The sequence below is a fragment of the Harmonia axyridis genome, chromosome 1, assembly GCF_914767665.1.
Source record: "Harmonia axyridis chromosome 1, icHarAxyr1.1, whole genome shotgun sequence".
NCBI lineage: Eukaryota > Metazoa > Arthropoda > Insecta > Coleoptera > Coccinellidae > Harmonia > Harmonia axyridis.
This window is the reverse complement of record NC_059501.1, coordinates 38,679,734-39,828,404: the sequence shown is the minus strand read 5'-3', so window position 1 is coordinate 39,828,404 and position 1,148,671 is coordinate 38,679,734. Positions and strand designations below refer to the sequence as shown.

The 1,148,671-nt window shown below is 33.9% G+C and overlaps 14 protein-coding genes, 4 long non-coding RNA genes, 24 other non-coding genes and 1 pseudogene across 58 annotated transcripts; 8 read left to right on the top strand and 35 right to left on the bottom strand.

Annotated features, from left to right (window-relative positions):
- Positions 1-421: 421 nt before the first annotated feature.
- LOC123671369 (glutathione S-transferase D5-like) lies at positions 422-11,303 on the top strand. Its single transcript, XM_045605163.1, has 6 exons — positions 422-569; positions 4,131-4,296; positions 5,271-5,329; positions 5,564-5,705; positions 10,610-10,774; positions 10,829-11,303. The coding sequence occupies exons 2-6, from the start codon at positions 4,150-4,152 to the stop codon at positions 10,982-10,984; spliced, it is 669 nt and encodes a 222-aa protein (XP_045461119.1). The 5' UTR covers positions 422-569; positions 4,131-4,149; the 3' UTR covers positions 10,985-11,303.
- Positions 11,304-15,611: 4,308 nt separating this feature from the next.
- LOC123671368 (spermine oxidase-like) lies at positions 15,612-26,297 on the bottom strand. 2 transcript variants are annotated; one of them, XM_045605161.1, is made up of 5 exons: positions 26,124-26,297; positions 24,940-25,319; positions 22,433-23,006; positions 16,563-16,765; positions 15,612-15,864 (listed from the first exon to the last, which is right to left on the bottom strand). In XM_045605161.1, the coding sequence occupies exons 1-5, from the start codon at positions 26,151-26,153 to the stop codon at positions 15,621-15,623; spliced, it is 1,431 nt and encodes a 476-aa protein (XP_045461117.1). In that variant the 5' UTR covers positions 26,154-26,297; the 3' UTR covers positions 15,612-15,620. The 2 variants fall into 2 exon arrangements, with proteins under 2 accessions (XP_045461117.1, XP_045461118.1); XM_045605162.1 differs by having other exon boundaries at positions 24,940-25,316; positions 26,124-26,276.
- A 21,351-nt stretch (positions 26,298-47,648) lies between these two features.
- Positions 47,649-166,491, top strand: LOC123671367 (follistatin). 2 transcript variants are annotated; one of them, XM_045605159.1, is made up of 7 exons: positions 47,649-48,048; positions 75,330-75,489; positions 136,771-136,959; positions 156,794-157,018; positions 160,837-161,058; positions 162,841-163,067; positions 165,403-166,491. In XM_045605159.1, exons 2-7 carry the CDS (start codon positions 75,414-75,416, stop codon positions 165,421-165,423), a joined length of 960 nt encoding a protein of 319 aa, XP_045461115.1. In that variant the 5' UTR covers positions 47,649-48,048; positions 75,330-75,413; the 3' UTR covers positions 165,424-166,491. The 2 variants fall into 2 exon arrangements, with proteins under 2 accessions (XP_045461115.1, XP_045461116.1); XM_045605160.1 differs by lacking the exon at positions 47,649-48,048 and adding an exon at positions 64,207-64,350.
- Positions 166,492-168,231: 1,740 nt separating this feature from the next.
- Positions 168,232-171,922, bottom strand: LOC123671366. Its single transcript, XM_045605158.1, has 2 exons — positions 171,578-171,922; positions 168,232-168,388 (listed from the first exon to the last, which is right to left on the bottom strand). The coding sequence occupies exons 1-2, from the start codon at positions 171,813-171,815 to the stop codon at positions 168,297-168,299; spliced, it is 330 nt and encodes a 109-aa protein (XP_045461114.1). The 5' UTR covers positions 171,816-171,922; the 3' UTR covers positions 168,232-168,296.
- Positions 168,971-188,591, top strand: LOC123671365 (neuronal acetylcholine receptor subunit alpha-3-like). 2 transcript variants are annotated; one of them, XM_045605157.1, is made up of 8 exons: positions 168,971-169,250; positions 177,848-178,023; positions 178,287-178,331; positions 179,392-179,501; positions 179,939-180,330; positions 182,183-182,335; positions 186,965-187,140; positions 188,303-188,591. In XM_045605157.1, exons 1-8 carry the CDS (start codon positions 169,139-169,141, stop codon positions 188,468-188,470), a joined length of 1,332 nt encoding a protein of 443 aa, XP_045461113.1. In that variant the 5' UTR covers positions 168,971-169,138; the 3' UTR covers positions 188,471-188,591. The 2 variants fall into 2 exon arrangements, with proteins under 2 accessions (XP_045461113.1, XP_045461112.1); XM_045605156.1 differs by lacking the exon at positions 168,971-169,250 and adding an exon at positions 172,069-172,233.
- A 3,462-nt stretch (positions 188,592-192,053) lies between these two features.
- LOC123671364 (zinc finger protein 609) lies at positions 192,054-333,725 on the bottom strand. 3 transcript variants are annotated; one of them, XM_045605153.1, is made up of 10 exons: positions 333,456-333,725; positions 310,906-310,926; positions 253,114-253,434; positions 247,112-247,870; positions 196,711-196,837; positions 196,391-196,478; positions 195,939-195,991; positions 195,128-195,880; positions 192,914-194,794; positions 192,054-192,611 (listed from the first exon to the last, which is right to left on the bottom strand). In XM_045605153.1, exons 3-10 carry the CDS (start codon positions 253,348-253,350, stop codon positions 192,547-192,549), a joined length of 3,963 nt encoding a protein of 1,320 aa, XP_045461109.1. In that variant the 5' UTR covers positions 253,351-253,434; positions 310,906-310,926; positions 333,456-333,725; the 3' UTR covers positions 192,054-192,546. The 3 variants fall into 3 exon arrangements, with proteins under 3 accessions (XP_045461109.1, XP_045461111.1, XP_045461110.1); XM_045605155.1 differs by having other exon boundaries at positions 192,054-194,794; XM_045605154.1 differs by lacking the exons at positions 310,906-310,926; positions 333,456-333,725 and adding an exon at positions 282,761-282,827.
- A 24,872-nt stretch (positions 333,726-358,597) lies between these two features.
- Positions 358,598-360,759, bottom strand: LOC123671363 (tigger transposable element-derived protein 4-like). The gene is made up of 2 exons (XM_045605152.1): positions 359,990-360,759; positions 358,598-359,929 (listed from the first exon to the last, which is right to left on the bottom strand). Exons 1-2 carry the CDS (start codon positions 360,382-360,384, stop codon positions 358,708-358,710), a joined length of 1,617 nt encoding a protein of 538 aa, XP_045461108.1. The 5' UTR covers positions 360,385-360,759; the 3' UTR covers positions 358,598-358,707.
- Positions 360,760-363,335: 2,576 nt separating this feature from the next.
- LOC123671362 lies at positions 363,336-376,186 on the bottom strand. The gene is made up of 3 exons (XR_006746084.1): positions 375,784-376,186; positions 366,131-366,323; positions 363,336-365,739 (listed from the first exon to the last, which is right to left on the bottom strand). It is a non-coding gene; the product is annotated as an uncharacterized LOC123671362 (long non-coding RNA).
- Positions 369,517-373,624, top strand: LOC123671361. Its single transcript, XM_045605151.1, has 3 exons — positions 369,517-369,723; positions 372,656-373,025; positions 373,274-373,624. Exons 2-3 carry the CDS (start codon positions 372,678-372,680, stop codon positions 373,436-373,438), a joined length of 513 nt encoding a protein of 170 aa, XP_045461107.1. The 5' UTR covers positions 369,517-369,723; positions 372,656-372,677; the 3' UTR covers positions 373,439-373,624.
- An 11,262-nt stretch (positions 376,187-387,448) lies between the features above and the next one.
- Positions 387,449-389,145, bottom strand: LOC123688218 (zinc finger BED domain-containing protein 4-like). Its single transcript, XM_045627099.1, has one exon. It carries the CDS (start codon positions 389,143-389,145, stop codon positions 387,655-387,657), a length of 1,491 nt encoding a protein of 496 aa, XP_045483055.1. The 3' UTR covers positions 387,449-387,654.
- Positions 389,146-394,752: 5,607 nt separating this feature from the next.
- LOC123671360 (katanin p80 WD40 repeat-containing subunit B1-like) lies at positions 394,753-396,130 on the bottom strand. Its single transcript, XM_045605150.1, has one exon. The coding sequence runs from the start codon at positions 396,052-396,054 to the stop codon at positions 394,828-394,830; it is 1,227 nt and encodes a 408-aa protein (XP_045461106.1). The 5' UTR covers positions 396,055-396,130; the 3' UTR covers positions 394,753-394,827.
- Positions 396,131-419,623: 23,493 nt separating this feature from the next.
- On the bottom strand, positions 419,624-420,500 carry LOC123671359 (28S ribosomal protein S23, mitochondrial). Its single transcript, XM_045605149.1, has 3 exons — positions 420,355-420,500; positions 420,118-420,279; positions 419,624-419,986 (listed from the first exon to the last, which is right to left on the bottom strand). The coding sequence occupies exons 1-3, from the start codon at positions 420,396-420,398 to the stop codon at positions 419,713-419,715; spliced, it is 480 nt and encodes a 159-aa protein (XP_045461105.1). The 5' UTR covers positions 420,399-420,500; the 3' UTR covers positions 419,624-419,712.
- A 578-nt stretch (positions 420,501-421,078) lies between these two features.
- On the top strand, positions 421,079-451,711 carry LOC123671357 (E3 SUMO-protein ligase PIAS2). 9 transcript variants are annotated; one of them, XM_045605142.1, is made up of 11 exons: positions 421,848-421,990; positions 422,114-422,165; positions 423,045-423,415; positions 441,778-441,922; positions 442,107-442,511; positions 443,109-443,349; positions 444,106-444,337; positions 444,433-444,602; positions 445,336-445,503; positions 450,526-450,717; positions 450,769-451,711. In XM_045605142.1, exons 3-11 carry the CDS (start codon positions 423,111-423,113, stop codon positions 450,819-450,821), a joined length of 1,911 nt encoding a protein of 636 aa, XP_045461098.1. In that variant the 5' UTR covers positions 421,848-421,990; positions 422,114-422,165; positions 423,045-423,110; the 3' UTR covers positions 450,822-451,711. The 9 variants fall into 9 exon arrangements, with proteins under 9 accessions (XP_045461101.1, XP_045461099.1, XP_045461100.1 ...); XM_045605145.1 differs by lacking the exons at positions 422,114-422,165; positions 423,045-423,415 and adding an exon at positions 421,079-421,370 and having other exon boundaries at positions 421,824-421,990; XM_045605144.1 differs by lacking the exons at positions 422,114-422,165; positions 423,045-423,415 and adding exons at positions 421,088-421,142; positions 421,266-421,370 and having other exon boundaries at positions 421,824-421,990; positions 450,526-451,711.
- Positions 451,712-453,826: 2,115 nt separating this feature from the next.
- On the bottom strand, positions 453,827-463,997 carry LOC123671358 (gamma-tubulin complex component 4). The gene is made up of 9 exons (XM_045605148.1): positions 463,676-463,997; positions 463,306-463,621; positions 463,089-463,248; positions 462,147-462,449; positions 461,807-462,065; positions 460,664-460,844; positions 460,394-460,601; positions 459,102-459,170; positions 453,827-454,130 (listed from the first exon to the last, which is right to left on the bottom strand). Exons 1-9 carry the CDS (start codon positions 463,881-463,883, stop codon positions 453,888-453,890), a joined length of 1,947 nt encoding a protein of 648 aa, XP_045461104.1. The 5' UTR covers positions 463,884-463,997; the 3' UTR covers positions 453,827-453,887.
- Positions 463,998-466,823: 2,826 nt separating this feature from the next.
- LOC123671355 (nephrin) lies at positions 466,824-961,399 on the bottom strand. Of its 3 annotated transcripts, none has more exons than XM_045605135.1 (14): positions 960,991-961,399; positions 680,093-680,225; positions 667,166-667,374; positions 658,292-658,402; positions 651,689-651,892; positions 648,323-648,474; positions 632,613-632,757; positions 631,152-631,282; positions 557,363-557,522; positions 511,093-511,386; positions 503,912-504,214; positions 477,571-477,912; positions 471,209-471,333; positions 466,824-467,024 (listed from the first exon to the last, which is right to left on the bottom strand). In XM_045605135.1, the coding sequence occupies exons 1-14, from the start codon at positions 961,109-961,111 to the stop codon at positions 466,893-466,895; spliced, it is 2,562 nt and encodes an 853-aa protein (XP_045461091.1). In that variant the 5' UTR covers positions 961,112-961,399; the 3' UTR covers positions 466,824-466,892. The 3 variants fall into 3 exon arrangements, with proteins under 3 accessions (XP_045461091.1, XP_045461092.1, XP_045461093.1); XM_045605136.1 differs by lacking the exon at positions 960,991-961,399 and adding an exon at positions 680,797-681,040; XM_045605137.1 differs by lacking the exon at positions 960,991-961,399 and adding an exon at positions 680,863-681,040.
- Trnai-aau lies at positions 562,390-562,463 on the bottom strand. Its single transcript has one exon. It is a non-coding gene; the product is annotated as a tRNA-Ile (tRNA).
- Positions 562,710-562,783, bottom strand: Trnai-aau. The gene has a single exon. It is a non-coding gene; the product is annotated as a tRNA-Ile (tRNA).
- On the bottom strand, positions 564,583-564,656 carry Trnai-aau. The gene has a single exon. It is a non-coding gene; the product is annotated as a tRNA-Ile (tRNA).
- Trnai-aau lies at positions 569,790-569,863 on the bottom strand. The gene has a single exon. It is a non-coding gene; the product is annotated as a tRNA-Ile (tRNA).
- Positions 570,112-570,185, bottom strand: Trnai-aau. The gene has a single exon. It is a non-coding gene; the product is annotated as a tRNA-Ile (tRNA).
- Positions 570,433-570,506, bottom strand: Trnai-aau. Its single transcript has one exon. It is a non-coding gene; the product is annotated as a tRNA-Ile (tRNA).
- On the bottom strand, positions 570,754-570,827 carry Trnai-aau. Its single transcript has one exon. It is a non-coding gene; the product is annotated as a tRNA-Ile (tRNA).
- Trnai-aau lies at positions 571,075-571,148 on the bottom strand. The gene has a single exon. It is a non-coding gene; the product is annotated as a tRNA-Ile (tRNA).
- On the bottom strand, positions 571,718-571,791 carry Trnai-aau. Its single transcript has one exon. It is a non-coding gene; the product is annotated as a tRNA-Ile (tRNA).
- On the bottom strand, positions 576,955-577,028 carry Trnai-aau. The gene has a single exon. It is a non-coding gene; the product is annotated as a tRNA-Ile (tRNA).
- Trnai-aau lies at positions 577,552-577,625 on the bottom strand. Its single transcript has one exon. It is a non-coding gene; the product is annotated as a tRNA-Ile (tRNA).
- Positions 578,145-578,218, bottom strand: Trnai-aau. The gene has a single exon. It is a non-coding gene; the product is annotated as a tRNA-Ile (tRNA).
- Positions 579,970-580,043, bottom strand: Trnai-aau. The gene has a single exon. It is a non-coding gene; the product is annotated as a tRNA-Ile (tRNA).
- Trnai-aau lies at positions 580,613-580,686 on the bottom strand. Its single transcript has one exon. It is a non-coding gene; the product is annotated as a tRNA-Ile (tRNA).
- Positions 586,104-586,177, bottom strand: Trnai-aau. Its single transcript has one exon. It is a non-coding gene; the product is annotated as a tRNA-Ile (tRNA).
- Trnai-aau lies at positions 591,611-591,684 on the bottom strand. The gene has a single exon. It is a non-coding gene; the product is annotated as a tRNA-Ile (tRNA).
- Trnai-aau lies at positions 596,842-596,915 on the bottom strand. The gene has a single exon. It is a non-coding gene; the product is annotated as a tRNA-Ile (tRNA).
- Positions 597,154-597,227, bottom strand: Trnai-aau. Its single transcript has one exon. It is a non-coding gene; the product is annotated as a tRNA-Ile (tRNA).
- Trnai-aau lies at positions 597,751-597,824 on the bottom strand. The gene has a single exon. It is a non-coding gene; the product is annotated as a tRNA-Ile (tRNA).
- On the bottom strand, positions 598,336-598,409 carry Trnai-aau. The gene has a single exon. It is a non-coding gene; the product is annotated as a tRNA-Ile (tRNA).
- On the bottom strand, positions 598,657-598,730 carry Trnai-aau. Its single transcript has one exon. It is a non-coding gene; the product is annotated as a tRNA-Ile (tRNA).
- Trnai-aau lies at positions 603,186-603,259 on the bottom strand. Its single transcript has one exon. It is a non-coding gene; the product is annotated as a tRNA-Ile (tRNA).
- Positions 603,507-603,580, bottom strand: Trnai-aau. The gene has a single exon. It is a non-coding gene; the product is annotated as a tRNA-Ile (tRNA).
- Trnai-aau lies at positions 610,023-610,096 on the bottom strand. The gene has a single exon. It is a non-coding gene; the product is annotated as a tRNA-Ile (tRNA).
- LOC123671356 lies at positions 835,088-835,365 on the bottom strand. The gene is made up of 2 exons (XR_006746083.1): positions 835,305-835,365; positions 835,088-835,248 (listed from the first exon to the last, which is right to left on the bottom strand). It is a non-coding gene; the product is annotated as an uncharacterized LOC123671356 (long non-coding RNA).
- Positions 961,400-993,144: 31,745 nt separating the features above from the next.
- LOC123670707 lies at positions 993,145-994,750 on the top strand. Its single transcript, XR_006745970.1, has 3 exons — positions 993,145-993,529; positions 994,230-994,293; positions 994,359-994,750. It is a non-coding gene; the product is annotated as an uncharacterized LOC123670707 (long non-coding RNA).
- An 86,477-nt stretch (positions 994,751-1,081,227) lies between these two features.
- LOC123688865 lies at positions 1,081,228-1,082,397 on the top strand. Of its 2 annotated transcripts, XR_006750125.1 has the most exons (3): positions 1,081,248-1,081,728; positions 1,081,788-1,082,089; positions 1,082,155-1,082,397. It is a non-coding gene; the product is annotated as an uncharacterized LOC123688865 (long non-coding RNA). The 2 variants fall into 2 exon arrangements; XR_006750124.1 differs by lacking the exon at positions 1,082,155-1,082,397 and having other exon boundaries at positions 1,081,228-1,081,728; positions 1,081,788-1,082,148.
- Positions 1,082,398-1,129,376: 46,979 nt separating this feature from the next.
- On the top strand, positions 1,129,377-1,130,992 carry LOC123687902 (annotated as a pseudogene).
- Positions 1,130,993-1,148,671: the final 17,679 nt, after the last annotated feature.

The following is a 1,148,671-nucleotide window of genomic DNA, read 5'->3' as shown; positions in this document are numbered from 1 at the left end:
TGAAAAAAAGAAATGTTCGTTCGGAAAGTTATGTTATGCATACTTATAGGTATTTATTCTTCAATAAAAAAGTCATCTAATTTTTTTTCCATTCCAAGAAAATTAATAACTAAGATTTTTCCACAATGACGAACTCTTCAAATTGAATAATAGTGAAAACCTCATATTAAATCGATGGTCTCTAGCGTAAAACCATAGTATACTATGGTAAAACATAGCTTGCGTATATTTTTGAACTGACCGCGGAAACGGTAAAGACCCATCTGAATATACATATAAGCATGATATATATTTCTAAAAAATTGAACGTTACAAATATGGAGCAAAATATAGGTACTCAGCATTTCAAATATTCTAACATCGATTTAGTTGAAATTAACTTCTGAATAATGTAGATTTCAGTGTTGTGACTTCAGAATCCATAGCAACTAATTTTCTCCACGTCATGAATCTATACCCGGGAAGAAACAAGATTACAATATACTTGAGAAAGTGGATGACCTATTTATCTCAAGAGTAAAACTGGGTAATTGTTTAGAAAACGAAGGGGTTGTTCCCTTGAATAATAAGTGAGTAATTATTGTTGTCTCTTTTAATTCAATTTTTAGTTTAGGTACTTTTCCGAAAAATCAAAGTTCCTGACTGAAATATTATTGATAACTACGGTATTTTATAACAGAAATTATAGCTTATAAGCGAAGAGATAGATATACTCTTTTCCTAGCTTTGCCACATTTTTTTCGAATGATTCTGTTGATTGGAAAAATTGTCGTCATTTGAAATATTTTATATAATTCACGGAATATTCTCAAAACTGAAAACAAATGTTGAAAGACGTCCGATGAGGTAATTAGGTTTTTTTATTTCTGATTTAGAAAACACATGAACTTATTAATGAAATGGAGCCGAAACACCTTCTACTAATTGCCTACCTAAAAAGTGAGTGGTATCGGGCGTAATTCTTAAAACTGCCTTTTTCCAGTTAGCTCCAGTTAACACGAATCGTGTCATGTTGAGATTTCGTTTTTCATGTGTTTGTTCCAGGGAATAGATAGCAATAATTTTTGTCTATATGTAGGTAATTTCAGAATTTTGAGCTGGAAATGGTTTCCAACGATATGGTTGGATTAACCGAAACCAGTTGAATTATATACAAGTCAAATGAGTCTACAGTTTAGTTTATAAATACAATTTCAACTGACAAAATATGAAACTAACCAAAAGAAGAATAAATTATCCAAAACTGTAACTTTATGTTAATTTATTTATTCAATTTATCAGCCGTTTACTCAATTGTACATTTGTGCCTATATGGATCAATGTGCATGGAAATGATGTATTGTATTACCGGTCACTTAAGGAAAAATTAGCATAAATCATATAATACAACATTTCTTTATTAATCGTTTCACTAATCTGACTTTCCCATTTTTCATGCAGAGCATAAAAGACCACACATCACGCACATTTACCACAGCTAATCGTGGCTAAATACTACATCCCTTTCTCAAATCTTTATTTCTTGTTTCGATTGCTAAGGTCATTAGTTATCATAATATTATACACATTTTTTTTAGGAGTCGTGATATCGAAAATGGTAGATCAAGGTACCTATCCCTTTATGCATGAGCTTGAAAGTTCTAGGAAATTAATCTTGACCTCATGATGCATTCAAGCGTGGTTATAGCTTCTTGATAATTCATTCTGAATTAATTAACAAACCTTAAATAAAAACAATTATTTAGATCTGCAGTATCGAGAATAGGCATAGCTTTGATGATAGCCAAACTTCGGAACGAAGACGGCACTTGAAGAAGAAGAAATAAAAACAAACCATGTACCCAATGTTATTCGGTTAATGCCGGAATCGATTGTCTAGAATACTTCCGTGAATATTTTATATTAGGAAAATTTGTGGCATTCCTTTTTGGCGAGCCTTTCTCGAGTCAAATGTAGTGTGCCCCCTTTCTCTAGCGTTTGCGGTGTTTCGTCCCGAGATCGCTGGTGGAATCTTCAGTTGGGCTATCCAGCGATTTCTACCCAAGACACCCTCTCACTCCATAGAAAAGAGTTAACTCTGCTGCAAAGCTGCAGCTCTCATAAACCCTTCGGTGCCACACTAGAGTGTGGCGCGACATCCATAACGTCACCTCTCGGGCAGATAGAGTCACTTAACACTCCCCCGCCAGAACCGACGACATACCAGGGACCCTATTCTTGAAAACTAGGGAGTAGAAGAATCGAGACAACGGTGACGTGGTTCTACTGAAAATCGATAAGTGGTATTCTTGAATGTATTATTTCTATCGGACGGTAATAGAAGGATGGCTCCCTGATGCTTCTACTGGGTAATTTCAGGGGATCAGCCGGGGAAGACCAATAATGTGACACTTTGGATACATAACAATTACTTCTACCTTGTGTTATAAGATATCTACATAGCTCGGATTAAATTAAATTAGATTACTGATCATATCGCCTAGTTACTACAATAATAATGAATAACAAAAAAACATTTGTTTCTGAATTCATCTCCATAAAAATGCGTTGCCGTAATGAGTTTCATTACGCAACGCAAATGGACCAAAATGAGTAGCGTAATAGCTTCAAAATGAAGCAGGCAAAGATGAAAAATCATATAGAAAAGTGTGCATTAACACAAGAAATAAGTACACGAGTATACAAAAACATTTAATAAAGCTTTACCTAACCCAAAAAATATCACAAACAAAAAATAAATCACAGAGATAAATTCCACCAAAATTTTCCTCTGTTTTGGTGTCATTGGGTCATTGGGTTACATTTCACTTTTTCGTTGACATGCTCCATTATTCATGATCAATTTATACATTTTGAGAATATAAACAAACGACTAAAAACGAGATGACAATTATGACATGATAGCATTGTCTGTCAAAACATTCGTATTTATGATTGGTCAAGAAATTCGGCAACGCTGCGGTTTGGTTCCCCTATTTCACGCTCCTCCCTTTATGCTCGAGAATACGGAATTAAGATTGTAGGGAGCAGCAATAGAGTAGAATCGAGGAACGATCCCCGGTGAACGTTCTATTCTATTGCCGTCAAGAATTAACACCCAGAGGAGGAGATGCGCATAGGTATACTTGGGGGTGAGAGCGCATGCGAGCTGTGTGGGCGGAAAAGCAAGGCTCAGCGCGCTATAGTCGCTTTGTCCGATGAACACGCCAGAAGCCGTGACGTGGAACGTGAGTCGCCTCAGCGCTGTTTTCTAGATGTCAACTAAATAATAAACATCGGCTGGTGCGTCGGCATGAGGTAAGGCAACGTCATCTTACCTTCTCGATATGTGCACTAGCGCAAGAACACATTATTATGGAACCCTATTACGTCTTGATCGGCATTAACCGATTTTTTCTTACACGTCCAGATATCCCCCAACAACTTGAACTTCGTGTATTATATTTACCAGATCTAAAAAGTTTGGGATTAAGTAGACTCTCCTCTTCATAACAAAGTTTTTTTCATAGCGCAAAAAGCAAAATACTAATGCCTGCTTCTTAGAGGAAAATTCATTACTCGATGACTAATATGAGAATGTATGGTAGATATTTATCTACATAAAGCAACTGAACGCGCAGCTGTCATATTATTGCTTCGAAGTGATCGCCTTTTAAAGGCAATAGATTCTAAAGTCTGAAACCATGACCCCAATAGCAATTTGTTGCTATTGTGGCCCAATTTGTTATAGGACGAATCAACATCTTCATTGGAAGCAATTTTACCCTTGTTGATAATATAGTGATAATTTTGACGTCTTCAAACTACAAAAATATTGACAGGTTTACTTGAAGTAGGCAGAGGTGCAATAATTAGATATAGCAGTTCTCATGCCCAAAAATTTGGAACATAAAATATTTTTTACAAGAAAACTCAAAGATACAATATTGGCATTCCTATAATCATAGCAGGCTTTAAATAGAGGTATTAGTTACTATAATTACTTCACATCAAAAAATTTATTGTTTCTACTATTTCTAGTCATAACTTTATTCTGTCTTAATTACTATTGAATCGATCAGGCATCAAGGCATTTTGATATCAATATTTTTGTTTAATCTAATATTTTTAATATCGACATTTTCTTACAGGATATTCAATCCCAAAACGATGAATCACATAATAACCTATTATCATTTTCCCCTAAGTCCACCGTCTAGGGCAGGCTTGCTTTTTGTTCGTGCATTGGGAATAAAGCATAATTTGAAGATCTTGAATCTATCGAATGGTGAACAAAACTCTCCTGAATTTTTAAAAGTGAGTAACTTCAAAGGAATGATCATTTACTGTTCTGGTAGCACGAAATTTTGGTGAATACCTATAGTAAAAAATTACTGAAAGTCATTCGTTCTTTGTATTTTTTTTTAAATTTGTTGATGATATTGAATTCAATTACGACTATGAAATTAGAACTTGGTCCGCTAGCCCCCTCCCCAAGAATTTCAAAATATAAAATTTTAGGAATCTCGCAAAAACGAAGAACGAAAATTTCTCCATAAAATGAACTAATAATAATCATTTTACTCTCCTTGAAAATGATACGTCAGTAAAAAATCGAACCCCTTTACGATTTATGAGTTTATTATCGCTTTCAATACTTTTATTGCATTACGAGCTCGTCTTTGTCCGAGGTGTATTATTTCCCTTTATCTATCCGCTGTCTCGGCATCGCAACTTACTCGTATTTGCCATCTGTGATGTTTGCATTCGTCATCGGTATACTCTTATCCGTTGGTACACTGGTAGTTCCGAAAAATTTAAAAAGAAACTCTGGTTCAGTACTACACTTTTTGGTATGTTGAAGTTTTGTCGATTCATGAAATTTTGCGAAAACAGTGGCCTACGTAAAAAAGTTCCACAGATAAATTATGATAAGTGCCAAGTAGGGTATTTCGAAATCAGAATTTCATGGAGATTATGAGTATAACATAAAATTTGACATTTCTATTGAAAAAACCCGGTGGTATCTTGTTTGGCATCTTTTGAAACTATCTACATTGAACATCGATTATATAAAAGTTTCAATTATCTAATTTCGACTGTAGGAACTCTGAAACCGAATGAAATGCAACCTGAATCAGTATCTAAATAAGTAGTAACTAAATAACTTCCTAATAAGTAGTAAAAATAATTTGTAAAAACTATAAGAAATATACAACATTCATATAAAAAAACATGGGTACACAAATACGAGTAGTTAAAAATCTGATTTTGATTTGTTTCTATTTCAGATTAATCCATTTCATACAGTACCAGCAATAGATGATAACGGATTTTATGTCTATGACAGGTGCACATCTTGTTTTATTAATATAATCTGAATAATTTTTAAGGAAAGTAGGTAACAGAGTTTTTGAGAATATGAAACTGTTTTCTATAATTAGGTGCATAGTGCAGGAAAACAAATATTGTGAAAAAAAATTAAATCTTTTCAGATAATTGTTGCTAAAGCTCAATAATATTTGGACAATGCATTTTCATATCAAGTTATCAATTTTTCAAGAAAACATATTTTATTTTCAAGCTCTATCATCATGAAATATTTGTCGAAGCAGTATGCGAAGGATGATAGCTTGTTTCCTAACGATCCAAAAAAGAGTACCTTGGTAGAAGAACGTCTTTATTTTTCTACGAATTATATGTTCCAGGCCTTTAGGGAATATATTGTGAGTTACATTCTTATTATTTTTTTCACATACATGTACTTAGCAAACAATATGGTTGCACACTGATTTTTGAATTACTGGATTTACTTCACACAAAACTTCACGAACGTCACACAAAACCGATTTTCATTATAAAGGTACACTTTACTCTAGATAATCATTCGAAAACTTTAAATTTTCTCAAGATCTCAACACTTGTTGAGAACACCAGATTTTTATTTGATATGGCATCGCACTCATGTTTCGATTCTTCAACTGTTCCATTGGAGCCAGAGCGATTTGCAGATTTGTACGCTAAATCCTAGGTTTCCGAGTGAATTTTCCAAATCTGTATATATACTCTTTGTACTCAACCTATTAAACAAGCTTATAAAAAGGTCTTATGCTATTAAAAACATACTATGTATAGTATATAAGTGTTTATTTCAAGGCAACAGCTCTTAAGCCGCGGGTAAACTCGAAAAATCTGCCGACAAGTACTGTCTCACAGTTTTCCAACTAGAAACTATTTGTTATTCAAAATTGTGTGTTTGTGATTGGTGGAAATTAAGTCGAGGAGCGGAGTTGTGAACAGCTTCCAAGTATGTACCCGTACCCCTATTCCGACTACTTTTTTTATCCTAGAAAATAAAGCTTTAACCATTTTTTTTACTCAATATCGAGTTATAATGACTTTCCAATTTGCTGATCATGAATTGTAGTGTAGTTTCTGCAGTAACTAGTGTTGCATCTTCGAGTGTTTTATTGCTTTCTGGGACGTTTCAAAAGACATTCGCGCTTTTATTGTCTAATATGCAATTTTAATATAGAATCCCACAGATTTATCATAGAAAATCCCACAATTTTGATCCGCAGAATTTTAGAGGGATCCCGCATTTGCGGAATTGGATTTCCTAATCAAGGCCTAATCTAGGGTATGTTTGAAAATAATGCTCGGGCATCAAAATGGATTAAACAAGGTTGCAACTCCTTATTAGTTCCTTCATTATTGACAGGTTGCTTTTAATTAGTGCAGAAAGGTTCAGATGCAGTTTAAGGCTCCAGCGATTACTGGTTCTATGGGTTCTTTTTACTAAATTTTTCAACTTGTTTACTCGAACACGTTACTACTTTTTAACATATATTTTATCCTTTCTGGAGTCTACACACGCATTCACAAGTATCAAGTAGATAAATGCTGTTGCAAACAAAAAAATAAAATCAGAGATCAAGACGGTAAGATGAGAGCAAAGGAACGCGATGTATGAAAAAGTGAGAATAAGGAGCGTTTGTAACGTGGTGTAGATCTAGCTTCAATGACTGGTAGGTCATTGCTAAGTATCGTCCGATGAAAAAAATAAAAATAGGACTGCGTGATTGAGTGGGCTTCAATCCTGCTATAGGTAGTTAGCAACGAAGAAATCTTTCATACACGCAATCCTCCACCAATAACCGGCAAAAAATCTCTGTAACATGACATGAAGAAGAAGTGGCCCCATAAGGCTACCATAGTCGAGCTTCATGAAGGTACACCGCAAGTTGCTGAGAAAAGCGAATTAATTTGTTGTTGTTGATAAAACAGAGAAAATCCTCATGAAAGGTCGAACACTGTGAGACTCTTAATCACTAAATCTAACCTGTTGTTTGGAATATACAAGTCATAGACTCCGTTATCTGAAAGGGGTCCAATGTAGGGAATTGGAATTGCTGGTCACCATTCATTATTTATCATCTTTTCGGAAGGATACATTGGCTGATCAAGCCTTTTATGGCGAGATGGATTTATACAGTTATTCACTGATGGCCTTCGAAAGAATCGATTTGGAGTACCAGCTTTGGACGCTTAAATCTAGTGGAAGATTCGTCATAGTCGAGGGGTCCTCTGACTAATTAGTTGGGAGTGTTACTCCGATTTCCAAAAAGTTTTGAGAGAAAGTAAATAAAGATATTTTCTCAACGGGTTAGTTTTGCCTCACGATGGAGTTGGGTTTTACGAACAAACCAAGGCATGTTGAAGGCGGTTCTGAGGTATTCATTTTGAATGATCTGAACCTTGTTGCGGAGGGCTAGAAAGCCCAATAAGTTGGGGCGTGAGTTATAGTGGGACAAAATAGTCTTGTAGGTACAAGATCAGCTTGTTCTGAACGAACGACAGAGCAGTGAAGACAATTTGGCAAGCACCATTTTACTCTTTTAGATAGCATATTTCAGGTACTGGTTTAATGCGAGTTTCTTATCCAAGATGACTCTTAAGTGTATTACTAAGGATTTTTAAGGTATATTACATCCGTACATTTGGACATGGTCGAATGGTTGGAATAATTATCGCCACAAGAAAAGATCAGCGCCCTTTCTGGGTTCACTTTGACTTACGTCGCGTCGCCTTGAAAGTATTTGTTTGCCAATCAGGGGACTTTTGATTTGGCGATGATGCCAGACTTGGGAATGTCGGCTCTGCATGCTGAATATAGAAGAGGTGATAGCAGACTACCTTGAGGGACTCCCGCTTCGATATATCTGGGGTAAATGATTATTTTTGAAATTTTTGCTCTGATGGAGAAAAGAGCGGATGAGTTTACACATTGACATTAACACCTGATCTGTGGTAGAGTGCTTGAGAAGACAAACAGCTTCAAAGAGCTTTTGGAGTATTATGTAGAGGTTCTAGATGCAGGAATTATCACTGAAGCAACTCAGTTCAAAGAATATTGAAAACTCTTAAAACCTGAAAAACAATGTTCCAAATAATTCATAATAAGAAAATGAAAGAAGTTTTTTCGAACTTATACATAGCTTTGAAGATATTTCTAACATTGCAAATAATGAGTTGCGAAGCATAGCGTTTATTTTCCAAGTTATCTGAAATAAAACATAATTATAGAACAGTTATCAAGGAAAACAGACTGCATTCTTAGGAATACTTTCGATTGAAGTGATATAATAAAAGAATTTGCAGACATAAAAATAAGAAAATAAAGTTTAATTGGGTAGTTTTTCGGCCTTTCCTATTATATTTCTTTTTTATTTTCCAATAATTTTGCATGTTCATGTTTATTTGTTTTTTGTAGAAATATATATTTATTTGTATTTTGTACTTGATTTACCTACCCTTGTAAAGTAGTTTATATTCGTGTTGATTTCGATTTTTTGTTATATTTAAAGTAATGTACCTTATATTTTATCAACTGAATTCATTTGTTCTATAAAAAATGAATACTGATTGAAAAATTGTTTCGAAAGAAATTCTGATAGTAGAGGGGCGCCCCAAAAATTGTCGATCTGTTGGTATAGAATCCAAGATCGAATAATCATCTAGAGGTTTTCTCGAATACTAAAAATATGAGCTATTAGAATGAAATTTGATCCACGATTTCAATCCAACATGAACATGAAGAACATGATTGATGAACATGTATTGTAACGATGATATTTGTACTACAAGGTTCTAGCTCTTACCATAATCTACTTTGTGCTAAGTTGAGTTATTTCGGTTTTGACAGAATAGCCCTGAAGTTTTTTGAATCCTACCTTTTTGAAAGATATCAGTATGTTAGATTGCGTAACAGCTTTTCATATTTTTGTCCGATAACCTCAGGAGTCCCGCAGGGCTCAATTCTCGGTCCATTACTATTTTTGATATATATTTCGGATATGTATAGAGTAGTTAAATTCGTTTCCACCTATTTTTATTGTGATGACACCCAGGTTCGTCTATCGTTTCATCCCTCTCTCGTTTTTCGGGCTGTGGATCAGTTTAACGAAAATTTGGCGGCAAGAAAATAAATGTGAAAAAATATTTCCACATACCTTTCTTTCCCAGAGCGCTTTCTGTTGCGGTTGAGGTAATTATATGTGGTGAGCGGGTTCCTTATTCTACTTGTTGCAGGAACCTTGGCATCATATATGATTGCCAGCTAAGATTTAGGGAACATGTCTCATTGCTGTTGAAAAAATCCTTTCTTGCACTGCGTCATTTGCATCGGCAAAGACATTTTTTGGACTTCTCCTCGAGAAAGTATCTCTGCGAGCCGCTAATGTTGTCCAAATTGAACTACGGATTGACAGTTTTTTATCCTTGTCTTGATTCTGTTGCAAGGTATAGATTACATAAGGTACAGAACTCGTGCTGGCGGTTCATCATTGGCTTGAAAAAATATGACAGAGGAATAAGTTCTGGAATAAATAAACTCGCGTGGCTCAAGGTCGAAAATATTTTTCGGCTTCACATGACAATAACGGTACACAGAATTTTGAGTTCCTCTATTCCTCCCTATTTGAGGGAAAAGTTAATTTACAGGCGCGATGTTCATGAAGTAGCCATTAGGCATGGACAAAGGCTTATGTTGCCTAGATTCGGTTCAGCCATGTTTCAGCGCTCCTTCACTTATAATGCAGTGAAGGTACATAATGTTTATCTAATTTCAAGTGGGGGGGTCTCTGTGAGATCATTGAGGAAGATTTTGAGGGAGGGTTTGTTAAGGGAACAGATGATTTGTTGATCTGAGTTCACTGTTGCTATTTCAAGGTTATTATTTCTTGTTTTTAATTTTTTGTTATTAGTATTTTCCAGGATATTTGCATTTTATTTTTTTTTATTTTGGGGTTGAGTAGAGTAGCTCAAGCTAGACTTCGCCCCTATATTATGTATTATTATTTTTTTGCAATAAAGGCACTATTATTATTATTATTATCCCTTTCGGAGTTCTTGAAATATTATTCGGATTTCGGAATGAAATATCTCAGGTTCGAATCTCGCTTTTGAATGCGTATTCTAATTTTTTCTGAATTGATATTTAATATTTGATTTTTTACATTTTAATATATATATATATTATTTAAAGACGAAATTATAAATATTACAGTGTTTCATCATGTACCTAGTTGAAATACGATATATAAAGCAATTTTATAGGAATTATTTTTAGATTCCTGTAATGTTCAGAAACGACCAACCAAGTGCAGAAAAGGCTAAAGAATTCGATCAATCTCTACGTCAGTTGAACGATTTTCTAGAGAATGAAGAATGGATAGCTGGAAAACATATGACAATTGCTGATTTTTCTATTATAACAATTGTATCAACAGCTGAGGTAGATTTAAGTATATTCAAAATTAGTATAAAAAAATAAAAATATCGTTTTCAGACAATAATGTTCGACTTGAATAAATATGCCAATATTTGTGCATGGTATAAAAAGGCTAAAGAAGCTATGGCTTCTTTTGGATACGAGGAGGTAAACCAGAGTGGGGCCGATCAGTTTGGAGAGGTCTTCAAAACGAAGTTGAAACAGTTCGTTTGAGAGCATACACATAAAATACACACATTACACACTATAAAATACTGAAGCTTCATAAGCCTTCGTTTATTTCATAAATCAATAAAATAAATGATAATAAAAATAAATTATTCCAGCGAAAATAAGTTGTGAAATACCCACTTTCGTGTTTTCTTCATAAAACTGATGGAAAAGTAGGAAAGTAGTGTTATGGTTTTTTTAATTAAAATTCCCATTTACTCATAATATTTTCTTGAAATTGAAAGATATCGAAATTTTATAGAATAATCAATAAAAATTCAAATCATGTCTTGATTTTCAAAATGATGTGATTATTTTAACGGAAACATGGAATGTTCAGAACTTGGATTATTTCAAGATACCGAATTACACATCTTATTACAATAATTCTTGTTTGAACCAAAATGATGGAGTTGTCTTTTTTATCAATAATAAGTGGAAGTACTCAATAGAACCCACACAAATCGGAAATATTTCTGTCACTATGATAAAGTTGAAACCGAATCAATTGGAGCTAAATATTCTCGCAATTTATAGACCACCATCAACAGATGTAGTGAAGTTTATAACTGATCTCGACGAATTCATGAAACATCATAGAACTTCGAACTTAAATATGCTCATTGGCGATATAAATATTAATACCAAGAAATCAGACATCATAACAAACTTGTACCTTAATGTCCTTAGCTCCAATGGTTTTAGACAATACATCACATCAAACACCAGGGTGAACTCTGAAACAGCAAGCTGTATAGATCATGCATTCATCAAGAAAAATGACCGCCTCATCATAAATATAACTCCTATTATTTTTGAAATTGCAGTTACAGATCATTATACCATTATTATACATATAGGGGAAAAACATCCACAAAAAGAAAAAAAATGAGATTGAATACAAACAAATAGAAACCATTAACTATGTGGAACTCAATAACATTCTTCAAGATGAGAATTGACATGAAATATATACAGAAAAAGATACTGACGCAGCATATAATATATTTCAAAATAAATTAACTTTATTTATTAAAAAATGCACCCTCTATACAAATTATAAAATGTTCAACAAACTGAAACCCTGGATAACACAAGGCTTAATAAACTCCATAAAAAAAGGGATAATCTGAAAAAAAAATTGTCGGAGATAAGAGGCTTGACCAGTGGTATGAATATGAAAAATATCGAAACGTTCTCACAAAATTACTCAAAAAAACTGAAGAGGATTATTACAGGAATAAATTGAAAAAAGCAAAAAATGATACAAAAACTATTTGGAAACTAATCAGAAATTCTGAAAACGACGGGCCGAATAACTTTGAACTCTTAAACGATCAGAGCATGAAAATATCGGAACCAACCGAAGTAGCCAATGTATTCAACTCATATTTCGCTACAGTTGGGGAGAAAATGGCAGAGGCTATAAAAAACGATCAACACTCTGATTTCACAGACTATCATCCAGACAATAATTTCTTACTTAAATCAATATTCTTGCATGAGTCCTGCTACTTCCCTCGAAGTCTTTGATATCATTAGGGGATTGAAAAACAAATCATCTACTGGAGCTGACATGATAAGTACAAAAACAGTGAATGCAATAGCACCTGACATGATAGAGGTTCTAACTCATTTAAGAAGAAATTATTTTGACATTGATTAATTAAGTTTCGGGATTTTTTTTTTCTCTTTTTTTCCCATTCAGTGGCTCCGCGTATCCTGTACTCAAGGGTTCCTTGTATTGTCCATTTCTCTAACTGTTCATGATCTAATTTTTCAGAATGTTGAATACCTAAATTTTTGTTTCGGGAATCTCAGCACACAAACATTGTTTAGGCCAAGTTCCCGAAAACTGTGCTTTTGTGATTGAAATTGACGATGAATAAATTATTATAATTATTTAATAAATCTATCATTCATAACAGGCCAGTTTCCAAATGCCCTAAAAAGCGCCATCATTACTCCGATCCATAAAGAAGGAGATAAAAATGATCCCAAGAACTTTAGAGCAATATATATTATAAAATATAACTTTGGTCATAGCTAAAATTTTTGAGAAGTGCATTGCTACTAGATTGAGTAAATACCTTTCAAGAAATAATATTTTGTCTGAACAACAATTTGGATTCAGAGAAAGTCGTTCCACAGAAGATGCCTTATTTCAATTCACATATAAAATTCATGACCACCTGAACGCAAATAAAAAGGTAATTGGCATCTTCATAGACCTAACTAAGGCATTCGATAGTATTTCCCATTAATTACTCTTAAAAAAGCTAGATGCATGTGGTATAAGAGGTGTAGCATATGAACTCTTCAAGGATTACCTTAGCAACCGCATATCGTTCGTGAGAATCAACGCTCATCTCAGTAAACCCCAACAACTCAAATTCGGAATACCACAGGGAACAATCCTGGGCCCGCAACTATTTCTTATTTATATGAATGACCTGAAAATTAATGTAAATGGAGATATTATCTCGTACGCCGATGATACAGTTCTACTTTCCGCCGAAGACACCTGGGAACATGTAAAATCTAAGTCAGAGATAGGCCTATATAAATGCTGGCTGGATTTGAACCTGTTGAGCTTAAACTTCCAAAAAACTAAATTCGTCACATTTTCCAACTCCACACTATCTCAGCCCACTTTTTCCACCATTACATACCATACAAAATGCAGGATCAATGAATGTTGTTGCAAAAGAGAGATAGGCAGAACTGATAATATAAAATATCTAGGCTTAATCATAAATAATACATTAAAATGGGACAATCATTCACAGTACTTAACCAACCGATTAAGAAAATTTGTGTATACCTTTTATGAACTGAGAAAGTTCTTACCAATAGAACTTCAAAATCAAAGAGATTTCCAACAAGTCAGTTGTTCTCAAACAGTTGTATGATGGACATGCGGCAGTTGTACATTTTCAATGTCTCGAAATTTATGTACCAAAATAAAATGACAACAATAAAAAATGCACATGTTTACTACACAAGACAAAGACAAAATTTGCAGATACCACAGGTCAATACAACACTATTTCAGAACTTTATATGCACTACTGGTCCTAAAATATATAACTGCATCCTTGAGGAGCTGAAGAACTTAAGGAATTTCAGACTTTTCTCCAAAAAACTAGAACAATTGATTATATCAAATAAAGATCTTTTCCAGATTACCTAAAAGACAAAAAAGTAATGATAGATCTATGCTATTGTTGTTTGTTTTTTCTCAAAGTTAAGTAATGTAATATGCTAAATTCTTTCACATGAATTATCTGAACCAACAAAATTGTACAAATCAGGCATAAAACAACTCCTCCCGGAGTTAGGTGCAATAAATTACCATTGAAAATTTATATATTAACTCTGTAAATGTTGAGATCGTTCAATAAAATGTATTCTATTCTATTCTATATTTCGCTCACTTGGTGTATGATTGAATTCTTAAATTCGTATATATTTTTCATGTAATTTTTTTTTACTTTATTGCTTACATACTGTATCAATTATTTTGTTTCTGAGCTTCATAGTCATAGCCTCAGCTCTTGTCGTTGAATAATAATAATCTCAGTTTGTTTCGTATGTTATATTTTGAAGAAGTTTAGATATAGAATGTAGATGGATAGTTTTGAATTATTATTACATAGCAAGGGAGATTTGAAAAATATGAATATGAAACGACTATGAAGGATATGAAGGGACAAAATAAAATTTCGAGATAGTCTAGTGGAAATTGTTCTGACCAGGAAACTGATTTTTGGATATTATTACATGAATAAATGAATGAATTCAATTATATAAAATGGATTGATATAAATACATCAAATTAAATGGATATTAAGGAGAAAAATAAATCTAAACTGAGTGATGGTGATTTGATACATAGAACCCGCTCTAGAGTTGGTGAATTTATATTGAGGGATTCAGTGTAGAACACGCTTTTTTCATAAAATTATTTTGGGGGAAAATAAATATGTTATTATTTTATTAAACAGCTGGAAGGTAAAGTATAACCTCGAAGATGACTGAAATTAAATTAGTAATACCTAATAAAATAAGTGTTACAATCAAGGCATCAAAACTTTTAAGGGCATTCAATATTCACGTGCTCAACAGAATTCTAATGATGATGAAGTATAATATGAATTGAATTCAGGTTTCAGAATGTTTTGATAAGTTTCGACTTTATCAAATGCTCGAACATTCTTTTTTTTCTTTAATGTGATTGAGTAAAAAAATCGTATGAACCAATAATTTAAATTCGAATGAGCCCACGCCAATAGTGAATTTGATATAAAAAAGCATCTGTGAAATTAGTTGAAATTAAAAAAAAGTATTTAATATATTCTTCTAGGTATTCACATTAAAAAAAAATGTTTACTACATTCTTTTAGGAATTCGGATTTTTCAGAAAAGAGGCAAGATGCCGTCCTCTTATATTTGCCGGACTCTAGAGCGGGCCCTGATTCTGCAAATGAAACAATCCAAAGGGATACAAGCAAAGCTTCTGAAAAGTATTTAAATTGGAGTTTGGAATTGGGATTGGAGATAAATTATGGATAGGAACACTAGGTAGGAACTAAACGAAGATCAATAAACGAAAAAAAGGATAAACAAATAATTGTTATCAATTTTTATTTCGAATTCCAACGATTCTTTCAGCCTCTCTGTACCCAGATAAAATAGCTCCATTGACAGTTGAATATTGAGTAAGGTGAGTAGCTTCACCAGCAAAAAGTACAATAGGATGCCCTTCTTCGTTTCTAAGTGGTTCTTCCAGCGTTTTTTGGAATGGAATTTCTAACTTGCAAGTTTCCAAAGTTTCATAGGAATATGTTCCACGGAAGTTCGGATTGGAATGCCATCTTGTTCTGTAAAAAAAAATTAAAATTATTCATGAGAGAGATTTCTATGACTTCTTATGTACTTTGAAAAGGAGTGAGTGTAAATGTTGAGAAATCCTTAGACCAGCACGCCCCCTCCCTCCTGGAGGAGAGAGGAGAGATAATCCATGATATTTTTGGTGAGATGTCACAGTATCGGAATATCATCCTTCATCATGCATTGTCGGTTTGGTTTTAAATTACATTTCTTGAAATTTTTTTATAAAAAAACATACCAAAATTTCGAAACATATTGATGTTAATTCGTTTGTTCGACTTGGAAAATTTTTCTTGCATTGTATGGTCTTGGATAATTTTTTGTTGTTGATATTCAATCTTTTGTTACTTTGAATAGGTATTTCTACGCAAATTAATAAACCCGTTTCTATCGAGAGATGTAAACAGGAGAGAATGTATAACGAGATAGTGTAAAAATTAATATTATTTTAGTTTTTTAACTAAACTCAAATACTACGCAATAAAACAATGAAAGAAATAGAAGGTAATACTAGGATATGAATGTCGATGGTTCGTACCTCTTTATTTCAAATTATTTCAAAAATTTAAGACAATAATGAACAAAAATTATTCATAACTACCTACTTACATCTGAATGAATTTCTATTCACCTAATATCCATTTTTGCTAATACGAGTTCAGTAAATGAATATTTGGTAGGTACTCACGGAATGATTTCTACAGGCTCAGAAATTTCGAAGTCGTTAGCAAGGAACTTATCAAGAACCTTCATGATTCCATTTTTGATTTCATCATTGCTCAGTTTCTCTACAGAAGTCGTTTCCGGTCCAGTTAGCCAAGCTACAAGAACGTTGGGGTTCTCAGGAGCTCCCATTAACCAATGTATCGATTTTAACCAGGAGTTTCCAATCTGAAATTGAAATCTCATTCATTTGATTTTTATACATGATATATTCCTTGATTTGTCGATAAAGTTTGTTTCAATATTCATAAATTATTTGTAAGATTTTATATTGGTTATAAATGATCATCAACCTCCGCTGAAAGTCAGATCTTTTAGATTTGATGTAACGATTTAAGAGGGACTACCACCACGTGACTGCTGCGTTCAAAACAAAATCATATATTTTTCCTCTTTTAATCACTGATTGTTATGGGGTTTTCGAATAATTCCTTCAAACAATAATCTACATTGTAAAATGACAATATTTTTAATTAGCGAATAAAAAAAAATTTTTTTGGTAACTTCTCGTAATTCGCAAAAGAATTATTGATGGTATGTTCAATGTACAGGGTGATATTTATCTTACAAAAGCGTTTGAATGTGCAAATATGGAGCGTCTTTTATGAGGATTCAGAATTCAGTATTAGGAAATACATAAAAGCTTTATAAGCCTAGAAATTTTATGTGAACTGTTATTTTTGAATGGAGCATCCTGTATTTTATTTTCGTAATCGGTAGAGCTCTTTTTCCCGATTTCAAATATATACCTACTTTATTGAGGTTATTTTTGTCAGTTTTCGAAATATATAGATTTTGTCGTCTGAATCTAAGATAGATGTAGAACGTCCCATGACAATACTACGATTTCGCATATCAGAAAAAATATGTTTCTCTAATTCTGTGGTTATTCCGTTCATTCTTCCACATCTTGTAGAACAAAATCGTGCGAGAATATATCAGAAACGCACAGTTTTCATGGTTATATTTTATTATTCTATGTTGGTACTCCGAACTTTCCGCTACGGCTTTATCTGTCAATTCATCAATTTGCCTTAAAGAAATCAGTTTTGCCAACCAACATTTTTCAATGCAAAAATCACTAAATTATATTTATGGAAATATTTCATTAATTTCAACGAAAATGCAATGAATTAGAGAAAATAATGTATAATACTCGTACAGAAGGCTCATTCTACCACTCGTTCATTCCAAAACTCGCCACTTCGTGACTCGTTTTTGAATTTTGAACTCGTGGAAGAATATCAATGCCTTCTGCACTTGTATTATAAATAACTATTACAGCTTATATTTAAACGAAACTAGACAAATCGCAAGAATAGATTTTCAAAAAATTATAAACCATAAGTTTTCAGTAAACCTTTAACAATAAATTTAAACAATGAATTTTCAACAATAAATTTTCAATGAAATTCATAACGAAGTCGCAGCATTGTCATGTGGTGTTCTACAGCTACCTTAGATTCATACGAAAAATCTATATTTTTCGAATACTTACAAAGATAAACTATATAATGTATACAGTGTGTCCCGGGAGTAACTGTACAATCGGTATCAGAGGTAGTGCAGTACTAGGTGAGTTCGGATGGACTACGAAAAATTTATTTCTACCTTTTCTCAGATAGCTACAGGGAGAGTTTTCATATTCATGGAAATAATATAACCATAATCAGAACCAAACTTATCGGCGGAATTGATTGAAACTTTGGAAGTTATTGAAACATGCCGAGGTCGAATCAGAGAGATATCAATTATTCCAGGACCAGATTCCTCATTTAAAGTGTTGCAAATATATCACTTTGTAACTCTAACTCAGTAATTCTAAATAACATTACAAACATTCCTACTTTGATGAAATAAAATTCTAATTTTTAATTTATGATGACTTAGAAATATGATCTAAAGGCTCATTTTCACGGTAATAGGAAATATTGCGTTAGTACAATCGTGATACTGCGACAGCACTCTCGCATTTAGTTTTAAAAGTAACGTATTTGAGATTTTTTGTTTTAATTTGATATTCGAAAGTAATGAATAGGTTTTTCATATCTATTTCAATATTTCTGTATTGATCCCGAAAATACCATAACAAATCCCCCAAAATAATAATAATTTATTTATTATTATTAAATAATAATATTAAATTAATAATTATAAATATTATAAATATTTATTAATCTCAAAAATTATTCACAACACCAAAATCAATGCAAACGAATAAAATAGAAACAAGTCATAAAAGAGCTTATTTTCTACAGAATGAAATAAATTCATCAACTGAATGAGGTTCACAATCCAAAATAAAATTGGAAATGCGCCTTCTGAACAAGGTTATATATTCAACAACCTGTAATTGCTTAGGAAGCAAATTAAATGAACGCATGGCCATATAAAGTGGTCCTCTTTCAAACCTAGTAGTACTGTGAATAGGAAGAAGGGAATGATGAACCTGCCAATTATTGTTTTTATTGACATATGCCAAAAAATAGTTTTTTCGTAACTTAAGAAAGATAAATAGGCGACAAATGTAAAGACCAAAGACGGTTTGGATTCCACTGGATCTGAAAACTCCGCGACAGGACTCACGACAGCCCAACCTATTCATTATTCTCATCACTCTTTTCTGGATGAGAAAAATTTAATAGGAACCAGACGAACTGCCCCAAAAAATAATTCCATATGCTAGCACAGACTGAAAACTCTCCAACTTATTCCTGATCATGAAAATCAAGTACGCCGAATAGTTGAGAGACTTTCCCAACTCAGACACCTGATGATCCCACCGCAGGTGTTTATCTAGATCAACTCCCAGAAAATTAACAGAATCCTCCAATTTAATTTGACCGTTACCATGACACAAAAAGGGGGATAGTTCTTCACCGATTGCCTGTCATAAAATAAAATATCTTGAGTCTTGCTATGATTTAGAATAAGACCATTTTCATTACATCATCTATCAACAGACAAAACCGTATCCATTCCAGCCCTGCTACAGGACTCGACATCACCTGATATAATCAAAAAACTGCTGTCATCAGCATAAAGAATCGACTTACAATTAGCAGTGGTCTTAATATAACAAAGGAAATTCACAAAAACAATAAAAAACAAAGGGCCCAGTACACTTCCCTGAGGAACGCCCCTAGTAAGAGATCGTTCCCCAGAGAAGTGGACTGCACCATCTAGAGCGAGAGCAACCCTCTGACGTCGATTGCTTAGGTAGCTCTCAACAAATTTCAAAGAGATATCCCTAATCCCACATAACTCCAGTCCAATAATGTTCTATGCTCGATGGAATCAAAAGCCTCGGTCAAATCGAACATCAAAGCCAATGGAACTTCATTACCTTAGAAAAACTAGATAAAATACTAATAGGTCGATAGCTACTGAGCTCACAGGTATTTCCCTTCTTGAAGAGTGGTTTGACCAGAGCAATCTTAAGCTCGCCAGGAAAACATTTGAAAACATTGAATATAATTCGAAATTTTCTTCAAATAGAAACCAATTTGATCTTCTTTTCATTTATTCGGAAATTATTCTATTATATCTTTGATTTCCTTAACTGACTAGCGTACTCTCTAATATTAATGAATTTTCAAATATATTATCTTGTTTTCCATTCTCAAATTTATATCTTGGCTTTTCTTATCATTATTTTGTTGTTCTTCCTCCTTCCTTTTCGTCAGTCTTGTCTACTATCTACTTTCGCAAAAAAAAAAACTTATTTAACGTTTGTCAAATTTATATTCCCCAAAAATAATGCAGAAATTTTATTTTGAATTCTTCAATGTTATTCATGTCTTCAATACTATAAAACCATAAACAATTGTTGGATATTGAATAAAATTTAAAAAATTCTCTCTCATCTGACCAATTTTCGATATCTCAAATTTTCAGTTTGAAATCGTTCATGAAAACTTTAGAATTTATATGCTCTGGATTTCCACCAAATATAGGTAGATGAATTATCCATATTTAAGTTTATATTGCCGGTGAATTTTATTTCATTTTGTTCTATTGCTTCTTGTAATTCATTTTGGTCTTCTTTTTGTCTTTCTTTTATATATTGAATTTTTTTCTTCGAGTTTTCGGTAATAATGTCCGTAATTTCGTTCTCTTAAGTTTTTAGAATTCTCAAACAAATTTCATATTCTATCATCAAACTCGTCTATTGTTTCAGTGAGGATCATGCCAAATGTTTCCTTAGTAATTTGAATCTTATGTTCTACATTATCAATTCTTTCATTTCGCTCTTCTATTTTGATCTCTCATTTTCCCTCTAATATTTCGAATCCTTTCTTCATTTAATCTGTCTCTCCATTATTTATTACAATATTCTTTCAATATTTTTCATTTGTTCTTCTGCTCTCTCAGAGAATTCTTCAAATTTAGTCATTAATCGCAGCAACATATCATTTTTATTGATTTCGGTAACTTTATTCTCCTCTTGATTCTCATTTCCATTAGTAACCACACTTTTTTCTTTATTATTCTTATTCTTTCACTCCATGGAATGAATATGAGAATCCATTTTAATATGTCTTTTCCTTGTTTCTATTTAAAAATCAACAAATAATGAATTCTCCTTCAAAATTTGAATTTTGTTCAAGATTAGACTGGACCTCTTGATTAATATTCGCTATAATTTATATGAAATTCGAATTTCAACCAAATTAAAAAAATAATTATAATTTTGTGACTATTTAGCCAAATTGTAAGAAAGAATGATTTTGTAAATATTCAGCCCCTCGTTGGGCGCCAATAGATATGATTTCTAAATATCTAAAATAAATGTTTTTTTCAATATTATAGTACTCCTTTTAAATTTTGAAGTATTTTTGGGCTGGGTTCTAATCACTTAAAGAAATTTTGAGAGTCAAATTTAGAATTGAAATTTTTTCAATACACAACAATAACAAACTGTAAAAAATTCAACTGCAACACTTGACTCGAAATTCTAAATAACAAACATTTCATTTTTGATGAAATATAATATTAATTTTGAATTCATGATAATTCAGAAATATAATCTTTTTTTTTAAAGTAACGTTTTGAAGAATGCTTGTTTTAATTTGATATTCAAAGGTAATCAGTAGGTTCTTTCACATCTATTTCAATATTTCTATATTGATCCTGAAAAACCATAAAAGTACCTAATCTAATGTTCGACTAATACGCGGATAGACACGTGGTGGTAGTCCCTCTTAATGACAATGTTTATAGTTTGACAGTTCAATTATACTTTTACTTTGCTTTACCAACCTTATTAATGATTTTTTATTCGTTGCATTGGATAAATGAAGTCTTCCAACATTCGGGAGTTGTTTCAATATTTTGCTCCAAAGAAAATTTTCTTATGTATTCATTCCACATTATTATTTTCAATTCGTTTTTATTACTATAGATGCAATAACCTTCTGGAATACTCTTATAAGGAATAACATTTTGTACGTTATGATTGAGAGGTCTAAAAATGCTGGTATATCCACTTATTAAATTTTGTTGACAATTCTGACGACTCGACCAAGGAATTCCAGGTACTGTACTTTTTTCCATAGATGGCGTTATTTCATAAAATGGTCATATTTCCACTGAAACTTACATTACTTTCCTAAGAATGCGTTAAATATTTCCATGGTATTAACAGCGGAATTTGATGTGAGTGACATAAGAAATGATGTGGAAATCCTGTAAAGTACCGGAAATATTCTAAAAAATCCAAAAAAGGTAGTCCTTCAAAACTTGCGAGTGTCACTTGAATTTTTTCAAGTGTAAGTGGATACACAGCATTCTTAAATATCTTAGTCACCATGCTATTTTGAATACACAACTTACATCTTCAGAATGATCTTCAGTCCATAGCAGAGCCATGGGTACTTCGTTCCACCATTTATTTTTGAATCGTAGAGCAACTTTCATCACATTGGAATATCCGATTTTCTGAAGAACATGTTGCTTCTTTTCTGGTAAACATGGTTCAAAAATTTCCTTATGTTTTTCTCGTAGCACACCAACAGAAGGCGTAAAGATAACATACTTTGTGAAATAACTTGAACCATCATCACATTCTATTCTGACCGTTGATCCTCTATTCCATGAAATCTTTTTAACGACTTTTCCTAGTGAAATTTTATTTCCATAATGAATTTCTTCATCTATCGAATCATCACGCTTTGGATTTTTTCCCATTATTATCTCTAAAATTGTTTTACAACCATATCCATTCCATCCTATGAATTGGTCACCTTTGCAATCAACATAGTTCGAGGCTGATTCTAAGATTACGTCAAACCAAGAATATGGGCCTTCCAGTATGGAGAAGAAAGATTCACAGAGAGGCAGAAAACTGGTAGCAATCTTGATTTTACTTGGATCATTCTCATACTTTTTCAATATTGTTTCACTAAATCTATAAAAATTTTACATTGAATTACATTTAATACTAGATGTGACTATTACTGTATTATTTTGATTTGATGAAATATATTCGATAAAATGCGTTTTTTTGGTTTATTAATTTCACTCATTTTGGGATGATACTTTGAAATGATCGGTTCTCTGTGTCTGCTTTTTACTATAGTATAAAGAATCCTTATACTATGTTATTACTGATAGATATCTGAAGTTTTCAGCTGTAGTGAAAGAAGTTTTTTCGATTGATTTACACAAAAGGACTGTTTCGATTATTGAAATAATAATCCTGATTCGATCATTAAAGAATCAATGGAAAACGCCGAAAAATGCTTCTCCAAAATATTTTCCCAAAAGCAGAATTTAAGGAGTATTGCAACTACACGTTTCACAAATTACTGAACAGGCAGAAGCAGGACATTCTAGGGAGTCTGAAAGTGTGGAGAAATATGTCACTAAGTACACTTCAGAGATACAGGCTGTTTATCGGAATTTTCAGTCGGTATAACTCTTGAAAGCATTCATAGATTTTCATGAAAATTTCAGGAACTAAGTATAGAATAAAGTCCAATTTTCACTTCTAGAGATTCACCGATAATGAAGGTGTGGACTGAGAAAATAATATTGTAAAACAATAAATTTTCAAAAATTGTATTTATCTTCAAGAACATAGAAAACCCTATCAAACAAGCTTATTGGTAATACTGCCTGACTTTGTATCAATATTGAATGTACCATTGAATATCGGGTACTTATACTATATTATTTTCTCTGATTCATCGAATATACTTATTTAAATTGATGAACTATTTCCATGAATATCTTTTAATGATTTTTGCATCAAGAAATGTGAGTTGGCAGACCTATTTTGTGTATCACAAATTTGATAAATAAATCCGTGACAGGAAAGTTCTTCGTACCAACATATAATAATAAAATATAACCATGAAATTGAAATATGTGTGAATCTGATATATTCTTGCACGATTTTGTTCTACAAGATGTGGCATAGCCATAGAATTAGAGGAAAATATTTTTTTTTCGGCAACCGTCCGGGAAGTGCTCACTTCCCGGACGGTTTTTCTCTGAGAAAGTAGCATTTCCCGGCCTAGTCCGGAAAGTACGTACTTCCCGGACTAGGCCGGAAAAGAATCACGTCATTCGTGTCATTGTGAATATGAAAATCTTGGTAGGTATATTGTATATTTTTAATAAATGCAGTTGATCATTACCATAGCAACCGAGATAACGGCTGACAGTTCATATGAAATTAGTTGTCAAAATATTGCATGTTTTTTTATCACAATCGCAATAAAATATGGAAAGCAGCAGCGATAATGTTATTCTAAACGTTTTCCGAAAAAATATTGTACGCAACACGCCCGAAAATGGTTTTTTTGGACTCACAGACTTTTGTCTATTCGTCCAAAAAAACCCTATTTTTCGGACTTGTTACGTAAATTACTATTTTCGGCAACCGTCCGGGAAGTGCTCACTTCCCGGACGCTTTTTCTCTGAGAAAGTAGCATTTCCCGGCCTAGTCCGGAAAGTACGTACTTCCCGGACTAGGCCGGAAAAGAATCATAGAATCCATAGCAACCGAGATAACGGCTGACAGTTCATATGAAATTAGTTGTCAAAAATTTGCATGTTTTTTGATCGCAATCGCAATAAAATATGGAAAGCAGCAGCGATAGTGTTATTTCACATGGTTGCCGAAAAAATATTGTACGCAACACGCCCGAAAATGGTTTTTTTGGACTCACAGACTTCCAGGACTCGCTTACGCTCGTCCTGGAATCTTGTCTATTCGTCCAAAAAAACCCTATTTTCCGGGCTTGTTACGTAAATTACTATTTTGCAGAAGAATATCATTGAGTTATATTTTCATAATAGTAGGCTAATTCTATTAAAAACGAATAGGTATTTACCTTTCAGTGAAAACATGTCCAATAGATTTATCAACTTTACTGTCATCTTCACAAAAATCTTCTATAAGTTTCATAATTTGTTCACTAACATCCTTATCGACTTTATTTCCTTTCGAACAGTAACAAATACTTTCTGTGAGAGATTTTTTCTCATTGAGAAATTGTTTTGCCAATTCTACAATGATATTGCCGTTTTCTCCATGAACTTCTTCTGCACCCAAATCGACGTACGCATCACCAAAGTAGATACTGTGTACTCTACCGCCAATTCTATTTTCAGCTTCCAAAATTTTCACGTTTTCAATTCCATAATCAAGCAATTTGGAGAGAGCTGCAATTCCTGCTGCTCCAGCTCCTACAATGATAACATCTTCTACCTGGTAAATAGAAAGAAAAGGAATATTATGTATTAGTGTTTTATAGATTCTGATATGAGAAAAGTACCAAAATGAAGTTAGGAGCTTTACTTTCATATTTGTCATATTTATTTTTTATTTCGCGTGAATCTATGAAAATAAACTCTATTAGTGAATTAATTTATCCAAAAAACGCGTTTAAAAATCGATTAATGTGTAGTGACTCTGTCTACCCGAGAGGTGGCGTTATGGGCATCGCGCCACATTCTAGAACGTCCCCGGAGGGTTTATGAGGGCTCGAGAACGACTCCCCAAAAATTTTTGAAATTCATCCAGACCAGAGAAATATCAACGCCATTTTTTAAAATTCTTGGATAGACAGAACTCGTCAGAAATATATGTCTAATATTCGATTATCCCATAACAGTCAAACAAGGCAGAAATCTACTAAGAAAAATTTATCTACCACAGATGGTCTGAAATCTGCTAAAAAAGTAGATTTCTACCATAGATGGTCACACTGCCAGGCACAAAGTCAAAATGAATGAACAGAGAATATCAACTCAAGCGCATCCAACGTAAGTTGTTGACTTAACCTAAAATTCAGTTGAATTACTTATTTTCAAGTGGATACTTATCTTCGTTATATAGTGCAATATTATTGAGATCATATATTTTCTGTCCAAATGAAATAGTGAAATAGTAACGAACACTTATTCTTAGTATGAAATGCATTTCCATAAAAAATGTATACTCTGAGATATTTCTCATTTCATTGAAGATATAATATATTAATAATTATTATGTAAAAGAGTTTATTATACTCACTTTTTGTTTAGTATTTTTTATCGAGTTCATTCTGGCATGAAAATTTATCAGAACTTTTTTTCGGATCACTAACTCTTTAAATAATTTTTATCAATCAGATATATTTTGGAGTAGGCTCGGGAGAAGGTACCAAGATATGACCTTGTGTATACGCGAGACAATGTTGCCATTTCTATTCAATATTCGGGAAATTTTATTATTTGATATTGATCGTTCGTTCACTTGTGCGCTTATTCTTCATTGGAGAACAGAAAATGTTCAATTAAATATCTGTGAAATGTGATTGTAGCTATTTAGTAGATTACCTAAGTGAGTGATTATTTCATTTACATACCTATAAATACCTCGATAAACTCAATTTGAACCTAGTATGACTAGTCATTAAGGAAATATATGCTAATTTTTACTTGATTTTCTGTTTGTATTGAAAGAAAACGAATAAATTCGGATCGAATAAAATTGCTATTGAATAAAAACACTCAATCGGATCTAGGTATTTGTCTGGAATATTAGGTTTTTTCGATATTATGCTTGAATTTTCTTTGGTTTTGACTACGGTATTAACACAACATTCAGCACAAAACTTGGGGCTTTTCATTATGAAGAAGTAAAATTTCAACTGGGTCGGATATTCTGTCATTAATTCATTAGTTTTTTCAAATTTCTACTGAAAGTAATCTCCAAAAATTTTCACAAGAAGCTTGGAATTATTATTCGATTGGATCTGTGGTGACAGAAATATTAGTTATTTTCCAATATTCTTCTTGAACTTTTCATGGTCCTGATGAAGTGGTAAGCTTAAAACATTCATTTGATGTATATCCACAACCAAAATATTAATTCTGTCGGTTTTGTGATCACCGAAATATTGGGAAAATTTTTTTCGCTATTTTTCTCGAATTATCTCTTTTTCTACCTATATCTTTTTATGCAGTTTGAAATTATTATTTTACATACAAATGATACAGTTCATTTCAATCGAATTCGCAGTTTTAATTTTATCAGGTGAAAATATTTGCTGATCTTCTAATCGAATTTTGCCCAATAACAAACTCAAGATATGAACCTTGAAAACTTTAAATCTATAGATATTTTCTTTCAAGAGTGATTGTGTTTACGGACGGTCGTTTAGACAGACAGAATTGAATTCGTGGGAAAAGAAGTTCATGATAATAAGAACACAAAAATACATCCAGGCCCAAGTATTGATAGATAATGAACCCTTGGAAAGAGTACCCAAGTTCAAATACCTTGGCTGCACAATTAATGACAGACTGGACGGTGTGGAAGTGAAGATTAGATCATCGATGGTAAAAACGGCATTTATAAATTTTAAAGATATTTATGCCGGAGAGAGATTCCTTTGAACTTAAGCCATCGTAAAATGTTACTTATATATAGCTTATAATAACATATAGTGTGGGAACATTATCACTCAACTCAAAGTGAAGTCAATGAATCGCATAAAAGAGTTCGAGATGTGGATTCGAAAACTACTGCGAATTTCTTGGATTAACCTTATGTCAAACGAAGAAGTGCTAACGAAGGCTGAAATCAGGCGAGAATTGTTGCAGACTGTAAAGGCACGAAAGGTTTCTTAATTGGGCATCTGAAAGCTAGAGGGAAAAAGAGTCCCAGGAAGAAATCAACATTCGTGGCTGCAGGATTTAAGAAATTGGTATGGGATTCGGAATGCGGGAGAAATTTTTGCACTTGCTAGAGATGGACAGCTGTGAATAGATGGTGGATGAAAGCTTACACGCTGGTAGCGAACAGCACTAGTAGAGGAGGGTATGTAAAGAAAATCAAAAAAGGATGTTAGAGAAGTGTTAAGGTTGATATTGAAAGATCTTTCGAGTTTTTCCTATGAGTCACTTTTGACGCTGTGACACGTATATGAAAATTAGGAATTTTTCTTCTTTTGATAAAATGTGCACATTTAGTGCCAATTTGTGATGTATAGATACTATGGATTTTATGTTCCTACAGTTTTACAAATATTTGGAGTTATTCCTGTGAGATGTATAAATATAGTAGAATTCATAGACGAATATTGTATGATATAATTAGGCTTCGCATTTGCTCAAACCAAAATGCAAAATAAAAATTGAAAAAGGATTATCGGAAGAACTACGAAGAAGATTGATTTGAAAGAAGAATGAAAAGAAACTGAAGAATCGAATTTGGAACCTCTTGATAGAGTAACCATTCAAAAACCAACAACACCGAAAGAGATCAAAGAAGTCATCAAGAAATTGGAAACCAGAGAAGCTCCAAGTAAAATAAAAAAATTTCTATTTCAGGAAATGCCCAGAAGAGGAGCGCTTACTAATATATATCCAATGGAGCGATGAGAACAGAAAACCATGAGTTGGAAAACAGTTGAAGTTATTGTGTTCAATGAGCCAGAGAAAGAAAAATATTACAAAAAAACTACCGGCCAATAAGTCAACTGTGAGCATTTGGAAAAGTAGTTGAGAGAATTGTTGCAAGAAGACTGAACGATGAAATAAACTCAAGAAATCTGTTGGCCCTATATGCAGATGATACGGGACATCGATGAGCAGAAGATGTCAGATGACTTCAAGATGCACTAGATATAGAAGAAAGGTTCAGTGAATGGCAAGTGGAGTTTCTAGGTGTAAAAAGAGATGATATACTTACATGGAAAAATCTTTTTAAATACAGAGTAGGTATACAGTGGATAAATCCGAAGATAAAACAAACTCAGCAATGATCAGACTTTCCTCATTAATTGGAAGAAAGAGCCAAACGAACCAAAATACGAAACTGAGAATTATCAAGTCAGTAGCAAGACCTCAACTAACATATGGATCGGCAGCATGAGACTATGCAGCCAAACGCCATATCAAGATACAAGTGACAGAAAATGAACTGTTGAGAGCTGCAATGAATATACTGTGGTTCGAAAGAAACCAAACTATCTATACAACCTATTAGGCCAATCGAAAAGTCCCCGATCTAATGCACAGATGGCGATGTTAGTATTGGATCCATATGATTTTTAGTTAGTACTAAGATGTCTAAAACCATACTCCTCAAATTTTGAATGCAATGACAATCGACCAAATTGAAAATATTAGTTTTAGTTCGTGGCGGCGCCGCAATGTCATACTTGTCATTTCGAACTTTTTCCGATGATTTTGATTGGATACATTAATTAAAACCCGATACTGACCAATCAAAAGCGATGTGTAACCGAGTATGATCGTGCAAAGTCGTGAAACAAAACACGAAACGTGTACTGGAATGAATTCAAATATTTGAAATAGAGAGAGAGTTTATTGGTATTTCAATTACAAGAATTGGTTCCATAGATCATAACTATAATGGAAGATATACATATATAGGTGCATAATGGCACAAAACTCATAAATAATAAACAACAAGAATCTTAATTTGTTGATAGCGCTACCTACAGTTGAGTTAACGAAGCTTAACTAATATTCTCAAAATTTGCAAAACAAAAGCTAATCAGTTCATACACCTGGTTTTTAGACATCTTAGTTAGTACCAACCTTTAAACGATACGTATCAAAATTTGACAGCAGTACGACCATTAGTTTCTGAGTTATTGCAACTTTTGTTATTTGAAAAAAGATGAGAAAAAAATTCCTGTGCTGATAAAATATTGCTCTTTGAAGGGGAAAATACAGTTGAATCAAAATCTCGGCTTGACGAAGAGTTTCCGGGGTCTTCACTAGGAAAATCAACTTATTGATTAGTATACTTAGTTTAAACGTGGTGAAATGAGCACCGAAAACGGCGAACGCAGTGGACGCTCACCGACGAAAAAAACAAAAAAGTTCACAAAATAATTTTGAATGACCGTAAAGTGAAGTTGATCAAGATAGCAGACATTGTGAAGATATCTGAACATGTACATCATATCATTCACGAATATTTGTACATGAGAAAGCTGCGTGAAAAATGGGTGCCGCGACAGCTCACAATCGATCAAAAACAGCAACGTGTTAATGATTCTGAGCAGTGTTTGAAGCTGTTTAAGTGCAATAAACTTTAATTTTTGCGTCGATATGTGACAATGGAGGAAACATGACTCCATCACTCCGGAGTCCAATCGACAGTCAGCTGAGTGGACTGCACACGATTAACCGAATCCAAAGCGAGGAAAAACAATAGTCAGCTGGCAAGCTTATGGTAATAGTATTCTGGGATGCGCAAGGTAATAATATTCATTGATTACCTCCAAAAGGGCCAGATCATCAACAGCGATTATTATATAGCGTTATTGGATCGTTTAAAAGATGATATCGTTAAAAAACGGCCCCATTTGAAGAAAAAAAAGGTGCTGTTTCATCAAGACAATGCAGCGTGTCGTAAATAAAAAAAACAAAGGCAAAATTGCATGAATTGGGCTTCGAATTGCTTCTGCAAAAGAACGCTGGAAATAAATTTAGCGCCAATGAGGAAGTAATCACCAAAACTGAGGCCTATTTTGAAGCGAAAGGCAAATCGTACCTTCTACAAAAATGGTATCGAAAAGTTGGAAGATAGCTATAATCGCTGTATCGCCCTCGAAGGCAACTATGTTGAATAATAAATTCGAATTTTGCCAAAAAAATGTATTTTACTTTGGTAGACCAATTGGCCTGTTAAGAACAGGAAAGAATCACAGATTTCCTGAAGGGAAGGACCGAGAAGATTTTTAAAAAGGAGGTCCGTATCTGAACAATGAGCGTTTTGTTCATGCGCCAATTGTATTATTGAAGACCACTTTCAGACCTATATGAAGTTTTGTTGTCTACAATGGTGCAAATGGTGCATGAAAAAACGAGAGCTCAAAAACTCCTAATCTCACGTCTGTGTATTCATATGAAATTTTGCCTGCGTCCCTTCGAAAGCTTCTATCTCTACGTTATTTTCAAATGTTGTCTATATTGATATTGTTGGAAATTAGGGTATGAATTTAAATTATGTTGTTTCTTTTTCGGGAATGAAAATGAATGAAGAAAGATCTTTCCATTGTACAACAATTTCTTCCTGTTGGTAATCTAAATTGAGCTTCCGCTCCTCCAAACTCATTCCCTAACTTCAATGAACGCGAAATTGAAATAAATGATTCCACACATTTCTCTCTATCATGAAGCGTGAGATTTAAAACGTCCGTAGGTAAACATCAATTACCATTCGTCTTACTCAATTTTTTCTACATCACTGGTAAAATATGTTGCACTCCAGAAGATTGATCACACTTTGCGAACTAACTAGGAAAAACAGTAAAGTGGAGATCTAAATTTTATGGACTGGGATTTACGGTTCAGCACTGATAGGAAATGAAAATAAACCTCCATTGAAAGAACTAACTAACCATCATTCAAATAGTATAAAGCTCTATACAATTTTCATTCAAATTTTATATGTATCTGAAAAGTTGGGATTTCTGTACAGCTATTTTCACAAAGCTTTCAAGGTTCGTGTAAATAGCATATTCAGAACCATAAAAATCCAAGCAGGATATCGAAAAAAAACAGTACATTTTGCAATGTTTTGATTTACTATTGTGGATAATAAACCCAAGTTATTGTTCGAAAAGAAAATTTTCAATTTCTGAAATTTCCAAAATTTACTTATTGGAACCCAAAAACGAAAAATCAGACAATCCACTAACGCCGAGTGTTTTTTAGAAAGTATGGGAGGTGTTCTAATGAAATTTGATATAAAATCAGTTATCACTGATCCTTCGAGCACGTGAATTTTTAAAGCGAAAAATCAAGGAATCAAAGATGTTAACTGGTGTTTCTTCATTTCACATTTTGCTTTTTACTGAATAACAATCTTTTGAATTTTCGACTAGCAGTAAAATTGGCGATATTTTGCCAATATTTCAATCATCACCACGAAAAGTGGTAGCTGTGTGATAAGCTTGTTGACCTATATGCCACACAAGACGAGTTCAAATGAAATCGTAAACTCAAAATTCTTTTTCATTTGCTGGCTTCTATTCGAAATGAACATAAGAAAAGTTTGAGATTTACTGTGTTTTGTAGGTACAACAGACTCACTAAGAAAATTTTGGGCTTTCCTGAAATATGTGTGGTCTGCCGTCCACTGGCTCTTAGACTAACAGCCGATGGACTGAAAGGATTCTACAATGGAGACCGCGAGAACATAAGCGAATTGTAGGAAGCCCACCAAAACGCTGGAGAATGCAAGGGAAGGCCTATGTCCAGGATTGGATAGAAACAGGCTGCTAAAGAAGAGCAAAGACATGACAGGTTAGTCGAATCCAAAAATAAAATAATAGATAATCCAATGCAAATTCCAACATTTTCAACAAGAGGGACCACTAATATCCTACCGAAGAAGTTTCACAACAGAACGAAACCAACAGATAACAACCGACCAATACAATATATAAAATTGAGACATCATGTTTAGCATCTCGTCGTTACAAACATTGCGGGAAAAATAGATTCCATCATCTGCAACCAAGTCATTTTATGACGTATTTGGATTATAAGGCTTTTGAGTCACTTCCACATGGCTGGCTACCAAATGTGGGAATAAGCAAGATAGACCAAATTATAATAAACTTCCTGAATTATGCATTGTATAATTGAAGAACGAACATCGAACTTTCGAAAGAAAACATAACTACTAAGTTTTCAATTAGGAGAAAAATTTACGCGGAAATTATAAATAATTAACTCATTCAAAAATGTGGAAACAAATAAACAGCATCTGTCGCAAATTATGGTAAAGGTGTCCATACACCGAGACGATAACTGTGTTCAATAACAGGAATTCTTTCGGAATATAATCAAACATGGAAGGCTCTCAAAGGGATCTGAACTTCCATGGTTTTCAATCAACCTCACGGACATCCACCATTACTGTAGTCCAAAACATCAACATAGTGATAAATACCTTGAGAAACGACCATGAAAGCTCATCCAATGATGATAATACAAATATGCAGGAAACTAGGAATGATTGACAGCGTGTCAAAAAACCCAAAAGGAATCATTCTCCGCAACAGAAATCATATGTGACTCCAGGTGAAAACTTTTTGTTCCCCATTATCACAATCTCACGGAGAAAATTATCCAGATATGGAAAACCACACCGATCAACCAGTGTCAAACATACAAAGTGAACTTACTCCACTGAAACCACTACCAATTTTTGTTTATGGAGTTAGAGACTACAAAGCCATGATTGCATACTTGAACAATATTACAGAAGAAGGTACCTTTCACACACAAACTTTTAGCCAATGATATCATCAAAATCAGCCTTTAGGCAATTGAAGCTTACAGAAACTTGGTCAGACACTTAAAACGAGATGACATAATTCATCACACCTACCAAATGAAAGGGGACAGAATAGTTATTAGAAATCTCGATCGTTCTATACCTCTAGATGAGATAAGTCTGGAACACCAGCAAGATGTGCGTTATGCAACGGTTACCACTCAGCAAACTATAAAGATCTTATGCAAAAAGAAAACAAGGAGCCAAAACAAGCAGAAAATAGTACATACTAACAATACTATTCAACCACCTGTCCAGGTAAACCCATCAAAATTCAGCGATATAAATCCTCATAACCATGGCTAAACATATGCTCAAGCAGTAAAACAAGAAAACAAATTCTCAAGAGGAACCAAAAATAGAATAAAGTGAACAACTCATCCTTATTTCTGGTAGAGTTCAAAAATATGTTTAATCAGCTTATCAATCAGAACAGTATGATTTCGAATCTACTCCCAACTGTTATCAACAAAATAAAATAAAAATGTACACCGAAATAATTACAATCGCCGTATGGAACATAACATAACTACAGGTATGTACAAATAATTCTTCATTACTCTTGGAAATAAATTCGTTACTGGCAGTGATTGAAATGCGAATGACGCCCACTGGGGATCGATACTAATTACCACCAAAGGACGTAACCTGTTCCGATCAATGACAGACGCCAACTATAGCCATTTGAGCAATGGAGAACCTACATACTGGCCTACAGATCCAAGGAAGTTGCCAGATCTACTCGACTTCTTCATAGCTAAAGGCATGCAACATCTATTTGTTTAGTCGAATCTAACTATGATATGAATTATCATCGGACCACATACTAGTAATCGCCACCCTCAGCTCCCCATTAATCATGCAAAGTCCTCCTCCTAGGCTTACCACGGAAAAAACTGATTGGAAGAAGTTTCAAGCCTATATTGAAGAGAACTTGAATCCAAATATAAGTATAAAACAAAGCCGACAAACTGATGAAACAGTACAACACCTCACTGATACAATTCAGCAAACAGCGTGGCACGCAACTTTCCAAAAAGACCAACAACTCACCCTACAGTCTAATATACCACTGAGAATCAGAGAAATTATATTAGAGAAATGAAGAGCCAGAAGAAAGCGGCAAAGAACACGCAATCGAGATGATCTACACCAATACCGCAGATTATCACAGAGAACTAAAAAATGCCAAGAACGCATCTTTTGATTCTTATATTCAAGACTTATCCACTGACGACTTCACTCTATTGAAGGCTACGAAGAAGTTTAAAAGACCTACTCCACCAAACACTCCTATTCGTCCTGGAAATGGATAAGCACGAACTGTTCAAGAAAAGGCTGATGTATTTTGATGAACATCAATGCAAAGTATTTGAACCGCTAGAAGCATCTTCTGGCTGTACCAACTAAATAGACGAATTCCTTGATAGCCCGTGCCAGATCAGACCACCCATCAAACCCTATAGATCAAGAGAAGTAAACAGAGAAATCAGACACCTAACAATAAAAAGCACCTGGCTATGATCTTATTACATACAGCTGACCCTCAAAAAGATGCTCCAAAAAGCAATTGCCTTCTTCACAACAATCTATAATCTAATCGTCAGCCTATGTTACTTCCTGATCATATGGAAATACTCTAACATCCTAATGATACACAAACATGGTAAACCACCACAAGAAACAACATCATATAGACTGATCAGTTTGCTGCCATAATGAGTGAAGTACTTGATAGATTAATAATGAGAAGAATGGAAGAAGACCACGTTCTAACAAACATACTACCGAACTATCAGTTTGGATTCAGGAAAAATATGTCAACTGTTCACCAGGCACATAGAATAGTAAACACCATAGGCAGCACGCTGGAAGAAAAATAATACTGTTGTGGCGTCTTCCTAGATAAAGTGTGGCATACAGGTCTCAATTATAAACTTAAAGGGTGCCTCAAGAGCAACTACTACCTCCTACTAAAATCCTATTTGACAGAAAGATTCATCTCAACTCAGGGACCCTATTCTCGACAAGTGATGTTTCAAAACGTATACGCACTTTTCGAATGTCACACGTTTTGGTATCCTTGACTCGTGAACTTGAAAACGTACACGTTCTGAGTGCGAACGCTTACTACGAGCGCTTTTTTGCCTTCGTTTTGATATTTTGACAATCTGAATGCCATAGAGATATGTCCATAAGTCATATTTATTCTTCTGGGATAATGTTAGACGAAATAGTAAAATTGTTATTAATGGATCTATTGGATTATGTGGAACAAATGGATCAGCGGAGGTATACACAGCGCGGAGACCCATTCAATGAATTGAGTGAGAAACAATTCATTTGAATGTTTCTGGTAATCCTCAAAGAACATGGATGATGACACCTCTGGAAAATGAACCAGTGGAAGGAATTCCAAAATATTTATACAACAAAAAAAAAGAGAGAAACCAAAAGCCTGAAAGATATAATGGGGTTTTGAAGATGTCTACTCAAGCACAGTGTTCTTCATTGTACTTCGGAGACAGCAAGTAACATTGTAAATGCTTGTGTAATGCTCCATAATATTTGCATTGAAAATACATGCAATGTACCGAAACGATGGAATACACGGGCGTAGCCAGAGGAGGGGGTTTGGGGGTTCAAACCCCCCTCGAAATGTTTAAGATGTCAAAATTTATTAAAAGAGTATATATTCGTTAGTGAATAGTAATGAGATTTTCTATCAATTCTGAAAATGTATTGTGGTCTCCACAATTTAACGAACTTTATTCGATCTAATTCAACATACTAGGTACTTCCGATCGTTCACTTTGAAACTTTTTTTTTAAATCTCGAAAATATTTTTTCAATGGAATTTGTAAAAGGTGAATGAAATTATCACTCTCAGTTTGATTCATTTGTAATCTGAAATCTGAATTGAATAACTTCTACGTAATCCAGTCAATTTGAGCTCACATGTGCCCCTCAAGGGAAGGAAAAGTTATGGGGTAGTTTTGATTTCTTGGATCGTAAGTATTTTTTTGGGTGCTGAATCCGAATCTGAGTGTACCACCAACATTTCTTGTTGGAACATTAAAAAAAATACAAAAAAAAAAATCTTCTGGCGTTTTCTTCCATCAAGTTTTTTGTTCGATAAACCTGGCTCAAACGATAGTTCAAAATTGGCGTATTTTATCTATCTCTGCTAAAACCCAGTTGATGGAGTAGTTTTAATTTCTTCGATTTTTTTTTTTGTTTCTGGGGTACAGAATTCCAATCTGAGGTTTGCTTTCATGATAAAACATTGAAAAAAATGCAAAAAAGGTGAAAATTTTATTTTTTTCCGATTGTTTGCATATAAACTTTCTACGCATAAATTTGAATTTGAGTACTCTGTTGTAAAAATACTACGACGGTATTTATTTTCTAAATACAGGGTGATTCACCGGGATGGCCTATTAGACGTTTATGGAAAACTAATCATAATTTTTAGATCTCTACAACTTCCAGTTATACCGGAAACAGACTTCTACTTCCTTATTTCAATGGCACACTCAATATATTATTGCATCATAAGATAGCTTTTTTGATGGCAATTTCGGCAATATGCCATACCTTGGGAAAAACTCAATGGTTATGAGTTATTGGGATTCTTATAAAAAAAAATGGTGGTGATGAGGACTCACTTTTTTTTAATATTACCGCAGAAAGAGCTTTTTCCAAAGAAATTTTTTTCTTTTTCGATTCCGCAAATACGTAGTATTATAAGACTGTTTGCGATTTGGGCCAAAAATGTACAGGGTGTTTATAAGAGGATCATGGACTTGGACAACTCAAATTCATCAAAACTCAAGATTTTCAAATTAGAACCTATATTTTTTCCATAGGAGGCCCGCCGCCTGTTTCTCATTCTTCCAATCTCTCTTCAATCCCGGCATACAAGTATGTTACCAATTTCAGCCTATTTTCTTTATGCATCTTTCTAAGTAAATTAATTTGAGAATTTACCCTTTTGAAGATCCGCGTTATTTTTTAAAAACTCAATACAACAATATTTTTGACAATAAGTTATTTGAATTCTTCTTTTAATTTTGTTTAAATATATTTGTGAACAATTTATCGTCGAAATTTTTTTCAAATTTGAATTGACGGAACATAAATTGATGACATTTCATCTCATCTGTGAAATATTACAATGGTGCCGGATTTTGGGAGTACACGTTTTTGAACGTGTATGTTCAGTGAAACGAACGGTTGTCAAGAATACCATTTTGGAAAACCGCTCGCACGTGTACCACTCGTTCCTGAAACGTGTACGTCAAAAAGATCCACTTGTCAAGCATACGGACCCTGGGGCTGTGCAAAACCCACAAGGCTGAATATAATATGTTTCCAATCAAAAATGTTACAAGCTATCGTCAACGCTCCCTGGTATGTTAGCAACAGGACCATTCACCAAGATCTCAGAATACCTTACATTGTAGAAGAAATCTGTAAAATCTCCATCATATCAATTTATAAAAATCGTCAAACTGGAAAGTTATTTGTTCCATTCCCTCGAAAGAATTTTCCGATTGCCTTCAATGGGAACATCATTTATTCTCAGAATTACTTGCGTATAAACAATTACATTTTTTGTTGAAATATAAATAAATATAATAATAAATATTAAAATATTTGGCTTATCTGGAAACCTGGCTGCGGTTACTCCCCTTACATCGAGGGTCGAAAAAGTAATCCTTATTTGTACAATGACTTCTCATGCCTCCCCTCAAATTCCATGACTTCCCATGACTTTTCAAAACTTCTCACATGACTTCTTCGAGTTCCTATAGTTTTCATGGTAATAATTAACCTTAGTTTTGTTTAATTTCAGGTTATCTTTTTTTTTTGAAGAATCAAGGATATCAGATGAAAAAAAAAGAAAAATAAATAGTAGAAAATCATTTTAAATAACCCTTCAATGCGCGCTTTTTCGGCAACTTGGAAAAAATACGATTAGTTTCGTGAAGGCTTAGTTGAACAGAGAAGAATGTTTAAAAAATTCTCATTTTTTTTTCTTAGATAATTTATTGGAGAAAAAAGATCACATTTGCAACAATGTGAAAAATTTATCAAATACATATATCGGTATGTTTGAAATTTGTGAAAATAGTTATTATTCTTGGGGAGGGTTATGTCCATATTTGAAGCATTTTATGTAAAAAATTGCAGGGCATTTGGAGAATTTTTATCTTTGCTGAATCTTGAATATAAATAGGCCAATGTGATTGACCATCTAGCCGCACATTCTTTGGGGGAATTTTTGCAGTGGTTGATGATCTTTTATTTTTCTTCACGATTTCTTTTTCCAAATCCGACGCATTTTTTGACAGCCGCTGAGATCCTGGACTAGGTAATTTCAGCCCTGAATTCAGCCAGTTTCTTCAGAATTTGTGAAAACACTCAGAAAGGTCGATTTTTGATGACCGGGAGACTGGAGAGGGTGGCAACCCCATCAGGAATTTGAATAGGAAAAGTGGGTAGTTTTGTAGCACAAATTTATGCATGGATTCAAGTTTGTATGAAGCTGCAGTTTGTGTTCTATAAAGTGAATATTCACAAGTTACAGGGTTTTTTTTATAGAATTATGGTACCGATAAAACTAAATGAAACGAAGATGTTCTAATTGATGGTATAAATTTCTATTGAAAGGAACATTTTTTACAAACAGTATTAGTAAAATTTTACTGCAAATGCTCAAAGTGCTCGCCATTAGATTGCATGCAACGGTTTTGCATCGGCCAGCTCGAGTTTACGTTTTGCATCGGTAAGCTCGACTTAACGTTTTGTATCGGTCTGACCCTGTTTACGTTAGGCATCGGCCAATATAAATTATATCGATCAATTAGAACATCTCTGAGCAATTTTGTACAACGTGTGCTTTTCGGATGAAAATATTGTATGGGTTAATAACTCTTGGATATAGCCCAAAACTTCTAAGAGTTATCGACCCATCCAATATTTTGATATTCATTCATAAAATGCCTGCATCCCCAAAACGGTGCCTTTTTCTGGTGTTGCACTGGTATACCTTTTTTTGCAGAATCAATAATGAAATATATAAATGGACGAATTTCGCTAATATCTTGAACCAAAAGAAGTTTCTGGCGGTTTTGAAGACTTATGAAGAAAGTATTGAAAACAAATCATTACTGGTATTTGTATAGACCCGAATTAAAAATTTCCCAGAATCGTTCGGAAACTGAATATAGGAGTACTATTGGTGGCACATATCTCATCAAGGAGGGGGGAGTAGTCGCACAGAAAAAAAACAGAAGCATTACTGACTCTTCTTTATATTCACACCTGAAGTAGAGTCACATAGTGCCGGGACACCCTGTATATCTACAAACTAATTTCAATCTGATCAGCTTCTTGTTTTAGAAATAATATCATTACTTTCGACGTTTCACTAATGCTTTTTTTAGAAGATCAACATGAAATTTTGTACACAGCTTGAAATCGTAATTGTGTATCCACATACGGAAATATCAGGGTTATTTCCAAAATTCTGTCTGAATTTTCCATGGTTCTGATGATAGGATCAACAGAAAATGGAGCACAATGCCAAAACTATTATTCTTTATCTGCTCGGAGAATTTCGACTCAGTTCGATCCTTTATCAGTAGTAATATTCCTAGGACATTGATAATAATAGACGAGATAATTTTATGATAATCGAAAGCTCGTTAATTGGTTGGATGTTGGCATTATACGAGCTTGAGAAATTTTTCATAAAATTATGAGGCATTTGTCAATGATAGATGGATATCCAAAAGTCCAAAAAAAACCATTTTCGGGCGTGTTGCGTACAATATTTTTTCGGCAACCATGTAAAATAACACTATCGCTGCTGCTTTCCATATTTTATTGCGATTGCGATCAAAAAACATGCAAATTTTTGACAACTAATTTCATATGAACTGTCAGCCGTTATCTCGGTTGCTATGGATTCTATGATTCTTTTCCGGCCTAGTCCGGGAAGTACGTACTTTCCGGACTAGGCCGGGAAATGCTACTTTCTCAGAGAAAAAGCGTCCGGGAAGTGAGCACTTCCCGGACGGTTGCCGAAAAAATTAATTTTTTTTATTTGATTTAATTTTGCATGACAGTGTGTTGTCATGAAAACCGTTCATTTTCATTTTTGGAGAAAGAGCCCGACACCGAAGGTGGAGGGCCGAATGCAGTTTTTCGAAGAAAACACGCTGGAATGCAAAATTATCCGGTCATTTTGATGCATGAGTGTGATTCGGGGGAATATTTCCCGAATAATCTGTTACATTACTTGTCAAACTGATGTAGAATGGAATTGCCATAGATTCGAAATATGTAAGATGCATAGAAACTATGCATCTATGAACAGAACAATTATCGCAGTGCTATTTCGCTTCCTACAATGCAATTATCGTAGGTAATTGCACAAGTGCATCAAAATTACCGATAATTTTGCATGACAGCGTATTGTCATAAAACTGCATGAGTTCATTTTCATTTTTTCGAAGAAAACACGCTGGAATGCGAAATTATCCGGTCATTTTGATGCACGAGTCTAATTCGGGGGAATATTTCCCGAATAAACTGTTACATCACTTGTCAAACTGATGTAGAATGGAGTTGCCATAGATTCGAAATATGTAAGATGCATAGAAACTATGCATCTATGAACAGAACAATTATCGCAGTGCTATTTCGCTTCCTACAATGCAATTATCGTAGGTAATTGCACAAGTGCATCAAAATTACCGATAATTTTGCATGACAGCGTATTGTCATAAAACTGCATGAGTTCATTTTCATTTTTTCGAAGAAAACACGCTGGAATGCGAAATTATCCGGTCATTTTGATGCACGAGTCTAATTCGGGGGAATATTTCCCGAATAATCTGTTACATTACTTGTCAAACTGATGTAGAATGGAATTGCCATAGATTCGAAATATGTAAGATGCATAGAAACTATGCATCTATGAACAGAACAATTATCGCAGTGCTATTTCGCTTCCTACAATGCAATTATCGTAGGTAATTGCACAAGTGCATCAAAATTACCGATAATTTTGCATGACAGCGTATTGTCATAAAACTGCATGAGTTCATTTTCATTTTTTCGAAGAAAACACGCTGGAATGCGAAATTATCCGGTCATTTTGATGCACGAGTCTAATTCGGGGGAATATTTCCCGAATAAACTGTTACATCACTTGTCAAACTGATGTAGAATGGAGTTGCCATAGATTCGAACTGTGTAAGATGCATAGAAACTATGCATCTATGAACAGAACAATTATCGCAGTGCAGTTTCGCTTCCTACAATGCAATTATCGCTGTAATTTTCGATAATTGTTCTCCAGATACATAGAATTTTTGACAGGAGGGAAATATTCGCTGTAATTTTCGATAATTGCATTCCATTTACAAAGAATTTTTGACAGGAGGGAAAAATTCGTAAGTAACTCCACAAGTGCATCAAAATTACCGATAATTTTGCATGACAGCTTGTTGTCATGAAAATCTCCGAATGCAGTTTTTCAAAGAAGACACGCTTGAATGCGAAATTATCTGGTCATTTTGATGCACTAGTGCAATTCGTGGGAATATTTTCCGAATAAACTGTTAAATTGTTAAAGTGACAAAACGAGACATTTTTTAAAAATAATGTTTTGGACAGTAGATACTTGTCAAACTGATGTACAATGGAATTGCCATAGATTCGAACTGTGTAAGATGCATAGAAACCATGCATCTATGAACAGTGCAATTATCGCAGGGCTATTTCGCTTCCAAAAATGCAATTATAGCTGTAATTTTCGATAATTGCACTCCATTTATATAGAATTTTTGACAGAAGGGAAATATTCACTGAAACTGAACTGATGATATTCGTCTTGAATTTTCTCTAATTTCATAAATGACATGAAATTTAGCATGTGGCTTGAAATAAATATATTGCATTTATAAATGAAAAATTTCATTTTTATTGAAATTCCGAACAGTTAGATCCACGGAACCTCTCGTCGGATTTTACTCATTGAAAAGCTTGACGGCGACATTCGAGATCAGAACTAACCCAGAAAATTTCAATGTTATCGTGTTTATGGACAGACGCCGGTAGAATAATTGTCATGAAAATTATCTGTTCAGGAAATAATCAAAAATAAAGACATTGAGATGAAATGATGAAAGTGCTCTGTTAGGAGAATGGATACTGAAAAACCACAATATATAATGAGGCTCAGGCACATTTTGAAAGTCATCGTCTTAGTGCGATGCATTACCAGGAATAATTTGATGAAACAAACTGCAATCATTTCACTTTGTTTAAGACTGTAATTACTCCTTATAGTTTAATAGTTAAGAAATCTTGAATATTGTATTCCTATTTTGGCCTATATAGGGTGATTACGGAGACCGTCTTATTTTAGGAGAAGTTCACACTAGTCAAGACAGTTTATAAACAATGTTCGGTTTATGGTTGGGGCCTCGATAGAGACTCTACAGGGTGATTTGTTCGATTCGACCGATTCTTCTTAATTAGTAACTTAGGTATGGCTCATTCAATTGTGATGAAATTTCCAGTAGATATAGTATAATATGAATGAGTATTCTAACTATTTTGCTCTACCATTCTGTAGCACACGCATAGGAACACAAACATCTCTATGGATTAAAACCAATAGCTCCTTTACTCTTTTAGATCTCTTCGGAAAAGGAGTTCTATTCATTTTTCTTTTTACAAAAATGTCACATTCGAATTTTTCAGGAGGTTATTTTAGTTTGAGCCTTTTTATAAAATATTTTGGGATACCCTCTAAAAGATCTTCATAATTCAAACTTTGAAGAGGTCAAGTACATAAAACGAGTCCACAATGAGATCCGCGACGAGTTTCACATTTCTGTACACATCAAGATCCAATGCTGTCTCTTTTTTAAAACATCAAATCCATTCTTGGTGATTTTTTCAATTGAAAATGCCAAATGTTTTCAATTTCAATTGAAAAAAAATTCGTTCTGAGTTCTGGCATATGCAAAGTATTATTCAATGTAACTGTATTCAAAACTAACTCTCATAGAAGCCTTCCTCCCTATTGGCGAAAAATTGATACAGTCAATTTTTACAAGCCTTTGTTGAAACGAATTTTTCATCAGCAAAATTGTTCGCCATGGACCAGAACGGATGATAATCACTTGGTGCTAGGTCCGGTCTATAAGGTGGATGCAAAAACCTCTGGCGAGTCACTATCGATGTGTGTGGCCTTACGTTGTCCCCATGAAACACAATTCCTCTCCTATTGGAAAGTTTCTGAGTGATTGCTTTCAGAAAATCCAAATTTTGACAGTACAATTCCAACATTTGTGCCTTGGGGTAGCAGCTCATGTAGATAATTCCCTGCCAATCCCACCAAACACACAGCAAAACCTTCCTGACCGTGTCCGACTGCTCACCGCGTTTTTACCACGACCGTTTTCGCTTGACGTTGTTTTAAGTCATCCACTTGTCATCACCAACCGTTTTCAGCAGTGATTTGCAGTGGAAATTCGATCCAAGAGATTCATTTAACTTCTTCTTGAGATGAGACCATAGCCTTATACAAATGGTTTCAAACGTTTTTTTATGCAATCTTCAACTCTTGAGCAATGGAAACAGGACTTGACAATGTCCATGATTTCATCGACATTTTCTAGAATTGGCCTTCCATTGCTTGGTACATCGAAATTACCGAAACGGAATCGACGAAACCAAAATTGCCAAATTGATTGATTGGCAATTACAGTTACAAGATCATAAACACTATTTACATTTTCAGCCACTTGGCTTGCTTTTTCGTCTTTATCGAAGGAAAACTGAAATATAGTGTATTTTTCCTTTGTTATAGTGTCCATCTTTAACGCGCGCTTAAACTAAACTGAGTAAACTAATCACAAAACTGTTGCAAAAATTTCTCTAGTACGAAATCTCATCTTTCTAACGCCATTGAGTGGAACCCGATCGGACTTATACAACGCGAGATGCAGATAACTAAAGTTTTCTGTTGAAAAAATAATATTAAAAACTAAATAACAAAATCCAGTCTCATATTTTTTTGACTTCTGCAAATGGCAGTGTTTATATGCATTAATGCCAATCCACTCAACCTGTCTTCAACCATTCTAGATCTTATCTAACCCATCACCCTTCTGAATGTCCACGCATATTTTGCGGTAATTCAGGATACACTTTTATATTTATAAGGTAAACGGAGGGTGGGGCCATGACCCCTATGGCCGCCTCTGGATCCTCCCCTGGTCCTGATCATCTCAGGCCGACTTAAATAATATATTGTTAAACGGGTCAATCACAATGTTACAGTCATTATAGTACTTTTTTGCAAGAGTTTGCACAAAACGTTCCACATTGTCTTCACCATTGCTTCTTTATATTCGGTCCCATCTTTCTTTCTCTTATTGAATGCCCAATCTTTTAGTTTCAACGTCAAATTTTCTAAGCTCCTATGTTCATTCAATTCATTTTCTCGTTCGCAGCAAAAATCCATAAATATTCTCCAAATGTATTTGTGACTGTATGTTGCATTTCTGGGAATTTTTGATAAGCGCATTTATACTTTGAACATACGCATTGCCAAAACGTGACGTTTCGAAATTTGTTTGGAATGAAGTTGTCAAACTCAATCGTGTTGTCGTAGTCAGGGCTGGCGTTGAGGGGTGAAACAGGGAAGCGATCGTTCCAAGCGTCTTTATTTGAGGGGTGGCAATTCGGCCCAGTTTGCTAGCCGCCTTTTCATATTTCAATTTTGATTGTTTGAAATAGTGTTCCGCTCCGCTGCGTTTATCAACATTCTCTGCAATAAAAATCTCCAAACCGCCTTTACTAAGCCGCCTGGATACTCATGGTAGTCTAACCAATATACATAGAATTTCCTATTACCCTCATTGAAGGAAAGGTAAAATCATTATGTATTTCGCAAAGACGAAAAACAACACTACCTTCGATTTCGAATTATATGGGAGCCGATTTCTACACATTCAATATATGGAAAATTCCTAGGATTTTGCATTCGAAACTAGTTTCTGTTAAATGCCAAATGTTTTCAGCGGAACACATGTTTGTAACCCAAATAATTTTTGAAGCAATACTGGAACTTTGCATGCCCTACCACCCTTTGTATCTTGTGATGTGATAGGTAATCATTCGTCGATTATACGCAGTGTCATGTGTATGTGAAAACCAGGTATAACACTTGCGCATTCATCATCGGCGTTTAATATTCTTCATTCACTAGAATTCATTTTTTTTACGCACCATTGCAAAATTATTCATCGGAAGAAGAACGTTCTGTATTATCATCGGAGCAGGTGCTGTTTTTTTGAGGGGGGTGGTTTTGAGGGAAGCCATGCATATTGTTATTGGTGCTCTTTGAGCAGGGGCGCCGAAAAATTATTTGCTTCAGGCTCCAAAACTACTCGCGCCGGTCCCGATAATCGCACTGAAAGCAATTATCAAAGGTAATACCACGAGTCGATAATTTTTTCATTTTCACGAAAATTTGTTTATTTGACAAAAACATGAAAACAAACCGATTGAGAAAATCACGATTCCGTAAGGACGAGTGATTTTATATATATTCGGTTTGTTGGAATGTTTTTACCTGAAATAAACAAGTTTGACTGAAGAAAATGAAGAATTATCTGATAAAATTGTTGTTGTATGTGAGAGGATTTTTTTTTTAACAATTTGAATGTTCAATATTTTATTGGCTTATTCGGTGCTGGCACTGAATCGATTTGCGCTCATTTCTCAATAATACACTCTGAGCTGTCAATAATGACGAGTTCAAAGTAAAATTTGGACGTTTCAATGTAAACAAGGTTATATTGATGAGGAGGTAGTATGATCAGTATAATCCCGAATGATTGGCTGAAATAATGCATTACTTTAAGTTAAAATCACCAAAATGTCATATATCGACATGTGAAAAAATAATCAGTGTAATGTTGACATGATTGTGTGAAATTGTTTCATATCACAAAAAATGACAAAATTTGATTGGTAGTTAGAACTGTCGAAAAACTGAATAATTATCAATTATTATATCACAAGAGCATAGACAATATTCGATTATGCACCGATTCAAGAGATACAGCCCGCGAAACATCAGGAGAGCGCAACAAGAGTGCTGTTTCGCGAACTACGTCGAGTGAAGAGGTTTGTATAATCGAAATATGTATTATCTATGTAAAATTGTTGATATAATTTAATCGATAGTATTTTCTAAAAGAAGTTGCAGAATGGGCTCTTATTCCAACACGAATGATAAATTTGAAAACGAGCGACGAAGGTGCGAGTTTTCGAACGCATGAGTGTTGGAATTGCCTTCTGCAACGAGTATTAGACGATATTTTCTCTATTTCAGTCAAGTTTTGTAGAATAATGTCCAAATTCAATGAAAAATTCAGATTATACATCCTAGTGACTTTTGTATTGTATCTTGGCAGTTGGTGCGACTGTTACAAAAATTGACAGATTACGGAATTTAAATCGTTCGTCGTCGAATTTTGAAATGATTTATAATTACGTATTGATTCGAGAATTATGTATGACTTAACCGATTTAACACCAACATAATGAAGAGATATTGCGAATTATGTTGCAAATCATTTCACTATATCCATATTATATTATTTTGAAAATTGACTCGTGTTAAAATTTGACAGCATCGGAAGTCAGTGTAGACAACCACAAAACGAAAAAAACAACTGAAAACAATGCTGTAATGAGTTTATTACTGTAATGAGTTACAGCACTGTTTTAACTACTGTAATGAACTCATTTCGATAATGAAATAGAGAAATTATGTTACGCTACTGCTATAGTGTCACGCTAGACAAGGAGTGACGAATGTTGGCATCAAAACAAATGCATCAGTTACAAGGCGATTTCCTTTCCCCTTATTAATGTTCTAAGATTCAGAATTTGTTGTCCTTTTGGTATCGAAAAGCAGGGACTGAATGACTTAATTCAATACCTAAGTTCCCCCATCTCTTGTAATTAAGATGATTTTCGTGGGGTAGTATGGAGAGATCACTGGGTCGATTGGATCGTTTTTCAGGAATCTCTGTCCTCATGGCAGCCTCGTCCTGTCGCGGTCTCGTGTCCGTCGTGGTCCTGCAAAGTAGCAGGTGGTGTAGAGTGCCTTATGATGGAGTCTCCGCTATAGGCGCGCGTTGCAGTCTTGCCTTGCCACAGGTGCACTCACCTGTCGGCTAGCGCTGCCTCACTTGTGCATTCCCCGCCAGAACTTTTTTTCGGTTCGACTCACGGCAAAACCTGCGGTCGTACTCCACCTCAGTCGATTTGTGGCAACTTTACCGTCCGGTCTTGGGGGCCGAATAAACTCAGATTGAGCATCACATGTGTGTCTATCGGTCCATGATCTAACGCTCTGTAATTCCCAACTAGCGAGAAGTTTCTTACGCTTCCGTGAATCGGGTTGCGGACGCGTGTTTTGAAAACTTTACCTATCGGCTTATTCTTGATTTTTGTATTTCTTCTCTGGATAGCGAGTGTCTGTTGCTCCAAGACTGGTCTGAGAGTACCTTCATTTTTGGTAAGTTATTACTATGTTACTGTTACGTATCCTTCAGACTTTCAGACCTTGAGTTCTTGGAGAATCTTATTTCCGGCTGATTGCATCATTATGAGCACTTTTTGAATTGTATTTCATTCACCTCTAAGTTTTTATTGTATCACTCAAATATTCCACGTTGATAAGAACTATTAAATTTAATTTTTCCATTACAAAACAATCTTAATAGCTTAATACATTGTTTCATTTAATACTGAATAAAATGTATTTGGTCATGTTACTCCAATTAAAAATACTCAACAGCTTAATTAGGGAGCATATGGCTCCAACGATATAGTATGGGTCATATAAATTATTCCTGCATTGGAATATAACAGTTTCATCAATATTTTTATTCATACCTGCACATGATCTGACCGACATTTGAATATTGCTGCATGGATTGGATATTTTTATCACTTCGTATGTTATGTTCCATTGGAATTTGTTAGGATTTGAGAAAAACAATTGACGTAAGCTACATAAGTGTATAATAATAGGTAAATTCTCCTATTTCATCTCTAATAGGAAAAATCTAATTAGACATAAGTTAAGTAAAACTTGTTGTTTTGGAGGAACTCTGGATTTATTGTGAGTTGATTAAGTTTATCCTTGTAACATTAACAAATATTTTCGTGGAAGTTGTTATTAATCATTTCAGGACTACAGAAACAAGCTGTCCATGTTCAATGAAAAATATATGGCTTTGTTTACTCGAAAAGTTGGAATGCTGGAATGTTTTGAATGCTTATAAAATTGGCCAGAATTGGTTAAATTTCATTTACCTGAATATAATTAAATTATTTTCTTGTCTATGTTTGTTATGTTGAACTTGTGCATTCATTTGCATGCGTTGTCTATCTAGAAAGCCTTTTTTTATTGGGTTACTTCCATTTTCTGCAACTTCTAGTTAAATAGATAATGATCCCCACTTCTGCATTCTATCTCTTGTATATATAAATATTGGGCTTTTTCTTATAACACTTGGTGATTAATTACTTTGCGAATCTATTCAGGGCAACCCTGATTATGTAAGATTCAAACGGGAAACTCGCGTTTTTGTACGGTGCTACAATTCGATCATTTATGTGCGTCGGCTATTTTATTCATTGAAAATTGTAATATTTTCCTCGAAAAACAAATCTTTGGAATCGTTCAAGTAATATAGATTTCAATCATCCTAAAATTGTCACATTTTAAAATGTGCTGAACTCGAAAAAAAAATTTTCAAATTTTTGCTCCAAATCTCGCGGAAGGTATAAATGCTTTTATATGGTGCAAAATTGATTGCCTCACTGCATTGATCTTCCCGGATCTTCCTGACACCAGAACCCACTCCATTAATTGTGGAGGCTAAATATCATTGGTACAAATTTCAAAAAGGAACGTAGGTATCTGGTTATGACCTTGACAATGCAAATTTTTGAAGCGGTGACACTGAATAATAAAATTCACTCTGCTAGATCCTAGTCTCAATAGTTTTCCAATTACTAAAGTTGGAGTATTTTTAGTTTTGTTTTTATATATTTCGGATATTCTTTCCTTTTGAATTATCGCAAATTAATTGAATGAGCTATTGTTCTAATATGATCAGACACTATACATTGTTATCTTTGTATGAGTTTAAGTGTCGTACCTTTCAATTTTTGTATGCATTTTAGTATTTATTTGTTCATTCAAAATTTCTAATAATAAAAACTTCGATACATAACAATAGACCTCTTCATATTTGTGGCTGATAGTTTTTCCACAACGAATTTCTGAAATACATTCTGTAATTAATTTCAAATCAGAATTTCACAAAAAATGAAATTTTCAGTGAGATTATTTTGAAAATATTAAGTAGTTGCAACTCAATTTTACCTTCCATCACTTTTATACTTATTGAATAATTTTGAAATAAATTTCCTGTCCCAAACACAAAATATAACCTGTCGTGCTGTTGTGTTCTGTATTTTACAATTCATATAAAAAAATTGATACGTTAGTGCAACTATTCCCTTGGCCTCTTTTTATAATAATATTGAAGAATTTAATTCACCTGATACTCTTCATTCGAGCAACTATCGGCATCTACTCAAAAAGTACAAATAAAATTATACGAGTGCGCAAATTTCGAACGTTTTTTTAATAGATCTGTCAGTTTATGCCTGTGTGAACCGTGATAACAGATTAATTATTTATTTCCTGTTTTTTTTTGAATAATTGATTAATTTTAAATGTAGTATGAAAAACTTTTCTGATGTCTATCCAATTTTACGTTCTTTACTCTTCAGTAAACTAGACTAGATATCCACCAGTCTGTACATCTATAACTTCGACCAAACTATTATGCTACAGTTTATTCTTTGGTCTGCCTCTGCTCTAAAAGGTCAAATCATAGTACGAGTTTTTTATCATAGTTATATCGAGAAGATTTAAAAATTAAGATTTTTAAAATGCAGTTTCGAAACGATTAATATGAAATTGCTATTGTACATCTATCTATACTTAAAATTTCAACTCTGTCAGATATTTTGTCCCTGAAATATTGTTTTTTCTTTATACATATTTTACTTGAATTTTCTAGGGCTGATGATGATATGATGAACAATGTATTTTGGAACAGGCTTGAAACTGTTATATTAGCACGCAAGATGTAAACTTGAATGAGTCTGTAGTTATGGAAAAGGGAATTATGTTATCTTTATTAGGTATATTGAATTTTCTGGCTTTTGTGACGTGAGATCAACATGAAATTTTGCGTACCTAATATTTAAGATGCTCATTTTATATGCCGCGGTTTTGAAATTATCAAGAGGATAAAATTTTCAATCATCAATCCCTTAGTGGGATTTTGCCCATTAACAATCTACCATGAAAATTCAGGTTTATTCAATTTGTTTCAAAATATCTAACAATATTCAAGAAGTGATTTTTTCCATTTTTTCTACTGAATAATTTGTATTTGAGAATTTTGTTTGGCGTTCTTATTCTGTGACCGGAAATACAGACTTTTAGTTTTATTGCCTAATTAAAAGTCTGATGAAAGTGTTTGCAGTTTTGCGAAATATTGCTGCAAATCTTTAGGGATTTCTTCGAATTGAATATTTCCGAGGATATTAGATACCTCCAGGTTTGCAAGTTGTATAACCAATTCTGGTAAATACCTCAAAAAATTATTTTATAGTTACTGGAAAATCAATCCAACCTCACCTATCTGAGGATTTCACGTTGTAGATTAGTTTTTTTGCACCACTGACTGAAGGTTGAAACTGCATGGAGTAAAGTTCTAGAGGAAGCTCTAAGCTCGAGCTGAGTGTATCACAATTCTCCTAACACTCCTAGTAATATCAGCTGTACGCGTCACTCTTTTCTTGGGATTTTTTAGTGTTTTTGTCTGATTGGAAGTGAAAGTTATCGGAACTTTCTCATCTAGTTGAAGCTAATATGAGGACAACATAAATTACTTTTTTGTTTCCCTCTTTTAAGCCCATCTTGTCGTTTGCTGATTATCTACTATGGAAAGGAAGACGATGGTTTTAGATGAACAACCGTGAGCTCAAACTGAAAATCTGTCTTCTGAAAAATGTTTCGAACATTCAAGCTTTGAGCATTACTGGGTTGGTAGCAAACCTAAAAAACATAATTTTTTTTTTATCAATCATTTTGCTGTAGTTATCACTGTAAGATAAACATTTTCTTTGTCAGAGCAAGATGTTATTTTGTATTCTTTTTATCATGTCATAAACAGAGAAAAATATCATAAAAAAACAATCTCTATTTTAATTATTATTATTGCTCTATCAGAACTATGGAAAGTCCAAGCAGAATATCGAAAGAATAAACCACATATTTCAATTTCCAGTGACCGCAGATCTGACCGAGTTAAAATTCAGATTGTTGATGTATAATAACAATTGCAACAGATAAGATTATGTTGAAATTTCATTTTTATATATAAAATAATCACTCGAATATTAAATGTCATTTAGACACGAAATCTGTATATGTTTTTTATTTATTGAATTAATAATAGGGAAATAATTAAGAACAAAACTGTCATGATTTTAAGGAACAAAATCATATATATGTCTCCAAGTAAAGGAGACAATACAGATGAATAGAATAGAATTATAATAAAACATGCTGCAGATAGCGAACGATTTAAATGGAAAAAACTAAAAAATAACATAATCAAATATCAAATTGATCGTATCATCAGAACCATAGAATTCAAGAATAATATTGAAAAAAAAAATCAATATTTCCGTGACAACAGATTCAGAATGTTAAGATTTTGCTTGTACAGTTGCGGTCGAAAAAAATTGGGACAGTTAAAGTTGTTGTTTCCTAGCAAACATATGAGTACCTAGAATAACAATTTCAAGCTTTACTCCAAATCGCATGTTAATCACCTCTCCAAATTATAAAAAATTCTAGCAGACTTTCAACAAAATTCCCGAAAATAATGTAAACACATTTGTTTATTTGTTTGTTTATTTCCGGAGGATTGTACCTTTGGACTCCCAATCTAGATAAAACAAACGACAACAATAATATTATCATATGACATAAAATAATGAATCATAGTGTAAAATTCGCAGTGTTCTTATATCTATATTCACGAATGAGGAAATTATATTCTCGTAGCTTTGCCTATCAAACATGGTCACAAGTATTTTTCAAATTAAAAATACATTTCTCTGAAATATATGTAAACAACTGGAAAAGCGTATTCAAATGAAAATACGATAATTCAAAATTTATATATATCAACAATTATATATGTAATTGCAGTAACATCCACATAAATAGTTATAAAAATAACATCTTAATAATTATCCAATGAGTGCAGGGAACCTGTAATGAAATCTTTGTACTTCAATAATCAATCTTTTGAAGGAACTTCAGGAATACTGAATGATATTCTCTCGTTTCATCTCACTATTGTGATTTTCACTATCATGATTTCGATAATTTAGCAAAACCACAAGTATCTATAAATTATACCAGAGCATACTAAGTATTCCGGAGGCATTGGATAGACGTGTAAATTTTGAATATTTTTCTCTTTCATAAATTGGTTAATTTTTGAGGAATTTATTCATCCGATACCTAAAGAGTAACAAATCCGGGAAGATTATTCGTACCCCAGCTTCTTGTTGGAAATCTTATGAGTAATTTACGAGTTTCTGAAAATGAGTAAATGGAGTTGAATCGATTCGGTTGATTAATTTAAGTGTTATTGTGCCAACTTTACCGGGAACGTGTTACACTCGTATATTCAATTGAATATATTTTCGGAGAAACACCTGACATCCGCTATTTTGAAACAGTTAATGCATTTCTGCTGAATTCATTTAAAATTCAAGTCCCTGAAATAACATCGGATTAAATTTCTTACGTACTCGTAGAACGGTACCTGGATATTTTGATATATTATTAGCGAAATTTTTCCATTACTTCTGCAACAATAGTCAAGATGTTTTTCTTGAGAAAAAATGGGCGTTGAGTGTTGAAACACTTATTTCAAGATATTTTGTTTGAACACATGATGTGAAATGCTACCTATGATTTTTTCAGTTTTTAGTTTTAGTTGATTCTTAAATTTTTTTCTAGATAAATTCATGATTTGAAAATACAACTTGCGTTGTTTTTGAGTTTCGAATTTTTCTCCAAAATACAGGGTGATTCACCGGGATGGCCTATTAGACGTTTATGGAAAACAAATTATTTTTTTATTCTGCCCCAATTTTCAATTTTTTTTATGCCGATATAAACACGAAATTCTGATGTCATCAGTTCGAAATATACAGGGTGATATTAGACGTTTATGGAAAACTAATCAAAATTTTGAGCTGAAAATTTGCATATTGGGGTTTGAGACAATGATCTTTCTCCCTAAAATATTTTCAGATCTCTACAACTCCGGTTATACCGGAACAAGACTACTATTTCCTTATTTCAAATGGCACACGCGGCATATTATCGCATTTTTAGATAGATTTTCTGATAACAATTTCGACAATATGCCATGCCTTGGGTAAAAACTCAACGGTTCATGAGTTAATGAGATTCTTATGAAAAAATGGTGGCAAAAAGGACACTTTTTTGATTTCTCGGCAGAAAAATTTTTTTTCGAAAAAAATTTTTTTCATACCTACTCAAAATCATCAAAACTCAAGATTTTCAAATCAGAACCTTTATTTTTTATTATTTCAGTCGATCCTACGTACAAGAATAGTGGGGGTTACTTCAGCAAACCCTATACCCAAAATGTTAACTTTGAAAGTTTTCGAGGAAGAACCTTAAATAAAGAATAACCGCAATTCCTGACTGTGACTTCCGGAAAACATAGAAAAAAACTGAAATTCGATGTTTGGATAACTAAATTTTACATTTCATGAATTATAATTAATTTTTCGTTGGGATTGTTGAGAAATCCATTAACCAATACAATTTCAAATTCTAAAGTTTTTTCAATAACTCTTTAAGTATTCATTTTAGGTACTGGGTTTGATTGAGTCCCCCACTATTTTTGTACGTAGAATCGACAGAAATAATAAAAAATATAGGTTCTAATTTGAAAATGTTGAGTTTTGATGAATTTGGGCTGTCCAAGTTTATGATCTTCTTATGAACACCCTGTACATTTCAGTTCCAAACCTCCAACAGTCTTATAATATTAGGTATTTGCAGAATCGAAAAAAAATTTTTTTCTCGAAAAAAGCTTTTTCTGCAGATTATTAAAAAAAATTTGAGTCCTCATCGCCACCATTTTTTTATAAGAATCCCATTAATTCATAAGCCGTTGAGTTTTTACCCAAGGTATGTTATATTGCCGAAATTCTCATCAAAAAATCTATCTAATTATGCAATAATATACGGGGTGTGCCATTTGAAATGAGAAAGTAGTAGGTAGTCTGTTTCCGGTATAACCGGAAGTAGTAGAGATCTCAAAATATTTTAGGGAGAAAGATTGTCTCAAACCTTAATATGCAAAATTTCAGCTCAACATTTTGATTATTTTTCCATAAACGTCTAATATCACCCTGTATATTTCGAACTCATGACAGAATTTCGTGTTTATATCGGCATCAAAACAATTGAAAATTGGGGCAGAATAAAAAAAAAGGAAGCATTGACGCGATGATTTTGAGTGCTGCATCATTTATGCCATAATTATAATATGTAGGGAAATTCACACTAATTTGAACCAAATCTTAATATGGACAATCTCTTTCATTTGAATATGAATTATATCAGGTGACCTCTGAATTTTTTCTTCCAGGTTTTATGATTTCGTTATGTATTCAAAATACTGATCAAATCAACAAAAGTTCATTGCATAATGGAAAATAGTCATGGTCCAATTTGGGGGACTGATCCGACATAGAAAAACAGTATCCTGAATTGGACTAATATTATTTTCACGTTTCGAAATATTTTGCGTTAAAATGCTATAAAATTTGCAATATTTATTCAACTAAATATTTTCAAAATGAATCTTTCAAAACAGCCAGCGGTAGAAAATAGATTATTACTTATAGGTATTATCTAATTTGTTGAACATTTTCAGAGTTAATTTGAAGAAACAATTATCCCATGCTCCATTCATTCGAAAAGAATCTTGAAATATCAAACTCTAATGGTACGTAGATAACCTTTCATGTAAGGAAATGACGTATGAAATGATATTTCTTGTTTAGTTTTCATCGATTTATTTTCAGATACCTCAATTTCCTGAATGATTCTAAAAAAAGATACCGGTCATAACTGCAACGTCCAACCTCAAACCTTGGAATTAGGTTCATCTGATATTTTTAGAACATATAGGTATTTGAATTATGAAATATCAGAATACTTAGTATATTTTCTCATGTAACACTTCAATAATAGATAGAGCATCAAGAATTCATTGAGAATAATTCTTTATAAAATATAAATAATACACTAGGTACCTTCTGTTATGAACAACAGTTAATTAAATTTGAAACTTGATTTTTTTAATAGAAATTTATTTTCTGTTTTTCAGTATCGTAATGAATTTATTACAGTAATAAAAACAGTGCAGTAATTAACTCATTACAGAATTGTTTTCAGTTATATTTTTCGTTTTGTGGTTGTCTACACTCACTTCCGGTCCTATCAAATTTCGACATACTTCAATTGTCAGTATAATATGATTTGGATAATGTGAAATGATTCGCAACTTTATTCGAAATTTCTCTTGGTTCTGATGGTGTAAAATCCAATTCGTCAGACATAATTCACGAATTTAGTGCGTAATCTGTCAATTTTCGTAAGAGTCACACCAACTGCCAAGATACAATACAAAAGTCACTAGGATGTAAAATCTAAATTTTTCATTGATTTTCGACAATATTTCACAAAACTTGACCGAAATAGTAGTCCGAGAGCTGGCACGAATTTTTGGGTAGGTATTTGAGGCAAGCTGAAAACTTGTCAGATACCTCTCCTATTATATCCCAACTCGGAATTGCTGACCTGGCTGGTGAGTAGCGGGGCTAAATCAACCCCTAAATTTTTAAAAATATTATTTTTTTTCCCAAAAAATATATTTGAGGCACTACGCAATTTATATATGTTGCAGTGTAATACGAATACGAATACGAAAACAAATAAGCCAGATAATTTAATTGGGGTTTTAACATTGCCAGACGCGTGCAAAAATATTTTGCAAGAATGTTTGATCACCTGGCAGGTAAAAAGCCCCACCGAAATAATCTGTTATTTAGGGAATCTTATTTTTTAGTTATAAATACGACTCCATTAAAATTTCAAGCTGCCTCAAAAACATTTTTCATAATTTTTTGCAAAATATTTTTGCGCGCGTCTGGCAATGTTAGAACCCCGATTAAATTATCTGGCTTATTTGTTTTCGTATTCGTATTCGTATTACACTGCAACATATATGTATAAATTGCGTAGTGCCTCAAATATATTTTTTGGGAAAAAAAATAATATTTTTAAGAATTTAGGGGTTGATTTAGCTCCGCTACTCACCAGCCAGGTCTGCAATTCCGAGTTGGGATATAATAGGAGAGGTATCTGACAAGTTTTCAGCTTGCCTCAAATACCTACCCAAAAATTCGTGCCAGCTCTCCTACTATAGAGAAAATATCGTCTAATACTCATTGCAGAAGCCAATTTCAACACACATGCCTTCGAAAACTAGCTCATTTTTGTTTTAGAATATATTATATGTAATGAATTTATTTTTAGTTTGAAAATCTTTTCTCAAATAAGACAAACAACAACAAAATAACTCAACTCAATATGTAATAACACCAGCATCCTAACTATATATTTCCACTATCAGTCCTGTTCAATTATTTTATTTTTCTATAACCAAATTACATTAAACTATCTAAAATTTTGGCGGTGTTTATACATATTTTGGAGGATGTAAATGAACAGATGTAATTTTCTCAACACACTCCAACAGGTTATGAAATAGTAATTGGTTTGATAAGACGCTGCTTAACATAATCTCAAATTAAACTATTGGATTTAACAAAATATTCTCCCAGACGCAACAACCAATAATCCAGATGATTTTGAAAATTGAGAAATAAACTTCCAACAAGATATGATTCTCCTGCAAACTATTAGCTATATCAGTCATACTGTTATTACTGGTAGAAAGATTGGACGACGAGTTTCGATGAAATGGCCAGTTAGGTTGCTGGACCTCAACCATTAGAATTTTTTATGCCAGCAGAGCGCTCCCAATATACCACGGGCGCATTCGGTTAGTGTAAAACGGTCATACGCAACGTTGCCGTAGTAGTGCTTCAAGGGTGCGCTCAGATGCTTTGTCAAGCACGGTGAAATTTTTCCTGGTTGTTAATTGATCAAAACAACTTTGTGTTATATTTTTAGATGCCAAGCTTTAAATTGTGTCTTTTCTCATCAACCATAATATTGTCAATCAAACGATTCATTACCATGTTGATCAACAATCATATCAATTCTTAATGGACAATGTCAATTTGTAACATTAAATATTATGAAACAAAACCCGAACTTCTTAAGGCTCTCATTATAAACTGCGAGGAGCAAGCGGATGGATTTAAGGCTACCACAAACCAACGCGGCAAATGCGAATATTCTTACCGCATCTGAGTCTGGATCCTACTAATGTATTGTCGATTGATAGCACTCAGAAACTCAGAAAAACTCACCGTAACACCCTGCCTGGAGTTAACTATCCTGATTAGTTCTAGCCATTTTTAATGGTTCAAGACTGAAGAAATACTCAAATTAACTAATCGATGTGCGATCAAAAATGATAAAATTATCTTCGCAATTTCTTGGAACAAAACTCAAAACCAATAACGTGAACGAACAGAAATGAAGTTGAAATACATAACTATCTTCTGCCAATGACGTTTCCCAGGGCCCCCGCAAGGGACATCAACGCTCGCGTGCGGAACATATTTTGGCGCCCCTTAAAGGGGGGAGGTGGAGAAAAGTACTACTGTATAATCGGAATTTTTTTTTTTGATGTTTTGTTGAGAATTTAGTGTAGAATGGTTGAAAATCTATCAGCAACCTTCATCGCCTTAAGAACTTTATGATGTTATTTGTAACATAATACATTTCAAATGTGTTTCAAAACTTAAGCTGTATTCTTCTATAAATTATCCATAAAGGCATAAACATGTAATTAGGATCAATCCAGAAATTGAATGGATGTTTTTCTAGATTTGGCTGCTGCAAATTCTTTTATATTATCAATCAATCAATTTCAGAGAGTATCTCTTGATCTATATCTAAGATTGCCAATCCAGAAAATCTTTCTTAAGACATGGTTGACTTCAAATAGTTTGTAAAAAGTTTTAATTCAGTGAATGATCTCTCACCAGAAGCAACAGACACAGGACACAGGTAAAGTGAGAAGGATTCTTGAGGCAATACTAAGATTCAGTAGAAAAGAAGTTAGATTATTTTCAAAAATATATTGTAGAATTTCAAGAGTATTTTCGCTTCAGATAATGAAAACAATCTTAGGGCTTTTATCTCGTTGAATAAATCATTTTCTTTCAAGTCAGTCTCTTTTTTTCCTGTCATCAGTTAGCTTTTGTTGAAGAGCAAGACAGCATTTCAATAGATATTTGTCATTTAATTTAAGAATATCACAAATAAAACAAAAAACGTTAACGTTATCTACTATTTAAGGAACTTAGTGTTTGATCAATTATTTCCTAAAAGAAATTTATTTTAAAAGCGATTTTTGGATCTTCCGTCTGTTCATAATCGAACAATTTTGGTTTATACTTTCGTCTTACAGTATATAATGGAGAAAAACCTTGATCTATCTCAAGAACAGCCGCTAGTTTTCCAGCTCCCGCAAGTTTTTCCTCGAGAACATTATCATCCCTATAATTTTTGAAATGATCAACTAAATTCTTCAAATGGTTTTGGCACACTTTAATGTCAATCGCTACACTTTGTATCATGTTGCTTACAATATTAATCTGGAATGAAACATCATAAGAAATTATGATACTTCAAATGAATTTAAAAGAATGAATATTTAATAAAAGAGAACTTGCTTTATGTCCAGTTTTTATGTTAAAAGTATCATTTTCTGCGATTTCTAAAAGGCTATCACATATTTGAATAAAATGAAATTTTAGCATCAATTCTACTTGACCATCTAGTATCACTTAGGGGTTTTAGACGTAACTGAGGATCATGCTTTTTTATAACATACCAATCTTTTTGTGGATGAAGAGAAATATATATAAAGTTCTTTTACAATATCAAAAGAGTCCACTGTTTTATTTGAAACCTTAGCAGCATCATTTTCAGTTAAATTTAAGCTGTGTGCAGCACATAGCGCAAAAAATGCCCTAGGATTAGCATCGAGTATGCGTTTTTGTAAACCAATATGTGGCTATTTCATACCGATTGCGACGTTCGGAAACTTGTATAAATTGCAAGAAAGTAGTTAGGAAAAAAAATTGTTGAAAAACTTGAGAAAATCTTTGGTCCATCGGTTCTTCATGCGGTCTATAAGAGGTTTTGGCGCCTGCGTGGGGTGCACGCGTTGCACGCGCGGTTGCGGGGGCCCTGACATTTCCAATACCAACTTGAATTCTACAAATCAAAATGTTACTGAATGAGCCATTACAACTTGCTTTCGATTTTCCACAGCCACCCGCGATGTCAATAATTCCTGTCTTTTTGACTAATTCCAATTTGCGACAATAGCATCGCTTCAAAAATGGAATTGGTTGCATCTGTTAAGTCGCGGCAGTTATTTAGTTGTATATGCGCCTATTCGTATTGTGTATTCGTTTTATTTTTGTGACTAGACGATCGTTCGACAGGAAATCGCAAGTGAGCGCCTAGCCTTACTTCTGGTAATCAGTCGTGCTAGCGGTTACCAATCGTCCAACCATTCTAAAAGTTGCGTAGATAGCTACTTTTCTCATTCACCTTATATGAAACCTATTGAGCCATTATAACGCGGGTATACTACTCACTTATTCATCTTTCTATTTATTTATATATTTATTTCTTATTTATTTATATATTTATTTCTTATTTATTTATATATTTATTTCTTATTTATTCATATATTCATTTCTTATTTGTTTATATATTTGTTTATATCTTCTACATCTATATGTGTGTATATGTTTATAACCATGTTTTAGTATCTGATCGTTTCTTTACTTGTTTCGTCTGGATTTGTTTTATATTGAGACTTTGTACAGGCAATGAACCTGAGCTTTCGAGCAGCTGAAATGATGAGTCTCAGGCGGCTAATGACCTCAGTAGTCGATGCCGAAGAGAAAAAAAAGAAAAAAAAAAAAGAAGAATCATTCATCGATACATAGGCTCCCACAAATCGATAGGTAGGCTCCCACAAACCAACGCAGCAAATGCAAATATTCGTAACCCTATGTCCTACGTGAGCGACTAATGTTACGACGCGAGCGACGCGAATTTTATGTCCTACGCGAGCGATGCGACCAGCGCGACTTTCAGTGTCCTACGTTGAAATCTACAAACACGACATGGCGAGACAAATATATGGTTGGGGTTGGGATTGTGCATTGCGGAAGATCAGTCGCGCGACTTTCTCGCAGAAATATCAAATAATTTGATCGCGGACATCACGCGAAATTCGCGTAAAACAGTTTTACGACCGATACGACGGCACGTAGGACACCGCTATTATATTCCAAGGTTTGATAAATTCGCTTTGGCCGCGTCGCTCGCAATAGTTCGCTCACGCAGTACACAGCGTAACGCATCTGAGTCTGGATCCTACTATTTCATTATCGATTGATAGTTTGATAATCCGTAGTACCAATAGTCAAACTCACAGGCGAACACAGGCGTTTTGGTGTCGAGGTTTAGCTATATCAATTTGATGTCCTGAATTCAAATATCGTATTCATTTTCACCTAGGAGCTCAAATTTTTAAGATATACAATTTTAGAGAAATATAAGTTACCTTATGTCAACTCAAATCCGTTAGTGTAGTAAATAAAAGCATATACGAAATTTTTATTTTAGTTACAAAAAATAAAATATTATGTCATTCTTACAAACAACAAAAAAAACCTTGAAGAAATCAAATAGTCACTCCACACTTCGAAAGCTTCTTTTCCGCGATATACTTGAACTACTTCAATCAATCAAAGACAACATTAAGTAAAATTATAAAATTAATATAGTTACAATTTCAAGAGATTTGATTGAAGGAAAGAGTCTTATTGATGAAAAAATATAATAGTATGATTTTGTAGTAAATACAGAGAATACTCATAACAAAAAATTAATTTATCTAGATGAAACTTGGATATTGGAAAATGAGTCGGACTCGACAGTGGGGAAAGTAACATAAAAAGTAAATTCATGGGTGGAGGCAGAAGGTCACTATTTTGAATATTGGAACAATTGATGGATATTTACCTGGATATGATTGAACTCTTGACAGTAGTGACCGTAAGGATAATACAAATCTATGAATGGACAATTATATTATATTCATGCATTAGTTCAGAAATCAGATGAATTTCAAAAATTCTAGCTAGGATTTTCATGGAATGGAGACAAAATGATTGGACAGATAACCAACAAAGTCGATATCAAGCTATACAGGGTGTTCCTAAATTGAACGTACAAATGAAAAGGGGAGATTCCTTAAGTGAATTTAAGAAAAAAAAGTCCCATAAACATGGGGTCGCAAACGTTTCGTTTTCGAGATACAGAGTGTTTCTTGTTGTAATACATTTTTTGTGTTGATTATACGAGTTTATCGAATCTTTATGAATCATCGCAACAGATCAGAAAAATTTCCATAAAAACTGACACTAAATTCATTCACCACAGCTTACAAAGTGGCCTTCCCATCATAATTTGGATTTTCACGAGGATTTCGAGAGAATCGTTCAAAATTTTTTTCCTCGAAATCGTTGGTAGATACGACAAAACTATAAGAGACCGAAAAGTTTAGTATAAGAACAGAGCTTCTTTTTACATTTTTCAAATTAACAGTTGCTCACTAAAAAAAAGTTCTGCAGAAGAACAGGTGGTAGTGTTCCAGAAAAAATATCACCCTGTAGATCTTCTATCGAAATTGCCATGTCACGTGGTGAGAACTCTCAAATGTAATATCAATGCCAAATTTCAGTTGAATATCTTGTGAAGTGTAGATACTATGAGAAAAAAACTTGAAAAAAATTCAAACTTCAACACGCTGTAACTCGAAAACGAAACGTTTGCGACCCCATGTTTATGGGACTTTTTTTTCTTAAACTCACTTAAGGAATCTCCCCTTTTCGTTTGTACGTTCAATTTAGGAACACCCTGTATAAATAAGATCTGTAACAATAAGTCTTGCTTTTTTCATATATACTCTATTTCGAAATTAAATATTGTTACATCTGTTTTTTTGTTCTGCAATGATTAATCTCAAAATAAAGTAAATTCTAATTATTTTCATAGATTTTCTATTTATGCAAAAAAAGGTATTTGGAAGAGTAAATTTAAATATTTCCTCTGTTCTCAATCATTTGAATATAACAGAATACAATTAAATTTTATAATTCGCAAATTGAAAATGATTTCATGACATGGATAGTTTTAATAAATAGTTAGCGACTTTTCAAATTATTTTACATCCTCATTGAATGGCTGGCAAATTGGTTTCGATTTCGAAAATTAAATTACAATTGGCATGTTAGCTATCACAGCAAAACATACCAAAAACATTATTACAATTTTGCAAACAAGTACCCAGTGTCCATCAAAAATGCAATAATTAATGGCCTTCGGTGGAAAGGAAGATGCATATTTTAATAATTTTCAATAGTGTATTTCATAGGCGAGTTTTAGATGAATATATATCTCTTCATTGGATTTCCTTGAAATGTGATAGCATTCCACTATATTTTTGCGTTATCGAACCTGAATACCTGTAAATGAAATCATGACTGTATGCTTCATAGTTTCGAAAATTTGGGATACAAATGATGGAAATAATATATGCTGCTATTTATTCCTTATTCTTCTTATTTGTTCATTAAATTTTTGAATCTATGTGCTCTCTGTGATGAGGTGTTTCAAATTTTTATTTCAATTTCGCGGCAGGGTTTGGATGCTATTATTGTTTTAGTGCTTATGATAAAGAATTTCGTTGTTGAGGAGGGTTAGGTGGAGGAATAGAAGGTTGATTATACAATACTCAACAATATTCTCTGCCTAATTTATGCGAGCTAAATCTCAACCTCAATAGTGTAGTTCATAATGTTTTCTAAAAATTTTTCATAATAAAGACCTTTATTATTATTATTTCTATTATAAAACCAAAACAATTTTGAGTGATATTTTTGTAATCGGAAATAAAGCCGCGACTGGACTTTCAAGGCCTACTCCGATGTCAATAATTCCCAAACGGACTATAACTATTCATAAATATACCCGTCTTTGGTGTTTATTGTTCATTGACTCTAGAATATTGATTTTTACAAAAAAATCTGTTGCTCGATAGCCTCGCTACAGAGTCATTTCATGCCAAATTAAAATGATCATAGATTAGATAATTTTTCACTCAGAAACCTAAATTTATTTGACATTACTGTCAAGTTGAATATTGTCAGTTGAACAAAGATTTGATCAGTCTTTCAGAAAACGGGGGGAGTGTTATTACTGTTATTTAACGCTTTTTTACTTCAGGAAGTAAACAAAATGAACATATCGAATAATTTTTCGATGTCGATGTCACAGTTCTTGGTTTTGAGCTGTATAGAAGAAGTGAGTACCGTTTTGGATGAATTTATAGTTATTGGGTTCATTTCCCAAGTTGTTTATAGACTTAGGAATAAATCCTTTCATTTACCAAAAATCGTCTCTATATTTTTCTGCTTTTTGACTAATGAAAACAGGTATGTAGTTGAGTAGTAAGGCTAGGAATGATTTTTTACCAAATTTTCAATGAATTCTTGCTTTCCGTTCTCCGTAAACGTCTAACGTACCGTCATACACCCTGTATATACTAAGAAAACATAAAAGTTCACGTATCACTTCGATGGGAGTAGACTAATGGAAACTAATAATCTAATAATTCATATTTTATAATTAATATTCTTCGAGTGAGTCCATTCAAGAGGTTTTCTTACGATTTTATTATGTACGATTTTTTGTAGACCCAGACTTGGCCCACCGATCGTAGAAGTTAAAAATAGGTATTTGCAAAGCTCGCTGGCATACGTGAAATGCAATATTGATGCAAAGAAAGCATTAACTATACACATAACAACTTTGTTGCCGTAATGCATATTTTAAAGCTTCTACTGAATGGTATAGGTTAGTTCACAAAATATCATCGTTGAATTTAACATTCGCAAGAATGAGCGAAAATAATATCTACTGATATCTTATTTTTCTTTAACATGAATTGACAATGAAGAAAATAGTGATAAATATTCTAATACTCTAGAATAAAAAACAAAAATTTTCATACAATGCCTCGTTATTCCTAAAAACACATACATATTATCAGGTACCTATATACTATAGGGTTGCTACCAATATTTCATCGTTTGTAACTATAGTTTCGGAATTCAACTGCAAATACATAAAATTTAATTATTCTGGGCTTGTTTGAGAATTCAATGAATGAAGGGCTAATTTTCTTGGAAATTATTGAATATTCCTGAATTATCCAAAATCACTCTGGGTATTCATTATTATTGAATAGTAATAATATTTATTTGGGTGAAAGAAATGTTTGAATCAAAGCCATATTTCACTAAAATTGAATTAATTTGTATTTGTTCAAGGATTCGAGGAATGCAGTGTGAATTTCCTTCGAAATATTGAATACTTCCAAATTACTCAAATTAGTCTTGTCATTCATTATATTAAATAATAACCCCTAATATTTATTTGTGCGAAAAAAAATTTTGGATCACAGTCATGATCCAAACACTAATAAATGAAATTCGGGAATAGTTATTTATAATACAAGTGCAGAAGGCATTGATATTCTTCCACGAGTTCAAAATTCAAAAACGAGCCACGAAGTGGCGAATTTTGGAATGAACGAGTGGTAGAATGAGCCTTCTGTACGAGTATTATACATTATTTTCTCTATTTCATTGCATTTTCATTGAAATTAATGAAATATTTCCATAAATATATTTTAGTGATTTTTGCATTGAAAAATGTTGGTTGGCAGAACTGATATCTTTGAGGCAAATTGATGAATTGACAGATAAAGCCGTGGCGGAAAGTTCGGAGTACCAACATAGAATAATAAAATATAACCATGAAAACTGTGCGTTTCTGATATATTCTCGCACGATTTTGTTCTACAAGATGTGGAAGAATGAACGGAATAACCACAGAATTAGAGAAAATGTTATTCAATTATGAATTCAAAATTTCGTCCTCATCGAATCCGCAGTTTTGAAATTAATAGGAAAATAGAATTTTGAACGGCCATTTTTACAGAATCCAGATAATCTATGCACATTAACGAACTTTATCCCTGAATAATAAATCCGAATCTATCCTGTAAAGTACAAGTTTCTACGGCTTTTCCTCCTCGTCTTCAACATTTCAATGAGTTGAGCCTTATCGTTTGAGTCCATCCTTGGTTCAAAATATACAGTGCGCGTCAAAATTATGGAACGAATTCATTTTCTACGAAGAAAAATATTTGGCAACAAAATCCTGAAACAGGTCAATTTTTGTTTCACTTCCACCAAATTTTTATGCATTTTTGAAGGAGTTTTGTTGCACCCTGTGCCATCCCCATCAACCCTCTAAATTTTTTGAATAGGGAAAGTGGGTCATGTGGTACTTTTTTAGCAAGGTCTTTGTATCTTCTTTACAAGCGTGGAGAAATTTTCAAGAAAAAATTTTGTTTTTGCAAAATTAGTTAGTTCGAAGAGGTTTTCAGTATGTGCACTTTGTCATGGCTCATTTACTTTGAGACGATGGGACTTGATGAAATTTGTCGCCGAGTGAAAGTTGATCATTACAGTTTTATTCATGCATAACGTTCAACCCCCTCAAGTGAAAAATTAGAATGTGTCAAGTGCTTTGATTATTGCATCCAGAACGATGATGGTCATTTTGAACATTCAATTTAACTTAACTTGTAATGCACAATGATTCTCCGGGTGGTACTTCAATGTCGAAAAAAATTTCCAATGTCACTCCATTTTTTTTCTCCAGCATTAAAGGGTTCGTAGGGGTTGAAAGTTGTTCATGAACTAAACTGTAATGGTCAACTTTCATTCGGTGACAAATTTCATCAAGTACCATCGTCTCAAAGTAAATGAGCCATGACAAAGTGCACATACTGAAAACCTCTTTGAACTAACTAATTTTTCAAAAAAAAAAAAAAATGTTGTCTTGAAAATTTCTGCATGCCTCTAAAGGAGATACAAAGACCTTGTCAAAAATGTACCACATGACCCACATTCCCTATCCAAAAAATGTAATGGGGATGCAACAAAAATCCTGCAAATATTAATAAAAATATTTTTCTTCTGAGAAAATGAATTTGTTCCATAATTTCGACGCGCGCTATTTAGGTTTTTTCAAAAATGAGAAAATAATGATTTTAACAACAACTATGAACATAAACAAATACTTTGGTTCAGTTGATTCTGTACTCATACGCCGGAAATACTTGTTTTTGTTCGTGTGTTCAAGCTACATACCTGAAATTTTGAATAATTCACTTAACCTTTAACTGCTGGCACTCAAATAAGTTAAGTAATTGGTGATACGGAATCTGTGAGATTCCGCCATTTGGGAGCGTTTTGACCAAAAACAAATTTTCTTACCTACCTTATATAGGGTGATTCACCGCGATGTCCTATTAGACGTATATGGAAAACTGATCACAATTTTGTGCTCAAAATTTGTATTTTGTTGTTTGAGCCAATGATCTTTCTCCATAAAATATTTTCAGATCTCTACAACTTCCGGGTATACCAGAAACAGATTGATACTTCCTTATTCCAAATGGCACACCCAGTATATTATTGCATCATTAGCTAGCTCTTTTGACGAAAATTTCAGCACTATGGCATACTTTGGGTAAAAACTCAATGGTTCATGATTTAATGTGACTCTTATGAAAAAAATGACGACAGGGGACTCACATTTTTTCGAATATTTCTGCAAAAAAGTTTTTTTCGAAAAAACCTTTATCATTTTCGATTCTGCAAATACGTAGTTTATATACCTGTTCGCAGTTTGGACGAAAAATGTACAGGGTGTTTATCAGAAGATCAACTTGGACAACTAAAATTCATCAAAAATCAAGAATTTCAAATTAGAACCTATATTTTCTATTATTTCATTCGATTCAACATACAAAAAGAGTGGGGGTTACTGAAGCAAACCCTATTATACCTAAAATGAATACTTCAAAAGTTATCGAGGAAGAACTTCAAATGAGGAAAAACCACAATTTCGAACTGTGTGGGGTTGTCTGTGACATCCGAAAAACACAGAAAGAAACTAAAATTCGATGTTTCGATAACTAAATTTGACATTTCAAGAATTATTCGTAATTGAAAATTGTCTTGGGTTATGTATTTTATTTGTTTCTCATTTGTAAACGTCACTTTCTAAACACAATATTAATCAAGAAAGTTTATTTTATCGAGTCACTAACTTGTAAAACTGACAGGTAACTTGCAAAATTTTTACAAGTTAGTAGTATTATTTACATTAGAAAATTTTGTTTTATCGTCATATATGTTGAAAATCATGGTACAATTGTTATTTCCAGTAACACAGATTTTTCCATGTGGGTATGTCAAAAAAAATCTTAGGCTTTCTGTTCCAGGAGGCCGAAGATTTACATATTTTCTGTATAACATGCAAGGCTTGAAGCTGCAGCCATCATCGGTTATGGTGAATCTTCTTGTTGTTAAAATTTTTGTTTGCCGCAATGTCACAATAACGTATTTTTCCATATATTCTACATCATTCATTTTTAAGGAGAGAATTTCGTCACATCGACAACATCCAAAAATCCCAAATATTGTTACAATTTTAGCCAGCAACCACTGGTCATCATGAGCATGTAAAAGAAATTGTTCAGCCTCTTCTTTACTTAATACCTTGGCCTTTTTTGGCGTATAACGCTCATTTTTTCGTTTCAGAAACGCTATTACCTTTTGAAATCTGCAAATGACAACTGAACGTCATATTTTTCAATAAATTTTTTAAGGAAAACAAACCTGCGAACAGGGGCATTTTCTTTCATTTCCAAGCAGCTTTTCAGCCTAGACCATTTTGCCCATAAAGTATTAGGGCTGAATCTAGCTGATAGTTGATTCAAGTAGACCAACAAACATCTTCAGTTACCCCAATCACACTATTTTTGTTTTGCCACTTTTTGAAGTCGTCGTATTCTCGCTCGTACCTTGAAGCTGATTTTGCAGGTAATAAACTTGAAGCTACACTACTGGCTGCCTCAATAATTTCTTTTGGTACATTCATTCTCTCTTTCGCCAAAACAAATGTAAAGAAAAATAAACAGACATGTTCATGGCAACGCTTCCATAGCTTACATAGACTTGTCTATGATAGCTTACGACATTTGAGACAAATTATTGAAATTTTTTTGGAATTTATCTAACCTTTTTACAAATGAGAAACAAATAAAATATAAAACAATACACGCAAGGTAACGGGTTTTACTGGCTCAAGGAGGTAACTGACTCGCCTGCGGCTCGTCAATTATATCCTCCATTCGCCAGTAAAAACCCTCTTACCTTGCTAGTAATGTTATATACTATTTCAACAATTACAATTCATGAAATGTTAAATTTAGTTATTTAAACATCGAATTTTAGTTTCTTTCTGTGTTTTCCGGTCTACTCCACACAGTTAGGAATTGCGGTTTTTCCTCATTTGAAGTTCTTCCTCGATAACTCTTGAAGTATTGATTTTAGGTATAAGGTTTGTTTGAATTACCCCCACTTTTTTTTGGACGTAGAATCGACTGAAATAATAAAAAATAAAGGTTCTCGTTTGAAAATCTTGAATTTCGATGAATTTGAATTGTCCAAGTTCATGATCTTTTGATAAACACCCTGTACAAACCGCGAACAGGTTTATAATACTACGTATTTGCAGAATCGAAAATGGTAAAGGTTTTTTCGAAAAAAACTTTTTTTCAGAAATATTCAAAAAAATGTTAGTCGTCATCATTTTTTTCATAAGAATCCCATTAACTCATGAACCGTTAAGTTGAGAACCAAGGTACGCCATAGTGCTGATATTGTCATCAAAAGAACTAGCTAATAATGCAATAATATACTGGGTGTGCCATTTGGAATAAGGATTATTAAGGAAATGTTTTATGGAGAAAGATCATTATTTCAAACCCCAACATGCAAATTTTGAGCACAAAATTGTGATCAGTTTTTCATATACGTCTAATAGACCATCGCGGAGAATCACCCTGTATTTTTTGGAGAATGAGATAATTTTTGTAACTATATGTATACAGGGTGTTCCGAAATTGAACGTACAAACGAAAAGGGGAGATTCCTTCAGTGATTTTAAGAAAAAAAAGTCCCATAAACATGGGGTCGCAAACGTTTCGTTTTCGAGATACAGAGTGTTGAAGTTTGAATTTTTTTCAATTTTTTTCAATTTTTTTTCTCGAAATCGTTGGTAGATACGACAAAACTACAAGAGACCGAAAAGTTTAGTATAAGAACAAAGCTTCTTTTTACATTTTTTCAAATTAACAGTTGCTCACCAAAAAAAAGTTCTGCAGAAGAACAGGTGGCTGTGTTCCAGTAAAAATATCACCCTGTAGATCTTCTATCGAAATTGCCATGTCACGTGGTGAGAACTCTCAAATGTAATATCTATGCCAAATTTCAGTTGAATATCTTGTGAATTGTAGATACTATGAGAAAAAAACTAGAAAAAAATTCAAACTTCAACACTCTGTATCTCGAAAACGAAACGTTTGCGACCCTATGTTTATCGGACTTTTTTTTCTTAAACTCACTTAAGGAATCTCCCCTTTTCGTTTGTACGTTCAATTTAGGAACACCCTGTATAAGCTCTGTATCACTTGAAGAGTTCTTCAAAATCATCATAAACATGTTTCCTTGAAACCGGGATCAAAAATGTTAACGCGAACCAGACATACTCGTATTAATATTTTGGTACGTACATAATATAATAAATGATAAATAAATAAGATTATTGAAGCAAAAAAAAATATAACGAAAAATAGTTTCTGAAATACAATTAAATCACTCAACAAATTACAATCCAAATGGTGACAAACTTACCCTTTTCAGTGGTTACAGGCTACAGCAACTGATTTCTTAATTTCAGTTGAGTGGGAATGGATTTTTCCATTTATTGAGAAAACCAAATTTCATATGGGTGTATAACTCATAACCATTGAATGTATATCGCCAATTAACTAACTCAACCAAGATATTAGGACCATAAACCCCGAAAATTTCTGTTCTTGTGTGCAATTGGAATCTCAAATTCTTCATCACTCAGCTGAAAATTCGAAAATTACAGACATTTGAACAAAATGATTGCCCGTTGTCGCACAAAAATAGTTGAATCGACGAAAATTTCACACTAAGTTTGAAGGATGACCCCACTCGTTCATTATGGCATTGGAGAAACCAAACTTGTACATTCGCAAGAAAACACTATTGGAATTGCATATGGTTAGGAAACATACCTATAAATCGAGGATTTTATTGAGTTATTTGAAGCACAGCGCTTCTTTCTCATAGTCCATGCTTTGTATGGAATTTACTACAATAAATACATACCAATATTTAAAGACGCTATAAAAACAACTTTACGTGTGTATTATACAAGGACACGTGAAACATTTTCATAAATTTCAAAGAATCGGCTAAATATGAGTCTCCTCCGCAAATTTCATTGTGATTTTCGATATTTACTGCCTTCTGATAAAAATGTTGAGCAGAACAGATTTGTACCCTGTTCTTTGTCAGATATATGTATACGTAGCGTACTTTGATGTTCTATATATTTACCTATTTGTTCATGTTGTTGTACCTTCTATATTCCCTCTATATTTATGGACATGAGCTTTTGAGCTAACATTTATTCGCGAATTGCACACTTGCATACCATAAAACTGTATAAAGGTATCTATATCTAAGGGTGCAATTATTGCATAAATGACGATCAATAGCTCCTGACCTGACTTAACGTCAGAGTTTTCCGGATATTATTCCTATATTCAGTCGAAATTTTTTATGGCTCTGACAATACAATACAAATTTTTGCTCGATTGTTGAAATAATAATTACGTATTCACACGTAGCACCTCAATTAGATAGGATCTCTTTTCACTGAAATTATATATATTTTTTTGGATTCTGCTTGAATTTTTTGGGGTTTTTAGGACTCGATTTACATGTATTTTAGCTCGAAGTTGAAAATGTTCATTTTTATATTTGAATATAGACTATAACTATATGTAACTATATAACTTCCTCTTGAGAGGGAACACTACCACATGACTCTCATGATTTGTCTATATGGATCAGGAAATATAACATCATTATTCAAGATACAAAAAAAAGCCCTAACACTACTATGTAAAACCAGTTATAGGCAATCCTGCAGAGGTCTCTTCAAAGATAATGGGATTCTCACATTATATGACATATACATCCAGCAATGCCTCATTTTTATGTTCAAAAATAAACATCTATTTGAAGAATATAAAAATAAGAAGGCATACTATTAAACTAGAAATTTAAAGTACCTATATCCCAGGCAAGATCTTACTACTTCCCAGAAGCAGGCTAGATATAGAACATTAAAGTTATTCAACTCACTACCGACTAGTATTCAAAAAATAGACAACATCAAAAATTTCAAGAAGGAAGTCTTCAAGTTTCTGCTTGAAATGGAACCATACTCAATGGATGATTTTTGTTGCATATGAATTTATTTCTATTTTCCTTGACACTGTACCATTTCATTTGATCAATTATAATTGTAACAGGGTGATTTGGAATGAAGATTGTTATTATTATTATTATTATTATTTTTTCAGAGGAGAAGGGATAAAAATAATGTGCGGTGTTGCCAGAACAATTTAGTGATTAGTAGAAGTGGATTAGTATTAGTGGAAATTATTTTTATATTCATAAGAATATAACAATAATTTCAACCTTCGTTGAAAAGTAGTAATTTACAATTCTTTTTATGAATTTTCACAAAATTAGAGTTTGGCTTTTTTGTGATAATTTTTTGTAGGAATTTTTCACTTATATTTTTCAAATACATCAGTGTAGGGATACCATATCATAATTTCTTTGCGAAAAACGAATAGTTACCAAAATTACTATTTTATATCTACATTCATAATCTCATCTCCGTAGGTGAGAATATGAAATTTTTTTATCTTCTTCTTGAATTCTGGTGAAACTATCAACATGGAGCTTGGATCCTTATTTCACATGTCATAAAATCATTTTCTTAAACTTTATTATAATCAATATGACAAATCATCAAATGACGCCTATTTTCAAGCCGACTAGCCGTTTTAAATTCCTTAATTTTTTTCATACAGTTGAATTTGGGCCAAAACTTTTGAGACATATACATATCTAACTAAATAAAATAGACATAACAAGTTCTTTCAAGTCTGAGTTCCCGGCCACTCGGGAATTAAAGGGGACGAAGAAGCTAACATACTTGCCAGAAAAAAAGCACCTCCTTTCATTGGTCCGGAACCTGTGGTATAGGCAAATATACCTACAAGAAAGAGTTTCTGGACAAGGAAAATTCGAAAAAGAAGCACTTTGGCGGAATCTTTCTGAATTGGACATTTCAAAATTTCTTTTCGAAACTTTGATTTTGCGAGATCCAAGAAGTATCTTGATCTTAGCAAAAATATACTACATATCCTCACTGAATTCCTCACGTGGCATTGTTGCATCAGGAAATTCCTGATAAGAATGAGTCTAGCATAAAATGACGAGTGCAGATTCTGTGCGGAGAAGGAAGAATTTCCGGATCACCTGGTGATGGAATGCCTCGCCATCACTAGCCAACACAAAATCTGCCTTCGACAAGAAACTTGTAGAAGTAGAGAACCAACCCACTTGAAACTATTGTAGATACTGGAGTTCATCAGAATTCTGGAACTAGAAGGCGAGCTGTAGATCACGTTATGGCGAGAATAGATCTGATGGGAACAATAGACCATTGGATCGTAATGCTACGGAGTTCCCTTAATTAAATCTTCAATTTTTGCATTACCTATAATATGAGATAGGCGTGCAACATTGCTTTCGCCCTTCCGTCGAGTATTGTCATGCTGTGAAATCACTTTATTGTGTTTCTTGTTGTATTACCATCGATTTTTGTTCAATGCTCGGCTCAAATACATTAGTTACGTTCGATAACGATCGCCTGTGATTGTTTCAGTTGGTTTCAATAACTCATAATAAACCACGCCGAGCTGGTCCCACCAAATACTGAGCATGACAATCGAATCGTGAATATTAGGTTTGGCCGTCGACGTGGAAACATGGCCGGGATATCCCCATGATTTTCTGCCCCTGTGTTTATCGTAATGAACTCATTTTTCGTCTCCAGTGTCAATGCCATACAGAAATCCTTTCCGTCTTTGCCTTGTAAGCAGCTGTTCACAAGCAAATAAACGCCGTTCAACATATTTCGGCTTCAACTTGAACGGCACCCAATTTTCCTGTTTCTGAAACATTCCCATTACTTTCAGGCGTTTCGCAATAATCCTAATAATTCTTGTTGTGTTTGACATGAGTCTTGATCAAGTAATGCGTCCAATTCTGCATCTTCGAAAACCTTCTCTCTTCCACCGCAATTATGATCTTCGATGTCAAAACCCCCGTCCTTGAAACGTTGAAACCACTCTCGTTACGTTTTTTCACTAATAGCGACCTCACCATGAGTATTTGAAAACATTCGATGAGCCTCAGCCGCAGATTTCTTAATTTTCAAGCACAAAATTAAAACGTCCCGCAAATGACGAGAATTTCGCCTATGATTATTTCAGTTGGTTTTAACAAGTCATAATACACTACGCCAAGTACTAAGCATGACCTTGGAACGTGAATATTCGGTTTGGCCGTCGACGTGGCAGCATGGCCGGGATATCCCCATGATTTTCTGCGTTTGGTATTATCGTAATGAATCAATTTTTTGTCTCCAACTCACGGCATCCAATTTCCTTGTTTCTGAATCATTCTCATGACTTTTAGGTGTTTTGAAATGGCTTGTTGTCACTACCAATGATCCTGCCAATTCTTGTTGCGTTTATGTCATGATCAAGTAATGCCTCCAATTCTGCATCTTCGAAAACCTTCTCTCTTCCACCGCAATGATTGTCTTCGATGTCAAAATCACCGTTCTTGAAACGTTGAAACCACTCTCGGCACGTTCTTTCACTAATAGCGACCTCACCATAGGTATTTGAAAGCATTCGATGAGCCCCAGCTGCAGATTTCTTCATTTTTAAGCAGAAAATTAAAACGTCCCGCAAATGACGAGAATTTGGCTCGTAAGCTGACATGGTTAATCGAGAATAACTTTATGATGCAGACAAAAATCGATTAATATTTATCTACAATCTATTTATTTCGACTACCACCTACCGCTACAGCTATCTATTGCAAAAAGCAAAGTTGTACACATAATACATTATTGGGTATTTATTAATTGATTAAATATTGTTGCAGATAACAAACCTCGGATGAAATTGCGATGTGAATAGGCGGTCCAGGGGCCTCGGCCCGTCATCTGAAAGAAGAGGGTCGATCGAAATGAATGCTCATCTTTCCTCCAAACTTCGATTGTTGTTTGTATTCCACCTACTGTCAAAATTTTATTTTACTGCCGGTAAGTACCTATTAATCAATTACATTCTTTAAGCTTTAACGGTGAAAAATTCGATAAATCCTGGTTCAAGAATAAGTGTCAGTAGTGTGATCCTATTGAACAGGACCATTTTGATGAAAAAACATAGAACTGCAAACAAAAAAAAACTTTTACAACAAATGGCCAATTTGACAAGAGATTGCTTCATTTGTTTTTCGATAGTTTTTCTTATAGAATTTGTTCTTTTCTTCCGATTATAACATTTTCAGAATCACAATTCATTTTTAATTATCTACTGGATCTAATAGATCAAAGAATTACGGTGAATTGTACCTATAAGGTTTTTTTGGTATTATTTGCAATCTGATGATTGAAAACATGAAATATTTAATAGACATTAATAAATATATCGAGTAATAGTGGTTTTATTGCCACGATGGCGATATGATATGATGAAAAGTATAATTATAGAAGGTACTGGAGAATCGAAAATTATGATAAAATTGCAATATCGCCAGTGGCGTTGAATTGCTTCTGGTGGTACCCAGAAAAAAATAATAGCTACTTAAATAGATCAAGTGAACACGGTACATATAAAATACTCTGTGTGATTCGAGTGATATCTTCATATTTTGTGCTATTGTTTTGTACGTTTCTTTAGTTGAAATATTTCTAATAACTTTTGATACAACCTGCATATGGATCTACCTGCTAGGTAGATCTACGTGTTACTATTTACATAAAATCTATGTTATTGATTCAAAATCATGTCTCAGTCGTCTAGAATAATTCTCAATATACCAAATACATTACTGCAATGTAAATGAAAGCAATGAAAGTTACCACCTCTTGTGGTTATATGCATCACTTATATAAGAAACTTGTCGTTGCGAAAATAGGATGATTCAATTTTGTGATGAGTAATAGAATAGGGTACCTAGAGTTGATTCTCGAGGAAAACTGGGTACATTTGGCAAAATTTGATTTTTCAATGACGTTAGTACATTTTCCGCCAATTATAAATGTGGTTGTATTGATCTCAACATCCTCAAAATAATATGTATGAACAGCATCATCTTTTCAAATGCCCGCCGTGATTTCCTACCAAGATTAAAGAAGAAGTAAGTAATTTACTGCTTCATAGAAGCAGTTTGTGGAAAAATATTCTTTACTGAAAAACGAAGCATTCTGTTTTATTATTCAAAAATATCTTAAGTATACTTTATAACATAAAATGAGTGATGAAGATACCAATAAAAATATATTCAAAATGTCTGTTCGTTTGTTGACTCTTGGTAACAATTAGATTGAGATGACGCCAGAGAAAATGTTCGCGCGGTGTTAGGTCAGTAGATCGAGGTGGCCTTGTTGGTCCACCTAGCACATATTCAAATTATTAATATTATCATTACTGTTCACTGAAATATGCGCGTAAAAATTCATTCACCTTCTGGAGTTTAGGTGGTCGGAAACTGCCGATAGAAATTTGTGCTGTCCAATTTGATTGATAGAACTGAAAGCATTGTTTGGTTCTATCGTTATCTTTATTTGGATATTTTCGTACAATCATTCATAGTGTTGTTCTTATTACTTCCATGTAAAATTTAGTTCTTGATCATGGACTAGAATTTGAGAAAGATTTTGTCTGCATAGTCCGCTCTCTAATTTCACCATGCAAAGGGTCACCGAAATTGGTCGTCCATTTTGAAAGTTGATGCCCTTTTAAATTGTGAATGTAGGTAATTGAAGTTGGGTGGAAATGAAAATTAGGCAATTATCTTGGTGAATTATTATTGAAATAATTAGCAGAGGACATGTGAACGGGGCATCATAAACATAGTGTTGGTGTAGTGTAGGTATTTGTTTACAGAATGTGCTGACATATTTTTATTAAAGGGCTTGCTTCTTCTCTATCATCCAAACAGTCTTTTCATTATTCTTTCCACCAAAAATTTACGACACATATATTATAATTAAATCTGAAAACAAAAAAGAAAACAACCAGAGAGAAGTAAAAATGCTATAGTTTCCATTATATACTACATTGAAAGATGACAATTGAAATCACCACAATAAATTGATGGATGAGAGATAATGAAATCGAAATATCTAGGAATTATTATTATTAGGGGTATTAGGAGGTTTGTATATATTGATGACGAAAATATTACAAAATTTGAAATCAATAAGAAATATTCCGTCAACTCCACTTTTCCGGGCCAAATCAAAGTTACTAACTAATGATTTTTCAACATAACAAGCCAGACCATGAACAAGTCTCAATAGGTAATCTATCAATAGATAACCTGCTGAAAATCTTCTTCATGGAGTTGTTCTTCTGTTGCCGTGTGTGTTATTTGAACAAGGATATCCCCCGCGTCACTATCTATGGCCAAATTTAGACAAAAAATCGACCTTGTCCTTAAAATTCCTTCAATATCCGAGTGAATAAAACTAAATTTGCTCTGAGATCGGAAGGGTTTCTTCAACCAGGATCAATTCTTCAAGCGATGGTTTTTCGAATCCTAAGTTGTACCATTATCGCTACAGGCTCCTTGTATTGGGGAATCATCTTCCATAAATTTGTACTGTTTGTTGTTTGTTTTCCATCAAAAAAGCTAATCTTCAGTTCTCTAGGAGCAGCAACTTACATTTGATTCAACTATCAGGGAAATCTCTCGCAGACATAACAAGAGAGATCAAAGTTGCAGAATCACTATCCTCTGCCTGAGCAGACATCCAAGAGTTGACTCGGTGGCGCAAGTTTCACGAGGTAATAACCTCCAAAGGCCGACTTAGTGCAGCGTTACGTAAGTGAAAACACCCGATCTTGTATACGATTCCTTAATTTGGATTCGTATTGTCACCCACCGGTCGTCGGATGACCTCCACAACTGCGCATGGCCGACTTCCATCGACATCCAATAGTCAGAGATTCGAAAGACGTCTGCCTCACTTCCTGAACGTTATAAGTTATAAATGAGTTGTCGCTGGAGGAAGATGGAGATCGCTCCTGCGAAATAACGAAAAGATAATTTAAGAGACGCACTAGTGAAACACCAACCCCTTTTTATTGCAAGTTTGATCAAAGTGAATAATGTCAATTTAATTTTCTCTCTTTCTGTGGTGAATAAGAGAGAATTTGAGACTTTATTGTAGAAAACTGGTTATACATTTATGATTCAAAGTATTGTCTATCGCTGGTCACTACTTTCTTCCTTCATTCGAGCAGCGTACGAATCCCACGTTGAAAAAACTGGCCATCTTTTGAAGCGATCCACGAATCGATCCAATTTTTACTTCTTCATAAGACCGGAAGTGGTGGTCGGCCAGGTCGTGCACCATTGATGGAAACAAGTGATAGTCCGAGGTAGCAGCTTCTGGAAAATACGGCGGCTCCCATTTCAATATTTCCAAGTATGTCTTGACCACTTTCGCAACATGGGGTCGAGCATTGCCATGCTGTTGAATCACTTTATCATGTCTCTCGTTGTATTGCAGCCGTTTGTCTTTCAATGCTCAGCTCAAACGCATTAAGTGTATCCGATAATGATCGCCTATGATTTTTTCAGTTGGTTTTAACAAGTCATAATACACAACGCCAAGCTGGACCCACCAAACACTGAGTATGACCTTGAAACCGTGAATATTCGGTTTGGCCGTCGACGTCGAAGCATTGCCGGGATATTTTCATGATTTTCTGCGCTTGGGATTATTGTAATCATTCCATTTTTCGATTCCATCACAATGCGATACAGAAATCCTCATCTTCTTTGCCTTGCAAGCAGCTTTTCACAAGCAAGCAAACGCCGTTCAATATCTCTCGGCTTCAACTCATACGGCACCCAATTTCCTTGTTTCTGAATCATTTCCATGACTTTCAGACGTTTTGAAATGGCTTGTTGTCGCTACCAATGATCCTGCCAATTCTGGTTGCGTGTGAGTCATGATCAAGTAATGCCTCCAATTCTGCATCTTCGAAAACCTTCTCTCTTCCACCGTCATGCTGGTCATCGATGACAAAATCACTGTTCTTGAAGCGTTAAAACTACTGTCGGCACGTTCTTTCACTAATAGCGGTCACACCATAGGTATTCGGGAGCATTCGATGAGTCTCAACTGCAGACTTCTTCATATCATAGCAGAAAATTAAAATCTTCTGCAAATGACGAGAATTTGGCTCGTAAGTTGACTTGTTTAATCGAGAATAACTTTATGATGCAGACACAAATCGACTAATATTTCGATGGCGTTATGTTTACAAATACCTTAGCTACAGCCATATATTGCAAAATGGCGGAACCAATGTTGTACACTAATATATGCAATTTTTCATCGGATTTTGCATTATCGTACATCTTTTGTCGGATGGAGGTTTGAAAGTTGGTGTTAGTAAATTAGATATTCGTACAGCATTTGTCCCTTCAAAACTCGCCACTGAGTGGCTTCTGCTCTTGTATTGGACTTGTTTTTTATAATACAAGTGCAGAAGCGAGTGCAGAAGGCTAATATTCTTTCAGGAGTTCGAAATTCAAACAAGAAGTGGCAAGTTGTTTAGAGAAAGAGTGTTGAAATAATTTTATGATAATGTTTTATCTCGCAGTTAATAAAAAAAATTAATGCGTGTTTTGTATTCTATGACTAAAGTTCCATCAAATTATTACAATAATTTAGTAATTTTTAATTACTACCATCATGCCTATTGCCCTATTAGAACTCTGTACGAGGCTATACATTATTTACTCTAACTAGATTTTTAATTTTTTAATTAATGAAATATTTCTATAAATTGCGTTTAGTGATTTTTGGATTGAATGATGTTGGTTGGCAGAAGTTTTGAGTACCAATGAAAATAAACGCTGAATTGGCAGATAATAGATAAATCCATGACGGTAGGGTTCAGATTACCAACATGAAATAAAGAAATGTAACCATGAAATTTGTGTGAAACTGTGATATATCTGCACGATTTTCTTCTACAAGATATGGCAGAATGAACGATTTGCCACAGAATTAGAGAAAAAATTGAATTTTAAATTCAAAAAAACTATCCCATGGATGTGCAGCTATGCTTTCTTTTTCTCAGCACGGAAGAGCTGAAATTGCTATGAAACTATTCATGTCCCAAACCCCAAATTTTTTATCCAATTTCACCGAAAACGGACTAGTAGAACGCGAAATTATAAGTCCCTAATACCTTCCTGCATAAGCTCCAAAAACACTCCTCTCAAAACCCAATACAGATGGTTATCTGGATTCAGTACGATTTCGATCAAATTTTTGACATGGTTATTTCAAAAATTTGATCGAAATCGGACTGAAGAATTCGTGGTAAAGTGATACTAGGAATTTTACATTTGCGCATGGTTACCTAACGTATCTGAGAAAGTTGAAATTGAACTTATTCTCGATATCGAATCTTGAATGAATTTTCTTTTTATCAGGGCAAAAAATATAATATTTGAGGTTTAACCTATAATCCCAAAAAAAAAAAACAAACAGAAATGAGAGCAACAAAATGAATTAATTCCCCCTTGGGGGGGTACGGGGGTAAACTTTGAAATTTCAAAAGAGAATCCCTGTTTTCTAATGCAGATTAGTATTGTAGGTTTTCACATATGCCTACTTATGCGTTTCGTCACTGGCACACACACCGGACTCAGTGTGACTTTGGTATATTTGTGTGTGCCGTGTCACAGACGCTTGGGGAATTTATTATTATCGGGAGCCGCCGGGACTCGAACCCGGCACCTTGTCGCATCTCGGTGAGTGAGTCTACACTCTTAACCTCTAGGCCACCGAGTGCAGATCAACCAAGAATTAAATTTTTGTCAATTCATTCATCATCTTGCCTAAAAATTGGATCATTTTTGAAGTTGTGTGCAGATAAATAAGGCTAGAGAGGTCAAATATTTGGGTATAATTGTAGACGAAAATTTAAAATGGAGTGAACACATAATTTATCTAACCTCAAAAATTCGAAAACTGTTCTTTAAATTCAGTCAATTAAGACAGATATCAAACAGAAAATTGATTCTTTTATTATATGATTCATTGGTTGAATCGATTCTGGGATATGGCATTGTCGTTTGGGACGGTCTGTATGATTCAAATTTGAAGACTTTGTCAACATGTCAGAATCGAATATTGAAAATTTTGTCGTTTAAACCATCTAGATATCCAACTCTAGAACTTTATGAAGAACTTAACATTCTAAATATTAGAAATCTCTATATGCTGTCAAGCTTGAATTTCGTGCTAAAGATGAATGATTCCTTTGTAGCTGTATCTCACGATCATAGTACTAGAGCTATTATGAATGAGTGTATGCTTATACCCAAGATCAGAAACTCATTTTGTGGTAGCTTTGTTTCTTACTTTTTACCAAAAATCTATAACGAGCTTCCAGGCTATTTGAAGAAGTTGGTGATAGAAGGAAAAAGTCGAAAATCCATAAAATCCTTCATTGAAGAAAATAAAGTTAAATTCCTGCATCTGTTTTCTAATTGTTGAACATCTATCTATGTGAATATAATTACTTGTTTGACAACCAATACCATCTCTCTTCTGTGCTCACGCAGCCCATTATACCCGATTGCGTATACATATTTTTTATGATGAGGGTGATTAAGGCACACAAGTTTTAACATAGGCGAAATCCCTCTTCATAGCTATAATAATATTTTGCAATGATTTTGGAAAACAAACAGTTCAGCAAAAAACGTCCGAATTTCATGTGAATGATTGATGGAACGGTTACGGTAATATCGTTCAGTCGGATAATTCAAACTCTTATACACAGCCATCTGTGACGATTCGTGAAAAATTGTTACTACGAAAGTTTTCTACTTTTGGCGTACAAAACGAATTTGCAATAAAAACAGGGGTTCCGATTTGAAATTCTATAGTTGACTCCTGTATCCCCCACAAGAGGGAACTTAATGGAAGAGGTTCAGGCTTAAGTGGACTTCCACTTCAAAACGATAATCCTTTCATCAGAAAAAATTTTCCGTAAGATGTTTTATTTTTGAGATTTTCGACTGATTCAACTTCAACTTAAAAAAATCACCCGGTATATTAGCGCTAGCTTCGATGGTTCTCTTGCAGTCGGTTCAGCATGTATTTTTGGTTGCGGACTGGGCGTGTATATAATATGCGCATTTTCGGTGGGTTCATATTACATTACGTATTACAAAATTGGTATATCTTCATTTCATTTACGATGGTATCGAGTAATTCGGCCGTAAGATTTCTGTTTTCAACACCTTACCCAGTTTGGAAAAAGACGCAGAGCAATAATTTCTTCGAAGCTACTCACTTTTTGTATCTTTCTCGCGAATTTCTTGTTAATAGGTATGAATTGAACTCCTTTGTGGCCTTCAATTAGCAATGTTTTCTAACTGCAAACTCCAATTTGTCGCTATACTAGACGACCTGAAGCCTTATTCCTTGTATTGTGAATTGATTTGTTGATGATGTAGAAGGTAGACATTTATTATAAATAAATATATCGTAATTTGTATTTTTTTTTCATTGAAATATGTAATCAAAAAACAGATAAGATCAAATATTGAAACTTGAAACTTCAAATACGTGCGGCTGAGTAATTTAAACCGCAAAGTAGAGGTTATATGATTTTTTGATTAGTTCAAAATTAACTTGGAACTATTGATTTGAACTTGTCTTGAATATCACATATTTATGTGAAATATTTTTGGATGAGAGCCGAGCGGCATTTTGAGTTTTCTATCATCAGATTCTCTCGACTATAAATTTATTTTTAATTTGGCAATAAACATCGAATTAAGTGGCGCCTGAAGGTTCTTTGAACTCTGTTAAATTTATCGTTCCGTTAAATTGATTACTTATAAAAGTCTAATGAATTTTATGGCATTAAAAACTCAACGATATCATTCTCAAACATTTTTTCATAAAAATTTGTCGAAATTGACTGGAATTAATGCGAGGAATTAATATCGAGGGGAATGCCATTGTAAAATGAACGTTAAATGCTCAAACTCAATCAAAATATGAAAGTATAATAACAAGTTGCTACAAAAGGGAATCTTAATTTCAATATGTATGAAAAATAATAGATCTCACGCTGTGGAGTTTGAACCTGAATTCATATTATTTGGCCGAAGCCAAGACTTCATGTTAGAACATACTGTATTTCGTTACATCATACATATTTTTAATAGGATCATCGAACTGGCATGAAAATGAGTTGAGAATAAACATCATATTCGTACTGTCATTCTATTGGATAATTTTGATATCTATTATCATCGTCAAGTTTATGAAAAATGATTATTTTGTTTTTTTTATCTTTGAATTCAAGGATCGATATCCAGAATATGGGCGATCGGCGAGGAACAGCAACCGATTCCATAAAAACCTTTTGGGAAACTTCAAAGCCAACGATTTCTCAAGACAGAAATATCTCATGAAATATGAGTTTGCGGAAAATTCTATTGTCGTCATTGAATTGTACGTTTGAAGTTATAGTATATTCAAAGTCACTTGGAGGAAGCTAAATATTCCGATTATACAAGGGTTGTCCAAGTTTCCAGAAATTCCTTTGGAGCCAATGAAATTATTGCCTAACAATACTTTCAAATGAACCTCGGTATTTAGCGGATCATAGTATCCACTTCAAAGAGTCATCTATGTCCAAGCGTTTTTATGACTAGTTCAAGTAACTTTGGATATACTATACTACAAAATTGTTTTCACAAAAATGAAAAATTTTCAACAGAAAAAAGTTACAGAAATATTTAGAAAAACACTATACTTATAACTATGATTATAGCTATGGAGTTGAGATTTTCGCCAATAAGTTTCTCATCATCAGCCTCCTGACACTGACATCAGTTTTCGTTATAATATAGAAATAGGGCTTTCCATTCAAAAGTATTCAATTTGGCCCACCTTGTATCTTCGATAGAACATGCTACATGAAATGTGGCAGTATTGCCAATAGGCTTGTTTGATAGAGTGAACACTTTATCAAACAAATTTATGGTAATAAACTATAGGAATCTATAGTTTATTACCATAAATTTGTTCCTGAAAAAATTGATTATTTTACTAGATTTAAAATCAAAAATATAATTCTGAAAACAGTTTGAGATAATTATACGTCTTTTGCGTATTTACAGATCACTTTATATGTGATCCGAAAGACACTGCAATTTTTTAAAAGTGACCTTTTAAAAATGTTAATAACTCCTTTTTTTTTGATGGCATGCCCCGAATTTTTTTGACATGTTGGATAGCTTAGTGAGTGATCTTCTTTCTTGTCTGCACTTGTTATGCCTAAAATGAATTATTTTCAAAATACTTAGCATTTCACGTTTTGCTCTGGGGTGCCAGTATACTTTTCATCCATATAATTTCAAAGTAATAACATTATATAAGATATAAATGATTTCTTTGATTTGGATTCTCTTTGATTGATTTTATTAGTTAGATGTCAAGTAGTGTTGATTGATCTTATATCTTTGAAGGGCAAGGAAAAGGAATACTGTGAAGGCACGAAAGCTCCAGTACTTGGGACACGTAATGAGAAATGAAAACAGATTTCACTTATTGCAGACTGTCTTGCAGGGAAAAGTATTAGGAAAACGCAGTGTGGGTAGAAGAAGAATCTCATGGTTGAAAAATCTTAGAACTTGTTTTGGTATGAGTACAACTGAATTATTCCGAGCTGCAGTGAACAAGGTTAAGATAGCATGTATGATAGCCAACATCCGAAACGGAAAGGAACTATGAGAAGAAGATATCTTCGAAATTGTATGCGTGAAAAGTATACATAACATGAAATGCGCAGCATTTTGAAAATTCATTTGAAGCATTACAAGTTTAGACAAAAAATAAAGACTACTCACTAGGCTTTCCAACGGGCCAAAAAAATTCAGGGCTATTCGAAACAATTGACTTATTGACATTTTTTAAAGGCCATTTTTAAAAATTGCAGTTTCTTTCGGACCACCTGTAGAGTGATCCGTAAATTTGCAGAATACTTGAAGAAATCGTACAATTATCCAGAACGGTTTTCAACCTATGATCTTCAATTAAAACCATTATAACTATGAAATTTCAAGAAAAAAGTGGCCTACATCAATAGGTACCACAGACGAACGATGACAAGTGGGGTATTTCGAAATCAGAATTTTATGGAGATTATGAGTATGATATGAAAATTGAACATCTTCATTCAAAAAACAGGGTTATTTCGTGTTTCACCACTTTTGGACCAGTTTGCAGGGTCAAAAATACAAACTGAGTGCTGTCGATTTCGTGAAAATTTCAATCATTCTCTTGGTGAACAAATCTGCGGGATGCAGATAATCTTAATTTTGATTTCTTTCGATTTGAAATGGATAATAAAAAAAATATTTTTGAGCTCTTTGACATAAACTTTCTGCTAGTAAGTTGAATCATCAATTACAAAAAAATTTTGCAATATCCAGATTCCAGACATATCTATACGCGGAAGAAGATCGCTCCTAGGAAGGTCAAAATAAAACAAAATCTTTAATGAATATACAATATACATGATTAGTAGGGACATATACAATACTTCAATTCGCTACACAAGAAAATGGAATAAGGATTGAGGTAAAACAATTGTCTTCGGTCTTCAGAATTAAAAAACCATTCGAAAAGAACGGTGATAAAAAGAACCTTTTGTAGAGAATCTTTTTCCAAGTGTTTGCATCTGAGAACACCCACTCAATCACCAGTGATTTCTTCATAAAATCCAAGAGCCAAATAAGGAATATACCAATGACTGCATACTAGACCGAGTCGTGCACGCCAAGCAGACGACTAATCGCAAGAAAGAGAAAATCTTTTTGTTTAACGGTCCAGTCACGTCCAAATGTATTCAAAGATGCAATTTTATTGTTGGTCGTCTGCGAAACAAGTTTGTTTATGGACATAAATCAGCATGAAATTATGCAGGAACGATAATGTTTTGACTCAGACAATAATCAATAAATTTGAAATTTAATTGGTTCCATTGGGACTAGGCCAAGAGCTATTCCGGTTCGAAAACAATTCCACCTTGTAAGCTAAAAGTTTTCTTTCGATGATAATGAAATAATGACTGATTCATTCATTATCGAAGACGTAATCGATAATTTGTTTGGGTGCGAGAAATACCTCCGGACACGTTTCTAGGAATCACTGTGGGTCGATTCTGATCAGTGACCTTGAAAATGTTGTGCATTGTGATTCCGTTTACCTTTGGATTTACAGGGTGTCCTAAATTCGATGCTCACTGGAAGCATCTCGAGAACTATATATAAGTGAAAAAATGTTCAAAGATCCCCGATCTATTTTTACAAAATAATTTAGTGATCTTTCGAATGACATATCAACTTTCGTACTACCTGCTTGTTTTCTGTCTCAATATTATGGCTACCACGACACCAACGAAAAATAACCTGATTTTTTTCCCTTTTGAAGCTCTTAATTATTGAATCAGTTGGTTTCTCTGATTGACCATTGGAGTTACTCTCACTAGAAGTGTTAATTCATTTGTAGAGTCAAACGAATGAACCAAATTTTATTAATAAATGTTATAAGAAAGAAGTTAAGAGAGAAGAAAAAATGCTGAAAAAAAACGCTTTAAATAATTATATAATATACTCATAGCAAATGTTCAAAATGTCTACCGCTTTGTTCAATACATTTCACACAGCGTTTTCTAACTGAATCAACAACACTGCGTTTCTGACCCATTTTCTGCCCAACACAATTTGATTCTATTCATCAGATCATCTCGAGTTTGAACGCGAATTTGTATCTGCTTTATGATATCTTATAATTTGGAAAGAAGTGACAGGGGTCTTTGAAGAAGTCTTATAGTTCTCGAGATGCTTTCAGTGAGCATCGAATTTGGGACACCTTGTAGTCTGTACCTCGAAATAGATTTTTCTTTTCGGTACATTTCTTAAACAATGAAAACAATAAGCCAGATTATCTGAATTCTGAAATTAATTTATTCGAGAAAAAATGAGGACAGCATAGACGAGAAGTCAAATGCTTTTGAGAGCTTTTACATAAACTTATCAATTGCGCACTTGAAGATCATAGAACTGTATTAAGGGATATATTTTCCCCAAGGAAGTAAATGAATAAATGAACGAGTGTCCAAAACTTTTGACAAAGTAAGTGCTTTCGCATTTTTCCGTAATTCTACACGGAGCTTATTATTTTTGTTTTATATTAGCACATAGGATCTAAATTCCGCAGATTTTGTGGTCACGGAAATATTGGGTAAAATTTTGTTTTTCTACATTCATGCAAAAAGCAAAACTTTATTGAACTATATTTAGTGGAAAAAGAAGTCCTTTATTGCACTAGTGCAATAAAGTTTTTATTGCACTCATCTGTCATTCTACTTCAACGTGGTGTCATCATGGCAAACAAATATTTCAGCCTGAAGGAAATAACGATGTACAATTACCAAGTACTAGTACGTTTACAGCAGTAACGAATCAAGAAGTGGATTTAAAAAGTACTTCACTACGAAATATTCATATTGAAAATTGCACCAATTGTTCATTCACTTTCAACATTGAGGGTAAAAATAAAGTTTGAGTTAAATTGTTCGTAACGTATTAGTTCCTGTTTCAATGCAAATCGATATTAATAATAAAGAATTCAAGTTGCGCTTTTCATTTTCCTACATCTAGTGCCGCACCTCAATAAATCATTTTTTGCTTTTAGCATGAACGTAGAAAAAATGTTGTATGCAACTCGTGCAAAAATTGTTTATTGTACTTGTTGCATAAATAACTGTTCATCTTCTTCAATCTTCTATGGTTCTGGTTTCGCCATCAACTTGAAATTTCGCATCTTCTCGTTTTTTATTTAACTGTCATACGTCCGGATTTGATGTATGCATTAGTTAAATAACGTACGCTAACAATGACCAACCAAACACTTAAATGATTAATGTAGGCTAACATGTAATATCATGTGAACAAACAAATTGCTTATTAGTTTGATCTATGCATTTCGCGCCAATTTTATCAAGAATCAAGCTGTTTGTTATGATACAGAGAGGAAGAAGAAGAAAAATAATATGTTCAATTGCTGTAGACCATTAAATTCGCTCGCCTTTCAGTTCCAGAGTTCCAATGAACTCCAGTATCTGTGATGGCTTCAAGGAGGCTAATTCCTCCACTTCTACAAGTTTCGTGTACAAAGCAGATTTTGCGTTGGCTAGTGATGGCGAGACATTCCGTTACCAGGTGATCCGGAGTTTCTTCCTCCTCCCCACAGAATCTGCACTCATCATTTTCTGCTAGACCCATTCTCATAAGGTGTTTCCTAAGGCGACAATGCCCACAGTGAGGAATCCACTGAAGAGTATATTTTTTGCTGAAATCCAGATACTTCTTGGATCTCGCAGTATCAAAGTTTCGAAGAAACTTTTTGTAGGAAGATTCCGCCTAAGTATTTCTCTTTCGGTTTTTTCCTCCTCCTGAAACTCTTTCTTGTAGGTACATTTGTGTATACCACAGAAAGGTTCCGGGCCGATGAAAGGAGTTTGTGCTTCTTTTCTGGCAAGTGTGTTGGCCTCTTCATTCCCCCTAATTCCCGAGTGGCCGGAAACCCAGATTAAATCAATAAAAAGACCTTGTTATTCTTGCCTATTTAATTGAGTTTTTCGGCACTCCAATACTATCTTAGAATCGATAATATGTGAGCTCAGTGCTTTGATTGCAGCTTGACTATCAGAATGTATATCACATTTCTGATAGTTTCTTGCTAGGTTTATTTCTTCACATCTTTCGATCGCAAGTATCTTTGCCTGAAAGACACTTAGACAGCTGTCTAACCATATTGAGCATTTGGTACCAGCGCCAGTCCCCATCGTTGTTTTGGAACCATCTGGTGTACCATTTGATGGTATTCTTTCAAAGAATTGTATTATGGGCTCCTTTTCCCAATCTTATTTTCTACTTAGTGTCGTTATCAAGGTTTTTTTGATATTAATTTTCTTTATCATCTCGTGGTTTGAATTCGCCAAAACATTGCGAAATATAGTATTCAGAATCATGATCAAAAGTCTTAATAGGCACAATCCTCCATTTTCAATTATAGACACCCTATGACTCCCAAAGTACAGTTTCCGATGTGTTATTGCATAACGCATAACATTTTCAATTCATCCTCAAAGCGTTTCCTCATTCTCAAATCAAATCCTACATTCTACAATCACCATCACATAGCCCTCTCCGTTGGAAGAAAAAATACTGACGATTCTCATCAATTTATTTTTTCTTGACAGGTCTTGTCATAAGGTAACCTCTTTGGGGTCTGGGATTGAAAATGGAGGATAGTCCTTGATCTTGTTGCAAAGTTTCAGCGCATTTAACCGATAGCCATTTTCCATAATGATTTGGGGGGCCTTTTGCGTTATACGTTAATTCAAATACACTGCTCAACAATTGATAGGGATCACTTACTTGTTCTAAATTTATTTCTGAAATATTCGCTCCAAGATTATAAATTTAGTCAGATATCAGAGTATTTTCAGTTGATAATATGGTTCACTTGAGAAAAGAATGAAAAAATGGAAAGTTGGAGAGAAAAAAAGACTTTATTAGGAACACTCAAAATTCTGTGTTTGAATAACATAAAAATTTTATGATGAAACCACAAGAAGGCTGAAGTTTCGGTTAAGCTAGTACCTAGTTGGTCCCCCACGAGCTCGTCTCAAGCATTCTACCCTACGAGGCATACTTTCGATCAAACGATTTATAAAATTTTGGGGCAAATTCGTCCAAATATCCCGTAAAGCGTTAGAAAGGTCCTTCAGGTTATTGATCAGTTGTTCTAAGGTTGACAATTGTCTAGACATCTCAGACCAGACAAGTTTCGATGCAATTCATGTCTGGAGAGCGAGCTGGCCAGTCGATCCTATCAATAGCATGAGTTTCTAGCGCTTCATTAACCAGACGACTACGGTGTGGACGGGCATTATCGTCAATTAAAATGAAATTCTCGCCCACGGCAGCCGCAAACGGAACAATTATGGGTTCAATAATCATATCGTGATATCTCTGGCTGGTCATGGTGGTGTTCTGCAGAACAACCAACTCTGTGCGTTGGTTCAAACAAATGCCTCCCCATACACATATAGAACCTCCGCCAAAAGCTGTTGTGGGTACCATAAACTGTTCTGCATACCTTCGACCTCTTTCCCTCCAAGCAAGAATACGTCCATCGGAGTTGACCAAACGAAATCTAGACTCATCCGTAAATAAACATCGGCTATTCAAACGGGGATGTTTTACCCTCCTACGTGCTCTCAAACCACGAACATGTAGTCGTCGTCTTACAGTCTGGTTCGAAATTAGAACTCCTGTTGCAACTCTCAGTGATCTATTGAGCCGCGACACCGGGTAAGTGGGATTTCTCCTAGCATTGAGGATCAAAAGACGATCTTGGGCAGCTGTTGTACTGCGCTGCCGACCTCCCCCATGAACATAAGCTATTGAGTCGTTTTGGATGAACCTATTCCAAGCCCGACTCACGACACTTTGCGAAACATTCAACCGCAGGGACACTTCTCGCTGGGACAAACCTTCCTGTATCCACCGTATGATTTGGTCCAGTTGCACAGGAGCCAAACGTCTTCTCGGCATGACTGATAAGCTGATATTGTTCTCATTTCTTCAATTATTGTCACCTTATGTGTTTGAACGAGAGAAAAAATCAGATTTAATAACAAATACCACATTGCTTTTCACTCCACCTGTAACCTCCTACAGATAATAATCGATTTTGTGAACAAGAGCCGATGAAGTGAGGAAGACTTTGATATAATCAACTCAAAACATCTTACTTTTTCCTTAGAGAACATATAATGTACAGATATTCACGAGATAACTTGAAAAAAATACAAATGAAGAGAAGTTCATAAGTGATCCCTAGCAATTGTTGATCAGTGTCTATGCGCAGAAGGTGTTGTACGGAACAGACGTTATAGGAATCCAGGTTAGGTTAAGGTATATCTACTGATTAAGTGGATCCACCCGCTATGGATATGTGTATAATTACCTACCAAGTATATCTATTTCATGGCTTACTATAGTTTTATTCTATTACTCTATTATTGATAAACATATATGAATATCTGTGATTGATTGAATTTACTGTAGCTTTTAAAGCACCTTACACCCCGTGATTAGGTACGCAGATGATGGTATTTCCTCTATGATCCTAATACGAGTATGTCGGAAATTATACGATTGAGCAGAAATCTTATACGTACTTCATTGTAGAATTGCTTTCGGAAGACTGAATTTGATTATAAAATGACAAACGCGCAGAAACTCCTGACTTCATATCAGTGCTTTTTTAATTTTCAAATGATCAGTTCTTTGTCACACATCAGACGAGGAAGAATGCAATTATGTAAGAATGTGAATAAAAAACTTTCATCGAATATTCTCAAACGGTATATCAAATTTCTTGAGATTTTATGTTTCATGTGAAAGGCGAGTTGCAGTTACTGATCACAACGCTCAATTTCGCCTTGATTGAGGAACAGTTCTAGGATGAAAATAATATATAATTTTAAGACAATTCCCGTCACTTATACCCGTCATAACGAATGTCCGAACCTAAAAAAAGATGACCTAGTTGGTGCACCGCAAACGAAGGAGGAATATGAATGCAATCAACTACTAATCTTTCCATAGAAAAATGAAAATGAATAAGGAGGGTCATCAACCTCTGTAAACTTCATCTAGGTCAATGATTCTGTCTGGGAGAAGACATGAATTCCTAGACTAGTACTCATCGTTGGGTAAGGTATTTATTGTAGCATCCTCATATCGAATATTAATAATATATCCGCTGTACATTGATGGAATCACTACGCGCGAAACTATACGGTGTCTTTTATATCTGGTCGATGACGTCACTTCATTTTATTCCTTCTTAGTAGTTGATTGAGATTTTCGTGAGTATTGAAGTAGTTACTCATTTAATAAATGAATTGGTCTAGGATTTTCATCATAGACTGCAGCGAAAATTTTTTATTGCTAATTGTGGTGTAAAATTGTGAACAATGTGGTTTTCTCCATGTGAATGAAGAACTACTTTGACTTGAATACCTGATGCTTAGAATTCGTTAACTGTATGCGAAGGCTTGAAGTGAAATACAGATTTCCTTCAAAAATTCTGAAAAAAATACAGATAACATTTTGATTATTCATTGAACTATTGAACTTTTGGGGATTTTTGATGAGAATTAATCTCCTCAAAATCCAAGGCTAATCTCCTTAATCCAAGACATGAAGAAAAATTTGACCTCCGACCAAATCTCTTGGAAAATTCTGAATCAAAACATCTCCATTCTGAAAAATGTTCAGGATTATATTGAAACTTTAGTTACATTTAGTGGCGTAACTAAAGTTGACTCATAGAGGGGGATTCCCACGCGAAAAAGCAAGCTCTTTCAATTTATCATATTTTTTTTTAAACTGTATTCCTCTAAACGTTTTTAGAGGTAGAATTTAATTATCTTCATCGAATTTTATTTCATAAAGGGATCTATGTGCAATCCACCGTTGTGGATACTCTTTTTACTTGTTTTATCTGTATATTTCAATAAACACATTTTGTATATTTTAATAAATTATACACACCGGCAAAATTGGGAAACGGTCAAAACCTTAACGAAGTTTGTAGTTCATTTTCTCTTGAATCCTTTGTCTATTCAACCAATTTTTATAGTTTGATTCCTCGGAAACATAACTGTTCGAATGTAGTCCTCAGTTACTTTGTTGTTTTGTTTTACACAGGGTTGAACAGAAATAATTAAAAGTATGATTTCATTCAGAACACCCTGTGGAATCGATCCTTTTCAGACGAAAATATTTAAGAACTCAAGATCTGTTCATCAATACCACGATTCTGGAATTGATGTTGAGTGTTCTTGGTTTCGATGAAAAATTTATTGGATAGAAGAATTTTTTTCATTAGATGTATAAAGTCGTACATCGGAACATCAACAACTTCGGACAATTTCAATGAACACTAATACATAATACATTATTGACACAACATACAACAGATAGAAGAACCAAACATTGTAATAATAAACATTTAATTGGTTTAATAGAAGTTCATCCTTGATTCAATGAAAACCATTCATCAATATGACAAACTATAATACTTTTCATTGTATTAATGTTTCTTTTCATCGGTCGAAAAATGATTACTGAATTCATCGAAACAATTAACTTTTTCAAAGTATTTATGTACACTTTCGGTTAAGTGTATCAATTGACATAAACTTAAGGATCTTTGCGAATACAAATTTTAATTTCTCTTTCAACAACGGTACCATATTAATTGTACAGTTCTTCTTATCCTACCGTTCTTTAATTCAAGATATAGCAATAAATAACAAATAACATTTTCCTGAAAGATGAGTCAATATCTGAATATACGTAAACAGTCCCGTCTATCAATCCAATTAACCTACTACTTGACTCAAGTTCGTGAAAAATTACATACTTGCGCTTGACTTGACTTTTTTTTTAGATTTTAGATATTTATTGCTTGACTTGATATCAAGCTACTCGATATTACTTGAGCTTGATATGCACGCGTCGCGCGCGCTTAGACTAAATAAGGGGATTCCTCGAACGCCGACAGACTGAAGCATTCGCCAGTGTGACTTTATTACTAGTTTTCTCACGTTTTTATCAAATCTATTGGTAGATTATGGTTTTTTCAAAAATATCCTCAGAACTTGGCCAAAATGGCCAAGGATTTTTCATCAATGCCAGCATCTTCAGCTTGAAAGACAATTTTACAGAGCTGATCTTGAAGTTACAAAAACCCGCAATAGATTAGGCGACAAATCTATAAGATGACTCATGTGTCTTAGATCCTGGATGGAAATTATGAGATCAAACAAAGTTTGGGGTTTTCCTTTATTTTATTATTATTTTGTATTCTGTTATGATTTTGAGTAATTTTATTGTTTCTATTTCAAAAAAGTTAATATTTTCGTTCCTTTCATACAATAAGTTTAATGAATGAAAGTGTTTTTTTGCAAGGTTCCTTCTCATTTCATCATTTTCTTATTGATGTGACACTACACAATAAAACGACTGAAAATTAAGTAGCTTGATATGATTCAAGTACTTGATAAATAAATACTTGACTTGAGATTGAAAAACTACTCTTTGACTTGAGCTTGACTTGAAATCAAGTCAAGCTCAAGCCAAGTAGCTCAAAAATCAAGCCAAGCCGTGATTCCCTAGCATCGTCAATCAAGGAATACCAACACAGGGTGTTCTGAATAAAACTTCTCATTGTTTTTGTTCACCTCTGTATATAACAGAAAAGTGAGTAAATGGGGACAGCATTTGAACAGTTATGTTTCCGAAGAATCAAGTTACAATTCAAAAAAATTATTGCTTAAAATGAACAACAAACACATTTCATTGATGTTTTGTCCATCATTAATTTTGCAGGTGTGTATAGTTTTCGAAGGATGTAAATGTCAGAATCCTGGAAGAGGGGGATGCGACGCGGAAATCCTGTAGTCGAGAAACGGGACTCGTCCACGGCATGTCTTAGTCAAAAGATCGAGCTTTCCTCCGATTATCATCGGTTCTACTTTTTTGCTTCGAAGGAAACGAAAATTTCTGAAAAAGAAATCGAGAATATCAGCGTTTCGTGACGAAATTATCAAACGTTCCTTTTGGGGAATTATCGCTGAAAAATAAAAAATAGAAGCCGCAAATAGAAGCTTGATATTAACAAATTACATTTTTATCTTGAAAAGAACATAATATCCTCTTCAGCTGAATGAATACTTTGGAATATTTTTTAATTAACCTTCCTATTTATTCTAAGAAACGGTTTTCGTGGTTTTTTCATCCGAATTTGTAAAAATTGAAAAAACTATTCCTAACGAATATCATTGACAAGAACTTCTACACAGTTTGTAACTCGAACTATAAGAAGGAAATTGAATCACTCCATGCACCTGCCTCATCTGCAGTGGTCATTTAATAGACTTAACGAATTAATGATAAATTTCCGTTCCTATGTCGGAGATGACATGAAATCTTCTATGGTAGAGATGAAACAGAAATAAGGTTTTACGGTTTTCGTTGACTGCAGTTGTGAATTCCACAACTGCTTTTCTTAGGTCTTATTTGTTTATCAACTATTTTTGTTTGTATCTCATTCAGTATTTCTCCCTTGTGGTTTGGATGCATACCTATGTCTTTCATGGAGGAGTTTCTTCTTTTTGATATTTGAAATTCAGTTTTCAATGTTTGTTCTTACGTAGGCCTCTCTGAGCCTAAGGTTGACATTCTTAACACACCTCCAACAGTATTGTTGTATTATTATTATTGTAATCAACAAGTCTTTTAAACTCGTTATTTGCATATTGACTCTTCAAGAAATCTGTGGTATTGGATTTGTGGATCGGAACTCAACTATATACTTCTCCATTTTAGAATTAATGAGTTCTGTTCATTTTTCTTCATACAAAATGCCATCTTTGAGCGGTCATTTCCCGAAAAGATCGCCCTAGCATTTCGTCACAACAGTGGCGACTCGTCTTATGAAGCAACTGAAGCCGGGCCTCACATGTAAAAATCAATAAAATGTGAAATATCTTACATATTATTTATTTGAATATAAAACGATTCCAACTACTTTCTAGTCATCGAAATCAATCATCAGAACATCCAATCAACAACAAAGTTGAAAATTCAAATTCGATTAATAAGAATATAGTAATCTGAAAATTCAAGTTTTTTTCAGTTATTTCAAGGTTTTTATGATACTTATACCAGATCATAGGAATCATCGTTTTAGAGTTATAGAGGGGAGTTGGTGAATCTTAAATGAGACACCCTATATTTTTCAACGCAGTTTTTTAGCCGAAAATTTCTCGAAAAGCAACCTGTTATCGCTTTTTATTGAGTTTTTTGACTTCATCAAGTTGGACACCTTATATACAAATATTTTTCATTTATTTCAAGATTCAATTCATTTTGTGTCCATATAATTGTAATCAAGTCATTAACAGAGTGTCCCATTCACAAAACACGATAATTAATTTATAATTGAATGGACACCCATGATTACAATTATACAATGGGCACAAAATAAATAAAATCTCTAAATAAATGGAAAAATTTCATATAAAGTGTCCCATGAAAAAAATGAAGTAGAAAACTTAATATTTTTGACAAGAATGACATTTTTGAAAAACCGATAACAGTCTGCTTTTCGACAAATCTGATCCTGAAAAACTGCTGCGTTGAAAAATATAGGGTGTCCCATTTAAGAAATGCCAACTTTTCTCTATATCTCTTAAACGGTAATTAATTGCTATGATCTATTATGAGTAACATATAAAGTATGTATAAAAATTACTGAACAAAACGTTTTAGAATTATTCGAATATCTCGAACAGAAACAAAGGTAGGTATAGTGAAACATTTGAGTCAGTCATTTTTCAGAAACTAGATAGTGATTCAAGATAATATGGTCTGATTTCTGATATTAAATTATTTCGAATTAAGAGATCTGGGATCCTTGAAATTTCTTTCTCAAAGTCTTATAGTTCTCGAGATACTTTCAGTGAGCACAGAAATGGGGACATCTCGTACGTAATATGTATATATAATGAGAAAATTATTTTTAATTTTTTTAATTTTTCATTCTACCCCTGAGAAACAGAAAACGTTATTTTTATGGTGAAAATTGCTTCTGTCCGTTCGTCCAGCTGTGAATTCTCGAACGGAAAGACTCGAAATTTTCATAGTAGATTCGGATTTCAAATACCGCGGTTTATCATTGGACGAAATCCGACTATTTTCTATTATTATCTGAACAAATATTCATAAGTTTCATAATTACTTAAAGCAATGTTGATATTCGTCTTAGAATGGTAAACTGGTTGCTAACTACTTTTTCCCATCTTGTTTCATGGTCGTAATTATCCTGTAATAGAGATTGTTGTAAAAATAACAAAAATAATTGTTATAATTCTTTGAAATCGCTGCTACTGCTGAGTTATTATTCATGATGTTGATGTGTGAGACAATAACTTCGAAAAAGCGACATGGCTAGTTGACGTCAATCGGCTGCAATACTCAATAAAATATGTCATGAAAAGTGCGACTGTAAGGAAAACATCACACATCTTTCCATTTTTTCGTTTGAGTACGTATTGCTCCTTCGATGAAAAATAAGAATAAAAATGGTTCATATAATGGTTATGCGTTCTGTTTTTCTTATTATGATTCATGAAAGAGTACCTTTATGAAATTGGGTGGGCTGTGATATTTTCATGTACAATTCGTAGATAAATTTGCACAACCAGAAAATTATCTAAGTAAGAAGTTTGGTAAGTCCTATTTTGCGATCAATAGACAGACACTCATTTCAATTGAATTATAATATTGTGAGCTAGTTCAACGAATGTGAACCGGATGTCAATAGCACAAATGCGTTCAGGTACTTGAATGATATTCCTTCATGCAGACGGTTTTTCATACGTTTTAAGATTTTCTACGGAAGGCAGAACATTCAATAAATTTCACATACAGTAGAACTCCAATTATCCGAACTCCGACTATCCGAATCGCCGATTATCCGAATCACAAAAAAGCCGCGAAGCCAGTGTTTGCGCGTCAAGTCTTGACTTGACTTGTCTTAACAAGTTAAGACAAGTTCCGGCACATTGCAGTCACGGCGCACCTGTCATTGTTTGTTTTGATTAGCCAGTGTGCTATTGACCTTGCTCGAGGACGCTACTCTTTCGCTACGGCTTACTTTTGTTTGTGCGTGTACAATACTGTATTGTTTTTATACCATGGCTTCGAAAAGAAAACGTGTTGTGCTATCGTTAGCGGACAAACTGAAAATTATAGAGCAACTCGATAAAGGTGTAACGGGTAAGAAGTTGTCTGAGATTTATGGTGTTGGACAAGCAACAATTTCTGACATTAAAAACAGTAAGTCAACACTTTTAAACTTTGTTTCGGTGCTTGAAAATGGAGATGGAAGTTCCTCCAGGAAAACAATGAAGACAGCAACCAACAAAAATTTGGAAGATGCTGTGTTTAAATGGTTTTTGCAGCAACGTTCTATGGGAAATCCGATTTCAGGTCCAATCCTTTGTGAAAAAGCCAAAATCTTAGCGGAAAAGCTTGGTTATTCATCTTTTAAGGCTAGTAACGGCTGGCTAAGGAATTTTAAATTCAGGCATGGTGTACGCGAGTTAGATTTGGCTGGTGAGAAGCTTTCAGCAGACTCTGCAGCAGCTGAAAATTTTATTGAAAAATTTAAAACTGCATCAGAATCCTATGATCCAGAGTTTGTTTATAATGCCGATGAAACTGGCCTTGTTTGGAAAGCATTACCAAAAACCACTTTGGCTTCTAAAAGGGAATCTAGTGCCCCTGGACATAAGGTCAGTAAAGAACGTGTTACAGTGCTTAACTGTGCCAACTCCACTGGAAATCATAAACTGCCACTTTTTTTGATAGGAAAATCAAGAAATCCAAGAGCATTTAAAAACGTAAAAATACTTCCACTCTTCTACAAAAGTCAACCCAAGGCCTGGATGACTGCAGCTTTGTTTACCGAATGGTATGATGAAGTGTTTATTCCTGAAGTGAAAAAGCACCAAAAATCGGTGGGAAAAGAAGGCAGTAAGGTGCTTTTAATTGTTGATAACGCACCCACTCATCCTACAGCAGAACTGTTGGAAAGAGAGAATGGGCAGTTTAAAACGACGTTTTTGCCTCCCAATGTTACAAGTTTGCTGCAACCCATGGACCAGTCTGTTATTGAAACAATGAAGCGCCATTACAGAAGGCAACTGCTGAGAAAACTGCTGATCGAAGGTGCTGAAGATGAAGAATTGGTTTTGGCAAATCATAGCAAAATAAATTTAAAGGACTGCTGTTACATTGTAGCGGAAGCTTGGAGTTTGGTTACGCCAGTGACGCTAAGACGTGCGTGGAATAAACTGAAAGGCCTACCGTCTGAGAAGAACAAAAAAAAAGAATCTGAAGAATATGAGAAACAAGAATATGGAGAGGATGATGATGATGAAGATGCGTTGTCACTAGAGGAAATAAGAAAAATGATTGTTAAAATTCCTGGCTGTACAGAAGTAAGTGCTGAAGATGTAGGAGAGTGGATGGCTTGTGACACGTCTGACCCTGGTTTTCAAATTCTCAATGACGATGAAATTGTTGTAAGTGTGAGAGAAGATGTTGAAGTGGAAGTGGAAGAAGAACTTTCTGCTGATGTTGAAGTAGACGCTGGACCATCAGCTAGTGAAGCATTTGCCGGTCTCGAGACTGCTTTGAAGTGGATGGAGCGTCAGCCCGAGTGTGACCACTTGCAACTGCTCACCGTCAAGCGAATGCGTGACCTGGCTGCCCGAAAACGGTTGAAGACCGCAAAACAGCTTACATTGACGGAGATGTTTAAAAAACAATGATTTTTATTTCTAAACTTGTACATAAGTACATTTTATTTATATTTAAAACATGTGAAAATTTCATGTTTCTTTCATTTAATTCAATAATAAAAAAATAGTGCAATATCAAAACGTAGCTTTTATTCTCTCCAATGGCAATTTTTTTAAAAAAAATCCGATTATCCGAATATTTGATTATCCGAATGGGCCCCGGTCCCCATTACTTCGGATAATTGGAGTTCTACTGTACTATTATATTTCAAAAACTTCAAATCATAAAAAAGGATATTTTTAATTCTTTATGAATAGAACCTCTAGAAGTGTAATCGTTCACAATTGACAACTATATACGTGTTTAATAATTAACAATTGAAGATACGAATGATCGAGCTTCATGATCAGTTGATATTATTTGAAAAATTTCAAATATTTCAAGGCATACTATATTCTTAAAGAATTTCTTGGTGATTCGAAATTAATTGATATTGTTAATTAATAGTTGTTTTTGCCTCCAGAATACATTAATTGTTTTTTTTATTTGGACTCCCATTCGCCTGCTTCTTCTTTAAAGGGAATAAATAAATATTAAGTAACTTTTCCATTTACGCGGATTTGCGATTTCCAAAATTTCGTTCATTTGGGTCCTTTTGATGGGCCCTTTATAAACTATGTGGATAAAGTAAGAATTCATTATTATTGAAACAGTCGGACAGGGCATAAAAATTTTACTTATGACGTCATTCATTTTTTTGCTTATTGACTCACCTAATTGATGATGCAAAAAAAATTGGTACCGAAAATAACACATACCTATACTATGAGTCTTCCATGGAAGAAAATCTTTATTCAACCCAAAAAACAAACGAAATTCGACGCAAATATTCAAGGTATTCTCTGTTGACCATTCAGCACTGACCGATACGCGTGCAAACACTTTTGTTACAAAAACGAAATATAAATATAATATGAATATAAACAGATTCAGCTTGGTGGTCAAGTTTTTTTAAACGCAATTCGTTCAATTTAATGGTTTTTATCGATTTGTGACAAGGAGTATTGTCCTGGTTCTCAATTTTTGCACTCAATCGATCCAATACGTTATATAGTATTCACTATTGATGTTTCTACATTGTCAAGATAGTTAATGAACAATATACCATGCACTGTAACATATTGATGCAAAAATACTATTTTTCTCTTTAGACAGCTCCAAGCAGCGTTCAGAATCAAAGAAAGTGAATATACTACCTTCTGAGATCTTTAACTCCACCTCTATCTGAAGCAAATTTTTACAATCCCTCAAAACTATTTCGTGGACTTTTTTGATATTTTGAAACTGCGCCAGGCTCGGGACTTATTGATGAAAAGGCACAGCCCTAAGTAACTCGTTTTTCCTCGGTTATTTTATAATAATTCCGAAGTAGCTGAAGATATTTCCATGCGACTCACACTGCTTGTTGAAAGGAACTTGTAATGATTCTTTCATGTTTCAAAATTTTCAGTGGCGTAAATGAATAGATGATTGATAGTTAGTTCAGCATCCCTAGCCCAAATGTCACTGTAAATTTTTAAGTTATTGAAATTCTTGAAGATTATTTTCCTTCGAAAGACGTATCTTACAGTTTTCGGGAAAATCGAACTCAAACATTCCAAGATTTGATTTTCAGAGGGAACACCAACATGCTCCACGTGACTGCTCCGTTCAAAACGAAAAAAGATCCAAATCACCGATTTTTATGGGGTTTTCACATAATTTCTTTGAGAGATAATTTACATTGTAGTATTTAAATATTTTGTATTTGTGGATAAAAAAAAAAAATTATTTTAGTAAGTTTTCCCCTGATATTTTTCTAGTACCTACTTCCTTTCGACGAAAATTGGTCCATTTGGTAACCTCCGACAGCAAAAAAGCGTAAAACTAGCGAAATCAATAAAATGACTCTGAATAACAATCTTCACAATCATTTCAACTTACTTTAAAATACCAATACAGTCTCCTACTGCCCTGCGTTGAACGAAATTCACTTGCTTCCACATTTAGCGTCTTTTTATCATGAAAATACGCTATAGAACTGGTCATTTGTACCGTCTGTGCCTGTTTATTCAGTAACCGATCAGAAGATCAATTTCTGTTCAAATCAAATAACAATAATCTCTAACTGACAATTTGGACAATATTAGAGCTAACTCAATTTACTTGAATGATCTCAATTGTCATTATTGTAGACTGCAGTTCTTGCAGTTTTCAATACTAGACCACAAAATCTCATCATCTATGCTCCAACAAAATCGTAAGACACTTATTTTACCAATACCCCTCTATTTTTGATTATTCTTCTTCTTCTTTTTCATTCTTCATTTTAGGCGATTCGCCTGTTTCTTTCCGTCGAATCTCTGCCTACACTGACAAATTGTCGCTCCATCGCTTTCGAGGGCGTCCTAAACTTCTGCGACCTAGTGGTGATTTATCGCGTGCAATTCTGACCATCCTTTCCTCGTCCATTCTACTTATGTGGTCGTTCCATTCTCTCTTCCGACCCAATACCCACTCATTGATATTTTCCACCCCGCATGTTCTCCTTATATTTTTACTTCTCTCCGAAAAGTGTCTTTCCAGCTATTCTGCGAAGTACCCTCATTTCGGTGGTCTCCAGTAGTTGTCTTGTCCTCGCTGTGTCTGGTCGAGTTTCAGCGGTGTATGTCATAGTTGGTCTTACTACGGCTTTATAAATTCTGGCCTTTGTTTCCACTTTGATATTTTTATTTCGCCATACCGTGTCACTCAAAAATCCCGCCACTCTTGTTGCCCTCACAGTTTGTGCCCTCCCTTCCTCCTCAACATCACCACAGCCTGATAATTCTAATTATCAATTATTATTTTTGATTATATCGATTCAATATCCCGAGAAGCTAAAGATTCAAACTTTCAATGATCTTCCGATTGTTGAAAGCTTTCGATAACTGATAATTCGTCTAAGCCCTGCTGGGCATAATCGAATTATCATACTTAGTTTCGTACTGACATGCATAATAGTCGAATGACCATTCTTATTAGACTCAGTATAAATACTTATCGAATTACCATACTGAGTAGACTCAGTATGGATAATCATGAAATTATCACACAAAGTAACTCAGTATAAATAATTACCGAATACTGTGTAGTCTCAGTATAATTAATTATCGAATTATCATACGCAGTAGACTCAGTATAATTAATTATCGAATTATCATACTGAGTAGACTCAATTTGAAAAATGATTAAATACAATTATGTTGGCTCGTTTTTATCTATCTTTGCAATTATAGTGGAGGCACGTTAAGAAAACAACAGCAGGAACAAATGCAGGAAATGTGTTTGTTCTAATTAAGGATGTCAAGGTTTAAGGCAGTGAATACCAGTTACCGTTCACAAAACAAGGCAAAGAGAGATTTATTCTAATGAGTAGTTTGAATGGATTAATGGTTTCATTGAGAAACTAAAACGCAGTTCGAAAAGGAAATAGTTCAGTTCGAAGGTCCGCCACAGATCGGATAAGGATGCAATTGTATGCAAACCTAGTGATTATGTAAATCATTGCATAAATGCAAGAACGAACTGTGGGTAATTTGATTCGGATGTCTCGTTAGATTTTGCTCTTAAATGTACGAGTACGAGCGTTCAGTTGGCCAACAACCTATTTGGAATGTGATTGGCAATTTGGGTACGAAACATTGTCGTGGGCGAGTGAATGTCCCATGTGAAAACGTGCTTCAACATGGAGTATGCGGTATGCCACTATGAAGGATACTGATTCATTACTTTCAATTAGGTATCAAGCTTTCGAATTGTTTATATGGATATCTCAAAATTTGCTCAAAATAGGAATCGTGCTGAAAAATTACGACCATCTTCTATGGATAGAGCATAAAAGATAATAATTTCCTGAAATTTTATTGTTACGTCCGATATCTAAATCCCAATGGGCATACGTACGTTGATACAACGCTAAAATGTTTATTCAACGTTGTATCGTTGAAATTAACGTTACCGGTTGAATTTTTAACGTTGTCATTTTGGTTTCAAAAGCTAACGTGTTTCAGATACGTGAAGATAAAATTATATTCAACATATTTTTTCTAATAAAGCGAAGGAGGTAAGAGAGAAGTTCTACGAGGAATTACAGAAAGTGTTAGATGGGGTATCCCCAGAAGAAAAGATACTACTGATGGGCGATTGGAATGCTCGGGTTGGCGATAATCCTATTGCGAGGGTAAAGCAGCGGTTTAATGAGACAACACTCAACGAGAGTGGAGAAGATTTAATAGAGTTCTGTTGTTTGAACCAGCTCAGGATAAATAACACCTTTTTCGATCATCGGCTGCAGCATAAGATCACGTGGAGTAACACCAGAGGGCAAACATCCATGATTGACTTTATTCTAACCAATAGAGAGATTCACCCAAAACAAATTTTGGACGTTAGAACCCTTTCATCTGCCAATATTGGTTCCGATCATGGGCTGGTACTGTGCAGGTTGAATCTGGATCTTGCACGCAAAAGGACGTTTCATAAAAAATCTGAGAAATTGTGTATTGAAAGGATTGACGATCCAACAACCAAACATCTATATGCGTCAAGACTATCGCAGAGACTTCAGGAGGGCAAATATGACAGCCAGGAAGTAGATGACGAATGGAGAGAGCTCAAGAACGCCATGCTCATAACAGCAGAGGAGGTGCTAGGAAGGAGAACTGCCAGCACTATCGGCAAAAGAAACAGAACTCCCTGGTTTGATGAGAGAGTAAGAAAATTGGCACAGGAAAAGAAACAGGCATTTTTACAATATAAGAGGAACCCAACATCACAAGAATATGCAGCCTACAAAACAGTCCGTAACAGTAACAATCAGTCAATAAGAAAGATCAAAGAAGATTACTGGGAAAAGTATGTTAAAGACATGGAACACGACCTATATGGAGTCCAAAGAAATATCGAAATCAGAAAAAGGAAATAACAGAATACCTTCAGATACCATCAATAAAAAGTAGAAAATGGCATGAATACTTTAGTGAACTATACAGCCTGCAGGAGGAAAACTTGGGAGAGGCAGAACGAAAATGGCTCAATAGAAACACTGCAAAGCTGTCTTTAGATGCAGTGAGAGATTCCATAAGAAAACTGAAGACACGAAAATCTCCCGGGCCCGATGGAGTATATAATGAGTTTTTCAAACTCGGTGGCGAATCCATGATAGTGCGCATACACGAGTTGTTTTCCCATGTGCTGGATACGAAGAAAATTCCAAAAGAGTGGAAAAACAGCTACACCATTCCAGTAAACAAAAAGGGAGATAAGAAAACGCCAGACAACTATCGAGGAATTTCTCTGCTCAATACTGTTCTTAAGCTTTTCACATCTGCAATAAGGAGTATAATGGAGGAGCTAATACCAATCTCGGAGGAACAGCAGGGGTTCAGAAAAAATCGGAGCACAACTGATGCTATCTTTATTGTCCGACAACTGGTGGAGAAATCCATTGACCGGGTACAAAGAAATGATGTGCTAAAAGTATTGGACGAACACCATGTCCCACACAATCTGATCGAGCTGATCTACGATATATATTCGGATACATCAATTGAAATAAAAACAGCAGATGGTTTCACAGAGTCTATCACCGCGAATATGGGTATTCGACAGGGAGATTCGCTGAGCCCCTTCCTGTTTAGTCTGATAATGGACCGCATGATATACGCTCTGAGAGGGAAGAAGGGATTCAGCATAAGGAGCCACAATATAAACATCGTCTGCTATGCTGATGATACGCTTCTTTTGGCGGGTTGTGAGGATGACCTCCAGAGGCTACTACATCTGTTCAATATTGCCAGCAAACAACACAACATGAAGATATCTAGTGACAAAACCAAATGCATGGTGATAAGTAAGGAACCTGTTCGATGTAAATTAGAACTAGAGGGTGTCGTCATTCAGCAGACAATGAGCTTCAAATATCTCGGAGTTGAAATCACCAGTCACAGAGATCTGTATTCGGAAGTCCAACAGCAGGCCACTAAGGCAGCACAGATAACTGGATATCTGAACACAATGGTGTGGCAGAACAAGTACATGCTCCAGGAAACAAAGGTGAGGCTTTACAAAGCAATGGTGCGCCCAATTATGACCTACGCCGTAGAAACCCGTGCGAAAACAGAGAGAACCAAACAAAAGCTCAGAACGATAGAAATGAGGATCCTGAGAAGAATTTCAGGGGTGACATTGAGGGATAGACAGACCAACAAGTCAATAAGACAGAGAACTGGTGTACAGGATGTTGTCAAGTGGAGTAGACAGAGAAGGAGGGATTGGAGAGACCACGTTGATAGGATGGAGTCAGATAGAATACATACATCTGCAAGAATGAACAACCCAGAGGAAGGAGAAAGCCGGGTAGACCACCGAAAAGATGGGCTCAAAGCTGGTTTTCCTCATCTGCAGAATAGACCAAGTTTGAATGAATGAATAAATAAAATAGACCAAGGCCAAGCAAACAGGGAACTCCCTAGCTAAAAGAAGAAGAAGAAGATATTTTTTCAACAGTTAGTTTTGAAACTTGTTTTCTAATGTTGCTTATTATAATAAGATATTTTGTATTCATTATTAATATATTGATATTGGACATTTCAACATTGAATGGGAAACACTCAATAACCACATATCTGTAGAACACGTTGATTTTACTATTTCTAATAACTATATCATTCAACGTTATTATAAACATATCATTCATACTCTCTGTCGTTTATTCTTGTGAAATACACGTGTGTTACACATTATTGAGTCTCTGAACCATTCAATTTTGAAAACCAATCGAATTTACAGAAAAATTTCTCCTCAATAAGTTTCCATTCCTGTGTTCAATAGCTTTTCCGATAAAATATTTTGATAACTCGTGGAAAATACTATCATATTGATGGATCACTTTTTGATTTTGCTCAAAGAATTAATAACAAAATCCAGTAACCCGCTTATGTAAACCAGCTTGTACAAAATTCGAATTTCTGTTATGTTTGTTATAAAAAAGATTTATAATAAAGAGGGCTATTTTGAGTAACCTAGAAGAACAAGAATGATATTTCTTTATATTTGTCTGTGATTCCCTGACATTCACATATTTACTCAAGCCTTAAGTGGTGTTTACTATATTATAAATACCTTTGTAGTGTTTGTAGTGGCTCTTTGCTAGTCCAGCAAAGTCACCCATAAGACACTGTAATTGTCAATTAGAATACTGAGGCCAAAAAGCACCGAGCGCGGTTAGGACTTGGATGGGCGACCGCTTAGGAATACCGCGTGTTGTTAACTTAATTTCCTTCAGGCACAGTTCACCGCCATAGAAATGGAAGGTGTATTTGGCAAAAGTTCACTGAGTGCCAAAGTGACCATTCTATCAGTGATCATCAGAATGAAACAACCCAATTCCCTAAAAAAAATCGCTTGGGTCCAGTAAGTCTCGCCAAACATAGTATTCGGAATATTCAGAATGTATCAGAAATATAACCAGAATAATTCATATGTGTATATTTTTCGTTAGGTAAAATACTTAAATATATAAACAATTCAACATACCGGGTGATGACCCCATCTCAAGGATGTGTAGAAAATTGAAAAATAATTGGGGTTTGCTTGATAATATTTATGCTTATGATTTTTCGCATCGCTGATTTTTTATTTCAAATCAAACTGTCCACTCATTTGAATTTTTTCGAAAATGATGAATGAAAGATATGGAAGAAACTTCCTTGATTGCAATATGATTTGTTTTTTCTTGTTTGATTTCTTTGAGAAGTGATAACTAGAATTGAAAAGCAACAAATAACAAATGGTCCTGTTGATAATTCTCACTGATCTATATGCTAGAAAGATCAGTTAGTCAGATCGATGAGTTGGCAAGGTAGATTCGCGGACAAAGTAGATTTGTGACAAGGTGGATATACAGGCTAGTAGATTCACCAAAAAGGTAAAATCTCTAGGCTCACGAGTATTGAATGAAGTAATTTTGATTTTACGTGTTAAAAAGATCCGAATAACTTCATATTAATATAATTGTTAGCAGGCTACTCATATTAATCAATAATCAATAGTTGAGAAGTAACTTCCTTCCTGAATGAAGATTTCCGTTTTCAAACTGTGAACTATGTAAGAGGCAACATTATCAGAGGAGTTATACAACTGAACCCTATCTTATTCTCAATTGAAGTATATTTTATCTTACTTCAGATTGACTTTGATGTGCATTTTTGCTTTTGGCTCAGTTACAAGGCATCATTTGCATTTTTCAGCTCTAGTCAAGCGGTCAGGCGTTTGATTCTCAACGGTAACCACTCGAAATCTTAAACTACGAGTCCCAGTAATTATTTCAGTCCTGCAATGTTGCTAGGTTTAGTTGAAAATATTTTGGCTATTCAGAGGTAATTTTAATTTTTGTTTTTCTCTCGTTTCTGTTACCATGACAAACAATAAAGAGAGTCTAAAAATCTAATATTGTCAAATAAGATAAAATGTATTTCTCTGGACAAACTAAAAATGTTTGATAAGATTTTTTGTTTGGTAAGAATAATAAAATTTGTAATTGGAGAACCAATCGGAAACTACAAATTAATATGTACTCACTAAAAATAATATTTCTTGCTTCTGTTGCAATCATGCCAGAGGCAAAATACTGCACTTCAAGTGTTTTCTGGAGCAGCAATTTTGCCAGCACATGTTGCACCTTACTTGAAACCAATGGAGGAAATGAATGAAAGGCCCAACTTGCTAACCTTGTAATACACTGCTTACTGCATTACTTTAATATGACTCAAATCTGATATTGATACGTTATTGATATTGTTCTTATTCTGAATTTATTAAATAAGGTGCCCAAGTTATCTCTGGCCAAATTTTACAATTTGATTCTACAGACAATTTGCAACAAGAATTTTCTGTTGCGTATGGACTATGGTCCAAGTATTTTTTGTTGTAAAGTTATTCAAGATCCTGATATTTAGTAACGTTCCACAATTTTTCTACTAAAAACATAGTATAACTCGAAAAATGTCTTCTAGATCAAAATTCATTGGAAATATCAGAAAATTCACCTTTGATTAAGATGATTCAATGGAAATTTTTATGAAATATTCACTTATTATAGGAAGATTAAGGAAAAATGATTATAACAATTTCTTCAGCCAAAGAGTAGGTCAAAGTTTACTTTGAATACCGTCTCGAAAATTATGAGCAAAAACAGTCTTATTTATAAAGCTTTTCAAGGACGTATTAGACATTGAAGAAAAAATTTATTCATATTGATTAATTAAAAGTTAGTTTTAAGGGATATATTAGTAACATTCGCAACTTTATATTGTTACTAACTTTGTAAAATTCCTAACCTAATTTTTTATTCCTGATTCGTAAAGACAATAACGTGTCCATTACATCTAAGTAGACCCATACCTTCACATTCTTTTTTTTTGTTATTGTAAATATCAGTTGTATTTTTGCGCACGTATGTACATAGTTTGTAACCTTAGGAACGAGCTGATTGTGAGAAGATAGGGAACGTACCGACCCTAGCACTTAATATTCGATATCTTTTTTTTGATATCGGCGAAATTCCTTCATTTTTTGATGTTTCATCAACTTCCACGAATTACCTCGAAAACGAGTTAAGGGTTAAGATTGCCTCCTACTTATTGGTTATTGATTAATGATCGATAATCGGTACAACCGATTATCGACTGATAGTTTGATAATCGGTAGTGCCGATTATCGATTATCAATCAATACCAAATAAGTAGGAGATGCGGTCCGAATATTTGCATTTGCCGCATTTGGTATCTATAGCTAGCCATGACTATATCTGAAATTTCGTTGCGGACATGCCTTCATAATATTATGTAACATAAATTATCGTGTTCTTGGAAACAAGAAATTATGATCTCCATTGTAAAGATAGGAATTTAATTTATATCCCCGAAAATATTGTAATAATTCTTGTTACGCTGAAAATTATATACTGACGTATCTCATAATACCTCTGTAGGAAGTTCATTTGAGATAAATTGTCTCAAACTGACGTCGTCAAGTGCAGCTTATTAGGAAAAAAAGGATTATCTACGATCAAGCAACCACAGAAATATTAGGTTCGAGTCAGGTAGGACCAGATTTAACCTCGATTATACCAGACCAATTTGTCACGCATAATTCAAGGGGTATGATTATTGTCATTCCTTTGTTAAAATTTTATTCAACTGTGAACATAGTGGTAATATCATGTCATCTGACCTGATACTATTATATTTAATGGACGATTTTGGAATAAAATTATCTCAGAAAATCAGGGATGGGTATCATTGCATCATTAAATGATTTTTTTAATATTATCGACAATAGGCATATCGTCTTCACTTTGAGAATCGTTTGAATTGAAAATCAAAACATCTTAAAATTTTATTGTAAAATGGTATTCATCTTTTAGCGAGTCTTTCTCGAGCTAATATTTAGTTGCGCCCTCTCCCGGGGGTATTGTGTTTCGTCCCGAGATCGCTGGTGGACTCATCGGTTAGGCTATCCAGCGATCTCTGCCTAAGACACACCTTCCCACCCCATCGGGTGAGAAGTGAATCGGTTGCTTTGCGTCGACCCCTTTAAATACGCCGGGGCCGATGTTGTGTGGCGCATTACGACCATGGCGCCATCTCTGAGCAAACCGAGTCACTACACACCCCCTCACCAGTAACCAAGACCCTCCTGAGGAGGAGGCACGCAGGTGGTCCCAGGGGGGAGAGAGCGCTTGCGTGCTGTGATGACGAAAACACGAGGCCCGGCGTGCCATCGGCTCCAGTCTCCGATGGACACCCCAGCAGCCGTAACGTTGAGCGGGGCAGTGAGTCGCCTCTGCGCTCCAACGCCGCAGCTTTCCGTCATCACGTCGGGGTCACCAATTTAGCGAGTCTTTCTCGAGCTAATATTTAGTTGCGCCCTCTCCCGGGGGTATTGTGTTTCGTCCCGAGATCGCTGGTGGACTCATCGGTTAGGCTATCCAGCGATCTCTGCCTAAGACACACCTTCCCACCCCATCGGGTGAGAAGTGAATCGGTTGCTTTGCGTCGACCCCTTTAAATACGCCGGGGCCGATGTTGTGTGGCGCATTACGACCATGGCGCCATCTCTGAGCAAACCGAGTCACTACAATCTCAAAATCTGAATTTTGAATTTAAACGGCCAGAAATGTAATTTTATAAATAACAGCAAATTCTAATCTCCGTCAGTTCTGTGTTCACGAAATTATTCTTCTTAATTTTTTTCTGGGTTTGGTGTCGATATCAATATAAAATTCCGCAAAAACTTTGGAATAGTTATTTCACGTCACTATTTCATTTCGATTGTATCGGCAGTTTCAAAATGATCAGAACAACAATATTTCGAACGGCCATATTTACAGAAATAATTTTTTATGATTTTGATTATATGATCAGCTTTAAAATATATAAGGAACTTGAAATTCCTTTTGAATTTTCTATGATTCAGAATCAAGGGGCTAGGGACAAGAATAGCGACAAGTATTGGACAGGACCAAGGTCTATTCTTCTTTTATTTCAAATATCCGGGATGACTAAATATTCGCCTTAGCGAAGAGTGAGAAACCCAACTGAGAAATGAGATTTCTCACCTACGCTGATAGCCTGAAGTCTTGAATTTGTCTTTATTTCAGAACATTAATTATCTTAATATAATAGATAAATAATCTGAGAAGAGCGAGATGCAATGCAATATTAAGAAAATAGAATTTGACATGGGTGTAACCCTAGAACTATTATTATGGAGTACTGGGTGGTCATAATCGAATTTGTCCTTGAATGCTGACTTCAGTTAACCGAAGCACAAAAAATGATAATGTGATAATAGGGGTAGGGGATAATTAGGGGCAGAAAGATCTTGATTAGAGGGAAGACTTCCGGTAAGTTACCCCTTTTAAGCTATTTGGAGATGTTACAACGCCCGAGACTTTCACCTTCCTAAGTATCTTTCATTATATGGAAATTGAAAAATATTATATACAGGCTGTTTCTAAATTGGAGGTACAAACGAAAGTGACAGATTATCTGGATCATTTTAAGCAAAAAATACTGTAAAAATGGTTTGATTTTTCTCACAAAATATTCAATTTAAATTTGGCATAGTATTTTTCCGACAACCTCACCGGAAAATTTCCATTTGCTCCACATCAAACGCTCTGGCTCGCATACGTGAAAATATTGTCACGCAGAAACAGACGTGTGGTCATTTTGACCCCCTCAATAGAAATATCGGAATTATCTCAAAAATCTAAAATTTTTCATCTCTATCAGTATTCAACATTCCGTCACTATCTAATATTCGATATCCTTTCGTTTCAATAGATTCAAATCAATGCATTTTGTCAATAAAATAGGTGATAGATACATATAGTGAAGGAGATGGTTAAAATCTGAAACCTGGACGGGGTCAATTTGACCCCTCGTCTGTGGTTACGGGTCAAAGTTTTTTCAGGTTATATGCTAATTTTGAATGAAAATCTACAGGGTTATATTTTTTCTGGAACGGTACCCGATTCTTTTCTCCAGAACTTTTTTTTGGGACCACTGGTAGTTTAGTTAAATGTAAAAAAAAACCTTTAGTCCAGTACTATACTTTATGGTTTCTTGCAGTTCTGTCCTATCTACTTCCAATTCCAAGAAACAAATTTCAAACAATTCTCTATAATCCTTACGTAAATCCAAATTTTTATGAAGATCTAGTACGTATAAGCTGTAATGAATAAATTAATTATAAGGTTCGGTAATTATTTACCCAATGTGTATCGAGGATTCATGACGATTCGATAAAGTGGTATAATCATCACAAAAAATTAAGACTACAAAAAACACCCTGTATCTTGAAAAAAAAAGCGTTTGCGGGCCCATGTTGATAGGACTTTTTTCTGAACATTATCTAAGGAATCTCCCAATATCCTTTGTACCCCCAATTTAGGAACATCATGTATATATATTTTTTCAAATTTTTGCAGTTCACTGGAATTACTAAATCAATAAATACGAAGATATAATTTCATAGTGGAGTAAAGTATCAAATTTTTAAATTGAAAGGCTTTCATGGTGTGTGAGAGAATCTCTTGTTGGCGTAATTCAGAATTTTCTGAAAATATGCAGATTTAATAAATCCAATAAATCTTATTGTGCTACATCTTCTACGAAATGTTACTAGTCATTGGAGTGTTGAAAAAAATATCGAATTATATTGGATTTTCGAAATATCGAATATCTGAATATTTCTCAGAAAAAACAGGGCATGGGACAGGAATTCGAATAACTCTATATTCCTGGTATTTTATTTCATAGAAACTGGTCTAGAAGCGAGAGCGCACTCTTTAAGACTGCCAGACAACGCCTGACCATTTCGCGGAAATCAAGCTGAAATTGTCATTTCATTCTCTGACGAATGCACTTTAGTTAGTCATCTTTTCCGTGGACGAAGGTCGAATTATCATCATCAAGATGGCAATAAAATGCGATGTGCATTTGTCGTAAAAAAACATAAAATTCAAACTGTTTCAGACAAGGTTGTCAGATCCATACAATCATCGAAGACACTGAAACTCAACTCAAATGTTAGATTAAACTTTACATTATCACAAATACAAAGTTTTCCAATCACAGAGATTATGGAATAGAGATTCTAGAAAAGGATACTGTACACTTTATTAGAGAAAGTGGTCCCCTATAAAATTGACTGAATTTTTGATATGTTAGGAATTCCGAACAAAAAGTTCAATAGGCACAAGTTTTTCTATAGGCTAGTTTTGACTCTAGCTAGAGGCCCCTGAAACCTGTAATGCTTTCAATAGTATTAGTATTTTTAATGACTGTTCACATCTCGATTACTCAGAATAGTGATGTTTATTCAGGATTACGTTTTGTATTGTTCAACAATGGAGAACAAATGAGAGCATTCAGGGGCCTCTAGTTTCAGAACTAGTTCATAGAAAAACATGTGCCTATTGAACATTGGGCCGCCTGGTTGAAAATAATCATTTTAACATTGTCCACCCCAATTCCTGCCATGAAATAATTGACCCTTTGTAAGAATAGACAAATCTGTGTTTTCGTCAACACTGCAGGATACAAAAGCAATATTTCATTATTTGCCGGCACCCTAGATTCCATTACTCACAGCGTTAACATAATGACTCACAAAGATTGATATCTGTCAGTAGGTTAAGTCGTCGGTTGAATGCAGAACTATTACATGTCCATTTTTCCCGAAAATGGGTTTATAGCTTAAAATGATACTTGATTTGGCTCTCTATCTCGTGCAGAAGTATTGCAAGTCCAAATGATATTCTTACCCCACTTTTTCAATTTTGACTAAACTCACGTGATAATTCAATCGCGCTTCAGTTGAGTGCAGAACTATAACCAGTGTGGATGTATGATACTTTCTACCGATTGAGTGGACATAGCATAGTTCTGACCCATATCATAAGGACCTAGCTCTGATGATAGTGGATTTAGTATACTTCTGCGTATTACTGATATAACAGTATGGCTTGCAGCAGGGCTCAGAAAATTCTCAACCTCTTGGCAGCAGAGGATACCATCATTCATGGTTTGTAATTCAAGAAAAAATCAAAATTCGTACGAATAATCTAAATTTTTCAGATGCAGAAAATGATAGAACAAACATAATTAAGACGATTCCGGTTCAAAAACAAGTGATGGATTTTGTAGGTAAGTAGTCATGATAAATTTGGAGGTTTTTTCCTAAAAACACATAAGTTTCAGTGTTTGTAATATAAAATAATATATGAATCAATACATAAATATAAATTTCTATTACTTTTGCCTGCAGTTCCCGTAGGTCAAGATCCAGTGGATGCCGATAAAATGGAGCATCTGATGAAAAAATCTTCAGATCTTCAAATTCCTGATCATTTATTGCCATATGAAAGTCTCAATTTCAGTACAGACTCATATTATCTAACCAATTTCGATATTCTTAAAAGAAATGAATTCATTCCTCCAAAGTCCCAGTCAAACTTAACCATCCTGAAAAATGTGAATTACTATGGAGATAACATAGTATCTCCAGAACCAGATCCATATGCAACTGATCATGATAGCAGTGATCCAGATTTCATACCTATCCATGAAGAGATGGAAAGACATGAAGATAATGAGGAAGGTGAAAACCAGAACCATGGGAAGTTAACAAAAATAAAGCGAAGATGTGTTGAGACATGGAGAAGATCTGAAATTAAAGAATCTAGGAATACCGGAAAAGAATATATCAACTGGAAAGGAAACCTGCAGTCTGAAAGGAAACTGAAACCACCTTGTAAAAACTGCCGAAAAAAGTGTGCAGAAAAATTGTCGGAGGAGGATCGGAGAAATATTTTCACAAATTTCTGGGAACTAGGAGACATTAATCGTCAACGTGATTTTATTTCCAAATTCGTAGCCACTGAAGAAAAAAAGAGACATCGCCAACGAAAGAAAACAAAAATTAATGTTGATGAGAATAGTGGCCAAGGTAAAAGATACTATACTTTCAACTATTATTTGCCGTCAAAAGGAAAAAGTAGTTCTGTATGCAAAACGTTCTTCCTGAATACTTTGAGTATCAGTGGCCAAATGGTACGTACTGTGGTATCAAAATTGACTATGTCAGGAGTAGTAATAGCTAATAGAAGAGGAAGAGCTCGCAAAAATTCGGCTTTGGACGAATCAGTCAAAGACTCAGTTCGCCATCACATTAATGCCTTCGAAACAGTAGAGAGTCATTATTGCAGAAAAAGCACTCAAAAGAAATATTTGCCTGCCACACTCAATGTAGCAAGAATGTATAGTCTCTACTTGGAATACTGTCAAGAGAAAAATATGGAAAGTGTTGCTACTGAAAGTATTTATCGTCAAATATTCAACACAGAGTTTAATCTTTCGTTCTTTGTTCCAAAAAAAGATTTATGCGACTATTGCCATAATTATGAAAATGCAGAAAATAAAGCTGAGTTGGAAGAAGGGTATCAGCAGCATCAAAGGAACAAAGAATTGTCACGTAAATTGAAAAATGACGCCAAAGATTTTGCCAAAAACGAACCCCATTATTGTACTGCCGTCTTTGATTTGCAGCAGGTGCTCCCTGTTCCAAAATCTAATGTGGGTCTGACATATTATAAACTGAAATTATCGACTTATAATTTCACAGTTTATAATTTATCTTCAAAGGAATGTGATTGTTTCATGTGGTACGAATGCATTGCCCGAAGAGGTTCTTCAGAAATAGGTAGCTGCCTATTAAAATTTATAAAAGCTGGCATTGACAATTCTATCACCGAATTTTCATTTTTCTCTGACAATTGCTCGGGTCAGAACCGAAACAAATTCCTGTTTGCGTTTTATAGTTATGCATCTATGAAATTCAATATCAAAATACGACACACCTATTTGGAAGCAGGACACACCCAAAGTGAAGGAGATAGTGTTCACAGTGTGATTGAAAAAGCAGCACGAAATATTCCTATTTATACGCCAGAGCAGTGGTACTCTGTAGTACGAACTGCTAAAAAGAAACGTCCTTTATATACAGTTCATGAAATATCTCAAGAAGTTGTATTTGATTTAAAAAATCTTCAATCCAAAATTGCCATTAACTTCGACAAAGATGAAGATAATAACAAGGTTCTTATTAGCAAATTCAAAATAATCGAGTTCAATCCAGAATTTCCTTTTTTTTTGTTTTTCAAGACAGGATATGAAGATGACCAGTTCAGAAAGCTAAATTTAGCTCAACGTGGGAGAAAACTTTTATCCATCGGCAGTATAAACGATATTGATCTCGTGCGTCTCTATCCAACAAAGTTACCATTAACAAAAAAAAAGTATGACCATTTACAATTTCTCTGTGCCAAAGGTGTTATATCTCAAGTTTATCACGAGTTTTTCAAAGACTTACCATTTACAACTCACCAAATGGATGAAGAAGATAATGAGCAATGAAAGTTCCTAATCATATCTAGCTGATGCTCATCACTAAATAATGATCTCACAACAATTTTTTTGTTATTTTTAATATTTTTTTACTTTATGCAGAGTTTAATTTAAATTCCTTCAAATTTCAGATGAAATTTATTCTTTCTGATCTCACAAGATGTTTATTTAATATTTTCAAGACTGTTTCGTTAAAAGACTGAAATAATCCAAATGTATAGGATTTAGTTAATAAATTATATTTGAATCCTTTATTTCAACTTTACCATGACCATTACGTGAAAAATATTATATTCAACCAAAACTCTCCGTTTTCATCTTGTTCGTTTGTTCAAGAAGAAAACTATTCATAGTATTCTAATGATGGGTTTCACGAAGCTTTGACAGCTCATAATTGCCTAATTAGTGCGATTCTATGTCGATTCCCAGTTCATTTTTGATGGAACCTTCGAATTAAATCCACAATTAAGCTAATCGAGGCTTCGTGAAACCCGCTATAGGTGTATTATTGTGGACATAGAATAGTTCGAATATGAAGAACTAACGTATGTCCATACAAAACTATATTATGTCCCAATTTTTCAAAAATTACAATTTGAACGGATTTTGAAACTCACAAAACAATCAGGATATTGAAGGTGAATGTCTAAATGAAAGAATTTTTGAAGATTTTTAATCAGCTCTTGACTTATTCAAAATAATGTGTCTCCTGAAAAGTATGAATTTCGGACTTAGTATAGTTCTGCATTCAACCGACGAAGTAGTTTTTTTGAATTCATAGTTTGATGTGGATGACGTGAAATTTTTTCTATCACTTCTGTTATATTTCGTGTTTAACTTGCAATGAGTGTTGCATGATCTTGAAAATAATCAAAATCTAATTATGGGTGAGCAAAATAAGAACATTAGGTATAGTGAGCAACATGTGGAGAAAGTCTTTTTTCTCAGGCGTATGTTTCAGGCGTTAGATCCGGCGATCGCGCAGGCCACTCCACATGGCCTCTTCGGCCTACCCAATGTCCAGGAAACCTACCATTCAGATACTGTCTCACCTGAGCTGCAAAATGCGGCGGAGTTACTGCTGAAAGCGTAACTCCTCTTCTAAAAGGTTTACATATGCCTCCAAAGCTTCGGTGTGTAGGATTTCACATATGCCTACTTATGCGTTTCGTCCCTGGCACACACACCGGACTCATCAGTGTGACTTTGGTATTTTTGTGTGTGCCGTGTCCCAGACGCTTGGGGAATTTACTATTATCGGGAGACGCCGGGACTCGAACCCGGCACCTTGTCGCATCTCGGTGAGTGAGTCTACCTCTTAACGTCTAGGCTACCGAATGCTGTGTTTATTGTTGCTATGTGGAGCTTTATGAGAAGCCGCCACAGGTGAATAGAAGATCAATCACTTTTTCGAGCAAATCCAGATACACATCGCCAGTAAGATTTCCAAGAATGAACACAGGACCAATCAAGTGATCTCCCAAAATACCCATCCAGACGTTGAGTTTTTGTGGGTGTTGAGAATGTTGCTCCCTAAAGGGGTGAGGGTTTTCATCGGATCAAAACCTACAATTATGTTTGTTGACGTTTCCGTTAAGGAAAAAGGTGCAATCATCCGAAAAGCACACGTTGTAGAAAAACACAGAATTTGCAATAATTTTTCTTGCGAAATTATTTGGCAAAAGATCATTATCATCTTCGTTCAGTTCATGAACAAGTGTCATTTTATTAGGATGGAACTTAACCAGCTTCAATATTTTGTGGACACTTGCCCTTGAATATCCAGTTTACTGTGGAAACTTTCTAACACTTCCACATTGTTCCCGTTCAGTCATTAGTTGACCAATTACGGCGACTTGATCATTTTCATCCGTAACCGTACAAAAACCCTTGCAGTATCCCTAGCACAGTCATTGTTCTGGAAATAAATTTTCAGCATTTCCTTTCTCCCATCCAACATGTGAACCATTTTGTAATTTTCATTAAGAACTGATGAAACCCATCTCCAATGATTCTGCAATACAGAATACTGAAAGAAATTTTCTGAAAGCAATAATCTCTTTGCGTATTGCCTACACCTGGAAGTGCAGATTCTGATAAGTATGAAAAGAAAAAAGGCATTTAACAATTTTTAATTACGTTATTGTTTGTTTTTGCTTAGTCAACAAAAGATAATCACGGTTTTATCGCTGCATGAATTCTTATGGCGAGTTTGTGGTCAATTTTTACTAATACTGTTTGTTGAAAATAATTGTCTTTCAATAGAAATTATACGATCATTTAGAACGTCTCTGTTTCATTTAGTTTTATCGGTACCATATTTCCATAAAAAACACCCTGTACCTGAATATTGACTTCATTTAACACAAACTTCAGGTTTATACAAATTGGAATCCATGCATACATTTGTGCTACAAATCTATCCACTTTCCTTATTCAAATTCCTGATGGAGTTGCAACCCTCTCCAGGGGGTTGCTAGTAGAAGCAAGCTTTGTATACCAGATCATGTCTCCCTTTTGTCAAAAATCGACCTGTCTGAGTGTTTTCACAAATTCTGATTTGTTGTTGAGTTATTGAGAGTGGACACCTTTAAATTAGACACCCTGTATAGAAGTATGTTTGTGTTCAGAAATTATAATTCATTAACATTCTGTGGATTCAGAGAGACATAAGTAAAGGGTGCGCTCTTGCCAGTTCAATAAGGAAAACAGTATTCTCTCGACTCTCGACTGACACTCGACAGATCATCAGCTGTTATTGTGAAAAGGCTGCTTAGAAGAAGTTGGTAGTAAATTCATATTTTTTCAGGAAACTACAACGTTGTAACTTGTAGAATGAAAATTTTCATTAGAGTTCTCCTCATCATAATATTTAGAACACAAATCGAAATTTTCGATAATTGGTTGCAGTTTACAGCGCTCGTTCTCCAGGATGTTTGAACTTGTGGTTCGTTTGCTTTTATCTTCAAAGTCCTTTGCTTCATGGAGCTATACCGAAAGAGTAAGTTCTTGCTGTTGAGGTTTCTTTTTAGAATTTTTCCGGTTCTCCTGATGAACTCACTTATAAACTTATCGTTTATTCTTCATTGATTGATTTGTTTCATTCCAAGGTATTGCTAGAGATCGTCGTTTATTGTTTCAATCACTTGTCTTGTGAAGGGTGATCAATTCATTATCAATTTTACTCCACACTAAGCAGAGTAGAATACTTATCTAATTCTACTCTTTCGATAATGTGGCCACTAATTTGAACATCACTATCAAGTTGTTCTCGTTGCATGTTATTTATTTCAGATCATCCATGTAATTTAGGATGACAATGTGTCTGTTCCAATTAAAAACCTGGTGAATAATAAATCTCATCTCATATATAGCTCTTTATTTTTATGTTGTCTCCAACTCTCCAAGGATGCAATTGGGACCCTCAAAAACCCTCACATCACATCAGTGCTATCCTCAGTTTTCTTTATCGTTTGAGATGTATTTAAGTTTCTTTCTTATTTTTAAGAAATTGACAATGTGAATTTGAATACTGCTCTTTGGATAACTGAACACTTTATACGTTTGGTTTTTGAAATTAAAATTGATTAATACCTTTGGGGTTATGAATATATCGAATCGGAAAACTCCGATCACTTCATCCAATTTATCAAATTATTCATCACATTCTTTCAGACCCAAGGCCCAAATCAAAGTCTTGTATATTCCTTCATCTATTAAGGAACATTTTGGAACTGACAACATTGCCGAATGATTATGCATAGCCGAGACAATTCTCAAAACAAGACCATCATCTGCAAGGTTAACTTATTCATAAGAACAAAGTGCTTATGCATCAAATTGGCCGGTTCTAGGAACGAAATATCTTTCCTGCACCTCCATTCATCACTTTTTTGATAACTGCAATTTTATTTTGTCTGACAGGATAGATGCAGATCGAATGACAAGGAACAGGCTATAAAAGACAGGTGTTGATAGTGATCAGAAAGGACAGACGTAATACTTTAGGAGACTTTATCAGAATCGAAGCCAAATGTATCAAATGAATAAATTCGAAGCAGTATAAATTTGAATATAAAGTTCACAGTGGACATAATATAATACTCAAATGCGAAATTTATACTGAAGTTATATACCTAGTAACTATACTTTAATCCGCAGAAACTTTATAAACGTTAAAGATTGTGTGGATTAAAATGTCGTTACTACAACTTCGGTATAAAAGCCTTTCAATTAAAAATTAAAATTAAAAATCAGTTTTATCACATTTTAATTTGGAGAATCTTGAGTAACTTTTTATGGACTAGTGGCGTAATTTTCATCAGCGACCACCAATAATTTCACTTTCATTTTGTTGTGCTGTTCAAAATATGCATAAATGGCCAATTAGTTTTATCTCAAGTGACTTCGGAGCTGAGATACATATTTCCATTCGAAGAATTTGAGAATGTCTCCAATTTCAGCTATAAATACCTCAATTTTATTATTGATTTGAGTGAATAAATCTTTATTATGAATTTAGAAAACTAATACAAGTGATGTTTTAAGAGCATAAATAATAAAAACACATAATGTTATTTAATTGCATTTAATTACACGATAAGTCAATTTCATTTTTTAATTCTCTTCATCTATTTCATCCACAATGTCATGACGAATAATTGTATCTAAAAATTATGCCGACGGAGTCAGATCCTTTTGATATCTGCCCCATCCCATGTACCAAATAATTGGCATCACATGCGAACAACAGCATTCGGTCCATTTCCGAATAATACATGACCAATAGTGGCTCAATATTACATCCAACTCTTATGTAGTTCTTTTTACGAAAATGTAGACGACTTTTGGTAGTAACCGCGTTTGTTGCTAGATAGGTAGATTTTTTTAATGGTTGTTAAGATAAACAGAACAGCAAATGAATCACTTACCATTCAGCGAACGGTAAGTGAGAATGAATAAGTAATCATTGAATAATCAGAAAATTCACAAACAATTTGAATTCAATTCATTCAATATTGAAAGAGAAAGTACAATTATTAATTATTACAATTGCTGATGAAAACGCTGGCTTGAGAAGTAGCTGAATTCACAGAAACTGCTGCTGAATTCATCATTTGTTGTTTCAACTCCCTACGTTCCGTAGTATCTCAGCAAAACCGCCTTCAATTATATTCCTAAAGCTACGACTGATTATTTTAATTTTTTGAATAATTATTTTGTAGTTTAAGTAAAAAGTGTGTCTATCGTGCAAAAATGCTATACGAGAAAGTATCTCGAACGTTAAAGACTACCGATCTCATACAATAATTGTCTTCGGTCGGTAAAATGTTTTTACCATTCTCGAAACTCAAAATACTATTCCCTATTTTCATCAAATATTGATACAAATCTCGAAGGGAAGATTATTCAAAAATTTATGAATGCGAAGGTTATTAGGTTACAACTTTGCTACTGCTATTTTGCAATAGAAAGCTGTAGCGGTAAGTGGTAAATAGATCGTAGGTGTCATGCAATAAGCTTAGGTATTTGTAAACAAAACGCCATCGCAATATAATTCGATTTGTGTTTGCATCATAAAGTTATTCTCGATTGAACATGTCAGCTTACGAGCCAAATTCTCATCATTTGCGGAAAGTTTTTATTCTCTACTTTAATATGAAGAAATCTGCGGCTTAGGCTCATCGAATGCGCTCAATAACCGCTATTGATGAAAGAACGAGCCGAGAGTTGTTTCAACGTTTCAAGAACAATGATTGACGTCGAAGACCGGTGGAAAGAAGGTTTTCGAAGATGCATTACTTGATCAAGATTCGTATCAAATGCAATTGACAGAATCAATAGAAGAGACGCAAGAAGTCATTTCAAAACGCCTGGAAAACATGGTAATGATTCAGAAACAAGGTAATTGGGTGCCTTACGAGTTGAAGCCAAGAGATGTTGAACGGCGCACCGTTCAACAATGACTGTTCAACCGACTGAAACAATCGAAGGCGTTCGTTATCGAACGCAATTAATGCGTTTGAGCCGAGCATGATAAAGTGATTTTACAGCATAACAATGCTCGACCCCATGTTGCGAAAGTGTTCAAGCAATACTTGGAAACGTTGAAAGGGAAGTTCTACCCCAATCAATGGCACACGGCCTGGCTGACCAGCACTTCCGGTCTTATGAAGAAGTAAAAAATTGGACCGATTCGTGAATCGCTTCAAAAGATGACCAGTTTTTTCAACGCGGGATTCGCACGCTGCCCGAAAGATGGGAGAAAGTAGAAGCCAGCGATGGACGATACTTTGAATCATAAATATATAATAATTTTTTCATGATAAAGCCTCGAATTTCGGAAAAAAAAACGGCGGAAGCAAAGTTCTACGCCTATGTAACATTATAGCAAAATGAAATAATAATAACACAGAAGTATCGAATGGTATGCACGCAAATGAAATTGAAACAATTCATATGGAACATATAACTGAGGTTAACTGAAACTTCCATGTAATACTCTGTTATAAATTCAGCACCTACGAAATGCATTTACGAACCATATACCTACTCCCACTCAGGAATTTTATTTTGATTCGCGTGACCGAAAAATGTATGCAAATTTCGCTCAGCCAATAATCCAGTAGTCGTAAATGACAAACGGTTAATATTTATAACAGTAGATTATGTAACCGGTTCGTAAATTCGGTTTTATGACTACTTCAATGTGCGGATGACAGCAGGAATTCAATCGATGACATCTTCCTGATCACTTCAATAACACGCGCCATTAGATAAAACGCCAAAGACTATAATACAGTGTTTCTTTTATTTCGTATTGTTAATTTGGTTAGGAATAGCATCGGTTCTACTGCAAATGCACTTGACAAGCTCTAATAATATTTCAGTTTGAGTTCGTTTAGTATTTTCATAATGCTTTTTAATTTTTTTCAGTAGATTCATGTATTGATGAGTTATGTTTTGGGTTCTCTTCATCAGAATTTCCCAAAGAAAATATACCGAGTGGCCCACCACAGACGCGGATATCATCTTAAGATTGCAAATGAAGAAATTTTGAAAATATTTTTTCCTACTAGCGTTTCTAGTAGAGTTTTACTAGAGTTTTACTTTTCATACGCATTAACCATTGGAAAGAAGTACTTTTCCAAATTCGTGCGGAATAAAGCCCTCCTATTCACTTTCCGCACGCATATGCGTGGGGAAGTGAATAGTTTTTTCCGCACGAAAATATTGAAGAGTCGCATCAATCATAAAATTTTGGCATGTCTCTATGTGCCAATCATAAAATTCTAACGTTTCTCTATGCGACTTGGGCGCACAAAAATATAACGTCATATAACGTCAGTCGGTATCAAAACGAAAAATATCCATGAAAGTGTTTTATTTACGCTAGTAGGAAAATATTGTTCCTAACTCATGTGGAAATTGCCTTTTCCGCACTCGACAACTTGAACTGCAGTCTCTTGCGGAAAAACATCAATTTCCACACTTAGGAAATAGTATATTTTGCGATGTGTATAAAGCACAATTTAAAGTTACACTTTTTTCAGAGTGTATGAATTCAAAACTGGAGTGGCAAGTTCAAATAATGATGAGTTTCTTGAATTGCCTTTATTCTCTAGAAGCACCATTCACGAGAAGATTTCGAGAAAAATTGTCTGTACCAGCGGCACAACCTGTTTCTTCATTAAATTAAAGAAAAACTCCATATTCTTAATTTTCACCAGTGCTTGTACGGTATAAAGTGATCTGAAGAAACTAATCATATTTGAGCTTGTCATTCTATTTTTGAAATGATATAGAAGGTGTTACTTCGATGTTATCGGAGGCCTTCTTATAATCGACGAAGCAAAGAAACATTGGAACGCCAGTGCTCAATTGCGGCTGTAACAAGTTCAGCATTAATTATTCCAGATGGAAGAGACCTATATTACTCGCAAATGAATATGGAAGCAATAAAATATACAAATATCAACATTTTTAAAATCATTTTGCCAAAATCTTTGCTATCTGATATATCTTTTTTAGATACATACTTTTTGTCTAGAAATACAATTCCAACTGACAAAAAAATATTAAAACCAACCAAACTGTACAAATTGGGTAAACAGTTAATGAATTGAATTAACATAAAGATAGACGTACGTTTCAGAATTTTTGTATTTTCAATACAATTTTTTCTCATTAGTGACTTTGAATTTTCCAGATGAAAACACTTTAGTTGTTGGTTAGATCTAGTTATATTCCAAAACATATAATGCTATTTATTCAATTTTTACAATTGAAATACTGAAAACTTACAACAAGTATATTCATTTCACTAACTTGTATTTGAGAACAATTCATTTACATTCGTTTACTCAATTTGTACAATTTTGGATCATTTATTTCACTTTTGGTTGGTTGTAATTGTATATCCATTTGACAGAGTATATATCAAAGAGATATATCAGGAAAAGAAGGCTTTGGACAATGATATCATAATTTCGAGAATTATATTAGATTGCTTCCATCAAGTAGACTCATTAGAATTTTATATTCCAAAGTAATCAAGTATTGGTTAGAGTCAACATCAACTGGAAGAAGAATTCTAATTATTTCAATTGTAAATCTTGATTTGCATTTTTATTTCATAGGATAGTAAAAGAAAGAATGTATGACTACCTGTTGAGATTGCTATCTCTGTACATCTAACAAGAGAAACTTTTTCTTTCAATGTTGCTTCAGTTATTCAATTTCATAACTGTTTATTCACTTTGTAAAGTTATGGATAATCAATGTTTCTTTTGGTTAGTTTTAATATTTTGTTAGTTGAAACTGTATTTCTACACAAGAAAGTAGATATAACAAAAAGAAAAAAAAGGTTTTAGCACAATGATGTCAAAATTATAATATTCATATAAGATTGCTTTGATCAAGTAGGGTCCTTTATGAATTAAACGAACATTCAAATAACATCAACAAAAGGAGTAAACAGCATAGCGCCTGCAATATATCTTACTACAACTAAACCTGTCGGAAGTGGAGGCGATGAACAACAAAGCTTCGACCCTTCCTGCGGAAAAAATATAAATACCGCATAAGGATAGAATCGACATTCAGTTCGGAAAAATCGAAAGTCTTCCTAGAAACCGCTGAAGATGCCTGCCAAAGTAATAGAAGCAAAAGTTTTTCTTCTCTTGGACCAAATCTTCCTGTGGAAATTCAATTTCCAGTGCAAATATTTTCAAAAATAATCTTAAACATTTTTTTGTTTTCATTATCAAAAGCAACAATCCATCAACTTTTGCTCATTGAGCATTTGATGTGAAATCAAAGATTTCTTTCATTCTTATGGTGACTTTTCCCATCGTGAAGGTTGATAATTCCTAATATTTTAATGTTTTTCAATTGAATATTGTTGTGCTCATATCTCCCTATTTTATTATTATATTCTGCACTACTATTTTCCCGCTAATTCTGTTGAACATAACATACTTCATGATTCGGTTTAGTTTGGTTTAGTAATTCCGAAATCGAAATAATATTCTCAATCTTTTACTATTTTACTATTTACTATTTATTTATGGCATGTAGAGATACAAGCATAAAAATGCTCCATCAAGATCATTCAAGATTCCTTTCTGCAGAACAAACTATGGACAAAATGAGTCTCTCAATAAGGCAATGAGATCAGCAAACGCTCACAGCAACAAACTTGAGCTGTTTGATTCACCCTTGGCTTCCTTTAGAAGAGCTGTTGGAAGGCTATAATTGTTGTTTTTGGTTTTTTTTTTCATCCTATGATTACATTAATGTGTGCACGTGTATTTTACTTTGTATCTTTCTGTTTAATTGTAAATTGGCTTGCCGTTTAATAAATAAATAAATAAATATTACATGGTAAGTCACAACAGCAAAAATGTTCAAATATGTATATAACATAGGACGTATTTTATACAAACTTTGAACTATTTCATAACATTTCAAGATAAAAATTACCTCAAGTCGTAAATTGTTTCCTTGAGTAACAAATTTTTCACCTTCCCTTTAAATTGAGTGAATGGAAGCGTTTTAAATTCTTGGGGTAGTCTATTATAAAGTTTAACCGCAGTGTAATTTTTAAATTCCATAACTATCAGAAAAGCACTGGCTTGGCACTGACAGATGGGGGTTCTGATGATGTCATCTTCCTGAAATTCGATAAGAACATTCGGCAAGTTATTCTAAAAAAACTCATTAAATTTCAACTTAGTCGGATCTGCTGTTATTACCTAATATATTGGTTAGCTTCGATCTTGAGCTTGATATGCTTGGATTTTCTGTTTCTGGTTACGTGATTTATATGAAATTGGCAAGAAGCTTGAAATTTCGTGATACTTATACTCTGTCAGATCTGCTGTCAATAAAAAATTACGGGTTTTCCCGGATTTTCGATATTTTTCTTCTCCGTGGTTTCGAAAAAACAATCAACTCAAACCTATGCATTATGAGGTAGTTCGATGATAATAACGCCAGATATTTTGGTCTTGGAAAGGACCCCGCACGTTTAGTATGGGAAATGGCTTTCCGTGAATTTGGCTGAATTTTTGATATGTTGTAGTTCTTGATGAACTGACCAGAAAAGTCCTGAGCCACAAAGCTCAAAAATGGACAGTTTTCGAGATTTGGAGCTTTGAAAAGGGGTTTTTTGCAATTTTCGGGGTTTTTCTCATCAATCGGCGAGCTCTCATTTCTGGTTTTGATGGAATTTGGATGTTTGGCGACCAGAACCCGACTGAGAAATGATCTTCCTTGGTTATATTAGGCACCGCCATCGATAATTTTTTATACACTGCTCCACATTGGCTATGAAATGAGATACAAAATCCAAGATCTTCCATACATCTTTTCATGCCACAAGATGACGCCAGAATAATTCACATGACCGAGAAACGACATATTGTGAGATTTTCTCAAGAGAGAACATAATAACTGAATCCTCATATATCTGATGTCCAATAATATCAAATATGTTAGCCGAAATCTTCATAACCAGGCATCGCGAGCTGTAATGGGGGAAAATGGGAAAATCATAATCATATATCCTCAGGGATAACAATTGTGATCACTATTGATGTCATTCACATATGATATCTGATTTGTTTCTCACAAATCTCGATAATCTGACAATGGGGTGCCAAGACATTTTCCTCAGAATGTCTCGAAATTGATGATAGCATCTCAAAGACAAACGAATCCGTAAAAATGTCTGCAGTTTTGATGCAATATAGTACTATACGGGTAGAATATAGAAATCTAAGTGTTGGAAGCTAACTATGAACGGAACTTCTGATATTAACCCACGAATTCTTGAAAATAATTTTTTTTTTTATGTCGTTTCTCGGTCATGTGAATTATTCTGGCGTCATCTTGTGGCATGAAAAGATGTATGGAAGATCTTGGATTTTGTATCTCATTTCATAGCCAATGTGGAGCAGTGTATAAAAAATTATCGATGGCGGTGCCTAATATAACCAAGGAAGATCATTTCTCAGTCGGGTTCTGGCCGCCGAACATCCAAATTCCATCAAAACCAGAAATGAGAGCTCCCCGATTGATGAGCAAAAACCCCGAAAATTGCAAAAAATCCATTTTCAAAGCTCCATATCTCGAAAACTGTCCATTTTTGAGCTTTGTGGCTAGGGACTTTTCTGATCAGTTCATCAAGAACTACAACATATCAAAAATTCAGCCAAATTCACGGAAAGCCATTTCCCATACTAAACGTGCGGGGTCCTTTCATGTGTGTACGTGAGCCTTGCCCACTGACATTCACATCCTATTTCTATGGAATGCCTCATCACCCAATCCGAATACCCTAAAAACATTTCATCGAATCAAATCATCATCAGAGACTGGCAGAAAAATATAAAACCAAAGTTCTTCAGATTGGTATAAAATGACTTTTCGAGATAAAATTGTTGACAAAGCTTTCTTTCATATTGGTTGACTTGAAAGCTAAATAATTAAAACATTTTTTATTACTCCCAATTTTTCTTTGGATTTGTACCTTTTTTCCCAATGCATGAAACCCTCAGGATGAAAATAAATGTCGGATTCTTCGAATGTTGGTTCAATTAATTACACGTCTGCCAAAAGCTATAAAATTATATAGATGAGTAAATTTGCCCGTCTTTCGGTCAATATTTATGCCCCGAAAAGCATATAAACTGCGAAATATTCGCCGAATTATGGGATCGTAAAAAATCGCAACAATTATTCGCATTCTGTTTACCTTGAGTGCATTCAGGTTTTTTTCGTTACTGGTTTTTGTGGAAATTCAACGTCAGTAATCGTTTTCAATTCACACTTCTGTTGGCAAAATTGTTTTTTTTTTCATGTCTGGACAACCGAAATCTGCTAGAAACAATTACTTATTTCACACCCACCATTGTGAGTAGGTAAATATTGACCTGACTAAATTTGCTCTTTTGAAAATATTACGATTCGAAAGATATTCTCATTCATAAATCACATTATATACAGGGGGATTTATTAACTCACCGACAAAATTTGTCATGTAACTCATTAAAAAACAACCTTTTTGAAAATATATGCCCAATTTCAATAATTTAAGGCAATGAATGGCATCAAAAGTTTCATTCATGTCTATTGATAGGATTAAGATATCTAAAATACTATAGATATAGATATACTAAAATACTATAGAAAGAATCAAACTTAGAATAAAAAATCTGAAAAAGGAACGGAAAGTAAACATTTGTGTTCGATCCCGAATACAAGACAGATGGAAGTTTAGTGTCACCAATCACAATCGAGCTAACCGATTGTGTGTGCGAGCCATAGGTGTAAAGAATCCTGATTTGATTGTTGAATGCTTTATCAGGGATCCTTTTTTCATAACTACACGATAGCTAAATCATTAAACTGAGAAAAACATTGAATTTTCATGAATAAATCACATTGTAAACTATTTTTGAGCATGAATTGATAATTTCGAAATTAATAAAATTATGATACGCTACTGCTATAGTGTCGGGTCAGACAAGGAATGACAAATGTTGGCATCAAAACAAATGCATCAGTTACAAGGCGATTTCCGTTCCCCATGTTAATAATAATGTTTCAAGGTCCGCTACTACAGTTTGACATCACTAGCGACGTCATGACACTTCTACGAGTTTTGATGCGAATTTTAAATCTGAAAACTGTCTGAAAAAATGTCATTTTTCCGTTGTTTAGATCTCTTGGTGTTTTTGGAAATATCTTCAGCTCAAAAACACAAACTCCCAATTGTAAATGATCAATTGGATTTCTGCCGGTTTTAACATATGTTATGCAGAACTTATATGTATCGGGTGTGAGAGGATCTCAGAACCTCTAGAAAAGTTAGAAAAAAATGAATGGCACATTTGCGGGCTCAATTTTTGAGAGAATTATTTTGGTGGAGAATAACAAAATAATAAAATTTAAAACGGCTATCCTACTCGGATTTTGCCCATTAACGAATCCAACATTGGCTCAGGAGGAGAAACTTTCATCAAGTGTCGAAAGTTATCATAGGTATATACGGTTGGATGGATGGGCTCATAGAATGGAATTTGAGGACGGATTCGTCAACAGCTATTTTGACCATTTCCGTCTCAAAATTCGAGAATTACAGAAATTGTGACGAAATGATAAACTGATCTTTTCGAAGAACCGAATGTGGCGCAATAATTTCTCGTCTCAAGATATTTCTCATTTGCTCATTTAGATGAGTGCACATGGCACCATGTAGAACTAATATGAAAAGTTATACCGAATTTCATCAGAATCGGACCTCAAGAGCACAAAATATTAAAGTTCCAGGAATTTGACATTTGCGCAAGGGAATTCACACTATTCAACGGAAAACAGCCATCTACGACCAAAAGTGAATACTCGTAACAAATTCCTTTAATATCTGCCAATATATAATTATATGCATAATATCACCACCAAGAAGACAAAAAAAAATGATATTTCTGAATGAGATTTTTATTTGATGAAACTTCTATAAGATAAATGGAAAAATAAAGGTACGAAAGTTTTTCAGTCCTCTAGCTGATAATATCCAAAATGAATTGAAATAGAAAATGGGATGACGAAAAAGAAGTGAATTTCCCATGAATAAGAATGAGGAAATATCTCGCAGAATTTAAAGTTAGGTAAGTGTTTTGTATCTGAAATAAAACTTTGGAATTCCGTCAGCGAGGAATGTTTGAAAATTCATGAATTATTCACGAGTTTTGTTGGGGATGCGATAGTTTTTGGATTCGAATCCCATTAATATGAAGATGAGCCTAGTTTATTCGATATGGAGTTATGCAACGAAGATATTTCGTGGATAAGAGCTTTTGGTTTTGAAGGATTGAATACATTAGGAAAACTCGCAGAAGATCTGCAGTTGAATGTCGAAAAATTTTCCCATTAATATTTATCAAGTTACTAACCGGAAACTGATTGATGAAATATATAGTATTTATCTGTGTGTATTGAAAAATTCAAGATTCGACCATCCGTAAAATTCTTTTTTTTTTAAACGTTCAAAACAACGTCATATTTTGACTGACAAGATCATCGAAAAGTTCTACTTTTCCTCCGCTAGAGGACAAAGTGTTGCTATGCCAACGATAAATTACTTTTTCATCCGCCGCGCCGGAGGGAAAAGTGTAGCCTAGCAATGATAACTATCAACTATTAAACTTGATGTCTATCAACATTACTATAGCATGACAACCATAACTAGGCAAATTTTCCATTGATCAATTAATTATAACGATTGTTAATATAAATCTTATTCAAAGGTGGATCGCCAGATTTTAATGAATTTCAACACGTTTGAAAAAAAATAACATATTTTATTCGAAGGAAAAATGTCTTTTCATGGCTTGCCTTCAATTGCCACCTCACTACTTTCGGCGGGTAAACACAGGCTCACCATGAAAAGTAACACTTCACCTCCTTATGAAATAATATACTATTTACATATACTTTCTATTGTCTGTGAACAAGTGTCTTTAAGTCGACTTTTTGGGAAAAAAGTTGTCTCGGTCACACCGTAAAATACAGGGGTTGTACAATCAGTTTTGTTGAGTTTTCGTCCAGAATCTCGATGAAGTGGTGCAATACCCATATATTCATTTGTCTCATGTCTGGTCTTTTTCGACGAATTATATTATAACAACTTCAAAGATTTCCAATTCCAAGATAATGTTCAGACAATATATACAAATTTTTTGATGTGGTTCACGAATCAAATTCGTTATCAGGCGGCAATAGTATGTGTCGTCAATTCGCGCCAACACGTAAGATTGCTAAAATTAGAGCTAATCAAGTAAAGCGATAATTTTAAAACCACACAAACGGAGAAATGTATCTGCATATCACAAAATGACCTACATCAAATATCGATCAATTCAATTTTTATGGTCCTCCTTGAAATATGATCCTCGTGATTTTATCCAGTCACAGCTTGGATGGATAGTAGTTATCATATAGCGTTTATTATTTTGTTGTAACGTGAATCGCTATGACATATTACTAGTTTGTTCTTATTGGCATCCAATAGAACAACGGAAAATCTTTCCGCCCAAATAGCTCCGTTGTTTTGTGCAACTTTCTTGGAATATTTTCCAAAAATATGTCTCTTTGACACATTTGGGTTTTTCAGTGAATTCATGGAATTTCATTTTATTCATATATGCTCGTCACGTATCTCGATAGTGTAACTCAATACGAAATTCACCAAAGAACCAATTTGAATATTCCAATCCGTCAAGGATTTGCAGAAAATCGATGTAAAATACTAAAAATGGTCGCACTAGGTATTTTGGGTATATTAAAAAATTCTCTTTGCAGCACGTCCTATGAGTCTTAATAACTGAATCCCCAGTTTCAAGGATTGGCCAAAGAAGTAGCTGAGTTCGTAACAATTGACCTTTTATATCCGGAATCAGCACATAACTATATTCTTCGAAATACTTCACAACCTATAGAGACAGGACCAATAAAATCCCAAGAAATTCAACTGAGGTTATGAAGATCTGTAAGAGGAAAGCTGTCTATCAATATCTTATCCAATTTTTCAGATGAAAGAGACATACTGGAATGATGATGAGCTTTTCTTCCTTCTATACGGAATGTTTGACAGAAGAAATGTTTCTTATTTGACACTTTGAATTCCGCCTTTACCAGTTCTGGTAGTAGCGATAGCTTGTTCGGTTCTAAATGTTCAAAAATTGAAAAAGCAACGCTTTAATGAGATCATAAGTGCTCAAGAAATCTTACAAATTGGAAATAGATTGAATTAAGAAAAGTTGCAAAACATAATTGAATCATATTGAATCGCTGTCTAAAATTAAGAAACAAAAATTCAGTCGCTTTTTAAAAATGCATGCACTGATAAGTGCGAACTGAAGTGCACACATAATATAAATATCGATGCCCTACACAAAAATTTCTGGGATTTAGTTAATATGGCCAAATGGAGAACGTAGTAGGTACTTTCATTAATGATATAATACCGAAATGTAAGTATGGGAAGGCTGGAAAGCCTATTAGGTCCTGAGATAATAACAACATTTCAATCGGAAATTTAAATAACTCTGAACTTTTTTTCTTCAAATAAACATTTTTCTAGTAAATAGTGAAGGGATGCCTATTATAATGTCTTATCAATCCCCACATACACTTATCTAGATAATGAAATACTCAGCCCTTCAAAGTATAATAGAAATCATAAATTTGAATTGATCAAGATAATGCACCCAAAGTATGTGAAACTTTAAATCCTGATTCCTAACAACCATCAACTTTAAGATATTTCTTGGTTCGATTAATCGTGCAATTCTTTTTGTCGAAGCTTTAAGTTCGACAGTTTCTTATATGTAAAGGGTGTTTTTTTTAGAGCTATAGAACTTTAAATTCCAATAAAACAACGATGGATCATTCGATTGACATGAATTTTATTTATCCGCAAGATAATCTTGTGGCATTATTTTTTTTTTTTCGATGACTTTTTCCGACATTTGTGGCCGTATATCGGCAATAACACGGCGAATGTTGTCTTCCAAATGGTCAAGGGTTTGTGGCTTATCCGCATAGATCAATGACTTTACATAGCCCCACAGAAAGTAGTCTAGCGGTGTTAAATCACAAGATCTTGGAGGCCAATTCACAGGTCCAAAACGTGAAATTAGGCGGTCACCAAACGTGTCTTTCAATAAATCGATTGTGGCACGAGCTGTGTGACATGTTGCGCCGTCTTATTGGAACCACAGCTCCTGGACATCATGGTTGTTCAATTCAGGAATGAAAAAGTTAGTAATTATGGCTCTATACCGATCACCATTGACTGTAATGTTCTGGCCATCATCGTTTTTGAAGAAGTACGGACCAATGATTCCACCAGCCGATAAAGCGCACCAGTCAGTTTTTCTGGATGTAACGGTGTTTTGACATATACTTGAGGATTAGCTTCACTCCAAATGCGGCAGTTTTGTTTGTTGACGTAGCCATTCAACCAGAAGTGCGCTTCATCACTAATGGACGTAGTGCGCGATACGTATTCCGCACAGAACCATTATTTTCAAATTGAAATTGCACTATTTGCAAGCGTTGTTCAGGAGTGAGTCTATTCATGATGAATTGCCAAACCAAACTGATAATAAATCACTTGACAGCTGTTAAATCGGTTGCCATCTTGAACAGTAATGCCAACTTGAAGTTATATACCTCGAAAAAAAACACCTGTTATATGAATTTTCAAGTATTGAGAATACCTATTTCCTCCCTTCATAGAGGTTTTCTTTCTTTTTCATTTTGGTTGTTCTTCTTAATGAGCGTTTGGTTTTGTTGATTTGTTTTTTGCTTTTTTCCGCTTTATGTTTGCAGTATCGGCAATAAGAGGAAAAGGCCAGAACAAATTTTAAAGGATGTATTTTATTGAAATTATATGAAAAGAAAGTTGGAAGTAACTCAAGGATAATTTTTCAAGTGGATGAAGTCTCAGGCCCGAAATAGTCTATAGTATTTTTTCGAAATGTTCAATAATCGTCTTCTTTCTTCCTTCCTCTTAGATGTTCAATTGGTCATATCAAAATACGTAAAAGGTCCTGCTTTTTTACTGTAACATTCAATTTCCATGGATCATTTCACCATATAATTCAAATGCTATTGGTATGTCTTCAGAAGAAAAAGAATTTGTGGAATCTGTCTAAAAATCAAACATTAAAAAACTAACACAACACTTAACGTCTGAAGCAGTTCAACAACACGGCCTACCACTTTTCCATAGAGTCGCCATTTCAATGGGGAATGCATCATAATTCATAAGCCAATGGATCGATAAATGATATCGGAATTTAGTAAGCAAATGCTTCTTGTTGATTTTATGTTTCCAGTCAATTAGCTCGGGATATTCTGTTCACTTTAATTTCCTGTTTTCATTAGCATTTCTCCTTATATGATCGAGATTCTATTAGAAAATTTATATAATCATATTTTGAAATGTGAAGGTATTTTACATCGAAGCCATACATACTTCTTCTTTGGTTTCAATAGATATCAGAGATTCAATGGATATGGGCATAAATTCACTCAGTTCAACGATTTCAGTAGGGCTTTCAACTAAGCGATCAAGTTATCCTTGTATAACTCCAGAGGAATTTTGTGGTATTTCTTTTCCAAACTTCATCATGAATTTCGATCAGCTCAAAATTTTGTATTTTTGAACTTTCTTTGATTCTGGTTAAGCGATCAACATGATAATGCTTCAAATTGTCATTCTATATCCAAATGAAAAGTTACATTTCGATCTAATCTGTAGTTTTGAAGTCAACTGGAAAACACATTTTCGAATAGCATTATTTACAGATTGTGACGAAATACTAGAGCTATTGATTCGGAGAACGAGGCAATGGAATAACTGTCATTTGAGTTGAATCGAGTTCCATCACCTGAAGATTGAAGAAAACAAAATCAGTATTTGAAGCAGCTATAGTAAAACTAAGTATCAGTACTACATGTACGCGAAAGAGGTGAATATTGTATGCAGTAGTTGGGAAGTGCCGTCGCGTGCAATAAACACTTTTTCTTCGATTGACAGCAAATATTGATTTTGCAGACACATAATTATAAGCAGAATATTACTTTTCCTGCCTTGTCAGCCACGTAACTACTTTCCTGCCTAGGCAACAAAGTGATTATTCTCAATGCCAATTGAACTTCTACATTTTCTGACAATCAATATTTTTGCCACCTTCCTTATTTCTGGAGGAGTAAGTAGTTCTAAGTCGCTATCACAGTCCATAATATAAATATATCCGATATTTCTCCGAAAAAATATCAGATATTTCATAAGTTGTCAAACTATAATTATCAAGGACATATACATTCACATAACCACCAACCTTTCCAACAATTGCGATTTCTATCAAATTTGGTTTAATTAATCACTACAGGAAAAAATAAAAGGATTGAGGGAATTGTAATGATATAATATCCTACATATATTATTATAAACAAACGAAGAAAAAATTATATGTTTAACTCTGCAGCAAAGTAGATTGATTGCCTTGGCTGAATTCCTAGACTCGCTACGCTCGGCGCTCAGCTATGAACTATCAGCCGCGGCAGTCGCTGCCTAGTGAAACAAATAATCCTTTCATGCACATATTTAATCAAAAACTATTATTTTTGCTTCACAATCATTATTTCTGAATCTATTACAGCGGGAACTTGCTGGTCCACGATGTCAACCACCGGTAGATGCACTGAAATACTGTACGAGAAGAGCGACAAAGAGAATTGTTGTGCTGACCATTCTGTATATACTGCCTGGTCTGCGGACGACCTCGATTCCGGTAGCCTTTTCTTTTGGAGGGTACTAGGTGGTGGAGTTCCTTGTGTTTCCTGCAAAGGTAGGTGTATAGAGCTCTTCAACTATATACCTAAATTTCATGCTCATACAGAATTGACCTTCAGGAACCTGAAACTTTTTAAATGATCGTTTCTTAGTAATTTTAAAGTGGAACAGAAGGATTAGATTTGATCGCAAAATGTTCAGTTTTATTAATATGTGCCACAGAATTTTGCTAAACGCTATCTTTAAAATCATTGAAACCTCTCTCTTTTTCTGGATTACTGTAGAATCCTTGATCGGTGTTTAAATTTTGTTATACGGCTCTTAATAACTCCCCAAACTAGTTCCATTGATGAGATGTGGAAGATGACCACAAGTCCCACTAATAAGAGCGATCAAATTACCAGGAGGTGGCACATGTACTATTTCGAGCAATGCAAATGACCAAATAGAAACATACTATTTCGATAGACGATAGACTAGCACACTGGTATTTATTCAAAAAGACTCGTAAGACTATACATTTCCAGCTCCTTAAGGCCTTTTTCTGGGAATTTGGAAAACACGTATATATTAGAAATATTCTGGCCTACTTTAAGTTACTTTGAAATTTGAATATACTTTTAGTCCAGTAGATATATACCTTTTACCTGCAAAAAATTCCGAACTTAATGAAACTTCTACAGGTTGACTCTGTCTACATGACTTTCTCAAGTTATCCAACACGAGGACCCTGTGCTAACTTGAGGAGGGCCGATGAACCTCAACATTTTCGGACTTTTTTCGGTTTTTTGCTCATAACTTCCAACCTAATGTAACTAATCTTCATAGTTGTAGAGCATTAAATTCTCTAAAATTTTGTATTCGCAAATTTTTTTGTAAACCCAATATTATTTTAGATGCAGTCGTTCAAAATAATAGTCCAGTAGACAAAGCAAAAAAGGTGGGGTCTGCTGGAAAAAAATTCCCAACTTGATAAAACTTCTACAGGTAGTTCAGGGGTAATGTGGGATGACTTTGTCAAGTCATCCAACACTGCTTGTGTTGGATAACTTGACTTCTACAGGTTGACTCTGTCAAGTTATCAAACACGAGGACCCTGTGCTAACTTGAGGAGGGCCGAAGAACCCAAACATTTTCGGACCTTTTTTCGGTTTTTGCTTATAACTTTTAACTTCACCAGTTTTCGACCAAAACATTCATTTTCAAAGTTGTAGATAATTGAATTCTCTATAATGTTGTCTCCAGAAACTTTTCTCTAAACCGAGATGCAGCAGTGGCGGCTCGTGAGCTTTCATTCAGAGGAGGCCGAACTGTACTTCCGGTCAGCCACTCGCATTTATTGTACAATTGGACGCAGAACGAACGATTATGCCTGGAATTGACAATTAAATTTTGCATAGCAGGCTGAGGTGTTTTTATAGTTTTGGTAATGAAAATTTTGTCATCGTAAGGCATTTGGCTGAACTTTTTAATCAAAATAAAATCTACGATATCTTCAGTAACTCTGAGTTCCCTACTGACACTATCATTTTCATTTCTAGTTTCCGACGTTTCCGTTTCCATTTTTCTCGATAAAATATATCTGAATAGCCTTCCTTACCTACAAACTTTGCCGAACAATCCTAACACGAAACCACAAACAACACGCCGAAAGGAATAAAAAGTCCTAACCTATCTTTAGCTTTCCCTAATTCTAGCGCTAATAAACAGAAACAGCTGACCCATCGTTAATCGCCGTGGATCATGTTCGGGCGCTTTCGGTCAACGGAGACAGGGCCTCCGGCACGTGATATCCAGCTCGAATTTAGAGTGGCCGGGAGCTTCGTATCGGGAGAAATTTGAAATTCTACGTTCACGACAAACGCGACTAGAGAGGAATTGGGCCTCCGCGACCCGCGTCTGGAGTCTGCTGTATTCTTTAGCGCATCGCATGCCTGTAGTACGGTGCAGCGATGGGCAATCTTCTCAGTTTTGAAGTCTGTTGCGGAGAATGTATAAATATGATGAAATATTGGGGTAAAAAGTATCCAAAAATTTGAATATTCTATTGATTTAGGTTAACATAATATAGTTGGACTTGAACTAAGAATTATAATGCGGTAAAATTTGGGGAGGCCCGGCCTCCTCTGCCTCCTCTGAGCGGCCGCCACTGAGATGCAGCCAATCCAAATTAAAGGAATTTTCTCAAAATGTCGAAAATCAGCAAAAAACAAAGGATTTGACCCTCTAACTATCAATTACCAGCCATTCTATGGTAATTATAGTAATTTCTCATGATTATCGATATAAAAGCCTATGTTTATGTGAAGAGTAGATAGTTCAATGTTATCGTGGTATTTTACCACCTTACTGTAAATTCCTATCAATCCATAATCATTTTGAACCTTAATAATCAGATAAACTGGATAAAATCAATAAATAATAACCAATAATTAATTGAAAATAATGATTGTAGAAAACAGAAAAATTTTGGGGTTCTTAGGATCTCCTCAAGTTAGTACAAGGTCCTCGTGCTGGATAACTCGAAAGAGTCATCCCACAACACCCCCGAACAATCTGTAGAAGTTTCATTAAGTTCAAAAATGTTTCCAGCAGATCCCACTTTTTTTGCTTTGTCTACTGGACTATAATTTTGATCGTCGGTATCTCAATTAATATTATGTTTACAAAAAAGTTTGTGAAAACAAAATAGAGGTTATGAGCAAAAAACTGATAAGTCTGAAAATGTTGAGGTTCTCCGGCCCTCCTCAAGTTAGCACAGGGTCCTCGTGTTGGATAACTTGACAGTCATCCTACAACACCCTCGAACAACCTGTAGAAGTTCGGAAATTTTTTCCAGCAGATCTCCTTTTTTGTATTTGTTTACTGGACTATTTATCCAAATAAAAAAAAAATCATTCACACAATGAACCTGAACCAAGTAAACCAAATAATTCAAAAAAAAATCCTCATTTCATTAATTCCCCTACGGATCGATAATGCGAATCATGAGAAAGATAATAAAGAAATGATAGACACGCTTAGTCACAGCCAATGAAAATAACCGAATCGATATCCGGTGCAACGTGGACTATTTTAGCCAATAGAAACAACCAAATCGACACATTCTGGTTCCAGACACGATCCGACAAATACCGGGATTTTTTTGAAAGTATTGTAAGGCAATAAATTCTCTGGCCCCAAATGAATGGGTGGAATCTTGGACAACCCTTGTATAATCGAAATATTTTGGCTTCTTTCAATTCTAATGACTTTGATTTTACTATACACTACTATATGAGAAAATTGATTTACGACAGGTCTCATAAAACTTTGATTGAGCGATCAACTCGTTGATGGTTGTTTGAAACCTATGGAAGTGTCAAAAATTAAGTGAAATTGAACACAGAAATGATTTGATCCAGCAAATCACCACGATAAAACCCATCATTAATGTACCTGATTTTTTTCACGAGGCTTCCCTTTGCTATTCAACCCATTTCAGGATTGCATTAAGGCATGAAATATCCTCATGGCGTCCAACATTGAATTATTGACTTCGTAATTTATTCTACTCAGTTCTTGCAAAATCACAATTTTATAAGGATGCAATTTTTATTGAAGCGTAGCCTTGAATATGTCCCACGGGGACAGTCCCAGCGTTCAAGGCACGGTAGTCTTTACATGGTCTTCATTATTTCTCCATACTTTTCATCGGGGCAATGTGGAATTGAGCTGAACATGGACTGTTCGGAGGAGGACTTTCTTACAGCAGCATGACTTCAAATTCATATTTCTCTGTTGCCAAACGTCGAGGTCTTGAAGTCATAGGTAGGCCAAATTCATCTTAATTTGGACCTGGTCTCGTGCCTTATGCCTCATGGGGTTCCTACCAGTCCATCAGAGCGGAAGGAACCCTGGGACGCATCATGATCTAATGAAGCAATTCCCAGAGATCATCTTCGCTAGGTATTGTTTCAGTACCTACATCATGATATATGCTGGAGTGAATGGTTGCCTGTTTTGACTTTAAGATTAACACACTCAGCTATTCTTTGGGTAGTGAATCAGATGGTTCCGTCCAGAAGTCGTTGTTTACTCACGTCTACCAGTAGGTGTACTTCTGCCGCATTACCATCTGCAGGGCCATATATGTTATACATAGCCGTCATTTCCGCATTCATTTAATTTCACATTATTCGCTGATATTTCAAAAAAAAAGGAATAGTAAAAAACTTCAGCGATTTAATACAAATCAAATATGGCTTTGAACTCTAACAACTTACTCTAAAATATTCATCTCTAAAAATACTTACTTCAGGTCAACATACATTCTTTTAACATTCACGTTTGTAAAAACGTTACTCTCTCCAAGATAGCTAGATTTATGCTCGGATTTATGTATTGAAAATTTATAATTTTAGAATTCTCCTTCATTTTTGAACTAACTTGATCTCTTAAATTCTTTCAGTCCTACTTCACTTCATCAGACTTTTAGCAATTTGACACTAAGCAAACCGTTTATTTATCTCAGCGAAAACCATGCGTTGGTTGAAATAAAATAATCAAATAAGCTAAGAAATGAATAATAATTTCATATTAGGAGAAAGCAGTGGCGTATACTTCTATTGTCTAGAAATATTCGATACAAAATCCATACGGAAGCCACTGATAAATTCAATAACATTTGTATTCCAGAAATCGCATCTTAAAGAATTGAAAATGTGTTGCAAATTTCATAGAGTAGCACAGTGGTTATAAACAAAATTTTTTTTCAAAACATACATAAATGTAAGAACGTTCCGTATTCGTTCATATCAAGTTTTTTTTCTCCTTAATATCTGCATGTCTTCAAGGAACACCCAGTATAGGTAGATACAAGAAACTTCAAATCACATATAAATAATGTTATATGCGTGCTAATGAGGTCCACTTTCGAGATGTGGAGCGAAAACCTATTGAAATGAAATGAGGAATACACTAAATCAGGAGCTTGTGAGTACTCATCCATTTATGCGCCGATTGCGCCCTTAAGATCAATTGATTTCTGTGATCTTCCGAGTTCACGGCATTACTTTCTTCATTTCTTCTTTATAATTTTCTTGAAATTGTTAGGATTCTGATAACGCGATCAATACGAAATTTTGTACAAACCTTGAAATTTTCTTTCATATCAATCGTGATCAGAAAAAAAATGTTGTAATTTTTTTTTATTATTATTATTACAAGGTAAAGAGTTTAGGCCAAGCCTATGAACTCCTTGTTCCTATATTCTTTTTGGTTTTTCTACGATTCTTTTTATGTGATCACCATGTGCATCCAAACACACGGAGCTGGAATCTTTATCTCGATCAAAGCAATAGTTTTGAAATTAACAGAGTAATAAAGTTTCGAGCGGTCATATTTACGGAACCCCTAATCAAATTACACCCTTCAACAAACTCAACCTTGACATTCGAGATCCGAAACCTGAAAATTTCAAACCACTAAGTTGAACCTTATCGTCTGAGACCATTCCCGGCTGTAACTTCGAAAATTACAGATATTGTGCCGAAAAAATAGAGCGTTGGATTCGATTAAGAACGTTTAAAAACAAGCCTACATTGTGGCAGGTGTACTGAGTAGTTGTGTTCATGCATATACATTGAACTTGGCTTGGAGAAGCTTTCTAAAGAGGGTCTTCACTAGGAATATGTATATAGCCAGACCTCGTATAGGTGGCACCCTCCAATACTTACATAAATCGCTGGAATGATAAGTATTATCAGTTTTCTGAACGCCTCTCTACAGCTATCAGTTTGCTTGAGATTGAGGATTTTCCGAATTTTCCTTTTTTTCAGTGAACCAATAGATCACTGTCAGTTTTTTCTTCATGGTCTCTGTGTGTGGTTCTTATAATAGAGCTCCGTCCAAAGTTACTCCCAATAGTTTGATTGTGTTCTCTTTCTTACCCTTTAAAATAGTAAATGTGTTTTGGTTTCATTTATCGAAAGAAAATTGTATCTGAAACAATTTCTAGCTTCTATCGATACTTCCTCTTTTAACTGCTGTAGATATCTCAAATTTGACGCCCTGAGGAATAACGTGGTGACATCAGCAAAAAGTAGTGTAATCCAAAAAATAAAGATATTACCTTCAGTTATTTCTAAGTCATTCACAAAAATTAAAAACAATATGGGCCTCAAGATGACCCCTGAGGAATCCCAAAGTTTACCTTTTTCATCTGAAATTTTTTATTTTGCCATTGAACTTGCTGTTGTTTGTCGGCAAGGAATAACATTATCAAGAACAATGGTGGTCCATCCAGGCCATACAGACGGAGTTTCTCAATCAGTAATTCATTGCTTATACTCTCGAGTGCTTTTGTTAGATCGCAAGACACAATCTCACATACCTATTGTTGATCCATTGCTGAAATAATGATCTTTATAAGCTCCAAAAGCATTGTTGTTGTCGATATACAGTTTCGATAGCGATGCTGTTGGTCGCCGAGGATTCTATTCTCTTCAAAATACTGTAAGAATTTTCTTTTCACAATTTCTTTAAAAATTTTTGAAATGGCGGGCAGTATAGAAATTCGACGATAATTTTCCGGGTTACTCTTATCTCCTTTCTTGTAGATGGGCAACACTTTTGCTATCTTCAATATGGATGTCATGTCATAGATGTCAGTAGTTTCCTTGATTTGATGTTTTAAATAATTTTTATGGCTCAAATGGAAAGATATTGATGTAGACGACGTTTATTTTCAACAAGACAGCGTATCACACAAGCAACGAAACAATCCCAAGAAAGCTAGAAAATTTTCCCGGCCGTATTATATCTCGAGAAAGTGATCACTGATCACAATTGGCCATCGAGATCTTTTGATTTAACACCTTCAGACTTTTTTTTGGAGTCCCTTAGAAGATAAGGACTATGCCAATGCTCCACAACCGATTGAAGGCTTCAAAGTTTGAATTTGTGCAATTCTTGACGACATGTAGCCGAAAAATGTGCGAATTGATCATGGAAAATTTTATAAAAAGAAAAGTGTGCTGTGAGCGTAGGCGTAGTAGATTTGGCTGATTTAATTTTCCATAGTAAATGGAATACCTTTCCCTTTAATATGAAATAAACATCCATTGATTTCTCTTAAAATATACTCGTTTATTGTAATCAAAATGAAACCTATCATTAGAAAAACCTTTAATTATTGTATACTATCGAAAACAAACCCGTTCGCTATCAATCCAACCTCGTTTGATTGATGTACTTTTGAATGTTCTGAAGAATTATTTGTACGCAATTGCATCGCATGATGATTTCTCCTACCTCAACGAACGTGTATTTTTCCTAAACGCGAACTCCTTGACAGGATGTTAATAGTGAATGGGAAGTGATGCACAATTTCCTCTTCAACTCAATGGAAATCGCCGATGCAGACTATTCAAATTATAGAAAATTACAAGCGCTGGTCGCAACGTAACCGGAGTCTCAATTATCATCTTGCTCGATACCTACCTGATGATCTCCCACTAGGTTTCATGTAAATTAATTCTATTCTGCGTTTACGATATTTTTTCATCGACTTCCTCCGGTCGTGGCTTCGACAGTAAAATTGCAATGAATGGCATTCGATTTCCTGTCTGCTGTACTTCAGCATGAATCTGCCAGTATTATGAGGGATATCTGACGAATTTGATCAAGAGAATACTTTTTCTGGGGTATCAACTGCACGCCTTCTCACTCTGGCACTCATGTAAAGTAAATATGTATTTATTTAATTTTATTTACAATTTTAGTGATACTTTTTGTACTTAAAAAAGAACTGTAGTCAAGTAGCATCTGTCCGATGTGTAATATAAAAAGTTTTTTTTTATATTTTTCAAACGTATTTATTCAAAGAAAATTTCCAAACTCTAGAGAGAGAGAGAGAGAGAAAGTATATTTATTGCTTAGCAAATGGCTAACGACTTGCGTCTTTCTGCCCGTGTGAATTACATTTTGTACAATATTACGGATAGTAAAATAACTAAGATATGCTGTTTGACTAAAAAAAAAAAAAAGAAGAAATGTATGTGTTTACACAAAAAAGGTATTTCAATGTTTTGATAGCTACAGTGTTTCTGAGAGGTCCTTTATTACATCCATTAGTGGTTTAGTTGGGTACTTTCGTCTGTGTTGTCTGCTATCATTTTTTTGTATCGTACTGCATTGTAGTATTTGTAGGTTGTGGGGGTTGTTTACAAATTTTTTTCCCTAATGATCTGAATCTACTCAATATTGGATCTATCTTAGTTTTTTCATACAGTAGGGTGTTGGGTGGGTTATAGAGTGGGTTTTCTGGATGACGTATCTTGCTCAAAGTTCTCAAACTACTGCGTTCTGCCACTTCGATGTTGTTCAGGGTGGGTCTTCTAGCGTTGCTATACAAAAGATGTCCATATTCAAGCATTGGTCTACATATAGTCTTATACAGGGTGTCCCGTAAAGACCACGTCAATCCGAAGGAGAATGTAGATCAAAGGATAACCCACCTGCTATGACAAAATTCCCATTATAAAAGTCTTACCGTTTTCGAGATATTTTTTTTTTTTGAAAATAATTAATTTTTGCCCCTTTCAATAGTTCTGCCCTTACGGTTGGTACAATTTTACATCTTTCTGGTTAATTTTTTCAGTAAAATAATACTGAAGAATGATTTTAACGTTTACATTAAAAACATCCTCCAAAAATTTCAAAGGGGGGCTATGAGAAATATTTTTATTGAAAATTTTGGTAGTGGATAATTTTGTTCATGAAATTTAGCCCATCGTAGTGGAAAAAAAATGTACCGAGCTACTGCTGCACATTACACCAATAAATTGTCTATTTTATAGTGATTTCAAAGAGGTATCACACAAGTCATTTGTTATTCAAAGAAAAAAGATATGGCTGTTTTTATCCAAATGGGTACGTTTCTGACAAAATCAAGTTTGTCAATTCTGTTAAGAAATCTTCGATGTTGCATTACTTAGTGAACAATAGCAATTGTTTACGTGCGAAAATATTACTCGCATAATTGTTCACCTCAACGAAATTCAATTTTGCCGGCAAATTTTGGAAAACATCATGCTGATCCAGATCTTTAATAAGATCATTTGGAGCGACGAGTCTTACTATACCAAGGATGGGTACATGAATCTCCACAATTTGCATAGCTGGAATATCATAAATCCACACGAAGTGAGAGAAGATAGATCACAATATCGATTCAAGATCAATTTATGGACTGGAATATTTAATGGTGCAATTTTGGGCCCGATCGAACTGCCGCCATCACTGAACACAAACTATTATTTTATTGGAAGATATGCCACTGGCGCTGCGACGTAGTCTGTGGTTTCAACATGATGGATGCCCAGCACATTACTGACTCGAAGTTACCGCACATTTGCATAGTACTTATCCCCACCGGTGGATTGGAAGAGAAGGGGAAATTTTGTGACCTCCTCGTTCACCTGACCTAAATCCTATGGAATTTTATTATTTGGAGTGACGAGTCTTCCTGTACCAAGGATGGGTACATGAAGACCTAAATCCTCTGGACTTTTAATATTGGGGCTCCCTACAAGATAAAGTATACGCAACACCCATACGTGATGATGCCGAATTGAGAGAAGGCATCCGCAATTCGGCTTCATCACGTATGGTTGTTGCGTATACTTTGTCTTTTAGGCAGCCCCAATATTAAAAGTCCAGAGGATTCAGGTCTTCATGTACCCATCCTCGTCGCTCCAAATGATCTTATTAAAAATCTGGATCTGCATGATGTTTTCCAAAATTTGCCGGCAAAATTGAACTTCGTTGAGGTGAATAATTATGCGAGTAATATTTTCGCACGTAAACAATTGCTATTGTTCACTAAGTAATGCAACATCGAAGATTTCTTAACAGAATTGACAAACTTGATTTTGTCAGAAACGTACCCATTTGGATAAAAGCAGCCATATCTTTTTTCTTAGAATTTTTGAATATTTTTGAATACAAATGACTTGTGTGATACCTCTTTGAACTCACTATAAAATAGACAATTTATTGGTGTAATGTGCAGCAGTAGCTCGGTACATTTTTTTTCCACTACGATGGGCTAAACTTCATGAACAAAATTATCCACTACCAAAATTTTCAATAAAAATATTTCTCATAGCCCCCCTTTAAAATTTTCGGAGGATGTTTTCGATGTAAACGTTAAAATCATTCTTCAGCAATATTTTACTGAAAAAATTAACCAGAAAGATGTAAAATTGTTGCAACCGTAAGGGCAGAACTATTGAAAGGGGCTAAAATTAATTATTTTCAAAAAAAAATATCTCGAAAACGGTAAGACTTTTATAATGGGAATTTTGTCATAGCAGGTGGGTTATCCTTTGATCTACATTCCCCCTAGGTTTGACGTGGTCTTCACGGGACACCCTGTATATCTTAGAGGCTGTTTCGGTGTTTATGCGACGATTTTTGTATGTGAGTGACCTAAAGTGCTTTGATCTAGCAATTATTTCTTTCTTTTTCTTGTAGGAATGTGCTTTGAAGTTTATTTTATTATCAAGAGTAATTCCTAGGTACTTAACATGTTGTGTTGGTTTTATATTCTGTTGGAGCATATTTATCCCTGGTGACATGTTTGATAGTTTGTGACCAAATAGTATAAGTTTGGATTTCTCCGGGTTTGCCAAACTCTAGTGTGACTACATAATTCAGATTATGTTAATCAATAATCTAGAATAATTCCAGAGTCTTCTGACTTGATTTACAATGTTATCATACTTTCTGTTATGAACAAATATAAAAGATATTGAATAATGATTCCAACTATCGATTGAAAATATCTTACACATATTGTGAACAAATTTATATTGGAATCATTTATATTCAAGAAGAACTTAAAATTTAAACATTCTCAACTTTTATTAAAAAGGGGACATTTTTCTCGATATTTTTTTATGAGTGCCATATACCCATTCATTGAGGTATCGACATCATTCCTCCATAAAAAATATTAATTTCGTCCAATATATCTCACTAAAAATGTTGAAAATTCTGAATTGGAATGAATATTCCGGTTGGAAAATCAATTAGAAAAATATTCATATATTCCATATAAGTCTGAAATTTCTAAATGATCATCGCTTTATAAGATAGCAAATTCAGTTGTATTGAAAAATAATCATTTATAGAGACCAACCTTGAAAAATTATAAATTGAAATATTTCATCATTTATTTTGCAAAAGAAATATGTAATCAGTTCCCGAAAATCGTATCACTCTTTATTGAACTAAATTCAGTCAGATTGCCATTTTTTTGTGTACAAATACTTGAGTAGGCTGCCAAAACAATCAGGATAATAAAAAGTATTTTATTATATTTTTGGTAATTGATGATAGTTTCTGAAAAAATATTGTTCCTTAGATAGATATTTTTTTTCATTGGTATAATTTTTTTTTCAATATTTACTTCATTCGAAATGTGATAAAAATGTACATATGTGGCTTCTTGGTAATATAAAATAACCTTCAAACATGATCAACATTTTTCTTCTGGGTTGTGAGGCAATTTTTCTTTGATAAAAGCCGTTGGTATTTGTTACGTCGTCTTTTTATCAAATAATGTCTGTAGTTGTGTTCAATTTTAACTTTAATTCGACAAATATTCTTCACAATTGAATTGACAAACTACTTCCAAAAAAAACTTATGTCAAAAACTATTTTATGTCAAAAACACTGACTCTGATCTAACTATATGAAATAATACATATTGTACAGAGTGAAGAGCAACATTTTCTCCCCTCCGTGAAGAAGTTTCAGCTTCTCTCACTCTAGCCATCTTCCATCTCGATTCTGCACAACTTTGCAACCGGGCGCTTGAATACTCCGTTACTAGTTCTGACACCCACTACTCGAACTCGTCCATCACGGCCTGGATAAAGTGTCTCTACTCTTCCTAACTTCCACTGTCTTCTTGGACAATTTTCTTCAACAATGATGACTATGTCATTGATATTCAGCTGCTTTCCGTCATTATTCCATTTTGTTCTTTTAGTTAAACTAGGCAGGTATTCTTTGGTCCACCGTTTCCAAAAACAATCGACTATTTTCTGTGACTTGACCCACTCTTTCCTGAAGTCTTTCATTTTTGAAAAATCAGTGATATAATTAGGTGATCCTAGTAAAAAATGTTTTGGGGTCAGGGACTCTAAATCATTTGGGTCTGTTGAAACCTTTGTTAATGGTCTCGTATTTATGATATTTTCACACTCGGCAAATATTGTCAGCATAAGTTCATCTTTAAGAACTTGTCCATTCAAAATGGTGTAGAATGCTTTTTTAACGGACTGCACCATGCGTTCCCAGACACCACCCATATGTGGTGACGCTGGTGGCAAAAATTTCCAGTCGATACCTTCCTGTGTGAAGGTGTCAGTGATTCTTGCCTGGTCAATATCTCCGAGTGCTCTCTTCAGCTCTTCTGCTGCACCCCGAAAATTCGTTCCATTGTCGGAATATATCTCTTTTGGCTGTCCTCTTCTAGCTATCATTCTACGAATAGCTAAAATAGCTGAATCTGTGGTGAGTGAATGCGCTACCTCGAGGTGGACAGCTCTTATAGTGAGGCAGGTAAAAATCACTCCCCATCTCTTCTCTCTTCGTCGTCCTATGGAAACCAATAACGGTCCAAAATAGTCCATTCCTGTGAACGTGAATGGTCGGATATTTGGTGTCAAACGTGCTACAGGAAGCTGTCCCATTTTTGGAATAATTGGTTTTGATTTGGTGATTCTGCATTTCTGACATCTCTTGAACGCCGACTTCACCGCACTTCTTCCATCAATTATCCAGAAGCGTTGCCTTACATCATTTAAAACGGCTTCCACTCCTTGGTGAGCGAAATTTTCATGATACTTTTGGAGCAGTAGTGGAAACTTTGGCAAAGCGATTTGAGACAAATAGAAAACATTTCCATCCCAAGATGTTATTCTGTGAATATTCCTGAAGCCAATAAGATAGAACTGCACGTCTTTTGCGACGCTAGCAAGAAAGCATACGCAGTAGCATCATATCTACGAGTTTTGTCTAAAGACGAAATAGATGTAACTCTTGTTATGGCCCGAGCGAGAGTAGCTCCAACAAAACCCATTTCTATTCCACGTTTGGAGTTGCGAGCCTGCTTCCCATCACCGCAGCCTGCAACTCCAAACGTGGAATAGAAATGGGTTTTGTTGGAGCTACTCTCGCTCGGGCCATAACAAGAGTTACATCTATTTCGTCTTTAGACAAAACTCGTAGATATGATGCTACTGCGTATGCTTTCTTGCTAGCGTCGCAAAAGACGTGCAGTTCTATCTTATTGGCTTCAGGAATATTCACAGAATAACATCTTGGGATGGAAATGTTTTCTATTTGTCTCAAATCGCTTTGCCAAAGTTTCCACGTGTGATATAGGTCCTCGTCTATACTATCGTCCCATCCAATCCCAGATCGCCATATGTCTTGTATGAGAATACGTCCTTTTATTGTGAAATTCACAATGAGTCCTAAAGGGTCGAATATTGACATTACCGTCTTCAGAATTTGTCGCTTGGTTGGTCTACTATCTCTAAATTTATCTTCGAATTTTGAAATTCTGAAACAAAATAGATCCAATTTTGAATCCCAAGAAAGACCAAGTACTCTTTGCATTGTCGAATTCGAATCCACACAGAAGTCCTTGAATACTGAATCGTCTGATGACAGTTTTTCTATGACTTCTCCCGAATTGCATATCCAGTTGACAAGCTCAAATCCTCCTGATTTTTGAACCCGTGACACTTCGGAGATTGTTTCCAAGGCTTCTTCTACAGAATCGGTACAGTCAAGATAGTCGTCTACATAATGTTTTTTTGTTATAGCATCGATAACATTTTTCTGGCTGGATAACTCCTCAGCATTCACATTTTTTACGAACTGGGCACAGGTTGGGGAGCAAGTGGCACCAAAGGTCATAACTTGCATTTCATAAACGTCCCATTGTCGATTCGAATCCCCATCTCGCCATAAAAACCTCTGGGAGCTTTGGTCTTCCTTTCTTACCATAACTTGATGGAACATTTCTCTGACATCACTGCAGAATCCAATTCTCCTTTGTCGAAATTTAATCAATACCTCCACCAATGATTGTAGCAAGTCTGGGCCAGATAGTAAATTATCATTCAGACTGGTTCCGTTCGATTTTGAGGCGGCATCAAAGACTAAACGAAGTTTCTTTGGCTTATTGGGGTTAATTACTCCGAAATGCGGCAAATACCAGCATCGAGGACCTTCTTCATTGGATTCTGCAGGAGTCAACTTTCTTGCATATCCTTTCTCGACGTAGCTTCTTATTTTCTCAGAGTATCGCTTCCCAAATTCCCTATCCTTCTGTATTTGTTTCTCCACGCATCTCAGTCGCTGAATGGCAATTGTTTTGCTCTCTGGGAGATGGATGTTGTCTTCCTTCCACAGCAGCCCAATCTCGAATCTGTTTCCTACACGTCTGATTGTATTTTTCATTATCTCCATAGCTCTCTGTTCTGCTTTATTCACGTTCGTTTTCATTGGAACTACTCCAAAGGCATCTGTGGTAAAAGAATGTTTCACCATTTCATGGAGTGAATCGTCGGACATTCCAGAACTGCAGATGTGGAAGGAATATACCTGTTTTTCTTGTCTGATACAGTTTCCTCCGTGAAGTATCCAACCCAGATTGGTTTTTGTTGCAATGGGAAGATTTTCGGTGCTTTGAATGACTTTTCTGGCTACAGTGAGGCGTACATTGTCTTGACCCAATAAAATCATAGGGCGTTCTCCTATTTCGTGGAAGGGAATTCCTGACAAATAAGAATACCTTTCCCAATCGGATTTTCGAATCTCTTGAATGGGGAGAGCTAAATTTTCTACTGTTCTGACATTTTTCATACTGAAAATCTTAGCTCCGTCGAATACTCCCGATATATCAAGATTTAAACAACTTGAATCTTCATGGCGAGAGGCTAAATTGTTAGTCCATTGGATGCAAAGCGGTTGAGGTGTGCCATTCAGTCCCAATCTGTTAGCTATCGACTTGTCTACGAGAGTCACAGAAGAAGCTTCGTCACATAAAGCTACGGTCTCCAAAACAGTGTTGTTTCCATACAACTTCACTTTCACCATCCTCAACAAAACATTGCCTTCTTCATGTCCAACTGCAAGCACGTTCTCATTGTTTTCAAATTCTGTCTGTGTTGAATGGGTATCAGTATCTTCGATTGATCTTTGAGTATCTTTATGAAGCAGCTGATGATGGGAACGCTTACAACCATTGATGTTACACTGTCGTCTTTCTCTGCATTTCATGGTCTGGTGATTACGTCGGAGACATGAAAAACAAAGTTTCTGTTTTGTAATAACCGCCCATCTTGTATCAACGTCGTCAGAGGACATTTTCGAACAATTTTCTATTTTGTGTCCTTTTACTGCACAATATTTACATTTCTCGTCATGATTTTTCATATCTGTCGAAATCAAAGTAGTTTCTTGTCGTCTTGAAGAGAACTGAAGTTTTGGTTTTGTTTCTATCTTGAAACTATTGGAACTATTGACAAAACACGCTGCAGTTGCCTTTTCATTAATCCAGATAGAAAAGTCGTTCAGATTTGTCGTTTCCTTTTTTCGCATAATTTCTTCTCCCCATTGGAGTTTCAACGAATAAGGAAGTTTCTGAACCAATTCTCGTATTATTTGCGGATTTTGGAGGTGTTCAAAATGGTCCAATGATTTGATCGTAGCCACGAGACAGCAAACATGATTGGAGAGGTGAATCAAAGTGTCCATGTTGTTTTCTCTAATTGGTGAAAGATTTCTCACCTTCGTGATGAGCCCCTCGATGATTTGGTCAGGTCTACCAAATCTCATTTCGAGTGTCCTCAAAACTAAATCAATGTTGTCTGGGGAGGTCATCATTCCTGATACTGCAAGCTTGGCTTCACCTCTTAAACATTTTTGCAGTTTTATCATCATTTCTTCTGAAGAATATTCGCATAATTTTGAAATACGCATGAAGTGTGAAATGAATGTTGGCCATTCTTCGGAATTGCCGTCAAAAATACAAAAATCTTTGTCCACAACTTGCCTTGCTGCAAATATATTTTGCTTTGGAGCACTAGCAACAGACTTTATGGCTTCACTGATGGTATTGCATAATTGTTTGATTTCAGATATTTCTTCATTTCCTTGTTTTGGCAGGATTTCATCTTTGGAGGGCGAATGCAAATCATTTATCCATTTTCTTGTCTTCTCTAAAGAATGGTTTTCATCCTCTGGCAACTGGCATTCAATATTCGGTACTGATAACTGAGATCGGTCTCCTTGAAGTTCTTCAATTTCAGTCTCTCGAACTTCATTTTCTAATTCTAAGATTTTTAGCTGATTTTCTAGCTTCTTCATTTCGATCGCTTGTCTGATCTTCTCGACTTCAACGGCATGTCTTTTTTTACGAAGAGAAACACTATCTGATTTTGAAAGATTGGATTTCATAGAAAGAACGGATGAAGTTTTTGGTAAATCATTACCGACGTCTTTGGGTTGTAGGCATCGACTCTGCTTGTCTGTCTGGCTTGAGTTCACCTTGTTCACTTCCTCTCGTTTGTCCATTATATTATTTGTCTGAATTTCATCTCTTCTTTGGCTCTGAACAATTTCTGATTTGTTCGACATGACACTGACTGAATGTCGTCTTAACAATCCAAAAGCAGGTGGCCACTCATAACTGGGGTTTAGTCTACTATGGGTACCTGCAGTCTTTCTTGTATTTGGCATGTCTCAAAACTCCTCTAGAACTGTTTCTTCACCAAAGGACTTGTTATCCGCTCGAAGGACCAATGTTACGTCGTCTTTTTATCAAATAATGTCTGTAGTTGTGTTCAATTTTAACTTTAATTCGACAAATATTCTTCACAATTGAATTGACAAACTACTTCCAAAAAAAACTTATGTCAAAAACTATTTTATGTCAAAAACACTGACTCTGATCTAACTATATGAAATAATACATATTGTACAGAGTGAAGAGCAACAGTATTATTCTTTTGAAGCAGAAATAAATAAGTTGCAATTTTTTTAATATCTATTCCTTATTTCTTTCATTGCTGATCTGATCGGCTAATGTCATTAATGAAGATATCAAAAAACGATGAATTGTAAAAATCCTCGTCATTGAGAAGGATCACCACCACGTGGCTTTCGTCCTCGTCAACATTCGGTACCCATTTATTTTCCCTCTGGCGCGTCTGCGATGACCAAACTTTGTACGATGTACGAAGTTGTACATTAACTTCATCTTCTTTCTATTCACGAAGAATATATGTAGAGGGCAGCACTGTACGACGATCGATTATTTTTTCGCAAATTTATAGTAACGATTTTTTGTAGATATTTTTTCAAGAATATTTTAAAAATATATCAGAGCTTTGTACATTGAACATATCATCAATTCTTTCGCGAAAAACGAAAAGTTACCATCTGCTTCTCCATACGCAAATAGAAAATAATGTCGATTATTTTTTAAAGGAATTATGTGAAAACACCATCGAAATGGGTGGTTGTAAGAGGAAAAATCTATAATTTCGTTTTGAACTCACGTGGTGGTATTCCCTCTTAATATTACAAACTTTCACCTTTTGCATGTAATTACTATTCAATTACATATGTTTGTATACCGCATACCAATCTTGTATTCTAGCCCCTTGATCTTAACCTGAAATTTTCAGTGCAAATGCGGGTCTCGAATACTGCAGATAAGTTTATTAGTGGGCGAATTATATACCATCAGCGAACCTTCCCAGTGAAAGGATGATGAAGAAAATTAGCATCGAAAAAACATTCACTACTACTAAGTAGAAAAGAGGATTGGAAAAAGGAGTCCACAATCCCAGTTCTAAAAAAGAATACCATCAAATGGTACACAGATGGTTCCAAAACCACGACGGGGACTGGCGCGGGAGTATTCGGGGCTGGTACCAAATGCTCAATATCGCTAGGCCACTGTCTAAGGCCCAGTTTCACCAAACAGCACTTGATCCCAGATTGATTAAACTCCGCTTGTTACTAAAGCAGGCTTAACAGTGTTTTCTGTTTCACCATGCATCAACCCGTCCGAAGATGATCGCGATTAACCAAATCGCGATTAAATAGTCAAACCATTTGGCAACGTTGTGAACAAAAAGTTATATAGTGTTCTGTATGGTATTAGCAGTGATGACCACCATTGGCGCTAGGTGTTAGGTGTCATTCATTCATAATTATAACATTTCAAATCATTTGTCATCTTGTAAACAAAAAACAAAGTTAATTTTTGCCGAAAATGTCGAGTGATGTGCTTCGAAATGTCGGAAACTTGCAGAAGTTATAAAGAAATTATCCCATTTCACAAAACCACACATTCTGGAAAAAAAACTATATAAGTATTATAATTTTATTAACTTCTTTATTTTTATTAACAAGTTTAACTGCTTCTTAAATAATATTTCAATCAAACATATCAATAAATTATCCTTTGCAATAAATTTCATAAAACACAAAAACAAAGTTTACGTGTATTTTAAATGGGAAATATTGAGCCTATACATATAGTCATATTTTGATAAAATTGACCCAAAAATTAGAAATTTCCGGAAAAATAATTACATAGACAAGAGTTCCATACTGATAAATAATTATTAATCTCAACTTGAAAGGTTATAATCCTCCAAAAATGGCCGATTAGTGCTAAATCGCGATTGGTCGATTAAATGGCGCTTTGGAGTGTGGTGAAACGCTACATTACATTAATCGTGATCTAAGGCCTCACTTAAGAGCCAAGTCAAGATTAAAGCATTTGGTGAAACTGCGCCTAAGTGTCTTTCAGGCAGAGATACTTTCAATAGAATGATGTGTAGAAATTAACATAGCAAGAAACTATCGGAAATGTGACATAGCGATACATTCCGATAGTCAGGCTGCAATTAATCTCTGGCGGATTCTTCCTGGTTTGGATCACTCCAAAGATTTTCTTCGAAACTTTGACTCTACAAGATGATCTTAGTGAGAATAGGCTACATCTCCTCACTGGATTCCCCACAGGGCATTGCCACCTTAGGAAACACCTCATGAGAATGGGTCTAACAGAAAACGACGAGTGCAGATTCTGTGGGGAGGAGGAAGAAACTCCGGATCACCTGGTAACGGAATGCCTCGCCATCGTTAGCCACCGCAAAACCTGCCTTGGACACGAAACTTATAGTAGTGAGGAATTAGCCTCCTTAAAGACATCCCAGATATTGGAGTTCATCAGAACTCTGGAACTGGAAGGCGAGCTGTAGATCACGTTATGGAGAAAATAGCTCTGATGGGGGGCACGATAGACCATTAGGTCGCAGTGAAACGAAACCTACTTAATTAAATCTAATCTAATCAAGTGGGCGAAAGCTTGCTTGGAGTTCCATAAATATGGCTTTTTAAAATTTTGTGTCCTGATAATTTCAATACTAGGGATTTGTTTTGGTTGAAGTTTGAATTGAAATGTGAAATAAAAGTTTGAAGCATATTGCAAAAGTTCGTGGTGATCGCGTCTAAGATCGCAATTGGCGCATAAATGAACTTCACGTCAATCCTCTCCGCATTTTGAATCACTTTTACTGGAATCGACTAAGATTTTTTAATTTTATTTTCGATTTTGATACCCTCGACTTCAACAAACAGGTAACTTATTTTCAACGGAAATTGATAGTTATCAGTTTTGCAAAATGTTCATCAATAATCACAGATAAATTTCTAAGAAATAATTCATGAAAATCATCATTGAACCATAGTTTTATACACTATAGTAGTAATTGGAAGTTGTGAATATAATTTTTTTACAGAGTCTTGTAAAGACGTGAAATGCGATCCTGATAAGTCATGTGTGCTAAGAAAAGGTGTACCGAAGTGTGTTTGTTCGTCAAAATGCAAGGAAGGCAAGCTCAAATCTAAGGGACCTGTATGTGGATCAGACGGTAGAAGTTATCGTAATATTTGTAGACTGAAAAAAAGGGCATGCCGAAAGAAATCCCCCTCTCTTATGGTTGCCTACAGTGGTATTTGCCAAAGTGAGTAAAACTTTTTTAACGTTTATCAGGGTCCCTAATATTTAAGTAAGCTATTTTTGATTATTTTCTCAACAATTCTTTCACTACACAACAAAAAGAAAATGCAATTACACTTTTATATCGCTCGTTTTCTCATTACGTTACAATGTCTGGGACGGTCTCTGAGATGAGGTTCGACTCATTGATCAAATCTGTCAGGCTGTATGCATGATGAATTTAGAAAGGACCTAGAAACTTGAAATTTGAAGACTAAGTTCAGATCTTGAATAGATAATTATTTGAATTTTTTTTCCCTGTTTAGTTGTGTTCTGTCAATTTCATCAAGACAAAAATTTGTATTTGAATGTAGAATGACAAACCTAGTGCAGAATTTTAAGTTGCGAAAGCACAACTTTCGAAAACTCCAAAAGAATATTGAACAAAAATTTCTCAATTTTTTCGTGACCAAAAAATATACAGAAGTGAGACTCTGCTGATATGAAAAAACGGTTGCCGAGTTCTGTGCCGATATTTCAAACTGATCATTTAGAAAATCAGAACCATAATGGAGTCGAGTAGAATATTTCAAATGAAATAACCAATATTTTCGTGATTGCAAATCCAATCGGGCGAAGATTTTGCGTATAACTATTTGACGCTTCCTGCAAAATTTCGTATGAATCGCTCAACTAAAATCATAGATGATTCAAGCAGAATATCGAAAAACAAAAAAGTCAAAAGGAACACTTTTTTTCTGATTCGACCTACATGAAAAGATTTAGGCATTTCAAATTTTTATAATATGTCACCCTTAGAAACCTGCACGCTGAAGTTCTTCCAAGCATGAGATATCATATTTTTCCTTGGAATTAGCTTTTGTCTATTTTATTACAAAAACCAGCATAAACTGTCATTTTCTATTCTATTTGGTCACCAAATAGAATATAAAACGGGAGTTCATGTTTAATGTATTATTACAATAAATAAGTTACCAAAATTTCGTTGGCGATAAATATTGAATAATCTTTGACTCTTTCTATTTCGTTTGTGTTGATAATAAATACTTCGGCTTGCAACCTTCCATATTAGCTCTAATAGTAATTATTTATTTTCGTTCATTTCTCATTTCGTAGGTACTAAAATTACCCATTTAACTTTTCATTTGCATTCAAATAAATAATTGATATTCATTTATGAACGTTGCCAAGTAGATAAAGACAGAACACTATAATGACAAAAAAAAAGCTACAGAATAACAAGCTAAACATTTTTTTTCAAGTTCATACCTCCACCGCTAGGGAGCGTAATAGCTGTCGTCGAGTATAAAAATGAATTTTACTCGAAAATGTTTCATATGAAGTTGAAGAAAAAATATCATCACTGTAATCTTGGAAAATTCTCTATCTTTTTGAATTGTCACTTTTGAATTTACGACATCACATAAGGGTAGGGGGAAGGGAGAAATCTGACTGATTGAAATGCCTGTGACTTCAGTTTGGCTCAAAATTTTTGATCAAATTAGATTTCGTCTGAAAGATAATATCTTATTGATTGAGGACAACTTATACCCAAGATAAATTTGTTTTTGCTGCTTTTGATAGGGGGCGCTAAGTCAGAAGTTCATTATTTTGTGCATTTTTGATCGAATTAGATCTCGTTTGAACGATAATATCTTGTAGATTGAGGAGAAAATATACTCATGATACATTTGTTTTTGCTGCTTTCGATAGGGGGCGCTAAGTCAGAAGTTCATTGTTTTCTTCATTTTACTCCGAAATTTCAAATGTAATGATAGGATTTTCTTAACAGAAACAGAAGTTCCATCAAATTTGCATGAAAAAACCTACAGGTCGCAAAGCGATAGTTCTGAAGGTTATGGCCGAGAGAAAATATTCTTCAACTGATGCAGTGCGAAAAACCAAATTGTGTCTTTAAGTTCTGAGAGTAACAGAAATCCCATCAAATTTGTATGAAGAAACCAAAACGTCTTGAAGCGATAGCTTCAGGCGTTCTGGAGTTATGGCCGAAAAAAGATATTCTTCAACTTATGAACTGAAAAACTAAATTGTGTCTTTTTCCGGCCATAACTCCAGAACCCCTGAAGCTATCGCTTTGCGACCTTTTGGTTTTTTCATACAAATTTGATGGAATTTCTTATTCTGTTAAGAAAATCTCATCATTACATTTGAAATATCGGAGTAAAATGAAGAAAACAATGAACTTCTGACTTAGCGCCCCCTTTCGAAAGCAGCAAAAACAAATGTATCATGAGTATATTTTCTCCTCAATCTACAAGATATTGTCCTTCAGACGAGATCTAATTTGCTCAAAAATGTTGAGCCAAACTGAAGTTACAGGCATTTCAATCAGTCAGATTTCTCCCATTCACCTACCCTCATGTGATGTCGAAAAATCGAAAGTGACAATTCAAAAAGATAGAGAATTTTCCAAGGATTACAGTGATGATACTTTTTCTTCAACTTTATATGAAACATTTTCGAGTGAAATTCATTTTTCTACTCGACGATAACTATTAAGCCTCCTAGCGGTAGAGGTATGAACATGAAAACAATTTCCAGTGTGTTTTCTTGTAGACTTAAGTAGTAAAATTTTTTACCGCCTACGATGAGTGGATCCTAAGATATAGCCCCTTACCTCGCTTATTTGCCCACCCTGTACATATATTCAAGAAATTTGAGATAACTGAATATTGTTTTATATCTCTACATTGTCAAACTGAGTTGAGTACTACGCCATTACTTAAACAGAATCTAAGCTTCAACAAGGCTGTGAAATTCATCACAGAAGTGGTGAAAATTTTGCAATCACAGTTTGAAAACTAAAGCGTTTTGGATCATCGTGAAGAACCTCCTCGGCCGGTGATAGTAAAACCGGTGGAAAAATTCGTGCTGTTGGGAGAATTATTGTATATTCAATTATAAGGCATTCCTCAAACGACATTACACCGTATTTTGCATAAAGACTCAAGTCTAAACGTTTATTTTTAAAAAGATAACCACACAAGTAATGAAACAGTCCCAATTTTTCACAACACATTTCTTGGTCGTACTATTTCTCGAAGATGTGAACACAATTGGCGACCAAGATCTTGTGATTTAACTCCTTTAGACTTTTTTCTCTGGGGGCTACGTGAAAGATAAGGTCTATGCCAATGATCCACCGATGCAAAACTTTAAAGATGGAATTCGTTATTGAGGACATAAGTACATCCGCAAATGTGTGAATTGGTCATGAAAAGGATGCTGCAACTGTAACCATCTTTTTTCATGTTAATGGCATACCTTCCTCTTTATTATATAAATGATAAACATCTATAGATTTCTTTCAAAATATACTCGATTTTTATGTTAATATCAAAATGAGACCTCTTATTGGAAACCCCATAATATGTGATGATTAGGAAAATTCGATCCAATTTTTTCTTGATCTTAGCTTAGTTTGTTCGTCCATTTCCTGAAGACAAAAAAAATACCCACGTATTAGTTCACAAAACATTTCAGCTCCATGTTACTCTTGTAACCTGGACCTGCAAAATGAGCTTATTATGACCTTAATTTTGATCATTCGATTTGATATGAATAAATAGAACTCGTTATTTGTATACTGCTGAACATAATTAACAATTCTTACTGAACACGATATGTTCATTTTTTATAACCATCTGAATTTTCATAAGGTATTTGGTATGTGTACTAAAAATATTCGAGATATTAGAAACTCATTCGAAAACCTGTTTATTATTTAATACCTACCTATTATATTTCCAAATTTGACTCAAATAACTAAACATGAAATTTCATATAAGTTATCTTCCTCAGATTCCTGTGATAGAATAAACTGTCCGACTGGCAAAAATTGCGTTCTAGATCAGAATTTAAGCCCACATTGCGTGTACTGCGACTTCAAGTGTCCAACAAGTCCAAAGCGGCGGCAAGTTTGTGGAATCGATGGTAATAGCTATCCTAGCCCCTGCCATTTGAAACAGAAGACTTGCAGACAAGGAAGAGCCATACCTTTAGCGTACAAGGGTCCTTGTAGAGGTGAGCAATAACATCATTTTGAATTTTCATCCTGAAAACAACTAAAAATATTTTGAGAAAAATGTTTTCGGATATCAAACGATACCGGAACTATGAAGATTGGTATCTCGAATTAAGAAATAGCAGCACTTGACTCAGGTGTATTTAATTCTGAACCATTTGATTCTGAGATATTATTGTCCTAAAATATCCTTAAACATAACTTTTCTAACACTGAACATTCATATAGATTAGAAAAATAGCGGAATTTTTTGTTGGTACCTATTAGGTCAAATATTTTTTTATAGAAAGATGGATTTAAGTAAATAATATCATATTCAATTTCCAAGATTTTTGTATGACAAAAAGAAGTTCAAAAAATTTCACATATCTAATAAATATATGTATTTCATAAGAAAATTCAAGCGCAGGAAAGTATAAGGTGTAATAAAAAAAAACATTATTCTGCATGAAGAACAAGGCTTCAATTATCATAGTTAGAATGATCCAATTTAGGTCGAACATGCGCCGTTTTATTCGATAATTTGTTGCCATTTTGTGGTTATAAATTATGCTTCTCTCATAGAAAATCGTCCTTATTGGCATAAGTTGAGACAGTCGGTTTTCACTAACCTCTTTTGAAGCGAATTTTTACCAGCAAAATTGCTCGCCATGGACAGAAACAGATGGCAAACACTTGGTGCCTGGTCCGGACTGTAAGGTGGATGCATAAGAGCCTCTCGACCGAGCTTCCGAAGCTTCTGGCGAGTCACATCGACGTGTGTGACCTGGCGTTGTCCTGATGGAACACAATTCGTCTCTTACTGGCCAAAGCTGACCGCTTCTGAGCGATTGCTTCCTTCAGATGGTCTAATTATTGACAGTACAGTTCCGAGTTAACAGTCACAACAATACCTTCCTAGCCATTTCCGACGTCTCACTGCGTTTCGACCACGACCGTTTTTGCTTGACGTTGTCGTAAATGATCCACTTTTCATCACCAGTCACCAACCGTTTCAAAAATGAGACGATGTTGTTGTGATTCGCAGTGAAAATTCGGTCCATGCGGTCCTTTCGTTAACTCGTGTAGACCCATACATCTAGCATCTTCTTGAGACCAGCCCTATGTGAATAGTGTTCTAAACGGTTTATTGTGCACTCTTAAGTTCTTGAGCAATCGAAACAGGACTCGAGAATGTCCATGATTATATCTATGTTTTCGACAATTGATCTTCCAGTGCATGGTGAATCTTTGACATCGAAATTACCGGAACGGAATCGACGAAACCAAAACAGCACGTGGTTGGCTATTACAGTATCAGGTCCATAAACTCTATTTAAGTTTTCAGCCGCCTGGCTTGCATTCTGCTTTTATCGAAGAAAAACTGTAGAATATAGGTTATTTTCATTTTGCTTGGGTCCATCTTTGTGACGCACTCAAACTTAACTGTGTCAATTAATCACAAAACTGTCAGAAAGTTTGTATAGTGCGAAATCTCATATTGCTAACGCCAACTAGTGGAAACCGATCACTTTACAATGCAAGATACAGATAACTAAAGCTATCTATTGAAAAAATAATGGATTTTTTTTACTACACCTAATAAATAACAAAATATGATCAAATATTAAAAACTTAATAACAAATTATAGTCTCCTATTTTTTCGACCAGAGAATCTTTGGACAATATTTTCAACATTTAGACTACTGCAAATGGTCCTGTGTATATGCATTAATGCCAATCCATTCAACCTATCTTCAACCATTCTACATCTTATAACATTTGGTCTCTTTGTTTACAGCAAATGCTTCCTGCAGCAATGTACAATGTCGCGATCAACAAGCCTGTTTGACTGATTTTAATACTGGGCTACCTCGATGTACAACATGCAATTTGAACTGTCGTCCAAGGCAAATGCGTGGTCCCATTTGTGGAACAAATAACGTTACTTATCACTCCTGGTGTCACATGATGCAAGACTCTTGCACAAAAGGTGTAGTCGTGGAGACAAAGTACAACGGAAAATGCGTAAGTAAATTTTTTGAAAATATTTGAATATTTTTTCTTCATGCTATTACTCCAGTTTATAACAACTGAATTTCTAGACATTAACTGATTATTTTTTCATCTAGAAATTTTCATGGTTCATGGGGAAAATAATAATTATTGTCATCTTATGGATCGAATTGTCCATCCATTAACTGTTAGTGGCTCTAACAAAGTTTGATGAGAATAGAGATTCCATGAAGTTCTGAACAAAAAATTTGTCAGTAAATTGAGACTCGGCAAGCGAAGTAAATAATTATTTTTATAGTGGTAGAAGAAACATAAATCGTTCTATTGTAGATATTTTGAGATCCTTCAACTTCATATTTTCATTAGAAAGTCGAGGAGACCAAATGAACTTTAGAAAAAAGAGAAAAGCACTGACGAGGAGTCAAGGGCTTTTACGCGATTGTTCCAATTCGTATTCATGTAATTTTCAATATACTCTGTCTTCTGAACACAAATTTGAAGTCAAAACTTTCTGGTCTGTAAGATGACATTAAAGTATACTAAATGACAAAGAAACTGCAACACCCACAAGAAGCTGATTAAATTTTAATTTTTTTTTTTTTTAAAAACATAAATAGTAAAGCCAGTAGTAAATGAATGAAAATTGGAAAAAAAACAAACAGTTTACAATTTTTTTTAGTTTGTTAGTTTTGTTAGTAATGTGTTTGTCTACCGGGATTATCTATACACTCCCCAACAGATCTCGGCATTGATGCAATAAGATAGTCTATTTTTTCTTGAGGGATACTATCCCAAAGCTGCTTGTACTTCAGGCATTATCTTGCTGAAATATTGGATTATCGAGCCGGTTAAGGTAAGGGAGAACATATGGCTCCACTATTTCTTGAAGGCAATGAAGCGCTGTCATGTTAACTCGAATAAGGACTAAAGGTGACCTACTTGCATGTGCAATAGCACCCCATACAATAACGCCTACTGTCTGGTGTACATAACGATCAACATCGAACTGAGGTTCACGTCTTTCTCCCCGACGTCGTATAACCGTTTGTGGTGGCTAAGTAGGCATATGTGAAATCCTACACGTTCTTCGGCCATCATGTGCACCCATGGAGAATCTAGATTCATCAGAAAAGACGACCTGATGCCATTCCACATTCCAATATTGACATTCTCTGCTCCATTGTAATCGTTGCCGGCGATGCTCAGCCGTCAGAGGTAACACAAGGTGGGGTCGATAATGCTGCAGTCCAAAGGATCTTATCCGGTGGTAAACCGATGGGAAAGTTACAGGATGGCCTTGTTCTTCTAACCACCCATTAGCCAAAGATCGAGTTGTCGCAAATCGGTCTCTAATGACCATAAGTCTTAGACGTCGATCTTGAACTTCATTTCTGCCCCTTCGACGTCCGGTACCAACTCTCTTCTTCAATTTTGGGCATTTTCAAACCACGCTTGACAACATCTTATAAGAGTAGTTGGATTTTTGTTCGTACGGTTAGCGATTTCTCGAAATGACAACCCCGCCACCCGTAGACCAATGATTCGACCTCTTTCAAATTCACTTATCTGGCAAACACGTGCCCTAAGCATTTCAACAACAACTTAACATCGACTTTGGTTCTCCTCGAACAGCTGGTTTGTTGTAAAATTCAAAAATCTTGCTAAAAATGACTACACTATTCAAGAAACAAAAATTGTTTACATGAAAAAACCTTCACGATTTTGTTTCCAAATTCTGACATTTACTCCTTGCTATTCTATCTATGTTTTACCAAAAAAAAATTCAAATTTAAACAGCTCCTTCTTGGGTCAGCATAATACCCTTCATTACCTTTTCTGCTGGACCAATTTTCTTTAAAAAACGAAAAAGCATATAATAATAATTGAAAGGTTCGATTTTTTCCTTTCGATTTTATGCATTTGTCGGCGACAAACATCATTCTAGTCATGAATTCGACATCCTACGAAATTTATCTCCTTATTGTAAATATCTGTAACCGATTTTCAAATATCAGATTTATCGGATAGATAGTTCTTCAATTATTAAAAAAAATTAATTTCATATAGGTTTTAATCCGATATAGATTTTGCCCATTAATGAACTCAACGGATATATTCGGACCCTGAATCTAGCTTGAAAATTTCCATTCTGCAACCGGCTGGATGGATGAATAAAATTCATTTCGACATCAGTACATTTGTCAGTTTATTTGTAGAACACCAAATTTTATATAATCACAAAATTTAAAAAAACTACATAAACGTCATACATGCTATGTTACACTCTTAATACAGCTATAGTGTTATAATTTATAATCGAATTAAATTAATTTCTCTTGGTTTTCAGGATGGCGCTTTGAACACTTGATCAAAAGCTCATTTTTCTATAGTTGTTAGGAAAATTTGAAACCAAAGACTCTCAGAGGATCTGAATGGAATATCATCATGTGTTAAACGAAACAGAATAGGAATTTATACAATATTAAAATAAATTGCTCTTAACCAATTTTGAATAAGTTTTTGGTAGAAAATTTGTCCGATTCAATCTTCGATTGATTCTGAATTATTCACGACTGAAATTTAGTAAGTACTCAACATGAAAATTCTTGTAACTTATTAATAAAATCGAAATGTAGCTTTAAAACTTAAGAAATTGTGATTAATGTTGTATTAATATAGAAAATTGTTATATCTAATTATTATGGAAATCATCGTTGAAAGGAAATTAGTGTGATAGATAATAACTTAGATAAAAAAATAAACGAAATTAAAACAATATACTAAACAATAAAAAAATTAGAATTTTCTGTAAAAAATTTTCAAGTTTTTTAATTATTCAGATGTTATAAAGGTTCAAGCGATGAATAATTTTGTTGAATATAGCTCGAGTATCCAATGAAGATTGACATAAATTAATATCCAATAAAGAAATAAATATACATCCTTAATACCATCCTATTCTGATTAAAAAGTTATCAATCCATTATATTCCAAAAATTAAATTCCCCGAAAGTGAAGTGTATGTAATTTTCTATTTATTTTAGTATTATATTACTCATGATGTCACATTTTCAACGTTAGACAATTTGGAATAAAATTATAAATTTTCAAAATACAGAGATGCAAGGAGCTAATTTTTTGTTCACCTATTTTGAATTTAACGATAAATGTTGGCAAGAACGTTTATGTGAAATCTATTAATTTATATCTGATTAGGACATTTCATATGTTTGTTTACTCATTGTTCAAATATCCTATTGATTTGTTGCCTTTTATGTACAGTATTGATTATATTCTGCTATTTTTGTATTGTTAAGTATAAGAAGTTCATATTATTCATCTTGATTAGACTGGCTAAATTATTGAATATATATATTTATTATTATGAATTGTCTAGGTTTAATAAAAACTGCTACAAAATTACAAAGATTTTTCATTGAAAGTTTTAATTACCGATACCTAGAATATTCTGTTTGGTTATAGCAACTTCAGAGATAAATTCGAAGTATACCTGTTCGAATCCGGAAAAACTATGCATTTTCAAGATAATTACGCTTTTATTAATACCTACAAACATATTAGTATTGAAAAATTTATTCGACAGAACTTAATTTCATAATCCCAAATAATATTCCAAATAACAACTGGATAAAAACCAAAAAAAAACATAATGATATTTTCACATGCATTATTCCACCAAAACTGCTTGCTTGCAGAGGTACATGGTGTTGAAGTCCTTCAATAAGTATTCAATTTATTTTGAAAAAGAAATGAAAATATGCTCGTGAAAGTGTTATTTTTTATTGAATATCCATTTGTTATTTGGACAAGTAATTAGGGATGTAAAATAACTCCTGTTGAAAAAAATTTTTATTACTATTACTTGTATCTTTGTATTCATAGAAGCGCAATTATTTTGGACCGGATTCGAACAGGTTTACACTTTTTACTCAAAATTGTATGGACAATGCGAAAACTGCACTCATTTTACCAGTGGTGTAGAGAAAAAGAGCCAAAAATGTACGCCACTGGTAGCAACTGAAAATGTGTTTTTTTTTAGAAATAAAGCACATATTGAATACACATTCTTTCAAATTTAGATGCAAAATTTTGGATACTGTGGAAATTAAGAATAAAAATTATTTTCAATTTTCCATATTCAACACATGTATCTCTGCAACGAACGATAGAAATAGATAGAAGAAATAGTTATTTATGCAACAAGTGCAAAAAGTGAATTGCAACTCGTGCAAAAATTGTTTAATGCACTCGACGTGTTGTCCAACTCGGCCTAACGGCCTCGTCGGACAATTTCAAGTCGAGTCCAATAAACAATTTTTGCACGAGTTGCATACAACATTTTTTCTACGTTCATGCAAAAAGCAAAAAATGATTTATTGAGGTGCGACACTAGGTGTGGGAAAATGAAAAGCGCAACTTGAATACTTTATTCTTAATATCGATTTGCATTGAAACAGGAACTAATACGTTACGAACAATTTAACTCAAACTTTATTTTTACCCTCAATGTTGAAAGTGAATGAACAATTGGTGCAATTTTCAATATAAATATTTCGTAGAGAAGTTCTTTTCAAATCCACTTCTTGATTTGTTACTGCTGTAAACGTAATAGTACTTGGTTACTGTACATAGTTATTTACTTCAGGCTGAAATATTTGTTTGTCATGATGACAGCACGTTGAAGTTGAATGACAGATGAGTGCAATAAAAACTTTATTGCACTAGTGCAATAAAGAACTTCTTTTTCCACTAAATATAGTTCAATGAAGTTTTGCTATTTGCATGAATGTAGAAAAAAAAATATTAGGAAAGGCTTATTTATTTTTCGAGGCGAATTTTCTGTTTCAATTTGGTACCATAGTTTTGGGAAACCCTGTATTTGGATCTTGCACATTCATTGCTTAGCTATCTGACTTTAAAAAATAGGGTTCACGGTCCAATGACTTCTTCTCGTTTATACAGAAGCTCTTGAAAATGTTGCTCTATTCAATTAGGCCGAGTTTATTTAGTTGAAAAAATAAAGCATTTGTATGTAATTTACAACTATTAAATTCTTGAAAAGGTAAAGGCATTTCTAAAATTTAGCGTATCTTTATGATATAATTTTCGAACTGCACTGGAAATACGTTACCAAGAGAAGAATAGAATATCCTGATACTGAATACAGCAATCTATTAAATGTTCGCAATATTATAATATATTACAAAAAATAAATTTCATTCAAGTAACGCAGTACTTGCATTCTCCAAAATTATTAGCTACCATTCCTTTCTGATTTCTGTTCCACAGAACCTCAAAGCTGGTTCCTAGAGCTGAAAAAAAAACACAATAATGAGCAGGTTACGAATTACAACACAAAAGTGAATATAAACCTAACAAGAAAACTGACAGACAGAAGTCTGATTGGGAAGCAGAATATTCACTTCTTTCACTCACGATCCACTACTGCTATCTTTAATCAATGCTATTACATATGGAATCAAAATAAAGTCTGTATATTTTTGCCGAATTCAGTATTGGAATGGGAAACCGTTTAGGTAAATTCCTAGTTTAAATGTATAAATGAACAAAAATGAAGTAATTAACAATTTCATCAAATACATATTAATTAATAGAAGTTTTGCGCCCTTCACAAGGAAGGTTAAAACTATTGGTAATTCATAATAATAACAATGAGATCTTGGACTTCGAGATTTTGATTCATATCTTGATACATCAGGCAAGGAAGCCTTGCTCTTGAGTTGAAAACATCTCAAAAAACTACCTCCAATTTTGAAGGCTATTCAGAAAATCCATGAGTTTTAAAAATTCAAATGATACACCGTCCAGTGCAACTATATGAGTCGGTCATGTTCATTTACCATAAATAATTATTCCTAGTTATAAGTAACTATTAACCGGATGCCGGTACCATCGGAGGTATAATCATAACGAAATTATTTGATCTTGGTGCAATCGGATACGAATCACACGTCCTCACAGTTAGTAAGTAGTGTTCATCTCTACGGAAATTTGATGATGAGAGTAAATGATTTGTGATTAATTGAGGGGCGTTATAAACAATGTTGTTTCGAGTTTCATTATTTTGGAATAACCAATATGATCATTACACTTACGCGAGACTTTACGAGATGTGTTTGAAAGTTTTTCTCTTTTGGGCTTTGGTTGCTGGTGGTAAGTACTTGATGTCATTAATAATATATTATTTATATTGATTTTTTAAAAATCGAAAAATGGTGTCATTATCTTGTTGCACGAATTGTTCATCATGCAGGGTGATTCTGCGAAGAAACTTATCCTTTTTGAGCGCTGTTTCGGAAAGTAGTATCAGTATGAGATTATTTTGTTTATCAAGTTGGGTTGAAAACGAAGCGTTTTAAGGTAAAATTTTCGGTTGATATTTGATGTGTTTGATCGAATCGACTATTTCAAATACACTTCCATTTTATAAAGAAGAAGTGTCGGAAATTGGTATGTTCTTTTAGTATCTGAATTCTTCTCCGAAAAAATGTGTTACGTAATGAAATTTGAGTTGTGTGATGAGTATCATAACGTGACGCGAATGAATAAAATTCAGTGTAAAATAGCTTCAAATTAAGCGATTATATTAAGAAAAAATATAAATGAATTTTAATTCCCCCAAACAGAAATTGATATATTACAAAAATTATTGAAACCCACATTGACTACCAATAAATGCCTGGAAAGGCATGGTGCAAAGATAAGTCTCTTCCATTAACAAAAATAATAAATATATTGAATCTGAATAGCTAAAAATCTCAACAGAACCGAAAGAGCCAAAATAGGTTAACTGTTTTAATATAACTCCAAAATTGACTATCTATAAATTTCTTGTAATTACAGTAGAATTTGAGAATGGCACTGATGATAAATATTGTATTATAATTTATTGAATAAATTTTGATTTGATTTTATTACAGTAGAATAGTTTGTTTTCAACTATTTCATTCTTCACTAGCCAAAATTCTGATGCCTAAAATCAAGGCTGTGATAGAAATTCATGTTTTCAAACATCATTTAAATGTTGCTGAGATCGAGTTATGTCATCTTTCAATGAAAATAATGATATTTACGTTCATGAAATAAAAGTAGTTTTATCGTGTTCAATTGTAGCACCTATAACCTTGGAATCACAAAAGAGGTACTAGATGGTACGTAAAATCACGATGAATTAAATTAATTAAAAAAGAATTATTACGCTTATATTGTCTAACTTTCAACTCTTACATGGAATTTGTTTCAACCTGATAATATTAAAATATTAGATAAGAGCACTCAGTCTGAAGCTTTTGAGCCCTCGTCAATTATACGCCAGTGGATACCACAGAACTGTATATGCATATAAAGTGTTATTGTGTTTTACTCTACTCGGGGGATTAAGTTGAATAGCATTGCTAGACTTCGCCCCTGAGTAGAATCCATATATCCCATAAAGGCGTTTATTATTAATATTAATATTTGATATGATGTCAATGTTGATTAGTTTATTTAGATGAAAGATTTGGATGATACGGTTCTATTGAAATTTGGCATGAGCATTTGAGTGGCTATTTTTTCAAAATAATAAACTAAATTTCAACCTAGTCGGATCTGGAATGAGAATATGGGAGATTTTTCGATATTTTGCTTAAATTTTCTATGGTTCTGCCCACTAGAACGATTTTTTTGACCGTAATGGACGAAGTGCTCTATGAACTTCATAAACAGATTCATTTCTTTCAAAGTAAATATCCACACTTTGGAAGCATTGTTCTGGCGTTAAACGATTCATGATGAATTTGCAAACCTTACTCAACAGAAATATCAACACATTTTGACATTTTCAACTGTCAAACCATAGACAACGAGCATCGAAACTTCTCATGCAGCTAAAAAACACCAGTTACTTTCAATTTCAAACAGATACAATACTTGTTGTGAGCCAATTTACGTAGAAACTCGCAGTGATAGTAACTATCACGATAGTATTATACTATCTTGATATAACGTGCGACTGCGACAGGACTCGCAGTACCACTATAGTAACGATCAGGTACCAAGTAGTTTATATGGAGATAATTCCTGCGATACTTATTATCACGTGAAAATGTACCTTTACTTCCCAATAGCTCGGTTCATTTAGAAATTTGTATTCAATAAATAGACAGAGTAGTCTTCTTCAAAAAACTCATAAATCGAATTTTCTCGTCGTAAGCTCTATAAGTATTTCATTTATGACATCCAGATCATATATCATCTATTAATTTTCAATAATAAACATTTAAAACGTTTTAGGAAAACTGACTTATACTCAAAATGAAGAAATTCTGAAACCCTAATGCTTCATAAGCTGTATGATAAAATTCAATTGAAAAAAATCATTATTTTTTCATTCTCCTTACTCAAAAACTACAATGCAAAATAATCTCATACCAATAAAATCATTATCAAAACAGTTCTTCAGATAAATAGGATGGTTTCAACGAAAAAACTTAACTTACAATGTTGCACAGACGTTCCATTTTCTAAATCGTTATAAGAAGAATTTGATATCTGAGTACTGTTAAGTATGACAATACTGTTCTCCTTATTCTTCAGACTAGTTATATTTTCAGCAGAAATGAGGGTAGTAGTTTCTGCTTCAATAGCAACTTCTTCAATAGTATTGTTTCCATGAAGTGCACTTCTCGACACGATAATTTCGATAAAAAGAAGGAACACCAAAATGTATTTGAACATCTTCTGGTGAATTGTAGTAATTAATTGTCATCAACACTAACGATACATGTATGTAACTGGAATTAAAAGAGATGAAGATGGAGTAAAATACGATCAAATCAATAATTATTATCAGTGTATATTGATTAATAGGAGTGAAAACAAATATAAAATGAATTGAGTATATTTTCTATCACGATATCTCATAAAGAGATTGAGATGGGGGTCATCATAAATATAGAGCAGTAGTAATAACAATATCTATACGGGAACACTATTTTGATGCAGTATAAGTTTATTATTGCTTTCGAGTTTACCGAAGATAGTGAAAGTATTGTGATCACTTTTGGGATGCAAAAAGTGTTTGATCTCCGATTCCAGAATTTTCACTCGCTAATTACATTTCAGACCATCTTGAACAACTTTAATTTCGTCTTAGGTTGTGTGTCCGAACATCTTTGTGCCAGCCTTCTCCAATTCTTATCCGATTTTAATGAGATTTAGTATGAGCATTCCAGTTTTACTCAATTTCTCCGCCTTCATAGTTGATCTCTGGGTCTTTTGTGAAAGGTTGGCATTCTAATAAAATCTTCGAGTTGACTAGTTTTTTTAACTTGTAGGATTTCACATATGCCTACTTATGCGTTTCGTCCCTGGCACACACACCGGACTCATCAGTGTGACTTTGGTATATTTGTGTGTGCCGTGTCACAGACGCTTGGGGAATTTATTATTATCGGGAGCCGCTGGGACTCGAACCCGGCACCTTGTCGCATCTCGGTGAGTGAGTCACACTCTTAACCTCTAGGCTATCGAGTGCTGTGTTTATTGTTGCTATGTGGAGCTTTATCAGAAGCCACCACAAACTCGTCATTTGGATGTTGACTTGCTTTTCAAAAATATTCTCGGCCTTTCGAAAATATGTGACAGTTTCCCATTCTAAGTCTTTGTGGATTTGTTTATTTCTTAAAAACCATTACATATCCATCGCAGTTCCGGTCACTTCTTGATATGATATGATATGGCGGAACCCAGCAAACACTGGGAGGTAACTGTGAAGTACCATGGAAGTAACTTTGCAACTAAAAGCTCGCATGCGATGTATTAAAAACATTGCCTCCCGCTCGCATTTGCAGCGAAATGTCCGCGACATCATGTACGCATTTCAAGTCGTTGTGTTGTTCAAATTGAGACATGAAAAAATATCCCCAAAAAAACATCCATTTGTTGTCACTTTTATGGAAGTTTTTGAGTCAATAAATGTCTTTTTAATAACCACATTGGGTCGTTTCATGCGAGGTCTCTTTGATATCTCTATATTCCATTCCCTTTTTCACCACACATAGAGAACATTATATCAATTTCAATAGGAAGTTCGATTATGATTTCATTAGGATATCATTATTAGACTTCTCAATTCTATTCTTTTTTTCACTACACATAGAGTACACATACTGACTTCCATATAAGATAACATTTTGAACTTAATAAAACTTTTGGGACAGCGTGACGACTTGGTCGATGGTGGGGTTTAATCAGGCCTCAATCTACCTACTCCTGATTAACCTCGGGATAACTATAACGGAACATGCGCTAACTAGGTCTCAATCTGCCTACTCCTAGTTAGCGGGAAAAATAAATGGTTTTCTAACTAGGCCTTTATCTGCCTACTCCTAGTTAGACGGTTATAAAATAAAACAGTAAAAATGAAATATAGTACAGATATAATACAAGACACAAAATGCTACACGATTTAGGTTGCTATTTGACTGGGATTCCTCGGCTTATATCCGTTTAAGATGCTTACTTCGAGGCTTAAGTAGATTGTTGCGCCCTCTGTTGGGGGAAGCGTTAACCTGGTTGGCAGCGCCACCATGACCGTAACGCAGGAATCTGTAATCCCCACAAAACATTACTTTTGTGATATCATTGTTTAAGGAGAAGAGATTTTTCATGAAAAATAAAATTATAAAATTCCATATAAGTTTCCCCTCTCAGATCGGCGTTTTCACGAAATTTATCCGGCAAAAAAGTGACTATACTTTTTTCCCGGATATATGTATAATCTTTAGACTCACTTTTTTCCCGGGAAAAAAAGTAATTTCGAGAAAGTTATATTTTGTTACCTGTCAACAGAGATAGAATGTCTAATTTTTTTCCCGTGCCAAATTTTTTTTTTATTTCAGTCTGAAGGTAGGGCGACGAAGCTTTTAAAACAATATTATGACCAAAAATACGATTCGAACAATAGCTCTACCCTCAGAGTAAGAAGTAAACAGTTTACTTCTTACTCTGAGGCTCTACCCTTTTTCATGCAGCTAGCCGGCATGCGGCAAGGGTAATAAAAATGTATTGCGGCCAAGAGAATTTCTTCCGATGCCTGCTCGACGACAGAAAGATGAATAAAGATTGAACAAGAAACGCACTAGAGACATCTGTTGTTCACCATACCCAAAAATCAATACTCGTCTGAATTTTCAACATTGCACATAGGCAACCCATCATGTTGGGCCTCTTCCGGAGTGGCGCCCTCTAACGATATTGCCCAATTTCCTCCAATGATATTTGAACCGAAGTAACTAACTATCTTCTCCTTAAACAATGGTGATATTCATAAAAAAGTCCCTTTGGCACTATACAGTGTGTTTCCAAATTGTATGTATGACTTTGTACAAGATATTCTACCCATTGAATAAATGATATTTAATATAGGTCAAATGCCTTGTATTGTTCAAATTCGGACAAGGATTCCTATATAGAATATCATTTATTTAATGTGTAGAATATCTTGTACAAAGTCATACATACAATTTGGAAACACACTGTATAGTGCCAAAGGGACTATTTATGAATATCACAAAAGTAATCCTGTAGAAATTTGTACATACAATTTGGAAATGGGAAATGAAGTAATGAAACATCCATATAATAAATAATTATTCAATCTAATATAAAAAACAAACGTCACAAAAAAGTGAAATTATCTCTCATAAAATAATAAAATTAACAAACAGAGCCGGTCTTCATTTGACCACTTATAAAAAAATACTATATATATTTTAATTTATTGGTTTTTTGGTGATATAGCTATATCACCAGCCACATGGCAGACACCAACGCACAAATAAAACTGAAAAAACGGGAAGCCTATAGCTATTGTAGTTTTCGAAATATCGCTCGATCAGCCAGAAAACGGACCAAGTGAATACGTAATCTGTATTTTGTTGCAAAAATGCTTCTATTAGGATCACGTTCTGGTTTCACCGACGACCTCTCGGATTGCTCTGAATCGTTTGTTTTTGTTTATTACATCCAGATGAAGGAGAATAAATAAATATTCGTCGGACTCTTTGAGGGCTGGATATTTCAGTGCCACAGATGGATAATTGAAAATAATAATCTGCAAAGTGATACTATTACATTCACCAGAATAAACAGCCACATTGGGAACATAAAGTGATCCACTCAAAAAGGATTTGAAATATCATCCAATTCATGTTAACATTGTGTAGTTCTCAAAAAGACTTCGTTGCGAAGTCGCTCGATGGTAAACTTTTTAACTACTAATTTACCACTTTCTATGGGGATGGCATTGTGGTTATTTATTAATATCCTCAAATTATTATCACTGCATCTTCGAATTGTTGTTAACAAAGCAATGTCGCAAAATAAATATGTTTAGAACAAGTATGCGTAATCGCAATGAAGATATCTGTCAATGTGCAATTTGAGACTTCGCGAAACTGCCAAGTGATGTAACGTGTTTGCTGGGAAGTAATACCTTCCGAGTCAAAAGATTAATCACTTTGTCGTCACTTATTCTTTTGTCAGAACTTGAAGTTTTTGTTAAGCTCTGGAATTCTTTCAGCAATATATATCGGGTGTCCCAAACTCGATGGCCTATTAGACGTTTCTGGAAAACTAATCATAATTTTGAGCTGAAAATTTGCATATTGAGGTTTGAGACAATGATCTTTCTCCTCTAAAATATCTTTCTTCTCTAAAATATTTTCAGATCTCTAACTTCCGGTTATACCGGAAACAGACTACTACTTCCTTATTTCAAATAAGTATATTATTGCATCATTAGATAGCTTTTTTGATGGCAATTTCGGCAATATGCCATACCTTGGGTAAAAATTCAACGGTTCATGAGTTATTGGGATTCTTATGAAAAAAAAGGTGGCGATGAGGACTCACATTTTTTTGAATATTTCTGCAGAAAAAGCCTTTTTCGAAAAAAAATTGTTTTGTTTCGTTTACGCAAATACGTAGTATTATAAGACTGTTTTCGGCTTGGACCAAAAATGTACAGGGTGTTTATAAGAGGATCATGAACTTGGACAACTCAAATTCATCAAAACTCAAGATTTTCAAATTAGAACCCATATTTTTCATTATTTCAGTCGATTCTACGTACAAAAATAGTGGTTGTTACTTCAGCAAACCCTATACCTAAAATGAATACTTCAAGAGTTATCGGGGAAGAACTTCAAAAGAGGAAAAACCGCTATTTATAACTGTGGGAATAACTGTCTGTTACTTCCGTAAAACACAGAAAGAAAATAAAATTCGATGTTTGGATAACTAAATGTTACATTTCATGAATTTTAATTAATTTTTCGTTGGTATTGTTGAGAAATCCATAAACCAATACAATTTTCGATCACGAATAATTCATTACAACTCTTGATATGTCAAATTTAGTTATGGAAACATCGAATTTTATTTTCTTTCTGTGTTTTACGGAAGTAACAAACAGTTATTCCCACAGTTATAAATAGCGGTTTTTCCTCATTTGAAGTTCTTCCCCGATAACTCTTGAAGTATTCATTTTAGGTATAGGGTTTGCCGAAGTAACCCCCACTATTTTTGTACGTAGAATCGACTGAAATAATAAAAAATATAGGTTCTAATTTGAAAATCTTGAGTTTTGATGAATTTGAGTTGTCCAAGTTCATGATCCTCTTATAAACACCCTGTACATTTTTGGTCCAAGCCGAAAACAGTCTTATAATACTACGTATTTGCGTAAACGAAACAAAACAAATTTTTTTCGAAAAAGGCTTTTTCTGCTGCAATATTCAAAAAATGTGAGTCCTCATCGCCACCTTTTTTTTCATATGAATCCCAATAACTCATGAACCGTTGAATTTCTACCCAAGGTATGGCATATTGCCAAAATTGCCATAAAAAAAGCCATCTAATGATGCAATAATATACTTATTTGAAATAAGTAAGTAGTAGTCTGTTTCCGGTATAACCGGAAGTTGTAGAGATCTAAAAATAATTTAGGGAGAAAGATCATTGTCTCAAACCCCAATATGCAAATTTTCAGCTCAAAATTATGATTAGTTTTCCAGAAACGTCTAATAGGCCAGTTTGGGACACCCGATATATGTTTGCTGTCAAGAGCATCCATATGTCCCTTGAGTCGTTTGATCTCCTCAAGCAGTTGTCGATTCTTCTTTTTATTATCCGATATGGTTTTTTCCATTTCGATGTCAGAAACGTACTCTTCTAGTGAGAATCATTTTTCAAATTCAGTTTCGTTGCCATCTTTGAACCTATAATTTGAAATAGATTAAGTAGCTATATCGACTTCTTGTTGAACCAGCGATCTATTGATCTAGACTTGTCATAGGTTGTTAATATGAAAGGCGTAATCTTTTACCGTTTTTGCAGCAGTAAAAAACCAAAATTGAAATGATCCGATAAGAACATATTATAATTGATAATAGCTAGATTGATATAATCCTTTAGCGTAGGTTGCAGTGAAATTCATACTTCAATTATGCCCTTGGAGACCACATATACACATATAGTATTTTTTGGCCTTCAAGAGCGCTAATAGTGAATAAATGAAAGAGCGGTAAAAAGAATCTGACTTCTTGTCAATTCTGTTACAATTTTTCAAGTAGAAAGTCTGCAACAGTGCGGTATATACCTAGCTCTTAAATTTGCCAAGAAAAACTCAATTAAAATTGAAATACATGATAAATTCTTTTTGTGAAGAATGACAATTTTAGTTTACATTAAATTTTTCTTTACAGCATATGCATCCGTTATTGATGATGATGAATGCAAAATTACAAGAAAAGATCTTCCAGAACAGAAACTCAGGGATCACCTCTTTTGCGATTATTCAGGATATGATTTGCGTCCTGTCAAAAATCATAACATCAGCACCAACTTGACTGTTAAGATGATAATGAAATATTTCAGTTATGTAAGTATCCTATTTATTCATTATAGCTATTTTCAAGTATAAAACAACATTTTTCATATTTACAGAGCTTTCGCTATTCTCTGTCAAATATAACGCGCGAATTTGTCTTGTTAATGCATAATTACAGTTGAAAAGGAAATTACACAAAACAATCACTGAACAAACTAATAATTGTAGTAACAGCATTTGAGGCTAGAATTTTAGTAACATATCAAAAATGAATTGATTCGAACAGCAGTTTAATTCAATGTTATAAATTACAGGACGAAACGACAGCAACATTATCAGTGGACACCTGGATGGCACTAGTGAGTTGGTGAATTTTGAGTCCTTGAAACTTTTGAAACAGGAATTATTTGATAAATGGAAAAAAAGAATACACAATAGAACATGTAGATCATTTGTTGGGTTTGAAAGACATTGCAGAATGAAACATAAAACTCAATATTAAACAAAGGTTTTTAGGGGCTCAACAAATTTATAATTAATTTTTCACTCTGCTACTATGTCAGAGAAAATTTATTGTTGAAGACATTGAACCGCTTTGTCGGCGTCGCCTCTTATTTGCCATTTGTGATTTTTGCATTCGTCATCTGTATACACTTACCCAATGTTTTAATTTTTTGTATCATTCTCGTCACAAAATTTCAATACTGTGTTGAACTGAGTAATTTGCATCGAAAAATTGTCCGGGCTCTGATGTTATTCAGTTTCATTCAAATTACGATTTATTTGTGAAGACATCAGTTTTGAATTGACTTTATCTACCAGGTGTTTCTAAATTGGAGGTACGAATGAAAATGACAGATTTCCCGGATCATTTTCAGAAAAAAGTCCCATAACATGAGTCCGCAAACGCTTTGTTTTTGGGATGCAGATATTAAAGTTCAAGTTTTTATCTCATAGCCTTCTCTTCACAGGATATTTAATTTGAATTGCCGTAGATATTCCAATTTAAAGTTTTCATCGTTTGATATGCTAATTTTGAATGCAAATCTAGAGGGTGATATTTTTTCTGAAAAATGTGCCCGCTTCTTTCCTCTAGAACTATTTTTTGGTGAACCACTGGTAGTTTAGGAAATTTGGTATCTCGTAGTTTTGTGGTACCTGCTATAGATTTAGCAGGTGGCATGAGAGTAATTACCCTCCCATGAATATCGAAACCCTAAAAAAAGTTACCCAACTTTGCACATAAAATATTTCATGCAATAATTTCAAATTGGTAATTTCCCAAATATTGCGAATTATTGGTTTTGAATCGTTACTAACACACAACTCCAACCTACCCGCCCCCCCCCCCCTAAGAAAAAGAGCTATATCCGCCCTTGGTCCTTGGTTAATCATCATCATATTTTTAAATATTTATAGTTTTGGAAGGATGAACATTTGAAATGGGAACCAAAGGATTTTGATGGAATAAAACAAATACATATAAAGAACGATGAAATGTGGGTGCCTGATTTATCACTCTATAACAAGTAAGTTCAGTTCACTAGAAATAAAACGGGAACTAATGATTGAGGATTTCAAAAGACAAAAAATAAATAGGATGGTCCATTTGAAATGACAAAGTTCATTATTTTTTTATAATAAAAAAGATCTGACAACAATGTTAATACCATTATAATAACGGCCATATAAGATCTTTGCACACCAAAAGCTATAAATATCGTGCTATCTGATTTAGAGATATACCTATTAAGGGTTCTATACTTAAATCTGTATATTGAAAACTTTGTTATTGTCAAACTATTGGAGAGGAATTTTTGATTATTGATATGAGCAACATGTTTCAAATGTATAGTAATTATGTAGCTGAGGAAACCATTCTTTCTATAGGTGTCGCAACCTAGCATGGCCTATATATCACTCAGTATATTTTCATTTCATAAAATAAAGAAGATTAATTTTCTAGAGCTGATCAGAGCGGAGATTCTGCAATAATTGATGAAATAACTTGCATTCTTGACTACAAAGGTTCGGTGGCATGCGTACCAACTGCGAGACATGAGGCTTTATGCATACCTGACCTTTCGAAGTTTCCTTACGATAGCCAAACATGCTCACTTCGATTTGGCTCATGGATACACACTGGAGAAGAGTTGAATCTTTTACTTGCAAAGCCAGCTTTTACTATGGAAGATATTCAACAGAACGGAAACTGGGAATTAGCTTCCATTAGCGCAAAGAAATCTGATGGAAAATACAAATGCTGTCCGAACAACACTTTTCCCTCACTGGAATACACTCTGGTTATTGACCGAATTTCTCCTAACCATGCCTCCACAGTCATCATTCCAGCAGTAGGTGAGCAAACTTTTTAACAATAGCAACGAATGAAATGAACCAATTGAGTTTTCAAATCTCAATTTTGACTAGGGGAGAGTTGATACATTTTTTGCAAAATTTTTAATGAAAAATTTGTGTTTAACATTTACCAATCCATGTCAGAGTGAAATTAAAAGACTTCGCTCAAACGTTCAGCAATATTTAATAATTTAAAATGAGAATTTCAACCTTGATTAAGAGTTCTTGAAATTGTCGATGCAAAGTGTCTCAAACCTCCCTATACATGGGAGTCTTGATACACTAAAAGGTAGGTTTTATACGATGAGAAATAAGGTACAAGCAATACTGAGAAATCAATCTTTTATTATCTTAACACTACCTAATTCCTACATAATTCGCAAGTAAACATTGTTATTTTACTACTGACACTTGCACAGGCTGAACGGCACTCCATTTTCTAATGAAGATGACGATCCAGCCTGCATCTACTGCAATTCATTATTTTCGGCATTCATCAGAAAATGGATCTTTTTCATTTTCGTCCTCAGGATCCAAGTCATTAACACACTTTTTTTTGTTTTTGCATTTCTGGTTAAAACATTTCTTTTGAGGTGAGATTTACTGTATCAAACCTCTCTAAATGAAATGCGCAAAGAATAAAGTGCAGAATTTAGTTAGTTTTTGTTGATAAAGAGATGAAGCGCAAATTCTTACATCGAATATGTAAAAAACACACTTTAAGCTTAAAAACTCTTATTCGTGACGCGATCGTTGCTATATTTCAACTGACACTACTTCCACACTCATTGAAACACTGCACGCGATTACACCTTCTTCGAAGAACCGAGGCGGGAAATTTGAACGTGTATCAAACCTCCCCTTGTATCAACCCTCCACTATCCCCCTACTATCCAACAAGAACTATTTTTCACAGAAGATTTCTTAATAGTCTTATCTTATAATATGAAAATTATATTTCTATATTTAGTCCAAGAGATAAATGAAGATTCGATTCAAATAAATAGTAATTTTTTGGTTATGACTTATTTGTTGACAATTTGTTGCATTCGGCAATTAGAATAGTCCAAGAAAATGGTGACAACTAGCTTTTAGGGGTAATATTAGTTACTCCCAAACGCGGATCCAGGGGGTGGGAACTTGGGGAAGGTTACCCCCCTAAATGACCCGGCACCCCCTTAAAATTTTGCTGGCCCTTCTAGAATTTGACATACTAATACAGTTTAATTCAGGAGATTTCATCATCATCATTAGCAATTTATATTGATATCCCACAAAATATTTGAAAATTAAAGAACTTCCACTGCTCATTTTTTTTGGAATCGCTGAAGAATTTGATACTTTCGGACTCACCCTGTACATCTTTTGTGCGTGCCGGAATAATTTTGCTCTATAGTGGACTTTAATAAGCTATATGAACAATCGGTGTATACTCGATAAGGTTTTTATATTCGAAAAAGTTCCTTTAAAATGGCTATTTGGAATTTTCTAGAAGAGTTATTTTTACGGTTGGATTTAAAACGGAAATGAATTAAGAAAAAAATTCAAGCAAATTCACTGAAATCCTATTTCCCTTTGATGCGGTGCGTGTTCCTTTGATTTGTAAAAACCAATTCATAAAAACTGCTAGTAGCGCCGAAAACGTACTTCATTCAAATTAATATCAATAATTTTTATATACAAAACTTTCAAAACGTTGGTGTTTTTTTCAATATTGAATTTATTATGATTATAATAGATAAATTCAACCGAAATTTTAGGCTGTGGTTAGGGCAGAGAGCAGAGATTAATACTTTATTTTTATTTATTATCTTATAGGTGAATTGAAATAATCATTGTATTTTTTTTTCAGTACTCCTAGTAATGTCTCTCACATCGCTTTGGATTCCACCCGTTAAACAAGAAAGAATGAATCTTTGTTTCGTCAACTTAATTTCTCATTTTCTACACCTACAGTACGTTTCTTGGATGATCCCAACCCATGGAAAGACCGTACCATATTTAGGTTAGTTTTATTTTTGTCAATTATATTATTATAATATAATTATAATAATATTATTATAATAATTTTATATATATATAATAATAATATATAATAATTATAATATTATTATTATAATTATATCTACCTATTGCAAATTTCGTCGCGATGTCTGTATTTTTCGAATGTTAACCTGGAATTGGTCTCCAACAATATAGGTTCGACCATAGTATACCTTATACTATGGTTCGACAACCTGATGACGAATTCGTGTTCCAATTCAATTCGGTAGGGGAAATGTGTCTGAGACGGCATAGCTGATGAGATGGCATACAACGTGTTTCTCGGTTGACATTCAGAACTAGGCGCCAGTTCAATGCGCATACTATAGAATAAGACGTAGTTAAACGTCTGCGTGAGTTCTAATAAATTCTGCAGTAGTATTTGGTCAGCGCATGCGAGGAAAGTTTATCGAGTCGGCTGAAAATTTACAACAGCTAGAGTTTTCGGTGAATATTTGAAAGAAACAGGTATATCGGTGAGTGCAAATATTTTCTATTATTTCTGCATACACTTTAGTTTCAGAATAATTTTTTTTTCATCTTAGTATCCACCATTGTTATTAAGAAAGAAAAAAGTGCTGGTGTTTGCTTCTGGGTGAGTTGGCATACGTGATATGCTGATGAGATGGCGTAGATATGCCATTTCACCCAGGCACTTTGTTAAGTTTCCTTTTCGAGTAGAAAATTTGATTATGATTTTTCAAGGAATAGGGCGTTATCCACGAAAATCAACAAGACATTCCTGGAGCGAAGAGAATATGAAGGAAGCGATAAAGGCAGTTCAGGAAAAAAAATGGGCTGGTTGATAGCCTCAAAGACGTTCAATGTGCCTAGCACATTAAGGCGACGTGCAATTAAAAGTGAAGGGTAGAGGAAAAATTACATGGGGGGTCATAAAGTTACTTCCGATGAAACCTTAGAAAGGGAAATTGTTGAGCATTTAAAAAATTTAGAAATACGATTTTTTGGTTTTACAACAACCAACGTCAGAAAGCTTGCTCATGAAATGGCGGAAGCAAAGAAAATTCCCCCAGATTTTCCCATGTCAAAAAAATGGCAGGATGGGATTGGCTAAAAGAATTCCGGGATAGAAATCCTAGTATAAGCCTTCGAACTCCAGAATCAACTTCATTCGCTAGAGCTAGTGCTTTCAACAAGCAGAAGATTCAAAAATATTTTGCCCTTCTTTCTGTTGTATTAAGCATCATTTGAAGTCTAACGACATATGGAATGTCGACGGATCAGGATTTTCAACAGTACCTTCGAAAAATACTGAAATTTTTGCCATACGCGGCCGAAAACAGGTGGGAGTCCTGACTAGTGCTGAAAGAGGACATCATTTCACTGTGGTCTGCGGTATGAATGCCGTTGGGACTTACATTCCACCAGCTATCATTTTCCCAAGGAAAAATATGAAAAATGAATTAATGGACAATGGACATTGAAGATCTTTTCAATGGGAATGGCGATGAAAATGACGACATTGCATGTATATACTGCAATGACATGTTTTCTTGATCTCGTTTCAAAGAAATATGGCTCAAATGCAATGGATGTGACCAGTGGTGTCATGCAGAATGTGAAGGAGTTGACAAAAAAAAAATAAAAAAATGTATTTGCGAAGTATGTACCTAGGTCATAATTTATCATGTCAGTATGCCATCTCATCCACAGTGTTGAAGGTGAGATGGCATATGAAGACCTTGTTTGATTGTTATTTTACAATTTCATTTTGTAAATATATTCAATTTTGAATGAACCATTGAATAGATTATACATTGCACTATAATTTCGCCTGGTCCTATCATTTTTAAGATATTTATATTAATAGGTATAAACCCAGTTCAAAAAGTATGCCATCTCAGACACATTTCCCCTACGTCCGGCCCGGTCCTGCTGTAAACACGATAACTCTCGAGAGGAATATCCAAGAAGTTTTCAGTGTAAGTTGGGATATCGTGAATATCTTCTTCTTCCATGTATTGTAGGCCTTAGGCCTGTATTTTCCAACTATCAGTTCTCCTGAGATATTGAAGACCACGATTCTTTCCATCTCTTTGGAGGTCTTCCAAGGGGCGTCGTGTCTGTGGTACATCATCTCTAGCAATTTTTACCAGTCTTCCTCTTATCATTCTGCCCACGTGATCTATCCAGGCTCTTCTACGTTAACGTCCCCACCTGAAGAATATGAACGTTAGAAATTTTGTCTTTCTGATAATTTCGAAAATACTAATTCAGAAATCTCGCATTTAGATATAACATAACAATTACAAGCTTCATGAAGAAATTCATGTGTATGGGATCACCACTAACAGAAAAAATTCAAGGAGGATATTGAAAATATAAAAGTAAATATTTGAGTTACGATAGATCCGTCCAAATTAACATTTCAGATTTAGATTTAAAGGAGATTTCATTGCACTTCGACCTTTTGGTCCATTGTGCCACCGACATTAGTCGACGTCCAGTTCCAGAGTTCTAGTATCTCTAGAACTCTAGTGTACGGTGGTATGGCTTCATGGAGATTACTTCTCCACTTCTACAAGCCTCTTGTCCAGAGTATTTTCTTCTCCCTGCAGAATCCGAACTCGTCGTTTTCTGCTAGACTCATTCTCATGGGGTGCTTCTTGAAGCGTCGATGCTCCAGTGAGGAGATGTAGTTCTTGTTTCTAATACTTGAGTGTTAAAGTTTCGAAGAAATTTTTGGAGTGATCTAACTAATGAAGATTACGCCAGAGTGTTTCTCTTTTGGTTTTTTTTTCCTGAATCTCTTTCTTGTAGTTCTAGGTACATTTATCTCTACCACAGAAAAGTTCTGGGCCAATGAAAGGAGTTTGTACTCCTTTTCTGGCAAGTGTAATAGCCTCAGACTTTTTTATTATCTTGCATATTTCATTAAGGTTCCTTCTGCAGTCTAAAACCATCTTAGAATCGATGATATTTGATTACAGCCGCACTGCCAGAATTGCCTTTCATTGCTAGTTTTCTTTATCATCTCGTCACTAGGAAGAACTGTTGATGGAATGTAGTTGGTCAGAGAGGACCATCCTCCAGGGCCACCGCCAGACATTTTAGCGCCACGGCAAAATGAAATTTCATCGCCCTGTTTTATCTAATTTATATGAATATTCTTCAGAGGAGCTTCCGTTATTCTTCGTATTTTTTCACCTAAAATCACATGGTCAAATTTATCAAACGACGTTTTATCAATTCCATCAAAAAACGTCCAGCATTGTTCAAAAGTACGACGCTCTCTTTATAAGTCTATAGTAAAAAGGTGAGGTAGTTCTGCAACTGACTTTGCGCCTCTACAATTTGGCGTCTCGGCAAAATGTCCAGTATGCCGCTCATGGCAGCGGTCCTTCAGCCTCTCCAATTTTTAATTCCTCCCTGGTTACTTCCCTAGATAACATTACAATGGCCTCCTGGGCTAATCTATCTATCACAAGATTAAAATATGAGATATTTAATGATGTCCTAGTTGAGCACGTTCTCATAGCCCGAGAAATACAAAGACAGGCTGACGTTTGTCTATCTAGAGCTCTCGTCGTGCTGTTCTGATTGGCTTTGGCATGCCACTGCTAGCATACCTGAAAAATTTCAGAGTTATCGTGAACTCAGCGACTGAATGATATTGACTTCGAATCCATCAGTGAGTCGAACTCAATCACTTGAGAGCACTCTATTCTCAAAATTCGAAAAGTACAGACTTTTGTGCAAACTGGAAGCCTGCTGTTTCCTGATTCCTTGGAACTAGCGCGCAAAAACTGAAATAATCTCATATAACTTCAATTTTCAATGTATCCAACATTTTTATAAATGATCGTATCATCAAAATTGGTTATGGATCAATATTTGCCGCTTATGACCATTAAAATGTAATAATCATGAATTATTTCTGATGTTAACAAAGAGAGGAGGGTTATGCTTCTAATTCGCGAAGAATAGTTATTTATAATACAAGTGCAGAAGGCATTGATATTCTTCCACGAGTTCAAAATTCAAAAACGAGCCACGAAGTGGCGAGTTTTGGAATGAACGAGTGGTAGAATGAGCCTTCTGTACGAGTATTATACATTATTTTCTCTAATTCATTGCATTCTCATTGAAATTAATGAAATATTTCCATAAATATAATTTAGTGATTTTTGCATTGAAAAATGTTGGTTGGCAGAACTGATTTCTTTAAGGCAAATTGATGAATTGACAGATAAAGCCGTGGCGGAAAGTTCGGAGTGCCAACATAGAATAATAAAATATAACCATGAAAACTGTGCGTTTCTGATATATTCTCGCACGATTTTGTTCTACAAGATGTGGAAGAATGAACGGAATAACAACAGAATTAGAGAAAATTAATTCTGTGGTTGAATTTGCAAATGTGAACACTGTGGATATAAAGCGGAAAATGAGAAGATTTCAGAACCAACTGCATTGTTCAGATGATTTATTTGAATCTGAGATTAATTTAAATTTATTCGAAATGCAATTATCATACTAAAACCAAATTTCATTAGGTCATCTATTTTAGGTATACTGAAATTACCTACATGAATAACACATAGAAGTACCTAACAAATATCTTTTTCAGTTTCATATGCAAGGGATTCCCTTCTATTATGTTGCTTCACCATAGTGCTAACTGTTATTCTGAAAAATCTTATTGAAGGAAATCCGAAAGCACCAGGTTGGGTTTCTTCAGTAGTTTCATTTCTCACTGGATGTAAAGCTGGAGAGATCATTCTGTTGAATGACTATTCTCTCAAGGTAAATTTTATTCCTTTTGGAATATTCGTGAAAATACATCAAATTATACAATACGGTTTATGAATTGCTCCTTTATAGCTTAATTTCTCAAAACTTATGGAAAAAATGATATGATGAATATCGATTTAAGAAATTTTATTGAAAATGAAGAGGAGAAATTTGAACCCATTGTCATTAGTTCGGAAATTCGAATAAAATATTTCAACTCTCATAAATAGGTATTGTATTCACCATTTTTCCTTCTTGAAACGCATGTTCGAAAAAATAATAATTCCTGTAGACATATGAGCTTTCGATATTTTTTGAAATTTCAAAAAACGATTTGTCCAATTAAAAACTATATTTTCGAGAAAAAATACAAAACACAGAAAGAAATATTCAAAAACCGGTAGGTACTGTTGAATATATAATTTTGCGGTGACAAATATTGTATTTGATTCAATAGGGAAAAAACATGCGGAATTTCGTTTGTTCATTAAGATAATTTTTGGAGATATGAATTTTTCAAAATTCCTTTAATATTACTTTTGAAATCAATGATCTCAAGCTTGTAGAATCGATGCTTTATATTAACTGATTTTCCAACAAAAGCTGTGGACAGCGAAGAGACGAATTTCTTTGTTCGATATTTGTATTCTTCACATTGTACTTCCAGGAGAGTTGAAATTGTTTTTCCTCGAACGATTAGAGAGCTATATTATTGAAAATAATAGACCATAATCAGTTGCTTCTACTTTCTAGTACGATAGCAAAATTCATTAATTCTGAAACCAAAAAATTCAACATTAAAAAAAAAGACATTTCTGGGAAACTTGAGATATTCACTGAATTGTTTTCAATTGATATTTATTTCATAACATTTAATGTTATAATGCCAAATATCCTAAATTTTAACTATGTTTGATTTTTTTCTTGAAATCTCTCAATAATATCTATATTTCAAGAGGAAAAATCAAACATATAGTTGAGATTTGAGGTTTTTGGCTACATATTTCAAAAACTGAAAACATTTCAGGTCGAGTTAAATTGTTTTTTAAAAGATAATAGATACTTGGAATAATCGATTTGAAATAAATTCAAATAATATTATGAATGAATCATACAATTCATGAACAGGGTATAAAAATTCTATAACATTTATTTCAATCATTCATACTTTCAGGGTATTTCTCCTTTGAAGAGTCAAGAAGATGAAATAAACATCATCAACAATACAAACACTTCTACTGAAAATAAAGATTGGCTGGTTTTAGCAAAGGTTTTAGATAGAATTTGTTTCTTAATTTATTGTCTGATTTATTTGATAATGTTCATCACATTTTTGCCATGAATTTCGGAGGACCCTCATCATGCAACACCTGCCATTTGAAAATTTAAATTATAGGTAGAGAAATAGGTACAGTATGTCATGGAATATATTGTAATATATGTTAATAAAAGATTTTGTTAATTATGTTTGTTTTATTATCGTGAAATACAAATTCAGGTGTAAAAATTGGTAAATAATCAGTCAATTCATTATATCACTTATTACATATCAATCTATCAATAATAGAATAGAATGATACTACCTAAAGCTCCTGGGCATTTTCATACAAACAGCAGAAAAATTAAACATTCATGAAATTTTCTCACAACAGTTCATTATGTTCAGAACACGTCATTCCTTAGAATTTATTTTTTCTCGCTGACACTAGATTTTCAAAGTGGTTGCTAAATATTTGTTATTGAAACACATCAATATATTGAAAAGATTGAAGCTTACTTTATTAAAATTTCAAATTCTGAAAAATTTACATATGGGGATAAAAATATTTATTTTAAATGAGGTTTCCATAGACAAAAATCAATATAAAATTTTCAAACAATAAAGTGATTATTGTTCCCTTATATGCAGTTACCAACAACGACCACAGAATATTGAAGCTGGCTAAGTTCCATCCTTATAATATGACATTTGTTCATGAACTGAACGAAGATGATGGTGATCAGAGAATGGAATTTTGCCAAATAATTCCACAAGAAATTATTGCGAATCCTTTTCGTACAACGTGTGCTTTTCGGATGAATGCACCTTTTTCCTCATCGGAAACGTCAACAAACATAATTGTAGGTTTTGGTCCGATGAAAATCCTCACCTCTTTGGGGAGCAACATTCTCAACTCCCACAAAAACTAAACGTCTGGATGGGTATTTTGGGAGATCACTTGATTGGTCCTGTGTTCATTCCTGGAAATGTCACTGGTGATGTGTATCTGGATTTTTCCCGAAAACGTAATTGATCTTCTAATCACCGAAGCTTTGGAGACAGATGAAAACCTTTTAGAAGAGGAGTTACGCTTTCAGCAGGATGGAGATCCGCCGCACTTTGCAGCTCAGGTGAGACAGTACCTGAATGGTAGGTTTCCTGAACGTTGGATAGGCTGAAGGGGTCCAGTGGAGTGGCCTGCGCGATCGCCAGAACCGCTTGATTTTTTTCTGAGGCCACTAGAAATCACAAGTTTATAAAACAAGAGTTGCAGATTCAGACGTCCTTAGAGCACGAATTGTGGCGGAATATTGTGACGGAAAAATAATCTTGAAGAACGATTGTATCGCTGCATGCAATCTAATGGCGAGCACTTTGAGCATTTGGGGTAAATTTTTACTGATACTGTTTGTTAAATATATTTTTCTTTCACTAGAAATTATACAATCAATTAGAACATCTCTATTTCATTTAGTTTCATCGGTACCCTAATTCCATAAAAACACCCTGTAACTTTATCAATATTCACTTTATTAGAACACAAACTGCAAGTTCATACAAATTTGAATACATTTGTGCTACAAAACTACCACTTTTCCTATTAAATTTCCTGATGGGGTTGCAACCCTCTCCAAGGGGTTGCTAATAGAAACAAGTTTTGTCCTAGATCATTTCCCTCTGTCATCAAAAATCGACCTTTCTGAGTGTTTTAACAAATTCTGATTCGCTGTTGAATAATTGAGGGTGGACACTTTTAAATGAGACAACCTGTATACATTAGTCGCAGAGCCTGTACTATACAGGGTGTCTACTTTAAAAAGTCCAAAACTTCAAGGCGAGATTCTACATGTGATTTTCAACAAAAAATGTCATATAACACTCGATCGAAATATTGAAAGTAATTTTTCAATTCAACATTTTGTGTTTTTAAGAGACATCTCAATTTTTTTATAAATTCAATCACTCTCCAGTTATCTTTGTAGCCTTATCAAATAAGATTACATTCTTTAAAAGAACTTGAAATTGACTATAACACAAGAATTTTTTTGTGCCAAAATATTTCTTACAGTGGGCGTGGTAAGCAGATAAAAATAACTTTTCTTAGGTGAACAATATCAATCATATTAAAATTAAAACGAATAATTGTGAACATGTTTACTTTTCAGCAAAAACTACCTCATTTAGTGATGTTTCGAATGACATATCAACTTTTGTACTAGCTGCTTGTTTTTTGTTTTCCACCTCAATATCATGGCAAACTTGATAACAACGGAAAATAAGAAATTATTCAAACCTGATTTTCTTCCATTTTGAAACTCTTAATGATTGAATCAGTTGTTTTCTCTGATTGAACATTGGAGTAACTCCACTTGAACTGTTAATTTATCTGTCAAACGAATCGACTAAATTTTATTAATACATATTATAAGAAAGAAGTTAAGAGAGAACACAAAATGCTGAAAGAACTCACTATGACTAATTGAACAATCAACTCATAGCAAATGTTAAAAATGTCTACCGCTTTGTTCAATTCATTTCACACTGAATGAACGTTTCTGACCCATTTCTGCATAACCCAATTTGATTCTATTTATCAGATCAGCACGAGTTCGAACGCGTATTTGATAAAATTCAACTTTTAATGTGTTCCAGGTATAAAAATCAAAAGGAGTAAGATCAGGGCTCCTTGGTGGCCATCTTACTTGACCGTACCTTCCTATTAATTCATTGTTCTCCAAAATATTCATTCGCCATCTATAGGTTACAGTGACTTTATTACCATACAATATTGTGCAAATGTAATATAGTCACTGTACTATAGGTCACAGCTCAGAGCCATCTGCTATCAAGTTTAGGCTCCCACAAACTAACGCGGCAAATGCGAATATTCGTACCGAATATGAGTCTAGATCCTACTAATTCATTATTATCGATTGAGTGCAAAATTTATAACAAATTTTCTTCAAAAAATTCCAAAGTTTCATTATTGGAAATAATGAATCAAAAGTTGGACATCAATACAAGGAATTAAATAATTTTTTTTGATAAATTTCACATAGAATAAGTTATTCTTGATGTTGAGTTTGCTAGATTCGATGATGAATGCTATGGATCGGGTATAGGAATTTTCTCTTTATTTTTCCATGTATAACTAATTGATTGAATTTATTTTCTTCTCCTTAAAAAAACTAGTTGAGGAATTAAAAAAAAATAGAATAAGCAATATTTCTTATGAAAAAGTAAATGTAAAATTTTGTTAATTCATAATCAATTCTTGTCTTGTGTGTTTAGTGGTGAAGTTGGTAATTGTGTTTTCGGTGAGTGTAGTTTCAAAATAAAAAATTGAAGGAATTTAATATCTTTTGTCTCAAATATGTTCGATATCTTTCAACATGACTTTTTAAGACTATATAAAAAGTTCAGGGCTTGTATAAGGAGCAAGCACCATTTGTTTTCTGTATAAGTGTTGTTGTTGTGTTCTTCCACTACTTCGGGCAAAAACTGTCAATTATATACCTAACGGCGAGAAAATATGTATGGAAATAACAAAATTTTCAGACTACTTCTCATGAGATGTCAAATCCAAAATGAAACTTGTTTTATTTTGAAAAACTTATTTTCTGGGAACTGAAGTGAAAAAGGAAGAAATGACAGTGCTAGTCAATTTACAGTTACAAAGCAAATCAGCTTTTATTTTTAAGATAATATTTACAGAATATTACAAGCTGTACAAATGCATTTCAGTAAAAAAAACAATATTTCAATTGTACAAACATCATTCCAATAAAACTGGAATGAAGTTAAAGATAATAGTAAAAATAGAACATATATTTAAACTTATAGAAATTCAGTTAAAATAAGACCAAATACATTAAAAAATACATATACCTCTCTAACAGGTCAGTTAATATTATATCAGTCTACTACATTTTCTATAAATGATAAATAAAAGACCTCTTTGTCTTTACATTATTTACATAAATAAAATCATTTACAGGAAATAGTTTTGCCGTCAAACGGCACAATATAAATGAAAACAATGTCATAAAGATTCAACACATTGGAGTTACTGTTGTTTCAGTGCATACTAAAGTTTACCAGTCAGAGCTATGGAATGTTTCTCGACACTACAAAGGTTTGTTTGATTTAAATTGATTTCACTTTGTCGGATAAGGGTTGATAACTGTAACAGCTGCAGCTTGTTGACTTGCTATCACAGCAGCTGAAAAAATAATTCAAATTTTAACTTTCTCAAATCAAAAACTTCAGAAAGAAAAAATTCAACACAATATTCTCTATATAAACTCCTGTCTGGCTTGACATTTGATTCTTATTTTCTCCATGACCGAATTGAAAAATTTGGTAACAAAGAACAGTATATTACTCCATTCAAAAATATTCATTAAAACAACAGCAATGTAATGAATATGCAAGTCTGGGTACAAATTCAATTGAGCAACCAAAATCAGAATAATTCCCTTTCCATAATTTGTTCAACATGTAAAATAATGAATCTCTACGCACCTCCATAAGGGGCTGGATACATGGGATAACTAAGGCCTACGTGAGTGTGATGATGAGTATGCACATGTCTTTGTGGAGGTGGAGACCTAGATTCCTTGTTGGCACCAGGTGTTTGTTTTCCTCCTGTTGGAGGTACATTTGTTGGTTGAGTCAAGGGAGATGAAGAGCTCATTTGTGATGGAGGCCCACTAGTGGGACCTCCAGCATTCGCAGAAGGACTAGAACTGGCTGCTGATGTTTTGGGCGTTGGAGATTTAATAGCTCTTTCTTGTAGCTCATGTATTTTATGTGGTGAAAAATATTGCGCGTGATGCTCTAACATATCTAAGGTTTTGGGTGGGGGTTGAGCTCTTGATAAGTCTTCTGGAGCATGATACCTAGGTATTTGGGTATTTAAAAGATAAGGATTGGTACTATATGGCCCCGGAACCATTAGACCTCTATACATGGAATGATTTGGATCGAAATGAAGAGCCCCATAATGAGGTGACTGCATATAATTATGATGTATATAAGCGTATTGAGAAGTTGGAGGAGGTGGAGGGCCCTGAGTTTCCATAGTGGGTTTAACCCCTTCTTGTTTTATATCTTTTTTATCCTTATCCTCTATTTTTGTATCTTTATATTGCTTAACATTGGGACTAGGCGGTGGAACAACACCTTTTCCAGTTGTATTACCCTTGTGGGAATCAACATTTGTTTGACCCTGAGATTGTTGCGGTACTTGGTTTTGCTGTTGTTGGTGCTGTTGCGATTCTTTCCGTCTTTGTTCATAAACATAAAACCTTCTCACATCTTCCTCTCTCTGATTATGATGGGATGTTGGAGGCTGTTGTTGTGATGACCTTGAATACATATAGGGATTCATTTGATTCTTCATTTCAATACTTTCTTTTAATATTTGATGATTTTCGTTTTGGTGTTTATCCTTAATATTTAAATTAGAGTCTTGTTTTGTTTTACCAGGGTTTGGTACTTGAATAGGATTAGGAATGGGTTTGTTTACTGTTTGTTGCTCAATTGGACTAGGAGATTCTTTAACCCTCTCTTCCTTCATCTTCTCTTCTTGAACAATTCCATAATTTGGTTCAACAGGGTATCCTGGATACCCACTCATATATCCGTATGGATAAAAATGTTGTGCAGTATTTCCAGCAGGTTTAGGCTGATAATCGCCACTTTCTTTTTTGATTTCTTTATCTGATGTAGATTTATCACTCTGTTTTTCTGGTTCTTTGGGTTTATTCTGATCTTGTGAAGTTTGCTGTGGTTGAACATTTGGAACCAAGTATTGGGATTGCCCATAAAATGGGTACATTCCATATTGAGATATATGAGAAATTGGTTGACCCGGATCGGGTTTTTTACTAGGGTTTTTATTTTTATCTCCAACTTCTGTATCAATCACAGGGGCACCATCATCAGAGATATCAGAATAGGCAGGACTTCGGACTTCATCTCTCCCACTATGTTCCATTCCAAACATGGGTTGATCAGACTGAGGAGGATGGGGACTGCCAGCAGGAGATTTTCTATTTTTCTTTTTGAAGCTTTGAGGTTTGTTTTGGTTTATTTGAGGTGAATTTTTCTTATCATCAGGCATAAGTGCGGCAGTGGGCTTGACCTTGAAATTTGTAATCTTACAAGCTGGAGAAGGGGGCTGATTCGGATGAGGTGAAAGTTGTGAAGTCATCTGAGAGGGAGTTGTTTGGGTTGAAATTGCCAGCGTTGGGGCAAACTGCGTAGGGGGTATACTACAAACTTGCGTTTGTAACTGATTAGTGAATGATTGAGGCTGTATAGAAGATTCGTTTTGGGGTATGGGCTGCTCCAGTACTGGTACTGGAACATTACGTCCAGAAGAAACAAGGCTTGGAGTACCTGCAAATAAAAATGATACATGTTAATATACAGACAAAATGAATGGTAGGAATGTGCGGTTTTTAATGTAAAATTACTATTTGTATTTTTTGAGTTTCTACAGTTACCAATGATTGTACGTTTTTTCAAATATATGGTGAAAACATTTTTTTGCAGTAAGCAAATAGGAGCACAGAAGCACTCAATATTTATAAGGTGAAAACCTGTATGTATACCCAGTTGTTGAAAGATAATGATAGTGGTCTTCCTTCCTTCAAAAGATATTACAACAAACATTATTACTAGTGGAAGGAAGTGTAAAATTGAAAAATTTTCAAATTCTAAAAAACTCACCAGCAACCTGATTTTTATTGGAAGAAAAAACTCCGACAGGAAACTCTTCTGTACTATTGAAACGAAGAACACCTGGCTTAACAATATTCTTATTCTCCACTGGTGAACTAACATTGGTTGCAGTATTTAAGTCTGATAAGCCCTGAGGAATAGCTGGGGACGGAGGAGTACTCCTTGGTGTTGTAGGTTGACTTGGTACATCCAGGATATTACCCGATTTGAAGATGTAGGCAATTTCATCGTCTCGTTTTTGTGGGGGTATGGGGCTGTCTTGACTTTTCTCGGGGGATTTCACTGGTGTAACAGGGCTAGGGGCTTCAATATTCGATTCATCGTTTTCGGACATTGAAGTAACGTCTTTCGTATCATCATCGTCAGCCGAACCGTGAGCGTGACTTTGGTGATATTTCAAACCGTTGATATGTTTGTATTTTTTTGAACAGTTGGGTTCAGGGCATTCTAGTAATATAGGGGAAGGTGGGGGAGATGAACAGGTTGTTGTTGTGGTGGTAGTAGGAACTATCACTGGGGGTGGAACAGGGGGAGGAATAATAACTTTGGATTTTTTCGATTCCTTTTGATTTGGAGTTTCGTCTTCTGTTCTACTTTTTCGCTTGTTGCACGGTTCTCCTCTTGGGGATACGAAGGGTGTGGGTGAAGAAGGTGCTGTGGATGATCCTGACCCATTGGCGGCGCCTCTACGTCCCTTGATGCCTCCGTTTCGTAATTTACTATTTACTGATGATCTAGTTTCTGCAAGAAATAGTTACATATAGATTTTCCACAAAAACAACAAAATCGAGTTTTTTACCTCTGCCTTTTGGGGTCCGGTTATCTAGATCACTAGTAGGAGAATCACAAAACCTGAAAAAAAAAATTCAGTTTAGAATTTCCTACAAAATTCGACAACGTAACATTATAAATATGAATACAAGGTATGCCACTTATTTTTTTAAATTTTAGTCGACCGCAGCACAGAATATATCTCTATTGGTAGACTTGAATATGTGACGTCATGCTGTGAGAATGAAACATATTACATTTTCTCTCTAAAATGCTCAATAACATAACTTGTATTTCTTAGATTATGCTACAAAGTAACCTATAGTTTTTTTCGGAACGACTTTAAACACCAAAATAGTTTAAAGTTAGGACAACACTAAAGTCTAAAAAAAAAGTGTAAAACTTGGTGTCAAGCCATTTGTTCAAATGGCTTAAGCGTGTGAACCGCTTTCAGTAATAATAATTGTAATGTGAACTAACCTTGGCGGGGCCCAATCATGTCTGGTACAATCGAGTAGAGTACCTACATATGTTTTTCCTCTCCAAGTAACATTCACTACCAGCACTCCTGTAAAAAATTGAACTATCAATAATGAAAATGAATAAATACCATGATATGTAATTAATAAATAAAAATCGAGAAATTTAATGAATCGATCATTTTCTGGTCTCAAAAATGGAGGTCAAATTTTTATATTTCGTACACTAAAATTCAAACATTCTTGGAAAAAAAACAAGTTAGATTTATTACACTTTTTGAATTCGAAATACATAATGGAGAAGTTATGAAGTATTCATACCTGATTCCGTTTCGTGCCAAACAATACCCTCTAAAGTGACACTCGTACCAGGTTCACATGGACCGAGACAGTCTGGTTCTGTGATGGTTCCAATACTGGTTCCAATACAAACATCAGAAGTTTCCACCTGGAATGAGAAAAAATTTATTTTATAAATAAAATTGATTTATTCTTATTGAAAAACCACATTTTCTAGCGTAAAATAAAAATAGCATTTCTAGTTTATAAGCAAGAGATCCGTAAACGATTAGTAAACGAAAGTTTCAAAGCAAACTATGAGATTATCGTTCAACCTTTTCAATAGAAATATATGATTAATTTATAAATTTAATATTAGGTTACATTGAAAACTTTGTGAGTTTCGAAATATGCAATTTCGTTATGAGAAATTTATTACTGGTAATTAAACTTGACGATTTCAAGCATTGACGGCAATAATAAATTCGACAAAATACACATTGTGGATAATTATATGTTGGCGAAACTGTTCAGCCATTAGTCAGTCTGCCAACTCTCGAGTGCCAAGTCGTATAAAGTACCTAATTGTAGCAATGTAAATATTTGAATTTGCTCGATTTTCACTACAAGGTAGTTTATATTTCCGATAAATAATGATGTATGTTGCATATTGAACAAACGTTTGAACGTTGTAGACACATATAGAATTGAATGAAAAAATTGAAAACAATGGTTTATGGAAAATATGGTCAATTTCGTCGTGGTTTGAACAAAATAACTAAATCCTAAAAGCCAATGAATTAAAATTCTACTCTTTCATACAAACAGATTGCAATAGAAGTCGCAACATAATTTCGAACCTTGATCTATTATAATTATTATTTTACCAAATTCCTAGGAATATCATTTTGTATATTAGTGCATGAAAGAAGCAGAACCATCACTTAAATGCTACTTATGTTTTCATTTCATGATCGGTTTATTGGTTAACTAAAGTTTATTTGGATGAGGCCTTACTTGTAGAAGATTTTCTCTATTTTAGTATCGTAATGAGTTCATTGCAGTACTAAAAACCGAGCTGTAATGAATTCATTACAGCATTGTTTTCAGTTATATTTTTCGTTTTGGGCTTGTCTACACTGACTTCCGATCCTATCAAATTTCAACAGATGTCTATTGTCAATATAATATAATTTGGATATAGTGAAATGATTTGCAACATTATTCGCAATTTTTTTAAAACTGGTAGTGATAAATCGATTTCGTCAGACATAATTCACGAATTTAATGCGTAATTATGAATTATTTCAAAATTCGAAACGTACGGTAATCTGTCAATTTTCGTAACAGTCACTGCTAAGATACAATACAAAAGTCACTAGAACGTATAAACTGAATATTTCATTGAATTTCGACAATATTTCACAAAACTTGAATTAAATAAAGAAAATATCGTCTGATACTCCTTGCAGAAGGCAATTCCAACACTCATGCGTTCGAAAACTCGTTCATTCGTCGCTCGTTTTCGAATTTCGCATTCGTGTTGAAATACAAGCCCATTCTGCAACTTGTTTCGAAATGTACTATTAAAAAATTGGATGAATACATATTCTGAGTTTTATTGAACAATTTACAATAATATTGGTTGAATATCGTCAAAAATAAAACAAGGACGAGAGTTCAAAATTTAAAAACGCATTGAAATCGATATCCAGTGCGGAAATTTAAATGTTAGGTGCACAATGTAATAGGAAAATTCGATTGAAAACCACATAAAACCGATTTGAAATTGCACCGTAATGTTACTGTAAATTGAAACGGAAGTCATTTGATCGGTTCAACGACTGAGAGAAAAATCCCAATAAAGCAATTCTGCATACATTTAACAAATCAATTGATAAATTATTGTCGACTTGAATTATCATAAATATCCATGTCGAAATTCTAAACAGGACGTCGTTATGTATTAATTATAGCTCGGTCGGTTATTGCGATTTATGCAAGCGGCAGTACGAGTTTATGACGAGCGAGATGGAAGATTGCATAACAATATAATAATGGCATCGAGGATGAATTCAGCAGAGGAAACAAATCATTTTAGGGTTGAAAATGAATAAATCATTGTAAATTTTATTTAATGGTTTAGTGTTTCCTTTCAACTCATGAAACATCTCGAATGATTTGAAGTAAATCTAACCAGATCTTTTTTCTTCTTGGGGGAGAGGATGTGATCGAAAACATTTTTTTGACGACAAAGTTTACTCATAGCTGCGATGTGAGAAAGAAAGGTTTGAAATAACGAAGTTCGAACCAGAAATTACGCGAAATAATAGCATTTTTTGATTATCGATTCGATTGTTGTTACCTTATTCAGGGTGTTCCTAAATTGGAGGTACGAAGAAAAATGAGAGATTCATTGAATGATTTTAAGAATAAAAAGTCCCATACATGAACTCGTAAACGGTTTGTTCTCGAGGTACCAGGTTGTTTCTTGTACTACTACTTTTTTGTGATGCTTATAAAAGTTTATTAATCTTCTCTACAATTTGGGTGAATAAATACCAAAACTTATAATTTCATTCATCACAGCTTATTTCTTTCTCGAAATTGGTAAGAGATATGACAAGAAAACAAAAGTGTAGTACTGGTCTCGAGATTCTTTTTACATTATTTCTAACTTCCAGTGGTTCACCAAAAATAAGTTCTAGTGGAAAGAAGCAGGCAATCTTCCAGAAAAAATATCATCCCATAGATTTGCATTCAAATTAGCATATCACATGATGAAAACTTTAAATTGGAATATCTATGCCAAATTTGAGTCAAATAATCTGTCATTTTCGTTTGTACCTCCAATTTTGGAACACCCAGTATGGTCAATTCAAAACTGATGACTTCACAAATAAATTGCAATTCGAACGAAAAACATTAAATTCTAAAACACAATTTTTCGATGCAAATAAATCAATTCATTGCTTTGATAACTACATTATTAAAATTTTGTGGCGGAAATGATACAAAAAACACGAGAAAAACCGAGAACAACGGGTTAGTGTATACGATGACGAATGCAAAAATCACACATGGCAAAACAAAGAGCGACACCGACAAAGCGGGTAGATAAAGGAAAATGATAAATCTCGGACATGCTCGTATTGCAATGAAAGAAATCATCTTGAAAGCGATAATAAACTCACAAACCTCAATGAATTCCATATAACAATGTTATATAAAAAGTCTTGTCCAAGGCTGAAAATGCGTTTTTTCTAAAATTGAAAATAAAGACTTCAAAACGTATTTTGAATTCTCACATGTGGTAGAAAACACGGTAAATCAAGAGGAACGCTTGAGATTGATTTACTTAACCTGAAAAATGGTGAGATTTCAAAAAAGGTGAGGATACAGGAGTAGTTGAACTTTGCAGATCACGAGAAAGCCACGTGGTATAAACCCCTCTCAAGCAATGGCATTATGCTGAATATACTTCCATTTCCGCTATTCCATACGAATATTTATACGATAATTCGGAAATCCGTATCACAACGAATCGAGATACAGAATCATGCAAATATATGTCATAATTCTAGCGTAGAAAAATCGCCATCCCCTATTTCGCCTCCGAAATCGAATAACCTACTCCACCTCAATTTTTCAGGCGTTGGAATCTAAATTGAATGAAAATCATACCGGTGCATAAAATCGGACAAATTTCCTAACGCATTAGGTATACACGGCGTTGCCATAAATCAAATCAAGGGGGTGTTAGGGGAGTGGGTGGGGTATTAAACGTAGCGAACGCGTGTCTGCGAACCCCCCGATTTATGCGCGTGGTTTTGTGAATCCGGGGGCCGCCCTCAGACCGCAGTATCGATTTCGTCCTCTTTTCGTACGCAGACTCCGCTCGGCCCCCCCTTCACCGCCGTGCCATCCTCGCCCTTCTAGGATCATCTGACACGACAGCTTCCGGTGAACATATGGACCCCGATATGGGCATCCGGTCCGGGGTAGAAGGCGAACTAGATGTACGATTTATTTTGTCGACGTTTGTGGGACCGTTGATGATAGCCTTTACTGATTGATTAATTGGTGTACCAAATGGTCCATTAAACGAGAAGGGCGGAATTGAAATTTACAATTCGATGTGAAAATAAATTGTTATACCGGTCGCATTAAGTCTGAATGGTTATTTTTTATAACCTACAGAAGTGTTTCTCTATTTCAGTATCGTAATGAGTTCATTACAGTACTAAAAACAGTGCTGTAATGAACACATTACAGCATTGTTTCCAGTTACATTTTTCGTTTGGTGGTTGTCTACGCTGACTTTCGATCCTATCAAATTTCAACACACGTCAAATTGTCAATATATTATAATTTGGATGAAGTGAAATGATTTGGAACATTATTCGCAATTTCTCTTAATTCTGGTGGTGTTAAATCGATACCGTCAGACCTTATTCACGAATTTAATGCTTAATTATAAATTATTTCGAGATTCGAAACGTACGATTTAAATTCCGTAATGTCAATTTTCGTAACAGTCACACCAACTGCCAAGATACAATACAAAAGTCACTAGGACGTATAACCTGAATTTTTCAGTGAATTTCGACAATATTTCACAAAACTCGACTGAAATAGAGACAATATCGTCTAATACACGTGCGTTCGAAAACGAGCGACGAAGGAACGAGTTTTCGCATCGTGTTGGAATAGGAGCCCATTCTGCAATTTGTTTTAGAATATATTATTGTTGAATGAATCCTCATCCGTTTAGTACATTCGCTGTGGGTTCAACAAAACTAGATAATGATGATTGTCGTAATTTATTCACCATATATTTCAAACTATAGACACCGGCAAAATTAGGGTAACGGACAAAATCTCAACGAAGTTTGTAGTTCATTTTCTCCTGATCCTTGAATATAGCTATTATTTTTTTGAATTATAGCTTGATTCCTTGGGAACATAAGTATTCAGATGCCTTCCTCAGTTACTTCGTTTTTTGTTATATACAGAGGTGAAAAAAAATAATGTAAAGTAAGCTTTTATTCAGAACACCCTGTGGAGCGAATCGTTGACAGATGAAAATATTTACACTCAGATGTTGGATCTTTTACTTTAAGCATTTTCTTTTTTTTTAGTAAATACGATATTTCAATTTTGAGAGACATTACAGTATTTGAAATGGTTTCAGTACACTGAAAAAAACGTGTTTGTTGTATTAAAAAAATGGTAATCATCAACTTGATATTCATTGATACAATGTCATCAATCACATGACTTTGTTGTTGAATGTTAGTTGTTTCGATGAAATATTCATTGGATTGAAGAACATTGAATAAACAATAATAAACAATTGACACAAAATACAACTGATCGAATAATGAACCAAACATTGTAATAATGAACATTGCATTGGTTTAAAAATAACCTTTTTTTTAGAAATCATTAAACTACGCAAAAAAATGAAAATTATATCAACTCACATAATGTGCTATGTGAATAATTCATTAGTCTTTGAAATCAATATAAGGCGCTATTGAAGTAGGTAAAATTTTCAGAAATTTTTCATCCAATCTGATCAACGTGAACAATGTATCAGATGTCGAAACTATGTTTTGGATGAGCTTTTATATTGCCTCACACATGTGAAATAGTCGATCATTTCATGAATGATAGGTGCAAAATTCTCTTCAAACTGAACAGTTATTATAATTTTTTGAAGAACCAAATTAATTAAAAAACTAAAAATAAAATTGCCTATGTTTGAATAGAGTCGCCAATTCGACTTGAGTTGCGTTGCGTTACCCTATAATCCGAACGGCCCAATTGGTAAAATGATATGTATGTATAATCTGAACAACCCGAACTCTGCAATCCGAACGGAAGAATGAAATGCAAAAGATTTGATTCCTTTGAGAGTATCAGGAGAAGGACTAGATCAAGGTTTTGATTCAGTTGAATTAGCAAACAGAGTAAATCGTACTATGATCCAATAGATGAAACATAAAATCAAAAATTGCCACGAAGTGATGACGAAAAAACCCAGAGTTTTAGGCACATGATGAGATAATTGCTGATGGCACTGAGGAAAATGATAGCTCTGACAACGAAGAAGAACCTGTTCAGAAAGTGTTCACTAAAGAGGCGATTATTTCATTCTTCGATGGGCAGAAATAGATATTTTTATATAAAGTACAGCATTTTTTATGAAAATGAGTTTGCACGCTCTAAAATGATTTTATAATCCGAACGACCGACGTTCGGATTATAGATATCATTCAATATGATTCCTATAATCCGAATGATTTGATAAACCGAACGGGTCCTGCCAACTTTCTGTTCGGATTACCCATACATTACCGTACGTGCACGCGCATCGGAAAATATAAGACCATTACGTCATCGTTGTTAATTAGTATTCCTCTGTCGGCTCCACGGACAAACAACCTGAATAATTGAAACTCCAACACACGGTCTATTCCGATAGCGCAACGGTGCATCGCCCACGGCCGTCGGACGCAGTCCCCCAGGTATATCATTCGGAACGTAAATATGCCTCGTCCCTACGTACATTTATGTTTACGGATCGGGCAGCTGCATTCACCCCTTCATCCCCTTGATTAGTGGGGTAAATGCGTGTATGAAACATGAAAATAAACAAAGGGTAGACAACTGATGATTTTTCCGTACCGAATGAAGAATAAAAAGAGGGTTTGATTTTTTAAAGTGCGCATTTGATTTCATATTATGAGCTTGTTGAAAGATCGATTAACAAATCTGTAACACTTAATTTAGTACCTCTCCGGTCCTCCAAAGTGTCAAGAGTTCATTCAACTTAATTCTTAGGGTGTATATTACCAATGCAAGGGTCTGTTTTTTTCTGATGCTAGACCAATTCTTAATATTTGGGAAATTGAATGATTTATTTTGAAGAATTAGATGAATAATTTGAGCATTTATGTAAATGATTTTGACGTCGGTATTGGATTCTACCGACGACAAAATTACTTGCCCAACTCTCCATAATAATACACTCAATTCCCCAAGAATTAAGATCCAAACATTGAAAATTTTCGATATATTTATATAAAATCAGACAGATTGAATAAAAACGTAGATGGTACAATTGTTTATGACAATGCCTCGTATACAGAACTGTAAAAAATATAGCACGTTTATATAAACTTGTAAATTGTAATAATAGTAATATAAAACAAGTTGCAGAATGGGCTCCTATTCCTATTCGAACCCATAAGTGTTGGAATTGCCTTCTGGAACGATTACTTTGTTTCAATCAAGTTTTGTGAAATATTTTCGAAATTCAATGAAAAATTCCTATTATCCATTCTAGTGACTTTTGTATTGTATCTTGACAATTGGTGTGACTTACGAAAATTGACAGATTACGGAATTTGAAATAATAAATAATTACGCATTAAATTCGTGAATTATGTCTGACGAATTCGATTCGACACCACGAGAATCGAGAGAAATTGCGAATGAAGTTGCAAATCATTTCACTCTATCCAAATTATATTATTTTGACAATTGACGTGTGTCGAAATTTGATAGAATCGAAAATCAGTGTGGACAACCACAAAACGAAAAATATAACTGAAAACAATGTTGTAATGAGTTTATTATAGCACTGTTTTTAGTAGGTACTGCAATAAATTCATTACGATAAAGAAATAGAGAAAAATAAGTAAATGCCAACGTTTCTTTCACAGTTACTCTATGAAATTTTCATTGAAATTTATTTTGATAACTTTTGTAATAACGGTTGCCCCTCTTAATGTATTAACCTGTTAATCTCAAAAACTGGTCATTGGATATTCAAGATTAATTATAGTTAATAGTGTACTCGAATTAAGTGAAACTAAGAACGAGTATCTGATGGCAAAAAATTGGAAAATTCCACGTAACTGAACTTATTTCATTTTGAATGTTTGACTGACCCCGTATCTAACAATAATTTTCATTAAAAACCAGTCTTAAATTATTACCTTATGGGTGAGCAATATTTGTGGTCCTTTGAAAATATAATTTGATTGAATTTCATCACGGTGAACGGATATTAATTTTTTATTAGACGCATAATCGTTGCCATGGAAAAACTGTCAATCGTCAAACGTAAACATAGAAGGAATGAAAAAAATTCTAAAATTTTGGAAAAAAATTCCGAACAAGGCAGCAGAAAACATTTTTAATTACCATTAGTTGGTTGACTATTTGAAACAGGAGTCGAAAGGTCATATTATCCAAAAAAAAAGTTCAAAGTTTTGATAAGAGAAAAATATATCTTCAAAAATGATATTTCAAGAATGCTTACGGACATACCTTTTGAGTGTGGTTTTTATTTACAGAAAATTGCATTTGAATAGGAATCCATGTTGGTTGTAGGCATTCTAGCATTCACGGGGTCCTTTTAAAATTGCCAATTCCATATTATTTCGATTGAAAATGTTGAAAGTGTTCATAATAGGTTAAAATTTCGTTTATTAAACTTATTGAAGTCATAAAAATTATTCCTCTGTTTATGCTGTTAGAGATTCATCTGAAATTTTAGCTATGAAGGTTTACAAGGAGAAAATTATAAAGTTTTTCTGAGATTTATTTCGAATGTTGAGGTAAGATAACCCAGCATTCATTTTGATAACAGAAAAATCGAACCTTCACATTTATTATAATTGTATTCTCTTTGATTTCTAAAGAAATTCTTTATAAAAAAACCGGTCTGTTCGGGGAACGACCGCTCAAAAATAGAAAGGTCGTGGCCGTATCGAAACGTGACACAAACAAACAGAGCGTAATCTGCAGAGAGCGATAACAGTTCAAACAGTAATTACGCGAGGGGGGTATACGGTGTGTTGTTCGCTATATTGTTCGAATGATCCCTCAACTTTGGTCGAGCTTCGAACCATCTGCGACCCCAATCTATTCCCCTCTAACAGACCCGCAAAACTGAATATAAGCCCGTTCAAACATTAATCAATCGTTCCAGAATGATAGATATATCGTTGTTTGATGCTAGAACTGAAGCAGGCTTTTACTTTGTGGGACGCTTGCACCTTTCCACAAGCCATTCACTTATAGCCAAATGATTATTGACTTCATGTAAATAGAACATTCTATATAATTGATTGTCCTATGTCCAATATCGCACTTAATTTGTATAAATGAGCAATTAGGAAGGACGGTAATGAAACGATATGGAGGAATGGAAATTGAATCAGAGGAACATCCACTATCAAAAAATTTTGATATTGGATATTTATTATTTTGTGAGAGGAATGTATGAATTCTGATATGAATCATTTTCTAGGATAGTTCAGTAATATCTTCAATGAAATGTAGATATTTCAATATATGTATTCGATAATGGAATTCATATGAATTCACAAATTCATTCTAAACTCTTTAGTTAATGTTTTGAAATGATCAACGAATCGAATGCAAAAATCTGACAATGTAACACTAGCTTAGAAATTTCTCAAGAATTCATAACTCTGGAAGTAAAAAAGACAGCAGTGTATCTAGTATCAAAGTAGCAATACAAATTTATTAAAAATATTCAACCAAAATCAATCAGCCAGCCTACCAGTATTTTCCTTCGAAATTACAAAAGACTTCAATTTGAAGGCTAAAAACCAATGAATCGAATAAGAAGAAATTTATTTGTAAAAAACAATAAAATGAAAAAACAATCAACTGAAGAATTATTATAATGCCATGAGGATACTTGATGCATTGTCTGAATTTCAGCACAATTTCAACATTTAAATAGATTTGTTGATGAATGAATAATTACAAACTAGTATCCTTGTCAGAACGGCTTTAAAAATTAATAAAGATAACATGGAAAAAGCCGAACCACATTTCAGAATTAGCACAAAACTATAGAGTTTGATGTAGACCATAACTCAAAAGGTAATTGGAAAAATTCAGTTGAAACGTATAAGTATCAATTCATAATTATATCGGGTGTCCCAAGGTGAGTGGCCTATTAGATTATTATGGAAACTATTGATGGTAAAGATTTCAAATTTTGTGGATAGATATTTGGCCATGTAAGGTATATTTTTAAAATAATTTCACATTTCCAGTGTTGCCGGATGTACGACAATTTGGCAACAACTTTGTTGTTTTAAATGGGACACCGGTATTTCTATTTTTTTATGATACTCCATAAAATATTAAATCTATTTACTCGTACTTTTCCATTCCTATCTTTAACGGTTTTTGAGTTATTAATTATTTTTACAAATTTTAGATCAAATTGGCGTATTACGAAAATGACTCTAGTTCGCTCAATATTTGAGATTTAAGTCAGAAATTTTGCAAGTCGTTAGATATTGATCTGATCTGTGTCACTGCTTTTGAATTATGGTTGTCAATAATACAGGATGGACCAAAAAAAATCATCATTTGCCAAGTTACAAAATTGTAAAAAAGTCTATTTTTTCAAATTAGACACCTAGTATATTTTTCAAATTTTGGAATCAGTAGAACACACTCTACAATTTTTCTATTCACGTCCCTATACCTATCTCAACTGGATTCCGAGTTATATGCGTTATATGTGTATATCTTTCTTGAGCCATTATTTATAGAAAAACCTCGGAACAAAACACCTGTTAGGCAATAATTGTTTATTTTGACATTTATGAATTGAACTGATTCATTGATATATCGATCCATGAACGACAAGAGAAAATAACAATGCAAAAGAAATTAACGCTTATTGAATCAATGTGAAATCTAATAAACGCATATAACTCGGAAACCAGTTGAGATAGGTATAGGGACGTGAATAGAAAAATTGTAGAGTGTGTTGTACTGGTTCCAAAAATTGAAAAATATACTAGGTGTCTAATTTGAAAAAATAGACTTTTTTAAAATTTTGTAACTTGGCAAATGATTATTTTTTTTGGTCCGTCCTGTATTATTGACAACCATAATTCAAAAGCAGTGACACAGATCAGATCAATATCTAACGACTTGCAAAATTTTTGACTTAAATCTCAAATATTGAGCGAACTAGAGTCATTTTTGTAATACGCCAATTTGATTTAAAATTTCGAAAAATAATTAATAACTCAAAAACCGTTAAAGATAGCTATGGAAAAGTAAGAGTGAATAGATTTAATATTTTATGGAGTATCATAAAAAAAATAGAAATACCGGATTTCCCTTTTAAAATAACAAAGTTGTTGCCAAATTGTCGTACATCCGGCAACACTGGAAATGTGAAATTATTTTAAAAATGTACCTTACATGGCCAAATATCTATCCACAAAATTTGAAATCTTTACCATCAATAGTTTCCATAATAATCTAATAGGCCACTTACCTTGGGACACCCGATATATTTTGGTTATAAGTTCATAAATATGATATATGTATCTGTCCAAACCAGTTTAGACTATTCAAATGAGAATCTTATATATGTAGGTATAGGTAAATATCACCAAGTATATTTTATATAAAATTCTTATTGTTTTTTTTCTCAAGTTAAGATAACGAAATGTATTAAAACTCCATTTTGGTTTATAATTTGCAATATCCACCTTTGGTATTGTATTGTCCATAGGGTAATAAACATAGATAGAGGGAGTATACGCAATTTTACATGTTCCGAACATGGTAAGATTACGTTGTCGGATTGTGATATATTTTCAAATTCAAAATTTTACTATATCGTTATGAATGTATATTATATTGAATTTATTTGAGTGTTTTCCGATTGAATATTTAAAATATGAATATTTGGAATCCGATATTTTTCCTAATTGTTAAATTTATAATAAGGAGAATATTTATTATGTTCTGTATCTACCTGCTGAAATCCAAGGTTTGGCAACTTTTGCTCTCCTAGTGTCATCGGTTATTTCACGTCGTTTTGCGCGCTTGGAGTTTGTTTTGTGAATTTCTGATATATTTAGGTATTTATTTCAATAAATGTATTTTGAGTTAATATGAAACGTTGATGCACTATGAGAATTGCGTTCTTTGTGGAGAAACTCGCGAATTGAGTGAAATATCGTATCACTGATATGTTTTCATTTCCGAGCGCTTGATGTCAAATTTGATAGTTCATGTTGGGGACAAAATTTGCTTACTGAAAATAACATATGCTCCCTGAGGTATTGTCCAATGAAAATATTTTTCTGAAAAATTCTTCCTTTGAAAAAAATTATAATTCATACAATGATGTCGTAGTATATCTTTCGATACTTTGGGAGTTTTTGAAAATATCATATTTATGGTTTTTTTTTAATTGAGTAAAATATCCTATAAAATGGAAGGGAATAATAAAACATATTGTAAAGTTTGCGTGTTTCAAAACGTGAATTTTAAAGTCTATGATGTCTTTCGTTTTTCATTATCTTTCTTGTAACTAATCTATCCTATTCTAATCGAAACCGCAAAGTAATCACCTCAAGTCTGAAACTGATATAGCTTCGGTTTCCCTGGAGTAAACCAGTTAATAACACGAAATGTAAATGAAAAAAGTCCTTGAAAACACAGCGTCCGCCAGATGAATCATAATTACATCCAAATGTGCCGTCACGTATATTCCCTGAAAAAAGCATAAGTACGCAAAAAACTCGGATGTCCCCCGGCATGTTGGGGACAAAATTTGCTTACTGAAAATGACATATGCTCCTTGAGGTATTGTCCCATGAAAATATTTTTCTGAAAAATTCTTTCCTTTGAAAAAAAATTATAATTCATGATGTCGTAGTATATCTATCGATACTTTGGGAGTTTTTGAAAGTATCATATTTATGTTTTTTTTTTTAATTGAGTAAAGCATCCTATAAAATGGAAGGGAATAATAAAACATATTCTGAAGTTTGCGTGTTTCAAAACGTGAATTGTAAAGTTTAGGATGTCTTTCGTTTTTCATTATCTTTCTTGTAACTATCTATCTATCCTATTCTAATCGAAACCGCAAAGTAATAATTTCAAGTCTGAAACTGATATAGCTTCGGTTTCCCTAGAGTAAACCAGTTAATAACACGAAATGTAAATGAAAAAAGTCCTTGAAAACACAACGTCCGCCAGATGAATCATAATTACATCCAAATGGGCCGTCACGTATATTCCCTGAAAAAAGCAAAGTACGCAAAAAACTCGGATGTCCCCCGGTAACGACTCCCGCAGAGCTTACTCGTTTTTTCATGCGATGCGAACGGAGCGGGAGATCTGTTTTATTCGTGAAAGAAGAAAATAATGACCGGGAGAATGAACTGGCCGAGATATGGAGTCAGTTTTTCCACTTTCATTACAGCATTCAACAAATTGCTCTATAACGTTCTGGTCTACCGTTTCGACTCATTGTTCCGCGCAGACAGCGAATTCATATTGAATGAGCCTCGAGCGTAGTAGGCACTCTCTTGATAACCGTTTTTGCTACTCTGTACAATCGAAATGCATGCATAATTATCTACGCTCCAAGTGCCCGCTTAGATGGCTCTTCATTTATTCCTCGGTTCAATTATTCATGACTCGTCGAACTGATGCTGGAACCGGTTCCCGATGAACAGTATAACATTATGCAGGATTCCGCATCTCGAACCGGGAGACGAAGTATAATGGAGACAATTATTATGAAGTCGTCTTTCCTTTCGTCGGATACTTGGAGCGAAATATTTACGGAATTCCGCTTATAATTTCCTCCACTCTGAGGCTCAAAAGCTGAGTAAGCATAGTATTTATAATACAAGTGCTCACTCAAGGCATTGATATTCAAAATTGAACGAATGTTCGAATGAGCCTTCTGTACTTTAAGAAGAAGAAGAGTACGAGTATTATACGCACAGGTGAATGTTGTGCGAAATAAATACCACTGTAATTTTTTATGTTCATTTTGAATAAACATTATTATTTATATTATAATTAATGGAGAAATTAATGAAATATTTCCCCAAATATCGTTTCCTTGTTTTGGTATCGTTATTACTAAAAACAGTGCATTGTTTTCAGTTATATTTTTCGTATTGTGGTTGTCTACACTGCCCAAATTTCAATATACGTCATTTGTCAATATAATATAATTTGGATGAAGTGAAATAATTTTCAACATTATTCGCAATTTCTTTTGATTCTGGAGGTGTTAAATCGATTTCGTCTTACATAATTCACGAATTTAATGCGTAATTATAAATTATTTCAAAATTCAAAACGAACGCTTCAAATTCAAATTTCTTGATCTGCCAAGACACAATACAAAAGTCACTAGGATGTATAATCTGAATTTTTCATTGAATTTCGACAATATTTCACAAAACTTGACTAAAATAGAGATTGTATCCTCTAATACTCGTTGCAGATGGCAATTCCAACACTCATGAGTTCGAACACTCGCTCGAATTTTGCATTAGTGGAATAGGAGAGCCCTATTTGCAACTTGTTTAAAAATATACTACATGTTAGTGATTTTTTGCATTGAAGAATGCGGGTTGGAAGAATCGTTTTCTGTATCACAATTTTGACAGATAACAGATAAATCCGTGATAGTAGAATTCCAACATATAATAATGAAATATAAAGATGAAACATGTGTGGAACTGAAATATTCTAGTACGATTTTCTACACGGTATGGCAGAATGAATGGATTTGCCACAGATTTAGAGAAAAACAGGGATAAAAACGTTATACAAAGTGTTCGATTCAACGTTTATACTTATATTTCGTAAAAGAGCAAGAACAATTCCATGATTTCGAATTACGAAGTAACTGATGACTTTTTTATTGTTCCTTGTAGATGTTCAAGAAAACGCATGTAAAAAGGCAGAATATCGAGAAAAAAAGAAGGAAAGAAGTTTTCAAGCGCTCGCTCGTTCAAGCAGCAATCTAGTCGAGACTATACAAAAATGCATAAACTTGATTGGTCTCTGAGTGAGCAATTAATGAATGAATTATTGAAAAGCTACTAACACCACGTTAGTGATTTCCCCATCTTGTTTCGATATTCATATTGATTTTTTATGGTTTTGTTTATGTGATCAGCTGGAGATTTGCATGAGGCTTGCAATTGTTATTTATCATGTAAAATAATACAAATTACCATATTTACGGAAAGTCCGATTTTGCCAGTCAAAGAACTCAATCCCGTCATTAGAGATCGGTATCAACCAAGAGAATGTTGAGTTTCTAGGTATTTTCATTCCTGAATTACCGTGCTTCAGGACGGATGGCCGGATGGACAAAATTCAATTCGAAGACGGATTCGTTTGAGGTCATTCCCGAATCCCGACTCAAAACTCGATAGATACAGACCTTATGACACAAAGGAAAAGCGATCACTTCTGGGACGAACGCTCAAAAATATTTTATTATCGTACATAGAGGTACGTGGTCTTCGTGAATTCTACACATTCCCAAACGTAAACTCTAATGAAATTTCTCCAGAAAAACGCATTTTTTCAACGCCAGGAATTTGGGACACCACAATTTTTAATAATGAAATTAAACTCGCGCTGTCTTCAATTAGCCGGAGTGGCACCATCATGCTCCTAAATATCAGGCATCCTCACACGTTATTTTCACTTTTCAGTCTTGTAACAACTCCAAAAAAGTAATAATTTACGCATGTGCAACGAGCACCGTATATTAAAAAGAGCTGAAACTCATACAGAACCATAAAGATTCCAACCTGATTATTCATGGCAAATTACATCAAAATCAGCATAGTATAACTCGAAATATTGAAATAACGCGAATTTTACGTTTGGACATGAGCTTGGCGCATATAGTAGATATATTTGGAAGAGCACAAGTTCCTATGGAACTGCTAAACCCAATTGGAATATCCAAAACAAGTTTTCTTCAAATCGGACTATTAGAACAGTATAAATGAAAATAACCAGAGTTTCTCTTTTGCGCATGATTATCGCGAACCCTATATCTGAAAAAGTTGAAAGGCTTATGTACTGCCCAACAGAAACTCTATAACAAAATACTTTCAAATTAGATAAGAAGAAAAACACATAATTATTTAAAAATCATATTCTTCGGTGATCAGTTTCGGTTCTTTAAACCATCATCAATAAAGAATATAAATTTAAATAAATTGTTTATTTTTTTCTTATCATTTAATCTGAAAAACAAACACACTGTGGAAGCCTCGGTGGAAGCTTTCATTGCCAAAATTATGTTATTATAGTTCATAGTAGTAGGTTCATGTTTCAAACAATTTTAATGAATGAAATTTAATGAAATGCGAATAAACAAACGGCAAAGACGCAGGACAAACGAACAGATAGATGAAACAGAATGATCTAAATGCATTTAGCGAAGGCAAATGGTTCAATCGGAGATCAAAATTCATCGGGATTAGAAATCATGTGGATTCGGAAGCGGAAAAATGAGTTAACCAATGTGTAAAATTCTTCTTTGCATCAAATTACAAGTTGGACGAACGAGACTGAAATACTGAAAATACCACGGTAAGTTAAAACCCTTTTCTATCTGATTAAGAGAACTGGCACTGGCAGGGGGCACGAGGCAATCGACAGAAGTTATAAAACCACTCTGGCAAATGAAATGGAAACTGCCGGACCGTGTAAATTATGGAAAGGGTCGATTTTATCGTCGAATCTCAATGTTACGGACATTCTATACTTAACGGCTTGGTGTAATCTGATCAACATAGATGTTGATGAATGGTTGCGAAAAAATTGTTAGAGACACTCTCGAATAAATCAGATAGACGTGATATTTAACGCCACATCGTTTCTACTCTTATATCGAATAACGCACGATACGTATCTTCTTGGTTGAACTCCTGAGATGAAAGATGAAGCGAGTTCTGTTTCAGAGTCAGGTGAAAGGCTTCATTTATTTACAAGACTGAAGAGAATCCAGAACTGAAGATGGAAAACCACCACGTGGCCACTCAGCTCAAAACAAAATTCATTCATACATACATTCATAATAATAATAACAATAATGATAATAAACAACAAACAATTTAAAATTATATTAGCAATCGCAAGAATCGAGTAGTTAGATAGGAGTTTACATGGCGTGAAAGGCTTGATTTTTCTTCTTATTTTTGAGATGATTTGTGATTGTGTTACGTTCGTTGATATAGTTTTATGTTACCAAATCATTAATTTTGCCCTCGATTCTTGCGATTGCTAATATAATTTTAAATTGTTTTTTGTTTATTATCATTATTGTTATTATTATTATTATTTTTTTTTGTCTGTGAGATGCTATCATCAATTTCGAGACATTCTGAGGAGAATGTCTTGGCACCCCATTGTCAGATTATCGAGATTTGTGAGAAACAAATCACATATCATATGTATATGACATCAATAGTGATCACAATTGTTATCCCTGAGGATGTATGATTATGATTTTCCCATTTTCCCCCATCACAGCTCGCGATGCCTGGTTATGAACATTTCGGCTAACATATTTGATATTATTGGACATCAGATATATGAGAATTCAGTTATTATGGTCTCTCTTAAAAAAATCTCACAATATGTCGTTTCTCGGTCATGTTAATTATTCTGGCGTCATCTTGTGGCATGAAAAGATGTATGGAAGATCTTGGATTTTGTATCTTATTTCATAGCCAATGTGGAGCAGTGTATAAAAAATTATCGATGGCGGTGCCTAATATAACCAAAGAAGATCATTTCTCAGTCGGGTTCTGGCCGCCGAACATCCAAATTCCATCAAAACCAGAAATGAGAGCTCCCCGATTGATGAGCAAAAACCCCGAAAATTGCAAAAAAACCATTTTCAAAGCTCCATATCTAAAAAACTGTCCATTTTTGAGCTTTGTGGCTAAGGACTTTTCTGATCAGTTTCAAGAACTACAACATATCAAAAATTCAGCCAAATTCACGGAAAGCCATTTCCCACACTAAACGTGCGGGGTCCTTTGCTGCGAAATGTTCATATTACCAAATTCATCACTAAAAATGTGAATGATTAATAATTTCCCAAGATCTCGAATTACATATAAGTACAGGTTCAATTATAGGACATTAGTACAGTTATTTGGTAGAAGTGCAAGACCACATGAAATTCATCGAAGAGTACAAATATGCTGGGCGTTCCATTTGAAAATATGATGAATATAACAGAAAGTGCCTTTGTTCCAAATATGAATTCTAAGGAATTGTGCGCAATTTTCCGCATTCCATATTCGAGAACTAAGCAGCAGAGAAAACAAAACAATCCAATGTCGTTTTGCAGCTTTCATGACTCGGAACGCTTCAGTTGTCTCACAAATGGCTCCATTTAAGTGAAACACGCAAATCGACCGTTAGAGTCCCCTCAATATTTCGTTTCCTAGAAAATAGGATTAGTAGATAAAAACATTCAACGTAATGGTTTTATTGACGAGGTTTTTTCGCTTTCAAATCAAGCGTGAGGCAAGCAGTGAGTGTATCATTAATCACTGTCAAGACGCCTTTATGAAAGAGCATGGTTGGATCGGCAAGGTTAGAAATGGACTCAAAATGTTTTCCATTATTGAACTTCTAATCATAAAAACGTTGGAAACTTCTATGGCATCGATACCAGATAAAACTTTATAGGAATATGATCATTTAAATTTGTTAGAAAATTCAAACAATAGATTTAATTGACCGTATTTCTGGAAAGTTATTGTACTAAATTTGGTAAATAAACTTGATTGATTGATTCTTATATAATGAAATATTCATTCTTATAAAATGAAGTATATTGTGTACTTATTACATATATCATACTTCAAAATGTTCAAAAATTAATCACATATGAAGCTTGTTTCGTCTGAAAAAAATAATTGAATGAATCTCAAAAACACTTGGTACGCTTGATTGAACTTAATGTGGAAGTATAGAAGGTTACACATTAAATATTAGGCCAATTAAAAAGTCCCCGTTCTGATCCACAGTTGGCGGTGCTAGTATTAAATCCATATGATTTTTAGTTAGTACCAACCTTCAAACGATACGTGTCAAAATTTGACAGCAGTCCGACCATTAGTTTGCGAGATTATGTGTTGTGAGTGTAGTTACTTTTGTTATATGAAAAAAGATGAAAAAAATACGGTTGAAGCGAAATCTTGGCTTGATGAAGTGTTTCCGGGGTCTGCACGAGGAAAATCAACCATCATTGATTGGTATGCTGAGTTTAATCGTGGTAAAATGAGCACCGAAGACAGCGAACGCAGTGGACACCCAAAAGAGGCTGTCACCGATGAAAAAATCAAAAAAATTCAAAAAATAATTTTGAATGACCGTAAAGTGGAGTTGATCGAGATAGTAGACATTGTGAAGATATCATCTGAACGTGTAGGTATATCATATCATTCACGAATATTTGTACATAAGAAAGCTGTGTGCAAAATGGGTGCCGAGCGAGCTCACAATCGATCAAAAGCAACAACGTGTTAATGATTCTGAGGAGTGTTTGAAGCTGTTTCAGTATAACAAACCTGAATTTTCGCGTCGATATGTGACAATGGATGAACAATGGCTCCATCATTTCACTCCGAAGTCCAATCGACAGTCACCTCAATGGACTGCACACGATGAACCGAATCCAAAGCGAGGAAAAACACAACAGTCATCTGGCAAGTTTATAGCATCAGTATTCTGGGATGCGCAAGGGTAACATTTATTGTTTACCTCCAAAAGGGCCACACCATCAACAGCGATTAATATATAGCGTTACTGGATCGTTTACAGGATGATATCGTTAAAAAACGGTCCCATTTGAAGAAAAAAAAGGTGCTGTTTCATCAAGACAATGCGCCGTGTCACAAATCAATGAAAACAATGGCAAAATTGCATTAATTGGGCATCGAAATGCTTCTGCATTTTTTCTGTATTCGCCAGATCTGGTCCCCAGCGACTTTTTCTTGTTCTCAGACCTCAAAAAATGTCGCTGGAAAGAAATTTATCGCCAATGAAGAAGTAATCGCCGAAACTGAGGCGTATTTTGAAGCGACAAATCGTACTACAAAAATGGTATCGAAAAGTTGGAAGATCGCTATAATCGTTGTATTGGCCTCGAAGGCAACTATGTTGAATAATAAGATCGAATTTTGCCAAAAATGTGTTTTACTATGGTAGACCGGGGACTTTTCAATTGGCCTGTTATAAATTCTGAATTCCGAAAAGAATTTTCAAATATTTGGTAGAGGTTAGGTTAGTAATTTTTGAATATTTAGTTATTAGTACCGACAGGTAAAAGGATTAAATTATATTTTTTTTCAATCACCCAACATTGAAACCGGTACAGCTTGTCAAAACTGAATACAAAGAAAAATTCCAACTAGAAATACCTAAAGCGGAATGATAACGGATATAAAACTCGTGACGATTAGATGAAAGCCGAAACCATGTACATAAAGATCAATTTCAAACACAGGTAGTAAAACATCCCACTGAAAAGAGTATCATCCTTCCATTAAACACCCGGTATCTTACGATAATTAGAGGTAACTTCTTTTAAACGCCGTCGCTACAAACACTAAAAAGCTACCTTCCATGTAATTACAGAGTGGAATCCTAATGGTCTGGAGTTGATTCTTGCTGTAACTGACTTGACCCATAATCGGAATAATAAATTAATGCCTAATGGAGCCTCATTAAAACCTATATGGAGGAAGTTTCGAAAAGCAGATTACGAAACAGGATTCAACGTTATGATGTAGGTACTTGGCTATGAGGGTTTGAATGATTTCTCTTTGATGTTGATCACTTATGTGTTTGGAAAATTATATCAGAGTGAATGAACCTAGCTAGTAGCTCCAGATTCCAGAAGAACCTTTGACCATTCGTTCCAGATATAGAATTTCATCACGATGTCGGTTTTTTTTTTCGAATTTTGAGCTGGAAATGGACACAAACTATAAGTTAAATATTGGTTTCACGTCTGTATATTATTAACATATCAAATTAATTTCACGGCGTTCAGACAATTTTTCAACTCTGGAAAAAGTACCTCCCCGAGCGGAGCTCGAACCCACAACCTCCGAATTACATGTCCGACGTTCTCGGCGTTGAGCTATCGGGGAAGTTGGAAATGTAATTCGGGAAGTTGGAAATGTAACCCGCGAGCGGGTTCGAGCCCCGCTCGCGGAGGTACTTTTTCCAGAGTTGAAAAATTGTCTGAACGCCGTGAAATCAATTTGATATGACAATCTATAAGGTTAAACTCATTAATATCGAATCCATAATTAAGATCAAATTTGTACGCTCTTCTAACCGAGTTGGGATTTTTTAGTTCTTGAAGAAATTGGCACAATTCTGAAAACAGAATTTATTAGAAGCAAAAATGCAGATAAGTATAGTGAATAAACCATAATTTCTTGATTAGGTTCGTTCACCTTTGCAGTGCAAAAATTCAAGAACTGTACAATTCAGGATTTTGCAATTTTATTATTGTATGTCGCCAAGTTTTGAAGAAATGATTTTTCTCAAATTGAAAAAATTTTTTGAGATTGACTCAGCAATGAATTTTTAGTGGTCGTTCCCTGAACAAATTCCCCTATTATTTCATTATAGACCTATCTATCATCTTGAGTGATGATATTCGACTCATTGATAACAAATCCACGAATGTTGAGAGTCGTGAACGGAATAACTTTCGAAATAAAAGACCTAGAAACTTTCAGCGTACTTTCGAATCACGAATGTAACGGTTTGTTGATGGAAAGAATCCAACAAGAAGTTTCGTGAATATAGCCATTCGAAATCTTGTTTTCCTGTTAATTTCAAAACCAATTCCAGCGAAATGAAATAATGCATGTAGATGTAAAATAACAATTTCGTGTAAAATTTCATGTTGACCATGTCTCTCGAACCACATAAAATTCATAAAAAATTTAGAAGTTATTACTTAATATTTTCGTAACCAAAAAATCGAAAGAATTAGGATTTTGAATGTGAATATGAAATAACAATTTCAACAATTTCTTCGGTTGTGACCTTAGTCATCTTTTTTTGCTCAACTCAAATAACCTCAGAGGACATACGTTCAATCTCTCACGTGAGAGATTCTTTACCACCACCAGGCAGTACTTCATCTCCAACAGAGTATTCGAGGTTTGGAACAGATTGCCGACCGAGATAGTTTGTGCGCCTAGTGTGAACAGTTTCAAGAACAAATTTGACTTGTGGGCCTCACAGAATGCTGTGTGTTTGTGAAATTGAATTTTTTTTTGTGATCTTTTTTCATTCAATAGCTCGAATTTTGTTTTCATCCCTTTCTTCTTATAATTTTTTTTATATTTTTGTAATTTGTGACAACATTACTTATTTTAACATATTTTAGAGTTTACAGGCTAAGCCTCAGCGCTGTATCACGTTATAATGATAATAATTATCGTGTAAAATTTCGTGTTTGTCAGAACCATAGAATAAAACAAGCAGAAAATCGAAATAAATATCTGGTGAAAAAAAAGAAGAAATAATTGATGTGAAGTGCATCTTTGGAACCAAATATATATCTTTATACAGTTCTGTGATCTACAAGGGTGCAATTGGCGTTGAATTAACGAGCGCACAGAAGCTTTTGACTTCACGTCAGTGCTTTCTTAATGTTTTTCCAAATTCAATGCAATTTAAAATTGAAAAGCTATGCGGACAGACGAATTTTTTATTCGATTTTGAATTCTACAAATTGGTAATGAAACATTGAATAGATATCTACAGCGACCGATGGATTTGCTGATCCATTCTTCAACTCGAGATAAATAATTCAGAAAAGTTCTCCCCCTCGCATATTCAGGAAAAGTGGAGAAGAAGCTTCACGATTTATCAAAGTTTCCAAGGGAACAGGTTCATCGCCCTTCTGCTGCAAATAGATCAGATGAACAAGTGGGGAAACTTTATTCGACGGTATGGGTGGCGTACGTTTAAGGAAAATATGTCCAGTAAATTTAGGTTGCAGACATGGAACATTACTCAGGTTTTGAATATGAAGTCACTTCAACACAAAGATCAAAGGCTGAGTACATATGATATCAACGTTATCGTTTCCTATATCCTATCTAAAAACTGATTACCTAACTAATCGAATCAATTGCAGAAAAAAATGCAAACAAAATTTCAAATGTATGTTGTATCTATATATATCAGAGAAGGCGTGTTATGTGAATGGGGTTATTCATGTCAACGGAATATTCATGAACTCCTTACTAGTTGGTTCATAAACTATGCGAAATGTCAAGAATTCCTACAATGAATGCTAGAATATGACCTAATAACGATAAGTAATTCAATATTTTTGACCAATCATTTATGGAATTGGGAGAATTATTCTTATGCCCTTGAGCCTCATATAGAAATTTGATAATGAAATGGAATATGCAACTTGAAGTATGAAAACGTATTTGAATAATTAATTGGAAATGAATTCGCAACAATTGCTTTTATTGTTATTGAGATATATCTGAAATACCTATTCATTTTTATGTCCTAATCATTTGTAGCACTCATAGCAATAAAATGATTAAAAATTCATGATGAGGCCATTTGAATGAAATAATTTTTCGAACTACCGTAATATTTCATGGTACAATATATTACGATCATTAAAATAATGTTACGTCCAATTACTGAATGATTTTCGTTGTCATAGAAAGAAATTCTAAATGATTCATTATGGTTTAAGATACCTTTGACCGTAATAAAAACTTAGATAAAACAAACGTATGCCCCAGCACTATTTTTACAAATGAGCAGACAAAAGGGAAATCAATCCACAATCTTTCAATTTTAATAAAAGAAAATGTATCTATATAAATGAGCATAATACAACCTATAAATTAATCCTAAAAGCATTTCTGCAGAAAATAGCAAAGATACTGAAAAATGCTTCCAAATGCAATTATGAGATTCCTCTTGAAGATGTTCTCAAGTGTTAGATATAGTTTATCACATATAGCAAACTTTGTAACAAAAACTAATAGACTAAAAGTGTGTCAAATTAATTAATGTGATTAGAATCTTTTCTGTCAGAACCTAGCTATTATCAATTCAATAAATCCCACAAAATTACATCTTCTTAATAATTTCTACATGTTTTAAATGATTGGAGATCTGACTAACTGATTGTTAAACATTATTTTAACACTTTTATGTGATTATTGATGATAATATAGGATATAACGAGAATGTCATAACATTATTTTTCTACGTTCATGCAAAAAGCCAAACTTCATTGAACTATATTTAGTGGAAAAAGAAGTTCTTTATTGCGCTAGTGCAATAAAGTTTTTATTGCACTCATCTGTCATTCTACTTCAACGTGCTGTCATCATGACAAACATAAACGTTCAAACCCACTACATATTTATCAGATATGCTGTTCATTCATATTGTTCATTCACTTTCAACATTGAGGGTAAAAATAAAGTTTGAGTTAAATTGTTCGTAACGTATTAGTTCCTGTTTCAATGCAAATCGATATTAATAATAAAGTATTCAAGTTGCGCTTTTCATTTTCCTACACCTAGTGCCGCACCTCAATATATCATTTTATGCTTTTTGCATGAACGTAGAAAAAATGTTGTATGCAACTCTTGCAAAAATTGTTTATTGCACTCGACGTGTTGTCCAACTCGGCCTAACGGCTTCGTCGGACAATTCACGTCGAGTGCAATAAACATTCACTTTTTGCACTTGTTGCATGAATAACTATTATTATTTCCATTGAACCATTTCGAGCCTTGACCAACTAATTTTTCAAACTTTTTACTGAAGAAAACACAGATGAAGAAAACTATGTAGTAGTACATAGTTATCGTGATAAATAATTCTCTTTTAGTGAATTTGTTGACCAATTATTTCTTCGAAGAGTCCTAGAAACCAAATAAAGAATCTCATTTCTAATAAGATAATCTGGAAATTCCATACATTGATTTATTATTTAAAGCTATCTGAAAAATTTCTATAAAAACACGTTTACCTGATAGAACCATTGATTTCTTTAAGAATTGTAGTATGTAGAGTTATAGTTTTTCAATTTCGACGTCTTATATTGTATTGTTTTCCAGAAATGTTATAAATTTCAATTTCTAAATTTTGAAACCTCAAGTCGTGGTTAGAATGTTCAAACAGAAACGATACCTATTTTAACGGATTCTGACATTTTTTTGGGAGAATTTTTATTGATTCACACGTCTTAAAATTGAATTTACTCTACTTGAGTGTGGCCTTTACTTTTTGAAAACAACTTCGTTATTCAAATAGAGATAAGAACAAATAAATTTTCCTCGGATAAGACTATTGTTGCTCCCATTTCAAGTTTAAGCGGTCTAGTGAGAAATCTAAGTACCGGGTTTTTCACCATAATTTGACCCCCCCCTTTAACTTTGTTACTAAAAAAGGTACAAAAAAATGTTTGCTACAAAAGTTTCACGAAATCGACTAGTGTTTTTTAAAATGATTTCACAAAACGAAATATATACAGAGTGAGCAACATATTGATAGCAACTTCATTTTTTCAAATGGAACACCCTCTATATTTTTCTATATTTGAAAAGCTCTTTTTCCCCTGATTTCAAATATATAACATATGTTTGGCCTATCTCTCTTATTCTGAGTACCACAGAGTTTCAAATTTTAAGAACCACCTGGCATGCAAGCTGGCAGTTTTCAAGTGGTAGGCTGCGATAACTCAAAATGATCTTTTTTGAGTTATCTCGTTGGCAATTTGACTATATGTCATATCGTTGCCAACAAGATAACTCAAAAAAAAAGCATTTTGAGTTATCGCAGCTTACCACTTGAAAACTATTTACTGAGCATGCTAGGTGGTTCTTAAAATTTGAAACTCTGTGGTACTCAGAATAAGAGAGATATGCCAAACATATGTTATATATTCGAAATCAGGGGAAAAAGAGTTAGGCAAATATAGAAAAATATACAGGGTGTTCCATTTGAAAAACTGAAATTGCAATCGATATGTTGCCCACTCTGTATATATTTCATTTTCTGAAATCATTTTAAAAAACACTAGTCGATTTCGTGCAACTTTTGTAGGAAACATTTTTTTATACCTGTTTCAGTAACAAAATTAAAGGGGGGGTCAAATTATGGTGAAAAACCCGGTACATTTCTAAACATAAACTGTGAAAATTTCAGTATACTTTTCTTCCATCGGGCGGGTTAACCATTGAAAATAATTGACCAAAACCGGTTCGCATTACGAGTCAGCTCAACTTAAAATCGATGACCAGTTGAACTACTCCTTGCCGCTCCTACAGCCCCTCTTAATTGAATATATCGCATAAAAAGTAACGACGCTAACAAATGGGCGCACACACACCCTAACGTGTTTATTCCAACAGTCCTACAAATTACCACGCTGTGCTTTCGTTTCGATATTCCCATAAATGCCTTTCAGCCAGATCAAATATACAAACGCTGGCACAAGGGCCCTACGCCGTCTTTGTCCGTACCCGACACCCTCCCCTTAGGAACCCCCATTCATTAAGAACGATCATATGTCGCTGCCATTTTCTCGACACCCCGTCGCAGTTCATCCCTGACGCTGATTGTAATTTGGGGGGGGACTGGAGAGAAGTGGAAAGGGGAGATAAAGAAGCGCTATTCCAGAATTCACCCTCGTGTATTTCGATCAAATGCTCGACAGGGGGGCTTACTATGTAGTGCAGATCGATTAAAACGATTTTAATCGAGTGGATACAATCGTAAGACCTTCTTGTGAAAGCAACAATTGGGAGAGAGAGAGTTTTAGAAGTGCATTATTACTTCATCTTTTTTCCACATTCGAAATTGATAGATTTATCTTTAGGGCTTTAATACAGTTGGAAATCGGTTAGAAACTTGGTTGTTCAGAACCAATAACTCTTGAAATCGACAACCGGAGTGCTATAACAATGCTTTGTGTGATAAAACTACACAGAAGAGAAAAAAGCAAGTAGGTTGAATAAAGATTTTGTACAGGGTGGGCAAATAAGCGAGGTAAGCGGCTATATCTCAGGATCCACTCATCCTAGAGACTTGCGGTAAAAAATTTTATCACTAAAGTATACAAGAAAAGACACTGGAAATTGTTTTGAAGTTCATACCTCTACCGCAAGGGGGCGTAATAGCTACCGTCGAGTAGAAAAATGAATTTTACTCGAAAATGTTTCATATAAAGTTGAAGAAAAAATATCATCACTGTAATCCTTGCAAAATTCTCTATCTTTTTGAATTGTCATTTTCGATTTTACGACATCAAATAAGGGTAGGTGAAAGGGAGAAATCTGACTGATTGAAATGCCCATAACTTCAGTTTGGCTCAACATTTTTGAGCAAATTAGATCTCGTCTGAAAGATAATATCTTGTTGATTGAGGACAAAATATACTCAAGATAAATTTGTTTTTGCTGATTTAGATAGGGGGCGCTAAGTCAGAAGTTCATTGTTTTGTTCATTTTACTCTTAAATTTCAAATGTAATGATAGGATTTTCTTAACAGAAACAGAAATTTCATCGAATTTGCATGAACAAACCTGAAGGTCACAAAGCGATAGTTTCAGGCGTTTTGAAGTTATGGCCGAAAGAAGATATTCTTCAACTGATGCACTGCGAAAAACCAAATTGTGTCTTCAAGTTCTGACAGAAACAGAAATCCCATCAAAGGACCCCGCACGTTTAGTACGGGAAATGGCTTTCCGTGAATTTGGCTGAATTTTTGATATGTTGTAGTTCTTGATGAACTGATCAGAAAAGTCCTTAGCCACAAAGCTCAAAAATGGACAGTTTTCGAGATATGGAGCTTTGAAATTGGATTTTTTGCAATTTTAGGGGTTTTTGCTCATCAATCGGGGAGCTCTCATTTCTGGTTTTGATGGAATTTGGATGTTCGGCGGCCAGAACCCGACTGAAAAATGATCTTCCTTGGTTATATTAGGCACCGCCATCGATAATACTTTATACACTGCTCCACATTGGCTATGAAATGAGATACAAAATCCAAGATCTTCCATACATCTTTTCATGCCACAAGATGACGCCAGAATAATTCACATGACCGAGAAACGACATATTGTGAGATTTTTTTAAGAGAGAGCATAATAACTGAATCCTCATATATCTGATGTCCAATAATATCAAATATGTTAGCCGAAATGTTGATAACCAGGCATCGCGAGCTGTAATGGGGGAAAATGGGAAAATCATAATCATATATCCTCAGGGATAACAATTGTGATCACTATTGATGTCATTTACATATGATATGTGATTTGTTTCTCACAAATCTCGATAATCTGACAATGGGGTGCCTAGACATTTTCCTCAGAATGTCTCGAAATTGATGATAGCATCTCACAGACAAACGAATCCGTGAAAATGTCTGCAGTTTTGATACAATATAGTACTATCCGGGTAGAATATAGAAGTCCAAGTGTTGGAAGCAAACTATGAATGGAACTTCCGATATTAACCCACGAATTCTTGAAAATAATTTTTTTTTTCTATGAACTTTTTGAACTTCACACATACGAATGAATACTATCTAATAATATGATCGTTGGCAAAATGAATGAGTAAATCAATCAAAAACAATATAATAATGAGAATAATAACAATAATGATAATTTTGCCCTCGATTCGATTTATAATATACTAAATGATTTCTTGCGATTGCTAATATAATTTTAAATTGTTTTTTGTTTATTATCATTATTGTTATTATTATTATGAATGCTATTCTCATTATTATATTGTTTTTGATTGATTTACTCATTCATTTTGCCATCGATCATATTATTAGATAGTATTCATTCGTATGTGTGAAGTTCAAAAAGTTCATAGAAAAAAAAAATTATTTTCAAGAATTCGTGGGTTAATATCGGAAGTTCCATTCATAGTTTGCTTCCAACACTTGGACTTCTATATTCTACCCGGATAGTACTATATTGTATCAAAACTGCAGACATTTTCACGGATTCGTTTGTCTGTGAGATGCTATCATCAATTTCGAGACATTCTGAGGAAAATGTCTAGGCACCCCATTGTCAGATTATCGAGATTTGTGAGAAACAAATCACATATCATATGTAAATGACATCAATAGTGATCACAATTGTTATCCCTGAGGATATATGATTATGATTTTCCCATTTTCCCCCATTACAGCTCGCGATGCCTGGTTATCAACATTTCGGCTAACATATTTGATATTATTGGACATCAGATATATGAGGATTCAGTTATTATGCTCTCTCTTAAAAAAATCTCACAATAGGTCGTTTCTCGGTCATGTGAATTATTCTGGCGTCATCTTGTGGCATGAAAAGATGTATGGAAGATCTTGGATTTTGTATCTCATTTCATAGCCAATGTGGAGCAGTGTATAAAGTATTATCGATGGCGGTGCCTAATATAACCAAGGAAGATCATTTTTCAGTCGGGTTCTGGCCGTCGAACATCCAAATTCCATCAAAACCAGAAATGAGAGCTCCCCGATTGATGAGCAAAAACCCCTAAAATTGCAAAAAATCCAATTTCAAAGCTCCATATCTCGAAAACTGTCCATTTTTGAGCTTTGTGGCTAAGGACTTTTCTGATCAGTTCATCAAGAACTACAACATATCAAAAATTCAGCCAAATTCACGGAAAGCCATTTCCCGTACTAAACGTGCGGGGTCCTTTGTATGAAAAAACCAAAAGGTCGCAAAACGTACTACAAGTCAAAGATTCAGCCTACCTATATATGATTTTCAACATGGAAATTGCTTGCAATTGATTATTTGAATATTATAGCAAAATAGACTCTTGATATTTTTCTGTTTTAAGTATGTGAAAAAAAGAAGAAAAATTAATTGATTGACATAATCCATATAGATGTAGACAGAAATTAGATTTCAGGAGGTTGGTTATAGCGATGTTTAGAGGTAGTGGCTAGTTGAAAATTCATAACAGTATCAAAAACAGCTTTCTGCTTCAAGTATTTAATACATACTGAAAGCGGAAAACGGTCCTTCTTCAATTAAAAGAGTTATGGCCGCCCCTATAACCACAAATACCATAAAAATGTTCATGAAGAAAAAAACATATCAGCAGTCTATATTCCTTCATTGAAATAATAAATTACAAGCAATTTCCATGTTGAAAATTATAAATATACCATTTTTCGATTACACTCTTCTTGTGTCTCGGATTGTACTTTTGGATATTCTCACACCGTTTCAAGATTTAGGGATATTCGCATTCCAAGTTTCATTTTCTTCTGTCAATATTTATCATAATGTAAGAGTCCTGAGATAAGGAATATAAATTATCAAAATAATTTGGTTAATAAATCGTTAAAAAAAAGGAATCTATTAAGAGAAAATCATTTCACTTTAGCTAGACGATATACAATTATTGTATTCTTCAGTGATACTGAATACAATGGTTATAAATTTTTCAATGTTTTTTTTTTTTTTTGACTACCCCGGGATCAATTCACTAGATTTCCATAAAAATTGTCGGTCTTCCTACCCAGAGATTTTTGAAAAGCTATTTGAGAAGTTATTAGAGCTATTTGGATAAAATTTAGTACCAAAAACGGTTACTATACATATACGACATTGTATTATTTTTTAAAAGCAAAAAAATCAATAGAACTTGGAAATACATTACCAGGAATTTAGGAACATCTATTGCTGTGATGATACAGGCGAGTTATAGTTTAGAAGTAATGAGTTAATGAATAATCTAGTTTCAAAATAACTATAAGAATTACCATTTCAACCCGACGCGCGGACATCTTTCAAAATTTTGTGAACTCCTCTTTTTGACTGTCCGTTGCGCTTGACGAGTAAGAGCCGATATTATAAAAGGATAACCGACGGTTCAACCGTTGGTCAACTACCAAATTCCTTTCTAGAAATACGGAATTTGGTCCAAATTCCGTATTTCTAGAAAGGAATTTGGTAGTTGACCAACGGTTGAACCGTCGGTTATCCTTTTATAATACCGGCACTAATCCCAAATCAAATTCGAACAAATTTGAACATATATCGTCGACGTAAACGGTCGAGTGTGCGCTCAGACTTTTACATTTGTTTGACCAGAACGAACGTGCCCCGGGCTTAACGGATTGTAAGTTGTCGACTTAAAAACCAAAGCTTCAGTTAGATAATTTTGAACTATTTTACCATTTTGCAGTGCTCAATAGAAGGTATCAACTTATTGAAGCCTGTCCAGAAAGTCATAACAAACCGCGTTGCTAGTAAACCACCAACTTAATTTCGCAATAAATTTGTACCAGCACCCTCATAATGAACATCATGCGGTTGCATATGTTGCGATAATTTCTATATCCAACCACCGTTCATCATCACACCCCTAATATCTGCCAAGCAGCGGTCGGCCGACATAATCTTCGTATCCGTATATTCCCCAAAGACAGCACTCTTCCCCCTTTAATCCCCTAATCGGGGATTGCGGATCAACTTTTCAACGCCGCCTAGGCTCGCATGCATAATTACGAAACCAAGCCGAAGTCCACGCCACCCTTCGAGCGGTTCAAGTGCCGTATCTGTTCGAGTGCCAGGCGTCGGCCAGCCGTTCCTCTGAGGGGTCGATACTCGTGGGGTGGTTATCGAACAATACCCCGAAATTCAATAGACGGTTGCGTCAGCAGGCGAGCATTCAGGTGGCGCGTCGAGGACGGCGATGTAAATTGCATTGTTGACAAGCTAGCATCCCGTATTATGTGCCCGTGTACGTGGATATATAGGGGAGGGGGCGGTGGAGAGTCCTTTCGGAAAGGCAATGGAGCCTTTCCTGAAGCACCTCTAGCCTGAATTGTTGTCGTGGAAACGTGTAATTCGGCTTTAGGCGAGATGTAGTCGAGTTTTGCGGAATCTCGGAGTCACTACCGGTTCAACAAAGGGATTTTCCTTTGCTTGAGACGTTTTAAGTGAGGAGAAAATAATGGCTTTGGAGTATATTCGAAGTTGAATGATTTTTATTCCATAAGATCCTTTTATACTTCACGGAATAACAGACATGACACAGTGTGTTTACTCTCGGTTTTCATCCTTTTCGCTATTTATCTTGATTTCTCTGAAATGTTTCGCGTTTTCGACTCCTTGCCACAACTACGTTTTCACGAATTTCTTAGCTGATTGACGTTTCGTATTGTGCCTTAGAATGAAATGTTAATTCTTTTTTTTTAATATTCTCAGTCGTTTCCATTATTAATTAATGATTTAAAAGCAATCACTGAAAAGATCACAGGTTGTATTACAGTTATGTCACAGTATAAAAATATAATACGTAATACGTATACCGTGATAATAAATAATCGGCATTTACTAATCTTCCTAGTGAACTGAACGCGGCTGTTGGAGTAATAAATTATTATCTTTACTATAAGGATATTTTTCAATGTATGGTTTTTAATATAATCAAATGTTATTATATCTAATTCAATTACAAAAGAGAACCTGAAATTATTGAAACAAAAAGGATAAAATTGCATAAAAGATTCGTTCCATACTTAAAACTAACTCTGTATAAATGAAGTGAAAATCAACACTATTCAAAATTCATCAGTGATATCTCAACTACATTCCTGAAAATATGCATAGTGTGCACCTTTGCAAGTGTGAACATTTTATCAAAATAACTGTAATTATCCAATTTTGAACCGGAAATGGACTCAAACGATACTAATGAGAATTTATCCTCGAATTAAATTCTGTCCAGCGGTCTACAAACTTTATAACTTCCGGTATAGGTTCGGATCTAGAATTCTTAGACTTAGACCAATATCTTACTAAGGTTTTGTAAATGCGAGTTCAACAAGTATGAACTTCTTGGAACTTATGGTCTGGACAGTAAGTTTAGGAAATAAATTTAGAGTTATTTCATGCAAATTTTCTTGATGAAGAATGTGGTTGAAATATCTAAACTTATCGACTAGTTATATCTTACCAATCAGATATTTTCATGGAAGGACCTTTACTAACCTGCAAAGAAAAAATAGCAATTAGGAAATGTAGTTGTAGAATAAACCAAGACTCAAGTACAAAATAACAAAAATAATTAATTCATGTGAAATGGACGAATAAAAACATTGTTTCTTTAAAATTCAAGATATGCAAGTATCAACGCTAATACAAGCAAATAACATTTTCTTGAAATAACTGACAATTAATTGTAATTAGAGTGCTTCCCTTGTCGTATTACAATAAAAAATACAATACTTTCGTTGTAAGTATTCCGAAGGATAACCATATATCAATTATCACAGTTTTCACGTTGATTATTTCATTCTTTATAATAAAGTGTGACAAATCATTATCAGTCGATGAAGTGAAAATAATAACATATCATCATTTATATTTGATATCAATTGAATAACTTGTATGACCTACTTATTTCGAGTATAATCACCAAAGTAGATGATTCCAGATATTACCGAGTTGTTAATATTTCCTTATAATCGTAAATAAACCATCAAATCTCAATATTCATCGGTTCAGGTTGATTATTTCAGCGAGTCATGTATTTTTCGGATTTGAAGCCGGCAATTGTCATAATCGAAATACATTAAAATGTGAAGTTGAAATTTTGGGTGTACATATTATATAACATTATCTGGCTCATTCGTGCAAAATTTCAGGCTGATCAAATCATTTCCGTGACAACAGATCCGATTAGGATGACATTTTGCGTGTAAATATAGAATAAGCATTTTAAACTTTGTGTACAATTTCTTGTTGGTTGCATTGACAAATGCCTCAAAAAAATTCAAGCGGAATATCGAAAAAAAAATATCCTAATATTTCCGTTACTGCTTTATGCAAAATTCTGTCTGAAAATTCAAGAAAAATATAGAGAAAATGAAAGAGGAAAGTCAAAATCTGGTGATCGCTCGTTTATTTCTGTGCCGATTTAGAAACCTTTGAACCATAGAATTATATATGATGGTGATAAACATAGATAGAGGGAGCATATGTCATTGTCAGTAAGCAAATTTTGCCCCAGTAAGAACTATAAAATTTGACATGAAGCTCGCGGAATTGAAAACATAACAGTGATACGATATTTCACTCAATTCGCGAATTTCTCCAAAAAGAACGCACTTCTTATGTCCCATAGGCCATAGTGAATCAACCTTTCATATCAACTCAAAATATATTGAAATAAATACCTAAATAGGTCAGAAATTCAGAAAACAAACCTCAAGCGCGCCAAATGACGTGAGACGACCTATGACACTAGGTGAGCAAAAGTTGCCAAACCTTGGATTACAGCAGGTAGATACAGAAAATAATAAATATTCCGCTTATTATACATTCGACAATTAGGAAAAATATCTTAATCCAAATATTCAAATTTGCATATTTAATCGAGAATCACTCAAATAAATACATTTCATTCAATATAATATACATTCATAACGATATAGTAAAATTGTGGATTTGAAAATATATCACAATCCGACAACGTAATCTAACCATGTTGGGGACATGTGATCTATGTTTTTAACTCTATGGGTCCATCTAGTATACACACCGGCATCTCTTCGAGATTTTGCCTATTCCTCTAATTTTGCCGGTGTATATATATATCATTCCCATCAATCAATGCATATTTTTTTTTAAATATATCAATTTAACTGACCATTAAACGGAACACTACATACGAAATAACACTAAGAATTTGGAAATTATTGGTACAATCTCTAATGAAGAAAATAATCACCATAAACCAGAAAAATGATGACGTCATTCATAACGAGGAGAAATATTCTCAAATAAATTCCTCATGATAACATGAAGAGACGTGTTCATGAACAAAGTGACTAGTAAGTGAAGCGTAATCAGCCTTCGGCAAAGCCGTGAAGGTAGCCGCAAAGTAAAAGCGATACAACGTCAAACTTCGGTACGTACTAATGTATTATTTACGTAGTTACATGTCGCATTAGGCGAGCATAATGTAAAAGCCGATTAAACTTAATGTTGCCTATCGAACAGGTACATTATTCTTTCTTTCCCCCCCAGTTCAAAGCAGACCGCCGCCAAAGAGTCGTTCGCTGAAATTCATTGCCTGGTGTACTCGAAGGCATTCGCTTCGAGCTGGAGCAAAGGCGCCAACTCATTTCCACACCGGATGAGTCTGTGTTTGAGAGCTTTTTAGTGTTTCGCAGAGCGAATGGAAATTCCCCTAATTTTGCCGGTGTATATACAGAGTGTTTCATTTTATACCGGACAACCATATGTAGTCATGTAGTTAACACCGGGACAATCATTTTTGCCTCATGCCATATACAGGGTGTCCCGTAAAGACCACGTCAAACCGAGGGAGAATGTAGATCAAAGGATAACCCACCTGCTATGACAAAATTCTTATCATAAAAGTCTCACCGTTTTCGAGATATTTTTTTTTTTAAATAATGAATTTTTGCCCCTTTCAATAGTTTTGCCCTTACGGTTGGTACAATTTTACATCTTTCTGGTTAATTTTTTCTCTAAAATATTGCTGAAGAATGATTTTAACGTTTACATTAAAAACATCCTTCGAAAATTTTAAAGGAGGGCTATGAGAAATATTTTTATTGGAAATTTTGGAGGTGGATTATTTCGTTCATAAAGTTTAGCACATCGTAGTGAAAAAAAAATGTACCGAGCTACTGCTGCACATTACACCAATAAATTGTCTATTTTATAGTGATTTCAAAGAGGTATCACACAAGTCATTTGTTTTTCAAAGAAAAAAGATATGGCTGTTTTTATCCAAATGGGTATGTTTCTCACTAAATCAAGTTTGTCAATTCTGTTAAGAAATCTTCGATATTGCATTACTAAGTGAACAATGGCAATTGTTTACGTTCGAAAATATCACTCGCATAATTATTCACCTCAACGAAATTCAATTTTGCCGGCAAATTTTGGAAAACATCATGCAGATCCAGATTTTTTTAATAAGATCATTTGGAGCGACGAGTTTTTCTGTACCATATCTCGAAAACGGTAAGACTTTTATAAGGGGAATTTTGTCATAGCAGGTGGGTTATCCTCTGATCTACATTCTCCCTCGCTTTGACGTGGTCTTTAAGGGACACCCTGTATATACCTCGTTTTCGAAGCACAAGCGAGGTACAGGGTGTGCAACGTCATTTCTGACCAATATTCTTTTGAGTGTAGTCAGTTATGTATAACCTTTGAAGTTACAATTTTTGGTCAAATCATAGAATTTTTGAGTGCTCAATTCAGAAAAGGTAAAGAACCTTAAAAAAAAACAAACAAAATGGCGGAAAACCAGCAACGTTTGGAATTTTTTTCCACGCTGTTCAAATTGTATTTCATTTGTTGAATAAACTCATTTTTCTAAGAAGTCTGTTTGAGAGCTTTTTAGTGTTCCGCAGAGCGAACGGAAATTTCCCTAATTTTGCCGGTGTATCTACAGGGTGTTTCATTTTATACCGGACAAACATATGTAGGCATGTAGATGACACCGGGAGAATCATTTTTGCCTTATGACATATACCTCGTTTCCGAAGCATAAGCGAGATACAGTGTGTGCAACGTCATTTCTGACCAATATTCTATTGAGTGTGGTCAGTTATGTATAACCTTTGAAGTTTTTGGTCAAATCATAGTATTTCTGAGTTCTCAATTCAGAAATGGTGAAGAACCTTGAAAAAAAATTCAAAATGGCGGAAAACCAGCAACGTTTGAAATTTTTTGCCACGCTGGTCAAATTCAATTCCATTTTCTGAATCAACTCATTTTTCTAAGAATTTCTGTGAGAAAATTCTTCCAAAAATCGAACAAAATTCTTTTTTTTACATGTGTACAGCGAAAAAAAATTCACTCAAAATAGGGATGTTGCGTCATATAATGAAATCAAATGAATTTAGGTTTTCCACATCAAAGGCCGTTATTAAAATACTGAAATAGCATTTTCATTATCTTATTCCTCGAATTCAATTCAATGAAATTGATTTAAATTGTGTTCATTCTTATCGACTAGCACGTGACTGCGAACGCCAATCAGGGCAATTTGACGTCATTGCACTGAAACGTTTAGAACATAGACAAACTAATCTTAATATCTAGAACTAGTTTATCTATGGCTTAGAACGTCAGATGATATCATCAAACCGACTTGTCTGTCAATATCAGCTGATGTTAGTTCAGTTTGATAGACCGTTAGCACGTGGTGATCATAGATAAACTAGTTAGTTGGTCTATGGTGGTGATTTTTATGCAGTGACGTCACCATAATACCGTGACAGAATGGAGCGTTTCAGCGGGAATTTTGAAAACTTTTTTCATTTACGTAATTTTTATTATTAATATTATTCTAAATTTTTAAATATTAATATTTAAATATTATTATATATTATTCTAAATTTTTCCATGAAAATATTTTATTTCGTGTTTATATAGGGCTTATCTACAAATTGAAAGCAATTTCAAAATAAAGGCAACATCCCTATTGATGAAATTTCTCGCCGCCAAAGAGTCGTTCGCCGAAATTCATTGCCTCGTGTACTCGAAGGCATTCGCTTCGAGCTCCGAGTAAAGGCGCCAACCCATTTCCACACCGGATGAGTCTGTGTTTGAGAGCTTTTTAGTGTTCCGCAGAGCGAACGGAAAGATAAAAAGAAACGACGGCGTATGACGGAGGCGAAGATGAAATGAAATATTATCTGGAAAATGCCTGGATGTATGGTCGAGTCGCACAACCGCGAAATTAAAGTCTATAGGATAGGGGATCGTTGATGAAAATTAATGTTTAGAATGGACGTCTTTGACCACCTCATTTAATATCAATAGGGGATAACAGACTTAAATTGATATCGACTCATCGTAATCAGTTATTGTTATCATTTCTAAATTCTGAGATTGGAAAATGCGAATCGACCATAGAGTATTAAACATAGATCGAGGGAGTATACGCTATTTTTACATGTCCCCAACATGGTTAGTTTACGTTGTCGGATTGTGATATAATTTCAACTCCACAATTTCATTATATCATTATTAATGTATATTATATTGAATGAAATATATTTATTTCAGTGATTCCCGATTAAATATGCAAATTTGAATATTTGGAATCTGATATTTTTGACTGTTACAATAACTGAGAGCTAGGATCCGTGAAAAAAAGATTTTTTTTCAAAAGTAAAATGACGTCATATTTTGACTGACAAGATCATAGAAAAGTTCTACTTTTACTCCACCGGAAGGAAAAGTGTATTACTTTTCCGTCCGCCGGAGGGTAAACTGTAGTTAGCACAGAAAACAATCAACTATTCAGGTCTGTTAAAAGTAATTGAGCACGACAACCGGTCAAGTTGAATAATAAATAATGACACCTTAATTGACATGATTCATTTCAATAAAATTCAAATAACGTAGTAGCATATAGGTTTTACTATATTAACATAAACCCCAAATAAAGATTACAAAATATCTTCATTAATTAACTACAAAAAGAGACAAATTTGATGTATTTTCTGAGAGAAGATTGGGCATTATAAATGAGTATTACTTTTATGAAATGAAGAATAATTCATAATTTTAACTACTTACAACACACCACTTCTTGTTGATTATTTTCAAGTGATTCAATCAAACAATTCATTGGATGAAAGGGGTTATTATTTCCACCGCATTTTTTTATACTTATCATTAAAAACGTGATTTGAATCATACAGTGAAAAGCTATTAAGTTTAAATACCGTGAAATTGCCTTCAAGTGGTACCCTCTGTCAGTTATTTACAAGTAAATTACCTTATTCGTCATCTAACTAAGTAACAAATAGAAACTATGACAAAAAACGAAGTAAAATATCGCTGGCCGTTTTTTGTACACTAAATTCAAATTTGATAACTAATTTCACTGAATTTGTAGAAATTTCGTTCAATTCTTTACAATTCCACTCAATGCATACCCAGTTATGTTAAAACAATTAACACAAAAATTTTTTAAGATCTTTTTTCAAAAATTTCATCTTATAGGAATTGTCATTTTTCCCAATATATCACCTATACTAATTTAAATTTTTTTCTTTTTTTCTGAACCTTTTTTTTTTTCATCAAGCTTTTATCATAAACGATTCGATAAAATTTGAAAATTTTGATTTTTTCGTTACAGAAATTAGTAATCTGACAAATTAGGGAGTTTGAAGGTCTCATCAAAAAAATCTTCGTCACCACATCATTTCATTTCTCTTCTATTTGCTCTGAATGCCAACAATTTAAATTTTGATTTCAATGTTGGCTTAAGTGTGGTTCTTATTTCGATCGTAACTCCGTCAAAAACAGCATTCTGCGCATGTTCAAGTTCATTAAATTCATTCATAATACCGTTCAATTCCATCGAGTTCTTATAAAATTTCATTCAATTCTTTTCAATTCCTTTATACTGCCAATTCCCTGCAATTCACCCTCAATATTTTGAACACTAAAGTTCCGCAGTTAAAGAGCGAAAATATCTCAAAATTCAATATTCCAAACATGAGTATTGCAAGGCGTTTGATTTTTTCTTTAGTAGGTGAGTCACGGTCAATATAGTTATTTATAATACAAGTGCAGAAGGCAATAATTCTTCCACGACTTCAAAATTCAAAAACGAGACACAAAAGGTCAAGTTTTTTTTTAATTAACGATTGTTAGAATGAGCTTTCTGTACGAGTATTCTACTTTAATTTTAATTCAATGAATTTTTATTGGAATTAATGGAATATTTCCATAATAACCGTTTAATGATGTTTGCATTGAAAACTGTTGGTTGGCAGTACTGTTTTCTGTATCACAAATTTGACAGATAATCGATAAATTCGTGACAGAAGAGTTCCGAGTACCAACATAAAATAAATGAAATATAACCTTCAAACGTGCGTGGAACTGAAATATTTCAGCACGATATTGTTGTACAATGCATGGCAGAATGAATTTGCTCGAGAATTAGAGATACATTTGTTGTAATACCCATTAATATATATAATTCATAACTTGATTTACATAGTTTAAAATTAAACAGTGGTACTACCCAAATGAAGATGTGTTATAAATAATACAATGAACAAATATCATGTAATGTTTACAAGCAGATTCGAACAGTGAAAAAAAAAAACAACCGTACCTTCTTTCTCTTCATGAGTATATAATTTCGATAGTGCACTTAAACCATGTGTTTCATCACATTCACATAATTCCCAAGGTTGGTATTCCAATCACTAAATAACTCCACCGAAAAACGACCACTAACTGAAATATATTTTGTAGGGAACACATCACTGTTCACAACGACACAACCGAAGTTCCTCTCAGGTAGAATGTTTCTGATCTTTGGCAGTCCCTTCCCATACAAATGAAGAAGAAAATTATATTTATTCTTCGGAATGGTTACTGGCGTGCTAAGCTATTTCAAACGAGGGGATTTTACAACTCATTGTTCAAATGCGAAAGCCAATTCATAGGGTGCCAATGACCTTTTTCAAATCAACTCAGAAAAGATTAGTCAAATGTGTTTGTTTTTCTCAATTTAGTACTAGGAATTGAGTCGTAAATGGAGGAAATGGTTCAAATGAAAACGAATATTTCATAAAATAAAAATTGAGCGCAGGCGTGAAGTTAAAATCTTTTGCACGATTTAAGTTTTTCACTAAATTTCAAATCTACAATTTACCTTCGATATTCAATATATAGTTACTCAATTCTGTCTTTTAAACACAAATGTAAATTAAAAAAAAAAACATGAAACATGTTATGAAAACATAGATAGATTCAAGATAATTTCATTCATCATTTTTGAAAAGTTTTCGGAAACGAAAAACTATAATAAATCCTAACTTCGAAACAAAAACTCGATTTTCGCCTTTTGTGCCTTCAAGTTCCTATCAGAGGATATAAATTCAATGTGTTTTATTTCTATTTCTTATTCATTTAACAATAACACCATTCTAAAGCATAGGCCAATTACAGAATGAGAAAATAAATATACAAGAAATTAAACTTGAAAGTCATGTAGTCATGACAGATACGATAAGTTATCGTATCTGTCAACACATATTTTGTTATCGTCGATAACAAAATATGTGTTGGAAAAAAATACACAAATAATGTCAAAAGTTCACTTCCAAAAACATTGAAATTAGGAACAAGAGTAGCAAATCTTCCCCCTGCGCGAACAAAAAATTATATTATTTAATGGTTTTTGAAAGCTGACAGCTTCGGTGAAGTGATAGGCGATTTATTTTCACTTATCCTGGTCAAAACAGCCGTGTCTTCCACTTTATAATTCTCGAAATGTTTTTTATTGTGATTGATTCGTAGGATTATTTCGTTTTCAGGCCGATTGATATTCAACATTTTCAGTTCACTGATGCATCGTATCTTTGATTACAAAAATAATCGACATAGTCGAAGTACGAGGATGACGTCACCGTGAAAACATCGCAAAATAAAAATATGAGAATTCATCATTCTCGCTTCCTGCAAAATACTAACTTAGAATTCATATAATGTAGACCAAATTATTTCGAACACTGCTACATGTTTCCCTCTTCTCTCAAAGCGATGACGATGTTGGGAATGTAATTTTAATCTATTTATGATAAACAGGAATACATACAGGATAATCCCAGAAACAGTATTCGCTTAAATAGTATGCCATATCATGCAAAAAAACAACCCAATAATCTCAAAATACATTCAACTAATGGGATTTTTATCTCTGTTACTCGCATTAGATATAGGTATATTTCTCGGTATATTTTATCGGTAACGTGTATTTGCCAATACTATATTATAAATCGGCACCACATCATGGTAGGAGATTTCGATTTTATCATACCTAAATTAATATAATGAATATTTTCAAACTTGTTAATTAGTCATAAAGCATTTGTGATTAGTTTCATGATCAATTACCAGGTACTAAATATTTTCAAACAAATGAACCATAAACACAGATTTGACAAACTCTGATAAATATTACAATATATCCTTCCCTTCTTTCTCACTGAATGCCTGAAGCTTCCGAATGAAAACTAGTTTTTATCCTTATTTATTATAGGAAGTCTACTACCTGAATTTCAAGTTTCAAAGCATATTTATGATTTCTGAAAAACCATTTTGGGTATTGATTATAGTATAGGGTAGGAATTCTGTGTTTATTTAATCAAAACTTGGAGATTAACGTTAGGTCTCGCGTTAGATATTATGTTTTTTTACTCTCCTTCCTTTTCTGTTGATGTATTTTCAGCCTTATAAGCTGTAATAGCTTCAGTTTTATTGCTTTGAGTTGAATAATAAAACTTATAGGTGAAGGCATTCATCCGTGTCGAATTTCTAAAGGATCGTACTTGTTAAAGCAGATGATTATTTTCAGTAAGCTCCACTCGACACTATGGAGGACATAGATGAACTGTCTCGTTTTCCAAAATCGAATCTCTCAGTGAGGAAACTACGACACATGGAAGATGCAGATGGAGGTTATGTTGGTAAAAAACGACCCATGGGCGTATGTTAACTGTAAAAGTCCCAAACCCAAATTGAAAGAAAACGAAGAAAATTACAGAAAAAAATTGGAAATTTGGTTGAAGAATGATGGTGGAACGAAGTATTTATCAATCCAAAGGTTCTGCTAAAAAAGCTACACTCTTAAAACAGCTCACACTGCAAGGCATGTTGGAAAGTTACGATGTGCGTGAACATGTCAACAGATTTTTCGATGCAGTGGACAAATTGAAAGTGATGGATGTGGAAATAAACCCTGATTTATTGTCAATCATGTTGCTATACACTGTGTCCCTAAAGTATGGAACAAATTCATTTTTTGCTAAACAGACCATTTTAAGAAATAATCCTGAAACAGATCGATTTTTATTTTAATTTACCGTATTTCAAAATAATAATCTAATATACAGGGTGAATTACTTTATAGTAATGACGTTACCGTCATTTTTCTTCAAATGGAACACCCCCATTTTGTCTCAATTTTCCGACTACTCTAGCTGAGCTGATTCCAAAAATGTATCACATGTTGATTTCAATTGGTACCGGGTCGATAAAAATGCAATAGTTTTGCGTGTAGGTGTAGTTGAAGTGTAGGTATTTCGATATAGTATATTCTAAAACAATAATGAGCACCTATTCCAACACGAATGCGAAATTCGAAAACGAGCGACGAAGGAGCGAGTTTTGGAACGCAGGTGTGTTGGAATTGCCTTCTGCAACGAGTATTAGACGATATTTTCTCTATTTCAGTCAAGTTTTGTGAAATATTGTCGAAATTCAATGAAAAATTCAAATTATACATCCTAGTCACATTTGTATTATATGTTGGCATTTGGTGTGACAGTTACGAAAATTGACAGATTTCGGAATTTTAATTGGAATCGTACGTTTCGAATTTTGAAATAATTCACAATTACGCATTCAATTCGTGAATTATGTCTGACGAAGTCGATTTAACACCACCAGAATTAAGAGAAATTCCGAATAATGTCGCAAATCATTTCACTTAATCCAAATTATATTATATTGACAATTGATGTGTGTTGAATTTTGACAGGACTAGAAGTCTGTGTAGACAACCACAAAACGAAAAATATAACTCAAAACACTGCTGTAATGAGTTCATTACAGCACTGTTTTTAGAACTGTAATGAACTCATTACCATACTGTAATAGAGAAATATGTTTTACTCAACGGTTGAAATAATTTTGAGCAATTCAAAATGTTAAGAAAATGATGAAAACTAATAGAAACACAAGATTTTCATTTTAAATCCGTAGCGTCAAAGCAACCGTTAAAAACAAATTCCCATCTTATCAATTTCTTTCTCCCCATTCGGATTAAAATCTGATCGAGAACTCGACAGAAATTCACTTCCTTTCGGCAGAGAAGGTCTTCTTTGTGACGTTACAATTTTCAGAGGGAAAATACGTTCCGTGGAGCAATAAAGTTTTTCATCCGATCGGAACGGAAAAGGAATGGAGACAAGGGGTCGAGGGAGAGGAGGGGGAAGCGCATAAAAAGCGGGGGAAAAGGAGACGAGCGCGTCCTTCCGCCATCGGAGGGGTGAAAAATTCCCCGAGTAGCGAGGGGATGCCGGTCTATCGATCGCGACCCATTCAGTTCACCGCACCCACTTGACATCGCGAGCTTTCGCAATTCCCGATACGCCCCTTACACCCACTCCTCGTCCCCCACCCGTCATCTCGTTCCGAGCGAGGGTGTTCAAATTATTCGCAACGGGGGATTACTGTACTTTAATTGATTCACGAACTCATCTAACAGAGCTTTTGAAGATGGTCGCCTTCTCCCTGCGTCAGATTTTTTCATTTCCAATTGATCTAGGGTTGTCTCGCAGTGACGTGATTCATTACCACGGAAGAAAATGAAAATCAGAGAATATTTATTTCTCTAATTCTGTGGTTATTCCGTTCATTCTTCCACATCTTCTAGAACAAAATCGTGCGAGAATATATCAGAAACGCACAGTTTTCATGGTTATATTTTATTATTCTATGTTGGTACTCCGAACTTTCCGCCACGGCTTTATCTGTCAATTCATCAATTTGCCTTAAAGAAATCAGTTCTGCCAACCAACATTTTTCAATGCAAAAACCACTTTTATGGAAATTTTTCATTAATTTCAATGAAAATGCAATGAATTAGAGAAAATAATGTATAATACTCGTACAGAAGGCTCATTCTACCACTCGTTCATTCCAAAACTCGCCACTTCGTGGCTCGTTTTTGAATTTTGAACTCGTGGAAGAATATCAATGCCTTCTGCACTTGTATTATAAATAACTATTATAATAAAAGTGCAGAAGGCATTGTCATTCTTTCACGAGTACAATATTTGAAAACTAATCCGGAAGTGGCGAGTTTTTGAATGAGCCTTCCGTACGAATGTTATACATTATTTCTCTCTAATTCACTTCATTTTCTTTTAAATTAATGGAATAATTCCATAAATATTGTTTAGAGATTTTCGCTTTGAAAAATGTTGGTTGGCAGAACGGTTTTCTGTATCACAAATTTGACAGATAATAAGTGGCAGGAGAGTTCCCAGTACCGAAATATAATAATAAAATACATATAACCATGAAATCAATGCGAATCTGAATGAATGTTTAAGGATTAAGGATTGAAGCAGTGATTCCCAAAGTGGACCCCCGGGGATCCACGGTGGACTCGAAAGGGGTTCATGGTTAAGAATAAATGGGGTTATTATATTGGCCCTTTTTGGCAAGAAAGGAATCCTTTTCTTCACGCATTCTCTATGACTACAAAACATAACCTCATCCTGTTGTGTCATTTCCATCACACGTTTTTCTGTACCACACAAACTTTTTTCATTAAAATTATCATATTTGAAATTAAGGACCTTCATTTACTTTCACTTTATACATAAAACTTCAATTCAATTTAAATTCAACAAATCTATGAAATATTACCAAATGCGGACAATAAATCCCTAGTTCTCAGAGCAGCGATCCCTAGGAAATTTAAAACTTACGAATAAAAAAAAATTTCTGTAAAAGACGGTCCGAATATGTTTATGAAACCGGAGGCACTTTCAAGCTCTAATAAAACGGTCTTTACCAATGCGACTTGAACTGTTTTGTTCACAGTTTTTACAAAACATCACACCAACATAAGTTGTAAAATTACTGATATATGACGAATTGGTTAAAAACTGATTGTTTTTCTTACGACATATTGAACACTGGGAAGTTCCCTTTTCAAAATCGGACAACAAAGGACTAAACATGGTTTAAAATGGCTTTTTGTTTGGGTGAATTATTTTTCTTACCTATTTTGTTGATGTCAGCAATTGGGATGAATAATTTCTCCAAATACTACATTCTATGGGGGGTTGGGTAGATAATAGGCAATGAAAGCTGTTTGGGATTTGCCAAATATATTTTCGAAGTATGGTTCTATTAGATTTGTTCATGATTTTGAAAACAAATATGGATATGAAACAGAAAATGACTAAAATATGCACTTTGACACAAGTATGTTTTTGATTTATCAATAATTTCTGAGAAGTAAGGATTTCTGAAAACATAACAATGGAACAAAAAAACAAAGGACAGCAAAAATAGGTACCTACCTAGTGAACAACGTGTCAATGCCAATAACCATTTCATGTACCGGTTTATATTTATATAGCCCCTAGCTTCTAATCCGTTTCAGAGCAAGTACTGACACTTGACAATTATTATTTTTGGGGAACTAAGATGAATAGTTTTATATTGATTGGTTGCAATACCCCATCACTCACTCAATATTATAGGATCTTATCTCGTTATTTTTATAGCAGAACAGAAACCTCGGAAAAAAGTATTTCATGAATAAATGTGATGTTAAGATTAAATTGCTTTTTTTTGTTGAATTGTTATTTATTTCAACGTGATTATTTTCACTGGGCCCATTCAATGAATTTGCCAGGGGCTGCCGAGTCCCAATAGCACCTTTATAAGTAAGGTAAGTCTTGGTCTGATCTGTAAAATTTGCAGAGGTAACCTATTTTTATGAAAATGTTCCACAATTTTGTTTTAACTTGTCATTGTAAAACTATCAATTTAAAGAACAAATGATTTGGATATGGTGGTTTAAGAGCAGAATTGTAAATTGGTTCTAATATGATAACAATCATAGATTATAGATTATTACCACACCGAGATGCACATTTTCAATTCAATATGTTTGCCCTCTCGCATTCAATTAAATAGTATACCCATATGGCCATATACTTAAAACCCGAATGAAAGTAGGTCTATTTTTGTCTATTTTGACGCTTATTTCTGTACTGATTTCTGACAGAGCTGAAAAACCTTGAAGTTGTTTCTAGAATGAATATCAAATTTTCTGGAAAATATAATTATTCAATATATAAGAATTATAAAAATCTATTATACCTACACTGTTTTAGACAGTTTCTAATAAGGGTCATGCCGCGTCAAATCAATAACAGATCGGCTTGCTTTTTACATTTCAGCGGATAGTTCGGTTTAAGCCCATGCTTGACTAATTCGTCAAAAATAGGCCTGAAGGCAAATGCCTTTTAAACTCGAAACGTCATGCTCAGACATGAAAAAGTTTTAGTGTGATAAGAGGTTAACAAATTTCACGCCCACTTATTCGGAAAGATAATACATTTTTATGGTCCATTCGAACCGAACGCCTAGGGCCAAGACCGAGGCCAAGACCCTAGAAACTATCTGTAGGACAAAATTTGACATGTTCCAAATGGTTGAAATACCACTATACCTTCAACCCGGGTCTGCCTTAGGGTAGATTTGTAAGGATGAAACCCTGAACCTTGTTTTTATTTGAGCTTAGCAAAACAAATTATGTAATGACGAACTGAGAAAAGTAACAGTTGCACAACTATAAAGAGGATAACATTGATTTATGGAAACGACATATCATTATGTTTATGAAAAAAAATGAAAAAACTATAATAAACACGAAGATCTTTAGATGAGATGAATTTTTCAAGTCAGGAAGTTCAACAATCTTTCAACATCAGAAAGGAAACAAAAATAAAATAAATTACATATTGAATGAAATCTGACAACTAAGTATGCAAACTGAAGTTGTAGTAACTAATACTGCAATAAACAGAATCGTTCCACGGATTATATTCTGTGGATTAGAGTGTGGTTACTTCAACTGGAGTAGAATTTTATATTCATATACTTATAATAAGTTGAAAAAACTAAAAAATACAAATCCAAATCGAAGCCTGTCCAGTTCCTAAGATGAATTCGTCTTATAACTTGAGAGCTAGAAATTGATCATACCGGGAAAATAAATTACCTGCAATCTTGAGAAATGAGCACCGTTGAAAATAATAAAATCATCGGAACTTGTATTAATTGCTCTCTGAACGACCCAAGTCTATGCTCCATCGCTGGTAACGACCAATAAAAATAAACGGAGAAATATAAAAATATCAATAAACACAAGAGCGTCGACATTTGAAGGCGATATTCTGTCGAAATGATGTCGTAAACCATCGAAGTTTACTACATTCCATATTCCCCAGTTTAAAACGACCGTTGGTCCCCATAAAAGCTAGAATGATTTATATGAACGTTTTCCGAACTCGCCCTGGGTTTTCCAACGTATATATTTTAATCACATAGGAATTTGATCCAAACGGCAGTGGAATGAAGGTTCCAAGTTGCCAAAAATGACATATCAGTGACATTGACATTATGACATACCTACAACATACCTAGTGTTGATAAAATTCAGGAAAAGAACAACTTGGATTCAGGAGCTCATTCATTAAATCACCTATAGGACCCCACAGAACTGTTGTAATATATGAGAAATGTTCGATCCATCCGCATGCAAAGTTTAACACAATACTCAACTGAAATTGTAGCTACACTAGATTATTACCCATTCAGTTAAAAGCAAAAAGCTCTCACCAGTGGTGATTCCAACTAATTTATCATCGATTGATACGTTTATAATAGGTATCTACTCCTCCCTTCCAATTACGTAGCAATCGATAATGATTATCCGCCTTTGATTGGTCAATTTAATGTTCCCTTTTTTGTAATTTGCTCATAACCTCATTTCTTCCTGTACTCCACTAGCTATATTCGAAGTCAATGAAGAAAAGAATTTCGAATTTTTTAATGCTACACGTTTTTACAACGTACAGCAATCGTGCGGAAATCATCGAAGAAGGTGTATATTACACTTATTGCACGAGTTCAGTTCAGTGAGTGCAATTTGCTGTTCTACATCGAGTCGAAAACTTTCATATCGAACAGAACTGTTTTAATATTCTGTTATCAACACGAATTTTACACGGAGCTTGAAATTGGTGTCCAAAAAAATACCTCAAAATCTCAAACTGAGCGGACTAAAATATTGGGCATGTATTTCTCTGATGCGATCAGCTTGAAATTCTGCACGAAACATTTTTTTTTTCGATATTAATCTTGAATTTTTCTCTGGTTCTGATGATGCGATCAACATGAAACTTTGCATGATACCTACTTGAAATTGTTATTTCTATCGAATAAGTAGTTTTAAAATAAAATTTCGTGTAGCAGCACGGACAGAATAGAATTTGACTACGAATTCAAAATTTTATCTCGATCGAATCTTTAGTTTGGAAATTATCAGGGAGCCAAAATTTCCAACAACAAAATTCGAAAACAGATACAGATACACGATACAGATACACGATACAGATATCGTGACGAAATGATAAGGTCGCGCTGTGTTCGGGGCACGATCACCAAAAAAGAAATGAAATCCTAACACATATTTTATGCAAAATGAATAGTTTATTGAGCGCTCCTTGTCTGAATATATTATTTAGTCACGATGCGATGTCTGTAATTTTCGATGACAAAAAAATAATTCCTGAACGAAAAGATTTGAAAACACTTTTTCAAGACTATCAGCAAACTTGACCCTCGACTTGACCATTCTTAGGTCATTCTTAGATGTTCATTTGATCATGTTGATTAGAACTTAGGAAAAGTCATTCAATCAGCTAGTAGGAATACACTCATGTGTTTGTGCGCTCTAATTGGATGGAAAGTGTCAATGCTAATGTGATGAATAGTGGCTAAAGCTAGTATTGTGTGATCATGCACATGATCTTTTTCTAGGTTTCCTTAATGCCCCATAAAACGCCTGGTGTTTTGATTGTTCCGTTGCCCTAATGATGTATTCATTGCCATAATAATAAATAACAATACCGATGAAAATCTATGCATTAGGCCGGTTCTGCTTTGGATCCGTTTCCTTTCTATAATACTCGATGACGACCGTAAAGAGAAATTAAACCACAGGGTGGTTCAGATGGGGCTCCCGATATCGGTCTAGAAGGGAAGGTCGACAAACTACCACATCGAAAGAAACACAACCAATATAGGCATCATCATTTGATTTAATTTCCCTTTAAGGTTGTCAACGGATCGAATCGAGGATCCAATTTAGGTCCAGCCTTATGTGAAAATCTGGATTATTGGTTATTGCAAGATTAGCCGTAGTAAATACAACAAAGACAAAACCTGAACAATGTCCTGACTAGTAAACAACATGGTTTCACTGAAGAGAAAAGCACAGACACAGCAATTTTTGAATTCCTTCAATGTGAGCACTTTCTTTGGAAAGAGGTGAGATCCCTGCAGGACTATTCGTAGACTTCTCTAAAGCCTTCGATAGCGTCGATCATAGGGCGTTCCGCAGGGGCCAATATTGGGTCCCATTTTATTCATACTCTACATAAATGATTTATCTAATATTTTTCAAACGAAAGAAGAAAGTCAGCCACTGCAGATTAAACTGACAGCCGAAGATGTTGTAGATACCTCATTTCATGCTGACGATAACATTATAGTATCTTTCAAGGTTATTGGAAGGTTTATGACCCTTTTAACAACATCTATGTTTATAATCGAGAAATGGTGTGATTGAAACCTACCTTAACTTCGCTCTTCATCTTCTTGGCAGGTGGCGAGGAAGCATCGTTTCTATCTTCACCTACAGCAGAAGACGACGGCGGGTTCTGGATGACCGGAGTTGAGGAAGCCACCTTCGCCTGTTCCGGCTTGGCAGCCGATCCTTGAGCAGTCGCAGCGGCAGGGCTCGGTGGGGGCCCCGGAGAGGGTCCGGTGTTCGCGCACTGCGGAGGCCCGGGCCCCGTACTGGCCGGAAAAACAGGTCTAGGGGGCCCCGGCTGAGGGGCGCCCACCCGCACCATACCGTTCATTTCGGAAATCGCACTTGGATTTTGGCTAGTCACACCACCGACTTTCGGCAAGTTCTGCGACGGTGTTTTCTCGTTGTTGGTATGCTTGTCGCGCGCCTTGTCGCGCCTATGTCCGCTCGAACCCCGTTTGCTGTTGCCGCCGGAAATATTGTTCGCACTCGGCGTACCCGTCTGTTGCCCGCTGGCGCCACTATTCGAAGAAACACTAGAATGTTTCACTTGGGGGCCACTACTGCTCCCGCCCCCCTTCATGTTATCACCGGTATCAGAAACGCCGTTTTGTTCGTTGCTCTTCACAATCTCGTGCTTTGCCTCTGACGTCTTGGTGCCGGGTTTCGTTCGTTTTATCTTCATCTTCAATCCTTTATCTACGGTCGCCGAATGCTCGACCGCCATCTTAGCCGTCGCTGCCTTCGTGGCTTGGATACCGGCCGCGTTGGCCGCCATAGGTGTTGATTCTACTGTTTTTTCCTTGGTAAAAGATAAATTAATTAAATCGATCTATTTTTGGTGATCAGTTGTATAAAACGTAAAGCCGCGTCCGAACGTGTGTTACCGAACGTCGAAACACAACAATTTATAAGATGAAGCCCTTATTCCAACTATAAAGTCTCTCACGATCATTACAAATGCTTTGATCTAACCGTTAAGAAGGAAGAACACCAAGTGACATTCTCGTGATCTGTCAATATTTGCCTTGAGAAGAGGGGGTATAGGCAAAATTATGTGCGATGTTGTCGGAAAGATTAAAAGATCAGTAAAAGTTAGGGTAAACATATAGAATAGGTATATGACCTTGACACCCTCGAATCCGGTATGTCAAAATGTCAGGTACGTTGCCAGTTCGAAAAATTGATCAGGTAGTTAAAGTAAAGTAAGAAATATTTCAGCAATTCTCACCATCGGTCGCGACGGTTATAATAATATCTCTATCTCTAAATATTTATTCTGATTCTGAATATGATTGTTAATGCTACAAAAAAAATCATGCTGCAGCCAAGGTGTTAATGGAAATGCATTGGCTACTGACAAAACTAAAAATGGAGGTGTTAAAAAAATACATTCTTATATCCACATGATAATTGATTCACGTATATAATTTTCTAAGCCAAATGTAATTAATTATGCATCTTTTTTTGAATAAGACGGAGCACTTGTCAGCAGAGGTGAAGGTTTTCTTTGCTTAGTTCTTGCCTTCTTAAGCTTTACCAACAAAGTGATTAAAATATTCTAATAAATTTTCTGAAATAAATGTTTAATTTTAAGAAATTTATTGAAAACTAGTTGCTCCTAATTGAATGGTAGTAATATATCATCATCAACCAGCCCTCTGCTTGTCATAAACTTACCCTAATAATAACGAATGCTATGTTCAATCTGGCAACGTAGCTGCCAATTTGACGTAGAAAATTGGACGTCTTTCGAGGGTCTCGATGTCATATACCTATTCTACATGTTTACCAAAGTTAGGAATATTACAATAGTTCTAACTTTCCTACAAAAAATATGAGTATTTTTAAAAATTTGCACAAAATAAGCGTTTTTCTTGAGGTTTCTCTTTCGAATCAATTTCATCAATTCTCTTGCGAAAAACGAAAAGTTCCCAAAATTATTATTTTTCATTTCGTAAATTAAAACTATTGAAATACTACAATACAGATTAAATTTGAAGGAATTATGTCAAAACCTCATCAAAATAGATTGGTAATAAATTTGTAAGAAGAAATGCCTCTTATTTCGTATTGAACTGAGTAGTCACGTGGTGGAGTTCCCTCTTAATAGTTAATAGGGGAATTCACAGTTTGAATTATTGGTATAATCAGTAGTAGAGTTCAGCGGTAGAGTTCATTATTATTCCTATTCCGTGAATAGAGTTACCCTACCATAATGGATATAGTAGAGTATTTCAGAAAAAAGTATGCCAGTGAACTCTACTAATAATTATACCAATGTAACTTGGACGCAGCTAAACATCAAGCAAATATGTTTCATCGGAAATAAATAGCCATCCAAAGAATTATTTAATAACCTTGAAATGTAGGCAACATAGTTACATGTTACAAATTGTTTGAAAGTTCTGTAGGTTAGGTAATTTTTCAGACACGCCCCTCAACTCAAGAACGAATAATAGTTATTCATAATAGAAGAACAGAAAGCATTGATACTCTTCCACGAGTTCAAAATTCAAAAAGGAGCCAAAGAGTGGTCGATGTTTTTAATGATTGAGGGTAGAATGAGCCTTATGTACAGGGTGGGCAAATAAGTGAGGTAAGCGGCTATATCTCAGGATCCACTCATCGTAGAGACTTGCGGTAAAAATTTTTACCACTAAAGTGAACAAGAGAACACACTGGAAATTGTTTTGAAGTTCATACCTCTACCGCTAGGGGACGTAAAAGCTACCGTCAAGTAGAAAAATGAATTTTACTCGAAAATGTTTTATATGAAGTTGAAGAAAAAATATCATCACTGTAATCCTTGGAAAATTCTCTATCTTTTTGAATTGTCACTTTCGATTTTACGACATCAAATAAGGGTAGGTGAAAGGGAGAAATCTGACTGATTGAAACGCCTGTAACTTCAGTTTGGCTCAACATTTTCGAGCAAACTAGATCTCGTCTGAAAGATAATATCTTGTTGATTGAGGACAAAATATAGTCATGATAAATTTGTTTTTGCTGCTTTCGATAGGGGGCGCTAAGTCAGAAGTTCATTGTTTTGTTCATTTTACTGCGAAATTTTAAATGCAATGATACGATTTTCTAAACAGAAACAGAAATTTTATCAAATTTGCATGAAAACACCTGAAGGTCGCAAAGCGATAATTTCATGCGTTCTGAAGTTATGGCCGAAAGAAGATATTCTTCAACTGATGCACTGCGAAAAACCAAAGTGTGCCTTCAGGTGCTGACATAAACAGAAATCCCATCAAATTTGTATGAAAAAACTAAAAGGTCCCAAAGCAATAGCTGCAGGCGTTCTGGAGTTATGGCCGAAAGAAGACACAATTTAGTTTTTCAGTGCATCAGTTGAAGAATATCTTTTTCCGTGCATAACTCCAGAACGCCTGCAGCTATCGCTTTGCGACCTTTTAGTTTTTTCATACAAATTTGATGGGATTTCTGTTTTTGTCAGCACCTGAAGGCACACTTTGGTTTTTCGCAGTGCATCAGTTGAAGAATATCTTCTTTCGGCCATAACTTCAGAACGCATGAAATTATCGCTTTGCGACCTTCGTATCATTGCATTTAAAATTTCGCAGTAAAATGAACAAAACAATGAACTTCTGACTTAGCGCCCCCTATCGAAAGCAGCAAAAACAAATTCATCATAACTATATTTTGTCCTCAATCAACAAGATAATATCTTTCAGACGAGATCTAGTTTGCTCGAAAATGTTGAGCCAAACTGAAGTTACAGGCTTTTCAATCAGTCAGATTTCTCCCTTTCACCTACCCTTATTTGATGTCGTAAAATCGAAAGTGACAATTCAAAAAAATAGAGAATTTTCCAAGGATTACAGTGATGATATTTTTTCTTCAACTTCATATGAAACATTTTCGAGTAAAATTCATTTTTCTTCTCGACGGTAGCTTTTACGCCCCCTAGCGGTAGAGGTATGAACTTCAAAATAATTTCCAGTGTGTTTTCTGGTACACTTTAGTGGTAAAATTCTTTACCGCAAATCTCTACGATGAGTGGATCCTGAGATAGAGCCGCTTACCTCGCTTATTTGCCCAAGTATTATACATTATTTTTCTGCACTTTACTGAATTTTTATTGAAATTAATGGAATATGTCCATAAATATCTTCTAGTGATTTTTGCATTGAAAAATGTGGGTTGACTGAACAGTCTTCTGTATCATAAATTTGACAAATTATACTAGCTAAATCCTTGGCATGAGAGTGCCGAGTACCAACATATAATGATGAAAAATAACCATAAATCTTTACGAATCTGCTATATTTTCGAACGATTTTGTTCTGCAAGATGTGGCAGAATGAACGGATTAGCTACAGTATTAGTGAAAAGTATATATGATCTGCTGCCTGATATCTTATTATTTCGAAAAAAGAGATCGGGATTTCTTGAACATGATATAAGTTTTTCTCGAGATGATCCTAATGAGCATTGAATTTGTACATAGGTATATCGTAATTTACATTGATACGGATAAGCATAGGGAATTCTGAGACGGATAAAGTTTGCACTCATATAAAACAATTACGGAATGCGAAAAGCCAATGAAAAAAGTGTAATAAAAACTCGAATAGAAAAACAACCGCTATATAAAATACACTTTGTTCTTTTCCCAACAAGCAACGCTGCCTAAGCTCTCATTGTGTGCATATTTTCTATTGTAACTTGTCCTAGTTTCCAAAGAATTCATCGACGAACGTTGTAAAATTACCATACATGGCATTTATGATGCAGCAGGTTCAACATGAACAACGCCTATATCTCCAGAAGTCAGTCAACTAACGCTTGAAAATCAACAATAACTATGAATCAGCGATAACTGGATGTTGATGCGAGAGTATTGCATTGAATGAGCGAGCATAAATTATAAACACGATTGCATACACTGTGTCCGTAAAGTATGGAACAAATTCATTTTTAGCTAAACCGACCATTTTAAGAAATAATCCTGAAACACGTCGATGTTTTATTTTTATTTAGCGTATTTCAACATAATAATCTAATATACAGGGTGAATTATTTTCGAGTAATGACGTCACCGTCATTTTTTTAAATGGAACACCCCCATTTCGTCTCAATTTTCCGATTACTCTAGCTGAGATGATCCAAAAAATGTATCACATGTTGATTCCAATTGGTACAGGGTGGACAAAAATACAATAGTTTTGTGTGTGCTCATAAAGTAACGCGTAATATTCTTTATTAGTTAAATTAACAATATTATCAAAAATACTTATTGTCTAGCGGCAATTGGTTTGAATGTAACACCCTGTTATTTGTTACATTTTTAGATTGATATATTATATGATTAATCTAAAAATCTAGCAAGCTACAGGGTGTTACATTCAAACCAATTGCCGCTAGACAATAAATATTTTTGATAATATTGTTAATTTAACTAATAAAGAATGTTAAGCGCTACTTTAATGGGCACACACAAAGCTATTGTATTTTTGTCCACCCTGTACCAATTGGAATCAACATGTGATACATTTTTTGGATCATCTCAGCTAGAGTAATCGGAAAATCGAGACAAAATGGGGGTGTTCCATTCAAAAAAAAAATGACGGTAACGTCATTACTCGAAAGTAATTCACCCTGTATATTAGATTAAAAAAGAGAGAATATTGTGATTTATTTTGATTTTTTTGTGTTTTTGCGGGCTTATTGTATGAAATAGGGATTATTGTATGAAATAGGTTATTTTGTATTTTTTTTGTATTTTGTTACTAACAACTAAGATTATTGAGGTGCATTTTTTTTATATAAGGAAGAGTGGAAGATTGGCTTTGGCCGAACTCTATTCCTTTTGACTAACCTGCCAGGTTGAAGGATGCAGCCAATAAACATTATTATGATTATGATTATTATTTTAAAATACGATAAATTAAAATAAAAAATCGACGTGTTTCAAGATAATCTCCTAAAATGGTCTGTTTAGCTAAAAATGAATTTGTTCCATACTTAACGGACACAGTGTATAATAATAATTATGGACGTAATTTCTCTTACCGTTGTCTTCTCTATATCCGCATCCAGATCGATGATGAGATCGCCTATTCCTATATCCCACTCGTTGTCATCGTACTCGAAGTTTCCGGGGGCGGGTGGGGCAGTTTGGCCGGCGGTCTGGCTCGTGTCCGGCTTGGCAGCTGGCTGGCTTCCCGTCGCTCTGCCGCTGCTGGAGTCCGCCACCCTCGGTCGGTGGCCCGCTTCCTGGACCGAGCTCGATCTCATTGGGGCCGCCATGCCACCCGGCTGGTGGTGGTGCTCGAGGCCCCGCCGCCGAGAACTGGCTCCGCGGCGACACCCACCACACACTGCATCTTATGTCTGAAAACGAAAATGGAAACTTTAGAATGAGTTGGAATTCCGCATGGGCCTTTCTTGGGCCTTTTTAATCGATTCATGAAAACAATGTTTTAATATTTTGAATATTATGTTTCATTTGTTTTCGAAAGTTGATAAAAGACAACTAATGCGTGTAAGTGATCCTCAAAATGAAAAGAGTTCCGAGAATTGGTCAATACAACAAAAAAAAAAAAGGTAATCCTCAAGGGTAATATAGCATATTGCTAAATAGTCGACTATTTTTTGGTAGCACCTAAATTTCAACTGTATTTCATTAGAATTTGACTCGACATAATTTTAGCGTTATGTCGAATCAAAATTATGAATTCCTACAAAAGAAATTTAGCTGGAATCAAAATAAAATCTTATTGATCAAGATCGTGTATTCATGAAGATCATTTCTCAAATCCAATTCTCGGTAATCTTGCTAAATCTAAAAGTAGATTTGTGTATACATTGTGCGCACAGTATATTTTTAAATCCCGCTGATTTTTGCACTTCTTGCAAATCCATTGACATCCGTCGGACAGTATCCTCGAAAAATTCAGTAAAAATCACTTGGGTTTCAAGATTTTAGAAAATCAGAAAAAAAATACAACGTTTGATATCTTTTGGGTAGCAAGACTCCAAATGAAGGAATTTTTTCAATATGTTTTTCGAATGGTATTTCAGGATCGATGTGCTATCGAATGAACATAATAATTTTTTGGGACGTATGCATAGAGTTTTTTAACAAAGATCTAACCCAAATTTCATGTATTGCGTATTTGTTTCGTAAGATTAAGGGCCAGTGTCATAATCCATCCGAAAAGACTCCCCTTGGTAAAGACCGTTTCATTAGTAAGTCGCCTTCATATAGAGCTTGAAAGTGGCTCCGGTTTCATGAACATATTCTTCTTTTACAGAAAGCTTTATTTTATTCTTAGTGTTAAATTTCCTAGGGTTGACAACTCTGAGAACTTGTGATTTATTGTTCGCATTTGGTAATATTTCATAGAAATTGAATTCAAATTTTGTGTATGAAGTGAAAGTAAATAAAGTTGAATGAATTGAAAATATGATAATTTTAACAAGAAAGTTTTGTGGTAGAGAAAAACGTGTGATGGGAATGACACAGCAAATGTTTTGTAGTCCTAGAGCATGCGTGCGCATTTCTTGCCATAAAGGGTCAATATCGGGACTTCATACCTTTTTCTCATCTCAAAATTAGTTTATGAAAAACGTTTCATTTGTAAAGGAAACTTCTCATGGAAAACTCGTTCACGGAACTGGCTCTAACGTGGTTTGGTAATCTGACTTTCAAATCGATAAAAAACATTCCTCTTGTTTTCTTTCATTATTACAACCCACAATTATGAAATCTTTATTTTTTAGTTGATTTCAAATTTGAACACTTTTGTAGTTTGGAAAAAAAGCTCTTGGTCCATTGTAATAGGAATTCATTTTGTATTGACTTCTGGAAATACAGTGATTCATAGTTTATACCATTTTTCAATCTCAATGAAACAGCCTGCATACCCTCCATATACGAGTACACGCTCTGTTGGATATTTATTATGATTTTGAATTCGATATTGAGAATGTATTAGATGCTCGATTAGATGTCCTAGAATAGGAAGATATGTAATAAAACTGAATATTCAAAATCATTAATTTATATTATTTTTAATATTTACTTCGATCTCCAGTTCAATTTCCGAATGAATTTTTCATAATAAATTTGATTTGATTTATTTATACAATGGACAGCCTACAGCCTAATTGTCGCTAATTCGTTCGATTTTCAATCCGCAAAACAAAATCCTGGCTGCGTCACTGCATAAGTGTCAATAATGTTGGAATTATGAACGCCATCACCTATCGTAATTGATAACAAAAGAAAAAACACAATCGGACATAAGCTTTCATTAAATTAGACAAAACTAACAATCCGCTTAGATTGACCTCAATCCGATTCAATTGGTTCCTTAATAACTCGTTCGGGAAAAGGAAATATTTATTCCATATACAGCGATAAAACCGAAACCAATGACACACACACACACACACTGGAAACAATACGGCCTCATGAATTTTTATTCTTTTCCATTAAAAACGCCATTATGGTTCAGTTCACGCACAACGGTCGTTATATGAATTGACGGTAAACATCGGCACGAAAATATATTGACAACTCAACCACGGTTTTCAAATAAGTTTCATCACGCACCGACCTCGAGCGTTGAACACCGAACGGTAGACCCTGTAATTTTCTGGCCGCGTTTCCGTTTTTCCACAGTTTCGAATAAAAATGGCGCGTTACACGAGATCGGGGCGTCTGAAGTTCCGGCAATTAGACAGAGAAAAATTTTGTCGTGTTGTTAACTGCGGCGCTGATATTCGATAACAAATCTTATTGGAGCTGAGCAACGTTTGGCAACACCGTTTTTGCAGCAATAAAGAAATCCCATATTCAAATTAATCGAATATTTTTGTTGTTTTTTTGTCATTACACTTTTTGTGAAACTATCTAGAAAACTCTAGAAAAGCAGAAAAACAGAAATAAGAAGAAACCCGAGACAGTGTTATTATGTATTATGGTTCAATGATAAAATCATTGATTCAATAAAAAAAAGAAGAAACTTTGAAAATTAGCAGCACCGTAAGGTTAGGTATATCCACGATAAGCGACATAATGAAGAATACTGATTCAACAATATAGAGCACTTGTGAATTAGATAATGAAGACGGGAGTAAACTAACTCTTTGAAACAATGTTTATAATGATTCGACTGAATAATTTCAGTATTTTCTCAATAAATATACAGGGTGACTCAATAGCGCTAGATCGGTCCATAACTCTTGTAAATTTTGGACTAGGAGAATGATTCAAATTTTGACGGAATAGACAGCATTCAGCGCATAAGCTCAAATTATTTTAAGACTCTGAAGGTGGTCCGAAACTGGTAAAATACGATACCACCCAGTTTTTTTCAAATAAGAATTCCCAATTTTTATATCATAACTCATAATCTCCATGAAATTCTGATTTCAAAATACCCCACTTGTCGTTATTTATTTGTGGTACTTTTTGACGTATGCAATTTTTTTGAAGAATTTCATGGTTTAATGGTTTAAACTAAAAATAATATCTTGAGAACCGTTCGAGATATTTGTAGGATTCATTTATTTATGGATCACTCTACAGGTGGATCGAAAGACACTGCAATTTTTCAAAAATGACCTTTAAAAAATGTCAATGAGTTTTTTTTTGTGCTGGGGCTAGCAGTAATCTTTCCATACACCTTCGTAGGTACCATTTCAAAGGGATAAGATTACTCAACTCTACTTAATACCCACTAGTTATATCAATTAAAGATGAGCCAAATAAAAAAATCAAAATATTTCAAAAAATTCATTTTGATGAAATGAAATGGACACAACCTGAAAAAACAGAAGGTAACTTGGTTTGAATTCTCTTGAGGAGTTCGAAATGATTGAATATTTCAGCTGAAAAAATCTGATCAATATTTATCGCTCATTTGATCGCCTCAGATGTCTGTAAACTTTTTTCAAATCGAACTGCACCTGAATTCAATCATATTAAAATTAATAAAAAATTTTCAGACATCTGAGCCGATCATATTAGCAATGAATATTAATTTGTCAGCAGATAATATGCAGTGAATTCTCTTCAATAATCCGAATTTTCGATTATCTGAATGCCTAACGTCAACAAATAGTCGAGTAATAAGTATTCTAAACGGCTTGTTTTGAGAGAGATTCAACATGATTTCAAATCCAATCTATTATGATACAGATTTATAAAGAAACAAATTAAATTCATATTAATAGTATTAACATGAATGTCAAAAAAAAGATGATGTTATTTGTTCGTAATATACAACTCATTAGAGCAGAAAACCAAATCCATTCCGAATCCCCAAAAACAAAGTAGGTCGAACAGCTGAAACTGCATCAGCTCCAATTAACATCCTGCACATATTAGAGGGTATGAGACAATCAAGTTAATTGAACAGTTACCAACTGTCTCCCCTTCCAAAATGTCCCTATCAGACTCGGTATCGCCATAATTGAATTGTTGTCACGTGAGTCATTCCCCTTCCGAGTTCTCGTTACTGAAACGCATATAATTGTGAACTAGGCTTTATGGTCTAACTCTCCCTGATCTGCGTTCGCGGCATCTCAATCGTGACGAATCGCTGTATGAGCGAAGACAAACCGAACAGACTTGGTGTTAAACAGAGTCAACGACCTCTTGTAATTATTGAGAGATAACGATTCAAGACCGATCGATGCTTTTACATCTTACATTCTTGTTATCCATTGCTCAAGCCATCTGAACGAAACGGTGCGGTATCACCTTGGAAAGTTCCTTGGCTTCTGATCACAACGTGTCAATCTATTTTGCCCTAATGCGCATAATACGTTATATTATAACAATCCCGATACGAATGATAAGATATTCCATTGTCTATACTTTCATAGATGAAGACATCTCGGCTCCTCAAAAGGTAATGGACATACGTGATGTAATTGGATTGAGAACATAAAATTCGTTGAATAAAACCACAGTATAATAAACATAGATAGAGAGTATAGGTATGCACTTTTTACATGTCCCCAACATGATTTAGATTATTAGATTACGTAGTCGGATTGTAATATATTTTCAAACCCACAATTTTACTATATCATTATGAAGGTATATTATATTGAATGAAATATATTGATTTAAATGATTCTCCATGAAATATACAAATTTGAATATTTGGAGTCAGATATTTTTCCTAATTGTCAAATTTATAGTATGCAGAATATTTATTATTTTCTATATCTACTAGCTGAAATCCAAGGTTTGGCAACTATTGCTCACCTAGAATCATCCTTTGTTTCACGTCGTTTGGCGCGCTTGAAGTTTTTTTCTGAATTTCTGATATATTTAGGTAAATATATTTTGAGTTGATATGAAACGTTGATTCACTATGGGACATAAGAAGTGATTTCTTTGTGAAGAAACTCGCGAATTGAGTGAAATATTGTATCACTGATATGTTTTAATTTCCGAGCACTTCATGTTGGGGACAAAATTCGCTCATGAAAATTACATATGCTCTATATATGTTTATTACTCTGAGAATAAAATTCATCTCACCGAATTTGAACGAATATCCAATATTTTCACTACATCCTCTTGTCTCTACAATCTCTACAATCATTGAAACATCGATAATTCAATTTAAATGTATCATAAATGTTGCCTTGTCGTAAATGTTATAAGTACATATACATTGTACAGACCTGTAAGTATTAAAATTCAAGCGGTAAATCTTTCCAGCAACTTTTTAGATTCTCATCGATTCCAGTTTCAAGAATAGTCGAGGGGCAGAAGAAACTTATGGAGGAACATAATCTAATGTGTGTTCGGACACATCATGGATTGCAGTCTGAAAAATCGTTATATTATTAAAAAAATATTAGTTCACTGACAACCTGACTGTAATTTGAAGGAAGGATACAAGGTACTGGATACAATGTTTGTCTTTTTGTTTTATATATTCGGCAACCAAATAAAGCATATTTACTGGATACAAATTATATAATAATAATAATAAACCAAACTAGGTTCACCATTATGATCATTATAAATAAGTCACTATTGTAATGAAGAGCAAATTACAGGAAATGGCCAAGTTTCATTGCAATCTCGGGACAATTATATTTGGAAGAACGTAAGAATGACCGTATAAATTCATTCGGTGGAGCCAAAATGCCAGGAATAATATAAAGACCAAGTAAGCATCACAGTTAAAGGTCTACACGTCTACAGTTATCATGAAAATCTTATGATGTACCTCCTCATGTTGTATTTAGACACAGAAACATACTTGTTCGACGCAGAGCAGACCTAGACTGCTATTAGCGAATATACTAGCACAACTTGACGCTGGTTGACGGTGACCGTCGGCTACCGATGTGAAGGATTCAGATTTTCATCGATTCGTCAAGGTCAGTCACCAGTTGAATTCGAAGCATGCACATGAAATGCATAAAAATATATCGGAATTTGTTTTCCGTAATAATTTGGCAAGAGTAGGGAATTCACAACATTCCTCCCCATTTCGAAAGGTTTCGCGTAACGAATATTTTCTGTGTGGACATACCTAGAAGCAACGCAGCTACTGTTGCTTTTAATTTATTTATTTCCAGTATGGAGCACATACAGGTAATTAATACAGTAATACCCAGAAAAATGTGTTCACAGAGTTACAAAAATAAATTTAGCAAATATGTATAACAAAATAAGTTTCTTATTTCTATTCACAATTCACCCAAATTCATTTAATACACTATAATATAAAAATGAAAATCAGAAATATGGAAAACATCGGAGATAAAATATGTGAAAAATAAGGGAGATACAAACCAAATGATAAACATCAACCAATTCAAAATGTTGAAAGTTACAATCAGATCAAACAATGATCAATCACTATCACTTCTCATCAAACTCATCAGAAGAACTACTGTATGTTTGATTGTTGTGTAGTCGTAATAATTTGTATAATATCTATATAATTATTTCCACTCTGTATCAGGAGCAGATACGGGTGTTTTCACAAAAGTTAATTGACGCGTCGACTGAGGCTTTACATATTATGAGCACACTCGACGCATCGATCAGATCTAGCAATAGAGTAAGAAACATAGATAGAAGGAGTATACGCAATTTTTACAACCGGCGTGAACTTGGCAGCCACTTTTCAGCAGCCGAATTCATTCCAGCAGCCAAACGACCAGTGGCGTCGGTAGAATTTAAAATTAACGAATCGATCTGTTTTTGGGGTGCAACGCAAGAATTTGCTTTTTGAGTTTACTTGAACGACTTCAGTCAAGTTTTTATGACATTTCAATGCACGAAATAATATTATAGATGAACTTGAATTATGCTGATCAATGAAACGACGGGGTATATACAAGTATTTTCACGAATGAAATCTTGAAAAACGTTTAGCCAAGTTGATATTTGGAATACTTACTCTTCGATAGAAACAGAATAACATATCCGAAGGATTTTGATTTGCAGGCCGTCTAAGGGGTAGTTTACACTTGTGAATTTTTGGAAATTTTCAAAAATGACCCTGTTAAAAATGTTTAGCCAAGTTCATATTTGGTATTCCTACTTTTGAATAGCTAAAGAATAACATATCCGAAGGATTTTGATTTGCAGGCCGTCTAAGGGGTAGTTCACACTTGTGAATTTTTGGAAATTTTCAAAAATGACCCTGTTAAAAATGTTTAGCCAAGTTCATATTTGGTATTCCTACTTTTGAATAGCTAAAGAATAACATATCCGAAGGATTTTGATTTGCAGGCCGTCTAAGGGGTAGTTTACACTTGAGAATTTTTGGAAATTTTCAAAAATGACCCTGTTAAAAATGTTTAGCCAAGTTCATATTTGGTATTCCTACTTTTGAATAGCTAAAGAATAACATATCCGAAGGATTTTGATTTGCAGGCCGTCTAAGGGGTAGTTCACACTTGTGAATTTTTGGAAATTTTCAAAAATGACCCTGTTAAAAATGTTTAGCCAAGTTCATATTTGGTATTCCTACTTTTGAATAGCTAAAGAATAACATATCCGAAGGATTTTGATTTGCAGGCCGTCTAAGGGGTAGTTCACACTTGTGAATTTTTGGAAATTTTCAAAAATGACCCTGTTAAAAATGTTTAGCCAAGTTCATATTTGGTATTCCTACTTTTGAATAGCTAAAGAATAACATATCCGAAGGATTTTGATTTGCAGGCCGTCTAAGGGGTAGTTCACAATTGTGAATTTTTGGAAATTTTCAAAAATGACCCTGTTAAAAATGTTTAGCCAAGTTCATATTTGGTATTCCTACTTTTGAATAGCTAAAGAATAACATATCCGAAGGATTTTGATTTGCAGGCCGTCTAAGGGGTAGTTCACACTTGTGAATTTTTCGAAATTTTCAAAAATGAATCTGTCAAAAATGTTTAGCCAAGTTCATATTTGGTATTCCTACTTTTGAATAGCTAAAGAATAACATATCCGAAGGATTTTGATTTGCAGGCCGTCTAAGGGGTAGTTTACACTTGTGAATTTTTGGAAATTTTTGAGAATGACCCTGTCAAAAATGTTTAGCCAAGTTGATATTTGGTATTAGTACTCTTGAATAGCTAAAGAATAACATATCCGAAGGATTTTGATTTGCAGGCCGTCGAAGGGGTAGTTCACACTTGTGAATTTTTGGAAATTTTCAAAAATGACCCTGTTAAAAATGTTTAGCCAAGTTCATATTTGGTATTCCTACTTTTGAATAGCTAAAGAATAACATATCCGAAGGATTTTGATTTGCAGGCCGTCTAAGGGGTAGTTCACACTTGTGAATTTTTGGAAATTTTTGAGAATGACCCTGTCAAAAATGTTTAGCCAAGTTGATATTTGGTATTAGTACTCTTGAATAGCTAAAGAATAACATATCCGAAGGATTTTGATTTGCAGGCCGTCGAAGGGGTAGTTCACACTTGTGAATTTTTGGAAATTTTCAAAAATGACCCTGTTAAAAATGTTTAGCCAAGTTCATATTTGGTATTCCTACTTTTGAATAGCTAAAGAATAACATATCCGAAGGATTTTGATTTGCAGGCCGTCTAAGGGGTAGTTCACACTTGTGAATTTTTGGAAATTTTCAAAAATGACCCTGTTAAAAATGTTTAGCCAAGTTCATATTTGGTATTCCTACTTTTGAATAGCTAAAGAATAACATATCCGAAGGATTTTGATTTGCAGGCCGTCTAAGGGGTAGTTCACACTTGTGAATTTTTGGAAATTTTTGAGAATGACCCTGTCAAAAATGTTGAGCCAAGTTGATATTTGGTATTAGTACTCTTGAAAAGCTAAAGAATAACATATCCGAAGGATTTTGATTTGCAGGCCGTCGAAGGGGTAGTTCACACTTGTGAATTTTTGGAAATTTTCAAAAATGACCCTGTTAAAAATGTTTAGCCAAGTTCATATTTGGTATTCCTACTTTTGAATAGCTAAAGAATAACATATCCGAAGGATTTTGATTTGCAGGCCGTCTAAGGGGTAGTTTACACTTGTGAATTTTTCGAAATTTTCAAAAATGACCCTGTTAAAAATGTTTAGCCTAGTTCATATTTGGTATTCCTCTTTTTGAATAGCTAAAGAATAACATATCCGAAGGATTTTGATTTGCAGGCCGTCTAAGGGGTAGTTTACACTTGTGAATTTTTGGAAATTTTCAAAAATGACCCTGTTAAAAATGTTTAGCCAAGTTCATATTTGGTATTCCTACTTTTGAATAGCTAAAGAATAACATATCCGAAGGATTTTGATTTGCAGGCCGTCTAAGGGGTAGTTCACACTTGTGAATTTTTGGAAATTTTCAAAAATGACCCTGTTAAAAATGTTTAGCCAAGTTCATATTTGGTATTCCTACTTTTGAATAGCTAAAGAATAACATATCCGAAGGATTTTGATTTGCAGGCCGTCTAAGGGGTAGTTTACACTTGAGAATTTTTGGAAATTTTCAAAAATGACCCTGTTAAAAATGTTTAGCCAAGTTCATATTTGGTATTCCTACTTTTGAATAGCTAAAGAATAACATATCCGAAGGATTTTGATTTGCAGGCCGTCTAAGGGGTAGTTCACACTTGTGAATTTTTGGAAATTTTCAAAAATGACCCTGTTAAAAATGTTTAGCCAAGTTCATATTTGGTATTCCTACTTTTGAATAGCTAAAGAATAACATATCCGAAGGATTTTGATTTGCAGGCCGTCTAAGGGGTAGTTCACACTTGTGAATTTTTGGAAATTTTCAAAAATGACCCTGTTAAAAATGTTTAGCCAAGTTCATATTTGGTATTCCTACTTTTGAATAGCTAAAGAATAACATATCCGAAGGATTTTGATTTGCAGGCCGTCTAAGGGGTAGTTCACACTTGTGAATTTTTCGAAATTTTCAAAAATGAATCTGTCAAAAATGTTTAGCCAAGTTCATATTCAGTATTATTACTCTTAAATAGCTACAGAATAACATATCCAAAGCACATTGATTTGCAGGCCGTCTAAGGGGTAGTTTACACTTGTGAATTTTTCAAAATTTTCAAGAATGACCCTGTCAAAAATGTTTAGCCAAGTTAATATTCAGTATTAGTACTCTTAAATAGCTACAGAATAACATATCCAAAGCACATTGATTTGCAGGCCGTCTAAGGGGTAGTTTACACTTGTGAATTTTTGGAAATTTTCAGAAACCACCCTGTTTAAAATGTTTAGCCAAGTTCATATTTGGTATTCCTACTTTTGAATAGCTAAAGAATAACATATCCGAAGGATTTTGATTTGCAGGCCGTCTAAGGGGTAGTTTACAGTTGTGAATTTTTCAAAATTTTCAAGAATGACCCTGTCAAAAATGTTTAGCCAAGTTAATATTTAGTATTAGTACTCTTAAATAGCTACAGAATAACATATCCAAAGCAAATTAATTTGCAGGCCGTCTAAGGGGTAGTTCACACTTGTGAATTTTTGGAAATTTTCAAAAATGACCCTGTTAAAAATGTTTAGCCAAGTTCATATTTGGTATTCTTACTCGTGAATAGCTACAGAATAACATATCTGAAGCACATTGATTTGCAGGCGGTCTAAGGGGTAGTTCACACTTGTGAATTTTTCAAAATTTTCAAAAAATTAGTCAGAAATGAACATCTTCTTGGACCGGTTAGTATAGATGTATGTAGGAAATCTCTGAATTGGTTAATACTGAGAAGGAGTGAACCAGTCAATTTCATTTGCATTTTTTGTGCACACCCAAGACGCGAAGATGATTTCATTTGCAGGTTGTGTATACGATCGTGTCATCAAAAATGCATTTTGACAACGAATGAAATAGCACGTGGATGTACCGTGAATGAAAAAATGAAGAACGGGATTTGTGATCTCTGCAGACTATATTAAATATGGAGATTTGAACCAATGATAAGGAAGTTGAATTAATAGTCGAACCGAATATTTCATTGATGTTGGTCGTTTCTATATTTCAAGTTATCTTTGTCTCGTTGAGCTAAAGTTTCATAACAGCGGATTGCGGATTATTTATTGAATAAAAATATTTTTCATATGCCTTCTTGAGCTCAGTCCTCTCGACTAAAAACGATCTAGTTTTTCCGTAAATCAATGTGCTTTGGATATGTTATTCTGTAGCTTTTTAAGAGTACTAATACTAAATATGAACTTGGCTAAACATTTTTGAGAGGGTCATTCTTGAAAATTTTGAAAAATTCACAGGTGTAAACTACCCCTTAGACGGCCTGCAAATCAAAATCCTTTGGATATGTTATTCTTTAGCTATTCAAAAGTAGGAATACCAAATATGAACTTGGCTAAACATTTTTAACAGGGTCATTTTTGAAAATTTCCAAAAATTCACAAGTGTAAACTACCCCTTAGACGGCCTGCAAATCAAAATCCTTTGGATATGTTATTCTGTAGCTGTTTAAGAGTAATAATACTGAATATGAACTTGGCTAAACATTTTTGACAGGGTCATTCTCAAAAATTTCGAAAAATTCACAAGTGTAAACTACACCTTAGACGGCCTGCAAATCAAAATCCTTTGGATATGTTATTCTGTAGCTGTTTAAGAGTAATAATACTGAATATGAATTTGGCTAAACATTTTTGACAGATTCATTTTTGAAAATTTCGAAAAATTCACAAGTGTAAACTACCCCTTAGACGGCCTGCAAATCAAAATCCTTCGGATATGTTATTCTTTAGCTATTCAAAAAGAGGAATACCAAATATGAACTAGGCTAAACATTTTTAACAGGGTCATTTTTGAAAATTTCGAAAAATTCACAAGTGTAAACTACCCCTTAGACGGCCTGCAAATCAAAATCCTTCGGATATGTTATTCTTTAGCTATTCAAAAGTAGGAATACCAAATATGAACTTGGCTAAACATTTTTAACAGGGTCATTTTTGAAAATTTCCAAAAATTCACAAGTGTGAACTACCCCTTAGACGGCCTGCAAATCAAAATCCTTCGGATATGTTATTCTTTAGCTATTTAAGAGTACTAATACCAAATATCAACTTGGCTAAACATTTTTGACAGGGTCATTCTCAAAAATTTCGAAAAATTCACAAGTGTAAACTACACCTTAGACGGCCTGCAAATCAAAATCCTTTGGATATGTTATTCTGTAGCTATTTAAGAGTAGGAATACCAAATATGAACTTGGCTAAACATTTTCAACAGGGTCATTTTTGAAAATTTCCAAAAATTCACAAGTGTAAACTACCCCTTAGACGGCCTGCAAATCAATTTGCTTTGAATATGTTATTCTGTAGCTATTTAAGAGTACTAATACTAAATATTAACTTGGCTAAACATTTTTGACAGGGTCATTCTTCAAAATTTTGAAAAATTCACAAGTGTAAACTACCCCTTAGACGGCCTGCAAATCAAAATCCTTTGGATATGTTATTCTGTAGCTGTTTAAGAGTAATAATACTGAATATGAACTTGGCTAAACATTTTTGACAGGGTCATTCTCAAAAATTTCGAAAAATTCACAAGTGTAAACTACACCTTAGACGGCCTGCAAATCAAAATCCTTTGGATATGTTATTCTGTAGCTGTTTAAGAGTAATAATACTGAATATGAATTTGGCTAAACATTTTTGACAGATTCATTTTTGAAAATTTCGAAAAATTCACAAGTGTAAACTACCCCTTAGACGGCCTGCAAATCAAAATCCTTCGGATATGTTATTCTTTAGCTATTCAAAAAGAGGAATACCAAATATGAACTTGGCTAAACATTTTTAACAGGGTCATTTTTGAAAATTTCGAAAAATTCACAAGTGTAAACTACCCGTTAGACGGCCTGCAAATCAAAATCCTTCGGATATGTTATTCTTTAGCTATTTAAGAGTACTAATACCAAATATAAACTTGGCTAAACATTTTTGACAGGGTCATTTTTGAAAATTTACAAAAATTCACAAGTGTAAACTACCCCTTAGACGGCCTGCAAATCAAAATCCTTCGGATATGTTATTCTTTAGCTATTTAAGAGTACTAATACCAAATATCAACTTGGCTAAACATTTTTGACAGGGTCATTCTCAAAAATTTCGAAAAATTCACAAGTGTAAACTACACCTTAGACGGCCTGCAAATCAAAATCCTTTGGATATGTTATTCTGTAGCTATTTAAGAGTAATAATACTGAATATGAACTTGGCTAAACATTTTTGACAGATTCATTTTTGAAAATTTCGAAAAATTCACAAGTGTGAACTACCCCTTAGACGGCCTGCAAATCAAAATCCTTCGGATATGTTATTCTTTAGCTATTTAAGAGTACTAATACCAAATATAAACTTGGCTAAACATTTTTGACAGGGTCATTTTTGAAAATTTCCGAAAATTCACAAGTGTAAACTACCCCTTAGACGGCCTGCAAATCAAAATCCTTCGGATATGTTATTCTTTAGCTATTTAAGAGTACTAATACCAAATATCAACTTGGCTAAACATTTTTAACAGGGTCATTTTTGAAAATTTCCAAAAATTCACAAGTGTGAACTACCCCTTAGACGGCCTGCAAATAAAAATCCTCCGGATATGTTATTCTTTAGCTATTCAAAAGTAGGAATACCAAATATGAACTTGGCTAAACATTTTTAACAGGGTCATTTTTGAAAATTTCGAAAAATTCACAAGTGTAAACTACCCCTTAGACGGCCTGCAAATCAAAATCCTTCGGATATGTTATTCTTTAGCTATTCAAAAGTAGGAATACCAAATATGAACTTGGCTAAACATTTTTAACAGGGTCATTTTTGAAAATTTCCAAAAATTCACAAGTGTGAACTACCCCTTAGACGGCCTGCAAATCAAAATCCTTCGGATATGTTATTCTTTAGCTATTCAAAAGTAGGAATACCAAATATGAACTTGGCTAAACATTTTTAACAGGGTCATTTTTGAAAATTTCCAAAAATTCACAAGTGTGAACTACCCCTTAGACGGCCTGCAAATCAAAATCCTTCGGATATGTTATTCTTTAGCTATTCAAAAGTAGGAATACCAAATATGAACTTGGCTAAACATTTTTAACAGGGTCATTTTTGAAAATTTCCAAAAATTCTCAAGTGTAAACTACCCCTTAGACGGCCTGCAAATCAAAATCCTTCGGATATGTTATTCTGTTTCTATTGAAGAGTAAGTATTCCAAATATCAACTTGGCTAAACGTTTTTCAAGATTTCATTCGTGAAAATACTTGTATATACCCCGTCGTTTCATTGATCAGCATAATTCAAGTTCATCTATAATATTATTTCGTGCATTGAAATGTCATAAAAACTTGACTGAAGTCGTTCAAGTAAACTCAAAAAGCAAATTCTTGCGTTGCACCCCAAAAACAGATCGATTCGTTAGTTTTAAATTCTACCGACGCCACTGGTCGTTTGGCTGCTGGAATGAATTCGGCTGCTGAAAAGTGGCTGCCAAGTTCACGCCGGTATTTTTACATGTCCCCAACATGGTAAGATCAGTTGTCGGATAGTGATATATTTTCAAATCCACAATTTTACTATATCGTTATGAATATATGTTATATTGGATGAAATATAATTATTTGAGTGATTCCCGATTGAATATGCAAATTTGAATATTTGGAATCCGATATTTTTCCTAATTGTCGAATCTATAATAAGCAGAATATTATTTTCTCTATCTACCTGCTGAAATCCAAGGTTCGACAACTTTCGCTCTCATAGTGTCATCGGTTGTTTCACGTCGTTTGGCGCGCTTGAAGTTTGTTTTTCGAATTTCTGACATCTTTAGGTACTTATGTCAATATATTTTGAGTTAATATGAAACGTGGATTCACTATGAGACATAAGAAGTGCGTTCTTTGTGGAGAAACTCGCGAATTGAGTGAAATGTCGTATCATTGATATGTTTTCATTATCGCGCGCTTCATGTCAAATTTGATAGTTCATGTTGGGGGCAAATTTTGCTTACTGAAAATGACATATGCTCCTTCTATCTATGATTATTACTCTGAGGCTTTAGGGCTAATTGCACCATTCAAAAAATAAACGCTGTTTACCTAAACAATGTTTAGTACTAATCGATGATTATAATTTCTACCGATTGCACCGTTTGATAATAATCGATGTTTACCTAACCATGGGATATGTTTGGCAACATTTCAAAATATCGACAGTGATCATAGAAAAATCAGGACTTTCAATTTTTTAGTATAATGTTCTCTGTTCTTGTGGTGACAAAGTTCAAATAAATCACAAATTATCATTATAAATTGTTATTGAATGATAATTCACGATCTTAATCAGAATCCATATTTCAATTTTGAAATTCCTCACAAAACCAAACACAGAAACATATTTGACACCATCAGGTTATGTCCATAAAGACAGAATGTTTATGGTTATGTGATAAGTCATATGTTTTGACGTTTTGAGTTAAGCATAACCATAGACATTATATCAAATTGATATTAGGTCTATGCGCAGAACCCTGTTTAAAACTAATCGGGAATATAAACGTCGAAATTTCCTGTTTAGTGTAATCGGTGATAAGGCCACATTAAACGTCATTTGACAGATGGTGCAAGAGAAATCAGAACGTAATCAATGTTTAATTTTTTAATCGACGATTAGGCAAATGGTGCAACTGGCCCTTAGCCAGCGTTGCGTTGCGTCGAGTTTAGTATGTTTCTGCCTTTATACACGACCTAACCTAACCTAAAGGTTAGGTTAAGTTAGATCTTTAATAGTAATAATTAATAGTTAGAAGAAGAGGCTTAGGCCGGAAAACTGTAGAATGTCCAATAGACAAAAAACAAATATTCAACTCATATGTGCTCGGACCAATCCGTACGAATTCCACAACTGAACAAAGGACCCATCCATGGCTTAATTAAGCAGACCGACCTACGTGCGAACCGATCGAGTCGTTGTCCAAATTATACAATTCAACCGCTGTTCCGTCAGTAACGTAAATTATCGCTAGATGGCTAATTTAAAAGCACTGTTATGGCAATAATTGATTGCACGAGTAGGTGCCAGCTTTGTTCGTGCCACTCAGAATCAATTAGCGAGTGGATGTCTGAGTGCCGAGAGAGTTAATTGATCAATGGAATGAGAGGATATAATATGTGTATGCTAATTAATGCATAAGAAATGAAAGGTGATAAGTCGGTTTTGATTTATTAGCTGGTTTTTTTTTCATCATCTGTTCTATTGATATCGGCGTCAGCGGAACTTCATCGAACAATGAGCAATTCTTTAAGCGTTCATTAAAATAATTGGTGGGTTGGTCCGAGAGGAATTTATTTCTGTTGTTCGGTTTTGAAGAACGTGTTCCGGTCACTTGCATTTGTGGTTGGCTCAATCCGAGATATGAATGATTCTACTTTGGCAGAAACAGCGTGTGGTCCAAGTGAGGAACGAAGTTCATAACACCATTTTCCAACGTTTTCAAACAAAACGCTCGGACTGATGGCCAATTTTAGTTTTTAATCAACCACCTTATGGCATGAGAATTTAACTTATGACTTCATTAATTTTTACACAGTAATTTTTCATAATTTTTTTCAATTAATATCCCAAATATTTTTTGCTGATTTATTAGACGGTTTTCCCAAATTGATGGTGTGAAAAAATTCTCACAGTAGATAATTTTTTTTTTCTAAAAAATAACACATTTACTATAAGAAATGTGTTATTGAAATGAATTTTTTATGGAAGAAAATCTTTATTAAACTCAAAAAACAACCGAAATTTAGGGCAAATCTTTCAATTGTGCCCAGTTAACCATTTGGCATTGATCGATATGAGTTTAAACACTTTGTACACTTCGCTCAAGGACTTCAGGAGTGATCTATTCCACTTCAGCGCCAAGTCTGTAATCTATGACTCTCGGAAAACACAGAAAGATACTAAAATTCGATGTTTGGATAACTTAATTTTACATTTCATGAATTATAATTAATTTTTCCATGGAATTGTTGAGAAATCGATAAAAATCAATGTAATTTTCAATTCATTATAATTCTTGAAATGTCAAATTAAGTTATGGAAACATCGAATTTTAGTGCCTTTCTGTGATTTCTGGAAGTCACATACTACTCCACACGGTTATAAATTGCGGTTTTTCCTCATTTAAAGTTCCTCCTCGATAACTCTTGAAGTATTCATTTTAGTTGTAGGGTTTGCTCGAGTAACCCCCACTATTTTTGTACGTAGAATAAATATAAATAAAATAATAAAAAATATAAGTTTTAATTTGAAAATCTTGAGTTATGATTAATTTGAATTGTCAAAGCTCATGATCTTCTTTTCATAAGAAGATCACCCTGTACATTTTTGGTCCAAACCGCAAACAGTCTTATAATACTACGTAAATAACAAAATATAAAAAGGAAAAAAAATCGAAAAAACCTCCTCTGTGGAAATTTTCAAAAAAAATGTGTGTCCACATCGCCACAATTTTTTTCACAAGAAACGCATTAACTCATGAACCGTTCAACCGTTTAGTTTTTAGCCAAGGTATATGACATATTGCCGAAATTGTCATAAAAAAATCTATCTAATGATGCAATAATATACCGGGTGTGTCATTTGAAGTAAGAAATTAGGTAGTAGTCTGTTTCCGATTAAAACGGAAGTTGTAGAGATCTGAAAATATATTAGAGAAGAAAGATCATTGTATCAAACCCTAATATGCAAATTTTCAGCTCAAAATTATGACTAGTCTAATAGGCCATCCTGGTGAATCACCCTGTATATTATAACGAACATAACATAAATTCCCATCATTCTCATCAAAGAGCAAATATCACAACGAAATAACAAAAAAAAAACGTTCTTATCAGTGAACCTCAGTTATCTAGGATCACATTCTAGTGTAATAATTGTAGTTCCTAACATCAAATAATGAACAACCACGTGGGCTAACGATAACCTTTGCAATGTAATCACAACCTTTCGTAATGACTATTATTATATCGTAAACACACTTCAAAGTTATTGGTTTACGTTGACGGAGCCGACGAAGTGTATATCAATTACGGCTTGGTTGTTTGATCATACAAAGGTTATTGGAGAATCCACCGTGACAAATTTATAATTACGAAAAATTTCGAGAGACATATTCGGAGGGAACTCAATTGCCGAGTCTCGTGATGATTGCCCACGCTTTGAAAATGAGCCAAACGTATCGGCGAGACCATTAGATAATCGGTACCCAAACTGAATCGTGCGTTAAATGAGTATATTCATTACAGAGATCAGCGAATCAGCGATTGGATAACTGAAAAACAAATGGAAATTATATAAATCGATTTCGCTATCTTTAGGAAAAAAAACAGTAGCTTACTGTTCAAGATTCCAATTAATTAATCTTGTCAATATGGAATCTGAAAAAAATAAGATCTTATACAGTCCATTCAGGAATTATTGACATCCCGGGTGGCTGTGGAAAATCGAAATTAAGTTGGTACTGGCGCATTCAGTAACATTTTGAATTGCAGATTTCGGGTTGGCATTGGAAATGTCATTGACAGGAGGTTAGATTGTTCAGTTTGTTTGTGTTTTGGTTTTGTTCCAAGAAATTTTGAAACTGAAAAGTTGTATCAATTTCAAACACACATTGATCAATTTATTTGAATCTTTCTAACAGTACTGTTTTAAAAAATAAGGCAAGTCATTACAGCCTGGATTATTAGTGGAAGAAAACCTATGCAATACGATTTCACCTTCGAAGAATCATTGAATGATTGTTATATCAGTCTGGATAAAATTTGACTAAAAGGCATCTGGATTTTAATCAATCAAAGTCAAAGACAACATTACATAAAATTAATTGGTTACAAGTTCAAAACAGTTAATAAAAAGAAAATTCTTAATGATATACAGAAAAATATAATAAGTTGAGTACGATTTCATGGTGAATACAGAGAATATTTGCAACAAAATGTGAAATTAATTTATCTGGAGGAAACTTGAATATTTGAAAATGGCAGTGTTATTCAACAGTGAACTCTAGAAAGAAAACAAAAAGTTTTTCAAGTATATTCAAGGGTAAAAGTAGAAGGAGCACTATTTTTAATGCTGGATTAATGGATTTTTACCTGGATGTTTTGTTTTGGCAGTGGTGATCATGAGGATTATATAAATCTATGAAGGGAGAATTATTTTATAATTTGGTTGCCAAATTAATATCTTTTCTGCAGATATTTGGAATAATGTGTTCTCAAATGATGAATTTCAAAAATTCATGAGCATGACCGAAGTTATATTATCAAGCTATATGAAAAAGATCTGTAAACGAAGTCTTGGCATTGCATATACATATAGTTTATTTCTTTTCTATTTTGAAATTAAGTATTGTTATATACTTAATTATGATTTTTATTCTTCAATGAGTAATCCATATATCTAATAAACTTTAATTGCTTTATAGAATTTTTACTGAGTATTCAATTGAAAAATATATTCAGAAGAGTAAATTTGAGAATTTCTTCACATTTCAACCACTTAACGATAATAACAGAATGCAATAAAATTTTAAAATGATTCATGTAATTTAATTATAAATAGTATAAAAACATTTCAATAAAAAATTGAAAACTTGAGTGTACAAATAGTATCTATATTTTTCATACAAGTTTAATCAATCATTCATGTCATGAACAGTTTCAATAAATAATGACTTCAGAAAGTAATTTACACTTCGACTGATAAATTGGTTCCAATTTTGAAAGTTACAGTACAACTGTGATGTTAAAAATCTTCATATACTAAATGGATTATTTGAATTTTATTTCTGTCTTATTATGATATTGCTCTTTCATTCACTTAGCTACACTATTTAAATTTATCAACCAGTTTTTCTGTTTTCTTCACCATTTTAGACACCACAGTTAAAATGATCCATATGAGTTATATGATTAGAATTTTGCAAGTAGGCTGGTATCCAGTGCCCATCAAGAATGCAACAATTATTATTGAAGAGCCTTTGGTGAAAAGGAATATGCATATTTTAATGATATTTAATGGGATCTTCCATTGGCGATTCTTTAAGGAATTGATATCTCTTCATTGGATTTCCTTGAAATGTGATATCATTACAATATATTTACATTATAGAACCTGAATTCCATTTTATAAAATCATGACTGTATGCGCCCCTTCGTAATTTAGAAAATTTGGGATATTTGGAATGGAAAAATTATGAAAATAATATAAACTGATTATTTCTATGATGGATCATAGCAATTTTTAGTGATATTTTTGTAACTAGAAATAAAGCCGCGACTAGACGTTCATGGCCTACTTCGATGTCAATAATTCCTGAATGGACTGTAAATAAGTATTGCATGAGCAAATTGAAGACAAAATATCAGCTGAATAATTTTCAACTCGGATAAGTAGAAACGTTTTCAATCCGATCTACAACGAACGATTCGGTCGACTTCAACAAAAATACTGAATGGTTTACTAATAGTTTTGATGATAATGAATAATAAATTTCATATAATATCAAATTTCATAATAGTATATTTTTCAACGAGCGGTAATGAAGGTCATAACTCACGCACATGAAGTTTGCAGCACGAGACGCAGGCGAATGCTGTAATTCATCAAGTGAGTTATGACCATTACCGCAAGTTGAATACTATACTTTATCTACGACTATATCAATAAATACTAAGAAAAAAATACAGACTTAGAATATAGACAGAAGGAATGGGAAATAAACATATGTGCTCGATCCCGACTACTAGAGAGATGGAAACATAGTGTCACCAATCACAATCGAACTAGCTTCGGCTAGCTCGAATCCAGTATAGAGTACAGACATAGAACTATATTGAAAAACCTCAATAGTTGCCTATAAAAATGCATTAAAATATACCAAAAAACATTCCCTGTAAATGACAAGATATATATCCATTTTGTGTCATTATATTTAAATATTTGATAACATTTATATCAGTTTCCTCTAAAATATTTATATTAACGTCCCCAATAAATATGTCACACATGGTTGAATCACCTGAAAACCCCTTATTTTCCAGCCCATTCAAGAAAATGTTCAAGTCAGAAGAGGGCGGTCTATATACCCCCATTACACTAAAAGACCATTCCCGCATTTTCACAGTACAGCGCAACAAATTTATTTCATCTAATTCAACTATTTCAGACTCAGCATGAAGACTCTTCCTAACATACATCACCACTCCATCATTTTTATTAAAAGTTGAATTATTATAGAAAATATCAAAATTCTCAATAACATACCCATTGAGGTCCTCAATTGTGAAGGTCTCGGAAAGAACTATAATATCTATATTTTTTATATCAAGTTCATTTAAATAGATCAATAATTCCTCCAAATTTTTCCGCAGACTTCTTATATTGAAGTGTATTATATTGAGTTTGTTATCACCAACAAAAAAATTGCCTATCTGCCCTAGCCGATCCACAACGCTTACCTCCAGACTGTCACCCCTCTCCACCTCATTGCTAAATTCTAAAAAATTTGAAATTTTAAACAACTGAAACTCAGTAACCTACCAAAATAATCAAAATGAATGCAAAATATGAAAAGCTATATGCCTATGAATCTAACGCCTGAATCTCCATTTAATGATAAACAATTACATATAATATGAAAAGAGCTTGAATGAAATAAACATCTATTTTTAATTACAGTGATTATTGTTTTTGATATTGTAAAAGTTGTAATTTGTTTTTTATTCTCACTGCGTTTCCATCAACGTTTGCGTAAATATTTCCACCAAAAGACCATACACTTGTTTTTCCAAAGATAACTTTCGCCGCATTCAACAAATCAAGTCTCAATCTTGTAAGATCTTCACAAATAAAGATTTTGGAACCCTTAAAATTTTTAAGAGATTTTAGAACTTTTCGTTTATCCGTAATGTTATCGAATTTAACGATAACAGGTCGTGATTTTCCATTGTTTACTTCTTTCCCAATTCTATATGCACTCATATTGCTCGCAGATATGTTCGGAACAGTATTATTCAGAATGTTTACTGTTTTTGATGTTATGTTTTCTTTTTTTTCATCGGTGATTCCATGAATGCAGATGTTATTTACTTTCTCGGCCTGATACATATCATCAATTTTTTCTTCGAGGCAATCAATTCTTTCCAAAAGAGATTCTATCACTTTTTCGGATTTTTTTCTATGAAGGTCAAGCCTATCATAGATTGGTTTGAACATACTTGTAACGAATTCTCTGTCCTTGAATATTTCAATTATGGATTCCTTTATCAACTGTTTCATTTCAGTCTTTTCTTGTTGATTTCTTGTTGGAGCCATAGGTGCTTAATCAAAAGTTCTTTTTTTAATGTACGTTGAAAATGTAGAAAATGACGACTTAATGACCTTACTGCTACAAACTCCTTTATATTTTTTCGGGCAAGTAATTCTGTATGGTAACATTAGCTGTTTGTCTTTTGAAAATGTATACCTATATAATATTTCATCTTCACTATCTGAATTAATCGTTTTCAGCAAAACATTCAGAGTATTTAGATATCAAATTAATTTGAAAACGTCAAAATTATTAAAGTGACATTCCCTCGGACATTCCTCCCCTCAATAACAATAATGGAATGTTCCATTTCGGCCAATCGAATAGAAACAGAGAAGTATAGAAGCACAGATCCATATTTTCCGATTTATTATAGTGAGTTATAGAAGTGAGTTATATTAACTCACGATGTTTGTTAATAGATACTATTAATTGCTCAAAAGCAGTTGAATAATGGATATATAATTCAATAGGAGTAGATAAATATTTTTTGAACTCTACTGAAAATTTTTAGTTCGATAGTGTAAAATTTAAAGTGAACAAATTAATTAAAAGCAACGTGTAGGTTTTCTTTGAAGAATTCTAGCAATAGGAAATGAATCATCTATCTAAAGAATGTGAACCTGAGTCATATGTTGGATCTCGTGATGATGACGAATTCTGTTCTGATGGTCCATTTAAATATAATACCAAATATTAATCAATGAATTGTTTTTTTTTTTTTTTTGTACATCCATCATTGAAAACAAAATTACTTCAAATTTTAGAGCTAGAATGATCAATCAATTTTTGTATCAAAATTCATGCATATGACTTTCATACTTTCCGAGAAAAGCTCTATGGACGGCGAACGATTGACAGTTTTTTCTTATTCAAATTTTCAATTCTACACATACCAAAATGAAAACTTGAAATTCCGAAGTGAATTGAAAATATTTTCCTTGAATGAATCTAAAGGTTTATCATTGGAAATCATAAACCACAACATTTGCAAAATTCATGATTAACCAAATAACAGAAAAATCTCAAAAAAATATATAACACTTATTTCATTTGAGAACTTGTTGAAATTGAATATCAGTTGGAACCGCACTGAATCCATATTTGCACATAGATAAATAAAGGTTATCATATCTTGCAACATAAACAAAATTAATTCATTGCAAATATTGAACCAGCAAATAACATACCTAGAACCATATATTTTAAGTAAGGAGATTAAAGGATTCCTAAACTTCCCGAATAGATTCCAGGGAAATGAAAATGAAAGTATTGACAGTGATTCTTGGTTGTGGAGAAAACGATTACCTTTAGAAGCTTGTTTTCATTGATACCTTTCAAGCAACAAGAACGGAATATTATATTGATGACTAAAATAGATTTCCTCTATCAATTAGATCAACAAAATTTGAAATAGCATTTTCATTCAAGTTTTTTTGTTCATTCGGTTAGTTTGAGTAGACTGGAGCAGAAATTTTCTCTACTGGTTAATCAACAAGAAAAAAAATAATTAACTCAAACAAATCATTCTTTATACATTAAAAGTGACCTACTCGATTTCCGTTAGATTCTCTTTTTTCCTGATAGATTAATTTCTATCTTCGATGTTGGCAATTGTGATGAATACATGTACAGAATCAATTTCTGTCATCGTATGAACAAAATCATTTAAAATTTTTTTCAACATAGTTACTAGGATCAGCTACATAAAAAAGCATAAAGAAAGAGATTGATTCAATTCAATCATTCCTAATTACAAATCTAATATAAAAATAAATATAAATACGTAATTTTTTCAATTAATCGACATTTGAATCTGTTGTAAATTGTGGCAAATTCGTGTCGAAGTTCATTAAATTATGCGAAAGATATCTAAGATCTAATAGCCGAAGAATAAATAATTTAATCTTGTCCTGGTCGAAAGTGAACTGTTAAGTGAACAATTCCAATGGTATAGATAATAATTATAAACCAAAACAAGCTGTCGAAGAAACTTGCAGCTATTAAACATCACACCACATTGTTGAATGGAATGTAACTAAACAGTAATGACCATCTGATTGTGGCCAACATATCATTTATCATTAAGCTCAGATATTTAACGTCCAAGGTTCTCGGTTTCCTGCCGAGTGTGTAATTATCTTACGATATCTTTCTTCATCTCGTAACTACCATCTCGTCTACATTAAACTAATTACCATCTGCTCTGATAACTCGGCGCTCCGAACATAATTACACAATTATTTCGATAGTATTTATTAAAGCCGAATGAGCGATATAATAGGAATAGACGAGCCCATAGCCAGTGTTCCATTAGAAAATCAATATAATGCGGAATTAACGACATCCGACGTTCATTTCGCCAACTTGATGCTCGCCTTCGACTCCATCTTCATCAATAGGTGTATATCAGAGGTTCTCAAACTTTTTTCTGTTTTCGTGGACCCCTTTTTTTATTTTCAAGTTCAAGAATTGCTCGAAAAACTCAAGAAAGGGCTATAAATTTGAATTTGGTAGAGACGGATAACATTTTGGTCCATTATACAAATTCCAGTTATTGAATATTTTGGAATAACACAATAGAATTGGATATTAGCAGTTTGAGGATTACATTGTGGAACCGCGTATGTTCAGAACTTATTTAGGGTGCCTACTCAACCACTAAAGGTTTTAAAAATGGTACAAATATTTTCAGGTGAATTCAGGTATGAAAAGGGTGGCCTTGAAACCCAAGAAAGAGCTATAAAATTGGGTGAAGACGTATAAAATTCTGGACCGTTATGCAAATTCAGGTACCTATTATTTTATTTTAAAGCGTTGAATATTTTGCAATATTCCCCGAGGGTCCACCTGGACCACATCGGAAATCACTGGTTTATATGAATATGAGTTTATTCCGATGCAGTGAAGCTTCAAGGTGAAAGCATCAGTAATTGGCACTATCAAACATCGAATTGAACAAAAAAATATTTGTGATCATAATTTTGAACTTTGTTATATACACTAAGTTCCACGGTGATTTACCGTGATCGCTTATTAGAAGTTTATGAAAAACTAATCATAATTTTGTGCTGAAAATTTGCATGTTGGGGTTTGAGCCAATGATCTTTCTCCCTCAAATATTTTCAGATCTCTACAACTTCCGGTTATACCGGAAACAGACTACTACTTTCTTATTCCAAATGGCACATCCGCAGTGTGTTATTGAATCATTGGATAGCTTATTTGATGACGATTTCAGCGATATACTATAACTAGGGTGAAAACTCATCGGTTTATGAGTTAATGGGATTCTTATGAATAAAATAGTGGCAACGAGAACTCACATTTTTCGAATATTTCTGCAGAAAAAGTTTTCTTCGAAGAAACATTATTCAATCTTTGATCCTGCAAATACGTAGTATTTTAAGACTGTTTACAGTTTGGACCAAAAATACACAGGGCGTTTTTAAGAAGATCATGAACGTATCAAAACTCATTTTCAAATTATATCCTATATTCTTTAATATTTCAGTCAATTCTATGCATAAAAAGAGGTGGGGTTACTTGAGCAAACCATATAGCTAAATTGAAAATTTCAAGAATTATCGAAGAAGAACTAGAAATAAGGAAAAACCGCAATATTGAACTCTGTGCAGTCTGTTACTTTCGAAAAAGGATGAATTTAAAATTCGCTGTTTCGATGAATAAATTTGACATTCACGAATGAGTCTTCTTATTCATATTATTTTGAAAATTTTTACTGGTCTATCTCAACAATCCCAACGAACCAATAATTACAATTCATGAAAAGTCAAAATTAGTTATCAAGACACTGCATTTGAATTCCTTTCAATGTTTTCCGGAAGTCACAGACTAATCCACTCAGTTAGAAATTGCAGATTCTCCTTATTTCAAGTTTTTCCTTCTCACGCTATTCTTACACATTCTTTACTCTAACATATCATATAAAATGTATATACAGATTGATAAATCAATTGCACAGAAACTGATTCCCTTTAATTTCTTTTCTAGTCAACCACTTTCTTAAATACGTCATTACTTTTCAAAAAAAAAAAACACATATTTGAGATTGGATTTGACATAATCTATTCGTATTTCTACATTTCAGACTGGTCGCAAAACACCCAAGTCGAAAATTAACATCATATATCATAGGTTAGCTTAATTGAATGGTCACTTTCGATTATATCCCAGTTGGCAATCTACCAATACTCTGCGGGTATATGAGCCAAGGATCGGTAAATGCTCGCTTTATAGCTCTTGGAGCTTTATTATAATATCGATGAAGATGAGCTCTTGAACCAGTGTAATAATTAACCTAAATAGATTGTAGCGAAGACTTTCACTAGCAATATAACAGTCAATTTGGTAATGAGTTCACAAACACCATAAATAGCGTATTATTTTGTAAGTAATTTAGATTTAAAATGTAAGTCACAGCTTTTGACGGTTATATCGCGTGATTTGTATATTGAGGAAATAGAAAACAATATGACAAACTTTAGGACCAAAGGTCCTGACACGGTGATTCGAAACTCATCAAGTTTACCCAAAGACGTGAAAACACCGAATCTACTGAGACAAGGCAAAAAATTTGAAAAAACAATCATAAAATTCGAAATCTTCAAGTCATTATTATATCGTAACATCAGAATGACAATCGACTCTAGGAATACCTTAATTCGCCTCTACTTTATTTAATAATGGCTTCATTCGCAATGGTTTGGATATGAAATCGATGAACCAAAATAATGTGTTTTATTGAATCAACATTTTTAGTATGACTCGTTTTATTTAATGTATTTCTAATGTTCCACTAGAATGAAGTAAATGAAATTACAGGAATTACACCGAATTTCGGGAATATACTAAAACAATCATACAATGAATAATGCGTTTTTTCCTTGATTATATTCTTTGCTATACGGCAGTTCGACAACCTACTCTTTGTAGATATGTATATTCTTCCAATCTGATTTTCTTGATACCTAGTAGGTAATGCCAAATTCTGAGGATAATAAAAATTAAAGGTATAATTGAAAAGTATTTATTACAAGGCTATTTAAAAGGAATATTTGTCCGTAAATTATTATTGTATTAAAATGAGGTGTACCTACAGTTTCCTCAATTAGACGAAGAGATCAAGCAGTCAGATAGAAATAATTGAAAATCGAGTACTTTAACCGAAATATCCGTAATTTACACATTTGAAGTGTTAAATGATTTCTGACGATCAGATAGAGTGAATAATTCGTAATCAACTTCAATTCTTCCCATCGGGAACATCATGAACATTTTTGAACGAAGAGACAATTTAGAATAATTTTTAAGGTTACGTTATTCGTCCACTTATTCCGGAAATACATCTCAGTCTTTTTTTCTCCTAATTTCACAGAAACTACTTCTCAATATTTTCTTTCGTTATTTTCTGAAAAATTATCAACAAAATTAAAAAATTTGATTTGTTATCAAATTATTATTATTACCTATATGTAGATATGTCCATCGAGGAAAAATTGTTGCAGGACGAATATGAACAGACTTAAAACCTCCATCGGATGTTCATTTCAAATAATTTTTCCATATTCGTTATTCAAAACGAATCGGGGAAATTATGTGTTTATTTTTAAACCAAAAGAATATTTTATACACAATATCCATTTAACTACACGAAATGAGACGATCAAATGAGCAACAGATATCAAGGTTGGTAATTATACTTCAATTCCAATCCGCTCGAAAAGTACCCACTTGTTCCGATTGCAGAATTCAAGATAGTAGGTAGGGAACATTCATAAACAAGTTCCAATTGCGTATTTTTACAAGAAACAGATTACATCTCCATGTAGGGTGGAACACGTTAGCAAGTTCGTTACAAATAACTTCGAACTCGATAGCCGGAGCAGGTTCTGTGAATAAATTACACGATGTCTCAGCAGACTTGCCCATTTAGGGTTACTTATTTATATGTCATCATTACGACACCGTTGACGGACTAGTTCAAATAAAACTCGAAGATAAAATACTTCGTGGGGAAGGTCAGGTTCTATTCATGTGCATTTGTTGATCTTTGTTAGGTGATGGGCATAATGGCGCTTTCGATTCGTTTGGAAAGGAAAAATCTGTGCCAATGGGTTTTGTACTATGCGTCTTCGTCTTTCGTTTCTAAAAAAAAATCGGCATTCTACAATAAGATATCTAATTTACGCATGCGCAACTCATCGAACAATTGAAAAATTTGAAATTCTTATGGAATATTTATTATCTCAATCCGAACGCTCATCTTTCTCTAAATTTCATTAACATCGGCGGAGTAAAAATATTGATATTCCAGATATTTAAGGTTTTCACGTGAATGAATAATAGCGTATATGCAAAAGAGTTGAAATTTTCAAGAAATTATACTCACTGTCCGATTGAAAAATTCACATCAATTTTCGTCAACATCAGACAAGTAGAAAGCGAGATATGAAAATACCAGGAATTTCAGGTAAGCTGGTAATTCTTTACTTTAACGCCCCCTCGTATTTTTCACTTTTTTGTTATTTTTCATTGAAAATCTGCATTTTACAATGATTCTTGATGGTTTTCGATGATGGCAAAAAAGTATTTTGAATCTGAAGTAGAGTGAATCGAGAACGGCCTATTCTACAACGCGCAATAAAAAAAGATGATGATGGACATTGCGTAACAATTATCCTTCAGAGAATTTCCATTTACAAGATGAATGAAGAAATTTCATTGTACGTATATGAAAAGACACGGATCGTCCATCTGGAAAATGAGTGTATGTAGGTATCTGTATCTCTATACATCAAATCAGCTACCTCTACACAAATAAAAATACATACAAATACTCACCCCCGGTTTCTGAAAGACTGATCAAATCATTGTTCAACTAAATCAATATTCAACTTGACAGCGATGTCAAATCCATTTGGGTTTTTGAAATGTTGTTCAGTGTAAAATTAAACTAATCTATGTTCGTTCGGATTTGACATGTGGCGACCCTGTGCAATGCTATCGAATCTGAATTTGCCTTAAACTGCGTTTCAGAAACCCAAAACAACGCTTGACGTACAATTCACGTATAATATTTGGTCACTGTGTTAAGTAGCAGAATGTTCAAATAAATGGAATTAATCTACTTTCAGCAACCCAAATGACGCTTCGCTTAACCATAATATTGGCAGCTGTTGAGTTGATTTTTACGTTGATTGGCCTTTGAGACACCGGGGGTGAATGGTTCGGCTAGTTGAAATCTTCGACAACGTTTAAGGAAATGGGATCAATAACACAGAAGATTGTAAGAATTGTAGCTATCCCCTTTGACCTCACAATCAAGTATAAATTGTAAAAGGCTCTGCTGATGTTAGCCTCGTGTTCCATATGAGTATTTTTCATCAAGAACATTAAAATAATGAACTTCACAATAATTACAGGGAGCTAGTACATAACAAGTTGCAAAAAATTTGTCGTATATTTTATTAGTTTACACTTGTTATCGAAAGAAAGTACTTAAGAAGAGTCCGTTGAAATATAAGACGGAGCAATATAAACGAAATAAATGGCATGGTTTGGGCATAGGGCAACTCTGATGAAATTATAAATCATACTCCTCGTTCGTCCCTAACAGAGCGACAGTATCCAACTCGAAGCGGAATGTGGATAAGATTATTCGAATCCAACAGTGTAGGTAGTCATTAGAATATTATATTATGTTGTAAGCTAATAAACTTTATTATTATTATTATTCATTTAGTCATTGTCAACTTTTATAAAAAGGTATAAAGGTGAAAAAACATTTGGCAACTTGTAACAGATGACTATAGAGAATGTGGTTGTGAATCTTATATATTCTTAATGAAATGATTAATTCTTATTTTCTTTTTCTTTCGCATATCATGTCAGATTCCACTCATTATTTTTTTACATTGAATTTTATTGCTATTGATATTTGAATTTTATTTCTATTGATATTTTGTATTTTTTGAAATTTTCTCGATTTGAAATAATCACTTAATTTCATTTTGTTCATGTCATGTTATGGCATCCACTCACCATACTCCTTGGAAGCCGGCTTTCAGTCTATGTACAGTCGGGCATCTCAAGACTAGCAATCAAAGATTGAACATGACTGCTCGACACGAGTGAAAAAACGGGAGCCTGGTGAGTTTGCTTACTGAAAATGACATAAGCTCCCTCTATCTATATTTATTACTCTGAGGTTCAAAACGAAATTAAAAATATTTCTTTTTACAAATTACTGATTCTTATGGGGTTTTCACATGAATTATTTAAACAATAATCTACATTGTAGATAATATTTTTAATTTTTGAATGAAAAAAATCATTACAAAACAGGCAAAATTATGTAAAAATTTGTAAAATGATTCGCAAGATAGGTTCGTCCTTCAGACGAAAGTTGGAATTATTGTAATATTCCTAACTTCTGCTGATCATTCAATTGTTCTGGCAACACCGCACATTATGTTTGTACCTCAACCTCTGGGAAAATATTGACATATCACGAGAATGTCTCTTGATTCTGTTTCCTCTCAATTTATGTTTCCGATTATCGTTAGGAAAGAATTCAATTCGATGCTTTGAAGTGGTTTTGAATTCCGAAGAAGAGTTGATTATTTGTGACGACTGAGCCGACTCTCAACTACTACACATCCGAGCGATTCGAGAGCACCGAACAATAAATTTGAGGCGCAAATTGAATCATGTCCGCCGTCGGAACGCTTCCACCGTCCTCCCCGATCCGAATTGGGCACTCACGTTAGGTATCCATCTTCGGCGACAGGATGCGTCCCGAATAAATCCGTCGACATTTGCGAATAAATTGAATTCGTAACGGCATTAATTCAGTTCGGGAGTGCAACTCCAATTTCCCCCGTTCCGGGCAAAACAAATCCACCGAAACTCGGCCAATTTGCTCCCATTGTTAGGAAGTTCGGTCGATTCATTACGGCGCATTGCCGAAATTTAATTACCTGAACGGCGGCGTTCAGGACCGCGGTTTCATAATGGTGAATTTTTGCAGGAAATCGATTCAGTGAGGCCGGTCGGCAGTTTTCATTGGATGGACGGTTTTCGAAATTTGCATAATATCCACTCGCGTTGGAAGTTTCGAGCGGCATGACGAACGATCGATGTTCTACGGTCGGTTGGCCATTTTAGGGTTATTTGGAGGTAGGGAATCCAATTCCGTAAATGTGGGATCCCGCTGAAATTCTGCGGGATCGAAATTGCGGGATTTTCCATGCGGGATCTACGGGATTCAATATTATATTAGATAATAAGAGCGCAAACGTCTTATGAAACGTCCCAGAAAGCAATAAACCACTCATGAATTACGCCTCTATTCGAGGGCGGCAAATTAGCCCAGTTTGTGGCCGGCTTTTCATATTTCTAAAAAAAAATATAGTCTTGATTCTTAAAAACAACATGTGGTTGGTCCGCTCCGTAGCGTTTATCAATATTCCCTGTAATAAAAATCTCCAAACAGTCTCTACTAAGCGGCCTGTTCAATAAATAACACATGGCAAACAGCATTGCCTATTACCTAATTGAAAGTGAGGTGAATGTATTTCACGAAGACGAAAAACAACACTATCTTTGGCTTCGAATAGTTCGAATTATATAGAAGTTGTTCACACATTCAATATACGGAAATTTCCTACGATTTTGCATTCAGAACTAGTATCTGTAAAATGCCAAATGTTTTCAGCGGAACACATGTTTTTAATCCCAATTAGTTTTCGAAGTTTTGCATGCCCTCCCGATCTTTGTATCTTGTGTCAGATTTTTCGAATTTTTTCGCAGCAAAAATTGTCAGTTTCGGCATTAAATAAACACTTTTGCACTATCGTATGTTTTTAGTAGCATAATACCTTCTTTTGATCATGTTTCATAGGTGGAGTACAAAGAGTATATATGTTGTTAACAATCCCGCATTCTTGCGGATCCGCGGGATTGACAATTGTAATCCCGCGGATTTGCTGGATTGATATTTTGGTGCGGGATTGGATTCCCTATTTCGCCGTAATTTATTTATTTATTTATTTATTTCAACGGTACAACCATTTCACATGATAACGAAAAGAATGATCTAATGATCTAATATTGCAGTATAATTTGCTCAAAAACAGTTTGCATCTTACCTTTCTGAATCATTAAAACATAAAACATCTCAACATAAATTATCCATATACTACGTAATAAGTTGACTTAGAATCTTCAATTCTATATTTATGTATATACTCAGAGTAATAAAGATAGATAGAGGGATCATATGTCATTTTCAGTAAGCAAATTTTGTACCCAACGTGAACTATCATTGGTATGGAGCGCGCGGAAATGAAAACATGTCAGTGGTACGATATTTCACTCAATTCGAGAGGTTCTCCACAAAAAACGCACTTCTTATGCCCCATAGTGATTAGTGAATCAACAATTCATATTAACTCAAAATATATTGAAATGAATATATAAATATTTCAGAAATTTAGAGAACAAACTTCAAGCGCGCCAAAAGACGTAAAACAACCGATAACACTAGGAGAGCAAAAGTTGCCAAAATTTGGATTTCAGCAGGCAGATATGATATATACAGAAAATAGTAAATATTCTGCTTATTATAAATTTGACAATTGAGAAAATATAACTACATTTACATCATCGCTATGATTGAATAAACTCGTTTAATTTGCAATTTTAATTCAAATATCTGTTTGATGTTAGAGATATATCCACATTTCGGTAGTAGAAAAGTTAGTTTATTCGATCATATTTCATAGCTATCTAAATGTATAATTTTAACTACGGCGGAGATAATGTTAATGTAGCTATAACTCTGGAATTAGGTATTTCAGATATAGGGATCGCAACATGAAAAATATTCAGTATTCCTCAAAGATTTCAAAAGGTAAAATATACAAAGTGATCCATTTTTAATAATAAGGTTCATTTTTATTCCGGGAAAAGAATCGATCTGACAACAATGTAAATATCCCCACAATAATGGCCATACCACACATTACACATCAAATTCTATAAAATCGTGCGATCAGTTTCCGACATGAATAAGTCTTAATTTTTTTCTATAGGTGAAATGTCGTTTCCAAAGGCGTCAGCTATTAAACACAAAATTTTGTTCCGAGATCAAAATTGTTATTCTGAATAGACACTTGAACTCTCATATCAATATAATCTGTATAATCATGAAAATATTTCTCCTTGTGTTATTTTACCTTGAATGATGATCTTTCACTTGGTTTATTTGCCGTGTGAAACTGAAACTGTTGATGACTTTTATAGTTTGATAAGAAATTTATACCTATATCAAAAGCGATTTTATTCGTTTTAGGAATTTGTATGCTTTCTACTTAAAAAACCCAAGTTTGTATTATAACTTCAAAACTAATTATGTACAATAAAAAAAATTTAATTATAACAATGGATTCTACTGAAGAAGTGCCTGTAGAAGGTTTTTGTTCTATGTGTATAGCATCAGTAATAAAGAAATTATGTGAACTTTTTATTTCACGCTATTTTCCAATTTTGTATAATAGCTTGAACAGTTGAATTTATGAGATGACGGTTTTCACCAAATTAATTCTCTCAAAAATAAGCTCGAAAAAGTGCCATATTTTTTTTTGTTCACAGAGTGTCATAGATCCCCCCCCACTGGACAACGAATTCAGGACACCCGATACAAGAATTCAAAAGTTAATTTTTGCAAATAATGACAAGATCTTTTATTGATATTCAAAAGAAATATCAACAAAGTCATAAATCTCTAAGATATAATGTTTATTTTAAGCACATGTCGGAAAGGTAACTCGTATCAAAACCATCGGCATCAAAACGGAAACCGCCAGTTTATCATTCCGTGAATTTCTCACGATATTCCGCTATTTTAAATTGGGTAATAACAAGAGCGACTATACGACGCGAAAAAAAAACTCGACATCTGAAAGGAAATGGGCTATTGATTCGAACGATTAAAACGTAGAAAGCTGATCTGTATCGGTTAAATTACAGTGTAGAGGTATTCCAAATGAAGACAGATGATGCTATCGCTTCGAGATGTCGGTCGTCGATCATCACGCTTTTATGTTCGCGATTAACTTGAAATTAAATGAAAATAAGTATGGATTTCTGTCTGAAACTCGCCATTACGACCCTATAAATGATAAGCTACTTCTCTCTCTCTCTCCTTCCTCTCTCTCTCTCTCTCTTGTTTTGAATCCGTGTCATATTCATATCGGAAGAGTAATTATTATCTTACAAATGAAGCAATAATTATGATCAAATTGCCTAATTTAAGTACTGTCATTTATTGTAGAAGCGAACTCTTCTTTAACGGTCGATTTACATACATCAGCACGTCACGTCACGTTTCCATTCTGTCAGTTCCGTGAATTATAAGTCACAAAGAATTTGCTGCATCGAAAGTAGAGTGACGCTGTCTCGAAGGGTTTATCACTGCAGAATTTTAGTGTAAAAAAATGTTGAAATAGAGAGTGAATTGCAATTAGATGGAATTTAACGCCATTATAATGGAATTAAATGGAATGTTATAAGAACTCAATGCAGGGCCGCCGCCAAACATTTTAGCGCCCCAGCAAAACGAAATTTCCCCTTTCACCTTATCAAATTTATCAAACAACGATTTCATCAAAAATCGTTCGGCCTTGTTTAAAAGTGCGACGGTCTATTTATAAGACTACAGTAAAAAGACAACCTAGTTCTTCAAGGTGCAAAAAGTCTTGTTTTATTAACTGACCTAGCGCCCCTACAATTTGGCGCCCCGGCAAAATGTCCGGTATGCCGTTCTTTGCGGCAGCCTTGACTCAATGGAATTGACTGCCAGATCGTTTTCCGGAAAAAAAAACACCAAAAATATAGCCACTACACTACACTTTCATACGGAACAATAAGAAATTCGTTTTCATGCTCTGCTTGAAGTTTTTATTATGTCGTCACGATCAACATGAAATGAAACTAACTGTTAGTTAAACATCTAAATAAAAAATATGAACTTCGTAGAATTCGCAGTTTTAATATTAAGAGGAATATCTTTTGGCTGTTCGAACAACCAATCAAAGTTTGTCATTTTGACAGCCCAATCATGTCAACATTACACTTAACTGATAGTTGCATTCAGTGCAATCATCAATCACTATGACAACACGATTGAGTTTGACTTCATTCCAAATAAATTTAAAAACGTCATGTTTTGGCAATGTGCATATTCAAAGTATAACAAAGTATAAATGCGCTCATCAAAGAAAAATTCCCAGAAATACAACATAAAGTCACAAATAAATTTAAGGAATATTTATGGATTTTTGCTGCGAACGAGAATATGAATTGAATGAACATAAGAGCTTAGAAGAATTGACGTTAATACTAAAAGATTGAGCGGTCAATATGAGAAAGAAAAACGGGACCGAATATATAAAGAAGCAACGGTGAAGACAATGTGGAACATTTTGTGCAAACTCTGGAAAAAAGTTCTATAATTACTATAACATTATAATTGACACGTTTAACAATATGGCATTTAAATCAGCCGAAGATGCCCACGAAGCAACGGTTATAGATCATCTACAGTAGAAACAGCAACGAATCTAATGTTTAGTTACATTTTGATAAAGTCATACATTTTTTGTCGAAAAGTTTTTCGTCGAATATCCTTCGGGCATCGACAAACTCCTAATAATTCTATGACAAATTGCTCAAGCTCGTATCTTGGTAACAGCCCTCAGCATTCGGCTTCGGGCTGTTACCAAGTAACGAGCTTTCGATTGTCATAAAATTATCTTGTCTAATACATAAAGTACTAAACATAGATAGAGGGAGAATACGCAATATTTATTATGTCCCTAACATGGTTAGATTACGTTGTCAAATTGTGATTTTCAAATCCACAATTTTACTATATCATTATGAATGTATATTATATTGAATGAAAATATTTTTATTTGAGTGATTCGCCATTAAATATGCAAATTTGAATATTTGGAATCCGATATTTTTCCTGAATGTCAAATTTATAATATGCAGAATATTAATTATTTTCTGTATCTAACTGCTGAAACCCAAGATTTGGCAACTATTGCTCATTTAGAATCATCCTTTGTTTCGTGTCGTTTGGCGCGCTTGAATTTTGTTTTCTGAATTTCTGTTATATTAAGCTATTTATTTCAATATACTTTGAGTTAATATGAAACGTTGATTCACTATGGGTAATAAGAACTGCTTTCTTCGTGCAGAAACTCGCGAATTGAGTGAAATATCGTATCACTGATATGTTTTCATTTCCGCGCGCCTCATGTCAAATTTGATAGTTCATGTTGGGGACAAAATTTGCTTACTGAAAATGGAATATGCTCCCTCTATCTATGTTTATTACTCTGAGATCTATTATCAATGTTCTTTTGTTTAAGTAGTAATAGCCCTATTACTACTAAAACAAAATTTCGGCCATAATTATGGCACCCCTAGTAGGATTTTAGTGTTTACGAACGACCGATTGGTCAGAAATAATTGAATTTGACCACGCATTCGTCACCGGTTAGTCGATCCTTATCGTTTGACACCATTTCCGGTTCAAAATACAAACATAGTGACGCAAGCCCTGAAAAAAAGTTTAATAAATAAAGCACTGTAAATCCTATACTATTGATTTCTCTTAGGAAATGTTGAACTTGATAATTGCAAGGGTCTAACCCACCACGGTTCTAACCGTGTATCAATTAGCACCTCGACAAGAACTGAGCGAGAACCAACACCCTGCTGCACCATGTAAAGTTGCGTTGTGCCAGACACACGTCCGTTGGTCGGTCTCATTCAAGCGAAAAAGTAGCCAGTCACGCTTTGTAATCTCGAATGGAGTATGTTCTGTAGCACGGATCCGAACAAGAACTATACCAACCAACAGGCAACGGTAGAACGCACCGCTGAACACAGCTTTCATGTGCCTCCGTGTATTTTATTCTATATAATTAACATCGACTCGGTGGACATTCATTGCAATGGCGAGAAGGTAGGCATTTCGGTTAAGACACGTTTGAATTAACGAGAATTGATAGGTTGGCAGTATTATGTTTCCTAACTGTAGAGTTTTTTGCTATCACTGTAATTAAGTGATTCTGTAAAATAATAATGGACGCGTTTTTATTATGATCATCGAGAGTTCATTCGATAGATGGCGTAGAATAGACATGAAAAATATGCGTGCTCTAGAGAATTCGGTGATGACTCATGGATATGTTCGTATAATACCTAACAACCGATGTTTTTCTATCAAGTTTATTATAAACTCATCATTTCCGATAAATCAAGAGTTTTTTCGATTAAAACATTATACTCATTCTCTGCAGCAACAGTATAAATACTAAAATTCAAAAAATTGTGAGATTCTTCATGTAACTCATGCAAATAAATGGTATTCTATTGTAAATACTTCTCTAATTTGTCTATTATAAAATATAATATAAGTAAAAAAGCTATTAAAATATAAACCGTTTGTCAAAAAACTGTTTATTGATTATAAAAATACACCATTTGGGAATTTATTTCTTGAATATAATGTCGTCCTCATGTCTAACTTCGGGTTCACAAAATTCATTCACATCTAAGCACATTCAAACCTCTTCCATGCTTCCGAATAGAGAGGTCGGGATCATCACGAACATACGGATTAACCCTTTTCACGTTTTGGTTTGAATCAGTCCATTTCCAAATGCGAGGAATGCTCACTTGAGTGTCGAAAACCTCGAATATTGGAGAAATTTCAGTCGTAATTTTTTAATAAAAAACTATGAAATATTTGTGAAGAAACATTTCAACTGAGATGATGAATTTTAGCAATTCACGTTTTGAAATGCCATGAATAATCATTCAATCCGGAAATTGAATACCAACAATGTCGTAAAATAACTAGTAACTGGGGCGTAGAAGACAAAATATGTATTAAATCTAATTTTATGGTATCATCTTCAACATTGTGGAAAAATCATACGCCATGGAATAACCCAATCGTCTATAAACATTTTTATTAACGCTTTGTCAGAAATCAACGCGATTTCTCTTTCATGTCTGCTATCTACTGAAAAGAATGATAATCACTAATCAGAATTACAGAGAGGGAAAAAGACCGGTGTCGAAACCATATTAACATAATTACGGTGATTGTCTGATTGGCCGAAAATTAAGTATAGTGCGTTAGTATGCTAAATCAATGATTGGGCTTCGGCATACTAAATTTCGTTTGGATCATCAATGTTTTTATTATTTATGAAAATAACATAAAATATTTGAGATGAACTGACAAAATGGTGCACAAAAATGACAAGGTAAATGACAGAAGACGCCTAAGCTTCGATCGTGGACATATCGGCTAAAAGAAATACGATCACTTCAAACAAGCTTCATAATATTCAACTTCACTTTCTCAACAGATATAACATACTTGTTAGGTCCCCCGAGCGGAACTTGAAGTAAAAATGCTATACTTAGCTATTTTCGATACTATTATTGTTGTTGAATGTTATTCAACTTGATGCATAATTATCGTGCATTGTAAAACTCAATGGATGGTTAACAAGTGATTCTACAATTGATTGAGAGTTGAATAACCTTTCAGAATCCACTTTTGTGCAATTTAGGTTTTTGAACTGAGTCCCATTGCCACTTTAGACACATAACTGTTTATTGATTACTCAACAGTAATTGGAAAATCAGGAATAATATAGCAATCCACTTTCTATTTTCCAATTTTTTCATGAGGAAATGAGAAAATTGATTAGGACATATTTTCAACATTTCTAGGTTAATCAAGATTTTTTCAAATGAACTTTTCTAAATATTTTTTTCATGTATGTAATTGCTCAAAGTGTGTGCCTTCTACAAATAAGGAAGATAAGGAATATAATTCAATCAGAATGAATATTCAGTTACTGATCGATTAAATTTCAATTAACGCAGAAGTTTACTACTATATTTCAAAATTTTCGATAAAAAAACTATTGAGTATTATATATATTTATACACGTTGTCAAATGCGGTTGAAATTGATGCAACAAACATTTTTATCGAGTTCGAGATGAACTCCTAATTCTAACACCTGAATAAACAGTCATTATTGCTTCACTGCGAAGAGGTAAATAGTATCATGATCCTGTCACTTTACGGTAAAAAGACTATTGCAACGATAGGTTACCATAAAGAATGATGAAAATCTCATCGTCCATATCTCGCTATACTTAGGTATAGCCTCGGATTTTATTACGAATTAAAATGACATTGAATGAAGACCCGGTGTTCGAACAGCTGTTTGTCGCTGATTGAATAGTTTATTGTTAGATTAAGAAACCATTCGACAACACAATCGATAATTCAGCTGATACCTAACTTGTCCACTCAAGGTAATTCTAGAATGATTGGCATTTGAGGTCTTTTACCGCGTAAAATGATCGAGAACACGAGTAAAGAATGATACATTTCAGATGATTATTCATGATGTTGACAAGAACCTTGTCCAACAAGTGATCATCTCTGCTATCATACATAGAATACCTTCTCATTATACAAAGACAATAATGCAGGTTAGTAATCCATAATAAGAAACTAATGAGGCAAAAAATGTGAGTATAATATACTCCTCATTCCCCCATAACAGAAGTATGAGAAGACTAATTCGAAGAGAAAACTAATTTCTGTTCAGTAACTCGGTATGTGGATTAATTACTCTTTTGGAATAATGAAGATGCTTATTCTTCAATTTGACAAATTTCTTAATATAGATACATAGCAAGATGCCACAAATTATCTGAAGAAATTCAAATTTGATCTATTCCTTAAAATGAATGGTGTAACGTTACAATTGCCATAAGACTCTAAAGACTGATTTCTTGGGTTGGTTTGGCTTATTTGGCAACGAAACTCCTACCCAGGTTTTTACAAATTTAATAAAACTAAAATATACAAAGATCGATCCTTTTCACTCCAAACAAATAATATTGAAATCAAAAATTAACTGAAATCAGTTTTTTAATAAATTACTGTGCTATTAGGATGAAACCTCTTCTGTAGATTATTTTCAGCCTTTTAAACACCAGATCTTTGCAGGAAGCTATAAATAGTACTCCAATTCCCATTCATCGAAGTGAATGTAATTAGGTATTATGCAGGTGTTCTCTCAGTTTCAGGAGCTGAATTGGTTTAACGTACGTACTATTCCTACTTCTATATCTCAAGGAAGTAATTCTTAATATCTTTCAATCCCAAGAGAGGTTTCTGTTGTTCCAATATCACGAGAGGTGCGAGAATCCCGACACAATTCTCTCCGATAAATTCAATTCTAAATCTCAAATTGAACTAGTTATGATTTATTTTAACTGAAGTCTCGATAATTATTGAAAATCTGTCAGAAAATTATCTCTGTTTCTTTCTCTCGATATGCGCATACGTTGGCGCTTCATCGGTGACCAATAGCATACGATTAATTGACAAATTACCACGTCTTTGAAAATTCCAGTAGCGTAACATGAATTGAAGCGTGCAAAATCGTTGCAAAATACCTATTGATATTTGTTTAATGAACAGATGTAGTATATGTACCCTAATTACTGAAGGAGAGTTTTGAAGAAGAAATATTACAGTTTCTCTTTTATAAAAACTTGATTTCATTTACATATTTTAAAATTTTCTTGATGAATAGGAAAGCTATGGAATTTTTCGAGTGCACAGTGCAATTACTATTCTCCATAAATTGGAGTTACAGTATCCGGTCGAGTGGAAGAATTTCTACTATGAGAAATAATAGGGCAATACTTCCTGATATAATGAACATCCATGCGAGGAACAGAGATTAAATTCCATTAGGTAAATAAAGATAGCATGAAGCGTTTATTCGAACAATTGTCCTTCCAACAACACCAATTTAAAAATTTGAATATTAATGTTTGAGTCTAAAAAGAAATACGTAAGGCAACCGAATCTTTCTTAACGATGAATATATTCAAAACTCTTTTAACAGATTATCAGAAGGAACATCTTAACCAGGATGAATAAAAATAATTCTGCCAACCACTTCATTCCGTTTTGTCATAAAATAATATTAGTTTTCCATAATTTCATCGAAAACGAATGAGAATTAGGGATGTAACAAGGATTGCGGACATACATACCGACACTCAGATATGAAATCGAAGTTCTTCAATTTCGAAATCGGAGACCTATCATTTTTTTAACCCAAAGCGTACTCTTTGACTTGGAACCAAAATGAACTATGTTCGTTCAGAGCTAACTAATTGCTAATTGTTTCCAGAATAATAATATTCATCTGTTCAAACAGCATATTGCGCTTTGTTTCCTGCTAGCCTCAACTTAAAATAGGTACGTTTTCCTAATATGAATGAAGTGAAGACCCCAGATCGAATTTTAACGCAAAACCTTCGAAAATACATCACATCCGTATGAAAGCAAAAAGAATTCGATATCAAACGTATCGGAGACTTGCACTGAATAAATGTTTGGCAATCCGCCAGTGCAAATCGTTTCGCAAACAGGCGGTCTCGCTTATACATGTTGGTAACATTTCAACGGCACGTAGTTCGGATGTTTTATGAGGCCGTCTGCAACAACATATCCATTTTATATTTACATAAAACTTCGTTACCTCCGCTGCAATGTTGGAAAATGTACACTCCACGGACGTACAGAAAAGTTGATTGCGGATCTAGTTCAAACACGTAGTAGGCATGGGAGCATTTGCGAGCGAGGAGTCCGAATGAAATTTCACACAGGAGTTCATTATTTCAGAACAGCATATACGAGTCTAGTCTCTAAAGCATGAACTGAGATTACAGAACTTGGAGGACGAGTTATTCCATGAAGGTGGCGGCTGTGTCACTGTGTGGTCTGGAATTTTTAATGATCGTACAGATCTATAATTATGTGATGAAAGAACACTCGAAAATATTGAGATAGGATAAATCTGGAACAGGCAAAGGTACTATTACTATTTTTGATTATGCAGGCTTGATATCCATCGAAGAAGATCGATGTAATAATTTATAAGACAGGAAATGAGAACACGAACCACGAACGTTTTTGGCTCGGTTTTTGGTTTCAAATCCATGAATATGCTTCGAAATCTGATTTTTTTTTAATCCAATCTTTTTCGAAATGAAACGTAACACTTGAGATGAACTGATGAAATGGAGCATAATCTCTTTAAGCGAGCTTTTTCAAATTACCCCGTCAAGCTAGCAGAACCAGTATATTCTATTTTTTTTGTCAAAATTCCAGGTTGGTTCATTGCCATATTGAAAAAATTCTGTTTTTCAATTGTGGGAAAAATCGCAGGTTATGCTAGCGTGACGTTAAGCTGGCAAAACCAACAAGCTAATAGATTTATTATGTACAATCTGACTTCATCATAATTTTTCTCTCACGTCTGAACCCACTTTCAAATGTTTGAATTGACGTTTGAAAAAACCCTGGATTTTACTAGTTTTATCGTTAAGATAGCAAAACCCAACTACAAAGAAACCCAAAGAAATTATTCAGGCCATTTTACGAAATATTTGAGTTCTTGTGATTTTTAAAAGATCATCTTACTTCATTTTTCGTCAATTTTTTCTACGTTGACCAAATTTGATTATAATTTTGGATTATTTTCGTGGCCAGCGAGAACTCCGGATCTAACATCGTTGGAAAAAACAAAGCAGCGAGAAGATTCAAGGTAAATTTCAGGCGGAAAGAAATAAAAAGTTCGTGTATAAAGAATGGTGAAGGTCATTTCAAACATAATTTATAAATACATTTTCTACTGAAATGTGTAATTGCAATGAAAAAATATTTAATTAATTACTTTCTTTTCTTTGCTTCTTTCCCCTTTCAAATAAATATGCTCAAACAAAACTAGTGCATGCATTTTAACGAGAACTTTTTTAGAAAATAAAGAACTAAAGGAATTTGGCAAGTTTTCGAAAAAATGTTGTCATAGATGAATTGTGAAATTCGAAAGTTGCAGACAAATTTATATGAGCAATTTATTATTATTTTCTTCATATACCAACTTTCATATCATACTTCTGCTCATTCAACATCTAATACACCATAGTTTTGGTTTTTTCATACAAATCATAACCTTTTCTGATGAAAAAAATCCAGAATTTAAATCAAACTTAGTCAACGCAGAAAAAATTGTCGAAAAACGAATTAAGATGAGAAATTTTTCGAAAAATTCAAATATTTTGGAAACGGTTGATTTTCGGTTATCAATAAACATGGCTCAATCGACAGCAAATGAGCGACACAAACAAAATTCAAGATTCACGTCTAATTTGGAAATACTCCGTATATGAAAAAGACGATTACACAATAAATTTCTCCTCCGTTTAAACTTAATTTTGTTCAAAACACGTCAATCCTGATATAAGGCAATGGATTCAAAAGTGAGCCTAAAAAGAGTCAAAAATTATGGTGCCACGATTATCTTCTTGATTATGTCAGTCTAACGTTATTAGATAGATAGATGTTGATTTTAGATTCAAATAAACATAAACATGTCACAGAGAAAATTTTCTGTAATAATAATCTAGCAGAACCAATGTTTTCTTCCACAACTTAATGCCCGCCACTCACGAAGCGTTTCTTCCAGCGTTTGGTAGCTAGCGTCGAAGAGATTCCAGTCAGACAGCTCGGGACACGGCCGTACGACAGTAAATCAGAGTATGAACTTGACTGCCCGACTGGAATCTCTTCGACGCTAGCTACCAAACGCTGGAAGAAACGCTTCGTGAGTGGCGGGCATAAGAGCAGAAAATGAGTAATTATTGTCTCGAAAATTAAAAAGTGGTTCCGGGTTTTTCCAAATGATCAATTCCACAAACATGCTCGATGGAATGTACCGGGTTTTTCACCATAATATGACCCCCCCCTTCAACTTCGTTACTGAAAGAGGTACAAAAAAAGTTTTCTACAAAAGTTTCACGAAATCTACTAGTGTTTTTTAAATTGATTTCACAAAACGAAATATATACAGGGTGGGCAACATATTGATTGCAACTTCATTTTTTCAAATGGAACACCCTGTATATTTTTCTATATTTGACTAACTCTTTTTCCCCTGACTTCGAATATATAACATATATTTGGTCTATCTCTCTTATTCTGAGTACCACAGAGTTTCAAATTTTAAGAACCACCTGGCATGCTCAGTAATCAGTTTTCAAGTGGTAGGCTGATATAACTCAAAATGCCTTTTTTTGAGTTATCTTGTTGGCAACGATATGACATACGTTTGTCATTGAATGAAACTATTCATCGAATATGCATTACACAGAAGCGGAAAAATTTGAAATATTTCCACTTCATGTGAAGAGCAATGAAAAGGAGAGAATATATGGAGTTGTATCCAAATCATCCAATTCCAATTTATAGTGAAAAACTTATGTCATATCGTTGTCAACGATATAACTCAAAAAAGGCATTTTGAGTTATATCAGCCTACCACTTGAAAACTGATTATTGAGCATGCCAGGTGGTTCTTAGAATTTGAAACTCCGTGGTACTCAGAATAAGAGAGATAGACCAAACATATGTTATATATTCGAAGCCAGGGGAAAAAGAGCTAGTTAAATATAGAAAAATATACAGGGTGTTCCATTTGAAAAAATGAAGTTGCAATCAATATGTTGCCCACCCTGTATATATTTCGTTTTGTGAAATTAATTTGAAAAACACTAGTAGATTTCGTGAGACTTTTGTCGAAAACTTTTTTTCGTAACTCTTTTAGTAACAAAGTTAAAGGGGGGTTCAAATTATGGTGAAAAACCCGGTACATCGGCTCAGTCGATTTTCTATGGAAAAAAGTGAAAGAGGTATCGAAAAAAGGCCAAATCAACAGATGTAAATCGAAGTAGAACCACGTCGTCGTACAAGAGACGAAGTCAACCATTCCGTAACCATCCCATAGCCGAAGACACGACACAAATGACTGTAACCGCAGAATAAAAAGAATCGCAGCATGCTGGGTCTCGAACAGAGAACACCAGACCCGCCTTTTTCCATTTCTATATATGCGGTCAACAGTAATCAATTACACGCTCCAAGAAAGCGGTTTAGTCTCCTTTGCCAAATACATGCCAGACCTGTTCGGGTTCTTTCCATTCATTACTACCTTACCGGCCAGCTATAACATGCATCATCCCAAGACTTGTTTCGAACGAAAAATGTATGACCTTGACGGTTGGAACATACGAACGATCAAATTAACACTTCTCTATGTCTCGTTAGGCTTTGAGCTTGGTATTTTCAGTCGAGCATGTTCGAACGGTGTAAACTGCCATCATATTGAAATGAAAACTGCTATTATTTTTTTATATTAATCTGTTTCGGAATGTGCCTTTGATATAATGAGCAGCCCTGTAATCGGGTCCTACCAATTTTGTTAATCAGTTCTGTTGTTATGATTACAAGTTTGCTCACTTCGACTCATTGAGTGTTCTTTCTTCATTCTTTGTTCATCTGTAAACGCACAAATATTTAATTTTGTACTGATATTTACTTTTATCATTTTATTTAACATTTTCGTCAATATTAAATTAATGACATCAAATCAATTCGAATTCATTTTTGTCATACCAGTTCTTTATTTTGATTTTATTGCTTAGTTGAGAATGTTATTATTGAGTACATTATTTCCTTTGGCAGAATTTAAATACATTATGGCTCTTGGGCATAATGTGAGCAGATAAAAAACAATATTTAAAATTAAATTCAATTAAAATGAAATTGCACATTCTGAAATATTCTCGTGAATGCCTGCAGCAAACATGGATTCATGTTCAATTGTCATGTTTTGAACTTTCTGAAACATTCTTGAAACTTTACATGCCAAATATGTTTTTCCAACAACTAGTTGTATAGGACAACTGCCTCTTCTATATTTCAGGAATTTGTATTGGTATCTTGGCAGTTAGTGTGACTGCTACGAAAATTGACAGATTACGGAATTTGAGTTTAAATCGTACGTTTTGAATTTTAAAATAATTCAGAATTACGCATTAAATTTGTGAATTATGTCTAACGAAATCGATTTCAAACCCAAATAATTAAGAGAAATTGCGAATAATGTCGCAAATCATTTCACTAGTTCCAAATTATATTATAATGTAATGAGTTCATTACAGCACTGTTTTTAGAACTGTAATGAACTCATTACGATACTGAAATAGAAAAATACTGTTATGGATTTTTTTTTAATCAAAAATTTATCGTCATTAGAGTTTAAGTTAAATTAAAAATAATTTAAATATCTCAGTTGGTTTCACAGACAGATATTATTCAAAATTTAAATGTAAAAGATGTTTGAATATAATTTAGAATAAGTATTGAAAAGGAGAAGATGCGATTGAAGGAAATTCCAATATTTCAAGCCGTTTGATAGATGAACCATATATAGAAAGCAGTTCCATAGATAATGACACAGATGAAGATAGAACATCGAAGATAGAAAAATTATACTGGAAGAAAAGTTTACGCTCAACGATTGCGGCGAAAAAGCATTAGAACAAGACGTCAAAAAGAAATCAAATGAAAACGCAGAAGTTGTGAACCCAACTGAGAAAGAGTTTCGAATAATTTTCATTAGAATATCAAAAAGTCAAAGTTTATATATATTATTCTTGGATCGAATTATCAAATTTATTATATTCGAAAATATAGAATTATAGTCGATCCATTAAAATTGGCGCTCAACGTGGGGCGAATTATCAATTTGTTATATCATCAATTTCCAAATCCATAACAATCAGGCTTATAGTTATTCTTCAATAAAAGCATTGATCTAATTTTTTTCACTCGCCGAACAAACATTTCTTTATTTATGAATTTTCACATGAAAATATTACACGAAAGTCTAGTCAAAGACTGAAAATGCGGTTTTAATGAAATTAAAAATATCGACGTCAAAGCGTATTCAGAATTCTTGCATGTGATGAAAAAGGACGGTAAATCAGAAGAACATTTGAGATTGCTTTATTCGGATCCTGAAAAGTGGTTGGCTTTCAAAACCGCTGAGAAGAGACGAGTATTTGAACTTTGACAGAACACGAGAATGCCACGTGGTATAAACCCCTCTAAAGGTTAGTGAAAACGAGGAAACACGGCAAACCAAAGTGTTCAGACGTTAAAAATAAAAAAGTTAACTCGTTTTTCAGTGAGCCCATTTCAAACCCGTGGCTGTATAACTTAACGAAAAATCTTCGTAGAAACAACGAGTTATCCTGGATGTTAGGGCCCCAGAACTCGAGTTTATTTTTCCGCTCCGTCTACCGCGCGCTGGAGCCTCCCCGGCTTCCATTTAATTACTCCCCATAATGGTACACTTCCTCTGCGACCCCGGGGAGCCCCATTGTGACGGGAGCCGTAGCAAGGGGCGTTTAGATCTAATTAAGTTTCGTGGAAAAGCCACCGAAAGAAGAAAATGACCTAGCTAGGAGAAGATAGCGCTAACTCGGCTACGGAGGGCGTATCGACGTAGACGACGACGCCGCTCGATGCAGAACGACAGGGGAGAGAGGGGACGAAATCAATTACCTCTTCCCGAAGCCCTAGATTAACGAGGGTAGACGGATATTAATATTCATAAAGCGGAATGATTGAAATATCAGGGAAAAGTTGAGAATTCGTAGTCTCAGATTCGAGACCTGACAGAGTTATTATTATGGATTCGAGTGAACGACATTAATGAGAAACGCATGAGAAACGAAAAGCAGGATGGCGTCACTTCTTCGATCATGATTACGCCGATTTGGAATTGTTATTTTATATCAACACTCACAATCTCTACTCCTTCCGGTTATGTTCGTTTCATTGTATATTGGATTCTTTTTTAATTTTGGTTTTGAATTTATTCCGATTCTAATAGAAATCAAATAACAGTTATTCTTTTAACACTTGAATTATTCAATATAACAATTGTTACTTTTTCAGATATTTTACATTTTTGAATAAAAAATTCAAAAATGTAAAATATCTGATTTTCAAATTACAACATATATTTTTTATTATTTCAGTCGATTCTACGTACACAAATAGTGAGAGTTACTTAAGCAGAACCTATACCTAAAATGAATACTTGAAAAATTATCGACGAAGAACCTTAAATGAAGAGAAACAGCAAGATAGCTGTGTGGAGTAATCTGCGACTTCCGGAAATACAGAAAGAAACTAAAATTCGATGTTTGGATAACTAAATTTTACACTTCACGAATTATAATTAATTTTTCGTTGGGATTGTTGAGAAATCTACAAACCAATACAATTTTCAATAACGAATAATTCATTAAAATTCTCGAAATGTCTACTTAAGTTATGGAAACATCGAATTTTATTTTCTTTCTGTATTTCCGGAAGTCACAGACTAACAGACTACTTCACACAGTTATATATTCCGGTTTTTCTTCATTTAAAGTTGTTCCTCGATAACTCTAAAATTATTCATTTTAGGTATAGGGTTTGCTTAGATAACGGAGAATCGAGTGAAATAATAAAAAATATCGGTTCTAATTTGAAAATCTTGAGTTTTAAATGAATTTGAGTTGTCCAGGTTCATGATCTAATCATGAACAACTTATACATTATTGAAACAAACGGACAACAATCTTATAATACTACGTATTTCCAGAATCAAAAAAGAAAACATTTTTTCGAAATTTTTCTAGAGAAAAATTCAATATATCGACAATCTGGCCTCTTCTTCAACACTTCGCCCTACAGCAGCAATATACGCTCTATTAGTGTGACCTCAAACACCGTCATTTTTGGTTCTCCTGTCAGTGTTCGGAATCCAAACAAATAAATTGTCATTCAAATTAGTACGGTGTCGTTGAAAACAGAACAGAAGGAGCGAGGTTAATACCAGTGAGTTTGAATCCTGTATCATTCCTCAGATTTTGTAAAAAGCCGTGTTTATTAGTTGAACTTCAAGTTCGAACTTACTGGCATTAATCTCGTGCCTTCTGTCTATCAATTAAAAGTAAAATCGTTCCTTAAATAAACTTATTTATCAAAATAAGCCAATTTCTTCAACGACAACGTACTAATTTGAATGACAATTTGTTTGTTTGGATTCCGAACACTGACAGGAGAACCAAAAATGGCGGTGTGTGACGTCATCACTAATAGAGCGTATTCTCTTCAGTAAGTACATTTATTTGTCTTGTTGATGGTATTGAATCGAAAAGAGTAAAATAGTGCGAAAAAGATCAATAATCACAAAAATTCATTGATCACTAAGCCGATTATGTTGACGGTAAAACGAACGAAGTCCTCTGTGAACTTTTTCAAATACAAATATGCACAATTTAGAAGCGTTGTTCGGGCGTTTAACGATTCATGATGAATTTACAAATTTAACTGAACAGAAAAGTCAACACATTTTCACATTCTCAACTCCCAAACCATCGAAACTTCTAATACATCTAAAAAAACATCCGTTAGTTCATCAATCTTTGCATCCAAGCGATTTTATTTACAGAAAAGCTTCACTCGAAAAATATTATTTCCTCAATAGAAAGGAAGTTAAACCAATAAAATCTGATAAGCCAGAACTTATCGCGCCATATACCTATGTTAATTGTATCCACGAAATCTCATACTAACAAAAGTCGATGAAATCCCGTTCTGGCAATCCGTCTTCTCGTCCAGTCACATCTTAATACCTTTATTATTACCGGCTTCCGTAGCATCTCGCTCTCCGTCCGCCATTCAACCGGTCGTCCTTTACCTGAGGCGGAACAAAAACCAAAACCGGTTTTCCTATACATCGAACCTTTTGAGACCTTCGGCACCACTGAAAGGAACGTGGGATTCTCGAGACGAGAAAGACGGAGTGAGAGAGAACGGCTCTGCGGCAATTCCTACGCTCCTTGTCGTTCTAGGTATAAGGGATGAGCTCGAATCTCCTTTGATCTTCTTAGGAATTACGGTTTTGATATAATTGTATTGCTTTTTTTGTCGTTTATTCGACTTTTTGTTTTCGTTTCAAAGAGCTCACGATCCGCTGCGTCCTCTGATGTACGTACCTCAGACTATAGTTGCGCATGTCTTCACTAAATTGAATTTTGGTTTTGTATTTACATTTAAAACCTCTACACTTTTGAATGATGAATCAATCTAATTGTTATCCAGAAAATTATAAAAGTGGATGAAACTTTTATCAGTTACCATTTCGTTTGATGGAAGGAAAATAAATTCAATATGAATATACATGTATTGACAGTTCTAATTCAATTGAAATAATGGTTTGTGGCTAGAGGATAGGACAAATCAAACAAATCATTGTTGGAATGCCAACGTTTTGATTTTTTTTTAAGACTGAAACACTTATTTCTGTCTAAATATTGGCATTGAAATGAACATTACGAACAATACAAAAACTCGCTTTAGCACAAATTATAACATTATAAGAACGAAACTATACGATAAAATGGTGAAAAATTATTACATATTTACTCGTATGGTTCTCAAATTGGATTAACCTTTTCAAATAAATATTCAAGTTATGTTACGATGTGGATATGAAACCTATTGGTCATTTCAAATAAAACTAGCTAGGCCGAGAGCTAGGCTATTTTCTCACTTTTATTTCTATTGATTTCTCTACAAGTAGGTATGAGTGTTGATTTTGTTTTATACAAATATTGTTTTGTCACACCCACATACATACTTCTCCACATTTCATTAAATGAACTAAATTAGATTTCAATGAATTAGGTGTTGGATCTTCAAACTTGCTAAAAATTCTACTTATCTACTGTTAAGAAAATACGATAAAATATATTCAATAAAATGTAAAAAATGCGGTGGTGCATGTCGGTATGACAAAACAATATTTGTAGAAAAAAAGGATGTATCTACATTCTTACGACTCTAGAGAAAATAATAGAACTAAACAGAGAAAACAGCCCTAGCCTCCCATCCTCCAAACAGGATATCAGGATACTAGAGTCTAATATATCCTGATATCATGTTGAAGTAATTATTGAAGTATTTGTTTTCTGTCTAGTTACTAGACAGAGAAAATTTTCAATAATAGGCGATGTATAAGTGCACTGCCTCAGATATCCAATTTGAGAACCATACAAATTTAATAATCTGGCTGCTTTTATAGAATATTTCAATGTTTCTTCAATATATTTTATCTTATAGCTTCTTAAAACATATTTATTTTGCTAAAGTGTACAAAAGTACACTATCGTATTTTTCGTAATGTTCATGTCAAAGCCAATACCTATTTACACAGAACATGGATCGAAACGTCGATTTCAACAAGAATTTGTTTGATTTGCCCTATCTTCAAGCCACAAACTGTTTCTTCAACCCAAAGAAACAATTACAGCAATTCAATATCAAATTCCTTGAATCCAATCACCTCCAAAAATCGGAATGGACAAGCAATATTGGTAATAAGCCGCCAAAAAATTGTGTCATCACAAACATTTTTAATTAACCTAGGTGAAAATCTACATCTACAACTTCAATATAATTGCTTTGGATTTTTTTTTGTGGTATTGAGAAGCCACTCCCTCTCTTTTTTTTGTGGCTTTAGCAGTATGTTTTCTGTAATGAAAAGTGTGAGAACAGATCTATATCATTATGTGTATGGAGAACAATTTTCTTTGGACTAGAAATCTTATCAATCAAATAAATCAATCTTAGTTCAATACATTTTTTGATTTTGAATAGGTATACAGGGTGACTAGTGGCATGAGGGACAGGGGTTCAGGAGAGATAAAGGACCTGGAACTGATTGGAGATTAGGGGTTTGAATGCCCCCTTAGGGTATAAATTTCGAGGTTGTAACTATCTTTCTTCATAATTTTCTATGAGATATTTTGTTGATATTTAAGATGAGTGTTATGATACTCGTCCTCCTAATTTATGTGTTAGATAGAAAATATCACTCTTAGGTCAATCGAAATTAGTGTTAATGTTTCATAAATGATATTATTCATCAGTTTTATAGTATAATTTTAAAATGTTTCAGATTCACTATGCCATAATTATCGTACAATATTTGCGGGAGTATAATAAAAAAATTTGACTCTTGGAATTGCTATTTTTGATCATGATATCGAATTATGTTTTTACCTAACACGTAAATTACATTTTTTGAGTGGGTGTCCGAAATTTTTCAATAATTATTTCCAGCGAACTTTCAGAAATTGAACATTATACAATCGTGTTATATATTAGTAACATATTTTTTATATTGTCGAAACTATACCCTGAAAGCAATATCCGAAGGAGATATCCATTCACTCATTCAGTTTCAGACCTTATATCTCCTCTGAACCGATGCCCCTAATGTCTGCAGTAGCCCTTGTTATGAATAAATATACATCAGCTAATACCCTATTGTACTCTGAATAAGATACATGGTAATTATGTCCTCAAACCGTTTCGAAGTAGTATAAATATGAACAAAAAATATGATTCTGATGAATCTTCTTCTTTAAGTGCCGTCTCCTCAACGGAGGTTGGCGACCATCAACTGGAATTCCTCTCTGTCTCGTTATTCTGATGAATAAATGAATAAAATTAACAACATCTCTTTCCGAAAGAAATCCAATTGACATACACATTTTTCCCACACTGAAGAACAAACACACAATATATATTATTGAATATTGATTTATTTGTATTCTAGAGAAGACGAAAGATAAATTCTAGAAAGCAATGTTGCCAAATTAAAGAAAAAATAGATTACAAGTAATATTGAAATATGGAAAAAAGGGATAAATGGTGGTAAACATATGCGATTAAGTATCGTTTTATCTATGATGGTAGACTTTCGACTTGTCGAAATTATTTAGTTATCTTTCTTCCGTTTAAATTTACTCACGTTCATGAAACCTACTTGTTAACAAATTTAAAACGTCATTTTCAGTTTGCATTCAAATTATCAGTTGTTGCCGTTGAGTAATGGAATTCGAATTTCATTCGTTGATAAGTAAGAAGTCGTGTATAATTTTTTTTTACTTAGTTGCTATCGTTGTACAGGGTGGGAAATTTCGATGTTTTAGCACTACAACTTTTCAAAATTTTCAAAAAAAGGAGATCTCATACCCCATTCTAGGTCTTTTTCTAAGAAACTAACAAGGGTAGTATTCATTTTTGGCCACCTTCTTTTGTTTTCGAGTTATAAGCGAAAATTGGAAAAATGGCGATATCTAAAAACATTTATATCTCCGTTAATACTGATGATAGAGCTCTGAAATTAAAATATTATACAGGAACTTTTTTTACATAGAATCCAGTGGCGTGCTCGTCTTTTCGAAAGGGTTTGCAATTACGAAGCTATGACCCAGAGTAATGTTTTTCAAATGGGATCACTACATTTTTGTGCCATATTTTGGAAGCTTAATTTTTCCTGATTTCAAAAATATATAACATCGTATGGTAGAGACCGAGAATGGGGTATCAGATTTTGTCTATCTCTTCTGGTTTAAAAGTTGCAGTGCTAAAACATCGAAATTTGCCCACCATGTACATCTAAAAATAACTAAAGCAGGCGAGACAACATTGAAAGAGTTCAGTGAATAACTACACAAAATCGGCAACTCTGTCCGCTGTGCTCTAACGATTCCCATAAATAAAACATCAACAGAACAAGTCGAGGTCTCTTCCGCTCACAAAGGACCCTTCGCTCAATCCACCCGTTTCTCTCTCCTCCTTTTCCGGAGGTCGTTATCCACCCGAACGACGTTCTGACAAAGACCCCCCTCGTTAAGAATTGACAGGGTGAAGTCGCTCGACCTCGTGTTCACAATTTTTTAGGCGTGGAAATACTTTCCATGCTTTTCGGCTAGCGAGCCAGAAACATTAAAATAGCATAGGATCAGAGAAAATATTTTTATACAAGGTATCTCAAAAGAGTTAAAGGGGAAAAAAGCCGTTTGGCGAAAAAATATTTCATTAATTATGAAAATACACTACGATACTTCCTTATTACGGCTTGACAAGTATTATTCTAACTGGGCCAGGAAAGAATGTTTACTAACGTTAACTTCAGATTTAAGGAAAGCCTACAAGTATATATGTAGGCGTCGAATCAGGACAGCGGGGAAGCCAATGAATGTCAAATCTCCTGGAGATTAATTTGACTCTGAAGAGTATCTTGGGGTGTTCATTCTTGCACCAAGTAATTTTATAGGAGTGCAGCTTGTATCTTCCAAACTTAACTCATTTTATCAACTAGCATTGCCTTTCAATGTAGGTTCACGTTCATGTAAAAATTATTAGTACATATATTAGGGGCTGGTTTTTCCACCTACGAATAAATAAATGTATTCCTACAGTGCAGCTTTTCTCTATGAATAAAACCTGCGCAAGAGGAATAAATTTATTTTTTCGGCAACCGTGCGGGAAGTGCTCACTTCCCGGAAGCTTTTTCTCCGAGAAAGTAGTATTTCCCAGCCTAGTCCGGAAAGTACGTACTTCCCGGACTAGGCCGGAAAAGAATCACGTCGTATGTGTCATTGTGAATATAAAAATCTTGGTAGGTATATTTTCAATAAATGCAGTTGATCATTACCATAGCAAGAATTAGAATGTTTCTGCTAATATGTGGTATTCTCTGTTCTGTTTAATTTAAATAAGAATTAAAATGTATATAAAAGAAATGTGTCGTCTCATTGATTTGTTATTCTACACGGTTGCCGAAAAAATATTGTACGCAACACGCCCGAAAATGGTTTTTCTGGACTCACAGACTTCCAGGGTGAGCATAAGCGAGATTTTGTCTATTCGTCCAAAAAAACCCTTGTTACGGAAATTACTATATTCGCATGTAAAAAACCGACCTTGGTGAAATACAGGGTTAGAACTATTCAGAGGGGCACTACAGGGATATCGAAAACCGTTAGAAATACAGGGTGGCTTAATTTATAAAAAAGTTGCGTTATTTAGGGATTAATGTGTTGGTGTTAACAGATCCAAAATATCTCTCGAGATATCTCGAAAAAACTAAAAATCGAGATTTTCTTTTATTCTGTACAACTCTTTTGTTTCTGGAGATAATTTCACGAAATTAGGTTTGTAGCCATTACCCAATATTCTAATGATGTCGTCAGATTTTTTCTGTTTTCCGTTGTTTCAGAGATGGGATAGTCAATATTTTTTTCTTATGGACGCCATATTGGTTCTCTTTATAAGGTGATAAAGAAAAAAATTACGAATTCAACAATGTATCACACTCTACAAAAAAATCGAGTCTAGCTACGCAAATTTGAACTTTATTTTTTTGTTCAAGTAGTAGGCTGGTCTCAGAATTGTCAAATAACTTGTCACTTTGTTATGTTGTTATGTGAAACCATCACTTGAGTTTTTCAAATTATTTAGAACAATTTCTACAAAAATTGTCAGTTGTACGCTATGTAGAGTATTGGTATCAGCACGATTATGTAATTAATAAGACGTTACTCATCAAACAGGATATAGGTTTTTACAAAAATTAAGTGACGATTTTCACATAACAACTTATTTGACAATTCTGGCACCAGCCTACTACTCAAACAAGAAAATAAAAATGAAGTTCAAATTTGCCTAGCAAGACTCGATATTTTATAGAGTGTGATACACTGTTGAATTCGTAATTTTTTTCTTCATCACCTCATGAAGTGAACCGATATGGGGTCCATAAATAAAATTGACTATCGCGTCTCTGAAACAATGGAAAACATAATCTGATGACATCACTAGAATCTCTTTATTGGATAATGGCTAGAAACCGAATTTCGTGAAGTTATCTCCAAAAACAAATGAGTTATACAGAAAAAAATCGATTTTCAGTTTTTTCGAGATATTTCAGGAATCATTGGAGATATTTTGGATCTGTTAACACCAAGGCTGCTAAAGAAGAAGAAGAACACCAATACACTAATCCCTAAATAACGCAACTTTCTTGTAATTTAAGCCACCCTGTATTTCTAACGGTTTTCGATATCCCTGTAGTGTCCTATAAATAGTACACACTGTATTTTGCACTCATCTGATGTCATTCCACTACTATGTTACAATGTAAACAATGTTAGATTATGTGAAATGATTCTAAAAAACTTAGAAGTTCCAGTTGAATTATTCCTGACTTTATCAATGTAAAATGATAGTACCGATTCATCATTGAAAAATTTAGTTTCAAATTAAACCTAAATGAAACATCTTTTGTTACATGAACGTAAAAAAATAATTGTATGCTCATTCGATAACAGTTGATTACAGTAGACGTATCATTCAACTTTTCTGACGGTACCTATTCGTTAGACGATTTCACATCGCAAAAAAATACTTTTCGTTCATTATCTCCAAACACAAACCTATAGAATCGTTCGAGGAAAAAATTTTAATTAATTCAATTTTCAATTAATAAATTTCAGATATCTAAGTACCCCATTCTTATTATCAGTATTCTGACCATAACAATTGAAATTAATGAACATAAAACAGATCAATATCAAACTAAAAATTCAATCAAAAGGCATTTCTCGATACATGTCGTTAACCTTGAATTAGCACTCATTGTAAATGATGCAAAAAAAATGATAGGTAAATAACAATATCGTTAAATGATACATTATATCACAGAAGAATTAACTGTTCGGAGTACGGACGGATTTCATCATAGACTCCCAACAAAGGGGTGAGTCACCACAACCGAGACATTATCGACAACCCCATTTCTTAAAAGCCGCTCACAGTTAATGGCTGCGGGTTGTTACTTTGGAATAATGATAAGTGACGGGTCTTGGCAACCCGCAAACATCCGGAAATACGAAACGATTTCCGGCGGATGTAATGAACACCGCCAAGAATCCGGAACTGCACAAGAGCAGTATTATAGCGCTCGAATAACTCGAGGAAATACCTGATTAAATATGGATATATTGAATATGTTCCAACACTTTACTCACTCTCTGCTATCCGTGTGATATCTGAAACAAAAAAATTCTTCATCAATTATTCAGCTCATATCATCATCGAAGATAAATGAAAATGTGAAATATTCCAGAAAATTACTGGCGCCAAATCAGGAGCTTTTGCAGGTTCGTACATTTTTTTTTTGCCTTAATTAGGTTTAATACAAAAGTTCAACAGGATGTAGCGGCAAATTTACGAGATACAAATCAAAATTTTAAAAAAGACTTCTAGTGCAACCATCCTGATGAAATTTGGCATAATCCTTCGTTTTGTTTCATCTCAGCAACTTAATAAGTTTCGAAATTTATTCCCCGCTTATCAATTGGTGAAACAACATTTCAATATCAAAAAAAAAAAAGAAATAAGACACTTGACAAGGTTTTGAGAATGAAATGAAACCCGAAACATGCTGTCAATAAGATTTTTTACTTCATATTTTTATTGAAAATTGTGAAACGTATTGTCTTCATGCTTTTCTTTTATTGATATTCAATCAGTTCCAGTTTGATCGTATCGAAACTTATTTTTTGAGTTTTTCAAAATAAAATAATTAGCTGTATTACCGAGTGTATTACCAACGTAGACGGCATTTTCAGACCTCTAGCGTATTTTTCATTCGAAAGTTATCGTGTTTATGGAGAGATGGGAGGCACCACAGAATACATTGTGATGAAATAAAAATAAAACTTAACCAGTCATTAAGGACAACTTAAGTGAAAACTATGAACAAAGAGTAATTTCGTTACTAAATGTAATTATAGTGTTCATAATTCAAGAAGTATTAATGGGTTTATGCTCAGGTTTATGGTAGACGATTGAAGTAAGAAACAAAAACGTTTGATTGAAATTTATCGAAATAACATTTACAAAGCGCATTTATTGACTTTTCAATATCATGAGACAAAGAATATCAATTTGTAGTCTTCTCTGAATATCAATTTATTGTCACTGAATATAATAAGCACCTACATCATAAAATATTTGATTTTAGATTATTTAAAAACCGTTTTTAGTGTTAATCCTCCAGTTTTTTATTTAAAATTGTTTTTTCTTACTCATGGTTTTTTCCAAGGGAATATACACAGCAATCATTTGATGTATGTATTATGAATTACATACAGTTTGTAGATGACATTATCTAAATCAAATCTTTTCGGACAATTTCTCGGTCACCTCAACTTTTATTTCAAGATGCGCATCTTTAGACGTTCAAGTCGAATTGATTACGTCAGGTATGTTTCGGCTATGACGTCATTGACATTTTTTCCAAATTGCAACCGTGATTTTAGTGCCATTTAAAAGAGCATTTCTTCCACACAGCACATCAAAATTTTTATTATGTTACGTAAGGAAATTTTCGACAGAATCAATGTTATAATGATTTTAATATCGAAGAATTGAGAACTAGGATTACAAATGAATTCAACAATAGTACTCAACAAACTGTCACTTAGGCCCAACGCGAGAATTTATTGACTCTCTTGCATACTGTCGGGCTCAGGAAGGACTTTAGTTTGAACCTTCGATCAATTAGTTTCTTCAATCGACTGTGAAATAAATTACATTCATTGTATACCAAGCTGAACTTTCGCCTTATAAAGACGGTTATTATTATTATTTATAATAATATGACAAAACATTTGAAATAGCACTGTCAAAAATAGCGGTTGCAAATCAAAAAAAATGTCAATGTCATAACTGAAACATTAATGACGTCACAATGCGACTAAAACATCAAAGGATGCGCATCTTGAAATTACAATTCACGTGTCCGCGGATTTGTTCGAAAAGCTTTTTTTTTCTACATAATAAAATTATTCCTTACTTTAAGTACACACTGTATCTGAATAGCAAAAACAATCGCGGATTTCGCTAATGACAGAAATAGTTTTTTCAAAATGGCCATTTGAAATTTAAGAAAAGTAATTTTTTTGAAGCAATGAACTAGATTTCGCATTTGATCAACATCACGAGTTCTACAACATTGAAAATTAGAGTAAATTCACCGAAAGCCAATTTCCCTTTGATGCAATGCGTGGTCTTTTCAGTAGGCAAGGTTGAAATCTTTTTATTCTTGGGGGAAGTAATCGAAAGAAAATTTTTGATACCATTTACTTATACCTGTAATGTGAGAAAAACAGCTTTGATAACGAAGTTCGAACTAAATAACTCGAAATAATATCAATTTTTGATTACCGATTCGATTATTTTGACCTTATAAAGGGTGTTCCTAAATTGGAGAAAATGACAGATTCCATGGATAAAAAAGTTCTATATCTTGGGTCCACAAACGCTTTGTTTTCGAGATACATGGTTTTCTAGTAGTCCTACTTTTTTGTGATGCCAGCTGATCGAATTTTTATTTATCTTCGAGTTTGGCAGTACCAAAACCTATAATTGAATATTCATCACAGCTTACGAACTGGTTCTTTAAAATAATTTGGATTTTCCTGAGGATTAATAGAGATTACCCCCAGTACACCCTTCCCTCATTTCTACGCCTTTGTCAGTTGGATGTTTTTTTAATTTTTTGGAATGTAATAGTATATTATTCAATGAGCGGTAATGTAGGTCATAACTCACGCAGATGAAGTTTGCAGCACGAGCCGCAGGCGAGTGCTGTAATTCATCAAGTGAGTTATGACCATTACCGCAAGTTGAATACTATACTTTATCTACGACTATATCAATAAATACTAAGAAAAAAAATACAGACTTAGAATATAGACAGAAGGAACGGGAAATAAACATATGTGCTCGATCCCGACTACAAGAGAGATGGAAACTTAGTGTCACCAATCACATTCAAGCTAGCTTCGGCTAGCTCGAATCCAGTACAGAGTACAGACATAGAACTATATTGAAAACCCTTAATAGTTACCTATAAAAATGCATTAAATATACCAAAAAACATTCCCTGTAAACGACGACTTAATGACCTTACTGCTACAAACTCCTTTATACTTTTTTCGGGCAAGTAATTCTGTATGGTAACATTAGCTCTTTGTCTTTTGGAAATGTATACCTATATAATATTTCATCTTCACTATCTGAATTAATCGTTTTCAGCAAAACATTCACAATAATTAGATATCAACTTAAAATAAAAACGTCAAAATTATCAAAGTGACATTCCCTCGGACATTCCTTCCCTTAATAACGATAATGGAATGTTCCCTTTCGACCAATCGAATAGAAGCAGAGAAGTATAGAAGCATAGATCCATATTTTCCGATTTATTAGAGTGAGTTATAGTAGTGAGTTATTATAACTCACGATGTTTGTTAATAGATACTATTAATTGCTCAAAAGCAGTTGAATAATGAATATATAATTCAATAGGAGTAGATAAAAGTTATAACTCACATAAATATTTCATATTATTAGGAATTTCATGAGAATATACCGAAAATAGAGTAAACCCTCCCCTTCGTAATCATCAGATTAAACGAACAGCGAATACCGTCGTTCTAGGGGAACCACAAAACTAAATTAATACCGAATTCGCACATTTTCGTGACGTATTCAGAACGAATAGGCCATAATTCATTCGGTCGGTATCTCGGCTCCGCTCGGTGGATATAAAGAGAGCCGGTGCTGTTGTCAACCGCGCTATAAAATGCATGTAGGTCACGTATGCCGGGTAATTGTGGAAACGGCGGGGTCTCGTAATGACCTTAGTGCGGGCCTATAAAATGGAAAACACGACCGTAAAAGACGGATTCAGATTTCCAGACTGCCGTCATTTTCCAACTTCGGCTTGTCGTGTTCCAGATGACGTCAAGCTCTCAGATCGATTTCGTTCGAATGAAGCCGTTTGGAAATTTTTACAAGCCATGAAAGATTTCGTGAGGGCCGAGAAGTCACGACCGAGGGGTTTATCTAACTAGCAGTTTTCTGTACTGATTAAGTACTTACTCACTAAATTCACAAAAATTCCGTTCAGTTCGCCACAATTCCATTCAGTCCCTCCCACGTTAAATTCACCCCAATTCCGTTCAATTCTTTCTCTATTTTAGTATCGTAATGAGTTCATTACAGTACTAAAACCAATGCTGTAATGAGTTCATCGAATTTCAACACACGTCAATTGTCGATATAATATAATTTGCATTAAGTGAAAAGATTTGCGACATTATTCGCAATTTCTCTGAATTCTGGTGTTGTTAAATCGATTTCGTCAGACAATTCACGAATTAAATGCGTAATTATAAATCATTTCAATATTCGAAACGTACGATTCAAATTCAAATTTCGTAATCTGTCACTTTTCGTAACAGTAACACCAACTGCCAAGACACAATACAAAAGTCACTAGGATGTATAATCTGAATTTTCCATTGAATTTCGACAATATTTCGCAAAACTCAACTGAAATAGAGAAAATATCCTCCAATACTCGTAGCAGAAGGCAATTCCAACACTCATGCGTTCCAAAACTCGCTCCTTCATCGCTCGTTTTCGAATTTCGCATTCGTGTTAGAAAAGGAGCCCATTTTGCTACTTGATTTAAAATATACTATTAAAAAAATGGTAATAATTAAAAATTTCAATTTCGATTTTAGTGATTTTTTTAATCATTAAAATATAATTCATGTCCAATCTTGTTATTTGAAAACGATCTACTCCTTCAATATTGATAGGGCCGTAAATAAAGAAAATATCTATCTCGTTCTGAATGTCCAAATTTTTGGGCCACACAAAAATTGTCATTTTTCTCAAGAACTCTTTCAATATTCAAAAAAAAATTGTTAGGATTATGTATCATATGTCATTTAGAGAGTCTTGTAGAGGGGTGTTCAAAAAGAACGGTATTTTAACTCTGTACGCTTTATATATATTTGAGTGTTTAGTATTTTTTTCAAACATAGAGAAGTGTTTGAAGTACATACAACTCATCATAATTATAAAACCAGATCAGAAAATCTACACTATCCAATTCACAGATTATCAGTGACGGAAAAACATCCATCTTACATGTGCATAAAATTGTTCAATGCACTTCCTAGTAATTTAAGAATTTCTTGTAACCTGAATGTGTTCACAAAAAAAAAAAACTCTCTTATAAATATTGAGCCATATTCGCTGAGCGAATACTATGAAGCTACTAAACTCTTGTACTTAGTTATATTTTTTTGTGACGTCTATTTCATTTGATCTGTGTTATCGTGAGGATTCCTTGAAATAAAGTTATTATTCATTTATTTATTTTCCATTTTTCTAACGTGTTTTTTCACGAGGTGAGTCTAGCAGTTCGAGTATATCCATCATGTTTTTGTCATACAGAACCTTAATAATTTGTTAATTTTAAACCTGAAAAATTTGAGAGTTTGAAGGTGTCTTCAGAAAGATCTTCATCGTTACATTATTCCATTTCTATTTCTATTCTATTTGCTCAGACGGTCAGGGAATTTTGAATTTTGATTTAAATGTTGGGTAAGTTTCCTGATTTTTGTTGAGTTTTCTTCGAAAATTTGACTGTTTTAAATTACAGCATTCTTCATTAGATTCTTGTCTATTCAATTACTTCATAATGCCGCTTAATTCCAAGTAAGTCTATCTAAACTAGTGCAATTCACCATCAACTCCAACATTTTATACAACAAAATTCCGAAATGGTAGACCCCTCGATGACGACTTAAGCATAAAAATCTCATCTCCATTAAAACACTAAATCATTTTAGCTTGTTGACCTATACACGTTAGTTGATGAATTCCAATGTACCATTGCTGAGTGGGACGAGAAACCTACGCCGAAAATAATCTTCTCGATGACTGACGATGCTGCCATCGTTCTTGGAATTTGCGACAAAACATGTTTCTATGATATGTTCCTAATGTTGAACAAAAGATCGACATTTAACTATTTTTCATTGACAATGTTAATATTCTTTCTGAAGGGTTGGTCCAACCCTCAGAGTAATAATCATAGAGAAAGGATACGTAATTTTCAGTGAGCGAATTTTGTCCCCAACATGAACTATCAAATTTGACATAAGGAGGTAAAGAATAGTTTATTGATCTGCCTTTGTATATTTAGATTGAATTGTACTTAAATATTTTTGGTGTAAGGAAATGTACTCTGGAAAATGTATTTTTGGTCAATAAACTTATAATAATTATAATAATTCGCGGTTTTCTCCATAAGGAACACACTTTTTATGTCCCATAGTAAATGAAATTTCATATTAGCTCCAAATATAAATATAAAGTAAATACCTAAATATATCAGAAAACTTTCAAACTACTTGAAACAACCCATGACAGAAGGATCGCAATAATAACGCCTTCAAACTTACTTCATACTATAAATTCGACAATTAGGGAAAATATCAAATGCCAAATATTCTTATGGTCATATTTAAGCGGAAATAACTTAAATAAATATATTTAATTCAAAATAATTTACTTACATATAAATATAATAAAAATATTAATTTGAAAATATATCGCAATCGTCTAGGCATGTTGGGAACACTTAAAATTGCTTATACTTCCTCTATCTTTTCATTACTCTATGGCCCAAACCCGAGCCCAAACCTTCCTTGGTGGGAACACGGAATCAGACAATTCTATATTCTGTCACTTGTCAATAACTGTACTGAGATAATGTCTGCAATTTCACGACGAATATACGGTTTGGAATCTGAGTTAAAGTACAAATTAATTATACCAGCCTGAAATACATATCAAACAACAATTCCAAATAGTAAGCAGACAAATATCGCTAAAAAATTAAAAAATTATAAGGGAGGTACTTTTTCCGAAATTAAAAAATTTTCTGTTTGACATCAAATATCATGCTATCATTATATATTATTTTCTCTGAATCCCTGAAATTGTCATTGAAATTGATGGAATATGTATTCCCATCAATATTGTTCAGTGATTTTTGCATTGAAAAATGTTAGTAGAACAGTTTTCTGAGGTATCACAAATTCGACAGACAATAAAAATTCGAAAAAACAAAGAACTAGAGGAGTATTTATATAAGTTTGAAGTCTGAATGGGCTGGTCTAATTCGTTAATGACTAGAATTAGCGAGTTTCGAAAATATAACTTCTCAATGAATCAAAATATGCATTTCCGATCTAAAGATCACTCATTTTTCAATTGTAAAATATCGACTCATAAATTAATGTAGTAAAAGCATATTTTGATTTGGTAAAATACACAGGAACTGTCTAAAACATAAATCAACCACAAGTTCCTTTTATTCTGAAGAAAACAGATACCCACTTGAGAAGAAAGATCCAACTTTAAAAAGGAATCTTCTGGTCGAATATAACAGGTACCAAAGTGGGTGGCATAGTGAGTGATCCACCCAAGGAACCAAAAATCAATAGAAAGACAAATAAGAGACTCCTTCAAACCAGTTTGAGAAATGTCAAACGGATAGTATATCATCATTTATCTACGTGTTTCACCCGAGGACAAGCAACAGTGTAATATTCGAGCCAAATCGACCGTCTAGTTCCAATTTCATAATGAAAATTTACATGCTCCTAAGGCACGGAGAACAAATGATATGTTAATGCATTCATTCATTTTCTCATGCAAATCAACCTGCGATAGTAATGATAATGAAATCGGCAGATTGAATTATTTACATGGAGAACGTTCACCTCGATTCATTATGAATAAAAGCCAAGAATAAATATGACTGAATTGCTCAATAGAGCAAATAACCAACGCAGCTATTTTCAATAGCATCACTTCGCTCTTTATAAACAGACGGTGGAAGAACAATGCATAAGATATTCCGATCAATAAAACCAGAAATAATTGAATTCATGCTAAACTTTTTCAACCATTGTTGTGATGGTTCATCATTACAGATTTTCTGATTATTGGAAAGATTATGCTTGAATATAATTAGGGCGGAAGGTGCTTTATCGATCCGAATTATATTTCAAAGTTGAATTATCCAAAGTATATTATTTCATAAGGAGAAGTGTCACATTTCATGGCGAGCCTGTATTTGCTCGCTGAAAGTAGTGAGCGTAGGCGAGCCATAAAAAGTGACTTCTCCTCCGAATAAAATATGTTATTTTTTTCAAACGTTTTGAAATTCATAAAAATCTGGAGATTCAACTTTAAATAAGATTTATATTAACGATCGTTATAATTTATTGATCAATGGAAAATTTGCCTGGTTACGGTTATATCAATATTGATAGACTAAACCCCGGTTTCTGAACAACTGATCAGATCTTTGTTCAACTAATAAAACATTCAACTTAACAGCGATGTCAAATCCATTTGGTTTTCAAAAATGTAAAGTGTAAAATTAACTAACCCAAAATGACGCTTGACGTACAATTTACGTGTAATATTTGACCACTGTGTTAACTGGCTGAATGTTCAAATAAAAGGAATTAACCTTACTTTCAGCAACCCAAATGACGCTTGACCATAGAATTGACAGCTGAATTGTACGTTGATAAGCTTTTCAGAAACCGTTGATCATTGCTAGGCAACACTTTTCCATCCAGAGGAGGAAAAGTAGAACTTTTCGATGATCCTGTCAGTCAAAATATGACGTTTTTATACGTTTGAAAAAAACTAATTTACCAACAGGCCCTTATTGGTTTTATTGAAGAGTACCTATCTACCATTGATAAAATACTTAATAAAGCATAATTAATTAGGTATAGTAAAAGCATCAGACTATTAAAGACGTTCAAAAAAAAACTTATTAACCAAAGATATGAAATTAGACTTATAGCATATTCGACTGGCAGCACCAGTGCGAATAAATTCGAATTTTTGTAGAGCTAAATGACATAATCAGCTCGAATTAATTCGAACTGGTGCAACCAGTCGAATACGCTATTAGACAAATGGACATGTCGCAATAAACCGCAAAATATGGAAATAACAGGGATTTCACATTTGAGCATGTTCAAGGCATTTCCATCATCTGGGAAAGCTTAATTTAGTATGGTATAGTTTATCCAAAGTCACTTGAATTAGTCCATAAAAACGCTTGGCCAGATGTCACTTCGAAGTAGAATCCGCAATCCGCTAAATACCGGGGTTTATTTGAAAGCATTGTTAGGCAAAAAATTCACTGGCTCCAAAGGAATTTCTGGAAACTTGGACAACCGTTGTATAATCCAAATATTTTGGCTTCCTCCAAGTGACTTCGGATATACTATACCATCTTCGGCCCAAACACATTAGGTACTCATACCAAATTTCATCAAGATCGAATGAGAATTGAAGAAATCAAAGGATGTGCGGACACACAGACCAACAGGCAGATCTACAGGAAGCAATTTGTTCAGGATGGTCTGAAATGTTGAAATCGAACCCCCACTACCTTCTCTAGATGTGGAATAGTTATTTATAATACAAGTGCAGAAGGCATTGATATTCTTCCACGAGTTCAAAATTCAAAAACGAGCCACGAAGTGGCGAGTTTTTGAATGAACGAGTGTTAGAATGAGCCTTCTGTACGAGTATTATACATTATTTTCTATAATTCATTGCATTTTTATTGAAATTTATGAAATATTTCCATAAATATCATTTAGTGATATTTGCATTGAAAAATGTTGGTTGGCAGAACTGATTTCTTTAAGGCAAATTGATGAATTGACAGATAAAGCCGTGGTGGAAAGTTCGGAGTACCAACATATAATAATAAAATATAACCATGAAAACTGTGCGTTTCTGATATATTCTCGCACGATTTTGTTCTACAAGATGTGGAAGAATGAACGGAATAACCACAGAATTAGAGAATAGTTATTTATAATACAAGTGCAGAAGGCATTGGTATTCTTCCACGAGTTCAGAATTCAAAAACGAGCCACGAAGTGGCGAGTTTTGGAATGAACGAGTGGTAGAATGAGCCTTCTGTACGAGTATTATACATTATTTTCTCTAATTCATTGCATTTTCATTGAAATTAATGAAATATTTCCATAAATATAATTTAGTGATTTTTGCATTGAAAAATGTTGGTTGGCAGAACTGATTCCTTTAAGGCAAATTGATGAATTGACAGATAAAGCCGTGGCGGAAAGTTCGGAGTACCAACATAGAATAATAAAATATAACCATGAAAACTGTGCGTTTCTGATATATTCTCGCACGATTTTGTTCTACAAGACGTGGAAGAATGAACGGAATAACCACAGAATTAGAGAATAGTTATTTATAATACAAGTGCAGAAGGCATTGATATTCTTCCACGAGTTCAAAATTCAAAAACGAGCCACGAAGTGGCGAGTTTTGGAATGAACGAGTGGTAGAATGAGCCTTCTGTACGAGTATTATACATTATTTTCTCTAATTCATTGCATTTTCATTGAAATTAATGAAATATTTCCATAAATATAATTTAGTGATTTTTGTATTGAAAAATGTTGGTTGGCAGAACTGATTTCTTTAAGGCAAATTGATGAATTGACAGATAAAGCCGTGGCGGAAAGTTCAGAGAACCAACATAGAATAATAAAATATAACCATGAAAACTGTGCGTTTCTGATATATTCTCGCACGATTTTGTTCTACAAGAAGTGGAAGAATGAACGGAATAACCACAGAATTAGAGAAACATTATTATAGCATCGGCCAACCATTCGACTTATCAAAAGTACGCCATAGCAATCAATCATACATAGTAACAACATACTTGGTACGTTTGTTTATGATATGTATCAATATAATTAGTGGGCGAACAGTACAAACACGATAAATTCAAGTAGATAAATTACTATCAATTCTATTATCTGGGATACGAAGCATATGGTCTTGACGTTTATGAACTACTTATTCAAGAAGTAATAATTCAGAAAATATGAATTCATATATCATTCAAAAATTGCATTGGGATTGATAATCCCCAAGAAGGTTTCATTACTTTCACTAAAGAGACCCCATATGGCTCGGATAATGAGAGGTTCAATAATTTCAGGCAATTTTGGAATGACGTAAGCCTGATGGGAATTACTGACGTAAAATATGGTCTTATGGTCTTTTAATGGAAATTAAAAACCAAAAGTTGATTTGCCATTTCCAACCCAATGAGCAGCAAATCTGAAACAAAATGTTTCAGTTTGATATTTACAAATAAATAGAATGGATACGATTGAAATTTGATGTACCCTGTTAGGTATATTTCCTCATATTTCAAAAATATATTCGCGAAATATTCATTTATCATTTCATTAGAAAAAATTACTTTTTCGCTGTAGAATAAAATTGAATTTTCAAAATGCGTTTCAAGGAAATAGTGCACCTAAACATTTTTCACTATATTGCATAGGTAGATGTTTTTTCTAACTAATTTGAAGGTAAGAAATTAAATTCAGAACTGCAATTTATCATGTTTTGAAAGATAGCAATTGAAAATGGTGCTAAGTCATCCACAGATTCATTTCAAGGCAGGAATCGGTTTCAAGCAATATACACTTCTCAACAAAGAAATTGCGCGTAAATTGTTCGTTCAAAAAAGGTATTCAAACAAATAATATCTTTTTCCTTTTTAAGAAACTTCTGTTATGCCTCCAGGAAGTGGTATTAGGGGTACTTAGTTTCAAGATGAAAATTCATTTATTTATATTTCAAGAGTACCTACCGCTTTCTGATTTCAGTCTGTTGTATATAGGAAAAATGAATTAAATTAAATGTAACATAGATTGTCAGGCCTAGAGGGGATAATTAATTATAGACGTTGTAAGGGTAGTATCAGGTTAAAAATGCATGAATTTTTAAATGAGGGAGTATCGCATTATGTTTTCAGTATGAGTTGTGTATATAAAAACATTGAACAGAATGTTAAACCCTGTATGATTTGTCAGGAGTATAGCTGTTATACCACACTATAACAGCAATAACCACCCCTGACAAACTATAATACCTATGTAGTAATTTTGAAATGAACCACTTACTGCATTCCTTCTGCTTTCATTTCAGTATATGATTGCTGAGAACAAAAGATCAAATTGGTTCTGAAGGGTCGTATCTCCTCTAAGCTAATCAGCTACATCAACTTCCTGACACGCTTCGTAAGAATCGTTTCTGCTTAGCGTTTTTGCGCTTCTTATTAATTTTTTTCTCAAGTTGTCAGAGTTTTGAAAATTAAGTGAAAATATTATGTACACCAGATTCAACCTTAGACCTCACCTTGTCATTTATATCTGCTTCAATAATCCCCAATAATATATTATAGCGTTGTCCCATTGTGAACAATCGGGACAAACAATATTGATCAATAGTTTGAGCTGTTGTTGGCTTTCACTTATAAGGCAACTATTCATTCTATATTATCAAATTTGGAGATTGGGAATTATAAATTGTATTACTTGATATAAGAAAATTCAAAATATTTCAATAGTGTAAAATATCGATAGAACTGGCAAAACTGATGATGATACTCTTCACTAATGGTGACACCATTAGAATCTCTATATCGGATAATGACTACGAACCGAATTTTGTAAAATTATCTCCAGAAACAAATGAGTTAGGGTAAATGCACTGGTTCTCGACAAGTTAACAGAAACATCGATTTCAAGCACGACTTTTTCACACATAAACTTATCAAATTTTAATGGTGTTGATGTTCATCGATTCTTTGGCGAGTTTTAAATGATTTGTCATATAATTTTAAGCGTTCTTTCCGCATTTAACCTTTGAAATATGAAAACATATAGAAAATCTCAATAACCTTCGGTTCTCGACCACGCCGCAGAGTTCTCGACCATTTTTGTGTTAGTTTTCGACCACTAATAATAGTGGCCGCTCCACTTAAAAATTTTATAAAAAAATTTAGAACGAGATGAGTGATTAGCACTTACTTTCGTACCGTACCATCGACATCACTACCTATCACTCAGATGGGTTTCAGATAAGGTAATCAAGTAAGAAACACTCGGAACGTAAAAAAAAATTATTTTGCAAAAGTTTCCACTTTCTACGAATATTTCAAAATAGCAACTCATACAACATTATTTGGTTATTTTGCTCTTAATATCTATTAAAAAACTAATGAGTAAATAAAATAGAAAACACCGACCACCAGTGGTCGAGAATTAATTACAATCAAATTGGTTCTCGACCGCGAATAAATTAAGGGTAGAAATAAGTGTTTCAACGTTAATTCGGTGGTCGCAAACTAATATTCAAAAAGTAGATATATAAATGAATCAGGGTATCGAAAAAAAAACGAAAATGATCCAACAGAAATATATCTGTTGAAATAAACAATTATTGAAGTAACATATTGGTTCTCGACCACTTTGGTCGAAAAATAAAAGATACAAATTTTCCAATACCAGTTCGCGACCGCCGAATATTGAACAAAAAATATACATTTATTTGCTTTTTGATTGGAATACACTCGAAAATATATCTTATAGTTGATATGGAACAAAATATACACACATAATTCATTTAAAATAGGAAATATGTAATTACTATTTTCTGGTCATATATCACAAAGCACTTTTCTAAGAGAGGACGAGAAAAAACCCTTTTCTATGATAGACGATTATAAACTAATTTTTAGCGCGAAAACTTTGACCTATACCACTACTATGCAAACTATCTTGGAAGGGTAGAATGGTCGAGAACACGTACCGCGAAAATATTTTGCACTACATGATATATTTTTATTATTATTTTATCTCAAATCACGGAATGGTCGAGAACCAGTGCCGGTCGGCTAACCAGTGCATTTACCCTATACAGAAAAAAAGAAAATCCCGATTTTCAGTTTTTCCAAGATATCTCAGGAACCATTGGAGATATTTTGGATCTGTTAACACCAACACACTAATCCCTAAATAACACAACTTTTTTGTGATTTAAGCTACCCTGTCTCGTACCCTGTATAGATAAATATACGATTGTTGAGACATTTTGTGATAGAAGAAGAAACAAAAACCTAAATCTAAAATTTGCAGCATTTTGTCATTAATTCTGAGTACCAAGAAGCACAGTCGTAATCCACGTTGTCCCGCATGTTCAAGAAAATCACGCCGCCAATTTCGCAAAGCCACAGTGAGCTCGTGATGTGTAAAATACTAGCCGTGCTGAAAACGTACGATCGAGGTCTTTGTGTGAAAATCGATCCCCGGCTTCAGCACTGTCGGCATTCGCGTTGGCTGTTGTATTCGGTGTTATTCTCACGCTAACGTCAACGGCATGGACCATGATAACTTTTGAGACATCCGACACATCGGCGAGGCGATACAAATATTGCTTTCAAGCTTCAAGGCTACCGATGGTTGCGGACGCTTCAGAATCACTTTTCAAATGAAAAACAATTTTAGTCGCAAAATTACAGACCATTCTCTAGAAGTCTAGAACTTCGATCTCTTGTCAGCCGGTTAGTATTCAATTATTCTATGAATCGTGAACTGTTTGAGTATCAGGTTTTTTTTCTGTACTTATACAAAAAAAAGATAAGAAAGGGAATGAAATTCCAGTCGAAGGACTCAAATTTTATTCCCTACGCCTCTACTTTAATTTCTCCAATTTCCTACTGTTGTCTAATTGGGAGAATTTTCTATCTTCTGCATGTCACTTTTTTTCTTCTATTTGATTCTTTGAAAGAGGTACCTATTTCCTCTTATCTTCCTTATTTTGATGCGTCTCTATCGTCTTCTTTATTTGTTTGTTTACTATTTCCTCCCTAGTTTCAATTTTCAATTCTTCTCAGATTTATTGGTTGCTTATATAACATGGGGCACCAACCGCTGTTCTTATTACTGTATTTAGTGTACTTTGCAACGGATCTTTCTTGTCTTTCGTATTATACCAGGTTCCCCCTACATAGTAATGCTTGGCATTAGCACAATTTTTATTATTTTCAGCTTGTTTTCTGAGGAAAGTTTACTCTTTGGGTTGAGCAGCAATTGTCTTGCCTTTATTTCTGTTTTCTTCTATCTGATTGTCAAAGTTCATTTTTTTATCTAGAATTATTCCCAGATATTTTGCTTCATCTTCCATTCCATCGTTATTTGAAACTTGAACTGTTCATGTCATGGATGGTTTCATATAAATTTCAGGTTCTGCGGATATAGAGTGCACGTTGAGCATGCGCAAAATTCGACCGATTAAATTTTGTATGGATATTCGGCTTAGGCATAAATCATTCCGTATGAATTCCATCTCTTGAAAATCATAGAACGGAATATAGGTTTATAATATGAGCCAGGTAATCTTCGTTACAGATTGACTAAATAAGTAGGTACCAAAACTTATAATTAATGTATTCATAATAGCATACTAACTGGATCTTTCTGATAATTTGCATTTTCCTGAGGATTTTTCGAATTTTTTCGGTAGCAGATACGACAAAACTTCAAAAAACCAATAAGTGTAGTACTTGACCAAAGATTCTTTTTACATTTTTCTAAACTACCAGTGGTCCACCACAAACAGATCTGGAGGAAAAAAGCAGACACTGAACAGACCAGAAAAATATAACCTTATCGATTTACATTCAAAAGTAGCATATCATATGATGAAAATTTCAAATTGGAATATCTATGCCAAATTTAAGTTGAATATCTTGTGAAGTAAAGGTGATACGAAAAAAAATCAAACTTCAACACCCAGTATATTGAGAACAAAGCGTTTGCGTTCATAGTACTTTTCTTCTTGAAATGATCGAAGCAATATAAACTTCATTATTATAATCTGACATTTTCGTTTGTACCTCCAGTTTAGGAACTCCCTGTATAGTTATTTATGTATCAAAGGCATTAAGTAGACGTTCATGTTCATGCCTCGAGGGCGACGACTTGTAAACCCGAAGTCTCTGACCTGGAGGTTTGTAAATCAAGATATTTTAACTTTTAATACCAGAGGATTTTCATACCATATTATAAAATCCAATTTATTTTAAATTGACGAACTATCGTTATGAAGAAACCGTCGAAACTCTAATGTAAACATTGCAGAAATGGAAACAAATTGTAAAATTTCCGAAAAAGCAACAAGGCAGTAAAAAACTTACAAAACAGGTCACAAAACTTTTAGGATAAAAAGTACCAAATTGAGTAGAAACAAAAGTACAAAACTGTTTGTTGGAGCCTGAAAGATGTACCGATCATTGTATGCGTGGAACAACTTTTTTGGCAGAAGCTGGGGCAAGTATGATCAAATTCATATTGAGGACAGTATGTCTTCAAAAAATGCGGTTTCAAGAATGCTTACAGGTTCTGCTTCACAGAAAGTTGATAACCAGGAAATGAAGCACGGATTCATATTCGCTGCAGAAAATCTAACATAATTAGATATGTAAACATTATTTCTGTGTTTACATTTTCCTCTACTATGAATTTTACCGAGCTATAGGAAGTAACATTGCCCAAGGGTCATTAAGTATTTAGATTGTGCCCAAGGGCACAATTAATGTACTCATTAATGACATTTGTAACTAAGCAATAAAAACAAAATAACGAACAGGTAGCAGATAAAACTTTTTACTTTTCATCAAATAATTTCATATTGCCTCGCATATTGCCTATTTAACTACCTCCATTGATGGAGAAGGCACACTAAGAAAAAAATAATTCATTTTCCGATATAACTTCATTTTAAGGTAGCAAAATATGTTGATATGATGATGGCATGAACCGTTGATGTGATTGGCTATGATAACATAAATCATAAACTTTTTGCACCCTATTATTTAGCTCAATTATCGTTTAATTTTCTCGCTTATTAAGGAAGGGTCGAAGAAATTCCAAGATGCAAGAAGGCAAAAGGCCCTATTTTGAGATTTGGTGCAGATATAGTGGCATATATTGAAAAAGGAAAAGACCTTTCATGAATGCTTTTATTATTGCTTTCAAGTAGGTTTCGTGCCTTTGTGACAGTTTGTGACCGACCGGCCGTGGTTCCGCACATTCTTGTAACAGCCTTAACCGAAGCCTTAACTCAACAATTTCCATCCGATTATACATACTAAATTAGGTATGGGTATTCCGAGGGGTATTCAGTTTGGTAGGTAGATGTTCCCTTTTTTAAATGACGGGTGCTCGTTGAGCATGCGCAAACTTGATTCTACTTATTCCGAGACTTATTTAATGTTGATGAAAATTGTTACATATTTAGGTCGACTAATATGTAAGTGGATACATGAATATTTCAGCTCTTTTGTATCTACTCTGCGCAAACTTGTAGGTAATAGCGAAATCTCAATATTTCACGTTCTACTTGTTCAATATCGTACTGTGGAGTGTTTACCTTTTAGATGTGAAGGGCGAGGAAAATTTGTTCCACAACTCTTGGCACAGTTTTTATATACTTTTTCGTATTATCAAGAAAATATTTCCCAAAAAATTGATAAATGGCATTGTGTTAAAATATCAGGTCATTCTATGTTTCCATGGCATTTCCCAGCCAAGAAGATGTTGAGTTCAGATCTTTGTTTAAAATACAGAATTAAGTACTTATATCGAAGCAAAGATCTACATGAGATATGACATGAAAAATTACATAATTACAAATCTGAACGAGGTGCATGTCAGTGTTTTTTTATATATTTTTTTAAGAATGTGTAGAATATATAAAAGTTAATTGAGTCTGATGAAGGTAATTCAATATAAATATCGAAAAATTGACAACATTCACATTGTGTCCTTTCCCTTCACAATAATATATCTTTATGATATAATTAGTTCATTTTCGTCTTGGAATACAATTCCAATTTCGAAAATTATAAAAGGGAAGGGACCCAATGTTGTCAATTTTCTGATATTTATAGAATATATGTAACTTTCGAAAAATTTATCATCCAATGCAAAATACTCCCAACAAATGAAAGTTCGTTCGAATTGAACACAGCTAATACATATTGCTGCGTGTAAAAAGCTCGAACAGCCAAGCAAAAGCAAGTTCAACAGAACAATAGACCCATTCCGAGCACCATAGCGTATATGTTTTTCTTTACATTCTAAAACGGCATTGTTTTGGTTTTTACAATCATATAAAAGCGCTCTGCCGTTCGACAAAATTTGATTTTAATTTATTCAGGAATCAATACGACTACGCTCGTTTCAACTTAAATCCCAACGAGCGCTTGAATGAAGAGTACGCTGGCTTCGTTTCAAGTTTTCGTTCCATTCGAAATTGGGTAATAATATGGGATATTGAAACATGTTTTTTGTTTCCGTGAAAGTTGTGATCCCGAGTTTATTCCATTTCAGTTATCACTTAACACAGTAGGCTCTGAAAAGTGTTATTAATGCCAGGAACCAAAATGAACTTGAATACTTGTAATGCTAAAACACAGAATCTTTAAAGCGTTTAAAAACAATTCGAATACGATATCGTCATCGTTAAGTTACCTTTGGTAGCTGAAGATTAAAACATAGTTGTCGAAAAGTTCAATAAACACTTCTTCGATTTTCTTTCGACACGTTATTCAATATTGTGGATATGAATATCGTATGAATGTGGGCAAACCACAGATGGATATCCTGAGATACCTTATTCCTTACTTTTGCATAGTAAATAATAAATATATGGCTTTCATTCGAGCTTCTTTGCTTCAATGTAGGTCTTCAAAATTCTTTCAATGAAACCTAGGGTGGTTAGCCTTATATTCGAAATAAATTGTATATGTCATACGATACTTGATTTATCATCGAAAAATACCCCCAGATATCTCTTGAATTTTATGTATCTGATGATGTGATGAGCAGAAAATTTTGCACGTAGCTTGAAATTGTTAATTGAAATAATTAAATTACAACCCCAAAATCTAAACTCCGTCAGTCTCGTTATTACGGAAAAGATTTGGGTATCTTTTTCGATATTCTATGTATTATTCTGATTGCCAATTCATGCACAGCAATGTTAATTTCTTTCTCTAATTCTGTGGTTATTCCTCGGGTTATTCCGTTCATTCTTCCACATCTTGTAGAACAAAATCGTGCGAGAATATATCAGAAACGCACAGTTTTTATGGTTATATTTTATTATTTTATGTTGGCACTCCGAACTTTCCACTACGGCTTTATCTGTCAATTCATCAAATTGCCTTAAAGAAATCAGTTCTGCCAACCAACATTTTTCAATGCAAAAATCACTAAATTATATTCATGGAAATATTTCATTAATTTCAATGAAAATACAATGAATTAGAGAAAATAATGTATAATACTCGTACAGAAGGCTCATTCTACCACTCGTTCATTCCAAAACTCGCCACTTCGTGGCTCGTTTTTGAATTTTGAACTCGTGGAAGAATATCAATGCCTTCTGCACTTGTATTATAAATAACTATTCCCGAGACTATTCCCAACCTATCTGCCCATTGAATCAACCGCCTGTTTTTTATTACTAGAAAAACGTTCTTTATAACTACATATCAGTTGAGACCAAAAAAGAAGGGAAAATCATTATCGAAAAGCGCTGGTACCAGAAACGAAAAACATCGTTGGAAACCACGAAATTATATTAAAATGTAATCTGATTTTCTCAGTTTTTGAAATCTCTGAATACTATGAAAATTTTCAAAAAAGAACTTTAAAAGTATAGATATAAGAGGAAAAAAATGATTATTTAGGTGATTCTACGTACGTGATTATACGATGGTTTTCTGATGTAGCCACCGATAGTACTTCTTGAGTTACTTCTCGAAATGTATAAATTTCCATATTTTTTTAGGTCATGAATCCCCGAAAAAATCTGAATCGTTGAGAATGTAAGTATTAAAATAAGTGTGTAGCAGACCTATGAAGAAGTATTTTGAAAAGTTTCAACTCTCAAGAGAAAGAAAAGACAAGAAAAAATATCAGAGGCAAAAATTGAATGAAACTAGAAATACTATAGGCCATAGGACACACAAAGAAAAACGAAAAGTTGGAAAGACATGGAAAAAAAACAAAACAGAGGAGACAGTTTAGCCTCGCGTTTAGCACTACAAGATTTTTAGTCATGCTTTTGGAAACTCCACTTAGTTCGGACAATGGAGTTCCTTCAACCCTTATGAAAATATGTATTATTCAACGAGTGCAAACGAGACATCAGAGGTTCAAGGCGAGCAAGAAATTTAATGAAGAAAGGGGGAGCTCACATCATTAACGTCAATCAATAGTGCAATGTTACAATAAATGACTCCAGATATCAAAAAAATCATATATATGCAGCTATTTCCAAAAGCACAAAAAAAAACGCGTTTATTTCTGACAAAATAAAAGTAATCTAACGCATTAAGAAGTTACATCGGTAAAAATGGTATATCTTTATTTACATTATTCAGCAGTTTCAGTATTGGAACATAACTTCTGGGACATAAAAGGTTCATTGAACCCGTTTTTTCAACAATGATATTAAAACAAAAAAAAACTTCATTCAATCATCAAGGAAATTATTACCTTATTTTTGTCTACATAAGATAGATTTCGATAATTACAGTGATAAATATTCAACTTTTCAGGAGGGATGAGAACTGATACCTACTAACTAACTGGTGGGCGCATGATGAATTAACGTAACTAAAAATACATATATTTATATATTCCTCGATATATTCATATTTCCGTTATTCAGCATTAAAATATAGTATTTTCCAAGGTATTTTCGCTTTTGCAAAATGGAATGTTTGATGAACAACTTTACATTTGTCAATTTTATGTGACAAAAAAAAAAGAATCATTATAAAAACTATACATAGGTTTCATTGATTTTGCCAGAGAGGTCCTCCCAACTAGGTATATTGAAGTTATTCTAATTGAGTAATATTGACCTACATGACCACAGAACCTAGGATATAGGTACCTTATATAAGATTTTCAAGATGATCGCAACCATAAAAAATTCAAGAAGAAAAAACTAACCAATAACATGCGTTCATTTAAATTCGTGGTGAAGAGTGCTGTGGAGAAATTAGGGTTGATTTTCTGTGATTACAAGTAGCGCTTAGCTTGTACCATACATATACCTATAGTTCCCAGATTCGAAGTATGTGAACAAATGTTAGGGATATGGTACAAACTAAGCACTACTTGTAATCACAGAAAATCAAATCTAATATCTCCACAGCACTCTTGACCACGAATGTAAATGAACGCGCTCCTTATTTAGGTGACAACAGCTCCGATTAGGTTGAATTTTAATTTTAAGGGCCAGTTGCACCATTTGCCTAAACATTGATTAATTTCTGATTTCTCTTGAGAAATCATAGAGTAATCAACGTTTGAATTTTTAATCAATGTTTAGGCGAATGGTGCAACTGGCCCTTATATGTATAAATTTCCCCATAAGGATCTGTGGTCTCCAAGGTTGCAATAAGTGCATCGATGGATGAGCGTTCGAGAGCTGCTGACGCCAAGGATCTGATTGCTTTTGTTTGAAACAATGTTTATGTAGCAAATAGTTGTTCCTAAGAACATTTTGATCAGGACAAAATCTTAGTGAATAGGTTAAATCTGTAGGTACCTAGTTTCAATGAAAAAATTTTTCGAAATTCTTAAATACATTTCATGGCATAGGTATTATCATTTGATGGTAAAAAAATATCATTGATGAAGTAGGAATAAAAAGCACTCGAAAAAGCAGTATTGGTAGGTAAATTATGAATTTCATGTTATAATTAAGCCAACCATTCGAAATAATTATGCTAAGTACCAGATTTCAATGAAACTTTATACCTGTATGTGAATAACAAATAGTATTTTAGCGTGACCATGAGAGGAAAACATGTTGTTATAGCATAATGAACCCGAAATGGTGATGTACTCAAATATAATTGCTTAATCATTTCTACTGCTGGGAAATTCTACTATTGTTGGCAATTACTCTTGAATTCGTGTCATAAATTCATAATAGGTACAGTAATTTACTGCTTACATTTCTATCAATTGCTTCTTGCATTTCTAAAAACAATTAAACTTTATTCTTTGGATCCTGATCATAGTAGGTCCATAATTATTTAATCCATAGGGTCAATGTGCACAGTAGGTATCAAAAATTGAATGGAAGGGTCAACTGATTGGAAAATGAAAAACACGAATGAATACCAGCTTGATTTGAAATGAGCCTTCGCAATGAAACAGTGTGATGTACGAAGTTTCAAATAACCTGATCCTGATATAGGTATAAAAGAATAACCTATACAACCACATTTTTTGCTATTACTTTCCTATAACATCAATAGAATGAAAGCATGAGTTCACATTCATATTATTTAAGAAGAAATTAATCTACGTGAAGCAGAAAAACTCAAAGAGAGAAACCTTTTGCCTTCAGCTAATCTGCCACAGCAACAAAATGGCTTCCCCAAACCCTGAATTGGATCGAAGACTGCAACGATGCGTATATTTACGTCACTCGTGGAAAGAGAAGAACGAGCATACGAAATCGCCTGAGTGTGATAGAGAAAGAGATCTAGGACGTTACTGTTGTTTGGTTTCGAAGATGTGATGGCGTCAGTTAGAAAAGGTTAGAAGATGTCTATTCATAAAATAAACAAAGATAAAATTAACTAAGCAAGATGAATTATTATCCGTGCTTCGGAATTTGTAGTCTTGAAGGTTTTGTTGTTGTTTATACTTCAAATTTAACTTACAGTTCTCGTTTTGTTGAATTAGTCCCTACGCGGCTGATCCGAATTCACGGGAAGAAAGTGCGAACTTAATCCAGTTAAATAGGTTGAATTTCTCAAGTATATCACAAGATATATCACAAGCACAAGCCACTACACACCAACACTTTAAGGCATGACTGAACACTCAGCACATCACAAAAGAAAACAAAAGAATTTGGAGAAATCCACAACACCACATTCCTTCGCTCGCACTCAGCCACGGTAGCCTCTGGGCTGCGAACTAACGCTCTCGCTGCTATTCGTCGAATTCGGGTAGAATCGTAAGCCGGGAATACACGAAAGAGAGCAGGCTTCGATAGGAGTTGTTAACTCATAAAACCCGAAGCGAAGGGATCAGCAGCTTTCTCAGTTATGCTATATTTCGGCTCTTCATACTGTGGATCTGTAGTCTGTACCTGTATTATTATTTTCTCAAATACGCTTCAAGATTATATTTCTGTAGTAAACTAGCAGGCTAAACGAATATTGAATTCGAAAGTTTCACATTCTAACAAAACTAAGCTATTTTTGATTATTTTCGGTAGGATATATGATGATATATGTATAAATGCATGATATTCCGAAATATGAATTCAACCATCGACCTATCACCTAATATCAAATGGACAGACCCTCACGAGACATTCGGCAAGAGCTCGTGACAGTCTGAATATGAAAGAGAGAGATGCAGCTAGTTAAGGCAACGTAAAAATCATATGATCAAAACATTGTGCTTACGTTTGGAAAATCGTGAATTTCTCTTTTATTTTGAATGAAACTGATTGTTATTTTGATTGATTGGAGTTCTAGCAGTATCGAACACTCTAGACGGCGGTTAGTATTGCGTGAAATCTTTCTTGGGTTATTCTATTTTTGACTATATAAAGTTTAATTTCAGTTTGAGCAAGGCCGGCGTTAGGGGTGAAACAGTGAAAGCTATTGTTTCAGGCGCCTCTATTCGAGGGGCGGCAATTTACCCAGAGTGTGGCCGCCCTTTCATATTTCTAAAAAAATATAGTCTTGATTCTTAAGAACAACGTGAGGTTGGTCCGCTCCGCTGCGTTCATCAACATTCCCTGCAATAAAAATCTCCAGACCGTCTTTATCAAGCCGCCTGTTCAATAAATAACACATGGCAACCCAACCAATATACGCAGCATTGACTATTACCTCAATTGTATGAGGGATGAAATGTATTTCACAAAGACGAAAAACAACACTATCTTCGCTTTCGAATTATGTGGAAGTTGTTTACACATTCAACATATTGAAAATTCCTACGGTTCTGCATTGGAAACTAGTTATTATTAAATGCCAAATGTGTTCGGCGGAACATATGTTTTCCCATTTAGTTTTCGAATCTTTGCGTGCGATCGTACGCAGTTGATATTTCTTGTGAATGTGAAAATCAGATATATTACTTACAAGGGCGTAGATCTTTTTTTTCCTGGGGGGGGTAATCGAAAAAAAAATTTTGACGACATTGTTTACTCATATCTATAATGTGGGAAAAAGAGCAGGGCCGTATCTAGGTAGTATTGCGCCTGTGGCAATATATTTGATAGCGCCCCCCCATTTTCGAGATTTTTTTTTTATCCATTATATTTTCTTATAGTGTTTTTTCTTCATAATTTAGGTCATATATTTTCGTTAAAGTTTTAAAATAATACACAATAATATAGATATTTACTTATTTGATCAAATATTATTATTTATATAAAAATAAAACAAATTCCAAAACAAAATATTTATATTCATATAGTAAATAGGTACCCATTTCTAAAAAAATTCATATATTTTTACTTAATTTTTGAAAACACTGAAAATGTAAAGTATTTTTTCGGATAATTGACTAGAAAATTATAATCTATAATCACAATTATGTAAGTACGTTATTGGTTCAAAATCTCACTCTTCTTGATTTTAATTCGGCAAATGAATCCACTAATTCCGAGTAATCTAAGGTACATGTCACTTCCCTTTCGATGGCAAGGATTGACATATTTGATAATCGCTCTTGTCCCAAGGAGGAACGAAGATACGACTTTATGAGTTTTAATTTGCTAAAGGAACGTTCACAAGTAGCAGTTGTCACCGGCAAACTCAGAACTATTCTCAAAGCCGTTTGTAGATTCGGATAAATATTCTCAAGAGTCAGATCATATACAGGGTGTTTCCTAAACATGCGGCAAAAATTCAAGGGGTTGTTCCTTGGACTATTCTAAGAATATTTTGTCCTTTGATGATTTTTGAAAAACCTATTTGTTTCGAAGATATAGGGGAAACAAAATTTCAGATAATAACATTTTATTATGAAAAATTACATGAAAATTCAACTCAACCTACAAAAACTGTTGAAAATGACCACCTCTAGCCAGCATACAAGCATCCAATCTTCTCCTCATTGACTGCCGAACCCTTTCAAAAACACCAGGATCATTTCTTATTAAGTTACACCCAGCAATGATCCGATTTCGCAAGTCTTCCACATTTTCTACTGGAGTGGTATAAACTAATGATTTTAGATGGCCCCATAGGAAATAATCTAAGGGGTTTAAGTCCGGGGAACGAGCAGGCCATAAATGAGGTCCACCTCTTCCAATCCAGCGATCTCCGTATGTTAATGTTAAAAACTCACGAGCAACCAAACTAAAATGCGCTGGTGCACCATCGTGCATAAACCACATTGCATGTCTTATTGCCAATGGTACATCCTCCAAAAACAGAGGTAACGTTTGTTCTAAAAAGTTGCGATACACGTCCCCGGTAAGTCTTTCTGGTAAAAATATCGGCCCTATTAGGCAGTCACCCACAATACCAACCCAAACATTCAATGAGAACTGATGTTGAAAACGATCTTCAATTACCTCATGTGGATTTTCGTCGGCCCATACATGGTTGTTATGAAAATTTCTTATTGCATTTCTTGAGAAATTCGCTTCATCGGTAAAAAGAATCAGCGTCAGTAATTGAGGAATTTGAACTAATGTGGTTAAAAGCCATTGACAAAATGCAATACGTGGGGGAAAATCAGTAGGAATAAGTGCCTGAACGCGTTGCATATGGTATGGGTATAACAAATTGTCTTTAAGAATTTTCCAAACAGTCTTATTACTCACATTCAAAGTATTGGAAATTTTTCGAGTAGAAGTACTAGGGTCTTCTTCGATCATGTCCAGCACATTCTCTTCCAGTTCCACCGTTCTTACTGTGTTTGGTTTTCCTGGTCCCCCCATTTTTTTCAATGCGCCTGTTTCATGCAGACGTTGATGAATATTTTGAAACAATTTTCTGTCAGGAATATTACGCCCAGGAAATCGTTCAATGTACAACCTCCTAGCTTTTAATCAATTTCCATCAGCAAGTCCATAAATGAAATGCATGTCAGTCATCTCGGTGTTTGTATAGCGATTCATAATAGTCAAAGATAAAATGTTAATTGCTAATACATCACAAAACGAATTCAAATGAAAACCGTGTTTAATCTGTATTCCTTTACCATCTGCACTTATCAATTTTTAGTCAAAAAACTGGCCGTTTTTAGTAATTGGAATGTTGTTAAACAAATTTGAAAATAAATTGTACCTACTTAGTAAACACAGTGCGGTACGCATTTTTATTTAAACTATTATTAATTTTAAAAATATGAAAAATGTTGTTCGCCCTGTATCTTCGAAACAAAAAGGTTTTTCAAGAATCATCCAAGGACAAAACATGCTTAAAATAGTCCAAGGAACAACCCCCTGAATTTTTGCCGCATGTTTAGGAAACACCCTGTATACCATTCAATATTTGTAATGGTTCCATTTCGATAAAGTTGTCTATAATTAGGTTACTTTGAAATTCAAAACTTTCAATTTCCACATTATTATCCATTGAAAATTCATGTGCATTTAAATTAGAAGGATATTTTTTGCAAGATCTGCAGCACTTTTCTTCAAATCGTCAATAGTCATAGATTGAATAACACTTCCATTCAAAAAACTGAAGTTGTCGGCCACTTCCTTCAGAGCAACAAATCTTTTCCCATTTACATTATTGTTTTATCAAGCACTTGTAATAGTCCAATTCTGAGTTTTGCATTTGCATCAAAAAGATAAGCTTCATCACTAGCTAGTTCTCCTGACATTTTTGGTTTCTTCCGTTTCCTTGACTCATGTAATTTTGCTTCATTTGGCTTTTAAGGCAACAGATTTTTGAGCACGTGGTGCTTTATTCTGCGCTCCTGATAATTTTTTTGGTGGCATGTCTGCAAAAAAACAATCGTAAACTTAGCATAAGAATAATATATGGATGGATGATTGATGATCAAAATCCTTTGTTTCATTTTTCTCATACGAATTTTTTGGTAAGAAAATTATAATTTCTGATTAAATAAATAATTGAATACTCAATTAACCCATATCTAATATTAGTTTTCTGTTTTATTTGAATTGGTCTATCTCAAAATGTAAACTATAAATGGAATAGGGAACACGAACCATAATTGCAAGCCCAGGATATTTTTGATTTGTATTTAAAAATAATTTTTTTTCATGTATAATTTTTTTTCGACTTACCTGAAATACCACAATTTCTTTGGATAGAATTTAAAATATACAGAAACTCGAAAACACAGTAAACACTCAACGTAGTTTGAAATAAGTGTATACTTTTCGCCGGAATAAAAATGTAGCAATATTCAGATGTCCCCAGGAGTGTAAAAATACTGGAGGTAATAAACCCCACCCGAGATTTCCAAAATATAAAATTTCAGAATTCGCAAGACGAAGAACGAATATTTCCCCATAAAATGAACGAATAATAATTTTACTCTCTTTTGAAATCGACACGGCAGTAAAAAATCGGACCCTTTTACGGTTTATGAGATTATTACCGCTCTCAAGATTAGTACTTTTATTGCACTACGAGCTCGTCTATGTCCGGTGTTTATTACTTTCCCTTTATCTATCCGCTTTGTCCCATCTCACATCTGTGATTTTTGCGTTCGTCATCGGTATACACTCACCCGTTATTTACGTTTTTTGTATCGCCTGGTGCTCCAATATTTTTTTCTTTTGATATTTTTGGGCGCCCCTACGAACCTTGCGCCGGTGGCGAGTGCCACCTTCGCCACGCCCTAGATACGGTACTGAAATTAATATAGTGTTGGAAAGTTTTGATAGACCATTTTCATACTATTACGAAAGAATAGGTACTATAGTTTTTTTTATTTTCAGTTGAATTTTTGTTTCTGAAAATGCGGGCAGACGTACGAACTTAAGTCGCAGAACCCGTAATGCTGCAAGTCAAAGAAATACAAGAGCAAGTCAAACTGATGAGCAACGTGAAACGCGGAATGAAGTTGAACGGAATCGATGGAACCGGAACCAACAAAATAGAAGTGTTGCGTTTAACCCCTATAGAGCTGCATTTAATTATAACAAAGAAATTGACTACAGTACACTGCATATCGTTGCTATTGGACCAATGAACGTTGTTTTTCAATATTGCAAGGCATTCAAGTTTGAAAATGAAATCTTGAAAATTCATGTTTTTCACATGGCCAGTTATATGTCGCCTGTTCCCGTGTCGGAATACCAACAACACTATTTATATACGCGCCAGAAAATAAAACTAAGGATATTGTGTATCATGAAGCATTAGAATAATAAACACTTTGTTTTTGGAATAATTTTGATTTATTAATATATCTACTAACAGCAATACTTAATAAAGAAATTAACTTAATTCAGATAAAAAGGTAACAGATATTTCTTAATTATAGGACGATACGAAGTTCGCCGGGTCAGCTAGTATTACAATAAATGATGAGTTCAATATTTTGATCATATGATTTATACGTTGCCTCAACTAGCTCCATCTCTCCTTCATATGCGGCATGGCAGAATTTCTCTAGGAGGGCCTGTCCATTAGATATTAGATCTATGATTCAACCCTTAACCACCTTTGTCCAAAAAGAGAAGCACTTCACCGTTGTGCGATCTGTACACATGCAATTATTAAAATATTGAAATAATTGTATATATTTGTGGTTTGTGTTTCCATATAAAAGAATAAATCAAGTCGTTTATCTTTATTTGATTTCAAAATTGTACAGGGTGGGCAAATTTTGATGTTTTAGCACTACAACTTTTAAACCAGAGGAGATAGACAAAATGTGATACGCTATTCTCGGTCTCTTTATCTGAGAAACTAACAAGGGTAGTATTCATTTTTGGCCACCTTCTTTTGTTTTCAAGTTATAAGCGAAAATTGTAAAAATGGCGATATCGAAAAACATTTATATCTCCGCTAATACTGACGATAGAGCTCTGAAATTAAAACATTATATACAGGCACTTTTTTACGTAGAATCCAGTGGCAAGTTCGTCTTTTCAAAAGGGTCTTAATTACGAAGCTATGACCCAAAGTTATGTTTTTTTAAATGGGAACACTAGATTTCTGTGCCATTTTTTGAAAGCTTAATTTTTCCTGATTTCAAAAATATATAACATCGTATGGTTTGTATTAATATAAATGATAGAAAATAGTCAAAAACCTTTTTTTATCTAAGAGTCTCAATATTTCTATGGTGTCAACAGTTGATGAGCACAGAAATGTTGAGGTTTCTATAACAAGAGCAGTGTCCTTTCGTCAATCTGATTATTTCTATGCTCTTCACTAATTTCTATGAAATTCGAATCTATATATGTTTTATAAATTTTTATCCAAAAATTGATTTGGAAATAACGAAAAGACCCACAACATCGAATGTTTCAATCGAAAGAGTTGTAATGAGATGAAGGTATCAGAAGATTATTTTCATAGGTCTCCAGAATGAATACGCACAAGTACCAATCGATTTTAAATAGCATATTAAACAAGGCATATATGATTGAACTGAACAATATAATTACGAAGGGAACAAATAAGAAATAATATTCAACCTAATAATGACCACAATTGCACAATGCACAGTCGACACATCTTCTCGATATTTCGCACCGAATTCAATAGATGAATATTGGAAACTGTGTTCAAGCAACCTAGGAAAATTTCTCCGAGTTCATTTATATTTTCGAAACTTTTATAAAACATATATAGATTCGAATTTTGTAGAAATTAGTGAAAAGCATAAAAATAATCAGATTGACGGAAGGACACTGCTCTTGTTAGAGGAGAGTTGCCAAAATCGTACCACCTTAATTTTAATAAGAAATAAAGTGACTACAGCCTTCGTGCGGCTTTACTAGCAACTAGTGCTTCGTTGTAGCGACGAGACAAAGTTTGGTGCTCATGCGGTTACTCTCTAAGTAGTTGTGAACGATTTTCTATTTTGGAGCTAGTTGATAGTGTTTTGGAACCTTTTTCGTAAGAACGTTGTGACTATCAAGGTATGTACTAATGTAGTTTATTATTAGTTTGCAGAACTAGCATTAATATAGAGTGTTTTGATGGACCGGTTTGTACTCACACGTTTGTGTGAGTTTAGAAATAAGGCAATGTTTGTCGAGAGCCACAGTTGCCTAAATCGTACCCCTAATGGTTTCTCAAATCGTACCGGTACGATTTGGGAGCCCATTACATTACATGTTCCATATTTGTCATTTTTGTGTATGAATAATGTTAAATTGCTATAGGATTAGTTTGTTTTTAAAATATATAAAATAGCGGACTTGTTTGTAACTTACTTTATGTGTTTCAGAATGGCAAAAAGAAAGTATGGAGATAACTTATAGAAACGGAGATATGGGTTTAAACCAGGGCTCTAGACAGTACGAAATTCCAAAACCGACCCTTAAGAGTCATTTAGACAGCAAAAATGTAGAGGCCAATGAAGGTACCAAATCAATGGGGCGTCACCCTACATTACCGCCCGAACCCGATGTAGAGCAACAGCTTGTAGACCATCTAAAAAAACTAGAAGCGTGTTTTTTGTGCTTACAATAAAGAAATGGTATCCCTCACGTCTTTAATGAGGAGAAGCAAATCGCTGGTAAGAAATGGTATTGCAGCTTCATGAAACGCCACAAAGACATCTCCCTTCGCGAGCCTCAAGCAACATCCTTGGCAAGGGCACAAGGGTTTTCTAAAGAAAATTTCAAAGAGTTGAAATATTGAAAAAAGCTATTGATGAGAATAAAATTGATGCTACTACTATTTTTAATATCGACGATACAGGCGACAAAGAAGTCGACCACCAAGACATCGACAAGAAAAAAAACAACCACAGGAGGCTGTCATTTTGAAGAAAGATCCAAATCTGACAATCCTAAACCAAGCTGGAAAGTCAGACCAGAGTGACGTACTCATTGAAATCGAACCTGAAGGGTGGTTTTGCTTGGTTTGCGAGGAAAATTCAATCGAGGACATGGTGCAATGCTTGCATTGCAGTAAATGGGTTTATGAAAGTTGTGCTGGCTCAGAAGCAAAAATCAAGAAGTTTATTTGCTCAAATTGTAGTTCTTAAGTATTGTATACTTATGTATAAGAAAGTACTGTATTAAAGAAAAAGTTTCTTCAATTATTCTTGCCGTTTCAGTGATTGATTCATTTTATTTTCAACTTCAACCAAGGTGGTACGATTTGGGAAGTGGGGGGTACGATTTAGGCAACTGGTTTCCTAAATCGTACCGATTGCATTACTTTACAAAAAGTGTTTTATCTTGCACAAAATATCACCTTAGTAGTGAATAAAATTTAGATATACTGGTCTAAATAACCAATACTTCTCAGGGTTATGGTACTTTAGCACTAGTTTTTCATATAAGGTAGAAAAAAAATAAAATGTAAAAAGTGGTACGATTAAGGCAACCTTCCTATATAGAAAGCACGATTTTTCTGTGTCCATCAACAGTTGAAACCATAGAAATATTGGGAATCTTGGATAAAAAAAAAGGTTTTTGACCATTTTCTGTTATTTATTTTAATACAAACCATACGATGTTATATATTTTTGAAATCATAAAAAATTAAGCTTTTAAAAAATGGCACAGAAATCTAGTGTTCCCATTTGAAAAAACATAACCTTGGGTCATAGTTTCGTAATTAAAGACCTTTTTGAAAAGACGAGCACGCCACTGGATTCTACGTAAAAAAGTGCCTGATAATGTTTTAATTCCAGAGCTTTATCATTTTGAAAATTATTTTTATTTATTTTATTTTGAAAATAATACATCCAACAGGCCATAAAGCCCAATTACAGGTGTACATAATTAAACTATCTATTAAATTATACAATAATTATACTATCAAAAAAAAAGAAAAGAAATAAATCATGATAAGCCTACTACAAAAGTTTTTAAAAAATATAATTCAATTCTGAAGTGCACTGAACAATAAGTGCTTAAATTGGTATAAAGACAAGAAGAATATATCTACATTCTGAAGATTATTATAACTCCTGCACATTGACGTAAGTGGACAATAAAAATGATGCTGAGTATTAGGTACATCAATATGGAAAGTTAAATGTGATCTGGATGTAAAACGAGGAACATTCAAACATATTGACGAAAGAAGAATTGTCGAATCGATATGTCCGTGAATTATTTTATAAAGGAAAACCAAATCATTAATTTCGCGGACCTTTCTGAGCGAAATGAAATTGAACTCATCCAAAAGAGAGTCGTAACTGTATCCTCTATCGGGATAAAAACCATGTTTTCTCCGAAAACCGAATTTGAGAAACCTCCTCTGTACACCCTCAATGCAAGTTACATATTTTGCCTGGCAAGGATTCCACACTGAACTGCAATATGTCAATTTACTCCTCACCAAAGCTTGGTACACAGAGGAAATTGCTTCAAAGGATGAAAATTCTCTACAATTACGAATCACAAAACCCATCATCCTCATAGCACTTGCCGTTATATCTCCAATATGGGAAGAAAATGTGAGTTTCGGATCAAAAACAATACCCAGGTCCCTTGACTCATTTACTTTTCGTAATAGCGTGTTATTAAGGTGGTAATCATAAGCAATAGGGGATGGCCTCCTAGTGAACGTCATAGTTTTACATTTACTTATGTTTAGGAATAACTTATTCTCCACACACCATGTATGCAATCTGTCGAGGTCACCTTGCAACAATAAACAATCCCGGCGATCCCCAACCTCCCTGTAAATCTTTAAATCATCCGCAAAAAGTAATTTTTGAGAACAAAAAATATCCGAAATGTCATTGATGAACAGGAGAAACAACAGTGGTCCTAAATTAGAACCCTGTGGTACGCCTGAGGTCGGAACAAATGAAAACGACCTTACTCCCTCATATTCTACAAATTGTTTCCGATCTCTTAGATAAGATTCCAGCAGAGACAAGAGAGCACCCGCAATACCAAAGTTGGATAGTTTCCTCAGCAGTTGTTGATGCGAGACACGATCGAACGCCTTGCTAAAGTCCGTATAGATCACATCTACCTGTTTTCGAGAATCTAGTGACTTGGAAACATATTGAGTGAATATACATAGATTCGATGCAGTGCTCCGAGACCTGACAAAACCGTGTTGATACTCAGATAATGATGTTCGAACGTGGTCATAAATTATATCAGACAAAACTATCTCGATCAACTTAGAAAAAACTGATATAAGAGCAATTGGCCTGTAATTAACAATCTCGGAATTCTTCCCCGACTTTAAAATTGGGCAAATGCGCGAAATTTTCCAGATATTCGGAAAAATGCCGGATTTTATCATCAAATTGTATATGATGCATAGAGGTCGGGCGAACAAATCTATATGTGACTTTACGAGTCTAACCGGGATGCGTAAAGGCAAAGGCCTGTACAGTTCAGAGCGCGAGGTCCGCGCGGCGCTCTCGATCACTCGTGGCTTTGTTTATGAATACGCTGCATGGCAGACGACAAATTCCAGTGTAATACAGAGCCAATAAATTATATATGTCTTTGTGTCGTGTTCATATTTATACGTGCTTAATTAGGTATTTTGCAACACTGCATTTTCATATTATTTTACATAAATTTGGCATATGATTCTGAATTAAAATTACTTTTTGTTTAATTGAGAATATTGTGGCGAAATACCCAATTGAACAGTATAGGTTTGTCTCGTGAATTTTAAAATCTATTCATTCCTACCTTCATCTTCCTGATGAATGGTAGATATTCGTACAATAAAAGTCATATATACATGGGTCATTATATATTTTAAATAACGAAATACAGAATTAAGTTCAATGTAACTTAGCATTTGGTAGGTTATGCGAAATGTTGCTTCCAAGGCTGTGCTTCCGTTTTAGTTTTTCAATTTTGGAAGGCCTGCCAGCTTGAATTCTCCCAGATTGAGGCAATGCTTTGTTTTTACGTCGCGAAATTGACGTTGGCTGCACTCGAATTTTTCTAGATTTTCTCCCGCATATTCGACTTTTAGCTTCCAAAAAGTTTAAAATTTGGGAAGGGGTTTTCAGGCTGTTCATTACTGCATTAAACTTAATGATGGATAAAGTAGCTTCTGGGCTTTGATTGTCTTCGAGCGTACTTGTTATGCGCTCAAATTCACTGCGCATTCTTTTAATTTCTTCTTTAAATCGGCTTTCACATTCTTCGGCGTTCATTTGTAAATCCATTGATGTTGCTAAGTCTACTTCAGCAGGAACAGAATTAGTTGATTGAACTGAGTTTTCAAAGTTTTCAAGATCAGTTGTGTTTGAATCCATATTTTTATAAAATTCCTCTGGTGCTGAATGCCCAACAGCTAATTTGGCTAATTGTATTCTGTCATGAACGCTTAGAACTGGAGACGTTTTAAATAATATACCAAATTTTTGTTCTATTGCGCATAGGTGCTTACAGAATTTGCCACCTGTGCCTGATGGACAATCACAAAAAGCAATTTTAGCATTCACTGTATAAAATAAATTGGAATCTTTTTCAGATGCAACATGGAAAATTGTATTGTCCCTTTGATAAATAATGTTAATATCTTTTGCTCTAAAACACATATTTCTATAATCAATTTGGGGTTTAGATCTTCTTGAATTTGCAAATTCCAACAATTTTCGCTTATAGTAGTTTTCGAACACATTGATGATAAAATCAACCAATGCACAAGAGTTAAAAACCTTGCACCTTTGCAAAACTATATCTTTAAAAATCCTAATTGAAGCTTCAGTGTAATTATTAGTATTGTTACCTCTTGTTATTATATTATTTCTGTACGAAATACACCATTCTTTTCTGCGGACCCACAATTTCTCCAGATGATCATATAATGCTTTGTTACTTTGCACTATATTATTACTCATCAAGAAATCATAATTCTCTTCTGAATCTTGTAATGTTGGAGCGTAAAGTATGTTCCTAAACATTTCCATCACTGTTCTTCTGTCCTCCTTTTTCACGTTATGGTCAGTTTGCCAGAGCCATCTCCATAAAGCTTGACAAAGATGGAATGTACATAGAAGTAATATGGAGTTCGGAAATACAGCTGATAACGCATTGCGCTCGGATGCACTGTCATCAGTCATAAACACTTTTGGATCGAACTTTCTATTTTCTACTTCGATTGCTTCAGTGGCAGACGCAAAAGCTAAAGTATAATTCGCTTCAGTTTGGGATGTGTGAAGAATGCATGCGATAGGAACAGCCCCTGTTTTGTTTGAAGTGAATAGAAATGTGACACAAGTATTTGTCTGATCGCAAGATCCGCTGGAGTCCACGAAAACCATTTCAGTGCATAAATTTTGAAGAAATGCGCGTCGCATTATTGGAGTAATAACAACTGCGATAAAAGGATTTTCTTTGATGACTAGTGTACCGCCGGATTTCTGCAACAAGGACTGTCTGTTCTTGAGAACTTCTATCATACTTTTTTCTTCTCGACTACCGTACTGAGAGAAACGCCACTTATCATACAAGTACTTTATCTGCCTCTCAGTAGGATTTTCTCTAGCATTAGCAAGAAGATATGCTGTACTTACATTCTGTATTTCCTTCGTTTCTTCAGAACCAGATTCAATTATTTTCATTTCATGATAAAATCTAGCAGCTGACGGAGTCATTCCCGAAATAAAGTATGACTCAAAAATGTCTTGTACTGTCTTGTTCACACGCAAGTATCGAAAAGCTTGTGCCACATTTATCCTATGGGAATGTTGAAAATTTATTTTTATCACTACGTTAATTCCGTCTTTTAACAGCACATCATTTTTTATTGTGTTTCTATTAATTTTTTTGAATTTAATGTCTATTTGTGCTTTGCAATTTTTGTTCCTAACTTCACACGACTGCCGTTTTCGTTCAGCTACTTTATTCAATGATGAGTGTTGACACACGTATAGCTTTCGGAATTCATAGCGAGTTGCATTAGGATAACGTCTTAACGTTATCCAGTTTGTATTGGTCGAGTATGAAAAATCTTTTACCCAATTGTCACATTTTTCATCCACTGTGCCCACTCCTGAAAGCTTACACTGCACTAAAATACTGAACTTTTCGTTGTTGTCCACAGCTGTTATATTGAGAATGTTTACATTTTGGCACAAACGCCCGAACAATCTTTTTAAGGTTGATTCATCCATGATGCACGCGATAGAATCAAGAGAAAATAGAAATTATAACCTATAACAACGTGAACGTGTAATATGCAACTAGTAACTGGTCAATATTACGATTCCAAGTGAGGCGGACGAGGAATTGCGACAGTTGCTCTGTATCGTACTGCGATTTGTCACACGCAACGCAGCATATTCATAAACAAAACCACGAGTGATACAGAGCGTCGCGCGAACCTCGCGCTCTGTACTATACAGGCTTTTGCCTTTACGCAACCGGGATACCATCTGGTCCCACAGTCAGTCTGTTTTTAAGCCGTTTGGATGCTGATATGACAAGGTCCTCGGAAACGTTAGAAATATTAAAAAAACTGTTGGAGTTAACAAGTTCCTCATTTCCACCGTTGATATCTGACAGATTTTTATCGTCATTCATGACGTATACATTTCTAAAATTTTTTGCAAATGCATTGACTATCGACTCTGGAGTTGTTAAAGTCTCCCTATCAAAGTGCATCTGTCCGGGAATTCGAGACTTGTTTTTTTTAGAATTTACGTAGTTCCAAAATCCCCGAGGATCTCCCTTCAAATCGTTCTCAGACCTTTGAACGAACTCTCTGTAACAAAATTCAACACCGCGCTTAACCGAACGTCTCAGACTTTTGAAATGCTCGAGATAAAAAAGTAGTTTGTGTTTTCTGTACATTTTTAGGTAATGATTTTTCGTTTTTATTTGAGTAATTAGTTCATTTGAATACCACAAAGGATAATTACGGGAGCAGCATTTTTTTAAGGGTACACACTTTGCAATTATATTCTGAATAATATGGTCAAAAATATCACTAGCATAGTTTACATCTTTAATTTCACCTAATTGTTGACACCAGTCCACTTCACTGAGAAGCCGACAAAATTTTTGATCATCTAAATTTCTGAAATCATACCGTTTTGCTCTGGAGGAGAAATTTCTAGGGACAGTGGGGCATGCTGGAACTTGCACAATAAACACTGGATGATGTGGATCAACTGGCACTAATGGATCGTCATGGGGTAGCACTTCACAAACTGTTTCCTTATTTGTGAGAACCAAATCCAGCAATCTATTATTATGGTTCCTAACCTCGTTACATTGCTTCATATCACAAAAATTGAGAAAGCTGTTGAAACGGGCTGTCAAGTTAGTTTGGAGATCACAATCATAAAAATTTTGAAGTTCTGGAATATTGAAGTCACCCATAATTGTTATCCTGTCTATCTCTTGCTTATTTTCTATTAATTCAAAAAATTCATCATACTCATTGATAGAAATATTTGGTGGAATATATACTAATAATATAATCATTGGAATATAATTAGTTCCAGAAATTTTCACCGCCAGGACATCAATTTTCTGAATAGGACAGTCAATCTCATAGATTTCCGAGTTGTATTCATCACTGTTAACTGCCAGCAAAACTCCCCCTCCTCGAGTTCCTGTACTCCGATTTTTACGATAAACTGCATAGTTTTGTGGAAATAACTCACCATCGAATACACCCTCCCTCAACCAGCTCTCAGTAATAGCAACCACACTGTGGCCACTGGTCAGTACACTTTGCAAGAATATGTGCGTCTTGGTATTTAATCCTCTACAGTTTTGGTAATATATTTTTAGTGCGCTGGTATATATCTTCTCGTTTGAACGTCTGCTGGATGAGTTTACAGGTTTTTTTTCTTCACTATATGTGGGTGTCCATTTCGATATTTTATCATAATATCATTTTCTCCATTTTTTTGACGTTCCATCAATTCTCGACGAAGTGTTAAGAAGTAATCACGCTGTCTAACCGTTTGGTCGGGTCTGATGTATACATTTCGGAATTTTTCATTATTTTGCAGAGTTTTATTATTCTTAATAAGAAGAGGTATATCTGCTTTGTTAGGTAGAGTAAGTTTTATCGGCCTTGTCTTCCCAGGAAACCGTTTACCCAATCTATGCACTTGCGGGTTATTCATATTGACGTTAGGGATAATATTGGTAATTATATCACGTACAATCACGACCGGATCGTCCTCGTCCTCCGGAACTCCAAAAATCACAACATTATTCTCTCTACGTTTAATTTCACCGATTTCCTCCAATATTTGAATTGTATGTGTGGAATCCCTCGGAGAATTCAACGTCATCTGCTCCAGCTGCTCGATTTTATCATTGAGGGTTTTTATTTCCTTTATGCCTCATATGACGCATATCATTGTTCAAGGTATCCACCTTCTTCTCGAGTACACCGAGTTTTTCACCCAGAATTTCCAATATGCCGGATGAAACAGAATCGACCAATCTTTTTATGAATGCCTTATCTCCACATATCGTCTTTACCATCATATCGGCCGCGTTTTTCACCTCGCTTAACTGCTCTCGTGTTAAGGGCATTTTTGAAGAAAACTCACAAACAAAACACTTTAGAAACCGCACAAATCAACGATCGCCTTTAAGACTTGGTTATAAACCAATTTGAGAAAAAAACAGAGACCTTCAACAAACTTATTTGAAATTAAATGGAGAAATCAACTAAAACGTGTGCACTCAACAACGCATGTAGCATTATGTGCAGTATTAGCGGAGATATAAATGTTTTTCGATATCGCCATTTTTCCAATTTCAGCTTATAACTCGAAAACAAAAGAAGATGGCCTAAAATGAATACTACCCTCGTTATTTTCCCAGAAAAAGAGATCGAGAATAGGGTATCAGATTTTGTCTATCTCCTCCGGTTTAAAAGTTGTAGTGCTAAAACATCGAAATTTGCCCACCCTGAACAATAAGAAAGAAATATTGTGATGGGTCACTTTCAATATTGCTCAAAGGATAAACCACAAAATTCAGTGACCCACTTACGTAAAACACCCTGTACGAACTGTAATTTCCAGAGTCAAAAAATGGCTCTCCGAAGGCAGAGAGAACACAATTTTAGTGCAGACACAAACACCGTATTCCAGTCCAACAGACCGCTCCGTAATGTCAGATTTTATTTTCTTGTAAACCATTGTATTACAACATGATAAATCTTTTGTTTTTTTTGTTAAAGAGGGTTCGTAATTCTATAAGTTTTGAGCAACAACATCGGTCTGGTTTTTCACAAACATAAGTCTTCGTAGGGTAACTTGGTATTTACCAATTACCACTAACTTCTCAGAAGTAAAAATCTTAGAATTTCTATGAAAGGAACGAACTGAGCGAAGGTTTTCAAAATAAATAATAAATAACGTGGCAATAACCATTTAAGAATCGGTTTATATTTATATAGACTCTAGTTTGTTGTACCGACAAGGTCATTTAAATACTTTCAGGTAAGTAGGTATATGGTTAAAGCTTCAAATCTTACTTGCTATAAAGTATAATATATTTTGAAGGATTCCGGCTAGTCAGAATCCAGAAAATGAACAATGCAACAAATGCTACAATCTCACACGATCAAGAACAAATCGATCTAGAACATGGCAAAAGTTCTGAAATCAGAATATAAGCACTCACACCAATCTCCCTGTATAACAGCCTGCATCTCTAATGCCGACCTAGACCACATGGATAAAATGAAAAAATACATGAAGATGAACGCCCGGCCAAGAGGAAAATGGGAATCATAGGGGCAACCAAGGTCGTAGATATCTTTTTTGTTCAACCTTTCATGAGGTAGTTCGTCCATGAGGATTCTTCTTGTTATTCCTTTGTACGCTACAGTATTTCGTACTATTACCTAAATATCATCGATAAAACGAGTATTATTCTCGAAAGTTAATTGTGAATTGTGATTAATATGTATACCAAAAATTTCAAAGAAGTTGGTTTTGTTCGTAATATTACTTATAATATTTGTAACTTACTCTGAATATCGTGTATCTAAAGTTTGCTTAAATGAATATTATGTACTTTAAAGTACTCTACCCTGAAAAATGCATATAACAAGCATGGGAGAGGGGATTAAAGCTTTGACTACTTTTGCTGACAAGGGGAAAAATATTGTTAAAGAATCTATCTTTTTATTATTCCTTCTCTCCACAACTGAATACTCAACTATTGATAACGTTTGTGTCGCGTTTCTTTTTCTTATTTGGAAAAGTACTGTGCTGCTGTCAATAGTAGACTAGTCTAGCTGCCAGTGGGCAAAGGATAGAAAACTATCGATATATTGTATGGATATTTTCTCTAATTCTGTGGTTATTCCGTTCATTCTTCCACATCTTGTAGAACAAAATCGTGCGAGAATATATCAGAAACGCACAGTTTTCATGGTTATATTTTATTATTCTATGTTGGTACTCCGAACTTTCCGCCACGGCTCTATCTGTCAATTCATCAATTTGCCTTAAAGGAATTAGTTCTGCCAACCAACATTTTTCAATGCAAAAATCACTAAATTATATTTATGGAAATATTTCATTAATTTCAATGAAAATGCAATGAATTAGAGAAAATAATGTATAATACTCGTACAGAAGGCTCATTCTACCACTCGTTCATTCCAAAACTCGCCACTTCGTGGCTCGTTTTTGAATTTTGAACTCGTGGAAGAATACCAATGCCTTCTGCACTTGTATTATAAATAACTATTCTGACACTATCGTCTATCGAAATGTATCGAAATATGTAAGAGTAAAAATATCGATATATCGATAAATATCGATTTATATCGCTATAATATTTTGCTCCCATTTTTATGGAGTATTTTCGTTTAGCAGAATTTCAGTTCTGCAATTTTTCATATCAATATTTATTTTAGAGTATCAAATTCGGTATTTTTTAATATTTCGCATTATGATTTCGACCACACGAAACATATTATGATAGGGTTGCATTAATCAAAAATTCTGATTATTTATCGTGAGTCGTGACCAGATTCAGTTGAAAACACGTATTTAGTAGTTTGCTTCCATTTTCATGGAATATTTTCAATATATAGAATTTCAAAACTGGAAATACTACCTATTGTGTAGGTGAATATGGGGTAGGTACAAGTATAGTATAAGGAATGGAATTCTTATTTATACTATGCTACAAGGGATCTTGAGGATTCCAGCAATAACCAATAAATGGTTTAGAACGTTTGGGTACAAAAAGATATTTGAAGGAAGCCGTTGAATAATATTCCAATTTTATTGTTTCTATTTATTTCTGAAGTTTTCTGCAATATTGAGTCATAACTTTCTATTTTCGATGTGTAGAATTTCAAAACTGCTAGATATCGAAAATATTCGATATTTGTTTTTGAGTGTCAAATTCGTTATTTTTCAATATTTCGCATTATGATTTCTATCACTGGAAACCTATTATGCTCGAGTTCCATTAGTCAAAAATCCTGATTTATCGTGACAGGATTAAGTTGAATATGACATATTTAGTAGTTTGCTCCTATTTCTATGGAATATTTTCGATATGTAGAATTTCAGTTTTGAAATTCTACATATCAACATTTATTTAAGAGTATCAAATTCGATATTTTTTTAATATTTCCGCTTATAATTTCGACCGCACGAAACATATTATGTTTTTGTTACATAAGTCGAAAATTATGATTTATCGTGACCAGATTCAGTTGAAAACGACATATTAAGGTATATTATTTTACTAACAATTTTATGGAATATTTTCGTTATGCAGAATTTCAGTTTTGCGATTTATGATCTAGTTATTCTAGTTACATTATTCAAAAATTCTGATTTATCGTGACCAGATTCAGTTGAAAACACCTACACTGCGCAAAAAATTAACGCACATTCTGAAAATCTCAATTTTAATGAAAGTTAACTCTACATTGACTTTATAACTTATTTTTTATGTTCTCTCGGGAAGGTTTTGAATGAAACAAGACACATTAAATGGAAGAAAAATTCAGGATTTCACCGAATCTTATGTGAAAGAAGAGAAATAAACAATTTTCAAAATACAGGAATGCTGATAATTGATTTAATACTTGGTATTTCCACCCCTTGCGTTAATTACAGCTCGACAACGACGGTTCATACTCAAAATGAGTGATCTTAAAATGTTCTGATCTAATCCTTCCCAGATTTCTCTGAGTTGGATTCCTAAGTCATTAAGAGTAGCTGGATGATTTTCTGAACTTCTCAGCCTTCTATTGAGGTTGTCCCAAACCTGCTCAATCGGATTGAGATCTGGACTTCTTGCTGGCCATTCCATTCGAGAGACTTCAAGCTCTTCAAGGTACTCCTGAACGAGGCGCGCACGATGGGCTCTGGCATTATCGTCCATAAAAATGAAATTTTCACCAATGTATGGGGCAAATGGCACTACATGCTCTTCAAGAATGTTCCTTATATACCTATCAGCATTCATAGCTCCATTATCAACGACCACTAGGTCTGTGCGAGCAGTCAGAGATATTCCACGCCATATATTTTCTCCTTAGATCATAGCCTTATGTTATCTACGAAAGAGGAATTTAGGACAGCTGATGTTCCTGACTATTCATCAGCACTGAGCGATCACGGTAAGCAGATATGCTTTTGTAATGATAAAGTATTATACAAGTTTGTCCTTTTTTAGGTAATGATGGACTCGGGAATTCACTAAATGATTTGTTTCAGTGAGACTGGCTAAATTAGAGTGAAATAGACCTTTTTGCATAAATAAAACTTTGGCAACAAATTGTCCTAGCTTGTTATTTTCTGTTTACGTATCGAATGAAAAATCTGAAAGCCGTATCAAAAAATATGTCGGAAACTATAAATGTCATTAGCTAATTTGAAATGAAATAAGCTAAAATATCAGTTGTTATACTGAAGGAGTTTTCCAAAAAGAGCTGTCATTTTGATATTAAAGAAAACGAGTATATTTTAAGAGAAATTAATGAATGTTTATTTCAATGTAGAGGAAGATTTGTCAATAACGATGGAAAACGATATCGGCCAAATAGAAATTTACATCTACTCTTTCATTCTGTAATTTTTCTTCGGAATATTCTACTAGTTACCCATAGGCTTTATTTTGATATTCCTGTTTGCGTATGCTGAACTTTTTATTTTCCATCGACAGGTTTTCTGCTTAAATATTTCGATGAAACCTATCAGTTCCGACGGTACCTGATAAATTGCAAGATGTCTGTGACCATCTGAAATCCGACCCGGATACTCAATAAAACAATCTCTTGACTGGCAGGTTTCGATGGCAGCGAGGGATGGCAGTCAGTGTAGACTAGCTACCATTTGGACGCAAGCCACTTGGACGCCTGCTTCCAAACACTCGAAAAAACGCCTCGTGAGTGGCGGGCATTATAAAGCGCATTCATCAGCGCTGACTTTCCGAACTCGCCCATTGGTGAGATATTAGGAAGGTAGCAGAACCACTTTGGAACTTTAATTTTATTTTTGGCCATAATTTTAGGCTAATTTATCAACCTATTGAAACATTTTTCCTCTCAAATTGTCAGAGAAATCCCTCTTTCTGCTAGCTCAACGTTAAGCTAGCAAAACCTAAAAGCCTAATCAGTGCTTGATACTTGATTTGACATGAGATTGAAAAACTACTACTTTACTTGATTTCAAGTCAAGTCAAGCTGAGTAGCTTGAAAATCAAGTCAAGTCGTGAATCCTGCCTTCATCAATTTGTGTGTAATAAATGTGATGGGTCGGGAACGTGAGATATTTTATAAAAGTATGAAATAAATGAGAGACTTACTCGTACAGAGGCATGATTTGAAATGGGTTATAAATTTTTCATTTCAGTTTTTTTTACATGTCTACTGGTTGGGCTACGAGGGTCAACATTTTGAAATTGGGTTGTTGAAATATTACAGATGGTATTATAAAGCTATCTCAAAAATAATTTCACTATAATTTCAATGAAGTATTACTTGTGGAATGTAAATTTGAGCTAATGCAAGGATTTTAATGGCTTTTATAAAGGAAACGTTTCATATTTTTTGATTCTGTTTTCATATTCGTGTCAGATATAAAAATATACAATCCTGAAACATTTCAACAATGAGATTTTTTTTCGCTTTACCAAGACATGTAAAAAAAAATTTCTTCGGTTTATGGCAAATTTTTTTCACAAAAATTCTTATAAAATTGAGTTCATTCAGAAAATTATATTCGAAATCGAAAAACAATGACGAGCATTTCAGGTTTTCCGCCATTTTGAAAGTTCTTAATTTTTTCTGAATTGAGCACTTAAAATTAGTTATTCTGATGTGACCACAAACTGGAAAGCCATAGGTTGTACAAAACTGATCACACTCAGTAGAATATTGCTTATAAATGAAGTATCTCTCTTATCCTTCTAAAACGTATGTATGTATAATGTCATAGACAAAAATTATTCTCCCGGTGTCATCTAAATTCTACACGACTAGCACCCTGTTGGTTAAAATGGAGAAATCCATAAGGAGGAACCCATAGCCCCGAAGGATATCGTACCTGATGTGCAATAAATAACATATTAACTATAATTTCTACCCACAGCAGTTGAATAAACAACCAAACTGTCCCTTGAATTTTGCCGACAAAAGAAATGAAACTAATGATATGTCATAAATGAAATTGAAATATCCATGACAAGAAACACATGGTATTCGCCAAAGAATATCGCATGGGCAATACAATAAATAACAAAGTAATTAATGATATAGTCTAAAGTGGAAAAAGTTTTCAAAATATACAGGGTGTCCCAGAAGTAGTTGTACATACTTTCATCAGAGGTAGAGTAGGACAAAGTGAGTATAATAATGAAACCATCATCAAAACAAAACCAAACATATCCGCAGAATTTATTGAAACTTGGAATGGTAAAAGGTATTGACATATGGTGATGTTGAGTCAGAGAGATCTCAGTGATGTTCAGTCACTTCTTAGAAAATAAATAAGCTAATTCACTGAATCCAAGCTCAACTATTAACGAAGGACGAACTGGAATTGACTTTTTTTTAATTGTTGATTTTAACTTCAAGCTGTCTGTTTAGCGTTAGTTCTATGAGTTTTTTTTATAAATCTGAATCTTCAGCATTTGCGAAAGGATTTATTGCTTCAAAAATTTTTTTAACAACAGTCATTGCGTTATTGTTAGAGGAAAATCAGAAGAATATTATATTAAAAAGAGAAAATTCTTATCTTGAAAAAATAATCAAATCGTATTGTACATTTCATCCTTGCTCCAAATTTCTCGCAAAGAGTAATTATTGATGAAATTTTCCATCTTTTATAAATCGGTAAAAAAAGTGCTTCGTTTTTAGGTAATGTGGATAAGAAAATTGCAAGCTTTCAGATGATGAAATAAGGATATTTTGACTCCTTTGGTAGTTTTTCTATTTTTTTCCGCACTGAATCTTGTCAAGAGAAATTTTCTTGTTTATTTCGAATGTCTTGCGATGCAAAACATTTTCCAGAATCTCTTCCACCGCCAGCTTCATTCATTCCTCTCCAGTTGTATATAGTTTTAACTTTAATCATAATCTTTTTGTTTTGAATTTATCGTTGTTTTTAAGTTTTTCTAGGTCTTAAGAATAAGACAACTTCCTTAGGGAATAAGTGTCTTATATTATGCGATTATTGATTAACTCTGTAATTTATATTTATTGTTTTAGCTATTCCATTCTAAATGAATAACACATAATATATGACCTACTGCTCAAAATTTCAATCCGATTTTGATATCTATATTTAATTATTATTGTTCAATTTGAAATCAACTGAACGTTTTTAAAAAAATGTGTTTGCAAGTTTTGGTCTATATTATTTTAGTTGAATTTAGTTTAGTTTAGTGAAGTTTTCTGTTGAAGATTTCTGTTGATAGCAGAACGTTTTCAAGAAAATGTATTTGCAAGATTTTGTCTGTAACACTTTAGTTAAATTTAGTTAGGTTTAGTGAAATTTTGTAAGTATTCCTGTTGATAGCAGCTTCTCTTTTTTTGTACATATTTTTGCTGATTTTCAATAAATCTTTGTAATTTCGAAATAATGTAGCGCAAGGAGTATTGAAGGTCTTATAAATAATGACTTTATTACTTATTACTATAATAGGTTTTTATAGAACTTAAATAAATATCGCACAAAACACCTACCCGGTGATTTGATACGATTAATATATAAAAACTTGATGGTTTCTAGATCATTTTATTTCCTGAGTTTAACAGAATTAAATTATTCTGAATTAATTCAATTCAATATCAATCAACAGTATTAACAAAAACCATTTCAAAACAACTATCTGTTGCATTTTTTGTATCATAATTTCTATAAATAAAGGCCTTTATCATTATTCAGCACTTTCCAACTAATTAAATAAATAAATAATTGAATGAATAATTAAATCAATGAATAAATGAATTAATAAATTAATAAACAAATGAATAAATAAATAATTGAATCTTGATTCTTTTATTTCCCAATATCTACAAAAACTACAATTATTCTGAATTAATTCAATTGAATATCGAACAACAGAATCAACGAAAACTATTACGAAATCACTATGATTCCCAACGAATAAAATGAATGAAAAATTGAATGAATAAATAAATATGTAATCATTGAATGATTTAATTAATAAATAAATAACTAAATAAATGAATGTTGATCCTTTTATTTCCTGAGGTCTACAAAAATGTTTACTATTCTGAATCAATTCAATTGAATATCAATTAACAGAATTAACGAAAACTATTTCAAAACAACTATGATTAAGCATTTTCCAACAAATTAAAAGAATGAATAAATAAACCAATGAATAAATACATAAATTAATTAATAAATGAATGAATAAATAAATGGATAAATGAATGAATAAATAATTGACTGAATAAATAAATAATAACGGGGGGTATTAACCCTCAAGCAACCCCCTGAATTCAACACTGATGAATACTAACCATTCGGGAAAAATAGATGTAACGTCAGTAACGAGGAGGATGGTGCACAAATCGTAAAGTTAGAATTTTATTCATAAGAAATTTAATTGATATGATTGTGAACTGAGGTATCAAAATTCACAAGCGGCAAAAGTTGAATAGCCTACAGGCGGCAAATCTGTGAATCTGCTGGTATACGATATTAATGGAGATTATTGAGAAATATGAGTCTCAGTGTTTATGCCGCCATAATGATCATGAAATAGATTCTTTGAAGTTTGAATAGCACACAGTTTCATTCAATAATCCTTGATTTTGTGTGGTTACTTTTTTTACTGATTTACTGATATCAATCCGAAATTTTTTAAAGCCATAAATAATGGTTATGAATTAATTGAAAATTATTTGTTCAAAGAAGGCAAAATAACAAAAAGCCGAGACCCCGTTAGGACTCATCTTGAGGTCCACCACAAACGCGGACCTCATTTTTAGAGTGAGTACATAAAAATATTTTGGAAATATATATTTTTTTATGTGTATAGGGTAATCCGGAGCACAATTTAAAATTATTTTCATATACACAGAGTGTTCGAAAACAAAGCTATAGACCAAAATTACACTTTTTTCAATGTAATATCCCATATATGAATTCAAAATTGGAATGACAAGCTCAAATAATGAGGAGTTTCTTCATATTACAGTCGAACCTCTATAACTCAAACTTGAAGGGAAAGCGAAAAAAGTTCGAGTTATGGAGAGTTCAACTTAGAGAAATATCCAACACATACTTTCCAAAAAAAATTTATTACCTCATAATAATAATATAACAAACTAAAATTCATTTCTGATAACTTGAATCATCCAAACTAGAATATGATCTTAAAACAATAACGAATTAAAAAAAATCAGTTATTAAAGTTTGCCTAAATGTTTTATTGTTTAGACGATAGGCTTCAAATTTCTTGCTTATTTCGAATATGAGAGTTAAATCGTCATCAGTTGCAGCCTCATTCATTGAAAACGCAAGCCGAATGGTTTCAATTGCTTTAGCAACTTCAGCGTCAGAAGGCTTTTGTCTTGCAGCTCCTACACTGTCATCTTCATCGTCATCTTCAGGTATGGTCTCTGAAAAATTTTCCAAGTCTTCTTGTTTATTGTTCACATATTCCAAGATCTCATCCTCTGAAGGATTTTCACTTGTTATAAGATCCACGTCCACATTTATATATTCCTCCAAAGAAACCTTATCATCAGCATTCAATACCTCCAAACATTTAAAAACAGACTCTTGGAGATCTAAAGCTACCTTTTGTTCACTGGTCATAATTTTTTTCAATTCTGATAGCGGCAGTTCGTCTTCATAGTCATAGAAGTTATGTGTCCCAAAACCAGCCTTTCTGAAGCAGTTTTGAATAGTCTCCTGGGTTAAATCTACTCTCCACACTGCCGCCGACGTATGAATGCAATCCAAGAGATCAATTTTGGGGATAGTGCCATTGGACTCAAATCCATCTAGTACTGTTTGTAAGATCCTGCGTTTATAATGAAATTTGAAACTTTTTATAATTCCCTGATCAAGAGGCTGTAATTTTGATGTCGTATTGGGTGGAAAAAAAATCAACTTTATTGCCTTCAATCGATGATCGATATTTGGATGAGCAGGGCAGTTGTCAATCAGTAATAGAACTCTACGATTTTGAAGTTGGAAATGTTTGTCTAGATTCAACAACCACTTTTCAAATATCTCACTCGTCATCCAGGCCTTTTTGTTACTGTAATAAGTAAGGGGTAAACATTTCACTCCTGCGAAACATCGTGGCTTTGCGCTTTTCCCTATTATTACAGGTTTCAATTTCTCACTGCCACTCATATTTGCTGCTAATAAAAGAGTCACCCTTTCCTTGGATAATTTGCCTCCGTAACATTTTTCATTTTTGAAAGTTAAGGTTTTATCTGGTAAGCATTTGAAGAACAACCCAGTCTCATCTGCGTTGAAAATATCGTCAGCTTCGTAAGGAGCTAAAATTGTAGGAAGAACATCTCGAATCCAGTTATCACACTCTTCTTGATTAACAGCAGCACTTTCCCCACACGCTTTTTTTTGCAATACACCATGTCTAAAACGGGAAAAATAAACATGTACTCATGTATCGAACAGAAACAATAAGAATCATTACCTTTTTTTGAATTTTTCAAGCCATCCCGAGCTAGCCTTGAAATTTTCATCTCCCAATTTTCTGGAAAAATCTAATGCCTTCTGTTGCAAAATGGGCCCTGAGATTGGCAAATTTGCTTTTCTTGAAGCTTCGAACCACTTGATCAATGCAGTGTTCACTTTCTTCTTAGGCTTATTTCGCTTCACTACACAAGGGTTATTCACTTCTGCACCAAACTTAGCTATTGTATCTTTGTTTTTTATTATAGTGCATAATGTACTTTTCGGAATATCATATTCTTGGCAAATGATTTTTCTGTTGACACGATTTTCCACTTTTTTTAAAATTTCTAACTTCTTTCCGATCGTTAAAGACTTCAGTTTACGCGGCTTCGACATCTCACCAACTCCAAACATATTTCATTCCAGAATCAGATTGGTGTTATTGTTATGATGTTTCATTCGCGGTATTTCACACTTGGTTGGGGGAATACCCTAAAATGTCGGTAACGCGAGCATCTCAGCCAGCTACGCTGACACCTTGTGGCAAGAAGCCAAAACTCCGATTTGATTGTTTTCGAATGTTCGACTTAAAGAGATCTTTACTCTGAACGGACGCATCATTGAGTTCGAGTTGAAGAGGTGTTCGAGTTATAGAAATTCGAGTTATAGAGGTCGAAATACAGGGAATTTTCGAGAATGTGAAGGGAACGCTCAGAGAGTACGAGTTGAAGAGGGGTTCGAGTTATAGAGGTTCGAGTTATAGAGGTTCGACTGTACTTTATAACTTATAAGTATTTACGAGAAAATGGCGAAAAATTGAAAATAAGGGGTTTTTTCAATTGGTATTCGTGATTAATGAAGAAATCAACTAATAATAGCCAAAAACTTCCTTATTTTTGCACACCCTAAAAACTATAAAGTTCAGGAACAGAAAAACCTAAAAAAAAAAAAATTTCTATATTAATGTTCACGTAAAATGAGATAGAAAATAGAAACTGGGGAACTGGGGGAACGTTCCCCCCCCCCAAATGGCCCGGGCACCTCTTAAATTTTGCCGGCCCTCTTAGAATTTGACATTCTAAGGCTCGAATAATTACAAGATCAGCAAAAATTTCACTTTCAATACATTTTGTGGAAAACCATATTATTGAACGGCAAAAAATGGCGTCCCAAAATGGCGGAGGTGTCTGGGGTCCACATTTTCAGTATTTTTAGTATCTAAAAGTTCCCCCCCCCCAAAAGTGGGGCCTGGATCCGCGCCTGATACACATTGAAAAGAAAATATTTTCGAAGTATTTTTATTTAAACCCTTAAAATGAGATCCGCGTCTGTGGTGGGCCACCCGGTATATAAATACTGTGAAGCCACTTGCATTTGATCAAAAAAAGGGATTCAAATTTGTATTCATAGATAGGCTTATTCAAAATCCACTCGAAAATAAAATCTCAATACAAAACAGAAAATTCTTATCCCACAATAAGCATTCCAAATTAGCATTGTTATAGTATATCCAAAGTCACTTGAATGAGTCCATAAAAACACTTCGCCATAGATGTCCCATTAAAATGGATACCGCGATCCGCTAAATACCAGGGTTTATTTGAAAATACTGTTAGGCAATAAGTTCACTGGCCTCAAAGGAATTTCTGGAAACTTGGACAACCCTTGTCTAATCGAAATATTCTGGTTTCCTCCAAGTGACTTTGGATAGATTATACAAATGACATCTGCAACTGAGTGCATCTGCAAGTACGATTTACGAATATAGATAATCAGCCAGATGCAAATGAAAAATTTTTGAAGTACAAAAGCAAATGCTTGTATGACATGTTGGAACTCGATAAAATTCTGTTGTGTTTCTACAGGGTGTTTCCTAAACATGCGGCAAAAATTCAGGGGGTTGTTCCTTGGACTATTCTAAGAATATTTTGTCCTTTGATGATTTTTGAAAAACCTATTTGTTTCGAAGATATAGGGGAAACAAAATTTCAGATAAAAACATTTTATTATGAAAAATTACATGAAAATTCAACTCAACCTACAAAAACTGTTGAAAATGACCACCTCTAGCCAGCATACAAGCATCCAATCTTCTCCTCATTGACTGCCGAACCCTTCCAAAAACACCAGGATCATTTCTTATTAAGTTACACCCAGCAATGATCCGATTTCGCAAGTCTTCCACATTTTCTACTGGAGTGGTATAAACTAATGATTTTAGATGGCCCCATAGGAAATAATCTAAGGGGTTTAAGTCCGGGGAACGAGCAGGCCATAAATGAGGTCCACCTCTTCCAATCCAGCGATCTCCGTATGTTAATGTTAAAAACTCACGAGCAACCAAACTAAAATGCGCTGGTGCACCATCGTGCATAAACCACATTGCATGTCTTATTGCCAATGGTACATCCTCCAAAAACAGAGGTAACGTTTGTTCTAAAAAGTTGCGATACACGTCCCCGGTAAGTCTTTCTGGTAAAAATATCGGCCCTATTAGGCAGTCACCCACAATACCAACCCAAACATTCAATGAGAACTGATGTTGAAAACGATCTTCAATTACCTCATGTGGATTTTCGTCGGCCCATACATGGTTGTTATGAAAATTTCTTATTGCATTTCTTGAGAAATTCGCTTCATCGGTAAAAAGAATCAGCGTCAGTAATTGAGGAATTTGAACTAATGTGGTTAAAAGCCATTGACAAAATGCAATACGTGGGGGAAAATCAGTAGGAATAAGTGCCTGAACGCGTTGCATATGGTATGGGTATCACAAATTGTCTTTAAGAATTTTCCAAACAGTCTTATTACTCACATTCAAAGTATTGGAAATTTTTCGAGTAGAAGTACTAGGGTCTTCTTCGATCATGTCCAGCACATTCTCTTCCAGTTCCACCGTTCTTACTGTGTTTGGTTTTCCTGGCCCCCCCATTTTTTTCAATGCGCCTGTTTCATGCAGACGTTGATGAATATTTTGAAACATTTTTCTGTCAGGAATATTACGCCCAGGAAATCGTTCAATGTACAACCTCCTAGCTTTTAATGAATTTCCATCAGCAAGTCCATAAATGAAATGCATGTCAGTCATCTCGGTGTTTGTATAGCGATTCATAATAGTCAAAGATAAAATGTTAATTGCTAATACATCACAAAACGAATTCAAATGAAAACCGTGTTTAATCTGTATTCCTTTACCATCTGCACTTATCAATTTTTAGTCAAAAAACTGGCCGTTTTTAGTAATTGGAATGTTGTTAAACAAATTTAAAAATAAATTGTACCTACTTAGTAAACACAGTGCGGTACGCATTTTTATTTAAACTATTATTAATTTTAAAAATATGAAAAATGTTGTTCGCCCTGTATCTTCGAAACAAAGAGGTTTTTCAAAAATCATCCAAGGACAAAACATGCTTAAAATAGTCCAAGGAACAACCCCCTGAATTTTTGCCGCATGTTTAGGAAACACCCTGTATAATAGTCCTGCAGTCTAATTGCTCGAACAAAACAAATTTCTCGCAAAATATAAAAAACTGCATTTTATTCCCTGCTAGAAATTGCTTCTGTTCGAACAATATTGTGTCTGTTTCGAAAGACTGTCATAGATTTCTCAAGGGTGAAAATTTTGTGAAGTTTAAGGACTTCACTCACTCACTTTCAATTATGACTGTTTCGAAAGTTTTTAATTGGCATTTTGGATATTCAATTATGCTGAACAATTAATTGACAGCTTTACATTTTTTGTTGATTGCCGAGTTTTGAGCAAGCTAGTAATGTTTAAGCAATTTCACAGATTTTAATAAACTAGCAAATGAAATTCGTTTCGAACCTTCCGGGAAAGAACTTTTGAATACATTCAACACTTGTTTTTTTTTTAAATTATACATAATATTATCATTAGCCGGTCCTGGATACCAGAGAGGTAATGGCCAAGGCCCCTAGGGAGGTTGTCAATTTTATTAACGTCGTTGACGACCTCCCTAGGTTTCTATGAATGAGTAGGGTAGTGAACAAAAGATCTGCATGGTCGCAGTTCCCGAAAGGCTCACCGAAGCAAAACGACCCCAGTTCAAATAATAATAATAATAATAATATTATCATTACAACTTCTCCCCATGTTTTGGCTGAAAAAATCTAAATCTATTGTAATGAATTTCCTCAACAAAGATGTAGGTCTTTTCAATCCGTTTTCATAATCAGTCATAATTTTTGAAAAATGCCATTTTCTTCATTTTCAATATTTTTAGGAGCTTCCAAACTGCTCTTAGAATCTTCACACCCGAAACTATCCAAACATCTTCGAATGTCACTTCATCTCGAAATTCGACTACAGGAGTACCAGAAGCACTACTTGAATAATCGCATTCTGATAATGACGATTTCTCATCGAGATTCAATACGGAAAGAGGTTCGTTGTCATTGGCCACCAACATATTTTCAGTGTCATCTAGCCTAGTTCATGTATTGGCAGTTGCATATAGCCCTAGAAAATTTGTTACAATGCTAATTCTGAAAGCTCTTCTGAATGACATTACTGTGGAATTTCTGTAAGATCTCCCTCTCCAACCGAGAGGATCTTGAATAAGTCCTCCAATTTTTTATATCAAATGCAAATTGCTTGAAGCAATTTGCTTCATATCATTCATAAAAAAAATTAAAGCATGAAAATTAAATGGTCTCATTAATTTTATATTTTTAAACAAATATTCAAATAATTCATAACCGTGTTCAATGTTCAATTCAAAGCATCAAATAAGTTATTCATGGTTCTACGAAGCGTGCAGTATTTTCAGCTGTTGGTTAAATGAATTCACCAGTCCTTAGGGCGGTTCATTATGTCAGCATATACACTGTAACGTCTGTAATCAGTGGCGACGCTAGGGGCGAGGGGGGCCAGGGCCCCTCTGAAATACTGCTGCCCCCTCTAAAATTTGAAATACTAAGGCTAGAATAATCACAAGATCATAGCATAGCTGAACCATAATTTCGCTTCACTTTGGCCACCCCAAAAAAAAGATCCAGCCCCCCTTTGTCACCCATGTTTTTGAAAGCTGGCGTCGCCACTGACTATAAATGAGCTGATAATTTCACATTAATCTTTTGATAAGAATTTTGTTTCAGATGTTTATCGGTCAGAAAAGGTAATCTGTATTTTCCACGAGCTGTATATGTATTTCTTTTATTTGAGGGAATCAGTCCTTACTTGATGGAAATTCATATTGATTTGGTAAAAATAAATATAAGCACTTTTTAATTTCCACAGATTTCTGTGGAAATTGAAAAATAGTGCTTATATTTATTTCTTTTATCATTAGAACCAGAGCCTGCTAGCAGGATAATGTTTTTGCCAAATTCACCATGATCCTCAATTTCATCGGTTTTTATTATAATCTATATTTCTTTTGATACTCATTTCATCAAAATTGTGAAAATATTTTTTGTTCTTGAGCATCATCGACCAATTTGTCAGCCATGACTTTAGTGTCGAAACCTCTGGCAACTGGAGCCCTTTCTGTGCACAAACTTATTAATAGGTGATAGGACCTCAGTAAAAAAGAGCAAAAGTTATTTTTTTTAGGAGGCGGACAAGGCGTCGTTTTCTTATGCTGCATCTGCATGCTCATGAAAGTGTCCTCATCGCTTAATTGAAAGAGCTTTATTTTACTCAAAAGGTTCCATTGCATCATCCAAATTTTCCTGCTTTGAAGTGTCATCTTTAACATAGGGTACTGGCTCACCGAAAAATGACATTAACCAAGGCAGCATCACCTGAAATAACGAATTTTTTATTGCATAAACATTACACAACTATTTGATGATAGTGTGACACTTGCAAAATCTCAACTAATAGGTCGGATCTGTTTTAACGGAATAGTCTACGGTTATGATTAATCTATCAACACAAAATTTGGCAAAAAACATGAATTGGAATGTATGAAAGGTATGTACGTATGTAGGTAATCACGGAAAAATTTCACTATTCAGTATTATGTATTTGATATTTTTTTCGAAAGACGGTGTAGAATGTTATGAAAAAAAAATATATATACATATATATATGATTATTAAAAAAAAAAAAATATATATATATATATATATATATATATATATTGTTATGGAATGGTATTATCAACTTATAAAATCAATGAGAATACATTACCAGACTCTATCTTTCGGAAACTACAGCAAATTCATCAAATAGATAATAAAATTTAACTTGATAAGATCCAATAACTTTAAAGAAAGTAGAGTAACTTTATTCATTTATTCCATTCACTTGCACATTATAAAAGTAGCATTAATCCAATATTTCTAAAGTTCTATATCAATTTTCATTTAAAACATCTCAGGATCTGAAACACAAAAAAATATTATTAAAATTCAAGTTCAATTTGATAAAATCAACAAAAGATATTTAGTATCAGAAACCATTTATATATCATGTAAATAATGTTAAAAGAGTCAAAAGACTGAATATTCAATTTTCATTCATAATGATAAAGTATAATCATTTATTTTATATTTCCTATGTTAATTTTCATGAAATAGCTTGTGATCTAGTGAATTACATCTAGATATAATCTCATAAATGTAATATTAGCCAAAATTCCTAATAAAATTGTAAATAATGGATAGGGATAGGATATCGAATGATAAATCAGGGATTCCAAAGTAATTAATGTCTCAAACATACAAAAATGTATATAATTCTTTAGATTATAGTATAATTTAAAAATATGTAATAGATTTTAGGAGCATAGAAGACGATACCATACCATAGCATAGAACGAGGATGAAATAGATGAAGATTTAGATACGTAAATATAAGATAAGATTAATATAAATTTAGTTATTAGATAAGAATTTTTTTTATAGTTAGTGAATTTCGAAAATATTAATTAAATTTTTAAACAAAATTGAATTTGAATTGAACCCTCCTGAGATATAGAGTCGGCACAAAATTATATAAATTATAGTATCAAATTTAGTTATTGGATCGAATCAATTTAAATCAAATCAACAAAAAAGTAAACTCAGCTTGCATATACGATCCATAACAATATATATTTATATTTTCTTTTTGGAATATTTTTCCTGAATTTTCTATATTGTTCTAGTTATGTGATCAATTCAAAATGTCGCACTTATTATCAACAACACTCAAAATCTCTATTGTGCTCACAGAAATATTAGGTAATATCTTTTCGATATTCTTCTCTAATTTTTTCAATTTCTATCACTTCAAATTGTCATATATCCAAAAGAAATTTGTAGGTTCTCCGGACGCACGAACAGAATCGACTTTGAGTAGGGATTCTTCATCAGTGAGTCAAACCTTATCGTTTGAGATCATTGAGACCATCCGGATCTTGGAGCTGGGTCCTTAGAGATAACCAATGTGTACGATAAATGTATTATTTATAACCTTCGAATTCCTCTATAATATGAACTCAAATTAATTCTTGGCCGCTCATTCGGAAAATATAAAAATCACAAGAAATTCTTCAATTCCATCTTGGAGTTGGGCCCTATATGTAGCCTATGTGTACGAAAAATTACCCTTGCTAGAACTTTCATTTCTCTATAAGATGAACCTAATTTTATTACGCTCGCGCATTCAGAAATTAAATCGAAAATGACGAAAGTGAGTTTGACCGTGGTGGAGCTGACATTACCAGGCTAAAATTATTTTTGACTCTACAGGGTGGTTCGAAAGTAGTGAAACACGATACCATCCTGTTTTTCAAGTGAATTTTTCCAATTTTTATATCATAATGCCATTTGAATAAATGGACTTATTGGCATTTTTCAAGGTCATTTTCTAAAAATTACGGTGTCTCTCGGACAACCTGTAGAGTGATCTGTAACTTTGCAGAAGTCGTGAAAACTTTTCGGTAATCCAATATAAAAAATCAGACTATTATATCGAATTGTTTTCAAAATATAATCTCTAGTTCAAACCATTAAAACCATGAAATTTTCCATGTGGCATACATGAAAAAGTACCACAGATAAATGATAACAAGTGGAGTATTTCAAAATCAAAATTTCATGAAAATTATGAGTATGATATAAACATTGGGCATTTCCATTAAAAAAACAGGATGGTATCGTGTTTCACCACCTTCGGACTAGCCTGTAGAGTCCAAAATAATTTGAGCTTATGTGCTGAGAACGGTCGATTCCGTTAAAATTTGAATCATTCTCATAGCCAAAAATTTACAAGAGTAATCGACCGATCGAGCACTATTGGCTCAGCCTGTATTGAAGAGGGATCACTATGAGAATAAGGAACTTTATGAGTATAAGTACTAATTCTTGTTAGAGAATTAATTATCTTTCAGAAAGCCAATTTATTTTCAAAATGCAATATGATCTTATTGAATTAATTCTTGTTCTATTAGACACAAGAAGATCACGTTTCTAAGCGCTTGTTCCCAAACAAGTTCAACCCACTGATTAAAATTTAATTACCTTTTGGAAATATCTATTACCGCAGAAACCCCTCGAATTTAAACCACTCTACACACACCTCGTTACAGACGATATCTAAGAAATTCAAATTGTAACACCAGTCATACAGGGTGTCCCGGGAAGATTGCGACAAACAGATACCATGAATTAAGGACATCAGGGAGGACTCGTATCAAGAGGTTTCAATCGCCTGATATACCTGGGTTGATGTTCATCTTATGGGTGAAATTTCACATTTCAATCGACTTCAACTAATCGACTGAATAATTTCAAATTTTGAAGTTTTGTCACCCATTACTATCGTCTTCCTTCACAATTTCTAAAAAAAATTCACTCTTAAGGGAATATTTATTGAGCACCCTGTATCACCGTGCCAAACAGAGATTTAGAAATTTAATTCTTTGTGGTTACGAAGACGGACAAAAATTCTAATGTTCACGTACAGGGTGATCCAATATTCACGAAAATTGGAAAATTTTGGAATTTTCCTAGTCCTGATCTGATTTACTCGATTTCAGAAATATTGGAGGAAGGCGATAGTAAAGGGTGACAAAACTTCAATATTTGAAATTATCCGGTCGATTAGTTAAAGATTTATTGATCAGTGAAATTTCACCCATAATATGAACATCACCCTGTATATCTCAAACGAAGGCAGTCAGGCAATTGAAACCTCTTGATACGAATCCTCCATGATGTCCTTAATTCATGGTTACGTTTGTCGCATTGTTCCCGGGACACCCTGTATATTTACCCAAATAAAACACCAATAATAGTATGACTATAGCCATACTATTATTACATATATGTACCACATTTACCTAATATATTTTCGTCTTTTACTTTTGCTGGAAAAATGCTAAACTAGGAAACAAACAAACGGTTTCTGTTAGTATGAAATTCTTGTACATTTCTAGTTGAGATTTATACATACACCATATCATTTAAATACAATGAACTGTTCTTTCGCAACCTCACAAAAATGTTAATTATGTTAAACGATCAATTGACAATAAACCAATTTATTCAGTTTTACGAATAAATTTTATAATTCGACAACATAGTCTTATCATTTCAGTAGATGTCAGTATGCAGTCATATCAAGTGATAAAGAGTTTAAAGTCTAATATATCTTTAGCCTATAATGTTCAATAAACTCTTTCAAAGAAGTAATTGATGTTGACTTTTCTCATCCTAAACGAAAACCTAGAGGCAACTAGAAAGTGACAAGTGTTGTCTGTGCTTCAAGGATTCAATCCATTCTTTGACAGATTACAGGTAAGTTGAATGACAACCGTTTCATCATTTTAATTCTTTTGTCACCGAACTAGGATCAATAAGTTATCAAACAAAAGCATGAATAATAGGATTTGTATAGAAATCCGCTTTCGAAAAAAAATGTTCAATCAGTGAAAAAAGAAGAAAATTGTTCTGTAACTTAATTTAATTTGAAAGCATGCGAATATTCATTTCTTCTATGGATAGAGATAAACCACTAACTATTTTGAAATTTTGTACTTATTAAATAGATTAATTTAGTCATAAAATTTTAATATAAAAATCGAAAGTTCTGAATTTCATTATTCATTTCAGAAATTTCATTTTGGAGGAAAATATAATGTATAAAAGTTTATTGAGTCTACTTGATGAGGTTAATCCAATATAAATATCAAAAAATTGACAACATTATGTCCTTTCGCTTATAATAATATATCTTTATGATATATGTATTTGGTTTATTTTTGTCTTGGTATACAATTCCAATATATTTTTAATTCCGGTTCCGACACTTTTGAATCGGAGTTCAAAGAATGTTAAGACAATAGGTCAGAGAGATTTAGATCGACTGGAATTGGCAAAGGAGGAAAGTAGAGGATTCCTAGCCCCGAGCGGCAAATTTAGGGGTCGACAAATTCCAGCTTGGTGGACAAATTCACTAGGTTTTTTAGTGGATAACTGTAATTTCAAACACAAATTTAAATATGAAGATTAAGGAAACGTGAAAGTAAAACGCCTGCCATAAAAGTAACCCACAATAACCCCAGTTCGGAATTCCAAGAATTTCTAAATTTAAATAAATTGGGGTTATTCCGAAGGCATTCGTTTATGACCCTCGATTTATTGGTAGAAAAGCTCCGACTTATTGGCCTCTTCGGTGCGATTTTAATCCTCTGGACTACACAACTTCGTATCTTAAAAAAAAAGTGTGTTAATGACCTAATAGCTGATCCCCAACTATTTAGAATATTAATGGATTCTTTAGAAAAAAAGGATAGACTTGTGTTTTTGCGAAAAAGGAGGACATTTTGGACACTTGCTCTAATTGAATTTTATATTATGTTCTTAGTCTTTATTTAAATTTTCTTCTTGTTACTTCTCGTTTAATTAATAACTTTAACTTCATACTAGCATTACTTCATAATTTTCAAATCAAAATATTCCGAAAACGATACGTTGTATCGAGTTCTCCCAGGAGCACCTTTTTAGTTTAAAATTGAAGGATGTTGAGTTCTCTTGAATTCTTGATTGATAAATCTAACTTTGAAAAAGTTATGTTCAATAGTACTTGGTATGAACTGTGTAACTATCAACTAGTGCTTTCTATGAGAATCAGAAATAAAAATAAATTCATGGGATGTATCAGCTTCAAAAACATATTCCATATTCATATAAAAATTTCATCACAAAATGTAGCCAGTAGTTTCGGCAGAATCGTAAAATATGTGTGGACATTTTTTTTCTTTAACGCCCTTTACGTACCTTGGATACGGATGGCGTTACGAAAATTTTCATTAAGCAAACCCCCATTATTTTTTAGTTTCTACCTATTCTAAAATATAGAAGAAATAATAAACCAAAGTGTGTTTTCATCAAAGATATTGCGAATCTGGAGTATTTCGTCTAGTAGGTATCGTTTGTTCGAGTTAATTTGCTTACCTAAAAGGAATCTAATTGAGTAGAAAAATTGAAGCTTATTCGATTTCAAAAAAACTAAGGAGCCCTATGACGCGACGTCAAGGCCAATTGAGCGCTTGGAATGAGCGGAACTGTATATAAGTATGTTATATGTGACCCCCAAGGGCTTTTTTTAGAGCTATAGAACTTTAAATTGCAATAAAACAACGATGGATTATTCGATTGACATGAATTTTATTTATCCGCAAGATAATCTTGTGGCATTACATTTTAAATATGATTTCTGGCATATGACCACGGCTGGCTCGGATGTAGTCCAATCTGGACGTCTAATTTTCGATGACTTTTTCCAATATTTGTGGCCGTATATCGGCAATAACACGGCGAATGTTGTCTTCCAAATGGTCAAGGGTTGTGGCTTATCCGCATAGACCAATGACTTTACATAGCTTCACAGAAAGTAGTCTAGCGGTTTTAAATCACAAGATCTTGGAGGCCAATTCACAGATCCAAAACGTAAAATTAGGCGGTCACCAAACGTGTCTTTCAATAAATCGATTGTGGCACAAGCTGTGTGACATGTTGTGCCGTCTTGTTGGAACCACAGCTCCTGGACATCATGGTTGTTCAATTCAGGAATGAAAAAGTTAGTAATCATGGCTCTATACCGATCACCATTGACTGTAACGTTCTGGCCATCATCGTTTTTGAAGAAGTACGGACCAATGATTCCACCAGCCCATAAAGCGCACCAAACAGTCAGTTTTTCTGGATGTAACGGTGTTTCGACATACACTTGAGGATTAACTTCACTCCAAATGTGGCAGTTTTGTTTGTTGACGTAGCCATTCAACCAGAAGTGCGCTTCATCGCTAAACAAAATAAAATGGACGTAGTGCGCGATACGTATTCCGCACAGAACCATTATTTTCGAAATGAAATTGCACTATTTGAAAGCGTTGTTCAGGCGTGAGTCTTTTCATGATGAATTGCCAAACCAAACTGAGAATAAATCACTTGACAGCTGTTGAATCGGTCACCATCTTGAACAGTAATGCCAATTTAAAGTTATATACCTCGAAAAAAAACACCCGTTAAAAGGTTTGATTCACTGATGACGATTCTAATGATTCTATTCACAAATTAGATTTTGTCCAGCGCCTGTAAAACGTGAAGAGAGGCGAACATGTGAATATTTCGCATGTAGATTATAGATGTAAGATTTATAATAACACAGCCAGAAGTTTCCTTGATTTTATTTATTACCATATCACCTGTAGTTCTTTTTTTACAGATTATTACTTCAAACCGGCATCATGGATAACAGAAGTATAAGAAATGAAATAAAAGAACCTATATGCAGCTGCAAAACCAATCGCAATTATTTGATTATGTTGACATTAACAATTTTCCTCATTCTTTTTTCGGAAATATTTCTTTCGGTGTTCATTTATGCATTGAGGACTGAATTATCTAAAGATACTAAATCATATCAAGAAAAATATGAACATATCCAGCAGGAAATTTCAGAACTCCAAACAAAATTCGATAGAAGTATGGGATATATATCTGGGCAACCTGGAACAAATAGAAAAACTCGTGAAACCTATTCACAAGTACCTTACTCTGAGAGCTACTTCGAAAAAAGGAATCAAATGGTTAAGGTACATTCTATCCACAGAATATTTATATGCGTCTTACGAACGTTTCGATAACGATGTTGTTATCTTCAGGAACAAACATTTCGATTCATTATTTGTTTTATGAATTAGTAAGCTCTTTCATTCATTCTTGCTTAGTGGGTTGGTTGCTATATAGGTACATATTTCAAAATGGTCAAAATTTGAGTGTCAGTTTGTGATTTATCACTCGGTATTTTCAATTGATTGTTGATTTAATGTTGTTTCTACAGGAATACTCAGAGCTTTGTATGGTAGTTAAAACCTACTGCCCCCTATTAACAAATAGCATTAGTCAGGACGGTCATGAGACATCGAGTCAGTTTGCCATACCAAAATTAGATGATCAAGAAGCGATTCCAGGCCACAAAGGACTATCCGACTATCATAGGAATTAATTTCCATTAATTGTGAGTTCACTCTATAAGCCTAGAAATGAAAATATATCTATTTACAGCACCTTGAAACAGTGGCGCGGTGTGTTGTTCCATATCTGCAGTAAGAGAACAGATAGGAATATATTTTTTATAATGTTAATTTATTACTCAAGCTCGACATAATAAACATTTTGTTTTTCATAAAAAGTTTCTTAACTTTCTTTGGCTTAGACCCAATCCTATTTTCTTAAGGACAACATGTGCTTTCCCTAAAAGACCTAAAAATGACCCCTAATATTTTTTATGGTTGAGCTCACTAGTTTTCATCAAAAAAGTTTTTTTTCTAAAACTGGCAAGTATCCTTATTGAGTATGCAATTCACATCCTTAATCAATTTGTATAGATATAATGAATAATGGGAATAAGAAAGCCACATACATAAAAACTTCTTGATTGAGCAAAGTTTTGACCATACATATTGAAAGTCAAAGGTAATATTATACATTAATCAAGGATCTGTAATCACAGGTCTTCATGAATTTTCTATGATTCTGATAATGTAATCAGATTGAAATTTTTGAATATCCAAAATCTCATTTTGTTTCCAATATTCTTCTCAATTTTGTTGATGTCATCAGTTTGAAATTTCGCATCAAGGAGCTTGAAATTATCATTTCATATCAACAAGCAAAATCTTAACTCTGTCGGATCATTAGTCACAATTATGTATTTTTTCGACATTTTTTCTGAATATTCTACGGTTCTGGTTTCGAGATCAACCATAAATTTTGAACGAGGCATGAAATTCTCATTCCACATCCAAATTCAAATTTTCATTTCGATCGAATAGGCCGTTTGAAAATAAGAGGAGAACATAATATACGCAATCCTTAGGGCCGGTATTATAAAGAATAGTTGACCGTAGGTTGAGTTCAACGGAGCGTCAGCTATCAAAATCCACATTATAAAAGTCAAATCGTAGGTTCAACTCGAACTCAACTGGAAGTTGGCCTAACTGGTGGAAAGAGTTGAGTGTTTGCCTTGAACCGAAGGTTTATGGCATTGGCCGTTGAAGAAGATGAGGATATAACCTTACTTTCTTTGTTTACTGTTCATGTCTAGATGATATCTAGAAACTAGAAATGCACAAAACAACAACAAAAAAGAAGTCAAAATTATATGAATAGACTCTTTGTGAAATGAAAGAGATGATTTCCAGTTCTTGCCTTAGAAATACGTTTAAAACTAGAAACAACAAAATTGCTCATTGTGCATGGCATGTGCTATATCTATGACATAGGCATAATATTGCAAAAGAAACGAAAGAATTGAATCCAATGTATGATCCAAATGCAAGTGCTTAAATTGGGGATGTTCCTCAAATCAATGTTGTAACTGAGGGGGAGAGCATAGATCACGGGAGGAATTTTTTTTATATTTTTTGAAATTACATACTTCAATATAATTAAATGAAATCATAAAGAAATTTGAGATAAATTGTAGCATTCCAATATTATTTCTTCTACATGTCTTTTTGATTATGTATTCATATAATAGAATATGTATCTACATATTAACTGTATATGGATTGTATCTTTATTTATGAATGTTTTTTCATTTGTTTTCACAAATAGAAATAAATTTGATATAGGTATTATCTAATCATGATTATAATACTAGTATCCAAAATTTTTAGTTTTTCCAACATACATTGACCATGACGGAAAAAGGTTCGTATTGTGTGTTTGAAATTATATGAAATTATAAAAAGTTACCCAATCATATCAAATGCTGTTATAATTTATCTTAATATAAATAGGAAGTATTTATGAATATGTGGGTTATGCTAGAACCCTACAACTTGAGGGATTATTTTATATCTGAGATATTTATGGTAATTTAATTATGTTTGATCAGGACGTCATTTCATTTTAAATACATACTTTTAATTACAACACCGTCAACACCGAAGCGCTGAAAATATTTTAGATCGATGAGAAGAGCATTACCCAAGAAACCAAATTTTCAATAAAATCGTAACAGTTTAGGGTATCATCGACCGTGGCACACCCTGTATATAAATGAAAGATTCAAAAAATTATGAAAACTCTTGAATGAAACATATTTTCCCCTTTCATATATAAAAACAGAACATACAGTGGAAATAATAAAAAATTTATCAGTCAAATATTACATAAGATAATAAACAAATAAACATCATCTTAACTTAACAATAGTTTATAAAAAAACTGCTTCTCAATATGAATAAAATAGATTTCCGCTCAATGAATTATAAATAAAATTATGAAAAAACATATCAATACAATAGAAAAAACTAATAAAATTAAAAACACAGATCTACTTACTGAAGCTATTCTAAGTGAATAGAATTGATATTGCTGGGATTCCACATCGGTAAATATATAATTACACCACGAAATTATACCTATACATGAAGCATCAACATGCAGTAACACACTGATTGCCTTTATCTAAGCGAACAATATGATTCGTTTTTTTTTCTCTCCCGGTCTGATGGGAGTAGGACGTTTCAGTTGTTCAATTAGGGTATGATTTATTATGTATTTTGATATTTTGTAATAAATTTGAATTTCACTCATCTCACTTGTTAATATTTTGTCATATACAGAGTGCTAGGTTGGTCGATAACTCTTGTGAATTTTGGGCTAGAAGATGATTCAAATTTTTACAGAAGAAAAAAATGGCTGACGTCAAAAAGTACCACAGATAAATGATAACAAAGGGGGGTATTAGGTATTTCGAAATCAGAATTTCATGAAGATTATGTTATGAGTATGATAAAAAAAAATTGTTATTGAGAATCAAGTATTTTGGTTACCTTTCTATTCTTTGAATTCGAATGAATGAAAATATGGTGATCAGTGGCGTACCCAAGGGGGGATAAGGGTGAGGGTGAGTCTTTGACTTGTACATATATTTTAACCCAAGATTCCTGAGGTCAAAAGAAACACTTTTTTCCTTTACCATTTTTTCCGATTCGGCCCAGTTAAAAAGATACAGGCTGTTGAAAATCGTTAAAAAAATGTGATTTTCGGCTATATCTCGTAAATGGTTGTATCGAAGGAAATGATTTTTGAGATATAGCTTTTTTTTGATGTGATACATCTTCTCCGAACACAAGATTCCATACACATTCTTCTGTTTCTTTATTATGAACATTACATCCCATAAAAATACCAGAAATTCGAAGAAACCAACTCTTAAGAGTAATTTGAACGTTCATTGAAGAATATTTGGCTAATTTGAAAAATAAAAGTATTCTTCATATTTTCTCGTACAAAGCGCCGTTTTCGAATAACTTGATCTTAAAAAAAAATTATCTGTGAAATTCAAACAATTGGGTACTTTGGCTGAATGCAACTCTGTTCTTTTGTGGAAAAAAAACCACAGAAATGAATATTTACTATGATGTCATATCTCAGATTTTAGAATTGAAGTACTAGCCAACTTAGTTTGAAAATGAAGTTATTTGAATAAGCTCACCTCAACTTCTCGATTTGATTACAAATTACTGAGCTTTGGCACAGCTCTGATAATAAGAAGATACTTCACTAAAATCAACATTCTTTTTGAAAAGTCCAGATTATTCATAAAGCCCATGTTTAAAAAAGTTTTCACAAAATAGTCCCATTATAATGACAACAATCAATATCCTACTAAAGACTGCTGCTATCGAACAATACTGTATTCTTCTTCGGATAACTCACATCGAAACATACCACTAGGACTAAGTACATACTAGACAAATTTTCATGTGATTGAGATTGAATACTTTATTCTTTTGCTATTCCATAAATTCATCATGAGAGCATATGATTGACATACTTCCAAGAGGGCCATAATTGTTTTAATGTGAAAACAAATTAGGTGAGTTGAAAAAAACAAGATATTCTATTGTGGATATTTATATTGAATACTTCTCATTTATTTTCAATGCCAAAATCAAGATGAATTGAGTAGTAAAGTTGGCTATAATGTAGGTACACATTAAGAACAAATTTGATTACAAGTGGAGTCTAACATTTTCCATTGATTACAGAGCCAGAATATTTTACATATTTCCATATTTTCATACTGATGGCTTCAAAAATATTGATGTATTTCAATATTTTTATGAGATAGTTGGAACAAATCAAATGCTTCATTTCATAACAAATATCTTATAACAATAACAGTGTAAACTGTAAATGAAAATTTTAGGTTAGAACATAGATTATTCGAACCGAACTGCTGTGTATATTTGGCATCACTCGAAATTTGAAATTCAATCTTAAAACCACAGACTACTATAGTCTGTGTTAGAACTTTCACAGATAAATATTATTTATTTGAGATTTTAAGGTTAAATGGCAATTCTTGTACGAAATGAAATAAACAACAATATCATATAAATGAAATATAAAGAATGAATGGATATGGATATCAGAGCTAATATGGGTGGTAGCGAGCTCAATTCGTTATAATTATCGAAAATGAAATAGAAAATCAAGAGAAGAATATTTAATCTTTAGCGTAAACGAAATTCGAATAACTCATTTATTTTATTATAAACACTACTTTGTTCAACAAATAGAACGTTAAACGTGAGTTTATGATGGTTTTTCTAATTTAGTAGCTTATTTCCAAGGTTCAAAAGGTATATCTTATGTTTGAGAAAACTTCAGTGTTCCGATTTTCAGGGGTGAATTAGCTCATTTTGAAAATTTAAAATGGCTATATCTTTTTAACAGGGCCGAATCGGAAAAAATGGTAAATGAAAAAAGTGTTTCTTTTGACCTCAAGAACCTTCGGTTAAAATATATGTACAAGTCAAAGACTCACCCTGTATATCCCCCAGGAGAAATATCCATTATAAGATACGATGCTCAATAATTTAATCGTGTAAAAATCGAATCAACGAATTCATCAACCAGCGGTTATATCTAAGGGCTCGATCTGATCCGACTGTCGTCGACCCAATTCACATACGGTCTATCATATAAATGGCAAATTGATGATAAACAATCGCGTGAATTCAAAGATATACTAAAGAAAACCTTCCGAATTAGTCGAATTTAATTAGGACCCTAAAATAAATAAATAATATCATATTGTATCAAAAGGTCCTCAAAATTTTCACTCACAAAGATAGATCAGTAGGTTAAGTATTATCTGTTGATTAGTTCGGGGTGAATGACGTGAAATTTTACTATTATATTCTCTATTATAACCCGTGTTTAACTTTTAATGTGTGTTGTATGATCTCAAAACTAATATCTTATTATGTGTAAGCTAACTTTTTTGAAAAACTTCTTCAAAAGAAAGAAAATTGATGCAGGCGAATCTTCTAATTTTTCTTCTTTGAATACAACAGCTGACATTTCGACATCAGGTGAAAATCAATCTAAAGAAGTTACTGTAAATGCAAAGGATATTGGAAACTAATAACCAATTTTTTTTCGTTTATAACACTTTATTCCCCCCTATGTCTTGGTACGCCACTAATGGTGATCACTACACCACTACAGTGCTAATGTCCGTGAAATAAATATAATCAAATCCCTTACTTGTGGGATGTCCTACCAGTATTAACTTCAAGAATCGAGAACCTAGATGAAAAATTCCATTCTGGTTATTAGAGACTTGTGATCGATTATTAGCGACGATTCGCCCAAAAAATTCAAATTCGAAGAACGGTATTCAAAATACGAGTATATTGTTCTACTCGAAAATTATGGCCATTATTTAATCGATCGTTTAACGACTCACCTATGGCTCATTTAAATAATTTCGTCCTTATAAACCATCAAGAAGAATATCAATCTTAATATACTGATTGAATAATATATTTCTTAATTTATTGAACTTGTTATATTTTTAGCGCCTCTTGTCTTTCTTTAACCCTTTTGTTTTATATATTTTTTGTATTTTATATCTGTATATGTTTATGTGTATATTATATTTCAATATTTGCATATTAATTAATATTACATTATTTATTTTTATTACAACTTGTGGAACGTATAGTCAAGTGTTTTATTTCTTTTATTAATATTGAAATTATGTTTCACCAAGTGATAAGCGAGGAATCAATTTCGATTAATTAATATCCGTTAACTGAAAATTTCAAGGGGATTGTTCATTTCTGGAACGACTCTAAAGATTTATTGGGAATAAAACCAAAGCCTTGTAGAGAATGATTGAAAACATTTCTTTTCACTTTTTCCTACGTCAGTTTCCTGAAGGAGCAAACGGAAATTGAAAGGGGAGGAATATTCAACTCCAGGCCGGGGCATTCTTAAAAATTCAGGGGAACTTGAACTACACCAGTTTCGATTGCAAGACGTTGTTCCCCCTGATGCCCTGCCGAATTTGATTTGAGTAAGAACTCCCTCGGGGGGTATATATAGTCAGGAAAATTTTAAGTTCGATATTCATGTAGAAGTAGTTGTGAGATAAGAAAACTATCATCGATATTGTTTCTCATGACAGAGCTTGTAAATGTAATGAATGCACAATTCTAAATAATTACCATGCACTTTTCCATAGTTGAATGTCTTTCTGATCTGGGGAGATAGTCCGCACTACCAGGATATATTTTAGAACAAAAAAGAACGATACGAATTTTGCCTGCGATCGACAGAAGAACCTCATGTCGAGAATATTTCCGGAAGTACGCGAAACTCACATTCTGCGCACCATATACAGGCTGTTCCTTAATTCATGCGAAAAAAATTCAGGAGGTGAATGCTCGTATGAAATCAAGATAGGTCTGTCTTATAACAAAATTTCCACTGCTCAACCCTTCCCTAGATATCACCTTCAAAAGGCAGTGATTTGAAGAATCGTATTCAAACAGCGTGTGACACCATAAGAAATTCACCTCAAATCTTTGAACGTGTACGGCAATCCATGACACGTAGACCATGTTCGTGTATTTTGGCTGGAGATGGCCATTTCCAGCATTTATTATGAATCCTACTACATTTTATATGGTTACTGTTTTCCACTTGATGTATTAAAAAAAATTATAAAGTATGGTTTTTCTCTTCAGCTATTGGTTTTCGGAGAAAAATTCAACAATGAAAAATTTTACGAACGAGGATTTTAATTTATAATTCCATTTCATGAAACTTCATCTCGAAAAAAAGTTTTGTTATGAAATAAAGTAAGAATTTCACCCCAGTATAATGTAACAGGAAAATTGAAAAACTACCCGTGGTTAGTCCTTTGCGAATGCACGATAATTACAGATTTTCAAGTTTCTAACTTTGGAATTTTAGAAAAAAAAACCTGAATTTTAGTCACCACTTTTTTAGGGTTATATCTCGATATCCGGAGAGCGGGTTGGAAAGGTTTAAGAGTCAATTGAAATCTGACCGAATTAGTTTTCGGAGAACCATTTACTAGCCAAAAAAATGCCGCCTAACATATTTCAACAGAAATTCATATGAAATGGTAGGTAAGGTTTATCCAGTCATTGATAGAATTCAAAAAACTTCTAGTCGTTGATCCTGGTCTTAAATCAAGAAGTTATCCGATGGGCGACGTTGTCAAATGCACCGATTTATGAGTAAAATGAAGAAATGTCCGGCTATGAAGTACAAAGATTTTTATGGTAATGGAATAACAATACATATATTTTGTTCGTGTAAGTTTCAATCAAATCCGGAATACTTTTACGACTGAATTGGTCCTTTTCATTCGTGGTGAAGTAGGCTTTTCACCTGACTTTTGGACTTTGGTCTAGAACTGCGGTAGGTATCTGTAACGATCCAAACTTTAAAATGCTTCCTCAAGCTACGCTTGTTGAAAAGAAAATTCTTCTGGGGCTATTGTAAGATCATTTATACACTGTGTAAATTATGGAACAAATTAATTTTTAGCTAAACAGACCATTTTAAACAATAATCCTGAAACACGTCGATTTTTTACTTTAATTCACCGTATTTTAAAATAATAATCTAATATACAGGGTGAATTACTTTCGAGTAATGGCGTCAACCTCATTTTTTTTTAAATGGAACACCCCCATTTTGTCTGAATTTTCCGATTACTCCAGCTGAGCTGATTTAAAAAATGTATCACATGTTGATTCCAATTGAACAAAAATACAATAGTTTTGTGTGTGCTCATAAAGTAACGCGTATCATTCTTTATTAGTTAAATCAACAATATTATCAAAAATACTTATTGTCTAGCGGCAATTGGTTTGAATGTAACACCCTGTAGTTTGTAACATTTTTAGATTAATAAAAATGAGCTGTTTCCAAACCAAACATGTTTGGTACTTGTGGTCTAGCAGACAGAATATGAAAGAAATTATTTCTTATCAATTTGAAAAAAACATAGTCGTCTAGTTTTTTGTGAAATGTCATTATTTGTTCAGTAATTTATTGGTTTTCAATGACAGTTTAGTACTACAATGTTTTTGGTATTCGTGAATGTTTTAATTATTGCTTAGATTTAATTTATTATTTTTGTCCACCCTGTACCAATTGGAATCAACATATGATACATTTTTGGAATCAGCTCAGCTAAAGTAATCGGAAAATTGAGACAAAGATTCCATTTAAAAAAAATGACGGTGACGTCATTACTCGAAAGTAATTTATCCTGTATATTAGATTATTATTTTGAAATACGGTAAATTAAAATAAAAATCGACGTGTTTCAAGATTAATTCCTAAAATGGTCTGTTTAGCTAAAAATGAATTTGTTCCATACTTTACGGACACAGTGTATATCAAAGTAACCATGAGGCGAAAATGTTCCCATATACATATGTATCAAAAATCGATATTTCTTACTCTTACCTATTGTATTTGTTTTTGGATAAGAATTCTCAGAATCCAGGTATAATGCAACAACACTAATTTCATACCGATATTGCACGAGCCTTACCTATGGGGTTATTTGTTCTGAAATTCTTCACGCTAAAAATATTTGTTCTTCGGCCATTATCGTGAAGAAATACATATTTTATTCGTTTTTAATTTTATTAATATTCAATTCACATTTTGGAGGTTGTGATATTATCTGAAAATGATTTTCTCCTCATTTGTTGCATTCAAAATTTAGGAATTTTAAAGCTATTTAGGTAGTTAATACTATAGCCACAGCCAAAAATATACTTACGAGCTCTACTCGACAACTTTATTGGCTGACTGGGTGAAATTTAATTCAAGAAAAAGTTGCTATAGTTACCTTTTTGATCCTCTCAGGTTAATTCCTAATATTGAAACTTTATGATCAATAAATTAAATTGTTATTATGAATAAATTAGTTTTTTTCATCAAGAAAACTCAAACCCAATGATTTCAGATTCTCATTGAGAAAATAGTTAAACTTCATGATGATTTTAATGCAAAATGCAATTCCCAATGTTTTCTCAATATTGAAAAATCATAATTTCAATTAGGTAAGTGTTATTATTTCCTTTAAAGATCATTGATAGAATGGGGACATACTCAAGAGCACTACAAATTCCACAAAAATTCTTGGTATTGTACTTTCAGGAATTGTTTTCTTGATAACATTCTGATGAATATCATACAGCCATAAAAAACTCCTAATCGAAAATCTGAATTTAAATTCGAAGCGTATTCCATTTAATTTACTATTGTAGGTATTGGTTATTTTTATCATCAATTTTCATGTATAAACTTCTTCATAAAGTTTTCAAGAGGATAAAAATGATTAACGATTTTTGGAGAATGAATTGCAATTGAAAATAATAAATTCTATAACACCTACCTATCTTTGAGGCTAAACAAAGCATTAATCATTATAAACTTCTTGAAAACTTTCCAGAACATTTTATTCAATAAAAATGTAAAAGATCTTTAGAAAAAAATTTTCAGAGAAGGATGGAAACGTCCATTGTAAAAATGAGAAGCTCTTATTCAGGTACTTGAACATTCCTTGGAGAATAAAGTTTTTCAGAAATTTAAAGTCAAATCAATTTTAACGTATAATAAAAATTGAAATAGCATCAGCCCTCAACTTGATCAACTAAAATGAAGAGGGAAAAATTGTCCTAGGTTTCGAATCAATTAAATATTAATAAAATTTATGTTAACCTGAATTATAATGGAGCACTGGAGGCATGTATTGAAACTCTGGGCCCAGGCAATAATATTAATAATAATCAAAATAACACTAGAATGATGGTTTATCTGGATCCAAATTGTTCGTACTTTCCGCACTACTAGTCGTATCATTTTTATTATTTTCACAGATACACCCAAGTCGCGAACTTAAAAACACTCGAAGAAACAAAATATCCGTTACTTTTCTAATAAAAATTTCAATCTAAACTGAATCTGGCGGTTTTGTCGTTTGCATCGCTTGCACTTATGAATATAATGATCCACAACAATGTAGAACGTTCACCAAATGTTCGACACTCTTTAAATTATTACCAAACAATATCTTTCAAGTCCTGATTATTACCATTCTGAACATCGCTAAACCGAAATATTAAAAGGGGTTATTTTTCAATGAGGGATTGCAAACATTTTATTATAGACTATTTCCCTCGTCCTCATTTCCTCATCTTTGAATCGGATTTTTGTTGCCACCAGCACTCATGATTTTTTTGAAAATATTACTTTGCAACGTGTTTTTTGGATTTTTTTCGGAAAAATTAGAAGCCTTTATGATACTCGTATTACTCACGAGAATAATGAGCCAAAAACACAACAATTGTTACCAAATAATTTTCTTAATCAACGTATATCCATCTGTCATAGCCACACCGAAAAGAAATTTATTCTTCAAGTGTGGCAACATGGTTGAGAAATTCCAGAGGGTAAAATGATTGCAGCACAGTAACCCTACGCGGCCAGAAAGAATCCTCCACGGCCAGCGATATGGCTTTATTCCGCACGAACAACGACCAGCTCGGTTGTTCCGTCCTGAGCGTCTCTGCGGTACAAGAAAATTATGAAAAGAGAGAGGTCCGAGTTGTTTCGTTTTTTCTTCCTCACGTTATGAGCCTGTTCCATTCTAATGTTGTTGTTATCTGTTGTAATGCGTCTTTCCGAACAATAAATAACAATGAAAGCAATTTATGAACTGGTGTCATTTGTCATTCACAACAATGAAGTGCAAGAAGGGCTCCAATTGCTCGAGATTTCAAATGGATTTGCCAAAAACGCATACCTATATGCTATGTACTCATATGTTCGATGAGGAACTAATATTGTCACCTTAGAGTAAAAAAGATAGATAGAGGGAACATATGTCATTTTCAGTAAGCAAATTTCGTCCCAACATGGACTATCAAATTTGACATGAAGCGCGCAGAAATGAAAACGTATCAGTGATACGATATATCACTCAATTCGCGAGTTTCTCCACAAAAAACTCACTTCTTATGTCCCATAATGAATCAACGTTTCATTTTAACTCAAAGTATATTGAAATAAATACCTGAATATATCTGAAATTCAAAAAACAAACTTCAAGCGCGCCAAACGACGTGAAAAAACCGATGATACTTGGAGAGCAAAAGTTGCCAAAGCTTGGATTTTGGGCAGGTCGATATTCTACTTATTATAAATTCCACAATTAGAAAAAATATCGGATTCCAAATATTGAAATTTGCATGTTTAATCGGGAATCACTCGAATAAATATATTTCATTCAATATAATATACATGAATAGTGATATAGTAAAATTGTGAATTTGAAAATATATCACAATCCGACAACATGATATAACCATGTTGGGGACATGTAAAAATTGCATATGCGCCCTCTACCCAGTGCTGCCAACCCTACCTAAATTTAGGTAGATCTACCTAAATTCGAACTAATCTACCTATCTACCTTTTTTGAGCTCGATCTACCTTAATTCAGCTCCGCGCGAACTTTACGGTTTTAGATCAACGACAAACCGTTTTACCAGTAACAGAACGTGACTATGAAAAAAACTATTCCTTATTAAAGCTCTCACATCGTAATTTTTACGCACGCCATTGGATACAAAGATCTGCAGAGATCAGCGGCGGAATTTCAGAAACATACAGATACAAAGAAAGGACCGAAATGGGTAATAAACTAATAAATAACGATGGCTGCGCCTCAATACGCACTTGCTTGTTAGAAAAATAGCGATGGTAAATATGGTCGCATGTACGTAGGAATAATAGATAGGTTCGTATTGCTCGCAGATTAATTGAATCGATCCTTATGCTTAAAAAAAACAGAATAAAGTAAGATCGTCGAAAGGAATGAGATGAGACCGTCTGAATGCATCGAAGGCTGCCGTTGGGAAGCAATAAAAAACCCTTTTGGGTGTTAAAATAATAAAAGTTTTTGGACAACAAGCGTTTTCTTACGAATTATCCACATCTGTTGAAATGAAATATTTGAAAGACTATGTATTCTTTCGTGTTCAACTAGTTCAAGTAGTATGTAGTTTTTCAATTTTTTTTTTATGTAAATTCTTATATTTTTTTATTGATTCATCAATATTTATCATTAATAAAGTATAATACTATGGACTCAGTTCTTTCAAAACTCCTAAAAATAAAGGAAAAAATAATCTACCTAAATTTGGCAACATCTACCTAAATTTCGAACCTCTATCTACCTTTATTTGAGCTCAGTGGGTTGGCAGCACTGCCTCTACCCATGTTTATTACTCTATGGTTGTGACCCATAGTAGGTATGTTGTAGTATGGTCATGACCCATACTATACAATAAAATATTCTCCTATCTTTCATGTAGGTGTGTTTACTTGACCCAGATATACCTAACTTTTTCAAAATAGAGTGTTTTCATAGAAAACTTTTATGAAAGTATTGATTTGCTGAATTAGTTTAGCATAAACAATAAAAAGTAGATTAGATAGTTCATATTACACAATTTTTACTGAAACAAAAATCGAAAATATTCTATATTGAATTTGCACAATATTACAAGCTTTCTTTCGAACTAATCATCTAACTAAGCTGAAATTATATGTAACCGTTCTTTCGTATTCTGAAGTTTGAGATTAGTTCCCCCACTTTCATTTTGTCAACTCATCTTTTTTATTCCAACCAAAGAGTGATAAACATAACTATGTTTATTGTTGATCACTCTGGTTGGAATAAAAAAGATGACTTGACAAAATGAAAGTGGAGGCACCTCTATCTAGAGGGCGTATATGCAATTTTTACATGTCCCCAACATGCTTATATCATGTTATCGGATTGTGATATTTTTTCAAATCCTCAATTTTACTATATCATTATGAATGTATATTATATTGAATTAAATTTATTTATTTGAATGATTTTCAATTAATTATGCAAATTTGAATATTTGGAATTCGAAATTTTTCTTAATTTTAGAATTTATAGTATGCAGAATATTTATGTTTTTTTTGTATCTACCTACCGAAATCCAAAAAGCCTGACGTGATCACTGACCACGACACGCTTTAATTTCACTGATATCATAAAGTAACGATCACGTTTCACTACGTGATCTAGAAATCACGGTATCGCTCATCTCTAGAACAACGGATGACACTAGGTGACTAGGAGAACAATAGTTGCCATAATTTGGATTTGAGTAGGTGAACACAGATAAAAATAAACTAAACAGTGATCACTGTTTAGTTATCGGATTCGGTTACGTTCCGTGCTGTGCTTGTTATCAATATTTGTATGAATCACCCAAATCTTAGCTCGTTTATCTCTGCACCTCGAATTGGTCACTGTTCTGTTACCTAATTCCTAACAGGGATAAATGAGCTAGATGTCTATTTTTCAGAGGTAATATATTTGTGAAATCCTTATATGGCATGAATAATTTTGAACATCGGCAAATAAATAATACACATAAATCCACATGTGAATATATATTGAAAATATGAAGTGGCTAATACTGCAACAAAAAAATAAGAACAAAACAAAAAGTAACAATCAGAAATGTACAAAAATATAGTGAAACCATTAATCAAATAATTGAAATTCCTAAATAAATTTGGTATTTTCTATTAATTCCTGTGATTCATTTCGAATAATAAGTAATAAGCCATATGCATATATTCAGACGTATATTGAAATAATTGAGAGGCTAATACTATAACAAAAAAATAAGAGAAAAATAAAAAATGTTACAACAAAAATCTCAGAAATGGGTAGTAAAAACAGTCACTGAATAATCGAATTTCCTTACTATATTAGATATTTTCTAGGTAAAAATACATTTATTCCTATTCATTATGCACCAACGACATATTAGCATTGAGGAAGAGAATCATATATGTTTTTTCATTAGTCAGCATGCTTCGACGTCCTGTAAATAAGTCTCCAGCTTCTGAAAACAATCGTTCGCACGGAACTGATGTTGCTAAAGTACATAATTTGTCTTGTGCGATTTTAGATAAATAAGGTAACAGTTCTTTGTGCTCCTGCCACCACAAGAGTGAATTTTGATGGCGAGGTATAACATCCTTATCCACGTATCTCCGCATTTCAATAATTGCACGAGTGCAACAAGTGCTTTTAGGTTGCACAGAAGCAACGGTTTTATCGAATGTACTCCAAATAGACAAATTCTCATTCTCGATTTCTTCCATGGGTTCAACCTTCGATTGGTTTGCTCCGTTAATTGCATATAACTCACTAGTCTCTTCGGTGATTTTTTCTCCAATCATTTCGATTATATTTTTTTTCGTTTTTTCAGCCATTGAAGGATTCAAAAATGCTAATTGTTTGAATTTGGGATCAAGAAAAGTACTCACTGCTAATGTGTTATTGTTTTCCACATTTCCTAAATGTTCCTGAAAACTGCCTTGAAGTCGTTGCACTACATTTGTCACAGTTTCCGACAACTTTTTCCTCAGTAACCCTTCCAAAATATTCTTCAATCCATTACAAATGGGGATCATTAACGAAGAGGAGCAATAATTTTCTCTACTCAGATATTTTGTGGCTTCTTCAAAAGGTTCCAATATCTGACACAGTTCCTTTATAATATTCCACTCTGTAACTGTAAGTACAGGCAGTTTTTTAATATCGCCTGCAGTACTTTTCACAGCCTCTTCTAAAATAATAAACCTTTGTAGCATGTCAAACGTGGAATTCCATCGATTAGGAACTTCTAATAATAATTCAAGGGGCGTTTTCCCCACATTTTCTTGATATTTTAATAATTTTTCGCATAAAATATCACTTCTATCAAAATGGTTTACTATTTCCCGAACTTTGTCAATAGTTTTTTGGATGTCTTCATTTTTGAGTGCATCTTTCACTAGCAAATTTATTGTGTGCGCTAGACAGCCAATATGTTTCCATCCTATGTCTTGAATTGCTTTTTGGATATTTGCAGTATTATCTGATACTGCAAATATCACTTTTCTTTCAATACCCCATTCCCTAGTCACTCTTCGTAGTTCTGCTGATAAATTTTCGGAAGAGTGACTTGAATCGCAAGTCGAACATTCCAATAATATTGATTTTAAATCGAAATTTTCATCTATAAAATGCGCTGTGATTGAAACATAGCTAACAGTGTCAATAGAAGTCCATGCATCGGTCGTGATGCAAAATGTTTTTCCACTATTTATTATGTTTCTAATACTATGAACGCACTCCTCGTATATTGGTGGCAATAAAGTATTTGAAATTACAAATTTTGAAGGTAACTGATAGTTGGGATTAAGAGCAGATATGAACTTTCTAAACCCCCAGTCTTCTACCATGGAAAATGGCTCCAAGTTCTTTATAAACAAAGAAAGTAAATTTCTATCGATGACATTTTTTGACTCGGTAGATATTTCGGTAGACAAAAAAGATTCAACTTGTGACTGTCGTAGTTTTGGAGAACTCCTTTCGAATGAGCAGGTTGCGAGAGGCTCTTGTTCAAGTGAAATTACTTGATTTTGTTTAGAAGAAGTGGCTAATTGGTTCGTTGTTTCTGCTGCAGAATATTGCGGGAGCTGTATATAATTCAAAGCAAAATTAATGAAAAATATTTATGAAAACATTCATTTTTCTTACATTTCCAACTCTTTTCCTTGTTTCCGCTTTAGTTAGGTCCCTAACAGTAGGATGTCGATTTTTCAAATGTTTCCACAAATTTGAATTGGTGGTTTTGTAAGATAATTTCAACTTGCATGTATTACAAGTAGCATAATTTACATCCACTTCCGTGAAGAAAGCCCAAACATCGCTGGTTTTCCGCCTATTCATTTTTTAGAACAACTGGTTCACACAAATCGCACACAACAACTCTAACAGTGAAAATTCACGAACTCACGACTAACGAACGATAACATTAACGAATATTCACTTTGAATAGCAACAGAGAATACTGTGAAATCAGTACCAATTCTAACAGTTCTGATTTTCAGCTCAAATATCGTAAAACTGAACAGTGAAATATCATCAAATCCACTAGCAGCTAGGAGAGGGGGTTTCGGGGCAGCAGCCCCCCTCATAGATACCAACAATTCGGAGAAAGTTTGTCAATGGAAAAACCATTAAGTCTGTAACGTATTTTTGTTTATTATTTATAATCCAGTACCATTTATTGCATCGGTCGGCAACTTCAATATAGAAAGAATTTCTTTGGGGTTGTTTCTCAAAGATGAGCATAGAATTTTATTGCCACCACCAATTATGCAGTAATTCAGTAGTTAATATTTCTTTGTCGCAAGTATTATTGTTTAACACGTCCTACAAAAATACTTCGTAAAGCCTACGAAGTTGCAGACGGATGCTGGGATTGTCATAAAAATATGCAATTATGTTAGTTGAAAAAGGTTCCGAAGCAATAGAAACATCAGGCTGGCTTCATAATTTACGATTGCAACGGACGGTGATATGCCCTAAAAAGATCTGTATGTTCAAACTGTGATCACGTCACGCTCTGTATTCGTTTTGCGGAACAGTGACTACCTGTGAAATTCTGATATCAATGATTAAATCACAGTTCATGAAATATCGCTCATCTCTAGTTGTTTCACGTCGTTTTGCGCGCTTGAAGTTTGTTTTCTGAATTTCTGGTATATTTAGGTATTCATCTCAATATACTTTGAGTTCATATGAAACGTTGATTCACTATGGAACCTAAGAAGTGCGTTTTTTGTGGAGGAACTCGTGAACTGAGTGAAATATCGTATCACTGTTCTTTCTTTGAATTTCAAACTAATCTTGAAGATAAGATGAGTTGAAGTAATCTCAGTTGAATTTGAAGTTTTAGATCAGTTCGGAAGAACGCTGGTAAAATAGCTCATGATATTTGATAAAACAATCAACATGAAGTGCTACTTCTCTTTTGACATAATATATTGTTTCCACTATTTTGTGGCAAACTCGATATTGTGTCTGCCTTTGTTGGGAGCTCACAATATGATCCATCCTGTCGAATAGTGAATCGATGTTTTCAATTCATCTCTGGATAAAGCATTCACTAGCATCAGGCTGCTATGAGAATCTTTCGAATTTTCCCAATACCTTCTGCGTTTCATCCCCGTTAAGCTAGCGAAACCACTTTCGAATTTTCGATTTTTTTTTGGCCTTAAATTTTAGGCTCATTTAAGGCTAATTTATTACTTTATCCAAAAATGTTTTGCTCCTGAATTGTCGGAGAAATGGCGGGTTCTGCTAGCTTAACGTTAAGCTAGCAGAACCACCAAGCTAATGGATATTTTATGGAGAATCTGATAACACCATAATTTTAGGCTCTTCTTAGGCTCACGTTTGAACCCATTACTAAATTTCTGAATTTACGTTTCTTTAAAAAAACCCTGGCTTCTGCTAGCTTTACGGTAAAAAAAAAATTCGAAAATTCGAAAGTGGTTCTGCTAGCTTAACGGGGATCTACGTTTGGGCAAAAAAACATATAATCACCAAAAAGAAGAATCCCGAATAATGGATATGTTTTTCAAGTTAATTTGTTCCTTGTCTTCAAAGCTTTGAAGATGCATATTAACATGTATCTGATCCATAGAAAAATTATGAATAAATAACACACCTTTCCAATCTGAGATTTTGAGCATAGATATAATACATACATCATAAGCTGACATTTTGAAAACGATGACATATAATTCACATTGAATTTTCTACAATGGCTTCACATTCAAAATGAAAAAGAAAGCTCCATCGAGACCATAAACATTGTGATAAATAACATGGACTGGCCCTCACGTGGCTTCTACTCGCAACAGTGTGCGGACTGTCAAAGAGAGAGAAGTGGTGTGAAGGATGGAGTAATTAATGGCACAAGATACGAATTGGCTATAGGAATAACGTGTTTTTGATTTTTTGAAAGGAAATATTGAGTTATTCGGATGAGAAGAGTATAGAAATAGCTGAATGAATTACATTTAGGAACTGTATGGGACAGATTTACATGATAACTAAAATTTATTCCAGAAAAAAGCGAACTTCATTGAGTCCTAGGTATGTCTTACCTGAAGGAAAATATTTTTTTTGCTATTCCTGAGTTTACAGAAAGTTCAGTACATGAATAATATTATAGATAACTTAATTTATATTCGGTATTATGTAGCTACATGCTACAAGTGTAACTGAACCAAAATTTGTGATAAATAATAACACAACAGAACATTTATGTTAAAATTTTTTATATGTTGCCTGTAGATAAAATCGCCCAAATATTTTTAAGAAATAGACTGAGGAAAAAAGTGAGTGTTATTAGTGATATATCACTCTCATAACACTCACTATTTTCCTCATTCTGTTTCTTAAAAAATATTTCATCCCCTAAAGGGGATAAAAGTGGTCCTATCAAGAGAGGACATTTCAGCCTTACATTTCTAAAGTATACATCTTCCTATACTCTGGTGGTTTAAAAAAGAACTCCAAATTTTATACAAGATTTATTATTTTCCCTTTTATCTTCAAATATTTGAGTACATATGGAAAAAAACATATAATAAATATTGAATATCAATAGCACAAAATTATGATAAACATCTGACGGAGGGATTTTAATTCAGGCTCATTTGTTTCGAAACTCGAATAAATTAATCAATAATTCATAACTTCAGATCTATAAAGGGTAGAAATTTGCTGTAGGTATAGTATTCAATTTCATTGTAGTAACACATGTTCTCAATATCATAATTGTATGGCTCCTTCCTTCTTCATTCAAAACTTTCGTTCCATATAGGGATTGTTAACTTAAAATGTTTATTTATGTACCCCTATGTATTTATGTATCAGCTCATTATCAGATAAATACACTTATTGTATTATATAATACCATAAAAATTATCTGTTTTGGAGTGATTACGGCTGTGGCAGAAGGTTTGTAGTCTTTACTCCGCATTGTCAACACCCATTCCACTTAATTTTGCTGGAACGTGTGAAAATATTCAATAAAATAAACGATACATCACTTCATGTTCACTTACCTATCAAATTTAACGTCCAACCTATTTTTGGATCTAACAACTTAATTATAAGCTACACACGAAGCAGGCATATTAAAAATTATTTATTTGTACTAAAATAAACAGAAGAACGAGCAGAAGAAAAACAACTAACACTTAGTAAATTATTGAAGAATCCGTAATTTCCACAAGAAAACAGACAATCAATTCACGAAACCAATGTTTAGCCACAGGGCCGCCGCCAGATATTTTGGCGCCCCGGCAAAATAAAATTTCACCGCCATACTTTGCCTAATTTGTCTGAATTTTTTTGGATAAACCTCTGTTATTCCTCTCAGGCATCTTTTCAATTCCATATGAAATCGTAATTTTCTACTTATAATCACCTTGTCCAATTCATCAAAGGACTTTGTCGATTTCATCAAAAATCGCCCTGTATTGTTTTAAACTTTTAAAGTACGACTCTCTATAAGTCTTCAGTAAAAAACGATGTAGATCTTAATTAAGTAAAGTATATCCAAAGTCACTTGGAGGAAGCCAGAATATTTCGATTACACAAGGATTATCCAAGTTTCCAGAAATTCCTTTGAGGTCAGTGGATTTATTGCCTAACAATACTTTCAAATGAACACCGGTATTTAGCGGATCGTGGTATCCACTTCAAAGGGACATCTGGCCAAGCGTTTTCATGGACTAGTTTAAATGACTTTGGCTTTTTTTGTCAAAAAGTAAGCATTATTTTATTAACTAAGCACCTATAATTTGGCGCCCCGGCAAAATGTCCGGTTTGACGGTCACAGATACACTGATATCAATGGTCTCTCTCTAAAAACCAAGGGGTCAGTACATATCATTATAGGTCTATGGTGTATGACCGAGTCCAACACACTTGCCTGAAAAGGAGCCCAGAATCTTTTTGACGTGTAGACGAATGTACCTACAAGAAAAAGTTTCAGGAAGAGGAGGTAACCGAAAGAGAAAAACTCTGGAGGAATGTTCCTGGTCTGGATCACTCCAAAAAGTTTCTTCGAAACTTTAACTCTACAAGAACCAGGAAGTATCTGGATCTTAGTAAGAATATGCTACACCTCCTCACTGGATTCCTCACAGGGCATTGCCGCCTTAGGAAACACCTCATGAGAATGGGTCTAACTGAAAACGACGAGTGCAGGTTCTGTGGGAAGGAGAAAGAAACTCCGGCTCACGTGGTGACGGAATGCCTCGCCAACGCTTGCCAACGCAAAACCTGCCTTGGACACGAAACTTATAGAAACGTGGAATAAGCCTCCTTGAAGCCATCCCAGATATTGGAGTTCATCAGAAATCTGGAACTGGAAGGCGAGTTGTAGATCACGTTATGGAGAGAATAGCTCTGATGGGGGGCACAATAACCATTAGGTCGCAGTGAAACGATACCTCCTTAATGAATTCTAATATAATCTAATGGTGTATGACCACAGATATAGAATAATATGAACTAGGTGCTAGAGATAGAGAGACCATCTATATCGATGTAGTATCGATGCAGGGGATGATAAATGGGGTGGCGCAGGGGGCGGTATAAGAAACCGTCACACATTGTAAGCGGAAAACAGTGCCAACTTGAGGGAGGGTAGATTTCACATCAGTCTTCGACGGTCAATCCGTCAATAATTTTGAGTTATTTCTTTCTTCGCCGGACTACTCAAAAAAGATTCACTTACCAGTGGTGGCTTCTAAATAAGTGCTCATGTGCACGTGAACCCCCAGCTTATATCTTCATCTAAAAATGCTTTAGTGGGTTTTCTTGTATTTATCCTGCTTAAAATAGGTAATTTCTGACTTGCAACTGGATTTGCCTCTATTTGATTTTGAATCATTATAATGAACGTTTAAAAAACTAAAGGTGAATATCTTCAATTTCGCAATTGAAAAATCAGGATTTAGCAAAAATGAAACCGCATAGAAGGATAAAATTTATCTAATAGGAATATGTCATTACAGTAAATGATAATTTGGAAAACGAGACGAGTTATTATCTTAGATTTTTTCAGCATCACAAAAATCACTTTCTGCACTTTGCAACAATTTATTGACGTCACTAGCCCCGAAGAGCTCCCATTTGTCTTGCATGATGTCATTTATCATCTTGAACTCATTATTGATGAAGACTTGAAATTTCTTACAGTGTTCTACCAACTGACCCTCCAGCTCGTCTGTTTGATTTTTCACAGTTTGTAGAAAGTCTCGTTTAACATTCTTCAGAGGGTCGCTATTGTTCGTAAGTCCTGTTTTAGGACTCGTCATCCGCATTTCTGAAATGTGATCCTGAATGCTTGTCACTGTGGAGATAGATGATTCAGTTTCGATGTAATCTCTGGAAAAATTCGCGAAGGAAATTATGTTCACTGGGGAATTGTGTTGTCGAAGGCACGACAAAGGTTGTACCGCAAAGTTCATGTCGTAGAGATAAACACTGCCATCATCGAGACCAACACCAATAATTTTATCATCAAAACGTAAGTCTACAGTGTTAACTGGGACGTTCAAGTTAATTCTAAACTGGCATTCACCTGAATTTAAATCAGTCACACATACTTTGTGATCTTTTCCGACGGAAATCAAGAAATTCCCACTTCTAGCCAAACTGATACCACTCACGGCTTGAGAATGTAGCTGGCAATTGTACATCTTAGAATTCGTTTTCGTGTCCCAAATGGTAACGTAACCATTGGCACAACCAACTGCCATTTTATTCAGAGCGGATGGATGGAACTTTATGCAACTGCATTTCGCACCATGTTTATACTCATTATTCACTTTTCCGTCAGCCTCCGTGTAAAAAACGACAGTCTTATCTTCGCACAAGGCTGCTAATTGAAGATCGTCATAGCTGAATTCGAGGAACTCGATTGGACTCGTCAATTTTACGAACTTCCTGGAAATACTTCTCAGTTTAGTGTCGTAAATCATTACGTCCCCATTTTTGGTGCCCATAGCTAAATGTTTCTTCGTGCCTTTTTTGAAAACTACGGATGAGATGTTGTGATCGTTGATGGTGTGCACTGTCCGTATGTTACTCAGGTCCTTAATGGATAAAATTTGCGGTTTTTCGCCTTGTTGCAAAATTGCCATGTATGAATTGTCGTTACACCAAGACAGATGAGATATTTTTTCATCGCTCTGGGGGATGTATTCGGAATTTTCTTTCAGGACTTCGATAGGCCATGAATCCACACGAAGGGTGTTCGAACACGAAGCGAACATTTTGAATTAATTCGAGCTTTGAAGAATTTAACAAAAATTGACAAGTTGACAGCATTACTTCCAATAATACCTACGTCAAATTTACATATATCTACTAAATAGACATAGAATAAATAATATGTATCGGGTGTCTCAAATTCGTTGTCTAGTGAGAGGATCTCTGAATCCCTTCGAGCTAGAAAAAATGAATGGCACATTTTCGGGCTCGATCTTTGAGAGAATTTATTTGGTGAAGATCGCTGACAGGAGAACCAAAAATGGCGGTGTGTGCCGTCACACTAATAGAGCGTATTTCTTTGTTATATATATATTATTTTGAGAAAAAGCAATACAAATTATTAATTTCAAACAATGAACCATATGTGTCGATGAATCCTTTGTTAAAACTCACAGGCCTTCCATGATTCTTTACCACAGTTCCTATACTGTGTCTTTACTTTGGAATTCTCAATCAATATTAGTGTTTTATACTGTCAAAGTTAATCAACAAATCCCATAGGCGTATCATAGGATAAGACGAGGGTTTCTTTTTATCACATTTTTCAGGTTTATTATTTCTTCATTTTCATCAAATTACTTGCTAGTTGCGTTATTCTGTAAATAAATATAGGGCATCAAAAGAAAAACAATTATCAATTATTCGTGTAAAAGTATTTCATTTTGACGATTTTAATTTTTTTCTGCTCTAGATTTCCAAAAGATGAAAGGAGGTGAGCGGCATGGATCCATTTTATAAATGAGCCTTAATTTGTTCCTAAAACTAAAAGTTATTTATGCTGACGTCATTTTGCTGATGATTTTTTTGATCGAACTCCGGAGGCTAAAGTGAGACTACATCCCATTGCTGTGCCAACAATTGTAGTAGAATATGTATGTAAGTAAATTATATTAACAACCATTTTCCACATTAAGTGATGGTTTCACAGTATCTTCGATTTTTGTACAACTTTTCATTTCAAGATTCAATGTTTTGATGATGTTTATTCTCTCCGCTCAACGATATTTCTTTATTTATAATAAAATTCGCCAACCAAGAAACATACTTGAAACATAAATGGTTTATTTCAGGTGAAAATTATAATGCAATAGTGACCAGACCCTCGAAATCTGTAGAAACTGCTCTAAAGGATTATGATTATGTATATTGAATTACTGGAGCCTCAGGACCTGGACCTTCATCTACATCCGAGCCTTCATAAGTTCATATATGCCCAGCTAGACTCACTTTTAGAGAATAGAGAGCAATCATTCATCTATCCCATTCCTTATTCTTTTACTTCAATTCCAAGCTGTCCTAGACAAAACTATAATTAAGATGTAATTTGATCTAGAATCGTAAGTGTGAAGTTTGAATAAACCCATACCAGATTTATTAATTATTCCATTAATGCTGATAATTTTTGTAATTATTCAATTCGTTCATAAAAGTTATTAATTTTTATTAAGTTCAATGTACCCTATATCTGCAAACTTTCGGATACATTTTGTAATGAAATTATTAATTTTCACAAAAATGTATTCTTTTTGAATGAATGAAATTTTTATCCTTCTACACCACTGGTAACCGGAAACGAGAGTCGGCCATATTTACAGGCCCTTCTGTTCATCAATTTAGCTCCCTCCTGTTATTCTATACTCTAAGAGGAGAATAAATAATCTTCCAGTTTCAAAAATGTCCGTTGAACTGCCCTAAATTTGTAGCGCCAGTGTAGCTAGAGGATGAATTTCTTAGAGTATATGCTGAGGTGCATTTCACAGAAAACCTCAAAAAGTACTGATAGAAATAAAGCAAGAAGTAAATAAGGATGTTCTCCTTCTTGGGTTGCCAGATTGGTTAACCCTATTATCGGGATAAAAAAAACATTTTTCGGTGATTTTGCATTTTGTTCGGACGAAACAAAATAATATTAAAAATTAAGTAAAGAAATGAAAATGTAGTGAAAAAAAATTTTTTCTCAACGTATTTCACACATGACATTTTATATCAAATTAACTAGTGTTGAGCGTTGGCGCATTCAAATTAGAAAATAATGGTTACTCCTCATCAGCGGAATATTTTACTCAATCATCTTAAAAAAAAATGTTCAAGTATTTTATAAAGTCGAAACTCACCAGAAAAACCTGAAACCTTAGAGCCCGCTCTAGAGGAGAAGCAAATTAGGAGAACGGTATTTTCAACTTTTTCCAAGAAAAATAAAAGTCCTAGAAGAATGTATTACATTTTTTTTTATTTCTACAATTTACCTCGCAATTTCCCAAATGATTTTTATACCAAATTAACTAGTAGGTATTGAGCGTGGGCGCATTCGAATTCAATTAAATAATGGTTCATCTGCTTGATCCAATTGTTTTACTTATCTTGAAAAAAATGTTCGAACGTTTTATATAGAGGGGTGGCGAATATTGGAGGCAGAATTTTCTATCTTTTCCGATACATCTGAATTTCTAGAAGAAGGAATGAAATATATTTTTTTTAATTTCAACGAATTTCACACATGCTTTTTTATATCAAATTCACTTATCTCAAACATATTTGCATTAAGAATGTCTGTAATATCTATTCGTTTGTATCTGTATCATCCGATTGTTTTACTCAGTCATCTTAAATCAAAAATCCGAAATTTCGAGAGTTTTATAAAGCCTAAGCGCTGTAAAAGATTCTGAAGCCTGAAATCAATTCATATTATCCATAGTTCATCATTTATTTACTGAGATTATGACATCTTGATATCAAGAGTGGAGCCTCGAGGGGTTACTAAAGAGGAGGGAATTCTCTCACGTTAAACTTTTGCAAGAACTGTGGAATGAGCCAAATGACTGGAGAAATCATTTTAGGATGGACGAGGGACTCATCTTGTGTCCCTAAGCTCAGTTGCATACCGTTAATTGAGAAACATTATAAATTAATATGTATTTTGTTGCAGAATAAAAGCCTTTATTATTATTATTATTATTAATAACGATATCCCCGCACGAAAGACTCTCAGTTAGGATAACCAGGAGGAATGGTCTTCACCTGAGGAAAACAACCTGTAATTTTAGCATATTGGTTTTTAATCAGAAATTAAATAAATTACAAACCCTTTAACTATTAAGTAGTGAATATTCAAACAAAAAACATTTATATTTTTGAGCTATTACTGCTAAGAAAACTTTATAAAAAAGGCATGTTTGAGGTTTGAGAGTCATTGCCCCTGACTTTGGGTAATGGCGCTCAGGCAAATCTGCGACACTAAGCTCATATTATAGGATTACATGCATTAATTTGTTCAGCAATATCATTTTCTTACTGTGGGGTGAAAATCGGCCTACGGCCTAATCTTGGGCTGTTCATATTTTCATTTTTTAGTCAATCTCTCAAAATGGGGATTAGAATGTTATATTATACTATATTGTTTAGCAGCTTGTCTTTTGGAGATTCCTTCAATAGCTTTTTTAGCAGATAGAGGGTATTCTTCGTTGTAAGCTGCTTCAGCGGTTGTTATTTCTATAAGAAAATTAAAACAAATCGCTATAGGGGTAATGGCGGTCCGTTGTGCGGTGCAGTGGCGACGCTAGGGTGGGTCCAGGGCGCCCGGGCCCCCCTAAAATTTGACAAACTAAGGCCAAAATGATTAAAAGATTAGTTGAATTATAATTTCGCTTTACTTTGGCCCCCAAAAAAAAATCCGGCGTCCTCTTGGCCACCCCTATTTTTGAAAGCTGGTGTCGCCACTGGAGCGGTGTTTCCCCATACGGGCGTTTTTTAATTTAATTTGAAATTTGAAAATATTGATAATAATAAATAGCAGGGTAAGGCAAATGTCCCAATTATCCACAAAATAGCGTGCTAGTGAGAATGACAAAGAGTTTTCTAATACAAGGACAATTTTTATGTAGTTGCAATATACATTTTTTCATTCTTTGAACCTTCAGTTTCAATATAGGTACAGAAAAGAAAGGAATCATGAAAATGTAAAAATAATTTTAATTAAATAAATGAAGACACAACGCAGAAGTCCCAATGTTCGACACCTGAAAAATATGATTAACCAATCATCGACATATGAGAGGACCAATGTTCGACACTGTGGCGAATTGAAGACGGGTATATGTGATATATTTGTATAAATGTGTATATTTGTATAAATTGTAAATAAAACAGTATAGAAAAATATATTTCAATCTATAATCAAACAGGAAGGTGAATATAAATTCTTAAATGAACTTGAAAAACAAAAAAAAAAAGACTTTGGCACACAATCAATTTTCAATCTTCATATATCTGTACCTCAGAACCAGACTAACGTAAGTCACACTAGACTAACTTTTCAGGAGAGCACCAAAACTGTAAGAAATGTACTCTAGATCTGGTTGCGAAGCTAATAATTGAATCAGTCAGCAAAAAATTATTGTTATTATTAAATTTGTATATACTTAAGCCATACACAGATATTTTGTTTAGAATGGACGTCTTATTTAGTTGGGACTGGACTTACGTTTTTTTGACTGTGCTCATAAAATCGTTTTAAGACTTAAGACTGGAGTTACGCTATATTGGCTGTACTTATAAAACCAGGTTTAGGACACTTAATGACAAGGTATGTTAATAAATACCACACAGCAATCATTATAAAAATATTTTTAATATTAAAAATAAATCGGTACAAAAATTAACATATGTACGAAATTGTGATATAGTTTTATAGGCAGACAAAATCCACAGGTAAAAACCAAAACTATTAATCTAAAGCGGTCGAGTCATCTTCTTCAGGAACCCATTGCAATAACTTCATGAGATCTCTGTATTTCTCATTGCTTATTCATTTTTTTTTTTTGGTTAATCTCATTGGTGGGATTGTGTCGGTAAAACAATCCCTCTTTCTCTCCGCTTTCTTTTTAGATTGACAGTTTTAAAATTATCTACAGTGAAACTGGTTTTGTAATACCACTTAGTATTATCTTGACGAAGCTGTAACCACACTGCATGTGATATCAAAAATGGCTCATTGGCATCGTTTTTCTTCCTTGAAATAAATGGGGCGTCCTTATTCCTCGAATAAAGAAAATCTTCGAGAAGCATCCTTCTCACAACAAATGGATTCTGTTTATAGCATGACGCAATAAAATTCGCCCAGTCATTTGTTGTAAGAATAGTGTGGTTTTAATTTTTTTTTTCGCTCTTTCGATCACACTATGCTTACCGTCAACTTCCATGTGCGTATGTCCAGCAAGCAGGAATTTGTGGTTGACTTCTTTCAGTGTGGGAACCTTTTCCAGCAGCCATAAATACATAAAAATCATATTGATATTCCTGTTCTGGACACTGCAGTTATCCGTCCAGACTGTTTAGTTGTCAACAGGGTTCTGAGGATTTTTAAGCTCTTCATATGCCCAAGTAAATAGACATGATGCAATTTCATTCCCTCCTCGTCCGGCTGTAGTTTCATCCCAGATCATACACCAAATATTATCCACAGTGACGTCATAAATTGTGTTATTCAATGTCCAAAGTTTTCTTGAATAAAAGCTTTGGGAATTCTTCAAATCTGGAGTTGGAAGACAATTTTGGAGATCAGACATAACAACTTTACAGCCTTCAGTAGTACAACTTTTTACCTTGTCTTCCAGTGACGGCTCGTGCCCTCGAGATGTGGGTCGGCCACACATATATATATATATACATATATATAAACCGAAAGCTTGGATGATATAAAAGTGTATCACTGAATTTCCTAGATCGAAACATCCTAACATTCTTATCTATTATATATATATATATCTTTTTTTTTTTTTTGATTCACACTAGCGTGGTAGTTCAATTGTGATTTCTGTTGTCAATGGGGAAAGATATATATATATATATATATAATATAATATAAATTAATATAATAAATAAATATAATATATATATATATATATATATAATATATAAAATGATTTTGGGAACCGTGAATATCTTACGGAAGGTCGTATACCCCCATTGACCAAAAAGAGGGTTATCCTTGATGCCTTAGCGTCCGGATAACTCTACGAAACCCACTAATAAGTGTGAAATATAAGAAAAAAGAAAAAAATAATAAAAAATGCTTCAGGGAATAAATAAATATATATAAACAAATAGATTTCCACGTCACCCAAGAGGTACTATTTGACGACGCGTTGGTTTTTTGTTTTTAATGGGAAACCTCGCCTAGAATAGCCCAATATAAAAATGTAGTTCTCAAATCAATGAAAACTGAAATAAAAAGAAACTCTTGAAAAAACAGAAATAATAAAATATTCAATTATCAACATAACATATATATTTGAATAAACATAGAGAAAACCTCTCATGAATACATATAAATAAAAGTATAAAATAAAAATATAAAAAATCTTATAAAGACCACAAAAATATTGTGGAAATGACCGCATGTATTCTGGTCAAAAATGTATGAGCTTGCGTACCCTTTATTCATTTTTATAGATCAAATCAATTCGACGATCTTTCTTAGTCGCGAATTACAGAACTTTTGAAATCAGGATGTTTTCAAAGTTAGGAATATATTAATTATATTTTCATGATCAGAAAATCAATACCTAACTACTATCGAACGGCATAAATAAGTTCTTTTCTGATTAAGACGTAATATCCCATAATTAACCATTCATTTGAATATATTAATTATATTTTCATGATCTGAAAATCAATAGCTACTATCGAACGGCATAAATAAGTTCTTTTCTGATTAAGACATAATGTCTCATAATTAACCATTCATTTAATTATCAAATATTTGAAATAAACTGAAAAGTTGCTGCTTGACGCTCTGCAATACGATAACCGGCCAGCCGACCCTGTGTATTGGGAAGCGACCTAACATCGAGTTGTTGTGCCGTTCTACTGAGTGGTCGTATTCTGGGCGTATGTCGTAGTATCTTTTCCTTTACGTAGCGCTCTCGGTAGCGCTGGTTCCACCATCGGCTCTTGGCCGACCTAACGTGATGAGATGCTTTCATTCAGTGACATTCCAGGAGTTGCAATTGTATAATTGTAACATTTGTGTTACATTTCAGACCTAATGTTACGGTGTTACGTACAATTCTGGAATAACTTGTTTGGGGTGATGTTACGAAAAGTAACCATTTACGATTGTGGTTTGTTACAATTTATGAAAGGGAATAACAACGCTGGATGCTTTGGAAATCGAATATTAGGTGGGTCCGAAAGAAAATATTGGCCGGTATAAGTTATATTTTCCTATTCTGAGTGGAAATATTCATTATCGAGGGAATTTGGATATCGAAATCGATAACTCCGATTGAGTTTGAATGAATTGAATATCTAGAATTATTTTCTATTTCCCGATAATTTTTGGGTCGGCCCGGCCGACCCTGCCGACCCTGACGAGCCGTCACTGTTGTCTTCTCTCTTTAGATCATACCTAAGTGAAGCTTCTTTCAGGTGGTTTCCTTTCTGTAATTTCAGTACATCAAGTTTTGCATCATTTTTCTCAATTTTAATTTGGCAGTCTAGTTGGTCACAAACATCACAGGTGTCATTGTCTGGCAAGTGGAAAGACAAGTTTAAGTCTTCTTTAAACACTTTGGAATAGACCCATTTCTTCTCCGGTTTATGTCATTTACATAAATTGAGTGCATTATATAAATATTTAAATGATTGCCTAAATATTCTCTAACGTAAGTCCAGCTCTGGACTTGCGTTTTATTACTGTATTGATAAAGCTGTAGAGCGACAATAACGTAAGTGGACTTACGTTCGTCTGGTTCAATTAGATATAGGTGAAGACTTACGTTCTTTCATCCTTTGGAAAATGCAAAAGGGGATTTTTCAAAGAACTTGAGTTGTTATGGCTTGATGTGAAATCAATTTCTACATACAATGATATAATAATCTGAAAATTGTAAAAAATGGACTTACGTTCATCTGGTTCTGAGGTACAGATATTATATTTATTCAGTTGTTTTGGTTTCGAAATTATACATACGATTAGTTTATACCCTAAAATATCATCGACATTTGGCCATATCCAGTTCTAACCACGCCTTGCCATAAATTTTAAAGTATATGAAATTTAGATGTCCATAACTCAACAGAAACGATCACCATAGTCATCTAAATCATATTGGTCAGTTTCCGAAAAAGACTGATTTTTTCTCTCAATCTGTCCCTTATTTCTAGTTTTCTGTGTAGAGTATTTTTATTGTTTTGGTAATTTTCTCTCTTCTTCCTTTTTCTGTCTCTTTTTTCTATTTTTTTCTGCACATTTTCTTTTTTTCTATTTCTTTTCTGTGATATACAGGATGTTTCAAGTTCGACGGCCTATTAGACGTTTCTGGAGAACGAGGCCGATTTGAAATCTGAAAATTCGGAATATGACATTGTTCACGATGCCCTATTCAGCTAAAATATTCAAGAAGTTCCGGCACTTCCGGTAATACAAGAATTAAAAAAGTTTTTTCAAAAAAAATCTCTTTTTTTTTGATTTTATGTTATAGATATCATCAAGATTTCCATTTCCAATTACTCTTTCCTAAAATTATTGCGTTAGTCCTCATGGTTTTTAGAATATTAAGGAAAAACCGAAAAATAGAGATAATTTCCATAGTCACTATTACGTGAATTATTTTTGGAAATAATTGCATATTTTGATTTCTATGATCATAGAATACTGATTTGAAACGCACTCTAGAAACAGATTGATAGAAATTGACCCTACGTATAACATAAATTCATAAAATCTCGAATAACTCTTGAATTATTGAATTTGAGAGCATAATCATCTTTGGACACTACCATTATTTTTCACCGTAGAATCCAACGAAATCACAAAAAAATAGGGGTCTAATTTGAAAATCGAAAGTTATGATCAAATTTTGTTCACAATTTTTGGCACAATATTTGAAACACCCTGTGATGATATTTCCCAAATTCAAGATATGCACGATAGTCCAACATCATTCTAGTTTGAGAAAGTGAATTGAGTATAAGCATAAGATATTCACAGTAAAAATAATTCACGTAATTGTGACTAAGGAAATTCTCTCTTTTTTACGGTTTTTTCTCAATATTTTTAAAACTATCAGGACTAACGAAATAATTTTAGCAAAGAGTAATTGTGAATGGAAATCTTGATAATATCTAAGACATAAAATGAAAAAAAAAGTTTTTTTTGAAAGAATTTCTTTTGATTCTTGTATAACCGGAAGTGCAGGAACTTAGAAAATATTTTAGCTGAATAGGGCATCATGAACAATGTCATAATCCGAATTTTCAGATTTCAAATTGGCCCCGTTCTCCAGAAACATCTAACAGGCCGTGGAACTTGAAACACCCTGTATATATGCTTTCTTGCATTAACATTGAATGCAACTGCATTTAATTTTACCTTTTTTTTTCGGTTATTTCAGTAGTTGTTTGTATTTCTGAAGAAGGTCAGATAAAAGCTTTCTTGAAAGGAAAAGAGTTATTTTCTTCTTTGGTTATTATCTTCATTTTAATTAAAACTTGATGATGATTTTTTTTTCTGGCAGACACGACAATTTTCTTGACTTCTTCTGTATACTGTAACCTTCTGGCCATTTTGGAAATGTTTTTTTGACTGGAATTTAAATATAGCCAATAACAGTCACATGAATGATCCGATTCTCGACACTCTTGAAAGAATGGTCAACAAAATCATAAAACAGTGTCATAATGTGGATTGATGTTGGGGGAAATTTCCAATATTTTTTGAACTGCATATAATAACAGAATTTGAATAATAATCAATAGTTTTGCGTAAAATTGATGATTATTCATTCAGTCTTAGTTATCGACATAAAGATGTACCACCAAAATTTTTTGTACTCCTATTTGCTAATTTCACGAAAAACAGCATGTCGATAATTGGTACATAGAAAATTGGGGGTCTATTGAACATACCAATAAAACAAAAATTTGGTAAAACAAAAGTTAGTTTCTGCCAGAAAATCAAAAATCATCTTGCGAGGCCCATTTATCGACATCGGTGTCGATATTTAGGAAACAGCATATTTCAAATGTACCTATCATCGGCACCCCAATAATTTAACATTAAATATGAAATGAATATTAAATTTTTCATGAAACTGAATAATTCATTAACATTTTGTGGATGTAGGCCCGGTGCACACATCCGACTTTTGCAGTTACGACACCGTTGCTGTGTCGTACTTGCGGCCTGTGGTACAAAGAATCAAATGGGGGCATGCACACTACCCGCCGTGCAGTTGCGACGTCGTAACTGCCAGCATACGGTCGTTTTTTGGTAGCATGTCCCTCTAGGCCGCAACTGTGCCGCAGTCGTACATGCGATCTCTCAGTACTCTATTCCAAATTGGCCTGCGCACACATACGACGTTTGTCGTGAGTTCGCACAATGGCCGAGAGGGAATTGGATATTGAGCTCTCTTCTTTGAAGTGAATTGATCCGGCTCCGCAACCATGACGGTGTCGTATGTAGTGTGCATTGAATAGGTACGACACCGCAACGGGTGTCGTAACTGCAAAAGTCGGATGTGTGCACCGGGCCTTAGAGAGACTTAAGAAAAGGGTGCGCACTAACCAGTTCAGCAAGGAAAACGGTATTCTCTCGACGTTGACTGACACTCGACATAACATAAGCTGTTATTGTGAAAGGGGTGCTTAGGGGAAGTTGGTGGTAAATTCATATATGTTCAGGAAAATACAAAGTTGTAAACTGAAAATTTCCATCAGAATTCTCGATAATTGGACACTGTCAATTATTGGGACATTTACCTTAGCGGTAGAAAATTCCTAGTGATACACTTATTAGGAGAGTAGAATCGACTCCTGCCCACCTCAGATTCCAGGAGCTTCCTGATCCAGGAAGCTGAAACCTGACAGGGTAACGGAAGAAGCCGTGAGGAAAGTAAGAAGAAGAAGAAGGTTGAAGGTCAGGTTGTTGGAACAAAAATCACCTCTCAGATCATTGCCGACATGTTTCGATTTTATTCTAAAATCTTCTTCAGGGCTCTAAAATAAATTACAAGATTTTTTAAAACACTTATAAATTAACTATATTGGAATATGCAATGGGGCACCACATTTTTACAACAATCGAATAAATAATTAAATAAATATCTGAAAACTACAATGCAAAAAAAAACCTTAAACGAACGGTGAGAGAAACATTGAAAATAATTCAGCTCAACATGCAGGTATAGTATAGCCGAAGTCACTTGAACTAGTCAATAAAAACGCTTGGCCAGATGTTTCTTTGAAGTGGATACCGCGATCCGCTAAATACTGGGATTCATTTGAAAGTATAAATAAAATAAAACGAAGTAATTTCCACTATGTTATTTAATTGTTAGCAACAATTGTTTCGCCACACTGTGGCTTCATCAGGCTACATTTCTGAACTGATAAGAGTACAAAGGTTTTCGGAATCTTATATAGGAACAAAATTGACACAAAAATATTCGAAAGGATATAAATTACAAAGTTATATTGGACAATTTACCGCCTGGGATTTCCAAACTATCGGAAGAAATTTAATAAAGGGGATGAGTTTACATCCGTTTGTTCGTTCAACAGAATATTTTGGGTATTATACCTGTTTATTTCTAGGGATTCTAAGAGGGTTAGTCTTAAGCTCTTGTTTTCTAAATGAAGGATTTCAAAGTAGGGATGTGTCGTTCACGAACGAACGGATCAAAAGACCCGGGTCTTCAAAACGAATGGTTCGATCGGGTCGTCTCGCTGAAAATGATTCGTTCGTTCGAACCGATCCAGATGAGTCTAACTTTCACGTTCAGTTCATTCAATCTGTGGATCTTTTAGGTCCCAAAGATCGAAAGATCCATGGAATGGTTCGTTATTCTAGTCTAGGTAGACTATTTCGGATGGGTTGACCGCAAAGAAACATCTGGTAGTAATAAAATACATCCATTTCGCAGATGAATCATCGGCTCGGCAGTCGGCACCCGGTTTTGAACAAAAATGATAGATAGTAACTGTCTGTAATGGCTCCCTCATGATAATTACCAATTATGATATCTTGAAAATGTGTTAATGTATATTGTTTATTATTTTTCGATAAAAATTTTTCAGAAACATGAATGTAGGTTTAGTTAAAACTATACTACAAACTATGTAAAGTTGATTAAAATGAATTAAATGAATGAACATATTTGTCATTTTTTGGGAACAAGGTACAGGGTGTTTCACGTAAGCGGGACTCTGGATTTTTTGCTTATCCTTTGAGCGATATTGAAAAGTGACCCACCAAAATGATAGTATTTTTCACGGGCTATCCAAATATGTTATCGGAAAACTGTAGATCCGAGGCATGGAAAGTTATTGAGGAAAAACCGTTTTTCCGATAAAATTTTTTACAAATTTGACTGATTTTCAATATAGGAAAGTCTAGAGACTATTTCTCACCAATTTCTTTCTCCATTTGAACTTCAAGAAAACAGAAGTTTTTTTTCTTTTAAATTATATTTCATAATATTTTCTGAATGCACTATCGATTCTGAAATCTGAATCCGAATTTGTGAATATAGTGGTAGTTTTATATTTATTTCAAGCTATTCCATTCAAAATGAACATGAGGAAATTCAGATTTAATATTCGGAAAATATATCCATTTTGGTGATCTTAACTTAACAAAAACATTCTTAACCTTAACTTGACCAGGTAAAGAAAAGAATGAACGAAAGAACCAGATCTACGGATCTTTGAATCATGCGCAAATCGTGCATGGTTCGATCTGAGCTAGTGAGCTGAAAAGAACCATTGGGGTCAATTGAACGGGTCTTTTGAACCGGGTCGTCAGAGCTATTGATCTGGTTCGACCCGGGTCGTCGAAATTGAACGAACCACACATCCCTATTTCAAAGTTATTATTGAAGGTATGGTCCAATTCTTTTAAGTGATTCGCGTAGGTTGAAAACGAACTATCAGATGTATAACTCTTTTGGTGTTCCTTTATCCTTTTATTGAACGATCTTCCTGTTTGTCCAATATAAACCATAGGGCAATCATTACAGGTTAACTTGTAGACACCGGATTTAGTTTCTTTATCTGTTTTGTCTTTATTGTTTTTAATGAACATCTCTAAGTTGTTACTTGTTTTGAAGGATATTGTGTAATTGAATTTTGTTTTCAGGTATTTAGCAATCTTTTCAGAAATATTATTAACATAAGTTAACGAAAAAAATTTAGTATCAATACCATAATTTACCTTAGGGTATGTTAGACTCAAAGCTTGCTTTCTTTGTTTATTCCTCAAAATTTGATCAATAACATGTGGACTGTAACAGTTATTCATGTTGTTTTTTATATTTAATAAAACACTTGCAGAGTTTATAACGGTTTATTCGAAAGGAAAAGAGAAAAAGTAAACTGTGAACACAACGACGACAACGAGTTAAAACTGAACTGAGAGCTTCCAGAATGAGAAGCACAGATACATAAAATTAGAAGTAGCATGCTGCGCATGTCACACATAGAATAGATGAGCTTTCGGTGTACATTTACAACACCCCCACTCAACGAAAGTTCACATCTTCGCTACCAACTTAAGTACTTAAACCTAAATAACCCAGGAACTTCTTGTTTTTTACATTTTGCAATGGCTTAGTTAGTATATCAGCCACCATTTCTTCAGTGGACAAATACTTCAAACTGATTTTATTTTCCAAAACTGCATCTCTCAAAAAATGGTACCTGATATCGATGTGCTTCGATCTGTCATGGAAAACTGGATTGTTTGCCAACTTTTGGGCACTCTGATTATCATTATAAAATTTCATGGAATAATTCTTTGTTCCCTTTAAATATCGCAAGACACGTTTTGCACACTGCCAGTGCAGTCTCGTGTAACAATTATTGTATTGACTTAATGAACTCACTGCATGTGCAATATCAGGTCGTGTCATCAATGCCAAATACATGAGGCTTCCTATAAGTTCCTGATAGGGAATTTCTAGACTACAAGTTTCTTCCCCTTCAATAACATTGAGTTTAACATTGATTTCTAAAGGGGTACACACAGTTTTACAGTCAATCATATTAAACTTAATCAATAGATCATTTATATATTGCTCCTGATCAATAGTTATACTACTTTTATCTCGATTGATTCTCAAGCCCAAGCAGTGTTTAGCTTCTCCAAGATTTTTTATTTTAAATTTAGAGCTTAAATGACTTTCCAAAAATTTTGTCTCTTTCGTGTCTGCCGAAAAAACAAAAAAATCATCAACATAAAGAGCAACAATCGTTAATTTGCCTTGATTATTTTTAACGTACAAACACGGCTCAAATTTAGATTTTCTATAGCCTATATCTGATAACACTTCATCAACTCTTTCATTCCATGCACGACTTGACTGCTTCAAGCCGTACACAGCCTTTTTTAACTTGAAAACTTTGTTTTTGCTTTGATCAGAAATAAAGCCTTCGGGTTGATGCATAAAAACATTTTCCCTCAAGATGCCATTTAGAAATGCTGTTTTTACATCTAAATGCAGAATCCTTAAATCTAATTTTACAGCTAATCCTATCAATAGTCTCAGAGTGGAATGTCTCACTACCGGAGCAAAGGTTTCACTATAGTCAATACCTTCTCTCTGAGTGTAACCTTTAGCTACAAGACGCGCTCTATACTTGTTTTCATTTTCACTCCCGCACTTCACTTTGAAAACCCACTTACACTGAACTATGGTGGCCGCTTCAGGTGGATCTACAAGTTCCCATGTTTCATTCTCGTAGAAGGACTCAATCTCCTCCTCCATGGCACGCTGCCACTCCTGCCGGTCTGCACTGGAGAGCGCCTCTGCTACAGACTTTGGAACTTGTTGCATGTTCGGTGAAGGGGCACCATTGAAGTAGGTGACATAATCATCAAATGCCTTATTCTTAGCATTCCTTTGCGACCTTCTTGGAACCTGTGTCGTGTCTGGTGGACTTATTTGAATATCTGGAACGTAGTCATTATCTGAAAACTCATTATTGATTAATTCATCAGAACTTAAAGACAATGGTTCACTTTCATCCCCCACTGAATCCAGATCTTCCTCTGGATCTTCAGTAAGAGATACTACGGGTGGTTTTTCAAATACCGTCACATCACGACTTGTGATGACACTCTTCGTACTAGGGTTGAAGCACCTATAGCCCTTTGTAGTTTCATCATAGCCCACTAGAATATGCTTTGTTGATTTTTGATCCCACTTCTTTCTGTTGGCCTTTGGCACATGCACCATGACTGTACTTCCATATACACGAAGGTGACTGACATCGGGTTTTCTACCAGTCCACATTTCGTATGGTGTCTTCTCTATCTTCGAGCATGCTGAACGATTCCTCAAATAGCACGCTGTTTTGCAAGCTTCGGCCCATAAAGTCTTACTCAGTCCTTCCTCAAACAGTAAGCACCTTGCCTTCTCTACCAGTGTTCGATTTATTCGTTCAGCCATTCCGTTTTGCTGAGGTGTGTGGCTGTTTGATGTCTGGTGTACAATTCCAGCTTTCTTTAAAAACATGCTGAATTCTCGATTGCAAAACTCTCCTCCATTATCACTCCTCAGAACTTTGATTTTTGTGTCAAGTTGATTCTCAGCTAGGTTTTTATATTCTAAGAATTTATCATATGCTTCATCTTTGGTTTTTAAGAAGAATACGAAACACATACGGCTGTAATCGTCAGTGAAAGTGATGAAGTATTTAGCTCCACCTAATGATGTGCTTTCCATTGGACCGCATATGTCACTGTGGATTATTTCCAGAAGTTTTTCTGCTCGACTGCCTTCTTTTGGAAATGGTAAACGAGCTTGTTTACCCCTGCAGCATACCTCGCAATTTCCAATGTTTTTCTCTTGGTACACAAGGCCATCTACCAACTTCGATGTTTTCTTCAAATATAAATCGTTGATGTGGCCCAAACGTTGATGCCAAGTATTCTTGCTAACTGCTTGATAGCACACTGGCTTCTCTTCATGCACGTTCAATTTGTACACATTGTTGCACAAGCTAGCAGTTGCCACTAAAATATTATGGCGATTGTAAATGTCACAACCATTTTCACTGAATGATACCTTATTTCCATTTTTGATTAGCTGACAAACAGAAAGTAAATTTGTTGTCAATCCTGGAACATATTGAACATTTTCTAAAATTATGCGATGGTTTTTGTCAGTTACTGTTCTGATCTCGACATCACCTGCACAGTCAACCTTAATTGTGGATTTGTTCGCAACAACTATCTCTGATAAATCAGGATTTCTTGTGTTCATTAACCATTGTTTAGATGCTGTTAAGTGAACACTGGCTCCACTATCCACATACCAATCTGTCTCTTTGAAATTACCGGTTGTGAATACAGCACTAAAACCTCCTTCAGATCCAGATTTGTTTGGACATTTAGACATATAATGTCCGCTTTTCTTGCACTTGAAACAAATAATATTATTGAGGTCCTTTTTGTTTTGACTTGCCTGTCGGTTTGAATTTGACGTTTTACCGGCCGCACTGGTTGCAGAATTCTCTCTTGCTTTGCTAGCGCCATCTCTCCAAGGTTTTCTGTAACCTGATCTGGTGTTCCTGTTCGCTGCGAACGCACCATTGTTGCCACTGTTACCTCCATCTATCTGCATGTCTAGTAATCTGGTTTTGATTGAATCTGTGGTGATTGCTAATCCCGAATGTTCCACGGCCATTATCATCGGACTATACTTTTCAGGAAGACCTGCTAGCAACAAGGAACCAATCCACTCTTCATCGATTTTAAAACCTGTTCGTCGTAGTTTTTGAGAAGTCTCGATGATCTGATTTATGTAAGATTCCATGCTATTGTGGTTTTCAAGCCTGGCCGATATTAATGTCCGTAAAAGCCCAATTTTTCGCATGAAACCACTGTCATCATATAAGTTTCTGAGACTGGTCCATAATTCTTGAGCACTTTTGGCGTCCTTCACGTGTGGGAACAAAGAAGGGTCAATTGTTAATACCAACTTTGCTTTGGCTTTAGCAATTGTGGGAAGATCCGTTTCGCTACCGTCGATGCATTTACTTAGTCCTTCAAGCACAAACACATTCTCGACTGCGAAAGCCCACTCGTCGTAATTCTCACGTCCTAAAAGCTTGGGGACGCTCATCAAGTAATTGGCGGCCATTTTGTTTTTGTGAGAAAACACGTGTATCACTGTTTAAAACTACTTTTTGTTAACTATCCCGAACTGAAAAACTTTAAACTAGGTTCACACGCGGTGTAAGCGATCTGGTGTCCATAACCTGTTGTTTTTTATATTTAATAAAACACTTGCAGAGTTTATAACGGTTTATTCGAAAGGAAAAGAGAAAAAGTAAACTGTGAACACAACGACGACAACGAGTTAAAACTGAACTGAGAGCTTCCAGAATGAGAAGCACAGATACATAAAATTAGAAGTAGCATGCTGCGCATGTCACACATAGAATAGATGAGCTTTCGGTGTACATTTACAACAATTCACAGCTATTTGTTTAATTAAATTTAATTCTTTACAAAAATTAGCATGATTCATAGGTATATTGATTAATCTATGGATCATACAATTGTATGCAGCCATTTTTTGGTTTAACGGATGGTTAGAAGTAGCATGGATGGTAGTATCAGTATGTGTAGGTTTTCTAAAAATACTGAAACTATGAAAGTTATTATTTCTGGTAATTGTTAAATCAAGAAAGTTGAGTGAATTGTTATGTTCAATTTCAGAAGTGAATTTGATACTTGGGTGAATGTTATTGATAAATTCTGTGAACAAAGAAAGTTGTCTATTTGTACCTTTGAAGCAACATATAATATCGTCTACATATCTAAACCAATAAAGGAAATATTTTGTTTTATTGTTAGAGTGAATTTTGTTTTCTAAGTTGTTCATGAATATTTCTGCTAGGATTGGACTTAAAGGGTTACCCATAATCAAACCTTCATCAGACTTATAAATAGTTTCATTAAATTGAAAGTAATTTTGACTGAGGCATATTTCTAAACAATTCAAAATGTCATTCATTATAATCGGATTTGTGTTATTGGTAACAAGTAATTCTTTTATTATTTTAATAGTTTCTGCTGGGGGAATGCTAGGAAATAAGTTCTGTACATCGAAAGAAACAAATTTAGATTTGTTAGGCAAATAAATATGTTTTATTTTCTCAATCAGTTCTAAACTATTTCTTTTCGAGTATACAGAATTAAATTTTGTTTCTTTTTGTATAATTGTTATTAGAGCTCTGGATAATTTGATGCTTGGTGCTGAAATGAAAGAAACTATAGGTCTGATGGGGTTATTATCTTTATGAAGCTTTACTAAAGAATATAATTTTGGAATCTGTGGATTCATTAAAATAAGTTTGTGTGTTTGTTGATTTTGGAAAAGACTAACGGATTGATTTATTACACACAAACTTATTTTAATGAATCCACAGATTCCAAAATTATATTCTTTAGTAAAGCTTCATAAAGATAATAACCCCATCAGACCTATAGTTTCTTTCATTTCAGCACCAAGCATCAAATTATCCAGAGCTCTAATAACAATTATACAAAAAGAAACAAAATTTAATTCTGTATACTCGATAAGAAATAGTTTAGAACTGATTGAGAAAATAAAACATATTTATTTGCCTAACAAATCTAAATTTGTTTCTTTCGATGTACAGAACTTATTTCCTAGCATTCCCCCAGCAGAAACTATTAAAATAATAAAAGAATTACTTGTTACCAATAACACAAATCCGATTATAATGAATGACATTTTGAATTGTTTAGAAATATGCCTCAGTCAAAATTACTTTCAATTTAATGAAACTATTTATAAGTCTGATGAAGGTTTGATTATGGGTAACCCTTTAAGTCCAATCCTAGCAGAAATATTCATGAACAACTTAGAAAACAAAATTCACTCTAACAATAAAACAAAATATTTCCTTTATTGGTTTAGATATGTAGACGATATTATATGTTGCTTCAAAGGTACAAATAGACAACTTTCTTTGTTCACAGAATTTATCAATAACATTCACCCAAGTATCAAATTCACTTCTTCTGAAATTGAACATAACAATTCACTCAACTTTCTTGATTTAACAATTACCAGAAATAATAACTTTCATAGTTTCAGTATTTTTAGAAAACCTACACATACTGATACTACCATCCATGCTACTTCTAACCATCCGTTAAACCAAAAAATGGCTGCATACAATTGTATGATCCATAGATTAATCAATATACCTATGAATCATGCTAATTTTTGTAAAGAATTAAATTTAATTAAACAAATAGCTGTGAATAACTGTTACAGTCCACATGTTATTGATCAAATTTTGGGGAATAAACAAAGAAAGCAAGCTTTGAGTCTAACATACCCTAAGGTAAATTATGGTATTGATACTAAATTTTTTTCGTTAACTTATGTTAATAATATTTCTGAAAAGATTGCTAAATACCTGAAAACAAAATTCAATTACACAATATCCTTCAAAACAAGTAACAACTTAGAGATGTTCATTAAAAACAATAAAGACAAAACAGATAAAGAAACTAAATCCGGTGTCTACAAGTTAACCTGTAATGATTGCCCTATGGTTTATATTGGACAAACAGGAAGATCGTTCAATAAAAGGATAAAGGAACACCAAAAGAGTTATACATCTGATAGTTCGTTTTCAACCTACGCGAATCACTTAAAAGAATTGGACCATACCTTCAATAATAACTTTGAAATCCTTCATTTAGAAAACAAGAGCTTAAGACTAACCCTCTTAGAATCCCTAGAAATAAACAGGTATAATACCCAAAATATTCTGTTGAACGAACAAACGGATGTAAACTCATCCCCTTTATTGAATTTCTTCCGATAGTTTGGAAATCCCAGGCGGTAAATTGTCCAATATAACTTTGTAATTTATACCCTTTCGAATATTTTTGTGTCAATTTTGTTCCTATATAAGATTCCGAAAACCTTTGTACTCTTATCAGTTCAGAAATGTAGCCTGATGAAGCCACAGTGTGGCGAAACAATTGTTGCTAACAATTAAATAACATAGTGGAAATTACTTCGTTTTATTTTATTTATAATGAATTTCCGCCAAGTAAGGACCGAATCCATTAAATATTTGAAAGTATTGTTAAGCAATAAATTCACTGGCCCCAAAAGAATTTCTGAAAACTTGGACAACCCTTGTATAATCGAAACATTCTGGCTTCCTCCAAGTGACTTAGATATAATATTATACTTGATGATCTAACATTAAAAAAGGGAAAACAATTACTTACAGTCTATTTTGCGGTTTTTAGTCAGAATCATGAAAGATATGAAATAAATAATACTTTTGGACACCATCACATTAGAATTTGACAAAAGAACTGATAAATCGGGAACAGACCGTTCTGATCATACATAATATGTTATAAGTAAATAATGACTACTGCTTATATCTACACAAATGACATTGGCTTTCAATTTGAATAATTCGTTCAAGTTATTTTTTCTTTTATTTTGTTGATGAGATAGTAATAGGCCGTATTCAACAACCTGACCTTCAACCCTGTCAAGTAAATCAGTTTATCAGTAAAAAAGGTCTCAAGCCAAAACCCATTCTGATAGTTCTCAACGCTCTCTTTTGCAATAGAAACACATCATTGATATCGCGTGAGTTCCCAAAAAACATAATGCCGTATCTAACAAGGGACTCAAAGTTAGCGAAATATACAGTTCTCACACTGATCAGACTAAGGTGTCTTACAACAGTGCGAAGACTATAACACACCGAACCAAATACTGTACAGTGAACACACATATTCAACGTCCCGATATATTACACAAACGACGTTCAGGAACTCAAGTTACTACAAGCAAAAGCTGTCCGAAAAAAATTCTGTACGTATTTTAACGAGGAGTGGTCAGTTCGTTGGCAAGAAAAATTTGCATTGAGCCTTTGAAATTCACAGTTCCTAATAAAAGCATGTTATGTAAGATATAATATCTTTTGAGACCCCGGGGAGTTGATCAATAAGGTTTTGTCATCAATATGTACTTGTTTTATAATAATACATTTTTCTATACCTAAATAAAAATAATCAATTTTAATTACATCTAGTTTTTCTTGATTCTCATCACTCATTTTACTCCTATTAGATAATTCAAAAAATGCAGGTCAATGTACAACAACATGGATCTGTAGATATTATCTGACCGGATTTTTCCGATTAGTGCACTTTCAACAGTTCTTTCTTATAAACCGTACGTAATGCATTAATTTTTTTCACAACAGTATTTCTGTCTCCTGAATCCTGATGGATCTAACCCTTTTTTTATTTTTATTTTTTGACAAGCTCAATATGCGCTAATTCTTTTTTGTTCCTATTAGAGTTTTCTTTGCTCTCAACGAGCCACAAGCAAAAAAAAACTATGATAAAATTCAATTAATTCATTCGAAAATTCTCGAAGAGTTTGCCATATTTAGCATAAGAAGGGTAAGAAAACCTGAAGTATTGCAACTTCTGAGTGAAATAACAGCAATAAATGACTGCACCTGTTTACACACTCAGACAAGTCGTCCCAATTCTCTGAAATTGTTCCCGGCCAGCATCAACCAACCAATCCAACTCTGATGTTTCTTTTAAACACAGTGATGTATTGGAACAACTCGATCACTCTGAGAACCACTACAATCTATTAGAGGGTGCAAACCAGGCTTCAATCTGTTCAGAAAATGAACAAGAATATTTTGAATGGGTCATCGTTTTGAATATGCGAATAATCCCATTATAATAATATAATATTTCCAGAATCCTTAAAAATATCAGTTGTTAAGCCCCTTTTTAAAAAGGGTTCCCATGAGGAAATGGAAAATTATCGACCAATTAATCTCTTGACATCTTTTTCTAAAATTTTTGAAAAAGTCCTTTCTATCCGTTTAATCTCTTTCTTTAAAAAGTTGCATGTTTTCAGCAAATTTCAACATGGTTTTGTACCACAAAAATCCACTGAAACCGCCATATTTCAACTCTTGAATGAGATTTTAAAGGCCTTGGAGGATGGAAGCATTCCACTTGGTATGTTTCTAGACTTGTCTAAAGCGTTTGACAGTGTAGATCATGAAAAATTATTAGAAAAATTAGAGGCTTACGGCATTAGGGATAATCAACTTCTATTAATTAGAAGTTATCTCAGTAATCGAAAGCAGAGAGTTGAATTAGTACGGGATGGAACGACTTGTATATCAGATGATGTTACTGTTACTGGGGGTGTGCCTCAGGGGAGTGTCCTTGGACCGCTTTTGTTCTTGATTTACATTAACGATTTGCCGGAGGTGGTTGGTGATCTGGCTTGTATGTTCTCTTTGTACGCTGATGATACTAATATCATAGTTTCCGACGATGATTTAGCCACCGTTATCAATAGAGCTGAAGATGCTTTCGAGTCTATAACTTCCTGGTGTGGTGATAACAGTTTAAAGTTAAACATTGCCAAAACTAACTTTATCTTTTTCCATAGCGATCGCTCTCGTCGTTCATTTCCATTGTCAGTGAGGATTCTTGATAATGATATTACAACTAGTGAGTCTATTAAGTTTTTGGGTGTCCATGTTGATGTTACCTTGAAGTGGCGTCAACATGTTGATTACTTGAATGGGAGACTGCTGTCTGTCTTGTATTCGATCAACGTTTTGAAGCATCAAGTTAGCTTATATGTATTGAAAATAATTTATTCTGCAAATTTTGAATCGTTGCTGTCATATGGAATAATATTCTGGGGTAACAGCCCACATACCCAGATGTTATATATTTTTGAAATCAGGAAAAATCAGGCTTTCAGAAAATGACACAAAAATCTAGTGTTCCCATTTGAAAAAACATAACTTTGGGTCATAGCTTCGTAATTGAAAACCCTTCCGAAAATACGAGCACACCACTGCATTCTACGTAAAAAAGTGCCTGTATAATGTTTTAATTTCAGAGCTCTATCATCAGTATTAGCGGAGATATAGATGTTTTTCGATATCGCCATTTTTCCAATTTTCGCTTATAACTCGAAAACAAAAGAAGGTGGCCAAAAACGAAAACTACCCTTTTTAGTTTCTCAGAAAAAGAGATCGAGAAGTGGGTATCAGATTTTGTCTATCTCCTCTGGTTCAAAAGTTGTAGTGCTAAAACATCGAAATTTGCCCACCCTGTACACTTGTATGAAATTATATAATGCTCTCCCAAAACATTTCTGGGCTATTGATAGTGTGAGCCTCTATGTAACAAGAGTTCGTCAGTTTATCCTTGATGCAGAACCTTATCATCTAAATGAATATTATAATTACTGTTCCATCATCCAGCATTAGACTGTGGTTTCGTCTGACATATTTCAATTTTATCATTTGCACCTGTTGTATCTGTGATAATCTTTGAAATAAATATTATTATTATTAATATAATCAAGATCTAATAGATTCTTAGATTGCCCGATTAATCCAGACTTCGGATTATAGTAACTCGATTAATTAGGGTTCTACACTTCATACAAATTTTAGGAGAGTTGGAATAAAACATATTAATACACATTTCCATTGTGAATAAATGCTATCTCATGTAATGACTGAAAAAACTGAAAATCTATTTCCCTAATAATTCACTATTGAATCACAATTTTTTATTTGAACAAGTTAGTAACATCAACTTTGATAGGAGATTTTTTCATATTTTCCTTATCCGTTAGACTCAACCCAATATTCTCCATGTCTTTATCTTTATCTCTTCTTAGTATTTCAATTGCTTCATTATATATAGCTTCTTGGTCCTTTTCTGATTCTTGGTATTTTTCTTCTATTTCAGTATAGCTTTCAATGAATCTTTGGGTTAAGGTTTTTGTATTGGTATTTGTCAAATTCATTATTCCTACATATTTATTTTTTTTATGGAATAATCTGAAAAGTAGATGTATTTAATTCATTGAATTGTTCTTGAAACTGTAAGAGATAATTAGCCCCGGATTTCCTTTATCAAATGAATTCTCATTAAAGTATTCTTGAATGATTATATGAATCAGAGAACTTACGCTCTTATTCGATCTTCTTGATAAAATATTTGTCTCAATTGAAGATTCGGAGCTGGCCTCGAAAATGTAGGTTCCTCTTTAGGAGGAAAAGATTCATAAATATCGAACCACAGTGGACGATCTTCCCATCTCTTTGCCCCATTTTTAATGAGTCCCTTTGACCTAATAAATTTTTTTATTATATATTTAGATTAATCATATTTAATTAAGCCTAAGTAAACAATAGCTCATCTGTACCTAGTGTATATTGTACCAATTTTTTCTAATCTACTAGAAGCCATAAGGAAATATAAAGTATTCCAAAAATGTTTTCTTTTATTGAAAATAATTAATTAATATAACCTATTATTTTTGTAACCACAGAACACTGGATATGTATAGATTTTTCATGAGCACAGAATACCTTCATATATATACTCACGATTAATAAAATACTTGGAGATTCCTTCTTCATCTGCTTATAGAGGGGAACGACGACAGACAATAGTTCATAACAAAGAGTACTAGTATAAGAGGCAGGCATCGCTATGAATTTTATTACCCTGCGGTAATCATTTCAGATTTAATCGTACATTGCGCCATCTGTAAACAAACTTATAGATGGGTAAAGTCTCCTGGTCTCCCAGTAAAAACAGAAAAATTCATCGAATATCATTTTGTTTGTTGGTTTTGGAATAAAAAATTGTAGATTTCAATATTGTTGAAGTGCAGTAGGAAGCTGTTCTGTTCTATCTTGCTGAGTGAATACATTTTTTGAAACTATTCTCTTGTTCTTCAACTCATTAATTCTGAAGCAGATTTTGTGATAACTTTTAACAGTTGTCACAAAAGTCGATTAAAAAATTCTTAACAGTAAAGAGCTGATAAATTCAAAATTCCTTCCATTAGGTAGAGCTAACACATCTATGAAAATGTATAAACTTATATCCAAACGGTAGATGGCGCTCAATAAGTCAACCATTATTTAGTCTATGGTTTTGAGCTGTAAACTCCGCTCTAATTTTTGGATTTATCATCCATTTTCGGTAAAACAAAATATATAACTATTAGTGATGTTATTTAAGATAATATAAATGGTCGTTTCTAATCAGTAGTATATTTCTTATATTCAACTGAACTTTTTTTTATTCGACCTATATATTGTTTAGTGCTGGTTGCTTTTAACTGAATTTCCATGTTTGAGGACATTTTTGAGTTAATATTTCCCAGAATATCGGCAACGGGAAATGTCAGAAAACATTCAGGAGTTGCGGGTAAGTTTTAGTGACGATTATGGATAAGTAAATTCCACATAATACGAGAGCTCAATGAAAATTCTGAGGGTTCAAAATGTAATCCATTCAAGAATGTGTTGGCCAATCTTAAATATTATTCATTCAGGGCCTTCTCCAATTTACCCTATTGAATTTAGTTATCTAGTATGCTTGAATGGTATTTAAACAAATAAACATCATTCATATGACATTAGAAAAGTGTTCTAGATTATGGGTTGATATTTGATAACTTACAGTTGTGGTCGTTATATCGTCCCAAATAATATGGAAATTGCAAACCATAATTACACCAAATACTCTTTAGTTTCTACTCAGCAACTTTTGATTTACCCTCCACCAACATTATCTTCGGAAGAGAGGGCTGAATTCGTGGTAGAAATGTCAGTATGTACTATGTTTTCAATCAATTAATAGATTATTTTCTCATTACAGAATATGTTAGTTACTTTTCGAGTGTCTGAATTGCAAATGCTACTAGGTTTTGCTGGGAGAAATAAGACTGGAAGAAAAACTGAATTGCAACAACGAGCTATTGACCTTTTACGTGTTCGTTCACAACCCATCCAGCAGAAAATCAGAGACTTGTATAAAACAATACAGTAAGTTACATGTTAAATTGATAAGACCATCAGTGATTGTTCAATTGTTAGGAGTCCAACTAATCTAATACTAATAGTTTCTAAAAGGTTGAAGCAATCCTTTTAATTGATTTTTTTCTGTAGTGTTGGAAACATATTTATGTGATGACCAGTGAAAGCAGCCCTTTCATGGGTAGTAAGTATTGAATCAAAAATGTGGTTTAATCACTTTTTATAGCTGGTGGTGAAAAAAATTATTTTATCATATTTAAAATAACAATTTTTTCAATCATTAACTGCAGAAACCACAAATATCCATAGTTAAAAATAATTGAAATTTGTGAAGTAAGGCCCGGAATCTTGAACAAAAGTCATTAATTTTCTGGCCAAGTAATTTTTTCAAAATCAGCAGAATAATTTCTTAAATGGTGATTTATGTGTTGTTATGTTTTAAAAACGATATGGCTATACTTATATGTTATATATTATTTCAGTTTCATATGAAAAATTCTTATGTATTGCAATATACATAAATCAAAATTTTATTTTCAAATAACAATTTGTGATTATGATATTCAATATCATTTAAATTTAAATGTTTATGCTTCATCTAGCGGTTATCTTTCTTTTGGAATCTGAATGTGGGTATTAATTTTGTTATCAGAATTATATTAGCCTGCATATGTTTGATATACTCCAAATTTCTATTTGAAAGTACAAGTGTTTAGTTAACATATTATAGGAGAAACATATAGAAAACATTAAAATATCATTCATAATTTGAAGCTATGCAAACTCTAAAACAATGTACTAATAAGCACCACTGTGGAAACAAAACTTTGTTAGGGTTTTTATCTGGAAAAATTTGAAATATTTCTATATATGTGTATATAGAAATATACAGTTTATGAAAAAGGAATGAGAAAAGAAAGGTTCATCACATATTGTATTGATAGATAACATCTGGTCACTGCACTATATATGGCAATGGTATAATATTCATTGACAGACATTGAAATAATTGAATCTCTAATTTTTCATCTTACAATCAAGAACATTCAGGAATAATTTTCAGTTGATATCATAAGTAAATCGTCAAAACATACAAAATTTTTGACTGGAAAATGTGGCTGGAGTTATAATGAATCAAGACAATCTACAAAATATGACACGACCATCAAGAGCAGCTAAGGCCGAATGTATTAGAAAAATGACTGACACTTATCATATTGAGCACTCAGGAGTTATGCGATCATATAATTCTCTGCAACAAGCAGCAGAGATAATTCGACAAAGGGAGCAACAAATAGCAAGACAACAAGCAACCCACAGGCAAGCTTCTAAAACTTCACAGCAGGAAAAAGTGTACTTGGGAAATACACGTCAATATGGAACTCAGCAACAATCTACCAAGAACAAGCAATTGAATAGGGGTCAAACAATAAGGTACATATTTCATGTTCCAGAATAGTTTTCTTTTTTGTCTTAATCAGACTATATATAAAATTTTTTCTAATTGCTTTATCTTCTGTACATATGAAGAGATGAAATGGATTAAGAGGAATATCAATTGAAAACTAGATAGATTACGTATCAATACATCTAAATTGTGCTCAACATTTATTGGATTGTTAAAATGATTTATATTAACCCAATATTGAATTCAAAGAAACGTCTTTTCCTTGTTTAACTAATAATGTATTGTGCTGAAGTGCATTGTGTTAAAGTTGAAAATGGCATAACAATGAACAAGTATATCGAAGTAAAAAATGATTTATAATTTTTTGGAATTCTCAATAATTTCCTAAGACTGAAGAGTATTTTTCTTCAAATCGATAATCAGATTCTAATTACATGCCTGATTTCCATGTTTATTTGAACGGATTCATTTCTAAATAAAATTTGAAATTTATTGGTTCTCTAAGATAATACAGGGTCTTTATATATGACTATAATATGGTATTGGTCTTTCATATGTCAAATGTTCTTTATAGTTTTTCACTTATACTGGCAACTATATGGTGTAGTTTGGAAATTGACAATCAAATTTTGTATTATTTATTCTTATTCAGATTTTGTGGCCTGTCCGTTTCCAAACCCACAATAACTAAATTGAAAATATTTTGAATGCAACTAAGATTAGAATAATTTATAAAGACACTGTATTATACCTGACCCAACATTAATTTGATTTGGAAGTTTTGGGATATAACAGTGTAATTATAAAGGATTTTAGGGATTGACTTTAGTTTGTTGTTTGCATAAATTCAATTACAATAATAATTGATCCTTATTAGTTATTGGAATGTGTAGAATCTAAAAATCAAATAATAAAAGTTTGTCACTCTCTCTGTCGGAAACCACAAATGCATTAAATTTAGTACCAAATTGGTTGCTACATCTCGTTGAACAATCTAGCTCGTAAACACTATACATATATGAATTTTGAAGCCGAATATCAAGAAATCAAAAAAAAAATTTCTCTGAAACTTGGGAAATATACAATCATAAATTGAGAATTGTCTTGTTGATATTGAATACAATAGTTTTTAACGCAAAGTTTTTGAATTTTTTATTTGGATATCCAAAAGGATGATACTGGGTACAAACCCTGCCACTTCATTTTAATTAAACATCTTTATATTGGCATTCATTTTAAGATTGTATATGTTTATATACAGGGTGTCCCAGAATCAATCATTAATCCTGAAACACCTTATATAATTGCTATTGTGGAGTTCCTTAGGAAAGTGTACTTGAGTCTTTCCTGTATCTGCTCTATATTCCACTTCCAGTCAGCTACTTATCAATTATAAGGCACAGATCGGACCTGTCTTGGAATACTGTTCCCATATTTGGAGTGCGGTACCTAAACATGTTCTGAATCTGTTGGATTCTGTCCAAAAAAGGGCAATTCGTTTCGTCGTTGATGCCTCGCTTACTAATTCGCTCTCTACTCTGGGACATCGAAGAAAAGTTAGCGATCTGTCTCTATTTTATAGATATTCCCAAGGGCGATGCTCTTTTGAAATATCAACAATCGTTCCTCTTTTGGCAGTCACTTCGAGGTTGACCCGGCTCAGTCTTCACACCCCTTTGTGATCACTTTGGAGACCTGCAGATAATCTCTTTTCAAATACTCGTTCATTCGATCAACAGCGAGGCACTGGAACACATTGCCTAGGGAGGTGTTCCCCGAGGCATATAACCTTCAGAAATTCAAAAGAACACCAATTCCTACCTTCTTTCCTTGGTTCTCACGATGTTCTCTGAACAATACAGGATATGTCCTTTTGTGGGAACCAGAACATAAAAAAAATTATACAGAAAGTATGGCTCCTGCTGGTCTGAGAGGAAAATACTTTACTGTCATACTATACAGTGAAGAAGACTTAAGTAGATTACAGGATAATAAAATTATGTTTCAAAACTGTTCTATATATGGTTGAAAAACAACAAACTGATATTCAATAGAGAAAATGCTATATTTATCCACTTCAAGCCTCATCGAAAAATCACAGGAGCAATTAGTCTGTACATTAACAAAATGTCAACTAGGGAAGTTGACCACGTCAAATACTTGGGGCTGTATATAACAGAAAATCTTAAATGGGGCCTTCACATTAAAAAAACTATGCCCCTAAGGGGCCATTGAGGAAAGTAAAAGACCTTATCACTGACAAATGTGAAAGACTCATTTTGCACATATCCAGCCGGTACTAAGTCATATGTACGTGATATGAGAGAATATGTCTGGAACAAATCAGGTGCTGCAGTACAAAACTATAAGGGCCTTATTTGGTTTTCCCTATAACACTCAAGATTCTCAGTTTAAGCAATTTGACGAAATATTCGCCCTCAACCATTACAAACTTAGATGACTAACAATCTTTACAAAAATGAATTTCTGTTGGAGAAATTTGGGGATTTAAATCGACATAATACAAGAAATAATCATAATTTATTTTTGAGTTTATGTGAAACTTATTCTAGATTTGTTAAAAGTATGAAGTCTTCCCTACCGGAACAACTCGGTTGATTTGTAGTTTTAATTGAATGAATAATTATTAGGTACCCTGAAATCAATAAGGAAAATTCTATCCCCTGCGGATTTTTTTCTTCTTCAAAATAACGATTTCTACTACACCATGTTATGTACCTCTGTTATAAATCAGTTTTTTTTTTCTAGGTAAAATATTCTTCATAGAATATACCAAAAGCTATGCAGAAAACCTTATGTATAACTCATTGTTCAGAAAAAAAAATTGCAACTTCAATTTTCATCCTAAATGTGATGCATTTTTTTTTTTTTTTGTGAAGTGAGTTCCACTGAATAGCAGAATATTGAATATTCAATAATTTCTTCTCTTAAATTTTTAGGAGATTAAAAGAGCAAACGTAACACTGTAATGAAACTAGTTTATTCCAATTAGCGAATCGAAATTATCAATCAATCAGAATTATTATTGTTTATTTTTTCATACTGTTTTATGCAATTAACTATCTCTTCAAAACGTTAACAAAAAAGAAGAAATAAGTAATAATTCTAATTAATACCTTCCAATTCGCTAAATAAGTGGAATAACTAAAGTGTCATTACCTTGTTTCTTTGCTTTTTCAAAAGTTAAAAAAAGGAAATTGTTCCATATTCAATATTTCGCTATTTAGTCTTCTGAATACCAATAACAATAACTTCGTAAGATTTACAAGTTGAGAGGACGTGTTTATCATTTTGAAATCAGCATATCTATTGGTATATTATATGAAAAATATTTTATCATAAAAACAACTGATAAATTTAATTATTTGTAATAACAGTACTTTATTGCATATCGATGGCCAGTTGCATATGCAATAGAGTACTGTTATTATTTTTATTATTATTTGTAATAGTGGTACACAGAAACGTGACGTGGTGTAGTAAAAATCTTTATTTAAAAGAACAACACATCCACAAGGGACAGATTTCTTTCTCAGCGTCCAATAGCACTTTGCTGATGAATATTAGGATATGCTATTCATTCTGGGATATCCTGTATATTATATTTTGTACAATCGTTATGGCGTTCATGGAAAACTAATCATAATTTTAAGTTGAAAATTTGCATGTTTTCAAAAGAATCCCATTAACCCATTAACTGTTGAGTTTTTAACTAAGTTATGGCATAATGATGAAATTTCATCAAATAAGCTATCTAATGATGCAAAAATATACTGGGTGTACCATTTGAAATAAGAAAGTAGTAGTTTGTTTCCCCACTTACACAGATGGAAAATTGGGCAGGTTTGATTTCACACAGTTAAACCTCTAATCTGTTTTTCCTCATACACACAACTGGTAAAAATTACAGTTTTGCGCGTAATGGCGTCACGTGAAATTTAATAATTGTTTAACGTCTGTATATTAATAACATATTACATTAATTTCACGGCATTCAGACAATTATTCAATTCTGGAAAAAGTACCTCCCGAACGGGACTCGAACCCGCAACCTCCGAATTACTAGTCTGATGCTCTCGCCGTTAAGCTATCGAGTAAGTTGAAGATACTCCTCATTTTAATTCTGAATTGTATTCAAGATGGTTGAAAAGAAATTTAATTTCTGGATAACTATTCTTTGCCTTCATAACTCAATACGGTGTTATACTCGTAATTAGATTATTCGTTGTGATTTATTGGTAGATAGATCGCTGTGATTTGGCCAACTTTAAAGGAAATTCGAAGAATATTAGTAAAGAAATGACAATTGAAAGGGATGAATACTGTGTAAAATTATACAGTAATAGTAATATTCGGTTTTGGAAGGAACATGAAATATTGCATATTCACCCCAAAATTCATTTTCTTGTTCATGGTCATAGGGCATTATGCTTATTATGGCGAAAGAAGCTCATTTATGTAGGTGATGTTTCGCGAGGAATTTCTTCCGCATGAGAAGATTACTCTGAATGAAATGGAGATCACTTACTTAGGCGATGCCAATAGAAAGACGCGTCGGATGACATTTGACGCTTGGCTCTAGTGAGACATCGGCAAAATGAATAATCTCTTCGAGAATCTTCTCTACGGGTTGCCTATAAGTGAGACTCATCCTTTATTGGGACATACAGGAGAATCGTACCTTTGTTTGTTTCAACTAGAATTGAACCGTGTGAAAGAAATTGGCTTTGAAGAGGAATTATTTCGAAAAAAACGTTTTTGTACAAGTATCAAAAAAACTTGATATTTCTGCATCACTACTGATGCGTAAATGTTTACTTTTTTCACAGTGAAAAAATTAAATATCCTCCGAATCGTATCAACAAATGCTTGAGAACATAGATCTACATCAATGATTTCATAAATGGCATGAATTTTGTAAATTGACAATCGATAAACAAAATTGTTGATATTTTGTTAACTCAAGTTCTAACCAACCACCCTGTCTATTTCTATGAAATACGTTATTTAATTCAACCAAGATAGAACGGTGGTCACTTGAAAGAGGTTCAAATCATCAGAGTCAGATATATCTGCATTCGTTAAAATATAGTTCACTTTTGAATCAAATGTATGACCAGTTATGTCAGTAGGATCTTGAGATGAAATTTTTAAATCAAAACAACCAATCAAATCTATAAATAGCCTACGGTTAATACATTCCGTCTTCAGAAAGTCAACGTTCAGGGCACCACACACAAAGATAATGTCAACCAAATTCGAACAATACCATCCGTTAATCTTTGGAGAAAAACTTCAAATTTACCGGAACACGACCAATAAACGCTTATAATATTCAGCTAAATTTCACACTATCGGTACTGCACCGGTGCTCAGTAACACTTACAATATAAGGACTATTTTCCAGGCTTTCTAATTTTTTAGATATCCACTGGCCTTGCTGTAGAAGTTTCAAACTATCAATTTTACAACTATTCAGTCCGTTGGAAGGCTCGGCCTTTTAGGATGAAAAAACGATTAATGTTAACGTTGTTAAGCCAATTTGATTCATTCAGAGCCTTTTCTTATTCAGAGCTCGGAATCAGCTCCTTGAATGATGCAAAATCTTAATTTTTCTATCGGTAAAGATTTGTTCCATTTTCAATGTGACACCGTGCATAATCACTTCAATTGCTGAAGATAATTATGTCTTATCTGTTGATCAAACTTGCAAATTTAACACTATGGTCAAAACTATATACCGACAAACAAATTGCAACATCCATAAGGAGCTGGTTAAATTTTCTTTGTTCTTTTTGCTAAAACATAGATAGTATAGCAAGGAGTAAATTATTGAAATTTGGAGAAAAACGAAGGGTTTACAATTTTTCTAATAAATTTGTTAATAATGTGTTTGTCCACCGCGATTATCTATTCACTCCCCAACACGTCTCGGCATTGATGCAATAAGTTGGTCTATTTCTTCTTGAGGGACACTATCCCAAGATACCTGTACCTATGATGTTTCAAACATGCTCTATGGGCGAAAGATTGGGGGATCTGTGCGGCCACGGCAAAAGATTTACATGGGTCGCTTCGAAAAAGTTTGAATTAACTCTGGCAACATGAGGTCAGGCATTATCTTGCTGAAATATTGGATTCTCGAGTCGGTTAAGGCAAGGGAGAACATATGGCTCCACTATTTCTTGAAGGTAACGCAGCGCTGTCATGTTACCTCGAAAAAAACTAAAGGTGTATGTGGAATAGCACCCCATACCATAACGCCTAACGTCCGGTGTACATGCCGCTCAACATCAAACTGAGGCTCACGTCTTTCTCCCCGACGTCATCTAACCCTTCTTCGGCCATCATGTGCATCCAACGAGAATCGAAATTCATCAGAAAAGACGATCTGATGCCATTCCACATTCCAATGTTGACGTCCTCTGCACCACCTGTAATCGTTGCCGGCGATGCTCAACCGTCAGAGGTAACACAAGATGGCCATAAGTCTTAGACGTCGATCTTGAACTTCATTTGTGCTCCTTCGACATCTAGTGCTTACTCTTCGATTTTGGTCATTATTAAACCACGCTTGTCAACATCTCCATAGCAGTAGTTGGATTTCTGTTCGTACGATTAGTGATTTCTCGAAATGACAACCCCGCCTCCCGTAGATCAATAATTCGGCCTCTTTCAAATTCACTTAGCTGGAGATAAATTCCGCGTATACGTGCTCTAGGCATTTCAACAACAACTAAACATCGACTTTGAATCTTCCCGAACAGCTGGTTTGTTGTGAAATTTATAAAACTTGCAAAAAACGACTACAATATTTAAGTAACAAAAATTGTTTACATGAAAATACCTTCAAGATTTTTTCCTCCAAATTCAATCATTTACTCCTCGCTCTACTATCTATGTTTTATCAAACAAATTTAAAATTAAACAATTCCTTGTGTGTGTTGCAGTTTCTTTGTCAGTATATGTATCTCAAAAACTATGAGTATAATAAATATAATAATTACATTGGTATTTAATTGGAATAATTTTTAAATATGATGTAATAGATAATAAGACATGAAAATTAATTATGTATTTATCAATAATTGATTATAAATGAAAATAAGCGTGCTACTGGTTGATCTTAAATGATGCATTAACTATGTGCTCTCCGCCCTCTATCTCGATAACGACTGAACTTATAAAAAATAGTTGAGGCAAAAGTTGTAGGGAATTTAATCCTCTACAATATTGATAATGAAAATAAATGGCGAAAACCTATAGGAAACGAAAATTTTGTCAAAAATGAGTAAAAAAAAAAACTTTTTTGAGACTGGACTAACCACGGTTGTTATTGGTTTCGTAATATCATCTATCGAGAAGTTTTCGCAAATGCAACTCGTACCATGAATTCGAACAAACTGTAATTATTAAGGAACCGGTGACCAGGACGTAGTTCTGACAGTGGAAGTTTGTTCTATGAAGTGAAGAAAGTGCGAATACAATAATACAAAAACAATAATAATGAAATATGATTATATATATATATAGAATATATATATATAAATTAGTATAAATCCAAAAAATAGCTGGTGGATAGAATATAGTTATAGATATGGAATGTAGGACCTGCAGAAGAAAAGGAATTTTATACTCAAAAAAATCATACAACCGATATAGAATCGACAAAAATTGAAACAATAAATTTTTTGGGAGTGCTATAAAAATATTAGATTTTAGAACCAGAAAAACTAGAAACTCATCCAAGGATAACTCGAATCATAATCAATTATAACGCAAAAAATAGGAAGATACACTAACTTCTACCAGAAGGTAAAATCCATATTGCTACATAAGAGGATAAAAATAGAATGATTTTAAATGGATGAAGGATACAACAAAAATATAAGAACAGCTCGAATAATAATATAGAATACTATTCATACACGCAAAAAAAAACTAAAGATGACACAGGAAGGGGTGCAATGTATAAAACTAACAGGAAAATCCTCTAACCTCCATTTATCCTTAGTGAAAGTGAGATGTACATTTTTAGAACCTTAAATTGCAGAAATCAGGCCACGGCTCATCGAACTGCAAAATATCAGTGCTGAAGTGTGGTGAAAAGTTCTATACGTTAGAAATATTTATCGACATTTAATGTCGATAAAGTCTATTCATATCAACCATCAAAATAATTCAATCCAATGATAAATAACTACCTTTGCCAACATTTGTTTGTAGCTTTTGAGCGCTCGACATTTACGCTCCTATTGGAGATCGTATTACATGAGATGTGATTTGTTATGAAGTCTGTTGTTTTACCTTGATGAAGAGTGATTCTTTTACATATACAAACTGCTTGAATTTTCTATGATTCTGGTGAAGCGATTCACATGAAATTTTGCATCAAGTTTGAAATTGTTATTTTATTTCTTGAAGCAAAATTTCCAATAGGCCTAACAAATAAAACCAGGAAATTTTGCAAGAAGCTTTAAACTTTTCTACATCTACATATGAACTGATTTTCATGGGTTTTGTAGTTTTGAAATTATCAGGAAAATAAAGTTTTGAACGGTCATATTTAAGAAAACGCGACAGGTGCTTTCGGGACTGGTAAATCATTCGCCAATTGCGCTTATGGTGACCGCAGGACACAGAACTATATATGGGTTGGTACTAAGTAGTCTCCAAGAGTACATCATTGACGAGCGCTCAAAAGGCACTGATTTCCAATCGGTGGTTTCCTTATTTTTTCGACATTCTGCTTTTCTATTACACGAAGTTTCGATCGAAGCTTGAAATTGGTTTTTACACAGGGCGAGTCTTGAAGTTCTACATTAAATTTTACTATAGATTCCTCTCACCATATAAAACAGTTTTTTCATTTACCATTTTTCCAAATTTGGCTGCATGCATAAAATTCTGACAATCGAATCGGATCGAGGTTTTATTGTTCTATATCAAGTTATAGAAAAGTAAAATTTTGTGATTCAATTCTGGTTTAGAATCATCAATTCTGTAGCAGTCGTCAGGAAGATCCTACTTAGCATATCCCTTAAAAGGAATTAAATTAAAAATGACTTTGATTTTACAAAAATGAAGCGTTTAACGAAAAAAGATTAATAATTGGTTTATCAAGTGCGTAGTTACCGATGTTATTCGATGAAAATGCAACTTTATTGTGAAAAAATGGTTTCAAACGAATCAATCATTCAAAGTATTGCTTGCTAGCTACAACGTTTTTCCATCTTTCTGATAGAGCTCGAATACCGCTACAGTAAAAGTGTTTGGAGGATATCCACGAATTAAGCCATTTTTTGAAGACTTCATATGAGTGGAACTGATGATCATGTGCCATCGACCTAAACAAGTAATAATCTGACCAAGCAATATCTGAGGAATACGGCGGCTGGGATAGAACGTCCCATTTGAGCATTTCCAGATAGGTTTTAACGAGAACCTGAAGCCGAGCGTTGTCATGGTGTATAATCACTTTATCGTGCATCTGCTCGTATTGTGGCCGTTTTTCGCGTAGTCCTCGGCTCAATCGCATCAGAAATCGATACCGTTTCCCAGTAATGGTTTCATTCGGTTCCAATAAACTCAGAATAAATAACAGCATCCAGGTGCCACCAAATACACAGCATAATCTTCGCAGCTCGAATATTCGGTTGATGCAACGACGTAGAAGCATTACCGGGCGGTCCCATGATTTTCTTTTCTGTGTGTTTCTGTAATAGATCCATTTTCCATCACGATGCGATGAATAAAACCTTTCTTTTCTTTGCCGCTGAAGCAGTTAGTTATTCATAGGCGAAAAAACCAACGTTCAACGTTCCTTGGGTTCAATTCATAGGGAACCCAAGTTCTCTGTTTTCGAATTCTACCCAACGCATGGAGTAGCTTTGAAATGTCTTGGCGGGTAACTCTCCTCATCAAGGAATACCTCTTCGAAGGTTTCTGGCCTTTGCGGACGGTCGTCAACATTGAAATCATCGTCTTTGAAGCGAGCAGCATCTACGTAAACTTTTTGGAGTTCTCAATGCGCTTCAGCCGCCGTTTTCTTATAACGAAGTAAGAAAACCAACACTTCTCACGAATGAAGAAAGATTATTTGGCACAAAATCAGACATATTCACACAACCAAAAGTATATGACGTGTTGAAACAGTTTGTTTACCAAATGTCTAAGCTTGATTCATGACGTTTCGGATATGTCCATATCGATCAGTACTTACTTTTGTAGCTATCTATTGACAAACAGCGGGAACTTAGTTGCGCATCTAATATAATATCCATAATAAATGAAAATGCTGATACTGACTATGGATTACCTCTAATTGGTTTTTTTTACTCTTGTTTTATACAGTTTTATGGATCGGCGAGGCTGTAACTTAAAAACTATTATAAGTAAGAAATAATGATAATTGATATGGCTCTCAGTAATGAAAAATTACACTAAAATCAATTTCGTTCTCAACCATTATGTTAGAGCTACAAAGAAGAAACTTGTTTTCAGAACTTCAATAGCCTGTATCTTTTTGCTTAAGCCGAATGGGGAAAAATGTAGAAAAAGAGTGTTTTATTTAATGAGAGGAATATAAAGAGATAAATTTTATGTACAACTTACTGCCCCGTTCTGTATACAGGTGTTCTTAAATTGGAGGTACAAAGAAAAATGAGAGATTCCTTGGATAATTTTAAGAAATACTGCGTGTTTCTTGTAATTCTACTTTTTTGAGATGATTGTACCAGGTTATCGAAATTTTATTAATCTTCACTACAGATTTGGTGAATAAGTACCAAATCTTATAATTAATTTATTCATCTCAGCTAATCAACTTCCGATTTTCCTGACAATTATTAGTTGTTCGAAATTTTTTCTCCAAACTACAAGAAACCAAAAAGTATAGTACTGGACCAAAGTTTATTTTTACATTTTTCTAAACTAACAGTGGTCCACCAAAAGTTCTGGAGGACAGAAATCGGCACTGTTCCAAAAAAAATCTCACCCCGTAGACTTGCATTCAAACTTAGCATATCACATGATGAAAATTTCATATTGGAATATCTATGCCAAATTTAAGTTGAATATCTTGCGAATGGGTAGAAGCTATTAGAAAAAACTTGAAAAAATTAAACTTTAACACCCTGTATCTCGAAGACAAAGATGGTTTGTTGCCCCATGTTTATAGAACTTGTATCTTGAAATAATCCGAGAAATCTGTCATTTTCGTTTGTACCTCCAATTTAGGAACACCTGTATATAAGGAGAATTTGAACACGGTCGGATCTTGTCACTACAATATTGTTTTTTTTTCGTCTATGGTTTTGAGACGCATTCAGGGTATTTGGTAACGAAATGTCAAAAATTTAGGAGGTGATTCTTGGACTAAAATTAAGGTCTGTTAAATTCGCCTGAAATTTTACAGATAGTCACCAGTGATAAAGACCATATATAAGACCAATGTTTTATTCTTTTTATGATTCGTTTATAATTCTATGATGTGCAAATTGACAGCCCCTTTCACATTTTCACCCGGATTTTTTTTATATTGAGGTAAGAGAAAATCAATTTTATTCTAAATTATCATTACATTTCCAAAAAATTGTCTCTTAAAATGTTTCCCAATGTCGATAGTCTTTTAGTAAAAATGGAATGATGACCAGTTTCCTAAATAGTACTTTAGCAGTGGAGAAAAATTTCAGAAATTGCAGCAGAAGATTCATTGACCCTGAAAGTTATACAACTTTTTTGAATTCGGTACCCTTTGCCTCATAAAATGTTTAGAATTCTTACGTTTGCTGTAAGTCGGAAACGGAGACCAATTTGAAACAAATTTAATCAAGGAACCTCTTAAATTTTGACATATCTTTACCAAACACCCTGCATATGTTTCATTTTTGGTTCAACATACCTCTAGGAGAAATATTATGTAAATTGGAAATTCAGAATCCCATTACTTACACATTATCAAAATCAAGTGCGATCCTCATGATCAAGTGACAAGTACTTTTAATTACAATAATAAAAGAAAATGTATATTATATATTTCTAATAGACTTGTATATATAGGTGGTTTAGGGAAAAAATTTGTAATAAAAATGCTGAAAAGCAAAATATATGTTTTGTTTATTTTCCTATGGAATCTTTTATGTCCCAACTCGAATATCCATTCCATGATAAAAAGTTTTATTATATGTACAGGGTGGCCACTTTTTCAATGGGATTGTATTGGTAACTTTTAAACCATAAGAGTTAGATGGTCGGTCAAATGGAGAAAAAGTTGCATGAATAGAAGCATTATCAAGCAGTTCAAACAAATCGAGATTATCAGGGCCGGTTTTCTAGATATCATAAGAAAATTAAATTATGTCATTTTGATTTTTCTTTTTTTCCCACTTTATTTCAAATATTATCAAAAAATGTTACAGGAATTTTTTATTCGACAGTAAATTATCCTCAATTTTACGTAATCAGATTTCGTATCCAGCGTTTCGTACTCTCTGGGCCACCCTCAACCTCATTATTTTCAATACGGACCTGCATATTTTATGACATATTTCGAAATAACTTTTAACGCTGAATTCAACGATATATCATACAATGACATTCAAAGTAGATTTTCAGGTGATTTTGATTCTTATCCAATTTTCTTCGGGTCGGATCTGTATTACCTTCATTTAGTTTAATTAACAACATGCAATATGCAATAAATTGCGATAAGAAAATCAACTTACCCATCTTGAACTAAATGGAACATATTAGAATCAAAACAAGAAACCAGTATACTGGTTTCTTGGTTCTTCTTTTATAATAATCATTTAAATATTTCAATTCATAATAATTAAACGAAAGTATCATTTAGTGAAAGAAAAATCAAATGATTATTCGAAAGTAAATGAAAATAAATGAAATAAGTGTTCGAAATGTCCACCATTTTGTAAAATGCACTTTACGGTTAGGGAACCCATACTTCTTATACATTTGCTTGTTTGGTCTCCTTGAATACCTTCCAAAACATTCTCAATTTTCTCGCGAGGTATCACTATTGTTGTACCTATTTGTCATTCGTTCCATTGAAACAAATTACAGAATCGAACTTTATTTTGAGATCATTGCGATATAATTTTTGCAAGGCTTGGTATTCAAATTTAAAATCATTGTATAGGCGTCTCTTGACTATTTTATTAACAGCAGTTTTTGAAAAATTCCATTCACTGGTCCCAGTTCTCGATTTTTTTCTGGGTTCGATTGAATTTGGGTCAGAACATTGATATCGTTAATAGACTTGTTTTTTTTACATGCACACCATTAAATTTGGATGAGGGTCAAAATCACCTGAAAATCAACTTTGAATGACATTGTATGATATATCGTTGAATTCAGCGTTAAAAGTTATTTCGAAAAATGTCATAAAATATGCAGGTCCGTATTGAAAATAATGAGGTTGAGGGTGGCCCAGAGAGTACGAAACGTTGGATACGAAATCTGATTACGTAAAATTGAGGATAATTTACTGTCGAATAAAAAATTCCTGTAACATTTTTCGATAATATTTGAAATAAAGTGGGAAAAAAAGAAATATCAAAATGACATAATTTAATTTTCTTATGATATCTCGAAAACCGGCCCTGATAATCTCGATTTGTTTGAACTGCTTGATAATGCTTCTATGCATGCAACTTTTTCTCCATTTGACCGACCTTCTAACTCTTATGGTTTAAAAGTTACCAATACAATCCCATTGAAAAAGTGGCCACCCTGTATATCTAGAATACATGCCAATATTACTGAAAAGCGGTAAGGAACATTTCGAAGGCTATCACGAATTATGAATAAAGACCCAGAGTTATTAATATTTATGTAAACAGGGTCTTCATAAAAGATTGCCCAGGTCATTTTATACAAAAAAGTTCCTATTAACACAGATCCGCGAACTCTTCGTTACCGATCTACAGCGTGTTTAAGTTTAATGTACGAATTCGATTTATTCTTCGAAACTAAAATTTCTTTGTTTTTTTTTATTTTTGTGTATAAGATGATTTTGTGTTTTTATGAGTTATTTCTCCTGAAGAATAACATTGTTTGAAATAAGTTTCTTTAATTCTTCGGATTTGCACGTATAGGCTATTCACTTTAGGTATGAAATAACCTCTAAAACATTTTCCAGCATCGTTGCTAAACAGTTTTTTTCAAGTTTTACCATGAAATCAACATCAATGATTGGTTGTCAATATATTCTCATGTTTGATTTCAAAAAACAAAAATTTGCATAGTATAAGATACCTACTATTATTATTTTATTCAATTCACCAAACAAAACCAATTTTGAAAGAATGAAATGACAACGTCAAATCTGATTTACAATTAGAATGACAGTCAATTTAGGGAATTAATGGAATAAATAGTAAGGCGATAAAATATCCCCAGATTTTTATTTGGTACTAATATCTAACTAGGTGAGACGTCATCTCATACCCAAAGTGAATGTCTATATAATTCGATTGTAGTGAAAAAACCTAGCATCTCGACAGCAGCCAAACTGATACTTTTATGTTGAAAACATTAAATTATTAATGCAATAAGAACCGGTTTGAATTGAAAAATAAACAATTTAATTTCCACATATTCAAAAGTGTTTATTTTTATCGAATTGATATGATTTCAATCAAGTAAGGATTGAATACATTTAATATATATATAGGGCCAATCTGAATGATACCGAAAAAATGTAAGTTTGATTCTGCGATGAAAATTATGGTATGAAATATTTTGAAAAACCTCCCCCAGGAAAAATAACACCCCTTTGAAGATCATAAAAAAAATTGTTTTTATTTTATTTTCCATGTTTATTGAGCTAGACAAGAAACTTGGTAATGCTATTTGTCAATAAAAGCACTCATTTTGGAATTTTTTCAACTGAAGTATGCTTAGAAGGGGTTGAAATAGTCAACCCCTAAAATATTTTTTGTATGAAAATTTTTTTTTTAACATGGTTGAAATGCCCAATATATTTACTAACATTTTTATCTCTACAAGTTTTCTCGAAAACTTGAGCATTTACTAGAAAAACAAATAAAAAACAAATATATTGCAAGCTCATGTTAAATAGCATTTTATTAAACAAGAGTCAACCAAATTATGATTCTATTAGGCTAAGACTTTTACAACTAAAACAATATTGAACAAACATTGAACAAAAACCTGCCGATTATAGGCATATACCCAATTTGCCGCCCTAACAGATTTCAGATTTTTGTGCTGAGTATCGTATATGATTAAATAAAACAACCGGATGTTGTAGACATTCTCGATGCGAAGACCAGTGATATTGATGAAAAATCATTAGTGAAATTCGTTGAAATTGAAAAAAAAATATTTAATTCATTCTTCCAGGAATCTAGATTTCTCTGATAAAGTAGATAATGCCGCCCTACCTCATTTGCCGTCCCTCTAGAGCGGGCCTTGCGGTTTCAGGTTTTTCTGCTCAGTTTTGACTTAATGAAAAGCTTGAACATTCTGTTTTTTCTCTTAAAAAATATCGAATAAAGCAATCGAATGAAGGGGATGAACCATTATTTTAAATTCGAATGCGCTCTTCCCAACACTAGTTGATTTGATTTAACAAATCATCTGTGCAATTCGTTGAAATTGAAAAAAAATAGTTTGATACATTCTTCAAGTAATTCAGATTTTTCGGAAAAAGTGGATAATGCCGCCCTCCATTATTTGCCGCCCCTCTAGAGCGAGCCCTGCAATTTCTGGTCCTTTAGCTCAGTTTCGACTTTATCAAAAGCTTGAACATTTTGTTTTTTTTTCTTTGAGATTGCCAAGTAAAATAATCGGATGAATCATTATGATAAATTCGAATGCGCCCAGCCACAATACTAGTTAATTGTAATGGGGCCGAAATTGTTCATTTTTATTTTGTTTTCCATGGATACTTTTTAAATTGGGTTGAAACAACTTTTTTTTTCTCGAAAACTAAACTTGATATGAAGAAAACGCAAGGGAACAAACATTTGAATTTTTAGTTGAACTGAAAGAATCACAAAAATCTCAGCGAGGTACTTTTTTCCGATATTATTGTCTGTGATGTCCACTGGATCTAATAATTTCAATATAATCATGCTAAATAATCGCCTCATAACTTCAAATAAATGTACCAAATTAATTTTAAAATATTTATGATATTTTATAAATACCGTTTTTTTCAACTTCCACGCTCTGTTAAAACGACCTTGCAAGTCGCCCTCTGAAATCCTTTTTATCGGCCAGATATGTGTAACACGAAACTGAATATTAAAGGTTCAATACAAAATACATATTTCAAGAAACATAAAACCACACCACTTTTATAAAGGGGTTTCTAAATGTTTACACCGTTACTACATCACATATCTGTAGTAGAAGCTTGGCAATTGTTACAATTGATTCAATTTCACTCGAAAATTGCATTAAAATTAAAAAATTCAGTACGAAATTGGTGTATCTGTAAAAGTTATTATTCGTAAAATGCGAGATCTTTTCATGGCTGAAAATATCATTATCGGTCTTCTGAGACCACCATTGAGAATTTTATCAATAAATTTGAGTCGAGAGGCTCGGTACATAATTAACTAACACTTGTTCGGCCGAGTCGTTCAAGTGGAAACATCGCAGCCATGAGCTGTAGCTTACGAATCTTCTTCAACACTTTAGTGTTGAAGAAGATCCGAATTTTTCAATTTCTTGACGTTCTCAAAATTTGAGGTTATCCATAACAACCAAATGGCGTAAGTGAGATGTCTAAAAACCTGGTGTATGGACTGATTAGCTTTTGTTTTGCCAATTTTGAGAATATTAGATAAGCTTCTGATTGGCTAGGATCGGGTTTTAATTGATATATCCTGTCAAAATCAAAGGAAAAAAGATCGAAATGAAAAGTATGACATTGCGGCGCCGCCACGAAATAAAACTAATATTTTCAATTTGTTCGATTGTCATTCCATTCAAAAATTGACGAGTGCACACACCATGTTTTTAGACATCTTAGGCGTAAGGTATAGTGACTTAATTAAACATAGTGGCGACAATTCGTTCAAATTGAGCCATAGATCCATAGAAACTTAAGAATACAATTGACTGATCTGAACTGACACACGTCAAAATCGAAATTATTGGCTCTTGTCCACCCTGTACCAATTGGAATCAATATGTGGTACATTTTTGGAATCAGCTCAGCTAGAGTAATCAGAAAATTGAGACAAAATGGGGGTGTTCCATTAGAAACAAAAGACGGTGACGTCATTACTCGAGCGTAATTCAGCCTGTATATTAGATTATTATCTTAAAACACGGTAAATTAAAATAAAAAATCGACGTGTTTCAGGATTATTTCTTAAAATGGTCTGTTTAGCTAAAAATTAATTTGTTTCATACTTTACGGACACAGATCAATCATTACTATGGAAACATTCTCTTTTTCAAATAAATAAAGGATTGCTTGAAATAGTTATATATATATATATATATATATATAATCTGTATCCCATTTGATACCTTTCGGTGTATGGGTTTGAAATAGTTAATTTTTTCTTTTTCCTAATGAACCTACTCAATGTGCGGAAAAGAGAAAGTTAGACAGGCTAAGGTCGTTATGGGTAATAGATCACTATAGATGGAGTAGTTGTAGAGCTAAGCTAACTATACAGGGCACGCCTTTGACTTGTACATATATTTCAAAAAGTCACCTGTTCATCCCTTTTGATAAACATGTTTCAATTCAGTTAGTAAGTTTTTGAAGATAACAATGGACCATATAACTTGAGTAGAACGAATGAATCGGATCGTAATATGAGAAATCAGTCCAAATTTGGTTTTCTGTATCCAATTTATCGTCAAATGTAATTCGTTGATATCCACAGTAATTCTACTTGAGTTACTGAATTTGAAACGATTCCGGTGAATTTCTATCCGATCCATACCATCTCTATTCGATTTGAAGTTACAGAATAGGGCTGAATATCGTTTGAAGAAGGGAAGAATCCGTGGACAAGAATGTAACAATATCAACATTGGGGATAGTATTTAAATTTTTGATTTTCAAGATATATCTTGAAGACCAAAAAATATCAATACTTAATCAAAACTATTTGGTTTTCAAGGTATATCTTGAGAATAATTCTTGAATTGAAATGCATGGTTTTGGATCAAACATTTTCAGCAGGTCATATAATTTCTGTTAAATACTCTATTATTACTAATCTTAATTTAAGTTTATATTCAGATACTGAAGATTTATATAAACATAGTTGAAATATACCGTTTCTTGTTCCCAATATAATTTTTCACTTTATACATTCAATAATTTTATATACTCGAGGCTGTTTGTTTGCAGGCAAAACGGACCTTTGACTAGTGTACCTGCATCATCTCAATCCCCTGGAACTACTGAACTAGGAAACGGCACCATGCCTCAGCAACAAGGAGGTGTACCCCGCACAACAGCAACTGTTCATCCTTATGTAAATAATCAAATGGCTGTAAGTACCTTTAATTCGATGTATTGCTCTATTGAATATTTTGGGTTTTTGTTGAGGAATGTTTCTTTAATATTGAAGAAACAAATTCCTTAAGGAATGCTGAACATTATTGCGTATATAATTTTCAAGGAAGTATCTAAATTTATTCCTGAATGTTATTTAATAATAATTTTAATTGTTGCAGTCTCGTCAACCTCCAATTTATAATCAGACTTATCTTACACAATTTGCACCACAATATACTGCACAAAGGCCTCAGCAAGGTTTGATCAACCATAACTATCCCATCCACCCAGATGTAAATTTCAAAAGGTTGCCATTCTTTGATGTCATCAGCGAGTTGTTGAAGCCATCTACACTAATTCCTCAAAGTAACCAAAGAATGCAAGAAGGGAGTTTTTATTTTCATCTCACTCCTCAACAAGCAACTGACATAGCAGTTTCTAGAGATATCAGGCCAGGAGTGAAAATAGACTATGTAAAACAAGTGCAAATGAGGTTCTGTCTTCTAGAAACAACATGTGAACAAGAAGATTTTTTCCCACCAAGTATCGCCGTTAAAGTTAATAACAAGCATACCCAATTACCTGTAAGTTAACTAATTCTTTTATTAGCAATTTGTTGAGCGATCAACAGAGTTCGTTATTCCAAAATCTCGTATAATTTATTACAACAGTTATGTGCTCTTGTAAAGGCGCATTCAGGAACGAGGACTCAAAAATTTTGACAACAAGTCAGTGCGTTTCTGGAATTAATGATATTTTATTTAATTTATAATGAATACCATAAATTGAAATTTTCATTTTTGACTCAATTTCGCTTCATGGAGCTGCATCTCATAATGAGCTAAGTATTTGTGATTTTTGCAGTACACTTCATAGTAAAATGTTATTGAGTCATTTTTAAATTCAAACTAATTTATCCATGATCAAAGGCAATATTTCAAAATAATTTAAATGACATTTTATTTATATTCTACATTGGTTCTCTTCCAAAAATGCATTGTCTAAACTTTGTACTATTATAGCTAGGACTAAGTTTCATTATCCAATGATGGGGCATATGTGTACTATCTTATACCACTACTGATGTGAATAAGTAGAGAGTTTGGATAAAATGAAGTTGTTTTTCCAACAATCTCACAATTTTTTTTTTTCATTTAAAATATCAAAATATATTTTTTCAGAATCCCATTCCCACAAACAAACCAGGCGTAGAGCCAAAAAGACCCCCCAAACCTGTTAATATTACTTCCCTGGTGAAATTGAGTCCGACTGTTCCCAACCAAATAACAGTTAACTGGGCTGCAGAATATGGCAGGGGTTATGCAATCACAGTTGCATTGGTTCACAAGTTATCCTCACATGATCTATTGATGAGATTGAAACAAAAAGGCGCCAAACATTCTGATTATACAAGAGGATTGAGTAAGTACTTTCTTCCAACTGTATTTTGCTAAATTTTCTGTCTCTTTATTTTGATAAACATGCATTTGTTATGGATTGAGTAGTTAATGCCCAATATAATATGTCAATGTGATTGAAATAATCAAAATTACCGAGTATTAGGGATAATGCTCATGATAATTTGAATTGTTTGTTTAATTCTATGTTATTGTAATGTTGAGTTTCCAAAAAATGTTTTTTATTATTTATGTTAATTTTTTGACCATCAAATTTCATGTGATTCACTCTTGTAATATCTTATAAATCACAAATAAGCTCTGAATGGGTAGCGTCCCGTTTTTCTGGCCGGCAGTTATGGAAAAAGCAAGAAATTTGGAATTTTCATGGTAGGTTCGATTCTCAAAGACACATTTATGGTCACGTGACTGGAGTATCAACCTATATATCTATATATAACTTTCTGGAAATTTTTCGTTTTCCAATTTTATATATCTAAAAGAAATTCCTATAGCCAATACTGTACGAGAATTGTACCACAATATTTGGATGCACAGTTGGACAGAAAGATATGGTACCCAAGGTATTTGGAGACCTAAAATTTTTTTTTTTTCCGGGTTCATTTTACTTGACAGTTAAATATTTCTACTGACAGGGAATTAATGAAAATGTTCTGTCCAATGACTTGGTCCATAACACGTGCTCTCATTTCTATGTAACTTCATTATGTATTCATAAGAAGGGTAATGATAAGAGCAACACAATTTAATACAATTACAGTAAAAGAAAAACTGAATGACGATGACAGTGAAATAGCTACTACTTCCCTGAAAGTATCTCTGATGTGCCCCCTGGGGAAAATGAGGATGACAACACCCTGTCGTCCAATAACTTGTTCCCATTTTCAATGCTTTGATGCTTACCTGTTTTTACAAATGAATGAGAGGAAGCCAACTTGGATTTGTCCAGTTTGTGATAAGCCTGCCCTTTATGACAATTTAGTGATTGATGGGTAAGTTCCAAACATATATTTTGATGACCAATTAATGATGACATTGAATATTTAATAAACTCATATATCATACCTACCTATATCATATTTTTCAGGTATTTCCAAGATGTACTTACATCCAACAATTTACCCTCGGAAGTGAATGAAATTCAGCTTCATAAAGATGGATCTTGGAGTACACAAAGTAAAGAAGAGAAAAAATCTCAGAAAATTGATAAAGCACCCGAAATAGATGTTTCTATTGAAATAATAAATGATGATGTTGGTAAGATAAATATTCTCTCAATAAATTTTAAAGGAAGGAGTGTAAATAATAATAATACAATAAACTTATAAGAATTTAATGCTCTTAAGAAGGAGTGTTTACAATCCAAAAATCAAACTAACAATATCTGTTTACTGTTCCCCGCCCAGAGGTTCCTTCGGAATCTATAAAGCTATTTGAATGAAATAAGGTTCAAAAAAACGGTTGCCTAGCTCGAGCACATAATCCATGAATTTTCTGCAAGGGTTCATTCAAAATATGAAAAGTCTTTGAAAAATGCAAAGAGGTTTTAAAACTAAAGGATTGTGCTTGCTGGATATTTAAAATTGCATAAAAAGCTATTCTATTTTGGAGAATAACTGGTATATTATTATATCAAGAGTATAATTATCTAGAACTATTGGTTCTTAAGTGTTTCTTTAGTTCCCTGTAAATGTTAATTAATTAATGTTGATTAATTTCCAATATTTTAAAAGAAGGTCATGATTTTATTATATTTTGAGTTATTTAATATTCACCATAATTTTACCAGACACTGAGAATGTTTGAAGTCTTTAGGTTTAAGCTCAAGTGTTATTGTTTCTGAAACTTTATTATATCTTATATTATAAATGTTTGTAAAATGTATATTTATTTTGTATAATTGGGACCACCTTTTCAATCAAATATTTTCTTGTTTATCATATTTCCAATCAAATAGGTACTTTCATGGATTTTCTTTCTACGTTTCCAGAATATGTGAGTACCAATGTTACAACTTCTACAGAACCTAACAAGGAATTAAAGGAAGAACCTAAAAAAGATATTGTAGACTTAACTTTATCAGATTCTGATGATGATGAGCCATTAGCAAAAAGACGAGCCATTAATCCAAAACCAGACTCCACTATTAAATTCTCAGGTATTAATATAAAAGCGTAATATGGTACTTAGTTGAAAGGTGAAGTTTGTGAATTTGCAATTATTATATAAGTTAATTCTTTAGACATTTTTTTGTAGTTTTAATATTTTGTTGAATCATATTTGAATGTATCTTGTTTCTATTCATTACATAAAGTTAGAAATATCAATCTTTAGGCTTTGTTTTTTGAAGAAAAAAAGGGAATCCTTGATATTTTTCCACATAAACCTTCTTTAGATAGCTCCTTTGCAGATATAATTCAATATTGAAATATTTAAGAAAAATTGGTTCTTGTAGGAGTAATGATTAAATAATTTCTCAATTTTCATTTGAAATCCTATAGATCCATTAGAAGTTTGTTTATGAAATTAAACATGTTCCTTTTTTCCAATTTGATTAACTCTTTATGGTTCAAGAATGTGAAATACATATGCATATAAACTTTTTAATGTAGATAAAATGACACAGAATAAAGTAAATTTTAATAGTTTGGTATTCATTGAAAAATTTTTTGTAGCTTGTAAATTAATACACCGATAAAAAATTGGGAGTTGGAAACAAAGATATATTCAAGTAACGGTTAGTAGAATATTCGTAAATATTTGAAATTCTTTAACTTTCTATTGTTTATTATCATCTTCATCAGGAAAAATGATCTATGTGGTTGTATATGCAAGAACAACAATTTAATTTAATGGTTTGGGGTTGACATCATTTAGTACATCTTTATTTATAACATTGCTTTTTTTGCTTTACTTTTGTTATAATAGCAATAAGATATTACAACCATTTTTAACTAATTGTGTGTTAGACGAATAGCAGTAATAATAATATGTTAACATCAAAATACCAAATGTCGAACTCTGTAACAAGAAATTTATTCCAAAGATAACCCAAGCAAATATGAATAATTCTAAGAGTAATTTCGTATTGGCGCACCACCATTTTTCACCATTGGTCACATCTCTGCTGCATATGTCTGATGCTTGCCCTTGCATCGACCACCGATGTGTTCACATAGCTGTTCAGTTCATCATGGGTTGTTCCACTGCTTTTCCTGGTTTTGAGTGAAGTTGCATCTGAGCTTTGCTAGCAGATACATTTCAAGTGAAAATGGCGATAATTTCTGCCTTTTTATAACAGCTAAGTAGTGGTTATTGGCGAGTAGATTTAGGGACCAAGCAGTGAATTAGCTGTGGAGCAAATTTTCAGAATGTTGCTATCCATTCCCTCAAATGAGTATGTGAAGGGATACATTCAAATATATACTGCGATACCTATTGAATGTCAAGATGTATAAGAACTATCATGTGAATATCAGCAATATCTATGTTGCTAAAATTGAAGAGAACTAAAATTGAATATATGTGGTATATTTATTTTAACAATGGCATGACTTTACGGATATCGAATCCAAGGTGCCAACTTTATCCACTTTGAAAACGCCCACAAAACTGAGCAACTACTAAAGTTTGTGTTGTCTAACTAACCGTTGCGTATTTTCTGATTGTACATATGCATTTCATTCATAAAAAGAATTGGTTTAGGTTGTTTTCGATTCAGTTTTCATATGCTATAATGATATTTATCAGCATTCATATAAAATATCGATTATGTGTTGTCATGTCATCCAACACAACAGGACACTTTTTTTTTCATAGATTTAGTGCTCCATCATGCTTATTCAATACCATTTGTTTCTGGTAACTTCAGACTTTTGTGGGATTGCACTACAACACATCGCTTGAAATCAATTCTTCGTATTTGTCCTCTTTGTTTTTGAATGAATGAAAAAAATGTAGGCAATAGTAGCGTTCTTCTTAACTAATTTAAAACTTCAAAATATTTTGAGATTACTTCAACTTGTCTAATCTAAAATAATCTAACTCAAATACCTCGCGAGCTAGGTTTGTTTGTATAAAAAAGATTGGTTGTAAGAATGAAAGGGGGGAATAAATTTCAAGTGTCAGAAAATGAAAGAACAGTGACATATAAGTTCAGCATAATTAAATGACTTACTACTATTATTTCATTCGCCTCAAGCAATTAGCTAATCTCTCTTTTGATCCTATTGAACTACATATCTTTTTTCGAATGTTTTCCTTAATGAATTATTGAATATTGCGTCATTCTAATGTATATAAAGAATTTATCATCACATTTCAATTTTTCCAACACATTCACCAAAATCAAAATTGCTCTCTTTTACTTTTATAGTTGAAGAGTACAAGTTAATTTTTTTTTGAAGACTTGTCACTGCTACAGCCGCTATTTTCCATTTCCTCCTTGAATTTCTCAGCTTCTGCACACCTAAATATTTTAATCAGAATACAAAATTTTGCGATTGAATGACGTTGAACAAATAAGCACAGAAGAGCAATTAGATGCTATCTGTGAGGTGGTTATGTGTTATGAACGCTCCTATATTAAAAAACGTATTTGCTGCATATCACTGTGACCGCAAGGGTGTGATTATATCGATTGTGAGTGCTGATGTTACACCAAACTAACTATGTACCTTAAAATATGGTTTTGAAATATATTGGGTAGGACTAAGACTGTCACATGTGTCTATCAGATTAATGATACGCAATACATTTCATACTTTAATTGTATCAATTTGGATTTATGTACTTTTTAACACACCTACGGCTCATTCATAATGAATTTAACTTGTAAGCTAATGAAATGTGAAGCAAAGTTGAAAGATACATGCAAGTGTTCAGATAAGGAAATGTTATTAGGTTAACACATGTCTTAAGGCGATCACGGTAACTTAAATGGAAATTGAATGTGAAACCTTCTCTGATTTACTATCAGTATCCTCTTTCTTTGCAGGCGGCCTTTTCTATAATAACACTGATAGCTAATATATTTCTATGAGAATTACTGGGGGACTCACAAAACTTTTATTTACAACTCGTTCATTTTAAATCAAAATGATAGAATTAAAAATGAATAACAATTGCACAGGTTTAGGTAAGTTCTTATTTTCGACATGTTTTAATGGAATTACGGTGTTTCTGTGTATATGCTTGAGTTTCATTTTACTTTCATTGTGAATGAGTCTCTAAGATTCTGTCTGGTGATGGTTATTACTTATGTACTAAGTGTTAATCCCTTATTACACTAGCCCTTTTTCGTGACTTTTTTCTGAGCCTGATTTTCTTTTCATGAATTTCAAAGTGATAAAATGAATACTTGGAAAGTAATTCTCGCTTCAAAATTCAAAAGATACAGACATCCTGACGAAATGATGTAGCGCTTTGTTCGAAAACGAGCGCCCAAAAATGCCTAGTGTATAGGTTTTAAGTTATACATAATCGTGAAATTTTATTTCAAATTGGGCAAAAAGTTTTCATCCTACAAATGTTTATAGAATTTTAAAGAAATGAATGATATGGTAAAGTACAAAAACCTTTCAAACCACTTTTATCATTTATTATGGAATCAAACATAAAAAATAATTCACCATATCAGATATGTGAATTCTTCAATTTTATATTAAACTTGGTACATGCGCAAACTGGCAATTTTAAGTTAACGTAATGCTAAATAATAGGATCGTCACTTTAACAATTTCCTAACTTTGCATAATTCAGATTAAAAAACTTTATCTTTTGATCTTATATCAATATAGTAATTGTTCTTGAAAATGATGATATGTAGTAATGACTTTGATTCTAACCCCAAATTCAAATTAGATAAGATAGAAGTTGTGGAAGAACATTACATACATCAGTGCCTTTTTTTGGCTTAGAATTTACATGTTTAAAATATCAAAAAATTTAGTGTTATTATACATTCAGTGGAAACACCAATAGGTTTTTTGGTATATAGTTTATTTGGGGAAATCGATATATTGATTTTAACTTAGACTCATTCACCATGAGTATTAACGATTAGGTATGTCTAGTTCAAATTTTCTCCAACATGACAGATTAATAATAATTTATTGATCCGATATAACATAAAGATCAGTCAAAACAATAAATGAAAAATTAAATTATAAGCATTAGTAGGATGAAAATAGGATTTCATAAGAGAAAATTAATGATAAACTTCAATTCATCACTGGGGAACATTGTTGTTGAAAAAAAAATTATAGTGGAATTGACGTCAATTATTATTATATAAAAGGAATTTTCCATCAGAAAGACCGAATCAATCAAATAATCAATGGGACTTCCCATTTTTATAGGCTATTATGGTTTTCTTCGTCCATTATATTTGTAATAATAAAACAAAGCAAATGTCAGGAATAGGACTATGTATTTCTCTTCTTTACAAACTCCTTCAAGCCAACTTTTCGGAAACAAAACTGATCCTTTTTTTTTTTTCGAAATTTTATACTAACGGAGAAAGGATTGTTTCTTTATCAATATCAATTTGGATAAACTGATGTGAAAATATTTGAAATTAATCAACTACAATCAGAGCACATGTCATGTAAATGAAATATTGTTTGTGGTTTATATGACATGTGCCCTTTGATTGTAATTGATTTATTTAAAATATTATTACATCAGTTTCGATTGTCTGTGTGAGTTTTTTGAAAGCCTTGAAAAAGAAACAGTTTTGTTTCCGAAATAGTGGCCTTGAAGGAGCTAAATATATAGTTCTATTCCTGACATTTGCCTTGCTTTATTTTTTTTTTTTATTCATATATAAATTTTGTAAGTATAATTGAATGCGTTATCAATAAAACAGATCAAATATGCTGGTGGTCTAATATGGTCCTCTTAAAATATTCAGTGATTCGCAATAGCTTCGTCTTTTTGATTAGATGGTGAACTACAGAGCAAAGCTATGTTTGATTATCACATATTTCTTTCATTTTTTCAAATTGATAATGAATTTGACCTATGGATTGCAGAAGAAGCAAGGCTTGTTAACATAAATAGAAATTTTTATAATACTCTTTGTTCGAAGGGTTATCCTTTGATATGGAAAAATTATATTTCAAATTGCCTGAATAATCATAATTTTTAAAGGTCTATATATATTTTCTATATTTTTCAGATACAACAAGTATTTCATCTAATAGTAACCAATCTCGCATGACGAATACACCTGGTCCTTCTTCAGTTTCAAGTTCTGGTTACCCACCCAGTCCAGCTATAATTTCTCTGGATAGCCCTTCTCCTCCTAGATCGCCACAAGTTATACCACAAAACCAACAAGCCTCGTCTTGCATGATGCAGTCTACTAATGGTACATTAAATCAGCAGTCATCAATGTATAATCCACATATGCCATTTCTAGATCTTGAAGGGGAAACAAACAACACAAATGTTAGCAGCTATCATCATTTTTAAGTTAAGTGTGATGAATGAGACTGGATTTATTAGGACCAAAGGACAATTGATTGTGAAATGGAAAGATGAACACCGAAGTCCCTGTGTACAGTACTTCAATTAATTTATTTTGGATTTAGAAGAGTTTAATATTTTTTTAAGAAATTAAGTTTTTTAAGTCTCAAAGTTCCCATTAATATTCAGTTCATTTCATAATGAAGGCAAAAATACTTGAAAATTATGCATAGGTATGACGTGAAATAATATTTTTCCTTCATTTGAAATACCATTCCAAGTGTTGTGAAGCATCTTTTTATGTAGATATCACCTAATTTAAAATTGTGTTTCATATTATCATTTTTATAATGAATAAATTCAAAAGAAATTATGTATTCAATAATGTTTTGTTATTTTTATAGTAATTGAAGCAACTGATTTGTAAAGAAGTTTTACAGAATGAAAAGGATGGCATGCCAAAACAGGCTTATCCTAAGGATATTTTTATATTCAAATATAGATCGAATATATTATAAAGAGTGAAATTAATTTCACATATCAAGTTAAGAGTAACAAACTTCTAGATGCATGTTATGCTTATGGAATGTTTAAAATTATATATTTGCATACAATTTTTTTATTCTAAAGATTATTATGAAATGTAATTTCTTTCAAATGACAGAACTGTGCTCGTTAATTTTTTTTTTTAACTAATGTGTCCAATAATATGAATATTTTAAATCATTCAATATCTAAATAAGTGTTAGAATGCTAGTTCAAATTTCATGTGTAATATTACTTTTTGTGGGTATAAAATAAGAATAATTAGATCATGAATCATGTTTTTGAAGAATATAAACATAAATTTATTGATGTCCATATTTGTTGTTTAAAATAAAACTGGTTTTGCAATATTCTGCTTTGAAATAATTTTAAGCTTTAATAGAAAAATAAGTGGAGTGCAGTCACACATGTGCATTGGCTGTGTACAGATCGAATTTATCCACGAGTGAAAAGTGAATTGAAAATTAATTACCCAACATTCAACACCGATGACTTGGAGGCATTCTATACTTCGGAGAAGTCGCAAACAGGTGATGAAACAACACAAGATACTTCGGCAACGGAAGAGGAAACAAATAATCAATTCTAAACAGTAACAAGGAAAAAACAGAAGAAGAAGGGTATAGAACCCAAACTACCTTCTAAAAAGAAAAACGAAAAAGCATCCCCAGAATTGAATAATCAACCAACAACACTCAATCCTTACATATTCAAAGAACCAGATACGCAAAAAACTAATGGACAAAACGCCCCAACCTCAAAACATAAACACTCGTAAAGAAGCAACAGATAAACACGCATCTGGAAATAAAAATACAATACACAAAACATTAAGAAACTGTTTCTCATGATTACACTACCCAACACAACAAGAGTACAAATTGTGAATTCATGGACTGAAATATTTCCAACTAATACAGATATAATATTGCAAACAAGACAAGGATTCATAGTTGAATCAGACAACACTTAAAACAACTTAACTAAAGCTCTTGAATACCTTAAAAAAATTATGACAACAAAAAATATAACATTTGACCCAACTAAAAGATCAACTACTCCGCTGTCATCTCTCATGTGGAGATAGAAATAGAAGATCAAGAAATCGCTGTGGCTCTGAACAAAAACCAAATTAAATATCAGTGTTTAATTTGGATTTCTTGATCTTTACTTTCTATATATATATGAAGTGAACGAATAACCCATAAAATTAAAACAAAATCGGACAGTTGATTTCCAAGTTAGGAATATTAGAAATTTAAGCCAATTCCCATGAATCACTCATATCTCCGAAACTAAAAGTCTTAGGATACACAACAATCTGCTTTTCTGAAAGGCCTGGAACACCTGAATTCACCACTCGTTACACACTGTATAACGGACAACATTTTGAGCATCTGCTGTAATCACCTTCACTGTATGTTATATAAAATTCCTAATTTTTACGACTCAAATGTGGACATACCCTAACATGAAACGAATATTTAAAGTTTATTCAAATTAAACGCCATCTAAATGTATTATTTTAACTTTGGAAAAGATAATGTACATGTAGCTATAACTCGGAAATTATGGTATTTAGGTATAGGGAACATTACATAAATATATTGACTTTTTCTTAAGAATTTTAAATTCTCAGGTCTCAGGGTGATCCATTTGGAATAAACAGTGTTCATTATTATTCCAGAAAAATGAAAGATCTGACAAAAATGTATACAGGGTGTTTCATTGGTAAATGTACATACGTTAACCTGAGGTAGAAATGCCCTAGACAAGTCCAAAAACACCTATATATAACAGGTCTGATCTTCCCCATAGCCGAGATACAGGTGGTTTATAAATCCACCAATATTTTCAATTCCTTATAACTTTTGAACCACCCAGTATATTTGATTGATATTTGGAACGAACAGTTTACTCCATTAGGTCCTTCGATTAATCTTTAAACTAATTGAAAAAATCAGGTCCGTATTAGAAAAATATGGGACTTTTCACAAGCTAAGATTCAACACCCTGTATAGTGGAATATTGAAATTTGATGAAAATATTCGTAAAGAGCAGAAAATTTTCAATTGGGATCAGTACATTTTAATGTCCCGCACGTCATTCAACTCATCGAAATTTTCGGCCAAAAATTTAGTTCAATAGTAGAATTTCACTAACTTCTCAGAAAAATCGTACATTGAGATTAAATTGGGAAATTTTCTATTCTTTATATCATATATAGGTTTTTTGGACTCGTCTAGGGCAGCTCTACCTCAGGTTAACGTATGTACATTTACCAATGTATACACCCTGTATACATACCACCATAATATCGGCAATCCTTGCACACCAAAATCTTTAAAAATCGTGCTATCCATTTCAAAGATAAATGAGGCGTTACATACTCAAAACTGACAATGTATAAAGCAATGTACCTAATTGTCTGGCCAGATAAGTTTGGCAAGCAGGTAAACACGATATAAATTAAATATGTATTTAATTGTTATTTTACAATTATATTCAAACGATATAAATACTTGTCTAATTTTTCTTAAAGTATTCATTAAAATTCAATTGATCTAACAGTTGAAATAGATGATCTCCCTTCTCTTTCTTTCTTAAGTGGAATAAAGTGTCCAACAAAGTTTCGATAAGACTATCAGCTCTTTTCTGGAAATCTTCAAGTTCTAGTACTTGTGGTTCTGTAAGATCTTCATCCCAAAATTTTGCTGTTATGGAAAAGTCATCACAAAGTTCTAATAGAGCCATTATATTTCTATAAATCTGAAAGTAAAAATTACACAAATAAGAGTTACTATTGAATATATTCATCTTGAGATAATGGCGTAGCTAGGATTTTGGTTTGGGGGTTGTTGGTTTTGGTGTTATTCACTAAACCAGTGATTCCCAAAGTAGTCCAGCTGAACCCCCGGGGGTCCACGGTGTCGTCAAGAACAAATACCTCGGTAAGGTTAGCTCCCGGCCGGCCAGCTCCACGGGAACCATTCATTCCACCACGGTCAAACACACTTTCGTCATTTTCGATTTTTTGATTCAATTTCTGGATGCGTGAACGTTATAAAATTAGATAATAATTGATATCTTATAGAGAAATGAAAGATCTAGCGAGTAGCAATTTTTCATTTACATAGGCTACATCTAGGGATCAATTTCAGGATGGAATTGAAGAATTTCATGCCGGCCGAGGAGATTTTCGTGATTTTTATATTTTCCGAATGAGCGGCCAAGATTGAATTTGAGTTCATATCATAGAGCAATAAGAAGGCTATAAATAATAAATTTATCGTACACATTGGTACCCAGCCAATGTGTGTGAGGGCCCAAATCCACGACCTGAATTGTATGATATCGTGTAGGCCGGATAGTTTTTCGTGATTTTCATGTTTTTCGAATGAGCAGCTAAAGATGAAATTCAGTCCATTTTATGAAGGATTGAAAAAGCCATAAATATTGAAATTTTCGTTCACATTTCTAAGGGCCCAGCTCCACGACCTGAATTGAATGATATCGTGCCGGACGTATAGTTTTTCCGTTTTTCGTGATTTTTATGTTTTTCGAATAAGCGGCGAAAGATGAAAAAAATTTAGGCCATTTTATGAAGGATTGAAAAAGCCATAAATATTGAGATTTTCGTTCACATTGGTAACTCCTAAGTGCCCAGCTCCACGACCTGAATTGTATGATATCATGCCGGCGGGATAGTTTTTCGTGATTTTCATGTTTTTCGAATAAGCGGTCAAATATGGAATTTAGTCCATTTCATGAAGGATTGAAAGAGCCATAAATATTAAAATTTTCGTTCACATTGGTTACCCCTAAGGACCCAGCTCCACGACCTGAATGGTATGATATCATGCCGGCGGGATAGTTTTTCGTGATTTTCATGTTTTTCAAATGAGCGGCCAAAGATAAAATATAGTTCATTTTATGGAGGATTGAAAGAGAAATAAATAATGTAATTTAAGTTCATATTGGGTACCTCTAAGTGCCCAGCTCCACGACCTGAATGGTATGATATCATGTCGGCCGGTTAATTTTCGTGATTTTTATGTTTTTCGAATAAGCGGCAAAAGATGAAATTTAGTACAAGTTATGCAGGATTGAAAAACCAATAAATATTGAAATTTTCGTACACATTGGTAACTCCTAAGGGCATGAAACATGAAAATCGGCATGAGATCATACAATTAATGTGAACGAAAATTACAATATTTATAGCTCTTTCAATACTCCATGAATACCATTCAGGTCTTGGGGCTGGGCACTTGGGAGTTTCCAATGTGTACGAAAATTTCAATATTTATGGCTTTTTCAATCCTTCATAAAAAGGACTAAATTTCATCTTTGGTCGCTTATTCGAAAAAAAAGAAAATCACGAAAAACTATCCGTCGGCACGATATCATACAATTCAGGTCGTGGAGCTGGGACCTTATGGGTAAGTAATGTGTACGATAAATTTATTATTTATTGCTTTCTTGTTGCTCTATGATATGAACTCAAATTAATTCTTGGCCGCTCATTCGGAAATTATAAAAATCCCGAAAATCTTTTCGGCCGGCATGAAATTCTTCAATTCCATTCTGAAATTGATCCCTAGATGTAGCCTATGTAAACGAAAAATTGCTACTCGCTAGATCTTTCATTTCTCTATAAGATGAACCTAATTTCATTATGTTCACGCATCCAGAAATTAAATAAAAAAATCGGAAATGACGAAAGTGTGTTTGACCGTGGTGGAATGAATGGTTCCCGTGCAGCTGGCCGGCCGGGAGCTAATCTTACCGAGGTAGAACAAATGAGGGTGCACGAAAATTTTTCTGGTTTTGATTGTAAATAACAAAAATATCGGCTTGGCTTTACTCACCAAGCTCCCCAATTTTATTTTGTTATTCCAAAATATTCAACATTTTCAAATAATACCTGGATTTTGCATAAATGTTATGTCTAATATCTTTACAGAATTTAATTTTATAGTCTTGGTTTTTCCAAGCAATTTTCAAAAAAAAAAAGGTAGAAGATATACAGGGTGAGTCTTTGACTTGTACATATATTTTAACCCAAGATTCCTGAGGTCAAAAGAAACACTTTTTTCCTTTACCATTTTTTCCAATTCGGCCCGGTTAAAAAGATACAGGCTGTTGAAAATCGTTAAAAAAATGTGATTTTCGGCTATATCTCGTAAATGGTTGTATCGAAGGAAATGATTTTTGAAATATAGCTTTTTTTTGATGTGATACATCTTCTCCGAACACCAGATTCCATACACATTCTTCTGTTTCTTTGTTATGAACATAACATACCATAAAAATACCAGAAATTCGAAGAATCTTCGGTTAAAATATATGTACAAGTCAAAGACTCACCCTGTATATCGGTACACTTATATATATATATATAGTGGTGTACTTATCGGTTTTGAGTCTTCCATTACAATTCTCTTCAAATTTTTTTCTATATAACTTCTTCTGGTCAGAACAAAGATTTGTTTTTCTTCGTGTGATAATCGTTCCAATTTTTTCTTTGAACAAACCAATACCCAGCAAAAGATCAATAATTTTATCATTCCAAGATCTTGCTGATCATTTCTGGCCATGAGTAGCTTTCTTAAGTTAACATACTTCATTAGCATTTTTTGCCTCACTAAATCTAAAAGGTTGCTCCATATATATTTCAGAAAACTTACTTTCAAAAATATCAATTGATCAATCTCTCAATTGTTTTCTACAGCTGGCCTAAACAACAGTCTTATAGTTAAAAGTCTGACCACTGGTGCAAATGTTTCTCCATAATCTTTTCCCTATTTTTGAGAAAATCAGTGCTACCAGTCTGGCTTTATGACACTGTGCTCTACTGTCAGTGCTGTCTGCAGATTTCTTCAACTTGAAAATCTACTTACATTTCACCACATTTTTTCCTTCAGGATAATCAATTAGCTTCCATGTTCCATTATCAGCTAATGCCGTCAGTTCCTCCTATATTACTATATTATTATTATGAATATTTGATATCATCATATCTTGTTGTTTTTCTTTCTCTCTCTAGATATCGTCTTTCTTTTGGAGATTTTTTCGAGATTTTATTCTGATGAATTTCTCTCTTATTGCTAAAATTTTTTCAGAAACACCATAATTCCTTATGCTATTGAGATTTCCTTTCATAATTCTATCCACATTTTGATCTGGAAGAATATGAATTTCCCTCAAATTAGTTTTCAGTCGAGTATCTTAAAAGTTTGTTCTTTCTGACTCAATGAAAACTATATCTTGTGCTTCGATAATTTTCATAGGATAACCTTTTGAATCTGCACAGTATCCTACAATCATATATTGACATGATCTAAACTCCCTCAGGAACTGCATTTTTTACCGCTACATTGGGAGATCTGTTTTTCAAATTGCAGTGTTCATAGGTTCGGTCCAAATATCTTGTTGAGATTAGCATCAAACAGCATACATCAATTTTTTTGAATCAACGTTCTATTTGTCTGTTCAGCCACCTCATTTTGTTGCAGTGTATATGGAATTGTAGAATGCCATGAGTTGTTAAAAAATTCTTGAAATCAATATTTTTTTTCATGTGTATTTTCTACTGAACTTTTGAACTTGAATAAAACTTCATTTTATGATATGAATCCAGAGATTAGCAACATACAGTTTACCAAATTTGCGGTAAACTCAATAATTCCTGTTACATCACAATCAGATTCATCGACAATTTAACAGCCCATCTTATCGAACAAAACTTTCTTGATATTTTCGGTAATTTTAGGGAATCATAAAAATTTGTTGATTGGAAATATTTTTTTTTTGTTTATCTTAATCAAAGTTCATTGTTACTTTTAATATTTCATTAGATTGAATTCTATCATTATTTGCGATAGAAAATCAGAGACCATTCTTGATTCATCAATATGTGATGTAACACCTTAGTCAATCAACCAATCTGAGTTGAATTTGTTCCTTCACTTCTCCCATCTTTTTTGTGAAAAATGGTTGCACATCTGAAATGATCATCACTGAATGTGGCAAAATAACTTGCTCCACCTAGGGATTATGTTCTCATGGGGTGCAAACATCAGAATGCACAAGACTAAGTAGATCTTAATTTGATGAACTTGTGAAAGATGTTGTAGCATGTTTACTTTTTATTCATATATCACAAGGAGACAGTTTATCAGATGCATTGAATTTAATCCCATCAACCAAACTCTGAGACATGAGCATTTTCAAATCATTTTTGAATTTGCTCATATCGCTGGTGCCACTTTTCATCTTCGCTTCTCTTAGTTTCAACTTCAGCTGTTGATTCTGTTGCCTTTTTGAATTATTGAATGCAATAAAATTGTCCATTTCTTTTTACTCTCAATGTAAAAACTCGGTTTTGATTGTACAATTGGCGCATGAATGAAAAAGCGCTGAAAAGCTCCTGAATCCACGTCAGCGCTTTACTCATTTTTATTTTAATAAAGATGATTCAACGTAAGCCTTATATAAATTTTTAACGTTCAATAAACGCAATTTTTTATTTATGCAAAATCTCAGACAGATTCTTTACTTTTCTTTATTTATTGTATTAATATCAAAACAAACTTGAGATGATCATTTAAAATGGAACACTGTCTACTAGCTGAATGCAGTATCTTGGCAACAACAAAAAAATTATATGGTTCCCTCAAGAGCAGATACATATTAAATAACTTATTGAACAGAACGTCAGATTATAAATGTACTTACTCTACTTGGAACATTCATATGTACTGCAGGATCTTGGTACAGCCTGTGTTTATTTTTATAGATGTGACTCTGAAATTTGAAAAAAAAAAACATTATATCAAGATTTAAACACTATAATTCGAAAATGTTCAAAACTCTGAGCTTCACAATGGTTTGAATAAAAACATGTAAAATCTCACATATTCTTTTATTACTTCCTCTTCTTCAAAGAATATCTTAACACATTTAAAAATTCTGATTAAAGATTTGCAGGATACAAATCTGGTTACAAATACAACGTTTGAAATTTCATAAATCAGAAACAATTACTTTTAAGACTTTTTGGTTAAAGACTACAGATCATAGTGGGGCAATTTCATTACTATGGCTGGTTTTAGAGTCACGCTGACCGTCAGCGCTGAAGCCTACGCGCGTACCAACTAGAAACTCGTTTCAGAGTCACGCTGAACGTCGTGAGGTAGTCATGCCCAACCACAACTTCAATCAAAAAACCAGTATCAATATCGCGATTCATTGTTGCGTTTACTGTCCCCGTCAGCGTGTACGTTTTACGTAACACAGTAACGCTCTCTGAGCTCGGTAGCGTGTCAGCGTGGCCTGGTCAGTGGCGCTGACGCGTGGCGCGTACGCGCTCGATTCCTCAGCGCTGACGGTGGTCAGTGCTGAGCCGTCAGCAATATTCTAAAACGCTTCATAAGTAATCATACATATTGGCCTGTCAGCGCCGACGGTCAGCGTGACTCTAAAACCAGCCTTAGTTTCCAGAAATAATTTTTTTGAAATTTGATTTTAGCCTTTCAAGCTAAAAGATCGGAGTTGAAAGCTCAGAATAATATAATACAACACTTACTGTACTACACATTTTAAAATATGAACTGAAACTTACATTCCAAATATATATGATGAAAATTACGAATGAAATTCAGGAAATAATAATCAATAGATACAGGTCATTATTTATTGTCAGTGAAAAACCTATTTTAAAGAGTTTAACTGAATACTTGGAGAAATATTAGAGGATGAAAAAAGGTCAGAATTATTGCACATTATAAATATATTTGACTCTTTTATTTAATTTCGTATCTCGTATGTATGGAAAGCAGAAAAATCTGGGCTTGACAATAATATAGGAGATGCACAAGACATAGAAATTATGTCTTTAACATAGCTACATACTGTAGATATTTCCAATAATGTTTTGTATCTCAACACAACTCATTGAAATTAAGTTGAAACCAATAATTCTGTTTCTTTTAATCAAAATGAAGTGAATATAAATAAAATATGATTACCTCATCTTCATCCAGTATGAAGGTTTTAGATAGAAGATTGCTAATGAATATATGGTGTTCCCTAAGGATATCTTCCAGTTCATTAGCATTCATGATAGCTTTTTCCAAAATGGAGAAATTAGATTCAATAACCACAACTTGTAGATAGTAATGCAGGTTATAAATCAAAAACATTAAATTGTGCCTCAGTGTCCATAATCTGCGATCTCTTCAGAGAATATTAAATTATGTAGTATAATAATAATAACAAAATCTTAGTACTTGCCTTACATTTTCTGTTTACCAGATACTTGATTTTGCCACAGCCTGTGGAGATTCATCTGAGTCTTTTTAAATCTGAGCAAATAGGAAAATAACTTATTATAAAGTTCCATAGCCTTGGGATGAAATACTATGTGTAGAGGCCATTTTATATCAAAATTCAATTCTAAACGAGACCATAGATTAGAGGCTGAAAGAAATTGAGAAAAAAAATCATTGCATTTCAAATTGATACATTATTTCTGGAATTATTCAGAACACTTCTCTTTTGATTTTTTATGGAACGAAAAAAAAACAACCTATGTTAGCAAACCCGATCGGGAGCTGAAGCAGATAAGGTATTATTGTGAGAATTTGCATTTGTGTTGAACTTCATACTGATGCATATTTTTCCATTTGTTAAAAAAATTTTGAATAACGAAATTATACATCATAATTTGGGGAAGTAGATCTTCATTGATCCCATATCAAATATCTATTGATTGATTGATGATCAATACTCATACTTAAGGTTTTGCCTCCTTCATTGCATCATATTTTTCCATTTCTGATGTTTTTGTGATATAAGACATTGATTTATTGATTTGTTTATTTTTTGATTATTTTATACATGTTATAATTTATTAGTTAAAGGCCTCGGTGCCAGTTTTGTACAATTTATTTGTGGTCTGAAATAGATTTAAAAAAAATTTGCTTCTATAAACTATCGGTTATAATAAGCAAAATTTATTGGTCCCTTCAACATCTTATAAGCCATATATACTGTATACTATCATCCCATTAACATTTTGCATATGTTTCATTTTGAATAATTTAATTTTAGTAATTAATATTTTTGTCCATGATTGATATGAAACATCATCCTTATATCATAATTTACCTGCATTCAATACAAAAAGTTCTTCCCATCACATGCAAAAACTATGTAGTATTATATACTGAATGGTTAAAAACCATGCAGAATCGTTTCTCACGGTAAAAGACCAATAAAATTAGTTTTCTGTAGTCTCTACTATGGAAACATAGGAAATATACAGTGTCAATGGAGTCTATTTCTTGTTGGATGGTTGTTGCATGAGGCAAATCCACATTGACTTCTCCAATAATGAAATTAAAATTTATATATTTTTTATGCCTATGTCAAATACTTACTTATCATATTTCCTTCTGTAATAACTAATTCAAACTGTTGATAACTTGTATCATTATCTCCATATAATTTCTTTGCAGTTTCTATGAACAAGAAATTTAAATTGGCCATATCTTTATCAAACATAGCATCTTGAGATTGAACTTCTACAGCAGTTATGAACTGTTGAAATAATTCTCCTCTTCCAAGGGCATAATAATCTCTTATGAGCTGTAAGTGTTTTCTTATATTTCCTTCTTCGAGCATTAAGGATAGCATAAACTGAAAAAATGATTATAACTTCATTCTGGGGAACTTCATTTTTCAAAAACAATTATGCATGAAAAGTCAAATATATTGGACCTTTGTTAATTTAAGCCGACATTCTTCAATTATTTGGGCAAATTCAAAATCACTAAATGTTTCATTCTGCAAATCTTCAATTTTTGTAGAGAAATCCATTTCTTTTCCATCCCAAAAATCTCTACCATTATCTATAGTGTTGAAGTCATCAGTTTTTCTTTGTGGATTATTATTTAAAATCCAAATAATTCTGCCCATGAAAAGTATACTTTCTACTATATCTTCATTGATAAAGAGAGGAACCATTTTCCAGTTAATTGAAAACTTGTTAACCCTTGTAGGTATTCTCACTCTTATCCGTTTCTGAAAATTAAAATGAATTTTGAAATTTGAATATTAATTTGTAACTGTAAATTCATGCTGTGCCAAATGAGCAGAACATCCCAAATATGAAACAAATTCATTTTCACCAAGCTTTATGTTGAATCTACTATTAAACAAGAATAGTGAAATAAAGTCCATACATATTGAAATAATATCTCTGAATAATCAATATCCTCTCATATTATACATAAATTTTTTATGCACAAATATTTAGTTTGGATCAACTGAAATGAATTTTCGATTTTCTTACGATATAAGATATTTTATTTTTTACATTTCTTGTTTTGTGTGTTGTAGTAAGTTCTATAAAGAGCCCTAGTCTAAAATTTAGGAATAATTCGGTAACACGTTATATCTACATGTATTTCTTCAGTTCTATCTAACTCCAATGCTATTGACATTCTAATCTGATTATAGAGATATATTAATAATCAACTGATTTTCCTTTCAAAAGAATAATACAATCATTTTTTGAAGGTGAAAACAGTTTATTGAAGAAAAAATTCTCATTAATTTTGTCAGTAAAAATAGTAAAGTTGATGAACTATAAGAAATACAATCCTAGAATAATATTTATATATTTATTACCATGAACAAAATAAAACCATTAATACTCACTGTTGAATTGCAGTTGTCAATTTGCTCAGAGTATAAAAAATTTGAATCTGGACATTTTTCATCTCTTATGAAAAATTCATTGTAAGCATCTACTATTTCACCGTAAATTATCCAATTGGAAAGTTGGTGAAAGAAAGTTATATTTATGGTTTTAATAATTCTGAAATCATATTTTTCTACATAAATTTACAGAGAATTCAAGTTTTTTTCAACTCACATCTTAGCGGCATCTGATGTCATTTCATTACCGCTATATAAATATTTTTGTAACCTTCCAATCAACAAACACCCATACAGATTATCAGCAATAATCACCTCAATCATGAAATTTAAATCATCAAAAAGAACTTCATACTTATCAACAGTACTTAAAATATATGTTAATGGAAGTTGTGGATTGTTGAGATATATATTTTCTAATTCAATTATATCTTTTCTATAAGGTTCCAATGCTTCATGCATACCACAGGCGAAGCCTTTAATGTATAGTCCTCTAGATACATTTTCATATTTTAACTTTGTTTGGTTATTCTCTATGAGAATGTGTATATGAAATTTAAAATAAAACAATTATTCAGAATTCTCACCTTTCTGCTCATATAACTTATTATTTACTGCATTTATGAAGTCCATAATTTTATGATACTTCAGAGGAATTTCCTGAATTTTCATTATCAAATTTTTTTCTGCTGGATGTAAGAATTCTTGCAGTTCCAATAGATTTGAGTAATGGGACAAATCATTTTTGGATGAATGGGACTTATTGAATATTTGGAATAATATCTCGTGAATCATTTTCAATTTTTTTGTAATAATGAATTATAACTTAATTAAACAATCGGTTCCCATTTGAATTTTTTGTTTATATTTAAATGTATGCTGATATGTTTATATTTAAATGTATGACAGTATTTGACATTTTCTGTTTCTGCCATTTTTCTTCTTCTTCTGTGCTTGAAATAGTGTTTGGCTTTTTTACCATCTACACATGTACTGCGTTCGGCAAATCCACACCGGTGCAGAGCAAGCGGTGTAAGGTGGGATCGGTTGGTAGATCACGTGACCACGATGCAAAAGAAGCGTGCGTGTTTTGCGGAATGATAACGGAGCTGATATCAAAGAATATGAATGTGATCTGTGAAAAGAAAAATAACAATGTTTTCGATTGAGATTATTGAAGACGGTAAGACTAGTTTAAGATGACTAAAACAGACATTTTAGACTAGATTTAATTTGATGATACCAGGATGTATTCTTCATCTTGAAAGGAAATAATCCCGAAGACATTGTTGATGAACTTATTGAAGAAGTTGGAATTTTGTAGACATCGAAAATATGCATAATGAATCAGAAAACCAATTGAAAGAGAATTAAAGAAATTTTATATTGTATTATTTGAACATGGATGATTTATCCGCTGTGATGCAATAATGTACCTTGTAAAATAAACCTTTATTTTTAATGATAAAGTAATTTCCTAAATGCTTTCAACATATACAAACATAAGAAAAACTCAAAATATATTGATCCAACTAATACCGGCAAGGGATCATGAATTTCCTCGCCACATCTCACCTGCTGAGTCCTCAAATTCAGGTAGCTTCTTATGAAAGCCGACGCATTCGACGAAAAACCAGCGAAATGCATAATTGCGTACAGAATCTCATGTATCAGAGTATCGAATGCTTTTAAGTATTCTAGCAAAATGAGAGTGGTTATGTGTCCCCTATCCGTGGCAGTCAACATGTAATCAGTAATCAATCAGTAAGCAATGATGTTGCGCACCTATGACCCCGCCGTAATTCCGATTGCTCTTGCCTCTTCTGGAATAACATTGAAGTTATTCAAATGGATCTTTATATGGTGTTCGAGTACCTTCTCTAAAATCTTGTACATAATTGGTAGTATGCTTATTAATCTTATTGTCTTATATGACTTATTGTCGAAGATCCTCATAACCCTTGACCATTTTACCCTTGGGAATTGGTAGAATAATAGATTTTTTCATAGTTCTGGATAGAACCTTTCGACACTACATGGATTTATGATAGGAACAATAATAAATGGGCAGCATTATTTCAGAAGTTCACAATAAATGTCATCAACACCTCTCGATTTTGACTTTATCTCTGTTAAGTATCCGGAAATGACAGTCTCATCAACTAAAACTAACTCCATTCTCTCTTCAAACTCGCACAACGCATTATCGTTACAAAATTTGATAACATTAGCAGAGTCTGCGTTATCCGTTTGCGGAATACTACTGATGAAAATATTTATTCATTTTTCTTTATTGTAATTTCAGTTCTTCTTTGTGTGCGTGAAATTAGCACCCACTTTTTCGGAAATGAAAAAATTTTTATTCGTTAGTAACTCGTTAGTTACTATTTGTAACAATAAAATTTTTGTGTGGAAAAATATCGTATTCTGCTGAGGTGCTAATTTAACACTTTTTTTCGATTTTTTTAGAAAAAAAATTCAATTTGGAAGTCCATCGTTAATAACTGTTTGTAACACAAACATTTTCGTTTGTAACCTAAACTATAATAGAAAAATTGCACCCCTAGTCAGCGAAGTTAGCACTCACTTTTTTAAAAATTTCATATTTTTTTTTTGCTTCCGATAGCACTTCGTTAGGAACAATTGGTAAAAAGATTTCGTTTGTAATCTAAACTATAATAGAAAACTAGCCATCTGAACTGCAAAGTTAGCACCCTCTTTTTCAAAAATTCTATATTATTTTTTTTGCTTCCGATATAGTCCTTCGTTAGTAACTATTTGTAACTATAGAAAACAAAAGAGAAATAAAGAATTTTTGAAATGTGGTTGCTAACTTACCATTTTAAAGGTGGCTCCTCTCCATTAAAGATTTGGTTACAAACGAAATTTGTTGTTTTACAAATAGGTACTAATGAAGTTCTATCAGAAGCAAAAAAAAAATAGAATTGTTGAAAAAGTGCGTGCTAACTTAGCAGTTAAGTTGTGATATTTTTCTATTATCTGTCTCTTGTTTGTTTAGGTTACAAACGAAATTGTTTGTGTTACAGAAAGTTACTAACGAAGATCTATCGGAAGCAAAAGAAAAATATATAATTTTTGAAAAAGTGGGTCCTTTACTATAGGTTTGGTTGCAAACGAAAATTTTTGTGTTACAAACAGTTACTAATGATGGACTTTAACACTGAATTTTTTTTCGAGAAATATTAAAAAAATCGAAAAATTCGTGAAGTTAGCAACCCAGTGGAATGTGATGTTTTTTTACTAGTATTCTTGGGGTACAAACGACAATTTTGGTCTTCATTTTCGAAAAAGTGAGTGCTTACTTCGCAGTTTAATAGTGATATTCTTCCATTATAGTTTAGGTTACAACAGAAAATTTTTGTGTTACAAATAATTCCAAACAATGGGCTTCCAAACTGATTTTGAGTTAGCACCTCAACGGAATGCGATATTCTTCCAGCAGTATCCTTGAGGTACAAATGAAAATTTTGGTGTTACAAATAGTTACTAACGGGTTACTAACGACTGCAAAAAATCTTTATTTAAAAAAAAATGGGTGCTAACTTCATAGTTAGCTTAGGATAGGCCTACAGAGTTGTAGGATAGTCGGAATATACATGAATTGAAACTTAAAGCTTAATTTGGGATTTAGCGTTTTTCTTGTTTAATTTCCATTGTGAGGATTTATATTGGTTGTGATTATTATTCAGGTATTAGGAAACTAGAAAATAATAGTGTTATGAAACGCCTGGATGGATTTAATTTAATAATTACAATAATATTACTCGGTAAAAACAATGACACTTAAATGCAACTTTCTTGTATTCTATTGGAAGAAGTAACAACTTCAGGTCCTTTGTATTTATGATGAAACGTTTTTGTGCTCGCCAACGGCGCAGTTGCCGAACTTCTTGAGCATTGAAGAGTATGGTACATCTGTAACAAAAAAAATGTTTTAATTTCAAAATCAATATATCTAAGTGAAAGTTAAATTATTCGAAGTCTTACTGGCAATGGAAATGGAAAAAAAAACTAGTTTTTTCGAATGATTAATATTTGGTCAAATTCAGTTCACACTAGATATGTATGCATAATTCAGTTATCCTCATAACGGTAGTAAATTTTTATTTCCATGTAATAAAAATATGATAAAATTTTCTGTTCCAACCGTGACTATTGCCTGAAATAATTAAACTGAATGGAAAAAAACCTATGTCCATAGTTTAACTGTAACAAATTGGGAACAATTCAAAACACGACTCTAATTGCCCAAATTGAAAAATAATAAAAAGCGATATTTTTCAATTATTCTACTATACGTATGTAACTGTGTTTGATATTTCATAGAATGGTGGCAATAAAATACGAAGTAGGTTCCTAGATCAAATTTTAATATTGGTGTTAGGAAAATTTGTAACAAACCTTGTCAACAGAATATATATTTGAGTTAATTGAGATACTGCGGAAAAAACTAAGGGACGAATATATCTTTCAAAATTAAAAGATATATCAGATTTTCCAATAGAAATTATACAATTTGAATTGGTTATAATGGCGAAACTGTGTATTATTTTTGACATTTTTTTTTAGATTTTTTCGTAACTCGCACGAATGCTAGAACCAGAGTCTTTTTTTACATAAGTACACCAAGAACTAATTTGCTTTTGCAGTTGCCAATGAGATTTGCTTGTTTCGTTGTTAATTCTATAGCACATAGATGTGATCTGCATTCTCAATCTCTGGATTATATATGTGATTTATATTTGAATGAAAACATCTGAAATTAAGATGAACACGCATGACATTATAATATGTATCTGATTTCCATTTCTTTCTTGTATTATGTTTTTCTTTTCCGGGGCCTGAAAACTATCTGTTGGGGTGTATATGGACTGTTTATCTCTTGATTTTCATGGTTTTTTTGGATTATGTTCATGATATAGCATTGATTTTTTTTCTTTATAAATTAGTATTGATTTTATATTGATTGTTGTTTTTGATTTCCTGTAATTGGGTATCAATATCTGTTGGAAATAAAGGCTTATTATATTATTTCGTATGTCATTTGTATTTAGAAAGTTCCGCCATTTGATCATGGAAAGATATGTGCTTCAACACCGTATAGAAAATGTTTTATCAAAATCAATGCTAATTTATGAATACTGACATAAATTTATGACGAATTCAGTTGATCCACTTAGTATTCGTTGTGACAAATTCAAAAGTGAATTTTCCTTATAAGATGCAAGAGTGCCATAAGCAATTACTGAGCCGCACTTGGTACAACTTTAGATTCGTATAAAAGAGTGAGTCGATTAACTGAATAATGCATTCCATAATTTCTACTTTCTCTCAGTATTCACAAATGAACACCGATTTTGATAAAAAAAATTTCTAAACGTTTTTGAATATTGAAGGGTGTATCTTTCCATGATTAAATGGCAGAGCCTACAGATTACAAATGACACAAGAAACGTCACACAGTGTTGCCCTTCCAATGATTAAGAACGGGTTTCATAAAACTTTGGTTGGCCGATCAACTCGTCGATTGTAGTTTCAAATTTATGGAAGTTTCAAAATGAACTGAAATTTAACATAGAAATGATTTGATCGAGCAAATTACCACAATGAAAGTTCAATTAAACCCAAACATTAGTCTCAGGTTCAAGCCCACTTATTGCTTGGATTATTTTTACACCTGTCAAGTGACTTCGTTTAATGTCTATCAGCTCAGATCACATGTTTCCAAATTCACATTTTGGAACCGCTTTTTCAGAAATCATTCGATTCATGGACTTGGGCATTTATAATAATATCAATCATAATCCTTCGAATTTTGAAAACTTATGTAAAGGGGTAGAAAATCAACATCCTTAAATTCAGTTTAATTATTCCCGCTCTAATAAGTGGTTCTTCAAGGTAGATAGATAATAACATAAAACAAAAAGTGAATATCAGTCAAAAAATATAGCCTCAGTGTGGCGAAACATTTGTCGCAGATAATAAAATATTTGTGGAAATTACATTGTTTTTATTTTATGAATAAGTTATCTATATAAATGCAAAGTTATGATTAGGTTAAAGTGGAAACCAACATAAGTCATAAAGTTGTGAATTTGTGATTTGTTATCATTTTCAAGTTATATATGGTCAATGAACATTGAATGTAATGGGTGTTTTTTTAGAAGTTTGGCTCTGAGATTGTCACCGCTGTTTCTAGTGCCAGCCAACTTAACAAATGTAGATTTGTGGTTAGTACGCTTTGCCATTTCACTATTGAAAGATTTAATTTAGAACAATGCTTGAAATTTTATTTTTAAGATCATGGTTGGGTTCGCCAAACTTTCCGTGTGTACTATTTTACAGTAGGCATAATTCTCCATCAGAGCAAAGTTATGTAGACTGCAGTTGATAATATGCAAAGATACCAAACGCTAGTGGATAGCTATGTAGGCTTGGTTAATAGATCGTCTAGAGGTATGATTCGATTACCTGGCCTTTCGTCTTTTTCTCCGCGACTTTGTTGGAATTGCAATAATTAAACTCTTTTGAATTATTTACATCTATTTACAAAACCACACTTATACAGTACAAACTCAGTATTGAGAAGATCTTAATTACGTCTTAATTACAAGTTTCTCACTACGGTACTGAATTTCGTCTTTAACTCGTTTGTTGATTATTCGAAACGTCTTGGATTATCACGTCTTCGTCGTACTTCAAGTTTTCGGTCGTCTCGTCTTTAACTTGTTCGCGACTCGTCTTAATCTAGTCCGCGAAACGTCTTTTCGTCTTACGTCCGAACTTGACCGCCCGAACTTGACTCGTCTTCGACTTAAGTTAAACTGTACCGTCTGTACCCGTCTTCGGTTTAATTTGAACTGTGCTCTCTGTCGATTGGAACTACCCTCTCTCGAATATAGACCTCCCTTCTCTCGGTTTGACCACACCCTTAGGGGAAGGTACCATCCCCTAGTCCAATAAGAGTTTTTGCCGTACCGCCCCAAATATCTTCGCGGATTCCTGGAAATCGAATATTCTAGAAGGACTAGAACCTGAGAAAAAGATGAAACACATCTGGCATTACCGTATTGTCTACGAACCTTATCAACCCCCCAATAAATATCTTCAAGATTTACAACTCTTGACATATCTTCGACACCTCGAAGAATAACACATCCTCTTTACATTATGTACAATAACAATTCGTTCCCTGTAAATCAATTGAAACTGTCATGCCCTCGACACTAAAAGAAACTAATAGGTCTCCAAGCATCCGATTGACCAGCGCAATTATTTACAGGGAACAATAATTGGATCCTACAGCTATTCATTGGTTTCAATAAGATAGTGCAACATGCCACACATCAAGTTAACATCAATTTACTGAGTGAAACATTCAAATACAAATTTACGTAATGAACCTGTGAATTAGCCTCCATAATCTAAGGAATTCGCACCTATAGATAACTTTCTTTGGTGATTTGTGAAGTCACTAATCTGCGTTTGAAAATAGTAGACTTTGGACCACTTAGAAGTTTGAATTGAAATGGAATGTAGTAAAAACATCACAATTGAACAGATAACCCAGAAATATTGGATGAATTTTTTTCAAAAAATTGAAATATCATATATACTGTATCAGTATCATAATTCTGAAACACCCTGTATATTTATACAGTTGTCAATTCAAACCTTGATTAATTCGAAACTTTTGATAATACGAAGCAACTGTCAGGCTGTCAGGTCCCTTGGAAAATAAACATTACAATTTACAATGCCATAAGGTCTCGCATAAGGTATACTCTGAAATTCGAAAGAAAACAAATGACCAATTCTATCAATAATTCGAAGTTTATAACTGGTTTCTACAACTTCAAATTGTAGAAGTCCACTGTATCGAAAAATCTGGTCTCTCACTTTATCTCAAAATCCATAATAAAAAAACATTCAAATGCAATGAATACTGCATAATCATCTTTTCATAATTATTTTAATTGAAAATTTGAATGATCCGTTGGTTAAAATTGTGTAACTAAATGTAGAAGTAGGCAGTTTTCCTTATAGACATCGTAACTCAAGTTTAGAGTCAGAAATTTTCAGACAAAGGAATAACTTACCGTTGAATTTCCTGCCTGCGGACTCCTCAAAGGATTCAACGTATTATAACTATATTCATTGGCTTTTTCTAGTCTCAGCTCTGTAGGTTTGTAAAACTTAGTTAAGTTGTTGAAGGAACGTCTTTCTGTAAAATAAAAGAGTTAATGAAATCAGCTTTAAAATCAATGTAAGGAATAAAGTACACTATCAACTGATATTCAGGAATCTAATTAGGTTGAAGTACCTATACTCTTAACAATGAAATATGCACTCGAGGTACACGTCATTTCGACAACAACGTTATTATCAGAAACTGAAAGTTACTGCACTTACAATATTCCATATTCATGAGATTTCAAATTTGATTGAAATTTTGAAAAACATAACAAATAGCGATGAATGATTATTTGATTATAAATTGCTGAAATTTTCCATGAAATTGTTTCATCTATTAGTCAGGAAAAACAGAAGATTCAGTGTTGAAATTGGTGTTTCAACCAGTTAAGGCATTAAATGAACTTTTCTACCTTGTGAAATTTGAGTTGTCTCCAAATTGCGTTTCATAATATGTTTGATGGTTGAATCGATCAACTTCAATTCTATTAAATTGGGATAATGAAACACCGGATTTCTTAACTAATATAATGAATTTGGCTGTACAAGTTATATGTTTGCAAGTTAACAGCTACAAGCGTACTGGGGTTCTATGGTGCCCCAATTTCTTGGGGATGTTAATTGTCGCCTTGGATTCTGCATACCAAAGCTCCATCCAGGTCCCAGATTGGTCCACGTCCTCATTCCTTTGTTCCTACGATGTGACTTCAGGATGACCATATGTGGCTCCTGGCGCCAAGGAAGTTCCAGTTCTATTTTTAGCCCTCGCTGATACCTGCAGGGGTTGGCTTTTCGACCTAAATGCGACTTTGTGAATATTCAACTGTCCGTAAAGTTTGTGTGAAATTCACTTGACGCAACATACCGCCCCCCTTGAAAGCTCTGCCTTTCAACAACGTCCGAAACTGCAGGCAGAGTACCCTAACACTCAAAAAAATGTCAATTTTCGACCGGTAAAACACTAAGTCCCGATACCGGTCGTTTGAATAATCCTTTAGCGGTTCTCACTGTCACTACACGCACTATACTGTCCTTACAATGGTGCGTTTCGGTGATTCCGGCTAATTCCCAATTTTGAGGAGGTGTGTTGTCCTCCTTCAATGATACCATTGTCCCTGGTTGCTGGTTCCCAAACTCGATCGTCACCTGAAGAGACTTCTTGATTCGATTTGTAGTCTCGAATCGTAGATCTTCTTGCGGTGTTGATACACGAAAATGATCTGATGTGAGGACATTCAGGACCAAAGGATCATAGGATAGAGGCTTTTAAAGGTCGAGAGTTTAAGCACTCCTCTACCTGTACAATGACTGTCTGAAACTCATCATAAAATAGCCTCCCATTACCTAAAATTTCTTTGATATAAAATTTGGTTGACCTTACTGCCGCTTCCCACAGACCGCCAAAGTACGGTGCTCGTGGTGATATAAAATGCCATTGTGTCATATGACTTGAAAAATACTCCGAAAATTTAGCCTGATTTTTGTAAGATTTCAGAACATCATCTAATTCCAAGAGTTCCCGCTTTGCTCCAATAAAATTCGCCCCGTTACTCGAATATATGTTTTGAATCAAACCACTGCTTGCAATAAATCGCCTGAAACAATTCATGAATGATTCCCTGCTCAAGTCCGGAGCTAGTTCCAAATGAACTGCCTTTGTCGAAATGCAAGCAAATGAATATAAATATGAATTCACGTATTTTTTTTCTGATAGATCGCCGATTATGTAATTCGATCTTGAAGGTTTGATGCAAAAACAAGTTAGAGATTTATGTCTCTGTCTCTTTCTGACCGTAGCGTGTCCTGATAACACCCTATATTTTATTCGTATCGATGAAAGAAGAAATTGCGCTCCCAGATGCATATTCCCGCTATGCTCATTCTTGAAGTTAAATTTTGTTAAATGCTTAACCGAATGACCGAATTCCTCAGGTTCACAAATTTGTTGAATTCGCCTTTCTAAAACATCATTAGTTGAAAAATTGCAAACCACTTTATTCTTCCTTGAATGCCCCCCTTTTCCATTTATTTGCCCTGCTATGATCCATCCCAACCTAGTTTTTTGTAAGGTTGGTTTCCCCTTACCAAAATTGATCTGACCCGCACAGATTAAATCCCAAAATACAGAGCCACCCAATATCCCATCGATTTTATCGGGTTCTGCAAACGACTCATCTGCCAAGTTGACATGTTTCGGAATAGTAAATTGACTTGTATCGATTTTTCTTGATGGCATACTGTCAGAAATTCCTTCTATAACTAGAAATGTAGAATTAAATTTAAAGTTCTTGAACCTTGAATGAACCGACATGTTAATCGAATATCTAATCTGAGACGTTACGTTTCCAATACCAACAACTGGTATATTCACTCGATTCCGTGACAGGTTTAGTTTTTCAGCGAATTCTCTCGTTACAAAATTCGACTGGCTTCCTGAATCTAAAAGGATCCTACCCCGATGTATATTTCCGTCCGAACCCGCAAAGTAAATAATTGCCGTTGACAATAGAACGTCTGATCCATGTCTGACCGTGAAATTGTGTACCGATTCTTCCTTAACGACCTTCGGAACTCTTTGACCATCTGTATTTTTAAGACCCTGAATTGAGGGATGCCTTACCCTCACACATGAATAATTGTGAGATGTACCCCCTGAAGTTTCTATTGCCGGAATATCTTCACTTTGTTTTGATACTTGTGGTCGAGTAATTGCATGCAACAATGTGTTGTGCTTATTTCCGCAGTGCCTGCAACCGCCGCGTTTGCAGTCTTGCGCCCTATGTCCCTGTTGGAGACAGTTCCAACAAGAATTTGACCGTCTGACTTCATTTCGCCGTTCATTTATTGAAAGTCCCAAGATTTTTTTGCAAATGAATAAAGAATGGTTTTCCTTACATATTGTACATGACTTGAAAGATGACATGAAGGCCTTCGAAGTTCTTTCAAACCTTAGTTTATTGCCTTGTACCCCTGCTCTATTTGACTCTATTGTTTCAAGAAGAACGCACCTTTCCTCTAAAAATTGTAAAAATTCTTCCATGCTTGCGAATTTATTAACTTTACCCGATTTTTGCCATTCCCTTCTTGTGACAGGATCTAGTTTTGCCTCGAGAGTAAAAATCAGTAAAGTATCCCAATGCTCTATCGGTTGACCCAATGACCTGAGAGCCCTCAAATCCCTTCTAATTTCGTCTAAAAATTTCCTGATTTGACCATATGATTCTTTCATTATGGGCGGAAAGTTATAGAGAGATTCTATGTGATTCAATGCGATCATCTTTTTGTTCTCAAATCTGGTCTTGAGCAATGACCAGGCCTCGTTATAGTTGTCAGACGAAACTTCTAAAGACCGAATGACTTCCGCCGCATCGCCTTTAAGAGCATTCTTCAAATAATAGAACTTTTGGATGTCCGTTAATCCCTTGTTTAAATGTATTAACGCATTAAAACTATCATAGAACTCTAACCAGTTTTTGTAAGAACCTTGAAACTCTGGAATTTGCATTGTGGGCAATTTGACATTTCTTTCCGCTATTGAATTTTCACTTGAGCAAAGTGAACCCTTCATGAATTGCGAGATCTTTGTATCCGCGAGAGCAATTGATTCAAAATACGCATCCTGAAACTCGATTCTTTCTTGTTCCTGCAAGTCAGGATGATTGATGTCGAGTTCTTCAATTTGTATTTGCAAATTTTCGAACTCGTTCCACAACTCTTTGCATTTTTCTAACCGTGCCGGGATTTGGCCTGCCTTTTCTGACTCGATAGTCTTCAAAAAGGATTCAAATCGAGTTAATTGAGCTTTAACTACACCTCTGCGTTTAATTAAAACATTCAATTCCGACATTTTGTGAGAAATAATGAGAGTCTAATTTATTTAATAATTTCAACCAGTCAATGCACTGATAAATCGTACCAAAGTGAATGAGGAAGGAAAGGAAAATGTACTCACAATCCGTCCTTTTTCTGTACCTTGAATGATTATAGCTAGCTACCAATCTGCTGCTGGGTAACCAGTAATCCTATGTGTCCGTTTGTATTGTCCCCCAGGTGGAACTCCGAAATCTGCCTTGATTACGCTGTTGCGTTGCTTCTGTTGCTGTGTTCTCCCCAAATGGAACACCAAAATGCCTTGAATACGCTGAACTCTGCTACCGTTTGCACTTGTACACCTTAGCGTTGTTTTCCGATTTTACAACACTACCCGTCGAAATCTTTCGCAATGTTCACTATCCGGCTCGAAGGACCAATGTTTGATGGTTGAATCGATCAACTTCAATTCTATTAAATTGGGATAATGAAACACCGGATTTCTTAACTAATATAATGAATTTGGCTGTACAAGTTATATGTTTGCAAGTTAACAGCTACAAGCGTACTGGGGTTCTATGGTGCCCCAATTTCTTGGGGATGTTAATTGTCGCCTTGGATTCTGCATACCAAAGCTCCATCCAGGTCCCAGATTGGTCCACGTCCTCATTCCTTTGTTCCTACGATGTGACTTCAGGATGACCATATGTGGCTCCTGGCGCCAAGTAGGTTCCAGTTCTATTTTTAGCCCTCGCTGATACCTGCAGGGGTTGGCTTTTCGACCTAAATGCGACTTTGTGAATATTCAACTGTCCGTAAAGTTTGTGTGAAATTCACTTGACGCAACATAATACATATCCGAATATTTGAATCAACTGAGTTCAAAACAGATTTTTTTGCCAAGATATTAAAATACACCTCTTCAGCCTTACAGATTTTTTTGAAGAGCCCCTTTTGAATTCGTATCGTGTGTAGTTTGTCAAAGGAGAAAATAAGCCAAAACTTTGACACCCTGTACCTATAGCTGTCAATATTTACTTTCAATAAATGATTTAATAAAATTAGTTTAATCGCTTCATTCCTATATTTCCCCCTCATAATACATCATAACAATAATCATAATATAAAACCAATATTATTATCGACAAAAATTAATAATTATAATTTATATTAGGTGTACAACTTGTTTCCGCCATTTCGCAATAGATAGCTGTAGCGGTAAGTGGTAGTCGAAATAAATAGATCGTAGAAGTCATACAATAAGCATAAAGTTATTCTCGATTAAAAATGTTCTCTTACGAGCCAAATTTTTGTTATTTTTGGGAAGTTTTAATTTTCTGCTTCAATATAGAAAAACCTGCGGTTGAGGTTCATCGAATGCTCACAAAAAAAATGGCGAGGCCGCTTTCAGTGAAAGAAGTGGTTTCAAAAACGGTGATTTTGACGTCGAAGACCAGCATGGCGGTGGAAGAGAGAAGGTTTTCGAAGATGCAGAATTGGAGGCATTATTTGATCAAAAATCGTGTCGAACGCAACAAGAATTGGCAGGATCATTGGAAGTGACGCAACAAGCCATTTCAAAACGCTTGAAAGTCATGGGAATGATTCAGAAACAAGGAAATTGGGTGCCGTAGAAGCCGAGAGGGGTTTGTTTGGTTGTGAAAAGCTGCTTGCAAGGCAAAGACGGAAGGAATTTCAGCATCGCATTGTGACTGGAGACGAAAAATGTATTCATTACGATAATCCCAAGGCAGAAAATCATGGGGGACCATGCTTCCACGTCGACGGCCAAACTGAATATTCACGGTTTCAAAGTCATGCTCAGTTTTTGATGGGACCAGCTCGGCATAGTGTATTTCGAGTTGTTAAAATCGACTGAAACAATCAGAGGAGATCGTTATTAATGCGTTTGAACCGAGCATTGAAAGACAAACGGCCGTAATACAACGAGAAATATGATAAAGTGATTTTACAGCATGACAATGCTCGACTGCATGTTGCGAAAGTGGCCAAGACATACTTGGAAACGTGTAAATGGGAAGTTCTAGCCCACCCGCCGTATTCTCCAGACATTGCTCTCTCTCGGACTATCACTTGTTTCGATAATGGCAAAGGGGCTGGATTACCAGCACTTCCGGTCTTATGAAGAACAAAAAAATTGGATCGATTATTGGATCGCTTCAAAAGATGACCAGTTTTTTCAACACGGGATTCGTACGTTGCCCGAAAGATGGGAGAAAGTAGTGGCCAGCGATGGACAATACTTTGAATCATAAATGTATAACCAGTTTTTACAATGAAGCCTCGAAATTCGGAAAAAATGTTGGAAGCAAATTTGTACGCCCATGTAATTCTAAATTGAAATTTTTCCGCTTTCTAACTGTCTGTTCCCGAATGTCTCAAGTTGGAATTTGGAATTAATGAACCCAAATTGTTTATGAATCGATTTTTCACTTACCGAATTGATTCTTTATGATATCCGGATCCGTGTCCTCCAGTACGGATCCGTTTTTACCCCCGAGCTCCTCGTTGCCTGTCGGTTCTGCAGTTAACAGGCCTGTGTAATGGCCATCTACGATTACGCTCTCCGACCCGACCATGGATTCCAAAGGTGCGTGTTTAGACTCCGAAATCGCACCACTGTGGTGACCGTGATGTTTGTGGTGGTGTTTATGTCCGGGTCGGACGTAGTGCCGTTTGCAGAGGGCGGCGAGGACGAGGCAGACCCCTGTTGCTAGAACACTGACAGTACCTAGAAGACCCATCAGTAAGGGACTCACTGGCATCATGGACGTTGAACCTGGAATCAAAGAAAGCATTAAGTTGGGTTTTTATTCGTCTTGTTGTGATCAGGATGGATCACCGAGCGGAGTCTCGGATGCTAGTGATGTACAGGGTGGACACATTTCGATGTTTTAGCACTACAATTTTTGAATCAGAGTTGATCGACAAAATATGATACCCCATTCTCGTTCTCTTTTTCTGAGAAACTAACAAGAGTATTATTCATTTTTAGCTCCCCTTCTTTGTTTTCGAGTTATAAGCGAAAATTATGAAAAAATGGTGATATCGAAAAAAATCTCCACTTAAACTAATGATAGAGGCCTGAAATTAAAACATTATACAGGCACTTTTTTACGAATAATGCAGAGGGGTGCTCGTCTTTATAGCAGAATTTTTCCGTCAGTATTGTGATCAAAGAGATATTGGCGGAATTCTTTCGATGTTATTCTTGAATTTTCTATGGTTCTGGTTAAGCAATCAACACAAAAGTAGAAAGATTGAAATGATTAATTCATATTTAAAGGCAAAACCTCAAACCGATCAGATCTGTAACCACATATTTAGATTTTAGAATTTTACTTTCAATATAATGTCATCAGATGTCGATTCAATAATAGCATCTAATATAATAATAAACTCCAATCACACCTGAACTTGCTACACAAGTGGTTTATGAAATAGAAGATCAAAATCAACAATAGTAAGTCTGCACACATTACATTCACTCTTAGAAGGAACACTTGCCCCCAAGTATCACTCAACTATATTCCTATCCCCCAAAAATCAGAAGTCAAATATCTAGGGCTTCATATGGACGAGAAATTAACTAAGAGGTCACATATCAAGGCCAAAAGAACTCAACTAAACCTAAAAGTGAAACAAATGTACTAGTTGTTGAATAGAAAATCCACTTTAACCTTAGAAAACAAAGTGTTGATTAATAAAAGCATACTCAGACCAGTTTGGACATACGGAGTAGAGCTCTGGGGATGCAGCAAGCCATCAAATACAAAAATCCTCCAAACATTTCAATCCAAGACCTTGCGAATGATAGCAAATGCTCCATGGCATGTATCCAACCAAACACTCCATAATGATTTGAAAATCCCATATGTTTGTGAGATAACAAGACAACATTCCACAAAATACGAGACCCGCACCAATGAAAACTCACTAGTCAGCGAACTTTTCAATCTCACTCATACAAGAAGACTCAAAAGGACATGGCCAGAAGATCTTTGTGGATAGAACTCAGTCTTCCGTAACCGGATGGTAACTGTCTCAAATCAAGACCACACAAAATATTTACTTATTACCAAATTGAGTAGATTGTAAATTTGCAATAAATTAATAAAAAAAAAATTCTTCTTTAATTTTTCATTGCGTGTAGATGAATAATAACAATTTTAAGCTTGATACAGTTGGAGTTCAGTGAAAATATGTAAATAATGTTCATACCGAATTCCGAAATGGTTGCTTCTTCAATAGGCTCACTAATGAAGGTTGGCTCAAAAGCTCAAGACACCAAGATAGTGGTATTCTCGAATTTTTCATTTTATTATTTATTTTATTCACGTAGAACAAATCGAAATTAATTTGAATAGAATTGTAGGGAAGTGACTCTGTCTACTCAAAAGTTGGCGTTATGGGTGTCGCGTCTCACTTTACCTTGGCCTCGACGGATTCATAGGGGTCACCGCGTTGCAGCAGAGTCACTTCTCCACGATGCGATGGCAAGAGAAGGTGTGTCGTTTTAGGCAGAGATCGCTGGATTGCCTAACTGAAGAGTCCACCAGCGATCTCAGGATGAAACACCGTAATCTTGGCTCGAGAAAGTCTCGCCAAAGAATTTTGAATGAAAAGTGAAAATGTTGCCCTTGTACGAGTAAAAGTTTCTTTAATAATTTGGTTGTACTGATCCATAATATATTGATTATTTACGAAACAGTCGATGACGGTTTGAAAAAAATGTCTATACTTGTACAGGAAGTTTGGTTATTCGACTAGACCCTTTGAAGGGGTCATACTAGAGGTTATTAGCAACAAATTAAGTCCAGTCAACAATGGGTCAAAAGCAGTTGGTTACTCAGTTATGCCGGTTTTTAGATTTTTCGGAAAATCTCTGATTTTCGGTAAAGTATTTTAATTGTGTTGAAACTATTAGAGTGTGAAAATTCAATAATTGCTATCTTGAAAATTGAAAAATGGGTGTTTAGTTTAGAAATGGGGAAGGTCGCACAAAATTTATACCATCTTAGAAATAATTGGTGTTAAGTGGCCACAATTTTTTCTGAAAATTGTCTTTGGATCAGTTGTGTTACTCGAAAAAATTTCATGGCGTACATTAGCTTTCTAAAAAGGTATGAATGTTACAAACCTTTACACGGAATCGGACAAAAAGTCAAATGAAAACAGTAAATAACGTGATTTAACGTTTTCAAAACCCTAACGAAAATTCAATAATTCAAATCATTGATACAGATTTCATCAAGCTGTGTGTAATTAGTGCGAAGAAATACCTTACGTTCGAACATTCACATTTTCCGATGGCTGGTTTTGCGGTATTTTATACTGTTACGGGGTGTGTGATGGGTATGCCTCAGCAGCATGAAGGAAGTACCTACGCAAGTAATTCCCCCAACCATCGTTTGCCTTATTGGAACGTGTTTGATACTACATACATACAATCGTTCGAGAATCGGGGTGGGTTCAGCGGAGTCAAAGTGACGCTGGTAGATCAAGCCTCTTACACTCCCACCGATGAAGAACAAATTTTAGGAGAATTTTGAACAGATTCAATGAGAGAATTTTCGAATAGTCTTGATTTGACGCATTGAAAAGTATGTTTCACGATAATACTTCTTTCATATACATATAAATCAGTACACGCCAATGAAGCTGAAGGTTAGAAGAATATCTTCAATATTGCCAATATCCTGAGTACTTAGTACTCAAAATCCACAAAAGTCAAAATAAACTGTCCATCAGAGGTTTTTCTTCAATATGTAGATGAGGCCCTCTACAATTGTATTGTTAGGCCAGTTTTTTCCCTGCAAACTTGAATGGTGTCGCGTATGAGTACTTTTTGGGTGATCAGCTCTCAATGCTATAGGAGGACGTTCTGCTAGATAAGCGAGGATCAATTTCCTGGCCCGTTAGATCTCAAAAAAATTCCATGTGACTTCTGCATTTGATGTCGATCTCGAAGAATTGAGGGAGATGATTTTGGCGGCTGTTGAATATTAAAGTTTAAATCACGCTATTTTCCCTTTTTATGTAATATTTCATTCGATCCCGTGAAATAATTGATGACAAATATATCTTTTTAGAAAGCTGAAGGAACAAAGAAATTATGCACTTAATTCGTACGCCAAGTTCCATGAAGTTTTGTCAAGTAATACACAACTGATTCAAAGACAATTTACAAAAAAAAGTTGTGGCCACTCAATTACATATTTCTGAGATGGTATGGTATAGGTTTTGTCCACCATTATCCTTTCTATGATAAACCCTAATTGGCCTAATTTTTCAGATTTCAAGAAAGCATCAATTGAATTTTCACACTTTAATAAGTCAAACACAATTAATACTTTTTCAAAACAGCTCAGAGATTTTTAGAAAAATCAAAAAACTGTCATCCACTTTTAACCGCGTTGATTCGATTTAATTTGTTGCAAATTATACTTAGTATGACCTCTTCAAAGGATCACGTTGAATTACCAAACACCTTGTATACTGCTTCATAGGTGAAAGTTTTTTACTTTTGCCGATTACCATTTTAGTGGCTGTAAATATTTCTGTCCGCCATTTCAACCTTCTTTTTGCCCTTTTTGGTATTAGTCTCTTCGAAGCCTTCCGATTCCGGAACAGTCTGTTAACAATTCCTGAAACGGCTAATAGTTAGAAGAATAAAAAACAAATCGCGCCGGAATTTGGGCTCAACGCTCGACTTCAATGTCGGAAACTAAATCCCCAATTGATCCCCGGTAAGCGTCGACTTGTAGGGGTGAAAAATACACCGGTTGAAAATCCTCTCGAATTGTTACTTATACGACTAGAATTTTCCGGACCGAGGGAGGCCGTACTGATTTTTCGATTCCGGACTCGTTTGACCGGATTGTGGAATCGGTGCAATTATCCCGGAACATATAATGGGTTTATGCCAGATTTTTTGGGGTGGAACTTCATGATTACAGGGGATATACCGGAAACTTCGTGATCACAGAGGATATAAATTGGGTATTATGCTGGTTCTAATAAAATAAGTCCAAACTGAAAATCTTTTGACGGAAAGCAACTTTTATTTTTTATCCTTGATCTCATTATATTGATAAGTTGAATGCATTCTCATACACACGCAGACGTATCCTGCTTCGTAACTCGTAATTATTCTCATTTATTCACCATCCACCATTTCAAGATTTTGCTTCAATTGTAATTGTAAACTTAAAGTTTCTAATGTAAGAAATAATACCACCCAGGATGTAGTGTTTATTATAACAAACACAGTAGAACTAACTCACTCTACAGGATCTAAGTCGGAGGGATACCAGTGAGGGCCATATCGAAAGAATCTACCAAAAATCTACTGATATACTTTTTGACAAAATTTCACAGATAGCGCAGCATTTTAGTTTCACTTTACTCAGAATACACTTCATTTTAATGTCTCTTATGGTTAAATTTGACTTCATGAATATGATACATAGTAAAGATGCCTACAGATTCGAAAATAAAACAAGAATTTTTTTAAGGAAATCGTGAAAGCATCGATCCAATTTTACCTATGACATCGTAAAAATCGTTTCTGTTATTTGTGTTTTTTTTCAGAAATTACTCATTTCCATAAAAGTTTTTCTTCCAAAGAACATAGAATATTGCCAAAAACATGAAATCGTTGGCAAAGATATAAAAGAAACCCAATAAAAAATAACCAAAATAAAATTCTTTGAATATGAGTTCGAGGTACTAGATACAAGATACGTTTCGAAATTGAATCTGAAATACAAATAAAAAAATACGTTCTTCGGAAATAATTCAAGGATCCTATTATATAATGATCTTGAAGTTAGAAATTGTAAACCACAAAAAAATTTTTCCACACTCTTCATGAAAATTTTGAGGAAAGTATTATTTATGGGATGCATTCTTACAAAGCCACTGACTTTTTGAAGTAATTCCAATTATTTTGGCTACTGGTGGAAATTAGTATTTTTTGTTATGACAAAACGTTTTGGCTTATCTCAAAACCCACATTGTCCATTTGTATCTTCCAAATGTTGATAAAATATTCATACAAGTGCAGGTAGTTGGGGTCATGATAAGTGGGTTCTCTTCCTCTGAGATGCTTTCATTTTTTGTTATCTTGATTTTACTTCAAGCATCTGGCATAGTTTATCAGTTTAATGCCAAGAAAATTCTTGAAAACGTTATTGAAGAAATTTTGAAGTAGCGTATTCGCCATTTTGTAACCTCGGACCTCTGAATTGGATGTGTCAAGAACTTTAAATGAAATCTTAATTCAATAAAATTATTTTAAACATAATTCTGATCAGTTTAGATGGCTGCGCAGATTAGTGTGACCATCTATAGTAGAAATCTACTTTTTTAGTAGATTTTAGGCTATCTATGGTAGATGAATTTTTTATAGTTGATTTTGGTAGTTTTCTGCTTTGTTTGGCTGTTAGGTCCAAGATGGTACTATTTGTAATCTAAGCTTATAATGACTTGGTACAGGGTTGACAAAAATACAATAGTTTTGTGTGTGCTTATAAAGTAACGCGTAACATTCTTTATTAGTTAAATCAACAATATTATCAATAATACTTATTATCTAGCGACAATTGCTTTGAATGTAACACCCTGTAGTTTGTTACATTTTTAGATTTATAAAAATGAGCTGTTTTCAAACATGTTTGGTACTTGTGGTCTAGCAGACAGAATATGAAAAAAAATATTTCTTATTTTTATACATTTCTATTAATCTGAAAATGTAACAAACTACAGGGTGTTCCATTCAAACCAATTGCCGCTAGACAATAAGTATTTTTGATAATATTGTTAATTCAACTAATAAAGAATGTTACGTGTTATTTTATGAGCACACACAAAACTATTGTATTTTGTCCATCTTGTACAAATTGGAATCAACATGTGATACATTTTTGGAATCAGCTCAGCTAGAGTAATCGGAAAACTGAGACAAAATGGGGGTGTTCCATTTGAAAAAAAAATGACGATGACGTCATTACTCGAAAGTAATTCACCCTGTATATTAGATTATTATTTCAAAATACGGTAAATTAAAATAAAAAATTGACGTGTTTTAGGATTATTCCTTAAAATGGTTTGTTTAGCTAAAAATGAATTTGTTCCATACTTTAAGGACACAGTGTATAATAAGATAGATTTAGTAGCCCTACTGAAACCAGCGAAGCTATATGCTTTCTTTACTAAGATGCAGTCGAAAATCTCATCTGATACCCTGCTAATATCTGCACTATTTACAAACGTCCTTTTTTAGGATAAAGTTGTATCCTGCCAAATTTTATATTGTGAAAGTTTAAGTTACGTCATAACTCATATCTTGAGTTTTGTTATTCGAATACTATGGATATTTTAGGCCGTATGTTGTAAACTTTGTGCCCGTGAGAAAATTGAAGCTAAATTTTCCCATTTTGTAGCAATTTGTGGCCTATGTGCAAGTTTAAATTGTTTTCATTATATTTATATATATTTCAGTGAATTATTCCCTGTATATATGTATTAACACAGATTTTATGTTTAAAAAGGAAATTCAAATCAAAGGAAAAGTTCAAGGACCGATCCTTCTAGGAGATGCGCTTCTCTTTGAGGGATGTGTCCTTAAATTTTTCCACAGATTGGATCGCTAGAATTATGTTAGTTTGTTAAGTATTAATAAATCCTATATTCTGAGTGAATAAATTATTGAATTCTTGTAAGAGTTCATTCATAAATAGCAAATGTTCGTTAACTACCTGTTTAAATTTTTTTTGGAATATTCTACTAATTCCCCATAGGCTTTATTTTTGATATTCGTATGATTTGCGTATGCTGAACTTTTTATTTTCCATCGACAGGTTTTCTGCCTAAATATTTCTATGAAACCTATCAAAAATTCTTTCATTTTGCACAAAAATTTGGTATGCTACGAAGTTCCGGCGGTACCTGATAAATGACCAGCAGTCTGTGACCATCTGAAATCCGACCCGGATACTCAATAAAACAACCTCTTGAGTGGCAGGTTTCGAGGGCAGCCTGGGATGACAGTCAGTGTAGACTGGCTGCCATTGGAAGCCTGGATTCCAAATGCTCGAAAAAACGTCTCGTGAGTGGCGGCCATTAGTTTCTTCAAGCGTCGAAGGCATGACAGTTTCAATGAATTTACAGGGAACTAATTGCTAGTGTAGATAATGTGTAAAGGAAGTGTTAATTCTTCGAGGTGTCGAAAAAATGTAATTTCTGTTATAAATCTTAGGAGATTTACTGGGGAAAGCTCGAAAACGAACACGGTGGTACCGGATGTCACATCTGCGTATCACGTGCTGGTCCTTCAAGAATATTTCATGGCTCAGATTTCCAGTAATCCGCGAAGAGTTTTGTGGGCTGTACGGCAAAACTCTTTTTGGACTAGGGGTGGTACTTGTTACTTTCCCCCGATATCGGGGTGATGCTAGGGGTGTGGCCAAGTTGGAAGAAGGGATCAGTCAGGAGGGTCAGCCTAAGTTCAGAGCTAGGTTCAGAGTTAGAGTCGGTCGGTCAAGAGTAAGTTCGGTCGAGAGTAAGACGTAAAAGACGAAAGTCGGTTCGCGGACTAGAATAAGACGAGTCGCGAATGAATTAAAGACGAGACGACCGAAACTTTAAGTAAGACGAAGACAAGATAATTTAAGACGTTTCGTGAAGATAAAATTAGACGAGTTTGAGACGAAATTCAGTACCGTATACACTATGTTTGTACAGGGGGGGCAAATTTCGATGTTTTAGCACTACAACTTTTAAACCAGAGGAGATAGATAAAATCTGATACCCTATTCTCGGTCTCTTTTTCTGAGAAACTAACAAGGGTAGTATTCATTTTTGGCCACCTTCATTTGTTTTCGAGTTATAAGCGAAAATTGGAAAAATGGCGATATCGAAAAACATTTATATCTCCGCTAGTACTAATGATAGAGCTCTGAAATCGAGACATTATACAGGCACTTTTTCACGTAAAATACAGTGACGTGCTTGTCTTTTCAAAAGGGTTCTTAATTACGAAGCTATGACTCGAAGTTATGTTTTTTCAAATGGGAACACTAGATTTCTGTGCCATTTCCTGAGAGCTTACATTTTTCTGATTTCAAAAATATATAACATCGTATGGTTTGTATTGAAATAAATAACAGAAAATGCTCAAAAACCCTTTTTTACCTAAGAGTCTCAAAATTTCTATGGTTCCAACTGTTGATGATCACAGAAAAATTGGGCTTTCTATAAGAACAGTGTCCTTCCGTCAATCTGATTATTTCTATGCTTTTTACTAATTTCTAAAAAATTCAAATCTAGATACCTATATTTTATAAAAATAGTTTCCAAAAAAATAAATTAACTCGGAGAAAATTTCCTGGGTGGCTTGAACACAGTTTCAAATATTCATCTATTGAATTCAGTGCCAAATATCGAGAAGATGTGTCGACTGTGCATTTTGCAACTGTTGTCATTATTAGGTTGAATATTATTTCTTGTTTGTCCCCTTCGTGATTAAATTGTTGAGTTCAATCATATATGCGTTATTTCATATGCCATTTAAAATGGATTGGTGCGTATTCATTCTGGAGACCTATGAAAATAATCTTTCGATACATGCATCTCATTACTACTCTTTCGATTGAAAAATTCGATCTTGTGGTTTCTCCGTTATTTCCAAATCAATTTTTAGATAAAAAATTTATGAAATATATCTAGATTTGAATTTTGTAGAAATTAGTGAAAAGCATAGAAATAATCAGATTGACGGAAGGACACTGCTCTTGTTATAGAAAGCTCAATTTTTCTGTGCTCATCAACAGTTGAAAGCATAGAAATATTGAGACTCTTAGGAAAAAAAAAAAGGTTTTTGATCATTTTCTGTTATTTATTTCAGTACAAACCATACGATGTTATATATTTTTGAAATCAGGAAAAATTAGGCTTTCAAAAAATGGCACAGAAATATAGTTTCCCATTTGAAAAAACATAACTTTGGGTCATAGACTCGTAAATGAAGACCCTTTTGAAAAAACAAGCACGCCACTGGATTCTACGTAAAAAAGTGCCTCTATAATGTTTTAATTTCAGAACTCTATCATCAGTATTAGCGGAGATATAAATGTTTTTCGATATCGCCATTTTTCCAATTTTCGCTTATAACTCGAAAACAAAAGAAGGTCGCCAAAAATGAATACTATATTTGTTAGTTTCTCAGAAAAAGAGACCGAGAATAGGGTATCAAATTTTGTCTATCTCCTCTGGTTTAAAAGTTGTAGTGCTAAAACATCGAAGTTTGCCCACCCTGTACTGTAAGTGTGACTTTGTAAATATATGTTTGTAATTAAAAGTGTTTTATTATTTCCAGAGCAAAGTCACGAAGAAGAAGACGAAAGGTCAGGTAATTGAATTATTCCTCTAGGCGATCGATTGATCAAGCCTACATAAAGTTAAATAAAAATTCAATTCAATGCTAGCATTTTTGTTTCTTCTGCGAGAACTCTGTACCTACTCTTCATTAGGGCGCCCGACTAATGCAAGCTACGCCATTGATGATTGAAAAATTGATTGGAAAATGGAAGAATAAATGTAATAATCAATGATTAAATAGGAAATAAATGGGGGCAGAGAACGATTCAATTCAATTACTTCTTCTCTAACTAGTATTTAAAAACCATATTATTAAGAGCGAGTCGAACCCAAGTGCTCTTTGATAAAATTATTTCAATTCATTCAAAATTTGAATGAAAACAACATTTGATTTTGGATATTTATTTATTCTATGAGAACTATTTCATCATATTATGATTCCAAACCCTTCACTATATTATGTCAATCAAATAACTATGGTACATTCATGGGCGCCCGCAGAAATTTTTCTCAGGGGGGGCAAAATGGAAATTATTGAAAAACGATAACGCGTCCATCATTGTCGTATACGATATTAGTATTCCGTTTTTTTCTATTTATGTATTTATATTCATAAGTGAGAGGAGGACTGTGCGAAATAAAAATTATGAAGTTTTCCACTTCAACATTTTTTTTAAAACATCAACAACATAGGGTGATGTGAAATAATACGGTAACTCTTTTCAAAACGAGTCACATTCAATGAAACAATTCACAAAAAAATAAAATATAAAAAATATGGAGAACGGAATGAAATGATTATTATAATTTCTAATAAATAAAGAAGAATCAACGAGTAATAACGAAATACAGAATAAATACATAAACGCTCGATAAAACTATGTTTATAAAAATAATAAATGAATAATGAAATAAACACTGAATGACTCAAACAATAAAGTTTAAAACTTGCTACTAAAATATGATTCAAAATAACACAGAATTGCTCCAGATTGTGAAAACAACAAATAAGTATATTATCAAAATTAACAAATCATAAATTGCAAAAAAACAACTCATAAAAACTATATTAATACGAAATACTTGATCGCTATACAACAGAGTAGGCATATTTTATTGTAAACTAAAATTTAATTCTGCGCAAAATGCTGAAACTATGCTCTATAGTACAAGTAGTACATGGAAATGTAAGGAGAAGAATAAGGCATTCTTTGACAGCAGGAGAAAATTTACATTGTCCGATAAGGTCTTCAATTTTTATGTTTTCATCCATTTGTGATTTAGATGAATACTCATTTCAAAGGTTCAATTCACTTTCTAAATTTTCAATGTTATACATATTGCCGACCTTAGGTGCGAAAGATTCAATATCTAGAAATTTTTAATTCTTCTGCAAAGAATTGAACAAAAAAAAAAGCATTACATGTTCTTTCGAGAATCTCGTTTCAAGGGCTGATATCAAATGATCTAAACATGGGATGAATATAGATTTTTTGAAGCAATCTTCAGCTGAAGCTGCTTCATAATTAGATCTGTACATTTGTCTACCGCAAATTCGTGGTTTTCCAATCTCAATATTGAGACTCTGAGCAATACATGATGCTTTCGAAAAAAATACTGCGAAGCATGCATCATCTGAGCGATGTTTTCCACATATTTCTATAATTAAATTTATATGACGGTGAAAATCTACAAAATTAATAGCAACACTTTGTAGTATATTTGCTATTGGTTTCAATATATTTGAATATTTACTTGCTACCGTCAAACGTCACAAAAGTGAAAGAGTTTATTGCAGCCCATAAGTGAGCAGCTCTTTTTGTTGTTGAAGAATTCATTGAAATTTCTCCAGATTTTATAGCAAAGAGCGTTTTGAATATAGTATTGAAGTTTTCAGCGAAAACTCACAAAGATTTATATTCAGCTGACCAACGAGTTTCCTAAAACAAAGGAATATTTGGAATCAGATTTCATCTTGAGGTATTCTTTCGAAAAAAGACTAGAATGTCATTAACGGTGCCAATGCTATTACGAATTTCAGTTATTTTACTGATGTCATTTATTACTACATTCAACCTATGGGAGGCACAATGGAAATAAATTGCTTTCTTGTACTTATCTCTTATGATATTTTGAACCCTGAGAATTTCACCAGCCATGAATCTCTAAATCTTTATATCCAGCGTCTACTCTGAATTTCAAAAGATCACTAAAATTTCTTGTTGCTTACTCGTATAGGCATATCGTGGGTGAGTTCCGCAAAAAACTATTGTTTTTATAATCTGTAAATTTTTTTTTCTATTTTCTGCAACACTTTTTTTTATCTTTATCTATTAGGCAATAGGAGAGTATATATAAGATGGATTTTTAAAAAAAATTGACACGCATGGATTGCGTTCGGTTCCACGATTTTTCTTCACCCAAGGAGAGCTCAACACGCCCAAAAAAGTTTTCAATTCAAAAAATACCTCTGCCGATTATGGATATGTGTAAAATATCATATATTATGGATATACGTATAGTAATTCCATTGAAAACCCGGAAATTGTTGTGAATCCATTACTTTCCTTTTTTCCTTGCCCTTTGGATTGAGAAAGTAATATTGAGGGTGTTGTGCTGAAAAATGAGACAATCAAAATCTCAGGGGGGGCAATGGCCCCCCCTGGCCCCCCCCTGCGGGCGCCCATGGGTACATTGTCTGTTGTGGAAATGACAGATATTTATGTTTTTTTTTTGAAACAGAAAGGTTATCGGGTATGTAGTCAAACTTGAACAATTTTAGCTCTTTATTGCTTCAGCCAAGCTAAATACTAGAATAAAGGAACATGTTAGAGATTGTACAAAAGGGAGACAAACCACCGGATTATCAAAACATATATATGAAACGGGACATACTATGAAGTTCTCAGAGGCTAGGTGCTTAAGATCTGAGCGAAATAAATACAAACGAGAGTTTTTGGAGGCGGTTGAAATCATGAGCCATGAAACAAATATCTATTCAGATTTTAATGGTATTAATTCCATTTATTGCAACATCGTTCAATTGATCAATATGAGTCAAATTAGATGATTATGCATTACAGATGATTCCCTCACTATAAAACGCCTTATGATTATGAACAAACAGACCAAAGTTAAGGTCATTAAAAGATCACAAAATGTCCCGCGACCGGTTCAGATAGACGGACAAGTTCTGGAGCAGGTAGATAGGTTTCGGTACCTGGGGTGCTGGATAGATTGCAAACTGGATCCAGACATGGAGGTTAGATCAAGAATAGAACAAGCCAGAAACTGCTTTGTGCGACTCAGGAAACTGTCATGGTTGAGAAATATACGACAGTGGACAGGCCTAAATTTCGAACAACTCATGAGAACCCCCAAAAGCAGAGAGGAATATGCCATGGTGATATCCAACCTTCATTGACGGAGAGGGCACATTAAGAAGAAGATGTTAGATTCTGTTGTTAAGATTGAGAAAAGTATAGTTATTTCTTGCAAGTTACATTACATTACATTACACAGGGTGGCCATTTGAAAACGAAACAGACGAGATTACAGACGAAATAAAGTTTTTCGATAGAAATGCTCGGACAGGTCGATTTCTGTTTCGAGGGGGACAACTTAAGATGTAGGTTACGGACGCATAGCGCTTCAACCCTTGCTGCTACAACCCCCACTCCCAATTTTTGAATAGGGAAGATGGGATGAGTGATACCTCAATTTAAAGGTATTTTTATACTGATTTCAGCACAGTAATTGTTTTTTCATTTTATGCATTAGTTCTCGAAATATTCATGCGTTAGTTAGTTAGGAAGGAAGCCACAGTCATGGTTGTTTTGAAGCTCAAAATGTCGATTTTTCACAAAACACTACAAGTGCCATGAAAACACCACTTCATTTTCAAATACTTAGTTAAGAATATTTCGAGAACTAATGCATGAAATGAAAAAACAATTACTGTGCTGAAATCAGTATAAAAATACCTTTCAAATGAGGTATCACTCACCCCATCTTCCCTATTCAAAATTTGGGGGTGAGGGTTGTAGTAGCAAGGGATGAAGCGCTATGCGTCCGTAACCTACATCTTAAGTTGTCCCCCTCGAAACAGAAATCGACCTGTCCGAGCATTTCTATCGAAAAACTTTATTTCGTCTGTAATCTCGTCTGTTCCGTTTTCAAATGGCCACCCTGTATATGGACATTGTAATAATTTTAACATTTAAGACTGACATTGATGTAAGTTCTGCTGTACTGATTTCTGTGTGTTTTTTACAACTTTATGTAATTTTCAGTAGCCCTGAAGAAGGACAAGTTATTGTCCGAAAGCTTGGCTGAAGCACTAAATAGCTAAAATTGTTCAAGTTTGACTACATACCCGATAACCTTTCTGTTTCAAATTATAAATTGTTAGTCGAGATTTAAAAGTAGTTATTTATGTTTTTTGAATACATACATTTAGGAATCATCATATCATCAGATACTTCTCAATATAAATTCACTTGGATATCAATCTACACAGATTCATTTGGAAGATTGTTAATCCCAAAGTAATGTCCACAGTTGGAATAATTCACGTTCATTTTTTTTACCAAGTTAAAGTTAATCAGAAAATTGCGGAGTGTTTTTCACCGTCAGATTTCCAGGCCGCAATCCTAACCAGAAAAGAATACTCGCGTTGTTCAATCACAATGGAAACGCACCAAAGATTTAACAGGCAATTCAACAAAGGGGATGAATAATTCCAGAGGCATTAATCACTGGTTTACACGACATCAATGAACATATTATTCTCTCATTCATATGCAGAGTGTTTCAAAAAAGCTCTGGGCGCATCAGTTCGTTTAAATGGTCTTTTGTGCTGCGGAATTTCCAGTTGAAATATGGCTAGAAAATTCGCCAAGTTTTAATTAACAAAATACAAGAAGAACCGACTCATTTTTCTCCCTTTAATAATTTACATGCGGTAAAAAATTCAATTTCAGTGTGAAATTTACATAAAGGTACATGTTCCTTTATGGGGTAGATGCTCGAGCAATAAGTATACTCTTTGAATTGTCGATGTCTTACAATTTTCCAAATGTTCATGAATTCTTGTTACATTCAAAACGATAACAATAGTACAGGGTGCTTCACGTAAGCGGGTCACTGGATTTTGTGGCTTATCCTTTGAGCAATATTGAAAAAAAAAAAACATCATAAGGATAGTATTTTTCAAAGGCTATCCAAATATGTTATCGGAAAAACTATCCAACCAAGCTGGAAAGTTATTGAAGAAAAACCGTTTTTCCAAAAAAATTTTTTTTTGCGAATTGGTCTGGTTTTCAAGAAATAGTCTCTGGCACTCAAGACCAGTCATACTCAACCTTTTTTTACCTTGGGCCGCATAATTGCTACTGTTCATTCTTGCGGGCCGCAGTAATTCACCTACTTGTAAAACTAGCTTTAGCCCGCGCGGTTTTCGTTTATCGAGCATAATCAAAACCCTTTTTTTTAAGTTGGTTACAAAGTCCTTTCCTAAGCTTTACTAGTTCCTGTCTGTGTAACAAATTTTATCAAAATCGATTCAGTGGTTTATGCGTTCACGCAATTATGCTAATAACAGGTTTTGAAAATCATGGTACATAAAGGTACATGGTACATGGTAAATAATAATATGACAATTTAACTATAAAATCAGCTAAAAAAACGCACCCAAGATCACATAGAAACGAAAATTACAAGAGCAAAAAACGTGAGATAAGGCATTCTCGCTAAGAAGATTAGGTATAGGTAGTATCATAAAGAATCCACTGGTTAAACTATAGTAATAGTGTTCTGTGTGTACGCAATAAGGGAGAAAACAAAGGTAAATGAGTAAATATTGATACCGTTATTTTTGAGTAATTTCGAAACCTTATCTGTGATAGTACTGTGAAAATTGTAATATTTGACTATACCGTGGCTCGGGCCGCACGTTGAGTATTGCTGCTCTAGACCTTCTCATCTTGAAAACTAACCAAATTGGAAAGTTTTTTTTTGAAAGAATGGTTTTACCGCAATAACTAAACGATAGTTTTTCCGATAACATATTTGGATAGCCCATGAAATACTATCATTGTAATGGGTCACTTTTCAATATTGCTTTAGGGATAAGCCACAAAATCCAATGACCCGCTTACGTGAAACACTCTGTTCATTTGTTGATTAGTGAAATAAGCCAACTTTTATTGGATTCGTTACTTCGATATAATTATTTCCTTACTATGCATCTTTATTCATTATAATATTATAAATTGAATTCTGTCAAGAAAGTCAATATTTATTTTATCGAAATTTTTTTTGTCGATGAGTTTGTCAATTTCGAATTATTAATATTTTTGTAACGGAATAAAAAATTAATAGTTATTTCAAAATGAAATTCAATACTCGAATAACAAGTAAGAAAAATAAACAAGTAGGTACACTTCATATTTGAAGTTTCATAATATATTATCTTTAATTCTGTACCTAATCCGTTCATTCAACAACAGCTTGTAGATCAAAATCACGCGGGAATATTTCAATTTCACACAGATTTCATTTTTATTTTAGTATTATATGTTGGTGCTCGAAACTCTGCTGCCACGGATTTATCTATTATTTGTCGATTTTCTGATACAGAAAACTGTTCTGCCAATCCACATTTTTCAATGCAAAAGCACTAAACGATATTAATGGCAATATTTAATTAATTTCAATAAAAATTCACTTAATTAAAAAAATAATGTATAATACACGTACATTATAACACTCGTTCATTCAAAAATTCGCAACTTCGTGGCTCGTTTTTGAATTTTGAACACGTGGAAGAAAATCAATGTCTTCTGCACTTGTATTACTTTTTACTAATGTCAAGAAGTTTTCATATTTTCTTCGTATTTTTGTAACTTTCTTCAATTTTTCTGGCAACTGGCCAGAGGCAATAAAGTGACTCTACTATGGATACCAGGGCACTGTGGAGTTGAAGGAAACGAAAAAGCCGATGAACTTGCAAAAAGTGCATCAAGGTTAACACTTGCTGGACCTGAGCTGGACATGTGGGCTAAAAAACGACATATAAGGCAGCGGTTCAGCAATGGGAGTTGAATAACAGGATAACCCACTGGACAAACACTCCAGGACTTACTGAGGCCAAGAAATTAGTGATGATTTCATCTATCTACGCCAGAAAGCTCTTGAAGCTGTCACGAGCCGAACTTCGGGTGATGGTGGTACTGCTGACAAACATCATTTGTACCGTATGGGAAAGTCAGCAGATGAGATTTGCGGGCTCTGTGGATCAGAAGCAGAAACAGCCGAACACATGGTATGCAAGTGTCCAGAGCTGGCTGGCCTAAAAACCATTCATATAGGTAAGCTGGTCCTGGATACCCTAGAGGTAACAGCTTAGGTCTCTAAGAAGGTTGTCAGTTTTATCAACGTCATTGACAACCTCCTTGGGTTTCCATGAATGAGTAAGGTAGAGAACAAAAGATCTACATGGTCGCAGTTCCCGGAAGGTTTACCGAGCCACAACGACCTAAGTTCCAATAATAATAAATAAAAAATAGTAATAACTTTCTTCAATGGAATACAATCAGTTTAAATCTAGGGGAGATGATTCGCGAATATATTAATTAGACGAGTTATTGATTTTATTATTATTTATTGATAATCTTGCAATTTCTTGCAAGCGTCCTTGATTCTCTGAAGAAGTTCTATCGTTTGTTCGTGTCGAGTAAATTCTTGATTTTGATAATAACCTCGAACTGAGGCACAAATAAAATAATTGATAGAATTCAAGTCGGGGCTCCTTACAGGCCAGTTATGAGGTCCATCCCTACATATCCAATGATTCAGAAAATTTTCCAGAAATTGGTCACTATGGCCTTGAAAATCAAGCAAAGCAGGTAAATATTTTGAAGAAAATCAAAATGAACTTCACCGGTTGAAAAGGGTGGTAACACGTACGGAAAAACCAATCAATTATTATAAACACCACACCAAACATTAAATGAAAACCTGTATTGGCAGTGGCCGTGTTTTGTAGCAAAAGATTTGGTTCGACGCAGACATATGATTTTTTTAAATTAATGATACCATCTCTGGTGATTTGTGCTTCATTGCTAAACAAACATCTGTACGAATCCTTTGATTTAGCAATATCCACCTAAAAACTAACTTCTGAACTTTTCCTATTATTCTTAGTTTTATTGAGTATTAAAATCGCATGCGGAAGTTTGAGGAAAAGCTTGCTTTAATAAATAAATAAATAAGTTTATTGAAGCAGAAAAATATAACGAAAAACAGTTTCTGAAAACAAAATTAATTCGAATATCCTATCAAATTGAAAATTTTTTGATTTTGATTTTTTGAACAGTGTTTTTTTTTTTTTGGGTTGAATCTTTTTTATCAATTTTTCCTAGGTAGGACCTGAAAGAAAAATTCATTTGCTAAGTCTGTATGAAGTAGTTGTTGCAGAGAATAAACTTATCAAATATCATGAAAATATATAGGGTGGTTCGAAAGAAATTGACAAAATCAATAAAAGACTCTGTATCTTGATTATGAATAGAGATTGACCTTTTAAATATAGGTTATTCTGACTCGCCCCAGTGTCCTCTATGTACCCTTAGCTTCCACCCATTCACCAATGAATCACCCCGTATACAGGGTGTCCTGGGAAGAATGCGAAAAACGGATACCATGAAATGAGGTCATCATGGAGGACTCGTATCAAGTCCTGAGTGCCTTCGTTTGGGATATACGGGATGATGTTCATCCTATGAGTGAAATTTTACAGTTCAATAACATTTTAACTAATCGACCGAATAATTTCAAATTTTGAAGTTTTGTCACCCTTTACTATCGACTCCCTTCAATATTTCTGAAATCGGGTAAATCCGGACTAGGAAAATTTCAGACTTTGATCACCCTGTACGTGAACATTATGATTTTTTTCCGTTTTCGTTATCACAAAGAATTAATTCATAATAAAAATTCTAAATCTCTGCTTGGCACGGTCATACAGGGTGAACAGTAAACATTCCCTTATAAGTGATTTTTTTTAGTTCAATAACTCCTCAACAAATCCAATGAATAATTTCAATTTTTGAAGTTTTGCCCCCTTTACCATCGCCTTCCTTCAATATTTCTGAAATCGAATAAATCAGATCCGGACTAGGAAAATTTTAGACTTTCTCTATTTTCGTGAATATCACCTTGTAGGTTGAAATCATGATTTTTTTTCGTTTTCGTAACCACAAATAATTAATTCATGATTCTTAATCTCCTGCTTGGCACCGTCATATAGGATGATCAGTAAACATTTCCTTATGAGCGGAATTTTGCAGTTCGTCATTCACAAGGAATGAAATCAACAATTTCCATTATTTTCACGTATGGACTCAAAATAATCCAAAATCAGTGATTTATAAAAATTTCCAAGTTAGATTCTCGATAAATGTTTGGTGCGGTATCTACAACAACAATTTGATTTGCCCCAATATTTTTTAAAATAAGCAGACATGAGAAATTTATGAAAATTAAAAAAAAATTTTTTTTTTTAGAAACATAATTTTGTTTGTCAGAAAACATTTCAATGAAAACATTGTGGTTGCAACATGATGGATCTAATGCGCACTAACAAAAAAAAGTGCGCAAATATTTGATTGAGACTTTTAAAAACAGATGGATTGGCAAAGTGGAAATATCGCTTGGCCTCCTCGATCCCTTTAGGGAGCAATTGCTACAAAGAATTATTAATATACTATGCGATATTATTAAATCTCAACCGAAAACAATAGCGTAATCTGTGGCACAACTATATCAACGTGCTCCAAAATGTATTGAAATGGAGGGACACCATTATGAACAATTTCTGCTGAACTGAAAATATTTTATTTATTTTGTTTATGATTCATTGTTATCAAGTTCAAATATTTTCAATTTATTTGCTGTTTATGTTCTGTTCTTCATCCAGTTTGTGGATTAACAGTTTTCTTGAATAATTTGGGAAAAATTTAGGGATGACATTCGTAAATGGTTAAAAAACTGTAGTTTTCGAAATAATTCTACCGAAAAATTCAGGATATCTCGAACTATGAAATTTCTTTCATAAGGAAAGGTTGATTGATCACGCTGTATGACTGTGCCAAGCAAGAATTTAGAATTTTTATTATGAATTAATTCTTTGTGGTTACCAAAACGAAAAAAAATCATGATATCAACGTACAGGGTGATTCAATATTCAAGAAAATGAAATTTTCCTAGTCCGGATCTGATTTACTTGTTTTCAGAAATATTGAAGGAAGGGGATAGTGAAGGGTAACAAAAATTGACAATTTGAAGTTATTCGGTGGATTAGTTAAAGAGTTATTGAACTAAAAAAAAATACTCTTAAGGGAATGTTTATTGCTCACCCTATATGACCGTGCCAAGCTGAGATTTAGAATTTTTATTGTGAATCAATTCCTTGTGTATGCAAAAACAAACAAAAATCATTATGTTCACGTACAGGGTTATCCAATATTCACGAAAATAGGAAAGATCTGAAATTTTCCTAGTCCGGATCTGATACTCTTGATTTCAGAAGTATTGAAGGAAGGGGATAGTAAAGGGTGACAAAACTTCAAAATTTGAAATTATTCGGTCGATTAGTTAAAGAGTTATTGAATTGTGAAATTTCACTCATAAGATGAACATCACCCTGTATATTCCAAACGAAGGCACTCAGGTGATTGAAACCTTTTGATACTAGTCCTCCATAATGACCTTCAATCATGGTATCCGTTTTTCGCATTCTTCCCGGGACACCCTGTATTATAATATAAAAGGATGAGTGCTAACCTGAGGTTAGGCTGTTTCCTGGCCATATAACGTAGCCAATTAAGAAGTAAAATATCGATGGGTCCAGGTTCGAGAAAACCCACAAATCAGAAGCATAGAAAACTTTACGATGTTCCCTCAGGTCGAATTTTCTATTGAGATATATCGCTAGCTCGTATTGAATGGTAAATCGACAATGGCGAATCAGTAGCCTCTGAGGAGAATGCGCCAAAATATCTCATAAATGCGAAATTGAAGAAAAATGGATTTAGCTCCACAGGGAGTTATTCGGCGTATACATCATACTGAGAATATTACTACGACAAGAGCAGAAGTTGAAATTGATCTCCTCTAATCTAAACTGAAAAATTCATTTGATATACCTGATTTACTATTTTTGGAATGCGTAAAATCCATAAATTCAGTAACAAATTCGAGAAGAGCACTTGACATAAAGAGCTTTCGATACTTATTTATTCTGTATGTATTGCGACTTCGGAGACCAAAGAAGAGTATATATCTCAGGGAACGAGCAAAAAAGATTGAGTTAAAGCTATGGCTTCATAATCTAGGAGGCCGAAAAGATTTAAATTATACAGGATGTTTTATTGGCAAACGAAAAAACTTGAACAGTGTATAGAGGACACCGAGGTGGTTCTAGATATACCCCATTTATTGGGTCTGACTGCCTTGGTTACCGAGTTACAGGGTGATTCATGAATTTTGTTCATTTCTTTTCGAGGTCATAACAAGCAAACCACCCAGTATATTTTCTTTATATGTACCACACATCTTTCTCATTTGAAGCTTAAATGAATTACTTAATGATAACAGAGAAAATCCAGGTTTTCGATTACCAAAAAATTGTGAAACGATTGTAATCCAATTTCTCGAAAACTTCACATTCGAATTGAAAATTGGTGCAGCAAAATATACTGTGCAGAAATTTTAATTTTGCTGCTGCGTTTAGTTTTTTGTGTTCTGTTCAAATCTAAAAACGTATTTTCACAATTCTATATACAGGGTGTTATTTCAAGGATACAATCTTTTCAAAATTTTTTGGTAATCCAAAACCTGGTACAGGGTACAGGGTGATCCAATATTCAAGAAAATAGTGAAAAAGTCTGAAATTTTCCTAGTCCGGATCTGATTTAATTGATTTCAGAAATATTGAAGGAAGGCGCTAGTAAAGGGTGACAAAATTTCAAAATTTGAAATTATTCTGTCGATTAGTTAAATAGTTATTGATCTGTGAAATTTCACCCATAAGATGAACAACACCCTGTATATCCCAAACGAAGGTACTCAGACGATTGAAACCTCTTGATACGAGTCCTCTATGATGTCCTTAATTCATGGTATCCGTTTATGGCATTCTTCCCAGGACACCCTGTATAAATTTCGCTGCGATTATTAATTACATTCATTCGAGGAAATCAGGAATAGAAATTAGATGACAGTTTACTGTATCGTTTACACATGCACGAAGATATGCATTGGCCTACGCCCAGATTTTCACCAACTTTCTTGTTCATTTGCCTATATTCAATTTTAAATATAGCATGCTACTGTTCATTCATGAAATTTTAAGGCTAAAAACGAAGAAAACGCCTTTGAAACTTCTCAACATGAAAAAATGAAATAAAAAATTTGTGTCGATATCATTGATACGTAATTAAAGTAACTAAAGTAACATAAGTAATGGCCCTCTCCTACTTTGAGTTTTATTTATCAAATTGAGTGGGATATAAGATGAAATTGTGATGAAGCGGATCAAGTTGCGCCAAATCTGGAACATTCATATGAAATGTACTTTGGCTTCACGTAACGGATGCAGTAATGATTGAATAATATTGTAATTGGATCGACACAAAGACAAAACCAGTACAACCGAAGTTGACCAACGGTCTAATTTACTCTCGATCTAATTACTAAATTGCCTTCATTATTCTGATCGAAATATACACTTAGGGCGGCAATGCCACTAGTAGAGAACATTAATTTATCAGATATACCGAAAATAATAAGTGTTTATTCCATTCAATAACGTCAAATTATACCAGTTAAATATTATGGTGAATATTTATTTTGTGGAGTCGGATTTAGGGGTATTATAATGAGGACTTTTGAATATTGTATTCAATGATGTTACAAATAAATGTCTCATTCTAAAGGATAATATATTGAAAACTCTTGATAATACAAATCGAATTATGAGTATTTTTTTTCATTGATGAACTAATAATAAATGAAAACGTCAAGTAACTATATTATACAGGGATATCGAAAACCGTTAGAAATACAGGGTGGCTTGAATTACAGAAAAGTTGCGTTATCTAGGGATTAGTGTGTGGGTGTGAACATATCTAAAATATCTCCAAATGGTTTCCGAGACATCTTGAAAAAACTAAAAATCGAGATTTTCTTTTTTTTTCTGTATAACTCATTTGTTTCTGGAGATAACTTCACGAAATTCGGTTTGTAACCATTAACCAATAAAGAGATTCTAATGGTGTCGTCATATTTTTTTTGTTCTTCATTGTTTTAGAGACGCGATAGTTAATTTTTTTCTTATGGACACCATATTGGTTCTCCTTATAAGCTGACGAAGAAAAAAATTAAAAATTCAACAATGTATCACACTCTACAAAAATATCGAGTCTCGCTACGCAAATTTGAACTTCCTTTTCATTTTTTTGTTCAAATAGTAGGCTGGTGCCAGAATTGTCAAATAACTTGTCACTTCGTTCAGTTGTTATGTGAACCATATCTTAATTTTTGTAAAAACCTTGTCTTAATCAATTCTGGGTTATACAGAGTGATCATAATTAATATTCAAACATTAACTTCAAATTATGGTCAAAAATTTCGTTATTTCAAATGAAACATCCAGTATTTCTATATCTTATCGATCGTAAAAATTTATTTCAAAGTTAATATTATTTGTTATTTCTACACCTAATGCGTTTTTTAGTGGATTTAATTCAAAATAAGAAAGTGTTTGGCCATTATTTATACCATTATATACGGCGGAGTCGGTTTCTTCTTTAATAACCAATTAATAACTCCATATGTTCAATTTTTTCGTCATTTTCTCGAAAATAGTACTTCTAGAGAAACTTATCATTATTTGACCTTGCCATTCCATTTTTTAATTAATATAGGGGGTGTTACATTGAGAAAAGTGTAACTTTGTTCTATATCTATGTTTTTGAACCCTCTGTTCATATGAACATAATTTTAAATTTTGCTCCTGACTATACACATTGCAAAAAAAGATTTTTGAAATATCTTCATTCAGACTTTTAAAATGAGGTCCGCGTCTGTTGTGGTCCTCCCGGTATACTTTATTATGTATGAATATAAAATATATGTATGTCTAATCTTTATGCATTACAACACTCAATTCATCCTATCGCCTAATTTGGGAAGTTATTTGGTGAATCCAAGCTAAAGTTTCTATCATAGTGTAAGCCAGAATGAATTGTAAAAAATTTATTCGAGCGCATTCGCCATTTTGCAACACTCAGCATTTCATATTGAATTATATTATATTATCCAAGTGGAAATTATAAGTTTCATTGGAAATGGCAAAATGCAAATTGAAAGTTATAATATTGTTTTTTCTTTGTTTACTTTCCTCTGAGATAGCTGCAATGTGCGATAGGTAAGCGAGATATACAGTGCTGATGGGTCAGTAACTCAGTATGTAATAAATGTGTTATTATAGAATGAAATGTATAAAGAATATCAAAAGTCAAACGGAGAGCGTTTTCCTATAGACAGTGAAAGTTCAATAAGAAAGAAGAGGAGAGTGCATCCCTACCTCCTCAAATAGCATCATACTACCTTGAATTAACTGATGGGTTTTCATTTATGTTCCTTATATTCGATATCTATTCTATCGGGACGTATCTTTGCCCCAAAACTGTATATAATATTTATTTTATGAAATTTATTGATAAATGAATGATATTTTGAACAATTCATCTAATTTTTACCCCTTCCATCTCAACTATTGATCCATTGATCAAATTCAAGCGATTCAATCGGTAATCTATTATTTAATATATGGCCCACGATCACGCCTGGCTAACCCCGAATCAGAATCTGTGACACCCCACCTGTCGACAAACTCACTAGAATTTGCAATTAGTTCACCCTCCACCCTCTCTGTCTCGATTTATTTCTGAGTCTCTCCCAAGATAATAATGTGAGATGGTTTCCTTCAGACGAAATCCGTCAAAAATACTGTCGAGGAAGTGCGTGAGGGTGCAGATTCATTCATCAAAAGTGACGTATTCGCCGGAGGATATAGGGAAAACACAGAATAACGATATTAAATTTTGCCAACTATATGACTTTGTCCTTGACGCCGACGAAATTTTATCAGTAAAAATATGCATGATAGAATTGCAATTAGTAACGAACGAGCAGAAATAAAAACACTATTCAAGGAGTGTTGCATAATACTTCCTCTCCATCACTACTGAAAACGAGAGTTGAGTTAATGAATTAATAGATGATTGAGGTAATTAATGAAGACTAGGAGATTTTATTGAACTAATTTCAAGAAGCACTGCTGTAAAAAAATAATTCGTAGCTGTTATATTGAACTTCGTAAATGTCTTTTTTATATCTGAATTCGCCAGTTGCCAGTTTGCTTGGAATTGAGGAAGAAAATGGGTAAGAGTTTTCTAGGATAAAATTCAGAATGATCTAACATAGAATACGTTTTTTTAATTTTACAACAAACCAGCTGTTCGAGGAGATCCAAAGTCGATGTTTAGTTGTTTTTGAAATGTCTAGAGCACGTGTACGCGGAATTTATCGCTATCTAAGTGAATTTGAAAAAGGTTGAATTATTGCTCTACGGGAGGCGGGATTGTCATTTCGAGAAATCGGTAACCGTACGAACAGAAATCCAACTTCTGTTATAAGATATTGTCAAGCATGGTTTGATAATACCCAAAATCGAAGAAGAGTAGACACCGGACGTCGAAGGGGTACAAATAAAGTTCAAGATCGACGTTTAAGACATATGGCCATTAAAGACCGATTTGCGACAACTCGATCTTTGGCTGATGAGTGGTTAGGAGAACAAGGACATCCTGTAACTGTCCGAACGGTGAAAACTGATCGCAATGAAGGAAATTTTCTACACTAATGGATTCTACGGAAAAAAGTGTATGTAGCATGTTTTTGTTTCATGTTTATAGCACCAATGATAAAGAAATTATGAGAACTTTTCATTTCAAGCCATTTTCCAATTTTCTCTTATAGCATGGAAACAATTGAATTTATGTGGATTCGGCTTACACCACAAGAATTCTTTCAAAAATCGAGCCTGATAATGTGCCATTTATTTCTTTCTAGCTCAAAGGGATTCTTAGATACTCTCACTAGACAACGAATTTGGGATACTCAATACACCCTAAATACTATATTATTTTAAATTTTCAGCAATTAGAAAGCTCTTATTGACTTTTGTCTCCAGCTCCTGGACCAAATCGTTCGAATATTTCGATCATCACTAATTCATTTTTAATTCGTCAAATTTCAAACTCACTCACCCTGTAGTTTCGCGACTCCTTTGAAGGTGACAGACTCAATCACAGTAGGCTCACTTCGACCTTTGGCGTTGACAGCGTACAAAACAATTTTGTAGTTGATGCCTGGGTCGAGACCGTCGACAGCAAATGTGGGGGGAGTTCTGTAAGTGGTGAGATTGACTCTCGGCCTCAGAGACGGCAGTTCGAATACTTCCATCAAGTAGCTTTGGGGTAGTCCCCCGTCGAATCCCTCAACACAGAACACTTGGAGCGACTCGAAAGTTTGATTGGATATTGTGCAATTCTGCAGTTGAGATGGGCGTCCTGGAGAAAAAACGCTAATTAGAATATATCTGTATACAATGTGATCCATTTAGAAAAATCCTCTGAAATAACTCCTTGGGAAGAGTTTGGAGTTTTCAAATGAAAGTTTCTTAGTCTTCAGAGGGACATCGAATGCAGACATTGAATGTGACCTTGGAATTTGATTTTAAGGTCATTTCAATACCAAGTCGATCCTTTTCAATAGGGAATTTACATGTTTCCTTGCGGAATATCATTCTTCTTCAAAGAATGAAAACCTTTTTTCCATAAAATGAATTAATTTTGATATATGAAGTGTTTCACGATAAGGTAATACGAAGTTATTTCTCAAAGAATAATTTGTTTTTACATTCCGTATGAACATATTCAAAAATGAAACTAGTTCGGTTCCTGTTTTTTTTTCCAACAACCACACACTGCGATAATAAAATTCAGCGCATGGCGAATTGTGCAAACATATGCATTGGTAGATATATAATAATAATAATAGTGCCTTTATTGCAAAAAAAATTATACATAATATAGGGGCGAAGTCTAGCTTAATTATCATATATTTGTTCTTATTCATTCATTCCTCCTCAAACTCTCGTTATTGATGCTTTTATCAATAGAATGAAGCTTTGGACAAGGGACCAACTGAGCATTACTAATTATGGGGAAACTTTTGGATATTCAATTAGCTGAATGTGCTTTAAATTTTATTGGTTTGCATTTTTAATTAGAAATTTATTTTTGATTTATATTTTGTCTATCCGTAGATACTTGTTCGAATATGCTCGAAAGGTTGTGTGTAGAAGATTTTTATTATAACCATTCTGAGTTTAAAGCACTTCATATCCTCAACTCCATTTTTTAAAAAATCTACTTGATCTTGAGAAATCCTTGAAATCAAGGCTCTTCCTAAGGAGTTATAATATTTCAGTGGACCTCTCAAAATAGGTCAACTCGTATATAATTCAAAAGTCCAGGTTATAACTTTATGACGTGATAGATCTAGTTGAAATAGGTAGATCTGTCAAGGGTAATGTTTTTTAATTTAGAATCACTTCGGAGATGCAGCTTCTAAACGAGTTGGAATTATAAGCGTTTGAATTTTTGAGAATATTGTACTCAGGCTGTTTCCAATATTTTCTTTTTTTTTCTTATTGAGTTCCCACAATGCCTTAATAGCGTAATTTTCGGGAGTATTTTGTCTTCAATTGCCTTTTATATTCACGCCAATGGCTATAGGGGCCATTTAGAGTCATAGAGTCAACACCTTTGAAGTGTTCGATGTCGTAAAAGGGTTGAAATATTAATCATCCAGTTGGACTGACATGATAAGCATAAAAACAGTTGAAGAAATTGCACCAAATATTGTCTAAATTCTAGCTCTCTTGATTTACTTAGTCCTTACAACTGGTCAGTTCCTAAATAAGTTGAAGTAAGCAATCATTACCCCAATTCTCAAGGATGGAGAGGAAGATGACCCTAAGAACTTTGGACCAATATACGTAACTTCTGTCATAGCTAAAATTTTTGAGAAATGTATGACTGTTGGAATTAGTAGTTGATTTATGGTAGTAGGAGAAGGATTTAAAAATATTTTAAATGTAAAATTGAGATACTGAAATAAATTGATAATTCGCCCCACGTTGGGCGCCAATTGTAATGGATCGTATATATTGTTTTAATTTTCAAAATAGAATATTTAATTTGAAATTGGATAATTCGATCCAAAAACGGATATAATGATTTTGAGTTTTCAATTTTATAATGACTTTTCTCAGAGTTCAGAAACTGAATTTAAGAAATTAGAAAAAATTTAATTAATAATGAAAAATTAGATATAAAACTATTGATTCCAATACATAATTGAATCTGAAATTACTCATCTAAAAATCTTCAATCTTCAAAACAAACTGCAAATTTTTTATCATCCAATCCTTTTCTGTGGTATATATTTCTGTATGTTTATGGAACTAACCTTAATCTTCAATCTGATAACTTTCAATGTTCAATTATTTTACCTTTTCTATTTCTATATTTTCTGATTTAATATTTGATTACTTGATTCATATGATGTTATCTGTACTATATATTATTATTGACTCCAATTTTTGATGAAAAAATACATAACAATACCTTTCAATTAATAGCAAATTGTCGGATCAGCAGTTCGGGTTTATAGAAAACCTTTCCCGAGGATGCCTTATTTCCCTCGACACATAGAGTACATGAACAAAAAAGTGTTGGGAATTTTTATTGATTTGGCGAAGGCGTTCGAGAGCCGCGAATTACTCATAAAGAGCTATAGAGTCTTATGGGATACTTGGTGTAGTGCAAGAACTATTCAAGGATGACTTGATAGAACGTATTTCATTTGTGAAGGTCAATCACCACATCAGCGAGCCCCAGAGACAGATATATGGTACACCACAAGGAACAATCCTTGGACCACAAATGTTTCTACTTTACATAAATGATATGTTAAAAATTGATATGAAAGGAGATATAATCTCTTACGCCGATGATACTGTACTACTTTTTGCCGAGAATACCTGGGAAATTACGATGACTACATCAGAAGTGGGCTTATATCGAATCAAATGCTGGCTGAATATGAATTAATTAAGCTTGAATTTCCAAACAAACAAATTTTGTCAATTTTCGAATTCTATTGTAACCCAACCAAGTTTTTCAACCATCAAATACCATTCAAAATGCCCAATACAAAAATGTGTTTTTAAGAGAGAAATAACAAAGACTGATAATATAAAATATCTGGATGTAATTATAAACAGCGTTCTAAAGTGGGACAACCATTCACACAAGTTGATAAACCGACTTAGAAAACTTCAATATTAATATACTTTTAATGAGCTGCGAAAATTCCTTCCAATAGGAGCTTTGAAAATGGCTTATAAAGCTTTGGTAGAATTGATTCTATCATATGGAATAATCATTAGGGTGGTACCTACGAGAGTCAGGAGAGTCAGATGAAGACTATTATGAGTTACTATGTAAATGTTAAATTGGTTCAATATAAAATAAATTCTATATCCTGATTTTCCCGACATTTATTCACGAAAGAAGAAATCCGCTAGGACCTTCCCTTTTCAAGAAAATTTACTTCAATAGTATCCCCTAATTTCAGTTTCGTTCGTTTCTATTTGAGTTACCGAATAGGGCTTACTGAATTGGAAAATTGCAGGTGTACAACAAATAATCCCTTGAAAAGTTGGAAGCTGAACCCTAATCATCAGGTTATCATCGAGTTGATCCAGGATCAAAGTTTCCATAAATCCTGATTGTGATGTATAATTGCTCATGGATGTTGGAAACAGAAACAATACAATACCATAATCCATGTCGCCATGAAATCACGCAATACATTTTCCCAAAATCAGTTTCGTATCTGAAGCTATTATTTTCGCATATCTATTCTCCCAAGAGAATAACTCTGCTAATTTTCATCCTATGTTGAAATTACATCAATGATAGCAAGGCTGTTGTAAATTAATTAGAGTAAGGCCCCGTAAAGCTTTCGCGTATAGGTTGATTACGCTCCCTTGGTAGCTATGTGGCCGTCGACACTATATCACCTATATTTCATGACTTTATTAACATTCCTCCGAGTCCATACATAAAACGTCACACGGGAACCGTTTCTCGTAAGTTTTTCAGAAATGTGTCCCGTTTATGAACCATAAACGGGATGTCTTTCCTGATTGAGCTTTTATCTTTTATTCTTTATCTATCCTTCGTTTAGATCCACAACGGTTACAAGACGTTCGATAACCCATCTTCATTTTTGTTTTCGAGTACAGAATAAAATTTTGATACTAAATACATAAGCCCTTCTGCTATTTCTTCTAATTATTTTTTAAATATCTGTAGGATTTCTTGGTAATTTTTCAATTCATTATTAGGGTATTTAAGCTTCTGAGGGTTTCATTTCTGAAATAAATAATAATTTGACCTTATGCTAAATTTTCGTCGAGTAGAAACTCAAACAATCAAACATATCTGATTCAAAATTATACCTTCGAGCTTTTTGAACTGAAAATTCCACTTAACTCAATACCTAGATGAATGATTGGAAATGTTCGAAATAAATCAAATTTATATTAAATTGGGAAATTTCAATATATGCAATGTTTTATATGGAAATATAGATTTTTTGATAACTTCATTAGCCATTAGCCACTTTCTATAAACTATAGCAAAGGACTTCAATACGCCCATATTAGCGTATAAGGACTCTTTCTTGGCGTTTGAACTAAGTATTGGAAGGAATATTGTAATACAGATATTCAAGAGGGAGCTAGGTAGTTCTGTGGGAGACAGAATTGTTGATCTTGAAAGGTTTTCTGACCAGCTGAGTTAATCGATTATGAATTGAAAATATCGATTGAAATTTTTAAGAAACTAAAGAGTAATCTATTATCACAATGAAACAAAAAATTCTACGCATTTGGTTTGTGATCTTAATTACAAAATTCTCTAAAAGTTAACTAAAATTAAGCCTAATGAACCTATATTTTAAATTTGAACTCAAGAGGGATTAACATCACGTGGTTTTTCGCATATCAGTCAAACTTTGGTACCCATTCATTTGCCCTCTGGCGCTCCTGCGATGACCGAACATGAAACTGTACATTCACTTCATTTTCTTTTTTTTTTCGAAGCAAATATGTATAGGGTAGTACTGTACGATGACTTTAACGAAATAATAATTTAAATTTTTTTTGTAATGGTTTTTGGTATTTTTTTTCCACGAATATTCCAAAAATAAATCAGTGCTTTGTACAAAGCACAGAACATCCATTTTTTTGCGGATAACGAAAAGATACAAAATTGTTTCTTTATTTTTCATTCGCAAATTAAAAATATTTACTTTCTTGCAAGTAGATTATTGTTTAAGAAAATTATGTGAAAACCCCATAAGAATCGGTGATTTGTAAGAAAAAAATATCTCCATATTCGTTTTGAATTGAGCAGCTATGTGGTAGTGTTCCTCAAAAACTAAAAGTTCTATGAAGAAAAAACAAAAAAAATCTTCAAACTTTAACGCTCTGTAGTATAGTATATCCAAAGTCACTTGTTGGAAGCTGAATATTTTGATTATACAAGGGTTGTCCAAGTTTCCACAAATTCCTTCGAGGCCAGTGAATTTATTGCCTAACAATACTTTCAAATAAACCCCGGTATTCAGCGGATCACGGTATCCACTTCAAAGGGACATATACCTATGTCCAAGCGTTTTTATGGACTAGTTCCAGTGAATTTGGATATACGAGTACTATACTGTAACGAAGTGTTTGCGGATACATATTTATGGAACATAAGTCGTATTTTAAAAATACGCTCCTGAAATCTTGATATTGTCAAGTTCGAATCACCCTGTAGATCATAAAGAAAATAATTTTTTTTTTCGATTCTCTATCATTTCCTGGATCTCAAATTGAAGTAACCTGTATATAAACCGATCTAAAAGAACTTTTAAACAGTATTTCTACAACTGATTTTGTATACTCAAACTATGAATAACATTATAACAATCACATTTTTCACCATTTTTTCATGAAATTAGCTATAACCCATTCAATTAGATTATCTTGTTTTTGGAGTTGTAGTAACTACGCTCTAAATGAAAGAGTATTTTGTCATCATTGTTGTCTAAACTATAGTCTGTCTGATGTATACATTTAGGGTGGTCCAACAAAAACTTAACACCTCGTTTTTTCCCCGTAACTTAAACCCTTTAACGCAACCCTCCATGATTTTGAATAGAGATGAAGGGTGTTGCGAGCAAGACTACAGGATGTGATAGTTCGTCCAAAAATATGAAAAAACCTACCTACCTATCATTAACCTACCCCCTAGAATGCAGGGTGCTGAAATTGAAAAAAAAATTTGTGAATATTTCTGGAACCTTTTATCGTACAGAAAACAGTTTTCGTGAGCATTGATCAGTTGTTCAGAAAATTATTTTTCCTGCTAGCGTTTTGAAAACTTTCGTTTACACACGCATTGATTTTTGGAAAGTAGTACTTTTCCAAATTCGTGCGGAAAAAAGCTCTGCTATTCACTTTCCGCACGCATATGCATAGCAAGGATTTTTTCCGCATGCAAATATTAAAGAGTCACATCATTCATAAAATTTTGGAATGTCTCTATGCGCCAATCATAAAATTCAAACGTTTCATACGGCTGAGCGCACAAAAATATAATTTCTTAAAACATCAATCGGTATCAAGACGAAAACTCTCCGTGAAAGTGTTTTATTTGAGCTAGTAGGAAAAATATTGTTCCCAACTCATGTGGAAAGAGCCTTCACCAGACAGCTGCACTGCAACTGCAGTATCTTGAGGAAAAGTATCATTTTCCACACTTGTTAGGAAAATAACTATTCTGTACAATAAAAGGTTCCGGAGATATTCGCAAAAAACGTTTCAATTGCAGCACTTTCTATCTCGCAAATGTTGCATTCTAGAGGGTGAGTGAATAACAACTTTTTTTCATATTTTGGACCTGCAATCACATCCTGAAGTGTTGCGCATATATTATCATATGAAACACCAAATATTTGAATTTGTGAAAATTAAGTTTGACTTGACTATATTTTTTTTTGGATGGTTAACTTCTAATATCACTTTATGTAATATTGAATTTCACATAAATTAAATTGAGTAACTCAGAATATATTACATTGCAAGAATAAAACTACTAGCAAGTTTTTAAAATTGCACATTTTCATTTTGTCTTATTGGCAGAGAAGCAAGTGTACTATTTCAAACTAGTACGGGAAAGTGACATTTCATAAAAAGAAACACTGCTTCAGATTGAATACGATTATGAGAAAAATTAATTGAATACTTAAAAATGTCACTAACCGGCAATGACAACCTGAAAGACACAGGGGGTCTTTTGCCTGCCCACTTCGTTGATTCCATAGCACAGTAGCGTGCCGTAGTCCAGGTCAGAGACAGGTGTGTAATTCAGCCTGGAGCTAGTGACCTCGTTGGTGAACTTATTGGCCGGTACGTCCGTCTGGTCGCCCGAATTATTGAAAGTCCACTGGAAGGTCACAATGGCCGGATTGGCGTCGACCTGGCACCGCAGCGTCACGGTCTCCTGCTTCAGGGCGCCGTAAAGCTCTTCGCGATCCTGCACGCACACCGGCGCATCTGAAAAACAAAACAGGATATGTTACAGGGGCCGACAAAGGTGAATGCGAAAAAGGGATTTATTTATTGGTCGCAAAACAAACCGGATTTCCTGGATAATTTTCTGTGGTGACACCGGTTAGCGGAGCATTTGGAAATGGCATCTAAGTATAGGAGGTGACAAAATTGGAGCTGAGGTCGTATAAAATTTGTTCTGAATGGGTTCGTAGTTAGGGAATGCTCTCTTCATACATTCATTCATTTTGATATTGAAACGTGGTTCATAGTGCAGTTATGAGCTTTGAATAATTTCAGACTATCGACTTTTGCTTTTTATTGATAATTCACGGACAAGACATTTTACATTGAAAGTGAGAAAAAACAAAAGAATAATTTCACAAAAAGGATAATCTAAACACTGTTACAAAGATTCAAAATATGTTTTGAGCTGGAAGATTGATAGGTGGAATAAATTGAATTCAACACGATTGGCCTCTTTTATGGCTCTCCCAATGGGATTGTTCATACTATAATTAGTTGGATTGAAAGGGATATTGAATAGATCGCGATACTTTAGAGATAGATGATGATTCGTGAAGGCCTATGTTTCCTAACAGATATTCACAATCAATGAAATGGTTTATAATTTTATAAACAAACATAATATAAAAATTAGTTCCTCTAGTTTTTATTAGTTTCAAAGAAAAAGTGATCATATAATTAGAACTAAAATTAGTCGCCGGGATGCCCATCTTGAAAGACATCCATTTCAAAAGTTTCAGTTGTACTCTCTCTAAATTATTTTGATGGAGTTTGTAGTAAGGATACCAAGTAACAGAGGAGTATTCAAGGATACTTTCTATTCATTTAATTTCCCCCATTACTCCCTCGTAAATCCGCCCTTGGAAACGGAGATACTCCCGTACGATTTTGTTCTACAAGGTATGGCAGAATGAACGGAATAACCACAGAATTAGAGAAATAATATGACTGAATCGTTCAAAAAAAGGATACGAATGATGGCTGAAAAACATTCAAAATATTATTAAATCTATATAAAAACATCTCTAATGATAAAATATTATTTTCTATTACCTCTTGGAATTAAAATATTGTCCGAATATACTAGCGCATTCGCCAAATTGTTACAATTGATACAATAGTTACATTCTACTTAGAACCAATTAGTTTCGCCGATAGTTCATTTCAGTTTTTTGTGTGTAACTTATAAGTATCTGCTGCCCTCCATCAAAACAAGCTTGCTTCTCTGGATCACGAACGGTAAGATCATCGAACATCAAAGCACAACTTTTTTGAAGGACGAAGGTGTCCCACTTCTTCAAAATGAAGAATTTGTTTCTTGAGAATGTGGTTGCTAATTTAGCTTTTAAGGGAGGCATTTCTCCATCGAAGGTTCGGTTACAAATGAAATTTATTGTGTTACAAATAGTTACATACGAAGTTCTATCGAAAGCAAAAAGAAAATATATAATTTTTGAAAAAGTGGGTGCTAACTTCGCATTTCAGGGGTTTTAGTTTTCTATTATAGGTTAGGCTATAGAAGAAAATTTTCGTGTTACAAACAGCTAACGATGGACTTTCAAACTGTTTTTTTTTCCGAGAAAAATCGGAAAAAAGCATGAAGTTGGCATCCCAGCGGAATGCGATATTTTTTGCCAGTACCCTTGAGGTACAAACGAACATTTTCGTGTTACAAATAGTCAAACGAGTTACTAACGAATGCAAAAAAAAATTCTTCATTTTCGAAAAAGTGGGTGCTAACTTCACGGAAACAAGACGAAGGCTTTAAGGGTGTTCAATACCTTGTTCATACCACTGCTATTTCAGTGCTAATTTCAGTGCATTCCAATTCCAAAGTACAGGTCGGATTCATTTCATTTTTTGAGTGAACAATGACATGATAGTGAACTTGAAGATCTCGTCTCGATTTTCAAAAAAAAATCGATAGTATTCCGAAAATTGAACTTTGAAATTAAACACTTTCTTTAAATGACTATTCAGCTTTAGAGAGACTTCTCATTTCAAGTAACTCATCCACAAATGTTCAGTGATATTATGAGTTTTGAATTGGTGCAAGCATTTTTTTAAAATTGCTTGATTTGCTCTAATTGTAGATGTTTTTCAACCAAATATTGAAATTAGATCATTTTAGACACTTCATGCGAGGTTTTTTTTGCAACCACGGTACGTTTGAATATGCCTACCACAGTTGTGGGTGAAACGTCGGTTGAAGCATTTCAAAAACCAAATATCTCATTTTGAAATACAGCATTTTTTGCACTTTTGTTTGGAGATCATATACTATTCAGAATTACTATTAATTTATAGTAAGGCAAGCGTATTTATCCGCAAATCTGTGCGTAGTCTGATGAGTTAATCGCTCATATGCTCTGAATAAACCATACTATGTTCAGGGAACATATTGACATTGCAGCAAATTCGAACCACTCCATAAGTTAGCTCCAGTGGTTCAATAAGGATAGACGCAAGGATTGTCAGCATGCTCATAAATGATAATTATTTCTTTAGTTGTCTGAGAATGTGTTTGATTCTTTAAAATAATTTGACCTATTTAGCTTGTATGTAAGTATTGTCTATCTTAATTTATTATTATCTTTTGTACTTGATTGTGTTGATTGATTGTTTGAATTCCTTGGAGCTTTGATCTCAATTGATCTCAATACCAAAACACCGAACCGACATATTCACTAGATCGTACTCCTATCAAGTACCCAATTGCATGAATAGCCTAGACTTTGAGTATAGAAACATTACACTTGATAAGTTTAAATTACATAATATGTAATTTCATAATTACATAATTATTCATAATATTATTATGAATAATTTTCGGAACGACCCGCTTTATGTCTAGGCTAAAGACCGAATGGCTTTCCGGAAATGCTTGTGACTGTTTATTTTGGCGTTTTTCTTTCATCTGTTTGTTGAATTTTGAATCTGTGTGCTGTCTGAGATGGGATATTTCAAATTTTTATTTCAATTTTACGTCAGGGTTTGGATTATATTATTGTTTTAGTGCAATTGGTAAGGATTTTTGTTTTGTTTTGTAAGTTAGGTTTAGGTTTGGTAAGATGGAAGAATAGACGCATGGTTAAGGTTTAAGGTAGATTGTACGGTACTAGATAATATTCTCTACCTTATTTATGCGAGCTAAATCTCGCCCCCAATGGTGTAGTTCAATGTGCTTGCTAATTTTTTCTGAATAAAGACCTTTATTATTATTATTATTATTTGAAAATGAGACCACTTTAAAGGTCTCGAAAGTCGTCATTAAAGAAAGTTTGTAGGACAATACGGACTTTTTCTCCGAATTCAATGATGAATCACCTACATTTATCTGTTATTCAATTTATGAAAAACGATCGATAACCACTGTTTTCACTTCGAATAGTATTTTTTATTTCAATTGATCCGAATCAAGTAAAAATCAACAACATTCAAAATTCAAAAATTGTGTTTGGTTTGATTATGTTTTTGTTCTTCAACTCGACTCTTACAGGTCTTTGTGAGACCTCTCAGAAGATTAGAGCTTGTACGAATTCGGTGAACCGATTGTGTTCTAGGTTACTAGGTAACTGAGCAAAAATCAGACAAAAATTAAACACCCGTACTTCATATTTGTGAACCTTGGTCCTCAAAAAAAAAACCACCATTACCTGTTTGGTGAACAATTACAAATAAAAAAAAATCGTGCCGGAAATCCAACAACTAATTTAAAATGATTTAAATTTTTTGATTTCAACAAGGCACCACATTTTTTCTATCAGCTCTGGTTTTTGTGATATAGGTTAGTAAAGATATCAGTCTAAAATATGGAAGTAAATTTATCTTTATAACCAAAATAGAAATTTTCTCCTGGAAATTAAAATTCGCTTAAACAAGTTACCTCTAATTATTCCTGAATCCAACTTTTTATACTAGATTAACCGGCTCAGTTCAATCCTATGCTTTAAATTAGTTGTCTCATTATTGTAATTGCCTATGAAGCTCCCTTTCCATACCTGCTATTAATTTTAAAGTCTTCGCAACTGAAGTTGAGCTAATATTTTGAAAACATTTTCGTCGTTTTATACAGTAGTATTGTATCAAAATACTGAACTAAAACAATGACATCTACAACCAGACGTAGTTGTATAACATCCCAATGGTTTTTGGTATGTAAGTGACAAAAACACTTCGAAAGAAAGCAGAAAAATTAATTCTGACTTAGCTTACTTGTCTATTTTGGAATTAATTTGAGAGATCTGGATAAATATTGGTCCCCATGTATGAGTATGTGGAACATGTATTGAACATTTGCGACAGAGGACAGTTTGAAAGAGAAAGTGCCTTGAGTTTGGTGCACTAATGATGATGAGAGAAGGGGAGAACCATGGAACCATTAAAATGACTTCTATTTTTCTCGGTAATATTCGAAGACATAAATATAAACAATAGACACAAATGAACATACCCTCATATTGTGTAAGAAGACCTCTCGTTTAAAGAAATTCAGAAGGAATACCCGTTCATCCTTCATCAGTCTGAACAGATCTGAACTCCTAGAGGATGAAACAGAAACATTGTCTGATCAAATTCAAAGACTTCAATGATGACAGCAGATTTAACACCTCCGCATTCTTTCAATAAAAAAGAACTGAACGATCTCATAAGTGACCTGAACCTCTCTGAGAAGTCTGCTGATATACTTCCATACAGATTGAAAGAAAAGATCCTTCTTTATCCAGGTACTGATATAAAATTTTATCGTCAAAGAAAAATAACCTGGTTTTATGTAATAATATGATAGTACAAGTAATTACGGAGAACAGTTAAAAATATTGTGGACAATAAAATGTCCTTTGGCCTGTTGTTATTAACTGTGACCGGTGATGATGGGACACATTAATGAACCATAAAAAAACGGTTCTCCTAACTCAACAACAATTCCTAAATTGTTGAAAGCTCTTACAGAATCTCAGGAGAGTCCAGATAGAATTGATTGAATTTCGTGTTTTGTTTCTTAGAGTCCAAATTTCAAATACATAACAAATTAGGAAAGCACTAATCTGAAGTCAAGAACTTTTCGGCGCATTCTCATTCATGCGCCAATTACATTCTTGGAGACCAAAGAGCTTTATAGGTACATGCGGTCTTCCAAGAATGGAATGAAAGAATGGAAGAGTACTCAAAAACTCCTTATTTCCCGTAAGTGATTTTCCCATTATTTTCCTGACAATGAATTAACTCTGCAAATTAACTATAAAACTTATTGAGTTTAAAGCCAGGAATTAGACACGATATTTCGCAATAACATTAAATACAGATTAGTACATTTGTATTTTCTATATTGCAAAAATCGCAAAACTCGAGATGTACTGATGAATAAATATGACCTTGAGGATGGAAAAGTATTTCAATTAAATGGTAGGCGTCCTACATTTAACTCAGTTCATTTTTAAGGTCACAATACGAAAATGTTCCGTGTTTTTCTTCCGATAAAGATAGACAATAACGGAATAGTGTTTCGTGAATGATTATAGGCCAGAGCTTGACATATTGTTACAAAATTAGGTTGAGTAGTGGACGAGGAGATGTGATGAAACCACAATCTAATGCGAACACCAGAGATGTTATTTTGGGAAAGGTTGACACTGACAAACATCCCATTGTGAGAAGAATGGAATGGGGTTCGTCCCTTCATATATTATTTTATTTCAGTCCGAATACAGAAGCTGCAGAAGGGTATTTTCGAATGGAAAATTGAACAAGTATATTTTTGCACAACTTCATTATATTCGAAATGAGTTAGTCTTGTAGATTTCAAAGAATACGAATCCCAGTTGTTTCATAATTATGTCCGATGAAATTTCAAAGATTTATAAGAAATTAATCCATTTTGAGCTACATATCGAACATAATTTTTCGATATTTCAATCAAGTCTTTGCAAAACAGTGGTTTAACCTTTGCTTCATTATTTCTAATGATATACCTTTGGAATTGGCCGAGGAAAAATTTTGTCTAACCCTCCCTGAATTTTTCACTGTTTACGTTGTGGAATTGAAATCTGTAAAAGCTGATCGCATGAAATCCATACCAAGAATTAATTGCTATTTCGTATCCAAGCTCAGAAACATCATGCATCAATTTTGAAGGTAAAAAATCAAATAGAGGAAAATTAGGATGGTAGCACTGACTGAACAAAAAATAATTTGGAACGGTCCTCAGAGTAATAAACATAGATAGAGAGATCATATTTTGTCATTTTCAGTGAGCAAATTTTGTCCCCAACATGAACTATCAAATTTGACATGAAACCCACGGAAATGAAAACATATCGGTGATATGATATTTCACTTAATTCGCGAGTTTCTCCACAAAGAAAGCAGTTCTTATGTCCCAGTCCCATAAGTCCCATAGTGAATCAACGTTCCATATCATTTCAAAATATATGGATATGAATACCCAAATATATCAGGAATTCAGGAAACAGACTTCAAGCGTGCAAAACGACCTAAAACAACGGATGACACTAGGAGAGCATAAATTGCCAAACCTTGGATTTCAGCAGGTAAATATAGAAAATAATAAATATTCTGCATACTATAAATTCGACAAATAGGAAAAATATCGGATTCCATATATTCAAATTTGCATATTCAATTGAGAATTACTCAAATAAATATATTTCATTCAATATAATATACATTCATAACGATATAGTAAAATTGTGGATTTGAAAATATATCACAATCCGACAACGTAATCAAACCATGGTGGGGGACCATTGAAAATTGCGAATACTTCCTCTATCTATATTTATTACTCTATAGAACGGTCATAGTAGCCCATTAGCGAACTTAGCGGCGAACTTCAGAATCTAAAACTACCCTGAAAATATCAGTTCTAGCTCTTCTTGTTTAGCAGTAATAGTTTATTTTACATAATATACGCACGACTAAAACAATAAATTCTTGAAGTGCGTCTAGAAGTCTTACAACCCGAGTTGTGTTCTATACTTTTTCTACGACCGCATTCATTTCCATAAAAAAATCAAGAATTGGTGGCAACATAATTACGAAACGTCAAAAAGATATCGGCTACGCGAGCTGTTTGTAATTCGTTTCTGTGGCGACCACTGAAGGTTTTATCTTATTGGTTATTCGCCGTGCGATTTACTTTACCGTATTGGTTGTTGATCGTGATCTATGTTTACGGTAGAGTAAATCGGATAAAATTACGTGTTACACAGTGCCTGAATAGATAGCAACTAGCAACATAGTATTGTTGGCGAGTTGTACAATTTTCTTCATTTTCTGTAGGGGGAGTAGAAAAACACTTTTACGGCTGGACGATCAACCCCGAATTTTTCGTCATTAAATTGACGAAATCATGATGAAATAATTGATTGTTCGGTGAACAATCATAGAATGTATGAAACAAGCTGCATTTATTTTTTAATATACATACTTACATCCTAAAAACAACTTGTATATTTTCAACAGAAAAATTCATTGATTTGGGAACATCAAATCAAATAATAACGTGATAGAAATACTGCAGAAAAAGCAATAACGTTTCCACAACATGAATATTGATATTCCCAAGCGTGTAATACCTCTCTACGGCCAAAGAAATTCTCGATCTCTTATTCATACAGTGGGGAAAACGTTAACGACATCGATCAAATAGAAAACAGATTGGCACGTCCGATACCATGATGCGGATTGCTAAATATTCCCTCGGGAACTGAACGGTAGAATCCCTTGTTAGCAGCTAGGAGCCGCGTTACCACTGTAATATCCTATTAATGTGGCAATAATAGTTGCTCTGCCTAATCTTATTTGACCCGAATTTCCCAGTGTGTTCCCTCCAGCAAGTGGAAAATTGGACAAGATGCCCGATTACTGACGATAAATTTGTATTATTGAGCAATGAACTTTATTAGATGAGACTGATCAATGATTGGTCTGATTTCATATTGAGGAAATATATAGTACGATCAAATGGAACGAGACATCAAGATTTCAGTTTGTAATATCGTTATCAGATTTATGAAACATAGATTTCCATGAATTTATGAACGTTGTGGTTATTCGACTATTCGTTAAAGGAAGTAGGAAATGCATTGAATATCCACCCTCGTTTTATGGTTTTTCAGAAAATGAAATTGGCATATTGTTATTGAGAAAACTAACATTGTCTCTTCAAATTTGGATAAAAGTTTATTATTTCCTTGTTAATCACAGATATTTGAAAAAAAAAGAATCCAAGAAAAGCTTTACTGAGCTTTTATGGTTTTTAGAAGATAACACATAAATGAACATATTGTTACTGATATAACTTATTATCACCCCAAATTTTGTATAATGGAGTTCCTTGTTTGCATAAACATAACAAAACACATAAAAACATTCAAGGAAAGCTTCACTGAGTATTGCAAGCTCTTATGGTTTTTCAGAAGATGAAACATAAACGGGTTTGAGTGTTAGAACAGTGGGTGAATAACCTATCTGAACTCCGCCTTGTAATTGAATTGGAATCGTTATATTTTTTTTTCTCTTCATATTCAATCCACTTAACACATTCAATAAAGGCCATTATTATTATTAAATGACCCGTTACTGAGAGAACTTATTATCACCTCGAATGTTAGATAGAATAGAATGGATAGAATATAATAGAAAAGAATAGGATAGAATAGAATAGAATAGAATAGAATAGAATAGAATAGAATAGAATAGAATAGAATAGAATAGAATAGAATAGAATAGAATAGAATAGAATAGAATAGAATAGAATAGAATAGAATAGAATAGAATAGAATAGAATAGAATAGAATAGAAAAGAATAGAATAGAATAAAATAGAATATAATAGAATAGAATAGGATGAGAAGGGACGGCAACGCACGAAATGCAATATGATAGAATGGGGAGTAATAGAATAGAATATGATTTCATTAACCAAATCCTTGACAGTACATTATAGCAAAATACAAAGAATTCTAAGTTACAACAACCATTACATTAGTTGTATGAGACATTTATAATAGAATAATAAAACACCCTACGATACACCATGACAACTGAGAATATATGTTGCACCTATTTTAATCATTCAAAATTACAACTTGTTTTCAGTCACTGAAGAAATAACTCACATATGATTTGAGTGGTATATCTCTTATTCCATGCTTTTCGAGTTTCTAGAGCAAGATTTATGAATGATACAAACCAAGGCCTGGAGGGCTTAAAAATTGCAGTTTCTGTATAATAGTTTGATGCTTCCTAGTTTATCGCAAAATATACATGAAAAAATCAAGAAAATCTTGATTGAATGTCAAAAACTTTCGAGTACTCATTCATAGATACAAGAATTTTTCATGATGCATTAATACGTCATAATATGTTATTAAAACTCCACTTTTGAATTAAATACTGAAATATGAAATTTCGAGCATTATAAGTTTCATAAAGGGGAATTTCCAACTCTGAAATATTCACCGATCTTATCTATCACAAACTTCATTTTTCCACGTATCTCTATATGGGTATATATTTAGTCTTCAAGGATGCAATTGGCGCTTTAACGAACGATCGCTCAAAAGCTCCTCAATTCACATCCCTGCTTTCGCTGTTTGTTCCTGACAAATGAATTAACACGAATTTACAAAACTCGGTTCTGACATTCGATATTTGTTTGTACTCTTCGGAAGCACTGATACGGAAGTCGCATTCACGTCCAATTAGCCAATAATGCTCTTTCGATATATTATATACCGGTACATTTGACACCAGGAACCGGGTGTCGGTTCTCTAATGATACAGCAGACGAGCCAGGGACGGAATCCAGGATAAATAAGATTAGACGGAACAACTATTATCAACACACTAATGGAAGATAACATTACCGTTTGGCTTCACCTACAAGGACTGTTCATTCCGTCAATCGAAGCGACCATCCCCTTCACTATGATGTTGACGCATTCGAGGTGCATTGTTTGCTTCAACGCATTAACCTAATTGTCTGTGTCTGTTCATAGCTTAACACTTTTGTGTTAAGTTTGTGAAATGAAAAGGAGTTTAGATATGCTTCTTCGATTATTTATTCAAATTGCAGTGAGAAATATTCAGATTTTATCAAATTTTCATGTAATAAAAATGAGAGAAAAGCTCTTGAGTGAAGTCGGGACCTTTTGTGCTCTTTTGCATTCATACGATAATGTCTTGGATGCTACAGAACTGTATAATTTATTCCGATTTAGGTCCAAGAGTTATCGTGTTTACGGATATTCTCATTAGCATCATCTTTATTAATGCCTAATTATAAATTATTTCAAAATTCGAAACGTACGATTCAAATTCAAATTGCGTAATCTGTCAATTTCCGTAACAGTCACACCAACTGCCAAGAGACAATATGTATAACAACACTAGCATATATTATCTGAATTTTTCATTGAATTTCGACAATATTTGACAAAACTTGACTGAAATAAAGAAAATATCGTCTAATACTCGTTGCAAAAGGCAATTCCAACACTCATGCCAATTTCGAATTCGTGTTGGAATAGGAGCCCATTAAGCAACTTGTTTTAGAATATACTATTGAAATGACTAAGTGACAGCGATCTCCAGCTTACAGACAAAGCATTATGATAAAATTGGACCTAATCTGTAATCTCCTCAGGCTGTAATATTGAACACGTATGTTAAGTTTATTTCTGTTATTGTGACAGTTTGTGTCATGACTGCGAGTATCTCCCTCGTTATCTCCACCCAATTCTCCATCCTATTCCTATCGTTTATTGACAATTGTTGCTGGTAGTTCTGATGTTGAATTTGACTTTTCTGCGTTGGAAAAGTCCGGGCAAGATGCATAGTGTGGGTAAGACGAATACCCGATTTTTTTAAAAAACTACATCAGATGGTGCTTCTGGACGAGCTTGTCACTAAAGCTAGCAACTAAACCTGGCCATAACATCTGCTCCAAAGCAATAGACACATGCAATTATAGTTTTGTGGTTTTCTGTTACGAATTTTCAATTTGTGTTTGTAACTTTTCATTCATCGGTTGAAATTTTGCAGTAAGGTAGCCAACTTCTGAATATTATTGCTTCGGGCAAGAAGGATAGCTATCCTTTTAGCTCGGTTAGTTCGATAATATTTTTTTATCGAAATTAAACACATTTAATTGAATCCATCAGCATATAGGTATAGAAGTATGTGAGTAATTAGTGTTATTATCAGCATTACACTAAATACGTCACTATTATTTTGTTTCAGATGGTGTTTACATATAAACGCTTATACTGAAGATTAGATAGAGTGCAAGCAATGCAACAATTCCATACGAGAACCGAACTTCTTATCTATGGGTATGCAGCTACTAATGTGATGAGTTTGAAGTTAAACATCAATTGCTGTACCTATCCTTTTTACCCTGTTGATGTATCCGTTTTGCTCAGGGGGTTTTGTAATCACAAATTAATTTAGTTGTTTAAGTTTTAGAGTTTTACTTTTATTTTCCATGTTGAATAGAAATTGTGTGTTTTTAGCCTTTTCCACAACATATTCATGTTGCCCGGTCTTTCCCTACCTCGGATGTCTGTAGTTAACCTCTTCCTCCAAAATGTCTCCTTATTTGTGTAAGTGCATTGTGTAAATTGTGAAGTGTGCAGACTTCACAAATAATTGAGGAAATTGAGGTTTATTTTCATCTTTGGATATATGTTTCATTGTAATTTCATTATGTGAATTAAATGTACGACGGCACTCTTACCGCATAATTGTAAATTTGATCCAAGAAATAAAGGGATAATTATTTACTTGCTGGTTTTTTTGTTTACACTTTTATAACCTGTTTTTGGATTCTCCTCTCTGTTTTGATTGAGTTCGTCAATATATCATTGTTTTCCACTAGAATTTGATTGATTGCAAAGAAGCTATCAGTCCAGACAAGTCTTCGTTCAACACCTTAGTATTTCAGATAATATCAAATCAATATAAACACTTGAAAACAATTATATTTTTACTTTTTTCAAATAGGTGCTTCAATCTTATACACTGGACTCTATTATGTGGTGTTGTTATTCCTTGATTTTATTTAACGTTTCAAATTCAGATCGTTCCGATTATTTTCGAATAGCGTTTGTAATTCTGAAGTGCAATTTGTCGTTACTTCGAGTGAAAGAGAAAAAGTGATGAGACCCATTTGGATTGTGTTCGGACTGGCAGGAACCTCAGTGAAAATACATCTAGCGTAAGTTTCCCGATGAAATATTCGCCCGAAATAGCGGGAAGACACATTTGTTTCGTTGTAAACAGATCCAGGAAATGATCACCCCATTGAACGCGCAAACACTCCCTGAAACGGAGCACGCATCACACGTAAACATGCATTAGTCGAATGTATCTGTTCCTCGCACTGATTCGACAGACGATTTGTCAACCAGAATTTACGACTGCTTCCAAGAAAGCGGGTAGAGGAATGTATACACCCCTGGCGAAGGGTTGTTGCCGCAGCTCTTCGACATGTCGCGATACCGTTGGCGTTTCCGATGTTCATCGGCATCCGTAGAAAAAGTGTCCCCGATTCAGCCGAATCCGAGCGCCGAATCGGCTAGCCCGATAGAATACATTTTCAGAGACTCTTTTTCCTGGAAAAATATCAGTGATTATATAACCCATGTTTTAATGAACCAATAGAATACGTGAATTTCCTATAGTTACGGCATATTGATAAGTGGATCTACCCTTGACGACGTGGTACAGTCAGTGAAAATATCACAAGAGTATCGACAATATTCGATTATACACCGATTCACGAGACGTAGTTCCCAAAACATCACGAGAGCGCAGCTCGAGTGGTGTTTCGCTAATATCGTATAATCGAAATATATTCTCTATGCTCGAGTGGTATTCATTACCCACCTTGAAACTTTATGCTAAAGAATCAAACAAAATTATTGAATACAATGGACCAAGAACATTTGAAGGTCTAGTCAAGTTTGTTGAATCGGGTGGTAAGGATGGTGCTAGCATAGAAGAACCTGTTGAAGAAGAGACTGAAGATGATGGTACACCAAGGAAAGATGAACTTTAAATATGTAGTGATAAAAAATTTTTGTAAAATTTACTCCATGAGGTATAGCTTTATGAACTTAACTCAAGAAGTTTTAAGGTTGTTTTTATTGAATGTGTTTTTTAGAAACTCTTATTTTTTATATTTCCTGTCGCAGTGTTTCTTCCCAAAAGAATCTTAGATCTATACAGGGTCTTTCACGAGGAACCTCACCCATATTTATACGGGAAACTACTGAACGTATTTTCATGAAATTCAGCACTTATAAGTATTTTACGATGCTGATGAAATCTAAAATATTTTCAAGGCATGAGCACCTCCGGTTTTTCCGGAAATGACGTCAACTTCCGTTTTTCAAATTAGAACACCATTTTTTTATTGCAGAAATAGATTCCTTAGAAAATTTCAAATTATTTTGATGTAACGTTTTTCAGTTTTGGTTGGAAAATTCTCTCTGAGCGGGAAAATTCGAAAAAAAATCGAAAATAGAGCTCCGCTGAAACAAGAATAACTTCGAGGTTTTTGGATGGAAAATTTTCATTTTTGGGATTTTTCAAGATGTAAGATTGATGTATCCACTTTAAAAATCGAAATCGCGATTCATGATACAGGGGGTGAAAAAATCGCTTTCAAAGTTAGGGATGACAAAATCGTGAAAAATCAATTTTTTCAAATTAGAACCCCATTTTTTTATGGCAGATATTGAATCTTCGTTAAAAAATAATGTGAGTGTATGCATTACACCCTTGCCCTAAAGTGGATATTTTCTGAGTTATTCACAAAAAACTGTTTTTCGTCTCGAATTTTCAGCTATTTCTTTTCCCTTCACGCCAAAAAGATGAAATTTTCAGGAACTGTTACTCAAACCATGTTTTAGATTTTACTACCTTAATATGCAAGAGAAAAAAGTTACAGGTTGTTCCTAAATAGATGGCGAATTTTGATTCGAATTTGTATCGGAAACCTCTTTATTTCAACTAATCGGCCATCGGTTTTCTCTCCTGTGATAAATGAATAAATCCTTATGAACTATATGCAAAAACTTACCATGTTTTACATCCTTTTTTTTCAATGATAGATATCATTAATTACATCTGCCCTAAAGTGAATATTTTCTGAGTTATTCACAAAAAACTGTTTTTCGTCTTGAATTTTCAGCTATTTCTTTTCCCTTCACGCCAAAAAGATGAAATTTTCAGGAACTGTTATTTGAACCATGCTGTAGATTTTTCACCCCTTCTTGAAACCGACTTCAAGTTACTATTAGGAGAACCATGGCAAACTCTCGCATTTATAACTAGAGAAGATGCTCAAAGTTTTGACCTTTAATTTCTAGACATTTATTTATACGTCTCAGGAATGCTTCGTGCGTTGCTCTTCTTATTTCATCGGGAGGAAGAGATCTGCAAAAGTGTTTAAAAACCAAATTGAGTTTCAAAACTATAAATCTAAAAATCTAAACAAACCTGAACGCATTTCTGACTCGTTCTATGCAGTCCTCTTTATCAGTCAGGGGAGTTGAGTAGACAATATTTTTTATCCTACCCCAAACATAATAGTCTGAAGGAGTTAAATCGGGAGAACGTGGTGGCCAAAGATGTGGACCATTGTTCGCCAACTATCGATCTTCAAATAGCCTGTAGAGGATATTTGACACATTGAGTGAATTGTGTGGAGGCGCGCCATCTTGTTGATACCATAAGTCATTATGGTTCTGTACTAGCGGCTCAATTATTTGAGTCAATATGTCAGAATATCTATCTCCTAAGGGAGAACATTCTTTAAATAATGCAAACATGTGTAGTGTTCTATCTTACCAGTTAAAGTCCCATCATAAATGTGAACATCGAGAATTGCATTATTTTTGATGGGGCAAAAAACATTGAAACTCCAGGTCTCTTGAATGTTCCATTGTCTGAAGTGGTGGTTGTTCTCTTCATCCCAATAATGACTGTTATGCCTATTGAAAGAACCATTCTTTCTGAATTTAGATTCATCTGTCCAAATTATACAGTCCAAAAAGTTTTCATTCTCTTGAAATCGAATCATCATAGCTTCGCAAAACTCTGTTCTCCTGACGAAATCAGTTTCCTTCAAATGTTGTACCCTATTGAATTTATATGGGTGCATTTTATGTTTTTCTAATATTCTCCAAACACTCGATTGAGATAATCCCAGATCAATCTCGGCATCTTTGAGAGAATTTTGAGGATTCACACGAAAATATGCAAGAACTGTAATTTCGTTGTTCTCATCTTCTACTACACTTTTTTCTCTGTGTATAGTTTTCTTAACGAAAGATCCGACATTTCTCAAGTTTGTCATGGTTCTGTTAATGGTATCTCTCGTTGGTCTGGGTCGGTCAGGAAACCTCTCAATGAACAGTCGAATCGTTCTATCTACAACTTTATTACATTCTCCATGAAGTAGAATGAGATTTAAATAATCTTCATTGGTAAAATTAGGTATAGTGATCGATTTTATAACTTAATACGAATTATCACCAAATCAATAGTAAACACAAAATGCTACTGAATAAAGAGGAATTTGGCAGATGTAATTAATGATATCTATCATTGAAAAAAAAGGATGTAAAACATGGTAAGTTTTTGCATATAGTTCATAAGGATTTATTCATTTATCACAGGAGAGAAAACCGATGGCCGATTAGTTGAAATAAAGAGGTTTCCGATACAAATTCGAATCAAAATTCGCCATCTATTTAGGAACAACCTGTAACTTTTTTCTCTTGCATATTAAGGTAGTAAAATCTAAAACATGGTTTGAGTAACAGTTCCTGAAAATTTCATCTTTTTGGCGTGAAGGGAAAAGAAATAGCTGAAAATTCGAGACGAAAAACAGTTTTTTGTGAATAACTCAGAAAATATCCACTTTAGGGCAAGGGTGTAATGCATACACTCACATTATTTTTTAACGAAGATTCAATATCTGCCATAAAAAAATGGGGTTCTAATTTGAAAAAATTGATTTTTCACGATTTTGTCATCCCTAACTTTGAAAGCGATTTTTTCACCCCCTGTATCATGAATCGCGATTTCGATTTTTAAAGTGGATACATCAATCTTACATCTTGAAAAATCCCAAAAATGAAAATTTTCCATCCAAAAACCTCGAAGTTATTCTTGTTTCAGCGGAGCTCTATTTTCGATTTTTTTTCGAATTTTCCCGCTCAGAGAGAATTTTCCAACCAAAACTGAAAAACGTTACATCAAAATAATTTGAAATTTTCTAAGGAATCTATTTCTGCAATAAAAAAATGGTGTTCTAATTTGAAAAACGGAAGTTGACGTCATTTCCGGAAAAACCGGAGGTGCTCATGCCTTGAAAATATTTTAGATTTCATCAGCATCGTGAAATACTTATAAGTGCTGAATTTCATGAAAATACGTTCATTAGTTTCCCGTATAAATATGGGTGAGGTTCCTCGTGAAAGACCCTGCATACATATCAACATTCCTAATGATACTTATTTATTTTTCATAACTTTCTGATGAATGTTTAAAAATGTTAATTTTCTGGGAATTTTCGATGTATTGTAAGATCTAAGTATAAATAAAAAATAAATTACGATTATATAACGAATAATTTCAATAACTATCACCAATGCACTGCATTTTGATAATTCAATGACATTTCACTAAGCTTGATTTTTCGAACGTCCAAGAATGTTACTATGGAAATGATCACAATATGGCAGGAGGCGAAATACCAAAACGCAAATACTTTACTTGCTTTTTACGCATGTTTTTGTTATTTGGGATTGAAACATCGATGAGTATTCTGTTCTGATATTTATCGTTGAATAACACAGGGTGGTCCAGATTTCAGTTCATCAACTTTGACGTTAGATAGAAGAACTTTTTTCATGACAAAAGTTCATATAAACGTATATCCTAATAAGCTTAGTTTTAGAAATACAGTGTGTTGAAGTATGAAAAAAAAAATTAGTTTTTTAATTATAACTCTAGTATATTACTACATTCAATGTTTTAATTTTTTGGAGTTAGGTGTTTAGGTTTTAATTGGCGTAGGTGTAGAGATGTGATGATCCTTTTCCTACTGAAAGTCTTATTTGTATTTTTTTGAGAACAATTTTTTATTCCTGAAATCAACAGTTTGACTAAAAAAAGTTTCTTTGAATTGTTTCATAGAATGTATCGTTTTCGAGATAATCGAGTACAAAGCAAACACTATCTACAAAAATAAATTTTTCCATTAGTATGTTACATGAAAGTACAAAAATTGGAGTAGTTCATTATGACGCTTTGAAATGGTACTCAATTGAACATTTCAAAAATAAAATAATATTATCAGACTCTCAAAAAATACAACATTTTGGATTATTTTTTATTGTAGATTGTTTTTGTAGGTCAGATGGTATGTCAGATAATTGAGGTGATAGTAAACCATCTTTTGTAGTGTTCAGTTATTCAGAAACAATACAATATAATTCAGATCAATTGAACTGGGTTAATAATATTGAAATATTTCTTGAATTGATGCTAACATAATACTCTTATCCCACAAAAATATGACAAGACGATGTCAAATTTAGGCATCCTGAATTCTAGTCACCCTTGTAATATTGTAATGTTATAATGAAGCGCTTTATAATTGACAGTTAAAATCCTGCTGTGTCAGCCTCTATAATATGAATGACAAATTACCTAAACGTCAAATTATTTATGACTTCGTCTTCGCCCACCTTTTATATTTTCCTCGCGGAAAAATATAATGATGGAAAAATTATACTAGTATTAGATTTCTCAACTTGCTAAGATGATGGAATAGTTATTTATAATACAAGTGCAGAAGGCATTGATATTCTTCCACGAGTTCAAAATTCAAAAACGAGCCACGAAGTGGCGAGTTTTGGAATGAACGAGTGGTAGAATGAGCCTTCTGTACGAGTATTATACATTATTTTCTCTAATTCATTGCATTTTCATTGAAATTAATGAAATATTTCCATAAATATAATTTAGTGATTTTTGTATTGAAAAATGTTGGTTGGCAGAACTGATTTCTTTAAGGCAAATTGATGAATTGACAGATAAAGCCGTGGCGGAAAGTTCAGAGAACCAACATAGAATAATAAAATATAACCATGAAAACTGTGCGTTTCTGATATATTCTCGCACGATTTTGTTCTACAAGATGTGGAAGAATGAATGGAATAACCACAGAATTAGAGCAAAATTAAACTAGTATTAGATTTCTAAACTTGCTAAGCTCTTGGAACATTGAGTTTCAGATACTGATATTTTCGCTTAAAACTGTAGAAACTGATAAAAATGATAAAATAATTATTCAAAACCTATTTCTTTTCACCAACCACTTTATAAATGGATCGATTTTGTTGCAATTCAGCAGCGATTTGCAGATGGAAATTCAGTCTATGAGATTTTTTGCGTTAACTCATGTGGTACCCATACATCGATCTTTTCTGAGACCAGCCTTATGCAAATGGTTCCAAAATGCTTTTTGTGCAATCTTCAGCTCTTGGGCAATCTTGCTCACATGACGGTCGGGCTCGACAATGTCCAAGATTTTATCGACTTTTTCGACAATTGGCCTTTGTGCCATCTTTGACATCGAAATTACCGGAACGGAATCGACGAAACAAAAATTGCGGATAATTGGCTGCTACAGTATCAGGACCATACACTGATTACATATTCAGCTGCCTAGCTTGCATTTTCGCCTTCATTGAAGAAAAACTGTAAAATGAAGCGTATTTTATCTTTGATAGTGTCCATCTTTGACGCGCGGAAACTAAACTGAGTCGACTAATCTCAAAACTGTCATAAAAGTATTTGTAGTACGAAATGTGATCTTCTCGTAGAACCTGATCGGACTTAAAAAATTTGGGATACAGAAAACTGAAGCATCCATTGGAATAATAATGGATTTCTTTTACTACACCTACTATCAGAAGTCCATAGAATAGCTCAGAGAGTAAAAAATGAATTATATCCGCACTTAAACGAAAAGAGCAAAATAGACTCATCGGTCATAAGATCGATAAGTACAAGTCTAATTTGGCAAACTAGAACCTAATCATAAGTACTGATTTTGTCCAGATTACGAACATATTAACAAAGTTTACGTGGTCAGAAATGTCAAGTCGAGAGATATATGTGAAGTCCATTCAGGAATTATCGAAGTACGCGACTCATAGATTCACTTTGTATATTTGTTGTGTGAAACTGAAAATTTTGTTGATTTTTGTAGTTTTATGAGCAATTTCATATAATGTTATATATTTTGGGAAAGAGAAAAAAGCGATTTCATTTCTTATAGAAATTCGTATACACATTGAAAAAAAAACAATTATTATAACTTCAAAACTAATTGCAATAAAAGACAAATTATTACACTATTACTAATGGAAAAAGTGCCTGTAGAATGTTTTTATTTCATGCCTATAACACAAGTGATAAAGAAGTTATTAGAACTTTTGATTTCACGTCATTTTTCAATTTTCTCTTATAGCTTGAAAACAGTTGTATTCATGAGGTAACGTTTTAATTCTCTTCAAAAACGAGCCCGAAAATGTGCCATTCGTTTTTTTCAGCTTAACGGTTTGAGAGATCTTCTCATTGGACAACGTATTTAGAACACCCAATACGAGATAAATTTCACAGCTTTTCTGATGAATCTGAACCTCATCCTTTGAAGAAATATTTTAACAGAAGTATTAGAATTTAATTCGATGTAGAACACCAACCTCTGCTGACATGGTACTCAATGAAGAAGAATATGAAATATTGATCGAATGAGGAAACAAAAGGATCTTTTATTCAGGAACCTTAGATCATTTTCACATCATTCCCAATTATTGAAAACAGTGATATCAATCAAATTTTCTAAGAGAAAAATATAGAAGTTCTCAATTATTCTTCTACAACCCGATGATGAGTATGATGTAGTATCTTGCCAATAAAAGTTTTCAAAACAGAATTATAAAGCTCTCGGTATGGTATGAGCTCAGGTATTTCCCTTCCACATTTTTCATGAAAATCAAGTTATTAATCCCCTTCTAGAAGAATGCAAATTGATGAGTGCTCCTCAGAACGTGACGTTCCATGTCTCAACATTCCTTATTATGCGGTAGATGAGATAGAAGCTCCGCGACAATATCAATTAGTAGGGCTTGTTTTACTTGCGCTTATCATGAACAAGAAAATAAGATCCTGGAATATTTCAGGCGGGTTTTGTGTATCAGGCGACTACACAACAAAACCGATGCTTCTCATTAACCATGAATATATAATTGGATTTATTACCATGATAATACCATGGTGATCGATGGCATCAGTTCTTCGAACAAGGGTTCGAATAACCGCATCAGCATACAAGTCGAATCCCATTCTGTTATCCTCATGCTTGCACCTCAATTCTCATTAGAATAACTAAAGTTGATCCGATATTCTGTCCCATTTCGCAGATCGTGAAAACTTAGATCCGGTATTTTCAAGAATCAACTCGCAGAAGAACGAATTAAAAAATACAGTTTTTTTCACTGAGCGTTAAAACTCAATTTCTTATTTTTATGTCGAATGTCACTGAGTTTTGCCCGACTTGAAAAAAAAAAGAGATTTTCAAATCTATTTTATTCGACAATTGTTGCTGGTTCCGTTTTGTGCACATGATTCGAAACGCAGATGATAAATGAAATGAAGTTATGTCTAGTCTCATTCAAAATTCGCAGATCTTATACATGTATATTACGTTTTACATGTAAATTACGTTTCATTCGAATTGACGGATATAGTATGAAAAAATGGCAATGGTTGTGTCCCTATGATTCCTCGTTCGTTGCTCCTAAAATATCTATACCATTATTTCCCGAAAATATTTAGAAATACAAATAGAATAGATAGAAAAGAGAAATGAAAAGAATTTATTAGGTATTCAGAATAGGGAAATTGAAATTCAGAAAAGAACTTTATATTCAAAATAGCAATATATCATTCAGAAAAGGAAAAATTGATTTCAGAGAATATAAATTGAAATTGTGAATAATAATCTGGAATACAGAAATAAGACATTTCAATTCAGAAGGTTACATGTATCTATTTTAGAATTGATGAATAGCCATATCTATTCTTATGATTACTGAATCGGTTACGTTGAAGCTCTGCTAGTCTTCCGGGAACTGCGACCAAATTGATCTTTCATTTTTAACCTTAGCTATTCATACAAACCCAAGGAGGACGTCGATACTCTTAACGAAGCCGACCACATGCTTAGGAGCCTTGTCTGTTACTTCTTGAATATCCAAGACTGACTCTCCCATACCAAGAAGTGATTCTTAGCCCAGTCAACCATGAACATTTGCGCACTATGTGTTCGGCTGTTTCTGCCACTTTTCCACAGAGCCTGCAAATCTCATGGGTTGTCTTATGCATGCGAAACACGTTATTTGTACCGACAGAGTACAGTCTTATCATTACCCGTAGCTCAGCTCGTGGTAGCTTCAAGAGTTTCCTGGTACAGGTATGTGAAAGCACCACAAATTTCTTTGCTTTAGCAAACACTTAGCTTAGACCTGGAGTGATGTTTCAGAGGTTATTCTATTGTCCCACTCCCATTGTTGGACCATTGCCTTATGTTGGTCTTTTACAAGCCCACAAATAGGCTCAGGACCATTATGTGTTAACCTTGATGCTCTTTTCGTCATTGCCGGATACTTATGACAGTTGCTCTCCCCTGCCAGACACCCCTTAACTTAATACATGATTTCGATAGTTCAATCAACAGCAATGTTTGCATGAGAAGGCTAAAGGCTTTCGAGATCTTTTTTTGTTATATCTCTTTTACTTGTATCTATGACCATGATGATTATTCGCAACTTATTCTTGTAGTAATTAGGAAAGAAATGCAATCAGCATATGTCAAACATATAAAAAACCTTCTCCAATGGAATACAACTTCCAACTATTTTTAGAACTTCATCTTTCTCTTCTGCTTTTTTCTGAGCCAATTTCAATTATTGAATCAAAAGTGCCAATTAAATTTGAATTCCTTTGGGCGAGTTAGAATTTATTTGTTATCTTCTCTGTTTTATATGGAATTTCATTGTGTCCATGGCAATTCAATTTGATTGACGATTTCTTCAGTAGATTTAAAAAATACCGATAAAAACCGACATCCTAAATGATATAAGTCGCTTTCAATTTGCAAAGAAATACAATCTTGTGAAGTTGAATCTACCAACCTTGAATGGTGGATTCTGCTAAAAAGCGGAATCCTGCTTTGCGAACTGTAATCTCTATATGTATTTCAACGAGATTATGAAGCCTTTTTGTGATTTGAAGCACCTCGTGAGATTTTTCTTTTAAAAATGGATATTAATAAACTAACTGACAAAGAAACTGCAACACCTAGAAGGATCTGTTTAAATTTTAATTTTTTTTGGTGAAACATAGTACAGCAAGGAGTAAATGGTAGAATTTGGAAAAAACAACGTGAAGGTTTGATGTTGAGCGCCATATATACACCGAACAGTAGGCGTTATGGTATGGAGTGCTATTGCACATGCAAGTAGGTCACCTATGGTCTTTATACGAGTTAACATGACAGCGCTGCGTTACCTTCAAGAAATAGTGGAGCTATATGTTCTCCCTTACTTTAACCGGCTCGAGAATTAAATATTACAGCAATATTATGCCCATGGAGCATGTTTGGGACATCATGGGTAGAAGGCTTGGAAATTTATCCCAGCCCCCACGGACTAAAGTACAGGTAGCTTGGGATAGTATCCCTCAAGAAGAAATAGACCATCTTAGTGCATCAATGCCGTGATGTGTAGGGGAGGGTATAGATAATCGCGGTGGACAAATACATTATAAACAAATTTTTAAAGAAAAATTGTGAACCGTTCGTTATTTCAACCAAATTTCAATAATTTACTCCTTGATATAATATCTATGTTTTATCATAGTATAAGGAAAGGGCCAACCGCCGTTTGACGGCAAGGAAATAGTCACCAGGGGTCGCTACTGTAGTTGGATTTGGATTTGGAGAAGTAACTCGATAATAGATAGCGCTGAATCATGAGCTATAGATGGCGCAGAAATAATATGATAATTCATTCAGTGGCGTGGTTGAAAAGGGGTCGCATGACATTGCCAACAATTTTATATTATTATTAAGTTATCACAAATACACGCCACTGGCGTAAATGCTTATTACAGAGCAGAAAAAATATCAAAATATAGAAATCTTCTGACCACTCTATTTCAAATATTTCAGTTCTTCAAAATAACACCGATTTTTTCAGAGGGCTCCACTTTACGGACCAATTTTTGACAGTAAAATTCGAGTAAAACGTGAGTACAACTAGATGGCGCTCAACATCAACAAAATCGAAAAAAGCACTACACTGGCTTACTATCCTTTTCTTATACTATGATTTTACCAAATAAAAATTCAAATTTAAGCAGCTCCTTCTGGGTGCTGCAGTTTTTTGTCAGTTAGTATATATTTCAAGATGAATAACTTTATTTGATTTTGAAAAAGTCACTCTGAATGTTTGGTACTAGACATATATTGAGTCTAATTGTAATTATTCCAGGTGTTGTTTGTAATAATATGATATTGAACAGAATCATATTAACGCATACGAAAACTGATTGCTCAATTAAGCATCCTCATCCCAGTTTAAATTTCTCACGCCACTCAACGAAAACCCCCTTCTTTCCTTTTTCGTAATAAGAGTGACATTCTGGAGCGTGCTAATCATCAATCAAAAATTTCAGCAGAAAAACCCAACGAACAAGGGAGTATCTCGGCAATGAGGCCATTGACGCGACGCAGCGAACTAACCTAGCGTGTAAAAATTGGCCCTTTTTCGGTTTTTTCAGCAATCAATATCCCGGCAACGAGACGGCGTCTCCTCGGCTAGTTTTCCTTATCGATATCATCAATTTATTTTGGAAAGGAAAAGCCGACGTGTCGGTAATTAAAGTGGGGATTCGGTCAGTTCCCACTTCCGTCTAGCTTATACCTTTCGATTCGACGCGAGAGTGAAATTGGGGCCGCCACTGATGGAAATGCGATAAAAGCCTTTGTGGGTTTTCGGGTAACGCGTTTCTGGTTGAGTATAGGGAGTATTAGCACAGTTGTACGTTCCCTTGATCTGTATCGAATACATATACAGGGTGGTCCAGATTTCAGTTCAATAGCTTTGGCGTTTTTTCAAAAAAAAAAAAAAACAGTTTATATAAATATACCTATATCCTGACAAGCTTCGTTTTCGAGTTTTTGAAAAAAACCTGTTTTTTAGTTATAACTCTAAAATTATTAAGTTCCTTGTTCTAATTTTTAGGTATTGAAGTCTAGATAATATAATGTTTCGAATTGATAAATGTCTCCTGCCAAAATTATCCAATGGCGTAGATATAGGGGTGTGATGAAAATCTACACCACTGTTTTCTTCGAGAATATTATTTCTTAAATGAATAGATTTTTACTGAGGAAAAGTCTCTTGAATTTTTTTAGAGAATGTACCATTTTCGATATAATCGAGTACAAAGCGAACACTATCCAAAAAAATCTAGAAAAATTGTGTGTGATGATCCCTTTTCTATTGAAAATGTCATCTATCGCCTTTTTGAAAAAAATACTCTATTTCTTAAATCAACAGAGTTCCGCTGAAAAAAGTTTCTAATCGAGTGCAAAGCAAACACTATGTACAAAATAATATTTTCAAATTTTTCCATTAGTGATAATTAAAACTGTAAAAATTGGCATAGGTAGTTCATTTTAACGCTTTCAGATGTCATTAAATTGAACATTTGAGGAAGAATATCAGTCAGACACTCAGACAATACAAATTTTTAGTGAATATTTTTTATCGAACATTTGTCAGACACTCAATAAAAATTTTTGTGCATATTTTTTATTATTTGAATCGAGATTTGAAGGAATTTGTTGGAAATTTCTATATTTCACGTAGCTCTCAATAACACATTATTCATTGCTCTTCGAATCGAGATTATCTTTTATATCAAGCTTCTTCTATACTGAGCCGTAACTGATCTCGTGAAGTGTTTTCAATGATATATAGCTTATTTATCCAAAAACCCCTCTGAAAAAAATTGAGAAAAGTGATCATGATGGCCATGTCACAAGGCCCACTTTTTCATGAATTGAAATGAATAGGTTTAAATTTTCTCAAACATTTCATTTTGAATACTTATTTTTGCTGCAAAGGGAATAGACTCACGTTATACATTTTTTCATTTTTTGAGAAGGTTACGTGCACGTAGTTTTGATTGTAATACCTAATTTTGAAAGAATTCATAGTTTGATCATGCATAATTCTAATCAATATTTACAACACTCAGTTGGTGCTGAGAGTTTCAGAATGAAGAAAAATTGGAAAGAAACTTATAAAATTCAAAATCTCCAGTGGTAACATCAAATATCATCACCAAAGAAATTAAAACAGGAAAGTATTTTGAAAAAGTTACATAAAACTCGAATTTATTCGTTTGGTACTCATTTAAAAAAAGTGTGCCATTAAAATTGAGAATTGAATTCATCACACTGGATTATGTATTTTTTCATGGCAATAACGAAAAAGATAGATCTCGAAGCCTAAAGGAAAAAACTCAATAATCTGAGTACTGCCCAGGAAACATTGAAATTACATTAATCGTTTAGAGGAAACCGACAAAATTCAGACAGTTGATTTTCAAGTTATGGATATCAGAAATTTAGGCCAATTTTCATGAATCACCGTGTATCTCCGAAACCAACAGTCGTATCATACACAACAAGCTACTTTTCTGAAGGACCTGGATGACCTGTATCCACCACTAGGATATGGCCAACCACCCATGTCAAAATCTTATTCATATAATTTCAATCATTTCGAAGTTATTAGGTTTTTCCAAAGACCCTTCAATTTATGAGAAATCGAAATATCTCAAAAAAGGAATGCTTTAAGCACATAAAACTTCGAACAAACTTCTTTCTTTTATTCCATGTATGTAATCAGAAAATTCAATAACAGTGTGTTCCATAAAAAAAAATGTGTTTTGTCATTTTCACTTTTTTGGTACACCCTGTGTATTTCGAAACAATATGAGAATGTAGCTCTAAGATCCTAATCGTACTATGTGGAAAAAATCATAAGTTTCTTACATTATTCTTCCATATCATGTTTAGGGTTAGATTTGACATGAGTCAAATGTATTCAATAAGAAATAGGTAAAACACATTTATTAATTGATATTTCTTGCTTTCTGCCTTTCTATTTACAAACTCCGATTCATTCTCATTCGCAAACTTAAGACTATGTGGAGCGGTGAAAATTCCGTCTGAATAATGTATTGAATTTAAATTTAATTTCCTCAAGAACGGAGTATTCTCGAGTAGTCGTTATCATACTGAAAATTTCCCTAAGATCCGATCGGGAACTGAATATCAAGGGAGCAATGAAACCCTGAAATGCCTTCATCTGATGGCCCGATGGAAAATGAGTAATGAATAAATGAATGAAAAGACCTTTTTCTCTATCGGACCTATTAACTGAAACTGTACACTTGAATAAATCACTATCAAATGAGTTGTAGTATAAATTATATTTTTATTTATATTGCCAGTTATATTGAACGAGAAGGATTGATATATAATTGAAAATTTATCGTTTACCTTTATTTTTAGATGGTTTTTTCCCGCATCATCAACCCTTATTCATTTATTAGAAGTTTCGTTAGAGTGATATCATTCGCTAGGCACTAGGCATATTATTGTGTATCGATGTCTGACGTATTCTTGAAATTTTGAGCTGGGGATGATCACAGACAATAAGGTTCCACTTACCGATAAAAATTTTATGGCGAATTCAATTTTGTCCATCCGGTCGTCCGTAAACACGATAACTCTCGAACAGAAAAATCTAGAAACTTCAAAGTTCGTTAATGGAGAAACTATACGAGTAGGTCCTTGAATAAGGCCGTTCCAAATTTTGTTTTACTGATTCTTTCAAAACTCTAAATACTTTAAGGAAGGAATTCTGCATTTAGTTGTTGGATAATAATTTCAAGCTTCATGCGAAATTTCATGTTGTTCTCATTACCAGAACCATGAATAGATCAAGAAGAGTATGGAAAAAAACCTGAATATTGTGGCACCTTATTCGATCGTGTTAAGATTTTACTTGATTATATGAAATAACAATATTAAACTTCGCCCACAATTTTGTGTTGATGGAGTCATCAAAAATATATCAAATTCGAGGGGATAATAAACATTTTTTATTTCAGTATTTTATTTTTATTTTATATTTCCACTTTATGTAGAAAAATTAATCGAATGTATGCCAAAAATATCAAGAGGATAGCATCATCAAAGTTATCAATCAAATCTAAGTACACCAACTTACAACAATTACATAACAACATTTGAGTGCTCGTTCATTCATACGTCAATTGAACTCTTGGAGATCACACATAATCGTATATGTGGTTTCCAAGAAATTAGTGATGGATCTCAAGAATAAGTAAAGAGAAAAACCAGATTGATGTTCATCGAAGCGTAAAGAATAGAAAAGAAAAAGAAAGGAAAGATTCATCATATTTTGCATTGTATTCATTGTATAAACATTCAGCTATCCTACTAGGCGGTGTTGCCACTTTGTGTAGCTAACACGAAGCAATTTATGTAAGTATTTTTGAGAACCGAATTCAAACAGTTTCTGTTTGTAGTACCAAGAAATCAATGGATCCTTTTCTTATGTATACATTTGAATCTTAAGGATTTATAAATATGGTGTATATGGTTTTTGATTTTTACAATATTTTATTAAATGGAGGGGTCCCGCGATATTTTAGTAGCCCTGCAACCCCATTGTTACGACATTGACAATGCAATTCATTACACAAATTGTAAACATTAGTAGACCAATAAAAGTGTTCTCTTCCCTTATCTTCAATGTGTTTCGGCTCGCTTCCACAGTTTATTACTGTATTGCCTCTGACCTCATTGCTCGAAAGTAATGGCGATTTCGGTCTCCTATTTCCAGATGTTCGAAACAAATACAATTTTCCTCAGAATGAAAACGTAAAAACGGGAATGAAAACAGCTCGTAGGTAACATACTTGAATTTCAATTTTCATTACATTTTATATGAAATACCTATTTTTCTGAGAAAATTTATGAGTCATTGCAAATTAGAAATATGTCACAAATATATTAAATCTGGACCTTATTTTATTAATTTTACAAAAACAAAACTAATATCCATCTTAAAACTTATACTCATTATTACGTCATAACAGTAATAACAACAAATATTGCCATTTAGATATCAGCATAACAAAAAAAATTGGTTTCAAGTCAAGCTCAAGTCAAGTAGTAGTTTTTCAATCTCAAGTCAAGTATTTATTTATCAAGTACTTGATTTTAGCAGTTTTATTGTGTAGGGTCACATAAATCAAAAAATGATGAAATGAGAAGGAACTTTGCTAAAAACATTTTAATTTATTAAAATTATTGTATGAAAGAACCGAAAATATCAACTTTTTCGAAATAGAAATATAAATTAAATAACTATAAATCATAATAAAATAAAAAAATAAAAGAATAATCCAGGCTTTGCTTGATTTCATCATTTTTATCCAGGATCTAAGACACATCTGTCGCCTAACGTATTGCCTATTACCTTTTTGTTAATGTAAGAGTAGCTCTGGAAAATTGTCTTTCAACAAAATCTGAAATGCTGACGTTGATAAAAAAATCCTTTGCCATTTTGGCCAAGTTCGAAAAGATATTTTTAAAATTACCAAAATATATCAATAGATTCCGTAGAAATGTGACAAAACTACTAATAAAGTCACACTAGCGAATGCTTCAGTCTTTCGGCGCTCGAAGAATCTCCTTATTTAGTCTAAGCGTGCAAGAAATTGCATAAACATATGCCGTGCGACGCGTGCGTATAAAGCTCAAGTAATATCAAGTAGCTTGATATAAAGTCAAGCAATAAATATCTGAAATCAAGACAAGCCAAGCTCAAATACGTAATTTTTCAAGACATTTAATTTGAATTGGCATAGATATTTCAATTTGAAGTTTTCATTATGTGATATCCTAATTTTGAATGCAAATCTACAGGGTGAATTTTTTCTGGAAGGGTGCCCGCTTCTTTCCTCCAGAATTATTTTCTGTGAACCACTGGTTCAGAAAAATTTAAAAAGAACTCTGGTTCAGTACGCCACATTTTGGATTTTTGTAGTTTTGTCGTATTCGCAATCGATTTCGAGAAAAAAAATTCAAACAGCTCTCTATCGTAATACTCAGAAAAATCCATATTATTATGAATTTCCAGATAGGTAGCTGTGATAAATTAATTAATTATCAGTTTTTGTACTCATTTACCAACTCTCTATCGAAGATTAATAAAGATTCGATAAACTGGTCAAGCATAAAAAAAGTAGTATTACAAAAGACATCCAGTATCTCGAAAACAAAGCGTTTGCGGGCTCATGTTTCTGGCCCCTTTTTTTTTATTTTCCAAGGAATCTCTTATTATTATTATTATTATCCTTCGTTACTCCAAATCAGGCGAGCTCATGTTTGTGGGCCATTTTATTTTTAAAATTATCCAAGGAATCTCTCATTTTCCTTCGTAATTCGAATTCGGGAATAAGATAAGAACAGTCGAATTGGCAATAAAAAATATTATTTCGAGTAATTTGGTTCGAACGTCGTTATCAAACCTCTTTTTCTCACATTATAGATATGAGTAAGCAGTAAGCAATGTCGTTACCCTCCTACCACCCCCCACCCTCCCAAGAAAAAAAGAGATCTACGCCCTTGCTTCTCATGCTCTTCTAGAATTATAGCATCTTTAACAATGTATTTGAACTCATGAAATTGAGCTTCCAGAGAAAGAAAACAATTTTCCCATACTCAACAAAGAAGGGTTGAAAAGATTTTCAGTTTTGGACAAAAAAGCATTTCAGTACTTTCTGAAAGGAAGTTTTACTTGAAAAATTAAAGGCGATCCATAATATAACATGTGATAACCAAGATGTCACAACTTTTCGCACTGTTCCCGGGAACTTATCATCGGGGCAATGGAATGAAAACGAAAAATTTCAATGCCTCCTCCACAATTGTTCGAATAGAGTGAAAGATTCGAGCAGGAAGGCTCACAATAGGCCGTGAATAATGGGGCGAATTGAAAAGAATACGGAACTTGAAGAAAGGAGAGCGGACCAGAAGTTAAGCATTAAAATACCTTGAATCCGAGTTGTTCTTGCCGAGTTGTGCCTGCATTCACCTGCGTGAAATCCTTTCCGAATCATTGAGGGAGAATGGGAAAACTTTTCATTCGAATGAATTTGCAGGTGATCCATCAACATAATTGCGGCAAATTATAAACGCGGATCCTGAAGTGGCCTATATCGAATGGTTGAAATTTATAATATAGGAGAATGACCTAGGTTGCCTGAGTTTATGGAGAATGGATTGAGGTCGGGGGGATCTTATTATTGTTATTATTTTCAAACCACAACGGAAGTTCAAATGAGAATAGAGCTTAAAATGTGGCTATAATAGGATATTATTATGAACTCGTCGAATTTGGGAAGTAGACGGACCTATGAAAACGGAGAAGAAATATTGAATTTCAGCAATATTCCGCTAGGAAAAAGAGAGTAAATGAACTTGTGTGTCAGATAAAAAAAATTGAGGTTGAAATAGTGGAAGTTCATTATTCCACCTATTCCCACATGTCACCAATAAGGTAAGTCAATTTATGCTGAACAATTACCATTATTATCCTAATAAAATATGAAAAATACCTATCATAAAATATAGCACCACCATAATATTAATATGAATACGCTGAACAAAGGAGCTGATGTAGGTATATCTTCCGAAAGTGCTCAAGTTGTATCACTCAACACTCTGATGAAACAACCCCTTACTGGGCCAATTCTTTTTCAACAATTTTTTATATACTATATAATATATATATTTCTTATATATTTGTATCCCAAGTTATCATATACAGGCAATATCTAGCTTATTTGACAAGATAATAAAAAATTTTTTTTGAATAACATCAATTTACCTTTCCAATGATGTATAAAGAAGGATCTTACATTTGACAGCCCTGTGGTAGCTACCACCTCAATATTTATTTTCAAATGGCACCCTTATATATTGTCAGTGAAAATTGCGTGTAATTCTATTTGGAATACCGAGAAATAATAAAATAATAAATAATATAAATATCAGAAACTCAACAAATTTGTGTCTATTCCTTCAAAATAATATAATATGTTTATGACATATTTGGTTTATTTTTGTCTTGGAATGGAATTCCAATTCTTAAAATGACAAAATTAATAACCAACCAAAAGAAAATTCAATATAACTAAAACGGTTCAAATGGAGTAAACGGTCGACAAATTGAATAACTAAATTAACATTAAATTAGACTCAATAAACTTTTATGAAATAATAAATAATTTCGAAAACTTGCTTTAAATGTTTCTTCGTTTTTTGAATTACATAACTAAGTTGCATATATTTTAGTTGTAATTCACACTTCACAAAATATTAACGTTTTTCTTATTAATAAAATACAAGGTATGTGCTATCGTTGTATTCCAAATAGAATGACATGCAATGTTCACTTACAATATACAGGGGGTGCCATTTGAAAATAAGAAGTGAGGGGTAGGGGTAGCTACCCTAGGGCTGTCAAATGTAAGAACCTTTATTATACATCATTGGGAAGGTACACTGATGTTATTCAAAGCAATTTTTTTATTTTTTTATTATCTTGTCAAATAAGCTAGATATTGCCTGTATACGATAACTTGGGACATCCGGTATTTTGTATTAGGTAAGTGCTTATCCATAAAAAATGTCTGAAAAATTCTCGCCTCAATTTTCTGTTTTTCTGTTGATATCATTACATGTGCCAAATATGGTAGGTCAATTCGCGGGAACTTCCTGAAACATTTCACTTATTCATATCAATTTATTAGAAATAGGTGAAATGAAAATCGTTTCATATTTTCATTCCAATGTGTAAACATCGAAAACAATGCAACATTGCATTTTTCATGGAAAACTTGTGACTTTGTTTTGCACTCGGGATATTTACATTTTGGCCATCTTCGTGCCATTCAGGAAAATGTCCTTTATTATCACAACGTATTTCTGGAAACAGATACTTGTGAGAAAACTCTATAAAATCGTCTTGGATTAATCTAACCAAAACATGAGATAGCTTAGACTTCACTGAAAGTTGTTCCGAATATGGCACTAATAAACGAATAACTCACAACAAAAAGGGTGAAAGATGGAAGGTATTTCTTTGCATAAATCAAAATAACAAACAATTATTTTATAATAAATATTTCTAATTTGACTAAAATCCTATTTTTCAAGATTTTCTGACCCCCAAAATTTTGTGAAGGATACGTCGTAACGTAATAGGCGTAAGCCCTCGGGAACTCCTGACCTAACTCACAAATTAGGCGTCAGGTGGCGGCAAAAGCTTTTCAATGCCGAGAAGCAAGTGTGCCGAATGTGGAACAGAATGCGATTACGGTTCTGAACCAATTCATCTGTTTGAAAATATGTTGAAAAGGACATTTTCCAAATTTGGGAATTTGGCACAGTACATGGTAAGGGGTTAAAGCAGTACATTTATGTTCACATATAATTTCTGTGAAATCTGATATATACATTTTTAATATTGGAATTGTACGAAAACATTGTTTTTTATTAATCCAATTCCTTTGATTTATTACTATCGAGAGGTCGGTAAGTAATTTGAGCGTTGGTAACTAAATAACTTTGTTATAACCAACAGATTAAGTGATCAAGAACTCTGGATTGTGAAAAAATAGTTTTTGACTCTGATGGATCGAAAATATCAAGCAGTTTTCAAAATCAGAGCTAATACGATCAAAACTCAGGTTGAAATTCCAAAACCAAAAGGAAGTCGGTGATGATATACCTGCCTAGATTACCTGAATATTTCAATTGAAGAAGAGTGGAATAGCTTATGTCCGGAATTGAGGAATCAATAATAAGTGTGAATTATTTCCATTATAATGGCCTCGTTAAAGTTCAAGCCCGTTTCAACAATTCTTGAATTATTCCGCTGCTTCCTCAAGTGCCTTGCTGCTCGTGAACACTTTGAATGCACTGCTTTCAGCTCGACAGACCTTGTTATTAATACTTCTGAAAATGACGATGTGAACTTCTTGAATATCTGAATTGGGCAAACCGAAGAAGTGTTGCAAATGTTACAATCAAAGAGTAGTTTTTTCTCGAACATAGTGTTGCTCTGAATATATGTAGATTCAGAGCACTTCATAATATTAATCAACATTAATATATGTACAAAGTACTGTTTTAAAAATAAGGGAACCATGTAGTTGTGGACTGAGGACCAAATAATAAATATTTTTGAATGAATATACAGGCTGTCCCAACGAAAATTTGACCATCCCCAGAACCCAGAAACGAAGAGTTTCAACGAAGATGACCGAAGATTTTGAAAAAACAGGTCAACTTCTAAATTGAGGGGGACGAATTTCCAAGATAAGTTTGTTCCGAAAAAAGAACCTTCCTGAAATTGGCATCAACCTCCAGCATTTTTTGAAAAGGGAAGAGATGTTGAGTGTTGTTTATTCGAAAGTTATATATGTTCTGTGTACAATCCAGTTGAAGTTTTCAAAATTGGTTCACTATTCACGGAATAATGTAATATTGAATTAACCGCCAAAAGTTGATGTTGAACAGACAATTTATCCGCCCAAACTCATGAACCTAAGAGTTTTGAAGAATCCAACAAAATAATTTTCAAGTTCTTAATAGAGAGAAAGAATTTCTTTGACGACATTGTTCCGAAAAAACCACATGAGGGTGGCATCAACCCCCAATTTTTGTTTGAATAGGGAGATGGCGGATGTGTTTTAGTTCGAAAGGTTTTTTGCGATGTTTACTCATTTACTTGAAAGTAAATAGAAACCGATTGAAAAATCCACTTATTTTGACGCAAATATAATTCTCATATTATCAGGAAGTAGAGGTTATAAGTTGAGGTAAGTAAACAAAATAATATTTTGATTTATGTATCATCATAAAATATATAAAATAATTATGGAAAAACCCTACATAAAATATATGTATGAATGAAAGAAGTAACTTCAGCCAATAGTTTAGACAGTTTGCGTTTCCGTCCTTAGCTCCTGAATATTCAGCACTCCATACTCCAATTTGTTTTCGGCCTGTTATCTCCCGAGAAATTCTAACTTACACTCAACGCCTTCGAAAGAGCGGGAATTCCTGTAGAACCTCAAACACTACCCGAATGCCCATAACAAATCTCATTAAAATTGGACGGGTAGCAAGCGGAATATTGAGATTTCGTCTATTTCACGTTTGCGCATGAGTGGAGAACTGCAATTTTTATGAAGCACCTTTGAACCCAATCCGAATTTCTATACCAAATATTTTCATCATTGGAGCAAAATTGTGATATCAGGTAATTCACGGTTGTGCATACGTGAGGCGCATTGTACAGGTATACAGGGTGGCCACTTTTTTAATGGGATTGTATTGGTAACTTTTAAACCATAAGAGTAAGAAGGTCGGTGAAATGGAGATAAAGTTGCATGCATAGAAGCATGATCAAGCAGTTCAAACAAATCGAGATTATCAGGGCCGGTTTTCGAGATATCATAAGAAAAGAAAAGTAAATTATGAAATTTTGATTTTTCTTTTTTCCCACTTAATTTCGAATATTATCAAAAAATGTTGCAGGAATTTTTAATTCGACAGTAAATTATCCTCAATTTGACGTAATCAGATTTCGTATTCAACGTTTCGTACTCTCTGGCCACCCTCAATCTCATTTTTTTCAATACGGACCTGCATATTTTATGACATTTTTCAAAATAACTTTTCACGCTGAATTCAACGATATATCATACAATGTCATTCAAAGTTGATTTTCAGGTGATTTTGACCTCCATCCAAATTTAATGGTGCGTATGTAAGAAAAAACAAGTCTATTAACGATATCAATGTTCGGACCCAAATTCAATCGAACCCAGAAAAAAAATCGAGAACTGTGGCCAGTGAATCGAATTTTTCAAAAACTGCTGTTAATAAAATAGTCAAGAGACGCGAATACAATGAATTGAAATTTGAATACCAAGCCTTGCAAAAATTATATCGTAATGATCTCAAAATAAAATTCGATTCTGTAATTTGTTTCAACGGAACAAATGACAAATACAACAATAGTGATACCTCGCGAGAAAATTGAGAATGTTTTGGAAGGTATTCAAGGAAACCAAACAAGCGAATGTATAAGAAGTATGGGTTCCAGAACCGTAAAGTGCATTTTACCAAATGGTGGACATTTCGAACAACTACTCATTAATTTTCATTTACTTTCGAATAATCATTTGATTTTTCTTTCATTAAATGATACTTTCGTTTAATTATTATGAATTGAAATATTTAAATGATTATTATAAAAGAAGAACCAAGAAACCAGTATACTGGTTTAGTTCAAGATGGGTAAGTTGATTTTCTTATCGAAACTTATTGCATATTGCATGTTGTTAATTAAACTAAATGAAGGTAATACAGATCCGATCCAAAGAAAATTGGATAAGGGTCAAAATCACCTGAAAATCAACTTTGAATGACATTGTATGATATATCGTTGAATTCAGCGTCAAAAGTTATTTCGGAAAATGTCATAAAATATGCAGGTCCGTATTGAAAAAATGAGGTTGAGGGTTGCCCAGAGAGTACGAAACGTTGGATACGAAATCTGATTACGTCAAATTGAGGATAATTAACTGTCAAATAAAAATTCCTGTAACATTTTTTGATGATATTTGAAATGAATTGGGAAAAAAAAAATCAAAATTTCATAATTTACTTTTCTTTTCTTATGATATCTCGAAAACCGGCCCTGATAATCTCGATTTGTTTGAACTGCTTGATAATGCTTCTATGCATGCAACTTTTTCTCCATTTGACCGACCTTCTAACTCTTATGGTTTAAAAGTTACCAATACAATCCCATTAAAAAAGTGGACACCCTGTATAAAATAGCTGAAATATAACATAGTAACCGATCCATAAATTTATAGAAATTTTCATCAACATTAGAATATTAGGAAACGAGTATATGGAAATCTTGAGAATTTCATTTTCTGGAAAAGATTAATTTTGTATGGTAGCATCAACGGTCAAAACTGGATACTTATAACGAATATCTCCAAATTGGATGAGAATTGTAGAAATTGAATCTGTTACAAGTATTTTCGGAGATCAAAATTTATCATCCCGGAGGAGATCTCAATTCCTCTCTTACCTCCAGTTGACTCAGAGAACTATAATCGTATATTCTAATATATTTAGAATTTTGAAATCATTTATAAATTACGCATTAAATTCGTAATGAGTTCATTACAGCACTGTTTTTAGAACTGTAATGAACCCATTACGATACTAAAATAGAGAAAAAATATGAAAAATACCAAAAATATATCAATACTTGATGCAGGGATGAATGTATTAACATGAAAAATATAGAAATGGGAAAGCACTAACGTGGTGAAGTTGGGAACTTTGAGTATCTTTTTATTCATGCGCTGGTTGAAATCTTGAAGACCACATAATTGTTTACAGATAGATATGCGGTAATGATTTAATATTTATATTGAAACACCCCTTTCATTTGAAATTTATATTATTTTATTTATAATCGTCGTACTCGTAGGAATTCGCACAAAAAACTAGTGAATAAAATACTAGGACCAGAACGAAGGTTACACACTAAACACACTGAATTAGTTACTAAATTAATTATAGATACAATTCTCTGTTTACTGAAAGAACGAAGAAAATAGTTAGTTGATTCCAACCGAGGATAGCTGGACTCTTGTCTGCATTTATTTATTCAGCTCCAAATAGGTAGAGTTAGTTACCTTTCCTTCCAGATGTCCTGTCCAGATGTGTGTAATCCATAAAGCGAATTCTCTAATTTGCGTTCAAATCAAAGGGGGTTGAAATAAATGTTTCATGTTGTTTTTTTGTCTTAAACTAAACATTTAGACCGTCTGATTATTATTTATAATTGATACTTGAGCTCTTCAGTCATCTAGATTATAAGTGCAATTATAAATCAGAGTTGTTTTTCGCTTCGCGTATTTTCAAGGCGTATTTTCAACTTCATCTGTTTTTGGGGCCCCGAAGAACAGAGGGGCCCCAAGTACGTTTTTACTGCTCCTACGCGAGGATCTGCCACTGATTATCAGCGGACTTCAAACTCTCGTTAACTCGAAATCTTCGATGACTCGCATTATTTTCAATCCCCTTGAAAAAACCTGTCCAAGTCGAATAACCATGCATACTGGAAATTATTTTACCATTCTTACCTCTACAAGTTGAATACACACAAAAATTACCTCTATACCTCGAAATTAGTAGTTAATTCGGTAACTCGCCGCACAAGTAGCAAAGTGTCGGTGAATTGATCATATTAAATTTAATTTCGTCAAAAGAAGCTTTTGTTCAGTGTTTTTTTTTATCACGGTTCTTCTGGGGCTGTTTCAGAAAATTAGAGCTTGTAGCAAAAACTTATTTAGGGGTTCAATCACAATTTCTGAAACAAGCTCAAAAATTCCTGAGACTTTGTACTGATTTGTCAGGAGTAAATCAGTTGAAAAAATTGTTTATTAAAATTAAACGAACAATAACACTTTGAATCAATTAAGACTTTTGACATTTTGGAGTCTAAAGTAGATCATCATCAGAAAAACTCTTAAAATATTCAGAATTTGTCAATTGACATTTAACAACATACTGAAACATTGATCTATTTCGTTTCGAAATTTCCAATATCAATTAATTTTTCAGTAAATTCATCCAAATATGTACGATTTAAGCTCACTCTAGGGAATACATATTACAATTATTTAACTCTATAACTCGAATTTCAATTTGGTTTACCTCTATTACTCATTACCTCTAGAAGCTAATCAAGAATGACCTTTATAACTCGAACTACGCCTAAATTGAACTATTGTAACACAAATCTTGGTCCCGTGGTGTTTCGATTTAAGAAGAGTGCACTGTATATTGACAGTTAATCATTTCAGGAGCTTAATGCCTCTTGTTCATTCCTCGAACATAAAGAATTATTTATTGGTTTGAGACCTTTTTTAATGATGAACTATTTTCTTGACAGGGTTGAAGGTCAGGTTGTTGGAACAAAAACCACCTCTCAGACCATTGCCGACATGTTTCGACTTCATTCTAAAATCTTCTTCGGGGCTCTATAATAAATTACAAGATTTTTTTTAAAACACTAATAAATAAATCATGCTGGAATATACAATGGGACCTTAGAATTGACTAAATAATTACATGAATATCTGAACAATACAATGCAAAAATGGAATTTTTCAAAAACGAATAGTGAGAGAAACATTGAAAACAATCCAGCTCAGCACACAGGTACTTGATGATTTTACATTAAAAAGGGGAAACCAATTGCTTAGAGTCTATTTGCGGTTTTTTTGTCAGAATCATGAAATATATGAAACAAATATCACTTTTTGACACCATCAAATTATAATCTAAAACGAACGAAATGATAAAACGGGAACAGACCACTCTGATAATACATATGTTATAAGTAAATAATGAATAATGTTTATATCTACATAAATGACATTGACATTCAATTTGAATAATTAGTTCAAGTTATTTTTCCTTTTATTTTGTTGATGAGATAGTAATAGGCCGTATTCAAACCTTCAATGACTGTTCTCCTGTTAATGGATTTTTCATCTTGTTTTATTGAGATCATTTCATGTAGTAAGCGTTTCTTTAAAATTCTTTGGTGTCCCAATATTTTTATTGAATCGATGTTGAAATCCAAAGAATGGAGTGTATTTGACACATGTTCAGCTAGAGCGGTGTTGTTCTCCTTTTTCTTTTTCAGAGGGTTGAGTATGTTGAGGGAATCTCTCTTATGTTCAGAGATTCTGTCTTTAAGATACCGACCTGTTTGTCCTATATATGTAGACTGACAATCCCTGCAACAAATCTTGTAGATAACATTACTCAACAATTCTTTTTGAGTTGTACTCTTTAACCTTGAGAAAAGCTTTCTGTTAGTGTTATCAGATTGAAAAGCTATGTCGACACCAAGCGATGAAATAGTTCTTCTGATCTGCTCAGATAAACCCTCATCGTAAGGCAAGGCGTAAAATTTTTTGTTTTCCATTATTTCGTCTTGAATCAGTTCCCGATTTCTTCTGTAAATAATTTCTTCTATAATCTTGGTGGGATAGTCATTTTTCTGCAAAATAGATTTTATTTGGTTCAAGTTATCTTGGTGAAATTCTGGGGATGACAGTTTCAGAGCTCTATTTTTCAAATTGTTGACAATATTAATTTTTTGTGTGATGGTGTGTTTTGAATTGAAATTTAAATTCTCTCACTATTCGTTTTTAAAAAATTCCTTTTTTGCATTGTATTGTTCAGATATTCATGTAATTATTTATTCAATTGTAAGGTGCCATTGTATATTCCAACATGATTTATTTATTAGTGTTTTAAAAAAAAATCTTGTAATTTATTATAGAGCCCTGAAGAAGATTTTAGAATAAAGTCGAAACATGTCGGCAATGGTCTGAGAGGTGGTTTTTGTTCCAACAATCTGACCTTCAACCCTGTCAAGAAAATAGTTCATAAAGAATTATGGAAATAAACCAAATCGAATATTAATAGCATACGAAAAAGGCGTTGATTTACAATTTTCCGTCGATTAAGCTAGTTGGTAAACTGAGCGAATAAAACACATATACATATAGCTGATCCAACGGCGAGATGTACGCCATATAGTTCTGAAGGTTCGATCGACATTTAATAGCCTGTGGAGATTTATTCTCGCAGATTCATTTGGAGGGTATAACCTCGATTCTCCCTAAAGTTAACGCCTCCTTCTTCTTCTTCCGCCAGGAATGAAATATTGGCTGGGAGGCTACTGGGCGATGAAAAATTCGTTCGTGGAAACGGAATTGATAATTCTGCATGGAATCCTCAAGTTTGAACATCAATGAATTATTAATGTCGGCAGGAATGGGCAGCATCAGTTGTGTTAGGATCGGCGGCAGTAGAATTCCATCTTTTACTGACTAATAAAACCGGGATTTAATATAAAAATATTGGACTGGGCCAGAGAGTCTTTTTACTGGAGAAGCGCAGCATGCACGGATAAATTACTGGCTCTTGCAAACTAAAATTTGGGATTTCACTGAGGGGATGCTATCGTGAAGAGATTTACGGCGCTCTATGAGGAATCAAGTTTTAAGATGAGGCGAATTTTTCCTCGGAGTGTAGTCTATTGATACTTATACAGGGTGATTCACCGCGTTGGCCTATTAGGAGTTTATGAAAAACTGAAAATTTGCATGTTGTGGTTTGAGACGATTATCTTTCTCTCTAAAATACACTGATCAACAATTGCTAGGGATCACTTATGAACTTCTCTTCATTTGTATTTTTTTCAAGTTATCTCGCGAATATCTGTACATTATATGTTCTCTAAGGAAAAAGTAAGATGTTTTGAGTTGATTATATTAAAGTCTTCCTCACTTAATCGGCTCTTGTTCACAAAATCGATTATTATCTGTAGGCTGTTACAGGTGGAGGGAAAAGCAATGTGGTATTTGTTATTAAATCTGTTTTTTTTTCTCTCGTTCAAACACATAAGGTGACAATAATTGAAGAAATGAGAACAATATCAGCTTATCAGTCATGCCGAGAAGACGTTTGGCTCCTGTGCAACTGGACCAAATCATACGGTGGATACAGGAAGGTTTGTCCCAGCGAGAAGTGTCCCGGCGGTTGAATGTTTCGCAAAGTGTCGTGAGTCGGGCTTGGAATAGGTTCATCCAAAACGACTCAGTAGCTTATGTTCATGGGGGAGGTCGGCAGCGCAGTACAACAGCTGCCCAAGATCGTCTTTTGATCCTCAATGCTAGGAGAAATCCCACTTACCCGGCGTCGCGGCTCAATAGATCACTGAAAGTTGCAACAGGAGTTCTAATTTCGAACCAGATTGTAAGACGACGACTACATGTTCGTGGTTGAGAGCACGTAGGAGGGTACAACATCCCCGTTTGAATAGGGAACACCGGGTTCATCGACGGCAATGGGCTGAGGAGCACCGCAATTGGACACTTGAAGATTGGAGCCGATGTTTATTTACGGATGAGTCTAGATTTCGTTTGGTCAACTCCGATGGACGTATTCTTGCTTGGAGGGAAAGAGGTCGAAGGTATGCAGAACAGTTTATGGTACCCACAACAGCTTTTGGCGGAGGTTCTATATGTGTATGGGGGGGCATTTTTTTGAACCAACGCACAGAGTTGGTTGTTCTGCAAAACACCACCATGACCAGCCAGAGATATCACGATATGATTATTGAACCCATAATTGTTCTGTTTGCGGCTGCCGTGGGCGAGAATTTCATTTTAATTGACGATAATGCCCGTCCACACCGTAGTCGTCTGGTTAATGAAGCGCTAGAAACTCATGCTATTGATAGGATAGACTGGCCAGCTCGCTCTCCAGATATGAATTGCATCGAACATGTCTGGTCTGAGATGTCTAGACAATTGTCAACCTTAGAACAACCGATCAATAACCTGGAGGACCTTTCTAACTCTTTACGGGATATTTGGACGAATTTGCCCCAAAATTTTATAAATCGTTTGATCGAAAGTATGCCTCGTAGGGTAGAATGCTTGAGACGAGCCCCTGGGGGACCAACTAGGTACTAGCTTAACCGAAACTTCAGCATTCTTGTGGTTTCATCATAAAAATCTTATGTTATTCAAACACAGAATTTTGAGTGTTCCTAATAAAGTCTTTTTTTCTCTCCAACTTTCCATTTTTTCATTCTTTTCTCAAGTGAACCATATTATCAACTGAAAATATTCTGATATCTGACTAAATTTATAATCTTGGAGCGAATATTTCAGAAATAAATTTAGAACAAGTAAGTGATCACTATCAATTGTTGTGCAGTGTATTTTCAGAACTCTACAATTTCCGGTTATACTGGAAACAGACTACTACTTCCTTATTTCGAATGGTAAACCCAGTATATTACTGCATTATTAGATTGTTTTTTCACGACAATTTCGGAAATATGCTATACCTTGGGTAAAAACTCAACGGTTCATGAGTTAATTCGATTCTTATGGAAAAAGAGATGGTGACCAGGACTCACTTTTTTTCTTATATTTCAGCAGAAAAAGTGTTTTTGGAAAAACCTTTATCTTTTTCGATTCTACAAATACGTAGTATTAGAAATCTGTTCGAGATTTGGACGAAAAATGCATGGGGTGTTCATCAGAAGATCATGAACTTGGACAAATCAAATCCATCAAAACTCAAGATTTTCAAATTAGAACTTATATTTTTTATTATTTCAGTCGATTTTACTCATAAAGAGTGGGTGTAACTTAAGCAAACCCTATACCTCAAATGAATACTTAAACAGTTATCGAGGAAGAACTTCAAACGAGGAAAAACCAAAATAGCCTATTGAGAAGTACATAGCGATTTCAAAAGCTATTCGAAATGTTATGGTGATTGGGTTACGAAAAAGCAACTCCTCGCAGAATATCGGGAAAAAATTAGGAAAGCACTGATCTGAAATCAAGATTGTTCAGTCATGAGCTGAAATTGGTATATGTATGGTCTCTAAGGGTGAAATTGGCACATATATAAACGAACGCTCAAAAGCTCTTGACAACAAGTCGGTGTTTTATTTTAATATTTTGCTTGAATTTCCGAGAGTTCTGCTGATTCTATCATCACAAAATTTTGTATGAATTCTGAAATGCACTATTTCTCTTTTTTACTATCTTTTACTTTGATTTAATTTTTTCAAGTACTGGCTACGCCATCAACATAAAATTTTGCATGAAGATCAGATCAGTTATTCTGATCATATCAGAATAAGTTATTCTAAAACTATAATGAAAACAAAACTTCGAATAGTCATATTCATGCAAGCCAAAGTCGAATTTGGACAATTACCGAATTCAACTGCCGCATTCGAAATTTGAACATACCCAGATAATTTCAAGTTTTAAGGTCTTTCCGTTCTAGATTTATAGTGTTTTCAGTAGGACGAACTTAATTGAATTTGACGGATTCGTCAAATCTTATCTTTTGAGATCATTTCCGGCTAAAAATTCGAAAATCACAGACATTGAAAAATATTTTAGTAACAATAGTTCTGTCCGAGTAGAACTGTAATGACAAGTTCAAGCTTTGTGCAATATTTCATGTTAATTGCGTCATCAGAATCATACTCGAGCAGAAATATCGAAAAAAAAAGTATAATGACCACAGATCCGACCTAGATCTGTGTAATTTCAAGCATCATGCGAACGAATATATAGGATGTAACATGATTGGTTGGCCATAACTTAGTGGTGAAAGCTGGTCATCTAGACCTTTCAGGAAAGTAGGCTTGTTGTTATTCATGAATTGAAATAAATAGGTTTCAATTTTCTGAAAAATTTTTTTGTTAATATTTACTTATATTTGGTGTTGAACAAATACATCAACAGTTTACATTTTCCGAGATATTTATGTCATTTTGTATTGATATTAATTAATAGTTAATAGAATTCACAGCTTGAAAATGTATACTTCTTATCAATAGAGTGTGTTACAACACACAGTAGGGTCAGTAGGTAATAAGGTTCTAAAATGAAAGGAAAGCTATAAAATTCAAAATTTCAGCTGATAACATCAAATATAATCACGGAAGAAATAGAAACAGGACCGTATTTCAAAAAAGTTACATAAAACATGAATTATTTTGTTTGCTATTCTTTCAAAAAAAATATGTCATTCGAAGTGAAAATTGTATTCATTACACTGAGTTATGTATTTTTTCATGGTAATAACGACATTCCTCTGAAACGTGAAAAAATATATATTTTGAAGTCTAAAGGAAAATACTCAATAATCTGAGTACTGCCCTGAAAAAATTGAAATTACATGAAATATTCTGAAGGGTTGTAAGGAATGAACAAATCCACAAGAATTTCAATTAAATTGGACTGCTGATTTCCAAGTTATAGATATAAGAAATTTAGGCTAATTTTCATGAATAACCCTGTATATCCGAAACAACAGTCTTAGGATACAAAACAAGCTACTTTTCTGAAGGCTTGGATGACTTGCATTCAATACTAGGCTATGGCCAACCACTCATGTTACATGAATTAAATAAGGGCACTAGTAAAAATTTTTTTTCATAAAACTTATCTTCATTAGTATGTTATTGAGAAACATTCCTCATTCCATGAGTGGAGTTCAAAGTTGGTCAAAATAGGATTTAGAGTAAGTATTATTCATATTTGGTGAAAGGGTTGACGACATCAAAACGTTGACGGTAAGCGTCCACAACGTCCAAAGGGTATTATTAGTAAATCTGTCGCTAATTTCGTGCTGTTTCGTGTTGCAGACGATACGCACTGCAATCAAATCGATTGCGGTTGAAAGGTCATCGACAATACACAAATAACCCCACCCTATATACGCAATATAAATTTGTTGTTTGGAAAGCTCGGTCGCTTGAGCCAGTCGTTCGTGCAAATTAAACAGGCTCGTATTCAGGACAGGAAAATTAATACTACACCTTTTCCAATTGTAGTTCAGCAAATCAAAGTCCATTTTCTGACGAAGGAACATGTCTTAGGCCAATTGAAAAGTCCCCGGTCTGATGCACAGATGGTGGTGCTAGTATTAAATCCATTTTTGAGAAAAAATATATCAAAGCGAAACTTTGATGAGGGTTGAAGTTATATTGGATCTAAGGGCAATGTGCATCTATGGGCAATGTGGATCTACGAGAAATATGAATATACATAGATCCATATTACCCGTCTATGCAATATCTATGCGTATTGCATATATATCTGCAAGCTTGATCTAAGGGCTATGTAGATCTATCTACAAGGTAGATCTACTGGCATACTATTTTCAGTCTAAGTTAATTAGTTAGGAGTTAAACGTTTAAGCTAAGGAATGGCAATTATTTTCGCGAGTGTTCTAGTGAAACAACAGGTTATTACCAGTTTGATAAGTCTATGACTGTCAGTAGATTTAAGACGAATATATTACCATATTATTATGATTGTATAAAAGTTAAGTCTTCTAGTTAATTTCTTCAGTATATTTAGGAATGCTATCGGGAATGATGTGATGGGTTGGGTCAAATACATTATTTGTAAATATTTGAAATGTAGGTATATGCCATTGTAATTGAGAAATATAGTTCAATAACTTTATCTCAAAATTTTGAATTGGGACTTTTTTCACTGTGAAATTCGACTTTTTGTAAAATTACTGTGGCTGTATTGTGAAAATGAAGATAATTCATTATTATTATAATAAAATACCCGTAAACTTCCATCAGGATTTCAAGTTTATATGTCTTTTCACTTGGAAGTGATCGTGTTTACGATCGGACAGCCTAATGGACGGATATTCTTGAATATTGAGTCTAATTCGACATCATTGAGTCGAAGCTAATCACTTGATCCAATCCAGACTATTCACGAAAATGACAGGAAATAAATGATAAAGAATTTCCGGAAGAGAAACGGATATATTTTGATGTAATCATTCATATTTCCAACTGAATATTTCCATACACAATGACCTTCAAAAAGCAATGAAGGCGATATTATATCTCGATGATTTATTTATAAACTCATTCAATTGAAATATCATTACGAAATTTACTCACATCTGACTACCAGCTTGATAGGATTACTTGATCCTTTGCCTTCGGCGTTGGTGGCAACACATCTGTATTCACCTACAGAAGCGCGCGTCACACTTTGAAGCACTAGACTGTGATCACTCATTATTGTTCCTCCACTCACATTCTGGAAAATTTCCACGTCCTGAAAATATACGTATGGACATCATATATACAGAATCAAATATTGGTGTAGAGTTATAGCAGCATAAGGAGAAATTCTAAACATGAAAACTTTTATTGTCGATTCAGAGTTCATTTGGAATAATTATTCTTCGAAGAAGGAGCTGTTGATATTTCCTGATTTTCAAAGGAATTGAAGAAATGTAGCTCCTTCTGAACACATCCTATCTTGAATTTTACCATTGAAGTTAACACCGTTTATGGATCATACTCATACAAAGAAAACTAAGATAAATACAATACTTTTTACGCATGAACTATATTATCAACAATTCGAAAAACCGAATTTCAATAAATTGAGTTGAGTAAAATTAGATCTGTCCTACAAAAATTATAACCCAACAAAAATTATCATACTTATTTGTGACGACCTAATCAGCGGTGAAATTCAGGTGATAATAAAAATTGGCCTACAAAAATAATCGAAACAATTTCCACAAAAATATGAATGATCCCCTGAAGAATTGCTGAGTGAATAGTGTACTATAATTGGTCATTCTACTTATATAGGACTCACAAGTCGTAATTTCAAAGACAGAATCTATGAATATCAAAGAGATTCCCTAAATTTTCAAAATCCGTTCAAAAAAAACAAGGAAAAACAACTTCACGTTAGCTGGACATATTTATACGCTTCATTCAATTGACTTTAACAACAAAACAATTAAAATATTAGGCCATCAAAAATTGAAAGATCAACGATAACTTCATGAGATGATCTGAATTGAACAAGATGAAAATCAATAATAATATTAATATTATATATTTTTCACTTCCAGTTGAAAAATAGAAAATATACATAGTAATAATAATAACAACATTATTTACATTATTTATGATGTGATTATACAATGTTTAAAATATTGTTTTTGTTCATAAGACCGATACAATCAAATATGTAATATATTATGTTTAATTATAGTTATCCAGGGTGTTCCTAAATTGAACGTACAAACGAAAACGGGAGATTCCTTAAGTGAGTTTAAGAAAAAAAAGTCCCATAAACATGGGGTCGCAAACGTTTCGTTTTCGAGATACAGAGTGTTGAAGTTTGAATTTTTTTCAAGTTTTTTTCTCATAGTATCTACACTTCACAAGATATTCAACTGAAATTTGGCATAGATATTAGATTTGAAAGTTTTCACCACGTGACATGGCAATTTCGATAGAAGATCTACAGGGTGACATTTTTTCTGGAACACTGCCACCTGTTCTTCTGCAGAACTTTTTTTTGGTGAGCAACTGTTAATTTGAAAAAATGTAAAAAGAAGCTTTGTTCTTATACTAAACTTTTCGGTCTCTTGTAGTTTTGTCGTATCTACCAACGATTTCGAGAAAAAAAATTTTGAACGATTCTTTCGAAATCCTCGTGAAAATCCAAATGATGATGGGAAGGCCACTTTGTAAGCTGTGGTAAATGAATTCAGTGTCAGTTTTTATGGAAATTTTCCTGATCTGTAGCGATGATTCATAAAGATTCAATAAACTCGTATAATCAACACAAAAAATGTATCACAACAAGAAACACTCTGTATCTCGAAAACGAAACGTTTGCGACCCCATGTTTATGGGACTTTTTTTTCTTAAACTCACTTAAGGAATCTCCCCTTTTCGTTTGTACGTTCAATTTAGGAACACCCTGTATATGAACAAAAAAAAAAATGAAAAAAAAAGGATTTTTATGTATGAATGTATTTGGTTGAATACATCTCAGACAGCATCAAGAAGAAAGGATCAAGAAGCGGCTAACAGACTAATTTCACATTCCCAGTTTTAATAAAGAGTGATATTGATTTTTTCTCTTTGAAATCCAGTATTTGAGTTTAATCTTTTAATGAATTTTTAAGTAGTAATAGACAGTATTTCAGTTTTCAATATTTGTTCTGCGCCTTCGCCTTCGGGACAGTTGATCGAGCAATCCTCGTAAAAAAATTAAGTTCATTTAGTGTTAAAGAATGAGTTTTAAATTGGATCAAAGATTATTGAGTTAAAGATTTAACAGAACAGTATTTCAGTTTTCAATATTTGTTCTGCGCCTTCGCCTTCGGGACAGTTGATCGAGCAATCCTCGTAAAAAAATTAAGTTCATTTAGTGTTGAAGAATGAGTTTTAAATTGGATCAAAGATTATTGAGTTAAAGATTTAACAGAACAAAAATTTATCATATGTGTTCAGAAAAAATTTACAGTAGTTTAGGTGTACCGCAGTGGAAAATTCTAGTTCCTCTTCTCTTCATAGTTTATGTCGATGATATTAATACAGTGTTGAAGAAGTCATTTGTTGAATTGTTTACTGATTATACAGTTTTAAGTGTAGCAGGAAAGAACTTTTTGGGGGTGACTGATAAAATTTATTCTGACATGAACTTACTTTATGACTGGCTCTGTAAAAATAGATTAAAACTGAATAGATTGAAAAAAAAATTATCTGAATGAAATTTGAAATCATGTATTAATTGAGTGAATATAGAATATGTCTCATAGATGACCCACAGTTGAGCTATTCTCGGCAAATTGATCAAATGTGAAGGAAATTGGAGGAAAAAAATTCATTATGCTCGTATTTCTGCTTTTTTGTCAGAGTGGGCTGATAGACAAGTCTTCAATACAATCATTGTTTCAACTATTGCTCATATCATGGGATATGAGTAGTGCAGAATAATAGTTGTTTGTGTCCATACACAAGGAAATATAAGAAATAGACTTCAAATGTAACAGAATGACTACCTGTAGTTAGTCGTGCGAAATGAATTGAAATAGTTACATGTGGAAAAAAATATCGAAAAGGTTAATTTAACCCTAATTTACGAGATTTTTAAGATTTCTTAGAAATAAGATGAAATGTTTATGTCAGGAAATAACTTCAATATTTGCACAGTGAGAACAAGTTCTCTGCAGAAAACCTTGTTCTTTAGGGGTGCTGGATATGAAATATGTTTTCAGAACAACGTTGAATAAAGTTATCGCAGGTATAAAAACATTGACCTAATTAACCTTTAAGCCACATGACTAATAAAATAAGTGATAAATAAATAATTTCTGTGCACTTAAAAACAAATGTTGGTTTCTAAGTGTGCATCAGTATGAACATGTCATTCAATTGCCATGGAACTGGTGACAAGCTGACTTCCGTCGTATGATAAATGCCAGAATAAATACAAGTTGAAAAATTGAATGGAGAAGGAACCAGCGCATTCGCCATTTCGTGGCACTTAGCTTTCAGTTTTTTTTTTTAAATCACCTTTGGAATCATTAGTAAAGCTACGGTTTCCTAGAAAAGCGGTGCCGTTATCTAGCGGCCGTCATTTTGCGGTGGTTAATAACGACCGTCTTTGCGGTGACCAACCTGTGGTTTCCTAGGAAGTAGTCCGACCGTATTCAATCGTCACTCAGTGGTCAATACTCACTCGAGAGTAGTAGATTGTGCACTGGTGAAAAATGGACGGTTTGGACATAGCATTATTAGTAATTTTGGATGATGAAGAGTCATCAGAAGACGAAAACAATCGTTTGGAGGAGAGTGTCATGTTCAAAAATCGTGAAACTGAGGGTGCATTTCGAATTTTAGTGCGTCGCCATCTGCAGTGTAATGACGAAAAATTTAGGCAATACTTTCGCTTAACACCAGTGTTATTTGATTATGTATTCCACAAATTGTGCTTCATCTGGGCTTGTCTATACTCTTTGCATTTTATATTATATAAAGCTTCATGATTCTTGACAAAATCAATCAATTGTTCATCATTTTCACTCGTCCAATTCACGTTTCCACTCATTGTATGCGCACCGCTACACGCGAAAAACGTTGAACTACTGTTCACCACCGCTATGACGGCCGTCATGCAACTGACGGCACCGCTATTTGACGTTACGGTGACACTCAACGTACTCTAGGAAACCTACCCCGATGTTATTCATAGAGAACGTATGGTAGACATCACCCAACGTTATATTACGGCCGCTAGATAACGCCACCGCTTTTCTAGGAAACCGTAGCTTTAGAGGAAATAATGAAGCTTCTTACTGGGTCATTACTTATTGGCAAATCGACCAATTGCTGGAATGAATCTCCTTCTGTTTAAATGAATTTTGGTCAAAATTTTGACCAAAATTTTTGAGATGATTGAATTTCTGGGTATTGTATCTTGTTATCTTCTCAAACAAATTCTGAAGTATTCAGGAAAGTTGTTTTTATCAAAACTATGAATATTTTAATTTTATTGAAAGGTTCATGTAATTTTATTGATACAATAAAGTGAAAGACAAAATTAATGGAGTTGGTTTTTTATTTATTCGACAGAACATTTCAAGCGTGTAATTAATTCACAATTTGATACGTAAATATCTTTTTCAATCCGCTTTGTGCAGTAGTTGCGCAATATATCTTCTTAATCTGGAAGAATTCAATCCTCTAATCGAAATTCAATGTTGATAAACTGCAAATACTCAATTTCCTTGTTGTTACCTATCTCAAATGTTGTGGGCGAATATGATTATAATTTTGGGATCAGAGCTAATGAGATATCGAACCCGCGACCTTCGCGTTATTAGCACGACGCTCTAACCAACTGAGCTAATGGGCCAGTTAGAGAATTTTGGTCTTACAGGGAGACCTATTTTGAATTTTGAAGCAAAAACCCAGTTTCAATCATTCTGTTCTCTACTTACTTTTTCGTCTGACTTGATTTTAACAAAAAAATTTTGTGGCCCAATATCCCCAATATCGTGAAACCCATTTTATAATTCAATTTTAGAAATATTTACTCAGTTTCAATTATTCTGATCATAACTTTTTTCTACGTCTGACTTAATTTAGAGAAAAGAATTTCGTGGCCCATGAGGGGATCGAACCCGCGACCTTCGCGTTATTAGCACGACGCTCTAACCAACTGAGCTAATGGGCCAGTTAGAGAATTTTGGTCTAACAGGGAGACCTATTTTGAATTTTGAAGCAAAAACCCAGTTTCAATCATTCTGTTCTCTACCTGCTTTTTCGTCTGACTTGATTTTAACAGAAAAAATTCGTGGCCCAATATCCCCAATATCGTGAAACCCATTTTATAATTCAATTTTAGAAATATTTACTCAGTTTCAATTATTCTGATCATAACTTTTTTCTACGTCTGACTTAATTTTGAGAAAAAATAACGTGGCCCATGAGGGGATCGAACCCGCGACCTTCGCGTTATTAGCACGACGCTCTAACCAACTGAGCTAATGGGCCAGTTAGAGAATTTTGGTCTAACAGGGAGACCTATTTTGAATTTTGAAGCAAAAACCCAGTTTCAATCATTCTGTTCTCTACCTGCTTTTTCGTCTGACTTGATTTTAACAGAAAAAATTCGTGGCCCAATATCCCCAATATCGTGAAACCCATTTTATAATTCAATTTTAGAAATGTTTACTCAGTTTCAATTATTCTGATCATAACTTTTTTCTACGTCTGACTTAATTTTGAGAAAAAAATTTCGTGGCCCATGAGGGGATCGAACCCGCGACCTTCGCGTTATTAGCTTTGCTTGCTTTGCTTTTATAGTCTTTATTATATTTTAATATGTACATGTTATAATGGTTTACATCATTTGTCGTTTGATATTTTAGTAGTTCCTATGTATACATGATTTACCTACAATAATAATAATATTTTGGCTGGACGCCTTTAGATATTCAGAGGTTTTGTTTTTTTTTATGCGTTAAGTTAGCACTAAAGTTCATAGTATTCACAGGAAAATGTAGAGAAAAACCTGTTTTCATTGTTTCCCAGTATCCTGGGCTTAAGCAGTATCAACAATATATAAAATGAGATATAAAAAATAACATCAACAATAACAACAACAAAAACAACAATAATTACAGTAGCAATAACAGTAGTAATTAGCTACATGTTAGCTATTTTTGTAGCTAATGTGTTTTCTATTGAATATGGGTAAATGCTCGTAGGGAAGGGCATGTTTTTCATTGGCGTTTTTCGAGTTCTTTCTAGTCAAAGTTATTTTGTTAACGGGATCGCTCACGTATCTCGTTTTTTCGTAAAAGTTCGCGGAAATTCTATCTATGTGATTTTTTATTGTTTCAATACCTGCTAATTCGTGCAAATCTGTGATTCTTGTGTATCTATCCTTGTTAGTGATGAGCCTCAGCATTCTGTTTTGAAAAATTTGTAACGGTCGTGTCGGCCATGATTTCAAGTGACACCAGGCCGGTGCCGCATACGTTATGATTGGTCTTATTAAGGAGGTGTATATTAATTTTTTATTTTTTTGATTCATACGGCTATTCTTGCACATTAGAGGATACAGGATTCTGATTGCCCCGTTGGCTTTTATTAAAGTTTTTTCAATGTGTTTGTGAAAATTAAGTCGGCTATCTAGTTCCATTCCCAGATATTTGACCGTATTATTAACTGTGATTGGATGGTTGTTAAGTTTAAGAGGAATTGAGATTTTGTTGTCGTTTAGTTTTCGGCTAAACACGATCTGTTCGGTTTTTTTCTCATTTACTCTGATCTTCCAGGTTTTGTAGAATTCGGTTAGTTTGTCGATATTATATTGTAGCAATCTGTTCGCTATTGCCGAATGAAAGGAGTGAGCGTATAATGCAGTATCGTCTGCGAATAGAGCCATTTTTGTGTTTGGAAAACCTGGAAGGTCGTGTATGTAGAGGTTAAAGAGTCTTGGTCCAAGGACGCTTCCTTGAGGTACACTTGATTTAATTTTTTTGATGGATGGCCTTTCGCGTTATTAGCACGACGCTCTAACCAACTGAGCTAATGGGCCAGTTAGAGAATTTTGGTCTTACAGGGATAGCCATTTTGAATTTTGAAGCAAAAAACCAGTTTCAATCATTCTGTTCTCTACTTGCTTTTTCGTCTGACTTGATTTTAACAGAAAAAATTCGTGGCCCAATATCCCCAATATCGTGAAACCCATTTTTGAATTCAATTTTAGAAATATTTACTCAGTTTCAATTATTCTGATCATAACTTTTTTCTACGTCTGACTTAATTTAGAGAAAAAAATTTCGTGGCCCATGAGGGGATCGAACCCGCGACCTTCGCGTTATTAGCACGACGCTCTAACCAACTGAGCTAATGGGCCAGTTAGAGAATTTTGGTCTTACAGGGAGACCTATTTTGAATATTGAAGCAAAAACCCAGTTTCAATCATTCTGTTCTCTACTTGCTTTTTCGTCTGACTTGATTTTAACAGAAAAAATTCGTGGCCCAATATCCCCAATATCGTGAAACCCATTTTATAATTCAATTTTAGAAATATTTACTCAGTTTCAATTATTCTGATCATAACTTTTTTCTACGTCTGACTTAATTTTGAGAAAAAAATTTCGTGGCCCATGAGGGGATCGAACCCGCGACCTTCGCGTTATTAGCACGACTTTTTTTTTGCTTTTATAGTCTTTATTATATTTTAATATGTACATGTTATAATGGTTTACATCATTTGTTGTTTGATATTTTAGTAGTTCCTATCTATACATGATTTACCTACAATAATAATAATATTTTGGCTGGACGCCTTTAGATATTCAGAGGTTTTGTTTTTTTTTATGTGTTAAGTTAGCACTAAAGTTCATAGTATTCACAGGAAAATGTAGAGAAAAACCTGTTTTCATTGTTTCCCAGTATCCTGGGCTTAAGCAGTATCAACAATATATAAAATGAGATATAAAAAATAACATCAACAATAACAACAACAAAAACAACAATAATTACAGTAGCAATAACAGTAGTAATTAGCTACATGTTAGCTATTTTTGTAGCTAATGTGTTTTCTATTGAATATGGGTAAATGCTCGTAGGGAAGGGCATGTTTTTCGAGTTCTTTCTAGTCAAAGTTATTTTGTTAACGGGATCGCTCACGTATCTCGTTTTTTCGTAAAAGTTCGCGGAAATTCTATCTATGTGATTTTTTATTGTTTCAATACCTGCTAATTCATGCAAATCTGTGATTCTTGTGTATCTATCCTTGTTAGTGATAAGCCTCAGCATTCTGTTTTGAAAAATTTGTAACGGTCGTGTCGGCCATGATTTCAAGTGACACCAGGCCGGTGCCGCATAAGTTATGATTGGTCTTATTAAGGAGGTGTATATTAATTTTTTATTTTTTTGGTTCATATGGCTATTCTTGCACATTAGAGGATACAGGATTCTGATTGCCCCGTTGGCTTTTATTAAAGTTTTTTCAATGTGCTTGTGAAAATTAAGTCGGCTATCTAGTTCCATTCCCAGATATTTAACCGTGTTATTAACTGTGATTGGATGGTTGTTGAGTTTAAGAGGAATTGAAATTTTGTTGTCGTTTAGTTTTCGGCTAAACACGATCTGTTCGGTTTTTTTCTCGTTTACTCTGATCTTCCAGGTTTTGTAAAATTCGGTTAGTTTATCGACGTTATATTGTAGCAATCTGTTCGCTATTGCCGAATGAAAGGAGTGAGCGTATAATGCAGTGTCGTCTGCGAATAGCGCCATTTTTGTGTTTGGAAAACCTGGAAGGTCGTGTATGTAGAGGTTAAAGGACGCTTCCTTGAGGTACACCTGATTTAATTTTTTTGATGGACGATAGTTTATTGCCGATTTTTACTACGTATTTTCTGTTCGAAAGGTATGAATTTATTAGTTTGATGATAAAGTAGGGAAGTCCGAGTTTTATCATTTTGTAAGTAAGACCTTGGATCCAGACCCTGTCAAATGCTTTCTCTATGTCTAGAAAAAGCATGGCTGTGTTCTTTTTTTTGTTGAATTCGTTGATAATGTCTATTACTATTCTACAGATTTGGTGTGTGGAACTATGTTTTTCTTTGAACCCAAATTGATACGGATCATGCAATTCCGTGTGTTTGAGTGTTTTTGTTAGTATTTTGAGAATAATTTTTTCGGAGATTTTACTGAGCGTTGATAACAGACTGATCGGTCTGTAATTAAGTGGTGATTTTTTGTCGCTACTACTTTTATGTATAGGAACAACTAGTCCAATTTTCCATGTATTCGGCCAGTGTTGCAAGTCGATTATGGCGTTGATTATATAATTGAGTTGCACGATTGCCTTTTTAGTGAGGTTTTTGATCAGTTTGTTATCAATTTCGTCTATTCCTGGGGATTTGTTATTTGCTAAGTTGTTAATAATGTTTTTTATTTCTAGTGGGTTGGTATGAAACTTTTTCGATTCATTATTAGTACTGGTATGGCTACTTAAGTAATTTTCTACAATTTCTATGATTTTTTTATCTTCGGAGCTGTTTGTCGGACCTATGTCATGTATCTTCTCATAGGTTTCTGCCAAAAGTTCCGTTTTTTGTTCGTCTGTTATGTAATCGATAGAGTCACTTGAAAGAGTTGGTATTTCTTGTGGTTTCTTTTTCAAGAATTTCGTGAATTTCCACAAGGAACCATTTGATGGATTTAATTTGGATAGTTTCTTTCCCATTGTTTCATTTTTATATTCGCCAATTTTGATTCTTATTCGCGATGTTAAAAGTTTGCTTAGGTCGTTATCATGAGGGTTCCGATATCGCTGCCAGCGTTTACGTGTTCGATTTCTTAATTGAATTAGGTTCTTTATTTCTGGTGAGAGGTCGTCTTTGTATGGATAAATGATCTTCAATTTAGTGGTTCGGTTCCTGGTGTGAATTAAATTTTCCGTGAATTTTGTTACCTCCTCCTCAAGTTTCTCTATCGAGTCAATATTGTTATTTATGACGATTTTATTGTTAAGAATTCTTCGATATTCATTCCAATCTGTGGTCGAATAATCAAAGATTTTCTTGGAAATATCAACTCTACAGGTACTAGTTAAAGTGAAAGTTACTACGTTATGATCTGAGGGAAGGTCAGGTAATGATTCAGGGGTACTTATGTTGGGTACCATTCGGGCTACTATGAGGTCAATTATTGAAGGGGTATTATTGTTAGGCGGATAATGCGTAGGTTCGGAAGGATGATGGATGATGCAGTTTTGTCTATTTTCTAAGTATTCGAAAAGAGTGAGTCCGTTGGTATTGTTTGAAACACAGCCCCAGAGTCCGTGTCTAGCGTTGAAATCTCCTACAGCAATGGTTTTATTAGTTTTTAATAGTTCTTCGAGATCGCTTTCACCGAAGTTATTGGTTGGTCTGTTGTAGATGGAGATAAGTTTAAGACCGTTGGCTAATTGTATACCGGCATTCTCTAATGTGCAAGAAATTTCCGGGAGTTCTTTGAACGGAATATCTTTTCTAACAAGGATAAGGATACCCCCGTGTCTAGTGTTACCTGAGCGATCCCTTCTAACAACGTGGAATTCCTTCATCTTAAATTTGTCTGTTTTTATTAGTCTAGTTTCATTTATGAAAAAAATATGTATTGAATGTTCTTCAAGAAAATGTGCAATTTCATTATGTTTGTATCGAATTCCATTGGAATTCCAGGTTGCTAGATTTAACTGTTTTTGGGATTTAAAAACCATGACTAGGAAGATTTTCTAGGAAGTCGTTGAATATTAAGAATTTTTCTTTGAAATTAGTGCATTTATCCATTTTTTGGTTAAGTGCGCGGATTTCTAGCAAGAATTTATTTATATTGATATGTTGGTTCAGTTTGTCCATTTCATTTTTCAAATCTAAAAGCGGGCTTTGAGCAGTATTACCCATATTCAAATTATCTGTATTAGTCCTAGCAGCATCTGGTTGGGAGCTTCTTATTTCGTTTATTTTTTTTCTTCTCTCTTCCCATACGTTTACTGCTGGTAGTGGAGCTTCAACGTATGTAGATTTCCTCGTAGGTTGTGGCTGGTTCCTGGATATTCTGCTTTGTAGAATTCTCTGGTACACTTCACATTCAACACTATTTGCCCGATGTTCGCCTTGGCAATTCGCGCACTTATCTTTCTCTCCCGCGGGTTTGGTGCATTCTGCTGTGGCATGTTCGTCCGCACACAGTAAACATTTGTATGCTCTATAGCAGTTACTTCTTGCGTGTCCCCATTGTTGGCACCTCTTGCATATAGTCATTTGTTTGGTCCTATATTGCCTTTCCCAATGTATCACGGTGTAACACAGTGTTCGCACTTCTCTTTTCAATTGTTTGAGTGTCACTTGGCTGCTGGTTATGACGAGGAACATCGGATTTCGTGTGCCTCTCATTTTGTAGATGTCTTTCACGTCTATTTCATAGATGTTCTTCAGTTCATCTATTATTTCTGGGATTTCAATATTGGAATTTAGTCCTTTGAGTACATGAGCATGAGTTTTTTCATTTTTTAATGTGTACGAGTGGAACTTTTGTCCAAGATTTAGGAAATATTCCTTTAGTTTTTTATGGACTTCCAATTTATTCGTATAAATGTTCGAGGACTCCCGTCCGTATCTTATGTGGAAACTTTTGTTTCCAATTCGTTCCGCTATTCTTTTAACGGTTTGGTTATGATCATCAATAACTCCTTGAAGAACTATAGGAGGAGGTTTTATTTTTGTTGATTCGCTGTCATCTATTTGCATCTTGGTTTCTTCCACGTGCAGATTTTTAAATCGATTAGTAGTCGCTATTGGTTCTTCTGCTTCTACTACTTCGGTTGATGTGTTCGAAGGTTGTTTAGCACCTCCGGGGTGGGTTTGCGTCGGATTTATCATGTCCTTTATCTTCTTTCTTCGGTTTTCCATTTCGGCTCCTAAGTTCGTTTTTCCATCAACTTTTTCAGGGCTTAGAGAAAATACGGTTATTTTTCTCTTTTTTTCGTTGTCCATTTTGGGGGGTTTGGTCCCCATTTTATAAGGTTTTCTTTTCAGCACTTTACTTGAAGTAATGTCACTGTCACTGTTCACTTTAAACTTTCGTTTGGAATTCAGGTTGGTTTTCTGACTATTCACAATGGATACTCAGGTACTTACACTACTGGCTCAAGTACTTACGGAGCGTTCAAGACACGTCTTACCTGTTCGGTGTCTCATTGGGAATTATTAGCACGACGCTCTTACCAACTGAGCTAATGGGCCAGTTAGAGAATTTTGGTCTTACAGGGAGACCTATTTTGAATTCTGAAGCAGAAACCCAGGTTTCCATCATTCTGTTCTCTACTTGCTTTTTCGTCTGACTTGATTTTAACAGAAAAAATTCGTGACCCAATATCCCCAATATCGTGAAACCCATTTTATAATTCAATTTTAGAAATATTTACTCAGTTTCAATTATTCTGATCATAACTTTTTTCCACGTCTGACTTAATTTTGAGAAAAAAATTTCGTGGCCCATGAGGGGATCAAACCCGCGACCTTCGCGTTATTAGCACGACGCTCTAACCAACTGAGCTAATGGGCCAGTTAGAGAAGTTAGGTCTTACAGGGATAGCTATTTTGAATTTTGAAGCAAAAACCCAGTTTCATTCATTCTGTTCCCTACTTGCTTTTTCGTCTGACTTGATTTTAACAGAAGGAATTCGTGGCCCAATATCCCCAATATCGTGAAACCCATTTTATAATTCAATTTTAGAAATATTTACTCAGTTTCAATTATTCTGATCATAACTTTTTTCTACGTCTGACTTAATTTTGAGAAAAAAAATTTCGTGGCCCATGAGGGGATCGAACCCGCGACCTTCGCGTTATTAGCACGACGCTCTAACCAACTGAGCTAATGGGCCAGTTAGAGAATTTTGGTCTTACAGGGATAGCTATTTTGAATTTTGGAGCAAAAACCCAGTTTCAATCATTCTGTTCCCTACTTGCTTCTTCGTCTGACTTGATTTTAACAAAAAAAATTCGTGGCCCAATATCCCCAATATCGTGAAACCCATTTTATAATTCAATTTTAGAAATATTTACTCAGTTTCAATTATTCTGATCATAACTTTTTTCTACGTCTGACTTAATTTTGAGAAAAAAATTTCGTGGCCCATGAGGGGATCGAACCCGCGACCTTCGCGTTATTAGCACGACGCTCTAACCAACTGAGCTAATGGGCCAGTTAGAGAATTTTGGTCAAACAGGGAGACCTTTTTTGAATTTTGAAGCAAAAACCCAGTTTCAATCATTCTGTTCCCTACTTGCTTTTTCGTCTGACTTGATTTTAACAGAAGAAATTCGTGGCCCAATATCCCCAATATCGTGAAACCCATTTCATAATTCAATTTTAGAAATATTTACTCAGTTTCAATTATTCTGATCATAACTTTTTTCTACGTCTGACTTAATTTTGAGAAAAAGATTTCGTGGCCCATGAGGGGATCGAACCCGCGACCTTCGCGTTATTAGCACGACGCTCTAACCAACTGAGCTAATGGGCCAGTTAGAGAATTTTGGTCTTACAGGGATAGCTATTTTGAATTTTGAAGCAAAAACCCAGTTTCAATCATTCTGTTCCCTACTTGCTTTTTCGTCTGACTTGATTTTAACAAAAAAATTTCGTGGCCCAATATCCCCAATATCGTGAAACCCATTTTATAATTCAATTTTAGAAATATTTACTCAGTTTCAATTATTCTGATCATAACTTTTTTCTACGTCTGACTTAATTTTGAGAAAAAGATTTCGTGGCCCATGAGGGGATCGAACCCGCGACCTTCGCGTTATTAGCACGACGCTCTAACCAACTGAGCTAATGGGCCAGTTAGAGAATTTTGGTCTTACAGGGATAGCTATTTTGAATTTTGAAGCAAAAACCCAGTTTCGATCATTCTGTTCCCTACTTGCTTTTTCGTCTGACTTGATTTTAACAGAAGAAATTCGTGGCCCAATATCCCCAATATCGTGAAACCCATTTTTGAATTCAATTTTAGAAATATTTACTCAGTTTCAATTATTCTGATCATAACTTTTTTCTACGTCTGACTTAATTTTGAGAAAAAAAATTTCGTGGCCCATGAGGGGATCGAACCCGCGACTTTCGCGTTATTAGCACGACACTCTAACCAACTGAGCTAATGGGCCAGTTAGAGAATTTTGGTCAAACAGGGAGACCTTTTTTGAATTTTGAAGCAAAAACCCAGTTTCAATCATTCTGTTCCCTACTTGCTTTTTCGTCTGACTTGATTTTAACAGAAGAAATTCGTGGCCCAATATCCCCAATATCGTGAAACCCATTTCATAATTCAATTTTAGAAATATTTACTCAGTTTCAATTATTCTGATCATAACTTTTTTCTACGTCTGACTTAATTTTGAGAACAAAATTTCGTGGCCCATGAGGGGATCGAACCCGCGACCTTCGCGTTATTAGCACGACGCTCTAACCAACTGAGCTAATGAGCCAGTTGGAGAAGTTTGGTCTTACAGGGAGACCTATTTTGAATTTTGAAGCAAAAACCCAGTTTCAATCATTCTGTTCTCTACTTGCTTTTTCGTCTGACTTGATTTTAACAGAAAAAATTCGTGGCCCAATATCCCCAATATCGTGAAACCCATTTTATAATTCAATTTTAGAAATGTTTACTCAGTTTCAATTATTCTGATCATAACTTTTTTCTACGTCTGACTTAATTTTGAGAAAAAAATTTCGTGACCCATGAGGGGATCGAACCCGCGACCTTCGCGTTATTAGCACGACTTTTTTTTTGCTTTTATAGTCTTTATTATATTTTAATATGTACATGTTATAATGGTTTACATCATTTGTTGTTTGATATTTTAGTAGTTCCTATCTATACATGATTTACCTACAATAATAATAATATTTTGGCTGGACGCCTTTAGATATTCAGAGGTTTTGTTTTTTTTTATGTGTTAAGTTAGCACTAAAGTTCATAGTATTCACAGGAAAATGTAGAGAAAAACCTGTTTTCATTGTTTCCCAGTATCCTGGGCTTAAGCAGTATCAACAAAATATAAAATGAGATATAAAAAATAACATCAACAATAACAACAACAAAAACAACAATAATTACAGTAGCAATAACAGTAGTAATTAGCTACATGTTAGCTATTTTTGTAGCTAATGTGTTTTCTATTGAATATGGGTAAATGCTCGTAGGGAAGGGCATGTTTTTCATTGGCGTTTTTCGAGTTCTTTCTAGTCAAAGTTATTTTGTTAACGGGATCGCTCACGTATCTCGTTTTTTTGTAAAAGTTCGCGGAAATTCTATCTATGTGATTTTTTATTGTTTCAATACCTGCTAATTCGTGCAAATCTGTGATTCTTGTGTATCTATCCTTGTTAGTGATAAGCCTCAGCATTCTGTTTTGAAAAATTTGTAACGGTCGTGTCGGCCATGATTTCAAGTGACACCAGGCCGGTGCCGCATACGTTATGATTGGTCTTATTAAGGAAGTGTATATTAATTTTTTATTTTTTTGATTCATACGGCTATTCTTGCACATTAGAGGATACAGGATTCTGATTGCCCCGTTGGCTTTTATTAAAGTTTTTTCAATGTGTTTGTGAAAATTAAGTCGGCTATCTAGTTCCATTCCCAGATATTTAACCGTATTATTAACTGTGATTGGATGGTTGTTAAGTTTAAGAGGAATTGAGATTTTGTTGTCGTTTAGTTTTCGGCTAAACACGATCTGTTCGGTTTTTTTCTCATTTACTCTGATCTTCCAGGTTTTGTAAAATTCGGTTAGTTTGTCGATATTATATTGTAGCAATCTGTTCGCTATTGCCGAATGAAAGGAGTGAGCGTATAATGCAGTGTCGTCTGCGAATAGCGCCATTTTTGTGTTTGGAAAACCTGGAAGGTCGTGTATGTAGAGTTTAAAGAGTCTGGGTCCAAGGACGCTTCCTTGAGGTACACCTGATTTAATTTTTTTGATGGACGATAGTTTATTGCCCATTTTTACTACGTATTTTCTGTTCGAAAGGTATGAATTTATAAGTTTGATGATAAAGTAGGGAAGTCCGAGTTTTATCATTTTGTAAGTGAGACCTTGGATCCAGACCCTGTCAAATGCTTTCTCTATGTCTAGAAAAAGCATGGCTGTGTTCTTTTTTTTGTTGAATTCGTTGATAATGTCTATTACTATTCTACAGATTTGGTGTGTGGAACTATGTTTTTCTTTGAACCCAAATTGATACGGATCATGCAATTCCGTGTGTTTGAGTGTTTTTGTTAGTATTTTGAGAATAATTTTTTCGGAGATTTTACTGAGCGTTGATAACAGACTGATCGGTCTGTAATTAAGTGGTGATTTTTTGTCGCTACTACTTTTATGTATAGGAACAACTAGTCCAATTTTCCATGTATTCGGCCAGTGTTGCAAGTCGATTATGGCGTTGATTATATAATTGAGTTGCACGATTGCCTTTTTAGTGAGGTTTTTGATCAGTTTGTTATCAATTTCGTCTATTCCTGGAGATTTGTTATTTGCTAAGTTGTTAATAATGTTTTTTATTTCTAGTGGGTTGGTATGAAACTTTTTCGATTCATTATTAGTACTGGTATGGCTACTTAAGTAATTTTCTACAATTTCTATGATTTTTTTATCTTCGGAGCTGTTTGTCGGACCTATGTCATGTATCTTCTCATAGGTTTCTGCCAAAAGTTCCGTTTTTTGTTCGTCTGTTATGTAATCGATAGTGTCACTTGAAAGAGTTGGTATTTCTTGTGGTTTCTTTTTCAAGAATTTCGTGAATTTCCACAAGGAACCATTTGATGGATTTAATTTGGATAGTTTCTTTCCCATTGTTTCATTTTTATATTCGCCAATTTTGATTCTTATTCGCGATGTTAAAAGTTTGCTTAGGTCGTTATCATGAGGGTTCCGATATCGCTGCCAGCGTTTACGTGTTTGATTCCTTAATTGAATTAGGTTCTTTATTTCTGGTGAGAGGTCGTCTTTGTATGGATAAATGATCTTCAATTTAGTGGTTCGGTTCCTGGTGTGAATTAAATTTTCCGTGAATTTTGTTACCTCCTCCTCAAGTTTCTCTATCGAGTCAATATTGTTATTTATGACGATTTTATTGTTAAGAATTCTTCGATATTCATTCCAATCTGTGGTCGAATAATCAAAGATTTTCTTGGAAATATCAACTCTACAGGTACTAGTTAAAGTGAAAGTTACTACGTTATGATCTGAGGGAAGGTCAGGTAATGATTCAGGGGTACTTATGTTGGGTACCATTCGGGCTACTATGAGGTCAATTATTGAAGGGGTATTATTGTTAGGCGGATAATGCGTAGGTTCGGAAGGATGATGGATGATGCAGTTTTGTCTATTTTCTAAGTATTCGAAAAGAGTGAGTCCGTTGGTATTGTTTGAAACACAGCCCCAGAGTCCGTGTCTAGCGTTGAAATCTCCTACAACAATGGTTTTATTAGTTTTTAATAGTTCTTCGAGATCGCTTTCACCGAAGTTATTGGTTGGTCTGTTGTAGATGGAGATAAGTTTAAGACCGTTGGCTAATTGTATACCGGCATTCTCTAATGTGCAAGAAATTTCCGGGAGTTCTTTGAACGGAATATCTTTTCTAACAAGGATAAGGATACCCCCGTGTCTAGTGTTACCTGAGCGATTCCTTCTAACAACGTGGAATTCCTTCATCTTAAATTTGTCTGTTTTTATTAGTCTAGTTTCATTTATGAAAAAAATATGTATTGAATGTTCTTCAAGAAAATGTGCAATTTCATTATGTTTGTATCGAATTCCATTGGAATTCCAGGTTGTTAGATTTAACTGTTTTTGGGATTTAAAAACCATGACTAGGAAGATTTTCTAGGAAGTCGTTGAATATTAAGAATTTTTCTTTGAAATTAGTGCATTTATCCATTTTTTGGTTAAGTGCGCGGATTTCTAGCAAGAATTTATTTATATTGATATGTTGGTTTAGTTTGTCCATTTCATTTTTTAAATCTAAAAGCGGGCTTTGAGCAGTATTACCCATATTCAAATTATCTGTATTAGTCCTAGCAGCATCTGGTTGGGAGCTTCTTATTTCGTTTATTTTTTTTCTTCTCTCTTCCCATACGTTTACTGCTGGTAGTGGAGCTTCAACGTATGTAGTTTTCCTCGTAGGTTGTGGCTGGTTCCTGGATATTCTGCTTTGTAGAATTCTCTGGTACACTTCACATTCAACACTATTTGCCCGATGTTCGCCTTGGCAATTCGCGCACTTATCTTTTTCTCCCGCGGGTTTGGTGCATTCTGCTGTGGCATGTTCGTCCGCACACAGTAAACATTTGTATGCTCTATAGCAGTTACTTCTTGCGTGTCCCCATTGTTGGCACCTCTTGCATATAGTCATTTGTTTGGTCCTATATTGCCTTTCCCAATGTATCACGGTGTAACACAGTGTTCGCACTTCTCTTTTCAATTGTTTGAGTGTCACTTGGCTGCTGGTTATGACGAGGAACATCGGATTTCGTGTGCCTCTCATTTTGTAGATGTCTTTCACGTCTATTTCATAGATGTCCTTCAGTTCATCTATTATTTCTGGGATTTCAATATTGGAATTTAGTCCTTTGAGTACATGAGCATGAGTTTTTTCATTTTTCAATGTGTACGAGTGGAACTTTTGTCCAAGATTTAGGAAATATTCCTTTAGTTTTTTATGGTCTTCCAATTTATTTGTATAAATGTTCGAGGACTCCCGTCCGTATCTTATGTGGAAACGTTTGTTTTCAATTCGTTCCGCTATTCTTTTAACGGTTTGGTTATGATCATCAATAAGTCCTTGAAGAACTATAGGAGGAGGTTTTATTTTTGTTGATTCGCTGTCATCTATTTGCATCTTGGTTTCTTCCACGTGCAGTTTTTTAAATCGATTAGTAGTCGCTATTGGTTCTTCTGCTTCTACTACTTCGGTTGATGTGTTCGAAGGTTGTTTAGCACCTCCGGGGTGGGTTTGCGTCGGATTTATCATATCCTTTATCTTCTTCCTTCGGTTTTCCATTTCGGCTGCTAAGTTCGTTTTTCCATCAACTTTTTCAGGGCTTAGAGAAAATACGGTTATTTTTCTCTTTTTTTCGTTGTCCATTTTGGGGGGTTTGGTCCCCATTTTATAAGGTTTTCTTTTCAGCACTTTACTTGAAGTAATGTCACTGTCACTGTTCACTTTAAACTTTCGTTTGGAATTCAGGTTGGTTTTCTGACTATTCACAATGGATACTCAGGTACTTACACTACTGGCTCAAGTACTTACGGAGCGTTCAAGACACGTCTTACCTGTTCGGTGTCTCATTGGGAATGCGTTATTAGCACGACGCTCTAACCAACTGAGCTAATGGGCCAGTTAGAGAATTTTGGTCTTACAGGGATAGCTATTTTGAATTTTGAAGCAAAAACCCAGTTTCAATCATTCTGTTCCCTACTTGCTTCTTCGTCTGACTTGATTTTAACAAAAAAAATTCGTGGCCCAATATCCCCAATATCGTGAAACCCATTTTATAATTCAATTTTAGAAATATTTACTCAGTTTCAATTATTCTGATCATAACTTTTTTCTACGTCTGACTTAATTTAGAGAAAAAAATTTCGTGGCCCATGAGGGGATCGAACCCGCGACCTTCGCGTTATTAGCACGACGCTCTAACCAACTGAGCTAATGGGCCAGTTAGAGAATTTTGGTCTTACAGGGATAGCTATTTTGAATTTTGAAGCAAAAACCCAGTTTCAATCATTCTGTTCCCTACTTGCTTCTTCGTCTGACTTGATTTTAACAAAAAAAATTCGTGGCCCAATATCCCCAATATCGTGAAACCCATTTTATAATTCAATTTTAGAAATATTTACTCAGTTTCAATTATTCTGATCATAACTTTTTTCTACGTCTGACTTAATTTTGAGAAAAAAATTTCGTGGCCCATGACCGAGCTAATGGGCCAGTTAGAGAATTTTGGTCTTACAGGGATAGCTATTTTGAATTTTGAAGCAAAAACCCAGTATCAATCATTCTGTTCCCTACTTGCTTTTTCGTCTGACTTGATTTTAACAAAAAAAATTCGTGGCCCAATATCCCCAATATCGTGAAACCCATTTTATAATTCAATTTTAGAATTTAGAATTTAATCAGTTTCAATTATTCTGATCATAACTTTTTTCTACGTCTGACTTAATTTTGAGAAAAAAATTTCGTGGCCCATGAGGGGATCGAACCCGCGACCTTCGCGTTATTAGCACGACGCTCTAACCAACTGAGCTAATGGGCCAGTTAGAGAATATTGGTCTTACAGGGATAGCTATTTTGAATTTTGAAGCAAAAACCCAGTTTCAATCATTCTGTTCCCTACTTGCTTCTTCGTCCGACTTGATTTTAACAAAAAAAATTCGTGGCCCAATATCCCCAATATCGTGAAACCCATTTTATAATTCAATTTTAGAAATATTTACTCAGTTTCAATTATTCTGATCATAACTTTTTTCCACGTCTGACTTAATTTTGAGAAAAAAATTTCGTGGCCCATGACCGAGCTAATGGGCCAGTTAGAGAATTTTGGTCCTACAGGGATAGCTATTTTGAATTTTGAAGCAAAAACCCAGTATCAATCATTCTGTTCCCTACTTGCTTTTTCGTCTGACTTGATTTTAACAAAAAAAATTCGTGGCCCAATATCCCCAATATTGTGAAACCCATTTTATAATTCAATTTTAGAAATATTTACTCAGTTTCAATTATTCTGATCATAACTTTTTTCTACGTCTGACTTTATTTTGAGAAAAAAATTTCGTGGCCCATGAGGGGATCGAACCCGCGACCTTCGCGTTATTAGCACGACGCTCTAACCAACTGAGCTAATGGGCCAGTTAGATAATTTTGGTATTACAGGGATAGCTATTTTGAATTTGAAGCAAAAACCCAGTTTCAATCATTCTGTTCCCTACTTGCTTTTTCTTCTGACTTGACTTTAACAGAAAAAATTCGTGGCCCAATATCCCCAATATCGTGAAACCCATTTTATAATTCAATTTTAGAAATATTTACTCAGTTTCAATTATTCTGATCATGGGTAGGATTCTGTAACTTCCGTTATCATAGCAAACGAAAGCGATAACGTTACGAAGCGAAGCTAAGCGGAGCGAATGCGGTATTCTGTAAGCGTCTTTTTCTTTATCGTTTCGTTATCTTTACGCTTTTAGTTTCGTTGTCGGAGCTTACCGACTTTACACGAAGGAACATTGGCAACGTTGCAAATAAGTAGATATTTGAGCTACTGTAGGATTCTGCAGGTTTTGATATATGAGGTACCTGAGATAATCTCTAATAAGAGCAATGAGATAAGAGTCCCTTTTATGGACTCTAGCTGTAATGTCCTTTGAATAATCCACAGTATTCAACTTGAGTATTGTCAGAAATTATATTTTGATTTATGACTCTCATTGGAAGTTACTTAACAAAGGGTTTCATACCATTTTAAACTGTTTAGTTTATCATTAAGAATGAATTAGCTAATTGAATACATCACCTGAATGCAAATATTGAGTATTACAAAAAGTCTTATTTGAGCACTGGAAGAAATTCGAAATAGAACCTCGTTCAATGGATTATAATTTAAAACCTTCATTCTTATTCCAGTTACAAAACCTACCCATACTACAAAATAAGTTCGGGGAGTCAACTAATAGTGTGCATAGGTATAAAGAAATATTCATCATGTTTTCAATGATTCTGATCATCGACGAGGAAATCTCAAGAAGAGTTCGTCTAACTGTTACAAGAGAGGAGAATAGATTTCTTCGAGATAGAAGTGATCCATTTAACTTAACGGATGAGAGATTCATAGACGTTTTCCGTTTGTCGAAACATTTAGTTCACGTTCTATTCGATGAATTGAAACCATTTATGGATAATTATTGGAGGAACACGAGAACGCCATTTGAACAGCGAATATTGATAACTGAGATTTTTTGCCAGTGGAAATTACCAACGCGGTATTGGACAAGAATATTTGCTAGCAGTAAGTCAACCCATGGTCAGTCGTTGTGTTAGTGAAGTGACTAAATTGATTAACCATGTATTCCAAGGAAGAATTAAATTCCCTAATGATTCTGAGAAGACCCAAAATAAAAGGAAATTTTTTGAAAAATGTGGAATACCAGGAATAATTGGAGCAATCGACTTTACACACATAAAAATCTTGAAGCCATCAGAAGAAGAGCATTCCTTTTTGAACAGAAAAGGATATCACTCAATTAATGTGCAGTTGATTTGCAATTCTAGTATATATTGTGAAGCAAAACATTCAAAATTATAACCTCGAAATCGAAATCATTCAAGTGTCATAATATGACGCTTAAGACTTGGTCACGTGGTAAAAGTAAACCAATCAAAAACGTCGTCGGACTTTTCGTAATGACAACGAACCCTAAAATGTTTCGTTATCGTCATGAGGTCGTTCTTTGCTTCGGCAAACACGACTATTGCCGAATCCCTTTACAGAATACCGAACCGAGCAAAACTGTCGTTTCGTCACGTTTTCGCTTCGCTTTGCCGTTACAGAATCCCACCACATAACTTTTTTCTACATCTGACTTAATTTTGAGAAAAAAATTTCGTGGCCCATGAGGGGATCGAACCCGCGACCTTCGCGTTATTAGCACGACGCTCTAACCAACTGAGCTAATGGGCCAGTCAGAGAATTTTGGTCTTACAGGGAGACCTATTTTGAATTTTGAAGCAAAAACCCAGTTTCAATCATTCTGTTCCCTACTTGCTTTTTCGTCTGACTTGATTTTTACAGAAGAAATTCGTGGCCCAATATCCCCAATATCGTGAAACCCATTTTATAATTCAATTTTATAAATATTTACTCAGTTTCAATTATTCTGATCATAAATTTTTTCTACGTCTGACTTAATTTTGAGAAAAAAAATTTCGTGGCCCATGAGGGGATCGAACCCGCGACCTTCGCGTTATTAGCACGACGCTCTAACCAACTGACCTAATGGGCCAGTTAGAGAATTTTGGTCTTGAAGGGATAGCTATTTTGAATTTTGAAGCAAAAACCCAGTTTCAATCATTCTGTTCCCTACTTGCTTTTTCGTCTGACTTGATTTTAACAAAAAAAATTCGTGGCCCAATATCCCCAATATCGTGAAACCCATTTTATAATTCAATTTTAGAAATATTTACTCAGTTTCAATTATTCTGATCATAACTTGTTTTTACGTCTGACTTAATTTTGAGAAAAATATTTCGTGGCCCATGAGGGGATCGAACCCGCGACCTTCGCGTTATTAGCACGACGCTCTAACCAACTGAGCTAATGGGCCAGTTAGAGAATATTGGTCTTACAGGGATAGCCATTTTGAATTTTGAAACAAAAACCCAGTTTCAATCATTCTGTTCTCTACTTGCTTTTTCGTCTGACTTGTTTTTAACAAAAAAATTTCGTGGCCCAATATCGTGAAACCCATTTTATAATTCAATTTTAGAAATATTTACTCAGTTTCAATTATTCTGATCATAACTTTTTTCTACGTCTGACTTAATTTTGAGAAAAAAATTTCGTGGCCCATGAGGGGATCGAACCCGCGACCTTCGCGTTATTAGCACGACGCTTTTGCTTTTGCTTTGCTTTTATAGTCTTTATTATATTTTAATATGTACATGTTATAATGTATTACATCATTTGTTGTTTGATATTTTAGTAGTTCCTATCTATACATGATTTACCTACAATAATAATAATATTTTGGCTGGACGCCTTTAGATATTCAGAGGTTTTGTTTTTTTTTTTATGTGTTAAGTTAGCACTAAAGTTCATAGTATTCACAGGAAAATGTAGAGAAAAATCTGTTTTCATTGTTTCCCAGTATCCTGGGCTTAAGCAGTATCAACAATATATAAAATGAGATATAAAAAAAATAACATCAACAATAACAACAATAATTACAGTAGCAATAACAGTAGTAATTAGCTACATGTTAGCTATTTTTGTAGCTAATGTGTTTTCTATTGAATATGGGTAAATGCTCGTAGGGAAGGGCATGTTTTTCATTGGCGTTTTTCGAGTTCTTTCTAGTCAAAGTTATTTTGTTAACGGGATCGCTCACGTATCTCGTTTTTTCGTAAAAGTTCGCGGAAATTCTATCTATGTGATTTTTTATTGTTTCAATACCTGCTAATTCGTGCAAATCTGTGATTCTTGTGTATCTATCCTTGTTAGTGATAAGCCTCAGCATTCTGTTTTGAAAAATTTGTAACGGTCGTGTCGGCCATGATTTCAAGTGACACCAGGCCGGTGCCGCATACGTTATGATTGGTCTTATTAAGGAGGTGTATATTAATTTTTTGTTTTTTTGATTCATACGGCTATTCTTGCACATTAGAGGATACAGGATTCTGATTGCCCCGTTGGCTTTTATTAAAGTTTTTTCAATGTGTTTGTGAAAATTAAGTCGGCTATCTAGTTCCATTCCCAGATATTTAACCGTATTATTAACTGTGATTGGATGGTTGTTAAGCTTAAGAGGAATTGAGATTTTGTTGTCGTTTAGTTTTCGGCTAAACACGATCTGTTCGGTTTTTTTCTCATTTACTCTGATCTTCCAGGTTTTATAAAATTCGGTTAGTCTGTCAATATTATATTGTAGCAATCTGTTCGCTATTGCCGAATGAAAGGAGTGAGCGTATAATGCAGTGTCGTCTGCGAATAGCGCCATTTTTGTGTTTGGAAAACCTGTAAGGTCGTGTATGTAGAGGTTATAGAGTCTGGGTCCAAGGACGCTTCCTTGAGGTACACCTGATTTAATTTTTTTGATGGATGATAGTTTATTGCCGATTTTTACTACGTATTTTCTGTTCGAAAGGTATGAATTTATTAGTTTGATGATAAAGTAGGGAAGTCCGAGTTTTATCATTTTGTAAGTAAGACCTTGGATCCAGACCCTGTCGAATGCTTTCTCTATGTCTAGAAAAAGCATGGCTGTGTTCTTTTTTTTGTTGAATTCGTTGATAATGTCTATTACTATTCTACAGATTTGGTGTGTGGAACTATGTTTTTCTTTGAACCCAAATTGATACGGATCATGCAATTCCGTGTGTTTGAGTGTTTTTGTTAGTATTTTGAGAATAATTTTTTCGGAGATTTTACTGAGCGTTGATAACAGACTGATCGGTCTGTAATTAAGTGGTGATTTTTTGTCGCTACTACTTTTATGTATAGGAACAACTAGTCCAATTTTCCATGTATTCGGCCAGTGTTGCAAGTCGATTATGGCGTTGATTATATAATTGAGTTGCACGATTGCCTTTTTAGTGAGGTTTTTGATCAGTTTGTTATCAATTTCGTCTATTCCTGGGGATTTGTTATTTGCTAAGTTGTTAATAATGTTTTTTATTTCTAGTGGGTTGGTATGAAACTTTTTCGATTCATTATTAGTACTGGTATGGCTACTTAAGTAATTTTCTACAATTTCTATGATTTTTTTATCTTCGGAGCTGTTTGTCGGACCTATGTCATGTATCTTCTCATAGGTTTCTGCCAAAAGTTCCGTTTTTTGTTCGTCTGTTATGTAATCGATAGAGTCACTTGAAAGAGTTGGTATTTCTTGTGGTTTCTTTTTCAAGAATTTCGTGAATTTCCACAAGGAACCATTTGATGGATTTAATTTGGATAGTTTCTTTCCCATTGTTTCATTTTTATATTCGCCAATTTTGATTCTTATTCGCGATGTTAAAAGTTTGCTTAGGTCGTTATCATGAGGGTTCCGATATCGCTGCCAGCGTTTACGTGTTTGATTTCTTAATTGAATTAGGTTCTTTATTTCTGGTGAGAGGTCGTCTTTGTATGGATAAATGATCTTCAATTTAGTGGTTCGGTTCCTGGTGTGAATTAAATTTTCCGTGAATTTTGTTACCTCCTCCTCAAGTTTCTCTATCGAGTCAATATTGTTATTTATGACGATTTTATTGTTAAGAATTCTTCGATATTCATTCCAATCTGTGGTCGAATAATCAAAGATTTTCTTGGAAATATCAACTCTACAGGTGCTAGTTAAAGTGAAAGTTACTACGTTATGATCTGAGGGAAGGTCAGGTAATGATTCAGGGGTACTTATGTTGGGTACCATTCGGGCTACTATGAGGTCAATTATTGAAGGGGTATTATTGTTAGGCGGATAATGCGTAGGTTCGGAAGGATGATGGATGATGCAGTTTTGTTTATTTTCTAAGTATTCGAAAAGAGTGAGTCCGTTGGTATTGTTTGAAACACAGCCCCAGAGTCCGTGTCTAGCGTTGAAATCTCCTACAACAATGGTTTTATTAGTTTTTAATAGTTCTTCGAGATCGCTTTCACCGAAGTTATTGGTTGGTCTGTTGTAGATGGAGATAAGTTTAAGACCGTTGGCTAATTGTATACCGGCATTCTCTAATGTGCAAGAAATTTCCGGGAGTTCTTTGAACGGAATATATTTTCTAACAAGGATAAGGATACCCCCGTGTCTAGTGTTACCTGAGCGATCCCTTCTAACAACGTGGAATTCCTTCATCTTAAATTTGTCTGTTTTTATTAGTCTAGTTTCATTTATGAAAAAAATATCTATTGAATGTTCTTCAAGAAAATGTGCAATTTCATTATGTTTGTATCGAATTCCATTGGAATTCCAGGTTGCTAGATTTAACTGTTTTTGGGCTTTAAAAACCATGACTAGGAAGATTTTCTAGGAAGTCGTTGAATATTAAGAATTTTTCTTTGAAATTAGTGCATTTATCCATTTTTTGGTTAAGTGCGCGGATTTCTAGCAAGAATTTATTTATATTGATATGTTGGTTTAGTTTGTCCATTTCATTTTTTAAATCTAAAAGCGGGCTTTGAGCAGTATTACCCATATTCAAATTATCTGTATTAGTCCTAGCAGCATCTGGTTGGGAGCTTCTTATTTCGTTTATTTTTTTTCTTCTCTCTTCCCATACGTTTACTGCTGGTAGTGGAGCTTCAACGTATGTAGTTTTCCTCGTAGGTTGTGGCTGGTTCCTGGATATTCTGCTTTGTAGAATTCTCTGGTACACTTCACATTCAACACTATTTGCCCGATGTTCGCCTTGGCAATTCGCGCACTTATCTTTCTCTCCCGCGGGTTTGGTGCATTCTGCTGTGGCATGTTCGTCCGCACACAGTAAACATTTGTATGCTCTATAGCAGTTACTTCTTGCGTGTCCCCATTGTTGGCACCTCTTGCATATAGTCATTTGTTTGGTCCTATATTGCCTTTCCCAATGTATCACGGTGTAACACAGTGTTCGCACTTCTCTTTTCAATTGTTTGAGTGTCACTTGGCTGCTGGTTATGACGAGGAACATAGGATTTCGTGTGCCTCTCATTTTGTAGATGTCTTTCACGTCTATTTCATAGATGTTCTGCAGTTCATCTATTATTTCTGGGATTTCAATATTGGAATTTAGTCCTTTGAGTACATGAGCATGAGTTTTTTCATTTTTCAATGTGTACGAGTGGAACTTTTGTCCAAGATTTAGGAAATATTCCTTTAGTTTTTTATGGTCTTCCAATTTATTTGTATAAATGTTCGAGGACTCCCGTCCGTATCTTATGTGGAAACTTTTGTTTTCAATTCGTTCCGCTATTCTTTTAACGGTTTGGTTATGATCATCAATAAGTCCTTGAAGAACTATAGGAGGAGGTTTTATTTTTGTTGATTCGCTGTCATCTATTTGCATCTTGGTTTCTTCCACGTGCAGTTTTTTAAATCGATTAGTAGTCGCTATTGGTTCTTCTGCTTCTACTACTTCGGTTGATGTGTTCGAAGGTTGTTTAGCACCTCCGGGGTGGGTTTGCGTCGGATTTATCATATCCTTTATCTTCTTCCTTCGGTTTTCCATTTCGGCTCCTAAGTTCGTTTTTCCATCAACTTTTTCAGGGCTTAGAGAAAATACGGTTATTTTTCTCTTTTTTTCGTTGTCCATTTTGGGGGGTTTGGTCCCCATTTTATAAGATTTTCTTTTCAGCACTTTACTTGAAGTAATGTCACTGTCACTGTTCACTTTAAACTTTCGTTTGGAATTCAGGTTGGTTTTCTGACTATTCACAATGGATACTCAGGTACTTACACTACTGGCTCAAGTACTTACGGAGCGTTCAAGACACGTCTTACCTGTTCGGTGTCTCATTGAGCACGACGCTCTAACCAACTGAGCTAATGGGCCAGTTAGAGAATTTTGGTCTTACAGGGATAGCTATTTTGAATTTTGAAGCAAAAACCCAGTTTCAATCATTCTGTTCCCTACTTGCTTCTTCGTCTGACTTGATTTTAACAAAAAAAATTCGTGGCCCAATATCCCCAATATCGTGAAACCCATTTTATAATTCAATTTTAGAAATATTTACTTAGTTTCAATTATTCTGATCATAACTTTTTTCTACGTCTGACTTAATTTTGAGAAAAAAATTTCGTGGCCCATGACCGAGCTAATGGGCCAGTTAGAGAATTTTGGTCTTACAGGGATAGCTATTTTGAATTTTGAAGCAAAAACCCAGTATCAATCATTCTGTTCCCTACTTGCTTTTTCGTCTGACTTGATTTTAACAAAAAAAATTCGTGGCCCAATATCCCCAATATCGTGAAACCCATTTTATAATTCAATTTTAGAATTTAGAATTTAATCAGTTTCAATTATTCTGATCATAACTTTTTTCTACGTCTGACTTAATTTTGAGAAAAAAATTTCGTGGCCCATGAGGGGATCGAACCCGCGACCTTCGCGTTATTAGCACGACGCTCTAACCAACTGAGCTAATGGGCCAGTTAGAGAATATTGGTCTTACAGGGATAGCTATTTTGAATTTTGAAGCAAAAACCCAGTTTCAATCATTCTGTTCCCTACTTGCTTCTTCGTCTCACTTGATTTTTACAGAAGAAATTCGTGGTCCAATATCCCCAATATCGTGAAACCCATTTTATAATTCAATTTTAGAAATATTTACTCAGTTTCAATTATTCTGATCATAACTTTTTTCTACGTCTGACTTAATTTTGAGAAAAAAATTTCGTGGCCCATGACCGAGCTAATGGGCCAGTTAGAGAATTTTGGTCTTACAGGGATAGCTATTTTGAATTTTGAAGCAAAAACCCAGTATCAATCATCCTGTTCCCTACTTGCTTTTTCGTCTGACTTGATTTCAACAAAAAAAATTCGTGGCCCAATATCCCCAATATTGTGAAACCCATTTTATAATTCAATTTTAGAAATATTTACTCAGTTTCAATTATTCTGATCATAACTTTTTTCTACGTCTGACTTAATTTTGAGAAAAAAATTTCGTGGCCCATGAGGGGATCGAACCCGCGACCTTCGCGTTATTAGCACGACGCTTTGCTTTTACTTGCTTTTATAGTCTTTATTATATTTTAATATGTACATGTTATAATGGTTTACATCATTTGTTGTTTGATATTTTAGTAGTTCCTATCTATACATGATTTACCTACAATAATAATAATATTTTGGCTGGACGCCTTTAGATATTCAGAGGTTTTATTTTTTTTTTTTATGTTTTAAGTTATCACTAAAATTCAAAGTATTCACAGGAAAATGTAGAGAAAAACCTGTTTTCATTGTTTCCCAGTATCCTGGGCTTAAGCAGTATCAACAATGTATAAAATGAGATATAAAAAATAACATCAACAATAACAACAACAAAAACAACAATAATTACAGTAGCAATTACAGTAGTAAATAGCCAAAATGTTAGCTATTTTTTTAGCTAATGTGTTTTCTATTGAATATGGGTAAATGCTCGTAGGGAAGGGCATGTTTTTCATTGACGTTTTTCGAGTTCTTTCTAGTCAAAGTTATTTTGTTAACGGGATCGCTCACGTATCTCGTTTTTTCGTAAAAGTTCGCGGAAATTCTATCTATGTGATTTTTCATTGTTTCCAATACCTGCTAATTCGTGCAAATCTGTGATTCTTGTGTATCTATCCTTGTTAGTGATAAGCCTCAGCATTCTGTTTTGAAAAATTTGTAACGGTCGTGTCGGCCATGATTTCAAGTGACACCAGGCCGGTGCCGCATAAGTTATGATTGGTCTTATTAAGGAGGTGTATATTAATTTTTTATTTTTTTGGTTCATACGGCTATTCTTGCACATTAGAGGATACAGGATTCTGATTGCCCCGTTGGCTTTTATTAAGGTTTTTTCAATGTGCTTGTGAAAATTAAGTCGGCTATCTAGTTCCATTCCCAGATATTTAACCGTGTTATTAACTGTGATTGGATGGTTGTTGAGTTTAAGAGGAATTGAGATTTTGTTGTCGTTTAGTTTTCGGCTAAACACGATCTGTTCGGTTTTTTTCTCGTTTACTCTGATCTTCCAGGTTTTGTAAAATTCGGTTAGTTTATCGACGTTATATTGTAGCAATCTGTTCGCTATTGCCGAATGAAAAGAGTGAGCGTATAATGCAGTGTCGTCTGCGAATAGCGCCATTTTTGTGTTTGGAAAACCTGGAAGGTCGTGTATGTAGAGGTTAAAGAGTCTGGGTCCAAGGACGCTTCCTTGAGGTACACCTGATTTGATTTTTTTGATGGACGATAGTTTATTGCCGATTTTTACTACGTATTTTCTGTTCGAAAGGTATGAATTTATTAGTTTGATGATAAAGTAGGGAAGTCCGAGTTTTATCATTTTGTAAGTAAGACCTTGGATCCAGACCCTGTCGAATGCTTTCTCTATGTCTAGAAAAAGCATGGCTGTGTTCTTTTTTTTGTTGAATTCGTTGATAATGTCTATTACTATTCTACAGATTTGGTGTGTGGAACTATGTTTTTCTTTGAACCCAAATTGATACGGATCATGCAATTCCGTGTGTTTGAGTGTTTTTGTTAGTATTTTGAGAATAATTTTTTCGGAGATTTTACTGAGCGTTGATAACAGACTGATCGGTCTGTAATTAAGTGGTGATTTTTTGTCGCTACTACTTTTATGTATAGGAACAACTAGTCCAATTTTCCATGTATTCGGCCAGTGTTGCAAGTCGATTATGGCGTTGATTATATAATTGAGTTGCACGATTGCCTTTTTAGTGAGGTTTTTGATCAGTTTGTTATCAATTTCGTCTATTCCTGGGGATTTGTTATTTGCTAAGTTGTTACTAATGTTTTTTATTTCTAGTGGGTTGGTATGAAACTTTTTCGATTCATTATTAGTACTGGTATGGCTACTTAAGTAATTTTCTACAATTTCTATGATTTTTTTATCTTCGGAGCTGTTTGTCGGACCTATGTCATGTATCTTCTCATAGGTTTCTGCCAAAAGTTCCGTTTTTTGTTCGACTGTTATGTAATCGATAGAGTCACTTGAAAGAGTTGGTATTTCTTGTGGTTTCTTTTTCAAGAATTTCGTGAATTTCCACAAGGAACCATTTGATGGATTTAATTTGGATAGTTTCTTTCCCATTGTTTCATTTTTATATTCGCCAATTTTGATTCTTATTCGCGATGTTAAAAGTTTGCTTAGGTCGTTATCATGAGGGTTCCGATATCGCTGCCAGCGTTTACGTGTTCGATTTCTTAATTGAATTAGGTTCTTTATTTCTGGTGAGAGGTCGTCTTTGTATGGATAAATGATCTTCAATTTAGTGGTTCGGTTCCTGGTGTGAATTAAATTTTCCGTGAATTTTGTTACCTCCTCCTCAAGTTTCTCTATCGAGTCAATATTGTTATTTATGACGATTTTATTGTTAAGAATTCTTCGATATTCATTCCAATCTGTGGTCGAATAATCAAAGATTTTCTTGGAAATATCAACTCTACAGGTACTAGTTAAAGTGAAAGTTACTACGTTATGATCTGAGGGAAGGTCAGGTAATGATTCAGGGGTACTTATGTTGGGTACCATTCGGGCCACTATGAGGTCAATTATTGAAGGGGTATTACCGTTAGGCGGATAATGCGTAGGTTCGGAAGGATGATGGATGATGCAGTTTTGTTTATTTTCTAAGTATTCGAAAAGAGTGAATCCGTTGGTATTGTTTGAAACACAGCCCCAGAGTCCGTGTCTAGCGTTGAAATCTCCTACAACAATGGTTTTATTAGTTTTTAATAGTTCTTCGAGATCGCTTTCACCGAAGTTATTGGTTGGTCTGTTGTAGATGGAGATAAGTTTAAGACCGTTGGCTAATTGTATACCGGCATTCTCTAATGTGCAAGAAATTTCCGGGAGTTCTTTGAACGGAATATCTTTTCTAACAAGGATAAGGATACCCCCGTGTCTAGTGTTACCTGAGCGATCCCTTCTAACAACGTGGAATTCCTTCATCTTAAATTTGTCTGTTTTTATTAGTCTAGTTTCATTTATGAAAAAAATATGTATTGAATGTTCTTCAAGAAAATGTGCAATTTCATTATGTTTGTATCGAATTCCATTGGAATTCCAGGTTGCTAGATTTAACTGTTTTTGGGATTTAAAAACCATGACTAGGAAGATTTTCTAGGAAGTCGTTGAATATTAAGAATTTTTCTTTGAAATTAGTGCATTTATCCATTTTTTGGTTAAGTGCGCGGATTTCTAGCAAGAATTTATTTATATTGATATATTGGTTTAGTTTGTCCATTTCATTTTTTAAATCTAAAAGCGGGCTTTGAGCAGTATTACCCATATTCAAATTATCTGTATTAGTCCTAGCAGCATCTGGTTGGGAGCTTCTTATTTCGTTTATTTTTTTTCTTCTCTCTTCCCATACGTTTACTGCTGGTAGTGGAGCTTCAACGTATGTAGATTTCCTCGCAGGTTGTGGCTGGTTCCTGGATATTCTGCTTTGTAGAATTCTCTGGTACACTTCACATTCAACACTATTTGCCCGATGTTCGCCTTGGCAATTCGCGCACTTATCTTTTTCTCCCGCGGGTTTGGTGCATTCTGCTGTGGCATGTTCGTCCGCACACAGTAAACATTTGTATGCTCTATAGCAGTTACTTGTTGCGTGTCCCCATTGTTGGCACCTCTTGCATATAGTCATTTGTTTGGTCCTATATTGCCTTTCCCAATGTATCACGGTGTAACACAGTGTTCGCACTTCTCTTTTCAATTGTTTGAGTGTCACTTGGCTGCTGGTTATGACGAGGAACATCGGATTTCGTGTGCCTCTCATTTTGTAGATGTCTTTCACGTCTATTTCATAGATGTTCTTCAGTTCATCTATTATTTCTGGGATTTCAATATTGGAATTTGGTCCTTTGAGTACATGAGCATGAGTTTTTTCATTTTTCAATGTGTACGAGTGGAACTTTTGTCCAAGATTTAGGAAATATTCCTTTAGTTTTTTATGGTCTTCCAAATTATTCGTATAAATCGAGGACTCCCGTCCGTATCTTATGTGGAAATTTTTGTTTCCAATTCGTTCCGCTATTCTTTTAACGGTTTGGTTATGATCTTCAATAAGTCCTTGAAGAACTATAGGAGGAGGTTTTATTTTTGTTGATTCGCTGTCATCTATTCGCATCTTGGTTTCTTCCACGTGCAGATTTTTAAATCGATTAGTAGTCGCTATTGGTTCTTCTGCTTCTACTACTTCGGTTGGTGTGTTCGAAGGTTGTTTAGCACCTCCGGGGTGGGTTTGCGTCGGATTTATCATGTCCTTTATCTTCTTTCTTCGGTTTTCCATTTCGGCTCCTAAGTTCGTTTTTCCATCAACTTTTTCAGGGCTTAGAGAAAATACGGTTATTTTTCTATTTTTTTCGTTGTCCATTTTGGGGGGTTTGGTCCCCATTTTATAAGATTTTCTTTTCAGCACTTTACTTGAAGTAATGTCACTGTCACTGTTCACTTTAAACTTTCGTTTGGAATTCAGGTTGGTTTTCTGACTATTCACAATGGATACTCAGGTACTTACACTACTGGCTCAAGTACTTACGGAGCGTTCAAGACACGTCTTACCTGTTCGGTGTCTCATTGGGAATGCGTTATTAGCACGACGCTCTAACCAACTGAGCTAATGGGCCAGTTAGAGAATTTTGGTCTTACAGGGATAGCTATTTTGAATTTTGAAGCAAAAACCCAGTTTCAATCATTCTGTTCCCTACTTGCTTCTTCGTCTGACTTGATTTTAACAAAAAAATTTCGTGGCCCAATATCGTGAAACCCATTTTATAATTCAATTTTAGAAATATTTACTCAGTTTCAATTATTCTGATCATAACTTTTTCTACGTCTGACTTGATTTAGAGAAAAAAATTTCGTGGCCCATGAGGGGATCGAACCCGCGACCTTCGCGTTATTAGCACGACGCTCTAACCAACTGAGCTAATGGGCCAGTTAGAGAATATTGGTCTCACAGGGATAGCTATTTTGAATTTTGAAGCAAAAACCCAGTTTCAATCATTCTGTTCCCTACTTGCTTTTACGTCTGACTTGATTTTAACAAAAAAAATTCGTGGTCCAATATGCCCAATATCGTGAAACCCATTTTATAATTCAATTTTAGAAATATTTACTCAGTTTCAATTATTCTGATCATAACTTTTTTCTACGTCTGACTTAATTTTGAGAAAAAAATTTCGTGGCCCATGAGGGGATCGAACCCGCGACCTTCGCGTTATTAGCTTTGCTTTGCTTTTATAGTCTTTATTTTATTTTAATATGTACATGTTATAATGGTTTACATCATTTGTTGTTTGATATTTTAGTAGTTCCTATCTATACATGATTTACCTACAATAATAATAATATTTTGGCTGGACGCCTTTAGATATTCAGAGGTTTTGTTTTTTTTTATGTGTTAAGTTAGCACTAAAGTTCATAGTATTCACAGGAAAATGTAGAGAAAAACCTGTTTTCATAGTTTCCCAGTATCCTGGGCTTAAGCAGTATCAACAATATATAAAATGAGATATAAAAAATAACATCAACAATAACAACAACAAAAACAACAATAATTACAGTAGCAATAACAGTAGTAATTAGCTACATGTTAGCTATTTTTGTAGCTAATGTGTTTTCTATTGAATATGGGTAAATGCTCGTAGGGAAGGGCATGTTTTTCATTGGCGTTTTTCGAGTTCTTTCTTGTCAAAGTTATTTTGTTAACGGGATCGCTCACGTATCTCGTTTTTTCGTAAAAGTTCGCGGAAATTCTATCTATGTGATTTTTTATTGTTTCAATACCTGCTAATTCGTGCAAATCTGTGATTCTTGTGTATCTATCCTTGTTAGTGATAAGCCTCAGCATTCTGTTTTGAAAAATTTGTAACGGTCGTGTCGGCCATGATTTCAAGTGACACCAGGCCGGTGCCGCATACGTTATTATTGGTCTTATTAAGAAGGTGTATATTAATTTTTTATTTTTTTGATTCATACGGCTATTCTTGCACATTAGAGGATACAGGATTCTGATTGCCCCGTTGGCTTTTATTAAAGTTTTTTCGATGTGTTTGTGAAAATTAAGTCGGCTATCTAGTTCCATTCCCAGATATTTAACCGTATTATTAACTGTGATTGGATGGTTGTTAAGTTTAAGAGGAATTGAGATTTTGTTGTCGTTTAGTTTCCGGCTAAACACGATCTGTTCGGTTTTTTTCTCATTTACTCCGATCTTCCAGGTTTTGTAAAATTCGGTTAGTTTGTCGATATTATATTGTAGCAATCTGTTCGCTATTGCCGAATGAAAGGAGTGAGCGTATAATGCAGTGTCGTCTGCGAATAGCGCCATTTTTGTGTTTGGAAAACCTGGAAGGTCGTGTATGTAGAGGTTAAAGAGTCTGGGTCCAAGGACGCTTCCTTGAGGTACACCTGATTTAATTTTTTTGATGGACGATAGTTTATTGCCGATTTTTACTACGTATTTTCTGTTCGAAAGGTATGAATTTATTAGTTTGATGATAAAATATGGAAGTCCGAGTTTTATCATTTTGTAAGTAAGACCTTGGATCCAGACCCTGTCGAATGCTTTCTCTATGTCTAGAAAAAGCATGGCTGTGTTCTTTTTTTTGTTGAATTCGTTGATAATGTCTATTACTATTCTACAGATTTGGTGTGTGGAACTATGTTTTTCTTTGAACCCAAATTGATACGGATCATGCAATTCCGTGTGTTTGAGTGTTTTTGTTAGTATTTTGAGAATAATTTTTTCGGAGATTTTACTGAGCGTTGATAACAGACTGATCGGTCTGTAATTAAGTGGTGATTTTTTGTCGCTACTACTTTTATGTATAGAAACAACTAGTCCAATTTTCCATGTATTCGGCCAGTGTTGCAAGTCGATTATGGCGTTGATTATATAATTGAGTTGCACGATTGCCTTTTTAGTGAGGTTTTTGATCATTTTGTTATCAATTTCGTCTATTCCTGGGGATTTGTTATTTGCTAAGTTGTTAATAATGTTTTTTATTTCTAGTGGGTTGGTATGAAACTTTTTCGATTCATTATTAGTACTGGTATGGCTACTTAAGTAATTTTCTACAATTTCTATGATTTTTTTATCTTCGGAGCTGTTTGTCGGACCTATGTCATGTATCTTCTCATAGGTTTCTGCCAAAAGTTCCGTTTTTTGTTCGTCTGTTATGTAATCGATAGAGTCACTTGAGAGAGTTGGTATTTCTTGTGGTTTCTTTTTCAAGAATTTCGTGAATTTCCACAAGGAACCATTTGATGGATTTAATTTGGATAGTTTCTTTCCCATTGTTTCATTTTTATATTCGCCAATTTTGATTCTTATTCGCGATGTTAAAAGTTTGCTTAGGTCGTTATCATGAGGGTTCCGATATCGCTGCCAGCGTTTACGTGTTCGATTTCTTAATTGAATTAGGTTCTTTATTTCTGGTGAGAGGTCGTCTTTGTATGGATAAATGATCTTCAATTTAGTGGTTCGGTTCCTGGTGTGAATTAAATTTTCCGTGAATTTTGTTACCTCCTCCTCAAGTTTCTCTATCGAGTCAATATTGTTATTTATGACGATTTTATTGTTAAGAATTCTTCGATATTCATTCCAATCTGTGGTCGAATAATCAAAGATTTTCTTGGAAATATCAACTCTACAGGTACTAGTTAAAGTGAAAGTTACTACGTTATGATCTGAGGGAAGGTCAGGTAATGATTCAGGGGTACTTATGTTGGGTACCATTCGGGCTACTATGAGGTCAATTATTGAAGGGGTATTATTGTTAGGCGGATAATGCGTAGGTTCGGAAGGATGATGGATGATGCAGTTTTGTTTATTTTCTAAGTATTCGAAAAGAGTGAGTCCGTTGGTATTGTTTGAAACACAGCCCCAGAGTCCGTGTCTAGCGTTGAAATCTCCTACAACAATGGTTTTATTAGTTTTTAATAGTTCTTCGAGATCGCTTTCACCGAAGTTATTGGTTGGTCTGTTGTAGATGGAGATAAGTTTAAGACCGTTGGCTAATTGTATACCGGCATTCTCTAATGTGCAAGTAATTTCCGGGAGTTCTTTGAACGGAATATCTTTTCTAACAAGGATAAGGATACCCCCGTGTCTAGTGTTACCTGAGCGATCCCTTCTAACAACGTGGAATTCCTTCATCTTAAATTTGTCTGTTTTTATTAGTCTAGTTTCATTTATGAAAAAAATATCTATTGAATGTTCTTCAAGAAAATGTGCAATTTCATTATGTTTGTATCGAATTCCATTCGAATTCCAGGTTTCTAGATTTAACTGTTTTTGGGATTTAAAAACCATGACTGGGAAGATTTTCTAGGAAGTCGTTGAAAATCAAGAATTTTTCTTTGAAATTGGTGCATTTATCCATTTTTTGGTTAAGTGCGCGGATTTCTAGCAAGAATTTATTTATATTGATATGTTGGTTTAGTTTGTCCATTTCATTTTTCAAATCTAAAAGCGGGCTTTGAGCAGTATTACCCATATTCAAATTATCTGTATTAGTCCTAGCAGCATCTGGTTGGGAGCTTCTTATTTCGTTTATTTTTTTTCTTCTCTCTTCCCATACGTTTACTGCTGGTAGTGGAGCTTCAACGTATGTAGATTTCTTCGTAGGTTGTGGCTGGTTCCTGGATATTCTACTTTGTAGAATTCTCTGGTACACTTCACATTCAACACTATTTGCCCGATGTTCGCCTCGGCAATTCACGCACTTATCTTTCTCTCCCGCGGGTTTGGTGCATTCTGCTGTGGCATGTTCGTCCGCACACAGTAAACATTTGTATGCTCTATAGCAGTTACTTCTTGCGAGTCCCCATTGTTGGCACCTCTTGCATATAGTCATTTGTTTGGTCCTATATTGCCTTTCCCAATGTATCACGGTGTAACACAGTGTTCGCACTTCTCTTTTCAATTGTTTGAGTGTCACTTGGCTGCTGGTTATGACGAGGAACATCGGATTTCGTGTGCCTCTCATTTTGTAGATGTCTTTCACGTCTATTTCATAGATGTTCTTCAGTTCATCTATTATTTCAGGGATTTCAATATTGGAATTTAGTCCTTTGAGTACATGAGCATGAGTTTTTTCATTTTTCAATGTGTACGAGTGGAACTTTTGTCCAAGATTTAGGAAATATTCCTTTTGTTGTTTATGGTCTTCCAATTTGTTAGTATAAATGTTCGAGGACTCCCGTCCGTATCTTATGTGGAAACTTTTGTTTCCAATTCGTTCCGCTATTCTTTTAACGGTTTGGTTATGATCTTCAATAAGTCCTTGAAGAACTATAGGAGGAGGTTTTATTTTTGTTGATTCGCTGTCATCTATTTGCATCTTGGTTTCTTCCACGTGCAGATTTTTAAATCGATTAGTAGTCGCTATTGGTTCTTCTGCTTCTACTACTTCGGTTGGTGTGTTCGAAGGTTGTTTAGCACCTCCGGGGTGGGTTTGCGTCGGATTTATCATGTCCTTTATCTTCTTTCTTCGGTTTTCCATTTCGGCTCCTAAGTTCGTATTTCCATCAACTTTTTCAGGGCTTAGAGAAAATACGGTTATTTTTCTCTTTTTTTCGTTGTCCATTTTGGGGGGTTTGGTCCCCATTTTATAAGATTTTCTTTTCAGCACTTTACTTGAAGTAATGTCACTGTCACTGTTCACTTTAAACTTTCGTTTGGAATTCAGGTTGGTTTTCTGACTATTCACAATGGATACTCAGGTACTTACACTACTGGCTCGAGTACTTACGGAGCGTTCAAGACACGTCTTACCTGTTCGGTGTCTCATTGGGAATGCGTTATTAGCACGACGCTCTAACCAACTGAGCTAATGGGCCAGTTAGAGAATTTTGGTCTTACAGGGATAGCTATTTTGAATTCTGAAGCAAAAACCCAGTTTCAATCATTCTGTTCTCTACTTGCTTTTTCGTCTGACTTGATTTTAACAAAAAAATTTCGTGGCCCAATATCCCCAATATCGTGAAATCCATTTTATAATTCAATTTTAGAAATATTTACTCAGTTTCAATTATTCTGATCTTAACTTTTTTCTACGTCTGACTTGATTTAGAGAAAAAAATTTCGTGGCCCATGAGGGGATCGAACCCGCGACCTTCGCGTTATTAGCACGACGCTCTAACCAACTGAGCTAATGGGCCAGTTAGAGAATTTTGGTCTTACAGGGATAGCTATTTTGAATTTTGAAGCAAAAACCCAGTTTCAATCATTCTGTTCCCTACTTGCTTCATCGTCTGACTTGATTTTAACAAAAAAATTTCGTGGCCCAATATCGTGAAACCCATTTTATAATTCAATTTTAGAAATATTTACTCAGTTTCAATTATTCTGATCATAACTTTTTTCTACGTCTGACTTGATTTAGAGAAAAAAATTTCGTGGCCCATGAGGGGATCGAACCCGCGACCTTCGCGTTATTAGCACGACGCTCTAACCAACTGAGCTAATGGGCCAGTTAGAGAATTTTGGTCTTACAGGGATAGCTATTTTGAATTTTGAAGCAAAAACCCAGTTTCAATCATTCTGTTCCCTACTTTCTTTTTCGTCTGACTTGATTTTAACAAAAAAAATTCGTGGCCCAATATCCCCAATATCGTGAAACCCATTTTATAATTCAATTTTAGAAATATTTACTCAGTTTCAATTATTCTGATCATAACTTTTTTCTACGTCTGACTTAATTTTGAGAAAAAAATTTCGTGGCCCATGACCGAGCTAATGGGCCAGTTAGAGAATTTTGGTCTTACAGGGATAGCTATTTTGAATTTTGAAGCAAAAACCCAGTATCAATCATTCTGTTCCCTACTTGCTTTTTCGTCTGACTTGATTTTAACAAAAAAAATTCGTGGCCCAATATCCCCAATATCGTGAAACCCATTTTATAATTCAATTTTAGAATTTAGAATTTAATCAGTTTCAATTATTCTGATCATAACTTTTTTCTACGTCTGACTTAATTTTGAGAAAAAAATTTCGTGGCCCATGAGGGGATCGAACCCGCGACCTTCGCGTTATTAGCACGACGCTCTAACCAACTGAGCTAATGGGCCAGTTAGAGAATATTGGTCTTACATGGATAGCTATTTTGAATTTGAAGCAAAAACCCAGTTTCAATCATTCTGTTCCCTACTTGCTTTTTCGTCTGACTTGATTTTAACAAAAAAAATTCGTGGCCCAATATCCCCAATATCGTGAAACCCATTTTATAATTCAATTTTAGAAATATTTACTCAGTTTCAATTATTCTGATCATAACTTTTTTCTACGTCTGACTTAATTTTGAGAAAAAAATTTCGTGGCCCATGACCGAGCTAATGGGCCAGTTAGAGAATTTTGGTCTTACAGGGATAGCTATTTTGAAGCAAAAACCCAGTATCAATCATTCTGTTCCCTACTTGCTTTTTCGTCTGACTTGATTTTAACAAAAAAAATTCGTGGCCCAATATCCCCAATATTGTGAAACCCATTTCATAATTCAATTTTAGAAATATTTACTCAGTTTCAATTATTCTGATCATAACTTTTTTCTACGTCTGACTTAATTTTGAGAAAAAAATTTCGTGGCCCATGAGGGGATCGAACCCGCGACCTTCGCGTTATTAGCACGACGCTCTAACCAACTGAGCTAATGGGCCAGTTAGAGAATTTTGGTCTTACAGGGATAGCTATTTTGAATTTTGAAGCAAAAACCCAGTTTCAATCATTCTGTTCCCTACTTGCTTTCACGTCTGACTTGATTTTAACAAAAAAAATTCGTGGTCCAATATCCCCAATATCGTGAAACCCATTTTATAATTCAATTTTAGAAATATTTACTCAGTTTCAATTATTCTGATCATAACTTTTTTCTACGTCTGACTTAATTTTGAGAAAAAAATTTCGTGGCCCATGAGGGGATCGAACCCGCGACCTTCGCGTTATTAGCACGACGCTCTAACCAACTGAGCTAATGGGCCAGTTAGAGAATTTTGGTCTTACAGGGATAGCTATTTTGAATTCTGAAGCAAAAACCCAGTTTCAATCATTCTGTTCTCTACTTGCTTTTTCGTCTGACTTGATTTTAACAAAAAAATTTCGTGGCCCAATATCCCCAATATCGTGAAACCCATTTTATAATTCAATTTTAGAAATATTTACTCAGTTTCAATTATTCTGATCTTAACTTTTTTCTACGTCTGACTGAATTTTGAGAAAAAAATTTCGTGGCCCATGGGGGGATCGAACCCGCGACCTTCGCTTATTTTTTTTTTTTGCTTTTTATATAGTCTTTATTATATTTTAATATGTACATGTTATAATGGTTTACATCATTTGTTGTTTGATATTTTAGTAGCTCCTATCTATACATGAAAAACTCAAAGCTGAATAACTCTGTGATTGGATACCGTGCAGTAGATGACAGAATAATACATGTTAAGATACAAACCACCACAACAATAGCGCATTTTGTACAAATCTATGCACCAACATCGACATCCTCGGAGGTGGAGATAGAGGCGTTCTACGGTCGTCTTGAGGAGGTTCTTACCGATATTCCAAACCGCGACCTATTGTTCATCTTAGGCGATTTCAATGCCAAGGTCGGAAAATCTTCAGAAGTCGAGCGCGCTGTGGGTAAGTTTGGACTGGGCCAGAGAAATGAGAGAGGAGATCGCCTCTTGGAGTTTTGCATACAACAGAACCTTGCAATTACTAACACTCTCTTTGAACACCACCCTCGAAGACAATTCACGTGGCGGAGCCCAGATGGTCGAACCAAAAACCAGATTGACTACATTCTGATCAAACAACGATGGAGATCGTCGGCCACAAACTGCAGAGCCTACCCTGGAGCGGACTGCGGGACAGATCACCAACTTTTAGTTCTCGATTTCAGGCTTCGTTTTAAAATAGTGTCTCGGAAACTAATAAGAAAGACCATGATACCGCAACCATCAAAAGTCCAGGATTTTAGGCTGGACATAGAAAGTAAACTCTGCCTAGATCAGGTAGAGAGCGATCCTGAAAAAGGTTGGGAATACTTGAAGAGCATAATGGTTGAGACAGCAAAAAAACATACACCACCAAACAACACAAAGCGCAAACCATGGATTACTGATCACTCATGGGATTTAATTCAACGCAGGAAAGATGTGAAGCGCAAGGCTGATGCAGACCATGCCTATAGGAAGCTGTCGAGGGAAGTCCAAAGACAATGTCGCAAGGACAAAGAGGAGTACATAGCTGGTATATGTGAGGAAATAGAGAGGCATGGGATTAGAAATGAGCCTAGGGAATTATTCAACAAAATAAAACTGCTGACAAGAGAATTCAGACCGCAGAACTGGTCCATTCTGGATGCTGGGGGAAATCTGAAGACTGATATGGATGAAATATTGGAAACATGGAGGATTTACTGTGCAGATCTGTACAAGAGCAGGCAGGACCCACCAGAAATTTCATGGCCATGTAGCTATCCCAGAGAGCCAGCGATACTACTATCTGAAGTACAAGAAGCCATTCGATCATTGAAGAAGAATAAATCCCCAGGAATCGATACCGTACCAGGCGAACTCTTTCAAATGTTGGGCGAAAAGGGTGTACGAATATTCCACTCAATCTGTACGGCTATATGGAGCACGGGAAAATGGCCAACCGACTGGTGTACGTCAATATACGTTCCATTACACAAAAAAGGATCAACTACAAAGTGCGAGAACTACCGAACACTGTCACTTGTATCTCACGCCAGCAAAGTCCTTTTGAAAATCTTGAAAACAAGACTGAAAGCATATTTGGACTGCCAAATACCCCAAGAGCAGGCAGGTTTTGTAAAAGGAAAAGGTACTAGGGAACAAATACTGAATATCAGACAGCTGATCGAAAAATCTAGAGAATACCAAGTACCCATGATAATATGTTTCGTCGATTATCAAAAGGCGTTCGACTGTGTGAACTGGGCCAAACTTTGGACAATCCTGGTACATATGGGAGCCCCTGTTCATCTGGTATCCCTCATTAAAAATCTCTATGAATCAAATGAGGCAACTGTTCGTTTGAGCCAGAAGTTCTCGAAACGGTTTAGAACGGAGCGGGGAGTCAGACAGGGTTGTGTTTTATCGCCAGACCTTTTCAATATATATGGTGAATTTGTGATGAGAAGGTCCTTGGATGAATGGTCTGGAGGCATAACGATTGCCGGGAAAAAAATCACCAACTTAAGATTTGCTGACGATACCACCCTCATAGCGGCGACGGAAGAAGAGATGGTGGAACTTCTCAGACGGGTGGAATGTGAGAGCAACAATGTCGGTTTGAAAATAAATAAAATAAAGACTAAAATAATGATAGTCGATAGATTCAGCACGTTACGGTTGACGGGCCTTCTGAGCCAATATGACCTGGTAGACAGTTTCAATTACTTGGGTTCTTCCATAACTAGTGATGGAAACTGCGAAGCGGAAGTACGAAGGCGCATAATCATGGCAAAGAGCGCCATGACCCGGTTAACTAAAGTATGGAGAGACCGCTCGATTTCTAAGAGTGTAAAGGTGAGACTTGTTAGAGCTCTTGTCTTCTCTGTCTTCCTGTATGGTGCTGAAACCTGGACTCTGCGGTCGTCTGAACGTCAGAAAATTGACGCGTTTGAATTGTGGTGTTGGAGGCGAATGCTGCGAATACCTTGGACAGCTCATCGCACTAACGTTTCTGTTTTAAGTGAGTTGAAGATAAGAACCAGACTATCGTCCATCTGCTTGCAGCGCGTTCTTCAGTTTTTCGGTCATATAGCCCGCCGAAATGGAGACAACCTGGAGAAACTAATTGTGTCGGGAAATGTTCCGGGTAAGAGAGCGAGAGGTAGATCACCGACTAGATGGACCGACCAAGTTCAACAAAGTACGACCCGCCCATTCTTTCAGGCTCTTCGAGATGCAGAGGATAGAGCGAGGTGGAAACAACTGACCGAGCGTATAGGAGGGAATCACGATCATCAGCAATGATGGAACGACTAGAGAGAGATCTATACATGATTTACCTACAATAATAATAATATTTTGGCTGGACGCCTTTAGATATTCAGAGGTTTTGTTTTTTTTTATGTTTCAAGTTAGCACTAAAGTTCATAGAATTCACAGGTAAATGTAGAGAAAAACCTGTTTTCATTGTTTCCCAGTATCCTGGGCTTAAGCAATATCAACAATATATAAAATGAGATATAAAAAATAACATCAACAATAACAACAACAAAAACAACAATAATTACAGTAGCAATAACAGTAGTAATTAGCTACATGTTAGCTATTTTTGTAGCTAATGTGTTTTCTATTGAATATGGGTATATGCTCGTAGGGAAGGGCATGTTTTTCATTGGCATTTTTCGAGTTCTTTCTAGTCAAAGTTATTTTGTTAACGGGATCGCTCACGTATCTCGTTTTTTCGTAAAAGTTCGCGGAAATTCTATCTATGTGATTTTTTATTGTTTCAATACCTGCTAATTCGTGCAAATCTGTGATTCTTGTGTATCTATCCTTGTTAGTGATAAGCCTCAGCATTCTGTTTTGAAAAATTTGTAACGGTCGTGTCGGCCATGATTTCAATTGACACCAGGCCGGTGCCGCATACGTTATGATTGGTCTTATTAAGGAGGTGTATATTAATTTTTTATTTTTTTGGTTCATACGGCTATTCTTGCACATTAGAGGATACAGGATTCTGATTGCCCCGTTGGCTTTTATTAAAGTTTTTTCAATGTGTTTGTGGAAATTAAGTCGGCTATCTAGTTCCATTCCCAGATATTTAACCGTGTTATTAACTGTGATTGGATGGTTGTTAAGTTTAAGAGGAATTGAGATTTTGTTGTCGTTTAGTTTTCGGCTAAACACGATCTGTTCGGTTTTTTTCTCATTTACTCTGATCTTCCAGGTTTTGTAAAATTCGGTTAGTTTATCGACATTATATTGTAGCAATCTGTTCGCTATTGCCGAATGAAAGGAGTGAGCGTATAATGCAGTGTCGTCTGCGAATAGAGCCATTTTTGTGTTTGGAAAACCTGGAAGGTCGTGTATGTAGAGGTTAAAGAGTCTGGGTCCAAGGACGCTTCCTTGAGGTACACTTGATTTAATTTTTTTGATGGATGACCTTCGCGTTATTAGCACGACGCTCTAACCAACTGAGCTAATGGGCCAGTTAGAGAATTTTGGTCTTACAGGGATAGCCATTTTGAATTTTGAAACAAAAACCCAGTTTCAATCATTCTGTTCTCTACTTGCTTTTTCGTCTGACTTGTTTTTAACAAAAAAATTTAGTGGCCCAATATCCCCAATATCGTGAAACCCATTTTTGAATTCAATTTTAGAAATATTTACTCAGTTTCAATTATTCTGATCTTAACTTTTTTCTACATCTGACTTAATTCAGAGAAAAAAATTTCGTGGCCCATGAGGGGATCGAACCCGCGACCTTCGCGTTATTAGCACGACGCTCTAACCAACTGAGCTAATGGGCCAGTTAGAGAATTTTGATCTTACAGGGATAGCCATTTTGAATTTTGAAACAAAAACCCAGTTTCAATCATTCTCTTCTCTACTTGCTTTTTCGTCTGACTTGTTTTTAACAGAAAAATTTAGTGGCCCAATATCCCCAATATCGTGAAACCCATTTTTTAATTCAATTTTAGAAATATTTACTCAGTTTCAATTATTCTGATCTTAACTTTTTTCTACGTCTGACTTAATTTAGAGAAAAAAATTTCGTGGCCCATGAGGGGATCGAACCCGCGACCTTCGCGTTATTAGCACGACGCTCTAACCAACTGAGCTAATGGGCCAGTTAGAGAAGTTTGGTCTTACAGGGATAGCCATTTTGAAATTTGAATTTTTATTTATTTATTTATTTATTACAAACGGCAGAGCCAATTTTCCAAGAAATACAGCTTTATATAATTCTTAAGATATAATACAATCAACAAAAAAAAAAAAAAATGTTTAACCCTAGAGAAAAAAAAACATCAAAGAGAAAAAAATGAAAAGAACAGTTAACAAATTCAAATAGTCTCAAAATATCTTTTGAGACTGAAAATAGATATCTGAAATGGATCAATTTCAGATGCATTTGCCCCCTTTATCGCTCTTTCAATAGGATTGTTCATGGCATAGTTAGTGGGGTTATATTCGACATAAAAGATATCTCTATATCTAAGAAATACACTTTTTGTATTCAGTTTTATCTTAGACAGTAAGTATTCACAATCAATATAATTATTAAGTAATTCATAAATAAACATAATATCAAAATTAGTTCTCCTTATATATAGTTGTTTCATTGATAGAGTCTCGAGTAAGAGGTCATAATTTATTGAGATCTTGGGAATATTCATTTTGTAAGCGACCCATCTTAAAAATTTACGTTGTACGCATTCAATATTATTTTTGTGCACTTCATAATAGGGTGACCAGACCACAGATGAGTATTCCAGTATACTTCGGACGTTTGTGTAATAAACAATTTTCATGGCAGAGATATTATTAAAATCTTTGAGTGTTCTTTTAATGAACCCTAGCATCCTCATAGCTTTCTGAGGTATAATGAAAATATGCTAGATAAAATTCAGTTTATGATCGAGGTGAATTCCTAGATCTTTAACAATTAGGCTTGAACTCAGTTTGACACTATTTAGCATATAATCATACTGGATAGGTGACTTAATTCTGTAAAATCTCATTACACTACATTTACCGATATTGAAATTCATTTCGTTGTCCGAACACCACCTTTCAACATTGTTAAGATCTTCTTGTAATGAAAGACAATCATGTATACTTCTAATGACCCTGAACAATTTGAGATCGTCGGCGAATAATAGAAATAGACTTCCTCTTATATATTTTCCTATATCATTTATGAAACAAAGGAATAGAAGCGTAGAAAGGGGTGAACCTTGACCAACCCCAGAAAGAACTTAAAACTGCTCAGAGAATACATCATCTCCAATATTAACCCTTAAGGTACCATCGCATAGACGATCAGACATCCAGTCCGAAACAAAACAACAGTTTCAATCATTCTGTTCTCTACTTGCTTTTTCGTCTGACTTGATTTTAACAAAAAAATTTAGTGGCCCAATATCCCCAATATCGTGAAACCCATTTTTGAATTCAATTTTAGAAATATTAACTCAGTTTCAATTATTCTGGTCTCCACATTTTTCTTCGTCTGGCTTCATTTTGAGAAAAAAATATCGTGGCCCATGAGGGGATCGAACCCGCGAGCTTCGCGTTATTAGTGTTGTATCTACACTTATTCCTTGAAAAACTTTGTTTAAAAATACTTCGTGACAGCTTTCCAAGAATTATTTTATTTTCAATATCGTTATAACATAACATCTCTATAGTAACAAAAACATATCATATTTTTTAAAGGTAATAATCGAAACAATAAAATCAATCCATTTCCAACATTCTCCCCCCGCAAAATTATTGATAACCATAACGATCAGGTGGTTTCACCACACGTCCTCTTCTCGTAATTTTGATTTTCTTCTCTTCCTCTCTATTCCTTCGGCTTCCCTCTAAATTTGTCACTTCATCTTCTACATTCTTCAATTTTGGTGTCGATGTTTCAGTTTCTACCTCAGGTAACTTTCCAAAGGATTCTTCTAAAAGAAGGGGCTCTATTTTAGATTCTGTGATATCTTCTGTAGAAGCTGATCCTACGGTGGTGGCTTCCTGCCTCTTGAGATTCAGTTTTGCAATATTGTCAAAGTTATTGAGTGGATTTATTTCATTATCGATCTGTTCACCAACAGAAGTCCTCTGGGATTCATTCAGTACTTTGGTGAACTCTTTCAGGGTTTCTAATTCAACATTTTCGAAATCTTTCTCAGTTGCAGAACCATTAATCGCTTTGAGTGTCTTTATCAGCTCTACTAACTTTTCCAATTGTTCCTTTTCCCTCTCCACTATTTTTTGGTCAGTTGGGTTGAAAACGACGCTGGTCGATGTTCCTTTTGTGGTGGTCTCAATGTTTGTAATGTTTATCGTCACATCATTTCTTTGAGATTCATTATCAATTAATAATTCATTTGTGTCATTGTCATCGACCAAGTTGTTTGTTGCGTTGATGATTTCATCCAATCCCAATAATTCAGGATTGCTCACGAGAGTATGGTTTGTTTTCGGAATTTCTTCCAAGTGAGCAGATAGCGTCAAATTTTCTTCGGAAGGTAATTCTACCAATATACCATTTTCATTATTCAGGACATCTTTTTCTTTTATATCTACAGGTGTTACATTTCCATTTTCGTAAATATCATCCATCCTTTCATTATTCGAAGTCACAACAGTAGTATTCAAAGAGTCAGTTTTTTCTCTAGATGGATCTTCGATGATCTCAGTGCTCAGTCCTAAATTTGAAACGACGCCCTTCATACTCTCTGGAATCATTGAAAGATCTAAACCAGGATTTACGTCTATCCTCTTTTTGATCTTTTTACTTTTTCTGGCACTCCGACCTAATCCAAAGGATGCCAATAAATCATCTAAGTCCTTGTTTGGAGCTCCGTCCTCTGGTAAAGGTTTGAACCCAAGGTAGGATTCAGGGTGTTCCTCGATTTGCTCAGATCTGAATGGTAGTTCTTCTTGTCGCGTATCTTTCTTATACATAACTTCATATTTGGATCTTTGTCTTATGAGCTCTTCTCGGTAGAATTCTACCTTGTCAAACTCCTCTTCTAAATCTTCATCTTTTGCTCCATCAGTAAGTATAATACCTCTGATGTTTTTATCTGCGGCGAATAATCTGTCACCCTTGTCTTCTAATTGTCTTAAAAGGGATAACACGTCGTCTTTGTTCCGTTCCTTGTCGTTTATTTTTAGGTCAATCTCTGCACACGTTTTCATGAAGTGTTTTCTAATTATTTCCCGTTCTTTCTTAAAACTCTCCATTTTCACGGTCGCCAAATGTTGTATATACACTTATTCCTTGAAAAACTTCGTTTAAAAATACTTCGTGACAGCTTTCCAAGAATTATTTTATTTTCAATATCGTTATAACATAACATCTCTATAGTAACAAAAACATATCATATTTTTTAAAGGTAATAATCGAAACAATAAAATCAATCCATTTCCAACAATTAGCACGACGCTTGCTTGCTTTTGCTTTTATAGTCTTTATTATATTTTAATATGTACATGTTATAATGGTTTACATCATTTGTTGTTTGATATTTTAGTAGTTCCTATCTATACATGATTTACCTACAATAATAATAATATTTTGGCTGGACGCCTTTAGATATTCAGAGGTTTTGTTTTTTTTTATGTGTTAAGTTAGCACTAAAGTTCATAGTATTCACAGGAAAATGTAGAGAAAAACCTGTTTTCATTGTTTCCCAGTATCCTGGGCTTAAGCAGTATCAACAATATATAAAATGAGATATAAAAAATAACATCAACAATAACAACAACAAAAACAACAATAATTACAGTAGCAATAACAGTAGTAATTAGCTACATGTTAGCTATTTTTGTAGCTAATGTGTTTTCTATTGAATATGGGTAAATGCTCGTAGGGAAGGGCATGTTTTTCATTGGCGTTTTTCGAGTTCTTTCTAGTCAAAGTTATTTTGTTAACGGGATCGCTCACGTATCTCGTTTTTTCGTAAAAGTTCGCGGAAATTCTATCTATGTGATTTTTTATTGTTTCAATACCTGCTAATTCGTGCAAATCTGTGATTCTTGTGTATCTATCCTTGTTAGTGATAAGCCTCAGCATTCTGTTTTGAAAAATTTGTAACGGTCGTGTCGGCCATGATTTCAAGTGACACCAGGCCGGTGCCGCATACGTTATTATTGGTCTTATTAAGGAGGTGTATATTAATTTTTTATTTTTTTGATTCATACGGCTATTCTTGCACATTAGAGGATACAGGATTCTGATTGCCCCGTTGGCTTTTATTAAAGTTTTTTCAATGTGTTTGTGAAAATTAAGTCGTCTATCTAGTTCCATGCCCAGATATTTAACCGTATTCTTAACTGTGATTGGATGGTTGTTAAGTTTAAGAGGAATTGAGATTTTGTTGTCGTTTAGTTTTCGGCTAAACACGATCTGTTCGGTTTTTTTCTCATTTACTCTGATCTTCCAGGTTTTGTAAAATTCGGTTAGTTTGTCGATATTATATTGTAGCAATCTGTTCGCTATTGCCGAATGAAAGGAGTGAGCGTATAATGCAGTGTCGTCTGCGAATAGCGCCATTTTTGTGTTTGGAAAACCTGGAAGGTCGTGTATGTAGAGGTTAAAGAGTCTGGGTCCAAGGACGCTTCCTTGAGGTACACCTGATTTAATTTTTTTGATGGACGATAGTTTATTGCCGATTTTTACTACGTATTTTCTGTTCGAAAGGTATGAGTTTATTAGTTTGATGATAAAGTATGGAAGTCCGAGTTTTATCATTTTGTAAGTAAGACCTTGGATCCAGACCCTGTCGAATGCTTTTTCTATGTCTAGAAAAAGCATGGCTGTGTTCTTTTTTTTGTTGAATTCGTTGATAATGTCTATTACTATTCTACAGATTTGGTGTGTGGAACTATGTTTTTCTTTGAACCCAAATTGATACGGATCATGCAATTCCGTGTGTTTGAGTGTTTTTGTTAGTATTTTGAGAATGATTTTTTCGGAGATTTTACTGAGCGTTGATAACAGACTGATCGGTCTGTAATTAAGTGGTGATTTTTTGTCGCTACTACTTTTATGTATAGGAACAACTAGTCCAATTTTCCATGTATTCGGCCAGTGTTGCAAGTCGATTATGGCGTTGATTATATAATTGAGTTGCACGATTGCCTTTTTAGTGAGGTTTTTGATCAGTTTGTTATCAATTTCGTCTATTCCTGGGGATTTGTTATTTGCTAAGTTGTTAATAATGTTTTTCATTTCTAGTGGGTTGGTATGAAACTTTTTCAATTCATTATTAGTACTGGTATGGCTACTTAAGTAATTTTCTACAATTTCTATGATTTTTTTATCTTCGGAGCTGTTTGTCGGACCTATGTCATGTATCTTCTCATAGGTTTCTGCCAAAAGTTCCGTTTTTTGTTCGTCTGTTATGTAATCGATAGAGTCACTTGAGAGAGTTGGTATTTCTTGTGGTTTCTTTTTCAAGAATTTCGTGAATTTCCACAAGGAACCATTTGATGGATTTAATTTGGATAGTTTCTTTCCCATTGTTTCATTTTTATATTCGCTAATTTTGATTCTTATTCGCGATGTTAAAAGTTTGCTTAGGTCGTTATCATGAGGGTTCTGATATCGCTGCCAGCGTTTACGTGTTCGATTTCTTAATTGAATTAGGTTCTTTATTTCTGGTGAGAGGTCGTCTTTGTATGGATAAATGATCTTCAATTTAGTGGTTCGGTTCCTGGTGTGAATTAAATTTTCCGTGAATTTTGTTACCTCCTCCTCAAGTTTCTCTATCGAGTCAATATTGTTGTTTATGACGATTTTATTGTTAAGAATTCTTCGATATTCATTCCAATCTGTGGTCGAATAATCAAAGATTTTCTTGGAAATATCAACTCTACAGGTACTAGTTAAAGTGAAAGTTACTACGTTATGATCTGAGGGAAGGTCAGGTAATGATTCAGGGGTACTTATGTTGGGTACCATTCGGGCTACTATGAGGTCAATTATTGAAGGGGTATTATTGTTAGGCGGATAATGCGTAGGTTCGGAAGGATGATGGATGATGCAGTTTTGTTTATTTTCTAAGTATTCGAAAAGAGTGAGTCCGTTGGTATTGTTTGAAACACAGCCCCAGAGTCCGTGTCTAGCGTTGAAATCTCCTACAACAATGGTTTTATTAGTTTTTAATAGTTCTTCGAGATCGCTTTCACCGAAGTTATTGGTTGGTCTGTTGTAGATGGAGATAAGTTTAAGACCGTTGGCTAATTGTATACCGGCATTCTCTAATGTGCAAGTAATTTCCGGGAGTTAGCACGACGCTCTAACCAACTGAGCTAATGGGCCAGTTAGAGAATTTGGTCTTACAGGGATGGCTATTTTGAATTTTGAAGCAAAAACCCAGTTTCAATCATTCTGTTCTCTACTTGCTTTTTCGTCTGACTTGATGTTAACAAAAAAATTTCGTGGCCCAATATCCCCAATATCGTGAAACCCATTTTTGAATTCAATTTTAGAAATATTTACTCAGTTTCAATTATTCTGATCTTAACTTTTCTCTACGTCTGACTTCATTTTGAGAAAAAATAACGTGGCCCATGAGGGGATCGAACCCGCGACCTTCGCGTTATTAGCACGACGCTCTAACCAACTGAGCTAATGGGCCAGTTAGAAAATTATAGTCTTACAAGGATAGCCATTTTGAAATTTGAATTTTGAATCAAAAACTCAGTTTCAATCATTCTGTTATCTACTTGCTTTTTCGTCTGACTTGATTTAAAAAAAAAAAAATCGTGGCCCAATATTCCCAATATCGTGAAATCCATTTTATAATTCAATTGTAGAAATATTAACTCAGTTTCAATTATTCTGGTCTTAACTTTTTTCTTCTTCTGGCTTCATTTTGAAAAAAAAAGATTAGTTCAGTAATTAGTTAAGGTATTTTTTCGAAAAAGTAAAAAATTGACTTCTCCTAGGGTTGACAGTCCACAGTTGACAATCGCCAGAAAATTTTAATTCACTAAACTTCCAAATACAAGATGACAACTACTTTCAACTGGGAAAAAATACCTCAAAATAATTCGATAGACGACTTCTTTCGAACTTCGTCATGATAGAGATATTTAAGGGCCATGTATTTTTTTGTTGAATAATTGTTTTGTGGGATACCCTGTATATCAGAGAATGATTTCCTGAAGAAATGAAAGTATGTACGAAAAGCCTGCTTTCCAATGAAATTTCTGAGATGTCTTGTTCGGCAGCTTTGGAAGCGCAACACACTGATGCAGAATCCTGTATACAGTGTTTACTTTCGGAATACAATACATATATGATATATGTTAAATTTTCTGAGCATCAATTCAATATGAGATTCATCAACGAGATACCAGTTAATTTAATTGCAATAACAAATTTTATGACGATGAATATTTTGAACTCAGCACTGACTGAAAAATGCATTATCAGAAAAGCTCATATGTTGCTCAACACTTTCTACATGTATTAGGGAAGATTCGAGCCAACTTGATATGTACAGGGTGGGCAAATAAGCGAGGTAAGCGGCTATATCTCAGGATCCACTCATCGTAGAGACTCGCGGTAAAAAATTTTACGACTAAAGTAAACAAAAGAAAACACTGGAAATTGTTTTGAACTTCATACCTCCACCGCTAGGGGGCCTAATAGCTATCGTCGAGTAGAAAATGCATTTTACTCGAAAAATTTGTATATTAAGTTGGAAAAATAATATCATCACTGTAAACCTTGGAAAATTCTCTATCTGTTTGAATTGTCACTTTCGATTTTGCGACATCAAATAAGGGTGGGGGAAAGATAGAAATCTGACTGATTGAAATGTCTGTAACTTCAGTTTGGCTCAACATTTTTGAGCAAATTAGATCTTATTTGAGAGACAACATCTTGTTGATTAAGGAAAAATATACTCATGATGAATTTGATTCAGCTGCTTTCGATAGGGAGCGCTAAGTCAGAAGTTCATTGTTTTGGTCATTTTTCTCTGAAATTTCAAATGTAATGATAGAATTTTCTTAACAGAAACAAAAATTTCATTGAATTTGCATGAAAAAACCTCAAGGTCGCAAAGCGATAATTTCAGGCGTTCTGAAGTTATGGCCGAAAGAAGACACAATTTAGTTTTTCAGTGCATCAGTTGAAGAATATCTTCTTTCGGCCATAACTTCAGAACGCATGAAATTATCGCTTTGCGACCTTCAGGTTTTTTCATGCAAATTTGATGGAATTTCTGTTTCTGTTAAGGAAATCCTATCATTACATTTGAAATTTCAGAAAAAAATGAACAAAACAATGAACTTCTGACTTAGCGCTCCCTATCGGAAACAGCTGAATCAAATTCATCATGAGTATATTTTTTCCTTAATCAACAAGATGTTGTCTCTCAAATAAGATCCAATTTGCTCAAAAATGTTGAGCCAAACTGAAGTTACAGACATTTCAATCAGTCAGATTTCTATCTTTCCCCTGATGTCGCAAAATCGAAAGTGACAATTCAAACAGATAGAGAATTTTCTAAGGTTTTCAGTGATGATATTTTTTTTCCAACTTAATATGAAAATTTTTCGAGTAAAATGCATTTTTCTACTCGACGATAGCTATTAGGCCCCCTAGCGGTGGAGGTATGAAGTTCAAAACAATTTCCAGTGTTTTTTTTTGTTTACTTTAATCGTAAAATTTTTTACCGCAAGTCTCTACGATGAGTGGATCCTGAGATATAGCCGCTTACCTCGCTTATTTGCCCACCCTGTACAAAATAAATTGTATGTGAAATAGAAGTTTGATGAGCATTTTACCGCCAGTTCATGACATATTATATTCCTCGAGAAGCACTTTACTTCGATTCAATATGTAATATATTATCTCAGTTATAGCTATAATAAATTCATACTATAATAGATTAGAGGAGGTTCGAAATCCTTTGCCAACTAACTTCTATAAAATGGACCTTCTTTCTCTTCTTTACAACACTGAACTATTGAGCAAGAAGAAATTCGAAATTATCCGTGCTATGAATATTGCCTATAGATTTACCTACGATCGATACACTGGGTGGTTCACATAAAACAGTGTAGATGAATATTTCCATAATCACGAGTTTTTCCGGAGAACGCCTAGATAGGTCAATTTTTCTTCAGAGATGGATACGTATTGGTTTTCTGAACTTGGTCAAATCGTATATTTTTTATGAAATGTTCCATCTACAAGTGCAATAGATATCTGCAGAAGAATTACTTGGTTTCCTGTTTCATTGTGTATTTTAGAACTTCGTGTTTTTCTCTGCTATCTACGATTTTGATATTCCAGGGCGATTTTTATTTTTTGCAGAATTTGCGAAAACGTTGCTTGCTTATATTGCTTTTATAGCACGGTTTTCAGTCGTTTTATTGTTCTGCATTTTTTGTCAAGCCTTTGTTTTCATGTGATTTGCCTTTGACGAATGCTTTTTTCCCAATGTTTTAATACGATCCTTTATTTGTGGGGTTTCTGATTTTATTCTGACTTTCTGCGTTTCGTATGTACCAGTCTACATTAAGTGCTTCTCTCTGGATTTTGTTTTGTTTCTTTTCACCCCGGTTGTGGTCTAAAAGTGAAAAAGTGCTGTGATATCGAATTATCAAATCAAATTTCAGGTGATAAAATGAGTGGCAACTCATCACCTATATGTGAAATAACACCTAGAGGCATAAATATGGAATCTACTCATCACGATCTTCTACTCAGAATTATCTATGAGCTGGAATCTAAAAACAATCTTTTGATGGATAAAAATTCCCTGCTTACCTACAAAGTCGAATCTCTTGAAATTCAGATTAAAAACAAGCAGCATGAAATCGACGAACTCAACAAAAAATTTGTCAACATCAGGCCTGATAAGAAACATATTTCGGGTGTTGTGAGTAAGGGGAATTCCGGAGATTCCCATTCACCTGTAACATCCATATCAGCTGCAACAGATGCTCTTCAGCCACATTCTACGAAAGAAGAAAAATGCGTTGCGGAATATTCAACTGCCGCTCCTTTAAGGGTAAAATCTAAGCCCCTGAAGAAATTCACTCTCACTGAAGTTGGTCAGGCTATTGAAAAAGTACAGATATCAAATAATAGTATAAAGGAAATAAGTAAATCTGCTCCCCGTGATGACCAAAATTCAAGTTCGGAATGGAAAGTGGTGAGAAATAAGAGCCGCAAACCAAGGAAAACACTAGTTGTAGGAACCGGTTCTAGTGATGGGGGCGTGGAGGGCCTAGAAAAGTTCAAAGCGCTTCATGTCTCAAATCTGAAACCGGACACAACCATAGAAGAATTACAGAATTTTCTAAAAAACAAGTTCTCCAATGTCAAATGTGAAAAATTGGCTTCCCGATACCCTGATTCGTATTCTTCTTTCAAAGTGCTCATTCCCAGTACTGAATATGACAAAGCTCTCAATGGTTCCAATTGGCCAAATAAAGTCACAGTACATCATTTTTTCCTCCGAAGAGGGATGAATCGGGATCGAGAGGATTGATTTCTGGTGTTAGTAATGAATCTTTAAGAATAATGCAGCTGAATACCCAGTGTATTACTAACAAACTGGATGAATTAGAGTTATTATTAGTAGAAACAAATACTGATGTATTAAGTATAGCCGAGCATTGGTGTTGTGAGGATGGTATTGTTTCCATGGTTATTGAGGGCTATGATCGAGCAGATTGCTTTTGTCGCACCTCCAGGGAACATGGTGGATGTGTTTTATATATTAAAGAAAATTTAAAATTCAATAAATTGAAAGTTTCAAGGTTCTCCGTGGAAATGCACGTCGAGATTTGTGGTGTTGTGATTTCGGATCGAGGCATTCGTCTAGGTATCATTAGTGTTTATCGACCGTGTAATGGTAACTTGGAACTGTTTCTTGATAGACTATTTTCTGCACTACAGTCATGTTTTGTAAACGTTGATCATATTTTTCTATGTGGAGATTTGAACATAGATTATTTAAAAGGTAATTGTAAAAATTTTAAATTATTGAAAGATGTACTAGATTGTTTCGGTTTGAAGGTGACGTCTCAGCATGCTACTAGAGAGTTCACTAACATAAATGGTCATACTAGTATTTCAAAAGTGGATTACATATTTACTGATGTCTATTCAAATAACTATAGAGTTGAGGTATTCGAACCCCATCTTAGTGATCATAAAGCAATATTACTTGAGGTAGATTTCAAACCGGAAAACAAAAAAAAGTTAGAAACGTACTCATTCAGAAATGTTAGTCAGGATAATTTAGATAAATTTGAGGCCTCTCTGTCTAAATGCAATTTTGCTGATCTTTATTATTATAGTGATATTGATAGGTGCTTTGAAGCATTTGTAGATAATATTCAATACTATTTTGAACAATCCTGTCCTATATGTAAACTATCGTCGGCCAGTCCAGTGAAAAGATGGATATCACCTGAGATAGTTCAAAGTAAATGCAACTTGTCAAATCTTCATTGGCTGCATAGGCATATTGGTTCCTCTCTGACATATAATAATTACAAAAAGGCCAAACATCAACATAAGGCACTAATAAAGACCTCGAAATATAAGTTATACAGTTCAACTATTGATTCTTCCCTAAATAAAAATAAGACGGTTTGGAATATTGTAAATAATCTTACTGGGAGATCAAGTGGTGGCCAAAATGATGTCACCTTACATCTAAATGGGATTATGTGTAGCGATTCAAGTCAGTTAGCTAGTATTTTTGCTAAACATTTTTCCACAATTGCTGCTTCGAAATTGATGGTTCGTTATGGAGATCAGTTATCACAATTTTGCACATTGACTCCTTTGGTGAACAGTAGTTTTTTTTTCAATCCTGTTTCTAAAATTGAAGTTGAGGATGCCATTAAAGTTTTAAAAAATAAAAAAAGCGTCGGTATCGATTTCATATCTGCTAAAGTTTTGAAGGTCGCAAGCCAAATTATTAGTGAATACTTCGCATATCTCATCAATGCTTCAATCACAACGGGAAGGTTCCCAAATGTTCTTAAGAAATCCATAGTGATCCCAGTATTAAAAAAGAGCAATCTGAATGACATAATGAATTATAGACCAATATCCATTTTGAGCGTGTTTTCCAAAGTATTCGAAAAAATAGTTTTCACCAGGATGATGTGTTTTCTGAATAGATTTCACATAATCCATCCTGCTCAGCACGGTTTCAGGAGCGGTCATTCAACCCAATCAGCTGCTGTAAATTTTTTCGAATCCGTTTACGAGTGTTTGGATAGGAACCTGTCCGTGGCAGGTCTATTTTTTGACTTATCTTCGGCTTTTGATACACTTTCTTTCGAGTTCATACTCGAAAAGTGCTATAATTTGGGCTTTAGGGGCGTATTCCTGGACTGGTTGCATAGTTACCTAAATGAAAGAACTATGACTGTTAAAGTAGGATCTACTCATTCTGAAAGTCACGATATTGGTCTTGGAGTTCCTCAGGGATCCGTGCTAGGACCCCTTTTATTTATATTATTTATAAATGATTTGCCTATAAAATTAGCTTCTTTCTTAATAACGCTATTTGCTGATGATGCGTCTGTAGTGGTTTCTGGCGGGAATCCTGAGGAACTTCGGAGTACCTGTGAATGTATTATGTGGAAATTTGTAAACTGGTGCCGCTCAAACAATTTGATGGTGAACGTTGATAAAACTGTATGCGTTTACTTCTCTATAAAAAATAATGAAGTTAGTACCTTTAGTTTGAAATGTGGGGATAACACTATCACAACATCAGAAACAACTAAATTTCTTGGAATCCATGTGGACAGAAATTTAAGATGGACTACTCATATTGACGTGTTATGTAAAAAATTAAACAGTTCAGTGTTTGCAATCGCTAGAATTAGGAATGTTTTACCTAGGTCCTCTGTAATGAGTGTATACTACAGCCTGGTATATAGCCATCTGTCTTATAACATTTTGCTCTGGGGAAGTAGCCCCGACTTCTCCAGAGTTTTTGTAGCTCAGAAACGAGTATTACGTACAATATTCAACCTCAATATGTTAGCGTCTTGTAAGCCAGTCTTTATTGGGAATGGAATCTTAACCCTACCCTCGATATACATTTTCAAATGCTTACTATACGCAAAGGAAAATGAAGACAAATGGATGAAATTATCAAGTCATCATAATTATGTAACTAGAAATACGCAAATTTTTCTATTACCTAAACATAGGACTCATAAATTTGAATGCTCTCCATTGTACCGAAGTATAAAATTTATTAACATTTTAAAAAAATATATAGAAGACAACACCAAGACAATTCAATTCAATAACAAGAAGGTCGGACGGAAGAAATGGATGACACCTGCTTTGCTCAAGTTGATAAATAAGAAAAATTCACTGTACATGAGGCTGAGAAGAACACCACTCGATGAATCTCTTCAGCGGGAATATGTATCGGTCAGAAACAGATTGAAGTATGAAATAATTGGAGCAAAGAAAAAATACTTGCAAGAATATATACATAATGAACAGTCTGACTCGAAGGCACTTTGGGCCCAAGTGAAAGATTTATGTAATGACAGGAAACCCGAACCAGATGTTCAGTTTGCTGAGCTTCTTGATGATGAAATCTCTGATAGTACTGATGTTGCTGAGAAATTCAATAATTACTACACTTCATTGGGCAGGTCTTACGCTGAGAAAATTCAATCGCCAAAAAAAATCCCTCCTGAAATACCATTTTTGTCGCATTCGTTCTTCATTTCCCCGACTGATCCTACTGAGGTGGAAAAAATAATTGCTGAGTTGAAATCGAAAAAGGCAGTGGGATTTGATGGATTGCGAGCAGAAACCTTAAAACGGATAAGAAGAGAAATTGCACAACCTCTGTCACATCTGGTGAATCTTTATATATCTGAGGGAATCTTTCCGGACATACTTAAAATCGGCATTATAAGACCGATTTATAAAAATGGAGATAAATCCAGAATGAACAACTACAGACCCATAACACTGCTGAGCACCTTAGCTAAGGTAGTTGAAAGAATATTGAAGGTAAGAATGGTGAAATTTCTGGGGAAATATGAGATTCTTTCAAAAAATCAATTTGGGTTTAGGGAAGGTAAATCTACAGAGGATGCGCTGAAGGCTCTGATAGGAAAGATCTATAATTGTATGGATGAACAACAACCTTGCTTGGGAATTTTTATAGATCTTTCGAAAGCATTTGATACGGTATCTCATGATAAACTTTTAGATAAACTCTATGCATATGGTTTTCGTGGTGTCGCATATAATTTGATGAAGAGTTACCTGTCTAACCGAAAACAAATAGTGGAAATTAACGGACATAGAAGTGGAGAGCGTGTGGTTACTTATGGAGTTCCTCAAGGAACTGTTCTTGGACCACTATTATTTTTGATATATGTGAATAGCCTATTCGAGCTACGGACTAGAGGGGAAATGGTTGGGTTTGCTGACGATGTTGCCGTATTCCATCAAGGTGAAACTTGGGAAAATCTCAAACACATAAGCGAGGTAGACTTTTCGGAAATTATGCAATGGCTTCAATATAATTTGCTCACTTTAAATGTAGAAAAGACCAGATACCTGCCGTTCACGTCATACACCCCAGGATTACCAAATTTCAAAGAACTGAATATTTCATCTACAGTATCTATTCCAGAAACAGCCTCTATAAAATATCTCGGCATTGTTATAGACCGACATTTGAAGTGGGATGAGCACGTGAAATATATAAACAGAAAACTGAGAGGATTGCTGTATAGATTTAAATATGTTACAAGATATGTGGAGGACAGAAAAAACTTGCATATATTATACGATGGTTTGGTGAGCTCGCAAATATCATATGGAATTTTGGGATGGGGTGGGCTCTATGATAATCAACTGAAAAAAGTCAACATATTGCAGAAACGCATTTTGAAAATAATGTATCAAGAAGAAATTACTTACCCCAGCCACCTGATATATGAATTGTCAAAAGTTTTGGACGCCCGGCAAATATACACTCTCAAAATTGTATGCGATATATACAAGAAAAAACTTCCCATGGATACATTACAGCATCACTACAACACAAGAGGAGAAAATAGATATGGCAGGCCTAGGAGCAAAAAAAAAATTGGGCAGCGGTACTACGCACATATTGCCCCAAGATTGATGGATCTCATTCCGGGAGAACTCATGTTAATTAAGAACTATGTGAAATTCAAAAAAAGTGCTAAACAATGGATATTGAATACAGATAAAAAAACTATTCACGGAATCATTAACCTGAGCAGTATGTAATTTTTTCAATGTTTTGTTCCGATTGTGACCTTATGTACTGATTGTGACTTTTTATTACACCAATTGCGACTTGTTGAACCGATTATGACTTTTTATACCGATTGTGACTTTCTAAACCGATTACGACTTAAATAGAAAATCTTGTTTTTTTTTTTTTACACAAAGTGATGTTTTGTCAGAATAGATCATTTAGTTTTAAGTTTGCAACCTGTAAACGAATTCCTACCACGTACAGTCGAAATGACTCTGTGGATGTATGTAGTTTATGGTAAATAAACTTATTATTATTATTATTAAGTTATACAATCATTTGCCACCATCTGTGAAGTCTTTGAATTTAAAATTGTTCAAAAAAGAAATCAAGAACCTCCTCTTAAAAAAAGGTTTCTATTCTGTAAATGAGTATTTATGTGACTTCTTAGTTGTTTAGTTTTCTTATTGTGACCTGTCCTATACACCATGTAGTGTCTTAAAGGATTAAATAAAATATTATTATTATTATTATTATTGTTTCTAGTAATTTCAATTTCTTCTTCTAAAGATGAGCCACTCTCATCAATATGTCATAGTAGGTCTACTGATTGATTTATGTATTCTATAATAACTTTCAGTGATTTATCAAGTGTGCTTTTTCATTTAAATAACAGATATAAATGATTTTTTATTCTCTTTGCCTTTCTTCCTTCTTTTTCATGTGATTGTTAAAAGTCAAGTCTTCATCCATTATTATCCCAAGATACTTGAAGCTGGTTTGCCATTTTATTTCTTGGTTTTTGATCCTAATTTTTGTTTCGGGTTTAGTTATCTTTCTTTTATATGTGAACATGATTGCCTGGCCCTCGGCATCATTGATATTAGTTCGCCATTTGTGGTACCATTTCACGAGATTGTCCACTTGTTTTTGGAGTCTTCTTGTCGCTCTATCTTCCGTTTTGCCCGACACTAAAGCTGCATCGTCATCTGCGTAAAGGCGGCCACTCACGATGCGCCCAGGTTCGAGCGTTTCGATAATTTTACAGTCGGGCAGCTCGGGACACGACCCCACGACTGTAAATCAGAGAATAAACTTGACTGCCCGACTGGAATCTCTTGAACGCCTGCTACCAAACGCTCGAAAAAACGCTTCGTGAGTGGCAGGCATGAGTCCTACCGTTTGTCCAAGTTTATTGATACCTAGCATTAAAAAAATGTGACTGCCATCTCTTAGATTTTTGATTCGATATATAGAAAATTTGATAATCTTACCGAATTTACAAATGGATTTGTGTACAGGGTGGGCAAATAAGCGAGGTAAGTGGCTATATCTCAGGATCCACTTATCGTAGAGACTAAACCACTAAAGTATACAAGATAACACACTGGAAATTATTTTGAAGTTCCTACCTCTATCGCTAGAGGGCTTAATACCTATCGTCGAGTAGAAAAATGAATTTCACTCAAAAATGTTCTATATGAAGTTGAAGAAAAAATATCATCACTGTAATCCTTGAAAAATTTTCTATCTTTTTGAATTGTCATTTTCCATTTTACGACATCAAATAAGGGTAGGTGAAAGGGAGAAATCTGACTGATTGAAATGCCTGTAACTTTGGCTAAGTTTGGCTCAACATTTTTGAGCGAATTAGATCTCGTCTGAGAGATAATATCTTTAAGTTCTGACAGAAACAGATATCTCATCAAATTTGTATTAAAAAACCAATAGGTCGAAAAGCGATAGCTTCAGGCGTTCTGGAGTTATGGCCGAAAAAAGATATTCTTCAACTGATGCACTGAAAAACTAAATTGTGTCTTCTTTCGACCATAACTCCAGAACGCCTGAAGCTATCGCTTTGCGACCTTCTGGTTTTTTCATAAAAATTTGATGGGATTTCTGTTTTTGTCAGAACCTAAAGACACAATTTGGGTTTTCAGTGCATCAGTTGAAGAATATCTTCTTTCGGCCATAACTTCAGAACGCCTGAAATTATCGCTTTGCGACCTTCAGGTTTTTTTTATGCAAATTTGATGGAACTTTTGTTTCGGTTGAGAAAATCCTATCATTACATTTGAAATTTCGGAGTTAATGAACAAAACAATGAACTTCTAACTTAGCGCCACCTATCGAAAACAATCAAAACAAATTTATCATGAGTATATTTGGTCCTCAATGAACAAAATATTATCTCTCAGACGAGATCTAATTTGCTCAAAAATATTCAGCCAAACTGAAGTTACAGGCATTTCAATCAGTCAGATTTCTCACTTTCGCCTATCCTTATTCGATGTCGTAAAATCGAGAGTGACAATTCAAAAAGATAGAGAATTTTTCAAGAATTACAATGATGATATTTTTTCTTCAATTTTCTTAACGAAAAACTCCATGAGTGTGTCTGGTGATGAATTAGGAAAGAAAATGGAAGACACACTTATTTATATAATTGTATTCTAAGACAATCGATTTCGGCACTAGGCCATCATCAGGTCAACTGAAAATAAGATGTAAAAATAAAATCACAACATGATAACTTGACACACAATTTTTACAAATTTCTTACATTGATAATGTCTGATATAAATAAAAGGATTTATTATAAACTCACCGTCAAAGAAATAAGTACTTTTCATAAAAGTGTTTCCAAGTATAAACATATATCTAGGTGTCAAAAGATAAATATTAAATTGTACTTCTTTCTATGAAAACCAATATTGACAGTTTTAGATTGGAATATGTTTTATGTTTTCATGATTCCGTGTATTAGGTGACCTTCAGATTCATGAAAGCGAATACAGAGGCAGGCGGAAAAGTCTATATTGTTAGAGGTTGGATCATCTTAAATAAATTAACAGTGGGAAAATCTTTAATATCGTTGAGGAGGTGTTCGTCATTCTTGTTTTTTAAATTCTCTAGTTGTTCTAAGAGTGTTAATTTATAAAAATTATATTAATTATTATTATAATTATTATAAAAATTTTTCTTCAACTTTATATAGAACATTTTCGAGTGAAATTCATTTTTCTACTCGACGATAGCTATTTAGCCACCTAGCGGCAGAAGAAGGAACTTCAAAACAATTTCCAGTTTGTTTTCTTGTACAGTTTAGTCGTAAAAATTTTGATCGCAAGTCTCTACGATGAGTGGATCCTGAGATAGAGCCACTTACCTCGCTTATCTGCCCATCCTGTACATACAATGCAAGAGAACTTTTTTTTGGAATGAATCGTTATTCTCAATTGAAAAATTTCACACAATAATCATCACCGAAAACTTGGAAAAGTTAAACGTAGAATTTTCATTAGTGAAACATGCTCTGAAAACTGCATTGCACCAACTCTTTATTTTTGAAGCGTGCAACTTTTCAAGGAAACGTCTGAGAGTTTTTTTTTACATGAAAGAATGTATGTAGTATGGTTTCATCGGCGGGCGGAACGTGATATTAAAATTATTTTCAATATAAAATCCATGAAAAACCGCATTTCTAATCTGTTCTGCGTAATCGCCAATTTAGTTCTTATACAGAAACAATTTCCGTATAGGACCCCTCTCATAATTAATTGGCGTACTTATAGTCGGTAGCCCCAAACCCTCCACAACGCCTTCGGCTTCCGCGGTCAAGGTAAAAAAAGACCGGCAACCCTCCCCGACCATGATAAGGGAGACGAGGGGGAGTTTGCAATTGTAATTTTGGGACTATCGTTAATCTTTGGATTAACTCAGGCTCGTCAGATAAGCACTCAGTATACGATGTTGGGTCGGTGGCGGAGACCCTCACAGGGAATATTATGGACTCTCACTCAATTCTGGACTTGGATTTTGCCTTTGCGACGCTTATTTATTGCCGACGCATTAGTTGGGAGATTGCGAGGGATGGCACGAAGATGCGTGGCGCTGCCCGGAAAGCGGTTTTCGGCCACAGATGTTCTTACACGTACATTGAATATATCAGTGTACACTGTACATCGAATAGCTCCTGATGAAGAGGCAAAGTGGTTATCTGCTATTTGAAAAAAATGAGTAGACTATTGTCTATGTAAAGTAAGAAGCTTTTAAGAGCTCGTTAATTCATACGATAATTGGAGACCACTTAACTGTATCTATATGTCTATATATCTATATTGTGGTCGTCCAAGGGTAGAGTAGAGATTCACGGCTTGACTTGATATTCAAGTTACTTGAATTGGCTTGATTTCAAATCAAATCAATGTCTAGTCAAGTCAAGTATTTATTTATCAAGTACTTAAATTCTATCAAGGTACTTGATTTTAGACATTGAGTAGTGATGAAATGAGAAGGAACCTCGCAAAAAGCATTTTTATTTATTAAAATATATTCTATCAAAGAACCAAAATATCAACTATTTTAAAATGGGAACCCAAATTAAACCACTATAAATAATAACAAAATTTGAAAAAATAAAATTTCTCAATATTGAGAAACCTCCAAGCACTGTTTGATTACATGATAAGGCTTCTATAGGTTTTGCTAGCTTAACATAGAGGTGATAAAAAAAAGATTCTGTTACGTGAAATGAATATCTATAAATATGATATATTCTGCCACTTTAATTTGTTAATAAAATTCCAGCTACATTTTTCAAATAGACCAGAATATTATCGAAAAGTTTTAGTTCGGCTACTGTAATGACGGTCATATGAGAAATATCATTTTCTGGGTAAAAATGGTAAACATTGTATTTCATAAACAAATTATAACTTTTCCAGTAGGAATTCAAATTTTATGTCTTTTGACTATTTGCTTTTGAAAAATTAATTTGAAACGTCCTGTATTACCTAGTGTGCACTTTTAGGCGTCCATAAATTGGCTTATATGCTTGCACGCTTATTTTATCAATCATCTAGGAGATTAATTCGATAACCTGGCCAATTGCCATCTTCTGATTGACTTTGCTTGAGATTGTACTAATTAAACACTTTTTAATTATACAGGGTGGCCACTTTTTTAATGAGATTGTATTGGTAACTTTTAAACCATAAGAGTTAGAAGGTCGGTCGAATGGAGAAAAAGTTGCATGCATAGAAGCATTATCAAGCAGTTCAAACAAATCGTGATTATCAGGGCCGGTTATTGAGATATCATAAGAAAAGTAAATTATGTCATTTTGATTTTTCTTTTTTTCCCACTACATTTCAAATATTATCAAAAATGTTACAAGAATTTTTTATTCGACAGTAAATTATCCTCAATTTGACGTAATCAGATTTCGTATCCAACGTTTCGTACTCTCTGGGCCACCCTCAACCTCGTTTTCTTCAATACGGACCTGCAGATTTTATGACATTCTTCGGAATAACTTTTAACGATGAATTCAACGATATATCATACAATGTCATTCAAAGCTGATTTTCAGGTGATTTTGACCCTCATCCAAATTTAATGGTGTGTATGTAAGAAAAAACAAGTCTATTAACGATATCAATGTTCTGACCCAAATTCAATCGAACCCAGGAAAAAAATCGAGAACTGTGGCCAGTGAATGGAATTTTTCAAAAACTGCTGGTAATAAAATAGTCAAGAGACTCGAAAACAATGATTTTAAATTTGAATACCAAGCCTTGCAAAAATTATATCGTAATGATCTCAAAATAAAGTTCGATTCTGTAATTTGTTTCAACGATTCAAATGACAAATACAACAATAGTGATACCTCGCGAGAAAATTGAGAATGTTTTGGAAGGTATTCAAGGAGACCAAACAAGCAAATGTATAAGAAGTATGGGTTCCAGAACCGTAAAGTGCATTTTACAAAATGTTGGACATTTCGAACACTTACTTCATTAATTTACATTTACTTTCGAATAATCATTTGATTTTTCTTTCATTTAATGATACTTTCGTTTAATTATTATGAATTGAAATATTTAAATGATTTTTATAAAAGAAGAACCAAGAAACCAGTATACTGGTTTCTTGCTTTGATTCTAATATGTTCCATTTAGTTCAAGATGGGTAAGTTGATTTTCTTATCGAAATTTATTACATATTGCATGTTGTTAATTAAACTAAATGAAGGTAATACAGATCCGACCCAAAGAAAATTGGATGCGGGTCAAAATCACCTGAAAATCTACTTTGAATGACATTATATGGTATATCGTTGAAAGTTATTTCGAAAAATGTCATAAAATATGCAGGCCTGTATTGTAAAAAATGAGGTTGAGGGTGGCCCAGAGAGTACGAAACGTTGGATACGAAATCTGATCACGTCAAATTGAGGATAATTTACTGTCGAATAAAAAATTCTTGTAACATTTTTTGATAACATTTGAAATGTAGTGGGAAAAAAAGAAGAATCTAACTCTTATGGTTTAAAAGTAACCAATACAATCCCATTGAAAAAGTGGCCACCCTGTAGACACATCTATTTACAAAGTCAAACAATATCGCAGTACACAGTATCGAAAATATATTCCCGTCTTAAATATAATATCTTAATATGGTTCTCAATGTCGTCTACACTCTTTGGTGGTTAATAAAACAAAATCGTCGTCGAATATCACGTCTACAGAGTACCATCGTCTACGTCCTACTTTTAATTCGGTAGTCTCGTCTTTTACTCAATTCGTTACTCATCTATTTTTAATTTTCGACCCGTCTTCACCGACTGTTGACTGACTCTTGGCTGTTGACCGACGGATAACTTGCCTTTAATCTCATTATACCATATTTATCCCCCTCAGTCTGGGCCACACTCTTAGCATCTCCTCAGTACCGGGTGAAGTACTAAGTACCATCCCATGTCCAAAAAAATTTTTTATACGTACCACCCACAATATATATATTAGTTGCCAGAAATTTAGGTGGTTTCTAACATGGAATATTCTCGAGCGTTCTCAACCCTTAATAAATCTACAACAGAAGAGACAAGCCTTCGACACTTGCTCAGTCGATGACGCTCGGGAGTGTATGGATAAAAAACAACACACTTGTATGACACGCAAGAGCATGAATAACGGACTGGCCTGAATTCATGAACAAAAAACATGTGCAGCAATATAACAAAGAAAGATAGTGTATATAGGTTTTGTTGAAAAAACTACAAGAAATAAACCAAATAATAACAAAAACTGCTCTTCATTCATCGTTCACATTCAGACTAACATATTTGAAAAAAATAAGTCTTATTTAAGATGTCTAAAGACATGGTGAATGCACTCGTCAATTTTTGAATGGAATGACATTCGACCAAATTGAAAATATTAGTTTTAGTTCGTGGCGACGCCGCAATGTCATACTTGTCATTTCGATCTTTTTCCGTTGATTTTGATTGGATACATTAGTTAAAACCCGATACTGACCAATCAAAAGCGATGAGTAACCGAGTATGATCGTGCAAAGTCGTGAAACAAAACACGAAACGTTTACTGGAATGAATTCAAATATTTGAAATAGAGAGAGAGTTTATTGGTATTTCAATTACAAGAATTGCTTCCATAGATCATAACTATAATGAAAGATATACATATATAGGTCCATAATGGCACAAAACTCATAAATAATAAATAACAAGAATATTAATTTGTTGATAGCGCCACCTACAGTTGACATAACGGAGCTTATCTAATATTCTCAAAACTGGCAAAACAAAAGCTAATCAGTTGATACACCTGAATTTTAGACATCTTAGTCTTATCTGTGTGTTGACAATCAATGTCAAGGATATCAGATATTTTTGTCATATTTTCATTTCACGAATGCATGCCAGTTTGTGCCCGCCTTTTCACATTGAAACAAAACTTAATCTCCTGAATTTTTTGTGACACTTTTCCCAGAGCATCTGTATGTATAGACGGAAATAAATTCTGCGCTAAGCCGAATAAACGGTTTATTTAGATAACTTATTCAGCAATAGTTATTTTGCTACCATCACAATAACAATCACTAAACGTTATTTTTCCGAACTGCATCGGCTATTCGATAGGCAAATCCACCGTAGGGTCCACCTGACCGATCCCAGTTAATCTGCCTTTTTTCTTCTGTTATGTCGGAGGTAGTCCGGACAGCGTGTGTATAAAAGCTGAGCGTTTTAATCCGGTTTTCGTTTCCCCTTTCGGCTTCGCAACACGAAATCGATTTGCTAAATCGCATTATTCGAAATAGCGGGATGTTTCTGGATAAATTCGTTTGGTAGGATTAGGTTAGTAGAATAGATTAGCGCCCTTCTCTTTCTTGAAAGTTTCCATTTCCGCGGAAAGGGGTGGATCTCTCCAAGTTGGTAGTACCAATTCGAGTCAATAAGGAGCGCTTAGAATTCGGGAGCCGGTATTGTCTCAATTACAGCTCATCCCATCTTATTAAAAAGTAGAATGAAGCCCACGAGTTCGGGTTTTCACTGTTTAAAGAGGAATAAAGGCGAGATTATCATTGAAATGATCATTCAGAAACTGAAAGTATCAAAATGTGGATGTAGGTGAAATTGAATAGAAACAAACATAATGGAGTGTATCAAAAAATTTACAACTTTGTGTCCATTCCCTTCACAATAATATATCTTTATGATATATTTGGTTTTTTTTTGTTTTGTAATTCAATTCCAATTCTAAAAATGACAAAATTAAGAACCAACCAAAAGAAATGTCAAAATAACTAAATACAAATTGAGTAATAGATTGACAAGTTGACTATCTAAATTAACATAAATTTATGATAAATAATAACAATTTGTTAATCGTTTACTCAATCTGTACCATGTGTACAGGGTGGGCAAATAAGCGAGGTAACCGGCTATATCTCAGGATCCACTCATCGTAGAGACTTGCGGTAAAAAAAGAGAACACACTGGAAATTGTTTTGAAGTTCATATCTCTACCGCTAGGGGGCGTAATAGCTACCGTCTAGTAGAAAAATGAATTCTACTCGAAAATGTTTCATATGAAGTTGAAGAAAAAATATCATCACTGTAATCCTTGGAAAATTCTCTATCTTTTTAAATTGTCACATTCGATTTTACGACATCAAATAAGGGTAGGTGAAAGGGAGAAATCTGACTGATTGAAACGCCTGTAACTTCAGTTTGGTTCAACATTTTTGAGCAAATAAGATCTCTTCTGAGAGATAATATCTTGTTGATTGAGGACAAAATATAGTCATGTTAAATTTGTTTTTGCTGTTTTCGATAGGGGACGCTAAGTCAGAAGTTCATTGTTTTGTTCATTTTACTCCGAAATTTCGAATGTAATGATAGGATTTTCTTAACAGAAACAGAAGCTCCATCAAATTCGCATGAAAACACCTGAAGGTCGCAAAGCGATAATTCCATGCGTTCTGAAGTTATGGCCAAAAGAAGATATTCTTCAACTGATGCACTGCGAAAAATCAAATTGTGTTTCAAGTTCGGACAGAAACAGAAATTTCATCAAATTTGTATGAAAAAACCAAAAGGTTGCAAAGCGATAGCTCCAGGGGTTCTGGAGTTATGGACGAAAAAAATATTCTTCAACTGATGCACTGAAAAACTAAATTCTGTCTTCTTTTGGCCATAACTCCAGAACGCCTGAAGCTATCGCTTTGCGACCTTTTGGTTTTTTCATACAAATTTGATGGGATTTCTGTTTCTGTTAGAACTTGAAGACATGATTTGATTTTTCGCAGTGCATCAGTTGAATAATATCTTCTTTCGGCCATAACTTCAGAAAGCCTGACATTATCGCTTTGCGACCTTGAGGTTTTTTCATGCAAATTTGATTGAACTTCTGTTTCTGTTAAGAAAATCCTATCATTACATTTGAAATTTCGGAGTAGAATGAACAAAACAATGAACTTCTAACTTAGCGCCCCCTATCGAAAGCAGCAAAAACAAATTTATCATGATTATATTTTATCCTCAATCAACAAGATATTATCCTTCAGACGAGATCTAATTTGCTTAAAAATGTTGAGCCAAACTGAAGTTACAGGCGTTTCAATCAGTCAGATTTCTCCCTTTCACCTATCCTTATTAGATGTCGTGAAATCGAATGTGATAATTCAAAAAGATAGAGAATTTTCCAAGGATTACAGTGATGATATTTTTTCTTCATCTTCATATGAAACATTTTCGAGTAAAATTCATTTTTCTACTCGACGGTTGCTATTACGCCCCTAGCGGTGGAGGTATGAACTTCAAAATAATTTCCAGTGTGTTCTCTTGTACACTTTAGTGGTAAAATTTTTTACCGCAAGTTTCTACGATGAGTGGATCCTGAGATATAGCCGGTTACCTCGCTTATTTTCCCACCCTGTAAAGAAAAAAAATCCCATGAACATATATCCTAACAAGCTTCGTTTTAGAAATTAAAACAATGATTGTAATAATACTAGAGTTAAAAGTAAAAAACTGTTTTCTTTCAAACTTTAACACCATGAATCTCGAGAAGGAAGCTTGTTAAGATATATGTTTATAGGAATTTTTTTCCATGAAAAGAATTGTTCTATTCGATACCGAAGGTATATAGCACTAAAATCTGCACCATCCTGTATATATTGGGTATATTGAATAGGCCCTCAATATTCTTGGTTATAACATCCATTCTCTTTGTACCATTGAAATTATCTCAGGTCATTTAGACATGTGTGTTCGTTTATTCAATGAGATGAAAAAGCAACATGAACCACCGTAAAATGAGAAATATGTATAACAAAGCTCTAGATATTACGTCGGAAGCCAAAAGTCATATCCATCATCAAGAAAAAACAGAGAACTAAAAATTTTTTGTTGGAGGAGGAAATCATTTCAACAGAAAAAATGAAACAAATCAGTTGATGAAACATATTTTAGAAGGATGAAGACAAGTATTAGGAACAGATTTTCAGCGTTCATTAATTCATGCGCCAGTACAGAATCTATATACAGGGTGATTCACCGGGATGGTCTCTTAGACATTCATTGAAAACTAAACATGAATTTGAGCTGAAAATTTACATGTTGGTGTTTCAGACAATGATCTTCCTCCCTAAAATATTTGCAGACCTCTACAAATTCTGGTTATACCGGAAACTGACTACTACTTCCTTACACACCCAGTATATTATTGCATCATTAGATAGCTTTTTTGACGACAATTTTTTCAATATGCAATACCTTGGGTAAAAACTCAACGACTCATGAGTTGATGGGATTACATATTATGAATGAAATGGTGGCGATGAGGATTAACTTTTTTTTTATTTTTCGGCAGAAAAAGCTTTTTTGAGAAAATTTTTTTTTTCGATTCTGCAAATACGTAGTATACATATAAGACTGTTTGCGGTTTTGACCAAAAATATACAGGGTGTTCACAAGAAGATCTTGAACTTGGACAACTCGAATTGATCAAAACTCAAGATTTTCAAATTAGAACCCACTTTTTTTATTATTTCAGTCGATTCTACTTCTGTGTGTCTGTGAAGACAAAGAAAGAAACTAGAATTCTATGTTATCATAACTGAATTTGACATTTCAAGATTTGAAATGAATTATTTGTAATTGAAAATTGTATTGGATTGGATTATGGATTTCCCAAAAATCCTAACGAAAAATTAATTATATTTCATGAAATGTAAAATTAAGTTTTTTTCTGTGTTTTCCGGAAGTCACAGACTACACCACACAGTGAGTGCAGTTTTTCCTCGATAACTCTTGAAGTATTCATTTTAGGTAATGGGTTTGCTTAAGTAACTCCCACCATTTTTTTTACATAGAATCGACTGAAATAATGAAGATAATAAGTTCTAATTTGAAAATCTTGAGTTTTGATTTGAGTTGTCCAAGTTCAAGATCTTCTTATGAAAATCCTGTTTATTTTTGGTCCAAAGCGCAAACACTAATAATACTATCTATTTCCAGAATCGAAAAATTTTTTTTTTCGAAAAAAGCTTTTTCTGCCGAAATATTCGAAAAAATGCGAGTCCTTATCGCCACCAGTTTTTTCATAAGGATCCCATTAATTCATAAGCCGTCGAGTTTTTACCCAAGGTATGGCATATTACCAAAATTGTCGTCAAAAAAGCTATCTAATGATGCAATAATATACTGGTTATGTCATTTGAAATAAGGAAGTAGTGGTAGTTTCCGATATAACCGGAAGTTGTAGAGATCTGAAAATATTTTAGGGAGAAAGATCATTATCTCAAACCCCAATATGCAAATTATTAGCTGAAAATTGTGATTAGTTTTCCATAAACGTCTAATAGGCCATCCCGGTGAATCACCCTGAATATATCTGTTGTAATATGAGATGTGATTTATTTTAATAATATTGTTGTCAGTTATTTTAGCTAGAGGAGAAGTCATTTCCTATCTCGAGGTTTTTTCTAAGTTTTGATGCATCTGGATTCTGTTCAAATGGCATAATCACTCAACATTATATTTAAACTTCAGAATTTATAACTTATGATTTGTTTTCCTTGCTGAAAAGTCAATAATACTGAGTTAAAAGGAGAAACTCACGTTGTGGAACCAGGAAAGTTTGTAGACTTTGGGATTTGCTCTTATGTTACACTCAAAGTAGACGTCGTCGCCCTCTTTGATATCTCCTGGATTCAGCGTCGATCCCATTTTCAGATTCACGACCGGAACATCTATAAACATATTCCTATGAAAATCTATGCCGCCGTTTTGCATCAAACTTTCAGACTATTGGAAGAAACGAATTTATTCGTATGTAGATTCATAACGAAACTCCTTCAATAAGTAATTTATGCAGACTTGAAATTGAAGTTTAGATGATGAAGCAAACTATCGCAATATTTTTATACTGAAATGCTTCGAAATATTCTGACTCTTATGAAAATTTCGTGATTTGTGAGACGATAGTATTCCTTTAGTAAATGAAAATCAATTCGATACGTAATTTGGTAAAATCTGCGATGACTACCATTTTATAATCATGCAGAAACAACTATAATCGTAAAAGAGTAAGTGCCCGTAGACGCCAGACTTAAGTCATACTATAAAAACTGAAAGTAACTGTAATCAATGTCCCCAATAGATTTATTAGGAATGGCACAAAATATTAAGATTTTACTTCGTCAGGTAACAAGTGTTGAAGGTTTGCATAAAATATCATGCAAACACAAACAAGATATTTTTTCGAATGATAGATTTTTGACATAGTGGAAACCTCTCGCAAGACACCCCCAAAGTTCTTACATTTTGGGATCAATTTACGTCATTTAGGAACGTATTGAAGCTGACATTTGATATGCTTCTTGGACAACCGTCAAATGATGTTATCTCTATTGTCGGACACTGCTTGGTGGAAACCCCTTGCAAGATTTTCCCAATACTAACGAGTTTTAGTTTAGTATAAAACTAACTGAAAATGTTTTGCCAAACCCCAGCCAAATCGCTGGGAAATTGATAAAACATAAGATCAATTTACGTCATAAGTATAAAAGCTGAAATTCACATATGATGCTTGGATACCTGTCAAAAGATATTATCTCAATGACAGACACTTTGTATAGTGGAATCCCCCCTGTCAGATTATGTTGAACTTTAGTTTCTGAATACTATAGTCGAAGAATTCAGAATAACCAGACCTTATTTTCAGATTAAAAATATGCCCAACAGAGTAAAATTTGTATAGACTATGAAAGTATAGATATTTCATTTATGGTTACCCACTGATTTGGGCGATTGGCCAATTAAGACATTTATATTTAAGGGGTACAAAAAACAATTCGACAAACAAATTTTTCTTCAATTCTGATTTCTGATTTTTCATATATTATATTATGCTGTATATGATAATAGCCTTAAAAATTGATAATCAGTATTTAGAGAAAAATTTCGTGTGAAATAATATCTATCAGATGATCTGAAGATCTTTCAGCTTTTATGATATGATGTATCTTAGTCAGGCATCCAAGGTCTCATACAATATAATAAATGAATGTAGGTACTTACAATGAACATTAAGTCGCCACTTATCTTCCAGGGCACTATCTGGAATTGAAGGATTCTCAGCTCTACATGTTAAGTATTTACCATCATCTTCTATCACAGGCACAAACGTCAGGGTACTAACTGTTTGGTTATTCTGTGAAGTTACCTAAAAGTAAGAGAAAATAATTACAAATTTATTACAAATGAATCTCCTCGATTGAAATAAATAGGTTCATTATAACTTTATTGTGACGTGCGTTCATATAAATTCGTCGTCAAGAGTGCTGTGGAGAAATTAGAGTTGATTATCTGTGATTACAAGTAGCGCTTAGCTTGTACCATATCACTAACATTTGTTTACATACTTCATATCTGGAAAATTTAAACTTTTATAAAATAACGTCGTGGGCTCTTGGGTTATTAATTAACGGTTCCGTAGCTACGGAAATAAATTCAAATAAATTCGATCCAAATTTAGAATTTTCATTCAGGCTTGCAACTATGTAAGGTGTATCATTTCAAATCTTGGCTCGAACGCATTGGGCAGTGATGGTATATCTGCCAGAATGCTACAATTGTCGGTAAATGTTATTTTGACCATCATAACGCATATAATTAATGATTGTATCGAGTCTGGGTATTATCCGAGTGTCTAGAAGTGCTCTACCCAAGATTTCTGATCCTAAAGATTTGTCTGATTTTAGACCGATAAGTATATGATAAGTATATATGAAGTAATGATAAGATTACAGAAGACGGACACAACTTGAGAAGAGAATCTAATCGAATTAATGAACAAAGAGGACCTTCATCACAAGGAAACAATGAATGGAAAACAATTAGTCGTAATAAGAGCAGAACAAAAAGGAATATTATATGCACAGGTGTGAACAAAACAACTAACTCATCTATCAAAGGTGTAATGAAAAGACGATGGATATACGTTGGAAGAATACAAGGTAAAGATATATCTGAACAAACAATCAAAGATTATCTCAGGGACAAAATTAAGAACGAAGAAATTGAGGTTAAAAAGCTAAACACACTGGGTAATAATTCTGCATTCAGTGTCGGTGTCCACACAGAGGAATTATTCAGTTCCATTTGTAACCCTGAAAACTGGCCGGAAGGAGTTATCGTAAGGGAATTTTCTTTTCGTAGTTTATTTCGAAAATCTGAAATATAAGAAGAACTTGCAATCGTCAACATTCATAGGCAACACACAAAACATCAATATAGTGAATCAAATAAAGCCGGCAAATTGCACTAAAGAATTTCGCATAATTCATCAAAATTTACAATCCATTGGTACAGCATTCAACAAATTGGAAGTTTTAATTGATCAAGAAAATTGTGACGTGGTTGCAGTGACGGAACATTGGAGAAGTGAGGAGGAGCTTGAATATTACAAGCTTGGTGGTTTCAACCTGGTGTCGAGTTTCTGTCGTGATTCGGGGAGGCATGGAGGTACCGCCATTTATTGTCGTTTCAATGTTGAGGCAAAGGAAAAAGGTAGTTTTAAATCACTTAGTGTGGCAAACGTCTTCGAGTGTTCGGCAGTACAAATAAATTTTCATAATATTAAAATTATAATTGTCTGTATATATAGGCCAAATTCTCCACCTCATGGGAACATAGATATTTTTTTTTGAAAAACTAACTTACATACTGGAACAAAGTTTACTTGAATCAATGAAAGTTATTATTGTAGGTGATTTCAATATAAATCTTTTGGATAATAACAAGTATGCACGTGAATTCAGATTGCTTCTAGCTTCTTTCAATATCAAGATAACAATCAATGAACCGACACGATCTGCTTCTATGACTTGTCTTGATAATATTTTAACTAATATTATTGGTACATCTAAAGTTCTTGAAGCTCACATATCTGATCATTCGGCCACAGAATTCAAATTTAACATCACAATGAATGAAAAAAATTATACTGAGACAATTTTAACTAGGCATATTAATGATAGATCTATGAGTAATTTTCTATCTGATTTACAAGATATTGTCTGGGATGAGCTATATTCGATGGAATCAGAGCAGGTCAATCAGAAATGGGAATTTTTTTTCACTCTTTATAAAAATAGCTTCGAATATAATTTCCCCCAACACAAGATTAAAGTTAATAAACAAAAAAAAAATTCTATAGAAATGACTAAGGAGGTTAAATATTTAAGAGATTTATTGGATAAACTTTTCATTCTTTATAAGTTCAGGCCAGAACTCAAGATGCAATATAGTATTATCAAAAAACGATATGACACTGAGCTATCATTAATGAAAAAAAAGTTCTATTGTGATTTCATAAAAAATTCTAAGAATAAATCTAAATCAGTATGGGAAGTTGTTAACACAATTACTAATAACAAAAAAAAAAAACTTGATGCGAAGAATATGATAGGGAATCCTGGTGAGTTAGTTGAAAACTTCAATAATTATTTCACTGATATTGCTCCAAATATCTGTAAAACTCTTCCACAGATGGGAGATTACTCTGTACCAAAATTTTCCTTCCCAAACTCAATATTTATGTTTGATGTTGATGAAGCTGAACTGGTAGTTGGAGTCAACTCGTTAAAGAATATTAATGCGAGAGGCTATGATGATATTTCCCTTAGTGTAATAAAAAAATCCTTACCTATAATTGCCCCACACATCTGTCATATAATGAATTGTGCTTTTAAAAATGGTATTTTTCCTGATTCTCTCAAGATAGCAGTGATATCACCCCTGTATAAGAGCGGCGATTATGATAGTTTAGAAAATTACAGACCAATCAGTTCTTTGTCGTCTTTTGCGAAAATTTTTGAGAAAATTCTTTCAAATCGATTGTTGAATTTTTTCGGAAAGTTCAAGATTCTGAATGATTGTCAACATGGTTTCATCAAGAACAAGGGTACTGAAACAGCTCTATATGATCTGACAAGAGCAATAATCTGGTCTTTGGAGTCAGGGGAGGTGCCGATGGGTCTATTTCTCGATCTATCTAAAGCCTTTGACTGTGTAGATCACACCACTTTGCTAGGTAAAATGGAACAATGCGGTATAAGGAATAATCAACTTGAACTGATAAGGAGTTATCTGAGTGGTAGGAGGCAGAGAACAGCTTTGAATATTGATGGCACTACATATGTATCTGGTGAGAGACAGTTGCTGATGGGGGTGCCTCAGGGCAGTATTCTTGGACCCCTTTTGTTCGTTGTTTACATAAATGATTTCGCTGGATTATTTGATTTTACACGAACTCATCTCGTTATGTATGCGGATGATACAAATATTTTGATAAAGAATACCAATATACCTTTGTCAATCGAATCAACCAAAGAGATTCTGAATTGTGTGAGTCAATGGTTTGCACACAATAAACTAGCATTGAACGTCAAGAAGACCGAATGCATCATGTTTTCTCCTAGATCTCGGGATTTCAGCACACAAGCCTTATATTATAATGATGTTGAAGTAAAATTTAGCAGTTGTAGCAAATTCTTGGGTGTATTGTTGGATGCACAGCTTAAATGGGAGGAACACACAGAATATGTCCTGAAGAGACTCTGCTCGGTGGATTACAGTTTAAAAGTTGTAAAAAAACAAGTAGGTGAAAATATCCTCAAAATTATATATTATGCAAATGCACAATCAATAATGTCGTACGGTATTATTTGCTGGGGAAGCACTAACCTGAGATCAATCTTCGTTGTGCAAAAAAGAATATTGAGGAATATATTTGGATTAGCATATAGGGAATCTTGTAGAGGCATATTCAAGAAAAATAATATACTGACTATTTATGGTCTGTATATATTTAGATTACTTTTATTTTTTCATAAAAACCAACATCTTTATAGTTCCTACAAGAATACAAATAACTCTAGACGATTAGAACCATATTTTTACCCTAAACATTCACTATCACTAACTGAAAAACATCCAGAGTATGCTGCATTGAAGTTGTTCAATGCTTTACCTAGAGCTTTGCACCTAATAAGTGTACATAAAGAATTTAAAAAACTAGTATATAAGTTAATACTTGATTGTGAGCCTTACAATATGGAAGAATATTTTGATTTTTGTAATAGATAAACTTTGTTATTCGTTGCATTTTTTATGAATTTATTTTTAAGTTTTTGAAATCTGTTGATATTTAGTTATGCCTCTTGTATTAGTTTATTTGATTTTTCAATATGCTTATATATAGGGGTTATTTTTGTAATTTGACCATTTTCGTAATTTTGTCATTTTGATGTGATAATTTGGGAAATAAAGTAGTTATTATTATTATTATTATTATTACCACCCACGTCGAAGGTTCTCGTGAAGTACTTTTTTCTGAGATTTATGACTACGTTTTCGAGAGCGGAATCCTTACTGCTCATCAGTCGGGTTTCAGATGGGGTTATAGCACTACCACTCTTCTTTTAAATGACATCCTGCGCTGGATGGGGACATGCTTCAATACTTACCCTGTTAGATTTTGCAAAGGCGTTTGATACCCTAGATCATGAGTTGCTCTGTGCTAAATTAAGTTATTACGGTTTTGATGAATCTTCTTTGAGATTCTTTAGGTCTTATCTCTCTGGTAGATATCAGCACAATAACTTCGGGAGTACCTCAAGGTTCCAATCTTGGCCCTCTGCTATTTCTTGTATATATAGCTGATATGAATAAGGTTGTTAAGTTTGTTGACATATACTTTTATTGCGATTACACTCAAATTTATCTTTCTTTCCTCTCCTTTTCCATTTCTATAGCTGTCGGACGGTTAAATGAAGATTTGTCAAGCATTGTGCGTAGTATTGCAGAAGAAACAATCTGAGAATAAACGTTGAAAATGTCTCTATATAAACCTTCTTTCCGAGAACCTTTCATGCGGAGGTTGAGGTTATGATAGGTGCTGAGAAGATTCCATCCTCTTGAATCTTGGAGTCTTTTTCGATTATCGACTGAGATTTAAGGAGCATGTCTCGATGCTGTTGGGAAATTTTTTTCTGGCACTACGTTATTTGTATCGCCAGAGACAGTTTTTAGATTTCCATTCATGCAAGTATATCTGCGAAACACTGCTTGTGCTATCCAAGCTGAGCTATGGATTGACAGTTTTTTTATCCTTGTCTAGATTCTGTCGTGAGATATAAGTTGCAAAAAGTGCAGAGTTCGTGCTGCCGCTACGTTTTAGGTTTAAGAAAGTACGATAGGGGGATTAGTGATGTAATAAATGGGTTAGCGTGGCTCAGGGTCGAAAATATTTTTCGGCTTTACATGAGTATTACAGCATATCGAATTTTGAGTACGGGTATTCCTCCTTATTTGAAAGCCAAGTTGGTCTACAGACGAGATGTTTACCGTGTTGCTATAAGGCACGGGAAGAGGCTCATGCTGCATCGATGTGTTTCAGCGCTCTTTCACATTTAATGTGGTAAAATTGCATAATTGCATGTAGGGGTTCTTCTTTGAACTCATTGAGAAGATAATTTAAGAATGTTTTAATTTTGAGCCAGTTACAGATTTTGTAAATTATGTACATTTTCGGAAATATTCTCATTGTATATTGATTGGATTAATTCATGTTGTATTTCATTTTATTAATTTTTTTTTCATTTGTATTTTGTCGGGGTTGAGTGGCTAGACTTCGCCCCTGGGATTGCTTAATAAGGACTCTATTATTAATGTATAATTTTTTTAATGAATTTTTATGGTGCTGGTTACAGGAACAACATGAAATTTCATCACTATCGAATCTACAGTATAGAAATAATCAAGAGCACAAAATTTTCGTACTTACTGAATCCCTAGTAGGATTATACAAATTAACGGATTCATACGGTAGTGATGGTTTTTACGGCCGGACAGACAGATTTTCTTGAATTTGACTGGGAATTTATTATCGGTGAATCGAACTTCTACTTCTGAGACAATTCTTTGCTCAAACTCACAAATTACAGACATCGTAACGAAAAGAAAACTATTCTATAACTATATGACATGACCTGTATCGTATTTGAGGCCTCAGGTGGGTGGTAATATCTGTTATAGAGATATTTTTTATATAAAAATTGGTACAGCAATTTGTTCGGTGTGAAAAGCACTCAAAAAGGGATCTAACTCCTCAGTGAAGAACTTTCTCACTTATATTTCGATTCCTAGAATCACCTTCTGATATAATATATCGACGTTAAATTTGTACACTTTTGTATATGGTATACCAGACTATTTACGTTTTGTCGGACCTGCATGCAGCAATATTCTTTTGATTCGTCTTCGAGCAACAAGTGGAAATAACGAATCATTTTCATATCTCTCACCGAAACTTACGATCATTCCGCATCGTAAATTTTCCTCTCCAATGCGTCAACAATTTGAGCTGAACATTAATCATTCAAGTTGAACTGTGACACGTGACAGAAGATCTTCATTTCACAATTCATCATTTTAGTTGGATAGGAACAATACAAATTATTTTTGATCACTATGGCAGGCAGATCTGCAATAAGAACGATTGGCCTCAGAAAATGGGGATTTCATTACTGTCTCTTCCAGATGTTGGACGAATTATTCCTAGATTCATTTTCAATCTTTCTTGCTTTTTGAAATCGAAAATTCACAATCGCACAGTTCAACCGGAATATCAGCTCTACGGAAATTATATTTTAGTTCGAGAGACGATAAGCGGTAGTTTCACAACTGAACACAATATAAAACATTGCATTTTACAAATTGTACGTTTGTTTCAGAAGGATATGTAATAAATTCCGTCTTTTGATCCATCATTTCCGCGTTATTTTTACGTCAGCATGTCTGTAATATTCGAGTTATGAACTGAAATTTTTTTTTTTTGTTGAAGCAGGGTGCATCGTCATGAACTACCTTATGAAAGGTCGAATAGTGTGAGATTCTTACTAACTGAACCTAACCTGCTGTTTGGAATATATACTGCTTTATCCAGGTCTGAAAGGGGTTGAATGGCAGAAATAAGGATTGCCTGCCACTTTTCGAGAGACTTTTAGAAAGGATTCACGGGCTGAATTGTCTTTTGGGGGAGAAGAAGAATGACAAATGAGTGATACAGTGAACCAGTATTCACTGACGACCATCGATTTGAAGTGCAAGATTTGGACGTTTGTATCTGGAGGAAGATTGGAGAGAGAGAGGTTGATTTTACTGAAAATGGTCTCAAACTAAAAGGTTTACTAATGATAAATCCTTCCTCAAATTTGATTATGTCTATCCGTCCGGCTGGCCGTCTGTAAACATGATGAATCTTGAACCGAAGTCCTAGAAACTTGAAATTAGTAGTAGTAGGCTCAAGCGCAAGTTGCCACTATTAGGGAGGAAAATTGCGAAAATAGGTGCAATTATTTTACTGAGAAAGCGACGGATTATGTGAAATGCATAAAATGTGAAAAACAACCAACTGCCAACACGAAACATTGAATGCAGCCGTTAGAAGAAACTTCCTACAAAACTGAAAACAGGTTCCTCAAAAATGAGATAGCATATCTCCTTGAAGGAAGTCCTTATCAGAAGAATCTAAGAACAAAATCTAATCCTGATTGAATAATAAATTGCTAAATGAAAAAATGAAATGAAAAAATCTATCACCTAGAAATTCTTACAAAAAAAAGGCTAGTTGGAGACAAAAATACTGGTGAGAGATAATACTGGCTGTTTATGTATGCACTCAGGAGTGTTTTAAAATGAACCTCAAGGGGGCGCATGTCTACATCACCACGGACAGCCAGACCACGCTGAGATCCCTGGAATCGTACTGCCAGGGGTCTCTGTTGACCTGGAAGTAACACCATAAGGCAACTGGCCAGAGGCAATAAAGTGACTCTACTATGGGAACCAGGGCACTGTTGTGATGAAGGAAATGAAAAAGCCGATGAACTTGCAAAAAAATGCATCAAGGTTAAGACCTGCTGGACCTGAGCCTTTCTGTGGGCTAGGAAAAGACCAATATAAGGCGGCGATCCTGCAATGGGTGTTGAATAACAGGATAACCCACTGGACCAATACTTCTGGACTTATTCAGGCCAAGAAATCCGTGACGATTTCATCTACCTACGCCAAAAAGCTCTTGAAGTTGTCACCAGCCGAGCTTCGGGTGATGTCTGACGGGGCACTGTCGGTACAAACATCATTTGTACCGTATGGAAAGTCAGCAGATGATATTTGCAGGCTCTGTGGATCAAAAGCAGAAACTGCAGAATACATGGTATGCAAGTGTCCAGAGCTGGCTGGCCTAAGAACCATTCATATGGGGAAGCCGGTGCTGGATACCTGAGAGGTAACGGCCAAGGCCCCTAAGGAGGTTGTCAGTTTTATTAACGTCATTGACGACCTCCTTGGATTTTCATGAATGAGTAGGGTTAAGAAAAAAGATCTACATGGTCGCAGTTCCCGGAAGGCTTACCGAGCCACAACAACCGCAGTTCAAATAATAATAATAATAATAAGGGGGGCCCCTTTTTTGCGCATGCTTCACAGCCGCAAACATAAATTTCATCTGATTCGGAGGTTATCGTTCATGTAAACAAATTAACAACCTATAAAGAAGGAAGGTATTAATGACCCGTTACAATCTTCTTCAAGTGTCGTCTGCGTTCCAAAGTTTGGTTATCATCAAAGCTATGCCTATTCTCGATACTGCAGATCTAAACAATTGGCAGTTGTTGCAATTGTACCATTCTCTCAACTTCACCAACCATGAGTTTCTTCTTCTTCCCTGGACAACAAGGCTGAATGAGGCTGACAGCAATGATCATGAAGAAATTAGAAAGAATTGGTCAAAATTCTGCTTTCGGATTGGACCAAATAAAAGGGCATTCGAACAGGTTTTCAATAAATATTTTTGCATCAAACTGTGAAACAGATCTGAACAAATTGCAAACCATGGTCTGATTTCTGAACCATCTTCCTTATTCAGAGAATACTGTAAAAAAACTTTTCATGTTCCCTAATATTATTTGCGATTTAATTTTTTGTATCATTAATTTCAATTATTATTTACCTAACTTCACCTAGGTTTATTTCTCGCTTTAAATGAATATTATTTTATAATGAACAATATAAAATTGGCTAACACCTGCACTTGGTAATGAATGAAGAAAATACAAAAAGAAAAAGGAGTACGACTTCCAAGCCTGTAATGTCATACGAAATTAATTATCTATTTGGGTAATATATCAACAAAAATGCCATCAACATAACCATTGTCAAACAGAAGATTTCCACGCTATTTCATAGGAATCATATTCGAAAGTAAACCAAGGAGAATGCATGTCATCAAGGGAGAGTAGCGATATACCGGTTTCACCCTTATTAGGGAAATCGTACTTCTTTTTCTTTTTGTATTTTCTTTATTATTTTGTAATTTCTGTAATTCCTTGCAACCATTAAATATATTTTATTGTATATTGTACAAAGACAGTGATTAATTACGTGGGCAAACTCCGAATACGAGTTCTATAAATATTAAGTACCGTTCGAAATTTTGATCTCTTCATAATTGTCCCAAACTTGTAGAAGATTTGCTGTAATAACCAACCTATAGACGATCGTCCACTTCGATTGTCAATCCGACTGAGTGTTCATCAACAAAGAAAACTCGAGTTGTTTTCAATCAGCATCCGAACAGTCTAAGTGTAGAGGCCCTCAGTCCTAACAAGAGGGAAGAGAACAGCATATTATCTGGGATACTAGGGCAGAGATGAGATATGGAAGAGGGGATTAACATGCTGGGGACAAGGGAGCTAATCCCAAATTATTGTCCTGACGGGGGAATATTTATGATTATCGTTTTTCCAATTTCCGGGAATAAGAGGATCCTTATTTTTTGGCATTATTAAAGGGGATTTTTTTTATGAAATCACATTTATTAAATTGCTCGGACGTCAGTTTGTATTATCCCCTTTGGTATAAATAAGGGCCAGAGCCAGTAAATTATTCATCCTGGCAAGTAATCCTTTATTCCTGTCGAATCTAGGCCTGGCGATTTTTCCCGGTTCGATCTGACGGATCCGGGCTGCCGCACAAAGAAATTTCGACAGGTTGGTTTAAGTTAGTTGAGTGAGAACCCAATATTGATTTTAATTGAATGATTTTTTACTGATTTTCATTGATTGGTTTTCACCAGGAACCTTTCTAAGAGTTCGTTCACCGAATAGATCGCTCTATCATGTCGTTACGGTGTCTGTAATTTTCGAATTTTCAACCGGAAATTATCTACTTCTAGTGAGGGGATCCCAGAATCGCTTTAAGCTAGGAAAAAGTGGATGGGATTTTCGGGCTCGATTTTGGAAGAATTCATCAGGTGAAAACCGCAACCTAATAAATTCATCTGTTTACAAGTTATAAGAAAAAATTGAAAAATGATGTGACATGAAAAGTTCTCATAACTTCTTTATTACTGGTGCTATGAATAAGAAACAAAAGCATTTTACAGGCTTTTTTTTTGAGTAGAATTCATTGGTATTATTTAGTGTTTTTTATTGCAATTAGTGCTTTCATTATAACACAAACTTATGTTTTTGTTAATGTAAACCAAAAAATTCTTTAACAAATAAAATCGCTTTTTTCTCTTTTTCAAAAATACATATATATGATGTATATATTTTTTGTAAACAATAAAAAACATCAAAAGTTTCAGTTAATACGTTTTTGTCACAGTTCTTGAGATACAGGGTGGTAAAGTTTTCAAAATAAATCATTTACTATTAATATCTACAATACCACTTCAGATATTCTAATGAAATTTGTCATACATGTACAGTGCATCCCATTTTGGGTGAGACAGCCAGGTTTCTCGCTTGTTATTTAAGATGGAGCCTTGCGGTTTTCACGTTCCTTTCCTACTTTTTCGTGAAACTCAAGTTGGTCTAATCAGATTTTGCATACCTGTTTCCGTTCAAGAGATACAGGGTGATTTTGGAAATTGATACTTTTTGGACCCCTCCTTTATCTCCGAAGTTATTAGAAATAATGCTGAGGTAAAAACTACGTCTGAATCAGAATTCTGCGTAGAATCCAGTGGCGTACTCAATTTTTTTTCGGGGTATGGTTTTGAAGATTCAACACAAACCTATCATCATCAATTTCCAAAATCGCCCTTTATCTCTTGAACGGAAACAGTTATGCAAAATCTGATTAGACCAACTTGAGTTTCACGAAAAAGTAGGACGAGAACGTGAAAACCGCAAGGCTCTATCTCAAATAACAAGCGAGAAACCTGGCTGTCTCACCCAAAATGGGATGCACTGTACTATGATTCAAGAAGCATTTTTTAATGTATCACTTCTCTTTTAATTTCCACAAGTGGCGTTCGTACGTAATTTGACCTGTCTATTTTGGCAGACATTGATGGTACGCCACAGATTTTTCCTGAAATAGAAACGGTTTTTATTTTTTTTAAGCGAAAACCGTGCATCGGATTGGAAAAAACAAGTGATCAATTTTTGTAAGAAATGTTGGGAATTTCAAAAATAATATTTAATATTCATTTCAGGAAAAATTTGTGGCGTACTATCAATGTTTGCCAAAATATAGGCAAGTCAAATGACGTACGAACGTCACTGGTGGAAATTAAAATAAAAGTTGTACATTAAAGATGCCTCTTGATTCATAGTACATGTATGACAAATTTCATTAAATCTGAAGTGATATTATAGATATTAATAATAAATGATTTATATTTGAAAATTTTACCACCCTGTATCTCAAAAGGTAAGACGTTTAGGACATATGTTCATATGAAGTTTTTTTCTCAAAATGGGCTCAAAAATCAATCTCATAAATATTGACATTCAATAAGGAAACACCCTGTATAGTGTTCGAAGCGGAAAAAGTATTGTACAAAATGTAGCAATTGTTTGAAATATCCACCATGTGCTTCACACTTTTCACATCTACCTCTGAAGGTATAGAAAATATATATCGACTTATTTGTAAGGCTATTCATTTCACAGATTTGTACTTTGTGTTCAAGAGGGTTATTAGACCAGAAAAACCTTTTTTTTCGTATTTAAAAGCTTCACATTTTTTGGATAACTTGATGAACTTTATCTTCACTATTAGGGAAATTCAAAGAAAATCAAATCAATTCATCGGGAGGAAAGGCATCGGAAACATTTCAACATGAAAAGGCGGAATACATGACGAAAGCATTATGTCTCACGGAGTCCAGGAACTAACTGATGAAGCATAAGACATTCCTATAAAGATGGTAAAATATTAAAAAACTCAAAATTTCAGTGAAATTTGACGGATAAATTCTGAAATATTCTGTGATCGCTATACATTAACAAACGAAATATTGGCGTATCAGATTTTATTCTAAATGCGATGTTAATATGTGAATATCATATCTCCGAATTATTCGTTTCAGATATCATGAGGGTTGAACTTTTGAGATAAACAAACGTCCAACTTTCAAACATTCAGCTGCATTATGTCAGTTATTAAATTTAATTGAACTGAAATTCAATAATGAGTTTGATATTTTGTATGAAATAATGAAATCCTGATCTGTTTCATCATGCGACTGATATTAATATGCAAAGAATTTCCAGTGGAAATTTATGCCATGAAATAGTGAAATTCTCTCTTTCAGATGACTTTCGAAGATACAGATTTAGCATTGCATCAATTCTTCGGAATTTTTTGTTGTTTCTTAGCGCAATCTCTAAATTATAAACGAGCCGTGAATTCATATATTAGGTTTCACAAAAAATCGAATAAACGTTTTACCGTAATTCTTTTTCTTCGTAGATCATTCGATATTTTAAACATGATTCGTCTATCTCATAATCACCAAACATTACATTATTTGCTATCCCAAATTCTCCATTGGGAAATTCCTATTCGATTAGATCACTTTACATTAAGGGGTTGAAAATAAATGCTTCAATTACAATTTCAACGAATGTGAAATCAAAATGAAATATAAAATAATTTCACATTCATCTTTCTACTTTGACGATCATGAATTATAAATAGTATCTACAGGCTTGAAACGAAAGTCCTTCCTCGAGAGGAAGGTAAGATCATCGTTTTTTGGAAAAGTGAAGGCGAGATTAAAATTTTAGTGGAATATCTAAATTTTCGTAAGCCAATTTATATAATTTCGGCTAGTTTTATAGCTTCCATAGTTTCCTTCATTTCCATAAACATATTTGAGAACTGATGAATAACCCAGGTATTTCTCAATGCCCTACCTATGATTAAAAAGGTCATTCTAGGGTTTGAAGAAAATAATAATCGTTGAACCAAATGACTTTACTCTCGAACTACTCGATGTGGAAGTTTCAAGAAAAATGTCATTAATTTCTTTATGCAAGCAGGATTATTCTCTCTTAGTTATTAAGATTGTCTCCTACTTAATGATTCAATTTCATGAGTTCACGATAAAGATATCAGCAATATCCTAGAAATTGATCAAGGGTAATGCAAATAAACAAACTCTACCTTAAAAAAAAAGCAAAAAAATCAAACAAAGTTGCATCGCAAAGAGAAGATTCCCGAGCTGTTGAGATCGTTTTCACCACATTGAATTGATTCGAGACGTTCACGCGTCAACTGAAGCTCGAACATGATACCATGATACTCTACCTTGTATCATGAAGCTTGGATGCCTGATTGGACAAGTACAGAAATCTCAACGCGGTGAAAATTTTCTCTTCTCGCCTTGTTGCGCAAGGGAGCACGAACCTGGATCTGATAGTATTGAACATATAAAATGTTAAATTTTTAATTCGAATAAATAACCCCGATGAAATAAAACAAAATTGATTTCCACAAATATTCCATCGAACGAGGAATGAATCCATTAAATAACCCTGGGCGCCAAATCAGCAAGTTATTTTTTGAAATTGGTTTTCGATTGAATGGAATATTTTATCAGCTTGTTTGGCTCAGCATAAGAAATCAAATTTTATTCAAATCGAAATTTTTAAAATCCTATGACCCAAATACATACTACTTCTGTGATCAATGTCAGTTGTAGGAATCTTGGTCACGGAATTTGTGTTAAATATCATCTTAAATTCAAGTCGATGTAGCTAGGGAGCAAATTCTACTAAATGACAAAGAAACTGCAACACCATGAAGAAGCTGTTTAAATTTTGAATTTTTTTTTAGATCATTTTTCATAGATAGAAAAGAAAGGAGTAAAACATTGAAATTTGGAGAAAAAAAGAAGGTTTACAATTTTTTTAATAAATTTGTTAATAATGTGTTTGTCCACCGCGATTATCTTAACACTTCCCAACACGTCTCGGCATTGATGCAATATTTATTTGAATTTTCAAATTAAAATGCATTAAGATGGACTATTTCTTCTTGAGGGATACTATCCCAAGCTACGTGTACATGTCTCAGAATCGCAAAAGCCCGTAAGGGCTGAGGCAATGACAAAAGATCCACATGGGTCACTCCGAAAAAGTTTGAACTAACTCTGGCAACACGAGGTTGGACATTATCTTATTGGAATATTGGATTCGCCGGTAAATGTAAGGGAGAACATATGGCTCCACTTTTTCTTGAAGGTAACACAGCGCTGTCATGTTACCTCTAATAAAGACTAAAGGTGACCTTCTGGCATTTGCAATAGCACCCCATACCATAACGCCTACTGTCCGGTGTACATGACCCTTAATATCAAACTGAGGTTTACCTCTTTCTCTCTGACGTCGTCTAACCCTTCTTCGGCCATCATGTGCACCCAAGAAGAATAAAGATTCATCAGAAAAGACGACCTGATGCCATTCCACATTCCAATGTTGACGTCCTCTGCACCACTGTAATCGTTGCCGGCGATGCTCAATCGTCAGAGATAACACAAGATGTCCAAAGCAGTCCAAAAGTCCTTATACGGCGGTAAACTTTCGGAGAGTTACAGGATGGCCTAGTTCTCCTAACCACTTATCAGTCAAAGATCGAGTCGACGCAAATCGGTCTCTGATGTCCATAAGTCTTGAACTTCATTTGTGCCCCTTCGAAGTCCGGTGCCTAGTCTTCTTCGATTTTGGGCATTATCAAACCACGCTTGACAACATCTCATAACAGTAGTTGGATTTCTATTCGTACGGTTAGCGATTTCAAGAACTTGCAAAAGACGACTATAATAATTGAGTAACAAAAATTGTTTACATGAAAAAACCTTCATGATTTTCTTCTGCAAATTCAATCATTTACTCCTTGCTATACTATCTATGTTTCACAAAAAAAATTAATTTAAACAGCTCCTTCTGGGTGTTGCAGTTTCTTTGTCAGTTAATATATTATGTAGTTGATAAAGAAGATGAGTGTATGACTGTCTCATTGAATAGGATTATTGTATAGGAATATTTCCCGAATTATAGTTGTATACTCATTACTCGGTTTCATATAAATATATATTTGTAGGTGATATATCAAAAATTATTGTGAACTGAGCAATTTATCACAGGAATTTGGACAGAAATAATAAATAATCAAATTCCGGTGATAAATTGCTCAATTTCAAACATGGACGTGAATAGTATAGAATTATCGAGATCGATTAAACACCCACTTTTCATATGTATTTTGATTTTCTTTCTCTATTTTTTTTCCCATTATAAATCCAGAAATAAGTGTGAGAACTCCACAAATTCCCATAAGATTGTTATGAGTGAATATAGCTACTTATATCGAAAATTCCCCCAGAAATATATTCCCTTATAAATATTTCAATAAACGTAACTTACAATCTTGGCAAGTTTCTTGACAGGTCTGCTACCTCGCCACCATGTGATAACAGCATCAGGACGAGATCCATACGTTCGACATTCCACTTCATATCTTTTATCAGCAGATACTTGGCGTTCCTTCGTTAAAATGCTGACACTCTGGGGTTTCACTGGAACGAATATTCACACTTTCAATAAACGGATGAAGCTTGTATGAATTGAAATGAATATGAAAATTTGCAAATCAAAATGCACAAATAAATATAGAGAGTGGGCCGAATTGAACAATTTCGAATGAAACATCCCATTGCTGACCTAGATAGACGAAAAATGATATCGATGTCTGAAGCTCAATTTTTTACGAGCAGTTATATCGTGAAAACCATATAACGATAAACCCTATCGTTTTAGGGTTAAAAAATGTTTGCCGTTAAGGTTCATCATGCAATACATTTTTTTGTACGAGAAAGATTGTAGGTATTCCGCTAAAACTTCTTTTTCTATAATCCCCAATAATAATGGAACCATTGACATAACAGGTTGTCCTAAATTCGTAGGTTTAACAAGGTTTCTCAGTGGTGGGTAGAGATGGTGTGGAAGAATGTGTGATTTTATTTAGCTCGAAGTACCAAAACGTTGTTTCTTCTGGCTCGAAGTACCAAACTTGTTGTTTCTTGTTCGAAGGACTGTATAATGTTGATTGTAGATGAAGGAAAATACGAGAATGATTGTAACTTATTTAATATGCCATGTTAAGCGAGAGAACATAAACATATAATAGAGCTGTAATTGTAATAACATCTACTAATACTTCTACTGAATGAATACTGCTGAATGAATACTGAATTATGGAAGCACTCGCTAGAGGTGAGAGCATGAAGTGAGTAAGCATAGAGCTGAACCACAGAGGAATTCTTCTTTTTCCTGTGTAGGACTCAATATGGAGTGACAAGGTTTTCGTGATGCCGTGCTATTTTTGGTGGAACCAAAAAAACTACATCTTCAACTCTTATAATTTCTGCGCTAAAGGGTGATATTCTAATTTTGCCATTTTCCGATATCGGCTAAGAATAATACATCGGCTTGATATAGATATTGGTGGACTTTGATCAGCTGTATAATAATCGATGCATACTCGAGTTGGTTTATACATTCGAAAAAATTTCTTCACAATGGCTATTTGAAATTTAAGAAAATTAATTTTGAGCAACTTATATTACGTAAACGGTTGAATTAAGAGCATTAATGAAACATGGTCATTTGATCAGAATCACGAGTTCTACAACAAATAAAAATTCGAGCAAATTCACTCAGAGCCAATTTCCCTTTGATAAGGTGCGTGATTCTTCCTCAAATATTCGATGTTTGAGGACACCTGTTCAACATAACATAAACCAAAACCTATGTGCTCAAGGTTATTGAGAACCGAATTGAACAATTTCGAATCAAACATCCTATTGCTGACCTAGATAGACGAAAACTGATATCGATGTCTGAAGCTCAATTTTTTACGAGCAGTTATATCGTGATGAACGGTTCTGTTCGTGATGATCCCAACCTCTTCATTCATTTCATGTTAATACTTTAAATAGCATAGACTATCGTTACACAGCATTTTCCATAAATATCCAAAGATGTACCTCTATTGAATTCAATTGATGCAAATATTGAGTCACCAGGATGCCAATTCGATTTGCAGATAAATTAATCTCCACGAGAGGTGACATTTATCCTAGTTTGACGCCTTTGGCTATTACCTATAGGCTTTCCTCAAATCTTCAGAGTTCACGTTAGTGAACCAACTTCTCTGACCCAGTTTGAACAAAATATTCGCCACGAAATGGTAGCCATGACGGAGCATACTTACCAATCCATCATCAGGAAGTTAAGTTATACAGTTATACATTTGGATAACATGATTATTTAGAAATAAATTCCTAACTGCTGTATTTTCATAATTTTTTCGTCAAACAATTTTTTTCAATAGCTTTTGCGGACATAAACTTTCTTTTGAGACAACCTGTATTTATACACTGAATTATAACTGAAATGTTCTAGAATTTTATGGATTGTATTGATTCCGAGCCAGTCCGGCACATAACAGGAATAATTTTCAATCCCCTGCACGAAGACTCCAAACTAAACCGACTTTTAGCCGATATTGCGCTGGATAAAGGCAAACCACGATACCTCAACTACCGACTTAATACGAAGCACCCAAATTGAATTCGAACTGCAAATAGACCCTCTATTGCATAAACTATGTTTATTTTCGCAAATAGGATATCGATTCAGCAGGACCTTTCTATGCGTTTATCTGTGCTATAGAAGCGTCTATGATCGTAACATCGGCAACAGAATGATTGCTTATAGTTTTTCAAATAGAGAAATCGTGTTTTGGACATTAGAATAATGACTTTGTGTGTCACCTATGATTTTAGTAGTTGGACGTTGAGAAGTGAACCGGACTTTTTATATTTTGGAAATGAGTTGATCAACGTGTTGTCCCGCCATAATTTTAAATTTTCCAGGAAGCGTGCTCGATTAATTTCAAGTCAATGTGGGTTTTAGTCTGAGGGAAACTACCATAAGTCGATCAATTGTGTGAAGGTATGGTATTTTCTGAGCAACAAGCCACACAATTTCCTTGGGAGGCTTTTGTTGGTTTTTTATTTTGAATTAAAACGTACCATATTTTTCTTCTTGTGAACCTTCTAGTGGAGATTAGCGATAACTGTGACAAATTCATCTTTTTTTTTTGACAATACCCCAAAATTATATACTTTTTCTTCTAAATTTTCTGAACATTACCTATTTAATGTTTCTACACAACCTTAAGATTATTCAGAGATCTGCATCTTCTCATATTTATTATTTATTTGCTCTGAATAGACGGAATGATACCCGTGATTCAAAAAGTTGTTTTTATATCTCAGATTACAGAAAAGTTATGAAAATCTGTAGGTATTCAGAACAGAGTGTTATTAAATTTGGAGCTGAGTAACTATTCCTGTTAGGACGTATTATGGATTTTGAATAAATGTCAGTTTGATTAGATTTGTGGTTTTTCAATAATTGAATGTGAAAAATTTCTACCACTATTTCCGGATCATGAACATCAAGATAATTTAATCGAGATTATTAAGGCTTTGAACGTACCCTGAAAATTTTAAGTATCTTGACCATAAGACAGACGGACGCACACAATCGTTTTCGATAGCTAGAAATATGGTCAAAACGATGGTTTGTCTTTCCTCTGGAAATATCCCGTAAAAAGTAATTTTTTTTAGATTTATAAAAAACTTGAAAAAAAAATTTTTTCCGTTTATTTTTCTGCACTAGTTGATGCACAACGTATCTAGCCACATTTTTCCGTATACTTACAATTTATATCTAACACAGCCACTCTTGTTTCGGGAGCTACTAAATTATTGTTGCTTGCTTGACATATAAATCGAGCATGCAGATGCCTCCGTTCGATGTGAAGGAATGTCAAGTAGTTGACGGTGATTCCATCTGATCGGACTTCGAACGTGTCATCCAAAAGGGAATTTTCTAGGAACCAATTCACCCTTGGCCTTGGTCGACCTGTAATAGAAGTGTTACTGTGAAAATGTTGAAAAGGATTAAAAAATTATTTTTCTCGATTTAACAAATTGAAACATGTTTGAGAGAAGTTCATTCCAAAATTCACATGGAAATTGGATAATGCCGAAACGCTACATGGATACTGAATTACATGACACATACATTTTTAATTGAGGTCCACTCTTCAAAACCCTTTGTCGTTCAAAATATAAAACTATTTCATAAAATTAGAATAACATCTACTGAATTCATTACGATACTTCTATAATTTAGGTTTTTCTTTCGAGAAATTAGTTCTTTAGTATACAACGTGAAGTAGCCTCAACACATCAAAACTTGATTTCTTCGGCTAAATCTACAGCTTGAATTTATTATTCGATATTATTCATCTTGAATTCATGCCTCTACTTTATATAACAGAAATAAGACAGTGCTCATTGATTTCAAAGATTTTCTTATTTTGTCAAATGACAAAATGAGAAAATCTTGAAAATACCCTTTTTTATTGATGTGTTTTCCACGGAACCAGTTACCATCTATTAATAGTATATCACCTACATAAAAGGAGTTTAAAGAAGATTATTATTATTAATTTATTTATACACGACTAGAAAAAGTTACGCATCAGCCGCGTAGCGGCGAGAGATTAATTCTAGGAGTGCATAATTGTCTTACAACTCGAGTTGTGTACTATACTTTAAGACTGAATTTACGTAAATTACTTTCTTAATTTCTTAGAATCATCATATTATCACACGCCCTGAATTCTATTGTTCGAATGGTCCTTTTAGCTTCCAAGAAATGTTTTGAAAAATTCAAAGAAATTTTCTATCATTGTTGTGCGTTCTGATAAGTTGAAAACGGTGTATTTTTGCAATGTTGCTACCTTTTTATTGCAGAATTAATGATAAAATACATACATGAAGGAATTTCGCCGATGTCATCAACCAAAAAAAACGTTTCGGACCACCAAGTGCTGGGGTCAGTTCGTTTCTAGCTGCCTTGAAGACTTATGAGGAAGGACTTGATAACAAATCAGTACTGATATTTGATTTGACTCAAATTGAAAAAAATTACCAGAATCGTTTGAGACGTTCGGAGGTTATCATAAAAAAACTGAATTATGGGAGTATTATTTGGTTTGGAGGCATGGTAAGAAAAAAATTCAAACATCCCTGACTCTTAATATACTTTATTCACACCTGAGAAAGAGTTACGTAGTACCGGAACACCCTCTTTAGGAAAATTTCCAGGAGAAAAAAAATTTTTCATCAGTGAAAAATGTTCGCAGTTCTTTGTTCGGACTTTTCATTTAGAATTTTCAAATGGATTGAACCTGAAGATTTACAATAATCGGGAAAATAATATCGAAATATTATCAATAAAGAACTTGACCACACGCGTTCGAAATCCGAACCTTCCCTGAATATATCAAGTTTTTAGGCTGTTCTGTTCCAGGGTTGTCATGTTTATAGACGGACGGACAAAATCGAATTTGATACTAATTCGTGATCAAAGAGTGAAACTTATCATTTGAGATCATTCCCAGTTCAAAATTTTTTTCGATAACGTAGAATCCCCTTCATATAGGTTCATAAATATACTTGTGAATATTTCTGCTGTAATTGTTCAATTGTTTCATGATATCATAAAAGGTATAGTCTTAAAATTCTCTTACTGGTAATGTGGACGTCAGCCAAGAAATATTCGGTATCTAATACGATAGCAACAATATTTATGAATCGAGAATATGGTCCATTATTCTCGGGTCGTATCTAGAAAACTTTCATAAGGTTTTAGTATGATAAATCTTTCCTGAAACTGGCTCCGTTATTTTGGTGTAATATTTCTCCTATAAATATTTGGGAGTTTGATATTTCTGAAGTATGTCGTCTTCGTTGATCGCTCGTAAAATTTTTGTGATAAAACCGAAGGGGAAGCTTAAAACAGAAGGTTGTTAAATTTCCTGTGTGCGAGGTTCCATATATCCATTAGATCATTTCTGTGATTGCGGAAATGACGCATAGGATACAAGTCTTTTGAATGCGGAATGAAGTAGAGGAAAAATTGTACCAGAACCTGATATACCAAAATATTTCCCTAGCGAATATGGCCTACCAAATGCCTAGATATCTACAATAGTAGACCACAATCCAATTGAACTCATAGGTATTAGGAAACGGGCTGAAAACAGAAAAAATTCAAACGAAAGCCTTCATTATAGACTGACAAAAGCATAGCTAGCGAAACACTTCAAAAGAAAATCATTGAGATCCCACCGACAACTCCTGTAGAGTCAGAAGAGGAAGTTGAAAGCCTACCAAGAGGAAAGAACCGACAGAATTGAAATTCCATCTCCAAAGCATCCACATGGTAAAACCAAAGAAGCAATGAAAGAGCGAGTGAAAGAGCTTGTCAAGAGAAACCGAAAAATCAGTAAAAAGCACAGTACAGAGACAAAGAAAAAAAGGAATCGATTAAACACAATCAAATGAAAAAAAGCCTTTCTTACAAAGCATTTTGAATGGTAAATTTACTGGAATTTATTCCATACTTCACATGACGTTTAGAAACTCGTGGAAGAATATCATTGCCTTTCCACTTGCATTATAAATAACTTTTCTCTAATTCAGTGGTTTATTCGTTCATTCTGCCACATCTTGTAGTGAGAAATCGTGCGAAAATATTGCAAATTCGCACAGATTTCATTGTTAGTATATTCTAGAACAAGTTGCAGAAGGGAATCCTATTCCAATATGAATGCGAAATTCGAGTTTTCGAACACATGAGTGTTGGAATTGCCTTCTGCAACGAGTATTAGACGATATTTTCTCTATTTCAGTCAAGTTTTGTGGAATATTGTCCAAATTCAATGAAAAATTCAAATTATACATCCTATGACTTATGTATTGTATCTAGGCAGTTGGTGTGACTGTCTGAAAATTGACAGATTACGGAATTTGAATTTGAATCGTACATTTCGAATTTTGAAATAATTTATAATTACGCATTAAATTCGTGAATTATGTCCAACGAAATCGATTTAACACATCCAGAATTGAGAGAAATTGCGAATTATGTTGCAAATCATTTCACTATATCCAAATGCAGTAAAAAGTTCATTACAGCACTGTTTTTAGTACTGTAATGAACTCATTACGATACTGAAATAGAGAATTTATTTTATTTTTATATGTTGGTACTCGAAACTATCCAGGCACAGATTTATCTATTATCTGTCAAATTTGTGATCCAGAAAACTGTTCTGCCAATCCACATTTCATTTTTTAGTGCAAATATCACTTAACGATATTTATGGAAATATAATTTCAATAAAAATTCAGTGAATAAGAGAAAAAAATGTATATCTAATATTCATACACAAGGTTTTTTCTACCACTCGTTCATTCGAAAATTCGTTTCAATTCAAAAACTTTGTGCCTCGTTTATGAATTTGAACTTATTTATTATCTATTATCTGTCAAATTTGTGATACAGAAAATTTTTTTGCCAACTCACAATTCTCGATGAAGAAATCACTAAACGATATTTATAATGATAATAATAGGAGAGGGAGTTTGTTCAAGAAATATATTACATTGAACAAACTTATGGAAATATTTCATTAATCTCAATATATATCCAGTCAATAAGAGGAAATAATGTATAATACTAATAGAGAAGGATCATTCTAATACTTGTTCATTCAAAAACTCGCACGTTTTTTAATTTTGAACTTGAAAGAATATCTATGGTGCAACTGGCCCTTGAAGTTTTTAGTATTTTCGTTCTCGTGTTGAAGTTTCACGACTTGACGGACAGATATATCTAAAATTTGTCCAGTCAATCGAAATTTATCGTTTGAGACTATCCCCTGCTCGAAATCGAAAATTACAGATTTGGAAATCTGAAAGATAAAGATACAGAAAATGACACCGAAACGGAATTGTATACAAAAACATAGAAATAGAATAATCCAATGAAATACCAATTTAATTCCAGCAATAAAATCAGTAACAGTGAGTGTGCATTCATTTCATCCGGAGATTCAGATTATTACTACTTCAAGAGTGGAAGAAATATGGCTGCCGCGACAGGTATCCGGAACAAGAAAACCATCGCCGATCTCTGAAATTGCCAATAAATTGAAGTTTGAGAAATGAGTCGTTTTATATATTTTTACACTGACCCGGTTTTACGATAATACTGCAGTTTATTCCAGAAAAGTTCACTGGAAGTTCTGGCACAGATCGAAAACGATTCCGGTTGCAGAACTGAATTTACGACCTTCTCCGGATCGCATCATCTGAGCCAATCAATCACTCGAAACGGAATTTCCTACTATTTTCAGTTTTATCGACTCCGGTACTCGACTTCCTGTCCGAGTATTGACAGAAATATTTACACATGCTCTACAAGATGGAAGAATAACATCGACTTATATTCTATATTCCTGTCGACAGAATAGCGAGGGATGATTGTTGCACTATACAGGGTGATTCCAGAGGAGACCGTCAGATTTTAGGAAATGTTTACACTAGTCATGGCAGTTTCGAATCAATGTTTGGTTCATGGTTGGGGGCCTTCATTGAGAATCTACAGGATGATTTGTCCGATTCGACCGATTTTTCTTTTATTCATAACTTTGGTGAGGCTTTGTCAACATTGATGAAATTTTCATTGTAAAACAATATGATTGTCTAGTTTCAATAATTCCAACACTTTTTCCAAAATACAGGGTGGGAATTATGATAAGTTCAGATTGAATTTGAAGGTTTGAAAAAACACCCTGTACATTCCGTTTTCGAAAATTCGCTCTCTGATACGGTGCGTTTTTATTTTTTTTTGGCACACGTCTAGTTTTCCTAGAAAATTTTTTAAAGATGAACAATATCGTTATTTTGCTCCAAGGCAGTGAGAATATTCTGAACAAGATAGAAAAGCTGTATCTTCCAATGATACAAAGCTCTTCCGAATGATGGAAAATAGTGTTTATCAAATTGAAAATTTTCCATGAAACTTAAATCTCAATTTAAATCAAGTTCGTTAAGATGCATGGTTACCATCTCAGTGAACCACAGAATGAGAATACCTATTAAATAAATAATCTTTTATAAGAAGTGTATTTCAACATGCCCCAATTATTAACTCATGCGGAATATGCAGATTTGATTTTTGTTTATGATTTTTGTAACGGAAATGGAAATGAAGCCAAAATGGAATATCAAAGACGATTTCACAACCAACGTCAACCAAATAAAGGTACTTTTGGACTATTCCATTATTCTAAAGAACATAGGCAATATCCTAGTAAGGCAGAGCACATTGATAGGCCTACTCAAAATAAAATTTCCAATCAAATTCTTGAACGGGTGTAGGAGGAACCGTCTATTAGTACTAGTCAAATTAGTTCCGAATTACGAATTTGAGGTTGAAATTAGAAGTAGAGAACACCTATAGTTGAAAGAATTTTCGAAGAATGTAATATCTCAAAGGAAAATCCATTCCTCATCAGAAAGAAATTTAATAAAAAGGTCGCGAATATGTATTCAAAAAATCAAATCAAACCATTCTATGTCAATTTTGTGGTTATCCTTAGTTTTGCCTCTCATAATATGTTTCCAATGTTTATTCTGTATTAGTAGTTGTAGATTTTTTGGTTTACGTAGGTACGTATAAAGATATTTTCTGGAATAAATGATTTCATACATCAGAATATGAGTGGTTAAAAACGAATTTCGAATTTGGAAAAACTACTTTAGAACTCAGGAAGAGCTTGTATCGTTTCTTCAACCTGCAAAATAATCTGAACTTATCATAATTCCCACCCTGTATTCAGTAAGACAAGAAAGTTGACAATCATATTGTTCTACACTGAAAATTTCATCGATATTGATCAGCCATACCAAAGCTATGAATAAAAGAAAATCGGTCGAATCGGACAAATCACCCTGTAGATTAAATAATAAATAATCAATAAAGGCCCCCAACCATAAACCAACCATTGTTTCGAAACAGCCTTGACTAGTGTGAACTTCTCCTAAAATCTGAGGGTTTCCTCCGGAATCACCCTGTAGGTAGGTGTGCCGATCTACTTGTCAATTGATAGATGCAATGAATGTAATATAATTATTTACAACACAAATGATCACTATTTTGTTATTGTTATTTCAAAAATCTAGGAGAAGGTATTGGTAATAAACGAAATATCATTCTTATTCCGAATGGAGAAACGCCTTGCTAAAAGTTTTATTTGAGGATCTTTATAAATGATTATAACATCGTTCTTGCCTCTGAAAAATTGGTGATCTACTTCAATGTGCTTACATCGATAACATGATGATCGCATAAAAAAATGTAAGAAAATCAGCAATTTTGGTCATTGCAATAATAACTTACCTCCTTTAACTTCACATATCAAATTGAGATCTGATCCCTCATTATATGGCCCCAACAGAATTGTTTTTTCTATCCTTCTGTCGTCGTATATGTGAATTTTGGATGGAGGAACTGAAACAAAGAGAAAAAAATGAGTTGAATTTCTTCTCGAATCATAATGAATAGGTCTTAATGATTTTGCATGAGGGACTGATCTATAATAATCTTGAATTCTGAAATTAGAAATATCGATAATATCTTTTTAATGAATATGTACATAAATAATGAATAAGTCAACAGAAGCTACAACAGACAATAATTATTTCGTTCGAATGCATCAGAGTATTGACTAATAATTATTGATCTTGAAATTCGTTTATATAAAAGTGGAAAACTCATTTGTAAATCAATATCAATAAACGTTGACGTATATGGTTTGACCATCAAACCTGAGAATGTGTACCTGTAGGGGAGAAGAACAAAATTTTGATGAAAATTTGGCTAATTGGCTATGACAAGAATGTAATAATTGATTTTACTTTATAATTGCACTGTTTATAGGATTGAATTTTCACCAGAAAGTCTTTTGATATCATTAAGAACTTAAAGTGGGAACACCTCCGTTGAATGGCACATTTGAACATGATGAAGGGTAGGTTTGAACACAGGGCATGGGACCTCAAAAAAAAATAATAATCAGCCAAATAATACACAAAAAAAATCTGCGTTGAGAAAAAGCTATCGTATGTTGTATCTGTTATGATTGAAATGAAAATAAAGCAAGGATTAGGTTCTTGCGGTACTTTTGTCGGTAGCAGGACGTTTTTTTCTTTCATACTCCATACTGTTGAGTCATCCACAAGGAGAAGTTCAAATTGCAAGTATTTTCCTACTTCTATGGTGCAATATATAATCGCTTACGAACAAATATTGATATTCAACTTCATCGGCCAATTCACTCGGTAGCTTATTCTGGCAGACGATTGACAGAATCATCATGAATGGAGTATTTACTGCTTTCACTTTATGTATCTTCTCTTTGTACGACTTCCTTGTTGGTGTCAGCATTATGTTGATTTGATCTACACCACCGTTTGCTTATTGTCTTTTCTCAGATTTTTTGTTCCAATATTTCTACCGCGATAGTTTCCACATCTAACTGGTTCGATTTGATGGGACGAAGATCGAGGAGTTCATTGAAACTGGGTTGCTGAATGACCTTCATTAGATTATGTAGATTTAATTGAGGGGTTTTCCTCAACTGCGATCTGAAGGTCTATTGTGCCACCATTTAGAGCTATTTTCGACAGCTCTGCCTGATCTACAGTTCCAATGTATCTAGGATGGATTCAATAGGCTACTGCCTCACAACTACAAGTTTCTTGTTTTTGCGTTGGCTATTGATGGCGGGTTATTTTGTCACTTGATGATCTGGAGTTTCCTCCTCCTCCCCACAGAATCTGCACTCGTCATTTTCAGCTAGATCACTACCCATGAAGTGAAAATGCCCTGTAAGGAACCCATTAAGTAGGTGTAGTATATTCTTGCTAATATCCAGATACTTCTTGGACATCACAGTGTCAAAGTTTTGAAGAAACTTTTCTGAATGATCCAACCCTGAAAGATTCCCCATAGTCTTTCTCTTTAGGTTTTTTCCTTCTTCTGATACTCTTCCTTGTATATAATGTACATTTGTCTGTACCAATGAAAGGATTTGGTGCTCCTTTTCTAGAAAGTATGTTGGCCTCTTCATTTCCTTTGAATCCCGAGTGGCCGGAGACTAGAAGAAGAAGACTAGGAAGACCTTGCTATTCTTGCCTATTTCATTGAGATTTTTTCGGCACTACAATATCATTTTAGAATCGATGATATGTGAACACAGTCGTTTGATTGCAGTCTGACTATCAGAATGTATCGCTATATCAAATTTCTGATAGTTTCTTGCTACGTTGCTACAATATCTGAACAGTCAGCCAGAAAATTAAAAATTTCATGAAGAAATATTAGGTTTGAGATATTTCTGCGACACTATAGAGATTCCATATTTATTTTCTGACGAGTAAGAGTAACTGAAAACTCTCTAGAAGCGACAGAAAGTTTAAATGAAATATATTTAAAAAACTCATTCTGAACTCTTGCATTCTCAATGGTGATCGCCAACGTCAGACAAAACTGACAGGGCACATGAAGAAGAAACTCTTGAAACAAGAAGCTTGTGACCAAACACAGGAACAAAATTCAAGAATAGGCCTACAAAAGGCATTATATAGAATTGTTTTATTGTTAAAAGGTCAGTGAAATCGGCAGAGTTGCTCTATTCACAATACTCCTATGATGATCACGAAAATTAAGGTCAGTGTCCAATATCACACCTTGATCTTCCTACTGTATATTCATCAAGAACAGCTCCATTCAAAATATAATCCGCACAGAGTGGAAATATATTTCAACGGAATCTGTTTAAGTTTCGATCATTGAACAACCGAGTTAATATCTCATTGTATCTAAGGGATAGCCACCACATCTTTGATTGTCTTAATTCAAAATCACCTGCGAAAAGTAATAAACTACTATATTTGATTGCAGATGTTATGTCATTTACGAAAATTAGAAATAATATGGGACCTGAATGACTCCCCTGAGTAACTTCAGATGCAACTTTCATTCGAGAAGAATTGGAATTCTTTATTTTAATTTTCTGAATATGTTCTGTATTATTCCGCTAACACGGAAAATGTATGATGCCTTAGATAAGGGACAACCTTCCCTGTGTATGTTTGTCGATTTTGCTAAGGCTTTCGACACTGTAGATCACTCGCAGCTGTTGGAGGTCTTGGAGGCTTTTGACTTTCGTGGCGAAGTTCTTGGACTCTTTGAGAGTTACCTTAACAATCGTCAGCAGTTGGTTCAGATCAGAGACCAGAGAAGCGAAACTAGGTTCGTTGAATGCGGTACCATTCTTGGTCCTGTTCTTTTTATTATTTATGTGAACAGTCTCTTTTCATTGAAAGCTTGTGGTGGGGTCATCAGCTTTGCGGACGATACTTCTGTGTTCTATATACCTCGAACACATGGTCTAGTCTGAAAGAAATGGTAGAAGCGGACTTCGGTATGGTGGTCGATTGGTTCAGTCATAGGTTGTTAACAGTTAATGTAGAGAAAACGAAATACCTTCCTTTGACAAACCACAGAAACCTCCTTCCGGACTTCGCTTCGATAGAAATCCGCAATCAAAATAACAAAATGGTTATCAACCCGGCAAACAGCGTAGAATACCTCGGAATTACTATTGACTCTCACCTGCGTTGGAATTTTCATGTGAACAGGATCACAAAAAACCATAAGATCCATGATTTATAAATTCAAACACCTAGCCAGATTCTTGAACTTCTCTCATATGAAAATGATATATCAAGCTCTTGTTCATTCGCGTCTTATGTATGGTATTCTGGGTTGGGGTGGCGTGGCAGTTAGTTGTTTGCGGAGGCTGGAGGTGGTTCAGAAATTAATCTTGAAGATTATTCTTCGTAGAGACCGGCGGTACTCCTCCGATCTTGTGTATCGAGAATCGAAGGTAATGGATATCCGACAGATATTTTTTTTCAAGCTCTGAGTTTACTCGTTCAAAAATCGACATGTATTTAGGGGAATATCACATGATTACCAGACAAGTGGACGTGTCAAAAAAAACCTTTTACTTCCGTCGTCCCAGAGGACTGTAGGTCAAAGATCCCACTATTTTCTTGCACCCCGTGTATATAACTTTTTACCATCCAATATCAGGGAAGAATCCTCTATTAATAGGTTCAAGCCACAATTGAGAGAGTTCGTATTTTCTGTTCATAGGAATACTGTTGTGGACATAATAGATGTTAAAAATAAAAGATTATAAGATACTTGAATTCACACACACCAACACACCATCGTTTCTGTTCTGTTGTTGGCCAACAGGAGAAAAAAATAGGTAAATGACTGCGAGGGCTTAAAAGTGGATTGGAGAGATTGTGGAAAGAGTAGGGAAGTCAGCAAAATTTTCGAACAGCAAAACGAGTTTTGGTATGGCGATTGTTTTTCTTTCTTGTACTTTGTTGTATTTGGCGATGCGAGGCACTGATCACCACAGACAGTCCACACGGACTTTGTGGTTATTAAGTTTATTTGTATAATTTCTGTCAAATTATTTGTAACTTAATGTATTATATATTTTCCCAAATAAACTATATTATTATTATTATTATTATAACTAATCAACGAGTATTTTCTGTTAACCCCAATTATTTTCAAATTTCTACCTATCCTAGGGATCACCTCTTCTCGAAACACACTGTAAACTTCACGTGCTATTTGTTCTTTGATGCTGCATAAACTCAAACTAACGTGTGAATAATTTGCAACGCTGTAGGGCCTACTATCTCATTAATTTTTCACCGAAAGTGTTGTATCATACCTGGAACACACTTTAAAGTCTGTTGAAGTGCTCAATACATACCTTATGTCTCTATGGTTACACCTATTCCTTCGGAAACATAATGCATGCGACCGCACTTAGAAGTGCTGCTACCAGTTTCAACCTCGAGAATATCTAACGTAGCATCTGCATAATTCGCATTTGAAATCTGGAGCTTCTCCTGCGCTCAATCCGCTACGAAGAATATATTCGGGAACCGAGACGTGACCTTAATCTTGCCTAGTGGAGATGCATCAGCCTTCGCCGGCAACTTATATAAATATATTCGTCGCATTCGCTACAGATTCTCCAACAATGGTGCCTCCTTATGCGTCATATCTGCCGTTATTAACGCTGGTGTAAATCAAACATCCATATGCATTCTGGTCCCATTTTCTGACAGGATGGGGAAGGTTTGCGATGTGACAGATGCGTCTGCTTGAAAAGCAATATGAAAAAATCGAGATAGCGCTGACTTGGCTTCTGGAGGTTTCGAGCGCTCGTTCATTCAAGTGGTAATTGTGCTCTTGGATCAACAGAACTCTGTTAATACGGGATGTCCTTTTAGGCGTTTATGGAAAATTTGCACATTGGGATTTGAGACAATGATATTTCTCCTTAAAATATTTCTAGTTCTCTACAACTTCCGATCATACCGGAAATAGACTACTACTTACTCATTTCAAATGGCACACCCAATATATTATTGCATCATTAGATAGCTTTTTTGATGATAATTTCGTCAATATGCCATACCTCAACTCAACGGTTCATGAGTTAATGGGATTCTTATAAAAGAAATGGTTGCCATGAGGACTCACATCTTTTTGAATATTTCGAGAAAAAGCTTTTTCCGAAAAAATATCATATTTTCCTTTTCTATTCTGCAAATATAAAACTGTTTGTGGTTTGGACCAAAAATGTACAGGGTGTTTATAAGAAAATTATGAACTTGAATGAACTCGAATTAATCAAAACTCAAGATTTTCAAATTAGAACATAAATTGTTTATTATTTCAGTCGATTCTACGTACAAAAATAGAGGGAGTTATTTAAGCACACCCTATACCTAAAATAAATACTTTAAGAGTTATCGAGGAGAAACTTTGAATGAGGAAAAACCGCAATTTATAACTGTGTGGAGTAGTCTGTGACTTCCGGAAAACACAGAAAGGAAGTAAAATTCGATGTTTCCTATTTTTGTACGTAGAATCGACTGATATAATAAAAAATATAGGTTTTAATTGAAAAATCTTAAGTTTTGATGAATTTGAGTTGTCCAAGTTTATTAAAACTATATTTTAGATCCGAACAGCAGAAAATTTTATAATATTACGTATTCACAGAATCGAAAAAAAAATTTTTAGGAAAAGCTTTTTCTGCAGAAAAATTTGAAAAACTGTGAGTCCTCATCGCCACTATTTTTTTCATAATAATCCCATCAACTCATGAACCGTTGAGTTTTCACCCAAGGTATGGCATATTCTCGAAATTGTCGTCACAAAAGCTATCTAATGATAAAATGATATACTGGGTATGCCACTTGAAATAAGGAAGTAGTAGTCTCTTTCTGGTATAACCGGACGTTGTAGAGATCTATTTTAGGAAGAAATATCATTGTCTCAAACCAAAATATGCAAATTTTCAGCTCAAAATTATGATGGTTTTCTATAAACGTCTAATAGGCCATCCCGGTGAATCACCCTGTATGTATTTATGAAATGTGACATTGATATGATGTCATTGTTGTCGGTCGATTTATCTGGAAGAGGGGTAGGTACTTATATGTTATTATCCTCCAGAATAATGTAAAAAAGAAATAAATAAAATAATGCAGAAGAAGGTATTTCACACATTCAAACTTAATTCTAACCTTGTAACTTCTGGTGCGGTGTGGTGGAAATATTGGGTATTCAAACAGATCAACCAGTGATCAGATTAAACATATTCATTCGATTACACCCGCATGCGATTCAGAAATAAATAAACTAATTCAATCAGTCAAACCGAATATGAGAGTTATCCTATATTTATATAGGTATCCCTATTATTCATTAAAAAAATACTTACCAATTAGATAACGAACCCATTGATTTGATTTCGATTTTTATCTCGTATAGTATTTAGTTATATCTGATAGTGCAAAAAATTTAGGGTTAACTATGGATAGTTCTCTTAGATTCAAGAATCATGTGAATGTCTTATTACGTAAATGTTATATGCGCACTCGGTTACTTTTTGCTAATAGGCATATTTTAAATTTCAAAACAAGAAAAAAACTGTCAGAATCTTCGGTTTTATCTCTTCTTGATTATTGTAACATTGTCTATTACCCATGTCTTGATAAAGTCACTCAATATCGACTTCAACGTGTGCAAAATACTTGTTGTAGATTTATATTTAATTTGAGGAAATATGATCACATTTCTCAATGCATTCTGCAGTTGAAGTGGCTCAGAGTGTCTAGTATGTTTAAATACCATTTTCTTATTTTGTTGCATGGATTGTTTAATACTCAAAGTCCGCCCTATCTTTATGACAAACTCGTTTTCAGAAATAATATACACAATCGCAACACCAGATATTCACAGATACTTAACATGCCTCGCCATTCGACAGCTCTATTTGAACGCAGTTTTACTTACAATGCAGTAAAACTTTTTAACTCCTTCAAACCGGAATTATCAATACTAATAACCAAATTTAGAAAAGTCATTAAAAATGAACTGCCGGATCAGCAAAACTAGCCACATTGTTGTCGCATTGTATTTTTGTATTATGGTACTTACTAGTTTATTTGTTTTTTTTTCTCCTCTGCTGATAATCAAATCAATATTATTGAAATTGTAAGATGTTATTTCTTATATTGTTTTTGTTTTATTTTGTTTTTTTTTTATCTTGTAAACTGAAAAGGTTAAGAGTTTAAGAGTAGCTTTAGCTTATCTTCGCCTTTTCGTGGCAAATATATGTACCTACATTTGTTGAATAAAGTCGGTTTATTATTATCATTATTATTATTATATAGGAAGACGAATATTATTCTTTTTGTGCTCCATACATTTTTGAATTAATATTTTTCCGATTTTTTTCTGAAGCTCCCTTCGTTATTTCAATCCTGGTTTTTGTCAGGTCCTCTTTGTTGTGAATTTTCTTGCCTTTGAGAGTTCCCTTCGGTTTTTCATTATTTCAACTATTTCTTAATTTCACGAATACAGGTCATTGCATTCCATGAGGCCTCAAATATGCTACTCTATACTATTCAGTTGCAGGCTTGTGTTGGATAGACTACTTGAACGTAGTTTTATTGACATATTCTAATGGACTTTTGTCCCGAATTATTTGAATCCATAAATTCTCACATTTTGTATTCTGGAATGCTGCTAGAATCAATTTTTTTTTCATTAATTTCTTTATTTCTTTCTGGTTGAGGTTTTGATTTTTTTTCAGTTTCTTCCTGTAATTTGAGTTCGCAAGCGATGCTTAGTTGCTCTATATCTTTTTGTATAAATCAAGGATATCAATAATGACTGCTTCCTTTTCCTTTTTAAATATTTCTTTAATTTCTTGGTTAAGAAATTATTTTCTTTTAATTTTGATGACAACTGTATGATAAGAAATTTACACACAGTTATATGAAAAGAAGTAATAAAATAACGATTTAAGTTACTGCATGTTAAAAAATTACAGGAAATTGATCAATCAAACACAGAATTTGTATCATTTATGCAAATTAATTGTACCACTTTCAAAATGGGCGTCTTTCGGAATATTATATTTATGTCAAAGAAGAGACCATAGTCAAGACATCTTTTAAACTCATATACTGGGACCGATTTCAATTGGTGGTTATTTTTCTTTTTTGACGAACTACACGACATTTTCATCACTTCGATGCATAAAATACCATTTATTATGACTTGAGAAAAATTTTGTTTCATTTTTCATATATTGCTGCAACCGCACTTAAGATCAACAAATAAAAAAACAATTACTGTAAACGCGATATGACAACAAGCCTTCAGGAATTGAATGTGAACCACTTCCTGAACACCTTGAGCCACACCATTTTGGGGGAATTTGAAATTTATGTCAAAAAGAATTGAAGCTTATCTCAACTGATTTGATATATTTTATTATATTTAAAATATTTATGTGCTTCGACCGCAACTGATATTCAGCCCTATTCTGTGACTTCAAATCGAATAGAGATGGTATGGATTGAAAAGAAATGCACCGGAATCATTTCAAATTGGTATTCAGCAAAACAATTACATGGATATTAATTACGAATTACATTTGGCAATGGAAGAAGAATTGGATATACCAAATTTGGATGCCATATAAGTGAAATATTCCGATTTCTTAGATTACGATCTAATTCGTTCGTTTCTATTCGAGTTACAGATTAGGGCCCATTGTTTATAATTGAAATCGAATTCGGTACTTACTGATAACTGTGAAATTAACTCTACTGTTTCTAGTAGGCGAGTTTTTGAAGTCGACCCGACATCTATAAATCCCTTCATCTGATATCTCTATGTGGTCAATGAAGAGAAATGCTGGAGTAGTTGTTGCCTGGAAGAAGGCTCGTGGACCAAAGGCATTAGGGCTAGACCACAGCTTCGCATTGTTGGCTTGTCGACCTCTCAAGTCATAACTGAAATAGAAATCAGAGATAGTGAAAAGTTTCTATTCTTTTTTTTCGGGTCACAAAAAAATATATAACATGATATATGAATTTCTTATCAAACTAGAAAAACCGAACAAATGCCTAACTATAATAATCTGTAATCTCCAGATATTTATAAGATTCGGTGGCCACCTCTAGTCACATTTGAAGAACAACATTTATCAATTTGAAAAAACCTAACGGTGTTGAATTCGGAAACCTTGGTGGCCACCGAATATATCAATTATCTGAAGTTCATAAATTATTGAAGATTGGAGTGTGAAACTGAAACTTTTGATGCTGTTTCTCATGGAAATTTATATATCATGTTTTATATTCTTGGAAAGGAAAAAATTAAGCAATTTCATTTGTTGTAGAAATTGGTATGCTTCACATTTGAGAAAAAACACAATTATGTATTATAACTTCGAAACTAATGGCAATAAAAAATAAATTATTACACCAATGGATTCTACTGGAGAGTGCCTGTACGATGTTTTTGTTTCATGTTAATAGTACCAATAATAAATAATTTATAAGAACTTTTCATTTCACGCCATTTTCCAATGTAGTGACGCTGTCTGTGCCCAGATGGCGTTATGAGTGTTCGCGCCACACTACTTCGACCTCGAAGTATTTGAAAGGGTCGTTGCGTTGCAACAATGGTTAGAGAGGGTCTGTCTTAGGCAGAGATCGCTGGATTGCCTAACTGCGATCTCGGGACGAAACACCAATCCCCTGGGAGAGAGCGAGAGAGGGTGCACCTCGTAACTTGTCTCGAGAACGACTCGCCAAAGCTTGAAAACAGTTGAATTTATGAGGGTGAGATTTCCACTAAATTTATTCTCTCAAAAACCAAGCTCGAATATGAGCCATTTATTTCTGAGTGAGAAATTGATTCTTTCTTATAAGTGAAGTAAGAAAATTTCAAGTAACCCGAACCTTCGCGAACCATCAGAAACAATTAAGCAAAATCGACTCGAAATTAGGAATTTTTTTGAAATTACGCATTAATGCACAATCATATTATGAGATGAAATGGATAGAATCTGAAATATGTAAAAGTAACTCCTTATCAAGCATATACAAGGTGAGGCATAATTAATGGATAATCCTGTACTGGCGAATAGGGGAGGTCATGGCCGATCAGAAAATGTAAAGTTATGTTCAGTAAAAATATCATAGTTTTCGAGACATCGGACAATTTCATTTTTTTCTAAAAAGTGCACTTTACTCACTAATTTCAATGCTGTGATCACAAATCTTGTTATTTCTTTGGGCATTGTTTTTTATTTTACTCTCAAATAGCTGTACTAAGAGATAAACTACCAAATTCCTACCATCTTGCTCAATTAAGAAAAAAAAGTAGGATAATCCTCATGTATGCAAATTCACTTACTTTTTTCTTTAAGTTTCATTGGTTATGGTGAAAATAAATTGTGTTGAGACCTTAGTGAACATTTCATAAATAAATTGTGTATTTCATTGCGATTCTAAAATGGCATTATACATGTTATTCTTTCATTGGGTGCTCGGAGAACGTTTCATTATTACAACTGAGGTACTTATTTCAGTGAAAGAGTTTTTTGGGGATTCTGCACTTGCCTTCTGCACGAATGCACGCTAAACATATTCTAATAAAAGATCGTTTGATTCGTCGCGCACGCATTAACGAAGCAGCTCTAAATATTAATCAAGCCAGATATGCGCGACGAATGAAACGATCTTTTATTAGAAGATGTAAAGCGTGCACTTACTTTAGCACTGTAATTTAAAATAAATAGTGAAAATTTCGCTGTGTTTCATTTAACCATTCTTAGATTTCATCAAAAATCCCTAAAACTCTCTTTCACTGAAATTAGTACCTCAGTTGTAATAATGAAACGTACTCCGAGCACCCAATAAAAGAATAACATGTATTATACCATTTTAGAACCGCAATGAAATAGGCAATTTATTTATGAAATGTTCACAAAGGTCTCAATACATTTTTTTTTCTCATCATAACGACTGAAACTTAAAGAAAAAAGAAAGTGAATTTGCAAACATGAGGATTATCCTACTTTTTTTTCTTAATTGAGCAAGATGGTAGGAATTTGGTAGTTTATCTCTTAGTACAGCTATTTGAGAGTAAAATAAAAAACAATGCCCAAGGAAATAACAAGATTTGTGATCACAGCATTGAAATTAGTGAGTAAAGGTGCAATTTTTAGAAAAAAAAGAAATTGTCCGATATCTCGAAAACTATGATATTTTTACTGAACATAACTTTACATTTTCTGGTCGGCCATGACCTCCCCTATTCGCCAGTAGAAGATTATCCATTAATTACGCCACAACCTGTATGCTTTCTTCATTCTCCGTAAAGAATCTGCATATGAATAGCTTCCATTAGCTATAGATAAAGTTCTTCAGTTGCTGAAAACCGAGTTTTCTGGCAATTTATTCAAACTGAGAGTGTACAAACGTGGTGCCATGAGAGATCGCTTATTTTCTTCTTTCAAGCCAGCACCCTCGAACAAGACCGAAATGAATGTTTTGTGGCGGAATTCCTTTTCAAAGATCCTTATGGGAGCTGGACAAATACATCTCGGAATTCGCAAACAGGATAGCCGAGCGAGAATGGACGGCGAACGAAAACATTTCGGATTTTTATGGAATAAAACTTTATTGGTGCTCTTAGCGACTAATCGAGAGACAGCCAGTGATATACAAGTGTAACGCATGTGGAATAGAAATTATATGGCGCACCACCCTTGCGGAACCGAGGCGGCCGGGCCACTCGATAGTGTCTCTACGAGGGATTTATGGGAACCTTTGAAAGGATCTGCCGATTGCAGATTTGACTGCGGACTCTTTTTGTAGTTGTGTCGAATCTGCTGTTTCTGCAGGGATATTGGAAGGATTTGGGGGCGGAAGCCGACAAGGAACTGAGTATTTCCTATTTTTCTCCTACAGTTCGATAACCGTCGCAGGACGAAATTATTTATTCCGAAAATCCTTTCCTTTAGACCCCCCATAAATATATGTCACGTATGCTTAGAAAGTCGAGATTGGAGAGAATGTTTATGTCATTACTCCATTAGTCCAGTCTATCGAACTTTGATTTTCGTCGTTTTAGTCGAATTTAAACTTGTCTCTGGTTGAAAACCAAGGATATTCCGGATGTTTGGCTGTTTGAGAAAAATATTTGAGTCACATTCGCTCTTGGGTAAACAATCTATGATGTTGTGCCTGAAGTGGCGATAGGATGTAGATCTGTTGCCCACAATGAACACAATCGATTGACCTTTATCTCATAAGATTATAATTATTAGGAGCAATGAAAACCTCGGAAATTTCTACAAGGTGTCTTGAAAGGCGGTTTATTTAGCTAACTTATGCAAAGAAAGTTCTCCAATATTCGAGGTTTTCATAACTTGAGTCCAAATATTATTGAGAACGAAAGAGATCGTGGAATAGGTTTATTGGTCTGTTCGTGATGATCCCGACCTACCCATTCGGAAAGCGTACAAGTGCTTTGAATGTGCTTAGTTAGATCATCGCTACACCGCATTTTACACAAGAATTGTTTGTTTTTTTGTTTTTTAGATAGAAGTGATTTGTTAATTTAGATTTGTTATATGAGTTGAAGCCTTGGTACCAGTACACCTGTACTGATTTAAGGTCAGAAAAATAAAGTTTATTATTATTATTATTATTATCTAAATCTGCACTCCCATGAAACCCAAGATGCGCTTCATAGGTTTCTACTTCATAAATTAGGTAATTGGGTGTCTACAAATGTTTGCCAACATATTTTTCCTATAACTGCTATGGAAAGAAGCGTACTCTTCATAGCTCACTCAATTTCAAAACTATGTATTGCTTATACTATGGGAAATATTATTCCACATAGCACTTTACCCACACCTCGCTTGGTAGACCAATGAAATTGAACTTTTGAGTCGTTTCTATGAAAACGCAATTAATCAGCACATACTGTCAACGAGGGCCATTTTGATTCGAATCAAGTCTATTATTTGAATTATTGAAATTTGTGCAGTTGTAGGAAAAGTATAGTGCCTTTTTCTTGCTCGTGTGTTTGCGGCACTCGCCTTTCAGGCACAAACTTCCACACTTGCGAGAAAAGTTGGACTTTCCCGACTTGTTGCACAATATACTATTTACACTCATGTGTTTGCGACACTTGACTTTCTGGCTCGTGCTGCACAAACTTCCATACTCGTGAGAAAAGTCGAACTTTCCCCACTTGTTGCACAATATACTATTCTCATATAAAGCCCTCAATTTTTTTGAAGAGTAGAGATGCAGCAACTTCACACTTCCAATGTGTTCTTGCCAAGAGTACGTTGAATTTTTTTAGGCAAATTAAACTCTGTCCGGATTTCTCCTTTGTGGAAATCGTCGACGGTATTCGTGAACAGTAGCTGGAGCATTTCCATTACAAAAGCCATAGACAAAAACCATATTTGCATATTCTAAATTTGAATAGATGTGTGGCATTTTATAAGAGTTCAATCGTAAAAACACAAAAATAAACGCTTCAAACACACTGACACTAATAAATGTCGGCACAACAAAACGGACCAGACAATCGGTACTTACAGCATTTATGAAAAGAATTTGAAATAATTAAATTACGCTACAATTTGAAAACATATGAGAATCGGATAACACCATATGTGTTTTTTGAAATTATTTTCACGTGTACAATTAGGGATTCTTCAAGCCAAGTAGCCTACTCGACTTGAAAATCAAGCGTGAAATATTACATACTTGAACTTGACTAGATTTGAGATATTTATTGCTTGACTTGATATCAAGCTACTTGATATTACTTGAGCATGATACGCACAAGTCGCACGTTATATATTTCCGCAACCTCATTTGCGCTTAGACAGAATGAGGGGGTTCCCCGAGCTCTAAGATGACTGAAGCGATCGCCAGCAGGGGCATAACTAGACTTGACTTATGGTGGGCGTATACCCTCACTTTGAAAAAGCAGAATCCTTTTTTCATAATTTTTTTTCAAATTGGTAATCAATTCTTTTTATTTCTTCTAATCAACCAATAACCCCCCTCGTTACACTTATGATTGCCAGTGTGCCTCTTTTAGTATTTCTCCCGCATTTCTACGAAATTTTTACTAGACAGAAATCTGTTGATCGATTTGATTAATTCTTCATCTGAAAATTTAAAGAAACGTTTTTATGAGAAACGTATTTTATATTTAGTATTTCAGATCCAATTTTTAAAAGTATCTTGTGCTTATCTAGTACCTCGAACAATTAAAAGAATTCTGTATTTGATTATTTTATCTTGTGAATCTTTTCCACATATTTACCTAGCTTTTGGAAATATTCAAAGATATTGGAAAGCTAGCAGAACCATTTTGGAACTTCAGATTTATTTTTCCTAATTTTAGGCTAATTTATTATCCTATTGAAACATTTTTTCCTCTCAAATTGTATTTTTTAATATTTTTTATTATGTTATTATTTATAGTGATTTATTTTTGGTTCCAATTTCAAAATACACTGCTCAACAATTGATAGGAATCACTTACTTGTTTTAAATTTATTTCTGAAATATTCGCTCCAAGATTATAAATTTAGTCAGATATCAGAGTATTTTCAGTTGATAATATGGTTCACTTGAGAAAAGAATGCAAAAATGGAAAGTTGGAGAGAAAAAAAGACTTTATTAGGAACACTCAAAATTCTGTGTTTGAATAACATAAAAATTTTATGATGAAACCACGAGAAGGCTGAAGTTTCGGTTGAGCTAGTACCTAGTTCGTCCCCCACGAGCTCGTCTCAAGCATTTTACCCTAGGAGGCATACTTTCGATCAAACGATTTATAAAATTTTGGGGCAAATTCGTCCAAATATCCCGTAAAGCGTTAGAAAGGTCCTCCAGGTAATTGATCGGTTGTTCTAAGGTTGACAATTGTCTAGACATCTCAGACCAGACATGTTCGATGCAATTCATGTCTGGAGAGCGAGCTGGCCAGTCCATCCTATCAATAGCATGAGTTTCTAGCGCTTCATTAACCAGACGACTACGGTGTGGATGGGCATTATCGTCATTTAAAATAAAATTCTCGCCCACGGCAGCCGCAAACGGAACAATTATGGGTTCAATAATCATATCGTGATATCTCTGGCTGGTCATGGTGGTGTTCTGCAGAACAACCAACTCTGTGCTTTGGTTCAAACAAATACCTCCCCATACACATATAGAACCTCCGCCAAAAGCTGTTGTGGGTACCATAAACTGTTCTGCATACCTTCGACCTCTTTCCCTCCAAGCAAGAATACGTCCATCGGAGTTGACCAAACGAAATCTAGACTCATCCGTAAATAAACATCGGCTCCAATCTTCAAGTGTCCAATTGCGGTGCTCCTCAGCCCATTGCCATAGATGAACCCGGTGTTCCCTATTCAAACGGGGATGTTGTACCCTCCTACGTGCTCTCAAACCACGAACATGTAGTCGTCGTCTTACAGTCTGGTTCGAAATTAGAACTCCTGTTGCAACTCTCAGTGATCTATTGAGCCGCGACGCCGGGTAAGTGGGATTTCTCCTAGCATTGAGGATCAAAAGACGATCTTGGGCAGCTGTTGTACTGCGCTGCCGACCTCCCCCATGAACATAAGCTACTGAGTCATTTTGGATGAACCTATTCCAAGCCCGACTCACGACACTTTGCGAAACATTCAACCGCCGGGACACTTCTCGCTGGGACAAACCTTCCTGTATCCACCGTATGATTTGGTCCAGTTGCACAGGAGCCAAACGTCTTTTCGGCATGACTGATAAGCTGATATTGTTCTCATTTCTTCAATTATTGTCACCTTATGTGTTTGAACGAGAGAAAAAAACAGATTTAATAACAAATACCACATTGCTTTTCACTCCACCTGTAACAGCCTACAGATAATAATCGATTTTGTGAACAAGAGCCGATGAAGTGAGGAAGACTTTGATATAATCAACTCAAAACATCTTACTTTTTCCTTAGAGAACATATAATGTACAGATATTCACGAGATAACTTTTTCATTGATGTGACACCACACAATGCTAAAAATCAATAAGCTTGATAGAATTCCAGTACTTGATAAATAAATACTTGACTTGACTTGAGATTGTTAAACTACTACTTGACTTGATTTCAAGTCTAGCCAAAGAACTTGAAAATCAAGTCAAGCCGTGAATCCGTACATCCTGGAGTTTGGTGTGTTCCACCCGACTTGTTTTTATCCATTATCAGAAATAGTAGACATGGTATATATCCTTTCGCAACATTCAAGAGAAAACCATTCTTTTTTTTAAGTCCGATAGATCTTGAGATTTCATCACTACTGGATGAAAACTTATTGAAATGGCTTATACTCTCGTGAATGGTTGTCTAAAAATGAAATTTTGAAAGAATTAAATCAAAATTCGTAACCAAAAAATAAGATTCCGTTAACATTCATTCGTTTCAATTATGAACGAGGCCTCGGTTTTTCTATGCTAGAGATAATTGAATTATCCCAACGCTTCATGTCGGAAGCGCCAGGGTTCGCCAAAAGTAAAGAATCATATCTGTTGAATGCTTTGTGTGGAGTTCCAGAAGGACTCTCACGGAAGAAGTGAACCGTATTCTATCATTTTCTCTGTTCAAAGGCAGATGGTTTACACCCACAGCAAATAATCGTAACGTTACGAAAGAATCAGGATCGGTGAATGTCTGGAAGGAATTCCGGAGGAATGCGGATGTGGGGAGGCTTTGACTGACGTTGCGGAAACAAGGGCGAGGTTCTTTATTTTTCGAGTTGAATCAAAATCACCATCATTCGAGAATTTTTATTTTTAGCACGAACATTCATCTCTTTCAAATTTCATTACGAATATCAGATAGTGGTCTGAAATTCAACGAGATATTTGTAGTTCTTGAATTTCATCTCTCAAAAAATTTCTTCGTAAAATGTTTCGAATTTAATGTATTATCGAAATTCGAGCCATATGTTTTCTTATTCTTTGATATTCTGTCGATGAGAATATTTGATTAGAAAACAATAACCACGCTCATCGGAAATGTTAACTTTATGTATTTGAATAAATAGAATAGTAATTTATGATACAAGTGCAGAAGCATTGATATTCCTCCACGAGTTCCGAATTTAAAAACGAGTCACGAGGTGGCGAGTTATAGAATGAGCCTTTTGCACGAGTACACAGGGTGTTTCAAATTCCGTCGGCACCATTGCCAACTCCGTTATTATTGATACTACGTTGTCGGTTAAATGGGCAAACTAGTAGCTTTTCTAGTGGTCTTCTCGATGCCGAAAACAAACAAAAAATTGACAGTCGCGTTGTGATAATATTTCATAAAATGAAATTTTTTTCAATGGTACTCTATATTTTTTCATGCATTTCGATCGTAATAACATTCTCAACAATAAAGCTCATTTCAATTTTTTTCGTAAAAGTGAAAATAAGACAGTTGTACTGATAGGAAACATTTATAACGAACGAATTTGATAAAGCGCTATAAAATATCGGGTTAAAGTTCAAAAACACCGCCTTCTTGTTGAACACATATTTAGGCCCTTCTATTGACACTATTGATTCACAAAATGAATGCGGCTAGCGGAATGGATTTAAGATGGAAATAATCGTTTTGTATATCAATATCAAATAGCTTAGTGGTGTCAATTGCGTGATCGACATGATGATCACGGGTTTCACGAGTTCACATCCCAGCGCAATTTTTTCTTTTTACTGTCTTATTTTTCCATTAGTAAGAAAATATGGTCATTCATGTTAGTACAAAAAATGGGCGTTTGGACAATCGTGAGGTTTTATTCGCCAAAACAAATGAATTTTTCGTACTAGTGAAAGAACTTAATATTTCCAAATAAGTCGTTCATTTTCCACTTTAGGAAGAAAGGTGATATGAGCTTTGTTGTTGAGAATGTTATTACGAATCGAAATGCCTGAAAAAATATAGGGGTTTCATTGAAAAAAATAACAAGAAAGTTTATGGGTCCAACTCAATCATATGACTATTTCTCTAATTCTGTGGTTATTCCGTTCATTCTTCCACATCTTGTAGAACAAAATCGTGCGAGAATATATCAGAAACGCACAGTTTTCATGGTTATATTTTATTATTCTATGTTTGTACTCCGAACTTTCCGCCACGGCTTTATCTGTCAATTCATCAATTTGCCTTGAAGAAATCAGTTCTGCCAACCAACATTTTTCAATGTAAAAATCACTAAAATATATTTATGGAAATATTTCATTAATTTCAAATAAAATGCAATGAATTAGAGAAAATAATGTATAATACTCGTACAGAAGGCTCATTCTACCACTCGTTCATTCCAAAACTCGCCACTTCGTGGCTCGTTTTTGAATTTTGAACTCGTGGAAGAATATCAATGCCTTCTGGACTTGTATTATAAATAACTATTCTCGAGATACAGGATGTCGAATTTGGAAAGAAACAATTCTCTAAAATAACATTTTTCGAAGGATAACATCTTGAATGAGTCACTTTTGCGCGACAAATTTTATTTACCCGTAAGGTAATCATTTTAGACTGGTTTTCAACAAAAAGTATTGTTTGATGAAGAAAATAGGGTAATATATTAAGAGAGGCGATCGTAATTACAAAAGTGGCCAAAAACCTGTAAAAGATGAGAATTTCATACAGGTAAGAGACACGTTGGCGTTTACTTATTGCTATTTTGCCATTTTACAATGAAAGACGTTGTACAGGATGTTCCAAATTCGATGCTCACTGAGAGCATCTTATGAACTATAAGAATCAGAGAAGAAAATCTTTCAGGTTCCCTGATCTCCTGTTCTGGAAATAATTAGATATCAGAAAGTATATTTTAAATAACTTGATTCCTTTTTGAGTTTCAGAGCGTTCCTGAAAAATGATTGTTCGAGATATTCGAAGAGTTTCACAATTCCATTCAGTAATTTGTATGGTTCATTCGATACTCATAATGAATCATAGATATAGCGAAATATTTGAAAGAAACGCCCCATAACTCGAGAACGAATCAAGATACCTATTATTTGCTTTTTGATATTTAATTATTTCGAAAAACAGATCGAGAGGTCTTTATTTATTCATTTATTTATTCTTTGGTGGTCCTATAGTTCTTGAGATGCTTCAAAGAGCATTGAATTTGGGACACCTCGTATACAATGTCTTCCATTTTAGAATGATAAAATAACAATAAGTAAACACCAACGTGTCTCTCAACGTTGCTCTGTATGAAATTTCCATTGTATACAACTTTTTGACAAGTTTTGTAATAAAGATCGTCCCGCTTAATATCTTACCCTGTGTATCTCAAAAGCTGGTCATAACAAAACCAATACTCTGTATCAGGATTTTCGTCCATGTTATCAATAATAAAAACGAATTAAAGGTCCAAATTCCTGAATAATTCGTTTTTAAAACCAATACTGTTTGACAGTGTAATAGTGTACTCGAATTAAGGGTAATGACAAAAAATTGGAAGACTCTTTCAATTTCAGGGCGAGTTCTGAACTAATTTTTTCTTTTAATAATGTTTGACATACCCAGTATCTAACAATATTTTCTATTGGAAACCAGTCTAAAATCATTACCCTTTGGGTGAGTAATATTTATCGCTCAAAAGTGTTACATTCTTGATTGAAACATAAAAAAATACAGAGGTAATGATTTCAATTAGTGATATCTATCATCAATGAAAACGATAACACCACAAAACTATTTATTTATCGAATATCTGAATTGAGAACAAACAATAAAATGAGTTCTGAAAAACATACTATCTCAATGAAAAACCTAAATGCTATATAAAAGCCTTTGAAACAGAAAAAATTCTCCTCTGACATCAACAGCTGTATCAAGCCAAACAGGTAAAATATTTTGAAGGAAATCGAAATGAACTTCGCCAGTTAAAAATGGTACAGAACAACCAATCTATCATTATAAACACCACACCAAAGCATGAAATGAAAACCTGTATTGGGAATAGGCCTGTTTTGTAGCAAAAAGATTTGGTTCGGCGCAGACAAAATTTTTTTTGAATAATTAATACCATCTCAGGTAAATTGTGCTTCATCGCTTAATAACCATCGGTATAAAATTCTTTGATTTCGCAATATCCACCTTAAAACTAGTCTAGCGATTTCATCGCCTAACTCTAATTCCTGAACTTTTCATATTATTACTTGATTTATTGAGTATTAAAATCGCATGCGGAAGTTCGGGAAATACCTTGCTCCCCCTATTTTTTTTTCCTTTATTCGAATATTCTATCAGATTCAAGAAATTTTAAAATACAGTGTGATTGTTTTGGTTTGAATCTTATTTATCAATTTTTCCTAGGCCGGATCGAAAAAAAACATTTACTATGACTGTATGAAGTAGTTGTTGAAAAGAACTATCAGGAAAATACATAGGGTGGTTCGATGCTTATGGGTAATTGAAGAAATTGACATAATCAATGAAACACTCTGTATCTTGATTATAAAGAGAGATAGACCTTCAAATATAGGTTATCCTGACTCGCCTTAGTGTCCTCCGAGGTGTCCTCTATCTTCCCTTAGCTTTCGCTCATTCACCAATGAATGTATGTCTGTCATTTTGCTTGTCCGATTTTAATGAAATAGAAAAGGCCAAAAGTAATTTCATGATAATTTCAGCTTTCTCGGTATCAGAAAACTTATGGATCAAGCGAAAACATGTAACTCTTCATAACTCTCGTTCTGCTTGTCTCATTTTGATGAAATTCATTATGTATGTTTGGATTTAGTCGACAGTGATTTAATAGCTATTTTTTCGAATGAATGGTGCGCATTGTTCATGCGCAGACGTGCAATTCACCCAATACTTCGCGTGCTACTAGATGTTGTTTATGGAATCTGGTATGGACATTGAGGCTTGGCTAGGAGTGTTTCCGTTAAAATTTTAACTCTAATAGAGATGAACTTCGAAATGGATATTCGGATTGAAATGGAAGGTGCTATAGAACTTTCAGCTCCTTGCATATGCCTAAATTAGAACTTTTAGGCAGTTAATAGTGTTGAAAGCTGAACATAACCCAATGTAGACGGCTGATTTTAGAAGCGTGGGACGAGGAAGCATAGTGTTACACCCTTAGGCGAAATTGGAATTAGGTTACTTCACACTTCAGAATAATTTTCATGAGAAAGTTAATAAATAATGAATACCACTTTTTTTGTTCTCGAATTTCCTTCAAAGTATCTTCTGACATCACATCATGTCGGATATGCTTGTTTTCATAAATATTATGCCTCACGATAACGAACAGTTGGCCACTTGAAGGTTATCGTCAAATATAGACGCCACTCTACAAGTAGTATCGCGAACTTCAATTAATTGAGAAGAGATTCAACGTTTGAACAAAAAGTTATGCTCAAAATCGTTTAATACGATACGGACAGAAAGTATAAGCAGAATATACACAACATTAAAAATGACTAACTTGTTAAGGTGAGACAATTTATCATTTTCTGGGAGTTATTCCCGAGGTTATTCCGGGGTCTCTGAAACATCGTATAAGAAGTCTATCCGGACGAAAGGTTTATCTTTTGACTTTTGACATGATTATGCTTCCCCTAGCTGATATGTTATTCATATAGGCGTTATATAGGAGATAATGATAATTCTCACCTGTACAAAGGTTCACTTATGATTTCTTTAAACCATAGAACCATGGACACCCCATCATCTCTGTCTCTTGGAGTTAGATTACACGGCAAACCTATTTTCTGACGTAGAACTCCTTGAACGGAGTCCATTGGAACTGTAAAAAAAAAACATGTATCAATCAAGGAGAATCAATTTTTTATTCAGTCCTGTAAATCGTAATTATAATATTTCAGTTCTTTTGGAATTTCAGTGGAAAAATCAGTCTCTTAAAAAAGTATAACTAGTACAATAGTTTTATGTTGAAACTGTGGCACATATATTAAGTACTATGAGAGCTCCTTAGTGAAGACTGAAGGAATCAGTGTTCCTTTGAATATTTTGCATTCTTATCTACTAAATTCAGATCTTCTTTTCTCTATTTCCATTTATAGGATGTAATTGTGATGAGAATTATGGGAGGTATATCCTAAGACTATGACAAATGGCCGAATATTATTGTCGTTCTCATTCTCTCGAGAGTTTCTTGTATTTATAGACAATTTGATGAGTCCCTATAAACATCAATAATCTGAATAACTCCGAAAGCTTTTAGCTCGAGGGAGTTATTCTTTAAATATTAATGGTCCAATTGAATTGTCTTGAAATTGCTCGAGATGAATAAGAGAAAATAATAGTTTCTTTTTGTCATAGTCGTGTGATATTCACGATGATTATTTTATAAACACCTCAAAATCACTCGCTAAGATTCCATTCATTTGTCACTTTCGCTAAAGTGAAAACATATCCCATACCCAATCTTTAAATTATCAGCTATCATGAATGTTGGGATATTCACAAAGTTCATAATTTGTCTGCCTAGAAAATACATTAACTGCCTCCAGATAGACTCTGTCTATTTTTTTCTGTATCTTCTGGAATAGATTTGCTTTTATATTCACTGATTTCCGTAGTGTGACATGAACGAAAACGAGACATTTTCAATTTTGAGTTTTTGGAATGTCAAATTGTGACATTTTGTCATAGTATTTAAATTTATACAATCCATAGAGTAATAACAGTATATTTTAATGGCATATTCGACTGTGTGCACCATTGCGAATTTATTCGAATTTTTGTCGAATCACAGCAGTGCTAAAATGGTCCAACATCGATCGAGAGCTGTTCAGTAGAATACGCTATAAAAAAAGTTGCAGAATGGCCTCTTATTCCAACACGAATGCGAAATTCGAAAACGAGCGACGAAGCAGAGAGTATGAGTGTTGGAATTGCCATCTGCAACGAGTATTTGACGATATTTTCTCTATTTCAGACAAGTTTAATGAAATATTGTCGAATTCCAATGAAAAATTCACATAAGATATACATTCCAGATTACGCAATTTGAATTTTAATTGTACTTTTTGAATTTGAAATATTTTATAATTACGCATCCTTGAAATATGTCTGACGAAATCGATTCAACACCACCAGGATCAAGAAAAATTTCGAATAAAGTTGTTAATCATTTCAGTTAATCCAAATTATATCACATATATTGACAATTGAAGTTTTTGAAATTTGATAGGATCTGAAGTAGGGCTGGGACTTTTTCGCCTTTTTGTATTCGAATATTCATCCATAAATTTATTCGATTATTCGAATAATTCATTCAAACAAATATTCATGCTTGATTATTCATGAGTAGTAATGGATATTCAACTAATAGTTGATTATTCAGTGATTATTCAATGAATATTCAGTGATTAAACTCATGTTTTAATGAACCAATGAAATCCGAGCGTTTGGATGAGTGAATATACCCTTTGCGACGTGGTATAATCGTTTTAGTGTTTTGCCTCTCGCCATATACGCTCTATTAGTGTGACGTCACACACCGCCATTTTTAGTTCTCCTGTCAGTGTACGGAATCCAAACAAATAAATTGTCATTCAAATTAGTACGGTCTCGTTGAAGGAATTTGCTTATTTTCATAAATAAGAGTATTTGAGGAACGATTTCAGTATTAATTGATAGACAGAAGGAAAGAGGTTAATACCAGTAACTTTGAATCCTGTATCATTCCCCAGATTTTGTAAAAAGCCGTGTTTATTAGTTGAACCTCAAGTTCGAACTTACGGCATTAATCTCGTTCCTTCTGTCTATAAATTTATAGTAAAATCGTTCCTCAAATAATTACAGCGTTCAGTTCATTACAGCGCTGTTTTAAGTATTGTAATGACCTCATTACGATACTGAAATAGAGAAACATGTTTATTACTCTGAGATACAATCAAACTGAATAGCCACTCATATTACTTCATTTATCAAAAAAGTCGATCATATTGCATATCATGTGACTAAATTAGTGATTTTCGTAGGCGGAGCCATGTATTATAAATGTATCTAGCTTGTTCTCTGAAATTGAATGATCATCGGATATCATCACTCAAGATCAAAAAAGTAATTCCTAAGTTTTCGGAGAACGATGACTCCCTAACCTAACCTTCACTGAAAGAATGAAGAGGGTTTAATGAGAAGCTATATTTATTAATTATTCATTTGTGGAAAGAATTGAATGAGGATTAATCTATCGATTAATGCAACACATTATCCCATTACTGCAAATAAATGAGCGCGTTTCTTGAAAACCAATGTCCTAATATTCCCATAATTTTCCTGAAGACGTAAATGTTTCACGTTTTTCATCTCATTCTTAATTCATTAGATTAAGGCATTGTGGCGAGACGTTGAAATTAAAATAAGCAAGACAGAAAAGTTTTCATTGGTTACTGGGCTGAACTTGAGTAAGAAAAATTGTAGTAATTAGAAAATGTAAATTTTTCCTTGTGCTCTTAAATTAAATTAAAAGGATTAATGCTCCTCCGTGAATGAGGAGTGATAGCTTCGGAGTTAACAATTACGAAAAAGCAGGAAAGAATTCGATTAGGTAGTCAGAAAATTGCTGCCAATTAAAATAAGTGGAGTTCCGGTGGAAAAATGATAATGGGGTTTTGTTGTGTGGAAATACTTAACTTGGAATGGAATTGGTTTTGATGTTTTGAGAGTGAAAGCATGATTCTTTCAAGAACAATCAAATTGGTAAGTATAGATAATCCATTCTCTTCTTTGATATTATAGGTTTTCATATTATATAGGAGAAATGCGGACAAAGTGACATACTGTTTTGTTTTTCAATCATATATTTTTAGTTATTGCAATAATACTTCCATTTTGGTGCTAAATACTAACTCTTGTTTATTGGTTTTAAGCATTATAAGCTGAAAATTGAATTGAACTTCAAAAATAAAAATGAGAAATTATTTTGACTTCTAACAAAATCCATTTCGTTCGTATCTATCTATACTAAGGACAAAATGACATACTAATAATAGACATAATGACAAACATAATATTTGAATACAAAGTTCGAAAATATGTAGGTTTTGGTTCTCGAGACAGTAGCATACGATTTATAAGCCCTGTGAAAACACTCCATGCAACGCAGCCACTGCTCACCAGATATGAAACGAAAAAAAAGTCATTGCAATAAATGCAGGGGCAGTCATCGTCATTTTCATTTTTGGTTTGAAACGGTCAGTGTCAAATTCTTTATCGTCAACGACTTTTTTATTTTTCAACGGCCTTGTTTTTTTTTACCACAGGGTTTTTTTTATCATTCAATAATATTTCAGTAATTTCTTGTTTCTTCTTCTTGGGTGGATTGGTCGCAGCAGATTTAGCCTTTGTTTTGTCAAAATAAGTGACAATTGCATTTGTGAGTTTTTGGCTTTCTTATGTCTTGTCACTGAGGAAGTGGTGAAAGAATTTCAATAGGAAAATGTACCTATCGTATTTTTACAAGATACATACCAGAAATTCACGTTATATCGCGTATGGTACGTTCAAAATGAGTATAAAACAATATTAAAATGAGTTCATTAGTTTCACGTGAAAATGAATCAACAAAATTTCATATTATTTACAAAAATATACTTTCTTGACATGTATCGGACAAAATGAAATACTATGTCGTTTTGTTCATCAGGATAGTATGTCATTTTGTCCGATACATATCTTTTATGATATTGAAGCATAATTTCAAAACAAAACTAATATTCATCCCAAAACTTATACATATTATTACGTCATAACAGTACCAAAAAGAATACATTGAAAAAAACAACGAATATTGTAATGACACTCTCCAGAAGCAATTCAGAAACAAAGTGAACAAAAAAAATCCCACCGACCTAAACACATTTGTAGCTATTGCACCAGTAAAACAAACAGATGTCAATTTCTTCGCAGGATTGCCATCACCACTAGCAGAAACTTAATCATATGAAACTCCGAACTATACGGCGCCACTTTTGAAAAAATTTATAAGTTCATTTTGTGCGCATATGTAGTTTTGTCCGCATTTCCCCTAATAATAATAAAATTGCTTACGGCGAGCATGGTAAGCAGATAAACATAACTTACTATTCTTAGGTGAACGATAACATTTATATTTTTCCAATAGGTTCATCGATGGAAAATGAATGATGCTCAACATGTTTTCTTTTTAGCAAAAACTACCCCATTTAGTGATCTTTCGAATGACATATCAACTTTTGTACTAGCTGTTTGTTTTCAGCCTCAATATCATGGATAACATGATAACAATGAAAAAAAAGGAATTATTCAAACATGATTTTCTCCCATTTTGAATCTCCGTATAAGTTAAGTGCCGCTAAATACGCAGCTAAGGGGCGGGTTCCACCAAAGTTCTAACGAATGAAGAATCGCTTGATTTAGTTTGTCTATGTCTATGGTGAATTCAAAAATGAACTCAATATGAACACAAACAAAAATTGGATAATGACAAGAATTGAATTGAAGTTTTCCTATCGATTTCTGCTTCCTGCTGTTATTCAGGATTATCTATGATCATGACATATATATTCAAAACAATTATTGATCAGGGTAATAGCTTATTTGACAAATCTATCGTTCACAACAGCTTGTTCCCAAATGCCCTAAAGCACGCTTTATTCACTTCAAACTGCAAGAAGGAGATAAAATGATCCCAAGACCAATATACTTGACTTCAATTCTGGCTAAAATTTTTGAAAATTTTATTGCTACTATATTGAGTAAATACCTTCCAAAGAATAATATTTCATCTGAAAAGCAATTTGGATTGAGAATAGAAAAATTGTTCCACAGAAGATGTCTTATTCCAATTGATATATGGAATACATTAACTCATGAACAAAAAGTTGATTGGCATCTTCATAGATTTAGCAAAGGCATTTGGCAGCATTTCCTATGAATTGCTCTTAAAGAATAAAATGCATGAGGGATAAAAAGTGTAACATATGAACTTTTTGAAGATTACTTGAGTAACCGTACCTATATCATTTGTGAGAATCATCGACCACCTCAGCGAACCCCAACAACTCAGATATGATATGCCGCAGGAAACAATTCTGGTCCCAAAACTGTTTACCATATATATGAATGAAATATATGTTCATAAAGAAGTTGATATGATATACCTTTCCCGAAATGAGAAAATTCCTCCGAATAGGAATACTGAAAATACTTGAATTCAACACAAAAATGGATTCTGAAGGTGATGATCTCAAAACCAAAGAGATTTCCAACAGATCAGCTTTTTTCTAATATTTCGATAAAGCACATGCAGCTATTGTATATTTTCAATGTTTCGAAATCCATATATGATGATAAAAACACAAATGACATATTTACTACACGATAAAGACAAAATTGCGAATACCATTGGCCAATACATCGCTTTTTATAAATTTGTGTGCACCATTGGCTGCAAGGACTTGAAACGATTGATTTCATCAGATAAGAACTGTTTCCAGACCAACTAAAAAATACCCTGCTACCCTGTTCTGAGCAATTAAAAAAAGAAGTTATTTGTACAGAATATATGGCATTCGATTTTTTCCAATTACTTCAAGAATATAAACTCCCCTGGTAGTTAGGTTAGATGCAATATTTCATTGTTGAAAATTTGTAATGACTGTGTGAACGTTGAATTCGTTAAATGAATACTTTTCATTCTTTTCTAATATATAGTTTAGAATAATCCGTTTGGTCGTAAAAATAAACAAATGATCAAATATTATCTATCAGCAGACCATTTTTCGAATCCAATCAGAAGTTATTTTTCAAAATTTTTTTGAATGATCAACTCTCTTCTCCGTCTTCTAAGATGTTGAACATAAGATTTTATTTATGCCACTTTTGGTAATTTTTATTTCTGGGAGAGCCGTCATCGTTGTCGAAACGTCATTCGACATATATTATGATTCCGAAAAAATAGTGTAGGTACTAATGAACCTACTTGGAATATATTCCGATACCTAAATAGTATACTTACTTTCAGCAATACCATTCAATCATCGAACCAAGAATACAATTTAAATCAAACAAAATATAATCAACACTAAGATAGTGTTTTAGATTCTTTTATGAGTTTATTATTTTTTGAGATTTTAATACTTTCAGGTCCTTTGAAATGGCGAAATGCGTACAACTTTTTGGGTACAGAAGCCTCAGAAGAGTCCCAATTCTCCCATAGGAAAATATTGTTGAATGATTAACCAGCTTCCTTCTCCTCCCATGCATATTTTTTCAATTAAAATTGGAAGAATCCCCTTCTCAAATTTCCCACTGTTTGTGTGGAAAATTTTATATCTACACGATGAGACGTTTGGGCTTGAAACGAAGCAAACAAACCAACTTTCGGATTTATCATAACAGTATGGATTAAACAACATCGAACTTAAATGTCTCTCCTCATATTTTCAATTAATTATTTTATCGTTTCATTCATGATTCATTCATCATTCCTTCAATGACTACAGAGCGATATTTCCATCTAAATCGAGAAAGATATTGCAATTATCATGGATCTAACTTCTTCAAAGCGAAAGGCGTTTTACCAAGAAAATTATTAAGATTATATGAGTGGTCGACCTCGGGCTTTTAAAATGAAATTTAATGGTTCCAAACTCATAATTACCCCAGAATGCTCATGAAAATAAGGTCTGATCCTTGTTTACGAATGTTGGGTAAAAGCTCCTTAATTGGACAGTAAAGGCTTAGAAAGACGAATTGTAAAAGATTTTAAAATTGAAGTGACACCATCGACTAATCCTGGATTATACAGGGAACTGAAAAAAAAATTCAATCATACAAACGATTCCATTCACATACTATCAATGTCCAGGTACTATTAGAAGGTGAATTCTATATTGGCATGCATCGACAATTTTTCGATTTTGGAAAGAATACTTCTTCGAGCGGGTCTTGAATCCGCATCCTCCAAATCATTTTTTCGACTGGACAGATTAACATTTTTCTCAGCCCCATGGAGATACATAATTCGAAACATCGATTGAGATATCAAATTTGAAATATTAAGACTAAAACTTTGCATGAATGTTGGTATTCAATTCGTTCTCTCTTTCCCTGAAAATTCTCAGTAATTTTTTTTATTTAACTCTAGGATACTTACTCACAATCAACGACAATTCAAGGATATGAAAACGACTGCGCTCATGATAAAAATAACATTTTCATTCAGAGCCTTCTCATCCACCGTGGCATCTGGAAGCATATTTCATTTTAAATGCTCATATATTCTGGAATGAAAACGAGGATTCATATCTCACGATTCTGCGTATAAGGACCTAATTTAGGTATTTGGTATCATCTCGTGCAGTAAAACACCACCGAATTCATTGTTGGAAAAAGAATGCTCGAAAATGCCTGCCATTTCAAAAGAATGAATTGGTACCCTAAATTTATTACTGCAATTGGAAGGATTTTTATCAAGAAGGTTCTTCATTTCTGGAAATGAGCAACACGCTTCATTTTCTACGGTACGTTATAAAAAAATCAGGAACAAGTTCAATATAAGTATCATAATTTTCGACGTTCAGTTCAGTGAAGGAGATACTGAAAGCGTAGTGGAATGGAGTAATTGACACATGACCGATTGATAACTGGTACGAATCTTCTGCCGAGGAAGGTACTTTTTGCAATGTTTCTCTGTTTTTGTGAACAAATACTATTTGAAACAAAAGCCTATTTGAAAACTGAAAACTTTTCATTGATGAACCACTGATGGACGAATGAGAATGAGTTTATATTAATATTATATTGTTAAAGGTCAATCAAATTGAAATAGGGGAAAATAGTTGACTGAATGAATTGGGAGAAAATTGGAGGTCATTTGAAGTTGAGATTTCAAGTTCAATAAATCATGTGTTACAAATGTCAAAATCTTCTTACTTTTAACATGTTCATCTCTCATTGTCTACCGCACATGATATTGAATTTGGTTGAAAATAAACTTATATCCACATCAATTAAATAATTTTTCTTATTATCAATGGAATTCAGAGGACATAACAATTGGAATAAAGATGATAAGATGGCATGAATTAGGAACTGAATTGAAATTATGAGTTGGGGTGAAATTGAAAGTTGATAATATTTTCCCAGGTGTGAAAGGGTTGTTGAGGGTGGTTGGCAAATAGCAATTTTTTTGTTAGGGATCATGCTACCAACAGATTTTGTAGGATGCTTTTGATGAAGAATAATGAAAGATTTCATCAATATGAAAACGCTTTCCGAGTGTTGAAGAGCTCGTTGAAAAGCAACTCTTTTGTTGAACATCCTACATATTTACAAATTCTTCGTGAAGAAAAAAAAGTTCTTACTTCAGTACTTTTCACAGATTAAGTGAATGCTGTGCACAAGGAATCTGACACTAGAGCCCTCTGCTGATAAAAATTACAAGTACGATAAAACAAATAGCATATTTTTAACTTTAGGAATAAAGGTGCTGCCGTCCAAAAACTATTTTGACAATTTTGGATCCGAAGTTTTAAGTCGTTACTACCACAAATAATATTCGATGTAGAAGGTGTTGCTTCCTTCGAAAATTCTACTTCATACAATTTTTTGTGGCTCTTCATCTAATGTCGTAAAAGAACTAGTTCCACTATTGGCATTTTATACAGTTGTTCTTTATTTTTACATAATTTGCTCTTTCCAATTTTTATTGTTGTGGAATCGCCTCCCGCAAAACCAAAAAAATCTTTATATTTATTTTTTTTGTTGATTAATTTTGCCTCGTCTACATATTTTTTCTCATAATTTTTGAAAGGAAGAGTTTTTCAAAATCAGACTCAATTTGTTCTGGTACGAATTCCGAGCTGCATGAGGTACCTATATATAAAAGTTCAGGTTCAGCGTTTCGAGACACAACGCACAATAAACACACTTCAAAAAACCAAACAAGCCCAGCTTATCTTTCTAATTATTAATAACTTTAACTAACTAGCAAACCCGGCGAACTCCGTTTCGCCACCAGATGGCTTCGTTTTATGTAACATTTCGTTTGGTGATTAAAATATGAAGAAGATGTTATTTCGACGGAGATCCTTCAGTGTGAAGTTAAGTGCTTCAAGTGATTTCTTATGTGCCATTGTGCACTCATCCCAAACAATGAGCTTGCATTGCATCAACAATTTTCCCAATGCACTGGATCGGGAAATATGGCATGTTGGAGTATCAATTGTGTTTAAATTGAGTGGCAACTTAAGCGCAGAATGTGCAGTACGACCGCCATCAAGAAGAGTCGCCGCAATTCCAGATGATGCTAACGCCAAAGCTATGTCACATCTTGATCGAATAGTGGCCAAAATCAATGAAATGACAAATGTTTTCCCTGTTCCTCCAGGTGCGTCCAGGAAGATAGACCACCAGTTTTATTGTTCACCGCTTGCATTAATGTTTCGTATACTTGTTTTTGCTGTTCATTCAGCAACGACACATTATTTCGAACAAATTCCTGCAATGTATCGACATTCTATTGTAGCTCTCGATTTAATTCTTGGTTGAATGCATCGTGCATCGATCGATTTGGCGCAAACATTCCTACTTCAATCAGTAGCTTGTTTGCAATAGTCAAGCATTGATCCTCAATCAGAGTCAATCCTTCATTGTAAATTTCATCGGTTATTTGGATGTCAGGATTATTCGTTTGAATGCGCAAGCGATGCAAGATATCTTCACATATGTCGTCTTTGTATTTGTTCCATAACTGAATTGGTTGTGAAGGAAAACTTGTGGTGATGATAATTGCGAACAGCGTTCGTATTTGGTACGCATTTGATGAAACAACTGAATCCGCAAGTGTTAAATCCCAATGAGAATCGTTCTCCAGCAAACCCAATAGTTGATATGTTTCTCGATATGTTTGGCAGTGGTGGCCATTCACAGTTTTCAAATGCGCAAATGATTTTGATCCACGTACATTTACCAACAGCAGTCGCAAATAAACCAAGGTTTATAGCAAAGAAAATTCAGAAAAATTCAACAGAAAAGCCGGAAAATCATTTTTCACATACAGCGCCATCTCTGATACATAGCATGTACTACAAAGCAATATTTTGAATAGATGGCGCCGGTGCGTGATACATTGTTTGACAGCTACTTATGTATGTGAAAAATGATTTTCCCGCTTTTCTGTTGAAATTTTTCCTGTATTTTCTTTGCTATAAACCTCACGGAGCCCGAGACCTTTCCAACGAATGCAAAACCGTGGAAATCGGTTCGAGCGTTCTGCAATTATAGCGTCAGGAAGGAAAACCCGACTTATTTTTATATAGTAAATTTCTGTTGAAATTTTTCCTGAATTTTCTTTGCTATTAACCTCACGGAGCCCGAGACCTTTTCAACGAATGCAAAACCGTGGAAATCGGTTCGAGCGTTCTGCAGTTATAGCGTCAGGAAGGAAAACCCGACTTATTTTTATATAGTAAATTTCTGTTGGAATATTTCCTGAATTTTCTTTGCTATAAACCTCACGGAGCCCGAGACCTTTCCAACGAATGCAAAACCGTGGAAATCGGTTCGAGCGTTCTGCAGTTATAGCGTCAGGAAGGAAAACCCGACTTATTTTTATATAGTAAATTTCTGTTGAAATTTTTCCTGAATTTTCTTTGCTATAAACCTCACGGAGCCCGAGACCTTTCCAACAAATGCAAAACCGTGGAAATCGGTTCGAGCGTTCTGGAGTTATAGCGTCAGGAAGAAAAACCCGACTTATTTTTATATAGTAGATTTCTGTCGGAATTTTTCCTGAATTTTCTTTGCTATAAACCTCACGGAGCCCGAGACCTTTCCAACGAAAGCAAAACCGTGGAAATCGGTTCGTGCGTTCTGGAGTTATAGCGTCAGGAAGGAAAACCCGACTTATTTTTATATAGTAGATTTGCGAAATAGCAGAAACTGTTTGAAGAAGTTTGATTTCAAGCCAAACCTGAAGATACAGAAATCAAGTCAAGTCAAACTTTTTTACATAAAAAGTTTGATTTTCAAGTCAAGTCAAGTTTATGAGTAAAATCAAACTTTTACTTGAATGCATCTCTATCTGAGAGTGAGTAGGTAGTGTGGGAAAACATTGTTGCTTCAGCGTCAAATGGAACCAAATTCGCATCCATGATAATTTCCAGTATTCAACTCCTTCATGCAACTTCCAAACAATCTACCAATTCTTGATGTATTCCACGACATACGAATTATGCAAATCCGTATTTTGTGGATAAAGTAGCAGCCACTCAAAATCAACCATAATCGGATTTGCCTCGTAAGAAACAGCTTCGGTTCGACGCCAGGAAAAGGAATAGAAAATCGTATTGGGGATCCTCTCGGGTTGGATATATTTTGTAGGACCGGATGGGCATTAGGCGACTATTGATGTAAAATATTCAGGTGGACATCGGCGTCTCTACGTTACTTTGCTCCGGTCTGAGTGTCTTCTTTTTCCATAAACATCCTCAATAGAAACCCAAACAGAATGGGCCAGAAGATGTGAACTTCATATTCAATGCAGCGTTGAGATAGATGACATGAGGAGAGGAATGAAGAGAAAAAGTGCACTTTTCCTCAGATGGAAGAAATCGTCATTTTCTGGAATATGCAATTCTATGTCATTGAAATGTGGCACAATATATTACATACTATATATAATATGTTATGATAATACTATCAAGTAGATAGTAGTTTTTCAATTGAAAGTCAAGTCAAGTATTTATTTATCAAGTACTCGAATCAAATCAAGCTACTTGATTTTTAGTAGTTTTATTGTGTAGTGACACATCAATAAAAAAATTATGAAATGAGAAGGAACCTCGCAAAGAACACTTTAATTTATCAAACTTATTGTATGAAAGATATGAATTAAATCACTATAAATCATAACAAAATAAAAAATAATAAAAAAATGAAGTTTCTAAATATTGAGAAACCTCCAGGCTTTGTTTGATATCATAATTTTCCATCCAGGATCTAAGACACATGAGGCATCTTATAGAATTGTCGCCTAACCTATTGCAAGTTTTTGTAACTGTAAGAGCAGTCCTAGAAAATTTTTTTTCAACAGGAGCTGAAGATCCTTGTCCATTTCGGCCAAGTTTGGAAAGATATTTCTCTAATTCTGTGGTTATTCCGTTCATTCTTCCACATCTTGTAGAACAAAATCGTGCGAGAATATATCAGAAACGCACAGTTTTCATAGTTATATTTTATTATTCTATGTTGGTACTCCGAACTTTCCGCCACGGCTTTATCTGTCAATTCATCAATTTGCCTTAAAGAAATCAGTTCTGCCAACCAACATTTTTCAATGCAAAAATCACTAAAATATATTTATGGAAATATTTCATTAATTTCAATGAAAATGCAATGAATTAGAGAAAATAATGTATAATACTCGTACAGAAGGCTCATTCTGCCACTCGTTCATTCCAAAACTCGCCACTTCGTGGCTCGTTTTTGAATTTTGAACTCGTGGAAGAATATCAATGCCTTCTGCACTTGAATTATAAATAACTATTCTGAAACTACCAAAATCTACCAATAGATTTCAGAGAAATGTGAGAAAACTACTAATAAAACTCAAGTTATATCAAGTAGCTTGATATCAAGTCAAGCAATAAATATCTAAAATCCAGTCAAGTCAAGCTCAAGTATGTAATTTTTCAGGAGCTTGATTTTCGTGTCAAGTAGTTGGTTGAAATGTCAAGCTACTTGGCTTGATGAATCCCTAGCTCCAATGGCACTTATTGCATGAAAAGTATACTGTCAGCCCCTGCACAAAATATTGAATGAGAAGCATTTTGAAAATTATTCTTTCTAAGCAAGACAAAAAATGAAGACTACTCACTACTCACTAGGCTATCCGATAGAAAAAAATAATCAGGGCGTGACATTTGAAAAAATGGAATTTTTGAAATTTTAAAAAAATTGAAGAGTGATCTGAAAATTTGCAGAGGACAATTATATCGAAGTGTTTTGAAGATATGATCTTTACTTTGAACCATTATAATCAAGTAATTTTTCGAAAAAAGTAACCTTCGTCAAAAAGTATCACCTATAAATGACGACAAAAGGAGTACTTCGAAAAAAAAATTTGATAGAAATGATAAGTATGATGATAAAAATAATTTGAACTCATAGGCTAAATACTGTATATTCCATCAAAATTTGAATCATTCTCCTAGCACAAAATTAACAAGAGTTAACTACCGATCGAGCACTATTGACTCATCACTCACGCTCAATGTTTATGGAATAATGAATCTCTATTGACACTTTGGTACGCTCCAAGCTAAGAATTTTGTATCATCTTGATTATTAAAATCCAGAGAAAGTTATTCAAGCACAATTGACGATTTATTTAATAATAGCGATTATGTAATATCATTCTTATTTTAGCTTGAGAATCAATCAGGGCATTATTGAATTGATTGAAAATGAAATGTTATTAACTGTTCAAATGAGATTATCATCGAAATTTAAAAATATCATTCAGTCTGGATACTTTCTTGGTAGAATTTTTCAAAAAATTGAATAAACTTCAAGAGAAGATTTCACAATATAACCTATAGTGTCATTTATAAGAATTTGATCTAAGGGTGGCTACCACAGAAGGGATAGATCGGTAAGAGTAGAAGGTACGTTATCTGGAATCTTCCACTTGAACTCAGATTTTCCTCAAATCAAATAGCATTTTGCTGCTGTCCAATTTGGCGCTCCACAAAAATCCGAAGAAAGAAAAGAGCAAATATAAATTGGTCTCTTTAAAGAAGGACGGAGTCGGATTAGCCTTAATTTGAATTCTAGAATTGAGTAGTAGTTAATTTCTATTTTTATTTCCGTTCAAGCAATCCTAAACTTTGGTAGAGATTACTGTTAGTGGCATTGTATATTAACCATTTCCACTGACCCAAGGCATATTAACCTCAATGGTGAATTAAGTTAGGAATAATGGTATCCCCTCCAAGTTGTTGAACCTGTAATTTAATTTGATTAATATTTTAATGGTTTGTCGGCACAATCCGAATTCAATTTTCTGGTGGAAGGCCTTATTGTTTTTTAACGAGATCGTACCAGTAAATGATCTAGTATTTGCTAACACTGAAAATTGAAATAAGGAGTTTTTATGAAAATAATTTTTTGCATAATATTACATATATTATTCCAAAATATTGTTGCAACACACAAAACTAATTTTTCTATTTTATGAACCTACAGTATTCATAAGAATTTCGACTGTTAATTGGAACACAAACATTTGATATGCCAATTATAATCAATGAATATTTTGCCACGAAATTTTCGAGAGTTAATCATTCGGAAACCCTCTAGAAAAAATAGTCAAAATTCAGTTTTTGGCCGAGTTATCACTACAATCTCTAGAATTTTGAGGGGCATCTGTTTTTCAGTTAATTCAAAGTAGCTCATTATATTAGTCTTTTTCAAGTTTTCTGCGATTCTCACAATAAATGAAAATATAAATCAAAAACTGAATCGAATCGTCGGGTGTTAGAAAAATTATTTAGATCGTTGAAAACAACCAGCTTTGTGAGAAAAGAATTCATAGATTTCGTACAATGAACAAACTTTTTACGAAACAATTCATTTCTGCTAATACTTATTTATAATATAATAATTATTATTTTTTTGCGAGAGTTTATTGTGTTGATTAATAATAAATTTGTGTGCAATGAATAATTTTTGACATTTTTGACAGAGTAGAACAAATTAGTAATATCTACACAGCGTGTGAATCCTGAAAACTAGGATAACTATTAGGCCAATCGAAAATTCCCCGTTATGAGGCATAGATGACGGTGCTAGTATTAAATCCATATGATTTTTAGTTAGTACCAACCTTCAAACGATACGTGTCAAAATTTGACAGCAGTCCGATCATTAGTTTGTAAGATATTGCGTTGTGAGGTTGGCTACTTTTGCTATTTGAAAAAAGATGAAAAAAAAAAGAATTTCCTGTGCTGAGAAAATATTGCTTTTCGGGAAAAAATACAGTTGAAGCCAAATCTTGGCTTGATGAAGAGTTTCCGGTGTGTGCACCAGAAAAATCAACCATCATTGATTGGTATGCTAAATTTAAACGTGGTGAAATGAGCACCGAAGACAGCAAACGCAGAGGATGCCCAAGAGAGGATGTCACCGATGAAAAAATCTAAAAAGTTCACAAAATAATTTTAAATGACACTAAAGTGAAGTTGATCGAGATAGCAGACATTGTGAAGATATCTTCTGAACGTGTACATCATATCATTCACGAATATTTGTACATAAGAAAGCTGTGTGCGAAATGGGTGCCGCGCGAGCACACAATCGATCAAAAGCAACAACGTGTTAATGGTTCTGAGCAGTATTTGAAGCTGTTTAAGTGCAATTCACCTGAATTTTTGCGTCGATATGTGACAATGGATGAAACATGGCTCCATCATCTTCGGAGTCCAATCGACAGTGAACTGAGTGGACTGCACACAATGAACCGAATCCAAAGCGAGGAAAAACACAACAGTCAGCTGGCAAGGTTATGGCATCAGTATTCTGAGATGCGCGAGGTACAATATTCATTGATTACCTCCAAAAGGGCCAGACCATCATCAGCGATTATTATATAGCGTTATTGGATCTTTTGAACGATGAAATCGTTGAAAAATGGCCCTATTTGAAGAAAAGAAAAGTGCTGTTTCATCAAGAAAATGCGCCGTGCCACAAATCAATGAAAACCATAGCAAAATTGCAAGAATTGGGCTTCGAATTGCCTGATGAATAATAAAATCGTTTTACTATGGAAGACAAAAAAATGTGTAGTACAAAAAAATGTGTTTTACTATGGTAGACCGGGGACTTTTCAATTGGCCTGTATGGTAATATGACCAACTTAAAGCCAGTTTCATATTATTTTTCCCACTCACATTCTCAGCACATAAAAGCTTTCATATCTCAGTAAGTACATATAATGAAGATACAGATTATTAATAAAATAATTCCACAGAAGCATTTAGTGCTACTTGTGTCTGGATATGAAACATATAACGTTAATTAATAAAAGTTCTATAGATGATCAATATGTAATACAACTAATAGGGAAAATGTAAACGAATGTATCGATGTGGTGAAAAACATGGTGTCCTCTGAAAAACGTCATCCTTAATATCATAATATACAATGGTATACAAAATATATGCTTGCATGTTCCCCTGTGCACCACGCTCATGCCATGAAAGTACATACAATAAATGAACAACATGCAAAATAAAAGAAACACCACGGAAGTAGCGGGAAACTATTTGTATATGTGGCGCAGTGATTTAACCATGATGCCCATATATTACACTATATGAGATCGTCTGCGTATTGAAATCGACCAAAGCATTGAAATTTGCCGTGTAAGAAAATAATGAAAATAATTCCTAAAATACGACATAAGCGAAGGTGCAGCATGGACAAAGAATGCATGATAAAATGTATACAAAACATTGTAATTGTCATTTGATAAGTAAATATTTTTATATTTCTATAAAAAGCTTGAAGTTTTTCTATGAAAATAGTTGTTTAGTAACGAAATCATTTTCATCTCTTATAAGAAAAAAGTTCATCCTCATCGAATGGCTAATGACAGTAACTAACTTTCATTATCAAATTAAAGCTAGGAATCTGTTAACGACATTCAGACCTCTCGGGTATGTTAAAGAGGGTTGTGAATTGCTGTGTGATTGATATAACTTTACCGCTACAGTTTAGTTCAATCTTAACTATCCGAACAATGTGCTTTTCTTCATTAAAAGAGACAACTGAGGGATAGTTCTAGAACCAGCGAATCGGCTGATTTGGGTTAATGTAGTGCTTTGTGAAGCGTCTGCTCAATTTGTATCGGCAGCTAGTGTTGCTATCAGTTACTGTCTTTTACAGTAGTTCTCATACAGAATTCTTGTCTGGGGCTAACGAGTCATAGAAGAAAAATCAGTGTTACTCTAGAGAATTTGGAATATTGATAATAAATGGAAATTTTCATTTTTTAAGTAAAATGAATACAGAATTAGAAAATTCATCGAATCACTGCAGGAAAGCCTACAAAAATGTGAAATATCTATAAACACAATAAAATGACCACCCATTTCTGAAAAACCTTGACATAAAACTGGCGACTCTTGTGGTGACCAGCCCTTTAGAAAATATAGTAGATTTTCGATGCTTTATTTACGCGTCTATACCTATTGGACTCGAATCAATTTCCACTGTAATTTCCATAGAAATATGGTCATTTTATTATATAGTGCCTCCTTTGGATGGAAGGAGAAGATCTTCGTGGTCGTTTCCATGGAAATATGACCATTTGATTATATTGTTAGGGAAAATACCAGTATTTCTAGATATTTTTGTGGAAACGCGAAACGCTTTAGATATTTGCAATCTACTCAGACTAATCTCATATGTATGCATACGTATCCGTCTAGGTTCGCTCGAAACATTTTGGATTAAAAATATTTGGAAATTATTGATATTGAGTTGGGGGCTTTTGAATGTTCGTTTATGAATGCCCTCTTGAAGACCATATAATGGTCCATAGTTCCAAGGGTGCATGAAACTTGAATGACGCGTCTTAAAAAGCTTTTTTTTCGATATTCTCCGAGAATTTGCTCTAATTCTGAAGACCCGATCAATCAGAAATTTTACGTGAGGCTTGGAATTTCTATTTTATATCTGTACATGAGGACTAATTATACATATATGTAGGATTCAGGAATAAATTAAAAGTTGCAATTTCATATTTTGTATTTGCATGAGGGATTTTTCTGACTAGTCCAATCGATATATGTGGTTTTCATAGCATTTGCTGTGAATTTTCGCTGTAAATGAAAAAAAAAACTCTAGGTTTGATTTCTTCGATTTTGTTTTTTTTTAAACTAATGATGGGTTTATAGTTTGATATTTTCAGGGCAGTACTCAGATTATTCATTATTATTATTTTTAGACGTGTTGAAGAAATGTCGTTATATTTGTTATTGCCATGAAGTAGTACATAATTCTGTCTTATGAATTCAATTTTTACTATGAATGGCACAATTCTTTCAATTGAGTAGTAAACGAAAGAATTCATATTTTATGTAACTTTTTTGAAATAGTATCCTGTTTTTTTTTTCGTGATAATATTTGATGTTATCAGCAAAGATTTCGAATTTTATTGCTTTTTATTCTTCATCCTAGAACCCAGGGCCGTCGCTAGGGGGTAGGCAGGATAGGCGATCGCCTAGGGCGGCATTTCAAGCTTGATCGAAAATTACATGTGTAGAAATTCAAAGTACCAAATGAGATTTAATTCAGTCAGCAACAACAGGAAGGAATACCGATAAATTTAATTAACATCAAAAACCATCAAAGACCGCATTATATATTATACATACAAATAAATATCCAGATGTGGCGTGATCCCCTCATAGTGCTGTTTACGAGATATTGACGCTAGAAAAAACATAGCACTCTTCAGGATTGTCGGTGTTCGATTTACGTTGCCGAATTTAATTGCCACTTGGGGTTCTGGATTATTATCTCTTCAATTCTCTAATCCGGATGTTCTCAAATGGAATGCAAAATATAAGAAAACAATTCCATTTCATCACTTCCAACTGATCCTTCTCAAGAAATACCTACATATAAGAGGCTTTATTATTTCAAACCACATTCCATTATTTTATAATATTCTTCATTTTTTATATCGAATTATCTAGTGTTGGGCGTAAGCGCATTTGAATTAAATAATGGTTCTTAAACCATTGGTTTTCCAATTTGTCGGCAATTGCCCTCCAAATTTTTCCTTTTCATTAGTATCATGATACAATCTGTCAGTTAGAATTTAGATTTTATAGAATTTCCTGCTCACGCACTTAATATTTTTGGAATCCATTACCAAGGAAAATTACGTGTTCCAGAACTAAGCGCAACTGTCTGCTAATTCACATTATCCATTCAGACACGTTCCGACACGTTCATGCAGACTCCACCCATACAACATCAGACAAAATATTCTCTCGAAGAATACTGAACGGAACGGATGGCGAATGACACGATCGGTGACGGACAATGTGAATTACTTCATATGAAACGCATCAAATGATATTTGTCGTAAACGATTCGCTTGGTGTCTGAAGTGATACGTGTCGGATAATATAAATCGACCTTGAGGATACACAACAAGTTACTTTTCTGAAAGGCCTGGTCCCTGGATAACCTGCATTTACCACTAGGCTATTATAGATTACTCACTCTCATCTATTCTCCTCAAGTTTATGTTGTTTTCGTGGTTCTTCTAGTGGTAGGTTTCGAATGTGAACCACTCTATACGTTATAATGGAAAATGATTGTCCCTATTCCGATTTAAAATGTCTCGACGGGCGAAAACCGCATTGAAATTTAGCGGCTTGCATACATCGTTCGCGAATTTAATTTTCGTCTCAAATGAAATATGACTAAAACACATGTTAGCCGTTAAACAAATGAAATTACTGCAGTAGATGAGATCCGATCGTGCAGCTAGGTTGACAACACAACCCTCTTGCATTTTTCATCTGGATATTTCATTTTCACCAGCCGACATTTCAACCGTTCATTTCCTCTTTCGAGCAATCCTTTTTACTCGCTCTTCTTTTACATGTGGCTTTTGTAACTAATGAACGATATATCAACTTATATATCAGGGGTACGGGTTTTATTATAGCCAAGTAAAAAGGAGCAGAAAACTGACCATAAATCCCCACAAAGGTGTTTCATAATGATGGCTATTTCAACCAAAGATGCGTATATTTGAAAAGTTGTGGCAGATGTGGAATATGAAATTCTATTCATAAAGTTACCATCCAACCGCCCTACGGTGTGTCTGCAATTAGCAACAGAAAATTACAGAGCTTTTCGAACATTCCTCTTACTAAAGTTGCTCATAACTTCATGCACTCAGTACCTATATGAGTTTTGATATATGTATGAACAAATTTTCAGCACTCATCTAAGTCATATATCCGTTCAAGTTCAATCATGTTTCAATATTTAAATTAAGAGAATAATCCATAATTCAACTTGAATACTCTTTGATATTTTCGTCGATATCGAAAGAGAATTTCCTAAAAGACTATACTTAATACCAATGTCAGTCATACATTAGCAGATATAAATACAGGATGAATCACCAGGATGGCCTATTAGACGTTTCATAATGTTTAGCTGAAAATTTGCATATTGGGGTTTGAGACAATGATCTTTCTGCCTAAAATACTTTCAGATCTCTACAACTTCCGGTTATGCCGGAAACAGACTTCTTCTTCCTTATTTCAAATGGCACATCCAGTATATTATTGCATCATTAGATAGCTTTTTTAATGGCAATTTCGGTAATACCTTGGGTAAAAAGTCAACGGTTCATGAGTTATTGATTCTTATAACAAAAATGGTGGCGATCAGGACTCACTTTTTTTTTTAATATTTCAGCAGAAAAAGCTTCTTTCGACGATTTTTTTTTCATTTTCGATTCTGCAAACACGTAGTATTATAAAACTGTTTGTGGCTTGGATCAAAAATGTACAGGGTGTTTATGAGATGATCATGAACTTGGACAACTCAAATTCATTCAATCTCAAGATTTTGAAATTAGAACCTACATTTTTTATTTTTTCATTCGATTCTAGGTGAAAAATAGTGAGGGTTACTTGAGCAAACCCTTTACCTAAAATGAATACTTTAAGAGTTATCGAGGAAGAACTTTAAATGAGGAAATATCGCTATTTATCTTTTGAAATAAGGAAGTTTTTGGCCATTACTTGTAATGAACGTTTAAATATTAATTATAACCCTGGGTTCAATTTGTTCTTCTGTTTAGGAATATCCAATATGTCTACTCGAAAAAACATTAGAAACAATTAGAAAATTAGTATATAATTATAATTAATTTTATCTGAAGAACTACATATTTTATATTTGTGTGACAAATTTGAAAAACTTGCAGATTTATGTCAAAAGTATATACCTATTAATTTAAATTGAATTTGTCCTACTGCTTTTAGAAATCAATGAATACTTATTTCCTTCTCTTTAAGAGATTGGGTTACACCACTAAGTTTAAATCTATTTTGATACTCCATGGTTCTACTGATACTTTAGAACGATACAATTGTGATACATATTATTTTTCTTCATCAGGAAACTAACAAATAACCAATATTACCAATGAAGAATTAAATTATTATATAAATTGACAATAATGCAATCAATGAGATATTCAAGTTTATTTCTAAGAATTATGTGATATTTTCAATAATAGAAATATCAAATTCCGCTTACAATGCCGAATTTTGAAAAGTGAATTACATTCAGTAGTAATGAAATGAAGTGTCAAAACCAAACTAAATAAAAGATGGCGTGCAAACCTCGCCTGAAGTATATTATGGTTGGTTATATTACGCACCGCCATCGAATATTTTTTTATACACTGCTCCACATTGGCTATGAGATGAGATACAAAATCCAAGATCTTCGATACATCTTTTCATGCCACAAGATAACGTCAGAATAATTCACATGACCGAGAAAGGACATATTGTGAGATTTTTTAAGAGAGACCATAATAACTGAATCCTCATATATCTGATGTCCAATAATATCAAATATGTTAGCCAAAATGTTCATAACCAAGCACCGCGAGCTGTAATGAGGGAAAATGGGAAAATCAAAATCATATATCCTCAGGGATAACAATTATGATCACTATTGATGTCATTTACATATGATATGTGATTTGTTTCTCACAAATCTCTATAATCTGACAATGGGGAGACATTTTCCCCAGAATGTCTCGAAATTGATGATAGCATCTCACAGACAAACGAATGCGTGAAAATGTCTGCAGTTTTGATACAATATAGTACTATCCGGGTAGAATATAGAAGTCCAAGTGTTGGAAGCAAACTATGAATGGAACTTCCGATATTAACCCACGAATTCTTGAAAATACTATTTTTTTTAATGAACTTTTTGAACTTCACACATACGAATGAATACTATCTAATAATATGATCGTTGGCAAAATTAATGAGTAGATCAATTAAAAACAATATATTAATGAGAGTAACATTCATATCATATAGTATCATATAGTATTCATTCGTATGTGTGAAGTTCGAAAAGTTCGTAAAAAAAAATTGTATTTTCAAGAATTCGTGGGTTGATATCGGAAGTTCCATTCATAGTTTGCTTTATTTCGTTGATGGAAACTCTTTTTCCCTTAATGAAGCCAATATTACTGAAAAATACTTACAATTCTAACAATAATCGATTCGTTTTTGATTTTTCGCAAAAATATACTGAAAAATATTTAGTGCATTTTTTGATAGGTGTAAAGCAATATTTATTTCTTTATTATTGATTATATTGAATGGACGAACTTAATATTTCTCCATAATTTCCAATATGTTCAATTTTCAGAGTTCTCTCATTAATTCCAATTTCATCCGATAGATATAAAGTATTCAACAACATACTATGAAATATGAACTATGAAGTTCTAGTAGAGTTCGATCCAATATTGTCGAAAAATATCAAACGGCTTCTATATTAAAAGTGATGAACGTGACCATAAAAATTCTCTTCTAAACAGTTTCAACATCCATAGCCTCGCCTAACACGATCTTAAACTTTCTTGTCATCATTCGGTTAGTTGGAAAGGAAAGAGCCATACGTTTTTATGAGAGACGATAAATTCAATGGGTCGCTGCTGTGTCCAGCTATGACGATGATAAATTCAGTCAGCCCTTTTCCACCCCATGTTCTCATTTCACCCCTATTTCCTCCAGGAGAAACCAAATTGAAAAGATCCCACAGCTTTTCTCTACTGATAACAGATAGTGCAGTTTAATGTGATCGCGAATGAAAGGAAGATTCACAAGAGCTGATGATTAAAGAGCTTGAAGTTACTTTTAAAATCTTCGTTTTTCACGGGAAAACTGAAGAGCCGACAAGCAAATATTAGAAGTGTATCAGTTCGAATTTATCGGATGTTTGTGCATTAAATAGAGAAGAGTTTGACATATTTTGAAGGAATATTAAATATATCTTTTTTTGTACAAGGTTGACAATCTGTTGCATCTTTTCGTAGTCATGGATATTTGTGTATAAAATAAATGATTCGGATTTTCTTTCATGAATATTGGTTTTGAGGATAGGCTTTGAGGTCAAATAGTGAATTTTTTTTCTTATATGAATGACCTCAACGACAGACTTACTTTTCCGAATTTTCGGAATAAATACAAAAATTCCGAAACGTACAAACGTTTGTCTGTCTTTATGTTAATTCTGTTATTCAATAGGTTAACGTCAAATAACCAGCAAGTTATTCTTCAAAGAAATAGAAAAGTTTGTCAATTAAAAAAGTGAATATTCACTGTAATTATTTGACATGGACACAATAAATTATAAAATTTCCTTCATTGTACCATTATCTTCATCTAGCAATCTACTATTAAATTGATACATTCAAAGGAATACCCCCCCAAAATACTTCAAATGCTTTTGGAACCAGTTTGAGACCCGATTTCGATATATGTAGATGCCAATTTTCATCGCTAAAAGTAGAACTCATTAATGAAAATACCGGTAATTTCTAATTTCTAATTTGAGCATGCTCAACGTGAATCCTTCTTTTGAGACCTTTTTCTTGACAGGAACTTTTCTTTTGGATTTGAGGACGTTTTTTCTTAATTCCTGCACCATCCAATAACGTTAAGATATATTCACTGTTCGGTATTATCTTTGTGAATATAGTCAATGATCAATATACCATGGTCTTCCAAAATTACGGATGCCATAACCTTGCCAGTTGATGTTTGCAATTTTGGTCGCTTTGGATGATTTCGCCGACTGCTTTTCACTCGGTTGACGATCTCTTTGACTAGGTTATATTGATGAATCCATGTTCAATCCACTGACACATATTGACCCAAAACAATCAGTATATTCCGCGTGAACTGCTCCGAACAGCAATCGGAATCGACGATACGTTGTTGATTTTGAACGGAGAGCAAGCGCAGCACTCATTTCGCGCTAATTTTTCTAATGGACCTCTGATATCTTCAACTTCATCGCTTTGTTACTGAACATCAATTTACGATCCCTCACAACAATTTCTTGACTTTGTTAATGTTCTTTGAAACAACTAATTCGGGCGACCAAAAAGTTCAGCATCATAGCTGGTTCTTCAACCATGTTTAAGGTCAGAATAGAATCTGATGAATACTTCTTAAGCCATTGCTTTGCTTCCACAGTATTTTTCCGATCAAAAAAAAGTTCATCAATACACGAGACTCGTTTTTATCAGCAAATGCATCGTCACTTAACCATAAAAATCAATATCTAAAATCAACTCTATGTTCTGAAATTTTGACGCGCATATTTTGACGTTTGGTACCATAGAGTAATAAACGTAGATAGAGGGATTATAGGCAATTTTTACATGTCCTCAACAGGGTTAGATTACGTTGTCGGATTGTGATATATTTTCAAATCCATAATTTTGCTATATCGTTATGAATGTATATTATATTGAATGAAATATATTTATTTGTGTGTTTCTCGATTACATATGGAAATTTGAATATTTAGAATCCTATATTTTTCCTAATTGTCGAATTTATAACAAGCAGAATATTTATTACTTTCTGCATCTACCTGCTGAAATCCAAGGCTTAGCAACTATAGCTCTCCTAGTGTCATCCGTTGTTTTACGTCGTTTGGCGCACTTGAAGTTTGTTTTCTGAATTTCTGATATATTCAGGTATTCATCTCAATATATTTTGAGTTGATATGAAAAGTTGAATCACTATGGGACATAAGAAGTTCTTTGTTGAGAAATTCGCGAATTGAGTGAAATATCGTATGACTGATATGTTTTCTTTTCCGCGCGCTTCATGGTAAATTTGATAATTCATGTTGGAAACAAAATTTGCTTACCGAAAATGACATATGCTCTGAGTTTGGTATTAACGGAAAAAAAGTGGTATATCATTTAACGCTTTGACAATGATGAAACTTAGTTTCTGATGATGACCAAACCAAAATGTAAGTTCTGTGGAGAAAGTAGGGTTTCTATCAAAAAAACTAAGTGATTTATATGTATTTCAAAAATAACTTTGCTTACAGAGGATGCCAAATATTTCGAATGTTCTCAATGGAAATTTATAGTATTTTAGTCTCCTGAAATACAGAGAATCTTTTATAGCGATAAAAAACATTAACTGAAAAGTCTTCGCGCTCTAGAAATCTGCACTGAAAACACCAATAAAGTAAATTTCGTGCTCTGAGTTTGGTATTAACGGAAAAAAAAGTGGTATAGCATTTAACGCTTTGACAATGATGAAACTTAGTTTCTGATGATGACCAAACCAAAATGTAAGTTCTGTGGAGAAAGTAGGGTTTCTATCAAAAAAACTAAGTGATTTATATGTATTTCAAAAATAACTTTGCTTACAGAGGATGCCAAATATTTCGAATGTTCTCAATGGAAATTTATAGTATTTTAGTCTCCTGAAATACAGAGAATCTTTTATAGCGATAAAAAACATTAACTGAAAAGTCTTCGCGCTCTAGAAATCTGCACTGAAAACACCAATAAAGTAAATTTCGTGCTCTGAGTTTGGTATTAACGGAAAAAAAAGTGGTATAGCATTTAACGCTTTGACAATGATGAAACTTAGTTTCTGATGATGACCAAACCAAAATGTAAGTTCTGTGGAGAAAGTAGGGTTTCTATCAAAAAAACTAAGTGATTTATATGTATTTCAAAAATAACTTTGCTTACAGAGGATGCCAAATATTTCGAATGTTCTCAATGGAAATTTATAGTATTTTAGTCTCCTGAAATACAGAGAATCTTTTATAGCGATAAAAAACATTAACTGAAAAGTCTTCGCGCTCTAGAAATCTGCACTGAAAACACCAATAAAGTAAATTTCGTGCTCTGAGTTTGGTATTAACGGAAAAAAAAGTGGTATAGCATTTAACGCTTTGACAATGATGAAACTTAGTTTCTGATGATGACCAAACCAAAATGTAAGTTCTGTGGAGAAAGTAGGGTTTCTATCAAAAAAACTAAGTGATTTATATGTATTTCAAAAATAACTTTGCTTACAGAGGATGCCAAATATTTCGAATGTTCTCAATGGAAATTTATAGTATTTTAGTCTCCTGAAATACAGAGAATCTTTTATAGCAATAAAAAACATTAACTGAAACGTCTTCGCGCTCTAGAAATCTGCACTGAAAACACCAATAAAGTAAATTTCGTGCTCGGCGGGTCGGAAAATGAATTGCAAAATAGTACCGCTGTTGAAATGATGATTATCTACTCATGAGAATTCAAGTTCTTCGAATTCGTCTTTTTTTTCCTCGACGAAATGCGGGCGAGAATTCGGCGTTAAGGGACAAAGTAGGGGAGAGCGCGGAAGACATGAAACAGCTCAAAGCCGGGAATTATTCTCGTGTTAGACGAATTTATATCGAATACGTGTGACATTCGATCTATTCTTTTTTTTTTGGATCTCAGGATCTTTGAATTCCTCTATGCAAAATTAATCTGACTTTTCGGGAGGAGGATTTTATAGCTTTCTGATAACATATAGGCTTTTCGTTGTTCATTCTGGACATCTTCAGATTTATGTTGTTGATTTAGGAATTTCTGAACTGATACTGTTAAGATTCAGTCCAACTAATAGGTTTTTTCGACTATAATACCTTTTAAGGTGACAAGTCTAATTGTATTTGGGGACAAAACGTCAATTAATAGTATTAATTTGAAGGTTTTATGACACTTGCTATTTATGAGAGGCTTTTTTTTCCGAATCTTAACATGAAAGTCCTCATTAAAGAATTGTTTTCGAAGTCTTCTCTGATTACCAGGTCTGCGGTTGTATTCGATATTATTTGATTTTACTCAGACATACCTTTTACCAACTTAGTAGCTTTTATTCATTGAAGTTTCAGCTTTCGATACGAACTTTGAAGACGAGAAATCCAATAAAAGTCGGATACTCTGTTTTCACTGTCACTTACATCTGATCAGCTCGGAGTAACAAAATGGCGTATGCGCCGGTTTATGATTTTTTCAAATGGGTTTTCGAAAATTATTATCTATTTTCTAGGATTCTATGTAGTTAAAATATTATTAATTAAAATAAAATTTTATTTTCTATATGTTTTTTATCAAAAATGTGGTTTTAACAATTTGGGGAATAAATTTTGTACAATGTAATTCCCAAATGATTAACATAAAATCATTATTATATATATCATTAAATATGATAGGTAAAAACATAAATATATCAAAACTTGTTTTTATGATATGATGTTGACAATTTTGGTATTACATTGAGTGTAATGTTATCCCCAAATTACATTGCTTTCACACCATATGTTCGATAGTAAAATCATATGTTCAAGCAATGTAATTGTGATGTATTGGTAGTTAATTATGTCTTAAACAATTAATTTTTTTTAAATAGTACTAGTATACGCAGATCTCATATGTTCGTATATGTATCTTGTAAACAGATCTTCCTTGCTCACATATATGTGCCTTGCCATCCTTGTCCACAAATCTACCTCACCTACTGATATATCTGATCATCCGATTCATCTACCACACAGATCAGTAGAAGTATCAACACATCGAGAATATAGAAGGAGTCGACATCACGTGCTTAAAGCGCCATTTTGGATATTTCTCTCAGTTAACTTTTGACCAATAGCATTTCATAGTAGTGAACAGATCCGTATTCACAAGTTTTGCATATGTGCATATCCATCTTCACCATACTCTAAATATATTAAAATTTATATGGCAGGATATGTTGTATATATTTGAAACAAAAACTTGTTTGTGAACAGTGAAAGTGATGAACACGGTTTATTTTCGTATTCCTTCGTGAAAGTTTACTTAATCCGACTCTGATCTTTCTCCCACTCTAGCCATAGAATTAGCCCTGATTAGTGGACACTTTTATTCTAGCACGATAGCTGCTCATAGCGCCTCCTTCTATTCTATCTTGATGTATCAACAGAATTATTTATCATACTTATTATATTATTAGGTGTACCACATTGCTTCCGCCTTTTTGCAATAGGTGGCTGTAGCGGTAAGTGGTGGTCGAATAAATAGATCGTAAATGTCATACAATAAACTTAGGTATTAAACATATCGCCATCGAAATAGTAGTTGATTTGCGTCTGCATCATAAAGTTATTCTCGATTAAACATGTCAGCTCACAAGCCAAATTCTCGTTATTTGCGGGAGGTTTTAATTTCCTGCTTCAATATGAAGAAGCCATTTCAAAACTCTTAAAGTCATGAGAATGATTCAGAAACAAGGAAATTGGGTTCCGTACGAGTTGAAGCCAAGAGATGTTGACCGGCATTGAACTGACATTGTTTTTAAAGGTTGTTACCCTTCAAAGCTCAATAAATTTTCGGAAAATCACGAGGACATATAGATTAGTGTCAAATGATAAAGTTCAACTGATGACGAATCCCTTCCCAAATTTGAGTCTGTCCGTCCGTCCGTCCGTGTGCAAGAAAACCATCAAACGGAAGGACCTAGAAACTTGAAATTTACAGGGTAGGGAACACCATCACGCTCCATATGATGTGCGCTGTTGCCAGAACAATTGAATGTTCAGTAGAAATATTACAATAAATCGAACTCTCGTCGAAAGTAAGTATTGTACGAATATTTCTATAAATTTTCATCAAATTAGAAATTTGCCACTTCTGTTATGATTTTTCTAGGATTTTTTTACCAATACTTTCAAAATACATCAGTGCTTTGTAAGGACATTATCATTATTTAACGAAAAACGAAAAGATACCAAAATTATGATTTTATTTTCATTCGCAAATCTGAAATATTGAAATACTATTATTTGAAGAAATTATGTGAAAAAATAAAATAAAAATCAGTGATTTGTAAGGAGAAATAACTCTAATTTCATTTTGAACTCAGCAGTGACGGGTTTATTACAAAAATTGGTTGAAACAGTATCATCTTCGTGGTCCCCTTTTTTAGAATTCTTGCATATACACTGCTCAACAATTGATAGGGATCACTTACTTGTTCTAAATTTATTTCTGAAATATTCGCTCCAAGATTATAAATTTAGTCAGATATCAGAGTATTTTCAGTTGATAATATGGTTCACTTGAGAAAAGAATGAAAAAATGGAGAGAAAAAAGACTTTATTGAGAACAATAAAATTCTGTGTTTGAATAACATGAAAATTCTATGATGAAACCACAAGAAGGCTGAAGTTTCGGTTAAGCTAGTACCTAGTTGATTCCCCACGAGCTCGTCTCAAGCATTCTACCCTACGAGGCATACTTTCGATCAAACGATTTATAAAATTTTGGGGCAAATTCGTCCAAATATCCCGTTAAGCGTTAGAAAAGTCCTCCAGGTTATTGATCGGTTGTTCTAAGGTTGACAATGGTCTAGACATCTCAGACCAGACATGTTCGATGCAATTCATGTCTGGAGAGCGAGCTGGCTAGTCCATCCTATCAATAGCATGAGTTTCTAGCGCTTCATCAACCAGACGACTACGGTGCGGACGGGCATTATCGTCAATTAAAATGAAATTCTCGCCCACGGCAGCCGCAAACGGAACAATTATGGGTTCAATAATTATATCGTGATATCTCTGGCTGGTCATGGTGGTGTTCTGCAGAACAACCAACTCTGTGCGTTGGTTCAAACAAATGCCTCCCCATACACATATAGAATCTCCGCCAAAAGCTGTTGTGGGTACCATAAACTGTTCTGCATACCTTCGACCTCTTTCCCTCCAAGCAAGAATACGTGCATCGGAGTTGACCAAACGAAATCTAGACTCATCCGTAAATAAACATCGGCTCCAATCTTCAAGTGTCCAATTCCGGTGCTCCTCAGCCCATTGCCGTCGATGAACCCGGTGTTCCCTATTCAAACAGGGATGTTGTACCCTCCTACATGCTCTCAAACCACGAACATGTAGTCGGCGTCTTACAGTCTGGTTCGAAATTAGAACTCCTGTTGCAACTCTCAGTGATCTATTGAGCCGCGACGCCGGGTAAGTGGGATTTCTCCTAGCATTGAGGATCAAAAGACGGTCTTGGGCAGCTGTTGTACTGCGCTGCCGACCTCCCCCATGAACATAAGCTACTGAGTCGTTTTGGATGAACCTATTCCAAGCCCGACTCACGACACTTTGCGAAACATTCAACCGCCGGGACACTTCTCGCTGGGACAAACCTTCCTGTATCCACCGTATGATTTGGTCCAGTTGCACAGGAGCCAAACGTCTTCTCGGCATGACTGATAAGCTGATATTATTCTCATTTTTTCAATTATTCTCACCTTATGTGTTTGAACGAGAGAAAAAAACAGATTTAATAACAAATACCACATTGCTTTTCACTCCACGTGTAACAGCCTACAGATAATAATCGATTTTGTGAACAACAGCCGATGAAGTGAGGAAGACTTTGATATAATCAACTCAAAACATCTGACTTTTTCCTTAGAGAACATATAATGTACAGATATTCACGAGATAACTTGAAAAAAATAAAAATGAAGAGAAGTTCATAAGTGATCCCTAGCAATTGTTGATCAGTGTATATGACTCCAAATAATGCACGAGGCTGCCGTTGATCCGAACGGCGGTAAGAAGTCAAGTGCGAGAAAGACAATCATTTTTTTTACGACCACAGACGAAAAATTGAGTAATTTTCACGCATTTTTATAGACGCACCTATATATTCCCGATAAGGATGAAGTTGTGGTAATTCGACCCAACTATTGCGATCCGACTTTAGTTCATTTTTCAACCAACAGGATAATCCATTCTGATGCATACGGTGTCAGCATAAGTCTTATACGTTCCGTAAAATACGCCAGAGGTATTTAAATTTCCCTCCTGGAAAATGGAACTGACGTAAATAATGGCCGGCGCAGAATGTTCGAAATTATTAAACGGTCGGCTTTCCACGTAAAAGGATCGCAACGAATTTGAATGGATGTCAGGTGATACGTCTCAGGGCCGGTCTTAGGCTTGGGAGGCCATGAAAGTAATTATTCATGTCGGACTAGGCCTGGATGGCATCAACTTTGAATTCTGGATGCGATTGAGAAGACTTGGCTTCCTTGGTTGAGGAATCAGAAAACAAGACTTTCAACCTCCTATAAGAACACAATTTTTGCTCTGCGGGTTCACAACTTGAAAAGTCTCAAATCATATAGAAGACTCGAAGGATCAATACACTGAAGATTTACCATCTACTAGTAAATAAATATGTAGGAATATTAGAATCATTTCAGACAAGACAATAGATTTTCGATATACGATAGTTGCATGTCACTAAAAACTTATGAAGTATTTTTCAAGCCCTATTTATATTCCTGCTTCCTACAACTCTATATTGCGACTACCTCTTTCATCTTCATGATTCAACATATGATAAAGAGAAAGTTTGAGAAATAATTTACTGAAAAGTCTTTATGATCCAAGAATTGATATATTGGCAACAAATCATTGTAAAAGAAATTTATTCCCTTCATCCCTATCAAATTCAATTTTGGATAAACTAGTTTCAACTCGACAAGATCGAAATTTTCCGAATGAATCAGAAAAACACTCAAACGATTACACCTTCGAAACCTTCATTACTTTACTATCATTATTTCCAATTGATGAGAGCTTAGTCACTGCCAATAAATTGAAAAAAATACAATTATTAAAGATATGTTGGAAAATAAAAAGTAATCGAAGAGAAGGAATGAACCAAAAACTCCCAGACATCAGTCACCACATCTTATATCTCAAGAAAAAGCTATCTTCCATTCTTGAAAGAATTCATCGACACTGAATCCACTTGGTTGAAAGTGAAGCGTTCCACGCACTAAATACCTGATCAGTCAGAAAGAACTGTCCCAAAAATTTTTTACTTGAGCTTGAGGGAATGACCACGCAAACGATCGACCGTATTGATGGTGAACAGGTTACGTAGACTAAGACCAACAGCAAAAATATCAAGTAGACGAGTTGCGAGACGCTGTAAACTTTCGAGTAGCGAAAAATCCGGATCTAGAACCGGGCTTCAAACGGAACTGACGAACTCGAGTAGCCGCGCCAGTTGAAGGATCACACCTGCCAAAGGCTTTATGAATCACAAATATGGCCCTCTTGGATTTATTCTCAGTATGGAGGATCTGATCCGACTAACTCAGGTTGTCCGTTATGATCACCACTAGATCACAACGGAGCACTTATCACCATTACGAGGTAACAGCCAGTCTAGACACCACTTTTCGAGTATCCCCATCTCGAACTTCAGAAGTACTGTCCGAGAAGAACGCTTCGATCCATAAAAGAAGACGACCACGAATACCAAGATGCTCCAATTTGTGTATGAGGCGCTTATGGGGCACATGGTAAAAGGCGCGAGACGATTTTACATGAATAATATCGACTGATACACCCTTACCTAGGGATCTGGAGTTGACATATCCGAGGAGATTTGTAATGACCAGGGGGCCTGAGAGAAAATCGTGAGTTTCAATTGAGGTTGAAAAAATCATTCGGTGGATTTGGATCATTCGATCATTAATATTCCAGGCACCAGTAGAAGAGTAACATGTTTTACTTCAAGTATCTAGGTCCTTATTATTTCGACTACTAGTTACACGAAAATGGTCAACGCTGGAACATTTCAGCAATATCTTCTTCGCGACAAGTGTCAAGCTTTGACATTTTAGATATATGTTTGAGATTAAAACTTAGGCAAAAGGTTGGTCATAAAATTGTTCGCATGAACAACTTAGTCGTAGTGTTATTATAGTGTTCCTGAATGTTTTATGAATAACGGTACATGCTTTAAGCGCGAATTTAAGACGATTTGGATAGTCTGAACCATTGTTGAAGGTCGTTTAAGAGATATCTCTTATGAAAAAATTTAAACTGGTAATACTCAACGCTTCATAGATTTTTCCATGTAAATTTCAAGGAATAATACTAAGAGAACGATCTATACTCGTTAAAAATCAGCAGTGCAGGTCCGGACTGACATAAATTTCTTGATAGATAAATTTACGCATATGAACTACATTGAAACAAGCCATTTGAGAATACTGGCCCACATCCTCATTTTATCTAGCATCAAATCATTATGAATACAGACTGTTTATATCTGAATAAAGCGTAAATCGATTTTACACAATAATTAATTGCTAAAATTTCACTATATATTATTTATTTCTCTGATATATTCCGTACTTAGCACAAAAGAGAGTGTTTGAATTCTATCATGCAATTTCATTTTTAGTGGTTTCGATCTAGTGGACAATATTTATCCAAAGCTTTGTTCTCATAAGAAGAGGAAGAAACTGAAAAACGCATGTCGTTATATCTTTTCATTTTCGGAATAGTAAAAATAGTTATTTATGCAACAAGTGCAAAAAGTGAATGTTTATTGCACTTGACAGAAATTGTCAACACGTCGAGTGCAATGAACAATTTTTGCACGAGTTGCATACAACATTTTTTCTACGTTCATGCAAAAAGCAAAAAATGTACAATATGTATCATGAGGTGTGGTCATAGTACAGACAGTTTGTTTATGTTTGTCATGATGACAGCACGTTGAAGTAGAATGACAGATGAGTGCAATAGAAACTTTATTGCACTAGTGCAATAAAGAACTTCTTTTTCCACTAAGTATAGTTCAATAAAGTTTTGATTTTTGCATGAATGTAGAAAAATAAATAAATAGAGAAATTTAATTAAATTTTTTTATAGAATCTAATTGTTTGCTGAGAAAATACAGCAAATTTGTCACTATTGTCTGCTATTTTCACTTCCAATGTGAAATATCTCAACACACGAAAAAAATATGAGATTATCAATGTGAAAAACTTGGAGGAACGATGCGATACGGCATGAATTTGCTACCAAATTCCATGCAGATATGTATTTTCCTGGAAAAGCTCTGAAAGGTGCTCTTCGGACGGATTTTTTTATTGAATTTACAGATTCTTCACTCCAATATTTGAACTGTGAAAATTTCATGGAGAGATTCCGAATGTTTTATTGAAAATATTGAAGCAAAATCAGTTTCTCACGAGTTTTTGAGTTAATATGAAATAGAAATATTAGGTTCTCATTGGAAAAACATAACTTTGTATTATATCTGAATAAATTATAAGAAACGGATTTTATCACATAAACATCGGATTCTACGGAAATTGTCAATTTGAAAGAAGTTCATTTTTGAAGAACATATTTCGAAAAGAAGAGATTCGAAAATGTACTCTCCATCTCTCACTGCTATAGAGATCCTATCATTTGCAATCAAATTTAGACCACCCTGTAGATGATGTTTTACTGAATGTTACATGAAGACTGGTAGTTAATTAGAACTGAACACTGATCGTTTTCCTAGACATATCTCATGAAATTCACATGAAAGTTCATGAAAGCGTTCAAAAGTTAAGAAGTTTTTCATTAAATGCAAAAAAAATTATATCTACTGAATCTACATGAATTCCTGGAGTTATTCATGAAACACCCTTGTCTATACCTACTTCTATTAAAAACCAAGCGATAAATAATTCACAGAACACTGCTGAGTAAGCTTTATATCCAGGTTTCCCGGTTATTTGAAATCTCGAATCCTTAAATATATGAATATATCATCCTGGTTTCAACAATTCAATTCTGCAGCATAACTTTAATTCTCAGTGGGAATGGAGGACTACCAAATAATTCTCCATCGAATAAAAATAATATCTCGAAGGAATTACATAATGTCTATCTGAAATCCCTCTCAAAATGCCATCATTCCATTATTAATAGTAATTCGAATATGGTTTGGATGAAACCAAAACTTTTCCACTAACTCGTTCCCGACTCCAGTTGGCTCGAAAGCTCTGAAGTAAATTTCCCGCGGGCATCAGAATATCCTACTTCGGCGCCCTCTTGTGATTAGCTTCTCTTTATATCACAGAATGATTAGCTGATGTTTGTTTTGGACAAACATAATTTTGAGTATGTATACAAATATTTACCTTTCTTGTAGTTAAATTAATCACATCTCTTGTTCATTTAAAACTTGATCAAACACCCTGATTAATTTTCTATCGGTCTAACTAATTGGAAAAGGCGTTAGTATGGACAATCCCTCCGACAAAATCAAACATTTTCACGATTAAGGTCGTTTTTTGTGTTTACCCTCTATTCTCGTGTTGATATAACTCGAACTTCTAAGTTATGGATGTCATGAGGTGACGAAGGCTGATTAGAATCTGGAATTCTCATTCATTCTATAGAAATTAGCGTACTCTATTGCTGTATAATTCTCTTATTTTCGGTGGAAATGTTTCGAAGAAATAGAAATTGCATCAATTCAAATCAGGAACAACTTGAAATAATATGATATTTGACTTCATTTTATACAACAATGTGACCTCAATTTTATATTTGGATGTACCAATTGAGAGTAAATCTTTGTAATCTGATTCAATTGGTTACCGTTATTGTAAAGGGATAATTTCCAGATAATTGGTTCTTTTCGACTATATATAGAGGGCATTCCTCAATTACAAGTATAAACGAATAGGCATTGAGGTTGACATTATACAACATGTTAATTTATTATGATGTGAACCAGAATGAATGAACGTCTGCCAAATATCCGTTGAATATTTTAGGAAATTAAATGGTAAGAATAATATTCTTTTACAATCGATATCCAAATTAGGCATTTGCGAAGAAAGTCACTTATGAGAGACAAAATTAAAAAAAAACGCTGTGATGAGTTCATTATAGCACTGTTTTTAGAACTGTTATGAACTCGTTACGATACTGAAATAGAGAAAATGTAATAATAGTTGTAAGATTTTCTGTGACAGGGTATACGTATACATCTGTAGAAATGAAGAAACAATAAGAAATCTTCATTGAATAAACTAGTGCTCAAAAAGTCCTGGTGCTGAGTCATGTCACCACTTGAATTTGGATGAATGAAAAATTTTAATTTTTGTAATATTAAAAGCTGTAGTCAACAGATCTGGCAGCTATACACATAATTTTATAAGGTCCACAAAATTATACTCAAAATTATTTCAGTTATTTCATATTCATTTATATTTGCAATTCAATGACTTTTTTGTGTAGAGTTTACAAAGAAATAAATTACTTCGATGATATCCATGAGAATTTCTAAACACGATAGATATAAAGTTCACATCAATTTTTTTGACCTTGTTCATTCCAAAAAGCGATAATTTTCACTTCAGCAGATTTTATTCTCTTATAGTGACGTTAGAGGCTGTGCTAACGATGAGGGCTTGCAAAATTTCCTGATTCGCGATCCTCAAATTCTGAATTTTTCACGTACATTCTGCATCATCATCCTGAATCAGCGTCGCTGTGATATCGATCCTCCCTAGGAATCACGATTCTCGTAGCCCCTGATCTGAATTCCATTAAGATCCTCTCCGTGTAATAACTTGTTTTGTCACAATATTATTCTCTGCCGGTAAATATTTAACCAGCCAGCTGCCTACATTATTGTGACTAAGGTTTGCTTCGGCTGATTCTCGCATGTACAAGGAACATCGTTTGTTGTAGAGATAAATGGCGTATGTAAGCATGAAAACAAGGAGCAATTACTGAAGTTCAGGCATCTCTCCTGATATCAGTTTTGGTTAACAGAAATTGGAGTCATCCAGCGTGCCGATGAAAGCTTTACATATGGGGTCGGTACTGGAATAACATCTGTTTACATCTTTGGGTTTTGAAAATTATCTTTGTCGAATTCAAAGTGATCGAAACTGAAAGTTTTCTTCTTGCATATTTCGAACAAATTTGGTTCTGAAGAGAGACGACCTATTGAATCTCTATTTAAGATTTCTTCTTCCACATTGGTTTTCGTTTTGTGATTCTTTGGTTATTCTCTATTCAGTATTCCTTAAGGATTTTAAAAGGCGAAAAAGATAAATGCACAAGAATTAACCAAGTTCATCATTATTGTGGAGAAGACAAATATCTGACAATAATGTCAATACCACCATGACATCGGCCATTCTTGAACATCAAAATCTATAAAGTTGTGCAATCAATTTCTAAGATAATTGAAGCTTTACTTACTCAAAACTCACTCTAAAAATGTTAAGATATATTCGAAATGAATAGTTCGTTATAAGTATACTAACTGACAAAGAAATTGCAACACCCAGAAAGAGCTATTTGAATTTTAAATTTTTGTTTGGTAAAACATAGATAGTACAGCAAATGATTGAAATTATTACAAAAAAACGAAGGGTTTACAATTTTTTTTCAAAGAATCTGTTAAATCATGTATTTGTCCACCGCGATTATGTATACACTCCCCAACACGTCTAGGCATTAATGCAATAAGATGGTCTATTTCTTCTTGAGGGATGCTATCCCAATCTTCCTGTACTTCATGTCTCAGAGCCGCCAAAGTCCGTGGAGGCTGAAGTAAATTTCCAAGCCTTCTACCCATGATGTCCCAAACATGCTCTATGGGCGAAAGATCGGGGGATTTGGGTGGCTGTGGCAAAACATTCATATGGGTCGCTTCGAAAAAGTTTAAACTAACTCTGACAACATGAGGTCGGGCATTATCTTGCTAAAATATTGGATTCTCGAGCTGGTTAAGGTAAGGAAGAAAATATTGCCCCACTATTTCTTGAAGGTAACGCAGATATGTCATTTTAACTTGAATGTGCAATAGCACCCCATACCATAACGCCGACTGTCCGGTGTACATGACGCTCAACATCAAACTGAGGTTCACGTCTTTCTCCCCGAAGTCGTCTAACCCTCCTTCGGTCATCATGTGCACCCAAGGAGAATAAAAAATTATCAGAAGAAACGACCTGATGCCATTCTACATTCCAATGTAACTCAGTTCACTGCTGAGCTGAGTTACAGGATGGCCGTGTTCTCCTAACCACTCATCAGCCAAAGATCCAGTTGTCGCCAATCGGTCTCTATAATGGCCATAAGTCTTAGACGTCGATCTTGAACTTCATTGGGGCCCCTTCGACGTCCGATGCCTACTCTTCTTCGATTTTGGGCATTATCAAACCACGCTTGACAACATCTTATAACAGTAGTTGGATTTCTGTTCGTACGGTTAGCGATTTCTCGAAATGACAACCCCGCCTCCCGTAAACCAATACTTCGACCTCTTTCAAATTCACTGAGCTGGCGATGAATTCTGCGTACACGTGCTTTAGGCATTTTAACAACAACTTAACATTGACTTTGAATCTCATCGAACAGCTGGTTTGTTATAAAATTTAAAAAGGTTGCAAAAAACAACTAAAATATTCAAGTAACAAAAATTGTTCACATGAAGAAACTTTCACGATTTTTTTTCGAATTCAATCATTTACTCCTTGCTATACTATCTATATTTTACCATTAAAATTTTCAAATTTAAAGAGCTTCTGCTGAGTGTTGCAGTTTCTTTGTCAGTTAGTATATTTCATCTTTCAGATTAATAATAATATAATAATAATAAAATATATTTGCATCAGAAATATCTACAATATAAATTCAATATAATAATCACAATAATGAATCAAACACAATATTCTGACACAAACAAATAAAGAGGGAGAACACAAAGCCTCTGCTGTCCGTGTTATATCCCATCCATTCATCCATGTGTCACATGATAATCTTAACACTTAATTATGAAAAAGTTGAAATAAAATACATATACACTATAGCACACATAAACATATACATATTTATATACTGACGTACATACCCTACTAAAGAAATAGAAATATAAACAGCTAGATAGGAACAATAATGAGCAGGCAGACATACAATCATCCGTTCTTTTTTTTTTTTTTCTTTAGTTAAAGAAGTTATGTATATTATATTATGTATATATTATCCACAGCAAAGTAGTAAGAAATAGGTCTAAGAAAGATAGGAGGATCAGAACACCCCCACAGAGGAACTTCCCTGGTAGAGACCAGAGAACCCAACCTCAGAGGAAATGAGCATTTTTCTGTATAAGCTGTCTCCGGTTACTCAGTAAATATGACTTAACCTTATTATATTATATATTATATATATATATATATATATATATATATATATATATATATATATATATATATATATATATATATATATATATATATATATATATTATATTATATATTATTATTATTATATCCTTCTTATTATATCGTATCATCCGATAATCGATAGTTGACTTGATCATCATAACATTCAGTTAGGTTCGTTAATTAAGTTTCTATCCTCAATTTTTTTTCAAATCAATTTGTTCGCTCCACTATGAACTATCGAACGCATCACTCGCGGAATCAATCACGCAGGAAACTGTAGCACAATTGCCGTTATCAAAACGACCAATTTGTTCACGCGAGTGAACCCATCGATATGAACGCTGGAAAGTCAAACAATTCCGAAATTAATTGATGTTTCAATTATCCACGAGAATGGTATATTTTCTAGGTCTGCAGGGAAAATTTCAATACTTTGATTTCAGTTTAATGATATGATTTATATATTTGAAAGGGTCTGAACAGCATATTAATCACAAAGGGAGTTCTTTTATCGAATGTAATAATTTCTCCTCTGATTATTTTATTGATTTTACTCTTGTTTCGAGATGTTAGTGAAGCTAATGTTCTATCAGTAACCGAGAGAGAGTAAGTAAGAAAATCGAGAAAAGCACCGACTTGGTGTTAGGAGCTTTTGAGTGTTCGTTCTTTCATGAGCCTAGTGGAGACCACACGACTATTTTTATATATTAGCTATTATTTATCTGAATGAAAAGTTCTGTTGAAACTAAATTTCAAGCTAGCCCAACCTCTTATCATAGCTGTTCACCGATATTTCAGTTGAATTTTATATGGTTATTTTCTGCAACAACTTGAATATGTTATTCAAATACATGAAAAACTGAGAGTTTTTATGTGCAGGTCCCCTACACAAGTAAACAGGGCTGTCGCTAGCCAAACTGCCGCCCTAGGCAGAGACAAAATTTGTCGCCCTAACAGAAGTTTTACAGAATGCTAAAACTGAATTCTTATGAATAAATGATGGAATATATGAATTGAATTCAGGTTTCAGATTCTTTTGCTGAGTTTCGACTTCATAAAACACTCGAATATTCATTTTTTTCTTCAATATGATTAAATGAACCATTATTTTTAATTCGAATATATGTTGCAGACATTCTTGATGGAAAAACTTTTAAGATTAGTGAATTTGACGAAAAAAATCGTTTGTGATATTCGTTGAAATAAAAAAAAAAATTATTTGATTAATTTTTTCAGTATTCTAGTTTTCTTGAAAAAAGTTGATAATGCCGCCCTCCGTTATTTGCCGTCCCTCTAGAAACCCTGTGGTTCAGGTTCTTCTGCTCAGTTTCGACTTCATAAAAAGCTTTAACATTTTGTTTCCTTTTCTTCAAGGTTATCGAGCAAAACAATCGGATGAACCATCATTTTGAATTCGAATGCGCCCACGCCCAGCACTAGTTAATTTGATATAAAAAATGAAAAATATCAAAATACAATTGAATGCTTTACAAAATAATAAAACTCCTTATATTTCTTAAGAAGAATAAGCTTTGAATGGTGAAATGAAATCGTTTTTCGTATATTTTGCTTTCCATTCTGTGCAATCAACATTCTGATTATTGAAGAATTGAAAACAAAAATAATCCACAAGCCGCCCCAAATGGCAATAAATTCGGGAATGTTTATTAGCAAATCGAACGCCGACAAAGTGATGAATGCGTTGGTTTTTTAGCGTCAACTTGTAAACAACACTATGAGGGGATAACGCAAAATCTGGTTATTTATGATTATAATGCGGCACCTTTGATGGTTTTTGATTATTATTTGTCGGTATTTTTCCGAATCAAATCTCATTCGGTACTTTCCATTTCTACACATGTGATATTTGTTGACCGAGCTTGAAATGCCGCCCTTGAAATTTGGCGCCCTAGGCGACCGCCTACTCTGCCTACCCCCTAGCGACGGCCCTGCAAGTAAAGATAACCAGCGACTATAGAGTTTGGGTAGTGGTTACTTTGGCAGGTAGCAGTTGATAAAAGTGTCTCTTCTGAGGTCAGCACCTTGTTGTGGTGGAAGGGCTCGTAGTAACTGCCTGCTTTAAAGTAGACAGTGGAACTAAGACTGACCAAAAACTATGCGTGGCTAATCCCAGCCTGCTACATTCCTGATACCTCAACAATCCCATGTTCCCCCAAACACCACATTTCTGCCAATACCTCGTCCATCCCTAAGAACATCTCCATATCTCTACCCTTTCAAGCGACAGTTTCAAGCAGAACGAGCAACACGAGAAGTAGAGCAGTCAGCTAGCTGGAACCGATAAGACAGAGGCCATAAAAGTAGGTGGAAATCATTGACAGATGTGAAAGAACGAGACACAGGAGGCCAATAAGGAAGCAAGAAGATGCCAACTTTTGGCTATGTGTACGTGGTAGAATAGGGGCTACTTATGTTTAAGGACCTCAAGTGTAATTCTCGGTACACTATTCGAGGAGTACCTATGACTTTAATGACCTTGAATCTTAGGAAACGAGGATAACGAAAAATTATGTTAGTACTCTGCTCAACCCCACTGCTCACAGACAAAATTACTAAACTCCCTCTAAACACCCCATTCCTTATAACTTCCCTGCACAAACTGAGGCTGATCCTAAGTTGTGAGGTCTCAAGACCAGGGTCAAGAGGTGTCTCCTCCTGGAAGATTAAGTTCGAAGGGAGGAGGCTTGACGACCAAGTCCATGCGGGGAACTACCTCAGGCTTGAGTTCCGTAATCAGAGCTATGAGGGAACCACGGAACGAGGGAGCTCATTGACGGAAAGTTGCCCCACGCTTTCAAGGCTACCTGTTGAATGGCTTTACCACCAGAAACGAATTGCTTCTACCCTATCTCACACTTCCTAGGGTAGGACAGCGTTACACAAAAACGGACATTCCGCCGTAGAGTACCAAACCTTGGTGAGCCGGCCGCATTGAGGCTGAACCCGTAAGAGGAAGGTTGGAGTCTTTGGAACCTTTCAAATGGAAATGGAGGTTTTTAGTGAGTATGCCCTTCAGGAGAGCCTCACACTAGCCAGCAGGTGCCGACAGGTGTTTTACATTTGTCGAGATTTGTTGGTTGTCCATGCAGTGGATTTCCCTTCATAAAAAAAAGGCAGTAGAGGTGTAAAAACTAGTACAATCTTTTCTGATAGACAAAAAACGGCTACAAGATTTTCTGTATTAATTTTCTCACTTTTATCAATAATCAAGTCAGAAAATTGTTAAGGTGGATAAAACTTTATGAATAACTTACAACCATTTGAGTTCGATACTTCACTTAAATAACTCAAATTATCGGGAATTCCTTTTTTCGTTGTTTCATAACTCGACCATTACTTATTCATATAGAATACATTGGGTCAGCGATACTTAATAATAGTTTTCCTGAGAGACATGCCATAAATATTCGTTTCCGAATTTTGGCAGGCTATGAAGAATTTTTATATTGAAAAATAGCGTCCGTCCACTCTCATAAAAAAACTTGGACTCTTCCTCACTTGTTGCACAATATACTATTTTCTACAACTGAACAAATTCAAATAATACCAATAAGGTACCTGATTCAATTCAAAATGGCCTTCGCTGACAGCATTTCATGCGTTTCCATAGACACTTTTCAGAAGCCCATTTTCATTGGTCTACAAAGTGAGGTGTGGACAAGGTACCGTAAGGAATAGTATTTCTCACAGAATGAGAAATAAATAGAATAACGCTACTTTTAATAGCAGTTGTAGAAAAATCCGATCTCTAATTAATTTTGTTTATCAGTGTAGTTCTTCTTATAAGTGTGAAATTAGTGCTTCAATGAATCAGGACCTTTCCGTAATAAAATCGACTGAATTAAATATCGGCACACAAACAAGTTCAAAGCCAACTTTTCGATTCGCCATTGGATGTCGCTTTAATTCTCTCAATATCAAGAGCCCTAGCAACTTATTCAATCCGAGTTGGAGAGTATTGTGTAATTTTTTGGATTCGCCCGAGATGAAAGTAGAAATGCCATTATTACGAGGAGACCCCCAAATGGATCTGGATGATACTATGGCTTGCTTGATTATAATCCCTGGGGGTTGGAGTAAGTTGAAGTTAACATTGGATCCGAGCCCAGTTCAGCAATTATGAAAACCTCGCTTCCCTTATTTATTATTTCCTCCGGTATATTCTATGACTATTTCCAGTGAACTGAACGTGCTCAACGCGGAGTCAAATGTGTTTCGTAATAATATTATGCAAACATTGGATGGTTAATGTAAATTGTGATTCAATTCATGAGAGCGTACAGATGACAAGCTATTACACTGGTTTCAACGATACTGAACGCTTAATATCGTGTATTCAGGAAGTAATTTGGTTGAAAAATTATCGTAAACTGCGATAGATGTGATTTATGAACTAGATATTAGAGTCAAATAGTAAATAAGGTTATCCCTCTTTCCTAATTAGAGATGACTTCGATAGGGATGTTGCATATATTCTGGAATTGCTTTTGATTTGTATATAAGCCCTATATAAACACGAAAAAAAGTATTTTCATGGAAAAAAATAGGAAATACCAATAAAAAATACGTAAATAAAAAAAAGTTTTCAAAATTCCCGCTGAAACGTTCCAATTTGTCACGGTATTATGGTGACGTCACTGCATAGTCACCACCATAGACAAACTAACTAGTTTATTTATGATCACCACGTGCTAACGGTCTGTCAAACTGAACTAATATCAGCTGATATTGACAGTCAAGTCGGTTTGATTATATCATCTGACGTTCTAAACCATAGATAAACTAGTTCTAGATAAGATTAGTTTGTCTATGTTCTCAATGTTTCAGTGCTATGACATTGCCCTGATTGGCGTTCGCAGTCACGTGCTAGCCGATAAGAATTAACACAATTTAAATCAATTTTATTGAATTGAATTCGAGAATTTAGTATTTTAAAGAAGGGCTTTAATATTGAAAACCTATATTCAATTGATTTTATTATATTACGCAACATCCCTATGGAAACACAAATTTCACATGAAATCTATGATTCTTCAAATAACAACAACAATATTTAAAACCCTGTAAATTGAACTGCAACATGTTAACTCAAGAATGTGAAAACACCGAATATATTGAATAGATTCGTTGAAAAACATCTTTCTCTTTTCAGGATGATCTTTAGAGGTTTGTTCTGTGCATTTTAATGTGGAGCATAATCTTTCTGGAGAGGATGTCCCTCAATATATAAAATTTGTTGTATAATGTTCTCTCAATAACACGGCTTATCTAATGTTCTGACTATTTTAGATGATGGTCTACGACTTCTAAATACTTGATGGATGATGTTCTCTTCAGTGTTGGACAAGAGCAAACTGATGAACTGCATCGGAGGAAGTGCACCCGCAGTTCCGGGTGATTGGGTTGGTATTTTTTCATGTGCAATTCTGCCCTATGTTTTACGCCTTTCCAGATATAAGAAGTAAAATTTACTGTTTTCTTCTAACAAATGTTGAGGTTTTTAGTGAAAGAAACATTATATAGGTACGTTGTAGTCCTGGGTCTGTTGAAGCGAATTTTTCACCAGCATGGAAGAGATGCTAATCACTTGGTGCCAGGTCAGGACTATAATGTGATTGCAAAAGAATATCCCAACCAAGCTCCCGAAGATGGCCGCTTCTGGGCGATTGCTTTCTTCAGATGGTCCAATAGTTGACAATACAGTTTCGAGTTAACAGTGGTGCCGTAGGGGAAAAGCTTTTGTAGATAATTCCCTACCAATCCCACCAAACACTAAGCAAAACCTTCCTGGTAGTCAATCCTAGCTTGGCCTCCGTTTCCACCAACCGTTTCAAAAATGGGTCGATTTTGTTGCGATTCAGCAGCGATTCGCAGATGGAAATTCGGTTTATGAGTTTTTTTTGCGTTAACTTGTGTGGTACCCATACATCGATCTTCTTTTGGAGACCAACCTCATGAAAAAGTTTCCAAACAGTTTTATTGTGTGATCTTTAGTTGTTGGGCAATCGAAACAGTACTTACATGACTGTCGTTACAATGTTACAGTGTCTATGGTTCTATCGACGTTTTCGATTGGCCTTCAAATTCTTGGTGTATCTTCGATATTGAAATTACCGAAATGAAAGCGACGAAATCGAAATTTTAGCAGTCTGACTTGCATTTTCGACTTTATCGAAGAAAAACTGTGAAATATAGCATATTTTCTCTTTGCTATATAATGCTTTTTGTAGAGCAATTCTTGAATATTTTTCCTGTGTTTGGTGAACTCATTAAAACAATCACAAGCTTCTCATTGAAAGAGTTCAGAAGAAGTTTTTGAAATATATTTCTTTCAAGTTTTTGTGCCTTCTAGAGTGTTTTCAGTTAATCTTTCTCGTCAGAAAATGAATATGGAATCTCTGCAGAAATAATTTTCCTTCATAAAATTTTGAATTTTCTGGCTGACTGTCCAGATGTAGAACAGAATATGTAAACTATTCTCCATGGCTCATGATGTTGATGTTGGCGAACGCTAATGATGGACTGGACTATCAACAGATATTTTTCAAGATCCAAAAATAGTTTGCCTGACAAGGAATTGTATTAATGATGGGTTTTGTTGAAAAATGGTTATATATCCTTTAATTATTAATGAATGAATAAATGAAAAATAGATCCGACCGAGATCAATGTCAAAAAAATACCCAGTAATTCCGTAACAAATGATTATGAATTTTTGCATGGAGCGGAATTGTTACTTTACGTCTGGAAGTGAAATTAAAACTCGGTCGGAACTGTTGTTACGGAATAGTAAGTTTTCCGCTTTTCACCTTGAATTTTCTCTGATTTTAATGACACGAAATTTTGCATCAAGTTTGAAACTGTTAATTATTCTTATTTGTACAAATAACTCAATTCTAGTTGCATCTTTCAACAAAGCAATTATTATGTCCATAAAAATTGAGGAAATGAAACTATTTTATTTTTTGATCATTTAGGAGAAGTTTCCGTCAAGTAGACACCAAAACAATAAAAAAATCAAAAATGAAGAAATCCTAAAAAAAAATTATTTTTTAATTTTTTTTAAATCTCTGATGTTTTGTTTATATACCTATCCGTGATAATTCGACTAAAAAAAACACTGAAAATTTGAATTCACTCGATCTTTTATTTCGAATGTGTTCGTTGTGGCTGCCGGAACAGAATTTTTTTCTATAGTTTTGTTTCAGTGAATGCAACCTAATTCTCCGAAAATATGTTCGTTTCGAAATTGGGAGAAATAATAGCGACCTGTTCTGTAGAACAATTTCCATTCATTTCTGCCATATCTATTGTGAATCATTTCAAAATAGAAATACACGAGACAAAAGACAACGTTGAGGTTGAATTCCAACGTTTCAATCATTTTCCACTATTGCAAATCCTCCTGTTATTTTCATCTGAACTCAATATCTGTAAAATTTGCCAGATCAAATAGACAGATAGCGAGATAGTATTCAGATTCCGGAACGTGGAAAGGTATTTTCTCATTATCCATCTTGGAATATTTAAAGTGGAAAGGAATTGAAAGGGAGCTGGGTAATCCAAACGTTAGGAACTGTATTTCCTTCACCGTGAGATTCGCTCGACGAATTGTTTCTAGATCTCAGAGAATATTATGAATATTTCGGGAGGTGTTTATTTCATTTTATCGAGAACGACGGAATTACGGAATGATACTTTGTTACTAAGTCTCCTGAATTTGAGAAATTTCAATATACCGAGAGAAAACGTTTGACGACACAGTAGAACGAGTCAATTCGTATGATGCTTAATATATCTCTGTTTTCAGAATGAACTCACTCGTTCTTATTCACTGAAAGCTGAAAATCATCTTATACGACGGAACATGATAGCCAAAAAGAGCTTATCTTAGCGTAACCATTCGATACATTTTGATATTGACGGAGAATAGTCTGTGACTTCCGGAAAACACAGAAAGAATCTAAAATTCGATGTTTTCATAACTAAATTTGATATTTCAAGAATTGTAATGAATTATTCGTAATTGAAAATTGTATTGGGTTATGCATTTTCCAACAATCCCAACGAAAAATTAATTATAATTCATGAAATGTAAAATTTAGTTAGTTTCTTTCTATGTTTTCCGGAAGTCACCGACTACTCCACATAGTGGGGAATTGCGGTTTTTCCTCATTCAAGGTTCTTCCTCGATAACTCCTCGGATAACTCTTGAAGTATTCATTTTAGGTATATGGTTTGCTTAAGTAGCCCTCCCTTTTTTTGTACGTAGAATCGACTGAAGTAATCAAAAATATAAATTCATGACCTTGTAGATTTTTGGTCCAAACCGCAAAAAGTCTTATAATACTACATATTTGCAGAATCGAAACAAAAAATTTTTCTCGTAAAAAGCTTTTTCTGCCTAAAAATTGAAAAAAATGTGAGTCCTCATCGCCACCATTTTTTCATCAGAATCCCATTAACTCACCAACCGTTCGGTTTTCAATCAAGGTATGGCATATTGCCGAAATTGTCATCATAAACGCTATATTATGATGCAATAATATACTGGGTGTGCCTTTCGAAATAAGGAAGTAGTAGTCTGTTTTCGGTATAACCGGATCTGAAAATATTTTAGGGATGAAGATCATTGTCTCAAACCGCAATATGCAAATTTTCAGCTCAAAATTATGATTAGTTTTCCATGAACGTCTAAGAGGCGATGAATCACACTGTATAGGTACATGAAAACAACATTCTATTTCCGAATCTTAAAAAAAGAGTTTTTGATTACTATTCAAGGTATCTCAGAATATTTTTTCGGGATTTTTCCTTTATGACTAGGGATAGAGCGATTCTGTTGTATAAAACTTCTCATGACAGTACCTAATGAACTCAACAACAAAAATATATACATATATTCAATTCAAGTCGTTTAAACGTGATGCCCTTACATTATAACCATAGATCCACTTTTTATTTCATATACATTATAGATTTACAGATGTTTACGTAGAATCCAATTTCTTTTCAGATTTCATAGTTACCCATTTTATTATTATTTATTTATTTTTCCATTCTGTTCCACTCATTGAGAGCATTATCAAAATATAAAACACTTTTTTGAATTTCTCAAATTCATTTGCGATATGATTTTTTTTCCTTTTGTCTGTAGTTGACCATAGTGAGGCAAAGATTAAAATAGTCTGTTGAGTCTCTCTCATAATTTAGACAGATAGTTCTATTATATCTCAAATATCACATGTTTTATTGAAGGAAATAATATAAAAAAAGAAAAACTACTGAAGTTCAGAACTATTTTACAGGGGAAAAATATATTCTACACGGTAGAAAATTGTACGTGCTTTTCTAAGGAAGCTGAAATTATTTTGAAATGGAAAATTTAATTTTCCATTAAAAAATGTAAATGTAAAATGTAAATTATTGAATACCTGAAAATAAAATTGTATTAACTTGAACTTTCACAATTTCAATTAGATAAACAACAATCATTACACTTTAAAGCTCAGGTTCAACGTTCCATATTATTGAAACGTGTGAAAAAACAAATCAAACCATATTGTGACAAAACAACGTTGTCTACTTTGTGGAACTTCAGATTCATCATTATCCCATTCATTATGAACTTCCTACCATTAAATTATTAAACACCAAGTTGGTAGATTATCAATGGATTACAATTACTCTTTGCCAATTTTAAGAACAAAAAACGCTATTCACATTTTAATTAGTAAATTTTTTTGAATTTTCAAATTTGTACAACAATAAAAAATCATAATTTATACCATATAAATCAGAATCTATGCGGCGAGAACAGGTCTATTCTAGAGACGATCTTGAAGATGTGACTGTGTGCAGCACCTGTGTGACAAACAGGATCCCTGGCCCAAGCTGCTTTTCCTTTCAAACGTGGTATGTTCAAGCCTGGATATGGTCCTTGATAAGCCACGAGGTTGCGTCCTGGTCCTGCTAAACATCTAGTACACCAAGATTCTGGTCCGCATAAACTTCCCAAGAATCTTCTAGGATGGCCTGGAGGGCTTGAGAGAATGCCCCTGAGAGCTCCTGATACCCAAGTGTTGTACACATTTCCTCCCATTTCCCAAAAAGAATTGAATTATTTCACTGGAATTTTGAAACGCAATTTTAAAATGACACAATTTGTCAAGTATCTCAAACGGGTTACTATTGAAAATTTAAATTTTATTTGCTCTAATCAGCGAACGCTGATATCAGCATTCTCCGATTTTATTCGTACATTAAAAATAGTAATGTTGTTGTGTAATAACGGAATTATTTGATGAAAAAGTATTCTTCCTTATTCAAGTAACGCCTGTTAGAAGTTTATGGAGAGAGTTTGTGTTAACATTTTGCATTTTGGGATTTGAGACAATGATTTTTCTACCTCTACAACTTAGGTTTATACCGGAAACAGACTGCTACTTTCTAGTTTCAAATGGTACACCCAGAATATTAATGCATCATCATTTGATGATGATTTCAGCAATATGCCATAACTTGGGTGAAATGTCAACGGTTCATGAGCTAATGGTATTTTTATGACAAAAATTTTGGCGACTCACATTTTTTTAAAAATATCTCTGCAGAGAAAGTATTTTTCGAAAACACCCTTGTTTATTTTCGATTCTGTTAATACGTAATACGTATTATTATTGTATTAACTTTTAACCAGTCGCGGTGTGTCGAGTCGATGACATGTAGTGCATTGATGCAGGAAATGTCCAACATCTCGCTTTGTATAACTTGACTTGATCATTTAGAGTCAATACGAATCGTCACCAAAAGAAATTTAGTACGCTCCAATGACGATACATTCCGTGTGCAAAAGACTTTAGGCAAATCGTTGCAAAGAGAAGCAATGAGAAGGAACCCTTCTTCTCTCCTGGAAAGTTTACATTGAGACCTGCTCAATTAAAAGATTCGAAAAAGAAGCGAAAAGACGGTCTTCAAAGCAACTAGGAGTCCCTTCGCCTTTCGACTCCTTACAGAAATGGACGACGAATAGGCAACGATTAGATTTCATCCGAAATCATATGACGACACATGACACTTACTTCATGTGCCAATTGCGCCCTACAGACCATATACAAGGAAATTTCTAATAAAAGTGTAGTGACTCTGTCTGCTTACAGATGGCGTTATGAGTTTTGCGACACACTTACTTTGGCCTTGGCAGATATAAAGGGATCACGGCGTTGCAGAAGAGTCACCTCTTCACGATGGTGTGGGCGGATGATGTCTTAGGCAAAGATCGCTGAATAGCCTATGAGTCCGCTGATGAGTGCACCAGCGGTCTCGGAATGAAATACCAGACATCTGGTAGAGGGCGCACCTCTTATTTGGCTTGAGAACCTCCCGCCAAAAGAGGTTTAATTTTGAATAGCTGCTATTTCGGCAGCTTTCACTTTGATAGATGTCATCTTTAGAATGATAACAACTCAGTTCGCAAAACTAAAGCATTTTGAGAGAAGCATTAGTAGCTTTTGGGACAAGCTAGTAATGTGAAAATCGAAATCATGTGCGTTGCTTAACAGGGATCACCACCACTTGACTGCTCAGTTCAAAACAAAATTAAAGATATTTATTCTTACAAATCATCGATTTTAATGAGGTTTGTCGATTCTCAGTCGATCTTGGGAATTAGCTATGATTATAAATTTTTTGAGTTCCTGAACTTTGTACGAAGCTTGAACTGGGAATTTTCTCAGGTATTCTACATCGATAAATTTTCAAGTTGGAACATTCAAAAATCTTAAAAAATGGAAGATCTCATAAAAAAAGTTGATGGTTTTGAAGTGAAGAAGTCGATTTATGCTTCAACCTCTTCCATTTTTATCACCCATGTAGATAAAGGGTGGATTTACTTGGGAATTTTAAATGGAAATACCGTCTGAACGACCTCAATGTATCCGTTTCATTAACAATTCTCATGAAATTTTTGTCGAAAATTATCAAACTATTCGTTGAAACGACGGAAGACGTTCTGCAAATAAATACAAACGGCTTGAAGAAGGTTCGTACTAGATTTCAAACAAAAGAGATTAATTCCTACTTTTTCTTTCAATTGATGAATTCTTTCTGATTAATGTGGTGGTATTGTATTATGAGCCAAAAATAATTATTCGTGCCATTTCCAGATGAATAATGACATGACTGTTAGAAATTCGTACATTATTTCCAATTATTCATAATATAATTCAATCCATATCATATAATCATCAACTATGCAAAATCAATTCGATCAATTTCCTTCAATGACCAAAATTGTTTGTATTCAAATTAGTATTTACGCTGAGATTGTAATTGATGAAATCAAAATTCCCTTCAAGTCTGTTCATTTAACCTTATTGATAAACTGTGGAGTGAAGAATTCCCTTGAACTTCTGAGTTTGGTTGTTCAGTTTGTCTTACCAAACCCATCCTAAACTCAAGTGTTGTTTTAAACCACATAAAAACAACATTTTTTGGTCCTTCGAGCCGGATTGATTAGGGATTTACGACTCTTATTTCAATCACCCAAACCAGCGCCAGTGGAAAACTCTCCAGTGCCACATCCAGCGCCCGTGAAGAAATTTCCAGAGCCACACCGCAAGAATCCTAGAGATGAAAACAAAAAGTTCAGCAGGAAACATGAAAATTTTATGTAAATGATTAATGAAACGGATACATTAAGATCGTTTAGACGGAAAATTCAAATTCATTTATAGAGCCATCTTTGACGAATCGTGAAAAATGTCTCATAGAAAACTCAGTTTTTTCAAAAGAATACGAATCTGCAATAAAAAACAGTAATTCCCAACTGAAATTACGAAATTGTAAATGTATAGTAAATGGCAAAATCTTTCATTTGAAACATTTTTTCGTAAGATGTTTCCTTTCCGAGATTTTTGACGGATTCAACTTGATAAAATCACCCGGTAGTATCACAAGAAATCTCAATCCATTCGAATTTGATGAAATAGAAATAACGATTATTTTTCTTCAAAATATACTTGTCCAATTTATAAATTTCATGGTGGTTTCCATGTTTCCAAGCTATCCATTCAGTTTCAGATTCATTTCAAGAATGAGTCGCTAACTTCAACTCAATATAATGGAGAGTAACATTTAGTAGGTGCTCCTTTCTGGTTATTTTATTTTTTGTTTTCAGAATAAAGTCGTCAACCGTTGGTAAAGAGAAAGGATGGAAAAGATTTTGTTTGGATGAAGAGGGAGTCCTTGAATATGAATGTCAGCTTATTTTGTAAACAAATACACAAAGCAGTCACTGCACCTATACGGGGAGGCAGAGTTTTTGCTGAGGTTTTTATTTGTGCTCTTGTACCATACGTTGAAATGTATGATACCCCGTTTATATTTCCTCTGCTAATACTGAGATTACATCCACACGCTTTGTTGTTCGAAGTTGATAATTTTTTGTATTGCTCTATCTCAATAGAATATATATACAATATTATTCTTGAAATTCTTTATAATTCCGATGAAGTGATCATTTTGAAGCTTGAAAGTTTCATTTCAAATGTTAATAAGTCATTTTCGTAATAATGAAAAGATTATAGGCAATTTTTTTTCAAACTTCTTGAATTCTCTTCATTAAGTGTGTAGCTTTTCAATGTTATTTCACATGAAAATAAATGATTTGATTTTGATCGAATTCTTCAGAAGAACTGGATTTCGAAAGGCCCTTATCTATGGAAACCCTAGTCAAATTGTGCCCATTGATTAACCTACCCTGAAATTTTGAATTCGAGTGTCATCGGACGGACTGAATCTAATTCGAGTCAAACCTCGTTAGAAACAATGATCGGCTCAAAATTTGAAAATTACAGACATTGTGACGAAATGATATATTACTCAAAAATCATACACAGATGAAACATTTGACACCGCGATTTCATTCTGACGTAAAAATCATTGACATGCCAAACGAGAGCTCAACTGCGTCATTGTCCAGTCTGGCTGATATTGAACAAACGTTGAGCATGGACTAATTGCTTTTCCATTAAAAATGTTTCATCGAATCATTCGGCTCGTAGTTTTAAATATGATTTATGTCAGCAGCTGCCACGGGTAATCTAATTCGAATGATGGAGTGTCAGAACGATCGTTCATTTGTTTAACTTGCTGAAATATTATAGCAATGTTTGTTGCAATCATTTTTACGTCGAAAAAGAGAGGTAGAGAATGGCACCCCAGAGAGGATCAACGAATTGACACTATTCGGTTAGGAAGCACGTTTGCAACGCTATCATGTCTGAAGTAGGTACTAGTTTTCGGCAAGAAGATGATGAACAAAAATACATAGGTATTTATTCTTCTGGCTAAGGAAAAATGTGGATGACAAATTAATCCTTCTCAAAATTTATTATGCACTCGGTGATGTTTCAATTGGCAGACCAACATCGCTTCACAATTGTATTTTGTTAGGATTATACTGTGTAACACAAATCTTTGGTTTTGATTATTATCCTAATCAAATAATTTATGTATTCAATTTGGGTAGGGGAGGATCCAGCATTTCTTCAAAGTTATACAGTAGGTATTTTTTTCCATTTTTCAACAAGCAGCATCGCTTAAGGGGGCACGCGCCTCCTTCCCTTCTCCCTCTGTATCCGCCCTTGAATTTGAGTTACCTTTAAGGCAACTTTTGTATACCAATTAGAATCAATTATTATAGTGTATACCAATTATACACTAGTTGATCGTTCAATAAAAAAAAATATGAATCGCGTAGATTAAGGTATCTACTCACGAAACGGCGACCTGACGATTAGCTCAAATTGATGTGACGATCGTGTATTTCAGATTTTTCTTCATTGTTAACAAATAGAAGTTATGTCATCAAGGATGGAAAGCGATTTCAGCCTTTTGGTGAAATATGCAATGATCAATTCGCACATTTGCGGCTGTCTGTCCTCGATAACTTCACGAATTCCATCTTTAAGGCCTTGAATCGATTGTAGATCATCGACATAGACCAAAAAAAAAAAAGACTGAAGGTTTTAAATCACAAGATCTCGGTGGCCAATTGAGATGATCTTTTCGAGAAATACCATAGCTAGGAAACACTGTTCCGATTCTTCACATCGCTAGCTCAACAAAGAAAGAAAGAAAGAAAGGTTCAACAGGTTAAATGTTTCCAACAGCTTCCCCAATGCAGACCGAGAAGTTTTTCTGTTTTCTTCACGACGTGTTTCTGTTTTGTGAACTGTGACTGCAGAATCTTCACCATTTTAAATAAAGAAAATATCTGAATATAAGGCATCCAATCAAAATATATGTTTTTCGATAAATCTGCAGCTGAAGAACTGCATTGAAAAACATAGGTCGAATCCTAGATGAAGCGAAATATTTAAAACCTTCATTATTCAGAAACGCCCTGAGATAGAGAACGAATCAAAATATTTACGATCTGATTTCCGATATATTAGTGGTAAAATGATCCTTCTGTACGAGAATTATAGATTGTTTCCTCTTATTCACAGAATTTTTTTGGAATTAATGGAGTATTTCCAAAAATACCGTTAAGTGATTTTTTCATTGAGAATGTGGGTAGGCTGAATAGTTTTATGTAGCACAAATTTGAAAGATAATAGATAAATCAGTGGCAGCAGAGTTCTGAGTACCAACATATAATAATAAAATAATAACCATAAAATCTGTGCGAATCTGAGATATTCTCGCACGGTTTTGTTGTTCAAGATGGACGGATTAGATAATTAGAGAAAGATTCTACAATCATTGTTTATTGAAAGAAAAAACCACCATCATCAATTAGAAATAACGATTCTGAGTATATGAGAAAAAGTTAATTATTCTCACGATTCCATTTAATCAAGACTTTGAGGAATAACATCATCTGACCTTTAGTCATTTGAACATAATCGACAGTGATTTTATACAGGGTGTTCCTAATATAGTGATAATAATTGTCTTTATTGGACAAGAGTTTAGCTGACGCTACCTTCACACTACTTAAATGAAAAGTCAATAATCCTGATAAACAAGGAAAAAAGAGAATTATATTCCGACACTTGAACTGAATCGAATATATACAAACGAAAATTATTATAGACTCCTCGGATCATTCAAAAAAGTCCTTCAAATATGGGCCTGCAAACTCTTTTCGAAATACAAGGAGTTAATGCTTCATTTTGTTCGAAATTTTGTTTCTCATGGCACCTTCCCTTGACAAGATATCAAACTTAAATTAGAGATAGATATTCCAATTCAAATTATGGTGCAATTATGAATGCAAATCAACAGGGTGATATTTTTTCTGGAAGAGTGCCCGATAGTTTACAAAAATGTAAAAAGGAACTAAGGTATTAGTTCCGAGAAAAAAATTTTAGACAATTCTCTAGTAATCCTCAGGAAAATCCAAATTATTATGAAGACCAGGTTAGTAAGCTGTGATGAATAAATTAAGTATTAGTTTTGGTATTTATTTACCTAATTTGAAGCGATGATCAATAAAGATTCGATAAACTGATCATGACAAAGAAGTAGGACAACAAGAAACAGTCTGTATCTCGAAAACAAAGTATTTGCGGGCCTACATGTTTACAGGACATTGTTATTAATTATGCAAAGAATTCCTTATTTTCCTTTGGACCTTCAATTTAGGCACACCTCTTATACGGATCCTTTGGTATTGGGATGTTTGGGTGAGCAAGAAACTTCCAGAGATACTGTTAAGTTTTGGGAATACACTTGAACTGTTCTCTGAGATGAGATCATCGAGTCGAGTCAGTTTGTAAAAAATTGGGTAGTTCTTATTACGCTATCAGCTGGATTAAAGACTCGTTATCCATAGTATTTATTATAGTTTGGTTTATTGCTTTTTTGATTATAATGTCATGTTGTGGGGAAATTAGATTGATTCCGGCAGAGTGTTTGTGGCTCGAAAGAGGATATAATGTTTAATTTTCAACTTGAATTCATTCGATTCATGTAAGCCTTTTTCTGAAATATATAAACTTTTTACTGTTCATAGTTTATATATCCTCAAATGTTCAATTTTGTAAAGGAGCATGAACAATTAATGGTAAAATTATCAGGTTCCTATCACTATTCCACCAGAAATATTACAACTTTATGTATTCAAGCTCATGCAACACCTAAATCTGAATGTTCTCCTATTTCCAAGCCATTATTTTGTACAACTATTCACCTGTTTCTATTAAACTGTTGAGTGTAATAAAGTTCAAGAAATTGGTAAAATGTGAATTGCTTAAAAAATGCTATAATTCATTAGTGAATATCTAGCTGATAAGAACCTATTTCTTACTTAGTTAAAGTATTAGGATTGATTTTTCTTTACTTTTTTCAGTTTGACTTATCTTATACATATTCGTATGTCTTATGGGATCAATAAAGGTTATTATTATTATATCATTATAATTATCATGTTTCATATCGACAATCTTCAAACTGAACTGGAACTTTTCCTCGCTGAACACCTTCACTTCCGAAAATAACATGATACCGTATTTAGTCGGCACATTTCACCTTCGGGGCAAAAAGGTAATAATTCCGGTTTTCCTCCAATTGCCAGGCAATTGTTTCGTCGTCCGCAATCCCACAATAATACGGAGACGGACGCTGCTGCGACAATAGAACGGAAATACAAGCGGTAATCGGAGGACAGGACCAATCTACTTGAAATATTGTGCCTCAATGTATGCATTATTACTTCCTGAAATTAATTCCTGCAATGCCTGCAGCTCTCTTCCAACTAGATGAAATTCGTGCTCGAAATTTGAATTATGCGATATTGAAAAACGTTCTGATATTCCGCAGGAAAGAAATAGGCACGTTGAACACATGACGTGATGCATCACCCGATACTATACTAACGGCAATATTGGAAATATGTAGCTTCATGCGGAATTCTGCTGGTGCCTGCGAAAAAACAAATATGAAGGAATTTTTGATTAAAATTATTCATTATTCGTATACTGGGTCCGTAAAGTATAGAACAAGTCCATTTTTAGCTAAACAGATCATTTTAAGAAATAATCCTGAAACACGTCGATTTTCGATTTTAATTTACCGTATTTTAAAATAATAATCTGATATACAGGGTGAATTACTTTCGAGTAATGACGTCACCGTCATTTTTCTTTAATGGAACACCCCCATTTTGTCTCAATTTTCCGATTTTTCCTCTAGCTGAGCTGTTTCCAAAAATGTATCACATGTTGATTCCAATTGGTACAGGGTGGACATAAATACAATAGTTTTGTGAGTGCTCATAAAGTAACGCGTAACATTATTTATTAGTTGAATAAATAAAGTACCAAACATGTTTGGAAACAGCTCATTTTTATTAATCTAAAAATGTAACAAACTTCAGGGTGTTACATTCAAACCAATTGCCGCTAGACAATAAGTATTTTTGATAATATTGTTAATTTAACTAATAAAGAATGTTACGCTTTACTTTATGAGCACACACAAAACTATTGTATTTTGTCCACCCTGTACCAATTGGAATCAACATGAGATACATTTTTTGAATCAGCTCAGCTAAGTAATTGGAAAATTGAGACTAAATGGGGGTGTTCCATTTGAAAAATGAGGGTGACATCATTACTCGAAAGTAATTCACCCTGTATATTATATTATTATTTTAAAATACGGTAAATTAAAATGAAAAATCGACGTGTTCCGGGATTATTTCTTGAAATGGTCTGTTTAGCTGAAAATAAATTTGTTCCATACTTTACGGACACAGTGTTAATTTAATCTCGTTCAACGGATATTGTAGATTATGAAAATCTTCCTGGATGCAATTCGTGAACTAAAGATTTGTTTTCTTCGGACAGTTTCTGTTGGCAATGTGAATTCAAGTAAAATTCCAAATTCGCTGATAAGGTTTTAGTTTTTTGCTCGATATTAACTGGTCGTTTCCAGATCTAATGTGGCCAAGAAACATACTGCAGTCGACATAACGCAGTATCAGATGGATAGCTTAGGGTCACCGTCAACCAGCCTCTAATTGTGCTAGTACCTAGGTATATATCTTGTCAAATGTATTTTTGTAAGGTTTTTCTTTAATGGAATACAATCAGTATGCATGTGCATGTGCATGTGCACTATGTGAGATGATTTCCCAATATAAGGGTCCAGTAGCGATCCTGGTGAAACTGAGGATTCGAAAAATCATAGCTTGAAGAATCGGACCTGGTTGAAGAAACCCTCCCGATTTCGGAGCAGATTTGGTGTTATTTACATTCACAAGTGTTTGAAGAAATTTGTTAATTTTATCGACCAGAATAATGCGCAAGATGATTATGTTTTAACCGAACTCAGCTTATTGAAATTATTCAAGGAAAACTCAAAATTGTGATCATAACATACCTTCTGTGCCGAAAAAAGACAACCCCCAAATTTACAGCAGACTCAGCCAATTGAAATTTTCTGTGGTATTTTGTCTAGAAGAGTATATAATAGAGGTTGGGAATCGGAAAACGACTAACAATCATTACTTGTAATCGAGAGATTAATGTTCTAAGGTGCAAGGCTTGATACGAGATGCACCCAGAAGACTGGATATTGTTGAAGAACAAAGACCTTTACATTCAATTTGAAATTAAAATTTTGTTTCTTCTTAAAACTAAAACTAATTCAATCATATTTTCTTCTCAAAATGCTACGAAGAAATATGTGCCAAAACATTTGAGACATACATTAGTTACTACAAATCAACATAAAATGAAGTAATCGCTTAGCTTGGTTTAATAAAAGTTACGAAATTTTGAATTAAACTCTGCATATGCATGCATCTAGACCAGATTCAACAAATTCATCTGAGATGTTCCCATGTTTTATGATTTGTATTCATAATAGCTGACAATATGGAGATAAAAATGACTTCGATCAAAAAATATCACATAGGACATTCTACCAAAATTTAAAAGTGAACATTCAGGAATATCCATATTTTTTCATCAAGGAATGATGTGTAACAATATATGTTGTTTTATATTATTGGTTATAACGTTCCACTGTCGATATCTAATTTCGAGGAATTCATTCCATGAACAATAAACTGTCTATAGAAGTACAACAAACAAAAACGGCCATTTCGTTACTGTTATACCCACAAAATTGCGGGTTTGAATCATTCCGTAATCATAAATATGTCCATAAAACAGTTAGACTACTGAATGTAATATTCATTTCATTTGAAATGTGGCCACTGATAACCTAGAAGGGAATATATTCTGATATCATTTTGGTTTTCTCTCCTATGTTATTTTTCACCAAAAATATTTCAAAAACGTCACAAATGATTCTAGATTTTATAATCTGATGTATTTGTTTTTACGATTGCTCATAAGTTTTAACTGATCATAAACTCAAGTTATTTCTGAAATGATGCATTGATAGCTTAGTGTACAGTGCATCCCATTTTGGGTGAGACTGCCAGGTTTCTCGCTTGTTATTTAAGATAGAGCCTTGCGGTTTTCACGTTCCTCTCCTACTTTTTCGTGAAACTCAAGTTGGTCTAATCAGATTTTGCATAACTGTTTCCGTTCAAGAGATACAGGGCGATTTTGGAAATTGATACTTTTCGGACCCCTCCTTTATCTCCGAAGTTATTAGAAATAATGCTGAGGTAAAAACTACATCTGAATCAGAATTTTGCGTAGAATCCAGTGGCGTACTCAATTTTTTTTTCGGGGTATGGTTTTGAAGATTCAACACAAACCTATATTTTTTTCAATGCACTGTACACTAATATCCACTGAAATAGTTCCATAGGAAAAGTCTCCATCAAAAAAAGTTTCAAATGAAAATGTCTTAATCGTCCGAACGGCATCATATGCCGACATTCAATGAGGACTTGGAGTTTGATTTGAAGGTCATTTCAAGTTCAAGTATATTTTCAATCGAAGAATAAACATTTTCTTGCAGAATCTCATTCTTCGTAAAAAACCAGAAATATTTTGCCTCCTTAACTTTTGCCATAAAAAGGAATCGTTGTGAAGATTTCATCATACGAGTAGAACTAGCGAGATAGGTAGGTACGTCGGGATCATAGAATAATAAACATAGATAGGAGGAGTATACGCAATTTTTACATGTCCCCAACATGGTTAGGTTAGGTTGTGAGATTGTGATATATCTTCAAATCCACAATTTTACTGTTTCGCTATATATGTATATTATATTGAATGAAATAAATTTATTTGAGTGATAACCGATTAAATATGCAGATTTGAATATTTGGAATCCGATATTTTTCCTGATTGTCGAAGTTATAATAAGCAGAATATTTATTATGTATCTAAGTATCTGCTGATATCCAAGGTTTGGCTACTTTTGCTCTCCTAGTGTCATCGGCTGTTTCATGTCGTTTGGCGCGCTTGAAGTTTGTTTTCTGAATTTCTGATATATTTAGGTATTCATTTCAAAAAATTTTGAATTACTATGAAACGTTGATTCACTAAGAAACATAAGAAGTGCGTTCTTTGTGGAGAAACTCGCGAATTGAGTGAAATATCGTATCACTGATGTGTTTTTTTCGGATTAAAAGTAATATCAAAAACTCAATCGACCAAATTAGAATAGTGAAACACTACAATGCATAAATAGCGTATTCTTCTCTAACAAATGATATGAATTGAACGGAATCTGATCCACAATGTTGATTCGTGATGTTTCACATCTTTTTGTCACTAGTGATCCATGAATAGACCAATTATATTCTATTTCCAAATATTCCCTCAGTTGAAATCGACCTGCAAAACATAATTTACACAGGCCAGATGACTGAAGCATAAAATTCATCTGTATTAATCGAAACAAAGCCATCGTTACAAGCTCGCTCAATGGAAAATTGGAGGTTGAGCTTGAGGAGAGAAATATGTGAAGGGAGAATCTGACAAAAGCCCCCTTTCAAATTTCATCTCTAACGGGCTGATATCAAATAAACCTTTCTACTTACTTGGGTACGCTTCACAGACACATTTTTTTATTGTTAGTCGACGACAATGTTCTATTCTGCTTCACAAACAATGTTTTCATGGTATAACATCTGTCATCTTAGTGAAAATGTTCTTCTTTGTTTCGGCATTCACTCCGTGGATTTCATTTGCTTTCAAGGTTCGTTGTGAAATGAGAAAATTGAAATGAAATAAAAAGACCTTTCACGTTACTGTGTCAGGGAGCTTTAATTTCGGAGGATCTACGAGACTGGATACGTTCTGATAACATGACATTCGTTGAATGCAGTCTTTCACAGAAAACGTATGACATAGAAGGCAAAAATAATTACGGAAGGAACTAGAGAAAATTAATTCCATATTACGATGTCATATTCAGTATTCAGAATGATCATTTGGAAATGAGTGTGTGGAAATGAAAGTGATTTGAATGTAGATTCGGAATTCTGAGTTATTGTGAATCATCAAAGGAAATATTAATAGATCTGATTCTATATAAAGGGTGTCCCAAAATTAACGCAAGATTTGAATTGAATGAAAATACATTTTTTAGTCTTTTGATTCTAATTTTTTCATTGAATCATAAGGCACATACATATGAAAAGGTTCTTTATGAAATAACACATTGTGCAAATGACCTCCACCGCTTTGCATACACGTACGCACTCGCTTGTCGAAATTTTCCATGGCCATTCTGCATAAATGTGGCTGAATTTCGTTGATGCAACGTTGACTCTCCTCCTTTAAAGCATGTGTAGTTGTCGTCTTGTTGACATAGACCAATGATTTTGAAGTACCCCATAAAAATAAATCTAATGGTGTTAAATCACACGATCTAAGGGGCCAATTCTGATCACCGAAACGAGAGCGTATACGACCTGGAAATGTATCATGCAGTAATTGAAGTGTTTCACGGGCTGTATGGCATGAGACACAGTTTTTTTGAAACCACATATTGATCACCTCAATATCATCCAATTTTGGCAAAAAGAATTGTGTCGCGATATCGAGCACCAGTAACAATCACACCTCAACTAGCCCCATTTTCAAAAAAAAAATATGGTCCAATTATGCCTCCAGCCGAAAATGTACACCAAACAGTGATACTTCATGCCACAATGCATTTGTTCTTCGACAATCACATGTGGGTTCTCAGAATCCCAAATTCGGCAATTTTGGAGATTAACAAACCCATCAAGTTGAAAATCATCATCAATCAAGTTGCTTCGTCGCCAAGCTCTCATTATTTTTGAAATATTGTTCAATAATGAAGCCACGTTGTTCTGTCGTGTAACGCTCCATTTTTACTAACCCTACACTGTCAGCTGTCGATTTGTTTTTTTTTAGAATTGTCAACACTTTACTGCATACATGACAGCAAATTCATATATTGCTTTAAGTTTGGGACACCCTTTATCATACACAAAAAACTTTTGAGAATTAAATAGAAGATACACAATATATTATTATAATTTAGTAGAAGAACTATAGTTGAAAGAATTATTTCTATTAATGATCAATATTCATAATTGGTATTTAGATTTGAAATAACTTGAGTAAGTAATTCAGCATACTTTCATATTCAGCGATGAACCGCCATAGGTTTCTATGCTAGTACCATTGGAGAGTAGTTTGAGTAGATATGTTTTATGTTAACTGATTATCTCTTCTATTTATTCAATACAGAATTATAGCAGCGATTTGCTTGATGATGTCTCGTGAAGCATTTAACTACTTCGTCAACACAATAGTCCAGACTTGCTTTTCCGACTCTAAAACGCATGTCATCATATTGACCCTCAAAGTATAAATCTTCTCCAAGAAGGAGAGTTGCATTTCAATAAAATTTCAATAGAGTGATCTTAATAGTGGTCACTCTGTTTCTTAGATTCAAAACACATGGGATATGTAAGGGATTTGATAAAGGGAAGGCTATCCATTTTGCATCATCCTTTGCAGACACTGGCATACTTAATCTACGAAGGTTGACTAGCTTGGAACATGTTACCATAACCTAACTCAAGTTGAAGGATATTCCTTCTGTATGTAACACTTCTAATGTCATGGCGTATTCATTAAATTGTTAGTACACTTTGAGAGGACGGTCATCCAGAGCAAGTCTATCTCCACGAAATATTTAATGTGTACTGGTAACAAACTCATCTAGAATGTATTCGAGAACAAAGACAGTCAGAAAGCCGCAATTGTCTCAGATTGACCCCTAGGCGAAGAACGGCGAATGCGGGTAAATGACCATTACCGATTCTATTTAGTTTGTGGGTATATAGATATGGAATGGAAGGCCGAATTAGAAGTTGCTCAACCGAAATATCTAGGGGAGTCTTTGTATTAGTGACCAGATATCGCACATGAAATGAGTCAGTTGATGCACTCAGAGGACAGGATCCAACATTGCAATTTCCGCTTTGTACTATGATCCCGGAAAATTCATTTCATAACAAGGTCCAAAATTGAACAGTGGTAATGAGACAATTGTGCTGTAGATTTATATTGACAAAGATACTCGGTGATAATTTGAGAAGATTATCCAGAGGGATAATTTTTCAATTTCAATATTCTGCAATGTGCTAGTCATGTGCTATACAGGGTGAGTCTTTTACTTGTACATATATTTCAACCGAGATTCCTGGGGTCGAATTAAACACATTTTGCCATTTTTTCCGATTCGGCTCGGTTGGAAAGATACCAGTTATTGAAAATCCATAAAAAAATGTAATTTTCAGTTATATCTCGCAAATTTATAGTTTTTATTTATAACCTGAGGAAAAAAATGTGTTTCTTTTGACCTTAGAAATCTACGATTGAAGTCTCACCCTGTATAATGACTATCTGGAAATATTTCTTGACTGAATGATCGATATTTTCAACACAAGCAAATTGTTATTCATCAGAGGACAAAACCCGATTAATAATATCCGTTCGAAATTTTGTTTTTGTGTGATCTTAAAACTATGGTTTCAGTCGATATCAAATTTCACATTTACATATAAAATATCAATTTCGAGCTCATGGAGATATTTCATGCTTATTCCTTTACAAAACCAGAGAAAACCCAAGGAGAATATATCGGAAAAAATAGTCGATATTCCATTGACCCCGATATCTATCGAAATGAAAATTTGCATGTAGAAGAAGCTTTGTGCGAAATTCTGTTAGGATCAGAACCGTAGCAAATAAATGCAAAATATTCAAAAAATCTTATATTTCTAGGAAAACATATTTGACTGAGTCGAACAATTTGGGCCTCATGCAAAATTTTTCCTTGCTAGTGTATCCGAAACGATAGAAAAGCCAAAAAGAATAACGATAAAGAAATTCGACTAAGTTAATTAGAAAATTTAGTTACTACCTAAGTACCTACATCCTCATTGAAGAGCAAAACTTCATAAAGTTATAGTAGGTACTTATAGAAATTAGAAAAACGTTTCCATAGACAAAAAATACCGAAAATACCTTCTTTTCGAATTAGAACTATCCGATCATACATTTTCTGCAATTACGTTTGAACACTTCTCTTAAGATTTGATGCCATTTTGGGAAATATGGCTTCTCGGGTTGAGATATTCAATATTCCATAGAAATTTCAGCTCTGTTGATTATACCGAGCGCTGCGCATGCATAAATCAAATCTATTAGGGATACAATAATATCGATAGAAGGACGAAAATAACTTACTTTGTAGTATTTAACATCGAAGGACAAGGAAGCATATTGCCTCACCCATTAGCAGAGAATTTCACTTTGATTCACACGAAAGCTCCAATGAATGGGTAAAATCATAACGGAAGTGATTTGATACCTTTTATAAAACTATGTACTATTGGAGATCATGTTGTAATCGAAAATGAATGTATATTCAACCATTTACGGCACGTTTCAGTAAAACTGCTTCTTTAGCCAACCTCTTGAAAATACCATACGAAGAATAGATAAATGCAGTCCGCATAATGAGAATATATACGTACGAACGTATTTCCATGAATGAAATGGAATTCGTTGGGGCGATCAGTATAAATTTCAAGCTGACTGAAAAGATATTCAAAGAAGGCTGCAACTGAATGTATGGAAAATCAATTCTGGGGCGATAGATAGGTACGTAGTTCTTGATGAAATCTTGTTTTCTTTCACGTCATATCAGAATCTGCATTCAGATAGAAGTCGATAAAACAAAACAGTGCCGTATTTGCAAAGCTCCGAAAGGTTTGTGCACTAAGGGTAGAGAAAAAATTTGGAAGTAGAAATAGAAAAATTGTTATAACTTAACTTGTGATTCAGATGGTTCCGAATGAAATGCATAATCAGCTATTCAAGAAATGAGTTGTTCAGCTTTCGATAGCTGCGTTTCTATTCAATGGTTTCTATCGAATCCATTACGAAAGTAGCGGGAGATAATGGGAAATTCAGGATCTTTATAAGTAATTGAAAGAGCATGAAATTTGGCACAAAATTGGTTGCTCTTAGTTCAGAAACTGCTGATTTCATTCTTGGAGTAAGTAAAATAATTCCATTTTTGAAAATCTCATTCCTTGAAAACATGTGATCTATCTATGACATTCCACTCTATTCTGCAACTTCAAATCGAATAGATATGGTATGAATCGAATAGAAAATAGAAATGCACCGGTCGAATCGGTATCGTTTCGAATTGGTACTCTGTAACTCAAGTAGAATTAGGCGATAGAAGTGAAACATTCCGATTTCTAAGATTAATATCCGATTCATTCCTTTTTATTCGATTTTCAGAAAAGGGCTGATTATTTCATTTTTTTCAAAGCAAAGAATCTTAATACTCTTAATAGTCTCCGAGTGAAAAATGTCAAAACACAAAAAATGTTACAAGTTCGAACTGAAGATTTTTTGATGAATTTTTTTATATGAGTTCAAAAAGTTTATGGAAAAAAGGCGCATAATGAAACATTTCATTTTCCAAATGAAGTGAACAGTTAATAGTGAATAGATTTAATGTAGCGGATGAAACCTGGCCTGCTCAATTTCCCACAAAAAAGTCTCATAGAGGTCATATATTGGATTCCAGTTGGTATTTGAAAAAAAATAGTTTGATAATTTCGTACAATTTCTTGAAAGTGTAGGAATCTCAGAATCCGGCACTGGGTTTTGAGAAATCTAAAAAGTTTCTATCGTTCAGTTTTGCGGTATAAAAGCCTTCTGCAATACCAGTCACTTGTCATTCTTGATATATAAATATGCGAGTAGAAATTTGAAGCATAAAGTGACAAACAAATTTGAATATTCCAAGATCTCCACTTTGTTTTCCTGCACTAGGGATATGGAATATTTGCTTGACTTTATTTGTCCTGCTTGAAAGAACAATTATCAATTATATTCTGGAACGTGGCAACGTAAAACTATTCATATAAACTCTGCTGTTTTGCATTTGTATGAAAAGTGTTGTTATATTAGCGAATTAGTAGGAATTGGAAGAGCAGAATGGATTCATGATAATATTCAATTATTGGCCCTTATTATTTTGGTAGATGATCATGACCAGAACAAGTTATATGCATTGACGCACCACTAAAGAGATGAGAAGATATACTAAGCATTTGTATTTAACAAATACTGGAATGTATTCTTTGGTTTTCCATAGCCTGCTACTTATTTGTCTACTGCTACTTGCGAGCTGATAATGCTATAAAATGGTGTTTCTCGAGTAATAAGAAAGATAATGAAGTGAATCAAAAAAAGGAAATGAATTGTAAATCTAATTCTAACTTGATGAAGTATCTGTTACATCCTACAGGGTGTAACAAATTTGATGAAAAAAAGAATACGCTATAACTGCCTCCTCCAGTATTTATGAAATAGAGGTTTTTATACGCATACACACTAACGTTCAGAAGACATTAACCTGTCATTCAAAAGAAAAATTCCAAATCGCTCAAGAAGTTAGCATATTGAATTTTTGCCTTCTTTTTGTTGGTGTGTTAATTTTTTGGGGGAGTGTACTTCCTATGTTTTACTATCAATTAAATTGGATATTAATAATATCAGGATTACATTAGGCAACCGCGCAGTTTCGAACTTATTTCAAGTTCATTTTCAGACACTAGAAGGTCTACACTTAGTACAAAGTATTTATATGAATTCAGGTACAAAAAAGAAAACCTAAATGATACTCTGAGTGTCTTTTCCGTGTAGTGATTATTTGCTAGTGCATTGTATAGTCTTCATGCTGCGAATGCACTATCACAGACAAGTAAAATGAAATTTTCAGAATACTTAAAAGCATAAACATAATAATTCAGGTAATATCAATCAACCGACCAGGTTTCGTCAGGATGAATACGTAAATGTGAAAACTCATCCGCTCTGGAAATAACAAATTGATATTTCAATATTGGTCGATATCCATTGTTTCGTAATAGGGTTGGTATGAATTTCAACTCTGTTTACATTCTGCCATCATGAAAAATAATTTGATTATTGAATGAAATGTTGGAACGGCATTCAAGTTAGTGTTTTCGAATAGCCAATGGCATATTGTTATATGAAACTAATTAAACAGTAGCTATTGCCCGAACTGTATTTATTATTCGAATGAACAAATTCGTTTCGATGTTGGACGATTGTTATATTCGAACAACATTATCAGGAATGGACTTTGACAAAATAAACATAACAAATTTGGAGTACTATTCATGCAAAGACTCATTATTCCTTGAAAAACTTCCTGATAAGCATTAGACAATCATTCTAAAATTTCATACCGACTGAGACAATATTACTCGATAGATGGATAACTCTTGGAAATTATGGGCTTAAATAATTATTCAAATCTTAATGGTATCGACAGTATTCAAGCGCATAATCTTACATTATTTTGTAACTCTACAGGCCGGTCTGAAAGTGGTAATATACGATACTCCCTACTTTCTCATATGAAAATATTTTTGTAACATACTTATTATTTCCATGAAGCTATGATTTCGAAAACCCCATTTGTCTGAGTAGTTCATATGGGCGATTAATATTGATGAGACTTTTTCCTCTGAAAATATGCAGACATTCCGAACCCTTGAGTGAATTTAGACTGTGTGACTGTGTTCCTGTGAGTTCACCTGGTCTCCATATCATTTTGTCAAAATGAATGTTTCCAAATATTCTGATGATTTCTTCGATTTGGCTCATCTTTAATTGATTTTATTGTAAAGTATTAAGTAGAGTTGAGGGTTTTTATCCCTTCGACACTGTATGCATGAAATGTATACTGTCAGCACCCATATAATTCATGAAATGCGAAGCATTTTGAAAACTGTACAGTGCATCCCATTTTGGGTGAGACAGCCAGGTTTCTCGCTTGTTATTTAAGATAGAGCCTTGCGGTTTTCACGTTCCTGTCCTACTTTTTCGTGAAACTCAAGTTAGTCTAATCAGACTTTGCATAACTGTTTCCGTTCAAGAGATACAGGGCGATTTTGGAAATTGATACTTTTCGAACCCCTCCTTTATCTCCGAAGTTATTCGAAATAATGCTGAGGTAAAAACTTCGTCTGAATCAGAATTCTGCGTAGAATCCAGTGGCGTACTCACATTTTTTTTTCCGGGTTTGGTTTTGAAGATTCAACACAAACCTATATTTTTTTCAATGGAACACCATATATATCATTACTTCGTTGAATTCGTTATTTTTTTTCCCTTCAAAATGATGTATTATACTATATAGGTAGGATGTTCAGAAATGTTAAAAAAACACTAAAACATCAAATAATGATGATTTTTTGGTTAACGGGCAATGGATTTCCAATATAAATAAAGAATCAATTGGATAATTTTCAGGACAGGAACGTGAAAACCGCAAGGCTCTATCTTAAATAACAAGCGAGAAACCTGGCTGTCTCACCCAAAAAGGGATGCACTGAACATCTTAGGCACAATATGTCTCATTGAGAAATGAAGACTATGTCATAGGTACTCACTAGGCTATCAGACAGGCATTACAATATCGGCATGCCATTTGAATAAGGGAAGTCTCATTGACATTTTTAAAGGTCAGTTTTTCAAAACTGCAGTGTCTTTAAGACCACCCGTAAAGTGATCCGTAAATTCGCAGAAGATTTGTCGGTAAATCAGTGAAAAATAAATCGTACAATCCTACATCGAGAAGAATCACAGACAGAGGATGACAAGTGGTGTATATCGGAATCAGAATTTCATGGAGATTATAGGTATGATATAAAAATTGGGCATTCTCATTCAAAAAAAGGTAGTACCGCGTTTCATCACCTTTCAACATCGATCAGTCAGTAAAGTCAAAAATAATTTGAGTTTATGCACGAGTTTTATACTGTTGTTTCGTTAAAATTTGAATCATTCTCCTAGCCAAAATTTCCAAAAGTTATCGAACGATCAAGCACTATTGACTCACCCTGTATATTCATTTGATCAATTCCTCATAGTGATAACCATAGATATAGGGGCATACGTCACTTTCAGTAAGAGAATTTTGACCCCAACTAAATTTGACATAAGGTGCGCGGAAATGAACACATATTAGTGGTACGATATTTCACTCAATTCGCGAATTTTTCCAAAAAAGGAACACTTATTATGACCCATAATGAATCATAGTTTTATATTTATTCAAAATATATTGGGACAAATACTTTAATATATCATAAATTCAGAAAATATACTTCAAACTCACCAAACGATGTGAAACAACTGATGACACAAGGAGCGCAATAGTTGCCAAACCTTTCATTTCATCAGGTACAGAAAATAATAATTATTTTTACCGTTTATCGAATTCCAAATATTTTAAATTTGCATATTATATCGGTAATCAATCGAATAAGTATATTTCATTCGATATAATATAAATTCAAAACGATATAGTAAAATTTGGATTTGAAAATATATCACATCAGACAACGTCATCTAAACATGTTAGGGACATGTAAAATTGCGTATACGTCCTATATCTGTGTTTATTACTTTATGATCGATTCGAATTTGATGAGCAGATAGGTAAAATTTATAGATCTCTTGAATTAACTTGAAATTAACTTGATTATATAACTCATTTGATGAGCCAATAAAATCCGTGAATTTCCCATAGTTACGGCGTATTGATAAGTGAATATACACCTTGACAACGTGGTATAATCGTTTTGGTGTTTCGCCTCCTGACATATTGGGATTATTTCCTTAGTAGAATTCTTGGACGTTCGCCAAAAAAATAAAAGTCAAACTCAGTAAAATGTCATTGAATTTTCAAAATGATTTTTCTCTCTCGTGATTTTTCGCGAACTACGTCTCTTGAATCAGTATATGATCGAATATTGTCTATGCTCTTGTGATATTATAACTGATTATCTAACTCATGTTTTGATGAACCAATAAAATCCGTGAATTTCCCATATTTACGGCGTATTGATGAGTGAATATATCCTTAACGACGTGGTATCATAGTTTTACTGTTTAGCCTCCTGCCCTTATGTGATCATATTTCCATAGTGACGTTCTTCGACTTTCGCCAAAAAAAATTAAAAGTCAAGCTAGTGGAAGGTCATTGAATTTTTCAAAATGTAGCGCTTTGGTTATGGTTATAGTCATAGAAACTTAAAATATTATTTTTCACATAATCGTTACGAATATCAACTCGAACATAGACAATATATTTCGATTACAAGAACCTCTTCACTCCATGTAGTTCGCGAAACACAACTCAAGCTGCGCTTTCGTGATTTTTCACGAACTACGTCTCGTGTATAACCGAATATTGTCCATGCTCTTGTGATATTATAACTGATAATACGGTTGGTACTTGATGAAATTCCTACTTCACTTATTATGGCGATAGAACTGAATTCGGACCTTGAAAATCGTTTATAACGAATAAGAACAGTGGAGTTGAGTGGTGTATATCGGTTGCACCTTTATGTCACCGAGGTCTCAGGAAGTTTTCGTACTCGGTGGCCAAAATAAAACAAATTACGTTGGAATTATACCTTGTCACAAACAATAAGATCGCGTGACAGACCCACTTTATCTGCCATTTTACCAGGGGAAACATGTCGTGTCTTGAAGAAATACCTCGAGTTCGTTGTTCTTTCGGCGTAAATCATAAATGGAAGAATTTCCACATTTAAAGGGTGCCCAAAATAACTCGTTCAGTTATTATGAGTTATTTCATTTTTAATTCTTATTTCAGTGTCGAGATTCTCTAGATTCGTATGTCGAATTGAAAGAATAACAATTTAGATTGCAGGCTCTTTTCAGTCTTTTCTAGGATGATGGTTTCTGCGATAGTTACCGTCGTGGCATCAACTAACACCACAATATACATGACTTGGAAGTTACCGTCTCACTATCTCGTCGTGCTAGATGATTGATAGTACGAGGGTTATTATTTATGTATTGATAATTGGCAAAAGTGATATTGCCAGGTGAAATCTGATATTGACATCGGAAAATTTGACATTTTTTGGGTTATAAGTACTAATAACGTTTTGACTAAGATGTCTAAAAACCAGGTGTATGAACTGAATAACTGATTAGCTTTTGTTTTGCCAATTTTGAGAATATTAGTTAAGCTTCGTTATGTCAACTGTAGGTAGGGCTATCAACAAATTAAGATTCTTGTTATTTATTATTTACGAGTTTTGTGTCATTATGTACCTATATGTATATCAGTCATTATAGTTATGATCTATGGACGTAATTCTTGTAATTGAAATACCAATAACATGGGCGCCCGCAGAAATTTTTCTCAGGGGGGGGCAAAATGAAAATTATTGAAAAACGATAAGGCGTCCATGAATGTTATTGAAAACCGGAAAATTGTTGTGAATCCATTACTTTCCGTTTTTCCTTGCCCTTTGTATTGAGAGGGTTATAGTGAGGCTGAAAAATGAGGCAATCAAAATCTCAGGGAGACATCTTAGTTTTGACCTACGAGCACAAATTTTGTTGTTTACAGTAAATTGAAAGTTTTATTTCTGCCAAAATATGGATTCAATTTGTGAAAATTATGACTTTTGACGTGGTCTTACTCAAGGAAAATGCATCTAGCAACCAAATTCAACTTTTGGCGATGAAGCACTATTTGAAGTAGGGCTGGGAATCATGAATGAATGATTTGAATATTCGAATAATCATTGAATAATTATTCGAATAATTGCATTTTGCATTATTCGAATAATCATGAATATTCACTGAATAATCAATGACTACTTTTCTATTCATGAATAATCAGTGAATAGTCGCGTATTCACTGAATAGTTGAATAATCAATGACTACTTTTCTATTCATGAATAATTAGTGAATAGTTGAGTATTTACTGATTATTCAGTGAATTTTTTTCTATTCAGTGAGTAGTTGGATATTTATGAAGTTACGAATGAAAGTTTGAATGTTCACTTGACTGACTATTGAGGAATGATTAAAACAAGGTTTTGTGATTCACTTCGGACAAATCGTTTTATTAATATTAAAATTACTGGAAATTACATAATATTGAAATTAATTGATACAATTGCATTAAAATTATAAATAAACTTATGTCAGTGTTCGGAATCCAAACAAACAAATTGTCATTCAAATTAATACGCAGTCGTTGAAGAAATTGGCTCATTTTGATAAATAATATTATTTGAGGAACGATTTTACTATAAATTTATAGACAGAAGGAACGAGATTAATGCCGTAAGTTCGAACTTGAGGTTCAACTAATAAACACGACTTTTTACAAAATCTGGGGAATGATACAGGATTCAAAGTTACTGGTATTAACCTCTTTCCTTCTGTCTATCGATTTATACTGAAATCGTTCCTCAAATACTCTTATTTATGAAAATAAGCCAATTCCTTCAACGAGACCGTACTAATTTGAATGACAATTTATTTGTTTGGATTCCGAACACTGACAGGAGAACCAAAAATGGCGGTGTGTGACGTCACACTAATAGAGCGTATATGGCGAGAGGCAAAACACCAAAACCATTATACCATGTCGCAAAGGGTATATTCACTCATCCAAACGCTCGGATTTCATTGGTTCATTAAAACATGAGTTTAATCACTGAATATTGACTGAATATTCATTGAATAATCACTGAATAATCATTGAATAATCATTGAATAATCACTGAATAATCATTGAATAATCACTGAATAATCATTGAATAATCAACGATTAGTTGAATATTCATGACTACTCATGAATAATCGAGCATGAATATTTGTTTGAATGAATTATTCGAATAATCGAATAAATTTATGGATGAATATTCGAATACAAAAAGGCGAAAAAGTCCCAGCCCTAATTTGAAGCGACTGTAGATATATCTCTGGTACACTGAATTCAAACGTGGACATAGTTAGCTCACGGACGAAGGTTATCCAAAATCAGTCGTTGTGCCGGAAAATATTGAAGCTGTGCGAAAACTAATTAGAGACAAATCAGGAAATCTAGAGATGTTTAAGCGTTAGTAAGCATACATAAGATTTTGCAGGATTTATGTGTTCGGTAGCTCTGTGCAAGTTGTATTCCATTGTTGAATGATGCTCAAAATATTGCTGGTGTCGATTGATGCCGTAAAATAATTTCTAAATACAACTGTGGTGCATCCAAAGCGGTATTCAACATCGTCACAGGTGACGAGTTGTGGATTTATGCATACGAGCCAGATAGAAAAGGCAAGTCGGTATAGTTTGGGTGTTTCAATGAGAATCAGAGACAACAAAATTGTCCGTTCTCGAAGCGTTGAAAAGCAAATGGTGGCGTCTTTCTCTATGAAAACTGGTGCTGTGGCAATTGTGGCTGTTGAGAATCAAAAGACCGTTAATTTAAAGTGGTATGAAACCATTTGTTCGCCTTAAGTTTTCCGTAAATTGAGAAAAACAAAACCAGAACGATGAATCATTTCGCATCATGATAATGCTGGCTCCCACACATCAAATGCAACAAATGAGTATTTTGACACACAACACACGCTGTCTAACATATTGCCACAGGCGCAATTGTACCTAGATACGGCTCTGTCAAAACATGAATGGACTATAGTGCATTTCCCTCTTCGACAGTTCGTGAGGTTTGTATATGTTTTGTGCAAATTTTCGTGCTTTAAACTTAGCAAAAATATTTGCATAATAATTGCTGTAAAACGGGGAAAACGTTTGATTTTTCAAAATTTTCAGAGTAATATCAAAGATTCCATGTTTTAGGCAAAGAACGCAGTAAATTTCAAAAACAGGCTAAGAAGAGGCCATGCAAAAAAATTTTAGTTATCTCTGATATTAGCTGAGTGTGTGCCATTATTACGAGGTCTCTTGTGAACATACCTACATTTTTATAACTATCGTTATCAATTTAATTATCGCGAAAGTACTTCCATCAGAGTTCTGTCATGGTGAAAATGAGTCTTCTGATATATAAAAATCAAGAGTAATATTTCCTATATTGAAAGAGCCCTTACGAGTCATTATTCATTATATTATTCCGAACCAGAATATTATTCTATAAATAACCAAATGATCAATTTGACTGCTAACACCATGATATTCTGGAGTAATTTGAAAATTAAATTAACTCTCCTCGGAGTATGAAATATAGTGCATGAGTCAAGGTACTACTTAACGAATTCATTGAGTCCTGCAGTACCTAACATATCTGAGATATATGTATGAATCAGGCCATCTGTAAAATAACCTAACAGCCATAAATTCGGAGTCATTCACAAGAGCCATGTGGACAAGATGAAAATCATGCGAAGCAATCATTTTTTCGCAGATGTACGGGCACGTACCTAGTTCTGAAGAGGCTATCAAATTCTGCACGAAGCTTGAAATGAAAGAACCATTATATTATTGGGGCACGAAACAATTTCACTTGAAATTATTATTTCATAATATATAAATATATCAAACCGGTATGCTTTGTAATCACGGAAATATTATTCTTCATGAATTTTCCATGGTTCTGGTGATCAGCTTGATGCACGTAGTTTCTACTCCATATGAATATCCAAAATGTCAAATTCATGGTTTTATGGTCACGAATATATTGGGTTTGTTTTTCGATATGCAAATTTTTATTCTGATCGAAACTGCAGTTTTGAGTTCAATAGGAAAACAAAATGTCGCACACCAATATTTACGGAACCCTTAGTCGGTTTTTGCCCATTAACGAAATCAAGAGCGACAATCGAGATCAGAACTTATTCTGCAAATATTAGGTTTCTTGGTCCTTCCTTCGAAGGTTATCGTGTAATCGTGTATACAGAAATTTAACATTACAAAAACATAACATAATACAATTTTTGAATTTAAGATTTCCAATTTTTTCATCTTTAATTTTTTTGATTGAATTAGATCGCTAATAATAATAAAAATAATTCAAAAGAGCAGCAAATTCCAGATTGTTCATAATTATTGCCTACCAGAATAAATCGAACCAATTTCAAATCAAGAGGCATGTTCATTTTACTGTTCGGATAATGGTGTAGGGTGCCATTACTTACGATTCCAGACCACCTTAATTGTTCATTAGGCCTGCCACAAACTATCAGGTATACCTGACAAGTACGCTTGAAAAGTTGTACCTGATACCTGAGAAGCACACGCACTCTTCATATATGTATACCTCTCAAGTTTGTCAGTCCACCATAGGTTTTTCACGAGATGATCTACTCTTTCTCTCCTTATTTCTCATAATTTTTGCGAATCTTAAAAACAGACAGAAGAAACGCAAACAATGGTGTGCGGAATGGTTGCAGAGAAGAAAAAAAATTATCCATATCAATCTCCTTAATGAATTAAGTCATGACAGAAAATTTACTCCCCAATTAAGTCTGGCGCCTCGGCAGATGAGGTATACAAACCTTTCTTTCGGTACTTTTTGATTTCATAAAGCTCCGAAAGAAAGGTTGGTATACCTCATCTGCCGAGGCGCCAGATTTAATTGAAGAGTAAATTTTCTTCCACTCTTTTGAATATTGGATGTCATAATTTCAATTTTTTTCAACCAGAATCTTATTTGCATTGGACTCTATTTACTTCAGTAGGTACCCATTGATTTCCCCTCTGGTACTAATGCGATTACCAAACTTAGTACGGTTTACGAAGTTTTACATTTACATTATCTTATTGGTCGATTATTTTTTTCACAAAATTATAGTTTTACCTCTTTCGTAATTTTTTTCTACATTATTTTTTACGAATATTTAAAAAAATATATCAGTGCTTCATATATAATATTGGACATGTTATCAATTTTTTTGCGAAAAACGAAAACTTACCAAAATATTTTTTCATTCAAATTTAAAATATTGTCATTTTACCATGTAGATAATTGTTATATGAAAAACTAATAAAAGTCGGTGGTAAGAGGAAAAATCTATAATTTCGTTCTGAACTGAGCAATGACGTGGTGGCATTTTCTCTTAATAGATTGGTTTGAAATTTCAAACATTTGTTTATTACGTGTGAATTGTTTTTTCTGAGCAATTACAATACAAAGTTTTATTCAACATTGATCTTAGTTACGGTCATATTGGACCATTTTCTATAGCAAAGTGTGGATTAAATTATTCTGTTTTGAAATTGAAACATTACTTTCTCTTCATATTCACATACCTATTACCCGACTGCAAAACTTGGATATTAAAATTCGGTCACTTAGAAACAATGGCCGTTTTAAACGAGAAAACAAAGAAAGAAGAGCAAAGAAAAACCCCTTAAAATTCTTTTCAGTTCTCGAATCCTTATCAATATTTCGGGATTCTCACTTTCAGGAGAATGGAGGCGTGAATCAGATTATATCCTCTCTTGAAGAACAGCCTCGTTAAAAAAAAACAATCTTGGGCATTGCATTGAATCATCTCCGTTTCAATACAACGGAATTTCATCAAATTTTCATGGATATTTATCCGTAGGCATTCAATCAATAAAGCAATTCGAATTCAAAGTATTGCCCTTGGGAGGAGAACGAGAAACGGTGTGGGGGAATCATATGCGTCTCCTCTCTTTAACATATAGATTACCTCACGGGGCCATCTCCTGAATGGGTCACGCGTCTTCAAAGCGTTTTTTGTTGATATACGAAGGCACGCTTGATGCGAGCTGCAAACACGAGACAGTTATAAGATGAAAAATACAAAACGCAATTCGCGAAATGGAAAATACGCAGACGGACTCGTTGGAAATATCAAGCTGGAAGGCGACTTTTCTTGACAACTAAGGAGAATGAAAAGAATAAAGTAGTGCCTGTGTCACCTCAGTTGTTCTCGACGTTATTACATTTTGAAATAATATTTCGACCAATATTTATATGACGTTTTGATGAAATTGTCTATTCACCTCATATGCAATATGATTCACTCAATTTTAGTAACCATAAGATACGGAGGATTAAAATGTAGTAAACTAAGAATTTTGTTTAATATAAAGCGGATATATTCTTTTTTTATTATTGGATCATATCCCGATGATCTCTTGGGCAAGGATCAGAGTGGCTACAAGGATCAGATACGATCAATCTCTATCCTTCTGCTATTTTAATCCGATCCTCGTTCTTTAAGCCCATGCTTGTTAGTGAATAGGCATGATAACAGTAATTGAAAACTACAAAAGTATTGTGATAATTTGATTAAACTTAAGTCACGGCATACGAAACACGCATTTATTTTCTCATCAATTTAGAGATACCTAAATCAATATTTTCATAAAATAATATTACAAAATTCTGATGTCTGCCATGTTATGTTGAAATCAGAGCGAATGGCGTCATTCAGTAGTAGAAAAGTGAACAAACCGTTGGTTCTGTTCTCTGACAGATATATTAGATGTTATACTACAGATATTTCACTCTATGCATTTATAAAGGAAATCGTCACCGACGTTTTTTTGACCTTGAATTCGCTCTACTCGTATTTATGAATGAGCTTGGGGTGAATTGGGGTGATCCAATCAGAGAGGAAGATCGATTCTTTCGACCAATCTCAGAGATAGTTCAATTTGAACCGCGGATTTTGCGCTTGCTTAGGTTATGTTATTATTGAAAATGGCAGGTGTGAGAAAAATTTTATTTTGGTCCTGCTTGATTTAATCAATTAATCGCAACTGATCTTAGAGATACATGTCGATTTACTATGTTCTCCATTCAAATATTTCTCTCAATATAGGATCGCCATCGCCGCTCATTCTCTCCTTCGGTCATAGTCAGCCGAAGTAAACAGAGGAATTATTCTTCAGTAATACGGAAAAGCTCGTCTGAATCTCAAAGATACTAAGCGACCACTGCTGCTAGTATTCCAAGGAATTAAATTTTTGGTTAATACATATTATATTTCACAGTCAAGTGCATTCATTATATCTCAAGGTGTACTTTTTTACAGATCTCAGAAATGCTCTTTGTTTTGAATTTGAAAGTACCCAGCAAGTATCAAGGATGTGCCCTTCATTTCTGAAAATTATGAAGAATCCATATTGCAATCTCTACAACAGGATTTGATTGCGACCGCTAGAGTTTTGAATTAATCATCATTTGTGCAGTGTTCCTTATTAAATTCAGTAGCAGATTTATTGAGAATCTATACCAAATTGAATCAGTATTCAACAGAAATTGGTTTTCGATAAATTATGAAAATAATAATTTGTTTGGTATCGGGTGGAGTGCATTGATTGAAAAATTCGATTGCTCAAGCGATGAACCTGAAAGCGTTACATTTCCGATAGAAATATTTGTTGAGAAAAATCATCAAATTTCCTAAGAAATACAACACTTTTTAGAGAATCAATCAAATGTATTTGCTAATTATCTTTATTTGATACTAAATTACAAATATTTATATATTTTTCTGTCCTTCAATCATTCTCCTCTTTTTTTATCATTTGAGTTGACATCACTTCTTGTGAACGATCAAACGAATAAAATAATCATAATAATAAATCGACTTTATTCAACAAATGTCGATTCATTATTATTATTATTTTATTAAAATATAAGGAGGAACGAAGTATTGTTCAATTACAGTTCCATAGTAAGGTTTTTTGAACTGGTTTATTGTTGTTGTAGAACTAGTAATATATCACAAGCCTTTTTGAGATTTTCTTCAGATTTGGTATTATAGAAGTATATTTTTTGAATTGTGTTCAAACTGAAATTTCTCCAAATTCATTCTTCTAATGTCATTATCCTTTGACTAAAAAAATGAAAGTTTCTGATTGATATATTTTACAACTTTATCGATTTTACCTCAATCAAATGCCTCAACTTATGTTCTCGGTGTTTTGTGGGAATTCCTCATTTGTGCAAAACAAGTGCAACTCATTTCCGTTCGGTTTTCAGATTTTCTTTGAATTTTTTCTTTGGGTTTGAAAATCTATTCCTCTTGATTTCTCGAACAGATTCGAAGTTCCAACAACATTCTTTGATAATAAGTAATTTACTACAAGGTTTGTTTCAAACTTCAAAGAGTGGGTACAGGTATAGGTATTAAAATATTTTTGATGTTTGTTATTTGATAATTTATTCAAATAAAAGTTGATTATTCGAACTTGACAAAAAATCATGAATGATTCAATCTGACAAATTAAATTGTAGAAAGAGACGGGAGTTAGGTTATCTTTATCATTTTTTACTACAGTAGTTCAAACTTAAACTCAAGGTCAACGAAACGACGTGCTTAAAAACGGCAGAGTGATTCGTCTTGATAGTCTTTGGTTATACCCATGGTGGAAGAATATTCTTCTTGTGATTCTGAGAGAATGTAATAGAAACATTTTCATAAATTCATTCACACTACTAAAAATAATAGTATAATATTTGATGGCTAACAAACAATTTTTTTTCTACTAGTAAGAATATATGCTTCCTTGCCACTGATCACGGCAACACCTGAGAGTAGGTACATTCTCTACACGTATCTGAGAAACTCGTGTGGATTAAGTGGACATGCACTGAAGCCATCGAAACTCAACAGATGGAGTGATCGATGACTTCGAAAGAGAATATCGTATTTTGTAATATTATTGTTTATTATTTTCTGCAAATTCCAGTACACGTTAAATTAATCTTTTCGAATATATGTTTATGATACCATTTTCAAAGTCAACTAATTTACAAGGGAATGAATTTATATCCGTAGTTGAACTTGAGAGGAAATAAGCTTTCAATTTTGAATTCTCTTATTCTTGAAGGGTCTAGATATGATGATGTAAGAACATTCTGATGTCCCAAAAATCCTCCTCTTTTTGTGAACAGTAAATAGTAAATATACTTTCGGTTTGTCACATTATTTCGTCAATTCCTAAAAAAAAAAGAGTTTTCCTTCAATCTTATTTGCATCGTTGAAAAAATTTATTAGTAAGGCAGTTAAAGCACATAATTTCCATGGTAGTTTACGGGACAGAGTTCAGAGTAAACTTTAGTTAAAGATTATGACTCAATAAATTTTATAATCCTCTTTTCTTAACCACCCTATAACAAGTTAGAATATTCCATGAAAATCCCCATGAAACAACTCTAGTCTGAGGAGTGATTTTGATAAGCATGATATTTTTCTAGTTATGCTATGTTTTTATTGGAAAATTATGAAATGAAACAAAATATTCTCAATATTACAACTCTCGTTATTTGCTGAAAACTGATTAACTTCGAATTCACCTGTACAAGAAACATTTTTTGCTGGTTTCTTGTTTTCTTTCAAGTGATAAGATATTAGGTTAGGTTAGGTTATCACAAACATAACCTAACAACATCTCAGAAGCAGACAGAATATAGATGTTTGAAAATATATAATTCTCTTCCAAGGAGGATGAAAGCAATGTCAAATATAACTATATTTAAGAAGAGCTTATTCGGATATCTCCTTGACTTGGAGCCATACTCTTTGGATGAATATATTTCTAATTTGTGAACAGAATATAATTTTGTTGTTTTGACACTATTCCATTTCATTTTTTAGATATGTGAAGATGACAGGGAATAAAGATGATTATTTATTTATTTATTATTTATTTATTGAAGATTCCACACATAAAAAATTGTCATGGTACATTCAACAAGTTAAGAGTTGATAGGGGCTGCCAAGACTTTTGACGGTGTGAGTATTCAGATTTCCTAGAGATGGTGCGATATGAGCTCTTTATTTTTGGAACTGAAAGTACCACAGAGTTGCTCTTCTTTTTATGGTTACTTTGCTACTAGCTGATTTTCAAATTTTGTTGTATTCAGATATCGATTCTATCTCGGCTTCTCCGGAATATATTGAAATAATCGAAACGGGTATCTGTATGTAGATATTATTTAGTGGAATCCAATGGCGCAGTTTTTATATCTAACTCTGGAGATCAAAAGCAGAAGAATAGTTATTTATAATACAAGTGCTGAAGGCATTGATATTCTTCCACGAGTTCAAAATTCAAAAACGAGCCACGAAGTGGCGAGTTTTGGAATGAACGAGTGGTAGAATGAGCTTTCTGTACGAGTATTATACATTATTTTCTTTAATTCATTGCATTTTAATTGAAATGAATGAAATATTTCCATAAATATCATTTAGTGATTTTTGCATTGAAAAATGTTGGTTGGCAGAACTGATTTCTTTAAGGCAAATTGATGAATTGACAGATAAAGCCGTGGCGGAAAGTTCGGAGTACCAACATATAATATTGAAATATAACCATGAAAACTTTGCGTTTCTGATATATTCTCGCACGATTTTGTTCTACAAGATGTGGAAGAATGAACGAAATAACCACAGAATTAGAGAAATATTTTTCTCTTCAAACCAGGAGTTTGAAATGGATAATCGAAAGGAATTTTCAGATTCCTGCCGTTCGTTTGCTAAAAAAATCAAGAGCTCGATAGAAAGTTAACCCTATCTCTCTCGGCAATTCATTGTGCCGATTCCGATGAACTAGAATAACATTCCTAGTTTGCATAACCCTCTACTTTCTGCCCGATAATACCAATTCAAACTGATGTGGCATTCGAAAAAAAGTAGCAGCGATCGCAGCACAACATTTGTGTATGTAAATTTATTGTTTTTCGATTCGACAAGAGCTGGAAAGTTGGCGAACGGACTGAATGAATCATTATGGGATATTTATTCATGACGCACTTTTATTGGAAAACCCCAAACGAAACAACATAAATATTTCCGGAGATTCGTGCCACATTTGCTCCGACTGATTCGAAAAACTCGACAGGCAACATGACATTCCACAGTTCTATTATATTTGGAGAGGAGTATAATTCAGAGAACAAATAATCTACCTCCCTTTTAGATATTTTCTCAGAAACGCATTGTTTGAATTCATGATATCTACATGGGCATACAACTTTGCTCCCGCCTTTTTTTTTCCGAAATTTATTGTAAAGAACTGATTATACCTACATTTATGATTCAAAGTATTGTTCATCGCTGGCCACTACTGCTTTTCATCTTTCGTACAGCGTTCGAATCCTGCGTCATCTTTTTAAGCGTTCTACTAATCGAACCAATTTTCACTTCATCTTAAGACGGGAAGTGCTAGTCAACCAGGCGGTGTCATTGATCGCAACAAGTAATAGTTCGAGGAAGCAATGTCTTGAAAATATGGCGGGTGAGGTAGGACTTCCCATTTCAACGTTTCCAAGTATGTCTTGACCACTTTCGCAACATGGGGTCGATCATTCTTTTGCTTAAAATCACTTTATCATGTCTCTCATTGCATTGCGGACATTTGACTCTCAATGCTCGGCTCAAACGCATTAATTACGTTCGATAACGTTCGCCTGTAATTGTTTCAATCGGTTTTAACAACTCATAATACACTAGGTCGAGCTGGTCCCACCAAATACTGAGCACGACCTTGGAACCGTGAATGTTCATATTAAAGCAGAAAATAAAAATCATCCGCAAATGACGAGAATTTGGCTCGTGAGCTGAAATGCTTAATCGAGAATAACTTTATGATGCAGACACAAATCGCCTAATATTTCGATGGCGTTATGTTCGTAAATACCCAATCTGATTGTATGACATCTTCCATCTATTCATTTCGACTACCACTAACCGCTACAGCCATCTATTGCAAAACGGCGAAAGCAAAGTTGTAGACCTAATAATTAGAAATGAACAAAGCTATGTTTGCATTGCATTATCAGTAGGTATATTATGAATATCCCTCGGAAAATCATTATCGCTTGGTACATAAACCCAACCGTACTACGAAAAAATCACCAAGGAGGTGGAGGGTGTATATCACAGGAAACACTGAGTCCATACTAATAAACCAGTTCAAAGTTTCCATAGAATTTACATGAGGAAATAATTTTTTTGAAGTTTTAACGTAATTGCTGCTATATGCATTATTTTTACTTATTCACTGTTTTTCAACTCCCCAGCATGCATTTAGTGATTCTTTCAAAAACTTATTCAGAATTATTTTTTCTCATTTGCCCTAACCTAGTGAGGAAATTTTAATTTTCTAGGTGTTCGAGAGTTTCCATGTTTACGACCGGTAAGGTGGACATGAGTGAATTCGAGGACGGATTGGTCATAAGTCACCGTTTGAGACAATTTTCGGCTCAAAATTGAAAAATTGACTAAAATTGAAGCGATGAGATCAATAATGTAAAGCAATATATTCTAATCTTTTGGAATAAATCTCGTGTTCCTTTCTGAACCCAGGGTTATTTCAAGATATTGAAATATGATGATCGACCTATCTATGTATAACATCCCTTGGTTATAACCGTTACGATATTGATACTTCCCAAAATGCATACAACTTCTCCCTAGGGTGAAATACGTATCTAGGTTAGGAATAACCGATCCTCGAATAAACAAATCAAGTTCGGGATTTTCGGGAAACCTACAAGACAGGTCGTAACCGAAGCTAACCCATGTATCAGACTACTGACCAGCCCTTTGTAGGTTTTTTCCTATATTCATGAATATAATATGTATTCATTGTTTGGAGGCCTCGCTTAGGGGATCCGTAGCAAAATATTAATGAATTCATTGCAATGATGAGAAACTAACTTCATTCCTGATGTACTGTTATGGTTTTTTTCAGAATCAAAATTAACTAGGAAAAAACTTATTGATTACTTCCAAATTCCAAAATTAAAATGAAAAAGATTCATAGGTAATTTTCCTGAATTGAGATCATTTTTGATTAATCATGAATTCAGAATTAGAATTATATTTCATCAAAATTGAAATTTTTGTATATCAATTAGAATTGAGGGTTGAAAAGAAGAAGATTTGAATGAAAGCACTAACGAGCGTTCATTTGAAGCTGTGAAGAAATTAGAGTTGATTTTCTATGATGACAAGTAGCGGTTAGGTTGTATCATATACAGGGTGTTTCATTGGGAAACGGAAATACTTCACAGGTGCATAGGTGGCACCAGGACGGTTCTGGAGATATCCCATTTATTGGGTCTTACTGTCTTCGTAGCCGAGATACAGGGTGTTTTATGAATTCTGCCCGTTTCTTTCTGAAACCATATCAAACGAACCACCCTGTGTATTTTCTTCATATTTGGCAAATATTTTCCTAATTGAGAGCCCAAACTTATCATTCAATAACCGCCTTGAAAATCCAGGTCCGGGTTAGCAAAAATTTATGAATCTTTTGAATCCTCTAAACAACACCCTGTACATCAGAATTTTGAAAATCTATCTTTATATTCGGAAACACCACTAAAAACTAAACTGAGACGTGTACTTCAAATTTTCGTGCAGACAGTTTTACTGCACAATTTTTCAACGTAAAAGTGAAGTTTTTAAGAACTTGGATACCTGAAAGTGGTTTGAAGTGAGTTTCAACAATGAATTATCAAAAATCTTGAATTCATAATTATTTCAACATTACTTTGTAATGTTGGAAGAGTTTCCGGGGTCAGCACCACCGTATTCGCCAGATCTGGCCCCAGCGACTTTTTCCTGTTCTCAGACCTCAAAAGAATGCTAGCTGGAAAAAAATTTAGCTCCAATGAAGAAGTAGTTGCAGAAACTGAGGCCTATTTTGAATCGAAAGAATAATCGTACAACAAAAATGGTATCGAAAAGTTGGAAGATCGCTATAATCCCGTATCGCCCTCGAAGGCAACTAAGTTGAATAATAAAATCGAATTTTGCCAACAAAATTTGTTTTACTTTTCAATTGGCCTGTTATAGTTCCAAGATTTGAAGTATGTAAACAAATATTAGTGATATGGTACAAGCTGAGCGCTACTTGTCATAACATGAAATCAACTTTCTCCACAGCACTCTTGACCACGAATTTAAATGAACGCATGTTAAATTGAGTGACAGCTGACAGTAGTGCCATAGACGGTAAATAAAAATAAAATAGTATCATCGAAGGAAAATTTACGATCGAGGACAACGGCGAGAACATTCTAACTAGACGTCAATAAGAGAAATCTAAAATGGCAGAAAATGTAGAAAGTTGCGGTGAATTGAAAGCACAAGAAATTATGGGAATAAGAATTGTTAGGAGCCGGAGAGAACAAGTTGAAATGTTGAGAAGAAACCATTACAATTTCTATAACGAAATTAATCGCTTTTTTTTTCATTTTGAAAAAAATATAATAAGATATATAAATTTCTAATCATACTATAAAAATCATCGAAAGTTTCAGTTTCACACAGGCTAAAAACCTAGTACTTCTCTTCAATAATCTGTGCACTTTGAAAATATAGAAATATTGAAACAATCTAATGAATTTAAATCCGGGGTCTTTCATGGCCACCGGATATTTTTATTATCTGAAGTTCATAGATTATTATAGATAGACTCTAGGTTGATTATTATGTATTTTAAAAAGCAAAAAGAAACGATTATTTTTGTAAAACAAATGGCAATAAAAATAGATGGTTCTATTGAAAAAAGTGCGTGTAGGATGTTTTTGTTTCATGAGAACAGCTCCAATAGTAAAGAAGTTATGAGAACTTTTCATTTCACGTCATTTTCAAATTTTCCCTTCTAGCTTGAAAACAGTTGAATAACAATTTGTGACATCTGATACATACCAGTTATAGAATTCCAGCATTGCTACCAACAGCAGAAAAAACGGCTCTAACGGTATGTATCGGCCCAAGGTAACTACTTCGAACTACTACTGATATTAAAAAAAAACTCTAGTAAATACAAAATCAGTCTCATAATTTTCTGCCACACCACGTAAGTGAGATATACCACATCGGAAGATGAATATTCTTTCTTGATGGAACGAGCTTGTGTCTTCACAAGTATTCATTTTGACACATAGTCGATAAATTCCATAAGCTCGATATATCCATGCGACAGCTATAACTTTGGACGTACGATCCGAAAGCCGATAAGCACACCCAGAGTGCATCGATTTTTCATTACAACGTTCTAAAACATTCGAGCAATCACTTTTGGCCGAACTCTTTATGGTAATAGCTCGGTTGTTAGATACTTCGGTTTTGATTAGAATTATATTTCCGTTCGCGTGGGGGGCGAAACTTAATTTGCACCTGCAAACATCCTGATGCTAGCCTCGCGTGGTCGAAAAGATCGCCTTACCACAGGCGATTACGTTTCCCGTGTCTCGGGTTGTTGAATTCTTGAGGAGGAAACCACTCTTGTAAATTCCTTCGTATTCATCAAAGGAGAAACGTGATATTATCCACCAGCCTTTTTATACCTCGATATTCTGTACCCTGTATCTGGTAGATACCTTATGACATTTTCACTTTCAAGAATATTCATTCCACTCAAGGATGTAGCTAGAAAAAAAATGTCGGCTCTAAAAAAGTATTACGAAGCGAGCTAAATTGAACAATAATGATAACATTTTTGTATGTACAATTATTATACAGGGTGGCCATTTGAAAACGAAACAGACGAGATTACAGACGAAATAAAGTTTTTCGATAGAAATGCTCGGACAGGTCGATTTCTGTTTCGAGGGGGACAACTTAAGATGTAGGTTACGGACGCATAGCGCTTCAACCCTTGCTACTACAACCCTCACCCCCAAATTTTGAATATTGAAGATGGAGTGAGTGATACCTCATTTGAAAGGTATTTTTATACTGATTTCAGCACAGTAATTGTTTTTTCATTTTATGCATTAGTTCTCGAAATATTCTTAACTAAGTATTTGAAAATGAAGTAGTGTTTTCATGGCACTTGTAGTGTTTTGTGAAAAATCGACATTTTGAGCTTCAAAACAACCATGACTGTGGCTTCCTTCCTAACTAACTAACGCATGAATATTTCGAGAACTAATGCATAAAATGAAAAAACAATTACTGTGCTGAAATCAGTATAAAAATACCTTTAAATTGAGGTATCACTCACCCCATCTATCTAATGCCAAACTTATTGAAATGAAATCTGGACCACCCTGTATAAAGATGATAAGGTAGATAACTAAATTACCGATTCCAAAAAACCGATTTGATTTTGTACATCGTGCTCAAGAAGTACACAATTTCTTATAAACCATCGTCAGTTATTTTTTCCGAAACACGGTAAATAACTCGAGAACTAGGTACTCAAGATTGCTTGAGAAATGTACCAAATGAACGTATGAATTAAGAAATACCTCTGAATATGCAATAACATAGAAGACGTCCCATCAATTTGAAAAAATTTACAGTACTTCCAGTGGAATTAAAATCCTGTATTTCTCATAAAGTTTCGGGCTACGGCCTTGATTCAACTTTCTTTTTTTTTGTCTTGGAAACTATCATAACTGAAATAAATATAACAATATACTATTACAATAGAAACAATAATTACTAGTTGATATATCTGATCATTTTCAAAAGTAACGTATGTCTCGAAAGTTTTGGTAGAAATTTAGACTGTATGAAAAATTTTAAATATTCGAAATATCGAGTTGGCTTTGTAAATTTTTCGGCTATTTTCTCTAGAAAACCATATAATGGAGGCTAAATATCGATAAAAACGAACAAAAATCAAGGCGAAGGATCTTCAGTTAAATCCTGAAGATTAATGTTCTAATTGGTCCAAGGCTTGAAGCGAGAGATTACCAGAAGACTGCTTTTTGTTGAAGAAAATGGAAGTTTACATTCAATTCAAAATGAAAGTTTGTTGTTCATGAAACTTTTGATAGAAACTGTTATAAAATTCCCATTTTGAAATGGGATGAGGAGAGGTCTATAGAGATCGGACAGCGATCGCAAACACTACAAACAGACATGTTTATGAAGACTTTTTTGCTGAAGCTTTCGAGGCATAAGTTATTCTGAAAAGAAATCAATAACATGTCAACTTGAACTCATTGATGCTATCTGGTTACACTATTCAGATATTAGATAGTCGAAGTTCATTCGGGATAAAGAAATTTTTATAATTTGCACCTTATTATACAGGGTGGCCATTTGAAAACGAAACAGACGAGATTACAGACGAAATAAAGTTTTTCGATAGAAATGCTCGGACAGGTCGATTTCTGTTTCGAGGGGGACAACTTAAGATGTAGGTTACGGACGCATAGCGCTTCAACCCTTGCTACTACAACCCTCACCCCCAAATTTTGAATAGGGAAGATGGGGTGAGTGATACCTCATTTGAAAGGTATTTTTATACTGATTTCAGCACAGTAATTGTTTTTTCATTTTATGCATTAGTTCTCGAAATATTCTTAACTAAGTATTTTAAAATGAAGTGGTGTTTTCATGGCACTTGTAGTGTTTTGTGAAAAATCGACATTTTGAGCTTCAAAACAACCATGACTGTGGCTTCCTTCCTAACTAACTAACGCATGAATATTTCGAGAACTAATGCATAAAATGAAAAAACAATTACTGTGCTGAAATCAGTATAAAAATACCTTTAAATTGAGGTATCACTCACCCCATCTTCCATATTCAAAAATTGGGGGTGGGGGTTGTAGCAGCAAGGGTTGAAGCGCTATGCGTCCGTAACCTACATCTTAAGTTGTCCCCCTCGAAACAGAAATCGACCTGTCCGAGCATTTCTATCGAAAAACTTTATTTCGTCTGTAATCTCGTCTGTTTCGTTTTCAAATGGCCACCCTGTATATTGCCCTATAACTTTGGTCCTCCCAGCAATAATAATTTGGAGAAGAACAAAAGGCCAAATATTATAAGCTTTAGATTCTGTGCATTTTTTTATAAAAAACTTAGAGGTCATGTTTTGAGATACAGAATATAGAATACCTACGCACACAGGAAATTATTTGCAGAAGAACTATCGCCCATAATAATACGGTGGGTTGTCAAGACAATTGTTTAGGGCGCTCGACGAAATATTTTCAGTAGGAGTTGGATTGAGACGAGAAATCAAACGAAAATTAATGTTTAGACGTCAAATATGAGAGAGAACAGGGTTCCAGAAATGATTTCCAGGGATATAACCCACTCTGTATGTATACCTTCAGTGACCGATGATATCGCCATAACATCAAAGACTTTACAAACCAACACAAAAACCGACAGCAGTGCTAAGAATGAAATGGATCCGCTTCCACGGATATAATATGGTATTGAGATAGTATACTCGTTATGCTTTGATTATAATAACCCCGGTCTATGCGCCAATTTTGGACCACAATGATGATGAGATCCTCCTTTTCTATGACGATATAACTGAAGCCGGAAGCAGAAATTGCGCTCACTTCACCACTTCACGATAATAAGTGCACAGTTCAATATCAGGATAGGAGTAAGAGAGGATACATCAGAGTCAGTTGTGAGGAATTTTGGAAAACCAAGTCTCAATGATTACTATTACAGTAAGAAGTTGTATCGGATGGATCATATAGAACCGGAAAGTTGCCAAAAAATAGAGACGAAATGATCCATATTGTTGATTAGTGATTACTTCTAAATTTTAAATTTAAGTTTAGAGCTATAGAACCTTAAATTGCAATATAACAACGATGGATTATTCGATTGACATAAATTTTATTTATCCGCAAGATAATCTTGTGGCATTACATTTTAAATATGATTTCTGGCATATGACCGCCATGGCTGGCTGGCTCGGATGTAGTCCAATTTTCGATGACTTTTTCCAACATTTGTGGCCGTATATCGGCAATAACACGGCGAATGTTGTCTTCCAAATGGTCAAGGGTTTGTGGCTTATCCGCATAGACCAATGACTTTACATAGCCCCACAGAAAGTAGTCTAGCGGTGTTAAATCACAAGATCTTGGAGGCCAATTCACAGGTCCAAAACGTGAAATTAGGCGGTCACCAAACGTGTCTTTCAATAAATCGATTGTGGCACGAGCTGTGTGACATGTTGCGCCGTCTTGTTGGAACCACAGCTCCTGGACATCATGGTTGTTCAATTCAGGAATGAAAAGTTAGTAATCATGGCTCTATACCGATCACCATTGATTGTAACGTTCTGGCCATCATCGTTTTTGAAGAAGTACAGACCAATGATTCCACCAGCCCATAAAGCGCACCAAACAGTCAGTTTTTTTGGATGTAACGGTGTTTCGACATACACTTAAGGATTAGCTCCACTCAAAATGCGGCAGTTTGGTTTGTTGACGTAGCCATTCAACCAGAAGTGCGCTTCATCGCTAATGGACGTAGTGCGCGAAACGTATTCCGCACAGAACCATTATTTTCGAAATGAAATTGCACTTTTTGCAAGCGTTGTTTAGGCGTGAGTCTATTCACGATTAATTGCCAAACCAAACTGAGAATAAATCACTTGACAGCTGTTAAATCGGTAGCCATCTTGAACAGTAATGTCAAGATAAAGTTATATACCTCGAAAAAAAACACTCGTTATAAGGATGTTTGAAAAACTAAAAACAAACAAACAAAAATTTAATTTCACAAATAGCTAACATAGAGTGAGAAGATATTACTGATATAGCGCTATATATGGAAAATGTAGAACAATAGAATTTGGAGGACCAGAAAAGAAAATAACAAAATTATTTAATTTATGTTATCTGAGACAATCAATTCTTTCAAAATGGTGTAGCGAAAATTATAGGACGATCAGAGGATTCAGCCATTATGTATAAATTATTTACCCTCTTTTTTTCGTTAATGCAGGGGGAATACTGATGGACGATTTACCTTATGAAAGGACGAACAGTGTGAGACATTTACTCACTTAATCTAAACCGCTGTTTGGAATATACGAGTCATAGACTCCTTTATCCTTACTTGAAAGGGGTTAAATGGAGGGAATTGGGATTGCCGGTCAACTCTTAGAAATGATACAATGGCTGAAAGGGCCTTTTGGGGAAATATACATGCCTACTTACCAATTGATTTGACTCGAGCTTATACTAATCAAAAGAAGATACTAGGTTTCGGGTTTTTCCACCAATGATCAACTGATGTGCTTGAAGATTCTGATTGAAAAAACAATAGAATAGAATAAAATGAACCATTAGTTTTAATGTGTTGATTTTGAAAATGCGTTCAAGCTCTGGGCTATTTTGAAAGCTCTGCAAGAACGCATGATCAATCACTGGTATTGTGAGGGTGTCATATAAATTCACGAAAATGCTATAGTATATCCAAAGTCACTTGAACTAGTCTATAAAAACGCTTGGCCAGAGATAATGGCAAAACAGTCATAAACCATAGGCGCACACTTTTCAAACCCTTTAGTTGCAAATAATATTTTTGCTTATGTATGGGACTCAGATGTCGATTCTTTCAGAAAATTTGTGACGTGAGTAGCTTTTGATGTCACATCCAAAATGATAGTGTCATTCTACGGTGTTATAATTTGATTATTCTTTATTCTCGACCTGTAATATATTATCAAGGAACATTATCAACGAAGATGAACTGATCGTTGCATAAAATTATAAGAGCACGAAAATGTTTGAGATGAATCCGGAAATGTTCTGTCTGAAGATAAGACAAACTAAGGTAGAATAAGTGCATGACCTTGAGATCCTTGAATGACATCCAATTTTCTACGTCGAACTAGCAGCTACGTTGCCGTTTTGAATTTTATTTCTTCGTTTATGTGAGCCGGAATTTATTTCCCGCAGTGGAAGCAGAATAAATGATGTTGTTGTACAGGGTGATTCGCCACGATGGCCTATTAGACGTTTATGGTAAACTAATAATAATTTTGTGCTGAGAATTTATACAATTTCCTTTTATACCGGGAACAGAGTACTATTTTCTTATTTCAAACGGAACACCCAGTATATTATTGCATTATCAGATAGCTTGGTTGATGATAATTTCAGCAATATGGCAATACTTGAGTATAAGCTCAACGGTACATGAGTCAATGAGATTCTTATAGATATCTTATGAAGAAGTTTTTTGTAAAAAAACCTATATTTCTTATTCATTCAGTCAGTTTCACAAAGACAGAGGTTTCAAGCAAATCCTATACTTAAAGAATTATCGAGGAAAAACTTGAACTAAGGAAAACTGCAATTTCTCATTGAATGAAGTAGTCTATGACTTCCAGAAAACATGGAAAGAAACTAAAAGTCGAAATTTTATTAATTGTAATGAATTATTTTTTAAGATGGTTGAGAATCCATAAACCAATAAAAGTTTCAATTATGAATAATTAATGAAATTTCATGGAATGTCAAATTTAGTTATCCAAATTTCGATTTTAGTTCCTATATTTCCCGGAAGTCATAGACCACTCCAATGAGTTAGAAATTGTAGTATTTCCTTAGTTCAAGTTTTTCCTCGATAACTCTTAGTTTTTTTGTATTCAGAATAAGAATAACTATTCAAAGATATAGGTAACCTATTACTAAAACTGTCCCGACTGGTGGCAGGAAATGGTGAAATATTTCTACTTTCTATAAAATACTTGATTGATTTTTCAATCTGGCTACGTAGCTGCTAATTTGACGTTCTAAATCAGAGAGCCTCAAGATCATATGCCTATTCTACATGATTTTCCAAACCAGTAATGAAATTGATAAAATCAGAAAATGTAATGAAAAATTTGTTGGTTCTCATTTTAATAATTTTTTTCAGTGGAATGAAGATATTTAGGATTCGAAATCGTTTTCTTCAGAACCCGTCATATCAATTCTGACTTTGAAAGTAAATGAAGGAATAGGTATGATTGTGAAATATTCATATTTTTTTACATAAGCCATAGAATTTTGCCAAACATCATAGTCGAAATCATTAAATGCATCAGTCACACAACGAACTAAAACTACGTAAAAATGCATTCCAATAATACCCCTATGGACCACACTGGTCTATGCGAATTATTAGAAAGTAATTAAGAAGTGATAGATGCAGCCAATGAGTGTAACCAAAAACGACTTCAAAGTGGAAAGGGGAATACGAGGGGAAATATTCAGCCAATAAGATCAATCAAATCGGGACATTCTTGTTTCCAAGACGATTTACTAAATACCGGGGTTTATTCGAGAGTATTGTTAGCAATATTTTCATAAATTCCAAAGGAATTTCTGAAAACTTGGAGAGCCCTTGTATAATTGAAATATTCAGGCTTACTCCAAGTGACTTTGGATATACTATACAGGCATTTAACTGAAAACTGGAATCATTTGAATTGAGTGAGGCGTAAAGCAAGATGACACTATATTTCTTCAGCTGTTTATCACAGTTCCAGAGATGGTTCTCGAAAATTTGAATTTGGAGAATAGAAGAACCAACATAGACGATAAAAGATTGAGTATGCTAGGATTTGCAGATAATGTGAAGCATCATGAAATCCAAACAGCAACATTCTAGGTTAACCTTAAGATTAACTCCGCGAAAACAAAGTTCATTAATAACTTGATCCCTGGTGAACACGTATGTCACCCAGCTTAAAATCAACTTGTCAATAAGCATATACAGTGCTGAGAAGTTGGTATCTCAGGATGTTGTAGGGATGTGTCAGATAGAAATGCATAAAGAATGCCGGAAGGCAAACAGAAGGCGACAACGTTTTCCCTTCTTTCTCGACTTCTTTCTATCCACAAACAGTAAAAGTCCAATTAGAAACAAATCTGCATCTCTGTCGGCATAATATTTCTTGTGTACTTTCATTTCTAAAAGCCTTTCAAGGAATTGACATTCCAGACCGCACATTAAGACAAATTTTGGAAAAACATGGGTATGAATCCTATAATTTGAAAACTACCCAAGAAGTTGTCTCAGAATATTGTATCCGGCGAAGTAAATTTTGATAGATTACGAAAATATATGAATCCTTTTAGTGAATTCTTATTTGACAGCACTTTGAGATCCGTTATTTCCTCTACTCGATAGTTCTGTCCGGTGCAGAAATGGAAAAACACACTTGAGATGAAATAGAACACTGCATAGATAAGTATGTGATGCATCAATTCAATTCAATGCTCTTTGTGTTGTCTTTTAAACTTTCAAATGATTCCTGATAACTGCGAAGTTTTCGAATTGATTCATCTTCTGAAATTGATATATTGGTGAAAATTCTGCAAATTCGGGCAAATATTTCTATTGGTGACAACATTTCATTGATGTCAAATGATAATAATGTTATATAAATATAAGAATTACAACATTATTCTGCCAAAACTTTCACTAACTGATACATATTTTCGATATATATCTACTTTTTTGTCTAGAAATTTTATATTTTGATTTTTAAATTAGATTGCCTTCATTATGGAGACTCATTTGACTTATAATTTGAAGCAATTATTGTTCAGAATCAACATTGAGCGATAATTAAAATTAAATTGTCAAAAATTGTTATTTTGATTATAAATGCTGATTTGCATACTCGTTTCACAGAGTAGTAAGAGAAAATAACTTGGACTTCATGTTGAGATATCCATCTTCATATATGCTATTAGAGAAGCAATTGCTTTTAGTCAGTTCATTATTCATTTCCATTTTAATTTCGGTAGTTCAATGAATGTCCTCCTTTTTATAAGACTGTTCATAGGAAATTAATGGGAATTAAAAAAAATTAAAATATTCTTGTTACGAATATTTATGTCTTTTATGCATCCGTTCCAACAATTTATTTGTCCACATTGTTATATTTTGTATATAACAAGTATTGTTTGTCTCTAATTCCAATTTCGCCCCGAACAATCCACCACAAATGCATACGATCCAAACGACAGCGCATACACCGTCAAACAATAACTATTTCTGTGCATGTTGGCACCAAAACACTTAAATAATATAGCTTGGAACGAGGATTGTGCCAGCTTATGTCTGCTCTTGTGCATTGGCTTTATCGGAACTAAACCCAGAGCCAGCTGCTCCCTTATGGCATTACTTTGTCGGAAATTGGCCTCACGGCGAACGCTCCGGCCCTAATATTGAGATAATTGAATGCATGGTTCCAAGGTAATTGCATGAGGTGTATAGTAAGAATGCCATCATGGCAAAACTGGAAAGTAGCTGGATAATTTTCCAACTCAGGAAGGGAATCGGCTTTATTGTTTCAATAGCGGTCGAATGTGGAGTAAAATCATGGAAAGTTCTGGGAATCCTACAAGGAATTGCCAATGAATAATTCATGAAAAGCTGATCCTCACTGCATCATCATCAGGGGCCGCTTGAAAATCGATTGAACGATATAATCCTAGAGGTGAGAAATGGTAAAGAATGAATTACAGACGGTTCAGATGGATAATGAGGTTTCTTTTCATCGTCTGTCTTCAATTATCATTTCGTTCACAATGGTGGATTTGGAAGTGGTGACATTTTATATTCTTGAAAATTATAGTCGACTGTCTGTTTGAATAGTCAATAGTGACAAGCCTTACTTGCATCTAAGATGTCTAGAGCATTGGTGCGCTCATTTACTGTAGGAAACACTAAGTAGATGTTGCTCACACAATTTTTTTCGCTACCATAACTCAGTGGTAAAAAATAACAACAGTTTTGATTTATTCTGAAAAATGTATCGACTGTATCGAAATTTTACAAGAAATTTTTTTTCCTTAGAATGGAATGGGAAACCAGAAAATGATTTTATTTTTCGGAAATCTTTCCCACGGAAGCAATTATTGGAGGGAAATCATATTTTTAATGTTATGACATCGAAAAAAATTGTGTGAGCAATATCTACTTTGTAAAGAAGAGTTCCATGACTCAGTGTTTTTTCGTGCCCGTAGAAAAAATTAAAAACCGTCAATTCGTCAACGACTTTGAAAGGCTGCATCTTGAAAGGGGTCGATTTACAAAAATTTTTTGATAACTACCCCTGTTAATTTTCATCAAGGAATCATGTCGTAAAGTCTTTCGCATTTATTTATAGACGTCCTGAAATTGGAGCAAATATAATGGACAAACAATCATGAAAATACAGATTTTTACGATTAGAATTGTAATAATTTTAATTGACAAAAATATTGCCATATCGTTCATCATTATTAATATTGGGCGAAATTGATATTTTTTTTCAGAATAGCCTCTTCAAAATAAGGCTTCTCCTACAATTTTTTCAAATGGTGGTTGTAACGAAATTATCCTCCTATGGAAGGAAACAATTGGAACATCTTGATCATTTAAAATTTCTTCTAAAATGCCAAGTCTTGAAGTATGATGTAGATTAGATTGTTATTCCTACATTGGGGTATAACACTGAAGCGATATTCTATGCTGCACGAATGGTTGATGAGGATTAATTAAGGCTTTTCAATCGATTTTTTCATTTGGAGGATATTTGGATTAGACAAATGAGGCTATATACTTTTCTTCCAATCCATTAGTTCCTCTTTTTCGATTACCTCACTCCCTTTGCAAAGATAATGATCTATTTATTTTATTTCATTTCTTTCAATCCACCTTTTCTATAGAATGGATTTTACGTGCGAAGCCGAAGCCGACTTTCATATTAATCGAGCGCAATCGAGCGATTACTGATTTATATCTTTCAAACGAAAAATGTCTTACCTACTGTTCGATCGATTAGAATCAAATTAAAATATTCGAACTTTATTTTCTCTCTTTCTTCTTTATCAGTCTTCTGTTGTATTGATCAAATGAAGCATTTTAGTTCCAGAATATATTAATATCTTCGAATTGAAGAATTGTTCAGCTTAATTGATTTTGAGGTTATGGACCTATATTCCACAATACTCTTAAGGCCTTTTTCTAATCGAATGTATTGTCAATCAATCACTAAGCTGCGCAGAGAATGTTTATTAACTAATTAAGAATTCAGGTAATAGTACTAGGTGTACAACTTTGCTTCCGCCGTTTTGCAATACATGACTGTATCGGTAGGTGCTAGTCGAAATAAATATTTATTTATTTATTTAAATTCACTTGTCTCAATAATTATGGTCATTGACACGAGGGACTGTTACAATCACTTCATCATATTATATGCAATATCAATTCCACAACATTCTTATAATCTACCTATTTGGATAACATTCAGAATATTTAATGTATTTTCGACTGCATCATGTAAACTAAGATCGAAATGAATAGATCGTAGATGTAGAGGACAAAAAGTTCGAGAAACATAGAATAACAGCATGAATTTGCTAGATATGTTGTAATCAATATCCTTCTTCTAGCTATCAATGGTTTTGGTTGATGTTGTCAATGACTATCAGTGACTTCAAAGGAACATTTTGAAACAAAAGAATGTTTTCGTTTGGCCGTTTAATCGGCTGTTTCAGGGAAAACTAAATTCGTGTTTCACTTTGAAGTTGAACGCAGAGTGGGCATCGTCGAAAGTAAATGTGATTAAATAATGTATGCAACGGACACATAGGATGAAAGTAGAAAATTTCATTCGGAGGATTATCGTGGAAACCTGTTAAAGCTCATGTTTTTGATGGTCCAGTATTTAATTAGATGGCAAATTGAAACAAAATTCAATTATTCTCTGGAAAGAATGATGGAAGATGCATAATTAGATTTCGTAGGTACCCTTCATCAAAATTGTTGAGCGGCAGTTCTTGAAACATAATGGATTTTTCAGATTTGAAGTAATATAATAACAGAACATGATGATTATAATATAGGGTTGGTCACGGTCAATGGAACCCTAGTATTTTACGAAAAACGGAAGGTACGATTTTATGGAATATGTATTTGGTTTCTTCGGTAGGAACCACTGTTCTATCAATCTAAAATATTTTCAGCGCTGCGGTGTTGCCGCTTATATCAAGAAATACTTACAACTTCGATATTTCAAACACCCTGTTTATTCAGTTTTTTCGGTTTGCCATAGGCTCTGAAATGAAAATAGTGACTACTTTTTTGGGAAAAAAAGAAGGAATTTGGAAAGTTTTTGAGATAATTTCGTCATAAATAAATAATGATATTCGAAAGTTCGAAATTGATAATTGCAATTGATTTTTTTTCTTCTTCATATACCAACTTTAAAATCATACTAATTCTTTAACAACATCTAATACAGCAGAGTTTTGCTTTTTTCATACGTTATATCCTTTTCTGATGAAAATAATCCAAAATTATAATCAAACTTGTCAACATAGAAAAAATTGACGGAAAATGAAGTGAGGTGGCAAATCCTTTAAAAAATCACAAGAACTCAAATATCTCGGAAACTGTTTATTTTCAGATAAACAAGGTTCAAATGATAGCAATTAGCAAATGAGTCATACTAACACGTTCTCCAATGTTCACGTCTAATTTAGAAACACCCTGTATAATTTTCAGAACGAGAATACATTCTCGAAAAAAAACTTAAAACCCCAATCAAACTAACCTATTACCAATAATGCCAAACTTCGTATGAATATTTTATGTGAGTTATGAATTTCCAACTAGAAAATATCCGTTAAACCGCTATTTCCACCCACTCGAAGCCTGAAAAATAAATGGAGTATGTCTTTTCACTGAGTTTTACTTTATTTACCTCATATTCAAGGGATCAACCTCTTTTCAGGATCCAAAATTACAGGACGAATTCAGGAGGAAATTTTCAACTAGACAATACCCCTTTAACCCTTTACAATTGCTATAACCACCCTCACTGACAAACTATATAGTTTGTCAAGCGTCAGTGCAGTTTACAATTTCTATAACCACCTTCACTGACGCTTGACAAACTATATAGTTTGTCAGTGAGCGTCAGTGAGGGTGGTTATAGCAATTGTGAAGAGTTTAAGGGGTATAGTTTATTTGAAAATTCATAACTTTTTCGAATGAAGCGTTTTCTACTTTGAGCATTTTATTTATTTACATTCATGTTATTCGATTCAGTTTCCCTCTATTCGTTACAAACTAAAAGAAGAAAACGGTAATTTGTTATTCAAACACATAATGGAGTTTTTTTCTAGAAGTTAACCACCCTCTGAATGCTTCCAAAAAGTTTAAAAATGTTAATGAAGTAAAAATAACAGAAGTTTTCATTGCTTGATTTGAATAAAAAATTTCAAACAATTTTCATATCGAAAATCGTAAATATATCATTTTTGCTTGAACCCTACTTTTGCTTCAGACTGAATTGACTTTTTATTCACCAGAAAGTCTTCATTCAGGGTGACTGGTGACAAGGAGGAACATATGATCAGACTTATATGCAAACCAATTTTGATGATTATTATTCCATAAATTCAATCAGAAATGTTGAGGTTGGAAAAATTTAGAACACTTTTCACCTATTTCTCTCAATCTTCTTAAAAACCTGATTCGATCGAAATCGATTTTTTTTTTTATCTTGAGGTGGATACCCATCCACCAAGCAAGGGTGTAGAGCTTTTTCATCTTAGGGGGGGGTAATCGAAAAAAAGTCTTTTGATGACATTGTTTACTCATATCTATAATGTGAGAAAAAGAGGTTTGATATCGAAGTTTAAACCAAATTACTCGAAACATTTTTGTTATTAACAATTCGATTGTTTTAACCTCATACTGGGTGTTCCTGAATTGGAGTTACGGAGGAAAATGACAGATTTCTTGGATAATTTCAAAAATAAAAAGGCCCATAAACACGAGGCAGCAAACGCTTTGTTTTCGAGATATAGGATGTTTCTTGTAGTCCTCCATTTTTGTGATGCTTGATCAGTTTATCGAATCTATATTAATCTTCGCTACAGAGTTGGTAAATAAGTACCAAAACTTATAATTTATTTATTTATCACAGCTTTCCAACTGGATATTCAAATTAATTTGGATTTTCTTAAGAATTACTATCGAGAGATAGCTGTTTAAATTTTTTCTCGAAATCGATTGCAGATGCGACAAAACTTCAACAAACCAAAATGTATAGTGCTGAACCAGAGTTTCTTTTCAAATTCAACTACCAGTGGTTCACAAAAAAATAATTCTGGAGGAAAGAACCGAGCACCCTTCCAGAGAAAATCCACCCTGTAGATTTGCATTCAAAATTAGGATATTACATGATGAAAACTTTAAATTGGAATATATATATATATGCCAATTCACGTTGAATATCTTGTGGAGGGAAAGTGCTATCAGAGAAAAACTCGAACTTTAACACCTGTATCTGAAAAACAAAGCGTTTGCGGACTCATGTTATAAGACTTTTTGCTTAAAATGATCCGAGAAATCTGTCATTTTCATTTGTACCCCCAATTTGGGAACACCCTGTAGATATAGTTAATTCAAAACTGATGTTCCAACAAATAAATTTCACAACACAGCCCAGACAATTTTTTTTGGGAATTACTCAACTCAGTTCTTTGATAACTTCAATATTGAAATTTTGTGACGAGAATGAGAAAACAAGGGGTTATTATATACCGATGACGAATGCAAAAATCAAAGATGGCAAATGAAGGGCGATTCTGAGAAAGCGGATACATAAAGGAAAATAATAAACCTCGGACAAAAACGAGCTCGTAGTGCAATAAAAGTACTCATCTTGAAAGCGATAATAAACTCATAAACTGTGAAGCGGTCCGATTTTTTACTGAAGTATCGATTTCAAAGGAAAGTAAAATGATTATTATTGGTTCATTTCATGAAGAAATTTTCGTTCTTCGTCTTTGCGAGATTCCTGAAATTTCATATTTTGAAATTCTTGGGGGGGGATAGTTACCCCCATTACCCCCCCCCCCCCCCCATTTCTACACCCCTGAATGGGTGATCTACAAATAACAATGGCGTTTAGTAAGAACTTTAGGATGTTGAACTGTCTAGTTTACCCTCCCATATATCTATATCACACCCCTACTACATATATCTAAATTCTCGCTTCACAAAAAAAAAGGAATTCCCAACCAAGATGTGTATTTTGGTTTTCCGCATAACCGCCTCTCAAATTCTTGTTTACGAACATCAATATTCGAGACGGGTTTCTGGCACAAAGGAAGTCAGACCAGCCTAATATCGAAAACTCGGGAAGTCAAGGAAAGTGATGAATATAAAATATGAAATGAAATGGGTTCTTATAGCGGTATCCTGGAAGTTTAACGACAGCCAACGAAATACTCGTATCTGAGCCCTCTATGTAATATGTTCTTGGTGGGAATTCGGCGGGTATTTATTGCTGAATATTCAATTCCGAGACCCTTCCTGCCCTGATGTGAATTGGATTACTGGTGAAACCGAACAAGAAGGAATTGTTGGAAAAGGATACGCGAGAAGTAAAGCACTACCAGAACTGTTCTGCAACTCTCTTATAGATATAAACATTGTTCATCGGTATAGGGATGTTGTCTATATTTCGAAATTGCTTTCAATTTGTAGATGAGCCCTATAAAAACACGAAAAAAAATATTTCCATAGAAAAATACCAATAAAAAATACATAAACATAAAAAGTTTTCAAAATATCCGCTGAAACGCTCCCTTCTGTCACGGTATTATGGTGACGTCACTGCATAATAGAGTAATCACCATAGACAAACTAACTAGTTTATCTATGGTCACCACGTGCTAACGGTCTGTCAAACTGACCTGATATCAGCTGATATTGACAGTCAAGTCGGTTTGATCTGACGTTCTAAACCATAAATAAACTAGTTCTAGATAAGATTAGTTTGTCTACGTTCTAAACGTTCTAGTGCTATGAAGTCAAATTGCCCTGATTGGCGTTCGCAGTCACATTCTAGTCGATAAGAATTAACACAATTTAAATCAATTTTATTAAATTTGATTCGAGAAATAAGGCAATGAAAATGCTATTTTAGTATTTTAAAAACGGCCTTTAATGTGTAAAACCTAAATTCATTTGATTTTATTATGTTGCGTCATAACGCAACATCCCTATTGAAAATCCGCTCCGCTATTAACTGGTATTCGTTCCATTTCAAGTGCTACAAAGTAAATTCAAATGTTTTTTATAGGAACTCATTAGAATCGATATAAAAAGAAATCCCTTCATTTCCTATAAAATTGGATGTTCATATCCCTATGGTGAAACTTTGACATGGGCCAATGCATGCTATTGCTATTCCTCCTAAAGAATGAAATTGAATTTTGCAATACTAATACGATTCTTGTAACATCAAATTCGTCATTTCCATTGATGAATGATTTTCTCTCCGATTGACATATTAATTTTGCAGACACATATCAATCAGCAAAGTATTACTTTTCCTGCCTAGGCAGCTAAAGAACGACTCTTCTATCTAGGCAGCAAAATGATTATTCTCAATAGGAATAAAACATTAGAAATTTTCTGACAATCAAAACCTATTATTTGCCACCTTCCATATTTCTGGAGGAGTTTGGCGTATGCTATAATGGAAAGATTATCAATATCATTTTTTTCTCAAAATAATTCTGCAATTGGTGACACCCTAACAGAATCTTAAGATCGGCAGTTGGTCAGAATGATTCCTATTTTATATTAAAGAAAGTAATATTTTCAGTAATACTGTTGCATTCAATAATGGATTCCTTGCAAAGGACTGAGGCTCTGCAATAGTCCATTCTATATTGCAATAATATACAATAAATTATATTTTTCGGCAACCGTCCGGGAAGTGATCACTTTCCGGACGCTTTTTCTCTGAGAAAGTAGCATTTCCGAGAAGTACGTACTTTCCGGACTAGGCCGGAAAAGAATCATAGAATCCATAGCAACCGAGATAACGGCTGACAGTTCATATGAAATTAGTTGTCAAAAATTTGCATGTTTTTTGATCGCAATCGCAATAAAATATGGAAAGCAGCAGCGATAGTGTTATTTTACATGGTTGCCGAAAAAATATTGTACGCAACACGCCCGAAAATGGTTTTTTTGGACTCACAGACTTCCAGGACTCGCTTACGCTCGTCCTGGAATTTTGTCTATTCGTCCAAAAAAACCCTATTTTCCGGACTTGTTACGTAAATTACTATTCTGCATTAAATTCTATTTCAATGAACGGAAATTTTATGAATGTCAAATTTGGTTTTTTTTAAGTTTTTTCGCAAAAACTATGAATTCAAATGAAAACAATTATCGTTTTTTTGAGAATTCAATGAAATCATATAGGTACATTAATAGACATTTCTGAACTTTTTTTATTTATTTCTTCTTCCATACTCTTCATAACAAGGATTTACCCCAATATTATACCAAAAAGTCAACCAAATATTATAACTTTGTCCAATTTTTCCAGTGGCACTTGGGCAATATGAGCGTTGGCAACTTCGTCGTATAACATTTGCGCTCAGTGTTTTCAAGTGTTGGTTGAATCTTCTATATAATTAAAAATCATATAACTGACACTCACCGAGTACCCGAATGAAACATAAAAATAGTGATATATAGGTGTTCTTAAATACAATATCTCAACTACTCGATAGTGTCCACTGTTTGTTTCGCTTGAATGATAACCTATGAAAATTAACCATAATATTTACTCCCAATGATAAGGCAAAAAAATTTTTATGGTTCTCATTAAATTCATCAATTGCAGAGATGGAGATAAAATCAAATCAAAATTCATTCATCTCTATGAGAAGTACTTTTCACAATTGCATGAATATCCTCCTAGAGGTGCCAACCTAAGCAAGCTTGTATGTCCTGCGCCCTAAGAAGAACATATGAATGATTAATCAATCCATTTACCTTCCGACTTTACGTAACAGTATAACACCCAATACACCCCCATTATTTTCCCCTATATTTCTCCTGCTTTACTCCCAGTGAGAATAACCCCCGTGAAAAAAAAACAAAAAAAAAAAATCATTATTCTGAAGCTTACAAAACACTTTTAAATGTGTGAATACCCTGCATGAGAAATACTCTAAGTTTCTTTCTGTGGCTTCTCTTATATGGCTTCAAATTCTTCATGTTGGTTGGTAAAAGACAAAACAATTTAGGCCGTAATACAAATGACTATGCTGTAAATGAGATTTGTAAAATCTTAGGAACTGATCTCTAACACTTCTGGTATCATAAGTATGTTTGACAAATTCTTTATCTTTCCTTTTCAATTCTCTTATTAATGTCTCATGAATGAATATTTGCCGATACGTATTATTCAATTGTTTTGTTTCCAAATATAATTTCTCTGTATCGTATTGATTTTCCACTTTATGAATTATTTTAAAAATAGTTTTAGTGTAGTTTCCAGAGCTTGAAAGCACCACCCTATATAGTTATTCCGTATTTCAAAATAGACTATAGCATCAAAGACACTATATAGCATTCGATGCGAAAGAATGCTTGGCATATTATAAAAAATTTTATATTGCCTCTTCAACCGATCTATCAGATACGCTACTTGCTGATCCTATCTTGAAAATTGATCTATATGAATCCCCAAATATTTAATGGATTCAGTCCATTCAGTCCGAAGAGAGAAAAATTATAAGAAAGTTTATATGAGACATAAAGCCTCGACATGTATAGCTAACCGCTTGTTAATCTCAGAATGTTTAGTAATTGTGGCTCCAATTGAACATGCATATAGCATTACCGCTATATATGCTCCGAACAACAACAATCAGAAACAAGTTGTGTTTAAATTCATTATGTTCATTGATGGTTTTCGATGGCAGAACTACATAAGTTATTCTAAACATGAATCAAATCATAGAAATCTTTTTCATATAATTTTTTTGGTATCATGTTCATGTAGAATAAAGGTGGTCCAGAATTCAACAAACTGAAGCATATATAACGTGATTTAAAAGAAAAACTTGAATTGTATATGTGTCAATTATCTTCAGCAGAAATAAATATCTGAAATAATTATTCGAAATTAGAAGTATTTAATAATTCTGAAGATCCCATCAAAAGAATGACAAGAGCAGGATTTTATGATTGAGACCTTATTAGACATATCTTCAATGAATGAGTGAGATAGTTCATTTCAATTTTTGTCAAAATTAATAAATTTTTTTTATTTTAATCTGACTTCTGTTGGTATCTTATTCAATATTTGTTTTATTTCATTGTTTGTTTATTACTAGTCAATATAATATTAAATATCATGATATTGTTCTGTGGAAGAATTTTGGCATTCAAATGAATAAAAAAAATAATCAATTAATCGATGAATAAATGAAGAAATGAATATTTAAAATTCAAAATTTCAAGTCATAATTATATCTCAGATTATGTGAAAAAAATAAATCAATAAATATTTCTTTCCTACCTAGTAAAGAAAATGAATAGTAAAGAATTTGAATGAGAAATCGCAGCACATACTCCAATGTTCGCAATCGTTATCGTTGTATGCTGCCAAATTTTTTCAAATGCTTCGATTGTCTGTATTTTGGATCCAGAATAGATCTTGCTTTAAAACTAGAAGGAAAAATGGAATAGCGAATAATTTTAATTGCGAATAGCTCTAAGAGTTTCTGAGAAAGATTCAGCACGATGAAGGAACAGATTTATTTTTATATAGTTTCTAGATTCTATACTGTCCAAAATGAAAACTTTAACAATTTGAAATGGAATACGAAGAATGCTTCGTTGGCCGATCCCTATGATATTATTGGAAACTGTTAACCATAATATACAAATTGGCGAATGCGTAGGTATCGAACTTTCAATAAGATTGGAATTAGTGATTTAGGTATAAAACATATAACTAATTTTGTATGTGAACCAACCAGAAAGTACACATAAGGGATCCACTTCATCGATCTTGTTCAGTGAAATATTCATGAAATCTTCAGAAAAGAAAATATTCTCCACGGTGAATGTTAATTTGACTCATTTTGTACTGTACAGTGCATCCCATTTTGGGAAAATGGACAGCAATTTGAACAGTTTAATCTGTAAGATATTATGCAATTTTTATGAATTTTCGTATTATTTATTTTTTGCTATTAGGTAGGTATCTACGTTTTGTTTTTCATGTTAGTGATGAGTGTATTATCTTTGTTTGCTTCCTCTACTATAAATAAAAATCGCAAATGAAATGTATCCAATTGATTCTTTTTTTATAAGGGAAATCCATTGCCCATTAAAAAAAAATCATGATGCACTGTACAGTGCATCCCATTTTGGGTGAGACACCCAGGTTTCCCGCTCGTTATTTAAGATAGAGCCTTGCGGTTTTCTCGTTTCTGTCCTACTTTTTCGTGAAACTCAAGTTGGTCTCATCAGATTTTGCATAACTAGTTCTGTTTAAGAGATACAGGGCGATTTTGGAAATTGACACTTTTCGGACCCCTCCCTTCCCTCCGAAGTTATTAAAAATTATGCTGAGCTAAAAATTACTTCTGAATCAGAATTCTGCGTAGAATCCAGTGGCGTACTCAATTTTTTTTCGGGGTATGGTCTTGAAGATTCAACACAAATATATATTTTTTTTAATGGAACACCATGTATATCATTACTTCGTTGGATTCGTCATTTTTTTCACTACAAAATGGTGTATGATACTATCTAGGTAGGATGTTCCGAAATGTTGAAAAAACACTAAAACATCAAATAATGATGACTCTTTGTAAATGGGCCAAGAATTTCCTATGTTTCAATAAGAGGATTATTACTTTTGATTTTTAAAAGTAGTAGGTCATTGATGATACAAACATCCTTGTTTTTATTATGGCTACTATGCATTTGGGAGCATTGTTTTATCAAGTAGGCATTGGAGTGAAAAAATCTGATCTAGCTGTCATCGCTATGAATTATTGTTATCATATTATTATGGATTCTTCTTTTATATGGGAAATCCATTGCCCATTAACAAAAAATCATCATTATTTGATGTTTTAGTGTTTTTTTATCATTATTGAACATCCTACCTACATAGTATCATACATCATTTCGAATGGAAAAAAATAACGAATTCAATGAAGTAATGATTTGCATGATGTTCCATTAAAAAAAATAGAGGTTTGTGTTGAATCTTCAAAACCATACCCCGAAAAAAAAATTGAGTACACCACTGGATTTTACGCAGAATTCTGATTGAGATGTAATTTTTAGCTCCGCATTATTTTTAATAACTTCGGAGATAAGGGAGGGGTCCGAAAAGTGTCAATTTCCAAAATCGCCCTGTATCTCTTGAACAGAAACAGTTATGCAAAATCTGATTAGACCAACTTGAGTTTTACGAAAAAGTAGGAACGGAACGTGAAAACCGCAAGGCTCTATCTTAAATAACGAGCGAGAAACCTGGGTGTCTCACCCAAAATGGGATGCACTGTACTGAAAGCGATATGTGGATGATGTATTTTGTATATGGACATGGACTGGTTCAACTTCGGAACTAGAATCAATTTTAGAATTGATACATTTTTTTTATGCTTTATTCAGTTCACTTCGGATGAGGAAGTCAATAACAAGTGTTCCAATTTATTGAATATTCAGGTAAAATTATAAATGAACATCTTGAATTCGATAAACAGGGTGCAGCATCAACTTGACACACTAAATTATCGAAAAAACTATGTACCTACGAAAAACAAATGTTTCAAATAAAAATTGTTAGGTAACAAGGTGACAGAAAATAAACATATTTTTTTTAACCTTGCTTTTGACTTGGAAGTAATTTTTTTTTTATTTGATTTTGTTAGATGGAGTGCATATTCTTATTCCTCATAAAAAGAGGGATGACTTTTGTTTGAAATATTTTTTTCAATGTTTTTTCAGTCGTGAGAATTGACTGAATATTACACAGTTGGGTGGTATATACAGAGTGAGTCGGGAGGAACGGGCCAAACTCCAGGATCGCATTGTACAGTGAAAATAATTAAAAAAACTCATATGTTCTTATACGATTCCCATTTGTTTTCGAGATACAGTGTGTTAAAATTAGAATTTTTTTCAAGTTTTTCTCTTATAGTATCTACACTTCACAAAATATTCAACTGATGGCATAAATATTATCATTGATTCAAACGGAAAAGTTGATCGGGTATGTAGTCAATTATCAATATATTGAAATTCAGCAAAAAGAGATTTAACTGAGCTGTCGGCTAGAAAGCTCAATGAGTCAAAAATATATAATTGGTGGACAAGGTACCTAGATTTGTGGACGAAGTAAATTTGTAGACAAGATAGATATGTGGAACAAGTCAAGATCTTTAATCAGTAGATCTGGGGACATTGATTTATTGATTGCAATTAATTTAATTTAATTGATTTCAATTGATTCAATCCCAGAACTTAAATATTGCTTCTCTTTCAATTAAAACCAGCAAGAAAATTATACTTGTCTATACACCATTTCATTTTGTAATTGTCTGCCAATGACATCTAATATCGTCAGCACCAGGTGATAAAAGTCTCAAAACACGCTCGAGCTGTAAATTCATAAGTAAGACACTACACGCCTGTCGTGAAATGTCGGAATTCAAAACATATAATTAAAGAGGCATAAATTAGTAGCGGGGTCGGCAATTCTAAGTCGGGTTAACAGCTCAAATGGCCGAATAATTTGCACGTTCAAGTTTTGGTAGGGCTCTTCACATGATCCTATATTTCAAGTCTATATTTCGGTGTGGTAAGGAAGGTATGTTCATGCGAATATTTGGTTATTCGTAGATCGCACGAGAACATGAGGTATATAAGCTCGATGTATAGTAATATTCAGTTAATGTTAATCATTTTCCATTAAATAGAGGTCTTATTGTTATTTGAGTATTTTCTCAATTTTTTCCGCAGTTAAATCTAGTTAAAAGATAAAAAATTATCAAAATCAATTAATCATTTTCAATTTAATAGAGGTCTTATTGTTATTTGAGTATTTTCTCAATTTTTTCCGCAGTTAAATCTAGTTAAAAGATAAAAAATTATCAAAACTAATGAATTTACTGAATCATGGCGTTCAAGAAGTTCTAAGCTTTAATGTCCCCTGAACCAATTTCAGATTCCTAGTTCGTTTGTAATCCATCTGAACTCTTATCAATATTTGTTCGAAAATGTTCTCGTGAACAATATGTTCACCGTGATTTGGGTGAATGGTCTAACATCCACCATCAAAATTTCAATCCTCTAGTAGATGGAGCCTATTACCTACCTGCAGCATTTAATGGAATATCAGAAGTTCAATGCAGCGTTGAATCTTCATATTTAATGTTATACTAAAAAGACTGGAATTTTCCAATACCATCGAGAAAAACATGAAATATTTAGAAATTACGCTCAACACTTCAAAAACACAACAAGAGCTGAAAAAGTTACAAATGCTCAATAAAATAAATCATAAGTTTCAGTATGAATAATTGAAAAAAAAGTCATTATTGACTTAAAGTTACGGAGAATCAAATCAGATTGGTTTCTTTTTAATTACACAAGAATCTCAAATGAAAAGATTAAAATAGAATTATAATGAAATATTACTATATTTATAATTACTGTACTGTATTATTCACTGAAAGAAATTTGTACCCAATTAGGATGTCATAATAAATTTTATCGGAATCAAAATTCCAACAGTAGAATTCCACTTAGCATATTTATATTCATTGATAGTTGGTATCAGTAAAAAAGTAATTAGTTGAATACTCACTTTTTTTCTTTTTATAAATATTATACAGTGGTTGTGCTTACCTGTAAAAAAAAAGAATTGTAAATATTTAAAAAAAGGTCGATGAAACTAGTTATATTTCAAAACTAACTCAAAATCATTTTGATGATTTTTGTGAGAAATATTAGCAGAACCCCAAAACTCAACAAAATCTCATGGGAGCTCACTATTAATGTTATCTATAATTATAAAAAATTGAGAACTTTGTGTGTATTCTTTCACAATAATATATCTTTATGATATATTTCGTTTATTTTTGTCTTGGAATATAATTCCAATTCTAAAAATGACGAAATTAATAATCTACCACAAGAAAATTCAAAATAAACTAAAACTGTACAAATTGAGTGAACGGTTAAGAAATTGAACAACAAGATCAACATAAAGACAACATAACATAACATTTCTTTATTTCCTTAAGACAGAGTACACTGTATAGAAAACGTCAAAATGAATATGCATACAATAATAACAATAATAATACGAAAAAAGAAAGAAATTAGTAACTGAAACAGAAAATTTGATCTACAAAAGATTCAAATTCCTTAAACAAAAGAGTAATCCAAGTATTCGCTGACACTATAAAAACAGTTCATCAACAACAATTCCTTAATGTCATTCTTAAATTTTCTGTACTCCAAAACTTTCAGTCTCTCCGGAAGATGATTGAACAATCTGATACCATAGTAGGTTGGCGAGTGCTGAAATTTTGTTGTTCTATGTTTTGGAATACAGAGAATATCTTTATGTCTTGTATCGTAATCATGGTAATCAGAGCATTTTTTCAGCAACCTTGAGTTCTTTTTGATATGCAATAAACAATTTAATATAAAAACGCAGGGAAAACTCAACAATCTGTTGGAAATGAAGTAGGGTCTACAGGACTCCACTGGTGAAAGGCCGAAAATGAGCCGCATGATTTTTTTCTGTGCGATGAATGCACGATGACTCGAGGAGGATCCTCCCCATAACACGATGTTGTAGTTAAGGTGAGAGTAGGCCAAAGAATAATAGACGCAAATTAGAGATTCCTCCGAAAGGACTTGCTTGAGACGTCTAATTGCGAAAAATGCACTACTCAATCTCGAACATACTGAGTCAACGTGGTTCCTCCAACTCAGGACACCGTCAACCTGCAGTCCAAGAAACCTCACACATTCGGAACACCTCAACTCACCCGACGGAAGCTCCAAGATTAACTGGCGACCCATATCCCGCGACTGAAAGTACAAAAGATCGGTTTTATTGACATTCAGAATTATCGAGTTACGAAAACACCAATCAGTGAAACAGCGCACCAAAAGTTCACACCTGGCTGTGAGTTCCATCAGACTTGATGCGGAAATTATAAAGGATGTATCGTCAGCAAACAAAACTATCTTGATATGGGCCAACATTGCTGAATACATCATGACGTGAAGAGGAAGATCATTGACAAACAGAATGAATAATAGAGGTCCCAATACAGAACCCTGCGGGACCCCCAATTCAACTGGATATCTGGAAGATTCCTGTTGTCCTATGCGGACATAGAAATACCTACCATTCAAAAAATCTTTGACCCACTCAAGAAAAACACCCCTGAATCCAAGGCTGTATAACTTAGCCAGAATGAACTCAAAATTAAGGCAGTCAAATGCTCTTGATTCATCGAAAAAGAGCCCTGCAACATAGGATCCGCCATCAAGGCAGTCGTAAACAAAACTAAGTAAATCACAAGCAGCTGTATTGGTCGATCGGTTGAGTCGGAAGCCGTGTTGGCTTTCAGTAATTAATGAAAACCTGTTCAAATAATCCAACATTCTATTGAATACCAATTTCTCTATGACTTTCGATAAAGTGCTCAAAAGAGATATGGGACGATACGTACGTTTCGGAATTTTCGTATTTACAAATACAAAAATTCCGTAACGTACGTCTGTCTTCATGTTAATTTTGTTATTCTTTCGAAACGTGGGACAGTATGAGAAAAGATTCCAAAGAATAACAAAATTAACATAAAGACAGACGTACGTTACAAAATGTTTTTATTTATAAATACAAAAATTCCGAAACGTACGTCTGTCTTTATGTTAAAAAATTGAATAACAAACTTAACATAAAGACAGACGTACATTACGGAAAAAAACCGAATTTTTCTAATATCTCGAACAGAAACAAAGTTTTTCAGAACCGTAACGGGAATACGAAGCAAGATATTTATACGATAGGATTTCTGATATTTTATAATTTCGAAAAAATCTTATTGTTCTCTAGATGCTCTCAGTGAGCACGAATTTGGTACACCCTGTAGGTACTAAGTAGCTAAATCAATGAATAAAAATAATGACGTTTTAAGCATCGATTCGATGGAAATATGATTCTCATCAGAAGAGTTCATTCCGAATCAAACAAAATTCCACACTCACGGGCGTAGCCAGGGGGGGGGGTTTGAATTAAATTACCTCTACGTAATCCAGTCAATTAGTGCTCACATGTGCCTCTCAAAGGAAAGTTAGTGGGTTAGTTTGATTTTTTCGATCGTATGTAACGGGTCAAGTGATTTATGCTCAATTCGGTTTGGCAATTCATCATGAATAGACTCACGCCTGAACGACGCTTGAACATGAAAATAGTGCAATTTTATTTCGAAAATAATGGTTCTGTGCGGAATACGTATCGCGCACTACGTCCATTTTATTTTGTTTAGCGATGAAGCGCACTTCTGGTTGAATGGCTACGTCAACAAACAAAACTGCCGCATTTGGAGTGAAGCTTATCCTCAAGTGTATGTCGAAACACCGTTACATCCAGAAAAACTGACTGTTTGGTGCGCTTTATGGGCTGGTGGAATCATTGGTCCGTACTTCTTCAAAAACGATGATGGCAATAACATTACAGTCAATGGTGATCGGTATAGAGCCATTATTACTAACTTTTTCATTCCTGAATTGAGCAACCATGATGTCCAGGAGCTGTGGTTCCAACGAGACGGCGCAACATGTCACACAGCTCGAGCCACAATCGATTTATTGGAAGACACGTTTGGTGACCGCCTAATTTCACGTTTTGGACTAATTGGCCTCCAAGATCTTGTGATTTAACACCGCTAGACTACTTTCTGTGGAGCTATGTAAAGTCATTGGTCTATGCGGATAAGCCACAAACCCTTGACCATTTGGAAGACAACATTCGCCGTGTTATTACCGATATACGGCCACAAATGTTGGAAAAGTCATCTAAAATTGGACGTCCAGATTGGATTACATCCGACCCAGCCTTGTCGGTCATATGCCAGAAATCATATTCAAAATGTAATGCCACAAGATTATCTTGCGGGTAAATAGAATTCATATCAATCGAATAATCTATTGTTGTTTTATTGCAATTTAAAGTTCTATAGCTCTAAAAAAAACACCCTTTATTTTTTTGGGTTCTGAATCCGAATTTGAGGTTTGGCACCAAAATTCTGTGACGGAACATTAAAAAAAATACAAAAAAATTTAATCTTCTGATATTTCTTCCATAATGTTTTTTGTCCGAAAAACCTGGCTCAAACGATAGTTCAAAATTGGCGTATTATATCTATCTCTGCTTGAACTCAATTGATGGGGTAGTTTTAATTTCTTCGATTCATTATCTCTGTTTCTGGGGTACAGAATTCGAATCTGAAGTTTGCCACCAATATTTCATGATAAAACATTGAAAAAAATTCAAAAAAGGTGATAACTATCATTTTTTACCGGTTTTTTGCATATAAACTTTCTACTCATAAATTTGAATTTGAGTATTCTGTTGTATAAATACTACGACGGTATTTTTTTCCTAAATATATTTATAGGAATCCATGTAAAGAAATAAACTAAATTTCAAAAAGTAATTTTGAAAATTCTTTTTTTCTCAAAACTTACTTGAAAAATAAAACTAGTGAAAATAGACTGAATGGGTTGGCTCTTTTAAAGTTGATATATTTAAAAAGAAAAACATAAGATTTTTTTTATAATATGTAAACCCCCCCAGAAACTGAAACCTGGCTACGCCCGTGTCCACACTATTTCTTGTATTAACCTGGATGTGAATGTTGAATGTTAATATCTTTCCAACATCGTCTTCCAGTCATATTGTTCTCAAGAATATTACATTTTACATCTTTGTCAGCAGAAACTCTGCGAACAGAACCATTCTGCTGCGCTTGGGGAACGATTTTCGCCAGCGTTTTGAACAGACTTCCGTCTTTGATCAAGGCGAATTATGAATGTAGGGGATTGCAGACTGTTTTATATTTCCATGTTATTTACGAAATGAGATTTGCACATTTACACGTGACCTGACTCTCTAACGAGTCGAATCGCAGGAGTGAATTACAAATAAAAGCATGAAACTTGGGCGAAATTGTGATGTAGAATAGGAATTTCAACGACTGGAGAGAAGAGGATGAACCTGCAGAGTTGTTTTGAGAATGATGGTATGAATGTTGTATGAGCACTGAAAGAAAGTGAAAAACAGCTGCTCGAGTTCAAGTATAATATACTCATTCTTGCTACTGAAAATACTTGAAAAATTTCTGTGTAAGCGTCATCTCGAACTTAATCCAAGCTAATATTTTCTGTTTGTTCTTGAAGGAATAACTCAACTTCGAATTAAAATTTAACAGATAACTCTGTTAAGAAAAAGAAACGTTCAATTTCTTTGATCAGGTAATAAAGAAGTGTACTTTTATGGATCGTATATGCAGGCTGCGTTTACTTTTTTGGTGATTTGATTTAAATTTTAATTGATTCGATCCAATAACTGAAGATTTGATACTATTTTTTTAATTTTTTATATCGACTCTTACTCAGGTGGGTTCAATTTAAATTCAATTTGATTTAAAATTTTAATTAATATTCAAAAAATTCAACTATCCAAAATTCCTATTTAATAACTAAATTCTTATTAATCTAATCTAATATTTACTTATCTAAAACTTCATCGACTTCATCCTTGTTCTATGGTATCGTCCTCTCTGCTTCTAACAGTTCTAACCTCAAATTGTAACCTTAATCTTCATAAATTTGTTTTGGTTTGTAATTATTTTCCATAAATCATACTGCTTCACACTCTTGCTTGAAACCAGGGAACTTTCTTCTTGAAATTGTTTAATCGTTTTTTAACTTCCTTACACAATTTTTATTTTTCAGGTACGTATTTGGATTATTTATGTTTTCTTCCAGCTTACGTAAATAACTTTGTTTATAACTTTTCAATTGTTTCAGGTATATTTTCTTGATTCAAGTGATGTGCTCTTTGCAAAGGTTTTTCACTGAATGAATGGCTGTCATTCGGCTGGGCTTTATATAGTTTTTTAATTTTTTCTTGAAATCAGCATTGCCTTGGATGTCAAAAATTTTTCCAAATATGATTCTTTCGCAATTTTCTCTTTTGAGGTAAGTTTTCCTTCTTCAATCTTGATCTAGTTAATTTCTTCATTTTTTTCCGCATCTTTTGATACCACATATGTTGCATTCGGTCGATTCTAAGTTACAAAATTTTCAAATATTCTATATACAATTTGGAAATTTTTCTAATATTCACTTTCTTTGGCCTAATATTCAAAGATTTCTATCTATAGCTCCTAAAATCTACTACATATTTTTAAATTATACTATAATCTAATGAATCATATACATTTTTGTATGTTTGAGACATTAATTACTTTGGAATCCCTGATTTATCATTCGATATCCTATCCCTATCCATTATTTACAATTTTATTATGAATTTCGGTTAAATTACATTTTGGAAATTGCATCTAGATGTAATTCACTAGATCACAAGCTATTCATGAAAATTAACATAGGAGATATAAAATAAATGATTATTTTTTATCATTATGAATGAAAATTGAATATGCAGTCTTTTGACCCTTTTAACATTATTTACATGATAAAATAAATGGTTCCTGATACTTGAGTTGAATATCTTTTGTTGATTTTATCAAATTGAACTTGAATTTTATAAATATTTTCCTTTCGTTTCAGATCCTGAGATGTTTTGAATTAATATTGATATAGAAATTTAGAAATATTGGAATTATGTTAATTCTGCAATGTACAAGTGAATGGAATAAAAAAATAAAGTTACTCTACTTTCTTAAATGTTATTGGAGCATATCAATTTAAAATTTATTATCTATTTGATGAATTTGCTGTAGTTTCCGAAAGATAGAATCTGGTAATATATTCTCATTGATTTTATAAATCGATAATACCATTCCATAACAGTACCTACTAGTCTTAGAGATGAGAAGCCAGCTTCATATCATAGTAGCTGTGAATTTCTGTATTCAATGTTACAACAGGTAAAAGTAGTAATGGTCACTAATTAATAAATATTAAAATATAATTTCTGAAAATAAGCCTTTATTCAATTGATTCAAAAAGGAAACAAAGAAGGAAATAAAGTTCAAATCGAAGAATATCCATCAATGCATAATGACATTTATATGATATAAAAGCTTGTCGCAAGATTTGATTGTGATAAATATGAATCAGTATTTATTAAGAAAATTAATTTAGTAGCTATGTCAGGATGGACAGTATTATACTGCCTTTTGAGTATTGTAGGTACAATCCGTGGATCGAGATCGTTTTGTATGATTTTAATTTAATAATGTAAATGCATTTCTGGATTTTCTTCTATTTGAACTCTTCTTAGTTTTTGAAGCAATGAAATACAAAATTTATTCATTAATTTTTTTACCATTTATTCATTTTGAATTTTTCATAAAAAACCTCCTTGGACCATTCGCCATAATAGATTCTGAATGATTCATTTTTGGAATTATTCTCAGTGAATCCTTTCCTTTGATATATGCTTATCGTAGCTGTGCGAAAAATATGAAGTTGATTCACTTTTCACAACCTTCTCATCAAACATTCTCTTTTGATGTTCATGAAACACACAAAAAAACTATTCCTCCATCTTGTACTTTCCCCCATCTTGTATTTTGGATCACGTCACATAACTACTCAGCATTTGCAATCCAAACCTACCAGTTTTGTAGAATTTCATCGAGATCGGTTATGGATAACTGCTTCAAAATGCAGTTTGAAGATTTGAACCGAACTAAAATCCATACAAACTATTCAAGCTAAATAATAGTTAAACAAAAAATATTGTAATTTGTAGTCGGTGATGAAGATGTATAGAATTGGGAGCCAATTACATCATAAATATGAGAAGTGAAATTGACACATACTTACTACTTGGACAAATATCAAAATATGTTATATTAATTGACAGAAACTTCGCTTAGAAACTCCCTTCAAGACAATGTTGGAGTTCATCCGGAGGTGTGAGCGCAAATATAATATTTGTACTATATTCGAAGATCACAAGGCAGCTCGACAATATTTAATTATTGAAGATGTGTCGCACTGAATAGTATTTATACTGGGTGTTTCATTGGGAAACGGAAATACTTCAAAGGTGCATAGGTGGCACCAAGGCGATTCTGGAAATACCCCATTTATTGGGTCTTACTGTCTTCGTAGCCGATATACAGGGTGTTTGATGAAGGACGGAAAGAATTCAACAAATGCCCAGTAATAAAGTGGATTCAAATCATCAGAAATATTTTTTTTTTCAAGTGTGTTTTCTTTGTAACAGAAAATGTTCAACATTTGGTCCATACGTAGGAAATTAATTTACGAATTTCGCACCGTATTCATAGGAACAGAAAGTGACGATAAAAACCGAATGAAATGGAAATCACAAACACCTATAGAGAATTTGCGGGATTTTTCAATTAGAATCTGAAGTGAAACACAGCGAACGGAATTGAAGAATAGCACTTGAAAGAATTCAGTTATTTTTTCCGGTGACAAGTGGAAATGTCCATTATTTTCCTCTGGTTTTGTTCATATTTTGTTTGTGACATGAGGAATGAATCAAGCTAGAAATAAATTTCGTGTTTACCCAGAAAAAGTGTAAAAAATATTTCACCCCAATTTCGGAAATTGTTTACCAATCAATGAATCTTGAATGAAAAAACGAAAAACTATTCAAAATCATCCATGATTTCATATTTGACTCAAGCGCTCTCGACGAACACAGATCAGTGCCATAAAAAGATATTGCCTAATGAATGAATTATTTATAATTTATATTATTTTCATTCAATAAATGAATCACAAAATGATGAACTAATTATTATTTTTTCGGAACAACATTGAAATACTATAGAATTGTTCAAACTATTGAATCTGAAGATATTCTTTACGATGGTTGAACAGCACAGGAGCGAAGCTTTTGTTGAAAGCTATCATTAAATAATTAACAAGGTGAAGAAGTACATATTCCAATATTCCATGTAGTTAGTTCATCCAGAGTAGGTAATCACAAATTCATAAAATATTTTGTACATTTCATCTCCCCAATATTGCTCAATTTAATATATTAAAATTAATTTCTTCTGAACCCTAAGTCTATTTCGTATCTTATTACTCAAAAAAAAAGTTCTTTGATGAATCGATTTGAAAAATACAATAGAAAATTTCAAAGATTGTCATTGCGCGGAATTCCCCACGTAATATCGCGCAGGGATTCGGTAATTCTGCGAAAGTATTAAATGAAGCTGAAAGCTCAAAATTATAGTTGCAAATTTATTGTTGCTTTGAATAAACAAATGAATTGTAAATTAAACAAATTCTCGTGAGCACTTTATACAAACTCAGTATGAAAAGGATTTTATTCCTACTCATTTTTTGAACCATGAAACACATAACGCACGTATAATTGACTGCTGAATCCCAATCATTACATTCAGCATGTGCCCAGTGTGAATACATTACACAACGGTACCAAATTTCCTTGTTCCGTCCGAATTCATCGCAGACCAAGCACACATCGTTACTTTCACCAGGATCAACATCATTTAATTCATCATAATTGACTCTCATCATGATTTTTAGAGTCAGAATCATCAAAATGTAAATTCTTTAACAAGGTTCATTAACTATAGCTAGTTTATTTGCTTTAGTTTATAGTTTTCCTACATTTTCCACCTTCTTCTTGGTTTCAAATTTTTTCAAGTCTTCATCTTTTTTCTTCGAATTATTTTTTTCTTATCATACAGGGTGTTTCATATGTCTTATTATACAGGGTGTTACATACGTTAATCTGAGGAAGAGCTGCCCAAGACGAGTCCATATATATATGGTAGGTCTAATCTTCCCCATAGCCGAGATAAAAGGTGGTTTATTATTTCACCATTATTTTCAATTCCTTTTAACTTTTGAACCACCCAGTATATTTGATTGATATTTTGAACGCACAATTCACTCCATTCGATTGATCTTTAAATTAATTGAAAAAATCAGGTCCGTATTAAAAAAATTTGGTAATTTTCACAAGCTGAGATTCAACACTCTCTATAGTGGAATATGGGAATTTGATGGAAATATTCGGAAAGAGCAGAAATTTTTCAATGGGAATCAGTATATTTTAATGTCCCGCGCGTCATTCAGCTCATAGAAAATTTCGGCCAAAAATTTAGTTCAATAGTGGAATTTCACTAACTTCTCAGAAAAATCGTACATTGAGATTGAATTGGAAAATTCTCTTGCTACGCTTATTAAATATTTTTATTTCTTGATATTCTACTACTAAAAAAATTTTTGTCATGGCAACCGAACCATGGTTTTTGACGTTTTTGTGTTTTGTCGAAAAATGCAAAAAATCCGAGAAGTGGCGATATATTTGAAGGATTTCACGGGAAAGTAAAAGGTTCGTGCTTTACGTGGGCGAAATTTCGTCATGATAGCGCGGTTTTTTATTTTATTTCTGATCGAATTTTTAATGGCGTGTTTGCAAAAATTTCTGTGTTGTTTTGCACGTGATTGAGAACTTTCTGTTGGTGTGATTCCAAAAAAATTATGATGTTGACCTTAATAAGTTTATCACGTGAAGTCGATTCTGGAATTTTGAAAAATCGACTGTATTTTTCGCCCAGATTGTATGCACCGATAGCCGCTTTCAACTCATTTTCTGTCCATTTTGACAGTTTTCCGAACAAAGAACGAGGCATTTTGAATTCCGAAAAAACACAATAAGATTAAATTATAAGTGGAAGGTTATGATTAATTTAACTGATCACTAATAGTTAAGGAAGAAATATTAATAATTGTACCTGTGCGGGAAATTATGTGTACATATAAAGCCAAATAGTCCCGCAATAATTTTACTTCAAAGTAATGTAATGAGAGACACCACTTTTGAAATTACATCAGCGTGCCAAAAAACGAACAAACCACCTTGTTCAAACCAACACCATGAATGCAGTTTAATTAGGAGCGAATATGTGTTATGCTAATACGAGATGGCATGCTTTGTTAAAATCTGGAGAGAATAAAAAAATCACAATGCGCAGATTTACCCAGTGCGGGGTATTCCCTCATTCTCCCCTACTCAAGAAATTCCTCATTCAACGGTACATTAATTGAAGTATCATTCACAGAGGATTCTCCTGATATCTTTGTATCATAAAACCATCAATATGGGTATTATTTTATTATCATATCTTTTCCATAATGCGATAAAATGGTTATTTGATAAATTCCTCTAACCGTAAATTTTAAATGATCAATAGAGAGAACTTTTATAGCCACCATTTAATTCGAAATTATCATCTTACGATCGAGAGACGCATTTTGTGTCCAGCACAATTTATACCATCTACTCCTGGGATTTATCTGAAAATAACACCAGGACGCATTTATACTATCGCTCATTGATCAACGTTATGACGTTTCGGAGGTCCGCTTGAATTAATTCCACATAATAACCGGTTTTATTGTCGAACTTCGGAAACTGATAAGATATTATTACGTGAGATATATGTGAAGTTGAGAAAGTAGAATTTCTACAGGAGCTCGGCATCCATTGTTATCACTAAGTTCTGGTCGTTTCAGTATGCCACACACAGGACGAACTGATCGTATGGGAATTTCCTTCTGGAGAACCTTCCATTGAAAGTTTTATCGAAATCGCCAAATGACGAATTCGCAAAATCTACACGAATTTGCTCTCTCCGACAATGCATATGATGATAGCTATGCTTTATTGACTATCTCATCTTCTGCGAAGAATTACAAGTATGATATACAACACCGCGCTACTCGAAAATACTGTCAATATTATAGCTATTCAATTTTGATTCAATCTTCCTTTCTCCGATCCCACTCAAACGAATGAATTATTCTTAATTTTTTTTTCTCACCACCAGTGTAAATTGCATTTTTTATTTTCGGCACTATTCGCGCGATAACGTGTTTCATGACTGAGCAGCCACCAACATTCAAAATGTTAAGAATTCTTTCTTGAGGTATGGAATAGATAGATATGTGAACTTCAAAATCCAAAATCTCGCTTCCTCTTGGAGTGGAATGAAAATTGATTTACCAAAATTTCAGAGGCAATTTCCTTCAGTCATGGAAGAAGATAACTTTTCTTTTATTTCTCTGACTTATATTATCACGCACATGTCATGAAGCTGCCTGCTACACTCAGTGTAGTTCTTCCAATGTTACATGAACTAGTCCATAAGAATGCTTGTTTGGATGTCCATTTGATGTGATAGCTACCATTTTGATGTAGATGGGTTTCAAGATCATATGGCTATTCCACATGATTAAAGTTATAAAATGTGAAAATATATTGGTTAATTTTACCTAGTCCTTGTCGTATTCCTCCAAATATCTTTTCTTCAGCGGAACGAAGGTCCTTATACCTTAGACCGACTTTAAAAGTAACTAAAGAAATTAATTTTGTCGCAAATCATTCATCAGTTTTTCTAACAACTCAACAATAAAACAGATTTGAAAAGTTATTAAGAGCTGTTTAAGAAACTCTTAGCTACAAGAGCGAACAATTTGCCACTCGGCAGCACGTGTACTATTTCGGGCAATGAAAGTGACCAAATTGACATATACTATCTCGATAGACAATCAACAAGCATATCGGAATTTATTCTAAAGTACTGGTAAAACAATAAGTTTCTTGCTCCTCAATACATTTCTGGGATCTTGAAAATCCCTTGTATTAGAAATATTCTGGCACTCTTCAAATGACTTTGAATATATGTACTTTATCCAAATAAAAATAAAAATAATTCACACTGTTTCAGCCAATAGAAACAACCAAATCAACACATACTGGTTCTGAAGACGATCCGCTAAATATCGTTTTTTTTTAATTTTTTAATGTTAGACAATAAATTCACTAGCCCCAAAGGAATTTCTGGAAACTTAGAAAATCCTTGTATAATGGAAATATTCTGGATTCCTCCAAGTGATTTTGGATATATTAGGTGTACAACATTTCTTCCGCCGTTTTACAATAGATGGCTGTAGCGGTAAGTGGTAGTCAAAATAAATAGATCGTAGATGTCATACAATACGCTAAGGCATTTGTAAACATAACGCCATCGAAATTTTAGTCGATTTGTATCTGCATCATCAAGTAATTCTCGATATAACATGTCAAATTACGAGCCAAATTCTCGTCATTTGCGGGAGGTTTTGATTTTCTTCTTCAATAAGAAGAAATCTTCGGCTGAGGCTCATCGAATGCTCTCAATTACTTATAGTGAGGCCTCTATTAGTGAAAGAACGTGACGAAAGTGGTTTTAACGCTTCAAGAACGGTGATTTTCACGCCAAAGACCATGCTGGTATTCAACGAAGGTTTTCGGAGATGAAGAATTGAAGGCATTGCTTCATCAAGACAACAAGATTTAGCAGGATCATTGGGACGCAACAAGCCGTTACAAAACGCCTGAAAGTTATGGGAATGATTCACAAACATGGAAATTGGGTGCGTTTGTTTGTGAACAGCTGCTTGAAAGGTAAAGACTAAAGGGATTTCTGCATCGCATTGTGACTGGAGACCCAAATATGTGTTCATTACGATAATTCCATATGCATAAAATCATGGGGATATCCCGGCCATGCTTCCACGTCGACGGCCAAACCGAATATTCACGGTTATAAGGTCATGCTCAGTATTTGGTGGGACCAGCTCAGCGTAGTGTATTATGAGTTGTTACAACCGACTGAAACAATCGCAGTCGATCGTTATCGAACGCAATTAATGCGTTTGAGCCTAGCATTGAAAAGACAAACAGAGAGAAACATGATAAAGCGATTTTATAACATAACAATGCTCCACCTGATGTTGCGAAAGTGGTCAAGACATACTTGAAAACGTTGAAATGGGAAGTCCTACCCCACCTGCTGTATTCTCTAGATGTTGTTCCCTCGGACCATCACTTGTTTCGATCGATGGCGCGTGGCCTGGCTGACCAGCATTTCCGATCTTATGAAGAAGTAAAAAATTAGATCGATTCGTGAATCGCTTCAAAATATGACCACTTTTTTCAACGCGGGATTCGTACGCTGCCCGAAAGATGGGAGAAAGTAGTGGCTAGCGATGGACAATACTTTGAATCATAAATGTATAAATTATAAAGCTTCGAATTTCAGAAAAAACTCCGGAAGCAAAATTGTACGCCTATGTAATTAATTTCTATGATCTCTTATGAGAATCATATTATGAACTCTAAAAATTACTGAAAAAAAAATATATTTTAGATCTTTTTGAATATCTCAGGAACCAAGATATAGAGAAATTATTAAAACAGTCATTATTCAGAAACGTCCTATAACTCGAGAACCAATCAAGATATCTATGATCTTTTTTCTGATATTTTATTATTTCGAGAAAAGAAATTGAGGGGTCTTGAAGATTTTTTTGCTTCCAGTGAGCAACGAATTTGGTATCAAGTTCTGTGAATTTTTCGAAATATTTTATATTTTTAGTAGCATTCAAAATTTTGTAGAACTGTGCTGTGGATTACAACTTACAACTTCAAAATTTATTCTTTTTTCTGGTATTTAACTGAACTCCTAATATCTTCAACTATATTGTTAAGTTTCAGATTCTTCAAAATTTTTGCCTTGAGTAGGTACTAAAATTCAAATTAAATTTTATAAGATGAAATTTCCACAAATTCTTCAATTTGTTGAAATTAAGTTTTGTTTTATTTCAAATATTATGATATCTGATTTCCATCAAATATCTATCAAATAGAATTACTTCATTCGTCAATGTGCACTCGTCTTGAATATTCATTTAGAGGAGGCTGTGCAAAATAAAAATGTAATCACGGCGTTAACGCCATGAACATACGACCCGGAAAGAAGGATATATTGCACGAACACTTCATTGTATAAATCCCACCATGAGATAAAATTATCGTTGTTCGTCTTTATATTTCATAAGCCGTAAAGTCTATGCCAATTCTTAGGGATGAACGTCACGGAAGATAGAGCAAACAAGTCCCTCGAATTCGTACCTTTGCAAGCGATTCCTATAACTCTTCTGACTCACGTTTGAAGTATTCCAATAGAATATCTGATTATTGTGGAAAGTCAGCCGATTCGTCTACGTCGCACATTTCTTTTGTGCCGTTCAGATATCTTCCGAGTGTAGAATTAGCCTGAAGCAACTGCTATCTATCCACGCGTCAGATTAGAGTCCCATTGAATGGAAAAGATGTATAAAAGATAGGAGAGTTTTATATCTGTGCGTCCAAATGAATAATTACCATTCTCACAACGCACTTATCCAGGTTGATCCTTACACATCCATCGCTCGGAGTGTTCTTAGAAGAATAAACGAGTTCAATGTTACTGATTTTCTCATTTCATTTCAATTTACCCAGAATCGTGTAGGTTTTCGAAATATCGAGCTTTGAATCTGGAGTAAATTAGTAGAAGGCTTGAAAATGGATGTGGTTCATTTATTTAATTTATTACGCCATATGGGATAGTGCATTGGACAGACTAGATCGAAATAACTATTTACTACACACAGAACTCTGCGTGTGAAAGAGAGTTGATTATTATTTATTAATTTCAAGTAGCTGATCTGATAATTGAGTTTCGAAATAATTATGGGTTGATAGGAATTCACAGTGAGGTGATAACTTGCCAAGATAACATTGAAATAACTACACTTACAAAAAAACCAGCTCTCAGCCAAAGCTACCTCCCTCTCCTTATGTTTCAGTAGGTCGATATTGATGAGTCAATACTGTATTTACCATAAAACCGAGCTAATTGATAGATAGAGGGTCAAAACCTTCATTTTTTGCCAATTTTTCTTCATTTTGGAAGAATACCTTCAATTTTCATAGGTTGATATAAGTTTTACGAAAAAGTTTATGGATACAAAATTGTAGAGAATTCAAACTACAACATTGAAAATGACCATCGAAAACTAATTACTTCTGAAGTTATGAGCAAAAAACTGTTTTCTCTAGTCAGTCCCATTTCGTTATGTTATGCGAGAATTCCAAAAATTTTTAAAATCATCATCGAAATATGATTGAAAAATATTTCAATTTTTCAAGTCGAATAAAACGAAAACTATTATTCTTTCTGTGAAAAAAGTTAATAAGTTTATTCTTAATTGTCATAAGAAGGTTTCTCTCAAACATCCATTCCAGATCCGAATCCACAAATTTCTCCTGCATAGTTTCTATGTCCTTCCGTTTGATATATAGCGACTATAGCGTATTCGACTTGCTGCACCAGTGCAAATTAATTCGAATTTTTTCAGTTCAAAATGACATAATTAGCTCGAATTAATTCGAACTGGTGCAGCAAGTCGAATACGCTAATAGTTTGATAGTAAATCATAAGAGTGTCATTCTTCTCAAGTCATAAAATACAGTTCAAGATTCCATTGACGTTTACGCTGCAAAAAGGCGGAAACCTTTGAAAGGCGTTCCAAATAGCATAATTCTATTTGAAAAACATCAGTTACTAGAGCACATCAAGGAATTTCGAAAATTTGGCAACAATTCAAAACTCATAATATCACTGAACATTTAGCGTTGAGTTATTTGAAATGAGAAGTCCCTTCAAAGCTGAATAGTCATTTAAAGGATATGTTCAATTTCAAAATTCAATTTGCGGAATATTATCGATTTTTTTTTGAAAATCGAAACGATACGTTCAAGTTCACTATCACGTTAATGTTCACTCAAAAAATGAGTGGAATCCGCCCGGTATTTTGGAATTCACAAATGTTGTTCATTAGCACTGGAATAGCATTGGCATGAACAAGGTATCGGACACCCTTAAGGACGGCAGGACAGAATCGAATGTGAGGAAGAATTCATCAATGAGTCGAACTTTATCGTATATCCTGGCTCAAATCTTCGATTTCTTTCTTTCTATTGTTTCATGTTCTAGTTGTGCCTTCTGACTCTTATGTTATACATACGACGTTTAGGAGGTGGTCGCCATTGTGTGACCCGCTATATTACCTATCTATAATTAACATGACATTTGTGTGAAAAGCAACAATAAATTGAAATGAGAACCTGCATAATGATACCTATGCTGAAAATAATGACACTTGACAAAAAGTGTTTAGAGTAGGACGTTAACCATTTCCATCAAATTAAATGCATGCATTCATTGAAACAGACTCATGAGACACGAAACATTGAGATACCTAATTTTTTTTTGGATGGAAGGTGTTTTGAATTCATATAATGTCGAATATACTACTATCCGGCAACTATTTTATTGCTGTATTTGATCTTTTCGCAGTTATTTCGAGAATATGTCAGGATGACATCCTATTCAAATTATATAAAATCGATTTTAAACATAGTTTAATATTACTACACTAGCTTACTAATTTATGTTCTCGATAGTTTAGGATCTAAGCATTTAACTGCCATAGGCCTTTGTCGGCAGTTAGGAAACGAATTGAATTGAAATGCAATACAACATTTCAGTGGACAAATAATGGCTCGAATAGTCTCTAAAAAATATTTGAATTGAAAATAAATAAAAGTCCAAATATTGAAAAACATGAATGATGATTTGAAATATTGAATATTGAATACGTACCAATTCTTTAGTTTTCATATTTTTAAATTTTCTTTATTGTATTTATTTACTTCTCAGAAACAATGTCATCTTTCGATTAAGATTGTATTGTGTGTTTGTGTCTCAAGCTTCGTACGAATTTTCAAGCTGATCCAGTAATATAAATCATAGAAGATACAAGAAAATAAAATACTAAGTACTAAATTTTTTCGTGGTTACACTTCCCATCGGGTGGAGACTTTGCTTGTATATTAGAAATGATTCCAAGCTAGCTTCCAAACAAAACCATAGACAATTCACGTTGAATACGAACAATGCTAATATTTCAAATGTTTAAATGCAATAAGAATTTAAATCACCTTTCAGAATTAAAAGCTGATTACGTTGATTATCCGAACCATAAAAAATTCAAAAAGAATATTGAAGAAACATAATCAGTTCTTCTCAGTTTCAAGTAAAATATTTTGTTGATGCGCCACCAGAGTCATAGAAAACTCAATCAGAATTATTATTTAAATAATTCTACAATAAATTAATTTTCAGTTTCGAAGGTAAATATTACGTTGCTGCTTCATCAGAATTATAAACATAGAAAATACAAACAAAATATCGAAATAGTTATTTTCGTAACAAGTCAGGAAAGTGATACTTTTCCGCAAGTACTGCAGTGCAAGCTGTAGAGTGCGGAAAAGACACTTTCCATATAAGTTAGGAACAATATTTTTCCGATTAGCGTAAATGGAACACTTTCATGGAGAGTTTTCGTCTTGATACCGATTGACGTCATAAGAAATTATATTTTTGGGCGTTCAGCCGCATAGAGAAAAGTTTGAATTTTATGATTGGCGCATAGAAACGTGTCAAAATTTTATGATTGATGCGACTCTTTAATATTTGCATGCGGAAAAATCCCTTGCTATTCACTCTCCGCATGCATATGCGTGCGGAAAGTGAATAGCAGGGCTTTTTTCCGCACGTATTTGGAAAAGTACTATTTTCCAAACGTCAATGCGTGAGGAAAGTAATACTTTCGAAACGCTAGTAGGAAAACGACCATAAGTAGGTAAAGCTCCGACATGAGGTTAGGGTTTTTTTTATGTACTGTTCGTATCGTTGGAGCAGAGTTCGAATAACATTTATCAGGCAATTAGTTCACCTGCACAGTATTGTTTCCCATAAAAAAATAGTGTTTTATCAAAACACGAATCTCGTTTTTATCCATTACAAAAATGTATCGTCACTCAACCTTCAATATTTTGAAATCTTTTGAAGCTTGATACTATCGAGAAAAATTGTAGCTTGGCACAGGAGGTGAAATATGTGTGCGCCTGTTTATTATTCACAAATGATTTTTTTTATGTTTTCCATTTTTAGAATAACAATCTTAATGACGTCGGCATGAAAAAATCCAGATATAAATATGTTTTAGGCAGATCGCTTTGATTTTAAGAGGCGAGGAAACGTGGAATTCTTGGATACTTCATAGATACAATTCACCAGCGCATTTGATCCAACAACCAATAAACATGACTTGACAACTGATCGCAAATAATCCATAAATTTGGAATTGATTGAAGGTAGTTTTAATTTAATTTTATGATTCATCCTGAATATTATAGATGATACCTAATGGTATTTAACATTAGCGTATCAAACAATACTCATGAAATTCATAAAAACTCAATATTTTAAATACCTCTCCTCATGGGCATTATCTATTCTTAAGTTATTGCAATAGAGAAATGGTGCTGAAGCAGACACTTCAATTTTGTTTTTTTTGTGTTACAAACTATGTTATCATTCCAGATGACTATTATATATTGAATGTTCTAAAGTCTCTCTATTTGTCTAGTGAATTCGATATTCAAAGAAATAATGAAAAAGGGAGTTCGAAAACAATGAGTTCAGACAAATCAATCTATTATGATAAAAGAAACATCAGTCGGGAAATAGTGACATTCATTGAAAACTTGTCTCAGTTGCACGAAGAAAAGTAACTTGATATTTAATCAGCCATTGTTTACCCCTGCGTATGGTGACTGTTTATTATAAATGAAAGATTGAATAAATTCCAGATGCTCGTATGTTCCAGGATACATGTGCCATAGTTTAAAACTAATTACTCATATAGATCACTTTAACGTTCGCCTAGGGAACACCTCCTTTTATATGATATAATTTTTCTCCTCGAGATATGCACTGTCCCACTGACTCTTGGGTAAAATATATCAAAACAGAATAAATGAGAATTTCCATAGACATTCACGAATGTTTCAATTTATTTTTGAACGCCACTGAAACGAAGGAATATAAAGAAGATGTGTGTCACATTAATTTTAATATAATGTTCGTACTGAGTCGAAACAAACATGAGCTTCAGTGATTTATATCCAATGGGTAATAACCTACTTATTGTAAGCTGTATTATTATAATATTATATGTTTATGATCTTCTTTGAGCGATTAAGATTTATGTGGTGAATCTGAACAAATATTGCATTGATGAAACAGCCTCGGTGGCAAGTATTGACGGATTTTATAATCTGGCAACATTTCTATTCAATGGAAATTTTATGACTTTTAAGACATTGAATATATTTCGAGAGATTAAACTATGGATATGAGAATATAGATATCGATTTGGATGGATTACAGTTAAGGTCTATAAAAACTTATTAGTGAGCTCGTTGGGAACAATTTCAAGGCCTATTAGATGTTTATGGAAAACTAATAATAATTTGTGCTGAAAATTTGCATGTCAGGGTGTGAGACATTGATCTTTTTCTTTAAACTATTTTCAGATCTCTACAACCTCCAGTTGTACCGGAAACAGACTATTATATTCTCATTTCAAATGGCGCACCCAGTATACTATTACATCATTAGATAGCTTATTGATGACAATTAATATATAGCAATATACCAAACCTTTGATTTGAACTCAAACGTTCATGAGTTAATGGGATTCTTATGAAAACAATGGTACCCACGAGGACTTATATTTTTTTGAATATTTCTGCGGAAGAACTTTTTTTCTGAAAAACTTTTTTCATTTTCGATTCCACAAACACATAGTTTACTGAAAATGTTTGCGGTTTGGACCAAAAATGTACAAATAAATTGAAACTCAAGATTTTCAAATTATAGAACCTATATTTTTTATTATTTCAGTACATTCTACGTAAAAGGAAACCGATTCAAAATGAATACTTGATCATTTTAGATATAGGGTTTGATTAAGTAAATTCCCTCTATTTATATGTAGAATTGACTGAAATAATGAAAATATGTTGGAGTTATTGAGGATGAAGAATTTCTAACTGTGTGGAGTAGTTTCTGACTCCCAGAAAACACAGAAAGAAACTAAAATTCGATGTTTCGATAACTAAATGTAACATTTCAAAAATTTTAATAAACTTTTCGTTGGGATTGTTGAGAAATCCATAAACCAGAAAATTTTCAATTACGGATTATTCATAACAATTCATGAAATGTCAAATTTAGTTATCGAAATATCTAAGGAGGGAGGCATAGCATGGAAAGTTGAAAACAAATACACCTCAAAAACACGAAGAAGGTTTTTTATGAAGATTGTAATGATATTCATACTGTCGTCTGTTCTTTTCGAGATGAATTGAAGTTCAATCAATTGCCCTGAGGTTTTAAGATATTTAGGAATACAATCGAAACTAGTCGGCGTTGTTTCAAGAAGTGATTTTGTTAATAATAACATGATCTTCTTCCTATTCAAAAACTTCATTACTGTCATAAAATTTGATAGAAATGATTCCGTTTTGAAAACAAAACGGGCTTGAAACAGATAAAGTATGTCCGATCTGCTCTTTACATTTCTATTGAAAGTTGAAAACAAGGAAGAACACTAATATGAACAAGTTTCCCCATTTAATCTTCTTCAGATTATAAGACTTCGACGAGCAAAACGAAAAGATAACAATTTCATTTGAATAACGTATCTCCTGCTTCACATCAGACAAAATTTTCCCCATGATTTGCATAGCAGAAAGAACAACATACAGCGTGCCAAAAAGTATCGTAACCCGTCAATAATTCTTGTACGAAAGATTATTGAGTGAAAATCCTAGCACCCGTCTATTTTTGATTTCAAAAGTAATACCTATATCGTGTGCTTTTTTGAGTTTGATATTTCTCACTACCTCTACCTAATTTTTTTCAAATGAGAATATACGGATTGTGATACATCGAATGAAAGGTAATTTTATTACCTATTCAACGATGTGGCTGAAAGTAGAATTGGCTGTGCCGTTTTTCATTGAAGAATTAGGAAATAATTTTCAATTTATAATTAGAGAGTAACTGCAATCAGCCGTTATTCTTTGACTATTAATTATTAAGGGAAATCCACGAATCCATGGATTTTAAATATCAAAAGCATGTCTCCCTATGCTTTTTTTGAATTTACGCTTCACACTTTTTACGCTCTACATCCCTCTACTGTTTTTTTCAAATAGAAATATATGTATTGTGATATATCGAATGAAAGGACATTCGTTTCCACAGTGAGAGGTGTAACGGAAAAAATAATTTGTTGAGCTATTTTTTATTACAAAATAAACAATTTGTGATTGATGTCAGGTTCTTGTTGTTGAAATAATAAATATTGGGAAATATCCTCCTACCCGCCGATTTCTATTTTCGAAGTTTGAGAAATGTGCTAGGATTTTCCTCAATAATTCTTCGTACAAGAATTATTCTTGTACGAAGAATTATTGACGAGTTACGTTTGGCACGCCGTATGTTGTTTCTGTTATACCTCATGGGATGAAATTCATCTGATGTTGATCAGGAGATACGTTCTTCAAAGATAATTTTTATCTATCCCTTTCGCTAGTCAAGGTCTCATAACCTGAAGAAGATTAAATGAGGAAATTTGCTGATATTAGTATCTTCCTTGTTTTCTCTCAACAGAAATGTGAAGAGGAGATTGAACATACTTTATCTGTTTTAAGCCCGTTTTGTTTTAACAACGGCATCAATTCTATAAAAGACTATAACAATAATGACGTTTTTGAATAGGAAGAAGGTCACATTAACAAAACCACTTGAAACAACACCGACTACTTTCGATTATATTCTTAAATATCTAGAATCCTCAGGGTTCTATAATTGATATAATGTACACAATTTAACTTCAATACATCTTGAAAAAAACACATAACAGTATAAATATCATCACAATCTTCAAAACCTTCTTGGTGTTTCCTTCGTACAAGAATTATTGACGAGTTATGTCACTTTTTTGGCACGCTGTATATTTATTTCTGCTAGGTCAAATTATGTCAAGGGACAAAAGATTCCGTCAATTATAGAGTCTAAGTCGAAGAAGTAATTCGGGTGGTACAGCCGCCGTCGTATTCGATCAGTAGATCCAACACAGAGGCACGCAATTTCATTAGCGCTTTTCAATGGAGCTGTCCTCCGGTGGAAAGTTTCGTTTTCACGGAGGATTAACCGTAATTTATTAACACCATAAATTCAAGCAACGACCGTACTTTCCGGTAGGTGGGGCTAATAAGCTCCAGGAAATCTGATACTTTTTCTGACGTTTTCTCTATGTCTAAGCGTTTAATTTCGACCATATTAAACACAACTTGCGCGAATATTATGATCTGGAGTCTCACTCCCACCTGGCTCTTGGTCCATCGTAAATCTAGGCCATCTTGTTATTATTTCACTTACAGCGCTTTCCCTGTTTTCGGATACTTCAGAATTTTCTTTTTTGGCTATTAATTTAATTAACGACTTTTTTCGAGATTCAATGAAGAACAGCAATATAGTCCTTCACTCTAAGCTTGAACCAGAAGTGACTACAGTACTATGATAAGACATGTGTCTTATCTATCTATTGTAGATTTATCACTTCATTTACAACAATTTACGGAAAATTTTTCACTTTGAAATCACCTAATCAGTCACGATCAAACTCATAATAAATGAATTTTTGAACGAACAGATTTCACAAAGGTCAACGCACCGCATCAAAGGGAAATTGGGTGAATTTGCTTGAATTTTTCATATCTTGTAAAACTTGTGATGCTGATCTTCATTGCATCACCGCTCTAAATTTAACCGTTCAGATTTCATAGGGTGGTAAAAATAACTCTTAAATTTCAAATGAACATTGTGAACAAATTTTTCCGAATATATAAACCAAATAGATTATAGCCGATTAGAGTCTACTAAGAGATATAAAGGGTGAGTCCAAAGATATCAAGTTCTCAAGTGTTTCAGAAAAAAATTAAGCGGTAGAATTCTTTTCATTTTTAGATATTTTGTGACTTTGTGAGATATCAATATCAATTGTGATTGATGATGTAAAAATACCCTGAATTGAACGGACATATCCATTATGCTTGCATTTCTCATCAAACTTCATATGTAGGGCGCGGCAGAGCCGATTGACGAGTTTTGAGAGGTCATTGCTGGGGATGTGGTGGGGGCAGGTAGATGCGGAAGGGGTCTTTTTGTTCCTTAGAGTCAGTAGTTTTCAGTCAGCACCATGATTCGGACCGGAGTGCATCGAGGCTTTGCCATTTGCACGTTTTACGAAAATAACCGTTTCGGCATTCCTGTCAATGTTTCAGTCCCCTCTGCAAATATACAATCAAAACTTGGGCTCGTCATTATGAGGAAACAGAAAGTATACGACGAGGACGAGAACATGGACAACTGAGAACGGTAAGAACACCGGAAAATGTGAAGGCTGTTGGAGTAGCAGTCGAGCATTCACCAAGCTCTGCACGGAAGCATGTGGTAACTTTGGGAATATCAGACCGATCTTTGAGGAGGATTCTGCATAAGGATTTATCATTCCACCCGTATAAAATCTTGTTTGTTGGAGAGTTGAGTGCTGCTAATTACGTAAACTGCAAAAACCGACGTGACGAAATGATTCAGCGCATCTCCCCAAGAGCAACTTTAGTAGTGAAGAGGCACATTTTCACCTTTCAGCAACAGTGAATAAGCAAAATTTTTGGTAGTGGGCTGATCCTCTTTTACTCCATGCAAGAACACTTCATTCATCTAAAGTCACAGTTTGTTGTGCTGTGTCTCAATTCGGAGTATTAGGCCCTCATTTTTTTGGAAGAGGAAAATGTCACCATTCCCAGCGTTATGTGTCAATGTTAGAAACCTTCCTACAGCCCGAATTGGAGGAACTTGCCGAAGAACAAGATCTGGGTGACATCTGGTTCCAGCAGGATGGCGCTACTGCCAACACAGCTTGAACTTCATTAGCTGTTTTAAGTTGTTTCCAAGGAGACTAGTCTCACTGAGAGGAGACGTGGGTTAGCCAGTGCGCTCACCAGATTTGAGCATCTGCGATTTCTTCCTTTGGGACTACCATAGAGCTGAGGTCTTCAAAAATCGTAAACACACCCTGCCAGAACTGAAGCAGCGAATAACTGGAGAAATTCGGGCCATACCGCTCAAGATAGGCAGAAAAGCGGTAAAAAACTTCCAAAATCGGAGACATCAGTGTGTCGCTGCTGAGGGCTGCCATCTTAGTGATATCGTTTTCAAAACTTGAGCAGAAAAACTATATTCCCTACCTCTTCGAAGGAATAAACCCCTTTTTCTCATACTTTTACCATTTTTTTAAATAGCCCTTTGAAACTGGTCAGTCGGCTCTGTCGCACCCTGTATCTAAATGCCTGAAATTTGCGATGGTCGATTACCAATTCGATCGTTAACGGTGAAAATTCACTCAACAGATAGGTAAATAAAATATACAGGGTGGATCAGAATAGTATTATAGTACAAAATAAAAATATATGCTGAAATTATAAGAATATGGAAGAACTCCATTCGTATTCTTTGTCAGCTCCCAAATGGTTCATAGATAATTTGTGATTGATTGCTTCCGTTGTGCTAAAATAAAGATGCCACAATAATAATTTCGGATAATGTGAGAGGCACTAAGAATTGAATATTTATAAATTTTGTAATCTTTGCAATTGATCACATCGGTACATTTGGCGAATAGTCAATAAAAGCAACCACTGATTGATTCCAACTGTTGCGAACGAACAGAATTCCAAAAGAGTCCATATAGAATATTCGTCTCGTTCAAAACTGTACCTTATTTCATCATGAAAATATCTCCCCTAATCAAACTTCACGTTCCTGATCCGTAACTCACCATAAAACGTCTTGAATCCTCATCTCACAAATCCAGCCATCCTTTTGGCCATAATATCAAGTCCAGAAGTGAAAAGTTTCTTTTCGCACAGATAGATTTTCAATTTAGCCAATGCGATATTGTTTGATCTTCGAATCAGTTCAGCGTTGATGGGATATAACAATTTCGGTCAATATTGACTCAGCACGACGAAGAAATGGAAAGCTTCAGAATGTAGGAATATATAAACATCAAGTTTGTTTGCTCCCCATTGTTTACTAGTTTGCATAGAAGGAAAATTCCATTTAGATCGCAGGAGATATTGTTTTCTGTTTGCTATACACAAATCTCTCCAAAAAAGGGTAAAATGCAACGTTTGACTTCACGTGGGCGTGATAGGAGATAAGATTTAGTAAAGCGTTAGCTTTTTCAATATAAAACAGACTCAATTTCAGGATTCACTCTGCTAACATTTCCAAGGGCGAATTAGTCAAAAAACTCTGTAAATTTCGCTTCCACCTGCAACCCTCCTCGAGTACTGATCTCTACTTATTCTTTTTCACAATCGAAAATTTGAAAGTTTCATCTCAGAATACTGAATAAAACATTTATTCTATATAAATTTTCATATTCGTTCATAACGTAAGCGTGAATTTAATGAATGTCAGTGGCCATGATTAATATTATAATCAAAATTTTCAGACGTCAAATCTGTCTTCTTCTCCAGATAGGTTTCATTGGTACTTAGTAATCGTCCAGCCTGTACAGGGTGGCCATTTGTAAACGAAACAGACGAGATTACAGACGAAATAAAGTTTTTCGATAGAAATGCTCGGACAGGTCGATTTCTGTTTCGAGGGGGACAACTTAAAATGTAGGTTACGGACGCATAGCGCTTCAGCCCTTGCTGCTACAACCCCCACCCCCAATTTTTGAATAGGGAAGATGGGGTGAGTGATACCTCAATTTAAAGGTATTTTTATACTGATTTCAGCACAGTAATTGTTTTTTCATTTTATGCATTAGTTCTCGAAATATTCATGCGTTAGTTAGTTAGGAAGGAAGCCACAGTCATAGTTGTTTTGAAGCTCAAAATGTCGATTACTACAAGTGCCATGAAAACACCACTTCATTTTCAAATACTTAGTTTAGAATATTTCGAGAACTAATGCATAAAATGAAAAAACAATTACTGTGCTGAAATCAGTATAAAAATACCTTTCAAATGAGGTATCACACACCCCATCTTCCCTATTCAAAATTTGGGGGTGAGGGTTGTAGTAGCAAGGGTTGAAGCGCTATGCGTCCGTAACCTACATCTTAAGTTGTCCCCCTCGAAACAGAAATCGACCTCTCCGAGCATTTCTATCGAAAAACTTTATTTCGTCTGTAATCTCGTCTGTTTCGTTTTCAAATGGCCACCCTGTATAATGATTACACATACAGTTTATTTCTTCGAAGAAATTATAACATAGAAGTATATTCGGAAACTATATTTTCGATTTCTCCAATCAATCATCAGAAGGTTTTAGTTCTGCAGAGTCGTTTGTGTTGTGGGACTGTAAAATTGTTGTGCATATAATGAAGTTCACTACAAATTATATGAAAAAATATATAGGTCGATTTCGGGAAATTAATTTTTATAATAGTGCGAATATAATTTTGAATTAATGAATTCTGAGTTTGTATTCTCTCTAAAAAAGTTGTCATTCACCGAACAGTTAGCTCTATTATTTCATCAAAATGTCTGTAATTTTCGAATTTTGAGCAAGAACAGTTGTCAAACTGATAATTCACTGATAACGAATTCGTGGTTGAATTCAGTTTTGTCCGTTCATACGGCCGTAAACATGATAACTCATGAAAGAAGAGAGCAAGAAACAAGATATTTTCAGGGTTTGTTCAATTTCCCATTAGCATTTTGCAAAATTTCATGTTTCCGATACGTAATTTGTACCGTGAGAGAGATGATCGTTTCCGAAATAAGTGTTAATTGTCTGATGAAAGAAGAGAAATAATACGAGATGACCGAGTTTTCTTAATGAGATCATTCTTTTTCTTAATGAATTTTGGTCCCAACAAAGTCCTGAAAGAGGGGTACTCTAGTTCTATTTTTTCATGGCATGTCACTCGGCAGATTAAAGGAATAATTATTGTATACCATTATTATTGAAGTCTGGAGGGCACATATTTAGCTAGTTAAGAGACCAGGAAGTACAAACATCGAACTTGTGTTCAGATGACTAATGCCCGCCACTCACGAAGCGTTTCTTCCAGCGTTTGGTAGCTAGCGTCGAAGAGATTCCAGTCAGACAGCTCGGAACACGGCCGTACTACTGTAAATCAGAGTATGAACTTGACTGCCCGACTGGAATCTCTTCGACGCTAGCTACCAAACGCTGGAAGAAACGCTTCGTGAGTGGCGGGCATTAATGGAGTATATTGAAGCAAACATCTACAAAGGGTACAAGAAAACGTTGTTCTCTGAAATACATACATCATCTCTCAACTCAACTGTTGAATGTAACATGACTTTTTTTGTGAGTGGAATCTTTACTTGAATGAAAATAATACAACAGCAATAAATGTTTCTTGTTTGGGAGAATATATAGGTCAATATATATAGGTTAATCAGTTTTCAGTGAATAATGAAAGTTATAATATTCCGTGGAAAATGCCAGGAAATCCAATTTCTCAGTTTGACTGGGCAAGAATAGGAGCCCTACATCAAGAAGCTTTGTCGAACCACCAGATTGTGCAACGTTTGAATATTCCACGGACTTCATCAGTAAGGCGCATATTGGCTCTTTTCCTGAACCCGGCAGCGTCGCCCGGAGACCGGTGCCTGGTCGACCCAGAGTAACATCTGCAATTGAAGACCATTACATCGCAAAATTTTTACTCGAAAGATTCGAACAGTATCTGTAACAGCCCTTCGAAGTCATTTTCCGAGGACCTATACACGGGTGGTCTCAATCAGTACCATAATGAGAAGATTGCATTCCTCAAATTTAAAGCAAGAAGACTTTTAAGCGTACTTTTCATATCATCTAGACATAGAGCTAACAGTCTTTCACCACAATGGCGCAACGTACTTTTTTCGGACAAGTCATGATTCGGTTAACATAGTGATAGTCGACGAGAAAGAGTTTGGAGAGACCCAGGCAGACTAGAGCGACTCAATTTCGCCCAGGAAGTTGAGCCCTTTCAAGGCGGATCAATAATGTGCTGGGCGGGTATAATGTTCAATCGCCATACCCCTCTTATTATTATTGAACGAACAATGACTGGTGGTATCTACTTATAGAAAACATCATTGTCCAATAATTGTTCCTCTGCGCAACGAATCTGGGGATAATTTCGTTTATCAGGATGATAACGCCCCTCCACACAGCACATGAAGGGTTCAAAACATTCTTCAAGAGAACAATATCCAAAGAATGAACTGGCCCGCAAACTCACCACACATGAGTCCAATTGAGCACGTAATGGATTATTTAGGTAGAGCAATATCCAATCGCCAACACCTCTCTTCAATTTTTCAGGAATTGACTGTAGCCCTTCAAGAAGAATGGGACGATATGCCTGAAAAATTTATCATTGACTTGATTCGTGGGATGCCTAGGCGTAGTGGGTAGTTAATCGAAAGCAGAGGTGGTAATACGGTCTATTGAATTTGGATTTAGTTGTGGAATAACTAGAATTAATTGGAAATAAATAAGATTTTTTCCAATGTTTTTATTTTGTCTCATCCTACATAGAGCAAAGAGTAACAAATAAAGATTGACTATCAAATATATTGCATTTGAAATGGAGGAGACTATTCATCTAATTTCCAGAACATAGATGGTTTTTTTCTTGAGAAACCTGGGGAATTTTAACGACGTGTGGATTTTCATGAAAATGAAAATTGAATCGTGAACACAATCAAGTATTAATCTACTCCAAACAATTATCCCACAATCTTGTAAAATTGTGAAATATTGAATTGAAAGTTATTACGATATCTCTTGAAAATGGACGTCAATATGAATCCGAACAATCGCCTTGAAATGTAGTCAGAACTTCTTATACAGGGTGAATCTTCGACTTGTACATATAATTATACCGAAGATTAACCTTTGTTCATCATCAATAAAAAACCATATTCCGAATATCTTTTCCTTCCATTTCATTCCATTTGCGAGATATAATTATTAAAAATTACATTTTTTTTATTGATTTTCAACGGCCTGGATATTTTCAAACTGAGTCGAATCAGAAAAAATTGTATAAGAAAAAAGTGTTCCCTATTTTTTCTGTTTCAACTCAGTTGGAAAAATACAGGCTGTTGAAAATCCATAAAAAAAATTATTTTTAATTAAATCTCGCAAATGAAATGGAATCGAAGGAGAAGATTTCAGGAATATAGTTCTTTATTGATGTGATGAATCTTTTCTGAACATAAAATTCATCAAGGTCCGTTCAACTCCAAAATGCCCGCTATACTAAGTGAGGAAAAAAAATCGAATCGAAACAAATAGTAAAAGAAAAAATGTTTCTTTTGACCTTAGGAATCTTCGGTTGAATATGTACAAGTCGAAGACTCACCCTGTATTTAACTATTGTGTTCATGTTCAGTATTTTTCTCAAGGATACATTATTGGGTATTAATTGAGTACACAATCACTATACAAAATAACCGATTTTCCCGAATGATGGAAGTCCTCATTCATGGTTTCGCATAGTCTAGCTAGGGAGAGTCAGGGTGTAAAAAGATTAACAATAATTTTTAAAATATTTTTGACAATAATGTTATCGTCAATTTAATGAGATTTTCAATGGCCTTCAACCACTCTGAAAGAGAACAAAAATGTATTTCAATTAATCAGAATTCGACTCCAATCGTTCTCAGTAAAATGGAGTGGAGTCGCATATTTTTGTCTTAATCACTGATTGATTTAATTTCGTTTAACGTTATTCAATCAAAGAAGATTAAATTGATGAATATATGGACGGATACATTGCGGCCATCTCTTCAAGGAGAAGACCACTTGTTGCCCGATTTTTCTTAATTTCACTCCAATTTTTAAATTTGGAGTGGCGGAAAATTGGATTTCAATCGCTTCCACTCAAAAATTTTGCTTCATAAGCGAATGAAATTTAATAAGGAGAAAAGAGGAGTTTTTCTCGTCCATTCATTCGGACAAGGGTTTTCCATTAGTCGCGAAATGAATTATTTTCAGCTTCTTAACTCTAGGGATGATGAACAGAACACTGATGAAATGGTCTGTCGGGAAATGGATTGAATACGTTCCGAATCTCTGAAGGTAACATGATCATTCTCCAGAATCGAAGTAATTCCAGCTGTTTCAACCACAACCACATATTATGAAATATGACATTCAGGTGAAAGCTGCGTGATCGGACAATGATCTGGATATAAAATGAATATTTTTCATCAAACATACTTGAATTGATTCAAAGAATGATATTTTGAGAACATATCATTTGAGTTATAAGATGAATAGATAGATAGATTAACTTTATTTGAACCATTATATCTTGCACATGTGAATCACGTTACAACAATAAATTCAAAAAAACCTATAACCTACTATTAACTCTAAGCTACAACCTATCCTAAAATCCTTAACACTTTCTAATAATTAATTACTCTAAAGTTCATTTAAATCTTCGTCATCCATAAATTCTTTAACACTTTAATAGCATTTTCGAAGCAAATTTTTACAATATGCCTACTTTTAAAATATTGAGGTAATTTATTCCAGATTGTTAGTATACAGGGTGTCCTGGGAAGAATGCGACAAACGAATACCATGAATTAAAGTCATCATGGAGGACCCGTATCAAGAGGTTTCAATCGCCTGAGTGCCTTCGTTTGGGATATACAGGGTGATGTTCATCTTATGAGTGAAATTTTACAGTTCGATAACTCTTTAACTAAGCAACAGAATAATTTCAAATTTTGAAGTTTTGTCACCTTTTCCTATTGCCTTCCTTCAATATTTCTGAATTCGAGTAAATCAGATCAGTACTAGGAAAATTTCTGACTTTTCCTATTTTCGTGAATATTGGATCAACCTGTACGTGAACATTATAATTTTTTTTTCATTTTCGGAACCACAAAGAATCGATTCATTATAAAAATTCTGAATCTCTGCTTGGCCCGGTCATACAGGGTGATAATAAACATTCCCTTATGAGTGAAATTTTTTTAGTTCAATAACTCTTCAACAAATCCACCGAATAATTTCAATTTTTCAAGTTTTGTCGCCCTTTACTATCGCCTTTCTTCAATATTTATGAAATCGAATAAATCAGATGCAGGCCAACAAAATTTTAGACTTTTTCTATTTTCATGAATATTGGATCACTCTGTACGTCAATATAATAATTTTTCTCGTTTTCGTAACCACAACGAATTAATTCACAATCAACATTCTGAAACTCAGCTTGCCGCCGTCATACAGGGTGACCAATAATCATTTCCTCATGAAAGAAGTACAACCGATTCAACCGAATAAGATAGCGAAATCTGTGAAACAACTATATCATATCAACGTGCTCAAAGATGTATTAAAATGGAGGAATATAATTTTGAACAATATCTGCTGGACTGAAAATATTTTATTTTTGATTCATTGTTTTCAAGATCATATATATTCAATTTATTTTTGTTGTATTCTTTATCCAGTTTGTTAATTAAAAGTTTTCTTAAATAATTTGAGGAAAATTTAGGTGAGACATTCGTGAAGGGTGAAACAACCTCAATTTTCGAAATGATTCTACCGATAAATTCGAGATATTTTGAACTATGAAATTTCTTTCATTAAGAAATGTTTATTGATCACCCTGACTAATGGCCCCAAGCAGAGATATAACATTTTTATTATGAATTAATTCTTTATGACTACGAAAACGAAAAAGAATCATGATATAAACATACAGGGTGATTCAATATTCGCGAAAATAGAAAAGGTCTTAAATTTTCCTAGTCCGGATCTGATATACTCGATTTCAGAAATATTGAAGGAAGGCGATAGTAAAGGGCGACAAAATTTGAAAAATTGAAATTATTCAGTGGATTTGTTGAAGAGTTATTGAACTAAAAAAATTTCACTTATAAGGGAATGTTTATTGATGAAGCTGTATGACCATGCCAAGCAGAGATTTATAATTTTTATTATTAATTGATTCGTTGTGGCTCCGAAAACGGAAAAAAATCATAACGTTCACGTACAGGGTGATCCAATATTCACGAAAATAGGAAAAGTCTGAAATGTTCCTAGTCCGGATCTGATTTACTCGATTTCAGAAATATTGAAGGAAGGAGATAGGAAAGGGTGACAAAACTTCAAAATTTGAAATTATTCGGTCGATTTGTTAAAGAGTTATCGAACTGTAAAATTTCACTCATAAATTCAACATCACCCTGTATATCCCAAATGAAGACACTCAGGCGATTGAAACCTCTTGATACGGGTCCTCCATGATGATTTTAATTCATGGTATTCGTTTGTCGCATTCTTCCCGGGACACCCTGTATAATGGGTAACATTTTTCTGTATATATGTGCGTTTTGGTTTTTCAACACTTAAATAGGTCTTGCCCCTAGTATTATATTCATGTTTCAATTGGAAAGATTTAAAATCATTATAATTATTGATTATATACATTACACATTCATATATGGACCTAAATAAATTAAAAAAAAATTTGATGTATAAATCGATAAAGCCCCCTGAATATTTTTAGTCTTTTCTTAAGAAAGTGATCGAGTTCAAGGCTGAACAAACGCCGGCATTTCGGAATGGTTATTATCTTTATATTATGGTGTAATGGCTCCTCTTCTTGCCCGAGAGATGGCGTCGTGGGCTGCGCAGTCTCTCTCTAAATCGGTACCGGTAGGGATATAAACCCTACCATGCTATGGAAAGTCATGATGCTCTTCTATGGAGATGAAAGGTGTATTTGGTAGAGTGCCTAACTGACGATTTCATCTGTGATTTCGGGATGAAATACCGCGCATTCCTCTGAAAAAGGGGCGAGAACACCCTAGAGCAGCCATACTCAACGTGCAGCCCGAGCCATGGCATAGTCAAATATTACAATTTTCACAGTAGTATCACAAATAAGGTTTTGAAATTACGCAAAAATAACGGTATCAATATTTACTCATTAAAATAACTTTGTTTTCTTCCTTATTGCGTACACAGAGAATACTATGACCATATTATAAACAATGGATTCTTTATAAATAGTAAATTACTACCTACACCTAATCTTCTTAGCGAGAATGCCTTATCTTCCGTTTTTTGCTCTCGTCGTTTTCGTTTATATGTATTCTTGGGTGCGTTTTTTTAGCTGATTATTCAGTTAAATTGTCTTTTTATTATGTAATTTTTGTTCTGGCCAGTACCATGATTTTTAAAACCTCTTATTAGCATTATTGCGTGAATTATGCTAATAAAAGGGTTTAGAAATCATGGTACCTAACAAAATAAAAAATTGCGATGAAAAAATTAATCCAATTTTCTAAAAATCAATAGTATCCCTGCTTTCGTTTTCGGGAGCGTTTCCCTAACACCCTGTATATCTTAATTTTCGCACTCCCCTACTAATATTACAAATACAAAAAACGTAATCTGCCTGTCTGTTACGCTTTGACGCATAAAACACTGAATCGATTTGGATAAAATTTGGTACACAGACAGGAACTAGTAGAGCTTAGGAAAGGACATTTTGTAAACGAAAACCACGCGGGCTAAAGCTAGTTTTACAAGTAGGTAAATTACTGCGGCCCCCAAGAATGAACAGTAGCAATTATGCGGCCCAAGATAAAAAAAAGGTTGAGTATGACTGCCCTAGAGTCTCGTAGAGTGTTGATCGGACACAAATACTTACTGCCCCCCACAAATTGCGGCTTCGCAGAGAAAACACTAATTCTTCCTTTTCCGCTCTTACAACACGCTTGCGCTCTCTATCTTCTCGCATATACCTTCGTACCTTCTGATCTGGGACTAAGTCAGTACTGGCAGGGGAGTGTGTAGTATCTCTGTTCTTGAACGAGATAGGACGTTCTGGAATGAGCAATCTCGCTCTGAATCGCACCGCTTAAGATATAAACCTAACCGACACAGTCATCATATACTAAAGTGTCGATTCCATGAGCTTGGGATGAAAGAGAGAGGGAGCATTGACAAATTGGGGATAGAAATGAGACCGTAAAATATGTAATTTTGAAATTCTTCTTCGAATTGAAAAAGGTATTACTAGAAAAAAAAACTAGTTTTCGATAGAAATTATACGACCAATTAGAACATCTGTGTTTAATTTAGTTTTATCGGTACCATTATTCCTTAAAAAACACCCTGTAACTTTGTATCCCAGATCATGTTCCCCTGTCATCAAATATCGACCTGTCTGAGTGTTTTCACAAGTTCTGACTCGTTGAATTATTGCGGGTTTTAAATGAGACGCCCTGTATTTGGATGAAAACATATTGTGATCTTCATAAATGGATGAATGTATGACTTGAGTACTCGAATAAAGATTTCGAATACATTTATTGAACACAACATATAACAACTCATGTAGTGTTACATTTCTCTAAATAATTTCTTTCTTAATTTAAGATCTCATATTAACATTTCTAATTTCTAAGAGGAGTTAACCGACCCATATCAGAAGACCTATCGATTATGAATCTCTAATAGTCAGTTTCAATAAATAAAAATTCAAGGATTAGCATTTCATTTGCTGAGACAATATTCTATTAGCTAACAGTGTCTCTATTAGATAAAATATTATCATCAAATAATTATAAATAAAAAAAAAAAATATCGCCAAGCATACCAAATCCATTAGTAGAACATTTCGCATCGAGCTCCATTCGAAAACTGATCAGGGTGAACCCATTACTGTGATCACTGGTCCTGCAACTGATTCAGGTTCTATAACAATTGCCTGGGTAATCGCGCTTGTCTTCCACAATTTGAGGCCATTAGGGTTGGAAGCATATCCGAAGAAGGACAGCGAATAATCCAGACTTTCGGAAATTAATCTCTGTTCCTAATTTGACAGCAGTTTAATATTCAGAATAGGTTAGCTGATAATAATCGAACTGAATTTTGATCAATATCTGTATGAAATATTCATATACTAAAACCTTGCATTGGCAATCATTCATGTTAAACTCTATTTTCTATAATGGAAGATTGAGATATGTTTCTTATCAATCCAGCAATATTTCAGTATATCTATTCCCTATTTCATTCGTAAGATCAAATAATCCATATCATAACAAAATATACAGGGTCTCTAGCATAAGTAAAAAACTGAAAAACAATTGAGGATTGTTCAATGAAAAATTTCCGAATTCAAGATAAAGGGAATCGAAGAAAAAAAATTATGCACATTTTTTAAGATTCCGCCAAAACTACTGGCAATATTGTAATGAATTTTTTTCAAGGAATATGTTTTAGAATCTGATACATCCCATGAATTTGTGTCTATATCTGACTCTCACACGCTTGTCACACGGTTCATTCCAAGTAGTAATGAACATAACTTTTTTGGGGTTAGATTTATTACTCAAAATTCGAAATGATCTTCAATATAAGTCAATTTTAAACCGAAAAAGAACAATTGTTTAAACTCGATATAATATATCGTTTTGGAATATTTCGATTTGAAAGTTATGAAGTAATAACAGATTCTGGTATAAAATAATGATAAAGTTATTATATTAATTGAACAAAAAATCACAAGCAGAAAATTGAAATAAAGATTAAGAAAATTAATAAACATTCAATTGAAGTAATTGTTCAAAACGTCATCCATTTTCACGAATACACAAATGTTTTCTCCTGAAAAATCCATTAATCTTCTAAATAATCTAAATGGTTGGGGATCAGCTAGGATGATGACTTTATAATTGAATCCTAAAACAAAATAGAAAAGAACGAGAAAGTAGTGATAAATGTTAGTTTCCATTATATCGATTTGAAGTTAGCTACTCATTCAAAAAAGAATCTGAAACTGAATGGATAGCTTGGACACCACCATGAAATTTATAAATTGGACAAGTAGGTATTCTCCAAGTGGTCAATGGTTTCTTCTACGCTACACTCTCATAGTGGATTATCAATAAAATGCCTCTTGAAGAGAATACTACGACTATGAATAGTCCTGAATCCTAACTTTCTCTGAAGGATCAACAAGACGTTGAAGATAATACAAGAACTCCATTCCAAACGCCAAATTTCCTTGTCACTTTTATCAGATTGAAGGAAGGTATTAATCCATAAAGGTTAGCGTTACTTCAATCTGGCCTTCTAGTATCTGGGAGGTATCTTAGAAATAATTTCGGGTAGATATGAAATTTCCCCAAGATTTTTTGACTGAGACCTATCTACGAATATGAGGCGGAAGTATATGTGATAGCTCTGGTAACCAATATAATGGTGTAGATCTAGATCTAATAGTTCTACTGATAATTCTCATAGGAAAGTTTAGCTGTGCATCAATTTTATGAACATGCACACTATCGAACCGAACAGAACAGCAGCAGAAAAAAACTAAGGCCAAGGCTGCCGTACGAAGAGTGCTGACATTAGCACCCTATGAAGAAACAGATAATTTTTGAAGTATATTATTGCTCAACTTCAATTTTGAACGTAAATTTTCCAAGTGAACCTTGGAATTCAAGGAAGAATGAAGATTAACTCCAAGATATTTATGAGTATGAATATGATTCAAGAGGGAATTATTGAAAGTTATTTTCAATTTTCTTTTTTTTTTTTGATTATTCAAATGAAAATAGGATACTTATTTGGATTAGGGCATAAGCGCCACTCAAGAAAATACAAAGTAAATATGACAACTTATTGATATATCAATAGAATGAATGAAACTTTTGAAGCCATGTATTTCCTTGAATACTTGAATCGCACATAATGTTCGCATAATGGTGTTTTTCTACATTCATGCAAAAAGCAAAACTTTATTGAACTATATTTAGTGGAGAAAGAAGTTCTTTATTGCACTAGTGCAATAAAGTTTTTATTGCTCTCATCTGTCATTCTACTTCAAAGTGCTGTCATCATGACAAACAAATATTTCAGCCTGAAGGAAATAACGATGTACAGTTACCAAGTACTAGTAGGTTTACAGCAGTAACAAATCAAGAAGTGGATTTAAAAAGTACTTCACTACGAAATCTTCATATTGAAAATTGCACCAATTGTTCATTCACTTTCAACATTGAGGGTAAAAATAAAGTTTGAGTTAAATAGTTCGTAACGTATTAGTTCCTGTTTCAATGCAAATCGATATTAATAATAAAGTATTCAAGTTGCGCTTTTCATTTTCCTACACCTAGTGCCACACCTCAATAAATCATTTCTTGCTTTTTGCATGAACGTAGAAAAAATTTTGTATGCAACTCGTGCAAAAATTGTTTATTGCACTTGTTGCATAAATAACTATTTGTTAAAAATACATGATATTTCATAGGACAAAGTTTTCCGTTGAGCTAATAAATCACCCATATATTAACACATATGGTATTGGACACTCATTTCCAATTTCCAATTCACTCATGGATTTGGATTCGTTTGCCAATCGTTAACTTAGAGGGGATATGTTGACTACATTTAGGGCTTTAAAAGGTTTTAGTGGGGTCGATATGTCGGGCCTCTTTACTTTAAATAATAATCATCTGAGTGGGCATATTTACAAGCTGAGTAGAGAGCAGTTTTTCACTAGGAGCAGGGAGAATTTTTTGAGCAATAGGGTATTTCGCGTATGGAATATGTTACCCAGCAATATAGTCAACGCCCCTAGTGTAAATAGTTTCAAAAATCGATGGGACTCATGGAGAGCTGGTGGTCCATTGTTACATGTGCATGTGATTAGTTCCTTGTGTTGTGGTGGATGAAATATTTTGTTAAACTGATTTTTTTTTCTTCAATGATTGTTGGGTATTTGTGTTCACACTGAAATATTTCATTTAAGTTCTGTGAGTTATATAGGTAATCCTCAACTCTTATAATGTATAATAATAATAAAAAAAAATTTTTGAAATTGCATTTGTGTCAGATAAAAAGATCCGTCATTGTAATACTCATTACATCCATATCAACTAAAATCCACGAACCAAAGCAATTACGAGGCGAGCAAATGAATGAATCTATGGACGAAGCGACAGAACACAAAGGACATAATAAACCGTTAGCTGAAACACCTAAGGAATTTTCATCCGGCCGAACTAATGAACGAATACATTTGCCGACACCCCTAGCTGGCCGGCTTTTCATGAAAGATGCTGATATGACGGGAGCGTCACTTCTGCGGTCACGACACAATTTATGCGGGAAGAGGAGGAGACAAAGGGAAACGGGTGGAAAACCTCGCCTATAGTGCTCCGTTTGTTCCGCTCCAATCTCATGAACACTCTTAAAGTCGAGGGACCCTCATCCCGGATGTTTATTTGCTTTCGTTTAATCCGCCGATGATGAAAATATCTCTGAGAGTATTAACCTGAAGAGCTCAATTTTCATTATTCTCCTCACAACTGGGATGCTTCCTGGCTGAATTATCTTCGGATGGAGATGAAAAATTATGAACGAGATCGTTATCTGGATGGTGAGACATTTACAGGGGCTATTCGATATCTTTGGTTGTTGAGAAACACCGATGCCTTTAAAACCGTATTATCCGATAAACGCTCAAATAATTTTCGAAGCATAAGAGTCCATTAAGGAATTATTGACATCAAAATAGGCCTTGGTCCGGTGAGGGCTTTATTTCTTGATAAAAAAATGTACTAAAAATTTCCGAGGTTTTCTCATAAAAATAACAAGCATATCTTTTATTCATCATTTTTGTTTCCCAAAGGTACCAAATTTTCGAAATTAAGAAGGGCAATTTGATTCTTCGCATATGTATCATAGCGAGTAGACGTATACATCTCACCGCTCCGATAAGTTTTAATTCAAGTTTGAAAAATCTGTGAAAAAACTTTTGAAAACAAACAGAAAAATGGTTCTTTCTAGAGAGACTAGAGCTGAAATAAAAGACGTCGTCAAAGAAACTATTATGGCAGTATTAGATAGTTATTTGGAGAAATTAACAGAAAAAGTTCTGGAGAAAATCAGGGAAAATATGCAGAGTGAATCTGAGGAAATTAAATTGAAACTGGAAGAAACTGAAACCAAATTGGAACGCCTGCAATAGGAAAATAAGAAGGCGAATGTAATAATTTTTGGAGTTCCTGAAACACAAAATTCGAATCCGACAGAGAATATCACTACAATATGTAAAGATAAGAATATAAACATCGCAGAACGTGCAATATTAACATGCCATCGTCTAGGAAAAAAAACTGAAAACTAAACAAGACCCATACTAATTAAATTCACGGATGAATTTTATCGTAACCAATTTATATATTCCCGTAAACAATTTCTAGGTACAAATATTGTAGTGGAGGAGGATTTAACGAAAAAACGAATCGAATTGCTCAAGTATGCTACTGTGAAGCTTGGAAACGAAAACGTTTGGACAATTGGCGGTGTCATAAAGGCAAAGACTAAAAGTGGTATAATATCAGTGAATAAAAAAGAGGTTATCGATAATATTACTCAGAGTGTTCTGCCCAGAGGGTAATTAACAATATTGGTTTATTTTTCATGAAACTTAAAAGTACAGTTTGTATGGATGTTGTATTATAGCTTGTCGGAGGGTAAATTATTCGATTCCCAATCGCATATTTATATAATTAATACTTTTCCTTTTGTTTTACTTTATAATTATATTTTGTAGTTGAATGTCTATTATTGAGCCAGCGTTGGAAGAGAAGACGAGAACATTTAAATATTTGGATGAGGTTAGAAAGATCATTTAAGGTGACAGAAATTTGAATATCATTCATTTCAATACACATAGTGTGAGAAAAAAATTACGTTGATAAGAAGATTTTTTCATCATAAAAGCAGTTTCTCCCACTCCTTGGTTTTTTTTTGTTGTTGTTGTTTTTTCTTTGTAGTATAGGAAAAAATCTTTTGTTTTTGAGAAAGAAGAATAATGGTAGGTTATGGCAGTATACAAGCTATTTACTTAGACTGCTAAACCTGCTTATTCTTGTATTTATTTCGATATGTATGTATTTTTGGATGAATGAATTGAATTGAATTGAATTGAATTCAAGTGCGATAACGCAAAATAAAGTGGAATATTATATTTACTTTCAAATTTCAAGGAATTTCAATGTCTCCAATGAAGAGATCCACTGAATGCTCTTCAATAATTATTGCATTCTTGGTACATGTTTGCAAATTTTATCCCAGGATTTATGGATATTTTTAGCTGTGGTAGCCTCACTGGTGAAACAGACTTGTTGATACTTTGAGAAGTGTGGCTAAAAGAATGGATTGGTAAAATCATAATAAGACAGAAATAAAATTCAAACGATCTCTTCTTGGTTCTCTGTATGACCATTTTTGGTCACTCTCAAGGTGAAAATTCATCAATTGTTCCATCATCCAAAATAGTATATTCACCTTTTGCTTTTACTTTGCATATACTTCGCAAACCTTTTAGGTTGCTTTATACAGTCCACTGTCGAATCTGACTGCCATTCTGATAAGTTCCTGCCATTTTTAATAGCACTGGAGAAATAATCATATTAAATTATCGCAATTTTTTGGATCACGACCAATTACTCAAAAAAAAAAGGAAAAGGTTTCAAAAGTTAAAACGTTAATAGTAATAATAATTCTGATTTGTTATTTGCTCCTATCCTCTTGGTACAATGAAGGTATTTTAACGAAAATGACATTAGAAGTGACTTAACATTTTATAGGAACCATGTATTCGGTAAGAAATAGGCCAGAAAAAGTAGCTATGCTGAAGAATGGTATTTACTTCCTCTATGGCAATGCAATCCCAGCTCTAATCAACTAGCACAATAACTCTTGAACTACATATCGTATTCAATCAATTTATCAAGTGAACATGGATGTGTGAATTTTAACAAGTTAAAGATAAATTCAAGTCAAGAAATCCTTCATATTTAACAGCATTGATCCTTCTATTTCGTGAACATAAAACAGTCATTATGAAATCAATAAAACAAACTTATAATTTCTGGAAAACCTCTGAATAATCATGATATAGAATTTATTGTTACGATGATACTGAACCCTAATTTTCTAATAATGGATTGGTAAAATCATAATAAGACAGAAATAAAATTCAAAAGATCTCTTCTTGGTTCTCTGTATGACCATTTTTGCCTTCAATGCATAAAAATCATGGATTTGGTCATTCTCCAAAGAATTTTTGAAATTCAATACCTGAGCCGTAAATTAACACACTTAGTACCAATTATATGCGAATAAGGTATAAGTATTGTTCAACAACCCAATTATGAAATAATTATGCTTTCATAGATGTGCGGAAATCCTTTTAATCACCACTGTCAAAGTGAAAATTCATCAATTGTTCCATCATCGAAAAAAGTATATTCACCGTTTGCTTTTACTTTGCATATACTTCGCAAACCGTTTAGGTTGCTTTATACAGTCCACTGTCGAATCTTACTGCCATTCTGATAAGTTCCTGCCATTTTTAATAGCACTGGAGAAATAATCATATTAAATTATCGCAATTTTTTGGATCAAGACCAATAACTCAAGAAGAACTCAAAGTTCAAAATATTAATCTTCTTTCAATACAATCCAATACCAATTTGAATTTGGCAAATCAAAATACATATTACCCATTGAATGAGTCATTACCAACTTAATTTTGATATTGCACAGTGATATAAGGCGAGGAAATTACGAAAAAATGAACCATAATAATCAGATGTTTCATTTCTAATATTTTAGTCATTTCGATTGTGATATTAAGAATCATTTTAATAAGCCCTTGATTCGCTCTATCGTTAATTTCATTTCGAGTTATTCTTAAACACGGTAATTTTCGATGGTATTAACCTAGAAACTTCAAAGGTTTGTTACGAAATTACCGATTCGATTGAGATGAAATTTTGAATTTATATGTACTTATAAAATTATATTTTCAAGTATCATGCAGAATTTCATGTTGACTACGACAACTAGATCAGAAAAAAAATATATACCCAATATTCCAGTGAGAATTTTTTGACAGTTTTAACAAATTTTGTCTTTTTGTGTCATATGAGACAATCTCACAGAATCATGTCAACATTGATATAATCTGCTAAAAATAAATAGAAGCACTTTTCAATTTTCACAGGTTTCAATTATTTCCGACAACTGTTTCGCCGACTAAGCGGCTCCATCAAGGTTACACATTGCAACACTTTGCAATATAATCTTGATGAAGCCGCTTAGTCAGCGAAACAATTGTCGGAAACAATTGAAATCTGTGGAAATCGAAAAGTGCTTCGATTTATTTCTATATTATTATTCTATTTCTATAAAGTAAGGACTGAATCCATTAAATAAGTGATTTCATCAATCGATTTGTTCTCATATTTTTGCCAAATAAACAAGTTTTCGTGCTGAAGAAAAATTATAGATAATAGCACTCGTGGTATAACCTTTGAATATTTCCCTCCTGTCAAAAATTCTAAGTATATGGAAAACAATTATCGAAAATTACAGCGATAATTGCATTGTAGGAAGCGAAACAGCACTGCAATAATTGTTCTGTTCATAGATGCACAGTTTCTATGCATCTTACACAGTTCGAATCTATGGCAATTCCATTCTAAATCAGTTTGACAAGTAGTGTAACAGTTTATTCGGGAAATATTCCCCCGAATTACACTCGTACATCGGATAATTTCGCATTCCAGCGTGTTTTCTTTGAAAAACTGCAAATGTTTGGAGAAAGAGCCCTCCACCTTCGGTGTTGGGCTCTTTCTCCAAAAATGAAAATGAACTCATGCAGTTTTTATGACAACACGCTGTCATGCAAAATTATCGGTAATTTTGATGTACTTGTGCAATTACTTATGATAATTGCATTCAGTGCAATAGGCGAATCAAGATAAGCGCTACGCCACCTGGTGACAATCAGAGTAACTATAAATGTTGCCATGGTTTGCTATGGCTCTTACCTGAAAGGTAGTCGGTCCTTTTCATTCCTCTGAGGTTCTAGTATTTTGCTTTGTTTTTGTGTGTTATTCTACAAATATTTATATATTTTTTAAATCATTTCAATAGTTCTGAGTCGTTCAAATCGCTATTGTTCAGTTCCTCAGTGTTCTTCCTGGGAAAAAAAAGGTCAAATATCAAGTTCCATGCTTTCCCTCAAACTGGTAATATATATCGTGTTTGGATGGAAGGGAAATTGGGGAGTAAAGTGCTGATGGATCGACAAAAAGCTTGGCAACTGAAACTAAAAATCGATAAACCAGTGACAAGAAATATGAAAGTATGTTCCCTGCATTTTATCGATGATGATTATTTTATCGAGGTAAGCACTGACAGCACGTGGAATTTTAGATTATATTTATGGGGATAATAATAATAATAATAATCGTTTACAGATTCCAGTTCTACACAGAAAGAATGTTTGAAAAAGACTGCTGTGCCTTCCAGAAATCTTTCTGTTGGATCCACTACCACAAAGGAAGAACCTGAATGTTCTAGTAGTAGATCTGAAAGATTGAATCAAAGAAATATCAACAAAGAAAAACTTATTGCTGAAGAATGCTCTAGTGAAGAAATCGAACCTGCTCTACAATCTACTTCCCAAGATGAAATCAAAGCTGCACAAGGTCTATTACAGCTTCTTCAGGGTCAGCCTGATTATAATGGGCCTAAAACTTTCAAGGATTACGAAGTGCAAGTGAATACTCCTGAAGTATCTTCTTTGTGTGATCTGATAACAACAGATAGTGCTCTGAACAGTTGTTTTTACTGGTCTCAATAATATGAAACTATAAGATACAATAGTAGAAGCAGTACAATCTATTTACAGTGATCAAAGATCAGATCGTTTAACGATCAAGCAGTGTATTGTTTTAGTTTTAACAAAATTGAAATGTGATCTTTCATATGTGACATTATCTGTTTTATTTGGCATTTCACAAGAATTGTGCCAAAGATACATTGTCTTCAAATCTAAGGTACCTTTACACTATATTGGAAAAATTCCTCAGAAATATTTGGACATGTATTCTGAAATTCTATATATTTTTTTTCAGGGCACACTGATGATACTTCTCTATCACATTTTAATTATTTTAAAATAGTCGTATAATATGTCGAATATATTTTCAAAATGAATACATTTCATAAGTGAAATATTTTCAATTGAATTCTCATTATTTTTTGATGATTCATTAGTCAAGCAATAATTTAATTCGATAAATAGGTATCGATATGAGTAGTTTTAAGTAACCTAGTTATTTGAATTTATTTTTAGAAACATTTTATGTAAATTGAGTTATCTCTTAATAAATAAAAAAAATGGATATGCGACTTTCTGTAGTATTCCTAAAAATATTCAATACATTAGCATTTGTAATATTTTGTTGGGACTGTATAATTGAAGGGTAATGTGAAATGATCAATTCTGATAAGTAAAAAAACCTTTCAACTAAAGTTTATTAGTCATGCAAATAACATGTAACATTTTTATTATGTGACCAGCATTTAAAACTTCTTCACCTTCATAAAGACTTCTAGAAGTGTTTGTACCTTTAAGATATCCCAAGTATTCTACTCAGTCTTGCCATTTGGACCTAAAAAAGGTACTATTAGAATCCTGTAGTATAATAATGTTGATTGAACCGTTCACATATTATATGCACACGATTGTTATTCGTCATTTTTCGAAGTCTTCCATCCTTGCATAACTTTCAATATCACTAGACTGAACTGAAACAAATGATGATATCTACCGCCTTTACCTAAAATTAAAATAAAATATACACAGTAACACACTTGTTCACTATAGAAGTCTGAAAAGTTGTTATATTTATTGTAACATCGAATTTTAATAACGCAAATACACACACAACTAATACAACCAAACACTCCAATGGCAACATTTATAGTTCTACGTTTGCTCACCTTGTCGCTGCATTCTTAATCTCAGATGCCTATTATCGATCACTATGACAACACGATTGAGTTAATTCCAAAAAAATTTCAAAATGTCACGTTTTGTCAATGCGAATGTTCGAAGTATGACTGTGCTAATCAAAGGAAAATTTCTAGAAATACAACCTTCAGTCACAAATATGTTATGGCATTTTACTGCGAAAAATAATATGTTTTAAATGAACATAGAAGCTTAGATGAATTGGTGCTGATACCCACACTAGAAGATTAGGCGGTCAATATGAGAAAGAACGACGGGACCGAATTTAAAAGAGCAAAAGTGAAGACAATGTGGAAAGTTTCGTGCAAACTCTTGCAAAGAAATTACTATAATGCCTATAATATTATGATTGACCCAATTAACAATATAGCAATTAAACCAGTCCGAGATGCCGCGATGCAATCAGGAAGAAACTACAAGCAGATCGATGTTAACGTAAGTCCAGTTCAGTTTCGTTAAGTTGGTCTGAAATTAAATAATATTGCTGTATGGGATGAAAATACTCCTGAAGGTCATATGCGTTAATTTCACCTTATTGCTGCTGTAGAATTAGCATGGCAAGGAGAGGCAGTTGCTTGTCTGGTTGATTTTTTCGAATTGAGAAAAATACCTTATGATGACTCTCCAACAAATCGCATTGAATACAATCCGGTATTCAGTGAAACGTGTCAAGGTGGTTCTAAATGCGGTACAAGTAGTAAATGGTTAGTTTCCAATAGTAAGAGAAGAAGCTACTCTGTACGTCTTTTTCATAAAATTATATCAAAACGAGGCGACAATATTTATTACCTCCCACAATTGATTGCTGCTAGCGAATTGTCAAAATGTGGTGTAGAAGAACAACAATTGCTGAAAATTACTGGTCATAGCAATCGAAATTCTATAAACCCATATTTAAATCTCGATCAATAACACCACAAGAAGATCATAAATATTATGCGTGGTAATAGATCCTCTATAGTAGAGTACGGTAATGAATCTAATGTCAAGTTGAATTTCAACAATTGTACTCTGACTAACTGCACTTTTAATAAATAAATAAATGTTTCGTTGTGTTATTATAATTTTATCTACTCTTATTGAATTATATAATCATTATTCAACTGCTTTTGAGCAATTAATAGTATCTATTAACAAACAGCCGTGAGTTATAATAACTCACTACTATAACTCACTGTAATAAATCGGAAAATATGGATCTGTGCTTCTATACTTCTCTGCTTCTATTCGATTGGCCGAAAGGGAACATTCCATTATTGTTATTGAGGGGAGGAATGTCCGAGTGAATGTCACTCTTGACGTTTTCAAATTAAGTTGATATCTAATTATTGGGAATGTTTTGCTGACATCGATTAATTCAGATAGTGAAGATGAAATATTATATAGGTATACATTTCCAAAAGACAAACAGTTAATGTTACCATATAGAATTAATTGCCGAAAAAATATAAAGGAGTTTGAAAAAATTTTCAAGATTGGTATAGCAGTAGGATCATTAAGTTTACATCGTTTACAGGGAAAATTTTTTAGTATATTTTAATGCATTTTTATAGGCAACTATTGAGGTTTTTCAATGAAGTTCAATGTCTGTACTCAATACTGGATTCGAGCTAGCCGAATCTAGTTCGATTGTAATTGGTGGCACTAAGTTTCCATCTCTCTTGTACGGGATCGAGCACATTATATGTTTATTTCCCATTCCTTCTGTCTATATTCTAAGTCTGTATTTTTTTCTTAGTATTTATTGATATAGTCGTAGATAAAGTATAGTATTCAACTTGCGGTAATGGTCATAACTCACTTGATGAATTACAGCACTCGCCTGCGGCTCGTGCTGCAAACATCATCTGCGTGAGTTATGACCTACATTACCGCTCGTTGAATAATATACTATTTTCTGTCAAAAAATGACCTCGTCTATTATCAATATCCTACGGATATTACTACTGACAATAGATCCGACCAAGTTAAGATTTTCTTTTAGTTATAAAATGAAATAACAATACCAAGCTTCGTGCAAGAAATTGTGGTGAAATAATAACTTTATTTTTATATTGTAAAGAGTGCGCTTGTTTTATAACAAAATAATCTGCTAATACGTATGGCATTATGCTTCCTCTTTCGACATTCTTGAAATCATCTCGAAAGTTCCTCTACTTTTGGAAGATTCAGATGGATGCTGCCGGAAATAATTTGAAAATCAACTTTTTTTATCGATATTTCATTTTTTTATCGGTGTTCACTTTTGAATATTTCATATGAAATGTTATATTTTGTGAAATAGAAATTGGAAAGCCACATTAGATAAATCACGGGCATTGATTTGAGGAAATTTGTTTTTTCAAGAGTAAAATTCTAAAATTTACGAAAATTTTTCACTTAGCAAATTATTTTTTAGTTTTCTACCTTTCCTAGAGACATGGTCATCTTTTTTAGAAATAACTTATGTAAGATGTGATTTATTGATCCCATCTCATATATTCCTGCAGTTTTTTATGAATAGGAACACAATATTTCACTCGGCCATTTTTGCAGAAACCTTAGTCGGTTTCTTTCCATTAATTAACTTATTCGTTGCATTCGAGATCCGAAGATATTCTGATAATCTCAAGTTCCCAACACGACTTCATACTTTTGTCATTTACGTAGAGAATAATGTGACACCCTCTCTACATAATAAACAAATCCTACTCATCGGTCTTGATGTTACAAGAATATACAAACAACGCGGTGAAATTTTCTTTTTACCGATGTTTATGTTGAAAACAAACTCGAGATTATCAAAGACGATGGATTCCAGATTATAGAAATCCCTCCCTTATGGAACGAAAAGGTTGATGCTCCTAGGTGAGCTGTTCTTCTTCAGATGGTTCAGCGATATGTTTATACTTCGATATATTTATGCGCGACCCATTGGCGTACGTATGACAACCGATGAATGAAGAGAAATACTTACCGGTATATTATTATTTTCAATAAATGAAATCTTATTTGACTGAGTGATTCTTCGTAGTATACATTTAGACAATCAATAAAGTGGGATGATTTTCGAGCGGTCGTTCCTCGAACAGATGGCTCAATTATTTTATTATTAGTTTTAGAATTTTGATGAGGAAATGGCTTCAAATGATGAGGTTCGGTCTTATGATGATGATTCCGTCCTCAAATTCTATTCTATTCATATGGGCTGCCGTAAACAACTCAACACTCGATCAAGAAGATCTGGACTCTAGAAATTTCCAGGGTAGTTCCGAAACTCGAATGTCACGATTAAATTCGTTAATGGCAAAATCCGTATTTCCATAAGCTATTCCATGAATATAGTTGTTGTTTTCCTTATAATTTCATGAGAATGTATTCGATCGATATTTTGTATTAAGGGAGTACACTTCCTTTGTCGCTAGGTTCTTCAGTGCAGAAATCGCCTAGATCGATTCTTTCAATTCAAGCTTCGATTGGTAGTTGAGTATGAACGTACTGATTTTTTTTTACAAGAAAATTCATAGTTTTCGTTTCATATCACTTTTTTTTTCAATCGATTACTTCAAAGACGAATTGTGAAAGAATTTTTTTTAAATTTCTCCTGAAATGAAAATTATTTTTGAAATTCCCAAACATTTCCTACCAAAGTTGATCACTTGACTTGACAATCCGATGCACGGTTTTCGGCGTTTCTCTCCATGATCATAACAATATTGTTAATACATACAATATATGAGAATATCACAAGGCAGAGACATACGCAGATTTAATTTTTTTAGATGAAACCCGTACGTCGGACTAAAGAATTCAAGAGATCAAATTTGCTCATAGTTAAATACAGATTAATTTTTTTATTTTTGAAAATTTTACCACCCTGTATCCCAAAAGGTAAGACGTTTAGGACATATGTTTATATGAAGTTTTTTCCTTGAAATGGGGCCAAAAATCCCTCCCATAAATATTGACATCCAATTAGGAAGCACCTTGTATATTATTAACAATCACGCATTCTTGCGGAACCGCGGGGTTGATAATTTGTATCCCGTGGATTTGCGGAATTGATATTTTGGTGCGGGAGTGTATTCCTCTCGGTATTCCCTAATCATTGAATTAGCAATTTTTTTTTAACACTACTTCAATCCAATCGACATTTATCGCTTTTTTATGTGGTAATATTTCCATTCATTGATATTCTGAATTTTCAAATTGAAATACACGTGGACGTATAAAGTATTCTTGGAAAACTCTAAATAAATTGTAAGTATTTTTTCATCACAATGCAAAAATTTCAAATTTTTGAGATTTATCGTTGAAATAGATGAGATTGAAAATCTCTTCAGCTTTCAATGATATAAAACAAAAATTCAAATTTTTTTTAGAAAAAAATCTGTGAGTTTATTTTAAACTACTGTCATAGGAATGTTTTTTCCAAAATTTGAAAGAAACCATAAAGCGATTTCTGCACAAAATGTGTCTCCACTCAAAAACCTAGTGAGAAAGGTGATATAAACCCCCAAGGTGTAAAATAACAATTTGACCTTAACGTAAATTTTATGTCGATCACGTCAATGGAGCCAGAGAAAATTCAAGAAGATATCGATAAAATATTAACCGATATTTCTTCGAACATAAAATCGATGGAGTTGAAAATCTGGGTACAGATGTATAAAATAAAAATTTCAAAATCAAAAGCTCCTGACACCAAGTCAATCAGGATACCTGAGTTTTTTTACTTCTCCTTGCAGGCTGTCTGCACATGCATGCATAAACTATCGAATTCTCTGCCTTCAGTTACATTTCATCCCAGTTTGAGTATCGGTGAATGTGTGTGGCCATATGGAAACAAGCTTGTTTCTTATTTTAAGACCTGCATGTATTGGGGATCTTATTTCGAGATTCATGTATTGTTTCAAACTATAGGAGGATAGTAGTATTCATCTCACACATGTCATCAATTTCATGCCTCTTTTCATTTCTCTACATTTCGAAAAGAAGGTAAAATTTTCAGAGGAAAATGTTTCAAAAGTTAAAACATTAATAGTAATAATAATTCTGATTTGTTTTTTGCGCCTAAGCTCTTGGTATAATGAAGGTATTTTAACGAAAATGACATTAGAAGTTACTTAACATTTTATAGGAACCATGTATTCGGTAAGAAATAGGCCAGAAAAAGTAGCTATGCTGAAGAATGATATTTACTTCCTCTATGGCAATGCAATTCCAGCTCTAATCAACTAGCACAATAACTCTTGAACTACATATCGTATTCAATCAATTTCTCAAGTGAACATGGATGTGTGAACAAGTTGAAGATAAATTCAAGTCAAGAAATCCTTCATATTTAACAGCATTGATCCTTCTATTTCGTGAACATAAAACAATCATTATGAAATCAATAAAACAAACTCATAATTCCTGGAAAACTTCTGAATAATCATGATATAGAAATTATTGTTACGATGATACTGAACCCTAATTTTCTAGCACTTATAGATGCGGACTTATAAATTTTTAATAATTTATTGGTAGTTCGGAACAAATGACCTCTGCTTCAAATTCGGACGCTAGATATTTGTTCTAATTTTTATATTGATATTTTGACATGATATTTTTCATATGGTAAGATATTTTACGATGAAGCAGAAAATAACACACAATAGTTGTAAGTAATGTATTATTTATTCTCGTCTGATGGAATGAACGGAAGTAGAGCTCGACCTGAAATTCATTAATCAGTTGAATATAATTCTTTCATATAATTTCTTCACAAACTTCCGGAAACTACTTTTATCGAGTTGAAATATACCTCTTTCCCAAAAACATATATGCAAATAAAATGTATCTATGCAATATCGCGTACAGGGTTCAGCCTCTATGATTCATGTTTATGTCACAACAAACTATTATTATTATTATTATTATAATAATGCGAGTAATTTTTAGTAACAAACGGAAGTGAGTTACATTTTTCGTTCTTGCAGAGATACATTTCGAAAAAAAAGTTTTGACCTTGAACTAATTAACAATTAGGTTATAAATAGTATATGAAAAATCATTTTTAAGAAGAAGCCTTCATTTGAAAGCCCTGAAAAACTTTTGAGGTAGATTGAACCCATGATTTTGTTACATTAAAGGTAGAATTTTATATAACATAGAAGCATATGGCGATAAAATTCCCAGTGGAATTTACACAAAAAACCTTGCGACAATTTTTCATATACTATGATATATCTTCTTTTCAGGGCACTCAAATAAAAGTTTGTTCTTGAAAATGCTTTTTTATGTAATATTAATTCATAACTTCATTAATTAATAATTCATCACAACCTTGCAACGAGCTTGGGAACGAGTCATCTCATTGCATAGGAATTCTGTATGTAATCAGTACATAATTAACTACATTTGTCGGAAATCTTGGAGCCACCCCCTTGAATTTTGTAATTTTGTCAATTTTGAACAGAATCGGTAAAATTTTCACAAAACTCGTTCACTATGGATTCATAATTATTATAATCTCCGACCCTGACAACCCCAAAAAACCAATTTTGATTAGAATAATTATTATAATTTCTGACCCTGACAACCCCAATTTCGAATAGAATCGGACCATAAACCCCAAGCTATTTCGCTATTTTGGAGTCGCCATCTTGAATTATTCAATGTTGATAAATCAATCAGAATCTCCTACTTTCAAAATCCCCAGATACCAATTTTCAATCGAATCGAAACATACACGGGTCAACATAAAATTTGACTTTGATTGCAAAGCATTAAATTTCGGTAGTTTAGGTCGTAATAAGACGGAAAAAAAATATATGGCATGAAAAACTTTGCTTTTGTGCTTAGAAGACTGATTGAACGAAATTTTTAAAAATCTCGGATTTTAATTTTTGATTGAAAATAAAACTATTGAAATAAAAATGTTTATTATTTTTATTAAGTTTTACTATCAAATTAGCTTACAGAAAAGTGGAAAATAACTTAAAAGTGCACACTTTTACTTTTTCTTTTATGTTCATAGCTACTTTCTCTCAATAAACCCCAAATATAGTCGCCCATCATGTTTTCATTGTATTGGCCTTGATAGCGTTGTTCAAAATTCATGATGTCCTGATGGAAACGTTCTCCTTGCTCTTCGGAATAGGCTCCCATATTGTTTTTAAATTTATCCAAATGGGCATGCAGCATATGTACTTTTAGTGACATCCTGCAGCCCATGGCCTTGAAATTTGTAAGCATATCCTCAACCAACTTTTCGTAGTTTTCAGCTTTATTATTTCCTAAAAATCCAGAAACTACTGCTTTGAAACTGTTCCAACTTGCTTTTTGAGTACGATTCAGCAACGTTGGAAATTTTTCATCGGCGAAAATCTGTCTTATTTGCGGACCAACAAAAACCCCAGCTTTAACCTTTGCTTCCGATAACTTCGGAAAAAATTTTTTTAAGTATCCAAAAGCTTCTGAAGTTTCATCCAGTTTTTTAACAAATTGTTTCATCAACCCTAACTTAATGTGCAAAGGCGGCATTAACACTTTTTCCGCTTCAACAATCGGCTCAAATTTGACGTTCTGTTTTCCGACACACAATTCTGTTCTTACAGGCCATGACCGTTGAATATAGTGTTTAGAATCCGCTCTGCTATCCCACAAGCACAAATAACACGGATACTTTGTATATCCAACCTGTAGCCCCATTAAAAATCCCACCATTTTAAAATCTCCAATCAGCTCCCAGTTATACTCACGATACTTTACAGATTCAAGCAAAATTTTGACACACTCATAATTTTCTTTAAGATGTACTGAGTGAGCAATTGGAAGAGACGGAAATTTATTTCCGTTGTGCAATAGAACTGCTTTTAAACTTTTTGTAGAGCTGTCAATGAATAAACGCCATTCGCTAGGGACACAGGGTATGCCAATTGCTTCAAACATACCTTTAATGTCATTACAAAAACAAAGTCCATCTTCCTTCGTGAAAAACGTTGCAAACATTTCATGCCTAGTCCGCTGATCCGTGATCTTAACATCATCAAGCAAATTCCACTGTTTTAACCGAGAGCCTAGAAGCTCTGCTTTATTTTTTGGCAAATTTAAATCTCTAATTAGATCGTTAAAATCTTCTGAAGTAATGAGATAGTGTTTTGGTTGTTCAGGTGTAGGCAAAAACTCCTTATCGGAATTACTTTTATAAGAACTAAAAGATGAGCTACTTTTCTGCGATAATTTTTTTGGTGGCTCAGGTACTGGTCGTGTCAGGTCGTGAGCAATTGGAGCAGAAGAAGATTCGAGGTCAGGATATTCAATAGGTTTTGCATTTTTACCTCTACGTCTTTTACTCGGATTCACCATACAAAAGTAGCAGTCAGTAGTATGGTCTTTTGGTTCTCGCCAAATCCTTGGTATTGCAAATTTCATAGACCTTTTCTCACCTCGATACCAACCTAAAAATATAAAAATAAAAATTAATATGTCTATTATTTTGGATTCATCGCTTAATTAAATAAAAATTGCTTACCTTCCAAACACCTTTTACAATAACTACAAGCAACATGTGGAGCCCATGGCTTATCTTGATTCCGTACAGGACAGTCAAAATATGCTTCATAGGCTTCACAGAGAACGTGAGATGTCTTTAGTTCATATTTCACGTCTCGAACTTTAATAAATTGACCACATATAAAACAAAATGCATCAGCATCGTATTTGCACTTTCGTGATGACATTTTAAGTTATTCTGGGCTTGTAAATAACACCTGATGGTTGTTTATCACTCGGGTGCCATCTAGCGGCACAGTGTAAACGTTAATACCCCACTCTCACCGCGCGGTCTTTTTAAAAATATTAAAATCAATTAAAATTTATAAAAAAATTGAAAAATGAGTATTATTATTATAACTATCACAAAAGCAAACTTTATACCGAAAAAAGGTATTTTCTTTTCGTTTTTGTGCATAACTAACTGGAAAATAATAGTATAAACTTTAGGACAAAGAACGAAAATTTTTTTGTAGAGCTGCCATTTTGTTTTTTTTTATAAAGAATTTCGTAATGCATTTTTATGAACATTTCAAGTCGATCAGATCACTAGAACTGGGTCAAAATTCAGTAGCAAGATTTGACCCGAACATACATCCAAATATTGCATGTTAAATAAAAGCTTATAAATAAAAAATGGTCTTATTTATAGAATGTGGGAACCCAGTAATCGTAATTCGCGGATTAAAGTCAAAGAGCGCAACGCCACTGTATGAAACGTTCTGCTGCTTTTCCACAAAACAATATGTGGTACATATGTGGTTCGAAACTTATGCCTCGAAAAGCATTACGTCCCTAGTTCACAGGAGTTTGGATTTGGTTTTCGTCGAAAATCTAATAAAATTCCCAGCTTAAAATAACTGTGGCAAGTGCATTTCAGACTTTGTTTGGTTTTTAATCGCTTTGAGGCCTCGAGCTATGGAAAATGTATTCAGTGGGAATGAAATTTTACCTGGTATGTAACTGGATTTGAAAGCTACATTTTTCGAGGATGAATTGATTTTTTTTTTCACTCACGGGGTTACAATATTCAAGGAGGTAACTGAATTTCGAAGTTCTGATTTATAATTTCTGAATTCGATTTATCAGCATCAGGCTTGAGCAATAAATTTATCTTCAATGTCTACATGAATATGAATACAAAAATGAATCTCATGCGAAGACGTCATTGAAAGTATCATATACAATGAACAGGGTGTATATGAATATGTAATGGCGGAAAAATTTAGGGGACGATTCCTTGTCAAAGAAGTAGAGTGGGTCTTCAATATGAATGTTTTTTTTTAGCCTACCGCTGCTTAGTTACAGCTAAAGATGGCGCCAGGAAAGTAGTTTTTAATTTTTGAAAAATTTATAATTGTTTTTGTTTTGCTACATTTATTTTGTATTTGTAACAGTTCTCAATGCAAATATCATTTTGATATCCGCCTATTGTATAAATTTAAGGTCTAAAACAACTCGAGCCTCCATAACTATGGCGTATTATCTGTTGATATTTTTTTGCTCAAGAACCGTAAATTTCAGCAAAAAATCAATTGTTTTTTATTTATTTGTTTAAGAATGGATCAGTCTCTCCAAAACTCATTTTCTCATTGTTAAATATAATAAAGAAAAAGTTATAGGGAAACAACTTTCAGGGGTGGCGTTTTCTACCCCTTGGGATTATAGAGAAACACCATCAAAATTTTTCTGAATGCCTTCTCGCCCGCATAAAATGTGAGCTCAATTTCATTTCTGTGGATTTTTTATTTTTAAGAAAAAAATTAAAAAGTACATTTCGATCACTATTTTTAAGGTGCTCCAATTAGGGAGGGGGGCTCAAAAAAATGTTCATATGAAAGATACACAGTTCGCAGTTACCTACTGCGCTGTATCAGTATACTAAGAGTGTGGCAAAAATTAGATCGATGTCGACATTTGTTGGGTTTCCACAAGGTGGATTTCCCTCCATTAAAAAAAAAGGTTAAGACACGTTGCGCAATATGATTTTCGAACTTCAACTTGTTTGAAGAAGTTTGAGTTCAAGGCAAACCTAAATATACAGAAATCAAATCAAGTCAAATTTTTTCACATAAAAAGTTCGATTTTCAAGTCAAATCAAGTTTGTGAGTAAAATCAAACCAGTTCGACTTTGCATCTTTATTCATGCGTGTCACTGATGGTCAACACACAAATCAATTTTATTGTTTAGCGAACATGTCAGTCTAAATTTGGAGGATGAATTGAGAAGAGCAGTTTCTGTTATTATTTGGTTCAATTGATTGTAGTTTTTTCAACGAAACCTTATATGCACTAACTTCCTTTATCCTATTCATATAATTTTTTGATTCAGTTTGCTGCCACAGGCTACAGGCATATCGGGTGTCCCAAACTCGATGGCCTATTAGACGTTTCTGGAAAACTAATCATAATTTTGAACTGAAAATTTGCATATTCGGGTTTCAGACAATGATCTTTCTCCCTAAAATATTTTCAGATCTCTACAACTTCCGGTTATACCGGAAACCGATTACAACTTCCTTATTTCAAATGGCACACCCAGTATATTATTGCATCATTAGATGGCAATTTCGGCAATATGCCATACCTTGGGTAAAAATTCAACGGTTCATGAGTTATTGGGATTCTTATGAAAAAAAGGTGGCGATGAGGACTCACATTTTTTTGAATATTTCAGCAGAAAAAGCCTCTTCCGAAAAAAATTTGTTTTGATTCGTTTACGTAAATACGTAGTATTATAAGACTGTTTGCGACTTGGACCAAAAATGTACAGGGTGTTTATAAGAGGGTCATGAACTTGGAAAACTCAAATTCATCAAAACTCAAGATTTTCAAATTAGAACCTATATTTTTTATTATTTCAGTCGATTCTACGTACAAAAATAGTGGGGGTTACTTCAGCAAACCCTATACCTAAAATGAATACTTCAAAAGTTATCAGGGAAGAACTTTAAATGAGGAAAAACCGCTATTTATAACTGTGTTAATAACTGTCTGTTACTTCCGTAAAACACAGAAAGAAAATAAAATTCGATGTTTGGATAACTAAATTTTACATTTCATGAATTTTAATTAATTTTTCGTTGGTATTGTTGAGAAATCCATAAACCAATACAATTTTCAATTACGAATAATTCATTAAAATTCTTGATATGTCAAATTTAGTTATGGAAACATCGAATTTTATTTTCTTTCTGTGTTTTACGGAAGTAACAGACAGTTATTCCCACAGTTATAAATAGCGGTTTTTCCTCATTTGAAGTTCTTCCCTGATAACTTTTGAAGTATTCATTTTAGGTATAGGGTTTGCTGAAGTAACCCCCACTATTTTTGTACGTAGAATCGACTGAAATAATAAAAAATATAGGTTCTAATTTGAAAATCTTGAGTTTTGATGAATTTGAGTTGTCCAAGTTCATGATCCTCTTATAAACTCTTATACTACGTATTTGCGTAAACGAAACAAAACAAATTTTTTTCGAAAGAGGCTTTTTCTGCTGAAATATTCAAAAAAATGTGAGTCCTCATCGCCACCTTTTTTTCATAAGAATCCCAATTACTCATGAACCGTTGAATTTTTACCCAAGGTATGGCATATTGCCGAAATTGCCATTTAAAAAGCTATCTAATGATGCAATAATATACTGGGTGTGCCATTTGAAATAAGGAAGTTGTAATCGGTTTTCGGTATAACCGGAAGTTGTAGAGATCTGAAAATATTTTAGGGAGAAAGATCATTGTCTCAAACCCCAATATGCAAATTTTCAGCTCAAAATTATGATTAGTTTTCCAGAAACGTCTAATAGGCCATCGAGTTGGGACACCCGATATATGAACTGTATGAATTCAATCTTATGTGCATGTTGGTCGTTCAAGACTTCAGGCCAGTCCGTAATTCTTACGTGTTGTACTTACATGTGTGTAGATTTTTATCCATACACTGTCGAGCTATACCGAACGTGCAAGAATGACATGTATGACAAGCATGTGAGCCAGTTTATGGCCGCCTTAAGAATAGAACAAGTTTTCAGTCGCCATTTCGTTTACTTAACCTCGATACATTCATATAAAAATATACTCAGAGCTTGAATGGTTTCATCAAGAAAATACGGTTGAGCATAGTGATTATCCAAAATCGATTGCGACGATATTGCAATGATACGTCGTGGTATAAATCGATTCGTATCTCGTACACGTTTCATGTTCAACGAAAGAAGAATATAACTCGTTCAACATCCATCATATCATATTGTGCAAAGCTGGAAAAGCACTAATCTCGCGTCTGGATTCCAACGGAGCCATTTTCATGGACGACGCGACGGATTCCATCAGAATACAAATAGTCATATGTTTCTATTAGGGAAGCAATTGCAACTTTTATCACTGCAGATAACTCGATGTAACCTCCAGATACGACCTCGAACACTTGTACAGGGTCGATAAGACAACTATTTCATTTGGTTAATGGCTGACACCAGTCTACCCGATAAATTTTAATTGTAATGCAGAACGAGAGTGGTATGTATGCCGTTTGGTACGGACAGATCGCTGATGCGGAAATTAAAAAGGAGTTTATAACTTTGTTTTGTGTTTCGTTCTGTCCATCATTCATGCTGACATAATGGTATTGTATTTGATGTCGCCGTTTCGTGAATTGCGATCTGGCTCGCATTAAGTGATTATGTCCTCCAGTCATCTAATTGAAGAATTCCTGATGGCTCGGATACGTATTAACGCAGGCTTCCACTCTGGCACATCGATATCGTTATTGATGATGTCCTTCCGCTCTTTATGGAATACACAAGCTGAATAATGATCAGTGTGATCGAAATCTACCCTTTGTATCAATGATTGAAATAAAACTAATTATTACGTGTTGTTTATAGGTTACTTATGAAAAAGGGGTGCTCCTTCCGAGTGATAGATGAAGTCATTACCATTATTCGGTATTTTAGGAAAGTGTAATCTCCAGTCTCCAAAAGGTTCAAGAATCATTAAAATTCAACAAGCGCTCAAAGAGGAAAAGTCGAAGATACCTACTAGAAAGCCAACTGATCTACCTTTTTGATTGGTCTTTCCAAAGAAATTAATTTTGTTGAGAAGATCATATTCACAATACAAACTTTTCTGATATTTCATGTATTCAATATCAATACCAGAATTCGATCTTTCATTATTTTGTTCATCGGAAATATTATACAGGGTGGCCATTTGAAAACGAAACAGACGAGATTACAGACGAAATAAAGTTTTTCGATAGAAATGCTCGGACAGGTCGATTTCTTTTTCGAGGGGGACAACTTAAGATGTAGGTAACGGACGCATAGCGCTTCAACCCTTGCTGCTACAACCCCCACCCCCAATTTTTGAATAGGGAAGATGGGGTGAGTGATACCTCAATTTAAAGGTATTTTTATACTGATTTCAGCACAGTAATTGTTTTTTCATTTTATGCATTAGTTCTCGAAATATTCATGCGTTAGTTAGTTAGGAAGGAAGCCACAGTCATGGTTGTTTTGAAGCTCAAAATGTCGATTTTTCACAAAACACTACAAGTGCCATGAAAACACTACTTCATTTTCAAATACTTAGTTAAGAATATTTCGAGAACTAATGCATAAAATGAAGAAACAATTACGGTGCTGAAATCAGTATAAAAATGCCTTTTAAATGAGGTATCACTCACCCCATCTTCCCTATTCAAAATTTGGGGGTGAGGGTTGTAGTAGCAAGGGTTGAAGCGCTATGCGTCCGTAACCTACATCTTAAGTTGTCCCCCTCGAAACAGAAATCGACCTGTCCGAGCATTTCTATCGAAAAACTTTATTTCGTCTGTAATCTCGTCTGTTTCGTTTTCAAATGGTCACCCTGTATATTTTGTATTACGAAAGATCTATCCCTGACAACATTCCAGATATTCATTGATTCAATCAATTCAAATCACAATAGTTTGGACAGCAGACACCCTTGCTGATCAAAGGTACAGTCTTTAATTGCTATAGGAACTATTACAATTTATCCAGGGCTCGAAAAGGAAAAGAATACCTACAAGTGAGCTAGCGGATCTAGCTTTTTAATTAGTCTTTCTGAATAAATATACTGTATATAGGGTGGCCCAACGAAAAGTCAACACCTCGATTTTTTTACTTCAAACTGAACATATAGAGAATCGCTTTGACCCGTAAATTTCTGATTCGAAGGAGAACAACTTTTCCGTTTTCTTCATCCCCGTTACTTCAACCCCTGACGAGCACAACCCCTTGATTTTGAATAGGGATAAGAGGTGTTGAGTATCGAGTACTATCTGACCCTAAATTTTGCTTTAAAATATCTATCGATAATGAAAAACAGCAGAAATAGATAATGTGGAATTCATTTCGAGAATATTATTCGTATCCGACACTTTTCAAAAGTATTTGGTAGTTATATTGTTAATTTTTTTTGTCCAAAAAAGTTTTAATTTCTTGTCTAAAACAGTAGACGGACCATGTTTTTGATTTACCTTAGTCAAGCTTACGTTGTGCAACTGGTTGCCAAATTTAACGCAACTGATTCAGTCGGAAACAAAAAGATGGTGCATGAAAGGGACGAATCGAGGGACGTGGCTGTTTCAGGTCATGTAGTGGTTATTTTATATTATATATAAAATTGTGAGCTTCAGAATGGGACTCAAGGAACTATAGTCGTCTCCCCGTAACATAATTTTGAAACTGGTTCCAATTTTTTAACATTTTTATAAATGAGGAATGCTTTCAACTCAACCTATTTCAATTATAATCATAACCACAGGGACCCTACCGAAAAAGTTGGAGATAAATATCAAAGAATCAGTATTTATGGACCGACTAGAGAGAGAGATTCGAACAACAATCTGCAAAATATGGCCTTATAATCTGTTATAATAATAGCAATATGTTAGTCGTATGATAAAAAATACACTACATATCTAATACTAAACAGCTTATGAAATTGATTGTACAATTGAGCCTCCCCAACCAACGTGCTAGCTATACAGAAGAACATACAACAAACAAATTAAATGTACCTTTATAATTTTTTAATCAAATTTTAGAAAGATCGACACATAACAAATCCTACGTTTAAAGTATAATTTTTCATAATAAGATGTCAGGTTTTCTGGGTAGGTATAGCTAAAATGCTAAGAAAATGTTTTTGTTGCACTGTGTTCAGAAATACCTATTAGGTACTTGATATAGGTATACTTAACGTGAATTCAATATACTCATCTAGTATCAAATTAGGAGTTAGTAAACGAAATACATTTCGACAATAAATCAACGCACCATTAAAAATTAGGCAAAATACATTTTCATCAAAACTATTTTTCCGATTTGGACGTTTTTTTTTTTGAATGACAGGTTATTTTCTCCTGAACGTTATTGTGTTAACAGTATGCGCATAAAACCTTCATATCATAAATACCGGGCGTTGCAATTATAGCATGCCTTTTTCATAAAATTTGTAACAATATTAAGTGTAACAGTTATGTATTTTAATTGAAGTTACACTTAAACCTTTCCGCTTTTCCACATTTTCTTCATTATCTTTCTCATAACTCGAGAAACACCATTTTATGTCAGGACATGATTTTATGGAAAATGAGGATACAAATTAAGAAACGAAACAAAATAATCATAAACAAGTTGAACAAACGTCGAAATCGAACAAGTGGTTCTGACGAAAATGTATCTTAAACTTTTGCCTGATTTTAGTGGTGCGTTAATTTATTGACGAAGTTTAGTTGTCATTTTCATCTGAAAAAATTCAGTTATTCAGAAAAAACTGGGACAGTAACAGTTATTCATAATACAAGTGCAGAACGCATTGATATACTCTCACGAGTTCAAAATTCAAAAACTATCAAAAAAAAAAGTATCATTATTTTTTGTAATTCAGTGAATTTTCATTGAAATTATTGAAATATCTCCATAAATATCGTAAGATGAACAGTTTTCTGTAACAGGACAGATACCTTATAAATAAATCCGTGGCAGGAGTATTTCAAGTACTAACATATACAGGGTGTCCCGTAAAGACCACGTCAAACCGAGGGAGAATGTAGATCAAAGGATAACCCACCTGCTATGACAAAATTTCCATTATAAAAGACTTACCGTTTCCGAGATATTTTTTTTTGTTGGAAAATAATGAATTTTTGCCCCTTTCAATAGTTTTGTCCTGACGGTTGGTACAATTTTACACCTTTTTGGTTAATTTTTTCAGTGAAATATTGCTGAAGAATGATTTTAACGATTACATTAAAAACATCCTCCGAACGTTTTAAAGGGGGGCTATGAGAAATATTTTTATTGGAAATTTTGGTAGTGGATTATTTTGTTCATGAAGTTTAGCCCATCGTAGTGGAAAAAAAATGTACCGAGCTACTGCTGCACATTACACCAATAAATTGTCTACTTTATAGTGATTTCAAAGAGGTACCACACAAGTCATTTGTTATTAAAAAAAAAACATATGGCTGGTTTTATCCAAATGGGTACTTTTCTGACAAAATCAAGTTTGTCAATTCTGTTAAGAAATCTTCGATATTGCATTACTTAGTGAACAATGGCAATTGTTCACGTGCGAAAATATTAATCGCATAATTATTCACCTCAACGAAATTCAATTTTGCCGGCAAATTTTGCGAAAACATCATGCAGATCCAGATTTTTTCAATAAGATCATTTGGAGCGAAGAGTCTCCCTGTACCAAGGATACCTCTTTGAAATCACTATAAAATAGACAATTTATTGGTGTAATGTGCAGCAGTAGCTCGGTACATTTTTTTTCCACTACGATGGGCTAAACTTCATGAACAAAATAATCCACTACCAAAATTTCCAATAAAAATATTTCTCATAGCCCCCCTTTAAAACGTTCGGAGGATGTTTTTGATGTAATAATAATAATAATAATAATAGTAATTTATTTCAAAAATTATAACAGTCTAGACAAAATTAATCACAGAATGAACAATTTATCACAGAATGAGACAAAAAGAAACAGGTCAAGCGAGAAAAGAAAAAAAATTTTCAATGCCGGATAGAACAATAATCGTAATACTCATCCAGGCAATACGGTTCACAATCCACTAAAAATCGACGAACCTTGAAGTCAAAAGAGCCTGCACCATCAAGATCCCGCATGGATTTAGGTAATGAATTGTATAATTTCATACAAGAATACAGCACACTATTCTGAGACTGTGTCAGAAATAGTCTTGGAAGATGAAAAGTATGAACTTGCCTTGTGTTGTTAATATTTTGAAATTTATTAAACAGGTATTTATGCTTGGATACAAATTGCAAAGACTTGTAAACAAAAAGCCCAGTGACTGTCAGGATGTTATTGTCCCTGAAAATATTTCTACAGGATTCCCTAAAATGCATTCGCAACATCAACCTCAATGTCATCTTCTGAGTAACAAATAGGCGACGCGCAGAAATGCTTCCACCCCAAAATATTATACCATACGCTAGTCGCGACTCGAAATTAGCGTAGTAAACAGTTTTTAAGATATCGACGTCAACCTGACGTTTTAGTACATTAATGGAATAATTAACCGATAAAAGCTTTCTATTTAAAGAATCAACATGCACATGCCACTTTAGGGTACTATCAATGAATAACCCGAGAAATCTAACAGATGTCCCAACTGGAACGTTACAGTCATCAGTAATATTTAAAGATGAAGGAAAATCATGTCGAGAGCGATCAGTATGAAAAAACACCAGCTCGGTTTTTGTTGAATTTAACTTAAAGTCATTATCAGAGCACCAACTCTCAATCCTCCCAAACACCTCCGACGCACCCTCAATAACTGAGGAAACACTGTTACCACAAACGACAACATTTGTGTCGTCCGCATAAAGAGAAAGTTCATAAGAAGGTGAGTCAATAACTCTAGGTAAGTCATTTATATAAACTATGAAAAGCAATGGGCCCAGTACGCTGCCCTGAGGCACTCCAGATGTGATCTTGATTTCATCTGATAAGTATCCACTTCCTTCATATTTTAGCTCTACTTTTTGAACTCTATTGGTCAGGTAGCTTCTTATAAGGTCCAATTGCCTATCACGTATTCCATAATGCTCAAGCTTGTCCAGCAGTTTTCGGTGGTTAACACTGTCAAATGCTTTGGACAAGTCGAGAAACACACCCAGAGGAATATCTCCTCCATCCAAGACCTCAGTAATTTTTCGCAATAGATCGAAAATCGCAGTTTCCGTAGATTTATTAGATATAAATCCATGCTGAGATGGATTAAAGATATTGAACTTTCTGAAAAAGGACACAAGACGGACACAAAGTATCTTTTCAAACACCTTTGAGAAAGTAGCTAACAGGCTTATGGGCCTATAATTGCCAAAATCAGCTTTAGAGCCTTTTTTAAATAACGGTTTAATAATTGCCATCTTTAGGGCATCTGGAAATATTCCCTCAACAAATGAACGATTAATTATAAACCTTAAGGGTTCTGCTATTATATGAATACATTTTTTTACTATTTTCATAGAAATACCGTCGAAACCACATGAAGAAGAATTCTTCATTTTAATAACCATTGATACTAATTCTCGAGCTGTCACCTGGAACACATAAAAAGAGCTTTCGTTTCTCTGTACACCACAAGTATTTCCCTCCCCAGAAAGTTCACAGCTTGTACCACAAGCAGAAAAAAATTGATTGAACTTATTTGCAACATCTTCTGGATTGCCTGCAGGAAAGTGGTCATACTCTGTATGACGTTTGCCAGTGAGATCTCTGACAATGCTCCATGTCATTTTTGATTTGTTTGAAGAGTTCTTAATAAGACTCCCATAATGAGCCCGTTTGAGCTGTGTGATCCGCCTGTCATAATACTTCTTTGCAACTCTGTACTGATCTAAGTACAGAGGGTCAACCCGTGACATTGTATAGAGTATATCTAATTGTCGTTTGATTTCCAACAACTGAGGATCAGAATTGCAAAAATTCAACCTACCAGAGGAAGCTCGAAAGGAGACTGTGGGAAAGGCATCAGCAAATACTCCATTGAAAATTGACGAAAAACAGGACCACATGTCTTCTACTTTTTGTCTATTGATGTCATATAATACTGACCAATCTATATCAGTCAAAGCACTCAGAAAAACTCTTATATTCGAGGAACTAAAATTTCGGCGCTTAGACGGCATTGCTTTTGGAGAAATTAAACTATGTAATCGTTAAAATCATTCTTCAGCAATATTTTACTGAAAAAATGAACCAAAAAGGTGTAAAATTGTACCAACCGTAAGGACAAAACTATTGAAAGGGGCGAAAATTCATTATTTTCCAAAAAAAAAATATCTCGAAAACGGTGAGACTTTTATAATCGGAATTTTGTCATAGCAGGTGGGTTATCCTTTGATCTACATTCTCCCTCGGTTTGACGTGGTCTTTACGGGACACCCTGTATAGGAAATATAACCATGAAATCTGTGTGAATCTGAGATATTCTGTACTACAAGATGTGGCAGAATGAACGGATTAACCACAGATTCAGAGAAAATATCAAACCTTCTCAATATACAACCCGATGGAGATTCACGTATCGAATCAGACTGCATTTCTACAACCGAAATATGCTTAAGTATAGTTTGAAGAGAATTGAATGCTGCAAAAAGGAAAGTTCAGAAGTGATTGTTGGTTCGAACGGAAAATGAATTTATTCGTTTCCGTCGAAAACAAACGAGAAAACTACCTAATTCCGTGGGGGCCTATCCAACTTTCTCCATACTCCAGGAATGAACATAATGATCCACTCAACTTCAATTCCTACTTCGCAGTATCTTTACCTCTTCATGAATGGACCCAATTTCTGCAACACATAGAAACAAAACTTTGGAAATGGGGTAGGTACCAGCTTGAAACTCCGTAGTTCCAAGCAGCATAGTTTGAATATAATAGAACTCCAGAATTGGAATGCCATTCTGCCCTCGTTTCTGGAACAGCTGGCGCTAAAGTTTTTTCCAAGTTTGAAAGTTGGCAAAAACCGTACGAGCGGTCAACGATGTTAGGGACAGGGGTCAGTCTGGAACTTGGCCACTTCGGTTTCAGGCAGTCAAAGTAAATTCTGCAGGATTGCCTCGGGGAATACATTCAATCGGCTGGCGTTCCTGCAGAACGGCTGAAGTTCGAAATTTCTGTTCTTATTATTTTGTTATGTAATCAATAGGTAATTAAATCATTTCTTTCAGAAAGATGAATATTCATTATGAAATCTTGTTATGAAAAATTCTCATCATAATACAACATGAAAAATATAATCTTATGGCAATGAAGATTACACAGGCTGATTTGAAATTCAGTATCAAGGCGTATTTTTCAGGTCAAAATAAGGCTTTTTTTCATAAAGACGTGTCCGCAAACGCTTCGTTGCAGAAATACAGAGCGTTAGGTTAAAGTTTCAAAATTATTTTAATCATTTTTTTTTAGCTCCTTCAGTTTTTGAGATATTAAGATCAAATTTGAAATATAGGTTCATTAGGTTTCTTATTTTCTAGAAAAAATTTAGATCAGAGAACAATTCCGCAAGTTTTTGTTTTCATTGTTATAATAGATTGCTACCTTCTTTTACAAATTTTAATTGAATATAGCGGATTCTCGATATCGAGCGCGCAGATGCGTTAAAATTACAAAGGGACAAAAAATTTATGAACAAAACAAAATTCATTTTATATGTTAGCATCCACCAGCGGCGTACTACAAAAAAATGTTTATGGGGCGAAAAAGTACTTGACCACGGAAAAAATATCTCTCTGTAGCTTGTTATAATCAGTCGGCACACTGGAGGATGTAAACCCTAAAACGTAACCTATATTTCATATAATATATAATGGATCTGAATATCTCAAAAACTGAGAGAGCTATGAAGAAAAACTTTTGAAAAATCTTGAAATTTCAACGCTCTGTAGTAGTGTTTATAGGAAAAAATTCCATTTTGACCTGAAAAATACTGAAAACTTGATACTGAATTTTGTATCACCCTGTATATTATAAAAATCAAGTGAAATATTCAAGTTGATCCATTTCAAAATGTGTTCAAAATACATATAGATATTAAGTAAAAGGAACATCAGGAATTATTGCTATTTTCTCAACTATGAAAGAATGTTTTTAGGTTCAATACTACTTAAGTAACTCAACTTCAACCTCCTGGAAGAAGTTCATACGCACAGGAACTGGTATATCTTTTTGGAATTATACATTTTCTAATATAAGCAGAATCTATAGTCAGAATCCAGTGCATCTTCTTCTTGTTGCATAATTTAAATTATAATCATTCCGAATAGTGGACATATTTTTTTTGTTTAATTTACAGATTTTATTCCGATAAAAATTCGAATTATTGCTGGATAATATTGGGAAAGCGTACGATTGCATGTAAGATGCTATAATGAATACATTTTCCTTCGTTTGTATTCAGAGCATTATTTCTATGCGATATAGAGTAGAGCAGAAGGCGTATAACAAAAATCCGAGTAGAAGAAGCGTGATAACTAGTAGCCATCCGTAACAGGGTAACCCCTGCTCTGGCTATGACATGGAGGATTAAGAGCCAACGAAAAAAAATGTTAAATCGATTCAAATAAATTTTTAGATTTGCACTTTTTTTGGACACAATTTTCCATGAGAAAGCCTTAACTTTTTTGACGAGCCAAGATTTCGTTTTCGATTGATATCAAATCATGAGATTCTGAGGGCATCTACATTCCGAGTTCAATTACGATTGCTGGAAATTTGCACCAATTCCCATCGGAAACTCTAAAAAAAATAAGGAAAACGTGGTGACCCCTATAATCAATTCCCACCTGTTTTATATGGTTTCTGCGCCTAATTATGAGGTAAGGTTAGGTTATCTTCCGATGTCAGCACCTTGTCCTGGTGGGAGGACTTGTAGTAACTGCCTGCTGCAAAGTAGACATTGAAACTAAGACTAATCCTTTAATTTCTACCCTTCCAAGCGACAGGTTCTAGCAGAATGAGAAATACGAGAATAGAAGCAGAGCAGCCAGCTGGCAGAACCGACCAGACAGAGGATACAAAGGTAGGTGGAAATCATTGACAGGTCTAGCAAAACGAGACACAAGAGGCCGTGAAGGAATCAAGAAGATGTCAACATTTGGCTGAGAGAATGTGGTAGAATAGAGGCTACTTATGTTTCCGCGGGTGCCAGTTCAGGGCCTAGAGTGTAATTCTCGGTACACTTTTCGAGGAGTACCGGACATTCCACAGAAACAGCAGCTTTCACATTTATTCAGGGTGTTTATGAAAACTTGGATGAAGGAAAGTGCGTAGCTGCGTTGTTTTTCGATCTGTCAAAAGCGTTTGACACTTTAAATTTTTCTTTCATGCTTTGTAAATACTACAACCTAGGTTTCAGGGGTATATTTCTTGACTGGCTGAAAAGCTATATATCAAATCGTAATATGTCAGTCAAGATTGATAACACCTTCTCGGAAGATTATGAAGCTGATCACGGTGTTCCACAAGGATCAGTACTCGGACCGCTTCTTTTTCTTCTGTTCATTAACGATCTACCGTTACATGTCATAGCAGATATAATTGTTCTGTTTGCTGACGATTCGTCATTTTTAATTGTCGCACAAAATCTTAATGAATTAGAACGGACGACCACAGCAATTGTTGATATGTTTAACCGCTGGTGTGTCATGAATGGGCTTATTGTCAATATTGAGAAAGCAATCTCCATTCATTTCAGCCTGAAAAATGGAACAAAGGATGTTCTAGTTACTTCTTACAAAGGTGTTTCTATCGCTTCAAGAACATCCACAAAGTTTTTGGGAGTATATATTGACGATGGTTTGCAGTGGAGAGATCATGTAGATGCGGTATGTAAACGGCTGAATTGCTCCTTTTTTGCCATCAATAAAATTAAGAACTTATTACCCCTAAAATCAATTATAGAAACCTACTACTGTTTATGCTATCCGCATATAGCATATAACATACTCATATGGGGCGGTACGTCTGAACTGAATAGAGTTCTCGTTTGTCAGAAGAAAATTATAAGACTGATATTCAATATCCATCCACGCACATCTTGTAGACCTTATTTTTGTGACAATGAAATATTAACGGTAGCGGGTTTTGTTTAAATGTTCACTTCATACTAAAAAGAATGAAAAAATCTCACTAAGTTATCAAGTTACCATTCTTACCCAACAAGGAGCGGTGATATCCTAGTAATTCCTGGGCACAGAACATCAAAATACGAACAATCTCCCAACAATCAGGGGATTGTTCTGTTCAATCATTTACCAGTCTCTATAAGAAGTAGAACTTATGTACTACTTCAAGAAATTAGTTAAGAATCTGTTACTGAATAAATGTTACTACTCAGTAAGAGAATATTTAGAGGATAATGACTTAAAACTATACGAGTAACAGTCAATTGCAAATATTGTTCAGTTTAATCTTTTTGAATTTTCTTTCTTTTTCTTTATTATGACCTGTCCTATACTTGTTTGTCTTAAAGGATCAATAAATGTTATTATTATTATTATTATTATGACTTTAATGCCCTCTAATCTTAGCAAACAAGGATTACACAAAAGTATGTTAGCTCTCTGCCAAACGCCACTGCTCAAAATCAAAATCACTGATTTCCTTCAAAAAACTTCCCTCCTAAAACTTCTCGGCATGAACTGAAGTGAATCCTGTGCTGTGAGGACTTAGGATTTACTTTAGTCGTGCTATTTCGCAAAGGTCATAAGACACTTGGGTCCAGACCAGGGTAAAAAGGCGTCTCCTTTCACTGTGATTAAGTTCTAGGAGAAGAGGCTTGCCGACCAAGTCCCTGCGGAGAACTATCTCACGCTTGGGTTCCGTAATCAGAGCTATGGGAGAAACCACGGAACGAAGGAAGTCATAGGTAGGTAGATGCCTCACGCCTTTTAGTCTACCTACTGGATGATTCTACCAACACAAACGAATCGCTTCTGTCCTATCCCATACTTCATTAGGGCAGAACAGCATACCACACTGAGGCTGACACTGAGACTGACAATGAGGCTGAGCACGGTGGGGAAGGTTGTCGTCCTTGGAACCTTTTTTTACGTGTTTAGCAAGGTGTCAATGGAGTTTTTGAATGACTATGCCCTTCAGGAGAGCCTCACACTACACAGCAGGTGCCGACAGAAACTGTCGAGATTTGTGGGGTCTCCATGAGGTGGATTTCCCTCCATTAAAAAAAAAAAAATGTTAGGACAGGTTACTAGACACATATCCCCCGATGCGAATATCTGGACGATTGTTTCTCAAATAATTTCTCTGAATTTTGAGTGCTTACAAGCTCTACTCAGATACGTGATAACAAACATCTCATAAAAATGTCAACACAGTTCAAAAACAAAAAACAAGTGAGTAGTTTGATTGCAGAATGCCTTTCATCGTTTGTTGTCGGCATAATATGTCATATATCAAAAACGAAATGGTACAACCTTTCAAGCTTGCATTTATTATTTTCATATATCTACTCCTCCGCTACCTTGAGGAATTTTACTAAAAAAAAATTATAAATAACTTTGTGTTGAAGTAGGTACACAATGTATCTTTATTTAGCGTCTTAAGAAATAAATGGTGAAATGTGGATTGAATATAAAACATTCTATTACGTCATTGGTACCTATTGTAACTCATAACTAACAATTGATGAGCTCATAATTAATAACCATATTCAGGACAAGGTGTTGTTGAATTCATTCAGGTAATGCTCAATTTATGAAACAAAAAACACCAAAACAATCAACAATTTTCAACTTATCAATATACTTGAAATATATTTCATCATGATAAGAATAACAAATTTGAATAGAATGTATACAAAATTTTCAAAAAATTATTCACCTTCCTGTCCCTAGATGCAATCAACTTGAATTCATCGACACTTGATTTCGACAACAAAAACAGTTACATTGATGCGAATCACGAATATATTCCGATCGATGTTCAATCGAAATGTACGAATCTTGGCAATTTTTCCGGCTTTAACTCAGGTGATGAAGTTCCAGAACATTCTAAGAGTTATTGCTCCTATCAGCAAAACTACTTTCCTAGAATTAGAGGTAGGTACAATAGCGGTTTCTCATACGAAACTTGCGATTGTGAAACTCGAAGTGCAGTTGAAATGTCAACACAGTTCAAAAACAAGTGAGTAGCCATTTATATGAAAGTTTTATGAAATACTTGGGGTTCAAAATTGGTAAGGTCATTAACCTAATCTTAAATGAAATGAATAATTACTATAATTGCTAATTAAATAGGGACGAGTCAATACAAAAAATTAAGATCTTCCTCTGATGATTCGAAAAATTTAAGATCGAAGTCTTAACATTAATAGTTACAATAAGCAAATTTTTTTTTAAGTTATCGACACTAATGCATCAAATGAAAGAATATCTATAATTTAATTTTCAACATATTATTCACAATAATAACATTGACATATCCAATCCACAAAGGAAACAATGGTGAACAAATAGAGTATCTGCTAAAGGAGTAATACTCATGATTTTCAAAGATCTACCCTCTGATTGACATTTGAAATTTATGGTCTTCGACCTTCACCTCTTCATTCAACTTTTTGAATGAGGAGTTTGAGGTCGAAAATTATTCAACCTGATCCATCATAGAATACTTCGTCTAACAATAAGTTTTTCAATTAAAGCTTAGAATTTTTATCGCTTCATTCGTTTGAGAGGACTTCATTGCTTTCATTAAACTTTCAACTGCACTTCGAGTTTCACAATCGCAAGTTTCGTATGAGAAACCGCTATTGTACCTACCTCTAATTCTAGGAAAGTAGTTTTGCTGATAGGAGCAATAACTCTTAAAATGTTCTGGAATTTCATCACCTGAGTTAAAGCCGGAAAAATTGCCAAGATTCGTACATTTCGATTGAACATCGATCGGAATATATCCGTGATTCGCATCAATGTAACTGTTTTTGTTGTCGAAATCAAGTGTCGATGAATCCAAGTTGATTGCATCTTGGGACAGGAAGGTGAATAATTTTTTGAAAATTTTGTATACATTCTATTCAAATTTATTATTCTAATCATGATGAAATATATTTCAAGTATATTAATAAGTTGAAAATTGTTGATTGTTTTGGTGTTTTTGTTTCATAAATTGAGCATTACCTGAATGAATTCAACAACACCTAGTCCTGAATATGGTCATTATTAATGAGAGCTCATCAATTGTTAGTTATAAGTTACAATAGGCACCAATGACGTAATAGAATGTTTTATATTCAATCCACATTTCACCGCATTTATTTCTTAAATAAAGAGCTAAATAAAGAGACATTGGGTACCTACTTCAACACAAATTTATTTATCATTTTTTTTAGTAAAATTCCTTGAGGTAGCGGACGACTATATGAAAATAATAAATGCAAGCTTGAAATGTTGTACCATTCCGTTTTTGATATATGACATATTATGCCGACAACAAACGATGAAAGACATTCTGCAATCAAATTTGTTTATTTCCTATTGGATAGACTTTATTCAAATTTTCAGCTATTTGAAATATTATTTTCTCGTCTTCCTTTCATGAATACCCTATAAAAATTCAGTCCTTGTACATATATTCTTACATCTTGGAATTTCTTCGACCCTTCGTGTCAATAAATGATTCAACTTGGATTCATATAGTTATCTGATCAAAAAAACTTAATTGTTTCCAGTCTTGAGATTGTGTGTTATTGCACTAATTATTGCATCAATGAAGTGTTTTGAGACTGACTTTTTAACTACCAAACTCGCTTACATGCTCCAACTAGCTTCGGGGTCATCCCAGTTTAATGCGATAATGTTCAATTGTTCAATTATTGGTTTTTTATTTATATGAACATAGAACTCAGAGATTCCCAGGAATACGAAGAATCTTCCACCCGATACAAGCATCCAAAGCTTATACGCTAAATCGAATCTTCCGATGACCGTTATTGAATGGTTCACTGTTCTACTCAATATCACACAAAAGGCCGGTTCAGCCAATTTATCATTTCTGAATGCCTTGTGAGGTGGCATGCAATGCCAATTCCCTCCATTTAATCTCTTCAGATCGGGATAAAGGAGTCACCCAGTTGCAGAAACCTTCATTAAAATTTAATGCCGTCATTAAAATTTCAATTATCCAGTGGGAGACTATTGACTACCTGCACCGTTTAATGTAGGATTAAAATTTTAATGCGGCATTAAATTCACTGTTCGACCTTTCATAGGGTAGTTCATGTATGAGAATTCCCTCTGTTATATAAATGAACTCATGTTTGAATGAATATAAAGTTCCCCAAGAGCATGGACGCATAACTTGAATATGGTATAAAACATGTTTTCGTACTTCCGGGCCTAAAGTGACAACTTGACTCCCTTGTGACAGGTACTAAAGTGTCACATTTAATCCCTCCGGGATTAAATATTGACGAAACTCCCGGAACGATTAAATCACAAACAAACGAATTTAAGGGATATTTTATTGAAAAATATAATTAATTAGAATGGTAATTAACGTTAATATTCAAATTAATATTGTGACAGTTCGTCATATTGACCAGTCTTTCCTGGGTTAATGCACCAGGTAACTGACGAGTAACAGATAGGTCCTTTTCATATTGAACTGGTGTTTGTTTCGAAGATCCTGCGGAAACAGGAAGCGAGAATGAGGACTGTGACATAACTATAGTGGACGAATCGGCGACTTGACCAAATATTTTATCTGAAATTTTTTGTTTATTTTTAATAGACGATTCAATATATCCCTCGGCCACGTTGGAGGATTTCCAACCTCCATGTCTCTTCAGCACGTCTATTGTTGCTCCCGAATCAGCTAACAAAGACGCAGATGTGCGTCTAAAACAATGTCCCGTATAAGACGTCGCATTTTCTAATTTCAAGAAAGCTGCTATTTGCCGTGGAAATGTACCAAACATGTTTTTTCCTACTACTCGCGTAGTACATTCTTTGGTGATGTATTGAACAAAAAATTTTGAATGAGGTGTCCCTGTCTTTCGCAATGCCACATATTTTCGAAATATCGCCACAAAACTGATGGCACTGTTTTCTGAATTTTTGATCACAAAATTTCGGTCAATTTTATTTTTGGTGTTTCTAATCGCAATTAGGAAGGAATCGCCTAAATCTCTCACATCGTTGATTTCTAAATCAACCAACTCTTTTCCACGACAAGCTCCCGCAACGCCCAAAATAAGTGCAACATACAAAAAAATTGATTTCTTAAAATTTCTGAATATGAACAAATTTCCAAATTTACCTTAAGCATTAAATATTTATCATCCGGAGCCTCCCGTAAGAACTACCTTCTCAGACGTGAGAATTCTTGACTTCTTTGGCTTAAATCCCTCATTTCTTCTCTTCAAAAAAGCTAATAACTTTGGAAATTTACTTATATCAATATCTTCTCTAATGTTAATAACCGATTTCAGCATTGAGTAATGTGCCCAGAGAGTTGAGGCACAAACCGCTTTTGATTTATTATTGAAGTAGACTAACAGCGCATTTTCAGTAGGTTGTCTCACATTTTTTAAGCGGCACCACTTTTTAAAAGCATCGTACTGCTGCTCGTATAGTTTTCTAGATTTCGGTGGTAACAATTCTTCACCTACTTCGGCTGCTCTTTTATCAATATCAGATACACCTTCTTCACTCATGATACCAATAATTATCAATAACAATGTTTCTTTACAATGACACTAGTAATGACAATGTTTCTAAATTATAATTGTCACAACGCAATGTTACTATGGTAACTTATTTTAAAGACAGTTTATTAAATGAGTTGAAGAGAGAAAAAACTGATTGAAATTATTGAAATAATTAATAAAATCATACCGGAAGTACGAAAAGTATCGTATATACCTTGCGACTGAAGTACATTTAATCCTTCAGGTAAATTATGGCCCTCCCTGCGGTCGGGCCATAAACTTCACCTTCAGGATTAAATGTACTACTTCAGTACCGCGGTATATAATATACTATTTCTCAAAAATAGCAGTATTCAGTTTTCGTCTGGAAAAATTCTAAAGCAAATAAAAGTCCTCCTCAGCCCTAATCTTGAGAGCAGCCCAGAATACTTCCGAAAACAAAGCTTGACAAAAAAATAGTGGTCTGCTGACCAATACTTGCAGAACTACAAATTCAACAACTATCTCAGAATATGATGTCTCCGATTCATAACATAACTTTCCATCAGATCATAGAATTTCCCTCTAGATTCCACATTCTCTGATGTTGCAAGCAACTCCCGGAGCGAGACAGTGTCAAATGCGTTTGACAGGTCCATGCGGATGTGTAGAGTTGGTATCTCGGTTGGCATACCTTCATCCAATGCAGCATTGATTTTTAACATAACTCAAGCTATTATATTCTCAGTTCATCCATCGATTTGATGACTATATACTACCTGTTCGAAGGGATCTCATATATTTCTAAGATTTTGGTAAACCTTCATGATTTTGTCGATTATTCACTGAGATTGTCCCATCATGATTGGTCAAAAGTGTTGGGTCCCGTCTTCAGTAGAGACGTTAGGTACTTTGGGAACTTAGAATTTCGGATCAATGCATTGCGAGAAATCCATCTTTATTAATGAAGCAATTATTTGAAGGTTATTCATTCACAACTATTACATCAGATCTTTATTTGATATATTCATTAATAGTTAATTCATTCGAAAATGTATACTAATAGAGAATAAAATATTTGTTTACAAGGTAATCAATAATATTTAATATATTTCGATGAAAAATAATTTATATGAACTTACGATATCTCCACACATTACATAATGTCAACAATATATTGTTCAAGTGGTAGTTAAAGAACATTCGCTATTAATGAATAAACTCTCACAAGACTTAAATAATGCATTTATTCGAAATAACATAATTCTAGTGATCCAATATATGTACCGCATTCTATCACATGCTTAAAATATATGGAAAAATTTAAGGACACATCCCTCAAAGAGAAGTGCATATCCTTGAAGCATCTGTCCTTGAACTTTTCCTTTGATTTCAATTGACCTCATTATTTATTACAATATATAAAATAAAATATTACATATTTCTATTAGGATCGGGTGCCCAAATAACTATCTAGTTATGAATAGATGATTTGTGAATGCTTATTGATCACCCTGTTTGCCAAGCAGAGATTCGAAATTTTATAATGAATTAATGCTTTGTGATTGAAAAACCGAAAAAATCATCATGTTCACGTACAGTGTGATCCAATATTCATGACAATGGAAAAAGTCTGAAACTTTCCTTGTCCGGATCTGATTCATTTGATTTTCAGAAATACTGAAGAGAGGCGATAGTAAATGGTAACAAAACTTCAAAATTTGAAATTATTCGGTCGGTTAGTTGAAGAGTTATTGAACTGTGAAATTTCACTCATAAGGTGAACATCGCCCTGTATATCCCAAACGAAGGCACTCAGGCGATTGAAACCGCTTGTTACGAGTCCTTCATGATGACCTTCAATCATCTCGCATTCTTCCCGAGATACCCTGTGTAATAATATTGGCATAAACATCACAATAGTCTAGGAACTATTTTTCGTACTTTGTCCTTCTTTAATCTTTCTTTGATGAATAAACGCACCATGAATAATATTGTTTATGCCTATAGTATAGAATTCTTTGAATTCTCTACGAAATAATCACCTGCAAACAAAAAATTGAATAATTATAAATAATAAATAATTATTGGGCCAATTGAAAAATCCCCGGTCTGATGCACATATTGCGGTGCTTGTATTAAATGCATATGATTTTTAGTTAGTACCAAGCTTCAAATGATACGTGTCAAAATCTGACAGTAGCCCGACCATTAGTTTGCGAGATATTGCGTTGTGAGTGTAGCTACTTTTGTTATTTGAAAAGAGATGGAAATAACAGAATTTCGTGTGCTGATAAAATATTGCTTTTTGAAGGGAAAAAATACAGTTGACGCAAAATCTTGGCTTGATGAAGAGTTCCTGGGGTCTGCACCGGAAAATCAACCATCACTGATTGGAATGCTAAGTTCAAACGTGGTGAATTGAGCAACGAAGTCGGCGAAAACAGTCGACACCCAAAAGATGCTGTCACCGAAGAAAAAATAAAAAAAGTTCACAAAATATTTTGAATGACCGTAAAATGAAGTTGATCGAGTTAGCAGACATTGTGGAGATATCATCTGAACGCGTACATAATATCATTCACTAATATTTGCTCATGAGAAAGCTTTGTGCAAAATGGGTGCCGCGCGAGCTCACAATCGATCAAAAGCAATAAAGTGTCAATGATTCTGAGCAGTGTTTGAAGCTGTTTAAGTGCAATAAACCTGACAATGGATGAAACATGGCTCCATCATTTCACTACGGAGTCCAATCGACAGTCAGCTGAGTGGACTGCATACGATGAACCGAACCCAAAGCCAGGAAAAAAGCAAAGTCAGCTGGCAAGGTTATGGCATCAGTATTCTGGGATGCGCAAGGTATAATATTCATTGTTAGCCTCGCCTGACCTTCAACAGCGATTATTATAATATAGCGTTATTGCATCGTTTTAAGGATGAAATCGTTAAAAAACGGCCCCATTTGAGGAAAAAAAAGTTGCTGTTTCACCAAGACAATGCGCCGTGCCAAAATTGCATGAATTGGGCATCGAATTGCTCCTGCAACTACCGTATTCGACAGATCTGGCCCCGAGCGACTTTTTCCTGTTCTCAGACCTCAAAAGAATGCTCGCTTGAGAGAAATTTACCGCCAATGAAGAAGTAATCGCCGAAACTGAGGCCTATTTTGAAGCGAAAGACAAATCGTACTACAAAAATGGTACCGAAAAGTTGAACGATCGCTATAATCGCTGTATCGCCTTCGAAGGCAACTATGTTGAATAATAAAATAGAATTTTGCTAAAAAATGTGTTTTACTATGGTAGACCGGGGACTTTTCAATTGGCCTGTTAGACCTACGGAATTTTCACTTTCAAACCGATTTACTGCCGAAATTAGAAAGTTCGCATAGTTTGAGAAAATGTTTGTTTATATCAGATTATTTCAATCTTTTATTATAGCTGAAACCATTCAACTTTCGCGCAAACACTTATATATCTACTAAAAAAAATCCTTCAGATAACTCCAAAAGAATTCATGTGTCCCAAGGCGATGTAAGTTCGCAACAGTTGACAGTGATACTATTCTTTCGAAGCTTCTTTCCTCCCTTGTGATCACTCCGTCATGTTCATCCCCTAACTTTACTAAAAAAGTTGAATCGATATGAATACTCGCAAATGACTCTTGTGCAACAACTCCGAGTGAAAATCATATTCGATCCCATTTCTCATCCCGCACAAGATAAGATAGCGAGAAATCTCCAGTTTTTCAATTACTTCCTTCCGTAACATCCGTCAGTGTGTGTAGAGCGCCGCAAAAATTGAAAGAATGAAACGTGAAAAACGATATTGATTTCCGAGCAGAAACGGCAATGTTTTCGGTAATATTTTAAAAATACTTTGAGCCCCCGTTGTTAACTGTGATTTAAAGCATCCCTGAGGTTATATTTATGACTGCTCCTGCGGAATTCGTTTTTCCTTTGATCTCCGCCGAATCGAGCTCAATCTTCTCAGCAGTTTCTTATTTACCGAGAAAATAACTGTAGCTCCAATATTCTCCGGAATGTGTTTTCCACGATGATGTAAAATAGTATATGACAATCGATTGTCATTTTAACCGAATATCAGTTACATGCATCCATCACATCGGTTTTGCATTACGATAACGATTTAGTTTTTGAAGCTAACGAGACAACTTACGATTATATTCATTTTGTTTGCAGTATTTCTGAATTATGAGGATTTCGATAGAAAAAATTATGGAAAGGAAATTTTGAAGGAAATTTGAATTGAAATTAGATATGTTTTTGTGAATACCAGAAGAAATTTTTTGTCCACATCAGAGGGAAAGCGTCCATCATCATTCTTCTAACGTAAAAAGGTCAGTCTATAACAACCTCTCTGATCCCGAGGACAGAATATTTGCTTAAAATCTCAAAGCATAGTCAATTTGAAATTCGTTTGAAAAAAAATACAATAAGAATTCCATGACAATATCTTGAGTAGTTTTTCGTAAGTACATTTCGGACGAGTTTAAGGAAGAATTACCTTGCATGTTTATCGCTTGAGAATTTCGTAAGTAATGGGTGCCTCAAAATTAACGCAATATTCGAATTAGCCGCCATGTATGCAGTGAAGTGTTGACAATTACAAACAAATCGACAGCTGACAGTTTAGGGTTGGTAAAATTGAAGCGTTACACGACAGAACTACGTGGCTTCATCATTGAACAATATTTCAAAAATAATGAAAGCTTAGCGATGAGGCACATTTTCACTTCGATGGGTTTGTTAATCTCCAAAATTGCCGAATTTGGGGTTCTAAGAACCCACATGGGATTGTCGAAAAACAAATGCATCGTAGCACGAAGTGTCATTGTTAGGTGTGCATTCCGGGCTGGAGGCATAATTGGACCATACTTTTCAGAAAATGAGGCTAGTTAAGAAGTGATTGTTACTGGTGCTCGGTATCGAGACATGATAACACATTTCTTTTGCCAAAATTGGATGATATCGATGTGGCCAATTTGTGGTTTCAACAAGAAGGTGCCACATGCCCGTGAAACACTTCAATTACGGCATGATACATTTCCAGGTTGTGTACTCTCTCGATTCGGTGATCGGAATTGACCCCATAGATCGTGTGATTTAACACCATTAGATTTAATTTTTATGGGGTCATTTGAAATCACAGGTCTTTGCCAACAAGCTGACAACCCCCCGTGAATTAAAGGAGGAGATTCAACGTTGCATCAACGAAATTCAACAATATTTATGCAGAATGGTCATGGAGTTTTTCGACAAACGAGTGTGTATGTGTACGCAAAGCCAAGTGGAGGCCATTTGCACGATGTGTTATTTCATAAATAAACCTACCCTATGTATTTTATGATCCAATAAAAAAATTATACTCTGAAGACTGAAAATGTGTTGTCTATTCAATTCAAATTTTGCGTTAATTTTGGGATACTCTTCATATTCGTTGATGAGGCGAACCGAAAAAAAACTTTTGCGCTAAGTACAGTTTGTTAATGAAGTTTATATTGAACTTGAAGTTGTTGTACCATACTCTAATCAATACTTGTAATCTTTTTGAGAAAATGTATATGTTACAGTTAAAACTAGTTTTTAGATAGAACGCGTTTTTCCTAGTTAGAACTAATTTTCAATGTGTGCCTTTGTCAACACTAGAATTAACTAATTCCCAAATCGAAAACAAGTTTTTCCGACCGAGGTCAGTTGAAACTGTTCCTACCAGGGTCCCTGATCATCTTACTTTATTTGTTTGGTCGCGAAGAAAAATTTTTGCGTGAAAAAGATGTAGGTACCGAATAAGAATTTACCATTGAGATATGTAGCTAAGGAAGCAGCCATAGGTATTTATGCTCTGCGTATAGGGTTGCCAGATGTATATGAGGAAAAAACCGGACAAATTTTTATTTTTTATTAGTTCATAATACAAATTTATCTTTTATTAGTTCATATTACAAATTACAAAATATAACAAAAAATTACGAAAAGTTTACAGTCTACTTCTTTATATACTTAGCATTTGACGAGACTGCTTTCAACAAAGATTTATGCTTGACATGGCATCCTTAAATTCCGTGCAACTAGCATTTATATTGAGATAAATACAATTCATATTTTACAGTGTTTACGTCGAGACGATTTCTTTCGTCAGTCCATAGATTTCCCATAACATTGACATGAGCAATATCTATCTACGTAACTACAAACAATACTGTTGGTTGTCACGCGGTTGCGCTAGATATTGCGCGGTCGCGCCAGATATTGCGCGAAATTTAAAAACCGGACAATCTCCTGTCCGGTTTACCCAGATTTTTTCGAACGGACAAACATGAAAAAAACCGGACTGTCCGGTCGAAAACCGGACATCTGGCAACCCTATCTGCGTATGTACGTCAAAAAGGCTTCTCTACACAAAAAAAGATTACCTTTGTAATTCAAAATACTAGATATTTCGTCCTACAATAACAAGTAGATCCTCATCCTTTTTTCAATTTAAGTTTGACTTAGATTTTATTGTGTGTTAATCAATGTTCTTGAACAATGTTTCTTTTTGAAATTTCATGGTTATGTTCTATTGATTTATTTGATTATTCTATTTACCTACTCATAATGAATATTGTCATCTCGGAAACTAATTTGATTCGATGTAACCTAAAATGTTCCTTCAGTGTTAGATTATTATTTGGTTCTCAGTGTCATCTTTTCAATAAATATTTTTAAAACTTTATCTTGTATTTTTTATAGCTAGTTTCAACTGCAGCTGTATATGACAACAACTTTACCTGAAATATATCAGTGGTAAATTCTAGTTTCAACTGGGTATTTCTAGTTATAACAAAGGCATCAAGTAAATAGTAGTTCTTACTAGGAAAAACGCGTTCTATCTAAAATCCTGTTTTAACTGTAACATATATTCTGAAATATCTTCAGAATTCGAAAAGTCACTAAGATTTTGTACAGGCGTCCACAGAAAATATAAAGAATGAGCATTATTAGACCCAATTCTCGGATATTATCAAGGAAATGATATTTTTCATTATACCATTCAAACAGATATAATATTACATCCGAATTATAATATTTCATCCGTTTTTGGCAAAAAATGAGTTGAGTTTCATGAAAAGATCTAAAAAAACATGTTGTTGAGCTTACATGCCTGTATGAAAATTGAAAATACGTAAATTCACTTCTGAATTCAGTTCATCTAGATCTACTGTCCACTGTCTTCAATACATTAGGGCTTTAAAAACGAAAAAAAACATATCTCAAAATAATGTTTCGTTTCGAGGACTCAGAGAGTTGAAGGGCAAAAGTGCAAGTATTCAATTCTGCACATTTGATTGCGATAAAAATTCATGTTCTGCTGTGACAGCGGCTCAAATATCTCTTTCCACTAAATGAGTAGATACAAACGGAAATTACAAATAATTCGGTCCAAACATTTTGCATTGTAAACCAATGCGAAATGAGCCATTTCAGATACAGTACTAGCTCAAAATGAATATTTATAACAGGTGCATACTCACATACTTCATTCATAACATCTGAACTTGAAATCATAATTCTTACCTGTAACAAAAAATATAACAGTATAAATACAATGATTTGAGTTAAATGAATAATACTAATACAAAAAAAAAAACAGTAATTTCCATACCAACAGATTCATCAATACAGCCCTTATTTCCACAGGATGAGCAATTTTCAATTAACCGTTCAGAGTACTTACATAATACATATATACAATAATATGAGATCTCGTCGCATGATATTTATGTAGAATATGAACGAAACCAAACGAGGTCCAGGGCAGAATGGAATAGGGGCTAATGTACGTTATTGTTACAAGCAATAGTACTAGCAATGAACACGCTATTGCGAGAGCTCAAGTCGCATCATGACAGCTAACTATAAAAATTAAATTTTTAATTGGGTATTCTGGCGACATTTCGAAAAAAGCCCCCTTTTTTTAATTTTATGAATTTTACTGAAAGAACATTTGCTATGCGTTTGAGCAAGAAAATTCACTAGTAGTTTCAACAAAAACCAGAACAATTTTATGGAATGTAACGGGGTTTTTCACCATAATTTGACCCCCCCTCCAACTTCGTTACTAAAAGAGGTACAAAAAAATGTTTTCTACAAAAGTTTCACGAAATCAACTAGTGTTTTTCGAAATGATTTCACAAAACGAAATATATACAGAGTGGGAAACATATTGATTGCAACTTCATTTTTTCAAATGGAACACCCTGTATATTTTTCCATATTGATTAGCTCTTTTTTCCCTGACTGCGAATATATAATATATGTTTGGTCTATCTCTCTTAATCTGAGTTAAGAACCACCTAGAATGCTCAGTTATCAGTTTTCAAATGGTAGGCTGCGATAACTCAAAATGCCTTTTTTTGAGTTATCTCATTGGCAACGATATGACAAACTTTTTTCACTATAAATTGGAATTCGATGATTTGGATGCAGCTCCATATATTCTCTCCTTATAGCTTTCTGTAGTGCATTTTCGATGAATAACGATAATTCAATGGACAAACGTGTTTCATATATCGTTGCCAACGAGATAACTCAAAAGAGGGCATTTTGAATTATCGCAGCCTTCCACTTGAAAACTGATTACTCAGCTTGCCAAGTGGTTCTTGAAACTTGAAACTCAGTGGTACTCAGAACATGAGATATAGGCCAAATATATATTATATATTCGAAATCAGGGGAAAAAGAGCTAGTCAAATATAGAAAAATACACAGGGTGTTCCATTTGAAAAAATTAAGTTGCTATCAATATGTTGCTCACTCTGCATATATTTCATTTTTTGAAATCATTTTAAATAAAAACTAGTCGATTTTGTGAAACTTCTGTAGAAAACATTTTTTTGTGCCACTTTCAGTTACGAAGTTGAAGGAGGGGTCAAATTATGGTGAAAAACCCGGTACCTAGATGTTGAGTGCTATTTAGAGCTATTTATAAGCTTCTATTCAATTTGCAATGTTTGAATAAACCGAGGTATAAACGTTCGGGTCAAATCTGTCAATTGAATTTTGAAGCAATAATCCTCAATAGATTTCGATGACATTTAAAAAAATAGTTGATTTCGATGACAATGTATGAGTAGCTAAGTGACGACATTCAAAATCCAAGACGATGGACCTTACGATTTGATTGAGTAAATAAACGTCATTTCCAATCCGACATGGCGGTCAGTATAAGATGGTCCACTAGATATCAAAGGAAAGGCTTCGCTGAGAATATTACGAAAAATAAATCAACGTCTAGAATTCAATTTGGCTAGTGGTCCAAGATGGCGAAATAAGTAATTGTTTGTGCACCGTTACAATGTGGATATCAAACAGAAGGGAAATTCTTTCGTTTGGCACAATGATTGGCTTCAAACAAATGCTTGTGTTGTTTGGCGAGATGGGCATCATTAGTATTGGTTTCCTATCTAGGAGAAGAAAAGCTCGAAAATTAAATGCAGAAATCTATTTATTCAGGCACAAGTGAGCTTTTTGTTAAAATAAGTGGCGGATATCCCCAAACACCCAAGGTGAGGCCATGCTGAGAACTGAGTGGCATCTGTGAAATGGTTGATGGATATTTTATTGGTACTTGTGGAAAAGATATGAACAAAAAAAATTAACAACACAAACGAAGAGAAGGATAGAATAATCAAGAATGAAACGCATAGAAAAAATAATTTAAATAATATTATATGTACCATTCGATATTAAAAAGACGCAGGACAGTTACCAAAGGATCTAGAAATATTTATTGGAGCCAAAGTCAATTATTTGGCCCTGCTTCCGAAGAGCGTAAACATGTGAGGAATATACTATTTATTCGGACAGACTTTGGTAAAGATGGTATTCATCTTATTCAACCAAAATCTGTACAATTTTCAGCATAGTCATGATACTAGTGATGTTGCCAATTATAATATGCTGGGCCCGCAATGCAGCACCACTGTCGACCATACTGTTGTCTATTTAGGAACAAAACTCTCCTCTGTACGCCAAGGATACATACGTAGCTTTGAGTAGAGTGAAATAGCTTGAAGGTATCCTTATTGAAGAGAGCTAGACTTTAATAAATCGACTGGCAAACGACCATGCAATATTGTCGTATTGAATGAAACGAAAAGACAGGTCCGGCGCGAGTACTTTTGGTGCCTGAAGATAATATTTTTCGGCTCTCGAACATCAAAAACATGACACCACTCATAACCACAACAAAAAAAAAACAACACTAAATAATTTTTGCAATCGTGCGTAAAAATATTAAATTCTAGTGAATTAAGTATATTGAAACTTTTTAATATATGCAGGGTGAGTCTTTGACTTGAGCATATATTTCAACCGAAAATTCTTGAGGTCAAAGGAAACACTTCTTTCCTTTACCATTTTGTCTGATTCGGCTCGGTTGAAAAGATACAGGCTGTTGAAAATCCATAAAAAATGTGATTATATATCGCAAATAGAATGGAATCGAATTCTGTTCAAATTAGTTGGTCCGCCATGTGTTATTTATTATACAGGCGGTTTAGGAAAGGTCTCGGGAAAGGCAGTCTAGGGATTTTAATTATAAGGAAATATTGACAAACGTAGCGGAGCGGAACAACATTATGTTGTTTTTAAGAATCAAGGATGAAATATGAAAAGGCGGTCACCAAACTGGGCTGAATTGCCGCCCCTCGAATGGAGGTCACTACACTATTTCACTCCTAACGCCGACCCTGTGAATAAGATAAGAAACGATAAAAATAAAATAAATACATAGTAAGAAGCCATTCTTGAAAATAAATCTTGATTTCAATGTTCGTAGAAGGAGCAAAAAGTTCAAATAGAAGAAAAACCATCAATGCATAGTCATCATGAAATTTATATTATATAAAAGATTGTCGGAAAATTTACTCTATGTAGGGATTGTATCTTACAATTCTCGAAAATCAGTGTAGTACTGTCGATTTTTTAAATGCATCGATTTCTTGAACTTTATGTTCTCCCTTCTAGAGCATTGAAATAAAAGCTCATTTTCACAAATGATCTCTAACACCTCATTTATTCTGTTTGACGTTAGACGTGATATTTTATATGGTTAGTTCCAATCAATTTGTAATTTGTACCACTCTATGAGCGTGGTGACCCTAACCATTGAAATCTTAATTGGGAAGGGAGGTTGAGTAGCACCTAGTTTGAAGGTAATTCGATGGCCTTTTCAAAAATACCTTACACATGACCGTTAACAACACCAATTTCGGAAAATCGACTTGATGAGTACCGAAATATGATTTTAAATTTAGTGAGACAATGGCTCGCAGATCATTTGCAAGAGAAATACTTTGGTTGAATAGAGCTAAATGAATGGCCACCACGCTCTACACACTTGACACCGTCAGATTTTTTCCCCTTGTGACATTCTGAGTCCGTTGTGCAGAAAGCACAACTCCTTGAAGTTTTCTACATCTTGATGTAGAAAAATTGAGTAAGCACAGCATGCGAATAAATTCAAGTTGAAGTTTTCCAAAATGTAAGGGTCCAATTTGAAAAAAATGTTATTTTTTGTCTACAATTATTTTGAAAATCTTTCATAGTAAAATTCTCTATTATTTTCATGTTTCATTTTCCTCTTGCTAAAGTAACTATTATACTTTTTTTTCATTTATCGGAAGTGCTAACAAAAAAGGAAAAATGTGTGGCAATTGAATTCCCTTTAAAATAACTCAATTTCCCTTTGCATTCAAGATTTCAAGCGTTGCTGTCATCATGCCCACAGGGTTGATACAAATTGATTAGAACCAACCGTATGAAAATATCCCACTACGAACCAAAGTTTACCTCCTTCTGGAATTTTTCTGATTTTGCATAGAGGCGGAGTAATTGAGGGTAACACTTTCATAAATTGACACACTGTATATTAAGAATAACAATTTCAAACTCTGTGCAAAATATCATATAGATAGCTCCTCTAGAACTATAGAAAATTATACCAGAATATGAAAATAAAGATAGGGAAAGTAAGTACGTGAAGTCAGCAGTTTTAAACGGGTGCTCAAAAGTCAAAAGCTCTCGACTTCACATCGGTGCTTTCCTCATGTTTCGATCAATCGTTCACTGAATAAATTGTTTCGTCACGATATCTATAATTTTCGAATTTTGAAATTTTGTTGTTTTTTACTTTTCTAATATTTTGAGTACTTTAATAATAATAACCTCTAGAATGTTTATGTTAAATTTTCGACAGGATCGAATCCGCTCCTTTAGATAAACTAACCTACAACAATGGTGTCATGGTAAACAACATCTCATACATAACTATACAGGGTGTTTCCGAATTCGACGTGAACCTTGGAGGACGTGTTAGTATGACTCATTTGCTGTCGTTTGAGCCATATTTCTTGATATCCGAAAATCAACAGTTTCCGTGATATTTGGGTTCTTGTGATTTTTGAAATATTTCTCAACTCACTTCATTTATCGTCAATTTTTGTCTACGTGAACCAAGTTTGATTATAATTTTGGATTATTTTCATCAGAAAAGGATTTGATATGTATGAAAAGGCAAAACTATGTTGACAATATTGGAATTCAACAGTGACTCAATAAGTGAAATAAGTTTCGTTAATAATATCAAATGCCAAACAATTCTCTGATAATCTGGCAATTATGAGTGTAAATACTGAGAATGCCGGTCATCTGCGTTGAAATTTGGGTGGTCATCAATAGGTATCTGATATAATTATATAAAACTTTTCCGTATCCAAGGGCGCAAGAGTATCATGAATGAACGAGCGCTCTCTAATTTTGTTGTGTTACACTTCATTCAGTAAGTGTTGTTTATCGGATTGTAAAGCACAAGATGACAGAACTGCGTATGTCATTTCGATGAATTACAATCCGCTAGAAAAACCACCATAACTTACTTCGTCTGAAAGGGAGATACCCAGCTCTATCCATCTTCTTTGCCGATTGTTCGACGTCCTCGAAAGTTACTCGAAAGAAATGAATTTCAGGAGACTTCTCAATTCTCGATAAGATTATAGCGTGAGAAACTCGTGTAACAGATCAAACGCCGGAAAGTTTTTCTCGAGTCGAATAATGATGCTCAGTTTTCGGATTCTTGACTATCTCAACCCCTTATTAGGGGATTCGGAAAAGTGAAAGAGAGAACTTCGATCTGACTAAGAAGTGTAACTTATTAGTAACATAGATCTCTGGGGTGAAGACTTTCGATGAGGAAAGACAGAAAAGTTGTGAGTTGGACAGTTTTATTACACGTGACTGATGATGCACTTAAAGATGAATTATTTATACCCTTGCTTTTCTTTGTCTCAGCTGTTGAATGATGGTTTTCTTAGATGAAAAACTAGAGTTTGGAGTTTATTTCAACATTCCATCAATAATTTACCACTGACAACTCAAGGGGGATATTTCAGATACCCATAACCATTTCTCATGTTGCAGAAAAATATCTTATATCGAGTGATAATGTCGAATGTTGATAGTGGCGACGTTTTGGCTAACTTGATTCGGAAGGAACAACAGTGGTTTGCAATAAATAAACATGTCTGAGTTAGATACCGATTTGCACTTTCGTACAATATTCAAGGTGTCCTAACGAAAATTTGTCCACTCCCCCGCCAGAACGAATAAGTTTCGATGATTTTAAGAATTTCCATCATGAGTTTTCTCCAAAAACAACCACGCCCATGAAGGTGGCATCAACCCGCAACATTTTCAAGGAAAGAGATATCGAGTATTGGTTAGTTTGAAAGTTATTTATATTATGTGCACAATCGAGATAGTTTGTGCGCCTAGTGTGAACAGTTTCAAAAAGAAATTTGATTTGTGGGCCTCACAGAATGCTGTGTGATTGTGAGATGAATTTTTTTGTGTTCTTTTTCATTCAATAATGAATTTTGTTTTCATTCCTTCCTAATTTTTTATATTTTTGTAATCTTGTAATCTGTGGCACCATTACTTATTTGAACATATTTCAGAGTTTACAGGCAAAGCCTCAACTCTGTGTCATGTTATAATAATAATAATAATTCGGTGCTATTCAATAATAATAACCTAGTTTTTCTTTTTAATTTTCAATTTTTGTTGGGTCAGAATATATTTTCATAATGATTTCGATACTATATTGTACAAGAGTTTTTCAAATGAATTGATAGGTACTAGACATTTCTGTTGATTACTAAAACTTACAAAGGGAAACTATAATTGGGAAGCTCAATCTGTACACGCAATCTGTTTTTCTTTGTCAGCTCTACTTTTTTAGATACATCAACTCATCTTTCAATGGGGGTTTCATTCATTATATTCATTTATGTTCTAAAACATCATATATATATATATTCATCAATGTAGGTACGATGGTTTTATTGTCAGTCTGTTATTGAGTAAATCTCAGGAAAATCTATAAATAGTGGAACCATTGCCTATCAGGTACCTGAACTGCCTCTGTCTGAACTCCTAATCCCCAAACTCGGGTAAGTAAGAGAAAAAATCATACTTCCTCCGTTACATATGAAGTAGGGCTTAATGAAACAATTTGTAAAGCTCCTGATAAGAATGCGTCATGTTTTGCATATATGTATAGGGGTAAAAATGCATCAGTTGAGCACAGAAAAACTCAAAGCAGGGATATTTGAGGGCCCACAAATAAGACAATTAATCAAGGATCCTGCCTTCATAAAATCAATGAATCAAGTTGAACGAGAAGCTTGGACATCATTTGTTGTAGTTGTAGAAAATTTTCTAGGCATACATAAAACTCGAAGCTATGTTGAAATTGTTAACAATAGTGCTCAATAGTTTCAAATCCTTAGGGTGCCATATGAGTATTAAAATGCACTATTTACACAGCCGCTTAGACCGTTTTCCAGAAAATTTAGGAGACCTGACTGAGGAACAAGGTGAAAGATTTCACCAAGATATCAAAGTTACGGAGGACCGCTACCAAGGAAGATGGGACATTCACATTATGGCAGATTACTGCTGGAGCTAGTAAGTTTGGAGGGACTGTTTAAAAAACATTCAAGAATGTCGCCGAAAAGAAGCTTTCGAATTTTTGAGTGACTTCTTGATTTCTACAATATTTTTTATTTTTGTTTGTAAGTACGACATAATATTATAATTTGTATAACTGGAATAAAAATTTCGTATCTACATTTGTTTACTACACTTACGGATTTGAGTTAAAATTATGTAAATTTTATTTCTCTGAAATGTTATATCTGCTAGGTAAAAATGAAAACGTTATTTAAATTTAAAACAACAAAATAATATAGAATTAGCTCAAAAAACCTCGACACTAAAACAACTGTTCCCCTGTGATTGACCGATATTAATTATTTTTATCAATACTGAAATAATTACAGAAATGAACCATTGAAATCTTTACCGATACTGAGTTTTTCCTTTAAATACATTCGTCATATTGAAAACTATTCGAAATAATGAGAAAGTATTGAAATGTTCTCCTGTCTTATTTCTTATTACATTCATAAATGTGTTCATAGAAATGTTGAAAAATAAATACATACATATGACGAATTCAGCATGTGAAACAGCCTTGTATTCCGCTGTAACAATTTGAACTCTTGTACCTTTTGCCATTTATTAGTCATGAATGTCGTATAACTCTACGAGTGTAGGGTGGATAAATAAGGTTTCTTGACAATGTTCATTTTCTTATCGTGTTTAACTGTAGGTATAGCATTTCACATGTCATGTTATATCTTCATTTAGTGAAAAAATAAACCCAAGGCGTAATGGTGAAGAACGGAATAGCGTATTCGGAGAAAAACATTTCCATGTTTGGATAATTGCCCTTATTCTGATGAAAACACCGGTGAATGTACAGAGACTGGATAAAAATAGTCGAAGACAACGACGACTCATATAATGAATTTTTTATTATTATCATGTAGTAAGATATTATTGAGCATTCTTTCTGAAACATATTACTCTATCATTTCATCACAATGACAGTATTCTGATTACGTCCAACCGTAACTACGATAACACTCGAAACAACCTAGAAATTGGAAATTTTAAATTTTCAGACTACATATATCTCAACCGAAAATTCCTAAGGCCAAAAGAAACACTTTTTTCCTTTGCCATTTTTTCCGATTCAGCCCATTCAAGAAGATACAGGCTGTTGAAAATCGATAAAAAATGTAATTTTCGGCTATATCTCGTAAGTGGAATGGAATCGAAGGAAGCTTTTCCTTGATGTGATGCATCTTCTCCGAACACAAAATTCCATCTACATCTTCCAGTTTCTTCATTATGAACATCACATTTCACAAAAATACCAGAAATTCGACGAACTCAACTCCTAAATTTAACTTGATTGCTCATCTATCAATATTTGGCTAATCTATCAATATTTGGCTAATTTGAAAAAAAGTACTCTTCATATTTTCTCGTAGAATTTTTCGAGTAATTCTTAAAAAAAATTATTTGTCAAATTCAAAGAATTGGGTACTTGGCTAAATGTAATTCGTTCAAATTGCACTTGCAATCTCGCAAAATAGGTGGACAATATTATTTGCAACTTAGCATATGTACATTACAGCATATTTGAATCGAAGTTCTGTGATTGATTTCTTTCTACATTTTCAAAAATTCAAAAGATGATAAGCGACTCCAAAATACCAGAACATCAGTATTTTCTCAATCAACCTATAATAAAGCTTTATTCGAAAATTTTATAGCTTTGTGGAAATGTTATTGTGTTAGTCTAATTTTCCTACTATAAAATTTGAATCAATCGATCGATAAAAATATACAGAGTAATATAAACCGAGCAGGAATGAGTTCAACCACCAATCACGCTTAGAATTCTTGATTGTGGAATATTTTCATCAGTGATCTGAAAGGAATTTTTAACATTTTGACTATTTATGCAAATAAAAACCAAACTTGCTGTCCTTTGATTTTCAAAAATCCAAATATTTGATTATGTTTTAAAATTTCGTTCATTTTCATACAAAACAATAAAATTAATATTATCTTAAGACGTAAATTTTTCAGACGTACCTACCTATTTTTATTTCAATCACGGAATAATTTTATCAATTAATGAGGGTTGAAATGATTGCCATTTTGTTTAGATTCATTTCGTGTTGATTGTTAGCATTTATTCTTGAATTTATGGAATTGATTTATAAAATATGGAAGAACTTTTATTGACAATCTTCGGTATAAATTTCATTAGTCGAATCTTCAATGATGGGATTTCATCGAATAAACAATGAGTGTTGGATTGAAACCCATCTAAATGAAATATTCAAATAATGAATTCAGTCGATGAAGCTTGATCTAAATAGGACAGTCGATAATTTTTAACGACAGATGAGTGTGAATACTGCCGTTATAAGAAAAGAAGTCCTCAAAGCGAGGAAATCAAGCTCAAAGTTTTTTCCATAGCCCTCACTATGTTTTGTGATGAAAAAAAAGTTAATATGAGTTTTCATTTAGGATTTGTATAACCCAAAATGATGATGAAACCAATTGAAAACAAAGAGACCTTAATAACAAAAAATTACATAAGTACGAGATTTTCAGCTGAATTTTTACATAGGCTCTTACATGTAATATTGATGGTGCATTTTTATGCTTTTTTTTTGCACGAACGACTTTCGTTATGGAAGTGCATAGAATATTTACACTTTTTCAATTGAACTAAATGGATGTGTTGGGTGAACTATACAGGTTTGGAACTATTTAGAGGGACACTACAGGAATATCGAAAACCGTAAGAAATACAGGGTGGCTTGAATTACAAAAACGTTGTGTTATTTAGGGATGAGTGTGTTGGTGTGAACAAATCTAAAATATCTTCAATGGTTCCCGAGATATCGCGAAAATACTAAATACTTTTTTTCTGTATGAGTCATTTGTTTCTGGGGACAACTTCACGAAATTCGGTTTATAGCCATTATCCAATAGAAAGATTCTAATGGTGTCGTCAGATTTTTTCTGTTTTCCATAATTTCACAGACATTTTTCTTTTCTTATAGACGCCATATTAGGTGATAAAGAAAAAAAATAAGAATTCAACAATGTATTACACTCTATAAACATATCGAGTCTAAATACAAAAATTTGAACTTTAAATAGTAGGCGGGTGCCAGAATTGTCAAACAACTTGTTACTTGAAATCATGAACTAATTTTTGTAAGAACCTTTATCCTGTTTGATTCCTATTAATAACATAATCATGCTGATACCAATACTTTACATAACGTACCACTGGCAATGTCTGTAGAAATTATTCCATATAATTTAAAAAACTCAAGTGATGGTTTCACATAACAACTGTCAATAGAGTTATTTGACAATTCTGGCTCCCGCCTACTACGTAAATCCTTTATCATGTTGATATAAAAATGTATTTTCTCTAATTCTGTGGTTATTCCGTTCATTCTTCCACATCTTGTAGAACAAAATCGTGCGAGAATATATCAGAAACGCACAGTTTTCATGGTTATATTTTATTATTCTATGTTGGCACTCCGAACTTTCCGCTACGGCTTTATCTGTCAATTCATCAAATTGCCTTAAAGAAATCAGTTCTGCCAACCAACATTTTTCAATGCAAAAATCACTAAATTATATTTATGGAAATATTTCATTAATTTCAATGAAAATGCAATGAATTAGAGAAAATAATGTATAATACTCGTACAGAAGGCTCATTCTACCACTCGTTCATTCCAAAACTCGCCACTTCGTGGCTCGTTTTTGAATTTTGAACTCGTGGAAGAATATCAATGCCTTCTGCACTTGTATTATAAATAACTATTCATAACCATTTCATTTGAAGAGTTCTGTAAGTGCATTTTCATAAATATCTATGCTTCATTTTCATTTTTTGTTCAAGTAGTAGACTGGAGCCAAAATTGCAAGATAACTTCGTTGAAAATTGTTATGTGAAACCATCACTTGAGTTTTTTAACTTGACAACTCGTTTTTTTATTTTTAGATATCAGAATTCACCGAATTGAAATTGTGGTTGTTGCTGAGCTAGAAAGACAAATTGATTTTTTTCTTCGTGCATTAATATCAACGCTGTACAATATTGTTAAACTGCGTCTCATTCAGAAGATTTCTTCTGATTCGTATGCATCAAACACTCGCATGGTTTCGGAATCAGTCAACAAATTGCTATAACAAAACCCATAGTGAACATAAAACAAATAATCGCCAATAAAACGGAAAAATATATTTATTGTGAATTCTACATTATGATTCGATTAAGCTTGCCAAAGTACATTAGGTCAAAATTCCAAACAAAACCGAATAAAGATTCAAAATATTGATCTTCGCATTGAAATAATTAGCGCAGGTATGGGTTTCATACCAAGCGCTGTTAAATCAATTAATGAAGGTGGTTTCACGAAGTTCATACAAATTAATTTATCAATTCGATCCTTATCACATCAATTCTAACGAACAAATTAGGATACTATGGCCGCCTAATAAATTCATCGGACCAGAAACATATAGCAAGTCTCGGTGGCCATATTTTGATATTTTGGTGGCAATTCCCCAGCGAATATGCACCCTTATTTCACACAGTCGGCTTGATCCCATCATTTATCAATCAGCTAGATGCATTTTGAACAAACTCACGTCAACAATGAATTCTCAGATAGACATCCACTATGACGTTGAAATATTAGCGGCTTGTAGCATAGTGTGAAACACTTCGGGGTTAGATTTACAGGGTTGAACACGAAGTTTACTTGAAGCGGGACTAATGGGAGTATTTGAATTACGAGGGTGATAGGAAAAAAAACTCATCGTCTCTTCAATTTCATTAATATTCGTTAAAGAGGATTATCACTAAACAAAGTTCATTAACTGACACTTTCGCCAACTAACTTATTTTTGAGCGGAGGACGCGTCAAAATGACAAGTTATAAATCAGCGGAGTCAGAATGACGAAAATTATTTTGGTAAAGTATGGGTTCGAAAAAATTTTTAGTATTAATACCTGTTCCAAGATTCCATAATTAATAAGAGGAAATGTGAGTCAATCCATAACACAATATTGTACACAAAATTTGAAATGCCGCATTGCAGAAAGCTGATTGAGGCAAAAAAAGAACATCTCTATAGAACAGATCACATAAAACATTCTTGAAGGGCCTTGTAGGTCAGCATCAAATACGAATCATTATAACCTACAGATACCATTGAAAATACGAACCAGAAGTCCAATTGAATTGATTGATTCATACTCTCATGAGCAATCATACAGATACATCTTTTTGTTTTAAATAGTTCTGCATAATTTTTATTGTGAAAACGCCATGGTAACAGGCCAGTTGAAAAGTCCCTGGTCTACCATAGTAAAACACATTTTATTGGCAAAATTCGATTTTATTATTCAACATGGTTGTCTTCAGTTGTCTGCGATTTTAGCGATCTTCCAGCTTTTCGATACGTATGATTTGTATTACGATTTGTCTTTCGCTTCGAAATAGGCCTTAGTTTTGGAGATTACTTCTTCATTGGCGCTAAATTTCTTTCCAACGAGCATTCTTTTGAGAACAGAAAAAAGTCGCTGGGGACCAGATCTGGCGAATACGATGGATGCAGAAGCATGCAATTTTGCCATTGTTTTCATTGATTTGTGACACGGCGCATTATCCTGAAAAAACAGCACCTTTTTTTCTTCAAATAGGGCCGTTTTTTAATGATTTCATCCTTTAAACTATACAATAACGCTATATAATAATTGCTACTGATGGTCTGGCCATTTTGGAGGTGATCAATGAATATTATACCTTGCGCATCCTAGAATACTGATGCCATAACCTTGCCAGCTGACTGTTGTGTTTTTCCTCGCTTTGGATTCGGTTCATCGTGTGCAGTCTACTCAGCTGACTGTCGATTGGACTCCGGAGTGGAACGATGGAGCCATGTTTCATCCATTGTCACATATCGACGCAAAAATTCAGGTTTATTGCACTTAAACAGCTTGAAATCATTAACACGTTGTTGCTTTTGATCAATTATGAGCTAGCGCGGCACCCATTTTGCACACAGCTTTCTCATGTACAAATATTCGTGAATTATATGTACACGTTCAGGTGTATGCTATCTCGAGCAACTTCACTTTTCGGTCATTCAAAATTATGAACTTTTTTGATTTTTTCGTCGGTGACAACCTCTTCTGGGCGTCTTCTGCATTCGCCGTCTTTGGTGCTCATTTCACCACGTTTAAACTTAGCATACCAATCAATGATGGTTGATTTTCCTGGTTCAGACCCCGGAAACTCTTCATCAAGCCAAGATTTTGCTTCAACTGTATTTTTCCCTTCAAAAAGGAATAGTTCATCAGTTTTGTTTTCCATCTTTTTTTAAATAACAGAAGTAGCTACACTCACAACGCAATATCTCACATAGATCTACTAATGGTCGAACTGTTGTCAAATTTTGACACGTAACTAAAAATCTGTGCATCTGACCGGGGACTTTTCAATTGGCCTAATATTCTTCGAAATAATGGAATTGAATGGATAAGAATTCATGAATAAAATCAATTAGGCTTCAAGTCATGCGATATTTATACATATGCATAAATTAGTTTGGATCCTTCAGCAATTCTCGGTGTGAATTTGGAATGAAGAATCAAATTATTCTCGGATCCGTAAAACTTCAGAAATACACCAATAATCTCTATAAGTTTATTCTGAAGTTTCAATGTATTCGAGGATACCCATTACCTGAATACGAAAAGTCTACTTTAACAAAGCAAATCTAGAGAAAGCACATGAATTTCATGTTTGATTATTGCATTATATTTTCTCCGGTATATAGCCAATGCTAAATATTTTTGTTGCTTTCATTTGCTGATATTGAGATCAATAATCGAACATTATGTTCATTCTGAGTTCACAATGTCTACAGAAATAATATAATTATAAGGTTAGTATCTATCATTCGTAGAAAACATTACCGATGTAATAATTCGAATCAGTTCATTTTTATCGAACAGAGAAACAACTGGCGGTAACATACATCAATATATCATGTTAAAAGCTGCTCTTTCATTATTCATCAGATCGAAACATATCATCAGATATTGTGAGTATGACCTCTATTAATATATTCCATAGATGTTTCATAATATGGTACATGGCATGACACTAGGTACATGTTGGTTTTTCCAATATATAATATTTATTTGGATGACTACAATATTCATGTGTTTCTTATTTTCTATACGAATACAAATGAAAGTTATTCATTGTTCGATTGTTTTAAATTATTGTTAAAACATTATTCTATAGTGCAACAATCTTATTTATGTTGATTTTTGTCGAATGAGAGACTTTTACAACTACAATACAGGACATTCAGCATCAGACAATCCATTACAAATAAGACTTTATTCAAACTTTCACAATTATTTATTTTATTTGGCCATCGAATACCTGAAGGAAATCGTGAACACTTTCAGTTCAGCTTTTCAAATCTTCTATCATTCGTAATACCGAATCTGAAGAACTTAGGTTTGGCCATCGAAAACCTGACGGAAATCGTGATCTCTACTAATTACCATCTTCAAGTCGTGAATCTTTTTTAGGCAGGAAATTTCAAATCAACCAGAACTAGGTCAAAAATCGGTATTGTCGACCATAGTTCAAATAAAAGACATAAAACAGAGTAAAGTCGTGCATAAATAAAATGGTCTTCGAAGTACTGTCTGTTCAGAGTTGAACTAGGGATAATGCACCCAATCACAGAGTACTCCATTAAAATTATAAAATTTCTCTACATAAAATATATCCAACAAGAAAAGCCATAGATTTTCTTTCTTACTCTTCTGTGAAATGGATATACAAATCATCAATTTACAATTAATATCTATATTCCGTTGAGTGTATGAACCTGGCAGTCTGTTATACGGACAAAGAAGGAATAGGATTTGTGACTATGCGCAAACCAAGCGATTTACTTTGTTTATATTGCTCTGTCTCATATTTAAACCAATTTTAGATCTGCCAGTTTTCTTCCTTTCACGTGTATTCAGTGAATGTTCGATTCTTTTTAGGGATTTACGATTTGACTTGATATTCAAGCCACTTGGCTCAAGCTCAAGCCATTTAGCTTGAGCTCAAGCCAAGTACTTAATAAATAAATAGTTGAAAAACTACTACTTGACTAGAACTTGAGTTGATTTCAAGTCAAATTCAAGCCAAGTAGCTTGAATATTAAGTCAAGCCTTGAATCCCTAATGTAGATAGAAAGAAACAACCAGATAATCATAGCAACAGGTATCTATTTGACAATAAATGGAGGGTCTTATGAGAGGTTATTGACCCAATAATACATTTATTTCAGACGAATGACCACTAATAATCACCACCAAATCATTGTAGGAGGACATTCTGCATTTTGTTTATCTATTACGGAGTTAATCGATGTTTTATTGAATCTACTAGTCATTAATGATGCTTTCTTATTGCTGGACACTTGATAACTCACAAAAATCCATCTTTCTTGTATGTTCTCACTCATAGAGAATTTTTGACTCTGCCTGCAAATAACTGAGATTTTCGAAACACATCACCCATTTCACCAGAGAATTTGATTAGGTTCATAGGGTGATATGATCTAAAAAACTTGATTTGGTTTTTTCATGTATAAGCTACACGAGATGAACATTTTTTGGACAAATCACTTTATAAATGAACCGTAAATACTCATAGATTGTAGATGGAATGTTTCAGAAAATGAGGCTTTCTCCTCGAAATTTTGAAAAAGAAATTATTCTACTATTTTACATTTTTATCAAACACGATGGGCTATAGGCCATCGTCAGGTGGTGAATCATCTCGTAAGACGAATCACCACCCTCAATATTCGAGTATAGAAAACTTCATGCAGCGAAAATAACGACTCGGTTGCCAACTGACCATAATTTGCGCTTGAATTTCTCTCCTTCACATTCTCGAGGCGCGCTCTGAATTTCTCCCTTTTCACCCGATAACAAGAACCCAAAATGACATTGTGAAAACGAAAGTGATGTGGAGGTAGGCAAATCCCTCTGCCTGTTTGAAATTCTGATGTTTCATTACGTTGCACGTTACACAGCGTAAATGTACAAAGGTGCACTAGCGGGAAATAGATATTGATTGTTCGGACTTGATCTCTGAAATTGGGTTTGCTCTGCAATTTTTTTGAGCAATCAGTTACCTAATATTCAATGAGAATAAAGTCATGTTGAAGGGAATTGCATAGTAATCGATATTATTGGACCTGTGAAAGAAATTGGTACTGTACAGGGTGATTCACCGGCCCCCGGGATGGCCTATCAGACGTTTATGGAAAAACAATCATAATGTTCTACTGAAAATGTGCATAAGTGGGGTTTGAGACAACGATCTTTATCCCTAAAATATTTTCAGACCTCTACAACTTCCGGTTATATCGTGAATAGACTACTACTTCCTTATTTAAAATGGCACTCCCACTATATTATTGAATCATTAGGTAGCTTTTTTAATGACATTTCCGCAATATGCCATACCTTGGTTATAAACTCAACGGTTCATGAGTTGATGAGAGTCTAATGAGGAATATGGTCACAATTTTTAATAATTCTGCTGAAAAAGTGTTTTTCGAAAAAATAATGTTCATTTTCGAATCTACCAATTTGTAGAATTATAAGCTATTCCAGCTCATTCTACATATAAAAAGAAGGGGGTACTCAGGCAAACCCTTCACCTAAAATCAAAACTTCAAGAGTTTTAGAGAAGGAACATGAACAGAAGTTTCAGTGAAAGTTCTCATTGAGTTCCGGAAAACATAGAAAGAAACTAAAAGTCGAAGTTCATTCATAAAATGGATCACCGACTATAAAATATAGAGGTTGACCGATTTTAAAAAGTCCACTAAATAAATCGTTAGGAAAGCCTGGATGGAAAAATTTTTCAAATGTTTCTTAGTTTTTCTTATTCTTCAAGCACCCCTTGGAATTTATTTCAACGTCAAAGTTCAAAGATTAGTAATTTCTTCTATACGGAATATACATTTTTCTCTGCAGAATTAAATATCCTTCAAAAACTTGAAACATTTTATATCTTTAATTTACAGCAGGTGTGTCTTCTTCTGCCCATCCGCTGATGACAACATATGAACATCCAATTTCTTGATATTCCATTATAGTCAATTTCACATAAACCACTCAATTCTCCCGATTTCTTATGCTTAAGACAATTCCATGTAACAAGAAAATTGGAGCCTTATGTTTTTCTATCAATGATGGACCCATTATTATTATTATTTGAACTGGGGTCGTTTTGCTTCGGTAAGCCTTCCGGGAACTGCGACCATGCAGATATTTTGTTCACTACCCTACTCATTCATAGAAACCTAGGGAGGTCGTCAACGACGTTAATAAAATTGACAACCTCCCTAGGGGCCTTGGCCATTACCTCTCTGGTATCCAGGACCGGCTTGCCCATGTGAATGGTTCTTAGGCCAGCCAGCTCTGGACACTTGCATATCAAGTATTCAGCCGTTTCTACTTCCGATCCACAGAGCCTGCAAATCTCGTCTGCTGACTTACCCATACGGTACAAATGATGTTTGTACCGACAGTGCCCCGTCAGCAGTCCCACCATCACCCGAAGCTCCGCTCGTGACAGCTTCAGGAGCTTTCTGGTGTAAGTAGGTGAAATCTTCACGAATTTCTTTGCCTGAGCAAGTCTAGGAGTGTTAGTCCAGTGGATTGTCCTACTGTTCAACTCCCATAGCTGGACCGCAGCTTTGTATTGGTCTTTTCCTATCCCACAGAAAGGCTCAGGTCCAGCAGGTCTTAACCTTGATGCACTTTTTGCAATCTCATCCGCTCTCTCATTTCCTTCAACCCCACAGTGCCCTGGTACCCATAGTAGAGTCACCTTATTTCCTCTGGCCAGTTGCTTTATGGTGTTACGGCACTCCCAAGTCAGCAGAGACCCCTGACAATGATGGACTTGTTCATTTTGGTCTATCTTATATTTGAACAGACTATGGAAAGTTTTGAAAAATGAAAAAAAAATTTGTTCATGTTCAAATAAAGAAGTTTTGAATCTTACATCGTAGAAGGGTAGTGTTATTCTCTTTTTTAAGGAAAAGTCATATTATTCCGTATGCCAATTCGTTGGTAACTGAATGTCTAGTCCGTTATCTTCACTAGCCTTATTTCAATAATTGACCCAGAGGTAGAGTACCCAATCGGCATCGACGGTTTTTCATGGTTTGACAGATTTATCATAGGAAGTATTTCAATTTATTACCAATCCGATGAATAGGTACCTCAGTGAATTCGTTAATGACGTTGATGCAGTTAGACCACCTCAAATCTCTTGAATATACCGACTGCCTCTGGATCTTAGGTCAATTGGGGGCATTGGGGCCACATACGCCAAGACATAAATGAGAGAATCCTTGTGTAATTTAATAAAAAAAAAGTCGCAGATACATTTTCTGGCCCATATTTATAGATTTTTTTTTAATATAACCCGAGGAATCATGTCATTTTCGTTTATACCTCCAATTAAGGAACACCCTGTTTTTCGAATTGCTAGAAGAAGTTGTTTCAGAATTTGACTCATGACAATGTGGACTATACTTCAACTGGTACAAACTTTAAAAATGATGAAAAATGACTAAAAATATATCTTTACCCTTTGTTACTTTACTATTTTACTTTCAAATCAGGCAATTAAGCTACTAATAATCATATATTACTTACCAATTTCGATGGAAGATTTTAGTTTTGAAATATTTATTCTTTGATAAAAAGAACAACCCATTTTTTCCCCATCAATCAATCAATAATTTATTCGTTGTAGAAATTACATTATTTGAAAAAAGAAAAATGAATAATAACATGACAACTAGGCCCACACAACGATTTGGAATTAATTTTATTCTGGGTGTTCCATAGAAAATTGGACGTTCATTAATCCAGTACGTTCATTTCACGACAAGGTAGTAGAAAAATTGAATCTAGAAGAACTGTAATTTGCCAAAAAATGTTTCTTCAAAAATTAAAAGCATTTCTATGATAATCTCGAAAAATACGTCATTTATTATAGGATCGCATTAGGTTGCCCTCACATTTCAAAAGTGTCATCATTTAAATCAAATTATTATATCGTTGGCATGAATATAATTGGACTTGATCGTATTCAATTCAATTTGTGGAAAAATATAAGAACCTTCTAAATTCACCAAGGATATAAAATACTTCCCTGAATCAATAGTTACATTTCTTATTTATAGTAAATGATTATATACATTTCCTATGGCACCATTTTTAGAGATGGACATTAGGATTCAGTTGTTTTTTGTTATGTCTAGTATTAAAATTTTAATTCTGTAGCGAGTTTTCGGAAACTCCAAAGTTAAGAGATCGGGTACATATTTATTATTTATCTTAGAGTAGTAGATCAAAGATTGATACTCTTTTGTTTCCCGATTTTTATTCCGACTACTTGAAAATATCTCAAATTGCTTTGTTCCCGACGACGTTCTCAAAAGGTCAAGCATCATAATTTTGAAATATAATCTTTCGAATGGTGTAAAAGTATGAAATCACCTATAATTCGATTTCCCTCGGAATGTAGCTCCAGTTTTCCAATATGACAGCCCATCAGGGCCAGTTCTACTTTACTTTCGTAGACGGTTACATCGATTTTCATTTGTGAAAAGTAGCACTCAGTGTGCTAGTCTGGACGATAGGATAAAATACTAATATGAAACTTTATATTAAGTTATATTATCACAAGAGCATAGACGATATTCGATTATACATTTATTCACTAGATGAAGTTCGCGAAACATCACGAGAGCGCAGCTCGTTTGGTGTTTCGCGAACTACGTCGAGTAAAGAGGTTCGTATAATCGAAATATATTGTCTATGCTCGAGTTGATATTCGTTACGATTATATAATGAATAATTTCAATAACTATAAGCAAAGCACTACATTTTGATAATTCAATGACATTTCACTAAGCTTGACTTTAATTTCTTTGGCGAACGTTCAATTATGAAATCAATATGACAGGATGCGAAACACTAAAACGATTATACCACTTCGTTAAGGATATATTCACTTATCAACAATGGGAATTTTATGGTTTCTATTGGTTTATCAAAACATGAGTTATATAATCAGCGATATATGTAGAACTATGAGAAATGATTCTGCACAGATATAAATCGTTCAATAGAAAAGGTACTTCATGGTTTTTGCGGATAACAGGTAAAATATGTTTTATTTTGAGTATAGGATAACATAAAGGTTATATTTCATATCAGTTGTAAAAAAAACTTTTCTAATATACTGTATTCTTTCAAATGGTAAGGTGGTGGTGAATCGAAAGAGAAATATCAAATTTCAATTAGTTACATAAACTGAAGGCAATTTTATTGCTTGAAGTAACCATAGCCTGTGAGTTCTCCATAATCTGACCAGTAATTTGTTTCCTTCCATTTCATCGTACTGGAGTGAACCAAATACAAAAAAAAATCTTGACAAATGTCTCTTCACATTGACTCTCACAAATATAATTCATAAAATCTGGAAGGGGACAATTACGTTGATGATGGTAATCACAGTAGACTGCAATATCGACTCTCTTTCTCAAGGTCCTAACAGCTATTACAGTTGTTAATCATTCGAAATTACTATCTGGCAGTATTTCTATTTTTGTTTTCAAATAAAAACAACATTATATCGAGATGCCTGCGGCAATATAATAATGATTCATCTTTTGCTGTTCGGAAATTCTGGTACGACGTTAGATGGTGATGGCGTGGTTCTATTGAAATACAATGTGCCAAATATGGATGAGATAAATCATGTTCCAGATCTCAAATTGACGACAGAAACATATAATTATTTGAATGGTACTAGAATAAAAAATTTATTCACCTCCTCTAAAGCGTGTTGATTTATTGAAATATGACTATCTATAGAATTTCACCAATAGGTCGACATATAATATATTTTTTTAATTTATTGAAAGAACTTGAAGAATAGATCTGGATATTTTTTATATTCATTCGAACGTGGAACGACCTAATTGCTTTAAAAGTTGCTATTATATCTAGGTATTTCTTCGGAATAATTCATTTGACAAAAATCTTCGATATTTTATTTCGGAACGCATATGTTAGAATTCATTTTCAAAAAATATATCCATACACCACATGCTATGCGTTCCTCTCCGACTAACTGAATTCATTGATAGTTAATAGTTTTTTGCTATCATTTTAGAATTTTGAGTCGAGAATAGTCTAAAACAGTTAGGACTCACTGATGAGGAATTCTAGCTCAAAATCTATCTATCTGTATTTCTTCGCCGTGTACACAATAATTCTGTGCTATAGACTTTTTTAGGTTAAATTCAACGTTAGAATATCTGGGCAAAATCTGCTGTGAGTGACTTGACATTTTTGAGGTTTGATCTAGGACTACATCTAGGTCAAATTCGTTATTTGATAAAATCCGTTGAATGGTTTTGGAGTTTCACTCACATGAAATTTAATTTTTCAATGATAAGATCGAGAAAGATAAATTTAATTTGCCAAATATCCTTCTTTCAAAGTTGTATTGCCAAGCTTGAGATCATCAAAACAGTTAAGGCCAAAATATAGTTTTATAGTAATTTTTTTAATACTGAATATAGTCCACAACGATAATAAATTTATAAACTAACTAATGAACTTTAATTGGGTACTCGGTTAGAAACAGACCATTCAACTCAAACAACCATTTGTTAGTACATCTATATTTCGGTGCTTACGATTTGATCCTTCATTAGGACCTCAAAATCAATAATTCGCCTTTAGAGAACCCCACGTAAACAATTATGAGATGCTGATGAAAAATAAGGTTAAAACTCGAAAAGCTGGGGATGCCGAATATTTCAAGACCTCTAGTTGGTATTTAGGCACTTCTAACTTGGTTGTGTTTGAGACAGCAAGACAATTATGAAAATTTTTCTCCCTACACAAGCAATAGTTAATTTGTTTAAAAATATCTTATCACCATTTTCTTCCTTCGAAAACTAACTTCAATTCACAATACCAAAGTACGGATAACTTTTTTGCAATTCCAGTTATCGCATGAAGAATTGGTGAGCTGTCATATCTTAGATCATATAGAAACATGACAACCACAAAGAGGCAAAAGTGAGATTCATAGAAAACCTGGTGTGTCTACTTATATACTTATTATACCTTTAAAATTTTCAGACAAAACGGGAGATTTTTCAGATTTATTCCTACTTGATTTCGAAGGATCGCGTTTTTTTCATATACATCGTTTACATTTGACATTTCTTTTAATTCTCGACTCTTGTGAACCAAGGGTGTAGATCCTTTTTTCTTGGGGGGGGGGGATAATCGAAAAAAAAATTTTTGACGAGAACTTTTACTCATATCTGTAATGTTAAAAAAAGAAGTTTGATAACGAAGTTTGAACCAAATTACTCGAAATAATTCTTTTATTACTAATTCGGTTCTTCTTACCTTAAAGTGGGTGTTCTTAAATTAGAGTTACGAAGGAAAATGGGCAATTACTTGGATAATTTTGAGAAAAAAAAGTTTCATGAATATGAGCACACAAACGCTTTGATTTCAATATACAGGTTGTTTCTAGTGTGTCGTACTTTTTGTGATGCTTATATCAGTTTATCAAATATTTATTAATATTCGCTACAGATTGGGTGAATAAATACCAAAACTTATAATTAATGCATTCATTAGAGCTTACTAGCTGGATCTTTATAATAATTTGGATTTTCCTGAGGATTACTAGAGATTTTTTGTCGAAATCGATAGCAGATACGACAAAACTATAACAAACCAAAACAAAGTGTAGTACTGGACCAGAGTTTTTTTCTACATTTTTCTAAACTAAGAGCCATTCACCAAAATATAGTTTTGGAGGAAGGAAGCAGGCATCCTTCCAGAAAAAATATCACCCTGTAGATTTGCATTCAAAATTACATGGTGAAAACTTTAAACTGGAATATCTATAGCCAATTCAAATTAAATATCTTGTGAAGGGAAGGTTATACGAGAAAAAAAATTAAACTTTAACACATGTATCTCAAAACAAAATGTTTGGGGACTCATATTAAAGGACTTTTTCTCTTAAAATGATCCGGAAATCTATCATTTTCATTTGTATCTCCAATTTAGGAATACTGTGTAATTACCCCCAGTATCGCCTCATTTCTACGCTCTTGTCATGAACTTTGAGTATAGAACAATAATATTTTATATTTTATGGTCTGTCATTATATTCCATTTATTTGAGTAAAAATTCGATAGGAACTTAATTTTAATTTATTGTGAAAGTTTGTAAAGTCTAAAATCAGTATTTCCCTTTTAAACGGCACCTGGCAGATAGCGGGAATTCGAAAATGTTTGAAGAGCGCCCCCTTACAGAACTCTGTTGAAGCAGAACACCAAAGCAACAGGTGGGTCGCTCAAAAAGTCAGAGACAAAATCGAATCAGTAAACACACCATATATTCTATGCATCTTAAGCAAAGGCTTTGAAGTTCCTCCTGTCAGAATATTTTAACATGATTTTGAATTGAATTGTCTGAAAATGAACGAGGTTTCCAGAAACAGTAAAATTAAACAATAAATAACCAAAGATGTTATATAGACCTTTTTTATCCGTTCTTTTGTTGAGGGCTCATTTTCACGGTGATAGTACCTAACCATCAAGATAGCACTATCGTGATAGTACTATCACTATGAAAATGAAACTTAACACAATTGTTGTTTTCGTTGATGAAACACATCTCAAGAAAAATTCTGTTATAGTAATCACCACAAACGTTAATATACTGGCATTCTCAAAATCAAAAGAATGAGTATTTATCGAGACATACATAAATTCATAGCAATACATTTGGAAGATTGCAGTGAAGAAGATAGGTGAAGATGTTTTTTACCTGAATTCATTGAATTCCACAACAAACTGGTTGATTTCTTTCTCTGTTTTCATTCGAATTTGATAATCTTGAATTTATTGGAAAGGATATCATGAAATGTTTATTCTAATGCCTAAGGCAAGCTCCAAGATAATCACAATAGATAGTGTTTACATTACAATGAAGTTATTCGTCGATTGAATTCCTCATGCACTTGAAAACCTGTTCGAATCAATGAAAGGATGCTATTTATTCATACCCATTTATTTAATATGGTTGTTTGTATGGAATTTCATGGTATAAGATAATCCTGATAATGTGGATAGGATAACATCAATGTTAATTTTGTCTTCAGCGAAGTAATACAATATCGAATTTCACAATTAAATCTTCACATTTTAAGTGACATTTATAAGACTTTCATTTTATCACACTTCCACTATGAAGTTTCATCACAACTCAATTTGGTCTTTATGTTTTTATTTCAAACGTGTCAAAGATGCATATCATCATCATTTTCAACCCGTTGTATTGGGATGGTACTTAGCTCAAGATTATTACAGAAATATTTAAGAAACTCAAATTGTTATTATCGAGGCTGTAGCCAGGGAGGTCTGATGTGGTCTGAATTTTTTTTAAATATACAGGATTCAAATTTCACCGTACATAATCTCAACCTCATCAAATCAAATTATATGGAACACCTTCTATTTTTTCCATATTTGGAGGTATTTGGTTTTGAGGGAGTTCAGTTATGCCTTTTTCACTTTTAATTCGCCCCTGTAGAGGGTAAGGAGTTTAACTTTGGCATTTCAAATTGGAAACACTGCTTTTTTCGATCCTTGGGGAATTCCATCATTAATTCCTCTAATGGTCGACCTGGTACTATCGATATTAACTCCAAATATTTGTTTTGCCAGGTACGATGCTACGATTGTATTAATCTCATAAATTTGGTTGGAACTTTCCACAACTTCATTTTGTATATCAGACTTTTATGCCACATTTCATCAGATGGCTTTTCTATATTCAAGAATATTGCAATATTTACAATAAATATTGTCCAAATTTCCTACAATATTGAAATACTAACACTAAAAATAAGGAAAACAATGAAGTCAGTAGCCTTTGGGTGTTCATTCGTTTATGTGCCAATTACACCTTCAAAAATCAAACATTTACTTGGTCTCCAGACTACATTAGGCGCATAAATGAATGAGCGCTTAAACGCTCCTGACTTCCATTCTTATACAAAATAATGGAATACATATTATTTCCCAAAAAATTAATATATCACGGAAAGTTTTTTTTTAGAATTCTGTTCCAAATGTCTTTCAAATACACCATTTTTTCTCACAAAATTAGCAGTGATTCGAGGTCTACATGTAAAGACAAGATGTTTGTCACTGATGAATTTCGAGACGTTTTCTTGTTAATGTTTGACCTATTTTTCATTTTCAAAAAAGAATGGCTCCATAAGATGCAGTGCAAAGTTCATCCAGATTTTGGTAGTAGAAAAGAAACAATAAAAAAATTTAAATATTTAATTATAACTTCATGTTTTAAATATATACATTAGAGCGGAGTTTCTTCATTTTTAATAATTTCTTTCATATTTTATATTTCATTTCACAGTATATTTTTTATAAACTTGGGCGGCTTTCTTCTTATTGTCTTAGGATATTCAATCAATATTATTTGATGATTGCTTCTTCATATGCTCCCATTATCAATCTTTCCATTCAAAATTTCACTAATTCACCCATTTTTTCTATAAATTCATTGCTTTTCCACAAAATCGAGTAATTTATTCACAACAATTCATTACATTTTATGAAGTAATTCTGAAGGAATACGAAGCATTTCGAGATGAACCATGAGAGTCCAATTGTCAAGAATTTCACAACGTATATCATCAATTATATAAGATGACCATTCAATTGTATCAGTTGTTTTACAAATTCTTACAATTTCACAATTCATTTCCTTAATTTTGGGATTGTCACTTTTCAATCAATTTCAAGAAATTCTCTTGGATTTCACAATGTGAAGTTACGAGATTGAAACCTTATTCGAACAAAACATCATGTGAAATTACAAGCATATTTTGATTAATATTCCCTTTGATTTTTAAATTTTTTTCTTCATGAAAAATGTATTGTAACATTCCAGTAATTGCCATTCGTCACAAATAACAAAGGATTTTCACTGCAATTTCACCATTTCGTTCGAATAGAGTCCGATAACCTTCCAACCAGCTCTGAACTGAACAAAAGTTGATCTCTTCATCAATTCTTTTTTTCATATTGCTGAAAACAGTGTTTCAATAGGAATCAATTATCGATCGATGAAATATGTGACCGCCCAACGCCATCCTACAGAACCCGACACAAATTATTCAGCTTAATCTTCCGGCTACCACGTTTTATCGTTTCATCTGGGATTCTCTCAGATTTGAAGAGACGCAGTAGGCCATTAATCTACCTCGATATTTGAGTTATTGACTCGACAGAGCAATTATGATCAATTCAGTTGCTCCGGCAACGGAATCGAACGAGTAATAAAAATGTTACCGGGTTTGATTGATGGTTATGTGGTGGGATGTTAGGCAACTATTAGTATGCTTTCGTCTTCATTAGGCCGATTTTGTTTCGTGCAATTTGGTATTGAAATAGTTATTGCATCTATTCTGATAATAGTGGTTAACGGTACATGAGGTAGATATTTTAATTAGACAATTTAGTTTATGTTGAGTTATAAACTCCAGTAATTAGAGTGATTGAGAATTTGTTGGAAATTACACTGTCAATTTCAATTTTTACACCAAGCTAAAAATAATAGGAATTATATTTTTTACAGTCTTAATGGACATTATACAATAAAATAAATTAAAAATTAGTCAACTAATAACTATGATCAAGAGTTTCTGATCGATGAAATCCATAATTCTTGATTTCAGCAGAAGAGTTTCATGTAGATAGCACGAAATGAAATATTGTCAGGATTTTCATATGGACAAAACTCTTAGTAGTCTTAGTAATAGAATTGCGAAGAAGGAATATTTAATTTTAGACATAAACTCAAACAAAATAGTACTGAGGTCCTATCTACAATTCAATAAGTAGTTCGCCGGGATTTCAGGTTCATTATTTCTTACAATGTAATGTCTTGTAATTATAAAAACTTACAATCATCTGTATAAATCAGTTTGTTCACTCCAAAAACATTGTTATTTATGTGTGATATCCATTAATTCTCCTAATTTTCTAATAAAATGAGTCCAAAATTTTTATTTTCAAATGTCATCATTAGCCTTAGAATGACGTCATACAGGGTGGCCACTTTTTCAATGGGATTGTATTGGTAACTTTTAAACCATAAGAGTTAGAAGGTCGGTCAAATGGAGAAAAAGTTGCATGCATAGGCATTATCAAGCAGTTCAAACAAATCCAGATTATCAGGGCCGGTTATTGAGATATCATAAGAAAAGTAAATTCTGTCATTTTGATTTTTCTTTTTTTGCCACTTCATTTCAAATATTATCAAAAAATGTTCCAAGAATTTTTTATTCGACAGTAAATTGTTCTCAATTTGACGTAATCAGATTTCGTATCCAACGTTTCGTGTTCTCTGGGCCACCCTCAACCTCTCATTTTTCAATACGGACCTGTATATTTTATAACACTTTTCGAAATAACTTTCAACGCTGAATTCAACGATATATCATATAATGTCATTCAAAGTTGATTTTCAGGTGATTTTGACCCTTATCCAAATTTCTTTGGGTCGGATTTGTATTTGTTCTCTGGGCCACCCTCAACCTCTTATTTTTCAATACGGACCTGTATATTTTATAACACTTTTCGAAATAACTTTCAACGCTGAATTCAACGATATATCATATAATGTCATTCAAAGTTGATTTTCAGGTGATTTTGACCCTTATCCAAATTTCTTTGGGTCGGATTTGTATTACATTTAGGTACATTTAGTTTAATTAACAACATGCAATACATTTCGATGAGAAAATCATCTTACTCATCTTGAACTAAATGGAACATATCAGAATCAAATCAAGAAACAAGTAATAATTATTTACATATTTCAATTCATAATGATTAAACGAATTAGGTATCATTTAATGAAAGAAAAATCGAATGATTATTCGAAAGTAAATGAATATGAATGAAGTAAGTGTTCGAAATGTCCACCATTTTGTAAAATGCACTTAACGGTTCTGGAACCCATACTTCTTATACATTTGCTTATTTCGTCTTCTTGAATACCTTCCAATACATTATCAATCTCGCGAGAAATCACTATTGTTGGATTTGTCATTTGTTCCGTTGATACAAATTACAGAATCGAACTTTATTCTGATATCATTACGATATAAGTTTTGCAAGGCTTGGTATTCAAATTTGAAATCATTGTATTCGCGTCTCTTGACTATTTTATTAACAGCAGTTTTTGATAAATTGCATTCACTACAGATCCGACCCAAAGAAAATTGGATAAGGGTCAAAATCACCTGAAAATCAACTTTGAATGACATTGTATGATATATCGTTGAATTCAGCGTTAAAAGTTATTTCGAAAAGTGTCATAAAATATACAGGTCCGTATTGAAAAATGAGAGGTTGAGGGTGGCCCAGAGAGCACGAAACGTTGAATATAAAATCTGATTACGTCAAATTGAGAACAATTTACTGTCGAATAAAAAATTCCTGTAACATTTTTCGATGATATTTGAAATGAAGTGGGAAAAAAAGAAGAATCAAAATGACAAAATTTACTTTTCTTATGATATCTCAATAACCGGCCCTGATAATCTCGATTTGTTTGAACTGCTTGATAATGCTTCTATGCATGCAACTTTTTCTCCATTTGACCGACCTTCTAACTTTTATGGTTTTAAAGTTACCAATACAATCCCATTAAAAAAGTGGCCGCCCTGTATATCTAATAATAAGGTTTTTTGTTAGTATAAAATTGTTCGACTTCCTTCGACCTTCTCGGCAATGACCGATGTGTTTCGCCAACATATACAAGCATCAAAGATTGACTTATGATTTCCTGTTTTCTTTATTTTGTCTTTATCATTTTATTCATATATAATATTTTTACTATAAGAGCTTAAACAGATGACCTGTACCGAACGCTTTTGGAATATACCTACCTCAAATTGTTTGACAGAGTTCAATATTTAATAACACTTCCAAACCATGGTAAAATGAGTATCCAGTATTGTCCTCCTAGAGAAGTCATGGTATGATGAAACAATTATTGTGAATTCAAAAATATCGGAATTTGAACATTGTTCCTTTATTTCAGTATAGTAATGAGTTCATTACTAAAAACTGTGCTTCAATGAACTTATTACAGCATTGTTTTCATTTTTTCGTTTTGTGGTTGTCAACACTGACTTCCGATCCTATCAAATTTCAACACACCGCATTTTTCGATATAATAAAATTTGGATATAGTGATTATTTCTGGTGATGTTGAATTGATTTCCTCATACAAAATTCACGAATTTAATGGGTAATCATTTAATATTTCAAAATTCCAAACGTACCTACGATTTAAAATCAAATTCCGTAATTTGTCAATTTCCGTAACAGTTACACCAACTACATACCAATAGATATACAATACGAAAGTCACTAGGATGTAAAATAATATTATATAAGATAATATAATTTGGAAGAAAGGAAAAGACAAAAAAGATCTAACGAATTATCGACCCATAAGCCTATTATCGGCAAATAGTGAAGTGGTAGAGAAATTAATCCACAGAAGTCTGACAGATTTCGTAGAAGAAAAGAACATAATACCAGATCACCAGTTTGGGTATCGTAAAGATCATTCAATGATTCATCAACTGGTACGAATAACGGAAAATATTAAGGAACAAATGAACCTCTTTACAGATACCGGTGCAATTTTCTTGGATATAGAAAGGGCATTTGATAAAATGTGGCATCAGGGTCTGATTTACAAATTGAAGTTGATGAAATTTCCAATCAAACTTACAAGATTGATACAATCGTACCTGGCAAATAAAAAATTTAGGGTGAATATCGATAGTACCAGGTCAACGATTAAAGAAATAGAAGCCGGAAAATGAATAGATGCAAGATAGCCCAGTTTGCAGATGACACTGCCATATACTATCGAAGTAGAATGCGGACAAAAATCACTAGGCAGTTACAGATAGACCTAGATAAACTGATGGAATACTTCAAGAAATGAAGATTCAAAGTGAACACATCGAAAACAGTTGCAATCTACTACGGAGGAACAACAGTAAAGAAAGAGAAAGCAGGAAACGTCGAAAGAGAAAACCAGATGATAGAATTGAAAAAGGAAGCAAAATATCTGGGAGTAATACTGGATGAAAGAATGAATTTTAACAAACAGATAGAAGAAAACAGAAAAAAGAAAAGGCAATTGCACGGCAGACTGTGCCCGTTGCTCAACCCTAAAAGTAAACTTTCTTGAGAAAACAAGCTGAAGATAATAAAAATAGTGCTTATACCAAGAATTACGTATGCAGGAGTTACCTGGTACAATACGAAAGACAATAATAATGATCTGTTGCAAAGTACGCTAAATTCAGTAATAAGAACAGCGGTTGGCACCCCATGGTATATAACTAACCAACAAATCAGAGAAGAACTGAAAATTGAAAGTATTGAAGAAATAGTCAATAAACAAAGAAAGAAGATAATAGAGACGCTGAAAAAGCACGAGAATAAGGAATTAAGAAAGATAATACAAATCAAAATAAGAAAAACAGATAAGAGGAAATACCTCTTTAAAAGAACTGAATAGAAGAAAAAAGTGACATGTAGTAGGGAGGAACGCCTTCCGATCAGACAACAGCAGAAAATAGGAGAAATGGAATTAGAGGCGAAGGGAATATAAATTCCGGACCTCAAACAAAAAGAAGATCTGAGATATTCTGCTTGCAATTTCGATGGGTCTGGTCGAGTGATTAATATTAAATTTTGCATGGAGATGTTATGCTACTTCACAATGAAACTTTTCTTCTCTGCAGTTTTTAAAATTGACAGAAATACAAAATTTCAAACTCACATATTCACGGAACACCTTTTCGTCATTCGTCGATTTTGTCAATTAACGAATTTAAACAGACATTCGAGGTAGGTATATATGAGCTGGACATTTGAAATTTATAAAGTTTTCCTTTCGAAAGTTATCATGTATTCTGCAGGACGAATGAACAAATCCAAATTTCTGACTACTCTTATATTAAAATCGCTCCGGTGAAGAGCGATCAAAAAATATTCTGTCTGAATAGTTATACGAAATTCCTTTCAATTGTAAATTTTCTTCAGCATAAGTAATTATGATTGACCGATTGATTGTCCTATTAAAGTCCCTTCGAAACAGTTTCCCGCGTAAAACGAAAATGAATTCTTTTTTCTCGGCATAATTATATAAGTGAAAACCAACATAAACCATTTGGCTTAACTTCCATGTAAACCACTAAAATTACCAGGGAATGTGGCCACCATCCCTGTTCTGGAGAATAATTGGCAGTTATTCACAAGTTTCCGAATATTAATTTAGATATAACGAGATTACAGCGACAGGAAAACCTGATGTGTAATTAGCGAAAGTAAAAATTGGTTCTATTACGATAATGAAACACTCTGCTGGTCTTCGTGATGCTGATAATTATAGAACAGCATTGATAACTCAATAACAAAATTGATTTGAAGTGAAGATAATGATATGATGTTGGTGGAGAAGAGGTTTTTGAGGAATTAGCCGAAGAATATTGATTTAGGCCCTTATAATATTGAAAAAACATTTTGTTATTTTAAAGGGGTGTGGTTGGTAATTGCCTACTTATTTCAGAGGTCAAATGATTGGGCGGGAAACCTCTAATCTCTTATTGTTTCCTCGAGCAAATAATAATTTGGAATCAGTGCGAAGTTGTTTGTGCAAAACCTGTTATGACGGAAGAGAGATAATGGTCTATTTCAATCAATTCCATTAAAAAACGAGAACAGCCATATGAAAAAAAATCATTTTTAAACATTGTTTCATCCAACTCTATTTCGTACTAATGGCAGTTGCTTTGATAATCAATTTTGTACTAATTTCACTAAAATTTTTAATATAAAGTGCCTACTGACGCAGAAGCGGCCTGACGATTGGAAGTGTAGATTTGATCTTATAATGACAACTTCAAATACTCTACACACGATACGAATTTTGTCAATAGAAAGTCAGAAATTTCAAGAAACAAAGAATCGGGTCCAAAATCGAGACTGTCGATTAAATCAGTCACATTTTTTTCCACATATGTGTATTTGACGAACGTTCGATCTAGGTTGTACGACTTGACCTGACGATCAGTTGTTCAGTGAAAACTACCATGGTGCAAATCGAAAGTTCTTATCCAGAGTGTTCAATACTTATTGATCATTGAGTGCTCGTTCTTCCAACCGATAGCACTATATTGAAGCTTCAGGCAAAATTTCGACTTAAAGTGTAAGCGGAACCATAAAAAATTCAAGAACATCGAAAACCTCATCCAATATTTTTGTCACAATGGAATCGATGAAGTGGAGATCCTGGGTGTTCATATTGAATAGAAATTTCAAGTTATGTACGAAATTTCGAGCTGGACACATCATAATAACCATAGAAAATTCAAGAAGTTGTAGGAGAAAAATCTCATTATTTCTATGATTCCATATCCGATCTGATAGAGACTTTGCGTATACATATAATAGGTACGGGTGTTTTACCACCTCTATTAAGGTTAAGCGCTGAAATTTTCGGATTTATTTTCCAACACAGTAGCATAAGGCTCCAATAAACCTACATTCTTAAATTGTTTGAAAATATACTGGGTGTACCGAAAAAGTGTAAATGACCCAACATATGTTGTTTCTTATGTGTTTCTTATTGAATTTGCAGATTGCATGGAATAAATAGACTAATTCAAGCATGAAATTAAGAATCCTAGTAAAATTGGGAAGATAAAAACAAGAAGTCTTGATCTTTCCACGGTGCTCTAGAATTTCTGATTTGATATATTACATAAGTAAACCTTTTTTTTTCGATATAGCAAGCCATCATGTCCGTCAGTATTTTTCTCCATTTGAGCTGAAAATGATTTCGTGTGATTAGGTTAGGCTTATGTTAATCTGGTAATTTATACGGGCGAACTCAGCATTCAAGTGGATAGCAGTGCAGCAAAATTTTATGATTATTCTGACAGGATGTCTGCTTTTTGCACGGGCCAATATACTAGATACTGTCGGCTCTTGAAAAGTTGATCAAAGCAAATGTTAACAAATTACTTAGTTGTGAAATCTATTGTCTACCATCATTCGTGTTGCGCGAAGCAGGATAGCCATACAAAATGTTTGACAGCTGTTTAGTTGATTAATTCGTTTGCTTCAAAGAGCCTTTGATGATAAGGCCATTTGTATTGAGAGTCGAAAGTAGGTTAACCTCACATTTGAATAAAATACTGTTTAGATTTCAGATCTCTACAGGGTGTAGTACAGTTAAAAGTGTAAATGACCGAACATATGTTTTCGCTCATGCAACACCCTGTTTTTCATTAAATTCATATTGCCTGGAATAAAGGAACACGAGTTTGTTGGATATTTCATATGTCTAAAACTTACCATTTTTTAGATATGTCAATTAGAGGGTTTTTGGAAAAACCTTATAGCGTCGAAATTAATAAATTATTGAATGTAATTTTTGAGGTGAATACTAGAAGAACAGAGGAATGTACTGGTTTTCAATAATCATTATTGACAACTCTACTTGGTGTTCAAAATGGTGTTTCAAAATGGGATTCATTTATGAATTATTGAAACGTTAATATTGAGCTTATTCCGAATTGCACACCCTATATTTTGTTTTCTCATTTGATTAACAATTATTTGAAGAAAATTTGCTACTTTATGAAGATATAAAATACAGGGTATGCCTTTTGGAATAATTCAAATATTAACGTTTGAGTCATCAATGATTATCAAAAAGTAGTACTTACCGCCATTCCTCTAGTCACTTTCAAACTCTCATTAAAAAAATCATTTATTTCGGAGTCATAAGATTTTTGCAAAGACCCTTCAATTTATGAAAAATCGAAATATCTCTAAAGCGGTAAGTTTCAAACAACAGTAACAGGGTTTCAGTGATTTTATTCGTTTACTAGCCAAAGTTGTGTGTGTTAACTGAATCGACTTTTGGAGATCTTGGAATTGTGTTCAACAATGAAAGTGGTTTTATAGAATTTTGCTTCTTTTCCCGGCACAATTTTCTTTTTGACTGTTTTCTATCCGTAACAGAATTAGAAATGAGTTGAATTATTTCTTCATTTCATACGGAAAATAACTAAGTTTGTGTTGGATTTTTGGGGAATCACCCGTACATTGTTAAGAAGTTTCGTAAATAATTATAAAAACAAATAGGTTGAATTCTCAATAATTTATTAGCATTTTTAGCATTTTATTTGTATGTACATGATACAGTAAATATAAAAATTCATGAACAAATTATTACCATCAAAAAATACATGGCTTGTCAAATGAATGAGAAAATATCATAAAATACAATAATAAATAGTCATACACATATTCAAAATTAAATAACACAAAATTTGGGTACGATGTCACAGTTAACTTAAAAATTCGCTCAACAGGTATATAGTCTTTTCTAAAAGTAACTCCTTCACTCTCCTATTAAATACCGATGCACCAAGCTGTTTGAAATGATTTGGAAGCCTATTATATAGTTCGAGGCATGTATGATTGGGACCTTGTTGGGTTTTCTTTATCCTGGCATAAGGAATAGAGAAGTTGTCCTTTTCACGAGTGTTATATCGATGATAGTCAGAATTTCTGATAAATTTGTCCTGTTTGTTGTGAACAAAGTTAACATAGGTAAGTATAAACATTGATGTTATCGTCAGTATTCTTTCCCTCTTAAAAACATCCCTACAGCTTTCAGTGCTCTTCATCCCGAATATGGCTCGAACAGCTTTCTTTTGCTGAATGAGAACTATCTCAGCTTTTGAACTATGACCCCATATGATTACTCCATATACAGCTAGTCCATGAAAGGATGAATAATAGACCATTTTAGCAATCTCCGAGTGGGAAATTTGTCTTATTCTTCTGATCATAAATATTGATGTTGATAATTTTTTACAGAGATTAGTTATATGGTTTCTCCAGCTCAAGTCCGACTGAAACTCCAAACCCAGATACTTAATAGATGAGGTGTTACTGAGTTTATTGCTAAACATGATCTTCTGTGTTTTTGACGGATTCATTTGCAGGCCATTAGAAGAAAACCAGTTTAGCGCTTCCCTTTCTGTGGTTTTTGTTTTCTCATATCAGTTTTTCCTAGAGTTAGACTTGTTTAAAAATGAGGCATCGTCGGCAAAACTACACGTTTTATTCGATGTTATATGGTCGAAAATATCATTCAGAAACAAAATGAATAAAATCGGACCCATAATTGATCCTTGGGGAACACCTACCTCCACTCTCAGCAGAGACGACACCTTTTCATTCCACCTCACGGCCTGATACCTGTCTGAGAAATACGACGCGAAAATTTCCAGTGCCTTACCTCTTACGCCATAGTGCTGTAGTTTTTCCAAAAGAAGTCCATCACCAGTGATTTAATTCAATGAAAATAATGACTGCGATTTTTTTTTCTTTTGAAATTCGAGTTTATCATTATCCTTATGAATGGACAGTATTTCTCGACACAGAAAACTGTTATTTTAATAATCAATCGATAATTTGGCTTAGTATAAATACGATGATTATTCTATATTAAATCGATCAATAATTATATTTTCCATATTTACAGAGCATTAAGAATAGTTATTTATAATACAAGTGCAGAAGGCATTGATATTCTTCCACGAGTTCAAAATTCAAAAACGAGCCACGAAGTGGCGAGTTTTGGAATGAACGAGTGGTAGAATGAGCCTTCTGTACGAGTATCATACATTATTTTCTCTAATTCATTGCATTTTCATTGAAATTAATGAAATATTTCCATAAATATATTTTAGTGATTGAAAAATGTTGGTTGGCAGAACTGATTTCTTTAAGGCAAATTGATGAATTGACAAATAAAGCCGTGGCGGAAAGTTCGGAGTACCAACATAGAATAATAAAATATAACCATGAAAACTGTGCGTTTTTGATATATTCTCGCACGATTTTGTTGTACAAGATGTGGAAGAATGAACGGAATAACCACAGAATTAGAGAAATAAAAAACTGTATTTATCGAGCAAATCAACCGAAATTTGACACACCTATTCCCCCAACCTCTGATTGGATCACGCATAATCTAATTTACTGCTTTATGTTATTTCCGATGAAAAATAATTGCAGGCTTCAATCATTGGGTGAACTGTCATTATTTATCGACGTGTTCAATCAATTCAATGGTCTGAAGCCTATAAATAATAACCATTATTCACACGAACATTCATAAAAATATGCCTGATTACGAACGAGCAGACCTGGTGAGTGTGGGTGGCGCAGACAAGAGGATAGAAATAATAGCTAATGGGAGCCTTCGTTATGTAAGAATGAAACGAATGTCCTTCAGTTTATACATACAAGAGATCAATTCAAGAGAGCTGGAGATGATAATTCTTAGAAACAATTTCCTTTCTTGATGTAACTTTTGACTTGAGGCAATGAAATTTTCTTGTTAAAGCAAACATCTAACATAAATGCAACATAGAAGTAATTCAACCTTGAATTGAACAAGGCAGCAAATCATAGGTTTACTGTAAGAGCACAAAGCTTCTATTTCATAAAGAGAGATTTTCATTTTACTTATTCACAAACAAACTGAAACCACAACAAGGCATCAAGGAAAAATTAACATATTGAGTATAGATTCCTTGGAAATAAACATACCGGGTGTAACAGGATCATGGTACACACTAGGGCTGGGACTTTTTCGCCTTTTTGTATTCGAATATTCATCCATAAATTTATTCGATTATTCAAATAATTCATTCAAACAAATATTAATGCTTGATTATTCATGAGTAGTCATGAATATTCAACTATTCGTTGATTATTCAGTGATTATTCAATGATTATTCAGTGATTATTCAATGATTATTCAGTGATTATTCAATGATTATTCAGTGATTATTCAATGAATATTCAGTCAATATTCAGTGATCAAACTCATGTTTTAATGAACCAATAAAGTCCGAGCGTTTTGAGTGAATATACCTTTTGCGACGTGGTATGATCGTTTTGGTATTTTGCCTCTCACCATATACGCTCTATTAGTGTGACGTCACACACCACCATTATTGGTTCTCCTGTCAGTGTTCGCAATCCAAACAAATAAATTGTCATTCAAATTAGTACGGTCTCGTTGAAGGAATTGGATTATTTTTATAAATAAGAGTATTTGAGGAACGATTTCAGTATTAGTTGATAGACAGAAGGAACGAGGTTAATACCAGTTACTTTTGAATCCTGTATCATTCCCCAGATTTTGTAAAAAGCCGTGTTTATTAGTTGAACCTCAAGTTCGAACTTACGGCATTAATCTCGTTCCTTCTGTCTATAAATTAATAGTAAAATCGTTCCTCAAATAATCTTATTCATAAATAAGTCAATTTCTTTAACGACAACGTACTAATTTGAATGACAATTTGTTTATTTGGATTCCGAACACCGACAGGAGTTTATTTATAATTTTAATTCAATTGTATCTATCAATTTCAATATTATGTAATTCCCAGTAATTTTAATATTAATAAAACGATTTGTCCGTAGTGAATCACAAAAACTTGTTTTAATCATTCCTGAATAGTGAGTCAAGTGATCATTCAAACTTTCATTCGTAACTATCATAAATATCACTGAATAGAAAACTATTCACTGAATAATCAGTGAATACTCAACTATTCACCGATTATTCATGAATAGAAAAGTAGTCATTGATTATTCAACTATTCAGTGAATACTCGACTATTCACTGATTATTCATGAATAGAAAAGTAGTCATTGATTATTCAACTATTCAGTGAATATTCATGATTACTCGAATAATGCAAAATGCTATAATTCGAATAATTATTCAATGATTATTCGAATATTCAAATCATTCATTCATGATTCCCAGCCCTAGAACACACCTCGTATCTCCGTTAGCGTTGAAAATCATGAATTTTTCAACATAGTAGCATTGAGCTCCGTTAGAGCTATGTTCTCAAACTGTTTGCTGTAGTGTACCAAAACAGTGTAAATAATCAAACATATTTTTTTTTTTCATATGTAACAATATTTTTAATTGAATTTTCAGATTCCATCAAATAAATGAACCCAAGTTTCATATGATTGAAACTTATCGTTTTTGAGATATTTCGATTTATCATAATGACTCCGAAATTATTGAATTTATTTAAATGAGATTTCAAAACTGAATACTAGAAGAACGGAGGTAAATAGTGATTTTTTGAAAATCATTCAGAAGTCAGAAGTCTACTAGGTGTTCCAAATAAGATGATTCCCTGATGACTCATTCAAACGTTGATATCAGGCTTTTTACAAATGGCATTTATATCCTTCGGTTCATTCTTTCATTAGGTAGCAAATTTTATTATCTTCGAAAATTTTTCTACCAAAAGAGAAAATGAAATATAGGTTGTGTCATTTGAAATGAACCTAATATTAACGTTTGAATAAGTCATCAATGATTCCTCTCATTTTGAGCACCCAGTAGAGTTCTCATTGATTACCTATATTCAGTCAATCCATAAATAACTACGTTTTTTTAGTATTCACTTTCAAAATCTCATTCAAATGAATTAGTTCAAAGTTATTAGATTTTTCCAAAGACCATTCATTTTATGAAAAATCTAAATCTCTCAAAAACAGCAAGGTTTAAACATATGAAAGAGTACATGTGCTTTTGAGATTCTTCGCGCCACTTGGCTGCCACACCGCCGCCACACCACTTCTTGCTGAATAAATAATTCGACTCATATCTTGTATAGGTACCTACTGCTAATCGTCGAATCTCCAAGGAAGAGTCTAGGACTTTTTTGGAACTACAAAGAATTTTGTTTCAACCGAACGATTAAAATTGATAGTGATTACGAATTTTTGAAAGAAACCAGTTTGTATTATCTTACAACACAAATTCGCAAAATACAGATATCTGACCAAAATGAGAGACAGGCGCGCCAAAAATTATGTGCTTGAAGAAAACTATTTGCGAATCAATAAAATAAAACCAATCAACTATTTTGTATGAACATATCGATTATTTCATTAATGTTCTGTTGATGTTAACCGCAAACTCCCGAAAGATAAACTAACTGCTTCAAATATCCCTTGTTCGTGGAACTTGCAAGTGAGGTTAACTTTGAGCATGTTGACAACTTGGGAGCACGAATGTTAAGTCAAATAATGGGAAACCAATTCCAACAGTGGGATGATACTCTGAAACATTGGGAACAAATCTTTGAGGTATTAAATCGAAAGTTGTGGACGTAATCCAATCACCAAGAAACGAAAAGTTTCGTTCAATACTGGATGAAGTTGAGTTATAGCTTATAACTTTAACAGGCTACTACCTGAAATCGATTATAATTTCACCTTATTAAGGGGGGCATTATCATTTTGTCGTAAAAAAAAGAACTATACTCAAACTCGTTTGTAGGTATTAGATTAAATCTCTGTAGGGATCGAAAGTAAATTTCAGATTCTTGGATTTTATATCATCATTAAAATAAATAGGCACAGATGAAATAACTTAGAATTTTAATTCTATGGATGATCGAAATATAAATTAAATTATAACACAAAATTCTGGTAATAGTCCATTGGTGGAGTTATTGATAATAGGTAGATATGAATAAATAAATGGTCTTCTCCACTATATATTTTTAATTTATGCACTACGCATTTCGGCAAGGTAACTTGCCATCATCAGGTGCTCTAAAATCAAACAATGTATCAAACAAACCGAGACAATTGTTAAGACGTCCACGATGTAACATGAGTAATATGAAATAAAATAAAATCATCAAGAAATCATACTTATTACGGCATCTTTGTTTAACAATTAAAATCAGAATGAAACTTATCCACAATCTCATGTTCAACAAAAAGGGAACATGCGAAAATACATGAATGTCGTTCCGTTCATCAATATTGTTTGAAATCACGAAATGAATAGTCCACGAACAAACAAAAATTATAAATTCAACAAAAATCAGGAAATATGGAATTGAAAAATGCTGAACAATCAAAGTTGATCTGCTTATTGATCGCAGTTGCACTCTTGAGACCCCAACGCTTTTTTGATCTCCAAGATCTCCAGAAGATCTTAATCCTGACACATGTCGATTTTTTATTTTAATTTACCGTATTTTTTAAAATAATAATCTAATAAACTGGGTGAAATACTTTCGAGTAATGAAGTCACCATCATTTTTTTCTACAATGGAACACCCCCATTGTGTTTCAATTTTCCAATTACTCTAGCTGAGCTGATTCCAAAAATGTATCACATGTAACGCGTAACATTCTTCATTAGTTAAATTAACAATATTATCAAAAATATTTTGTCTAGCAGCAATAAACAAATAATGACATTTAACAAAAAACTAGACGACTATATTTTTTTTAAATAGATAAGATATAATTTCTTTTATATTCTGTCTGCTAGACCACAAGTACCAAACCTGTTTGGAAACAGCTCATTTTTATTAATTTAAAATTTAACAAACTACAAGTTGTAACATTCATACCAATTGCTGCTAGACAATAAGTATTTTTGATAATATTGTTAATTTAACTAATAAGGAATATTACGCGTTACTTTATGAGCACACAAAAAACTATTGTGTTTTTGTCCACCCTGTACCAATTGGAATCAGCTCAGCTAGAGTGATCGGAAAATTGAGACACAATGGGGGTGTTTGATTTAAAAAAAAATGACGGTGATGTCATTACTCGAAAGTAATTCACTCTGTATCTTAGATTGTTATTTTAAAATACGGTATATTGAAATAAAAAATCGATGTGTTTCAGAATTATTTCTTAAAATGGTCGTTTAGCTAAAAATGAATTTGTTCCATACTTCACGGATATAGTGTATATCACAATCCGACAACGTAATCTAACCATGTTGGGGAAATGTGAAATTGCGTATACTCCCTAATACCAAATAAATATATCAAAATAAATCAGTCTGAAAAAAAACTAAAACAACACGTGTATGACTCTAGGTCACAAAAAAGCGAGAAAACGAAGTGTAAGATCACGTAATCAGCCCAACTGCCTCCGGATAGGAAATGATGAAGTACATTCTTCAAAAGTCCAAATTGATTTCTCAGCATGACATTCCTGAAATGCACCGAATCACCATTCATGAGGACCGATTCTCCCCTATATTTATTTTCATCGTTGAAATCACGGTATTTTATGTATGCCGGATGTGGAAGATCTTTGGTTGTGGTGTAATCTACTTCGTTTATGAACAAGCTCGTTAATAGCTCAGTGAAATATTCGTCAGTTCTCCCTTGACAATTACAGCAAATGACGGTGAATGAAGGGTGTTGGTAGGCACACAAAGTGAAATTTACATATGCGTGCTCTCATTGTAATTGAAACGTGGAGTTTCAGGGGATTGTGATCAGGATTTTTTTCAGATCTGAAAGTCCTAAACATATTATTTCAAGGTTGCATGGTATGAAAATTCTAATATTTTTCATAAATTTTGGGTCGTCATTTGATAATTCAGTTTAAAGGATTGTTGTGAAATTCTATTGAATATAATGCGATGAAATAATTCATTCATTTCATATAAAAATGTAAATAGTATATTGTACAAAAAGTGGGGAAAGTCCAACTTTTCTCGCGAGTGTGGAAGTTTGTGGCACGAGCCTGAAAGGAGAGTGCCGCAAACACACGAGCGAGAAAAGGACTTTCTCTAATTCTGTGGTTATTTCGTTCATTTTCCACATCTTGTAGAACAAAATCGTGTGAGAATATTTCAGAAACGCACAGTTTTCATGGTAATATTTCATTATTATGTTGGTACTCCGAACTTTCCGCCACAGGTTTATCTGTCAATTCATCAATATGCCTTAAAGATATAAGTTCTGCCAACCAACATTTTTCAATGCAAATATCACTGAATGATATTTATGGAAATATTTCATAAATTTCGATAAAAATGCAATGAATTAGAGAAAATAATGTATAATACTCGTACAGAAGGCTCATTCTACCACTCGTTCATTCAAAAACTCGCCACTTCGTTGCTCGTTTTTGAATTTTGAACTCGTGGAAGAATATCAATGCCTTTTGCACTTGTATTTTAAATAACTGTTCTCCACATGTTGCACACTATACTTTTCCTACAACTGCACAAAATGGACTTGATTCAAATCAAAATGACCTTCGTTGACAGTATGTGCTGATTTATTGCGTTTCCATAGAAACGACTCAAAAGCCCAATTCCATTGGTCTACTAAACGAGGCAAAGTGCCGTGGGGAATAATATTTCCCACAGTATGAGCAAAACATAGTTTTGAAATTGAGTAAGTTATAAAGAATACGTTACTTTCCATTGCAGTTGTAGGAGAAATAATTTTCGTATGATAACAGTCACACCAACTGCTAAGGTACAATACAAAAGTCACTAGAATGTGTAATCTCAATTTTTCATTGAATTTTGACCATATTCCACAGAACTTGCCTGAAATAGAGAGTTTATCGTCTAATACTCGTTGCAGAAGGCAATTTCCAACAATCATGCGTTCGTGTTGGAGTAGTGGTAGGAGCCCATTCTGCAACTAGTTTTGGAATATACTATTGTCATTCAGAAGTACCTTCACAGTTTTATTACATTTCCAATTATGTGCCTCAATTTTTGTAACTTGAAACACTATGAATGAAAAATGATAGTACTAATCATCATAATATAACTTTTAAAAAACGAATGCTGGCCCTTTTTCATTTCAATACCTTTTTCACAGTCATTCACTTAAAATGCATGTACATTTTTATTGAAAAGTGACCCATCAATATGATATTATTTTTCACAGGCTATCCAAATATGAAAAAATAACAAAAACTATCGAACCAAGGCATGGAAAGTTATTGATGAAAAACCGTTTTGCCAAAATAATTGTTTTTCAAATTTGACTGGTTTTCAAAATAAGAAGGTTTAGAGACAATTTCTCACCAATTGTTTCTTCATTTTAATTTCCGGTTTTCAAAAAAATGAAATATTTTTCCCAGCAAAATATACTGTTTTCGCATATTTTTTGAACTTCAAAAGGACCCCGCACGGTTAGTATGGGAAATGGCTTTCCGTGAATTTGGCTGAATTTTTGATATGTTGTAGTTCTTGATGAACTGATCAGAAGTGTCCATAGCCACAAAGCTCAAAAATGGACAGTTTTCGAGATATGGAGCTTTGAAAATGGATTTTTTGCAATTTTCTGGGTTTTTGCTCATCAATCGGGGAGCTCTCATTTCTGGTTGGGATGGAATTTGGATGTTCGGCGGCCATAATCCGACTGAGAAATGATCTTCCTTGGTTATATTAGGCACCGCCATCGATAATTTTTTATACACTGCTCCACATTGGCTATGAAATGAGATACAAAATCCAATTCAAAACAATTCAAAATTATATTAGCAATCGCAAGAAATCTAATATAATTTTAAATTGTTTTTTGTTTATTATCATTATTGTTATTACTATTATGGATGTTACTCTCATTATTATATTGTATTTGATTGATCTACTCATTCATTTTGCCAACGATCATATTATTAGATAGTATTCATTCGTATGTGTGAAGTTCGAAAAGTTCATAGAAAAAAAAGTTATTATCAAGAATTCGTGGGTTAATATCGGAAGTTCCATTCATAGTTTGCTTCCAACACTTGGACTTCTATATTCTACCAAGATAGTACTATATTGTATCAAAACTGCAGACATTTTCACGGATTCGTTTGTCTGTGAGATGCTATCATCAATTTCGAGACATTCTGAGGAGAATGTCTTGGCACCCCATTGTCAGATTATCGAGATTTGTGAGAAACAAATCACATATCATATGTAAATGACATCAATAGTGATCACAATTGTTATCCCTGAGGATGCATCTTTATGATTTTCCCATTTTCCCCCATTACAGCTCACGATGCCTGGTTATGAACATTTCGGCTAACATATTTGATATTATTGGACATCAGATATATGAGGATTCAGTTATTATGGTCTCTCTCAAAAAAATCTCACAATATGTCGTTTCTCAGTCATGTGAATTATTCTGGCGTCATCTTGTGGCATGAAAAGATGTATGGAAGATCTTGGATTTTGTATCTCATTTCATAGCCAATGTGGAGCAGTGTATAAAAAATTATCGATGGCGGTGCCTAATATAACCAAGATCATTTCTCATTCGGAATCTGGCCGCCGAACATCCAAATTCCATCAAAACCAGAAATGAGAGCTCCCCGATTGATGAGCAAAAACCCCGAAAATTGCAAAAAATCCATTTTCAAATCTCCATATCTCGAAAACTGTCCATTTTTGAGCTTTGTGGCTAGAGACTTTCCTGATCAGTTCATCAAGAACTACAACATATCAAAAATTCAGCCAAATTCACGGAAAGCCATTTCCCATACTAAACGTGCGGGGTCCTTTGACAATTATATATTTATTGACACATGAATATACATATTTTTCGAATATGAAATCTGAATTTCCTCCGATTGATTTTGAATGAAATTGCTTGAAATAAATAGAAAATAACCATTATATTCACATATTCGGATTCAGAATCGATTAAGCTTTCAGAAAATATGGAAAAATACTAAGAAATATATTTTGCAAAAAACAATCTTGTGTTTTCTTGAAAACTGAAATTTCAAATGGAGAAACAATTGGTGATAAAAAGTCATTATACCTTCTTATTTTGAAAATCAATCAAATTTGCAAAGAAAAGACGTTTTTTCCTGAATAACTCTCCATGCCTTGGATCGATAGTTTTTTTGATAACATATTTAAGTAGCCCATGAAAAATATTATCAGTGTGACGGGTCACTTTTCAGTTTGCTTAAAGGATAAGCCACAAAATCTAGTGACCCACTTACGTGAAACATCCTGTACCCGAGCCTGTACCTACCCATTGTTTTACGAAGATTATTTCGATGAAACTCGTAATTCTCATCGAAATATTGAGATGAAATGCGTTAACAGCTCGTTTCTTTCAAAAGTTTGTTGACTTCATGTTGTTTAATTTTTTTCAGTTTGTTGCAATATTTGTTCAATTTGCAAGCCATTCTTTGTCAGAATTCGTTGTCAAATGCAGAATTTAGGCGAGAGTATCCCAAGAAGACTGTCTCAATGCATATAAGAGTGATGGACATTAAATTGAATTGGTTACCCTGACAGAAATTTTGGTAATATGAATTTCCATAGGTTCACGCGTAAACAATCACCAATGCACTATAAAAACTGGTACCTCTAATGTTATGCGGTATAATCAGAATGTTCGAGGGCTTCTAAAACCGCCGACCATCAATTAACGCTTTCGTCGGCACCATGGGCGTACTCTTCAAATTTGTTTTCTTATTAGCTCTGAAATATTTCAAGTGCGCGACATCAAAAACACGTATCCAATCACGAACAAATTGAGTCAACATTCAATCTATTCAATAGATGGGTAAATATCCGAGAGGTTCAGTTCGTGGATTAAGAAAGGTTCCTTCTATTCAATGGGTTGAGCTTTCGGTATTGTGTTTGAAGGGATCGTACAAGAGATCAAATTGAAAGACGTATTAAACGATCCGATTGATACTTAATACCGTTTGAGTTGAACTTACGTGACACTCGATTTTGTTCTATTATTATCCCTAAATAGTATATATAATTATTCATATCATCTTGTGATTGTTTTCATTAATGAATATTGTATTTTAGCCTCATAAAGTAATGAACATAGATAGAGGCACTATACCGAATTTTTACATGTCCCCAACATGGTTAGATTACGTTGTCGGATTTTGATATATTTTCAAATCCACAATTTTACTAAGTGTATTATGAATGTATGTTATATTGAATGGAATATATTTATTTGAGTGGTTCCCGAGAAAATATGCAAAATGAATATTTGGAATCCGATAATTTTCTTTATTGTCGAATTTATAATAAACAAAATAATTATTATTTTGTGTATCTACCATCTGAAATCCAAGGTTTGGCAACTTTTGCTCTCCTAGTGTCATCGGTTGTTTCACGTCGTTTGGCGCGCTTGAAGTTTTCTGAATTCCTGATATATTTAGGTATTTATTTCGATATATTTTGAGTTGATATGAAATGTTGATTCACTATGGGACATAAGGAGAGCGTTCTTTGTTGAAAAATTCTCGCGAATTGAGTGAAATATCGTATCACTGATATGTTTCCATTTCCGCGCACTTCATGTCAAAATTTGCTTACTGAAAATGACATATTCTCCTCTATCTATGTTTATCACTTCGAGATTAGCCTTGAACTAAAATAAGACGCTGAGCTTTGTAGTGAGAGTTTTTCAATTTCCAGTTATTAAAATATTAATTAAAAATTATATTAAAATTAGTAGTATATTTCGAAAGAAATTAGTGGATGTTCATTTCATTGTGAAGAGAAAATATTTCAATATGCCATTAATGATAATAATGAAAAATAATTATAATTATGATAATAATGAAAAATGAAATAAATGAATAGAATAAATGATGGAAAACGATATCAACCAAATGTCCACTACGGTTACTGTTGCAGCACCATATTCTTTTCATGATATTTTCCATGACCTAGGGCCGCCGCCAGACATTTAAGTGCCCGGGAAAATAAAATTTCGCCGCCCTGCTTTGTCTAAATTCTCTGAATTTTGTTGAAGGAGCCTGTGTAATTCCCTTCAGGCATCTTTTCAATGACGAAATCGTATTTTTCAATTTAAAATCACCATGTCAAATTTATCAAACGACTTTTTGTCGATTTCATCAAAAAACCTCCTGCATTGTTCAAATGTACGACGCTCTATTTATTAGACTTGAATAAAGAGACAACGTATTATTTGAGGGTGCAAAAAGTCTATTAACTGAATTTGCGCCCCTACAATTTGGCGCCCCGGCAAAATGTCCGGTATGCCACTCCTGGCGGCGGCCCTGCCATGACAAATTCGCACATTCGCGACTGTATGATCTCGATAATTTCACAAATTCTATTTTCAAGGTCTTGATTAGATTGTGGAGCATTGCCATATACCTTATAATTCACGTGATCTCAAAGAAAAAATCTAAAGTTAGTGAATTACAATATCGCACTGGCTAATCGTGATCATCTTTTTGAGATGATACCCACACTCAAAAAGCTTTTCTTGAAAATTGCGATTCTTTCGTGTCTTTTGAGGCAAGTAGCGCCGTCTTGTTGATAATAACGTTCTTTCAGATCAGTATCTTTTGATTCCAGTTATGAAAAATCATTAATCATTGCTCGGTAGCGCAATCCATTCACCATAATAGCGTAACCTGGGTTTTCATCAACCCTACAGGCTACATCAATATTCTCTTCTGTTTTTGAGCGATGTACATGGTTTCAATTCTTCACATTACTAATTTGTCCTGAACGCTTCCATTTTTTTACCAGTTTCATTATTTCTGTCCGAGAAGGTGCTTGACGATAATCGAAAAGTGCTTTAGTTTTGCGAAATGTGACTGCATAAATTTCATCATTTTTGTAGTGAATTATTTCACTACGTTGATGAAGCGCGTATTTCAGGAATTACGTAGTGTCTACTTGTCAAATGTCAAAAGACGATAGCGTCAAAAGTGGCAGTCCCAGATAGCGGGCTATTCAAAATGAAAGTTCTAATTGGAAAACCCCTTCAAATAATCCGTTAATAACATAGTTGGGAAGATGTATATTACAGAAATTTATTTCCAAATGAATTCGTTGTTTGAAATTATCAGGAACATAAAATTGCGAACGGCCATACTCATTGTTCTATTCGGAATGAACAAACCTCAATATTTTGAGCCGAACTTATGCTTTTATTGGTTTTTTTTGTACAAAAGTTATCGTACATCAACGAATGAATGAAATTTGACCACAGATTTGTAATCAATGAATGGAACCTTAACGTTGGCTCGAATTTATAAAAATGCAGATATCGTGAAGAAATGCTATATCACTCAGTTTGGGGAACGTAAGCTCAGAAAAATTTTGCGTTTTTCGCAGTCACTACATTATCGGAAGCAATACAAATGTTGAACATAATGCTTTTCTGATACCAAAGGGTATTTTAGTACTTACTCAATGTAACAGCAAGAAATTATTTTCGTTGATAATAACTGACAAACAATAGTCAATTCAAATCCATCCAATTTCTCTCATTAAAATGGCCCCCGAAGCTATTAGCCATAATAAAAGTATGCATCCGTTACAAATATCAAAATGAGCAAATCCGCGCAGATCAATTTCCTAGATCAACTTGTGAAAGGATCTTTGGAAGACGATCATGAATACGTTTTCCGTCTCTCATTCTTTCATCCCAGTCTTCCTATTCCCCAAGTTTAGAACTCACTGCGACTGAGGTTTAATTTTCGAGCGTTGTCGACTCTTCTCCCCTGAGGACGCCAATGATTCAACCAAGGCAGAAGAAATATTTTCCGAATTAACCATTAAAGAGCAACTCGAGGTGAAGATGAGGCAGTGGCCGAGATCCTAATGCGGTATTCCCAATTGTAATACATAAATTCATAACTTCGGTACTTGGAGGAGTGTGTTGCTGCCAGTTTCATCTTGCATTTTGGTTTATTATTTCCCATAATAGGTTTCGTTGGAAGAAAACAATGTTTTTAGCCTCAGAAATATTCGTGATATACGTTTTGGAATGCAAACAAATTAAATATGCTGTAAATTCTGAACAATGGTTGATTAGTTCCTTCTTCTACATTCATGCAAAAAGCAAAACTTTATTGAACTATATTCAGTGGAAAAAGAAGTTCTTTATTGCACACGTGCAATAAAGTTTTTATTGCACTCATCTGTCATTCTACTTCAACGTGCTGTCATCATGATAAACAAATATTTCAGCCTGAAGGAAATAACGATGTACAGTAACCAAGTACTAGTACGTTTACAGCAGTAACAAATCAAGGAGTGGATTTAAAAAGTACTTCACTACGAAATATTCATGTTGAAAATTGCACCAATTGTTTATTCACTTTCAACATTGAGGGTAAAAATAAAGTTTTAGTTAAATTGTTCGTAACGTATTAGTTCCTGTTTCAATGCAAATCGATATTAATAATAAAGTATTCAAGTTGCGCTTTTCATTTTCCTACACCTAGTGCCGCACCTCAATAAATCATATTTTGCTTTTTGCATGAACGTAGAAAAAATGCAAAAAAAAGTGCAAAAATTGTTTATTGCACTCGACGTGTTGTCCAACTCGGCCTGACGGCCTCGTCGGACAATTTCACGTCGAGTGCAAAAAACATTCACTTTTTGCACTTGTTGCATAAATAACTATTAATATCATAGATGATTGATGTGGTCAGGATTCCGAAAAATTGAATTTTTTTCAAATATTATTTCTCGATTCTTTATCATTAATAGATTGTGTTCTCGCGAACTTCTTCAGTGTTCAAAATGAGTTTTGAATGGTGTTAGTCAAAATATTGGTTTTTTTATTCTAACCAACAAAGAAGGTAGGTATCTTCTCAAAAGTGAAATGAACAATTTTATTCGAAGAAATTTCAAATGTCTAGTAGTCCGCTCCACAGAGAGCTTTTCTCGGAAATTATGTGAGCTATTTGCATGCAAATTTTCACGCATTTTTCACATGAATTGCACATTTTTGGGCTAGATTTTTGAGAGACTTAATTTGATGAAACCGCAACCTCATAAATAGAAGTGTCTTCAAGCTATAAGAGAAAATTGAAAAATGGCGTTGATGAAATTTCTTCATTATGAGTGCTAATTAAACTAAAACATTCTGCAGGCATTTTTTCAGTGGATACCATTGATGAAATAAATATTTTATTTTTTTTAGGTTTTGAAGTTTTGATTAAAACAGGCGATTTTTAAATCTAATCTAGCTGATCTAGCTTGGTGGCCTCCAAGGTTTTCGAATTCAACACCGTAAGATTTTTAATATATTAATGTTTAATATTTTGATTATCTAAAGTTCACAGATTATCATAGCATAGTATAAGGATCTTTATACTTTGATCATAGATAGATACTTGGTTGATATGCCGTGTGAAAATTTTGATGAGTTTTTCAGATTGATAAGAAAATTCATTTATTTTCATGTAACATGTTATATATTTATTGAAACGGAAAGAAGCGATATTATTCGTTAGAGAAATTCTTATTTTTTACATTAAAATGAGCCAAAATTATATTTTAACTTCAAAACTAATTGCAAAAAAAAATTATGATTACACCAATATTTTACTTAAAAAAAATGCCTGTAGAATGTTTTTGTTTCATATTTATAGTACCAGTAATGAAGAAGTTATAAGAACTTTTCATTTCACCCTATTTTACAATTTTCTGTTATAGCTTGAAAACAGTTTAATTCATGAGGCTGCGGTTTCACCAAAAAGACTCTCAAAAATCTAGCCCAAAAATTTGCTATTCATGTTTTTTTAGCTCGAAAGAGTTCTGAGATCCACTCACTAGCCAACGAATTTGGGACACCCGATACAGGGTGTTATAAAGAGATACATATCTCGTAAACCAATTGTTAATACTGATTCTGACTATCATTCAACTTGTTCTGCATTCACCTAATCAATGATAATTCATGTGGAAAATATTTCCGATTTGTCTAATTTTTGTTTTACGTCAATGGCCTAATGAACTGGTTTTATTTGGAAGATTATGATCTATTAAATGGAATGTTCCAATTCAGTTCAGGAATCACTCTGATGTCTATGCATAATATCAGTTTTTTTTGGTTTGGAAAATTGAAAAATTTTTTTAATCAAAAATATTATAAATAATAAATTTGTTTTCAGGTAAAAATTCAGCTCGAATAACCATAATCAAATTAAACCCCATATCCACCTTCATGTTCTTTTTTGACAAATAAAGGGACCAATTATTCGAAATTCCAGGCCATACCCGAAAGAGAATAATACATATTGTTTCCATTATATCATTTTCACATGATATGATTCATTCTCTGTTCTATTACATCTGTCACGTCAATTTCAGTAGTATTCCTGGTAATTTCATTCCGACGCGTTGTTTGATTGAGAATTTCTTTGGCAGTTTTATAATTAAGTTTATTTTATTGATTAGAATTTGGTTTCATCATTTATACGGAATATAGGTCACCTTTTAAAGACCGTTGAAACTTATGCATAATCCTAGTCATATGAATATATTGAGTTATTAATAAAATATTATTACATGTTCAATATGATGAGTTAAGACTTCTCTGAAGATAAGACTAGACATATTTGTAATGTTGAGCTATAGTGGGTGATCAGATTACAAACAGGGTTAGAACTTAGAACTATTTAGAGGGGCATTACAGGGATATCGAGAACGAAAATTTTTTATAATTCAAACAACCCTGTATTTCTTATAAGAAATATACAGGGTTGTTTGAATTATAAAAAAGTTTCGTTATTTAGAGATCAGTGTGTTGGTGTTAACAGATCCAAAATAGCTCCAATGGTTCTCGAGATATCTTGAAAAAACTATAAATCGAGATTTTTTTTTTCTATAAAACTCTTCTGTTTCTGGAGATAACTTCACAAAATTCGGTTGGTAGCCTACTGATGTCGTCAGATTTTTCTGTTTTCCGTTGTTTCAGAGACGCGATAATATTTTTCCCATGAGCGCCATATTGGTTCTCCTTATGAGGTAATAAAGAAAAAAATTACGAATTCAACAATGTATCACACTCTACAAAAGTATCGAGTCTAGCTACGCAAATTTGAACATTCTTTTTTTTTTCTTGTTCAAGTAGTAGGTTGGTGCCAGAATTGTCAAATAACTTGGTTCTTTGTTCAGTTGTAATGTAAATCCATCACTTAATTTTTATAAAAACCTTTATCCTGATTGATGAGTAACTTACACTCTACAAAAATATCGAGTCTAGCTACGCAAATTGGAACTTCCTTTATATTTTCTTGTTTAAATAGTAGGCTGGTGCCAGAATTGTCGAATAACTTGTTACTTGAAACCATCAACTAATTTTTTTGAGAACTTTTATCCTGTTTGATTCCTATTAATAACATAATCCTGCTGATACCAACACTTTACATGGCGTACAAGTGGCAATGTATGTAGAAATTGTTCTACATAATTTGAAAAACTCAAGTGATGGTTTCACATAACAATTGTCAAATAAGTTATTTGAAAATTCTGGCTACTAAATCATTCATCATGTCGATATAATAATGTATTTTCATAACCATCTCATTTGAAGAGTTCTGTCAGTGTATTTCCATAAATATCAGAATTGTAAAATAACTCAGTGTTATGTGAAACCATCACTCGAGTTTTTTAAATTATGTAGAACAATTTCTACATAAATTGACAGTAGTAAACTATGTGGAGTATTGGTATCAACATGATTATGTAATTAATAGGAAGTTACTTATTAAACAGGATATAGGTATTTACAAAAATTAAGTGATGGTTTCACATAACAACTGAACAAAGTAAAAAGTCATTTTACAATTTTGGCACCGACCTAAAGTTCAAATTTGTGTGGCTAGATTCGATATTTTTGTAGAGTGTAATACAATGTTGAATTCGTAATTTTTTCTTTTTCACCTCATGAGGAGAACCAATATAGCGTCCATAAGAAAAAAAATTGACTATCGCGTCTCTGAAACAATGGAAAACAGAAAAAATCTGACGACACCATTCGTTATCTCCAGAAACGAATGAGTTAGAGGTACAGAACAAAAATCTCGATTTTTAGTTTTTTTCCAGAGATCGAGAGAACCATTGGAGATATTCTGGATCTGTTAACGCCAACACGCTAATCCCTGAATAACGCAACTTTTTTGTAATTCAAGCCACCATGTATTTATAACGGTTTTCGATATCCCTGTAGTACCCCTCTAAATAGCTCTAACCCTGTATATACAAACTTTTATACATAGTCACTGTACCAACAAAAATAGTTGGGTAGCTCATCTCTGTTCTTAAACTTGAATATCCATATAAAAAAATCTTCAAAAATTTTTGCATACATTTTAATTTCATTAAAAAATAACACAAAAAAAAATGAAAAGAAATTACATATTTTCAAATAGATTAAAGAAAACGTTTCTACTATCTACATCCGGTGACGATCCACACATTTTACTTCTGACATTTTCTTTGTCAAATATTTTGTTTCATTATCTAATCCCTGCACTTTCGAACTCTGTCCTAAAATTTAAATTCAAACCCATCACTTTTTGCCCAACCATGCTATGTGAACCACGAATTAGAATTATAAAAAAATGAGAAGAGCAATGACGTCTCTAAGGTCGCAATTAGCGCATGTACGAGAACTCAAAAGCTCCTAAACATATGTTAGTGCTTTTATCATTCTGATAATTTTCTAGTTTTTCATTCATGACGAATTCACAGCTTGTGTGGTTGGCCTGTGGGATGATAAGCTTGTCTTACAGGTTATTACGTGAATCGATATTTGTAGTAACCCTTGAACTGCTTTTCATTTCCGCTGAATACGAGACATCATATTAATTCCTTATGGGTTTTCCATGGCTTACCGCCATAAAATGTTAAATGTATATGTTCAACAGAGGATTACTGTTATATACATAGCAATTTCAAAAGTGAATTTCCAATTGTCTATTTGTTATTTTTATCCAAATTATGTAATGAGAATATTGAAGATATTTATATTTAAACCCCCTAGTTTTCTCGTCATGATTCTTTATTTTTATAATTTTCTGAAAATTGGTAATAATAATAATAATATTTTATTTAATCCTTTAAGACACTACATGGTGTATAGGACAGGTCACAATAAGAAAACTAAACAACTAAGAAGTCACATAAATACTCATTTACAGAAAAGAAACCTTTTTTAAGAGGAGGTTCTTGATTTCTTTTTTGAACAATTTTAAATTCAAAGACTTCACAGATGGTGGCAAATGATTGTATAGCTTAATACTTCGGTACAATGGAGAGCATTCAAATTTATGAGTCCTATGTTTAGGTAATAGAAAAATTTGCGTATTTCTAGTTACATAATTATGATGACTTGATAATTTCATCCATTTGTCTTCATTTTCCTTTGCGTATAGTAAGCATTTGAAAATGTATATCGAGGGTAGGGTTAAGATTCCATTCCCAATAAAGACTGGCTTACAAGACGCTAACATATTGAGGTTGAATATTGTACGTAATACTCGTTTCTGAGCTACAAAAACTCTGGAGAAGTCGGGGCTACTTCCCCAGAGCAAAATGTTATAAGACAGATGGCTATATACCAGGCTGTAGTATACACTCATTACAGAGGACCTAGGTAAAACATTCCTAATTCTAGCGATTGCAAACACTGAACTGTTTAATTTTTTACATAACACGTCAATATGAGTAGTCCATCTTAAATTTCTGTCCACATGGATTCCAAGAAATTTAGTTGTTTCTGATGTTGTGATAGTGTTATCCCCACATTTCAAACTAAAGGTACTAACTTCATTATTTTTTATAGAGAAGTAAACGCATACAGTTTTATCAACGTTCACCATCAAATTGTTTGAGCGGCACCAGTTTACAAATTCCCACATAATACATTCACAGGTACTCCGAAGTTCCTCAGGATTCCCGCCAGAAACCACTACAGACGCATCATCAGCAAATAGCGTTATTAAGAAAGAAGCTAATTTTATAGGCAAATCATTTATAAATAATATAAATAAAAGGGGTCCTAGCACGGATCCCTGAGGAACTCCAAGACCAATATCGTGACTTTCAGAATGAGTAGATCCTACTTTAACAGTCATAGTTCTTTCATTTAGGTAACTATGCAACCAGTCCAGGAATACGCCCCTAAAGCCCAAATTATAGCACTTTTCGAGTATGAACTCGAAAGAAAGTGTATCAAAAGCCGAAGATAAGTCAAAAAATAGACCTGCCACGGACAGGTTCCTATCCAAACACTCGTAAACGGATTCGAAAAAATTTACAGCAGCTGATTGGGTTGAATGACCGCTCCTGAAACCGTGCTGAGCAGGATGGATTATGTTAAATCTATTCAGAAAACACATCATCCTGGTGAAAACTATTTTTTCGAATACTTTGGAAAACACGCTCAAAATGGATATTGGTCTATAATTCATTATGTCATTCAGATTGTTCTTTTTTAATACTGGGATCACTATGGATTTCTTAAGAACATTTGGGAACCTTCCCGTTGTGATTGAAGCATTGATGAGATATGCGAAGTATTCACTAATAATTTGGCTTGCGACCTTCAAAACTTTAGCAGATATGAAATCGATACCGACGCTTTTTTTATTTTTTAAAACTTTAATGGCATCCTCAACTTCGATTTTAGAAACAGGATTGAAAAAAAAACTACTGTTCACCAAAGGAGTCAATGTGATAACTGATCTCCATAACGAACCATCAATTTCGAAGCAGCAATTGTGGAAAAATGTTTAGCAAAAATACTAGCTAACTGACTTGAATCGCTACACATAATCCCATTTAGATGTAAGGTGACATCATTTTGGCCACCACTTGATCTCCCAGTAAGATTATTTACAATATTCCAAACCATCTTATTTTTATTTAGGGAAGAATCAATAGTTGAACTATATAACATATATTTCGAGGTCTTTATTAGTGCCTTATGTTGATGTTTGGCCTTTTTGTAATTATTATATGTCAGAGAGGAACCAATATGCCTATGCAGCCAATGAAGATTTGACAAGTTGCATTTACTTTGAACTATCTCAGGTGATATCCATCTTTTCACTGGACTGGCCGACGATAGTTTACATATAGGACAGGATTGTTCAAAATAGTATTGAATATTATCTACAAATGCTTCAAAGCACCTATCAATATCACTATAATAATAAAGATCAGCAAAATTGCATTTAGACAGAGAGGCCTCAAATTTATCTAAATTATCCTGACTAACATTTCTGAATGAGTACGTTTCTAACTTTTTTTTGTTTTCCGGTTTGAAATCTACCTCAAGTAATATTGCTTTATGATCACTAAGATGGGGTTCGAATACCTCAACTCTATAGTTATTTGGATAGACATCAGTAAATATGTAATCCACTTTTGAAATACTAGTATGACCATTTATGTTAGTGAACTCTCTAGTAGCATGCTGAGACGTCACCTTCAAACCGAAACAATCTAGTACATCTTTCAATAATTTAAAATTTTTACAATTACCTTTTAAATAATCTATGTTCAAATCTCCACATAGAAAAATATGATCAACGTTTACAAAACATGACTGTAGTGCAGAAAATAGTCTATCAAGAAACAGTTCCAAGTTACCATTACACGGTCGATAAACACTAATGATACCTAGACGAATGCCTCGATCCGAAATCACAACACCACAAATCTCGACGTGCATTTCCACGGAGAACCTTGAAACTTTCAATTTATTGAATTTTAAATTTTCTTTAATATATAAAACACATCCACCATGTTCCCTGGAGGTGCGACAAAAGCAATCTGCTCGATCATAGCCCTCAATAACCATGGAAACAATACCATCCTCACAACACCAATGCTCGGCTATACTTAATACATCAGTATTTGTTTCTACTAATAATAACTCTAATTCATCCAGTTTGTTAGTAATACACTGGGTATTCAGCTGCATTATTCTTAAAGATTCATTACTAACACCAGAAATCAATCCTCTCGATCCCGATTCATCCCTCTTCGGTGGAAAAAATGATGTACTGTGACTTTATTTGGCCAATTGGAACCATTGAGAGCTTTGTCATATTCAGTACTGGGAATGAGCACTTTGAAAGAAGAATATATTAGAAAATTCTGTAATTCTTCTATAGTTGTGTCCGGTTTCAGATTTGAGACATGAAGCGCTTTGAACTTTTCTAGGCCCTCCACGCCCCCATCACTAGAACCGGTTCCTACAACTAGTGTTTTCCTTGGTTTACGGCTCTTATTTCTCACCACTTTCCATTCCGAACTTGAATTTTGGTCATCACGGGGAGCAGATTTACTTATTTCCTTTATACTATTTTTTGATATCTGTACTTTTTCAATAGCCTGACCAACTTCAGTGAGAGTGAATTTCTTCAGGGGCTTAGATTTTACCCTTAAAGGAGCGGCAGTCGAATATTCCGCAACGCATTTTTCTTCTTTCGTAGAATGTGGCTGAAGAGCATCTGTTGCAGCTGATATGGATGTTACAGGTGAATGGGAATCTCCGGAATTCCCCTTACTCACAACACCCGAAATATGTTTCTTATCAGGCCTGATGTTGACAAATTTTTTGTTGAGTTCGTCGATTTCATGCTGCTTGTTTTTAATCTGAATTTCAAGGGATTCAACTTTGTAGGTAAGCAGGGAATTTTTATCCATCAAAAGATTGTTTTTAGATTCCAGCTCATAGATAATTCTGAGTAGAAGATCGTGATGAGTAGATTCCATATTTATGCCTCTAGGTGTTATTTCACATATAGGTGATGAGTAAAAATTCATCATCATCACTACTATAACTTCTTGGATACCTGACATCTACTTATGCTTGTTACTAAGGTGCTGGTAAATTTTTTATCGAAAACTGCACCCATACATATAAGCGTTATAGGGCGTTTCAAAAATTTCTATCAGCTTTCTCTTCGTAGCATTGAATTGAACTTTTATTATTCAGAATTTACAGAAACTTGCAGTTGTGATTCAAAAGCGAAATCAACTTTGAATTCACTACTGAATTCACCACTGAAAAATTATGTAAGAAAATGTAAGGTATATATTGAAAAAATGGAGAAGAAGAGAAACCTTTTATGAGCTGAAAAAAAAACATTACAAAAGAATAAAAAAATGATCAAATTTGTTGTGGGTTTTTAGAAATTTTCACAACCTAATGAATATTTCTATATTTGTTATGTTTGAGAGTTTTTATGTTGAGAATTTCATTCAAGTTTTTGTTTTGGCAAGAGATCTACTTACATCTGAAAAATGAATTAATAACAATTACGAGAAATATCCTTCATTTTCAACTTAATCATGTGATTATTTTACAGTAGTAACTCATATTTTATTAATCAATTAAGTAAGATCTGATGTTTTTTTTTCTTTCAGCAAACAATCAATTTGATGATTTGAATGTAAAATGATACAATATCATATCTCGCCCTATTGCTCCGAACAAGTATACCTACCAATTGCATTCAGATGGGGCGATGACAATTTCGTTTCAGATTAGTTATAAAAACGGCTTTGCTATTTCCAAGCTTTCTTGAATCAAAACTTTCAGTAGGTAATGATTTTGCAGAGATCAATACTTTGTTCCTAACGTACTAAAATGAAGTAGGTTAAGGTAGCTCTTACATCTAAAAAGACTTTAAGATGCATCTAAATACTGCAGGATATAACTTGTAATGAGGCTATCATATTCAGACATTTCCAACTCACAAATCTAGTCAGAAACTGTCTGTGAATAATGCTTATTTCATACCGAAGGAATTACCTTCTGCCATATTGAATCGCATTAACAGTATACCGTGTACAGGGTGGGCAAATTTCGATGTTTTAGCACTACAACTTTTAAATCAGAGGAGATAGACAAAATCTGATACCCCATGCTCGATCTCTTTTTCTGAGAAACTAACAAGGGTAGTATTCATTTTTAGCCACCTTCTTTTGTTTTCGAGTTAAAAGCGAAAATTGGAAAAATGGCGATATCGAAAAACATTTATATTTCCGCTAATACTGATGCTAGAGCTCTGAAATTAAAACATTATACAGGCACTTTTTTACTTAGAATCCAGTGGCGTGCTTATCTTTTCAAAAGGGTCTTTAATTACGGAACTATGACCCAAAATTATGTTTTTTTGAATAGGAACACTATATTTTTGTGCCATTTTTCGAAAGCTTAATTTTTCCTGATTTCAAAAATATATAACATCGTATGGTTTGTATTAACCCTTAGTCACTACGGACGGGTCATTTTGACCCACACGACATAAGACGAGCCGAAATTCTTAGTTTCGCGTGTGAGTAGTGGGGTGATTCTTCTAGTATTCTCCTAGCCCTACATAATCTCTGTTCTGACGTGTTAGTCGAGCTGTGTGCGTTCCCGTGTTTGCTGATATTGCTGTATTTGGGTCAAATTGACCCGTGCATAGTTTGAACGGTAGTGTTATATGGAATATGAGGTACGTTTTATATTCAATTTGATGAATGAATCATTTCAAATTTATATCAATATCAATTCATTGATTTTGTTTTTTTTTCTACAGTATGAATAGGCCACTCACTGAAGCTGAAATCCTACAAATTGTTGAAGATGAACAGTTCTGGGAGGATTGTAATTCCACAGAAAATTGAAGATGATTTTGAATGTTTCTGGAGTGAATGCCAGAGTTCTTCATCAGCTTTCACCCACCGGTGAAAGGAACTAACGAGAATAGACTTCCTGAAAACATTAGCCAAGGAGTTGTGTAGACCACATGTAGTAACCAGGATATCTAACCCTAAGATATCACTCAAACTTCGAAATTTAGCAGCGGACATATTTGATTTTGAGTTTTCCCATCCACTAGAGCCTCAGCCTCGGGTAGGAACTTCGAAAAGAAAGAGATGTGCCATTTGTCCATCGAAAAAAGATCGAAAAACAAACACCTTCTGTTCGATGTGTAAAAAACCGATTTCCAAAGAATGTGCCATAAATGTTTGCCCCTTATGCAAAAATACCAAATAAAATACTTGAGTTGAAAATTATTATTCCCGAATAAAATGTAAAATATCGTTTGTTTTCTTTTGTTAATATCTAACTAGAAATCGGGTCAAATTGACCCACCGTAGTACTTATGTTACAAAATTTTTGTGTAGTAATTAAGGGTTAATATAAATAACAGAAAATGGTCAAAAACCTTTTATTATCTAAGAGTCCCAATATTTCTATGGTTTCAATTGTTGATGAGCACAGAAAAATTGAAATTTCTATAACAAGAGCAGTGTCCTTCCGTCAATCTGATTATTTCTATGCTTTTCACTAATTTCTACAAAATTCGAATCTAGACATGTTTTATAAATTTTTTATACCAAAATTGTATTGTAAATAAATAATAAAATTGGATTTGGCAATAACGAAAAGATCCACAAGATCGAATGTTTCAATCGAAAGAGTTGTAATGAGATGGATGTATCAGAAGATTAGTTTCATAGGTCTCCAGAATGAATACGCACCAATCCATTTTAAATAGCTTATGAAACAACGCATAAATGAACTCAACAATATAATTACGGAGGGAACAAACAAGAAATAATATTTAACCTAATAATGACAACAAGTCGACACATCTTCCCGATATTTCGCATCAAATTCAATAGATGAATATTGGAAACTATGTTCAAGCAACCTAGGAATATGTCTCCGAGTTCATTTATATTTTCGAAACTATTTTTATAAAGTATATCTAGATTCTAATTTTGTAGAAATGAGTAAAAAGCATAGAAATAATTGACAGAAGGAAAGTGCTCTTGTTATAGAAAGCTCAATTTTTCTGTGCTCATCAACAGTTGAAACCATAGAAATATTGGGACTCTTAGATAAAAAAAGGTTTTGACCATTTTCTGTTATTTATTTTAATACAAACCATACGATGTTATATATTTTTGAAATCAGCGAAAAAAGAAGCTTTCAAAAAATGGCACAAAAATATAGTGTTCCTATTTAAAAAAAACATAACTTTGGGTCATAGTTCCGTAATTAAAAATCCTTTCGAAAAGACGAGCACGACACTGGATTCTACATAAAAAAGTGCCTATATATGTTTTTAATTTCAGAGCTCTAGCATCAGTATTAGCGGAGATATAAATGTTTTTCGATATCGTCATTCTTCCAATTTTCGCTTATAACTCGAAAACAGAAGAAGGTGGCCAAAAATGAATACTACCCTTGTTAGTTTCTCAGAAATCGAGAATGAGGAATCAGATTTTGTCTATCTCCTCTGGTTTAAAAGTTGTAGTGCTAAAACATCGAAATTTGCCCACCCTGTACTTTCAGCGAAGTATTATAGTGCAATAGTCGAATCTGGGTTGATGACTCCAATAAATTAAACAATGACCGCATTGAGAGATCGATCAGAGTGATAAAGTTGACGATTGTATAATTGCTGGTTGACACTGTAAATAGTAAATATCCCCTTGCCCACCTTCCAGTTTCACTACCCGCCCCTGTGTGCTCTCAGGCATTAAATTGAAGGAAAACGATGCTGTTAATTACAGTAGAATCGTTGTGTTATCCCCTAGACAGATTCTATTACAACAATGCTGCAACATCAATAATTTCGCGAATTACTTCGGGAGTTGTAATCTGAGTTCCGAGAGTTGCATAAAGCGCGAAGAAGTTGCACGTTTAGCAGAAAGTACGATGTTTCTCAAAGTTCATTAGTTTTCCTTCATTGCTAATGAATATTATGAAGCTGAAGCCGAATATCCTGTGGCACTTCAAGTTGCAAGTTAGAAATTTTGTAGAAGCTGCAATATGAAACGAAATTTTAAGTGGATCTACCGCCGCATACAACGGCTGTTATTTTTCAGAGAAAAGAAAACAAATAAGCTGGAGGGAATAGCTGAATTTTATGTTATGAAATGATATTAATTCCTTTTTGTTCATTGTACGATGAAGAAGAAATGTTTGAAAAAGAAATGAAAGAAATATGCGGATTGCATTCATTTTCTCAAAACATGTTAATGTCGTGATGCGACCTTACTCTACGACGCTACCAAGGTCACAGGCTCACTTGTCAACAATCCAGTCGAAGTCAGGTGGGTATTTACCGGCTGAGCTAAACAGTGGAGGTGTTAAAGGAGCCCTATTAGCTAAAAAAATATTCAATGGGCGCCAAGTAGTTTAAAATTTACAACAAATACCCTCTAAGACTACCTTCAACATAACCAACCGACCAAGTAATGTTGGAATAAAAAAAACTCTTAACTGTTTATTCTCTGAGATGTACGACACAATACAACCTCTGATAATAAGCTAGAAAATTGAGGGAGCAAAACAGTACTCAATACCACTATGCCGACACATGCAATCAATAATTCAATAATGTTATGAAGTACTCAAGTGCAGAAAATATACATATCATTGTGAACGCAAGCGATCAACCAGTATTTGGTCTAACATACCAAATTGTCCCCAAAATTAACAAAATATCAAATATTCGACACTTGTAAATCAACAATGAAATATCAACAATCAATCAACAACTAGATATTACACGATGTTTAACTAATCAGTTCATGAAATTAAATTAATGCATTATCAATAACTAATCAGTTCGAGAAAATAAAATGATGCAATATCGTAAATAACTAATCAATGCATGAAAATCAAATAATGAAATATCAAAACTGTTCATGTTCATACGCTCTTATAATTGAAACTGGAATTTAAATGTCTCAATAATCAAGTAATGGAATATCAATAACTCTTTACATGCATTTGAAACTGGTTTTGTAATTACAGAATGCTTCAATATAATTTTAGGAAAATCAAATAATGCAATATCACAATTTTCCATAGGCATTTACATCTGGCTCACGATGATTAAACAATCGGTTCACGAACATCACTCAATACATCATAACTTTCCCTAGGCATCGACAATGATGAACATCTCAACAAGCAAAAAAACTAAAGAAACAAGAGAGGAAAGGAAATAAGAAACCCTGTAGGCCAAGAGGGTTTTGAAGATATGATCCTTATTACAGCTGTTCTTTTGAATCGTACAAGTGAGGTCAAACCTTGAGGTGCGGGGAGAATAACCTCAATTAATCCTCATAAGAGTGCAATTTGGGGTTGATAACCAAAATATCGAACTTCACGAAACCAATCAACCAAATATCGCTTTTCACGGGAATGTACCAAGATTCAACCAAATATTGAACCAAAATCAAATACAAGATTATAAAATCTCACCACCATCAAGACATATTGATTACCAAAATAAACCATACTCATTAAAAGAAACCACTCAACAATTACGGATCCGGGACACACACATAAAAATAGAGAATCTCCACTTTTTCCTTCCAAGAAATATATCAGGCGGCAAGAACAGTGAATATAAGTTACATTCACAACGTTACAATTGAATAATGAATTGGAATGATAAATATTTAGATGATTTTTTTTTTTCAATATAGACTGAGATTTAAGGGGACGATCAGGTGAATACTGTAGCAAAATGGTCATGGAAATAATAAATATCTGAAGACACATACAAATATAGACATAACAATAGCTGCATCAAATATTGTTAATGGTTCTTGGCATTGGCTACAATAAGAAACAATTCCCACTAATCCCACTAATCTCTACAACATGTCAAAATATGCGAATACGACTAGGTTGTACCAGATGTACAGATGAAATGAAAAAAATAAATTAGATGCCTATTTGCTAAATAAAGAAAGTGCACCTATATGTACTGAATGCAATTAAGGGATAAATGTCAAGCGTATCCTTGAATAGTGCTCGAATTATCTACTTCAACGAGAATAAACAGGTATTTTGAACGGCACATCAGAAACCCTAGGACATATCTCCGAAACCCAGGGAGCAACTATCAAATTCCTAGAAGGCACCAACCTGATCAATCAAATTTGATAATATCTCTTGATTTGTATCTTTGGAAAATGCAAATATGTGTTCATGAAATCTGATCTGATTTCAGAAAAACGAGATTTGAAATTCGAATTAGGAAGGATTTCAGAAACAGTAAATTGTATTTCAAAAAAGGAAGATTGTATTTCAGAAGTTATCCATTCAATTTCCGATAAGGTAATATGTAATTCAGAACAGTACCGAATGTAAGGTAACAGTACAATATGTAACTCAGGTATTACACAGATATGGCTACCAAGGCATTGTGGTATTGAAGAAAACGAAAAAGCCGATAGCATGTGAAAAGGTTAACATCTGTTGGTATTGAGCCTTTCCGTGGATCTGAAAAAGACCAATATACGTCAAAGGTCAAACAATGGAATTCGAACAATAGAATAAATCTCTGGAGGAATACTCCTGGTCTTGCTAAGACAAAGAAATTTGTGGTGCTTTCACCGACCTATACCAGGAAGCTCTTAGAGCTACCACGAGTTGAACTTGGGGTAGCATTACTGACAAGACACTGTCGGTGCAAATACCTTTTGTACCGCTTTGGTAAGTAAGTAGATCAAATTTGCTATGTGGAAAGGAAGTAGAAACAGCCGAACACATAGTGTGCAAATGTTCAGGGTTGACAGGCCTAAGAACCACTCATATGGAAAAGTCAGTTCTGGATACTCACGAAGTAACATGTAAGGTTCCTAAGGATGTCGTCGGCTTCGTTAACAGTATATACGGCCTCCTTGAGTTTGTATGAATAGCTTTGGCTAAGAACAAAAGACGCAGTTCTTGGAACGCTAACAGACCCGCAACGACCCGATTCAATAATAATTATAATAATAGAATATGGCTACTCATTTTTGTTAATTCTGTAGTATACGTTATTAATTCTTAGTTCCAATTTCCTATTTCTGAATTTTGAATTATCTTATCTTAATACCAATTAATAATTTTTGAAATCAATTTTTCCTTATCTGAATTACATATTGCTACTCTGAAAGATAAATTACCGTTTCTGAATATCAAGTTTTTTTTCTGAATTTCAAATTCCCTATTCTGAAAAACAACTTGCTATTTTGAATAACAATTTCCATATTCTGAAATTGAATTTGCTTTTCTGAATTACATTTTACGCTTTCTGAACTTCATTTGAAAAAGGTGTAAAATTGTTTTTTTTTTGAAAATCAAATGAGAAACTCATTGTCATAAAGAATAATCATAGTTTTATTGAACGAAAGTGATTGTAACGTATGTGAGAATAAATATAAGAAAATAATTTTACAGCGTGCAGACAATACGGCGAGGTATTTTTTCCAGAATTGAAAATTTGTCTGCACGCCGTAAAATTATTTTCTTATAGTTTTATTATATTTTCCAATCGCTGAAGGATTCACTTGAAAAATTCCTTGACAATATTTTCTTCCTATTCTTATCCTTAACTATCTTTGTACCTCGAAACGTGGTTTGATCTCTAAAATCAAAAAATCATTGGTTTGAAATATCAGCTTTTATTTTTAATAATACGGACGTTGAAAACTCGAACAAATATCAGGAAACCAAATATCGATAGAACGTATTTTATATAAACGAGTCATCATGACCCCAAAACAAACAATTCGTCACAGTAGATTTCGGTTCTCCCTAATCCCTTAGGAATACATTGTAAATGGGAAGCAAAATCACGTTATGTCCAATGCTCTACAAAAATTCGAATAAAAAGTGTTTGCATCATTTAATTTGTGGCTCGTTTTGACGTAATTCAATTCGACACAGCTGTGCAATTAGTGAAATCCTGGATTATATCGAGTAGTATTTCTTGCTCACAAAAGCAAATTAAGAATGATTCGCTCTGGTCAGAGATTGATCATGGTGTGGTGTTCACGCAGTTTTGAAGCAGGACAACATAATTAAATTTTTTGGAATCAAACAAAAACTTTAATGGATATAAATAGATAACTAATATGGTAGAATTGTATATTATTTGGAACCGGAAGCTCTTGTTGTTTGGACGAATGACCCAAAAATCCACTTCAAGAAGGTTGTTCTCAATATTTCACGGAAAGTAAGATTGATTCATTTCAATGCAACAATGTTTAAGGTATTTTGTAATATAATATTTTTATTTAAAAAAGTTTATATGGTTACTATGATAGACATCACTATGATTTGACGAGAGTACCAGTTCATCTATTATGAAATTTGAAGATGTCATTTTTGTTGAAGTTTTTTGAATATCGTTGGAAAATAATTCAGTGCTGCTATAAGTTTCCGTCTTTTTTTTCGAATGATATCATCAATTTTGAAAGATGCATTTATGAATAGTACTTTATTATAACCTGAATAAGTTGGATGATCAGATTATACTGAAAAACAATGGCTGAATGGAGGAGAAATATTATCGTTAGCAATCTAGATGAATTATCAATTCGGTTCAGTTCAAGACAATTATGAAAAATTAAAATCGAAACTACAACCAAGTCAAAAACTTGGAACGTTCAAAACAGGAAAATGCGAAAACCAAAATTGTTATATTTGGAAATCCTGAATCCGATAACATGACAGATAAGGAAAATTTTACCAACATTTCACGTAGAATAAAAGTGAACACCAATGCATAATAATAACGAGGGTTGAAATGAAGCATGTCTGATTATTGTCAGGTTCTCAGCCGATTGCCGAATATCATTGTATTGAATTTTTTCAGAGAGAAAACTTTTTCGAGGACACAAGAATTTTAAATCAGAAATGAACAGGACGTAGATTTAATATAGTTTGCGATATATTTTGCTCTATTGAAATATGCTGTGTACCTAATGGATTAGGGTTTTTGGCGAGGTTTTTGGTTATGTTTATTATTTCATAACTTTTCGAAAGTATTCATTATTGAAAAGAATAACTGCTACTATATCCCAATGTTGCTGTTTTGAAATATCTCTCCATACATACTTTCCAATTGCCATATTATGATCATTTCCATAGTATCTAACATTCTTGGACGTTCACCAAGAAAAATCAAGTAAAGCCAAGAGAAATGTCACTGAATTTTTCAAAATGCAGTACTTTGGTTAGAATTCTAATAATCAATGAGAAATATTATTCGTTATATAATCCTAAATAATACCCACTCGAGCATAGACCATATTTTTCTATTGACTATACGAATCTCGACGTAGTTCGCGAAACATCACTCGAGCTGTTTCGAGAACTACGTCTGAGGACTCGGTGTATATTCGAATATTATTGTCTCTCTTCTTGTGATAACTGGACATTTTCTTTTATCATCAATCAAGTATTCAATAAAAGTTGTCTTCACTTAATCATTTTATACGCGTAGAATTTTTTTATCACCGTGAAGGCGAATTCATTGTCGAAAAAAGAAAATTTTTGTGATGAGCAGTATGCAAAATCTCAAATCGATAAATCACAGACAAGAACCGGAATTAATCATGTAGACATCGAACAATCCCGAGATGTACAAAGAAGATGCACGGTATTCCATAATAACCACAGCACTGTCGACATAGATCTCAATTAAGGAATAACAGGGGCGCTATATTGAGATTGGAGGACCAATTAAGGAAGACATACGAATACATTTCAGCATTTCATGAAATGATATAATTGCGCACTGTTCGGCACAGCGCAGTCATTCAAGACATCATTAGAAACTGATGGATGGGTCTCCTCTGATGACATATATTTTGAAATGTCGATAAAAGCCATTTAAAAACGAATTAGTCGGTTTATATAAATGTAGAAATGTCAATATAAAAATTTTGTCCTATTTGACTAGAGAAGCCAAGTTCTTCATTTTTCACTATTTAATAACGTTTGGAAGTTTGTTGAGTACATAGTAGACATAATATCATACTGAAGTTTTAGTAATTCCAGCCCGAGTCCTAGCCTTTGAAAGCGTTCGAAGAAAGTTTCAAAACGATGAACTTTTATTCAGAAATTAAAATCTCATTTGAAATCAGTAACTTTTACTTTCTGAGGAGGTCAACCTCGTTCTCGAAAAAATTCATTACACCCTTATAGATATAATTTAGATTAGATTGTGGTTACTACAACTGAAGAAAAACAAGTTTTATGAACCTTAAAATATAATTGGCATATAAACACATAATCGATGTTAAAAAAGTGATATCACTTGTGCGTAAGATCCATTGTGAGCTGAATGTAAAATCTTTACAATGAATTATTTTTGAATAATTCAAATACTACCAATTCTACAAAAATTCTACAAAAAATTTTGTGATATGTGAGTTTTGAGTTGTGAATAGACCTTATCGAATCAGATTGGATACATTAATTTGTTATGACACCGAAGATAAAATATGGACAGTGTATATATGTACTCATGTTCACTCTCGTGTTCACTTATTCCAAACATTTACTCATTAACTGAATACCTGAGGAATTAAAATCACCCTATCTGGTAAATACGCGTTTAAATTTAGGTACTACAAATAAAATATCCGATATATGTTTAGAATATCAATATACAAGTTCATTATGCATAATTATTGTTCTGTATAGTCACTCATGTACATACTTTGATTGGCTTTGATAGATTGAAACCTAGACAGATGCCTCAGTGAGATAGATGCCTCCTTTTCAAAATATATACCTAACTTCCCAAATTAAAAATTAATATTATAAGTAGGAGCCACTGTGACCCTAGACCTCGGTTATACACGGTTTTATGCGGTGAGGGCGTGTTCCGCTAGTGCGTGTCAAAATATCTGCAGAGAACTTCAAGAAATCATCAAAGTTTTAAAGGTTAGTATTTTCCGAGGTATAACTTATGAAATAGTAATGAATTCCGTTATATTTTTTTAACGTCACTATGCTGGTTCACTAATTGAGCAGCTAAGTATGAATGGTTGCTTTTTTGTTTAATTCATTCAAAATATTTTTTTAGGTATAGAATGATGCTTTTAGGGACATCTATCTCTCCATTCACTGTTTTACTGTTCTATGGGTAAGTGCAAATTTTGTTAATATAATTTAATTATTCTGTGATATTTTATGTTTTCCGATTTGAACATTCAACTGATTGTAGCAGAACCATGGCAAGTAAAAAAGTTAACGAAATATCCGGACAATTTGGAATTCAACTCATTCCAGAACACCGACAAATCGTTATGTTGGTAAATATTACACATAATACTTTTCACAGGGTACCTATATGTTGATGATGAAATATAGCTAGGTACAGTACAAGAAATAAAAAACATTTATGTGAACACTTGGTGTCGGTTTCCGTTTTCAAAATAGATTCGTTATATATAATTAGGTTTTATAATATTTCAAAAAATTCAAATTGTCGTTGAATGAATGCTTTTAAAGTATAATTATGATTATTCTTCACAGCTTGAAGATTGAAAAAATGCAAAGTATTTTTCTTAATACGATCTATGTTTTTTGGAGAAATTGCTGCTTCAGACGTAGAAAATTGAATAAATTTTGATTTATCGTTCACACACTACGAAGGGATCTATCCCTCTCATAATTTTTTCTTATGGGCAACTATCCATACCTGTTGATATAGATCCCCAAAAAGTGATCCACAAAAACCAAAATTCTGTGAAATCTGCAAGTGCTAACTCAAAAACAATCACAGTATTTAAATTTAAATAATAAGTCTAGCCACAATCATAAAAATTATTAATATAAAATTAATATTTTCGAAATTATGTAAAGTAGGGCATTTGTCCAGGCTTTACCCTATTAAATTTTCGTTGTTATGCTCCTCTATCTGCGTTTATAAAGAATTAAACAGAATGAAAAACAAGAAAATGAAGAAAATGAACAGAAGAAGCTAATAATAAAAATAATATCTTCAAATTCTGAATCACAATAAAACATATTATTGGAAAACCAGCTTTTCAATCAATACTTTATGTTAACTAGAGAAAGATATTTTCTTTGAACTTAGAAATGAAATTTAAGAATAAAGCTAACACAATCATATGGAGATTATTCACCAAGGATAAAATTATCGCAGTATCTTTCATACACATGCTTGAATTTTTTATTATCGAATACGAATCATCTCGTAAAATACAGAGGACAAAGAAGAAATCAAAGTTGCACATATTTTTAATATCAACTTCCAAAATGAAAGTCTATTCCAATCTATTACAATCGATAAAACAACTCCAATAAAGCCATTAACGTTTCGAAGAAAAACAAACCGTTCTGATTGATAAGATTAATCGCTAATTAGAATTAATTCGAATTTATTGTGTTTCCAAACTCATATTTCGCTGTAAAGGAATCTCAACATTTGTGTATATGATGAAACAATATAAGAGGCTTTTAGGACAAAGCATGCAAAATACTATCCAGGGGCGGATCCAGGGGGGGGGCCATGGGGGCCATGGCCCCCCCCTCGCGGACCTTATAAATTTAAAAATATATCCTGAATCATCGAAAACAATGCATATGGGCACTCAGAAGTGTGAAAGATTGGATATGATCTAGAATGGTTGAATGGATCTAAAGAGGTTGAATGGTTTGGCATTAATGCATATACACAGGACCATTTGCAGCAGTCTGAATGTTGAAAATACATATTATCCGAAGATACGCTAATCAAAAATAGGAGACCAGAATTTGTTATTGAATTTTTAATATTTGATCATATGTTTTTATTTAATAGGAATCCATTATTTTTTCAATGCTGGCTTTAGTTATTTGTATCTCGCGTTGTACAAGTCCGATCAGTTTCCACTATATGGCGTTAGAAAAATGAGATTTCGCACTACAAAATCATTCTGACAGTTTTGTGATGAGTTGACTCAGTCAAGTTTGAGCGCGCCACAAAGATAAACACAAGCAGAAAAAATACGCTATTTTTTATAGTTTTTCTTAGATAGAGGCAAAAAACAAGCCAGGCGGCTGAAAATGTGAATAGTGTTTATGGACCTGATACTGTAATAGCCAAACATGTGCAATTTTGGTTGCGTCGATTCCGTTCCGTAGTTTCGATGTCAAAGATGCACCACGCACTGAAAGGCCAACTGTCGTAAATATCGATAAAATCATGGACATTGTCTAGTCCTGTTTCGATTGCTCAAGAGCTTAAGAGTGCACAATAAACCGTTTGGAACACTATTTGCATAAGGCTGATCTCAAGAAGATGCTAGATATATGGGATCCACATGAATTAACGCAAAACACCGCATGGACCGAATTTCCACTGCGAATCACTGCAGAATCGCAACAAAATCGCCCCATTTTCGAAACGCTTGGTAACTTGTGATGAAAAGTGGATCATTTACGACAACGTCAAGCAAAAACGGTCGTGGTCGAAACGCGATGAGCCATCGGAAACGGCCGGGAAGATTTTGCTTTGTGTTTAGTGAGATTGACAAGGAATTATCTACGAAGAGCTGCTCCCCTAAGACACAACTGTGCACTTGGAACTGTAGTTATCAAACGAAACAGCGCATATTTGACCTAAACTGGATCATTCTAACTATGGTAATTGAAGCCTCGTTCTTTATGCAGAAATAATGGATTTCTTCTTACTACTCCTTATACTTTCATGCGCCTTAGTTTTCTTGTGAAATAAATTTACATATATTTATGAAATACATAAAATTTTTGGAACTTGTTTTTGTTCTACAAAAATTTTGGAAACTGAATATGATATGATTTACAAAAATCCATCTTTCTTTAAAAAAACTCTTGATCCAGTAGGTACAAAAAAAAAAATTCCGCCATTTTTCTAACCTATATGAGCCGTGACTTTCTATGGCCCCCCCCTCAAACATCGCCTGGATCCGCCCCTGATACTATCATACTCTTTGGCCACTTCTATTTTACCAACAATTTGCGAACTAAGTTGCAACTTGCAACTTGGTCATTCGAATTGCAACATACAAGAGCTACTTGAATGCAAGTTCATTACGTATGCCTTCTCACTCAAGTATGATTCAACACAATACATCACAATTGCAATCGATGGTTAGATAATATGGCAAATTTCATGAATGGCGAGTATGCTCTTGGATAGTGTTGGTTATTTAATCTAAGTAATCTGCAGTTCAGTTCGTTCATTTGAATGGAATCCGACTACAACATCCATGGTAATAACCGTTGAATTACTTGCGAATGTAATATTCAGGAATAAGTTGGTAGTAAACAAGCAGAAGTGCCATCGAAATAGACTTCCATCCAAGAAATATTCTCAACGATCAAACGGTTGTAATCCTAATAGCGAATTCTCCAATTTGCGGTAAGTTCCAGGGTAGGGAGTTGAAATATTCGGGACAAGACAGCTCTCGATCTTGATTCGTCTTTAGTCCGTGTCTTGAAGTGAGCTAAAGGAGCTCCATGTTTAAATTTGGGTGGCCTGAATATTTTTGAGCGCTTGTTCGCCGAATGAAACGAGGTACCATTTCGTCATGATGTCTGTTTGTTTCGAATTTCGGGATTGATATCAACCGAAGTTCACTAATGACGAATTCGTGATTAAATTCAGTTATGTCTGTCCATCCGGCCATAAACAGGAATAAACAAAGAATTCTCATGATGGATTTAGATCTCGAATCCGAATAGAGCTCACGTTTTGTTTTTGTGCTAATTTCAAAGATAAAATTTTGCATTAAGATGTAAATTAACATTTCAATATGATGATCGCGTGACCAAAGCTAGAGAAAATCCAAGAATAATATCGAAAAAACTTAATAGCTCAGTAATCGAAAATAAAATGACAGTTGTTATATTTCCACTTTTAATTGAACAAATTATTTCGCTACACAACAGCTTCTCCATTATGCAAGTGGAAATATAATAACTGTTTTTTATTTCAGATTCAAAATGAAGTGAAGATTCCCTCAATTCAATTTTCGTATTCGTATACAGGGTGGCCACTTTTTCAATGGGATTGTATTGGTAACTTTTAAACCATAAGAGTTAGAAGGTCGGTCAAATGGAGAAAAAGTTGCATGCATAGAAGCATTATCAAGCAGTTCAAACAAATCGAAATTATCAGGGCCGGTTATTGAGATATCATAAGAAAAGTAAATTCTGTCATTTTCATTTTTCTTTTTTTCCCACTTTATTTCAAATATTATCAAAAAATGTTACAGGAATTTTTTATTCGACAGTATATTATCCTCAATTTGACGTAATCAGATTTGGTATCCAACGTTTCGTACTCTCTGGGCCACCCTCAACCTCATTTTTTTCAATACGGACCTGCATATTTTATGACATTTTTCGAAATAACTTTTAACGCTGAATTCAACGATATATCATGCAATGTCATTCAAAGTAGATTTTCAGGTGATTTTTACCCTTATCCAATTTTCTTTAGGTCGGATCTGTATTACCTTTATTTAGTTTAATTAACAACATGCAATATGCAATAATTTTCGATAAGAAAATCAACTTACCCATCTTGAACTAAATGGAACATATTAGAATCTAAGCAAGAAACGAGTATACTGGTTTCTTGGTTCTTCTTTTATAATAATCATTTAAATATTTCTATTCATAATAATTAAACGGAAGTATCATTTAATGAAGAAAAAGTCAAATGATTATTCGAAAGTAAATGAAAATTAATGAAGTAAGTGTTCGAAATGTCCTCCATTTTGTAAAATGCACTTTACCTACGTTACTGGAACCCATACTTCTTAATATACATTTGCTTGTTTGGTCTCCTTGAATACCTTCCAAAACATTCTCAATTTTCTCGCGAGGTATCACTATTGTTGTATTTGTCATTTGTTCCGTTGAAACAAATTACAGAATCGAACTTTATATTGAGATAATTACGATATAATTTTTGCAAGGCTTGGTATTCAAATTTAAAATCATTGTATTCGCGTCTCTTGACTATTTTATTAACAGCAGTTTTTGAAAAATTCCATTCACTGGCCACAGTTCTCGATTTTTTTTTTGGGTTCGATTGAATTTGGGTCAGAACATTGATATCGTTAAAAGACTTGTTTTTTCTTACATACACACCATTAAATTTTGATGAGGGTCAAAATCACCTGAAAATCAACTTTGAATGATATTGTATGATATATCGTTGAATTCAGCGTTGAAAGTTATTTCGAAAAATGTCATAAAATATGCAGGGCCGTATTGAAAAAAATGAGGTTGAGGGTGGCCCAGAGAGTACGAAACGTTGGATACGAAATCTGATTACGTCAAATTGAGGATAATTTGCTGTCGAATAAAAAATTCCTGTAACATTTCTTGATGACATTTGAAATGAAGTGGAAAAAAAAGAAAAACCAAAATGACATAATTTACTTTTCTTATGATATCTCAATAACCGGACCTGATAATCTCGATTTGTTTGACCTGCTTGATAATGCTACTATGCATGCAACTTTTCCTCCATTTGACCGACCTTCTAACTCTTATGGTTTAAAAGTTACCAATACAATCCCATTGAAAAAGTGGCCACCCTGTATATACAATACAACCATTTTAAGCTGATGCAAAATTTCGTGTGGAACTCGTTATCAGAACCATAGAAAATTCAAGAAGAATATCAAAAAGTGTCGATCTTCAGATCCAACCATTATGAAATTTTACCTGTAGATATACAATAACCATTTCAAACTTCAAAAAAATTTTATGTCTATCATATAACCAATTCAGGAAGAATTTCAACACAAAACCTAATATTTGCTTACAAACAGGTCAAAGACCGTTGGAATTCAGTTTGTAAATGTTAAACTGTCCAATGTCCATACCGAATTCCAGAAGGATCATGGAAACACCTAATCGGTGTGAAATTAACCGACAACAATGACACCCTAATAATTCGCATATTATTTTAAAACAATGCTGTGGTTTCTAATAAAAACATGAATGAACGAGTATTCAAACGCTCCTGACACTAAGTCAGTGCTTTTTTCGAATTCTTTATTGTACCCTACTCACCCTATTAGAAACCGTATTCACGATTTGGTTTGCACATTTGAACGCAACTTTATGGCGGTTCTCCGCTATTTTCGTTATTCTGCGGCGCTCTTAGCGTGTAGCATTCCGCAAATTTGAGAACCTCCTAGTGCCTTCCGATGGATGTTGGATTTTGTCTCGAAAACAAGTCAGTGCCCATTTAAACGGTATTCAGAGAGCGTAACAGTATTGACAAAAATGGTCAATAACTCATTGATTTATTCCAAAAGTATTATTCGTATACCTATTAATACACTTAGCCAATAAATTGATGCACCACTAATAATTAGCCAAAAGTTTAGGATACGCTTTCGTCAAAACAACTTGTTCGATTTGAACATTTTTTTTTCTTTTTGAATGACAGGTCATTTTCTCCTGAACGTTAGTATGTAAAATGTATGCGCATTAAAACCTCCATTTTCCAAATACCGGGTATCGCAATTAAAGCCTGTTTTAATAAAATTTGTAATACTCTATAGAGTGTAACAGTTAAATTGTCAAGTTGGAATTAAACTTACACTTTAGCCTTTTCGTTGTTACACTTTTTTTTTTTTATTCACTTCATTATGTCTCTTATAACTCGAGAATAGTTATTTTCCTAACAAGTGCGGAAAGTGGTAATTTCCCGCACGAAACTGCCATGGACCAAACGACCGACGTGAAGCGGAGTTCGGTCAAGCTGTTGAGGGCGGAAAAGCTATTTTCTGCAAGAGTTAGGAATAATCTTGTTTCTACAAGCGCTTGAAATAAATTGAAACTCAAAAGATTTGATTGATTATACCTATATTCTCACCAATTCCCAACAGCTGTTTATATATAATGTATTTTTGTATGATTATTGTTATGAAAAGTATTGTTGGAAATAAAGTATATATTATATTATATATATTATATATATATACATGAATGACAGATGTAATTCTATGTAGTTACCATAGTTATGTCATCCTTGACGTTAATTGGGCGTTCGGTACATAGAGACATGATATAACTTAATTTATTCTTTTATACTCGCCTGCGGAAAAACCCCTATCAGGGGTTTTTACCCGCATTGTGTGGAAAAAGTGTTTCGTAGCTGCAAAAACAATTTTTTCTTTCATTAGCATGTATCAATAACAGCCAGATATTCCGATGTTGAATCGCCATCAGAAAAGGGTTCATACGATATCAGGTAGAAGACATCTGATTCATCGTTCTTGGAAAAATTTATATTCAATCAGGAGGTAGAATAAGAACGAGAAGACTAAGCAGAAGTATTTCAAGGTTTTGAATGAGACAGATAATTTTTTCGGATGATTAGAGTTTTCATTATTCATTATTTTCAACAATTTCCATTTTTTATTAGTATAGGTTATAGTGTGTTAGGATCAAAGTAGTTGGTAGGAAAGACCAGTCAGAGAAGCTCGTTGAAAAAAATTCACTACCTCACAGGTAGCTTGGAATCGCGTGCACCTAATGAAGAATATAGCTTTTCTAGTTTTTGGATGATTACATCTCGGAAACGATAACTCTTAAGAAAAAAATTGTGGATAAAATTCATTGAGATAATTGCACAACAAAAATTTTTGTTTTATGATTTGACACACTTTTTGGCTGAAGAAAAAGGAAAAACTGTTTTTCTTTTACCTTGAATTTTTACGCAGACGTGATATCGATATCTGTCTACTTTGGCCAGCTACATGAATAACTAAAAATGTTGATGTATGTGAGGTTACCTTCAGCAGATAAAGCATTTGGAAATTTTTCATAAACTGTTCAATACATCAAAATGTCAGTAGTGATATTCATTTAGTTCATAAGATCTGACTAGCCGAATGTAGATCATATTTAGCTCCCTTTCAATTCCTGTTGTTTTCCTCCCTTTCTCCTGTTGTTGACCGAAATTTTCATTTTAAAACTCAAAACTATGTGGCACAAAATATTCATTTATTGCCTATTCGAATCTATCAGATAAACTCCATGAAAATCTGACAAATTCGAAGTGATTTTTAGTTTAGTGTAATTGAAATAACCCATTAGTTCTGCCAATGCCGCTCAAAGAAATTACCAATTCAACCTTATTCAACAGGTGTGCATGTGATTAATAGGTGCGAATAATCAGTTTTTATGTTGTAGTGTGTAATGCTAATTCTGGCATTGCTGCTATTTCGAACATGAATAAATCATAAGCAATAAATAACTGAATTATGTTCTGAAGAATTTCGAGGAAAGAAAAAACAACCACAACAATTCGAAAGGATGTTTTGTGATGAATATTCATTCGGTCATAAGGTTTGTTAGTTTGTTTTTATCATGGTAATATTCTGAGATAGAAACTACTCAACTTGAAAATATAGAAATCTACAACATAGATGTTGGATGAATAAAAAACTTCGTCATTCTATGTAAGCACAATACATTTCACACAGGAGAAAAATCCTTATCAAATGATATGTTAACAGATGTATGGTTCAAAAAATATAATATTTTATTTTCAAACATTTTTATTGCATTTGACGAATCTTGACTGTCAATAAAAATAAATAAAAATTGAAAAAAAAATTTCTACCCCACTAGAATAATTTCTGATCGTCGATATTTAAGATTTAAGTTCGGCAAAATACGACTAGGGTTCCGTGAATTCGGATGTTCGAAATATTTTGTGTTTCTGTTAAATTGCAGATTCGATTGGGATGAAAATTTGCATTTGCAAGAAAAATGACAATTCAAAGACTCATTTATATGGATGGTGTAACCAGAAACATTGAAAACGCAAAAAAAAATTGTAGAAATGGAGGTTCTTTATTGATTGATTAATAATAAATTCAAGCAGAATATCGAAACAGAAATGAGGCGGAAAATTTGAGCCCTGGTTTATTCATATGCGCCCTCGGCACTTGAAGACGCCTCACTTCACATTAGTTTTTTCCTCGTTTTTGGTTTATAATATTTCTGGATTCAACAATCCCAAAGGAATGATTTATGTTGAAAGCTCTTTCAATTGTGAGAATTTTGATATAAATATGTTTGACGAAAATTTGAATCAATGAGCATTCGAATATAATTTGAAAGTTATAGATATGATTTCTTGGAAAATTATTTTATGATCACTAAAAATGAATGAAATGGAATAAATGAAGAAACTATTTTTTTCCGGCAATTACAGAAATCAAACTTCCAATTTATCCCCAACATGATCGAACTGGGTTATCTGACAATATATACTTATACATATATTCTTTTGAGATAGAAGAATATACAAAAAATTATCAACTTCAAACAACAAAACATGTGTAGATGTAATCTCAGTATTAGCAGAGGAAATATAAACGGGGCATCATACATTTAAACGTATGACACAAGAGCAACGATAAAAACCTCAGCAAAAACTCTGTCTCCCCGTATAGGTGTAGTGACTGGTTTGTGTATTTGTTTACAGAATAAGTTGACATATTTATATTGGACAGCTTCCTCTTCATTCGAAACAAAATCTTCTTCATCCTTTCTCTTCGCCAACTGTTGCGATGACTTTATAATTAAAACCTAAACGACTGAATGGATAGCTTGGAAACCACCATGGAATAGAATTTATGAATTGGACATGTATTCACCAAGTGGTCAATGGTTCCTTCTACAACACATTCGCATAGTGGGCTATCAATAGAATGAATGAATGAAAATAAATTCGGGTAGAAATGAAATTTTTCCCAAGATTTCTTGACTGAGACCTGTCTGCGAATATGAACTACGAAGTATATGTGATAGCACTGGTAACCAATCTAAAGGTGTAGATCCGAGTGTAGATCTAATAGTTCCAGTGATAATTCTCTTAGAAGAGTTAAGCTGTGTATCAATTTTATGAACATGAGCATTATTGAATCAAACAGAACAACAATATTCAGCAGCAGAAAAATCAAGGTCAAGGCTGTCGTACGAAGAGTGCTGGCATCAGTACCTCATGAAGAACCAGTTAATTTTTGAAGGATATTATTCCTCGACTTCAATTTCAAATGTGAATTTTCCAAATGTACCTTGAAATTGAAAGAAGAATCAAGTTAACTCGAAAATATTTGGGAGTCTAATTATGATTCAAGACGGAATTATCGAAAGTTCCTCTCAATTTTCTATATTTTTGTTGATTAACCAAATGAAAACAAGATACTGTTTTATTTGGATTAGGGCATACGCGCCACTCAAGAAAATAATTTTACATAATTTTCAGATCTTCATTTAAAGTATTTTAATAAATTCCGAAATTAGAATGACCAAACAAAAGAGCAATATCATGCCATTTTTTTTCATTTCGAAAAAAGGACTTTTAATAATGTTTCATTCATGTTGCTACAACTCCAGTAGTTTTGAAGATAATACATCGTATGAGGATGTAAATACCAGAGTTACATTTTCTGAAAATGAAATTAGCAAGTTACCATAAATTATAAGGATTTTTCCAAGTCACTAACAAAAATTGAGTATGTTTTACATAGAAAATATTTGATGTGAATAAGATAAGCTATTAAAATGACCCCACCGCAATATGGTCAATGCTAAGTTGAAATAATTTTCGAATCAATATTAGAAATAATAATAATTAGAAATTCGAGTACTAATCAGAAATAAAAAAGCACTAGCGATTCTCATCAATATTAATTTAATCTGAATACAGTTATTTCAGAACACATCTCAATACATTCTGCTTGACATATTCCTCCAGTGTATTTAACCGCAACTAATCAATTGATTTCATAACCGAAATTTTCTAATGTGGTAGCTAGCAGCATTATCTTTATATGGACCTAGGAAGTGATAGGATCTATCCATTCCAATAACATAAAATCATAGAAATGAAATTCCCATCCCAAAATATCTGAAAAACGGTGTTAATCTCAGTTTTACGACCCATAAGTATCGAAAAAATATTCATAATGAACAATCGGTATTCTACTGCGCTCCGAGGTCTTGATAATTAAATCATATCTTTCTTAAGTTATGCATGCTCCGTCCAAAAGAGACACCGCTTGCTTCGAGCACACGGCATAGTGTTATCTGTTTGAACATCTAGGTATCACTTTTTAATATCTAGCGGTTGAACACTCCTCAGACGGATGAAGGTTTTCAGCAGCCAATATTTTTTAAAGGTACATTACTTTCGATTTCATATACTTAAGTGACTACATAAGTCAGATTGAGATATTTACGATTGAATAGATGTTAACCTCACGTTTTCGGTAGGATGAGCCGATATGGCTATTAATCCTGTTCAAATGAAATGTATCTTTGCTCTACATTAAATCTACATATGTACAGGGTGGGCCAAATTAGACACTTTTGAATGGAAAGTCCTATTTTTTTCTTTATTAGATAGACGAAAAATGATATCGGTGTCTGAACGCCAATTCTGATGAGAAACTCATTGGCGAAAACCACAACTCCATAGCTATCACTGTTACATAGATTCAAGATGTTTTCCGAAAAATTCCATTTTCGAAATATTGCTGTAATTTTTTTCGTTGAAAATTTTTCATTAATGAAAAATAATTATGGGTCAACTTTTTACGTACGGCATTGCCGTATCATGTGTAAATTTTCCTAAAAAGAACACTGTAATTTTTCACCGTGAGCTCCCAATTTTTCAAAATCAAGTGTGGGGTGTGATTACTCTAGGCTCCGGTTCCAATAACAAAATGGGCTCATATAAAAATTGATTTGATTTCATCGAATGTCATCTGTCGTCAGCATCCTCCAAGGATTCTGGCATCAACCAAATTCCTTGAAAAAATTATACAACAAATAGCAAATGCCATACAAAGTATTTCTTTGAATTTTTATAGTCAATATGAAATGAACAGAGTTTATTTGAATGGAATTTTTTCATGACAATAACGCTAGAATTACCATATTGAAATTGTCAAGCAAATAAATATTTCTCATATTATTGATTTGAAAAATATTTCTTAAGTTCAGATAAATTTGAATCTATCTCATATTTTTAATTAACTTTGCAATTTCCACTTCTTCATGGAATTAAGAGTTAAAAATGAATCCGAGCGTAAGTAGCAAGCTATTCACATGAAATTCGTTACAAAAATCAACTATTGAGCAGGTTACAAACTAAACGTGAATTTCCGAGTGAATTTCCTTGAAGAAAAGAAATTTACTGTAAAATACCGATTCATCGAAAGCTATTCGGTGGAACATTTCAAATGTCATTATTATGAATTTTCATATTGTGGAACTACGTATAATTTTCACAATTGCAAAATCCCTCAATGCCCTAAAACTCGATAGCTCAACCATTTCTTCACAATGTCTATAATTTCAAGCCGAATATGGTCACAAACCATTAAACTCCAAAAAATGATGAAAAATCTGGCCATGAATCCAACCGCTCTATCACAATTGTAGAAACATTTGTGGACATATTCAGCCAAATATTTCCGTGGTATCTTCAATAATGGAACACAATAAAGAAAAAAGTAAATATAAAATTACAATTTAGGCCTTCATTTGATATTTATTGTTTACCGTGGAATAAGAATTGATAATTCAAGTACAATATCGAAAAAAAATACTGATGTGAAGTCAGGAGCTCTGGAGCCCCCATGTTATTCATGCGGCAGTTGCTATTACAATTGATTTCACTGTAAAAAGTTTTTCTCATAATTTTATAAACTGTTTCGAGGTTGAACCTTTCAGGTTCGGAATCAGTAGATTATTGAGGAATGCCAATGTACGATATCTGATGCTATGGACTTAAAACGGAGATAAAAGTATAACATGCACCGGAATCCGCTTAGGCCCTTTGTTCAAGTAACAATTCGAAATTGAAAACAAACAACCACGATTTCATACCCGTTAGCAATTCAGTTAGCAATTCGTTAGTATTCATTATGGTTCTGTTTCAAAAGATTCGAGATATTCTGTGAATGAAAGAAATAATTGATTGCAAAAAACTCTTGTTCATGGGTTATTTGAATTCTGAATTGACATGGTTACTTTTTCACCGTTGATTATTCTAACTGAAAAACCGAATTAAATCATTGTAAAAATAAGAAAACCTTCCGATGTGTGTATCACTGTGCTTCCCTATTCAATCATAAAAAGTCACAGTACTTTTCTTGTGAGATCATCTCCTGAAAACTGCTAAGTTAAAAAACTGAAATTCTCATGGAACCACTTGTTACGCGATTCGAATGTCCAAATAAATTTTCACTAGTATAATACAATGGACTAGTAGAACGCGAGATATAAAAAACCCAAGAATTTCACGTTTGCGCGTGCTAACGCGTACATATCTCATCTTGAACAGTTAAATATTGTATAGAGACCATCTACTGCTAAAACTATAAACCCATACGTATTTCATTGATATTGGAATTGCAGAAGTTAGGACTTGCAAAGACACTGACCGACAAACTGATATATGAAATCAAAAATGGCCAGGATGGTCTGAATATAGTTTGCGAGTGAAAATTCAGAAATTGAAGTCACAAGTTTTTTTTCACAACAAAAGTGATCACAATTCTTCCAATACCTTCCGTGGAGTCAGAATCAATTTGAAATCACATTGCCTTGATACTCGTAGATTGAAGAACAATAACCATGAAGAGATCGTAAGTATTTTTAGTCATCTAATGAAGGGGTTAGAAATTGAGGGTAGAGATATAAAATCAATGAAGAAATACTCAACTGGAGAGTAGCCAGAGTAGGTGCCGATGGGGGAGTTGAAAGATACGCATGTTGTTAGGATCAAGTGGAAATGTAGAAGTTACCTATTTATTTGATGCAAGCGATGTTTGGTAGGAAGTAAAGTGAATAGGTACACGATCTTCTGTTCTTTATTAGCGAAAACTAACAGTTTCTGATAGTAAAAGCAACTCTAGAGCATCAATTTTTCAATCTCGGTTTTGATGGAATATCTCGTTAATAGTTATTTATAATACAAGTGCAGAAGGCATTGATATTCTTCCACGAGTTCAGAATTCAAAAACGAGCCACGAAGTGGCGAGTTTTGGAATGAACGAGTGGTAGAATGAGCCTTCTGTACGAGTATTATACATTATTTTCTCTAATTCATTGCATTTTCGTTGAAATTAATGAAATATTTCCATAAATATAATTTAGTGATTTTTGCATTGAAAAATGTTGGTTGGCAGAACTAATTTCTTTAAGGCAAATTGATGAATTGACAGATAAAGCCGTGGCGGAAAGTTCGGAGTACCAATATAGAATAATAAAATATAACCATGAAAACTGTGCGTTTCTGATATATTCTCGCACGATTTTGTTCTACAAGATGTGGAAGAATGAACGGAAAAACCACAGAATTAGAGAAAAGTAAATACAATAGTAATTTACGTAACAAGTCCGGAAAATAGGGTTTTTTTGGACGAATAGACAAAATTCCAGGACGAGCGTAAGCGAGTCCTGGAAGTCTGTGAGTCCAAAAAAACCATTTTCGGGCGTGTTGCGTAAAATATTTTTTCGGCAACCATGTAAAATAACACTATCGCTGCTGCTTTCCATATTTTATTGCGATTGCGGTAAAAAAACATGCAAATTTTTGACAACTAATTTTAAATGAACTGTCAGCCGTTATCTCGATTGCTATGGATTCTATGATTCTTTTCCGGCCTAGTCCGGGAAGTACGTACTTTCCGGACTAGGCCGGGAAATGCTACTTTCTCAGAGAAAAAGCGTCCGGGAAGTGAGCACTTCCCGGACGGTTGCCGAAAAATAATTTTTTCAAAACACTGCGAAATTTATATGTCTGTTTAATATTCACTATTTCATCTCGAAATATGAAATTACATATGGAAAAAATCATTTGAGAAATTTAAACACAAAATAAAGATTATTTATTTGAATTGTATTATTTTTGTATTGGAGAAATTGAATTTCCTTCGTATTTAATAGTAGGACTTCACTTCACCCTTTAATGAATTCACTACAAGATTCATTCTGTGTGAACCAGGTCCTGCCGAATTCCAAAATGTTTTTCCCTTAAATTTGTGTGCATACAATTACTCGATTAACTTTCGAAGTGATATGACAAGAAAACATACACAATGTCATTTACCACTGTTTTCAAAATATCTGTGGAAAAAAACTTTAAAGTGATTAATGCATGTTCAGGAGATTTGATCTTCACTCAATAGATGTGTGCCTTTATTTTAATTGAAATATACAAATGTTTTGACAATAAACGCTGTGTGTTCTTGACAAGATCATTATACCTTCACGAAAATTGTGCCTTGTATCATCTTGCATATCGAAATATTGCATATTGAAATTTACAAATGTTTTGAAAATAAAATGTCCTTCTTGTAATATCTTCTGGCATATCGAAAAAAGAGAGGAAACAAGTCAACCGTTCTACGAAAGATTCTTATATCTTATTTTCATAGAATTTCGTTTTTTTTTTCCTTATATAGGTGATTTTTTGATTGGCTGATCGATGAACTCTACATACCTACACACAAAATTCCAGTGAAATCAGACGGATATAATTGGCATGAAAATGTGTTTCAAATGATATTCTTATTTCAGTTCGATAGGATGGGTATTTTTCCAATTATTTAGGAAACAATACTTACGGAAACAATAAAAGAGTTATTATGAATGAGAATTATGAATGTGTTTACTAGTGTATAAATCAAACATGTCTTATGCTAATAAATCGAATTAGAAATAGATTTAGAGTATTTTTGCCGGAAGGCAAGTACCTAAACGCTGACTCTCGAAACTCAAATGAAGAATATTGACATTGAAATTTCGACCTTGACACCGAGATTCTCCTCATTATTTTTCACCTTACAGTCCTAATCACAAAACAAGAAATAGAACAGAGCAGGTTCTCGTTAAGTTCCTAAAATAAAGAGACAACTTGAACTTTCTGGAAGATAATGAGAAAGTGAGAATCTTTGGAACTATATAACAATTCAGAGGCTAATCCGTTCATGCTGTCACATCTTGTAGAACAAAATCATGCGAGAATATCTCAGATTCCTACAGTTTAACGGTTATATGTTATGTTGGTACTCGGAACTCTCCTGCCACGGATTAATCTATTATCTGTCAAATTTGTGATACGGCAAACTCTTCCGCAAACCCAAATTTTTCAATGCAAAAAACAGTAAACGATATTTATGGATATTTCTCTATTAATTTCAATAAAAAATCAGTGAATTTGAGAAAATCATGTACTTGTACAGGAGGCTCTTTCTTTAACACTAGTTCTATCAAATTTTGAATTTTGAACTAGTTGAAGAATAGCTATTATATTGCTTCTTATTCTGGAGACTATAATTCTGAATTGGAATAGTTATTTATAATACAAGTGCAGAAGGCATTGATATTCTTGTTTTGGAATGAACGAGTGGTAGAATGAACCTTCTGTACGAGTATTATACATTATTTTCTCTAATTCATTGCATTTTCATTGAAATTAATGAAATATTTCCATAAATATATTTTAGTGATTTTTGCATTGAAAAATGTTGGTTGACAGAACTGATTTCCTTAAGGCAAATTGATGAATTGACAGATAAAGATGTGGCGGAAAGTTCGGAGTACCAACATAGAATAATAAAATATAGCCATGAAAACAATGCGTTTCTGATATATTCTCGCACGATTTTGTTCTACAAGATATGGAAGAATGAACGGAATATCCACAGGATTAGAGAAACAATTTAATTCGGTATTAAATCATTATTTATGGATATAATCAGAGACAATAGAAGCAGTATGTTGATATTATTGATTGAATTTTTTTGTGAATAAATTATCCGCTGAACTAATAATAACATAGCAGTAGTCTATAAATAGCTGCGCTATTACGTGAAAACTAACTTCTCTTTCACCTATCCTCTCGTAGATGAGACAAATGATCACCCGATCTGAAGTTCTTTAGGAATCGTGACAAAGTTCAGAAACTTCGGTAAATTTCTCGGAAGCTCCTCCGTTTCAAGGGATGAATCGAATACCTTAAACGAATCTTCAGTTAGTTATTTTGTGCTCTTTCTAATGTTCTGAAGGAGTTCAAAGTGGAACGCAATTATTATAATTCCTTTTGATGATAATTTTGAGTAATATCTATTACACTTAAAGCTAGGTACATCTGTAATTTAAATGTTTTTCTTCATTATAATTTTCTACGTCCTATGTTCAGTACTTTGGAAAATGTTAACGATAAGCCTTCACGTTGTGATGAGGCTTTACTCAGCCAGTCAGCCAAGTGAGTCGCTGGGAAAATGGGGGAGGAATGTTATTCACCATCCCAGGAATGGCCATCTAGATATCTCAGTAACAATAAAGGAATGGACGGTAAAGCATCAAGTGTTTTTTTAAACACAGCGAGAATTTCGATGAAATTTCTCCAGGACTCGTTTCTAGGTCATGTGATTTCAAGATATGGATATGTGCCTTGCCCTTGTTCCCCTCAGTGTCACAACCTTAATATGTGCGATTTTTTTTTATTGGGAACATATAGAGGAGAAAGTTCTTCAGTTTAAAGCATAAAGTTTGTATTATTCAAAATGGCACTTATTATCAAGTATAAAATGTCTTTATGTCGTCCTTAATAATTCAAATATCACAAATTCGTTTTTGTAGCCGTTGTTATATTGTGATATAAAACAACGGAGTGAACAAAATAAATGCGAACGACTGTCAAACTTTACTCTCTATCTTTATGACTATTTTCACGATTCCAACTTTGTCGGTTTTCACATTTTTCTTGAAACTTTGGGGAACAACAAAACTGAAGAATCTAATATCTTGATAGCAGTTTCCGGTAAAATCTTATCGTGATGATTGTCATGATTAAACGATTTCTTTATTTCATATCATTTTTGGATATAACGAGCATTCATTAAAATTCGTGGTTAAGAGTGCTGTGGAGAAATAAGAGTTGATTTTCTGTGGGTGTGAGTAGCGATTAGCTTGTACCATTTTCCTCCCAGATTCGAAGTATGTAAACAAATGTTAATGATATGGTACAAGCTAAGCGCTACTCGTTGTCACAGAAAATCAACTCGAATTTCTCCACAGCACTCTTGACCACCAATTCAAATGAACGCCCGTTACAATATTTTGCAAATCAATAAATAAATCATAAACCGATTGAAAATCTGTGAAAATCGGCTATAAGTTTAAGCAATTCAATAATGAAAGCAAGTTCGGTGATATGAAAGTTTTGACTGAATTGCATATTATAAAAATACCCGTAGATCTTATAATGGTGAAGTATCGTCAACTTCATTTTAATTAATGTCGTTGATGAGAAGTCAAACGTAATGATGTTAAGTTTAACTATTGATAAATACAATTCAATTTTTGGCAATGATGTGACTGTACCCGTGAATTTTTGAGTTATTGTGAAATAAAACATTCATTATAAAAAATGTGTAGGAACTGTTCAAGGACGTATAGATTAACAAGGTAGGTTCTTCCGGATATAAAACAGGTATATCTCGGTGAGATATTTCTACCAAAACGTCAGAACCGAAATCAGTTAATGCTTGACAATATCGGTCTCTCACTACTATAAGATTTGACTTTTTCCTCGTATTTGAATCTCATCAGAAGTAGTTTGGTACATAATCGAGTACAGAAAAGTTTTCGTTTTTAACCCTCTATTTATCGGCCGATGATTTTTATATGCCGTTTTATTACTTTGAATTGCTATGTAGAGTTTTATTCCAGCGAGTGCTATAATATATTGTTCGAAGAAAGTACAAGAAATTAATTCAGAGTATTTGAGAAGTCCGCTCAAAAGCACTTTTCAGCTATATTCACGGGACGTTCATCTGTCATTAGATTTTTTTGATATTTATCTGTATATATTTTGAAATTTTAACAATTAGAAAAAATTTGTTTTCAATTTCCCATTACAGATGACATTTCTTGTGCTAATACACACAATGTTACATGATTCGTCAAAATATACAAAATTGGTTCGAAATAAAAATTAAAGAATCGCTTCAATCAACCATCGCATCAATTTTTTTTTCGAATGACACTTCGAGGTAACTGTTACCAAACGATAGAATAGATAAAAAAGTATTTGCGGCGAGTACTGAAGTCAATTTCATTGTAGGTACCGGTACTACTTCAAGAAGAACTATTCGACTATTGAAGTGACTCAAAAGTTATTGTTGCGATAACTTGATGAATCTGTCAGTAGTTGATTTCTTATTTTGTTAGTTGTCCAAGAAAATTCAAAAACTTTTTGAGATTTTCCGCATGTTCACCAAAAACTTGATCTGGAGTTTTTCGCAACTTACTTGGTTTATCTAACTCGTTAGGCGATGCTCCATCGTCAATTGCTTTCAAGGTTGACAGACCACCAGGCACAACCAGTAGTGTGACAAAAATAACATTCAAAACACCCATGTAAACACTCATTTCAACACAATATACATCTTCAATACCACAACATCACTAAGTAAGAAACAGTACACAAGAAGTAATCAACACTAACAAACTGTTAAAAACTGAAGAACAATATACAACAAGAGTGACAGTCCCGAAATCAGTTAGAATAATGGGTGGCACAATCAATCAAATCGATATCACCAATAAGTAGATCTTCATCGATTAGATATCGTCTAATTAGCTACGATCCGAGAGGCTCGCGGTCTTCTGGAGCGAGCGGAACCGGCAGCCAGAGCATAACGCGCGAGTTTCAGAATAACACTGACTCCAACGCGGTTCTATCGCGCACCTTTCTGTGCTCTCTCATCCTGCGCTTGTATATTGCAGGTTTGCAGGTCTGAAATTCTCTTGGTTCTCTTTTCGACAACCCTTTTAAAATGAACCCTCTTGAATGTTCGGTGCTGTGCCAGACGGATGAATTTTTATCTGTTTCACGTACACATTTGAGGTTTGTTTGAGAATTCCAGAATTTCTGGATGGGTATCCCTGACAGTTATGAGGGTTTACGCTCCGCGAACAGAGTTGTCCCATGATTTCACTTCACGACTGTCCTTTTTCTCGGGAGTGGAAAACATAATCCTCTCAGGTACGACAGGATCTTCGATTTTTATTTTTCTACTGCATTTCAGTATGCAAACGATAGTTTTGCTCATGCATAAGTGTGGTTTTGTCTTCCTATTGTGATTAGTCGAATTTTCATCTAGCCTAGAGAGGTCTATCACTTTAAGAACAGAATTTCTTTGATAGTCATATGTCCCTATCTCTCAGGGTTCTTCCTAAGTTGTTCAATAATTAAGCCTACTATGGTATGGCTCCAATTTTCGCATCATCTGCTCGTGCAGCGGTGCACGCATAATGAAGATAATTACTTATTCCCGACAGAAAGTAATTTTCAGCAGTAAATCATTGAATTGGGAATATTTGAAACAATGTATGTTGCAAAAAATGATAAATCGCAGAAGATGCATCATTCTTAGACAGTTCAAATTCGGAGATAATTTGCAGGAGGTAGCACCGCAGAGATTAAAACCCAAAAATCAGTTTTCATAAAATGGTTTCCACATGGATCCGTCAAAAACACAAAGAATCATTTTCAGTAATGAATTGACAGCGACGACGTCAATTAGATACTTGGGATTGGAATCTAAAACTGGTTTGAGTTGACAAACGCATATCGACGATCTGTGTGAGAAGTTATCTACATCAATTCATCGACAAATCTTCAGCAGAGATATTGCTAAGATGGCTTTTTATTTATCCTTTTATCGTCTATACTTGTGTGTGATATAACCCTAAAGGGATAGAGTGTGGAGGATAAGAGAGCAAGTTCAAATGAAAAAGGCTGTTCGATCATATTTGGGATGAAGAACACATTAAGTTGCATCAGGGATTTCAAAGAGAATAGTTATTTATAATACAAGTGCAGAAGGCATTGATATTCTTCTACGAGTTCAAAATTCAAAAACGAGCCACGAAGTGGCGAGTTTTGGAATGAACGAGTGGTAGAATGAGCCTTCTGTACGAGTATTATACATTATTTTCTCTAATTCATTGCATTTTCAATGAAATTAATGAAATATTTCCATAAATATAATTTAGTGATTTTTGTATTGAAAAATGTTGGTTGGCAGAACTGATTTCTTTAAGGCAAATTGATGAATTGACAGATAAAGCCGTGGCGGAAAGTTCGGAGTACCAACATAGAATAATAAAATATAACCATGAAAACTATGCGTTTCTGATATATTCTCGCACGATTTTGTTCTACAAGATGTGGAAGAATGAACGGAATAACCACAGAATTAGAGAAAGAATATTTATACGATTACATCTGTATTCCTACTTAGAACACATTAAAATTTGTCGAAAATTTCAATTATCATCAATAAAACATTGATGGAAAGGACATTTTTTTTTTGAAGGAATATCTTTATTTTGGCAAGCTTTTTATTTCTTGATAGGGAATGTTGTTGCATGAAATCGAATTCTATAACTGTATCATGTAGGAATAGATAATAATAAATTATCGTTATTTCAAATGATCTAATAAATACATAGATGTGCCTTTGTGCGATCGTGCAGTACAGATCATTGACTCTAACACGTGAGAGAAAAATATTGCATTTCAACCAATGATAACTTGATCACAATGTAGCTTTGGTTGGGCCCTTTGTGTGAATATCGAAGGTCTTGCCTTTGTTGGTGTTTTACTTTGAATTTTTCGAAGCGAAAAAACTTCATTATTTCAGATTCATTTTTTATCAGACTTCATTCTTCACTGTACTTTTTCTTGAATGTTAGCACTTCCCCCCTCCAGACTAGATATATGAATCCTACAAAGATTCTCACATCGAACTATGAAACTTGAAATTTTCTTGTGCTTATTGATTGAAAGACTTTTGAAATGTGTGGATCTATTAATCTTCCCTTTTGAAAATAACTTCGGTGTTGGTTTGAAACTTGAAATTATTCATGTACGAGTATCTACAAAGAATATGATATACGACGCTAAGAAATCATTTTCATACCAATTCATTGATAGTACGATTTCGAATTCATCCAATTTTCATGACCGAAAAGAAATTCTCAAAATCATTAAAGTCCCACTTCTATAGATGGAAATTCAACTATATTTAGAATAGAAATATAAAACCACAATTCTACATGAGCAAAAATATCGTTTTCATAATGAAATGTAGGTAGTAGGCAAATAAAAATCGAAGATCCAGTTGTACCTGAGAAGATTATGTTTTCCTGGGAAAAAAAAGAAAGTCATAAAATCATGGAACAACTCTACTCACGAAGCGGAAACCCTTTTAACTGTCGGAGTCGGAGATACTCAACCAGCAATTCTGAAATTTTCAAACAAACCTCAAATGTGAATGTGAAATTGAGAAAAATCAACCGCCTGATGAACATGACATCGAGGATGACATGAGATTTTCTATGACGTCATTGTTATCGGTTACAAACTGAAATTCAACTCGGTCAGATCTGTTATCCCAGAAATATTGGGTATCATTCTTTCGATATTCTTCTAGAATTATCTCTATCTCTAGAATTATCACTTTCGATATTCTTCTAGAATTATCTCAGGTTCTGGGGACGTAATCAACATGAAATTTGGCGGGGTCCTTTAAATCGTCATTTGACAGCCGAATGTAGCTGAGGCTGGTCGGATTTTACCATTTACTAAACTTATCTGCCTTTTTTGAACCTAACACTCAAGAACCACTCTCAGTTGAGCCATACTGGATCAACCAATTTGAACAACCTTTATCCAAGGTATAATATCCAATGCACTTTCGCGCACATAAGCCCTCTATTCAATGAAGTATCGGGATCAGCAACCAATTTGCAAAATTGATAATGGTACTTTTTCGGCGCTCGTTACCTGAATAGATCGCTCTCACAATATTTGTATTTTTCATATTTATCTAGGAATCGTCTCAAACGATAAGGTTCGACCCGCTGTTGAAGAATCCTCCACAAATTCAATTCTGAACCGTTAACCTCTCAACTTTCGAATGGAAAGATCTAGAAATTTGCAGATAAGTTTCAGATCTCTAATACCACAACATATGTAGTTTATAGAATTAATCTCGGAATTAATATAACAAGCGCCTTCGTTCGTTCAAATTTTTTTTTCTGTTCATTTCAAAACTGTGAATTTGATAGAGAGGAAAATAAGCATTTGAATGTGTATTTACAATTTCAGACATAGTGCTAAATTTCATGTTTAACTGGTTAATCTCACAACCATGATTATAGGAAATTCAGAAAGAACATCAGTAAAATCCAATTTTTCCATGAGTAAAGGGTTTCTACTCATATGAAATAAAAATTTCGAGCTTTGTGCAAAATAACGTGCTGATCACATCATCAGAATCATCAAGAATTCATGAAAAATATTTGAAACCCAATATTTCCGTAACAATTTCATTGATCCGATTGATCGTGCTTAAGCATCATCTGAGTGAGATGTCTAAAACTCTGGTTGCACACTTACTCTAAAAAAACCTCAAGACTAAAGTGACGTCTTTTAAGGGGACCAGCCTGCTTGAATTTTCATGGTATTGTGTCTTTTTCACTTGATTTCCGCTTCCGCATCGTTTCTTATGGCGCTCACGTCCTGTCCATGTCGTTTTGAGATTAGGTAAATCAGAGTCGATCAACTCTTGACTGAACAAATTAAATTCTGAAATCATGCCGTTGATTGATCAAAAACAGTGACTCAATAAAACACTGTGACGACAATACGTTCTTATTGACCATTAAAATGGCGAATTGTACGAGGCTTAACCCCGACTGAACTGACACTTCGTCGAAATTAAAATTATTGGCCTTGATAGATTTGTATATAGAACAAATTTATTCAAATGAAGAATACTACAGTGACAAAATAAAATGGGCCTCACATCTTGAATAAATCCCAAAAATTAGGTAAACGGAGAATGTAAACAAAAAGCCGCCATATTTAGGCTCAGAAACCGGAAGCCAATCAAAAATGAGACCTTCCGCGTCGTCATTGTGTTTTATTTAATATATGTATTTCATTTTATAGCGCCCCCTTTAGGAAAAAAGGAGGAAAGGGACCTATGTCGACCAAGTCGCCAGAATTATCTTAAATAAAATTAAATGAGTGAACACACCACTATTTTATTCTTACATCTGAGTTATGGAAAATTCAAATAAATTACATAAAAAAATTCCTTATATTTCATCCTACTTAAATTTTGCCAATTGATGATTCACAAAGAAATTTCGATCTTTTTTCATAATTTGTTGTTGATCGAATCATCGAGGAGAATATATAGAAAAAAACAAGAAAGCAATGAGGTGAAAACAGGAGATTTTGAGCGATCGTTCATTTATGTGCCAACTGCACCCTTGCAAATATTTCATTTTCTATTACTGTACATACTGTACTGTATTGTTTTTTACACTGAAATCATTGAAAAAATGACCAGTTTTTATTTCTGTTCTGATATGTTTCTATAGGGCTGTAGAAAAATGTTGTTTCCAACCCTTAGGCAAAGGGCTTATTTTCACATGCATCCACAAGCTTCGCGTCGTTTGTCGCACGTAGAAAAGTGGAAACTTGATAGGAAAATAACTATAACCTATCATTCATTTCAAAGCATCTGTTCACAGTTTTCATGTCTCCATATAAGATATGCACACTTCATTTGTATTAATTTTCAATTTATTCTGGTATAGGTCATGTAAATGATGGGAGCGAGTATTATAATTTTTATTTCCCTCAAGTACTACTGTGAAAGCTTCCTCAACTAGGGTTTGATACGAATTTCGCTAAAAGTAGACATTTCCTTGATGGTGCCATTTTTATTTCCCATAAAAGTCATCCCTTAGGATACGAATGATTCAAGGAAACTCTCTGGCTAAAGTATGCCCTCGCACACCGGTGAAGTTGTGAATCTTTTTCACATTTCCCTAAAAGTTATTACTTTCATTCGGTTCATAGGTTCTCGATATTACAATGCAGTTTTGCAGTTGCAATCTGCATATGAAATGTCGAAATTGAAGCAAGTTCGAGAGTAGTGCAAGTTCGCTATGGGTGTTTCCGGAAAAATATATGCATATATATATATATATGGACCTATTGGGGAGTATCCTATATTATGTAGTCTACGATGTAAGGAGAGAATGATGCCTTGGCTTCTAGTACGAGCATGAATGCGATTATAAATTACATATTCGAAAGTTGGTGCGGTTTTTTTTATGCATATTACCTTGAATATTTTTTCTGTTTTCAATCGACCTCACAAGTTGTTAATTTTTCAATGCCCTGAAGTGCCTATCAAATTCTAAGTGAAAGTTTCAAGAGCATGACAAATTTATTTCTTCAAACTTTTTTTATGACGCTGTCTTGGCAAAGATAAAATAAAGCGGACAATACGATGTAAATTCTCATTTTATATGACATTCTTGATACTTAAGTAGAAACATCAATACGTCACTGCTCAGTTCAAAACGAATAAGGGATATTTCTTCTTTTACATATTATAATTTCTTCATACAATAATCTTGTAGTCGTTCAATATTTTTAATTAGCGAATGAAAACAAAATATTTTGGTAACTTTTCATCATTTGCAAAAAAATTGATTATACAGTATCACTAAAAAGCACTGATATATGATATTTTGAGAACATTTGTACAAAAATAGTTAATCAACCATCATTGATTGGTATGCTGAGTTTAAACATGGTGAAACGTGCATCGAAGACAGCGAACGCTGTGGACGCCCAAAAGAGGCTGTCACCGACGAAAAAATAAAAAAAGTTTTGAATGACCGCAAAGTGAAAATCATCGAGATGGCAAACATTGTGAAGATATCATCTGAACGTGCACATCATACTATTCACGAATATTCATACATAGGAAAGCTATGTGCAAAATGAGTGCCGCGCGAGCTCACAATCGATCAGAAGCAACAACGTTATTATTAATAATTCTGAGCAGTGTTTGAAGTTGTTTAAGACTAACAAACCTGAAAACATGGCTCCTTCATTTCACTCCGGAGTCCAAACGACAGTCAGCTGAGTGGACTGCACACGATCAACCGAATCCAAAGGGACGAAAAATACAACAGTCAACTGGCAAGGTTATGGCATCAGTATTCTAGGATGCGCAAGATATAATATTCATTGATTACCTCCTTGATCATCAACAGTGATTATTATATAGCATTATTGGATCGTTTAAAGGATGACATTATTAAAAAACGGCCCCATTTGAAGAAAAAAAGGTGCCGTGTCACAAATCAATGAAAACAATGGCTAAATTGCATGAATTGGGCTTCGAATTGCTTCTGCATCTACCGTATTCGCCAGATCTGGCCCCCAGCGACTGTTTCTTGTTTTCAGACCTCAAAAGAATGCTCGCTGGAAAGAAATTTAGCGCCAATGAAGAAGTAATCGCCGACACTGAGGCCTATTTTGAAGCGAAAGACAAATCGTACTACTAAAATGGTATCGAAAAGTTGGAAGATCGCTATAATCGCTGTATGACCCTCGGAGGCAACTATGTTGAATAACAAAATTGAATTTTGCCAAAAAAATGTGTTTTACTATGGTAGACCGGGGACCTTTCAATTGGCCTGTTATGTTTTAGGGAAGTGTTTGAATGAAATAATATTTGAATATGTATGGTGTGTTTCTTTGCAAACTATTGACATTCTACAGTAAAAATGACCATTACTTCACAAATATCACCACGAGAGGTATCTGTGGAGTATATGGCTATATCTTTATTCAATGTCTTCCCTGGTAAATTAAGAAATAAAATACGCTACAAGAAATCATGTTGAAGTTTTCTATGGATTCTGAGTTTAAGGAGTTTTGTGTAAGCGGTGATTTTTTTTTTTTTTATTCTTTATCTGGGTGGGATTTATTTGACATGCTTCATTTTTCCTTCTAAGAAGATGTAATTGTTTGATACTAATAAACAGTATTAATACGGTCGATAGATATTCTGTTTCCTTGATAATTTAATTGATCGCGATGAAATTCTGCATTCAAATGTAAAATAACAATCTCACGCGTTAGTCAAAACCTATGTTGTTCAAGCGCTGAGTAAAACCATTTCTGATTCATCTGTCAATGGTCCTCTTCCAATGTTATTCAATATTTGCCATTTATATTTAAGCAAATTGCGAAGCGAACTGGGCATAGGTCTAAGCATATGAGGGGCCATCAATATTCCTTTTAGAATTATTATTGTGTCCGTTGATACTAGAGCCTCGTCAACTGTAATCAGATAAATTCATCATTATAATAATGCTCGGATTTTTTAAAGATCATCATAATGGTATACGTATTGTTCGCTTCAGGATGAAATGTTACATCCATGAATCAAGTACGTCCAGCGATTGTATCCACATATTCAATTTTATGATAGTTACATATGAAACATTTTGAAAAATATTATCTTTATTCATATTGCATGTCATCATGAATCACGTCCCTTGATTTCTAGACATTTCGACCATTTGAAGGCGTTTAGAGCGGAATATCGACACTCACGCACAATGTTCATTCTGGAATTGAACTCGCTATGTAACGCCCTTCTACGATTTCGAGCTTTCTTGTCGCTAACAGGTGGGCGCTTAGAGAGGAATGATAGTTTCGTTCATTATGTTTATGATCACGCAGGGTACACAAGGGCCGCCCGGTGAGTTGAAGAATATCTAAATTATAACATTATATTTCAGGTTAAATGAAACGATTGTTCATAGAAGGAATGCAATTTGAATCCTTGTTACTACTAGAGGGTTCCTTGCTTGTAGAACGCAAATTCGAAAATTATTCATCAATATTATCTACACTAGGGATTCACGGCTTGGCTTGAGCTTGACTTGTTTTCAAGTCAAGTAGTAGTTTTCCAATCTAAAGTCGAGTCAAGTATTTATTTATTAAGTATAGTTTATTCAAAGTCACTTGAACTAGTCCATAAAAACGATTGGCCAGATGTCCCTTTGAAGTGGATACCGCGATCTGCAAAATACTGGGGTTTATCTGAAAGTATTGTTAGGCAATGAATTCACTGGCCCCAAAGGAATTTCTGGAAACTTGGACGAACCTTGTATAATCGAAATATTCATCTTCCTCCAAGTGACTTTGGATATACTATACTTGAATCATATCAAGCTACTTGATTTTTAGCAGTTTTATTGTATAGTGACTCATCAATGAAAAAATTATGAAATGAGGAGGAACCTTGCGAAAAACACTTTTATTTATTCAACTTATTGAATAAAAGAACAGAAAATAACAACTTTTTCGAAATAGCAACATAAATCAAATCACTATAAATCATAAGAAAACAAAAAATAAATAAAAAAACAAAGTTTCTCAATATTGAGAAACAGGCATTGTTTGCTATCATAATTTCCCATCCAGGATCTAAGACACATGAGGCATCGTTTAGATTTGTCGCCTAACCTAATGCGGGTTTTGGTAACTGAAAAAACAGCTCTGGAAAATTGTCTTTCAACAGGAGATGAAGATGCTGGCGTTGATAAAAAATCCTTGGCAATTTTGGCCAAGTTTGGAAAGATATTTCTGAAACTACCAAAATCTACCAATAGATTTCATAGAAATGTGAGAAAACTACTAATAAAGTCACATTGGCGAATGCTTCAGTCTCTCGGCGCTCGAGGAATCCCTTTATTTAGTCTAAGCGTGCACGAGATAATAAATGAAAAATAAATAAAATAATAATATTTATTCATTCCGAAATACAAAAAAAATAATAAACATAGATAAATTCTACCTTAATTAATGAATGAACAAACATAAATCTCCCACAAAAGTATGACACTTGTGCGTGGGTTGTGATTCAAATTAACAATAATTCTATGGACAGACGAACACACAACTAAACAAACTTATTCCTGCTCGTGAATGTATCACAAAAGGACTTAGGTTTGCTCTTGATCCAGGTTTTAACTCTTCTATTGAACGTTCTGTTATTTCTTGTTTCTTTGATATCTACTGGAAGTTGATTATAAAGGAATGGTGCGAGATATAAGAATGATCTTTGTGCAACTGTTTTTTTTATTTTTGGTGATTGAAGATGATTTCCTCCTATTTCCATATAATTCTTTAGAGGTATCCCTTGATTGCGTTGGTAACTTAATAAAGTACGTCCATGGAGCTGTCTTACGGAGTATACTCTTGATAGTTCATATAATTTTTCTGTTGGGTAGGTGATTGGCTTTCCGTAAATGATTTTTATTATCCATTTTTGTATTACTTTCACTTGTTTGTAGTGAAAATCCGCCATTCCGCCCCATACCAGTCCACCATAGCTCAAGTGAGGTTCAACTAACGCATAATACACTTTCATCAATTCATCTAGTTCGCATATGTTTTTCAAGGATTTAATTCTGCTTATACGTGATCTTACTTTGTGTACTACTAATTTTGATTGTTCTTGCCATTTTAAATGTGAGTCTACCATTATTCCTAGATATTTAATTTTTTCTGCATTTCGTACTTGCAAAGGTAACCCATCACCATTTTTAACTGTGAGTATTTGAAACGTGGGCTTTCCGCTTTTTAAGCTAGTGAACGACATAAACTTAGTTTTATCCATATTGACAGTAAGTTTTCTGGAGTTGAGGAATTCTAGTATTTCTGTAAAATCTTCCCCGATTTTTAACTTCAATGAATTCCATGTGGGCGCTGTATAAAGGACTACAGTGTCGTCAGCGAAACTTACAATTTGATTCTGAGCACTTAAAGTAAATAGATCAGCAATGTAAAAATAATACTGGCCCTAGGATCGTTCCCTGCGGAACTCCATATGTATTAACTTTTTCTTCACTGACAACCTTTCCTATTTTCACTCTTTGCTTTCTTCCTTTTAAGTAAGTCTCCATCAAACTATATGCCACTCCTCTCCAACCAATTTTTTCTAACGTATCTAGTAGCTTAACGTGGTCCACGGTGTCGAAAGCCTTGGCCAAATCTATAAACACGCACACAGCTGGCATTTTATTGTCAATTGCTTCGGTGATCAAGCTTACAAGTTCAGCCATAGCTTCCTGAGATGATCTGCCCTTTTGAAATCCGTATTGTCTTGCTGCAATCAACTTATGATTTTCAACAAAGGAAATAATGCGTTTATACAATATTTTTTCAAACACTTTGGACATTGTTGACGTTAATGAGATAGGTCTATAATTTTCCAGTTTCAAACGATTGCAGGAATATATGCCGTGCGATGCGTGCATATCAAGCTCAAGTAATTCAAGTAGCTTGATATCAAGCAATAAATATCTAAAATCCCTATCGCCGAATAACATAGGTCAAGTTCTATCCGGATACTCCCACGTGATCGGAACCTACGTGAGCTTAACTGGAATAATCGCTATCGAAATTCTTTCCACGTGTATGCGCTGTAGTTTGGATTGATTATACGTACAATCTGAGCCGGCGCGGCGCGAGAATTTTTGGCGCCTGAAGCGAAGAATTTTTTGGCGCCCCTGCTGAAAAAGTATCAATTAACATCTCCCCCCCCCCCAAAATGAAAACATCAACTGCCCCGATGATAATTCGCCATTTTTGATTTCTCTAGCGTTTTTGCTGATCGTTTCTTTCTAAAGTCGTTTCCACTGGGTTTCTTTTTTTCGGACATTTTTACCTACAATAAATTCCTGGATTTCTTCGACGCCAATGAACAATGCGTAAGTAATATATCTGATTCTCACATTCACAAGACACTGCGTACGATCGATGAAAAATTACCTATCACACCACAAGATACAAAGGGCGGTAAGGCATGCAAAGCTTCGAAAACTAAATGGTATTGAAAAAATATGTTCCGCTGAAAACATTTAGCATTTATCAGTAACTAGTTTCGAATGCAGAATCTTAGGAATTATCCATATGTTGAATATGTGAAAAACGTCCACGTAATTCGAAATGTTGTTTTTCGTTTTTGCGAAATAAAGGGTGTTTTTTTAGAGCTATTGAACTTCAAATTGCAATAAAACAACGATGGATTATTCGATTGACATGAATTTTATTTATCCGCAAGATAATCTTGTGGCATTACATTTTAAATATGATTTCTGGCATACGACCGCCACGGCTGACTCGGATGTAGTCCAATCTGGACGTCCAATTTTCGATGACTTTTTCCAACATTTGTGGCCGTATATCGGCAATAACACGGCGTATGTTGTCTCCCAAATGGTCAAGAGTTTGTGACCAATGACTTAACAAAGCCCCACAGAAAGTAGTCTAGCGGTGTTAAATCACAAGATCTTGGAGGCCAATTCACAGGTCCAAAACGTGGAATTAGGCGGTCACCAAACCGGTCTTTCAATAAATCGATTGTGGCACGAGCTGTGTGACATGTTGCGCCGTCTTGTTGGAACCACAGCTCCTGGACATCATGGTTGTTCAATTCAGGAATGAAAAAGTTAGTAATCATGGCTCTATACTGATCACCATTGACTGTAACGTTCTGTCCATCATTGTTTGTCATCAGTTTTTGAAGAACTACGGACCACTGATTCAACCAGGCCATAAAACGCACCAAACAGTGAGTTTTTCTGGATGTAACGGTGTTTCGACATACACATACACGTATTCCGCACAGAACCATTATTTTCGAAATGAAATTGCACTATTTGCAAGCATTGTTCAGGCGTGAGTCTTTTCATGATAAATTGCCAAACCAAACTGAAAATAAATCACTTGACAGCTGTTGAATCAGTCGTCATCTTGAATAGTAATGCCAACTTAAAGTTATATACCTCGAAAAAAAACACCCGTTACATTCCATCCCTCATTCAATTAGGATAATAGGCAATGCTGCTTATATATTGGGTTGCCATGTGTTATTTATTGAAGAAGCGGCTTAGTAAAGATGGTTTGGAGATTTTTATTGCAGGGAATATTGATACACGCACCAAAGCGGACCATCCTTATGTTGTTTTTAAGAATCAAGACTATATTTTTTCAGAAATATGAAAGAGCTAAATTGCCGCCCTTCGAAAAGAGGCGCCTGAAACAGTCGCTTCACTGTTTCATCCCTAACGCCGGCCCTGCGTACAATGTTTTATAAAAATAATTGTTTTGAGTAGATCTAAAAAAAGTCCGCGACAACTTATATCAATATTTGAAAAAATAAGTCACAATTTGGCATTTTGTTTGAAAATAATATGGAAAATTAAAAAGTGATTTTTGAACATCATTATGAGGCAAGCGTTTGCATCCTTACTAATAAAATATACATAAAATATATATACAAAATATACTAAATAAATATACATTTCCAAATGAAATGAAAAACTTCCATAGACAAAGTTCATGAAATTACCTAAAAGTAATTTCATGAACTTTGTCTATGGATGTTTTTCATTTAGAAGCATTCTTCGAGAGACTATGTGAAAAGAAGACATTACTAATACTACTCTCTATTACTACGAATGAAGTGTGCGTGGCGTGACCGCTTGTGAGGTATCTAATAACTGTCGATAAAATAGTTTTGATTCAACTTTCTTCTCATTTCTTTTATTTCATATTTTCATAGAAATATTTTTTTCACATTTCAGAAAAATGTGTTGACTAAGAAAATGAAATTCAATTCGACAATTGAGGAAAAAACTTTCAAACGTTGCAAGTTTTCTGCTATTCTGAATTTTTTTTTCAACTTTCTTCACCTTTTCTGAATTGAGCACTCAAAAATTCTCTGATTTGACCAAAAATCGTAATTTCAAAGGTTATACATAACTGACCACACTCAATGGAATATTGCTCAGAAATGACGTAGCACACCCTGTATCTCGCTTATGCTTCGAAAACGAGGTATATGTCATGAGGCAAACATTATTCTCCCGGTGTCATCTACATGACTATATAGGTTTTGTCCGGTATAAAATGAAACACCCTGTATACATATAGTTCTGATGTCTCCAAGAGGGCAATAGGTGCAATTATAACCGAGCGAACAAAAACGCAAGACTCCAAGTCAGTGCTTTTTGAGTTGAAAACCTAGAAAATGAATATTTTAATGAATGATGTATGTCAAAATATTTCACAAGAATTTTAATGGGTTTCCTGTGAAAATCCCAAGAGACAAAATCGTAGCTCTTTCTGTTGCCATAAATTCCCAGTGATCTGAGTCAGATAACATTTTCTACTTGAAATCATAAAGAGTTTAGAATTCCGAAAGTTCCGTGAGAGACTCTGCGCAACTTTTCTGAATTAAATCCCGTATCTTTAATGTAGTTTTGGGGTGACTGTTTCTCCCGTTTATAGCGGTGAAGTTAATGAAACTATATGAGCTTTTATATTCATGAATACCAGCCAATTTATCTCCTTTTATGAACAATTTTTGTATTGTTCTTCAGAAATAATCATTTCTTCGGGACAAAGTAAACACATAGTTGTCAATAGTTTGATGCCACAAAATTTTTTTTTTTGAATATTTGGGACAAGTTTGAACTCCATATAAAATTTCAGGCTTACTTCATTGAAAATTAAAAAAGATTATAAGAAAAAAATATTTTCATGACTATAGATCGGGTTGAGATTTTCATAAATTGTTCACTAATGGCTAAGATAAGAGGATAAGGGATTCTGTTAATATGGCCAGTAGTAATTTTATGTTTTTGTAAATTTTACTACAAGTTCCATAGGGACCAAAATTTGCATTTGAATTTAGAATGACAATTAACAACCTAGTGCCAATTTCTTTGTCTTGGTGCCTTGAAACTCTCAGCCGATTTAAGCAATTATTTTTTTTAATAGTAGCTTGATTTTTTGGAACCTAACAGTTCAGTTGCCGTTCTCAGTTACTTCATTTTTTTATTATACAGGGATGGACAAAATGAATGAAAAGTGAGCTTTTAGTCACAATAATCTAAAAATTAAAACATTAATCTAAAAATGTAACAAACTACATGGCGTTATATTCAAACCAATTGCCGCTAGACAATAAGTATTTTTGATAATATTGTTAATTTAACTAATAAAGTATGTTACGCGTTACTTTATGAGCATAATTAAAACTATTGTATTTTTGTCCACCCTGTACTAATTGGAATCAACATGTGATACATTTTTTAAATCAGCTCAGCTAGAGTAATTGGAAAATTGAGACAAAATGGGGGTGTTCCATTTAAAAAAAATGACGGTGACGTCATTACTCGAAAGTAATTCACCCTGTATATTATATTGTTATTTTAAAATACGGTAAATTATAATTAAAAATCGACGTGTTTCAGCATTATTTCTTAAAATGGTCTGTTTAGCTAACAATGAATTCTCTGTTCATTGGTTGAAGAATGTTAACTGATTTCTTAAATTTAAGAACTTTGCGATTAAAAACAATAATTTCTCATTCTACTCAACTACATATAAAATGCTGTGGATTCTCTCAATATGAAGATATTTCAATTCTTGTTTGTCCACGATTCACTCATAATTAAACTCTGAATAAAAGCCTACTTTTAATTGTTTTGTTCACCTGTCACGTTTCCAAGGAATCAACCTACTATTGAAAAAAAAAATTGCTAAAATCGGCCAAAGAGTTCAAGAGAAAGTTAACTACATGCTTCATTGAGAATCTGTCCGTTACCTATTCTTTGGAGGTGTATATGGTACCATCGAATATTTCCGAGAATATCAAATTTATATATAAATATATTATATAATAGTATATTGTGCAACAAGTGGGGAAAGTCCAACTTTTCTCGAGAGTGTGGAAGTTTGTGGCACGAGCCTGAAAGGCGAGTGCCGCAAACACACGAGCGAGAAAAGGATTTTCTTCACATGTTGCACACTATACTTTTCCTACAACTGCACAAATTTCAATAATTCATGTAATGGACTCGATTCAAACCAAAATGACCTTCGTTGACAGTATGTGCTAATTTATTGCGTTTCCATAGAAACGACCCAAAATCCCAATTTCATTGGTCCACCAAGCTAGGTGTGGGCAAAGTGCCGTAGGGAAAAATATTTCCCACAGTATGAGCAATACATAGTTTTGAAATTGAGTAAGCTATGAAGAATACGCTACTTTCCATAGCAGTTGTAGGAAAATATATTTTTCCATATCATGATATTTTTGACAATGTTAATCGAGAATTGTTATATATTGATTTTGGAAATCAATTCGAGAACCGAGTTAAGGATAAATTTGTGGCTGGTTTACGAGCAGGACCAATTCAAGAGAAGTTGAGTGAATAAAAAGTCACCAAATCTGTTAAGGATTTACTTAAGATTGCCTTAACAAAGGAGGTTATTCTAAAAAAGATGCGTTCTGAAAGAGAAGTGAATTCCATACAAAAATTCAGTAAGGAATCTTCCGAGAAGCAGAGACAGAAACCAAAAAAGGGTCAAGAGTCTTCAAATTCAAAAGAATTACTTTGCTTCCGTTGTGGGAAACCAGATCACAATTCCAAAAAGTGTAAATAAAAAGACCTCAAATGCTCAAATTGTGGAAAGACAGGATATTTAGTAGCAGTGTGCAAATCCAAGGTGAAAGAAAATTATTTGGTGGAGCTGGCAGACGAGGTAGAAGTGGTTGAAATGTTCAAGATCGACGTTTGTGAGACTTCAACACCACCTTTATATGTGGAACTACAGTTACATGGACAACCCGTTAGATTTGAAGTGGACACTGGAGCAGAAATATCATGCATTCCTTATTGTTGGTATACAAAGAATTTAAAACATATTCCTTTAATATATAATATTAACACCAGCAGGTAACATTTTTCTCGATGTAAAAGTAGATATTAAGTCAATTGAAAAGTGCAGATTTATTGTGGTAAAGGAAGCTACACGATTACTTTTTGGTAGAGATAATGTCGGAGTATACGAAGTATATGTTATAGGCAATCAAAATGACGAATAAATGTACTTGTTTTTCAATATTCACGTCGTCACATCACCTATTTATTTTCAAAATAAATGTGTTCTCTAAAAGGCAGAATTCATAAGGAAGCATTAGTTACTAGACCTAAAATGGCTAGCAGGGAATGAAAATGGGCAATACTATTCATATTGTATTGATTAAAGAATGTTCTCCGATCGATATCGAACATAATTGGAGATAAGGATGTTGAAAAATCCAATTCCCCTGAAACTTCGGCAGAAACACCGTGGGAGGCGTCGATATCTGCAAATATTGAAGTTTTCCAACGATGAAATATTTACGATAATGAGTGAAACGCTGAAAAGGGGACGAAAATTCCGCTGTCAACTCATCTAAATTGAGCCAATTATCTGGGAATGTTATAACGGTGAATAAGATATGAAAATGACAGAAGCCGCTGATGAAAAGTGGTTCGTTGAAAATTCAAGAAGTAAGATAGGTCAACTCAATCCTATAATTAATGAGAAGGAAGAGTTCGCTGGGAAATTATATATAAGTTTCGATGAGAAAAACTGAATGAATAAAAAATTCTTGAATGGTTTATTGATATTCTGCAAGCTGAAAGGCTTGAAGCGTTGTTTGGTCTTGATAGAATAGGATAGACTGCATTCAATGATCAGCTACAGTTGACCCTGAGTTGATATTTCTATATACATAGGCGTACAAGTTTGCTTCCGCCATTTTTTTCTCTGAAATTCGAGGCTTCATTGTAATACACTGGTTATACATTTATTATTCAAAGAATTGTCCGTCACTAGCCACAACTTTATCCCTTCTTTCGGGCAGAGTACGAAACCTTTGTTGAAAAAACTGGTCATCTTTTTAAACCATCCACGAATCGATTCAATTTTTCTCTTCTTCATAAGACCGGAAATGCTGGCCAGCCAGGCCATGTGCTATTAATCGAAACAAGTGATAGTTCGAGGGAGTAACGTCTGCAGAATACGGTGGGTGAGGTAGGACTTTCCATTTCAACGTTTCCAAGTATGTCTGGACCACTTTCGCAACATGGGGTCGAGCATTGTCATAAAAATCACTTCATCATGTCTCTCGTTATAAAGCGGCCGTTTATCTTTCAATGCTCGGCTCAAACACATGAATTGCGATCGCCTGTGATTGTTTCAGTCAGTCTTAACAACTCATAATACACTACGCTGAACTGTTTCCACCAAATACTGAGCATGACCTTGGAACCGTGATATTCGGTTAGGCCGTCGACGTGGAAGCATGGCCGGAATATCCCCATGATTTTCTGCGGGATTGTCGTAATGAAATGATTTTTTGTCTTCAGTCACAATACGATGCAGAAATCCCTTCAGATATGAGATCCAAAAATTTTCGCACTTTTTTCAGTATTTCGTTCATAGCTCGAAACGCACGCATCCTACTTTGAATATCGTTTTCTTCCTCTTCAAAGAACATTTAATTTATCTTCTGATGGCGTTCAGAACATTGGAATGGGTTGAGCTGTTCAGCCACATTTAACCGTCAAATATAGATGATTTTTACAAACTCAACTTAAAAGTTGACAATCCTCAACTTCTAACGCCTGTAGGTTGAAAAGGACTGCACCGATTGAAAAATGCTATAGAAACAAACTGGTATAATATTCAATTGTGAATATTGGAATTTGCAATTCGTAGATGAATTTAAAACCGAAACAGTTCGTAGTGCCTTCTCACTTTTTTTTAGATTAACACTAAATTTAGTCAACTCATATAACAATTTAAAACAAAAAATCATTATATGAAGCTCTGATTACGAGATAACCATCCATCAATTATGACTTACCATACGATCACAAAAATAGAACAGGGAAGACAAAAAGAGAGAGTTGCTCATTATATCAAAGTATGTATTTATAACTAATAAAAAAAAGAATCTTCACAATTTACAATTAACAGGGAGTTTTTACATGGCTCATACAATTATGAGGTAATTGTGGCAGCCGTCTTTTTTTTTTGGCAAAACCACGTCTCAGTAGGTCCTGTAGACAGAATGAGTCTTACATCATACTAATTATTATGCTATGAAAAATCTCAAGAGAGAGATTTGTAATAAAGCAAGTGATTCAATTTTCACGATAATTCTATCGATTTATTTCATAATGAAGCGGAGTTCCTCGGTTTTTTTCTAGCAACCTGTTGGCTTGTGAAATCAAATACTGACCATGAAATAAATTCAATCAATAGATGAATTTTATTGAACTATTTCCCTTACACATTTTCTATTTATACCGTACTTTGTAATTCTATTAAATGATATTTCGAAACGAAGCTACATTGCGCTGTCAAGTTCATCTAATTCGATATTTGAGTCTAATATTGTCATTTATGTTAGAAGCTATTGAAACATTTCTGATGATTTCCGGGATGGGCCATCAAAAATATGACATTATAATTCAAGGTAAAAATTGAGAAAGATATTGGTGTATATCTACATGTTACTATTCATTATTATCCTTTATAACTTAATGATGACACAAGGTGTCAATTGTTCGCTCTTTATTCAACAAAACATTATAAATCATTTTCGATCGAGAAAAAAAATTAAATGATATACGATTTTTAGTGAAAAATTGTATATCATTCAATTTTTTTAAGTGTCCTTTGCAATTGCTAATAAATTGCTTGTTGATGATCGGCAAATTGAAATTCAAAAAGAATTTTTTTGCTATTTATCGGATTTTCAAGAAAATATTATTAATTTATATACGAAAAATCAATGAAGACATGAGAAAAGAAGTGAATGGACTCTACCGCTGACTGATTACATTTTTATACAAATACATATTGTGTATTCATGTTTTCTGAGTAATACTACGAATCAATTAACTCTAGAAATTAGGATTTATCTCTTAAACATCTCAAGGTAGTGAAAATATGAGTGATCTGTTTTTGAAAAGTAGAAAAAAGGGAACGAAGACCATTATCACACGAAGCGTCGAGGATGTAAATGACCTTTCACCAATCAATTCTGGTTTGTTCTATTATCACATTTGTTACGCCAATGAACAGTCGGTCGGAATTTCATCAGGACGAAAATCGACGGAGCTTTAATCAGGAAAATTCAAGTTTGAAAGCCGTCTCCCGATACGCCTTGGGAAGCGTACCGCAAATCAGTAGAAACTGATGAATATTCCGTATTGGGACTTAAAGCAGGTTTTCGAACAGTTTGAATAAAGGATGGACTGCTTTTCCGAGTTTTCTCCGATATTCATGCGGAAAGTTCCTTCCGCTCAATACTCACCAATCATTCGAAAAGATTTTTCCTTTGAGACGACAAAACGAACTCGTTAGGATATATAAAGCAAAATTTCCGTTAAGATTAATTACAAAGTGCGTTGGTCAATATTTCTCTCAACGAAAAAAATGTAGAATATCTTAAGGTTTCAATACGGACCGATAAATGCGGGATTGAAAAATTTCAACACAAAGCAATAAGAGAAATATTATGGCGACATACAATAGAAATATTATAAAAAAACACGTAATTGTTGTTTCATTCTAATTTAGAATTTTCGAACTCGAGTAGAAGTAGTGTTACTCTTTGGCAGAAACAATCATCACTGACATCATATCATGATTATCAGGAGCAAAAGGCGCGTGAAGGACTAGCGCCGAAAGCTTCTGATATAACGCCAGAGCTTTTGCCATTTTTTGCAATTCATTATTTTATTCCAATCTAAAGTGTAGATTTGAATTGATTGAAATAAATTAATAACACAATTTCGAACGGACATTTATATTTGATTAATTCTTCCCAAAAAAATTGGCGCTAAAATGATATACACTAGAATGTACTGCTTTTTCACTTTCTCCTACTAATTTAAAAGCTGAAATTTTTTGTGTATTCCTCCTGTAATTTTTTGATATCATCATTTTTCCATTGATATCTTATTGTTTCGAAGCAACACAACATATTTTCCGACTATAGATTAGGCAAAAGTTTAACATACGTTTCCGTCAAAACTACAAACTTCTTGTCCACTTTGGACGTTTTTTCTTTCAATGAAAGGTTAGGTTGGGTTATTTTCTCTTGAACGTTAGTGTGTAAACCGTATGCGCATAGAAACTTCCATTTTACTGTTGCACTCTGAAGTGTATAACAATTACATTATCGAGTTGGAATTGAACTTACCTACACTTCAGCCTTAATAATTTTTCGTAAATTTCGATCTTTGAAGGGCAAAATCCGACTTATTTTCTCCTGAACGTTAGTGTGTAAACCGTTTTCGCATAAGAACTTTCATTTTACTGTTGCTCTCTGTAGTGTATAAAAATTACATTATCAAGTTGGAATTGAATTTACACTTCAGCCTTAATCATTTTTCGAAAATTTCGATCGTTAAAGGGCAAAATCCGACTTATTTTCTCCTGAACGTTAGTGTGTAAACCGTATTCGCATAAAAACTTACATTTTACTGTTGCACTCTGTAGTGTATAACAATTACATTATCAAGTTGGAATTGAACTTACTCTTCAGCCTTTATCATTTTTCGAAAATTTCAATCGTTGAAGGGCAAAATCCGACTTATTTTCTCCTGAACGTTAGTGTGTAAACCGTATTCGCATAAAAACTTCCATTTTACTGTTGCACTCTGTAGTGTATAACAATTACATTATCAAATTGGAATTGAACTTACTCTTCAGCCTTAATCATTTTTCGAAAATTTCAATCGTTGAAGGGCAAAATCCGACTTATTTTCTCCTGAACGTTAGTGTGTAAACCGTATTCGCATAAAAACTTCCATTTTACTGTTGCACTCTGTAGTGTATAACAATTACATTATCAAATTGGAATTGAACTTACTCTTCAGCCTTAATCATTTTTCGAAAATTTCAATCGTTGAAGGGCAAAATCCGACTTATTTTCTCCTGAACGTTAGTGTGTAAACCGTATTCGCATAAAAACTTCCATTTTACTGTTGCACTCTGTAGTGTATAACAATTACATTATCAAATTGGAATTGAACTTACTCTTCAGCCTTAATCATTTTTCGAAAATTTCGATCGTTAAAGGGCAAAATCCGACTTATTTTCTCCTGAACGTTAGTGTGTAAACCGTATTCGCATAAAAACTTCCATTTTACTGTTGCACTCTGTAGTGTATAACAATTACATTATCAAATTGGAATTGAACTTACTCTTCAGCCTTAATCATTTTTCGAAAATTTCGATCGTTAAAGGGCAAAATCCGACTTATTTTCTCCTGAACGTTAGTGTGTAAACCGTATTCGCATAAAAACTTACATTTTACTGTTGCACTCTGTAGTGTATAACAATTACATTATCAAGTTGGAAATGAACTTACTCTTCAGCCTTAATCATTTTTCGAAAATTTCAATCGTTGAAGGGCAAAATCCGACTTATTTTCTCCTGAACGTTAGTGTGTAAACCGTATTCGCATTAAAACTTCCATTTTACTGCTGCACTCTGTAGTGTATAACAATTACATTATCAAATTGGAATTGAACTTACTCTTCAGCCTTAATCATTTTTCGAAAATTTCAATCGTTGAAGGGCAAAATCCGACTTATTTTCTCCTGAACGTTAGTGTGTAAACCGTATTCGCATAAAAACTTCCATTTTACTGTTGCACTCTGTAGTGTATAACAATTACATTATCAAATTGGAATTGAACTTACTCTTCAGCCTTAATCATTTTTCGAAAATTTCAATCGTTGAAGGGCAAAATCCGACTTATTTTCTCCTGAACGTTAGTGTGTAAACCGTATTCGCATAAAAACTTCCATTTTACTGTTGCACTCTGTAGTGTATAACAATTATATTACCAAGTTGGAATTGAATTTACACTTCAGCCTTAATCATTTTTCGAAAATTTCGATCGTTGAAGGGCGAAATCCGACCTATTTTCTCCTGAACGTTAGTGTGTAAACCATATTCGCATAAAAACTTTCATTTTACTGTTGCACTCTGTAGTGTATCACAATTACATTATCAAGTTGGAATTGAACTTACACTTCAACTTTATCATTTTTCAAAAATTTCGATCGTTGAAGGGCAAAATCCCAATTCCATGAGATTTCCTTTTTTGCCATATAATTTAAAAACCACATATTAGCTGGAAATCTTATGTTGCATTTGGGAGTAAAATAACAATTAACAAGCTTCTTGAAAAAAAATCAAAGTTGAGATTTTAGGTGAGTTTATGAGATGACAATTTCGAATTTTCTGTGAAATTTCAATCGATCAATTAAAAGTTCGAAAAGAATATATTAAAATTATTCATTTTATTTTATTCTTTTCTATATATGTCCGTAGCAACAGAGATGACTATGAGATTTCTCATATTAATTAAGTCAAAATTTCATATTTGTGCCCAATTTCAAGTTAATAGTGTTGTCATAACCATAGTAAATTGAAGTAGAATATAGCAATAAAATGAGGAAAGCAATAAGCACTAGTTACGTACAGTTTTGTAGTATCCAAGTGTGCAATTACCACATAAATGAACCAGCGCTCAAAAGTTCCGGGCATGACATAAGCGTTTTACTGATTTTTTTTCGTATTATCCTTAACGCCCCAATTATGCACAACTCAACTAATATGGATCTATTATGTACATTTCAAGGTCGGTAGATTAAATCTTTAATTACAATATCTGCATATGCTATGATAATTGCATCATAATTGAATGGAAGCATCAGTCTGCGTAGAACAGGAAATTGTCTCATTCCTCTCTATGCCTCTGGGAGTGAATGTATATTAGGATACAATTATCGACAATATCATTGCAACTTCCCTGCCTCAGGTAATCCAGGGGTGTTTGATGAGTTGCCGTTTGATTCTAGAGAAGAATCTCTCGTTATACTGCCATGTAGCATTATTTCATTCAATTTATTTTTTCTTGATGCGCTTTCATATCAATGTAATTTATTACGTTCCCTTCTTGAGAGGGGAATTTTCAGAAATTTCTAATCATTGGTTCATAACTGAAATATTTTCCAATTAAAAGAATTCAAATAGATAAACATGAACTATGCTTGATTTTTTTAAGCGAATCGGCGATAAAACGAAAATTTCGTTGCCAGACCGTCAAAACAAATTTTAATAATTTAATCTGAAAGTTTCATTGTATACTGTATTATTACTTCTTCATTACACTATGTGAGTATGGTGTAGGAAATCATAGACCACTTGGTGAATACTTGTCCAGTTTATGAATTTCATGCAAGTTTCCAAGCTATCCATTCAGTTTCAGATGTTTTTTTATAATGGGTCACTAACTTTCAACCAATAAAATGGATACTATTATATTTATTACTTCCTTCTGGTTTTTTTCTTTTTTGACTTTAGATTTAATTATATTATACATGGTTTTCCAGGAAGAATGCGATAAACGGATACCATGAAAGTTTAAAACATTCTACCGATAAGTCAAAGATTTTTGAAATTTGACTCAAAAGGGAATGTTTATCGATCCTTCTGTATGACGGTGCCAAACAAAGATTTTGAATTTTTATTATGAATTCATTGTTTGTGAGGACGAAATCGAAAAAAAAATCATAATGTTCGTTTACAGGGTGATCTAATATTTACGGAAATAGAAAAAGTCTAAATATTTCCTAGTCCGGATCTGATTTGTTCGATTTCAGGAATATTGAAGGAAGGCAATAGTAAGGGGGGACTGCAAAATTAGTATATGTCGTCAGCTTTTGGCGAAGAGGAAGGATGAAAGAGATTTTGTCATTCTATAAACAGATACACAAATCAATCACTACACTTCTACGGGGCGACAAGAGTTTTTGCTGCGGTTTTTATCTGTAAAATCATCAAGTATTTGTATGCTGAGCTGAATTATTTTCAATGTTTCTCACACTATTCGTTTTTCAAAAATTCCTTTTGGCATTGTATTGTTCAGATATTCATGTAATTATTCATTCAATTGTAATGTCCCATTATATATTCCAACATAGTTTATTTATTAGTGTTTTTAAAAAATCTTGTAATTTATTATAGAGCCCTGAAGAAGATTTTGGAATAAAGTCGAAACATGTCGGCAATGGTCTGAGAGGTGATTTTTGTTCCAACAACCTGACCTTCAACCCTGTCAAGAAAATAGTTCATCATTGAAAAAGGTCTCAAACCAATAACTCATTTTATCTGTACGCCTGGATCATACCTTGAAATATTTACATTTCCTCTGCTAATACTGAGATTTTATCTACACATGCTTTATTGTTTGAAGTTAATAATTTTTAGTATGAATTATGAGTCTAGCAATTGAAAATTAAATTTGAAATAACCAAAACCAATTCATATTACGAATGAAATGAATATAAACAATAACGAATAAATCAGCAAAGGTTAGACAACACAAAGTTTAGAAATGACTTGCTTTTGCGTGCGCTTTCGATGTAGATACAGTTGGCATCTTCTATATTCGCCATTGGCGACATCATACCTTTTCTGAAATAAATATACTGTAGGTTATAACTTTCTAGCTTGTTTTAGTTGTTTCACTAATACATATATGCCTAATTTATGATATTTTTAAATACATTGTACTTTTCATATTTGCATTCTTTTCGGTATAATTTGAATCAAAAGAGAATAAACACTTACAGGCTCATTCAACATGGGCTGATCTGTCATTTGTTATCCATTTTCAATAATCAATTCTATTCGACAATATTGAATTTTTAACTATTTTGGCAATACATACATACACTGAATAGAGTAACGAGATTTAGGTAATTTTTCGAGGTGAAAAAGAGAGCAGTTTGTCAAATTAGCGATTCTTCCTCAATTTCATATTTGACACGAGTCTTCAAATTGCAGATTCATACATATTTTCGACCAAAAGTGAATATAATTTAATCATCAAAGCCAACATATAAGAACGAATGAAGAATGAATATATGTACCTGTATCAAACCATATGTCATCAAGATTGTGTATAAACCAAAGGGTAGCGATGTACTGCAGCTGTACAGTCTGTTGATTCATTGCATACATCAATGTAAAATTAGAAACCCATTCCATTTATATTCGTCAACGTAACCATCTCATGTTTATTTGGTTATGAACTTCAATGCATCTGGCTCACCTTTGATGCTCTCTGATGTTAACTCGAAAGCTGGAAGCCTGACTGTATGCAAAATTGTACAATGTTGCTGTTGATATAAACCGTAATGCTTATTCATGCGACATTGTGAAGGATAGGTGGTAAGTACTATCAGATGATTCATTCGAAATAGTTATTTGATAAATAAAAGTAAAATTTATCTACTTACTAATCCGATCCGATACCAATAAGCATATCTCCCTCTCGTTCAATAATAATTAGATATGGGTACTATTAGATGAGAATGAAGTATGTCAAACTATTTGAAGGTTCACATGGAATTAATTATTATTATTTTGAAATTTTCAGTAGTTTTTGCTACGTCGAATTTTTCATCCAATCAGTCAAAAGTATATTGAAATTATCCTACCAAATATTTTGCCAATAAATTTGTTCGATTCCCAGATATCACTAAAAATAGTAATTTACGTAACAAGTCCGGAAAATAGGGTTTTTTTGGACGAATAGACAAAATTCCAGGACGAGCGTAAGCGAGTTCTGGAAGTTTGTGAGTCCAAAAAAACCATTTTCGGGCGTGTTGCGTACAATATTTTTTCGGCAACCATGTAAAATAACACTATCGCTGTTGCTTTCCATATTTTATTGCGATTGCGATCAAAAAACATGCAAATTTTTGACAACTAATTTCATATGAACTGTCAGCCGTTATCTCGGTTGCTATGGATTCTATGATTCTTTTCCGGCCTAGTCCGGGAAGTACGTACTTTCCGGACTAGGCCGGGAAATGCTACTTTCTCAGAGAAAAAGCGTCCGGGAAGTGAGCACTTCCCGGACAGTTGCCGAAAAAAACAATTTTTGCATAATAAAACCTTCTGAATACTCATGATATTTATTGTCAAGATGGTGGGGTTCATTTAGTAGTTAATAATTGAAAGGCTTCGGTGGAGGGATGGGAAAAAATCGGTTTTATTCTTTATAGAAATTTTTATGGTTTATAGAAAAACCATATCTAAGTTTGTATCAAAACTTCAAAAGTAATGGTAATAGAAAACGAATGATTACACCAATGGATTCTAACTATAAAAGAGGCTTTATTTTTTTTGTTTCATGTCCACAGCACCAGCAATAAAGAAGTTATGAGAACATTTCATTTCATATTGTTTTCCAATTTTCTCTTAAAGCTCGAAAACAGTGGAGCTTATAAGGTTGCAATTTTCACCAAATTAATTCTCTTAAAAATCGAGCTTGGTAATGTGTAATTCATTTTTTGTAAACCAAAGGGATTCGGAGATCAAGAGACCAGACAACGAATTTGAGACACCTGATACATCATCATGGCGAAATGATGTAGCGCGTTTTTCGGGGAATAAGCTCAAAAAAGTAGTACATTCCAAAGCGCAATAAAAATCGGTATAGTTTAGTGGAAAAACAGATTTGGCAATTATGCAGGGGAATAAGGTAGGGGAGACTGGGACAACTGAGACACCTTAAGCTTTAACGAGGTATAACTTAAAAAATGCGAATGAAACAATGTTTGTTGATTGAGACACAACTTTAGATACTGATTCAATACACAAAACACACAAAATTAACAAAATAAAAATTCTTAGAGGAGAATTTCTGACTTGAAAAAAACTTCAAATGTCTCACTTGCCCCATATCGTGGGACAATTGAGTCCCTCTACACATTATTCATTCTTCATGAAAATTGTCTTAATTTGTTTCTTTATATTGTGTTTTTTTCTTCATCTGAAATTGTTGGTGGTTTCTCAGGAATTTTTTTTGTCCTCAGAGTTAATTCTCTTTTCCTCTTTTTTATTCAAAGAACTTGATACAGCATTCTCAAAATCCTTATAACTGCGTTGGTTCTCAATGTTTTTGCTTTTTCTATGAGTTGGTTTTTATAGGACGAATTTGTGATTATTTTGGTACTCGAAAGTCACTTGCCAAATGTGTCTTAAATAGTGAAATAAATGTTTTGCAAAGTACGCTTATGTTTGGCAACGTTCTAAAATCAAGCATAATAACATGAATTTGATGCTATACGATGTATTATATAGAATACTCAGAATTTTCCTTTAAATTATGGAAAATCCTTGTTTAATTCACCTGGAATATAACATGACAAAAGTTGTATCACGATAAATCCCTATATCTAATAAAATGTTTCACTATTTTCATAAAGATTTTCATTGAGACCACGAGGTAATTGATTCATCCGTGAATTACATTAATTTTTGCCGGATATATTGCCGGTCAGGGAAGATATTGCGAAAGACGAACTTGCTCCGTATGGTTCACTGCCCCACTCAATTTGGCAGCGTACGAAACCCGCGTTGAAAAAACTGGTCATCGTTCGAAGCGATCCACGAATCGATTCAAATTTTCACTTCTTCATAAGACCGGAAGTGCCTGTCACACAGGCCGTGTGCCATTGGTCGAAACAGGTAAGAATAAGGCGGGTTACCATTCCAACGTTTCCAAGTATGACTCAACCACTTTCGCATCATGGGGTCGAGCATTGTCAAGCTGTAAAATCACTTCATTATGTCTTTCGTTCTATTGCGGCCGTTTGTCTCTCAAAGCTAGGCTCAAACGCATTAATTGCATTCGATAACAATCGCATGTGATTGTTGAATCGATTTTAACAATATATAATACACTATATAATATATAATACACTACGTTGAGCTGGTTCCACATAATACTTAGCATGACCTTGGAACCATGAATATTCGGTTCAGCCGTCGACGTGGAAGTATGGCCGAAATATCCCATGATTTTCTGCGTTTGGGATTATCGTAATGTACTCATTTTTCGTGCGGTGCAGAAATTCCTTCCGTCTTTGCCTTGCAAGCAGCTGTTCACAAGCAAACAAACACCGTTCAACATTTCGCGGCTTCAACTCGTACGGCACCCAATTTCCTTGTTTCGGAATCATTCTTATGATTTTAAGCGTTCTCAAATGGCTTGTTGAGTCATTCCCAATGATCCTGCCACTTTGTGTTACGTTTGACACTAGTCTTGATCAAGTAATGCTTTCAATTCTGCATGTTTGAAAACACCTCTCCTCTTCCACCGCCATGTTGATCTTTGGCGTCAAAATCACCATTTTTGAAGCGTTGAAACCACTAACGTTCTTTCACTAAAAGCGGCCTCACCATAGCTATGTGAGAGCATTCGATGAGCATTGGCCGCAGATTTCTTCATATTAAAGCAGAAAATTAAAACCTCCCGCAAACGAAGAGAATTTGGCTCGTAAGCAGACATGTTTTATAGAAAATTACTTTATGATGCAGACTCAAATTGATTGATATTCTGATGGTGTTATGTTTACAAATACCTAAGCTTATCTATTGCCATCTATTGCAAAACGGCGGAAGCAAAGTTGTAGACCAACAATTAAATAAAATGTCCATTCAAATTCGAATTGGCGAATTTCGCACCATCAAGGTTGTGGTGCTTCATCCCTAGATCACTAATGGAATCGTCAGTTCAGTGATCTCTGCTAAATACAACTTCCATATACATAGCGGAACATGGTGACTCGGCCGTAGCACGGTTGGGTAATATCCCAAAAAGTGCCAAAGGAGAGATGTACCTTCTGCTCACGACGCCATATCTGCGGCAAGCATATGAGAAGACTCATCTCGTGGGTTTTTTCGTTTTAATCTTGAAACAGCATTTCAACATTGCAAAAAAAAACATCAATAATTCAAATGTTTTCATCATTATCTCGAATTTATATGCCTGATATTCACTAGAAGAATGACTGTTTCAATGAACAATAGTCCTTATACTCGTATGGATCAAAATTTATTGATTGATGAATGAAAGAATGTTTTCGATTTTTAATCATTAAATTCCATTGTTATGCCGTTTGGTGATATAATGAAACAATTTTTCTTCGGTGTAGGCAGTGTAGCTTATTCTGAATAAATCTATCCCATTAAATAATTATGTTGTTGATGTATGTGTCAGATTAAGTCTCTAATTTAAGTATAAGCTTGTACAACTTCAGTATTGACAAGATCGAATATGATAAATTCCACTTCTGAATAATGAACTTAATGTCCCTATTGAAGCAGCTATGGAGGATAGTAATATGTGTTTTCAAATGAAGCAGAAAGACGTGATAACGTTTATACCCTGGAGAAATTCTTAAGAATGAGCTTCGTAATTACCTCATTATATAATTGTGGGAATAATGTCTCTATTTATTTTCTCAACTAAACAAAAATGACGTAAATTACATATGTACCAGACCCATCATCGATGATACTGAAGAAACATGTTTTCAGTAGATTGATGAATTAATAATGTTACTGGTTGCATGGTGGAAATTGAGAAAACATACATCTAGAGTGTTCCAAATTTTATTACGAACCATTGATTTAACCATCATTATTTGGATCTGATATATTTCCTCAATAATCTTACCAAATCGTCCAAATCGAATAGATTTAGTTTGTGTTTACTTTTGAATCTCTGGAAAATGGAGCATATACCTACTTAATTCATTTCAAGTCTTGAATTGAAGAGAACTTTAATTTTTTTAAGTTTAATAATCATTATCCAATATTCTATGAAACTGCCAAAGAAGAGAAATTAAATGAATTCTTCAATCCACTTCTGTCATTATTATGTGGGGTGATTAATATTCGAGTGGTATAATCCTTAGGAATGAAAAACACTGAACTATAACTATTATTGACTTCGAATTATACTACTGTTTTCTGGTAAAATGAATCAACTCACTTGCCTAGACCTTGATATTATTCATATCGTATCTTTAAGCTCAAATAGTTTCGGTAACTTCAATCAGAAAACTATTCGACATTAGAACAAAACAATATTGGAAGTCAACAACAAAGCATGTGTAGATGTAATCTCAGTATTAGCAGAGGATATATAAACGGGGCAATGATGTATGAAATGTTGAAATGTATGAACATTTCAACGTATGATACAAGAGAACAGATAAAAACATCAGCAAAAACTAACTAGTAATTTTCACTGAATAAAGAAATATTATTATTATTATTAAAAACGCTGTCTCCCCGTAAAGGTGGAGTGACTTGTTTGTGTATACGTGTACAGAATAAGCTGACATATTTATATTGAAGGGCTTTATAATTAAATCCTGAAACAAAAAAAAAGGACCAGAAAGGATAAGTTTCCATTATATTGATTTGAAGTTAGCGACCCACTCTAAAAAAAAATCTGAAACTGATTGGATAGCTAGGAAACCACCATAAAATTTATAAATTGGACACGTATTCATCAAGTGGTCAATGGTTTCTTTTACACCACACTCACATAGTGGGTTATCAACAGAATACCATTTGAAGATCATATTATTACGACGACCATGACCAGTCCTAAGTCAATTTAAAATACACCGAATTTTCCTAGGAAGATTGAAAGCTAGAACTTTTTTTGAAGGATCAATAATATTGTCTACCTTCGGTAGCACAGTGGTTTGGGAGACGGCTGTGATGCTGAAGGTACCGGGTTCGAATCCCGGCTAGGTCATGGATGTTATGGTATGATGAGGTTATATGTAAGAGTAGCTTCAAGCTAAATGTCGCCTTGTTGTATCTAATTGAAGAATAAAGTCGTTAAAAAAAAAAAAAAAAGACATTACAAGAACTCCATTCCGAACGCCAAATTTCCTTGTCACTTTCATTATATTGAAATAAGGTATTAATCCATAAAGGTTTGCGTGACTTTAATCTAACAGTTCTAGTATCTGGGAGGTAAGATACAATTGGAAAGAAGTTCGGGTAGAAATGAAATTTATCCCAAGATTTCTTGACTTCAACCTGTCTACGAATATGAGGCGGAACTATATGTGATAGCACCGGTAACCAAATATAAGGTGTAGATCTAATAGTCCCACTGATAATTCTCATAGAAACGTTGAGCTGTGCATCAATTTTATGAACATGTGCACTATTGAACCAAACAGAACAACAGTATTCAGAAGCAGAAAAAACCAAGGCCAAGGCTGCCATACGAAGAGTGCTAGCATCGGCACCCTATGAAGAACCTGCTAATTTTTGAAGGATATTATTCCTCGAATTCAATTTCAATCGTGAATTTTCCAAGTGAACCTAGAAATTCAAAGAAGAATCAAGTTTAACTCCAAGATATTTGGGAGCATAATTATGATTCAAGACGGAGTTATTGAAAGTTACTTTCGATTTTCTATATTTTTGTTGATTATTTAAATGGAAAAAAAGAGAGGATAAAGGAAATTTTTGTTTTGGTTGAAGAGGAAGTCCTTCAATATAAATTATGTCAGCTTATTCTGTAAACGTTTACACAAACCAGTCACTACACCGATACGGGGAGACAGAGTTTTTGCTGAGGTTTTTATCTGTTCTCTTGTATCATACGTTGAAATGTATGATGCCCCGTTACATTTCCTCTGCTAATACTGAGATTCATCGACACATATGCTTGATTGTTTGAAATTAATATTTTGTATTGCTCTTTCTCAAAAGAATATATAATATAATAATAATAATAATAATAATAATGTTTATTCAACATAAATAAACATGGTGAGTTACAGAGGTTTTTAATTCTAAAATTAACTACCTGTGCGTAACTATAAATTAACATTTTCTCTTATTTTTAACCTGTGGTTGTACACAACTAAACTTATTTTCTAATCAACCCTGATATGGAACAACACAAGACAAATACACATCAAAATATGTCTTATCTGGTAATATATGTCTAATCGGGTTATATATGTCTAATCGGGTTATATATGTCTAATCGGGTTATATATGTCTAATCGGGTAATATTATTGTCAAATCGGGTAATATATTTCAAATCCGTTATATTATCTTCAACTGAAATCAATTCACAAATCATATAGTGGGTGAAATGTCAACTCAGGTTAGTTCATAAATCGGGATAGGTTATACTATTACACATCTATTTTTTACTTTTGATTTATCAATGTTTCCGCATATTTGCGGCCTCTTTGTATAATCCAAAATTTTATTTTCTTCTTGAACTGCTTGTAATTTCTAATTTTTGTTAGATCTTCTGGAATCTTCTCATATATGCGCGGTGCAAGATAATGAAAGTACCTTTGTCCTATTTTTTTTTTTGATCTTGATGTCCGGTAAGTATTATCTTTATTCCTTGTAGTATATGGATGGTTTTTTCTTTCCAATATTATTTTTCCTTCATAAATATTAATAATTATTTTGAGTATGTAGAGCTGCCTCGTGTCTAGAATTTTTGATGTCTGATATAGTGGTTCACTCGGATGTGTAATTTTCTTGCCATGAATTATTCTCAACATCCATTTTTGCACAACATTAAGGTTCTTGAGATGAACGTCATAAACTCCACCCCATCCCAAGATGCCATAATTAATTTGAGACTGAACCAGGGCATTGAATATTATCATCAAATGTTTAGGGCTTTTCAAATATTTTTTCATTATTCTTATTTTATTCAAAAGACCTCTAAGTTTTTTAACTACATGACCGATATGTTGATCCCATTTCAAATTCACATCAATTATTATCCCGAGATACTTAATGAATTTTGTCTCTGGAATCTTCATTTCTGGACTTATTTCAAGATGCCCTATTGGACCAAAAGAATATGAAGAAAAGGGCAGGTATTTAGTCTTGTCAAGGTTCAAGGTAAGTTTGTTCGCTTGGAACCAATTCTGTATATGTCTGAAATCCGTCTCTGCTTTATGTTTCAGATCTTCCCATGTATCAGCTCTGTAGTGTATGGCGGTGTCATCTGCAAAGCTAACTATACTGCCCTTACTTGTACATCTGGACAAACTATTAATGTACACTAAAAACAGAAGCGGACCCATGACCGTTCCCTGAGGAACGCCGTAAGTTACTATCCTTGAAGAGCTCCTATCTCCACCTATATCTACAATCTGTTGGCGATTCGTTAGGTAACTCTTCAGTAGATCAAGGCTTTTGCCGCGGAAACCAGAGTTCCACAGTTTATTTAGAAGCCTCTTATGGCAGACAGTGTCAAAGGCTTTGGCGAGATCCACGAATATGCACAAGCTTGGAATTTTTTCATCCAAGCATTCGTATATTTTTCCAATTAAATCTCCTATAGCATCCTCCGTGGATCTACCTTGTCCAAATCCATATTGGCCCTCCTCTAATATGCCTTTGTGCTCCAGAAAATTCAACATCCTTTTTTTCAATATTTTTTCTATTATTTTTGACACATTTGAAATCAATGAAATCGGCCTATAGTTGCATATTTCGGTCTTGTTTCCACCTTTATAAAGAGGTTTTATGATGCCTATCTTCAATATGTCCGGAAAAATACCATCCTCAAAACAACAATTGACAATATTGGAAAGGGGTTCGGAGATTTCTTTCTTTATATGTTTCAGTGTCTCTGAACGAATGCCGTCTATTCCTGGTGACTTTCCATTTTTTAAACTTTCAATGATATTTTCGACTTCCTTCGGATCTGTAGGTGCAATAAAGAAAGTTTCATTTTGAAATTTATCCGTTTCTTCATAATTTTCAATATTTGGAATATTTTTGGCATATCGTTCTCCTACAGTGCTATAGTGTTCATTAAACGTTTCAGCAATGTCTTTTCGATTTTCCAAAGTACCCTCCGTTGTTTCTACCATATCAATCCTTGTTGCAGGTTTGATATCATTGCATACTCTATTGGCATAATCCCATAAAGCCTTCGGTTCAGATTCATTCCTTGAAATATATTTCTGAAAGTAGTTTTGTTTAGCAGTATCACTCTGTTTATGTATTCGATTCTTTAACTCACAATATTTTTTTTTCAGGTCGAGATTTTCTGGATTTTTCTTGAGTTCCTTGTACATACAATTTTTTTCATTTATTAATTTTAGTAAGGATGGTGTTATCCAGGATTTACGTTGGAAATTTTTGTTTTTGATTTTCACATAAATGGTATTTTTTTTTATATAATTTGTAAGAATGTTAATAAATGTTTCAGTAACTGAATCCACGCCTGTCTTCATATACATTCCTTGCCAGGTTTCATTGAGTAAGTCTTGTTTAAGTTGACCATAATTTATGTAAATCTTTTCTTTGTTCCTAGTGTCTAATTGTTTGGGTTGTACAGCTTTACCGCAGGATAGCATAGTCGGGTTGTGGTCAGTTATTAAATAGTCTAGAATATAGCCAATCACGCAGTCTGGAGTACTCTTCGTATTCCAGCCCTTAGCATAAAAATGATCGAGACAAGAGCCGCTTGCTGGTCTAGTGCATTTGTTTATGAAGGATACAAATCCAAAGCTGTTCATAACATTTTTGTATTCCTCAGCAAAATCTTCATTGGTTAAAATATTAATATTAATGTCACCTACTATTACGTGCCTTTGACATGATTTTGTTTCCAGATATTTGTATAAGCTTTGATTGAACAGTTTGGTACACTGATGTGGAGATTTATATATAGCTGTTACCTTCATATCTTCATTGAATGCTCCCTTTATTGAAATATCTATAGCTTTTGTTTCCCCGATTTCAACAATTTTATAAACGAATTTAAGGTTTTCTTTAACGTAGACTACCACTCCGTCGTTCCTATTGTAACAACCTTCATTATAAATACAATTGAATCCATTTAACTGAAATAGATTACAATTTTCGATTTGAAATGTTTCAGTGAGTGCAATGATTCCATAATCCAAAGATAAATACTCCAGAAATATGATCAACTCAGGAAAATTTAAATTCAAGCTACGTATATTTAGATGCAGTATGTTGAAATTATTGTTCAATTTTAATTTATAGTTTTTTAAGTCATTAATATCTATTATTACAGTATCATATGCTTTGCATTCATAGTCCCTTATATAGCGATTCATTTTGAAAGAAGGCAAAATTACAAACAAATTTAAGGATATTTGGTATTATTTTTAGTTATTTGAGTCTTGGAATTTATTCATTGAAGTTATTTTATTTTTAGAGGAGTTACACTTATTGAAATGAATACCTTTTTTTGGCATCCTGTACTATTGGGCCGATCCATTTCTTGGTCTCAACCTAGTGAACATTCTAGTTCCGACAATAGATTTTGGAGTAACTTTTCCAGATTGGTTTTGTTTCTTCTCTAGTCCTGTTTGTGACGTACTTGCTTCTCCCAAAGTTTTTGTATCTTTCCAAATCACCTCCTTTGAACTTTCATCCTCTTCACTTTCGAATACAGTGTTTTCTTGTTCGTGTCCTACTGGTGTTGGTGGTGCACTATCTGCTTTGACTTCTGGTTGGATATTTTCTAAGTCCTCTACTGTGTACGATGTATTTCCGACTATAAGGCGGTTCCCCCGTATGAATGAATTTCGAGAACCGTTCGCCTTAGCTTTCAATAAATTAGTTTTCAATATTTTGTATTCTTCTCGCTGCTTCTCCGTCAAATCGTGCGATATGCTTAAGTATGATCCTTTCAATGTTCTCGCATTCGATAATATTTCCTTCTTCTTCAAAAAGGATACCAATTCCACCTTAATGGGGGCCTTTTCTTTCTTCCCTAATTTATAGCAGTCGCTGATGTCGTTGGCTTTGATTTGTATTTGCATCAGGCGCTTTATTTCTTCACAGAGGAATTCTGGTGTAATTTCCTCAGCTGTTTTATTTAAACCGAACAAAATAAGGTTATTTTTCTTATTTGTGCGGTGTACATTTTCTATTTCACTTTTCAAAAATTTATTTTCGGTTTCTAGTTGTTCAACTCTTCTTTTTAGCGCCTGGAGTTCCAATAGTATTCGTGATTCGCTTGCTGCAATCGAATTCTTTATTTCTTTTTTTGAATTAACCACCTCATCGTACAGTTGTTTTGTTGTGATATGAGAATTCTCTTCGGTCATATTCTAGAATTATCGGAGCATGTATGTCCTCCTTTAAGTGCTGCCTGATCGTTGTGTTTACATGCACCTTTTTTGTTGGCCGACCGTATGGTACCTCCAACGAAACTGCTATGAAGTGAATTTTCTTATGTCTTTTCTCGTTCAATTTTTGGAAATTTACACTTTTGAAAAACAATTTATATTATCCCCAATGTTGATAAATGGACTATTTTATTCCGAAATTTGAAAACTTTATATAATTGCAGAAACATTAAATTTTCGGAGAGCGCAGAGCGTGACGTTAACTCGACACAGGTGTATCTATATATATATATATATATGGAAACAGCATTGTAACCAAGTGTATTCGAGAACATTGAACGTATTTTGCCTTTGAATTGGAGAAATCATAAAAAAGATAAAATATTCAAAATATTTTCTAATTTTACCTAGTCAGTATTCATAATTGCACCATTTCTAAATTTCGACATTTCAAACGGACAGACACCATCAAATAATTCACCTCAAAATTATAACCATTAAATTCAAGAAGTCATTCAGATACCAAGAATCCTGTAAAACGGAAAAAACTTGAACATAAAAAGGCGATTAGTTGAAAAAGCGCTCTCGAACACTCTAACTAACACAATTTCATTTTATCCTTTCACAGAGACAAATTGCGATGTTGCGTGATGAGAATTGAACCTCTGGCATGCAAATTTGTTAGTGAATGCCGTTATGGCGGAAACTTTTTCTGATATATACATATATTTCAACCATTCGAGAACGGAAAACGAATATCGGTGAAAATTGAGAAACAACCATAAAACTAAATTACTACAATAATTTTCGTTTTGAAATTTTGAACTGTAGGTATGAGCTGCCCACAATTCAAGGACCGCAGCCAAAAGGTTTGATGAAAATCAAAACGATTTTGACTCTTGAATTTCACTGATGGATTTCGGAATCTCAGAACGAGATATTTATCACATCACCATATCATTTTCGTTCCTCAGTTTTTCTGGTTTGCTTACAATCTTCGCTAAGATTATATTGACATCTACGTCTAGGGGCAGATTTCATATCATCACGTAGATTTTTTTCCTCGTCTTGTCGAAGAGTATTCTTCTCTTACTGTCGTCACTGATGCCTATCATATGAACCTCTCTGGACGACTTATCTATCTGGACGCTTATATCTAAAAGCATCCAGTCGTCAGTACTTTTAGAGTCATTGGAATGATCTCCTCTTTCTTTTTCTCAGTTTGAGTAAGCGTTTTTGGTTTCTATGCAGGTGTAGAGACTGCTTTTTTTCAGTTCTCGTTTTAAGACCGTGTTGTCGATATTAAGTACATAATACATGATTATCCCAAAATTGAGTATTAAATTTAATTCTACATTACTCCTGATTCCAAAAAAAGACCTTTAGATATTTTATGTAAAATATAGTGTTAGACTTTTTAAATTCATTTTAGATGCCCTATGTCCCTATATAACTATTTTAAAATACACATAGTAATCGAATAATACCAAATTGTGCTCCGTATGTTTGAACTATTAACGTCCTTTCCCCCCCATTATGCTGGTTGAACTAATATTTTTGCCATATTATAAGGAAGGAGTAAAATGAAAATATTAAAGAAGAAGTCAGCGTTTAAGTACTTGTTCATCAAGTCTATCAGATTTTTCGTTATGGAATTATAAAGTGAATTTTTTCGATATTCTGCTTAAGTGTTTTGATGACGCTATCTAAAAGATATTTTACATTGAGTTTGAGATGGTTATTCTTTGTATAAACACAAATTCTCAACCCCATCGAATATATAGTCATGAAATATATTGGGTATATCTTTTCCAATATTCTTCTTGATTTATCTTTGATTTTGATTATGTGAACAACTTGAAATTGAAATATTGGGTAATTTATTCTCTGGTTCAGAGATGTTTTAAATTGTCAATATTCAATTTTGAAATTAAAAGGATCACATAATCTCCAATGGCCTTATGTATTCATTTGCCCGTAAATTTCAAGTTCAGAGGACCTTATTTACATACGTTGAACAAGCAAACATAATCACTCTATTCGATCTCCATTTTCGCTTTGATATTCAACTTCTAGAATTTTATTCTGATGATCACGTCCTTTATACTCAATTATGTTGGAGGCACCTTGGTCTAATTTTTTATAGTTCAGGTCATCATTGCTAATTTCACGTACAATCAGTTTCTGGAATTAAAATAAGATTAGAACACTGATTCAAAATGAGTGAAGGAAATGGTTTGAGCCAAAAATTGGAAAACACTAGGAGTTGAACACTATCGAAACGATTTTCTTCAACTCAACAGCCCAATTAACCACTGAATCTACTCAAATCGCAGTATATTATTTATTTTATATTTTTCATCCTGAGTTTGTATTTGTGAAATGTTTCCGTTCTATCAATCGAATTGTTTCAGCTGGAAATAATAGTTTTTAAAAGAGGTGTTGAAGTACCTTCATAGGAAATTGAAGTTTTAATTTCACTGTCCGCAAATACTTCACATTATATACGGAAATTCAAATGTTTTCAGAACACTAATCAACTTTCCTTTTTTATATCACTGGAGTTGACTGCCCTTCCATTTCCTTTGATGTGCTTTTAGGTCAAAAATAAGGTTAATATTTTTGTCATTTTCTGTTTCTAGTTGTATCAACGAAATGAAAGAAAAAAATAATATCAATCTTCCTTGAAGAAACAGCATGTATTTCGACCACTATGAACTAGAAAAAATTCATATTGAATTATATTTTCTGGGTGAAAAGAATAGTTAATGAAGAATGAGACTCAACTCAACTGTTTCTTGACTTGGACTGAAATTATTACAGTTAGGATCCAACCGATTGCTGAACGTTATCAAAGAATTGAAGTCAGAATATAATCTAGATTATTGATACATGCATCTGATTGTTTAAAAATTCAACTTTCTTTTTATTATCAAGTAAAGCAAGAGGAGTGAATATATAGAAAGTTCATTCAAGTTCTGTGATTTCATTAAGCAGAATTAACCTCAAGCACGTTTCCTCATTTTAAGGTCAAACATAGGTTCTTTGTTCGATTGAACATTACGATCTTATTGTTTGTCTATTGACAAACTCCTTCAGATACCCATCTATTAATTGATGACCCTCCAATATCCAAATATTTATCGAAGATACAGTTCGAAGAACATTTTCGAGTATATCAATTAATAGCATCAAACAGGTCTTGTTTGAAATTTCAATTGCGAAGACATGATGTCTCTTAGAATAATTGAATATCGATTTGATGTTGTAATTTCAACACTTGAATGAATTATTGATAGTGCGATCATAACTGAGGAATCTATTATGAATAGTATCTACTGTCTCTCATCCTCAGTATTGGTTGTAAAACAAAGTTTACTTGTTTTGTACTTGAGAAACGAGTGAACTTCTCTGAAGAATGGATGAGGACTATGTCTAGATAGCTTGTCACAAAATTGAATTAGCAGTGATGGAACCGATTTAAATGTAATTTAATTTCCTTATCGAAATATGAATTGTTGAACTGGTGGACCCAACAGACGTTGTCTTGCTAGAAATTCGACTTTATTTTTTATGTGACAAAATTGTGGAAATATGTACCTACTAATTATAAATGATGAAGCACACTTGAAGAAGGAATTATTGATAGAATTTGCTGACATTTCAGTAGTTATTAGACCCAAGGTATTGGCTGTTTCATGAATATCTTTCAATTCGGATAGTTTGAATCATTGTTAATACAAATTCAAATTGGTAGAGATGAGTGGACTGTTTGAGCGATTCGGTTTCAAAAACTTTACCTTGATGGTTTGGCTCTAATGGTCAAGAGAATTGGGGCCCTTCTTGATTCTGTACAGTCAAATCCTTTGTGCATAGCATAGTACTTTCACTGATATGTTTTTCATTCACAGTGAAATGCGGTTCAAAAAGAAAAGAGTCTTTGCGTAAAAAATAGAGACAAAATATAGCAGCGAGCAGTAAGACAATATATATGTAACGATTGTGATTCATAAGTGAATCACAATTATCTTTTATTTGGGAGGGGGTCGCCAAATTAAATTCCTGATACCAATTGAAAACATAATGTGTTTATGAAATATAGAGTTTCATGCATTTTATTTAACATTTTCAACCAGTAGATATAACTCTTGAACGCTTGAATAGATTCTGATGAAAATTTCGAGGATTCAGTAATGGCCCATATTCAGTTTTCATTCATAATAATCAGTAGCGCATGACAAGACTGAGAATATAACAGTGTGTGGATGAAGTAAGGAACTAAATTCATAACTCCGTTATTCAATGGTTTCAAGCAATCTCTCGGACAGATCAATTTTAGTTTTTGATAAACCACCTCATTGCATACAAATTTTACTTATGAATTCATTCGTTTTTACAGAGTGACATTATATTTTTTTGAATGACATCATAGTTTTTTGAATGACATCATAGTTTTTTGAATGACTACCCCAATTGTTTTTTGCTGATTTATTAGACTTACCTAATTGTTAGTGTAGACTGTAGAGTACGGTATATTACAATTTAAAAAAAAAAGCACAATTACTGTGAAAACAAACATTTATGGAAGAAAATCTTTATTCATACCAAAAGAAACGAAATATAGCGAAAATAATAATTGTGCTCCATTTACCATTTGACACTGACCGATACGAGTTTAAACACTTTATACTCTTCGTTCAAGACGACTTCAGAAGCTCTACTTCATCTCGTAACTCTCTTGAATTATTTGGTCAATTACAGATACCTTTGACTTCAAAGGACCTCACAAAAAAATATAAGGGGTCAAGTCTGGGGAAGGCGATGGCCACTCGAAAGTGTTCCACGTCCTTTTCACCTTCCAAGAAATATGGGGGCAATATATTAGCGAACGCTTATTCCAAAATGAAGAAGAGCCTTCGACGATACCAAATATCCTGATGGGGTACAACTGCATTGTCATTATTTGGGAACATTGCTGCCACATAATACACTAAATAAAACCGTAAAAAGTTCATTTTTTACGGTAATTTTTCCTTAAAACAATATTGATTTTAGCAATTTGTCGCGGCCTTGACTGTCACATTCTTGTCTCCAGTGGGGAATTTCTCTTGACCAATACCTGTAAATTAACGTTTTATCATCCCATTCAGGCAAAAAGTGGTTCAGTCAGAAAATACCATATTATTCAAAAATTCATCGCAGCCTAACATTAATTAAAATTGCAAATGGTGGTCTGGATCATTCTCGTTTCCGTCGTGGATCAGTTGCATTCTGTAGGGCTCAAAACAAGTGATTTTGTGGAAAATAACTTTCAAATAGGTACTATTCAACTAGTCCTTCTTCTATTTCTACAGAAAAAGGCCTGGATACTACAGAATGATATTGATGAGAAAGTATTTTTTTTATTGAAAATGTTTGGGGCTCCAAAGTATTGAAATGAAAAATTGAAATTGAACGACAATCCAATGCCATTATAATAAAAACACAAATTGCGCATAAAGTTATACAACATGTTCCATTGTTCTATATATAACGATACAGGTGAAATTTAACACCAAATTCGATGTTCCTGCATGATGAGAGAAATTATAGTTTTTTGTAGATATTCAGTTAATTCTCAATTTTTTTTACCTATGTCTTTTTGTGTACAAAAATGGGAACGATAAATAATTAAAGTGGATTAAACTCCAGACCCAATTACCAGGTCTATGACTATAATTTATTAAGTCTCCAAGCCGAAATAACCACTTTCAGAAGCATAAAGAAATTCTGAAGGAGTTTTTTTTTACTTCTCTCAGTAAAAACCAGGAAGCTTTGAATCATCTCGTTGAAGTATTGTATTCATTTTCTTCCTTCCGAAATCCTTTGTTTCTTAAATCGATAAAATGGAGAACTTTGTTACGGTCTGAGTCGGTTCGTCAGAGGAGTAATTTCTGGATATTCCGGAGATGAATTTCCAGCAAGAATAAAGACATATTTCGAAACGAAGCGATTTTCCATCGTAACTCGCATTTTGCGATTCACTTTGATGCATGGCGAGGCTGCGTTAACTCAATTATAAATTTGTAATTACGACTTCGCGAGTTCCAGAATTCAGCGGTAATAGACGACGTAGTGTGGAGGAACTACAAGAAATAGAATTTTTAATGAAGCCCGCTGTGAAATTAGACACAAAGAGATACGTTTCACGTGTTGGGGTTGAAGATTCACGAAGGGAGAGTTACACCTCTCGGTTGTGAGGTTCAGAAGTTTCCCCCACGGGGTCATTCAATGAGGACTTTAGGTTTAGAACAACAAATTAGATTTGAGGTCCGTAAGATAATTGGTTGAATTTTTTTTTTTTGGAAATGTTTCGATCATCGAACTTATTGTAATTGGTTGTCCTAGAGAAGAAGAATTATTTCAAATCTTCATCGAAAATTTTTAATTCATATTTTATTCATTTGTTCAATAGTGGAAACGACAACTTTAGAGAGAAATGCTTAATATTATCTGTATAGATTCGTTTCAGGTCGAGATGAACCTGAAAAACTTTTCCATATGAAAGATTATGTAATTTTAACAAAAAAAAATTATCAGGAAATATGTCTAATTTCTAGTATTTAAGAAAATGAAGTTCTTTGAAATTTTATTAATTCTATTGATATGATTTATTGATAACAAAAAAATAAATGGTTCAAATTAGGCCAGTTCTATTACACTAAAATTGTAGCAGATTAGTGTTAAGTTGATAAGTTACACTTCAAAACGTAGATACACTTACAGCACGGAAGAGTATGCCGATATCATATTCATTTATGGTTATTTTAAAGGAAACGTATGCGCGTCAGTGCAAGATTATCAAAAAAGATATCCACTTCGTCATACTCCGCATCACTCAGTTTTAGGAGTAGCTTTTCGATTACGAGAAACAGGTAATCCTGCTCCAACAAAAGCTATTCTAACAAATGTTATAAATCTGAGGAACCATCATTAAGGCTGCCTATGCACTAATTAATAAATGATTATACTACAGAGACGGTGAGTATACCTCTGACTTAACCTAAAATAAGAATATTCAGTTATTATATCACAAGAGCATAGACAATATTCGATTATACACCGATTCACGAGACGTAATTCGTGAAACATCACGAGAGCGCAGCTGGAATGGTGTTTCGCGAACTACGTCGAGTGAAGAGGTTTGTATAATCGAAATATATTGTCTATGCTCGAGTGGTATTCGTTACGATCATATAACGAATAATATATAACGAATAACAATAACCAAAGCACTGCATTTTGATAATTCAATGACATTTCAGTGAGATTGACTTTTATTTTTTGGCGAACATCCAAGAATGATATCTACTATGTAAATGATCACAATATGGCAGGAGGCAAAACACCAAAACGATTATACCCCGTCGTCAAGTAGTATATTCACTCATCAATACGCCGTATCTATGGGAAATTTATCGGTTCATCACAACATGAGTTGTATAATCAAATTTACTTTGCTCTTTCTTTAGTGTATCTATTTTGTATTGGGGAACAGCTTTATAGGATAGAATTATGCGAAAGGTGTAAACTAAGTTATTTGTAATTTCTGCTGTCCTGAGGATGGCGTGAAGATGAAATCGATAGCCAATAGAGTAACAATTTTCATAGTGTGTTTTATTACAATACCTGTATGAATATGAAGGTGAAAACCCTCATGGAGACATTCATCGCTAAAGACTTTATCTTTATCACCGAGAAAAATGTTCAAGCTCTACAAATTGGAGATGCCCAACTTGAACCAGAATTTTGTATTTGGTTATTGTTACAGCATGACCAAAATAATAACTGATGTTTTAGAGATATAGACGAGAGTTGGTGTTTTTTAAATGAAACACCTTACAAAAGTCTTTAAGCAACTGGCCAGAGGAAATAAGGTGACTCTACTATGGGTACCAGGGCACTGTGGGGTTGAAGGAAATGAGAGAGAGGATGAGCTTGCAAAAAGTGCATCAAGGTTAAGACCTGCTGGACCTGAGCCTTTCTGTGGGATAGGAAAAGACCAATACAAAGCTGCGATCCAGCTATGGGAGTTGAACAGTAGGACAATCCACTGGACTAACACTCCTAGACTTGCTCTGGCAAAGAAATTCGTGAAGATTTCACCTACTTACACCAGAAAGCTCCTGAAGCTGTCGCGAGCAGAGCTTCGGGTGATGGTGGGACTACTGACGGGGCACTGTTGGTACAAACATCATTTGTACCGTATGGGTCAGTTAGCAGACGAGATTTGCAGGCTCTGTGGATCGGAAGTAGAAACGGCCGAACACTTGATATGCAAGTGTCCAGAGCTGGCTGGCCTAAGAACCATTCAAATGGGCAAGCCGGTCCTGGATACCAGAGAGGTAATGGCCAAGGCCCCTAGGGAGGTTGTCAATTTTATTAACATCGTTGACGACCTCCCTGGGTTTCTATGAATGAGTAGGGTAGTGAACAAAAGATCTGCATGGTCGCAGTTCCCGGAAGGCTTACCGAAGCATAACGACCCCAGTTCAAATAATAATAATAATAATACATAAGTCTTTATTATAATTAAACAATGGACACATAATAAATTAGATCTCGAAATAAATGAAACATATTCATATCTACGGTATCCCATAAAAAAAAATCAGTAATTCGTTACGAAGATATTGAATTTTTTTTATTGTTTTGATGTGACACCCTATATATAAAAAACGACCATAAATATTTTGCATTTATTTGAAGATTGCATTCGTTTTATGTTCATTGTAGAATTGAAATCCAGTCATATATGGTGTCCCATTCAAATAACACCAATAAGGTAGTTTCGGGTATTAAGGCCTGTCGGTTAATAAGGCCTAAATTACAGAAATTCAATTTATAATGGTCGCTGGTGTTCAGAGTCCTAGTCATAAGTTAGCAAACATTCATAGATGACTCCCCATCGGTCGTGACGCATCAGATCTCTTTTTTCAATCAGAGTGGTAACATTCATTTTGAGAGGGGGTCGCGTGGCTTAAATAACAAGAAATTGTTCGAATAAATCGTGAGTATCTTTTGTGATATTTCACTATGAATTCAACCCTATGTTTTATTTTTACAATATAATATTATAACCATCACTTGAATGATGTTATTTTTCTGTTTTTCCACGAACGTTGTCGGCGGGTATATTAAGGCCTGTTCGACAAAAATAAAGAAATACTTAAAATAGAAAAGATCTCAACCTCCATAGCTTAAACAGGTAATAAAGAAAACCAAGCGAATTGATAATGTCATGGTTTTGAAGAGGACAGGATGGCCGATATGAGACAATGCTCGAAATGCTATCATGATATCATGAAGCTTGTACGCCGATGATGCAGATCACTTTCAGTGTCCTGAGGGCTGTTGAACCAAGAAATTGTATTTTAATTTTGAGAGCTCAACAAAATGAAATATAATACCAAACATAATAAGCCTCTTTTGATTATTTATGTATGTTAGGCCTCATTATCTTACTGCAGTATAATAAAGCCTACTGACGAGGTTTTTAAAAATGTTTAATATTGTTTTTCTCTACATCAGAAGTTGGCAATTTTTTGTTTTCAATCAAAATGAGACTCGTATGCTAGATCATCCGATTTGAAAGAAGTGGAAAATTTCTCGTTCATATATGTTTAGGTGTATAGGTGGAAATATCAACTTGATTTTTGTTTTCCTGCTATAGAGGGTGAGTCAGAAGTCAGTTGTGAAAATTAGTGATTCACTAAAAAAAAAACAAGATTGTATTATAACTTAAAAACTAATTACAATGAAAAACAAATAATTACACCAATGGAATCTATTGAAGAAATTCCCTGTAGAATGTTTTTATTTCATTCATCTCAGTAATAAATAAGTCATGAGATTTTTTCATTTAAGGATATTTTGAAATATTCTCTTATAACTTCTGTAACGAAGTGAAATTCGTTACTAGAATCACCCGGTATAATTTGCCCCAGGTTTAGAATTCAATAATTATTTTACTAGAATCACCCAGAATAATTTACCACAGGTTTAGAATTCAATAATTATTTTACTAGAATCACCCAGTACAATTTGCCCCAGGTTTAGAATTCCATCATTATTCTACCAGTCATATGAGTAGGTGAAAATCGAAAGCAGTGAAGGTATTTTTCGTCCAGTTCAGGAAAATTAATTTGGAATAATTTCTGATTTATTTATTTCATGAAAATATAACGATGCAATTTAAAATATCAGCCTATGTATAAAAAATTCCGAGCGACACCGCGATAGACGTTATCTCTTCAATATGTTCTTTTTTACATGTTGTCGTTTGTTTTTCATAGGCACACCGCCGATTTTGAGACTCGAAATTTTCCCCTTCCAACCGACATTACAAGTGAGGTATTTCGGAAAAGGAGATAGTTATTGAGATTGTTTTGTGGTTTTCCTGGAGTAATATTTTAGAGTTGAATTTTTAGTTTAGAATTTTCTTTTTGAACGTCGGACGTTTTAGTGCAGTAATTTTATATTTGTAAATTTGACACTTAGCTGGTGCACGAAAAGAATTTGGGTTCGTATGGTGAAGTGAGAAGTTCTTAGGATTGGTAAGACCCGTTTTATTCCTGTCTGTATTACCGGTGACTTTCCTGTGTTCCATCGTTTCTTTCCGAGTGTTATTTCTTTTTCCTTTGATCTTTCTTTCTCAAGTGGAGTTTGTCTGTCCGGTTCCTTATTGCGAGCAACTCTTATTTGGATCTACCAGGCAGAACTCCTTAACTTGGGGAGAGAGGTCGCTTATTTCCGATCTCCGGATCACTGCGGTCTTTTACGCTGATTACCCTGTCCGGTCTGACTCGGGTCGTGAATTGGTGGATGCGCCGAGGTATACCCTGAATGAAATTTATTTCTTTGATCCTTCTTTCTCAAGTGGAGTTTGTCTGTCCGGTTCCTTATTGCGAGCAACTCTTATTTGGAACTACCAGGCAAAACTCCTTATCTTGGGGAGAGGGGTCGCTTAATTCCGATTTCCGGATCACAACAGCCTTCTCGGCGACTTACCATGTCCGGCCTGACTCTAGTCGTGAATTGGTGGATGAACCGACAAATACTCTGCTTGAAATTTATTCCTTAGATCTGTCTTTCTCAAGTGGAGTCTGTATGTCGGGTCCCTCATTGCGAGCAATTCTTATTTGGGACCACCAGGCACAACTCCTCATCTTGTGGAGAGGGGTCGCTTATTTCCGATCTACGGATCACCGCGGCCTTTTCGGCGAATTACCCTGTCCGGTCCGACTCGAGTCGTGAATTGGTGGATGCGCCGAAGTATACCCTGAGCGAAATCTATTTCTTAGATCTTTCTTTCTCAAGTGGAGTCGGTCTGTCGGGTTCCTTATTGCGAGCAACTCTTATTTGGGGCCACCAGACAGAATTCCTTATCTTGTGGAGAGGGGTCGTTTATTTCCGATTGACGGATGACCGTGGTCATTTCGGGGAGTCACCCTGCCCAGTTTGACTTGAGATTTATTTTGGTGGATGCGCCGACGAATACCCTGATTGGGATTCATTCCTTAGATCCAACTTTCCCAAGTAGAGTCTATGTGTCGGGTCCCTTTTTGCGAGCAACTCTTATTTGGTGGATGCGACGATGCAAGACCTGATTTGAATATATTGTTCAGGCTATTTTTCTCGAATAAAGATGTATCAAACCAAACCATACGGAACACAGGATAGGTTATTAGACTGCATTTCACAGGCCAATCTGCATGATTTCCACGCTTGTCCGCACTTAATCGTTTTTATCATTGCTCAATTTGCCTGCTCACTGCTTACTCATTTCTGCTGCTTGATATACGCCACCTGCTCACCTCCCTTAGTTCTCGTTCCGTACCGTGTTGCATTTTAAATATTTGCTTTTGGTGTTTAGTAGCCTTTTGCATTATTGTATATATGTATAGGATAGTATTGTATATAATTTGGTGTTGTACATAAGGAAACGAATAGTGTTAAATATAGTGTGTTTCGTCAGAGTATCTTATTATTTACTGCCATTTAGTGAAAGAAATCACCACTGGTCAATCGCTCTTACCTTAGATTGAATCGAACCCTTCTCCAACTGTTTAAAAGCTACCCAGGGTCGATAGTTGTGAGCGACGTAAGGAATTCGACCTTATAAAACCTTTCGCAATTGACGCCCGAGGTACTATAGAAGGGAAAGAATATACAATCAACAATCCGAAGAAAGTCGGCGTCACTCTTGAAAACAGTTGAATTTATCAAGTTGTAGTTTTCACCTGATTAATATTCTCTAGAATCCCGGAAATGTGCCATTCATTTTTTTCTAGCTCGAAGAAATTCTTACATTCTCTCACTAGAAAACCAATTTCGGACACCCGATAATATCCAAATTTCTCAAGGAAGAAAGTACATATTTTCATTCTCAATCTGATAACTTTTTTCATAGATCCAGCAGTGGCCGCTTTTTCATTTCTGCCACGATACCTGTTTTTGTATTTCATTCGAACAAGAAATCGGTAATAACCAACAGTGTTCAAGTTTAAAATGGAGTAAAAACACTCGTATTACCAACTTAAGAAACATTTATCCATACAATTCTGCAATTTCATAGTCAGATGTGAAGATGAAAGAATCATATTTCAAAATTAAGAGGGCATGAGTGACAGCACAAAGGGGTAATTTCACTTCGAAGTAAAACGGCGACAAAAAATAAACGCAAAGAATCGAAACTTAGACCATTTGACGCGAAAAAATCTTGTGATTCTAAAGGAACAAAAAGTTATAAATTCGAAATCTCAGCTGATAAAAAATCGAATATCATTACGAAATAAATAAAAATAGAACCGTAGTTTGAAAAGGTTACATAAAGCATTAATTCTTTCGCTTGCTACTCTCTTGAGGAGAGTGTGTCATGGAAAGGAAAAATTTAATTTACTGCACTGAATTAGGCATTTTTTCATGGGAATATCGACATTCCTTCAAAACGCGTCAAAAATATAGATTTCGAAATCTGAACGAAAAATCTCAATAATCCTACCCTGGAAAGATTATAATTACATGCTGTTACTATTAGCATCCATGGAATTGAAAAAAAAATAAAGATTTGAAAAGAGAAAGCTATCCAAATTCCTTCAATAATAGTTCTAATTATAATTACATGGTTTTGAAGGGTTGTATGAGGTGAACAAACCCAAAAAAATCGAACAAAATCGCAAAATCGATGATTTTCAATATGTCGATATTTGAAATTTATTCCAATTTTGATGAATCAACCTGTATCTCCGAAATTAACAGTCTTCTGGATGACCTGCATCCACCACTAAGCTATAGCCACCACTCATGTTACACCCTGTATAACTCAATTCAACCGAAAATGTCGCTTTCACCTTTAAACCGTCGATATTTTCTAGAATTGAAGTTTGAGGTACTCTTGCTTCCATTTATCTATTTTGTAGATACTGCTAAATCTATTCGACATAGAAATTCATGTCCCTTCAGTTATTTTTTATAATTTGCAGGTTTTATTAGCATATCTGGCCATATATATTCTCCTTGTTGGCTATTCCTTCCTTCCAACCTCTGGCTGTCTTAACAGCTAACAACGCTAGTCCTGTCGCTTATTGGTCTAAAATCCTTCAGTAACATGTTCAGCAAGCCACAATAGTTGCACTCTGGAATGATCTCTTTTGAATCCAAATAATTCGGATGGTAACAAATTCAGTGACATGATTTCTTCGAGGTTTCTTCCAAATGCTGACAAAGGACTTAGTGGCCTGTTGTTTTGTTGAAATTTTCCATATTTTAATGAATTTTAAAACACATTAACTTTATGTTAATTTTTCATCTCCCTTGGCCATCTTCTGTGAATAATTTTGGTTTTTTATCCTTACCTGGAGCTTTTCTGGTTTTTAATTCCTTAATGACGTCGTTGATTTCTGTTGGTATTGTTGGATTTCGAATGGTTCCGCAATCCGGTGGTTCTAACATTAATTTTTTCATTTTCTTCTATATCTTCTTCCAAAAATTCTTTTTCATTCTCTTCTTTGTAGTTATTATGACTTTTTTTATTTTATCAGGCCGAGTTTCATATTTTTCAAGCTTTGAATATATCATCCCACTTGAAGTACAATCAGTGCTTCAAGTACCGTGTCAGCTCTCAGTTGTGTTGCGTCTCAACCGGTAGTTAAACGTTTCTAAACCGGAATCTCGTAGTCAATCTATTACGAGGCTGAATTCTCTTCATATTATTAATAATAATAATAATATTTCTTTATTTCACATGATATGTAGTTACATAACATAAACTATACAAATTAAGTGAAATGACGTCACAATTTAAGTTTTACATTACTTTTTCAAAATATTCCTGGAGCCTATAAGGTTCTGATTGAATAAGTAGATTTTTTACTTTGATTTGGAATTTTTTATATTGTGAAATGCATTTTATCTCGTTTGGTAGTTTATTGAAAGCTCTTATACTCATGTAGGTTGGACTTTTTTCAGTTAATGTTAATCTATGTGTTGGGAAAATTATGTCTAAAGTTCTTGTATTATATGAATTTATATTTTCGCTTGTGAATTTGCTCCTATTTTTATGTAAAAACATTAAACATTCGAACAAGTAAAGACCATGCACTGTTAGAATATTTTTTGATCTAAATTTTCCTCTGCATGATTCCCTAAATCCCAATTGGTATATTATTCGAATTGCTCTCTTCTGTAGAAAAAATATTCTTTCCATATTCTCATTTGTTCCCCAGAAAATGATTCCATATTTGTAGGTGGCTTCAAAGTTCCCAAAATATACTTCTCTCAAGGTGTTCTCATTCATATACTCGGTGATCGATCTCAGTGCATAACAATTTTTACTTAATCTTTTTGATATTATTTCTGTGTGTTGACGCCAATTCAGAAATTGATCGATGTAAACGCCAAGAAACTTGACATATTCCGATAGTTGAAAATTATTATTCGATAAGGTTACTGAATCTGACTTTAGTTTCTGTGATCTATTTGTATCAAAAATAATAAGTTTAGTTTTATTTTCATTAAGGATCAAATTGTTTTGGTCAAACCATGTCTTTGATTTTAAGAAAATTTGGTTTGCTCGTCTTGTTAGTTCTTCAAATTCTTCTGAATCAGTTAATAAATTTGTATCATCAACAAAATTGACCATGCTTCCTTCATTATCTTGGATTATGTTACCTAGATCATTAAGATATACTAGGAATAGTAAGGTACTAATGATACTTCCTTGATCAATTCCTATGGTTCTCATTAATAGGTTTGATTTAGTCTGGATATTGTTTTGTGTGATGGAAACTCTCTGCTTTCTGTTGGAAATATAGGACTTGAGCCAAAGATGGTATTTCCTCTAATACCATATAATTCCAATTTCCTAAGAAGATGTTCTCTGTCTAGTGAGTCATAGGCTTTAGAAAGGTCGAGGAATATACCTAAAGCCAAATTCCTGTTTTCCAGTAATTCTAAAACGTATAGTATAAACTGAAAGATTGCTGTTTGTGTAGAACGTCCATGCAGATATCCAGCTGGGTGTGGGAAAACAGATTATTTTCCTTGAAAAATTCCATCAATGGTACAGCATTTCAAAAATTCTGCTGAATGCTGGTAACAAGCTTATTGGTCTATAGTTGTTTAATTCTTCTGGATTGCCTTCTTTTAAGATTGGTTTTATTAATGCAAGTTTCAGGGACTCTGGAAATATGCCATATCTAAAAGAATTATTAATTATGTATGATAGTATTTCGCTGACTGCTGGTAATGATAGTTTAGTTATTATGATGTAGATTTCGTCATCGCCGCTGCTGAATTTATTTTTTATAGATTTACTCAGGTTTTTTATTTCAGAAGGTGTGGTTAGCTTTAAATAAAAAGATTTATCAATATTTCTAATGTGTGAATAATCTACTTGAGTTGGAGTTAGATTATTTAAGAGGGTGGTTACTACATAAGTGAAGTGTATATTGAAATTTTCAACTATCTCTTCTGGTGTTATTATTCTCTCTCTGGTGTTATTATTAGGGTAGCGGAATGCTGAAATCTTTCATATCATTAGGGTAGCGAAGCTATCCAGTGTTTACGTTAAACATAAAACAACCGGTTTCTGTGACAATCTTAAAATTTCGAGAGGTCTCATATGAAGGAAATATGTATACGATGATGTATGTCTTTATTTCTTAAAACACGATTGAGTTATTCAAAAATCGAACAATTCATCGATTTTTGAATAACTAAACTCATCTCATCACTGATAATCATTTCACATAACATCAGTTGTTATCAAAAATGAAACTACATCGAAGAAATCGCATTATAACCCTTCAAAACTGGGGTATCCTCGTCATAAAATCGAAAAAGATTCCCTCTGTCAATTTCGGATTGTAATTACAAAGTTATAATTGAGTTTAACAGCTCCGCTATGCATCGAGGTTGATCGCAAAATGGCGTGATAGGATATGGAATCGAAGGGGCTAAAAATGTCGTGCAAATTTGAGAGCGCTATTGAAATGGTAGTCTCATGCAGGTAATGGATGGATATTGTGACCGATGTAGATATGGGCAAGATTAAAATAGGTATGAAATTCTCGTCAAGGGTATACTTTCTCCTAGAGAATAATGGAAATCATAGTTTCTGGCATGAATTGGGAGGGCAGCTTTTGTGAAATATGGAGTACGAATAAAATTCACAACCGAAAAATTTAGGTATGAAGAAATTAAATAGCTATCGATTCTGAGAAAAAGCTCTCGAAGAAATAATTGTTTTAGTGTCATAATTGATGATTGAAGATAATTTCTAATTGATTACTAGTCTTCAATCAATGTATTTATTCTTCTTTTTCGATAGGTATGATGAAGAAACCATTACTTTTCTTTGGAATTTTTTGAGTAGGTAATACCTCATTATGAATATATTAGAAATTCATCATTGGTTTATCAGAATATTCTTCTGAATTAATAAAGATAGCATCTGTGTTAATTCGCAGTTTCAGTGAAGGGCCATAATTAGTGGTTGAAATTGAATGAATTCATTCTATGGTGGTGGTTTTCATTATTGTTGAATTACACAGAACTGACTGAATACCAACAGCAAGAGATGCAAATTTGTACATATTCAAGGCACACGGTGAATAAAAAGAATCCGATCAAAAGTCATCATTATTAATCCTAACAATCTCTTTCGTAATAATTCCATGAACCAAAACAGATATCGATATCCAGCAATGAGAAGAGCAAACAAACACCTCCTGAAAAGCTCAACTTAGCCAAGAAAAAAATAAGGAAGGGGTCTGCGGAACATCAAAGAAGTTGTTCATGGACAAATAAAAAGTCTACAAAAATATTTCAAAGACCGAGCAAGTATATCACAGGTCTATCAAACATTGTTTGGTTATTTGGTCCTCAAAAAACTCGCAGAAAAATGTTTCAGATAGATGAGCAAAGAACCCGAGCAGCACATTTTCTTTAATACATAGCATTCTGTTTTCTGCCATCCACATAAGATTTTGGTACTCCTTGTTATCAGAGTTCCGTGACAATTTCTTTCTATCTCTCAGTTTGATTTTTCTGAAATTGTTTCATGAAATTGATCATTTTCTTCAATATTTCCATTTAAGTATTCTTCAATAACAACGGTTGTGAGTGAATGAAAAATCAATATACAGTGCTTATGATGAAATGAAATAAAATTGAATTTTCAAATATGTGACTGTAGTAACTAACCGTAATAACATACAATTTTGTATGTACCACGAGTATAAAGAGGCAAATTGAAATCTACCCTAAACATTTATTGAACGCCCTTGTTACTTCAGTAACTAGCATGATTCAAATTGATCTTTCTGGTCCTCATGATTGAAAACAAGTAGAACGTATTCGGCTCAAACAGAATGAATTTTATTTTGGAAGAATTCTTCATTTCAAAACGAAGTATTCAACGTAAATTAATCACTTCAATGAAGAGTATTTTAGCACCAAATTTCTTTCAAGTATCTGAAGCCGTTTCGAAAATGAAGAATTCGGAAAACTTGTAACGCCCTGTATCTAGGAAATGATGCACTTCCGGACAGTAGACTACAGGTCCTTTCCGTCTCCAAATAACTCCGCTGAGGCCGAGGCTGAGACACATCTGGTTGTACCCTTATAACTAATGGTTCGCAAAAGTCTTTATGCAGCCAAGTCCATGGTATTTGTTATGGGTAGGGCACCTATAATAGTTATTTATGAAACAAGTGCAAAAAGTGAATGTTTTTTGCACTCGACGTGAAATTGTCCGACGAGGCCGTGTTGTCCAACTCGGCCTAACCGCCTCGTCGGACAATTTCACGTCGAGTGCAATAAACAATTTTTGCACGAGTTGCATACAACATTTTTTCTACGTTCATGCAAAAAGCAAAAAATGATTTATTGAGGTGCGGCACTGGGTGTAGGAAAATGAAAAGCGCAACTTGAATATTGATTATTAATATCGATTTGCATTGAAACAGGAACTAATACGTTACGAACAATTTAACTCAAACTTTATTTTTACCCTCAATGTTGAAAGTGAATAAACAATTGGTGCAATTTTCAATATGAATATTTCGTAGTGAAGTACTTTTTAAATCCACTTCTTGATTTGTTACTGCTGTAAACGTACTAGTACTTGGTAACTGTACATCGTTATTTCCTTCAGGCTGAAATATTTGTTTTGCAACACTGAGTTTGTTTGCATGTGATTCCTCTACGTATCCCTCCGTTACTGTCGACGATTTCCATCAGCACGTTGAAGTAGAATGACAGATGAGTGCAATAAAATCTTTATTGCACTAGTGCAATAAAGAACCTCTTTTTCCACTTAATATAGTTCAATAAAGTTTTGCTTTTTGCATGAATGTAAAAAAAAATATTAATACTTACTCTAAAACATGAATTTTCAATTTATTGAAAATGTAATGCAATATCAGGAAAGAATGTATATTTTTTATCCTGGCATCGGGACTATTTAAAACCTAAATACTTATTATACTATTAAAATCTCCTGATCGATCGAATTTCCACGTATGGCATTATTCTAATATGTACTAATTTACCACCTCTTGTGGAAATTGGAAGAGCGGCTTTCCTCTGATAAAAGGTAGTTTTGTTGAGATGTTAATTAAATTCTTTCTCCTTTATTGAGGGAAAAAGTGTGGGCCTGTCGCACTAGGGACAGGACTAAGTGTTAAACTGATTTTTTTCTTTGGGAACAAGTCTAGTGGTAAATAAAAGGCATAAGTTTTTTTTATAATTTTACTACCAAAAAAAAAATTAAATAAAATTGAAAAAAAATTAATCTTCGGAGGATTTGCCTTAAACTGGCAGGTCTCTTTATTCCCTTAACACATAAACTAACTGAAGATTTCAAAACATTGGACAGAACAAAAAAAAAAAATAAATTTCTCAACTTGCTACCTGTTACTTCCTTCGATAGATAATCCTTCAAATGTAAGGTAATATACTCCACTTGATCTAGACGGCGGAAATTCTTTTACACTTCACTATCGCAAAATGTATCCCGAACATCACATAACTTTGTCGAAACGATACCGTTATTGCCTAATCTTTAAATCTACTAATTCTACTATCAACTTGTGACAGAACCAAAAAAAAAAATATTATTGAATTTTCCAAACTTTCAACTGCTCTTCAAAACTATTAATCTTCAAAAATACGACTTCTACTAACTACAGATTTCCACGATCTACCTTTAACGCTCAACTTCCTAATTTCCGCGACCAATTCCATATTTCCATCATCCAAATCTGAGAGGGCACCAATGAATTTCGCACTTTATTAGTCGCCACTAAGTCTAGTGTCAAGTGCCTGACCTTACATCGTCTTCGAAAAGGATCTCGTCTACCTACCGCACGATGGCGACGTCCAGAGAATCTAAAATTCCCGATTATTACAAATATTCGTCAAATTATTCTCTCAACATCTTCAGAAACGAAATTATTTCCAATTGAGTTGCATTTTCAAACCATCCAAGAATCCAGAAGAACGTGTTCTAACAGTTTCCTATGAAGGGTAGAGCTAGACGCCAGAGAACTTGAGGAGAGTATAAAAATGCGTTTCAAAATGGCGAAGGTTCCGGTTAAATAAAAGATGCTTGGAAATGGAATAAAATCGGTAAAATGCGAATGGGCGACTTTGTGCGTAGTAATTTTAATTTGAAAAGTGAAATTACTTCCTTTTCCAAACAACACGTTCGTGTAAAATTACAGGTTCAGTATTTCGAACGGGTTTTGATCATACCGCTATATCAATACGCCCCGGTGTTTGTATTTTTCAAATTTTTTCAAACGATACCTTTGCTTCGCTTAAATGAGGATGATTATATCCGTTTGAATTTTATTTTCAGATGTATAATGAATGAAGAGGGTTGCTCCTTCTGAACCATAAAAAAAATCATTCCCAATATTTAAATTATTCCTAATTGTTAAATAAGAGCAGATTTTACTTGGTTGAGAATTTTTATTTGTGAAATAATCATGCCAAGTTTCTAGAGGATCGTTTTCAAGGTCTCCAATGGCGCAATAGATAATCACGACACCAGGTAGTTCTCTTCACGAATTTCATTATTTATCAAGGCCGTATTCAGTAAAAACTTTCGGGGGAGGGGGGTTTAGCTGATGTGGATTTTTCAGTGAAGGGAGTGGGAGTATAGAATATCCTCCTATAGAGCAGGGGTACTGGGAGCCCTAACTCGGAAAATTTTTAAGTTTTGTAACGATTTTGCACTCTCGTACTTTATGTTACGGTACTGGAATTTACTAAGACGCGATAATATGTCAATTCGTCCTAAGCGATTGGTGGCCGATGAAAACGACTAAGGGTATGTGTAGTTAGGGAGAGAGACATAGAGTTTTCTGGAAGATTTCAAAAATTAAGTCTTGCAACGCAGATACTTAAGTTGTTTTAGAATTTGAATTTGAGATTTGAAATTTAATTTATAATTGAGAATTGTGTTGGGATTCGTGCTGAGTGTGTCCTCAACAGGAAAAATTAATGAATGCTGAAATAGTTAGAAATTCAATTTAGGAGGAGTTGTTAATTGACGTTTATGAATTCTGATATGTATGGTCATTTTACCCAAAACAACCCCCTAGGATTTCAAAATTGCAGATGAGTACTTTCCTGGGTATTGATATCTTACGAAGAACAAGCTCCCTTTGGATTGAAATATCACATGCAATATCCCTCAGTTTTGAATTTGAATCTGACGTACACCGGAACACTGTTCCTGAAATACATCATCGTCGAAATTGAGGATATATCTGTGACTGGAAATTGAAGTACTATAATTTAGAGCTGACATCAAGCATTTTAAAGGCCAACAATGGTCTACTGGAGAATTCATAGTGAAAGTGATTTAAGTTAAATTTTCAAAATCAGTTTTGTATGAAGTAAAAAAGTCTACCTTTAAATATTTTGATTTTATTGAATTTGTACAACCTTGGGTAGAAGTTCCGATTCCAAATGAGCCAAACCACCCCTAAGAATTTGTATAGAAGTCTCATCTCAACAATAATTGCCAAGTGGGCAATTGTGACGATACAGATTGAAATGTGAAATGATTAATTTTTCGACCGTTTTCAACTCTCAATAATTAATAAGAGTTTGAATGCTTTAGAACATTCACCGAATAAATTGATTTATAAAACCGCAGAATGTTCTCTCATTAACATATCATATCTTGAATTGGTTCACTATGAGAACAAACACATAGACAATACAAATCGACAAGAACAGTTTAATACAACGTGAATTTGTATCCTTAAAAAACAGTATGGAAATATTACAGAATCTAAATTACAGAAACCGTTCTTCTGTTTTTTATAGTAAATTAATTTTGAGTTTGACAGGGCCACAGATAGTCAACAATGATTTTTAAGATCTTCAGTAGATTAGTTACTTCAATGGGGTGAGGAACCATTTTTGAAGAATAAATTTCTTCACCAATAGCACTCATTTAGTTTTCTGCGGTATTGAGAATTCTGATTCCTAAATAATTATAGAGCATCATTTCATTCTGTGAAATCTTTCCCAAGCGATTTTTAGTTTTGGTTACTTCCTTTGACTATACATTCTTTGGAGAAGAACACAAATTATTTACAAAAACCACCATCACTTTGACTACCTATTACTAGACAAGGGAAACGAGTCAATCACTAAACAAAGATTTCTTTCACCTGCAAGAAATTGAAATGTATTATTTAGAACATACCTTTCTATTCAGTAATTTGTCAATTCATCCTACGCGATTGGTGGCCGAAAAAAACGACTAAGGGTATCTGTATAGTTAGAGAGGGGAACAGAGAGTTTTCTGGAAGATTTCAAAAATTAAGACTTACAACGCAGATGTTGTTTTAGATTCCAGCCATTACTGACTGGATTTGAGATTTGAAATCACTAAATGGAGGTTTTTTTCACTTGCAAGAAATTGAAATGTATTTTTCGGAACCCAAGGGGAGGTCAAAAGATTATACACTAGGGGAATAATTTGAAGGATCAAAATAATATTCGAAATTTTTAGCGGTTTTTAAAATGGCTGTATTTTCGATAACAATGGTCGTATTTCAATTTGAAAAAGAGCTTTTTGAAGCCTGAAGTTTATAGTTTCAAGCAACGTGTACCACTCAATTCTAATGAATACAATAATTTAACTATTCCTTATACAATGCTCTGTAATATTGTCGCTGAGGAAAATAAAGATTATTTTTATTATTATTATTATTATCTAAAATTTCTGCGAAATTTTTTCAGTTTTCATTTTCGGCATACAGACTTATAATTTTTTTTTCCAACTTAACCACTAATGATATAACTTGTACATTCAGCTTCAATATCCTTCTTTCAAAACTCTCACTGAAAAATCGAACTTTGAATTGAAAGGGACCTTTTTGTCTTTAACCATCAATATCTAACCAATCAATGATTGCAGACAACGAGAAAAATTTCCTTCCGAAAATACCATAGCTACTTCTTGTAGACAATTCATTAAAGATTTCAAAATATTCCCTAAATTTTCTGTGCAATCATTGATTGGTGAGATATTGATGGTTAAAGACAAAAAGGTCCTTTTCAATTCGAAGTTCGATATTTCAGCGAGAAGGTGCTCGTATCGAAATTTTGAAAAAAGGATATTGAAGCTGAATGCACAAGTTATCTCATCCATATAAACCCACGCGCAACTTTAGTTTTAGTGGGATTTCATTGTTTATTTACATTTCAACTATTCATTTGTTATCTATGTAAAACATTTTTTTGGTGAATAAACTTATTATTATACAGGGTGGCCACTTTTTCAATGGGATTGTATTGGTAACTTTTAAACCATAAGAGTTAGAAGGTCGGTCAAATGGAGAAAAAGTTGCATGCATAGAAGCATTATCAAGCAGTTCAAACAAATCGAGATTATCAGGGCCGGTTATGGAGATATCATAAGAAAAGCAAATTCTGTCATTTTGATTTTTCTTTTTTTCCCACTTTATTTCAAATATTATCAAAAAATTTTACAGGAATTTTTTTATTCGACAGTAAATTGTTCTCAATTTGACGTAATCAGATTTCGTATACAACGTTTCGTGCTCTCTGGGCCACACTCAACCTCATTTTTTTCAATACGGACCTGTATATTTTATGACACTTTTCGAAATAACTTTTAACGCTGAATTCAACGATATATCATACAATGTCATTCAAAAATGATTTTCAGGTGATTTTGACCGTTATCCAAATTTCTTTGGGTCGGATCTGTATTACATTTCGGTACCTTTAGTTTAATTAACAACAAGCAATACATTTTACTCATCTTGAACTAAATGGAACATATCAGAATCAAATAAAGAAACAAGTAATAATTATTTACATATTTCAATTCATAATAATTAAACGAATTATCATTTAATGAAAAAAAAATCGATTGATTATTCGAAAGTAAATGAAAATGAATGAAGTAAGTGTTAGAAATGTCCACCATTTTGTAAAATGCACTTAACGGTTCTGGAACCCATACTTCTTATACATTTGCTTATTTCGTCTTCTTGAATACCTTCCAATACATTCTCAATCTTCTCGCGAGAAATCACTATTGTTGGATTTGTCATTTGTTCCAGAATCGAATTTTATTTTGATATCATTACGATATAAGTTTTGAAGGCTTGGTATTCAAATTTAAAATCATCGTATTCGCGTCTGTTGACTATTTTATTAACAGCAGTTTTTGATAAATTGCATTCACTACAGATCCGACCCAAAGAAATTTGGATAAGGGTCCAAATCACCTGAAAATCAACCTTGAATGACATTGTATGATATATCGTTAAATTCAGCGTTAAAAGTTATTTCGAAAAGTGTCATAAAAGATACAGGTCCGTATTGAAAAAAATGGAGTTGAGGGTGGCCCAGAGAGCACGAAACGTTGGATACGAAATCTGATTACGTCAAATTGAGAACAATTTACAGTCGAATAAAACATTCCTGTAACTTTTTTTGATAATATTTGAAATAAAGTGGGAAAAAAAGAAAAATCAAAATGACAGAATTTACTTTTCTTATGATATCTCAATAACCGGCCCTGATAATCTCGATTTGTTTGAACTGCGTGATAATGCTACTATGCATGCAACTTTTTCTCCATTTGACCGACCTTCTAACTCTTATGGTTTAAAAGTTACCAATACAATCCCATTGAAAAAGTGGCCACCCTGTATAGTGGTTGAGTTGGAAAAAAAATTAAAAGTCTGTAGAAAAAACTGAAAAAATTTTTCAGAAATTTTAGATACTTTATTCATTAGGATTGAGCGGTACAAGTGTTGAAGAATTTTTTCATCATGAGATCTCTAAATTATAAACTCAAGCTTCAAAAAGTTTTTTTTTCAAATGGGGAGACGACTACTGTTTTCGAAAATACAGCCATTTGAAAACCGCTAAAAATTTTGAATTTAATTTTGATCCTTTGATTTATTCCACTAGTTTATTTAAGGTTTCCATTCAAATAAGAGTTCATAAATATTTTTACCAATAATCATGCTGAGATATCTCATTGTTCATGTTATCGCGTTTAGTGTCCTGTGGTTGACGCCCAGGTGAAGCAAAATCAAGAAAACTCTCAATAATAAGACTATCAAGGGTTTCGAAAAAAATTCTAAAGTAAAGGTTGTTCTTGAGAAGGTTATATCGGCATATTTTTCTTATTTTCTATGAAAAATTCAGTCTGTGTTGTAGTGTATAGTTTATTTAAGTTGGCTGTTAGAATCAAGGAAGATCAACAATGCCTCGATATTGGTTGGTGGCCTCCAAGCGAGAATTTCCTTCTATTACGGAATAATAAATAAACTGAATAAGTTTCTTGAGGGGAAAACCGCCCTCTTCTGATTGTTTGGATGAGAAACTGGATCATCGAACCCATCAGAGAATTTTTCGTCGATGTATATGGAAATTCAGTCCGCGCTAGCAGAATTTGCTTCTAAAGTGTGGGATATGCGTTTTCTGGGATTATATGCAAGTTCATGCAATACCGCCCGCCGGTCCCTAACTTCGGCTAGCCGAGCTGGTCGCATGCAAATGACAATGTCCGGTGCTATATTTTGGGAGCCGGCATTATTGAAGCCGGGCTCGTAAAATAAAAATATGCGCGGCAATATCATTTCTCTATTTACATCTGCATGCAGCATGTCTGTAAATGAGCTAGCGCACGAAAATTTTCGGGATTTTACCGGTACGGACCGTTTAATAATTGAGCAGCAACGTCGGGTTGGAATAGCTTCACTGACGAGACTTGAATAGTCTGCAGAGTACACTTTCGGGGTAATTTTTCGTTAACCGTTTATTCGTGTTTGATGTTGGAAAAGTCCCTGCATTCTTTGGTTGGAGGTGCTCGAGCATTGAAACTAGTCTACTTGAATACGATGTTAGAAGGTTGGAAAAATAATTGGGAAAGAAGCTGAATGAGACGCAAACTTTTCGAATTTTTGTTCATTCATTCTTCTCCATTATAGATCCATGCAAATAATTATTGTTCATGAAAATTATAAAGGTCACGTTAGTCTACTGGATGAAGGAAATCTAATATAAATATTGAAATTATGACAATATTGCGCAGGAACATTCACTATGTGATATATCTTTTTCTTTTCCTCCTCTCGAAAATTGTTATTTCAATTGTAAATTGATGATTTAAATATCCGTTTCACAGAAGAGTAAGAAAGGAGATTTCTACCTACGGTGTTTATTCCTGACTGTAAGTTTGTATATATTCTTTGCAGAAAGAGCGATACAAAAATTGGTAACTTAAGTAATCAGAATCAGATCAGAAATATTTTCTACAAATTTTTTCAACTGCGCGATATTTTATTTGACAGTTTATTGAGAATGCTCTATCATTCATTAATTGAGTCCCACCTGAAATATGGTAATATTATTTGGGGTTGTGCTTATAAAAGCACATTAAGAAAACTGGAAGTGACCCAAAATGCTGTTTTGAAAATTATATTTGAAAAACCCAACAGATTTCCAACCGATGAAATATATAACTGCCTTCAAATATTGAATATCAGAAATCTATAAATTCATCCAACTCTTAATTATTCGAATAAGTTCAGTTGCCCTATTAATGACGCATACAGAAATTACAGCACAAGATCTGCTAGAGAGAAAAACCTCAATGTTCCATTTAAGTCCGCAAACATCACTAAAAGATTTGTCACCTACTATGGACCAACACTTTTTAATTAATTGCCTCCTGACTTGAAGAAGGATTTTAATAATATAAGAAGGTTTAAATCTAAAACAAAACGATTCTTATTATCGAATCCGAACTATTTCAATTCCTTATTTTGAAAAAAAAAAAGTTTAATTATGTGTCTGCTTCTTTCCTGCCTCTTCCGCCTATATCACTCTAGCACCATACATAAATATCACTCTAGCGCCATACATAAATGGAGGAGGAGATCTGCACACAAGGTTGTACCTTAGGCAGATTTCTCCTCTGAAATTCCATCTTTCAAATATGGTTTTTGTTGATATATTATAGTTTTTAAATTTTTGGAATTGAACTGTCTAAGAATTGTAGAGCATTGAAATAAATGATTGATTGATTGATTGATTGAAGTATAATGCGAGAGAACAGATTGAAACCTAAACAAAAATTTCGTCTCCCCTAATAGGTATAGTGATTGGTTTGTTGTGTATTTGTTTACAAAATAAGCTGATATATTTATATGGAAGGGCTTCTTCTTCCTCCAAACACAATCCTTTCATCCTTTCTTCGCATCATAAGTTGACGACGCATATATTATAATCGAATCTGAAATCAAAAACGAAAAGTACCAGAAAAAATTAATACATATAGTCCATTATATACTACATAAATGATCACAATCGAAATCACCATAATGAATTGAAGCATAAGTAAGAATCATATTGAAATTTATAGACCAAAGAGTATTGAGGGGTTTGTACATATTGATGACGAATATTTTACAAAATACAAAAGTAATAAAAATACTCTGTCAACTTCAACATTCTGAAATAATTCGAACTACTAACCAATGATTTTTCAACAACAAGCCTGACCATAACCAGAACTCAATAGAAAATCTATCGATACGAGTTCGTTATATGAATATAATTGTTATAAGTTTGTAAATTCAAAAAGCTTTGCTACTATAAATAAGACACTGATGAGGAAAAATTGTATCAGAAATACAAGAACCTTTCAAACCTTTAAATTGCATTGAAGAGATGTTGATGGTATAATTTGCTATTATTTCTTATTTGAGTTAATATTAAATGCGAGATTACTGAATGATTACTGAAAGGTATGTTGAATATTTGGGTATATGGGGGTCTAATCTATTAGGTGTACAACTTTGCTTCCGCCGTTTTGCAAAAGATGGCTGTGGAGGTAAGTGGTATATTCGAGATAAATTAATCGTAGATGTCATGAGCTTAGGTATTTTGCCATCGAAATATTAGTCGACTTGTGTCTGCATCCTGAAGTTATTCTCGATTATACGTGTCAGCCTAAGAGCCAAATTCTGGTCATTTGCGGGAGTTTTTAATTTTCTGCTTCAATATGAGGAAATCTTCGGTTGAGGCTCATCAAATGATCTCAAATACCTATGGTGTGACGTCAAAGAGCAGCATGGCGATGAAAGAGAAAAGGTTTTTGAAAATGTACGATTGGAGGATTGATCAAGACTTGTGTCAAACGCAATAAGAATTGGCAAGATTATTGTGAGTGACGCAACAAACCATTTCAAAACGCCTTAAAGTCTTGGAAATGATTCAGAAACAAGGAAGTTGTGTGCCGAACGAGTGGAAGGCGAGAGGTTGAACTGCATTTGTTTGCTTGTGAACAGCTGCTTGCAAAGCAAAGACGGAAGGGTTTTCTGCATCGCATTGTTACTGGAGACGAAAAATGGGTTCATTACAATAATAAATAACAAAAACACAAAATTGTTTGAACGCACAGAAGGTCCTGCCTTCATGTAAATGGTTTCTTCATTGATATTCTTCATCTTCCAATCTAATATTTTCTCCACTCCAATCTAAGACTCGAGCTTTCTATTAAAAGGGTAAATATTAGAAACTCAGCAACTTGAAAAAAATCTGCGGGCTGGTTATTTTTGCCATCAGTTAGGTTTGAATTGAAAATAATTGAAGTAAAATTGATATGAAACGATACCATATCAAATATTTACAATGATTTTGTCTTTTCGAACGGCTTCAAAGCTATTTGAAATGATTGACCAAACTGAGTAAAAACAGTATTTTTCTCGAGAGCAAATATCTGAAATGAGTTCCTATATAGCAAATATTGTCTCTCGTCATTTTAATTGAATCTCTCGTTGAACTTATAGCTCTTGGGAAGCATTATATTCATTCTTGATAACAGTCAGATTTTTTCAGATTTATTTCGTAAAATGTCAATACTTGGAACTGCTTGAAACAACATAGAAGGTATCATTTGAATGCTGAAAATATCGATTAGAGGGCAAATGGTATGAAATGAATAAACTTATATTTATTTTAGGTGAAGTAATTGATTTTCAGATGATAGATTGAGAAATAAATTGATTTTACACAAAACATATAAAAATACGTTCAAATCATTTTTTTAAGTGGCGGAAAGATAATTGAGAATGATAATCAGGGAACGCATTTAATGGAACTCAAGTCCTGTTATTTGATGATGAAAGAATCAGTTCCATGTTCCCGGTTCGTAGTTTCTGTTTTTTGAATAGAGTAATTATATACAGGGTAAATTTTTCAATTTTTGTCTAATTTCAAAAATTCATAAAGAAAGAATGTTAGATGTGACAACTTTGAAAATATGAAAAATAATTTAAAATGCATAATAAAAAGTGAAATCAAAACTTCATTGAATTTTATCTTCTATTTCTAGCATGAATCACGTCTACGAGTTAAATAAAATTCTAAATCAGTTCTTTGAATTTGACCGTGAAATTAGCGATAAAAGAACTAAGAAATGAAAAAAACATTATTTTTGATGGGTCGTTGCTGAAACAGATTGCTCTCTTCGAATTCAGAGTCGTTAATGTTAAAAAACGATAAGATTGATCCGATCAAACTAGATTCTGTCCTATAACTCTAGACTAGAAAGACCTAGAAACTTGAAGATTGGTTCGGATCACAAATACTCCATTTAAGTTCATTAACTACTAAAATTTACTAGAAAATTTCAAAGCAAGGGATTCAATCGAAATGAAATTTCACCTACAGATGTTGAAAAACTATGCCAAGTTTCATGCAAAATTTCATGTTGATCACATCATTAGAACAATATAACATTAAAAAAAACTACCCAATAATTCGAAAAAATTGACGGAATTGAAATTTGAAATATTCCTTTCCAAGCTGCGTGCAAGATATCGTATTGACTACCTCATCAGAACTAGATGTTATTTAAGAAACAACTACCCAATAGTTCTAAGACCAGAAAACCGTTGAAAAAGCAATTTGGAGAGTAAATTGAAATAAGCAATTTGAAAATATTCAACTATACAATAAATTTCAGTTTTTGTCAAAACTTGCCAGAAAAATGTTTCTTTTTTTTTACGATCATGTGTGTTCTTGGGGTTGACCACGTGTACTAAATTTAACAAGTATATTCTCTGCAGAAATAGTTCAATCATATTGTATCTCAAAAACAGTGAATTTAAAACCAGAAATATTATCAGTTTTACTGTGAACAAGGCAGGTCCTTTACATTAGTGAGGTATGGCCGAATATTTGTGGTCCAGCCCGTATGGCTCAATCGAGGTAGCGAAATGGCGAAGGAGCCGAGTAATAGATTTATACAGGGTGTTTCACGAATGATTGTACAGGCTTTCAAGACGGATGCAGGACATTTTGGTGAGTCTGAAACAGTGCTCGAAACATGTCCTAACTATATTCGTTTAAGAGATTTATGTATTTTATCAAAAACATTCAATCGGCATAACTTTTGAACGCCAGCATGGATCTTCATGAAAATTTGAAGGAATGAGTATAGGCCAACGCATAATATTTGCACCTGATGACTTGTTGATAGCGCAGGTCCGGACTGAGAAAATTATATTCGGAAAAACACAGGTCTGCGTTTACTAATGAATCGAAAATTCCAGATATTCAATAGCTCACAAAATATTGATGCGAAGTGTGCCATTATTTCAAATGAACTTGTTTGAAAGAGTATCCATTGTAGATTCTGAGGAAAATTTCACATTTTGAAAATTCAATGTACAGGGTGTTTTACAAGATGTGGAATAAACAATATAATTTTCTCAATGCGGACCTGCGCTATCAACAAGTCATCAGGTGCAAATATTCAACAATGGCCTATACTCATTCCGTCAAATTTTCATGAAGATCCAAGCAGGCGTTTAAAAGTTATGCCGATTGAGATTTTTTGATAAAATACATAAAACACTATGTATTTCTTGAACAAATATAGCTAGGACATATTTCGAACAATGATTCAGAATCATCGAAATGTCCCACATCTGCCCTGAAAGCATGTACAATAATTCGTGAAACACCCTGTATAATCAAAGTATGACTATATTTCAAAATCTAATTTGACAGTAAAATATTGAAAAAACAAAGAAAAGAATTAAGAGAATCGAGTCGTTAATATCATGCAGAAATTTATTTATTTTTATTTGATTGAATAATTTTCTAGTCATTATGACATTTACATATAGGGTGGTCTAACAGGAACTTCATAACTCCGAACCTTTTTTTCTCTGTTCACAATTTTTATTTGAATTTGTTATATTCTTTCTTCTTCTTTAGAGTTTTCATTGTTCCATTTTAAATTTCATATTCTGCTTCTTCAGAATATTTTTTTTTATTTTTTTTTTCAATTATCCTCATTTACACCACAAATTATTACATCTCAGCGAATTTATGGAAAGATCTTAAAAGCAAAATGTCAATAAATGAATTTGAATGAAAATGCTGAATATCACCCGTCTTCAAACATATTACAAATTTGAATTCTTGTTTAATGATAACAATGAAATGAATCATGGTTTTCCTTGATCTAGAATTTTGCTAGTTTGATATTTCGTTTATAATTTTCGTTATTATTATCAATAATTCATATTCGATTATGATTCCTTTTCCTAAAATTATCAATTCTAATTAAATAATTGAAAGCTTGCATCCTTCTTTCGGTTTTTGTACTGATTCATGATGTACTCATCAAAAAACATTACACTTCAACCCGAACTTCATTTATTTATGATGTACAAGTTTCACCTACTGAATTATTCACAAATCATCGCAGATATTTAAATATATAATTATAATTCACTTTTTTTTATTTTTTCATCAATCTTCGGATGTTATAGCGAAAACAGGAAACAGATCATATTCATTATAAAGGTTCTTCGTATTTCATTAGCCTTGCTGTAGGTCAAACTTTTTCCATTATCGTTCACGATAAGTGAAATATTGAGAAATAATCCAACTACATAATTGATGTCAGGATGAAGAATATGGAAGAAGGTTAGGACGGTTGCATTTAACACATTTTATGGACTCTTCAGTTTGAAATTTGTTGAATCAGAAATATCGACTTCGAAAACTCATGTTGGCAGATTGTGAATCTCTGTAAATGATATCTGAAACTCAAAACCGCTATCTAATTGGACAAATGAAACATTCACGACCTACTACGAGTTAGATACTACAAAATTCCATTAAAAGTTCTACCCTCTTTTCCGCAAACAGATTATTGTAACAGAAACTTTGAATTTCAGAATCAGCCACCTGAATATTTTTATCCCGATAGCCTTTACCATTCTGGATATCGATTTCTTCAAGTTTATATGCAGGTTAAAAAATGTGCCACAAAACATATGCTTCAAGTTGGAATAAAAATTGAAGATAAAGTTTTCTTCTTTTTATGTTTTATATGATAATGAATATTCTCTAGGGTAGATTTTTTTTATCATAAGAGGTACGAGAGCATCTACTGAACTAAATGCACCGTGGTGAAAACGATGCTCGTTGACACATGACCGAAGATGAAGAATATTTGTCAACGGAACATAGTTTTCACCACGGAGCATGCACAGGGGTTTCACGTAAGCGGGTCACTGGATTTTGTGGCTTATCTTCTCAGCAATATTGAAAAGTGATCCATCAGAATGATAGTATTTTTCACGGGACAAATATTTTATCGGAAAAACTATCGAACCAAGGCATGGAAAGTAATTGAGGAAAAACCATTTTCCCCAAAAAAAAGAGAAGGTCTAGAAACTATTTTCCACCAATTGTTTCTTCATTTGAACTTCCGGTTTTCAATAAAACAGGAGATTTCTTCTTGCAGAATATATCGGGTGTCCCAAGGTGAGTGGCCTATTAGATTATTATGGAAACTATTGATGGTGAAGATTTCAAATTTTGTGGATAGATATTTGGCCATGTAAGGTACATTTTTAAAATAATTTCACATTTCCAGTGTTGCCGGATGTACAACACTTTGGCAACAACTTTGTTATTTTAAATGGGACATCCGGTATTTCTATTTTTTTATGATACTCCATGAAATATTAAATCTATTCATTCTTACTTTTCCATCCCTATCTTTAACGGTTTTTGAGTTATTAATTATTTTTCGAAATTTTAGATCAAATTGGCGTATTACAAAAATGACTCTAGTTCGCTCAATATTTGAGATTTGAGTCTGAAATTTTGCAAGTCGTTAGATATTGATTTGATCTGTGTAACTGCTTTTGAATTATTGTTGTCAATAATACAGGACGGACCGAAAAAAAATCATCATTTGCCAAGTTCCAAAATTGTAAAAAAGTCTATTTTTTCAAATTAGACACCTAGTTTATTTTTCAATTTTTGGAATCAGGACAACACACCCTACAATTTTTCTATTCACGTCCCTATACCTATCTCAACTGGATTCCGAGTTATATGCGTTTATTAGATTTCACACTGATTCAATAAGCGTAAATTTCTTTTGTATTGTTATTTTCTCCATATCGTTCATAGATCGATATATCAATGAATCAGTTCAATCCATAAATGTCAAAATAAACAATTATTGCCTAACAGGTGTTTTGTTCCGAGGTTTTTCTATAAATAATGGCTCAAGAAAGATATACACATATAACGCATATAACTCGGAATCCAATGGAGATAGGTATAGGGACGTAATTAAAAAAATTGTAGAGTGTGTTGTACTAATTCCAAAAATTGAAAAATAAACTAGGTGTCTAATTTGAAAAAATAGACTTTTTTACAATTTTGTAACTTGGAAAATGATGATTTTTTTTGGTCCGTCCTGTATTATTGACAACCATAATTCAAAAGCAGTGACACAGATCAGATCAATATCTAACGACTTGCAAAATTTCTGACTTGAATCTCAAATATTGAGCGAACTAGAGTCATTTCGTAATACGCCAATTTGATCTAAAATTTCGAAAAATAATTAATAACTCAAAAACCGTTGAAGATAGGGAAGAAAAGTAAGAATGAATAGATTTAATATTTTATGGAGTATCATAAAAAAATAGAAATACCGGATGTCCCATTTAAACTAACAAAGTTGTTGCCAAATTGTCATACATCCGGCAACACTGGAAATGTGAAATTATTTTAAAAATGTACCTTACATGGCCAAATATCTATCCACAAAATTTGAAATCTTTACCATCAATAGTTTCCATAATAATCTAATAGGCCGCTCACCTTGGGACACCCGATATTTCGTTATATTTTCCCATATTTTCTGAATCCTCAATCGATTCTGAATCCGAATATGTAAATATAGTGGTGGTGTTATATTTTCAAGCTATTCCATTCAAAATCAACCTGAGGAAATTCAGATCATATTTGGAACTATATCCCTATATCTGTGGATCAATGAATATTTGATTGTCAAATTTTGAAATTTTTATTCTCAATTATAATAAAAGCTAAAATAAAGCTTTTATTATCATCTCTCTCTCCTTCTTCTTTTACTATGATAGTGGCTTCTATTATAATCGAGCATGAAAAATTGAAAATTTGTCAATAGATATGATATTTATAGAACCATAGACAACATGGTTATATTTTCCGAATATGGAATCCGAATTTCTTCAGGTTCATTTTGAATGAATTAGCTTGAAATGAATATAAAACTACCATTGTATTCACATATTCGGATTCATCAATGAAACATTCTGAAAATATGAAAAAATATTAAGTTATGATAAATGATTTGCAAAAAAAAAATTCGTTTCCTTGAAAATCGAAAGTTTTAATGGAGAAACAATTGATGCGAAATTGTCTATAGACCTTCTCATTTCGAAAACCAGTGAAATTTGCAAAAAAAAATTTGGTTGGAAAAAACTATTTATTCATTTTAACTATCTGACCACTTGAATTGAATATTTTGATAGTTGTATGATGAAGTATACTATTGAATAATATTTATCTGTTGTGTTTATAATTAATAGAATTTCTGGCCTTGGAAAAGGTTGAAATATTTCCGAAATGTCGACAAAATCATAACTGATCATTTATTGTCCAAACTCCTGCGGCACAATGCTTGATTTTTTTTACATGGACGTGTATATTACAGAATCAATGGAAAGTTTTTCATCGACTTTGTTTTTTCGGTTGACAATTTCTTTTTTTTTCAGGCTGTTTATTCAAAACCTACTAGCAAAAAGAGTAAAGCCCCTCAGATCATTGTGATCCGCCGCTATTACATCTGCAAAAGATTTCTGAATGAATTAAAACGAAAAATTAAAATTCTTAACTTCCTCACTTTATTCAAAGGGCCTGAGGTTATAGGTAATAATTGAACCGTTTGATGATGTTGCTTGTACAGGGTGGGCAAATAAGCGAGGTAAGCGGTTATATCTCAGGATCCACTCATCGTACAGACTTGCGGTAAAAAATTTTACCACTAAAAGATACAAGAGAACACACTGAAAATTTTTTTGAAGTTCATACCTCTACCGCTAAGGGGCGTAATAGCTACCGTCGAAAAATTAATTTTACTCGAAAATGTTTCATATGAAGTTGATAGGATTTTTTTAACAGAAACAGAAGTTCCATCAAATTTGCATGAAGATACCTGAAGGTCGCAAAGCGATAATTTTAGGCGTTCTGCAGTTATGGCCGAAAGAAGATATTCTTCAACTGATGCACTGCAAAAAATCAAATTGTGTTTCAAGTTCTGACAGGAACAGAAATCCCATCTAATTTGTATGGAAAAACCAAAGGGTCGCAAAGCGATAGCTTCAGGAGTTCTGGAGTTATGGACGAAAAAAGATATTCTTCAACTGATGCACTGAAAAACTAAATTGTGTCTTCTTTCGGCCATAACTCCAGAACGCCTGAAGCTATCGCTTTGCGACCTTTTGGTTTTTTCATACAAATTTGATGGGATTTCTGTTTCTGTTAGAACTTAAAGACACAATTCGGTTTTCGCAGTGCATCAGTTGAAGAATACCTTCTTTCGGCCATAACTTCAGAACGCCTGAAATTATCGCTTTGCGACCTTCGGGTTTTTTCATGCAAATTTGATGGAACTTCTGTTTCCCTTAAGAAAATCCTATCATTAATTTCGAAATTTCGGAGTAAAATGAACAAGACAATGAACTTCTGACTTAGCGCCCCCTATCAAAAGCAGCAAAAACCAATTTATCATGACTATATTTTGTCCTCAATCAACAAGATATTATCTTTCAGACGAGATCTAATTTGCTCAAAAATGTTGAGCCAAACTGAAGTTACAGGCGTTTCAATAAGTCAGATTTCTCCCTTTCACCTAGCCTTATCTGGTGTCGTAAAATCGAAAGTGACAATTCAAAAAGTTAGCGAATTTTCCAAGGATTACAGTGATGATATTTTTTCTTCAACTTCATATGAAACATTTTCGATTAAAAATCAGTTTTCTACTCGACGGTAGCTATTACCCCCCCCCCCCCCCCAAGCGGTAAGAGGTATGAACTTCAAAACAATTTCCAGTGTGTTCTCTCGTACACTTTAGTAATAAAATGTTTTACCGTAAGTCTCCACGATGAGTGGATCCTGAGATATAGCCGCTTACCTCGCTTATTTGCCCACCCTGTATCATATGATATTCGATGAAAAAACGTTCATTCTTTTTAATCTTTCTTCTAGGAGAGAAAACTCCCCTTGCAATCAGTTTTCTAACTTCCAGCTACGTCGAAGATTTACTTATTCTGTATATTTGAAATATCAGAAGAACGGAGGAGGTCTGTCCTCGTGATCTCTCCGGTACTTCAACCTGTTCGTCGCTCCCTGAAAATTTCACACCGTCCTTCTGGTGTGTTTTAAAGGAACTAATTCTGTCGTTGAGATGATTTAGAGAAAAATTCTTCCCCACTGGCTCTCATCTTTAACTCGTGATGTTTGTATTTTGAAACACACTGATCAATAATTGCTAGGGATCACTTATGAACTTCTCTTCATTTGTATTTTTTTCAAGTTATCTCGTGAATATCTGTACATTATATGTTCTCTAAGGAAAAAGTAAGATGTTTTGAGTTGATTATATCAAAGTCTTCCTCACTTCATCGGCTCTTGTTCACAAAATCGATTATTATCTGTAGGCTGTTACAGGTGGAGTGAAAAGCAAAGTGGTATTTGTTATTAAATCTGTTTTTTTCTCTCGTTCAAACACATAAGATGACAATAATTGAAGAAATGAGAACAATATCAGCTTATCAGTCATGCCGAGAAGACGTTTGGCTCCTGTGCAACTGGACTAAATCATACGGTGGATACAGGAAGGTTTGTCCCAGCAAGAAGTGTCCCGACGGTTGAATGTTTCGCAAAGTGTCGTGAGTCGGGCTTGGAATAGGTTCATCCAAAACGACTCAGTAGCTTATGTTCATGGGGGAGGTCGGCAGCGCAGTACAACAGCTGCCCAAGATCGTCTTTTGATCCTCAATGCTAGGAGAAATCCTACTTACCCGGCGTCGCGGCTCAATAGATCACTGAGAGTTGCAACAGGAGTTCTAATTTCGAACCAGACTGTAAGACGACGACTACTAGTCGTGGTTTGAGAGCACGTAGGAGGGTACAACATCCCCGTTTGAATAGGGCACACCGGGTTCATCGACGGCAATGGGCTGAGGAGCACCGCAATTGGACACTTGAAGATTGGAGCCGATGTTTATTTACAGATGAGTCTAGATTTCGTTTGGTCAACTCCGATGGACGTATTCTTGCTTGGAGGGAAAGAGGTCGGGTATGCAAAACAGTTTATGGTACCCACAACAGCTTTTGGCGGAGGTTCTATATGTGTATGGGGAGGCATTTGTTTGAACCAACGCACAGAGTTGGTTGTTCTGCAGAACACCACCATGACCAGCCAGAGATATTACGATATGATTATTGTTCCGTTTGCAGCTGCCGTGGGCGAGAATTTCATTTTAATTGACGATAATGCCCGATCACACCGTAGTCGTCTAGTTAATGAAGCGCTAGAAACTCATGCTATTGATAGGATGGACTGGCCAGCTCGCTCTCCAGACATGAATTGCATCGAAAATGTCTGGTCTGAGATGTCTAGACAATTGTCAACCTTAGAACAACCGATCAATAACCTGGAGGACCTTTCTAACGCTATACGGGATATTTGGACGAATTTGCCCCAAAATTTTATAAATCGTTTGATCGAAAGTATGTCTCGTAGGGTAGAATGCTTGAGACGAGCTCGTGGGGGACCAACTAGGTACTAGCTTAACCGAAACTTCAGCCTTCTTGTGGTTTCATCATAAAATTTTTATGTTATTCAAACACAGAATTTTGAGTGTTCCTAATAAAGTTTTTTTTCTCTCCAACTTTCCATTTTTTCATTCTTTTCTCAGGTGAACCATATTATCAACTGAAAATTCTCTGATATCTGACTAAATTTATAATCTTGGAGCGAATATTTCAGAAATAAATTTAGAACAAGTAAGTGATCCCTATCAATTGTTGAGCAGTGTATTTCGAATTTTTTTAAACTATGTTTGAACTAAGTTGACGAGTATTTTCGACATCTGATATTTATCGACTGATAATATCTATATCTGATTGTGAAGAACTGTTCCATCAGTAATATTGCGTGAGGATGTTAATTTGAAGCTTATTGCTATATTTCATGTTGATCGCGTTCGATTATTTCCAACTAATTTGGGCCCGCGATTTTCCGCATGAGAAACCACGATGACGGTTAGTATTCTGTAGCACCGGCCGTAAACAGGGTAACTCTCGAACGAAGCAACCTAGATACTTGAAAATTTCCAGGACCGGATTCATTTAAAGTGTTCAGGTTAAAACTATCACTTTGTATTCCAAATTCATAATCATTTTTTATGATTTCTAAAAAGAGCATAAATTCAGCTTCAATGTACAGGGTGGGCAAATTTCGATGTTTTAGCACTACAACTTTTGAACCAGAGGAGATAGACAAAATCTGATACCCACTTCTCGATCTCTTTTTCTGAGAAACTAAAAAGGGTAGTTTTCGTTTTTGGCCACCTTCTTTTGTTTTCGAGTTATAAGCGAAAATTGGAAAAATGGCGAAATCGAAAAACAGTTATATCTCCGCTAATACTGATGATAGAGCTCTGAAATTAAAACATTATACAGGCACTTTTTTACTTAGAATCCAGTGGCGTGCTCGTATTTCTAAAAAGGTTTTTAATTACGAAGCTATGACCCAAAGTTATGTTTTTTAAAGGGGAACACTAGATTTTTGTGCCATTTTCTGAAAGCTTAATTTTTCCTGATTTCAAAAATATATAACATCGTATGATTCGGATCAATATAAATAATAGAAAATGGCCAAAAACCTCTTTTCACCTAAGAGTCTCAATATTTCTATGGTTTCAACTGTTGATGAGCCTTCCTATAACAAGAGCAGTGTCCTTCCGTCAATCTGATTATTTCTATGCTTTTCACTCATTTCTACAAAATTCGAATCTAGATATGTTTTATAAATTTTTTATCTAAAAATTGATTTGGAAATAACGGAGAAACCACAAGATCGAATTTTTCAATCGAAAGAGTTGTATTGAGATGCATGTATCAGGAGATTATTTACATAGGTCTCCAGAATCAATACGCACAAGTACCAATCCATTTTAAACAGCATATGAAACAATGCATATCTGATTGAACTCAACATTTTAATTACGAAGGGACAAACAAGAAATAATATTTAACCTAATAATGACAACAATTGCACAATGCACAGTCGACACCTCTTCTCGATATTTCAATAGATGAATATTTGAAACTGTGTTCAAGCTACCTAGGAAACTTTTTCCAAGTTCGTTTATCTTTTCGAAACTATTTGTATAAAATAAATATAGATTCGAATTTTGTAGAAATAAGTGAAAAGCATAGAAATAATCAGATTGACGGAAGGACACTGCTCTTGTTATAGGAAGGCTCATCAACAGTTGAAACCATAGAAATATTGAGACTCTTAAGTAAAAAAAGGTTTTTGACCATTTTCTATTATTCATATTGGAACAAATCATACGATGTTATATATTTTTGAAATCAGGAAAAATTAAGCTTTCAGAAAATGGCACAAAAATCTAGTGTTCCCATTTAAAAAAACATAACTTTGGGTCATAGCTTCGTAATTAAAAACCCTTTTGGAAATACGAGCACGCCACTGGATTCTACGTAAAAAAGTGCCTGTATAATGTTTTAATTTCAGAGCTCTATCATTAGTATTAGCGGAGATATAAATGTTTTTCGATATCGCCATTTTTCCAATTTTCGCTTATAACTCGAAAACAAAAGAAGGTGGCCAAAAATGAATACTACCCTTGTTAGTTTCTCAGAAAAAGAGATCGAGAAGTGGGTATCAGATTTTGTCTATCTCCTCTGGTTCAAAAGTTGTAGTGCTAAAACATCGAAATTTGCCCACCCTGTACATTTTTTATTAATAATTTTTTTTAAACTGGACAAGTTCGAAAAATTTGTTTAAATCAGACATGAGGAATCTCGTGAAAATCGTTAATGAATATGAAGAGTAAAAATCTTCTTGAGAACCCAGTGAACGTCTAGTAGATGATAAGAATTTGCTAATATATGTAATAATTCATTGGAGGGACAACAATGAAGAGCAGAAAAAATTTGCCCAAAGACAAAACATGAATTCCTCGAAACATATTTTGTGGTACCTAATTTTCTATGCTGAAAACATGCTGAAAACTGAAATTTGAAATAGTTATAATTTATTGGTTGTGATCTATATTGTTATAAATTTTGGAATTATCTGGATGACCGATTTGGCAAATAGAGAATATGCTGATATTGTGTTCGTGTATTTGTTATATGTATGCGAAATAGTTCACCAGTTCATCAAAGATGGTGTGTTTAAAACTCATATTTCTGATTTGGCAATCTTTACTTTTTACAAAGTATTTACCTGGAATGCTACAAGGAATTAAACAGGAATATATTTTCAACAATATTGGGCTGAACCTCATTTTGATTTAGAATTGAGTAACTACCTTGACAATATTTAGCTAAATAGATGGATGGTTAGAGGAGTGCCCGTCTTATGGACTTCTCGATTTCAAGATCTAAACCCACTTGATTATTTCTTATGAAAAAAATTCAAGGAAATGGATGAACCTGAACACATCCAGTCAAGAGACTAGTTGATGAATAAAATGAATAATGTATACATATTCATTGATAAACCCATACAAGGAAATAAAATTTCAAAGGAGATAAATATTTTGTGATACCTCCTTCAAACCTCCCTCTCATTTATAGGGAAAACTTTTCACACTCGAAGAACAAGGATGAAAAGTTGACAATAATACATTCCAGAATAACAACCTTTTATGCTTTTCATCACACAAGCAGTTGACTTCACCGATGATCCGAAAACTATAAAGTTGAAGGGTGGTTTTTATTTTACGACAGAGTTTCTTATATATTCCAAACAACCAAGATAGCGATATTCCCCCCAAATCAAACCGTAGTATTCGATATAAAACTTGGACTATATTAGTGAAGTTCGTGAATAGAGCCTGACGTTATGCACGATCAATAGAGCAATTTCCGAATACATGCCTGAACACAGACAGGAAAACTCGTGTGGAAACCCCGACTGAAAACACGACGAAAACACCAGAACAATAAATGTTGAATTTGAATTTCATGCGATATTTTCATGGGTATTGTATTTCACGAGTTATTCCATCCGAAGAAAATATCCAGGGTTATACTTCCGATATGTTTTATCGTTCCAAGCTAAAATGAGTGGGTCGTCGTTTTGTCTTTCCGATGGTTTCATTTTCGAGAAATATGAAATGAGTTTTGTCTGTTGGATATAAATTTCCTGATAAGGTGGTGGTTTAATGAGAGCAATTAATGAACGATTTTATTTATCGTCATTTCTGAAGAATATGATGTCAAATAGCCATTTCATTTTAGAATGGAGAAATTAATAATAATACAAAACATCAAATGTTAATTTTGAAGACATATTTTTATCAGAAAAGTATTACTCTTCCTGCCTAGGCAGCAAAATGATTTTTTTCAATGGGCATCAAACATTTGACATTTTCTGTAATAAATATTTTATGCCACCTCACTTATTTCTGGAGGAGTAAGTACCTTTCAGTCGCTATCACTGGCCATAATATGAATAAATCCGATATTTTCCCAAAAAACTGTCAGATATTTGATAATTGTCACACTATAATTATTATGGACATATATATTTCCATACCAAGCAATCATTCCAACAATTGCGATTTTTATAAAATTTATTTTTTCGGCAACCGTGAAAGTAGCATTTCCCGGCCTAGTCCGGAAAGTACTTCCCGGACTAGGCCGGAAAAGAATCACGTCGTTTGTGTCATTGTGAATATGAAAATCTTGGTAGGTATATTTTTAATAAATGCAGTTGATCATTACCATAGTAACCGAGAAAACTGCTGACAATTCATATGAAATTAGTTGTCAACAATTTGTATGTTTTGTGATCGCAATCGTAATAAAATATGGAAAGCAGCAGCGATAGTGCTATTCTGCACGGCTGCCGAAAAAATATTGTACGCAACACGCCGGAAAATGGTTTTTTTGGACTCACAGACTTCCAGGACTCGCTTACGCTCGTCCTGGAATTTGTCTATTCGTCCAAAAAAACCCTATTTTCCGGACTTGTTACGTAAATTACTATTTAATATATCACTATATGAAAAATAAAAAGATTGTGGAAATTGTAATAATTTGCAAATACAATATCCTCCATATATCATTATGAGGAATCGAATAAAAAATTAAATGTTAAACTCGGCAGCAAAGTAGATGCCTTGGCTGAATTCCTAGCCTCGCAACGCTCCGCTATGAACAATTAGCAGCAGCGGTAGTCAATCTACGACTTTTCTGCCTAGTACAACAATTAAGTATTCTTTAACTTTATCGAATCATGAAACTATGCTCATTGCATGATTATTCCTTTGATACGACCTACCTGTTAATGATTCGCTGCTATGCATATATCTGGGATGCTTAGAAGGAATGATGCTTATAATGAAGAGATGGATCCGAATATATCATTCTTCAGAACGGACCTGTCCGTTGAAAACTTCCAGGATCTCCGGCAGAGTTATAAAAAAGTTTCAATTTCCCTCAATTTTGGCAACGCCAGCTTCTGATTAATGAACACCATTCGAAATGAGACGTGGGCTGAGACATTATAATGTATCCGGGATATTTTCTCGCTGGAAGGAAGATTTTCCCGCACAATGACACTCTTCGAATGAATATTCCCAACAATACATGACAAATGATACAAATATATCTTCTGCTCGAATAATTCCTCTCGCCCGAATGCGTAAATTGTGGGGGCTGAAATTGGAAGCCGTAGATCAATGAGGAGGATACATCAGTTTTTACCTTTGGTTTCTATTGGGAAATTTTGAAGTTAGGAAAATGTTCGCTGTTCCATTACGCCTCTCCAATGAGATGTGACAGTTATATATCTGCACCGAAAAGATTGGATGGTGATGATTGCCTATTCGATTCATTACTCTTCTGGCTTATTGGGAATTGTTTTCACTCTGTTTTTTATCAGTTGAGTCGTTGATGTTGAAATTGTGCGAAAAGTTCGAAATACCAACATTCAGCCTTTATTATAATCGCCATCTGTAATATTAATTATATTACTGATTTTAAATACATAAAGAAATACAACATTTTCGGAACCTCTTTCAATAATGTGAGAGCCATATAGTTTTGCAGAATATTTTGAAGGGGCTTGAGTGGTTCAAATTTGTGACGTAATTTTTCCCAAATTATACACCAAGCACACGCTTCTATAGAACCTTGATCCTAGAACCTTGAACCCTACACAATTGTGGGAACCATTAGATCAGAATTTTAGATAACTCGGCTTGAAGTTGAATGAGTATTAATAATAATTATTATGCTTAGCTACTGACGGTTCCCGCTCAGTCAGATACAGTCGTACCAAATCTCATTTCTACTTCATATACAGGGTGAGTCTTTGACTTGTACATATATTTTAATCGAAGATTCTTGAGGTCAAAAGAAACAAGAAATTTTTTCCGATTCGGCCCGGTTAAAAAGATATAGCCATTTTGAACCATAAACCATCATAAACTCACTTTTAACATTCCATTTTTTGAACGAAGTAGTATTTATAATGCAATAGATGAGTTATCCCAATTTCATTGACAATAAAGATATAAATATTTTTCTCTTGATTTTCTATCTCATTTTCGATAATCATAATGAATTGTACCGAGCTCGCTACCACCCATATTAGCTCTGATATTCATAATTCTAATCCATTCATTTATTATATCGCATTTAATATCGTTGTTTATTTCATTTCGTACAAGAATGGCCATTCAACCTTACATTCTCAAATAAATAATATTCATCTGTGAAAGTTCTAACATAGACTAGTAGTCTGTGGTTTTAAGTTTGAACTTCAAATTTCGAGTGTTGCCAAATATAAACACAGCAGTTCGGTTCGAATAATCCATAGACCAAATATTAATAATAATAATAATAATAAACTTTATTTGCAGATAATATACAAAAGAAAATAACCAAGCAATCAAAAAAATTATATATATATATATATATATATATATATATATATATATATATATATATATATATATATATATGTAATATATCCTATAATTTTATCTGCAAAAAGGAGACTTACGACAGTAAGACTGTTTACATGTAAGCTCCCAAAAGTTCACCAAGAATAAAGAAAAAAAAAATTTCCAGCACTGAGCGTTTAGTTGGATACATTGAAATAAAAATTTCCACTTGTACACTGAACTCGAATTAAGAATTTAAAGAGAAAAAAAAAACCATCGGAGATCAAGCCTGCGTTCACATAGCTCAGGACCTAAGCCTAAAGTGAACCCGTCAACAAAAGTTGTGTGTATGACTTTCTGAATTTATATAAATTAAAGGATTTCAGAGGAAGAGGTAAATCATTATAGAGAGAAAAAATACCGTACGTGAACGACCTGGTAAAAGTGGTTGTAGAATGGGCGGGCGCGGAGAGGAGACCACGGTGTCTGAGATTCAAAGTATGAACATCCGAGCGCAATTTAATTTTATTAAACAGATATGGTGGAGTTTTATAAAGAATGATCGAGTGAAAAAGAATCATCGAGTGGAGCCTTCTACGCTTTTCCATATCTAGCCAGTTACAGTCCTTGAGCTTGTGAATGACTGGTTCGAACATCCGGATCCCATATATAAACCTCAGACATGATCTCTGTACCTTCTGTATCTTCTTACTGTACTCTCTTGTTAAACATGGACCATAAACTGCGTCACAAAAGTTGAAATGACTAAGAACCAGAGACTTCGTCAGCAAAATTTTTAACTTTGTTGTCAGATAATGCCTGTGAGGGTATAATCTTTTTAGGTTTGCATAAGCCCTTTAAATGCACATTATAACATGTTCCTTGAATCTCAATTCCGAGTCCATCAAAAGCCCTAAGTTCCTCGCAGAGCTGACGCCAGTCAGCTTAACATCATCCAATACAACATTTAATTGCGATTGAACCCGTTCCTTATCTCTGCCAAATACAATCATCTTAGTTTTAGACGAGTTCAAATTCAAGTGATGCCGACGAGAAAAGCAACCGAGAGTTCTCAGATCATTCACTTTTTTACATGCACTTTCTACCTCTGATGACAAAAACGAATGGAGTATCTGGGTGTCATCTGCATAACGGAAGTCAATCCAATATTTCAAGCCGTTCGTGAGGAAGAACGTATAAATGCAAAAGAGCAGGGGACCAAGCACGGACCCCTGCGGTACACCGCAATAAACCGGATCCGGCGTCGAAGAACCCTTATCTGTTTCGACATATTGAGTACGACCAATCAAATAGCTGTGAATGAGCTCAACCGCCGAAGGTGCAAACCCAATATGCCCAAGAATTGCCAATAAGAGAACGTGATCAATTTGATCGAACGCCTTCGAATAATCCAACAGAATAAGAATGCATGTTTTACCTGAATCAACTGCGCGTAAGATCTCATCAACTACATCCAGGAGTGTAGTACCACAACTATAACCTTTGCGAAATCCCGACTGGCGCTGAGGTAGAATGTTGTATTTCTCCAAATGTGCCCTTATTTGAGAAGGAATTATTTTTTCAAAAATCTTAGAGCAAGTGGGCAAAATAGCTACAGGGCGGAGATCATTCAGATCGTGTATTTCAGTCTTTTTAGGCAAAGGCATCACCCGGGCTATTTTCCAAGAGTCAGGAAACACAGATTTCAGCAAACAAGAATTAAAAATATTGAGTAGGAACGGTACAACCCGAGGACAGCACAATTTTATCATTTCCATACTCACTCGATCTGATCCAACAGCATTTGATTTCATTGATGAAATTATAGAGATAACCTCCCCCTCACCAACAAGGGTGAAAGTTAGTTCCCGCTCAACAAGTCTCATGGTAGAATAAAAGTTCAATAAATCTCGATCAGGAGTCCCCAGTCTCTGAAATTGTAGGAAAAAGTTGTTGATAGAAGGAGGGTCATTCAAAGCTTCGGGCAAGCCTACTGAACTCGTCTTTTTGCTATATACTCCCACCTAATTCAATTGTTTCCAAACATGTTTAATACCGGATTTTCTTGAAGTGGAGCAGCTGAGGTACGATCTTTTTTCCGCATTTATTGTATTAGTAGTAGCATTTCTAATCTGCTTGTAGAACTGCCAGTCCTGAGGGGAACCAGTCCTCCTAAATTTTCTATAAGCTTTGTCCTTCTGCCTTTTCATCAATTTGATAGCCTCAGTGAACCATGGCTTACATTTATTATTTATGGTTATTAACTTCTCTGGTGCGATGTGATCATAAAGATCACATATAAGTTTGGTGAATGTTGCATCCTTCAGATTGACATCATCAACATAAAGTAAACTGTCAAACGGAGTGACCAAAAATAATTGTTCAAGAACATCACGATTGACTCTATGTAATGATCTCGATTTTAAAGTACGGTTCTCTGGTAATTTTCGTTCGAAGTTCAACCTAACATAAACCAAGAAATGGTCGGACAACTGTCCTACAGTATCCACTCCATGGATAAGATCCTCACCCTCAGATGAAGTCAAAATAATATCAATCAGCGTAGCAGACCTGTCCGTAATTCTTGTAGCAGAATCAACAATTTGTGCCAAATTAAGCTGACTGAACAGTTCAGACAATCTCCGGACCCTACAGTCATCAGCTCTCAAAAAGTCCACATTCACATCACCACCGATAACGATATCACTACTCGAAGGATGATATCTTAAAACAAAGTCCTCAAAAGAACTTAAAAATTCTGAAAAACTACCGGATGGAGGTCGATACATAATACAGATAATTACCGACTTACCATTAATCCCAATTTTTATCCACATTTGTTCCAGACAACTAGTAATCCCCCCATGCAAAATCTCATAACCTAAACTATCGCATATATAAAAACCAATGCCTCCCCCTCTGGATCCTCTGTCTTTCCTTATGAAATTATAACCAGGTATGTTAACCAGGCGCGCAGGCACACCATCGGCCAGCCAAGTCTCGCATAACCCGACTATATCAAAATCATTATTATGGAGAAAACTCCGAAAATCATCAAAACGTGCGAGTAAAGATTGTACATTGTAAAACGCTATGCTCAAACTCCTCATAATCTATGAACTTATCAAATTAGAATTTAAAATAAATGTATCCAACCAATTAACATTTCAATAAATAAAGCAATACAAAAATTGGAATAGTGGCAGAAAAAAATGATGTAAACAAAAAAATAAATTTCTATAATCCCTTTATACAGCAAGGGTTGTTGAGTTACTCCACTCACAATACTCAATTTTTTATAATACCTTCCATTCTTCAGTGGATCCGACGATGTGTTTTTTGCCCTTCCATTTAATGAAGATTCTGCCATCAAGAGACCAAGCTTCTTTTCTTCCTACTCTTTCTTTAGCACTTTTGAGTAATTCGTAGTTTAGTTTACTGAGTTCTTCGACTAATAATAGTTGGGAATTTTTTAAATTTCTTTTATTACGGAAAATTTCATTCTTAGATGATACCGATGTAAACTTTATAACAACAGGTCTAGGGCGATCTTGACTGATATTCTTCTGTCCAATTCTATGGCAATTTGAAATTACTGTCTTTTCCATCTTAAATTTTGAAACCAAAATTTCCTGAACCGAATCTACCAAGCTCGCTTCAGTTGTCTCCTTCAACCCCAACAGTCTCAATTTTTTGCGTTTACCATTTTGTTCCATCTTATTCAATCTTAAATTTAATTCGCTTCATTATCTATGGATTTCCCTTCGAGTTCACGAACACGTTCTTCAAGGCGGTCCAGATGTTGTTGGACAGTGGATGTTACCTTATCGGCTACTTTTATCGCCAGGTTTGATAAGAATTCCTTATCTGACAGGCATTCGAGAATGCATTGTTTTATATTTTCTTGCTGTTGTTTTGAAATTGGCATTTTCTTTATTAATTTGATGAACGAAATATTGCAGAGTATGTAGAAGAAATAAATGTTTTATGAATTACCCTAATAGGCAGATATGTACTTCCAAACTTGTTTTAACCACTGAATTTAACTATAAAACTCGGGAGCTCAACTAAATGTGTCTACTCAGTGCGGAGCATCACAATCTCTTCATATTCTATGTTCTAACCTAAAATATTCATTAACAGTTTACACTGTTATTGTTATATGATATTTGATATTATGTTAGCATGAAATGAAAATCATCGAAGATTTGAAGAAACCCAACAGAATATTGAATACATATTTTCAAGAAATTTAAAACAACTTCCAAAATAATTGTGATTGAAAACTTCTTTAAACATGGGCTTCAAGGGTGATCTGGATTTTTCAAAATAGAATATTGATTTTAATGAAGTATCTTCATATTATCAGAGCTGTGCCAAAGCTCAGTAATTTGTAATCAAATCAAGGAGTTGAGGTGAGCTTATTCAAATTTCTTCATTTTCAAACTAAGTTGGCTAGTACATATTTCAATTCTGAAATATGAGACATGACATCATATTAAATATTCATTTCTGTGATTTTTTTTCCACAACAGAACAGAGTTGCATTCAGCCAAAGAACTCAATTTTTTGAATTTCACAGATAATTTTTTTTTAAGATAAATTCATTAGAAAAAAACTGAAAAATGTGTATGGAATCTTTTGTTCGGAGAAGATGTATCACATCAAAAATAAGCTATATTCCACAAATCATTTCCTTCAATAGAACCATTTCCTAGATATATCCGAAAATCATATTTTGTTTGACGATTTTCAACAGCCTGTATCTTTTTAACCGGGCCGAATCGGAAAAAATGTTAAAAGTAAAAAGTGTTTCTTTTGACCTCACGAAACTTGGGTTGAATTATATGTACAAGTCAAAGACTCACCCTGTATACAATATTGCCAAAATTCTTCGACCACCCTTGTAAATTGTTTTTTGTACATTTAATCTTTATTTCTTTTCCAATGCATATAAAAACAATTTTACATGTTATAAGAGTGGTTTATATCGATTCAGCGTAATCAAAAGATTATTGAGTTTACAATTATCCTATAGATCGTCAGTGTTCTTTAGTTTCCTCCGAATAGTGCATTTGTACTAGACATTTCGAAAGGGGACGATAGATATGTTGAAAACATTATTGAACCTATTAATTATCATCTCTGACATGAAATTGGAGTCAATTTCATTTTTATGAATGACAATCATCGCACGAGAAGAGTACAAAATTGCGAGTATTCAAATATTACCGTGGCCGGCAAATTTTCCAGACATGAATCTCATTGAGTATATGTGGGATTTTGTAAAACGAGAAATTTCAAACAGAATTGATCCTCCTTGCACCATCCAGGCTCTCCCACTCGCGGCCTAAGAAGAATGGAACAACATTCCTGTTATAATCAAAAACTTAATATTACATTCCTTAGATCAACCCTTTCTGATTCTATGAAGTATTCCGTTCCATTGTTCTGTCTTTGTTTGATAAGCAGGTTCTGTCAGATTTGACATTAATTATTTCTGTGCTCGTGCAATGGTTCTGTATTATAAAAAAATGAAGGTTCATACAGTCCACTCTATTATATATCTCCATCAATACCAATGGGTACCTTTAACTACCTCATTGTTTTCATGCAGAGGCACGTTAACACCATCAGAACAGGAAAAGACACACTGAATATTAATGCATTTTTTATTTCGATCTAAAGCGGTTTTCTTTTTTATTTCAGTTTCTTCTAATCATTGTATTTTGCACTATTTTTCATTCGTAATTTTTTCTTGTTCATTTAAGATTAAATGCAGCCTATGCATTGGTCACATAAATTAAATGAATGAACTTTTTAATACTTTTTGACTTATATTAATAGTGTCGCATTTAGATAAACATATGAGGGTCCAAAAATTTTTGCGATGTGTGTACTTACAACGGTAAAAATAGCCCTTTTCCTCCCCAAGAACCCAACGGACTGAATACTGCGTAGTATTGAGTTGGAATCAGATTCATGTACGCAGAATGAGACTGAATGCGATGGTTTAAAAAAAAAACGGAAAATTTTCTAGTATTGTACAAAAATGCTTCACATAGTTGTTGGGAGAGTGAAAGAGATATTTTAATCTTTTTCTATTGTAGATACGGCTCGATATTCATAATTATCCTTTTCTGCAGTTTGTTCTCCCGGGTGGGGAGAAAATGACGTGCTCAGAATCGCGGGTACATTTAGAATGTTCCGGAATGGTCAATTCGAGTTTTCCGAGCCCCAGAACCTTCTCGACTATTCTGGGAAAAATTGCATCACAAAATCATAATATTAGGTTCGCATTCTTTGTATGAAAAAAACATTCAGATTTTTAACGAAACCTTTATAAAAACCAGCAATGATATACAGGCTTAAATTTATTTAGAGGGACACTACGGGGATATCGGAAACCATTAGAAATACAGGGGCTTAAATTCCAAAAAAATTGCGTTATTTAGAGATGAGTGTGTTGGTGTGAACAGATCCAAAAGATCTCCAATTGTTCCCGAGATATGTCGAAAAAACTAAAATCGAGATTTTTTTTACCATTAGTTTCTGGAGATAACTCGATGAAATTTGGTTTGTAGCCATTAGCCATCATGTCGTCAGATTTTTTTCTCTTTTCCTTCGTTTCACATACGCGAAGGTCAATTTTTTTTTCTTATGGACGCCATATTGGCTCTCCTTATGGGGTGAGAAAAAATTACGAAATCAACAATGTATCACACTCTACAAAAATATCGAGTCGATGACTACAAACCGAAATTCGTGAATTTATCTTCAGAAACAAATGACTTTTAAAAAAAGAAGAAAATCTCGATTTTTAGTTTTTTTATGATTTCTCGGGAACCATTGATGATATATTGGATCTGCCCCATCTCATCCCTAAATGACGCATTTTTAATGTAATTTAAACCACCATGTATTTCTAACGGTTTTCGATATCCCTGTAGTGTCCTCCTAAATAAATCTAGCTCTGTTGTTTTATATTCATGAATTTCCAAATACATTAATGTTTTCATTTGAATTTTCAAATCACATGATCTGAAAATATTTTCGTCTACAGAATTTAAAATAATGGATTAAACTCGACAATATGTAATTCAATACGGGTACCTTAAACTGATGCTTTATTCACGATAACCGAGCCGATAAATTCTAGCGAAACATGGCCATTTCATTACATGATATACTGCTTTACCCTGTTCCTGTCTAGTCAAACGGATTCCCTTTGAGACATATTGGAAAACCGCTTTGTATATCAGATTTCTGATAATTAACCTACTGGCGAGATGGAGAACTGTTAAGCCCAAATTATTTAACCATGATCAATAGGGGTGTCAACGCCTGTCCTGGCGTCGCTGAATACCAAGGGTCAGATATGTGTGCACACGGTGACATTTGATACAACTATTCTTGAATTTGAATTATCCTCTTTTATTCAACTAGGAATTTCACAAATGGATTTGGGTTAAAAGTTGATTCGATATTTTCTACACTATGAAAAATATGTTGAGCAATAACGAGTCCCATACTCCGCATTTCATAATTGATGTGAGAATTGGGGTCCATAGTTTTCGAGATTGTCACAGATAATTCCAAATAAGATAAAACAAAGTTATTTTCAAAAATATTCCAATGTCTACGATAATTCTTTCTTCAACACTGTGGCTCCATCAGGCTACATTTTGACAGATAACAAAACAGAGCTCGTAGATAACCTTATACAGGGTGTACAGGGAAGAGAGAAAGAAACATATATCATGGGAATTGATTTCAATTCATGACATGGTATTGGAAGAGAAGTATGAAAATGAATTTTCTCTATTCCAGTTCATTAAAGTACTAAAAACAGTGCTGTAATGAACTCATTACATTTTGTCTTAAAGTGGACTTGCATCAGTTAACATTTTCTGAGATGTTCACGACATTTTTCATTTCTAGTTTCAAAAGAATTTATAATATGATCAAGCATACCTACTTCTAATCAATACTTTACGCAGCGTGTGACAACACTCATTAAGTGCTGAGGGTTTTATATCGGAGAAAAACTGAAGACAAAACTATAAAATTCAAAATCTACATCACGAAAGGAATGGAAACAGGACAATATTCCAAAAAAGTAACATATAACGTGAATTCTTTCCTTTGCTACTTTTTTGGAAAAAGTGTGCCATTCCAAGTGAAAATTGAATTAACTACACTGAGATTTTTTTTTCATGAAAATAACGATATGCCTCTAAAACGTGCCAAAAATCCAGATTTTGAGGTCTGAATGAAAAGACTCGATAAACTTCACTGAAAATATTAAAATTACATAAAACGTTTTGAAGGGTTATACAAAGTAAATTTCCCATTTCAAGAGGCAGTAAAGTGAAAAAATAACATCCTGCATACTCGGGAGTTTTTTTATATGCTTGATAAGTAAATCTACTCAATTTTAATTGATTGCCTCCTCTGGTGTTATATTCATGTGTATCACCAACTTTTTCGATTATAGTAAATCAAAGCAAATATTTTTTTAACTGAACTATGATTGAGCGAAAAATATTATTTAGCTTTGAATTAAAAAAAAATTTTTTTTACAAATGCATCCCCAGCAGAGTTATTTGCTTGGAAAAGATTCAAAATATTATAAAAATATCATTGTTTGAATGTGTAAAAATAACAAATTAAGAACAGAGGAAAAAATTCATGGTCACACAGAAAGTCGATATTAATAATAATAATAATAATGTTTATTGACCAATTCCATCCAAGTTCCGTATCTGAAGGAATCCCCAGAAACTGACCATGATTTGTCTCAGAGCTCTGATTTGAGAGAATACCAGTTCTTTCCTTCTTCCTATTATCAACATACAATGCGTTACCACTCAACAGTTAACAGCCCTCACATGTCTCTGACTTTGTGGTATTGAAATTTGATATGATCTAGTAGGCTCTGACAAAATGTAGATATAATACAATAATCTTCAGCAAACAAGAACTTGAATACTTCCTAATCAGAAAAATTGTTTATGAATATAAGACCTTGGGCCTACGATGGATCTTGTGCGGTTACCGGTAACATTACTGGAATACAATTATTATCTGAAATCACCCGATAACTATATGAGTATATGATATGCACGTATATGCGTGCGGAAAAGAAATAGCAGGAGTTTTTCTCGCACTGTGTGGGAGAGTGACTCTTTGTGACTTAAAATGAGTGTGGAAAAAGTGTTGATAGCGCACGTTTATAGAAAAAATATATTTCCTGATCAAAGAAAACGAAAAATCACAAGATAGATGTTCAAAATGATAAACATTTTGTTCCACACATTTAGTCAAACGTCGTAAAACACCACGGTTTGTTGCTCGTTTGATTTTCTCCATATTTAGTCACAGTGATTGAAAGGCGTCTGCAATACGACGAATTTATTCATCCTTGCTACCAACCGTAGTTGCATAAACTCTTTTCTAATCGTACCCCATAAATAGAAATATAATGGGGTGAGATCTGGATAGCTTGAAGACCACAAACCACAACGTCTGATACAGCGTTTGATGAACATTTCGTTGAGTTCCTCAGAAACTTCCAGCGAACTATGTGCTGGAGCTCCATCCATTTGGTAATATTAATTACGTAACGGAAATAATGGTAACTATCAAGAATCTCGAAACTCATAGATGCTCATAGATAAAATAGCGCACTTTATCATCAATAAAAAGCGCTTAAACAGCAATGCTGAATTTTATTTGAAAATTGTTTTTTTTTATCAAACGTAAGCAGATTTATCAGATCATCTACATCATCATTAAGGAGCTTCAACTGTCCCAAAACTTAGAGAGATATCTACATACTACCAAACTATATTCTCGTCAATCGAAGGTGAATGTGGATATTTTTGACTGAATTCAATAATAATAATAATTATATTTTTGTTAGAATATTACTTCATCCGAACAAATTTCGAGAGAGACAACCAACCCTACACTTGAAGTTTTACTTCAACGTCGTACGGTGGCGCTGCGAGTCTGCACGTGGCGAGGCCATCGAAGGCCATCGAGAGAGAAAACAAGAATAGATCTTCGATGATCGAGAGCAAACGTCAGGAACATAACCTGAGTGTTTTAGTCCTTCTGTCAAGTCTGCTGTTCAGACAGCTGAACTGGGTTGAGCCCCCTTCTGGGTTGAGCTCCCTTGCGTTCAGACAGCTGAACTGGGTTGAGCTCCCTTCTGGGTTAGGGCTCCCTTCCGTTCAGCCTTCTAGAACTTGCTTAGAGAAAGAGTGAGACTTACGAGAGTGTTTTGAGAATAAACGATTAAAACCATCATCTGTGTATCAGTGAATACTCTGTATTTAAACCCAAATATCCAAAAGGTTATGGAACCAGCACGCTTCAAACTGCGCGACGAGGTAAACAATTATTCTGAAAATCTCACACCAGAAAAATATTGAGGTAAGTTGAAATTTCAACTTAATTAACGAGGTTAGAGGAGATATTTTATTTAGTTCAGTGAATGGAAATGATTTATTTCATATTCATTGCTGAAATAGAGAATTCCTGTTATACAGTATATATTGTATTTGGAAATAATGTGTTTACCTATCTATCAGAGTTAAATCATGTTCACAACCTAGGAAGTTGATTTCAAGTGTAGAGACTTTGCAGATCTGATTCTTAATGGTTATTGAACGTTGATGTTTAGAGAAATGAGATATTTTACTATACACAGGTTTTGATAGAGTTAAATCATGTTCACAACCTAGGAAGTTGATTTCAAGTGTAGAGACCTTGCAAATCTGATTCTTAACGGTTATTGAACGTTGATGTTAAGAGAAATGAGATATATATACTATACACATGTCATATAGATTCAGATTATGCAAATGTAGAGATTCTGCATACTCGTTGTATCAAATTGACTTAGATGTTCGTGAATTCAGATATTTCACATTCATCATTTGAGAAAATTGTATTATGTGAATTTAGAGTTTTTCAGAGTCATAATTTGAGAGATGTACATACATCATTCGAGAGGTATCGATGAGAAAATTTCAGAGACTTTGCTAACATACTTTCTGTTTTAGATTGGATAATTTTAGAGAATTTACATACCACACCTAGAGAATTGGAGCATGTAGATTTGAAGATTCTACATACATTGCTTGGAGCATGTAAAATTAGATGTTTCATATTCCATAAACATAATCCGGAGATTGAGATATTTTGAGAGTATATATATTGATGAAAAATTTGGGGTATTTTTTATTTCACTAAACTACAAAAACTGCAGTATGGTAAGATTAGTGATAACTATTATTTCAGGGCTTCTTTCATACAATGCTTGCTGTGCTGTGTTGTTTGTTTGTAAGCTAGGGATAATAATACTAATAATAATAATAATTTATGAGGATGTCAAATGTTTGCAGGAAATGAATATAAAGAGAGACACGATGCAGTAGGAAAGATACTACACCAAGAAATGGCAACTAAATTAACACTAATTAATTCTGAAAAAGTGCCATACTACAAGTACCGACCGGAAACCATCCTGGAAAACGAACGCTATAAACTGTACTGGGATCGTACAGTTTTGACTGATAAAACAGTCCCTCACAACAGGCCAGATATATTGCTAGTTGATAAACAACAAAAGGCAGCAATACTCATCGACGTAGCAATACCTAATAACAACAACATGCGTCAAAAAGAGGTCGAAAAAATTTCAAAATATAGGGACCTCGAATTTCAGATAAAGCGCCAGTGGGGAATGATATCAACGAGAACTATTCCAATTATCATCTCAACAACAGGAATAGTACCCAAAAATCTCAAGAGAAATATCAAGCAACTAGGACTTAGTGAGTATATATGTAATATAATGCAAAAAGCTGTTCTTTTAGGTACTGCAAGGACGGTGAGAAAATTCCTAGGAAGCGAAGGACAGGTCCAAGGATCGCGTGTAAGAGGACCAGAAGTTCGACGAGAACCAGGGGGACCACAAGGACCGGACACGACCGAGCTCAGCCCTTCTGATATTTTAAATATCTGGGATTGAGTGAATGTTCCTCTTAGCGAGGAGTGAGAAGCCGACGGCGAGGAAAAATCCTACGCGTATAGGCGAAAGTCGAAAAATAATTTATTAATCCTCTGAGACAAATAAATGTATAGGATAAGTCATACAGATAAAAAGAAAAATTATTCAACTAATCACTATTACATCATCGAGGTAATCATTTACAGTATAATAACATCTATTCACTAATAACTTTTTTACCATTTTCTTGAACTTACTAAAAACAAGAGATCTAATATTGTGAGGCAAATGGTTGTATAGTTTAACACATTGATAAATAGAAGATTTTTCTAACTTTGTTGTTCTGTGCTTGGGAACATACAATGTTCTCTCACTTCTGGTTCCGTAGTTATGAAAACTAGACAATTGTATGAATTTTCCCTCATTCTCCTTCACATATAGTAGACATTTCAAAATGAAAATTGACGATAAGGTCATAATATTGTTTTCTATAAATATAGGTCTACACGACGAACGTGGAGGTATGCTGAATATACAATGTATGTAATACGTAAAGTACGTTTTTGTATTATGAAAGCCCTTCCAACATCCGAAGAGTTTCCCCTCAGTAGAATATTATACGACAGGTGGCTATAGACCATGCTATAATATATATTTATTATCGATTCTAAAGGAAGTAGGGTTTTCACCCTATTTATGGCAAAATAAGAAGTGTTCAGTTTTTTGCATACAGAATCAATGTGCATATCCCATTTTAAATTATTATCGAGGTGAATGCCAAGAAATTTAGTACCACTCTTAGATAGAATAGCACTATCCAAATGACGAATCACCAGCTCACGATCACTATGGATAATTGTGAAATGGATACATTCGGTTTTATCGATATTGATCATTAAATTATTCTTATGACACCAAAGCACAAAGATTTGTTGGGCGTCATAGAGCCAAGTCCGAGTAACCAAACTTTTTCAGAGGCCAACAAATCCAAGAGAAGTAATTGAGTATGAGACATTATCATAAACAGAATTGAGGAGAATTATTAAAAGGAAACTTTCAATATCCGAGACCCTGTTGAAGTAAGTAGAGGTTTGAGGTTCTTCAGGAAGTGCAAGTCAAATGCGACACACACTTCAGGTAAGAGCCCACTTGTACTCCATTAAAATGGAGAAACACGAACCAGTAGATGATTCCTGTGAAAGATTCGACTCGATAGTATGAGAGTATGAAGCATGTGAGGTGTGATTGAGCTAACGGCTCAAAAGATAAGATCTGCACTTTATCAGGCTGTATTACCAGTCATATCCGAGTTACGAGATGCAGATCTGACCAGGAGACAAACCCCAAACCAAGAAGGTAATTTAGACGAGATCAGGTCTTCATCAGAGAGAGAGAGAGAGATCAGAGAGATTAGAGGTTGAGAAGAGGTCTGAAATTGAAGAGGAGATTCCAAAAGTTCAACGAGTACATAAATTAAAATGCTTCCGTTGTAACAAAGAGAGACACTGGTCAACTGATTGAAAGTTGAGGCAACAGAGTAAGTAAGTGATTCTGCTTCGGTTGTGGGACAAAAAAGTAAGAGGATTGCATTAACAATGGTGGCACGAACGAAACTTTCAATTTAGAGGATCGAGTAGAGGTAGGTTGAACAAGCCAAGTTTCAACACCAAGAGACGAAGCCATGTAAACCAGAGGAGAATGAGAGAGAGTAAGAGATTCAACAAAGAGGGTCGCTCCAAGGCAAGAAGGGTTGGAAGTATAGAGCATAGAGAAACTAAAACAGGTAAACTTGATCCAATCATTAACTTCTTTGCAGATTCTGGAGCAACAGACCATATCGTAAATGGTTGTCTGATTTTGGGAAACTTTGAGAGATGTCAAAATATGAGTATAGAGAGCGAATAAAACGAGATAACAGTCATTGTAATCGATGAGGACAATTCCAAATCCTAAGGGTTTACAATAAGGTTAATAATGAGATTGTGTTAGAGAGTCAAGCAACGATAAGCGAAGAAGATGAGATGAGCTTGCAATCGCAGACACATTCCAATAACGAGTTATTAGGTTCGGAGGGAGAACCGGAATCTGCGATTGGGAGGGACAAAGAGTATGATCTCATCTTTTCACCTGAAGAGAAAGTTCACAAGTTTCAACTGACAAAACAGATGAAACACAATCTGAGCAACAAGAAAATATTGGGATTGCAGTCATATCAGTAGAGAGGTAATTTAGATCGATAACTTGGAATCAATCCAAAACTAAGAACGTGAAGTATGTATCATATCGACAATGGAGAAATTACACTTTAAAGAGACAGAATGAGAGCTGAGAAACAACCAGTTGACACACACTGACACGATGGGACTCATTAAACCACCATCTCATCCAGGTCAGTAAAGATTCATTAATGTCTACATAGAAGACTATTGGAAACTTGCTAAAGCATATTCATTAAAACAGAAGATGAGTTGGCTGAAGCATTAGAGAAATTCTTAATATCAACAAGAAACTTGTTGGAGAAAAATGAGAAGGTATATTATATCAGGTCAGATCAAGGTACAGATTTACCGAAAGGAAATTCCCAGAAGTACTGAGTAGAGAAAATATAGAGAACGAGAGAGCGGAGAGGTTTAACTCGACGATCCAAAAGAAGGTTTGTACATACATGTTGGATTCCAGACTACCTAAGAGTATGTGGGAGATTTGTGTTGATGCATCCATAGATGTGTACAACAGAACACACAAGTCTATCAGATATCAAACACCATTGACAAAGTTTGCACCAAATGCAAAATGCCACTTTGATCAAATTGAGAGAAGTGGATGTATTGGATGTATTTGTAAGTATTATTATGTATTGTGATGTTCGCATACATTAAGATTCCAAAACCCAGCTTGAAATTTGGAGAATGTGCCCTGAAAGCTGTCCCAGTGGGTTATACCGTGGATACTTGACGTAGCATTCAAGCTCGCAAAAAGTCCTTTGAATCTCAACATGTGAGATTTAACAAGAAACTTGCCTACAAAGATGTTTATAGAAATAAACAACTTGATGACACTAGAGAAAAATTAGAGACCCAGGAAAATATAATTGACTGGGATTGGATGAAAAACTCGAAAGAGCCAAAATAAGGGAACTGCCGATAAAAAGGCCAGTACCCTGCTACACTTAGAGAAAACTGTAGAGGACGTAAGCTATACAAGGTTTTTAATTACTCAGAGAATAGTATTTTAGAAAGTGGGCTGAACGACCTCGGTCGATTGCCTTTGGATAACTAGTTATCAGTAAAGATCAACTATTAATATTATTATTTTAGGTAAATATGAGAAAACCGATAGAGAAGAAGATATGAGGCTTATTTCTTCATTAAATAGAGAACCAAAAATTTCGAGGAAGCTATAAAAGAAGAAATTGATTCCATGATACAAAATAAGGTTTGGATATTGGTAGATAAAGAGTATCTTCAAATATCTGTAAAACGGGCAAACATTATAGACTCGAAATGGTATTTGAGAGAAAATTAGAGGCAAATGGTCTTATACGATACAAAGTAAGATTAGTCATACGTGGCTTTAAGGTCAAAAATATCTATGACATAAGACTTCCAGTAATTAAAGCTACATTTGCAATAATCAATAAGTATGATTTACATGCTTGTCAATCAGAAGTAAAAACCTGCCTTTTTAAATGGCACTATAGAGGAGATCTATATGGAGATTCTTGATGGAGTAGACATTGACAATGAGATCAAACGATCTTATATATATAAACTCCGGAAAGCCCTATATGGACTGAAGATAAGTCCAAAGAGATGTAATAAGAGATTCACTGAAGAGAACCAGAAACTTGGTTCAAAGAATGATATACATAGACCTTGTTTATATACTTGGAGGAGAAATGATATAAATATAAAGAGAAACCGAGAAGAGAGGTATATAAATCAATCAATCAAATTATACCATGAATATGTTAGATAGATTGAATATGAATGACTGCAATGCTCAAAATACTCCTATGGTAACCAGACAGGTAGAAAACAGGATTAAGAGAAATCAATCGTAGAATCTACAAGATGACTCAGATAAACTAGAGATGAAAAAAGTTCCGTATAGAGATGAGAAGAGTTCCTTATAGAGATGAAAAGAGTTCCTTATAGAGAAGCCATTGGTAGCTTAATGTATCCATCAAATGGTAGACACTACGTTTGCTGTTAACTGTTTAACGAGAAAACAAATGAAGCCGATCGAAGCTGATTGAAAAGGTGTAAAGAGAATCTTCAGGTATTTGAAAGGTACTGTGAATTTAAGTCTTAAATTCACCGCTCAAACTCAATATTTAGAGGCATTTACCGCTGCAACATTTACAGACCATATCGACTTTTCTTCAACTGAAAGGTATGTTATTAGATTGTTTGGAGATGTAATAGCTTGGAGAAGCCATAAACAAACATATGTCACATTGTCCACTTGTCAAGCCGAATATCTAGCTATGAGTGATGCTTGTCAAGAATTAATATCTCTTGATAAGGCACTTAGATTTGTGGTAGGAAAACTGATGTTTCCTATAACAGTCTGGTGTGATAACAAATCCGCTGGAGAATGCACCAAGAAAGATGGTAGTCACAAACTAAAAGTATTTGATGATCATTTAGAGGTAATAAATGACGACCTACTACATAGAGAGAAATCTGGACTTAGAAGACATATGGTTAAAACACATGGTGATTTCAAACAATGTGTTGAGTATAAGAGAACCACAGTGAGGTGGACTCCAACGAAAGAGAATGTGTCAGAGATACCATCAGACGGTCATAAGAGATTAACTCAAAAACTAATGATTTAATAATCTTGGAATACTAACTCATTGAATTTTTGTTTTCAGAGTATTTCTAGAGACTAGAGTATAAACTAATTGAGTTCTGCTTATAGATTAGACTTAGAGTGGAGAATGCTGCTTGTAGTTCGATGAAGGGAGGGAGTGTTAGAATATTACTTCATCCGAACAAATTTCGAGAGAGAGAACCAACCCTACACTTGAAGTTTTACTTCATCGTCGTACGGTGGCGCTGCGAGTCTGCACGTGGCGAGGCCATCGAGAGAGAAAACAAGAATAGATCTTCGATGATCGAGAGCAAACGTCAGGGACATAACCTGAGTGTTTTAGTCCTTCTGTCAAGTCTGCTGTTCTGACATCTGAACTGGGTTGAGCCCCCTTCTGGGTTGAACTGCCTTGCGTTCAGACAGCTGAACTGGGTTGAGCCCCCTTCTGGGTTGAGCTCCCTTGCGTTCAGACAGCTGAACTGGGTTGAGCTCCCTTCTGGGTTAGGGCTCCCTTTCCGTTCAGCCTTCTAGAACTTGCTTAGAGAAAGAGTGAGACTTACGAGAGTGTTTTGAGAATAAACGATTAAAACCATCATCTGTGTATTAGTGAATACTCTGTATTTAAACCCAAATATCCAAAAAAATTTTTATTTCAAATCCTATCCATAAAACTACTACTAAAAGTTATTTAGACACGAATTGCAACAGTCTCAAAACAAAAGAAATATATCTATATCTACAATCATAATTAACTTAGAAATTCAACTAAATCGTAAGGCTCCAAAGAAATTCATACAATATTCTCTTGAAACATTTTTCTTCTCTTATATTTTCAATATTAATTTTCCACAAGTTCTACCAACAATTCTGTTGCATTCATCGAGAATATGAAATAAATCCAGAATTTCATTATTTGAATAACGGTGATTCATTTCGTGAAATTATATTTTATTACCTTTAATAATGAATACACCTATCATTTGTGAATTAATTTCATATTTTAATTATTGCTACGCTCATAGAATATTGCTCTGAAAAGTACCCTAGAAACAAATTCGATGAAATTGACCCAATGTGTATAACATATATTATGTGGATTCATAAAATGTTGAATAACTCTTGAATTATTGAGTTCGGGGACATAGTCATGTTTGAATACATTCGTTATTTTCTTCCGTAGAATCCAACATAATTATAAACAAATAGGGTTCTAATTTGAAAATCGATGTGATCAGTTTTTGACACAATATTTGAAACAACACGCGATGATAAGAGTAGTACTCTAATTTGAGATATGCATAATATTCCTACATCATCCTACTTCGAAGAAGTGAATGGGCATAGGATATTTACAGTCAAAATAATTCACATAATAGTGACTATAGAAATTTTTTTTTAATTGTTTTTAAGTATTTCGAAACTATTAGAACTGACGCAATAATTTGAGGAAGGAGTGATTGGAAAAGATATATTGATGCTATTCAAAAAATAAAATTGAAAAATCTTCTGAAATTTGCAGGAGCTTCGGAAATAAGTATTACAGCTGAAAAGGGAATAACGAACAATACACAGAGTGATTCATTGGTAATTAATTGGGCAAAAGCTAAGACTAGATAGAGGAGTCTGAGGAGAGTCAGAATAACCTGTATTTGAGAGGTTTATCTCTCTTTATAATCAAGATACAGAGTGTTTTATTGATTTTATCAATTTCTTCAATTACCCATAACTTTCAAACCACTTTATATATTTTTATGATATTTGGTGCGTTTATTCTCTGCAACAACTGCTGCATACATACATAGCAACTGAATTTTTTATCAGGCCCGGCACAGGAAACAATGATAAATAAGATTCAGCCCAAAATAACACACAATAAATTTGATAGAATTTTCGAATAAAGGAAAAAAAACCAATGAGAGCAAGGTATTTCTCGAACTTCCGCATTGCGACTTCAATACTCAATAAAACAAGTAGAAATAGAAAAAGTTAGATTTAGGTGATGAAATCGCTCGACTAGTTTTTAGTTTTAAAAAATTTTAAATTTTAAAAAATCACATGTCTGTGTCGAACCAAACCCTTCTGATACAAAACACGTCCATTCCTAATACAGGGTTTCATTCAATATTTGGTTTGGTGTTCATAATAATAGAATTAGTTGGTAACGTACGTGTTACTACCCTTTCTAACTGCTTAATTTTGATTTTCTTCAAAATATTTCACCTGTTTTGCTTGATGCAGCTGTTGATGTCGGAGGCATCATCTCAACACGATTGGGCTGCACTTCCTTTCAAGGCCATTGTGACCAATTTTTTGAACAAAAACTTCCTGAATCGTTGGATAGGTAGGGTTGGTCCTCATAACTAGCCTAAAAAATATTTCGTTTGGGGTTATTTGAAATCAGGAGTTTACTCGACACGAATAAACGATAGAACTTCTTCAAATAATCGAGGACGTTTGCAATAAATTGAAAAAAAAATAATAAATGATAAGAATATTAATAATATGTCTCATTAAATGAGCACAGAAAATGCATTGAGCAGAATGGTAACCATTTTGAGCAATTTTTGTGAAACTTTCTTTTTCTGTTTCAAAGGCTTTTTCATAGCATTAAGGTTTTTCATTAAAATGTTATGTTTTTGAGAACTCATTTGACGGTTTATTTTGAATTCAGATATTCGATAAATAAATAAAATCCTCGATGTTATCGTTTTCAGTGGTGATATCACTGATTGAAATCACCGTTTATCCTAATTCGCAAATACTCTGAGGGTTTTCAGCGTCTTATGTTTGTTGAGATGGAAAATATTGAAATATTGGAAACACTCATAACCTCAGAGGTTTTAAGTGAGAGGGCTAGATGTCCTTCGATGGTAGATACCTTGAATGGAAACTAGTACCAAAGTCGTCTTTTCAAATAGTCAAATAGAACTAAAATTTGTTTCTCCGGAAAACAAACATTTTTAGCGATATCTCTCGCTATCTGGCAGAATAAACATAAACCAAAATCAGATAAACCCGCCGGTTAGATGGGCATAATTTATAGTCCTTCGAATTAGGATGGAGATATGCACAATTCGCATGGTGTTAGCGGAATCAATTTTCACAAATTATGAAATACATGACAGCGGATGATTTGTACGGAGTTCTGTTCATGAATTGAATTGTAAATAAAATATATTCGTTAACGGCATCCTCTGCTTGAAATTTATTTGACAATGGGGCGGGGGTTCCGGATTTAATCTAATGTTTCCGATCGGTAGCGAGCGCAAGTGTAATTGTTGATTGATTATGCTACGCAGGCTGGAAATTACTATTCCCAGTTATTGTTTATTGTCGAATGGAAAAGGCGATAGGTATTTGACAGCACATAACGGGCGCACTACTGCGGTGCGCGCATCATCCATGCATTATGATGTGACGCTGACAGCCTTCTGCAGCGGAAACGTTTTTCAGTCATGCTGATGGCCAAATACGGGCTTTGTTCGATTGAAGTATAAAAGAAGGCCAGTCTTTTTTTCTCTTATTAGTTGGGAGGGTACATTTTTATTTTCGAGAGAATAGATCCAATGTGCTGGTGAGCTAATTTTAGCTCATGAAATCGTGAAAAGCTTTCATGCTTCTTTTTAATTTCATTTTCGGATAAAATAACATACATGTGTTAAAACAGGTTTTTTCAATTATGATTAAGTAATCAAATTGAAAAGTTAGAAAAGTTTGTTGCAAGAGGCCCTAGCATTGCTTGCTTCTCACTTTGCAAATTTCTCAAAATGCAAAGTGAAAAAGTGCACAGTACTTTTCGACCTTATGTCTAGAGCTTATTTGAAACAGGAATCAATATTAATCTTAGACATCATTCTCATTCCTACGAATTTTGTATGTTATATTTTATTCTGAAGAAACCTGTGAAGCTGATGTATGAAATTAATTTCAACAAAGAAATTAAATGCTATTGAAAGTCCTTTTATTCAATCTCATTGAACATTTGGTGTAGTGCATATTAGGCCAATTGAAGAGTCCCTGGTCTGATGCACAGATGGCTGTGTATGTTAGTACTGAATCAATATGATTTTTAGTTAGTACCAACCTTCAAACGATCCGGGTCAAAAATTGATAGCAGTCCGACCATTAGTTTGTGAGATATTGCATTGTGAGTGCAGCTACTTTTGTTATTTGAAAAAAGATAGAAAAAAAAGAATTTCGTGTGCTGATAAAATATTGCCTTTTGAAAGAATAAAATACAGTTGAAGCAGAATCTTGGCTTGATGAAGAGTTTCCGGGGTCTGCACCAGGAAAATCAACAATCATTGATTGGTATCCTAAGTTTCAACGTGGTGAAATGAGCACCGAAGACGGCGAACGCAGTGGACGCCCAAAAGAGGCTGTCACCGGAAAAAAATCAAAAAAGTCCACGAAATTATTTTGAATGACCGTAAAGTGAAGTTGATCGAGATAGCAGACATTGTGAAGATATCATCTGAACGTGTACATCATTCACGAATATTTGTACATGAGAAAGCTGTATGCAAAATGGGTGTCGCGGGAGCTCACAATCGATCAAAAGCAACAACTTGTTAATGATTCTGAGCAGTGTTAAACCTGAATTTTTGCGTCGATGTGTGACAATGGATGAAACATGGCCCCATCATTTCATTCCGGAGTCCAATCGACAATCAGCTGAGTGGACTGCACACAATGAACCGAATTCAAAGCGAGGAAAAACACAACAGTCAGTTGGCAAGGTTATGACATCAGTATTCTGGGATGCGCAAGGTATAATATTCATTATCTACCTCCAAAAGGGCCAGACTATCAACAGCTATTATTATATAGCATTGTTGGATCGTTTGAAGGATGAAATCGTTGAAACACGGCAGTATTTGAAGAAAAAAAAAGTGTTGTTTCATCAAGACAATGCGCCGTGTCACAAATCAATAGAATCAATGGCAAAATTGCTTGAAATCAGCTTCGAATTGCTTCTGCAACCACCGTATTCGCCAAATCTGGCCCCCAGAGACTTTTTTTTTTTTAGACCTCAAAAGAATGCGCGCTAGAAAGAAATTTAGCGCCAATGAAGAAGTAATCGCCGAAACTGAGACCTATTTTGAAGCGAAAGACAAATCGTGCTACAAAAATGGTATCGAAAAGTTGGAAGATCGCTATAATCGCTGTATCATCCTCGAAGGCAACTTTGTTGAATAATGAAATCGAATTTTGCCAAAAAAATGTGTTTTGCTATGGTAGACCGGGGACATTTCAATTGGCCTGTTATACTAATTGTTGTCTAGATATTGAAGATGAATATATAGGGTGGCCATTTGAAAACGAAACAGACGAGATTACAGACGAAATAAAGTTTTTCGATAGAAATGCTCGGACAGGTCGATTTCTGTTTCGAGGGGGACAACTTAAGATGTAGGTTACGGACGCATAGCGCTTCAACCCTTGCTGCTACAACCCCCACCCCAAATTTTTGAATAGGGAAGATGGGGTGAGTGATACCTCAATATAAAGGTATTTTTATACTGATTTCAGCACAGTAATTGTTTTTTCATTTTATGCATTAGTTCTCGAAATATTCATGCGTTAGTTAGTTAGGAAGGAAGCCACAGTCATGATTGTTTTGAAGCTCAAAATGTCGATTTTTCACAAAACACTACAAGTGCCATGAAAACACCACTTCATTTTCAAATACTTAGTTAAGAATATTTCGAGAACTAATGCATAAAATGAAAAATAATTACTGTGCTGAAATCAGTATAAAAATACCTTCCAAATGAGGTATCACTCACCCCATCTTCCCTATTCAAAATTTGGGGGTGAGGGTTGTAGTAGCAAGGGTTGAAGCGCTATGCGTCCGTAACCTACATCTTAAGTTGTCCCCCTCGAAACAGAAATCGACTTGTCCGAGCATTTCTATCGAAAAACTTTATTTCGTCTGTAATCTCGTCTGTTTCGTTTTCAAATGGCCACCCTGTATATTTGATTTTATAGTATATTTGAAGATTTCCATCACCTGATGGATGATGGAAATATACCAATAAACTATCTAACAGTGCATATATTCGTATGCACAAAATGCATACGAATGCATTTCTTTCAACGATCACATGATATTTTTCTATGTAGCCTTCCGGATAACTCATCGAGTGACTTTACATTGATTACTCAACAAGAAGATCTTACTGTTCTATCCAAAGTAGATCGAAGGCATTAAAACACTAATTACCACCAATTTCACATAGATCTCAGAAAAATGAATAAATGCGAGGCACTCCACTGTAGAAACCTCTGAGCACCGATAAAGCTGCGAGCGAGATAATTTTAGGGCAACTATGGCCAAATTCATCATAATAATATGTTCCTCTCGCAAAATTTTAACTTATGTTATTTATAAGGATGATATATTAACCTCATCTAGTTCAAACTGTCCTCCCTGAGCATGAAATTATCCAAGACGGTCAATGAATTCTTGTCAGACCTTAGTGATAGTTTTCTCCATAAAGAGAATCAGAAGACGTCATTGGTCCGTTTGTCGAATCATACCGCTAGCTGATCCATAAACCATGCCCATCTAAATGCATATAATTGAAAAATATTGGAATAGCAGTATTATCGTATATAATAAACAGTGCATTGTGTTGAATCAGCGTAAATATCGTACGGTATATTCTTTTAGATCATATAGAAACAATTATCCAGTTTACTTGTGGAATAAGGAGTTGATCTGAAATTTTTAAATTCTCTAGTCTTGATGTGGACATTCCGAGAGGAAGCTGATTCGACTTAATATCGAAATCATGGAGAGAATCGATATTTTCAAGAGTTAAGCTTTATGAGTGTATAGTTTTTCACTGCTGAAAGCCCACTTCAAACAGTCGTAAACCGTTTTATAGGCCAGAGCTTTCAGCGTGTGCACTCTAATGTACTTTCCAACCATCTTCATAATTATACTTTGTCTCACAGGGACTGTAAATTGCACATGATTGCTGGCAACCCTTCAGTTTCGGATTTCTTCCTTTGGCCCGTTTTCTCCACCGGGACAAAGTAGGTCTTGAATGCTGCGTGATCACAATAAAAGACGGTGCGAAATTCTGAATATTTGTTGGACAGAATTCCTTCCTTGAAAATTGTATTTCTACTAACGAAGATGGAGCAAATAAGAGGAGAGCTAATGAAATGATATTTGCAGCTATCTAACACTCTATCCTACCAGTTCTAGAATTTTGTCTGTTGATTCATAGGAATAGACTCAATATTCTTTCCATTTTGAGGGTATGTAGGCTAGGTTAATCGATCGCCTAGAGGTATGATTTGATTACCTGGCCTTTTCTCTTCTTCTCCGTGACTTTGCTCGGGTTTGTAATAATTAAATACTTTTGATTATTTACATCTATTCACAAAGCCACACTTACAGTACAAACAGAGTATATACGGTACTGAATTTGGTCGTTGAGTATTAATTACGAAACGTCTTCGAATACACGTCTCCGTCTTAATTTGAGTTCCGGTCTTCTCGTCTTTAATTCGTTCTCGACAAGTCTTATTCTAGTCCGCGAACCGTCTTTACGTCGTACGTCTTAAGTCTTGACCGACCGAACTTACTCTTAACTCGACTAAGACTGAACTCTCTGGCTGGAACTTACTCACCTACTCTGACTATCGACGTCCCTTCTTCCGATTTGGCCAAACTCTTAGCATCACTCCGATATCGGCGGAAAGAAGCAAGTACCACCCCTAGTCTCCAATAAGAGTTTTTGCCGTATGGCGTTCGCGGATTTCTGGATATCGAATATTCTCGAAGGACCAGCACGTGATACGCAGATGTGGTTTGCGAGCTTTCCCAACACCCAGTAAATGTCTTAAATGTCTCTTAAGATTCACAACCGACATGACACATCTTCGACAACTCGAAAAATTAACACTTCCTTTTTACGTTATATACAATAGCAATTCGTTCCCTGTAAATTCATTGAAAACTGTCATGCCCTCGATGCTTGAAGAAACTAATAGGTCTCCAAGCATCCTGTTGACCATGAAAATTATTTACCGGGAACAATGACTGGATCCTACAGGTATATCATTAAGCCTCTCTCATAGAACCCTCTAAATATTGGCAAAAGATTGAGAGTCGATTTTTACAAGCATTTGTTGAAACGAATTTTTCATCAGCAAAATTGTTCGCCATGAACAGAAACAGATGATAATCATTTGATGTCAGCTCCGGATTATAAGATGGATGAATAAAAGCCTCCGAACTAATCTCCTGATGCTTCTGGCTAGTCACTATCGATGTGTGTGGCCTGGTGTTGTCCTGATGTAACATAATTCCTCTCCTATTGGCCAAAGCTGGCCGTTCCATTCTGCATCAATTAATAAATACTCATAAACAGATGAGAATTTCATATTCATTTCATCTCAATCTTTCCTAATAACTTGAAGGATTATTATCAACAGACGAACATTTGTTTAGATGATTCTTCTATTGCTATTGGAACTTCAGAGAGGAACTTTTCCAACGAACTTACTGTTCATTGAGCACTCTGGAAGGTAGAAATGATAATGAACATGTCCAATGCATAGTTCAAGCAATAGGGATGTTGCCTATATTTTGAAATTGCTTTCAATTTGTAGATAAGCCCTATACACGAAAAAAAAAATAGTTTCATGGGAAAATATAGAAGTACCAATAAAAAATACGTAAATAAAAAAGTTCTCAAAATTCCCGCTGAAACGCTTCATTCTGTCACGGTATTATGGTGATGTCACTGCATAAAAGAGTCACCACCATAGACAAACTAACTAGTTTATCTATGATCACCACGTGCTAACGGTGTGTTAAACTAAACTAATGTCAGCTGATATTGACAGTCAAGTCGATTTGATTATAATCTGACGTTCTAAACCACAGGTAAACTATTTCAAGATAAGATTAGTTTGTCTATGTTCTAAAAATTTTAGTGCTATGACGTCAAATTGCCCTGATTGGCGTTCGCAGTCACGTGCTAGTCGATAAGAATTAACACAATTTAAATCAATTAAATTATTAAATCGAATTCGAGAAATAAGATAATGAAAATGTTATTTTGGTATTTCACTCGTATAATAGTATATTATTCAACGAGCGGTAATGTAGGTCATAACTCACGCAGATGAAGTTTGCAGCACTCGCCTGCGGCTCGTGCTGTAATTCATCAAGTGAGTTATGACCATTACCGCAAGTTGAATACTATACTTTATCTACGACTATATCAATAAATACTAAGAAAAAAATACAGACTTAGAATATAGACAGAAGGAATGGGAAATAAACATATTTGCTCGATCCCGACTACAAGAGAGATGGAAACTTAGTGTCACCATTCACAATCGAACTAGCTTCGGCTAGCTCGAATCCAGTACAGAGTACAGACATAGAACTATATAGAAAATCCTTAATAGTTGCCTAAAAAAATGCATTAAAATATACCAAAAAACATTCCCTGTAAAAGACGATTTAATGACCTTACTGCTACAAACTTCTTTGTATTTTTTCTGTATGGTAACATAAGCTGTTTGTCTTTTGGAAATGTATACCCATACAATATTTCATCTTCACTATCTGAATTAATCGTTTTCAGCAAAACATTCGTAATAATTAGATATCAACTTAATTTGAAAACGTCAAAATTATTAAGTGACATTCCCTCGGACATTCATCCCCTCAATGACAATAATGGAATGTTCCCTTTCGGCCAATCGAATAGAAGTAGAGAAGTATAGAAGCACAGATCTATATTTTCCGATTTATTATAGTGAGTTATAGTAGTGAGTTATTATAACTCACGATGTTTGTTAATAGATACTATTAATTGCTAAAAAGCAGTTGAATAATGAATATCTAATTCAATAGGAGTAGATAAACGGCCTTTAATGTGGAAAACCTATAAATTCATTTGATTGTATTTTATGACGCAACATCCCTATTGTATTCATGTCATGAATGACAGGAAGAATCCTTGTAGCTATCGTATATTTGGAGTGAAACAAATACTCTAGTTCGACAGTCTAGCCTTGAAAACGTAATAATATTCCTTCCAACACGATAGATAATATATTATTATACAGTACCTACATCGTCAGCAACTTGCCTTCAACTTGGAAGTTTAATATAGGATCTTTTCTTGTGTGAAATTACATTTTATGAGATGGTAATGTTTCGTTTGCTTACCAACTGTCACATTTTATCCGCTAGAATTATAACCGAATTTAATAAAGTGATAATGAAGTTCATACTGCCGTCATCTCGTTTAGTAATTAAATCCCTACAATTCTGAAACGAAAGGAAGTAACTTCATTAACAACTTCAACAGGAATGAACGGGTTACTCATTTTCATAGTTCAGGACTTCAGCACAGTTGGAATGGAAAGGAGGAGGAAGATTCGGAAATTGGGAAACCCAATCTAAAAATACTATAACTTGGGAGATAGAAATGGGAAATCATAGTTGGCAGCTGCAGGAAGTCCTCCTGCGAAATGAGCGTGTAATGAAAAAAAGACGAGTCGATGTTGCCTAAAATTATAACCGATAATTTTTCCTGTTATAGTATATCCAAAGTCACTTGAACTAGTCTATAAAAACGCTTGGCCAGAGATAATTGCAAAACAGTCATAAACTATACTTTTCAAACCCTTGAGTTGAAAATAATATTTTTGCGTATGTATGGGACTCAGATGTCGATTCTTTCAGAAAATTTGTGACGTGAGTAGCTTTTGCTTTCACATCAAAAATTATAATATGTCATTCTACGGTGTTATAATTTGATAATTCTTTATTCTCGACCTGTAATATACTATCAAGGAACGTTATCAACGATGATGAACTGATCGTTGCATATAATTATAAGAGCACGAAAATGTTTGAGATTAATTCTGTCTGAAGATAAAACAAACTAGGGTAGAATAGGTGCATGACCTTGAGATCCTTGAATGACATCCAATTTTCTATGTCAAATTAGCAGCTACTTTGCCGAATTGAATTTTATTTCTTCGTTATTGTAAGGCGAAATTTATGTCCCTCAGTGGAAGCAGAAGGCTAAATGATAATGATGTACAGGGTGACTCATCGCGATGGCCTATTAGACGTTTATGGAAAACTAATAATAATTTTGTGCTGAAAATTCATGCAATTTCCTTTTATACCGGAAACAGAGTACTACTTTCTTATTTCAAACAGCACACCTAGTATATCATTGCAGTATCAGATAGCTTGGTTGATGATAATTTCAGCAATATGGCAATACTCGAGTATAAGCTCAACGGTTCATAAGTTAAAGAGATTCCTATAGATATCTTATGGAAAGTTTTTTGGAAAAAACCTTTATTTTTTATTCATTCAGTCAATTTTACGTAGGTATAAAAAGAGAGGGGTCTCAAGCGAATCCTATACTTAAAGAGTAATCGAGGAAAAACTTTAAATAAGGAAAACTGCAATTTCTCATTGAATGGAGTAGTCTAGGACTTCCAGAAAACATAAAAGATACTAAAAAGTCGAAATTTCATGAATTGTAATGAATTATTCGTTAAGATGAAATGTCAAATTTAGTTATCCAAATTTCGATTTTAGTTTCTATGTTTTCCGGAAGTCATAGACTACTCAACTCAGTTAGAAATTGTAGTATTTCTTCAGTTCATGTTTTTCCTCGATAGCTCTTAAATTTTACGTATTCAGAATCAGAATAAATATTCAAAGTTATATGTAACCTATTATTAAAACTGTCCCGACTGATGGCAGGAAATGGTGAAATATTTCTATTTTCTATAAAATACTTGATTGATTTTTCGATCTGGCTACGTAGCTGCTAATTTGACGTACTAAGAGCCTCAACATCATATGCCTATTCTACATGATTTCTCAAACCAGTAATAACATTGCTAAAATCAGAAAATGTAATAAAAATTTTGTTGGTTAATCTCATGTTAATCAATTCTTTCTTCAGTGGAATGAAAATAATTAGGATGCGAAATCATTTTCTTCAGAACCCGTCATATATCAATTCTGACTTTGAAAGTGAATGGAGGAATAGATTTGATTGCGAAATATTCATCTTTTTCTACATAAACCATAGAATCGTGCCAAACATCATAGTCGAAATCATTAAAAGCATCAGACACAACGAACTAAAACTACGTGAAAATGCATTTCAATAATACCCCTATGGACCACACTGGTCTATTCGAATTATTAGAAAGTAATTAAGAAGTGATAGATGCAGCCAATGAGTGTAACCAAAAACGCTCTCAAAGTGAAAAGGGGAATACAAGGGGAAATGTTCAGCCAATAAGATCAGTCAAATCGGGATATTCTTGTTTCCAAGACGATTTGCTGAATACCGGGGTTTATTTGAGAGTATTGTTAGCAATATTTCCATAAATTCCAAAGGAATTTCTGAAAACTTGGATAACCCTTGTATAATTGAAATATTCAGGCTTCCTCCAAGTGACTTTGGATATACTATACCTTGAGATGTGGGGACATAGTTGATTGGTTCTCCATGAAACCAATTTCTGGCGCCACTTGGTTATTCCTTCACTTTTTCTCATTAACATTTTCTTCTTATTTTTTTTTTAACTTTCTTTGATACAAATGTCATGAAATTTTACATTCGTTGCACTATTTAATTCTATGTGAACGATTTCGACACGTCGATCAGTGGGAGTTTTTTGATCATTTCGGAAACAGATGTCCATTTGGGTGAAACACCAGAACCATCTGGGAGATACTGCTCATTAGCGAAATTCTAAATATTCGAGCATTGAAAATTTCAAGTCTCTGGCATTTTCCGTTCGAGAGTTATCGTGTACATAACGGATGACAGAATGGACAGAAATTGACTTCAAATTACTTCATCAGTCAATGGAAACCAATCGTTTGGGACTCGAAATTCGAACGATGGCCCTATGGATGAACAATAACCAGCGAACATAATACTTTTTTGTATTCATCTCAGAAATACTTTTTATGTTCAGGAGTCATCAAAATGAAACATTTCTATAGTTACGGTGCTAATTGGACAGGTTTTACGAATAATTCATTGACGATATTATCGTATTGTAGACAAATTTTGAAGTGAACACTCTTTACACGATATGAGGGAACCAGTAACATATACTGAACCGTTTTTGGTACCATTTTCAAATTTGTCTAATTCAACGAATAATGTCATTCATACATTTTTCTTAAATTTCTCTCAGTATTCACAAATGAGCACAGATATTGATTAAACAATTTTACAATTTCTAGACGTTGTTAGATCGTGTTCCATTCCATGATTAAATGGTATAAGTTATAACCTACTACACACAGTCGCACCTTTGAGGGTAAACCGTTCCTTAGCAAAATTTTCCTTGAATTGGGTTATTAATGTCATTATTTTCGAAATGACATCGATATCGTCGATATCCGCTAAATTGCACTAATTTCCACCGTTACCAAACATACAGATTTGGAAAATTCACTCGGAAACCCAGAATTTAGCGTACAAATCTGCAAAACGCTCTGGCTCCAATGGAACAGTGGAACAATCAAAACATGAGTGCGATGCCATATCAAATAAAAATCTGGACTACGCGAATGGCCGCTGGCAAGCGTAGTAGGAGATCTGTTAGTCGTGTCTGAAGTCTCTTGACCTGCGTGCGCGATGGAATCAGTAGCAATCAAAAAGTGATTCGCGTTAGACAATATCGGTTTGAAAATTAATTATGTTCAATTTACAAGAGAAAATTGAAATAATAAAATGGTATTTTGGTGGTCAATCAATTCAGGAGACAATAAATTCATTCATTATTTCCTTTGAAGTTAGGACGATACCTTCAAGATCCGCGATTTCGAAAATAATTAAAAAATTCGAGACATGTGGATGTTTACAACAATGTAGTCATTGCAGAATTGATAGACCTACCAAAACCATAAATGAAAATCGTCTGAATAGAGAGGTAGATGTGTGTGCTGCTGTTGAAACTAGTGAACCTTGTTTCGAGTAATCGAATTGCCGAATAAGTCGATATGAGTGATAGAACTGTTCGGAATATTTTGAAAAGAAATGGTTATCGATCTTAAGGTTGAAACAACTCAGGAGATTTTTCCAGAAGACCATATCAAACAAATGAAATTTTGTGAAACGATGATGAAAAAAGAGAATAAAAACAGTTCATTTTTGAGCAATGTCTTCTTTACTGATGGGTCATCGTTTTCCTTGAATAGAAAACATAACCCATCAGTAGTAAGATATTGGTCTAGAAAAAATAAACGTCTGAGTATTCCCGTGCGTACCCAGTATCCTAAAAAACTCAATGTTTGAACTGGAATACTGCGGAATTACATCATTGGGCCATTTTTCATCGACGGTAACCTAAGCACTGCAAAATATTTGGAGCTTTTGGAAAATAGAATTATTCCGACAGTTCGACAGCTACCAATTGACTTTGATCTTGTCTGGTTTCAACAGGATGGCTGTCCAAGTCACAACGCACGAGCAGTCACACAATATCTCAGGACGACATTTTCTGACCGTGTCATTTCTACAAATGGCCTCCCAGGTCACCAGATTTATGTCCCAATGATTTTTTCTTTGGGATATCTGAAAAATTTGATTTATGGACATGAAATTGACAGAGCGACAAATCTTGTTAAATAAAGGTCCAAAGTAATCGAACTTTATGCCAAAATAGCAAAATGTCGAATCTGTTCAGAGAGATGAGATTATCTCTTTATAATAGATTTGGCTACTGTTTGGCTCAACAAAGTGGATTATTTGAACATTTAATTTAAATTTGTCAAATTTGTTTTCATGTTTTTCAATTTTTTATTATTAAATTACATTTTGTTTACGCTCAGTATTCTCTACAACAAAACAATATAGTTGATTGAATGCTTTGGTAAGTAAATTGTGAATTATAGTGTAACCGACATTTAAAATTTATAACTCTTTTAGAATTATATGCATCGCATTTTCATTTATACATATTTTATGAATATAATGGTTTATTCTATCAAATATCTCATCATTACAAATACAAAAAATAATGTTCATTAATTTTAAAAAAATATGAAATTGCTTTGTCTAGTTGAAATTAATTCATTCTCAATTCTAAAGTAAATTCATTTCTATTTGATTATAATTATAATAACTACTATAATTATTATCTGCAGATGGTCCCATAAAAGGGTTTAGTATGTTCGGCAATAGGATTCGAGCTGAACATGCGCAAATGTGAATACCCGATACGGCCGATACAGACATATCATGGGCTCTACTCATCCGACTCTAATAAAATTTGTTGTGAATGTAACATGTTTGGGTAGAAAACAATGCTATAGGAATTTAAACCGTCACGGATATAAGGTATGAGTTAAACATGTTCAAACGTGAAATTTTGTTTGTCCAGTTTTGAAAAAATTGGTTACCCATTTATGATTCGATAGAGTTGAAAGCGAATTAATAAAAATTTGAGCTATTCATGAAATTCTATTTCGATAAAATTTATTATGTTCTGATTCTGTCGACGGTGATTACTGAATTCAAGCTATTTTGTTCATGTGCATAAGTGAAATTTCCAGGATCTCAATGCTTCGCATTCTACCAGTCTGAATTTTATGGAATTTGGTATCAATATTGCAGCCGATTCATACATATTTGCTTTTTCTGATCGAAAATAAGGAACCGCAAATGTAAATCCTTGAATGTCCTGAGGTAGTATTTTGTAAGGCCATAGCGAAGCGATAAAAAAACTACCTTTTCATAGTCACAATATTCGCTGATACGATGATCCGAAAGAGAAGCAGAAACGAAAACGACTGAAAAAAATATTATAGCATGCTAAAGAAACAAATGCAACATAATAATGTAGGATGGTCAACCGGATGCTTGGAGACCTATTAGTTTCTTTTAGTGTCGAGGGCATGACAGTTTCAATTGATTTACAGGGAACGAATTGTTATTGTACATAATGTAAAAAGGATGTGTTATTCTTCGAGGTGTCGAAGATATGTCAAGAGTTGTAAATCTTGAATATATTTATTGGGGGGTTGATAAGGTTCGAAGACAACACGGTCGTGCCAGATGGTTACATCTGTTTCTCAGGTTCTAGCCCTTCTAGAATATTCGATTTCCAGGAATCCGCGAAGATCTTTGTGGGCGGTACGGCAAAGCTCTTATTGGACGACATGGGGATGGTACTTTCCCCTAAGGGTGTGGCCAATACGAAAGAAGGGATATTCGAGACAGGGTAGTTCCAATCGGCAGAGAACACAGTTAAAATTGAACCGAAGACGGGTACAGACGGTACAGTTTTAAGTTAAGACGAAGACGAGGCAAGTTCGGTCGGTCAACTTAAGACGTACGACGTAAAGACGGTTCGCGGACTAGATTAAGACGAGTCGCGAACAAATCAAAGACGAGACGACCGAAAACTTGAAGTACGACGAAGACGTGATAAACGAAGACGTTTCGAGAAATTAAACTAGAGTTAAAGACGAAATTCAGTACCGTAGTGAGAAACTTGTAATTAAGACGTAATTAGGATCTTCTCAATACTGAGTTTGTACTGTATAAGTGTGGCTTTGTAAATAGATGTAAATAATTGAAAAGAGTTTAATTATTACAAATCCAACAAAGTCACGGAGAAAAAGAAGAAAGGCCAGGTAATCGAATCATACCTCTAGACGATCGATTAACCAAGCCTACAATAATGATTTGACAGAATTTTAAAATTTTGGAAAAATTTCGAAGATTTCAACTATCTTGAATCCTCTGAAGATGCCTACCGCAGGCGAAAAGTCATATGAGGAACCGACTAGTTCATGGATAAAATTCCCAGAATTTTTTAATACCGTCGAAGAATCCATTTGTGACAAGAAGGAACCTCGAAATACAAAAACGATGAAAGTGTAATTTCCTCTCCAAATTGACTATGATATTAAACCCATTATATGTATCCAAAATTGTGTCAATTTCAATATAATCTGAAATTATAATGTGTAGGTTGTGATAATTCAGTCTCCAGGGTGTTTGGGATCTACCTACATAACATTAGAATATTTCCATTACCATAAAAAATACCTTCTTCAAAATTTGTGTCTACTGAGGCTCAATCTAACAGGAATCATGAATAAAATAGTGACATATTGGTTATGGAGTGATTGATGAAACTTATAACAAGGCTCGATATACTTTATCATCCTAGGGACCCCATTCTAGTGGATCCTAATTCATTCAGGGTGGTTTTCGAGAATTATGAAAATTCATTTCAGTCCCCGAAGAATTCTTTACTCATAATTTTTATTTGATTTAATTGTTATGATGGCCAAAATATTAACGTCTCATGAAGAAAATTGATCATATAAAAATAATATGTAACAAATCTTGAAGCAATTGATCATTTCAGATTTCTATCGAGAAGAGAAAAATTAATACCATTAGAATGTCAAAAAAAAATATTTTAGGATGAATGAAAGTCTGAAATTTATTCAATGTTCATACTCAATTCAAATATTTACTTTTTTATCCGAAAACTCTCAAAGTAAAACAAAACACCGAATTCTAATAAGGTTTTTTAAATTCTTCGTAATATACAGGATGTTGCACCATTACGGTCAAGGTGTGGAATTTTCGAACATTTTTTTTTCGATATAGTATCATTAGGCAGCATTAGAGCTTCATCTAAAGACTTTTAGAAATACTTAGATAGTGTTCACCAACATGGTCTTATGACCAAACAAATATTGTTTTTATGGAAAACTGTTTTCATTGAATTTTCCGATTGCATCAAATAAGTGAGCTCAAGTTTGTTAAAAATTTTATATGCATTTTTCAATAAATTGGAGTCTTCGGTGAAACCTAATAACTTCGAAATATAGTTATTTACGTAACAAGTCCGGAAAATAGGGTTTTTTTAGACGAATAGACAAAAGTTAGTCCAAAAAAACCATTTTCGTGCGTGTTGCGTACAATATTTTTTCGGCAACCGTGTAGAATAACACTATCGCTGCTGCTTTCCATATTTTATTACGATTGCGATCAAAAAACATGCAAATTGTTGACAACTAATTTCATATGAACAGTCAGCAGTTTTCTCGGTTACTATGGTTACTATATGATCAACTGCATTTATTAAAAATATACCTACCAAGATTTTCATATCCACAATGAGACAAACGACGTGATTCTTTTCCGGCCTAGTCCGGGAAGTACGTACTTTCCGGACTAGGCCGGGAAATGCTACTTTCTCAGAGAAAAAGCGTCCAGGAAGTGAGCACTTCCCGGACGGTTGCCGAAAAAATTAATTTATTTGAATGTGATATTCAAATGGAAACTAGAAGAGATGTTTCATGAAGCAAATTATGTCTCTGAGATATGTTAACATTTCTAATGCAAATAATCGTAAAAATCAGTGAATTGGTGCCAGAAGCGTTTGAGCGCTCATTCGTTCAGACTCTTGGAGACTATAGTATACGGTACTGTAGTACATATATCAGATACGATTCATTTTGATATTTATCTCTAGAAGGCGAGTTCTAATGATGAAATCGTTCTGGAGATCGGCATGAACATTTGAATGATTATTCCACTAATATACACACTGAATTTCAAGATTTTTTAATCTGTTGTAACAGAAATGTTATATGGCATCAACATTTTTCATTATCCCACACAATTCTTTAAAAAAATGGTAAAAAATGTTAAAAGTACTAATACCTTGAATGGGGCTACTATTGAATTCAACCATTATTGTTGGTTGGTGAATTTGTATTCAGGGATTAAATGAAATAAATCAAATGGGTAGTCAATGAAAGAAATACAACATGTTTGAAGTTGTTGGTCACTTCAACTATAACTAATTTGCGGAGAAGCAGAGTATAGGTTCACACGTGAAAACAAATGACGGTAAGGGTAGGCGGTACGCTCTCGATTATTAGAATTGGAAATAAACACGTTGCGCAATATGATATTCAAACTTCAAACTGTTTGAAGAAGTTTGATTTCAAGTCAAACCTAAAGATACAGAAATCAAGTCAGTCAAACTTTCTTGCATAAAATGTTTGTTTTTCAAGTAGAGTCAAGTTTGTGAGTGAAATCAAACTAGTTTGACTTGAATTCATCTCTACGCACGCGCGTCACTGAAAATTATTTTAGTCCAACTTTCCTATGTTAGTATTTATCTATGTAATAAATTGACAAGTGTGTTCACGTTTGTTTCTAAGCATACTTTCTTGTTATTCAGCAATCATAACGAAACATATGAATGAAACTTTTGCAGCCATTTATTTCCTAAAGTAATTGAAATTAAACATATTATATTCTCATAATGTATTTTTGATGAAATTATGAATTTTAACATGCTATTGACGCCAAATTGGTTTTTCTTTAGAAATAATAAGAAAAAATCACGAATTCAACAATATCAAACTCTACAAAAATATCGAGTATACGCAAACTTCCTTTTATACTTTGTTTAAGTAGTAGACTGGTGCCAGAATTGTCGAAAAACTTTCCACTTCGTTCAGTTGTTATGTAAAGCCATCACTTAAGTTTTGCAAAAACCTAAATCCCGTTTGATAAGTAACGTTCTATTCAAGTGATGGTTCACATAACAACTGTCAAAAAACTTATTAGACAATTCTGATATTTCAAATGAAATGGTTATGAAAATAAATTGTTATATCAACATGATAATTGATTTACGTAGTAGGCTGCAACCAGAATTGTCAAATAACTTTGTTGACAGTAGTTATGTGATACAATTACTTGAGTTTTTTAAATTACTAAAACAATTTCTCCAGACATTGCCAGTTGTACGCTACGTAGAGTGTTGGTTTCAGTATGATTATGTAATTAATAGGACGTTACTCATCAAACCTGATTTAGGTTTTTACAAAAATTAAGTGACGGTTTCACATAACAACTGAACAAAGTACCAAGTTATTTGACAATTTTGGCACCAGCCTACTTCTTAAATATATAAATGAGAAAGAAGTTCAAATTTGCGTAACTTGACTCGATATTTGTGTAGAGTGTGATACATTGTCGAATTCGTAATTTTTTTCTTCATCACCTTATGAGGAAAACCAATATGGCGTCCATAAGAAAAAGAAATTGACTATCGCGTCGCTGAAACAATGAAAAACAGAAAAAATCTGACGACACCTTTAAAATCTTTGTATTGGATAAAGCCAACAAACTGAATTTGGTGAAGTTATCTTCAGAAGCCAATGAGTTATACAGAAATTCAGTTTTTTCGAGATATCTCGGGAAAAATTAAAGATATCTTGGATCTGTTAACACCAACACACTAATCCCTGAATAACGCAACTTTGTTGTAATTTAAGCCACCCTGTATCTCTAACGATTTTCGAAATCTCTGTGGTGTCCCTCTAAATAGTTCTTACCCTGTATAGTGCTCTGTTTAGGAAACGAGAGCTCAATAAGATATCTAACGCTCATCCTATATATTTTAATTCTTGAAAGTCATTCAAAAGTACCTCGAACCTTTTGGCAGAACCTATATGACCTATTTCCTTCAAAACTTCAAAATATCTCTAGTTCTCAGAAACATGAAATATTGAAACTGCTGAGTTTCTATATCTAGAGCCATACTTTACTTAGCAGCCAAAAAAACAAGACGGGCGGTTTCTTTCAGTATAATGGCAATGTCAAACACATTCGAAATTTTCGAGTGGAATTGGGGTTCTTGAGGAAGATAGTCCTTAAATATCTCAAATATACAGTAACATCTACAGGGTGGCCACTTTTTCAATGGTATTGTATTGGTAACTTTTAAACCATAAGAGTTAGAAGGTCGGTTAAATGGAGAAAAAGTTGCATGCATAGAAGCATTATCAAGCAGTTCAAACAAACCGAGATTATCAGGGCCGGTTATTGAGATATCATAAGAAAAGTAAATTCTGTCATTTGGATTTTTCTTTTTTTCCCACTTTATTTCAAATATTATCAAAAAATGTTACAGGAATTTTTTATTCCACAGTAAAATGTCCTCAATTTTACGTAATCAGATTTCTTATCCAACGTTTCGTGCTCTCTGGCCACCCTCAACCTCATTTTTTTCAATACGGACCTGTATATTTTATGACACTTTTCGAAATAACTTTTAACGCTGAATTCAACGATTTACCATACAATGTCATTCAAAGTTGATTTTCAGGTGATTTTGACCCTTATCCAAATTTCTTTGGGTCGGATCTGTATTACATTTCGGTACCTTTAGTTTAATTAACAACAAACAATACATTTCGATGAGAAAATCAACTTACTCATCTTGAACTAAATGGAACATATCAGAATCAAATCAAGAAACAAGTAATAATTATTTACATATTTCAATTCATAATAATTAAACGAATTATCATTTAATGAAAGAAAAATCGAATGATTATTCGAAAGTAAATGAAAATGAATGAAGTAAGTGTTCGAAATGTCCACCATTTTGTAAAATGCACTTAACGGTTCTGGAACCCATACTTCTTATACATTTGCTTATTTCGTTTCCTTGAATACCTTCCAATACATTCTCAATCTTCTCGCGAGAAATCACTATTGTTGGATTTGTCATTTGTTCCAGAATCGAACTTTATTTTGATATCATTACGATATAAGTTTTGCAAGGCTTGGTATTCAAATTTGAAATCATTGTATTCGCGTCTCTTGACTATTTTATTAACAGCAGTTTTTGATAAATTGCATTCACTACAGATCCGACCCAAAGAAAATTGGATAAGGGTCAAAATCACCTGAAAATCAACTTTGAATGCCTTTGTATGATATATCGTTGAATTCAGCGTTGAAAGTTATTTCGAAAAGTGTCATAAAATATACAGGTCTGTATTGAAAAAAATGAGGTTGAAGGTGGCCCAGAGCACGAAACGTTGGATACGAAATATGATTACGTCAAATTGAAAACAATTTATTGTCGAATAAAAATTCCTGTAACATTTTTTGATAATATTTGAAATAAAGTGGGAAAAAAAGAAAAATCAAAATGACAGAATTTACTTTTTTTATGATATCTCAATAACCGGCCCTGATAATCTCGATTTGTTTGAACTGCTTGATAATGTTTCTATGCATGCAACTTTTTCTCCATTTGACCGACCTTCTAACCCTTATGGTTTGAAAGTTACCAATACAATCCCATTGAAAAAGTGGCCACCCTGTATATAAATGGGGAAAAATATTTCTTCGAACAGGTTCGAATGTTCTCCTTCTCAACCAGCAGGAATATAACTTCACCAATATCTATGCATATCGAGATATTTCTTCATAATGAAGTGTCCTCGACCCGACTGCATGGATATAAAACTTCGCAAAGTATCATCAATTCCAGAGAATTAGTGTAACGACAGCATCAAGCGCAATATAAGCGTCATTTATCATGTCCCCTTGCGCCACAAAGGACAGAATAGATGGAATTGACACCCGTATTTTTCAGTCGGCAATTTCAATGTTCATAGAGGGATAGTATATTTTCATTCAACTTCATTTCCATTGAAAATTTGTCAAGTGGAGTGACATATATATAAGAGATGCGAAAATATTGTTTTTGTTCTCTCTAATCAACTGGCCAAACCGACTGTTATTTGTGAAATTATTGAAGTTTTACCCTTCCAATTGATGTCTGATGGTTTCAATTTCATTGATGTGGTTCATTTCCGGGTTACCCTTAATCTACCGCAGTAAGTTATAAATGGAATTTGCAATACGAATAATAAATTCATAGTAGAAGTTTTTATAGATTTTTCGGCTACCTTCCGCTGGGAATTGTGGTGTTTCATCCCGATATCACTGGTGAAATCTTCAGTTTGGCAACCCAGTGATCTCTGCCAAATACACCTTCCCACTCCATCGTGGAGAGGTGACTCTGCTGTAATGTGGCAGCCATTATAATCCCGCTGGGGCCGCACTAGAGGGTTGAGGGCAGAAAGAGTCACAACAGATATTTTGATCGCATTTATCGCAAAAAACTATAAAATCATCAATGGTAGTGAGTTTGGAAATGAGCCTTACAAAATTATCGCCTGAAAAATCAGAATACAGGTATGAAAACATTTATGATTTTTCCATGAAATGGATGGATATAAAGAAATGCCAAACTATTACAGGGTTAATTTGGCTTACTTGAAGCAAATATCTGAAACTATCAAATCCTTTACCTTGTGGATTATGGAATGTATATAAAGCCATTTTCCCACAGGTTAGTACATTCTATAAAATGAGGAATGTTTGTTATAAAGCAAGTAAGTCACATGTCTTCCCCAGCGAGAAAATCAACAAATTCATTAAGGAAGTAGATAATAAAAATATATGTTATTTTAACAACATATTTCAATAGCAGGATGATAAAATATCAATTTGATTTGCTTTATTTCCAGGTAGCAACCATTATGGGGTTCGGTCGATAATTTTCACAGTAAATTAATCGTTGATTGAAGGTGAATCTATTATTTCTGGTGAATTTTTGTTACAATTTGAGTAAATGGAAAAATAGTCCAATGACGTATGGTAATTTAGCATTTCATAAAAAATTTCCTCAGTCCTCAAAATTCATATTGTCATGTTTCCGTATATCTTCTGAGTTTTCAGAGTAAAAATCAGTTATCATTCATCTTGCTCTAGTTTTCGTCGCATTCATGACTTGCATGAATTGTCTCTTGGTTTAATAGTGAGGTTTTTTTCTCTATTCTCTCTGTAATTTCGTAGTAGGTTCTGTTGAATTCTGCAAATAGCCGTTGCCAGTTGCCTAATGTATCCTGTTCCATTTTTGTCATTTGATACTAAATCGGCAATATTGTTTCCTTGATAGGGTTTATCCATTCCATGCGAAAGGTAGACCAGCTTGGGGGAGTATTGGTTGAGTATGGTGCGCATCACCTTCAGCGACTGCAGAAATTCGTGTTATTATTCTGCTAGAATGATAAATTTGAGTAGTTGTACCATTTTGTTCCAACATTTGTGTTTTCCTTTTTTGCAATCCGCCACCGACGTTTCGCATACTGTTTCGTAATCACGAAATATATACGAGAATGTATTGTTTGTTTTTTCATTATGAGGGACTTCTCACAAGTTTTTTCTTTATTTTTAAATTCAAGTTTTGAATATTCTGCCAACGAGTTGCGTACAGCTACCTTTTTTGTTGGCGAATGTGCGTAGTGGTTAAGCAGAAGACAGGAAGACGATTCTTAAGAAACCGCCACGCAGTTAAATTCTATTTTTTTCTATTTTCGCTATTTTCGCTATTTTCGCTATTTTCCAAAAGTTTGGACGCATTTCAACTATTTAACTTGTGATCAAGCCGCTATAGTTCGTGAATACACACCAAAGGACATAGTGTTGTGTTCATCTCCAGAAAGAAGGGCCCTTCAAGCAGCAGCAGAACCATCCTTTTAAGGGTAAGTCGCAAATCGTTGGTTTTGTTTCAATATTCATTTAATTTATTGATTTGTGAGGGGCCCTATTCGCTATTATTGAATTTTCAACGGAAATCTCGAGGATTGAGGTCCAATCAGTCCACTTTAATTCTCTCCGGCCTTTAACAACTTAAAGCATCTTATTTTGAGCTTTGTAACATGGTCCTTCGGGCCGGATATTAAGGCCCTTCGTTCTCTTTGATTTTTGTTGGAAATATACTCTAAATAGATACCAATTTTCATTTTTTTTCAAAATTGAATTACATCTCTTTTTGCTGGTCATTTCAGGCCAATCGCTTCGAAATAACATTTTGAATGAATTTAATATATTATTCAGTACATTCGTTTTGATTTACCGCAAAATTTCGAAAATTTTTCATTTCCTGAAAATTCGATTTAATTCATTATAAATTCGACCATCTTGAAGATAATTTATCTCCTGAAATCATATGCTCAGTTCAGCCGTTATCAGTGGTCATCCTTCAACGTCATATTTTCAGCAGTCATTGTCAAACTAGTTTCAGGTTAATATTTGTTCAGAGGTTCGCATTGTTTACAAACACAATATTATAGTTGCGTATTGAATTCACTCCTTTTATTATTGATACAAACTTCTAAAAATGTCTGATAAATTTCGTAAACAGGTCGCTCTGAGACAGAGTTGTGTAAAGGAGATGGAAATAATTAACAATTTAGCTATATCAGTTAAAAAGGATCACAAGCTACAAACGAAATTCAAAGTTCGTTATACTTCTCTTGATTTTCTGAATGAAGAATTTCAAAAATATCATAGTGGCATCCTATCTTTGTTATCATCTGATAAAGACTCAGATTTGAACGCAGAAGATGATCTCAAGCGTAAGTTTCTTGAAATGTTTTATGATGTCAAATCGATTTATGCCGAATTATTTGAAAACGATGCAATGTCTCCTTTGAATGCGACTGTTGCCGCAGATAAAACCATTTCTGAAATTGCGCACGTGAGATTACCTCAAATTGATTTGAAACGGTTTTCAGGCGATATTAGAGAATTTTCTGCATACAAAGATATGTTCGATGCCTTAGTACATTCAAATTCAAATCTCAAACCAGTTGAGAAATTTAATTATTTGATCTCTTCGCTAAATGGTACGCCATTAGATCTCATCAAACACCTCAAAGCAACTAATGAAAACTACCAGTCAGCTTATGATACCTTGATAAAACGTTTCACAAATCCTCGAGCCCAAGCTCGAGCTTATTGGCTCCCTATTGAAAACTTCGCTCCTTTAAAAACTGAAAATCCTTTTTTACTCCGCAAACTATTGGACACTTTCTCTATAAATTTACAAAGTTTGAAAAATATGAACGTAGATATCAAATGTGATTTTGTCCTGACTCATATGTTATTATCCCGACTTGATCCTGATACTGCTAGAGCTTTTGAGAATGAATACGGTTCAACAGAAATTCCGGAATATAAAATTTTGTTTGAATTTCTTGAAAGGTACTGCAATGGTTTGAACAATATTTCTGGAAGCAATACTCAAAAACCCATTTCTAGATCCACTAAACCATTAGCAAATAAATCTTCAAATAATTTTCTTGCACGCCGAGATTCTAAAGCCGCACAGTGTTCATTATGTAATGAAAATCATAATCTCTACAATTGTGAACGATATTTGAATAAAACGCCCCGCGACCGGTTTTCATACGCCAAGAGTAAATTTCTTTGTTTTGCTTGTTTGAGTGAAATGCATATGTTGAATAAATGTAAATCAAAGTCATCATGCCGAAAATGTGGAAGCAGAAAACATCATACAACTTTGCATTTTGAAAATGAACATTTTGAAAAATCTGTTCCTATAAATTCGAATCGATACCGGAATGAAACGGCGACGCCCGGTGCTGACATTGCCGCATCTTCTTCGATTGCGTTCGATAATAATAATTCGTTCGCTGCGCAACAACGATCCGGTACTGTTATGCTGGGTACTGCATTGATTGAAGTGCGAGCTCGTGATGGTACGCACAAGAAATTTCGTGCGTTACTGGATTCTGGTTCAGAAATTTCGATTATATCGCAAAAAAGTTTTAACGTTTTGAATCTTCCGAAAATTAATTCAGACGTAGTCATTAACGGCATCGGCAATACTCAAGTTGCGAACAATGGGATTGCTCAACTTTTTTTGAATCCCATTGGGAATTCTGATATTTGTTTAACTCTTGACGCCCTTATTCTGCCCAAAATATGTGACAAAATACCCGCTTATCCTTTAGATTCCAAATCTTGGAAATATTTACTCGGTTTACCTCTCGCTGATCCGCATTATTATATTCCTAATGAAATCGATGTTTTGTTAGGATCAGATATATTCGCAAATATTTTATCAAATGACCTCATTTATGGAAAAGATGGAGGTCCAAACGCGCTTCGCACCATTTTTGGGTATGTTTTACTTGGAAAAATTGAGAAAAGCCCAGTAGAAATAAAATGCAATTCTTTTATTAGTACACTTTCAGAAAATAATTTGGACGATACAATGAGAATGTTTTTCGAAATTGAAACTGTACCTGGAATTAATTTAGATATGCATAACACTTGCGAGGATATTTTCAAAAATAACGTTTCTCGCTCACCTTCTGGAAGATATACTGTTCCTCTTCCATTTAAAGAACTGAATCCAGCTTTTCCACAAAGTCGTACGATAGCAATTCAACGTTTTCTCGCTTTAGAAAGGCGTCTTCTACGCCAACCTAATTTACATGAACAATATTGTTCTGTAATTAAAGAATATCTCCAATTGTCACAAATGGAAATTGTTGATCCACCACAAGAAAATACAAACTTTTTCTATTTACCCCATCACGCCGTTCTACGACCAGATCATGCCACTACGAAGTTGCGTATTGTTTTTAACGCTTCCGCAAAAATGCCCAATAATAAATCACTTAACGATTGTTTATTTATTGGTAATAAGTTACAGAATGACATAAGCACAATATTATTGAAATTCCGGTTACACTCAGTATGTTTCACTGCAGATATAAAGCAGATGTATCGCCAAATTTTGGTAGATCCTTCATACACAGATTATCAGCGTTTAATTTTCCGCTTTTCCCCTAATGAAAAATTATTAGATTTACGTATAAAAACATTATGTTTTGGCTTCAATTGTGCCCCATATCTGGCGATGCGAACCATTCACCAATTAGTAGAAGATGAAGGTAGAAATATGCCTTCAGCCTCGGTTGCGTTAATTGAGGAGACTTACATAGACGACGTTTGTAGCGGTGGTGATTCTCTAGAAAACGCTTTAAAACTCAAAGACAATATAAATGATATTTTGAATAAGGGTGGATTTCACCTTCGCAAGTGGTCTAGTAACAGTGCTGAATTTTTGTCTAGCATACCTGCAGATCAGATATCTTCAGGCACGCATTCACTTGATTTGCAAGATAATTGTTCAATCAAGATATTGGGACTCATTTGGGAACCAAAAAATGACTCCTTTCAATTCAACGTTGAAACAATTGATCGCAGTTGTACCAAACGCAATATTCTGTCCGAGCTGGCCAGAATATTTGACCCTCTAGGGTTTCTTGCACCTATTACTTTTTTGTGCAAATACCTGATCCAAAAGATGTGGTTAGCAAAAGTAGATTGGGATGAATGTCCGCCTGATGAAATATTACGAGTTTGGACAAAATATAAGAATGAATTGACATTATTGTCCAACTTACGTATTCCGCGCTTTATAAAAATTCCTCAACATTGTATTGCACAATTACATGGGTTCTGTGATGCTAGTGAACGAGGTTACAGTGCTGTTATTTATTGTAGAGTCACAGACAGTGTTGAAACTATTAATACCTTTTTTTTATGTAGTAAATCTAAAGTGGCCCCTTGTTCCAAAAAATTAAGTATTCCTCGATTGGAACTATGCGGTGCAGTACTTTTGGCGAAAGTTTTAGAATGGGTTACAATCACTTACCGCGATAAGATTTGTTTCGATTCCATTCACGCTTACACCGATTCTGCAATTGTACTAGCCTGGTTGAATTCGTCACCCCACAGATGGCAGGTTTTCGTTGGAAACAGGGTTTCTTTCATACAAGAAAGGGTACCTGCTTCATCCTGGTCACATGTCCGATCCACAGAAAATCCTGCGGACCTAGCTTCACGTGGTATGTTTCCCTCGGAAATCATCACTAATGAAGTATGGTTTCAAGGACCTAAACATCTCCGTTCTATTCACCAGAAGTTCGATATCGTTAATAATTTCGAAACGCAAGAAGAACTTCGAAAGTCTGTTTTATTAGCATTTGAAGAAAAACATTTTATTGACGATTTATTGATAAAATATTCAAATTTTTCTGTTCTTCAACGTATCTTGTGCTATGTTTTACGATTCGTTTTTCGCTCCACTGAGCATATACATAAAGATCATGCTTTATCCCTATGGGAATTAAATCGTGCTACCTCGACATTTATTAAGAGAACCCAACAGTTATATTTCAATGAAATATTTGAAACAAAAATTTTCCCTAAACCTTTTAAGAAATTAAATGCATTTATAGATTCTCAAGGCATCATAAAAGTTGGCGGTAGACTCACTTATTCAAAATTATCTTTTGATAAAAGGCATCCGGTATTATTGCCCCAGCGGTGCAGACTTGTTGAATTATTAATTGATTCCTACCACAAAAAATATCTGCATGCAGGATCAGGAACGCTTCATTTTTTAATTTCGCAAAAATATTGGATTTTATCTGCACGAAGGGCTATACGCTCAGTCCTATCAAAATGCTTAAAATGTTGGAAAACAAACCCTGTTACGTCGCAACCAATAATGGGAAATTTACCGAATATCAGAATCTCTCCAGCCAAACCGTTTTCTCACTCAGGAGTAGATTTTTGCGGTCCCTTTCTAGTCACAATGAGTAGGCACCGAGGAGTTAAATCTTCTAAGGCTTATGTCTGCGTTTTTGTGTGTATGTCCACCAAGGCGATTCACCTAGAATTGGCGTCCGATATGAGTAGTGACGTGTTTATAGCTGCCCTACGCAGATTTGTGGCACGACGTGGAAAATGTTCACATTTATACTCTGACCGTGGGACAAATTTCGTCGGTGCTAATAGGGAGCTAGTAGCTTTAGCTAAAAAATGCGCTGAATGTGAGTTAATCACTCATCATTTTCTGCCAGGCAATGCCCCTCACATGGGCGGATTATGGGAAGCGGGCGTACGGTCAGTAAAAACTCACCTCAAAAGAGTGATAGGTGATCAAGTATTGAGCTATGAAGAGTTTTATACGCTCTTAGTACAAATTGAGGCGGTACTCAATTCTCGCCCTCTTACTCCGATGAGCTCAGACCCGAATGATTTAGCGGTATTAACTCCGGGACATTTTTTAACCTTGGAACCATTACGTTCTGTTCCGGATGAAAATTATCAGGACATAAATATAAGCCACTTGAAACGGTGGCAACTTATTCAACAAATGCATCAACACTTTTGGCGTAGGTAGAAAAACGAATATTTGCATACTCTCCAGCAAAGAAATAAATGGTTAAAATCTTCTCATATGCCAAAGGAAGGTTCTTTAGTTTTAATAAAAAATGATAACCTGTCTCCTTTAAAATGGGATATGGGACGAATACTCAAGCTTACACCGGGTTTAGATGGTGTTGCACGAGTTGCTGATGTTAAAACCAAGTCGGGTACTATAAAACGACCTCTGAACAAATTATGTTCTTTGCCTGTTGAATAATTTTCAACACAAATGATATCTGCTGAACAAGCATATGCTACATTTTTTCTTTTTTTATTATTCGTGGGTATTACATTTTTCATTATATCTCCACCTTGTAGAGATTTAATTTTTTAATTAATTATTAATTTTAAGAGCAAAAGGCTCATTACAGTCGCCTTTGGAGGCGGGAGTATGTTTCGTAATCACGAAATATATACGAGAATGTATTGTTTGTTTTTTCATTATGAGGGACTTCTCACAAGTTTTTTCTTTATTTTTAAATTCAAGTTTTGAATATTCTGCCAACGAGTTGCGTACAGCTACCTTTTTTGTTGGCGCATGTGCGTAGTGGTTAAGCAGAAGACAGGAAGACAATTCTTAAGAAACCGCCACGCAGTTAAATTCTATTTTTTTCTATTTTCGCTATTTTCGCTATTTTCCAAAAGTTTGGACGCATTTCAACTATTTAACTTGTGATCAAGCCGCTATAGTTCGTGAATACACACCAAAGGACATAGTGTTGTGTTCATCTCCAGAAAGAAGGGCCCTTCAAGCAGCAGCAGAACCATCCTTTCAAGGGTAAGTCGCAAATCGTTGGTTTTGTTTCAATATTTATTTAATTTATTGATTTGTGAGGGGTCCTATTCGCTATTATTGAATTTTCAACGGAAATCTCGAGGATTGAGGTCCAATCAGTCCACTTTAATTCTCTCCGGCCTTTAACAACTTAAAGTTCTTAAAGCATCTTATTTTGAGGTTTGTAACACATACTATCATGTCCAGTGCCAGCTTGCCCCGATAAACCTTAGGGCAGATGCCACTTTGGCGAGGCGTTCTCGTGCCAAATTTCGTAGGTGCGCCTTTCTCCAGGGATTGCAGTGATTCATACCTAGATTACTGGTGAAATCTTCAGTTAGGCAACCCAGAGATCTCTGTCTAATACACCTTCTCACATCATTGTGGAGGGGTGACTGTGTTGTACTGTGGTAGTCACTGTGAATTCACCGGGCCGTACTAGAGTGTAGAATGAAGCACTTAACGCCACCTCTCGGGCAGACATAGTGTCACTGCACACTTCCCCGCTAGGACCGACGACACCTCACAGTCATGTTTTGGAATGCGTAAACTTTTTCAAAGAAATGAGAACCGATGAAAATCAAATTAATATATAATATATTATAGTTACTCTTTGAGTAGATAAAGTATCACTTTAATCGCAAGGGTAGATAAAATGTTTCAACTTTTTTCATTCAAATCAATTTGATGGCAGGTTCTCTTCTTCATGAGTTAATTTTTTTCTTTATATTTCGTATTCGCTTCTAATACAAAACACAAAAACCAGAATATAATAGTATACTCGCTCTGCTCGCCGAAGGGGCTCCGCCCCTTGGACCCCGTCACTATGCCGGTAGATCCTTCACTGGGTATCCCTCTAGAAAATAAAAGTTTTTTTTTTGGAAACCTTGTATCGTAAGCTGATTTTAGACGATTCACTCGGTATACTATGCTGATTCTAGGGTAGAATTCTATATGACTTCTTTCCTAGAACATACCGTTTCGCCCTTGCTCACATGAAAATATTTGATGCAAATAACTTTCCATGACGACAAATCAAGGGCGGTCCTAGCCTTAAATTTTGAGGGGGTTCGCCGTTAAGGGTTTCGAGTTTTTCTATGGTACCAAATCCCAGATTACACCGATATCAAGCTTAACCTCTCAAAAATATTTATATTTAGATATTTATATGAATATTTATAGAGGTTGTTTCATGTTCGAAGGCCTATTAGACGTTTCTGGAGAACGGGGCCGATTTGAAATCTGAAAATTCAGAATATGACATTGTTCATGATGCCCTATTCAGCTAAAATATTTTAGAAGTTCTGACACTTCCGGTTATACAAGAATAAAAAAAAATTCTTCGAAAAAAACATTTTTTTTCATTTTTTGTCTCAGATATTATCAAGATTTCCATTCTCAATTACTCTCTGCCAAAATTATTGCGTTAGTTCTCATAGTTTTCAAAATATTAAGAAAAAACCTTAAAAAAGAGAGAATTTCCATAGTCAGTATCACGTGAATTATTTTCACTGTGAATATCCTATGCGTAGGTATACTCAATTCACTTTCACAAACTAGAATGATGTTGGAATATCGTGCATATCTTGAATTTGAAAAATATCATCACAGGGTGTTTCAGATATTGTGCCAAAAATTGTGAACAAAATTTGTTCATAACTTTCGATTTTCAAATCTGAACCCTATTTTTTTGTGATTTCGTTGAATTCTACGGTAAAAAATAAGGGTAGTGTTCAAACATGATTGTGCTCTCAAATTCAATAATTCAAGAGTTATTCGAGATTTTATGAATTTATGTTATACGTAGGGTCAATTTCATTCAATCTGTTTCTAGAGTGCGTTTCAAATATTCAATTATTTCAAAGTGACAGGTGTACTCATTATTGAATCTAGTAGATTATAATTTGACGATAGGAATCTCCGTTATTCAAATAATGAAATTCTGGATCTATTCCATATCTACGGTGAATGCAACAGAATTGTTTCGAGAACTTGTCGAGCATTCAATCAGAAATATCCACATTTACCACCAATTGACGAGAAGATAATTCGGAAGGATGTTTCAAACTTTCTGTTACTCCCTTTTCATCACCACGCTGATTTTTTCCTGAATTCATAATAGTTATTTATAATACAAGTGCAGAAGGCATTGATATTCTTCCACGAGTTCAAAATTCAAAAACGAGCCACGAAGTGGCGAGTTTTGGAATGAACGAGTGGTAGAATGAGCCTTCTGTACGAGTATTATACATTATTTTCTCTAATTGATTGCATTTTTATTGAAATTAATGAAATATTTCCATAAATATCATTTAGTGATTTTTGCATTGAAAAATGTTGGTTGGCAGAACTGATTTCTTTAAGGCAAATTGATGAATTGACAGATAAAGCCGTGGCGGAAAGTTCGGAGTACCAACATATAATAATGAAATATAACCATGAAAACTGTGCGTTTCTGATATATTCTCGCACGATTTTGTTCTACAAGATGTGGAAGAATGAACGGAATAACCACAGAATTAGAGAAAATGTATTCTACCGCTTTTTCATATGAATAGAATTGGCACACAGGAGTCCTGCATGATTTTATTTCATTTGGTAGGTAGAGGTTTTTTTCTTCTAGGTAGGTACTCCATCCAGTATAATGGATATTCATGAAGTATGCAACATCCTTTCAAGAAGATGAGGAAATTTCTAATTTAAAATTTGATGAGTTCTACCAATAATTCTATTGCATTCATCGTGAATATGGAATTAGATATTTATAATACAAGTGCAGAACTTATTGATATTCTTCCAAGAGTTCAAAATGACCGAGTAGTAGAATGAGCCTTCTGTACGAGTTTTAAACATTATGTTCCCGAATTCACTGCCTTTTTATTGAAATTGACGGAAATTTCCATAAATATCTATTAGTGATTTTTGCATTGAAAAATGTTGGTTGGCAGAACAGTTTTCTGTATCACAAATTTGACAAATAATAGATAAATCCGTTCCAGTCTATTTTGTTCCACAAAATGTGCCGGAAAGAACTGATTTGCCACTTAATTAGAGAAAAGTATATCCAGAATTTTGTCATTTGAATATCGGAAATTCAATTCGTGAAATCAAATTAGTGAAGCTTTGATAATGAAAATACCTGTCACATGTAAAGTAATTAGATATTTGAATTTCTATGGTCATAGAGTATTATTGCTAGTCTGTCTGGAAACAGATCGAATAAAATTGACCCTACGTATAACATAAATTCATAAAATCTTGAATTATTGAATTTGAGAGCATAATCATGTTTGGACACTACCCTTATTTTTTACCGTAGAATCCAGCGAAATCACAAAAAAATAGGGTTCTAATTTGAAAATCGAAAGTTATGATCAAAGTTTGTTCACAATTTTTGGCACAATATTTGAAACACCCTGTGATGATATTTCTCAAATTCAAGATATGCACGATGTTCCAACATCATTTTAGTTTGAGAAAGTGAATTGAAATAGGCAAAGGATATTCACAGTAAAAATAATTCAGGTAATTGTGACTAAGGAAATTCTCTCTTTTTCACGGTTTTTCCTTGATATTTTGAAAAGTATGAGGACTAACACAATAATTTTAGCAAAGAGTAATTGAGAATGGAAATCTCGATAATATCTGAGACATATAAAATGAAAAAAAAGTTTGTTTTGAAAAAAAATTTTTTAATTCTTATATAACCGGAAGCGCCTGAACTTCGAAAATATTTTAGCTGAACAATGTCATATTCCGAAATTTTAGATTTAGGCGTACAACTTTGGTCCTGCCGTTTTGCAATAGCTGGCTGTAACGGTAAGTGGTAGTCGAAATGAATATATCGTAGATGTCATACAATAAGTTTAGTTATTTGTGAACATAACGCCATCGACATGTTAGTCGATTTGTGTCTGCATCATAAAGTTATTCACGATTAACCATGTCAGCTTACGAGCCAAATTCTCGTCATTTGAGGGAGGTTTTAATTTTCTACTGAAATATGAATAAATCTGCGGCTGAGGCTCATCGAATGCTCTCAAATACCTATGGTGAGGCCGCTATTAGTGAAAGAACGTGCCGAGAGTGGTTTCAACGCTTCAAGAATGGTGATTTTGATGTCGAAGACCAGCATCGCGGTGGAAGAGAGAAGGTTTTTGAAGATGCAGAATTGGAGGCAATACTTGATCAAGACTCATTTCAAACGCAACAATAGTTGACAGGATCATTAGGACTACAAGCCATTTCAAAACGCCTGAAAGTCATAGGAATGATTCAGAAACAAGAAAAGTGGGTGTCGTACGAGTTGAAGCCGGGAGGTGTTTGAACGGAGTTTGTTTGTTTGTGAACAGCTGCTTTCGAGGCAAAGACGGAAGGAATTTCTGCATCGGATTGGGACTGGAGACGAAAAACGGGTTCATTACGATAATCCCAAGCACATAAAATCATGTGGATATCCCGGCCATGCTTCCACGTCGACGGCTAAACCGAATATTCTCGGTTCTAAGGTCATGCTCAGTATTTGGTGGGACCAGCTCGGCGTAGTGTATTATGAGTTGTTAAAACCGACTGAAACGATCACAGGCGATCGTTATCGAACGCAATCAATTGAGAGACAAACCGCCGCAATACGACGAAAGAGTAGATGAATTGGTTTTACTGCGTGACAATGCTCGACTCCATGTTGCGAAAGTCAAGATATACTTGAAAAAGTTGAAATGGGAATTCCTACCTCACCCGACGTATTCTCCAGACGTTGCTCCCTCGGACTATCACTTGTTTCGATCAATAGCACACAGCCTGGCTGACCAGCTGACCTATCTTATGAAGAATTAAAAACTTGGATCGATTCGTGGATCGCTTCAAAAGATGACCAGTTTTTTCAATTCGTACGCTGCCCGAAAGATGTGAGAAAGTATAGTGATCAGCGATGGGCAATATTTCGAATCATAAATGTATAACCAGTGTTTTACAATAAAGCCTCAAATTTCGGTAAAAAAATTTGTGCGCTTATGTATTTGTTATAATATATTTATTAACTTATCACGATTTTAGCCATTCAGGTAGAAATTTAAAAAAAAAATAGTAAATCTATTGTTTCATAAGAAAAAAAAGAAGACAATTGGCAAGTATAACACAAAATCTAATTTGGTCTGTGAACCCTTGAAAACATTGTAATCACAGCTTCGTCGTCAACATCAATGTCCCTGTATATGTTCAGGAGGACTAAACTGAATCCGAATTCCGATGCCAATATCGAAAAAACCGGAATAACACCATATGAACTACCATTTATTCATCACGGAAATAAACTTGCCGAATTTTCTGCTCGAATAGCTGTGCGAAAATTATGAGTTTCCATACAGTTTTATAATACGTCATAATCTCAAACAATCTATTAATATGAATTTCCACCAAGTAAAAAACCGATCCCATCAAGAAGATCTGGCATACAGGCAACGTTGCAGATTATTAGACCTAATATTAGGTCTATGCATCTGACACACGTTACGTATTAAACATGATGGCCGCCGCCATATATAAACAATCGATAAAACCATCGATTTTGACGAAAAAAAGGCATTTTTATTTCAGGGAAAGCTTGAATTGTGATTAATTAATCATTTCTAACGAGAATCAGTTAATAAAATACAATAAAACTAGCTATTAATGTGGATAACCTCGCCTTCATTAAGCCAATTTCCCAATAAAAAAAAAAAACTAGCTGGATTGAAGAATTTATGACAGCGGATTTGTGATCTAAGACCCAAAATAAGTAAGTCTGCAAAATTTCATCACTTTTGAATCATTATTAAAATTAATTCTATATAGTAAACATTGTTTTTCTTTTCAGAAGATGGATTATTTTCGTTTGGATGGATAATTATACAGGATATTTATTTGTCGAATATCAATTAGAAGTATCTAGAGATGTTGGACCAATTCAAGTCTGAAAATTGAGATTAAAGCTTCAAATTATTAACTAATTTGTAAAGAAATACACAATATTTGATCAACAATTATATAGGGTGCATATATTTAAAGTAGTAATTAGACATTTTGAAATTTGAAATTCTCATTTCTCTAGAAATGGCAATTTCTTTCTTTTTTAAAAAGTTTGGGAAAAATGCATAATCAAAATGTGAGAGTTATTATCAGTCAATAGAAATACTACCTGAAAAAGAAACTGCATTCAATGTTTATTTTCAGTTTTGACAAATATTGAATTTACATAATCATTCGATAAGATCTATGAAAAGACCTACAGTGAAATTTTGTTTTAGGAATATTCAGTATAGCTATAATAAACTGAAAAGGGGCAGAATGAATAGATCTACCTTTCAAAAACCCATGGCTAATGTTGCCTTACAAACAATCGTAATAATATCATATATTCTTTGAGAAATCAGGTTATAAGAAGTCCCTCATTTCCGAGGTTCATCAATACTTTTTTCAGTTGAGCAACAAATTATACTTCTATTTCATAATTTATTAAGAAATACAATATTCGATCAACAATTATATAGGGTGTATATATTTAGAATACAAGGAAGGACACCTTTTGAAATCTAAAAATTTGGTTAATAGTAGGTTATTTTCCATAATTTATAATATTGAAAGACCAATTGGACATTCCTGAAGAACTAAGGCGTTTTTAGAATCTGAAAATTGTATCGATGAATTTTGCATACCTTCTGTTGCATATTTCTTGAAGGTATATGGACAAAAATGATTTTTGTGGGTTCTGGTGAATGATCAAAGGGATACAGGTAACAATTTCATTAATACCAGTCGCGATGTAGTTATCATAGATAAGGGATGATATAGAAATTTCACTAGATAATTCTGATTCAGTGGAGGACAGCTGAATTCAAGCTTAATAATCGTGATGGTTCGTTACGTTATAGAGCAAGCTTGTAGCTCTGGGTTTTACTCAGAAGTAAATTGAACAAGGCAATATACAGGGTGGCCATTTGAAAACGAAACAGACGAGATTACAGACGAAATAAAGTTTTTCGATAGAAATGCTCGGACAGGTCGATTTCTGTATCGAGGGGGACAACTTAAGATGTAGATTACGGACGCATAGCGCTTCAACCCTTGCTACTACAACCCTCACCCCCAAATTTTGAATAGGGAAGATGGGGTGAGTGATACCTCATTTGAAAGGTATTTTTATACTGATTTCAGCACAGTAATTGTTTTTTCATTTTATGCATTAGTTCTCGAAATATCCTTAACTAAGTATTTGAAAATGAAGTGGTGATTTCATGGCACTTGTAGTGTTTTTTTGTGAAAAATCGTTTTGAGCTTCAAAACAACCATGACTGTGGCTTCCTTTCTAACTAACTAACGCATGAATATTTCGAGAACCACTGCATAAAATGAAAAAACAATTACTGTGCTGAAATCAGTATAAAAATACCTTTAAATTGAGGTATCACTCACCCCATCTTCCCTATTCAAAAATTGGGGGTGAGGGTTGTAGCAGCAAGGGTTGAAGCGCTATGCGTCCGTAACTTACATCTTAAGTTGTCCCCCTCGAAACAGAAATCGACCTGTCCGAGCATTTCTATCGAAAAACTTTATTTCGTCTGTGATCTCGTCTGTTTCGTTTTCAAATGGCCACCCTGTATATAGTAAATGAAATTTTGACAGATATTAGTTGAAAAAGATCAACAATTGAGCATTGTATTTACATAAAATCAAAAAATAACTTGCTAACTGTTGTTGCATTGTACTTGGATGACTTTTTTGTTTTAACAAATGTTAATTCTGAATGAATATATCTGATAGAAAATTTAAGTGAATATTTCCCTCCTGTCAAAAATTCTATGTATCTGGAGAACAATTATCGAAAATTACAGCGATAATTGCATTGTAGGAAGCGAAACTGCACTGCGATAATTGTTCTGTTCATACCCAGCAAACCATGTTGTTATATGCGCCTTCCCGTTACATAACATCCCTAAGAAATGAGGTATATACCTGATACATCTCAAAACTAATGTATCTGATACATAACATTTCATATATCCATGAAATTATTTGACTTATTCATATATCATATATGTAACATTGTTATATTACTGAAGTTACGTATATGATACATCTTCCAGCATCCCTAAAAACAATATTACTCTGATATCTACTAGTGTGTAATATAGTTACATATCATATATGTAACATTCGCAATATATATTTTACATTGCTAATATTATGTAAAAGCTATGTAAATATAGTATATTCATGATATATTACTCAGATCTATACAAGTACTCTTATAATACATAACCTTTATTAAAGTTGAACTGTTTAGAGATTTTTGCCAGGACTAGTGCAGTGAAAAGTGATATGCATTTTCTAACTTTTGATTGTTAGTTAGAAGTGATGAACTATAATAATAATAATATTCAATATTCTTTGATTTTTCATCAATTCCGGATTACTTTCATCGTAGAAATATGTGAGATAAGAAGTGAAAAACTGTAATAATAATATTCAACATTCGATGATTTTTCACCAATTCCAGATTAGTTTCATAGTGAAAATATGTGAGGTAAGTGAATATAAGTATACTTCGACAACGTAACTACATTTAGATATATAAATGCTGTTGTATGTGCCTTTCATTTTGCTTTTGTACTTGCATGCCTGTTAATAGCATAGGTATATTTGCTGCATGTTTTTGTGGATCGTTAATGGAATGTGTGCATGGTTTCTGTCTTCTTCATTCAAATTATATGCATTTAGATATTTTTCCTTTTTATGGTAATTTGCATTTGGGTGTATATAGTTCTGAAGTAATACCACAATTGTTTTATCATCTAAATAAGAAGTACCTACCTATCTGAATAGTGCGCTAGTTTTTACTACTTAGACTATTTTTCTGCTATATTTTATTTATGTTTGTGATGTATATACCTATGTTATTCTCTGCTATTCGTGAAATTAAAACATCTAGATTTCATATATGCACAATACACTTTTCTTCCATCATTATTAATGACCAATGTCAGATCACATAAGGATGCTTTTTGAGAAATAGATTCTGATAAGTTTAATCAAATGTTTTAGTATGATATAAATAATTTTGCTGTTTCAGAGTGAGGAATCACCTCCTGAAGTTTACTCATGTATTAAAAACTTTCATAACTTTATATTATGTAAGAAATTTGTTATTTATCCAATCAGGAAACCTCGTTACTGAGAATTTTAATTGTAAATACCATTTTTTAATAACATTCTAATATGTTTAGGTTTTGCATCTCAATCTTTTATCCAATGTGCAGACTTTGAGAAGATAGATATCAGCCGAGTGGATAAGGCTGGCCACATTGAGGATCAAGAGACAAAAATAAGTTTTGGTTGATGTAGGTACTTTGATTACATTAAAAATTTTCAATAATTCTATGATCTTTCATTTAACAAACACCCAATTGTTAAATTATTGAATCCTGTTTTACTATTCATAAATTATTTGTAATATTTCAAATGTGGTGCATACCAAACGTAGGAATCTGGTTTTTGTTGAATTTTCTAGGTTCAAAATAATAATATTGTTGACTAAAAAATATTTTTCTAGCAAAAAATGAAAGATGGAGTTTAAATATATATTTTTGGAATGCACCTTAATTCATAAGTATCTCTTTTCATGTAATTTATAAGTGATATATCTCTTATTAATTGATGTTGGCTAGATACCAGCAGTTTTAGTTTCAATTGGTATTGTGTATAATTTGTTATATTTTTGTTTGGAAGGTATTGAAAAAAATTCCAACAAATTCACTAAAACATAATTTGTGTGGTGTCAGCATATTTAGATTTTTTATTTGTAGTTTGATTAGTTTTTCCTCCAGAAAGAATTGTACAGGTATGTATTGTTTTTGAATTGCATAGAGAATTTACTTCTGAGTACCTATATGTAATATAAACATCCAGATAACTATTACATTTTTCTTATGTCTCTTGTTTGTAGCAGATATATTTCTTTTGGTTATATCACATAGAACGGATAATTTTTTTTATATTGCATGGTGAACTTTTTACTGAGTATATATTATGTAATATAACCATATACAGGTTGGCCCAGTTCTTGTAGAGTAACTTGGTGTATTCACTTTTAGGATGAAAGCGTCATAGTCACTTTATAGGTCAATAAATTCACAAAAACATAAGGAGGTTATTGACATCAGGTTGTTCAAAATTAAAGATTTTATTGATAAATCTGGTAACTTGAACAACCTCGATATAACTTCCTTATGATGAAATTACGACTCATATTCATATTATGTTTTCATCTTAAAAACTGAAAACTCTCACAACTGTTATTCTACAAAAAACTGAGCCAGCCTGTATATATTTATATTACATAAAATCGCAGTAAAAAATTCTCCATGCAATATAAAACAATATCTCAGTTCTGCGTGAGATATATTAGAGATATATATCAGCTACAAACATGATATATAAAAGTAACATAACAGATATCTGAATGTTATATGAAAGGTACGTATTATCTATGTAAATTATTATATAACAGCAATATATCAGCTACGTAAATGATACATAAAGGATATTACAGATGTAATGTACCAGCAATATCTTTCAATGTATCATGTAAGGTACATCATCTATACAGAAATGTAACAGCTACGTATATGATACATAAAGGATGTACCATAAATATTACAGATGTAATATACCAGTGATGTATCATGTATGTTACATGAAATGTAACAGCTACGTATATGATACATAAAGGATGTACCATAAATATTACAGATGTAATATACCAGCGATGTATCATGTATGTTACATGATCTGTACATGATACATGGCAATTTTGTTACATGTTATGTAACGGAAGGCGGACATAGAGCGGTCGTTGAGCGGTACTAGAAAGGCGCATGTATGTTACATTGTTATGTAACATAGATCGTTGTAATATATATGTTATGTCTATGATACGTATTTGTGTTTGCTGGGTAGATGCATAGTTTCTATGCATCTTACACAGTTCGAATCTATGGCAATTCCATTCTACATCAGTTTGACAAGTGATGTAACAGTTTATTCGGGAAATATTCCCCCGAATTACACTCGTGCATCAAAATGACCGGATAATTTCGCATTCCAGCGTGTTTTCCTTGAAAAACTGCATTCGGTCATTTTCATTTTTGGAGAAAGAGCCCTCCACCTTCGGTGTCGGGCTCTTTCTCCAAAAATGAAAATGAACTCATGCAGTTTTTATGACAACACGCTGTCATGCAAAATTATCGGTAATTTTGATGCACTTGTGCAATTACCTATGATAATTTTATCGTAAAGAATTTAGGGAAAGCTAAAAATGTTTAGGGATGAATATCACTAGAAATTATGAAAAAGGTAGTATAGTAATTGTTTATATTCTTCAAATATGTATTGCAATAATTCAACATGTCTAATTGTAAACATATGAAAACTCCTTTGAAAAATTAATTGAAATTTGATTCAACAAAAGAGAGTTGTAATAATAGGTATATACATTTTTATAAAAGTTTAATCATTCATTCATGACATGGCAGGTATTAATAAATAGTTACCTTTTAAAGTATTTTATACCTACATTGAATTGCTGGAAAATTCATACCAATTTCGAAAGTAACTGCCATGTCAAAATTCTTCATATACTGAATGATCCTTCAAATTTTATTTCTGTTGTAACATTTTGACTAGTAATTCAAGTGAAAAATTCGAACTGATTTTATATATGTATATAGTATAGCTATAAATGAACAACCTGAAAAGAGACAGAATGAATAGACTTGCCTTTCGAATACCCATGGCTTATGTTACCTCATAAGCAAATTTAATATCTAGGTAGAACCTTTTTGAGAAATCGGGTTATAAATTTGAGAGTCTCTTAATTTCCAAGGTTTCAGTTGAACGACAAATAATATTATGATAATATAACAGGGTATATATGGTTGAAATTATTCGTATGAAAGATTTCACAACGATTTGATTTCTTCATTATAAATTCAACAGCACTGCACTCAAATTCTTCAAAAACTGATAGGTCACTTATATTTTTGCACTCTTCAGTCGTAAAAGTGTATATTTTAGATATTCAAAAAACACATGGAAATTTTTGAATGTCATCTGACTAACTTGGCTCTTTTTCCAGTAATAAAGCCAATTGTGAATTATCTATAAGGAGTTTTTCTATCTGTTTAATACATGATCAGATGAAGCTTCTGTTCTCTTTTGTAGTTCCATCTTTTGTCGCAATAGATTCAAATTCTCACGAAAGAGAATGTAGTTTTATAGTTTGTGGAAAATAAACGGAAAATTCCTGAAATAAAGTAACATTCATATCCAATTGAATGATACAAACACTTAAAACAAACCTGAATTGAGGAAAATGCATTCGATGATATCAATGTTCATTTCCAAATTTTGACAAATATCTATCGAATTTTCGATTCGCCGAAAACTTTGCATTTTATCTGTCGGCATTTATTTAAATATTGAATAACAATTTTGGAAACTGCAAACTTTTTCAAGAACTTTCATTATATCGAAATGGAATATTTATTATTAACATGACACTGACAGCCAAATTGTCCACAGATACCACAGAAATATGGGACTTGAAATGTCAAAATGATCCGAAACACCCCGTATACTCGAAAACCGCGGGGAGAATCGAAGGTTTGGGATTTTTCCCGGGATCTCCAGACGATTTTGAGGGGGGTCTTATTCTTGTCATTTTTGCTCTAGATGGTCCCGTTTGGGCTGTGATTTTACGTTTATAGTTTGACGTATATGTGCAAGCGGTTTTATATATACTTAGATTATTTCACAAGGAGGAGAAGTGTCACTTTTCATGGCGAGCTTATGTTTTCCCCGCGAATACGAAATATAAAGAAAAAAATTAACTCATGAAGAAGAGAACCTGCCATCAAATTGATTTGAATGAAAAAAGTTGAAACATTTTATCTACCCTTGCGATTAAAGTGATACTTTATCTACTCAAAGAGTAACTATAATATATTATATATTAATTTGATTTTCATCATAAAATCACATATTAGCACAATTGCAGTAATTCTTCTTTAGTAATCAAAAATATAAGTGCATTAATATTGTTGATGAGGATTATAATTCTCTCAATCATTTATTCTGAACACTAATGATATATCTGCTAAAATTGTTAGGTTAGTTAAGTTACAATATATTTCATCAATACTTTACGATAACTTATCCATGAAGAAAACATTGTAAACAATATTCTTCATCAAAATATTTCTAGTTATTTCAATCCTTTTGGATATCCAATGCAGTTATTAAATATATAAATACTTATGTGTGGATTGTACATAATAGTATTTTCGAATCTTTTCACCCTGGAGAGTTCAACAATTCTGCAAAATAAATGTAAATAGTAGCCATACGAGATGTAATAATTTTGTTTGATTCTACCTTCCATTTTATGAAACAACTTCTTCTATACTATTAGATGAGTTCAGATAACACAGGATCTACTTGATATATTTCTATTTAGAAAAGTTCCAGATATTTCGATATTACTAGGTGAAGAGTAGATATTGTATTTGTTAATGTTCACGACTTGACTTCTGAGCAGAAATGAAAATAAACGATGAAGTGACACATAAATCCGTGACGGCTGACGGAGAGTTGGAAGTACCAACATAAAATGATAAAATGTAACCATGAGAGCTGTGAAAATCTGATATATTCTCGTACGATTTTGTTCAGAATTTGATTGTATGAATTACTAAACGTTTGAAAAAAAATAGCATATTTCATTCGGAGTTGAAGTGACTTTTCATGGCTCGCTTAAATTCCCCGCCGAACGGAGTGAGGCGGGGAAACATAAGCTCGCCATGAAAAGTGACACTTCTCCTCCTTGTGAAATAATATACTATTTACATTTGTTGATAGAGTCATTCATATCCCTAGTGAATGTTATATTGTATACAACGATAAAATCGCATTATCTTCTTGATCGTTATTAGCTCTCAAAGTTAAAGTACAAATTTGTACAATAATAATAAATAACTATTATAGGCTACACATAATTTTTTTTCTGATAAAACAACTATAAAAGGTACTATATACTTAATAATCTTGTCTGTGGCACAATAACCAAACCTCACATTATAAAATGCCATGAAAAGCTACAGTAATTTTTTGGACAAAAATACAATATGAGTTTTTGATTTTTCGTCAATTCCTTAAACTAAAACGATAATTAAATAATTTAATTGCTATCCAATTTTCAGATGAGGTAAGTATGATAGTAGTGGTGACCTGAAAAAATAATTCTGGATTAAAATTATATTGATTTGTGTACTTATTTCGTTCATCGAGTTTACAAATAGTATATATACATACCCTTTCTAAGTAACTAAAACGTAAATCGTATTCTTATAAAGTGTTGTATTGAGTAGGATTTTTTCGTATCTTTATGGCCGACATCCTCAAAAACTCGGTGGCAGAGGTTCGCATAAATTTCCGGTTGGTTGAGAGATGTATGGTTGTCGCTATGTTCGCCGTAATTTGTCTCATTAGAACGCTTGTTTATAAATAAACGGGAAACATGTTTCGGATTGTGGGTTTAATTAGTATTTATGAAAACGCGGGTGGAAATTAAAATGAGCTCGGCTTACACAAATGCTGATGTAATTGCAACTAGATTGCATTTTGCTGGGTTTTTAATGAATTTAAGAATGATGACATCGTACGCACCTGTGACAAATCGTATGTTCGGGATTGAGGTTGGAATTGCAGCAAATTGTTGACGACTATTATTCAAATCAGGTCATGGGTTTGAATTCAACGTTTCATGAATTTGGAAAAATTAAAGTACCTCGCATGGTTCATACGGAAAAGAGATCAAATCGAATTGAATGAGTTGACGTGAACAGATGTTACTACGAGCAAAATGAGTTCTAATGGAGATTGTGTTGGACATACTTGGGCCCAGGAGTTACTCACCCTTCCAAAATCATTAATTCCACAAAAATATTGGTAATAACAATTTAAGAATAATAGTTAGGAACCAGTTTAATGTGAAGAATTGATCATCTTTTAAAGCGATCCACGAATCGATCTAATTTTTCACTTCTTTATAAGATCAGAGGTGTTGGTCAGCCAGGCCGAGTGTCATTGATCGAAACAAGTTATAGTCCAAGGAAGCAACGTCTAGACAATACGGCAGGTGGGGTAGTACTTCCCATTCCAAAGTTTCCAAGTATGTTTTGACCACTTTCAAAATGTAATGCAGAAATTCCCTCCTTCTCTGCCTTGCAAGCAGCTGTTTACAAGCAATCAAACGCCGTTCAACATCTCTTGGCTTCAACTCATACAGCAACCCAATTTCGTTGTTTCTGAATCATTCCCATGACTTTCAGGCGTTTCGAAACCAGTCTCAAGACTGGTGTCAAACACCACAAAAATTGCTTGATCAATCAAGTAATACCTCCAATTCTGCATCTTAGAAAATCTTCTCTCTTGCTAGTTTTCGACGTCGAAATCACCGTTCTTGAAGCGTTGAAACCTCTCTGGGCACGTTCCTTCACTAATAGCGGCCTCACCATAGGTATTTGAGAGCATTCGATGAGCCTCAGCCACAAATTTCTTAAGTTTAAAGCAGAAAACTAAAACCTCCTGCAAATGACAAGAATTTGGCTCGTAAGCTGTCATGTTTAATTGAGAATAACTTTATGATGCAGACAAAAATCGACTAAAATTTCGATGGTGTTATGTTAAAAAATAATTAAGCTCATTGTTTGACGATTTATTTATTTCGACTATCACTTACCGCTATAGCCATCTATTGCTAAACGGCGGAAGCAAATTTGTACACCTAATATAATAATCGGCAAATCTATCTAATGGATTATATCTGGTACACCGCCAAACCTACGTAGAGAAAAGAGTTGTGAGTGGACCTCATGAAAGGTCGAACAAAATTTTAAGAATATGACCTATCTCAATAAACCTAACCTGCGATTTTAGCCAACAAGTTTCCAGGCATCTATTTTTCTATTAAATTTTGTTTCTGTTGTTTGCATAGATTTCACGATTTCTGTCATGTGGTTTTTTTGTACACCTGCATATGTCTTCCATAGAGGAGAATGTGGATATGATTCTACAGAGATACAATTGAGAATAGAATGGGTAGACTGAGCGTTTATTCAGCAAGTCCTACATAGTCTTTCGTAATAGGTGGGCATCCTTAATACATATCTCAATTGGAACATAGTTGTTAAATTACAGTTACAGCACCTTTGCACCTTCCATGCTGAACGGTACGATGTTCAGCAGGTACAGCTCGGTAACCCTCTGATCCCATATGTCTGTTCTCAGTTCTCTCAGAGTATTTCTTAATAATAACAATAGTAATAAAATAAAAAGTGAGAAATTACTGCAAGCATATCATGAAGGATGGAACTATTACTGACGATCGATGCCGTTATGGGTGTCCAACGAATGGGACAATCCAACATATCACGGGAGGATGTCAAATGTTTGCAGAATATGAATATAAAGAAAGACACGATACAGTAGGAAACATACTACACAAAGAAATGGCAACCAAATCAAAACTAATTCATTCTGAAAAGGTACCAACCGGAAACCATCCTGGAAAACGAGCGCTATAAATTGTACTGCGATCATACAGTTTTGACTGATAAAACAGTCGCTCACAACAGGCCACATATACTGCTAGTCGATAAACATCAGAAGACAGCAATACTCATCGACGTTGCAATACCAAATAACAACAACATGCGTCAAAAAGAGGTAGAAAAATTTTCAAAATATAGGGACCTCGAATTTCAGATGAAGCCTCAGTGGGGAATGATATGAACGAAAACTATTCCAATTATCATCTCAACAACTGGAATAGTGCCCAAAAAGCTCAAGAGGAATATAATTCAAAAAGCTGTTTTTTTAGGTACTACAAGGATGGTGAGAAAATTCCTAGGAAGCAAAGAACATGTCCAAAGATCACGTGTAAGAGGACCAGAAGTTCGACGAGAACCTGGGGGACCACAAGAACCGGACACGACCGAGCTCTACCCTTCTGATATTCTAAATATCTGGGATTGAGTGAATGTTTCTCTTAGCGTGGAGTGAGAAGCCGACGGCGAGGAGAAATCCTACGTGTACAGGCAAAAGTCGGGATAATAATAATAAATTCCTTCATTTCAAATCATCCCTACATTAAATTACAGAGAGAGAAGCGAAATGATGTCAACAATAATATATATATATATATATACAATCTATACAAACTCTGATAAGTTCTTAGCATTTGGCTTTGTTTATTCAGTTCTTTCTCATTTTCTTCTTCGTTTGAATTGAACTGATTCTACATAAAGTCATGAGCTCTACCTTGTCGCTATCACAAAACAACTTCAAGCAATTGACACTGACGTCATAGCAGCTTTCAGCCACATGGATAATATTATTTACGCTTTGCAACTTTTAAACAGTAACGTTGACAAAAAGTACCTACATCTTTATGAAGAAGAGAAAGTGTTGATCGAAGAAAATGGAGGTATACTTTTAATTTAAAGAATTGCCGCAGCGCAACACTCCAGCGTTGGATATTTGCACATATTATGAAAGAAATTTATCCATCCTATTTCTTGAACACACTATGAACCAATTGACTGAAAGGTTAACTTCGAATTTTGCGGCCAGTTCTGGAGTTGAACATGCATTCGGCAGTGCTTCCGGAAGGAAGTGAAGCCGTTGACAAGGCAGAACTTTGGAATGCAGCTATGTCCATCACCTCACTTACTTCAAAAATCTGCTTTGGAATACTTGGACAATTGCAATGAGAACCTATATTCAAATATTTACATTTGTCTGCAAATATTAGCTACTATATATGTTTCTCTGCTACCCCAGAAAGAACTTTCTGAAGTCTGATGAAACTCAAAACAAACTTGTGAAACACAAGGAGTCAAATCAATCTGAACTGATTATCTCTCATGAATATGCACTATGAAATGATCTTATTATTTCCTGCACTTTTGTTTGTTTTATTTCCTTAAACCATAGACGAATCCAGATATTGAGTTTGATATTTTTGTAATGCCATATTCATGTTTAAATACGTAGGTCCGCCATAAATTACAGGAAGAATGTAGGGACAATCCAAACACTCATTTATTTCTTAGATATAAGAATTTGTTATATTCTTGATATTATTATTATTCCCTCTGTACACTCCCTTGTTTCTTGAATGAAACTTGAAATTGTTATTTCGCGTTTGAATTCACAATACCATCTCGATCATAAACGTAGTTTTGCTATAATCACAGCAACAAAATTTCGACTACCATATATGAAGATTTCCTAGCAGGATTTTCTCATTCAACAATGTCATTGCAGAACCTACATGGAAAATTTCTCTATAGGTTATTCTGTTCAAAATTTTTCGAGTTCACTGAAATTTTTCTGGGCCTGGTGTTCAGAGAATTGAGAAAATGGATAATTTTTTTCAATGCCAACATAATAATAATCCTATTTCCATAAGTGCCCTCAGCTAATCTAGGAACTACCCATATCTACAAGTTAATAATAAACGAATACGCCTTCAGCTTCGTATAGGATAAAGTGTTCACTAATGCACTAGTTGAAAGTTCTTGCAACATTAAGAAATTTTAATATCGATGATGCTTCTGAGGCTAAGTTTGAAATCAGTATCTAGGCTCGTATTTCGGAAACTTCAGTGATTAGCTGATGCATCGATGACGCCCTGGTAAATTATATTTGGAGGTGCTCAATTATTTAAGGGATATAATGAACGTATCTGACGACTAGGCATTCATGAATAATTAATTACCCAACTACCCTGCGAGCTGCCATACATGGGAGCTTGAATTATTCGGAAAACATCTCGATTGAGGTATCTGCGGATAACTGAGTACCCTATTTGATACCTACACGTGTAATACGATTCATCATCGATCTCTGTTAAGTAAACTGATCCTTGGTGTAATTCCATCATGTAAATGTATCGGATGAGAAACCGCTTTCAAATTCCTATTCAAAAATGCTAGTCGCCAGCAGTGTGTTGCATTTTGTGTCACATTTTTGGATTCACAATCGAATTATAAGGTGACTTTGATCATATGACTTTACATATTTTCCGAAGTTTTTCAGAGTTATATAGGGTGTTTCATTGGTAAATGTACATACTTATATATGATAGGTCTTATCTTCCCCATAGCCAAGATACAAGGTGGTTTATAAATTCACCAATATTTTCAATTCCTTATAACTTTTGAACCACCCAGTATATTTCATTGATGAATTTATTCCATTAGGTCCTTCGATTCATCTTTAAAATAATTGAAAGAATCAGGTCCGTATTAGAAAAATATGGGATTTTTCACATACTAAGATTCAACACCCTGTATAGTGGAATTTTGAAATTTGAGAAATATTCGTGCATAAGAGAAATTTTTCAATGGGAATCAGGAGATTTCAATGTCCCGCACGTCATTCTATTCATCGAAAACATCGGACCAAAATTTAGTTCAATAGCGGAATTTCACTAACTCTTCAAAAAAATCGTACATTGAGATTAAATTGAAAAATTTCCTTGTTCGCACATTGAATACATTAATTCAGTTGTATATCCTGATATACAGACAATTATTCTTCACTAAAAAATTAAATTTTGAAAAATTATTTTCTGTCAAATACTACAAGAGTTTATTCGAGTAGGCTACAACAATTATATGAAAATGGCCAGTTTCCAACATCAGATTTCCAACGTAGATTGAAGAGAAATAACCTTTACCCTTTTCATCTCCAGATTAGAGTCGATGGATTTCAAGAAATGAAAAAATAATGAATAGAATTTTAGTCACTGATGAAGAGCCATTTTAACGATGAATGGCGGCGTCTTAAATCTGAAGAATTCGGATATGGGGGATGAAGAAAATCCTCATGAAATCAGGTTCACCAAATCACAACACAAGTTTTATAATACCCAATGGAGTTTATAATACCCAATTGATTGGGGCACACATACTACCAAGATGGCTTACGGGTGGTCATTATTTAGATTTCCTTCAAAATCATCTACCTGCATCACTCAAAGATATGGACATTGCAGGGATGTATTTTCAGCATGATGGGACTTCACCTCAATTTATAGTTGAATTCAGAAACTTTTTGGACCAGAACATTCCAAATATGGGGATAGGCAAAGATGCACCCCATACATGGCCCACTAGATCACCAGATTTCAATCCTGTCTTTTATTTTATTAAGGGATATTTGAAATCCTTAGTGTATTCGTCTGAAATATGAAGTGAGGAAATTCTCTCACAGCGTATCGGAATTGCATGCAATAATATCCGTAATAATCCACACATGATAAAAGAAAGCTATTCGACGTAATTTAAAAAGAGCAAGAATGTGTATCGAGCTAAACAATTGGCCTTTCGAACAACATCTGTGATTCTTTCAAAATGTTTTATTTGTTCATTTATTTATGTTTAGTAATTTATTCATTATTGCTAACTTGTCACAACACAAGCCATGCGTTTCTGGAAAATACTTGTGCAAATTGGTCAGAATATCAAGAAATACAAATATTCAATCAGCGAAACAAGAAAATTCTCCAATTTAATTTCAATATAGGATTTTTCTGAGAAGTTAGTGAAATTCCGCTATTGAACCAAATTCTTGTCCGAAATTTTCGATGAGTAGAATGTCGTGCGGGACATTGAAATCTGCTGATCTGCATTGAAAAATTTCTCCTCTTTACGAATATTTTCATCAAATTCCTTTATACAGGGTGTTGAATCTTAGCTTGTGAAAAATCCCATTTTTTTCTAATACGGACCTGATTTTTTCAATTATTTCAAAGACGAATGGAAGGACCTAATGGAGTAAATTGTTCGTTCCAAATATCAATCACATACACTGGATGGTTCAAAAGTTATAAGGAATTGAAAATATCGATGATTTTTTAAACCACCCTGTATCTAGGATATGGGGAAGATTAGATATATAGGTTTTTTCGACTCGTCTAGGGCAGCTCTACCTCAGGTTACATTTACCAATGAAACACCTTGTATTTCAGCTTTCATACAAAACTTGTCTATTCGAGTAATCAGAAAGATAGACCTTGCTACTTGCTCTTCGCCTCTTCAACGTTAAAAGAATGAGAATGCCATTGGAACATTGTTGTACATTTTTCACTTTGATGTCTATATAAAAATTGTATTCACAATAACATGTCCAATTCAAATTCACATTTTCATCGATTATTTTCCTTGTTGTTAACGACCGAGTTTGGTCAAGCTGTCGAGTGCGGAAAAGGAACTTTCCACATGAGTTAGCAACAATATTTCTCCTACTAGCGTATATCAAATACTTTCACGGATAGTTTTCTTCTTGATACTGACTAATGTTATAGAAATTATATTTTCATGCCCTCGGCCGCATAGAGAAACGTTCAAATTTTATGATTGGCGCAATGAGACATGCCAAAATTTTATGATTGATGCGACTCTTTAATATTTACTTGCGGAAAAAAACCTTGATATTTACTTTCCCCACGCATATGCATGCGGGAAGTGAATAGCAGGGCTTTTTTCCGCACGAATTTGGAAAACTACTACTTTCGAAACGTCAATGCGTGTGGAAAGTAATAGTTTCAAAACGCTAATAAGAAAAATTATAATACCTTCAATAACAAGTAACTATGATCTCATGACTAAGGCTTGTCAAATACCCTTTGGACATTTAATTTTTAATTAATCGAAAAAACACAATGCAAAGTAATATGTTTTCATCAAAAAGCATTCGTGCAAGTACGACTATAAGAAACACCTGTAACACAAAGTGTGTGCGGCCTCATGTTTATGGGACGTTTTATTTTTAAAATTATCCAAGGAATCTTGCATTTTCCTTCGTAACTCCAATTTTGGAACACCCAGTATAATAAAGTTAGAACAATCAAATTGGTAATAAAGAAATTGTTTCGAATAATTTGATTCAAACTTTTTTTCTCAAATTACAGATATGAGTAAACGTTGTAGTCAAAAACATTTTTTTCGATTCCGCCCCAAGAAAAAAAAAGGATCTACGCTCTTGATTATGTATCGGTTCAAACTAGAAAAATCAATAATACAAAAGGTTTGGACAAATACTACCCTGATTCGGTGTTCGGATCTCTTGGAAACTAATTATTGATGCGCCTATTGAATGTCAGCCAACTGTTTCATATACAATATTCACTATGTGCCATAGAAAACGTGAGGAAAAAACTAACATGAAGTCAGGAGAGTTTCAGCCCTCGCTCATTCATGCGCTAATTGGGCTCTTAGAGTCGATAGAACTTTATATGTATAGGCATAGTATAATCTTTATACTATGGTATAGGTAAATATGAGGAGTGCCTTTTTTTCGATGGGGTTCTGATAAGACAAGTTTTAAAAATTCCGAAACATATCGAATACTCCCAGTATGGAATAATATCAATATCTAGGGACGAACTCTTATTTCTGATTGTTTTTCTTTCGAATGGCTCGTGGAATGGAAAAATCAATCATTTTCACAGTATTTTATTGCAATATCCACACTCTTTCTAATTTCTCTCTAGTATCAGCTTTAATACGAATAGAACATCTGTAGTATAGTATATCCAAAGTGACTTGGAGGAAGCCTGAATATTTCAATTATACAAGGGTTGTCCAATTTTTCATAAATTCCTTTGCAATTTATGAAAATATTGCTATCAATACTCTCAAATAAACCCCGGTATTTAGCAAATCGTCTTGGAAACAAGAATGTCCTGATTAGATTGATCTTATTGGCTGAATATTTCCCCTCGTATTCCCCTTTCCACTTTGAGAGCGTTTTTGGTTACACTCATTGGCTGCATCTATCACTTCTCAATTACTTTCTAATAATTCGCATAGACCAGTGTGGTCCATAGGGATATTATTGAAATGCATTTTTACGTAGTTTTAGTTCGTTGTGTGACTGATTCTTTTAATGATTTCGACTATGATGTTTGGCACGATTCTATGGTTTATGTAAAAAAAGATGAATATTTCGCAATCAAATCTATTTCTCCATTTACTTTCAAAGTCAGAATGGATATATGACGGGTTCTGAAGAAAATGATTTCGCATCCTAAATATCTTCATTCCACTGAAAGAAGAATTGATTAAAATGAGATTAAGCAACAAAATATTCATTACATTTTCTGGTTTTAGCAATATTATTACTGGTTTGAGAAATCATGTAGAATAGGCATATGATGTTGAGGCTCTTAGTACGTCAAATTAGCAGCTAAGTAGCCAGATCGAAAAATCAATCGAGTATTTTATAGAAAATAGAAATATTTCACCATTTCCTGCCATCAGTCAGGACAGTTTTAATAATAGGTTACATATATCTTTGAATATTTATCCTGATTCTGAATACGAAAAATTTAAGAGTTATCGAGGAAGAACTTGAACTGGAGAAATACTACAATTTCTAACTGAGTGGAGTAGTCTATGACTCGGTCTATGACTTTCGGAAAACATAGAAACTAAAATCGAAATTTGGATAACTAAATTTGACATTTCATGAAATGTCATTAATTAGTCGTAATTGAAAATTTTATTGGTTTATGGATTTTCAACCATCTTAACAAATAATTTATTACTATTCATGAAATTTCGACTTTTTAGTTTCTTTTTATTTTTTCTAGAAGTCATAGACTACTCTATTCAATGAGAAATTGCAGTTTTCCCTAGTTCAAGTTTTTCCTCGATAACTCTTTGAGTATAGGATTTGCTTGAGACCCCTCTCTCTTTATACCCACGTAAAATTGACTGAATGAATAAAAAATATAGGTTTTTTCCAAAAAACTTTTTGAGTGACTTGATGTCACTCAAGGATCAATTCTACCCTAGTTTGTCTTATCTTCAGACAGAAAATTTCCGAATTCATCTCAAACATCGTGCTCTTATAATTCTATGCAACGATCAGTTCATCATCGTTGATAACGTTCCTTGATAGTATATTACAGGTCGAGAATGAAGAATAATTAAATTTTAACACCGTAGAATGACATAGTATCATTTTTGATGTAACAGCGAAAGCTACTCACGTCACAAATTTTCTGAAAGAATCGACATCTGAGTCCCATACATATGCAAAAATATTATTTTCAAGTCAAGGGTTTGAAAAGTGTGCGCCTATGGTTTATGACTGTTTTGCAATTATCTCTGGCCAAGCGTTTTTATAGACTAGTTCAAGTGACTTTGGATATACTATACCAGATCCCGTATTGTGTCAGTTTTGAACTAATTGTCTATGCTGAAAGTTATATCTGTTTTGTTATTCAATGTCGTTTTCCTCGTTTTCAACCCCTTTAATTTTACGTCTGAAACATGTTCACAAAATTCGTCGTCAGTTTTTGGATGAATTGCCATTTTTTCCAAACTCTACTGAAATATTTCTGGTTGAATGGATTTAAGAATTCAGTAAATAACCTTTATCTTTTCAAATATCTCATCATAGTTTTCGAACGGTTAAAAACTCCACGAACAATATTATGGTTATGTACCCTTGTGATGTTTCCCATGTAAATTCGATAATATTTTCTATTCAAAACACTTTAACGAAGAAAACTTGATTTTGCACCACAATAGCCAATTTATACTAACTGACCAAGAATCGGCAACACACAGAAGGAGCTGTTTGAATTTTTAACTCTTTTTGGTAATAATAATAATAATAATCTTTATTGGTCCCTCAAGACACCTTAGTGTATGGGACAAGTCAAATACAAACATATATATACATTTTAATTCACATCAACTATATGGGGACAATCCTGGTGAAATTCCTGTACAGAGTAATAACACTTAGATAACAATGTAATTCTCACCTTGCTCTTAAACGCTAAGAAGTTGAGAGATTTCAGAAATTTAGGAAGAGAATTATACATTTTTATGCACTGATACATTGGGGACTTTTCAAACTTTTGAGTTCTGTGTTTAGGCACAAGTAAAATATCTTGGTTTCTAGTTCCATATTCATGGTTATTGGACGATCTGGTCCCCTTTTTTTCATTTTCTTTGGCATACAGCAAACATTTAAATAAAACAAATATAGTATAGCAAGGAGTTAATGATCGAATTGGAGAAAAAAATCGTGAAGGTTTTTTGATGTGAATACATTTTGTTACTCAAATATAGTAGTAATTTTTTGCAAGAGTTTTAAATTTTATAACAAACCAGCTGTTCGAGGGGGTCCAATGTCGATGTTCAGTTGTTCTTAGAATGGATAGAGCACGTGTACGCGGAATGTATCATCGGCTAAGTGAATTTGAAAGAGGTCGAATTATTGGTCTACGGCAGGCGAGGTTGTCATTTCGAGAAATCGCTTACCGTACGAAAAGAAATCCCACCACTATTATCAGTTGTTTTCGAACGTGGTTTGATAATGTCCAAAATCGAAGAAGATTAGGCATCGGACGTCGAAGGTTCAGAAATGAAGTTCAAGATCGACGTCTAAGACTTATGGCCCTTAGAGACCGATTTGCGACAACTCGATCTTTGGCTGATGAGAGGTTAGGAGAACAAGGCCATCCTGTAACTGTCCGAAGGGTTTACCGCCGGATAAGGTCTTTTGGACTGCAGCATTATCGACCCCATCTTGTGTTACGTCTGACAGTTAAGCATCGCTGGCAACGATTATAGTGGTGCAGAGAACGTCAATATTGGAATGTGGAATGACATCAGGTAGTCTTTTCTGATGAATCTTGATTCTCCTTGGTTGCACATGATGGCCGAAGAAGGGTTAGACGACGTCGGGGAAAAAGACGTCAACCTCAGTTTGTTGTTGAGCGTCATGTACACTGGACAGTAAGCGTTATGGTTTGGGGTGCTATTGCACATGTAAGTAGGTGACCTTAAGTCTCCATTCGACGTAACATGACAGCGCTGCGTCACCTTGAAGAAATAATGAAGCCATATGTTCTCCCTTACCAACCGGTTCGAGAATCCAATATTTCAGCAAGATAATGCCCGACCTCATGTTGCCAGAGTTAATTTAAACTTTTTCGAAGAGATCCATGTGAATCTTTCGCCTTTGCCACCCAGAGATATCATGGGTAAAAGGCTTGAAAATTTACCCCAGCTCAACGGACTTTAGCGGCTCTGAGAAATGAAGTACATGTAGCTTGGGGTAATATCCCTCAAGAATAATAGACCATCTTATTGCATCAATGCCGAGACGTGTTGGGGAGTGTATAGATAATCGCGGAGGACAAACACATCATTAACAAATTTATTAAACAAATTTTAAACCTTTCGTTTTTTTTTCTCAAAATTTCAATCATTTACTCCTTGCTATACTTTCTATGTTTTACAAAAAAAAATTATATAAAAGGCTCCTTCTGGGGGTTGCAGATTCTTTGTCAGTCATTATATTTCCTAGAACAAAATATATATATATATATATATGTAGGATCCAATTATTGTTCCCTCTAAATAATTGCGATGGTCAACCGGATGCTTGGAGACCTATTAGTTTCTTTTAGTGTCGAGGGCATGACAGTTTCAATTGATTTACAGGGAACGAATTGTTATTGTACATATAATGTAAAAAGGATGTGTAATTCTTCGGGGAGTCGAAGAATGTGTCATGTCGGTTGTAAAACTCAAGAGATTTACGGGGGTTGGGAAAGTTCAAGAACAAGACGGTTGTACCAGATGTGCTACATCTGTTTATCAGGTTCTAGTCCTTTTAGAATATTCGATTTCCAGGAATCCTCAAAGATTTTTGGGGGCGGTACGGCAAAAGCTCTTATTGGACTAGGGGATGGTACCTTCCCCTAAATGTGTGGTCAAACCGAGAGTAGGTAGGTCTATATTCGAGAGAGGGTAGTTTCAATCGGCAGAGAGCACAGTTCAAATTAAACCGAAGACGGGTACAGACGGTACAGTTTTAACTTATGTCGAAGACGAGTCAAATTCGGGCGGTCAACTTAAGACGTAAGACGAAAAGACGTTTCGCGGACTAGATTAAGACGAGTCGCGAACAAGTTGAAGACGAGACGACCGAAAACGTGAAGTACGACAAAGACGTGATAATCCAAGACGTTTCGAGTAATCAACAAACGAGTTAAAGACGAAATTCAGTACCGAAGTGAGAAACTTGTAATTAAGACGTACTTAAGATCTTCTCAATACTGAGTTTGTACTGTATAATTGTGGCTTTGTAAATACATGTAAATAATTCAAAAGAGTTTGATTATTACAAATCCAACAAAGTCACAGAGAAAAAGACGAAAGGCCAGGTAATCGAATCATACCTCTAGACGATCGATTAACCAAGCCTACATATATTTGATCAATCACGGTATGTCTGTTGTATGGGTCTGCCAATAAAAACGTTGCTGTCAAATATCCGATAACGCATAGGCACTATCGAGAAGATGAACAATAGAAAGGTAAAATATCAGCATTGATATACCGAAATGATATGTGTTCAGCACTCCTGAGAGGTTGTCAAGAAGAAATCGAGTTTGGACAAGATTTTTATTTCTCGTAATCTCGCTACAGGTGAAATTTAACAGACGGGATATAATGAAATAACAATTTCCTATCACGAATATCGCAAAAATTGAAAACCAATGCTTTCAGACGTCTCTCACGTCTCCAACTCTAATCGTTTTCACGTTTGCTGCAATTGCTACTTTTCCACTGGACACCCTGTCCTGTGTCACAACGTGAACTGACACATTGTCCTCTTTGATGTTTTATTGAAGTAATCGATTAGAAAGAGTCCGAATCACGAAATTGGAAAACTATTTATCAGTTTATCTCTCCATCACTTCGTCTTACAGCGTACTGCTGAAACCTTCCTGAATTCAATGGCTCGTTGAAAATTTCTAGCGACTCGATATCAAGTAGAGATATCGTTTTCGAGTTGGGTCATTTGGTGAGAGTTCAGTGAGAGTTTTTATGACTGAATTCAGTTCTTTCGGATTCGATTCATTCAATACTAATTTCATCGATATCAAAATCAATTATTCAGAGGATAACCGTAAATAAAGCACATAATCAAATTTCTGAAAACCTGAAAATGTTGAATAATGAATTCTATACATATAGAGCTTGTTCCCTGTATAACATTTTCAACTTTGCTTTCAGGATTACGCTTAATTGGATATTTCAAAGTATTGTTCTACAAAAATAATCTTTCATTACAAGAGTGGAAAGAATCGATAATTTTAAACTCGTGCCCTTGAGGGTATGGAGAAAATCGCCTTTTCTATTAATTTCTAGAAATCTTTCACGGAAAAACAAATGAGGATTCTTTAGACATTGATTCTTAGAATCAAGGTGATTCGATTAGTAATGTTATTTAGATGAAGAAAATCGTACTGAAATACGGCATTTTCATTTGAGTGATCATACTTGACTTCATTTTCCCTATTATCTTTTCTCCATCTATTCTTAGATTTCGGTTGATCTCTTGTCTCTAGTTTTCATGTAGGATAAAACCCTATTTTAATTTATTTCCTTTAGATGTTTCCTTTTATTATAAAATGAGTGTATTTTGTTTTGGATATTGATTACTTATGAAATAAAAATCCCCGACTTTAGCCTATACGCGTAGGTTGAAAATATCCTCGCAGTCTGCTTCTCACTCCCCGCTAAGAGGAATATTCACACAATCCCAGAAAATATCAGAAGGGTAGAGCTTGGTCGTGTCCGTTCCTTGTGGTCCCCTGGTTCTCGCTCAACTTCTACCTCTTACACGCGATCTCGCTGATCCTTGGACCTGTTCGTCGCCTCCTAGGAATTTTTTCACTATCGTCGCAGTACCTGAAAGAACATCTTTTTGCATTATATTACAAATATACTCACTAAGTCCTAATTGATTGATATTTCTCCTGATATTTTTGAGTACTATTCCAGTTGTTGATGAGATGATATTGGGAATAGTTCTCGTTAATATCATTCCCCACTGCCGCTTCATCTGAAATTCGAGGTCCCTACATTTTAAAATTTTTTCGATCTATTTTTGACGCATGAAATAAACATTATTATTATTTGATGAATCATTAGTTACTTCTAGTGCTTCTTACATTCTTTTGCATATGAAGTCTATTCATCGAAGTTTGACTCGTATTTCAATAACTCGTACTTTCAATGACATCAAACTCAGCCACCTGTATTGACAATTTCATTACTGAACACACTGAGCTCAAAATAATGGATTTTAGCGTCTGCGTACTAATTCAAGGAAAACAGTTTATCGGCGGGCAGACAAATTTTTAATTCTGGAAAAGTACCTCCTCGAGCAGGACTCAAACCGGCAACCTCCGAATCACTAGTTCAGCGCTCTAACTACTAAGCTAACGAGGAAGTTGAAGATTCAACTCGACGAGGACGTACTTTTCAAGAATTGAAAATTTGTCTGCACACCGATATGCTATTTACCATGAATCCTGTGAATATTAATAATTCAAATTCGAATGAGGATAGAAGAAATCGAATGGAAGAAATGCACCATCAGAAGCATATTTCAAGACTCCACAAAAATAGTTAGCACAGATGGTCCCAAAAATTCAGTAGCAGAGTTCAAAGAAACACTTCACTCGGCCCTGACAGAATCCACCCAGACTACCGATGATCAACCTTTCCAACATAGACTTAAGGTATCTCACCGTATTGTGGAGTTGATAAAGAAGAAATATCGCGAGAAAATTCAGCCGATGAACTCCAATGGGGAGTTAGAAAAGTGCTGAGAAAGTTCAGAAATGAACAATTAAAGCAAAAGCTACAATCTCTCACGAATAAGCAAAATTTTATCTTGGGTGTGACAAAAGGTCTGTTCTGATTTAAGAATATATGCCCCTCCAACTAATCTACGGATCAACTGGGGAACTTGTCTGCGAATAGAAAGGAAAATGTGCAGCATTCGATCACAGCCTACATCTTCAATGAGGACTGAAAAATACCTACTTGGAGATGATTTCACTGAAAATACTCAACCAAGACTAAATCATTTCACATCTTCCCAGTCCTATTGTAGAACTTGATGATTGTATTGAGTATTGAGAAAAGAATAGCGGAAGCACTGAATATTACCTTCTTTTTTTCAGTTCAGATAATTAAATCCAATATAAAAATCATCCTTCGTCTCACTAAACTAACATACGAGTTTTTAAAAAAAAGGTTGCTTTCCGAAATGCTTGAAAATCTCAAAAGTAATTTCTATTCACAAAAAGTTGATAGTAACGATAAAGGTAATTACAGACGCATTTCACTAGCTTCAATACTCTTCAAAATTATTGAAAAAAATAATAGCCACCCAAATAGTAAACAACTTTGAGAAAAATTATGTGCTTCCGAGTAGTTAATTCGGATATGGAAAAGGTAATAACACGGCACAAGTCATTATCAACTTTGTTAGTTTCACAATTGAATGTTTTGAACCGGGTAAACATTGCTTGGCCTCATTCATAGACCTACTCATTATATGAGAGAATACTGTGGTCGGTCTACTTTGCTTTGTGTGCAGAGTTTAGAGTCTAGATTGAAGTATGGGGTAATATTATGAGGAAATTGTGCCCAACGTGAATCAGTCTTCAGACTGCAGAGACTTGCAGTTAGGATTCTGGGGGAAATAGGATAAAGAGAATGTGGAAATAAGTTTTCGAGAAACTTGAAGTATTCACATTTGCATCTATCCTCAGACTCGAGAACTTATTCTTATTGTATATTAATGGTAGTGATACAAGTTATCGTTAGTAATCCGACATACACGATTATAATACTAGAGATATACATATACCCCATCAGAAAAAATTTCCTAATATCAAAAAATCTCAAAAAAGTCCGGATTACTGTGCGTTATATCAACAACAATTTTTTTTAGATTCAAGTGTTTCACATAACAAAAATAGACACGTTTGAATTATTGTGCTTATTTTTCTAGTACATTCTGAATATATTCGAATTCAATGTTTTGCGAGACGTGCTTAACCATTGCTAATTTTTTGAAGGGATTTTGTTGTTTTAATCTAAATTCACTGATAGAATCATCAGTTTGGCACTTTTCCAAATACACCTTTCGTTTCTATAGCGGAGGAATTTGCCTGAAGGAAATTAACCTAAAGCTCACAGCACACGATATTCCTAAGTTCCAAGTCTGAAATGCGTTCGGAGGTGCTTGGCTTCAGTATTTTAACGTGAATTGACAATTTCAGCGTGTTTTGGGTGACTTTGCTGGACTAGCAAAGAGTCACCACAAGTGCATATAAAATTTAGTGGACTACCATTCAAGTAAATGATTTGACATCACAGATGAATATGAAGAAATATAATTCTTTTACTTCCAGGTCACTCGAAATAGCTCTCTGTATAATAGATCTTCTTGATACATAAGCGGTACATTGGATTTTGAGATTAATTCTTTGAGCAAAATTGAAAATTGACCCATCAATATGATGGTATTTTTCACGAGCTTTTCAAATATGTTATAGGATAAAATTATCTAATGATGGCATGGAAAGTTATAAAAGATAACCCGTTTTTCCCGAAAAAAATTTTTTTGCTAATCTGACCGGTTTTACCTAATTGAATGGTTTAGATATGATTTCTGACCAATTGTTCTTCATTTCAACTTATAATTTTTTTGTATATACAAATTTTTTAAAGGTTCAGAGACAATGTGAATATAACGTTGCTTCATAATGTAAAATTAACTGAGGATAATAGCGTAAATAGCAACGTAATATAGTAACATGATTAAATCGTAGTTTTCATCGATTTGAAACGATGTAACGAAGTGAAATTCGTTACTAGAATCACCTGGTATAATTTACCACAGGTTTAGAATTCAGTAATTATTTTATTAGAATCACCCAGTATAATTTGCCTCAGGTTTAGAATTCCATCATTATTCTACCAGTCATATGAGTAGGTGAAAATAAAATATTTATTTGAGAGCAGTGAAGGTATTTTTCGTCCAATTCAGAAATTTTCATTTGGAATAATTTCTGATTTATTTATTTCATGAACATATAACGATGCAATTTAAAATATCAGTCTATGTATAAAAACTTCCGTGCGACACCGTTATCTCTTCAATATGTTCTTTTTTACATGTTGTCGATTGTTTTTCATATTCACACCGCCGATTTTGAGACTCGAAATTTTCCCCTTCCAACCGAGATTACAAGTGAAATATTTCGGAAAAGGAGGATTATTCTTGCCGGTGTCTTCGAAGTATCAAGATATTTTCCGATTTACTCCTGTCGGCGTCTTCGAGCTATATATTTTCATAGTTATTGAGCGGATTTTCTTGAGTAACAATTTAGAGTTTAAGTTTTAGTTTGCAATTTTTCTTTTGAACGTTGGACGTTTTAGTGCCGTATTTTATATTCGTGAATTTGACACTTAGCCCGTACACGAAAAGAATTTGAGTTCGTGTAGTGAAGTGGGAAATTCTTAGGATTGGTAAGAACCGTTTTATTCCTGTCTGTATTATCGGTGACTTTCCTGTGTTCCATCGATACTTTCCGAGTGTGATTTATTTGTAATTTATTTTATTTCTTTGATCTTTCTTTCTCAAGTGGAGTTTGTCTGTTCGGTTCCTTATTGCGAGCAACTCTTATTTGGAACTACCAGGCAAGACTCCTTATCTTGGGGAGAGGGGTCGTTTATTTCCGATCTCCGGATCACTGCGGTCTTTAAGGTTAATTACCCTGTCCGGTCCGACTCGAGTCGTTAATTGGTGGATGCGCCGAGGTATACCGTGAGCGAAATTTATTTCTTAGATCTTTCTTTCTCAGGTGGAGTTTGTCTGTTCGGTTCCTTATTGCGAGCAACTCTTATTTGGAACTACCAGGCAAAACTCCTTATCTTGAGGAGAGGGGTCGCTAATTTCCGATCTCTGGATCACCGTGGTCTTTTGGGCTAATTACCCTGTCCGGTCTGACTCGAGTCGTGAATTGGTGGATGCGCCGGAGTAAACCCTGAGTGAAATTTATTTCTTCGATCTTTCTTTCTCAAGTGGAGTTTGTCTGTCCGGTTCCTTATTGCGAGCAACTCTTATTTGGAACTACCAGGCAGAACTCCTTATCTTGAGGAGAGGGGTCGCTAATTTCCGATCTCCGGATCACAGCAGTGTTTTGGGCTAATTACCCTGTCCGGTCTGACTCGAGTCGTGAATTGGTGGATGCGCCAGAGTATACCCTGAACGAAATTCATTTCTTAGATCTTTCTTTCTCAAGTGGAGTTTGTCTGTCCGGTTCCTTATTGCGAGCAACTCTTATTTGGAACTACCAGGCAGAACTCCTTATCTTGAGGAGAGGGGTCGCTAATTTCCGATCTCCGGATCACTGCGGTGTTTTGGGCTAATTACCCTGTCCGGTCTGACTCGAGTCGTGAATTGGTGGATGCGCCGGAGTATACCCTGAGTGAAATTTATTTCTTAGATCTTTCTTTCTCAAGTGGAGTTTGTCTGTCCGGTTCCTTATTGCGAGCAACTCTTATTTGGAACTACCAGGCATAACGCCTTATCTTGGGGAGAGGGGTCGCTTAATTCCGATCTCCGGATCACAGCAGCCTTTTCGGCGAATTACTCTGTCCGGTCTGACTCGAGTCTAGAATTGGTGGATGCGCCAAAGTATACCCCGAACGAAATTTATTTCTTAGATTTATTTTGGTGCATGCGTCGACAAATACCCTGATTGAAATCTGTTTCTAAGACCCAACTTTCTCAGGTGGAATCTGTGTGTCGGGTCCCTTATTGCGAGCAACTCTTATTTGGGACCACCAGACAGAATTCCTTATCTTGTGGAGCGGGGTCGCTTATTTCCGATTCACGGATCACCGTGGTCATTTCGGTAAGTCACCCTGCCCAGTCCGACCTGAGATTTATTTTGGTGGATGCGCCGACAAATACCCTGATTGCAATCTGTTTCTAAGACCCAACTTTCTCAAGTGGAATCCGTGTGTCGGGTCCCTTATTGCGAGCAACTCTTATTTGGGACCACCAGACGGAATTCCTTATCTTGTGGAGAGGGGTCGCGTATTTCCGATTCGGTGAGTCACCCTGCCCAGTCTGACTTAATATCAATTTTGGTGGATGCGCCGATACAAGACCTGATTCGAAGATATTGTTCAGGCTTGCTGTTTCTAATAAAGAGGTATCGAACCGGACCGTACGGAACACAGGATAGGTAGTCACATCTGACTTATTAGACTGCATTTCACACGCCAATCTGCATGCTTTCCACGCTTGTCCGCATTTAACCGTTTTTATCATCGCTCAATTTGCCTGCTCACTGCTTACTCATTTCTGCTGCTTGATATACGCCACCTGCTCACCTCGCTTATTTCTCGTTCCGTACCGTGTTGCATTGTAAATATTTGCTTTTGGTGTTTAGTAGCCTTTTGCATTATTGTATATATAGGATAGTATTGTATATAATTTGGTGTTGTACATAAGGGAACGGATATTGTTAAATATAGTGTGTTTCGTCAGGGTGTCTTTAATTTATCTCATAGACATTTACTGCCATTTAGCGAAATAAATCACCACTGGTCAATCGCTCTTACCTTAGATTGAATCGAACCCTTCTCCAACTGTTTAAAAGCTACCCAGGGTCGATAATAGTGAGCGACGTAAGGAATTGCGACCTTATAAAACCTATCGCAATTGGCGCCCGAGGTAATATAGAAGGGAAATAGTAAACAATCAACAATCCGAAGAAAGTCGCCGTCACAACGAATATTCCATTATTACTATCTGCAATGTTGAAATAACGTCCAATATCAATAATATACAGGGTGAGTCTTTGACTTGTACATATATTTTAACCCAAGATTCCTGAGGTCAAAAGAAACACTTTTTTCCTTTACCATTTTTTCCGATTCGGCCCGGTTAAAAAGATACAGGCTGTTGAAAATCGTTAAAAAAATGTGATTTTCGGCTATATCTCGTAAATGGTTGTATCGAAGGAAATGATTTTTGAAATATAGCTTTTTTTTGATGTGATACATCTTCTCCGAACACCAGATTCCATACACATTCTTCTGTTTCTTTGTTATGAACATAACATACCATAAAAATACCAGAAATTCGAAGAAACCAACTCTTAATAGTAATTTGAACGTTCATTGAAGAATATTTGGCTAATTTGAAAAATAAAAGTATTCTTCATATTTTCTCGTACAAAGCGCCGTTTTCGAATAAATTGATCTTAAAAAAAAAAAATTATCTGTGAAATTCAAAAAATTGGGTACTTTGGCTGAATGCAACTCTGTTCTATTGTGGAAAAAAAAACCACAGAAATGAATATTTACTATGAAGTCATGTCTCAGATTTAAGAATTGAAGTACTAGCCAACTTAGTTTGAAAATGAAGTTATTTGAATAAGCTCACCTCAACTCCTCGATTTGATTAAAAATCACTGAGCTTTGGCACAGCTCTTATAATAAGAAGATACTTCACTAAAATCAACATTCTTTTTGAAAAGTCCAGATTATTCATAAAACCCATGTTTAAAAAAGTTTTCACAAAATAGTCCCATTATAATGACAACAATCAATAACCCACTAAAGACTGCTGCTATCGAACAATACTGTATTCTTCTTCGGCTCATTCAAACTCACATCGAAACATATCACTAGGACTAGGTACATACTAGACAAATTTTCATGTGATTGAGATTGAATACTTTTATTCTTTTGCTATTCCATAAATTCATCCTAAGAGCTTATGATTGACATACTTACAAGAGGGCCATAATTGTTTTAATGTGAAAACAAATTAGGTGAGTTGAAAGAAACCAAATATTCTATTGTGGATATTTACATTGAATACTTCTCATTTATTTTCAATGCCAAAATCAAGATGAATTAAGTAGTAAAGTTGGCTATAATGTAGGTACACATTAACAACAAATTTGATTACAAGTGGAGTCTAACATTTTCCATTGATTACAGAGCCAGAATATTTTACATATTTTCATACTGATGGTTTCAAAAATATTGATGCATTTCAATATTTTTATGAGATAGTTGGAACAAATCAAATGCTTCATTTCATAACAAATATCTTATAACAATAACAGTGTAAACACTGTAAACTGTAAATGAAAATTTTAGGTTAGAACTTAGAACATAGATTATTCGAACCGAACTGCTGTGTTTATATTTGGCATCACTCGAAATTTGAAATTCAAACTTAAAACCACAGATTACTATAGTCTGTGTTAGATCTTTCATAGATGAATATTATTTATTTGAGATTTTAAGGTTAATTCTTGCACGAAAAATAAACAACGATATCATATAAATGAAATATAATGAATGAATGGATATGAATTATGAGTATCAGAGCTAACATGGGTGGTAGCGAGCTCAATTCGTTATAATTATCGAAAATGAAATAGAAATCAAGAGAAGAATATTTAATCTTTAGCGTCAACGAAATTGGAATAACTCATTTATTTGATTATAAACACTACTTTGTTCAACAAATGGAATGTTAAACGTGAGTTTATGATGGTTTTTCTAATTTAGTAGCTTATTTCCAAGGTTCAAGAGGTATATCTTATGCTTGAGAAAACTTCAGTGTTCCGGTTTTCAGGGGTGAATTAGCTCATTTTGAAAATTTAAAATGGCTATATCTTTTTAACAGGACCGAATCGGAAAAAATGGTAAATGAAAAAAGTGTTTCTTTTGACCTCAAGAACCTTCGGTTAAAATATATGTACAAGTCAAAGACTCACCCTGTATACAAAAAAACGTGATACAGTTATCAAAAAAACTAGTTTCAAAACTAACCGTTGAAAAAATACGTTGAATATTACTTTATAATTTTGTATTTATAGCAAATAAGATTTTGAAATTGAAATGACAACGTTGAAAATTCAACCGGAATTTTAACGATGAAACATTGAATCAATGTACGTGTGACCATTGAAATATTGTAAAATTCAGATATTTCCCAGATATATGGAAGAGAGCCACCGTGATATTCACCCCGAAGCAAGGAAAGGACCACAGATTTCCCCGAATCTACAGCCCATTCAGCCTCTTGTCATCAGGTGAATTGATAACTTGCATATCCATTTCACAGAAGAGTAAAAAAGAATATCCATGACTGTTGAGATCTCAACTCTGTAAACTTTGTCAGAGCAGCTTTCTCTCCAGTTAACATACAGTGTTCTCCAAATGCAATTTCTTTGAATTATAAATTGTATAAAAATTGTATTAAAAATACAAATCTCCCGAAAGGTACGTCTGTCTTCATTCAATTATTCAATTTATTATGCGTATTCAATTACAAAGTTTTGTAAAATATTGGTTGCTTTTAATATTTTGTTAGTTGGAATTATATTTCTGGACGAAAAAGTTTATATCACGGTTAGTGATGGTTTTGGCAAAATGTTGCCATCTTTTTTATATTTAAATTAAATTGCCTTAATAAGTAAACTCATTAGACGCCTATTATTTAAATGTTGTGGTGATGAATTTCTCACTATAGGTTGTTTCTATATCACCTTGTATATTAGTTTACATATGGAATTAGCGACAATATTGATCTCTAGGCATCTTGAGGACCCTAGGCAAGCTGAGTTTCAAATGGAAATCAGTTGTTGCGACCAATCGTCACAATTGAATGTTCAGTTTACACGTTTATTGAAAAATGTGATTCATTTAAATGGATACGTGCTCAATCGCTCCAAAAACTCGTGATTCGAGCGAATGAATAAACTCCGATAATTTGGGGTGACATCGAACTCTCATTACTTCAAAATTGGAGTTCGATGATTGCATGGAATATACCCGACACTGTACACAATACTCGTTTCATTAATAAGGTAATGGATTATCAATTAGGTGTACGTCCTCATTTAATTTAATGGAATTAAAGGGGAGATTCATTCGGCTCGATTTTGGATATTAACTTGCTTTTGGTCGGTTGTATGACAATAACAATACCCACTGAATTATACAAACTAGATATTAGTTCTCTGGCCATATTATTGATGTATTACAGAACGGTATGGTTTATTTTCATGTATGACTATATATTCAACAAGATCTCGAATAGATAATGAACGTTTACCTAGTTTACTTGTTTAATATTATCGGAGATAGGAAGCTACCGAACTACAAAATACACACAATTCTATATTTCTGGTAAAACTAGCTGAATAATGTGAACGCGCAATAGGTATATACGAGGGTATATATTTTTTTAGTTATGATTCATCAAAATGCCTGAAAAGTTTTGGTAGGCCGAAAAAAATCGGAGATGCGCAGAAAATTACAATTGTGCAGAGAGCTCATTGTCCAAAACTTTATATTCATGGAAAATCATCAATCATTCAATACTGACTTCGAAATGAAATGATGATGTTAAAAAAACACAGTCAGGCCTTTTTGAGCTCTAGTCCATCATGCGCCAATTGAGTCCTTGATTAGAGAACTGTAAATATGTATATATGAGATGTGATTTATTTCGATATCATTGTTGTCGGTTAGTTCATCGGTACTCATAATAATCAGTACCAACCATCTCGATGAATTAACCGAGAACAATGACAGATCTGACTGAGTTTGAAAAGTAAACATCTTATAGAAAGATGTTTCGAATAAAAAGTTGATTGTTTTTAGGGGAAAGTCCATTTGAGCTACAACGATTTCCATCACCACTATGTGGGGAGGTGAGTCAACTTTGGAATTTTAAATGGGAATCACCGTTTTCGATAGATAATCGATATTCTAAGGAAAAAAGTACGAAAGTTTGGTACTGTAGTGACGCTGCCTGTTCAAAAATGGCGTTATGGATTTTCGCGCCACACTTACTATGCAACAGAGTTACCTCTCCATGATGGTAAGGGAGGATGTGTCTTAGGCAGAAATCTCTGGATAGCCTAACTGTCCACTAGCGAACTCGGGATGAAACACCAAACCCCTGAGAGAAAGAACACCTCGTAACTTTGAAAGACTATTTATTCTTTCCTATTCAACTAGTTCAAGTAGTGAAGTGAACAACTTTCTTCAAAGCAGGCTGTTTTAGTAGAATTGCTGAATCGGGATATTGCGATTTTGACGAAGCGGAAGGTATCCTTTTGTATAAGTTTTTTGTTGAATTTGTCTAAAATATGAATGCCAGTGATAGTGGAGACGAAGGAACAAGTAGTGGTTCATTACCGAAGAAAAGAAAGTATTACCAGACCTACAAGAGCGATAGGGAAAAGTTACCCGAGTTTAGAGGTTGGCTCACACTCACACACAATAATAAAGGACCTGAATTTGCTTTGTGCATATCTTGCAATAAAGGCATTTCTGTGAAAAATGGAAAAGATGCTCTTTCAAAATATTGTGCATCAATTTCTCATAAAGAAAAATCAAAAAAGATTGTCCCAGCCCACGATAACCAATTTTACCAGTGGTTTGGCAGCAGAGCGAAGGATGTCAAAAGGGTAAGACAACTGATAATACTGTATTTCCTTCAATCAATTATATTTTCTCTTTCAGGAGAAATAAGAATAGCTGCTTTGATAGCTATATGCACCATCTGACAAAATTAATGTCCTCTGTTTGTTATGACTCGAAAATAGCTAAGGAGCTAACGTGTGGTAGTACTAAAGACAACGGTATTGTAAGAAATGTTATTGGAAGTGAAAATTTCAGGACAATATGTGGTAATTCACAAAGAAAAAAATTTTCTCTGGTAGCAGATGAATCTACTAACTTAGGTTATTTAAAACATCTTTGCCTGCTTGTGAGATATTTAAATGACGAAAATGTAATAGAAGATCATTTTTTTTACCCTTGTTAAATTGTCATGTTCTGATGCGAAAACATTATAAAATGCAATCATTGCAATTTTTGTCAAATTTGAAATTTCACACAAGGAAAATTTTATTGGATTCGCTGCAGATGGCGCAAACGTTATGATGAGGGCAAACAATTCTTCAATGACTCACTTAAAAAATGATTGGCCTTATTATACACAATGAAATGTATCTGCCACTCATTTCATTTGTGTGCCTCGTACGAATGTCAAAAACTAACATGGTTTGTTGAGGACCTTACGCGTGACATTTACAATTATTTCAGCTCTAGTCAAAAAAGACCGAATTTAAGGAATTCCAAAACTTTTGTCATGTGAAGGTGCATAAAATATTGCATCCTTCCCAAACGCGCTGGTTGTCGGTCCACATGGTTGTCGCGAGAATTTTGGAGCAGTATGCTGCTCTGAAATTATTTTTTACAGACGCAGTGGTTAAACACGACGTTGTAGCAACTGAAAATAGTTCAATTAAATTGAATGATATTGTTACAAAATCATTCCTACAATTTTTAGATTTCATCTTACCGATATTCAATAATTTGAATAAAGAGATGCAGTCAGAAGCACCAACATTACATGTGCTCTATAAAAATGTTTGTAGTTTTTTGAGAACTATTTATGATTGTTTTTTAAAAAGATCATACATATCAAAGACTCAAATAGAAGATATTGATTTTAAAGATCCAAATAACCAACTACCAAGAGGAATGTAATTTTGGTGCTTCGTTAGCAAAACAATTTTAGAAAACAAAATTTCTGAACAGCAATTGAGTTTTTTTCCGTCTGAGGTGCTTGGAATTCTTCATTGAAGCAGGCACTCAGATAAATAAAAGATTTCCTGTGAAAAAAAATGTTTCGAGAAAACTCACTTTCATGGATCCAGCAGTAGTTAAATCTGGAAATATTGTTTCAATAGCTGAAGTGGTAGCATTATTCCCAAATTCAAATAACGAAAAAAAAAAGAACTGGGCATTGAGTGGCGATTACTCAGAAACCTACCGGACCTTCAGCAACTACCTGATATACAAGAGTTTTGGAAAGCCGTAAAAAAACTACATATGGAGAAGGATTGGAGATACTTATTGAATTGACAAGATTTGTATTTAATATTTTATGCCTTCCGCAATCGTCTGCCAATATAGAACGAATATTTTCGTCGATAAATCTGATGAAAACAAAACAGCGGTACGCCCTTAATACATAAACAATATCGGGTGTACTTCATTGTAAAGATTATATAAAAAAAGATAATTATTTTGATTTCAAAATACCTCAGACCATGACATCTACAATGAATAAAGATAACATGTATGAATTATAAATATTATAAATTGTGAATATAAATTGTATATTCATAACTTCTCTAAGAAATTATTTTGTACAGTTCCTTTTTGAATCATTTATGGTTCTCTATTCTCTGTATGCTAGGTGGTAAATTATTATACAGTTTTATGCATCTATATTCCAATTGTTTCTGTGATGTTGTTAATCTATATTTCGCATACCTATATTCCTGCGTTCTCGTCTCATATCTGGTCTTAGTAAACATGTATTTACTGAAGAGTTCCTTGTTTTTATGGAAAAATAAAAGGCATTCTTGGATATGGATGGCATAATATATCGTTAGGATTTTATTTTGTCGGAAAATTCCTCTACATGTTTCATTGAACTTTCTATCAAATAATATTCTTATCACTTTCTTCTGTAGGGTGAATTATATGAAGCAATGTTTTCGATTTTTGTTGATTTGTTCGTCTATTGTTTTGGTGTTGTACATACTCATGGAAGAACAACTGCCTCATATTTTTTTGGAGAGTATGAGATATTTTGTAGAATCATATGAAAGTTCATATAATTGTGTGACGAGTTCTTCAGAACCATTTCAAACACGTTTCCTCGAAATCGGGATCCAGAATATCACGAGAACCAAACATGCTGCAATCTATATAATGATACGTAACTGATGATAGGATGCCTCTTAGACTCCGACGACTATGTATTTCGATATGCAATCAGCTTGACAAACTCGTCCTTTTCAGTGGTTACAGCATTCTGTGAGATAGGAATGTACTGCAAATCACATCATTAACAGCCGTTTGTTGTGGGAGATTACTTAAATATGACACGAAGTGTGGTAGACTCCATGTCATCAGTTGAGGATCAATTGAACAGAGACGTTACTGAGGTCAGTCAAAATAACCTATATTTGAAGGATTTATCTCTTTTTATTTTCAAGACACAAAGTTTTTTTTATTTCTGTCAGTTTTTTCAATTACCAATAATTTTCGCACCAACCTATATATTTTTATGATATTTGGTACGTTTATTCTCTGCAATTACTACTCCAGACAGACATAGTAACCGAAATTTTTTCCAGGTCTGGCCTACAAAAAACTAATAAATGATATTCAACCCAAAAAAACAACCTGTATAGCAAAATTTCTCAAATTTGAAAGTACACCCGCTTGAAGGAAAGAACTAAAGGGAACCAGTTATATCTCGAACTTCTATTTTAATATTCAATATATCTAGTCAATACTACGTTCAGACAACGCAGTAACCAAAATTTCAAAAATATTATGTTTCATTTGGTATTTATTAATTTTACAAATTAAATGAATTTTTTGGGTCACGAAATTTAAACACAACGAAATGCATAGGTTCGCAGAGACTTCGGAAAAATATGTAATGATATCAAGGATATCAGGAAGACAAAACATCGAACAGCCATATATATGGAACCCTTCAGATTTGCCAATTAGCTAACTTAATCTGAAATTTGCAATTCTCTAAGTTCTCCAGATTTCTCGTGGTTACTGCCAGAAGGTCGAATAGAATTGAACTTGACAACGGATTCAGTCAATGAGCATATCCAATGAGCCATATTGATAAAAAAGGATTTATTCAAAAGAAAAAGGTAGGAGCAGGGCCGTCGCTAGGGTAGGCAGTCACCTTAGGGCTGCTAAATTCAAGGGCGGCATTTCAAGCTTGATCAACAAAATCACATGTGTAGAAATTTAAAGTACCAAATAAGATTTAATTCAGTCAGCAACAACAGGAAGGAATAACGACAAATTTAATTAACATCAAACACCATCAAAGGTCCGCATTATACATTATACTCATAAATATCCAGATGTAGCGTGATCCCTTCATAGTGCTGTTTACGAGTTATTGACGCTAAAGAAGCACATACACTCATCAGGCTTGTTGGCGTTCGCTTTACGTTGCCGAATTTTATTGCCACTTGGGTTCTGGATTATTTTCTTTTCAATTCCCTAATCAGAATGTTGATTCCTCGGAATGGAATACAAAATATAAGGAAACGATTCTATTTCTTCAATTCCAACTGTTCCTTCTTGAGAAATATAAGAAATTTTATTATTTTATACCACATTCCATTATTTTATAATTTTCTTCATTTTTTAAATCCAATTAACTAGTGTTGAGCATGGGCGTGGGTGCATTCGAAGTAGATAATGGTTCATCCACATAATTTACTCGATAATCTTAAACAAAAAAAAACAAATTTTCAAGCTTTTTCTATAATCGAAACTGAGCTAGGAACCTGAAACTGCAGGGCCCACTCTATAAGGGCGGCAAATAATGGAGGGTGGCATTATTAAGATTTTCTGAGAAATTTAGCTAGAGTACTAAAAGAACGAATTAAATAATTTTTTTTTTATCTAAACAAATTTCACTAATGATTTTTTTTCATCAAAGTCACTGATCTTAAACATCTTTGCATCGTGAATATCTATTCGAATTTGAAATAACAGTTCACTCTCATTATCCGGTTGTTTAATTTTATCATATCAAAGAAAAAAACGAAATGTTTACATTCAGCAGGATTTGAAACCTGAAATCATTTAATATATTTTATCATTTATTCATTAGAATTCAGTTGAGCACGGTTATTGTTCATTACATTCCACTTTTCCTAAATCCTCTATTGGATTAAAATTCGATTCCATAAAAAAAGAAAAATAATTATACTCAAAATACATTTTTTTTTCGAAATGATATACTTTCTATAGGGAAGTAGAATCTTTGAAAACAAACAAACATCCACCCCAACCAGTACCACCCCACCCTCGTTTTTTGCTTAGTACAAAAGAAAAAATCCCTAACCTGAAAGGGTTCCGATTTGAATTTTGCCGAGGCGGTAAAAACGCTTGAGCAGGCGCTGGACCCCGATTATCCAATATTTATTTTTAGCATTCTGCAGAGTAGCTTATGTTAGGGCGGCAACATGGGTCTCTGCTTAGGGCGGCAGTTTGGCTACCGACGGCCCTAGGTAGGAGTGAAAGCATTTGCTTATAGTAAAAGGTAGATGAAAAGCATATCCTTAAATCCATCTGGAATATTAAGAATAGGCTTGTTTTACGGTTTATGTGTATCATTGCAATCAATGACTCCAATTGGTGTTGGGAAAAGGCCTTTAGCTTGCGATGATTGCTTAGCCTGCGCAATTTGAGCAGGGGTAGTGGTAAATGTAAGCCATCGATCGGCCTTCTCAATAATTTCATTAACGTGAGTAGTCACGGTTAGCGACACCATACTTTGTGACACCCCTAGTATAGTTCAAATAAAATTCAACTTACATACCCTGGATTCGCTAGATATCGCAAGCATTCCTACATTTGTTGTTCCGAATAGAGATCATCCCCTCCGGAACTCGATGACTTGGTCTAAAAAATAGTTTGATAACCATTGAAATTATTTTCTTCAAAGCGAAATAACATTTTGAATATCTAGTTTGTGAAGTTTTAAAAACTGTAAAACTTAACCTCTCACATTCACTATATCAGTCATATTGCACTACACACTACGGACCCTTTCAATTCAACAAATAATTTGGCACCGATTAGATGCATCATTGTTGAATGATTTGCTTCGAACTAAAAGTGAAAGCTGACTTTTATTGAAAAAACATATTTCTTAAAATAGTAATTTGCGTAACAAGTCCGGAAAATAGGGTTTTTTTGGACGAATAGACAAAATTCCAGGACGAGCGTAAGCGAGTCCTGGAAGTATGTGAGTCCAAAAAAACCATTTTCGGGAGTGTTGCGTACAATGTTTTTTCGGCAACCGTGTAGAATAACACTTACGCCGCTGTTTTCCATATTTTATTGCGATTGAGATAAAAAAACATGTTTTCTGACAACTAATTTCATTTGAACTGTCAGCCGTTATCTCGGTTGCTATAGTAATGATCAACTGCATTTATTGAAAATATACCTACCAAGATTTTTATATTCACAATGACACGAACGACGTGATTCTTTTCCGGCCTAGTCCGGGAAGTACGTACTTTCCGGACTAGGCTGCTTTCCATATTTTATTGCGATTGCGATAAAAAAACATGCAAATTTTTGACAACTAATTTCATATGAACTGTCAGCCGTTATCTCGGTTGCTATGGATTCTATGATACTTTTCCGGCCTAGTCCGGGAAGTACGTACTTTCCGGACTAGGCCGGGAAATGCTACTTTCTCAGAGAAAAAGCGTCCGGGAAGTGAGCACTTCCCGGACGGTTGCCGAAAAAAAGTATTTATTTCAATTATAGGCAAATCTTCTAGTTCCTATGAAATGCTTTCTCATTAAAGTGAAAGGTTAAGCTTTTTTGTCATCAATGAAGGATTTGCTTCATTTTTCGCAATTTATATCAATATGTCTCAATGAGGCGAACCTTATCGTTTGATATCATTGTCTACTCAAAATTCTGAAAATACAGACATCGTGACGAAATATATATTGCTGTGTTCCAGAAACGAGCTCTCAAAAAGAGTTATTTGTGTCATGATGAAATTCTTGAATACAAAAAGTTTCACGGAAGAAAATGAACCGAATATACAGGGTGGCCACTTTTTCAATGGGATTGTATTGGTAACTTATGAACCATAAGAGTTAGAAGGTCAGTCAAATGGAGAAAAAGTTGCATTCATAGAAGCATTGTCAAGCAGTTCAAACAAATCGAGATTATCAGGGCGGGTTATCGAAATATCATAAGAAAAGTAAATTCTGTCATTTTGAGTTTTTTTTTCCCAATATTATCAAATAATATTAGAGGAATTTTTCATTCGACAGTAAGATATCCTCAATTTTACTTAATCAGATTTCTTATCCAACGTTTCGTACTATCTAGACCACACTCAACCTCATTTTTTTCAATACGGACCTGCATATTTTATGACACTTTTCAAAATGGCTTTTAACGCTAAATTCAACGATATATCATACAATGTCATTCAAACTTGATATTCAGGTGATTTTGACCCTTATCCAAATTCCTTTGGGTCGGATCTGTATTACATTTAGGTACCTTTAGTGTAATTAACAACATGCAATACATTTCGATGAGAAAATCAACTCACTCATCTTGAACTAAATGGAAAATATCAGAATCAAATCAAGAAAAAAGTAATAATTATTAACATATTTCAATTCATAATAATTAAACGAATTATCATTTAATGAAAGAAAAATCGAATGATTATTCGAAAGTAAATGAGAATGAATGAAGTACATAAGTGTAAGAAATGTCCACCATTTTGTAAAATGCACTTAACGGTTCTGGAACCCATACTTCTTATACATTTGCTTATTTCGTCTTCTTGCAGCGTTTTGCAACGCTTGGTATTCAAATTTAAAATCATTGTATTCGCGTCTCTTGACTATTTTATTAACAGCAGTTTTTGATAAATTGCATTCACTACAGATCCGACCCAAAGAAAATTGGATAAGGTTCAAAATCACCTGAAAATCAACTTTACATTGTATGATATATCGTTGAATTCAGAGTTAAAAGTTATTTCGAAAAGTAAGTGTCATAAAATATACGGGTCTGTATTGAAAAAAATGTGGTTGAGGGTGGCCCAGAGAGCACGAAACGTTGGATACGAAATCTGATTACGTCAAATTGAGAACAATTTACTGTCGAATAAAGAATTCCTGTAACATTTTTTGATAATATTTGAAATAAAGTGGGAAGAAAAGAAAAATCAAAATGACAGAATTTACTTTTCTTATGATATCTCAATAACCGGCCCTGATAATCTCGATTCGTTTGAACTGCTTCTATGCTTGCAACTTTTTCTCCATTTGACCGACCTTCTAACTCTTATGGTTTAAAAGTTACCAATACAATCCGATTGAAGAAGTGGCCACCCTGTATAAATGAATGAATTCTTTTTGAATTAAATGTTTCCATTCACATTTTCGAATATATTTAATTATCAGATGATATTCCTAGGGTCAAAAACATAATCATAAGATGAGAGATGCTCAATTAAAAAATCAACGGCACCATCCTGTAATGAAAGTTTAATAAAGTCGGAAGCGAGGCAGTGTAAGGCTGAATGCTGATAAGGGTGTAAGATAAGGTTCCTCGTTTAGAATTATTCCGTTCCTTTTTGTAGCACACTTGGATGAGCAATTGCCTAGTCGCTGTGATAACGGAATATCAAGTGCTCTAAACAGTAACCCTTTCATTACTCAAATCTTATCGCCTCCAAGAAGTTTGCCATTTATTGGAATATGAGCTTTGACATTTCTGTTTGATTACAGATTACAAGTCTGAACATTGTAAAATGGTTTACCTCCATACGAAAATGAATATAGATGGTTATTGTGCCACTTGTTACTAAGTTCATTTACTTCATGTTGGGTATATTGAAGAGAAATCGAAAAAACTTTCGATTTATGTGGATCTTGAATACTTGTATTACATGGCATAGCTTGAAGGAAAGCTCTAGTAGCTTATTATTATTACAAAAAAATAAATAAAAGTAAACCGTTTCCCTCTCTTTTCAGATACATAATGAGGTAGATAGTTAAAACCGAAAAATTAAACAGCTTGAGAAACCGAAAGGTGACAAATTTAAGAAAACGAATAGCATATCTTAATTTATATCACACAATTGAACACATTGGATATATACGCCATCTCCAGGAGGATTGCAATGTTTGGCACTCAGTGATCCCTGCCAAATACACCTTCCTTATCCATACTGCCACCATTCGAAAGAAGGCCGTGAAGTCAAAAGTTATAGTTTTGAGATGATGACAAAAACGTTTAGCTTGTGCACGCGAAATCATTGTGTTAATAATAAGTTAAAAAGAGCTCTGGCTGATTTATTCTCAACTTGGTGATTTAGCTTCGGATGTTATAAATGTGGAGCTCTTTCTTTTCAAACGATAACATCTTGGCGTCTTGACCTATTTATTCTTCATCTTCTTTTTTTTTTCTATAAAACCTTGTTCAGTTTAATATAAAGGTCGCCCTAGTGGGTTGTGCTTTCTTGAGAGATTGAACTACAGCTATCTTTTCATTGTTTGGGTCTTCCTAATGGTCATCGGCTTGCTGGTTTCCCGTCCTTAGCGATGTATGTTAATTTGTTGTGGTCCATTCCTCCTACGTGGTCTCCCAATTATCTTGGGGACGGCTAATTTCATTACACTTTTGAATATATTCAGAATGGTTTTAGGGTTGTTACACCTTGTAGATCTAATATATACTTCGTGGTAAATTAGTCAAAAAATTAAAAAGGGCCGTGTTCATATCCCTAGTAGTTTCGATCTTCTGAGAGATACGCAGCCCACGATACCATGTCTAGGGCAAGCAAAGAGTCACTTCACGAACAAGGTATGATACGAATAAACTTGTTGTGAGGAGTCATGCTTCTGCCACGACTGAGCAATGAAGACAATTTGACTAAAACCATTTTATCCCTTAGAGATGCGTCCAGGTGCTGGCTGGATATTAGCCTCTTATCCAGGATAACTCTTGAGTATTTCACTTTAGGTGGCCAGTAGATACCACGTCAGACATAAAAAAAACGAAAAAACCTTCATGGATCTTTATGCTTAAAGGTCCATGGAGATTTTCTTCGACAGAATTTCAGTATCATTAGCAGATGATAACGAAATTTAAATTTCTAAAATTGTTTTTTTTTTTCAATTGTAAATGTCGATTTGTATATGTAGTCCACAAGAAAATCAAGAAAGAAATCTATGACTTCTTCTTCTTCTTCCACATATCATAGGCCTTAGGCCTGTGTTTTCCAACTCTCAGCTCTCTTGAGATATTGATGACCACGAATCCATCCATCTCTATCTATGACTAAGTGCTGTAATTATGTTCTCTGTGAAATATCACTAGTTTGTTAATTGTGTACTCAATTTGTACAGTTTTAGTTATTTTGAATTTTCTTTTGGTTGGTTATCAATATTTTGTCATTTTAAGAATTGGAATTGTATTTCAAGACACAAATAAACCAAATGTATCACAAAGATATATTATTCTGAAGGGAAAGGACAAAATATTGTCGATTTTTTATATTGATATTGATTGATTCGTGTCAGTTAGTGGTGTCTCAAAATGGCAAACGAAGTACCTGCAAGAAGCCATCCCAGAACTTCAATCATGTTTCGCTCGATGGCGAATTGAGATCAGTCCTGTGAAGTGCGTAGAAAGAGGAAAGATCCGTTATATTCGGAAGGAGGATCTAATGGAAACACGAGGTATGTAGAAGTGATGCTTAATGAAAAACTCAATTAGGGATAACACGTTACGTCAGCTACGACTACAGTGACTTTTCTGAGCCTAAAGATGGCGGTTATTTTTTGACATTTTTTGTTTACCTTATTTTGGGATTTATTCGAAATGTAAAGCCCATTTTACTCAGTCAGTGTAGTAGTTGTTCTTCAGTTGAATAAATTCATTCTATATACAAATCTATCAGTTCAGTCAATCGTATTCTTATGTTCTATGGTTAAGCCCTTTCCGTTCGCCATTTTTAGGCCCAATTTGAACGTTTTGTCGTCACTATGTTTTATTGAGTCACTGTAGCTATGACGAAGGAAAAGACAATAGTGGCGTTGTTGCAACCGTTTTTTTACAGAAGTATGGACAAATGAAGAACTGCAAATTTCATTTCTAAACGATCATTTATATAACCAAGTGTTCTTCATCAAAGTTAAAATCCTGCAAACCTAGAGATAACACAAGAAACCTTAAGGAGTGCGTGTTGAGCCAAATATCAGCTGGCAGAGAGACTACACAATCAGTAGTTACACAAATTTATTTTTACTGGCTGTTTGCCACTTGCTAGAGCAGGACTCATTACATCACCAGAGGTGAATGATACTGAGATGGAGCAGTAAAATGCTAAGGGTCGAATTGCAAAGGAGATGAGAGTGCAGAGATTTGGGATCACTCCTGCGTTATATTCGATTCCTATGTCTCTACGTGCTTTTCATACATTATTAAATTATCGATTTCAAAACATAATGATACATAAAATAAATCATTCAGTATAGGTATGGTTTTGAATTTATTTCAACATTATAGGTACCGGGTTTTTCACCATAATTTGACCCCCCCTTTAACTTTGTTACTAAAAGAGGTACAACAAAATGTTTTCTACAAAAGTTTCACGAAATCGACTAGTGTTTTTTGAAATGATTTCACAAACCGAAATATATACAGAATGGACATCATATTGATTGCAACTTCGTTTTTTCAATTGGAACACCCTGTATAGTTTTCCATATTTAACTAGCTCTTTTTTCCCTAATTTCGAATATATATGTTTGGCATATCTCTCTTATTTTGTGTACCACAGACTTTCAAATTTTAAGAACCACCTGGCAAGCTAAGTAATCAGTGAAAGGCTGCGATAATTCAAAATTCCCTTTTTTGAGTTATCTCGTTGGCAACGATAGATGATATACGTTTGTTATTGAATGAAACTATTCATCGAATATGCACTACACAAAAGCGGAAAAATTTGAAATATTTTCACTTTATGTGAACAACAATGAAAATAAGAAAGCTACAAGGCGAGATGTATATGGAGTTGCATCCAAATCATCCAATTCCAATTTATAGTGAAAAAAATATGTCATATCGTTGCCAACGATATAATTCAAAAAGGGGTATTTTGAATTATCGCAGCTTACCACTTGAAAACTGATTACTAAGCATGCCAGGTGGTTTCTAAAATTTGAAACTCTGTGGTACTCAGAATAAGAGAGATAGATCAAACATATGTTATATATTCGAAGTCAGGGAAGAAAGAGCTAATCAAAAAATATAGGTACAGGGTGTTTCATTTGAAAAAATGAAGTTGCAATCAAAATATTGCCCACTCTGTATATATTTCATTTTGTGAAATCATTTTATAAAACACCAGTCGATTTCGTGAAACTTTTGTGAAAAACATTTTTTTGTACCTCTTTCAGTAAGAAAGTTAAAGGGGGCGTCAAATTATGGTGAAAAACCCGGTACATATGTATATACAGCTGCGATAGCAATGAATGAGTGAAAGGACAATTCTTGGATATTGATATTGAAAATTCAACTTAATTGGATCAGAAAAATAAATAAAAACCAATTCATTTTGAGCTGGTTGGATTTATTGATTTTACCCTCATCTACTCCAAAAAAGTAATCGAAGCGAATGAATTCTTCCACTCCGACCAACATAAAAAATTCCTATCAATTCAATGAAAATTTCCATGATATTCTTCAGGATTGATGCAATCTGCTTAAAAAAACTTTCGGCCTGATATTTCATCAGTGCCCAGGAAATTTCGGATATGCAAATACCGCAGTAAATCATGAGTGACATATTGAGCATTTCATTAAGGTTGCCATAATTTTAAAGTCAAAACAACGTAAATTTTGAATCACTGCGAGATCACATCTCAGCGTTTCGATGTACCAGGTGCTACTGATCGACATATTGCAGGAAGGACGGTCTACTTATATAAAAAGGACTTTGTTACGTTCACTTGTTGCATGAATTAAAAATGTAATAATCTTCAGTATGTTTTTGGCCACTTCACGATATTGTTCAGTATTTCAGTTACTTTCGATTAGATTTTCGTTTAGAGAATGACACGTGATACTTGAAAATATCCACTTTTCGGACAAATTGGAATTATTTTATGAGAAAATTTTGGGGATAAAGTCAACACTAAATATGTTAGATTTTCTCAATTTATTTCCTAGCCGTGTTCAGGGTCATCTTTAGTCGGCTATTCCACATTATGTTTATGTTTATTGATCACATAATCAGAACTAAAGAAAATTGAAGCACAATTCAGAAAAATACTTAATATATTAGAGTAAACAAATTTGACGAATTGATAATTTAGCTTTCAGATGTACAATAGCAATTCAGTTCATTTCAATTTATACTGAACCCAATTACGAGGTGCTCAAATATTGTACAAAATAGCTACATAATATGCTACAATTTCAATGTTATACTCATCAAGACGAAACAACAAATAAGCAATGCTTGAATTGCTAAGTTGTCGGATATATTAAGTTCAATTTTTCGATAATATTTTTTAATTTTCTTCAGTTCTGATGATTATGACATTTTATGTCATAGATATTGTTGTAGCCTACTCGAATAAACTCTTGTGGCATTTGATGCAAAATAATTTCTCAAAATTTAATTTTATTTATTCAGTGAAAAAAAATCAGAATATCAGGACATACATTTGAATTAATGTATTTGATCAGCGGAATTATAAAATTTGGCAATTCAATCTCAATTCAAGTTAGTGAAATTCCAATTTTGAATTAAATTTTTGTCCGAAATTTTCGTTGAGTTGAATGACGTGCGGAACATTAAAATCCGAATATTTCAATTAGATTCCCATATTCCACTATACAGGGTGTTGAATCTCAGCTTGAGGAAAGTTCCATATTTTTCTAATTCAGACATGTATTTTTAATTATTTCAAAGATTAATCGTCACAAATATCAATCAAATATGCTGGGTGATTCAAAAGTTATAAGGAATTGAAAGTATTGTTGAATTCATGAACCACCTCTCTCGGCCATGGGAAAGATTAGACCTATCATATATAGATTTTCAGATTCGTCTAGGGTAGCTCTACCTCAGGCTTACGTATGTAGATTTACCTATGAAACACCCTGTATAATAAAGTTCGTCAAGTTATACTGTGTTTATTCTATCGTTCCTGTCCCCTTGCTTTCGTATGAATGGTTATTCGCACTAGCATGACCTAGAAGCATTCCCTCCAGAGATCCAAAGGAAGAAATTGAAACTCCAGAATAATTAATTCTGTCGTCAGCTATGATGATACATCACTTGAGGATCTCTGATGCGAAGGTTTTACGCCGTGATTGTCGCATTCCTTGCCGTTGTTTACTTCTTGGCAATTCATTCAGGATTTTAGGTCGGTTTGTCTCTCCAAGGCAGAAAGAATTATTAGACTTCCAATATTATGTAGTTAGATATAATATATATGTGAGATCTAACGGATATCGAAATAAGTGAAAACGATTTTCCACACATATAATTATATACTAACTGAAAGAGAAACTTCACACCCAGAAGGAGATGTTCAAATGTTAATTGTTTTTTTTTTGTAAGACAAATATAGTATAGCAAGGAGATGATTGATTCTGGATAAAAATATCGTGAAGGTTTTCTCATGAAAACAATTTTTGGTAATTATGATAATTTATTTATTCCTTTAGACTTCCTCGGCTAAGAATTCAGCCGAATTGAACATATAATTTTTTCTTCGATTGTTTATAATGATGTAGGTAGATATTGTATGTTTTCAAAGATTTAGTGTGGAAGTGTAAAAAAACTCCACACTTTTTTATGAAAAGTATTTTAGAAAGAAAAAAAATATCATATTTTAGGTATAATCATTTTTTATGGATTCAAATTTTAATCTAATAAATGATTTTGGATAAGTGGATTGTAATAAACAATAAACGTGCTCAACTAAATTCCAATGAATGAATGATGGAATATATTAATTGAATTCAGGTTTAAGATCGTTCTGCTGAGTTTTGACAACATGTAACGCTCGAACATTTCGTTTTTTTTCTTTAAAATGATATGCTAAAATTAAACAACCGGATGATGCGAATGTATGATACTATTATTTTAAATTCGAATAGATGTTACAGATATTCACGATGCACGATCCAGATTTCCCAGAAAAAGTAGTTAATGCCGCCCTCCATTATTTGCCGCCCCTCTAGAGTAGGCCCTGCAGTTTCTGAGCTAGGAAGCTCAGTTTCGATTTTAGAGAAAGCTTGAAAATTTGTTTTTGTTAAGGATTATCGAGTAAAATAATCTGATGATGCGGATGAACCATTATTTAATTCGAATGCGCCCACGCACAACACTAGTTAATTTGGTATAAAAATTAAGAATATTATAAAATAATGGAATGTGGTATGAAATAATAAAACTTCTTATATTACTCAAGAAGGATCGGTTGGAAGTGATGAAATGGAATCGTTTTCTTATATTTTGCATTTCATTCTGAAGAATCAAAATTCTGATTACGGAATTCAAAAGAAAATAATCCAGAACCCTAAGTGGCAATAAAATTCGGCAACGTAAAGCGAACGCCAACAAGCCTAATGAGTGCATGTGTTTTTTTAGCGTCAATAACTCGTGAACAGTACGATGAGGGGAGCACGCCACATCTAGATATTTATGAGTATAATGTATAATGCTTCACCTTCGATGGTTTTTTTATGTTAATTAAATTTGTCGTTATTCCTTCCTGTTGTTGCTGAATGAATTAAATCTCATTTGTTACTTTGAATTTCTACACATGTGATTTTGTTGATCAAGCTTGAAATATTCGCCCTTGAATTTTGCTGTCCTAGGCGACCACCTACCCTGCCTACTAGGGCTGGGACTTTTTCGCCTTTTTGTATTCGAATATTCATCCATAAATTTATTCGATTATTCGAATAATTCATTCAAACAACTATTCATGCTTGATTATTCATGAGTAGTCATGAATATTCAACTATTCGTTGATTATTCAATGATTATTCAGTGATTATTCAATGATTATTCAGTGATTATTCAATGATTATTCAGTGATTATTCAATGATTATTCAGTGATTATTGAATGATTATTCAATGAATATTCAGTCAATATTCATTGATTGAACTCATGTTTTAAAGAACCAATAAAATCCAAGCGTTTTGATGAGTGAATATACCCTTTGCGACGTGGTATAATCGTTCTGGTGTTTTGCCTCTCGCCATATACGATCTATCAGTGTGACGTCACATAACGCCATTTTTGGTTCTCCTGTCAGTGTTCGGAATCCAAACAAATAAATTGTCATTCAAATTAGTACGGTCTCGTTGAAGGAATTGGCTTATTTTCATAAATAAGAGTATTTGAGGAACGATTTCAGTATCAATTGATAGATCGAAGAAACGAGGTTAATACCAGTAACTTTGAATCCTGTAGCATTCCCCAGATTTTGTAAAAAGCCGTGTTTATTAGTTGAACCTCAAGTTCGAACTTACGGCATTAATCTCGTTTCTTCTGTCTATCAATTAATAGTAAAATCGTTCCTCAAATAATCTTATTTATCAAAATTAGCCAATTTCTTCAACGACAACGTACTAATTTGAATGACAATTTGTTTGTTTGGATTCCGAACACTGACAGGAGTTTATTTATAATTTCAATTCAATTGTATCTATCAATTTCAATATTATGTAATTTCCAGTGATTTTAATATTAATTAAACGATTTGTCCGTAGTGAATCACAAAACCTTGTTTTAATCGTTCCTGAATCAGTCAAGTGATCATTCAAACTTTAATTCGTAACTTCATAAATATCCAATTACTCACTGAATAGAAAACTATTCACTGGATAATCAGTGAATACTCAACTATTCACTGATTATTCATGAATAGAAAAGTAGTCATTGATTATTCAACTATTCAGTAAATACTCGACTATTCACTGATTATTCATGAATAGAAAAGTAGTCATTGATTATTCAACTATTCAGTGAATACTCGACTATTCACTGATTATTCATGAATAATGCAAAATGCAATTATTCGAATAATTATTCAATGATTATTCGAATATTCAAATCATTCATTCATGATTCCCAGCTCTACTGCCTACCCCCTAGCGACGGCCCTGTATCTTCATATTATGGAGAGTGATAGCGACTTAGAAGTACTTACTCCTTCAGAAATATGGAAGGTGGCTAAAAATATTGAAAATGTCGAATGTTTTATTCCCATTGAGAATAATAATTTTGTTGCCTAGGAAGGAAAAGTAATACTTTGTAGATTGATATGTGTCTGCAAATTTAATATTTGCTGTCAATCGGAGAAAACAATATTTATTTTTTTTTCTTTTGAATAAGATTTCAATGAAGGATATCAACCAATTTCCGACAAATTATCAATAAAAATGTATTTCAAGGTATCAGGAATTACTTTCGAACATTATTCATTGATTAAGATGGCAATTTCAGAAATCATTTATATGAACTTTATCGAGAATTTTAGTTGAATGAGGTGGTTTCTCTGGAGGAATGAAATTTTCATTCTATTGATTTCACAATTTCAACAGATGAGATTGTTCACACGATTATCGATACTACTGAAAAATACAAATCCCAGATGTTTTCATGGGTTATTGAAACAATCGTCCATCCAGTCACACCCCTGTGGAGAACCAACTTCAACACGGGGGAGGAAATTTTAAATGAATTTATTCCCGCAACTCGCATTTAATTGTGTGTTTTATCGAACTCAAGTAGGGGCTTACATAACGTGCAGAACAGATCGATTTGCTGTCGAATTCCGAATGAAACGATGAAGTCGTCACAGGTCACGAAGCTCCGGGAAGCGAGAAATTATTATTCGAGATCGCTCCGTGGAGGTATATTGGCTTCCAATCTTTTTTAATATCGCTTCCGATTTTTTCACTAGATATGCATGCAAAACTTCATCAGCGAGGAATTGATTTGATTTCGATTCGTATTACTTTTTCATAACGGGGTTCGGAGCGATCGATAGATCATAGAAATTTTATGACAATTTTTCATTCTGTGTTTAACCTGACATTGCCCCTCAATTAGACAACAGAACAATGTTGTAGGTTTTTCACCATAATTCGACTCCCCCTTTAACTTTGTTACTGAGAGAGGTACAAGAAAAATTTTGTAGAAAACATTTTTCTGTATTCACGAAATCAACTCAATAAATTTTTAAAGTGATTTCACAAAATGGAATATATACAGAGTGGTCAAAATAATGATTGGAACTTAATTTTTTCAAATGTAACACCCTGTATATTTTTCATATTTGACTAGCTCTTTTTTTTGTGATTGACTTAATGATATAACAAATTGGTATAAAATGGGGGGTGGCTGATATGATTCATCAAGATATTTTCCTCTGCCTAGAAAGTAACGAAATCTCTCAAATACACTGATCAACAATTGCTAGGGATCACTTATGAAATTCTCTTCATTTGTATTTTTTCAAGTTATCTCGTGAATATCTGTACATTATATGTTCTCTAAGGAAAAAGTAAGATGTTTTGAGTTGATTATATCAAAGTCTTCCTCACTTCATCGGCTCTTGTTCACAAAATCGATTATTATCTGTAGGCTGTTACAGGTGGAGTGAAAAGCAATGTGGTATTTGTTATTAAATCTGTTTTTTTCTCTCGTTCAAACACATAAGGTGACAATAATTGAAGAAATGAGAACAATATCAGCTTATCAGTCATGCCGAGAAGACGTTTGGCTCCTGTGCAACTGGACCAAATCATACGGTGGATACAGGAAGGTTTGTCCCAGCGAGAGGTGTCCCGGCGATTGAATGTTTCGCAAAGTGTCGTGAGTCGGGCTTGGAATAGGTTCATCCGAGGGTTCATCCAAAACGACTCAGTAGCTTATGTTCATGGGGGAGGTCGGCAGCGCAGTACAACAGCTGCCCAAGATCGTCTTTTGATCCTCAATGCTAGGAGAAATCCCACTTACCCGGCGTCGCGGCTCAATAGATCACTGAGAGTGGCAACAGGAGTTCTAATTTCGAACCAGACTGTAAGACGACGACTACATGTTCGTGGTTTGAGAGCACGTAGGAGGGTACACATCCCCGTTTGAATGGGGAACACCGGGTTCATCGACGGCAATGGGCTGAGGAGCACCGCAATTGGACACTTGAAGATTGGAGCCGATGTTTATTTACGGATGAGTCTAGATTTCGTTTGGTCAACTCCGATGGACGTATTCTTGCTTAGAGAGAAAGAGGTCGAAGGTATGCAGAACAGTTTATGGTACCCACAACAGCTTTTGGCGGAGGTTTTATATGTGTATGGGGAGGCATTTGTTTGAACCAACGCACAGAGTTGGTTGTTCTGCGGAACACCACCATGACCAGCCAGAGATATCACGATATGATTATTGAACCCATAATTGTTCCGTTTGCGCCTGCCGTGGGCGAGAATTTCATTTTAATTGACGATAATGCCCATCTACACCGTAGTCGTCTGGTTAATGAAGCGCTAGAAACTCATGCTATTGATAGGATGGACTGGCCAGCTCGCTCTCCAGACATGAATTGCATCGAACATGTCTGGTCTGAGATGTCTAGACAATTGTCAACCTTAGAACAACCTATCAATAACCTGGAGGACCTTTCTAACGCTTTACGGGATATTTGGACGAATTTGCCCCAAAATTTTATAAATCGTTTGATCGAAAGTATGCCTCGTAGGGTAGAATGCTTGAGACGAGCTCGTGGGAGACCAACTAGGTACTAGCTTTACCGAAACTTCAGCCTTCTTGTGGTTTCATCATAAAAACTTTATGTTATTCAAACACAGAATTTTGAGTGTTCCTAATAAAGTCTTTTTTTCTCTCCAACTTTCCATTTTTTCATTCTTTTCTCAAGTGGACCATATTATCAACTGAAAATACTCTGATATCTGACTAAATTTTTAATCTTGGAGCGAATATTTCAGATATAAATTTAGAACAAGTAAGTGATCCCTATCAATTATTGAGCAGTGTAGTTAGGATGTTTATTGCTCGGTGATGCTTCATCTTCACACTTAATGAAAATACGGTTTCACCGGTATTTTGATTATCCGAACCTTTTTTTTGTTGTCCGTTATGTTGTCGTAGTCCTCTGCTCTACAG

Coding starts and splice junctions, on each gene's coding strand:
- LOC123671369 (XM_045605163.1), top strand. CDS start 4,150: ATGAATCACATAATAACCTATTATCATTTTCCCCTAAGTCCACCGTCT. Junction 4,297..5,270: donor ACTCTCCTGAATTTTTAAAA/GTGAGTAACTTC, acceptor TTTCTATTTCAG/ATTAATCCATTTCATACAGT. Junction 5,330..5,563: donor GGATTTTATGTCTATGACAG/GTGCACATCTTG, acceptor TTTATTTTCAAG/CTCTATCATCATGAAATATT.
- LOC123671368 (XM_045605161.1), bottom strand. CDS start 26,153: ATGAACTCGATAAAAAATACTAAACAAAAA. Junction 16,766..22,432: donor CTGAAGATCATTCTGAAGAT/GTAAGTTGTGTA, acceptor TTTCAATTTCAG/ATTGGAAACTCCTGGTTAAA. Junction 15,865..16,562: donor GAGCCTGTAGAAATCATTCC/GTGAGTACCTAC, acceptor TTTTTTTTACAG/AACAAGATGGCATTCCAATC.
- LOC123671367 (XM_045605159.1), top strand. CDS start 75,414: ATGAATGCTCATCTTTCCTCCAAACTTCGATTGTTGTTTGTATTCCAC. Junction 75,490..136,770: donor AAAATTTTATTTTACTGCCG/GTAAGTACCTAT, acceptor AATCTATTACAG/CGGGAACTTGCTGGTCCACG. Junction 136,960..156,793: donor TCCTTGTGTTTCCTGCAAAG/GTAGGTGTATAG, acceptor ATTTTTTTACAG/AGTCTTGTAAAGACGTGAAA.
- LOC123671366 (XM_045605158.1), bottom strand. CDS start 171,815: ATGTTCAAATACATTTTGGTGTTCCTTCTTTTTATCGAAATTATCGTG. Junction 168,389..171,577: donor TGGAACGTCTGTGCAACATT/GTAAGTTAAGTT, acceptor TTTTTTTTTCAG/CTCTAGGAACCAGCTTTGAG.
- LOC123671365 (XM_045605156.1), top strand. CDS start 172,077: ATGCAGTATAAGTTTATTATTGCTTTCGAGTTTACCGAAGATAGTGAA. Junction 178,024..178,286: donor TAATGAAATATTTCAGTTAT/GTAAGTATCCTA, acceptor TATAAATTACAG/GACGAAACGACAGCAACATT. Junction 179,502..179,938: donor GATTTATCACTCTATAACAA/GTAAGTTCAGTT, acceptor TTAATTTTCTAG/AGCTGATCAGAGCGGAGATT.
- LOC123671364 (XM_045605153.1), bottom strand. CDS start 253,350: ATGGCGGCCCCAATGAGATCGAGCTCGGTCCAGGAAGCGGGCCACCGA. Junction 196,838..247,111: donor AGATGAAGAGCGAAGTTAAG/GTAGGTTTCAAT, acceptor TTCTCATTCCAG/GTGGAAACTTCTGATGTTTG. Junction 192,612..192,913: donor GTATCCAGCCCCTTATGGAG/GTGCGTAGAGAT, acceptor TTATTTTTTCAG/CTGCTGTGATAGCAAGTCAA.
- LOC123671363 (XM_045605152.1), bottom strand. CDS start 360,384: ATGTTTGGAGTTGGTGAGATGTCGAAGCCGCGTAAACTGAAGTCTTTA. Junction 359,930..359,989: donor CTTGAAAAATTCAAAAAAAG/GTAATGATTCTT, acceptor TTCCCGTTTTAG/ACATGGTGTATTGCAAAAAA.
- LOC123671361 (XM_045605151.1), top strand. CDS start 372,678: ATGGATAACAGAAGTATAAGAAATGAAATAAAAGAACCTATATGCAGC. Junction 373,026..373,273: donor AAAGGAATCAAATGGTTAAG/GTACATTCTATC, acceptor TTGTTTCTACAG/GAATACTCAGAGCTTTGTAT.
- LOC123688218 (XM_045627099.1), bottom strand. CDS start 389,145: ATGGTAGAAGACTGGGGGTTTAGAAAGTTCATATCTGCTCTTAATCCC.
- LOC123671360 (XM_045605150.1), bottom strand. CDS start 396,054: ATGTTCGCTTCGTGTTCGAACACCCTTCGTGTGGATTCATGGCCTATC.
- LOC123671359 (XM_045605149.1), bottom strand. CDS start 420,398: ATGGCTTCTAGTAGATTAGAAAAAATTGGTACAATATACACTAG. Junction 420,280..420,354: donor ATTGGTACAATATACACTAG/GTACAGATGAGC, acceptor AAAATTTATTAG/GTCAAAGGGACTCATTAAAA. Junction 419,987..420,117: donor CAAGAAGATCGAATAAGAGC/GTAAGTTCTCTG, acceptor TCTACTTTTCAG/ATTATTCCATAAAAAAAATA.
- LOC123671357 (XM_045605139.1), top strand. CDS start 423,111: ATGAATCAAGACAATCTACAAAATATGACACGACCATCAAGAGCAGCT. Junction 443,350..444,105: donor TGATTATACAAGAGGATTGA/GTAAGTACTTTC, acceptor ATACAATTACAG/TAAAAGAAAAACTGAATGAC. Junction 444,338..444,432: donor GACAATTTAGTGATTGATGG/GTAAGTTCCAAA, acceptor CATATTTTTCAG/GTATTTCCAAGATGTACTTA.
- LOC123671358 (XM_045605148.1), bottom strand. CDS start 463,883: ATGATTCACGAGATATTATTCCAAATATTCAATAAGTCCCATTCATCC. Junction 463,622..463,675: donor TAAGTTATATGAGCAGAAAG/GTGAGAATTCTG, acceptor ACATTCTCATAG/AGAATAACCAAACAAAGTTA. Junction 460,602..460,663: donor GTATCTGGTAAACAGAAAAT/GTAAGGCAAGTA, acceptor TATTCTCTGAAG/AGATCGCAGATTATGGACAC.
- LOC123671355 (XM_045605135.1), bottom strand. CDS start 961,111: ATGAGTGTTTACATGGGTGTTTTGAATGTTATTTTTGTCACACTACTG. Junction 658,403..667,165: donor AGTTAATTTCACAGTTATCA/GTAAGTACCGAA, acceptor TCTTTGTTTCAG/TTCCTCCATCCAAAATTCAC. Junction 511,387..557,362: donor TATCAAGCTGGTAGTCAGAT/GTGAGTAAATTT, acceptor TTTGTTTTTCAG/ATGCGCCGGTGTGCGTGCAG.